We start from the raw sequence: 966,959 nt of genomic DNA on the forward strand, positions 1-966,959 counted from the left end.
GGCTTTTGACCAGAACACACGATCTAGGGTCCCTCAGCCTGTGGGAACCAAAGTTCTCACATTTCTCAGGGTTCCAAAGATGAGCGTCCCAACAACAACAAAAAAAGGTGGCAGCTGTGTCGCCTTTCTGAGCTGGCCTCAAAACTCTTGCAGTCACTTTTACTGCATTTTATTAGCTATTAGCAAATCAGAAGCCCATGTAGGCTCAAAGGATGGGTACGTAGACATTCCCCTCCTGATGGGATGAGTATCAAAGAATTTGTGTGCTTGTTTAAAACCACCTCAAAGGAGCTTAAAATATCCCAGTTTGGGGGGAGCCTGCACTTATCTCAAGATCTGGGGGTGGGGGGGAATGAGAGGTCACTATGACCTCTAGGCGGCTCCAACCTCCAACAGGAAGTGCTTTCATCTGTTCTCTGCTCCTTTTCCTCTTGTTGCTGTTCAGCCACTACGTGAACGTGAACGTGAAGTCGCTCAGTTGTGTCCGACTCTTTGCGACCCCATGGACTGTAGCCTACCAGGCTCCTCTGTCCATGGGATTTTCCAGGCAATAGTACTAGAGTGGATTGCCATTTCCTTCTCCAAGGGATCTTCCCAACCCAGGGATCGAACCCGGGTCTCCCGCATCGTAGACAGACGCTTTACTGTCTGAGCCACCAGGGAAGTCTTTGCAACCTCATGGACTGCAGCATGCCAGCCTGCTCTGTCCTTTACTATCTCCCAGAGTTTACTCAAACTCATGTCCATTGATTTGGTGATACTATCCAACCATCTTATCCTCTGTCGCCCCGTTCTTCTCTTTCCCTCAATCTTTCCCAGCTTCATGGTCTTTTCTAGTGAGTCAGCTCTTTGCTTCAGGTGGTCAAAGTACTGGAGCTTCAGCTTCAACATCAGTCTTTCCAATGAATATTCAGGATTGATTTCCTTTAGGGTTAGACTGGTTTGATATCCTTGCTTTCCAACAGACTCTCAAGAGTCTTCTCCTTTTTCTACTCATCCTCAATCAAGTGGATTCTACCCTATCTCACTCAGCATCTTGGGGAAGACATTTTCCTAATGGTTCATCAGAGTCTAGAAGTTCATTCTCATTGTCACTTGCTCCTTTATGCAGATATGTGTTCCTCCTTCCTTATTGATTAAATTAATCTAGTGAACTAATAATTCAATATGTAGGATTCCAGATGGCCTGAGTTCTGACTCCACAAGTCCTTTGTCATCTTACTTTGGTCAGGTGGCGTGACCACTCTGAGTCTGTTTCCTCATCTACAAAATGGAAGCTTTATAAGGATTAAAAATATTGACACCTGTTAGAGAAAAGCCATTCAAGAAATGCAAAAATCAGGTCCTGATTTTAAACTGTTCAGGGGTAACTCTTTTTTATTTTTTAAAAATAAATTTCCTACTGCTTATGCTTAGTTCATGGCTGGGCCCCAGATGAACCATATTCCCATCCAAACCATAGATCTATTACCCTCAGTTTTGCCGTATGTGTACAGTGGATAACAGATAGACGGATAGTTAGATAATATGGTTCTCAAGGGTACTTGGGCGTTTTAAATCAAATAACACATATTAAACAGCACCACCTTGATGGTGCTTAAGACCAGGCCCCTAATGAAGGCTAATTCCCTCTTATCCCCCTCTTTTCTTCTTTGGTACCAGGGTTCCTCAATTAAGGGGACAGAGTTCACTCTGCAGAACTTTCTCTCCAACTCCATCTCTGGGCTTTTCCCATCAATACCCACTGCCAATTTCCCAGTCTCCCACCCTGAAAATTCAAATACCTGAACCTGTTGTGAGAAGATGTGGCTTAGAGATAGCACAATCTATGGAGCCTTGACAGGAAAGGCTGTGGGATTGCCCAGGTTAGGCTGAGGGCAGTCCTGGATCACAGTGGGCTGCCTTGCCTCCGGGCCTGGGTAAATGCTTGAGCCAGGCCTGACTCCAGCCCCCTGGTGGGGAGGCTGACACCTGCCGGCTGGAGGGAAAACCCCTCTCACCGTAGTAGGTCTGTTACTCAGTTCCCAGCCTTTGTACTGAAGGAGCTAGAGGGGTGATTTGCTAAAACCCTGGGTTTTCTCATTCAGGACTAAACTGAGCGTAGCGTGACAGTGGCTGCCGGGTGTGACTTCCTCCCAAGAGAAGAAAAAGCTTAAAAAAAAAAAAGTCTTCCCACAAATGGGGCAGGCCTTAAGTGATCCCAGCCTTGCCTGTAGTATCATTGCCCAAATACCCATCACAGCCACAAACATGTTCCCTGGCAACCTAGCAGAAACCATTCCCCCAAGTAACTGTCAGTTTTCCTTCCTTTTTTTTAATGGAAGAAGTTATTTATCAGTGAAAGGAATCTGAGTGTTTACATTCCATAGACCAAGAGAGGAGACGAAGCCCCTGGGAAAAGGCTAGCCAGAAAGCTGAATGAGCTGCATCCTTCCTGTTTCATCCTCTGACTTCTTTGAAGGGTTGAGGGTGTCATCTTTTTGCTCACATTACCCCGTGTCTACATTGTTTCATTGACTTATGCCTTCAACTAGCATTTAATGGGCATCTGTTCTATGTGGCCTGTCCTGGAAACATAAAGATAAACAGGATCGAGTCTTTGAGATGCTTCATATATGTTATGGTGGGAGGTGATGGGATGGCCAGACACATGAGAGCGCGTAAATGTCATCGAGTAGCCAGGTGTTGCAGTAGGGCCCAACAGTGCAGCCACACAGGTGGACTAGCAGCTTCGGGTGATGAGTGAGTGATGGGTGAGTGGGCGCTGGCTGTGCGGGAAGAAGCAGGAAAGGACTCGAGAAGGGGCAGCATGCATAAAGGCATGACGCAACAGGACTCCCTGCAACAGGTCATTGGGTGCAAGAAGGACTCAGCCGGAAATGTAGCGAGCTTGCTGGCTAGGCTGGGACTTGCCATGCTACAGAATCTGGGCTTTTCTCCAGCTCTCTGGAGAGCTGCTCTTCCAGAATAGAACAGCTGGCAGGCAACTTTCTGAAGGTCACGCTCCGGGAATCAGACCTGTTACTGTCTCAGTTTCCCCCATTTGCAAAACACAAAATGACTGAGTCTCTAAGCCCTTGCGTAGCCTGGATGAGCTACACAACGAGCGTCATGTGGCTTCCAACTTTCATCTGCTTTATTGGTTCAAAAGTGAAAACACTCATTTATTTTTATGGGACACATGGGCTTGGTGATTTTTTTTATTATTAAAAATGAAATTCTTGAAAAAAATTCAGAAGTTTGGTTTCACAGCTTCCTACAATATTGAGTTTGGACTGTGTTTCTCAGGCAAAGCCAAAGACTGATCTATGCTGAATAACAGTGAACCACATGGGTTTCTTTGGAGACAAAAATGAATGTGTGCATTATTCTCCCCACTCCTTCTCTACATGTTCCCGCAAAAGACTTGTGATTGTTTTGTTTCTCTATGGTTCAAGGTGTTGACATCCAAGTAATAAGCTGGCTAGCTGGCTGACTAAGTAAGGCTTAGAGCTGGTTGTTTCAATTTGTGACCACCAGGATGTCCAGTTGACAAGTGAAAAAAATACTGCTTAGGAAGAGAGGAAACTGTCTCACTCCTCCTTCCTAATTCTTCTCACTTTTCAGCCTCCAATCCCAAAGAATTGGGACCTGATGTTTTTTGCGAAGCTAGACTCATGGCTGAAATTATTCTCATGTTGCGGGTGATGGATAGGAGGGGAGGTGTGGATGCTATAGTGAGGTCAGCCCAAAGTGGTAGGACGAAGAGTGGGCTTTGGAAAGAAATGAACTTGGTTGAGGAGTTGGAAAACATAGGCAATGAGTCTTAAAAGGGGATCCAAGAAGCCCTTGCCCCAGCACTGTTGCAGGAAGGGGGACCCCTTCCAAGGCCCGAAACTGGGCTCTTGTCTAACACTCGGAAATGAATTGTCCAAGGAGACACATCTGCTGACAAAGCAAGAGATTTTATTGGGAAAGGGCACCCGGGTGGAGAGCAGTAGGGTAAGAGAACCCAGGAGAACAGCTCTGCCACATGGCTCACAGTCTCCAGTTTTATGATGATGGGATTAGTTTCCGGGTGGTCTTTGGCCAATCATTCTAATTCAGAGTCTTTCCTGGTGGTGCATGCATCGCTCAGCCAAGATGGATGCTAGTGAGAGAGATTCTGGGAAGTGGATGGACACGCAGTGTCTCCTTTCGACCTTTCCCGAACTCTTCCGGTTGGTGGTGGCTTATTAGTTCCATATTCCTTATCAGGATCTCCTGTCATAAAACAATTCATGCAAATAGTTACTATGGTGCCTGGCCAGGGTGGGGAGTTTCAATCAGTGTGCTTCCCCTAACAGAACCACCTGTACAGCTGGCTTTATGGAGTTTCCTACTACCTGACCTCAGAGTTACTGAAAGGACTCTTGGTTTGAAGCAGAGCAATCTGCATTTTTGACAAGGATCTCAGCTGAAATTAGAGAATTACTATGAGGGGGAGTAAGTGTTCTGAGTCTGGAGTCAAAAAGAAAATGATTCCAGCCCAAGTAGTGCTACTCACTAATGTGTCACCCTGGGAAGCCTCAACTGTCCCTACCTACATGACAGAAACAATAACAGGACCTATCTGTATCAGTAGGGTATGGTCAGCTGCAATGAACAGAATTCCCAGTAGTGTCTTGAATAATGAAAGTATTTGATTCTCTCACATAACCAGAAATCTGGAGAGGAGTCCCAGAGGGTCTGTTTCTGTACCTTTGCCTCCAAGCTCCAATATGGCAAGATGGTGGCAAAAACGCCACCAATGAAGCTTCCACGCTAAGGTCACAAGAAGAAGGAAAGAGCAACTCTAATGGCTCTCCCCAGAGGAGATTCTGTCCCGTCATCTTGGGAGACTTCCCCTTACAAGTCATTGATCTGAACAGACCACCTCCTCTGCAAAGGGGGCTGAGGTTAGCATCCCCAAGCAAATGGAAACTGAAATCCATGACAGGCTTTCTGAAGGGTTACCTGGAAAAGGGTGACTTTCCCTGACACCTGGACATCTTTACTGCCTGCATAAACTTGGCTGTGCGAGCAGGAACAAAAAAGGCATACATAGCTGAGAACAGGTGTGTGTTTCCTCTTCACCAAGAACCTGTAGGGAATCCTTTTAGAGTTTTGGTGTGTTTTTGTTTTTGTTTTTTCCCCTACATATCCTTTTGTGCCACTCAGTTATAGCCACTAAATGGTCCTACATGTCCTGGCCCAGGACCTTGACTTCCTCTCCTGTTTATATTAGATTGTTAGACTGCCTAATACTTTTGTGCTTGGATAAAAGAGGTGAAGACAAACACACAATCAGGAGAACTCAGGAGTGAAAGAATACGTCTGTTCTGCTGTAACTGCACAGAGCAACCTCCCTCAACCTGAGTCAGTGATTGGCTACCCTCGTTCTAAAGAGTTTCCTGGTTGGAGTTAACAAGAATGAAAATCAAAACAGTCCGCATTCGGGGCCTCACCCCATCCCGTCTCCACCCAGGGAAGGGCTGGGAGCCAGGGTGTTCAGTAGGAGATCAAGGTAATGGTCTACTGGATAAGTAGGGAGGGGACCATGGGCAGCTCTCTTGGGAGCCCTGAGGCTGGCACTCGGAGATAACCAGTCTAGACTGCCTGCCAGTGCCTGGGAGACAGCCACTCCCCAAGGGCAGCCCTGCAAAGTCACCCGCCCCTTCCCTGTGGCTTCCCAGCTGCTGCCACCATGGAGTTGTCAGGAAATTGTGATAATTCTTTTTATTGATTGTCTCTATTGATTTTGTCTATGGTGAAAATATACTGCAGACACATTAAGTAGCTATTATAGGTGAATTGTCTTTTAATGAATTGTACCAACAGACAGGATTTTACATTTAGCCCTAATTGGGACTTGGACTTCTTCTCAGGCCCTGAATGATGACAGAGGGGGTAGAGTCTATTACAGAAACCAGGCTGGCATTTGACTGTGGAGACTTTCCTGGATCCTGCTAGGGAGTACCAAAACCTGCCCAGAGGGAAGGGCTGAAAAAAGTCTTGTTAAGAGATGAACCAGATCATCAACAAAATCACTCAAGAATCAGTCCTGTGACTCAAAAGCACGCAATTTTAGCCGTTTATCCAAACTTTAAATATTAGTCTCTGAATTTCAAAACTCCAACAACAAAAAAGACGGGGGCATCACTTTGGATGGACTCCCTGTTCTTATCCCACATCTTCAAACAAGATTGTTGCTTTTAAGAGGCAAGAAGAAAGCAAGACTTCATGCTTTGTCAGAGTGTGCTTCTTCCTCCTTTATGTGGTTTTTTGAGGCTTGTTCTCTAAAAAAAAAAAGTGTCTGTGTATGTGTATTCATGGGTGCATGCCTGCATTTTGGCAAAACTGTATTCACAGGAATGCTTGGAAGCTTAAATCTAATATGCTAAGCATTAGCCAGCAGCAAAAATTTCCATCTCTGTTATCACAGCCCCCAAAGAGGGCTTGAATTGGAAGAGTCACCTTGCAGTGGTGCTAGCAGATACTTAAATGATACTCTATGACCAGAAGCACAATTTTGACTGTTGTTATTGTACAATATCATGGGCAAAATTCACAGTACAAATACTATTTCTGTTTGAGAAAATACTTCTTTAGGCCAGACTCTTCAAGATTGTAATTTCCACAATTTGGCAGAAAAGGCAGTATTTTTGATAGAAATGAATTATGACTACAGGCAGTGATTACAGAGGCCAATGTCCCAGTTGTACTTGAGTTTTGGTTTTAAGGAGAACAATCACTTAAGGCTGATCACATGATAAAACTGCACTTTCCTTACTCAATATACGGGAAATAGAGTAGCCCTTCCAATCCTCACTGGCCAATGCCCCAGAGTCCTTTTGGTGCGGATTCAAATAAGGGTTCCTCTCCAACTCAGCAGAACCCAGGCTGTTGCTCAGTTAACACACACTAAGCACTGATGATCAGTCAGGCTCTAAGCTCTGGCCCTCAGCTATTCTGACTTTCAGCAGAGGTTCTGTCCCACAGCTGTTTTGCCTTTTGGTTATAAGATGGCAAGAAGGAAATGGCAACCCACTTCCAATATTCTTGCCTGGAGAATTTCATGGACACAGCAGCCTGGAGAATTATAACCCATGGAGTTGTAAAGAGTCTTGGACATGACTCAGTGACTAACACTTATGTACAAGATGGCTGCCTATAGCAGTGAGTGTTCATACAATTCCTAATTCACAATCAGCAGGAGAAAGAAAAAATGCCATTTTTTCCCCCAACATAGGATGCAAATCATTCCTGCCTATATGACTAGGTCAACTCATTCTTGTGCCCTCTCTTAAACAAATGCAGATGCCAAGGAGGAGCCATGGTCTCATTGGTTTACACTGCTCAGGACACTTCTCTTGAACTGGAGACAATGTGGGTGTCAAATGTGTACCCACAGGCTTTTAATTTAGGGTGGTGACTGAGTGATGACACAAAGAGGATAACACCATTGAAAGATTTTCGTTACTTCACGTTTCCCAAGAGAAGGGGGCACACCATGCCTTCTGCAGTGGAAGCTCAGAGTCCTAATCACTGGACCACCGGGGAATTCCCTAGAGTCTTTCAAATGGTTATCGAGCACTCTCTTCAATCAGGAACTAGCCCTATTTAGGGTATAGAACAAAATTAATACAAATATTTATCACCTTGAAGCCCATGTTGAAATCTTTAAGTCCCATATGATCACAACATTTTTGTTTAACTTATCAGATAGGACTTAAATTTGTTTGGAGGGAAGGCAGAACAGATTAAGGTAGAAATAAATAGATCTAAACTTTAGAAGGTTTCCCTGGTGGCTCAGAGATAAAGAATCTGCCAGCAATTCAGGAGACCCGGGTTCAGTTCCTGGGTCAGGAAGATCCTCTGCAGAAGGCAATGGCTACTCACTGCAGTATTCTCGCCTGGAGAATCCCACAGACAGAGAAGCCCGGAGGGCTACAGTCCGTGGGGTTGCAAAGAGCAACTAAGCGACTAACACTTTCACTTTCAAGCTTTAGAAAGTTGGGATGTTTTGGGATTATAAAATGTTTAAACCAACAACTAGATTCAACACAAAGATACCATGTATCTATTGAGGTTGCTAAAGTTGTATCTGGAACAAGACAGTTGATATTGAGGTCATTCTTTCTAAGAAAATAGCAAAAATATTTTTGTCTATCTTGAGTCGAGGGAAAAGGAAAAACTGCAGAATTACTTCTGATGAAAATAATCTACTTTCTCCCTCTCTTTGGTATTGAAAAACATAAACTGTATATTTTGATAAAAAAGAAAATATACGTATTTGTGATGTAATTTTTTAAGCCTGACATGAAATAGACAACTCGTGCTGTGAGACTTAGTTAATGCAATGACATTTTTTTCATGTAGACAAGCTTTCAAACAAACTTTCTACCAGCCTGTTTTGTAAAGAATGGTGGAAGAAAAGATTAGACTCTCCACTGCTGGACCAGATTAGGTTTCTTGGAAACATAGGATATGCTTTTATCCATTGCTCTATTCAAATATGCTTTGGATAGAAAATCATTCTTGGGGTACACAAACCACAGAAGGCTTTTGGATAGAACACAACCTCCAAAAATTAAGTGATTCCAATCTTGCAGAGTTTCGATTGGATTCATGTCCCTATAAAAGCCATTTTTCTTCTGTTTGGTAATTGCAAGGTCAAAAAGAAATTGGACAGATTATAAAGTTTTAAACAGTATCTTCAGGCAACCAAACCTACAAAATGTCAGCTGATGAAGGCAATGTACAGCTCACTCAGTGTTATTGGTAAAATCATTTTATTTCAACAGCAACAACAAACTTGTAAAATGGTTCCAATGAAAAGCAAAAAACAAACAAACAACATTCAATTCCATCAGTTTTTGGAAGGAAAACATTACTGCCACATATCCAGCCATAAGATGAAGATTTTTATTTGTTTTTGATATAATTGATAGCATCTTGATCAATGTCAGATTGACTATTGAATAAAATCCATGTCAGTCTATCTCACAAAAAGACATTTTCTTCTGATAACCTTATGAAGTCAAGGCATTCCCTGGCCTTGAAGCTTGTTCCAGTGAGAAACAATAAGATCCTTATGCAGCTATTCATTCTGAGGTATAAATAACCAGAATCCCAGATAAGAAATTTATATTTACAGCCTAACTTTATTATTTTTCAATTGTTGTTTTTCTCCTTAAACAGGTCAGCTGACTGTGGATTGCTGGAAATCCCTGCACATTTTATCACGCCTGGGTCAGCAATATATTCTTGGCTTCAGGAACATTGATGTTGAAAATTGAACATCTGGTCTTCCCTTTCCATTCCCCCCCCCCCACCCCTCCCACCATTTCTCTCCCAAGTAATCAGCATTTCCTTCTTTGTCTCTCTGGCTTGAATAGCATTTAAAGCTTGAATTTGGTGTATGTTATATTTGTTTGTTTCTGGAGCCAATTTTATTCTGTTTCCAGTTCTGAAAAGTTCCTAGCAATGCCATTTCCTGTGGTTCTTGTTTATAAACCACTTAAAAGTGAGGGCAAATGTTATTCTGATGAGTTGGATTAATTGGTCACTAGTTAAAGGAATTATATCTCTGCCCAAAGTTAGAATCCTATTTCTTTCCTCCTGTCTATCTGATATTTTTAAAACAAAAACTCTCCCATAATGATGTTCTAGACCTGGAGTTTTGAGAACCCTGGAGCAGAAAGTGATGTGTATATGATAGGTGTGTACCTTTTTACTTGTCTTGAATCAATTTTTCAAAATGATCTCTAAACCTAATACAGATGACCTTTGAAAATCATAGTGGACCTACATGGGTCCACTTATACAAGGATTTTTTTCCATGAGTAATTTCTTCAGCACTACACAATCTACAGCTGGTTGAATCCATGGATGTGAAACCACATATCTGGATAGAGGAATCATGTATATGTTGACTGCTGGCTATAAATTATACTAACATTTTCGATTAGGCATAGAGTCAGTTCCCTTAGCCCCTACTTTGTTCCAAAGGTCAAATGTATTTTACAAGCTTCATTTCTAAAATGAGAAAGTTTGTCAAATAAGCACCCAAATTTCCTCCCAAGACCACTGCTGGTTTTCAGATGGGGTGAAGGATACTGCTGAACAGGAACTTGTTAGATGGACACATCCGGGTGACCCTGTAACTTTCCCCAACACTTATGAAACGTGAGGCATGTGCTGACTGCAGAGCACACCATGATTACTTGAATTCCATCTGGATCCCTCCTCTGCCAAATCTGTTCTTTGCAAAAACAGGTCATTCTTCTTATTATTATTATAATGTAAGATTCTTTAATAATTCTTGCCTCTCCAGTTGAAGACACCTTTGGAAAAAAAAAAAAGTGTATATTTTTTTTCCTGATTCTCTAGCAATTTTTGCTGTAGTTGTTGAAAAACACCACACACTATCTGGAGTCTTTGAGGTACAAGGCAACTAAATGTATGATTGAAGAGTATACTTCCTGCAGACTTTTCTAGGGTCACTGAGATGTGAGCAGACCCCAACAGAATTCATTACTGCTGTTCCATTTTAAAGCAGGGCAGGGAATAGAAATAATCCCTTTTAAGAGATGTTGTAGATTTTTGAGGGCACAAGGGCATGTATCTGGGACCCAGCATCCCCATGTGGTTTTCAGCTTCTAAAATTTTTCTCATGTGTTTTAAGTGTTTAGGATAAATTTGAGGGACTCCACATCTCCACCCAAGGTGTTAACACTCAGATTAAGATCACACTTATACACCTTTTTAAAATTCATGAGCAATTAAATGATGCACTAACAAGAAAAGTGACTTTATAGTACCAATGGGGAAAAAAAGTCAATGTGATAATGCAATATAAAAATGTGACTTCTTTTTATACATTTCTAAGCTAACTTTTAGAACAAAATATGTCTTTTTTCAAGGCAAGGCCCTTGGAACCTCTTGGTGAATACATATTGAATGCTTTCTTTTTCCTGTGATACAGCAAGAAGTTCATCCAAATAGAACCATGCCTCTACTACATAAATCATTGAGAAGATCTGGTAACTTTCCATGTGATTCAGTTAAATCCTTTAAATCCCACAGGAGAATTTACTTGCTTTTGGCATATTTCACCATATTAGGAGGAAAACTAGTCTCTAGGGACATGGTGGTTAATGAGAATGGGCCAAAAGCAGATGTCCTAAACTCAGTTTTGTTAGCTGAGGCATTTTCAGATGGTGTTTCTCTTGGTTCCTGGAGAAGTTTTTTTTCTAAGTCCTCAGTGTCTCCCAGGTTCCCCACAATGTCTTTAAGAGGGCAGAACCTTTCCTTCTCTAATTAAAAATAAGACAAATACAGGAAAAATTAACATGTTGAACTAAATCCATTGACACTGAGCTGCAAATCCAACCATACCTAATACCAGAATCAATGGTTTTGCAGGCAGCAGGAAGAAATGAAGGGAAATGAAGAGCAGGACACTTGCTGGGAAGTGGAGGGGCTGTGGGAGGCAAACTAAGTTTTTCCACTTCTGGATTTTGCTCAGTCTCTATATGTGTGTATAGTCTCTGAGCTGAGGTGGAAATCCACCTTCTGGAGGCAGTTGGTATTATATGGGTAATGCAAACCTCCAAGTGAATTTTTTTTTTTTTAATTTTGTTTTATTTTTATTTTTTTTAATTTTATTTTATTTTTAAACTTTACATAATTGTATTAGTTTTGCCAAATATCGAAATGAATCCGCCACAGGTATACATGTGTTCCCCATCCTGAACCCTCCTCCCTCCTCCCTCCCCATACCATCCCTCTGGGTCGTGCCAGTGCACTAGCCCCAAGCATCCAGTATCATGCATCGAACCTGGACTGGCAACTCGTTTCTTACATGATATTTTACATGTTTCAATGTCATTCTCCCAAATCTTCCCACCCTCTCCCTCTCCCACAGAGTCCATAAGACTGTTCTATACATCAGTGTCTCTTTTGCTGTCTCATACACAGGGTTATTGTTACCATCTTTCTAAATTCCATATATATGCGTTAGTATACTGTATTTATGTTTTTCCTTCTGGCTTACTTCACTCTGTATAATAGGCTCCAGTTTCATCCACCTCATTAGAACTGATTCAAATGTATTCTTTTTAATGGCTGAGTAATACTCCATTGTGTATATGTACCACTGCTTTCTTATCCATTCATCTGCTGATGGACATCTAGGTTGCTTCCATGTCCTGGCTATTATAAACAGTGCTGCGATGAACATTGGGGTACACGTGTCTCTTTCCCTTCTGGTTTCCTCAGTGTGTATGCCCAGCAGTGGGATTGCTGGCTCATAAGGCAGTTCTATTTCCAGTTTTTTAAGGAATCTCCACACTGTTCTCCATAGTGGCTGTACTAGTTTGCATTCCCACCAACAGTGTAAGAGGGTTCCCTTTTCTCCACACCCTCTCCAGCATTTATTATTTGTAGACTTTTGGATCGCAGCCATTCTGACTGGTGTGAGATGGTACCTCATAGTGGTTTTGATTTGCATTTCTCTGATAATGAGTGATGTTGAGCATCTTTTCATGTGTTTGTTAGCCATCTGTATGTCTTCTTTGGAGAAATGTCTATTTAGTTCTTTGGCCCATTTTTCGATTGGGTCGTTTATTTTTCTGGAGTTGAGCTGGAGGAGTTGCTGTATATTTTTGAGATTAGTTGTTTGTCAGTTGCTTCATTTGCTATTATTTTCTCCCATTCTGAAGGCTGTCTTTTCACCTTGCTGATAGTTTCCTTTGATGTGCAGAAGCTTTTAAGGTTAATTAGGTCCCATTTGTTTATTTTTGCTTTTATTTCCAATATTCTGGGAGGTGGGTCATAGAGGATCCTGCTGTGATGTATGTCAGAGAGTGTTTTGCCTATGTTCTCCTCTAGGAGTTTTATAGTTTCTGGTCTTACGTTTAGATCTTTAATCCATTTTGAGTTTATTTTTGTGTATGGTGTTAGAAAGTGTTCTAGTTTCATTCTTTTACAAGTGGTCGACCAGATTTCCCAGCACCACTTGTTAAAGAGATTGTCTCTAATCCATTGTATATTCTTGCCTCCTTTGTCAAAGATAAGGTGTCCATATGTGCGTGGATTTATCTCTGGGCTTTCTATTTTATTCCATTGATCTATATTTCTGTCTTTGTGCCAGTACCATACTGTCTTGATAACTGTGGCTTTGTAGTAGAGCCTGAAGTCAGGTAGGTTGATTCCTCCAGTTCCATTCTTCTTTCTCAAGATCGCTTTGGCTATTCGAGGTTTTTTGTATTTCCATACAAATTGTGAAATTATTTGTTCTAGCTCTGTGAAGAATACTGTTGGTAGCTTGATAGGGATTGCGTTGAATCTATAAATTGCTTTGGGTAGTATACTCATTTTCACTATATTGATTCTTCCAATCCATGAACATGGTATATTTCTCCATCTATTAGTGTCCTCTTTGATTTCTTTCACCAGTGTTTTATAGTTTTCTATATATAGGTCTTTAGTTTCTTTAGGTAGATATATTCCTAAGTATTTTATTCTTTTCATTGCAATGGTGAATGGAATTGTTTCCTTAATTTCTCTTTCTGTTTTCTCATTAGTAGTGTATAGGAATGCAAGGGATTTCTGTGTGTTGATTTTATATCCTGCAACTTTACTATAATCATTGATTATTTCTAGTAATTTTCTGGTGGAATCTTTAGGGTTTTCTATGTAGAGGATCATGTCATCTGAAAATAGTGAGAGTTTTACTTCTTCTTTTCCAATTTGGATTCCTTTTATTTCTTTTTCTGCTCTGATTGCTGTGGCCAAAACTTCCAAAACTATGTTGAATAGTAATGGTGAAAGTGGGCACCCTTGTCTTGTTCCTGACTTTAGAGGAAATGCTTTCAATTTTTCACCATTGAGGATAATGTTTGCTGTGGGTTTGTCATATATAGCTTTTATTATGTTGAGGTATGTTCCTTCTATTCCTGCTTTCTGGAGAGTTTTTATCATAAATGGATGTTGAATTTTGTCAAAGGCTTTCTCTGCATCTATTGAGATAATCATATGGTTTTTGTTTTTCAATTTGTTAATGTGGTGTATAACATTGATTGATTTACAGATATTGAAGAATCCTTGCATCCCTGGGATAAAGCCCACTTGATCATGGTGTATGATCTTTTTAATGTGTTGTTGGATTCTGATTGCTAGAATTTTGTTAAGGATTTTTGCATCTATGTTCATCAGTGATATTGGCCTGTAGTTTTCTTTTTTTGTGGGATCTTTGTCAGGTTTTGGTATTAGGGTGATGGTGGCCTCATAGAATGAGTTTGGAAGTTTACCTTCCTCTGCAATTTTCTGTAAGAGTTTGAGCAGGATAGGTGTTAGCTCTTCTCTAAATTTTTGGTAGAATTCAGCTGTGAAGCCGTCTGGACCGGGGCTTTTGTTTGCTGGAAGATTTTTGATTACAGTTTCAATTTCCGTGCTTGTGATGGGTCTGTTAAGATTTTCTATTTCTTCCTGGTCGAGTTTTGGAAAGTTGTACTTTTCTAAGAATTTGTCCCTTTCTTCCACGTTGTCCATTTTATTAGCATATAATTGTTGATAATAGTCTCTTATGATCCTTTGTATTTCTGTGTTGTCTGTTGTGATCTCTCCATTTTCGTTTCTAATTTTGTCGATTTGATTTTTCTCCCTTTGTTTCTTGATGAGTCTGGCTAATGGTTTGTCAATTTTATTTATCCTTTCAAAGAACCAGCTTTTGGTTTTGTTGATTTTTGCTATGGTCTCTTTTGTTTCTTTTGCATTTATTTCTGCTCTAATTTTTAAGATTTCTTTCCTTCTACTAACCCTGGGGTTCTTCATTTCTTCCTTTTCTAGTTGCTTTAGGTGTAGAGTTAGGTTATTTATTTGACTTTTTTCTTGTTTCTTGAGGTGTGCCTGTATTGCTATGAACTTTCCCCTTAGGACTGCTTTTACCGTGTCCCACAGGTTTTGGGTTGCTTGTTTTCATTTTCATTCGTTTCTATGCAAATTTTGATTTCTTCTGTGATTTGTTGGTTATTCAGCAGCGTGTTGTTCAGTCTCCATATGTTGGAATTTTTAATAGTTTTTCTCCTGTAATTGAGATCTAATCTTACTGCATTGTGGTCAGAAAAAATGCTCGGAATGATTTCTATTTTTTTGAATTTACCAAGGCTAGCTTTATGGCCCAGGATGTGATCTATCCTGGAGAAGGTTCCATGTGCGCTTGAGAAAAAGGTGAAATTCATTGTTTTGGGATGAAATGTCCTATAGATATCAATTAGGTCTAACTGGTCTATTGTATCATTTAAAGTTTGTGTTTCCTTGTTAATTTTCTGTTTAGTTGATCTATCCATAGGTGTGAGTGGGGTATTAAAGTCTCCCACTATTATTGTGTTATTGTTAATGTCTCCTTTCATACTTGTTAGCATTTGTCTTACGTACTGTGGTGCTCCCGTGTTGGGTGCATATATATTTATAATTGTTATATCTTCTTCTTGGATTGATCCTTTGATCATTATGTAGTGACCTTCTTTGTCTCTTTTCACATCCTTTGTTTTAAAGTCTATTTTATCTGATATGAGTATTGCTACTCCTGCTTTCTTTTGGTCCCTATTTGCATGGAAAATCTTTTTCCAGCCCTTCACTTTCAGTCTGTATGTGTCCCCTGTTTTGAGGTGCGTCTCTTGTAGACAACATATGTAGGGGTCTTGTTTTTGTATCCATTCAGCCAGTCTTTGTCTTTTGTTTGGGGCATTCAACCCATTTACGTTTAAGGTAATTACTGATAAGTATGATCCCGTTGCCATTTCCTTTATTGTTTTGGGTTCAAGTTTATACACTGTTTTTGTGTTTCCTGTCTGGAGAATATCCTTTAGTATTTGTTGGAGAGCTGGTTTGGTGGTGCTGAATTCTCTCAGCTTTTGCTTGTCTGAAAAGCTTTTGATTTCTCCTTCATACTTGAATGAGATCCTTGCTGGGTACAATAATCTGGGCTGTAGGTTATTTTCTTTCATCATTTTAAGTATGTCTTGGCATTCCCTCCTGGCTTGAAGAGTTTCTCTTGAAAGATCAGCTGTTATCCTTATGGGAATTCCCTTGTGTGTTATTTGTTGTTTTTCCCTTGCTGCTTTTAATATTTGTTCTTTGTGTTTGATCTTTGTTAATTTGATTAATATGTGTCTTGGGGTGTTTCGCCTTGGGTTTATCCTGTTTGGGACTCTCTGGGTTTCTTGGACTTGGGTGATTATTTCCTTCCCCATTTTAGGGAAGTTTTCAACTATTATCTCCTCAAGTATTTTCTCATGGTCTTTCTTTTTGTCTTCTTCTTCTGGAACCCCTATGATTCGAATGTTGTAGTATTTAATATTGTCCTGGAGGTCTCTGAGATTGTCCTCATTTCTTTTAATTCGTTTTTCTTTTCTCCTCTCTGATTCATTTATTTCTACCATTCTATCTTCTAATTCACTAATCCTATCTTCTGCCTCTGTTATTCTACTATTTGTTGCCTCCAGAGTGTTTTTAATTTCATTTATTGCATTATTCATTATATATTGACTCTTTTTTATTTCTTCTAGGTCCTTGTTAAACCTTTCTTGCATCTTCTCAATCCTTGTCTCCAGGCTATTTATCTGTGATTCCATTTTAGTTTCAAGATTTTGGATCAATTTCACTATCATTATTCGGAATTCTTTATCAGGTAGATTCCCTATCTCTTCCTCTTTTGTTTGGTTTGGTGGGCATTTATCCTGTTCCTTTATCTGCTGAGTATTCCTCTGTCTCTTCATCTTGTTTAAATTGCTGAGTTTGGGGTGTCCTTTCTGTATTCTGGCAGTTTGTGGAGTTCTCTTTATTGTGGCGTTTCCTCACTGTGTGTGGGTTTGTACAGGTGGCTTGTCAAGGTTTCCTGGTTAGGGAAGCTTGTGTCGGTGTTCTGGTGAGTGGAGCTGTATTTCTTCTCTCTCCTTTCGAAGAGTTGGGTTGCTTTTCTGGGTGCCTGATGTCCTCTGCCGGCATTCAGAAGTTGTTTTGTGGAATTTACTTGACGTTTAAATGCTCTTTTGATGAATTTGTGGGGGAGAAAGTGTTCTCCCCATCCTACTCCTCCGCCATCTTGGCTCCTGCCCTCCAAGTGAATTTTAAGCCAGAAGACTTTCCCATTCTCTATTTTTTTTTTTTTTTTTGCATCTACCATGCCCAGGAGAGAGGTGTCCTGGGCCCTAAAAAGACTGCAGTGTGTTCAGAGGTGATAAGATCATAACACACGTTCTGTTTAAGAGATTCTTCTCTCCAGTAGATGGAAATAAAATGCAAGGAGGAAGAGGAGACAAAATCAGACCTGAATACCATCTATTACAGAGCACAGTGATGCCACAATGAAAGGAAGCTTCTCTTCTGAAAGACTTCACTACTCCAATCAATCATTCAAGAGATGGTGTAAATATTTCTCAGTTCCATAAATTAGAGGGTAACTTTTAGAAATCTTACTTGGGTTCTCTGCTGAAATATATAGCAAAGTCTAGTTTCTCCCAAGATCAGACTGGTCATTAATCATCCCCACCTGAGGGGAGTTTGATGAATCTGTATCTTCAGACTGGAGAAGGGAGGACATGGAGTGAGGAAGGGAACAAAAAGGGAAGTTGTCAGTGTGGCCTCTAACTCTAGAGTCATTAGTGTTCTTAGTAGTTCCTGGTGAGTTCCTCCCCACTTTTGTGCCAATATCTGCTATAGAAAACTTTGCAGAGCAGAGGTACCAAATTTGTAGCATTTCTACAAATACACTTGCTTTGAAATGCAATAGACTGCTCTGCTATCCATGAGGAGGAAAAGAACTACATTCAGTCTAACCTAAAAGGAGCATGGATCAGTGAGGTGTTTTCTGTACCTAACCTAGCCCCCAATAAGGTTCTCACCGGGGCTTTGTTGTTTGTTGTTGTTATTTTAGTTGTTAAGTCATATCTTACTCTTTGTGGCCCCATGCACTGTAGCCCAGGAGAAGGCAATGGCACCCCACTCCAGTGTGCTTGCCTGGAGAATCCCATGGATGGAGGAGCCTGGTAGGCTGCAGTCCATGGGGTTGCTAAGAGTTGGACACAACTGAGCAACTTCACTTTGACTTTCCACTTTCATGCATTGGAGAAGGAAATGGAAACCCACTCCAGTGTTCTTGCCTGGAGAATCCCATGGATGGAGAAGCCTGGTAGGCTGCAGTCTATGTGGTCGCAGAGTCGGACACAACTGAAGCAACTTAGCAGCAGCAACAGCAGCAGCACTGTAGCCCACCAGGCTCCTCTGTCCATGGAATTTCCCAGGTAAGAGTACAGCAGTGGGTTGCCATTTCCTTCTTCAGGGGATCTTCCCAACCCAGGGACTGAATTCACATCTCCTGCATTGCAGGTGAATTCATTACCACTGAGTCACTGAGGAAGACCTCACTGGGGCTTATTCTTCCTTGTAATGAAAAATAGACTGTGCCTTAAAGTCTGTATGCGAAGTTTCAAGTAAAATACAAGATGCTGTTTGTTGAGGAGGAGAGAAGGAAAGGTATAACAGAGGGATGAGAGTATGTATCAAGTAACGTCAATAGATGGACTGTCAACTTTTCAATTGAGTGTAGCTTGGTGAAATACTTCAAGCCTGCAGCTGTGACCTGAGCTCCAGGCTCCAAACTTCAACAGAAGGGCTTTCCAAAGTCAGCACTTAAACTAGCCGCTCCCACCCCCACGCCAGCCCCAGATGTCACAAGAACTGGATTAATCTAAGGTCTTTCAAGCCTCTCGCTTAGCATATGTATTTAAATGCTGGAACTCCAAGCCAAAATTCCCTAGTGGACCACCTTATCCCTCATTAATTAGAAAAATAAACAGTTTTGTAGTAATGGTGAAGGGCCCCTTTCACAGAAATGTCTTTGATATTAAGGCTGCTTTGAGGGTACATGTCCCTATGCCTCCTGTGAATTTTAACACCAGACAAACTCAAGGACCCCACAATAGAGAAGGGCAACCAACAGTCAAGCCCAGAGGATTTTTGTAAAGGCAATGCATGGGTAGTTGTAGTCATCCTGACTTGAGTTTCAGGGACTGGACTAAGGGGTGGCGAGGGCCTTGAGGAGTAACAGCTCGTGCATTCAACACCAGAAGGCAGAACTCAGCACAATGACAATGGTGTGACTCACACACACATACACACACACCCCCACACACTCACACACACCAGGCTGCTGATGCTTCTCGAGAGGGGTCATTACAGCTTATGACACTCTTAACTGTTGCTGATCCTCTGGATGGAGCCCATGGAACGTTATTTCTCCATTTACTTACCTGTTTCCATCATGGTAGTTGGAAAGAAGAGTTTGTCACTATTTCCTTTATTTTTATTTAGGTTGGGGAGGAGAGGAAGCAAGGAAATGTCTATATATTCTTGTTTTCAGTTGTCTGGTTTTAAATAAGCTTGACACCCTGTCTTACTGTGACTTTCTTCTCTGTGCAGAATTTCTATCAAGGGAGTCAAGAACACATATCCTCAGGATGAAAAGAAACAGCCTTGTGTGTGGTAGAATAAGAAATGCGATTATATAGCCTTAACATCTGGGTAGGCTAACTTGCCAACAAGCCCACACCAGTAAACTGGGAACACGTGCTAGTTAAAATTGCATGTGCTTGAGTCAGTTGGCCTTGGGTTCAGATCCTGACTTCTGCCACTTAGGCAGATAACTGGCTTTAGTCAGCATCTCCCAGAAGCAGTGAGCCAAAAATTCAAGTTCAAGTGACTTATCAACAAAGAACTCTCAGGTTCTTTTTTTCAAGGTCACTCTGTATGTGGGATCTTAGTTCCCCAACTAGGAATCAGAACCACGCCCCCTGCATTGGGAGCTCAGAGTCTTAACCACTGGACTACCAGGGACATCTCCAAAAAATGGTAAATTTTGAGAATCAGAGTAGGGAAGAAGAAGCTAAGCAAGGGTCTAATTTCAGTTGAAGACCAGCCTCTGCCTGATCCCTGGAAATCTCTGAAGTATGAATTGTACCCCAGAGTTTATCCAGAGTTAAAAGAAGCTAGGCTTTTGTACCTGAACCTCAGTTAGTCATCAGCTCATGGGTGGAGGTTCGGGAGTAAACTCCTGAGCATTTGGGGAGGGCTTGCACCTATGGTGGCCCATAGATGATCCTCTGAAGAACTCTGTAGCTACAAGTTATTAACACTCCAACACACCAAACTTAGGGATGGATGCACAGCACTGGTGAAGACCAGAAAGGATCTTAGTGAGGATGCCAAGATCAAGTAAGGGTATGGTAATTGTGAGCACATTTCTTAATTTCTTAACCTGTTTCCTTCTATGTAAAGTGGAGAGACTAGTACTAGCCTCAGAGAATTGTGATAATAAAACAGAAATATCACATGTAAAATGCACAGAACCTGATACAGAGTAAATGATCAATTAAATACACTCAGTCTTCCATATCTGCGGGTTCTATATCCATGGATTCAACCAATCACACATGGAAACTATCCAGGAAAAAAGAACTCCAGAAAGTCCCAAAAAGCAAAACTGGAATTTGCCCCATGCTGACAACTATTTACATAGCATTTGCATTGTATTAGGTATTATACATAATCTAGTGAGTAAAAGTCTATGGGAGGATGTGCGTGGACTATAAGGAAATATTAAACCTGTTATATAAAGGATTTGAGCATTCACAAATTTTGGTATCCATGGCGTTTCCTGGAACTGATTCCCTGGATACCAAAGGATGACTATACGACACATTATATTTTCTGGCTGAACTACCAACTCCAAGAACAGGATAGCATCTCCTTCATTATTCTGTCTCCCTATCTCCCTAGACAAGCACCTTGCATATAATGAAAGTGGAAGTCATTCAGTCGTGTCTGACTCTCTTCGACCCCATGGACTGTAGAGTCCATGGAATTCTCCAGGCCAAAACACTGGAGTGGTTAGCCTTTCCCCTCCTCCAGGGAATCTTCCCAACCCAGGGATCGAACCCAAGTCTCCAACATTGCAGGCAGATTCTTTACCAGCTGAGCCACAAGGAAGGCCCAAGAATACTGGAGAGGATAGCGTTTCCCTTCTCTAGCGGATCTTCTCAACCCAGAAACTGAACCAGGGTCTCCTGTATTGCAGGCGATTTCTCTACCAACTGAGCTATCAGGGAAACCCTTGCACATAGGAGACACTCCATAAATATTTGTACAGCTTCACGGTAAGAACAGCATCACAGGGATGCATGAGACTTTGAAAAGAGAGAAAACAATGTTCAATTGGGATTGGACAATGACATGAGAATTCAAAATTCAATATCTGACAATAGAAGCAGAGACCCCATGGGAAGAGGGATAAGTCCATGAAAGTGATAAATGAGACTTACTAAAAATACTTTTACTGGCAAAAATCAAAATCACTGTTCTCCAAATTTAGAGATAGATTCAGAGTCGAGAGGGGAGTTGCTTTCAGTAACCTGCAGGTCTCAAACCAGTAATTTGACTTCTTGGGAGCTTAAAAGAGGATTGTCTAGGCCAGCAATTCTCAAATTATTTGGTTGCAGGACCTCTCTACATTCTTAAAAATTATTGAGGACACCAAGAGCTTTAGTGTGTAATAAAATTATGTCTCTGGGTTGGTCTACACTGGAGAGAAGTTCTTACCTTCCTCAAATATTCTTCTGTATTTTTTGACTATCTCTGTCTACCAGAATGTAACCTCCACAAAGGCAGGAATTTTTGTCTGTTTTGTTCACCATTCAGTCTCTGAATTTGATGTCCTAAAGCTAGAACATTGTCTATAACAATGCTTGGTGCGTAGCAGGCACTCAAGAAATGTTTCTTGAATGAATGATTAAATGAATCGAGAAAGATAGGATATTCACTTTTTACTCGAACATTGTGGAGTGTTTCATATTTCTCACTCCTCCACCCTCCAACCCTTAGGTCCCAGCATGCTAGGCAGGCTCCAAAATTATATTTTGATCCTTCAGGACTTCCCGACTCAAGCCCTCGACACAGCTTTGGTGTTTGGTATCCTGGAGATGAAACAGCAGTAGCAGTAGCCTTTGTGTTTCCAGGGCTCTGTCACTCAGAGACATCACACAACTGCCCACAAAAATGCCATCTTGCGAAACTGTTAAGGAGAATGGGGAAAATATTATTTTCATCACTATACAAATGAAAAGATCAGACATAAACAGAGAGATGCTGCTCTGGGAAATAGCCGTCAACCATCAAGAGAAAGTGACGTTGTTTACTTAATATTCCCCATATACTCCATCTTTAGCAGGATTTGCTAATTTTTTCTTATAAATAACTTCTGAATGAACATTTTAGGATATAACTCTTTTATATTTTGTTTATGTCTTTATGGAACATACTTAAAAGTGTAAGTACTGAATCACTCCGTAAATTTTATTCTTGATCATTTTCATCTAGTTCCATTTCCTGAGCTCAATTATTCAGATTTAAATTTCGAAAGATGTTTTCATTCTTCCATCAATAGTTCAACTTCAGACTATTTTATTTGAATATTTATACTGTATTAATTACTTTTGGTGAATTTTTGTAGCTTTCAATGTTATGAACAAGGGTGACTTTTTAGGCAGTTAATTGTTTAACACTTTATATTTTATATATTATCTTTAGTAACATATATAATGAACTGAGTAACAGTTTGACAGTTTGAATTTATTTCTTAGCTAAACTGTAATAAAATTGTAAGCAATTCTCAGGTATTGGAAGCTTGCTCTATTATGAAAATACTCTCATTGTGCTCAAAATCTTCTTTTCAACTTTGATGAATTTCAATAGGCTCTGTGGTGTGGTCAGCACATCCTTGGGTCAAAATGGTAGGGGTGAAAGCACTGAGGACAACATGTCCTTCTTTGGATCAAAAAAAAAATCCTAATGCAAAATGTTAAATTTCAGTTAGGCATTGAAGGATAATTAAGATTTACTGCCAGAAGGAAAAAAATGCAGATTTTTCCCACGCAGCTGCTTTGCTCTGTCTTTCTGACTCCACCATCTAACCAGGTGGACAGTATGAGCTCACCCTTCCAGCTTATTTTAACTCATGTTTATGAATTTCTTATCCAAATTCTGCCAACACTGATGAATCATCTTCTCATGAAATCTTTCTCAGTTGAAAATCATTCTTTGGCTCACATGTCATTAAATCACTTTACTTCTTTGGTCAAATTCTATACCACACATTCAGACTTTTAAAAATATTTTTTCCATTTTCATTTTTGTTCTACTGAATTTTTTTGAATCAGATTGTATTCCTGTACATTTTAAGATTTTTGTGCAACACATTTTTAACTGAGATACCATTATATACTGGGCTATGCTGCATACGCTGGAATATATAGTAAATAAGACAGATCCTAATTCCTGCACAGGGAACTTAATATTGAATCATTAATCAGGATTTCTTGTTGTCTAGAAATAGACAACAAGGAAGAGGAGTTTGGAGGAGTAACCTCTGCATTTGTGAGCTTTCTTTTTGAGGCCACTCTTTCTACCAAGTTCAACTTTCTGGGACCAACTTTGCAGGTTTCATTTTTAAGAAGACTTGGTTCTTCTTTCTTTCTTTTTTTTTTTTTTTAAATCTGTATCTTGCCATGTGTAATTTTAGCTGTTGACAGTTTTATTTCATGTTGATTATTTCAACCAAGTCTAGTTTTTGTCTTGAGCCAATTCTTGCAGTATCCAACGTGACTGATAGGGGATGACCCATTAGGCGGGTTTTCATTTTTAAGAAGTTTTACCACTCGCATCTTTAGCCATTGTCAGTTTTATTTTGTGTAGATTATTTCAGCCAAGCCAAAAATTTGCTCAGCAACCTAGTAAAAATGCCCTTTGGGTGAAATTTGTGTGATCAAAACTGCAGAGTATTAAAAAATAATCCTTGACTGAAATGGATCACGTGATTCAAGACTTTCTATTTTGAAAGAAACAGCATGAGAAAAATCTGAGAAGTCCTGGTTGTTTGGAATAGCACTACTTACTTCTTTCATGTGTATTCAAATTACCTGGGACCTTGAGAAAATGAAGATTCTGATTCAATAGAGTCTAGGGCACAACCTGAGGCTTGACTTGTCTAACAAGCTTCCAGAGTGATGCTGATACTACTAACCGTGGGCTGAGTTTGTTGTTGTTTAGTCGCCCAGTTGTGTCCGACTCTTTTGTGACTCCATGGACTGGAATTTTCCAGGCAGGAATACTGGAGTGGGTTGCCATTTCCTTCTTCAGGGGATCTTCCTGACCCAGGAAAATCCAACCCAGGTCTCCTGCATTGCAGGTGGATTCTTTACCACTGAGCCACCAAGGAGTGGTTTGTGGCAGGGAACTGGGTTCAAGCCTCTTGCTGTCCTCTAAACATGATCAAGTTACTTAACCTTTGAGTCTGGTTTTATTCACTTGTAAAATGGCATGACAACACAGTTATCTATCTAAGAGGTTTTTGGTTAGAATTAAATAAAATGATTTATGTAAAATGCTTAGCACAGGGGGTCACACTTAGTAAATAATAAATGGCAATCATTATTAACTAACGAGTAAAAGCACACTGCAGTTTCTGAGAACTTAATGGTAAGTGGCCTGGCTGATCAAAAGGTGGTCCATGGACTGGCAACATCTGGGAGCTTGATAGACATGGGGAATCTCAAACCTGCTAAATAAGAATCTGCATTTTAATAAGAACCCTGGAGATTCATGTATCTTTTTTAGTTGGAGAAGCACTGGCACTGAATCGAAAGAAAAGAGATGAGTCTAGGAAGGCATCCTAAGAACTGTCAAGTGCCTTAAGTTCCCACTGGGAACTTTGAAACTTTTTTGGAGAGCTGTGGGGTGGCAAATATCCACCCATCCCATCCCACTTCCTTGCCACAGACCTGCTCTGGGGACAGGCATAATTAATCAATCAGGCACCTTCCAGCTGAGCCCTGGTTCATGTCAGGATCCCTATCTACACAATGCCCTGGGCAAGGCCCTGTCGATGGATCTGATGTGACAGAAATGAGAAATTGCCACCACTACAAAAGACCATTTGAAGCCATCAAAGAATTTTAAAAGGGGGAGGGGGGAATGAGATAGCACATGTCAGGACTTAAAAGAATGCCTAGGATACCTGGAAAACACTCAACGAAAACAGGTCAATATTTTTTACCTAGCCGAGCAATCTGCCAACATTTTCTCCAGACAGTGAGTAAATTAGAAAACTTCGAAGAACATTCACATGTTTAGGTGTTACTTTTATTGTAACATGATAGGGAAAGTAGATATAATTTTTTTTCATATGACAAAATGAAAGCAACCCCTGTTTTCTGTCTATTTTTTGTTTATTTCCATAAAGAATGATACCATAAACACTTGGAGGGGATTGTGGTCTGTATTTCCGGGCCTCTGGGCACTCAGGTCACTCCAGCTGGCTGAAAAGGCCCAAGCAGAGTAGAATCGCCTTTCAAGGTCTGCCTTTGAACAAGTGAGGATGAGAACATTCTCTTCTGTGAATGGCATGAGTTGTACCTTTTACCACATCACACTAGAGTTGACTGCATTTATAGAAATACTGTCAACAGGAGTAGGAGCCAGTGGCAAGTCCAGGGGTGGTGGCAGGAAGCCATCATGGACCAGTAAATGCCAACTGTCCCCATGAAGCACAGTCCACTCTACATATCAGCAATCCTCAGACAGGCTAAAATTGGGTAGGATTAGCACAGAATCCAAGGCCCAGATTTGAAGAGGGTTGCTTTGCACTAGATGACCCGAGAGAACTTTTCCAGCTCTAGAATCAACACTTTGGACACAACTGAACTCTTGGCTACATTTTCTGGACACTGCGCTGCTCCAGGATACCCTGAGCTCCTGGAGCCAGCCCTGGCTTTGAAACTCATGTGCTGGTTCTTCCAAGAGCTCAGCTCTCCCTGAGAGCTCACTCAGTGATTCAGAGACCAAGCTGTTCTCACAAGCCCAAGAACCAAAGTCTGTTGAGATTTAAAGCTCTCTCTTTTTAAAAATATGTTATATTTACTGCTTTTTATTTTTGGTCAAACCCAGGACTCCATGTGTGGTAGAAAAACACTCACGCCTTCATACCCTCCCTGGTGTCATGTATGCAGTTGCACTGCCATCTGATTCTAGAAAATTAATATTCAAATGGTAGTAACAATAGTGCTATATAGTGAAATACAGTATGATGTGTATGTTTTTGACTGGCTTCTTCTTGGCAGGGCAACCCAAAAGAGAGAGAAAGAAGGGGAATCAGAGTTCATGTGGGGTTGCGACAGGAAGACCCTTTATACCACAGTGTAAGCTGTTTCCAGTGGGGAGCTCTCCTGACATCTTTTTGAATACCCAGCTTACCCAGGCTCATCATTAATTCGCTTTCAAAGTGTGATATCAACAGACTCTGCATAAAAACATCTCTCAAAGAATGAACGCTTTGGTTCTACTAGATTGCTTTGAAACAGCAGCTTTTAAAAACATGATTAAAAGTTTCCATTGAAGTTTATTATCAATGAATAAGGTTTTGTACTTATGAATATGAGGCCTTCTACAGAAGAAGATTTCAAAATCCTTTCCAAGTGAGGCCTGGGACAAATATAACCACTTCCCTTTAGGAGTAGATACACGAGGGCTGGTCTATGTGGTGAAATAGGGGCCATAACTTAAAATGTAAAGTGTTTTAACCTTTATGAAAGGTTTTAAAAGAAAAAGAAAAAATGGTGCTCACCACCTTCCAGTTGGCTTGTGGTATTAACCATGTCTTTTATTTTCTTTATGTGGATGCTCTGAGCTCTGGGGCCTTGCTGACTGTGGAAAGACTGCCCTTCCCAGAGTCAGCTAATTCCTAAAGATGAACGACTCACTCGGGAACACACTTCTCAAGATACACACCAACAACTCTAGAGCTCATATCCCAGCCACCTCCTTCATCAGACTCTCACACTCCAGGGCATTGACCACCTGTACCAATCACCCCAGGACAGGGTCCAGACAGTAAGGGACAGTCCTGTGCCCTTGAGTCCACTGAAACCATTCAAACTGGCCAATCTCAAGCCCGCTTACTCTGCCTTGCCTGTACCTCCCTGCGGAAACCAGTTTTCTCTCTCTCCTTCTGTCTTCTAACCAAACCTGGTGCCTTTTCACGTGCTACCCCCCACACACCTGCCCTTGATGTGCATACCCTCCTCTTGGGAACTTGTAAGTAACAAGCCATGTTTTCTTTTTCAGCACCACCCAGGATATGGGATCTTACTTCCCCAACCAGGGATTGAACCCAAGGCCCCTGCATTGCAAGCACAAAGTCTCAACCACTAGACTGCCAGGGAAGACCATAAACCATCTTTTAATGACAATCATCTCTGGACCTGTTGACCTTAGTTCAGTTCAGTTGCTCAGTCATGTCCGACTCTTTGTGACCCCATGGACTGCAGCATGCCAGGCTTCCCTGTCCATCACTAACTCCCAGAGCGTACTCAAACTCATGTCCATTGAGTCGGTGATGCCATCCAATCATCTCATCCTCTGTCATCCCCTTCTCCTCCCACCTTCAATCTTTCCCAGCATCAGAATCTTTTTTAGTGAGTCAGTTCTTTGCATCAGGTGGCCAAAGTATTGGAGTTTCAGCTTCAGCATCAGTTCTTCCAGTGAATATTCAGGACTGATTTCCTTTAGGATGGGATGGTTGGATCTCCTTGCAGTCCAAGGGACTCTCAAGAGTTCAAAAGCATCAATTCAAAAGCACAGTTCAAAAGCATCAGTTCTTCGATGCTCAGCTTTCCTTTTAGTCCAACTCTCACTTCTGTACATGACTACTGAAAAAATAATAGCTTTCACTAGACTGACCTTTGTCAGCAAGATAATGTCTCTGCTTTTTAATATGCTGTCTAGGTGTCATAACTTTTCTTCCAAAGAGCAAGCGTCTTTTAATTTAATGGCTGCAGTCACCATCTGCCGTGATTTTGGAGCTCCCCAAAAATGAAGTCTGTCACTATTTCCATTGTTTCCCCATCTATTTGCCATGAAGTGATGGGACCAGATGCCATGATCTTCGTTTTCTGAATTTTGAGTTTTAAGCCAACATTTCACTCTCCTCTTGCACTCTCAAGAGGCTCTTTAGTTCTTCTTCACTTTCTGCCATAAGGGTGGTGTCATCTGCATATCTGAGGTTATTGATATTTCTCCCGGCAATCTTGATTCCAGCTTGTGCTTCTTCCAGTCCAGCATTTCTCATGATGTACTCTGCATATGAGTTAAATAAGCAGGGTGACAATATACAGCCTTGACGTACTCCTTTCCCTATTTGGAACCAGTCTGTTATTCCATGTCCAGTTCTAACTGTTGCTTCTTGACCCGCATACAGATTTCTCAAGAGGCAGGTCAAGTGGTCTGGTATTCCCATCTCTTGAAGAATTTTCCACAGTTTGTTGTGATTCACACAGTCAAAGGCTTTGGCACAGTCGATAAAGCAGAAGCAGATGTTTTTCTGGAACTTTCTTGCTTTTACGATGATCCAACGGATGTTGGCAATTTGATCTCTGGTTCCTCTGCCTTTTCTAAAACCAGCTTGAACATCTGTAAGTTCACGGTTCATGTATTGCTGAAGCCTGGCTTGGAGAATTTCAAGCATTACTGTACTAGTGTGTGAGATGAGTGCAATTGTGCGGTGGTTTGAGCATTCTTTGGCATTGCCTTTTTTTGGGATTGGAATGAAAACTGACCTTTTTTAGTCCTGTGGCCACTGCTGGGTTTTCCAGATTTGCTGGCATATTAAGTGTAGCAGTTTCACAGCATCATCTTTTAGGATCTGAAATAGCTCAACTGGAATTTCATCACCTCCACTAGCTTTGTTCGTAGTGATGCTTTCTAAGGCCCACTTGACTTCACAGTCCAGGATGTCTGGCTCTAGGTGAGGGATCACACCATCTTGATTATGTGGGTTGTGAAGATCTTTTTTGTGTGTAGTTCTTTTGTGTATCCTTGCCACCTCTGTTGACCTTGCTATACTTCAAATTTCCTATGAATATACTTTATACCAATTTTGAAACACTCGTTTACATAGCCTTGACAGTCTCGGGCATCATCTCTGCCACCAGGTGAGAACTGCATAGCTCCAGTTTCTTTGCTCCCTGATTCTTCCAGGCGGCTCCTCTAATCTTCCAGGCTCCTCCACAACTGCACTGATGCCCCATCTGCCACCCTTACTCCCCTGCAATGACAGATGGTCTCAGAGCTGCTGCCATCACTAGGCAGCACTTGGAAGTTCCAACAACTTCACCTTCAACTCTTCCCAGGGCTCCCCTTCCCTGATTTGAGGACCAACCTCTGAGACTGCTCACTTCTGTTACTACTTCCAAAAATGTGGAGTTCTTTCATTTTATCCTTAGAGGGTATCACAAAGATGTTTTTATGTCTCTTCTTCCAGAAATTCCTCTGTGGCCTCTGAAATGATATCCTTTCTACAGATATTGAGGGTTCTTGGCTTGGTAAAGAAAAGATTTCCATCCCTGCTGCCCCAAACAACTCATTTCAGTGGGGCTTTATTTCCTGGAGCAAGAGACCTCTGCCCCCACTGCCTCCCCCCTACCCCTAGTGGGAGAACAGAGAGATCTATTCCCTCCCTGGACCTGCCACATGCATGTCCTCCCTCAGGAGGATTTGGTAATGATTTTCCACAGTTTTTCATGCTCAGTTATGAAGTGAGAGTGTTAGTCGCTCAGTTGTGCCAAACTCTTTGTGAGCCCACGAACTGTAGCCTGCCAGGCTCCCCTATCCATGGAATTCTCCAGGCAAGAATACTGGAGTGGGTTGCCATTTCCTCCCTCAGGAGATCTTCCCAACCCAGGGATCGAACCCAGGTCTCCTGCATTACATGTGGATTCTTTACCATCTGAGCCCCCAAGGAAGGCCAAGGTAAATGTTTTCAAAAGATCCACAGGGCCCAAAATTCTTCTCCCACTGGACTTGAGATATGCAGAGAGATGCTGGGCTTCAAACCACACCCTCCCACAGCTGCCTGCACCTGCCCCCCACAAAACGAAGGAAAAAATGTTTTCTAATTTTCTAGTGCCAGTTCTGTCTGAGATGACTTCCACATTTAGATTCTCCTTTTTCTATTTTCCCAACCATACTCACAATGAGTGAGTGATAGTCACTCAGTCATGTCCAACTCTTTGTGACCCCATGGACTGTACCCTGCCAGGCTCCTTTGTCCATGGAATTCTCCAGGCAAGAATACTAGAGTGGGTTGCCATATCCTTCTCCAATATACCCAATATGGTTTCCTATTTCTCTAGAATACTCTACCTGAAATAGAAGCACTGTTCAAATCATGACAAACAATCGTATTTGATCATGTGGAAAGGAGAAATCAAAGAGAGGAATAATTACTCATTGTTTCACTCATTGCTGTGGGGTTTTGGACTGAACTGGGGTTTAAGTTGGGAGAACAATGTATCTAGTTTGGGGATTTGGCATTTCTGGGAAATAATGCCCCACCTCTTTCTCCACATGCACCCTCAGGACCAGTAACCTTAGAAAATGGATGCTTTCAATCCCCTGAGGCAGATGTTCTCAGTGCTCTCCCCATGGCCCAAATAACTGCCTCCCAGGGAAACACACCTGTGTTTCTCTGTTGGAAGGCCTATGCTGGTGCTTGGTTGGCCAAAAGTGCAAGGAAATCCTGTCCCCTGTGAAGAGACCTAAACAAAACACTAATGGCTATTGGTGTGTAAATAGCCCAGCTCTCTTATCTCTCAGTGGAGATAATTTCCACCCCAGGATGTGCCCCCGTGCTGGCTCCCAGGGACCCATAGCAGGACTAATCTTCAGCTACCCACAGTGTGAGCTTGCTTGATAATCAACTCTTCCCTGGGCTGCCTTCTTTTCCCTGTCTCACTTTCCCAACTCTCTTACCTGTGTTTTTTCTGGGATCATCTCTGTTAGAGTCTTGGTCTTAGCATCTGCTTCTGCAGAATCCCAGACTAATAGCATTTGTTGAAGACAGCAATCCCTTTGCTCTAGTTCTCCTTTTTCAGACTAAGCTGTGAACTTGCACGGAATCCTTCATGTAAGGTGTAGCTACTGTACATATCACAGTGCACTAAGCCCTTGCCTGCTGCCTCTGCCTACAAAGCCAGGCTCAGTCATACTGCCAGTCTTTCCATATACTAAACAGCAATGAGGTATAATGGCGAAAAGTCGAGGCTCCTGAGTCAGAGTGCCTGGGAAACTAACACACACTTATAATATATATTATATGTACAAGTATGCATTAGTGCACAGGCAGACAAAACAATGCCTGATCTCATGGAACAATAGAACATAATTGTTAATCAAAGAAGACAGGCATTAAACACATATTTGAAATAAGGAGTAGTGAGGATTATGATCGGTGAAGAACAGAGAATATGTGAGAACATATAAGCTATTAACTCCACTGGAGATATAAATAACTCAAAATTGCATACCTAATAAGTGTTAGGGCTTCCTTTGTGGCTCAGCTGGTAAAGAATCCACCTGCAATGCAGGAGACCTTAGTTCCATCCCTAGGTTGGGAAGATCCCCTGGAGAAGGGAAAGGCTAACCACTCCAGTATTCTGGCCTGGAGAATTCCATGGATTGTATGTCCATGGGATCACAAAGAGTCAGACACAACTGAGTGACTTTTACTTCATTTTAGGGGCTTCCCTAGTGGCTCAGTGGTAAAAGAATCTGCCTGCAATGCAGGAGACCCGGGTTCAATCCCTGGATTGGGAAGATCCCCTGGAGAAGGAAATGGCAACCCACTCTAGAATTCTTGCCTGGAGAAGCCCATGGATGAGGAGTCTGGCAGGCTACAACCAGGGGTCTGTACCCATGGGGTCGCAAAGAGTCAGACATGACTGAGCGGCTAACACACACACACAACATGTGTTAAGATGTGGACCTATCTTTTTGGTGAGCACCACTCACTCTACTGCCATATACAGACATAAAATATATAATGAATGCATGTATAATGTATTCATTATACACACACACACACACACACACACACACATATATACATGTATATCCCCTCCATGTGTAGCACAGAGCTGTTCACATAACAGATGCTCAATAATAGTTGCTGAAGAAGCAAACAGATAAACAGAACAGGATCTCTGCTTTCTAAGAGTTACTGAAACTAGAGGCAAAGATAGAGTTACAAAAAGGCAAAGAGTTACATAAAGGCTTTTAGGACAAATGTAAATCCTTCTAGAAGTTCTACCCTGTTCAGGTCACTGCCCCCTGGGGAAAATACAATAGCGCTTTCACTTTCTAATCAGCCAGATCACCTCCAGAATATTATAGCATTTGTAAGAATCTCTCATTCACCAACATTTTCTCTCAAGAAATCCTAGCTCTCTACTGTTTATAACTTTTCATTATGAAACAGAGAAAGAAAGAGTTGCGGGGGCGGGGGGGTGGGGGTGGGAACCCTACTGTTTCCTTTTCCTCAATATCTACTATTTCTCCGGGGCTCTTTTGCCAAAAATGGCACTTCAGAAGATATAAGAGGGAACAAGAGCTGATTATTGCCAAGATAACCACAGAGAATACCACCCATCTAGGCCACACACTCTCTAGAATGCAGGCAGAAAATTTGCTTTTCATTTCTCTCTATTTGATAAAGATAGATCTACAAAGATATGATCCAGTGTCTGTGGATCAGTTCATTATTTGGAAATGTCACTTGGATGGTGGCCACCCTGTCAGAGTGGCTGGGTCATCCGAGGGTCACAGAGAGGTGTAGCTCTTTCTCCTGCGTCACAGTTCGGAGGAAGGGCAGGGGCACAGAGAGGGGATGCCTGTGCTGGAGCCCTGCGGCAGGCCACCTCCCCCCCTCACCTCCCGTCACAGGCAACTCCAGATGGTAACCATTTCACCTTTTCCCAGTTAGGTTTGGAACTGAACCCGTGTCAGCATCTCTTCCCCGCCCCCACTGCTCTGTAATGGGATTGCCCAGGGTCAGCTCCTGCCACTGACTTTTCTCTATGGTCCTCCCAAGCCCTAACTGTGATGCCCAAGCTTTTAGTCAAGGAGCCGTGGACACCCTGTGCTGGTACAGAGCAATCGGATGCCACAGGAAGAAGACGGTGTAGCCTGCTTTTTGTCCTTCAAAATTGTTTTTCTGACTACAAGAATTGAGAATGTAAAATAAAAGTGTCCAAAAAAATATAAAAGCAAAATAAAGTCACTCATTATCCTACTATTCAGAAAAACAACAACAACAACAAAGATACTCTTACTATCTGATGTCACTTTTCCAGTCTTCTCTTCCCCAGGCTTTTAAAAATTGCAAGATATACGGTATGTGTTTTCTTTTGTTCTATCTTTACCCCTGCAAAATTGGGATCATATAACCACTAGATCACAGTAAATGCTCTAAAAAACCTTCCCCAGTTTATGAAGTGGTTTTAATTGCTGCAGCAAAAGTGATATGTTAGACAAGGAAGGTGAAAACTCAGTCTAATGTGGGCTAGGACAGTGCAGATGGCAGAGAAAACAGGTACATCCTGGCTTCTGAGCCCAGCAAACCTGGCATATCCCACGGGGGCCCTCAGCTTACTAGCCCTGTGACATACCAAGTTGCACAAGCCCTCTAACCCACAGCTTCCTACCTAGTGTATTTGCAATGATTAGTTCCTGTCTAACAAATATGTAAAAGCACAAATAATGTTCATACCCTCCTCTTTCTAAGTGACAATGTGGTTCCCAAAGGGACTTCTATCCCTTCCTCTGGGTAAACATTTCATAGGATAATAACTAATGATAGTCTACTCAGGTTGTCATCACAAAATACCACATACCGGTGGCTTAAACAACAGAAATTAATTTCTTTCACTTCTAGAGGCTGGGAGCCCAAGATCAAGTGGCCAGTTGGTTTGGTTTTTGGTGAGGGCTCTCATCCTGGCCACATTCTCTCTGTATCTTCACATGGCAGGGAGAGAGAGAAAGAGTGAACTCTCTTATGTCTCTTCTTGTAATGACACTGGTCCTATCACATCTGGGCCCCACCTTTATGGCCTCATTTAACCAAAGTTACTTGCTTATTGGGCTTTCCCTGCAACGCAGGAGACCCTGGTTCGATTTCTGGAACAGGAAGATCCACTGGAGAAGAGAAAGGCTACCCACTCCAGTATTCTTGGGCTTCCCTTGTGGCTCAGCTGGTAAAGAATCTGCCTGCAATGTAGGAGACCTGGGTTCGATCCCTAGGTTGGGAAGATCCCCTGGAGAAGAGAAAGGCTACCCACTCCAGTGTTCTGGCCTGGAGAATTCTGTGGACTGTATGATCCAGGGGGTCGCAAAGAGTTGGACACAACTGAGCTGACTGTGGCTCAGATCATTAACTCCTTATTGCCAAATTCAGATTAAATTGAAGAAAGTAGGGAAAACCACTAGACCATTCAGGTATAACCTAAATCAAATCCCTTATGATTGTACAGTAGAAGTGACAAATAGATTCAAATGGTTAGATCTGATACACAAAGTGTCTGAAGAACTACGGACAGAGGTTCTTGACATTGTACAGGAGGCAGTGATCAAGACCATCCCCAAAAAAAGAAATGCAAAAAGGCAAAATGGTTGTCTGAGGAGGCCTTAAAAATAGCTGAGAAAAGAAGAGACGCAAAAGCAAAGAAGAAAAGGAAAGATATACCCATTTGAATGCAGAGTTCCAAAGAATAGCAAAGAGAGATAAGAAAGCCTTCCTCAGTCATCGGTGCAAAGAAATAGAGGAAAACAATAGAATGGGAAAGACTAGAGATATCTTTAAGAATTTTAGAGATACCAAGGGAACTTTTCATGCAAAGATGGGCTTGATAAAGGACAGAAATGGTGTGGACCTACCAGAAGCAGAAGATATTAAGAAGAGGGGTGGCAAGAATACACAGAAGAACTATACAAAAAAGGTCTTCACACCCCAGATAATCACAATGATGTGATCACTCACCTAAAGCCAGACATCCTGAAATGTGAATTCAAGTGGGCCTTAGGAAGCATCACTATGAACAAAGCTAGTGGAGGTGATGAAATTCCAGTTGAGCTATTTCAGATCCTAAAAGATGATGCTGTGAAAGTGCTACACTAAATATGCCAGCAAATTTGGAAAACTCAGCAGTGGCTACAGGATGGGAAAAGGTCAGTTTTCATCCCAATCCCAAAGAAAGGCAATACCAAAGAATGCTCAAACTACTGCACAATTGCACTCATCTCACATTCTAGCAAAGTAATACTCAAAATTCTCCAAGCCAGGCTTCAACAGTACGTGAACCATGAACTTCCAGATGTTCAAGCTGGATTTAGAAAAGGCAGAGGAACCAGAGATCAAATTGCCAACATCTGCTGGATCATAGAAAAAGCAAGAGAGTTCCAGAAAAACATCTATTTCTGCTTTACTGACTATGTCAAAGCCTTGACTGTGTGGATCACAACAAACTGGAAAATTCTTCAAGAGATGGGAATACCAGACCACCTGATCTGCCTCCTGAGAAATCTGCATGCAGGTCAGGAAGCAACAGTTAGAACTGGACATGGAACAACAGACTGGTTCCAAATAGGGAAAGGAGTATGTCAAGGCTGTATATTGTCACCTGCTTATTTAACTCATATGCAGAGTACATCATGAGAAATGCTGGACTGAATGAAGCACAAGCTGGAATCAAGATTGCTGGGAGAAATATCAATAACTTCAGATATGCAGATGGCATCACACTTATGGCAGAAAGTGAAAAAGAACTAAAGAGCCTCTTGATGAGAGTGAAAGAGGAGAGTGAAAAAGATGGCTTAAAACTCACCATTCAGAAAACTAAGATCACGGCATCTGGTTCCATCACTTCATGGCAAATAGATGGAGAAACAGTGGAAACAGTGAGAGACTTTATTTTGGGGGGCTCCAAAATCATGGCAGGTGGTGACTGAAGCCATGAAATTAAAAGACGCTTGCTCTTTGGAAGAAAAGTTATGACCAACCTAGACAGCATGTTAAAAATCAGAGACATTACTTTGCTGACAAAGGTCCATCTAGTGAAAGCTATGGTTTTTTCAGTATCATGTACAGAAGTGAGAGTTGGACTATAAAGAAAGCTGAGCACCGAAGAACTGAAGCTTTTGAACTGTGGTGTTGGAGACGACTCTTGAGAGTCCCTTGGACTGCAAGGAGAACCAAACACTCCATCCTAAAGGAAATCAGTCCTGAATATTCATTGGAAGATCTGATACTGAAGCTGAAACTTCAATACTTTGGCTCCCTAATGCGAAGAACTGACTCACTGGAAAAGACCCTGATGCTGGGAAAGATTGAAGGTGGGAGGAGAAGGGGCCAACAGAGGATGAGATGGTTAGATGGCATCACCAACTCAATGGACATGAGTTTGAGTAAACTCAGGGAATTGATGATGTACAGGGACGCCTGGAGTGCTTTAGTTCATGGGGTCACAAAGTGTTGGATATGACTGAGCAACTGAACGGAACTGAACTGAACTGAGCAACTTTCATTGCCACTTCCACTGGTGGCTCAAATGGTAGAGAATCTGCCTGCAATGCAGGAGACCTAAGGTTCGATCCCTAAGTTGGGAAGATCCCCTGGAGATAGGAATGGCTACCCAGTATTCTTGCCTGGAAACTTCCATGGACAGAGGAGTCTGGTGGACTACAGTCTATGGGGTTATAAAGAGTCTGATGGGACTGAGTAACACACACACTTATTTATAGGGCTTATTTCCAAATACATTTATTTTGGGGTTTAGACCTTCAACATTTGAATTTAGTGGGTAGGGGAGGTAGAGTGAGGTTTATAACACTGATTAATAATAATAACAAAACGATAGTTCACTTTGGTTGAGAAAAGCCATAGGATGCTTTTGGCCTGCAGTTAAGTTGAACAAATAAGAAAAAAAAGAAAACAGGGCAAGATGAGGCCTTTTCACTGTGATGAGAGAAGCTCAGTGAATCTACTCCCTCGGGAAGACCAGCATTTTCTTCAGGCATTTGTCAATGCCTAAGGAAAGCATAGTTGCTTTCTATAGGCTCCAAGAGGAAGTCTTCAGTATAAGCTCAGTGTTTTGGAGCCTTGTAGTATAAGCAGAGGGGCTTTCCCGGTGACTCAGTGGTAATGAATCCACCTGCCAAGGAGGGAGACTCAGGTTTAATCTCTGGATTGGGAATATCCCCTGGAGAAGGAAATGGCAACTCACTGCAGTATTTTTGCCTGGGAAATCCCATGGACAGAGGAGCCTGGAGGGCTACAGTCCATGGGATTGTACAAAAGTATTCGGATATGACATAGTGACTAAATAACAATAACAACATTATAAGGAGAGGCTCCTAGTTTCAGGATTCTTCCTTTAGATAAGAAGAGATAAAAAGCCTATTGACTTCTTTTTAGAAAGTTAAGGAAACTTTTCTCTCCACCTCCACTCCCTGTTTTGAAGTAATTTCCTCATTTTTTCTGTAGCTGGCTGGTCAGCGATGCTGCTGAGGACAGGAATTCATTCTAACTCCAGAATGATACATCTTGACTCATCCATTCCTTCCTCCCACTCTTCCCTACAGCCATGTAAACACTGGTTTGACCCCTTGCCCTCAGTCTCCAGAAATTCAAACCGATGGTTGACCAAATGTAATCGTACCTACGGACTGTGAGGGAAGCTTTGCTTCCAGAATCCCATCACCATTTCCTCTTCATTTTCTGCACAAAGAACCCAGGTTTGTTTAATTCATGAGAAATGCCTATCTTTTGAAGCGCAGAAGTGCCTCCAGTGGTGGGAACTGCGCTGTGATTTCCCAGTGGTTCCCGACTTCCAGTTTTTGCACACAAGTGTAATGCATTCTGGGGACTTCTCAGAGAGCTGCCAACTGAGTACACACTGTCATAAAAGAGAGGGCATTTTAAATTATGGAGAAGACAGTGCTAAGATAAATGAGAGTCTTTCTCATGAAAAACCTTTGGCAGCCTTAAATTGGCATACAGTAAAGTACCACACTGGTCTCTCTATCATTTTGCTATAGGTTATAAAATATTACCAAGATGGCGCCAGTCCATAGACTAGGCTTCTTGAAATCTTAGGCCTTTTACTCTGCTCTTCCTATTTTCACATTGCAGAGCTGGTTGTACTCTTTTTTGTTTATTTTGGCCCCATGGCATGTGGGATCTTAGTTCCCTGATCAGAGATTGAACCTGTATTGGAAGCACGGAGTCTTAACCACTGGAATGAATGAATTCCAGCCACACAAGCTGGCTCTATTCTGCTCTGCAGTTATCTTCTCATTTTGCCTTTTTGTCTCTTTTGCCCCAAAATTTTGTTGGCTAACCCCATGGAATCAATAGGTGGTCAACTCCAGACAGACTTAAGTTGAAGGGCTGTTAGGTCTGGTGTGGGACACCTATTCCTGCTTCTTTATAATCCAACCTCCAGCCCTGCAAGCCTCTGGTCTGAAATGACGTACATAGAATACATTGATTCACCCACATTTCCAAGTGACCAGAGACACTAAGCTCTTTGAGGACAAGAATTAGTCATCTTTTATCTTTATATCCTCTGGCTTAGCACTGTCTGGCCCAGTGTAGGACCTCAATACTTTCCTGTTGAATTTCTATATATTGCATGATTATTCATTCTTCTCCTTGATTATTACTGTCTTTTCTTGCTGAATTCCTGGACCTAGTTCAGCCAAGGAGACTTGAAATGAATTGTGATTGAGACCCATCTCATCACCATTATACATTGCCATATTTTATTCTCAGAAACAATATAATCCAAAGGTGACAGATGGAATAAGAGGCAGTCAAGCACAGTTAAAAGCCCAAATGCTATGACCACTGTTTCCCCCTTTGCTGAGAGCTTTCCCTCCTACTCTCTTCTGCAATGGACCGAATCATGTGACACGAATACATCCTCATGGTAACCTCCATCTGTGGACGGACTTGTACCATACAAGTAGTGGTCGTTTTGTAAACTTCAATATCTTGGCACTTTATACTAATTTTTCAGTCTTAACTAGGCTCTATTTAGAGCTTAATCAGCAAAATGAAAATGAAATCATTAAAAGGTCAATAGGGTCAGTGCAGTTTCACACTAATTGCCGAAAACTTTTGTCTCTTTCCAGGTGGAGAATTTTAGAAAAGAGAGAAAATATAGGAGCCTCTGGATTCCAGGGGTCTTTCTAACTAACATTCCCACTGACTCACATCCTGAAACGAGATCAACCTCTTCACCTCCTTCAACCAAATCACTGAGTTGATACAGTCCAGGAGGGTTTATGAATTGTTGTTTTAAGAGAGAGCTGAAAGAAAAAAAGATTAACCACTTCATCTAATTCCACTATCAACAATGTAATACCTAAATAGTAATGCCAGAAGTCCAACTCTCACTAACTAAAGCAGAAATCAGAGATTTTTGGAAGGAAATAAGGAGAATTCTTAAGGCCAAAGGGGTGCTGAAGGACAAGATTTGGGCAATGGCAGGACGCGAGGGAACATAGCTGAGACATGCTACTTCCAGACTTTGGACACAGTGGGGCTGCCCCTGCCTCTGACACTAGGTAAAAACCTGTAGCCTCCCCAACCAGAGCAATCACCCCAATGTCTCCCTCATCTCACCTTAACACTGACAGTGTGCATAGTGCCTTGTGTGTGTGAGTGTAAAGGAGAAAGAATAAGAACAAACACATCCATTCAAGTGGAATTTTACAGCAAATATATAAGCAGACCATTATCATGTGCTGTCATTCTGCCCCAAGCAAGCTTTACCTCTCAGATTTAACACTGTTTTTTGTCATTGTTCAAGACAGAGAGATAGGGCTCAGATTTCATTTAAACACCAGCAGTGGGACATCATCTCTAAGCACACCAATAGAGTAATGAGACCATGGCCCTCTTGGCCACCACTGAGCTCTTCTCAAACCTGTACTAACCAGATCCAAGAGAGAACCTGAGCCCTTTTCCCAGATGGGCCCCTCTGTTACGATCCTTAATAATCAGATATTGGGACAAGGCTGGCTGGAATCAGTGACTGGGCACCTCACTGGGCCCATCACAGCAGCAATGTTTCCCAACCAGTGTTGATATGCCCTTTCCTGGACATAGATGGCATCCTTGCAGCAGCAGGCATGAGAGAATCACTCAGGTAATCTGAATGAGAATGTGTAAAAACAAGTTCAAACATGAACAAGGTTCCAGGCCTTCAAGGTCAATGATGGACCCCAAATGGAGAGTTATAAAGGCGAAAGAATGGCTGCTATGACAGTGAACAATTGCTAACTTAGGTCCTACTCTTTGAGACCCCATGGATCGTAGCTGCCAGGCTCCTCTGTCTATGGGATCTCCCAGGCAGGAATACTGGACTGGGTTGTCATTTCCTCCCCCAAGGCATCTTCCTGACCCAGGGAATAGAACACACATCTTCTACATCTCCTGCACTGGCAAGCAGATTCTTTACCACTGAGTCACCTGGAAGCCCTGGGACAGTGGATAGAGAAGAGGGAGTAAATTCAGGTGAATACAGCATAGCAGAGAAGCACTGGGTGCAGAAAAGTAAAAGATTTGGAATCAGAACTTTTCTCCTTGCCTTGCGGCTCAGGCTGAGACCTCTGTGTTTCAAAATGAGGGAGGGTGATGCTTGTTCCTACTTGGCTGCCCTTGTCTAGCATGACCTTGGCAGTAGTCTCGCCTGACGCTTATGTCTGGACAACCTAATGTCACTGACAAATTGGATCTCAGTGACACAGACCTGCTTGGCAAAGAGACCATCCGCGCTTCTAAACTTTATCCATTGGGAGGTTGTGTAGGAAAACAAAAGCGAGTCTTTTGGCGTGCTAAAACCATCTGACACATTTCCCAGATTTTGAAGGTCAATTCAGCTGAAATCTGAGTATCTAAGATTTGAGGTGTTGAGTTAAAACAGCCTGGATATATACAAGATGACTCATATGCCAGCCGAATCAACTATCAACCCTGTGATTTTTCGACTAGATAATCCAAATGGTTTCTGAAAACTTGTAAAGGAATGGCTTCTGTTTTAAAACCTTTGGGCTGCCGAGTAATGTTACATTGGAAAAGAGCCTCTTAGGTTGCCAAACACCAAGTTCATCTCAAGACTCAATTTCTTAACAGTTTTTCCTCCTTCAGAAGGTGAACAGTCCTAAATGATTTTGTTTTAAATGTCACTTTATTTTATTTGAGGGTTATCCTAATTTATTAGCCTTGCATAATTCCTTTTATAAAGGGCAAAGTGCTGTGACTACACAAAGGAGGCATTAGAGCCCCTTTGACTATCAGGCCATAACTTGAGATGCAATTAGAAAACTGCAAGCAAAAGAAATGAAAGAGACACAGATGAAAAGTACTGGCCAGAGAAAGGCTCCCTATTTGTGTTTTGTTTTGTTTGTTTGTTTCTTCTTTTTTTTGGCCATACCACTTGGCTGTAGAATCTTAGTTCTTGACCAGGGATAGAACCTGTGCCCCCTGCAGTGGAAGCATGGAGTCTTAACCACTGGACCACCAGGGAAGTCCCAAGGCTCCCTAGAATTGATTTTGGAGTGTTTTCCGCTGTGCTATCTGCAATTGCTCAGGAAATGGGATTTCCATCCTTCCTTTGAAATGCTTAGCCGCCCAATGGATCCAATGTTTAAATTCTTCACTGCTGGAATTTTCCTGAGCAAGTTTTATCCACATTCATCTAGGAATCTATGCTAGATTAATGCAAATTTTTACCTCCTTATTATCTGCTTGTTCTTGATATCTGAGTGTGTAGATATCACACTCAGTGAGCTAAGTTGGGTTCTTATGTGTTCGTAGGGCCTTTTTTCCTTTTTTAAGAACATGTCTTTCAGTTTTTAATTACATATTTCGTCATTTGTTTAACATATATCTCTGCCCTTGGACTGAAAGCTCTCTGACTGCAGGAAACCTATCCATTTTGTTCACCACTTACATAAGTTCTCTAGCACTCCTGTAACAAAGTGCCACAGACTGGGTGGCTTAAGCAACAAGAATTTATTGTCTCAGAGTTCTGAGGCTGCTGCTGCTGTTAAGTCGCTTCACTCGTGTCCGACTCTGTGCGACCCCATAGATGGCAGCCCAGCAGGCTCTCCCATCCCTGGGATTCTCCAGGCAAGAACACTGGAGTGGGTTGCCATTTCCTTCTCCAATGCATGAAAGTGAAAAGTGAAAGTGAAGTCGCTCAGTCGTGTCCGACTTCTAGCGACCCCATGGACTGCAGCCTACCAGGCTCCTCCATCCATGGGATTTTCCAGGCAAGAGTACTGGAGTGGGGTGCCATTGCCTTCTCCGAGTTCTGAGGCTAGAAATCCCAAATCAAGGTGTTGGCAAGTTTGGTTCTTTCAGAGGGCTGAGAGGGAAACATCTGTCCTAGGCCTCTTGCCTGGGCTGATCAGTGACCATTTTTATGTTCACATGAGGTTCTCCCTGCTTCTTTATGTCATCTTCCCTCTGTGTGTCTCCCTGTGTCCAAATTTTCCCTTATAAAGACCAGTTACACTGGGTTAGAATCCATTCTAATAACCTCCCCTTCAGTTCATTACCTCTAGAAGGATGGCTGCGTTCTAAGGTACTGGAGGTTATTTCCGATGTGGGGTCGTGAAAGACAGTGACTTGCATCTTGTGTGCCCTCTTTTGCTTTCTCACTTGTTGCTCTGGTGAAATTCAGTGGCCATGACGTGCATGGCCCTTTGGAGACACCTGCATGGCCAGGATTAGGAGTGGCCCTTGTTCAAAAGCCATTGAGGAGTTGAGGCCCTCAGTTCATCAGCCACACCAGTGAGCCTGGAAGTGGGTCATGCTCCAGTCAAACCTTAGAAGCAGGGCAGCCATGGCTGCCACCTTGATTGCAACTTTGTGAGAGATCCTGAGCTAAGAGGATCCAGCTAAGAGGTGCCTGGATTCCTGACTTACAGAAATTGTAAGATAATAATGTCATTATGGGTAAATATAAAATGAGATAATTAATATACCTGGCACATGTATTTTGCTATTAGGTAGATTGGCAGAAAGTGAAGAGGAACTAAAAAGTCTCTTGATGAAAGTGAAAGAGGAGAATGAAAAAGTTGGCTTAAAGCTCAACATTCAGAAAATGAAGATCATAGCATCTGGTCCCGTCACTTCATGGGAAATAGATGGGGAGACAGTGGAAACAGCATCAGACTTTATTTTTGGGGGCTCCAAAATCACTGCAGATGGTGACTGTAGCCATGAAATTAAAAGACGCTTACTCCTTGGAAGGAAAGTTATGACCAACCTAGACAGCATATTAAAAAGCAGAGATATTACTTTGCCAAAAAAGGTCTGTCTAGTCAAGGCTATGTATGGATGTGAGAGTTGGACTGTGAAGAAAGCCGAGCGCCAAAGAATTGATGCTTTTGAACTGTGGTGTTGGAGAAGATTCTTGAGAGTCCCTTGGACTTCAAGGAGATCCAACCAGTCCATCCTAAAGGAGATCAGTCCTGGGTGTTCATTGGAAGGACTGATGCTAAAGCTGAAACTCCAATATTTTGGCCACCTGATGCGAAGAGTTGACTCATTGGAAAAGACCCTGCTGCTTGGAGGGATTGGGGGCAGGAGGAGAGGGGGATGACAGAGGATGAGATGGCTGGATTGTATCACCAACTAGATGGATATGAGTTTGAATAGACTCTGAGAATTGGTGATGGACAGTGAGGCCTGGCGTGCTGTGATTCATGGGATCACAAAGAGTCGGACACGACTGAGCGACTGAACTGAACTGATTACTTGAATTGAAATTTCACAGGATAATTTCTTTCACAATTTATTTTCATAGCAACTAACTTACAGAAGTGTGGTGTTGAAAAAGAAAATCTGTTCCTCTGAATTTAGCAGTCTAAAACCTTATCCTCATTTACTCCCACCTCTGTTAGTATACCAATCATTCTGTTTGCTTACAATGTAATGTCTTCTTGGGTTTATCTGCTCAAAGGATAACCTACTGTTTGCTAAGAATTCAGTAATCTTTGTCATTTTTCCAAGCCTTAGAATTAAAGGTCAAGACAATGTCAGATCCACTAATTATTCCACCTTATGTTCTGATAGCATAATCTCTGATAGGTCGAATCATATGACATTGTCCATATTCAATTTTTTCTGACATACAAAGATGGTCATTTTATGTGGTTCAACTTAACACTTCTCTGATACTGCTTACTGCTCTGTGTTGTCTTTCTTTTTCATATGCCAGTCACCTTTAGATGCTAGCAGCTGTATATAGGTAACAGTGATTTTGTTCATGCTTGAGCCCTGACATGTTGTCCAGTGGCTGACATATGACAGACATCAATAAATATCATCAGAAGTGAATTGTTGGTTGATTTACATTGTCTTACAAAGTAATAATTTATCAGTTCAATATATACATTTTCAAAGAATCTATGTATCAGGACTGAGTGAGGTACCAGAGTTATAGAAATAAATCTGTATTCATGACCCTGAACTGTGTAGTGTCTAACAGATAAATAAACAGAAAATTACAATTTAATATGGAAAGAGCTTAAATATAAGTATTAATAATAATAAAAATCACAAACAGAGCTAATTATACTTATAGTAGAAAAATTTCCTAATGAAGGTATATTCAGAGCTAGCAGAGAAGTGAACAATAGCATATGTTCTGGACTCAGCCAGGCATGGATTTCTAAGACCCAGGATCTTAAGAATATGACTGTATTTAGTTACCTTTGTTGCATAACAAACTATCAAAACCTTAGTGCCTTAAAACAACAAATATTTATTATCTCACTGTTTCTGTGGATCAAGAATCTGAACATAACTTAGAAGGGTCTTTTGTTTCAGGGTCTCTCACAAAGCTGCAGTTCAGTTATTAGGCAGGGCAGTGGTTTCATCTGAAAGATCATCTGGGAAAGAATTTGCTTCCAAGCTCAGTTACATAGTTGCTGAGGATTCAGTTCCTTTTGAATTACTGGACTGAGTGTCAATTTCTAGTTGGATTTTTTGGTTGGAGGTTCTGCCAGTCCCTGGCCAACTGAACATTCCCAACATGGCAACTTAATTTATCAAAACCTGTGAGGAAGAGAATCTGCTAACAAGACAGAAGTTAAACATCTTTATAATAGCAGAATTGACATCTCATTATTTGTGCCATATTCTATTGGTTAGAAGTATGTCACTAGACCAGGCCATATTCAAGTGGTATGAATATCAGGAAGTGGAGACCATTGTGGGCCATTTGGGAACCAACCCACTATAGTGACTTAACCTCTCTAAGCCTCAGTCTATAATGTGAGAATTAAGAGTAGTTCTAATTTCATCAAGGGCTTGCCTGGTGGCTCAGATGGTAAAGAATATTCTACAATGCAGGAGATCCAGGTTTGATCCCTGGGCTGGGGAGATCCCCTGGAGAAGGGAATGGCTACCTACTGCAGTATTCTTGCCTGGAGAATTTCAAGGACAGAGGAGCCTGGGAGGCTACAGTCCATGGGATCACAGAGTTGGACACAACTGAGTAACTAATACTCATACATACACTAACTTCATACAGTTGTTCTGGGAATTATGCAAGATGATGTATATAAAGTGCTTGGGCTAGGTAAGTATCTAACAAATGTGACCTTTATTATGATCAGTTTTATTCTGAAGGCTTAACAGTCTTCCATCCAGAAAAGGGGACAAGGATATTCCTGGCAGAGGGAAGAACACGGATAAAGACATAGGAGGGGGGTTGGGACTTAGTGTATTCAAAGAAAAAAGAGAAGTTAATATGTTGGAGGGTAGGCTGTATAGGGGCTGAGGAGAGCAGGAAAGGAGGCAGGGTGCCCTGGAATATACTGGAGATATTGCTTGGTCATTAGAGATGTCAGGAGGCTGAAACTTGCATCATTTAAAAAATATCACTTAGAGCTTACTTACAAAACAGAAACATATTCACAGACTAAGAGAATAAACTAATGGTTGCACGGACACAGGCAGGCAGAGAGTGTCAAGGATAGTGGGAAGGTGTAGTTAGGGAGTTTGGGATTGACTTGTACACACTGCTTTATTTAAAATGGATAACCAACAAGGACCTACTAGATAGCACAGTGAACTCTGCTCACTGTTACATGGCAGCCTGGTGGGAGATTTTGGGGGAGAATGGATGCATGTGTGTGTGTGGCTGAGTCCCTTCACTGTTCACCTGAAACTATTACAACATTGTTCATTGGCTGTAGCCCAATACAAGATAAAAAGTTTTTATAATATAAACCAGATATAAACCAAAATGTATCAGTGATTATGTACATCTAATATTTTTCCTATACATCTATTATTTACCAAAATTATTTCATTAATTCACTTCATTTCCTGCCTTTTAAACTTAATATTATACTTGAAAAATATTATTCTCTATGTCTCTAAAAAGTTTTCAAAAATGATTTTTATGTCTGCAGACCATATATGTCATAATTTATTTAACCATTTTCTTCTTTTGGAAATTTTGTTATCTTCAAAGCTTTCATTCTTAGAATGATGTGATGAAAACCCTTGTATATATACCGTTATATATGTTACTGTTTATGTCCTTTTTTAGGATAAATTATTAAAAGAAGCATTACTGAACCACAGTATACAAATAATTTTATTTAAAAATCCGTTACCATTTATATTCTTGCTGGCAATGTAGGAGTATGTCCATTTCTCAACCTCTCACCAACACTGGGTTCTATCTTTTTAAAAAATGTCTACTCGATAATATACTGCTCAAGGTTAAACAGCCAACTAAACAAAGTGGACACAGCTGCAAGTCACATTGTTTCTCTTAAAGCAATACCTCCCTGTAAAATCTTCAACTTCTATTCAAAAGCAAAAATATTCTATCGAATAAATATGTATTGACCATCTCCTTGTGTAAACAAAGTCTTTAATTTTCAGTTCTTTCAGTCAATATCAGCTTAATGAAGTTTCTTGACTCACATACGTAAGAAGTAAGACTTTGCCATGTGCCTGGGAGGTTCAACATTATAACCGCAAACAGCAAAAAGAAAAGTCACAGCTACATGTTTTGGTGCAAAGCTACCGTTTGTCAGACACTGCTATCAATTAGTGTTTCTGAGAGTTCTAGAAGTGTGCACTGTCCCCAGGAGGAGGGACATATGGAAAGTTCCTCTGGAGTGTCAATTTTGAAATGAATTCCAATTCCAAGGTCACCACTCCAGCTAGATTCTTCTCCCAGGATGGTAATTCCACAGAAATTCCCATAGTCTGTATACAACTGCCACTCATGGAGTGTGAGAAATTGAGATGAAAATAAATCTCCGTCTTTGAGGTCTAGTAACTTGGAAAAAAATGAACTTTAGCAGGTGGTTTTGACATCTTCAAGATCCTGGCTTTAAGGTGACCCACAAAAGGAAAAATTCACTTGAATTAAATTGTTTCAGAAATAAGAAATCCCCTTACTCCCACCCCCAACTGGGGCAGTTAAGTGACTCTCTGGCAAGGTTTCCTTTGGAAACCCAGAGCACATTCTGTGCTAATTGTTCCTGGCCAAGAGGTAAGAGATGATTGGGAGGGGTTGGCCTTTAGGCTGAATCTCATTGCCTTCTTCTCAGAGATCCATCATTTCATTTTTCTTATATGCTCCAAACTTTGGATTCTCCCTTAAGAAGAAAAGATGGAGATCGGGTCAGATTTCCTGCCTAGAAGCTCAGAGGCAAGGGTTTTTCCTCTTACACAGGCCATCCGATACACTGGCAGATATGAAATCTATTCCTGCCCCAGTATCCGAAATCCCAGAATCCTCTCTCCTTACACTTGCACTCCCGGAACAGTCAGATTTCCCACACATCTCACCCCACTGCATGAGAGTTCATGTGTGTGTGTGAGAGAGAGAGTGTGCACACAGACACATAAAGACATGTGCATATATACAGACACGCAGAACTGCTCAGCAGTTCCTTTTTCCATGCCTTTTGCATAGGAACTTCTTGTTTAGTTTTCCTGAAATTTGGTTCATTTTTCATTCTTATTTCTTCTAGTTTTTTAGCATCATTTTAATGGGGCAACTAAGGCAATTCAACAGATGCCTCACCATCCCTTTGGTTTGTGTATTGTACCCTTCAAAAATGAAGAAAATTCACATTACTCAATGTCCACCCATGATATAAATAAATGTTTTATATGTAGCAAAGGCAAGCTCCAAGTTAAATTAGCCCATTTAAAAACTTTACAGAAGATATTTTGATTTTCTTATATTCCTGAGAGAGAGATTAAGGAAATAAAAATCTCCACCCTTCTACCAAGTAGAAAAAAAATAGCACTTTTGGGCACAATTTGGGTTCAGAGAAAGGGTGAAAAAATGTAAGTAAACAAACATGTCGCCATATATTTTCATATCCCCCCTTGTTGCTAGAAGGATTTATCACAGAGGAGAAGAAAACACACCAAAACTGTGGCAATTTTCACCTCAATTCACTGGAGGCAAAAGGAAAAACCTAAGCCTTCATATGGGTTTGGGTTATTGGGACTTTATCTCAACCATTCCCCAAGATTATGAGTAGAAGTTTAAGGAAATTTAAGAAAGAAAGCAACCAAGTTAAGACTATGTATGCTAAAGCTAATTTATTTTTGGCTTGGGATTCACTATAGCACAAAACAACTTCCTCTTGAGTCCCCCAAGGTTTGCCCGTGAGGGAGCCCATGTTCCACTCTGGGAAAGAAGGAACATGTACTCTTCAGCATGTTTTTCACATCATGAAACAGGCAGACTTTAGAGCAGGAACCTCAAACAGCCAGCAAAACTAAGTGAGGCTGTGAGTCAAGCAGAGTCCTGAGTCAATAGCAGAGAGGCTGGTCCTGCCAGTAGGTGTTACTTTAGCCATTAATCCGGGGCTCTCCATGGATGGAGGATGGTCCCCTCCTGCCAAGAAACACACAACAAAACTCCAAACCAAACTGAAATCTGCCAGTCTGCAAGTCTCCTCTGAAGGCAGAGTTGGGCCCCTAAGACAGGATGCAGAGCTTGCCTGAGAGGGCTGACAGCAGCCCTGCCCAACCGGGATAGAACAGAGAGCCTTCTGGTCGCCATTGCAGGCCACTTCACTTCATCATTCAAAGTGGCTTTTGGCATTGGGATTAGTATGATTTAATGCAATCACAACAATAACCATCCTCACCTACTGTCTGAGGCCATGAGAGCCCATCCAGCACTGTTGATTAGCTTTGGCTTCATTCACCATGATTAAGTTCTTTCAAGCAAGCTTTTCCTGTCCTCTCCTGGTTTTACTTCTCTCCAAAGGAGCTTTACACTCTAGCTTGAGGATCCAAATTCCCCTAGTTTCCCTACATGAAGCATGTGCTTTATGAATTCAAAGGCATCAGGAGCAAGCGGAAACTTCCTTACTGACTGGCAGAGATTTCCGTGTTGAAAATGGGTCTGAGGGTCTGATTCCAGGACAGATTTGTTACTTTCTTATAGTTCTTGGGCCTACCGTTACAGCAAAAGGACCTCCTGGCCAGCAGGGGGCGATGCAATTTGTCCCTGTTAGGACAACTGCCTTGTGGATTGTTGGTAAGTTGCTTTCTGGTTTTTGGACTCAGATTTATAACTCTGACTTCATCTTCCCTGACTCTCTTTATCTTTTTTTCTTGTGGTTAGAGACAAAAAGTGAAAGTGTCCTCAGAAATCATTTAATTCAAGATTAGACAAGATTTTTCTATAAAGGGTCAAAACAGTGAGTATTTTATGCTTTGCAGTCTTATAGTCTTTTTTGTAACTATTCAGTTCTGGTATTGTAGCTGAAAAACCAGAACGTGTAAACAACGGGTGTGGCTGTGTTCTAAGAAAGCTGTATTTACAAAAACTAGCAGTAATCAGGACCCCCTGGAGACTTGGACTCCTTATCAATTAATGTCTTCATTTTCTTTTTTTTTTATTTTTTCTTACTCCTAAAAAACAGAATCCCAGCAAGATCTACTGATTTGCACAAGCTCACGTGTGCTTAGTCACTCGGTCATGTCCAACTCTTTGCGACCCCATGGACTTGAGCCTGCCAGGCTCCTCTGTCCATGGGGATTCTCCCAGCAAGAATACTGGAGTGGGTTGCCATGCCTTTGTACAGGGGATCTTCCCAACTCAGGGATTGAACCCAGGTCTCCCACATTGCAGGTGGATTCTTTGCCAACTAAACCACCAGGAAAGCCAGTACAAGCTCATATGGATAGTTAACTACAAGGTGGAGGAAGACTCAAGGTTTCTGGATCCCCTTTTCAGAACTCTTTGTTTTCTGCACTACTTCCTGTAGTGAGAGCTTATTCAAAAGGTCCAAAACTATCTCTTAGCTGTGACTGGTTAAGATCAATCAAACATGCAGTGGCTAAAAGGCACTTTATTACTTATCAACACAAAAGTGTGAAAATATAATGCTATAAATACTCACTTCCTGGATTCGGGCCTCTGGAATTTGGGTTTGTTCAGCCTCTGACTTCACATTTGAAAAACTAAGATCATGGCATCCAGTCCCATCATTTCATGGCAAATAGATGGGGAAACAATGGAAACAGTGACACATTATTCTTTTAGGCTCCAAAATGACTGCAGATGGTGACTGAAGCCATGAAATTAAAAGATGCTTGCTCCTTGAAAGAAAAGCTATGACCAACATAGACAGCATATTAACAAGCAGAGATATTACTTTGCCAACAAAGGTCCATCTCGTCAAAGCTATGGTTTTTCCAGTAGTCATGTATGGATGTGAGAGTTGAATTATAAAGAAAGCTGAGTGCCAAAGAATTTATGCCTTTGAACTGTGGTGTTGGAGAAGACTCTTGAGAGTCCCTTGGACTGAAAGGAGATCCAACCAGTCCATCCTAAAGGAGATCAGTGCTGAGTGTTCATTGAAAGGACTGATGTTGAAGCTGAAACTCCAACAATTTGGCCACCTGATGCAAAGAACTGACTCATTGGAAAAGATCCTGATGCTGGGAAAGATTGAAGGCGGGAGGAGAAGGGGATGACAGAAGATGAGATGGCTGGATGGCATCACCGACTCGATGGACATGAGTTTGAATAAACTTAGGGAGTTGGTGATGGACAGGGAAGCCTGGCATGCTGCAGTCCATGGGGTTGCAAAGAGTCAGACACGACTGAGCAACTGAACTGGATTGAGCAACTGAACTGAACTGAACTGTCTTCACAGTTGGAGAAAAAGCTGTTCTGGGTCTAATTCCTGTACAGATCTGTTACCTTTCTTGTAGTCCATGAACCCACAGTCCATTTAACTGTGATCATCAGTTCCTCATTTATTCCTTCAAATTTTATCCCTGGTCTCAAGAGGACAATGTAAGAGAGGATGGGATAAATCCAACTCCCCGTCACTGGAAAACAATAGAAAGAACATGCTGCCCTTTCAAATAGCTTTGAAAATAAATTAATTTGCCCCATTGGTGGATGAGTACCATTGTTTGGCATTGATAAAATGCTGTTTGGGAGTTACCATGATGAAGCAGAAAGAATTTCTTGTCAAATTTCCATGTTAAGTTGCATGTGTTGAACTACTTAACCTCTCAGTGACTCAGTTTCCAGAGGTGGACAGCAGGAAGAATGAGATTTTTCCCTAAAAAGGGCTCTTGTTCAGATTATGCATAGGACAATGAGGTGATTTATTGTCTGAACCAGGACGCCTCTGAAAGTGAGACGTTTTCCAGTTCAAAACAGCAACCCACTCCAGTACTCTTGCCTAGAAAATCCCATGGACGGAAGAGCTTGGTGCAGGCTACTGACCCTGTCGCAAAGGGTCGGGCACGACTGAGTGACTTCACTTTCACTTTTCACTTTCACCCTAAACCGGTAGGTAAAATCTCAGATTTGGTATATGGCCACCTGAGCTATACAATATAGTGAAAGGTGAAAGTGTTAGTCCCTCAGTCAGGTCCCACTCTGTGCGACCCCGAGGACTATAACCCTCCAGGCTCCTCTGTCCATGGGATTCTCCAGCCAAGAATACTGGAGTGGGTAGTCATGCCCTCCTCCAGGGGATCTTCCCAACCCAGGGATCAAACCCAGGTCTCCTCCATAGGTGCCTGACAAATCTTCGTTTTCTTTCTCTTCCTTTTTCTTAAGGATTCAAGCAAATCTGCATTAATATCCTTCTCTTCCAGTGGTCATGTATGGATGTGAGAGTTGGACTATAAAGAAAGCTGAGTGCAGAAGAATCGATCCTTTTGAACTGTGGTGTTGGAGAAGACTCTTGAGAGTTCCCTTGGACTGCAAGGCGATCCAACCAGTCCATCCTAAAGGAGATCAGTTCTGGGTGTTCATTGGAAGGACTGATGTTGAAGCTGAAACTCCAATACTTTGGCTGCCTGATGTGAAGAGTTGACTCATTTGAAAAGACTCTGATGCTGGGAAAGATTGAGGGCAGGAGGAGAAGGGGATGACAGAGGATGAGATGATTGGAAGGCATCACCAACTCAATGGACATGGGTTTGGGTGGACTCCAGGAGTTGGTGATGGACAGGGAGCCCTGGCGTGCTGCAGTTCATGGGGTCATAAAGAGTCAGACACGACTGAGCGACTGAACTGAACTGAACTGAACTTCCATTTGTAAATGTGATGTAAAACACTCTGAATGGGTAAGGAAGCCCCCATTTAGCAGCTCTATAGAGCACTTCCCCTCTGCCACCCCTTTCATAAGACTGTAGAAAACCCCTCTGAGTGTAGAAAAAACACTCTGCCTTGTGTGTTCCACTGCCCTTCCAACCTCCCTGTGACACCAACAGGGCCCGAAGAGGGCAAAAGGAGATGGCATTCACTATTCTGCCAAAAGCACAGATGGTCATTTAAAACAACAGCATTCCTATTTGGGAAGAAGGAACCCTGTGCCATGAATACGACACTTATGAAAGCACGAGAACTGAATGCTTGGATGTGGCAGAGGGCCGTGTGGGGGTTTCTGATCGGTTCCACCCATGTACACTGCATGAACTCACTTAGAAATAATAAAGCCTCTGTGCTCTCTCAGTCTCGTATTTGTCTTAAACTCAGGCCCACCAAATTGTGCCAAATTATGTGTTGTTCAACTTGCGCTGCCCGGAGAACACTAAGCTCATTTTGTGAGTTAACTGTGCTGTATTTATAAGATTTCAGCATTACAACCAGGAGTTATCGACAGAGAAAGGGAAATAAACAGATAATTTTTTAAAAGTTGAAACTACAGCCATTTTCTCCTTCAAGCTTGAACCAAGGTTAAATTCGTTTGGGTCCCCGGGTGACATTTACACACATGTGTACTCATGGGCAGCCTCACAGTGTACAGGGCTCTGTGTATGAGAACATGTAAATAAAGAGGATTAAGATAAACAGCATGCATTGCGTTTCTGAATTTTGCATCTATTTTAAGACAGGATATTTTGGATGAACTTCTCTTTCACTTTATAGAGTATCTTTTTTTTAATATGAAAATTTGATTTATTCATTTCTATTTCAAGCTAGCTATTTTTCCAGGCTAATAATAATATGATTATACTAATAAAATTCTTTTGAAATGTTACATTTCCAATATTTTTTAAACGTTTTTTTCCCCTTCTCCCTCTGCTCTCCATCCCTTCCACAGTCAGGCATTATGATTAGGAGTTTGGAGGGCAGGTTCAAATTTTGGCTCTCCTCTTCCTACAATATGACATTAATCAAGTTATTTGACCCCTCTAAGCCTCGATTTTCTCATCCAAAAATGGGACTAATGAGAATTCTTACATAACAGAATTTCTGTAAAGATTAAATACATGCAAATTACTTAGCAGTTTGGCCAGCACACAGGCATTGGCTCGGGTAATTTCCTGGCAGTCCAGGAAGCAGAGGGCACAGGTTCAATCCCTGGTCAGGGAACTAAGATTCCACATGGGGCCCTCCAAAAAAAGGTTGGCTCTTACTCCAACTTCCAATAATTCAGCATAGGTACTTCCTCCTCTGAGAATCGCCTCCCACTCGCTTCTGTGGTAACTGGGGATCTGGGCCTCCTGGCTGTACCCCTTGATTCCTGCATTCTGGTCACCTGTCTGGTTTCCTTAGCACTTCTCTCATCCTACCTGCCAACAATCTGTCCTAAGAACACCTATCAAACATCATCCTCATTCACATCAGAAGCTCCCTATTTCTAGGGGGATAAGCTCCAAACTCCCAAAATGTGACAATTTGGGTCCAACACAGTCTGCTCCAATCTCCTTTTCCAGTCTTATCCGAACTCCAAATATGAACCACTAATTACGTTCCTACCCCCACAGGGACCACACCCTTCTCTCCTGCACGCCTTTCCTTTTCTGAGGGCCATCTTATCCCCTGCTCTGTAAAGTCTTGTCTGCCTTCTGCATCCTCACTGACTCACCCTGACGGTAAGTCTGCTCCACTCCTTGTTGCCAGAGCTCATTGGCACATAGTCATAAACTGTCCTTGACAGCTCAGCAGACTTTCAGGGAGCAAAGAATACATATTTTAGATTGTTATAGATTTCTGCCTCTTCCACATAGGAGGTGCTCAGTAAAACAAACAAACAAACAATGAATGAATAAATAAATTAAAAGAAAAGAAAATATAGAATATAAGAGGTCAGCATTTTACAATCTAAAAATCGCACAGTATGATAAAGACCAAAGGCCCTAGTTTATAATGACTTTAATAGACTTTCCTACCCTAGAAATGTGTAACATGCTATCACTTGTAAAATTGATGTTGAGAGATACGGTGGACATTCCTTTGGGCCACTTTTATGAATGACTATTCCAGAGAATTGGCCAAATCAAAAATAAATGCAAAAGAAATTATATATAACAGTTATATTAATCCTGGGCTTCCCTGGTAGCTCAGACAGTAAAGCATCTGCCTACAATGCAGGAAACCTGGGTTCGATCCCTGGGTCAGGAAGATCCCCTGGAGAAGGAAAGGGCAACCCACTCCAGTATTCATGCCTGGAAAATCCCACGGGCTGAGGAGCCTGGTGGGCTACAGTCTGTGGGGTCACAAAGAGTCGGACAAGACTGAGAAACTTCACTTCACTTCACTTATATCAATCCCATCTCAGGGGCAAAATCCCATGAGATTGTTTATCCCTAACTTTTACTAAAGTTTCAGGGAACAAATTCCTTTAAATGATTATCTATATACACCAACCCATCAAATGCAATGTCAGAGATTCAAACAGATCTTTATTTTCTAAATACATGTAATGTACCTCACAGTTCCCTTTAAGCCTATATTTGCCACAAAGGCAGAGAATTTGCTCAGTACACGGAGAAACTTGATAATGTCTCAACATTGCCCAAATATCCAAGACATATGCTACCCATCAGACCTGAAAAATATATAAATGCATCTGTTTTTACTCAGAGCCCGCTTTTACATCTTTATGAAGTGAGCAAAACCGAAAAGTCACAAGGAATAAAAAGATGGTTGTAACATACACAGTACTAATCGCTTAATCCTCTCTCTAGTGCCCAGGCTGTCAGGGCCAAGGACGATAATGCTGACGCTAATACGTGCTGTCTGCAGGAGCTGTCACTGCCGCCTGCGTCCCTGCGTTCTATTTGTCAATACCAGAGGGATTACAGAGAGACAAACTACATAACTGAGCAAAGCTCATGTCCAACATGGATCCAGTTTCCTTGTTTGTCAGTGAGTGCTGATGGATCCAGGAGGACGGTGATGACACCAGCTGAGCTCTCAGCAAGCAGATGCCGTGGAATTTCTGTTCCAACACAAAGTAACAGGCAGAAGAGGCCAGGGAGAGCAATTCAGTGAGCCGATCTCTGAAACAGCGGGGCTCACTTAACTCACACTTCACCAGAAAAGTGCCAGTTCAGCTGAAATTCCGTAGGAGAAAGTGTTGGCTTTTAAATTACCTGGGTGCTTGAGAACCAAAAATCAAAGACCACCTCCATGGCTATGTGAACAGAGCAATCACATCCCTTGTGTAGACTCCCTCAGCTCTGCAAGAAAAGCAGTAGGAAGACCAACTGCTCAGGGATATGGTGAAACTAAGAGAAGAAAAAGAACTGAGTGCCCTGTGTGAGTCCTGCAGCTCCCAGAGATGTCTTGCAAGGTGAGGAAGCAGAAGCACATATGGGGGCCCTGAACTGTTTGAAGAATCACACAACTCTTTTTCTGCGTTGGCTGGGGGATGTCCAGCTTAGGTGTGTGGCCAAGCTCATGCTGCAGTGTTAAGTCACTTCAGTCGTGTCCAACTCTTTGAGACCCTATGGACTGTAGCCTGCCAGGTTCCTCTGTCCATGGGATTCTCCAGGCAAGAATACTGGAGTGGGTTGCCATTTCTTCCTCCAGTGGCCAAGCTTAGTTCATCTTATTTAAAGACCATCGTCTAAAACAAAGTTCTGCTCCACTACACCTTTCCCCAAACCTCAATTCCAATCCAGCTGGCATTTGAAGAGAAAGTGGATTAGGTCAAGGAGCCACCCTTCATTAGAGCAAAGGTTGATCATGTTTAGAAGAAAAACAAGGAGGCAACAAAAGGGAAAATTCCCCTCACTTATTCGCTTTATGACTGTAGCTGCTTCACCTGCACCTCCCTGGCCTCACCTGGAAAGTGGGCTCATCACGTCCACCACCCCAGTCTAGCGCCGGGGCTGAAGGACACGATTTGTGTAAAATGCACCTGGCGCTGTTTCTAGAATTTTACAGCCACTCAAAAATGTGTCATTAGTATCTTCTTTCTGAACACAAAAAGTTCCAAAACATGGAACGGTTAGGGACAGTTTCTAATTCAATGGGGCCAGAGTGGCTAGTCTCAGACTCCACTAGACCTTGGAGTATAAGAAGGAGGTGGTCAATAACACGAGAAGAAATATTCTATCAATATCTTCACAGCTGGCTCTGACCAATAGTGGCTTGAGATTGCAAGGACCTGGGAAGCCATAGCCATAGTTCTTTGTGCCTTGATAGATAAGGTTGAATTGGGGGTTCTCAGCTTATCACAGCAAGTGCCCAGTCAGATTTTCTAGGCTCTTTATTTTTCCCTTACATAATGGAAAAACGGGTGCTGGGAGGGATAGGCTGAGGGCAAATTCAGCTGTGGAAAGGGACAGATAGACTGGGGAGATTTCATGAACACATGAACAAGATTGAGGTTTCCATTTCCTCAAGATTTGCTTTCTATCACTCTGCCCCATTTTCAATGGGATGGAAAACACCAGCTTCTTACTAAACGCAGTGCATGTGTTCCACACCTCTGAGGACCATTCCAGGCAGGGAGGTGGTAAAAGGTAGAGCCTGGGGCAAGCCCTCATGCCTGAGAGTACCAGGAATAACAAGCCAGACACTCAGACTTCAGTGCCTCTGTGTCCCTGCCTGATGGTCTCTGAAAACTGTGTGCCTTAGCCCTGGATGAGGTTAAAGACACAGCATCATGTAAAGAGAGACTGTGAGAGGCCAGCACCCAGAAATTAGATAAGTCTTAGATGGTCTATGCTCCCCTCTAGGGTTCCCGTGAAAACCTGTGCCGGACACAGATGCTGAACTGATGGTGTGTTATTCTTATTACCTTTCATAATTCTGTGCTTCATCTCTTACTACTCTTTTCTGGCTCCACACAATCCAGAGCCACACTGGTCTCCTTTGATATTTCTTCCAAATGAGCACATGGTCCAACCTCAGGACATTTGTACTGACTGTTTTCTCTGTTCAGAACACTCTTCCGCAGAAAACCACCTGGCTTGTTCCTCACTCATGCAGGTCTCTGCTCACATGTCAGCTTACTGGAGAGAGGCTTTCCTGACCACTGCCTCTCAAGTAGCACCACGGGGCACTCCCACATCCCACCATCACCGTCATTCCTTACATTTCATCCCATTTAATTTCCCTTCCCAGCACTTACTGTCCCTGATATGCTACACATTCATTTGTGTTTCATTTATTGCCTGTCTCTCTCTCTGATATATAAGTTCTATGAGAACAGAGGCTTTGCTGTTTTGTTTATCGCTGTAGCCCTAATTACTACATTGCACTTGGTACTTAGTAAGTGCTCAATAAATATCTGCTGAATAAATAAAAGAACAGTATTCCTCATACTACAGGATACCGAGCTGTAGGGGACCTCATAAATTATCTGGTTTCCTTCTTTTCTTTTATAGATAAGGAGATTGAGTCTACAAATAACTAGTCTGGGAGCCCATAGCTAGTAAACAGAACAACATAGGCGGCTGGAGCAGTGATCAGCATGGTAAAGCAAATTAATCTAGTGTAGAGAAAAAGTGGATCAGGCCAAAAAGCAAAAGGGAGACATAGAAAGCTTGAAAGAGCAAGGGGAGGGGGGAGATGACGGGGGAGGGAGAGAGGAAGGAAGGAGGGAAATCACATGTTTTACTGGCTGAAAAAGTGAGTCTAGAATCCAAGGATGTTTTAGATGGCACTGAATTAATACTGAAGATCCTTAAAGCACTTTGCAAATCACATCTTTTGCAATCAGACAGACAACATTTAGGAATGACCCCTGAGATGTTCAGCTCTCCATTCATCGCTGTGGTGTGGTGGGGATATTCTAACTGCTGAGGTTTATCTGAAGAACAATTATTGTTTTGGTTCAAATCTCCCACCTGCAGACTGAACACTTTGAGACGAGGGGGAAGAAAGAGATATGCATTGAACTAGGCACTCTGCCAGGGGCTTTCAAGTATCTCAGTCAATTTTCATAGCATCCCTATGGCCACTTTACAAATGAGGAAACTACATTTCCAAGGGTTGAGTGAACAGCTCAAAACCTCACACCTGATCAGTGGCAAAGCAGGACACTAACTAAGGTCACTCCATTTGGCTCTTTTCTCTAGTTTCTACAGAATATCAGGAAAGAAAACTTCCCCATGTGTGCTCTCACCTAGCATTTTTAAAGTCACCCTAAGGCAAGGCACAATGGGTGTTTAGTCCCCAGAGTATCTCTGGGCTCGTCAGTTTTCACAGACGGATCTGATTCCACCACCCAAGCACTGGACTGCTAAATCATTCCGATTTGGCAATGCAGAACATGTGTGTTGGCTTTGGGGAGAAATCCATCAGTATCCCCCAGAGCCACCCCTAAATAAACATGCAGTCTAAGTAAAAATAGTGTGCTTGTTATGTCAGTGCGGCTTTGGAACTCCCAGCCTGGCACTGGGGTGATCCACTGCTCCAATGGCTGAGGCCTGAGGAGCATCTAGGGGTGTGGGATTTTTAGTCCCCAAAATGAGGACATTCTTGCCAAGCTGGACAAGTTGGTCACTCTACCCAGCACCCCCAGTTCCAACCAGTCTTTCTCCCTTAACCCTTCACCCCATGAAGAAATTCTGAGGCCACTGTTGTCTTTATATAACCTCAAACTGTCTTCTGCCCACTGCCCAATTTTTGATCGAAACTCCCTTGAGAAAAATGTGCCTTATAGAAGATACATGAAAATATATGCATCTTTTCCATTTTTATTTTAGATTTTAAAATCCTGGATTTGTTGGCACTCCAGAAATACATACCAATGAATCACATTCATTCTTTTTTTTTTTTTTTTTCTCCCTTGGCCATGCCATGTGGCAAGTGGGATTTTAGGTCCCTGACCAGGGATCAAACCCATGCCCCCTGCATTGGAAGCACAGAGTCTTAACTACTGGACTGACAGAGAAGCCTCATGAACTACATTCTTTTAACCTCTTTGCAGAATTCCTTTCAGAGGACTGTGCTTTGGCATTTTGCCTCTATTGTAATATTGAATTTAAGAATTCTTTTCCTGGGTCCAAAATCACTGTGGATGATGAGTGCAGCCATGAAATTAAAAGATGCTTGCTCCTTGGAAGAAAAGCTATGACAAACCTAGACAGCGTATTAAAAGGCAGACATTACTTTGCCAACAAAGGTCCATCTAGTCAAAGCTATTTTTCCAGTAGTCAGGCACAGATATGAGAGTTGGACCCTAAAGAAGGCTGAGAGCTGAAGAATTGATGCTTTTGAACTGTGGTGCTGGAGAAGACTCTTGAGAACCCCTTGGACAGCAAGGAGATCAAACCAGTGAGTCCTAAAGGAAATCAGTCCTGAATATTAATTGAAAGGACTGATGCTGAAGCTGAAGCTCCAATACTTTGGCCACCTGATATGAAGAGCCAACTCATTTGAAAAGACCCTGGTGCTGGGAAAGATTGAGGGCAGGAGGAGAAGGGGGCAACAGAGGATAAGATGGTTGAATGGCATCACTAACTCAATGGACATGAGTTGAGCAAACTCTGGGAGATAGTGATGGACAGGGAAGCCTGGTGTGCTGCAGTCCATGGGGTCACAAAGAGTCAGACACAACTGAGCAACTGAACGACAGCAATTGAATATAATGGAGGGAGGGGAGTGTTGAGGACTATAGTCACTTTATCATCCAGTGTCATCCTCAGTCTTCTAGAGAAATTTATTACCTCTCTAAGTGCCAGGGAAATCTCTCTGCCCCGAGAAACTATATTTTCCATAGTTTTTCTTTATGAGAATTAATATTAAATATTCGATCTTATTTCTCTTTTTCCTTTGACCAGCAGGAAATTCAGAGCCATATTTTTCTGCTCAGTATTAAAAATTGTGTAGGACTCTTGTCTGTATATTCATATTTTAACTTCCTGTATTTTCCAGCACTTAATTTTTTATATAAAGCAATGAAGTGATAAATGAGAATGTGATCATTCACAGTTTCTTTTTACAATAACCCAGCAAAGTGAATATTATTGGGGGGATTTAAAGTTCATGTTGGAATCTTTCAGACAAAGGAAAACTTTGGTTCAGCATTGGAATGAGAATTTAAGACAAGAGACAGCTGAACAAACACAGCAAGGATTGGTTGAAAAATTTCTAATTTATTCCAACATTTGTCAACACCTTCTAAATGCTACCTAGGAAGACAGAGAATGCCTAGCTGAAAATTTCATTGTTCTTGTCCCTAATTCACTTTCTTTGCATGATCTCAGGTGGAGTGGGAAAGAGCTTGGTTCCTCCTAACCCATGGGTGACAAATAACCAGCCTTAGGCCACCTGAAAGAAAGAAAGTGAAGTTGCTCAGTCGTGTCCATCTCTTTGTGACCCTGTGGACTGTAGCCCACCAGGCTCCTCTGTCCATGGGATTCTCCAGGCAAGAATACTGGAGTGAGTTGCCATTTCCTTCTCCAGGGGACCTTCCCAAAACCCAGGGATCAAACCCAGGTCTCCCACATTGCAGGCAGATGCTTTAACCTCTGCACCACTAGGGAAGCCCTAGGCCATCTGGCTCTATGTTCTTAAGTCATCTTAGGGGCAGCCTGGTGCATAGCAACTAATAGGTTTGGAGTGGAATCTCAGCCCCAGTGTGATCTCGAGTTTGTCATCTAAACAATTTGCATCCCCATTTTACCATGATAAAGTAGGAATAATAATATCCACATAAGAAAGATATTATGAAGACTAATATTAATATCCACATTAGAAAAATATTATGAAGACTCCAATACTTGGGCCATCTGATGCAAAGAGCTGACTGATTGGAAAAGACCCTAATGCTGGGAAAGATTGAAAGCAAAAGGAGAAAGGAGAAAGGAGTGGCAGAGGATGAGATGGTTAGATAGCATCACCGACTCGATGGACATGAATTTAAGTAAGCTCCAGGAGTGAGTGGAGAACAGAGAAGCCTGGAGTGCTCCAGTCCATGTTGTCGCAGAGAGCTGGACTCAACTTAGCAGCTGAACAACAACCACATAAGACTAACTGAAATCATGCATATAAAAGCATCACCCCCCATCCCCACTCCCACCAGCAGCACAGTGACTGGTATGTAGTGAGAGCCTCCCCCACAACCTCCCAATAAAGGTCTGAGCTGTTACTACAGAAAAGTTAAGCCTCAGACTGACAGAGATCACACTGTCCCTGGCAGTGACTGGAGATTTTATCATAAACCTCTGGCAGCGTTGCCTAATATAACTTTGGCCACTTCTGCTCATTTGTTAAAGGATACTCCACAGGCCCAAAGCAGAGGCCCCACATTAAAGCAGTGGTTATAGTGGGTCACTGGGGTTCTTTCTCCCCAGGCAACAATGAAGCTGAATTAACAAGCATTCACCAGGGCAAACCATAGGCGAGGAACATTAGAACTCTGCAAAAATAGTAAATTTTTAAAGAGACGCACTACTACACAGGCCAAAATTTAGGGCGTCTTGCTTGCTTCTTGCACATACTGAGCTGGCTGGAGCCAATACAGGAAAGCAAGTGTGCCGAGAAACCCTGGAGTGCCCACCCCTGGGATCCCTGAGGGCTAACCTTTGAGAAGTCGCAGATCCCTCTCCAGTTTTTGTTAGCCAAGGACACATTGCCTCACCTCTGCTCAATTCCTCCCTGTCTCCACTCAGTATCTCAGCCTGACTAAATTAGATATTCTGTGAGCTTCCCCCTCCTCACTGTCTCCAAATTCAAGGGCTACAATGGTCCAAATAAACATAACTGATTACAAATTTGACCCCAGTCTTTGGGTCACAAATTTAAACCACCAGAAACAGAGAGACCAACGGGGTCGAGACTCCCAAATCTCCACCGGAGATGCTTTTGAAATGCTCCATGGACTGAAGGTTCCCAGAGGGCAGGGACAGTGACAGTGAACAGAAAGACAGAGCACCTCCTGATAAGTTCTACTCCAGGTGTGACTTGAATATGTGGAGTATTCAAAGCACAAATTCTCAGAGCTGACTCTTAGAGGTCATCTGGGTCAACCTCTGTCTGATGTAGGAATCCCCTGTAGATGTATGAATCTCTATTCATCAACAAACATGAACCCACCCGAGGCAGCCCATACCCCAGTCCCCCACCCCAAGAACAATTATAGTATATAAGCTGGTCTTCTTTGTTACCCAATTTCTCTTTCATCTTGAAACTTTTTATGTATTAATGAGCACCAGCTGTGATGTCAGGCATTGGGCAAAGGGGTGCAGTGGAGCGCTGAGTAGCTAGAGACGTGTCCTGTCATCGAGGAGCTTATAGTCTAATTGTGGAGACATGCGTGAATCACACATAACTGATGAGTGTGGTCAAAGCACTCAGAAGAAAGAGAAAGGATAGTTCTATGACATGGTACGAGGAGAAGGGGTACAGACAAGGGGGCAGGGAGAGGGTAGCTGGAAATCCTCCTCAGAAATCATGGAAAGCTGAGACCTCATGGATGAATAGGAGTTAACTCTTGAATGGGGGTAGGGACATTCCACAAAGATCCTTTGTGGCAGGAAGGATCATGGTATACTCAAGAAACCAAAAGAAAGCCAACATGACTCCAACACAAGGCAAGTGGGCAGGAGCCAGTAGGCCATGCAAAGGATTTTGTCTTTATTCTCAAAGCAGTGGGAGCAGCTGAAGGAGTGTGTGTGTGTATGTTAGACCCAATACACACACATTCTCCTCAGATTCCTGCCTCAACCCCTTCCCAGACCTCTGACTGCTTACTCATGGAGAGCCTTGGATGACAACCATGGGAGCTGCCGCTCTCCCCCACTGCAGCCCCATCACCACTCAGATGCTATTCAGGCTAAAGGACTATAGGCTGCCTGGAGTGTGTTCTTCATATGCAGACCAGAGTAGTGAAAGAAGCCGCACCCATTGCCCCAAACGCCAACAAACTGCTCCCATAAAAGTAAGAGAGGGAAAAGGAAAAGATACAGAGAAACACAGAAGAGTAGAGTAGAGAAGGCTGAGCGAAGACTCCTGTGAAGATGGCAGGGATTGAAGTGATGCATCTGCAAGTCAAGGATCACCTGGAACCACCAGAAGTTGAAAGAGACAAGGAAGGCTCCTCTCTGGGAGCCTATAGAGGGAGGACAATGTGCTGAAACCTAGAGTTTGGACTTCTGGCTTCCAGATCTGTGAGAGAATAAATCTCTGCTGTTTCAGGCTACCACATTTGGAATAATGTGTTTCGGCAGCTCTAGGAAACTAATACAGATTTTGCTGCCGGGAAAGGAGATGGTGGCTGTAACAAGTACCTAAAAGTGTGGAAAATGACTATGTTGCCTTGAAGAGATGGTAGAACCATGGACTTTAAAGGTGATTCTGTTGAGAGCTCAAAAAAAAGGTGAAGGGCATGGAAGAGAAAGCTTCTATCATCTTAGAGAAAACATATATCATCTTAAATAGAATCTTGTAAGAAATGTGAATGTTCAAGGTACTTCTGGTGAGAAACATGCTTTTAAAACCTGGAGAAAAAGCAATCCATGTTGTAAAGTGTGGAAAAAACTTGGCTGAACTGAGCTCTTCCATTGGATAGAAGGCAGAACTTGTAAGCCATGAGGTTGGATATTTAGCTGAGGGACTTTTCAAGGGAAATGTGGAAGATGCAGCCTGGTCTCTTCTTGATGCTCTTATAAAATGTGAGAAGAAAGATAAACTGCTGAAGGAACTGCTAAGATAAAAGGAGCCAGTGCTTAGTAATTTGAGAGGTTCTTCGCCCACCCAGATTGCAAAGGATGCTAAAATTAAAAAACTAATACAAGTGTGCTCACTTACTGACAATACATCAAACTGATACTTACAAATTATATGTTTTTATGTATGTCTGTTGTACTTAAAAGTTTGTTTATAGCAATGTAAGCTTACTGCTGAAAAATTAGAAAATAAATAGGCAAAAATAAGAAAATAAAAATGCTATCCATATTTCCAATACCTGAAAACAACCTATCAACATTCTCTTTTATAGGCATCTAAATTTTCTTCTACATATTTTTATATTTCTACATACATTTTCACCGAAACAGGACCTTATCACCTATTCTAATCCTTTGGTTATTTTTATCTCTTAGGTATTTATTGATGGATAACTTGCCGATAAATATACCGCTAGAAGATCATTCTCAAGGATTAAGAATTTGGTAAGGGCTTTACGGGTTTGCAAAAGTTCCACAGTAGCATATTTTATCTTTCAATTAAATTTGAATTTTTTTTTAGAAAATTGCTTAGGAATACAAAAGTTAATAAAGTAAAACAGGAAATGTCCTAGTCCTCAGAGGTAACATTTAAATCTTCATTTCTTTGATTACAAGCAAGATTAAAGATGTTTTCACATGTACTGAGCATTTTCGTTTCTTCACTGTGAATTGCCTCTGTATAGCCTTTGCCCCTTTGCTTCTATTCATGTTTATTTTTTTCTGAGAGACTTGTAATGATGCCTTACATATTGAAGATATTAATCTCCTGTTTGTCTTATACGTTACAAATATTTTTCTCAGTCTTACCATTTGCTTTTCATTTTGTTTATAACTTTTATGCATAATTTCACATTTATATAGTTACATATCTAAATTTTTTATGGCTTCTGCCCTAGGGTTATGCCTGAAAAGACCTCCCACATATCCAGATTATAGAACTAGTTAACTAAGATTTCTTCTGTTGATTTTATGGTATGTTTTACTTTTTGACTTTTTTATCTTCCCAAAATTTATTTCAGCCTATGGTGAGAAGGAAAGGATTAACTTAATTTTTTAAATAAAAATTATTCTCACATCACTCCTTGGATAATCCATCACTTCACATTATTTTCGAGTGCTGGAGATTTGTCTTCATGTACTAAAAATAGATGTATCGTTGCATTTGGGGCTGTCTATTCTAGTCCATTGTTTTCTCTATTTGTTACAGGCTCTGCATGTTTATTTAAATGTAATTTTATATTACAATTTATTATCAGTGTAAGGTTCCCCTCCAATTTCTTCTTTTAAATTTATTTTTGCTATTTATGTGTCTCTCTTCCTTCAGATAAACTTAACACAAATAAACATACTTGCATTTCAACTGCAACTCTATTAAATGTGTAGACCAATTTGGGTAAGAACTGCCATCTTTTCCTTAATAGACAATATTCAGGAAAGAAAGGCAGGACATATGGGGAAACAGTAAGAAATATAACTGTGTTCTTGAAGAAAAGTATTCATGTAGAATCTTTCTGTAGAAGCAGAAAGACAGAAACGCTGGTGTGGTCAGACTGTATTTAGATTTTTCTTAGAAGCAGCACAAAGCACTTTTAAGGAAAAGTAAATCTCACAAACAGGTATCCCTTAAAGAAACTGGAGAGACACAGGATGCCAGAGGCTGAATGGGGGCTCCTGAAATGGTTTGAAGGTGAAAGGAATAGAAAGATTACAGAATCAGAACCTGATACTGCTTCCAAAGTGCACAAGAGAAGAGCTTCTTATGATGCTGCTGAGGTATCAGTCTCCTCTGAAAGAAAGAAGCTGCTGCCAGCAGCAGAAACCAGGAGGTCAGGAGTAGCTCCCAAAAGGTAAAGGAGATGCTCGGTTCCAATTTAAACAGGCTGAGATGAAGAGATGGCTTGACTTCTAGCTGGAAATGTTCTGAAGGGGGCTATAGATCTGGAGCTTTCTGAAAAAGGATTGCAGAAAACACCCAGCCTGGTGCACAGTGGACCCTCGTAAACGTGTGACTCCCACTAAGGGATAGGGGCGACAGACTGAGAGCTGAAAATCATGTTATGAAAGAGTAAAGATTCAAAAGTGTCCCTAAACTTTGTTGAATACTACACATACAGGACAGAGAGAAAACTAGAGTCAGAAAAGTCAGCAGTTAAAAACAACCAACCTATCAACCAATCAGTGGGCAGAATGGCTGGGATTTTGAGTAAACATTGCTGAGTATCACAGATCTATAAATGACAATTCAAAGTGAACACAAAGGCACACCCCCAAGATAATGCACGGGAATCTTTAGAGACCCTTAACACATTTTAAAATCACCTTCTTATTTGATCCTTACAACGATCCTGATGTGAGGAAATGTCAGAATGCTCACACCAGCAAGGAGTGGTTCTAATTCAAATAAAATTTGCCTAGTCCAATTGGGACATATCACTTGTATTTACAGATTCAATCCTATACAGTCAGCAAGAAAAAAAGATTAATTTAAGTAGTGTTGTCACATGGAGGAAAAGGCTAGTCATTGGATATGTGAAGAGCTTACTGGCGTTTGTAAAGAATCCATTGCCTCATGGTTTAACATTGTTGTAGCAGGTTGTATGCATACAGTTATATACACAGAACATAGTGAGCAATTTAAAAGATTTTCAAGGATAGTTTTGACTCCATGTGATTTTCATGGTTGGCAATGACTTTCAGATTTTAATCTTCTCATGACGTGCGACTTTAACTTGGTCCTTTCACATATTTTTATCATGTTACATTATTATACTCACATTGCTATGAGCCTATTATCTGAGCTAAACCCTGCAAGATATCAGGTGGAAACCTCACACAGATCACTTTGATAGAAACAGTGTTCAGTGCTGCTGAGACTCACACTCAGGTCTGTTGCTCACAGACCTTTTTCATCACTACTAGAGGGAGAATCGGAGAAGGCAGTGGCACCCCACTCCAGTACCCTTGCCTGGAAAATCCCATGGGTGGAGGAGCCTGATAGGCTGCAGTCCATGGGGTCGCTAAGAGTTGGACACGACTGAGCGACTTCACATTCACTTTTCACTTTCATGCATTGGAGAAGGAAACGGCAACCCACTCCAGTGTTCTTGCCTGGAGAATCCCAGGGACGGGGGAGCCTGGTGGGCTGCCATCTATGGGGTTGCACAGAGTCGGACATGACTGAAGTGACTTAGCAGCAGCAGCAGCAGAGGAGAATAATATAGTGGCTAAAATAATAAACTCTGGAGTCAAACTCTCTGTGCTCATGTTTTAGCTACATCACTTTCCATCTGGGTGACCTTGGGCAAAATACTTGATCTCTGTGAGCCTTAATGGTCCCATCAGTAAAAAGAGGTGAAGAACAATATATCCCATGAGACTATATTTAGGTAATTGTCATTGAGTTTGATGTATGTGAAAAGTTGAGAACATTGCCTGCTCTCTTATAGGTCCTTATTAAATAAATACTAGCTGTGAACTTTAATTAGTATGCCACAGACTTTTCCAGCTTGTTAAATGGTTAGATAATTAATAAACATATGCTGTTAGTAAGACTCAGAGTTCTTTTGATTAATTCAATATTTTTCTTCTACTATTTTACACTTGCTCAAACAGGTATACTCAAAGGAACAAGCTGTGTCCAGTTTGGATAATAATATTATTTGGCAAAGAACAACGACTGCCAATTCAATTTATTTTACTTTCATTCTGTGGGGCTTGTTAGTTATATTTATATACAACTTATCTTGCATATGACTGATATGTTGACATGTTACGATCATAACATGTCAACATAAAAGATTTTCACACCACTAAAGATTTTTCTAGAGTCCCTCAGAAGAGTGAAGATCCTCTGCAACCAGTCAGTGACACAGGTCTTCTTACTCTAAGGAATCCTGTCACCACAACTTCCAAGTCTGAAGAATGAAACCCCTAATGAGAACCATTCATTGGGAGCCTATGGTGTGTTGTACCATGCCAACCTCCTTATAGATATCATGTCTAGAATAAATCTTCTCATTCCTGCTTTCCAGAGCAGAAAACTGGGGCTTAGGGAGGCCGCATAACTTAGCGAAGACCAACTTACTAGTATGGCATAAAATAAGATTTCAAGTCTTGGTCTAACACTAAAGCTCTTATTCTCCCCTACTTCAATCATGCTGCTCCAGCTGATGATAATAGGAATTAAAGGAGAAATTAAGTGGTTGAGATTTATAGATGATGAACCACTGTAAAAGCCACTGTTGTGAACTTTTAAAGAGGGAAATCAGCCAGTTGAACATTGGTTAAGGAAATGCTTTTACAATGAAGACTTTTCCCCCTTATTTTTCATGTTGTCCCACAACAAGAGAACAAAGGGTCAGTCCAAGTTCATGGCAGGTACAGTTAGAGAAAAAAAGAAAGGAAAAATATGTTCTGCCCACCCCCACCCCCCCACCCCCACCTCCAGCATGGAGCCTCTCTATGGAATTCCGTATCTGCTGAGTCAAATTTCAGAGTTGTGGTGTTTAAAGACGTTTGTGTTGATTTAATGCTCCAAAACAATACTGGCTGTTGACTAGGCGAAGATGAGAGTAACGAAATCACATACTTCAGGACTTCGACTGATTTCTACAGAGGCCAAAAGGTAGTTTTCTTCTCTTTTACTTTGCCATCTGCTGCAGACCCAAGGATCCAGAGGCCCTCCCACTGTCTTCTGGAGCTGCAGGGTTCCAGCCTGACCAGAATGTGTCTGAAACCCCATCTAACTGAGGCAAAAAGTCTCAGTCCCCACAGAGGTAGCTAATCCAGTCATTGAAGGGTTACCCAGTCCAAATCCCCAGCCACAAAATGAAAACAGAGCAGGGTCTTTGTTTATTGATCTGCCTAGGACCCTCTGACTGGCAAAGGAAGAAAAAAAATAACCCGGCACAAAATAAATGTTCGATTTCTCTTATGTAAACAAGATGGAAACCAACTTGGCTGTCCAAAGCAATTCTTTGCATGTAAAGCAAAAAATAGCTCCCTTGAGGAGGAAGGAACTCAAGCCCCATTCAATTGCCCCTCCCCTCTACTCTTTCCCTGGCCATTTTCAGTAACCACTGCCTTTCTGCCAGTGAACGTCTATTCAGGGTCCCTGTGCAGGGGTCACTGCAGGCAATGAGCTCACCCCCACTCCATCACCCCATCCAAAATGTTTTCTGATCTCAATAAAGGCTATGGACTCTATGCTGAAAGTCAGTATTATTGAAAATTATCTCCATAAAAACGAAATACTTTTATCCAAAAATCTCAGTCTTCTATTTGTTTCTGCAGGGCTCTGAACAGTCCCAAACTGCTCTTATGTGGGTTTAGAAGTGGACTAAAGGGAGACCTTTTAAAAAATCCAAATTCTTCTTTGTCAAATACCCAGATGGTAGATGACAATTTGGATGCAAATCCCTTAAAGAAGGGTCTCAAAAACTTAGTTCACCTTTTGGGACCAAGAAAGTTAATCCTAAATCCTTGTTCGATCTTTATTCATGCCAAACTTTTAGTGACTTAAGCAAAACATTTACCACGTTGGATCACATGGCTCAGCTTCATTAGCCAGTATATCTATGGATAGCAGTGTTTTACAGAAAATAAGAATCTGGCTGAACCTTCACTCAAAACTCAACACCAACACAAATGAAGACATTCAGATTTCAGAAGACCCAATTTCCTGTGGGGAAAAAAAGGGCTTCTCTCATTTTCATACAGGTCCCATTTTCTTAGTGCACTCAAAATGAAGCCTGGATACATCTCTGAAAAACCTAGTCCCCTTACAACCCAGAGATACCAAGCCAATCGGCATCAGGCATTTGGGGGAGAGAGTATTTGTAATGTTTCCAAAGCTCCAAGTGTTAGGGAGGTATTTGGATTCAAAGTTCCCATAATGATTGGAATACTCAGTAAATGTGAAGAAGATAGAAAAATGGATCTCACACCTGACTTGCTGATACTTCTCCATCTGGGAACCCAGATCTTAGGAGGGAGGTCCTGAGAACATAAGGATGCCCAGTGATGAATGATACTGGTATAAGAATGGTTTTCCTGGATTTACTCAACAAACCTATGGAACATCCTCCCACTAGAACACTTGGAGTAGTCATGAGAACTATGGTGGTTTGATACCATTCTTCTTCCCTCCTGATCACTTGGTAAAGAATGTTCCAGGAACTGAGTGGCCTGCTTATAAAAGATGACAGGGGACAGAGGCATTCCTCTCCTACCTAATTCTGCCCTTTCCCAGACATCCTGGTGATCAGGGAAATCTCTTGAGTGTGGAAAGAGGCAGATATAAGGAAGAAATAAGCAAATCTTATAGATTCACATGAAAATTCCTGGTACTCCACCCCTACAGCTCTCCCAGGCATGAGTGAACTTGTGGTAACTCAAGGTTTCTATCCAGCAATGAGATTAACCTCATAAAATAAGCAAGAAGAGCTATCATCGGAAACGTGTGCTGCTTACTTACTTGTTCACCCAGGGATCTATTTATAACCTGCCTTGCTCCACAAAGAATTTGAGGTAGAATGACTTCATTCTCAAAGGCCCAGATAAAACTCTTTATAGTGGCTATTATCATGACTCAAAAAGAGGATTCAAAAAACACAGGACAAAATTGAGAAAGCAATCACCACCAACATGTCAACAGGCCCCACCTAGCTGCCCACTCTCTGGGTAGAAAACACTCTGATGGTTAAGACTATTCTGTTTGGGGATTTTTGGCCTGGTACAAACTGTATCAGACTGATACTCCTTTTCATTCACTGTAATGTCTTCTTTAACCCCTGGTAGCAAACTACCCACAAGGCAAATTCATTCAAAGTTTACCCAAGCTATGGTACTAAAAGCATAAGAGAATGGAATTATTATTAAGGGACATAGGGCATCCACCTATTTTCTTTTGGAAAAAAATGTAATTTCTAAGGCAATTCTTAAGAGAGGTCAATTTAGATTAGAAATCTAAATTTTAGACTTTTTTTAAAAATAGACTTTATTATTTAGAGCAGTTTCCGGTTCACAGCGAAACTGAGCAGAAATACAGACATTTCCCATGTACTCCCTGCCTCCACACAAACAAACCTATTCTATTACCAATGTCGCCACCAGAGTGGTACGTTTGTTCAGTTGATGAACACCCATTGACACACTATAATCACCCAAAGTCCATAGCTTACCTTGGGGTAAGCTTACCTTACTCTTGGTATACATTGTATGGGTTTTGACAAATGTATAATGACACATATTCACCATTAAAGTAAGTATTAGGCAGAATAATTTCACTGCCTGAAGAATTCTCTGTGTTCCAACTATTCATTCCTCTCTCCTCACTGACCCCTGGCAACCACTGATCTTTTCACTGTCTTCACAATTTTGCCTTTTCGAGAATGTCATATATTTGGGACCATACAGTATGCATATAGCCTTTTTATAACTGGCTTTTTTCACTTAATAATATGTATTTAAGATTCTTCCTTATCTTTTCATAGCTTGCTAGCTCATTTCTTTTTAGCAATGAATAATATTCTATTATATGGATGTACCTCTTTTTATTATAAATTCGCCCACTAAAAGACATCTTGGTTGTTTTCAAGTTTGGGTGATTATGAATAAACCTGTTATAAACATCCATATGCAAGTTTTTGTGTGGGCATAAAATGTCAGTTCATTTGGGTAGATGCCAAGGCAGGCAATTGCTAGATTGTATGGTTAAGAGTGTGTTCTGTTTTGTAAAAAATGTCAAACTGTCTTCCAAAGTGCCTGTACCATTTGTATTCCCGTCAGCAGTGAATGAGAGTTCCTGTTGCTCCCCGTTCTCACCACCATGGGGTGTTGTCAGTGTTTTGGGTTTTGTCCATTCTGATCGGTGTATGGTGGTATCTCACTGTTTCAGACTGTTTTTCAGTATACAATACATTTTTTCACTTCAAAGGCATCCACTGATGCGAACTCAATTAACCAAGGAAAACTGATCTTTAGTGAAAGTGGATACCCTCTAGGCTGAGGAACAGCACTAGACATTCCTTATTCCTATTTCACAGACAAGAAAACAGAAGTTCAGAGATGCTGGTTAATTTCCCAGGTCACAGGAAAAGAGGCAAGGCCAGAATTTGTATCTACATCTAGCTTTCTCTAAAGCCTTTCTTACTGTGTAGCCATACCCATCAAAGCAGAAGGGAAAGTGAACTCATTTATGGAGCGCCCACATGGGGAATGCCAAGCCTTATGCATTCACAACTTTAAATACATTCTTTAATTTAATCCTCACAAAACTAAAAATGGCATTCCTGTCCTGTACAGCAGAGAAAGAAGGTGAGACTCAGAAGATTCTCCCTGTGCTAGGCATTAATCATTTGATTGTTAGATTCCACGAGAGGATAAAAGGTGAGGTTCCATGGAAGGGGCTGGGGTGCTGAGATTGTGGGATGGGGGCCCTCAGTGGGGGACTCTTAAAAGAGATAATTTATCAATTAGTCTGGAAAGATTTCGATATATCAATCTGTATAACCACGACAGTCAATGCCAACTCTGAGAGGGCCTAGGAGAGCTTTTTGATGGATTGGACATGGAGAGGGTGGTGGGAAGAAAAGAGAGGGATATGAATCATAAGTGCTTGCTTTGGCACTTGGGTAGTGATGCCATTTCTTGAGACAGGAAAGATGGCAGAAGAAGCAATTTGAGGGAGGAAATCAGAGTTCCGGGAGGATGGACTCAGTTAAGGGAAGGGTACCAGTTATCCTCAGAACTAAGCACGGATGCCATGATGCCAAGAAGAATAAAACATCCTTCCTGGTCTCATAGCTCCAACACTGCAGTCACACATACCTCCCTAGGAGCTACAGTACAAGACAACACGAGCAGTGGCTGAGAGGTAGAATTTGAAATGTAAATCTTAGTTTTCTATATTATTGATCAAACCAATGCTGTATCACAAACCTTAAAACTGAAATCCAATCTCAAGTCTAGTCTCCAGTTACAGAAGGAGAAAGAGTACAGAGAAAGTCCCAGAGAGGCCAAGCAAAGACAGCCTTCCACACACGAGCATCTGGTTTGCTTGGTACGGCCTCAAATTGCAGGAGAGTCATTCGTCATTAGCCATCTCTTCCGGGAGCTTTTCTTAGTTCGTGGTAGGAAGGGAGGCAACATAGTGTAGTGTTTTGTGTCCTAGGTTTCTGGCTCTGTTGCAAACTTGATGAGTGGCTGTGGAATGTCACTAAGATATGGAATGTCACTAAAATGTGAATCTATGAATATCTGCAGTTTTAAAGGAATATAAAGAAAAAGGGCTTCCCTGGTTGCTCAGATGGTAAAGAATTTGCCTGCAATGTGGGAGACCTGGGTTTGATCCCTAGATTGGGAAGATCCCCTGGAGGAGGGCATGGCAACCCACTCCAGTATTCTTGCCTGGAGAATCCCCATGGTCAGAGGAGTCTGGCAGGTTACAGCCCATGGGATTGCAAAGATTCGGACATGACTGAGCAAGCGACTAAGCACAAAGAATAAGAACATGCCACTCCATGCTACAAGATTACAACATCCCCAAACTGCAGTATAGGGGGTCATACTGAACCTGGATGTCACACAGAAAGGGGTCATCCCCCCATTTAGGAATAGTCTAAAAATTCCCTAGGGCATGTTCTAAAGAATCACTGAGGCACCCTATAGAAGGCTATGCACTCAGTCCCTAAATGAGCCCAGAAAGTTTGTCTGCAAATCCATATGCATTCATGGATTGGCAAATAGCTATTGGCCAAAAGCTCTGCCAACTATTGACTGCGTAGGAAACATGGGTTTTGCAGAGAATTTAGAGTTAGTGACTTATTTGGGGGCAAAGAATAGCTATGGAGGTGCTGAGGAGAGAGTGAATTTTAATGATAACAGAACTCTCCTGGATGGCTGTCAGCAGGGAAAGACATACTCTCCTCTAATTCTCTTTCCAACCCCCAGGCAAGGAGAGGCTGGACCCCTACTTAGTACACAAGGAGAATGGAGTTCAGAAACTTGCCAGAGGTCAAACACAAGCAGAAGAGCCAAAATGAAGGCCAAGCTGTCCAACCCCTGGGTCCCGGCGCATTCTTCCTGCCCCACATTGCCCAAGGCGAGTCATGTTCGCCAAAATGACTTTTCCTCAAGGATCAAATTCACTTGTCCTCAGAGGACTTTGCCGTAAAGGGGAGGCTGTCTTAGGTGATCTCCAAGGACCCTGTGAGCTCTAGCACTGCCAGAGGCTTTCTTGTGATATTTTTAAGCCAAGATGAGACTGGTTTCGCAAAACAGCTTAGAGGAGAAAACTGCCTTTATAAGCGCCACCTCGGATATAACTCTAATTTAACTGCCTTGACTTTCCCATTTTGAAAAATGGATCTGTACCAAGCTCACCACTTGCTCTCCAAATACACTGCACGTTCCTGAGAGACACATTTATAGCTAAGCAAAAAATGAAGGTTGATGACAGTGCCATGAGAAAAAGCAGGGAATAAAACTCCTTTGCCAAATTTAACAAGGTTATCACTCTTCTTTGAAAATACTCTTTTAAAAATGCTGATCACCATGTACTCAGAGAAATGCAATCCACTGTGAGGATAAGGAATGGGTTGGGTAACTCACAATCTATCTTTTTCCCTCCTTTGAAGTGTGAGAACTAAAGTCTCACCAGCTCCCCACCGTCTTGCACACCCCACCCCCAGGCAGGGTGGTACCAGGAGTATTCATGGTAAAAATCTAAATTCAGTGTTGAGGCACCAGGCAACACACTCAATTTGAAGAAGAATGATGGCTAAGATACAGTCCTTGCCCAAAGAGTTCCCATTCTTTTCTCTTCTTGCCTGAAGATCTTTGCCTCTGTGTCCACCAAAACACACATGACTGATGACATTCCTATCACTGGCACATTAAGATAAAGGATCACAATGCTCAGTTATAACCTACTCAAATTCTGGAGATGGATCTTCATGACTTTCCTTCTCATATCTAACACTGAAGCATTATAAGGAAAGCAAAGCCAGCATATTTAAGTCACAGTAAGTGATCAAGCAATGATGATCTTGGCTTTCTTTAACTCATGATAAAGAATGAACAAGTTTGCAAATGTTTGTACTTTACTATGAGATACAAGTGATTTGCAACCACCTGCTAAGGTATTGACGCAGCAGTACCTTGAACACAACATAAGGCTGAGAGCCCATGTCATGTGGGAACTGAAGCTCAAGTTCAAGTTGCTGCCTCCTGCCTTGCACAGGTTCTACACCATATGACTCCAGCGGGCACCAGTCACATAGCAGGTGATATGAAAGATGCCCACCCTCCTCCCCACAGCCCCACCCCAGAGTTGTGTAATGGGATGAGACTGCTCAGATTGGACTTTGGAACCAGGATGGAAGTTCCTAGAAACCCACTTTGACCAGGTTAAACTTCCACCCCATGACCTTCCCTCTAGCCAAACTAGGTGGATTGTTTTCTACAAGAAAGTCCCTTAGCCTGACTTCTGACTTTGTGGTGAAGGAGAGAAAAGCAGGAATCCTGGTTTGCAGTCTGATCAGCCTTTAGGAAGACTTGGTTTCTTATGATCCTGGGCGCTTTCATATAGAGGATAATCCATCCCTAAGAAAAGGAGAACTAAACATAAGAAGGCATGTCTCTATCCTCTTGCTTTCTGTTGCCAAAGGAAAATAGTTCTCAAAACCTAGGACCAATCACATGAAAATGACCCAATAGCAGCATGCTTGCAGAATGCCTGGCAGGTGTGGAACCATGGGAGCTACTCTAAGGTGGGTCAGTGCCAGAGGCCCATCTTAGGGACAGGAAGCAGTGCCACATCTGCTCCAGTGACAGTGGTTGATGTGGGCAATAGTAGCTCTGATAGGTAGAGAGGGGTACAGGATGTCCTGACTTTGTCAGGGGCTCTCCTGTTCATTAAACCTCCTTTAAAGATATTGTGTTAAAAGAGTTTATGAGTGGGCTAAATTGGACTATCTGATGAGAGGGCTTCCCTCTTCCCCCAGTAAATGAACAGATGTTCCGGGCCTCCTCCCTAATATATCCTCATCAAAGTTTCCATTAGATAGGCTGTTAGAAATCAGTGCTTTTCATACACCAAGAAAACTTCCCAGTTGTCATGGCAGCTTCTATATCCTCCAACAAGCTGCTCCGAAGTTATTTCAAGATGGCAGTAGCAGAAAGATGGATTGACTCTGTCAACAGGGAGTCCTAAAGTCCTGCCATTCACTGAGCAGAGAAACGTGTGCCTGCCATGGGCGGCTGATAAGGGAAGTGGACACAGGATAAACTTCAGCCCAGACAGCTGACAAAGCTCAAATGCAGCCTTTGGAAAAACAGTAACTACTGGGCCTCTGCTTCGGGAAGCAAAGACTGTGGGCTTTGTTCGATTCTCGGGCTATTAGCATCAGCAGGAGGCTTACAGTTCTGAATGGTTGCCGCCTGCTGCAGAGACAACGGAACCCATAAGTATATCTTATAAAACAGTTTCCTGTAGGAAATCTAAATGCTAAAATGTTCTTTCACCTCCAACACCCCAACTCTCTGCTCCTCGTTCCTACCACCTAAACCTCTCCGTTCTGATTCATTTTCAGGAACAGAACATCGTTTGTAAGTGATGGACTTCCCAGTGTGTATTTCCAAGCTGGATAACCACTAAACTTATTGGAGGGCTTAGTATGTGCTTCATGAGAATAGTGAGAGTTTTACATGCATGATGTTGTTGAATCTTCAGAACACTCCAGTGTGATAAGCACACCATTTTATAGATGACAAAATTGAGGTTCAATGAGGTGAAAAGCATACAGTAGTAGGTGGCGGCTTTGGGATCTGACCTCCAGTCAGACAGGTCTGGTTCTCAGGCAGAGCCCTCTTTTAATCAGTGCACTACCTTTCTCTATCCCTTCTTAGTTTATGGAAAGAGGTCACATTGAGAGAAGTTTCAGGGCTGGCAAAGGCTTGGGAATCCCTCACCCAGATTACAGGTTTGGAGAAGCACAAGTTGATCATGCTCCAATGTGATAAAATAATAAGAATGACTCCTTCTCAGAATCCCTGATGTCTGAGCTTGTCCCCCTCCAAACACTGTCCACTTTGCTCATTGTTATCTTTTTGTGGTTAATCAAGCCATATCTTACTTATCTCTGGCTCCTGTAAAGATTCCCTGAAGCCCTCCCTGACTAGACAGGCCTCCCAGGGTTCTTTCTCTTCACCATTAGTCAATATTTCCTAATGTTGAGCCTCTTCCAGGAAGACGGGGGAAGCAGTTCCAAATGCAAGTTATTAGTTCATGTATGGAGCTTTGACACAGTGTTCTGGTCACTTACAAAGGCAAACACACAGCTGGTTCAAGGGCAGCTTCTCATCATTTTCCATCACTGAAAAAAGTTAAGTCTCAGTAACTAATTGCTTTCAAACAGCTAGTCCCTTAACATCTGTGGGGATAACTAGGCAGACCCTTGCTAGGTCTCTGCACCTAGGAGCTTTTTTGCCTTTTTTTAATGCAGTTCATGGGGTTCTTACAGCAAGTATACTGGAGTGGTTTGCCATTCTCTCCTCAAGTGGATCACGTTTTGTCAGAACTCTTCACTCTGACCTGTCAGTCTTGGGTGGCCTTGCATGGCATGACTTATAGCTTCATTGAGTTATGCAATCCCCTACATTCAATGTACATGAACTCGGGCAAACTCTGGGAGATGGTGAGGGACCCGGAAGCCTGGAATTCTGCATCCATGGGGTCAAGGAGAGTCGGACATGATTTGGCGACTGAACAACAACAGGAGCTCACCTAATCAAGGCAATGTGCACATTGCTGAGTGCTGTTTTCTAAAAAGCTCTGACGGTCTGTTAGGACCAATCATCCAACTACACAGAGATGTACAAATTAAACACGTATGCCTGCACCATTTCTTTAACAAACATTCCCCTCATTGCAATACAAGGTCCAGAGCCAGAATACAAAACTGCACTGAAAACTTAACGAAAACAGCTGTGAATTGGTTTTAAGTACATTTCTCAAGTGGCCTTTTTTTTTTCCAAGGGGCATAAAAACACTGTATTTTTATTAATGGTTTTCTATTGATATCCCTGGGATTTAAATGCTTTACTTCTGTTTGCATTCATTCAACAAATGTTACATTGAACACCCAGCTACCATGCATTTGCAAGATAATAGGGATGCCAGACTGAACTGGCTGAAGACTGTTGAGGAGTTCACTGCCCCATGGGGATGACACATATTGTATCATGAAGAATTAGCTAGGTGACGCTGCAGGAACGTACATCTCCAACATCTTGCTGCCCCAAATTAGCAAAGGTTCTTCCTCATGTTATATGTGTATTGTGGGTCAGGAGTCTGGGTTGATGGAGTAGTTACTATCTCTAACATTGCCAGTCACCACACTAGAAGAAAAGAGATGTCTGAAGATTCTTGCACTGGTAATTAAATGTTTCAGTCTAGAAATAACACTCATCCCTTCCACTCCCAATTCATTATCCAGAACTAGTCGTTTATCTTACCCAATCACAAAAAAATCAGAAAGGTTTTCTATATATAGGTCTTTGGTTTCTTTAGGTAGACATATTCCTAAGTATTTTATTCTTCCCATTGCAATGGTGAATGGAATTGTTTCCTTAATTTCTCTTTCTGTTTTCTCATTATTAGTGTATAGGAATGCAAGGGATTTCTGTGTGTTGATTTTATATCCTGCAACTTTACTATAATCATTGATTAGTTCTAGTAATTTTCTGGTGGAGTCTTTAGGGTTTTCTATGTAAAGGATCATGTCATCTGCAAACAGTGAGAGTTTTACTTCTTCTTTTCCAATTTGGATTCCTTTTATTTCTTTTTCTGCTCTGATTGCTGTGGCCAAAACTTCCAAAACTATGTTGAATAGTAATGGTGAAAGTGGGCATCCTTGTCTTGTTCCTGACTTTAGAGGAAATGCTTTCAATTTTTCACCATTGAGGATAATGTTTGCTGTGGGTTTGTCATATATAGCTTTTATTATGTTGAAGTATGTTCCTTCTATTCCTGCTTTCTGGAGAGTTCTTATCATAAATGGATGTTGAATTTTGTCAAAGGCTTTCTCTGCATCTATTGAGATAATCATATGGTTTTTGTTTTTCAATTTGTTAATGTGGTGTATAACATTGATTGATTTGCGGATATTGAAGAATCCTTGCATCCCTGGGATAAAGTCCACTTGGTCATGGTGTATGATCTTTTTAATGTGTTGTTGGATTCTGATTGCTAGAATTTTGTTAAGGATTTTTGCATCTATGTTCATCAGTGATATTGGCCTGTAGTTTTCTTTTTTTGTGGGATCTTTGTCAGGTTTTGGTATTAGGGTGATGGTGGCCTCATAGAATGAGTTTGGAAGTTTAAGAGGACACTAATAGATGGAGAAATATACCATGTTCATGGATTGAAAGAATCAATATAGTGAAAATGAGTATACTACCCAAAGCAATTTATAGATTCAATGCAATCCCTATCAAGCTACCAACGGTATTCTTCACAGAGCTAGAACAAATAATTTCACAATTTGTATGGAAATACAAAAAACCTCGAATAGCCAAAGCTATCTTGAGAAAGAAGAATGGAACTGGAGGAATCAACCTGCCTGACTTCAGGCTCTATTACAAAGCCACAGTTATCAAGACAGTACGGTACTGGCACAAAGACAGAAATATTGATCAATGGAACAAAATAGAAAGCCCAGAGATAAATCCACGCACATATGGACACCTTATCTTTGACAAAGGAGGCAAGAATATACAATGGATTAAAGACAACCTCTTTAACAAGTGGTGCTGGGAAATCTGGTCAACCACTTGTAAAAGAATGAAACTAGAACACTTTCTAACATCACACACAAAAATAAACTCAAAATGGATCAAAGATCTCAATGTAAGACCAGAAACTATAAAACTCCTAGAGGAGAACATAGGCAAAACACTCTCCGACATACATCACAGCAGGATCTTCTATGACCCACCTCCCAGAATATTGGAAATAAAAGCAAAAATAAACAAATGGGACTTAATTAAACTTAAAAGCTTCTGCACAACAAAGGAAACTATTAGCAAGGTGAAAAGGCAGCCTTCAGAATGAGAGAAAATAATAGCAAATGAAGCAACTGACAAATAACTAATCTCAAAAATATACAAGCAACTCCTCCAGCTCAACTCCAGAAAAATAATGACCCAATCAAAAAATGGGCCAAAGAACTAAATAGACATTTCTCCAAAGAAGACATACAGAGGGCTAACAAACACATGAAAAGATGCTCAACATCACTCATTATCAGAGAAATGCAAATCAAAACCACTATGAGGTACCATTTCACGCCAGTCAGAATGGCTGCAATCCATAAGTCTACAAGCAATAAATGCTGGAGAGGGTGTGGAGAGAAGGGAACTCTCTTGCACTGATGGTGGGAATGCAAACTAGTACAGCCACTATGGAGAACAGTGTGGAGATTCCTTAAAAAACTGGAAATAGAACTGCCTTATGAGCCAGCAATCCCACTGCTGGGCATACACACTGAGGAAACCAGAAGGGAAAGAGACACATGTACCCCAATGTTCATCGCAGCACTGTTTATAATAGCCAGGACATGGAAGCAACCTAGATGCCCATCAGCAGATGAATGGATAAGAAAGCTGTGGTACATATACACAATGGAGTATTACTCAGCCATTAAAAAGAATACATTTGAATCAGTTCTAATGAGATGGATGAAACTGGAACCTATTATACAGAGTGAAGTAAGCCAGAAAGAAAAACACCAATACAGTATACTAACGCATATATATGGAATTTAGAAAGATGGAAACAATAACCCTGTGTATGAGACAGCAAAAGAGACACCGATGTATAGATCAGTCTTATGGACTCTGTGGGAGAGGGAGAGGGTGGGGAGATTTGGGAAAATAGCATTGAAACATGTATAATATCATGTATGAAACGAGTCGCCAGTCCAGGTTCGATGCACGGTACTGGATGCTTGGGGCTGGTGCACTGGGACGACCCAGAGGGAGGGGAGGGGAGGGAGGAGGGTGGAGGGTTCAGGATGGGGAACGCGGGTATACCTGTGGTGGATTCATTTTGATATTTGGCAAAACTAATACAATATTGTAAAGTTTAAAAATAAAATAAAATTTGAAATTGTTAAAAAAAAAAATCAGAAAGGGCCATTCCCTCTTACAACTAGATTGGGAAAGATCCAGCAACACATGATAGATAGCCCTAAGAAATCCCACGCACATTTTGGTAAGTAATCGTGATACAATGTGAAAAGTGCTATAATAGAGAAATGAAACAAAAAAGAGGGATTAATTGCTAACATACTTCATGGTGTAATTACAAAAGATACCCATAGGAGGGGGTATTTGAGTTTAGTCTTAGAGGATAAAAAGGCTTCGTTGTGGGGGCAAAGGTATGACCATTCTAGGAGAAAGAGCACTGCAAAGGCAGGGATGAGAAAATACCTTCCATTTGAAGGAAATGGAAGGAACTTCAGTGTGTCTGAAGCACCAAATTCAGGACGGGTAGAAAGAAGAGGGGCCAACTGTGGGACACATTTGCCTTTCTTGAGTGTTTGGCTTCATCCTGCCAACAATAGGAGATAACAGGGATTGTTGGGCTTCCTAGATGGTGCTAGTGGTAAAGAACCCTCCTCCCAATGCAGTAGACATGAGAGACATGGGTTCGAGCCCTGGGTCAGGAAGATCCCCTGGAGGAGGGCATGGCAACCCACTCCAGTATTCTTGCCTGGGGAATTGCCATGGATGGAGGAGCCTGGCGGGTTATAGTCCATGGGTTCAGAAGGAGTCAGACAAAACTGAAGTGACTTAGCACACACATCCTACAGAGGAGAGTTAGACAGTGGATTGTGGGAAATGTTTGCTTGTTTTTAGGAAGATAACACAGAGGAAGCATGGATGAAGACCTGAAATGCAGAGGAAAGCTGATTAGGGAGTTGGCACTGTCTTCCAGGTGAGATAGTGAGCCAAGCCACAGGCACTGCCAGTGGAGTCTGAAATGTGAGGCATTTCTGAGGAAGAGCTGATAAATCCTATTGTTGTTATCATTAATAAACATTAATGGTCTTAGTTAACAGGGGGCTGATGACAAGGGAATCCTTCAAGACCACTTCAGGGCTGTCAGTTTAGGATATGGGGAAACACTACACTGTTCACCAAGCTGCAGCATTGCAGCTGGAGGACGAAGCAGTCGAGGCAGCAAGATTTGAACATGTTGGATTTGAGATGCCCGTGGAGATGCAGGTGGGGATGTCCCTGGGAATACAGCGCCCAAGAGTCTGAATTTTTTTAGAACTTGGGATAAATGTAATTTATGATTAGTGCATGGAGCTGGCAGCTGAGCCATGTTAATACTTGCAGTGCCTCACAGAGAAAACTGAAGGAATAAATGCAAATATACAGGAACATTCTGAAGTAAACTTTGTTAGCCACCACATTAAAACTGGGGTTCAATCCCTGGGTCACCCTTGGAGAAGGGAATGGCAACCCACTCTAGTATTCTTGCTGGGGAATCCCACGGACAGAGGAGCCTGGTGAGCTATATAGTCCATGGACATGACTGAGGGCCTAACACTTTCACATATATATAATACAGATATGCAGATATATAATATATATATATATATCTTTATATATCCGTATAATGAAAACTCATGGGAAAAGAATTTGGAAATATCTCATCCACCCAAATGCTCAGAGAAAACTACTTCCAAAATTTCAGTTAATATCTGCCCTCATTGAAGCACAAAGTTGTTGCCTATGGAAATGTTGATAATTTAGAACAAACACGTATATATTTCAGTCAGAACTGATTGGATGTTTAACCTGAGGAAAGAATTTTGAAACTGAACTATTAATGACAATTATAAGTAATCAATGCTGTTTTTCAAAGTGACTAATCAAGTTTTCAGGGTTTCTGCAAATTTGCATGGCCATCCATAGAACTTTCTATTATGCTGGGGTTTTTCCTTTAATTTTTAATTAAATTGGCTAAAATCAGCAATCAAGGTTTCCATATTACTATGTAATGTATAGGGTAGCAGAGTACACTGGGCTCCCACCAGCTCCAAAAAAAGATCACTTAGAATACTGGAGGGAGAAATCTGAACTCTCACTGTCAACGTTCCAAGAGATAAACAGCATTATAAGTCGTTTTGAGGCAACATGATCAGGGTTTTTAAATAAATCATATTAATATGTGGATAAAACAAGCATTATTCTCTTCCCTCAAAATTTACTAGAGCATTTGTTTTTGCCAAGTAGGAAGGTGACTGTTGGGCTGTGTGCCTGGGGACACATGGAAGACTTTCTGGTCTTGCCTGTCACATGCACGCAGGGGTCACACCATTTTCTAAGTAGCTAATTTTGGCTCCTAGGATCAATCCACTTTTGACAGGCAAGCTCAGGTGGTTTCTGGTAACAAGCTATAACAAAGAAAAGAACATTTCTTCTGGGATGAAGACCACTCAAGAATTGGTAAAAATCCACACATTTCTAGGAAGTGAAAGTGAAGAACATACAGCTTAGGGCTTCCCTGGTGGCTCAGTGGTAAAAATCTGCCTGCCAATGCAGGAGTCACAGGTTTAATGCCTGGTCCTGGAAGATCCCACAAGCCACAGAGCAACTAGGCTTCTGTGTCACAACTCTTGAGTCTGTGCTCTAGAACCAGTTCAGTTCAGTCAGTCAATCGTGTCCGACGCTTTGTGACCCCATGGACTGCAGCACGCCAGGCTTCACTGTCTCTTGTCAGCAGTCAAGTGCTGACCCATACCTCCACAGGAGAGACTCAAACACAGTTCTGGCTTAGTCTCTGTAGGGTCTCTGGGCTCTAGAGCCAGGGAGCTGCAATATCTGAAGCCCATTGGACCTAGGGCCAGTGCTCTGCAATGAGAGTGTACTCTGCTCACCGCAACTAGAGAAAAGCCCACGCAGCAACAAAGACCCAGCACAGTCATAAATTTTAAAAAAAAAATTTTTTTTTTTTTTAAAGAACAAACAGGTTAGATTCTCGAGGCTTGTTTTAACTTTGATTTTTTTCTAAGGCCACGTGACACTTGTGCTTGTCTTTTTCACATGCAGCCCTACACAGTCGAGTCTGTCTTTTTGCATTTCAAAAACTAAACATATTTTCTCCTTCTGTGCTAATCTATGTTCTGAAACAGTGGATTTTAAATGTTTGTGCCTGACTCACATTAAGAAGGGCTTCCCTTGTGGCTCAGCTGGTAAAGAATCAGTCTGCAATACAGGAGACCTGGGTTCAATCCCTGGGCTGGGAAGATCCCCTGAAGAAGGGAAAGGCTACCCACTCCAGTATTCTGGCCTGGAGAATTCCATGGACCGTATAGTCCATGGAATCACAGAGTCAACATGACTTTCACTTTCACTTCACATTAAGAAACGCGGGCAAATATCACTGAGAGCAAAGATTCACAAAACAACATTTGTCCTTAAATGTGTGACCCAGGCTGATTTTTTCCAAGTCTGTTCTGTTTCTGTTCTAAATCATTCATGACCCACTAAGTGAATTTGACCCACATTTTGGGAAATACTGTTGTGGAACATCCCTCCCCAAAAGATACATTTAAATGTACATTGAAAAAAAGCAAATAGCTTCAGTAATGAATGATGCTCTCAGCAGGCACATAGAAATACTGAGTTTGTGAGGAATCTGTTCAGAGCTGACTGTCTCCAGTCTCACATGGAAGTTGATCAGATTCTACTGGGCCTCAACTCTGTGGAACTGTCCGCAAAGTTTGACTCAACTTTCATCACCAGCATGTTAACCAAGTTTGGTCTTTACCAGGTGGCGCTAGTGGTAAACTATCTGCCTGCCAATGCAGGAGACATAAGAGACCCGGATTTGATACTTGGATCAGGAAGATCCCCTGGAAGAGGAAATGGCAACTCACTCCAGTGTTCTTGCCTGGAGAATCCCACGGACAGAGGAGCCTGGCAGGATACAGTCTGTGGGGTTTCAAAGAGTTGGACATGACTGAAGCGACTAAACACACAGCGCATTCTCAAACAAAGTCCCATCCTTTTCTGACTTAACTTTCAGTTAACAGATACTTGACTTCACTGATTCTAGACCAGTGCTACTCACCTGAACTTTTTATGTCTATGGAAAAGTTTTATACCTGTCCTGCCCAAATTGGTGGCTACTTGCAACAGATGGCTAGCGGGCACTCAGGACGTGACTAATGCAACTGAGGAACTGAATTTTAAATTTTAATTTCAATTATTTAAATGTAAATAACCAAGTATATTGATAGTAACAACCATATTAAATAGTGCTCACTCTAGCTAAACTCTCAAAATATGTTTCCATTTCTTCATTATACAGTTTCCCCTCTTACCGCATGCTTCCCAGGGGGCTAGTGGTAAAGAATCTGCTGGTACAGGAGACACAGATGTCACAGTTTTGATCCCTGGGTTGGAAAGATACCCTGGAGTGGGAAATGGCAACCCACTCCAGTATTCTAGCTTGAAAAATTCTACAGGCAGAGAAGCCTGGCGGGCTACTGTCCTGGGTCAAAAAGATCCCCTGGAGTAGGAAATGGAAACTCACTCCAGTATTTTTGCCTAAAAAATTCCACAGACAGAGGAGCCTGGTGGGCTACAGTCCATGGGGTCACAAAGAGTCTGACACGACCGTGGGCACATGCACACTCTGCACCTCATTGCTTATGGTTCATCGCCTTGCATCACATTGATAACGTACTCTTTACGTTACACTGTCTGGCTCATTCTTGGTCCTTTAAAGTCATATTTGTAGACAAAAGATTCGATCCACACACAACATTTTCCTGCCAGTTTCCATTTAAAAAATGAATTTCTCTTTTATTTTTGTCATAGCTTCATTTTCCCACAACCTTCAACATCCTATCCATTTTCAAAAGCTTAAAAGAGAAAATGCAAACCTAAAAACTAAACACAGACTCCGTAGGCATGCTATGGACTGATGAACAAGATGTGATTGAGGCTGAATAAGCAATCCCAAACGTCATTTGGTGGTGGTGGGTGGAGTGAACTTGCTTAGTTCTGGACTGTACCTTTTTCTTTTTTTTTTGCATCTATTCTTGAGAAATGTGTGTATTTTGTATTTGAAATTGCAGACTGTGTTAGTAGAGATTACTATTTAAATGGGGTAATATGTTGGGGAATAAAATAATATTTTTTTCAAAAGACACTTTTTGCTTCCCAGGGAGCTTTGGACTGAGGTAGATCAACATAGGTAGATGTCACTTCGCCATGAGGCACACTCATAATGAGATGACACTGTGAGGCAGGAGCAATATTATTTAAGAGAGTATTAGAGAAGAAAGAGTTCAGAGTTGGGAAGGGAGGTATGGAGGGCTTCATAGCAAAGATACCTTGTAGGCTATGTCATAAATTGACACTTAAAAGGATTTGGGGACAGGAAAGAACATTCCAGGCTGGAAAACAGTAAAGGGAGAATTATAGAGCTTGAGGGTATGGCATGTTTGAAGAAAGCTAACTTACATAGAGTGTCAAAGTCTGATGTATCTAATCAGTCTGTATTTTAAGAAGATGCATTCATCAATAAATATTTACTTTGGACAGCAAGATAAAAATGGTTAGAGGAAAATAATACTGGAGAGGGAGATAAGCTTCTGGTGTGTGTGTTAAGTTGCTTCAGTCATGTCCAACTCTTTGTGACCCCATGGACTGTAGCCTGCCAGATTCCTCTGTTCATGGGTTTTCCAGGCAAGAATACTCGAGTGGGTTGCCATGCTCTCTTCCAGAGGATCTTCCAGACCCAGGGACTGAACCCACGTCTCTTATGTCTCCTGCATTGGTAGGCAGGTTATTTACCACTAGCGCCACCTGGGAAGATGAGATAATCCAAGTAAAAGACAACCACCCTCTAAACAAGGAGGTGGCAAGCTATGTCCCTTGGGCTAAATCAGATCAGAAATCTGTTTTTGTAAATAAAGTTTTACTGAAACACAGTCATGCCTACCTTCTCATTCACCTATTATCCATGGCTGTGTTCATGCTATAAGAGCAGAGTTGAATAGTTACAACAAAGACAGTGACTCAGAAAGCCTAAAATATTTACTATCTGCTCCTTTCAAGACAAAGCTTGCCAGTCTGTGATCTAAACGTGGGTGGAGAGGGTGGCATTCTCATCAAGGAAATGATGGCAGTGACATTCACAGGATGCAGAGACACATGACATACTGGGATTGATTTACAAGGAAACCTTGACTCAAGGTGTCTTTAGGGTCTCTACCCTGGGAGACATGAAAGAAAGCAATTTCATTAACTGAGATAGAGATGAGAAAAAGTTGGGTTAGGAAAAGAGAAAAGGAGTTCCAAGTTAGGTGTGTTGTATTTGAAGCCCCTGTGGCTACCCCCACCACTGGGAAGGTGAATGTACCCATCTTTGGAGCCAAGGAAAGAGGCCGTGCATGGCTGAAGATGCAGAGTTGGAAGCTACGCACCTAAAGTCAAGAGGTGATAAGAAGACAGCCCAGAGAGAAAGGAAAGGAAAGAAACAGGAGCAAGACGAAATCCCTGGGGAAATACTTCTATTTAAGCAGCAGACAGAGAAAAAGGAACCAGTAAAGAATTCAACAGAAGGGTAGGAAAAATACCCCAGCATTACAGAACTAACGAGAGGCAAAAACATATAGGAGAGAGGCTGGTCAGCAAAGTTGTCCAAAGTTGTCCTAAGGATGAGACAGAACAAGAATGTTACAGAGGAGGTGACTGAACACATCAGAACAGTATTGTTGGTATTTAGGGACAGAATCCAAGGAATGAACAGAAGGAGAACAAATTGTGACAGCAAAAGAAGACTAATCCTTTGAGAGCCTTAGCTATTGAGGAAAGATGAAGACCGGCTGGATGCTGGAAGGAGAAACAGGTCTAAGGAGGGTTTTCTTGAGGAGAGGAGAGTTTTGGGTAAGCTTATTTTACACAAATGTCAATAGATTCTGGCATGAGGACATTTCCCAGACTTTGGACAGTTTACATCTTGCTGAGATGCATTTGTTTGCTTCCTTTGGAACTTACATCATTGCTATGGTCTGAAGAGTTGATGCTTCTGGAACCCAAGCATAAGCTAAATGAAATCTTCCTTCTAACTCAGGCTAAAATCTACTTAAGTTGTCTAAAATGAACCAAAATGTTTTTAAGATCTTCATATATAGATCTTCAGGTCAAGAACTTCACATCATTTGAATTTCAAAGATGGAAAAAGCCACAGTAGAATCTGCTAAGTTGAGAGATGGTATCTAGAAACTTTGGCCTCCCCAGTTGGAACATTCCTTTCTCCTGAGCCCAGAAGATTTGCCTCCAGACTCATTTTTCTGGGGCCCAGGGTTCCAGCCCTCAGGAATGTACCTCTTCTCTGGCATTGCTTTGAGCCATCAATTTAACATTTGATTACAGATAAGCAGTAACTTAGAGGGAGGAGAACAGAAGCTAAAATCTTCCAGCTTTGGAACCCTAAGTCCTGGGTTGAAACCAGTAGTTGATGAGCAAAACAGACCCCAGAAGATATCTGGCAATGTCTGGAGAAGTTTTTGTAGTCATAATTGGAAATGGGGTGCTACTAGCATCTAGCGGGTAGAGGTCAGGGATGCTGCTAGACTTCCTATGACATACAGGGCACTCCTCCCGCAACAAGGAATTATCCTGCCCAAACTGTTAAAAGTTCTATCCAGTGTGCCCTGAGTCAGCTGTTCTATTTCAAAAATTGTCATATATTAATTCATACTAAAACAAAAAGGCAACTTCCCAGGGACACTAACGGTAAAGAAAATGGTTGCCAATGGAGGAGACAGAAGAGACTTGTGTTCGATCCCTGGGTCGGGAAGATCCCTTGGAAGAGGGCACAGCAACCCACCCCAGTATTCTTGCCTGGAGAATTCCATAGACAGAGGAGTCTGGCGGGCCGCAGTCCATAAGGTCACAAAGAGTCAGACATGACTAGAGCGATAGCACGCACGATTCACAAAATAAAAAGACTGATATTGTATTAACGTGTCGTTTATGCTGGTGGGGGTAGGTGACCTTTACAGGTGTAGGTAGTTTTGTCTGTTTAGCCAAAATTCACCCCGTTTCCTTTTTCCCAACAAACTACCCATTCCCAGCAACAAAGAGTAGTCAATATAAGGCATTCCAGGTTTTAAGAGTGGGCATGTAAACTAGATTGGCTCAATCAAACTAAAGGAATGAGGGATTGGTGCTAATTAATGCATAAAAATGACTGTCTAGGAAAAAATACAGTCTACATACAGCTGTCTGAGGAGGCCTTACAAATAGCTGTGAAAAGAAGGGAAGCAAAAAGCAAAGGAGAAAAGGAAAGATATACCCATTTGAATGCAGAGTTCCAAAGAATAGCAAGGAGAGATAAGAAAGTCTTCCTCAGTGATCAATGCAAAGAAATAGAGGAAAACAATAGAATGGGAAAGACTAGAGATCTCGTCAAGAAAATTAGAGATACCAAGGGAACATTTCATGCAAAGATGGGCTCAATAAAGGACAGAAATTGTAGGGACCTAACAGAAGCAGAAGATATTAAGAAGAGGTGGCAAGAATACACAGAAGAACTGTACAAAAAAGAGCTTCATGACCCAGATAATCACGATGGTGTGATCACTGACCTAGAGCCAGACATCCTGGAATGTGAAGTCAAGTGGGCCTTAGGAAGCATCACTATGAACAAAGCTAGTAGAGGTGATGGAATTCCAGTTGAGCTATTTCAAATCCTGGAAGATGATGCTGTGAAAGTGCTGCACTCAATATGCCAGCAAATTTGGAAAACTCAGCAGTGGCCACGGGACTGGAAAAGGTCAGTTTTCATTCCAATCCCAAAGAAAGGCAATGCCAAAGAATGCTCAAACTACCCCACAATCGCACTTATCTCAGTTCAGTTCAGTTCAGTTCAGTCACTCAGTCGTGTCCGATTCTTTGCAACCCCATGAATCACGGCATGCCAGGCCTCCCTGTCCATCACCAACTCCCAGAGTTTACCCACACTCATGTCCATCAAGTCAGTGATGCCACCCATCCATCTCATCCTCTGTCATCCCCTTCTCCTCCTGCTCACCGTCCCTCCCAGTATCAGGGTCTTTTCCAATGAGTCAACTCTTCGCATGAGGTGGCCAAAGTATTGGAGTTTCAGCTTCAGCATCAGTCTTTCCAATGAACACCCAGGACTCATCTCCTTTAGGATGGACTGGTTGGATCTCCTTGCAGTCCAAGGGACTCTCAAGAGTCTTTTCCAACACCACAGTTCAAAAGTATCAATTCTTTGGCACTCAGCTTTCTTCACAGTTCAAGTCTCACATCCATACATGACCACTGAAAAAACCATAGCCTTGACCAGATGGACCTTTGTTGGCAAAGAATTGTCTCTGGTTTTAAATATGCTATCTAGGTTGTTCATAACTTTCTGTCCAAGGAGTAAGTGTCTTTTAATTTCATGGCTGCAATCACTATCTGCAGTGATTTGGGAGCCCCCCCCCCCCCCAAAAAAAAAAGTCAGACTTTATTTCACACCTATTTGAAATAGGTCACTGTTTCCTGATCTATTTCCCATGAAGTGATGGGACCAGATGCCATGATCATAGTTTTCTGAATGTTGAGCTTTAAGCCAACTTTTTCACTCTCCACTCTCACTTTCATCAAGAGGCTTTTTAGTTCCTCTTCACTTTCTGCCATAAGGGTGGTGTCATCTGTATATCTGAGGTTATTGATATTTCTCCCAGCAATCTTGATTCTAGCTTGTGCTTCTTCCAGCCCAGTGTTTCTCATGATGTACTCTGCATATAAGTTGAATAAGCAGGGTGACAATACACAGCCTTGAAGTACTCCTTTTCCTATTTGGAACCAGTCTGTTTTTCCATGTCCAGTTCTAACTGTTGTTTCCTGACCTTCATACAGGTTTCTCCAGAGGCAGGTCAGGTGGTCTGGTATTCCCATCTCTTGAAGAATTTTCCACAGTTTATTGTGATCCACACAGTCAAAGGCTTTTGCATTGACAAGAAAGCAGAAACAGATGTTTTTCTGGAACTCTCTTGCTTTTTCGATGATCCAGCAGATGTTGCCAATTTGACCTCTGGTTCCTCTGCCTTTTCTAAAACCAGCTTGAACATCTGGAAGTTCACGGTTCATGTATTGCTAAAACCTGGCTTGGAGAATTTTGAGGATTACTTTACTAGAGTGTGAGATGAGTGCAATTGGGCGGTAGTTTGAGCATTCTTTGGCATTGCCTTTCTTTGGGATTGGAATGAAAACTGACCTTTTCCAGTCCCGTGGCCACTGCTGAATTTTACAAATTTGCTGGCATATTGAGTGCAGCACTTTCACAGCATCATCTTCCAGGATTTGAAATAGCTCAACTGGAATTCCATCACCTCCCCTAGCTTTGTTCGTAGTGATACTTTCTAAGGCCCACTTGACTTCACATTCCAGGATGTCAGGCTCTAGGTGAGTGATCACACCATCATAATTATCTGGGTCATGAAGATCTTTTTTGTACAGTTCTTCTGCTTCTGTTAGGTCCCTACCATTTCTGTCCTTTATTGAGCCCATCTTTGCATGAAATGTTCCCTTGGTATCTCTAATTTTCTTGAAGAGATCTCTAGTCTTTCCCATTCTATTGTTTTCCTCTATTTCTTTGCATTGGTCATTGAGGAAGACTTTCTTATCTCTCCTTGCTATTCTTTGGAACTCTGAATTCAGATGCTCATATCTTTCCTTTTCTCCTTTGCTTTTCGCTTCTCTTCTTTTCACAGCTATTTGTAAGGCCTCCCCAGACAGCCATTTTGCTTTTTTGCATTTCTTTTCCATGGGGATGGTCTTGATCCCTGTCCCCTGTACAATGTCACGAACCTCCGTCCATAGTTCATCAGGCACTCTACCTATCAGATCTAGTCCCTTAAATTTATTTCTCACTTCCACTGTATAATCATAAAGAATTTGATTTAGGTCATACCTGAATAGTCTAGTGGTTTTCCCTATTTTCTTCAATTTAAGTCTGAATTTGGCAATAAGGAGTTCATGATCTGAGCCACAGTCAGCTCCCGGTCTTATTTTTGCTGACTGTATAGAGCTTCTCCATCTTTGGCTGCAAAGAATATAATCAATCTGATTTCAGTGTTGACCCTCTGGTGATGTCCAGTATAGAGTCTTCTCTTGTGTTGTTGGAAGAGGGTGTTTGCTATGACCAGTGTGTTGTCTTGGCAAAACTCTATTAGCCTTTGCCCTGCTTCATTCTGTATTCCAAGGCCAAATTTGCCTGTTACTCCAGGTGTTTCCTGACTTCCTACTTTTGCATTACAGTCCCCTATAATGAAAAGGACATCTTTTTTGGGTGTTAGTTCTAAAAGGTCTTGTAGGTTTTCATAAAACCGTTCAACTTCAGCTTCTTCAGCGTTACTGGTTGGGGCATAGTCTTGGATTACTATGGTATTGAATGGTTTGCCTTGGAAACTAACAGAGATGATTCTGTCATTTTTGAGATTGCATCCAACTACTGCATTTCGGACTCTTTTGTTGACCATGATGGCTACTCCATTTCTTCTAAGGGATTCCTGCCCGCAGTAGTAGATGTAATGGTCATCTGAGTTAAATTCACCCATTCCAGTCCATTTTAGTTCGCGGATTCCTAGAATGTCGACATTCACTCTTGCCATCTCATGTTTCTCTACTTCCAATTTGCCTTGATTCATGGACCTGACAATCCAGGTTCCTGTGCAATATTGCTCTTTACAGCATCGGACCTTGCTTCTGTCATCAGTCACATCCACAACTGGGTATTGTTTTTGCTTTGGCTCCATCCCTTCATTCTTTCTGGAGTTATTTCTCCACTGATCTCCAGCAGCATATTGGGCACCTACCAACCTGGGGAGTTCCTCTTTCAGTATCCTATCATTTTGCCTTTTCATACTGTTCATGGGGTTCTCAAGGCAAGAATACTGAAGTGGTTTGCCATTCCCTTCTCCAGTGGACCACATTCTGTCAGACCTCTCCACCATGACCCACCCGTCTTGGGTGGCCCGACACGGCATGGCTTAGTTTCATTGAGTTAGACAAGGCTTTGGTCCGTGTGATTAGATTGACTAGTTTTCTGTGATTATGGTTTGTGTGTCTGCCCTCTGATGCCTATGTAGGCATACATTTATTATAAATCTTTACTAATCTAATGGATGTTTAGAACCCAAAATACAAATACAATAACACAAAAAAATGTTCTTCATTGTAAATTCCACACTATAAATTGATTTTCACAGAATTTTCTTACTCGCTTTTGCCATTCTTACATCTCTAACCAATCAATGGTTGTAATTGACAGATAAGTTTTAATGCTGGCATGAATGCTGGCTGCTTTTGCTTCCGTTACAAGTAAAACAATGAAAGCACATGATCAGAATTTCAGTCATCTTTCAATGATGTGACTTCTTTGCTGAATCAGATATAACTGGAAAAATATCTCCTCAAATTTCTGCACTATTCACAACCCAAGTGGTTTAGAATAACACTTTAAAAAATTTAATCTGCATTATTCGCATTTCTCCATCACTTTCTGTAGTCTGTGTGTGTGTGTGTGTGTGTGTGTGTTTGTGCTTAGTCACCTAGTCTTGTCTGACTCTTTGCAACCCTATGGATTGTAGCTTGCCAGGCTCCTCTGTCCATGGAATGCTCCAGGCAGGAATACTGGAGTGGGTTACCATTTCCTCCTCCAGGGGCTCTTCCCGAGCCAGGGATCACACCTGTGTCTCCTGCATTGGCAGGCAGATTCTTTACCACTGAGCCACCAGGGAAGCCCTAGACAAACAAAAAATAGTATCTCATAACCTGTTTATTGCACCTGCCCATTTCTAGGCTGTGAATACTGTCATCATGGCCGATTTCAGGTCACCAGCACAGAGCTGGGGAGGGCAGTGCAGTAGCTCTCACTGTAGAGTATACCATCATCCACATGTGATGGATGTAAATCATGCCAGGGGCACAGATGAGAGTAAAATTAGTAAAATAAGAGGGAGTGATGAATTTTGAATATTTACTATCTTTGTTTTTAATCAAGTCTATTTTGTTTTAGGTTTGTATAATTTAATTTTTAACAACAGTTATGTTTAACAACCAGTTGCAAAATTTCTGAAAATTTGACAATCAGATCTCAGGAGCCAGGAGAAGCCAATTCTAGCACACCAAAGATTGGAGAAGAGGTTTTCACTTTCTCTCCTGAAGTGTGTGAGTAAGTAAGCATGTCGGTAGGGTTTCCGCTGATGACTATTGTAGCCAGGAGAAGAAGATCCAGCCTTTGTCTGAGGCCACTGTAAAACAGACAAAATGGAGAGACAAAAAAAACCTGAGTCATCAATGTGATCACTCAGTGCTCAAACCGTGCCCAGAACCCACTCTACCACTGATCTGCTCACGGAAAATACTCTTGCCCCTACTGTGCAGGCCAGCTTGTAGAAGAGTTTTATGATGTGTGTAGCCAAAAGCATTCCAAGCCAATATTGTTTTTTGTTTTTTCTTAGGAAACAATGGCTTAATGAAAGAAGTCATCTCTGATCATAGAAGCTTGGCCTTTAAAATGGGAAGAGTATTTTAGAACCTTTCAGAAGTCAAGAAAGAGACTTGGCTTATTTTGTCTGTACTCTTTATTTCTTTTCCTGCCATCCTGCCTATGCCAGACTTCCTTCAAATCTCAATTCACTCAGCTCTGTGTCTTTGAAGACTTCTCTAAATTTTTTCCCTTTCATTTCCCAAAATAAAGTGGATTCTTTCCCTCAATGCCTTTGGTGTAGATAAATTGCATATCATACTGCATTTTTTTAACATTTGTCAGACCCCCAGCTTCTCAGAGGTCAGGTTATTATACTGTTTTGTTTTTGTTTTGTTTTTTGTTTCCCTGTATTTCCAGTCCCAAAACATAGCAAGTCCTCAATAAAGTTGTTAAGGACTGAATTGTGTTCCCTCAAAGTTCATATGGATCTTCCCTTGTAACTCAGTCGGTACAGAATCTGCCTGCAATGCAGGAGACCCAGGTTCGATTCTTTGGTGGGGAAGATCCCCTGGAGAAGGAAATGGCAACCCACTCCAGTATTCTTGCCTGGAGAATCCCATGAACAGAGGAGCCTGGCAGGCTATAGGCCATGGTGTTGCAAGAGTTGGACACAACTTAGTGACTAAACCACCAAAGTTCATATGCTGAAGCCTTAGGTTCCCATGTGACTATATTTGGAGATAAAGTCTTTGCAGAGTTAATTAAGGTTAAATGAGGTGGTAAGGGTGGGGTCATAATCCAATTGAACTGATGGTCTTACAGGAAGAGGAAGAGACATCAGGGACATATGCACAGAGAAAAAGCCCAAGGACCCAGAGAGAAGGTGGCCATCTGCAAGCCAAAGGGAGAGACTTCAGGAGAAATCAAAGTAGCTGGTACCTTCATCTTGAACTTCCAGCCTCCAGAACTGCAAGTAAATACATTTTTCTTGCTCAAAGCTTCCAGTCTACAATTTTTTGTTATGGCAGCAATACAAAATGTGGGTTGACAATGTATATGTCCTTTAATAAAGATGGTTCACACAGATCCGTGAATCTACTGCTGTTAAGCACTTATCTGCTTTCACTACCCCAAGAATATGGACTTCCCAGTAGCTCAGTAGTAAACAATCTGCCTACCAGCAGAGGGAGGTGAAGGAGTTCAGTCCCTGGGCCAGGAAGATCTCCTGGAGGAGGAAAGGGCAACCTAATCTAGTATTCTTGCCTGGAAAATCCCATGGACAGAGGAGATTGGCAGGCTGTAGTCCGTGGGGCCATAAAGAGCACTCAAGCACCCCAAGAATATGATTTCATCAAAACTATGGCAGAGTAATTTAATTTTATTTTGGTTAAGAAAAGAGAGAGAAATACAGCATATCTCTCTGCCACAGAAATTATAAAAAAGATATTTTCTCCATTAAGTCCTTCCATATCCCTAATTTCTGATTTGTTCTCTTGCAGGTTTGTTTTGATTGGAGAATGATGAACCCAGTGAAGACCTGGGAAATACATACAAAAGGGAAATAGGACCAAATAAAGGGGTTGCTTTCATCTCCATGAAAGCAAAGCTGTTTTTGTTGATACATATGGAAAAAATCAGGCCCGATTATAGATTGTGATTTGGCACCAAGGTTGCAGCCTCACCACAGGCCTTTTCTTTCTTTCCACAGATATACCATTACAGTCCACTGAGCCCCAAGCCCTCCATCACTGGCAGGACTATTCCTCGGAGAAATGGACCTCGCCAGAGGTATCTCCATCATTGCTGTGATGGGTTTCAGTGAAAAAGGGTTTCCTGTCTGTTGACTCTAAGCAAGAAGATGCCTGCTTGGTCAGGGCAACACCCAGTTAGGCTCCTAGTGGAAAGAGTCAGACAATGCATCGCACGAATGGGTGTGGACATTCCTTATTGCCCCCTCTAGCCTCAGCCCCTCTTCAAAACCAGACCTTTCCTGGTATTTCATATGGATTTTAGGCTGATGATGATCAATCTTCTTTTCTAATCTACTTATAGGGATATTCCGAATGCTTAAAGTAGAGAATATCAGGGTGCTTGAAGACCTGATTCTAACCTGCTCTCTACTAACTTACCAAATGACCTTGGGCAGGCTCCTACCCCACTAAGAACCTCAGTCTTGTCATCTGTGAAACAGAGGTTGGACTCAAGGATCTCCAAAGCCTTTCCCAGATGAAACCATCTCCTGTGCTTTCACCATGGTAGCAAACAGCCACACACATTCTGTTCAAATTAATGAAATGAAATTTAAAATGTAGTTTCTCAATATCACTAGTCACATTTCAAGGGTTTTTATAGCCATATGGGGCCAGTGGCTACCATATTGAACAGCATCCATAAAAAGTATTTCCATTATTCAGAAAGACCATTGGACAGCCTGGCTTTAACACTTTCATTTTACCAAAACTGTAGATAATTTCACAAAACAGTCTGATAGTTCAATAGCACTTTTGTGTGTCTATTGTATATTTCAATACACCATGACATTTAACCGCACAACATGGGTAAGAAAGGTGTTGTTATGTCTACTCTATCAGACAAGGACACTACTCAAAGATGAAATGCCTTGCTCTAGGGTCATGCTGCTAATGACCAAATGTATTTTCCAAATTTGAAACTCTCTCTACACATGGCACTAAGTCACAAGGAAAAGACATGCATGGCCTCACCAAGCCCATTCCAACCCATGGCAGCAAAGAACTAAGGCCCACTTATTAAGAGCTGATCTAGAAACCCTGTGCCTTAGTTTAGATTTTAACTCAGCATGTGTTCGCTGTGTGACCATGGACACGTTACTTAATGTCTCTGGGCTCCTTTCCCCTCATCTGTCAAATGGGAATGACAAGAGTCACTGCTTATAAGAATCACACCAGCAGATGCAAATAAAGTGCTGAGCTCACAGAGTCAGCCAGTTGCTCTCTAGAAGTTAACTACTGTTAATTTTATCCTTCCTCCAGACCTTTGCATTTCCTCTGTCCCAGCAGTCCCACTGACAATCCTTGCAGACTTACTGCCCTTGTCTAAGGAAGATGCTACTTTTTCCACCTGGACAACAACTTCTTTTTGGAAACCTACTGAGTAATTTGGCCTCATAACCTCCTGAGGCCATGAGCTCTCCGGATTAATTACAAGTGTTCAGGAAGAACTCTCTCCTCGGAGGGATTGGATTAACCTGCCTGGGCAGTGTGCCACAAGCAAATAGCTTTCCCCTCTATAATTTTTCCAAGCCTTTTCAGTGCCAGGAGCCCACTGTGCGCCTGCCTTGGAGAAAGGCCTGGCCACAGTAGGTGCCACTAGTTCATGGGGGGGCAGTGGGGGGTCCTTCAGATTTGTGCAGGGTTTTCTTCCCTGCCTCAGGGTCCAGCAGTCTGACCACACAGCTGGTTCTGCCCAGACTGTTATCCCCTGGAACAGGTACTGCAGACATATGTGTACCCCATGATGGCTTTTCCTTCCCCATCCCCCCACAGTGGAGAGTCTCAACAATATTTACATCGATGGAGCTGCAGAGCATGGGGGGCCAGTTTACAGAGCCCAGTTCCACCAGACAGGGGGTGGAGGTGAACAGGGCACAGGCCCGGCTGCAAAGGTGTTTCCCCATCCTGCCCACCCTCTCCTGGGGCCACCCCAGGACTGAGGAAGCGAGGAAGGATCTTATAGTCATGCTTCATTTCTCCAGGAGCCGGGAATGGAGTTGTGGGGAGTCTCTAGATGTCTCTTGGGGCAGAAAAATGAAGTGCTTTGGCTCCTAGCTTTGGCCATGGGGCACATCGGCACACAGGCGTGGTGTGAACATTAACAGAGTCCAGTGGTAGAACCAGTCTGCTGGCTGCCCTGGGGTACCAGAGCCATAGGCGCCCCATGGAGAAGGGGCATTTGTCACGCACACATTCATTTGTTCATTCATTCAACAATACTCCTGAGAACTTAGTCTTGGGATGATTCTGAGGTAAGTGAAAGCCAGTTCCTCTTGCAGAACCTCGGAGATCAAAGTGGGCATGGAGAAGATAAGAGAGAAATTGGGTGTCAGTATAACAACTGAGACACAAGCAAAGGATGGCACAGGGGCCCAAGGGTTCTTCAGGAGGTGGTGGCGTGTAAGCTGGGTCTCAGTGGCTCAGTGAGAATTCAGAGGTGCTGGAGTGGGAAATAGGGTGTTGGGGGGAGATCTTGGCCATTCACATGTGACTATTGTACAGACTTATTCCGAGAGATGCTGAAAGCCTCTGGAGGGTGACAGGACCTGAACATGCATTTTCCTGGAATCACTCTGGCTGTTCTGTTGATAAGATTGTTAGGGGTGAGGAATGGATGAAAGCAAGGAGACCAGTCTGGGGGGCTCTTACAACATTCAAATGACAGCTGTTAACCCAAGATCCTAGCAGTGCCTGGTGTATGTGGTACATGTCTTATGCATGAAGGAAGGATACAAACAGTCATTATAACATCCACTCGTGGTATTTTTTAGCCACCTGGCCAAACCAAACCTTCTCTCTTCTTCAGCAGCAGCCAGGGTTCTGAAGACTGCTTTCCAATGATAGTTACCATCTCTACCTCTTATTCCTTCCTCTAATTTTCCTCCTGTTGTTTTTGTTGTTTAGTGGCTCAGTCGTGTCCGACTCTTTAACCACTATGCTCATTAGGTTTCCCTTCATAGTATCCTCTCTGGATCTAAGTGCTTTGCAGAGTGCCTGCTCTATCTTTAGGGTAGTAGAAATCCCCTTCTCATGGAATCAAGGGGATCCTGCTTTTGACAATAATACTGTCTCAAGCCAAACCTGCTCCTATGGCTCAGCAATAAAGAATCTGCCTTCAATGTAGGAGATGCAGATTTGGTCCCTGGGTCAGGAAAATCCTCTGGAGAAAGAAATGGCAACCCACTCCTGTATTCTTGCCTGGAGAATCCCATAGACAGAAGAGCCTGGAGAGCTACAGTCCACAGGGTCGCAGAAGAGTCAGACGCAACTTAGGGACAAAACAACAACGAAGCAAAACTTGAGCACAGGGAACCCTAAAATTCCTATCGGCCCAGACGTTGCTTGGAGGATTCATTCCAAGTGATCTGGGATGACAGATATCTAAACGCCACGTGAGTACAATAGATGCTATTCTTCCCAGAGTTCTTAGGAGAGACCCTGGCTGTCTTACAGAAGACTCTCTCTTGTTTCGTTTCTTTCCCTTCCACAGTGAGCAGAGTCCTTCAAAGGAAGCATTTAGAGGAAAATGTCTCCACAGGAATGATCCCTTTCTTTGAAAACATAATCACGCTCAAGAATGACAGCAATGTAAATCGCCAGCATCATTAGGCAGAATCTCAATGAATTAAAATTGCTTACATCAGGGTAAGATTAGGTCAGTTGTCTTGACGGGAGCCTGAGTGCTGCTGGGGTTTGGACTTCCAGCCTTTCAAAAGCAAATATTGTTGGAGCTCCACGGATGCCTCAGCAGCACCGATAGTCACCCCCTAATAAGACCATCCTTGTCTGGGATGGAACAAATTACTCTGTTATTCAGTCTCTGAAACCCCTTCATTATGCATCCCACAAAGACAAATAAATCTGGACACGTTGATAGGATCGATCCTCCCAAAAGTCTAGGTTTGTCACATAAGCAGGGGCTACCTCTGCTTATAAAACACATGGAGGTAAACGGGATGCCCCCAAAGTCCAAGTTGAGAAAAGTTGCAGTCAAATCACCAAGCAAACCCCGGAAGGTCTGAATGTCCAAGGGGATGAAAGAGGGTTATGAAAAGCAAAATAGAGCCTTTATGTCTCAAGCCTAGGGGCAGCCTGAGATATTCTGATGCCTGAAACAAATAACAGGAAAAATATGTCAGATGTGTGGTCGCAGCATAAATCATGAACAAAAACATAATCTAAAGGCTCCAGAGGGGCAGGAGGAGCAATCGCTTGAGTACAAACTTTGATAACTATGAATACGATTTTTGCTGCCCAGAGGCAGGCAGTGTAACCAAGTTTATTTTAGGATGTCAAGAGTGACTTGCCCTGGGAAGCTATGATGTGTTCCTTGCCCCGCCCCCGCAACCCCCCACATAAAAATAGCAAGTAAAACTTCTCTTAAAGAAATTGGAAGTTGATTTTTTTCTGGGAGTAGAACTCACTCCAGACCTCAGCTGACTATGAGAGTAAGAAGAGCACTGGCTTTGAGGACTAAACGTTAGTGCGAGTCCCCCAGGTGTGTGTGAACCTCGCATCCCATTTCCTGTTCCACCTTCACCATTCATACATGAGCCTTTGGATTTATCTGATTTATGTTTCATGATCTGGGCCCTCATTTGTGCAATCTATTCTAATGCACTGAAGGAACACCTGGTGGATAAAGGCATAATCCCTAAAGCTCAGGTTCTAAGGTCAGACTGCCTGGGTTCAAATCCCATCCCCATCATTTATTTGTTGGATAATCTCAGACAGGGTGAAGATTAAATTAGGTCATCCAAGTAAGTCACTTAGCTATCATGAAATATTTGCAGAATTGAATGAAGCATGGACTAGAGATGAGACAGCAAGGGAAGAGCAAGGGTCTGTATCAGGCAAGGAGAGTAAGCCTTAAACCCCTCGTCTATGCACAATCAAGAGCTGACCGAATAAAAACAACAGCAACTGTCCTATAGTAATCCATTTTCATTTGGGGAAGAATATTTTAATATTTTAAAAAGTAACAAGAGAAAACAGTTTAAGGTTACACCCAGTGATCCAGGGGGGCTTCCAAAGAACCTGGCTGCCAATGCAGGAGACGTAAGAGACTTGGGTTCGATCCTTGGGTCAGAAAGAGCCCCTGGAAGAGGGCTGGCAACACACTCCAGTATTCTTTCCTGGAGAATCCCATGAACAGAGGAGCCTGGTGAGCTACAGTTCAGGGGACCGCAAAGAGTTAGACACGACTGAGCGCCTTAGCACAGCACAACACACAGCACCAGTGATCCAGAGGGCCAGTTATCACAGCCGCCAAGATAGAGACAGATGACCCAAAGTGGCCTGGTGAGAATACAGAAAAGTCTAGGAAAGGTGTATGCACAGCCACTGAATGTGGTCATTCTCTGCTATGTAGCAAGGAGCCCTCGAGGTCCATCATGAGGGCTTTAAAATAAAGAACACAGGAGCCCACCTTCTTAGGAAATAAGAGGCTCAGAATGGAAAGGAAAAAGCCAGTGATTCACTTTCACATGTGACATGACACTCAAATATTGTTTGATCATAACAGCACAAAGAAATACCCCATTTTACAGTTAAGGAGATTGAAGCAGAGAGAGGTGCCCAAAGTCATGCCACCAGCCAAGTGGAAAAGCTGGAACTACACCCAAGTTTGTCTAGTGCACCCAAAGATCAGGGGTCACTAGCTGCACACATTTGGAGAATGATATCAATTAATCCTCTAGGCCTATTAACAAGCCAGTCTTTCATTAGTGACAGATGGCAGCGATGGTGAAGTGATCTTTATTCCGTCACCAGGTCCTCCCTCTACCCCCACAACGCAGTTATCCTCAGTCATGTTTCTGCAAGGCAATTTAAGGTTTCAGTGTCCCATAATGTCAGGCTGCCAAGCAGGAAAGGAAAGCCAGTTTTAACAATGCATCTCATTTTTCACCTAATTAGTACCAACACACTTAGGGATGTTAAGGGTAAAGTCTGACTTGTCAGCTGCTGGCAAATACAGACCCATCAGTGTAAATCTCATCCCAGATGGGGGCCCGGGTATTTCCCCAGTTGAAGGTTGTTATTCTTGGCTGGGTGATTGATAAAACACGGTCCCTTCTCTTCGGTGCCTCTGGTTCTGGGGGAAGTCTGGCGCTGCCTGGAGCAAGGCTGACCTCCCTTCCAGAGTAAGGGTTTCTTGTGATTCTTTACACCTAGGAATCGTGGCTCTGTGTGAGTGAGGCGACAGGGCCACCCTTTCTTTTGCCTGGGAATAGAAGCTGCACTATGTCAACTGTCCCCCACTATGGATTCTCCCTCCTCTCTATTTACAAAATGAAAACAGATGAATTCAATCAAATGTAAGCCCCCCGAATTATGGCTTCCTTTATACCTTGTGGTAAAGGAGTTTATACATAATTGGCACATGATTTTCTCCAGTGGTTTCAAGTTGTTCCCAGTTGTAAAAAGGAACCTTTCAGTTTGGGAACGAGATGGTTTTGTTTCAAACCAATCCATCATGCACTCCAAAGTCAGAGGGTGGGTCGGCTAAGTGAAACCAGGAAAGCAGCAGGCAGGTCATGCCCTGCACTACTTTAATTGGGTAAATGGAGGCAGGCAGTGGGTCAGGGAGAAGAGAAGCACAAGCCTCCTTTGAGCAGTTGTGGCCCCACTCCCCAGGAGACCCTCTGTCACAGTGGGGTTAGAAAGCCACTGGCTCCCATGGATTTACCACTGAGGTCTCTGTTATTAGACCCTGAGATATAAAGGTAAGTCCTCTCCTTGTTCAGGTCAAGGTCAGCCAACACCCCCGCCTTCACCTTTTACAAACTGCAGATCAAAAACACCTTCGGCCTGCAAAAATCAATTCATATAATTGGCTGGCACCAAAAAGCAAGAGTCACCATTCGGTTATGTTTATGCAAATCTTTAATGAAAGTCAACATAGAAAACAAGGAAAGACCACTTCACCATTGGCTTTAAAAACCTGGGCTTGGAGCCTGAGAGATTTTCCCTAATTATTGCGAACAAAGTTGACAGGTTAATATGCTTTCAAGGCTTCATCCAAATGGGGCACCCAGATAATGATCCTATTACATTAAGGTAAACAAGAGTGCAATTGTGCTCACCCCAAGATCAGGAGCCATCTTAAAGGCTCTTTCATATTCCTTTTCCAGTTTAGCAAGCCCGAAAGGGAAACATCATTAGACAGGATTGTTTACATGTTGTGGAAATCCAAATCTGATCCCATCACTTGCTCCCTTTGAACCTCACAATGTCTTCCCATAGATTCCAGAGTGGCTCTCATTTCTTAAATAGCAGATGAGATCTTCTGCAGATGGCCTGACCACCACACATCTCAGCAGCCCCAGCTCTTACCCATTCACCATCTGTCTCCCAGTTTGTTCCAGCTACTGCTGAAAGGAGCAACTGGTCCTTACACAGATCACGGTCCTCATGCTCTAGACTGCTGGTGCCGTTCCCTCTACATGAACTGCCCTTTACGTTGTAGACATTAGACTAAATCCCACTCCATCTTTAAGACCCAGGCTCTCCGTCATGCTCTGCCCCTCCTTGCCCCTCCTTCCCTTCTCCAATACAGTCCCTCATTCCTCTGTGTTCCCGTTACATTTGGCAGCTCCCTGCCATCACTTGATGTCATATTACAGCATCATTATGTATGCGTGTGCCTGCCTCCTATGCCAACTTGGGATGAGATGAGAGTGAAGTACACAAGAGTACAGAAGCCTGAGAGCGAGCCTCTTATCTATGCACTGAGGCCAGAGAGAGCACCCACACCGAAGGTGAAAAGCAAGGCAAATGGAAAAATGACAAGCAAAGAGCTTGTCAAAGATTCGCATGGTCGCCTGCTGTGGATACAGATTCAGGCTTGCTTGTTAACTCTCTTTTCAGAGCAAAAAGGTCATACAAACATACCTCGGTGGCCAAATAAAAGAAATCCTCTTTCTGGATTCAAATGAAGCACATGTGCTGAGGGAGTTTCAGGCAGATGTGGGAGAATATCAGGCTAGCAGAGGCAGGGATATGGGTGTTCCCCAGAACATTAATGCCACCAAGTGCTCCCTCAAAAAGCATTTGAGGGGCAGATGATGTCATGTGGTTCTTAATATTATGATCCCTTTCTGGGAAAAAAAGGCAGGTCACAAATCCTGCATCAGATCAGATCAGATCAGTCGCTCAGTCGTGTCTGACTCTTTGCGACCCCATGAATCGCAGCACGCCAGGCCTCCCTGTCCATCACCAGCTCCCAGAGTTCACTCAAACTCACATCCATCAAGTCAATAATGCCATCCAGCCATCTCATCCTCTGTCATCCCCTTCTCCTCCTGCCCCCAATCCCTCCCAGCATCAGAGTCTTTTCCAATGAGTCAACTCTTCACATGAGGTGGCCAAAGTACTGGAGTTTCAGCTTTAGCATCAGTCCTTCCAAAGAAATCCCAGGGCTGATCTCCTTCAGAATGGACTGGTTGGATCTCCTTGCAGTCCAAGGGACTCTCAAGAGTCTTCTCCAACACCACAGTTTAAAAGCATCAATTCTTCGGCGCTCAGCCTTCTTCACAGCCCAACTCTCACATCCATACATGACCACAGGAAAAACCATAGCCTTGACTAGACGAACCTTTGTTGGCAAAGTAATGTCTCTGCTTTTGAATATGCTATCTAGGTTGGTCATAACTTTCCTTCCAAGGAATAAGCGTCTTTTAATTTCATAGCTGCAGTCACCATCTGTAGTGATTTTGGAGCCCAGGAAAATAAAGTCTGGCACTTTTTCCAATGTTTCCCCATCTATTTCCCATGAAGTGATGGGACCCGATGCCATGATCTTCGTTTTCTGAATGTTGAGCTTTAAACCAACTTTCTCACTCTCCACTTTCACTTTCATCAAGAGGCTTTTTAGTTCCTCTTCACTTTCTGCCATAAGGGTGGTGTCATCTGCATATCTGAGGTTATTGATATTTCTCCCGGCAATCTTGATTCCAGCTTGTGTTTCTTCCAGTCCAGCATTTCTCATGATGTACTCTGCATAGAAGTTAAATAAACAGGGTGACAATATACAGCCTTGATGTACTCCTTTTCCTATTTGGAACCAGCCTGTTGTTCCATGTCCAGTTCTAACTGTTGCTTCCTGACCTGCATACAAATTTCTCAAGAGGCAGATCAGGTGGTCTGGTATTCATATCTCTTTCAGAATTTCCCACAGTTTATTGTGATCCACACAGTCAAAGGCTTTGGCATAGTCAATAAAGCAGAAATAGATGTTTTTCTGGAACTCTCTTGCTTTTTCTATGATCCAGCAGATGTTGGCAATTTGATCTCTGGTTCCTCTGCCTTTTCTAAATCCAGCTTGAACATCTGGAAGTTCATGGTTCACATATTGCTGAAGCCTGGCTTGGAGAATTTTGAGCATTACTTTACTAGTGTGTGAGATGAGTGCGATTGTGCGATAGTTTGAGCATTCTTTGGCATTGTCTTTCTTTGGGGTTGGAATGAAAACTGACCTTTTCCAGTCCTGTGGCCACTGCTTAGTGGTATATTATAAAGCTCTGAAAAGTCCTGCAGTTTTAAAAACATAAATGTCTTTGATCTAACACTCTCCAAATGCATTTGGTCATGGCCCACCCCTGCACATATCTGTTTCAACACATTACCCATGGTATTCCCATTTGAAGTACACCTTCAGTTCAGTCCAGTCATTCAGTCATCTCCGACTCATTGCAACCCCATGGACTGCAGCATGCCAGGCTTCCCTGTCCATCACAAACTCCCAGAGCCTACTCAAACTAATGTCCATTGCGCCGGTGATGCCATCCAACCATCTCATCCACTGTCATCCCCTACTCCTCCTGTTTTCAATCTTTCCCAGAATTAGGGTCTTTTAAAATGAGTCGGTTCTTCACACAAGGTGGCCAAAGTATTGGAGTTTCAGCTTCAGCATCAGTCCTTCCAATGAATATTCAGGACTGATTCCCTTTAGGTTGGACTGGTTGGATCTCCTTGCAGTCCAAGGGACTCTGAAGAGTCTTCTCCAGCACCACAGTTCAAAAGCATCAATTCTTCAGCGCTCAGCTTTCTTTATAGTCCAACTCTCACATTCATACATGACTGCTGGAAAAACCATAGCTTTGACTAGATGGACATTTCTTGGCAAAGTAATGTCTCTGCTTTTTATTATGCTGTCTAGGTTGGTCATAACTTTTCTTTCAAGGAGCAAGCGTCTTTTAATTTCATGGCTGCAGTCACCATCTGCCGTGATTTTGGAGCCCCTCCAAATAAAGTCTGTCACTGTTTCCACTGTTTCCAAATGGATTTGCCATGAAGTGATGGGACCGGATGCCATGATCTTATTTTTCTGAATGTTGAGTTTTAAGCCAACTTTTTCACTCTTCTCTTTCACTTTCATCAAGAGACTCTTTAGTTCCTCTTTGCTTTCTGCCTTAAGGGTGGTGTCATCTGCACATCTGAGGTTATTGATATTTCCCCCAGCAGTCTTGATTCCAGCTTGTGCTTCATCCAGTCCAACATTTCTCATTATATACTCTGCATAAAAAGTTAAATAAATAGGGTAACAATATACAGCCTTGACGTACTCCTTTCCCAATTTGGAACCAGTCTGTTGTTCCATGTCACACAGTTCTAACCTGCATACAGATTTCTCAGGAGGCAGGTCAGGTGGTCTGGTATTCTCATCTCTTTCAGAATTTTCCACAGTTTGTTGTGATCCACACAGTCAAAGGCTTTGGCATAATCAATAAAGCAGAAGTAGGTGTTTTTCTGGAACTCTCTTTTCTGATGATCCAGTGGATGTTGGTAATCTGATCTCTGGTTCCTCTGCGTTTTCTGAATCTAGCTTGAACATCTGGAAGTTCACAATTCATGTACTATTGAAGCCTGGCTTGGAGAATTTTGAGCATTATTTTACTAGTATATGAGATGAGTGAAACTGTGTGATAGTTTGAATATTCTTTGGCATTGCCTTTCTTGGGATTGGAATGAAAACCGACCTTTTCCAATCCTGTGGCCACTGCCGAGTTTTCCAAATTTGCTGACATACTGAATGCAGCATTTTCACAGCATCATCTTTCAGGATTTGAAATAGCTCAACTGGAATTCCATCACCTCCACTAATTTTTTTTGTAGTGATGCTTCCTAAGGCCTGCTTGATTTCTCATTCCAGAATGTCTGGCTCTAGGTGAGTGATCACACCATCATGATTATCTGGGTCATGAAGATCTTTTTTGTGTAGTTCTTCTGTGTATTCTTGTACATAGAAGTATACCTTTAGGAAATGTTAGTTTAATGGAAGTGTGTACAAGCTATAGAATCAAGCAAATTCAGGTTGAATATGTGCTCCATCATGTTCTAATTGGAAAAGACCTTGATGCTGGAAAAGATTGAGAGCAAGAGGAGAAGGGGGCAACAGAGGATGAGATTGTTGAATGGCATCACCTACTCAATGGACATGTGTTTGAGCAATCTTCCGGAGATATGAAGGGCAGGGAAGCCTGACATGCTGACCACATGCTTCATGTGGTCACAAAGAGTAAGACATGACTGAGTGTCAGAACAACAACTATCTCCTAGCAATGTGGGAAACTCATTTGAATTCTCAGAGCCTGAGTTTCCTCACCTCTGCAAAGATGGATGTACTATCAACCTTATAGGTTGTTGTGAGAATTAAAATCTACCTGAAGTAAACCACCTGGCAAAGTACTTAACAGTCACTAACTCACTTTCTTCCCCAGAACTGACTAATTTTTATCCTAGGACTCTGTCAATATGGTCTTAAAATCTTTAGCAACAAATAAAATGCCAGTTGCATGGTTACTTGATTTCTGAAACATCAAACTAACACACACCAAGCTTTACTGATTTTTTTTTTCACTAAGTCAACCTAAAACAACACCTCCTGTAGGCACACCAGCAGACCCTCCTGTTCGAACTGACTAATCACCATTTCCAAATAATGACTCCTTTTGTGCCATGGATATCAGAAGACCATGACACAGACAATAAAGCTGAATGTTCTGGCGCCTGGGAGACACTCAGTTATAAATTAGCCCCCCAACTAGAGGACCAGGGCCACCAGGGTACCATTCAGAACACACAGCAGACACAACCTTCTTTTTGTTTCTCTTCCTTTGAATAAAAATGTGTCTGATGCTTCACCTACAATGAAAATATTCTACAAGTTGTAAAAAACAAAAGTAATAACACACTTCATAGGCATGCATATCCGTGAGATAATTGTGCTTCTCAGTTCGTTGCTGTCACCCGCCTCCTAACCCGGGTGTTATAATGTATGCCTTGTTGTGTGGTAGCTCCCCAAAATATTATTCGTAGGAGGTTTATAATAACAAAGCATTACCATAATAAATACTGGCTACAAGAGTCTTCTATCAAAAAGAAGCCTGCTAATCTTGCTCACATTTCCCTCCCCTTGATTCAAGATTAAATTTCACTTTTTTAATCAAAGATTCTAAATCCGAAGAACTCTAAACCTTGAAATTGATACTCTTTTTTGAAGGAAAAATTAAATCAGAACTGTCAGTAGGAGCAATCAAAATGGCATGAAGTAAATCAGATGACGTGTGTGTAAGAGGTTTTCTTTAGTTCAGCTGTCAAGAAAACACTGAAGTGTCTTATCTCCCCAAAAGCCCCAAAGCCAGTGTCCCAGGCCAGGCAAGCAAAAATTGTTTTAAGAAAAAATAAAAGCACAAAAGACTTCTTAAGAAATTCACATTTAAAATGTTACTTAAACACACGGTTTGGACCAGTAAGAAACAAGGAATCCAGGATGGTGGTAGGCAAATTAAAGAAGAAATTATTTACACTAAAGATCAAATCCTGTTTAAACTCTAAAGAGACAGAGATTGTTTAATTATTCTACTATATTACCCAATCAAATATTCCTCCAAGTAAGTAGATGAGGATTTAGACCTTAGAAATTTAATTATAATTTATAATTTTGTTGGAGGAGCCTTTGTTACAATACAATTTGACCTTCAGCTTTCTTTGATTGAAAAGAGAGACTTCTTTTAAAACATCCCCTTATAATGAAGTATTGATAACTGCTCTTGAAGGGTCGTTGTTGGGATGTCTCCTAGATCATTTAAAATGGATATGAGATAGACTTAAATCTGTAGTTAAGCCATCTAGGAGATACTGATTATTAAAGTTGCCATGATCTGGAAGTTAACTGGAGCCCCATTTGCCTTAAACCTTACAAAAAAAATATTCAGAAGAAGTTTGCAGGCACATTCGTCTTTGCAAGTACTATATTGTGACCAACATAGAATGAATGGCCTCGATTCTTCGCCATCTCTTGCCTGGCCATGTCATGGACAAAGTGCAGTTCTGCACCTGCATCAGGAAAGGTTCAGTCAGAAAAGCAAAATCATGAGGCAAATACTGGACTTATTTTAGAATTAGAATAAGGGATCCGTAGGGATCTTGGGAGTGGGTGAAGCAGTCCATGGAAGGATGATGTGCTTGCATCAGGTGCTAGGCCTGAGGTCTAGCAGGCCCAGTTCTTGAGCTGTGTGCAAAGTGGGAAAGACCAGTGGCCAGTTGGAGCCTACAAGGATGAGCTAGTGTTCACATGGGTGTCTCATTGCCTCCAAGACCCCAGTGTTCATGCAGACCTGCAGAAGGCTGGAACATTTCTCGCTCCATGGAGCTGCCTACAAACCCAACCCATGAGTCAGAGAGGCTGAAGGTGATCTGGAGGGAGTTAAAGGCGCATGGGCTGGCATATTTCTTTACAAGGTGAGCCAGCAGGTCCACAGCAGTGATCTGCCACTGTCATAGACACACCATGGCTTCAATTCTACCTTCTAAATCTTCTGAATATTTTTCTTGTGGCCAAGCCTCCTCTAGGACCTTCCAGGGAAGGGCATTCTCAGAAGCACAACCCCAACTTAACGAAGCCACCACATGCCCACTGTCTCTGACTTCAGCTATACAACTTGTCTTGGCCAGTGCACATGCCTCAAAGGGACAGCAAACCAGTTCAATGTCCAGAATTTAAGAGACCTTAAATGGAATCTGACTGCTTGTACCATCTTGGGCTGAACTGAAGAGACAGCAGAGTGAGCTCAGTGTTTCCCTAGTAGTCACAGCCCAAAGCAAAGGCCCCACCCAGCCAGTGAGATGAGCTGAACCAAAGCCAAACTGCAGATGTGTGAGCAACAGCAAATGGCTGTTGAGGCCCCTGCTTCCCCAAAGGCCCCTACTTCCCCAAAGGGGAAGTAATTGATACAGACCTACCTTCACTTGAATGATTAAGGACCTCTTCTCCTACCCATCACTCTCATGATCCTGAACTCCTGCAATGTACCCGTCCCCTGCAGCCCACAAGCATGAGGTGTATCACCCATGAGGTGATAGAGTCTGAACCACTCTAATAGGTATCTAATCCACTCACTTAATTTCAAGACACTTCCCTTTTCAGAACAGCTGGAGTGTGTGTGCATAAATTCAACATTAAGTCCCAACAATGGCCACAACAGTACAAAACTTTGAGGAATACAGTTAAAGAAATGCACACATCCTGTGTGGAGACAAACCTAAAATCAGATCAAGGGACGTGAATAAACACAGAGAGACATGATGTTCCTACATGGGAAAAATAAGTATTGTCAAGAGGTCAGTGCACCACATTTAATTATGAATGTCACGCAATTGCATTTAAAATCCCAGTGGGGTTTTTGGATGAGGGAAGCTTGGTAACATCATAAAGGGAAAGAGATGCATGGGAATAGATGAGAAATAGTTTTCTGAGGTAACTGAAGCACACTTAGAGCCTGGAGGTGAAGGCGTTCCTGTTGCAGTTCAGTTCAGTTGCTCAGTCGTGTCTGACTCTTTGTGATCCCATGGAAGCACACCAAGCTTCCCTATCCATCACCAACTCCAGAAGCTTGCTCAAACTCAGGTCCATCAAACTGGTGACGCCCTCCAACCTTCTCATCCTCTGTCGTCCCCTTCTTCTCCTGCCTTCAGTCTTTCCCAGCATTAGGATCTTTTCCAATGAGTCAGTTCTTCACATCAGGTGGATGTGAACCTGATGTGCTGGAGTTTCAGCTTCAGCATCAGTCCTTCCAATGAATATTCAGGACTGATTTCCTTTAGGATGGACTGGTTGGATCTCCTTGCAGTCCAAGGGATTCTCAAGAGTCTTCTCCAACACCACAGTTCAAAAGAATCAATTCTCTGGTGCTCAGCTTTCTTTAGTTCAACTCTCACATCCATACATGACTACTGGAAAAACGATAGTTTTGACTAGATGGACTTTTGTTGGCAAAGTAATATCTCTGCTTTTTAATATGCTGTCTAGGCTGGTCATGGCTTTTCCTCCATGGAGCAAGTGTCTTTTAATTTCATGGCTGCAGTGATAATCTTCAGTGATTTTGGAGCCCCCAAAAATAAAGTCTGTCACTGTTTCCGCTGTTTTCAAATCTATTTGCCATGAAGTGATGGGACCGGATGCCATGATCTTAGTTTTCTGAATGTTGAGTTTTAAGCCAACTTTTTCACTCTCCTCTTTCACTTTCATCAGGAGGCTCTTTAGTTCTTCTTCACTTTCTGCCATAAGGGTGGTGTCATCTGCATATCTGAGGTTATTGATATTTCTCCCAGCAATCTTGATTCCAGCTTGTGCTTCATCCAGCCCAGCATTTTGCACGATGTGCTCTGCATATAAGTTAAATAAATAAGGTGACAATACACAGCCTTGACGTGCTCCTTTCCCAGTTTGGAACCAGGCTGTTGTTCCATGTCCAGTTCTAACTGTTGCTTCTTCACCCGCATACAGATTTCTCAGGAGGCAGGTCAGGTGGTTTTGTATTCCCATCTCTTGAAGAATTTTCCACAATTTGTTGTGATCCACACAGTCAAAGGCTTTGGCACAGTCAATAAAGCAGAAGTAGATGTTTTTCTGGAACTCTCTTTCTTTTTTGATGATCCAGTGGGTTTTGGCAATCTGATCTCTGGTTCCTCTGCCTTTTCTAAATCCAGCTTGAACATCTGGAAGTTCACGCTTCACGTACTGTTGAAGCCTGGCTTGGAGAATTTTGAGCACTACTTTGCTAGCGTGTGAGATGAGTACAATTGTGAGATAGTTTGAGCATTCTTTGGCATTGTCTTTCTTTGGAATTGGAATGAAAACTGACCTTTTCCAGTCCTGTGGTCACTGCTGAACTTTCCAAATGTGCTGGCATATTGAGTGCAGCACTTTCACAGCATCATCTTTTAGGATTTGAAATAGTTCAACTGGAATTCCATCACCTCCACTAGTTTTGTTTGTAGTGATGTTTCCTAAAGCCCACATGACTTCATGTTCCAGGATGTCTGGCTGTAGGTGAGTGGTCATAGCATACTGATTATCTGGGTCATGAGATCTTTTTTGTACAGTTCTTCTGTGTATTCTTGCTGCCTCTTCTTAATATCTTCTGCTTCTCTTAGGTCCATACTGTTTCTGTCCTTTATTGTGCCCATCTTTGCAGAAATGTTCCCTTGGTAGCTCTAATTTTCTTGAAGCTCTAATTTTCTAATTTTTCCCATTCTATTGCTTTCCTCTTATTTGTTTGTATTGATCACTAAGGAAGGCTTTCTTATCTCTCTTTGCTATTCTTTGGAACTCTGCATTCAGATGTGTATATCTTTCCTTTTCTCCTTTGCCTTTAGCTTGTCTTCTTTTCTCAGCTATTTGTAAGTCCTCCTCAGACAACCATTTTGTCTTTTTGCATTTCTTCTCTGGGGATGGTGTTGATCACTGACTCCTGTAACATGTCACAAAACTCTTGTCCATAGTTCTTCAGGCACTGATGCCACAAATCTTTACCTGGAAGATCTGCACTTCTGCTGCAAGAACAGGCCGAGGAACTCAATATAGAGAATCAACAGAAGCTGATGAGATAAACATGTACCTACCCACATACACATAAAAGTCTTTGTGTGTTTGTATGTGAGTGAATTTGTTTTAATTTATTTTTTAAGGGTATCTTTCCATTCTTTGAGCCACTTCAAATGTCTGGAAGTTGGGAGTTGTCTCTGGGAAAGAGAAAGCAAAAAGGAGGCAACCTGAGGCTTTTGAAGACACCCCCAGCCCCTGGCAGCACAGAAGCTGTCAGCTGCTTGGTCGTGATTTAGACTCAAAACACACTGCTGCCCAGGACAAGGCTGTGAGAGTGATGTGAAAAGTCTCCAGTCTTGTAGAGGATCTGAGAAGGACAGCACAAAGGTTGGTTACTTTGGTCTTGAAGAAACAGGCTTCACTGGCACTCAAGGCCTTCTGGTTTTAACCACAAAAGCTTTGAGTATCAAGGAAATCACTTGCCAGCCACCAGGATTCAACTGTGGGTTTTCCTGACTGCTGGGCTATTTCTTACACAAGAAACATCAGCTACAGCCTTTTGAGTCAGATGCTTTACCAAGACTTGGGGAGAGAGCTCATGCAAGAAGTAACTTTTAGCCAACAAACAGTCCTGGCCGCTTCAGTGAGCCAGGGCACCAGGGATGCCAGAGAGCCATCTAACAGGAATTCTGCTCCCAAGAGGGTTGCTGCTGAGGATGTGGGCTGGAGATGGAGTTAGGTCCGGGGATAACCAGCACAGAGTTGAATGTGGTGAATCAAGGGGTTTAACCAAGAAACACAGAGAACTCAAGAATAGAAAGTCCTGGGTTTAAATCCCTCTTCTACAGACCGTACCACTCTGAGAAAGTCACGAGGTGACTCAGAAGCTCTACTCATCTATAGAAGGAGGGTAATCATGGTTCCTACTTGACCGATCCTGGTGGGATGAAATAAGACAATTATACAGAGCCCTTAACAGAGAGCCTTGTAGAACTTCATTCATGCTTTGTGTATAAACGAATGATGAAAGCAGTGTTACAAGTGTGGACTGTGGACACATTCAATAGGCAGCAGAGGGTGGGGCCAGGGAAATTTACTGAGGCTGAGGCATTGGGTTAAGCTTCTCATAGGAAGTAATGTTTGGGCTGGAGTTTCAAGAATGAATGATTTCAACAGCTAAGGAGGAAGGGGGTGTTTTCCAGGATGAAGAAAGAGCTCTTGCAAAAGGGTGGAGATACAAACAGGGGATGGGGGAAACTATGGATGTGGAAGAGGCAGGTGAGGCCACAGGGTCAGGTAGGCACAGATTTGGGGGTGCTCTTAGTGCCTTGGTGAAGCTGAGGGGCTTTATCACATAGACAGTGATGCAAAGTTGTGAACTAGGGGCAATGCCTTGTCAAATAACAATCCATTTCTTATGCCACCTTTCCCTTCTAAACTTAAAACCTTCTAAAATGAAACAAAAACAATTGAGGAATGACTGAGAAGCAGGTGGCCCCAGAATCCCATCACCCATTTCCCTGAAGATCCTGTGCAGTGTATTACAATGTACCCCATGGAACTTAATCTTCCCACCATACCCTGGCCAGGCAAGCCTGGTTGCCAGGCTGTTCCATTTTCCCAAAGCCCCTTCAGGTATAAGAAAATATTTTTCCACTGGGAGTCTACTAAATGTCATGTCTAATTTAATCTTAAATACATTTCCACAGAAAAAAGAGTCAAATGAGGAAACCTCTCCTAACATTCCTGATTTCTTGTTTCTCTAGCCCTTCACCCACATCTCCGTTCCATCTTTTTTTTTGCAAGGGAAGTAGAAGTGAACAGGGCATTTGAGGAGGGGGGACTCTGCCACTTACTAATTTGTTTTCCATCCTCAGCCCTAAATTTCTTTTTCTCTGACTTGCACTGAGACAGGACAGGTGGAATGATGACAAAGGGAGACTAACTTACTTATCTTAAAAGCACAAATTGCCCCCAGTCATCTGAACGCTACTTACACCCGAGCAAGCACCTTTGCTTCTCCTTAAACATTTTGGTTTTCTTGGGTACTCATTTAAGTTTTAATGGGGTAACAGGAGGTGAGAAAGTCAGGGAGAAATTTAACTTTGCTGTCAATCCAAATTCCTTCTGACCTCTACCTCTGTTTTCTTCCCTGGTCTTCCTTATGGAGGAAACTGAAATGATTCCAGTCAGAGTCAGATAGTGGGAAGAACCCTGGTTCTTCCCAGAAACCCAGGCTCCCCATCAGTTCACCACCACATTCCCTTGTGGAGCTGAACACCTGACACTCACGTTCCTAATCTGTAGGGTAAGGAAACTGAAAGGATTCTCACCAAGATCCCTTCCCATTTTCACTGCAATGGTTTCACGGTTCCAACTCAAATTCACCTTTTATTTCTCAATCATACTCAGTTTGATTTCAAATTACTTACTGCAACCTCCTGTGTTGTATATGCTAGCATGATGCTACTCAAAGTGTGGTTGTGGACCCAGGCCAATCTGCAGACATTTACTGATCTGGGGTCAGATAAGCAGGCGAGTTGAGAATAGGTATTAGAAATTTTCTGGCACTTGCCATGGCCACACCATCCAAACATGTGACCAGTAGCCTTATTTGGTTGTGCTTGCCTACAGCTGGATGAGTCGTGAACTGTGTCCTAAGCTGTGTGCAATAGAACCAGGTGTAAAATGGAATGGAAAGAAGAAAGAAACGAATGCTCCAATGGTGATCAAGACCAGCATCACCCTTCATAAATCATATTGATGGTTTGCATCCTGGATATGATGTGATGAGAGTGGTACTTTACCTCTGTGGGCTTCCTCTCAGTAGCCCACAACCCCAGTCTTATCATGAGAGAAATATCAGATAAATTCCAATACTGGGACATTTTATGAAGTATTTGACCAATATTTCCCAAAACTGTCAAGGTAATCAAAAGCAAGGCAAGTCTGAAAACTGCCATAACCAAGTAGAGCTAAGGAGACACTATCTGGTGTCCTAAAAGGTATGTGGGAACAGATAAAGGAGATTCAGTAAAATACAAGAAAACCTAAATAACTATGGACTTTAGTTAGCATGTTTTTTTTTTTAAAGAAAAAAGAACAAATTGGTCCTTACAGCTGATCACTTAGAAGAATTGTTTTTACCATATATAGTCTGTTTAATCCTCACAAAAGCCGTGGAAATGTCAGAGAGTAGAAAGTACAGTTGCCACTTTGTGGATTTTTATGGATGAGAAAATCCACTTAGTTACACATAGTAAATTATGAAAGAGTAACATTTGAGTCCACTTCGTTTGACTTCTCTTCTCTTTTACTTTTACCTACTTGCTTTTCTAAGTGAAAGTGTTAGTCACTCAGTCATGTCCGACTCTTTGCAACCCCATGAACTGTAGCCTGCCAGTTCTCTGCCCATGGGATTCTCCAGTCAAGAATGCTGGAGTGGGTAGCCATTTCCATCTTCAGGGGATCTTTCCAATCCAGGCAATCCAACCCAGTTTTCCTGCATTGCAGGCAGATTCTTTACCATCTGAGCCACTAGGTAGATAAGTAGAACGTTTCCTAAGTAGATAGACATTCATCCAAATTTAAGCTGCTTTCCTAATTAAAACTATGCTTAATGTAAAAAAAAAAATTGTAAAGTACATAGAAGAATAAACAGATTCCTTTTTAAAAAGCACCATTAATTTCCTAATCAGAGCAAATATTTGTTAATCTTCAGATTTCCATTCTTTTCCCCTGAGCACTTACTCCTTCTAAGGGAGGAGAGTGAGTACTGAATCCAGAGAGGGAGAGAGTGCATGTGAAGAGCCCCAACAAGAGACCAGGAGGTGGGACCTCCAGCAGAGGATGCAGCCAACCTGCTAGAAAAGGGCGGAGGAGAAAAGGAGACGCCTACACGAGCGGCAGAACAGAGCGAGCTTGATCTGGACCAGAGTAGCCATGACTGTTACTACACAGGTAAGAGGCACTTGCTGAGTGAGATGAAGGAACTGAAAATGTAGGGGAGAGACGGCTTGACAGACACGCAAGCTCTGGAGGGGTGTGAGAAATGGGCCAAGGGCCATAGGACGATTCCAGTGCTGGAGCCAAGAAACAACTAGATTCCTCATAATCAAAATGAAACAAAGAGGGGGAATGAAAAATGCAGTGCTCTTGGAGGCATGAAGGACACAACTTGTATCAAATGACCTCATGTTTTTGTTTTGTTTTGTTTGTAGCAAACTAGGATTGAGGTCTCCTTCTATGGAGGAGGGGACAGAAAAGTAGTTAGAATTTGGGGTTAGATACACTAAGCTTGAAACATCTGCTGTAGGGATTAAGCCAGAGAATTCATAAGACATTAAATAAGAGCAGTTTCTAGCACAATTTAGGCCAGGGATGTGTCATTTCTCAGCTGCATCTGTGGAACAATGGCCGTACTTGAGCAAATTGTGTAAACTTGGCATTGGTGCACCTTCGACCTCATGACAGCAAACCTGAAAGGAAGCCCCACAGTCACTAGTGAGTTCTCCCAAGCCTGTCACCAGCTGCTTCATCTGCAAAGGATTGGACTCGACATTCCCCACACACAGCGCCGTGACTCAGCTCAAGCCGCACTAGCAACCATCATTAGCCAGGAATGTGACGTGCCTGCCACCTAAGCATGCTGTGATATTCCAATAAGCAATCTGAGGTCATGAAGAAAAGCAGAACCCAAAACACAAAGAAAAGCTATTGTGAGAATGAAGTAGAGTCGAATCCACAGGTTCCACATCCTCAGTTTCAACCAATCATAGATCAAAAATCTGGGGTGAAAAAATCCCAGAAAGTCCCTTAAAAGCAAAGCTTGAATTTTCTGCATGCCTGCAGCTATGTACATAGCATTTACATTGTATGATATTATAAGTAATCTAGGAATGATTTAAAGTATAGACAGGTCTGTTTGTTATATACAAATACTCTGCCATTTCATACGGGGAACTTGAGCAATTGCCGATTCTGGTACCCACTGGAATCCTGGAATCAATCCCATGTGAATATCCAGATAGAGCAGGCCCTGGGGTACTGTGGATGTATCCTGAGGAGTTAAGAGGAAGGAATCTTCTGCTAATTGTTAGAATGGTATACCTTCTCCCTTCTTTGCAAATGAGCCCCAGCTTTCTTGGGGACCACAACACTCCTAGCTAAAAGAATTGTATTTGCAAGACTCCTTTGCAGATGAAATGGCATGTGACATAGTTTCCAGTTAAATTATATAAGCTAAAGTTGTCGAATAGAGTTTCCAGAAAATCTCCTTAAAATGTGGGCATGGGAATAGAAGAAGGAAGAGCTCAGACTCAGCAGCCTCCTGCCCACTCACTCTTTGTCTGCCCTCTTCATTCTGCCTGGAACTTGGAAAACGTGCCAGGGAAGATGGGAGCCACTGCGGGTCTGTGGGGCAGAGAGCCAAGAGATCACTGAAGACCTGGATCCTGGCATCCCTGAGCTGCCTGCAGACTTACTGCTATCTAAGAAACATGGGGGCCTTTGTTCCTCTCAGTCAAATACAATCCCTAATCCGTACAATAGGCAACATTTCATTTCAATCAATAATCGAGAAGGTGTGTCAGAAACTTGCTTGTACTAGAGTTTCATGTAGCAAATGCCTCTTAAAAGAACCAGGCCATCCTTCAGGGGCTGGGAAATCCTTTCATAGAACTGAGCATTTTGTTTTGGGGGTGTCTGTCTTGGCTGTAAAGCGAGCTGACCTACATGCACAACATACAATAAGCATGAAGCAGCCCAACTGGTTTTATTAGTTTTCCTTGGTCTTTGGTCTAAAAAGGTTTCTTGCTGAGTTGATTTCACCCCCGATAACTTCCTTCACACTCCACTTCCTAATCGAAAAAGGCCCACATCAGGGGTAGAGAAACAGAGACCGATCCTTTCCCACCCCTCTCCTGGGACTCCTTAGCTCTTTACTGCACCGCTGGGCTGGCTTAGCAAAAGCAATTTGATGTCCAGAATTTCCTGGCAGCCTTCCACGAGTCTGTCTGCCTCATCAGAAAACTCCAATCAGTAAGTCTGTGGGCTAAAAGGAGTCTGATCTCACTGGTGGTGTTGCCACACTTTGTTCTTTTTATGATATGTTTTGTATTCACAATGGTTTTGTTCTTTTTTAGTCCTGAAAGCTGACATGAGTTTGGAAAGTGAAACGTGTTTCCCTGAATTCTGGCCCATGCTCCCTCAGGTGAATCTATCCAAGTCAGTAACCTTAAGGTAAATCTCAGAGGAAGGCCTTTTGTATTCAATTCCAAGAGCTACCATTCCTAAAGCCTTGATTTTCAAATTGCTAGTTGCGATGTAACTTTTCTAAACTAAACCAAATGGGGAGGACCAGTACATAAAACCGATAAAAGCAAAGTTGCTCTGATGGAAGGGAAGGTGGGGTGAGGGGAAGGAAGAGGCATATGAGGGGGAGGCAGCTGAGAGCCCCTCCATATTAACCATAACCTTTCCCCTATGGGAACCCCATGGGGGATCCTCCAAAGAACCCTAGAATCGCAAAGAACACAGTTTGAAAACCATTTTGCAAATGAATCTAAAGTGTCAGGAAGATGTTCCATCGTTGTCTTTAAGCTAAAGACAACTGGAATCCAGGATATTGGGGATTTGTGATGAAAAGAGTATTTAAAACCTGCCCTCAATCTTCAAATTCTATTGATCATTTTCAAGGCTCTTGCGTTTTGTTTGGGTTTGTTTTCAACAGGCTTGTAAAGGTTGTTGATGTGCCAAACCTGAACAGCCTTGGATCATTACTACAGCTCCCCAGCATTTTCCAAGTAGTAAAGAAATAATCCTACTAGGTAGGAAAATGACCATATTATATGACCAACAAGGAATGATTCAGAATTAGGGGCTGAATTAGGGCACACATTCTTTGGGGTGTGGTGCTGAGGCATAAAAAGTAGGTATTCCCTCTTCTGCAATGCCAGATTATATTTCTTTTATTGTTCTGGGGTTTTGCTTTGCTTTTCTCCAATATCTGCCTTCAATCTCAAAATGGAAACTTTCCCCCCATCTCTTTAAAGTTTTGTGGTTGTTTAGTCACTAAGTCATGTCTGACTCGGGACTCCATGGACAGTAGACCACCAGACTCCTCTGGCCATGGGATTTTCCAGGTATGAATACTGGAGTGGGTTGCTTCTTCAGGGGATCTTCTCAACCCAGGACTTGAACTTGAATCTCCTCCATTGCAGACAGGTTCTTGCCACCTGGGAAGCCCATCTGGTGTGTTTAACTTTCCTCAATATACTATAAACATTCACAAGCAGATACACCTAAAAAGGGCAAAAGCCCATTTCCAATAGGAACTCAGTTTCCTTACCAGCAAAATGGGAAGATTAAATCTCCGTATTACCTACCAGATGAAGTAAGGCCACAGGCAAGCATTTATCACAGTGCCCAACACATCTTAGAAATTCAATTTAAGATGTCATTTTTCTTTTGTCCTTCCTTCTAATTGCCTTCCATGGCAACATGAGAGGGTATGGGTGAAAATGTTCTGAATAATTTAGAAAACTCAGAGTCAGTGAGTGATTAGCACTCACAGGCTCAAAACTGCTGCTAAAGCTCTGTGTTGAATCACTGTGGAGCCTCTGAGCCCAGAAAGCTGAAGCTCCTTCCGTCTTCACCCTCACCAGCACTTGCTTGCTCTTTCTTTGGTTTGTGTGTCTTTGACTCACCCCTTGGGCCTGTGAGAGGGGAACTTCAACACCTGCAGTGACAAATCTGGGTTCTGCTCTAACAATAAAGTCTTCCATTTTATTCTGGAAAATATGGTTTCTTTATAAGGGTGTCCTTTGACCAACAACAGAGTTAAATGTTAGAATGAGGAAAACATCTCCCATTTCCTGCTCTGATTTGGACCCATTTTTGACAGAGCAGTGGAGACCATGACTCCAAGTGACATCACATTCAGAGTATGGTGAAGAAGTCATTTCTACTCGGGAACTCATCCTGCCATCATGAAATTTCACCACAGAGCTGTCTTTAAATTACCCTGATGGTTAGAAACTATATTGCATTCAGATTTCAGTTTTAAAAGACGTGTGGGTGTGGGTATGAGTGTATGCGTGCATGCTAAGTCACTCTCTGATGTCCAGCTCTCTGAGACCCCATTGACTACAGCCTGTTCAAGGGATTCTCCAGGCAAGAATACTGGAGCAGGTTGCCATGCCCTCCTTGACAGGATCTTCCCGTCCCAGGATGGACCCCGAATCTCTTACAACTCCTGCACTAGCAGGTGGGCTCTTTACCACTAGCACCACCTGGGAAGCCCATGAAGGCACACATGTGTGTATGTACTTATGTGAATTCACCAAGATTTTGATGGCATTTGGTGGAAGAAAGCGCCAGCTGCTGTCTGCCTTCCAACTCTTATCTCATCTTTCAATGTTTCTGACAAAGTTTCTCATGTGCCTGTTGCCCAAAACTAGAGGTAGCAGTGGGAATAGAATTCATGTATTTTGATTCTAGACACTTGACACTACTTTAATTCATGAAATAGCCCTTCAGGTCAAGTACCATTATGTCCATTTTAAGGTGAAGACACAGGTCAAATACTGCAAAATTCAACATTCGGATTAAGCTCCCAAAGAGTACAACTGTGTTTTGCTTATTTTTCTATTCAGACCTCAGTTTCTGACATGTCATGGGGACTCTCTCAGAAAGGTTGAGCTCACTATGGAGGCAAGGATGATGACTAAGAAGAGAAACTCAGGCCAAGTGTGAGATGTTGGTGAAAGAACCCAGGCTGAAGAGGGGGAGAAGTCTTTTCTATGGGCATTGTCTGGATTTCCTCAATAATAGATTATGGGGTTGCAATGAAAAGTCAGTTTCAGAGTAGGAGAGAAACACACATTCTGCCAGTTGCAAGCTATATCATTTTGCCATTTCTTGAATAATCTCTTTGAGTTTTCATGTTCCATCTGAAACAGAGGTGTCAGTATTTATCTCAGACAGTCATGAGTACTGGATGAGAGTATTACATGAGACAAGTGTGGTTCTTCCTGTATGCCCAGATCTTGGCAAACAGTGAATGCTTCATAAATATTTGTTTCTTCCCTCCATTTCCTCCTACTCCAAAGCAGTCCTAGACTCTCTTTAGAAGGTGACAGGTTGTATTAGGTATCACCACAACTTCCAACATTCACAATCTCAGCATCTTTATGAATTAGAACAGTGTCTAAAAATGATGATATTTTAAAAATTCAAAATAATGAAACAAGAATATGATACAGTAGAATTACTGTCTTCATTTCATGTTTTCCCCACCCCCATAATTGAAACCATTTTCAAGTTTTATTTAGTATAAAATTAATTTCACATTTCATCAAGGAACTCATGTGGATCCCAGGGTGATTCAGATTTTCCGATGCAGAAATTCATAGCATTCATTACTGGTATTTTTCAAGACAAAAGAGTATATGCCAGAGGAAACCATTTCAGTCCTGCTGTACGAGAGAAATTTAAAAACCTTTAACGTGTTACTTCCAAATTCAAGCCTAACATGAATGTTTTGTAAGAAAGCTATTTTTTAAAAAAAAGTCTACGTGAGTTACTAAGGCCCAACTTTCTCATTTCCCAAATAAAAAATACAACTTGATTTACTTTAGAAATAAACTGGTTCCCTCTTGAACTGAACTCATAATGACACTCGGCTCACTTGTTAGGGGAAAATGTACGTCGTGTAAACATGTGTGGGTGGAGCTCTGGCCACAGGAATCCAGGCAAGCTGGCCTCCTGCACCTTCCTGCTGTCACAGGCTCCCTGGGCAATCCCAGGGATGTTGTCCAGAGGTCCTCGTGATACACATGGCATCAGCTCTAGGACCCCTCTAGGCTGGATTCTGTCCCAGGCAAAGAATAGTGGAGGCTGGGCTCTGGGACACCAGACCTATGTGTGTTAGGAAGAATTTCCTGCTTTTAGGGCTTCCCAGGTGGCACAGTGGTCAAGACTCTGCCTGCCAATGCAGGAGACACAAGAGTCCCGAGTTGGATCCCTGGGTGGGAAAGATCCCCTCGAGAAGAAAATTGAAACCTGCTCCAGTATTCGTGCCTGGGAAATCCCGTGGACAGAGGAGCCTGGAGGGCTACACTTCACAGAGTCACAGAAGAGTGACTAAGCACTCACACACGTCCTGCTTTTAGTCACCAGAACATAATCCAGGATCAGAATAAACAGCCAAATAGGGGCAGTGGCCAGGGAAAGGTGAGTCGGTACTTTCTGGATGCCTCCTGGACTCCCCAGTCCGGACCCCGAGATCCCTCACCTGCCGGTCCTGGAATCCACCCGTCTTCTTCCCAGGCCCTGTTCCTGGAACTCCCCTTGGCACTCTCCAGGGCGCAATCAGCCCTCTGTTCCCCAGCACTGGGGAGATCTAACTTTTTGTTCCACAGCTTAACACTCTTAGTTCCTGGTCCCTATTTTATTTTTTTTTCAATTGAGGTAAAATTCATTTAACATAAAACCTACCATTTTTTTTTAATTTTATTTTATTTTTAAACTTTACATAATTGTATTAGTTTTGCCAAATATCAAAATGAATCCGCCACAGGTACAATCCAGAGGCTTTTAGTAAATTTGCAGTGTTGTACAATCATCACTACTGATTAATTCCAGAACATGTTTATTAACCCCCAAAGAAATCCTGAACCCATGAAGCAGTCATTCCACATTCTCTCCTGCCCCAGCCTCTGGCAACCACTAACCTGTGCTGTCCCTGTGGATCCAGATAAGTTCAGTTCAGTTCAATCACTCAGTCATGTCCAACTTTTTGCGATCCCATGGACTGCAGCACGCCAGGCTTCCCTGTCCATCACCAACTCCCGGGGCTTGCTCAAATTCATGTCCATCGAGTTGGTGATGCCATCAACCATCTCATTCTCTGTCATCCCCTTCTCCTCCTGCCTCCAATCTTTCCCAGCATCAGGGTCTTTTCCAATAAGTCAGTTCTTTGCATCAGGTGGCCAAAGTATTGGAGCTTCAGCTTCAGCATCAGTCCTTGCAAAGAACACCCAGGACTGATCTCCTTTAGAATGGACTGGTTGGATCTCCTTGTAGTCCAAAGGACCCTCAAGAGTCTTCTCCAACACCACAGTTCCCCCCATAAGTAGCACTCTGCCATTGGCCAAAACCATGAGAAATGAAGATTAAAATATGACCCAAGCCTTTTAAAGATATCTGAGTGTCTTCAGCAAAATGGTAAATTGCTCTCAGAATAGATTTAATATATGCTGTTATTAATATTTGATTCCCTAAACTCTGGGACACTGCAGTGAACCTGGGCTCCTGATCAATAGATCAGATGTATGCATGGACAACTACATGTGTTTTCTAAGTATGTCCCTGTGTATGTACATGTATGTTACTGCACATGTATATTCTGTTTAGACAGAAAGGCAACCTCCCATGGTCTCTGTACTAAAAGGCTTTGCTACTATCAAATGAAGGGAAACACATGATGCTAGCTTCCAGGGAGAAAGAAGGGCTCTTGATTATAGCCAGGCTTGGTAGGAAAAATAGCACCACCTGATTTTGGCCAAGTCACCCTTGCCCATGAGTCTCATGGAATCTGTCCTCCTCTGGATGTTATGGAAGTTCAGGAGGGGAGTTGTCATGCATTGATCTGTCCAATATCTCCAAGTCCAATAAGTCTTGTCGAATTACTTTCAAAGGTCAGCTCTACTTGTTAAGATTCTTAAGGTGTCTGTTTCATTTAAATCAAGTTTTGTTTTTGTACATGTGTGTTTTTTAAGGGAGAATGGAATCTCCTGAGAGAATAATTCCATGTAAATTTGAAACATGTGCAGGCATTCAGTAGGTCAGCTCAGTAAAGATGTGTTATTGTATCTCACGTTTATAGGAATTTTATTCACAGATAAGGCCACATATGCATTGTATGATTCTCTGGTGCCTAGGTTAACAGGTTCAAGAATCTGCCTGCCATGCAGGAGACCTGGATTCAATCCCTGGTTTGGGAAGATCCTCTGGAGATGGGAATGGCTACCCGCTCCAGTATTCTCGCCTGGAGAATTCCACAGACAGAAGAGCAGGGCAGGCTCTCTAGAGTGGGTTGGTCAAGAATCGGACATGACTGAGTGACTAACACTTCACTTCCCATACTGATATTGTTTAGATACAAAAAACAAAACAAAGTAAAACATTTTGGTGGTCCTTCAGAGAGGGATATGGAAGAAAATTATATTATAGCTCAAAGATCTAGAGCTCTTTAAGTGGGTACACTTATGAAATATCTCAATGTGGCAACATATTTGTTATCAAAAAAGTGGAAGAGATACAAAGTCTGTGTGGACCACACTGCTTTTCAGTACCTTGACCTGTTTTGCTTTATCTAAGAATGAGAGGTTTAGAGACAAGGTTCACACAGCTAATATGATTTTCTGCATTTAAAGTTAAACATATGAACTGTATTTTAGAGTTTTCCCTGATGGTCCAGTGGTTAAGAATCCTCCTGCCAATGCAGGAGACATGCGTTCAATCCCTGGTCCAGGAAGATCTCACAGGCCACTGAGCAACTAAGCCCATGTGTCACAACCACTCAAGCCTGCATGCCCAAGAGCCCATGCTCTGCGACAAGAGAAACCACTGCAATGAGAACCCCTTGCACTGCAAAGAAGAGCCCCCACTCGCCACAGCTACAGAAAACCCGAGCACAGCAGTGAAGATCCAAAAATAAGTAAACAAAAAATATTAAAAATCAACTCTATTTTTATTTATATTAAATAAATTTTATTCATATTTAAATAAATTAATGTTTAAATAAATATATTCATATTTAAATAAATTGTTTACATTTAAATATATTATCTAATTTATTTTAATTAGATAAAGTATGATCTAATTTATTTTTAATTAATTTTAATTAATTAATAAAATTAATTAAATTAAAATTTTAATTAATAAATAAAATTAATTAATTTTAATTAGATAAATAAAATTAATTAATTTTAATTAGATAAATTATTATCTAATTTATTTTTCTGGGCTCCAAAATCACTACAGATGGTGACTGCAGCCATGAAATTAAAAGACACTTACTCCTTGGAAGGAAAGTTATGACCAACCTAGATAGCATATTCAAAAGCAGAGACATTATTTTGCCAACAAAGGTTCATCTAGTCAAGGCTATGGTTTTTCCTGTGGTCATGTACGGATATGAGAGTTGGACTGTGAAGAAGGCTGAGCGCCGAAGAATTGATGATTTTGAACTGTGGTGTTAGAGAAGACTCTTGAGAGTCCCTTGGACTGCAAGGAGATCCAACCTGTCCATTCTGAAGGAGATCAGCCCTGGGATTTCTTTGGAAGGACTGATGCTAAAGCTGAAACTCCAGTACTTTGGCCACCTCATGTGAAGAGTTGACTCATTGGAAAAGACTCTGATGCTGGGAGGGATTGGGGGCAAGAGGAGAAGGGGACGACAGAGGATGAGATGGCTGGATGGCATCACTGACTCGATGGACGTGAGTCTGAGTGAACTCCGGGAGTTGGTGATGGACAGGGAGGCCTGGAGTGCTGCGATTCATGGGGTCGCAAAGAGTTGGACACGACTGAGCGACTGATCTGATCTGATGTTATCTAATATATTTATATTAAATAAACTTATTTTATTTATATTTTAGAAAACTGTATTTTATATGCTGTTTATAATTACTGCTTCCTCTTCTGTTTCCAAAAATTGCTAAATCACCTATGTCAGTATAATGAGAGAAAGAAGTGGGAATAAGAAGGAAAAGAAAACTAACCTTTATTGACTCTCTTGTCCTCCCTATAAGTTTTAAACTATTTGGTCTTGTTTTTTCCTTACAACTACCACGTGGAGCAGATAAGATTATCTCCATTTTACAGATGAGAAAACTGAGATTTGGAGAGATTGGGTGACCCATTTGAGCACACAGAGCAACTAAGCACTAGAGCTAGAATTTGAAGTCAGGCTGACCTGACTTTAAGAATCACATGAGGCTGTTGGTATTAGGCTGTGCTGTGTTTGGTTGCTCAGTCATGTCTGACTCTTCGCAACCCCATGGTCTGTAGCCTGCCAGGCTCCTTTGTCCATGGGGATTCTCCAGGCAAGAATATAGGCAAAAATACCTGGGAAGCCCTGGTATTAGCCTAAAAGTTCCCAAACACAGAGTGAGAAACCCATTGGAAGGATTGGACCTTCTTGCTTCTACTCCAAACTCTGCCACATTCTTGGTAATGTTATGAGAGAACCAAGAATTCTCTGGGCTTCACTTTCCCCACTGGTGATTTGGAAAAACACTGCCTGCCCATTCTGCCACTTAGGGATGTCATGAACATCAAATAGTTGAGACTATTTGACTAACATCAAATAGGTAAGACTTTGAAATATAAGTGTTTTCTAATATGATTTAGTGATCTATATATCTCCCCAAAGTGGGATAAACAGGACAATCCTTTGGAGTGTGAGGAGAAATCAATCATTCAAACTTTCATTTATATTTAATTTTACTTTAAAAGAAGAAAAAATAGACATAATAATAATAGTAGCTGTAGACAGTTTATCAATAAATTCTCAGATATTAGGAATGAATGTTCAAAAGATGTTTACTGATTAGGTGCATGATCAAAATGTTTGAAGACCACAAATCTTTACAACAAAAATAATTTCGTTTGATCACATATACATATATACTTAAATAATATATTTAGATTACTTGCTTTTGAACTTTATAAGAAGAGTATAATATTATAAAAAGTCATTTGGGACTAGTTTTCATTTAACACTATATTGAATGAAATCCATATTGCTGGGGTGGTTGTAAGTCACTCCGCTTCACTGATGGGTAATATTCCATTGTGTGATTATATCATACTTTCTCTATCTATTTCCTTAGGGATAGGGATTTGGATTATTCATAGTTCTTTGCTACTAAGAACAACACTTCTTTGAACACTCTTATACGTGTCTCTTGGGGCTCTCATATACAAATTTCCTTTAGGAATATAACAAAAAGTAAAAATCTGGGCTTGCCAGTGAAAGTTCAATTTAACAGAATAAAACTAAATTATTTGCCAAAATAGTTGCACCACTGGGTCACTTTCTTAACCAATTGACTCATCTTTCTTATATGGGAAATCTGACTAAAATGACTGTCTTTCGGGGACCTATGCTGCTGCTGCTGCTAAGTCACTTCAGTCATGTCTGACTCTGTGCGACCCCATAGACGGCAGCCCGCCAGGCTCCCCCATCCCTGGGATTCTCCAGGCAAGAACACTGGAGTGGGTTGCCATTTCCTTCTCTAATGCATGAAAGTGGAAAGTGAAAGTGAAGTCGCTCAGTCATGTCTGACTCTTAGCGACCCCATGGACTGCAGCCCACCAGGCTCCTCCATCCATGGGATTTTCCAGGCAAGAGTACTGGAGTGGGGTGCCACTGCCTTCTCCGAGGTTGCTAAAGAAGAAAGTACTGAACACCCTTCCTAGAAAACAAAAGACTGTCAATAAATTAGCACTTAAATCTCTCCCAGTTACCTTAAGTGCATGCCTCAGGCAGACCTTTTGCATCTATAAAATGAAGCAACAGGATGGGAGGAGCTCCAAGGCCTTGGCAGCTCTGACGCATTGTGCGGTAGTGAAATAAATGCTGGGCTAGTAGCCTCTCACTGCAGGTTCCAGAGGCTTAAGTTCACAACAGGATACACTTTCTCACCACCCTAGTATTTCTCCTCTAATCTTTGGAGCACATGCTCCTTGGAATTCCTGCAAAATTGGATGACAGTTGGCAGGTTCTTGATGCTATATAATGGTTGAAATTACAATGGGAAGGGAATAACACAAATGATGAAATCGTACTTAAAGTGTGTTAGTCGCTCAGTTGTGTCCTCTCTTTGCAACCCCATGGACTGTGTCCCACCAGATTCCTCTGTCCATGGGGTTTTCCAGGCAAGAATATGGGAGTGGCTTGCCATTCCCTTTTCAAGGGATCTTCCTGACCTAGGGATTGAACCTGGTTCTCCTGCATTGAGGATGGATTCTTTGCTGTCTGAGCCACCAGGGAAGCCCAAATCGTACTTAGAATGAAACCTAGACTCTCTACCAAGGCCATGCCTGACCCATCCTTGCTGACTCCTACCTTGTTCCTCCAAAGCAGTTCACCTCTTTGTTCTCCAGGCCATGTCCCGTTGGTCTTGTTCAGTTCCCAGAACAGTAATGCCTGCCTCAGGTGATGTTGCTGCACAGGCCATTCTTTCTGCTTAAAAGGCTGACCCCTTACTCTTCCATGGCTGGCTCTTTCACATGCTTTAGCTCTCTGTTCAAGTTGCCTGTTCAAAAAGCATTCTCTGTCCTACCTGGGACACAGTTTCACTCTTACTCCAAATATCAGTCTCTGCATTTGGAATCTTTTTAACATTTGACTAAATTTATGGTGATTATATATACTTATCTGTCTACTTTTATTTTGAGTCTGTCTTTCCCACTAAAATGTTAGCTCTGTCAGGGCAGAGACCGTCTGCCATTCTTGTGTTGTGCAGCCTCTAACAGTGTGCAAAATGTTTGTTGAATGAATGGATATATCGAGGGCCCACTAGGCATCAGGTTTTATGTAAGCCTCTCTACACAAGCAACTATGTTCATCCTCTCAACAGCCCTGTGACACAGCTATTGCTAACCCTTTCTAGAGAGTAAAGGAACAGGCTTATAAAGGCCAAGTAACGTCTCCAAAGGCTCACATCTACAGAGTAACGGAGCTGGGATTTGAACACAGATCTGACTTCAAAGTCTGTGCACATTCTACTAAATCATGAAAACCATAGGCAAAGGTATTTAAGGAATCCAGCTGATGCTGGATGCCCTTTTCTAATGACCAGCCTAGAGTTTCCCTGGGGTTTTCTCACTTTCTATGCTAAATCTCAGAGCTGTTGTTTTACAGTATTGCACAACACACTGGTGGAAAGTATCACCTGACTTCTTTATCTGTTAACCAAATATAAGAATAGCTATTTGGCCAAACTTATGCTATTGTTCCTCATCTATCACACTACAGCATTACTTATCAATGGAAAAGCATGTTCCCGAAATGTCACAGCAGGACTTTTAAAGCTAAGTAGACCCATAAATCATTCTTCTAAAATCAACAAAGCTGACCTCTTCCTTAACACTCAGTTTTTTAATCTGTAAATTATTTAGGTTGCACGATTTCTTTTTACCAAAGCTCAAATAATAATAAAAAAACATATTTTTGTTTCTTTGTATATTTCCATAAATGCTTAGAAAATAGCACTCTTCAGAAACATAGGTCACATTTATATTTTCAATAAATGGATTAAAAGAATAGGTTTCCTAGGACCACTAGATGTACTATGCTCCCACTCAAGGGACCCAAATGCCAAAGGAAAATTGTTAGAATATAAGTAACTTCCAAATTTTCAGGTAATAGTGACACAGTTGGAAAAGACTAAAGAACCATACAACTCTCTGCCAACCACAGGCCTCATTTCTCTTAAAATTTAATTAAAGATTGTGTTGCCCAGAAACTCTTGTCTTTATTAGTCCCAATTTGTGCTGTCCAATCCCATTCTCAACACTTACACACGACACACGTTATCATATTAGTAACTCCTGATTTAGTTGCTTCATTGTGTTTTTGTTCCAAAAATTTGCTGCATGAATAAAAGTTAGTCTTGTAATCTTTAGATGGCAGCCATTTCAAAGACAGAGACAATACCTTCTAAGTCTTTCGTACACCTGTGTGTGCATGCATTCATAATTCTATCCCTCCATCCACACAGCAGATCCCTCAGAGCAATTTTTAGGCTTTAGAAATAGTGCTAGGCCATAAAAAGGAATGCATCTGAGTCATTTCTAGTGAGGTGGATGAACCTAGAGCCTATTATACAGACTGAAATGAGTCAGAAAGAGAAAAATGAACATTGTATACGAACGTATATATACACGGAGTCTAGAAAGATGGAACCAATGAACCTATTTGCAGGGCAGCAATGGAGACGTAGACATAGAGAACAGACTTATGGACATGGGACGGGGAGTGGGCAGGAAGGAGAGGACGGGGCAAACGGAGAGCGTTGCATGGTAACCTATACACTACCATATGTAGTAGACAGCCAATGGGGATTTGCTGTATGACTCAGGGAAATCAAACCAGGGCTCTGTAACAACCTAGGGACATGGGGAGGGGTGAGAGGTGGGAGGGAGGTTCAAGAGGGAGAGGACATACGTGTACCTATGACTGGTTCATATTGAGGTATGGGAGAAACTAACGCAATATTGTAAAACAATTATCCTTCAATTAAAAATAATTTTTTAAAAAAGAAAAACAAATCTTGCTAGGGCCACCTGGGGAGAGAAAATGGAAGCACATACATGCAATCTGACCTCAGTCAAAATGAAGAGGTGCTGACTCAATATGTACAGAAAAAAATACAGCAAAATGTTGACACTGGTTGTATAATTAAGGTGAAGAGTTCCTTCACCGATTTTTCTATATTTTCAATAAGAATATGTGTTTATTTTGTATCAGGGAAAAGCTATTTTAAACAAATCTAATCAGCAGTCAACCTTACAAAACAAAGAGGCAGATAGAAATGTAGTGAACAAGCCTAAGTCAGATAGGACTCAGGTTTAAATTTGAGTTGGGACTTTGCCCCTTACCAACTGTGCGAACTTTTCAAAGCTTGGTGTCTTTGTCTATAAACTGAAAATTAAAATATCTTCTTCAGTGAGTGGTTCTGAGGATTATATGAGATAATGTGACTGAAAATGCTTTACAGGGCTGTAAAAGGCATTAAGTAATGAAAGGTATTATTAATTATGTTGTGAATTGGGTCTAATTTCAATTGGCCAGTGCTGGAAGTCAGGCCTATTGCAGACACCACTAAGCATATTATGGGATTAGGAGGCTCAAGGCCAATTATTCACAACAGTGGTTTAAATGTTTGGTTCTGCCTGTCCTATGGCTATCACAATTTGCTCCAGATGAGTGAATGTAAAAAAGTCTTACCAATCCAAATGCCCTTCCTACTTGCAATGAAGACCCATGCATTGGGGACCACAGAGAGAGTGGGTTAACAGATCACTTGGGTTCATGCTTCTTTCATCTTCTTCTTGGATGGGATAACATTGCAAAGACCTATTCTGACTTTTTTTTCACAAGTCAGGGAAACTATAGGAAACAAGTTGATTTCTTTCTCCTATTCAAGAAAGAAAAAGAGCAGTGGAGTTCTGTCTAGATCTAAGACGGCAAATTTTGGTTGAAAGGAGAACAAGTTGCCTTTCTACTCTAAACAAGTCTCAGCTCCTTAATATCTTGTATTCTCCCTCTTCCAAAACTCTATTAGTAGTTCTGGAATTTACTGTGTCTTCTACAAAGCTCTGAGGGGAATATTCACTTCACAAGTCACTTACCTAAGGATGGAAATCAAATCCCTTACAGCATCACTAATGCATTTCCCCTCATTCTAATTTCTCAGCACCACACAATAGAGAAAGTGATTTTCTGAAGTAATCTGACAAAGGCTTGATAAAGTCATGACTGGCCTAAGAACTACAAAGTAAATCACTAGACATAAGGCACTCCCATCTCCTTTGAACCTCAAGTTTTCAAGCGTTTTCTCTGTCTCTCTCTCTCTCTGTCATTAACTGGAAAGATTACAGCTGTTGGAGTCAAATTTACCTTGGGTTCAAGTCCTGGTGACCCCACTTACAAGGTTCATGGGCTTCGGTAAGTCAGTTGATCTCTTCATGCCGTAAGAATACCTAACTTGCAAAACTATTATGAGGATTAATAAAATGAGATGATTGTAAAGCATCAAGCACAATGCCTTGCACACAATCAAGCTCAATAAATACTAATTTCTGGGAAGCCTGGAGTGCTGCAGTCCATGGGGTTGCAAAGAGTTGGCTACAACCTAGCAACTGAACAATAACAACAACAACAAATACTAATTTCTATCTCTCCCTCTTTTGCCTACTTCGTGCTGGTTTGAGTGCAGCATATGTCTTGATTGTACATTCATCACAAATTCCTGGACCTCAAGCACATCAGATGTTCCAAGTATTCAGAGGTAATAAACTGGAGGAAACCCCCAGGGCTATGAGAAGCCTGACTTCCCAACTCCTGAAGCAGACCACCTACTGCTGCCTGAAGCAGCCATCCCGTGAGGGGAACAGCTGCCAGACACAGGGACAGGGGACAGAGGCCTCCATCTGCACCTCCACCCTCTTGCCTCTGTGCACAGAGGGCAGCCGCAGTCCTGCAGGAGACGCCAGGAGGAGATTTCAGTGTTTCAGATGACAGATCAGTCTGTGCTCTCTGACCCAGATTAGACCAGACTCAGAACCAGCCCATCCGCCTATGTCACCAGCAAATGATTTTAATTCACTCCCGGGAGACTGCAGGGACTGCTTGGACCAATAGTGCATGTAATCTGGCTGAGCTCTGCAGTGAGCACTCATAAGGCTGTGGGTTTCACATGTTCCACTAATATTTCACAGGCCTGTCAGCCTCAGCTTGTCCACGGGAGCCAGGCTATGCATTCAGCACGCTGTGTCCCCGGACAGTTGTGAGAGAGAGAGGCAAGGGGGGGATAGGACATGACCCTCCCCCTCCCCCCCAGACAAGAAGAAGAAAAGAAAACACACTTAGGACCTAACACAGCGGTTCTCAGAGCGTGGTCCCCAGGCCAGCAGCGGCGGCGGCAGCAGCACAGAGAGCCTGTTACAAAGGCAAATTCTCAAGTCCTGCCCTGGTCCCGCTGAATCAGAACCTCTGGGGGTAGGGTCCAGCAATTCATGTTTTCACCAAACCTCCTGTAAACCTGGAGCAGGTTATAGTTTGATAACCACTTACCCAGCTAACCAATGTACAGGTAGACTAAAAGTCTAAATTCACAGAGAAAAGCAAGAATCCAGGAGGGTGCAATTATGATAAAGGAGAAAACCTCTGGGTTTGATCAGGAGGCTTTCATTTGAATTTCACCTCCCATGATTGCTCATTGTGTGATCTTGGGCAAGTTGCTTAACTTTTCTGAACTTCAGTTTCCCTGTGTGCGAAATGAAGGTAATTAGATCTCACCTGCAGAGCTGAGGGATAAGATACTCCCTGTGGCTGGCCTAGGAGCTGTAAGCTTGTTCTTTTCTCTACTACACCATACAGCTTCCCCTGCTGCCTTCAGAACAGGATTTCTCAACCTTGGTACCATTAATATTTGAGTATGATTGTTCTTTGTTGTGGAGGGCTCTCCTGTGCATTGTAGAATCTTCAGTAGCATCCCTGGTCTCCATCTACTAGTTGCTGGTAGCTGCCCCCAATTTTGACCAAAAAAAAATGTCTCCAGGCACTTCCAAGTGTTGTCTGCAGGGCCAAATTGCCACTGGTTGAGGACCATTGCATTAGAGTGTTGGGATACAGCATAAGTGAAAAGCAAGAGTATTGTGTTCAGTTAGACCTAAGATCTATATGCCAGTTTGCCTGCCAACTAGCTATCTGACTTCAGGTAAGTTTAGTAATCTGTCTGAGCTTTGGTTTCCTCACCTGCAGAATGGCAGTTAGAACATCCACTTCATACGGGGTGGGGAGGGGGGTGGTGGTGGACAAGATTGAAAAGTTATCAAATACAAGATTCTCAACAAATTTGCAACTCACAGGGAGAATCTGCCTGTGCTTTTGACTTGACTACTATAGGGCAGAGATGAACTTTTAATGACTCTTCCTAAATTACAAGGGAAGAGCAGCCAGGGTCATGAAATAAAATGAAGGCAAGATAAGTTCAAAAAGAAGGGCCAAGTCTTCACCCTGTTGAGCTTGGTATGACAAGATACCTCTCTTCCAGAAAAGAAAGAACAGGCAAGTCTTTGACAGGTCACATGACAGCCCATTTCCCCAAGTTCTCATTTTGAAGTTCAGCCCCAAGTCAGTATTGGAGCATCATATGCTTGCCATTCCCATCAGCATAGCACAATGAGAGGTAGTGAAGAAAAGGAGTGATAAGAACCTGGGGTCTGATTTACACAGACCTGAGTTCAAATCCTAGGTCTGCACATACTGGTTCTATAAGCTTGGCCAAGCTCTATACAGGCAGCAAAAACAAGAACAGGAGCTGACTGTGGCTCAGATCATGAACTCCTTCTTGCAAAATTCAGACTTAAATTGAAGAAAGTAGGGAAAACCACTAGACCATTTAGGTATGACCTAAATCAAATCCCTTTTGATTATACAGTGGAAGTGACAAATAGATTCAAGGGATTAGATCTGATAGACAGAGTACTTGAAGAACTATGAATGGAAGTTTGTGACATTGTACAGGAGGCAGTGATTAAGACCGACCCCAAGAAAAAGAAATGAAGAAAGGCAAAATGGTTGTCTGAGGAGGCCTTACAAATAGCTGAGAAAAGAAGAGAAAGACAAAGGAGTAAAGGAAAGATACACCATTTGAATGAGTTCCAGTGAATAGCAAGGAGAGATAAGAAAGCCTTCCTCGGTGATCTATGCAAAGAAATAGAGGAAAACAATAGAATGGGAAAGGCTAGAGAACTCATCAAGAAAATTAGATACCAAGGGAAATTTTCATGCAAAAATGGGCACAATAAAGGACAGAAATGGTATGGACCTAACAGAAGCAGAAGATATTAAGAAGAGGGGGCAAGAATACATAGAAGAACTATATTTAAAAAAGATCTTCATGACCCAGATAATCATAATGGTGTGATCACTCATCTAGAGCCAGACATCCCGGAATGTGAAGTCAAGTGGGCCTTAGAAAGCATCACGATGAACAAAGCTAGGGGAGGTGATGGAATTCCAGTTGAGCTATTTCAAATCCTAAAAGATAATGCTGTGAAAGTGGTGCACTCAATATGCCAGCAAATTTGGAAAACTCAGCAGTGGCCACAGGACTGGAAAAGGTCAATTTTCATCCCAATCCCAAAGAAAGGCAATACCAAAGAATGCTCAAACTACTGCACAATTGTACTCAACTCACACACTAGCAAAGTAATGCTCGAAATTCTCCAAGCCAGGCTTCAACATTATATGAACCATGATGTTTAAGCTGGATTTAGAAAAGGCAGAGGCACCAGAGATCAAATTGCCAACATCTGTTGGATCATTGAAAAAGCAAGAGAATTCCAGAAAAATATCCACTTCTGCTTTATTGATTGTGCCAAAGCCTTTGACTGTGTGGATCACAACAAACCGTGAAAAATTCTAAAAGAGATGGGAATACCAGACCACCTTACCTGCCTCCTGAGAAATCTGTATGCAGGTCAAGAAGCCACAGTTATAATTGGACATGGAAGAACAGCCTGGTTCCAAATTGGGAAAGGAGTACATCAAGGTTTTACATTGTTACCCTGCTTATTTAACTTATATGCAGAGTCTATCACACAAAATGCTGGGCTGGATGAAGCACGAGTTGGAATCAAGATTGCTGGGAGAAATATCAATAACTTCAGATACGCAGGTGACACCACCCTTATGGCAGATAGTGAAGAAGAACTAAAGAACCTCTTGATGAAAGTGAAAGAGGAGAGTGAAAAAGTTGGCTTAAAACTCAGCATTCAGAAAACTAAGATCATGGCATCCAGTCTCATCACTTCATGGCAAATAGATGGGGAAACAATGGAAACAGTGAGAGACTTTATTTTTGGGGGGTTCCAAAATCACTGCAGATGGTGACTGCAGCCATGAAATTAAGACACTTGCTTCTTGGAAGAAAAGCCATGACCAACCTAGACAGCATATTAAAAAGCAGACATTACTTTGCCAACAAAGGTTCATCTAGTCAAAGCTATGATTTTTCCAGGAGTCATGTATGGATGTGAGAGGTGGACTACAAAGAAGGCTGAGTGCCGAAGAATTGATGCTTTTGAACTGTGGTGTTGGAGAAGACTCTTGAGAGTCCCTTGGACTGCTAGGAGATCCAACCAGTCAATATTAAATGAAATCAGTCATGAATACTCATTGGAAGGACTGATGCTAAAGCTGAAACTCCAATACTTTGACCACCTCATGCGAAGAATTGACTCCTTGGAAAAGATCGTGATACTGAGAGAGATTGAAGGCAGGAGGAGAAGGGGATGACAGAGGATGAGACGGTTGGATGGCATCACCAACTCTATGGACACGAGTCAGCAAGCTCCAGGAGTTGGTGATGGACAGGAAAGCCTGGCGTGCTGCAGTCTACGGGATTGCAAAGAGTTGGACACGAATGAGTGACTGAACTGAACGGAACCTCAATTTCCTTATCATTAAAGTGAGGAGACAAAAAGTAACCATCAGCTGGGGGCTTAGCCAAAAGGTATATGAGTTCTTGTGTGTGTAACATTTAGTACAGTGCTTGAAAATTATCATAGCATTATTGTATCAGAAGCACAGGAACCATGAACTTTGCAATGTCATTTCACTGGCTAGGCTCAGGACAAGCATGCATGATAAAGCTGAAAACAATGATCACAACAATGATACATTTTAGAACCTTGAAAACCTGGTTCTGCATTTCAATTTCCATCATTCAGTCCTTTAAAATCATTCTGAATCTAGTAGCTGTCCATACAGAAGGGTTGTAGCTTTCACCTAGCTCTGAAAGTTTAAGTACCACAGCTTTAAAGGAACACTTTCCTTAATACCTGTAGACTTGCATGTTTGTGTGTGTGTGTGTGTACAGAGTGAACAAGAACATGAGAAAAAGAGTCTTCGCAAACTCGATATCCATCAGTTGGAATCTCTCACTTCTAAGATAGGGAACCTGTCTCCATAGTTCATCATTTGGGGACCACTGACAGCAGTGTAGCTGGGGCATTACCTACATGACCCATTTTATCCTCGCAACCACCTATTAAGGTAACTATTACTATCTCCTCATTTTAAAGATGCAGAGGGAATTCGCTGGTGGTTCAGTGGCTAGAACTTGGAGCTTTCATTGCCAGGGACTGAGGTTCAATCCCTGGTTGGGGAACTAAGATCCTGCAAACCAAGTAATATAACCAAATCAAAAAAAAGTAAAATTGAGGCTTATGGGACTGATCATATCTCTATTATAATCAGCAGACACACAACTGGTCTAAATCTTTCTTCCTAATCCTTAGAGAGATTTTACAACCAGGCTTTGTCATGTAATCTTTGTCATCATCTAACGCTTTCCACAGGCAGAAGAATTATCTTCCCCTGCATTAAGCTCAAGTTGCTCTGAGACCTAATTTAGGGAGGTGAGTGAAACTGGACTGAAGCCAGGGTCATGGGCTAGATTTATGGTCTCCTCCAAACATCTTTACATCCAGGCCAGATACAGCCCCAGGGAAAGAAAGTCAGAGAGGTACAATGCAGTGTTCTTAATTTCTGCAGCAGGATGGAACTTCCAAGCTAGATTATGCCTGAACAGCAGCTGGTAAACACCTGTCTGAATCTCAGTCGTATCTGGTACCATTCTGAGGAGTTGATGTCCTCCTTTTCTTTACGAGGTTACAAAATTTCACTGGTTCACACACTCTTCATTTTCTGAATCCCAGTTGATCACAAATTTGATGCCTCTGAAATCTGTCCGTTTATTTTGGGTCTGCAGTGACTGAGCCATCAACAGCCTCTGGACTTCTTAGGTGGTTCTTCAGACATAGTTGCACTTCGCTGTCCTCCTAAACTCTTTCAAGTTTAGACACTGAGGACAGTAAACCAAGTTCTGAAAAAAAAATCCCACTGTGGGCTCCTTCCTCTGCGGCTTCTTGCAACCCTCTTAGTAGTCTTGTTGAACGACTCTTACTAGGTTGGTAATCTCATTGTCCTGATTAAATAATGGCAAGTGATAATTTTTAAAGGCCTCTTCTAATTTATTTTGATGATGTTTACACTTAAGTCCCTTCCAGTTCCTTTTTTTTCACAAAGATTTTTTAAAAAAATCTCCTCTCCAATCTGCTCTGGTGTCAGTCCATCTGAAACCACTTGGAACATGTTGTTAGGAAGATGCTTAGTCGAGAACACCATTGGGGGAGGAGGGTCATGTGCTTAGGAGACTGTTAGGATCAGCTTGATCAGCTTATAAAGCAAAAACAGTCTGGGAATCACTTTTACCATAGAACTTTCACTTCTTTTAGGTTTAGGCCAAAAGGAAGATCCTTCCTTCTGTCATTGGAAGAATCCAAATAATAAGCGTGGTTTGTAACTAAATTCGTGAAGTTTGATTCCTAAGGCATGTGTGACATTGGCTCTTGAGTCCCAGTGCTCACTCAGTGAAGTCGCTCACTCGTGTCCGACTCTTTGCGACCTTGTGGACTGAAGCCTACCAGGCTCCTCCGTCCATGAGATTTTCCAGGCAAGAGTACTGGAGTGGGTTGCCATTTCCTTCTCCAGGGGATCTTCCTGACCCAGGGGTTGAACCTGGGTCCCTGCATTATAGGCAGACTTTTTTATACCGTCTGGGGCATCAGGGAAGCCCAGTGCTCACTAGGCAGTGGGAAATAATGCAGAGGGATTGAGGGAAGTGGCTTATATTAATCCCAAATCTAGTAAAACTCCATTTCATGCTGGAACAAATTTGTCTCCAAGGTTTTGAGCAACATTTGGTCTTACCATCTTCCCCTCTTTCTGAAGCATCTAGACGGCTGGATTCCAGGCTAACTGGGAATGAAACAAAAGCTGAAATCTTACTGCCAGAAAACCTGTTTATTTTTATTTGAAGGACTTAAAAATCATATCTGAGAGGAAGTGTGGTCTAATTGTTAAAATTGTAGGGGATCCCTATTGTCCTGAGTTCTAGTCTCTTTTACTACTAGCAACTAATCCTATAAGAACTTTGGTGATTTAATTTAAACTAAAGGTATCCTTGTTTTCCAGGACCCTAGAATCAAAGATGTTAATTGTGTACAATAAGCATCTGAAATAGAGAATTTTATCCTGAGCAAGAGCTAGAATTTATGATCAAATTTGGCCAACAAAGAGAATCAACAGGTATTACTTTTAGGGAGCCAGCACCACCATTGTGTATTTGCAAAATTTCTACCTGGCACCCAGGAATTAATGATAAAAGTCTTCAAAGGCAATAATGAGAATTAGTGCACAATGTCCATCACTTTGAAAAGCCCATTAGAATTTGTATGTTTGTGCTGGTTAAGACCACAAAGGGGCTTCTCCAATGGCTCAGCAGGAAAGAATCTGCATGCAATGCAGAAGCCACGGGAGACACAGGTTTAATCCCTGGGTTGGGAAAATCTCCTGGAGGAGGAAATGACAACCCACTCCAGTATTCTTGCCTGGGGAATCCCATGGACAGAAGAGCCTTGCGGGTTACGGTCCGTAGGTTTGCAGAGTCAGACACAACTGAGCGTGCGCACAGGAAGACCATACAAGCACACTATCTAAAACACTAACTCTCTTTGAATTTAGCTAGAGAAACATAACACACCTGGTAACACTTGGCATATTCTGAGCAGAAGCTCTGATAGGCAGTCTTTAATGAATGAAAATCCAAAAATTAATTTCTATTATTAATTGAAGTTTGTTTGCTAGACCAAAGTGTTTAAAATATGGGGTCTATGAATTTAAAAAAGGATAAAAAAAAGGGTACTTGGTGGAGATGCTTGTTCATTGGACCACTGAGTGGTTGGTTTGTCTTGAGGAGGATTGGCAAAGTAGGCCAAGAACTAAGTGAGTGTATAAAGGAAACAGAGTAGCCAGCAAGCAATCCACAATAAATTAAGGGTAATAGATTATAGCACTAGCTAATGTTTGGAGGAGTTTTTGTTGTAATATTAATTATTTGGGCAAACTCGGGGAGATGGTAAGGGACAGGGAGGCCTGGTGTGTTGCAGTCTATGGGGTTGCAAAGAGTCGGACCTGACTTGGTGACTGAACAACAACAAAGGCTTCCTTCACTTACCACTTTTTCTACAACTCAATTACAGGGTGGGAAATAATTTTTCTCTAAATAGTATTTCAGGGTGTGATACACTAGGTATTTCCTGCGCATCTTTAGGTGTGTTCTACTTCCAAGAATATGAGCCTCTGAAATGCTGATTGCTTACAACTTCATAGTTTCCATAGTAGCATTTGGAAGGCATTCTTTTTATGTAAATTTCTTCCCAATAAGACATGAACAATACCTTGCTACCAAGTTATGAGCATTAGTCTACTTGATGCAGGATGTATGTACAGGACATACATTACGACTCAACACAAATTTCACACAGGCACAATTTTACCAAAAGATACACTACATCCCCTAGTAGCCCAGGGAGTTCAGTTCAGTTCAGTCCCTCAGTTGTGTCCAACTCTTTGCGACCCCATGGACTGCAGCATGCTAGGCTTCCCATCTTTCACCAACTCCCGGAGCTTGCTCAGACTCAAGTCCATTGAGTCAGTGATGCCATCCAACCATCTCATCCTCTGTCATCCCCTTCTCCTGCCTTCAGTCTCTCCCAGCCTCAGGGTCTTTTCCAAGGAGTCAGTTCTTCGCATAAGGTGGTCAAAGTATTGGAGCTTCAGCTTTAGCATCAGTCCTTCCAATGAATATTCAGGACTGATTTCCTTTAGGATTGAGTTCTTGGATCTCCCTGCAGTCCCAGGGACTCTCAAGAGTCTTCTCCAACACCACAGTTCAAAAGCATCAATTCTTCAGCACTCAGCCTTCTTTATAGTCCAACTCTTACATCCATACATGACTACTGGAAAAACCATAGCTTTGACTAGACAGACCTTTGTTGGCAAAGTAATGTCTCTGCTTCTTAATATGCTGTCTAGGTTGGTCATAGCTTTTCTTCCAAGAAGCAACCGTCTTTTAATTTCATGGCTGCAGTCACCATCTGCAGTGATTTTGGAGCCCCCCCAAAATAGTCTCTCACTGTTTCCATTGTTTCCCCATCTATTTGCCATGAATTGATGGGGCCAGATGACATGATTGTAGTTTTCTGAATGTTGAGTTTTAAGCCAACTTTTTCACTTTCCTCTTTCACTTTCATCAAAAAGCTCTTTAGTTCTTCTTCACTTTCTGCCATAAGGGTGGTGTCATCTGAATATCTGAGGTTATTGGTATTTCTCCTGGCAATCTTGATTTCAGCTTGTGCTTCATCCAGCGTGGCATTTCGCATGATGCACTCTGCATATAAGTTAAAACTAAGCAGGGTGACAATACACAGCCTTGACGTACTCTTTTCCTGATTTGGAACCGGTCCATTGTTCCATGTCCAGTTCTAACTGTTGCTTCTTGACCTGATTTCTCATACAGATTTCTCAGGAGGCAGGTAAGGAGGTCTGGTATTCCCATCTCTTGAAGCCCAAGGAGAAGGCCAGCATATGCTCAGCTCAGTCTGTGGATGACTGTTCTCTCTGCAGCATACATGACAGACAGAGGTAATCAATCATAGATACTTTCTCAGTAAGCATCTTTCTCAACTCAGCATTCCAGGCACTACTGCTGCTGCTACTAAGTCGCTTCAGTCCTGTCCAACTCTGTGCGACCCCATAGACTGGCAGCCCACCAGACTCCTCCGTCCCTGGGATTCTCCAGGCAAGAACACTGGAGTGGATTGCCATTTCCTTCTCCAATGCATGAAAGTGAAAAGTGAAAGCGAAGTCACTCAGTTGTGTCCGACTTGTAGTGATCCCATGGACTGCAGCCTACCAGGCTCCTCCACCCATGGGATTTTCCAGGCAAGAGTACTGGAGTGGGTGCCATTGCCTTCTCTGCCAGGCACTACTACTAATTGACCAAATCTGGCATAAATTCTATTGGCCTATCCATCCTTAGAACAAAGAGGACACATGAATTTAAGCTATCACTCTTGGGAGATAATTAAATTTATCTCCCAAGGTAAGGCATAGGAGGAAGAGCATTTCAAATCCCAGCTCTGTCCCTCAATGGGTTCTCTGTGTTTGGGCAAGTTACTTTGCCTCTCTGGGTCTTGGTTTTGTTCTTTCTTCATCGTGAAGTTACTCAGTCATGTCCGACTCTTCATGACCCCATGGACTGTAGCCCACCAGGCTCCTCCATCCATGGAATTTTCTAGGCAAGAGTACTGGAGTGGGTTGCCATTTTCTTCTCCAGAGGATCTTCCCAACCCAGGGATTGAACCTGGGTCTCCCCCCAGCAAGGGTAGGTTGTTCTTTCTTAAACAAGGATTATATCATCCACCAACAGGATTACCATAAGGATTAAATGAGAGAACATTCCCAAGCTTGGCAGCACAGCACTTGAAATTTTATGTTTGTTTAACAAATGCAAATTCCTTCTCCTGTGAGTATAATCAGAGAAGGATTCTGCATATTCCCTAGAACTCCAAATCCTCCCTTAGTAGCCCCTGTTGGTCTCCATAGCTTTGGTCCTTGAGTCCTTGAGTGTGAAGCTCATGAGAAGAGGCATACATTGTGAATTTGGGGGTAGGTTAAACACTTCCCAGGTGGTGCTAGTGGTAACAAACCTGCCTGCCAATGCAAGAGATGTAAGAGACGTGGGTTCAAACCCTGGGTTGGGAAGATCCCTGGAGGAGGGCCTTGCGATCCACTCTATTATTCTCGCCTGGAGAATCCCATGGACAGAGGAGCCTGGTGGGCCACATTCACAAAGAGTCAGATCTGACTGAAGTGGCTTAGCATGCATGCATGCACAAAGAACTAAATACAGACAGAAAGCCCAAACATTAAGCTTCATAGATCAGCTTTGACCTTATACAATCAACAAGTGTTAACTGTCCTACTGTACCCAACTCAGGCATGAAACAGACAGTTAAACCTATGAACCCAGGGACATATGCTGCTAAAGCAAAGGGAAGAAAGGCCATCAGGAGGCAGAACTGAGCAGATTTGTCATCCTCCAGGCCATTTCTGGCCCCAACTTTTGTTCCAGGTCCTGTGACAGAGAATTCTTTGCCTCAGCAATTTCATTTTACTATGTAATCTTTTTCTGTTTCCTTCCTCTGCAACAGAGCTTGTCCCCAGGTCTCCGTGACCTGATTCTCAGTGTAGATACTAACTTTTGCTGAATCCATGAGTGTAGAAGGAAAAACCAAAGAATCAACAAAGAGAGACAGCTACTACCTTGAACTATTTCCAAAGAGCAACCCTGCTGTTTTTGACAGGCAGACAGGAGCTGTGAATGTAATTACAACCAATGCTGAGATTAAACTCATGAATGATTTGGCTTGAACTCTTGAAAGAGATCAAAATTGTGTAGCATAGCAGTGTTTACAGGTTTATAGATCTGCCTGGGCCATCTGACGCCCTTGACCATGATTTATTATTACAGGACAGAGATTATCTCAGACTGGGCTGGAAATGGATCTTGGCTGAGTTATTTACTCACCGGATGCAATGTGTGAGAGTTGATGGCCTTGTTTCTCAATTTGTCAGTTGTAAAGGGAGTCCCCAAGGCTCAATTTCAGGCCCGGTATTGTTTACATAGCCCAGCAATAATACATCACATGTGGCAAAATATTACAAATTCATTTTTATGCTGATGATATGGCTCATGCATAAAAGCAGCTAATGTGCTTCTCTTTTTCGTTGAAATTGCAGCTAAGTTTCTAAAGGCACAAAGGGCCTTTTGTGTTTTGAACCATAAAGAAGAGAAAGTATATGACAGTTTTTAGAAGGACTAATGAAGGGTTTGATCTGCCTCGGCTGCCATCTGTGAGTCCCATTATAGCAGTTACGGTCATTATAATACCATACCCTCTGAAGGCATCTGTCAGGATTTTTAACACTACTATTATTATTATTATCATCATGATTATTATCATTATTATTATTATTATTTTGGAAGCTATGGAAAATGGCTTTCCATTTTGCTGTTTGCATTTAGGTGATGGGAAAAAAATTGTATGAACGATGATTTCCATCTGGTACTTTATTCAAATGGCCTGTACCAACCATATGGAGATGACACATTAGCATGTATACTACGTAACAAGGGATACACTGCATTTAAAACAGTCTCCATGTAAATCAACTCATTACGAGTCACAGTAAGTTGCCTGCACTTTGTCTCTGAAGAATCTTCAGCAGGAAAAACATGAGCATATTTTAAGGAACACACAGATGTGCCCCAAAGAGCCAAAAGCTGTATTTAGTTTTTGGACTTAGAGTCTGAGAATGCAAACCCTGGGTATCTTTCTCAAGAAAAGAACAGTGCCTTGTAAACAAGATTTCATGCTATGTAATACTAACAAATCAGAAAAGCAAACAAATAAAATGGCAACCTCCTCAGGAATTTGGCATGTTTTAAATGAATATTTACAGAAAGGAAAAGGAGAAAGCCGTTTCATACCTCTTCTTTAGATACATTCTAGCTCTAAAGCCTGACTTTTTCTGACACCAAAAGACAGCAAGTAGCTGCTTGGCCATGGGTAATTTGGATTTAATTGTGTTTGCTTAAACCATGCATTCCACTCCCAAACCATAAAAATGATTCCTAGAAATCTCAGACTCAAAAACTCAAGAGTCCACGTCCTGTTTGCCTTCCAAAGGAAAATTCTCAGGAATTTATTGCAACTTGCATGTTTACCTTTGGCATCTTTCTAACGTGCTCCCCGTATTCAGCAGCACCTTATTTTGAAGATGCAAGCACAAGCACCACCAAGTAGTGTTATCACAGCCAAATGTAAGAGGAGGTGAATCAAGAAAGCAGAAATGGGGACTTCCCTGGTGGTCCAGTGGTTAAGACTGTGCTCCCGTGCAGAGGGCCCAGGGTCCAATCCCTGCTCAAAGGATCCTACAGGCACTAAGATGAAGCACGGCCAATAAATAAATATTTTTTTAAAAACCATGGATAACTTATGAAGTAAAGATTATATTTTTTAAAAGCAGAAATGGATTCACAAGGGCTTTACTCTCATTTGCATACTACATGAGGAGTTTGCATCCATCCATTTTTTTGTTTATTAGCAAGCATTTAGTGAGCACCTACTCTGTGCTGAGAAGAAAAAAACAAAGCAGTGAAAGCATAGACTTGGAATATAAGGGGCCTGAGTTCAATAAATGGCTCCTGCAGCTTTTAAAATGGGTGACCTTGGGCAAACTATTTAGCCCCTGTAAGTCTGGCACAAAGCAGGAAGTCAATAAAGGTTTGTCAAAAAAAGTAAGCAACTAAATGTTGCTTCTTAGTCTGTAAAATGTGGCAATCAGCCACTTACCTAGCAAGGCTGTGGATTATCTGATGAGAAAATGGTTGGATATTGCATTATTAGAGTATTTATTTCATAATAGTCAGTGGTCCCCACCATTGGTTCCATCGGGAAGGCAGACAAGCAAATCTACAATTATTCTGCAGTGGTGTTGAAGACCAAACCAAACTGGAGATGGGAGGGAGCATAATGGTGAGATTCAGAAAAGGCTTCTCAGGGGAAATAACTCTTGAACTATTTCATAAAACAGGAAAAACCTACTCAGGCAACAGAAGGGAAGAATGGCATTCCAAGCAAAGGGATTGGAAAGCATGGAGGCAAAGAGGTGTGAGGACATCACACACCGAGATTGGGTGGTTCAACTTCCAGGCCTGAACACCTAGACTGTGAGGACACCTGCTGGGTCTCAAAGGCTAAACTGAGGGGCCTGAAATGTGCCCTGAGGGCTGGGAGCTATAAGGAACATGCAAGGGCACTGTAGGGTCTTAAATTCAAACTGAATATCAATGATGGAGGCTGCGATATTGTGATTTATAACAAGGAATATATATATGTGGCTTCCTCCTCATTTCTGATACAGAACTTCTAAAACCATTGAAATTTCCTAAGTGAGGAGAGCATTAAAGGTGGCTTTTGGTATGTTAATTAGGTGACTTTTAGACCACACAAAGGATGAGAGCTGGTTGTCAGGAGAACCAATTGAGTGATTGTACATTTAGTCATGTTCGACTCTTTATAATCCCATGAACTGTGGCCCAACAAGCTCCTCTGTCCCTGAGAGAGATTTCCCAGGCAGGAATAATGGAGTGGGTTGCCATTTCCTACTCCAGGGGATCTTCCTGACCCAGTGATCAAACCTGCATCTCTTGCATCTCCTGCAATGGCAGGTGGATTCTTTACCACTGCACCACCTGAAAAGCCCAATCAAGTGATTAGAGGGTTGGAACTTTCAGTCCCACCCCCACTTACCTTCAGAGAGGGAAGAGGGGCTGGAAGTTGAATGGACAATCACCAATGGTCACTATTTAATCAATCATGCCTATGTAATGGAGCCTTCGGCAGGGCGGGGGAATGACCTAGAGCGGAGGGTTCAGTGTCGGTGCACACGTGGAAATGTAAGGATAGTGGTGCTCTCAGAGAGGGAGTGGACGTTCCATCAGCTCAGCTCAGTTCAGTTGCTCAGTCATGTCTGACTCTTTGCAACCTCATGAATCTCAGCTCGCCAGGCCTCCCTGTCCATCACCAACTCCCAGAGTCCACCAAAACCCATGTCCATTGTGTCGGTGATGCCATCCAACCATCTCATCCTCTGTTGTCCCCTTCTCCTCCTGCCCTCAATCCTTCCCAGTATCAGGGTCTTTTCAAATGAGTCAGCACTCTGCATCAGGTGGCCAAAGTATTGGAGTTTCAGCTTCAGCATCAGTCCCTCCAATGAACACCCAGGACTGATCTCCTTTAGGATGGACTGGTTGGATCTCCTTGCAGTCTAAGGGACTCTCAAGAGTCTTCTCCAATACCACAGTTCAAAAGCATCAATTCTTCAGCGCTCAGCTTTCTTTCTAGTCCAACTCTCATATCCATACATGACCACTGGAAAAACCATAGCCTTGACTAGATGGACCTATCTGGACAAAGTAATGTCTTTGCTTTTTAATATGCTATCTAGGTTGGTCATAACTTTCCTTCCAAGGAGTAAGCATCTTTTAATTTCATGGCTGCAATCACAATCCGCAGTGATTTTGGAGCCCAGAAAAATAAAATCAGCCACTGTTTCCACTGTTTCCCCATCTGTTTGCCATGAAGTGATGAGACCGGATGGCATGATCTTAGTTTTCTGAATGTTGAGCTTTAAGCCAACTTTTTCACTCTCCTCTTTCACTTTCATCAAGAGGCTCTTTAGTTCTTTTCTTTCTGCCATAAGGGTGGTGTTATTTGCATATCTGAGGTTATTGATATTTCTCCCGCAAATCTTGATTCCAGCTTGTGCTTCCTCCAGCCCAGCATTTCTCATGATGTACTACTCTGCATATAAGTTAAATAAGCAAGGTGACAATATACAGCCTTGATGTACTCCTTTTCCTATTTGGAACTAGTCTGTTGTCCCATGTCCAGTTCTAATTGTTGCTTCCTGACCTGCATACAGGTTTCTCAAGAGGCCGGTCAGGCGGTCTGGTATTCCCATCTCTTTCAGAATTTCCCACAGTTTATTGTGATCTACACAGTCAAAGGCTTTGGCATAGTCAATAAAGCAGAAATAGATGTTTTTCCGGAACTCTCTTTGCTTTTTCAGTGATCCAGTGGAGGGTTGGCAATTTGATCTCTGGTTCCTCTGCCTTTTCTAAATCCAGCTTGAACATCTGGAAGTTCACAGTTCACATATTGCTGAAGCCTGGCTTGGATAATTTTGAGCAATACTTTACTAGCGTATGAGATGAGTGCAATTGTGAGGTAGTTTGAGCATTTTTGGCATTGCCTTTCTTTGGGTTTGGAATAAAAACTGACTTTTTCCAGTCCTGTGGCCACTGCTGAGTTTTCCAAATGTGCTGGCATATTGAGTGCAGCACTTTCACAACATCATCTTCTAGGATTTGAAATAGCTCAACTGGGATTCCATCACCTCCACTAGCTTTGTTTGTAGTGATGCTTCCTCAGGCCCACCTGACTTCAAGCTCCATACCCTTTCCCATATGCCTTGCCCTGTGCATCTCTTCCATTTGGCTGTTCCTAAGTCATATCCTTTTATAATAAGCTAGTAATCTAGTGACTAAAATGTTACTCTGAGTTCTGTGAGCCACTGTAGCAAACTGATTAAACCGAAGGTAGCTGATCATTGGAAGCTTTATCTATAGCCTGTCGGTCGGAAGTACAGATGACAACCTGGACTTGCTATTGTCATTTGAATGGGAAGGTAAGGATGGTGGGGGCGGTCTCTGTGGATTGAAGTCCAGTCTCTGGAATCCGATACTATCTCTAGGTATAGATACTATCAGAATCAAGGTGAATTGTAGGACACCCAGCTGTTGTTGAAGATTTGTTTGCTTGGATGTCTGGGAACCCTGCCCCCACCATGTTAGAACTGAGTACAGAATCTTCAGAAGCAGAGAAACCACCTATGTCATTCCACTGGGCAGTGAGAGGTTCTGGTGGCTCACACAGAAGCCACTGGAAAACTTAGAGGAGCCACCAGGAAACCCATTACCCCCAAGCACTCAACTCTGAAGAACTGCTGAAGTCTTAAGAGTTTTCATATTTTTAGCCTAGTCTTTTTATTTATTTACTTATTTTCAGCCATGCCATAGAGCAAATGGTATCCTAATTCCCCAACCAGGAACTTAACCCAAGCTCCTTACAATGGAAGTGTAGTCTTAACCACTGGACCAGCAGGGAAGTTCCAGCCTAGTCTTTTCAGTCCTGAATTCTTGCACTTAATTCCTAATCCCATCTACTTTTTATACTTCAAGCTTTTCATCTCATGAGCCTTTTATCTTAGCATCTTCTTCTCTTCTGTTTTTAACCTTTTACCTCATTAGCTTCAAGCCTTTTAACCTTAAATATTACCCATTTTATCTCATGTTCCTTATCTTACAAATATTTAAATTGATTTTAACTAATACTCTATTTCTTTTCCTTTACTTTTTTCCTTCTCATCTTGCTGGAAATGTTTTAGTTTTAGTCTCCTTGTAACTTTTTAGTTTCCTCTTATTTTAAAATAGTTACTTCATCCCTTTCTTTCTTATTTTCCTCTTCCTCCTCCTCTTTTTTACCTTTCTCTTTTTCTTTTTGATTTTATTCAGTTTGTGTTTTTAATGTCCAGGAAGACAAATGCTGATAGAAAAGGAAACGTGGCAAGAGGCTGCCCCAGACTCTTCACTATGAGGCTGAAGTTGAGGAAGGGTTAGAATGGAACCAAGGCTTAAAGAGAATTTAGAAAGAATGGAGTCACCATGATGAGGGAAGGGAGTACGTGCTCTCCAGGGAAATGAAGGAGGTTTGCTGCACTCCATTCAGATCCCAATAAGCATAGTTATCCCAAAATATATGATGTTATAAAGTTACCCAGTTGTGCAAATTTCCTCTGGTGATTTTTCAGAAGCCAGGAGAAGGTGGATGTTATGTTAATCCAGGGTTGGAACTGCATGAATTCCATTCTGGAAAAAGATGCATAAGAACTTACTGCATGTGCAAGAGAGTTGTTTTATGAAATCTGGACTGAACAACAAGGACATAAAAGTAAGAGGCAGATAATGGATGATGACAAATTATGTGTATGGGTCAAAAGACTGGAGGTCTCAATTCTAAGGACAAATGATCAGAAGGGAATGTTGAATGAAGAACTGGACAGAACAGAGGATAAACTAGAGAGTGAGATGGTTGATTTCTGTGGAGAAGCTCCTGGAGATGGCCACAACCCAGGTGTGAACATGAGAGGAAGCAGCTGCAGTTGGATTGAAGAGAAAAAGATGCTACTGTCACAGGACCGGAAGGACACTGGATGGGCTACCGCCTTGTTAGCCATCTGTTAGGTGACCATATATATTAACCTAGGTAGAACATTCTACCACAATTTACTGCAACGAGTGTGGCATTGAATAACACTGGGAGAGGCACTTTGGGAGAGACTGTGCACATCTCTTACCCAAAAGGCATAGTGTGATATATATAATTTGCCCTTCTGCTCTCTACCGTCATTCAAAAGAAGGATCTGAATGAGTAAAAAAGATTGTCTCCCACCTCCATTTTAAAAAGGGAGTTTCATTTCCTGGTGTAGGAAATTTAGAAAATAAAGACAACAAAAAAGAAACAGAGAAAATGGGAAAAAATATGTATACTCAAAAGGAGTATCACTCTAAATATCACCCTAAGAAGAAAGTGAAATCGCTCAGTCGTATCCGACTCTTTGCAACCCCATGGACTGTAGCCCACCAGGCTCCTCCCTCCATGGGATTCTCCAGGCAAGAGTACTGGAGTGGGGTGCCATTTCCTTTTCCAGGGGATCTTCCCAACCCAGGGATTGAACCCGGGTCTCCTGCATTGCAGGCAGACACTTTAACCTCTGAGCCACCAGGGAAGACTAAGAAGAAAACCCCTATTTATACTTTGGGGTGTGTGTGAGTACATGTGTGAGTCGTTGTTTTTTTCTTTTCTTTTAAGAAAATGAGATTATACTGTACATACTATAAGGTAATATACTTATCTCATTTACTTAATTACAAATATGTTTCCATGTTAAGAAAAATCATCTGACAAGATTTGTTTTAAAATATTTTTCTTCTATATGATTTTTTTTCTTTTTGGCTGTGTTAGGTCTTTGTTGCTGCATGGGTTTTCTCTAGTTGCAGTGAACTACTCTCCAGTTACAATGCTCGGACTTATTGCTGTGGCTCCTCTTGTCGCAGAGCTCATGCTTGAGGCACACAGGCTCTAGTAGTTGGAGTGAGTGGGAGCCATAGTTGTGGCTCGAGGGCTTAGTTGCCCCGAGGACCAGGAATTGAACCTGTGTCCTCTGCATTGGGAAGTGAATTCTTAACCACTAGACCAGCACGGAAGTCCTTCAATATGATTTTTAATGCCCTTCCTGGTGGCTCAGACAGTAAAGCATCTGCCTACAATGCGGGAGACCTGGGCTCAACCCCTGGGTCAGGAGAAGGAAATGGCAATTCACTCCAGTATTCTTGCCTGGAATATTCAATGGAACCTGGTAGGCTACAGTCCATGGGGTCGCAAAGGGTCAGACATGACTGAGCAATTTCCCTTTCTTTCACTTCATCTTATAAGTGAGCTCCAATTTATTTAATCTTCTAGTCCATCATATTTAGAAATTCGAAACAATACAGTGACAAACATCTTTGTAGTGACATCTTTGGGCACACCCATGATTATTTCCTTCAGTGAATTTCTTAGAAAGAGCCTTCCTCGAGGCTACTAGTAATATAAAAAGTACCAGTTTCTACATACTCTCACAGGCATGAGGCATTATTGTTCTTTTGAGTTCTTTATGACCTTTGCCAATGTGATAGCTGGAAAGTGGCTTTGCATTGTGCATTTTCTGGTTTCCCAGTGATGTAGAACATCTTCTCAGACTATGCATTTCTGGCCCCCCTTCATCCTTTCCTTCCCAAGCCGCTTTTCCCAGCCTAAAACTTGGAATATTGCTCTGAACATACATGGAAGTACACCATAAAAAAAAATTTCCATAACACATGTGTTTGTACTCATGCTAAGAATGTTGTGAAGGGTTTGGATCATTATGAAACAATGTCTTTTTTAGGACCCATTTTAGTACCAGGAATAGCTATGCTTCCTCTTGAATATACAATTTATTTTTATCTTACTGATACTGGAGAATGTGCAATCAACTTGGTTGTCTTTTTTTTTTCTTTTTTGCATTGGAAGCTGGAAAGTTCTGAGATATTTCCTTCCATGCAATGCCTATTTGTCTACCAATTTCACTCTTGGTTCCATCTTATCTTTCCAACTTTCCTTTTCCCTTTGTCATATTTTCTTCAAATATTTCACAATGGACTGTATCTTGCTTAGCAGGTATTTATGCCATGCTACAGGAGATCCATTGAGAAATAACTCCAGAAAGAATGAAGGGATGGAGCCAAAGCAAAAACAATACCCAGCTGTGGATGTGACTGGTAATAGAAGCAAGGTCCGATGCTGTAAAGAGCAATATTGCACAGGAACCTGGAATGTCAGGTCCATGAATCAAGGCAAATTGGAAGTGGTCAAACAAGAGATGGCAAGAGTGAATGTCGACATTCTAGGAATCTGCGAACTGAAATGGACTGGAATGGGTGAATTTAACTCAGGTGACCATTATATCTACTACTGCGGGCAGGAATCCCTCAGAAGAAATGTAGTAGCCATCATGGTCAACAAAAGAGTCCAAAATGCAGTACTTGGATGCAATCTCAAAAACGACAGAATGATCTCTGTTCGTTTCCAAGGCAAACCATTCAATACCACAGTAATCCAAGTCTATGCTCCAACCAGTAACGCTGAAGAAGCTGAAGTTGAACGGTTCTATGAAGACCTACAAGATCTTTTAGAACTAACACCCAAAAAAGATGTCCTTTTCATTATAGAGTACTGGAATGCAAAAGTAGGAAGTCAAGAAACACCTGGAGTAACAGGCAAAGTTGGCCTTGGAATACGGAATGAAGCAGGGCAAAGACTAATAGAGTTTTGCCAAGAAAATGCACTGGTCATAGCAAACACCCTCTTCCAACAACACAAGAGAAGACTCTACACATGGACATCACCAGATGGTCAGCACTGAAATCAGATTGATTATATTCTTTGCAGCCAAAGATGGAGAAGCATCTTTGAATTGTCACCCTGCTTATTTAACTTATATGCAGAGTACAGTCAACAGAAACAAGACCAGGAGCTGACTGTGGCTCAGATCATGAACTCCTTATTACCAAATTCAGACTTAAATTGAAGAAACTAGGGAAAACCACTAGACCATTCAGGTGTGACCTAAATCAAATCCCTTATGACTATACAGTGGAAGTGAGAAATAGATTTAAGGGACTAGATCTGATAGAGTGCCTGATGAACTATGGACTGAGGCTCATGACATTGTACAGGAGACAGGGATCAAGACCATCCCCATGGAAAAGAAATGCAAAAAAGCAAAATGGCTGTCTGGGGAGGCCTTACAAATAGCTATGAAAAGAAGAGAAGCAAAAAGCAAAGGAAAAAAGGAAAGATATAAGCATCTGAATTCAGAGTTCCAAAGAATAGCAAGGAGAGACAAGAAAGCCTTCCTCAGCGATCAATGCAAAGAAATAGAGGAAAACAACAGAATGGGAAAGACTAGAGATCTCTTCAAGAAAATTAGAAATACCAAAGGAACACTTCATGCAAAGATGAGCTTGATAAAGGACAGAAATGGTATGGACCTAACAGAAGTAGAAGATATTAAGAAGAGGTGGCAAGAATACACAGAAAAACTGTACAAAAAAGATATTCATGACCCAGATAATCATGATGGTGTGATCACTCACCTAGAGCCAGACATCCCGGAATGTGAAGTCAAGTGGGCCTTAGAAAGCATCTCTACGAACAAAGCTAATGGAGGTGATGGAATTCCTGTTGAGCTATTTCAAATCCTGAAAGATGATGCTGTGAAAGTGCTGCACTCAATATGCCAGCAAATTCGGAAAACTCAGCAGTGGGCACAGGACTGAAAAAGGTCAGTTTTCATTCCAACCCCAAAGAAAGGCAATGCCAAAGAATGCTCAAACTACCGCACAATTGCACTCATCTCACACGCTAGTAAAGTAATGCTCAAAATTCTCCAAGCCAGGCTTCAGCAATATGTGAATGGTGAACTTCCTGATGTTCAAGCTGCTTTTAGAAAAGGCAGAGGAACAAGAGATCAAATTGCCAACATCTGCTGGATCATGGAAAAAGCAAGAGAGTTCCAGAAAAACATCTATTTCTGCTTTATTGACTATGCAAAAGACTTTGACTGTGTGGATCACAATAGACTGTGGAAAATTATAAAAGAGATGGGAATACCAGACCACCTGACCTACCTTTTGAGAAATCTGTATGCAGGTCAGGAAGCAACAGTTAGAACTGGACATGGAACAACAGACTGGTTCCAAATAGGAAAAGGAGTACGTCAAGGCTGTATATTGCCACCCTGCTTATTTAACTTATATGCAGAGTACATCATGAGAAACACTGGGCTGGATGAAGTACAAGCTGGAATCAAGATTGCTGGGAGAAATATCAATAACCTCAGATATGCAGATGACACCACCCTTATGGCAGAGAGTGAAGAAGAACTAAAAAGCCTCTTGATGAAAGTGAAAGTGGAGAGTGAAAAAGTTGGCTTAAAGCTCAACATTCAGAAAATGAAGATCATGGCATCTGGTCCCATCACTTCATGGGAAATAGATGGGGAAACAGTGGAAACAGTGTCAGACTTTATTTTTGGGGCTCCAAAATCACTGCAGATGGTGACTGCAGCCATGAAATTAAAAGACGCTTACTCCTTGGAAGGAAAGTTATGACCAACCTAGACAGCATATTCAAAAGCAGAGACTATTTTGCCCACGAAGATCCGTCTAGTCAAGGCTATGGTTTTTCCTGTGGTCATGTATGGATGTGAGAGTTGGACTGTGAAGAAGGCTGAGGGCCAAAGAATTGATGCTTTTGAACTGTGGTGTTGGAGAAGACTCTCGAGAGTCCCTTGGACTGCAAGGAGATCCAACCAGTCCATTCTGAAGGAGATCAACCCTGGGATTTCTTTGGAAGGAATGATCCTAAAGCTGAAACTCCAGTACTTTGGCCACCTCATGCGAAGAGTTGACTCATTGGAAAAGACTCTGATGCTGGGAGGGATTAGGGGCAGGAGAAGAAGGGACGACAGAGGATGAGATGGCTGGATGGCATCACTGACTCAATGGACGTGAGTCTGAGTGAACTCTGGGAGTTGGTGATGGACCGGGGGGCCTGGTGTGCTGCAATTCATGGGGTCTCAGAGTCGGACACAAGTAAGCGACTGAACTGAACTTAACTGATGCCATGCAGGGTATAGATAAATAAAAAATATTGCAACCTATGTGTTGATTGTGGCTCACCCCAGTTGGTGCCAACCAGTGCCTTAGCAGTCACCGATACTAAGCTAGCAGTCTATACTTCCCAGGACTTTTCACATCAAAGTGGACATTGAAAATAACACTCTTGCCATGATTCACTGCAGTGAATGGAGGAGATGCTCAGAGGCCAAGGATGTACTGAGGATTCTATCCCCAGTCTGTCCCATTCCTCAAGGTGTGTGAAGATCATTGTCTCAGGATACTTGCAGTCCATTGGCACACAGGTTGAGAGTCACTGGGCTAGAGGGGGAAAATACCTTACAAAAGTAAAGCTAAGAAAAGTAAGATAAAAGTCTTCTCAGGCTATTAACTACTTCAGAACAAATGCTTTCATTTCCCTTCCAAGAAATGTCTTTTTTAAAGATATTCTACAAATAAAATAAGCAATTTCCCGGTACAGAAGCGGCATGCATAACTACTACTCTGACATTCTTCCTGGAATTTGTGCTTGTCTGTGCCCTTCTTCCTTCTTCCCCAACTCCCCCACACTGCTTCTTTAACAGCATTCAGTTCCTTTCTCAGAGCCCCAAGGTGGTATTCTTTATTCATGGAGATCATGGATTCTTTGGTTCTTCATCCCATAGGTAGCTCTTGAATATTTCTTTCTCTTTGTGTCAGGCTTCACAAAATCTTGCCTCCCTTGATTTATTCTCAATAGCATCCACTACCTTCTCCATCTCTTGGGTCTCTTCCTTCTGCTCTCCTACCAAGATTAGCATCAGAATAGGATTCAGATACACAAACTGAAAATCCCATGGATGGAGAAGCTGGAGGGCTGCAGTTCATGGGGTCGCAAAGAGCTGGACATGACTGGGCAACTAACACTTTCGCTTTCACCCAAACTGAAGATTTTTTTTTCTCTCACAGAGACAGAGATGAATTAGATGTTCACCAGGTATGTGTCATTTTTCTAGGCCCACATCTAAGCTGCCTTTCATAGCACATGTGTATCTAGGTGGGGCACAGGACTGACCTCAGCCATGGAACATGAGCAGAATTGACCCAGCAAGTCAGGAGCATGTCTTCTTTTCTTTCTCTCTTCTCTCACTTACAGCTGGATCACATCAGAGGACCTCAGAGTTCCATTCTGAAGATGGCAAAGCCATAGAGCGAGAGGAGTATGGATCCCCGAATGACTGCATGGAGTAGAGCCCCCATTAACTGCTTTAGACTGTATAATTTAAGATCACTGAGATTTAAGGAGTTGCTTTGTTTCGTTTTTAGCAGTTAGCATATGTTAATTAATGCATCCATTTTTCTTGCTATTTATAAAGAAAAAAATAACCTTTCCTAAGTTTGTCAAAACATTATTAATCACTGGGGGATTACATATATTTTTTAAGGAAGGAAAGGTTTTGAAATTATAAAATTCTTAGAACCATGCTTCCCAAAGAGTATTTTGTAGAACAATAGTTTTACAGGAAGCATATAATAATGTACTTGAAAAGTAAAGTACGGGAAAAAGAGAATCCTATGACTTAATAAAATTAGGAAGTGCAGAATGAAAAGCTGGCCTCCTTGTTGCAGAACTTCTCAGAGCCTTTAATACAAAGCTGTGTATATGATTCTCCACAAGGGGGCTCTGTTGAACAGGTTTGTCTCATCCTCAGAGATTGAAGATCAAATCGGAACAAAACAAGAGCTTGCTTCTTTCAAATGTGAGATTTGTACTTCTGAGTTCATTTTGATGCAGAAATTCTATTCCACTGGAACTCTGTTGTAGTCTAGCGTTCCTTCCCAAACAGACATTCTAATGACCTTTTCCTTTTCAAGAAGAGGAGCCAATCCAGGGTTAACCGTTCCATCATCTACCTCATTCAGTTCAGTTCCGTCACTCAGTCTTGTGAGTCGTCACTCTTTGCGACCCCATGGACTGCACCACACCAGGCCTCCCTGTCCATCACCAACTCACGGAGTCCACCCAGACCCATGTCCATTGAGTCAGTGATGCCATCCAAGCATCTCATCCTCTGTTGTCCCCTTCTCCTCCTGCCCTCAATCTTTCCCAGCACCAGGGTCTTTTCCAATGAGTCAGCTCTTTGCATCAGGTGGCCAAAGTATTGGAGTTTCAGCTTCAGCATCAGTCCTTCCAATGAATATTGAGGAATTATTTCCTCAGTTTACTTCATTACAGTGCATCAATCCCACCAGAGTTTTTGGCAGTGCCACCTCCCCCCGTCCAGCCCCTTCCCAAAGTAACAGGCGCTTCCTGCTTCTGAGTTCCTGCTACTTGGAAGAATGATGGCCTCTTTCTTTGAAGATGAGAGAAAAGACAGTCTGTGATTGTTCAACAGCTACTGCAGTTGAATAGTTGTTCCAGTACAACTACAAAGAAGGATGCTGAGGGGCATACCATGTGTGGCATGAGGAGAAAGAGTGAGAAAGGACAATGGGATGGAGAAAACTAAACCAGCAAGGCAAACATTTGGAGTGTGTGTTAATGATAGCCCAGAGAAGGCAAGATAGATTGTTGTCCAGATTCCATGTGAGCACCTTGACAGCCAATTGCCTACAAGCCTCTTGGCAAATAGAGCTCAGATTTGCCTAGATTTCTGAAGGAGAGACGGTCTGCACTTGCTTTGAATCCCATCCAACTGAATGCTGTAATGCTATAGTCTTCAAGCCTCAACACCAACTCCAAACTGTATCATCTGCCTCTGCCTAGAATCGTTAGATTCCAATCACAGAGCACAGATTTCAGCAAACAGGACTGCTTGTGAGACACTTTCAGGACCCCACTAAATATGCATTCTGGGTTTTAGTCTTATTTGGGAGACCACTAACACCAACATCAGGAGAGCTCCAGACCAGAAGGATCCAATGTCAACCTCAGAAAGGAAGAAAAATAAGGCCTGGCCACAAGCCTGCAATGACCCTCATATCTGTGGCACGCTGATGGAGTGACAAACACCAGCTGACAGGGTAGAAGTCATCCGGCACCCAGGACCCTGGGCTGCTCCTTCCCAAGTACTCAAGTCCTTGTCTCTCCTCCTAGCTCAGATCTCTTGGCTCTGACAACCAGACTTTATACCTACCCAGAGCCCAGACACAGCATCAGAGTTAAATGTCCAGGCTGAAACTACCTCTTGCTTCTCCTGGAGGCCTAAGCCCTTGCGTTAATCTCATTAGAGTCAGACCAGCTCTTGGTATCAGCACCAAGACATAAGCCCAGCAAACTGAGCTGGAGCTGCTCCCAGGGTTCTGCATACAGATGCGGGAGCCATGTCTTCTTCACTTGAGTTTCCCACAGCATCAGACATACTGGAGCTCAATAAATACTGTCAAATGGAAGAAATATACACAATAATGCACTTATCTACCCAAGTTGCTGACGGTTTCTCCTGTTAGTCTTTTGTTTCCCCATGGTATCTCTTAGATGAGATAATTGTTTGCCAGCATCCTGATCTCAGGGTGTTTTTAAAAGAGTAATTCCAGGTCCCTCATTAGAGTCAGAGGGAAGAGCCCATGAATCTGCATTCTGAAAACTTAGCCTGAGAAATGCTTCTGCACATAGTCTGAAGAATGTTGCTCCAGGGTGTGTGTTGGGGGAGGGGGGTCTATTTCCAACAGTCTCCCCTCCCATCAAGAAGACCTGCCTCCACAGACTCACTTCTTATTCTCCATCAGCCCTCTCCTCCCCACTTCTGCCAGGCCATCAGGGCTTCTTGTGCATTCTTCCCCATAATCCTCCCTCCACTGCCTAATCCAGGACAGGCCTCCACCACACAGACTCTAAGCACATGTCCTGCTCTTCTGTCTGTGCTTCACCACCAGCTCTGTTAAACCCACTGCCTGAGCGTATCCTCCTTCTCCACATCCCACTTACTCTTTAACCCCCCACCATCAGACTTCTGCCTACGCCACTCAACTGAATCAACTCTGCAGCGTTTGTCATGAAAATGATGATATATTACACCCAAAGGGTACTTTGCAGCTAATAAAATACTTTCACACATACTTTGTCATTTTGATTTCATGACCCTGTGAGAAAAGCATGTAATATTTCAGAGATTCCCAAACCGCAGTCTAGATTAACATATCACCTTCCCAATTTTTGCCATATCTATTTTTCCCTGTGTTTTTATGTGCTTACTCTTTTTCTGAAAATAACTCACATAGTTTAACTTACATTCATTTGAAAGGAAAATGTATGTAATTTTCATATATGGAGAATCTATATCATTTGTCTTACATAAGAGAAACTGGTGTAAAGAAATCTAGTGAAGAAAAAATAATATTATCACATTTAAAGTGAAAGGATGATACCACTGATATATAGAATCTAAAAAACAGGTACAAATGAACTTATTTACAAAACAGAAGTAGAGTCACAAATGTAGAAAACAAACTTATGGTTACCAGGGGATAAGGAGCAGGGAAGGATAAATTGGGAGGCTGGGATTAACACGTACGCACTACTATATATAAAATAGGTAACTGGTAAGAACCTACTCTATAGCACAAGAAACCCTACTCAATACTCTGTAATGGCCTATATGGAAAAAATCTTTAAAAGAAGAGTGGATATATGTATAATTGATTCATTTTCCTATATGGCTGAAACTAACACAACAAGGTAAATCAACTGCACTCCAATAAAAGGAATTTTTTAGTTAAAAAAAATAAAAAAAGACTTTTGAGAAAGACTTTTGGCCTGTGGGCTTTATAGTTGAGGGGAGACTCTGAGCCCCTGGAGAAAATCAGTTCTCTGGTTTTTCCACTGTTCTTCCCAGACAGTGGGAAGGTTCAGCCCTACTGAGCTTCCTCTCCATCTTTCTGGGTTCACAGAGGCCTGGCTTATTCACAAGCAGTCAATATCAACCTCTTCCACTCCCCACATGCCAGACCTTTCCCAAGACCTAAGCCCAGACAGTGGTCCCTAACCAGCGTCCAGCACGTGGGGCGGAGGTGCCACAGCTGTCCTCCCATAAGGATCTCAGCAGAGCCCAGGGTCTCATTCAGCCAACTGCCCACATATTTCTGCCACAGGACATAGAAGAGGCAAAGAACTGGTGTGGAGCCCTCCCTCAGGTGGCCATGTTTCCAGCATTCCCTCTGTTATTCCAGCTAGAATCTATTGCCTGCTAAAGCTTAGTTAGAGGCCAAAGTCCATTCACACTTCGTTTAAAAATGGAACCATCACATCCGTTAGGATGGTTATTTATCAAAAAAGAAGAAGAAAAAAGAAAAGAGCAAGTGTTGGGGTGGAGGTGGGGATACTGAAACTCTTATGCACTGCTGTTGAGAACTGGGATACCCACTGGGGAAAGCAGTATGTTGGTTCCACAGAAAATTAAATACAGAATTTCCATTTGATCCAGGAATGTCATTACTGGGTATACATACAAAAGAATTGAAAGTAGGGTCTTAAAGAGATATTTGTAGGCCATGTTCATAGCAGCATTACCCACAACAAACCAAAAGTCCATCAACAGATGATTGGAGCATTATTTAGCCTTAATAAGGAATGCAAGTCAGACACATGCTACAACGTTATGAATAGTAAAATAAGCTAGTCACAAAAAGAAAAATATTGTATGATTCCACTTGTTTAAGATACCTAGAGTAGACAAATTCATAAAGACAGAATGTACAGGGTGATGACCAGGGCCAAGGTGGAGGGACAAGCAGGAAGTTACTATTTAATGAATATAGAGTTTCAGCAAAGATGATGGAAAAGTTCTGGAGATGGGTGATGGCCTTGGTTGCATAAAAATGTGAATGTATTTAATGTCACTTGCACTTTACACTAAAAAATGGTTAAAATGTGAATTTTATGTTATACATATTTTAACCACAATTTCTAAAAATGAAACCAGCAATTACTTATTTGAAATGTGTTAAAGAGTTTCCCAGGTAGCACAGTGGTAAAAAAAAAAAAAAAAAAATCCTGTCAGTGCAGGAGATGCAAGAGATAAGGGCTCAATCCCTGGGTCAGAAAGATCCCCTAGAGTAGGAAAGAGCAACCCACTCCACCATAGGTTGCTACTCCACCATCGGTTTCCCTGGTAGCTCAGCTGACAAAGAATATGCCTGCAATGCAGGAGACCCTGGTTCAATTGCTGGGTCAGGAAGATCCCCTGGAGAAGGGATAGGCTACCCACTCTAGTATTCTTGGGCTATCCTGGTGGCCCAGCTGGTAAAGAATCCGCCTACAATGTGGGAGACCTGGGTTTAATCCCTAGGTTGGGAAGATTCCCTGGAGAAGGGAACGGCTACCAACTCCAGTTTTCTGGCCTGGAGAATGCCATGGACTGTATAGTCCATGAGGTCGCAAAGAGTCAGACACAACTGAGTGATTTTCACGCTCTTTCTTTCCACTATTCTTGCCTGGGAAACCCCATGGACAGAGGAGCCTGGTGGGCTACAGTTAATCCATGGGGTCACAAAGAGTTGGACATGACTGAGCGTGCACACACACACACACACACACACAAATACACACCCACACACACAGTCCTCCAAGCACCAAACTGAGACTTTCACTTGACCAGGTTAGGAATGAAATTGAACTGGACAACAAAAATGGGTAGGAGGAGAACAAAAAGAGTTAGTGTCTTGGATACCAAAGAGGAAAAGGGAGTGGGCTGCAAAGAAGTTTGGGTTAATGAGACTGACACTAAATCAGAATCAGAATAGCTCATATGAAGCCATTTACTGTGTGATTTCACACAGATAACTTTCTCACCATGTGATTCAATATCATCGAAGATGACATTCTAGCATCTCCAAATCCACCAGTAATATGTTTACCAAGAATTGAGAAAACACTCTAACATCTTACATACCCATTACACGGATGAGGACACTGAGTCTCAGACTCAATGGAGATAACAAGTGAATCTTCCAAAGTCGCACAGTTGTTGGTATTGTTTAGTCGCTAAGTCATGTCGACTCTTGGTGACGCCATGGACTGCAGCACCAGTCTTCCAGGTCCTTCACTGTCTCCTGGAGTTTGCTCAACTCATGTCCATGGAGTTGGCGATGCCACTCATGCCACTGAGTCAGTGAAATCACACAGTAAATGGCTTCCTGTGCGCTGTTCTGATTCTGATTTAGTGTCAATCTCATTAACCCAAACTTCTCTGTAGCCCACTCCCTTTTCCTCTTCTTTGGTATCCAAGACACTAACTCTTTTTGTTCTCCTCCTACCCATTTTTCTTTTATATTTTTTGTGATTAAAAAATACAGAGACTTTATTTTTCAGAGCAGTTCTGGGTTTATAGAAAAATTAAGCAGGAAGTACAGAAAATTTCCCTATACCTCCCTTCCTCCTCAGTTTCCCCTAAGATTAAGATTTTGAATTAGCGTGGTATTTTTGGTATCATCTGTGAGCTAATTTTGATATAATATTATTAACTAAAGTCCATAGTTTACATTGAGTTCACTCTTTGTCTCCTACATTCTGTTGGTTTTGAAAACTGCATCCACTATTACAGAATCAAACAGAATAATTTTGCTGTCCTAAATGCCCCTGTTTTTTCTCTTTTCTTGACCCAAGTTGGGAGATTCCCTGCAGTTCCAATCCTGATCTGTTTCTCTTCTTGCTCTATTCTCCCCTTTAGGGAGTCATTTCCATCCTCACATCTTCAGGGACCACTTCAAGCATTCTTACAACTCTCCAAGTTAAATTCCTGCTGGCCCGTTGCACACCTCCACTTGGATGTTGAAAGCCCGTCTGCTGTGTGCTCTGCACGCCAGCCTCTGACCACCCATTTCTCTTAATGACACACCATCCCCCTAGTCACCTCATCACCCTGGAATCAACTTTGACTCTTCCCTCATTATCCTTTGAGGAAGATGCACTTAAAGGAGTGGGGAGGGCACCCAGTGACAGGTTGGAGTCACGTTCACGATGAGCTTAGACTCTCTGGCTGCAGGAATCTGTCTTCGAGTCCTCTGACCCATGCAAGGTGAATGGCAAAAATAATGACCTGGCAAGCCAGCAGCCATTTCCACAGAAGTGCTTCTTTGTAGTCAACTTAGCAAAGACCTCTCCCTCTTTTTTCACATCAAACAGGTCTTCCCCTCTCCACCCCAGCTGCCTTTGATGTCTGTCTTCTCTGACCCAGATCTTGGCTCTAGTGAGAAAGAAAGTCAGGATGAGACCAGACTTACTGATCACCAATAGAATGATTGAACTTATTCTTTGAGGTCAAAAGCTCAAAGAATTCATTAAAGGTTTCTTTTAAATATAAGCCCAGTGGTTTAATAAAAATGTACCACACAAAGTTAGGTATAATCTGATGTTTTCCTTTATTAAGTTCAGTGAAAAGTTGAGGAGAAGCCCATGTCAGTAAGGAAAATTCAGTGTGATGTTTATAGTAATAGTAGTCCTAGAAGTTTAGAAGAAGACAAAGGAATGTGTTAGGATTGTGTCCAGGTGCATGAAACAAGAAACTGACAACAGGGATGTAACCAAACTGGGTCATTTTTCTTAAGTATAAGAAGTGAAGAGTTAAGCACTCTAGTCAGGAATAGAAGCTCCATGAAGCTGTCAGGGTCTAAGCGCCTTTCATCATTGCCCCCTGCCATTCCTCATATGTGATGTTCATCATGGTGCTTGCACATCCAGACATCGCATGTGAGTTTCAGGCAGGAAAAACAGGTAAAGGTAAAAGCGTGTGCCAAGTGAGACTCTCCCTTAACCAGGAAAATAAGAGCTTTCTCTTACATCTTATTGGCTAGAATGGTATCACAGGGCCACCATAGGCCCAGTGAGCTTGGGAATTCATGTTTATAAAGGTGGGCACACTGCTGCACTGAACAAAATTTGACATCAACAAGCAAGGAAGATTTGGGAAAAGCCAGTCACCAAGTCTGTTGGGGGACATCAGCTCAATGAGGAGGTCCAGGTGTTGAGGAACGGAGGCATCCTGCTGACAAGCAGCGCTTACGTGTCTGCCATGTGAGTGAGCCATCCTCCAGCCCCAGTCCAACCTTCAGATAACTACAGCCCAGCTGTAAACTGACTGCCTCCTCACAAGAGACCTGAAGCCAGAATCACCCAGCTCAGCCATTCCTAATCCCTAACCCTCGTAAATGGCATGAAATCATAAATAATCATTATTGTTTTACATGAGTTTTGGGGCAATTTGTTATGCTGCAATGTGTAATTGATATGGAAAATAAGTAAGAAGAGATAGAATATGGATTAGGCAACTAGCTATGCCTCTCACAAAGAGGGAATAATTAACTTTGTTTCAAATTTGGAGGGCAGATAAATCTTTACAGAGGAAGTAATACCTTGTAAATTGTATAGAAATAAATAGTTTACCAGGCAGGGAAGGAAGGCAGAGGAGAACCCCTTTCAGGTAGAGAGGATACATGTACTGCTCCCTGATCCAACTCCTTCCTGTTTAAATGTGGAAATGGGAGCTGGAGGGGATACAACCACTTCCACCTTGCTTCCATCTATTGCTGCAATGGAGGTAGAGGAGGGGGTCAGGGAGATAACCATGAAAAAAGTAGGAGGTACACGCAAGAGCTGGATCACAAGTAGTCTTGAAATTTCTCTTAGAAATCTTGTTTATTTTCTCATTGGCAATGGGGAGCCATTGAAGGTTTTTAGGAGGGAAATACTCATGATCAGATTATATCTGAAAAAGATGGCCCTGGCAATGATGGGGAACACAAACTAGACATGGCCTTCCTAGAACATCTAAAGAAGATTAAGTTTGACAGTTAGATGCACAATATTTGGCAACCATATGGCTTTTGGTACTTCAAATTTTGCAGATTGTTGACTATTTCCATGAGGTTTAAAAACAACAGAAAATTTCTTATATCCAAAATACAAGTGGTAGATAATGCATGGACTCCTGAGTTTAGGCCTGGGCCTGAATTATATCCTGCTACTTAGTGGGATGTACTTAATACTCTTCTGTTGATAATCCCATTTTACCTGTAAAACTGATGAGTGAGACACATTGGTCTGAGTCATTCTTCTCACAGGTGGGAAAACTGAAACAAAGATGATTTATGGTTTATGGCAGAGTTAGGGTTTGGATCTGGGCATCTGGGTTGTCAGTCCAATGGTATTCCACTCTGCAACAACACACAACTGAGCGATTACACTGTCACTTCTTTTTGGTGGGGAAATATCAGTGAAAGACCAAATGAATAATCAGAATAAAAGCAAAGGATTATTCCCACAAAAATGACCTTCAGTCTTCTCTCCTCTGCTTCCAATTTACAAATCTCCATTCCATCTTATTTTTATTCCTTGCTCATATTCATCACGTGCCATAAGGTAGCTGATAGAAGACCATACTTTTCCGTGAATGATTTCATTTCCCCTTATAACTGTTCAGTGAGTAAGAAGAAAACAGCGCTTGGTTTTGCCACATATGTTACAGGTACAGTATTTTAATTCAGAAGAAATTGAGGATCTACCAATTTGTGCTGGTTTGGGGGTATTTAAAGATGAGTAAGCCTTAATAAAAGCCTAGTACTTACTGGGGAAATCAAACTTTGAACAAATAATATCAAGTCCAGAGGGTAAGCCCTGCACTAGAGGAATAAACAACTTGCCCTGAGCACAAGGAAACTTTCAGTCTATTTCAGAGTTACAGTAAGGAAGGTGAATGGATTGCAGATTTATGAGGGCACTCAAGTTAGGTTTTGAAGGATAAGTAGAAGCTCACCAGAAACATGGGATTTGAGCCAAGAAGAGGTGGTGTGAGTCATGCCAAGAAGCATTTAAAGTATCTTGGTGCTGCAAGAGGGGAGGGCACAGAGGCAGGGAGTGGCAAGAGATGAGGCTGGGGGAAAAAATAAAAGACAGAGAGATAGATCTTGATACCTCACTGGGAAGTTTAGGCTTGATTTTGAAGAGAACCTGGGGTGTCTATAAACATTATGTTCAGCTATAGACTTTTTTTTCCCCCTTTAGCTATAAACTTTTGGAAGAGGCACCTACCATGGGCTCCTCTTTTGGCCCCTTGGCTTGTCTTACAGTACCATGGCTGGCTCGCATGGGGAATATAAGGTATCCGTTTTATTGGGACTGAGTCTGTCCCTTCTGTGAGCCCACTGGAGTCACAAATGAGAATTACTATGAGTAATTACAGGCTTGAGAGACACTTCATCTGAGCCAAATGCATTTGGTCACAAGGGTGATTTATCAGGATAGTAAACCCACTGCCAAGATAAGGGAGAAGTCTCCTGATTTACTCTCACCAGCAGAATAGGAACGTCACTGCAACTTACACCATAGCTGTCCCCACTCCCTGACCACTTTATTGCCTCCCCACCATCACGCAGGACTACTGGGAAGCAGAACTTCACTCTTCAGACCGCAGTACCAGGAACACAGCACCAACCGTCAGAAAGGCTTTGGGGTCCATGGAAGTTGTCCTGAGTTCCCACCCCATCCAGTCCCCCAATCCCCACCCCAGCTCCAGTAATGTGATTTCCAGCTCTCAAGGTGGCCTCATCGAGGGGCCAACCCGGACACTCCATAGACACCGGGCGCCACTGGGACTAGACATTATTTATCACCTGCAGCTTACAGGGTAGCAGGGGCCAGAGGGAGACTCAGACAACTCCACACCTCCCATGGTTCACAGAACACTGTGCCCAAGTATTATTCTGCACCAGGCATTTACTGCCCTTCTCAGCAGCCCCCTGGATTCCAGCTTTGGGGCATTGACACGCCCTGGGGGAAGAAACCTTTGCCACCCTGTCACCCTATCTAGTTCTCTCAAGTGACACCGGACCCAGCCGTGGAGCGCACCAATCCAACTGGCAACAGTCACCTCGCTACCTGCCAGACACATAAGGATCTCGGGGCCAGGACCTCAGGCTGTTTTGTAACATAAGCGCTTTCCACCCAGGATACATAAGTCAAGGAGGGTCTGATTGTGGACTCCAAATAGTGCCTATCTCAGTGTTATTGTAGCCTCCCATTCTTCCTCCTGATTGCTCCACTCAACATAATCTACTGCATTCAGCGATAAACCTGCTGGCACTCAATTTATAGGCAAACAATTCCCGTCTCTTTTCAGCCACTTATCTTTTCCAGCAGTCAAAGAAAAACTATATATAGTGTCTCTCTGGCGTCTAATCTTCTTCTTCTTTTTTTTTTTTTTTTTGACACAAGGGAGACATCAAGGTTTTATGTTGGGTAAAAGAGCAGAGTCTAGCTTCTCCCTGGAACACAACAAATAGCTGTGTAGCAGGGCCAGGCGGGCTGGTGAGGCATGACCGGTGTGGAAAGGAAAGGCCAGAGAAGATGATCAAGCCTGGAAACATGGCCCTGGTGTGGCCTGTCAGCAAAGAGCCTCCACGCAGACTCAGATGTGGTAAAAGCAGAATCAGTGTTAGAAAATATAATAGCAACGGTGCCAGTTAACAAGACTAGCCTTTTACAAAAACACTCGCTTCTACACAGAGTGTGGTGTCATGGAAATGCCATGGAAAGTCTAGGCAGTATTTTATTTATCAAGTACTTTCTAAACATCTGACTCTATCCCCATAACAACTCTGTAAGGCTGGTAGAAATGAGAATTAGTCTTATTTTTAGATGAGAAAATAGATATAGTAAATTTACTTGCTAAAGGTCCTAGCACAGTAAGCAGTAAAGAGAGGGATAAATGCAGAGATTTCTGATGTCTAACCCACTGCTTTTCTCATTCATTCCACTGGAGATTTAACCCCCCTCAGGCTAACTCACTTACATCCACACTCAGTTACACACACACACACACACACACACACACACCCCTACTCAAGCAGGAAGAAACCTGCAAATGTGGTCAAAACCTCTCTCTACGGCAACATTTATAATATTCTCGATTACTGCTAAGAAAATATTCTTAGCACTTCAGAAGGAAAGAGAAAACTAATCAGAATTCAGCAAAAAGAAACTTTCATTTAATTGACTATTTTTACCCTCTGCTTTTGGAGAAAAACAAAATTCTCTGAAAGCAAGCAGATAAATGGGGATTTACGAAGGCTCTGCTCCAGATCCCTTGCTCGATTCCCAAACCGGTGTCTCTAGTCCTCAATCCTAGCAGTACAAAATGCATATCCCATTTGCCACCTTTCACCTATTGACGCAAAAGAGAGATGTGGTTCAGGCAAAATAGCACCAAGAATTACAACTGAAAGGGGTTTGACTTATAACAAATAAGAACCAGGTCTCCAATTTCCCAAATGTTCCTGGTAATCAAGACTTTTTTTTTTCCTACAGAACTTTAAGAGGCTTTTAAAACACTTCTCAGTCAAAAATGCAAACTCATTCACTACAAAAAAAAAAAAATCACCTGCGCCTTGTTGTTCAGTTGCTAAATTGTGTCCAACTCTCTACAGCCCCATGGACTGCAGCACACCAGGCTTTCCTGTCCTTCACCATCTCCCAGAGCTTGCTCAAACTCATGTCCATTGAGTTGGTCATGCCATCCAACCATCTCATCCTCTGTTTCCCCCTTCTCCTGCCCCTAATGTTTCTCAGCATCAAACACCTACCTATTAGTTTTATGAGTTTTTAGAGACTAGACTCAGTCTTTATCCCAAATTCCAGATCAAATTCTTCTACCAGAAACCCTATGATAATACAAAGTTTCTTCCCCTCCTCTAGTCCCAGCCCTACATGTTTCTAATCTGACTTCTTCAATAGCAGCACTTCTTGAGCAAGGATTGTGCTGGGAAGCCTGTGTGATTAGGTTCAGGGTGAGGGGGTTAGGGGTTAGGGGTTAGGGGTTAGGGTCCAGACATGTGAGGTGGTCAGATGGTGGGCAGAGCTACACAGGAATAAAGAAAGCTATTTTTATCTAAAAACAGGAAAAGAGAACTGAAAAATAAAACAGACAAAAGGTCTTCATGGAAAAGAGAAGCTGAGAGGCGAATCTGGCCCTTGAAGCAGAGGACACAGGCCCTGCTCTGTCCTTGAGGAGTTCATGGTCCAATGGACCAGACTATGGAGGCAGCAAATGCTGCACACACGAACAAAGAACTGTATACAGGCCCAAGGGGGTTGTGAGTGAGTCTATCTGATAATGCAGTTCAGGCAAGGTTTCATACTGAAGGTGATACCAGAGAGGGACTTGAAGGATTTTTCTAGATAGAGAAGGGTTGGGGAAATACAGCTTCAGCAAAAAGAGATTATAGCGGGTTGAATGGTGCCTTCCCCAAAGTACCCCCACAGCCTAGCACCTGTGAATGTGGCCAGATTTGGAAAAGATGTAAGTGAGTTAAGGATCTCCAGGTGAGATCATCCTGGGTAATCTGGTGGTGATTTAGTCACTACTGCTGCTGCTGCTGCTAAGTCACTTCAGTCGTGTCCGACTCTTGCCTGGGATTCTCCAGGCAAGAACACTGAAGTGGGTTGCCATTTCCTTCTCCAATGCATGAAAGTGAAGAGTGAAAGTGAAGTCACTCAGTCGTGTCCGACTCTTCTCGACCCCATGGACTGCAGCCCACCAGGCTCCTCCATCCATGGGATTTTCCAGGCAGGAGTACTGGAGTGGGATGTCATTGCCTTCTCCGATTTAGTCACTAAGTTGTGTCCAATTCTTGTGACTTACAGACTGTAGTCCACTAGGCTTCTCTGTCCATAGGATTCTCCAGGAAAGAATACTGGAATGGGTTGCCATTTCTTTCTCCAGGAGATCTTTTCCACCCAGGAATCAAACCCGGGTCTCCTGCATCGAAGGCAGATTATTTACCAGCTGAGCTATGAAAGATAGTGGTAATCTGGGTCGGTCCTAAATCCCATGACAAGTGCCACACAGAGGAGAGACTCGTAGAGGAAAGAGGAGAAGACTGGTTGAAGACAGAGGAGAGATGGAGTCATATAGCCACAACCAAAGAACACCTAGGAACCCCAGAACCTGGAAGAGGCAAGGGAGGACTCTCCCTGACAGTCTCTGGGCAGTAGAGGCTTGCTGATGCTTTGATTTTGAACTTCTGGCTTCTAGAACCATCAGAGAATAAATTTCTGCTATTTTTTAGGGCACCTAAAGTTGTACCAAGTTGGGGTACAGTTCCTTAGTATCCGTGGAGAATTGGTTCTTGGACCCCTCGTGGTTACCAAAATCTATGAATGCTCAAGTTCCTTATATAAACTGGTGTAGTATTTGCATATGGCCCATTCACATCCTCTCACAGATTTTAAATCATCCCTAGATTACTTGTAATACCGAATACATTGTAAATGCTATGTAAATGGTTATAAATACAAAGTAAAGGCTATGTGAATAGTTGCCCGTGCCCAGCAAATTCAACTTTTACTCTCTTCTTGAGTATTTTTTTTTTCTGAATATATTCAATCCAGGGTCGGTTGAATCCATAGCTGTGGAACCCCTTGGATAGCAGATACAGTGCTGCTGCTGCTGCTACTAAGTTGCTTCAGTAGTGTCTGACTCTGTGCGACCCCATAGACGGCAGCCCATCAGGCTCCCCTGTCCCTGGGATTCTCCAGGCAAGAGCACTGGAGTGGGTTGCCATCTCCTTCTCCAATGCATGAAAGTGAAAAATGAAAGTGAAGTCGCTCAGTCGTGCCCGACTCTTAGCGACCTCATGGACTGCAGCCTACCAGGCTCCTCCGCCCATGGGATTTTCCAGGCAAGAGTACTGGAGTGGGGTACCGCTGTATCTGCCTTCTCCTACAGATACAGTGGGAGGACTGTAATTCATAGCAGCGGCCCCAGGAAACAAACACCGGGGGTGAGAGGAAGGCCTGCTTGCCCCAAGGTTCATTCTCCTCCCTTAACCTGCTCTCTACAGCTGGGGGCTGCCCCCACAGGCTGTTTCCCAGACCCCTGTGGTTTCCTGCGGGGCTCAACTCATGGGATGAACATGGCAGAGACCAAGTGTGGGAGGAAAGGTGGGTGCAGCCTGGACTTTTCTTCCCTCCTTTCTCAGCCTTGAGAGCATCCTCAGCAGCAACCCCAGTATCCTCCATGGCTCCCATGCCCACCAAATAGAGTCACTGTAATTCCACGTTCCTCTGAGTGATCCCAGCCCCTATTTGAACCAAAAGTCACAATAATTTCTAGAAAAAATAACTCTGGTACAACGAGAGCACAGACCATTTTGGGGGGAGGGGGATAAGAATCTGGAGCAGTTGGCTGATGCCAGGTTGGGAGGCTTTAAAAAGTGAAAGTCGCTCAGTCATGTCCGACTCTTTGTGGCCCCAAGGACTATACAGTCCATGGAATTCTCCAGGCCCGAATACTGGAGTGCGTAGCCATTCCCTTCTCCAGGGGATCTTCCCAGCCCAGGGATCAAACCCAGGTCTCCCACACTGTGGGCGGATTCTTTATCAGCTGAGCCATCAGGGAAGGCTTTTGGTCTCCCGCAGGGAACCAAAACCTCAACGGAAGTCAGAAGCTCTCATCTCTCACCTGACACCCACTAGCACCTGGCTTGGTCACCAAGAAAGCTCCAGACATTTCTTGTCAGGGGACTGTATTGGTTAGCTAGGGTTGCCATAACAAAGCACCACAGACTGGGTGGCTTAAACAACAGATATTTATCTTCTCACAGTTCTGGAGGCTGGATATTCAAGATCAAGGTACTGGCAGGGTTGTTTCTTCTAAGGCCTCTGTCCTTAGCTTGCGGATAGCTGTCAACTCCCTGTATCTTCATGTGGTCTTCCCTCTGTGCTTTTCTATGTCTGAATTATCTCTTATCATAAGGATACTAGTTATATTGAATTAGCGACTACCCTGATGATCTCATTTTAATTTAATTACTTCTTTAAAAACCTTATCTGTTCGATGCACGATACTGGATGCTTGGGGCTGGTGCCCTGGGACGACCCAGAGGGAGGGTATGGGGAGGAGGGAGGAGGGTTCAGGATGGGGAACACAGGTATACCTGTGGCAGATTCATTTCAATATTTGGCAAAACTAATACAATATTGTAAAGTTTAAAAATAAAATAAAATTAAAAACAAAACAAAACAAAAAACCTTATCTTTAAATTCTGAGGTACTGAGGATTCAGAGTTCAATATATGAATTTGTGGGGAGCACAAGTCAACCCATGAAGGGACTGAAGAATACAGGGCAGTCTGAAAGGTAGTGAGAATTAGGGCATGCCCGCAGGGAATCTGATGTGACCAGCAGAGGTTCACGATGAAACAAAGTTGCAGGTGGACTCAGGGGTACAGTGGTAGAAATCATACAGTGATGATGGGTGGGAGACCTGTCCAGCAGAAGAGGCCAAAGCAAGGAAAAAAGGAAGAAAATAGAAAACGCTATGTGGGAGTTGACCAGATGGACAACTAGACTAGCTTCTGAGAATATGTGAGAAATTTACCAAAGACTTGCAGAAGGCTCAAATGGAGGATCTTGTGGCTAATAAGGGCAAAACCTGGCAAAGGAAAAGTTTACCCTATTTTTTCTTCTTCTGCCATTTTTTTTTTCCCTATGATGTTGATGTCTTTTTTAAAATTTATTTATTTGTTATTTATTTGGTTGTGTTGGGTCTTAGTTGCAGCAGGCAGGCTCTCTAGTTGTAGTTTGCTACCTCTGGAGTGCACAGGCTCAGTAGTTTTGGAACATGGGCTAAGTTGCTCCTCGACACGTGGGCTCTCAGTTCCCTGACATGAGTCCATGTCCCCTGCATTGCAAGGTGGGTTCTTAACCACTGGACCACCAGGGAAGTCCCAAAGAGTTTACATTATTAATGTGACTCTGTTTGTACCCACCGCTTGATAAAAGTTATACAGTAGAAGTTTACATTTTAGAAAGCATTAAGTTCTTCCTTCAGCCCCACTGTACCACCACAATACAAGCACCCACAGATGGTGTCTGATCTCCTTTATGCAGCATCCCTGTAGAGATTAAAAACAAGAGACCAGGGCCTGCAAACGGGGATGGCAAGGAAAAGCAAAAAGCAGACAGAGGCCGCGGGACCTTGACTGCAGCTCAGTTCCACCCACACAGCTCAGGCCGTGTGCTGGCCACATGCAGACATGCTGCGGCTCTAGGACCGTAAGCCTATGTCCAAGGGAGCCGTATACACGTGCTTTTGCAGATGAGATGCAATTTATTAATATGAGACTCTGCGGGGTGCAGGGCAATAAATTGTAATTCGTGAAATTTATAAACTGAGATAGCAGTAGTGAGGGTCCTGTGAATTGTAATTCTCCCCACCTGACAAATGAACTGCTTTGGGCAGCGACAGCTTCTGCAGGGTGAGAGAAATAAATCAACTGAACTGTGGTAAGAAAGCAAACAGTTTTATTGGTCTACGGATCTTGAGAAATGTTGATTAAGTCAGATCTGGAAGCCCCCACGGTTGTTTTACAAGCTGCTTTATCCTGGAGACCCCCCAGGCCTCCCCATATTACCACAATCTCCCAGGAAAAATGGGAAGTGAGTTATGCTGTGTTTGGGGTGGAAACAAAAATATATATCTTTACGGTCCTGGGAAAAAAGGTAAGCCTGACCATTCAAGGAGGCTTCTGTGTTCCCAAGGTCTATATTAGAGAAAAACCTTATGAGAGGTTTTCCACAACATTGATAACCTCACAGTCTCCAGAGAGCAGAGGACTGAAAATACCTTCAGGAACTCATGGTTTGAGAATATATTTAGAATAAGTAGGATTCATCAGAGGTTAGCTTTTGAATTCATAAAGTATGGGTTTACTCGGCAAGAGTAGAAAAAAAGAACACTGTGAGCAATGTTTAAACCGCAGACACTAGAGCAAACTGCTTTTAATTATATTTGTGTCCTAGGAGAACCCACTTGCTCTCAAATAACTAACACGCTAATGAGCCTCTGGTCTGTTCATGAAGGAGGACCCTACGGATTTCATTCTAGAAGATGGTTTCATTTCAGTAAATGAGCATATTTATTCTACACGGTAGCCTCCAGATTCAAAATGTCATGTATTCACGACTTGTCTTCTCTTTAGTTGATCTGAATTGCCAGATGGGAATTATTTTAATTCAGAAGTTTATTTGCAAGAAACAGCAAGAAGGAGGTAGCGACTCTGGAGAAGGGGAAAGAGGGAAAACTAACATTGGTTAGCCGTCCACATGCCAGGCAGTACGCCCAGAGCCTCACCACCTTTGAAAACTGATATCATCTCCTTCTAGAGAGAAGGCTGAGGGATTCCCTGGCGGTCCAGTGGTTGGGACCCTGCCCTTCCACTGCCGAGGGCTCAGGTTCAATCCCGGGTTGGGGAACTAAGATCCTGCAGGCTGAAGGAAAAAAAAAAAACAAACGAGAAAGAGAGAAGGCTGAGACTCAGAGAGGTCTGTTTGAAGGAGGAAACAGACAGAACAGGCTCCATCCTGAAAGCAGGACTCCATCTTGGGCCGGACTGTGGACTTTGAGCTATATGCCCAGTATCTATGGAAACGACATACCAACTGGAAAACCAGCCCCCCCCCCCCCGCCCCCCCGCAGATGTAAGAGCCCCAGGGCTTGTACCTAGACTCTCTGTTGCCTAAAAGAATACCCTAATTATCTGTGTAACCGAATAGAATCATGAATTCTATTATGCTTATTGGGATATGACCACAGGCCTATTGATAATTGTCCACTGTTAACTACCTAGGCTTAAGGCATATGAATCACGGGTTAACTTTGTATCTTTCTTTTCCTTTGTTCAGTCTAGTTTCAGGGAATTTGGGGAGGTGGGTTTGGGCATGTACACTTAGGGTATATAAGGTTTTCAGAAAACCTGGTCAGGGTCCTTGGCTAAGAGGAGACTCTGCCTTGGGCCAGCCGGTGTAATAAACTGCACTCCACTATCTGCATTGTCCTTCTGAGTGAGTTTGTTTCCCAGAACGTGTGGCTACAACATGTTAACTGGCCAAAGTCACAAAGCAACAATTTTAAAAGGCAGGAACAAACTGACAACTAAGTCCATGCCCTTTCCTTTCAAAACTGAGAGGCTTGGAATCTTCCAGTTGAGCTCTCTCCATGTCACCCAGCCTCTCTTTTTGCCTGCAGATGCAGGCCTAACTGGGTCCCAGACCCACATCACTGCCTCGCTTATTCTCAGCCATCTCTATGGAAGCAATAATCACCTCCCCCCTGGGATCGGAGGCACAGGAAACCCAGTCTGTCCAGCCCATTGGGCAGGGCTGGCATGCTTGGACAGAGAGGGGAGGTGTTACAGGCAGTCCTCCTCACCCCCCGGGGAAGCAGAAACCAAGGGGCTCTGGGAATCTCCAGTTTCAGGAGCTGGCTGCCCTGAAATTGAGGTAAGCAGGTCACAGCGGTGTTGTGGGGCAGACCCCAACAATTTGTTGCAGCCACAGGAAACTTCCGAAATGGCTTTCACAGCAGCTCTGGCTCCACCAGCTTCGTGTTTGTGTGGCTGCAGGGCACCAGCCAGCTCCCTGGGGTTGGGCATATGATCAGCCACGGCGATGAAATCTGACTTCAAAAGCACAGATCCGGGGGATGGCCACTTCTGGAGCACACATCTCCTACCTAACGTTGTACAATGTCTGGGCTGCCCACCACGTGATGGATAGATCAGGCAATGGAGGTCTGTCTCGGGGGTGTTGTTTTTCTGGTCAAAACACCCATCTTGGACTCTTCTCCTTGTTTCTGTCCTCTCTGCCACAACTGAATTACGGCCACGGACTCCTTGGTGGGTGTTCTTTAACCATTTCGGCAGGCTGACAACTAAAAAAGATGCACAACGTGAGAGTTGTGAATTAAGCTTTATTTGGGGGGAAACGAGGACTGCAACCTGGGAGACAGCATCTCAGGTAACTCAGAAACTGCTGCAAAGAGGCAGGGGGGAGGTTTGGGTCTATGTGATTTCGGTAAATCAGGGAATACATGCAATCAAGCACATATTTTTCCAAAAGTTTTCTTCTAGTCTTGTGACCTCTGCTAGTCACGAGGAATAGCTGTCACCATGAAGATGAGCTCCTTCAGGGAGTGTTGAAGGTCAGCAGCTGCAGCAGCACGTGATCTAATCTGTGTAGAGGTAGACGGCAAGTGCTCATGGAAAGTGTCAACATGTGGTTGACAGGCTTATTTCAAAACACATTTTCCATCCTAAACTGCAAAATCTTCCTTGCTTCTTCTTAGCCTAAAACAAAGATATAAATTTGTATTGAAGGAGGAAACAGAACAGGCTCCATCTTGAAAGCAGGACTCCATCTTGGGCCGGACTGTGGACTTTGAGCTATATGCCCAGTATCTATGGAAACGACATACCAACTGGAAAACCAGGGCCCCTGGATGGAAGAGCCCCAGGGCTCGTACCTAGACTTTCTGTTGCCTAAAAGAATACCCTAATTATCTGTGTAACCGAATAGAATCATAAATTCTATTATGCTTATTGGGATATGACCACAGGCCTATTGATAATTGTCCACTGTTAACTACCTAGGCTTAAGGCATATGAATCACGGGTTAACTTTGTATCTTTCTTTTCCTTTGTTCAGTCTAGTTTCAGGGAATTTGGGGAGGTGGGTTTGGGCATGTACACTTAGGGTATATAAGGTTTTCAGAAAACCTGGTCAGGGTCCTTGGCTAAGAGGAGACTCTGCCTTGGGCCCCGCGGTGTAATAAGCTGCACTCCACTATCTGCATTGTCCTCCTGAGTGAGTTTCCCGGAATGCGTGGCTACAACAGTATCTTCTAGCCTTGAATAAAGATACAAATTTGGCCTTTCCTGGAGGTGCAGTGGGTAGGAATCCACCTGCCAGTGCAGGGATTCGATCCCTGGTCTGGGAGGATTCCACATGCCATGGAACAGCTAAGCCCACAAGCCACAACTACTGAGCCCACGTACTGCAACTGCTGAGCCTGTGTGCCTGGAGCCTGTGCTTCGTAATAAAAGAAGCCATCACAATGAGAAGCCCATGCACTGCAAGGAAAAGCAGCCGCTGCTCGCTGCATTTAGAGAAAGCCTGCACGTAGCAATGAAGACCAAGTGCAACCAAAAATAGATAAATTTTTTAAAAAGATACAAATCTTTTGGGGTTCATGTTCAAATGTAGATTATGATGCATAGGTTTGAGGTGGGCCCTGGGATTCTGCATTTCTAACAAGTCTCAGATGGGTGTTGCTGATCCTAGGACCACACTCTGAATGGCAAAGATCAGTAGGCTATGTCCCGGATTTCTAAAGCTGGGCTGCCCCTCACCCCCAGACTACCTTTCTAACCTCCTCAGTCCACCCCCTCCCCTCCCTATTCTGCTTCAGGCAGACATTATTCAGCCCTCAAGGACACCCACTCCCACCTGCACCCCTACCAGGATTATCTGCCTGTCTTTCCCTTACCAGCAGTGCCTGCCTCCTCTTTGCTGCTCAAATCTTTCTTCCTTGCAAGTCCTAGCCTTCCCATAAAGATCATTGTCTTCCTAACAGGAAGAGCTGCATTCCAAAGTTGTGGCACACAAGGGAGCCAATTTGGCACTCTCAAGAAGTGTCAAACCCAGGGACTGTTGGAGAGAGAAGGATCTGGATCACCTCCCCCCAGATGGAGCACACCCAGAAAGCTGCATGGGCTGGCCCATCACTCTCCAACTTAAAGCCTGCTCCAAGGTGGTCAATATCTATTCTTGACTATTTAGAGACCAGAGTGCCTTGAACACTGAATACCTGTGTTTCAAAGAGCCTGGCTGACACAGCTAGCATCGAAATTTCCTACTTCCCATAGGTGAGGCCAAATACTTCAAGAAACAAATGAAAGCGGGTTAGATACTTTCTATAAAAAATACTTTGTACAGTCTGATGTTAACTTGGGAAAGGACTAAAGAGTACAAACTCTTGGCCATTCTTTGTTTCAATTTCAATATTCAAAAGCCCCTATCCTAACAAAGCCCCCCAAGAAAAGCTATCTCAGGCTGTCCTTAATTTTCCTTTTTTGCTTCCAAACACTGAAACTCCAGCCAAGATTTTCTGGTTATGGAACCTCTTCCGATCCTGATATCTCACTGGCTGCAGAAATCATTGGGAACTGGAATGAAATTTTCCATCTTATCTGCCCTCTGTTGTTTTGCAGGAGGGTGTGGCGTTATCAGTTTGTAGTGGGTGTGGGGGAGGTTTAGCCTTGAGACTGGTGGGCCCTCTCTTCCCCAGATTTGCTGTCAGTTGTTTTGAGGGAAGTGGGTAAGCGGATCTTAGAATCCCTGGATGTGACGAGATAACATTGACTATAGGCAATTCTATGTACTGATAAAAATAATATATAGTTTTCAAATAGTCCCATAGTGAGTCACTTCTAAATAGTCAGAAATACATTTCCTGCCATTCTTCTTTGAAATTTGAATTAATAGTTTTATAAAATTACTCCCCTCACGAAGGGAGTCCTATTGAATGCTCATAGAATTAGCATCATGCTCTTAAACTTGCCATAACCTAAGGCTTTGGGAACCACCAGATATGAATCAAAGTCCAAAGTGTATTCTCTCATAAGAAATGTATTCTACTCCTAGCCTGACTTCCTGAAAGTAGCAAAGAATAGCGTAAGGGCAAGAGTTAGACAAAAATCTGTCGGCAGGTTTCCAGAATGCCAGACCACTGGCAAAAGGCAAACTTCCCAAGTCATGGATGGATGGTGCAGCTGAAGTCTAATAAACACCATGAGCTAAAGAACCTGGGGGATCTTGAAGAAACTGCCAAGATAAGTTGTTCTGTTGAGCCACTCAGCTCTGTAAACTTGGACAAGTCTTTTAAACCATCTAAATTTCAGTTTTCTTATCTGGAAAGTGGGACTAATGACTGCCCTGTGTACCTTGCAAAGTGGTTGCAACAGCCAAATCAGATCATCCCCCAGCAAGCACCTTCTCAGTGTACAAAGAGATCGATGCCCTATCATCAGCAGACAGTACCTCCTGTTGCTTCTGGAGCTTCACAAAGCAGCTCTCTTCTGTTGCTGCCCTTCCAGGCCTCCTCCCTACACTGGTTACTCTGCACGGGGAGAAGTGGGAGGAAGGGAAGCAACAGGTATTTCAGAAGAACCAGAATCTTATCCAGTTTCACATGTGATTCTCTAAATCTCTCTCCTGCATTTTCCTCATTAAGTCCCTCAATTCTCCAATCCTATCTCCTTCCCCAACTCAGTAACACAGTTGGTTAATTCTAGTTAACCTAATAAGCTACCTTCTCCTTAGCCCCAGAAAGCAGAAGCCATCATTGAGTTCCTAAAGGCTCTCTGCAGGGAGCTTACTGGTTGTCTTCTCTAGAAGATGGAAAGGGAGGCAGTGCTATTAGTGAAGGAAATCTGGAAAGAATCCTGATGCCTCCTCCAGGGACTGGAGTGGGAAGCCTCAGGGAGAAAACAGAGCCATGGCAAAGTTCTCCCAAGAGATGGTGAAGCCTCCAGCCTCCAAGGTTGATAAGGGCCTGACAAATGAACACAAGAGTGGTCATCCATATGGACAGGAGACCAGGAGGCTCCACCTGAATGCTCTGGGTGGATGTTCACAGAAACTGGGAGGAAGAGGGTGTTCCAGGAAGGCCTGAGTCTGACTTTCCCCCATCCTGGCAGGATGGCTACAATAGCATATCAAATTTAATTTAAAGTAATAAAAGAAATGTGACATTTCTTATGCCTGCTCATGTGGCATAGAATTCACACGCCTGTTGTTCTTTCTGGGACATTCTGGCAGGTAACTCTGCTTTCTTTGGATGCTCCAGAGTTTCGGGGAAATGGTTCTAAAGATCAACACAAGCTCTTTCTGAAGTTACCTTCCGCTCCCACCCCCGGTGAGAATTTACCCAGGGAAATACCAACCCAGCAAGTATTTCCTTCACAACCGGCAACTCCAACCCTGAGTGGCCTACGCTCCCTTCACTCACGAATGCTTCTAAACCAATCTTTAGTGGAAAAGAACATCTTCTCTTTCTTACATCCCAAAGTTACAAATAATCAACACATCAAAAAGTGAATACAAAACATCATGACCAGCAAGCAGTGTCCACGATTCCCAGGTGAGAATGATTGTTGAACTGCAGTACTGACTGTGCTCACAACCTTGGAAAATAGAGATGTCATTGACTTATTTCACCCCGAGGAAACCGAGGCCAAGAGATGTTAACTAACTGGCTAAAAGTTTCAAGCTATTAAGTGTCAGAGCTAGGGTTAGAACCCAGCTCTGTATTCTACTATTCCTCTGGACTACTTATCCCAATTATCTGGGGGTTCTTTAGCAACATGCTTCTTCTTCTCAGTAAGTGTGTGTGTGTGTGTGTGTGTGTGTATGTGTGATGAAGGGCTCAGCTGCTGAATGTAGAATAGAGAGCACAGATTTTTAAATAGAACCATTGCCATATTTGTTTAAGTCTGGAGGAGAAACTCAGTTCCAGTAGGCGTCTGTTGAGCTTGGGTTGAAATGTGCCCATTGCTGATTTAATGTGATAATCAGGGGCGGGGGCCCTGCTGACAGACTATGATGTATTGGCTGTTGTTCTGCACTTTGATGTTCTTTGGAATTTGTCAAAACTTCACTTCAGCACTTTAAAAAGTGCCATGGCGTCATCTGTCCCACTCTCTGACTGCAGAAGCAAATGGCAGGGGAGTGGTGGCCGCTGGAGTGAAGGTCAGCGCCAGGTCAGAAAGTGACAGACCTCTCCTGCTGCTCCCCCACTTCACACCCAGGGGACTCCTAACTCTGGGGGATAAACATCTTTGCTGTCTCTGACTGAAGGGGGCCCACAGATCCTTCCCAACTCAGCTCAGTCACGGGGCATCTGGAGACAGAAATTGCTTTCCACACCCTAAGTCCTGGGGGATCAAGCTGCAGGCAAGCAAGGAGGGCGGGGAATGCAGGGGGCATGGCAGCTGAGCTCTCTACCTCCAGGTGGCTCCGTCTCAGGGCTGGGTGGCTGGCAGTGCCCAGGGTCACAGCCTCCGCCGTGGTCATGGCAAAGACAGCGGCCAGCAGCAGGGCGTGCTGATGCTCAGGCCCCCATGGCCAGATGAGTCACCCCCTCGGCTTGCCAGCTGGACAGTGCCGTCTCTTTCCCAAGGCTGGTCTGGGCAGCAGAGAGATTTTGGATCACCGCTGGCAGCCAGCACCGGGGCTCTGCAGAGCCATCTTGAGAGCAGCTGATCTGAAGGGTCACCTTGTCCTAGAGGGAAGGAATGGCCGGGTTTGGTTGCACCAGCTTTCCTGTTGGAAAAGGAGAGATTGGTTTGCCTATAAAATCCCTGTTGGGTTTTTCTGTTGGGGTGCTTCATCAACCTGAAGGGATGGGATCTATCAAATGGAGTCCCAGGGAGTCCTGGTGCTGTGACACTGGGGTCATTGTTTTCATATTCCTGTACAAGATGACATCACCTCTATTGAGAAGCCAGCCTCTGAGAGAATCAAGAAAAAGCCATAGAGTCCTTCATTTTATTTTAGCTCTCCAAACCTTAGTTTCCAGATCTGTAACATCTGTAATGTGCTAGCCTGGGGAGTTCTTTGAGAGCTAAATGTGATTATGTACATTAAAATATTTAAGCAGAGTGCCTGGCGCAGAGTAGGGGTTCAGTAAATGTTCATTTGTTTCTTCCTTCCTTGCCCCCTTGGTTTCCTGGATCCATTGTCATATCCTCCCCAATGGCCAGATGAAAAGACCATTTTGTAATCACTAAAGCTTAGGAAAGATGAAGTGACACTGTCAACCGTAACAAAGTTAGGGACTCAGCCTGAGAGCAGGGTTCCGCTCAGCCTGTTGTTGGAAGCCACGTTCTAATCCTCCAAGCTGGGGTAGAAAAGAGTGCTGAGTGCCTGTGGATGGCATCTAGCTGGCGAGGGTGACAGTTGTTACAACTTGTGGAGGCAAAGATTTAAAATATGAGGCGTGGACCGCCCAGACATGGGTCTGCGGGGGAGAGGGCCTCCAGCCCAGAGAAGCCGTTAATTTCCCTTCCATTTCAGTTGGAAGGGAAAGTGTCCTTGCCAACCTCAGGGACCCTGAGAGAGCCACTTCTCACTGCAGACCAGCAATTTCTGACAGGTGAGTGGCCTTAAGGGTCACTTGGGATTAACAACTGGGAAGCAGTTCCAGAAAGGAGCCACAGACATTGAGACAGTTTGGCTCCTTGTGCTGAGAAGGTGACGTCAGCCATGCAGATAAATTCCGAAGACTCTATCACCACCACCACCCTCCTCAACAATGTTTCACCAGCTTGTAAAATGTTCCCAAGCTCTTTCCATACTGACAACTTCTGGGGGCTATCCAGGGCATCCTGGAAAATTACAGCAAGAGGGTATCTTTCCAGTTCTTTACCCAGATCCCGATTTTTTTTTTTTTTTTAGATTTAGTCTCCTTTCTGTTCTATCAATTATTGTTAAATGGGAAAGCTTGTTTCAGTACTAAATGTTGAAGGCTGTGCAGAACAGATTGGAAAAATCACCATACTTTAGGTTCTGATCAGAAAATATGCCAGAATTGGATGATGACCACAGCATTGAAATCATTACAGTTTTCCTCTCTGAGCTCTCACTAAGTCATTTCTCAGGACCTGCTTATGGGTACTTGTGTATCCATTCTATAGATCAAGAAACTGAGGTAAAGACAGACTAGATATAATCTGCTGAAGGACATTCAGCAAAAACCTGTCAGATCAATCAAAAGTATGATGCCTTGCTCTCAGACCTCTTCACTTTCATTCTTCTGGAAAACAAAGTGAGTTTCAGGAGATCAAACAATGGTGGGCACAGAAGGGCCTAAATAGAGCAGGAGTTCCCAAGCTCCCTGTGTCCTTCCAGAGGCTCTATGAGAGAAAAGAGATTTCCATGGGCTAGAGAAAGGGGGTCATATGGGAGCCAATGAAGTCCAAGCAAACATTTGCCACCAGCCCACATCACTGAATGAAGAAGGCAATATACTCTTACAAAGAGCACTCTAAAGCTACATAAAACATCTTCCCATTTGTCACTGACAACAGAACTATGAGTACAGTCTTTTTCTTGCCATTTTCCAGTCAAGGAAACAGAAGTCTGGAGAAGTGTACCTTGCCCAATGTCATACAGCTAATGAGGAGTGAAATCAGACCACCCAGCAACCCAACTTTTCTGAAGCCAAGTCCAATGCTGTACTTGGACTTGTCCAGTGACTGCTGTACAAGCCAAGTCTGTACCCTATATTTCCAAAGCTCTTACACAGAAGAGTTAACCAGAGTTCGTATCACTGGTCACCAAAGAAAACACTTATCAGAAAAGATGTTATGACTGGAACTACTGACACGAGACTCAAATGGCAGAGGGGTTTTAGGGCAGGCATCACAAGTCCCAAAAGCCTTTCTTTGCCCAGAGAAGCTCTTAGGCTAGGTGTCTTTCAATAGTAGGGTATCATGGTCACTCAGCATAGGCCAGGGTGACCACTAAGACCTTAGACCATGGAGCCTTGTGGGGAAGCCCCGGAATGTCCCAGGCCTCCTGAAATCCTAGGATCTGATCCAAGGACTGGAGAGTGTCAGATCTGGGCCTTGTGCTCCCCCAGGACCATGTCAGAGACCCAGCCCCCTGCTCTCTGTTCTGCCCTGTGTGCACAGAGCCGGGCCTCAGGAGGTGAAGTGGAGACAAGACAACATCCCCAGGTGTCAACTCCAGCCTAGGCACAGACCCGGGGAGCCCAGTCCACAGTGAAATGGCTTGCCCTGGCCAACACAGTCATAAGCAGAGACGATCACAGTCCAGGCTAAAAAGGCGGAAAACCAGTAGGCAAGGAAAGAGTTTTGTCATCCAAGGACAATAAAGTTTATGTATTCCCAGATGTGGGTCCTCCCACTTAATCAAAGCAGAGGCCCATTCCAGTGAAAAGAGCTTTTCTCCAGCAAAATGGGAAGGCAGTTTCTTTGGGGCTAAATTTAGACTTCACCCACAGGGGAAGAGCTCCAGTTCTTCAGGGCTGCTGACAGAACAGGCCAACGGTTCAGTGTCCCAGCTGGCCACAGCCAGCTCCAGAGCCAAGCCAACATGGGTCTAAAGTGTTCCTGGGCTTGGAGTGTGGGCTGTGCTGTCCCCAGGGCTGGGCTCTGCCCCAGGCTCAATCACAGCTTGGAGGATGTATGCTCTGGGCGCTCTGAGCTGGGGGGGTTGGGGTGGGGGTGTCAGGTCTCTTCATTTGCTCTGCCAGGGGCAGCTGCTCAATGCTCACTACTCCAAAGACCAGGGCTCAGAGCTCCAGAAGTGCTGCAGGGCCAGGCTTACGCCCTCTGACTTCTCTTAAAGGTGTCTTGGAGATCCAACTTTGAGAGGGAAAGGTTTAGCAAAATGACCAAATTAGTATACACAGTGGTGTGGTTCCCAAGAAGGAAGACTAAATCACGCATGTCGCATAAGGCTTCATGGGGAAGTGGTTGGGATTTTTCTCCTACAACAGGACCTCTTCCCTGCCTCTTAAGCCCGCACTGTCCTCTCCCTGACTTGGCACTTTTCCTCAGTGACCCATAAGAAAGTTGTAGCAGAATACTGAGAGGCATGCCTTATCTTAGGGAAAAGTTAGTGTGGCCCCAACCAAAGGAAATCAAACAAGCTCCATTCACTTCTCTCCTCAGCCAATAACAGGCAAGAGGGAAGAAGACTCAAGATCTGGCTTCCCATCCTGAACTCTTAGGACATGTATGCCAGCTCATCCCACTGTGCTCACCAATTCACAACTGTCAAATCCAATCACAGCTTATACCAGGCAGGGCTGGGACACCGAGAGGGAGGGTGACAACAATTAAAATTGATTGCGTCTTTCTCATCCAGCATCCTTGTAGACACAAACCAAGCTTTGCTTAAGAAGTGAAACAAGATGAGAAATTCTGAAATGTATCCCATAGCACATAGACACAGCTTCAACACCACCTCCCTAGAGGGCTCCCACAGACAGAGCCAATCACCATTTCCTAGGGTGTGCTCATGACCATGCACTCTTAGCTCAGTTACACCACTTGCTCCTCTGTGGGTCTTTAATGGTTTGCATCGGATTCCCCCAGAGACTGGGAAGTTTCTTGATCCTACTTCATTTTGAATCTCTGAAAGTCAAAGTCGCTCACTCTTGTCTGACTCTTTCGACCCCATGGACTATTCTCCAGGCCAGAATAATAGAGTGAGTAGCCTTTCACTTCTCCAGGGGATCTTCCCAATCCAGGGATCAAACCCAGGTCTTCCACATTGCAGGCAGATTCTTTACCAGCTGAGCCACAAGGGAAGCCCAAGAATACTGGAGTGGGTAGCCTAACCCTTCTCCAGAGGATCTTCCCAACCATGGAATCGAACTGGGGTCTCCTACATTGCAAGTGGATTCTTTACCAACTGAGCTACTAAGGAAGCCCTTTGAATCTCTAGTTCCTGGCAAATAGTAGGCCTTCCTCTGGTATTTGATGAATGAATGGATGAATGATACTCAAATTTATAAACCATCTTGTTTAAATATCTTGGTGCCTTCCTCAATAAAAGGGGCTGGTATGATATGAAAGTTAATAGATGTCCAATAAAAAGAAGAGGCATCCCAGGATTGCCTGTAATTCCACTCAATGATGGGAAAAGCATGTTCCTCCCCAGAGTGAACAAGCAAGCATCTGCTAATGTTTGATTATCCTCTCTGCTCTCATTAACTGGAAGCAACTGGGCTGCCTTGTGTATCTTTCTCTCTCTCCCTCTCTGCTTAGCTGGAGGTGATTGCAGTGGCTTGTTCTAGTGTGGTTCCCCCAGCTGCAGGCTAAAACAGAATATCAAAGACCCCACCGTGCTCATTATGTGCAGTGAAGCCCCCAGTGACTTCCCAGCCTCTCTGTCCCTGACCCACTGACATGATAGCTGATCAACATCATAGGAAGGAGTTCCTAGACCCTACCAGGTAGACTCAGGAGATCAGTTCTTTGGTGGAGAACCCTCTCTACCAATCTTAGTATGAAATACATATAGTGACAGCCCAGCACACAGAAAGTGTAGGTGGGAGAATTCCCACCTGAGGAGTGGGAGAATTCTCAGATAACCTGTAGCAATTATCCTATCATATAAGAGGAATGCCAAGGATATAAATACTCAAAAGAGAAGCATGCTTATGTCATCAGTCCTAAACCACTATTTGTTTTGCATTTTAGTCAGCCAATCAGAAAAGAAGGGAGAGAATGCAAATCCTGTTTTTTTTTAAAATAAGTTTCAAGGCCATCAGACATTTTCAGAAGTTTAGGTTAGAAGGCAATATACCAAACAAGAATATCTGAAAATTTTTGAATGTAAAGATTACTAGGTGAGACACATGTGTTTCTGTTAAATAAGTATTAATGATCATAAATTGCCATGATTGTACTTCAACTTCATATTTAAAGACATTGGACTTGGCTGGTAGGAACTGTTGCCCTCTACTGGATGGAATGTCACAAGAACACCATGATTTCATATTTGCAGTTGCCTGGATGTTTTCATCCCCTCAAGGATGCAGAGGGTCCTGATGGTGGTGATGGTGAAATGAAGATGGAGGAGGGGGAGTGGGAGAGAAGGAGGACTATGTCATAATAACTATGAGAAGAGGAAGAACCCCTTAGATTCACATAGCACTTTAGTGTCTTACAACGTGCACAAAATTGTCTTACTTGAACTTCACAATTATCCTGTGAAGACGATATATAGTGTTGCAAATGACAAGACTTTGGCAGAGAAGTTACATTATTTATCTACAGATTTAGAGCCAGAAACGGAGAAGGCAATGGCATGGATGGAGGAGCCTGGTAGGCTGCAGTCCATGGGGTTGCTAAGAGTCGGACATGACTGAGCGACTTCACTTTCACTTTTTACTTTCATGCATTGGAGAAGGAAATGGCAACCCACTCCAGTGTTCTTGCCTGGAGAATCCCAGGGACGGGGGAGCCTGGTGGGCTGCCATCTATGGGGTCACACAGAGTCGGACACGATTGAAGCGACTTAGCGGCAGCAGAGCCAGAAAGGGGCAGAATTGAAATTCCTACCCAGGCTTTCTAAATTCAAGCTCTGGAATGGTTTTCCTTTATTTTCTGTATTTGGTGGACTTTACTTAAATTTGCTTAAGTCCAGTCTCAGGATTTTTTCAAAAGTCTCTTTTCTGTATTAAAGACACAATTCATTCACACATTTATTCAAAACCATTTATTGTACACCTGCTCTACACCTGGCCCCCAAGCTGTAAACTGGGGGATAGCAGAAAACAAAGCAAGGTCTAGCTCTCACAGACAGAGAAGGCAATGGCAACCCACTCCAGTGCTCTTGCCTGGAAAATCCCACGGACGGAGGAGCCTGGTAGGCTGCAGTCCATGGGGTTGCAAAGAGTCAGACACGACTGAGCGCCTTCACTTTCACCTTTCACTTTCATGCTTTGGAGAAGGAAATGGCAACCCACTCCAGTGTTCTTGCCTGGAGAATCCCAGGGACGGGGGAACCAGGTGGGCTGCCGTCTATGGGGTTGCACAGAGTCGGACACGACTGAAGTGACTTAGCAGCAGCAGCAGCAGCAGCAGCAGCAGCAGCTCTCAAAGAAGGGGTAGTCAGCAGACAGGGGAACAAATCAATAAAGATCATAATGTCAGAGAGATAAATGGTTAGAAGGCTGTGAAACAAGTTGAAAATGTACCAAGTCCCCATGATGGGAATCCATATAGCAGATGGCAGTTTTTGGTAGCTGCAGAGGACCAACTTGGTTTCCCAAACAAAAGTCTGAAAATCACTGGTAGATATCAGAAGGATGGCCTGGGAATAGTCATTTGCCTAGACAACTCCTTTAAGAAACTCATCAAGAATGCAGATGGGAAAGAAGTCCCCTAGAAATACGTGTTTTTTTAATTAAAAAAGATGAAGAGAGCTCATTTGTAAAATATCCATATGACTGTTACATATTTAGCTTATTCCGCAGTTACATCACTTAAACACTTTGATTTATACTATCCAGAACCTGGAACCAGTCTAATGTCCCACAACAGACAAATAATAATATAAACTGTGGTACATCCATACCACGGAACACTATTCAGCAATAAAGAGGAACTGGTTATTGATCCAGGCAACAACTTGAATAGATCTCAAGAGCACTATGTGAAGTGGAAAAAAATCCAGTCTTAAAAGGTTATACTCATTCTGTGAGTCCACTGATGCAATTTTTGAATCATTTCTTTTTTTTTTTATAAACATATTTGTTTTTTTTTTAAATTTTATTTTATTTTTAAACTTTACATAATTGTATTAGTTTTGCCAAATATCAAAATGAATCCATCACAGGTATACATGTGCTCCTATCCTGTGGATAAAAAAGAGGAGAGGGTGGCTACAAAGGGGATACTTTATGGGACAGAACAGTTCTGGAACTCGATATGGTGATGGCTATATAAATCTGTACGCATGATACGATATCACAAAATTGTACAGAAACATACCAAGAATGAGTGCATGTTAAAACTGGTGAAATATGATAAGATCTGTAATTTAGTTGATGGTTTTGAGTCAGTCAGTTTCCTTGCTTTAGGGAATGCCCTAGTGGTCTAGTGGTTAGGACTCCACGTTTCTACTGCAGGGAACATGGTTTTAATCCCTGGCTGGGGAACTAAGAGCCACATGCTGCATAGTGTGTCCAAAAAAGAAAAAAAAATCTCCTTGCTTCATAATATTTGTTATATAAGAAGGCATCATTGGGGAAACCTGAGTGATGATACATGGGTCTACTCTCTCTTTTATTACAATTTATTGAGTCTATAATTAATTCAAAATAAAAAGTGTAAAAAGGAAAAAAGATGAAGACGGCATCCTTGGAATTGCTAAGTTGTCTCACCATTTAATGAGGCTCTGCTATTAACCTTAAAGAGAGGTATCCTGGGGTCCCTGAGCTTTGGAGTGTGGGTAAACAATTGTATGAGGTACAAATAATCTGACAATGGCAAGTATCATATGAGAAGAAAGAAATCAGGACCCACAATGAATACTGAGTTTTCAGATCAAAGAGAACATTCTGCAAGGAAGACTCCATTAACACAAGACTAGTCAGCCCTGTGCAGTAGAGAAAGGGGACTGAGGGCAGGGGAAGCACTGGGCTGGGTTACATCCTCCACCCTCGGTCTACTGCTTCAATACTGATCCTCTGTGGTGCCTGAGCCAGAGCTGAGGCGGCAGCCAGAGCGCCAGAGCCCCCACTCACAGTAGTGAGGACTCTGGTGCTGGCATCTGTGCCACATAAGGGGCTGTGGTGGCTCATGTGGCATCTGTTCTCAGGACTGGCCTCACAGCACAAAGAGCCTGGAGAGGGCATGGTCTTGGGCACTTTGCAGTCACTTAGGAGAACACTTGGTGGAGGGGGCTGGCACAGCTTCCTGGTCTGCTGGCAGGACATTTTGGTGGGAATTTAGTCAATGCTGAAAGATATATATTTTTATTTTAAATGGAAGGGTTGGGTTAGATGGCTTTTAGGACTATTCCAGCCCTAATATTCTGCATTTCCATGAGTCACCGAGGCTAATCTACTCACTGTGATTCAGCATTTACTTGTGCTCTTTGCTCTCAGCTTCCTGGCAGCCAAATTGAAATCACCTAATTTTTGTGCCAAGTACTTGACACTCATCATGGACAGCTTGTATTATTGCCAATAGTTTTAAGTATCTTGTCTCAACTAAATTACAAGTTCTCCCTGAAATGATAACTGACTATTATTTGTAACCATTGGTGTCTTTCACACAGCAGATAGAATTGTGGTGTTTAATTAAATATAATTCAATAACTAAAAAAGAATTCAGTTGAAAATGTTGATAGATTTGACCACTTGACTATATAAAAAGTTTAAAGTTTACAGAGTAAAAATTACTACAAATCGAAAGATTGTTAGCAAATTGGGCAACATATTTGTAAAATATACAGAAGATAAAGATCAGGTAACTCACAGGACAAAAACCATAAATGGCTAATAAGTATAAGGAAAGATGCTGTCTCACTACTCATCAAAGACATGAAAATTAAAAGTATGAGATGATGACTTTTTGTTGTGATTAGCAAAAATTTAAATGCATCAGAACATAAAATGTTAGTGATGATCTGGGGAGACAGACATTCTCATACCCTGCTGCTGAAACTATAAATGATGCTGGTGGAGATGGAACAAAATTTGTTAGGAGATAATGAAGGTCCTAAAAATGTGCCAAATAGTTTGTCCATTAGGAATTTGTCTTAAAAAATAATAATTTGGAAACAAGGAGACATACACAAGGATAGTCATTGCAGAACTGCTTGTAAATTTGAAAACAAACTAATTGTCCATTGAAGAATGTTTGGATAAATAGTAGTGTTTTTATTCTATATACTATTATACTAGTTAAAATTAATGGACTAGAGCTACATGGATCTATTTCTAAAGTACACTGTTGATTCCAAGGAAATGTACATTATAATACCATTTGGTAAATTTTTAAAACAGAAAGCAGCACTATTTTTTCTGTTACACATTAGCCATTGAAATATAGCAAAAGTATTTTAAAAACCCAGAAAAGATCCTCATCAACTTTAAACTTGTATTTGAGAGACAGGGGTGAGACTGGAAAGAAATACAAATGAGGCTTCAATTGTTTCTATGATTTTTTAAAAGAAAAAGATAGATTAAATGCAAAAATGCGCCTAAGGCAAGTATCACTGTATCTGGCTTAATAAGGAGAAATATCAACTACCTTAATTACTAAACCATACTGTGGCTAAGTATAAGCAGGACTTAGAAGAATTTGATTTAATGGAAGAAAATACAGAGTGAAAAACAAGGCTCAAGTTTGAGCACAAGTATAAAGGGGACCAGGTGTCGAGATGCTGCTGGTCAGGAGTGGTGTTGGGTGTACAACATCCATTGTCTCACCTGGTCTTCACAGCAACCTTTGACATGATTTCACTGGGCTCAGTTCAGCTCAGTTCAGTCACTCAGTCACGTCTGAATCTTTGTGACCCTGTGGACTGCAGCACGCCAGGCTTCCCTGTCCATCACCAACTCCTGGAGCTTACTCAAATTCACGTCCATTGAGTTGGTGATGCCATCCAACCACCTCATCCTCTGTTGTCCCCTTCTCCTCCTGCCTCCAATCTTTCCCAGCATCAGGGCCCATTCACTGACTGGGAAACTGAAGCTAAACCAGACCACACAATTAGGACAAACCATATTTCTGCCAGTGGAAGACTCAGGCTATGAATCCCTGCTGGTTTGATGCAAATCCCTTCTTCTGTACTTTGGAGTACACGGAATCCAGAAATGAATAAAGTTTCTACACAGATGCTGGAAGGGTTTGTAAAGAAAGGCAGGGCATCATGAGGGGCCTTACCACATCTGGCAATGGGTTTGCCATCAAATTTCCTGCTTGCTTTTTCTCAGAAGCTGTCCCAGGGCTGGGCACTGGGTCATAAACCGACATAAAAAGAACTCAAACAGAGTTCTTCGCTGACAAATCTGAAGGCTGCCAAGATGGGACACTAAGTGGGTAGGATACTGACTAGCAGATTCCAGCACCCACAACATGATCAGCAGGATTTCCAGCAAAGTGCTCAGGCCTAGAGGACAAAGGGTTCCCTGGGTTTTGGCCCTTTGCTGAGTCCATAGAAGAGCACAAATAATATGGAGATAAGAATCACTTGGCAGAAAGAAACAAAGTCAGGGACTTGGGACTTTTTCAGGGACACATGATTTGCAAAAAGTTTTTATTTTTCCTTTCTGTTAAAACTGCTAAGACTTGAAATGTGAGTTTTGGGAAAGCGAGAGATGGTGGTGTTGTTATTGCAGATAATAGAGTTTCTTAGCCAGAAACTGCCAGAGAAACATGTGAAGGACCACTGGAATGGAGCAAGGTGGTGATTATAACAGGAATAGCTGCATACCTGAGCTATGAAGTAAAAAACCTGAGAGGAAAAGTTGGCTAACACCAAAAAGAAATCCCCTTAGGAAGAGATAACCAGACTTTAGGATGAGCCCTTGGAAAAACTGACCTCAGGACAAGAAAGGATGACCTAGGAATAGGACTGAGGAGGCCTTTAGCTGACCAACATCCCAGATAAGCAGGACTTGGGGAGGCTTGGGACAATGATGTTGGAAAGAGGGAGAAGAAGAATGAAGAAGTAAGAAGGAGCCTGGTAATTTGGCAAAAGCTAGAATCTGCCTAGAAATTAACGCTGCTAAGAATTTCTCCAGAGCTAGGACAATCTACAAATTTCCAAGAACATGGATAGCTGCGCATGCCTACTCCCCCCAGCTTAGTCCCTCAACCCCATCCTGCCAAAACTGCAAGTTCTAATCCTTGGAACCAGTGAATGTTACCTCAAACGGTGGCTGGGGAGGAGTTGGGGGAGGACTTTGCAGTTGTGATTAAGGATCTTCAGACTGGGAGACTATCCTGGATTATCCAGATGGTTCCTAAATATCATTGCATGTACTTTTATAAGAAGGGAGCAGAGAAAGATCTGACCATAGAAGAGAAGGCCACATAACTACAGAAGTAGAGACTGGAATGGTGTGTGGCCACAATCCAAGGAATGCCAGCAGACACTAGAAGAGGAAAGGAAAAAGCTAGAGCTCCCCTATGATACCTTGATATCAGGCCCGTGATACTGATTTTGGAACTCTGGCCTCCAGACCAGTGAAAGAATAAATTTCTGTTGTTTTGAGTCACTGAATTTGTGGTAATTTGTTACAGCAGCCATAGGAAATGAACACAATAACTGACGTTCAATTTTGAGAAATTTGTTTTGCTGTTTTTGATAAATAATTCCCTCTACATTGTTAAATGGCCATTTCAGCTTCGCTTATAACAGTAAAAAGTTGGAAAGAGCCTAGAATGTCCATAAACAAAGTATGATAGTTTGTTGAGTAGAGTACTACAAAACTATTAAAAATGAAATGGCAGAAGTATATTAACTGACACAGCTTTATGTTTGTAATACCCTTACCATTAGGATTTTTTTTAAGTTATATACTAATCTTTTTAGACTTAAATTTTGATACATTGGGAATTTATCCTGATATTTGGCATGAGGTTCAGATATAAATTTATCTCTTTCCACTTGGCTATGATTTTATGATTTGTTCCAGTACCACTTATTATAGTACAGGCTTCCTCCACTGATTTCCCACATATTAAACTTCCATGTACTAAGGTTTATGTTTGGATTTCTTGGTCTGTTCCATTGATCTGTCTGCTTACTCATGAACAATACCACATTGTTGCTATTACTGAGCAGTTATAGTATCATTTAATATCTAATATGACAATCTTCTCTGATGCTCTGGTTTTTCCAGAATTTTTCTGCTTTTCTTTCTTGATTAAGAATTATTTCAACTTTTTAAAAGTCCCATGGGTTACTTTTTGTTGTGACCATGTTAAATTTATAATTAGTGAAAAGTGACATCTTTATAATATTGTCTTCCTATCCAAGAATTGATGCCTCAATTTGTTCAAGCGTGTTTATGTGTGTGTGTGTGTGGTGTCCATGTGCACACATGTATGGTAAATGCTTTTTAGAAATGATTTTAAAATTTTCTTCATAGAGTTTTCATTATCCTTATGAAGTTTGTTCCTAAAAATTAAAAATGAGGATATACAACTGTATCTATTTGCAGAAGATATTGTAAATCTGTAGAACTCAAGAGCAGCACTTGAAAGTTTGCTGAAAATGAGAAAATTCAGTAAAATATCAGGGCACAAAGTTAGTAAGCGGGAATAAAATATTTTCATAAAAAACAATAATTAGTTAGAAAGCATAATGGGAAAATATTCCATGTTTAATGGTAACAAAATTAGAAACCTCTACATAGCAAAAAGTACTGATAGAAAAGTCAAAAGTAACAAACTGGAAAAATATTGCACCTTACATAATAAAGCAAGGGTTAATAGCCTCATAAATGTATGAGGCATTTGAAAAGAGCTTTTGTAAATACATAGGAAAAAGATCAACATGCCAATGAAGTTACCAAATGATTCAATCTTACAGTTCAGGAAAAACATTAGGTATGGCTCTTGAACATACGACCAGACACTCTCATTCACATTAAAAGACAACCAACTTATATGTGGAATCTAAAAATGGGTACAAATGAACTTATTTACAAAACAGATGTAAAAAGCAAATAAGTGATTATGAGGGGGTTGGGGGGAGGGATAAATTGGGATATTGAGATTGACATACACACTGTTATATATAAAATAGACAACTAATAAGAACCTGCTATATAGCACAGGGAACTCTACTCAATACTCTGTAATGGCCTATATGGGAAAAGACCCTAAAAAAAAAGTGGATGGGGAATTCCCTGGAGGTCAAGTGGTTAAGACTTAGCTCTTTCTCTGCCATAGGCCCTGGTTCAATCCCTGGTCAGGGGAACTAAGAGTCCACACGCTGTATGGCTAAAAAAAGGGAAAGCTGGAACACCTTTACTTTCCTGGTGGCTCAGAGAGCAAAGAATCTGCTTGCAATGCAGGAGACCCAGGTTCTATTCCTGTGTGGGAAGATCCCATGGAGAAGGGCATGGCAATACACTCCAGTATTCCATGGACAGAGAAGCCTGGCAGGCTACAGTCCGTGGGATCACAAAGAGTTAGACGTGACTGAGCAACTACATGTATATGTAAAATCAATTCACTTTGCTATACACCTGAAACTAATACCACACTGTAAATCAATGATATTTCAATAAAAATTTTTAAAGCCAAAATACCATGGCTTAAACATATATTGGTGCAAAGTAAAAGTTTGATTACATGCTCTTTGTAGGGTGGCCTGGGGGGAGCAGTAGTCTCATATATTGCTGGTGGAAGTAACAGTTTATACAATATCTAAGATAAATCTGAGACTCTTGCATCAAACAGGAAAATGCTCTGACACTCCACCTGCAGAAACATAAGCTACATTTCCGGGACTGACAGCCAAATGCAGCCTCTGACACCATCTCTGCTTACAGCAAGTTCCACAAAGTCTCACCGGATGGACAGTTTTCACACAACGAAGGACAGAAGCTACAACACGCCCAACAAAATCACAATTGCTGACATTGGCCAGAATGTTCCTCACAGCAGCTTCTCTTTCCTTGGGATCTCACGCCTCTCGACACACTCAGCTATCTGATTTCACAATACACCCCCAAGTCTTCCAACAATGAGAAACCAGTAATGAGATGGGTACTCCCATCACAGATGGCTCTAAGATGGGATATGAATTAAAGTCACTCTTCCCTTTTTCTAATTCAGACCCTTCTATTAATCTTACTTGGCTTCCCTGGTGGCTCAGTGGCCAAGAACTCGTCAGCCAATGCAGGAAACTCGGGTTTGATCCCTGAGTGGGGAAGATCCCCTGGAGGAGGGAAAAGCAACCCATTCCAGTATTCTTGTTTGAGAAATCCCATGGACAGAGGAGATTTGGCGGGCTACATTCCATGGGGTCACAAAAGAGTCAGACAGACACGATTTAGCAACTAAACAACAGCAACAAATTAATCTTATGCAGAAATGACTATCTAAATTATTCAACATTTCATTTAACAACCTGCCCTTCACTTCAAATGTCTGTCACATTTCTAGAGAAGGCCTTGGTTCAAAATTGCCCTTCTTCCTTATATTTACTAAGTTGTGTACACTCTCTTCCTTGCCTTTTCATAGCTCTGTATTCTGAGGGACACACGAAAAGTGACATAAACTTTCTTCGCCCCAAATGGTCATGATCCTAATACAACATATTCCATTTCTATCTCATTCTTCATTTGCCCCTGCATCAGTGCAGTGCTTCCTCTCCTCTTGCTCTGCTATTGGAATAAGACAGAACCAGATGTCGGGTCCTGAGCTGGCAGGAAAGACAGCACTCAAAGGGTTAACTCCTTTCTCCCACAGAGTGAAGCGTTTTTGCTGATCCAGTGTGAGATGAGTTGGACCAAATTCAATTTAGCTGCAGTCAACAGGAAAGTAGGAAGGAAAATAGGATTTAACAAACAAAGCATTAAAAAAAAAAAAAAAAAGATTCCACAGCAGGAAATAATTATTTGGGCAATTGTTCACTTTGTGAAGAGGCTGGCCTGTATGAATATCCATCAGGATGCAGCGCTGTGTCCGGGGGTTTCTCCGCAGCACCCTGTCTGGTCTAATTAGTTACAAAAGGGGTTCTATGGGCTGAAGAAATTTGCAATTGTGTTGTGTTTCAGGGGAACGAACACATATGTCATTGAAGTGGAGTCTGGCACCGGCTTATACTGGTGAAGCCTCGAGTGGTTGGCCAGAATGGAATCAATACGAAAGGAAGCTCTAAATGCCAACAGAAGTGGTTTACAAAAATAATTCACTGACCGTTCCATCTGCCTCGGATTAAGCACGTTAAACGGTTCAGTTCAAGTTAACGTTGCTAACATATAGATACATATAAATAAACAAAACCACATATTTTTATCAAATATTTGCATTTGAAAACCTTCACTAATGCACACAGAACCCGGATTGAGGGTTCATCTAACCCTACACTTTTCCCCTTAGAACATTTACATTAAAAATATTTAATCTGAAGGAAAACTCAGATTGTCCCCACAGAGAAGAGTAAACTCCCTTTGGAAAGGAAAGTGAAAATATTATTTTCAGAATAAAAACCTTTCAATCTGTAAAAGGAGTTTTACAGCTTAGCCTCAGGAGAGTCAGCCAAAGGTTCAGTTGACAGGGAAACAGAGCGGGTCTTGGGGAACCGAGGCCTAGAGGATTGGTTTATTCACTGTCCCAACAATGGGTGCTAGAATGAAATCAATACTTTCTTGGTATTGATTTGCATTAATTTGCATGTAAAATCCATTGACTGTATATTAAAATTACATCGATTAGAAGTCTAAGAAGGTGACAAATCATAGTTAAATAGCAAACATATCAACATGTATTGAATACTTACTAAATCATTTTCATGTAATTGCTACAACCACCCTGTCAGGTAGGTATTAAATGACTAACCCTGTTTAACAGATGTAGAAACTGAAGCACAGAGTGGTTAAGAAACTTTCCCAAGGTCACAAAGCCAGTAGGCACAGGAAGCCTGCACTGGGATCCAGACAGTCTGACTCTGGATCATCCTCTACTCTCCCATATACATAAAAAAGTCAGGAGAGGGGCCAGACAGAAACCTGGAGCAGGTCCCCAGAGCAAGATGCTAGAAACAAAAGATTGGATTCAGCTACTCCCCTGCAGGCCTTCACGTCCCCCTGACACTCCACACCCCACCCATCACAGGGCTGTGGCCCTTGTTCCTTGTTTTCCACTGCCCGACCTGCCTAGACTGGGATCCCCTGTCCTTCACCTGTGCTAAGGAGGGTATGACGGGATAACCTGAACATTCCGTCAAGAGATGGAAGCTGGCTCCTCCTGGGGAACAAATTCCTGGGCCCTGCTAACAGATGGCTCTGCAGACTGTCAAACTCAAGTCCTGCAAATGTGTGTGTCCTCCTGGGTCAATCGGCTTTAGTGCTTTGGTGTCCCTGTAGGGTCACATGACCCATGGTTTCCAGGCAATCTGGTAGGAGCAGAAAGTGGACCAGCAGGGCAAAGTCCTGGTGACTTGTGAGCTCATGAAGTTCTGACCGTGATCACCGTTTTCCCAGCTCACGTCATCTCAATCTAGCATAACATCCATGATTACGGATGATGAAACTAAACCTCAGGCTGTGTAAGTGGCTTCACTCAACTTTGCACAGGCAGGAAATGGCAAAGCGAGGATTTGAGCTGGACCCTAATTCCAGAGTCCTTTTTTTTTGTCCCTCAGTGTCAGTTGGCAGCCCTGCCACCAGCCTCAAAGCCCGCTTTGTGTGAACTGGTCAAAGGTGTCCTTGCTCAAGACACGTTGCAGCCAAATGCCAGAAAACTGTCTTAATCATTGTAAAAATCTACGTGATGAAAGGCATCGTCGTTGGGGGTAGTCCTGACCCCGAGGACAGGAACCCCTGCTCCCCAGCATGCTCTCTGATGGGCTGACAGCATCCTCCTTCACTCTCCCCGTAAGCTGTCACCTCCCTACATGGGCACGGACATGTCCTCCTTCAAGGTCGAGCAGGCGGGGCACTCAGGCAGCTCCTGTTCAGGCTGAGCGAGACCATGGAGAGTTTCCAGCACTCAAGGTAACGGGAAATGTTAAGCAAAGTAGGTGAAAAGCCTGGTCTAACATTTCCATTTACCTCCTTTGTCTGTCTGAATAAGTGTCATTAATTCAAACCATTTAAAAATGAGGCTTGATGATGTGTGAGAGCGGAAGCCCCGGAGCACCGGGCCACTGCTCACCACATCCTCGCTGACGCTATCTCTGGCCTGGAGCGATCAATTGAACCCCCGCAAATGTGCTGTGAATATTGCAATTCAGCCGACCACTAATGACCCTGTGTCTGAGGCTGCTCTTCCCACACACACTCCCCTGGCCTGACTTCCCACCCTCCCCCAGTACCCCTCCTTTTCAAAGCCCCCCCACTCCTACTTCGAGACCACGCAAGGCCCACTTCAAAGGAGGAAAAGATGGATAAGCATGGTTTTCTCTCTAGGAAATACCCCGCACATCTAATGCTTTTTGTATAGATGGAGGCATTCTGACAGCCTCAATAATACTGTAAAAGTGCTGCAGCTAGGAGGAAAACCCAGCCCTTTCCAAAAGCAAGGGAAAAGTCTGAATACTTAGTAACATACAATTTTCATATTTTGGTTGATAACATGCCATGGAATCAGAGTATTTTCCATTTCCTCTTTGCTCTTTTTCCAGTGATTTCAAAAGCCTTTATTAAATCTATCAAAACCTAAATATGGTAAAATTAGGTGACTTTTTCTAAAAAATACGAAAGAAAAGTATATGTATCCAAATAAGTCTCACTGTCTTCAAAGCAGATTCCTATATGAGACTTGGACTTATTTCAGTGATCGCCTTCTTCCCCAGCATACACACACACACACACACACACACACAATCAGTTATCTATCTGTGTGAGAAATTCTTTCACAATTGAGTTTAGAGCTTAGCACATCATTTTGAATATCCTTTATAGTATGCGTAGCATGATTTGTGGGAAAAGTCCAAGATGTTGAGTGTCATGTTTGAGGTCTTTAAAAAATAATCAAGCTGCAAATCAGGTGCTCTGAGAAGACCTAGAGGGGTAAGATGGGGTGGGAGGTGGAAGGGAGGTTCAAGAGAGAGGAGTTGTATGTATGCCTATGGCTGATTCATGATGATGTATGGCAGAAACCAGCATAATATTGTAAGCAATTATCCTCTCATTAAAAATTTTTAAAAAAGAAATTAAAAAAAAAATGAATCAAGCTGGACCATAGTGTTTCAGGGTTAAACTGAGATTCTACCAGAACAAAAAAAAGTTGATTTTTATCACATAGCTTATAAGTGGGCTCTGCAGGCCACTTCAGGGCAGCCACAGCCAACCTGTTCTGCACAGAGTGAAGCATCACCAGCTAAACGGACTCTGGGAACGTCATGGAACCTCAGGCAACCTGTTTCCTAGCCAGCAGGACAGGGAAATTAAAAGCTGTCCCATCTGCCTCACAGGGCATCCCGAAGACCATTTGATGAAGAAATATTTCTTCAGAAATCATCTGTATTCTAGTCCAATATCCTAAACACATCAAAGCAAAGCTGTTTCAGTTTGAGGGCAGAGGAGGGGACCACAGCCCTGCCTGTTGAACCTCTAGTACTCAAATCCTCCTCACCCTTCAGCAATCCAATTCTCGACGAGTCTTTGTAAACTATAAAGCCCAGGATAAACATGAGTCTCTTCTCCCCAGTTTGCTCTAACACCCTCAAGGACTGTCTGTCATCTGCAGATATTTACGGTCATGGCTAAAATAATAATCATTTCAAAACATTCATCTACAGGTTCATGATCCTGGCCCTAACCTCTAGTAACTTCCTGTCCACAAAGAGGTTTCCTGTTCTCTTTAATAATCGCTACTGTGATCGGCAGAATTCTAAGACATCCTCCAAGATTCTCACCCATGGGCATTTAATCCAACTTTAACCTAAGATAGGTTAGTGTTGGATTAAATCTTGTGAAAGGATTCTGCAGAAGAAATTAGGTTACTAATCTGCCAACTTTAAATAAGGGACAGTGTCCTGGATTCTCCAAGTGAAACTGATATAAACACAGGGGCCCCAAAGAGCAGAAGATGAAGGTGGAAGAGTGAGTCAGATAGATGCGGAGGAAAAGGGAGACAGAGGAAACGGAAGGAAAGACCAGAGAGCTCTGACACTTGAGAAGGACTCCAACTACCACTGCTGGCTTTGAAGACAGAGGAAGGGAGCCATGAGCCAAGGAATACAGGTGGCCTCTAGAAGCTGAGAATAACCATGGCCAATAGCCAGAAATGAAACCAGGACCTCAGTCCTACAAACCAATGGAAGTGATATCTGCCATAAATCATAATGAACCTGGAAGCAGATTCTCCCCCAGAGCCTCAGGTAAGGAGCATCGCCCTGCCACTCCTTGATTCTAACTTGATGAGACCCTTGTCAGACTTCCACAGAACTACTACCTGCAGAAATGCAAGATAATAAAAGGGTTGCTGGAAATACCCTTGGATTGAAAGTAAATAAATTTTAAGCTGGTTAAATTGGTGGTAATTCATTATGGCAGAAATAGAAGCCTAATAAAACTACCCACAATGTTTTTTGTTGTTTTTCTGAAAACTGCAGCCTTCTAGAGAAACAGAATTATTCTTGGTATCTGAAGACCTTGTTTCAGTCAAGTTCATTTGGGAAACATACAAAGACTCATGTGCTGGGCAGAAGAGAGGGGCATGGGGCCAACAAGGACGGAGAAGACATCCCCAGCAGCTGGACCAGTTATGGTCTGTTATTTGGAAACAGCCATGGGGAAATGGGGGAAGAAAATGGCAAACCACTCCAGTAGTTTTGCCTGGGAAATCCCATGGACAGAGGAGCCTGGTGAGCTATAGTCCCTGGGGTTGTTAAAGGCAGGACAAGACTTAGTGACTGAACAGCAACAACAATGGGGAAATAATGTGACTCTAGCAATGGTGTTCAATTTTGGCTGCTCAGCAGAATTGCTTAGGGTGCACCTCAGACCAATTATATTAAAAGCTCAGGAAAGGGAAGGTCAGTGTATTTTACCCACACCCCCTGCCTTCCCCCTACCTTCCCCAACCCCACCCACGCCCACCCCCACCCCCACCCCCCACCCCCTGCAGCCCCAGATGATTCCATTGAAAGCCAAGTTTAGGAACCACTGTGATCTGTAGACTGGCTAGATGTGAGGGCAGAAGAAACTCTGACCAGCTAGGGGAAGATTTCTCCTGCTGGTAGAATTCATAGGAAATACTCAAGAACATAAACTCATATTCAGGTGTTGGTAGGCTGTCCTGTTGGAGTTTATCTTCATCGTCAACATGGGCTGCTCAACAGAGGAAAGTGCAGAAGAAGGTGTCTTGAAAATTTTCATATCCCCCAGAATTTAGCAATATACATAGTTGGTGCTCAAATTGTTTATCCATGATCCTATCTTTTCAGTGTTTCTCAGTTCCACCTAGAGGAAAATGGACACATTGCAAAGCTTCCTAATGTAATTGTTAAGTACATTCATTAAGGAACCAGGCCTTCTGCTCACTTTTGCCAGAAGCAGCCTTTAGAAGGATATAGAAGGTTACATGGTTGTTCTCAGAAGAGAGAGGAAGGTAGAGGCAGGAAAAACTGCCTGTCACAAGGCTTTTCTTTAAGTCCAAGGAATAGACACCAATGTGGGTGTGATCCTTGTAGAAAGTTTCTTTGCCATGAGTAACAAGTCTGAAGCCATGATGGAATTGACATCTACAACTCGGGTCGATGGCTGATTTTCCTGAGTTTGTAAATTTCCAGAGAGGGCTTTAGATTTTTCCAATTATTTTGTGCATTCTCAGTACTTGGTCATCAGGACAAGGTGAAAGGGAGGGAGGTTGATCTTTTTGTTAACACACTCTGTTGAATAAGGCCTGTAGGATGAATTTGCTGCCTAAAGTGTGATTCGCTGAGACACTAGATGGGATCAGTGTGATCACCTTACAGAATGTTTCCCACAAGAATTACATCCTTTGGCTGTCTCTCCTACACCTGAGTTGGTACAAAGAGCTGGCATTCGGCATTTCCTGCCTGAGATTTTCCCACACCACAAACATGCAAGGTTTCTCTCATGTATGGATTCATTTGAGGTCAGTTTATGGCTGAAGCTTTGCCCTCCAGTGGCCCTGAGGATCTCCCAGTCTCCTGAGCTCGTGTGCTAATCACATTTTGAGACAATCTGGAAACGAAAGTTATTATTTCAAGTGTCCTTCTACTTCGTATGTGTGAATTTGTTTTCATTTGGCCAATGGCCTAGACAAATACCATTAGCATCTTGAGCACGGGTTGGCACAACAAACTTTTCCGTAAGATGTTTTTTGAACACACAAATATTACTTTGTCAGAGACTATAAATGCCACTCCTCTCTGGCCTGGGGACTGAGAGCTAAAGTTTCTCAGCTGTTGCTACTGCTGCTGCTGTGAGCTGCTCCTTCACAGCCCCGCAAGCAATCACTTCTAATCGCCAGTAAGCTTGAAGGGAAATACTGAGCTGGGGGACGAACGTCTGGGGAGGGGATTCTGAATAAAAAATTGTGCAACTAAAAGTTTTTTATAGTTAATGCAGCTCTTTCCCACTGCAAAAGGCTACCTTTAAAAGCTGCTATTTCCTTTGCATTAACTAAAAATGGACACATCTGTTGAAAGAAAGGCAGGGGGCTGAGAAGACAATAGCTATTATGATAGGCAAAGTGTGTGTGTGTGCATGTGTATGTGTGTGTTTGGACGTGTGTATGCATAAGCGCACGAGCCACTAAAGAAAGTGCAGAGAGGCGAGATTGTTGGAAAGATAGTCATGGAACTGCTGTCGGTTATTATTTATACGGCATCATAAATGTACGGCCGTCAAAGCCAACAAGCCATCTCACTTAACTGCTACCTAAGTGCTGGCAGAGCGAGATCTCAGAAGAATGACTCTCCTATTTAATATTTAACCAGATGCTTCCATTTTTGAAAATATAGTTTGCTCCTTGTGGAGGAAGGAGGGGAGCTGACTTACAACTTCTGTGATGTATGAGCTATTGTTGGGAGTAATAGAAAGCCAGTTTTTTTCTTTCCTAACTTCACTGTCCATATTTCCATGATGTTGGCAAAAAGAGCATTTTCTACAAGTTTGAATGACTACCTGTATTATTATATTCATTAACATCCTGGCAAAATAAGCCAAGGCTTAGTTACTCTGATCCTGTAATGAAGATGTGAGAAACCAAGGCAGAAGGGAGTGATGCAGTTGGCCCCAAGTTGTGCCAGCCAAGGGAAGGGATGAACCTGAGCCTGACTTCGTTCAGGGTTTGAATTCTGTGGTCTAATGGAAAGGCCATGTTACCTGGACTGCTGAAGTTCCTGAAAAATTACCCAGACTACCAAATGGATGCAGGACGGCCAGTTCTACTCAGCACACAGCAATGTGCCAGATGAGGGCGTCCTTTTAGCTCCTGCAACTACCCGCAGACTTTCCACCTTTCTTCTTTGAGTCTCCCTCTCTTTGGGGGAATATCCCTCAAGGATGTCCTTCTCAGGTACATCTCTTGCTTATCCATCATCTCCTATCTTTGTCCTTCATCTCTGGGCCTCCCCTGAATCCCTGGAATGTCTCTCAGATATCAGAGCCACTACTACCCACGAAAGGGACTGAATGCTTGAGTATCCCATGGACTCATCCAGAAATGGACTCAGATAGCTGTCATTTCATCAGCAAAACAGCCAGTTGGCATATACTCTATAGGTGCCCGGAGCCTCTGGAGTCCACCTGCGGACACACCCTTCCCCCTCTTCAGCCTCATGAAGAATTAACTCTCTCCTTGCTTCTGACCAAGCGCCTGCTGAGTCTCTGAATTGCTCTGAGCTCCTGTCCACAATGAGAGGATGCATGGAAGTGGCCAGCCCCAGGAAAAGCCCACTGTTATTCCAGCACTGTTATTGCAACAGCTCAACTGTCAAGCTTTTTCTCTCATGTCTCTCACACATCATTTCCTCCCGTGCCCATACATTTTAAATGGAAAATGTTAAGAACAATAAGACAGGCTAAGAACAAGAGAGCAGTATCCCCAAGAAGGAAGACTGCCTGCTCATGCTGCTCTTGGTTTACTTTAATCTCACCTTTGGGCCCCTTTAATACATCCCACACCCCTGAAGGGAGAATAAGAGCAACAGATGAGGCTTGAACAATGAAGCATTTCTCTGCTCTGTTTCCCACCTCCCCCACCACACTGCTCCAGACCCCCTAGACTCAAGAAGGACTCCCACACCTCATGAAATTTCAGGTAATGTTGAGGGCGTTGTCAGAATGACTTCACTGGCCCATACAGACAGCATCTACATGGGCTTCTGAGGAGAACAGAATGGGACACAGAGCAGCCCCGTGTGCTGGGGACAGTATCAGAGGGTCCCATTATCTGCCAGAGGGATGTGAAATTGGAACAACTCCAGCCGAGAAGGCAGCAAGCCACACCATTTACATGAAATACACGGTGTTGGGCCCGCCACAGAGCTGACTGGCTTTGATCTTGGTGAACTTTTGAATCATGTGTGACTAAAGAATTCTTTACAAAGAATTATTTCAGCTTTCTGAGTTAATGAAAAGCCAGCCCGTACAATTTATGGAAGCAAAAGACCAAGCATTAGAGGAAGGGAAAAAAAAGTCATAAAAAAAATCCCCAGGAGCCTTTAATGTGACAGTCCTCATGGTCTGTGCGGATCTCTAACTCCACATTTTTCTGTCAGATTTATTGGGTTTTATTGGAATTCATTCTTCTCAGTCCTGGGGTTTGTGGAGGTAATCTTCAGGAGAAAAATGTGTCTGAGGCAAAATGAACCAGATTGATGAGACAAAATCAAGGGAGTAAAACCCCTAATTACTGGGCAAGATCAACTCTATGTAGGCTACACTGCAAAACCAGCATCGCATACACACCACCCTGGTCCCAAGAGGAAGTTACAGGAGTCTCCGCTACCCAGGATCGATGGATAGCAAGTAGCAAAATGCCACAAAATCAACCTGCCTCTTACACTGTGTGAAACGGTTCTGCTTCCTAACCTACTTCACGGTCAACAAAGTATTCTCAGGGGAAGAGAAATCTGGGAAGCGGGGAGTGGGGTGGGGAAGCGGGGGGTGGGGGGGGGGAAGTGACCACTTACAAGCAGAGTGCATGTCTCTTCTGAAATGGATAGCGTCTGTGAGCATTGGCTGGGAACTGGCGGCAGAGCCATCGTCCAGAGAGTAAATCACAGGATATGTACAAAGAGAGAAATTAGAGCAAAAAGGGTAAGATGTGAGTCATCTCAGATGTGGGAAACCACTTCTCTCCCAAGGCTGGGCATCGTTCACTTTCATTTATCCTTCTCCCAAGATTTTTCTTTCAAGAAGAGATTAAAGACAGCCGTGATCTCTGAGAGGTTTTCATTATTTATGCTGCGATAATAATAAATCTAATCCCTTTTGCTAGTTATCTCTCCCAATAAAAAAAGTTTTCTCTGTAAGCCATCATCTGGATGGCGAGAGGGTAGTGCTTGGGGTAATTTCTCTACTACAGGGAGGCAGCCTAGTGCAGAGGTTAAAAGCTTGGTCCCAGCCTTATGTTTCTTCCCAGCCAAACTCGCTCCCTTCTTAGCTGAGACTTTGCACTTATTCTGTAAGCCTCAGTTTCCTCATGGGAGTAATGATGCTGTCTGTCTCCTTGGGGTTTTATAAAGACCAGATGAGACAATCATAATAAACACTTTCTGGTACACAGCAAACTCTCAGTAAATATTAAATGACATCCTAAAACTAGGTGCCTTGAAAAATAGGTTATAGGTTAAGTCTTTTGTGCTTAATTTTAAGAAACTTTCAAATTTGAGAAGAAATATCTACTTAAAAAACAGAGCTGGAATATAAATAACATCCATTTATTATTCTAGTTCAGCATTCAATTTAACAAATTCCCAATAACTATTTTTTGTATGCGGGCATCATGCCAGATGATTTGATGTATATTGAGTGAAAAAAAGTGAAAATCTGTCGCTAAGTCATGTCTGACTCTTTTGAGACCCTATGGACTGTACCCTGCTAGGCTCCTCTGTCCATGGGTTTTTCCAGGCAAGAATACTGGAGTGGCTTATCATTGCCTCCTCCAGTGATGTATATTATCTAATTTTAATTCTCAGAATAAACATATGGTGGAGATCACTATTTTATAATTTTGAACATTATGCAGTGAGGTTATACAATCAGTTCACAATTTCAGAGGTAGGAAGTAAGAGCTTGAATTTAAACTCAGATTTTCTTATTCCAAGTCCAGTACTCTTTTTAGACACCATATTTCTTCCCTACTTGCTTCCTACTAGGTCATTTTCAAAATTCAAATGATTATTTCATGCATAGACTTTATTAATGCTAATAGCTTGCCACATTGTAAAATTAAAAGTGTGATCATATTATAATCTGTCACTTAGACAAACACCCATGCCTTTTGCAAATCAGGGAAAGTAAATTATGTACTTCTTGGGCAACTAGTAATAACTAGGCATGGGGTTAAAGAATACTGATCATTAAGTGTTGAAATTTAGAGGAAAACAAATTAGAAATTTGAACTGAAGTGTGCAGAATACTACAAATCTTAAAGAAAATAAAGTAAAGAAAGAGTTTGGATTTGGGGTTTTTTTTTTTTTTTTGGTCATTTGACAAGGAAGAAAATCCACAAAAATACCTTCTCTCTTTAAAAATATTCCATCAATAACTTGTGAATTCTTTCACTGCTGGTTAAAAGTAAATATTATTAAAGTGCCCTGAGGGCTGTTACTTTCTCTTTTTCTTCCCTGTCCAACATTCCACAAAATAAAAGAAAGATAATCTGTGAGTTCTTACCCTCCTCCAATACCATTTTTAAAAGACAAAAGTCCTCTTGCTGGGCCATATTTAATTCACAACCCACGCTTGGCATCTCTGAGAGAAAGACTTAAGTTCCCTTCTCGCAGCACATGGGAAAGTGTGCTGACAGGCAAAGGCAACGTGACCCATATAGGGTCAATAGACCCATATTCCCTCTACTTGAAGCCATGATGCCAGAGTTTGGTGGGTTTCTTGGTTGACTAGGGCTGCCATAACAGTACCACAGACTGGGTGGCTTAACCAACAGAAGTGTATTGTCTCACAGTTTGGAAGTCTAAAAGTCCAGGATTGTGACAAGGTTGATTTATTCTGATGGCTGTGAGGGAAGGGTGTATTCCAGACCTCTCTCCTTGGCTTGTTGATGGCTATCTCCTCCCTGTATCTTTTCATATCACCTTTCCCCATGAGTGTTTATGTCCAAGTTCCCCTTTTCATAAGGCTAGCAGTTATATTGGATCAGGAACACACCCTACTCCAGGACCACCTCATCTTAATTATATCTGCTGTGAATTTTTGCATGGGAACAACTGACTCTAGTCACTGAAAGGATGAGTTGAGTATTAGCCAAGTAACATCATGCCCAAATAAAATAAAATGTGAGAATGTCAAAATGCAATAAAAAAAAAAAATTGCACCTATTTCCTGGAAAAAAAAAAAAAAGAGTCATTCTACAAATGCAGGTGGTACTGTCTCCATAATCTCCTTACAAATTATTTCTCCTGGGCAAATAGACTCTCAACCAGTGTAGTCATGAGCTCTAAAATGACACCTGACACTTGAAATACCTAACTTGATTTCAGTTCAGTTCAGTCACTCAGACATGTCCAACTCTGCAACCCTGTGGACTGCAGCACACCAGGCTTCCCTGTCCATCACCAACTCCCAGAGCCTACTCAAACTCATGTCCATTGAGTCAGTATTGCCATCCAACCATCTCATCCTCTGTTGTCCCCTTTTCCTCCTGCCTTCAATCTTTCCCGGTATCAGGGTTTTTACCAATGAGTCGGTACTTTGCATCAGGTGGCCGAAGTATTGGAGCTTCAGCTTCAGCATCAGTCCTTCCAATGAATATTCAGGACTGATTCCCTTTAGGATTGACTGGTTTGATCTCCTTGCAGTCCAAGGGACTCTCAAGAGTCTTCTCCCACACCACAGTTCAAAAGCATCAATTCTTCTCACTCAGCTTTCTTTATAGTCCAACTCTCACATCCATACATGACTACTGGAAAAACAGACAGATCTTTGTTGGTAAAGTAATGTCTCTGTTTTTTAATATGCTGTCTAGGTTGGTCATAGCTTTTCTTCCAAGGAGCAAGTGTCTTTTAATTTCGTGGCTGTAGTCACCATCTGTAATGATTTTGGAACCCCCCAAAATAAAGTCTCTGTTTCCATTGTTTCCCCATCTATTTGCCATAAAGTGATGGGACCAGATGCCATGATCTTAGCTTTCTGAATGTTGAATTTTAAGCCAACATTTTTCACTCTCCTCTTTCACTCTCATCAAGAGGCTCTTTAGTTCTTCTTCATTTTCTGCCATGAGAGTGGTGTCATCTGAATATCTGAGGTTATTGGTATTTCTCCCAGCAATCTTGATTCCAGCTTGTGCTTCATCCAGCCCAGTGTTTTGCGTGATGCACTCAGCATATAAGTTAAATAAGCAGGGTGACAATATACAGCCTTGATGTACTCCTTTCCCGATTTGGAACCAATCTGTTATTCCATGTCCAGTTTTAATTGTTGCCTCTTGATCTGCATACAGATTTCTCAGGAGGCAACTAACTTGATTTAGTTTGTATCTAACACCTTGAACTAGGACTGGGAATGGGAAACCAGTAAATTAATATTCAGACCCATTATTAAGTCTCAGTCACAATCCATTACTTAGAAAGACAGACAAATGTTTCTCACTGGGAAGTATGTTTTGGGGCTTATTCTATGTAATTCCTTCACATTTCAGAGTATCAGAGTCAGTTCCAGTGTGGTCTTCTCTGGATACTTTTCTTGGAAACCTCCCTCTGTGCTTCACTATCAAGATGAATTATCTTCTCTCCCCTGGTCTCCCCAGCACCCTGTGTTACTTCAGCATGGTTATTGCTGGATTACTGATGTGTCTCCTTCAAGAGACTGTGAAATCCTTGAGGAAAGAGACCATGATTAATCCCTATGGTCACAACACAGAGTATGGTAAACATTTGCTAAATGAAAGGAGTTCAGTAAGTGTTTGCTGAATTATGATTGGATAAACATGGACCATCAAGGATCTCTGAACACCTGACTGTCCATACTGACTAGAGAAGGATGGCCTTTCCTCACTGTTTCTGAAGACAGCACAGAGGGAACAATCAGAAAAAGGGTCTGGAGCTGCCCTGAGAATGCCGCTCACCCTGGGACTGGTGCTGGTTGTTCACACCAGCCCCTTGCTGGGACATGCATATGTGACATCAGAGACACAAACCACAGCTGACTCCTTTGTGAAGACGGAAAGATTATTTTAAATAATTTTGAATTTATTTTAATTGAATGTATTAAGATTTAATCTTTGTCTTCCTTTATCTTGAGCTATCTTTGCTGAATCTCTGGCCAAAGCTGATATGTAATTTATGTATATGTATTTAATATGTATTATTACATATTGTTTTATTTACATAGTATTTACATATTTAATATGTATTAAATATAAATAATAATTTAATGTGTATTAAATATGTAATATACAAAGTAATAAGTGTGTATATATATCTTTTTTTGCACTAGTTTACTTTTATGAGAATTTCTCTGGCACTTGACCCCTGTTTCATTTGGACACATTTGGTCTCTCCCCAAAGGGACTGTATCTACTGGCATCTGAAAACCTTAGAAATGTGTTTACACTAAAACACTCTTGAAATTGAATCTTCAAGATGACCCAAGTCTAAAGGGACTGTTATTTTTTTTTTAATGCAACTCTATTTCTCTAAATTTGCTTTTGTGAAACAAAATTCTCTCGCAAGCTGGAGGCAACGAGCAAACTTGAGTTAACTCCTTATTAACAAAAAACGGTGCCAAAAGGGGAAAAGTTAACTTCATGTGGGTTACTATCTCTGAACTGGCTCAGCATGTGACCAAACTTCTGGCAGCCCCAAGTTAACTGTATTCCAAAATGCTATCTTCAAATGTCTTCTCAAGCTACCTTTGCATTCAAATTCAAGCACTCAATGGATGGAAGTCCAGAGAGGGCTTCCCGGACCCCAGGATGATGTCCTCTGCTTGAGTCCACATTAGTATTAGTTTGACAACATTCTTTAGTATGAGAAAGAAAACAAATTTACTTTCTTGTTCAGTGGCATTTTCATTAGAACTCCAAGAACTTGTATATATGCATGGCTGAATCCCTTTGCTATACACCTGAAACTATCACAACTTTGTTAATCAGTTATACTCCAATAGAACATAAATTTTTTTTTTAAAGAGTAGTGGGACTGTCTGGCTTAAGATCTTAATTACCTGTGTTTGCTGGTGGAGAGATAAATAAAACTTATCTATAGTAATGGAATTCATTTGATAAATATGCATGCCACCAATTTCCCAGCCTCCATCTAAAACAAGCCATGTCCTTTGTTGTCAACTGCAGGAATACACACTTATAAGTAGTTGGTTCAAAAAAAGAAGAATTCCAAGCACTTAAGAAAAAAAGGATTCCCTTCACCTTTCATCTTCCTGGTTCTATATGTGCAGTGTTCTGGGCTATGCTATCTAGTCTTGTCCTTTTCATTATAGGGGACTGGAATGCCAAAGTAGGAAGTCAAGAAACATGTGGAGTAACAGACAAATTTGGCCTTGGAATACGCAATGAAGTAGGGCAAAGACTAATAGAGTTTTGCCAAGAAAATACACTGGTCATGACAAACACCCTCTTTCAACAACACAAGAGAAGACTCTATACATGAACATCACCAGATGGTCAACACCGAAATCAGATCGATTATATTCTTTGCAGCCAAAGATGGAGAAGCTCTATACAGTCAGCAAAAACAAGACCAGGAGCTGACTGTGGCTCAGACCATGAACTCCTTATTGCCAAATTCAGACTGAAATTGAAGAAAGTAGGGAAAACCACGAGACCATTCAGGTATGACCTAAATCAAATGCCTTATGATTATACAGCAGAAGTGAGAAATAGATTTAAGGGCCTAGATCTGATAGATAGAGTGCCTGATGAGCTATGGAATGAGGTTCGTGACATTGTACAGGAGACAGGGATCAAGACCATCCCCATGGAAAAGAAAATGCAAAAAAGCAAAATGGCTGTCTGGGGAGGCCTTACAAATAGCTGTGAAAAGAAGAGAAGTGAAAAGCAAAGGAGAAAAGGAAAGATATAAGCATCTGAATGCAGAGTTCCAAAGAATAGCAAGAAGAGATAAGAAAGCCTTCCTCAGCGATCAATGCAAAGAAATAGAGGAAAACAACAGAATGGGAAAGATTAGAGATCTCTTCAAGAAAATCAGAGATACCAAAGGAACATTTCATGCAAAGATGGGCTCAATAAAAGACAGAAATGGTATGGACCTAACAGAAGCAGAGGATATTAAGAAGAGATGGCAAGAATACACAGAAGAACTGTACAAAAAAGATCTTCACAACCCAGATAATCACAATGGTGTGATCACTCACCTAGAGCCAGACATCCTGGAATGTGAAGTCAAGTGGGCCTTAGAAACCATCACTACGAACAAAGCTAGTGGAGGTGATGGAATTCCAGTTGAGCTATTCCAAATCCTGAAAGATGAAGCTGTGAAAGTGCTGCACTCAATATGCCAGCAAATTTGGAAAACTCAGCAGTGGCCACAGGACTGGAAAAGGTCAGTTTTCATTCCAATCCCAAAGAAAGGCAATCCTAGAATGCTCAAACTACCACACAATTGCACTCATCTCACACGCTAGTAAAGTAATGCTCAAAATTCTCCAAGCCAGGCTTCAGCAATATGTGAATGGTGAACTTCCTGATGTTCAAGCTGGTTTTAGAAAAGGCAGAGGAACCAGAGATCAAATTGCCAACATCTGCTGGATCATCGAGAAAGCAAGAGAGTTCCAGAAAAACATCTATTTCTGCTTTATTGACTATGCCAAAGCCTTTGACTGTGTGGATCACAATAAACTGTGGGAAATTCTGAAAGAGATGGGAATACCAGACCACCTGACCTGCCTCTTGAGAAATTTGTATGCAGGTCAGGAAGCAACAGTTAGAACTGGACATGGAACAACAGACTGGTTCCAAATAGGAAAAGGAGTACGTCAAGGCTGTACTTAAATAACCCTGCTTATTTAACTTATATGCAGAATACATCATGAGAAACGCTGGACTGGAAGAAACACAAGCTGGAATCAAGATTGCCGGGAGAAATATCAATAACCTCAGATATGCAGATGACACCACCCTTATGGCAGAAAGTGTAGAGGAACTAAAAAGCCTCTTGATGAAAGTGAAAGTGGAGAGTGAAAAGTTGGCTTAAAGCTCAACATTCAGAAAACGAAGATCACGGCATCTGGTCCCATCACTTCATGGGAAATAGATGGGGAAACAGTGGAAACAGTGTCAGACTTTATTTTTCTGGGCTCCAAAATCACTGAAGATGGTGACTGCAGCCATGAAATTAAAAGACGCTTACTCCTTGGAAGGAAAGTTATGACCAACCTAGATAGCATATTCAAAAGCAGAGACATTACTTTGCCAACAAAGGTCCGTCTAGTCAAGGCTATAGTTTTTCCTGTGGTCATGTATGGATGTGAGAGTTGGACTGTGAAGAAGGCTGAGCACCGAAGAACTGATGCTTTTGAACAGTGGTGTTGGAGAAGACTCTTGAGAGTCCCTTGGACTGCAAGGAGATCCAACCAGTCCATTCTGAAGGAGACCAGCCCTGGGCTTTCTTTGGAAGGAATGATGCTAAAGCTGAAACTCCAGTCCTTTGGCCACCTCATGCGAAGAGTTGACTCATTGGAAAAGACTCTGATGCTGGGAGGGATTGGGGGCAGGAGGAGAAGGGGACGACAGAGGATGAGATGGCTGGATGGCATCACTGACTCGATGGACGTGAGTCTGAGTGAACTCTGGGAGTTGGTGATGGACAGGGAGGCCTGGCGTGCTGCAGTTCATGGGGTCGCAAAGAGTCGGACACGACTGAGCGACTGATCTGATCTGATCTAGTCTTCACCATGAAGAAAAAAAGAGAGCTCTTTTATATATAAGATATTTTACAACACACTAGTCCACTGAAGTACATATAAACCCTTCTCTTGCTCCATGGAAAACAGTGTCAAGAGGAGATGTGCAACCAGAAGTTGGGGATCTGAACCCCTTTATACCACCCACTCCTCCCCATCCTTCTGCTGAACCCTGATCACCTATCCTAAGTCTTACTCACACTGTTATGAACTCTACAGACCATCTTACTGAACCAGGCTCTGTCCATGGAGGAGATGACCTATTCTTTTATTTCCACTTTCTAAAGAAAATAGTTTATATGTGAGAGGGAGCTATTTAGTGGTGAGAACATAACATAAAACATGCTTCCTCTATAGGTCATGTGGAAGATGACTCATGTTTCTTTATACATTGAAATCTGGAGATGGATGACTGTCGGAGGAACTTTCTCATGACTGAATAGCTAGAACATGTAATGAAGTTATGGGCTTCCCCAGTGGCTCAGCGGTAAAGAATCCGCCTGCAGTACGGGAGACACAGATTTGATTCCTGGGTGGGGAAGATCCCCTGGAGGAGGGCATGGCAACTGACTCCATTATTGTTGCCTGGAGAACCTCATGGACAGAGGAGCCTGGAGAGCTATAGTCCACTGGGTCACAAAGAGTTGGACACGACTGTAGCGATTGAGCACACACGCACGTGATAAAGTTATGGCTGCATGAAGCCAACACCACATAATGGATGGAAACTGCAAAATCTTTCAGGGACTTTCCTTACCTGCTGGATATTTAAACCTCATCCTATCTTTCAGCATTCTGCAGTCCTATCCATCACAACCAAATCCTTTGCTCCTCTACTGCTCCATTCCACTAAGCTTCGTGCTGTGGGTTTCCTCTTCTTCACGCGGTTGCTCCAATTCCCAACTCCTGCTTCCCCTCAGTTTGCCGTTAATCATTGCAGTTTGTCCTCTCCTTTGAACATTTGGTGAATTATGTGTCACAGTCTTGTCAGAGCCACCTCCTCAGACTCTGTTTTATTCCCACCCCCCGTTCTCTCTCTCAAACTTCTCTCATACTGGAAAGATCGACTTACATTCCTTTTCCCTTTTTTAACACTTTCTGTTGGACCCAGAGACCTTATCACCATCACTCTTAATTCCTTTGATACATTACATCTGAAGCCAGTTGTGTTGAATGTACTCATAGGTTTCCTCCTCTAACTTTTTCCCCTTCCAATTCCCAGCTTTAAATTTCTCCCAAGTAAGTACTTTCTTGGTGGGCTCTTTTTTTTTTTTTTTTAAATCTGTCCAGACCTTTCATAGTTAGGTAAACTGCTGAAAATGTATTGGGTCTAATGAAACTGTGTTGAATGTCAGTAAGCGGCATTATCAGCTCTACTTGGCCTCCTGGACTGTGGGCAGTGATCAGAGAGCTGGTCAGAGTCCAGAAGTGAGAGGCTTTTTGGGGAACCACCATCCTCATTCTCAGCTCTGAACTTGGTGTGGGCCAGCCTCCAAAGGGGGCTGGAAATCACAGGGGGCAAAAAGACAAGCTATCTTCAGAAAATTAGCTGATGTCAGTTTAGAACCTTCTAAATCCAGAGGTTTAAAAGTGACCCAATTCTTATAATGAATTAATTAATAAGTACTGATGCCTTCACCTATCACGCAAGACAAAACCATCCAAAGCCATCCTAGCCCTTGAGAGGACAGGGAACAGGTCTTATCCATCTTTGCATCCCTAGAAGAGACTAGACATATGTGCACAAAAAGAAAGTGGCTGAATGAAGATATGCATCTGTGGTTGCAAATAATAAGGCCTTTAATTCTTGGTTTCTGGATAGACTCGATTTTTATCAATTTTCTATTAATTTCAAGAACCAGGGCAGAACTCCAGGTATAAGTTTTCTACTGCCACTGTAACAAATTACTAGAAACTAAGTGGCTTCAAACAATTCAGTGTACTATCTTACAGCTCTAGAGATCAGAAATACAAAATCTGATAGAAGGGCTAAAATCAAGGTGTCAGTCTGGCTACATTCCTTCTGGAGGTTCTAGGGGAGAATCTATTTCCCTGCCTTTTCTAGCCCAGTGAAATGGATTTTTTACTTCTGATCTCCAGAACTGTAAGAGGCTGTTCACATCCCTTAGTTCATTACCCTGTCCTCCTTCTCCAAAGCACATCATTCCAACCTCAGTTCCCCACCTTCTATCTCTCTCTTTTAAGAATTCTTGTTACTACATTTAGTCCACCATTCAGAACACAGAAAGTACATAAGAAAGCTCTGTTGAATGAAAGACAAATATATACATGCCTTACTTTACTCAGTAGAAATGTTCCTAAGAAATTAAATGTACACCAAAGTGCTTAGGAATTTCTCATATTCATAATCCTCTACTAAACCCACTGGGTAGGAATGCTACTTAAATTGACTCTGTGGAAAGTCTTTTTTTTTTTTTTTTAATACAGCACAGAATTCTGCTTTACTACCAAAAAAAAAAAAATCACCTCCAGATCAGCTGCTACTTCTGATGAAATGAATTTGAGGAGATATTTTCATGGCCTATGTTTAAATTTATATTTGGATGGGATGTTTGGGGTAAAATAAAATCTAAAAACAACTACCAGAATATTTATAAATAAATTTCCCCTCTTTTAAAATGGGGAACTGGGACTAACACATTGTTTAATGTCTCCTATGGATATAAACTATCAAATGAAGAATAGTTAAAATTGTACATAGGCACTTAACGAGAATTAAAACATTATGCTTAAGTCTTCGCATTCAAAAAATAGTAATAAATAAAGAACCTCTTAGGGATTTTTTTTATCACATGAGGAAAGCTCTCTCTCAACTTTAAGAAGTTCTGTAATCTTATTAAAGGAAACATAAACGCTGACCCCTCAGTCATGTTTAGAAAAAGTAATTCCATATGTTGATTAAATTAGAAAGGGTAATTATGTCAGAGGCCAAACATGCAGAAAATAAAGACAAACTTTAAGGTAAAGCAACCTCGTGATCACCCTCTTTCACCTTGAGATTAATCTTTGACCATGAGAGGAGATTCTGGAGCAAGCAAAGTAGGTGACTTAGGTGGCTATGAAGGGATTCAGATTTTGGATCTGCTGCTTAAAGAAAATTAAAACAACAGTGGGGAACTGCAACAAAATCCTTTTAATCATTGTCCTGGCATTGCACTAGCGCTGGCTATTAAACCTCCAGTTTTCCTGGGCTATTTGGCTGATGTCTCTGTTTCCACTTTTCTACCTTTAACTTCTGAGGAGTACTTTAGCAAGAGAAAAGCAATTTAATTTAGGGTCCTTCGTCTAGATTTGCTATAAGAAGAGTTCAGTTGCAGGCTGACATTGGGAGTATTCTGGATGTCTTTTGGCCTCTTGAGATTTACCAAGCATCTTTCAGTGAGGAATCAGTAGGCTGAGTCCAAAGCATGTCGCAAGAGTATTACGTTACTATCTCATTGCTTACTGAGTGAGATTCAGCATAATCTTTCTCAATATAGAGCTTGTCTTTCTGACAGACTGTGTAAGGAGGAGATTTAACAGGAACAAAAGAAAGAACACCTTGAAGATCAGCCTCACCAATCCCCTGACTCCAGAACACCTCATGCAGGCTGGCAGCCACGTGCACCACACAGCAGCCATGATACCTAATTAGGCTGCCACTACAGGAGCTATTTGTACGTGTCTGTCAGAGGACTACGCTGGCGAAAACCACTGCAGGCCACCACATTCACAAGTATGCCTTCTCCTGGCCAAAAACATGCACTGTGATGTAATCTTCTTAGAGTGTCTATTGTTTGAGACGAGCAAAGAATGTTAGGTTTTGTGTGTGGTGGCTTTGTGGCAGGACTAGCTTACAGAACTAGAAACACATCTGAGGAGATTTTTTTCTTTAATGTTGAAGAGCAGCCTGGTTAACCCTTTACTATCCATTAAAATCTCTCTCACTGATTTCAAGCCCCAGGTCTCTCTGTCATTTTTAGCATTAACATCTTTTAGTAGATTTTCTTATCAAGTATACATTTTTTCTATACAGTATATGTATAAATAATGTCCAAAATATAAAGCAGTCAGGAAAACACATGTGAAAACATGTAGTTATTATAAACACTCACTTCTTAGGCCAGAATCCAGGCCCTCAAATTCAATAGCAACTCGGACATCAGAGCTGTGGTCACACACTTTCCTGACATGTAAATTAGCAGTCCCATCCTGGGAGATTTTCAGATTCAAAACAGCAGCATGATGAACTGGGCCTAGCTTTTGAAGTTCAGCATCATTATACTATTATACTTACTTTCCTCTGTACCACTTGCCCCCAGAAATCACCCTTTTCTAAAACTGAATTTTATTGTATATTGTCTCATCAACAAGAAGCATAAACCATGCCTAACACAAGTATCCCTTCAAGGTACTAGTACATTCACTCCATGAGGGCAAGAATCATATCTTTGTGGAAACACTCAACACTAAACTCAGTGCCTGGCAGATGTCAGGTCTGCACTAGTAGTTAATAAATGAGTACATCCTACCAACTTAAGTCAACCTTGAAATGTTTCTCGGCGTTTCAATATCTAGAGTTTATGCATGAGAGAGTCACAGGTCCCACAAGATTTGACTGTGAATCTGGCAGCAATATCACTTCTTGCAACTCCAGCTTGATTTCCCTTTTCTTAAGGAAGGACCTAGGCTTTGTGTGTCTTTGTTAATGCCTCTGGGGCTTAGTACTAGCTGCAACCAATTCTTGTGTTGGCTGGAAGGCACTATTTCACTTCCAAAGGTTATGACCAATGAATAAATTATGAATTTTGTTACATTTATCTTAGGTTGAGACATTTATCTCTGCACAGAATGTTGGGTAGAAAGAAATGTTGAAAACAAGATCAATAAGTACAAATATTTAGAATTGTTTTTAACTCTTTTCACTTCACAAATGGGCTGTTGCTTCTCTGTTTTACTCCAAAGTAATAAATAACATTTCTCTAAAATATGCAGTAAAATATTCTTTGGGGCCATTTCCATTGCTGCTTCTTTCCTTTACTCTTCAACTGGTAAATTCTTTGCTACAAGAAAAAAAAAGGACCTCTGTTAGTCATTTTGATAACCTTGTGTTTGAGGGCTGATTTAAAATTTTCATGGTTACAGGTAGAAATGAAGACAATTGCAACTCTTATTTGGACAGTCTGAAAAGATTTTCATGTTCATTGTTGTCTTAGAAAAAAGAACCATAGACTACTATTTCTCAAAGAAATAGAGTATATGACTTTCTTTTATAATTCATCCAGAAATCTTTCCTACTATAGACTTAACACTTGAACTTCAAATAACTGATACAATTCTGTCACTATTTACACTTTTACACTGTGATGATACTGTCTTTTAAAAGAAGGCAGAGCTTAGATCTTCCCAACAATGTTCTATTTTCCAGGGTAGTCAGCTCTTCCCTGGAGTTGGTCCTATTCCTGGGTCACAACCCAGGAATTAGTCACTATTGAATAATAAAAAAAATAAATAAGACACAAGAATACATCTATACTACAGCTTTATCATAGTGTATTTTGTGTATTTCTTCCATGATTAACCCGTTCCCACCACCCAAAGTGGATTGAGCACTCATCAAAGAACAGGTTAAGTCCCACTCATAGTTTTTATTCCCAAAATCTAATAGACAATCAGAACAATAATAAGAGGCCCCTGAAAGGTATCTAATGAAAAATGAGCAAATGAATAAACTAAAAATTGATTCAATTAATGCTAAAGTTTTTTCTGAAACTCTTTTAAACTACCTTCAGAACCATTTTTGCAAGGCATCCAAGAAAACGATTTTTACTACTTTATAGTGATACCATACCTCACGTATAAATTAAAATGATATTTCACGCTCTATTCACACAACATGGTTGTGAGGTTTACACAATGGAAGTCATTCTTAAAAGGATGAAATTAATTGAGAATATCCAACAGATCAGTCTTCAGGGTCTGAACGTAGCACTGGCACCAGAGCCCACTTTCCCAAGAGACTGACCATGATGGAGGCCACATTTTTCTCTATTATTTTTATCATTATTTAACAGATACACTTCATGGGAGAAAATGTTTACTGCTATTCTGAAATAAACTAAGCTCAGCAGTGACCTGAATGGTCTAGTGGTTTTCCCTACTTTCTTCAATTTCAGTCTGAATTTGGCAATAAGGAGTTCATGATCTGGGCCACAGTCAGCTCCTGGTCTTGTTTTTGCTGACTGTATAGAGCTTCTCCATCTTTGGCTGCAAAGAATATAATCAATCTGATTTCCGTGTTGACCATCTGGTGATGTCCATGTGTAGAGTCTTCTCTTTTGTTGTTGGAATATCCTCAGATATGCAGATGACACCACCCTTTATGGCAGAAAGTGAAGAGGAACTTAAAAGCCTCTTGATGAAAGTGAAAGTGGAGAGTGAAAAGTTGGCTTAAAGCTCAACATTCAGAAAACGAAGATCATGGCATCTGGTCCCATCACTTCATGGGAAATAGATGGGGAAACAGTGGAAACAATGTTAGACTTTATTTTTCTGGGCTCCAAAATCACTGTAGATGGTGACTGCAGCCATGAAATTAAAAGACGCTTACTCCTTGGAAGGAAAGTTATGACCAACCTAGATAGCATATTCAAAAGCAGAGACATTACTTTGCCAACAAAGGTCCATCTAGTCAAGGCTATAGTTTTTCCTGTGGTCATGTATGGATGTGAGAGTTGGACTGTGAAGAAGGCTGAGCACCGAAGAATTGATGCTTTTGAACTGTGGTGTTGGAGAAGACTCTTGAGAGTCCCTTGGACTGCAAGGAGATCCAACCAGTCCATTCTGAAGGAGATCAGCCCTGGGATTTCTTTGGAAGGAATGATGCTAAAGCTGAAACTCCAGTCCTTTGGCCACCTCATGCAAAGAGTTGACTCACTGGAAAAGACTCTGATGCTGGGAGGGATTGGGGGCAGGAGGAGAAGGGGACGACAGAGGATGAGATGGCTGGATGGCATCACTGACTCGATGGACGTGAGTCTGAGTGAACTCTGGGAGTTGGTGATGGACAGGGAGGCCTGGCGTGCTGCAGTTCATGGGGTTGCAAAGAGTCGGACACGACTGAGGGACTGAACTGAACTGAACAGCAGTGACCAAGCCACACTGTGCTTCCCATGGAAAACATAAGCAAATCCAGAAGCACTAATAAAGCAACTTATATATTGTCCATGTCAACTTATCTCTGATTCTAAGAAAGAAGATTGAGAACTTATGGGTGATCTATCCATCCCCTTTTGTGAATGATCTAATTAGAAAAACCCATGTTAACCTCAACAACAGAGTTTTAATATTGAACTAGAATTCTGGATATGCCTTAGATGTGGGAGTTATGTCTCAATTCCATCACAGCCCTTGGCAGAAATAGCTTTACAGGGAATTCAGGAACAGGTTAACCTAGCTCACTGTTAAGAAAAGTCTCCTTTGTGGTACCATTGTGACCACAAGAATTTTCATAGAACATGACAGCTGTTTTGTTAGAGAGTTATACAGAGAGTTCATAGAGAAGTACAGCACAGTGTAACCTAATAGACCACATTAGTGTATATTTTATGTGCATAATATATACACGCATATTAGATTATAGTCTAATCTAATATACTAATGGCAAAGGTCAAACTGAACTCCTAAAAGGGAGAAATGGCTTCCTAACAAAATCTATATAAAATTAGCCATAGATGACAAAGTACGAGCTCACTAACACACACACACACACACGCACACACATCCATTCTATAGTCATTATACCTGACATAGATATCTCTACATCTTGACTTCAAGATTTGAGAACCCCTTAAATTTTAATAAGGCCACATTCAGGAGCTAAAGAGAGGGAGATGACTAATATTTCTGGAGGGTCAGAGTCTTTGTAAAGCAATTCAACACTGAATCATTTTCCCTTTTCCATACAATATTGATTCTCATCTCTATAATCCTTGCTTACACTGTCTCCATAACACTGAATATTCCTTTACTTCCTCTTCACTTTGTTAACTCTTACTCTTCTCTTAAGATCTGCCTCTCAAGTCTCAGATACCACCCTGTCAGGAATGACAAACCCCTGACATGCTCCCAACACCCAGGACAGGGTGAGTTGCTCATCATCTGTCCTTCCACAATGCATCCCTGTACCCCAGCACCTCCATTCTCTACCCTAATAAGCATTCTTGTGTAACCTCCCCTGCTAAACTGTTATCAAGGATTTTTGGATTAGGTGTCTTTGCATCACCAAGCATAATGCTTGGCACATAAAAGGAGTTTCAGAAATATTTGTTAAAAAATAAATGAACCAACTTCTAAATTCAATTAATATTAGCAATAATGCTGGTATTAGTTTCCCCAGCTTATGGGAGAATACACTGAATTTGTAAAATTGCTTAACTTGTTCAAGTTCACATAGTTCACAAAGAACAGTCAAGATTCACATTTTGAAATAATGAGAAAGACAATTATTTTTGCCTTGCACCAGATTAAGAGATTGGAAACAAAGATAAAGAGTGTTAAACTTTTAAAAAATTTTATCATAAGCATCAAGGGGAACTAATCTTTTTGCTTGTTGGTTTTGTTTTGTTTTGGTTTGTTTTTCATGCTTTTTATTTTGTATTGGGGTATAGCAAATTAACGATCAAAGCTGTGAGAGTTTCAGGTGAACAGTGAAGGGACTCAGCCATACACACACATGCATCCATTCTCCCACAAAATCTCCCATCCAGGCTGCCTTGTAACATTGAGCAGAGTTCCCTGTGCTGCAGAGTAGGTCCTTGTTGGTTATCCATTTTAAATATGGCCATGTATACATGTCATGAGACACTAATCTTAGAGAGACCCACACGGGGAAGGGCCCATTGACAAGGAGGCCCTTGTTTACCACATAACCAGTTTTCCTTCCAGAAACACCTGATGTCTTTGGCAAACTAGATGTTGATCATCTAATGCAACTAAGTTCAGTTCAGTTCAGTCGCTCAGTCATGTCCAACTATTTGTGACCCCCAGGACTGCAGCACACCAGGCTTCCCTGTCCATCACCAACTCCCAGAGCTTACCCAGACTTATGTCCATAGTCAGTGATGCCATCCAACCATCTCACCCTCTGTCGTCCCCTTCTCATCCTACCTTCAGTCTTTCCCAACATCAGGGTCTTTTCTAATGAGTCACTTCTTCACATCAGGTGGCCAAAGTATTGGAGCTTCAGCTTCAACATCAGTCCTTCCAATGACTATTCAGGACTGATTTCCTTTAGGATTGACTGGTTTGATCTCCTTGCAGTCCAAGGGACTCTCAAGAGTCTTCTCCCACACCACAGTTCAAAAGCATGAATACTTTGACACTCAGCCTTCTGTATAGTCCAACTCTCACATCCATATATGACTACTGGAAAAACTATAGCTTTGACTAGATGGAAATTTCTTGGCTAAGTAATGTCTCTGCTTTTTAATATGCTGTCTAGGTTGGCCATAACTTTTCTTCCAAAGCTGCAGTCACCATCTGCAGTGATTTTGGAGCCCCCCCAAAAGTCTTTAACTATTTGCATTGTTTCCCCATCTATTTGCCATGAAGTGATGGGACCAGATGCCATGATCTTAGTTTTCTGAATATTGAGTTTTAATCCAATTTTTTCACTCTCCTCTTTCACTTTCATCTAGTGACTCTTTAGCTCTTCTTCCCTTTCTGCCCTAAGGGTGGTGTCATCTGCATATCTGAGGTTATTGGTATTTCTCCTGGCAATCTTGATTCCAGCTTCTGCTTCATCCAGCCCAATGTTTCACTCAACTGGAATTCCATCACCTCCACTAGCTTTGTTCATAGTGATGCTTCCTAAGGCCCACTTGACTTCTCATTCCAGGATGTCTGGTTCTAGGTGAGTGATCACACCATCGTGGTTATCTGGGTCATGAAGCTCTTTTTTGTATAGTTCTTCTGTGTATTCTTGCCACCTCTTCTTAATATCTTCTGCTTCTGTCAGGTCCCTACCATTTCTGTCCTTTATCAAGCCCATCTTTGCATGAAATGTTCCCTTGGTATCTCTAATTTTCTTGAAGAGATCTCTATTCATTCCCATTCTGTTGTTTTCCTCTATTTCTTTGCACTGATCACTGAGGAAGACTTTCGTTCTCTCCTTGCTATTCTTTGGAACTCTGCATTCAAACGGGTATATCTTTCCTTTTTCTCTTTTGCCTTCCCTGTACCTTCTTTTCTCAGCTATTTGTAAGTCCTCCTCAGACAACCATTTTGCCTTTTTGCATTTCTTTTTCTTGGAGATGGTCTTGATCACTGCCTCCTGTACAATGTCATGAACCTCCATCCATAGCTCTTCAGGCACTCTATGAGATCTAATCCCTTGAATCTATTTGTCACTTCCACTGTATAATCATAAGAGTTTGATTTAGGTCATACTTGAATGGTCTAGCAGTTTTCCCCACTTTCTTCAATTTATGTCTGAATTTAGCAATAAAGAGTTCATGACCTGAGCATAGTCAGCTCCCAGTCTTGTTTTTGTTGACTGTATGGAGCTTCTCCTTTTTTGGCTTTAAAAAATATAATCAATCTGATTTTGGTATTGACTATCTGGTGATGTCCATGTGTAGAGTCTTCTCTTGTGTTGTTGGAAGAGGGTGTTTGCTATGACCAGTGTGTTCTCTTGGCAAAACTCTGTTAGCTTTTGACCTGCTTCATTTTGTACTCTAAGGCCAAATTTGCCTGTTACTCCAGGTATCTCTTGACTTCCTACTTTTACAATCCAGTCCCCTATGATGAAAAGGATGTCTTTTTTGGGTGTCAGTTCTAGAAGGTCTTGTAAGTCCTCATAGAACTGTTCAACTTCAGCTTCTTCAGCATTCCTGGTAGGATTATTGTGATATTGATTGGTTTGCCCTGAAACAGGCAGAGATCATTCTGTCATTTTTGAGCTTGCATCCAAGCACTGCATTTCAGACTCTTTTGTTGACTACGATGGATACTCCATTTCTTCCAAAGGATTCTTGCCCACAGTTGTAGATATAATGGTCATCTGACTTAAATTCACCCATTCTAGTCCATTTTAGTTCACTGATTCCTAGAATGTCAATGTTCACTCTTGCCATCTCATTTGACCACTTCCAATTTGCCTTGATTCATGGACCTAACATTCCAGGTTCCTATGCAATATTGCTCTTTACAGCATCGGACTTCCATCACCAGTCACATTCACAACTGGGTGTTGTTTTTGCTTTGGCTCCATCCCTTCATTCTTTCTGGAGTTATTTCTCCACAGATCTCCAGTAGCATATTGGGCACCTACCAACCTGGGGAGTTCCTCTTTCAGTGTCCTATCTTTTTGCCTTTTCTTACTGTTCATGGAGTTCTCGAGGCAAGAATACTGAAGTGGTTTGCCAGAATCAAAAGTTGGAAATTCCATGTAAACCAAACTTAATTATTGTAAAAGAAAGAAAGCGGATTTGTTTGGCTTCTTTATCATCCACTTACTAATTTGTACTTGGAGCAACAGAGAGCAGTGTTCCATTTCTACTATATTCTGATGTAAAAGTTAACACCAGAGTCATCACATTTTAAGATGATACAGTAAAAGAACATCCCTATCTCCTTATCCTTGCAAAAATTATCCCTGAACAGTAAACAGAATGAGAAACAGAAACAGAAATTCTGTCTTCAGTAGTATTAGGAGACATCTATCAACTTATACTGCAATGCATAAACAGAGAAAGAAGACGGACCCAACAGGGTGCCAGAGGATCAGAATAAGTGCCTTGGAATGGTGCTCTTGATGAGAAGCAAGCCAAGTCACATTGAAGCCTTTGAAATGCTTAGACATTCAAAACACCATGAAGACAGCAGAGGGATTGCTGAAAACAGGGGGTTATTTAAAGTTTATTTTAGAGTCTTTCCAGGTTCCATCCTTATCTGCTGAAACCCTTTTCCCAAGCAGAAATAAGATGGTATGATCTCTAGAGAAATTGTATTAGAGGAGCTCCTGAAACAAGGAATCAAACTAAAAAGAATGATTAAGTGAAAGTCTGAACGCTGAATAATGATATCCCCAGGCTCCCTTTCCCACCCACCTCTGAACGCCAGCAGCCAAGTTTAAAATATTTACAAAAGAAATTGAAAGATTCTTCTGAGTTACTATTCCACTGAAAAGATCTATAGATATTGACATTTGAATTTGAGGTTGGCTAGCCACTAGACTGCACTCAAATAGGCATCACACATAGACACTTCCAATCAGCTTTTTAATAATCCATATTTTACCCATGAAATGACATCCAAGTTAATTTTTTTAATTCACATTTTTAGTAATTTATTTTTATTTCATCTCTTATTTCTAGGGTCATGCACTTTCATGAATGACTAAATAAATTTGAAATATAAGGAATTTCAGAAGCATAGGAAATATTAGAATACATTAAAAGTTGTTAAACCATCCTAGAAGTCACAAGACAAGGATTTATAAACAAATGTTCTCTTTACAATGCCTTTAAAGTGCATTAAAAGTTGCACATAACCAATATTTGAACAACCAGAGGCAGAAAATATCAATATTCAATCAGATAGTTATTTTGACATATTAGTTGGCAAGGGAATAATCTGTTTCTGTTGCCTTTATTATTGTCAGGTTACCGATGAGGAGGCTGAGGATGGGAGAAGCTATGTAACTTATCAAATGTCACACAGCTAGTAAGGGCAGAACTGATATAAAGCCAAGCCTGTTGACTTGCTGTTCCTTGAATGGGCTTTCTTTCCTGGTCCTGTGTTTTTTCCTGCTTAATACTCTTAACATCTGATTCCAAAGCACTTGTAAAGTGAAAGTTAAAGGGAAAAATCTCATGTTTAGGTATTTCACTTAAAACTTTAAGTTTTAAAAGTAGCTTGATGTGAGAGGAAATTGAAATCAGTGGTTAAAATGAGACTGAGATTCAAGATGAATTTCACATATATTTCATATACCCATCAAGAAAGGACTATTCTGGGAAATACAAACCCCCAAAGACAGTGGATCCTTAACACTGCCTTTCTCCACAGCAAAGACCAGGCACAAAGAGAGGAGGTGGCATCTGGGGCAAATGTCTTTTTGCTCATACAAAGCTTCCAGTGGGAAGAGGGGTTTCTTTGCCAAAAACCCCCAGGCTGCAACCATGTTTCTTAGACCCTCTTCTTGATTTGTCAACTCAGGAAGATGTTTGAAAGCAGGCGATGCATTTTAATGGGAACCAGTACATTTCCCTAATCTTCTAGCCATCTAAAGGATGCATATACTAAATACAGTACATATTGAGGGTAGTGACACACGTTGCCAGAGAGGAAGCCTCTGCCTAAAATAGCTAAGCTGGCTATAAACAGAGAAATAAAAACCGAAACGTTTATAAACAAAACAAGTTAGATTCATGGCTTAATTTCTTTACATCTTTTAAAATACTTTTTAAAAATATTAAATATATAAGTCTGCTTATAATGTTAGTAAACAAAGCTTACTTGAAAATTCACTACTATTTGGTTAGTCAAAACTTTTTTTTTCTTTTTCTTTTTTTTTTTCTGGATTCATCATTTGGAAACATTTGAAAGTAGAAGAGGGTGTAAGAGAGTGACTGAGTGCCACGCTCATCATATAAACTATCTCCTTCAATCCTCACAACAATCTCATGAACAGGAAGGGTATTATTCTAGCCATTTGACGGGGGTAGACAAGGCTCAGAGAAATTAAGTAATTTGCTTGTACTCACACAGATAGTAAGTGTCTGCACAAAGTTTGAGGCTGGGCCTGCTATTCCAAAGCCCCCATTCTACCCTGTGTATGCCTGGTGCTGACTTTCAAGGAGGGAGAGATTCTTAAACACTTTATTAAGATTTCTGAAAAATTATTAACTCCAGGGGAAACTCATGTTGAAAGCAATGAATGAAGAGTAAAGGTCACTTCTCTCTGTGAATGCCGCAATCTCACCAAACACATCAGTCTTCCCTTGAGCTGACCCCACTAAGTAGGAGGAAACCTAGGAACCAAGCCGACCTCCCCAACTGGAAATCCATCTCAAGAATATTGATTGGAAACTGTATTACCCTTTGGGCAGCTTCTTAAATGTTAAACAAACATGGTCATGTCCCACAAATCACCCTTCCTGTCCACTGCACAGAAGATAATACTCTGAGTGTAGACTTTCTTGTAGCTTCACTTTGCCTGATTCTGGAAGCTTCTCTCTCCCAGTCCTAATTCTCAGCAGTAAAATGGAGGGCCATGAGGAGAGGGGTCATAGCTGGAGTTTAGGAATTGCCTGATGGTTTCCCTTTCCTCATTTGCTGTGCATTTCAAAACAGGCAGACTTGGGGCACACATTGATTCAGATATCTGTGTCAAAGAATAGGTTTGGAGAAAAAGCAGTTTCTTGTTTAATCTGTGGGCAATTTGTGGGAGCCATTCTTAAAGAGCACAAAGCAACCTGAAAGGGACACATTCTAACAACACAGAAAGAGTAAAAGATAGACAGAAAGGCCAAGGGACAGGAATGATTATGGCATCTCATGAGATAGCACTGTTCTTACCTGTCAAGTCACAGACCTATAATGAAAAGTGGCAGAAATTGTCACGGGGATGTTGTGAGCTTGAGAGCAGAGAGCTAGCTTGTCCCTTTTCTCCTGTTTTTGAATGGAGGGAGTACTTCTTGTCCTGCTGTTTTCAGTTGGCCAGAACCTATAGAAGATGTTCCCTACCACTGATAATTCCCATCCTCACTGGTGTGATACTCTTACTGTTTAGTTGCTAAGTTGTGTTCGACTCTTTTGTGGCCTCATGGACTCTAGCCCCCCTGGCCCCTCTTTCCTTGGGATTTCCCGGCCAAGAGTACTGGAGTGGGTTGCCATTTCCTTCTCCAGGGGTCTTCCTGACCCCGGGATCAAACCCACATCTCCTGCTGGGCAAGTGGATTCTTTTTACCACTGAGCCACCAGGGAAGCCCTTTGGTACTCTTGGGAGAGCCCCCTTTTAGAACTTGAGGGTATTAACTGGATCAGTCCTTCAAGCCCTCCTAACCTTGGGGAATATCTTAGTCATTTGGCTAGACAGTAGTTCTATTACATTTTAGAGAGAAAAGAGTCTCGTGTATTAAAAGTGCACATTTATGTGCTGGTCCACTTTGTGAAATCAATCAGATTTAGTTCTGAAACATTACTCAAAGACAGTTAACTTTGACAAGAAGAACATACTGAATATGATATTCCAGGATCAAGAAAGAATGCTTATTTTTTCCTCAAATGAATTATATATTAACATGATTATGCAAATGTTTGTATGCAGCATCTTTTTTGCTTTATCATTTTTGTCTTCCAGAAAACCATATATCACTGTTACTTACAAAATCAATATGTCCTGATATTGTAACACAAATTCATAAATAATTTTAAAATTTACACATTTGTCAAAGATAAAGAGATTCTTACTAAATTCCTTAGAGACTCTTGATTTAAAGTACTGTCTTGTAAAGTACTCTTACAAGAGACTAGTTTAAGGTGCTATACTTTAAGAGAGTACTCTACGTATTGTAAGGTGATAGTGCACAAGCCATAATTCAAATTTTTGATTCAGAAAATTATATAAAAATGCCAGTCAGCTCACTCTCAGCAGCTATGGGACCGTGAGTTACCAAAAAGGCAAAATGCTAAGATTACCCTGGTGTGAACCAAGAGGTTCTCCAGAAGGCCAACCCCAGAGACCAAAGACTGGACTGCAGTCCTTGACTTGAGTCCATCTTGCCTGGCATGGATTTCCATATTGAAGGTCAGGCATGAGGCTTAGTTCAGAGGCAACAGATACATGAAAGAGACCATGCTTTGCTCTGTCAATCCTTCAGAGTGGGGTTCACAGGAAGCCACTTCCAGGCAAAAAAAGGTCATAGTTGGAAAGAGCTTATTCACATAAAGATGTTGATTCTTGCAAAGCCATGAATCTATAGGAAAACAGCCAGCCCCTTACTTGTGTGTATCACATAGCCTTTCATTCAGCTGACCTGGGGCTCCCAGCCAAGAAATAGACACCCTGTTTATATGTTTATTAATGATTATTTATGTAATGAAGAAAACTTTATTACACTGGAAGACTATCTCCTCTTACTCTTTGTCTTAGTCTATTTGGCCTGCCATAACAAGATACCATGGGCTTCTCAGATGGCTCAGTGGGTAAAGAACACACCTGCCAAAGCAGGAGTTGTAAGAGATTCGGTTTCAATCTCTGGGTCAGGGAAGTCCCCTAGAGGAGGGCCTGGCAACCCACTCCAGAATTCCTGCCCGGAGAATCTCATGGACAGAGGAGACTCACAGGCTATAGTCCATAGAGTTGCAAAGAGTCGGATACAAATGAAGCAACTTAACACAAGCAAACAGCAAAATACTACATACTAGATGACTTAGAAACAACAGAAATTTATGTCTCACAGTTCTGGAGGTTGGAAGTCCAAGATCACAGCACTGGCAGATTCAGTGCTTGGTGAGGGCTTCCTGGTTTATGGATGACACCCTCCAGTCTTGACCTTACATGGTGGAAAGGGCCAGGGGGCTTTCTTGGGCCTCTTTTATAAGACACAATTCTGGAACTCTCATGACATAATCACTTCCCTTCCACCACCTTGAAGGTTAGATTTTAACAAATGAATTGGGAGAGGAAGGGGAGTAAAAATATCCAAACCATAGTACTCTTCTCTTCTCTAACTAACAATCCATAGAAAGAGGACCAAAGAGAATGTATCAGTCAAGTGATACCCAACAGGCTGGCCTTGTTTCCCTTCACACACTGTTTTTGTCAGAGTTAATATCTGTATACATTATAAAATATACCAAGAAAATAAATAACTAAACATAATTATAGTTAATCCAAAATAGGTTAAATGAAGGTAGGGGAATGAAACACACCTTTTGAATTTTGTCTCTGGATCAAACAAGGATTCATAAAGTAAGAGATTTCTAAATGCTTGCTTCTTTTGCCACATCTTGGGGTATAAAGAGATATCTCTCAGGCTTCTAAGGCTCAGGAAGCCACAGATATTCTCGTCTCCCTTGCTCTCAGGAACAACCACTTGCTCCTGGAAAACCTCAGAGACATTTTTTTCTAGACTCTGAGGTGTCCTTGGAAATCAAAAGTTTGGGATAGTTACAGCAGTGAGGCATCCCTACAGTAAAGAGATTTCCCAGGGAGACCCACTGAGGAAGAGCATGGGAGGAGATTTTCTTGATGTCTTGGGAATGATGAGGCCAAATGAAGGCATTTGGCCTGAGTAGGATTTGAGTGCTCCAGCAAAGGATCACCACCACCAAAAGTTCCTTTTGCCCTAGGCTCCTACAGGGGTCTGCATGGCACAGGCCAACTTATTTGATGGTTATTTAAATTTTTGATATTTTGTTCCTCATGGAATTTTGTATTCATTTTTTAAAAATGCTGCAGCCAAATATCATTTATCCAAAAGAAACACTTATCTTGATGACTGAGTTTTATGACACCTCCTTCTATTTTGTACTAAGGCAAGTGCCTCATTCATCTGGTCCTGCTCCTGTAATCCATCACAGAAAGTTTGCTGACTCCTGGCTAGAACGTAGAGGAGACAAACTGGATTCTTTCTATTAAGAAATACAATCAGCAGCCATTAAGAATAACTTGAAGGAAAGGCAAAGAAAAATGAAAGAATAGTGTGTGTGTGTGGAGGGGGGGGCTTATCATCAGCACAATATCATGATTAAGCCTGTCAGCTGAGCCAAATGGAAGGCGCAACTAACAAGTCCCCTCCCCCTCTGTGCTGCTGCCATAGCTTGCTTCTCATCAGCCTTCACTGGCAAAGCAACAGGTGAAGTGCTGCACATGAATAGGCACTCATGGGAGCTTGAAGAGCTGCGGTGTAGTCGGGTGTGGCGCTATTGGATACAACCACAGTTAGCTCATTCTCAAGCAAGCCCAGTGTGCTGACCGTACCAGAACACCAGAAGGCCTGTCCCATTCTGTTGGACCCCATGAGCCTCTGCAATGCTAGATGCAGAGACCTGCCTCTTCCATCTGCTTGCCACATGGTTGTTGTTTAGCAGTTAAGTTGTGTCTGACTCTTTTCTGACCCCAGGGTCTGTGGCCTGCCAGGCTTCTCTATCCATGTAATTTTCCAGGCAAGAATACTGGAGTGGATTGCCATTTCCTTCTCCAGGGGATCTTCCCGGCCCAGGTATCAAACCCACATCTCCTGCTTGGCAGGTGGATTCTTTTACTGCTGAACAACTTCGGAAGTCCCATTACTGGCAATAAATCATTGTGAATGAATGAACCGATTGAGTGGATGGGTGAATGAATAAAAGATTAAATAGCACACACTCTGTAGAAAGAGACCCTGGGCACAAATCCCACCACATATGACCTTCGAGAATTTTCTGAAGTTCAGTTTCCTCATCTGTAAAATGGAGATGAGCATGATAACTATTTCACAGGGTTTAAGGGAGGATCAAATGATAAAATGTTCCTAAAAGTGTTTCATAAACTCTAAGAATGTAATTTAACAAAAGATTGTATTGGTTTAAGTGATACTGAGAAAAATGTTGAATGTTCTGGAGGGTATTTTTGGAGAAGGAGAAACTCTTTGGAGCCAAAATAAAAACAGTGAGGGAAGGTCATGAATGATTAAGGGAGGTGAGTGTCTGCTACTGTCTATGGAAAATAGAAATCAAAACATAATTCCCTGAAAACAGAAAAATGAAGCTTTCAAGTATTGAAAAAACTCATGGCAACAGACCACAGTCATCATTCCTGCATAATGTGAATATGTTTCAGATTATAGATCTAGTTTACTCAGGGCATAGTCAGAATCCCCCAAAGCCATCATTTTCTATTTTGAATGCTTTTCCAAATATGTAATATTCAAAATAAATGGTTAGATGCCACACACACAAGAAAAGGAGAGTGCTCATGTTTTTAATAGCTTGTGAAATGCAGCCATGAGCCTGCTGGTTGGGGTTGAAAGGAAGTAGCCCATAAACAACTCCACCAAGCGTGTCAGAGTATGTTTGAGCTAAGTTTCACACAAAGGAAATTCCTCCACAGTTCCAAGTGCCCGGGTCCCTCAGACAAGATCACATGCTGCTCCAAGAGACACAGGGCCCTTCAAGAAAGCCACAGTGACACCTCACAGGCCTAGTCTCAGGACCGAGAAATGTGAGGTTTAGGATCTGTAAGAAATGCGGGACGTATTTATTGCTCATCTCTAAAATCACTTGATAAAATCTTTTCTAACAATCTTATAAAATTAGAGTTTGAAAGAAAGCTTACTGGGAAGGGGGATAATTTCAATTTAATTTTACCCTGCGCCAATTAAATGTGTAAAGGAAAAGAGAAAAAGATAATCTTTGGGGGAGAGGCAGGGGTATAATTCTTTTAGATTCTATCTTCTACTACATAGAATTACTTCTCAAAACAGTTAGAGTCTACTCAAATAAGCTATTAGTCAGATTGAATGAAATATATTCAAATAGGGAGAGAACCAAAACCTGAGATTTGGGTTCCGCTTTAATCCACTCAGTCATTTGCCATCTGAGTCCCTCTATATCTCTTCATCTGAGCCACTGCCTCAGATAAACGGGAACCGTGCTTTCATCTTCTAGAATGACTCAACTGGCTTAATATTAACTTATGGCTCTTCTCTACCCTCATAGGTGAGTGGGAACTCCTTGACCCACCATCTGGCTGCAGTTTATTGACCCAGAGGGACCCAAGCAAGGGGAAGTCAGTCCCTGTAAAATCTGGATCAGATCTAAGAGATAGTCCTTTTCTGCCACCTGCACACTTGAACAGCAAAGACTACTCTGTAAGAAAGAGATGAGAACCCAGGAGAAGCCAGGAATGCAGGCACTCGGGTTCCCAGGGTTCTCCTTGCAGAACCCCTTCCCGAAGCCCAGCTGCTTCCCAGTTTGGGAGGTTCATGATGGACCCCCATCATATTTGTAAAATGCCTGGTTCACCACCACATACTGCTGTTATTACTTCTGTTAAAGAGCAATTCATCCAAGCAGACAGAAAAATACAGGCCACTCATAGACGTTTCAGGCTCACTGTTTTACCTATCAACAATAGCTCTGCTGAGTCTGAGAGGAGCAACAAGCTGCTCCAGTTGTGAGAGAAGAAAGCAGACTCAGTAGAGATTAGGGAGAGCTTAAAAAGCCACCTGGCAGGGCATTCACAACCCTACCAACTACTCCAAACAGACAGGTGTTAAAATGTTTTGTACTTTTTCACAGTTCTCTTTCCTGATTTCTACCTCCAGGTAACTAGGAAGCTCATTCATATCCTGAAGCCAAATACTTTCACGTAAATGTTCAGAAATACTCCACTTACTTCACGGTGCTGAAATTTTAACTATCTGAAAAATGTATTTTTCGATTTGCCCATCCCTACTCCTCACACCTTCATTTCTAACACCAAACAAAAGCTCCCAGGCACTCCTTTTTCTCACTGACACTGACAGAGAAAGTCATTTAGCAAAGTGAATATTTATTTAAGTGACGGCGTTGATTTAAAGCTAGTGATAAATTTGTGGATCTTGCTCTAAAGACTGTTATTCTTGGTAATGTAATTGTCATGGATCGTAACTACAAGACAAAGGACAGCTTCAGTCATCCTGCTTGTTGCAAGAGGATGGAATGTCAAGTGATGTTTTGACTAGGGAGCATTTCCTGGAGAACAGAGAACAATAGACCCTTCTCAATACGGGATTAAATACATATGAAAACATGTCTTGAAATTTGGTGGAAGCATGGAACTAGTAAGGAATCACAGAACTTTTTCTTCCTTCCTTCTTTCCTTCCTTCTTCCCTTCCTTCCTTTCTCTCTCTCTTTCTTTCTTTCATAGCAGAAAACTGCATTCAGTTACTAATTAACAATCAGTGTCACCCCACAGCTGCCTGGTGTAGCTCTGCTCTTCTGTTTGATCCATAACCCTACCACACTTTCCTCCCTCTGTGTTTTTGCATGTGCTCTTTCCCCTCTCTGAAATCTTTTTTCATTTACTTTACCAAACCTGCAATGAGGGAGACTTGGGTTCGATCCCTTGCTGGTAGAGAGTCCCTGGAGAAAGGAATGGCTTTCACTCCAGAACTCTAGCCTGGAGAATTCCACAGATTGTATAGTCCATGGGGTTGAAAAGAGTCAGACAGGACTGAGTGACTTCCAGTTTCACTTTACCAAAACTTAGCTAATTATTCTTCATTCCTTAAGAGTCAGCTCAGTTCTCACTTTTTAGAAAGTTTACCCCAGAGTTCTAAATGGAGTGGAGATCCATGCTCAGTGTTTGCAAGCCTGCACCTCACAATTCCCAGGCTGGTCAGAGTAAACATTGTCCTAGAAGCATGAACTCCTTAATGCAGGGTCCATGACACATTCACCTTGAGCACAACGGGTGCTCAAGTAGGTATTATTGAATGAATGATTGAATCCGTTCACAAATCAGTGGATAGCCTTTATGCCCCAAAGAAATTAAGACAGTATTTCTTGTAACTTGCACAAACTGCGAAATTTCTGCCACTCCAGCCCAGTGGAAAATACCCAGTGGATTTATGCAGGCCAGAGCAATTACAGTGAAATTTCAGTTTTACTTTTGGAAAGAAGTTTGTTTTAGAAACAATCTGAGATAACAGATCATATTTTGTGCCTTCTCCTATTGTTTAATTCCCAAACCATTTTCAGAAAAATAGGATGTTACTTGTTTCAGATCACTTATTTCTGATCACAAGTCCCCACCCCATCAGAATGCCTAGTCCTTAATTGCTAGGCACTAAAGACAATTACAATACAATATCCCTTGGCTCTCATAGAAACATGATGTCAGATGGATACTAAGCCATAAGAACAAAGAGGAAAAACTGTAAACCATCATCATGCAGGTTTTATTTCTATCTTGTGTCAGACACAATGGGGAAAGGGAAAAGAATCCCACTATTCATAGGATACCTTTGTGTTCACTGGCTTATTTTGCAAGAACCCACCCTAAAGCTTCTTGCCTAAGAAGCTCGGATCACACAGACTGATAAAATACAGAGAGATGGCATGCTATCAAAACAGAGATAGATTTGAAAGTATTTAAACATTGTGAAAATCACCCAGACTAGCCCAAAGTGGCAATTCTGTAGTCCTTTGGCAATATGGCAGGAAGGAACTTTAGAAATTAGACTGCTGCTGCTGCTGCTAAGTTGCTTCAGTCGTGTCCGACTCTGTGCAACCCCATAGACGGCAGCCCACGAGGCTCCCCCGTCCCTGGGATTCTCCAGGCAAGAACACTGGAGTGGGTTGCCATTTCCTTCTCCAATGCATGAAAGTTAAAAGGGAAAATGAAGTCGCTCAGTCACGTCCGACTCTTTGCGACCCCATGGACTGCAGCCTACCAGGCTCCTCCGTCCATGGGATTTCCCAGGCAAGAGTACTGGAGTGGGGTGCCATTGCCTTCTCCAAGAAATTAGACTACTGGTTCTTTTTAGCAACAGTCCTACTGATGAATCTTGGAGTTCAGGCTCGTGAGAAAGGCATCCTCTCTCCACAGTGCAGGAGACCATCCAGGTAGGTGTCTGAGCCTCCACAGTAGGAAGGAACTCCTCCGAACCATTCCTCACTAACACAACCTCCTGAACAGACCAAATGCTTTCTCAAAGGCAGATTTTTCAGAGTCTTTCTATAGGCCATTCCTTAACATTCTAATCACATCTGAAAGAGCCAGCCTTGTATTTAAACACAAAAGCTAGTTATCAAACTGTGTGCTCAGCACTGCACAAAGTACAGTGCAATTTCACAAAACCCTTCAAGTATCCTAGTGCTGTTATTTCCATTTTACAGACGGGGAAACTGAGCCTCAGAGAGATTGGTTAATTTGATTATTTGTGAAGTTAGGATGTAGTTGACCCATATTGGACTCAGGCTGTCTAACTTCCAGGCACATTTTCTTATTCACTACAATCAGATGATTGGTTTCCATGGTCTCCACACACAATCTATCAGAACACAGAAAAAGCCAGTTCAATCCCTGCATGAAAACTGTTTGAAGACTGTTTCTTTGGCACTTCTTTCAAGGCTGAATAATCATAGTCCTTTAATGTTTCTTAATTCAGTTGATTTTCAAGTTCTCATCATCATCATCTCTAGTGTCATCAGAACTACCATTTACTAAACCTATACTAAGTGCCAGGTCATACATATATATATTTTATTACAAAAAGCCTGAGCTGCAAGATTATCTACACTCTGTGAACGCACAAAGGAAATGCTCAGTGAACTCACTTGCCCAAAATGTGTTTCCAGTAAGCTGCAAAGCCAGGATTCTAATGTGATTGCGCAACCCAATAGACCTGCTCTCCCTGCAGTCCCTTGCTCTAGCCCCACTGCTGGGGTTTTTCACTTCTCCAAGCTCTTCCCAGCCCTTCTCTAGTCACAGTAACTGGCACTGGACCCTCAGAGCATGATGGAAAGGGAGTTTCCATCATCGGGAAAGTTTATGTGCCATCATCGGGCCTCAAATACTAGCCCTCATTGCCGACACAATGCTGAGTCTTCTTTGCCTACTGCACCTTTTCTCTCCTTTCTACATCTGAAACACTGGGGGACAGTGTGGAAGGGGAATTACTTGATCTAACACAGCTGGTCAAAGTCTTTCTGTTTGATAGTAAAAGTGAGAAAAAAATGGAAGTTATATGGCTGCCATTCAGTATGGTACCAGAACCTAAACATGACAAAATTAGAATATGTGAATTCTACATAATGCTAGGAATAGTGGCTTTAAAATACAAAAGTTATTATGTAGGTATTTTATTCATTATGAAGAATTTTGGGGACTATGAAACAAGATAAAATGAAGTACTTGGTCTTTAAAGGATTCAAAGATAAAATTTTACTGAGTATCATAATGGAGAAATCCGGCATTTTACATCTTAGTAAAAACTGGTACCAAGATTCTTTTTCCAAATTCAAGGTAAACCAAGAAAGAAAGAAATTTTTTATTTTCAAACTTAAAATATCTCCAATATTATAAACATTTATGTCATAGTAAAGGTGTATACCATCATACATTAAAAAGTTTGATTAAATAAATAAAATTTAAAAAAGAAAGGAACTGGACAGGAAGTGACTGTAGAATAGCCAGTCTTTTATAATGCTGTAGGAAATTTCCAAAACCCTTCCTGATTTAAAGTGTTTGAAAGGCTACTTAAGAGAACACTTTCTCCCCCAGAAATTCAACAAAAGAACATTTAAACGCCGAGTAAATTCCACAAAACAACTTCTGGATGCCGGCAGAGGACATCAGGCACCCAGAAAAGCAACCCAAGTCTTCGAAAGGAGAGAGAAGAAATACAGCTCCACTCACCAGAACACCGACACAAGCTTCCCTAACCAAGAAACCTTGACAAGCCACCTGTACAAACCGACACAGAGCGAGGAAACGCCACAATAAAGAGAACTCCACAAACTGCCAGAATACAGAAAGGACATCCCAAACTCAGCAATTTAAACAAGATGAAGAGACAGAGGAATACCCAGCAGACAAAGGAACAAGATAAAAGCCCACCAAACCAAACAAAAGAGGAAGAGATAGGGAATCTACCTGATAAAGAATTCCAAATAATGATAGTGAAATTGATCCAAAATCTTGAAATCAAAATGGAATCACAGATAAATAGCTTGGAGACAAAGATTGAGAAGATGCAAGAAAGGTTTAACAAGGACCTAGAAGACATAAAAGAGAGTCAATATAAAATGAATAATGCAATAAATGAAATTAAAAACACTCTGGAGGCAACAAATAGTAGAATAACAGAGGCAGAAGATAGGATTAGTGAATTAGAAGATAGAATGGTAGAAATAAATGAATCAGAGAGGATAAAAGAAAAACGAATTAAAAGAAATGAGGACAATCTCAGAGACCTCCAGGACAATATTAAACACTACAACATTCGAATCATAGGGGTCTCAGAAGAAGAAGACAAAAAGAAAGACCATGAGAAAATACTTGAGGAGATAATAGTTGAAAACTTCCCTAAAATGGGGAAGGAAATAATCATCCAAGTCCAAGAAACCCAGAGAGTCCCAAACAGGATAAACCCAAGGCGAAACACCCCAAGACACATATTAATCAAATTAACAAAGATCAAACACAAAGAACAAATATTAAAAGCAGCAAGGGAAAAACAACAAATAACACACAAGGGAATTCCCATTAGGATAACAGCTGATCTTTCAATAGAAACTCTTCAAGCCAGGAGGGAATGGCAAGACATACTTAAAGCAATGAAAGAAAATAACCTACAGCCCAGATTATTGTACCCAGCAAGGATCTCATTCAAGTATGAAGGAGAAATCAAAAGCTTCTCAGACAAGCAAAAGCTGAGAGAATTCAGCACCACCAAACCAGCTCTCCAACAAATACTAAAGGATATTCTCTAGACAGGAAACACAAAAACAGTGTATAAACTCGAACCCAAAACAATAAAGTAAATGGCAACGGGATCATACTTATCAGTAATTACCTTAAACGTAAATGGGTTGAATGCCCCAACCAAAAGACAAAGACTGGCTGAATGGATACAAAAACAAGACCCCTACATATGTTGTCTACAAGAGACCCACCTCAAAACAGGGGACACATACAGACTGAAAGTGAAGGGCTGGAAAAAGATTTTCCATGCAAATAGGGACCAAAAGAAAGCAGGAGTAGCAATACTTATATCAGATAAAATAGACTTTAAAACAAAGGCTGTGAAAAGAGACAAAGATGTTCACTACCTAATGATCAAAGGATCAATCCAAGAAGAAGATATAACAATTATAAATATATATGCACCCAACATGGGAGTGCCGCAATATGTAAGACAAATGCTAACAAGTATGAAAGGAGAAATTAACAATAACACAATAATAGTGGGAGACTTTAATACCCCACTCACACCTATGGATAGATCAACTAAACAGAAAATTAACAAGGAAACACAAACGTTAAACGATACAATAGACCAGTTAGACCTAATTGATATCTATAGGACATTTCATCCCAAAACAATGAATTTCACCTTTTTCTCAAGTGCACATGGAACCTTCTCCAGGATAGATCACATCCTGGGCCATAAATCTAGCCTTGATAAATTCAAAAAAATAGAAATCATTCCAAGCATCTTTTCTGACCACAATGCAGTAAGATTAGATCTCAATTACAGGAGAAAAACTATTAAAAATTCCAACATATGGAGTCTGAACAACACGCTGCTGAATAACCAACAAATCACAGAAGAAATCAAAAAAGAAATCAAAATTTGCATAGAAACGAATGAAAATGAAAACACAACAACTCAAAACCTGTGGGACACTTTAAAAGCAGTCCTAAGTTCATAGCAATACAGGCATAACTAAAGAAACAAGAAAAAAGTCAAATAAATAACCTAACCCTACACCTAAATCAACTAGAAAAGGAAGAAATGAAGAACCCCAGGGTTAGTAGAAGGAAAGAAATCTTAAAAATTAGGGCAGAAATAAATGCAAAAGAAACAAAAGAGACCATAGCAAAAATCAACAAAGCCAAAAGCTGGTTCTTTGAAAGGATAAATAAAATTGACAAACCATTAGCCAGACTCATCAAGAAACAAAGGGAGAAAAATCAAATCAATAAAATTAGAAATGAAAATGGAGAGATCACAACAGACAACACAGAAATACAAAGGATCATAAGAAACTACTATCAACAATTATATGCCAATAAAATGGACAACGTGGAAGAAAGGGACAAATTCTTAGAAAAGTACAACTTTCCAAAACTGGACCAGGAAGAAATAGAAAATCTTAACAGACCCATCACAAGCACGGAAATTGAAACTGTAATCAAAAATCTTCCAGCAAACAAAAGCCCCGGTCTAGACGGCTTCACAGCTGAATTCTACCAAAAATTTAGAGAAGAGCTAACACCTATCCTGCTCAAACTCTTCCAGAAAATTGCAGACGAAGGTAAACTTCCAAACTCATTCTATGAGGCCACCATCACCCTAATACCAAAACCTGACAAAGATCCCACAAAAAAAGAAAACTACAGGCCAATATCACTGATGAACATAGATGCAAAAATCCTTAACAAAATTCTAGCAATCAGAATCCAACAACACATTAAAAAGATCATACACCATGACCAAGTGCGCTTTATCCCAGGGATGCAAGGATTCTTCAATATCCACAAATCAATCAATGTTATACACCACATTAACAAATTGAAAAACAAAAACCATATGATTATCTCAATAGATGCAGAGAAAGCCTTAGACAAAATTCAACATCCATTTATGATAAGAACTCTCCAGAAAGCAGGAACAGAAGGAACATACCTCAACATAATAAAAGCTATATATGACAAACCCACAGCAAACATTATCCTCAATGGTGAAAATTGAAAGCATTTCCTCTAAAGTCAGGAACAAGACAAGGGTGCCCACTTTCACCATTACTATTCAACATAGTTTTGGAAGTTTTGGCCACAGCAATCAGAGCAGAAAAAGAAATAAAAGGAATCCAAATTGGAAAAGAAGAAGTAAAACTCTCACTGTTTGCAGATGACATGATCCTTTACATAGAAAACCCTAAAGACTCCACCAGAAAATTACTAGAACTAATCAATGATTATAGTAAAGTTGCAGGATATAAAATCAACACACAGAAATCCCTTGCATTCCTATACACTAATAATGAGAAAACTGAAAGAGAAATTAAGGAAACAATTCCATTCACCATTGCAACGGAAAGAATAAAATACTTAGGAATATATCTACCTAAAGAAACTAAAGACCTATATATAGAAAACTATAAAACACTGGTGAAAGAAATAAAAGAGGACATTAATAGATGGAGAAATATACCATGTTCATGGATTGGAAGAATCAATATAGTGAAAATGAGTATTCTACCCAAAGCAGTTTATAGATTCAATGCAATCCCTATCAAGCTACCAACGGTATTCTTCACAGAGATAGAACAAATAATTTCACAATTTGTATGGAAATACAAAAAACCTCGAATAGCCAAAGCGATCTTGAGAAAGAAGAATGGAACTGGAGGAATCAACCAGCTGACTTCAGGCTCTATTACAAAGCCACAGTTATCAAGACAGTATGGTACTGGCACAAAGACAGAAATATTGATCAATGGAACAAAATAGAAAGCCCAGAGATAAATCCATGCACATATGGACACCTTATCTTTGACAAAGGAGGCAAGAATATACAATGGATTAAAGACAATCTCTTTAACAAGTGGTGCTGGGAAAACTGGTCAACCACTTGTAAAAGAATGAAACTAGAACACTTTCTAACACCTTACACAAAAATAAACTCAAAATGGATTAAAGATCTAAACGTAAGACCAGAAACTATAAAACTCCTAGCGGAGAACATAGGCAAAACACTCTCCGACATACATCACAGCAGGATCCTCTATGACCCACCTCCCAGAATATTGGAAATAAAAGCAAAAATAAACAAATGGGACCTAATTAAACTTAAAAGCTTCTGCACAACAAAGGAAACTATTAGCAAGGTGAAAAGACAGCCTTCAGAATGGGAGAAAATAATAGTAAATGAAGCAACGGACAAACAACTAATCTCAAAAATATATAAGCAACTCCTACAGCTCAACTCCAGAAAAATAAATGACCCAATCAAAAAATGGGCCAAAGAACTAAATAGACATTTCTCCAAAGAAGACATACAGATGGCTAACAAACACATGAAAAGATGCTCAACATCACTCATTATCAGAGAAATGCAAATCAAAACCACTATGAGGTACCATTTCACGCCAGTCAGAATGGCTGCAATCCAAAAGTCTACAAGCAATAAATGCTGGAGAGGGTGTGGAGAAAAGGGAACCCTCTTACACTGTTGGTGGGAATGCAAACTAGTACAGCCACTATGGAGAACAGTGTGGAGATTCCTTAAAAAACTGGAAATAGAACTGCCTTATGATCCAGCAATCCCACTGCTGGGCATACACACTGAGGAAACCAGAAGGGAAAGAGACACATGTACCCCAGTGTTCATCGCAGCACTGTTTATAATAGCCAGGACATGGAAGCAACCTAGATGCCCATCAGCAGATGAATGGATAAGAAAGCTGTGGTACATATACACAATGGAGTATTACTCAGCCATTAAAAAGAATACATTTGAATCAGTTCTAATGAGATGGATGAAACTGGAACCTATTATACAGAGTGAAGTAAGCCAGAAAGAAAAACACCAATACAGTATACTAACGCATATATATGGAATTTAGAAAGATGGTAACAATAACCCTGTGTACGAGACGGCAAAAGAGACACCGATGTATAGATCAGTCTTATGGACTCTGTGGGAGAGGGAGAGGGTGGGGAGATTTGGGAGAATAGCATTGAAAGATGTATAATATCATGTATGAAACGAGATGCCAGTCCAGGTTCGATGCACGGTACTGGATGCTTGGGGCTGGTGCACTGGGACGACCCAGAGGGAGGGTAGGGGAGGGGGGAGGGAGGAGGGAGGAGGGTTCAGGATGGGGAACGCGGGTATACCTGTGGCGGATTCATTTCGGTATTTGGCAAAACTAATACAATATTGTAAAGTTTAAAAATAAAATAAAATTAAAAAAAAAAAAAAAAGAAAGGCTACTTAAAACTTTTTCTTCCTTAGTTTCCAGGAGACCCTCTGGGACAATGTGGTGGAGTTAAGTGGTCTTGGGCTCAGTGTCACTTTCAAAGTTCCACTTGGAAGGGCAGTAGGGACAATGAGCTAGCTGGAAGGGGTGGCAGTGTGAGAAGAGGCTATCTTAAATTGGATTTATTTAGCATGCTCAATTTTATTCATTACATGCAATTTCTCCAAAATTATCAACATATTATTATTCAGTTAATTTTTAGTGGTGGCTTGTTGACAGTGATTAGAAGTTAATGAAGCCCTTGAAGCCACTGCTTGGCACCACCTTCTTTATTCAAGAAAAATAACATTTCTGAGGGTCTATTCCTAAATCTATAAAATAGAAGTTAAAACAGCCACCATGTAGAATTTGGGAACCCAGTAATATACAGAGTTGATATACAATACATATTCAACTAATGGTAGCTGCACATTAAAATTGAATTGAATTAAAACTACTAACCACGTCTCTTTCTCCTTCACAGAGCTGCTACAAAAAAATATCCTCTCTAATACATAAGAAAGTGCTTGGACTTCTCCAACAGGAAAGTTCTATGCTGGTTTGGAAGACAGATGACACTTTACACTTACCAAATAGTTATACCCCAGTGAGGGCCAAAAGGGATCTGAAGTGGCTCACAATTAAAAACCAAATTATGAGAGATCTAAGGAGCCATTAAAGGTGAAAACAAGATGCTAGTAAAAGAAAGGAGCCATAACACAAAGACTAGAGCAGGGCTTTTCATGCTGTATAGGACCTGCCTGGGGATTTTCTCACAATGCGAGTTCTGCCTCACTAGGTCCTCAGGAGTAGAGCCCAAGATACTGCATTTTTAACAAATTCCCCAAGAACCATGCAGCTAGCCCATGGACCAGACTTTAGTTAGCAGGGTTGAAGGGAGCTAACAAAAGAGCAAAAAACTATCACCCAGGTAAACGGTAAAAGTTTAAAGTAAAAGAGCAAAAAACTATCATCCAGGTAAAAGGCAGCGTAGGTTCTAATACAGAGATGCATTCTAATAACTTTTTAATTAGCAGAAACTTCTGAGGATATTAGTGTGTGTCAGACAGCTTTCCCCTCTGAAGAAATGTTTCTACTTCGTTGCCTCCCCCTCCCCACCTCCTTCAAGGCTTTCTAGACCTGACACTGTGAGCAGGAAATCTGATGTACCCGATGAGCCTCTTTCTAAATGATTTCAAGGAAGGAGAAGCAGGCTGCACAGATACTGGAAATGCATGATGTAACCTCTTACATTCAGAGAAAGGGCTGTCCCTAATTCAAGCCATATTTCGCCTAGTGAAGCAGACATATTTGAAATTGGAAGACATCCAAAGAAAATATGGAATTCAATATATTTCTGCAAGCCCTGGCCTTTGCCTTCTTGTGGCCCAATTACCTACCTGTGCCTGGCATGCCCCTTCCTCTTTTCTCATGCTGGATACCTCCCAACTCTAATTCCAACTTGAGCTCTCAAGTGAGGCATCTGTGGGTGAGAAATCTATAAAGCACTTAAAGGTTGCTGAGAGCTTCCCAGGAGTCAGGCCATGTGCTAAACGCTGTAATAGATTATCTTATTTAACCCACGATGAGGACTTTACAGATGAGGATATTCATAAAGATGGAGTGTGTTACAAGGTCACACATCTATTAGATACATAAGAGGGATTCAAATTGACATCTCCGAATCTCAGGATTTCTCAGCCTTCACACTATTGACATTTTGGAGCAGGTTAATTCTTTGGCATTGGAGGGTTATCCCATGCTTGTCTGATATTTACCCATCCCTGGTCTCTGCCCATTAGATGCCATTCTCACTCTAGTTATGACAATCAAAAATGTCTCCAGACGTTACCAAATGTCCCCTGAGAGGCAAAATTGCCCCTGGTTGAGACAGTTTCATGTCAAAGCCTGAGCACCTGATAAACAAGATAGGTATTATTTTCAACACTTTGCGAAGATCAGCCCTGTTAGGGGCTGAGTTGTGTCTCCCCAAAATGTATACGTTAAAACCCTGACCCTGGTACCTCTGAATGTAACTCTCTTTGGAGATAGGGCCTTTAAAGAGGTGATTAAGTTATACTAAGGCTGTTAGGGTAAGTCCTCATCCAGTCTGACTGATGTCACCATAAGGAGAGGACATTTGCACATACAAAGAGACGCCAAGATTCCATGCACAGAGGAAAGGCCATGCGAAGACCTAGAAAAAAGGCGGCGATCCACAAGGCAAGAAGAGAGGCCTCAGGGACACCAGTCCTACCAACATCTCGACCTGGGGGTTCAGAACTGTGAGACAATAAATGTCTACGGTGTAAGCCTCCCAGGCTGTGGTACTTTGGTACAGCAGTCCTAGCAAACTAACACAAGCACCAAAGAGCCACACTGAGCTTTCTTCCTTTCCTTTCCCGATTTGTTTAGAATGCATCTTGGAAGGTTTCAAAATCAATCCCAAGCTTAGCAAAATGAAAGGTTAACTCATGGCTACACTGTTTATAATCCATGGTTCTTTCACAGGCATAGGGACAGCACTGCTGGAAAAATATTTTTGAATACTTAAATCGTCACAGCAATTTTCTTTAGATGTTTTATGACTGCTTGCCTTTCACACCCTAGCACTCCCTCTTGTTGTGCCCTTATCTTTATAGACCTTTAATGAGAATATATTTTCTAGAAACTATGAGTGGAATGGTACTATGGTAGAGTTCCAGGATAGCCAGGATACTTGTGATGTCAATCCCCAGTCCCAGCTCACGTAGACATTACAGTGATGCATAGTTTCTTGTTAAGACAAGCATGCCTCAGAATCCTTCTTAACACTAGGCTCCAGATAAGACAAATGGAAGATCAGAAGTGGCAGGAAAGATGAAACCTTATGCTATCCTAGATGTAGAACAGTGTTATCAACTCTGGTAACACACTGGACTCTTCTGGAAAGATTTAAAAATATATATGTGATCAGTCTCTAACCCCCAATTCTGAGAAATTGGTCTGAGATAGAGTTCTGTGACTGTAATGTATCACCAACATTAAGGCCACTGGCTCTCGGCATAGAACAGAGTATGCAAACTTGATCATACTGGCTATAGGGCTATGCACAAAGTCCTCAATTTCTTGGGGCTTTAGTTTTCTCACCTGTAAAATGCTCATCACAAGTATCGCCTTGCCTATCTTATAGGTCACTATGATCTAACTAGATACATTGAAAATCACATAGAAAGTATGGTATTATAAATTTTAAGTGTTGACATCAGCCCTGCTGGTTCTGATCACCTCTCCACACCCACCAATCAACTGTGCATCCTCAGGTGAGTCACTTTATCTCTGTAGTCAGATCCACATGAAATGAAGCAGTGTCTACTGTTACCTTCGGGCCCAACATTCCATGTTCTTGGCAGGACAGTTTAATGCAATTGAGATCTGATTTTCTCATTAAACTAGAATGTTGAGGGCTTAGATCCTTCCTCTTAACCATCAAGAGGGCCTTAGGAATAAAATTTAAATTACACTGTGGCCTGGAAAGTAACTTGATAATTTGGACTCAAGAACCTTAAATACCCATTTTTAGACCAGTTATTCTAAGCCTGGGAATACATTTTAAAGAAAGAATAGAAATATAGTCAAAGATTATATGAAAGGATGTTTGCTACAGCATTATTTATAGAAATGGGAACACTGGGGTGTGTCTGTATGGATATAATATCTAACAAGAAAAAATGCTTCTGAACACCATGATAGTCATAGGATAGAATATCATATAGTCAGGAAAAAAACATTAATTTTTGAAAAAATACTTAGCAATAGGGAAAGTATGATAAGTAAAATAAATAAAAATAAACCAATGAAGCCAGAGAAAGAGAAAGATAGAAAACTTTATAATATACCAATTAAATACACACACACACACAAACACATACACACCAGGGAATGATTAGAAGGAAGAACACCAAACATTAATCAGTCATAACAATTGTGGTGGTTTCCAGAATATTTTTCTTTGTATTTTCTAAATTTTCTCCCGTGTACATTGGTTGCTTTTATCATCAGAAAAGGAAAACCATTCTTTCAACACGCTACTGTGGGTTCAGATACAATAAAAACATTACCTACGGGAAAACATTTGGTGAAGAAACGTATAAAAAGCATCAACATCTCCCCAGCCAAGAAACCTACATTGTCCACTAGAAGCAGGTTCTATGAAAATCGATGGGACATCAGTCAGGACATCAGGTGAAAATTAAAGCTGCTGTTAGCTTCTGTCTCCAGTCGATCATTATTCAAGCAGAAAAGTGGCAATGTCTCACACCTCATGCTTATGGGGCTTTTCCCATCTGCAAAACTAACATTCTACCTTTGGAGGACACAGTGTCAATAGTAAGTTGTGATGTTAAAGTACTTTTAAACTATCAATAGCCAAACTAACAGAGTTAATTCGATCAATCGTGCCAGAGGAAAGACAAAATTGTCTTTCTGTTCTCTCTGTAGAAAAGTATAACAAAATTTGTCATACAAAGAGATGGCCAAAGAATACACAGATCAAAGACAAAGAAAAAAAAAGTGTTTCAAGGTCAGAGATCCAGAGTCAATTAATTTTTTAAATTATGTTATTATTCTAGATGTTGTAATACTTTTGACAATTACCAACTTTTTAATTTTTAATTTGAGATTTTCTCCTTCTAATATATATATATATATATTTTAATATTTTAATCAAATATACATATATTACAGTCAGACTATATTCCATGAGGGAATATTTATTACCATGCTGCATTTACAGTAGATGAATTAATTTGAAAAGCATCCTGTTTCATTTTCTCTTTCTTAATAAATAAATTAATGAAATAAATTAGTTTTCAAGTTGATCAATGTTTGAGCCCCCTGTTTTCTAATTTTATTATATTTTTAACTCATAATTCTGTATTTTTTCTTCTAGGGTTCCCAAATCGCAAGCTTCAGGCCTGACCACCAGCATACTAGCCAGGCCCTGGGTATACATCCTTTCAGGTCATACTACACCCACTGATGAAATGGACCCTGCTATTATCCCTTTTACAATTAATCTAATCAATTGGCTCACATACCTTTCTCTAAAATATATTAAAGACTTGGGACTTAATTTAGAAATTCTCATAAGTCCACATCACAGAAGAAATCTCTGCCATCTTTTATTACTGGAGTCCTTTATTACTGGCCCAAATTACACTAGCTAGAGTCCAAATGGACTGAAGTTAAATTGAAGTTAACATGAATTCAAATTGCTGCATGTTGTTTCTAGGGTGACAGAGAGCAGCCACCTGCAGTAGGCAGAGGAACTCCAGAGACAGCAGCTAACAAGACTGAGCATCTACCCAAGTGGCTATGAACTAATCAACTCCATTAAAGTGTCTTCTGTATTTCACACGTGAAAGATATGTAAATTATATAGTGAATAGGGAAAAATAAATATTCAATACATTTTGTTTACTATCCACAAATTGCACAGAATAAAGATCAATGGGCATTATTTGTAACATTGGGTCATTTACACTGATAATACGTGTTTTGGTGTTCTGAGGAGGAATATTTTTAGTCGTATAGGCTATGTGGAAGATTTGGAGATCTTTACATTTCCCAGAAAGTTCCATGAAGACTGTGTGACAGTGTTTTACACAGTGCCTGAAGCATATAGGTGCTCAACAAATATTTGTTGAATGAACGAGAATCTATGAACTCTTCCCTGTTTCCTGGAAGTGAGAGAGGGAAGGATATGAATAAATCTAAAAAGTCATTTTCTTTGTGCAGTGGCTCCTGCTTAACAGAGGAAACTCATTCTTAAGACTACAGAAATGAGTGGATTCTTCAAAATGAAACAGGGATGAATCCTAGGGAATTAATTCAGACACATCTTAGTAGCACCAACAGAGTCCAAGATGAAACTTATCAGAACCAAAGGCAGATAAAAGCTAGAAATCTCCCACAGGGGGCTATTTATTTATCTTAAAGACTAAATTTAGCACAAATCTCTCTCATATCAAAGACCAGGCAACCCAAAGTTCTAGCCTCCAGAGGATGTAATTGACTATAAAATATTTTCAGATTCCATGCCTGCATTTCTACATATCTGACTGTTCAGACTATTAGCCATAAAAGTATAGTATGTATCCTAAAACATGTGACTTACAAAAGTTGCTTCAATCTCAACACTGATTTTTATTACATACTGGGACCACTTCCTTTTTTCTCTTTTGAAAATGTACACATCTAACAGCATATTCCACAGGAAAAAGTTTTCTACATCATCTTTATAGAAACACATGTTAAAATGAGTTCTAAGAACCATTCCAAAATTCTTTCCTCACCAATGATAGGTTATGTATGTATTAAACCTGAATCAATATACAACATTGTTATATTCTCTTCCTTTTGCCTTTTATAGATTTTTATTTAGATGTTCATCCTCATCTGTTTGTAAACAATCATGCATAGGACTGAAAGCTTGGTATTTGATCTCACTCTTTGGCATTCACTGGACTTTATGGTCTAACTTCACGCCTCTGATCCTTTATATTTCTTCCTGTCTATTTACCAATGGACAACCAGAGTAACTTAACTGTCACATAAAGTGTAATGATTTTTCTATTAGTCAAATTCCCCATTTTATGGTCTAGTTGTAACAGATATATAGAATATTATTTCTTTCAAAAATAATTTTCAAGATCACATAGGTGATAGCAACCTAGTTTTCCAAGCTAATTCAACTGGAAACCACACCACTCGGAGGAAGATGCAAAAAATTCAAATGATTCAAAACAGCGGTAGGCTTCAGTTATATCTTAACAACTTTCACAACAAACCCCAGTGTCTGTTTTGGCAAAGGATATCTCATAACTTTATTGAGAAAAATAAGTTTCAGATGCCAAAACATGTTTTAGCAAACATGTTTGCTTAGACTTGTGGTTTATTGCTTTGCGATTTAAAATAATAGCAATAATAATAATAATAAATCTGGAATAAAACTGTTAAAATTCAAACTCAAATTCTTCTATCTAGCTGCATATGGATGTTTACAGCAGCTTTCTTCATAACTGCCAAAACTTGGAGGCAGCCAACATGCCCTTTAGTGGATGAACAGATAAGTAAACTACAGTATATCCAGATATTGGAATACTATTCAGCAATAAAAAGAAATGAACTGCAAAGTCATGAACATACTTGGAGGAAACTTAACTGCAAATTACTGCATGAAAGAAGCCAATCTGAAAGGCTACATACAGTAGTAAGATTCTAATTAAATGATATTCTGGAAATGGCAAAACCATCGACAATAAAAAAAAAAAAAAGATGAGTGGTTGCCAAGGGCAAATGAGTATGGAGGAATGAATGGATTGAGCACAAAGGATTTTTAGGGCAATGAAAACACTCTGTATGATACTGTAACAGTGGATATAACTCATTATACATTTGTCCAAACCCACTGAATGTAAACATCAAGAGTTAAGCCTAAGGTAAGCTATGGACTTGACGTGATTATCATGTGTTGGATGTAGGTTCATCATTTGTAACAAATACTCCCCTCTGGTGGGTGATTCTGATAATGAGGGAGGCTAAGCATTTGTGGGGGCAGGGTATACAGGAAATCTCTCTATCTTTCATTCAGTCTTGTTCTGATACTAAAACTACTCTAAAAAATATCTTTTAAAAAATATATTGCACCTTCTGAGGAGTGAGCCTGTTCCCCTCATTGGAGGTTTTCAAGCAGGACGGAGGATCTCACTGTCAGAAGTGTGAACAGGACCCAGACAGGGATTGGATGTTTAGACTAGATCATTTCCAAGGATCTTAAAAACATCAAGGAATATTATATACAGCCAAAATAATTTAAGTCAAAACACCACCAATAAAACAAAATGGAGGAAACCCTAAAGGCAAACATTTTTAAAATATAATTAGGAAATTTAACAGCTAGTCTGGCTAATAACCCCTGGAGAAGGAAATGGCAGCCCACTCCAGTACTCTTGCCTGGAAATTCCCATGGATGGAGAAGCCTGGTAGGCTACTGTCCATGGTGGGGTTGCAAAGAGTGGGACACGACTGAGTGACTTCACTTTCACTGGCTAGGAAAGTCATATTAAGGTAGGCAATCAAAGGATGCCAGTCCCAGTCCCACATCAATACTCTGTCATGCTACCCCTCACAAGAGGAAATGATGCCTGCTGATAGTTACACTGCTTCATGCTGTTTCTAGGGAGTTGAGCAAACTGGACTTTATATTGCAGAGTCCCCCAGTGAAATGTAACAGGCCCAAAGGACTGGAAGTACAAGTTAGGAGAGGGACCAGTACCTGACTGGCCCACGACAAATGAGTGCATGACTTTGACCCCAAGTGCCAATGGAACTAACACTTAACACATAGGACTCCCTTGATGTTCTCTGGAGTGAGATAAAATTGGGGAGGAAATAAAACCTGAGGCTAAGTTCATCACACTCTCTCATCACAGACCACATCTAACGCTAATACAGCCTTCCTGAGTAAGCATCAGATAACAAATGACCACACCTATCTTCTGAGACCTAGAGAGGGGAAACGACCAGCCATGTCAATCTGCAGCAGAGCTGGAAGGGGGATATAAGGCTCTACACTTGCAACAGAATCTTCCAGAGAGCCTTCCCATCTCCTCCCACCTTGAAATAACTAATTCTACTTCTTACACCGTCAAGCGATTGTGATTTACACTTTTCACTAAAACTCTGCTTGCCTTCAACAGCAGCTCTCCACTAGCACCAAGTTCTGTTTTATCCAGCCAATTCCCAACCTCATCACACTTTAAAGCAAGTGCCGAATGAAGAAGATAATGATGTTAATTGAGTCTTCTCATTTCTTCCCATAAAAGTTATGAAGTTGCTTGATGAAGTTAATTTATTATAGAGTAACTGTGGGGTGGGGTGGGTGGCCTGCTGCTCCATTTCAGTTCCCGGGTCTTCTGCTGATGAGGCCTTTGAACTCCTGCCCACACCGAGCCCATGAATCAGTGTCATTTACCATGTGCATTTAGATAATTGAAATAATAAAGATGAAATGAATACAAAGGATCTCCTATATCATGGATAGCAGCTCCTTTTTGTCAGTGCACCAAGAGTGAAGCAAATTAGACCACCTATGTTCTTGCTTCATGAGAAAGATCTAATCATTTTGCCCCTATCTTTCCATATTACCTAGTCTCATTTTCTTTCTCAAAAAGTGCTAATATATGCATAAAACTACATATATGAGCTTCTAATCAAAAGTATAATTTTGAACAGAAAAGATATGGGAATTTATACTAATGCCAACACATAGGAAGAAAGCTGAACACAAATATTTATATTTTTGTTCTTTATCATGGTTATAAAAAGCTTAAGCATACCAAAATTTGAAGTTTAAAAACTCAGCTTACTATAAACTTTGAAATACTATGCTGAAAAAGAATAAAAGTGCTCATATTTAAAGCCACTTAACCTACTATAATGTCAGGGGAAAATGTCATTCTTAAAAATTAAATACCCCTAAAGTAAACAGAGTCAGGAAGACAGTGTCATCATGAGAGGACTTCATTAATCTTGAATATTATTTTGGATGTCCAAGCCTGGTATGAAATCCCAGTTATTATGATAAATCATGCTTCATCTCCCTTACTAGAAACTAACACAAATTTAAAAGTGACAAAATACATACAACTCAAAAGGATTCTTCTAGATTCATTTCCAATTTCAATGTTGGTTTTTTTTATCTAGGATTGAACTTCAAAATGCTAACCAAATCATCCATGACCTCAAGTCAGAAAGAAAGTGATGTATAAAAAGAGCACATACTCTTGACAAAAAAACGCCAAAAAGAAAATTGAAGGAAATCTCTATACAAATAAACTCTTAACTAATAAACGCATGGTGTTTTCAATTCACTTTGTCTCTCGCTTTATATGTCATGAGATGATACCTTGACAGTGGTCTAAGCTCCAAGTGTGAATCTCTTGGCAAATATCTAGGCACTGTTTCCATCCTTCCTTATGACAGCCCTCTTTGTTATCCTGTGCCACCTCATCCTTCAAAAGCTCATGCTCCCTAAAGATAATTCTTCCTCGGAACCCAAAACAGTAGCAGGTATACACATGACACATGACAAATATTTGTGAATTAATTAGCCAACACTCCCATATCTCCGGGTGTCTCCTCCACCTAGCCTTATAACCCAGTGGAGAAAGTAAATTTCCCCAGAGCCCCTGGATCTTTCTGCTCAAACCATCTATTGATGGATATTTCCTTGGCTTGGCTTTCAAATGGGTATTTCTCCACCTAGGAGTGCTCTCTGGAACCTTTTCTGTAAGTGACCAGGTTAAATCCACAATCAAGGAGAAGAAATAAGCAAGTACACAAATCCTAAGCTTTCATTTCTCTCTCCCACCAAATACATTCAAACAAAATCAAAACCCTCCAGCACCCACTGGAATACTTTTTATTTCTTTTTTTTTTTTGCACTCCTTAAAATGTAGGTATTGGTACTTCATGAAGGCGTGAATTCCAGCCTTTTATATTAGGGAGTTTTATTAGAAAATCTGAGATGTTAGAGAGTTAAAACATACCAGAGCCAAGCTTCAGGGATCAGAAGACCCCTCTGTCTCCGGGACATCAATAATGAACGTTATACAGTTTTGAGAAAGTAATGGTTATTGATACCTATTTGCCAACCCAAGCATGGACCACTCAGCAAAAGGAATTCACAATTGAATTCAGTTCCAAAATATTGAGCATCTATGCAGTGCCAGACACTATGCCAGACACCGGGGAGTCAGATATGATAGAGACATTGTCCAGAGGAGAGATATAAACAGATATTTGTAATGGGACAGAGAGGTTTACCTTTTGTGATACTCAGTTCTTCATTCACCAGACTCCATTACCAAGAGTGACTGCCCTTTTCTTCCAAATGTGTTTAAAAGATTAATTATAAATAGTGACCAAGCTCTGAAATTCCTAGAGGAAGTCACTTTACTTTAAACACTGTCCAGATAAGAATTTGTGGGAGGCACTGCCAGGTAATCTCTGGGAAACACCAAAAGCAGAAAGGGCCCTTGCCTTCCTCCCTGTTTGAGAATCAGGGGCAAAATGTGATGCAGGGTCCCAGAAACTGGGGACAAGCCAGCAGAGAGAAGAGGGAAGAGCATGGAGTCAGGTGGAGAGGGCTGGTGTCTACTCCACAGGTTCCATCAGGACCAAGGGAGTCAGACACTGCTGAGAACCAGCGGGGCTGCCCCCAGACCTCACAGGCACAAAATCACCTCCTGGCACAGCTTAAGCAGAGCAGCTGAGTCAGGAAGCAGGTGCAGGACCAAGGGGAGGCCTTGTCAACAGAGAGGGCCCACTCATCACTGACCAATCTGGGAAAGATTTGGTGACATCTTTATCTGCTGCAGACATCAGGGAAAGAAGCCAGCAAAACACACAGAGACATGGCCGTCTGCCGATGTCAGCAGCCACAGTCCAACTGGGGCCAGGGAGGGATGGGGTCCCTCAAGTAGATCCAGGCACCATTTTGATGTAAACCAGGGACCAGACCATGGGGGAACCAGCCCACGAGAGCAAATGAGGCCTCCAGTTGACACACCCAACCACTCTAAAGACAGCAGGAGCCGGGGGATGGAAATTAGAGAGGAAATTAGAGCAATCATCCCCAAAGACAGATTTTAGAGACATTCTTTAAATTATTGATTGGGTCTAAGGACTTCCCTGGTGGCTCAGATGGTAAAGAATTCCCCTGCAATGCAGGAGACCAGGGTTCAATCCCTGGGTCAGGAAGATCCCTTGGAGAAGGGGATTCTTCTCCCCTTGCCTGGAGAATTCCATAGACAGTGGAGCCTGGCGGGCTACAGTCCATGCGCTTGCAAAGAATCAGACACTACTGAGCGACTAACACTTTCACTTTCAAGGATGTCCCTTAGAAGGGTGGAAGGTCTTACAGAGTACAAATAGTTCTAGAAAAAGAAGTTGTATTCTCTTTCGTGTATCTGAGTTGTAATGGACATCCCCACTGACATACAGTGGTGGTGAGAGTAGGCCAGGATCAGAGAATAAATGAAACAAAGGTACAGAGTTGGAAATATGAACAATACATTTAGGATTAAAAAGATTTTCAACTTGACTGCAGAAGAGGGTTCTAAAAGAACCTGAAATGTTATGGCAGTGTGGAGTCTTACAATTCCCTGGATATGGAATTTAACCTTATTTTGCTGACTTCAAGTCTGATTTCACTAAGCTGCAGCTTTTTTGCTGAAAAAAAAAATCTAAATTTCAAATATGTCAGCATTTACCTTCAATGCTCTAGTCTGAAGATCTTTTTCTTTTATCAAGGAATGCGCTAATAATTTTATTCCCAATGGAGGGAAGAGACATCCTCAGGGTAAAATAAATCTTGTAGGCAAGAGGAGCTGAATTCATTATATGCATGTTCACATAAAGAATGAGCAAAATGAGCAAAATAATAAAAAGAGACACACAGTAAAGTTGTACCACACCAAGGGATTGCATGGTTTTACTTTCCACCAGTCTGTAAACTGTCTGAAAGAAACAAAAAAACAAAAAAGCCATGTCTGGGTTGAATTTCAGCACATTGCATGAGGAATTAATTACCTCCAATTTCAAAACTAGCCTTTTTGGAGTTTGCTTTCAGTTTGGGAGATTTATGACTTTGAATTATTTTTACACTGAATTAGCAGAGTTTTTCCTTTTTTATTATCTTTGATACAAAAACAGCCACATCCTTCTCCATCATGCAGCACAGAGGTCCTCATGACTTCATCAGGAAACATGGCCATCATCAGAAAGTCTCTTCTGTCCATCTACCCCCTACAAGGGTCCATAAGAATGTTCCCTTCCTCCCTACTTGGAAGTCTTCAGCAAAGAAGGGTGAGGCTGGACAGCAACCCACTTCAGCTTTGGGTGGTATAACCTGATGAACCAGAAAAATCTGCCACAGGCACCAAACGACTGAGGAATAGACTCATTGTCAAGGTCTCTCCCTCCATGATAGCCTACATGCCTGTGCTCAGAGGGGAAGTGAATTCTGACCTCCTGGACCATAGGCATCTGTGACTCGCATGCTACCTTATCCCAAATTTCACTAATTGAAGTTGGAATTTTGTTTGGCCTTTGGATTGGCTTTTGTTTGAAAGTCAATGGTACAGTGCCTCCACCACCCAATTCCATGGGCCTCAAGATACTGAAGGGTTTGGACATGCGGGATTATACGCAGCTCCTCAACCATGCCCCATAGTTTCATGTCTTTTTCCTCTGAAATATCCTCATCCACTTATTCCCTGGTGAACTCCTACACATTCTTCAAGACCCAGCTCAAACATCACTGCTAAAGTCTTCTCTTAACTCCCCCAGGGAGGGGTGACTGTACCCAGCCCCTGATTGCAGCTTAAATCACTCTTCATTGCAGTCATCTGTTAAGAAACTGGTCATTATCTCCATCACTTCTAGGGACTCTACGAACCTTGAGGATAAACAGCAGATTCTAAGACAATGCATGGCAACTAGTAGGTGTTCAATAAAGCTTAATCAACCACGATGGATCCTCATAATGGGCTGAGACCACTGATTTAAACTCTGTTTCAAAAGACTGAAGTTGTTTCAAAGGATTTGCTTCGCAATGAGCTTTGTTGCGTTTAAGATTGAGGTGAGTGGCAAGGGAGTTGGTGGAATGCCCATGTGAAATTCAAATTGATGCTTATTAACTGATAGTTACTAGTGAATGACTAATGAAAGGAGAGAATATTAATCAAATAAAACATTACAGTCAGTAGAATAAATAGAATTTCCAAAAACTGGCTTGTTAACAGTGTCTTTTCTGCCACAGAAATCTATAGGAGGAACAAATGCAGCCACATCTTTCCCTATCAGATAGCACTAAGGTCCTCATGACTTCTTCAGGAAAGGTGGCTGTCATCAGAAGTCCCTGTCCATCCACCCCCTATGAAGGTCACTATACACAGAAAAATGAGGCAGAGAGGCAGAGTCTAATTAGCTCAGAGTGGTCTGAGTGAAACAGCAGTCCTCAGAGTGTGGGTCAGATCCCCAGGCCTGAGAATCATCCACAGGGAATGAGAATCTCTGGGAATGTGGCCTAGGAATCTGTTTTATACACATTTCATGGTGGTTCCTCTGCACAACAGTCTGAAAACCTATGCATGAGGAGAGAGTGATCCCTTTATTGGGAATTTCAACCTTGAACTCTTTTCAAATGTAATTTTTGGTGGAGAAAGTATGAACTTTAAAAAAAAATGATGTTGGAAAATTGCAGCTCTGCATAGGAAAAAACAAAACAAAACATGTATTTTGATCTCCACCTTCAATAACAAATCAAAATGTTTTTAGATCCACATATAAAATGTAAAACAATAATTCTTCTGGGAGAAGATGTAGGAGAACAGCTCCACAGGAAAAAATTTCCTAACAAGTCAACAGAAGTATTCATTTTCCTTTAAGAAAAAATACGCAAACTGAAATACATTAAAATTAAGAACTGATGTTATCAAAAGATACTAGTAAAAAAGTAGAACCCAAGCTACAGAATGGATGAAGATACTTGCAATACAGATATTTAAAAAACTGACCAAGCCAATGTTGGTAAGGGTGTGGAGCAATCAGTGCCCTTACACACCACTTAAGGGAGTGAAAATTGGTACAATCACTTTGGAAAATTCTTTGCTAATATCTACCAAAGCCAATCAAATGCTTCCCAGGTGACTTAAGTTACAAAGAATCCGCCTGCCGACCCAGGAGATGTGGATTTGATACCTAGGCTGGGAAGATCCCCTGGAGGAGAAAATGGCACCCACTCCAGTATTCTTGCCTGGAAAATCCCATGGACAGTGGAGCCTGGTGGGCTAAGTCCATGGGGTTGCAAAGAGTCGGACACAACTTAGTAACTGAGCACACACACATACACACACACCAAAGCGAAGAATGTGGTCACATACTTTACGAGCCAAGAATTCTTCTAAGTACAAATCTAAGATAGGTACACACGTACATTCATCCAAAGACATCTGAAAGAATGTTAAGTGGCATTGCATTCAAATAAAAGGAAGCTATTCAACGCTGTCCAATAGTAGAATGGGTAAATAGTGGTATATTTCTATAATAGAAGCCACAGAATAAAATTTTACAGTAAAAAAGAACTGAAGAATCATTGCATAGATGAATCCTGCTAATACTATGCTGAGAACAAGAAGCCAAACCTACAGAGTACATTTTGTGTGACGTGATCTATGTGAAGTTCAATATCAAGCAAAACAAATCTATGATGATGGCTAAAAAGAGAGAGAGATGACCAGTAAAAACAGAGAGATGACCAGTAAAAACAGAGAGATGACCAGCAGGGCTGGAGGGAATGAAAGGGGCATGAGAGACAGTTAATGTTCTAGCTCTCAGTTTGGATGACAATTACACAGGTGTAAGGCAATGGCACACCACTCCAGTACTCTTGCCTGGAAAATCCCATGGATGGAGGAGCCTGGATGGCTGCAGTCCATGGGGTCGCTAAGAATCGACACGACTGAGCGACTTCACTTTCACTTTTCACTTTCATGCATTGGAGAAGGAAATGGCAACCCACTTCAGTGTTCTTGCCTGGAGAATCCCAGGGACGGGGGAGCCTGGTGGGCTGCCGTCTAGGGGTCACACAGAGTCGGACACGACTGAAGTGACTTAGCAATTCACCATGTTGAATTCGTCAACTTAAACACTTATGATTTGTAGACTTTTTTTGCTTTGTATGTTTACCTCCCTAAAAAGCATACTTAAAAAATAAAATTTCTCCAACAAGCCCCTCTACCTGAATATATACTTTGGCCTTGGCATTTCACAGCCTTGTTCACTCTTCCCTCCAGCAGCATCACTAAGCTGGACGTCACCCATAAAGCCACTCTTCGGTATAATGGATTTCTGCATTTTTATATGGCGCCTTTCCTCTGCAGAGATCAAAGGGCTTCTGCATAATAAAAGATAGCATATCAAATGCAGCATATCAGGCACAGTTAGGTCTGAGAGCATAAAGGGGAAATATTGAACTCAGGGACACATAATCTAGGAACCTTGTAGACGTAACATAAGTCATAAAAACCGTATGTAAAAACAATCATAAACATTGACTATTAAGAATTCAGTTGTGTGAAATAAAAGGCCTGTTGCTCTTGAGGCTCTTGACATGGGGAGGACAGAATGCAGCCCAGGCATTCAATTTAAGATTTAGACTCCTAGGCACCACACTGCAAGACTTCTCTGGAGTCAACTTGGCACCTCACTGCAGTAAAGCAGAACAACTAAATAAGCTCTCCGCACTGCTGGTTCAAAGAGCTTTCAAAAGCACTTTAAGACATAAAGCCACTAGCCCTGACAACTAATTAAATGGGCCTTTTTCATGTTTGCGAAATAAATATTCTATTGATGTATCTCTCTGAGGCATATAGAATTATATACACTGCTTCTGTGTTTTACAATGACATTCATCAAATGTGTTTTCCTCAAACTTCAATTCTTAAAATCTCCAAGGGAAAAGGTTCACAGCAAGGAATTTCTGACTGACCTGAGGCTACTCTCTAAACCTGGATGGGCTTATACTCAGCCTAGGCCAGTGACCTCAGGACATATTTCCACTAGCCTAACGAATGACATCTTTGGCTTTATGAATTGTGGAACAGCTACTCAGACTTCTCTCTGTAATCTCTCCACATGCAGAGACAGGAAAAGGAAAGTAGATGGCCTTCAATAATTTAGGTCATCGTGATAACACACATGGATAACTCCAATACAGGGAGTCAGATAAACGAAAGCAGTGTTTTAACTTCATGTATATATCCCTTGAGAGGGATGACAATAGTCAAAGATAATGAAGAGGAGGAGGAGGAAACTGGCCATAGTTGTCAAGCACTCTAAATGGATAACCTCACTAAATTATCACAACAATCCTATAATTTAATAGGTAGTGTATTATCTCCATTTTACAGATACAAAAATGGGGATGAAAAAAAAAAGGTTAAGTAACTTGCCTAAGGTCATACTATACAATAAGTGATGAAACCAAGACTTAAATCCAAGAGGATGTGATTCCAAAGTCTGTACTCTCTAGCACTAGAGTTTATGGAATTAGGCAGAAAGGGTAATAAGGCATTCGCTGGTAAGATTTTGTGTTGAAAGAGTGCTTTGTCATCTATAGGGGCTTGTGTTTTCTAGGCACTGCTCTGGAAGAAGTTGCTCCTGTAACCAGTGATGAGCTCCAAAGAGAGAAGGACCTGTTCCCTTAAGTAGAAATGGATCACAAGTCTCATGTTGTTGCAGGGACTGTTAAGATGTGTGCCAGGAACCAGGCACCCCTTGGAAACATACTTTGACACAATTCACACAAGTTTAAAATGTTACAACTACCCACCCATCATTAGATTTTGCAGATTTCTGACTTGTCCTCATTTTCAGGCTTTTAGCCTAACAACATTCACAAAGGACTCCTGGAGGGTGAATTCATGTTCCTTGGAAGCCCTATGGAATAATTCAGATTTCCTCTATAGGCAGTAGCAATGATTCATTCATAATGAGACTTGCTAGCTTGTTCAATAGGAGATCAGTCTTTGGGGAAAAAAACAACAGCTAGGAGATTTTCATCTGAATAGGAGGTCACTTTAAAATTCAATTTAGTGACACCCTTGTGGGTTTTCCCTGGCACCTAGAATATATGGACTAATAATTGGGAACAGCTGCTTGTCTTGACTGGAACCACTCTACTTTAATAGCTCCAAGATTACACCCTTGGCCTCTGCTTCTTTATATACTTTGGAAATAAACTACTGTGGATGCCCAAATGTATTCAGACAATGGAAGAAATGATTTATGGAGACTGACCACATCCAGAGCTGCAAGCCTCATTCATTTCTCTGGTTTAATCATCACCACCCATGCAAAGAAGAGGGAGCAAAATAACAAGGTCACATGGTTACTTAGCCCCAGGAGTCACCCTGAATAAAAGTTACCCTCATATTAAAGCACTTTTTCATGACCTTCACTCTAAGACACAGTTGTTGCATTTGACTCTTCCAAAACCCCAACTTAATTATCAAGTTTCTTCAACCTGACATTCTCAGAGCATTTATTTCTGGTGTGCCCCTCAAGTGAAGTCCTAAACAGTTAATGAAATTCCTGTAGAATATGAGATTTATATATTTTAACTGGACATTTTAAAGGACACCAATTTTCTTCCAATTTGGGTAGATTTTATCCAGTTTTATTTTTCTTCTGAATCTTTGATTCCACAAAGATTTATTACATGCTTATTCTGGGCCAAGTGCTCATCCCTCAAAATGGCCTGAGCTAAAATTTGTTCATGCCAAGCACACTTGTAACCTTCCTTTTCCAATGTAAACATCCAACAATAGAAAAGTAATAAAATACAGCATGACATATCCACTTGGCAAAATATGATGGGCTTATTCACAAACAAGATAGCATCTATAAGATTATAACAGAAATTGGAGAAATTAAAATGATATTGTTAAGTTAAAAAGAAGCAAAATTGAATGATGACATTCCATGATAACAACTACGTAAAATTATGCACAGACAAAAGATGGAGAGGGGAAAATCCAAAGGAAATAAACATTCTATATTCTGAATCTCTCCATAAATATTCCAGAAAATTATACACATTAACAAAATGAGTAGGTCAAATCAACCAGAACCCATGCTTATAGCATATCTATGAGACACAGAATACTACAAACTTCAAATTTTGTCTGAATAGGTAAATAAATGACCGAATTCAGAAGAGACCGTTTAGAAAACAGGAAAGGAAAGCAGACCTAGGTGTGGAAAAACGGATACAATAACTCGCAGAGTGTGTCTTCCACTAAATAGGAATGAGATGTAGTAGGTGTAAGAAGTGGTAGATTAGAGCATTGATTATTGACAAATCAAAAGGAAGGAGCTTGAAAGTCTTCAAGAACACAGGTAGAAATCTTGGGAAAGTACCAGTTCTGGAAAAGGGGTAACTTGGAAAGGATAGCTTTAAGATACATGGTGGTGAAGAAAAACAATCAAGAACTGGAAATTACAAGTACTTCAAAAACTAGAGGATCACAAAATTAAAAGATGTACCACCACCACCACCAATGCCTCTGAAAAGGGGGCAGTTATTGCTTTTTTTTTTTTTTTTAAGAAACTGTACTCCACAAACAAAAGAGGAAGCTCTTGAAGTAAGAAATCTCATATATGAACCAAACTTTCACCTCTTCATCTCCCTATCTCCACACTTTTATCTACAGGTGGCAGTTATTCTGGTCCAAGAAAATAAAGCATCTCAAAATGAAGAGTAAACAGCATAATATCCATATAAAGTGATTGTAAGAAGAAAACAGAATATAAAAATCAAAACCTTTCAGCTCATGAATATTCTTCCTCCCAAAACAATAACAAAGCAGAACAACAACCTAACCTGAGTTAAATATACTTAAACAAGTGTTTGAAGCCTGATTCAGAAAATTTTAAACTCAAACCATAAGTGGACAAAAATCTAACAAGACTGACCCAAAATGGTTAACTTCAAGACATATCTTAGTAAAAGTTCTTTTTTTCTTAGTAAGACTTTTAAAGAAAAAGAAAACAAAAATCATCTGGGCCTCCAAGCAAAATGACCAAGTCACTCACAAAGGAAATAAATCAGTTTGGCATCAAATTTCTCAATAGTAATAGTACAAAATAAGACAACAGTGGGTCAGCAGCAAATTTATGAGATTTGAGGAAAGAAGAAACAAACCAAGGTGAAATGTATAAAACATAAGGATGTAAAAGACAAACAAAACAGTAATATATGTTGATGTAATGTATATTTTTGATCTCTATACATGGAACATTTACAAAAATTGATTAGTGTCAGTTCACAAAGAAAGCTTCAATAAATTCAACAAAAGAGAAATAACAGAAACATATATTACAGTGCCATAAAATATAAACTAATAACAAATTTGTTAAAACAAAATGGCCTTTAATTTGGAAATTTAAAATCTTTTATTGTTTGTTTTTAATTTTTTCATTTATTTTAATTGAGATTATTTAACATACAACACTGTAAGTGTAAGGTATACAATATATTGATTTTTTGCTGTTGATTTTCTGTCTGGATGAACTATGCATTGTTGACAGTCCCCTTTGTTGTTCAGTCTCTCAGTCATGTCCAACTCTTTGTGACCCCATGGACTGCAGCATACAGACTTCCCTGTCCTTCACTGTCTCCCACAGTCTGCTCTAACTCACGTCCATGGAGTCGGTGATGCCATCCAACCATCTCATCCTGTCACCCCCTTCTCCTCCTGCCCTCATCTTTCCCAGCATTGGGGTCCTTTCCAATGAGTCGCCTCTTCATATCAGGTAGCCAAAGTGTTGGAGTGCCCTACAATTATTGTATTGCTGTCTATTTCACCCTTCATATCGTTAGTATTTGCATAATATATTTAGGTGCACTAATGTTGAGTATTTATTTATGAGTTTTACACATTCTTGACCAATTGATCCCTTTATCACTCTACAATGATCTTTTTTTTTCTCCTGCTACTATTTTTGGCTCAAATTCTACTTCATCTGATTTAAGTATAGCTCACTTCAGTTCAGTCACTCAGTCATGTCTGACCTTTTGCAACCCCATGGACTGAAGCATGCCAGCCTTCCCTGTCCATCACCAACTCCCAGAGCTTGCTCAAACTCATATCCATCAAGTCGGTGATGCCATCCAACCATCTCATCCTCTCTCGTCCCCTTCTCCTCCCACCTTCAATCTTTCTCAGCATCAGGGTCTTTTCCAATGAGTCAGTTCTTTGCATCAGGGGGCCAAAGTTTTGGAGTTTCAGCTTCAGCATCAGTCCTTCCAATGAATATTCAGGATTGATTTCCTTTAGGACTGACAAGTTTCGTCTCCTTGCAGTCCAAGTGACTCTCAAAAGTATAGCTCAGGAGTTGGTGATAGATTAAGTATAGCTACTACAGTTTATTTTGGTTTCCATTTGCATGGGATATCTTTTTCCATCCTTTACTTTGAGCATATGTGTCCTTAAATATGAAATAGGATATCTGTTAATATAATTGACCATATTACTAGAGCTAAGCATAAATTTTATAAGCTCTTTTTAGAAGCAGAAAAAGTATTTGAAAAAATTCAAAGAGCTCCCATTCCTGATGAAAATATCCTATTTAATAAGATTTGATCTTCTAACCTAATTATGTGTATATATATATATATATATATATACACATACAAACATATATACACACTTAAATCACATATATATGTGTATTATGCATACCAATTTATAATACATACATACACATACTTGGGTTTAGAAGACAATATCTCATGGGAAACATTAGAGGCATACCCACCAATGTGAAGAACAACTATCATCATACTGGAGGTATTCACTGATGCAATGAAAAATAGAAGACAATTATACAAGAGAAAACAATGAGATGAGAAAATCAGCACTCAAGAATTAGTAAAGATGTAAAACTATTTTCAGATGGTAGCGAGATGTATCTTCAATGGCTAACTTAACCACTCAGATCAGATCAGATCAGATCAGTCGCTCAGTCCTGTCCGACTCTTTGCGACCCCATGAATCGCAGCATGCCAGGCCTCCCTGTCCATCACCAACTCCCGGAGTCCACACAGACTCACGTCCATCAAGTCAGTGATGCCATCCAGCCATCTCATCCTCTGTCGTCCCCTTTCCTCTTCCTTTTCTAAAACCAGCTTGAACATCAGGAAGTTCACACTTCACATATTGCTGAAGCCTGGCTTGGAGAATTTTGAGAGTCCATAAAAGACCACTAGAGAGTCAATAAAATAATATGCCATTAAATTAATATATAAAAATTGATAGTACACATTGCTCCCCCCCACAAGACATAATAGAGTAGAAAAACCTCATGCATGACATTAACAACAAAAAATAATATACCTTGGAATAAACTTTTTTAAAATATGCAAAAGCTATATGAAAAAAATTTTAAAACACTCAAAATTATTCTTGAGAAAATGGTACAACATCGCATGCCAGAAAGAAGTGTTTAAAACCTGCAGGGACATGGATAGGACTCATGGGCTCATTAAAGGGACTATAACTGGCCAAATTTGAGGGCATTGAAACAACTAGCAATGATAATGTTAAAATATTCAGTAAAAGAACTCAAACAATCCATGGTGAAATTAAGGAAGGAGGCGGGCGGGGGTGGGGAGCAGGGGGCAGCGATGAGAAGGGAATGGAAAAATTCTTTACAGAGGAATGCTTGGCTAATCAATGTAGAAGGGATAATAGAACCTTTAAAATCATAATTTTTCAACCATTATCATAACAATTCAGGCAAATATCATGGATGATAAAATCATTGAGGAAAACTTTAGGAGGGGAACAGAACATCCACACGACATCAAAATATTACCCCAAAGAATATTTATTAATCACAAAGGGAAAGAATATTTTATAATGAAGGAATCTGGCAAACAACTTCCTCACCAAGTTATCCAATTTAGCATCATCAGTAATGTGATCAACTGACATTTGACTTCTAGCTGATACGGTGAAGAGGAAGTCACTTCACTCAGATGATATTTTTGCCTAAAATGTTTAATCTGAATTGAATCATTAGGAAAGAATCAGACAGAAACAATCAGACAAATTGAAATTGAGGATCATTTTATAAAATGACCAACCTAGACAATTGAAACAATGCCAATAGAATTTTTTTTTTTTAAATGGAGCAGAAAGACTATTCCAGATTAAAGGAGATTGGATGATGCAAAACAAAATATAGTACATGGTTTTTAATCCTGTCATGTATTAAAATAACTCTATAAAGTTATTAGAATGATTTGGAAAATTTGGATATAATTATATATTAGATTATATATAATTATTTAAATTGAAGAAAGTAGGGAAAACCACTAGACCATTCAGGTATGACCTAAATCAAATCTCTTATAATTATACAGTGGAGGTGAGAAATAGATTTAAGGGACTAGATCGGATATAGAGTACCTGATGAACTATGGATGGAGGTTCATGACATTGTACAGGAGACAGGGATCAAGACCATCCCCATGGAAAAGAAAATGCAAAAAAGCAAACTGGCTGTCTGGGGAGGCCTTACAAATAGCTGTGAAAAGAAGAGAACCGAAAAGCAAAGGAGCAAAGGAAAGATATAAGCATCTGAATGCAGAGTTCCAAAAATAGCAAGAAGAGATAAGAAAGCCTTCTTCAGCAATCAATGCAAAGAAATAGAGGAAAACAACAGAATGGGAAAGACTAGAGACCTCTTCAAGAAAATTAGAGATACCAAGGGAACATTTCATGCAAAGATGGGCTTGATAAAGGACAGAAATGGTATGGACCTAACAGAAGCAGAAGATGTTAAGAAGAGGTGGCAAGAATATACAGAACAACTGTACAAAAAAGGTCTTCACGACCCAGATAATCACAATGGTGTGATCACTCACCTAGAGCCAGACATCCTGGAATGTGAAGTCAAGTGGGCCTTAGAAACCATCACTATGAACAAAGCTAGTGGAGGTGATGGAATTCCAGTTGAGCTATTTCAAATTCTAAAAGATGATGCTGAGAAAGTGCTGCGCTCAATATGCCAGCAAATCTGGAAAACTCAGCAGTGGCCACAGGACTGGTCAGTTTTCATTCCAATCCCAAAGAAAGGCAATGCCCAAAAATGCTCAAACTACCACACAATTGCACTCATCTCACACGCTAGTAATGTTCAAAATTCTCCAAGCCAGGCTTCAGCAATACATTAACTGTGAACTTCCTGATGTTCAAGTTGCTTTTAGAAAAGGCAGAGGAACCAGAGATCAAATTGCCAACATCTGCTGGATCACGGGAAAAGCAAGAGAGTTCCAGAAAAACATCTATTTCTGCTTTATTGACTATGCCAAAGCCTTTGACTGTGTGGATCACAATAAACTGTGGGAAATTCTGAAAGAGATGGGAATACCAGACCACCCGACCGGCCTCTTGAGAAACCTATATGCAGGTCAGGAAGCAACAGTTAGAACTGGACATGGAACAACAGACTGATTCCAAATAGGAAAAGGAGTATGTCAAGGCTGTATATTGTCACCCTGTTTCTTTAACTTCTATGCAGAGTACATCATGAGAAATGCTGGGCTAGAGGAAGCACAAGCTGGAATCAAGATTGCCGGAAGAAATATCAATAACCTCAGATATGCAGATGACACCACCCTTATGGCAGAAAGTGAAGAGGAACTAAAAACCTCTTGATGAAAGTGAAAGAGGAGAGTGAAAAAGTTGACTTAAAGCTCAACATTCAGAAAATGAAGATCATGGCATCCAGTCCCATCACTTCATGGCAAAGAGATGGGGAAACAGTGGAAACAGTGTCAGACTTTATTTTTGGGGGCTCCAAAATCACTGTAGATGCTGACTGCAGCCATGAAATTAAAAGATGCTTACTCCTTGGAAGGAAAGTTATGACCAACCTAGACAGCATATTGAAAAGCAGAGACATTACTTTGCCAACAAAGTTCCGTCTAGTCAAGGCTATGATTTTTCCAGTGGTCATGCATGGATGTGAGAGTTGGACTGTGAAGAAGACTGAGCGCTGAAGAATTGATGCTTTTGAACTGTGGTGTTGGAGAAGACTCTTGAGAGTCCCTTGGACTGCAAGCAGATCCAACCAGTCCATTCTAAAGGAGATCAGTTCTGGGTGTTCTTTGGAAGGATTGATGGTAAAGCTGAAATTCCAATACTTTGGCCACCTCATGCAAAGAGTTTACTCTTTGGAAAAGACTCTGATGCTGGGAGGAATTGGGGGCAGGAGGAGAAGGGGATGACAGAGGATGAGATGGCTGGATGGCATCACCAACTCGATGGACATTTGTTTGAGTGAACTCCAGGAGTTGGTGATGGACAGGGAGGCCTGGCGTGCTGCAATTCATGGGGTTGCAAAGAGCGGACATGACTGAGTGACTGAACTGAACTGATATATTAGATATTACTTTATCAATATTTAATTTTATAAGTGTGGAAATGGTATTGGTCATTAGGATGAAGAATGTCTTTATTTTTCAGTGATCTGATAAAGTATTTAGGGGTGAATATGATGCTTAACAACTTTGGAATAGTCCAGAGAAATAAAAAAAACAGTGTCAAAATGTTAACAATAAGTGAATCTGGGAAAAGGAAATAAAAATGTTCAGTGTAGTACTCTTTCAGCTTTCTTGTAGGTTTGAAATATTTAAAAATTATAAAAAGACATTTATAAAAGAAAAAAAACAGACAAAATTATTCAGTGGGATCAGAAGATAAACCAGGCTAGCAATTTCTTGAGTGGGAGGGATGGAGTAGTGAATGTTAAAGGGCACTTTCAGGGGAGATTTCTGTGAGAATGACAATGTTTTCTTTCTCGACATGGACCATGGTCACACAAGGATGTTCACCTTTTGAAACTCTCAGAGCTGTGTGTGTGGGCTAAGTCACTTCAGTCATATCCATCTCTTTGTGACCCCCAAGGACTGTAGCCTGCCAGGCTCCTCTGTCCATGGGATTCTCCAGGCAAGAATACTGGAGTGGGTTGCCAGGCCCTCCTCCAGGGGATCTTCCCAACCCTGTGTCTCTTATGTCTCCAGCATTGGCAGGCAGGTTTTTTTTTACCACTAACCCCACCTGGGAAGCCCCTTAGAGCTATAAATATACAATTTAATTTTTCTGTGAGTCACACTTTAATAAAAAGTGTTTTCTCCTCTAGAGCAAGTCACTAGGCTAAAGAGATTTAGTTACCTTAGTTGCTTTCTTTTCTATATTTTTTTCAAAATTTCAGTTAAATAATTTTTATCATTCAAATGGTTATAGTTGATAGAAATACTCAGTAAACAGTTTATTATAGGAATAAAAAACAGTTTTGTTTGAGCTAAACTGAGGGCAATAGCCCATAAGACATAGATTTGGGAAGCTCTTGAATTGTATTCCTCTGGATTACAAAAGTGGCTGCGTGGGCGCAGGAGGGCCTAGAGGAGCTATCCCATGTTGAAGGTCAGGAAGGGCAGCGGTGAGGAGATACCCCTCGTCCAAGGTAAGGAGCAGCGGCTGCGCTTTGCTGGAGCAGCCATGAAGAGATACCCCACGTCCAAGGTAAGAGAAACCCAAGTAAGACAATAGGTGTTGCGAGAGGGCATCAGAGAGCAGACACACTGAAACTATACTCACAGAAAACTAGTCAATCTAATCACACTAGGACCCCCGCCTTGTCTAACTCAATGAAACCAAGCCATGCCCATGGGGCAACCCAAGATGGGCGGGTCATGGTGGAGAGATCTGACAGAATGTGGTCCACTGGAGAAGGGAATGGCAAACCACTTCAGTATTCTTGCCTTGAGAACCCCAAAAACAGTATGAAAAGGCAAAATGATAGGATACTGAAAGAGGAACTCCCCAGGTCAGTAGGTGCCCAATATGCTACCGGAGATCAGTGGAGAAATAATTCCAGAAAGAATGAAGGGATGGAACCAAAGCAAAAAGAATACCCAGCTGTGGATGTGACTGGTGATAGAAGCAAGGTCTGATGCTGTAAAGAGCAATATTGCATAGGAACCTGGAATGTCAGGTCCATGAATCAAGGCAAATTGGAAGTGGTCAAACAGGAGATGGCAAGAGTGAATGTCGACATTCTAGGAATCAGCGAACTGAAATGGACTGGAATGGGTGAATTTAACTCAGATGACCATTATATCTACTACTGCAGGCAGGAATCCTCAGAAGAAATGAAGTAGCCATCATGGTCAAAAGAGTCCAAAATGCAGTACTTGGATGCAATCTCAAAAATGACAGAATGATCTCTGTTCGTTTCCAAGCAAACCATTCAATATCACAGTAATCCAAGTCTATGCCCCAACCAGTAACACTGGATAAGCTGAAGTTGAATGGTTCTATGAAGACCTACAAGACCTTTTAGAACTAACACCCAAAAAAGATGTCCTTTTCATTATAGGGGACTGGAATGCAAAAGGAGGAAGTCAAGAAACACCTGGAGTAACAGGCAAATTTGGCCTTGGAATACGCAATGAAGCAGGGCAAAGACTAATAGAGTTTTGCCAAGAAAATGCACTGGTCATAACAAACACCCTCTTCCAACAACACAAGAGAAGACTCTATACATGGACATCACCAGATGGTCAACACCGAAATCAGATTGATTATATTCTTTGCAGCCAAAGATGGAGAAGCTCTATACAGTCAGCAAAAACAAGACCAGGAGCTGACTGTGGCTCAGACCATGAACTCCTTATTGCCAAATTCAGACTTAAATTGAAGAAAGTAGGGAAAACCACTAGACCATTCTGGTATGACCTAAATCAAATCCCTTACGATTATACAGTGGAAGTGAGAAATAGATTTAAGGGCCTAGATCTGATAAATAGAGTGGCTGATGAACTATGGACTGAGGTTCATGACATTGTACAGGAGACAGGGATCAAGACCATCCCCATGGAAAGAAATGAAAAAAAGCAAAATGGCTGTCTGAGGAGGCCTTACAAATAGCTGTGAAAAGAAGGGAAGCGAAAAGCAAAGGAGCAAAGGAAAGATATAAGCATCTGAATGCAGAGTTCCAAAAATAGCAAGAAGAGATAAGAAAGCCTTCTTCAGCAATCAATGCAAAGAAATAGAGGAAAACAACAGAATGGGAAAGACTAGAGATCTCTTCAAGGAAATTAGAGATACCAAGGGAACATTTCATGCAAAGATGGGCTTGATAAAGGACAGAAATGGTATGGACCTAACAGAAGCAGAAGATATTAAGAAGAGATGGCAAGAATACACAGAAGAACTGTACAAAAAAGATCTTTACGACCCAGATAATCGCGATGGTGTGATCACTGACCTAGAGCCAGACATCCTGGAATGTGAAGTCAAGTGGGCCTTAGAAAGCATCACTACGAACAAAGCTAGTGGAGATGATGGAATTCCAGTGGAGCTATTCCAAATCCTGAAAGATGATGCTGTGAAAGTGCTGCACTCAATATGCCAGCAAATTTGTAAAATTCAGCAGTGGCCACAGGACTGGAAAAGGTCTGTTTTCATTCCAATCCCAAAGAAAGGCAATGCCCAAATATGCTCAAACTACCGCACAATTGCACTCATCTCACACGCTAGTAAAGTAATGCTCAAAATTCTCCAAGCCAGGCTTCAGCAATATGTGAACCGTGAACTTCCTGATGTTCAAGTTGCTTTTAGAAAAGGCAGAGGAACAAGAGATCAAATTGCCAACATCCACTGGATCATGGAAAAAGCAAGAGAGTTCCAGAAAAACATCTATTTCTGCTTTATTGACTATGCCAAAGCCTTTGACTGTGTGAATCACAATAACCTGTGGAAAATTCTGAAAGAGATGGGAATACCAGACCACCTGACTGGCCTCTTGAGAAACCTATATGCAGGTCAGGAAGCAACAGTTAGAACTGGACATAGAACAACAGACTGGTTCCAAATAGGAAAAGGAGTACGTCAAGGCTGTATATTGTCACCCTGCTTATTTAACTTATACGCAGAGTATATCATGAGAAACGCTGGGCTGGAAGAAGCACAAGCTGGAGTCAAGATTTCCAGGAGAAATATCAATAACCTCAGATATGCACATGACACCACCCTTATGGCAGAAAGTGAAGAGGAACTAAAAACCTCTTGATGAAAGTGAAAGAGGAGAGTGAAAAAGTTGGCTTAAAGCTCAACATTCAGAAAACGAAGATCATGGCATCCGGTCCCATCACTTCATGGCAAAGAGATGGGGAAACAGTGGAAACAGTGTCAGACTTTATTTTTCTGGGCTCCAAAATCACTGTAGATGCTGACTGCAGCCATAAAATTAAAAGATGCTTACTCCTTGGAAGGAAAGTTATGACCAACCTAGACAACATATTCAAAAGCAGAGACATTACTTTGCCAACAAAGGTTCATCTAGTCAAGGCTATGGTTTTTCCTGTGGTCATGTATGGATGTGAGAGTTGGACAGTGAAGAAGGCTGAGCGCCGAAGAATTGATGCTTTTGAACTGTGGTGTTGGAGAAGACTCTTGAGAGTCCCTTGGACTGCAAGCAGATCCAACCAGTCCATTCTGAAGGAGATCAGTTCTGGGATTTCTTTGGAAGGAATGATGCTAAAGCTGAAACTCCAGTACTTTGGCCACCTCATGCGAAGAGTTGACTCATTGGAAACAACTCTGATGCTGGGAGGGATTAGGGGCAGGAGAAGAAGGGGATGACAGAGGATGAGATGGCTGGATGGCATCACTGACTTGATGGATGTGAGTCTGGGTGAACTCCCGGAGTTGGTGATGGACAGGGAGGCCTGGTGTGCTGCGATTCATGGGGTCACAAAGTGTCGGACATGACTGAGCAACTGAACTGAACTGAACTGGACTACAAAATGGGAGAGGCTTGTATAGGCAAAATCCACAAAGTTACATTAGTTGTCAAGAATTAGGTTTGGAGCTGGCAAGAAGAAAGGATTTGTTGAGGTTCAAACTGGTTGCATAGTTACCATAAGTTTGTAGTTGGTAGCTGCTAGCAGATAGTGTTTTGAGAACAAGTTGGTGGTATTCTTGAGTTTGGTATAGCTCAGAAAACTCAAGTTCTTTAAACATATGAACACCAAGTGAGGAAATGGGGGGTTGGCGGTGGGAAGAATTGGGAGATTGGGATTGATATATATATATGACTATAGATACATACAGTCAGTCAGTCAGTCAGTCAGTGAAAGTCGCTCAGTCGTGTCTGACTCTCTGCCACCCCATGGCCTATATAGTCCTTGGAATTTTCTAGGCCAGAATACTGGAATGGGTAGCCTTTCCCTTCTCCAAGTGATTTTCATGACCCAGGAATCCAATTGGGGTCTCCTGCATTGCAGGCAGATTCTTTACCAACTGAGCTATCAGGGAAACCCTGATATATACACTACTGTGTATAAAATAGATAACTAATAGGAACCTACTGTAACTCTACCCAATGCTCTGTGGTGACATAAATGGAAAGAAATCCCCAAAAGAGGGCTTCCCAGGTGGCGCTTGTGGTAAAGTGCCTGCCAATGCAAGAGATGCTGGAGACACTGATTTGACCCCTGGTTCAGGAAGATACCCTGAAATAGGGCATGGCAACCCATGCCAGTATTCTCGCCTGGAGAATCCTATGGGCAAAGGAGCCTGGCGGGCTATGGTCCATAGGGTGGCAAAGAGTCAGACACGACTGAAGCAACTTCCACACATATACATGTACACATACAGCTGATTCACTTTGCTGCATAGTAGAAACTAACACAACATTGTAAAGCAACCATACTCCAAATTAATATTTTTTTTTTTAAAAAAAAGGAAGAGAATTCAAGTTCTTAGTGATGCAGGAACATATCTGAAACCATATTCGCAATGGCCACCAGCTCCATCTTGGATGCTTGAATCACTGTTACTCCATTTTTAGTTTTAAATGCTTTTCTTTAATTGTTAGAGCAGATGCATGTTTGACAGGCCATATGACAGGTTGTTCTAGTTTAGCATTAAAGCTCCATCCAAATCATGCATAAGCCAGAATGACTTCCCCACACCTCAATATGAAAACATTTCTTCCATCATTATAAATATTTTTTTAAGTTTAAGTCTTCCTCTTCCTTTTTAGGGATACATAAATATGAATAATCTAAGGTATAATATCCAAGTACTCTCATTCAGGAATGGGTTGACCTATACACTTTTTAAATGGAAATCCACCACATTTATATGTATACCTTGTGTCTCAGACCATTAGGGTTGCTATATAACAGAATACCAAAGATTGGGTAGTTTATAAACAATAAACATTTTTTTTCCTCTGGAGCCCAAGATCAAAGGGCTAGTAGATTCAGTGACTGATGAACCCCATTTGTGATGAATAGAGGACATTATCTAGCTATAACCTCACAGAATGGAAGGAGCAAGAGAACTTTCTCAGCCTTCTTTTATAAGGGCATTAATCACATTTATGAAGCTCCACCTTGTCCCCTCCCAAATGCCCCATCTCCTAATACCATAACATTGGGGGTTAGGTTTTCAACATACGAATTTAGGAGGACACACATATTCAATCTAGAGCCCTTGTGACCAATAGAAGAAGCTTGGATTTTAAACATTTCCCTTTGGAGATAAATGACCATTATTTCAAGGTGGTTAAACAATGGCTTCTTGAAAGATTATTTAGAACATCTGACTGAAGTGATTATTACATGTGAACATTTTCTTTTTTACAAGTTCTCTGTTATGTTTTCAGATTGCTGCTGCTGCTGCTAAGTTGCTTCAGTCGTGTCCGACTCTGTGAGACCCCATAGACGGCAGCCCACCAGGCTCCGCCGTCCCTGGGATTCTCCAGGCAAGAACACTGGAGTGGGTTGCCATTTCCTTCTCCAATGCATGAAAGTGAAAAGTGAAAGTGAAGTTGCTCAGTCGTGTCTGACTATTCGCGACCCCATGGACTGCAGCCTACCAGGCCCCTCCTCCGTCCATGGGATTTTCCAGGCAAGAGTACTGGAGTGGGGTGCCATTGCCTTCTCCGATGTTTCCAGGTTAGTGGCGAGCCATACTTTTTGGAATCTACAAAGAACAATTAGGCTAACACTGGCATCCAGACCTACAATGCTCTGTTCTAAACTTGGGTAAAATTAGTTACAATATTTATATGTAACTAAATAAGCATAGCGAATATATTCTTATCCTTATGTTCATCCATTTCAGAACAAACGTTTTAATACTACACTGCAAATTTTGTGATCCACATTTTTAGGTATCTGTAGGATAAAGGTGAAAAAGTGAATAAAAGCAGTATTTCTTTCTAAGAAGGTACTTGTCTAGAGAAGTGTCAGTTTTTTAAGGGGAAGAAATATCAGCTATTTTTTCTTTTAAGGTTGTGACCTACACTCTGACTTAACTAATTTGATAGGGGAAAGAAAATAGTCCAAATGCTTCTAAAACAGATTGGAGAGCCAAAAGTGGTCAGCGTCTTTGTATCTAAGAAAGATGAACAAGACCTAAATAGGTCATTTTTAATGTCCTCTAGGGGTCCCTGTACATTTTTACTTCTCTGCATGCATTTTTGTACAATTATAAACTTACCTATTTTTCAAAAGCTTATTAAATTAAAAGCATTTTAATCTTTGGAGAATGAAACAAAACAAAACAAAACAAAAAACTATTAAGAGGATAATTCGTTTCTTAATGGATGCAATTTAAAACCTTGGCAGTCTCTCTTCATGTAAACATTCCTCTTCTCTGAGCTCAGCCGGTCTGGGGGTGAAGCAGAGGGATACACACAGATTCCAAAGAGAAAGCAGGTCTTTTCTAATGGAGGCCACATCAACATAGCCCTTGCTAAACAAAGTCTCAAAGGATTCCATTTCAGGACAGCACTAACCCTGGGAGCAGTCTTAGTCTAAATTCTTTCATGTGCAGGAGCCCCAAACCATTTCAAACAAGTCACTGTTACCCGTTGGCTTCCGATTCTCATAATGGTGGAGAAAAGTGAGAGAACAGTGGTGAGAACATGAGCGTGGAACCTTCCAAAATTCACCTGATGAAGGATACCAGCTGGAACAATTGCTGTCAGTCTTTGGCTCTGCCTATCTGAAGGAGACGCAGCACACACACAAGCTAAGACTTCATCTCTGGGATACTCTTACCTCCAAGAGAGCAAGGCAGAGGAATATTAAGCACCACCTCCCTATTTCAGTAAAACATTGTTTCCCTTAAAAGAACACAGTGTTTGTCTTCCTGTGGAAACTGGTAGAAATTATCAACCAAACATGAGGAGGGAAAGAAAACTTGAAAAGTGACTGTGCATTCCATGCTGCTGGTTAACATGGAACCAAAGACATCTCAGAGTTAGCACTTACAACCTAAAATTTAAAATATCCATAGAAGGAAACAAATTTCTTCTTGTCCATAAAGTTCTAAGATTGAAAAAAAAAGTCTTTTTCTGTGTAAGGTGAGTTTTTGACAGTTCTTGATAGAAATGGGGAAACCTTCTTATAATGTTCCAGGCATTTGTCCTTCAGATATTGGAGCTATTAAGTCCCAACGCATGTGAACCTTCTACAGGTCGAATCATCTCACTCCTCTGTCATTTCCTCACATGTATTGCATTTCATCATGAAAAGATGTATTCCTCAATGTATCAAGCACATGTACATAATGCATCCATAAATTTCAAGGTCCTTGTTCACATGCCGTACAAAACTAATTCAAATAAATGGACAACCTATTTAGGAGTCAGAATGACAGTTACCTTTGGGGGTGGGTGACTTGGAACAGAGCATAGAAGTGTTGATACTGTTTTGTTTTTTGATCTGGGAACTGGTTACATGAGTGCATTCTCTTTGATAATTTATTGAGCCATGCTGTTAAGATTTTCTGCATTCTTCTGTAAATGTGTTACTACAGTAATGAACTGTTAATAAAATGTTTGCAAAAACCCAACAAAACAAGCCATGTCACCTACTGTCTAGTAGCTTACCAGCCACAGATGCCTCATGTATCTGATGGAACTCTTCTCACCTGTCTTTCAGGGTTGTTGTGAAAAGAATTAAGATAACGTTAGGAGAAAGTTTTGTAAATTATGAGATAAAATATAAATGTGAGACTTGGTGCTGTTCTTGTTGATGATGAGATTCTCAAACAAAGGGCTATATTCACAGTTTTGCAGGAGCAGCGTATGCCCATGTAATATATTTACTGTATATGTCAACAAAAACAGAAGGAATACATGATTTACACATTGTTACACCACAGTTGGAACTCCTATTACTCAACCCTCTAGCCCACAGTCCCAAGATAGATTATTTTGCAACTAATTACTTGCAGATGTGAAATCATTTCAAGTGTTATGAAAATAGCAGAATAGATCCAGGAAAGGACAGCACTGGAGATGGAGAGGACAACAGAACAAAATCATTGTTATTCTCGGCTCGTGGCCTTATTTTGTGGTGCTCAGTTCTGTCTCCTTCTGGTATTCTACCAGGGAGGAAGTCAAAAAGGTATCTATCTCATTAAAAACAAATCCAGATTGTGTTTTCTTTTTTAATTATTCACATTCTCGATACCAGAAACTGAAAATATGACTTTCACCTTTCCATTGTTTTCAAATACTTTTTAGTGTCAGCCAGTTGCAAAGACAACAAATTCTTCAAGAAAAGTGAGACAGAAGGGGCATTAAGTTACTTCAAATTGGCAAGAATCAGAAAGAAGAAAAATGCAGCTGTACATGGGTAGAGAGGAACTCAGATGGAAGGAGCTAGTGACGTGGAGTTTTGTCTCTTTCCATCTCTCTTTCCACAAAATATTTAGCCAGTGTTAGCTACCACCAGAACTGGATGGTTTCATTCTAGCTTTATGCAATCGTTAAAAAAGAAATTTCTTCTACATTTTGAGTGAAGGACACATTCCTCTTAAATGGGAGAAGAATAAAGATAGGAGGAAAATGTTTGCTTGAGACGCAACAGGACCAAGCTCTCCCTGCAGAAGCAAATTGATCTGACAACAGAAACCCATGTAGAGGCCTAATGGGGGTAGGGGGGTTAAAACTTAGTGAGGAGAGAAATCCATGGGTCTCGAATCTCCTTAATTCATGTATTAGTTGGCTGATACACATCTTCAAGTAAACATTTAAAATTGCATGGCTGGATGCTATAAATTTCTGAGCTACCTGAGCACATCTATCTGTTGCTTTAATATATTCCAAAAAACTTCACTTATAAATAAATTATTAGATATTTCAAAAATAGAAAAGAATAGCCATTTACCTATAATGGATGAAGTAAGTAACCCCAGATGCAAGAAGATAAAACCAGTAACTACAAAGTTCAGAAGGAAAAATTATTTTGAACTGGAATTCTATTGAAAAATTATTCACATTGAGAATTTATCAATCAAAAATCCTTTCTGTTAGGATCATTAGAAAATACAAATCATTAATACAAATCCAAGACACAAATCCAAGAAAAGAGGAAAATATGGGATGCGAGGAAAAGCAATAAATAAAGAAATTAGAAAAACTCATAAGTAAACCTAAAAATGTACTAATAAGACTTCAGGCATTTGTCAGGAAATTATGCCTAAATATTAATGGAGGCATAATGTTAAAAACACTTTTTTCTTTCTCCTGGGTCATTCCCATTTGCAATAAAAATCTCTACTGTCAGTTCTTCCAAATCTAAAAGAAAATCTTGCTTTAGAACAATCCACATTGGTGAAAGTGATTGTTTTTAGAATCAGAGTGATACTCATAGTTCTTCTCTTTTGTATTTGCTTAAAATTTTCCATAATAGAAAAATTATAAATTTCCTCCTATTGAGAGAGACACAGACTGGACATTTTTTTTTTTTAATCTATGTCAATGTTTAAAAGAGATGCATTTTAAACAAAATTATCCAGAAGCATTAAAAATAAAGAGGTGGACACAGACATCACTAATAATAATCATGGCCAACCCACTGAGCCTATATTCCACCTCACACTCTTTCTGAACACAGTTCTCCAAGTAGTCTTCATTATCTGTCAAGGATCTTCATTTAAGATGAAACCTATTTTTCTACCCTGCTCCAAATCAATGGAAGCATATGCAAACTCCTGTCCCTGATACACACTCTACACGAACACTGCCCTTGGCCAGAGCTCTAGCACGGATGTCACCCTTGGCCTGGCTTCTCTGTAGCTGACTATCTTCCCCAGGGTCCCTCCCCATTGCAAAGTTTTCCCCTCCCCCAACCCAATAAATACAGAGCACAGAGGTAAAGACAACATTTTGGGCGTCTGTAAAATAATCTTGCAGCCCTTTTGGATACCCACGGTGACCCTAATTTGGGTCATAACCCAAAGTTGAGACCCAATAATCAGCATTTAATTTCTGACAAATTTCCAATTGTCTGCATGTTGACTCGAACTCAGTCTGGAATGATCTAAAATTAGATTACATTGTCTTTGCTCTTTCAAAAATAAAGTGACTTTATCATAGCTGCCACTACTTTGAGAATTTTTAGACCAAAAGAAGTATACACAGACCAATAATCTTTACAATGAATTTAATTTCCTATTTAATTCCTCAATGTCACTCAGTGCAGTGGATACTTCAAAAAAAAAAAAAAAACAAAACCCTCACAGACTCTCCTGTGTTTGGATACTTAACTGTGACTTTAAGAAATTCACCTCAGGGAGGAACACCTTGGAGTCAGTCAAAGCACACAGAATTTTTCTAAAGAGAAGCTACAGATTAAATGCAAACTGATTAAAACACAAGGAAGGTTATTAGAAGGGCACTGGGGATAGCTCACAGATAGCAAGAACCTAAGAAAAGCTGAAGCTATATGGACCAAGCTAGTTCTGGGTGCTTGGGGAGCCACAGCCAGGGCCTGGTTCTGTCTTGTGTTGCTCCAGCCCTTATTTTGGGTTGGCTCAGCCCTGGTCTTCTCTTTGGCGGACAGGCTTTCTCCACATAGCTGGACAAAGCCCTGGTGCTTCTAACTTCACTAACAGAAGACAGAAGGCCCTTCCCTAGACACAATTATCTTGGGGAGGGACTCTGATTGGCTTAGCTTGACTTCAGGACCCCAACATCCACCATCAGCTGGAGACACTGGCCAAGCACGGGTAAGGTGCTCTGAGAGTCCAGGTGGATCCTCTGCCCACCCCTTGTGTCCAGACACTGGGTCTGTGACCAGAGAGGGATGGAAGGGGAGTAAAGGCAAGCAGGAGCATTGAAAAGTCATAGCCACCACAAGCCAGTCCAACATCCCTCACATGTATTGCGGCATCTAATTCTGAGCACAGGATTCAGTGGAGGGAAAGAGAAGGACGCTGGGTATCTGATGCCTTAGAGGAATCAAAAAAGTGGGGAGGGACAAACGATGAGGCCAAAGACACCAAAGGAGAATGTCGCCCACTCACACACTTCCCCAGAGTCAGCTCTGCCCCCTAGATCTGTCAGTGGAGAAGCGTGGCCATCGCATACACCTGTGCCTCTGTTCTAGTGTGACCTGGGAGCGTGTGAGGAGTCCACCATGCCACATCCAACGTGACACTCAGGACTGCAGAACCCTTTCTTGGTCGTCACTTAGACACACTATGGAGCCAGATCATCCTGCCTTTACCTGACAGATTTTGAATCCTGACCATGACCTGCCTCACCTTTTATTTGCAACCTACACTCTGAGCACACAGACCATGAGCTTATGCATTATTAATCAGTGTCTCTCAAATCAAGCCTAGTAGGGTTTCTTGAGCTATTTCTTACAAACACGCACTCAACCTGTTCTGCTTGACACACCCAGGGCTAGATAGACACTCCTAGGGTAACAGCACCAAGAGAAGATACTGCCCATGGAGGGAGCATCTGACAGGTGTCAGGGGGAAAGTCTGGAATCACTCTTTCATGATTCCTAATATGTCAGGAAGTATGCAGTGTTTTATACCAATGATTCAATTTAATCCTCATGACAACCACGTAAGCAGGTATTATCATTTCTGTTTCACAGATAAATAAGTGAGATATTATCTTCCTTTCACAGATAAAGAAAGAGGCTCAGAGAGGTAAACAGTGCGATTGCTGACTGTGATCCAAATGCCAAGCTGCTCCTTGGTGGACTCCAGGCAAAGCCTCTCTAAACTCAGCCATTGCCTCCCCTTCCTCACACATTATATGACAAAAGTTTGTTGGGTCTTGTCCTCCTTTTCAGCAGAGCACTTTAGCCCAGACCAAGCCCTGCATGCACTCATCTCCTGACAGAAACTCAGGCACTTCTGGGCAAGGCAGGGGCTGGAGTGCAGGGAGTCTGCAGGCTTTAACTCCTGAGCCTCCACAGGGGAGGGGCCTGGTGAAGGAGGTGTTTGTGCCACTTCTAAGGTGGGGTGGCCGATGCCTGGGACCAGGGGAAGGCTGTGAGGTGCCTGTCTGTGTTGATTCCCAAAACAGACCTTTGGACTCAACTCTGAATCATGAAGAGAAGTGGCACCAGGGGAAGCAGCTGTTTTCCCAAGTTCAGGAAGGACTCTGAGAGATGAGGTTGGCAGAGGGTGGAGGGGGTGGATAGGAATACAGCTCTGATGCCCAAGTGACAAACTCCAGATCACATGGTGGAAAGGTAGTCTACTGGCAAGAAGTCTCTTTTTTACTGACCTCAAAACCACATTTCCCAAGGTAATTATTTGAACATACTTTTTACTAGAGGAAAAGAAATCATTTTTCCTCAGAACAACACTGCAGTTAAACTTGTAAATTGTATACAAGTCTTCCTTATTACTCCATGAGGAAGCTATTCCAAAGATCTTGGGAAAACCCATAAAAATAACACAATAAGTATATTTTGGCAATTACCTGGTGAAGAGCTCCTCTCTTATCCTTATCACAGTATTTTTTGAAACTGATTTTTTCAAAACCTTAACTTTACCAGCTTTGTAAGGCAAAACAATTGTTCAGATTGCTCATGAGTTCCCAGCTTTCAAAATCTGTCAACTGAGTAATAGAATTTTTCCTGACACACATTTGCAAACTGTGTCCCCCAAAATATATCTGTCACTTTCCCTAGAAAAAAAAAGATAATCGAGTGATTTTTTTTGTTGTTTGCTTTTCACAAGATTTTTAAGTCTTTTTAAAAACAAACTTAAAGTACACAAAACTGTTTTCTAGTAAAATCAGTGATTACATTTGCATTCTGCCTTAATGGGAGGACAAAAAAAAAGGTCAATCAAATCAGAGGTAACAGGTGAAGAGAAAGGAATTTCATGTTAGGACAATTCTTCAATAAACAGCATGCAAGTTGTTCTTTCAGGGTTTAAGTATTAGGACAAGTGGCTTCCCCCATGCAAAACATCTTAATTCACAGGCCTTGTTTGGTTTGCTTAATCCAACTTTGAGCCACCTGATTGGGTCACACAATGCTTTAGAAGGGGTTAGGCTGCCCACTGACCACTCACCCAATTGAAAGTTTTCAATGATCCCTGTAACAAACCAAAGGAATTCTTTCTTAATGCTAAAATGAAAACATTGCCTCAATAGCCTCCAGGCATCCTTCTCTTTCAAAGTCACCCCAAAAGACCACGGATCAGTTCAATGCTTTTATTGACATCGTCTTTGCACTGTGGTTTTGTCTTTTTTTGAGCAAGAATACTTGAGTGTATATGTTAAAGCCAATGCACAAAAGAGCCTAAGTAATTATTTTTTTTTATTGTCCTGGTCCATGAGGAATGGGAGAGGCAGTGCTGTGGCCTAGCCTTAAGGGTTTGTTGTTGCTGTTTAGTCGCCAAGTCGTGTCCAACTCTTTGCAACCCCATGAACTGCAGCACGCCAGGAAGCCCTGTCCTTCACCATCTTCCTGAGTTTGCTCAAACTCATGTCCGTTGAGTTAGTCATGCCATCCAACCACCTCATCGTCTGTTGCTCTGCTCCATTCTCCTCTTGCCCCCAATCTTTCCCAGCATCAGTCTTTTCCAATGAGTCAGCTTTTCGCATCGTGGTAAAAGTATGGGAGCTTCAGCTTCAGCATCAGTCATTCCAATGAATATTCAGGGTTGACTTCCTTTCAGATTGACTGGTTTGATCTCCTTGCTGTCCAAGGGACTCTCAACAGTCTTCTCCAGCACCACAATTCAAAAGCATCAATTCTTCAGTGTTCAGCCTTATTTATAGTCCAACTCTTACATTCATAATGACTACTGCAAAAATCATAGCTTTAACTATATGGACCTTTGTCGGCAAAGTGATGTCTGTGCTTTTTAATATGCTATCTAGGTTTGTCACAACTTTTCTTCCAAGAAGCAAGCGTCTTTTAATTTTGTGGCTGTAGTCACTATCTGCAGTCACTATCTGCAGTGATTTTGGGGGCCAAGAAAATAAAGTCTCTCACTGTTTCCATTGTTTCCCTATTTGCCATGAAGTGATGGGACGAGATGCCATGGCCTTAGTTTTTAAGTTTTAAGCCAGCCTTTTCACCTCTTTCACCTTCAAGAGGCTTTTTAGTTCCTCTTCACTTTCTGCCATTAAAGTGGTATCATCTGCATATTATATCTGCATATAATGGCCTTAAGAATGGGCAGTAGTAATTCTGAAGCCCAATGCCTAGGCCAAAGGGGGTCATTCTGAGACAGGAAAACAAAGGCACAAGCAGATCCAGAGGAAGAACAGGGCTGAGAGACACACAGAGCCAGAATAAATGAGTAAGCCCTGGGGAGCAGGGTAGGGAGCAGTCACTCCAGAGGAAGGATTCACTCACTCACAGGATGGAAAGGATGGAGGGTGCAAGGGAGGGAGGGCTCACTGGGAGGAATTCTGCATCTGTGGGCACAGTACCAGAGGCTCTGGGGTTGATATCTAACTCCAACATTTACAATGAGAAAAGAATGTCCAAAGAAGCTTTCCATTCACATTATGATTCTGAAACAAATGGAAATCAGCTTTCATTCTCTTCTCCAGGGCAGAACCATGAATAGTGAATATTCCTGAGTTGCTTCTCGGAGCAGCTGCTGAACAACAGGGTTAAAAATCACCCAGAAGAGGACAATTTGGTGAGTGCCGAGGAACACCGGCAACAGGACAGACTCAACCCTTCAAAAGGACAGTAACAGAAATACTAAAAAAAAAAAAAAATTTAAAAATCCAGTTTCTTATTTGAACATGTACCCCACCCCACTTCTCTTTCTGTCCTGTTTCATTACAATCCTGGCATACCAATCTGGCCAGCAAACAATTTCTTCTCTACAGTTTCCAGCCTAATTTGTAGGCAAATCTCTCCTTTCCCTCAACGTGAAACACAATACCTTTCAGTGATGAGAGGGAATTTGTTCCATTTATGCCCCAATTAACGGCTGTGATTCCCCATCCAGGTTTCCCTGTTGCTCACTGGAATACTCCCAAGAGGCAACAGTCTCTCCCTCCGGGATCCCTTTAATAAGACCCATCACTGGAACTCGAGGCTGGGAAACCTGATGAGAACTGGGGTGGCACCCCTAGTTGTGGAGTAAGTCATGGTTGAGTTCCTCTGTACAAACCACATGCTTCCACATTGTATCCAGTGTTTCCTTACCATCTGAAATTACATCAAGCTGGGATTTGGTTTGAATTAAAAAGAAGGGATCTTATTGAGGGAAGAGGCCCTTGAACTGGTGCTGGAAGAATTGGGGCCACCCGCCGGGAAAGCCTCTGAAAATTGCACTCATACAGCCAAGTTGCCTCTCTCCATGCTCAGCAAGCAAAGACTCCCAGTCATGCTCACACTCTCCAACTCTACCTACCCCTCCATGACAGATGCCTAATTTGTGTCGGAGCCTGTGAGAGGAGCCGAGGATGCAAAGGTCAGCAGGCCATGGTTCCAGAGGGAGGACAGGTCCCTCCTCAGAGAGGGCAGGGCCATCAGAGGCTTCCCAGAGGAGGGGATGCTTGAGCTGAGCCCAAGAGATGCAGGTGATGGGAGAAGAGTGTCTGTCTGCCTCTAATGAGTCCAGCCTCACTGTGTTTTCTCCCTCTCTGTGCACCAGCCACATCCAGCTTCTCTTTCTTCCAGCCCACAGCTCCTGCTATACTCGCTCCTCCTCCGGTGCTCGGCCTTCACCCAGGTAAATTTCCGCTCTTCTCTGTCAGAGCCACAGTCACTTCCTCAGAGAAGCATTCCTGACTTTCCAACCAGATGAAGACCCAGTATCTTACAAGGGTCGCAGCACCACATCCTTCACCTCTGCCTCTCCCATCAGAGTGGTCATTTAATTGCTGCCTGTAGGATTCTTTGATTGGTCTGTTTCCTCTACTTGATTGTAACTCCATAAGGACAAGGACAGGGTTTCTGTCTGGCTTCCTATTGGACCCCCACGACTAAGCAGCATGCCTATTAACATCTGTGGGGTGAATGACTGAATGATGGAAAGGATGAATAAATCAGTGAGCACAGAAGACGTGGAACCCAACAGCCAGGAAGCGAGTCCTGTGTGGACAGAGGAAAGGGATTGTGTGGTGGGAAGGGGAGGTCAAAGGGAACACTGTGAAGAAAGCAGGGTCCTCCAAAAATGTGAACTTCAATCTGATACTGAAAGCTGTAAGGATCCCCTGAAAAAGGGGAGGGGAGTGGCAGCCTGAAAAACCCAACACACAAAGATCCAAAGCTTAAGCTTTGGGGGCCTTAGAGAACTAGAGAGGAGAGAGAGTTTGGTCTCGAACTGACACAGGGGTGGGAAAGACTGTGGTTTAGTAATCCAATTGAGTTTGCTCAACAGGCAGCAAATGCAATTTGCTGTGAACCATAATTACATACAAATTTTATTTTTTACCCCACAAACTTCCCCAGAAGAATCAATTATGCTTTGATTTAAAAAAAAAAAAAACAAAAACAGTATTTCAATGCTTCAAAGTTCTCTTACCTACCTTCTCACCTTATTTATCCTTTGTTCTATTTCAATTTGAATGAAATCCTCCACATATGCACAAATTAAATGGATTAGCTGTTGTTACACTGCTTGAAGCAGTTTTCACATAGATCTGTTTTGCTTTGCTTATGTCTCAACCATACCATCGCTGTGTGTTTTAATCATTATTTGGCAAGGAGTTTTCAGATGTAATTAAAAGCAGCTAATCACACCAAAAATTTAAATGGAAAGGTTTATAAACCTGCAGCACATTACCAAAAAAATGTAAATAATATCAATGTGAGAACTGCGCTAGGTTTCACAAAAGAGAACACGAACTTGGGTGAAAGCTCTTGAAATATAAACTGTTGACCAGAGAAAGCCCAAATCTGAAATTAGCTTTTTAAAGTCTTCTAAATATTTACTCAGCAATAAAATACAGAGGAGTTTTAGAGGAACTCAGAGGTAACCACAGTAGCAAGTTTAATTGTTGAAGTTTAATTTGCTGCTAATGTAAGAAAGATTGTATTTATGTAAGGGAGACTCAACTGAATATGTGGTTTCATAGAAATGCAATTTTAACATTGAATAAGTATATGTCAGTGTGATGGCTTACCCTGTGAGGTTTAAGTATAATACGTTGTTTCTGATAAAGCTTAATGACTGTGTTTTAAAATATGTGAAAAGGAAAGAAGCAAAGCAGTATTGTTTGAGCTCCTACTGTGTGGCAAGCATCATACCAAAAGCTTCATGTATTTTCACCCAGCCTACTTAGCAAGCACTGCAATGGGCTGAGCAAGGGGTTTTTCATTCTTTTTAAGTTTGCTAAGAATTGAAGTTCAGGAAGAGCACCAAACTGCCTGAGGTCACACAGCAAGTAAGAGGCAGAGCCAGGAAAAACTAACAAAGGAAACAAAGATGAATTCTGAAATCATCTCCTAAATGAGACCTGACACATGAGCATTTTAGCAAAAACCAACAAGGACCCGTACACAGGATTTAAGAGTCATCATGTAAATGACATTCTATGGCACGAGAGACTATCCCTAATTAACACAACATACACATTCTCTTTGTTGTGTCTTTGAGGTCAACACTGAATTTGCTCCTTGTGCACAGACTCCATTCAACAGGTTGCAGGAAAGAAATAACTCAGTTCAACTGGAGTCCACCCCCTCCCCTCTTGTGGACCCCTGCTCCACCTCCACCACTGACAGAGCTGGGAGGCCTCTCCTGCTTGCTCCTGGCACTCTGGGCCCACCAATGCCAGCACCTATCATTGCAGGGCAAGAAAGAACAGTTTCTTTTAATTTCATTTTCCAAGTGTTTGTCGCTAGCGTATAGAAATAGTAGTGATTTTTATATTTATATTCCTGTATTTGTAACTGCGAATTCATTTATTCTAAGCAGCTTTTAAAAAAGATTATATTGTCTGTGAATAAAACACTTTTATTTATTCCTTTCCAATTTCTATGCCCATCACCACCTTTTTTTTTTTTTTTTTTGCCTTACTGCATGATAGGACCTTCAGTAAGATGTCAAATAGAAACGATGAAAACAGACACATTTTCACCTAATTTCCAGTCTTAAAAAGAAACTAGTTCAGTCTTTCACCATTCAGTATGATGTTAACATAAATGCTTTTTACCATCTTAAGGAAATTCCTTTCTACTCTTAGTTTGCTGACATTTTTTACCAATAATCAGTTCAGTTCAGTTCAATTCAGTCACTCAGTCGTGTCTGACTCTTTGCGACCTCATGAACTGCAGCACACCAGGCCTCCCTGTCCATCACCAACTCCCGGAGTCCACCCAAACCCATGTCCATTGAGTTGGTGATGCCATCCAACCATCTCGTCCTCTGTCATCCCCTTCTCCTCCTGCCCTCAATCTTTCCCAGCACTAGGGTATTTTCCAATGAGTCAGCTCTCTGCATCAGGTGGCCAAGTATTGGAGTTTCAGCTTCAACATCAGTCCTTTCAATGAACACCCTGGACTGATCTCCTTTAGGATGGACTGGTTGGATCTCCTTGCAGTCCAAGGGACTCTCAAGAGTCTTCTCCAACACCACAGTTCAAAAGCATCAAGTCCTCTGCACTCAGCTTTCTTTATAGTCCAACTCTCACATCCATACATGACCACAGGAAAAACCATAGCCTTGACTAGACGGACCTTTGTGGGCAAAGTAATGTCTCTGCTTTTGAATATGCTATCTAGGTTGATCATAACTTTCCTTCCAAGGAGTAAGTGTCTTTTAATTTCATGGCTGCAATCACCATGTGCAGTGATTTTGGAGCCCAGAAAAATAAAGTCAGCCACTGTTTCCACTGTTTCCCCATCTATTTGCCATGAAGTGATGGGACCAGATGCCATAATCTTAGTTTTCTGAATGTTGAGCTTTAAGCCAACTTTTTCACTCTCCTCTTTCACTTTCATCAAGAGGCTCTTTAGTTCTTCCCTTTCTGCCATAAGGGTGGTGTCATCTGCATATCTGAGGTTATTGATATTTCTCCCGGCAATCTTGATACCAGCTTGTGCTTCTTTCAGCCCAGTGTTTCTCAGGATGTACTCAGCATATAAGTTAAATAAGCAGGGTGACAATACACAGCCTTGATGTACTCCTTTTCCTATTTGGAACTAGTCTGTTGTTCCATGTCCAGTTCTAATTGTTGCTTCCTGATCTGCATACAGATTTCTCAAGAGGCCGGTCAGGTGGTCTGGTATTCCCGTCTCTTTCAGAATTTTCCACAGTTTATTGTTGTGATCCACACAGTCAACGGCTTTGGCATAGTCAATAAAGCAGAAATAGATGTTTTTCTGGAACTCTCTTGCTTTTTCCATGATCCAGCGGATGTTGGCAATTTGATCCTTGGTTCCTCTGCCTTTGCTAAATCCAGCTTGAACATCTGGAAGTTCACGGTTCATGTATTGCTGAAGCCTGGCTTGGAGAATTTTAAGCATCACTTTACTAGCGTGTGAGATGAGTGCAATTGTGCAACAGTTTGAGCATTTTTTGGCATTGCCCTTCCTTGGGATTGGAATGAAAACTGACCTTTTCCAGTCCTGTGGCCACTGCTGAGTTTTCCAAATTTGCTGGCATATTGAGTGCAGCACTTTCACAGCATCATCTTTCAGGATTTGAAAGAGCTCAACAGGAATTCCATCACCTCCACTAGCTTTGTTTGTAGTGATGCTTTCTAAGGCCCACTTGACTTCACATTCCAGGATGTCTGGCTCTAGGTGAGTGATCACACCATCATGATTATCTTGGTTGTGAAGATCTTTTTTGTATAGTTCTTCTGTGTATTCTTGCCACCTCTTCTTAATATCTTCTGCTTCTGTTTGGTCCCTACCATTTCTGTCCTTTATCAAGCCCATCTTTGCATGAAATATTCCCTGGTATCGCTAATTTTCTTGAAGAGATCTCTAGTCTTTCCCATTCTGTTGTTTTCCTCTATTTCTTTGCATTGATCGCTGAGGAAGGCTTTCTTATCTCTTCTTGCTATTCTTTGGAACTCTGCATTCAGATGCTTTTATCTTTCCTTTTCTCCTTTGCTTTTTGCTTCCCTTCTTTTCACAGCTATTTGTAAGGCCTCCTCTGACAGCCATTTTGCTTTTTTGCATTTTTTTTTCTTCGGGATGGTCTTGATTCCTGTCTCCTGTATAATATCATGATCCTCTGTCCATAGTTCATCAGGCATTCTGTCTATCAGATCTAGTCCCTTAAATCCATTTCTCACTTCCACTGTATAGTCATAAGGGATTTGATTTAGGTCATACCAGAATGGTCTAGTGGTTTTCTCCACTTTCTTCAAATTCAGTCTGAATTTGGCAATAAGGTGTTCATGATCTGAGCCTCAGTCAGCTCCCAGTCTTGTTTTTGCTGACTGTATAGAGCTTCTCCATCTTTGGCTGCAAAGAATATAATCAATCTGATTTCAGTGCCGACCATCTGGTGATGTCCATTTGTAGGATCTTCTCTTTTGCTGTTGGAAGAGGGTGTTTGCTATGACCAGTGTGTTCTCTTGGCAGAACTGTATTAGCCTTTGCCCTGCTTCATTCTGTACTCCAAGGCCAAATTTGCCTGTTACTCCAGGTGTTTCTTGACTTCCTACTTTTGCATTCCAGGTCGCTATAATAAAAAGGACATATTTTTTGGGTATTAGTTCTAGAAGGTTTTGTAGATCTTCACAGAACTGTTCAACCTCAGCCTCTTTCGCGTTACTGATCGGGGCTTAGACTTGGATTACCGTGATATTGAATAGCTTGCCTTGGAAACAAACAGAGATCATTTGCCATTTTTGAGACTGCATCCAAGTACTGCATTTCAGACTCTTTTGTTGACTATGATGGATACTCCATTTCTTCTAGGGGATTCCTGCCCACAGTAGTAGATATAATGGTCATCTGAGTTAAATTCACCCATTCCAGTCCATCTTAGTTCACTGATTCCTAGAATGTCGATGTTCACTCTTGTCATCTCCTGTTTGACTACTTCTAATTTGCATTGATTCATGGACCTAACATTCCAGGTTCCTATGCAATATTGCTCTTTACAACATTGAACCTTGCTTCCATCACCAGTCCAATCCACAACTGGGTGTTGTTTTTTCTTTGGCTCCATTCCTTCCTTCTTTCTGGAGTTATTTCTCCACTGATCTCCAGTAACATATTGGGCACCCACCGACCTGGGGAGTTCCTCTTTCAGTGACCTATCTTTTTGACTTTTCATACTGTTCATGGGGTTGTCAACGCAAGAATATTTAAGTGGTTTGCCATTCCCTTCTCCAGTGGACCACATTCTGTCAGACCTCTCCACCATGACCTGTCTGTCTTGGGTGGCCCCACACGGCATGGCTTAGTTTCATTGAGTTAGACAAGGCTGTGGTCCATGTAATCAGTACCAATAATAGGTACTGAATTTTATCAAATGCTACTGCTGCATTATTGAGATAATCATATTGTTCTCATGTATCTGCTAATATGGTGAATTGCCTTGATTTATTTTAAAATGTTAAAATTTTGTATTTTGCATAAGCCCACTTGCTTATGTATATTCTATTTTTTATATATTATTGGTTTCTATTTGGTGATATCTTGGTTAAGATTTTGCATCTATATTCTTGAGGGATGTTGCTCTCTAGGGATACTGAACTTTTTTCTTTCCTGTTCCTTTTTTTTTCTCTTTAATTAATGTTTTTGTCCAGTTTAGCATAAGGATAATGCTGGCTTCAAAAACAGTAAGTTGGAAATGATTCTCTCTCCACCTGTGTTTTCTTAAAGTGTTTGTGTAAGATTAATATTATCTCTCCATTAAATGTTTAATAGAATTCACCAGTGAATTCACCATCCAAGAAGGTTTTTCTTTTTTCCTCAGGTTTTGTTGAGGTATAATTAAAATACAACTCTGTAAAATTTAATGTGTGTAGACTAATGGTTTGACTTACATCCATCATGAAATGATGACTACAAGGAGTTTGGTGTACATCCATTATCTCATATAGACACAAAATTAAAAATACCTTTTCTTGTAGTGAGAACTCAGGATTTACTCTCTAACAACTTTCATATATAACAGCAATGTTAATTATATCAACCACATTGTACATTACATATATAGTACTTATTTCTCTTGTAACTGGAAGTTTGTAACTTTGACCTTCTTCATCACCACACAAAGACATTAGATTGCTGTTGACTATATTCACCACACTAGACATTTTACCACTTGATTCATTTATTTTGTAACTGCAAGTTTGCACCCCTTAATTTCCCTCAGTCATTTCACTCATCCCCTTAACCCCTCTCCCCTCTGGCAAACACTTATTGGTTCCCTATATCTGTGACTCTGCTTCTGTTTCGTTATGTTTGTTCATTTGCTTTGCTTTTGTTCATCTGGTTTTTTCTTTTAAGTACCACATATAAGTAAAATCACATGGTATTTGTCATTCTCTGTCTGACTTATTTCACTTAGCGTAACACCCTCTATGTTTTTACAAGTGAAAATATTTCATTCTTTTTTATGGCTTAGTAATATTTCATCATACCCCCCTACCCCAGCTTTATCCATTCATCATGGGCATTTAGGTTGCTTCTATATCTTGGTTATTGAAAATAAGGCTGCAATGAACATAGGGATGCACATATCTTTTTGAATTAATGTATTTGTTTTCCTTGGAAAAATACTTGTAAGTGGAATTGCTGGATATGGTACTTTTATTTTTAATTTTTTGAAGAATGTCAATAGTTCTGAAGAATTTCAAGTGTAAACCATTTTACATTCCCACCATGTGAGCATGAGGATTCATTCCCATTTCTTCAAATCCTTGCCAGCACTTATTTGTTGTCATTTGATAATAGCCATTCTGACATGAGTGATACCTCATTTTTGTTTTGATCTGCATTTCTTTGATGATTAGTGATACTGAGCATCTTTTCATGTGTCTGTTGACCAACAGTGTGTCTTCTATGGAAAAATGTCTATGCAGGTGCTGTCCATTTTTCATTCAAGTTGTTTGCTGGTTTTTCTTTTTTTGGATGCTGAGTTGTATATTTGTATATTTTGTATATTGTATATTTCAGATACTAATTCCTTATCAGATATATAGTTTGCAAACATCTTCTCTTTCAGTAGGCAGCCTTTTTGTTTTGTGAAAAACCTTTTTAGCATGGTATAGTTCTACTTGTTTACTTTTGCTTTTGCTGCTCTTGCCTGAGGAACCATATCCAAAAAAGTACTGCTAAGACAAATGTCAAAGGGTACTGCCTATGTTTTCTTCCAGGAGTTTTATCATTTTGGGTTTTACATTTAAGTCTTTAATTCATTTTGATTTTATTTTTTAATATGGTTCAAGACAATTGTACAGTTTAATTCTTTTGCATATAGCTGTCTAGTTTTCTCAATACCATTTATTGAAGAGGCCGTCTTAACCCATTGTATACTCATCTCCTCTGCTATAGGCCAATTGACCATATAAGTGTGAGATCATTTCTGGGTTCTCTGCTGCTGCTGCTGCTGCTGCTGCTAAGTTGCTTCAGTCGTGTCCGACTCTGTGTGACCCCACAGACGGCAGCCCACCAGGCTCCCCTGTCCCTGGGATTCTCCAGGCAAGAACACTGGCATGGGTTGCCATTTCCTTCTCCAACGCGTGAAAGTGAAAAGTGAAAGTGAAGTCGCTCAGTCGTGTCCGACTCTTAGCGACCCCATGGACTGCAGCCTACTAGGCTCCTCCGTCCATGGGATTTTCCAGGCAAGAGTGCTGGTCTGGGTTCTCTATTCTGTTCCAATTATCTGTGTTTTTATTTTTGTGCCATAAACCATAAATCAAAACCATACTGTTTTGATTACTGTAGCTCTGTAGTATAGTTTGAAACCAGAGCATGTGATTTCTTCACCTTTGTTCTTCTTTCTCAAGATTGCTTTGCCTATTTGGAGTCTTTTGCATTTCCACACAAATTTTAGAATTCTTTATTCTAATTTTGTGAAAAATGTCATTGGTATTCTAATAGGGATTGCATGGAATATGTAGATTACTGTGTATAGAATGGTCATTTTAATAATATTAATTCTTCCAATCCATGGGCATGTTATAACTATTTGTGTCATCTTAAATTTTTTCCATCAGTACCTCACAGTTTTCTGAGTAGGTTTTGGGAAGGTTTTTAATTATGAGTTCAATTTTTTAAGATATTAGGCCATCTGGATTTTATAATTTTTCTTGTATCATTTTTGGCAATTTGTAATTTTTAATGAATTTATTAATTCATTTGTTTTACATTAATTGACATAGGTTGTTCATCATATATCCTTATTATCCCTTTAGTGTCTGTAGGAGTTGTAGTCACATCCTCTCTTTCATTCCTGATATTTACATTGGCTGCTTTTAAGATTTCTTCTTTATCACTGGTTTTCAGCAAAGTAATTAAGATATGCCTTGATAGGATCTTCTAAATCTTTTGCTTGGCATTCTTTGAGCTTCTTGGATTTGTAGGCTTATAGTTTTCATCAAAATTGGTAAATTTTCACCTATTATTTCTTCAAATATTGTTTTCTCACTCCCCATCCTCCAACCATAACTTCTTTGACGGGCTCAAATTTACATATTTCTAAAGTTTCTGATATTCTCACATAGGTCATGGAGGCTCTGTTTATTTAATTTTCAGACTTTTTTCTCTCTGAGATTTGGTCTGGATGGTATCTACTGCTAGGTTTTCAAGTTGTTTAATTTACAGTTTATTTACAGTCAATTTACAGTTAACCCTACCCATTGTATTTTCTATCTTATATATTGTGTTTTTATCTAGAAGTTCCATTTGATTTTTTAAAAATATCTTCTCTTTCTCTCATTTTATTTGTTAAGGGTTAGTGGTATAAAAGATATATTCACAATCCCAATCATGGGAAGATGGTTTCTAAACTCAACATAGTAATTTGAATAGTAGCTGTGTAGCAGAAATTGTCCATATATAGCAGAAAGTGAACAGGAACAAAAGAGCCTCTTGAAAGTGAAAGAGGAGAGTGAAAAAGCTGGCTTAAAACCCAACATTCAAAACACTAATGCCATGGCATCCAGTTCCATCACTTCATGGCAAATAGATGGGGAAACAGTGGAAACAATGAGAGCCTTTATTTTCTTGGGCTCTAAAATCACTGCAGATGGTGACTGAAGCCATGAAGTTAAAAGATGCTTGTACCTTGGAAGAAAAGTTATGACCAACCTAGACAGCATATTAAAAAACAGAGACACTACTTTGCCAACAGAGGTCCATCTAGTCAAAGCTATGGTTTTTTTCCAATAGCCATGTATGGATGTGAGAGTTGGACCATAAAGAGAGCTGAGTGCCAAAGAATCGATGCTTTCAAATTGTGGTGCTGGAGAAGACTCTTGAGAGTCCCTTGGACTGCAAGGAGATCAAACCAGTCAATCCTAACGGAAATCAGTCCTGAATATTCATTGGAAGGACTGATGCTGAAACTCCAATACTTTGGCCACCTGATGGGAAGAACTGACTCATTGAAAAACACCCTGATGCTGGGCAAGATTGAAGGCAGAAGGAAAGGGGGACGACAGAGGATGAGATGGTTGGATGGCATCACCAACTTGATGGACATGAGTTTGAGCAAGCTCTGGGAGTTGGTGATGGGCAGGGAAGCCTGGCATGTCGTAGTCTATGAGGTTGCAGAGAGTTGGACACCACTGAGTGACTGAACTGGAGTGGAAATTGAGGAGCCACCTTATGTATGTTTGAAAGGAGCCTGATCTCTGTATCAGTAAAGGTACAGTGCCAATGCAAATAATAAAATGAAAAAAAAATCCAGAAAGTCACTAGGTATAACAGATAAAAGATAGACTTTAGAGTCAGATAGACCTAGACTTATACCATTAATTCTGCCATTTGTGTAATCCTTAACAGTTTCCTTATCTGAATAATAGAAATAATCACTTCTTAATATGGTTGTTAAGATTAAATGCTATAATACATAACAAATTCAGTGCCTGGCATATATCAGGAACTCAATAAAAGCTCATTCTTACTGTTTTATTATTATTCATAAACCCATACAAATAATTTTCATCACAAGAAAAATTTTATTCTTCTTGTTTTACATTTAAACCATTTGTCTACATTTTGAACTCATAGAATAGGACCCTGTTACTATACTTTGTGCTGCTTCAGGTGATAATCAAACTTTAAAAACTGACCAAAAAACCCAAAACATCTCTCAGAGAGTATTTGGACACTTGTCACTTGCATGGATTGCTGGGAAAACCCCCTTTCAAAAAGCAGGCACTTCAACACATACGTCAAGAGTGCTGGCTAAGGACTACAATTAGAACACTGCACATTTCTTAAACCAAGATGGTTTCTATTTCCAATGTTTTAATTATTGACATAGGATCTGTACCAGACCAGATGTGTCTTCTGCTGGGTAATCTTGGAGCGAGATTTCTCTATAATCAGGGTGACCAGACATCTCAGTTTGCCTAGAACTGTTCCTATTTATACCTGTGACTCAGAATAATTATTAATAATGCTCCCTTTCATTCCCAAAAGTGTTTGGATAGTTAATTACACAATCACTCTATCTATAATTATCTTTTAACAACAATATTCAGCAACTCATTTGTTAGATGCCATAAGTACTACTGTGCTCCTGTTACTCTTAAAGCTGACCATGTGTTCATACCTATATTAACAACTGGGATGTGAGAAATACCACCTGGTAAAGCAAATTATTTTACTCCAAGCTCATTGTGAATTTAGAGAAAACACATTGCAAATCCATTTGAAAATGAAAGAGGAGAAATAGATCTTAGCAGTACTGCCAAAGAGAATGTTTATAGGATAAGGAAATACAGAAGGGTTTCTTAGATTGGAAAGTTAATATTTCCAAAACTTTCTGCCCACTATTAATCCCCAACTGCTAATGTGGCTATTGTAAGGTACTTCTAAAGGGTTGAAGGTGGATGAGTGGCAGTTTATGGGTGGGGAAGTAATCAAAATGTAAATGGAGATAGACAGATATATATAATTAGAAAACAATTATTCAATATAGTATTATATATAATTTTACATTCTAAGAATAAAAATACCCACTGTTTTCTTAAATCAAAGCAAGTAAGGTTTAACTAAAACCTCTACTGGCAAGGCAAAGAGATTTGCAAATTGGGCTGAATTTTATCAGATTCTTGAGGGAGGGGATACATGGTTTTTTTTGTTTTCAATTTTTTATAGTGAAATAAATAACCAAGAGTCTATAAAAACTATAAATTAAAATTTTTAAATAATAAAATGAATAAAAGATGTGCCCACTATCTAGTTTAGGAAAACAGACCTTCTGATGTCCCTTCCCAGTTGTATCTTCTCCCTCTTCCACCTCCAAAAGGTAACTTCAATTTTAAAACTTTGTGAATCTCTTTTGCCACCTAGATCTATGTGAGTGAGTGAGTGAAGTTGCTCAGTCATGTCCAGCTCTTTGCAATCCCATGGACTGTAGCTTACCAGGCTCCTCCATCCATGAAATTTTCCAGGCAAGAGTATTGGAGTGGGTTGCCGTTTCCTTCTCCAGGGCATCTTCCTCACCCAAGGATTGAACCCAGGTCTCCCGCACTGCAGGCAAAGCTTTACCATCTGAGCCACCAGGGAAGCCAACCTAAATCTATAGTTCCATGCCAGGGTCCAGCCCCGGCTGATCCAGGGTATTTGAAGCGGGGACGGCGTCAGCAAGGATCAGGATACAATAGTTTCAATTAGATATTAATTAGAGATGTAAAGAGTAATAGAATGAGGATAGCTCAGTAGGAAAATTCAGTGGAGAAAAGAGGCTGGGTAGCTTGGTTTACGCGGGAGACCAATAAAACTTCAAGACAAGAAGTTTGCACCACTTACGCAGGCCGCAAGCGTCCTTCCGTTCTCCCGAAGGAGGGGAGACACTGAGGCCTCCCTGGTCGGATCTTAGAAGCCCAGGCATAATTAGTAAGCATGGCGGGTTCCGCGCTCCAGATGGAGACTCAGCCAGAGTGAGAGAGAGAGCGACATGGGGAGACCAGTATTTCGAGAAACTGATCCCAATTCTTTATTTTCCATGGTCTACTTTTATACACTGAGATGTTATGCAAAAGTCACGTGGAGTCAGCAGTCCTGACTTTTATCAAAGTCAGGTGCTTCATACAAATGTATACAGAGGTCTTAGGGGTGTTACATCATCTTCTGGCCAGGGGGCCTGCTGATAATTTATGACTCTCTCCTTGTGACAGCGGTCAGTCAACCAGGACACTTATTTCTCCAGGGGTGATTATTCTTAAAACAGACGCCACCCAAATAAAGTTACATTCCTATAGGGTGAGGGTATAGTGGGTTTTAGTTAAGGAAAGAATTTACTTAGCCTAAGGTCTAACATGATTAGTATCAAAGGTTAATACTTATTTCTTCTATATATTCATTAATGTGTGTAAGGGCAGGGGATATGGAGACTTAGCAACAAACATTGGCTCAACAAATGAAAAACCCTTCACCAATACAATTTCTAATCAGCCCACTATACTTATAGTTTTCTAAGGAACCTGTTTTTAGAAGGTTTAAAGCATCTCGTGCCTCTCATGGTTGGGAGGCTGTGAGGAATCACCTGTGGCTGGACGAGCCTGTCAGGCAGGCCAGAGAACTTTCAGAGGAGTTTGTAGGTTAAAACACTCTTGTCACGCCCAGGAGTTTTTATTAACTGGAGCTCTAGGTTAACTCCTTCTCCGAAAGAGGTGGTGGGGGACAGCCCCCCATAAAGTCAGAGGTGTAGGTGGGAGCACAAAGTAGTAAAGCAGGCAGGCTCTGGTTATGGGGGTAGATGCCCCCAGGATTTCCAGGGGGACTCCTGAGGCTCGATCCCGCCTTTGCGTATGTCGAGCCTCCTTCCTCATGACCTTTGCCACGGGCGGAGTACCTCACTCTGGCCCCCAACAGTTCCGCAAATAATACGTTGCTAGGTGTTGCCTGATGTTTGAACATCAACAGAATCATAATGCATACATTCTATGGTTTGCTTCTGTTGCTCAAAAAATAATTGCTTTTGAGATTCATCCTTGTCAATCCTGTTAGCTTTAATTAGCTTCTTATTGCTATATCATAATTCATCATAAGATTATATTAAAATTGGTCAAAGCAATTGTTGGTGAATATTTGGATAGATTGGGAATTTTTGCTTAGGAATAATACTCTGTGTGCATTCTTATAAATTTCTTTTGGGCATGAGTGTAAGAATTTCTCTAGAGTACACATCTTAGAATGTAATTCCTGGTTACAGGTTATATGTAACTTTGTTAAGAAATGTCAAATTTGACTAAAATCACTGAGCCAACTAAATGATACCCTCCCTCCAATAGATGTGGATGCTTGTTGTTCTGTATCTTTTCCAATAATTATTCTTCATAGATTTTTTTCATTTTTTCCAATCTGGTAGATGCAAAATCATGTTATGGTGGTGTTCAGTTGTTCAGTTGTGTCCAACTCTTTGCAACACCATGGACTATAGCATGCCAGGCTTCCGTGTCCTTCACCATCACCTGGAGCTTGCTCAAACTTGCATGCATTGAGTAGGTGATGCCATCCAACCATCTTGCCCTCTGCTGTCCCCATCTCCTCCTGCCCTCAATCTTTCCCAGCATCAGGGTCTTTTCAAATGAGTCAGCTTTTCGCATCAACTGGCCAAAGTATTGGAGTTTCAGCTTCAGCATCAGTCCTTCCAATGAACACCCAGGACTGATCTCCTTTAGGATGGACTGGTTGGATCTCCTTGCAGTCCAAGGGACTCAAGAGTCTTGTCCAACACCACAGTTCAAAAGCATGAATTCTTCAGTGCTCAGCCTTCTTTGTGGTCCAACTGTTATATCCGTACATGACTACTAGAAAAACCATAGCTTTGAGTATATGGACCTTTTTCAGCAAAGTAATGTCTCTGGTTTAGGTTAGGGTTGGGTTAGCATTAAAGCTATATTTCATTTTTAATTTGCATTTCCTCGATTACTAATGAAACTGTGATTTTAAAATTTCATTTTTAGCATATTATTTACCGTATATGAGATGTCCATTCATGTTTTTGCTTGTATTTGTATTAAGATGTCTCCTATTTATTGATTTGTAAGAGGGGCCTTGTATGTTTTGGACACTAACATTTCACAGGTTATATGCATTGGAAATATTTTCTCCTATTTTGTGATGATTTTTCACTTTCTTTATGATGTCCTTTGATGACCATAAATCCTTAATTTTAAGGCAGTGAAAGTTAACAATAGCTTTCTTTATGACTATGACTTTTTAAATTAAGAAATCTGGGATCATAAAGACATTTTTCTACATGTTTTTCCAACATGTTAATAGTTTTTTCCTTTCACATTTAAGTATTCAATCCAACTGAAATTGATTTTTCTGTATGTTGATATATAAGTTATACTTCAATACATTCATTTTTTCCCCTAATACAGTTATATAATTGCTTCAACAGCGTTTATTGAAAAGCCCATTCTTTACTGTTATGCAATACTTTCTCTGTCATATTTGGATCTTTCTATTTTGGGGCACACTATATTTTGTTACATTGGCCTATTAGTATATCTCTGCATTAACTACATACTGCCTTAAAACTTTATGATTAGATTTGACATAGTAGAACAAGTTCTTCACTATTGACTGTTTTGAGGTCTTTACTCTTCCATGAAAATTTCAGAATTAGATTGTCACAGTCCATGAAAAGCTCTGTTGGGAATATTTTATTGGAATAGCATTAAAATATATGATTTTTAAAATTAATTTGAGTTTTATTACTAAAGAACATATTCTCTTCCTCCACTAAGTTTTATGAATTTCTACAAAAGAGGCTTATGTATATTTTATGAGATTTTTTCCCCCTCAGTATTTTATATTTTTATTGTTATTTAATTACTATCTTTATTGTTAAATTTTAATTTCTTAACTTCCAATTGCCATTGCAGAGACACAGAATTCACTTATTCACGTTTGCAATTTGGTCTGATGCCAAGCAAACTAGTTAATTCTTAACAATTAAAATAGTATACTTGTAATTTATATGTAATTTAGGTGGAGCCCTTTCTATACAATCATCATAGTTGCAAATAATAACAGTGTTGTATCATTCTTTCCACACTCCATATACCTTTTAAATCTTTTTCTACTGCTGCCTGGTACCTCCTGTAAGAAAATGGGAGTGGTTTCTCTTGAGGGTGAGGTCCGAGGAGGTCCCAACTTTCATTCCCTCATAGAAACAACATTTTAATAACTACTCATGAATGAAAATAGCTCTGAGAGAGCTCCAGAATGTGATTAAGAACAACTCAGTGTAGCACAATCACTGAGGACGGTTGCAAAGAAAACTGTAAGAAGCAATTTATCTGCATCAACCATTCCCCTGAGGGATCCTGTGGACCACGATTCCTCTTCTTGGGATAAAAAGAAAGGAGGAGGATCCCAGCAGCTTTGCCACTGAGGACACAGCAGCTCTTGTCATGGCCACAGACACCCATAGCTTTTGCCAGTCAGGATCCCTGCAGTCTTTTCATGGCTCGATAGCTCATTTCTTTTTAGTGATGAATACCATTCTGTTTTACTAGATGTATCACAGTATATTCATCCATTAACTAACTGAAGGACACATTACTTCTATGTTTTGGCAATTATGAATAAAGCTGCTATAAACATTCATATGCAGGTTTTTTATGTGGACACAGTTTTCGACTCATTTGGGTAAACACTAAGGAGAATGATCACTGAGTTGTATGGTAAGAATATGTTTAAATTTATTTAAAAACTTCTAAATTGTCTTCCAAGCTGGCTGTACCATTTTTCATTCCCATCGGCAATGAATGACTATTCCTGTTGTTCCAACACCCTCATCAGTGTTTGTTGTTGTCAGTATTGTAGATTTTGGCCATTCTAAGAGGAGCGTTGGGGTATCTTTTTGTTGTTTTAATTTTCAATTCCCTAATGACATATGTTGAGCAGATTTTCACATGCTTTACTTACCATTTATATAGTAATATTTTCTTTGGTCAAGTTATTTGTTATTTTGTCCATTTTTCAAAATCCAGTTGTTTTTTTTTTCTTGCTGTTGAGTTTTAACATTTCTTGGTACATTTTGGGTAACAGTTCTTCAACCTTGAAGACAAGTCTGTGGCTTGCTTTCTCATTCTCTTGATAGTGTCTTTCACACAGCAGAAGCTTCTAATTCTAATATGGTTCTGCTTATTAATTACTCCTTTCATGAATAATATTTCTGGTTTTATATTTAAAAAGTCATTGCTATTCATAAGGTTACCTAGATTTTCTCCTATGTTATCTTCTAGGAACTTCATAATTTTGTATTTCACTTTTATATCCATGGGCCTCTCTGAGTTAATTTTGTGAGGTATAAGGTTGGTTTCTAGATTGATTGATTTATTTTTTGCATATGTATGCCCAGTGGATCTAGCACCATAGATTGCTCAACCAAAGATAAGGGAGAGATGACCTGAACCAAAGCCACTGGAGGAATCAATTATAGACACAAATGAAGAGAGGGACTAAAATCAAGGACAAAGGCAACCAAATCACGAGAGGTGATGAAACTGGAGGACAGTCTGAGGAAAAGTACATCAATTTATGAGGATGGAAAAGGAAGCACAGATCCAGATGGAATTGGCTTCAGAAGTAGAGAATGTGAAGTATGTGTGTGGTGCATATGTATATCTGTATGTGTGCATGTGTATGCACACATGCCAGCTCATTTTAAGGAAAATTGAAAGACTTCTCAACTCTCATCCTTGTCCCTCTCATGTGTTGTTTAATGTTTTCTTTCAGAATTGTTAATAGTTTTATTTTTTCCCCATTTTCATGAACTGCTGAGTGTGAAAGATGAGGTTTACACACCCTCATTTTCTCCAAGGAGTGAGTAACTACTAAATTTTATCCCCAAAGAAATAGTAAAATATAAACTTTATTTCCTTACTTATGACTAGAGACCTACAGAGATTTCCTAATTTTCATTCTCAAATAATAAGACGACAGTTCACCTAAATGTAGGCAGATAACATTAAAGTATTCAATGACTACTATAGTCCTGCTGCTGCTGCTGCTGCTGTCGCTTCAGTCGTGTCTGACTCTGTGCGACCCCATAGACGGCAGCCCAACAGGCTCCCCCATTCCTGGGATTCTCCAGGCAAGAACACTGGAGTGGGTTGTCATTTCCTTCTCAATGCGTGAAAGTGAAAAGTGAAAGTGAAGTCGCTGTCATGTCCGACTCAGCGACCCCATGGACTGCAGCCCACCAGGCTCCTCCATCCACGGGATTTTCCAGGCAAGAGTACTGGAGTGGGGTGCCATTGCCTTCTACTATAGCCCTAAACTTTACTAAATGGCAAGTGACGGGAGTCTGGGCTTAATCAGTACTCTGTCCTAAGTGAGAAGATAAAGTTTCTAGATTTTTTTGTTTACATAAAAGGATTTGGTACCAACTGTTCCCTGTATTCAAATGATCTTAATGTTCTAGAGATGTCTGGCACATAGGAATGAGAGTTTACAGGTGAAACCATGAACTTGTCTCTCTGGAACAGGTAGCAGGTAGAACAAATATTGATTGCTATGGCCAGTTAAACAGAATATAAATTAGTAGCACTTTAGATCTCACACTAACTAATCTGATGATCCTGGGGCCAATGAATGGGCTATCGCCTTCTTAAATTTGATAGTGAGTTGGGGATGTATTTATGTGGCTTGCAGTTAACTCTGAGTATGGCTAAAATCTCTCTAAGTGTTCTGCTGAGGAGATTCCAGGAATTTCGCTACCACCCACTGTTTCTCCCCACCCAGTGTCATGAGAGGAAGGTACAGAACAAAAGCTTTAGCACTAGACAAGTATATTCTGTGGTGCCTTGTACAGAAAGTGTAAGTGTGGTGGAGACAAAATACAGTTTGAAACATACAAAATCTGATGTTCTGAATATCAGACATCTAAAGGATAAAGATTCCAGTTTGACACCAAGTTGAAACAGAAGTTCTTGCCTGTCACAAATATTTGATAATTCAAAGTATACAATTACAAACCCATCATACAATAATATTCTTTGTCATATAACTCCTATATAAAATCAAAAAAACTTCTGCTATCAATAGGAAAATCATAACAGAAACACTAAAGTCATACCAAGATTAGTTCATTAAGATGAGATGATAAATTTTGAATAGAAGTAATAAATAGGCTCTTGGAGTGCTTAATAATATAGCTAGTCAAGAAGAGTGGATTATATGAAGACATTTGAAAAATATTTAGATATCTTCCTATCATCACATAAAATACTGATGGTGGTGAAGATAACTTCAGGGAGGACACTGATGACAAACCAGCTAATGAGAGTTGTCAACTTCATGGCTATTTAAAATTTATCACTGAACAATAAAAAGTGAAATGCTCTGAAATATTACACTGCAGATATTAAGGACGATTGATGAAGGTTTCCCTAAACATGATAATAATCTAAACACCTACTTATTACTACTAATAAGTTGTAAAGCAGAAAGAAATACTAGCAAATTATTACTAACTTTTTAAAAACATTTAATCTTTTCATGTGTTTGTTAGCTATCTGTATGTATTCTTTGGAGAAATGTCTGTTTAGTTCTTTGGCCCATTTTTTGATTCAGTTCAGTTCAGTCACTCAGTCATGTCTGACTCTTTGCGACCCCATGAGCTGCAGCATTCCAGGCCTCCTTGTCCAACACCAACTCCCAGAGCCCACCCAAACTCATGTCCATTGAGTCAGTGATGCCATCCAACTCTCTCATCCTCTGTCGTCCCCTTCTCCTCCTGCCCTCAATCTTACCCAGCATCAGGGTCTTTTCCAATGAGTCAGCTCTTCACATCAGGTGGCCAAAGTATTGGAGTTTCAGCTTCTATATCAAACATTCCAATGAACACCCAGGACTGATATCCTTTAGGATGGACTGGTTGGATGTCCTTGCAGTCCAAGGGACTCTCAAGAGTCTTCTCCAACACCACAGTTCAAAAGCATCAATTCTTCAGCACTCAGCTTTATTTTTTGATTGGGTCAATTATTTTTTTGGAATTTAGCTGCAGGAGCTGCTTGTATATTTTTTAGATTAACGCTTTGTCAGTTGCTTCATTTGCTATTATTTTCTCCCATTCTGAAGGCTGTCTTCCACCTTGCTTACAGTTTCCTTCATTGTGCAAAAGCTTTTAAGTTTAATTAGGTCCCATTTGTTTATTTTTGCTTTTATTTCCTTTACTCTGGGAGGTGGGTCATAGAGGCTCCTGCTGTGATTTATGTCAGAGAGTGTTTTGCCTATGTTTTCCTCTAGGAGTTTTATAGTTTCTGGTCTTACCTTTAGATCTTTAATCCATTTTGAGTTTATTTTTGTGTATGGTGTTAGAAAGTGTTCTAGTTTCATTCTTTTACAAGTGGTTGACCAGTTTTCCCAGCACCACTTGTTAAAGAGATTGTCTTTTCTCCATTGTATATTCTTGACTCCTTTGTCAAAGATAAGGTATCCATAGGTGTGTGGATTTATCTCTGGACTTTCTATTTTGTCCATTGATTTATATTTCTGTCTTTGTGCTAGTACCATAATGTCTTAATGACTGTAGCTTTGTAGTATAGTCTGAAGTAAAATAGCTTGATTCCTCCAGTTCGATCCTTCTTCATCAAGATTGTCTTGGCTATTTGAGGTTTTTTCTATTTCCATAAAAACTGTGAAATTATTTGTTCTAGTTCTCTGAAAAATACCATTGGTAGGTTGATAGGGATTGCACCGAATCTATAGATTGCTTTGGGTAGTATACTCATTTTCACTATATTGGTTCTTCCGATCCATGAACATGGTATATTTCTCCATCTATTTGTGTCATCTTTGATTTCTTTCACCAGTGTTTTATAGTTTTCTATATAAAGGTCTTTTGTTTCTTTAGGTAGATTTATTCCTAAGTATTTTATTCTTTTCATCTCAACAGTGAATGGAATTGTTTCCTTATTTTCTCTTTCTTTCTATTTTCTCATTGTTAGGGTATAGGAATACAAGGGATTTTTCTGTGTTAATTTTATATCCTGTAACTTTACTATATTCATTGATTAGCTCTAGTAATTTTCTGGTGCAGTCTTTAGGGCTTTCTGTGTAGAGGATCATTTCTTCTGCAAACAGTGAGTTTTACTTCTTCTCCAATCTGGATTCCTTTTATTTCTTTTTCTTTTCTGATTGCTGTGGCTAAAACTTCCAAAACTATGTTGAATAGTAGTGGTGTGAGTGGGCACCCTTGTCTTATTCCTGACTTTCAGGAAATGCTTTCAACTTTTTACCATTGAGGATAATGTTTGCTGTAGGTTTATCAAAATGGGCCAAAGGACTGAACAGATATTTCTCCAAAGAAGACATACAGATGGCTAACAAACACATGAAAAGATGCTCAACATCACTTATTATCAGAGAAATGCAGATTAAAACTGCAATGAGGTACCATTTCACAACAGTCAGAATGGCTGCTATCAAATGTCTACAAACAATAAATGCTGGAAGGGGTGTGGAGAAAAGGGAAACCTCTTATACTGTTAGAGGGACTGCAAACTAGTATAGCCACTATGGAGAACAGTGTGGTGATTCCTTAAAATACTGGAAATAGAACTCCCATATGACCCAGCAATCCCACTGCTGGGCATACACACTGAGGAAACCAGAATTGAAAGAGACATGTGTACCCCAATGTTCATCACAGCACAGTTTACAATAGATAGGACATGGAAGCAACCTAGATGTGCATCAGCAGACGAATGGATAAGAAAGCTGTGGTACATATACACAATGGAATATTACTCAGCCATTAAAAAGAATTCACTTGAATCAGTTCTAATGAGGTGGATGAAACTGGAACCTAAACACAGAGTGAAGTAAGTCAGAAAGAGAAATACCAATACAGTATACTAACGCATACATAAGGAATTTAGAAAGATGGTAATGATGACCCTATATGAAAGACAGCAAAAGAGACACAGATGTAAAGAACAGAATTTTGGACTCTGTGGGAGAGGGAGGGGGGATGATTTGAGAGAATATCATTGAAACATATATATTAGCACATGTGAAATAGATCGCCAGTCCAGGTCCGATGCATGAGACAGGGTGCTCAGGGCCAGTGCACTGGCATGACCCAGGGGGATAGGATGGGGAGGGAGGAGGGAGGGGTTTCAGGATGGGGGACACATGTACACCCATGGCTGATTCATGTCAATGTATGGCAAAAACCACTACAATATTGTAAAGTAATTAGCCTCCAATTAAATTTTAAAAATTTGATCAATAATGCCAGAGGAAAACTGAATTATCTTTCAATTAATTCTATAGAAAATGAAATTATAAAATTGTTGATAATGGAAGAGATGAGTAAAGAATATGTGGCAAAAAATATGCAGAAATATTAAAAAGCACTATCAAGCAATTAATACAGAAATATGTTATTTTTATGGATTTTGTGATATTTGTGGCAATGACTGGCTTTTTACAAACACGTAATACATTGCTATTCTTTTCTGACTCTAACTAAATATACACTTTTGCACCAAATGTTGTACTAAAATTTTTTATTCTTTTTCTTTAAAGGTGCTCTAAAAGTGTTGAAGCTTCAAATGCTCACACAACCTGAACTCTATTCAAATCAATGTCACATAACCACTCATGGGGAAAAAAAAATTAGCTATTAAATTCTCCAGAATCATACCTCTGTTTAAAGCCAAATTTAAGTAGATACAGTGGGAAAGTCATATTGGCCTCTTCTTAACACAATCTGTAAAAATAAATTAGGAAGGTAAGATTATAGCCAGTATTCTAAATCATTGATTTCTCCATTTCTCTCTGACTGGTTGACTTCTTTTAAGTTCACTGGATTTATTGATACAACAAATATTTACCAAATAGCCAAAAGAGTCCAAGAACTTTTGTGCCCAAGGAGTGTGCACACCAATTCTAGCAGGAAAGGAAAATCCGACTTGTGAAATACAGTCAGCAAGTCATCATTAGAGAGGCACAGAGTTTAGGACTTCTCGTGAGGGAAATGTGACCACCAGCAATGGTGATTAGGAAAGTCTTGAGAGGTGCCAATATGATTTATTCATCTCCCACCCCATTGCAGAAGTAATTTAAAGAACTTATAAGGTCCTATCAGTACAACAAAACAGAAAACATTTAAAAGTGGAGTGAAATAAAAAGACAAAAAAGGAGAATGTAATAAGGAGGCAAGAGACGGGATGAAAGGCTGCAGTTCACAGTGCCCTCTCCACATGTCCCAAGAGGGCCTCAAATGTGGCTCCTGGCTTCCAGGTAAGAAGGTAACTTATTTAGACTAAGCCATGAATGAAGGGTTGGGATCTAGGTTGAATATAATTAAAATGAAATGATGGCAAACCTGAGAATTAAGGGTGTTGCAACTTTTTTTCCACATCAGCTCAAACAGAGATCCTCTCTCTAGCCCAGAGATTAAGTCCTGGGGGACCTGATCATTCTAACAGGCATCTTACTCTAATTAGGCCTTGGCAGTTGTGCTGTACTATAAGTTATACCTTTTGAAGTCTAAATCAACAAAACTCTAAACACATGTGATGTCCGCATAGCTTCCATAATTTAGCTACAAAAATAGAAAAATAACCCCAGCTAATTCAATGCTGTATACACAGAAAGGCTATAGAAAGGGCAGCATCTTATACAATCTAAATAGTCTTGTGCTGCTCTTTCAGAACCCTCTTAATATTGCTTTCATATTTAACTGACACATTCACTTTTTTGTATCAGAACATGTTAAGGACATAAAGAGAAACCGTAATTTTTAATACAATTCTATGTTCATACCACTGTTATAAATTGTAATAATCACACTATTTTGATGAAAATACATTACACTTTGGGCTTTTCAGAACTACTAGAGCTCCCTATTCAAGTAGATTATTCTGTAAAACTCATGCTATTAATATACCAAATGCTAATTAGCAAGAGTGAATGAATGAAGCAGGGCATTAACAGAATGAAGAAGGGAAAGGCTAATAGAGTTTTGCCCAGAGAACGCACTGGTCATAGCAAACACCCTCTTCCAACAACACAAGAGAAGACTCTACACATGGACATCACCAGATGGTCAACATCAAAATCAGACTGATTATATTCTTTGCAGCCAAAGATGAAGAAGCTCTATACAGTCAGCAAAAATAAAACCGAGAGCTGACTGTGGCCCAGATCATGAACCACTTATTGCCAGATTCAGACTTAAATTAAAGAGAGTAGGGAAAACCACTAGACCATTCAGGTATAACCTAAATCAAATCCCTTATGATTATACAGTGGAAGTGAGAAATAGATTTAAGGGACTAGATCTGATAGACAGTGCCTGATGAACTATGGACAAAAGTTCGTGACATTGTACAGGAGACGGGGAGCAAGATCATCCCCAAGAAAAAGAAATGCAAAAAAGCAAAATGGCTGTCTGAGGAGGCCTTACAAATAGCTGTGAAAAGAAGAGAAGTGAAAAGCAAAGGAGAAAAAGAAAGATATACCCATTTGAATGCAGAGTTCCAAAGAATAGCAAGGAGAGATAAGAAAGCCTTCCTCAGCAATCAATGCAAAGAAATAGAGGAAAACAACAGAATGGGAAAGACTAGAGATCTCTTCAAGAAAACTAGAGATACCAAGGGAACATTTCATGCAAAGATGGGCTCAATAAAGGACAGAAATGGTAGGGACCTAACAGAAGCAGAAGATATTAAGAAGAGGTGGCAAGAATACACAGAAGAACTGTACAAAAAAGATCTTCATGACCCAGGTAATCACAATGGTGTGATCACTGACCTAGAGCCAGACATCCTGGAATGTGAAGTCAAGTGGGCCTTAGGAACCATCACTACACACAAAGCTAGTGGAGGTGATGGAATTCCAGTTGAGCTATTTCAAATTCTAAAAGATGATGCTGTAAAAGTGTTGCACTCAATATGCCAGCAAATTTGGAAAACTCAGCAGTGGCCACAGGACTGGAAAGGTCAGTTTTCATTCCAATCCCAAAGAAAGGCAATGCCAAAGAATGCTCAAACTACTGCACAATTGCACTCATCTCACTCATTTACTCATTGAGTAAAGTAATGCTCAAAATTTTCCAAGCCAGGCGTCAACAATTCGTGAGCTGGGAACTTCCAGATGTTCAAGCTGGTTTTAGAAAAGGCAGAGGAACTAGAGATCAAATTGCCAACATCCGCTGGATCATCGAAAAAGCAAAAGAGTTCCAGAAAAACATCCTTTTCTGCTCTCAGAAGCAACAGTTAGAACTGGACATGGAACAACAGACTGGTTCCAAATAGGTAAAGGAGTACGTCAAGGCTGTATATTGTCACCCTGCTTATTTAACTTACATGCAGAGTGCATCATGAGAAATGCTGGCCTGGAAGAAGCACAAGCTGGGATCAAGACTGCCATATCAATAACCTCAGATACGCAGATGACACCACCCTTATGGCAGAAAGTGAAGAAGAACTAAAGAGCCTCTTGATGAAAGTGAAAGAGGAGAGTGAAAAAGTTGGCTTAAAGCTCAACATTCAGAAAACAAAGATCATGGCATCTGGTTCCATCACTTCATGGCAAATAGATGGGGAAACAGTAGCTGACTTTATATTTGGGGGCTCCAAAATCACTGCAGATGGTGATTGCAGCCGTGAAATTAAAAGACGCTTGTTCCTTGGAAGAAAAGTTATGACCAAGCTAGAGAGCATATTAAAAAGCAGAGACACTACTTTGCAACAAAGGCCCATCTAGTCAAGGCTATGGTTTTCCCAATAGTCATGTATGAATGTGAAAATTGGACTATAAACAAAGTTGAGCACTGAAGAATTGATGCTTTGAACTGTGGTGTTGGAGAAGACTCTTGAGAGTCCCTTGGACAGAAAGGAGATCCAACCAGTCCATCCTAAAGGAAATCAGTCCTGAATATTCATTGGAAGGACTTCTGTTGAAGCTGAAACTCCAATACTTTGGCCACCCGATGGGAAGAACTGACTCATTTGAAAAGACCCTGACATTGGGCAAGATTGAAGGCGGGAGGAGAAGGGGACGACAGAGGATGAGATGGTTGGATGGCATCACCGACTACTCAATGGACAAGAGTTTGAGTAAACTCCGGGAGTTGGTGATGCACAGGGGGGCCTGGCGTGCTGCAGTCCATGGTGTCACAAAGAGTTGGACATGACTGAGTGACTGAACTGAACTGAATTAGCAAGAGTACACAGCTAATTTTTATTTACACCACTAAAACCTATTTATTCCTCGTGGCTCAGATGGTAAAGCATCTGTCTACAGTGCGGGAGACCTGTGTTCAGTCCCTGGGTTGGGAAGATCCCCTGGAGAAGGAAACGGCAATCCACTCCAGTACTATTGCCTGGAAAATCCCATGGACAGAGGAGCCTGGTAGGCTACAGTCCATAGAGTCGCAAAGAGTCGGACACGACTGAGTGACTTCACTTTCATTTTCATTTATTTATATCAATAAAACAGGTGGGATCTGCTCTACTACAAGAGCAATACATATTCATCAAAAAACACTCTGAAAATACAGATCAGTGAAAGGAAGAAAATAAAAGATCCTCATGTGTAACCAAGGCTGAAAGCCACCAGTTTGGGTCTCTCTCCCAGCAACCTTGCTTTCACAGGCTCCGTGACGATTGTAGATACACTTTCAATCTCTGAACAGAAGGCCATGGACAGTTGGCACACAGAGGACACTGCTGCTGTGGCAGATTACTACTGGCAATCCTGTGTTTATACAATGCTTTTTATGGGGCTAAATACTCTTCACATGCATTTTGTTTTGATTCTTTGCTCATCTTGACCTACATTTTTATGTGATAAGCTGTGTACGTTGTGACACAGACTACCAACCAGTCAGAGACAGATATTTTAAAAAACACAGCAGTCTCTTGGCTTAGCCACTTGTAGGCTAAAGAATTTTTTTGTTAATTAATGGAATTACAGGAAAACCATTCATAATACATTCTGATGTCCTTCAATTGGAGGGAACTCCTGCATTCCAGGTGTACCTGACCTGTGAAAATACCACGCCAGTCCAATGAGATGCTGGGGAAATAAAAAGCTTAGAGAATTTGAGGACTGAAGTACAGACTTTATCACTGATTCACATCTCTTGCCTCTGTACACAGAGATGTAAGTGGGCCCTGTGTGCCCAATCTGAGCCCAATCTGTGTTCACATGGGATGGAGACAGTTTGACCACGTCTAGAGGGCATGGTATGGCCAAGGCTATTTACAAAGTGCTACAGAAAGTTTCAGAATGTCACTCATCTTAAAGGGGAGCCCATGGCGGAGGAGGGGAAGGATCAGAGGGGAGTGGGCTTTTGAAAGCTGTGGGGTATCTACCACGTGAGTCATTCTCCACAGGGTGAAGGAAGGAACTGTGTAAAACTTAGGAGGTACTTCATGTAAAACCCTTTGAGATATGAGAGCAGAAGAGAACATAGGTTTGTGGCTCATACAACCCAGTGCACCAGTGTGGAGGACATGATTGAAGCTTGTCATAGCATAGAACATAACAGCCTGAGCATGACCTCAGACTGGTACAGAGAAGAAGCAAGAAAGGGCATTAGACAGACTACCCAGGCTGGACACCAAAGGCAGAAACTACAAAGGAAGGAAGGGGTTAATAGATTTGGTTACTTAAAATTTAGAAAATTTCTATGTAAAAAACCATGTAGAAACAAAATTAAAAGACAAGTGAAAAAATTGAGAACAATGCTTATATCATAATTAGCCAAGATTTCCCTGGTGGCTCAGATAGTAAGGAATCTGCCTGCAATGCAGGAGACCCAGGTTCAATCCCTGGGTCAGGAAGATCCCCTGGAGAAGGGAATGGCAACCCACTCCAGTATTCTCACCTGGAGAATTCCATGGACAGAGGAGCCTGACAGGCCACAGTCCATGGGCTTGCAAAGAGTCAGATACAACTGAGCAACTAACACTTTCTTTTCACTTCAATCAACCAAATATTAACATCATTTTCACATAAAGACTATGATAAATCAATAAGGCAATAATTATCACCACCACCAAAAAAGGAAAAGATGAATAGGAACAGGGAATTCACCAATGGAGGAATACAAATGGCAAATATGTAAGAACACTAGAAATGTGCAAGAACGCTAGAAATCAAAGAAATGCATCTGTCTTGGACTAAAAGCTTTCAGTTTTAAAACATACATCTCACCAACAAGCTATACATCTGGGTGTGTATTTAGGTTTTTGGAAGCAGTCTGGATTCAAATCCTAGTTCTGCTACATACTAACTGTGGGATACTGGATAAATTATTTAGCTTCTATAAACCTCAGTACTCTCATTTGTAAAACAGAGATAGCAGCATTCCCTACATCACAGTAATGTGAAGAGTGAATGAAATTGTACATATAAATTACCTAGTACATGGTAAGAATTTAATAAATGTTTGCTATTTTATTAATGCATGCATGCATGCTAACTCACGTCAGTCATATCCAACTCTTTGCAGTCCTATGGACTGCAGCCCGCCAGTCTCCTCTGTCCATATGATTCACCAGGCAAGAATACCGCAGTACGTTGCCATGACCTCCTCCAGGGGATTTTCCCAACCCAGGGATCGAACGAACCTGTGTCTCTTACGTCTCCTGCATTGGCAGTGGGTTCTTTACCACTAGCACCATCTGGGAAGCCCAATTTATTAGTACTTATCCTCATATATTGGGTAATAATGAAAGCATTGGGCTAAGAAACCTATTATCATCTTCCTTCTTCCAGCTTTTTTAGCTATTCCTAGATTATACACACACACACACACACACATAAGAAATACATAATGGACAATTGTTATTAATGACTGAAGTACTGGTATCAAAATAATGGGAATAGTTAAGAATTATTTGGGTCTTGATTTTCTAAAAGCCACTCTAAAAGAAAACACAATTTGTGGCTCCATTATTTTTCTGCGAGCAGAAACATTTTATGTGTGTTTTAAATCATGAGGCTAAAATCAGGGGTAAAAGATAGATAGATAGATATACACACACACACACACACACACATAACTTAAATTCAGGAAATTCTTTAATAAAAGATACTTTTAAGTCAATAATTAAATTATTTTTATCATTTTAGAACTTATATTTTAAATTTGATAATGTTTAAAAGGTTAATTAAGGATGGACATCTTAGAATATAATGCTCAGTGAAATATGTCAGAGGAAGACAAATACTAATATCATTTACATGTGGAATCTAAAAAAATAATACAAATGTATCTATATATAAAGCAGAAACATACTCACAGGCATAGAAGACAAACTTATGGTTACCAAAGGGGAAGGGGAACAAATGAGGAATATGGAATTAACAGATATAAACTATTAAACATAAAATAGATAAGCAACAAGGATTTATAGCACAGGGGAATATATACCCAATATCTTGTAAGAACCTAAAATGGAATTAATCCGCAAAACTCCCAAATCACTATGCTATATACCTGAAACTAACAAGTATTGTAAGCTAACTATGCTTTAATGTTTTGAAGTTTAATTAGTAACTTCTTTCCTTTTTGCAGCTAGTAAAATGCAAATAGTAATAAATTAGATAGTTTTAAAATATTTATATAACGTATTGCTTATAGAGTTCTGTATTAAAGTGATCTAAATAAAAAAATAAAATTATTTGGTCAAGTTATTTTGTTAATAGGCTTAAGATACTGATAACAATTTCTAGGAAAATATCTTACAAATTTACTTCTGAACATAAAAACTCCCAGTATAATATGTAATTGTAGCAACAAAAGTCACCTTAAATTCCCCAAACACAGATAGGGAGTCTTTTGAATTTACATTGGTAGTCACTTCCTCATGGCATAGAGCAACAGCGGCAGCCATAAATAAAAGGAAAACAATGGAGGAGAAACATGAAAGAGAAATCATTGCATTCACGTATATTTAAAGTAACCTTTACAAATCAAACAATGCTTCAGTTTTAAAATATCACAGGAAATACAGGGAGAGATTCAAATGTGAATGGAAGAACTGGGGGGCACAGAGGAAGGGGAAGACTGATTAAGGCTGATGAACAAGGAAACAAGAGAGAAAGAAAGTGAGTTAAAGAAAGGCAGATAGGACACTACAAATGGGACATGACTCACAAAAAAGGAAAGAAAAACAGAGATGAGCTAATGGACACACGCACTTCATGGGAAAAATGTCCATGGGAATCGAATATCAAAAAAAAAAAAACAAAAAAAACACATAAGTCAGAAACACTCTTTAAAGAAGTAATACACTTCTTGTCTAACCTTTCTTCAATGAAGCTGTTAAAGATGATCGGAAGAGCTGTGGTTTTCCATCTTTAGGCTTACACAGAGCCGAGGACACCTTTTATTGGTCCCCACAGGCTGAATTACATTAACCGAATGGTTGATTCTGGCCCAAAGGCTAGAAGTTGCCCACTGACACACTTCACAATGAAAACTATTTAATCTTCTGCTGCATCTCCTAAAAAATAGAATGCTATAAATAATAAATAATACATCCTTTGCAATTTTTTGACATTTCACATATAGAAAAACCATGAGCCAATTTTTCCCTTGTACTGACTGAGGTATTCCAAAACTGGCACAGACATTTATTTGTTTAAATAAATTAGTCTTGCAACTGTAATTTTAACTTGAGATTGACAAACTCTTTTATTTCTTGCATATGAAAACCTTACATTTTAATTATAATAGAGTGTGAATCCTTTTATAACCTGGATTTTTTAAAAGGTATTACCCATTTGGGTAATGAAAAGACGATGTTAATGTACTAGCTTCCTTGAGGAGCCTTGTGGGCTACAGCCCATGGGGTTGCGAAGAGTTGGACACAACTGAGTGACTAACACTTTTCCTTGAAAATATTTTAAACATTTTCATACAATACTATAAAACACATCTCTTCCTACTTTTAGCCTAGTTGTAGTTCCTTTCATTTATAAAACAACCATATTCAAGTCTTACTGTGGAGTAGTAACTTTTTTTTGCGTGCATGGTCAGTCACTCAGTTGTGTCTGACTCTTTGTGACCCCACTGACTGTAGCCCACCAGTCTCCTCTGTCCATGGGATTTTCCAGGCAAGAATACTAGAGTGGGTTGCCATTTCCTCCTCCAGAGGATCTTCCCCACCCAGGGATTGAACCCACATCTCCTGTGTCTCCTGCATTGGCAGGTGGATTCTTTACCACTGAGCCACCTGGGAAGCCCAGCAACATTTTTAGGTCCATTCAACTTCTTCCCGTTAAATAAAGATATCAACTATGTAACCCTCTGATTATAAATAAAATCCAAGATATTGTCTGACAATGAGATGTTTATTAAACTCGATACATTTACTATACAAGAATTCTGTGGAAAAACCTGCGGTATCAAATAGGATCTAGGTCTCTGCATTATAAAGTCTGTCCCCAGAAGATATCCTCTCACTATATCCTGCGGCTGAAATCATACAGATGACCAAAAAACAGCAACATCCTTTCCTGGTAAGACAACTTCAGCTGCCTTGCCCATATCAGTACAAGTCCTCCTAGAAAAGTGAGAAGTCCTGATCCCCATCTCTACACATCGTTATCTCCTGGCAGGTAAGCTGGATGAAGCACTGGGCCAGGCCTTCCTCTGTGCTTGGCATGAGGTCCACACAGGATCAACCTTCGCAAGGCCATCTTCCCCTCAACCAGACAACTCTACTTCAACTATTCTGTGACTCCTTGGAGGGGTGAAACTTCTGGGGAAATGAAAGAGAGAAAGAGAGAGAAAAGATCTGAATATTGAAAGGAATATTCAAATTCAGCTGCACCAATGTCAAGGGGAAGGATAAAAAGTTAGAAAACAAGGAATTTTGCAAAATGCTTTTCGGTATGACAAAACAAAACCTGACCAGAGTATCACTGTTCTGACATATTTGTGAGGGCCACCCATTCTCTTACCAGGTACAGGAGTCTCCACCATGAGGTGTTTGTGGTTGGTAAACAGTTCAGAGGAGTCTTGATCTATTGATCTTCCCTCTAGGTCTGATTCTGGGATTGTAGCACAGCCACCTAGTTGAAAAATACAAATAATATTTTAAAGAACAGAAAAATCAATCTTTCCAGACATCAACAACAGCTGAAGAACGTACCAGTGGTGAAGATAATAAATGATGAGACAACAATCTTCAGGAGCGGAGCAAAAAAATAATAATAATCTTCAATATATTTCTTTTGGAGAAAATGCTGGAAATGAGTTATTGCCCTCAAAGACACACTGTTGATCACTCAGCAACAACAGCAATGGTGTTGTCTTCAAATTTAACCTTTTTAAATTCAGAATGGACAAAATCTATAGTATATGTGATACTCATACTATAATGGTAATTATATTAATAGCATGAAATTCCCTTTGGAATCAGAGCATCAGAAACTATAAAAGAAACAAACCACATCAACCATGAGGAAAAGAAACATTCCTTGAACAAAGAGAATGGACGCTAGTGTTCTGAGATGGTGACCATGGTGGTATTTCTCTGGTGTTTGATTCTATTCCTGAATCCCAACACCTTCTAGCACAGACACAACACTTTATTATTCAACAGCAGAACCATGAATTGCATTTAGAAGCTTTCAATTCCAAGTCAATTCCAAGGTGACTTGAGGATGAACTGGCATGGCTGCACTTTTAAAATATTAAGTATAAGTTATTTGATTTTATCCACCAAAATCTTGTATGGAAAACTCATGTGAGAACTTCCTGACTATATCTGCAACTTGATTTGACTAATTTGCCATCATTTTTCTGGAAATGTACTGACATGCTATTTACTGTACATGTTTTTTCCCAAAGCCATTCTTCTTGTAAATGAAGTGTGATTTTTATTTCTTTTTCTGAGGCTTCTCATACACTGAGTCCAAAGCCTCCATATTCAAGTTTTGCTTCATGCATGAGGGGGTTTATAAAGCGAGGCTACCAGCAGCACTGATGTGTAAACCACATCATTCAAGTGAGAGGGAAGTGGCCAGACCCCAGGTCTGAAGAAAAATACACCTTATCATCTATCCCTCTGTATCAGCTCTGAAAAAAGAAATCGATGTTGAGGGAAACTTGAGAGACAAGGATTTCCACACTCATAAAATAAGAATTAGAGGTCGCCTCAGAGCCTCCCCAAACAGGAAATGTTAGAATTATCCATCAATGCAATGGAACTCACCCAGCTATATCTGAAAATAGCTAGGGCCCTATCCAGGAGGAGGACCAGGTTTATTTTTAATCTCTTTCCAAAACTTATAGATCATAGTGACAATAACTATCATTACTACACGCTTTCTCAGTGATAACTCTGCCTGTATTATCTTGTTTAGTTCCTACAAACCACACCACTAAACAGATAATATTATTCTCCTTTTACAGATAGGAAAACGGAGGTCTCATGAGATGAGTACATCATTTCCTGGAAATGTTCTAACATGTTGTACACTGTACTTATTTTTCTTCCCAAAGCTATTCTTGATAAGTCTTTGCCAAGGTCACACAGCTCCTAAGGAGTAAGACAGAGCTCACACCCAAGCCTGACAACTCCCAAAGCCTGTGTTATCTAAGCATTACTATATGGCTCCCAGTTGCAGCATCAGTCAGAGATACCTGGTGGGAAGGTCTTGGGTGGCAGCAGGTTTTATCTCGCCTGCTGCGAGGAGTACTGCTTAGAGTATTGTGAGGACAGGGACAGGCTCCGAGCCACTATGGGACTATGGAGAAGCCCAAGAGATAGCATCCTTCTTCTCATGGACCCTCATCTAACTGAGAAAAAAGGAACAGGGTATTTGGCGCTGGGGAAGGGCCACCTCTGTAAGATTAATGACAGGAAGAACAGAGAAAAGGGAGTAGCGGTGGGGATTTGGTCATTAAGCATATCCAACTCTTGCGACCCCATGGACTATAGCCTGCCAGGCTCCTTTGTCCATGGGATTTTCCAGGCAAGAATACTGGAGTGGGTTGCCATCTCCTTCTCCAAAAAAGGAGGGAGTGCTCCCTGCAAAACAGAACACCAACCCTCCAAAATAGGCCAAAGAATGGCTTTCTAGACTCATAAATCAGATTAAGTCATTTCTCCATCCCCAAGGCAGAGGGAAGAAGCAGGATGATGACAAGAACGTTGTACTGATGCAGCTAACCTTTGCATACAAGAAAACTCTGAGAGTGGAGAAGTGTCTCCTGCCAACAGATGGAGGAGAGTGCCGTGATCAGAGAGCAGTGCTGCATGTGTGCAGAGGCGATCTCCACTGATTAATCGGTGTCTACCATTTATTCCAGCTGACTCAATATTGGAGCAAGTGAGAAGGCACAAGGGAAAAGTCAGTTGCTTTAGACTATCCTGTAGATTCTACATTACATGAATTACAACACATGTAATCTCTTGTCCTTGGCACAAAAGTTTTGCCTTGTCCACAGTACAGAGAGATGACGAATCTTTCAAATCCCACTGCAGGGCTGACTAGTCACATGCCCTAGAAATGCCACCCTCTTTTCTTCAGATATCTCCGTGTGGCCAGACTGACCAACTATGTGCCTGAGTTTCTGTCACTTCAAGCTTGGAAGGAACAGTAGCATGGGGAGCTCTGGCATTCTGACCAGTGGGAAAAGGGAGAAGGGAGGGAGCCTGGTGGAGAACTCCCCTACTACTTCTCCCAGGGTTGACTCTGAATTCTTATTCCTTTTTTGCCAACCTCCAGAAAAATGCTGTGTGCTGAGTGGCCTCTTCCTGGCTCTTTGAGAAAAGTGGTCAGGCAGGCAGGAGGCACCACAAAGTGGTGTACATTGTTCCTTGACCAACTTCCCTTTCTCCTCATCCTCCCTTCCCTGAATTGGCCAAATAAAATGCTACTTTAATTTCTGTCTCAGGTCTGTTTTCTTGCAAAAATCACTGGCATGGGAAGTAGTATTAAAAAGCAGGCCTTCAAGATGAAAATTTGAAGTTAGATCACCCATCTATCTGTATGAAATAGGGGCTCCATGGCTGGGGGTAAACAGACTGGGAATAACAAGCAGTTTGCCAGTCTGTGGTCTAATCCAAGGATCACAGAAAGCTACTCTTCATACAACATCCTAAATTGTGTTATGGAATTACTTAAGCTTTCATCCATGTTTAACTGGGATGATGTACCTTTAGAGGTCAAGATTAGGAGATCAAGTATCTGTAGCATGGCAATATTTATAAGGGTTACAGAGTAGGGTGGCTGCTTCTGATAACTAGATACCTTGCAAAAAGAAAATGGCTAGTTCAGTTAGCAGGCAGCAGAAGGCAGATCCAGCAAGTCAGAAGGCCTCTTTAGCCTTACTGGTTTAAGCCAGATCACTGGGCCAGCAGCACCAGATATGCTGGGGAGCTTATTATAAATGCAACCTCAGGCCCCATCCACACTTACTGAACTAGAATCTGCTAAGAAGGGCAGATGGGTATATCTGATGAGATTTTTGTTAGGAAAAAGTATTTGTTAAAAATTCCAGAGTAGCCAGTAAAAAGAGAGAAATAAAATATAAAATCTCCAAACTAACGGAGACCTTCTGAAGCCCATCTTGGAAGTGGAGACTGGGTTCCACTGATGTTAGATAAAGGACCCTCGGCTTAGATGCCATCACATCAGAGGAGAAGGGGAAGAAAAACCACAGCCGAATGAAATTATCCAAACACACATTGTGTAGTGTGTGTCACAGAGGACCCACGGGCAAAAGCAGGGAAATGCAGGGACTTCCAGATCTGGAAATCATAGTGCTGTGGACTTACTGTGTGCTGGGCACTTGGCCGTGAATTCTCAACGCATTAGCTCCCTCAATCCTCAAACAACTCTGTAAGGAAGGGGTCCATGTGGCCACCTCTGAAGTTGACTACTCTATTTACTCATGCTACTTGATCTGCTGAGTTCTATTTGACAGATACTTGATTCTAACCCAGATGAATCCTGGTGGCCCAGCTTACCTGCCTCACTACCCTGTAACTCAAGTAGCCTGAACAGGAGGTTTGCTGAATAGCACATATTTTTAGGCTCTGTGGGCCATCTGGTCTCTGGTCTTAGTTTTGCCATTGTAGGGCAAAAGCATCCAAGGACAAAATGAAAACATGAATGAGCATTAGCTATGTTGGGAGGGATTGGGGGCAGGAGGAGAAGGGGACGACAGAGGATGAGATGGCTGGATGGCATCACTGACTCGATGGACGTGAGCCTGAGTGAACTCCGGGAGTTGGTGATGGACAGGGAGGCCTGGCGTGCTGCGATTCATGGGGTCGCAAAGAGTCAGACACGACTGAGCGACTGATCTGATCTGATCTGATGTTCCAATAAAACTTCATTGATTAAAGCAGGCAATAGGGCAGATCTGGCCCACTGGCTGTAAGTAGTTTGCCAATCCCTGGCCTAATTCAAGCTACTCTTCATACAGCATCCTATTCTAAATGTTCCTAGAGGCATTTAACACAGTCAGATCATCTGGCAATATTGCTATAACAACAGTAACAAGGAGGAGGAGGAGTAATAGTAGCAGGTTTTTAAAAGAATACTGCTTCCCTACTGTTAAAATGCTCTTTTTGTTTGGGCAGGGATAAGTTTATCTTTAATGAACTTTATTTTTAGAACAGTTTTCAGTTCAGTTCAGTTGCTCAGTCGTGTCCGACTCTTTGCGACCCCATGAATCGCAGCACACCAGGCCTCCCTGTCCATCACCAACTCCCGGAGTTCACTCAGACTCACGTCCATCGGTCAGTGATGTCATCCAGCCATCTCATCCTCTGTCGTCCCCTTCTCCTCCTGCCCCCAATCCCTCCCAGCATCAGGGTCTTTTCCAATGAGTCAACTCTTCGCATGAGGAGGCCACAGTACTGGAGTTTCAGCTTTAGCATCAGTCCTTTCAATGAACACCCAGGACTGATCTCCTTTAGGATGGACTGGTTGGATCTCCTTGCAGTCCAAGCGACTCTCAAGAGTCTTCTCCAACACCACAGTTCAAAAGCATCAGTTCTTCGGCGCTCAGCTTTCTTCACAGTCCAACTCTCACATCCATACATGACCACAGGAAAAACCATAGCCTTGACTAGACGGACCTTTGTTGGCAAAGTAATGTCTCTGCATTTCAATATACTGTCTAGGTTGGTCATAACTTTCCTTCCAAGGGGTAAGCGTCTTTGAATTTCATGACTGCAGTCACCATCTGCAGTGATTTTGGAGCCCAAAAAAATAAAGTCTGCACTGTTTCCACTGTTTCCCCATCTATTTCCCATGAAGTGATGAGACCAGATGCCATGATCTTAGTTTTCTGAATGTTGAGCTTTAAGCCAACTTTTTCACTCTCCACTTTCACTTTCATCAAGAGGCTTTTTAGTTCCTCTTCCCTTTCTGCCATAAGGGTGGTGTCATCTGCATATCTGGTTATTGATATTTCTCCCAGCAATCTTGATTCCAGCTTGTGCTTCCTCCAGCCCAGCGTTTCTCATGATGTATTCTGCATAGAAGTTAAATAAGCAGGGTGACAATATACAGCCTTGACGTACTCCTTTTCCTATTTGGAACCAGTCTGTTGTTCCATGTCCAGTTCTAACTGTTGCTTCCTGACCTGCATATAGGTTTCTCAAGAGGCAGGTCAGGTGGTCTGGTGTTCCCATCTCTTTCAGAATTTTCCACAGTTTACTGTGATCTACACAGTCAAAGGCTTTGGCATAGTCAATAAAGCAGAAATAGATGTTTTTCTGGAACTCTCTTGCTTTTTTGATGATCCAGTGGATGCTGGCAATTTGATCTTTGGTTCCTCTGCCTTTGCTAAATCCAGCTTGAACATCTGGAAGTTCGCAGTTCACGAATTGTTGACGGCTGGCTTGGAAAATTTTGAGCATTACTTTACTAGCGTGTGAGATGAGTGCAATTGTGCAATAGTTTGAATATTCTTTGGCACTGCCTTTCTTTGGGATTGGAATGAAAACTGACCTTTTCCAGTCCTGTGGCCACTGCTGAGTTTTCCAAATTGGCTGGCATATTGAGTGCAGCACTTTCACAGCATCATCTTTCAGGATTTGAAAGAGCTCAACTGGAATTCCATCACCTCCACTAGCTTTGTTTGTAGTGATGCTTTCTAAGGCCCACTTGACTTCACATTCCAGGATGTCTGGCTCTAGGTCAGTGATCACACCATCCTGATTATCTGGGTTGTGAAGATCTTTTTTTGTACAGTTCTTCTGTGTATTCTTGCCACCTCTTCTTAATATCTTCTGCTTCTGTTAGGCCCATACCATTTCTGTCCTTTATCGAGCCCATCTTTGCATGAAATGTTCCCTTGGTATCTCTAATTGTCTTGAAGAGATCTCTAGTCTTTCCCATTCTGTTGTTTTCCTGTATTTCTTTGCATTGATTGCTGAGGAAGGCTTTCTTATCTCTTCTTGCTATTCTTCGGAACTCTGCATTCAGATGCTTTTATCTTTCCTTTTCTCCTTTGCTTTTCGTTTCTCTTCTTTTCACAGCTGTTTGTAAGGCCTCCTCAAACAGCCATTTTGCTTTTTTGCATTTCTTTTCCATGGGGATGGTCTTGATCCCTGTCTCCTGTACAATGTCACAAACCTCTGTCCATAGTTCATCAGGTCCTCTATCAGATCTAGGCCCTTAAATCTATTTCTCACTTCCACTGTATGATCATAAGGGATTTTATTTAGGTCATACCTGAATGGTCTAGTGGTTTTTCCTAGTTTCTTCAATTTAAGTCTGAATTTGGCAATAAGAAGTTCATGGTCTGAGCCTGGTCTTATTTTGCTGACTGTATAGAGCTTCTCCATCTTTGGCTGCAAAGAATATAATCAATCTGATTTCGGTGTTGCCATCTGGTAATGTCCATGCGTAGAGTCTTCTCTTGTGTTGTTGGAAGACAGTGTTTGTTATGACCAGTTTGTTCTCTTGGCAAAACTCTATTATCCTTTGCCCTCCTTCATTCTGTATTCTAAGGCCAAATTTGCCTGTTACTCCAGGTGTTTCTTGACTTCCTACTTTGGCATTCCAGTCCCCTATAATGAAAAGGACATCTTTTTTGGGTGTTAGTTCTAAAAGATCTTGTAGGTCTTCATAGAACCGTTCAACTTCAACTTCTTCAGCATTACTGGTTGGGGCATAGGCTTGGATTACCATGATACTGAATGGTTTGCCTTGGAAATGAACAGAGATCATTCTGTCGTTTTTGAGATTGCATCCAAGTACTGCATTTCGGACTCTTTTGTTTTAGAACAGTTTTAGATGTATTAAAAAAAAATGGCAAATAATACAAAGAATTCCTGTATATTCTCTACACAGTTTCTCCTGTTGTTAACATCCTGCATCAGTATGGTACATTTGTTAGGATCAATGAACGAATATGGGTACATTTAGTTAAAATATATAGTCTATTCAGATTTCCTTCATTTTTATTTAACATCTTTTCTGTCTCGGGATCTCATCTAGGAAACCCCATGGCATTAGTTTTCCTCTCTCCTTTGACTCTTCTTCATGGTGACAGCTTCTCAGACTTTCCTTACTTTTGATGGCCTTGAAGTTTTGACAAGTATCGGGTCAGGTATATTGCAGATTGCCCTTCTATTGGAAACTTTTTAATGTTTTTCTCATGATTAGATTGGGGAGAAGAAAAGACAGTTTCTTTTCCTAAATTCTTAGAGTTCCCCATATTTGGGGATTGTTTCCAGTTGTTCATCTTTTCCTCTATTAAAACACCAGGTGGCCAGTTGAATGGTGGGGACAGTGAAGGGGATGGGCGGCCAACAGCGAGTCTTGACTTAGACTGTAAAGTTCCCAGGAGTGGGTCAGGCTGGGGCTGGCTGTCAGACCCAGGCAGGTTACCAGTTGTCCCATCTGCAAGGAGAGGGTCTTAATGAGGCCTTTTGTGTGGATTACGTGACACTGTATACACTGAACACAGTGCTCAGCACAACGTACCTTTTACCATTTCTGTCATCTATGAATTTTTTTGGCATAGATGCACTTTCCACACCATTTCTGAGGAATGAAAGAACTTCAACTTTTAATGCAACCACCTTCATTTAAAAACAGAGGCTCAGAGAGGGTAGTGGATGCCCCTTATATTCTAGGGCTTGTGCCTGGTTCTCCTGCTTGCTAAACCATTACTGCTTTCTCAAAACCACTTTCCCCCCCCCCCAGAAAGATCTCAGTGGATTTGCCTGTAAGTTGGCTGTCCTGACCAGTACTTCCTTTTAATGATACAGAAACCCCAGAAAGTTGGCAAGCTGTTCTTTGGGTGTATTTTAGGACTTTGTAGATTTATATTCTTGCGACAGAGATCTCTGCAATCAACTGAGTATATGGGTGCAAATATTCCATTCCTTCAGGGAGGAAAAACATTTTTCTTCTTTTATCTTCCCATGTTTAAAAGGAATCAAACAAGCAGACACTTTGAGAATCACAAATGACCACAGACACCCTGCTCTGATTTGCCAGCCGAAGAATCTTCTGTTCATATGCCTGAAATGCCACTAAAACTTAAAACAGCAAAAATCTCAAAAATATATACCAATGACATTTTTCTTTTAATCAAGATTTACTTGATGGATAAAGTGTTTTTGAGGTTAACATTCAGATTCCATTTCAAAGGTTTTTAATTCCTGTGAAGTGTGGGGAATAGATACTTTGAAAAGAATATTTCACTATCTTAAACATGAAAAGCTTCCCTAAGAAACTATTTTAATTAATTTTTTAATAAAATTTTTTTAAATTAATTTAATTGGGGATAATTACTTAACAATATTGTGGTGGTTTTTGCCACACATCGACATGAATCAGCCACAGGTACACATGTGTCCCCCATCCTGAGCCCCCCGCCACCTCTGGGTTGTCCCAGAGCACTGGCTTTGAGTGCTCTGCTTCATGCATCGAACTTGCACTGGTCATCTATTTTACATGTGGTAATATACATGTTTCAATGCTATTCTCTCAAATCAGAAACTATGAGTATTAAAAAACTCTCTGAAAATGTATCCATTTGAAAAAGTTTTACTCTTTATCCTTCCTCAATCTCTGTCTCTCTGTGTAAATGTGCACACACATCCACATGTAGGGCATATAGACAAGCATAAGAGTTTTCCTGATAATTCTCTTTTACTTTGTTCATTTTTATATTTTCTTAAAATATAGTTTTTTCGAGGGGTTCTCGTGTGGCTCAGTAATAAGGAATCTGCCTGCCAATGCAGGAGACAGGGATCCAGTCCCTGATTCAGGAAGACACCACATGCTGCAGAGTGGCCAAGCCCCTGAACCACAACTACTGATCCTGTGCGCTAGAGCCTGGGAGCCACGGCTGCTGAGCCCAGGTCCGCAACTACCGAAGCCCACCTAGAGTCCATGCTCTACAACAAGAGAAGCCACTGCAACGAGAAGCCCACACAGCATAACTGTAGAATAGTCCTCACGCTCCACAACTAGAGAAAAGCCTGTGCAGCAACAAAGATGCAGCACAATCAAAAATAACAAAAATGAATAAATAGATAAAATTATATATTAAATATAAATGCATATATATATATATATAAGCTATAGGAAGTCAAAAATCCTATAGCATGTTTGTGAACCAATTTTAACTGAGTATTTACAAATTTTTTGACAAAATGGAACAATGGAAGGAAGAGGAGTGGGTAAAAGAGGGAAGGAGATAGAGGATGAAAAGGAAAAGTGGGGAGGGGAGGATGAATTAGCAACATAGTCCATATTTCTGTGTGTACACTTCTACAGAAGATATTTGGGGTGACTTACTGAAGGTATAGATAATAAAATATTAAAGAATAAAAAACATAATAGCAGAAAAATGTGATGCAGAGTAGGAGGTATATGGCTAGGAAGAATTGTATATAAAATACAGATAAAGACTTATACAAGGGCTGGCATGCAGATAAAAAGCCAAAAGCTCTGGAGTAGAAGTGGGGCTGCACTTCGCCTGATTAATTCTCCACTGACCTCCCTTCCTCCACACTGGACTTCAAATCAAAGGGCCCAATCTATCTCGTACTTGGACTTAACATTTCCTTAAAAGCACACTATAATTGGTAAAGCTATGCTTGCTGGAATTTTTTTGACTGATGGTATGGGTGTGTGTAGGGGGGGTGTGTGTGTGTGCACATGCGCCTATTCTGTGCTTAAGGGCCACTTTATTTTTAAACTCTTGTCTGTTTATATCTTTTCTTTTCTTTAGGATTTTCAGTCTTTTCTCTTTCTCTCAATTTTTTTTTTTAATTTTTGGCTACACCCCACAGCATGCGGGACCATAGTTCCCCAACCAGGGATCAAACCTGTGCCCCCTGCAATGGAAGGTAGTTAAGGGCCATTTTAGACAGCCAAGATTTCTGTGAAATTGGGTTTACAGAGGTACTTACTAAGCAAATACTACAGAAAAACACACTTATAGGAGATTGTTAAAAACACAACAGCCAGAGACCTTGTCCAAGTCCATCTTGGAAATAAAGCCCTCAAGAATCTAATATAGCTGAATGAATATAGCGTGACAAGTCAGACTGATATAATACGATGCTGCTGCTTCCCTGAAGGAGGAACTGGAGAGTATTAGTTGATATCTTTCTCATCTTCATTTCCATGAGATCCATTTTTTGGTTGTAACGCGGAGACACCCCACCCTTAATCTGGTGCAATTTTACAAGTTCAAAACTCAGAAAAACAGAAGAAAAAAAATATCTTTCAATAAAGTCTTAGGTTTCCGGTTCTAATATATGATATTTGTTTTTCTGTGTTTCTTTTTGTATCACAAATCTATTTTGTAACTTTTCTTTCTCTATATGTTTCCAGATGACATGCTGACTGCATAGATGGTAGCTTATCTACTACTTAACACAGATAATAATGGTAACCACAGAGAGGCAGGTGAAGGTCATTGTAATATGTGTCCAACATGATCTCTATAGAATGCTTGAGAGTTCAGTTCCACCGCCTAATAATAAACTTTGATCTCCCCACACCCAGTAAGAACTTCAAATGTGTTCAAGAGTATGCACACACCTATGTTTTAAAATAGTTCCATTTCACATCTCACAAGACCAGGTTTATTTTAAGGGGTCTAGCACGTGTCTCCGCAAGTTCTAAAATTGCCATAATGGCTGAATATTAAGTCCCTTGGGGTATAAGGGCTTCAGTCAGAGAATCTAGATTTAACAGAGTAGGGTCCTCCTGGCATTAAGATGTTTCCACAACTTGAATAATAATAGGTGTCCAGGTATGTTTTTAGCTGGACCACCACTTAGAATGTAGGTCCACTCAGTACAAAGGATTAAGAAAGACAGGAACATAGCAATTTTCATCCACTGATAATTATGTAAATAGAATGTACCAAGCAGAGAAAAGTCCTATTTACAAAAAAATCAAGCACAGTCCATAAATCCTACAGACTGGAATGGATCCAGGTTAAGAATTTCTCCAGATGTCACTCTGTAAACAGGGCTTCATAAAGTGAATTCCCCAATTAATGGTTGGTAAAAGTAAGCTCTATAGTGTGTTAGTGCATTATGAACCTCTATAATATGTAGGTGAATTGTCTGGCCCTATAGATCATTAGTCAGATATGATACAATAGAATTCAGGAGAAAGAAGTGGAATAAGCAGTTTCTTCTGATATAGAGAGAAGGTCCCCTAAAATTACTGCTCAGGAACTCAGAGCTTTGTTCACTGAAGGAAATGAGAACTCTCCGATTTATTTGCATTACATCTGTTTTTCTAACACATTTAGTTCTTAACCTGGAGTACTTGGAAAGACACACACCCAGTAAGAACATAAACATGGAACTTAAAAAAAAAAGGACTACTCACTATTTTGTTAAAGTCTCCAATCACAATGTTTTCCCACATGTTAACAAGGCCATTAAATCCTCCAAACAGGAACACAAAAGTATTACCCAGCCATTGTGAGAAGGTGGGGAAGAAGAGAAAGTTAATAATTGCTTTCCCTTGCCAGTTGATCAATGTCTAGAGCACTCTGCAAGGAAATGCAAGAGCCATTGTCTTTCAGCTAGATCTTTTCTGTACTGATAAGTATAGCACTTTTTTGTTCTAAAAGAAGGTGATTGTGGTTTTTAATTTCCATTTTGTTTCTAAATCCTAAAGCAATCCAATGTACAACTGGAAAGAGACATAATTTTAAGACATTTCCATTTCAAATACTTTCCTCTCCTAACTCCCTCTTCAGAGACCAACTCTTTCTCAGAAGTACACAGGCACAAATAAAACATTATAGCTACAGTTGAGAAAGAAAGGAAGCCAATAGTTCTGCAATAATAATTTCTTTTAAAAAAAATGAAACAGTAAGAGTATAACTCTACTTTGCCTGGACACTACATAATAAGAGAGCCAGTGTTCTTCACAGCTTTCCTCTTGCATCAAGTGGCTATTAATTCCCCAGTGATCCTGGCAACGTTTCTTCAACTTGAATTTCTTTCCACAACCCAATTAAAAGCCATAATCTTGACTAAACTGTGTTGTTTTTAAAAATGACAGAGACTAGATGGATGGAGATTTTGAAACCAAGAGTTCAGCTGGGTCACTTAAGTTATAAACAGGTTTAGGGAAAAGGGTGACGAATACAGTGGCTCTGGAGAGTGCCTGTTTCATCATACTCTCTCACAAATGAGGACCCTGAACAAGTATTCATGCCTGGAGAATCCCATGGACAGAGGAGCCTAGCAGGCTACAGTCCATAGGGTCACAAAGAGTTGGACACCACTAAAGCGACTTAGCACGCAGGCACAAACAAGTACTCAGGGTTCATTCCAAAACAACTCTTTTATCTAATGATAAATGTCTACAATAGCCCATTAAACAAGGTCATATTTTGTAGAGAAGGAAAATGTACACAAGATGATAAACCATCCCTTTGATCATGGGAAGGGATATCCGAGACGGGACATGGCAAGTATCATCAAATCTTAAGAAAAGTCACATAAGTCTGGACCTCAGTTTCCTTTTTTTCTAAAATGCAGAAAATAACAGCATTCACTTTATGAGAGATGAAGATTAATTTGGTCGATGCGTGTAATACAGTTATCACAGAGCCTGGCACAGAATAAGCCCCCAGTAAATGCTGGGCTATTATTTTCAGTACTAACCTCCAACATACGTTAGTCATTACGTTACAGCCAATTACACAGGAAACTACAAGCCATGAGCATGGTATGAATTTATATCTGATGCTCGCAAACATGCTCAGGTGAAAACAGAAATGGGGAACGGAGACCAGCAGTGGAATGTTTCTATTAGTAGCTGGATCCAATGGTCAAAGCTGAAATTGTCAAAGAGGCACTAAAATAACTCACTTGAAAAACAGTGCACACATTCTTTTTAAGATGAAATCACCAATAATCTACTATCCTAGATAACCACTCTTCTGAGATTACAATAGGAATTTTAAAAGGGCTCAAATGGTGATGATGATCAGGGGTGGACAATCACATTCATTGTTTTCTATTTACCAGCAGGGCCATTACTACTGAGAAACGCAAACCCACAAGATAACATGACATAAATGGATGAAACATTAAGATAAAAGGGTAAAACAGTGGTAGGTTTGCTTTCTCATGGGAAATTGAAATGGCCAGCAGATGAACCTTAAAAGAGGAAGTCTGCTGACCTAGTGTTACTAAACATAGGAGACAGCCAAGGAACAGAGGAATAAAGCAATGTATTTAAATGTATGCCTTGAAGGAAGCAAACACCAATTACTTTTATATGATTTTAATTCTCCCGTGAATACTTTACGGGTGTTGGCAAGTCCTTCTGGAAAAGGAAGGGATTATTAATGAGGATTCAGTGGCAGTGCTCACCAGGTTCTAAGAAATAATACTTAATAAAGAGTCATTTACTTCATACTTCATCTCTAGAGCTAAAGAATTTTTAAGAATCCATTAAAAACTAGTATAGTATTATGCTCACATACATGATCCTTTCTACTTTAATTTCAAGATGGTTCTATAGTCTGTGTGATAAACAAATAAGCTTCCCACAGGAAAATAAACACAGAGGAAAATAGCTGATTTTTTTTTCTTTTGTAAAGAGTGTATGTTTAATATATATTTGTGATTTGGAAAGTTATTCATGAAGCTTGAAGAAATATATGGGAAATATGGTCTTTAAAAAAGTTATTTTTGAAGAATGCTCTCTACATCATTCGAAGATTATGCACTGCTAACAGTTCACTAATGTCTAGTAAATCTGGGAAATGCCCAATCAACTCCTATATTCTATCTTGTTTCTCAGAAAAACTTAGTCCAGCAACTCTAAAAAACTGTCATATTGTGTAAAATGGAATCTCTCTAGCTAATATCTTTCTCTTAAAATTCTCCAATTGCCTTAAGAGCATGGACTTTGCGGCTAGACTGTCAGAATTTTAATCCCAGCTTCACCATTATTTATTTTCTTTTAACTGTTTACCTAATCTTTCTATGCCTCAATTTCCTTATTTGCAAAATGCAGATGATAACTGTACCTAGCTCATAGGGTAATTGGAAAGATTAAATGAGTTATGGAGTGGATAGCTGTTCCCTTCTCCAGGGGATCTTCCCAACCCAGGGATCAAACCCATGTATCCCACATTGCAGGCAGATTCTTTATCAGCTGAGCCACAAGGGAAGCCCGTTAATTTAATGTGAAGCATGTCAAATAGCACCTGGTTCATAGTAAGTGATACATAAGTGTTGTAATAGTAAATATTACAATTATTCTGATCATCTTTGCCTTATATTGTCAAAATTCCCTCACCTAAAAGCCTGAGGTTCTCATGTAAGCTGAAGGGAAGGAAGGTGGTGAATTTTCAGAAGCAGAGAGAAGCAGTTACATATGCTTGAACTCCAGGAATGCAAACTGTCCTGTTAACTAGTCAAGGAAAACCTTAACTGTTGTCTTAGCTGGCAAAAATCAGTATCCATTAGGAATTAACAGCTTGTTAAAGAAAGTACAAAGACTGGGGTCTAGATAAATTATAAAAGATGACAATAAACATCAAATCAGGAATAATGTACTGCATCGTGACCCCCACTTCCTGCATCTTCTTCCATTTCTTTGCTCCTCTTGACAGCAAAACTTCTCCAAAGAATTGCCTGTATTTGATGTTTTAAATTCTTTTCCTTTCTCTTATACATCCATCTCAGTCTAGACCTGGCCTCTATCACTCCACAAAAGGTGCTTTTTTCAAGATCGCTAATGTGGTCATGTATGGATGTGAGACTTGGACTGTGAAGAAGGCTGAGCGCTGAACAACTGATGCTTTTGAACTGTGGTGTTGGAGAAGACTCTTGAGAGTCCCTTGGACTGCAAGGAGATCCAACCAGTCCATTCTGAAGGAGATCAGCCCTGGGATTTCTTTGGAAGGAATGATGCTAAAGCTGAAACTCCAAACTTTGGCCACCTCATGGGAAGAGTTGACTCATTGGAAAAGACCCTGATGCTGGGAGGGATTGGGGGCAGGAGGAGAAGGGGACGACAGAGGATGAGATGGCTGGATGGCATCACTGACTTGATGGACGTGAGTCTGAGTGAACTCCGGGAGTTGGTGATGGACAGGGAGGCCTGACGTGCTGCAATTCATGGGGTCACAAACAGTCGGACACAACTGAGCAACTGAACTGAACTGAACTGAATGACCTTCACACTGCTAAATCTACAATTTTCAGCCCTTAGCTTAGTTGACCTATTAGCATTTGACACAGCCTATGGTTCTACCATCTTTTAAAACTCCTTTCATCTGGCTTCCAGGATGCCACATTCTACTGATTTTTCTCTGTCCTCACTCTATGCTCCTTCTCAGCATCCTTTGCTGGGTCCTCCTCTTCTCCCAAACTCCTAAAAGTCCCAACACTTCTAGCACTCAGTCTTTGACTCTCCTCTCTTTTCTAAAATCACTCCCTTGGTGACCTTACCCAGTCTCATGGCTTTAAAGAACATTTGCAGGCTGACAACTCCTAATTTTATAACTCCAGCCCAGATTTCTCTCCTGAACTTCAGACTTGTATATCCAATTACTTAGTCAATATCTCCACTTGAACATCTTATAGCATATCAAACTCAACATGTACCAAACAGTATTCCTGATCTTCCCCCACAAACCTGTTCCACCCCATAGCCTTTCTCATTTCAACTTTATCCTTCCAGTTGGTGCTGCATGCATGCTTAGTCATGTCTGACTCTTTGCAACCCTACGGACTGCAGTCCATCAGCCTCCTCTATCCATGGGATTTCCCAGGCAAGAATACTGGAGTGGGTTGTCATTTCCTACTCCAGGGGATCTTCTTGACCCAGGGATCAAACCCAGGTCTCCCGTGTCTCCTGCACTGGCAGGCAGATTTTTTACCATTGTACCACCCAGGAAGCCCAAAGTTCAAGCCAAAACTCTTAGGGTCATTCTGGATTCTCTTCTTCCTTTCACACACCATGGCCACTCTGTTAGAAATTCTGTTGTCTTTACATTTAAAATATATCAAGAATCAGATCACTTCTCACCACCTTCACCACTACGATCACTGTGGAGCAATCCACCATCACCTCTTACTTGAACCATTGCTGAATTACTGACCTGTGTAAACTTCAAGCTGATTGCCCATTTCTACCTTTGACCACCCCTGTCCCACAATCTATTCACAATACAGCAGGCAGGCATTCTTTTAAAACAGAAGATTATATTATTCCCTGGTAGCTCAATGGTTAAGAATCCAGCTGCAATGCAGGAGACCCCTGTTTGATTTCTGGATCAGGAAGATCCACTGGAGAAGGGACAGGCTACTCACTCCAGTATTCTTGGGCTTCTCTGGTAGCTCAAACAATAAAGAATCCGCCTGCAATGTGAGAGACATGGATTCAATCCCTGGGTTGGGAAGATCCCCTGGAGAAGGGAATGGCCACCCACTCCAGTATTCTGGCCTGGAGAATTCCACGGACAGAGAAATCTGGCAGCCTACAGCCCCGTGGTCGCAAAGAGTCAGACACAACTGAGTGAATTTCACTTCACTTTCTTCAAAATGGTCCTCCTCACTTTAAAAAACAAAAGTTTTTTAAAGGTTGTGCATGATCTGACCCCTCTAACTGCATCTCTTACCACCTAGTCTCACTACTGGCTTTCTTGTTGTCCTGGGAACATGCTAGGCTTGCTCCCCTTACCTGGAACAGCTCTTTCTCTCTGATCTGTGCATGGATAAATCCCTCACCTCTTTAAATCTCTGTTCAAAAGTTGCCTTTTTAACAAAGCCTACCCTGACAACCCAATTTAAAATTATAACCTTGTAACCGCCACCTTTCTGACATTTCTTTTTCCATAGTACTTATCACCTTTAAACACTAACGCTTGTTATTTTCTAACATACTCCATAGTTCACATCTTTATCATATTTATTGTTTATCATCTCCCCTGCTAGAATAAGAGCTCCAAAATTGTGGGGATCTTTATTTTGTTTGCTGCTGTATCCCCAGCCCTAGAATAGTTCCTGGCACACAGGAAGCACACAATAATTACTGGTTGCCTTGAGTGAATGAATGTGGGCTAAGGGATTAGGAAGAAGCAATGGAAACCAAAATTCATTCCATTTTTTTTTTTTAACATATTACTCTCTACCTTTTCCACTGGGAGACTGGAAAATAATTACAGCAGAGCAAAATATAGTATCTCTTATGCCTATTCCCCAGCACACCTGGTTGCTCTGTGGATCAAAAAAGGTTCTCAAAAAGTTCCTTGTGTTAGGTAATACACATCTTTAAGAAATGAATCTTCCTGGATGATAACACATGGAGAATCTATGAGACTGAGTAGGTGCAACAATAAAATGTTCAGCCCAGAAAAGAAATAAGATCCCAATAGTAATTTCTGTAGAAGCTAAAGTTAAAAACAAGTAACAGAGCACTTGTAATTCTAGTTCTTGATAATAGTCATTTGTGGATGAAGGAACTGCAAAGGAAGGTACAAAGACATCTGTCTGCTTGGAAAATTTCTCAAAAATGAATGAAAAAGGATCTATCTTATTTCCACTGGGGCATCAAGTTATGGCCTGGAACAGTTTATTTTTCCCAGGCTACTTCAAATCAAAACGTGTTTTTAAAAGCAAGCCCAATGAAGGATTAGATAAACAACTGGACAATGTTTTCTACACTCTGGTAACATAAACATTTCGAATTCCTCCCTAACTCTTGACTAGCATAAATCTCTAATTCCAGAGAAAGTGAAATATCCTCAAAGTTAAACATTATTTTGAATTATTCACATTTACCTCCATTTCCATCTTATACTTTCTTGGCAATAAAAAGCCAGGTTATGTCCAAACTATGGTAGAACGACTCTCTTCCAATAGTAAAACAACTTGGACTAACCCCAGCTCTGCTTTCTTTGAAGATGGAATACAGCAGCCCCTCCCAACAGTTTCTCTTCTTTCTTACCTCTACACATCCTGCACTGCCTTACCCTTTTCCAAACCAAATCTTTAAAAAAAAAAGAAAAAAAAAAGGGCACAGAGGGACGATGTGAAGCTGTCTATAACTGAGCTATGAAAATCATTTTAAAATGGATGTCAAACACAAAACAGGCAAGCTGAAAGAGCTGGTAAGGCAAGCTGTCTCTGGCTGAGGAAGGGAGACACGGAGTAAGAGAGAAGTTCTCTGGAAATGCCATGGGGGACAAAAGGAAAGGGAGAGAACAGAGGAAAGCAAAGGTGCAAAAACGAAGACGCAGAGGGAATGAGGATAACCAACCCGTGGTATAATCCACGTGTCAGAAGACTTAGGAATAGAAGGGGGTGGCGAGGGGAGAAGAGAAAATACTAGCCTGATAGAACTGTTCTGTCTGCAACGTGTTCCAGTCTATGAAACAATCTCACTTGACCTTGGTTGGCCCTAACAACTCTGAGTTGTAAGTAGGTAAAAATCCGCATCCTCAGAGTCCAGGAAAACTGCCCATTCAGCTTCTGGGCTTAATATTAAAATTATTACTTAATACTTTAGCAATTACTAAAGTAAATACTTAAGTAATTACTAATAATTACTTAAAATTATTACTTAATAATTTTAAATCTCTATTTCCTCGTTGGCAAAATGGAAATAACACCTTCCAAACAAATGATTGTGAGGAGTAAATGAGATATTATATAAAGCATCAGAGACAAAGCCATGCTTGATAATTGATAGTAACAAAAATAAATGATAAGAAGATTGACTACCTAAGGTCAAATAATCAGCCAAATATCCTGTTAGGAGTAGAACCTGGGTCTTCCATGCTGTAAGCATTTTCCGCCAAAACACACGGTGGTAAAGAACAAGACAGAAAGCAAAACTTGAGGGGGCTTTTTAAGAAATACAGATGTACAAGGTGGAAATGTGCAGTACAAGCAATGCAGACGATGGAAGATCCAGTCTATGGATTCTGAGGGGTGAGAACTGGACGCAATTTTAATAAAAGAATAGGAAAGGAGGATCATAGTACATGAAGGGACAGGATAAGGAACTGACTTATGATAGTTGAATAATTACATTAGTACCATTTAAAAGTACTTTTTATGTGCTAACCATAGTACTTTACATGTTTGCTTATTACACAGCTGCCTAAAATGGTAGTTAGCAGTGTCTCATTTCACAGGTGATAAACTAGACTCTGAAAAGTTCAAGTGATTTGCTCCAAGTCACGCACACAGTGAATGAAAGAATCTTCTTCGTGCTGACTCCAGAATCTAGTCTTAAGCCATTCCAGAAGCTTATTTCTCACCTATAGAAATAAAAGACACATAGCAATGGAATTGTGAATTACTGCTTAAAGAATAAGAGTTTTAGATCATCCTATTTAGTAAAAAAAAAAAAAAAACAAAACAGGATCATTGTGTGTACCTCATACTCTCAACATCTGATCCTTCCTAATCTCATGCTTAAAAGAAAAATGAAAGGGTTTGGGGAAATGACTGAGGTTTCATCTCAATAAAAAAGAAATCAGCCTAGAAGTAATTAAAAGAACCACCAGTAAAGACAGATGTCTAAAAAGATCCTTAGACTGTTTAAAAACAATTCAAAATTGATTAATGTTTCTATAGAATATCATTACTAAGGAGAGGAAGTGACTCAATAAAGTAGATGGATTTACAACTAGAAAGAAGTAACATAGTAAAGTGGAAGATAATGCCTTTTCCAACAACATTCAGGAAAGACATAGCAGTCTTCTAAAAGTTCGGAAATTTCAAATGAGTTCATAGAGGAAATGTTTAAAGTAGAAGGATCCTGGACAGTGGTAGAACATTTAACATTAACACAAAGATCACTTTTCCAAAGTTAGCAAGACTGTGCTCAGAAAACCTCACAAAGTCCTGAGTGCAAATTCACACAGCAAAAACCTCAAAGGAAAACTCATGCATGTAAATATATGCGAAAATTCAAATGAAGACATTCGCAAATCAGTACTATATATTTAAAAAGCAATAATAAAGAAAAACTTACACCAGGAATGCAAAAGAATTCAATTAATGTTAATTCCTCAAAACATACTATCAAAAAGAAATCTCAACAGAGAGTAATAATATTTATCATTCACTTCTGATCCCCAAAATCCCAGAGTCAGGCTCTAGCTCTCAACCCTATTACAGGTCCCCTCTATATTCTCTATGAGAGCATATCACACATGGTTTGACATATTTATTTGTGTATCTCCTACGCCAGACTCATGATTTTATCTTACTCTGGTTTGTATCTCCCACGATTAAACATGATCACTAGAACACTTGCTTTCTGTACATGTGTATTCAATAAGTACAAAATACAGTTACATAGCATCACTGACTCAATGGACATGAATATGAGCAAACTCTGGGAGAGGCTGAAAGATAGGGAAGCCTGGCATGCTGGAGTCCCTGGGACTGCAGAGTCAGACACAACTTAGTGACTGAACAACCACATGCATAAGAAAATTAGAGAAACTGAATATCAAGGATTAAAGGAAAGAAACCTATATAGAGAGGGAACCAAGGACCAAAGATACATAAATGGAAAAATGGATGGATAGAGATTATCTATCTATATGTCTATGTATTCAACTATCAAGTGTGGGCTGATGCCACACTACCAACCAGAAGACCAAACCAAAAACAAAAAGAGGGAGAGGAGGCGGAGGAACAAAAAGTCAACACTGAGCATCTGTTACTTGTCAGACACTGTGTCAGATGTTTTTGCATCCATATATGTCACTTAAATAGCCAAAATGGATATTTCCTTAATGGAGGGTCTAAACAAATAATCAGAATGTTCTGCAAAGGGTGGGAAGAAAAAATGTCCGGAGAATAACAAAAAAGAGAGAAATATAAAATGAAAAAAATAAGAGTATATCAAAGTAGTAAAAAATCGATGGACTGTATAGTCCATGGGGGTTGCAAAGAGTCAGACATGACTGAGCAACTTTCACTCACTCACTCACTCAAAAAATTGATAGTAAATATTACTGGATATTGTGTGTGTCTTTAAATTCATGTGAGCAAAAACCAAACTGAAACAGTATATGCTACGTATATTATGTGCTTTCATTTTCTAAAAACACTGTAAGGATAAAATGGGATCATATAAATGATTTTGGAAAGGTTAGAATATCACTTAAACATTAGTGACTGTCATCATTCTGGAGCCAGTAAAGGTTTTTGCCCCCAGAGTCCAAGATAAACCCTCCTGGCAGGTGATACTTCTCCTAACTTTCATGAAAACAAAACCAGTCATTTATCAGCTGGGTCCTCTTTGTTACTACTGAGGTCTGTTCAGGTAAGGAGATCTAGCAAAAGTCTCTGAGTAAGGTACAACAATTGGTTCTTTATTTGATGTCTATTTGTCAGGCAAAGATACAGTTAGACAGACCATAAAACAATCTTCTGTTTTTACAGGAACAAGGCAAAGCTGAGGTAAAGTGGCTTTTTATGTACAAGAAAATGGCCTTAATGTGCCCAGGCCATAATGTTTATAAAAATAAATATTTGAGACATACAGTGAACTTCCATTCTGACAATGAGAAGAAATTCTCTTACAATCATTTAATTCTACCAGTAAAATTAGTTATTTTTGAAACTATTGTGCTTTACAGTCTTTCCCCTCAAATACAAGTATAAAATATCTTGACCCAAAATGGTCATTTTAGAATTAAAGAAATGGTCCTTCTCATAGACACAGCTTTCAATAAATGGTAGATAAACATTTTCTTTGAAGGCCATGGTCCATGACTAGTTGTTGCTATAAAACCAGTTGGAATGGCTATTTGTCAATACTAAAAGAACAAAACAAAAACAATAAAAACCTTTACTTTTCCCAAAGATTCTATCCTGAAAGATATGGGTAATAATGTGCAGGGTGTGTGTGTGTGTGTGTGTATGTGTGAAACCTCTAACCTTCCAAGTTACTGAATCATGGGTCTCAGTTACATTCATGGAAAACCTCAGCCTATAAAACTGAAAAAGTCCAAAATTATCTTAGCATCCTGGTTGAATCCATTTCCCTATATGTTTGAATTGGAATGATTTCTGTTGTACCCCCATTTCAGCTATTTCTAGAAGAGATAAATTAATAACCCTCATCTGCCAATTTTATGTAAAAAATTTCCCCTCAATGAAATTATCCTTTAACAATGTTCCAGGACACTCTCTGTTTCAGTTCTTATGGGATTTGTCTATGTTTTCTCTGGTCTCTTATGAGCAGCATATGGGTATCCATCACTTATAAAAGAAAAACAAAGTCTCATCCGGAAACAGAATGAATAGCAATCACTTTAAATACAAAAAAAAAAAAAAGCAGTCTTATGTCTAGATTACTATCCAACTGCAGTTCCACCTACTTCTATGAGCTTACTTCTGAAGTGCCTTACAATTGTGTTATGTGGGTGCTAAATACACACATTAAAAATTTTTCAATTTCGCAAATACCATATGATATCCTTATATGTGGGATCTGAAAAATACAACAAACTAGTAAATATAATAAATAAGAAGCAGACTCACAGATACAGAGAACAAACCAGTGGTTACCAGTGAGGAGAGGGGAGAAGGAAGGGCCATCTAGGGGTAAGGGATTAAGAGGTACAAACTCTTATGCACAAAATAAGCTACAAGGATATACTGTACAGCACAGTGAAGACAGCCAATATTTTAAAATAACTGTAAATGGTTGTTGTTCAGTTGCCTAGTCATGTCTGACTCTTTGTGACCCCATGGACTGTAGCCCTCCAGGCTCCTCTGTCCATGGGATTCTCCAGGCAAGAATACTGGAGTGGGTTTCCATTTCCTTCCCCAGGGGATCTTCCCAACCCAGAGATCAAAGTGATCTTCTGCATTGCAGGCGTATTCTTTACTGACTGAGCCACCAGGGAAGGTAAATGGAGTATAACCCTTAAAAACTTGATTCACTATATTGTATATCTGTAACTCATGTAATATTGTACATCAACAATCTTTCAATTTTAAAAATTGGCAATTTTTTCCACTGTCTCTGCTAGGCAATGCCATGTAATTGGCTTTCTGTTCTCAAGTGATCATCCAGTAGACCTGTCATTAACTGACCACATTATCTGGATGAACTGAGCTTCATAAAGAAAACCATCGGCTGCGCTAATAAGAGCTCAGTGCTGCAGCCTAGAATCATGGGGCTTCAATTCCTGCTCCACAGTTGTATGATCTTAGACAAGGAACCTAATCAATGGAAGCCTCTGTTTGTCATCTAAAAAGTGGGGGAATAACAGCCTATAAAACCTTGGGATTTTTGAAAAGATTAAATGAGACAATCCACATAACAATATGCCAGGCATACAGCTATAGGCAGTAAACTTTACTGATTCCTATTTATCATTAGTTTCAGATAGATGATAACTAAATAAAACCATTTTACTTAATTGTTGCATTTTTGGTGTCCCAATTTTGAGTACTGACACACAAAGGAATGTTCTTCATTAAGAATACACCAGCTATGAGACAGAACACTACAGACTAACCTTTTTGGTTGTTGTTCTGTCCCAAAAGAATACAATTCATCCAGTTGAACACAAACTGCTTGGTTTTCAAATTTTAAACAAACATTTGCTTTAGACTTAGAGTGAAGAGGTTGAGGGAATTGGGTAATTCTCTAATCTGTCTCAAAAAAGCTTGGCTGACATTTTATTATATTTTTTTAAACCACCATCCAGAGTACTGGGCAGCTCACTAACACTCTATTGAGAAAGGATTCTGAAGTCTGTTTGTTGTCCAGGTCATCTCGTAATTTAACTTCTCTTCACCCAATCATTAAAATGTCAGGTAATATCCCAGCCACCGTTGAAACTCTTTTATGTTTGAGGCTCAAATTGATGGAAAACAAATCTCAACGCCTCAGGACAAGGCTGGGGCCAAACCTTCCAGAGAGTGTAATAAATACATTCAAGCTCTTAACAATTTAGAAAATAAATTTCTCTTGCATGACACAAATAAATAAGACCAGTTTGAGACGGTGAATAGCTTGCTGATTTGGCCATGGTAGGAGCAAGACAAACACACTGTCCTGTGTTCCATCTCCGAGAGAACAGGGTCTTTTGTGCTGGCTCCTTTTCAGCTCATAATGAAGTGTTTCAGAGGATGAAGTAGTTAGTCTTTGGAGGCCCCTGAAGGACAGGATGAGTTCCAAGCTAAATACTGAAAAGGATGGTCCCTCGCAAATTTCCCACTTTTATTTTAGGGATTTTAAATACGAATACCCAACCATAAGGTTTTCAAGCTGTTAGAACTTAGGGCCAAAGAGTGAGCTTGAGCCTTCTCAACACGGAGAATCAGCTCTGCAGACTGGTGGGAAAGTAAGAGCCTGCGAAACGCGACAGCCTAAAGCCAGGCTGAACTCGCTCCTTTGAACACGGAGGATTTTCATGTTCTGGTACTTTTAATGCATTCATCCTTCAGGCTTTACTCCAATGCTTCATACTAGATCTTGCATATGCTTCTTCTTTGCTAAGTATATTCTGAATCCAGATGGTAGACTATACCATTTCCCTTTGTCCCAGCTGTAGGAAATATGAAAGCTTATATTCTGATATGGAAGAGATTTTTAACAGCTCATGAATCTCAGAACATGGCTGTGATGAGTTCTTCCTAAAAGGTAATGCAACATAAAAACAGAAATTCCTACCCAAAACCCCTGTAATATTTTGTTGCAGGCTGCAGCACAAGAGACTGTACACGGTAAGTAGTAATACACTCTACTTCCTACGTGATTTCTGGTTTGTTTTCTAGTACTTGCCAAAACCAGGCTACAATTTTTTAACAGAGTTTGCCACACACAAATAAATAAACACTCAGAGAAGTGTAAAACTGGTCTTAAAGGGCCAGCACAAGCAGATGAGTGACTTCTTGTAAAAGAAGGAAGCAATCCCTGACGTTGTCTTGCTCCACACCAGGCCACAACTGAACAACTATTGTTATTGCTGGGATCTGGACGACATCTTGTTTGGAAGCTTTCTGAAACTTACTTGATGAGAGGTTGAGATGACTTTATGGACATGAGTTTGAGCAAACTCTGGGAGATGGTGAAGGACGAGGAAGTCTGGTGTGCTGCAGTCCGTGGGGTTGCAAAGAGTTGGACACCGACTGGGCATCTGAACAACAATCTATCTTACTTAGGTTTTAAAAAAAATTTTACTCTAAATTTCACCAAAATTTTCCACTAATTTGAAATATACTTGTAAAATATATCAATACCAAGTGTTTTTATATAAATGCGACAATACCTAGTATTTCTGTGCTATTTGAGGGGTAGGGCCTGGTAGGGAAGAATGAGCACCAAAGCCAGGAGGCCATCTCCGCCCAACTCTGCAATCTTGGGAAGACTGCTGGAAATCTCCAAGCCTTAGTTTTCTCTGTGGAACGGTGGTAATAGCTTCCCTTCGTATTTCAGGGCTGATGTGAAAATCAAACATGGTAACTTATGTGAAAGCATCATAATGATACAAAATTACTACAAATAATGCCAATTAAAAAGTGATAGGGGAAAGATAGGTCAGAATCAAGCTTTTAGCCTTCTTAGAAAGGGGACATTTCTCTAAGGCTTTCAACATACTGAGGAACTGTTTCTTGTAAGATGATGGAATCCAGGCATGATTCCTTCCTTCTAAAAAGTTGAAAGGAACTCTGAGCCAACAGAGAGCATGTAGCATCAATTCTTCTCTGTCCTCCTCTACTTGGGAGAGGTTGGAATATCTATTTTTTTAATCATTTCATTTTTATAAAAAAGACAAATATTTACCAGCCTGAAGTCCTGGAGTTCAGAGTGGTTAATCATCCTAAAGCCAGCCCTGTTCAAGTCAGATAAGGTTACACAACAGGAGAAGCCAGATAAGCACCCTGCTTTTGAACAGAGATCGTTTCTTGTTAACGAAGAGTAGGAAACAAATGTTAAGCTGCAGCTTCAAGAAATGGGGTTTAAAGCCTGCACATTTTAAATTTGAAAATATCAATTAACTTACCATATGAAAAGAAAAACAATGGCTTTAAAATGCCCTTTCAAATTTTCTTTTTAAATAGTCTTTCCCGTACAAAACAAGCATATGACCCAAAGGGGTAAGAGGAGTGCGATGAATAAGGAGATTGGGATTGACAGACATACACTGCTATGAATAAAATAGATAACTAATGAGAACCTACTGTATAGCACAAGGAATACTACTCAAACTCTGTGATGACCTAAATGGAAGAGAAAATCCAAAAAAAAAGAGGGAGTATATGTATACATGGGCTTCCCATGGGACACTGTTGTAAAGAACCTGCCTGCCATTGCAGTAGACTTAAAAGACATGGGTTCAATCCCTAGGTCAGAAAGAAACCCTGGGAATGGTAACCCACTCCCAGTATTCTTGCTTGGAGAATTCCATGGACAGAGGAGCCTGGTAAGCTACAGTCCATAGGATCTCAAAGAGTTGGACACGACTGAAGTCAGTTAGCACGCAGGCCCACATAGGTATACATATCGCTGATTCACTTTGATGTACAGCAGAAACTAACACAGCAATGTAAAGCAACTATACTCCTATAAAAATTAATTTCAAAAATTAATAATCTTTCTACCTCCTCCAAAATATAACCTCTCCTAAAACTATGTATTTTCTATGACTCTCAGTCCAGTAGATACACTTATTTTTCCTATACCAGAAATTACTAGGATTATGTATGTGGTCCCAGAGGATCCCTGGTTCTGTCACTAAAGATGATAGGAAAAGAATAAAAGATACCAGGCAAATATTTTCCTGCCTCAGCTGCCAGGATCTTATCATACAATTAGTAGAGTGGACTTCTGGACAGGTATGAGAACTTGAATGAGTTCTTTCAGTTCTCTGGTTCTTGTTTTCTTCTCTGAAATTGTGCCTAATTCATTTGGTGACTAAAGGAATAAATGCTTTAATATTTGTAATGTGCTTACAAAAGTGTCTGGCACACAGTAAACCCTACAAAGGTATGTGCTGCATACCACAGTCACAGGGCTGATAAGAAGCAAGAGGCAAAGACTGCAGCAAAAACTGGAACTTAAGGTTAAAGTCAAAGTAAGCTCTTTAGCTTCTTATAATCACTGTTTGAGTTTTAAAATAATAAAACTATGTAACTGTAGAAGAAAATATAAAATATAATAACTTCCTCTATAACCTGAGATTGGAGGAAATTTTCCTAATTATGACTGAAATTCCAAAAGCAATATGCCAAAAAATAAGAAAAATTAAATGATCATTTCAAAGATATATAAAGGTACATTTAACACTAAACATCTATTCATAATTTAAAAAAACTTTTACGGCTTCCCTGGTGGCTCAGTGGTATAGAATCTGCCTGCCAATACAGGAGACATGGGTTCAATCCCTGAGACAGGAAGATCCCACATGCCATTGAGAAACTAAACCCAAGTACCATAACTTCTAAGCCTGTGCTCCAGAGCCCTGGAGCCGCAACTGCTGAGCCCACATGCCACAAGTACTGAAGCCCACACTCCCTAGCTCCATGACAAGAGGAGCCACCTCAGTGAGAAGCCCACACACCACAAGTAGAGAGTAGGCTCTGCTCTCTACAACTAGAGAAAAGCCCACACAGCAGTGAGGACCCAGCACAGTCAAAAATAAATAAATGAATAAAAATCTAAAAATTAGTTACCCTCAATTAGATTTTTAAAAAGAAAACATATAAGCATAAAAACAACTTTTAGCAAACTAGAAATAGAAGGAACTTTCCTTAATCTGATCAGAAGAATATTTTCTCTTCTCTTTCTATATTTTTTCCTATTCTTTTAGTTTTCCTAAAAATTATAGTATATTATTTTTGCTGTTTAGTTGCTATGTCTGACTCTTTGTAACCCCAAGGACTGCAGCATACCAGGCTTCCCTGTCCTTCACTATCTCCCAGAGTATGCTCAAATTCATGTGATAGAGTCAAATTTGTAAAAGTCAAAAATTAAATGTATTTGTTTTTTTTAAAGTGTATTTGTTTATAAGTGGAGATGCTAGCCCTTATTTAGAAAATTTTTCTTTTAATAATTTTAAACTTACAAAAAAGGTTGAAAAAATAGTACAAGTTCCCATATACCCTTTACCTATACAACATCTTACAGAATCAGACTTCAGTTCAGTTCAGTTGCTCAGTCATGTCTGACTCTTTGCAACCCCATGGACCACGCATGCCAGGCCTCCCTGTCCATCACCAACTCCCGGAATTTACTCAAATTCATCTCAATTAAGTCGGTGATACCATCCAACTATCTTATCCTCTGTTGTCCCCTTCTCCTCCTGCCTTCAATCTTTCCCAGCATCAGGGTCTTTTCCAATGAGTCGGTTCTTCGCATTAGATGGCCAAAGTACTGGAGTTTCAGTTTTAGCATCAGTCCAATGAACACTCAGGACTGATCTCCTTTAGAAAGGACTGGTTGGATCTCCTTGCAGTCCAAGGGATTCTCAAGAGTCTTCTCCAACACCACAGTTCAAAAGCATCAATTCTTCGGTGCTCAGCTTTCTTTATAGTCCAACTCTCACATCCATACATGACTACTGGAAAAACCATACCTTTGACTAGATGGACATTTCTTGGCAAAGTAATGTCTCTGCTTTTTAATATGCTATCTAGGTTGGCCATAACTTTCCTTCCAAGGAGTAAGCGTCTTTTAATTTCATGGCTGCAGTCACCATCTGTAGTGATTTTGGAGTCCCCCAAAATAAAATCAGCCACTGTTTCCACTGTTTCCCCATATATTTCCCATGAAGTGATGGGACCAGATGCCATGATCTTAGTTTTCTGAATGTTGAGCTTTAAGCCAACTTTTTCACTCTCCTCTTTCACTTTCATCAAGAGGCTCTTTAGTTCTTCTTCATTCTCTGCCATAAGAGTGGTATCATCTGCATATCTGGGGTTTCTGGTATTTCTCCCAGCAATCTTGATTCCAGCTTGTGCTTCCTCCAGCCCAGTATTTCTCATGATGTACTCTGCATATAAGATAAATAAGCAGAGTGACAATATATAGCCTTGACCTACTCCTTTTCCTACTTGGAACCAGTCTATCGTTCCATGTCCAGTTCTAACTGTTGCTTCCTGACCTGCATATGGATTTCTCAAGAGGCAGGTCAGGTGGTCTGGTATTCACATCTCTTTCAGAATTTTCCACATTTGTTGTGATCCACACAGCCAAAGGCTTTGGCATAGTTAATAAAGCAGAAATAGATGTTTTTCTGGAACTCTCTTGCTTTTTCAATGATCTAGCAGATGTTGGCAATTTGATCTATGGTTTCTCTGCCTTCTCTAAATCCAACTTGAACATCTGGAAGTTCACTGTTCATGTATTGCTGAAGCCTGGCTTCGAGAATTTTGAGCATTACTTTACTAGCGTGTGAGATGAGTGCAATTGTGTGGTAGATGGAGCATTCTTTGGCATTGCCTTTCTTTGGGGTTGGAATGAAAACTGACCTTTTCCAGTCCTGTGGCCACTGCTGAGTTTTCCAAATTTGCTGACATATTGAGTGCACCACTTTCACAGCATCATCTCTTGGGATTTGAAATAGCTCAACTGAAATTTAATCACCTCCACTAGATTTGTTTGTAGTGATGCTTCCTAAGGCCCACTTGACTTCACATTCCAGGATGTCTGGCTCTAAGTGAGTGATCACACCATCATGATTATCTGGGTACAGTTCTTCTGTGTATTCTTGCCACCTCTTCTTAATATCCTCTGCTTCTGTTAGGTCCATACCATTTCTGTCCTTTATTGAGCCCATCTTTGCATAAAATCTTGGTATCTCTAATTGTCTCGAAGAGCTCTCTAGTCTTTCCCATTCTGTTGTCTTCCTCTGTTCCTTTGCACTGATCCCTGAGGAAGGCTTACCAGAAAATTGACATTGTTATACTACTACTAGCTAGTTAACGTACAGATGTTATTCAAATTTCAGCAGTTTTTCCGCCAATGGCCCTTTTCTGTCTCAAAATTCAATCTGGAATTCCAGATTACACTAAATCTCCTCAGTCTCCCATAATCTGGGAGAGTTCCCCAGTCTTTCACAACCTTGACACTTAAGCCATATTGATGAGTTATCTTCTGGAAAGGTTTTCAATTTGGGTCTGTCTGATGTTTTCTCATGCTTATATTGAGAATATGTGTTTTTGTTCAGAATAACAGAGATGCAATCCTTTTGCCTTTTTCAGTGCCTCCTATTGGGGGTACATGATGTTACAGGTCTTACTGTAAGTGACGTGAACTGTGAGCATTTGGTTAAGGTGGTGTCTACCAGCTTTTGCTGCTGTAAGTAGTATTTTCCTCTCTCTATTTAATAAACACATTGGGTGAGACTATGCAAATATCCTGTTTCTCCTCAAACTTTCTCCCACTGATGTTAGCATCCACTGGTGGATCTCACCTGAGATAACTGTTATATTGGTGTCTGTCGAATGATGTTTTGTTCTTCCTTCACTCCTTCTACATTTATTAAATGGAAGTGTACTATAAGGAAGAGTCGTCACTCCTTCTCCTCTTACTGATTCAATTATTTTATATCAATGAGTTCATGGTCATTTAGTTTATTCTGTGGGTTATAATCCAATACTATCATTGTTGCTCAAAATTATCATTTTGTTGCTCAAAATTATTCCAGCTTTGGCTGTTGGGATCTGCTTAAGGCTGGCTTCTCTGCCTTTTGACTTGATTTCGGGTTTTCTGGCATAATAAGATGCTTCAGGCTCATCTCGTGTTTTCTCGCCTCTGGTCTGAAATCAAGTACTTCCCCAAGGAGCATTGGTTCCTTTTTTGGTTGTTGATCAAGTTTTAACATTTCCAATTTTTTTGTCTAGTAGATGAAAGAGCTATTACTGTTTATTTTTAATGTAAAAATCCCTTGCGTTTTTATGTCCTCTGAATCTTGAGTAAAGCTTTTCCACACTGAGTGCAATGTTTATGATGAAGTAAGACAAGTGGAAAAAAAAAAGAAAAAGGTGTTAGTCACTCAGTCGTGTCTAACTCTTTGCGACTCCATGGACTATAGCCCACCAGGTTCCTCTGTCCATAGGATTCTTCAGGCAAGAATACTGGAGTGGGTAGCCATTTATTTGGTGGTGCAATGGGAAAGAATTCTCCTGCCAGTGCAGGAGAGGCAAGAGATGCAGGTTCAATCCCTTCATTGGGAAGATCCCCTAGAGTAGGAAATGGCAACCCACTCCAGTATTCTTGCCTGGAAAATTCCTCAGACAGAGGAGCCTGGTGGGCTACCGCCCATGGGGTCACAAAGAGTTGGACACAATTGGGCGCTTGAGCATGCAAACACATGCACTACCTATATAATCAGCCTTGTTCCTTTTACTAAAGATGGTAACCAAAACTTGGGCACTAGGAATGCTTACTGCTGCTAGCATCTCTTTGTTTCTAGGCCTTATCAGCAGACAGAGCAAGGGAACACTATGCATACTCACCAAGTGCAACACACGCACATCTATTTTACTTTTGCATCCATGCCTCTGTATATACATCTAGACAGATATATAGTAAAAACTGTGAGTTCATATAACCACCTGTGCTTTCAGTCCAATACTACAGGGCTCCCCTCCTATAATTCTAAACATAAAGCAGCTTCAGAACTGACAACCCCCATCTGTATAAGAAACACTAACTTGATAACTGTATTTGCCATTAGCTTCACAATATCCAGTCAAAATACTGTTTTCCAGCATTACCCAGGTTAGCGCTTTTCTTTAACACCCTCTTCAGTGTGGATATGTTACTAATTCACTACAGAGTTAGAATCACCTGCTATATTTTGTATTACATTTCGGGTTCCCCCTACATCCTGGTTTTATTTATCTGTTTTCAGAGAGGAAGTACGCAAAACATTACTGTGGTTCCAAACAGTCAAGGCAATATACAAAGGTGATCTTAGAAAAAAAATTGTTCCCTCCTCACCTCTGCTATCATGTTCCTAGGTCCCCACTTCTTTCCACCATTTACTCCCTCCAGGTAACTAATCTCTCTAGCTCCTGGCTCACCATTCCTCTATTTGTTTCATACAAATGAACAGACATGTATATTATCTTATATATCTTTCTTCTTACCTTAAGGAATGACTTACAATAATACTATTCTGTATTTTACTTTTTTACTTAACAGTATATAATGTTCTATATGTTTTGAAGTTCTCATTTGAAATTAGAAGACATTCTGAAACTGAGGGAAATATGCGACACATGATGACACTGGCAAAACCACCATGAAAACAGTAAGGAGAAGTCACAATAATTCATTTACACAATCAAGAAATACTTTTCAAGCATACACTATATTCCAAGAACCATAAGTTTCAACATCTTTAACCTTAAGGAATTTACAGCCTAGAGGGGAAAGCTGAGAGTAAAACAACAATTCTAACACACTGGAGTAAGTGCTATGATAGGGATATGTTATAAGGGCATGTAGGAAAAACACAAAGTGTTTATTTGGTGAATGGGAGGAAGGAAGTGGATATGTCAGAGCTTCTGGAGGAAATATTATGCAAACCAAAATGCGAAGGTAAAGGGGGAACTGGCTGGGCAAAAAGTACTAAGGTAGGAAGAGGCAGGAACTGCAAACATGAAGGCTTGTCCAAATGTTTAGAGTAAAAAAACTCAGCTTGTTCAGGTCATGGAATGGGAGACAAGGCTAGAAAAGCAGGCAGTGCTGAGCGCATGAGGTGAGGAAGAGCCTGTTACCATGGTGAGGAATCTGGACTTAATCCTAGAAACAACGGGAGCCACAGAAGTTAAGATCTAAGCCAAGGGGTTTCCTTATACATAGAGTGAAATGCAGACAATGTATTGAAGAAGACAGAGTAGGGGAAATGAGAACAGGCTGCTGCAACAATACAAAGGTAGCTACAGTAGTGACCTGGTGGCAGTGGAATAGAATTGGTTTGAGATGAAATTTTATGAGTTAAATGGAGTCTCGCTGGGGCAACTAAATTGGTGGCAGAGTTAATGCTGAGACATGAAATATTGGGTTGGCCAAAAAGGTCATTCAGATTTTTCTGTAATGTCTTTTGGAAAAATCTGAACGACCTTTTGGGCCTACTTGATACAAAGAGAAGGCTAGAGTAGGGTGAGATATGGCATATGATGACTTTACTTTCTGAAAATGTTGAGTTTACAGTGCATATGTCACACTTAAGTGAAGAAGGCCAATGAATGTTTGGATGTATGGACCTAGAGCTTGGGAGAATGTGGCCAGGACACAAATCTGGAAGTCATCAGCATATGGAAAGTAACTAATGACAGAAATTAAAATCAGCCAGGCAGTAATAAGAGAGCCAAGCACAGAACCTGAAGGAATATCAACTTTTCAGGTTAAATAGAGGAAGAGGGGGCCACAAAAGAGGCTGAGAAGGAACAGTCACTGAGATGAGACAACCAGCAGAGAGTAGTAGTGCCTCATGTAGTTATTTTTCTTGTGTTCTTAAATCGTAGCTGTTTATACTCTTAACATGAAGGATCTAATATTTGTTCTTGCAATTTTCTTTGGAAAAATGTATCTCTAATTTGTCAAGTGCACATTCTTCTTCAGTGAAATTTTAAGCCAATTTAGAATCTTTCATTTGAAAGTTTTGTCTTCATATTAAAAACATATGTATTTTATAACCTTTGGCAAAAAATATACTGTATACACACAGTAACGACTCACTAATTCACTTTGTTTTAAAAAAATGACTGATAATAACCAGAGCTATCAAAATAGCAAACAAGTATTTAAATTTGAAAGACACTAATTCTTTTCTCTCTACCTTCCAAATCATAGATACTATTTCAAAACAAAACAACAGAGTACCTCTTCTTAAATTTTTAGGTGAGGAAGTCCTTATTAGAAATTCTTGGCCCTCTTTATTACATGGGAACTTTAAGGCTCATGTTACTCTCAAAATTTACTCTCTAGCAGGAAAGAACTTACAATTCTGACTGTAAGTTATTTCCTGAAAGACCTGTATATATTAAGGATGTGTAATACATACACAGAGATACACATACATATATATTGCAATATAAGCTCTCTCAAAATTAGCAAAAGTACAGATATCTTTTTCAAGAAACATTCCTGACATTACTGCTTAGCATTTTGTCATCACCAACCTAATATTTTTAATTGCTATTTAGTCACTAAGTCATGTTGGACTCTTTTGCAACTCCATGGAGTGTATACCAATATCTAAACAATAATGAGAACCAATCTTTCTCATCAGTATATATCAATATTGTGTCTATATAGACATACATGAATGGGTAAAGGATATAGTAAAGTCTGTGACCCATAGGCAGAAATCAACAGAATCCACATCTAAAGGAAACAGACATTTGGAGATAAAACTGGCCCAGATGTTATCAGCAGACCATACTCCCTATGCTTATTTCCAATAATACATAAAGTGATACAAATAAGATCTTGGGACATAGTCCCTTCCACTTACCACCTTGTGCCTGTATAAACAAACACTTTGTAGCTGCTGTCTAAGAAGTGTTCTGATTTATTTATAGCTATATTTTAGAGTCATACTTACAACAGATACTTCATCTGGAGACCTGATAGCCTTAATGCTTTGTATTGATCTGGGCTCTGCTTTCGACCCTAACTGGATACGGGTTGCTATGCAAGTCTCCAAGTCAGCCCCAAGGATGGGCTGTTAAAAGTTCAATAATTACACGCATGTCTTTCTCCTTCACTGGCAAGAGAATATCCAGAATATTCAATATTTAGTCCAGCTGGACTAAATACAGAAATTCAAAACAGTCTCTTCTTTCTTCATGTATCATGGAAAAAACAAACAAAAAAGAAAGGGGATCAAGAGAAAGAACAGAAGAAAATAAACTGTTGAATAGCATCACTTTGTTGACTGTGATGGACTGAGGACAGAGGAAGTCATTAAGTGGTACTTATGCACTTTTAGACAGCTTACCAAGGTCTTAGTCAATAAATAGGTACTAGCTTATTTCTCTTTAAACCATATTTTCCTGAAACTCTACTAAGCAACTTATATGACAAGACCAGGCTTCCTCTTACCAAGTAGGCAAACGTGTGCATGTGTACTCAGTCACTTCAGTTGTGTCCAACTCTTTATGACCCTACGGACTGTAGCCCACTGGGCTCCTTTGTCCTTGGGATTCTCTAGGCAAGAAGACTGGAGTGGGTTGCCATGCCCTCCTCAAGAGGATCTTCCCAACCCAGGGATCCAACCCACATCTCCTGCATCTCCTGCATTGCACACAGATTGTTTACTGCTGTGCCACTGGGCAAGCCCATAGGCAAACACAGTGGGTCAGAAATGACTCAAAGTTAGAGACCCCAGAAAGCAGGATAAGTGGTAAAAATAGGTAGTTCTACATCAAACTATCTCAAATACTATAGGGAGGGCAGACGGCAAGAGGAATTACTGAGCATCTATTCTGAATGAGATACTAGGTTAAGGTACTTTATGCATGTTATCTTTGTTGATATTTCAATATGTTTGTAAATTAAGCATTATAGTCATTATAGTCTAGTATCAAAATGATACTAGAAATGGTACTAGAATGGATACATGTATATGTACATGTATCCAGCTGAGTCCCTTCCTGTTCACCTGAAAGTACCACAACATTGTTAACTGGCTATACCACAATACAAAATAAAAAGTTTAAAGTTACAAAAAAAAGGAAAGAAATGACACTAGAGCAAATGATATACAGTTACTAGGTAGAATCTGTGGAGAAGGCAATGGCACCCCACTCCAGTACTCTTGCCTGGAAAATCCCATGAATGGAGGAGCCTGGTAGGCCGCAGTCCATGGGGTCGTGAAGAGTCGGACATGACTGAGCGACTTCCCTTTCACTTTTCACTTTCCTGCATTGGAGAAGGAAATGGCAACCCGCTCCAGTGTTCTTGCCTGGAGAATCCCAGGGACGGGGCAGCCTTGTGGGCTGCTGTCTATGGGGTCGCACAACTGAATTGACTTAGCAGCAGCAGCAGCAGCAGGTAGAATCTGGATTTGAGAGTTCTTCTCATACCAGCCCTTAAGCTGTTTTCCCTTTCCCATGTAGCCTCACCCATCACTCGATGCAAATATTTCCTTCTGATGTTATAGCTACACTGTAGTCTGCAGCCAGAGATTCTTAAGCATGAGTTCCAAAAAATCAATACAAATCATTCTTTACCTCAAAAAGAGAGATTATCTCCCAGCAATGAGTTCAGTTTTTGGAGAAACAGGCTGGATCTGCTTTCAATCTCAAATGCCTGGTAAGGCAACATAGAAATATTTGTGAGATTGTTATTCTCATCATATTATGAGCACACATTACATTTTTACCTCTTTTCCAGAATAAATTGATCAGGGCTTTAAAGTCACAGCCAAGAATTTCTTTATGTAATCTTCCATGGAAGTTTTTAGCACATCTGACGCAAAAAGGAATAAATCATTTTCCATCATCATCATCATAATAAAAGAAAAAATCACCATGAGCAGAGCATTTCCCATGGGCCAGGTCCCATGCTATCTTCCATGCATTATGTAATCAGTCCTCACAATGCTACCATTGTATCACTTAAGGAGACAAAGTCTCAGAAGGATTAATTACTTGTTCAAAGTCACATGGCAAGTAAGTGGTTGACTAGAACACAAATTCTTGTCAGCCTGTCTCCACCTTGATTGTCCAAAAACATATCACCTCCAACTAATTATATGTTGCCTACCTTATATTAAAATGCCTTCCAATATTAAAATGTAAGAGGTATTATAAGTGAGAGTTACAAATATGATGATACACGAGCAGAAAGTAGATAGTGTAAGAACAGAACCATAGTTGGTAAATTACATTATAGTAATGTTGTTTTAGTCGCTGAGTCACGTCGGATTCTTTTGTGACTCCATGGACAAGTCAGCAAGGCTCCTCGGACAATGGGATTTTCCAGGCAAGAATGCTGGAGTGGATTACCATGCCTTCCTCCAGGGGATCTTCCTGACCCAGGGATCGAACCCATGTCTCCTACCCTGGCAGGTGAATTCTTTTTCACTGAGTCACCTGGGAAGCCCCATAGTAATTTTAATAAAAATGCAAGTAAAAGAAATCTCTCCCCTCCACTCTATCCCTCCCTCCTTTCTTTCCCTCCCCTCCTCATTTCCCAATAAAACAGAGAGGAGACAACAGAATACTTTCCTGATCTTTAAAGTAAAACAGTAATATAATGAAATGCATTCTTAAATTAATGAATTCCAGGCAAGATTCTTTTAATCTTTCAAAGCTAAAATGAATAAAGCATAAGTTCCAGGAAGAATTTGGCCTTACTGGTAACAGCATACTGAGGTCTGAAGTTGTAGGCTAGTTTCTTTCTCAGACACTCAATCATGCAAAAGGACCCACCATAAACAGCGCTTCTTCGAAGCACTTACTTTGCAACTCATGACTTCACTTTACCAATGATGCAGGTTGGCACAGATATCATGTAGCACTCCTACTCAGGCATTCCTTCCCTTCACCATCCTTTACAGTATGCACTGTGGCTAAACTGACCCGTACGTGCAACTCAATAGGCATGGAAGATTGAGTTATTCACATGAGAATCAATTTTACATTAAAATAAAAAGTTTCTTTTAAAGAGTCGGGTAAGAGGCCAAAAATACACACCATTTCTTTGAAGCAAAAGCACCTTTCTAAGACAGAGGGTTGTTGTAAAATAGGCCCTAAAAATGTTATCAAAATTCAATTTTCTAATTACTGTCTTGATTTCAAATCAGAATAATGTCAGAACTGGCTCAAACAGAATGATTTTTTGTTTTCCACGTAGACTTTACTTCCTGTGTTTGTGGGAACTGTAAATTCTTTTAAAAGCAGTCTCTTAGGATGACAGTCATAGGATGACAATAAATTAAAAGCAAACAACTACTACTAATCCTAACAATAAATCTATTTTTAGATTTTAGGTTCCAGTGGTCTTTACCTGGGTTTAAAATTGAAGTAAAATATATAGATGCCATAAATCTGGGAGCTTAAATCTAAGTATCAATATATATCCTTGCAAATGATTTTATTATTGACCTGAACTTGTCATTTTGACCCTAGAGATGACATAACACACCTGAAGTACTGTTTTGACAGTGTTTCTGATTTACACATCGAAGGCCCATTGCAGTTGCCTCAGTTCAGTTCAGTTCAGTTGCTCAGTCGTGTCCAACTCTTTGCGACCCCATGAATCACAGCACGCCAGGCCTCCCTGTCTATCACCAACTCCCAGAGTTCACTCAGACTCACGTCCATCAAGTCAGTAATGTCATCCAGCCATCTCATCCTCTGGCGTCCCCTTCTCCTCCTGCCCCCAATCCCTCCCAGCATCAGAGTCTTTTCCAATGAGTCAACTCTTCACATGAGGAGGCCAAAGTATTGGAGTTTCAGCTTTAGCATCAGTCCTTCCAAAGAACACCCAGGGCTGATCTCCTTTAGAATGGACTGGTTGGATCTCCTTGCAGTCCAAGGGATTCTCAAGAGTCTTCTCCAACACCACAGTTCAAAAGCATCAATTCTTCAGTGCTCAGCTTTCTTCACAGTCCAACTCTCATATCCATACATGACCACTGGAAAAACCATAGCCTTGACTAGACGGACCTTTGTTGGTAAAGTAATGTCTCTGCTTTTCAATATGCTATCTAGGTTGGTCATAACTTTCCTTCGAAGGAGTCTTTTAATTTCATGGCTGCAATCACCATCTGCAGTGATTTTGGAGCCCCCAAAAATAAAGTCTGACACTGTTTCCACTATTTCCCCATCTATTTCCCATCTATTTTCTCCTTTCTCATTTCCATTGCTCCTATCACTAAGTTTTCAAGACATAAGGCTTTTTAAGTTTGTGTGGTGAGCCGTTTCAAGTTTAGTTTAGAATACAGGACTGTGACTTATAAAAGGGACACACTTGCTTTAATGGAAGCCAATTAACTTAATTTGAGGGGAAGATGGCATTCTCTCCTGTCTGTAGACTGAAACTTTGGTCAACTGGTATCTTTTCAGAGAAGCAGGAGAAAGGAACATTTCATTTCCTTCTGGGTAGTTGCAGTTAATTCTAAATAGTCCTAGGTAACAGACATGTACATTGAAAAAGAACTCTGTCCTTAATGAAGCTTCCAGAAGTGATTACTAATAACGTTTAAAATCCTCTACTGAGTACTACAGAGACTTAATATTCAGTCCACCTGCCATGAATACCAATTTCTCCCTTTGATTTTTAGGATAAATTTAAGGGCCAATTAGATTCTCATTGAAATACCCTGTATGGCACTGCTACATAGAAGACAGAGTATTATTAATATAATCTTCAATTAATAGAAGGAAACATAATACTGCTTATATGCCTATTTTGAGTTTGAAGTTACTTTGAAGTTACAGTAATTTCAATGACATTTTTTATTTATAGTGAAGGACTATTCCTGAAGGATCAGACTATGTAGAATTGCAAAGTTGTCAAATTAATAATACCCATGTCTCCTCAAATCATAGGCAGTGGATAGTAACATGTCATGAGGAATCACTGAATTAACAGCATAGACATCAACAGAAATTCTTATCATGTTTATATTACAAATTTGAGTCACTTCTTATTCTGGAATTTTATAGTTGTTTATTTTTTACTAAGAGATCTTAACTATGATATTTCCCTGTTGAAGGATCACAAATTAAAGCATTTTTTTTTCTTTTTTTTATTTATTTATTTTTTTAATTTAATTTTATTTTTAAACTTTACATAATTGTATTAGTTTTGCCAAATATCAAAATGAATCTGCCTTCACTTGATCACATCACTTGTTTTCTTCTTGCTCCGCTTCCTCTTCTCTCTTGTATTGTTGTTTAACTTCATCTTCAGCCACACCTATTATTATCTCCTTTCTAATTTTCATGGAGAAGTTCCTATTTTTAGGAGGAAGACAGTTGTATTTTTAATTTTTCAGCTAATCTTCCTTTTCATATTACTTCCAAGTTCTTATCTCAGATTCCAAAAAAAGATTAATGTTCCATGAACACTGGAAATTTGTAGCTTCTGTCAATGCTACTGCCTCTAGGATCTGAGAAAGGCAAAAGAAAACGAGAATACTGTCCCCTTCCCTCCATCCCTGAGCTATCCTGGCACAGCAGTGAGTAGATCTGGGACTCTAAAACACTGTAGTTGTGGCCACATGAAATGTATACATGAAGAAGCAAGAAATAAGACAAGAAAATCATTTCACTCTTAAATATGTAAATTGGTGTCTTGCTGTAGCTCACTGTTTGCTGAACTCAGGATAGGCAAACCGAGAGCAGGGAAGCTAGAAGAAAACTCAGAAGAGCCGTAGGAACTGCAGATGTGTTTATTCTCTACAGGCTGGTACAGCAGCTACAGCAGCAACAGATATGCTGTATTTTCTCCTCGCGTGGTTGACCCAGTGAACGCAGCCATAATGCAGCCGCAAGGGCTTTTCAGGTGGTGCTCATATATGCGCACCGCACAAAGCAGTCTAAGCGAGTACCTTGTGACACACATCCGCAGTGCTTTAAGTGATCTCAGCTGTTACATAACCATGTATTTACGAAACGTGGGCCAAGAGAGCCTGACCATGCCATTGTGGCTAATTTGCTCTTTCCCTACAATTGGGGAGGGAGGGTACTGGTCAGCTGTAGCAGATCGCTTGCAGAGATGAAGAATCCCATAACTGTGAGGCTCTTTACAAGTGTGTCCATTGATTCTTTTTCAATGTGTTAAGTGGCTTACTAAGGTTATACAGATTGGTAGACTGAAAAAATAAGCTGCAGGATTAAAATGACAGAACTGAAATGTATGGTCCCTGATACTTGCTGCAATAAGAACAATGAAAGTTTTCAAAGGAAGAGTCTCCAAGAAAGGCAAGAGAAGAAAAAGGCAAGACTGGGTCCATTTAGCATTAGAAAGAGCTGCCTGGAGGAAGTCAGACATCTTCAATTACAAATAGGGGGGGTGGGTGCTGGTGAGTTATTTTTTATTTCCACTGAAGTCAGGACAAAAGGAAATGAGTTTAAATTACAACAGGCGGGATTAAAGTTAGACATTAAGGAAAAAAACCTTCCTGATGAGAAGACTGGTGAGATAATGGAACACATAATTGAGAGGGCTGTGGAAGCCTATCCCTGGAGATGCTTAAGAATAAACATCTATCTTTTTAGGGAGATTTTAGAAACACAATGGCCTGGAGTATTAGAACGGAGACTTTTAGATTTATCTCTCAGCCCTACAATATTATTGCTTTATTTAATGAGACAGACTGTTCAGTGGTACATGCCCTGAAACTACAATGAATGGGAGGAGGGGAGGGAAGCAGGGAGCAGCGCTCTTATTTTGACTTTGCTTGGATAAAAGCAGTCTCAGAGCACCTGAATCAAAGCCTATACCCAGGTGTGGCTAATCTCATAATAGTTAATGAATGAGTCTCATAAGGATTTCCAGAGTTACAGCAAGTTTGGACCATGCTCCTTCATTAAGTAATGGGACTGTAAAAATGTCTTCTTTTAGAAAAGGAAGCAGTCAAATCATTTGTAATGTGATAAGGAGATTGAAGTAAGTCTGGTTATCTTGTTACTATCAAGAATAATCCCACATGATACCTAGACCAGTTTGGAGAACAGCCAGTTGTTCTACATTTCAGGGTCAGGAAAGAGATATAACCTATACAGAAATTCATCCAGTGCCAAGAGCCTACCATATGCAAACTCTATGCTAACAAATAGGGGTACCAAGGGCACAATACACATCCTCTACACTCAAGGAGCCCACAGCAGGGTTGCATTGCTATGCTATGCTATGCTAAGTCACTTCAGTCGTGTCCAACTCTGTGCGACCCCATAGACGGCAGCCTACCAGGCTCCCCAATCCCTGGGATTCTCCAGGCAAGAGCACTGGAGTGGGCTGCCATTTCCTTCTCCAATGCATGAAAGTGAAAAGTGAAAGCGACTGCTCAGTTGTGTCCAACACTTAGCGACCCCATGGACTGCAGCCTAACAGGCTCCTCCGTTCATGGGATTTTCCAAGGAAGAGTACTGGAGTGGGGTGCCATTGCCTTCTCCGTGGTTGCATTAGGGTATACCAATCTCTATAATACAATGCAATCCCATATAGGGTGCAATGGTCAAACGGGGATAGAACTATGACTCAGGGAGAGAGTGTATTCGGAGTGGGGGAAAGGCAGGAATGGTCTCAGACAATATCCGAACCGTAAAAGTTCACATGAGTCAGCCAGCTGGAATATACAAGATGGGAATCCTAGGCAGAGGACTTGTGTGCCTGAGGACAAGGGAAAAATATGCTTCCTTCTAGGAGTCTGTGGATAGCTCAGAATGGTAGCTGCCTAATTGGCAAGTACAAGCAAAAGGGCTGGAGACACAGAAGCCAGATCACAGTGGGACTCAGGAGTCATGGCAGATAACCGGCAGTTTACTGTGAAGGCAATCAGGACTTCAACTCAGGAGGGACATCATCACATCATATGCATCTGCATGGGTTGAACAAGATATGTAAATTCAACTAGCAGCATATTGGGCTGAGATTTTTCAGGACCTAGATAACGGTTGGTCAGGTGAGCATTCAACTGCCAGGCTGGTTAATCGCCTATGTCCAAGACACAGTATTATTTTTATTGGGTAAGCTGCCATCTAAAGTATCAGTCAGGCAAGCCTGCTGGTTCATCCTTCCTCTATGCCCAACAGCTAAATGATGATGTCGTAACACTATGGGCAATTCTTGGCATTTACTTCTTAAAAAAAAAAAACAAAAACTAAAAACGCATAGTTGGCTAACTCCATTCTTAAAGAGCAGCTTATATCACTTGTACTCTCCTGACACCAGAAATTCAAAAAGAAAATGTCAAGAGTTACGGAGTTCTATTTTATCATCATCAAATATCCTGCGGCTTTAGAGCAATTATCATTGCGCTTTACCCATCAGCTACGCAATGTTTATTCCTGGTTTTCTACGGACACAAACATGTTTAGGAAATCAACTACAAAGATAAGTGTGGCCATTGGGGACAATTCTCGTGCTAACGATCATTTTCACCAAAAGCAGGGAGCAGGGTCATGAATCATCTGTGACCACTTATGCTTAAGCTGAATACATTAAAATTTAATGGTTTCGACACAAGAAGCCAGTCATAAGTCTGCACATCAAGGCACTAATGTGTCGGGCCTAATTGTACTTAGATGAAGTGAGTCAGGAATGCATGGCAGCCAACCATATTTTGCTGTAAAATGAAAATTATGAATCTCTAATCACAAGTGAGGATTCCTTTTATAATTCATTATTCATGGTTTAATTCACTTTAAATTATTCATTTTCTCAAATGTTATTGCTATGGCCTTTTAAACTTTTCTACTCCTCCACTTTCAAGTGATAAATGCCTGAGAACTGAGTGGTCTCAGGCCTTTGAATATAATAAAGTACTGCTTCAACATGCTGCTGGCTGTGCTCAAAACCACTCCAGACCGTGAATGCACATTGACTATTCAAGTTTAGGACTGCCAACTTTCATCTGGTCTAAGAGATAACAGGTTCATAAAAAATGTCCTATTTCAAGATTTGTCATTTCTAGTAAACCCTAAGCTTTGAAACAAGGCCTCCTCTATGATCTGGCCCCTACTCAGTTTACCAACCCCGTCCACTGTCATCCTCCCCAGTCACCTTGGCCTTCTTTCCTACTTGCTTTGCATTTCCTATTCCCTCTCTCTGGGACATCGACTGCTTCTCCCACTCTCACTCCCAAGCCCACCAAAGGCATCTTCATACAGATGGCTCCTTCCCATCTCACTGCAGATAACCTCTCTTTAGGAAGGGCTCCCCAATCCCTCCTCCCCCTGATGGTTACTCTTTACCACACTACTTGCCTTCATATTATTCGTTATAGCTTGTAATTATCTTTTTATGTGTTTGTGTATTGCCTTCCTTCCCCACTGGGATGGATGGTTTATTAGGGCAGAGCCTTCATCTATTTTGCTCACCTCTGTACACCTAGACTTCTGTATGATAATAAGCACATAATAAGTACTCAATAATGGTTTATATAATAAACACAATTTTAATTCCAAGAGATGATGATTAAAGTATATTTTAACCTGAAACCACCTCTTCAATTAAAGAGGTACAATTTATCCCCAATTCTCTTCACATCCTTCTATGAGCTGACCATGAGGCATCAAAGGCTCTGCCCAAGCAATCAGCAGAGTCACAGGAAGTAGAACTTGGGACAGTTTCTGGTGAAGCATTGTATCACAGACACACAGAGAAGGATACTGAGATCCTAACAGTTAGAGGTCAAGAAAAAGAAACTGAGGTTCAGAGAGGTTGAGAGAAAAACCATCTGTCTGTATTTCAGCATCCTGTATTCCGTGGAGAATTCCAAGCATCCGAGTCAATAGGAAGATCTTCAAAAAGAAAAAAGCCTGGAAGCAACTTGGAGCACTATCAACTTGGATCAACTCCTTAGAAATGCTACAAAACCATGTGTAGCTTAGTTTCAGACTGAAACCTTCTCATGGATAGAGAAAGAAGACAGACACTCTTTGCCCAGGATCACCCCTCATCAGCTGTCATGGTCCACCATAACACCGCTTTCCTTGTTAAGAGTCTCCTCTGGAAAAAATAACAACCATTAACCAGATCATTTTATGCACAGGAGTTAAATACAAAAGGAAAGGAACTAAATAGGTCAGGTTAATCAACAGTAAGTCTGTGAGTTACTGAAATATATTTTCACAATAAAAATCAAAGTCTGACTGGCACCTTTGTGCATTTTATGCTTTCTCAAATTAAGTGATGTTTCTGGCTAGCACACAATGTGTTACTACAATAAGGAAACCTTAGATTCAGACATTAAATATGAATTCATGATGATGGCCTTTTAAGTAATTCAAAAACCTATTCAAATGGAAACTGAGTGTATAATTAATACTAGACATTCTTGGCAAAGACAAGTAGAAAAAGTAAAAGATCTTCAGATAAGCAGTCCACTTAAGAATCTTGGGATTATTGAGAGATGACTTTACAAGCATTGAAGACAAGGTTATCAAGGTTTTTCCTTAGTAATAATAAGTTTTTTCATGACACTTTTTTGAAATATTTTTACTGGCATTTGTAGGAGACCTGAAGCCAGGAAGAAGAAAGGTAACCGGTCTTGTTATGAAATCCATGCCTAAAATGATAAAGGCTCAGAAAAGGGGATTAAGTAAATATTTGCTAAATAACTGATGAGCCAAATAAATAGAGAAATATTAAAGATTAACTTTCAACTCCCAGTCGCACATATAACCCTTTAGATTAGGCTGATTTTCTTTCAGACAGTCTTGTACTTCTCATGGCTTGCCCTTCTCATTACTTATTAAAACAAGATTTTGAAATGTCTACTGAAGTCATTCAAAAATTGCTCTTTTGGACCTTAGGTGGCTAATGTAGCAATATAATTTACAGAGGATACATTATGCTGGACCTTACACTGATTCTGGGATGTTCCCAGATGCCCACCAAGAACTCCAGCAAACTGACACCTCTAAAGTCACTTTCCTGGCATCCTGAGACAAGCTTAGTGCCAGGTCTTCCAATATGAGTAGCTCATATGTCATCCCATTATGCCACCTAGCCCCAGACAGCACACCTTTAAAATAGATTTATTTAGGCTATAAACTTACCGGACAGTGCCTCTGTCTTCAAATATATTACACTGAAACAGCTGGGAAAATAAAATCCCAACTTTCCAATGCTGAAATCACTGAGGCCAATTTGAAGTATGAAGGGGCTATCAAATTCTATAACAGATGCAAATTTAGATGATGTTTTGTAATGTATTAAAGAAATAATGCACAAAAAGCAAAATATAAGACTGGCAAAACTCAAGGGTTCACTATCTTTGTGTTTTAGTCACAGTTCAGTAATACTACTCAACACAGTAAGCAGTAGAGGTTTCACAAATTTAATTCAAAAATAGTTCCAGATAGGGAACATATTCCACTAAACATCAGAGTATATCATTCTCTTAATGTCAGTAAACTCACTCATTCCTGCTGCCCTGGAAGACATTCTTTATCTAATGAACCTTTGAGATTATTAAATAACCCATAAGAAACTAGTCTATATCTCAAGAAAATCCCCTAGTGACATTGGGAATAAAAATACACAATACTACATAACGTTATAGCCTGCCGAGTGTTATCAGCTTGTATAAACAAAAATAGTAACCATGTATTTTGTGTCCACATTGAGTTTATGCTCTAGGTAAGAATGATAAACAGCACATAGAGAACCAGAGAGTATAACAAAAAGTGCCAATGTGAAGTACTGACAGTAAGTATAGGGTTGAAACATACACAATTGCAAACATTATTTTATCTATAGGAATTAGAATAATTAACTAAGGATAGAATATTCAGGGAAGGCTTCCTACAGAAAAAGTGGACATGAGATAAGCACTCAAATTAACTTGGATATAACTGAACTCATGACCTGTTTCTATCAAGCTTCATCCTCTTCCAAAGATGCCTTCTCAATGAATGGAGCACCAGCCAACTGCAACAAGCAATACAGGACCCCTCCCCAACATTTCTCTTTTCCAATTAACCCTTCTGTTCAGTTCAGTTCAGTAGATCAGTCGTGTCTGACTCCTTGCGACCCGATGGACTGCAGCATGCCAGGCCTCCCTGTCCATCACCAACTCCCAGAGTTTACCCAAACTCATGTCCACTGAGTTGATGATGCCATCCAACCATCTTATCCTCTGTCATCCCTTCTCCTGCTCTCAATCTTTCCCAGTGTCAGGGTCTTTTCAAACGAGTCAGCTCTTCGCATCAAGTGGCTAAAGTACTGGAGTTTCAGCTTCAACATCAGTCCTTCCAACACCCAGGACTGATCTCCTTTAGGATGGACTGGTTGGATCTCCTAGCAGTCCAAGGGATTCTCAAGAGTCTTCTCCAACACCACAGTTCAAAAGCATCAATTCTTTGGTGCTCAGCCTTCTTCACAGTCCAACTCTCACATCCATACATGACCACTGGAAAAACCATAACCTTGACCAGACAGACCTTTGTTGGCAAAGTAATGTCTCTGCTTTTCAATATGCTATCTAGGTTGGCCATAACTTTCCTTCCAAGGAGTAAATGTCTTTTAATTTCATGGCTGCAGTCACCATCTGCAGTGATTGTGGAGCCCCCAAAAATAAAGTCTGGCACTGTTTCTATTGTTTCGCCATCTATTTGCCATGAAGTGATGGGACCAGATGCCGTGATCTTAGTTTTCTGAATGTTGAGCTTTAAGCCAACTTTTTTACTCTCCTCTTTCACTTTCACTCAACTTTCACTCAACTGGAATTCCATTACCTCCACTAGCTTTGTTCATATTGATGCCTCCTAAGGCCAACTTGACTTCACATTCCAGGATGTCTGGCTCTAGGTAGTGATCACACCATCATGATTATCTGGGTCATGAAGACTTATGTCCTATCAGTTAACAAATCTGCTCATTTTCTCTTCTGAATAAGTTCTAATGGCTATCTCTCTTCATGATTTCACTGCTACTTTCAAGTCTGAGCCTCTATAATCTCTTGCCTCATAGTATTTATCTCACTTTGTAACTGGATATCTGTATGACTGGGCTTTTCCAGCCTTTTCCAGAGGCTCTTTAGTTCTTCTTCACTTTGTGCCATAAGAGTGGTGTCATCTGCATATCTAGGGTTACTGGTATTTCTCCCAGCAATCTTGATTCCAGCTTGTGCTTCATCTAGTCCAGCGTTGCTCATGACGTACTCTGCATATAAGTTAAATAAACAGGGTGGCAATATACAGCCTTGACGTACTCCTTTTCCTATTTGGAACTAGTCTGTTGTTCCATGTCCAGTTCTAACTGTTGCTTCCTGATCTGCATACAGGTTTCTCAAGAAGCAGGTCAGGTGGTCTGGTATTCCCATCTCTTGAAGAATTTTCCACAGTTTATCGTAATCCACACGGTCAGAGGCTTTGGCATAGTCAATAAAGCAGAAGTAGATGTTTTTCTGGAACTCCCTTGCCTTTTTGATGATCCAGCGGATGTTGGCAATTTGATTTCTGGTTCCTCTGCCTTGTCTAAATCTCGCTTGAACATCTGAAAGTTCACAGTTCATGTATTGCTGAAGCCTGGCTTGGAGAATTTTGAGCATTACTTTCTTTACTAGAGTGTGAGCTAAGTGCGATTGTGTGGTAGTTTGAGCATTCTTTGGCATTGCCTTTCTTTGGGATTGGAATGAAAACTGACCTTTTCCAGTCCTGTGGCCACTGCTGAGTTTTCCAAATTTGCTGGCATGTTGAGTGCACCACTTTCACAGCATCATCTTTTAGGATTTGAAATAACTCAACTAGAATTCCATCACCTCCACTAGCTTTGTTCATATCGATCCTTCTAAGGCCCACTTGAGTTCACATTCCAGGATGTCTGCCTCTAGGTGAGTGATCACACCATCGTGATTATCTGGGTCACGAAGACTTATGTCCAATCAATGAACAAATCTGTTCTTTTTCTCTTCTGAAGAAGTTCTCATGGCTATCTCTCTTCATGATTTCACTGCTACTTTCCAACTCTGAGCCTCTATAATCTCTTGCCTCATAGTATTTATCTCACTTTGTAACTGGATATCTGTATGACTGGGTTTCCTTGATGGCTAGATGGTAAAGAATCTTCCTGCAACGCAGGAGACCTAGATTCAGTCCCTGGGTTGGGTAGATCCCCTAGAGAAGGAAATGGCAACCCACTCCAGTATTCTTGCCTGGAGAATTCCAGGGACAGAGGAGGCTGGTGGGCTACAGCCCATGGGGTCTCAAAGAGTTGGACATGACTGAGTGACTAACACTCACTTTCACATCTGTATGATTATTCCATTAATTAACAAAATAGACTACATGATATACAAAATGTACTAGAACCTCAGGTAGAAATCTGTCAGCTCCCACCTCTGCCCTCATCTTGCTCCATCTTAGCAGCATGTGACAATGCTGACTTTGGAAATTCTCCCTTCTTGGCTTCCATGTGGCTCCTTTCTCACAGTTTTCCTTTTACTCATTCCTTGGCTACTTCTCTTCAATTTCCAGTGTTGGTTCCTGCCCTTCTTCCTGACCTCCAGATGCTGGAAGGCCTCAGGGTTTAGATGAGGCCTCCCTTCTCTTTTCTCTCCCCATATGAGTGAGCCGGTCCAGCTTCAAAGACTGTGACACAGAGGCTGCCATCTCCCGACAGTCTCCCTTGAGCACCAGCCCACTCAGTATTTACAGCTGGGTGCCCACTAGGCTTCACAAATGGAATAGGTCCAAAACTGAGTCTTTTACTCTGTCCTTCCTATCATCCACGTTCACACACACACACTGTTCTTCCTCCAGATTCCCTCATTTCACCAACAATACTACTTTCTAACTTGTTAGTAAAGCAGACATTCCAGAAGTCATCTCTGCTTCCTTGTCTGACCCCTTACATGCAATCCATCACCATGTTCTACATATTCCAGACTCTGAAATAGGCCATTGTGACAACCCCCGTCATTATCACCTCTCGCCTACATGTCTACAACAGTCTCTCTAGCTCTCCCTCTGTTTCCATTCCACCTGTTTTCCAAATCATTCTGGACATAGTAGCCATAGTAATTCTTGAAAACATAGATCAGATCACATAATTTCCCTGCTTAAAACCATTTGATGGCTTCCCACTACTCACATGTGTGTATGTGTGTGTGTGCACATGCGTGCATGCTCAGTAGCATTTGAGTCTTTGGGACCCTATGGACTATAGCCCACCAGGTTCCTCTGTCCATAGAATTTTCCAAGCAAGAATACTGGAATGGGTTGCCATTTCCTTCTCCAATGGATCTTCCTGACGCAGGGATCAAACCTGCGTCTCTTGCATCTCCTGCACTGGCAGGTGGGTTCTTTAACAATAGTGTCATTTGGGAAGCCCACTACTCATAAGGTAACACATAAATTCCTGACCATGGAATGTAAGGAAGTTCAGCAAGGAAGACAGAACATGATGTGGCTCTCCCTTCCTCATTAAGATCAAGCCATCAACTATATTTTGAATACACCAAGACCCTTCTAGCCTCCAGCCCTTTAAATTCTTTTTTCTTCAGTTTTATTAGGTATAATTAACAAAGATGTAAGAGATTTAAAGTTTATATGTGATTATTTGATATATGATATGGTGGGAGAGTATTCCCCTTGATGATTTAATTAACACATTCATTAGCTCAGATACTTACATATGTGCCTGTCTGTGTATGAATATGAACTACTCTCAGCAAATCCAGGCTTTTGAATCCTATTCTTTGAGCTTGGAATGCTACTCCCCTAGATCCTCATTTCTCATCTTCCACATCACAGAAGCCTCCTCCAATCACCCTGTATAAAGTAGCCCCCACCTGCGCAACTCTTTCAACTCCCTATTTGTTATACTGTACATAATTCAACCTGCAGTTCTCCTATTTAGGCTTACAAACTGTTTATTATCTGACTCCTATGCCAGAAGTAAGCTCCCATGAAGGTGGAAACCTCTCTTCTTGATCAGCATATTCCAATGCCCAGTACAGTGCCTGGAACATGACAGTGTTTTTTTTAATTTTTGTTAAAAGACAAAAAAACAGTCCAATCTTCATGAAGAAAACTCCTTTCCCCCCTTGAAAAATTTTACACATGCTCATTATGCTGCTAATATTGTTCCCTACACCAAAGATGAATTATTTACAGATACTGCTATTAGCTTTATCCCAAATTTATATATAAGTGACCACAGTATCGGAAAAGGCAATGGCAACCCACTCCAGTACTCCTGCCTGGCAAATCCCATGAACGGAGGAGCCTAGTAGGCTGCAGTCCATGGGGTCGCTAGGAGTCGGACAAGACTGAGCGACTTCACTTTCACTTTTCACTTTCATGCACTGGAGAAGGAAATGGCAACCCACTCCAGTGTTCTTGCCTGGAGAATCCCAGGGATGGGGGAGCCTGGTGGGCTGCTGTCTACGGGGTCGCACAGAGTCGGACACGACTGAAGTGACTTAGCAGCAGCAGCAGCAGACCACAGTATAATTGGTATAATTTGTAAGTCTGGAGGGGAAGAAAAAGAATAGAGTCGATGTAATATAGCAGAGGAAAACTGGGCAAAGTTTAGAAATGAGAAAGTAACACCAGAAAGTAAAGGTGGACTGTTTACCACAGCGCCTGTAGCAACTAGAACAGTGCCTCAAACATACTACACACTCAACAGAAATTTCACTTTGGGGTCTCAATCTGGCTTTATCCATGACATGTTTTTAAAATAGAAATGGTGTGTGAAGTTTATAATTTATAAATTTATAAAGTGTAAAAATTATCAATGATTTTCCATGAGATAACATGTCAAGTTTTAAAATTTAGCAGCCTTATATTTTATCTAATTTTGAAAGGAAAGATTTTTTTATCTCTTAAAAAAATAAAAACAGGTAACAATATTAGGTAACTTGTCTCCTATATATGACTAAATGTCCCATTGACAAAGTATGCTGTATCAAACTTTATTTTTTCATTAGTTCAGTTCAGTTCAGTTTGGTCACTCAGTCATGTCCAACTCTTTGCAACCCCATGGGCTGCAGCACACCAGGCTTCCCTGTCCATCACCAACTCCCAGAGCTGACTCAAACTGATGTCCATTGAGTCAGTGATGCCATCCAACCATTTCATCCTGTCCTCCCCTTCTCCTCCCACCTTCAATCTTTCCCAGCATTAGGGTCTTTACCAATGAGTCAGTTCTTCCCATTAGATGGCCAAAGTATTGGAGTTTCAGTTCAGCATCAGTCCTTCCAATGAATATTCAGGACTGATTTCTTTTAGGACGGACTGGTTGGATCTCCTTGCAGTCCAAGGGATTCTCAAGAGTCTTTCTCCAACACTACAGTGCAAAAGTATCAATTCTTCGGCGCTCAGCTTTCTTTATAGTCCAACTCTCATATCCATACATAACTACGGGAAAAACCATAGCTTTGACTAGATGGACCTTTGTTGGTAAAGTAATGTCTCTGCTTTTCAATATGCTGTCTAGCTTGGTTATAACTTTTCTTCCAGGGAGCAAGTGTCTTTTAATTTCATGGCTGCAATCACCATCTGCAGTGATTTTGGAGCCCAGAAAAATAAAATGTGACACTGTTTCCACTGTTTCCCCATCTATTTGCCATGAAGTGATGGGACCAGATGCCATGACCTTAGTTTTCGGAATGTTGAGCTTTAAGCCAACTTTTTCACTCTCCTCTTTCACTTTCATCAAGAGGCTCTTTAGTTCTTCTTCACTTTCTGCCATAAGGGTGGTGTCATCTGCATATCTGAGGTTATTGATATTTCTCCCAGCCATCTTGATTCCAGCTTGTACTTCATCCAGCCCAGTGTTTCTCATGATGTACTCTGCATGTAAGTTAAATAAGCAGGGTGACAATACACAGCCTTGATGTACTCCTTTCCCTATTTGGAACCAGTCTGTTGTTCCATGTCCAGTTCTAACGGTAGCTTCCTGACTTGCATACAGATTTCTCAAGAGGCAGCTCAGGTGGTCTGGTATTCCCATCTCTTGAAGAATTTTCCACAGTTTATTGTGATCCACACAGTCAAAGCCTTTAGCGTAGTCAATAAAACAGAAGTAGGTGTTTTTCTGGAATGCTCTTGCTGTTTTGATGACCCAACTGATGTTGGCAATTTGATCTCTGGTTCCTCTGCCTTTTCTAAATCCAGCTTGAACATCTGGAAGTTCACAGTTCATGTAATGATGAAGCCTGACTTGGAGAATTTTGAGCATTACTTTGCTAGCATGTGAGATGAGTGCAATTGTGCAATAGTTTGGGCATTCTTGGCATTGACTTTCTTTGGGATTGGAATGAAAACTGACCTTTTCCAGTCCTGTGGTCACTGCTGAGTTTTCCAAATTTGCTCGCATACTGAGTGAAACCCACCATACTTCACACATGAACCCTTGGTATCTGCCATTCCATTGGCTTATAACTAGTAAGCTGGAGCCCTGCATGCCTTGCCATACTACTCACTGCTGCTACTGCTACTGCTAAGTCACTTCAGTCGTCTCTGACTCTGTGCAACTCTATAGGCAGCAGCCCACCAGGCTCCGCCGTCCCTGGGATTCTCCAGGCAAGAAAACTGGAGTAGGGTGCCATTGCCTTCTCTGTTACTACTCACTAGTACAATGTATGTATTTACTTCTTGTTTTATGGGGTTTAAACTTGATTCTTGTTTTATGGGCTTTAAAGCCATAAATATCTTAGAACAAAAGCCAAAAATATCTTAAAACAACCAATATGCAAATACTTATACTAAATAAAAATCTTCCTATCAGTATTAGAACAATTCACAGCTTCTGAAGCTAGAGATCGATATCATATTTTTCAGGAACATTTTACACATGACATGGAGTATTGCTCAGAAAGCAGATTTGAGAGAAATACAAAAATTCTAACCAAAATACATTTATTTTTAAATAAAAAATAAAATTTTTTAATAAAAAAAATTTTAAATAAAAATAAAAATTTTAATAAAAAAAATAAATAAATTTTTAAAATAAAAATCAAACATTTAAAAAACAAAAAGCTACCTTTTAAAAAGCATAGAGTTGTGCTCGCTTCGGCAGCACATATACTAAAATTGGAACAATACAGAGAAGATTAGCATGGCCCCTGCACAAGGATGACATGCAAATTCGTGAAGCATTCCATATTTTTTTCACAGCAGGGTCCTCTATGACCCACCTCCCAGAATATTGGAAATAAAAGCAAAAATAAACAAATGGGACCTAATTAAAATTAAAAGCTTCTGCACAACAAAGGAAACTATCAGCAAGGTGAAAAGACAGCCTTCAGAACGGGAGAAAATAATAGCAAATGAAGCAACTGACAAACAACTAATCTCAAAAATATACAAGCAACTCCTGCAGCTCAATTCCAGAAATATAAACGACCCAATCAAAAAATGGGCCAAAGACCTAAATAGACATTTCTCCAAAGAAGACATATAGATGGCTAACAAACACATGAAAAGATGTTCAACATCACTCATCATCAGAGAAATGCAAATCAAAACCACAATGAGGTACCATTTCATGCCAGTCAGAATGGCTGCGATCCAAAAGTCTACAAGCAATAAATGCTGGAGACGGTGTGGAGAAAAGGGAACCCTCTTACACTGTTGGTGGGAATGCAAACTAGTACAGCCACTATGGAGAACAGTGTGGAGATTCCTTAAAAAACTGGAAATAGAACTGCCTTATGATCCAGCAATCCCACTACTAGGCACACACACTGAGGAAACCAGAATTGAAAGAGACACGTGTACCCCAATGTTCATCGCAGCACTGTTTATAATAGCCAGGACATGGAAGCAACCTAGATGTCCATCGGCAGATGAATGGATAAGAAAGCTGTGGTACATATACACAATGGAGTATTACTCAGCCATTAAAAAGAATACATTTGAAACAGTTCTAATCAGGTGGATGAAACTGGAGCCTATTATACAGAGTGAAGTAAGCCAGAAAGAAAAACACCAATACAGTGTACTAACGCATATATATGGAATTTAGAAAGATGGTAACGATAACCCTGTATGAGAGACAGCAAAAGAGACACAGATGTATAGAACAGTCTTTTGTACTCTGTGGGAGAGGGAGAGGGTGGGATGATTTGGGAGAATGGCATTGAAACATGTATAATATCATATGTGAAACGAATCGCCAGTCCAGGTTTGATGCATGATACAGGATGCTTGGGGCTGGTGCACTGGGACGGCCCAGAGGGAGGGTATGGGGAGGGAGGAGGGAGGAGGGTTCAGGATGGGGAGCACAGGTATACCTGTGGTGGATTCATTTCGATGTTGGGCAAAACTAATACAATATTGTAAAGTTTAAAAATAAAATAAAATTAAAAAAAAAAATCCCTCTTCCTTGGAAACATAAACAATTGCTATTTTTGCAATTGGAGAGGATATTAGACTGGATCCTCTCAAGGAGAAGATACTACACTGTCTAAACATGATTATTAAGGGGGCTTTAAAAAAATAAATAAAATAATAATAATAATAAAAAGCATAGAGTTGAGACATATTGTACAGAGAAATACAACTAAAGGTGTTTTACTTTCAGAATCAGGTGATATACTCTAAGAGCCACTAAGATATAAGAGAATAGTGTTTCATTTTCATTTTTAATTGTTTAGGAAATATCACACTACACATAAATCAGAAGGGTCTAATTATTCCAATAATTTATTTGAATAAACAAACACACTAAAAATGTTTTTCTTTCAAAGTTTAATGTGAAAAGTGTGTTTTAAAGGCTGGGAACACATAACCTGACTTCATTCAACAGTTCTAACTGCAAGAACATCATCATTCCTTGTAAGGGCTGCGTAGTGTCAGAAGCAGAATGTCATTCTCAGTTTAGGCCAAGTATTTTGGCCAGAAATATAAATGGGAATGGGCCACCTTGCTGGATCTGCCCCATCTATCTGTGGGTATTCTCATTATTTTAAATGAAAAAAATGTGATATAAAATAAGTTTCAGTGACTGCCTCACACAAGTAACTGATTGACGAGTTGATTCTAAGCATTGAAATACTTTATCCAGGTACCCTAAAATCTAAAGGAGAATTAAAAACAATACATGCAATTTTAATAATCCTGAATTTCTACTGAAAGCAGAGAAGTTATTGTTGAAGAGCAAATTCCTCAGAGAGAGAACAGGTCCTGGGAGTAACAGTTGAAGGAAAGACAATAGGATATGTGTTTACTCCAATTTGGAGGTGAACTAGTAAAACCTTACTATTGAAGACAGACTCACTGAGGTAGCAGAAGTTCAGGTAGGGGTAAAAGTTGAGAGGAAGAAAACTAGAAAAGATTTTTTACAAGTTGAATCAGTAGAAATCCCTTCAAATCATCAGCTGCTGGAACAAATACAAATTTTTTATCCTCACATTTGAATATAAAATAGTCCCATATGTCAATTAAATATGGGAGAAAAGTTTTATTTTTTTATATCAATACAAAGCCTCAGAGATAAGTACCTTCCAAGGGATGCTCCAGTGTTACGGAAATACTCCTTCTTTTGGTCAACCTACATAATTTTTAATGATACTGAAAATTACACAGTTAGGGTTTCCATTATAATATCTCATATGAGATTAGTCCAAATAAAAGACAGCTCACATTTACAGCTGGATGAGGATAAAAATGTACATATTAAAGATCTGTTCATATGACATGACTGAAGAAATAAAATAGTGATGTACTTTAAGAGTTATTTAATTCAACCCCCTACTTTTAGGCAGAGTTTTTCCCAAATTGTCTTCAGACTGTTGACTATCTGTATTAGTTTAAACATCTGCAGGGAAGGAAATTCCTCAAACTCCCCTGGTATTCTACTCCTGTTTTAACAGCCCTACTTCCAAGAAACTGGGCTTTGGTCATCACATTGTAATTAGTTACCAGCCGGCTTATCTATCAGCAAGTATTTGTTAAGTACACACAGGGAGAACGTTATTCTATTAGGTCTTTGATGGTAGACCTTCCCCTATAGTTGCTCCTAATTGCTTCTCCTGTCAAATACAGCTCTAATCCTGGATTCAAATATTCTTCCATTAACCCTTCTTCATTCCATTATGGACTCCCTATTACAATGGATGACCCAGGAATTGAACCCAGGTCTCCTGCATTGCAGGCAGATCCTTTACCATCTGGGTCACCAGGGAAGCCTCATAATTATTAATAGGAGCAACCCTATTAAAAACTGCATGCTTTCTTTACTTCTAACAATACAGTTTGATTTTCAAAACAATTTTGAAGCAAAATGCTGTTTCAAAACAAAGTGGTGCTATCTCAGTATTTCAATGAGAAAATCTAGAGGAAGAAGTAGCTGCACAGTTGCTAAATGGCTGAGCTTGTCCCTCCCACAGCAGCCACTGCAAATCAACCTTAATTTACTGCCTCAGCATTCACCCCCTTCTTGCTCTCTTGCAGGTTACTATAAAACTTTACTTCTCCAAAGCTCATGTGGCTGGACTTCAAGAAATGTTCTTTTTTAAAAATCTCCCTATAATTTCCAATTTATATCTGGCTTCTCGTTTGTTTCCCTTCTCAAATACTCTTTTCAGTTTAGCTGTATTTTAGATTGTTCCTCTGCTTCCTCAAACCTCCCCATTGAACGTGAATGTTGGATTTTTAGCCCTTTCATCTTACCACCACTCCCCAACCTTCAAACATCTTAAAATATATTTTCTAAAGAGAAGAAAAGGAAAAGAAATAAAAACCTTGATAATAGCCTACTTCTTGCATTTGCCTTCTTATACTGTTTCTTCCAGTTACAGACGGATGTTTCCTTGACCTTCTGTCCTAAATAGTACTGATACCATTTCTGCTGGAAATTCTTTGAAATTCACCTCCTCCATGTAGAATGCACTTCTTATCTAGCTCTGCAAATAAATCCCAAATCCAGTGTTCCCTGCCTCTGCCTTCACTACCATAGAGTTTCTCCAATGACAGAGTTTCAGTGATGTCTTCTAAGCTGAGGATACTAAAATCTACTTTTAAGCTTTAAGCTTTCCCTTCAACTCAAATCCCTCAGATCCAGCTATTAACATATCTCTTTTCTTGGATGCATCTTAGTCATCTCAAGCTCACTGTATTTGAAATGAAGCATATTATTCATAACAAAATCACAAACTTAATGATTTCCATCAATGCAATTAAAAAACTTGATGAAACTTCTATATTCTTCCCTATTTTTCATATTCCTCTCTCTCCTGTATACAACTATCAGATTAGTATGTCTAAAACACAGGGAGTTATTTTTGCTTTGTTTTTTAAACCACTTTTCAAAATGGAATAGAACACCGTCCTTTATAAATCACTTATATCTTAATCTATAACAGTTTCCTTCACCATTTGCTCAACCTCTTTTATCTAGCTTTTCAAGTTCTATATCAATTGATGCTTACTGATCTATCAAACTAAATTTCCAACCTGAAATTTAAGCAGTTTACTTAAAGACCCATATCTCCTTGCTTAAATTAACAACTCTATCTATAGTTTCTGCAACTGTCCTTTCTAAATACCTAAAATTCACACCTACTTTAAGATTTAGCTTCTTTATAAACAGCTCCACTGATTCATTCTAAAAACATAAGGTAGACCAAAGTTAGTTTCCTATTTTTGATACTAGACTACAGTCTGTGAAATGTCACCATTGGGGAAAGCTGGATGAAGAGTACCTGGGATTCTATGGAGAATTTTTGCATCTTCCTATGCTATGCTATGTTAAGTCACTTCAGTCGTGTCCAACTCCGTGTGACCCCATAGACGGCAGCCCACCAGACTCCCCCGTCCCTGGGATTCTCCAGGCAAGAACACTGGAGTGGGTTGCCATTGCATCTTCCTATGAGTCTGTAATTATTTCAAAATAAGAAGTTTAAAAAATAAATGATGGGCATCAACTATATATATACTAGGCATAAGTAGGATACTATATTCACACACACAAAAAAGAATAAAATATAAGTCCTTCATGCACTTAGCTATTATCTGGAGGCATTATGGACTGACTTGTGTCCTCCCCAAAATTCATAGGTTGAAGCCCTAGCCAGCCCCCCAATGTGGCTGTACTTGGAAATAGGGTCTTTAAAGAGGTAATTAAGGTTAAATGAGGTCATGAGAGTAAGGCTACTAGCGTCCTTGTAAGAGGAAGAAGACACACCAGGAGTGTGCACACAGAGAAGAAGGCCACGTGCAGGCACAGATGCACAAAGCAGACTGGAAAAGACAAGCCCAGGCGGGTCAGGAACAGTTTCTGATAGCAAAAGAGAAGTTAAGAAATGAGAATGTTCTAAGAAGGGAATGGTCTTATTGAAAAAGCCTTCAGAGCAGACTGAGGCTTATAGGCAAAGTGTTCACCTAATTTAGTAATTATGAAGTCACTTGTGAAAAGGGTAGAAAATTGCTCAGAGATCAATAATTTGCAGGATTTGGCTTATTTTCAGAGATGAGATGTAGAGGTAGGAAGGAAGCAGAATCCACAAACAAGCTGCACAAAGTCCTGAAGAACCTGTATCTGTTTATCACAACTGAAATATAAACAAGCCCCATAAACACAGGTCATCGCCCTTGAATACTGTAAAAGTCGTTAATTTTCCTGATTTACGAAATTGACCATTTTTTCCTTACTACCATTTCTGATACTACAGTCATTTTACTGTTGGCATTTTTACCACAGTATCTTTTTATAAAAGTTATATATGTTATTTGTAGGAAAATGTACACCTTATATGGAAGAGAACTAGTAGGAGGATGCTCAGACACCACCCGTGACTGCACCATCCAGGGTAGTTATCCTTAACACACACCTCAGTTCACATGCTTCTGGACCAGATCTTAAGAAGTAGATAGCTGAAACTCTGTCTTTTGCTATCTGCCTTTGCTGACTTCACTTAGAAAGGCCTATCTTGCCTCCATATCTATGTATCTACCTCTATTTTGTTCTGTTCGGGCAGTTTCATTTTTTTTACATTTAAATCTCCTACCCATCTGAAATGTATTGTGGCACATGTTATGGCCTAGGGAATCTACTTTTCCTCCAAATGGTCGGTCTGCTCCCAGCGACATTTTTCAATTAATTCTCCGAGTCCTTTCTGCATTGCTTTGAAATGCCACATCAGCACATGAGATCAGAATTTAGGCTAGCACATTCTAAATTCTTACATAGTTGGGGGGAGGGGGATTCTCCTATGTTCTAATTATCTTAATTGTAGTAATAAAAAACAAAAGCATAATACAAAGATAGTCACTCAAAAACTAACTGGCCACTTATAAAACTAGTCTCTACTCAAGTTTCTTTCCACATTCAACACTATATGAATCCCCACCTGCCATCAACTTCTTATATTGGTTCATCTTTCAGTGACTGTTGGAAATTGTTACAAATACAGCATAAATGGGTTGCAGAGGGAAATTACAAATCTTGCAGATGATGCAAAATGCAATGCAAATTAGGTGTTATTAGAGAACCACTTGTACCACATGCATGGACAGTACCCAGGGAAAATCTGGCAATTGGTCCAGTTAACAATGAAGTGAAGAAAACTGGTTAGAATAATGACGAGATAAATATTTCTGAAGAAAATCGTTTGCATAAAAATGATAGGCCCCTAGGAAAATGGATAACTCGTTGGAATGTGTTTTCTTAAAAATGGCCTTCTTTGTAAAGGTGCTGCTGCTGCAAAGTCACTTCAGTTGTGTCCGACTCTGTGCGACCCCATAGACGGCAGCCCACCAGGCTCCCCTGTCCCTGGGATTCTCCAGGCAAGAACACTGGAGTGGGTTGCCATTTCCTTCTCCAATGTGTGAAAGTGAAAAATGAAAGTGAAGTCGCTCAGTCGTGTCCGACTCTTAGCGACCCCATGGACTGCAGCCCACCAGGCGCCTCCATCCATGGGATTTTCCAGGCAAGAGTACTAGAGTGGGGTGCTATTGCCTTCTCCTGTAAAGGTGCTAGTTAGGTCAAATTTGAGTGTCCGTCATCATACCAGAAACAGAACAAAACAAACACCTCACGAAATTCCTTCATAGCTGTCTCTGCTGCTGCTGCTGCTAAGTCGCTTCAGTCGTGTCCAACTCTGTGCGACCCCAGAGACGACAGCCCACCAGGCTCCCCCGTCCCTGGGATTCTCCAGGCAAGAACACTGGAGTGGGTTGCCATTTCCTCCTCCAGTGCATGAAAGTGAAAAGTGAAAGTGAAGTCGCTCAGTCGTGTCTGACTATTCTCGACCCCATGGACTGCAGCCTACCAGGCTCCTCCGTCCATGGGATTTTCCAGGCAAGAGTACTGGAGTGGGGTGCCATTGCCTTCTCCAATAGCTGTCTCTAAGAACTGCTGTAACATAACAGACATCACATAAATTTTGGCAAATATATGATAAACTTACTGTTGATTTTAATTTTACTATTTTTCAAACAAATCTTTTGTTTTCCCAATGACAACAATGAAATGGCTCCAGTTTCAGGTGGTCTTTTCCTGATTCCAATTAGTCTCGAACCTTCCATAATCAATCTAGCAATGTAAGGTAAACCTCAGCCCTAAGCACCTGCAAGGATGAAGCAAACATGCATGAGAAAGTCAGCTAGACCACTAAAGGCATTCACATCCAGATTTTTGTAAAAACACTACCCTGGTGGCCCCATGGAACTCTTGTTCTAAGGGTAGAATTCATATCACTGAGATTAAGAAAAATACATGTAATTAAAGTGCAATATTCCCCAGCATAAAGACGTGAGTAGTAGAGGTAAGAAGAGAAATATAAGTTTGAAGGTTCTGTAATAAAAAGAATATCCAGTAAAGGTTAGGTTATATGCTGATGGAGAATCTGAAGGTTGATAAAGGCAAGCAGGAGAAATGTGAGGCAACAAAGTCCTTAAGGTAATCCCCAGTGTGGAAGATTTTCAAATTCTGGGCGCCAGGGAGGATGTTGTCATCATGGCCTTTACTGCACCAAAGAAAGGGCACATACAAGGTGCCAGGCTCATAAAGTCAGGAGGCTAGAAAAGACCAAGGGTTTTTTATTCTGAGATGTTTATTCATCTGCCATTTAATAGGGAACATGGTAAAATTACACACACTCCTGCCTTTTAATACCAACCACTAAGTCACTTCATCTTTCTAGGGCCTTCGTTACCCCAGCTGTTAGGTGAAAGAGGCAAACCAGATGATTTCTGAGTTCCCGCCCAACCATTCAAAAGAAGATAGTGTCTGTGAAAAATGTGTGTGTGTCCATGTGTTCGGTCATCCACTCTTTTCTAGTATGCCACTTAACCTTCATATATTCTGAGACAACTACGACAGCCAAACGAATATCATAAATTGCGTAATTACTGGTTTGAAGCAGAAATAACTCACAGTACTTCTTATTATGTCTGTAATAATGGTACCAAGTCACCTACCAAGATAATAAAAATTAAGAACATAGCAAATACAAGGTAAACCTTTATTATATCCCTCATAGCAAAGAAAAGAGATTGTGTCAAACAGTTTCTGCCCTTTTCTTCCTACAGTGCGACACCAATTTAAGTGAAAAGAGGGCCAGATTGAGAACAGTTTACCCAGAAGGAGGCTCTGGCTAGAAATCTATTTGTACTGTTGTGGTTTGTGTGGTCTAGTGGGAAGCACAATGGGCTAGAAGATTTCGAATCTAGACTAACCCTTCCGGTAACCATGTGACTCTGGGCAAGATATTTAGCTTTCCCGAACTCCATTGCTATTTGTAAAACAGCAATAATTGCACATGTTTCTTCTACCTCAAAAACATACCAAGTGCAGAAATTAGTGTGTGAAAAACTTGAGCTCCAAGGAGGAAAAGTATTATAGTCAATAATGAAGCATGGTAATCACAAAGAGAACTGATTTAACAATTTTTTAAAAGTCACTGTCATGATTGGATCACAGCAGGTGGGAGGGAGAGTCACTCAACTAAAGCCAAACACTATTAAGTGAAAGCAAGCAATTGTGAGCACGACAAACATGCACAGCTTCAGTCACCCCAACGGGATGAGCTCAGTTAGACTGCGGTGACAGGCACACACCTGGCTTACAGACTCCTGGTTTGCGAACAAACACATTTTCTACTTTCCTTCATTCTGTTCCTACCTTCCCTCTCTTCCTCCTTTCCTCACCGTCTTCCTTCCAACAGTTAGAAATTTTACATCAAGGGTTTCTATGGACACAGCCCTGAAGTCGCCTCCAAATCTAGTTATTTAAACAAATGACTATAGTTCTATATTCAATAAATGTGGCATCCTAACAGTGGACAGCAATGGGTGAATAGAGGCCAAAGGACTAGTTAGGTGGATGTTAACAAGGGCAAGATGAAAAGACCTAAATTCAGATAAACTATTACAACTGTTTCTATGTAGGAAGGCAATTCTATTCTGAAACACCATATTAAAAATATGGTTTTGGAATAAAAGGTTCTGTCTGTGTATAATTAAGGTAAAAAATATTTCAAATCATAGACTATAGAATGCTATGGTCCCATGCCAGTCATTCTCTTCACCCAAATTTAGAAGATGAATTATACATACATCTACACAATGGCAGTAATTATAGTTTGAGTTTCTGAGTGTATCTCTGTTCCGAGAATTGTGCTAGGTACTTTATAAACATATAAGGCCCTGGAAACAAGGAAGGCACTGTTATACCCACTTTGAAAGGAGAGACTAGACTCTGAAAAGTTAAGTAACATATTCAAGTCATATGAGCAGTAAGGCATAAAGACAGGACCCAAACACTGGTCTGTCTGCCTCCAGAGCCTGTGCTTATTAGATTAGGCTATGCTGTCTCCATGTTTATCTTTTTAAAGTTTTCACTTGCATTCCTTTTTACTTCTAGGAATGCTGGTTGAGGGGGAAAGGAAACAAGAGGAAGAGCATCAGCGTAGGGAGGTAGGTGTACAAAAGGCATATAAAGAAGAAGATGAAAAAAATCCACGTCGCTTCCCATACTATGGTCCCTGCTTGAGGAGGAAATAGTTGCTATAGCTGCTTCATTTAATAAATTCATTTACTCTGTGCTCCTTGCTGCTGCCATAAAGAGAGACACTAAGAAGATGGAAGCAGGACTTGGGAGCTGCTGCCTCCTAAGGACCAAAATGCAGAGTCCTTGACAGCTCAGCCCCTCTGATGGTGGGAATACTGACCTGGATGCCCATGGCCATTACTGACTGCCCAGGTAGGGGCAACCTGGATCTCTCAACCTGGCACACAGTGGCCTCAGCCCTGAAGCCTGCTCATATTGCCTGATCTCCAGTTTTTTCTTTGTCTCTTCCCCCCTATTCTGGTGACCACAATCCAAACAAACGGCAGCAGGGATGGGACTCATCTGGATTATATTAGCCGCTTGTATTATGCTATTTACATTTATGAAATATGGTATCGCAAGATCACATTTAGTAAAATTTTCCTTAAAAATGGTTTTATTCTCTAATCCACTTTTTATTGGTTAGTAGCAAAACAAAGTGGATCATATATTTAAAAGCAGGGGGAAGAAAAAAGACATACCATTCTAGAAATGTTTAACAAGCAAATACCCCAAGAATATTTATCCAAGTGATTACCCTGGGATATCTGAAGGGAAACGTGCAAGCAATTTTCTTGGCTATCATCACTTTGCTATGAAATGTAACCCCCTAAAACAGCCACAATAAAAGGCGCACCCCTTTAATTTGGCCAAAGTCTTAATACAATTGTGTTTGGGGAGCATGAATGGAGTTCCTACCTGGCATGACCATGGTCTGCGGAGCTGCTGCATCAGTACTTAGGCAGAGACGTCCACCTTTGGCTAATCGATCACAAAACAAGGTGATGTGCTTCTTCAGTTGGCTTGTGTCTTTGGGTATGCCCAGCTGGCTGTTGAGGTTCAAAGCCTGTTCCTTGGAACTCTTCGATAGGCAGGTCTTTAAGAGGTGAGAAAGAGCAGCATCCACCGTTTCTTCCCAGCCCTGGATGCAAAAGCCAATTTGGAATTTATGCAAAGATGACAAATGAGCAAAGTAAGCACTTTACCATTAACCAGGTTATAAGATTATGAGTGTTTAGGTCCCAGTGCTGGGAACTTGTTAAGAGCTTGGTGTCTGGTAGTCTAGACCAGTCTGGTTTTAAATTCTAGCTCTGTCTGCTGTTTGAGCATGTTACTAAATTCCCCTTAGCCTCATCCTTATGTACAAATGAGGCTACTAATAATCTGTACCTCCAAGGGTTCAGTTCAGTTCAGTTCAGTTCATTCACTCAGTCATGTCCAACTCTTTGCAGCCCCATGAATCACAGCACACCAGGCTTCCCTGTCCATCACCAACTCCCAGAGTTCACTCAGACTCACATCCATCGAGTCAGTGATGCCATCCATCCATCTCATCCTCTGTCGTCCCCTTCTCCTCCTGCCCCCAATCCCTCCCAGCATCAGAGTCTTTTCCAATGAGTCAACTCTTCGCATCAGGTGGCCAAAGTACTGGAGTTTCAGCTTTAGCATCATTCCTTCCAAGGAACACCCAGGGCTGATCTCCCTTAGAATGGACTGGTTGGATCTCCTTGCAGTCCAAGGGACTCTCAAGAGTCTTCTCCAACACCACAGTTCAAAAGCATCAATTCTTGGGAGTGATTAAATGAGATGGTACACGAGTAGCTTTTAGCCCCGCACCACACATGGTAATCATCATTATCTCAGGTATTGCTATGTTTGATGATCCAGAGGCAAAGCCTAGGATTATAATTCATTTTGCTGCTGAAGGAGAACCAGCCAAGACAGGAAGAGACTGGGGGAAACTGGAAGGGAGAGAAAACCCTGGTGTGTCTCTCAGGATTGGTTCCATAGTCTTGAAGCTGCAGGCAGAAACTAGAGGAGCTTTGTCAAGAGGGACTTTGGGAGGTACAAGCCTATCCAGTCCCACTTCCCTGTCAAGGTGACAAAAAGTGACACAGAATGAGGCAGTGAGCCGTTTATCCATTTTGGCTGGTGACAGTGTGGCTGTGATACAGTGAAGACTGTGAGGATGGCGGGGCCACCTCAGTACCCTACAGGCTGGAATTCTAGGGCTATCAATGGCAGACAGGGACTGCGGTGCCATCACAAAGGACTGGCACAAGGAGGCACCACAGTCAGGTGGGTTCAGATAACAACAAGTGAGGAGCCTTGAACAGATAACAACAGGTAAGGAGGCTTGAAGGAGAAAAGCAGCTTATGCTCTCCCATTGGACATGCCCAGAGATAACTGGGTGTGATTTTCAGGGGTTCCAGAGGTCCTAAGCATCAAAAATGAGTGAAATCTGGGTATTACTACCAATTGCATTTGTATTACTGGGTATTACTACCAATTGCATTTGATTGCATTTGTGTCCAGTGGCCAGTGAGACCTAGGGCACCACAGACTTGACAAAGTGAAATTACAAAGGATGACAGTGAATGACTACCCTCATAGAATTCTGCAGAAGAGTCCAAGGCCTCACCTAAGGGATGGGAAACCTGAGACTCAGAGAGGAGTCCCTGGATGAATTGACTGTTGGTAAATCACTGCAGATGGTGACTGCAGCCATGAAATTAAAAGACGCTTACTCCTTGGAAGGAAAGTTATGACCAACCTAGATAGCATATTGAAAAGCAGAGACATTACTTTACCAACAAAGGTCCGTCTAGTCAAGGCTATGGTTTTTCCAGTGGTCATGTATGGATGTGAGAGTTGGACTGTGAAGAAAGCTGAGCGCCGAAGAATTGATGCTTTTGAACTGTGGTGCTGGAGAAGACTCTTGAGAGCCCCCTGAGTTGCAAGAAGACCCAACCAGTCCATTCTAAAGGAGATCAGTCCTGGGTGTTCTTTGGAAGGAATGATGCTAAAGCTGTAACTTTCAAGTAGACAACCTCTCTGTTAGGCAGATAGTTGGCAAATCTCATTTGTTTTTTCCTCATATGTGTTTGGTATTGATTTTTGGGCTCCATAGACTCTAGGAGATGCAGTCTGGGCTCTGTTAAGTTTAAATTGAAGGGGGAGGGAAACCCCCTCATCTCCCTGTGGCTGAATAAGGTAGACATAACGTAACACTTTAGCAACTCTCCAAAGGAATCTCCTTTGACCACAACCCTCTTATAACACTGAGGTACAAAACCAATTTTGCAAATCCTTGCATGGAAAAAACTAACTGAATCACATTATCACTATCACATCCTTAAGAGAGTCACAACATTATTTGTATATAATGTATGTTTGTTGGAGAGAAAGAGTAAGAGATTAAAATTTCATGTGAAATCTTAAATTCTGACTTTGAGGGGATATGATCTTGCAGATCTTTCAGGGTGGAACTATTCTGATGTGAACTCCTGCTGTTATAATGGGATGAAAAAACATCAGTGGTCTGATAGTTGTTACAAATTTCAAAGTGTATGTAAAAACTCTGTGAGGATTAAAATATATCTTTGCACACCTGAAAAAAAAAAAAAAAAGCTGAAACTCCAATACTTTGGCCACCTGATGCGAAGAGTTGACTCATTGGAAAAGACTCTGATGCTGGGAGGGATTGGGGGCAGGAGGAGAAGGGGACGACAGAGGATGAGATGGCTGGATGGCATCACCGACTCGATGGACAAGAGTTTGGGTGAACTCTGGGAGTTGGTGATGGACAGGGTGGTCTGGCGTGCTGCAATTCATGGGGTCGCAAAGAGTTGGACACAACTGAGTGACTGAACTGAACTGCTCCATCCTCAACTTTATCAGCTAAGCCACCTTTCAAACATGCAAATTGGAATACATGATTCCTAAACTTCAACTCCTAAAGCCAAATGCTCAGTTTAGCACACAAAGCACTTTCTGCTCCACCTCCTGCTCCATTTTATTCTCTCCCTGTCCACCTGCACCCACACTCTCACCTTGGCCTCTCCAAAAGCTTGATCCTCCTGTTGCAATGCCTAATCACCATTCTTTCTTGCCAACTCCTACTTACAACTCAGCTCAGGCACTGCCATCTAAACATCACATGTGTGGGCCCTCTCTGGGACTCTGAGACCAGACTCACCCAGTTCATCACCCTGGGAGCACTCCTCACCCTATGCCGTGGCCACTGTCAGCATTCTGGTTTCTCCAGTGCCTGGAGATGTCCGCACCCCTAGCACTATGCTTGGTCAAGAAATGTGTCTGCTGGACAGAGACAGAGAGAGATAGTGAGAGATGGTGAACTAGGATCGCAGATTTGGGAGGACTCTGGAGATCTTTAGTCCAGTCTCATGGGATGCTTCCTGCTGAATAAAACAGAAACCATGTGCCTAGGTATGGCTGTCCCCAAGATACAAAATTATCACTTTTTGAGACAGTTTACTCCTTTAAGGGACACGTGAAACCAGCAGAAAGTTATTGCTAAAGCTGAGCTAAAATCTGCCCCATTGGCCCTTATTCTACCCTCCAGAGCCATGCAGGATAAATCTAACCTCTCTTCTACATGACAACCCTTTATATCTAAGAAGACAGCAATTCAGTACCCTCTCTTCCAGAACAAACATCCCCAGTTCCTCCAGCTCTTCCTTATATAAATATGGTTTCAAGTTTTCTCTCCATCCTGACCACTTGTCTTTGAATGAGCTCCAATTTTAAACACTTAAACATTTATACAGCTAACTAGGGAACCCCAAACTGACCCTAAGACAGCAGGCAGGGGATGGGGATTCAGGGTTGGTAGAGTCACGCCCCACCCCACTGTTTACTGGGAATTCTCCCTGCCAACCAGGCCTCCGGTTGCCTCTGCTTTCTTGGCAGCCACACCACACTCTTGATTCACACAAGCAAACACAATTAAGCCCCAGGCCTTTCTCACACTCACCACATATCTTCCTTTTAGGCTTAAGCAGTTCGTTCTTTAGACCAAAGTGCAGAATCTCTATATATCCACTAAAGAACTTCCCACTGATTGCCAACATAAGGATTTTTCACTCTATTGATCCATTATAGATGCCACCAGGCAAATAAGGAAACACATTAATTATTTTTAAATGAGATGTCAAAGGCTATAACAAAAACTTCCTACTCCAAACCACTAAAGAATAATAAAACACCAGTTGCTACAAAGAAATCTCTATACAACTATCAAAATCTAAATCAGATCAATATTTAAAATTGAATTTGTATTTCAATAATAATGGGGATGAAAATTAAGACAAAATAGTAACCCAAATGTCATTGTAGAGGACACATTTCCAAGTTGTTTTTGATACCATCAATGATGACCTCTGGAGTATAAGAAGGAAAGATCCTTTGTATATAATTTGGCATTTATGTACTCTGTGGTCATTTCAGCATTAAAACAGTTCCTACTATTTTATAGACTATTCATCTAAGCTAACTATTATTTTCATAAGTAGGTTATAGTAGCATATTAGATAATTTAAGTAGATATGGCATTTAGTTAATACAGAAGTACTACAGAATTTCCTTTTCTACTGCCAACTTGCAGATCAAGTCAAAAACCATGTCATGGTTAGGTATTTGGCATGGATATTTCTTTAATATAATGAGGCATGATGCCAAAACTTCAAAAAGATTGCTACTGAAATACAGGGTTATTATTTGGAGAGCTCAAATTGCTACATAAACTCAAATATAATAAAAAAAAAGAAATGTTTATGAGACAAAAGAAGAGCTTTAAAAATGCAATGTGATAATATACTGATCAAACACATAGCCTACTTACCTGATAAAACGTGAAACAAAACCATGTGGAAATCTAGAATCTCAAGGACAAAAAGTTTAAAGGTAAGCTGTTCTAACCACCTTTTTGGTGTTTGAGTCCATCACCTTTATTTAGATCCTTTAAATTGATAAGTCCAATATTCAGTTTTAATGTCTAAACACACACACAAACATACACACACACAACCCATATGCACACACCTGATCTTTATCCTCTAACGTTGAGCATCAGTTGCACTAATAACTGAACACCAATTGATGTTCACCAATTGCTCTCTCCTAATTGTGAGAGTGAAGGAAAATCTTAATTTTAGTGCTTAAAATAGCACTAAAAATGTCTGGAAGGGATGAAACTACTAAGCAAGCGCTCTTCAGTAATAATTGATATGATTTTAGTTCTCAAATCCACAGCCTAACTCTTAAATCCCAGTTTACCTATGTGCGGCTTTTGGGAAACAATAGTAGGTGGGAAGTTAAATAAAGAAATAAATGTGTGAATAAGTCAATCAATAAATGTAAATGTACATGCTATTCTGTTTTATCTTCTCCACAGCCCTTGTCAGCGTTACAAATTAATTCATTTACTGGGCTTTTTTGTGTTTACTGTATCTGGTCTACAACTGATCATTGGCGTTTTCCTTTGCTCCCAAGCTCTAGACTCTATCCCATGTGGTAACTTGACTTTTGTCTGAGTCCTTCTACCTGAGCCCCTATGTTGGGAGCCTGCTTGAAAGGCCCCTCCTTAATGGACTGGGCTGCCTTGCTCCTGCCAAATCCCTCCCAAGGAACGAAACCTATGGCTGTAGCCCTGCTGCTTGACTGCAGTGCCAAGTTGCCTGCTGCACGCATCCCCCAGACTGAGAGGCTGCTCACTCAGCCTTCTGCTTTTGTGTTCCACCTGCCTGTGTGGAGGCTCCCGTATGCCATGCTGGCCCGACATGCCTCTCGGTACCAGTGGGATGTCTCATGTCTATGGTCTCTGCTATCCTCTTCCTGACTGAAGACAACTGAGCTCTGATTTTTATGATCCAGAGACCAGACAGCCATGGCTGAGTTTCTGACGTCTCTGCCCTACCTGTCCTGCTAGTCTCCACTGGTCATGGTGCCTAAATACCAGTGTAAGCAAGTGGCTTTTCAGAAAGAATAAGAAGCAGAAAGTTTGACCAAGTTTGTAAAGTGTATTTCCCAGGGTATCAACAGAAGTAAGCAAAAAAGAGAAAAACCTAAAAGATTTTCTCATGCCACCTACAAATTAAAACAATTAAGTTGAAGATAACTGCTCCTCAGCTTCTGGGTTTTGACTTAACTCATTCACCTCAACTGCCTCTTCACTTTGATAAATCACTTAATCTCTGTAGGCTGTGTGTGTGTGTGTGTGTGTGTGTGTATACGCATGCGCATGTGCTCAATCACTCCATCGGGTCTGACTCTCTGTGACTCCATGGACTGTAGCCCGCCAGGATCCTCTGACCATGGGACTTTACAGGCAAAAATACTGGAGCTGCCATTTCTATTTTAGGGGATCTTTCTGACCCAGGGATCGAACCCACATCTTCTATGTCTCCTGCATTGGTCGGGGGATTCTTTACCACTAGCACCACCTGGGAAGCCCAGGGTATATCCAAAGTCTCCATAAAACAGGAATAACACTATTTGCCATGCCAATCTTACATGAATGATAAGGCACTCAAAAATCTTACGCAGAAGATACTGTGGAATAAGCATATATATGCAAATCCTACTTTTCTAAAAAATCAGAAAATACAAACACACCATTGGAACCCAACGTACAAAGTAACATCTTTAAACTTTTATTCAAACAAATTATAAACTTCTGCAAAAGTATGTTTATAATAGAAACACTACCACATCCGCAACTATAGTAGTATAGGGAAAAACCACAAAATGCCATGGTAGCATTTATTACCAAATGTGCACATAGTTAACTCTAAGTGAGAGAGGAAAGATTTAAAAAAGAGAGAGAGATCTGTGTAAATGAACAAATGGAGATTGTGTAGCCACAGCTAGGGTTCAGTTGAGAAGAGAACATTCTTAGAAACAGCCTGTCTTACACATTACACATTTGAAGGTAAAATGATGATTACATCATATTTATTTATCTGAAAAAAAAAACTGTATCAAAGAGAAATAGATTTCATCTTGAATAGATGTAAAGAATTCACAGTAAGTCTTTGGTATTTATGACTGATCTACAGAGCTTTACGGTTACTATTACTTTGTATTGTATTCTATCATGTTATATTTAGCCAAGGTAAGCTAAAAACAATGATGTGAAATGTTATTGTAAAGCTAGGTACAAATTTAGTTCTTTAGTTGTAAATTATATATTTGTAAGATATAAGAATTTTTCAGGATTGATCTAGGTTCAGATTATTTCTAAAGAATAGATTTTATTCAGCAAATCTCTCTTCATGCAAAGGAGGGCTTGAAATATTGAGCTATATACCTCTGAGAAGTAAAACAGCTCTTTGAAATTGAAACAAAATAAAATAAAATTAAAAAAAATGAAACCAAGCTGGATGGCCTATGTAGCAGTTTAAGCTTTTTAAACCCATCACTAATAAAATGAAACCCAATGGCGACTGCAGCCATGAAATTAAAAGACACTTACTCCTTGGAAGAAAAGTTATGACCAACCTAGATAGCATATTCAAAAGCAGAGACATTACTTTGCCAACAAAGGTCCGACTAGTCAAGGCTGTGGTTTTTCCAGTAGTCATGTATGGATGCAAGAGTTGGACTGTGAAGAAAGCTGAGCGCTGAAGAATTGATGCTTCTGAACTGTGGTGTTGGAGAAGACTCTTGAGAGTCCCTTGGACTGCAAGGAGATCCAACCAGTCCATTCTAAAGGAGATCAGCCCTGGGTGTTCTTTGGAAGGACTGATGCTGAAGCTGAAACTCCAGTCCTTTGGCCACCTCATGCGAAGAGTTGACTCATTGGAAAAGACTCTGATGCTGGGAGGGATTGGGGGCAGGAGGAAAAGGGGATGACAGAGGATGAGATGGCTGGATGGCATCACCGACTCGATGGACGTGAGTTTGAATGAACTCCAGGAGATGGTGATGGACAGGGAGGCCTGGTGTGCTGCGATTCATGGGGTCGCAAAGAGTCAGACATGACTGAGCAACTGAACTGAACTGAACTGAACCGAACTCTCCAACATCATCCTTTCTTATCTTAAACTGCAATGACTTATTGGACTTAATGGAGTTCTCCAGTTCTTTGTGATGCTTCAAAAGCTGTAGAAATCTACTTCAGATTTTAACCAAAAGTAGAACAAGGTGCCAGGCTTATCAACATAATATTATGAAAAATAAAACACACTGCTTCCTATCAGGTGAAAATCTAAAACCTTTTTGACAAACAGAAGCTTAGCAAACTTCATGCAGTTTAGCAGCAATACAGGCAGAAAGCACAAGGTTGCTTCAAATCAACCTACTCTGATCCTTTTTTTTTTTAAGTTACATTTTGCTAAGAAATCTGCATTTGACCTATATTCTCATGCTGATCCTGAAGCTTTAGACAGGAAAAGGAACACAAAGTAGATTACCTCAATTATCAAGAAACTTGATCCTGGATAGCCATATTCAATTTTAAAACAAAACATTAATGATGCTTCACCTAGACAAACATCTTGACTAAGGATTCAAGTTTGCTTCAGGCAAAAGTTTCCAGTCACAGGTACTATTCAGAAATAACTTACAAAAATATTAAGACTGAAAAATAAAATTGATAATGAATATTCAGGGGGAACCTGCTTCTCATGATGGTAAATTAGATCATGTTGGCCAATTATCCCACTGAGAATAACTAGAAAAAAATATATACAAAAAATCACCTCTTTGAAGGTATAGGAAAGCTAACAAGATAGTAGTTACCAGGTCAAGATCAAGGGGAAAAGGGAGGCCCAGGAAAGTGACTCCTGAATTTGTGGCTGCTTTTCCCTCTGACATTAGTTACCTGGCCTAACATGTAGCACTGGGTCCTTCAATTATTCACTGCTTTAGGCGAGGACTTATGCTTGCTTATGTATTTCCTTGTAGGAGGCAGCAAGGGTCATGAAAGTTAGAAGTCTGAAGACCTAGGCTAAATTTTGACACCTTTCCTTATAAGCTGTATGTCTCTGGGAAAGTTATTTTAGGCCTCAGCATCTCAGTTTTCTCATCGGTTAAAAAAATCAGAAAAGTAATTTCCTTTGCCAGGTACATTTAGACTTAATGAGACATGTTTATTAATCATGGGGAGGCTTCCCAAGTGGTGCTAGTGGTAAAGAACCCATGTGCCAAAGAAGGAGACACAAGAGATGTGGTTCAATTCCTGGGTTGGGAAAATCCCCTGAAGTAGGAAATGGCAACCCACGCCAGTATTCTTGCCTGAAAAATTCCAAGGACAGAGGAGCTATAGTTCATGGGGCCACAGAGAATCAGACACGATTGAGTGAATAAGCACTGGCACCATTTATCAATTGTAGTTACTTAATTATTTAATTCCATATTATTATTCTTACTTCTGGAAATACTCTCTGAAAGTTGATCTTTGGAGGGTTGGTTCTTGTGAATAATAATGACACTAGAAATAATAACAACAAAAGTAACAACTGTTTAGGATCTCTTATGTACTAGAAAGTACGCTAAGAAATTTATAAACATTATTTGTACTAATAAATATTTATCCCATGAAGTTGGTGCTGTAACTTCCAACTAAGGTGCTAGATGTAAAGTAGTTTAAAGTAAAAAAGTTTATCATAAATAACACAGTTACTAAAAGTAAGAGCTGTAATGGGATCCAACTGCATGGCTCTAAATCCCATGCTCTTGGCCACTCAGCAAGAACTTTTTTCCCATTTCATCATGTGTGTCTCTCAGCCTATTGTCATCAAGTCACTTTAGGCAGAAAATATATGAGGTCTTCACCTAGAAAATTTATGGTCACAAAATTTATATCAGCTTCTTTATCCAAATAAATAATCTGTGTATAACTAAATGAAATTTTACTGCATAATCAAAAAGCACTATGATTTGTGTCAGTTTGTATGAGTTAAACTTTTAGAAGAGTCTACCAAAGTCTACCTCTTAGCTGCCTGGACTACTATAACTGACATGAAGGAACTGCCCTGGGACACCACATCCCCTGAAAACATAACAATGGTCGAACTTGACTTCAATGAGTCTGAGTTATCGATGCTCAATTCAGGGACTCATTATCGAGAATACTTGGAGAAGACATTTCTATTTTGGAATCAAAAGACACATGAGGTCATAGACTCCCCAAATATCCCTATATCTGACAAAGTCCGAGAAGAATCTTACTGAAGTTAGGACAAGAGAAGAACCATGTGAATAAACTGAAGGGGTCAACTTCTCCCTAATACACTATATTCTTAAAAATCTCAACGAATAAGAAATAACCAAACTCGAAAAAAGTCCCAAAATACATGAAACCACTGATTTAAGTGTAAAGCATTTTTCTCTAGAATTCTTTTCTTTTTGTTTTTCTTTCTTCCCTTTAATTAGTTTGATTTTTAGGACCACCCCACCCAGAAGCTTCACTGTTTTAAGATTTGCTTACCTACTTCTTTCTTGGTCAAAGCCACCGGTGGATCTGAGATAGCTATAGGAAAGTCCACCTACTAGGATTCTATTTCTATTTTCTTTCAAATAGAATTCAAATTTGAAGAAAAAAGTACGGAGAATGGGATCTGAAGTGATTGACTGTATACCATTCAATGTTTGTGTCATTTTTCACAGCAATCAAGCTAAGGTAACAGTAACATAGGGGGCTTCCCAGGTGGCTCAGTGGTGAAAGTATTCACCTGCCAATGCAGGGGATGCAGGTTCCATCCCTGGGTTGGAAAGATCTCCTGGAGGAGGAAACTGTAACCCACTCCAGTATTCTTGCCTGGAGAATCCCAGGGACGGTGGAGCCTGGTGGGCTGGTTGCAACGAGTCAGACATGACTGAGCTTGAGCGACTGATCACACAAAATAGTAACATAGCAGCACAGACCTCAAATAGCAATTATTTATGAGATGGTATGCTTATCCCTAATTCAGTTCAGTTCAGTTCAGTCGCTCAGTCGTGTCCGACTCTTTGCGACCCCATGAATCGCAGCACTCCAGGCCTCCCTGTCCATCACCAACTCCGGAGTTCACTCAGACTCACGTCCATCGAGTCAGTGATGCCATCCAGCCATCTCATCCTCTGTCGTCCCCTTCTCCTCCTGCCCCCAATCCCTCCCAGCATCAGAGTCTTTTCCAATGAGTCAACTCTTCGCATGAGGTGGCCAAAGGACTGGAGTTTCAGCTTTAGCATCATTCCTTCCAAAGAAATCCCAGGGCTCATCTCCTTCAGAATGGACTGGTTGGATCTCCTTGCAGTCCAAGGGACTCTCAAGAGTTTTCTCCAACACCACAGTTCAAAAGCATCAATTCTTTGGCGCTCAGCCTTCTTCACAGTCCAACCTGATTTCAAATGTTTCGTCCATTTAATACAGCACTAGTTTAATCCATATAACCATTTATCTATTTTAAAATATTTATTTACAGTCCACTGATACATAAGACATTATACCAAACATTATGAAGTTTAAAAAAAAGGCAAATCAGATATGGATCCTACCCTCAAGTAACAATTAAGAATGTATAAAAAAATATAATGATGCAGAAAATGAAATGTATTTAGAGAGAGGTATAGATAATGTGCTTTAGGAATGCTTTTGTTTTAGCCCCCTTCCTAGAATGATATCAAGAATTATCTGTCAGCAATAAAATTTAAGACAGGAAGATCTCTGTCTACATCATGAGATACCGTCCTGTCAGTTTTGTGCAAAAATCAATATCGTTGAGTTCATATTAGTGCTATGTGAAGCAAACAAGTAGACTAAATTTGTCAGCATTTTCTAGTATAAAATGCAGAGTGGGTACACATAATACAAAATAAAAATTACTATTATCCTTGTTAAAGTAGTCATATTGAAGAATAAAACTTCAGTATGATCACCTGGTCAAAAGCTCCCCCCACTGAACCAGGTTTCACTTTTGTGAGGCTCCTTAGTTTGGGTTCAAATCTCGCCTCTGCTTTTTTCCAGCTATATGACCTTGGGCATATTTCCTCATCTATAAATTGAAAGTAATAGTCATGAAGCAAGGATGTGGGTGCCAGTAGGATATCGGACAGCTGATCCAAAAGGTGTCAGTGGGAAGTGAGCAGGAGAAGGTGGAGAAGGCAATAAACTGCTGGCTGTGAACAGGTACAGCCTTAGGTAGCTAGTGCAGTCCTCCTGGACTACTCTGGGAGGTGGTGTGGAGCATACCTCGGACTTTCCCAGCTGGAGGGATGAGGGAGCTGGGGTATTAATCTACCAACCGTATTAGTCACTGACCAAGCACGGTGGCTCCACAGGCTCTGCCAAACAGGGAGATTCCTCAGTCAGAAAAACTGCAGGTGCCCAGCAGGTAGAAGCTTTTAGGAACAGCAGAAGGTAAAGAGATATGGATGGAGTATGAACCGCATCTATTACAGCCCCCTACTTCAAAGGGACGGAGTGAGGATTAAATGTGGTAATGTAGGTAGAGTCCTTGGCCAATGCATAGAACATAATAATGCTCAATAAAAGTTCACTTTCTTACATTTTTTTTTAAGTTGAGGAGGCAGGCCTATCTCTTCTGTGTGTGTATGATTGTATACGTGTTATGTATTTAATTCCTCTCCTTTTTTCCTCTACAAAACAGGGATGTCTTAATTAGGGAAGTTTATTGGATTTATTTCTAAAGTTGTTAAAAATTATATAAAGATGTTTATGACTTTGAATTTAGAGCCAATGGGTTAGAAAACAACTAACCACTGCAGCTGACCACTGTCATTAAACCACAGAAATTAGATTACATAGGAAAGTGGAAAGTTTCACCATTTTAAATGCAGAAAGTGAAGCATATTCCTGCTAACAACATCAGTGATTTCATCCACATAGTCTCGTTCACTGTGACGGGAGAGACCAGTGTTTCTGCAGTCATCATAAATGACAGATCACTGAAATCAAAACTTACCTCATAATCATTCTGCCAGAATAAGAAGGAGAGCAACCTTGATTAGTCAACCCTCATTACTTCTCAGTTTCTTTGTGGCTTTCTTTTCAAAAAGCAACAACTGGTAAGATTTTTCCTATTTATATGGAATGCACTGCTGGTCAAGGGTATCAGCTCCAAGACGGAACACCAGGGCATTGCCCTTTTCTATAACTTCCTGTCCCCAGTTCAAACCATTCACAAATTCCCAGTTAGCAAAAAATAACTCTAAATCTTTTACTCTGTGCTTACAATTATGTTCTATCAATTCTAGGGCATTGTTTTCATATTTGAATATCTCTGAAACAGACTGTGTCAAACTCAGTGGCATCTGACAACTGCTGGCTTCCAGGCACCAGTCCAGGTATTGCTGCTGGTGCCTGGGCATGCACATTCTTTGTCTTAGTAACTTTTCCTACCATGTCACTTCAATTGATGGATGTTTAATGGTCATACTTCCCTGCCAAACTGATTACCTTTTAAAATATCAAGATTATACCACGATTCATCATTAAACAAAAAAGCTGTGTGCACATAAAGGCATGGAAACAGAATAGTTGGAAGTATAAATTTGAAATTAGTGAAGTGAATATTCATGACAGAAGAATGACAGCAATTCCAGATGTTCTTGCAAAGCAAAAGCTACTCGCCTTTCAGGATATAAAATAAGAAGATAAAGAAGCTAGAGCCTATTATACAGAGTGAAGTCAGAAAGAGGAGAACAAATATTGTCTATTAACACATACATATAGCTAGAAAAATGGTACTGATAAACCTATTTGCAAGGAAGTAACAGAAACACAGGTATAGAGAACAGAATTCTGGACACAGAAGAAGAAGGAAAGAGTGGGACGAATTGAGAGAGTAGCATTGACAATATGTGCACCACCGTGTATAAAATAGACAGTTAGTGGGAAGATTCTGTATAACACAGAGAGCTCAGCTCAGTGCTCCGTGACAACCTAGAGGGGTGGGATGGGAGACGGGCTGGGAAGGAGGTTCAAGAGGGAGGGGATATATGTATACTTATAGCTGATTCACGTTGCTGTACGGCAGAAACCAACACCACATTGTAAAGCAATTATCCTCCAATTAAAAATGAATTTAAAAGAAACCAAGAAGATACAGATAGGAGAAATGTATTATGTACTATCCTATGCCAAACAATACAACTAAAGTAAGAGAAATTGCCAAATCCCTGGGATAGATGTGGTCTGCTTAATGAATGTGTCACACAAGACTCTTGCTGGAGCAGTAAACATCAATTTGCCTAAAATTTCTTGGTAACTATGGACAGAAGCTGCTTCAGTTCAGTTCAGTCGCTCAGTTGTGTCCGACTCTTTGCAACCCCATGAATCACAGCACTCCAGGCCTCCCTGTCCATTACCAACTCTCAGAGTTCACTCAGACTCACGTCCATCGAGTCAGTGATGCCATCCAGCCATCTCATCCTCTGTCGTCCCCTTCTCCTCCTGCCCCCAATCCCTCCCAGCATCAGTCTTTTCCAATGAGTCAACTCTTTGCATGAGGTGGCCAAAGTATTGGAGTTTCAGCTTTAGCATCGGTCCTTGCAAAGAACACCCAGGGCTGGTCTCCTTTAGAATGGACAGGTTGGATCTCCTTGCAGTCCAAGGGACTCTCAAGAGTCTTCTCCAACACCACAGTTCAAAAGCATCAATTCTTCAGCGCTCAGCTTTCTTCACAGTCCAACTCTCACATCCATACATGACTACTGGAAAAACCATAGCCTTGACTAGATGGAGCTTTGTTGGCAAAGTAATGTCTCTGCTTTTGAATATGCTATCTAGGTTGGTCATAACTTTCCTTCCAAGGAGTAAGCGTCTTTTAATTTCATGGCTGCAGTCACCATCTGCAGTGATTTTGGAGCCCCAAAAAATAAAGTCTGACACTGTTTCCACTGTTTCCCCATCTATTTCCCATGAAGTGATGGGACCAGATGCCTTAATTTGCACCAAAATGTGATTCAACTGAAGGAAAAAAAAAATGAAGCTTTGAGCTTAGTCCAAAAAGAAAATTTTTAGAATGAATATCAAAGGCTCAGAAAAAAATCAGGAAGGTAAGAGTGGCATACTCTTAAAGATACACAAAATGCTGTTCATGCACACAGGACAGTGCTATGTGCAAAAACACAGAGAGCATGACCTGTTGTTGAAAGGTGACTTAAGCGTATCAATCTTTGAATGTGAAGAAGTTTCAGGAATACCTTAACTAATTTATATTGCTTTCCTCTTATTCAGGCTCAAGAGTAAGATGTGGTAGAACATATGTCTGCATGTGTGCATGCTAACTCGCTTCAGTCATGTCCGACTCTGTACGACCCTATGGACTGGAGTCCTCCAGGCTCCTCTGTCCACGGGATTCTCCAGACATGAGTGGGTGGCCATGCCCTCCTCCAGGGGATCTTCCTGACTGAGGAATTGAACCCATGTCTCCTAAGTCTCCTGCATTGGCAGGTGGGTTCTTTACCACTAACGCCACCTGGGAAGCCCAAAACATATGTCTAAGTAACTCTAAAAGCTCTTTCAATAATTACCTAAAAAACTAAGTGATAAAAAATACTATGTCATAGTTTATTTGGCTTTGTTTTTTTCTAAGTGACCCATAAAATAATACTGTCACTAACAATGGATGGCATCCTATTGTTGAAATAGTAGTAACAAGAGCTACTAATTCCTGGAGATTGTACATGCCCAGAACTACATTTGGCACTTTATATACATTTCCTCAATTAGTCCTCCTATGAATCTTAAGAAGTTTATAAAGGGTGTCCTAACGGCACCCCACTCCAGTACTCTTGCCTGGAAAATCCCATGGATGGAGGAGCCTGGTGGGCTGCAGTCCATGGGGTTGCGAAGAGTCCGACACGACTGAGCGACTTCACTTTCACTTTTCACCTTCAAGCATTGGAGAAGGAAATGGCAACCCACTCCAGTATTCTCACCTGGAAAATTTCATGGACAGAGGAGCCTGGTAGGCTACAGTCCATGGGTCACGAAGAGTCAGACATGACTGAGCACACACACACACACACACACACACACACATGTATTTAAAGTAAATTAAACTAATGTGACTACACTTCCAGCAGGAATCAAATTGGTAAGCATTGTGAGGATGGTGATGATCATTACTGTCCTCATTGTGGTAGCAGGATTTTTACTTAAGTATTTATATTTAAATATTGTATTTAAAATGAGGGCTTCCCTCATAGTTCAGTTAGTAAAGAATATGACTGCAATGCAGAAGACCCTGGTTCAGTTCCTGGGTCAGGAAAATCCACTGGAGAAGGAATAGGCTACCCATTCCAGTATTCTGGGGCTTCCCTTGTGGCTCAGTTGGTTAAAAATCCACCTGCAATGCAGGAGAACTGGGTTGGGAAGATCTCCTGGAGAAGGAAAAGGCTACCCACTCCAGTATTCTGGCCTGGAGAATTCCATGGACTATATAGTCCATGGGGTTGCAAAGAGTCAGACACGACTGAGCCACTTTCACTTTCATATTTAATTCACACCTTATTTCACAAAGGATTTGAGGTGGCATACAGTGAAAGTAAAGCTTCAAATAATTTTTTGTTCACTTGCTTGGTCTCCTTATTCTTAAATGCGTGAATAATGTTAAATGTGTCCATGAAAGCATTGTTTCATATTTGATATACACAAGGAAAGATTAAAAAATTATACATCACCATTTGTAAATGTATTCTCCTTGGCTCCTAATCTGATGTATTTCAACTATTTCAATTTTTAAAACAGCAAGCAGGTCATCAGAAAAGCTCTAAGATACATTATATTCAACTCTAGGGATGTCAAATATTCCATTACATAACATCAGTTGCATCTAACTAGTAACAAGGCAGAGTATGCAGCCATTATGAACACAAAACTAATTCTTTCATGTTTATCTTGCTGGCTAAGATCATGGGAATTAGCAAAATATTTACTTTCTGCACTATGTTCCCATAGACAGTTACACTTGTGATGATACTTGAGCAGTCATAAAGGCCGGCTTGATACTGACACCAGACTTCCTCCTTTTGTTTGCCTTTTAAGAAGGGGTCATTAATAATAGTAATGATTAGCCATCACAGTCATCACTCAATCCAGACAGGAGGCACAATGGCCCTTACATCAAATCTGACCTGTGACGTAGAAGTCTTCAGGCCTTGTAAGTAAGTCTTGATAAGTCCCTCTGCACAATAGGATTTCCTATTATAAACATCTGTTTTCTCACACGAACCATGTTGAAAATGTTAAAAATAAGTTTCTCTTTCCATATCAGTTTGTACCAGGAATAATCAATCAAAAAGTAAGGCTGAAGGTCCAAATCTCCTTCCTTGACTGATGTAAATTTCCATCTTAACTTTTCCCAGGGGATTTCAAACATCAGTACTAGGGAAGGTAACTATTAAGCCCTAAAGAACACAATAAAGCTTTTCTTTTTCAAATAGTAGATAACATCTACTACAGATATTAAAAGCACTTGGAAAGAAAAGAAAAAGTCAGGAAAGATGCTATGCAACATGCCAATATTTCCTCCACTTTTAGGAGTGTACACAATCAGGTCCCCAAACCAGTGCTCTGTTGCTCTTTTCATTAGAGCTTCTTCTGGAATCAGGTGGAACACAGGAACATTTAGAGTAGAAGTATGAGACAGCCATCTGGAAATGTGCTGCTCCTTGTTTTCCTGCCATCTGCTGGGCTTCATCTTACAAAATCTTAGTCATCTAAGCTGTTTACTAGGAAAATGAGAAGCAGATTTATACAGAGATTAGGAAGGGCAAAAAGGATTCATCCACATACCAACTCCAAGTGATAGTAACTACCTGTGTGTATATTCAGTTACTCAGTCGTGTCTGACACTTTGAAACCCTTAGGACTGTAGCCTGCCAGGTTCCTCTGTCTATAGGGTTTTTCAGGCAAGAATACTGGAATGAATTGCCGTGTTCTCCTCCACAGGATCTTCCAGACTCAGGGATCGAACCTGTGTCTCCTGCATTACAGGCAGATTTTCTGCTGGCTGCACCATTGGGAAAGATCATTACCTAGAATGCTATGTTTAAAAAATTCTGAATCCAGGTGTCAACTCAACAGGAAAGGGTTCATGATGATTATAACATCCACCAAGGCCATATGAAGGGGGTGTAGCAGCCCTTGTAGCAGATGCTTGCCTCTTCATTGTGCAAATGCACACATCTCCTCAGATGAGTTTCTTGTTCCTAGGAGAATATCTGGAGAAGGTAATGGCACCCCACTCCAGTACTCTTGCCTGGAAAATCCCATGGGTGGAGGAGCCTAGTAGGCTGCAGTCCATGGGGTCGCTAGGAGTTGAACACAACTGAGCGACTTCACTTTCACTTTTCACTTTCATGCACTGGAGAAGGAAATGGCAACCCACTCCAGTGTTCTTGCCTGGAGAATCCCAGGGACGGGGGAGCCTGGTGAGCTGTGGTCTATGGGGTCGCACAGAGTCGGACATGACTGAAGCGCCTTAGCAGCAGCAGAATATCTGGTTATTGTGCATATGATCAGGCTGATCCCATAACACAAGAAATAAGGGCTGCTAATGCAAACACCATGGCATAACTATATGTCAGTGGTCTACCCTGCTTTCACCAATTTTTTAAAATGTGCTGAAGTTCTTAACTCAACCGACCCTTTCTCTCTTAATTTCTCTCTTAATGACTGATAGTGCCAAGCAACAGAAACCTCTGCCATGATGGAGATGTTCTATATCTACACTCTCCAGTGCGATAGCCACTCACCACATGTGGCTATTGAGCAACTGAAATATAGCTAGTGTGACCGAGAAACTGAAGTTTTAATTTTATTTCATTATAATTTACTTAAGTTTCAACTTATTTTTTTTAATTTTTTAACTTTACCATATTGTATTGGTTTTGCCATATATCAACATGAATCTGCCAAAGGTATACATGTGTTCCCCATTCTGAACCCTCCTCCCTCCTCCCTCCCCGTACAATCCCTCTGGGTTGTCCCAGTGCACCAGCCCCAAGCATCCAGTATCGTGCATCGAACCTGGACTGGTGACTCGTTTCATATATGATATTATACATGTTTCAATGCCATTCTCCCAAATCATCCCATCCTCTCCCTCTCCCACAGAGTCCAAAAGACTGTTCTATACATCAGTGTCTCTTTTGCTGTCTCGTATACAGGGTTATTGTCACCATCTTTCTAAATTTCATATATATGCGTTAGTATACTGTATTGGTGTTTTTCCTTCTGGCTTACTTCACTCTGTATAATAGGCTCCAGTTTCATCCACCTCATTAGGACTGATTCAAATGTATTCTTTTTAATGGCTGAGTAATACTCCATTGTATATATGTACCACAGCTTTCTTATCCATGCGTCTGCTGATGGACATCTAGGTTGCTTCCATGTCCTGGCTACTATAAACAGTGCTGTGATTAACATTGGGGTACACGTGTCTCTTTCAATTCTGGTTTCCTCAGTGTGTATGCCCAGCAGTGGGATTGCTGGGTTATATGGCAGTTCTATTTCCAGTTTTTTAAGGAATCTCCACACTGTTCTCCATAGTGGCTATACTAGTTTGCATTCCCACCAACAGTGTAAGAGGTTTCTCTTTTCTTCACACCCTCTCCAGCATTTATTGCTTGTAGACTTTTGGATCGCAGCCATTCTGACTGGCGTGAAATGGTATCTCATAGTGGTTTGATTTGCATTTCTCTGATAATGAGTGATGTTGAGCATCTTTTCATGTGTTTGTTAGCCATCTGTATGTCTTCTTTGGAGAAATGTCTATTTAGTTCTTTGGCCCGTTTTTTGATTGGGTCGTTTATTTTTCTGGAATTGAGCTGCAGGAGTTGCTTGTATATTTTTGAGATTAGTTGTTTGTCAGTTGCTTCATTTGCTATTATTTTCTCCCATTCTGAAGGCTGTCTTTTCACCTTGCTTATAGTTTCCTTTGTTGTGCAGAAGTTTTTAATTAGGTCCCATTTGTTTATTTTTGCTTTTATTTCCAATATTCTGGGAGGTGGGTCATAAAGGATCCTGCTGTGATGTATGTCTGAGAGTGTTTTGCCTATGTTCTCCTCTAGGAGTTTTATAGTTTCTGGTCTTACGTTTGGATCTTTAATCCATTTTGAGTTTATTTTTGTGTATGGTGTTAGAAAGTGTTCTAGTTTCATTCTTTTACAAGTGGTTGGCCAGTTTTCCCAGCACCACTTGTTAAAGAGATTGTCTTTAATCCATTGTATGTTCTTGCCTCCTTTGTCAAAGATAAGGTGTCCAAAGATAAGGTGTGGATTTATCTCTGGGCTTTCTATTTTGTTCCATTGATCTATATTTCTGTCTTTGTGCCAGTACCATACTGTCTTGATGACTGTAGCTTTGTAGTAGAGCCTGAAGTCAGGCAGGTTGATTCCTCCAGTTCCATTCTTCTTTCTCAAGATTGCTTTGGTTATTCAAGGTTTTTTGTATTTCCATACAAATTGTGAAATTATTTGTTCTAGCTCTGTGAAGAATACCGTTGGTAGCTTGATAGGGATTGCATTGAATCTATAAATTGCTTTGGGTAGTATACTCATTTTCACTATATTGATTCTTCCAACCCATGAACATGGTATATTTCTCCATCTATTAGTGTCCTCTTTGATTTCTTTCACCAGTGTTTTATAGTTTTCTATATATAGGTCTTTAGTTTCTTTAGGTAGATATATTCCTAAGTATTTTATTCTTTTCGTTGCAATGGTGAATGGAATTGTTTCCTTAATTTCTCTATTTTCTCATTATTAGTGTATAGGAATGCAAAGGATTTCTGTGTGTTAATTTAATATCCTGCAACTTTTCTATATTCATTGATTAGTTCTAGTAATTTTCTGGTGGAGTCTTTAGGGTTTTCTATGTAGAGGATCATGTCATCTGCAAACAGTAAGAGTTTTACTTCTTCTTTTCCAATTTGGATTCATTTTATTTCTTTTTCTGCTCTGATTGCTGTGGCCAAAACTTCCAAAACTATGTTGAATAGTAATGGTGAAAGTGGGCACCCTTGTCTTGTTCCTGACTTTAGGGGAAATTAAATTTCAATTTAAATAGCTACATATGATAGGTGGCTATCATGTTAGATAGCCGATGGCTGCACAGGGCTAGAATATGCTTCCTTGTAATGCTGAAGTAAATCCACAAAGGATGGGTACTAAGTCTATTTGGTTTCTTGAGGCAAGCTCAGGCCTAGGACAGCACCTGAAACACAGCAGGTCTCAGTAACTATTCATTGAATGAATAAATGGATAATAAGTGGACTGGATATAAGATTGGTTTAATCCTGAGGTATGTGCAGTTTTTCAGCTTTTGGCTTTTAAGCAGCATCATGGGAGGGAAATGTGTATTATATCACAATTAAACACTCTCTTAGACTCAAAGCAATAACACATTGACCTAAATAGAGATTGTATTTTCCATAGAGTTTCAAGTAGATAGAGGGTCAGTAGATGATTTAAATTTAATTTGAGAATTCAAATATTCTGAAATATCTTCAGAAAAGTAAGAAAATAAATCATGTTAGAATTTCTCTAATAGGTACTCTGATAGAACATTATTTTAGGCAAAACTTCTCCACCATCACAGGATGGCAGAAGGGATAATACCATGTTATCCAATTCACAGATGGAACTGAGTTTAAGAGCTCTTTTTGGAGATACCAAATAGAACATTTACTGTTTTGGTTTTTTTTTTTTTTTTTAAGAGGGAGTATCCCTACAAAAACACATTTGGCATATATAACTTTCAGCACCTTAAAAAATCATGTATAATAGTCTGCAACACCAGCATTTATTTGCCCCCCCAAAAGTATTGAGAAGTGGAAAAAATGGAAAAGTATTCAAAAAGAGACAGATCAGAGAAAACAAAGATTAATTCTTTTCCAAAAGGGATGGCATTTTTTAATACTGATAATATAGTGCAAAGAACATTATTTTTCATTAGAAGGAATGATTCTAAATATTTTTGCTTTCTGAATCTGAGGCTATTAAGATGAAAATATTCCAGAGTTGACTATGGAATATAGCCTGCCTTGTGACACATGCCATCTAAATGACAATACAACAAACCAATATGCAGTGCTATCTGAACTGTAAATAAAACATCTTCTGAGCACTTTCTCCTACCTGTCACATACTGTGGGGACATCTGACCTTGAACTGAGAGGCTCTTCTGAAAATGCTGCCCACATGTCTAAAGTTCTCCCCCTCATACATGTACCCTGCCCTCCAACCTCAACCAAACCGTCTAAATTGCATTCAGATTTTTGTGGTATCATAATAACTTCAATATGGGATATATTTTCAACATTCTGGTCAGAGACTCCTTTCTTCCCCACCTCACCCTCCTTCCAAGTTATTTCAGGTTTGCATATTTCATTTTCACATCTCAGCGGGATACCCATCACATAACATTTATTTGTGAGGTCTAAAGGCATAACATGGGGGATTGTGAACTAGCATGTCAAAACCACATACGGCATGCGTACATCTTAAAGAATGAAAAAGGATTCCTTTTTTTCTCATGATATGTAAGCTGTCTCAACAGTAAAAGTCCAAAGTGAATACCACAACCTAATTAAAGATGAAGAACATAACAAGCAGTACTAAAGTGTCATTTTTCATTTATTCTTCTCCAAGTTATGTTTTTATCAAATGTCTTGTCTCATTAATGACTTCAACAGACATAACAAGTATACACACCTAATCTCACCAAATTCAGAAGAAAGTTGAAGTAATGTTTTGGGAGGTATGACAGTAGAAAATAAGAGACAGGGTAGAAAGTGGCTTTGAGAAGTCCATTCACCTGCCTATGAGCATACTTACATACTCCAAATAAATGCTGTGTTTTAAAATCTCTAGAGTCAGAAATACTACAGTCTCTCTCAAGACTCAAGTCCTACATTTGAGAATGTTTATTTCTCAGGAATTCTTCCTGGCCTAAGATCCAGCTTCAGGAACATGCAAGCTGTATAATTGCATAGGGCCTCACATTCAGTTTAATGTTTTGTTGCCACCATCTTGAAATTCTTAATAGTTTTATCTTTGAATTTGTGTTTTGTAAGTGAAGTCTGATGCGACAATGAAGTGCGTGTGAGAAGGGAGGATGTGTGTAATATGCATGCCTCCTTCCTCCTTTGCTCACTTCACATGCAGCCCTGTAGCTCAAAATCCCCATGGCCCCAGCATGAGTGGGAGTTCACGGAGACTCGAGCTAAGCAGGAGGAAGGCCTGTTCCATCTAGGCTGATTAAATGAAAGAACTGACGGCCCTGAGAGGCTTTTCATTTGAACCAGAACTTGCATGGAATGAAAAAAGAGGCAATAGATGCAAAGAAACAGGAAGGACTAAGGAAACCCACTAGACTCCTGTTACTTCCCTATATTATTGAATCACTTACACTGAAACTGATAACACAGAAGGAAAGGGCAGTAGAGTGACAAAGAGCTCCTTTTCCTTCAGTCCTGCCTTATTCAACAGGAAGCTGAAGGTAGGGAACCTTGGAAGATGTGCATAGGTTAAGAAGGGAAATAAAGAAGCTTAAGTTTTGTGCAGTGATTCTGTGGTTCTATAAAAGTGAAATACACATGCATGCAAAAGCCACAAAATACAAATTGTATAATTATGGTGATTCTTTAAATTTTTCTTTGTTTAGGACAACATAAGTAATTAACAAGCAAAAAATACCATGAGGAGAGAGAGAATACAGAAACTAAAAAAAAAAAAAACCATGTTTTTAGTACCCGTTTAAACAGCACTTTAGCTTTTTCCCCTACTTTCTTGAACAATGGATCTGCATTTTCATTTTACACTTAGCCCTGTACATTATGCAGCTGGCCCTGCCCTGCTTCAGATTCAATCTACTGCATCTGTTCTGCCAAGTCACTCTTGTTAGTTCCACCCTCATCTCCATTCATTCACCTAACAAATATCGACTGCACTATGGTCCAGCATTGTGCCAGGCACTAAGAACAGAAAAAATAAGTAAGATAAAATTCCTTCCCTCAAGTGTAGTTGAGGAGACAAATTACCATGAAAGGGTAGTAATATCTACCTTGCCTGGCTTTAGTGAGGACTATAAATAATATACTTAAAGTAGACAAACCACTTCCAATGATAATGAGCACTCTATCCAACTATCTCATTTAATTCTTATCACAACTTACTGGGTCAGGTAACATAGCTGTTTCCATCTTAAAGCTATAGAAGCAGAGATTTAGATCAGTTAAGAAACTTGACCAGAAGGACTGTGCTGTTAAGTGGTAGAACCAGGATCTGAAGTCACTCAAGTCTTTTTGACAACTATATCTGAGTTTGTAAGTGATAGTGAGGGCTTTTCTGGTGGCTAAGTGGTAAAGAATCCACCTGCCAATGTAGGAAATACAGATTTAATCCCTGGTCCAAGAAGATCCCATATGCCGAGGAACAACTAAGCCTGTACGCTCCAACTACTGAGCCTGTGTTCTAGGAACCACAACATGAGCCCACACTGTGCAACTACTGATTCCTATAGGCTGTAGAGCCTGTGCTTCGCAACAAGAGAAGCCATCACAATGAGAAGCCTGCACGCTGCAACTAGAGAGTAGCCCCTGCTCCCCACAACTGGAGAAAGGTCCATGCAGCAACAGAGACCAGCACAGCCAAAAATTAATAAATAAATATTTTTAAAGTGATAGCTATTATTTTATTAATATAATGCTAACCACTCTATTTTTAACTTTCTATTATTACAGTGTCTATTTCTAGCTCCTCAAAGGCGTATATTAGATGTAATTTTATCAACCTAAAAAAATGGGAATGCTAATTTTTTTCTAATTTATTTTTACTACTTTGTTTAGAATATAAAATGTAACTTGATTTTTTTTTTCACACTGACAATCCTTTGACCCAACTGGAGAAAATCAGACTCAACTGACAAAGCTTGAGATTTTCAAAATCATGTTCATGACTTTGCTACAATACAGTACACAAGTTAAAAACATGTCTTTGGAAGCACAGAGACTTCGATACAAACTCTACTATCCTCTAGCATCAGAAAGCCTAAATTTTCTAAAAATTTAGAAAGCCTAAATTTTCCTGTATGTAAAAGGGCAATGAAAACAATACCTTAACTATATTGTAGGTCCATGTTTAAGATTAAATGAGATAATCCTTGTAAAATACTTAAAAGAAAATGTGGGAGCAAAATTTTAGTGTTAGTACTATTATCTTTAGTACCATGTTTTCACATGAGTTTAAAAATGGATATGAAATGACTTTTTTCTTGAAATGGTTTCCTCCATTTCAAAATACAAAAAAATAAGTTCATGGGTCTCTAATTTCCAAGAAGTATGTTATTTCATTGTAAATAAAAGCATGAAATAATGGCATCTGGCGGTCATGTACCTCAATGGTTCAAGGCAACTAAGATATTCTATTTATATTACCCTTCACCAAAAACTCCAAATACATATACCAATTTTTCCCCTTTTTGTTTTAAACTGCCTATTCACAGGCTCAAGAATAAGAGAATTTATAAATTACATATAAAGAACTAGGTATTTAAGAAAAGAACTTTATAAATGTAACAAAGTATCCCTGTCATTCAGCAAGGCTATCTCAGTTCTCTCTAACCCTTAAAGTGACACTCACATTTAAGAACATTGAGCAAATTAAAATGGCTGAGCTGTTTTCTCTGGCGGAAAAGGAAAGGATTAGCTAATCTGAAGGTTTACTGCCATCACTCTGGCGGTCAAATGACTATTTCCCTGGCTCCTAAGTGACTGAAGAACATTTAAAAAAAAAAAAAATAGACTGGATACCACATAAAAATGGACCATATACCTATTTTTTAAACAGCTCTAGGAAAAAAAAAGGCCTTTATTTGACATTTTTATTATGGTTTGAGGAAAAGTAAAACAGGATTTGGATAAAAAGAAAACAAAACAAAACCAAGCTTTCCTTTGATACCTTAAAAAACACGATAGGCATGTGATCTTCTAAAAACCACAATCTTTCCAATAGTGCTGGCTGTTACCACTGCAGGCCTGTGGGTCCTTACCAGTTCCTGAGTGTCCTGCTGCAGTGGCAGAAATGCCGCTTCCAGAATAGCAATCTGGTCTGCGCTGAGCTTCTGCCACAGCCCGATCAGCAGAATCACCAAATGGGTGGCACTTTTCAGCCTGGTGAATGACTGGAACAGATTGTCTTGGTTTTCCTCTACTGCATCTGCTAGAGCGATTACCTGCAGAAATTACAAACTTCAGTTAGGGATAATTTCACAATTCTTGAGCCCTCAACAAATTACCTTTGGCACACTCTTATTTTTCTTTAAAACAACTTGATGAACTTTGTCTTCCACAAACACAAGGTATGTTGAGTAATAAAAGTTATCATTCATCTTTCGCTTCCTTCTTTAAAAAAAGTACCCAAAGTAATTCCAAATCCATATGGCCAAGAGATGAAAATATCCATGAAATCATCTTAATGGGGACATTGTTCAGTGTCTACCTCAACATCAATTCACTTTCTACAGTGTATGATAATAGTACATGATAATATAAGAAGCCTCTAATACAGTTATTACTGTGTTTATTACTAGTGACTGAGACTGATCAATTTAAAAAATTCTTATCAGAGTAGCTGCATTTACCTTGGGATTTAAAATAATAACTTCATTTTACCCTTTTCAGAAAGTAACTGTCTTCCTCTATTACTTTTTATATGTTACATGGTGTTAGAATAGCCAATATTTCTTGATTATATTTAAAAAGTAGACAATTTTCAAACATTTGACCAGTCAAGCAATGTCATTTTTAACACAAACGTCAGGTACCAGCCCACAGGGACCTGAAAGAAAAAAAAAAAGTGTTCGGGGTGTGTTAGCTTTACAATGCCAAATCTACTTAGGATAAAATTGGCAGGAGTGGATAGAATTGGCTTTTTTTTCTTCTTCATCCTCTTGAATAATCCTGTGGAAAAAAGAACTAAAGTAACAATTGGATAGAACACTGAAGACTGCCCATTGGTGTTTTATTTTATTTTAATGTCTTGGTGAATTTTGTGCTCATTAAAAGAAATGAACTGACTGGCCCAGAGGCTCAAGTTGTCTGACAGCCCCCATAACAGGAATAGCAAAAGCCAAGGTAATTGTAAGCTCCTTTCTACAAGTCCCCATCAGCTCAAGGGACTAGAGCTCAGATGAGTTTCAGAAGTCTAATGTAGATGACCCATTTGGTGATATTTCATGGCTTACTGACACTGGCCCAAAGGGCCTATTTAAAAAAAAAAAATCATCATTCAGACAAACACAGTCTGCAGCTGTGTGGTCTCCCAAATTCCATGTAGGAGAAAGGCTAGAGGGGGACAGTCCTTAGAGCATCTTTGAGGCACTGGAAAAGAGATGTAGGTTAGAGAAAGACAAAGCACCCCGAAGGCCCTTGCTTGACAAAGCCAGACAAACCAGGATTCTTTGCTACTTGGTTGAGGGCTTGCAGGAGTTAGGAAAGGCAGTCACACATCACATTCAGCTCTCTAGAGAGCCCTGGGAGTTTGGACCAAGGTCAGCACTAACAATAAAGCACACTGCTTACTGGGTGCCTACTACTGTGCTACTTTTCATTGCCTTTTGAAAGTACATGATATTCTATAACCCATGAGGATCTTATAATTTGTTGGACAGAAAACATACATACACAACCAATTAGTGGAAAGCATTCCAGCAATAACATCCTAATTGTGCAGAACAGAAAGTAAGTGCGAAAAAAGCTAGCTAAGGGACAGATTACTGTGGGCTAGAGTTAATATCCCTGGGGCCTCTTTAATTCAAACGAGGCTTGGAACTCATCCCTTCCCCATTACTTCAAGAAGTCCCTGCAAAGAGATGCAGAGGCCACTTTCCTTAAACCAAAACACCTGGAGTCATCTGCTTCCCCCACCTTCACCAGGATTACAACGAACTTCTGTCAGAGTCTAATTTCTTTTTCTTCTTGTGAATGGCACTAATGAAGCTTCATTGTGGGCACCATCATATCAATATTAGGATACAGATGCTTTCTGTCAATAAGTCCAAATCACACAAAGATCAAGGTGATAAACACCTCCTGAGAGCCAGGCATATGCAAGAATCTGCAGGAAGTGCTGCAGGGAATTCAATGGCAACATATAGAACTCCATCTTCAAAGAGTTTATAATGGAGAAAGGAAATTAAAACAGGTCAAGGAGGCAAACATTGACAACATAGGGAAGGCCCAGTAGATTATTAAGGAGGAGAATGCCACTAATGTTATGATTATTACATTAACAACAATCCCTCCAATTAATTTAACATGAGCTGTATGCCAAGCAACCTGCTCTGTGCCACACAGGTATCAGTGCCTTCAATCCTTACGTCTCCACTGAGACTTAGTTGGCAAGATCTCCATTTTATGGATGAGGCCCCTGAAGCTCGGCAGATGTAAGGAATGTGCCCAATACTGTACAAAGGATGTGCCTACTGCGCCTGTGCTTAGAAGGGCTCCATGCTTGGTTTAAGTCCCTGCTGTCTCTGTCTTAAAATTCTTAAACATTTTATTTTTGAATTTGTGCTTTGTAAGTGAAGTCCATAGGATAATGGAGCATGCACATGATCAGAGGAGATATGCTCATTGACTCAGAGAGTTAAATGCTGTTATATTTGCATTTTAAACTGCCATCGCACAATATAATGATTCCTCGTAAAATTCATGCTAACAATTTAAAATTTTAATTTTTTCTTACTTGGAATGACATTAAATAGAAACTCAAAACACCACCAGAAGGTGTGAGAGACCACTGAAGAAAGGAAAGATCTTTATATCTTAGTAGCTATTTTAACAGCACTTTCTTCTGCCATTTAACAAGGGCCCTGCATTTTCATTTTGCACTGAGAAGTGCAATTTAAGTAGTCAGTTTGACCATCATGTAGTAATGAGAGACTTGCATTCAAAGTTGGAGACTCTCAAGTCTGCATGAGATCTGAAGCACCTTATAGGTTCAGAGAAGTGCCTAACTACCAGCGAATGTGGAGGGCCTTGGGAAGCAAAAGACAGGAGAAGAATCAGGCACCAACTGGACTGGGCTCAGCCAGCCCTATAGGTTCGGGAGAAAGGACTGATTATTCAATTTTCAGGAATTTTGTGATCCAGGTGTTAAACACGGCCATTACTAAAAATTAAATTATAGAAACTTTAGTAAGTTACAGGAAAACAAAATAGTCAAAATGCATTACTTTCTAATTATTTTACTATTATCTAGGCCCTTGAGATTATTTATGTCGATTGCATTTGTATGTTGGATACACTCAGCAATGGCAGGGGGTGGGGATTAATGCCCATTTCTTTCCCACTCCATATTCAGTGACCTCACTCTAGAAGCTTGAAATCAGCCTTGGTGGAAGTATTTACAACATGCAAATCAACAAATGTTATAAAGTTAGGCTTCCCACCCACCCTGCTCCTCGCAGACAGCCAGTTGTTAAATAGTTACTGGCATACCACTGAGAAGACGTGCCTGAAATTTGTCCTCAAGAACAGATATTGGATAAAAGTAAAGGAAACAACCTGAGCAAATGCATTAAAACACAAATGTAGAGGCTGCTTGTTTAGCAAGGAACAAATATTCCAGTTTGGGAAGAGCATTTGATGAGATAAAAAAGATCATCTGGGCAACCGTCGCAGAGGAAGCAAAATATCAAGGAGAAGGGTGTGCAGGTACTGGGAAGCCACACAGTATTCTGAGTGTGGGCATTATCTCATGAGACAGTGCACCAAGTAGCCACTGGATCGCAGCAAACATTTAGGGCATTTGCTGGGACTTAAGTGAGGCTTTTATGCACGTTCCTTACTATCAAGGGAAATTCTTACTAAGTGTAACAGCATGTCAGTTCGTGGACCCACCCAACTTGCTAAACACAGCTGTGGTGGAAGAATGACTTCTCAGTGAGACAGCAGCCCAAGCCACAGGATCTTTCCTGAGCAAGACCCAAAATACATCAATCCCAGAGAAGCATCGTTTCTCTACATTTCAGTCTCACTGGATATATTTCTGTGCCATTGTGGAAAGAGTCTGCTATCCCCAAATGGTCACAGAAATTGGAAAGAGATGGGATAAACAATTCCTTATGTAAATTACCCCCAAGGAAAATCTTCCTGACCTGCTGGCCAGCATGAAATACTAAACAGATCTCCATGTTCTCAATTTAGTCTTACACGTAACAGCCAAGTTTACTTTGTGCTCCACAAGAGCCAAATGAATTTAGCAGAATTAACGTAGTAAAAGGGGATGGAAAAACTAGACCCACCAAGATTTAGATCTGTCTGACCAGGGCCTAGAGGATCTTGCAGCTCACCTGGAACTGAGAAATGAGGCCAACCAGCTGCTGGGGCTTACATTTGAGGGAGAGTGATTTTTCAGGACCCATCACTGGCTGTACAAGATGTGTGCTCCCTGGTGTTCAACAGAACTACAGAAAGGAAGGGGTTTAGGAAACAATGAACGCTAATGATTTCAAGCACAATGTGTTGATGGCCTTTGTTTTGCTTTTTCAAATTGACGGATTCCAAATAAAATGGAGACCCCAAAGGACATCTCTGTCCAACTGCCATATCAGTTGATGCCAAAGTAATGAGGCAGAGGTCCAGGGAGCTGCTTGCAGGAAAACGCTCAACTCATAAAGTGAGTGTGAAATTAATCCCAAATACTTTTAGCTGCCAAGATAGGCTCTAAAATTGGTTACAGGAAAGCAGCAGCAGCAACAGCAGAGTAGACATGAATCATACTATGTGAACACAGACTTGTCCAATTTCTTCACCTAAACTTACCATCAAATCTGCCTCCAAATCTCATGTGTGGCATATAGAACCATGTTACACTGCTATTTAGCTGTCATTTGCTGAACCTCAACTGTGGGTCAGGCACCAGGCTAGTGCTGTTATACTCAGGTTATCATTTGGTCCTCATAACTACCCTCTGAGATCAAAATCACTGATCCCATCCCAGATGAGGAAACAGAAGCTTAGAGCTCTGATGAACTTAATATTGAGAGGAACACACTGCCTGTGGTCATGAACCAGGGCAGGAAAGGCAGGGATATTAATCTTATCTTTGGATTCCCCGTTGGATGACCTTTTTTCTGCACTGGTATGCAAATGTATACAGTTGGCTCCACAAAATAATCCAGTGGGTTCTTATCCCGATAATCAAATAAAGACATGAGGAAACACACTACTAATCCATCGCAGCAGTAACAGTATATGTGGGATTCCCAGGTAGCACTAGTGGTAAAGAATTCACTTGCCAATGCAGGAGACACAGGTTCAATCCCTGGGTCAGGAAGATGCCCTGGAGAAGGGCATGGCAATGCACTCCAGTATTCTTGCCTGGAGAATCCCATGGACAGAGGAGCCTGGCAGGCTATAGTTCATAGGGTTGCAAAGAATCAGACACAACTGAAGTGATTTAGCATACACACATGTACTTTAGTTAGGATTTCCCATTATTGGGGCTTTTAACATAGGTTGAAATTTCCAGGTTGCCTTCTGCCCAAAGTTATAGTATAAAGGAAATCAGTTCACACAGTGTAAAGGATGGGAAGTTAACACGGTACGTTTTTTTCTCTTAACAAAGGGAATTTAATCATATTCCATATAACTCAAAAATTATGAAGACTTTAGAAAACAGCTATTTTCTAGGCCTGTTCCTTTAGGGAAGTTATTTTTAAAAAGGAATGATGGATTGATTTTCTATAAATCATATAGTACAATGTTTTCAGTAGTCTGAGCAAGTCGATGGTATGTAATAATAATTGTCAACATTGAGTGAGGGTCTTCAGGAGCCAGGCACTGTGCTAAATCTCTTTCCAGGGATTCTCTCATTTCACTCTCAGAACAATTCTGTAAGGTAGATACTAGTACTGCATGTGTGTGTGCTAAGTTTCTGCAGTCATGTCTGACTCTGTGTGACCCTATGGACTTGTAGCATGCCAGTCTCCTCTGTCCATGGGATTCTCCAGTCAAGAATACTGGAATGGGTTGCCATGCCCTCCTTCAGGGAATCTTCCTGACTCAGGGATCGAACTTGTCCCTCTTAAGTCTGCTGGATTGGCAGGCAGGTGGTTTTTTTTTTTTTTTTTAACCACTAGCACTACCTATCCTCATTTAAAAAACTAAGGAGACAGAATTACAAAAAAGGTCAAGCAGTTATTAAGTGAGGGAGCCAGAATTCACACCCAAGCAATCTGACCCAACAAACATCACCAAGTAACACTGCCTACGTTCACTTTCTGCCTGCACGTCAGTTGCATCATAGGCAATATGTGGAAGAAATTCTATCAGAAGTTTCCCAATGGGAGGTTTCAGCTTCGCTGGCCCTTCAATAACCTATACGAATTAAGATAGGCTTATTTTAATAAGAGGTCGGCATGGATGAACGAGTTAGGAAAATGGAGTTCCTATGATATGGATGAGTTTATACATCCCCCAGGGCAGAATGCAATAGGTTGTGCTGGAATAGGCAATGGCCTGGGAGCCAAGAAGACAGAGCTTCTAGTCCTGGCTTCCCTACTAAACAGCTTAGGTCAGTGTTCAACGTACTTCCCTTTCTGGGGCTCTAGTTTCATCACTTTTAAAACGGAGGGGTGGGAAATATGATCTCTCACACCCATCATAGCTGTGTAAGATGCAAAAACTTTTAAATTACTTTTGGATAATTTATTTTGAACTATCCATGCTTCTGCCCCATTTATCGATTCACTTCTTCCCCTCTATTTGTACACATTCTGAGCTTCTCATTGAATAGTTATTGATTTGCAGCTTTTATCTATAAAATTGAGTAGAAATGGCAACCCACTCCAGGATTCTTGACTGGAAAACTATATGGACAGAGGAGCCTGGCCATGGGATTGCAAAAGTTGGACATGACTGAGCAAAGTACACACACATCTATAAAATATCAGTAAGAATATTTTTCTTCGACTAATTCATAGGATTATGAGAATTAAATGAGAGAAGTAAAAAGATGAGCAATACTGAGCATTGGCAAGGATGTGGAGAAACAGGAACCCTCATATCTTACTAGTGGCAATATGATACAGTCACCCTGGAAAGCAATTGGCAGTTCCTCAAAAATTAAACACTGAGTTACTCTATGACCTAGCAATGCCACTTTTAGGTTTATGCCCAAGAGAGCTGAAAATATATGTCCACTAAAAAAACTTGTTCACAAATATTTGTAGAAGCATTATTTATAAGAGCCCAAAGAAAGAAACAAACCAAATGTCCATCAACTGATAAGTAAATAAATTAAATGTGGCATATCAGTATAATGGACTATTATTCAGGCATAAAAAGAAAAGGAGTATTTACACATGCTACTATATGGATAGGAAATGGCAACCCACTCCAGTACTCTTGCCTAGAAAATCCCATGGACAGAGGAGCGTGGTAGGCTACAGTCCATGGGGGTCGCAAAAAGTTGGACAGGACTGAGTAACTTCACTTCACTTCACTATATGGAAAATCTTAAAAATATTATGCTGAGTTTAAAAAGCCAGTCTTTTTTGTGTGTGACGATCTTACACTATTCATGTTGTATTATTCCACTTATATGAAATGTCCAGAATGAGCAAATCTATAAACATAGTCAGCAGGTTGTTCATTGCTTAGGGCTGGAGGGTGGGAGGTGGACAGGAGGAAATGGCAAGTAACTGCTAATTGGTGAGGAGTTTCTTTTAGGGAGGATGAAAATGTTCTAAATAGACTGTGGTGACAGCTGTATAATCCCTTGAATATGCTAAAAATCATTAAGTTACTCACTTTAACTGGGAAAAGTGTATATATGTAAACTATATCTCAATAAACCTATTAAAAATAATGAGTTAAAAGTACTGTAAAGGCATAATTCATAAAAGGTATAAATTAACAAAAATAAAGGCATTTATTTAAGAAACAATTTTAATACATTAATGGATATAGTTTAATATATAAAGGATATATATTAATATATTTGATATATTAATGTTATATTAACATAACAATTTTGATGTATTAATGCAACTAGGGCTTAACAATATTCTAGATGACAGATGATCATATGAATTTGGAGTCTATTAGAATTAAGCCTGAATGCTGGTAATGCTTCAGTCAGTTCAGTTCAGTCGCTCAGTCGTGTCCAACTCTTTGCGACCCCATGAATCACAGCACGCCAGGCCTCCCTGTCCATCACCAACTCCCAGAGTTCACTCAGACTCACGTCCATCGAGTCAGTGATGTCATCCAGCCATCTCATCCTCTGTCGTCTCCTTCTCCTCCTGCCCTAATCGTCCCAGCATCAGAGTCTTTTCCAATGAGTCAACTCTTCGCATGAGGTGGCCAAAGGACTGGAGTTTCAGCTTTAGCATCATTCCTTCCAAAGAAATCCCAGGGCTGATCTCCTTCAGAATGGACTGGTTGGATCTCCTTGCAGTCCAAGGGATTCTCAAAAGTCTTCTCCAACACCACAGTTCAAAAGCATCAATTCTTCAGTGCTCAGCTTTCTTCACAGTCCAACTTTCACATCCATACATGACCACTGGAAAAACCATAGCCTTGACTAGACGGACCTTTGTTGGCAAAGTAATGTCTCTGCTTTTGAATATGCTGTCTAGCTTGGTCATAACTTTTCTTCCAAGGAGTAAGTGTCTTTTAATTTCATGCCTGCAGTCACCACCTGCAGTGATTTTGGAGCCCCAAAAAAACTAAAGTCTGACACTGTTTCCACTGTTTCCCCATCTATTTCCCATGAAGTGATGGGACCAGATGCCATGATCTTCGTTGTCTGAAAGTTGAGTTTTAAGCCAACTTTTTCACTCTCCACTTTCACTTTCATCAAGAGGCTTTTTAGTTCCCCTTCCCTTTCTGCCATAAGGGTGGTGTCATCTGCATATCTGAGGTTACTGATATTTCTCCCAGCAATCTTGATTCTAGCTTGTGCTTCTTCCAGCCCAGCATTTCTCATGATGCATATAAGTTAAATAAGCAGGGTGACAATATACAGCCTTGACGTACTCCTTTTCCTATTTGGAACCAGTCTGTTGTTCCATGTCCAGTTCTAACTGTTGCTTCCTGACCTGCATACAGATTTCTCAAGAGCCAGGTCAGGTGGTCTGGTATTCCCATCTCTTTCAGAATTTTCCGCAGTTTATTGTGATCCATACAGTCAAAGGCTTTGGCATAGTCAATAAAGCAGAAATAGATGTTTTTCTGGAACTCTCTTGCTTTTTCCATGATCCAGCGGATGTTGGCAATTTGATCTCTGGTTCCTCTGCCTTTTCTAAAACCAGCTTGAACATCAGGAAGTTCACCATTCACATATTGCTGAAGCCTGGCTTGGAGAATTTTGAGAATTACTTTACTAGCATGTGAGATGAGAGCAATTGTGTGGTAGTTTGAGCATTCTTTGGCATTGCCTTTCTTTGGGATTGGAATGAAAACTGACCTTTTCCAGTCCTGTGGCCACTGCTGAGTTTTCCAAATTGGCTGGCATATTGAGTGCAGCACTTTCACAGCATCATCTTTTAGGATTTGAAATATCTCAACTGGAATTCCATCACCTCCACTAGCTTTGTTTGTAGTGATGCTTTCTAAGACCCACTTGACTTCACATTCCAGGATGTCCGGCTCTAGATGAGTAATCACACCATCGTGATTATCTGGGTCGTGAAGATCTTTTTTGTATAGTTCTTCTGTGTATTCTTGCCACCTCTTCTTAATATCTTCTGCTTCTGTTAGGTCCATACCATTTCTGTCCTTTATCAAGCCCATCTTTGTATGAAATGTTCCTTTGGTATCTCTGATTTTCTTGAAAAGATCTCTAGTCTTTCCCATTCTTTTGTTTTCCTCTATTTCTTTACATTGATCACTGAGGAAGGCTTTCTTATCTCTTCTTGCTATTTTTGGAACTCTGCATTCAGATGCTTATATCTTTCCTTTTCTCCTTTACTTTTCACTTCTCTTCTTTTCACAGCTATTTGTAAGGCCTCCTCAGACAGCCATTTTGCTTTTTTGCATTTCTTTTCCATGGGGATGGTCTTGATCCCTGTCTCCTGTACAATGTCACGAATCTCAGTCCATAGTTCATCAGGCACTCTATCTATCAGATCTAGGCCCTTAAATCTATTTCTCACTTCCACTGTATAATCATAAGGGATTTGATTTAGGTCATACCTAAATGGTCTAGTGGTTTTCCCTACTTTCTTCAATTTCAGTCTGAATTTGGCAATAAGGAGTTCATGATCTGAGCCACAGTCAGCTCCTGGTCTTGTTTTTGTTGACTGCATACAGCTTCTCCATCTTTGGCTGCAAAGAATATAATCAATCTGATTTTGTGTTGACCATCTGGTGATGTCCATTTGGTAATGCTTAATGGTAAGCATTTGGTAATGCTTACTTACTAGCTATACAACCTCAGGCTAGTTACTGTAACTCTCTCAGACTTAGTTTGCTCACCTATAAAATAACACTCCTGGTTACTATTTCTTAACATTTCATACCGTTAAGGGCTTCTCTCAGTTTAATAACACCTGGTAAATTCTACTTTTACTGTTAGATTAACAATGACATTGAGAAAGGAAGAACTTTCTCCTGGTACTTGAGGCCCACTCCCAACTACCGCCACCTAAAGTGATGGGGGATAGTTGGTCACTCTGCAGTGTTCCCTTGGCCCGCTCTGTGTGGTCACTCAACGGGACAGTGCTCATTCTGTGGCCAAGTTTAATCAAGTTTCAAAATAAAACGTCATAAGACCCTGTTTCAATACATTACTACTAGCTATGTAAGTTACATGTATTAGATTCCCTTTTTGATTTCCAGAGCAATTCTATTAAAATACACACACACAGACACTCAACTTTGCCTGATATGACTTGTTCTCTAGAAATCCTCTGAGGCTTGTTAATCAGAGAGCTAAACATTGCTTGATTTTCCTTTGTATCTTACTGAAAATGCTAGAAATTTGGTGATTTGAATAAAATGTTTATTTAGTTACACTATGAGAAGGCAAAGAGAAAACAAAACTTAGATTTGGCCCAGAAAATTCCAGTATAAAAAAGAGCAAATGATAAATCTCCAACTTGCCTTCAATTTTCCAATACTCAGTACACAGTGGGTGTCCTGTAAATGCTGGTTGAACTTATGAACCTCAAAATCAGTCCACCTAAAAATCCAGCACAACTAGGAGCCATACTAAACTACCTCTTAAATCCTAGACACACTCAATCAGACACTGTCAGGCTCCCAATTTGAACAGAACTCAAGTGACATCACATGGAAACAACAGACCTACCTTAATATATCTGTCATCTACTTAAAAAAAAAATCTCTCCAGTTCACCTTAGCCACAGCTGCCTAACACCAAGCTACAGACAGCTCTAATGACTGGTGAAATGAATTTATTCCTCACATGGCTGCCCTTTGGTTAGAAAGACATTCTAAATCTAGGAGAGACTTGGAAGCAGGCAAGAAATAGGGCATGCTTCCTACTCAACTGTTACTCATGGTGGCATTTGCTGTGGACTCCAACATGGCAGAGGCAATAAGGAAGAAGAAAAAGTTTACCAGGTCTAAACTTATACTTTGGCTGAAAAGATCCAATTTGTATCCAAAAAGAATTATCCTTTTACCAAAAACAATGAAATAAGGTTCAAACTGAAGAGACGATCTAAACGCACTACAGTAGTGTATGTGCTAAACCTTGAACTAGATAAAAGAGAACTCTGGGTTTTTACTTTACAGGCATAGCAAGAATCTAATGCTTAGCTACTTTTGCTACTATGTTATTTTGTATAAATAGGATGGGGGACTGGATTACATTCTATTGTACCTCACATGAAATAAAAACCTAAGTTTTCCCTATAACATGCATTTAGCTGAAACTTCTAAATCACGTCCAGGATTAGAATACATTTATAACCATGCTACCATTTTGGATAGCTATTAAAACAACGGAGAAAGTGTATCCATTCAGTACAAAAACTTCAGTTGCACAAGTTATTTATCTTAATAAAAAGAGGCCTGTTAATTGCCTACATCACCTATGCTTTGGAACAGCAAGCTACGATCTTTGTGACTCTTTGAAGCCATGATGGTTTTTCTGGTTTAGGATTATAATGTTCCTTGACACCAATCTACACTTGCAAATGCCTTGAGAATTCATATAAAACTGGTTTTAGAAAAGCAAATTATTCCTGAGAAATTTCTTTATACTACGTACTGTAGAACCACTCCTCCCCCACCCCTCTTTTTTTCTTTTTTAATGATCTGCCCAGAAGAATATAAAAGGTAGACCGTGCTAGAATATAGACTTTGGCTGGGACTTTTAAAATACATACCATTGATACATAAAAATGTTAAATAAAAGAGACAATAAATCATTTATAAGTGACATAGAGACAAATTTTGCTATTTCTGCAAAGCTTTTTTAGCGAATAGACATGTAACTTAATCAGCTGAAGGGAAACTAATTCTAATGCTTGGCTAATATAATGCTAAAACTAGAACTGATCTCAAACTTGATTACCATTTGTACCACCCCCCTCCACACCAGCTGACCAAATTTTTACCCCTTTCCATAAAATTATCTACTTATAGCCAAGTGAAACCTCAATTTTAAAAATAATAATTAATGAACTCAAGTTGTAAAAAGAATGAATGCTCTCCAGACCACTCATTGAACAGATCCCTGTTAAAGCTAGAATCTATGGCTGGCAATGTCAGAGCTCATTTTAGAAACTCTGAAGAATGCCACAGCTATCACTGTCCAAAAACAACATCCATGAGGTCTGATCTGAATAGTTCCTAAGTTTAGCATGTTTCAGGCCACATTCTTACATGCGGACATGTCAGTAATTATGTAGCCACCCACACAGCCTTGAGTACTATCTCCCATGAGGGGAAATGATGGATAGATGAACAGTTGGCAGGTGTTGTAAGAGCATTCCTTAGGAAATGCTAGGACACATTAGTAAGTGTGATCGATTAAGACATGCTGATGATCCACCCAAAGGCAAAAAGAAAGACTGGAGACCCCAACAGTGCCAATGATGCTATTGATCATTTCCTTGGTTCCAGAATTTGAGAAGTGAACACAACATGTTCACAATACAGTGAAACTATTGAGTTTTTTCTATGAATCTTCTTTTAAAACATCTGCTTTTTCAAAGAGTCTATCTCTTTGGAATACTTGTGGATTTAAATTATTTTTGCTTTTTTTGAGATAAAATACACAGTTTTACCACTACTATCTGGTAGTACTTTAACAAGACTCACAGATGTCTAGATGGCTCAAACAACATGGAAATAAGACCAAAGGCAATGAAAGGAGCTGCCTGGTTTCATAAGAAGTGAAACGAAGGTAAACTGCGGGCATGACTACAATCATAGGCTATGGGGACATTAGAATTGCAAGTGGCCTTGCTGAAGATAACGTTGTCCCTGACATCTACTGTTCTGTAAACTCCTTCAGATCAGAGACTAATTTATGGTTTGCTGTACCCTTCCCAAAAGTGTGTCTCTGGTTCACAGCAGGCACTCAATGCACGTTGGTTGTACTGGAGTCAATTTAAATGCCCAATATCTCAGTCACACAAGAGTGTCCATTAAGATGGCAATCTACAGGAATACTACCTTAGCAATGAAAGTCCATCCCTATGTAGGGGAAAAACAAAACAAAACTTACCATTTAAAAAAAGTTTTTACAGGCTTTGTTATTTACTGGGTCTGTCACAGGTAATAAATAACTAGGCTCTGACTTCATACCTTCTACACATTAGTATTAATGTTATATTACAATAAATTACTAAATTTGTTCAAGTCTTTACTGCTCAATTTATGTGGTAAGTGTTATAAAGTCTGTAATTTAACTTTAAAATACAGCATCATAGACAAGGTCATGGGATGTGAGCATGTGAATCAGCTTAAGCTACACTCTAGAGCAGAGTTTCTCAACCTCCTCATTAATGATATTTGGGCCAGATGATTCTTTGATACAGGGAGAGTAGCATCCATGGACTCTACACATTAGATGTCAATAGCACGCTTCCTCTAGCTGTAACAAGCAAATATGTCTCCAGACATTGCCAAATGTCTCTTTGGTAGCAAAATCACCCTGATTGAGAACTGTGGCTCAAGAGTCTGGATTTGGGCTCAAAATAATCATCTCAATCAGAAGCAAAGCCCACAAGTCAGAGGGGTCTACCATAAACACTTGGGTTACTGGTGTCTCTAGAAACACTGCAGACTTTTTAATTACCATAAATGAATGTCAGAAATGAGTTTTGATTAGTGCAATCAAAGGTTTGATAATCAGTATTATGGATGCTAAATTAGATACATTGACAAAATGAATAGTATTTAAGATTAGTAAATTAGCTGAATATTTTTACACTCATACTCTTCTTTCAGAGAAGGCAATGGCAACCCACTCCAGTCCTCTTGCCTGGAAAATCCCATGGATGGAGGAGACTGGTAGGCTGCAATATATCGAGTTGCTACGAGTTGGACACGACTGAGAGACTTCACTTTCACTTTTCACTTTCATGCATTGGAGAAGGAAATGGCAACCCACTCCAGTATTCTTGCCTGGAGAATCCCAGGGACAGGGGAGCCTGGTGGGCTGCCGTCTATGGGGTCGCACAGAGTCGGACACGACTGAAGCAACTTAGCAGCAGCAGCAACAGCATACTCTTCTGTGCATGAACAGAATATAGGAATCCAGGAAGACCCTGAAGGGATATGGTCCAAAGTCTTGAGCCTAAATGATCCTGTGTCTTGCCTTTGAAGCAGAAGATTTCTAGCTGTCTGATGCCCATTGTGAGGATAAATGGATAAATGGATCCTGCTTTGGATTACTGTCTTATCTGCCTCAAGTGAACCTTTCCAGGAAGGTGATATTCTACTATCTAAAAGATACAAAGATGAGCCTTCCCCACGCCTGCAGAATGAATGAGTTATTCCATGCATTTAAAAGTTTATTTAATAAATATATTCATATGTGGTAAAATGGTATATGAGCTTACTTTCACTATAATGAGGAAGAAAGGTTGTAGGGAAATAGCTCGTTCTTGTTCATCTCAAGTATTTTGATGGCGATAATTACTACTGAAAAGAATTTAAGAGTTGTGCATGACCAAATTGGCAAAGGTAGTGTGCAGTGTCAAGTCTGTGCTAAGTGATGGGGATATATAGTATATGACTTAAGAGCTGCCTGCAAAGAACTAACAGTCCAGCAATAAAAATAAATATATTAATAAAAACAACAGCTGCTGCTTACTGTGTGTTCAGTATGTTCCAGGCACAATCCTGAGAACTCTATGTATATTATTACTTTATTAAACCTTTCAATAACTCCTCTAGGAAATTATTATCTTTGACTGATGAAGGAAACAAGGTTCAGAGAAGTTAAATAATTTGTTCAAAGTCACAGAGCAGTTCCTATATTCAAACCAGGACTGTTTAAAACTTCCAAAGCCCAAGTATTTCTCAGCATATCACATCCTTAGACATGCACACGTGCACACACACACACCATTCTATGCTAGATGTGTATGAGTTGCTCAGTCGTTTTCAACTCTGTGATGTCATGGACTGTAGCCTGCCACCAGGGATGATTATCAGGTTAATAAGAGAAAAATCTATAAATGAGCTCCCTTCACCAAGAGAGATGACTTTCTGAGGGTGAAGAGCCCACAGAGTCCTTTGTCCTTCTTTTAAACGAATCCACATTTGAATGTTTGAATGTCTTTGGCTCAGAAAAGCACTCATGATTCCTGAACATCACTCCTTACTGTCTTCCATCTACATCTGTTACCTGCCTAGCCCTGTACTCATTTGAGTTTGTGATCCCTGCAATAATCATGAACTTTAAAAAACACATAAACACTACAACAGGAATGGCAAAGTAGAAGTCAGCTGCACTACAAATGACCGAATGGAGGCTCTGGTCCTGGCCCATCCCTCACCATACTTTGACCCTAAGAGCGCCCCTTAGTCTCTTTACACTTCAGTTCTCTCCTCTGTGAAAAAGGGGCACTTGCTGTAGAGAACAAATGAGACATAACATAAATGTGTGTGTCCTGATACCTAGCACACAGTAAGCACTCAACAGAGCTGAAGTAGCAATATTAGTATTATTCGGTGTTCCCTGACTAAACATCTGAACAACATTATTTTTTTTATTAAAACAAAACAAATAGATGTCCCTCTAAGTCCAACACATACTTTTTGTTTCTTCTAAGTAGCTGAAATAGACTATACAAGGAAGATATTATCTGCCAAGACAGGTATGGGTTACAAGCTGGTTTTAAAACATAACTCACTTTCTAGTTTATTTAACTAAACCAAACAAGTGTCAGAGTTTAAGTCAGAGTCCCTCAAGTAGAATCCATTTACCGGTAATTTGAACCCATTTTCAGAGAATAACAAAAGAAAAAGATTATCATCACACCAGTAACTGATTCACACAGACACTTTTTGTCTAAATTTTTGGAATTAATATCCAAAAATGTGAAAATGAGATGATTATAGGTTAAATAACAGATACCACACCAAGTCATCCAGCCAAGAAACTTTTAATCTGGGGATAGAATGCCATCTTGGCACTTTAGAGGCATGCATGAGTGATGGGAGAGGGAGAGATTACAGTTTCGCTTGGGAACCCTAGGGAAATAGCTCTTTGTTTCAGTTCTCTATTGTTCTATCCAACAGCCATCATTTTAAGTCTACTAAGGACACCAAAGAAAAGTTAGGTTTAGCAATCTTTAGAAAAATTATGATTTGATGATTAAAAATAATTTTATAAAAGATTATATACATTATTGGGAAACTTCTCACCATCAAACTTCTAGGATGATAGAAATCCATTCTGGGAGGAATCTGAGAATGAGAAGTTGACCAGTCACATTTTATTTTACCTATATGCAGATAGTTAGATTATTTATCTGGTTTTATGACAGTTTTTGCTTGAACAGAGATAGGAACAGTAGCAAGGTCTTGGTCATCAACACTACTTTGATCAGGTAGTAAATAATCAAGTTTTCCTTCTACTTACTGAAAAAGCAAATCTCAAAGTCAATTTCAGCAACAAAGAGTTAGAGTCAGATTCTTTTTAAAAAAAGAGGGGTGTGGGTTGGGGCCAAAGCGCTAAACTGGTCTTACACTAGCTGACTCTTCTCTCAGTCAAATTTAATTCCTTTCAAGAAGGGAAATCTTATCTAGGAATATCCACAAGGTCTTCCATGATGTTCTAGACCAAAGGTTTTTCAATAGTTTATTGTTATGGGAATTTTGGTTGTATTGATTGTATTGATCTAAAGATGTTTATCCTGAATGTTATAAGGTATCTCAGATACACTTAGCACTCACATATATTATCAATCAGTAGTAATGTTCTGTGAAAAACCAAGCAAACTCCATTCCAAAATATGAAACTACTTATCTAGAGGTCCGATAAATTCCTTTCCTTTAACGAGAAATAAACCCTAAAATTAATAAGACCTATAGTAGAAGAATTTAGCAATTATAGAATCAAAATTGTGGCCTAGATCATAAGACCACAAAGTTCATCTTTTTGGCCAGCCAACAGTGATTTATTTACATGTCTCCATATCCTAGATTATATGTTCTTCAAGAACAAAGACTACATTCTTATTTAAAGTTCATGACGCTGTAAATATTCAATATATTCATCTGAATTCAACTGAATCAAATCTGAAAAGGCCTTCAAAATCATCTAGTTTAAGCCCCTTATTTTATATATTATATATAAAGTGCTAAGGCCAGAGAGGTTCAGTGAGTTGACTAAAACCACACAGAAGGTCAGGATTACAACCAGGGCACATTCATATCTTGCTTTTAAGGATTTTATCTACACTGTCTCATTAACTATTCACAACAGTCTCCCAAGTAAAGCAGAGCAAGCACCTACAAAAATGCAAAATGCCAAGGTCACATGGCAGGTTTAAAAGTGTATTAAACTCAGAACTCTAAGCGTTAGCTTTTATTCTGAAGGCATAGAGGATTTAAAACATGCCACTATTAACCTGCAAGGAACAAGTTAGGAAGGGGAAGTGAATTTGGTCCAAGCACTCAAGAAGATGGGATGGCACAAAAGGGAGAAATATAGATGCTGCATAACCAGAAATTGATTCAAAGGCCACAGGTGGAGGAAGGAGGAAATGTTGAAGTTGGTAGTGGTAGGTCTCGCCATAAAACAGAATTATAGTCTGGCTTTGTTTGGATTTTCTATTTTCTCAGAAATTTAGTCATTTTCCTCATAGTCACAATTTCATAATTTGTACTGTTGATTTCATGTATAGTTTACAATCTACCACATCTCTGATATTAATGATTATTTTCCCTGTGATCACCAGCAGTGATATTGGGACATCAAGGGGAGATGTTATCCTTATAGGAGAACCTGAGCTTCAACCCTAACCCTTTCTCAGGTTGGGCATAAGGTGTCTCCTAATATGAATTGAGAACAAACCAATTCATAAAAGGCAGACACCAAGACACAACATCTGGCTATTCTGGCCAGAGTTACTGGGATGAAGGGGATAAAACTGTGGGCATGGGATAAAAAAGAAAAGGAAATGGCCCAGACCACTTCTTTTAGCAGCAAAAATCTGTCTAAAGATTGCTTGATGTGGAAGAAAGAAGACAGGCCTTTGACTTAACAGTTTGGATCCCAGTTTTGCTGTTTAGTTCAAGGAAGTCATTCTATTTTTCTCGGCAATTCTCATTTTCCTAATGTAAAAGTAGCAAAGTAATAGTAACTTTCCTCACAGAGTTATTATAGGGGCCAATTAAAATAATGTATGTACAAGTTTTTAGTAAACAATGAGATGAAATATAAATATTACCCATCATTATACTAGAAGAATAAGGAACTTAACATCTCAAAATGTAGTTAATTAATATTCTCCAAACTAAGGCCTACTATTCAACTAATTTACAAGGAATGAATATAAAATCAGTAGCTTATCTGTGGAAAAAATAGCATCTGGAACAGATTACTGTTTAAGAAATGCAGATACCAATGAATTACAGTGAATCCTTGGCATCTGGCCTTAAAGAATATTATTTAAGAGTAAAGATTTGCCAGATTATACAGGAGTAGAGAAGACATTCAGTAGTCACAAGGTGAGGATCAAAGGATTTTCAATACCAAAAAATTGTATAAAAGGTATATTTTCTTTCTATAACACTGGTATTAAATTTTAATATCTAAAATAAAATATAGTCATTCATTTGGGACATTCAAATGATGGAAACACAGGCTAAGAAACTACCCAACAAATCACAAACTCAATTTGTATTCAAAAAAGACATTACTGGCTAAGATAATGAATCATGTTTCCTTGGTTGGTGAGAGTCCCTGTGAGTATCAGCCCCAACCTCAAGAAGCTGGAGAAAAGTAGAGAGAAAAAAAAGGCTTTTCCTGAGAATTCCTTTTTGCATAAATGGCTACCACAGCTACCTCTGAAGAGGCAATGAGCTTGCTGTACAATGAGGGAAATTACTGGGGGGAAAAAACTAGAATATTTTTCAGTATCTATCCAAACAACAATAACAATAAGAAGAAATTGGTTTCTAAATTGGGTGAGGGAAGAATGGAATCTTTGTTTCACAAACTTCATAATTCTGGAACAAACCTATGCCTTAAAATCTACTCATTCAAAAGTTAGGCAAGGATCCTTAAATATATAAAAACATGAAATCACGCAACATTGGAGGAGTTTATTCACTTTAAAGAAATGATTCTTAACAGAATCCTTTTTATGTTCAGCAACTCTCTAAGTGCACTAAAAACAGAATCTGACTTAAACAAGTTTCATTTCTTCACAGGTTTTTCTCAGGAGCACCTCATGACGCAGCTGACTGGGAGATTTTCTGATGGCGGCTCTCTCAATTCAGCACTTCCTTTCCCAGGGGCCCTCTCTGAGGCTGCCCCGACACATCTATCCAAGAGGAGATCATTTATAGCCCACTTGAACATTATGAATTTGAGGAGCTGTGACAGTACCTTTAAGGTTGCTCCTGATTGTAAGCTAAAAAATGATTTAGCCTAGATGATTTAGACTGAGAGAAAAAAATATTCTGTCCCAGACTCAACTTTGGCAGAGAGTCTTGAACTGCAAGGTTAAATTATGTCCCTAAATCTTGGAAAAGACAGAGATCACTTTGGTTGTTCCCCTGCCATACCCATACCCCTCCCCAAAAGAGCATAAAAAAGATTAATTTCTAAAGTTAGGAAACCAGGCTTCAACCCACCGTTGTGTGGTCATAAGAATTACATGAGTCATCAGGCACTGGATTCAGTCAATGAATGAATCCATCTTTTTTCCAATGGCTATCTCCACTGCAGCAAAGAACTGGCAAAACTCAACAGTTTGGGTAAAATGAGTCAATGGCCTTCTTAAGGTTCAGACCTGATCAACTATTTAATTTTGGATAGGAATGTATTCAACTACTTTGACTAAATCTTCCCCCTCGTATCAAGGTTGCTCTCCCCTATATTGCATCATATCCACTTTATAAAGACTAAGGAGAAAAATTCCTCTCAGATCTCAGTATTAGGAAAGTCAAACTGCTATTGAAAAATCAACCAGTAACAAAACTAAATAAGCAATCAACAAACAAGAAAAAGGTGTCCTATGTTTCTTTAAGACATTAAGAATCTTTTAAATGGTTGTGATCCCAACTTTCTATTATTTAGAAATAAATCAACTCTGTGATCCATGTATAGCAATGAAAGAATATTTTTTATATATCTCAATGCAAACTCTTTGAGACTTGCTGAGAAATCTAATTTGATGTAACTTACTCCTCTATATATTTTTCTGAGTACTAACTGGGCTGATTCAACTGATTAACAATAACTTCTCACTAAATTTAAGTGATTTGTGCCAGGCAATAAAAATAGTCTCAATTCAGTTAAATCAACCTTAGCAAATATTTAAGTCTCAGTCCAACAAGTCTTATTTCAGAGTTTTTTCCTCCATCTTAATATTAATGCCAGTAATATTGATCATTTACTATGTGTCTGACACTTTGCCGCAAAAAGAAGGTTCTTCTCTTAGAAAATCTGAAGGTGACACTCAGCAAAAAGCTTATGCTGAGATCAAATTAGCATCTATTAAATTAAAGGAAATAAATCACACAGTACTGAATTCAGTGGTAAACTTCAAAGTGTTTCCTAGGAATGATGTTGATGGGCTTAGTAAATGAAGACTGGAGTTCTTAGTAAAGACTCACTAAAGGGTTGTGAAAAAAAGCAGTGAAAGTCTTAGTCAGTCAGTCAGTCATGTCCAACTCTTTGTGACCCCATGGACTGTAGCCTGCCAGGCTCCTCTGTCCATGGAATTCTCCAGGCAGGAACCGGGAACCTTCTCCAGAAGGTTCCCTTCTCCAGGGAACCTTCCCAACCCAAGGATCAAACCCAAGTCTCCCACACTGCAGGTAGATTCTTTACCATCTGAGCCACCGGGGAAGCCCAGGCAAGAATACTGGAGTGGATAGTCGTTCCCTTCTCCAGGGGATCTTCCCAACCCAGGGATGAAACCAGGGTCCCCTGAATTGCAGGCAAATTCTTTACCATTTGAGCCACCAGGGACGCCCACACTAAAGGTTGGAGAACCTAAATTAATCCTGTCAAAGAAAACTGGAGGTTACTCCAGGTAAGATATATGTGCCAATGAAGGCATAGAGGTGACTCTTTTCATAGGCCAATGACACCATGTTTTCATAGACTAATGAAGACAGCCATGTTAAAAAAGCAAAAGGTAAAAGAAAGAAATTTCTAGAAAATTCAATTAATTCAATTATAGAAGGACATAATGAATCAAATCAGATTTGCGTTTGCTGACTCCAAAGGTCAAAATGGGTGCCCAGTTTTTCTATCTTGGGCCAGATCAACAGAGAATGCAACTACTTCTCTTTATAGAATGTAAGGATTTTTCTGCTCAAGGTCAAAGACCAAATTATTTTAAGACAAGTTATCAAACATTTCAGTCTATGTTTAAGCTATTCCTCAGATGAAAATATAGGTGTTTATTCTGTATTTAGAATTCATGACTAACTCAAGCTACAAGATTAAAATGTGTAACTTCCCCTTCCCTTGATTTCAATACAGAATCTGGCTTACTAAATCCACCTTTGATCAAATGACCAAATTGTGTCCATGCTTAGTCCTGTCTGACTCTTTGCGACCCTTTGGACTTTGGACTGTAGCACACCAGGATCCTCTGTCCATGGGATTACCTGGGCAAGATACTGGAGTGGGTTGCTATTTCCTTCTCCAGGGGATCTTCCTGACCCAGGGATCAAACCCACATCTCTTGTGTTTCCTGCATTACAGGGGGATTCTTTACCAATTGAGCCATCAGGGAAGTTCCAATCCACATTTAAATAGGGATAAATAGCATGCTTTTATCCAAAGGAAATGAATAAATGCCATTTCCATTCCAGAACAATCGAGAAACTAAATGGTAAAGTGTGTATGGCCCAAACAACAAGAGGGTCTTAACCTCTGAAAGCCACAGAAGCACTAATGCTTTAAATCCCAACATTTCTGCCAAAGTCTATAGAATCTGGAAAGATACAGGTTTAATACCATGTAATTTCAACTGAACTGGAAATAGTGTGGTTTCTAGCATAGTTTCAGTAGACAAATTTAAGACTGACTAAGTCTTAAATTGAAAGAAACATTTTCTAAAATTAGTAATTAGAGGAGGGAAAAGACCAATATAATTAGAAGCTCTAAAACTTACAGCTAAACATAATATTATTTCCAGGATATCCCTTTTTGTCTCAATTATACAATTATATTTGCTATTTTGAGTCATCCTTCATGGCATCTCATCTATGTCATCAGTTAAACTTTAAAAATAGGCCACCATGGCTTTGGGAAACAGAGCCCTTTTTTATCTGGATTTTTAAAAAAAAGAAGAAAGCTACAACCCAAAGACCAATCATAATGGGGTACATAAGCATCACTAATAGACTTTTTCTACCATCCAAGGCAACACAGAAGTCAACAGACAGGAAGAAGAACCCCCATCCCCACCCCACCGGCCACTCAGTAAGTATTGGAAGTTTCTCTGTTTCCCTAACTCTTAATTTTTCAGGACAAATGATACATGTTCATTCTCTACAAGAAAATATGAGAATTGAGAAGACATTTGTTTTTTCAAGAATGCTGAATTCTGTGATAGAAAAATCACAGCCCACTGCCAGCCTCTGCTTACTCCAACCTTTTCACCTGATCCAATTCACTATTAGCTACTACTCCAGATGCTGCTTCACATATTTACATAATAATTCAAGGTATTGATATTAATAAGTCAAAATTCCAATGAACAGTGTCCCAACCTGCAGGGTACATATCCCTCCCAACTTTGCTATTAACAATACCAACAGGCTCAAAACCTCAACATCATATTTAACTCACATCTCCTCCTTGATCTACTTTATTAAGACCCCCAAGTACTTTAAATTTTCCCTTCAAAACATCTCCCCATATTTATTTTCTCCTTCTATTCCAATCATCAATATCCTCCTCAAATCACCTCTAGATTACTGAAACAGACCTCCACTAGATTGAAAAGGGGGGGTGGTTCACTCAGATTATGCTACCTTGAGAGAGCCATTACTAATATTTTGAGAAATATCTTTTTAGACAATTCTTTCTGAGACTAGCTACACATGTATAGATATGTACACAAGTTTACAAGAATGGGTTAATATTTTAGATGTTTGCTTAATTAAATCAACATTATATAACAAATATCATACTATATAATTTAATTTTTAAATATCAATTTCTGTACTTGTATTTGCTAACTGATCTATTCCTACCTCATTTTATAGAAAAAGTAATACATGTTGAAATTATAAGTCTTGCCCTGGCTATGGAGTAATTTAATATTAACAATATTCAAATTCTTCCCAATCTTGCCAGTGTTTATCTTACTTAACCCCAGCTTTGTTACTCTCCTATATTAGCCTCTCCATCACAAATAATTTGGCCCATTTATCATCTTCCAGATTCCTTGAGGATCTCCACTACCATACATAAACTTCTACCCATCCTTCTTATGTCCCCTCAAACATGTGTACTTCCCTCACAACTAAACACAAGTCTCACCTTCATTTATACATTCACTATCCATTCATTCAACATATATTTACTCTGCATCTATTATGTCCCAGTACTAAAGATAAGAGTTGAACCATGCACACATCAGTCCTGTCCCTAAGCAACAGCCAGGAAAGACAACTAACCACATAATAACACAAAATGTGATAAACATTAGGCCAACATACATGACAGAGAACTTTGTGGTACCCATCAGAAAACCCTCCTCTGTGAAGCTTTGACAAGACATCCCAGTCCATGATGTCTCCTTCCAGATCAGAATTCCTCTGCCACTTATTTATTCCCTATGCTATTTTGCTTTGAAACTTAGTTTATGCTCTTTTATACTGTAATTTAGCTCTGGGGTACAAAGGTCTTTCTCCATGTAAACAGTTAAGTTCCTTACAATTAAAGAACTTGCTTACCCTTCTTTTGTGTTCCTAGAAATTAGTACAGAGCCTTGAACAAAATAAGTAATAATGTATTGCTATTATTATTGTTTTTATTATTATGTTACTGCTGCTAACACTGAGAGATAAGTCTTGGCTGTGACTAGTAACTGCCTGCTTCCAATAAGAATTTAGAAGAATTTTTATCATTTACAGCTATTCCTCGTATTTCTGAGTTATGATAGAGTTTATAGTTTAGACACTTTCCTCTCTACTGAGCAAAACAGTGCTCTGACTCCCGCTGAGTTGAGCCATGTAGGGCTAAACATCAACAGACTTGGCACCCAGTATGTGATATGTGTAACTGAATCACATTGCTGTATACCCGAAACTAACATGACATTGATAATCAACTATGCTTCAATAAAAACAATTTTTTTAAGATATAAATGTTGCTATATTGTACAACCATATCCTGAACCTAGTCTGACTGGTTTGCTTGATAATATTGATTTCGGAAATGTCAATTATTAGTAAATGGACAGTAAAGTATTATTATTGACCAAGAATAAATTATGTTTGGGGAAACCATATTTAAATAGCTCCCAAAAAACACCAACATCAACTTTGCTTCTCTTGCCTGTTTTGAAGAACAATCTACTTTTGACTGTTTTACACACTTGTCAAGATTGTCTAAGTGAAAGTTTACAAATAGTTACAAAAGCAAAATATGTACTTCTAATGAATCATGCTCTAATTTATGTAGAATAAAAAGAAAATAAACAATAATCCTGGAATCATCTCCCAAGTAAAAAAATTACAAATAAATTGGTAACAAATCTTTCTGATTGTTCTGACTAAATAAAAGCTCCCAAGAAGAATACTTTTTATTCAAAGCAAAATTATACTTCATATGCTTTTTGTGTTTCCCTTGGTAAACATTTGAAATTCATACTTTCTCAGTTAAACACACAGTTCTAACGCTACTGCATCTTGCATCAGTTTCTATATTTTATGTAATGCTGCTGCTACTGCTAAGTTGCTTCAGTCGTGTCCGACTCTGTGCAACCCCATAGATGGCAGCCCACCAGGCTCCCCTGTCCCTGGGATTCTCCAGGCAAGAACACTGGAGTGGGTTGCCATTTCCTTCTCCAATGCATGAAAGTGAAAAGTGAAAGTGAAGTTGCTCGGTCGTGTCCAACTCTTAGATATTTCTATAAGAAATATTTATAAGAAGATATTTCTATAAGAAGTGTAAATATAGATATTTCTATAAGAAGCATAAGAATTATTATGACCATGCCAATCTGACCATCAGAAAACTGCAGTGGCTTCCAACGGCTTCCCAAATGAATAATAAAACTATAAAAGCTGACATTTTCCTAAAAACTTTTCATTTAGCCTAGAGGTTTGTAACTTGGTCCCAAGAATGGGTTTCATGGGTTGGTAAATATCCTGAAACTGAAAGTAACATTTTAGATGTTTTTATGTACTTTTCTGGAGGAAAAAGTTCAAAGCTTTCAGAGTCCCATTGGAGTCTCTGACCTCAAAAAAGGTTCACAAGTATTGTAATGTTAATATTCCACTTTCATCACCTCCATCATATTTAATGGCCCACATCCATTATTATTTCACAGATCTGGAATTTCTAGCAGAGTCAAGTAAACCTACCTGCTGCCTCAAAGCAAGAGACATATGATTTCCTTCACTTAAAGTGCGCTAACACTCACAAAGCTCTCTTTGAGATTCTCTCCTCTACCATTCCTCAACCAGGTCTCACGGACAAAATTCACCCTGATGGATCTGCTACCAATCTTCAGCTGTTGACAGATGGCTCAGCTAACTAACTGGTTAAGGACAACAAGCCAGTCTGCTTGAACTAACATGGGCAAATGTGTTCAGAGGAATTTTTCTATGCTATACTCTCCAGGCAAACATGTTATACAGAATTTCCATATAAGTGTTAAAATAAAACAAATAACTTGAATGATAAAAACTGCAAGCATCTAAAGCTAGACTAACAGAGTATTTTAAGGCAGATTGGGTCTTAAAGAGATGGGAATACCAGACCACCTGACCTGCCTCCTGAGAAATATGTATGCAGGTCAAGAAGCAACAGTTAGAACTGGACATGGAACAACAGACTGGTTCCAAATAGGAAAAGGAGTACACCAAGGCTGTATATTGTCACCCTGCTGCCCATTTAACTTATATGCAGAGTACATCATGAGAAATGCTCGGCTGCATAAAGCACAATCTGCAATCAAAATTGCCGGGAGAAATATCAATAACCTCAGATATGCAGATGACACCACCCTTATGGCAGAAAGCGAAAAAGAATTAAAGAGCCTGTTGATGAAAGTGAAAGAGGAGAGTGAAAAAGTTGGCTTAAAGCTCAACGTTCAGAAAACTAAGGTCATGGCATCTGGTCCCATCACTTCATGGCAAATAGAGGGGAAACAATGGAAACGGAGACAGACTTTATTTTGGGGGCTCCATAATCACTGTAGATGGTGACTGCAACCATGACATTAAAAGACGCTGGCTCCTTGAAAGAAAAGCTATGACCAACCTAGACAGCATATTAAAAAAGCAGAGACATTACTTTGCCAACAAAGGTCCATCTAGTCAAAGCTATGGTTTTTCCAGTGGTCATGTATGGATGTGAGAGTTGGACTATAAAGAAAGCTGAGTGCCAAAGAATTGATGCTTTTGAACTGTGGTGTTGGAGAAGACTCTTGAGAGTCCCTTGGACAGCAAGGAGATCCAACCAGTCCATCCTAAGAGAAATCAGTCCTGATTATTCATTGGAAGGACTGATGCTGAAGCTAAAACTCCAATACGCAGGCCACCTGATGGGAAGAACTGACTCATTTGAAAAGATCCTGATGCTGGGAAAGATTGAAGATGGAAGGAAAAGGGGATGACAGAGGATGAGATGGTTGGATGGCATCACCGACTCAATGGACATGAGTTTGAGTAAGCTCTGGGAGTCGGTGATGGACAGGGAAGCCTGGGTGCTTCAGTCCACGGGGTTGCAAAGAGTCAGACGTGACTGAGCGACTAAACTGAACTAAACTGGGTCCTACATCATACTTTATGTCACATCTGCATTTAGTTTCCAGTTCTTACGGGATAATCTTTAGTTACAGAATGAGTCCCAATAATAATTTCCTTAAATTTTCACAATAGCAATTAATGTTAAAATTCATAAATAAGATGTGCAATTGTGAATGAAGGAGGGAAGTCCTCCTTTTCTGTTATCATGCACTTCAGTTTAACTTTGGGGCAAGTAACTTGAAAAATCTAACAGGCAACTCAACTGTTTAAAGGAACTACGCAGAATGTAAGTGACAAATAAAACAAATTTCCACAAACACCACATTTCTAGCTTCTTGTATCTCTTATGAGAAATTCAGGGCTAATGAACAAATAAATAGTAGTGTAACATACAGGAAAGTCAAACCAGTGAATTAGAAGAACTTTTTAACAAGTGTTCTAATAAGTCATGCTTTATATATCCTGGATTTTTCTTTTTCACATCTCTCAGAAGACTTGAGCTTCCCTGGTAGCTCAACTGGTAAACAATCCACCTGCAATGCAGAAGACCCCGGTTCAATTCCTGGGTCAGGAAGATCCCCTGAAGAAGGGATAGGCTAACCACTCCAGTATTCTTGGGCTTCCCTGGTGGCTCAAATCTGCCTGAAATGGGGAAAAGACCTGGGTTCGATCCCTGGGTTGGGAAGATCCCCTGGAGGAGGATATGGCAATCCACTCCAGTATTCTTGCCTGGAGAAACCCATGGACAGAGAAGCCTGGCAGGCTGCAGTCCATGGGGTCACAAAGAGTTGGATATGACCGAGCAACTAAGCATAGCAAAGTACATAAGATTTCTCGCTTCTTCCAGAAAACAAATAAAAACAAAACACAACACATTCTGTAAGTTTTAATTGATACTCTCTCTTCATCCCTGACATTAGCTCTTATGTTTGCACAACTTGTGATGACCACACAAACTTTAATGAATTAGCTAAGGGTCTTCTAGAAGCCCACTGCTTGCATTCCATGATTAAAATGCTCATGGTCAATGACATATCTATGGCGAACAAACTAATGTTGTATTTGCTTATTCACAAAGCTTTAGGACATTGTGTGAATAATAGACTGCCATGGGCTGATTAAACCCATGCAATCAGGAGAATCTTTCTTATCTTATTCTTCTTAAAATTGAAGTCCTGACATTCATAAAAGCTTTTTAAAGTAGTAATCTCTCTTATGGACCTAGTGATTATCATACTGAGTGAAGTAAGACAGAGAAATACAAATATCATATGATATTGCTAATATGTGTAATCTTAAAAAATGGTACAAATGAACTTATTAATGAAACAAAAATAGAGTCACAATGCAGAAAACACACTTATGGTTATCAGGGGAAATTGGGGGTATAGGGATAAACTGAGAGATTGGGATTGCTATATACATACTACTTTATATAAAACAGATAATTAATCAAGGACCTACTGTATAGCACAGGGAACTCTACTCAGTACTTTGTAATGACCTATATGGAAAAAGAATCTCAAAAAAGAGTGGATATATGTATATTTCCAACTGATTCACTTTGCTATATACCTGAAACTAACACAATAATGTACTTCAATTCTATGCCAACATAATATATTTTTAAAAATTGAACTTCTGACATTAACAAAAGCTTTTTTAAGTAATAATGTTTATTATGAGATATTAAGGTGTGGGTATGTATATTAACTTATATATACTTTAAAACAGTCAGGCTTATGGTAAGGAAATTAGGAGGAAAAAGGAAGTATTTCAGGGAGCAAACATTTAAATGGACTTTTCTCTTTGATACACACTTTCATCCTTATTCCATGTAGAAACTTATTTTTAAATCTGAAGTTTTTCTCCACAGGGACAGGCTGACTCAATCAGTTATGGTTAGAGTAAGTATAACAACAATAGTGATGAAGATGGCTAATATTTATTGGGTGTTTATTATATGCCAAGTACTTCTCAAAGTGTTTTTGGTGTATTACTCAATCCTCTCAATAGTCCCTTTGAGACTTAATATGTCCCATTATCATCACCAATTCATGGTCAGGAAAACTGATGTCCTAAGAAGTTAGATCATCTACTTAAAGACACAACAATAGGGGTGTGGGCTACTTGAACCTGGGTAGTTCACCTTCGGAAATAGTGTTCTTTGTCTCTAGGCTATAATGGGCCCCCAAGTGAGCTTAACTTCCTTTTCTGTTTTATTAAAGGATCTGACACTAACAGCTATCAAGATTATACATTAGCATATGGGTTATTATTGACAATTCTAATAGATACTTTATTTGTACGAAAATCTCATGTAGAGATGTAAACTTCTTAGGTTTGTTTGATAAGATAGTTGGGGCTGGGCTTTGTATCAGAATGAGTTTAATGAGGAAAACAGAAATCACATATTCAAGGATTTTGATATAGGGTTTAATAGGTATGGAACAACTTAGAACAAGGCAAGCGTGGGTGGTGAGTTAACCTAGAGAAGAGCAGCAATAGGAATTTCCTACCATCTACTTCACAGGTTGGAGGGATAATGGAAAGAAACAGAAATATCAGAGCCCAGGGATTCAGGATCACCAATGGCAGGTTTGTTCAGCAAGAGCTGGAGCCTTGGAGGAAATGCAATCCACGAATGAGATGCTGCTCAAAGCAGATGCTGCTGCTACTAAGTGGCTTCCGTCGTGTCCAACTCTGTGCGACCCCAGAGATGGCAGCCCACCAGGCTCCTCTGTTCTGGGATTCTCCAGGCAAGAATACTGGAGTGGGTTGCCATTTCCTTCTCCAATGAATGAAAGTGAAAAGTGAAAGTGAAGTCGCTCAGTTGTGTCCGACTCTTCGAGACTCCATGGACTGTAGCCTACCAGGCTCCTCCGTCCATGGGATTTTCCAGGCAAGAATACTGGACTGGGTTGCCATTGCCTTCTCCCAAAGCAGATGAGGCAGGAGAAAAACACTGACCTTGAAATTCATGCTTTCTTCAAGTCTCTTACCAATGCAATGCCTCCCAGCTGAGGTGGATCCTGACAGATGTAATCCACAACCGACTATGATACAGAGCAGAGCTAGAAAAGGGTGGCTCAGTAACCACACAGGTTTCCACTGTGTTTGTTACATACACAAATAGTCAAAGTTCTAGCCCAAACACTACCCAACAATAAAGACTTCCTAAGCAAAAGTCCCATAAGTTCACCAAAAACAGATATTTCACATTCTAACTATTAAAAATATCAATAGAAAATTATGTTAATGACCTTTTGGGACTTCCCAGGTGGCTCAAGTGGTAAAGAATCCACCTGCCAAGGCAGGAGCCGCAGGACATGTGGTTCAATCCCTAGATTGGGAAGACCCCCTGGAGGAGGAAACTCCAGTATTCCTACCTAGAAAATTCCACGGACGGAGGAGCCTGGAGGTCTATAGACCATGGGGTCGCAGAGTCAGACACGACTGAGCATGCACGCATGACCTTTCAAAAAGGGGAACAACATTTTAGAAGTATGATATTAGCTCTTTCATGAATTTTGCATGAGAAAATCCTGTAAGAACCAGATTTAGATGTCACCTTTAACTAAGGCTTTACTTCATGGAATGTTTTACTCATTATTTGTCCATCCCTCTGTATTCACTGCCAGATTTTCTGTAAAATTCCTTTAATTCAGCAAACAGATACAATGCTCAAGATAAAAAGTCTTAGAAAATGGGTATTCTTGTTCCATTTTCTGGTCTATTTTGGTCAGTGAGGCTGTTTCCTCGGGAGCTCTGATATGATCAACAGTAGAGACTATTGGCTCCCTATCCAACAGAATCATTTTTCTCCTTTCTTCCTCACAGAATAGTGACACTCTTCAGAATGCTACAAGAAAAAGGGAATCTACTCCCAGAGCCAGGCTAGAGATCTGAATAGTCTAAGTCTAAGAAGAAGGGAGAATCAGAGATTTTGCCCCCTAGGGAACATCTGGCCGTGTTTCAGACACTTTAGACCATTGTACTAGAGGAGGAGCAGGGAGGCTATTGGCATCTAGTGAGTAGAGGCCAGGGGTGGTGTGCACTACAATGGACAAGACAGTTCCCACACACATGACAAAATAGAAACCCAGGGCTATTATTGAAACAGCTTCAACTTGATCTTGAACAAGTATCACCTGGGAACTTGTCAGAAATGCACAGTCTCTGGCTCTAAGCCACATCTGCTAAATCAGAAACTCTGGGTGTGGGACCTTCTAGTTTCACAAGTTCCCAGTTGATTCTGATACATATTAATGTTTTGGAGCCACTGGTTTCAGGCTCCAGGAAATGGCCATCTACCTGCCACCACTTTCGTATATTAAGTTTTATTGAAACATAGCCACACCCACTCATTTACTTTTTTGCCTACCGTTGCTACAATAACAGAGTAGAATAATTGTGACAGAGACCAGATAAGCTAGCTGCAAAACTCTTTACAAAAAAAGTTTCCCAACCCCTGAAGCCAGTTGTGGTAATTTCATTGTTCTCCCTAGTTACTGGCCTAGGAATGGGCTGCTCAGGAAGGCATAAGATCATTAGGATGCGAGAAGAAGATTGCTAAAATAACAGCAGGAACATTAGGGAAAGCATACTTTATCTCTGAGGAGGAGAGACAGAAAGGGATGTCCTCTTATTTCCTCTGGATATGATACTGTCTGGATGTAATAGCTAGAACTACAGCTATGACATCGAGACAATATAGCCATCTTGCAAACAAGAAGAAAGCCAGGCTTGGGCAAGAACAATACTCCAAAGATAGGGGAAATAAGAGAAGGGAAGAACCTAATTTCTGTATGTGAAAATTTTTTTCCATGATGAGGATGTAGTTCATGAGTAATGGCAATAAAACTGGTAAGGAGGAAAAAAAAGATTGAACCCAAATAACCACAGGAGTTTTAATTACCTCAAGTCTATATTTTAGCATATGTATGCTTGGGTCCATGATAATTATAAATTCTAAAGTAAAACACTCTGATTTGAAGCAAATTGAATTTTTACCCCAACAATAGGGAAACGTATTTCCTTTTCCCACTGCAACCAAAGCAATTTAAACTAGCAGGCCACATTTGCAGAAATATAATCTAAGGTTTACCACAGGCAACACACAGCACAAACTCATTCCACTTGCAATCATTTTCTTTAAAAAATCAACAGAAACTAAAGAGACCAAATTTGGATTTTAGTCAACTCGAATTTGTGATGCACCAAATCCAAATGGAGATTTATAATCTTCAAAGAGTAAGGAATCTCATTTTCCACAGAATATACTGTAGCCCAGCACAAATTTACATGATAAATAATGCACCTGGCATCGTGTTAGGTTCTAGAGACACAAAAGCAAGTAAGATGTGATCCCTGCCTTCCAGTAGCTTTCCATTGGTGGGGAAAATGATAAATATACACAGAGAATTATAAGACAAGGAATCATAGAACAGAAGTTTGAAGTCTCATGGAAACACAGAGGAGGAGGAGTTACTCTAGTCAGAATCAAAGTCATGAGTGAGAAAATATCATGGAAACTCGAATTTAGCACACAAACACAAAGATTTTAGAAGCTGCTATTTGGAAAACCAGTATTTTTAAATGTTGCAAGCAGAACAACATAAAGCTTGTATCATAAATTAATTTGAATATAATTATTTAAGACACATTACTGGTGGCTCAGATGGTAAAGCATCTGCCTACAATGCAGGAGACCAGGGTTCAATCCCTGGGTTGGGAAGATCTCCTGGAAAAGGAAATGGCAACCCAATCTAGTATTCTTGCCTAGAAAATCCTATGGATGGAGGAGCCTGGTAGGCTACAGTCCAGGGGGTCTCAAAGAGTCGGACAGGACTGAGCGAGTTCGCTTTCACTTTCAGTGTGCAAGCAATATTTTTATTTCAAAACACTTATTTTTCCTAAAAGGCCAACATAAACCTGGTAGGGGAGGACATCCTCTTTCAAGAGCTGGAGCTCAACAGGACCAACCAGGTTCACATGAGGGCAGGAGGAGAAGAGGGTGATGGAGGATGAGATGGCTGGATGCCATCACTGACTCAGTGGACATGCATTTGCGCAAACTCCAGGAGACAGTGAAGAACAGGGAAGCTTGGTGTGCTGTAGTCCAGGGGTCGCAAAAAGTTGGACATAGAGACTGAAAAACTACTGGAGCCTGGGGTTAGGAAGAGTCCAAAACACTGTGGAACCAGGAAGTAGATCAATGCCCAATCAAGTCACATGAAGAAGAGATCTGGGATGAATCATTTCATTACAAATCTGCCCAAGTGAAAAGGCAATTTGTTATGTGGCTATGATCACTGACACTATTGACAATGTTTAGCATGTGATAAAGTGTCAGTCACTTAGTCATGTCTGCTGACTCTTTTTGACCCCATGGCCTGTAGCCTGCCAGGTTCCTCTGACCATGGGATTCTTTAGGCAAGAATACTGGAGTAGGTTGCCATAAGTTCCACAAAAAAATAAAGTTTGTATGTCAACCTGAAGAGAAAAACTATGGTGATTAAGAAGATGGGGCTACATGGCTGATTCATGTGAATGTATGGCAAAAACCATCACAATATTGTAAAGTAATTAGCCTCCAATTAAAATAAATAATTTTTTTTAAAAAGAAGAGGATGGGGCTAATGCTACTGTATGCTAGGACCCAAGGAGTCATAGAATAAAAAGAGGCCATTTGGCCCAAATAGCTCACACAATTAACTATGCCTTTAACTTCAACTATAAACTCTGCTGGTCAATGCATCCTGCAATTATCTCTTTGCTAAGGAACTTCTTAAGCAGTTAACTCATGCCAGACCTCCTAGGGACAGTCTGCCCATAAATACTAGCCAGCCTCCATGCTATTTAACATAATGCTCTCATCTTATTAGATCTGAGAGGTCACCCAGCTTCAAGCTTACTTATTACATTTGGCCCACTTACTAGAATTAGATCCAGAATCTTCTCTGAGGGTTATTTTCTCAAGTATTGCATAAGAAATCAGTGCTACATTTTTTTTCTGGAAAGTGATCCTCTTTATGAATTTTGCTTTGCTGTTATCCACTCTAAATATCAAAAAATAAATAAAATCCTCCATGATCAAGGTCTAGGCCTTCATCCAAGATTCTCATCTGCTCCTCATCTATTTCTTTTCTTTCAAAATTTAATAAGCTCACCTGGACATCTTCACAGTGTTTTATTAATAGCTATGCCTATTGCCTCTGAAGGAATAAAAATACCATACTCTGTACGAGTCATTATTTATCATTGAGAAATCACTCCTACACCTCTTGCTTACTTCACTAATTCTCAGCCGGTGCCTACAGAGATGAGATGAGTAAGTGTCTCTCTGGAAGTTCCTCCACGAGCCAAAAGGCCATAGAGAGAAAACGGGGTTTTGTCCTAAGAAATGATGAGAAGAACAACCCCTGGGCATAGATGATTTTAGGAACTTGTGGTCGGGGCAATTCAGCAAGACGGAAGTCCTCCGCCTGAGCCACCATTACCAGTCTGCTCTACCAGCTGTGCAAAACCCTGGGTTCCCATAAAACCAACCTCGCTGACCCAGGGGCAGCTACTGGTTTTGAAAATTCCACTTTAACTGGAAATTTTCTAAAACAGTTCTGTAGCTCCGGTTTGCTGAAAACCAACACTTATAAATTTGGTGAGAAAGCCCTCTTGCCCCAGCTGCCTCCAGTTTCCTGTCCCTGGGCACAGTCTTCAGCTTGGCTGTTGGGCTCTACAGGGCTAGCACTCCCACTGCCTCTGGCAGTGTGGTGTAGTGGAAAGCAGAGTGGATGCACATAAGAAGACCTGGGTTCAGTGTGGTTTCTGTTACTAATAAGAATGCCCTTAAATTTCTTGGACATTGATTTCTGCATCACTAAGCTCCCTTTTAGCTCCAGTCAGAGCAGTCAATAAGCACCTATTACAGGCAAGATGTGCAACAAGGGATATAAGTCACAAACTCCATCCTCTTAGAGTTCATACAGAACAATTCTTTAATTCTATATACAGCCAACTTGCCATCTTTTATGCTAAAAAAGAATACTGCTGATAAATCCAAAAATCAATTCCAACATCTCATTTTGGCCAACTCTTTTGCAACTTCTTCTTCTTCAACTTCTGTACAAGCAAATAGGTGACAGTTTTAGATTAAGTGAAAGGTTATCACTTCATCTTTCTTCCCTTGTCCCACTGTCCATTTAAAAATCAAATACGAGGAGAATGAAACAGGAGAAACAGGAAGCTTAGGTAAGTCAACAATTAGATAATTAGCCACTGGAACAACAAAAAGTTGCCTGTATTGATGCTGAAGGGAGACATACTTCTTTAGTGATAGCAGCTAACAGTCTCAGATTCTTCCACATGTGAGGATGTCATATTGAAAACTGATGGTTAATGATTAATGCTAAGGATGACAACCGATACCATATGTGGCATGATGACACTATAGAATCTTCTAAGAACCACCATCATCTATTTCTCAGCTATTCCTGTCCATCTCCTCTTTTGAAAAGCTGACTCAAAATTCAACATCTCCTGAGCCCAGAGTATCCCCCATCAAAGAAAAGTTTCATTCTGTATGTCCATTTAGCTGCCTAGATATTCAGAGGAACACAGTGGTCCAAGGATTTTCTTGCATTCTTCAAATGTTGCTTGTTAATTTGTATGTGATCTCTCTTCCACAATAGCATGGTTAATGCTTCAGCAGTAGTATCTTATCATAGCCCAGTATGAGTATGCACTTACTGCTATTTTCTTCCTCCTTTGTCTTTCCATCTTCCAAGGCCTGTTAGGCTAAGATAGAGATCCAGTACCACTTTGAAAAGAGGTTCTTCATCACTGATCATTGGCATCATACATATCCACAGAGGGGAAAGCTTGTTATTTCCATGGAAAACTAGAAATGATCTACAGGAGCATAATAAATAAATAACAAAGGGGAAGAAATGGAATTTATATTAGGAGTTCAGGGAGAGAGCCTGAACATCACTAGGAAAGGAGTATCTTTTAGAAGGTTTGGATATTATTTTTTTTAAGAGGTTCTAATTTTTCACTGTAAAAATAATTCATTGAGTGACCTGTAGCAAATCATTTATCTGAGAAAAATTATGCTGGTATTCACTGTTTACAAAAATTTAATAAGGTAATGCTAAAATAAATATGAAATTCTTGGATAGAAATCTTGTAATTCTATATTGTTACAAAAGGGCAACATAATACCACAGTTAATATCACAGTTCAGTTTAGCAAAATAAGCATTTCCTGAGGGTGCTATGGCTCCTGGCATTGTGCTAGGTAGACCCTCAATTCCAATAATGAATAAGATGTGGCCTCTACCCTCAAGAAGCTTACATTCTAGTTCCAAGCTCAACAAAGTCTCTCTCAAAACTAATCCAATGTAACACAGGGACATTTGCTAGTTATAGCAACTAAAACAAAGGTTCCCTAAAAGTGCTCACAAATATATACTCCTGAGAAAACGAAGATATTATTCTAAGAAAATCAAGGCAACATAGGCAGTTGGTTAGTTCAAGGGCACAAAATGAGGAAAACTGGAAGCACAGTCAAACCCTACGGTGCTTTGGGTAATAAACCAGGGTTCCATGTTTTCTGGAACCACAAAGGTCTAAGCAGCCTGTCTTTATTCCTGTTTAACAGCTGGGAAAGTTGTGGGGTAAGGTATCTGATCCAAAAAAGTTATTCTTTTGGCTTTTCTTAGTTATATAAAAATAAAAGTGGTTTCAAACAGACTTTTCATTTTTTCTTAGTTCATTTAACCCTCCAGATATTTTCCTATTTTGTCCATTACTTCATTTTGCATCTTAGCTGAGAAAACATCTTCCCTCTCTTACTAATTTCTTTACTATTTCCCATTTAATTTAGTAATGATATTCCTCCTGTCTATAAAGAGATAGGTTTGCGATACACTACATATCAAAGTTATTTAGCCAAATAAGGTTGATGTTGGTTGGAATGCAGCTTTAAAATACAGTCCAAGATCTTGTTATCCAAAAACATGCAGGGATGTCGGCACACACTGACTCCATTGACCACTCCACAGCTCTGTACCAAATATAAGATAGACTGCCTTTGTCTAAAAATCCATAAACTGTAACTCAGATTGTTTTTTCTTCCCTAGCCAAGAAGAGAAATCTGTACTCAGATAGTTTTGAAAACAGTGCATTTACCAATCCCTCTGTTTTGTCTCAGATTCCACCAATGAATCACTAGAAGGGTTGGTGATCAGTCTGATACTACCTACCAGTGCACAGTTAGTTTACTCCTTTGGTTATTAGTACAACTTCCAAAAGAATGGTTTCTAAATTTAGATCAGAATTTAAGAATTCAAGCATTTATCACTATATGGTGGGGGCAGCCTTCTTAGTGAATAGTTTTCAAAAAGTACTGAAAGATATCTAGGCTTGAAACAACTTGAGTCAACTCACTATGTCCATACTGTCCCTGTTAATGCTGAGAGTCTTTTTTCCCCTGCTCTATCTAGCTATTTGTGTCCATTCCTTGACCTCCCTCTTTTTGTCTTCTTCTTCCCAATATATTCTATAACATCAGAGTGAAAAAACACACTTATCTTTCTGTAGCTACATTTTCCCCTAAAAATGAGTAATCACTTGAACATTTGGATAACAGATTATTATGTCTGAAGTCTGATCAATTATCAGCAAAGTAATGGACAAAATCTTTTCCAAGGTGACCATGTATTCTTTAGTGGGATTTGGACATCTCAATGACGTAATTACACATTTAGATTTCAGCCTCAGGACTGATTTGCTTCCTCCCTCCCATTAACAGAAGCTGTCACATTTTCTCTTTTCAACCCTGTTATACCTAGGTACACTGACGATGCAGAATCTATTACAGTTTCTGCACATTAAAAGATCCATAACATTTATTATCTTTGAGCACAAAAAGTATCTATTTATTCATTGCTGATTCTGGTTTCCAATGTAATTTCGATCACCTAAGGATGACACGATGTTATATGCAATGTGTGTTTGTTCTTTGTTTGCATATTTCCAAAAGAACTCCCAAAATCACAGTTCAGCTTAAGCAGATTAAACTCAACATCTCCTGGACTTCATTCTGTTGATTGAATTACCCTCCATTGCTAAAATAATGGAATATAGAGCAGATTTCCTGTTAGCTGGGCCTAAATTTAGGATCTATAAGAGATGAGTAGATTTGGAAAGAGTATAGCTTTGGGGATTAAACATGGTGAGTCTAGTCTAGGACAGAATTTTCAATGTGATCCAAAAATTTAGAGAACTATAACAGTGGTTCAGAATGGCAGAAAGGGCTATAGCATCATTATGTCACAGCTATTGCTCTGCATCAATATAAGTCAGAAACCTCAAAATGGCTAAAAGTTATATTAAATTCCTACAGACATAACATTGGAATAATTTGATGCAAATTAGATGCAAAAGGCTGATAATGGATTCTTTCACCCATGTGGCCTATAATAAGTTCAAAGAAACGAGTAAGATGTTTTCAGCCAGTATAATAAATGATCAATATATTAACAAAAATGAAGACAAAAGATATGAATTCTGAATGAAGAATTTGGCATTTAAATCACTACTCCAACAAGATGCTTTTATTTATGTAGGAAAATTCCATTATAAACCTTAAGTTAAGACAGAAGATTAACACATTATATCGAGTATAAGTAGGTATAAGTCTCTAACTGTTTCCATTGTTTCCCCATTTCTTTGCCATGAAGTGATGGGACCAGATGCCATGATCTCAGTTTTCTGAATGTTGAGCTTTAAGCCAACTTTTTCACTCTCCTCTTTCACTTTCATCAAGAGGCTCTTTAGTTCTTTGCTTTCTGCCATAAGGGTGGTGCCATCTGCATATCTGAGGTTATTGATATTTCTCCCGCAAATCTTGATTCTAGCTTGTGCTTCTTCCAGCCCAGCATTTCTCATGATGTACTCTGCATGTAAGTTAAATAAGCAGGGTGACAATACACAGCCTTGATGTACTCCTTTCCTGATTTGGAACCAGTCTGTTGTTCCATGACCAGTTCTAACTGTTGCTTCCTGACCTGCATACAGATTTCTCAGGAGGCCTGGTCAGGTGGTCTGCTATTTCCATCTCTTTAAGAATTTTCCACAGTTTGTTGTGATCCAGTCAAAGGCTTTGGAATAGTCAATAAAGCAGAAGTAGATGTTTTTCTGGAATTCTCTTGCTTTTTCAGTGATCTTGATCTCTAGTTCCTCTGCCAATTCTAAATCCAGCTTAAAATCTGGAAGTTCACAGTTCATGTACCATTGAAGCCTAGCTTGGAGAATTTTGAGCATTACTTTGCTAGCATGTGAGAGAGTACAATTGTGTGATAGTTTGAGCTTTCTTTGGCATTGCCTTTCTTTGGGATTGGAATGAAAACTAACCTTTTCCAGTCCTGTGGCCACTGCTGAGTTTTCCAAATTTGCTGGCATATTGAGTGTAGCATTTTCCCAGCATCATCTCTTAGGATTTGAAATAGCTCAACTGGAATTCCATCACCTCCATTAGCTTTGTTCGTAGTGATGCTTCCTAAGGCCCACTTGACTTCACATTCCAGGATGTCTGGCTCTAGGTCAGTGATCACACCATTGTGGTTATCTGGGTCATTAAAATCTTTTTTGTATACTTTTGTGTATTCTTGCCACCTCTTCTTAATATCTTCTGCTTCTGTTAGGTCCCTACCATTTCTGTCCTTTATTGAGCCCATCTTTCCATGAATGTTCCCTTGGTATCTCTAATTTTCATGAAGAGATCTCTAGTCTTTCCCATTCTATTGTTTTCCTCTATTTCTTTGCATTGATCACTGAGGAAGGCTTTCTTATCTCTCTTTGCTATTATTTGGAACTCTGCATTCAAATGGGTATATCTTTCCTATTCTCCTTTGCCTTTCGTGTCTCTTCTTTTCACAGCTATTTGTAAGCCCTCCTCAGATAACCATTTTGCCTTTTTTGCATTTCTTTTTCTTAGGGTCTTGATCACTGCCTCCTGTAAAATGTCATGAACATCTGACCATAGCTCTTCAGGCTCTCTCTTTATCAGATCTAATCCCTTGAATCTATTTGTCCCCTCTACTGTATAATCATAAGGGATTTGATTTAGGTCATACCTGAATGGTCTACTGATTTTCCCTACTTTCTTCAATTTAAGTCTAAATTTGGCAATAAGGAGCTCATAATCTGAGCCATAGTCAGCTCCCTGTCTTGTTTTTGCTGACTCTATAGAGCTTCTCCATCTTTGGCTGCAAAGAATATAATCAATCTGATTTCAGTATTGACCATCTGGTGATGTCCATGTGTAGAGTCTTCTCTTGTGTTGTTGGAAGAGGGTGTTTGCTATGACCAGTGCATTATCTTGGCAAAAATCTATTAGCCTTTGCCCTGCTTCATTCTGTACTCCAAGGCCAAATTTGCCTGTTACTGTATGTATGTCTTGACTCCCTACTTTTGCATTCCAGTACCCTATAATGAAAAGGACATCTTTTGGGGGTGTTAGTTCTAGAAGGTCTTGTAGATCTTCATAGAACCGTTCAATTTCAGCTTCTTCAGCATTACGGGTTGGTGCATAAAGTTGGATTACTTGGATTACATAGACTAGGTTTGCCTTGGAAACAAACAGAGCTCTCTGTCGTTTTTAAGACTGCACCCAAGTACTGCATTTCAGACTCTTTTGTTGACTATGAGGGCTACTCCATTTCTTCTAAGGGATTCCTGCCCACAGTAGTAGATATAATGGTCATCTTAGTTAAATTCACCCATTCCAGTCCATTTTAGTTCACTGATTCCTAAAATGTAGAAGTTCACTCTTGCCATTTCCTGTTTGACCACTTCCAATTTGCCTTGATTCATGGACTTAACATTTCAGGTTCCCATGCAATATTGCTCTTTACAGCATCAGACTTTACTTCTATCACCAGTCACATCCACAACTGGGGGTTGTTTTTTCTTTGGCTCCGTCTCTTCATTCTTTCTGGAGTTACTTCTCCACTGATCTCCAGTAGCATACTGGAGGCCAACTTGGAGACTAGGGGAGAAGGGTCAGCTTGGAGAGCACAGGAGTCCTGCACATTTACCCCAGACCTTGCCATGCACATCACTTCCCTTTGACTGTTCTCTTTATTACAAAGATAAGAGCAATTCCAGGGGCTAAGCCTTGTAACACAAAGTCAGAAAGCTGTTAAAGTCTCTGATGTCAAGGAGAGGTGGTACCCTTTAGTCCATGAGCCATGAAATTGGAGTCAGATATCCTAAAGTCAAATCCCAGCTCAGCTGCCCCAGCAAGACACTAGGCGCTGGGGCAGCAGCTGTGCGGCGCTAGAGCAACTTTTAGGAGATATCCCTCATCCAAGGGCAAAGGAGAAGTCCCAGCCAGATGGTAGGAGGGGCGTAATCACATTTAGAATCAAACCCCATACCTGCCAGAGATGCTCAGAGGGCTCAAACAAACCTTGGGCACACTAGGACCCAGAGACCCCACAGAGACTGAGCCAGAAATGTGTTTGAGTATCTCCTGCAGGGTACAGGTCAGCAGTGGACTGCTGCAGGGGCAGGGGCTCTGGGTGCAGTAGACTTGGGTGCGGCATAAGCCCTCTTGGACAAGGTTGCCATTAACCCCACCACAGAGCCACCAGAACTTACACAGGACTGGGGAAACAGACTCACGGAGGGCACAAACAAAACCTTGTGCACACCAGGACCCAGGAGAAAGGAGAGGTGATCCCACAAGAGACTGACCTAGATTTGCCCATGAGTGTCCAGGAGTCTCTGACAGAGGCATGGGGCAGTGGTGGCCTGCTGTAGGGTTGGGGCACTGAGTACAGTAGTGTGTGCATGGGACCTTTTGAAGGAGGTTCCCATTATTTTCATTACCTCCAACATAGTTTGGCCTCAGGTCAAGTAACAGGAAGGGAACACAGCCCTGCCCATCAACATAAAACTGGATTATTAAGATTTACTGAGCATGGCCCTGCCCATCAGAACAAAACCCAGCTTCCCCATCAGTCAGTCTCTCCCATCAGGAAGCTTCTATAAGCCTCTTATCCTCCTCCATCAGAGGGCAGACAGACTGAAAACCACAATCACAGAAAACTAACCAATCTGATCACATGGACCACAGCCTTCTCTAACTCAATGAAACTATGAGCAATGCCATGGAGGGCCACCTAAGACAGGTAGGTCATGGTGAAGAGTTCTGACAAAGGTTGGCCCACTGGAGAGGGAATGGCAAACCCCTTCAGTATTCTTGCCTTGAGAACCCCATGAACAGTATGAAAAGGAAAAAGACAGGACACTGAAAGATAAACTCCCCAGGCTGATAGGTGCCCAATACACTACTGGAGATCAGTGGAGAAATAACTCCAGAAAGAATGAAGAGACAGAGCCAAAGCAAAGTTGAAGAGAGCAGAACTATTCATACTTGTTTTTGCCACACAGATTTAGCCTTTCTAGTACCAAAAGTATTATCTCTGAAGCAAAATTACAGGCAATATTCACAGATCTCCATCTCTCCATAGAGATGCCACCAAATAACTAAGAAACCAAAGCTCTAGCTATTATGGAAGAGCCATCTTTTGTCAGTTCTAAGGGAACAACATAATTAAAAACTATAAATTCTGACCAACTGACACATACCATCAGTAGCAGCTGGGATTGGCAAGGAAAGCAATAGTCTGAATAAATTTCCTAGCCTCAGTTTCCTCACTTGTAAAATACATTCATAATAGCTATGTAACAGGCTCATTATAAGAATTAAATAAAATTAAATAAGAACTGGTGAATATGCTTTATAATATTAACTATTATTAAATATATAAAGTGAGAATGAAAACACCAGCACTCCACATTCACAATCTATCAGAACAATCTGAAAGATATTAATATATCTTTATTTCAATGTGGAAAAAAATGATAAAACAGATGTTATTATACTTTTATAATCAGATCATCTAAATGGAGACCTTTAAAATTTCTGGGGGAAAAATGAACTTCAAGGAAACTATTCCTCCCTATCCTGACCCCCTCCCCCACCAAAAAAAAAAAAACCACCACCTCTATAGAATTATAAAGAAGTTTTTTTGAAATAAAGAAATATCTATTACATATTTATTATTCCCATTCCATCTGTGATTAAAGAAACATATTCCCATTTTACAGAAGAGGAAACTGAGTCAAAGAATAAGTGAAAAGCAGCAAATAAAGCTCAGTCTTCCAAATTTATTCCTCTTTTCTTTTTACATTACCCTAGGCTATCTAAGGAGATCCAACCAGTCCATTCTAAAGGAGATCAGCCCTGGGTGTTCTTTGGAAGGAATGATGCTAAAGCTGAAACTCCAGTACTTTGGCCACCTCATGCGAAGAGTTGACTCATTGGAAAAGACTCTGATGCTGGGAGGGATTGGGGGCAGGAGGAAAAGGGGACGACAGAGGATGAGATGGCTGGATGGCATCACCGACTCGATGGACATGAGTTTGAGTGAACTCTGGGAGATGGTGATGGACAGGGAGGCCTGGTGTGCTGCGATTCATGGGGTCGAAAAGAGTCGGACATGACTGAGCGACTGAACTGAACTGAACTGAGGCTATCTAAAAAATAGTCCCCTCATTTTCATGAGGCTCATTTTTTTATCTTGACCTAGTTTTTCTGATAATGATGTCTGTGGTTCAGTGAACAATGCTGAAGTCATGTTTTCAATTATTTTAGGTTTATAAGCAATTCTATCAGCCAAAGCAGATAACCCCATTTATAGACTGAGTCCCATAAGACATTATACAAGTTTGGATGTATCATATATAGAATATAATTTTTATTTAAAAAACATAGAACTGTCATTTAAAAGCATGAAGCATATTTATTTTTTTTCATGAAGCATATTTAAACATCAGCACATGTAAAAATACTTGAGAATATTATACCAGAAGATTTGTCAACATATTGAACAACAAGCAATTTAAAAATAAAGGTTTTCACATACCCACATTAAATAAAAATGTCAACTCATAGAATTTCAGAGAGGGCTGGGTCTATAGGGTGGTATAATTTTTAAGTTTGATCTCTCCAAAAGTGAACTGAACATCTTTGTATTTATATAATATTTGATGGGTCTCATTCTATAATTTAGGCTCTTCTGGTTTAGCTAACAGAATAGCTTAAAAAAATACTTTTTTTAAGTATTAAGTAATACACCACACATGTATACCTGTGGTGGATTCATTTTGATATTTGGCAAAACTAATACAATTATGTAAAGTTTAAAAATAAAATAAAATTAATTAACAAAAAAAATTAAAATAAAAATAAAAAAATAAAATAAAAAGTGTATCTATAAACAGAAAAAAAAAAACTTGAAAACCATTATTTTATTTTTGTTTATATCTGGTTGCAATAGCCCCATTTTACCAGCTGAAGCTTGTTCCAGCATCAAAGAATTTGATTCACTTTACTTCAAATAAAAATAAAAGATTAAGAGCAATGGTGAGAGCACATCCCAGAAACACTTTGTAAACTCGGTCTAGAGTCGCAGAATTTTTAGAACTGGAAAGGATCATTATAACAAGCAAATACTTTGGAACCCATTTTGCCCACTGCTCTGAACAACACAACCATTTTTTTCTTTCACAAGTTCCCTAACTGAAACTGGATCTACTACAAGCATAGACAGTTAATCTAGAAATTCCCTTTGCTATTTCACTTCTAAATATACAATGTCAGCACTACTGGTCGAAAATTGAAAATCTAAGCCTTTGCACATCTGTGTTTTGGTCTATATGACTCTGAGCAACCAGTTTAGTTTGGTTTTGTTAATTAATTGATAGACTGTTGGGTCAAAAAACATAGTCTCAATCCTCACAAGGGAAGCACTGGGCACACCAGTCCCTTTATGAAATCTTGGCAAACTACAAATCCAGCAAACTACAAATCCATTACTCCTTATGCAGGTCTTCAAGATCTCCAGGCCTGGGGTTGGCCCAGGCCTTCTATTTTGTTCATCACACATAAGCATACACCCTTCTATCTCCCATTTGTGCTTGTCTTGTCCTTGTAGCTCTAAATCCCCAAAAGGTTTAAATGCAAGATGGGTTTGTAGTTGATCTAGTCAATCAGACTTTAAGTGTTCCTAATTTTAAAACTATTTTTTAGAAAGTGGACAGAGCATGGGCTTCACGGGTGCTTTGTGAACCCAATCCAGAGAGTAATTCCATTGTGCAAGAAGAGCTGCCATTTCAGGCATGTCCTTTCACTTTTCCCCTGGGTAACCTCATTCTGACTTGTTCCAAGTAATATCTTCATTTGTGTGGAAAAGGTTTTAAAGAACTCACTCAGAATTTTAAAATGTTTTTCCATAAGTATATGCTTAAGCACAGATTTTCTTCTGATGTTTAGTTAAAGACAAGAAGAACTCAGCATCACTTTCCTGTCACTGCCAGAAATAATGTAAACAGTATTCTAAGCTTTCACAATTTCAAACTGAACTACTCCAATTTTCCAAGTCAATATACTGTAATAACTTTTACTGTCATCCCACAGTGTTTTCAGATAAGGGTAGCCATAGGAGATATTTCTGTTACCCAATAATTGCAGCAACCTGGAATTAAATTTACTATGTGCCATCTCCCAGTGCCCTATGAGAAACTACATATATTACTTCATTTCCTACAATGACATTCTCTTTCTTGTCAAAAAACTTTACATATTTCCATAATCAAGGAAATGACTGCAAGAAAAGATTTGATTGACTTCAAATGTAAATGTAAAATACCTCTTGGATATAAAAGCCACAATTATGGATATAAATTTGAAATATTTTATTTATTTAATAGAATAAAAGCATTTCTCAATAAGAGAAGCAAACAAATAACCAAGTATTAATCCCAATAAAATGCTCCTGTGTAATCAAACTAGAGTTAACATTTTAAACTTAGATTGACTTTTATTAGCTAACAATTAACCCAGTGTATGTACCCCGAGGAACAACTTCATGTTTGAATACCACAAAAACACCAAATAGAGAAATAAAATTAAAATGACCTTTGATATAGGAAGAATTAACTTCAGAAAACTTCCCTTCATCAGCATGTAGAAAACATTTATGTTATACATTAGAGTCCATTTGCTCATTCATTCAATAAATATTTATTATGTGGAAGAGACAGTGTTAGGTGCTGGCAGTATTCCCATGAACCAGACAGACACACTTCCTGCATTCCTGAAGTCTCTTGTCTGGAGAATTTACCATCAGCTCAATTCAGCAAGTATTTATCAAGCATCTGTAATAAACCAGTATTGTTCTGACTCATTTAAGGATATGAGAGAGCTAACATAGGATCTGTGGCTCCCTTTCTGTGTCTTTGAAAATAAAAAGCTCTTACAAATGAAGTGCTTAGAAAACAATATAAACTATTAGTTGCCAATTATAAAGACGATGGAATGCAAACACTATTTCTGAATCCACTTGGTAAAAAGCATGTACTATATGAGGTTATAAGAGTCCAATGCAAAAGAATATCTTTTTAGCAAATCTTTAAAATTCTAGTATACATTGCAACAAAGAAAAACCTTAGTATTTTATTTCATGGATATATCTTAAAATGCTAATCTTTTTTTTTCCCTATTCAGAGTAAACAAAACATTTACTGTCTTCTTAAATATATAAAAGGTCATTGAACACCCAGTATAATTCTTGCTTGTTTTTGTTTTTATCAAGTCATATGGAAAGCAGATTCTGTGTCTGAACAATTAAATTGGCTTACACTAAGCTCAGGGGAGAACAACCTAATTGTCTTAGAGCAGAAGACAAGAAATTAAAAGTCTTGAATCTTTTTCTGAGAGTCTTACAAACTCTCCTGAGAGGAACATGGGAATTATCCAAAGATTTTTTTAAGTAGCTTTGGAAAAAGCAGTGGATATGTTAAAGAATAATTTACTTTTTAATAACAAAATCAAAGCACTGAAGAGAGTATGCTTCCAAATAGTGTATTTTGATTTAGATAACAGACAAAAAGTTAAAAATATTTTTAAAAAAATCATTCCACTGCTGTGGAAAACAGTCTGATGGTTCCTCAAAAGTTAAACATAGAATTACCATATGACCCCATAATCCCACTCCTAGATAAATGCACCAAAGAACTGAAAAGAGGTACTGAAACAAGTACATATACATATATGTTCACAGGAACACTATTCAGAATAGCTAAAAGGTTAAAACAACCTAAGTGCTCATTAACAAATGAATGCATAAACAAACTGACATATCTATACAATAGAATATTACTCATAAAAAGGTACAAAGTACTAGCACACGCTACAATGTGGATGAACACCCAAAATATTATGCTAAGTGAAAGAAGCCAGACACAAAATGTCACATATTGTATGATCACTTTTATATGAAATATCCAGAGTAGATAAATCCATAGAGACAGAACTCAGATTAGCAGTTACCAGGAGCGATGAGGAAGGTAAAGTAGGAGAAATGCCTTAATAGGTATGGAGTGACAGAAATCCGGAGGCATTAGACAGCAATGATGGTTAAACCACTCTGAACATACTAAAATTCCAATGAATTGTTCACCTTAAAATGGTTAATTTTATATTATGTGAATTTCATTTCAAATCATTCTTTAATAATACGACATCAACAAAGCTTCTGATAACACTGAGGAAAATATTATTTGAAAAAATACAGATACTGACAACTCAAGGTTTAAAAGTGATCCCAAACAAACTCTGAATGTAAAACAATTTTTCAAATACCTTGAACAATTTATGTGGTTTTTCTTTATATGCATACTTAAGTGTGATAAGTTATAAAACTTGTGTTTAAATAAATCTCTCTAAATGAATTGCCTGGTGGTTCAGACGGTAAAGAATCTCTCTCAATACAGGAGATCCAGGTTCAATCCCTGGGTTGGGAAGAACCCCTGGAGGAGGGAATGGCTACCCACTCCAATATTTTTGCCTGGAGAATCCCACAGACAGAGGAGCCCAATCTTGAAAATTCACTGGAAGGACTGATGCTGAAACTGAAATTCCAATAGTTTGGCCACCTAATGTGAAGAGCCAACTCATTGGAAAAGACCCTGATGCTGAGAAAGATTGAAGGCAAAAGGAGAAGAGGGCAGCAAAGGATGAGATGGTTGGGTGGCATCACTGACTCAATGGACATGAGTTTGAGCAAACTCTGGGAGATAGTGAAGGACAGGGAAGCCTGGTGTGCTGCATTCCATGGGATTGTGAAGAGTAGGACACGGCTTGGCAACTGAACAACAACAAAAATCTCAGAGTTCTCTCAATACATATGAAATAAACATTTAAGTAATAATAATTTTTTTTAAATTCCATTGCTATGTTTTACCTGTATGTGAAATGTTTTCAAAGTCAGTGATGACACGTAAAGAGAAAACTTTGACAAGTTATGTAGATCAATATGAGTATAGAAAACAGCTTTTTTAAATAAGCAAAGCAGTTAAAGGTAAAGCCAGGAAATTTTGGAAACCATCTTCAGTTCAGTTCAGTTCAGTCAGTCATGTCCAACTCTTTGCAATCCCATGAATTGCAGCACACCAGGCCTCCCTGTCCATCACCAACTCCCGGAGTTCCCTCAAACTCATGTCCATCAAGTCGGTGATGCCATCCAGCCATCTCATCCTCTGTTGTCCCCTTTTCCTCCTGCCCCCAATCCCTCCCAGCATCAGAGTCTTTTCCAATGAGTCAACTCTTCGCATGAGGTGGCCAAAGTACTGGAGTTTCAGCTGTAGCATCATTCCTTCCAAAGAAATCCTAGGACTGATCTCCTTTAGGATGCACTAGTTGGATCTCCTTGTAGTCCAAGGGACTCTCAAGAGTCTTCTCCAACACCACAGTTCAAAAGCATCAATTCTTCGGCGCTCAGCTTTCCTCACAGTCCAACTCTCACATCCATACGTGACTACTGGAAAAACCATAGCCTTGACTAGACTGACCTTTGTTGGCAAAGTAATGTCTCTGCTTTTGAATATGATATCTAGGTTGGTCATAACTCTCTGGCAAGTTATATAGATCAATACGAGTATAGAAAACAGCTTTTGTAAATAAGCAAAGCAGTTAAAAGTAAAGCCAGAAAATTTTGGAAATCATCTTAGGAGTATTTGAACCTTAAATTTCTACAAAGATATGAACACTGACTAATGAAAGAATAAAGACTATCAAATAAATTTAACTTAATCATAATAGAATTCTTCTACCAAGGTTTACCATTAGGCATATTATCACACACTTCAGAACAAATTGTATGTAGACAGGGCAGGACCAAACACCTTCTAGCTGTAAGAGCCTATGAAATAAAACTATATGTGGGAAGCGTTCAATAACAAAGTTGACTTAAAGCAAGAGTAGTCTCAAATGTCATCATTATGTTATAAAAGGAGAGACACATTTTACAAATCACATTATTAGAGGTTTTTATAAAAATGTCATTTCAAATTTCAATATTTTCTGAGTAATTTGAATGTTCTACATAAGTTCAAACATCAAAAGTTTTTTTTTTAGAAAAGTATTTTTTAAAGTACACTCATGTATATGGTCGAGACCAAGGCTGAAAAATTGACTCCATGAATAAAACAAGTTTATAGAGTTTAAAACCCCAGAACCAATGAGCACACTTAACACTTAGACTTGATTTTCTAATACTACTATTAATACTCTCCAACAAAAGAACATGGGCTCCTTGGAGGGAAAACTGATTCTAGGTTAGGGTAGGAAATATACAAGATGAGCTTAGAACATCTTGCAGTGTCAGGAAGGAATGCAGTGCTGGGAAAAAAAAAAAAAACAAACAGCTCAATGCCTTCACTACCTGGACTGAGATATTTTTTAATATTTGCTTGCAAAAACTGGCTATGAATTTACAGAGATAGGCCAGTTCTTTCATCTAGAGCAGCGCTTCTCATCGTCAGCTCTATTGACATCGTTGGTCCGTGCTTCTATGGTGGATGGTCCTGCACACTGAAGGAAGCTTAGCAGCATCCCTGGCCTCTATGCACCAGATGACGACAGCACCATCCCTTTCTCCCCATGTGACAATAAAAAATGTGCCCAATGTCTTGGGGGTGAGGATGGGAAAAGAATCAAAATTCCCTCCCTTCATTGAGAACCATGCTGTAGAGAAACTTTCAAAATGATGAACTAAACAACACTTGATGGTTAAACAAACTGATCAAATAATGCTGTGAGATTCTGGCTAGTTTTTAAGAGCCAATATAGTAAGAGGAAGAGGGATCTTGCAAGGAAGAGAGTTTGTTTTTTCTTCTTTAACATTTCTCCTCTTCTTTCCCCCTCAGCAATCAGCAATAAGGCCTTTTTAATGACTATTATCCTTATCCCCTAACTTCATTTCCACTGCTGCTAAAAAGCTCATGGTAAAAAAGAAAAAAAGCCCCAAATGCTTGACACACTTCACAAAAGCTGTCTTTCAAAGACACTGGGTTGAAGAGCATTTTAATTAAGAACAGGGACAACAGCCTTTCAGTGCAACGCAGAAACACCAAATAAGGAGGGCGCTACAGTTTCTGGAATCCCATCTCTTCGGCTGCCAGAGAAAGTGCACTGAACTCACAGCACTAAGAGAATTCCCATAATATATTCAGGGTGTGAAATTGAGAAATGTTCACCTATTCCAGTGAACCACTCTTCCATAACATTTGCAAAGAAGTGCAAGTATACTCCCCTTGGGCAAACACCTGTTTATGAACAAGAACATGTCATTAACAGAGGCCAGTTTCTTTTACACCCTGTGCCAAATTCAGTGTAACTCATTTGGCTCCTGTCAGAATTGGATTTCTAATCCTGTGTTCTAGACAATTAGCTACAAGCCTCAGCTTCTTGTTACTTAGTCTAGCCTACAAGAACAGAAGGATTTTTCACAAAGATAAATGGGTACAGGATAGTTAATTTGAATACTTTCTCCAAAATGGTAAGCTAATTCTAGAAACTCTTAAGCTGAACTAGAACCTTAAGGGCAAATCTAAGTATACGCTGATGTGAGGTGTTCCCAAGGAAGAAACTTATGAATCAAATGAATAAACAGGTGCACTGACATAATGTTCTGAAAGCTAAGTTTTCAAAAGGCAAAAGAAATTTATCTTTCATTTTTTCTCTCATTCAGAAAATCAACTTTACAGATGTGTCCCATTCACCCATTCTTCAGCTGAGTTTTACATTCCTTCTTAGATAAAGAGTGACATAAACAGTTTAGCCAAAACCAGAAATTTTCTATAACAAATACGATTCAGAAAAATAAAAAGCACAGATCCATCCAGGCCAGACAACTCCCCTTTTACAGAGTGCACCTGGAAGCCCATTTAAATTATTTTGCGCTGAGCTCAGGGGAGAACTAGCTAACTGTCTTAGAGCAAAAGACAAGAAATTAAAAGCTTTGAATTTTCTGATTCTGTGACTTGTATGTTATTTTTGACAACTTACTTAACCTCTTTGGACTTTTATTGATCTATAAATGGCAACTATTTGGCAAAATGATTGGGTAATTTATGGAAGGGATACTTTAAGAGCATTGGCTAAAAGTTGTCAAACAAAACAAACTGTATTTTTAAACTCTAAATTGAGATATTAGGGTCTTCAAATAATACTCTTTTCAGAGGTATTTTCACCTGGGTTTTTCCACAGATAAATCTTCCACATTTCCAGACAAACTGATTTTGAGCTTGAAATTATCAGCTTGCTAAAAAAAAAATTAAAAGATTTTCCTAAGACACATATTTTCTGTATATTCCATGAAACATTTTAAGTATAAAATTACATCTTATTCCATCAACAACTAAGTTTCAGAAAACATCCGATCTCATAATATATGGAAATGAGTATCACAGCATCTTTCATTGATTAACTATAGTAGAAGGGCTTATTAAAATAGTAACATTAGCCAAGATTCATGAATTCTTAGTCTTTGGTCAAGAGAAAGCCTTAAAATCTTATCCTCAGGGCAAGCCAGAAAAAAGCCCTGAAATCTGCCTTTCCACCCATTTCTCAAAGTGCATCAATAAGACTAGTTTTATGGAGATAAAAACTCCTCTGAGCAAGCATGGCTAATTTATTTCATTTCTGACTTTCTTCTTGTACCTTAGGAAAATATGTGACCTCTTGCCAATGACTCTCAGAATTACAAAGCTAATTGCTTTTGTGACTCATTAATCAGTGTGTTCCATGGGTTTTCCAGAAAGATGACCCTCTGTGTAAACAACTTCTGAAGAGGCCCACAGAAGCCAGAGAAGAGAAGAAAAGGATAAATCCTAATCTGTTTCCCAAAAGACTAGCTTTAAAATAGTTCTGGAGTGTACGTAGGGCTCCCTCTTAGGAGCTAACACGCACACATTCTCCCACCATGCACCATGGAAACCAAGTCTCAGTCCTACTTATGTCTCCCTGCTAATTAACAGTGTGACTTGTTTGTACAGCTCAATGTCATAAAAACAAACCCAATCAAAAGGTGGGCAGAAGACCTAAACAGACATTTCTCCAAAGAAGACATACAGATTGCTAATAAACACATGAAAAGACTCTCAACATTACTCACTATTAGAGAAATGCAAATCAAAACTAGAATGAGGTATTATCTCACACCAGTCAGAATGGCCATCATCAAAAAGCCAACAATAAATGCTGGAGAGGGTGTGGAGAAAAGGATACCCTGTTACACTGTTGGTGGGAATGCAAATTGATACAATTACTAAGGAGAACAGTATGAAAGTGAAAGTGATAGTCACTTAGTTGTGTCTGACTCTGCAACCCCATGGACTGAAGCCTTTCAGGCTCCTCTGTCCGGGGAATTTCCCAAGCAAGAATACTAGAGTGGGTAGCCATTTCCTTCTCCAGGGGATCTTCTAAACCCAGGGATTGAATCCAGGTCTCCTGCATTGCAGGCAGATTCTTCACATCTGAGCCACCAGGAACAGTATGGAAATTCCTTTAAAAACTAGGAATAAAACTACCATACAACCTAGCAATCCCATTACTGGGCATACACCAAATTAAGCAACTGCTTATCACTAATGGCTCTGCTAAAACAGAATAAAAGATTTTTCTTACAGTCCCCTGTGAATCTCGCCTGATGTTAGCCGGAGCCCCATTCAGATACTGCCTTTTTTTGAAAATGTCAACATCCAGTTACTACACCACACGGAGGTGTTTTTTCACCACTGAAAGTTTTCTATCGTTTTTTAATTTGAACGTCATGGGAATCTATTAATTATCATTACAGGGATGATTCTGCTGAAATAAAGTCTTGGAAAATCAAGAGTAACTTTATCAGACTGCCTTGGGTAGAAGTGGGACAAGAAGGAAATACTTTGAAGTAGAAAAAAAGAAGGGGGCTAATTTATCAAAAATTTCTTTCTGCTTCAGTAAATTGACTTTCTTTGAGTTTGAACAAATCATCGGGTCAGCAGTAGATTTTACCTGGAAAATTTTACCTGAAAAATTACGGAGGGCAGTAGCAGTCTTGAACCTCTACCTTATTTCATCAGGAACAGAAGTTTCCTGGCGGTCGAGGCTGTGCTGCTGTGTATTTTATGTTCCTTCCCATTATACCCATCAACAGCGTTCTACCCAAAGGCGCCACATCCTTATACCTTCCCATTATACCCATCAACAGCGTTCTACCCAAAGGCACCACATCCTTAGACCTTCCCATTATACCCATCAACAGCGTTCTACCCAAAGGCACCACATCCTTAGACCTTCCCATTATACCCATCAACAGCGTTCTACCCAAAGGCACCACATCCTTAGACCTTCCCATTATACCCATCAACAGCGTTCTACCGAAAGGCACACATCCTTATACCTTCCCATTATACCCATCAACAGCGTTCTACCCAAAGGCACCACATCCTTAGACCTTCCCATTATACCCATCAACAGCGTTCTACCCAAAGGCACCACATCCTTAGACCTTCCCATTATACCCATCAACAGCGTTATACCCAAAGGCGCCACATCCTTATACCTTCCCATTATACCCATCAACAGCGTTATACCCAAAGGCGCCACATCCTTATACCTTCCCATTATACCCATCAACAGTGTTATACCCAAAGGCGCCACATCCTTAGACCAGGAAGATGAGCCTTTACCCTGGGTCCTGAGTTTTGAAAGGTCAGGACGGGGCTTTCTTTTCTATGCGTGTGCCTGCGTGCTAAGTTGCTTCAGTCACATCCGACTCTTTGCGAGTCTGTGGACTGGAGCCCTCCCCTTTCCTCTGTCCATGGGATTCTCTAGGCAACAATACTGGAGCGGGTTGCCATGCCCTCCTCCAGAGGATCTTCCTGACCCAGGGATCAAACCCTCCTCTCTTACGTCTCCTGCATTGGCAGGTGGGTTCTTTACCACTAGTGCCACCTGGGAAGCCCTTCCTTCCTATACTTCTCTCCAAAGGTACAACAAGACCGAGGGTATGTATCAACCAAGAGTCATGTGTTCCTTCTTCTGGACATTTTCTGATTAGCTCAGAATTCTCTGTGCACACTTCCCTAAGCTCACCTCTAAGGCTTCTTTCCCAAATCCTTCCCCAAGACTGACTCTATAGCAGGGGACACATGCCCACACACCTAGGCCCAAAAAGACAAGGGGTGGCCCTCGGCATGGGAAAGAAACAGCATGGACTGTGGGCTGGCATGTCAACACTCTTCAGTGCAGGAGAGAAGCAGGGAGGCTATGGACACAGCACGCCTAGGGCCTACTCTCCTTATGTAACCATGTTCTAGGGCAGAACTCTGAAGTATCCAAGAATTCAAATTCAAGCATGACTTCCCAGGTCATTATAAAAGGAAATTTGTCAAGGTAGAAGAAACTGGCTTGATTTGTAACTTGTAAAAAGTTTTGACATAGGATGTGTGAGCCTTCATTTGTATTCTTCCCTCAGGCCCTACAAATGTTAGCCTGGGGCCTACAGCTAGTAACTGATAGAGCTGAAACTTGGGAACAAGTCCTGTGTGAATCTAGAAAGAACACTGTGTTATCCTCAATACCTCTTACTCAACAGTGTAGCAACTGTTGTGATTTCGGTGGTCCAACTCCAGTTCTAGAGGTAAATGATTTGTCTAAACCAATCATGATAATTCCATCCCTCTTGGCAATGACAGATTCAGGCACCTGGACTAAGCCATTCAATATTTAACATTCCTCCAGCATCAGAGATTGCTTCCAAATGAGTAGATGCTCCCATGTGGGCCAGAGAGACATAAGGAAAAGTCTGCTGGATGCTTCCTGAGTAACTCAAGCCTCCAGATGCCACGTGTCCAGCACTGCTGTGGACATCTCACCATTACCAGCCTGGAGATGAGACTGAAACACAGAGGAAGGCAAAACCACTGAGTCACACCAAGCAACAGAATGGACGCCACTGGACAGACAACCCTGAATCCTCTGGACTTTCAGTTATATGGGCCCATACATTGCCCTGTTGGCTAAGCCAGTCTGCGCTGGGTTTCAATTACAGCCAAAAGCATCCCTAAACCCCTAACTGGTAGATCTCAAAGCTCATGCTCTTAACTACTATACAATACTGCCTCCAAGGCAGAGCAAGGACGAAGGGGTCACAAGCACCCTGACTGTCAGTGAAGAGCCAAAAGGCTCTGAAGTCCTGCTTAAGTCCAGAGTAATGTGCTTTTAGGTCCAGGATGGCACTGTCAGCCTAGCAGGGTCACTTCACCCCTTCTTCCCTCTGGCTTAGCTGTTCTGTGAGTGGTGTCAGAGGGTATAAATCCTCCAGAATACTACACCATCTGAAAAGCATGTCCTGCTAATGGCACCTCCATTCTTACTCCAGAAATACTGAGATCTAGCTGGATTTCCAGTACTTTCCATGTTCATATGGAACATTAGGGATTTTTACATAGACTAAGGGCTGCAGAGCCATCAGTAAAAAAAAAAAAAAAAAAGAAGAAGAAGAAGAAGAAAGACACTGTTTTGAAGAAAAACCTTTCTAAATTGTGTTCCAACCCCACTGTCTTCTTAAATGGAATGCACTTCATATAATTTAATCTTTTCCTGATGACTCAAAGAAATCCCTATTATGAATATCAACTGCTATATTCAGCTGTACATTTATTCAGCTGGAACAAATTATGGAGAGGTGGAAAGCTCTTTTGATCCTATACTACATGACTATAACTACTGCACAATTGTTTCTCTCATATCTAATTTTATAGTGTCTGTCTTCTTTCTTCAAACCACACAATCAGTTGTTACTTCCCAAAGCTGCTGGAGTATCTTCCTACAATAACCCTCTCACCTGTATAATTTACTCTGTCTACATGAAACAGTAAACCTGTATTGTTTTAAATAATATTTAGCATAAATATCATCTATTGAGTGCTTAGTATGTTCCATGAATTATATTCAGCGTTGGTGCCCTTTATCTTATTGAATACACAATCAACCTTATAAGGAAGATACTACCCCCACTAGAGAAATCAGAACACTGAGGCACCAGTGAGCTGGATAAATTTTCTAAGGTTAGACATTGATGAAGGGCAAAGTTTGAAATGAGGATGAACAGGGCTTTGCTGTAAGTAAAGGACGGGACTTTGTGAACATTATTTTGATTATTCAAAGGACTATGCTTCTTGGTGAGGGAAAATGAAGCTAAATTTCAGAAAGACAGACTGTTATTGTAGAAGAAGAAAACTGGGAAATAAACTCAATTCTAATAACCCACGCCAGTATTCTTAAACGGAGAATCCCATGGTCTGAGGAACTTGGTGGGCTACAGTCTACGGGGTCACAAAGGGTTGGGCACGACTGAGTGACTAAACAACGACGAGAAAGAGGTGCTGGCCAAATACAACATAATTTCTTTGCTTAATTCCTATGATAAAAAGGAGCAGGCATAACAAATACAGTTGAATGGGTTTGCTCAATTCATCTTAAATATATTTTATCTCAGACCATATAGAGAGAAATATGTCCTGAAAAATGTCTGCACTCTAACACAGACACTTGCTATGCCCTCCAGTGATATAAAATCTTTCTAATTAAACAATAGGGATTTTTCAAAAATAGTAAACTTCTTAAAAACAGTAAAACTTGCGGCCATTCTAACTCCTCACTATTGGCTTCCTGTCATTGAGGCCTTTCTCCACCCAGCCCCCAGTGCCTCTCCAGGCTCTAGACCCTATAACTGTTACAGCCAGTCTACTGTGTAACTTAGCTATTTACTGATGAAGCGTGCTGAGTTTCAAAAAGTAAAATTATACATTCTGGAAAACCAATCTGCCCATAAGCTTTAAATGGTCTAAAACCAGCACTATTCTGTTAGTGATCTATTTGCTGTGGGTGGGGATTCATGTACCCCTCCATTACTGCTACCTTCCAGAAACTCCAGGCAATATTATGGTTCTCCTCAATCAATCATTCAGGACTGATACCCTTTGCTAAAGTAGTGGCAGAACCCAGTTGTACAGCATACTCAACCAACTTCAAATACAAAGAGTTAAGATACAGGATTTCTTCCTTTTCTCCTTCCCTTCCTTCTCTCATGCACCCAATGAATAGTTATTGAAAAGCAGAAGAAATCTGGTACCAGACTACTAGAATTCTGCTTGGCCAGCTGAAATGTGTAACCTTGAGTTGGACAGTTAAATTCTTTGGATGCTAGTTAATCTATAAATGGGGATAATAATAAAGCCTAACCCATTATTCTTTGAAAGAAAAGGAGTTAATACATGTAAAACACTTCAAATAGACTGATACAAACTAAACGTTCTGAATGTACACTACTTTTCTTCTTCTGGAGCAGGCCCTATGCTACCAGATACTAGAGAGAGAGCACTGAGTGAGACTGGTATGTGTTCCACCCCACAGGGCTTTTGGACTTGCTCATTTGGCACCAGTTCTGATACGACATGATCAAACTTCGATTCCTACATTTTAGAAGGAAGAAAATAACTCTGTGCAATATCTGTTTTGGCTTAGCATAACAATCAGCACCATCATATAAAATCATTTCAACTATACTGAGTGCTTGCCATATGCCAGGCGGCACTAGTGGTAAAGACCCTGCCTGCTAATGCAGGAGACACAAGAGGCAGAGGTTCGATCCCCGTGTCGGGCAGGCTACAGTCCATGGGGGTGCAAAGAGTTCGACACGACTGAGTGACTGATGGACTGATCATGATCACGATGAGGCCAATTACCTTTCAAGTTTACCTCATTTAATCCCTACAACAATATCACAAGATAGAAACTATCATTCTCATTTTGCAGCTCAAAAATCAAGGAGCAAGATTAAATAGCTCCCCAAATTCAAAACCAGGTCAGTCTGACTCTAGAGCCATGGTTCTGAGCCCTGACCCTCTGTTGCCCTCATAAGAGCAAAGCAGAGACTGTATACCAGAGCCCTTAAAGTGGAAAACTGCCAAGACGAAAAGAAGGCAGTCAGACTGCATCTCACTATGAAAAGTCAACCCCTGTCCAAGAAAACGTGTATCAGAACCAGAAAATCTAGGAAACAAAGAAGAGAGAGAGGCCTGAGCTGGGGAAGAATCTGCAGGTCTGAGCAGAGCTGAAGTCAGGACATTTGGGGGCCAAAGAAACAGTCTGGCACTGGCACACACACCAATCAGAGCAAGGCCTTGCTTTCCCATATGGCAGGCAACGTTGCAGCTATCATGGCCAACAGGGCAGAAATCTGGCAGCCAGGAATCCGCATGATGGAACATCAAAGAAAGCAGGAGGCCTTCCACTTCCATCTCACTGGTCAGATCTGTGGAACATGTCACTCTGAACTGAAAGAGAGCCTAGAAACTGGAGAGTTTTTTAACTAGGTACCAATAAAACTTTGCCAACCCACTTCTTTCCTCAACCCCCACATAAAGAACTTACAAGTTCCACTAGTAAGAAAAGGGTGCTAGACACCATGCAGACAACCTAAGGTCCCTGAATAACATATACCCATCTTTCCTTCATTAAAATCAGCTATGATTTTCTCATTTTTTTGAAATTTCCAAAAAGAATGTATCTACCGTATCTAGGGCAAAAGTTACTGTATCTAGAGAAATATCAGTAACCTTAGATATGCATATGATACCATCCTTATGGCCGAAAGCAAAGAGAAACTAAAGAGCCTTTTGACTAAAGTGAAAGAGGAGAGTGAAAAAGCTTGCTTAAAACTCAACATCCGAAAAACAAAGATCATGGCATCTGGTCCTATCACTTCATGGCAAATAGATGGGGAAACAATGAAAACAGTGAGAGACCTTTTTTTTCTGGGCTCCAAAATCACTGCAGATACTGACTGCAGCCATAAAATTAAAAAGACACTTGCTCCTTGAAAGAAAAGCTATGACCAACCTAGACAGAATATTAACAAGCAGAGACATTACTTTGCCAACAAAGGTCCGCCTAGTCAAAGCTATAGTTTTACCAGTATTCATATATGGATGTGAGGGGTGGACTACAAAGAAAGCTGAATGCCAAAGAATCCATGCCTTTGAACTGTGGTGTGGAAGAAGACTCTTGAGTTCCTTGAACTGCAAGGAGATCCAACCAGTCCATCCTAAAGGAAATCAGTCCTGAATATTCATTAGAAGGACTGATGCTGAAGCTAAAACTCTAATACTTTGGCCACCTGATGCAAAGAACTGACTCATTAGAAAAGACCTTGATGCTGGGCAAGATTGAAGGCAGGAGGAAAAGGAGATAAAAAGGGATGAGATGGTTGGATGGCATCACCGACTCAATGGACATGAGTTTGAGCAAGCTCTGGGAGTTGGTCATGGACTGGGAAGCCTGGTGTGCTGCAGTCCATGGGGTTGCAAAGAGTCAGACACAACTCAGAAACTGAACTGAACTGAGGACAAAAGTTATCCAAAGTCAGCAGTGGTTTAAAACTCATAGAAATTCTCTAATAGACACATGACTCACAGTAACCATTTCAGACTGGCTGCTAAACATTCCACCAGCATCAACAAAAATATTGTCAGATCAAGGGTACAATTATGTAAAACAGCACTAAATATTTGTTGCTGTTTAGTTGCTAGGTCATGTCCAACTCTTTTGTGACCCTCCTCCCTGCCCCTGGATTATAGCCCACCAGGATCCTCTGTCTATGGGATTTCCCAGGCAAGAATACAAGATTGGGTTGCCATTTCCTTCTCCAGGGGATCTTTTCAGCCCAGGTATCGAACCTGTGTCTCCTGCATTGGTAGTCAGTTTCTCTACTACAGAGCCACCAAGAAGGCCCCAAACCTTAAATATATCTGGTAGCAAGTTCAGGAAAATACTTATAGGGAAGTCTTTTGGGAAACAATTAGATGACTAACCTAATGAGCATTTAAATCAGATCTAAATTTTCTAGAGGCAAATTTTAGAAAATGCAGGATAATACTCAAAGACAACTCAAGCCATGACTACTAGAAATTTAGTTTATTTGTAATTATTATTTACTAAGCATTGAATATGCTAATTGTAATGAGGTTGAAACACCATGCCTGACTTGACTACCTTCCCTTTGTGAAGGTCCACTATGACTGCTTCCCTGCAGCTTTAGTAACTAATTGTGGATCTCAGGCCTCTCTCATCATATCAGCCTGTGACCATCTGGCCTAGAAGTGAAGGGAGAAAAGTGCCAACTAGGAATAAAGTGGAATGTCCTGGTTTGTCTCTTTTTGCACATCTTTAGCAATCTTTGTTTTGCCTTTTCTTTCTCCATGATAATGTGTAAGAAACACAATCCTAAAAATACTTGCATGGTTTGGGGATGGATGCTTCTAAGGTGTGATCCTGGTCTTTGATAATCTGCCATGCTTCTTTACTTATCTTATAAATTCATTGGATTCTTCACTGCTTATGCTTGGCTTTCTTTCTTTCTTTTTCCCAAACTAGTAAGCAATCTTCCCCTGAGAGCAGGGTTTGCCACCTTTGGCCTAATGTAGGGTGAAATGAGTCTCAAAGTCTACTCAGACTAAATCTGTTCTCCACATGTTTGGGCCTTGTCTGGATGCCAGCTGGAAGACTTCTGCTGTGCTCAACACCAGATCCTATCTGGGGATCGCTGGGCTTCACACCAGGGGAATGGAAAGGCAAGCAGTCCAAGTCGTCTCACTGGTATTCCTCACCACTCACTCCAATAGCAGGGAGGAAATGGCTGATCCTGGAAAATGTGGGATCATCTCTTTGATGGGATAAGAGAAATACAAGAAAGGAGAGGGCAGGGATTAAGCCACTTTCTCATTTAAACATTTTCTGCCTTTTCTTGGCCAGACACCTCATTTCTACATCAAATAAATGAAGACCTTAATATTCCTTTAGATAGGGTGTTTATCAAAGATGGTGCTACTGAACAGGTACTTGGTACGTGACATTTGCCTGGTTTTAGATCTGATATCTTCCCCCAGCAGTAAACAATCCACCTGGAATGCAGGAGACGTAGGAGAAACAAGTTTGGCCCTCAGGTTGTGAAGATCCCCTGGAGGAGGGCATGGCAACCTACTCCAGTATTCTTGCGGGAACATTCCACAGACAGAGGAGTCTGGTGGGCTACAGTCCATAGAGTTGCAAAGAGCTGGACACAACTGAAGCAACTGAGAACAAGCATGTGATCTGATATAATCATAGTTACGACACCCAACACTGTAAGAGAATTTTGAGCCCTTTCAAGAAGACAGCTTTAATACTTAATTTCATTATTGATTATTAAAACAAGTTAATGAAATATTAATAGTTTAGTTCAGTCATTCACTCATGTCTCACTACTTGTGACCCCATGGACTACAGCATGCCAGGCTTCCCCGTCCATCACCAACTCCTGGAGCTTGCTCAAATTCATGTCCACCGAGTCAGTGATGCCATCCAACCATCTCATCCTCTGTCATGCCCTTCTCCTGCTGCCTTCAATCTTCTCCAGCATCACGGTCTTTTCTAATGAGTCAGTTCTTTGCATCAGGTGGCACATGTTAATATAATATTCAATATCAAGATATTAACCAACTGGCAATACTGTGGATTCAGAATTGTACCCTAATGGCAGACATAGGAAGACAGGAACTTTTGGTTCACATAAATTTTTTTTCTTGTTCACAAGGATTCAATTTTTAGGGCCTCCAGTATTCCCCTATAAAGTACTGTGATTCGTCTCTATCATATGATGAATTGCTGTTATTGTTGTTGCTGCTGTCAAGCAACTACATCCTAGGGACTTTCCAGGTGGCTCAGTGGTAAAGAATCCGCCTGCCAATCAATGCAGGAGGTGCAAGTTTGATCCATGGGTCAAGAAGATCCCTTGGAGAAGGAAATGGCAACCCACTTCTGTTTTTTTGCCCAGAAAACCCCATGGACAGAGGAGCCTGGCAGGCTACAGTTCATGGGGTTGCAAAATAGTCAGACTTGACTTAGCAACTAAACAACAGTAATGACAAACTATCCTAAAAGACCCACTCTCACACTGAATACATTTAACTTTGAGGTGGTAGGTCCTAGGTATTGTTTGAAAGAATAATGATACAGTTAAACATTATCTGATTCAAAATATATTAACACCCCTTATATGGGTAAAAATAGATTCACCAAATGATGAGCAATTTGGTAAACAGGGAGCATTCATTATATGATAACAACTTATGTTTTTGATGCCTTAGCTTCTCAACCTGGTCAGTTCAGTTCAGTTCAGTTGCTCAATCGTGTCTGACTCTTTGTGACCCCATGGATGCAGAATGCCACACTTCCTTGTCCATCACCAACTCCCAGAGTTTACTCAAACTCCTGTACATTGAGTCGGTTGGTGATGCCATCCAACCATCTCATCCTCTGTCGTCCCCTTCTCCTCCTGTCTTCAATCTTTCCCAGCATCAGGGTCATTTCAGATGAGTCAGCTCTTCACATTAGGTGGCCAAAGTATTGGAGCTTCAGCTTCAACATCAGTCCTTCCAATGAATATTCAGGATTGATTTCCTTTAAGATGGACTTATTGGATCTCCTTGCAGTCCAAGGGACTCTCAGCAGTCTTCTCCAAAACCACAGTTCAAAAGCATCAATTCTTCGGCGCTCAGCTTTCTTTATAGTTCAACTCTCACATCCATACATGACCACTGGAAAAACCATAGCCTTAACTAGGCAGACCTTTGTTGGCAAAGTAATGTCACTGCTAGTAATATGCTCTCTAGCTTGGTCATAACTTTTCTTCCAAGGAGCAAGCATCTTTTAATTTCATGGCTGCAGTCACCAACTGCAGTGATTTTGGAGCCCCAGAAAATAAAGTCTGACACTAATTCCACTCTTTCCCCATCTATTTGCCATGAAGTGATGGGACCAGATGCCATGACCTTAGTTTTCTGAATGTTGAGCTTTAAACCAACTTTCTCACTCTCCTCTTATACTTTCATTAAGAGGCTCTTCAGTTCTTATTCACTTTCTGCCATAAGGGTGGTGTCATCTGCATATCTGAGGTTATTGACATTTCTCCCGCAAATCTTGATTCCAGCTTGTGCTTCATCCAGCCCAGCATTTCTCATGATGCATTCTACATATAAGTTAAATAAAGCAGGGTGACAATACACAGCCTTGACGTACTCCTTTCCCGATTAGGAACCACTCTGCTGTTCCATTACCAATTCTAACTGTTGCTTCCTGACCTGCATACAGGTTTCTCAGGAGGCACGTCAGGTGGTCTGATATTCCCATCTTTTTCAGAATTTTCCACAGTTTATTGTGATCCACACAGTCAAAGGCTTTGGCATAGTCAATAAAGCAGAAATAGATGTTTTTTTTTGAACTCTCTTGCTTTTTTGAGGATCCAGCAGATGTTGGCAATTTGATCTCTTGTCCTCTGCCTTTTCTAAAACCAGCTTGAACATCTGGAAGTTCATGGTTCATGTATTGCTGAAGCCTGGCTTGGAGAATTTTAAGCATTTCTTTACTAGCGTGTGAGATGAGTGCAATTGTGCGGTAGTTTGAGCATTCTCTGGTATTGCCTTTCTTTGAGATTGGAATGAAAATGGATCATTTTCAGTCCTGTGGCCACTGCTGAGTTTTCCAAATTTGTTGGCATATTGAGTGTAGCACTTTCACAGCATCATCTCTTGGGATCTGAAATAGCTCAACTGGAATTCCGTCACCTCCACTAGCTTTGTTCGTAGTGATGCTTCCTAAGGCGCACTTGACTTCTCATTCCCGGATGTTTGGCTCTAGGTGAGTGATCACACTATCGTGATTCTTTAGGTCATGAAAATCATTTTTGCATAGTTCTGTGTATTCTTGCCACCTCTTCTTAATATCTTCTGCTTCTGTTAGGGCCATACCATTTCTGTCCTTTATTGAGCCCATCTTCAATGAAATGTTCCCTTGGTATCTTTAATTTTCTTGAAGAGATCTCTAGTCTTTCCATTCTATTGTTTTCCTCTATATCTTCGCATTGATCTCTGAGGAAGGCTTTCTTATCTCTCCCTGCTATTCTTTGGAACTCTGCATTCAAATAAGTATATCTTTCCTTTTCTCCTTTGTTTTTTGCTTCGCTTCTTTTCACAGCTATTTGTAAGACCTCCTTAACCTGGTCACAGAGGCCTTATTACAAAACTTAACTATATATCAACATGTAAGTAGTTTACTAATTAAACACTTACATTGGTCCATAAGCATTTCTGATGTAAATGCAATACTTGTGTTTCTGCAAAACTTCCCACCCCGCAAAACTGCTTACTGAAAATAACAAGACTGTGGTGGGCAGGGGGAGGTGGGTGGGCAGAAGTGGAGGATTATGGGCACACCACTCAAAAGAGTGACAGAAAAACATCTATTTCTGCTTTATTGACTATGCCAAAGCCTTTGACTGTGTCAATTACCACAAACTGTGGAAAATTCTGAAAAAGATGGGTATATCAGACCACCTGATCTGCCTCTTGAGAAATCTGTATGCAGGTCAGGAAATGCTCAAACTACTGCACAACTGCACTCATCTCACATGCTAGTAAAGTAATGCTCAAAATTCTCCAAGCCAGGCTTCAGCAATACATGAACCATGAACTTCCAGATGTTCAAGCTGGTTTTAGAAAAGGCAGAGGAACCAGAGATCAAATTGCCAACATCTGCTGGATCATGGAAAAAGGAAGAGAGTTCACAGAAAAACATCTATTTCTGCTTTATTGACTATGCCAAAGCTTTTGACTGTGTAGATCACAATAAACTGTGGAAAATTCTTCAAGAGATGGGAAAACCAGACCACCTGACCTGCCTCTTGAGAAACTTATATGCAGGTCAGGAAGCAACAGTTAGAACTGGACGTGGAACAACAGACTGGTTCCAAATAGGAAAATCAGTATGTCAAGGCTGTATATTGTCACCCTGCTTATTTGACTTATATGCAGAGTTCATCATGAGAAACGCTGGGCTGGAAGAAGCACAAGCTGGAATCAAGATTGCCGGGAGAAATATCAATAACCTCAGATATGCAGATGACACCACCCTTATGGCAGAAAGTGAAGAGGAACTCAAAAGCCTCTTGATGAAAGTGAAAGAGGAGAGTGAAAAAGTTGGCTTAAAGCTTCAGAAAACGAAGATCATGGCATCTGGTCCCATCACTTCATGGCAAATAGATGGGGAAAGAGTGGAAACAGTGTCAGACTTTATTTTTTTTTAGGCTCCAAAATCACTGCAGATGGTGACTGCAGCCATGAAATTAAAAGATGCTTACTCCTTGGAAGAAAAGTTATGACCAAGCTGGACAGCATATTATAAAGCAGAGACATTACTTTGCCAACTATGGTCCATCTCATCAAGGCTATGGTTTTTCCAGTAGTCATGCATGGATGTGAGAGTTGGTATATAAGGAAAGCTGAGCACCAAAGCATTGATGGTTTTGAACTATGGTGTTGGAGAAGACTCTTGAGAGTCCCTTGGACTGCAAGGAGATCCAACCAGTCCATCCTAAAGAATATCAGTCCTGAATAAGCTTTGGAAGGACTGATGTTGAAGCTGAAACTCCAATAATTTGGCCACCTAATGTGAAGAGCTGACTCATTTGAAAAGACCCTGATGCTGGGAAAGACTGAAGGTGGGAGTTAAGGGGACAAGAGAGGATGAGATGGTTGGATGGCATCACCAACTCAATGGACATGAGTTTGAGTAAACTCGTGAGTTGGTGATGGACAGGGAGGTTCTGGCATGCTGCACTCCATGAGGTCGCAAAGAGTCAGACACGACTGAGTGACTAAACTGAACTGATGGTGGGTGGGGGATTGGGGGGTGGGTGGGAGGAGGTGGACAATTATGGGCAGACCACTCAACAGTTATACAGGTTCTATAATCAGAATACTATCTAAAATAATAATAGTGTTAATAGTAATAGCATATTCAATCTCTACTGGTATTTGCATTCAGCAATTGGTTAGTCAATGCTTTACAGCCTTAAAACCCAGGCTCATGCTTCCTCCTACAGAATGTAGATCTTTACATGATTCATTTCCAATAGAGAGCAGATTCACCAAAATTCAAAATGACCTAGGGGACCTGCCCTAGCATACAGCCTTGCTCCTCTTCTTCCCTTCCTTCTTTCCACTCACTTACCCCCAACGCATACACAATTTATTTAAACACAGGAAAAGATGCACTCTATACTCTCAGCTTCCCCACATAACTAAAAACTGTGGGAAATGCAGCAGTTCTTAAAGCAGCTAAGCCAGCCACTATCTTCCCTAAAGCAAGAGTCTTCTACAAGATTTTCAACTTATATCTTAAAAGTCTTCATGTACGGAAAAGGCTTTCTCTTTAGTTGTTAGGAGATTTTAAAATATGTGTAGTCTTTAGTTGAATGTTGTAGGAGAATAGATTGATCTGGGCATCTACTCTTCACAAGTTACAGACTCCACGCACAGAGTAGAATTCTTTTAAAAAAAAAAGGCAGTTAGCTTGACCTCCCATCATGGGATGTTCTGGGCTCTTACTTAAGATCACTAAGCCGCGACCCTGGCATAAATCCAAGCCAGCACTCATTTAATACACGTGTTCTTGGAGCCAAGACATCTGTGTGTTATAATGACATGCAAGTTACAAAGGAGTGTTTATATTTCACTTTAGTATAATGCGAACACTTAGCTGTCACAAATCAGCTTTCTATAATGACTAGTCCTTACCTAAAGGATTTATTATATTTCCAATTAAAGTCCTTAGCAGTATACAACAAATTTATGAGACCTGATTAAGCTGTTTATTACTGCAACTCCAGAAGTGCTATGAAGATAAGACAGCAGCTAAACATGTTGAAAAATTTGATAAACTTTTAAAAATCTTCATCATATAAAATAACTATCATATATTAATGAAACCACTTTCAAACAATTTATTTCACTTTTATCCCCTTGAATAATAGAGTCATTGTAGTCTAAAACTGACAATGAAAAAAAAATTAGGGGCAGAAAAGAATGATCCTCCTGCTATCAGAAGCTATCGAGGGGCAGACTGGTTTGGATTTGGGGAGGCACCTCCCCAAGCCCCCATCCAAAGGCAGCAACAGCAGTGGCCATCTCTATTTCAGTGGTCCCAGTGAAATGCAGATACGCAAGGTTACATCCTGATCCAATGCATTGCACCATGATATTACCCTTCAAAAGGACCAGCTGAAATTCTGGCCAGGGTTGCCTTAGGGGGAAAGAAGAGGAGAGTTAATTATCTTTCAAACAGGAGGAGGTAATGCAAAAGGTCACTTCAGAGGTCAGAAGACCAACACAAACAGCTCATCAATTTAAACACCTTCTCTAATTTTTTAACTGCTTCTACTTTTGGTGAGCACAGTTTGAACTCTTTGTTTTGGTAACTCATAAACCTCTGCTGATGACTTCTTTTCTCAGGCATTTACTTTGTTGCCCTAACCTAGCCTCTAGTGAAATCACTTTTAAAAAGTTAAAATGCATGTTCCTATAGAAGAAGTCTGATGTTTTCTGTACCCCATTTTGGCTTGATTAAGAGGTCAGTGCTTGCTAACAGGACTATAAGAAAATGCCTCCAAAGTGAACTCCTTAAAGGTCAAAATGAAGAATCAACAGCTATTTTCAACATTTTTAAAATGATATAACATGCACATTTATGTATAATATGGGCTTCCAAAGTTGAGTAAAATATTATCTCTTTGTAGCAATAAAGATTATTTCATACTGACCAAAAAATGTTTATATGTCATTCTATGTAGTATTAATAAAAATATATAAAAATGACTTAATATTCTTAAGAGATATTATGTAAAGCATGGAGCCCAAAGGTAAGGATAATATGTATGTATGCACACGTACTCAGTCACGTCCAACTCTCTGCAACCCATGCACTGAAGCCAGCCAGGCTCCTCTCCCCATGGAATTTTCCAGGCAATAATACTGGAATGGGTTGCCATTTCCTTTTCCAGGATAATCCATGGGATCCCAGAATGGACGTGAGGGGCATGGAAGACAGGATGTCTGGATTTAAGAGAAATCAGTGACAAAACTAGTCCTCCACTAGCTGAGACTCAAAATATGCAGAGATGAAATTTTCCACTTTTCTTTTTATGAACCAGCAGATAAAATGGCAAGGAACTCTCATTTCCCATCTCCATCTTTTTATGAAACCAAAATCAAATAATTCTGGTGAGCAGTTAGAGACTGAAAGGTTTGGTTATTAAGGCATTTGGCTGAAGACAAAGTCCAGTTTTACCAAAATCATACTCCAATTCATAAATTCTTGATAATACTGCCAGTTCTTCCACAAAGTGGTCATAATGTTTCACAGAAATGAGTATACGATCTACCCATTTACCCATATACAAGGTGTGACAATATAATAACGAGACCCATTTCATAAGCCAGTCATGAAAACCAATTCCATTAATTTTTCATACATGACATATAAGATGCCAAAAACACTTTATGTTTCCAACAGACTTCCTTAGTTTTCAAAGCTATTTCTTAGGAAAATTTTCTTTTTATTTCTGCCTATATTTACATAGTGTGAAAACTGGACAAGGACCAATTCAGGTGAAAGCAATTTATAACTCTAACCAGACCTAGGTTAACTATAGAAATCTGATAAACATCAAGCTAACCAGACAAATAGAAGTGATCACGCCATCTTTAATGCCTACCTTCTTTGAGGGACAATAACCCTCAAATTTGGTGTATATACACTGGAGCTTCCCATCATTGCTGCTGATTTGTGCAGTGCTGATTACCTTTTCCTTCCCACGCAAGAGAAAGCAATAATTGTTGAGAGAAAAGTGGACTCATTTTGCTTTGAATCAACTGTAATACTTTAGCTTGTAATTTTAAAAAAGTTTTCTAAAATTATTAACTTTCACCCCTTCTAATTCCACCACAAATTTACTAATTTGGCAAAATGTTTTCAAATTACATCAAATACATGCCACTGATACTTTCTTAAATATGCATTTCAGTTTTTAAAAATTTGTATTTGTATTCTATATACATACAGCTTACACAACACAAACCATACTGTTCTTTTTCCAAGTTTTATACTACAGCTTGAATTATGCAAACTGCTGTCATCTTGATCTCTTTCTTGTTCTTTGACAAATGTAATACAATAATTAGTATCAAGGGCTTTTAGAACAACAGTTCATGGATTCAATTGTCAAACTGACTGAAAGTGAAATATTCTTAGAGGCATATGCCAGGGATGGTTGAAAACATTCCTATAATTAATGGGCAATTTTAATGGGTTATGGTGAGATAACAATTAAAGGAATGCCTTTAACAGATCTTAAACTTTCTAAGCTCTGCAAAAAATGAGTTGAAGTCCTCATAATGGATTCTTAGGAAACAAAACAAAATGTAATGAAATAAAACAAAATTCACTAAAGCGCACATTCAATTCAGTTCAGTTCAGTTCAGTCGCTCAGTCGTGTCCAACTTTTTATGACCCCATGAACTGCAGCACACCAGGCCTCCCTGTCTATCACCAACTCCCAGAGTCTACCCAAACCCATGTCCATCGAGTCAGTGATGTCATCCAATCATCTCATCCTCTGTCATCCCCTTCTCCTCCTGCCCTCAATCCCTCCCAGCATCAGGGTCCTATCAAATAAGTCAGCTCTTTGCATCAGGTGGCCAAAGTATTGGAGTTTCAGCTTCAACATCAGTCCTTCAAATGAATACCCAGGACTGATCTCCTTTAGGATGGACTGGTTGGATCTTCTTGCAGTCCAAGGGACTCTCAAGAGTCTTATCCAACACCACAGTTCAAAAGCATCAATTCTTTGGAGCTCAGCTTTCTTTAGCGTCTAACTCTCACATCCATACAGGACCAACGGAAAAACCATAGTCTTGACTAGATGGACCTTTGTTGGCAAAGTAATGTCTCTGCTTTTTAATATGCTGTCTAGGTTGGTCATAACTTTCCTTCCAAGGAGTAAGCATCTTTTAATTTCATGGCTGAAATCACCATCTGCAGTGATTTGGGAGCACAAAATTAAAGTCTGCCATTGTTCCACTGTTTCCCCATCTATGTGCCATGAAGTGATGGGACCAGATGCTATGATCTTCGTTTTCTGAATGTTGAGCTTTAAGCCAACATTTTCACTCTCCTCTTTAACTTTCATCAAGAGGTTTTTTAGTTCTTCTTCACTTTCTGCCATAAGTGGTGTCATCTGCATATCTGAGGTTATTGATATTTCTCCCGGCAATCTTGATTCCAGCTTGTGCTTCTTCCAGCCCAGCGTTTCTCATGATGTACTCTGCATATAAGTTAAATAAACAGGGTGACAATATACAGCCTTGACGTACTCCTTTTCCTATTTGGAACCAGTCTATTGTTCCATGTCCAGTTCTAACTGTTGCTTCCTGACCTGCATATAGGGTTCTCAAGAGGCAGGTCAGGTGGTCTGGTTTTCCCATCTCTTGAAGAATTTTCCACAGTTTATTGTGATCCACACAGTCAAAGGCTTTGGCATAGTCAATAAAGCAGAAATAGATGTTTTTCTGGAACTCTCTTGCTTTTTCCATGATCCAGCAGATGTTGGCAATTTGATCTCTGGTTCCTCTGCCTTTTCTAAAACCAGCTTGAACATCTGGAAGTTCATGGTTCACGTATTGCTGAAGCCTGGCTTGGAGAATTTTGAGCATTACTTTACTAGCGTGTGAGATGAGTGCAATTGTGTGTAGTTTGAGCATTCTTTGGCATTGTCTTTCTTTGGGATTGGAATGAAAACTGACCTTTTGCAGTCTTGTGGCCACTGCTGAGTTTTCCAAATTTGCTGGCATGATTGAGTGCAACACTTTGACAGCATCATCTTTTAGGATTTGAAATAGTCAACAAGAATTCCATCACCTCCACTAGCTTTGTTCGTAGTGATGCTTTCTAAGGCCCACTTGACTTCACATTCCAGGATGTCTGGCTGTAGGTGAGTGATCACACCATCGTGATTATCTGGGTCGTGAAGATCTTTTTTGTACAGTTTTTCTGTATATTCTTGCCGACTCTTCTTAGTATCTTCTGCTTCTGTTGCTGCTGCTGCTGCTAAGTCACTTTAGTCATGTTCGACTCTTCGCGACCCCATGGACTGCAGCCTACCAGGCTCCTCTGCCCATGGGATTTTCCAGTCAAGAGTATTGGAGTGGGTTGCCATTGCCTTCTCCATCTGCTTCTGTTAGATCTCTACCATTTCTGTCCTTTATTGAGCCCATCTTTGCATAAAATGTTCCCTTGGTATATCTAATTTTCTTGAAGAGATCTCTAGTCTTTCCCTTTCTATTGTTTTCCTCTATTTCTTTGCATTGGTCACTGAGGAAGACTTTCTTATCTCTCCTTGCTATTCTTTGGAACTCTGTATTCAAATGAGTATACCCTTCCTTTTCTCCGTTGCTTTTCTCTTCCCTTCTTTTCACAGCTATTCATAAGGCCTCCTCAGACAGCCATTTTGCTTTTTTGCATTTCTTTTTCTTGGGGATGGTCTTGATTCCTGAATCCTGTACAATGTCATGTAGTTCATCAGGCACTCTGTCTATCAGATCTAGTCCCTTAAATCTATTTCTCACTTCCACTGTATAGTCATAAGGGATTTGATTTAGGTCATACATTAGTTCCAATTCAAAGGGAGAATAACCATGTGAATACTAACCTCCTGGGATAATAGTGATCTTAGATATATATATAAATGCAAAAAAAAAATGTGGATGTTCGAGCATCAGGCTTTACTAACAAGAATACTCAAGATCTCAAAAAAATTGAAAGAAATACATATAATATTTTATGTAGTAATAATTCAAAATATCATTAAATGAATAATTATTGTTTCCACAGCTGCTGCTGCTGCTGCTGAGTCACTTCAGTCGTGTCCAACTCTGTGTGACTCCATAGACAGCAGCTCACCAGGCTCTTCCGTCCCTGGGATTCTACAAGCAAGAACACTGGAGTGGGTTGCCATTTCCTTCTCCAATGCATGAAAGTGAAAAGTGAAAGTGAAAGTGAAAAGTGAAAGTGAAGTCGTATCCGACTCTTAGTGACCCCATGGACTGCAGCCTACCAGGCTCCTCCATTCATAGGATTTTCCAGGCAAGAGTACTGGAGTGGGGTGCCATTGCCTTCACTATGCCAAAGACTTTGACTGTGTGGATCACAACAAACTGGAAAATTCTGAAAGAGATGGGAATAGCAGACCACTTTACCTGCCTCCTGAGAAATCTGTATGCAGGTCAAGAAGCAATAGTTTGAACCGGGCATGGAACAACAGACTGGTTCCAAATCGGGAAAGGAGTACATCAAGGCTGTGTATTGTCACCCTGCTTATTTAACTTACATGCAGAGTATAATCATGTAAAATGCCGGGCTAGATGTAACACAAGCTGGAATCAAGATTCCAGAAGAAATATCAATAACCTCAGATATGCAGATGACGCCACACTTATGGCAGAAAGCGAAGAAAAACTAGAGAGGCTCTTGATGAAAGTGAAAGAAGAGAATTTAAAAGTTGGCTTAAAACTCAGCATTCAGAAAAGTAAGATCATGGCATCTGGTCCCATCACTTCATGACAAGTAGATGGGGAAACAATGGAAACAGTGAGAGACTTTATTTTGGGGGGCACCAAATTCACTTCAGATGGCAACTGCAGCCATGAAATTAAAAGACGCTTACTCCTTGGAAGAAAAGCTATGACCAACCTAGACAACGTATTAAAAAGCAGAGGCATTACTTTGCCAACAAAGGTCCATCTAGTCAAAGCTATGGTTTTTCCAGTAGTCACATATGGATGTGAGAGCTGGACTATAAAGAAAGGTGAGTGCCAAAGAACTGATGCTTTTGAACTATGGTGTTGGAGAAGACTCTTGAGAGTCCCTTGAACTGCAAGAAGATCCAACCAGTCCATCCTAAAGGAAATCAGTCCTGAATAGTCATTGGAAGGACTGATGCTGAAGCTGAAACTCCAGTACTTTGGCCACTTGATGCAAAGAACTGACTCACTGGAAGAGACCCTGATGCTGGGAAAGATTGAAGGCAGAGGAGAAGGGGATGACCAAGGATGAGACTGCTGAATGGCATTACTGACTCAATGGACACGAGTCTGAGTAAGCTCTGGGAGTTGGTGATGTTAGGGACCTGGCATGCTGCAGTCCATGAGGTCACAAAGAGTTGGACATGACTCAGCAACTGAAGGACTGACTGATTATTTCCACAAGCTGTTACTGGGATTGTCATTTTATGAAAAGAAACATTAAAGCATTGTTACTCCATCCTAAATTCCTTGAAAATCAATCTGCTATCCTGCCTCAGTTTGTACCCTGCTCCATCTGAGTCCTTGTGCATATGAGTTTCCAGGAACTGAAAAGCCTTTCCCTTCTTTCTGGCCATCTACAGCTCATCCTTTCCTCAAAACAAAGCTCAAGAATCCACCAATTAGGGGCATTCCTGGATTAACTTCAACCCCAACACTCCTTGATGTTCTTTAATTTTGTTTTCTATTAAAATTAGATGTTTTATATACCTATACTATGATTATAGGTACAACATCTGATTTTAATCTGTATCCACTTGATTATTGCTTTCATATCTTGTAATTTTTCCATTTAAACACTTTCGTTTTTATTATTGTTACAGCATAATTATATTCAAAAATACACAAGTTTTAAGTGTTGAGTTCAATGAGTTTTAACAAATGTTTACATCTGTATAACCAACACACTACTCAAGATATAGAACATTTCCATCACCCTAGAACTAAAAAGTTCCCTCACCCCCTTTTCCAGTTAATCCCGTTCCCTCCATAAAGCCAACCATTCTGATTTCTGTTCCTATGGATCACATCCATTTACTGAATTATAAGTTATGTCACTGTCATACTGGTATATGGCATTTCATAGTTCCTTTGATGCTGCATATATATTTTTACTGTTCAAATTTCATGTATGTCTCTGGCTCCCAAATTTTCATCCTTTAGAGTCAAGACTGCCTATTGATCTCCTGGTCTATCACACTGCTTATTTGAATAAAAGAGAAACTAACACAGAAGGTCACACTTCTTAATTAGGTAGCACAGGGAGCCTGGTCTTTGAGAACTATTCTAAACTACATAAAAATTAAGTCCTCAAATCTTAATCCCTATATTTCCATGGCAAGTAATACTGTCTCAGTCAATCTTCAACAGTCTTTCAAAGTAGGCAGGGGTCAGTGGAATTCTCAATTTATAGATAAGGAGAAGATTACAATAGTAATTGACTTGCTCAAAATCATCCTACAGATTAACTGGTGGCACCACCATTAGAACCTTTTTCTCATCCCACTAACTCAGGCAGTATATATACAAAGAAAGGGCCAACTTAAGTTCAAAATTCAATCACCTTGTTTATTCTTTGAAAATTCATATGTTGCTCACTTTTCTCAATCTCCAGCATAGTATTGAGTACTAGTAAATCCCAAAGATATTGCTGTACCCAAAATTGTCTTCCTTCTTTCTCACGTAGGTAGACAAGACCCTCAGATTTGGATGGTTTTACTTTCTTTTACTTTATTGTACTTCTCTTTGAAACATCTTGGCTTCACATAAGGTTGGTTTACCTTATCTAAAGGTGAACTGATGGGTGTGGAATTTTGCCATATTCAAGAATTGCATGTTGATGTATGGCATAAACCAACACAATATTGTAAAACAATTATCCTTCAATTAAAAATAAATTAAAAAAAACTCTCCAATGACTCTTTTATATCTCTTAACATAATGCTTTGTACTTCAGAAGGTTTTTAGGTTCTTAAATACTTCTTTGGGAAGGAAATACTTAAGTTCTGGCAGCTTCTCTTTATTGATCTCAAATCCTTGAGCATGGCATCCAAAGACTGGAGGATAGCCCCCCACAACTACGAAGTGTGGCCCACAACCCTGTATGTGCTACACAGTAGCCTCTCCACCAAAACCATCCTACATTTGAGTGATTTTTATGTGTTAAAAGGGATGCCCCCACCTGCAAACCATCTATGGATAATCTATCCTTTCTTTATGAAACAAAAACCACTAAAAATAGGGATGAAAGTTAGTATGCTAAGGTATGAGCACACTGACATTATTAACACAGCCCCAAAAAAGGCCAAAAGACTGTTAAGCATCATTAAGAAGAACATTGATGGCATTAATATCTTCTATTTGTAAGGTACTATACAATTTGCAATACAGTTTAAAATCAATCAGACTACAAAACTATGTAAGTTTAATTATTTGTATCCCTCAATGATAGAAATTGTGGCTTAGAGATTCTAAGAGTCTTTTCCAAGATTTGGTTCAGTCAGTTCAGCTGCTCAGTCATGTCCTACTCTTTGTAACCCCATGGACTGCAGCACGCCAGGCTTCCTTATCCATCACCAACTCCCGGAGCCTACTCAAACTCATGTCCATTGAGTTGGTGATGCCATCTAACCATCTCATCCTCTCTTGTCCCCTTCTCCTTCCGCCTTCAATCTTTCCCAGCATCAGGGTCTTTTCCAATGAGTCAGCTCTTCACATCAGGTGGCCAAAGTATTGGAGTTTCAGCTTCATCACCAGTCCTTTCAGTGACTATTCAGGACTGATTTCCTTTAGGATGGACTGGTTGGATCTCCTTGCAGTCCAAAGGACTCTCAAGAGTCTTCTCCCACACCACAGTTCAAAAGCATCAATTCTTCAGTGCTCAGCTTTCTTTATAGTCCAGCTCTCACATCCATACATGACTACTGGAAAAACCATAGCTTTGACTAGATGGACCTTTTTAGGCAAAATCTCTGCTTTTTAATATGCTGTCTAGGTTGGTCATAGCCTTTCTTCCAAGGAGCAAGCATCTTTTAATTTCATGGTTGCAGTCACCATCTGCAGTGATTTTGGAGGCCCCAAAATAAAGTCTCGCACTGTTTCCATTGTTTCCCCATCTATTTGCCATGAAGTGATGGGACCAGATGCCACGATCTTAGTTTTCTGAATGTTGAGCTTTAAGCCAACTTTTTCACTCTCCTTTTTCACTTTCATCAAGAGGCTCTTTAGTTCTTCTTTGCTTTCTGTCATTTCTAAGTTTATGTGGCTAGAAAACTGCCATTTTAAAATTCTAATTCTTTTGCATCATACTACCAAAAACATTTTCTGATTTCATATTAAATTTCCCTGGTAAACCATGTAGTGTACTAGACAAGCATCTCCTGCAAAACTCTGACTGCTAAGGTTGACCTAATCTGTTTTGCCCACCTTGCAGCCAGTTCCCTGTGTCCTATTTAAGATATCAGAGATGACTAGAGAGGGAGCTGTTCCCTTAAGAATCAATAAGAAGGAAGGAAAATGGTGTGGGTACTGCCTCACAGAGACAGAAATGTTTCAGTCTGGAATAATGAAGGCTGGGAAGGAGAATTAGAAATCAATGAAATCATGGTCAGCACAGGAAAAATAATAGTATTTTTCCCCAATAATATTGTAAAGGGCATTCTTTGAAACTCAGATAAGTTTGATATAAGCAAAACAGTAAGAGCTCACACAGTCACTCAAAAACCAAAACACTCCACTCCAGAGCACTCCAAGACAACGTTTTTACAAGAAATGAATGTATTTTTAATGAAACAAAAACATGTATGGCAGAGCAATATAGTGGTGGTAAGAAAAGGTGAAACTGATCTTTACAGCTAGCCCAGGGAAGACAACTAGGACCATGCCTAGCATGTCTCTCAAACCTGGCTGGCCCCAGGCTTTGTGAAAATGAAAGTGTTAGTTGCTCAGTCATTCTGACTTTTAAGTCCCATGGGCTGTAGCCAACCAGGTTCCTCTGGCCATGGAATTCTCCAGGCAAGAATACTGCAGTGGCTAGCCATTCTCTTCTTCAAGGGATCTTTGCAATCCAGGGATCAAACCCGGGTCTCCTGCATTGCAGGCATATTCTTTACTGTCTGAGCCACCAGGGATGACCCATGAAGTTTGCTCAACAATGTAGGGATTTTGGCTATTTGTAAATCAGCTCAAAGCTTGAAAGCTCTGTATTCATTCTTGGTAGCCTATCTACCAAAGCACCAGCAGAGCACTCCAAACTCTATAAGCACCCACCACATTTACAAATTAAGGTCAAAAGGGTCTTATTCACAAGCTTTAATCATCATAATTCAATGAACTGAATTACCCAACTAAAGTAGAGAATAGTAGTCAATTAGAAAATTTACTTCCTTTGGGAATGAATATCCTGTAATAATATCTGATTCCTAACTCATTCTCTAGGTTCATCTATAATAACCTTCCTGTTTTCTCATTCCATCCACACCTCTGTCTTAGACCCGCAGAAATAACAAATTGTATATAGGTCTCTAACTACAAAAATGCTATTTCATAACCCCACACCTTTCCTGTACTAGACCACTTTTCCAAAACCAGCTTGAAAAGAGAAAGTGAAGTCACTCAGTCATGTCCGACTCTTTGTGACCCATGGACTGTAGCCTACCAGGCTCCTCCATCCATGGGATTTTCCAGGCAAGAGTACTGGAGTGGGTTGCCATTTCCTTCCCCAGGAGATCTTCCCGACCAAGGGATTGAACCCAGGTCTCCCACATTGTAGGCAGATGCTTTACCATCTGAGCCACCAGGGAAGTCCAGCTTAAAGGGCACCTATTCCAAACAGCCCCTCCTTGATCTTCCCTCAGAAAATTAATTCTCTACTGTTCTCTTTCTCCCTTTCCTTTTAGTATGAAACAGCTAAAATATACACAGTGGTATAGGAAATAATATAGTAAACACTCAGCATTTAAAAGTCTTATATGACCCTATACTGTCATTGATTTTAAGAAATTAAACATTTTAGACACAAAATCCTTCTAGGCCTTGTTCCCATCATATTACCCTCTCTCTTCCATTAGAAGTAACCAGTACCCTGAATACAATGTTTGTATACTTCTACTATATCAGTTCAGTTCAGTTCAGTCGCTCAGCTGTGTCCGACTCTTTGCGACCCCATGGAACGCAGCACAACAGGCCTCCTTGTCCATCACCAACTCTCAGAGTTTACCCAAACTCATGTCTTCTACTATATATATGTATACCTAAACAATATATTCTGAATGTTTTTAAACTCTGACATCACACCACAGGCATTCCTCTATGTTAATTTCTCTCACCATTGTACTTTTGAAATTGTTTTAAATGCTGACATATGCAGTTAATTCATTTTAAGTGCTCTCCAAATGTTGTACCAATTTGTACTCCTACTACCAGTAGCATATGGTAAGTTCTCATGGCTCCATGTACTTGCCAATACTTCATCCGAACAGACATTTTAATTTTGTTTTCAGTTTGAAATGTGTGAAATGGAATTGCACTGTGGTTTTAGTTTACATTTCTTTGATTACTACCAAGGCCAAGCAATCCTTTTAGATACTTTTTGGCTGTTTACATTTCCTCTTTGGGAATGTTCCTCACATATCCACTGCCCATTTTCCAGAGGGCTTCTTTTTCTTATTTATATGTAGTCTTCTGGAGAAAGAAATGGCAACCCACTCCAGTATTCTTGCCTGGAGAATCCCATGGACAGAGGAGCCTGGCAAACTATGGTCCATGGGGTCACAAGAGTCTGACATGACTGAGCGATTACATAGTCTTTGTTGGTAGAATGAACTAAAACATTTTGTCTCAGTTTCATTTATCATTTCTTTTGTTGTACAAAAGTTTTCTATTTTAACATTGTCAAATTTATCCATCTTCTAAGGATAGTTGTGCTTTTTATAGCTTCTTTAGGAAATTCTTACCTGTCCTGAGGTTATAAAGATATGCTTCTCTATTCTCTTGTAAAAGACATATCTTTCACATTTAGGTATTTAATTCACTTAGAATTTATTTTTGTTATTGGTATGAGTATGAGGTGAGGATCCAATTATATTATTTATATATATAATATAATAATATATAATTATATTAATTATATATAATAATATATATAATATAATATATATAATATATAAATTATATTAAATTTAAAATATATACATCTACAAATTATATAATATATAATATATATTTTATATATTATATAATATATATATATATATGGTATTTTAAAGACCAAACCACATAAAACTTTTACTGTGGCCCTTATCACAAGGTATTACAAAGTACTTTTCGTAATTTTGGTTTTTTGCCAGTGGATTCAAATTGCTAAAGGAGAGAGCCCATGTCTTTTTCATTTCTGTATTTTAGAACTTAATATCATTCCTAACAAAAATGAAGAATATATTATTTGTTAAAGTGCAAAAGCTGTTTCCAAAGATATACTAAAAATACATGAACACCATTATCTAAGAAGCTCTTACTTCTTGTGCTTAGTGATAGTCCTCAATATAATTCAATGTTTCTAACTAAGGAATTAATGTGAAATTTAAAAGAATTTTCCTAAAGAAACTGAAGTTAGTCTTACTGATACCACTCTAATGTTTTTCTGAAATTCAGTGATGAAAATATAGTTTGACAAACATTCATGAATATCCATTAAAAATGCCCTGGAGCCCTGATCCAGTTCTTGGCTTTGTTCAATGAATACTTTCAAACCTCTGTTTGGAAGAAGAGTAGTATAGGAGCTGAGAGGTCAACCGCATGGCCTTTCCCAACAGGGCAATCCTTGCTCTGACTTTAAAGAACGCATTGCCAATGCAAGTTTCAATTTACCCTAACTCAATTTATAACAGAGAGGACAGTGAATTGGGTGGTTTCTAATTATCCTTCTAGAAGAATTAAATATCTGAGATGGGCCTGAAGCTGACAAAACTGTGATAGAAAGAGAGATGGATTGCAGAAGGCTGATCCAACTGGCATTTTAAAGCAATGGGATGTTTCATTTATTTAATTTCTGATATTTTGTTATTATTGGTGTTGGTGCTGTTTACAAAGACTGTATGCTTTCACTCTTATTTGGACTCTAGAAAACAAAACAAATGAACAAATATAGCAAAAAGAAATAAATTCACAGATACAGAGAACAAACTAGTGGTTGCCAGAACTGAGGAGGATAAGGGAAGGGGCAAAATAGGTGAAGGGGATTAACAGGTACAACTATCAGTTTCATAAAGTAAATAAGTCATAGGGATGTACCCAGCACAGGGAATATAATCAATAGTTTTATATAACTTTGAATGATATGTAATCTATAAAAATATTGTAGCACTATGTTGTATATCTAAAACTAATATTATGAACCAATTATACTTCAAATTTTTAAATAATAATTCCTGGCATTTTGAATCATCTATCAAAATTTCCTCATTCATGTACAAATATCACCATTGAAATTCATGTTTAATAAATCACATCACAGTTCTAAGTCAAGTAACACAAAAATAATCTTGGACTGCTAATGCTTTATAACTTGAGCGTTTTATGTAATATTTCATGTTTAAGTCATTTCAAGATCATTTGACCTCTAGGACATTTTTTCAGTAGTCATGTATGGATGTGAGAGTTGGACCATAAAGAAAGCCAATGCTTTTCAACTGTGGTGTGGGAGAAGACTCTTAAGAGTCCCTTGGACTGCAAGGAAATCCAACAAGTCCATCCTAAAGGAAATCAGTCCTGAATAGTCATTGGAAGGACTGCTACTAAAGCTGAAGCTCCAGTACCCTGGCCACCCGATGTGAAGAACTGACTCATTGGAAAAGACCCTGATGCTGTAAAAGATAGAAGGCAGGAGGAGAAAGGGATGACAGAGGATGAGATGGTTGGTTGGCATCACTGACTTGATGGACATGAATTTGAGCAAGATCCAGGAGTTGGTGATAGACAGGGAAGCCTGGCATGCTGCAGTCCATGGGATCACAGATCAGACACAATAATGGATGATTTCCATTATCCATGGAAAATGGATATTTTACATTATCATTTGGAAAATATTTATCTAGCACTTATTTACAATGGGGACAATTTTAATGGGGACACTTAGGGATACCACTGAAGAAAAAGGCCCCCTCCCCTCAAACATCACAATACTGTTAACAAAACAGATATGTTATCAAGTGATTGCAATACAATGTCACAAATGCTATAGTCAAGGTAGATCTAAAAAGCTATAATGGCCAATAGTAGTTAACAGTGGATTGGAATATTAAATGAATAGACCTTAAATAAGCCCTTTGGTTTGGGCTTAAAAAAAAACAGTATTTTTACTCATTATTTCCAGTATTGGAAGTGTGAGATTATAAATTATGTGATTACAAGTGTCGATTATACAAGCTTTAAGAAAATAACTTTCTGAGTAATGATCATCTGAACAATCAGTAATAATAACAAAGAAAAAAATTTAACCAGTGAGCATATTCCTTCAAATACACTATAACATCCTTATTTCATAAATGCAAAAATATGATCTAAGTGCACATCCAGTCAGAGCAGTGGCCACACATTTTTATTATAGGGTTCCCACATCTCTAAGACTCAGGAAAGAGTTAAATAGCAAAAAGACAGTAGATGATGGCAAACCAATGATTCTTGCTTAAATCAAACAGTCCCAAATTGTAGTTGCTCTAGCCTCTGTGTAGCAACTGCTTGGAACTTAGGGGGCTGACTAGTCTTGAAACTCAATTTGCATGGCACTTTCCATAAAAAACTGTAAATGTTTTATTTCTCCATAACAAAGAATTGGAGAAGGCTACTGGAGGTCATGGGAGGGCTACACCACCTGTCAAGTGAACGCATTGGCCTCCACCTCTGGCCCCTAAAAATGCCCTGATAACTTGGCACAGAACCCTCGCTTCCATGTGATGAGTGGCCAAATCATACTAATAATTGAACACTTAGGTTTCTATATATCAGAACACAAGGGACCAAACACTCAGCATCACAAGAGAACACACTAAATCCTCTTGGAACCAATTTAATGATTTTCATGGAAAATATATCTCCATGATGATATGCACTGCTATTTTGTGAATAACATATTCATAATTATGATTCCCACAAACTGGACATATTAGTACCAACAGAGTGGCAAACACAGAAAGTTGTCAACCCACACACTAAGTTTGGCATTTAATTCAATATCTATTGATGAATCTCTATTGAATAAAAGGGAAAAAAAGATTTTTGAAAGTATTATTCTTCCGAGTGTTACTTGCTGAATGATTAATGGCTTAGTGTCTTTTTTTTTCCTTTTAATTTTATCAGGGTATAGTTGACTTACAATGTTGTGTTAGAGCAAAGTGAGTCTATTAAACATATACATATATCCACTCTTTTTTAGATTCTTTTCCCATAGAAGTTTCTGTGCTATACAGTAGGTCCTTATTGGTTATCTATTTTATATACAGTAGGTGTGTATGTGTTAATGCCAATCTTCCAATTTTACCCTTCCCCCTCCCTTACTTCCTGGTAACCATAAGTTTGTTTTCTACATACGTAATTCTATTTCTGTTTTGTAGGTAGGTTCATTTGTAGCCTTTTTTTGGATTCCACATGTAAGTGACACTGTACAGTATTTGTCTTTCTCTGTCTGACGTATTTGTTCAGTATGACAATCTAGGTCTATCCATGGTTTAATACCTTTCAACAGAGTCCTTAGTCTAGACTTAACCGTCCACATATGTTACATAAAAGGACATGAAAAGCAAAAACTTCTATTAAAGATCTCCTATAAATGGGGCATTTCACTCATTATTCCCTTAAATATTCGAGGTAATGCCATCCCTCATTAATAGATGAGAAAAACTGGGGCTTAGAAAGTATCTAGAACTTGACAAGCATCATACAGCTAGTAAATGTTACAGAAAAAAAATTTAAGTTATTCCAAGTATCTTGATAATTCTAGTGCTTTCTTCCCTTCACCATCCGTAAGAAGTCTACTAATATAGGACCTAAAGAGAGATATTCAAGCAGAAAGAGAAGTAAAAATGACCTTCCCAAAATGCAGTATTTGAATTATGCCCATGCATTGCAATTACTTTTTATCAGAAACAGTGTTCCCACCAGCTTGGGCAGAGGAATGCAAATCATTATTCATTTCACATAGTCTTTACAGAGGATGTGAGATTTCCTAATATTCTTCAAAATGTCCTGTGCTAGAAGTCTGAAAGTAGTAACAGAGTTACAACATTCTCATTAAAATATTTCCTTTGAACTTAGCGTTTTCTAGATACTTTATATGGTCAAAGCCACTTTTAATTTTAAATTCATACTGAATTATGTCATGACCATCACTGTACATTCTAAATTCCCATTACTTAAGACTGAATAAATTAATGAGCAGATACATTACTTCAAATGTAACCTGTTTTGATAGATTACTTAGACTTTCTACCAATTTAGACATATTTATAAATAAAAGACTAGATCACTAAATGGTTCTAGGAACTAGGTAAAAGCATGGGTAAAACACAATAAAAATTCAGTTATTATTCATGAAGCAACAGACAGTAGCTCTCACTTTTCCACAGCAGAACTACTGTTACCTATCTGAATGCTCAGACCCATGCCTTAATTCTGTTCATACATTTAACTACAGAATCTAACAACTTAAGTCATCAAAAATTACATGCTAAGGAAAGGCAGTCCACCAGGCAGCTTATAGCATTAGGAAGCTATCCTTTGAGTTGTTTTGATTATTTTAGCAATATACTGATATAATAATAATGTCCTAAGGTGTCTACTAAAGTGAATATGTTACTGAAAAGACAAAGCTATAAAATATTACACCAAAAATGATTTTAGCAATATAAATTAAAATAGAAAGATTATATTTTTTGATCAGAAGATAATGGTTCAGTGTTTGGGGAAGTTGTTTGGCAATATGTAACAAGAGCTCTTTAAATGTTTATATTCTTTGACCCAATAATTTCACATCTAGAAATCTATTCTAAGGAAATAATCAGAGATATGACCAAAGACTTATGAGCAATGATGTGCAGTACTACTTATAAAAAAAAATGTGGAAAACTATGAATGCTTGAAAATTAATAATATTTGAAAATAATATGATTATAAATGCATCAAAAATTAAGTATTCCTGAATATTTATTACATATAATACTAAAGGAAAAGTCAGTATTCAAAACTTTATATACAACATAAACCTAACTTTTATTTGTGTGTTTTCTGCTTTTGATTTTTTGTTTGTCTCCTTTTGGCTGTACCATGTAGCATGTGAGATCTTAGTTCTCTGACCAGGAATCGAACCCATGCCCCTACAATGGAAGTGCAGAGTCTTAGCCACAGGACCACCAAAGAAGTCCAATATGAACTTAAAAAAAAAAAGAAAAGTAGAAGGCAAGGCACTTGATCAAGGTGCCTAGTCACCTTAAGGTGACTAGGGTGATCAAATTATAGACGACTATTTTCCTTCTTAATGTTCCCAAATCTTCCACATTTGGTACAATAATTACTTGTAAGCTAAAAAATTATTTTAGAAGGCACATTTACAACAGCCTCATCTTAGCTTCTTATATCACTCTAATTGGCACCAACAAAATAAAATGGTCTACTATATAAAAGAAGTTTCTTCTATGAATATGAAGCAAATGCAAAATTGGACAAGCTGATCCAGAGAGCTCTTGACATAATTGTATCTCTTTAGACTGAATACTAATGCTGATAGCACTAATGGAATGAAACCAGATGGCATGAATAATACATTACTACAATCAATGCTACAGTGTTACAAGATGATGGAAAATAAATACTCAGTAAAAACAGAAGAAATTTCAAATGCAAGTACTGTATAACAATCCATCTAATATCTCTGCTGGATTAGGTTATAAGAGAATTGATGCAACTCTGCCAAAGGAATGCAAAATCGATAACAACTGTTGCTATCTCACTGCCAAATTGTGTTCTACCAATGATGTATCAGAAGAAAGACATTACACAGATGACTGTCACTGAAGGTAAATTATTGATTAACATACATGTGTTTTCATGTAACTATTACTACCCATCAATAAAAAACTTGTCTTGATGCTAGGAAATGCAAAATTTTAATTGTCTATCTCTGTAATTAGTGTAATATTATATGCTATGTGTTGTTTTTTTTTTAAAAGAACAGGAATAAAACAGAAAAGTATTAACTGTAGCACACATTATCCACATTCCTAAGACAAGGATCTTCTAACATGTAGCACTGCAAGAAATGATCCCCAGTTTTCAGTCTCCTTGCTTAAGTGGCTAGGTGATTGATGAAACAAGCTTCAAGGAATCCATAAACCCTCTCTTATTCACATGCATGTCAGTTCCTCTTCAGCTGAATTATAGTATGGGTCAGTGCCTTAAGAGAGTGAAGGAAAGAGGATACTAGCAGCTAAATGGCTCCTTAAGTCTAAAATCCTATAGGGAAACTCGTAGAGCATAATATTCCACATGTCATACAAATGGGGGGAAATCTCTTGGAAAAAAATGATTTTTAGGTTTATCATAAAAATTTGCTTAGATATTAACTCTCCTACAGACCTAATTTTTGAATTATATCATTTTTACTTCAAGTCATCCTCTATTCTGAATAATAAACAAATTTTATTTTCCAAGAGCACTTTTCTGCTAAAACAAGACAGAAATAAAACAAAGCTAACTTAGTTTAATACTTGAGCATAATGGCCATAAAGAACGCCTTGAATCTGAGGATATCAGCTATTTTTTCATGGAAGCTTCTAGGTTTATCATAAAAGAAACTAAGATTTATAAAAACACAATCATAATGGAATTACACAGCAAAATAAAGGATTTTTAGAATAAGAAAAAAATCCTGACACAACTGTTGGACAAACTGGAATGAGTTTCTTGGGAATATTATAAAATATTTTTCTTTGGTTATCTTTACAAGAACAAATATAAGGAGCTTCCTGATTGACACACTAACCAGCACACAGTACTTGCTTGCTCTTTTCTCTATTTCCACATTAATTCTCTTGAGAGCACACAAAAATGCCCAGTTACATACCAGTGCAAAGCAAAAATATCTGTCAACAATCGACCAGCAGCAGGAGTAATTTCTACTAACCACGTGATTGGCTCTGAACAGGAAAACCAGGTTAGGCAGAGAGAGTTGGATCTTCAAAAACTATTTCCACCAAAATTCAGATCTCTCTCTTGCCTATGTGGGTTTAGCTATGCAAAACTCTAAAGACCACCATGGTCTGACCAGCTTATAAATAACAACTAAATATTAGGAAAACTGTATGCTGTTAAATGTTGTTATTTGGCAAGTAAAATTACTCTCCGAGACAGCTACTGGACAACTGCGTCAAAAAAAAAAAAAATTTAAATTATAGAGTATTTGTAAAAATATAAAAATAATAATGGCAAGCACCCATTGGTCAACAGTCTACCATCCAGGTACTATGCTATGAACTCTAGATAAAACTTAACTACTCTACTCTTTTTAGTAAACCTGAAAGTAAGTATTAATAGTCTCATTTTACAGTAGCATAACATGAGTCTCAAGATTATTAAATAAGTGGCAGGGTCCTAATAAAGGTCTAGCTGCCTCCTAAGTCTTTGATATTTTCACCAAGCCACATGGCATCAGCACTACACTGAAACGTGTGTGTTGGCAAAGCTGTACTCAACGACAAATTCATAGCCTTAAATGCTTTCAGTTTTCTAAACAAATTAAAATAAACAATGCAAGCTTTCAAGTAAGAAGTTTGAAAAAGGAACAAAGAAGTTTGAAAAGGAACAGAGTAGGCAGGAGAAGGGGGATTAAGATATTCAAAGCACAATGAAATTAGAATAAGTTCGATAAATAAATAATAGAAACTGTTCTGGTTGAATTTTTTAAAATCCCAAGGCAAAACTACTCAAAAAAAAGTGGAGAGGTGATGATAACACAAAATTAAGAGAGAAAAAAAATAGAGATACAATGACAAATAAGGGTAGCATTTTAGGAAAAAAGAGGAGGAATACACACATACCAATGGAGTCCAAAAGATTCCCTGGTGGCTCAGATGGAAGATCCACCCTTAATGCAGGAAACCCAGGTTCAGTACCTGGATCAGGAAGATTCCCCTGGAGAAGGGAATGGCTACCCACTCCAGCATTCTTGCCTAGGAAATTCCATGGACAGATGGAGCCTGGCGGGCTATAGTCCACGGGGTCACATAGAGTCAGACACAACTGATTGACCCTTTCACTTTCTCTTTCAATGGATTCCAAAATATACTTCTAATGTTCTAAGGAAAGTTAATAGATGCTCCACCAAAAATGAAAAGGCATTTGGCATCTAAATGTAGGAAATGCGAGGCTAAACAACGTGATCAAGTTATTTCTAGTATTTCTCTTAGTCTTTAACATGCTAAAGTATATACGATTAATCTCCAAAAGATTTGATAGTGGGATCATTCCACACAATACTCTTTCAAAAAATACTCCAGTATAGACACACAAAATGTAAATATTTACAAAGCTAATCTAACACTGATATAAAAAAATCGAACGAGTAGTGCCATAGAGAAAAGTCAATTGAAAACCACTGTAATACCCTGTAGAGGGTAATTAAACAATTGTGTATAAGCCACCATAAGAAAATTACCGCAATTATTATAGATCTGTATAAATACTATTCTCCCTTTGTTTTAACTCCCACTGCAAATGATGTCAAGAAAAGCAAAGTTGAAGTGTTTTATCCTTTGTGAGTTGACACTGGGAGGACAAGATAGTGTTGCAATTTTCCATGCTCAGCTGGGTTTCATTTAGATGAGGAATGTGGACCCTATAAAGCCCAGTCAATCACGTTCCTCAGTTTGTGGGGGTGGAGGAAAAAAGAGGAACATACTTCTCTCCTGTTTTGTTTTAAAAATGTCATAAATATTCCTCCTATTAATTTCTGGAGACCCATAAAACACTGAGGTGTGAGAAAAGGATGTGCAGTAATCCATTTTATCTATACTGGAACTGTCAATAAGGGTGGGTCTACCTTGGCAATAAAACTCTTTTAAAAGCACACTAAAATACTTAAAACTATTTGAATTCAACATATTGACTCAATGGGAGTTAATGCCATAGAATCACAACTGTCAAAAATCAGTAGTTCAAATATGACCGTCTATCCTGGAACTTAGCTTGAGTGTTTTATTTGCACATGACTGAGTGACTGCACACCTGCTTTTCCATGACAGTATGAGCTTATTCCTATTGTCCTGGTGCAATTATTAATATTGCCCCTCTTTCCTCTCCAAAATGTCTAGTTTGGATTTTAACTATTCACCTTAAGCTCAAGTCATACAGTGCAGTTGTTTTCATAAAACCTTTAATCAAGGATTGAGGGGATGACCTGATATTGAAGTCATAAATGCATATCTGCATTCAGATCACTGCTCTGCTAATTACATGACCTAGGATATTTTCCTCTCTGGTTCTTCATTCCTTAAAATAAAATATGATAATAATAGTAACTATTTCAGGGTCATTCTGAGAATTAAGTAAGAAAATATCCTATACTATATGCTATTATATAGTATAATATACTATTAGCATAGTAGCTAGAGTTTAAGAAGGTTTCTATAAATGCTAGCTATGAATATTACAACAACCACCTCAGAGCCCTAAGTTTTTTCTTGAATATAATAATAGCAAAATTCTTAGTAACATGGACTATTGCATTAAAAATAAACACATGGAAAGTGCCTAGCAGAGTGCCAAGTATACAATACCTAGTCAATAAATGTGTATTTCTTAGATCTAAAAGATTTTTTCAAATCTAAAAGCTGCATTACTAGTGATCCACCACCACTTTGTATTTTATTTTATAAATAGAGATTCTACACCTGGAAAAATAAAGCACAAAAAAGAACAGTAGCAAAATATACTTTATGTCTAGAAAATACAACCTAAAATGAAAACAATAGGAACTGAGATTGTCTCAGAGGAGCAAAATTGCAAGGAGATTCAATATTCCAGAATGTTTGGAAGGTCCTTGCACTTTGGAGACATATGTTGCTGAATCTTTCCTTTTTTTTCCATTCTTTATAGCTTTCCCCCAGCATTCCATCCCATCCCACCCTAGTGTACTCAGCCAGAAGTAGACTCATTTGCCTCCAAGGACATATGTCAGCATTTCCTAACTGTCAAGAATTGTGAAGGGTCTAAGATTTTACCCTACTTGCAAGCTAACAAGTTAATCAGTCATAGTTTTATGGATGCTTGCAGAAGATTCAAAAAGCAAAGAATTTTATTACTTATAGCAATCACAAGAGCCAGAATTCAGCATTTGTCCTAGTTCCCGGAGCCCTAATTCCCATCATGCAAAAAGAACGAAGGCAACATCTACATAAGTTGTGGGTTGGGTTACAGAAAAAGAACCAAGCGCTTAGGGAAACCAAATATTTTATAATGGGCAGCAATTTTGCCTGGAAGAGATGACGATCTTTACTACACTAGACAAAACACACACAAGCACACACACCTGTGCTTCACTCTAGATGGAGATATTATCTCTATCTTCCAAGACTATTCCCTGTAAAGATGTAAAAATATATTCTTAAAAAGGCAGTGCAGAGCAAAGACAGCCAATGCCCCAGTGCACCATAAGACGTGCACAAGTACAATGCAGCATACAGAACTGTCTCCGACACCAAGCAGGCCCTCGTGGAATGCGTCCCCCTTCTCCCACACACACTGTTCTGTGCTTACCTAAATTAGGAAAATATTCAACACTTTTTTTTTAAAGTTTCTTTAGAGCAGAACTTCTCAGAGCCTTTAATAACCCAGTGTGGCTTAGTGAACTCCCAACAGGAGGATACAGAATGCAGTGTTTTAAAACCCATTTTTCACAAAACACCTATTAATATCTCCCAAAGGAATATTCTTTGGATCACAGTTTGGGAAATCTGGGGAGAGTTTATACCACGTGCCCAATATCATCATTCTCTCTTATACAAGGTTAGCTAATATTTTCCCTTTTATTTCCGAAAATCCCAAATCCACAGGGAAGTGTTTACATAAAGAAATGCCTTTCAAAAGAATTAAATGATTGAAAGCAAAAAAAGTTGCAGAGGCCCTCTGTGCAAAAGAATTCTTAAAAATAATTAGGACAATGTAGGCAAAGTACTTAACACTAGCTGGCACACAGTAAGTGCTCAAAAAATAGCAGCTATTAGAAGTATTGGCCATCTCTATCATGGTACATTTACAGAACCCTCTTTGTTATAACACACTGAATTCCTATTATAAGTAAGCTGGTGTGGCTGTAGTAACATCGGGTCATGACTAGCGATTTTTCCCTTCTAATTCTACCGTACACTTTCCTACATGCAATGTTTCCATTCTCCTCATGCCAATATTTTACTCCACAAACTGGACCTTATAATCCTCTAGGTTTATTTAAGTCTAAATTTGATAAATGTTACTCAAAGCCAGTCTTCCTTTTTGCTTTCTTTTAAGGTTAAAAAAAAAAAAAAATAGATCCTCGTTTGTTGAGAACTGATTCAAAGTTTCTGTGTTTGTACTTTCTTTAGTTTTTTTCTCTCTTAACAGGGCTTCCACCAAAAGGCCAAGCTGGATCTTATGAACAAGTGGCAAAAGACACTGCTTTAGTTTATGAAGCTCAGCACCAAAATAGAACACGGAGAGGCCTGCTTGGTTTTTCAAAGCAAAGGCGATGTCAAAGTTAGCTTGACTAGGTCCCAAAGGAGGTTTTTTAACTCCCTGCTTCTTCTATCAATAGTTCCTCTCATGACAGAATCTCCTTTTTTTTCTGAGCCTTTTGAGGAGAGAAGACCATTTCCCCAAGACACCCATCACCTGACCAAACCATCTTTCAAAAATGTGCATGTTTGAATTGTCATCATGCTTTGGATTAATTAATGATAAACCACTAGATAAAGGTCTAGGAAGACTTAACAGCTGGATTTAAAACCAGTCTCTAAGTTTAGACATGGGGTAAGGAAGGGAGGAGAACTTCTCCAATTATACCGAAATGGTAGATAACAAAATGACATGCAAATCAAAATAATCCAGGGCTCTCCTCTGCATTCACAGTATGTTAGAATGTCCTTACATAGGTGCTCTTTCTCCTTGTTGCTCAAGCTCTCGTCTGTAAACTACACATAATTTTCACAGCTTAGACAGTAATGAACACATACTATATTAATTGTATACCAAATAAATTATAAGCAATTTTTAAAAATTTTATCCTAACATTCTGATGAATATCCACTTGTACATCTGTTACTCTCGGAGTGAGCAAATCTCCAAGTCAAGTCATTAAAAGGAACTCCAATTACTCTGGCTTCATAATCTTTCTTGAATAGCTGCTAAGCAGGAAAGTACATTTCCATTTCCAAAATTCAAAAAACAAATCTTGTACTTCGATAGTGTGAAGAAGAAACTCCCAAGTAACAAACTTCATGAAAATGGTAGTCTACATATTAAAATTTCTTACAAAGTTGTATTAAAATCTCTGCTTAAATCTTACTACATGTACTATTTGTAGATATTTTAAATACCTGTTTCCAACAATTCAAACTTTTAAAAAGGTTAATTCTGAAGAATTCTCTTACTAGTGTAGTTCTCACAAGTTACAAGGGAGAAAAGTTGCCAGGCATTTTCCTGGACTTTGCATCAGAATCACCAGGGAACCTTAAAAAAAAAAAATCCTTCTCCCGTGAAATTCAGTGAATCTAGGGTGGGGAATCTGTACTATTAAATGTTCCCCTTTAGATTCAACCTAAGGCAAATTTTATAACTACTAAAGGATAGAGGTTGTACATTTCAAGCAACATCTGGCTGGCAGCAGAAAACTGCTTTGGAAAAGGGGTGGGTTCTCTCTTTTATAAGAATAGAGAGCAGACTTTTCCCTATTCTTTTGAAATGATAAGCCAAAAAGTTTTCTTCTGCTCCTCCGTAAATCACCTTGCTATATAACCACTTGTTCTTCAAGCACGGAGTCAAAAGATAGAATTTTAAAAATAATATATAAACATGGTGTATGTTCATATGTGTATTTCTTTAACTACAAGGTGATAAGACAATATCATCAGGTAAAGTCAAGCACTTCCCAGGTGGTGCTGGTGATAAAGAACCCACCTGCCAATGCAGGAGACAAAAGAGATGCAGTTCCATCCCTGGGTCAGAAAGATGCCCTGGAGGAGGAAATGGCAACCCACTCCAGTATTCTTGGCTGAAGAAGCCCTGTGGACAGAGGAGCCTGGTGGTCTACAGTCCCTGGGATTGCAAAGAGTCAGACACGAAAGAAGCGACTTAACACAAAGTCAAGTCAGAGAAAGACTGTGCAGTTGTAAGCAAAAAATGCTACTTGGTAACTGAAAAGTCAAAGAATGTATTCTAAGTTTTGTAAATTTTACTTAACTTTCTATTTTATTTGCTCTCATTCAAAAAGGAATAAAGAAAATGAAAGAAAGTGAAGTTGCTCAGTCGTGTCCGACTCTTTGAGACTCCATGGACTGTAGCCTACCAGGCTCCTCCATCCATGGAATTTTCCAGGCAAGAATACTGGACTGGGTTGCCTTTTCCTTCTCTAGGAGATCTTCCCGACCCAGGGTTTGAACCTGGGTCTCCCACATTGTAGGTAGACGCTTTACCGTCTGAGCCACCAGAGAAGCAGTCCTTTGAGGTTTTCCAACAGAGAAAACACGTTATTGTTCAGACATGTAGTTTAAACCAAGCTGTGACTGCCCTCTGGTGGCCGCTTACCCCCATCACAGATTTTTAGGGAGGCTTACAGAGGTTTGTTGTTATTGTTTTTAATTTTTACTGGAGTATAGAATCCACCTGTAATGCAGGAGACACAGGAGATATGAGTTCGATTCCTGGGTTGGGAAGATTCCCTAGAGGATGGTAGAGTAACCCACTCCGGTATTCTCGCCTGTAGAATCGCATGGACAGAGGAGGCTGCTGGGCTACACTCCATGGCATTGTAAAGAGTAGGACACAGCTGAAGCGACCGAGCATGCACATTTACAATGTCGTGTTAGCTTCTGCTGTACAGCAAAAGTGAATCTGGCATACATATACATATATAAACTCTTTCTCCAGACTCTTTTCCCATATAGGCCATTCCAGAGAATTAAACTTTGTTCCCTGTGCTATACAATAGGTCTTTATTAGTTATCTATTTTATATATAGTAGTGTGTGTATGAGTGTGTATATGTCATTCCCAAGCTTCCACTCTATGCCTTCCTCCTCCCTTACTCCCTGATAACATGTTTGTTTTCTAATCTGTAACTCTACCTCTGTTTTGTAGATAAGTTCATTTTGTACCTTTGTTTAGATTCCACATATAAGTGACATCACAGTATTTGTCCTTCTCTCTCTGACTTACTTTACTCAGTATGAGAATCTCTAGGTCCATCCATGTTGCTGCAAATGGCATGATTTCATTCTTTTTTAGGGGCTGAGTAATATTTCATTGTATAAATATACCACACCTTCTTTATCCATTCCTCTGTTGATGGACATTTAGACTGCTTCCATGTGCTGGCTACTGTAAATAATGCTGCAATGAATACAGAGGTGATGTATCTTCAAATTATGGTTATCTGCAGATATATGCCCAGGAGTAGAATAGCTGGATCACATGGTAGCTCTATTTTTAGTTTTTTAAGGGCTTTTCATACTGTTCTCCATAGTGGCTTACATTTAGCGAGGCTTACATCTTAAAAGACAACTTCAAGTTTCACCATTAAAGTAAAATAGAAACTAAAGTTAGTTTCTAAATGTCCTGATATACTCATTCTTATAAATATCTCTATCCCTTTAATTTATCTCCTGGGACATCTACAATTTTTGAAGTTTACTTTGAACTTTGATGCTAAAACAATACAAGATATTTTTATGTTTTATTATCTATGATTGTATATCCTTTACATACCATAAAAAAGACCCCCTCAATCTTAGCTCCTATTAACTTCCGGAGGCAAGGTGTGCCCAACCAAGGGCCCTGACTCTTCATGCCTCCTGCAATGGGTCCCTACAGGCCTGGGACTGCTCCTGCCCCCAGCAGCAGAGACAGGCGTTCTCCGCTAAGTCCTTGGCCTCTCAGCAAGTGGTCTGGCTATAGTTGCCTACTTTGTTGATCTTCTTGCTTCTGAATCAACAAGTGTCCAGATCCCAGGCACTCATGACGACCACTGCCCCAGCCTGTTGAGGAAGTGGTACTCATTTCAGATGGGAGGGTCCTTGACCTGAATCACTTCAAGTCCTCTGAGTCAGCATTCCTTCAGGAACATTTATATGCCAGACACAATTCCAATGGGTGTGTTCATATGCCAACTAAATAGTATTTATCATTTACATTAAAAAAAAAACTTGGTACCTCTTTTTCTTTGTGGAAAGCCAAGTATAATTTTTTATTCTTCTTTTTTTATTATCGTGTTGTGAACACAAGGTATTATTATTGTTGTTATTAAGTAGGACAATCAAAATTAACAGAATTTTTGGTAGACAGAAAGCAAGAAAAGTTGACCTTCTATTTTCCTACGTAAGCAATATTTTTTAAATTATCAAATTTAAAGTATTATCACTAAGTAATCACATTCTGGTAAAAAATATCACTCTGTCTAAAAGTGGGTTAGAAGTTAAATAGAGAAGTTTCTTAAAGTAAATCACCAACAGAAAGAAAAATCAGCTAATCTGCGATGGTAAATATTTATTCCTTGTGGCACACATCAAATATACAGTGGTTTGCAGCAGAATAATATTTATTCACAAAGTGAAATGAATGACTTACATGTTGCTGTGAAACAGTGTGCCACATTTTTTCAAAAGGTGAAAACATACCATACAACTGTTATTGAAACTAGCTGCTAGAGTAACTTGTTAAAATGCTGTAATAGCTATAATTACATACATTGACATGGAACATATGAATGATTTATTTTTACATGGAAAAAAGCACTTTCCAAACAGTATGTACCTTATGATCCCATCTTAAAATATTTCTATCTTTTTCTTTATGTTTATTCACAATAGAAAGCATTCACAAATCTGGAAGGATATGTACTAAATTAAATTTAAAATATTTTTTTCTTTCTGGGCAATGGGATTAGGGTAATTTTTATTTTTATTTCCTTCTTTTTAGTTATCTATATTTTCTGACAAAGAACTCTCGTATGTAGTACTTGTGGCTTTTTTAAAAGTTATATTTAAAAGACAAGAAAGTAAAAAATAGACCACACTAACTTTTGTGTTATCCTGGGCTATCACCATGTCCCTTCCTCAAGAAAGATCAGCACTGCTGAGTAAATTAAAGAAAATTTTACTTGCTTGAGGCCTACTCCAAAGGATGGGGGACAGGAACACTATTCTAGGATCTCTACAATTTCTTTTCATCATTTTTTGAATTTTAAATTCCTCTATGTCTCCACATTCCAGACTGACTAAGGAAAGACAAGAGTATATTTTGCAACAACTGGCTTTTGCTGCACTCTGCTGGAACATTCTCTGATGTTCTGCACAAAGTGATCAATAAAGAATGCTTCAGTCTTTGCCACATCTGGTTAAAATGTTCTCAGGAAGATTTACACATTTTTATGGATAAATGAGCATATTCTTTAACTAATAAAAGGGAGGGATATAGTTTACAAACATACACACCATGGATCACCATGTTCACATATTAATAAATGACTATACATAGTTATTATGGATGTTAGAGGTAATATTTTTAAATGTTTATTTTGTACCCCCCTGAGAGACAGATCTGTTCTTACCTCTTCTAAGCAAATTCAGAGATCTATCTTCAATCTTTTAAATTCCCTGGATGTACCTAACAGGACTCACATTTTATAGAATCATTACATTTAAAAAAAAAAAAAGACCAAATTAAGCAGTTTTGCAGATTGTTGGAAAATAGTCAAATGACTTACACCTGCTTTAAGTACCAACCCCTCAGTCTTTACTCTTTTACCCCTTCCCCCAAAGCACACCTGCAGTCAACATATAGACTCTTTCAGTCAACATGAAGCTCTTTCGGTGAAGAGTAAATCAATTTGTGTTGGCCCAAGACTCCACAAAAGAGTGTCTAGAGAGGCCCTCGGTAACACAGATGCAATGGAAAAGAATTGTGGCCGGCTTGTTTCAACAATCTTCCAAGGGCAGGGAGGAAAAACTTTCACCTTAGCCCTATCTTGGGAGTTGCAAACACTGATGTTGGCAAGAATCCCAGCATACACAAAATACTTCTCAATTTTTGCTAATACCTGCTAAAATTATGTTTTGGCCTCTTTGCCTGGAAAGAAAAGTCTGGAATAACCCCATCTTTTGACTTCATAATCTGTATAAATCTCTTGAAGAGAGTTCACAGAGAAAGTTTGTATGGAACATTTCTTCTGGAAAAAAAAAAAAGCAGTGGCCTCCACAGGGTCACCTTCCTCTCTGTGGACTCCTCTACTGCACTACCAAATTAGAGTGAGGAAATTCAGGAGTCCATGGCCACAGAACAAAGTGTGGAGTGCCTCAGCTTGGACCCCTGCTTAACCTCCCAACAGTATCCTCAGAAGCTGAGCGTGTACTAGTGTCCCCGTGTGTGCAGTAGTAGGCTCAGACCTCAAGGCCAAAACAGCCAGTCTCATTTTGCAAAATGACCTGCTATGTAACAACTGTATTGCACAGCAAACACCACCAGCCTGGCCAAGGGAAAGGAGCCCACATTGACTAGGTACTTAGAAGAGCCAGGCCCTAAATCAGCCCTTCCAATCCATTACCTCAGGAAATTCACTCAATGTTCCTGAAATGCCCCCATTTTACAGAAGAGGAAACCGAGGCTCAGAGAGCAAGCTTCAACAATCTGCCTGTAGTCACACAGGAGGTTAATAATGAAGTCAGGGTTGAAACCTGTATCTGTCTCTGACCCCAAAATCTATTTTAAGTCCAGTAAACTATCTCAGAGACCTCAGTTCTTTCCCCATCTTAGTTGGAGGATTCTGGGCAAGTCAATGAATCTTTGGGGCTTCTTTTTATTCTTTTGTGAAATGAGGTAACTGAACCCAATTTCTAAAATTCTGTGATACTCCAAAAATCCATTATTCTTCAGACTAGCTCATATCTTTCTCTGCTAGTCCACCACCACACCTCACCTTTTTTTTTTTTTCTTTTTGTTTTCTGATGTGACATAAAGATATAAATTCTCATGGCTAAAAAAATCCAAGGTAGTCTTAAGAGCTTCATAAGTCAGACACTCTCTACTGCTGAGTATAGTTGGCAATTGTCACTAACGTTCTCTCTAAATCTGGTTGTGTTTAACGGCGAATGTGTGTGCTCAGCTGCTCAGTCATGTCCAACTCTTTGTAAATCCATGGACTGTAACTGGCGAGGCTCCTCTGTCTGTGGAATTCTCCATGCAAGAATACTGGAGTGGGTTGCCATTCCCTTCTCCAGGGGATCTTCTGGACCTAGGGATTGAATCCAGGCCTCCTGCATTGCAGGTGGATTCTTTACCATCGGAGCCACCAGGGAAGACCAAGCCCATGTATACTGGCTATCAAATAAAAGTAGGCCAAATAAAGAGTCAAGAGCTATTAAAATATTTAGCATGGTTTCAGGAAATTTCAATCCTTAAAATTATTTTTCACTTATTCACTATAAGTTAGAAAGAAAATTACCTAACACCTTTGAGTCAAATAATTAAGTTTATTTTTGCCATACCACCATTAGGATCTGGTTTCACTTTTTTGCTACATTGTAACCTCTAAGCATATTTATACAAGGGGACAATGAATTAAAATGGAAAGTTATTACATTTTAAAAGTAAATGCTTTAATATTTTAAATGGAAATAGGTTCTCCATTTCCATCAATTGTTTAATCAATTGGCCTTACCCAAGCATAGTTATCTCAAAAAGAACGCAAGTAATGCTTTTTAAAGTCTATCTTCCTCAATAAAATGTACATTTTATTTCCTTACTGATGTGCAATTTTAATTAAAACTCCAAGTCCACATTTTGCTTTTTAAATGATAGATATTTTCATTAACTAACAAAATAGTTAACCCATTGCCACAATCCTCCTGAAATGTGTGTGATGAAGAAGAATTAAGGTAGCAAGGGCAAAAGGTTACCTAAGACTTTACTATGGTGTGAGCTTAAATTATAGGCTTTAAACAAGATGTAAGGACCAATGCACATGAAAAAAAAAGTGCAATTTTAATGGAATGCAGAACAAATTAACTTTTTAACATGTAATAATACCCAATTGCATAATGGGATTTTGTTAAGTGCTCAGGGAGCAGAAAATAAAAGTAACACTGCAAGGTATGCTTGTTAACCACTTTAAGCTAAAGCCATCATTGGCCTACTAAATGCTGTAGTAAATGGACACATTGTGACATGAAAGACTGGATACTGCCATCTGACTGGCATGTTTTGTGTGTCGTTTCTTTTTAAAGGCAGGAGAACGATCAAAACCCTTTAAGGAATTTTGTTAGCAATTTCTCAGAATCTCTTAACCACACTTCCCTAGGCTGGGACAGGCTTCTTTGCAAAGTTACCTTCTCTCCTATTAAGTCAACCAGGAAGGTGGCTACAAGATGCTCTAAACCCAGCTCTCTCCACAGGGGCAGAGCCACCACAACATTCCAGTCCGGACCAAGGGAGCTTGCAGTTCAATCTGAGCCTCTTGCTTGTAAAGCAAAAACTACAGGGCACAGGGCCAGCTTTTGTTTTCATCCAATTAACTGACCAAAAATGGTTTATACTGTGAAGAGACCCCCATGACCTAGCCCCAGAGCTTGACAACAGAGAAATGAATACACACCCAAGTTTAAGAATTACACTGCAAGAAAGCATCATGCCACACTGACCACACAGTCTATCTCTCCAGGGAGAGGGTCAATGACGGGATCAGTTTTTACTCCTCATTATTAGGGCTGAAAATATATTCATCGTCCTTCTGCTGGTCACATTTGTAATCAAAACCTGCTTAAGCATACAGAGAGCCAATAGCATGTAACTCTCAAGAAGACTAAGAGCTAATCATAAATTTCCTCCAAAGATGTCAGGGGCTATATTCATTAATTCACTCTATATACTCTGAGGCACCTATCATATGCCAGGCAATATACTTGATAGTGAACAAGATAGATATGGTCCCTGTCCATATCTGTAGTCCCTGTCCTATGCCCACAGGACCTAAAACCTAGTAGCTGCACACACTGCCACAGATAGTCTCAAATCAGGCTTCAGCTTTGGTAAATAGCAAAGTGCCCAAACTCAGAATGTGAACAAGACAGGTCAGTAGAAAAACCTTTTCCATCTCTCATTATATGCTCTCTTTTTTTGTGCTGAAATGCTTTGGTGAAGTTTCTAAAAACCTGGCTGAATGAAAGACTGGCCGGCCACTGGAAAGAGAAAATGGTACCAAGATACCAAGATTTCATTATCTAAAGGCTGAAAGTCAAATATCACTCTGATAAGCCAAAAAAAATCTCCTTCATATATTCAGGCATATATGAAAACATTCTTAACTTCATGTCTCTAACAAACTCTGCTAAACAGTTATGGAAACTTTTGCCTTAGAGCCCAAATAAAACCTCAGAATCCTTATCAATTCAGCATTTTAGGCAGCTATCACCATGGAATTGGCATAGGAGATGAAAATTATTTGCTAGTGCAATCTTAGATTAAAAGAATTTCAACACCCAGTGGAAAGGTGGACTAGATGACTAAGGTCTGTTGCAATGCCATGAATCTAAGAATATGAAATTCTAAAACTGGGATGTATCCAACTAAAATTAATTACAACATTCCTAAAATGTGTTTATTAGTAGGGAATTTAAACCCACAGAAGGAATTTCCCCAGTGAGATAATACTATAAATTGTGTTTATTTCACAAACCAGTCCTCAAAAGATTCTTCTAGCCCATCACGTGCCAAAATGGAACTGAACCAGTATACACTTGAAATTAAAAATGAGTACAAAATAACAGACCTATGGGTGGCAGGGAGGGGAGGGGGAGGTTAGTATACTATTCTCAATAAAGTTTAAAAGTTTTGTGGACTGGACCCAGGATCTAACAACTACAGAAACTGTCAAAACGTGGTGTCTGTTACAGCTGTTGGGGTGCATGTCTCACCTCCCACACTAGACTAGAAACTCAAGGACAGCAACCATTTCTAACATTTTTTGAGTCCCTCCCCAACTCCCCTGCCCAGTGTCCCTAATAAATATTAAGCAACTGTAGACAAATGACAGATTTGCTTCAAAGGAAACCTAGAAGCACCAAGGAAGCAAACGCCCCTGCTCTTTTCTATTCAGATAAAAGGAAAAGGGATAATGGGGTGTCGGTGTGGTTTTTTTGTTTGGGGAGTATTTTTTGTTTGTTTTTTCTCACTAAAAGGATATAATTGGCCACCTCCTCCACTGTCTCTGACTGATTTGAAATGGCCATTTACACCTATTAAATGCTAATAAGGTATGAGTTTGGGTACACAGAAAACCCCACCAGACTGTAAGCTCCATGACAGTGGAAAACATGACTATCTTGTGAACTCCTGAGGTCTTGATGACTAGAAAGGTGACTTTGTACACATCAAGCATTCAAGTGACATTCGCTGAGTAAAGGAATGACTATAATGTTCAGGCAATATCTTTTAACAGGCACCTGGGATCTGTACTAATCTGTATAGTGTTTTCAACCCTAAAGTATATATAATTTCTCAGTCTACCATCCATTTTTCCAATTTTTACAAATGTAGGCAAAAAAAAAAAATTCCTTTTCAAGTTTATAAGATGAAAAAAAAAGTCAGCACAAACTTGATGATAAATGGTAACAGACCCTCTGTTTCAGTGTCAGGAAACTGTAACACCACTGGCGAAGGTTACCAAGCATGAAGAGAACAGCCAGACGGGCATCACGGGCAAGCGCAAGCCAGTGTGGCTAGGACTTCTGATTTTTCAAGAGAAATCAAAAGTCAATTTTTTATATGTAAAGTTTCATGGCTTTTAATTTTGGCAACTAATAAATGTGTCAATGAAAAACACTATGTGAGCCAATTTTAATGTCTGATCAAGGAGACAAGTATGATTTATTCCTAAGTTGTTCCTTCCGAAACGCAACAGAGAGAGAGGAAAGTGAGAGCGAGCACTCTGCTTCCTTGGGAGTTTTCAAGCAAAACTACAAAGGCTGTAAATCAGGGATGCAATGAGCAGGAGGCTAAACAGGCAGCTCCAAATGCCCCCTCTAACTTGGAAAAACCTGAATAACTAGGGCAATGCTTTCAACCTTTCAAAAAATTGAAACCCTAAGTGAAGCCCAATTCCTAGAAAATAAAAGATAAAACTGAGGTAATCCGGAATGAAGGCTGACCTCTCACCCTTTATCTTGATTGCCCACTGAGATGTTAGGGTCCCACGGAAACCATTTCGGAAAACAAGTGACTGTGGTGGTGGGCTTCTTGGGGTAAGAGGAAGGGAGACAAAGTTTAAGGCTAAATCTGGGACCGGGAAAGACTTAGAGTTAGAATTTGAAGTAAAAATATGTTCTGTAAAATGTTCCATTAAAAAGTGCTATGGGTAAGCGCCAAGAGCAGGAGGAAATCTAGTCGTAATACAAACTGAGAACCATAGTTACTCCCATATTCTCTGAGTTCAGAAAGCACATGTAATAGAAGATATCACCATGAGGCCCAGACACAAGCTAGATGAAACCACTGAGAAACTGAGAATTGGCTGGGAGTTCTGTACTTTAATCTCCACATCCAACATCAGACATGAAAGAAGAATCAGCACATTCTAAATGTTAACAGAGATCAGGACCAAGCCCTCACAATACCACAAACTCAAACTAAAATTAAAAGACACCATTTTCATCTATAAAATTGGCAAAAATTCTTTTTGTTTTTTTTTCATGTTATTTCCCAATGTTGACAGAGATGCTGAGAAGTAAATTTTCTTATGTGCTGCTGAACAGAGAGTAAACTGATAACAGCATTTCTGAAGGAAAGTGTATATTAGAAGCTTTTACAAATACACATGAACCTTGGCCCAGCAATTCCACAGGCAGAAATTTATCCTCAGGAAATGACCATGAATACATCAAATTTTACCCTCGAAGGTATTCACTGCAGCATTATTTATAGAAAAAAGGTCATCAAAGCAACCAAATAATCCAACACTAGAAAACTGGTTAAATGAAATTCTGACATATCCACATTATGTAGCATCGAATAAGATGTTATAATAATATTTATAATGACAAGAAAAATAAATGGCCACCTGATGCCAAAAGCCGACTCATTAGAAAAGACCCTGATGCTGGGAAAGACTGAAAGCAGGTGAAGAAGGGGATGACAGAGGACGAGATGATTGGACGGCATCACTGACTCAATAGACACGGGTTTGAGCAAGTTTTGGTAGATGGTGAAGGACAGACAGGGAAGCCTGGTGTGCTGCAGTCCAAGGGGTTGCAAAGATTCGTACACGACTAAGAGACTGAACAACAACAACAAATGACATGAAAAATAATCCAAAGATGAAATTGAGGTGAAAAAAATAGGACTACAAACATATCTTTTATATAATGACCCCAATTTTTTAAATTATACACACACATATACATACAAAGAGAAAGAAGAATACAGAGAATTACGAGCATTTTTCATTTTCATTTTTGTATGTTGCATTTGCTTGAATTTTATGAATTTTCTATATTGATAATATTAAATGTATTTTTAAAAAAAATTTTTAAGTACAAAAAATGAAAGTATTTGATTTTTCTGAAAGAATCTTTTGTAAAAATTTTCTTTTTCCATATAATTTGAACTCATTTCACTATATAATCCACTCAGAAGTCAATCATTGTTTACCACCTTTTATAGTCATTTCCCCTTTTTTCTCCTGTATATTTGTAGGTCTGAAGCAGTCAAAGAAATTGCTACTAATTTATCTAAATTCCCAAATAAAATAAGACTGCAGAGGCACTCACATGCTGCCTCCTTCTCAGTCTACTCTTTTTTGGAAGCTGAGTTTTTGTTTGGTTTGGTTTTTTAATTCATCATAAGCAAGGGGTCAATGGCTGACCCCTACCTTTAGCTATTCATGCTAAAGTATTCCACAGTTGCTTCCATATACAACTCTTTCCATATACAGCTGGGCTGGGTGGTCTTCTAAGACAGGACAACGTGGACACATTCTTTTGGCAATTCCCTGTAAGGCATTCTGCAAACAATGATGTTAATATACAGTCCAGTGAAGGTGTTGTCAGGGAATGATTTAAAAATCACCCCTGTACTTTCTCAGAGCAGGCAATGGCACCCCACTCCAGTACTCTTGCCTAGAGAATCCCATGGACGGAGGAGCCTGGTGGGCTGCAGCCCATGGGGTTGCGAAGAGTCGGACACAACTGAGCGACTTCACTTTCACTTTTCACTTTCATGCACTGGAGAAGGAAATGGCAACCCATGCCAGTGTTCTTGCCTGGAGAATCCCAGGGACAGGGGAGCCTGGTGGGCTGCCGTCTATGGGGTCCCACAGAGTCGGACACGACTGAAGCGACTTAGCAGCTTGTACTTTCTCTGCTTCTGGTGGCACTGTCAACTCATAAAATTAACAATGATCTGGTCATTTCACTAAAAGTCCTTAAAAGTTCCTATTCTTGACCTGGTAATTACTATTGTGGACATCTATCTTAAAAAAAGAAACTTTTATTAAGAAACAAAGTGATGTTCAATACAAAATATTAAACTCAACCAAAGTCTTAATAAGATCATGGTTAAGTAAATCATCATTCATGGTTCCATACAGTTTCCACTTTGACAAACCTGAAAGTTATAATGGCTGAGAACAGAAGCGAGCCTATAAGGTTTCTCAGGGATTCAAGAATTGTAAGAATACCTGGTTTTTCACACACTTACTATTGAAACATATTTTAGCTGGACCAGTACTTGATTGGACCATTTAACTCATAACCTAATGTTGATTGTAAGGAGTCAGAAAAACTAACTCAGCAAAAAATGAATTGATTATTTTTCTAGGTCCCAATAATTACCTAACATTCCACATTCAGTGTAGTTCAGTTCAGTTCAGTCTCGAAGTCATGTCCGACTCTTTGAGACCCCATGAATCGCACACGCCAGGCCTCCCTGTCCATCACCGTCTCCCGGAGTTCACTCAGACTCACGTCCATCAAGTAGGTGATGCCATCCAGCCATCTCATCCTCTATCATCCCCTTCTCCTCCTGCCCCCAATCCCTCCCAGAATCACAGTTTTTTCCAACGAGTCAACTCTTCGCATGAGGTGGCCAAAGTATTGGAGTTTCAGCTTTAGCATCATTCCTTCCAAAGAACACCCAGGGCTGATCTCCTTTAGGATGGACTGGATCTCCTTACAGTCCAAGGGACTCTCAAGTCTTCTCCAACACCACAGTTCAAAAGCATCAATTCTTCAGCGCTCAGCTTTCTTCCCAATCCAACTCTCACATCCATACATGCTCACTGGAAAAACCATAGCCTTGACTAGATGGACCTTTGTTGGCAAAGTAATGTCTCTGCTTTTGAATATGCTATCTAGGTTGGTCATAACTTCCCTTCCAAGGAGTAAGCATCTTTTAATTTCATGGCTGCAGTCACCATCTGCAGTGATTTTGTAGCCCCCTAAAATAAAGTCTGACACTGTTTCCACTCTTTCCCCATCTATTTGCCATGAAGTGATGGGACCAGATGCCATGATCTTCGTTTTCTGAATGTTGAACTTTAAGCCAACTTTTTCACTCTCCTCTTTCACTTTCATCAAGAGGCTTTTTAGTACCTCTTCACTTTCTGCCATCAGGGTGGTGTCATCTGCATATCTGAGGTTATTGATATTTCTCCCAGCAATCTTGATTCCAGCTTGTGCTTCTTCCAGCCCAGCGTTTCTCATGATATTGCACAGAAGTTAAATAAGCAGGGTGACGATATACAGCCTTGACATACTCCTTTTCCTATCTGGAACCAGTCTGTTGTTCCATGTCCAATTCTAACTGTTGCTTCCTGACCTGCATATAGGGTTCTCAAGAGGCAGGTCAGGTGGTCTGGTATTCCCATCTCTCGAAGAATTTTCCACAGTTTATTGTGATCCACACATTCCACATTGAATAATATCAAAGATTTCAGTCACCAACTTTCAGAATTTTATGGAAGAAAAATTTTTTTAAAAAAAAGAAAAACAAAATTCAAGGAGAGTATTATCAAACAAGAAACCAAATTTTGGACAGATAAAGTACCTCATCTGAACCTATGATGCAGGCTCATGAAAAAATATGTTTAAAAGAGAACTGTAAACCTAACTGGGATATAAATATAATTTACCTCAAATGATATACAGCATAAATCTTTCAGACACTTGCAAGTTAACACTAGAAAGATGATGGAACCTGTTCTTATTTCAAGATGATAATTGCTTCTTAAGCACAAAGGGATCATAAAAATGCCATAGTGACAAAACAGAGAGTCCCGAAACAACTCAATAGTTAACACAATCATAGCAAAGGAGGATTAATAGCATTGCCTGTAGTACCTGCAATGCTGTTCAACTCCAGGAGTGGGAATGATAAACGTAGGTCTAAAATATACAAGTTATAAAGTGCATATGTGTGCTCAGTCACTCAGGTGTGTCTGACTCTTTTTGTGAGTCCATGGACTGTAACCTACCAGACTCCTCTGCCTATGGGGATTCTCCAGGCAAGAACACTAGAGTGGGTTGCCATGCCTTTCTCCAGGGGATCTGCTCAACCCCAGGATCAATCCCAGGTCTCCCACATTGCAGGCAGATTCTGTACCAATGGAGCCACCAGGGAAACCCTAAGTGCATATCTTTTTAGCTAAATAATATTCTGGACCCAGAAAAATTATTGGCAGAGACAGAGGCATGTCTTCAGAAGCTCTGTGAAGAAAGGCAAACTGCCCTGGAGGCAGGACCATTAAATTCACCAAATATGTACTGAGTACCTATTACATGCCATCCTAGGGTCTGTGTTAGGTAATGGGGTATAGTATTGAACAATGTTCGGTCTGGCCATTCATTCTACTCTGAAGACAAACTAAAAACAGACAGAAAATTTCCTTCAGCTGAAAGGTACAGTAATCATCTGCTAGAATAAAAACTACAGGGAAGCATGGCTTTAAATTTATTCTAAATAAGATGGGTCACAGAACAAAAAACACATTAGAATAATGTTAGAATAGAATATTGTTGAGCTGTATAGCTCCTATTAATCTTAATATCTATTAAGATAATTTCATAATTTTCATAATATACTTTAATTAAAAGCTATGTATAATGCATCTGCTCATATTTTACTTGAGGCACCATTTAACTTTTCAAATATTAAAGTGAATTAATCATCTTCAATGGCAAAAGACTAGACCAAGAGGCAATATTAGTCTATCTCTATAATTATCGTCAATATAAATATATCATGCCCCTCATGGTTATATGATGTTGATGTGATTAGGCACTCAGTCGTGCCCACTCTTGCAACTCCATGGACTTTAGCTTGCCAAACTCCTCTGTCCATGGGATTTCTCAGGCAAGAATACTGAAGTGGGTTGCCATTTCCTTCTCCAGGGGATCTTCCCAACTCAGGGATCGAACCCAGGTCACCTGAATTGCAGGTGGATTCTTTACCAGCTAAGTCACTGGGGAAGCCCAAAACTGAGCAGAAATACACACACAGAGACAGAAGCATGCTCAGTTGTGACTGACTCTTTGCAACCCTATGGACTGTAGCCTGCCAGGCTCCTCTGTCTGTGGGATTCTCCAGGCAAGATTACTAGAGTGGGTTGCTATGCCCTCCTCCAGGGGATCTTCCCGACCCAAGGATCAAACTCCTGTCTCCTGTGTCTCCTGCATTGTAGGCAGATTCCTTACCTGTTGAGCCACCAAGGAAGCCCTCATAATAAACCATATCATAAACACCTTTATACAACTCTTTCAATCACAAACAAACCTGTAAATAGTAGTTGTTCAATGACTATTGAAACAATAATCCCTTAAACTGAATCTCTTAATCTCTGAATTTTAATGGTCAAATAGGCTACACTTTCTAAGAAATTTTTAACTACTTATAAATACTTTGACACAACACAGTAAACATTTATATATCGAATAATGCTTCTGAGAATCAAGAATCACCAGAAAACACATTTCCTAGGCTGAATCTAAAGGAGCTAACTTGAGCACACATCTAAGAAGAGCACACATGAAAAGCAGTAAGAAACACACCACTTTGTGTTATTTCTTGACATCTGATCAAAATCTAAGTTTAATTTTAAATGTATAGTGAAAAAGAATAAATTGTTTTATTTCAAGAAGACAGTTTCACTAAGTTGAAAAACTAGTTTCCATGGAACACAAGATTTCATGTCATTAGTGAACCGAACAATAAGATTTGTGGACAAGCAGCAGTGTTGAAACCTTGTCAAGAAATATTTTAAATATTAAAAAACTATGTCAACCCTGTTCTGTTCATGACTAAACTTGATGACTAAACTTGATACAATCAAGAAAAATTAGTTTCGGATGTGGGATACTTCAGGGATTTAAAGCAGTTTGTTAAATAGGAAGCTAAATCCAATTACTTCTCTGAAGATTTGGCATCTTCAACCAAAAACCAATATTCCAATTAACATTAGACAAATATCCAAGCTTATCCACATGTTCCAGGCATCCTTTCTGGCTAACAAGTAGGCTGCATTTCTGTATTTAATTATTCCCTTATGTATACATAGGGCCTTCATTATACTAGAGGTATATAAAGCAGATTTTTTTTTAAAAAGGAAAAATTTAAATTCTTCTGTGGTCTGCTGATACATGTGCACAATCTAAATTTAACTTCTTATATAATTTTATCTTCTTTCCTAAATTAAAAACATGCCAACACAAGTCTTTTTTAAAATATGTGATGTTTCAAACTACCTAAATGATACTGTCAGAGGCAATCTCTAAATCACTTCACTCTACCCAAAAGTTACAAACAAAAAACAGTTTCATCACCAAACAAAAAACAGTTTCATCACCAAATATTGCCTTTAGCTTGCCTGGAGTTTAAAAGCAATTCAGATATTCTAAGCCAGATTATTTATCTACATGGATCCATTAACTTCAAGGGAAATATTCTAAGCATGGGTGGCTTCAAAAAGAAAAGATTTAATTAATTTCAAATCAGTAGAAGCTCTTCATAAGTGGAAGAAGAAATTCCCAAAAGTGAGAAACTTGGTTAGCACGGCATATATATCAATCACTCTAGGATGTTTTAACTTAATCTATCTTGTATCAAATAAATAAATGTCAAGTTTTATATTAACGATACGTTACTCAACATGGCATCTTTTTATATGGCTAGGACTATTTAGGGCAATTGATATGTATTTATCCAGAAACACAACATCATTCTGGAAATAGAGGTGCATCACATGGTGTCTAACTTTAGAAATTGCTTTCATTTTATTTTTGAAGCGGGAAAATCTTTGTAACAAACTAAAAGAATGTATGTATGCATATAGAAACACGGGAAGGCATGTACATTCAGTACAGTATAAGCTACCTAGATGTCAATTCTCCAGTAATGTCATCCATCCAAAGCAGTAAGAATTATAAGCAGGTGGAGAAAGTATGGGGAGAACACACCTGAACTCTTAAAATGGATTCATAAATAAAGCTCATGCCCTAAAACAAATTCACGTAAACCATGGACAAGAACTTTAGGCCCTGTTTAGTACTCATTACTACTACTACTACTACTACTACTACGTCCCTTCAGTCGTGTCTGACTCTGTGCGACCCCATAGATGGCAGCCCACCAGGCTCCCCCATCCCTGGGATTCTCCAGGCAAGAACACTGGAGTGAGTTGCCATTTCCTTCTCCAATGCAGGAAAGTGAAAAGTGAAAGTACAGTTGCTCAGTCGTGTCCAACTCTTAGCGACCCCATGGACTGCAGCCTACCAGGCTCCTCCATCCATGGGATTTTCCAGACAAGAGTACTGGAGTGGGTTGCCATTGCCTTCTCTGATTAGTACTCACTAGTCTTAACTATGTGTCAAACAAACAAACTTGGTGATCTGTTTGCCAAATTCCAATCCCAAAAAAGAAAATGCCAAAGAATGCTCAAACTACTGCACAATTGCACTCATCTCACACGCTAGTAAAGTAATGCTCAATATTCTCCAAGCCAGGCTTCTGCAATATGTGAACCATGAATTTCCAGATGTTCAAGCTGGTTGTAGAAAAGGCAGAGGAACCAGAGATCAAATTGCCAACATCCACTGGATCATCAAAAAAGCAAGAGAGTTCCAGAAAAACATCTATTTCTGCTTTATTGACTATGCCAAAGCCTTTGACTGTGTGGATCACAATAAACTGTGGAAAATTCTGAAAGAGATGGGAATACCAGACCTGCCTCTTGAGAAACCTATATTCAGGTCAGGAAGCAACTCCAGGCAAGAACGCTTGAGTGGGTTGCCATTTCCTTCTCCAATGCACGAAAGTGAAAAGTGAAAGGGAAGTCGCTCAGTCGTGTCTGACTCTTCGAGACCCCATGGACCGCAGCCTACCAGGCTCCTCCATCTATGGGATTTGCCAGGCAAGAGTACTGGAGTGGGTTGCCATTACCTTCTCGAACAATGGACCAGTTTTTCGTAAAGGCATTAACCCAAGAAATGCAAAGAGAAAAAAAAAATGTTCTGAGAAAAAAAAAAAATCTGAACTTAAAAAAGCAACTCAATTTCAGTTTGCAAATCCAAAATTAAGACAGACAAAATATTTTCATCATTATGAGAAAAATGAGTTTCTGTGAAACGACATAAATGCTAATGCTCAACTTGAACATGCTTTTAGACTCATAATTAACAATTTGACCAACATCAGCACAAAACCAAAGGAAATTTTTCTACAAGTGTAAGCTTAATCATGAAACAAAGATCAAGACTGTCAGATAAAGCAATTAACGTTTTCTGAGTTTTAAATTCTTATTTTAACAAAGATAACTTTTAAATATTAAATTTTGTGACTTGAAAAAAAAAGAACTGGACATGGAACAACAGACTGGTTCCAAATAGGAAAAGGAGTACATCAAGGCTGTATATTGTCACCCTGCTTATTTAACCTCTATGCAGAGTACATCATGAGAAATGCTGGGCTGGAAGAAGCACAGGCTGGAATCAAGATTGCCGGGAGAAATATCAATAACCCGAGATATGCAGATGACACCACCCTTATGGCAGAAAGTGAAGAGGAACTAAAAAGCCTCTTGATGAAAGTGAAAGTGGAGAGTGAAAAAGTTGGCTTAAAGCTCAACATTCAGAAAACGAAGATCATGGCATCTGGTTCCATCACTTCATGGCAAAGAGATGGGGAAACAGTGGCAGACTTTATTTTGGGGGGCTACAAAATCACTGCAGATGGTGATTGCAGCCATGAAATTAAAAGACACTTACTCCTTGGAAGGAGAGTTATGACCAACCTAGATAGAGTATTCAAAAGCAAAGACATTACTTTGCCAACAAAGGTCCATCTAGTCAAGGCTATGGTTTTTCCAGTGGTCACGTATGGATGTGAGAGTTGGACTGTGAAGAAAGCTGAGTGCCGAAGAATTGATGCTTTTGAACTGTGGTGTTGGAGAAGACTCTTGAGAGTCCTTTGGACTGCAAGGAGATCCAACCAGTCCATCCTAAAGGAGATCAGCCCTGGGTGTTCTTTGGAAGGAATGATGCTACAGCTGAAACTCCAATACTTTGGCCACCTCATGCTAAGAGTTGACTCATTGGAAAAGACCCTGATGCTGGGAGGGGTTGGGGCAGAAGGAGAAGGGGACGACAGAGGATGAGATGGCTGGATGGCATCACCAACTCGATGGACATGAGTTTGGGTGAACTCCAGGAGTTGGTGATGGACAGGGAGGCCTGGCGTGCTGCAATTCACGGGGTCACAAAGAGTCAGACATGACTGAGCGACTTAACTGAACTGAACTGAAACCTCTAGAGTCAGTAAATTAGGAGTCAACAGGGCTATTACAATCAGGAAAACAAAGAAACAGAAAATGGTACCTGAAAATCTGATAGAAAGCAAGTCAAATTATATGTATTTTAAAAGTAGACAAAAGAATTTTAAATAGCACTTTTGTCTAGACTGTTCACTGGAGGAACAAACAGTACTTAATAGAACTTAAGTGTTGGAGGACCACCAGGCTCGGTCCTCAGATCTGTTTTCTGCTCTATCCTCAGGGCTCAAACAACAAACAAGTGGTGTGTGCAATCAATACATCAACAAGTAGAAACTACCTCCGGTTAATTTTTATCAGTCCTTTCCTCACAGTTCTAACATATAGTTTTATACATAAGTAAACATCAGAAAGTTCCATAAGAGAAATCATATAGACCATGAGTAGTCAGCTCAAGGAGATTGCTAAGAGAAATGAGAGAGGTGACTGACCAGGGTGAGACAGGATTTTATGCAAATAAGCTTTGAGCCATGAATCTCAAGTGACAGCATGAACAGAGACAATGTTCTGATGTTGGTTTCCCGAAGAAAAGGAATGACTGTAACCAGGGACTTGTAGGCATAGGAGATAAATCAGTTGAGATGATCAGTACTGGAATTCATGCCCTAAAGAGCCCAAGGAACATGAAAATAAATTGAAGATTAATCCTTGCAAAGTGAGAGGAAGCATTCTGTCTGTAGCTAATGCAGACTGAAATAGAGCCCACTTAGACTATCTGCCTTTATAACTAACTAAAGAAGCCTCTCTTCTTTAACATCTACAAGTCTATCTGGCAAACATTCATGCAGTACTCGTCCCAGTAGGTCACTGTTTTGTGCACTGGTAGGTAAGTAAAAAAACTATACCAGTCATCCAAGAGCTCATAGATCATCAGGAGAAAAGAAGCAAAAACTCAAGCAATTATGGTGTCAGGCAGAAAAATGTAAGTAGATGTTACATCAGAGGATTAATCGTAGTGTTCCTGAAGTTTAAAGGAAGGAGAGACCACAGATAACTGGAAGTGGCAGGAAGAAATAAAGGAATGCTTTAAAAAAGAAGATATACTTTGTAGGAAGCTTCCAAGAAAGAAAATGGATCAAAAAAAGGTAAGGTTCAGGTAGTGAGAATAGGATAAGCACAGGCAAAATGGAAGAAATGCATAGGGTAAGTCTGATCAAAAGAGAATAGCCTAATAAGCAAATGAAAAAATGCCCAAATCACAAGTCATTAGGAAGAATGCAAATTAAAATCATAATGAGATACCCACTGGATGCCTATAGTTTAAAAAAAGAATAAAAAGTGTTGGTGACCATGTGGAAAAAGTTGAACCCTCACACACTGCTGGTAGGAATATAAAATGATACAACACAATCCTGAGGAAAACGGTTTGTGAATCTCATCGAAAGAAACATAAATTTACCATATGACCCTGCAATTCTACTCCTAATAATCTACCAAAAGAAAACATGTGTTCACATAAAGACATATACATGAATGTTCACAGTAGCATTATTTACATTGTTGGTCAAACTGAAAACAATCCAAATATCTATCAACTGATAAAAAACAAATTGTGCTATATCCAAATAATGGAATACTATTCAGCAATAAAAAGGAACAAGCTCCAACAACATACTACTATATGGATGAACCTCAAAAGCAGATGTTGTTAAAACAAAACAAAATTTTATATATATATATATATATATATATATATCCAAAAGACTATGTTATTCTGTTTATGTGAAATATCCAGAAAAGGTCAACTTAAACAGACAGTAATTTCCTGGCATTAAGGTTGGGAAAGGGGATTAAGTGTTAATGGGCACAAGGGAGCTTTTAGTTATAGGGATAATGTTCTAAAATTGGGTTGTGGTAAGGGAGAGCTGCACAACTGTATACATTTACTAAAAATTATCAAATGGTATATATACGACCGGTGAATTTTATATTATGCAAACTATACATCAATAGAGCTTTTGTTTAAAAGGTTATGCTAGCTTGACTGGCATGTAGGTTTTGCAGAAGTAGGAGTTAAGACAGGAAGGCCTTGAGTTCCACTCTTCAGAGACCTTTGAGTGTCAGAGTAAGAAGTCTCAACTTGATTGGATAGACAACAGTGATGCCCTAAAGGTCTTAGAATGAGATAGGACAAAAACAAAAAAAGAAAAACTATAGATAATTACATTTAGAAGATCAATCTTGTCTAATGTGTCAGACAGGTAATCAACATATTAGACTATAAGTACCAGGACCTTGTGGTTTCCTTGAGTGTCCTTGAGTCCATGGCCTCAACTTAGCAAGAGCCAATTCTCTTACACATCTTTACCTTGAATCATGACAGTAAGATAAAAGACGGAGGAAGATGGCCCTGTGAAAATCTGTCACTTCCATGGGAAAAACATCTCCAAGAATATGCCTTCTGAGCCTGTCTTTCCAACTGGAAAACCAATTGAACAAGAATATTAACTACTGTCAAGAAGCCAGTCTTAGATGGGGATAAAGGGAGGCAGAGAACTAATACTTGGGTGGGAAAAGTGGTTTGATTCTCCTGAAATCTATTATCCTGCTATAAGAGATTTGGAAATCACATAAAAGGAAATTTAAAAACAACAATATGAGTTGATCCATCAGGTAAAATAATGATGATAAAAGCCAGCCGATTTTACTGTACAATATTTTATTAATGATTCCCAGGTAAAGTGATAATAAATTTAAATCCATTTAAAGTCCAATGTTCAAAATTCATCCCTTTTAATTAGATGAAACTGCTTTTACCTATTCCTGGTGGGCTGCCGTCTATGGGGTCGCACAGAGTCGGACATGACTGAAGTGACTTAGCAGCAGCAGCTTTTACCTATTATTACCTTGCTCCTAGACATACAGTTATGTCTCTATCTTTTATATTTTGGCTGTGCTGGGTCTTGGTTGCTCTGCAGGCTTTCCTCTAGTTGCGGCAAGCAGGGGCTACTCTCTAGCTGTGGTGAGCAGGCTTCTCTTGTTGCAGAGCACACCGGTTTCAGTAGCTGTGGCACGTGGGCTCTAGAGCACAGGCTCAATAGCTGTGGCACACAGGCTTAGTTGCTCCATGGCATGTGTGAGCTTCCCAAATCAGGAATGGAACCTAAGTCTCCTGCGTTAGCAGGCAGATACTTTACCACTGAACCATTAGGGAAGCCCAGTCTCTTAGCTTTTTAAAAATATAACACCTCAATTTATCCTTGGTTACATTTCAGATTTTCAGAGAATTATTAGACCTCTAATTATTAATATACAGAGAAATATATCATTCTGATATCATTCTGATTAATATATCAGAAATTTATTTAATTAAAAATGATTTAATTATTCAGAATGATTTAATTATTCAGTTGTTCATAGACATTCTTACAAAGGCCATACATGATCTTCCTTTTGCTAAGTGCATAAAATAATCTCTCCAGGAAACTGTATTTGTTTTCCTTTATTTAAAGAGAAAGGCAAGGAAGAGAAGAAGGTGGAGAGGAGGAGGGGTTGTAAAGATTGTGATCATTGTCAATTCACAATTCAAACCATTCAGAACTCCATTTAGAGAAAACTAATACAAAAGGAATAATTGTGCTAAATGGGATTAAACAGGAAGAGAGAGAACATAAATGAAAGAAAACCTCATACAATTACACATAATTGGAGGGCACTTATATATTTTTCTCTCATCACTGACACAAAAAGATAAGATTTTCATTTCCTTATAATGGAGCCATTAATTGTTTTATTGTAATATTAGAAACATCTTGTTCTAAGTGTATGTCAAAGGACTAATTTTTTTTTCAAAAGATCAAACAACAAATAGAATGAAATTTCAGCACGAGAGAGTACCCCTGATAACTTTTAGTTTGAAATGCAGATGAATATCACATTTCTGAATCTGGTAAGTTTGCCAAAATAAAACCCTAATACTGAATTTATAATCTAGGGAGATGTTTAAACCAACACTAGCAGGCAGAAAACTCCAATACTGATTGAATAACATGAAGATAAAGAAGTATGCATTCAATTTATTTTTAAAAAATGCATATGCCCCAGGGAAGTAAAGCATACCAGACTGATACTAGAAGCAGAATGTTTTTTATACACTAATAGGTCTGTTCTCCCCTTGGTTTATGTACAATCCCCATTAATGTCAATTAGCATTATATACCTAAATCCAGGGAAGCGTAGCTCTAATTTATAGTAATACTTTGCACTTACGTATTTTTTTGAAAACTAATTCAGTCTCACAAAGCCCTGCAGCTTAAATCACTAGCATTAGCATCCACCAAACGACTGGCTAACAACCACATCCCAGTCTAAGGGTTGGCACTAGATGACCCAAAAAGGTCCCGTTTGCTTCTGAAAGTCTGTACTGATAGAAACATAAAGATTCGAAGTCCCTTGTCCTAATCATTATACAGCACAATAAATATTTATTGAGAATTTTACTAGAAGATAAGCCCCATGCTGGATGCTGCTCAAAAAGGTCCTAAGGAAGTCCAAAGATGAAAGTGAAGAAGCGAAGGCTTAGAGAGGTTGTGACACACCCAAAGTCAAAGAGTCAGAGAGAGCTGGAACTGGGACCCAAATCTACTGACACAAAATTTGACACTTTTTTTTTTAAAAACAATACCTGAAGTCATGGTTTATGTAAACAAAGTGTCCTGGCAGTTCCTGGTAGTCTTAGTGTTTCCCACTACCTAATATTCACATCGTGTGAGTGAAAATCAATGGTCAACAATAGTCTTATCAAGAACAAGAATTTAGAGGGACTAAAGGAAGAAAAAAATCAAGAAAAGAGACATTATAAGAAACAATATAAAACTGAGTTGACAATTATCTGTAGCTAGAACTGCAATTTTCACTAAGGTAGTCATTAGCCACATGTGGATATTCAGCACTTGAAATGTGCTGCAAGGGTAAAATAACCATGTTTTAAAGACTTACTGTGAAAAAATATTAAATATCATTAATAATTTTTATTTGCTTATGATGAAATTATAATATTTTAGATTGTTGCTGTTTGCTGTTCAGTCACTCAGTCATGTCCAACTCTTTCTGACCCTATGGACTGCAGCACACCAGGCTTCCCTGCCCTTTACCATCTCCAAGAACTTGCTCAAACTCATACTTTAGGTTCAGTTCAGTTCAGTCGCTCAGTCGTGTCCGACTCTTTGAGACCCCATGAATCGCAGCACGCCAGGCCTCCCTGTCCATCACCAACTCCCAGAGTTCACTCAGACTCACGTCCATGGAGTCAGTGATGCCATCCAGCCATCTCATCCTCTGCCGTCCCCTTCTCCTCCTGCCCCCAATCCCTCCCAGCATCAGGGTCAACTCTTCGCATGAGGAGGCCAAAGTATTGGAGTTTCAGCTTCAGCATCAGTCCTTCCAATGAACACCCAGGGCTGATCTCCTTCAGAAATGACTGGTTGGATCTCCTTGCAGTCCAAGGGACTCTGAAGAGTCTTCTCCAACACCACAGTTCAAAAGCATCAATTCTTCGGCGCTCAGCCTTCTTCACAGTCCAACTTTCACATCCATACTTTAGGTATGCAGGGTTAAATAAAACACATTATCAAAATTAAGTTTACTTGTTTCATTTTGCTTTTTTAATGTAGCTACTGCTGTTGTTGTTTAGTCACTCAGTCATGTCTGACTCTTTGTGACCCCATAGACTGCAACACACCAGGCTTCCTTGTCCTTCACTATCTCCTGGAGATTGCTCAAACTCATGTCCATTGAGTCAGTGATGCCATCCAACCATCTCATCCTCTGTCGCCCCTTTCTTCTCCTGCCCTCAATCTTTCCCAGCATCAAGGTCTTTTCCAATCAGGTAACTTAAAGTTTTGGAGCTTCAGCTTCAGCATCAGTCCTTCCAATGAATATAGCCACGCACATATATTGAATACATCAGTGATGTACTTAAAAGAAACACACTTTGGAGAGTACATTCCAGATTGCACTCTGACCTGAATGAGGAAAAATTGGCATCATTTTTGAAAGAGCTCTGTAAGGTTCTCCAGTTTAGCTGAGGAACTGGTGAGGTTACAGTCAGAGCAGGATAATGCCCATCCTTACTCATATATTCACTCAAGTATACTATCCAAGTATCTAATTGTTTTCTTTTAAGTGAACAGGAATAAACTAACTCATATATGTCAAGATAACTCAAAAGTTCTACACATGAGGAGACTAGAGAAATAAACTTATAAGGTATATACAGGAGAGAGAAAATACTTTCCTCAGAAAACCAATGAAGACCAGGAGTTTCTCACATCTAATTTTTCAAAAAGTTATTATTTTATGAATTGTGGTAAAACAGAACATAAAATTTACCATCTTAAGTATTTTAAGTGTACAGTTCAGTAGTATTAAATACATTCACATATGGTGAAAAAAATTGTGCTTGTCAAATTATGATTATAATAATATTTTAAATATCTTAAATGTTATTTAAGAATTTAAAGTCATATATAACAAATGTATATCATTTTCAATTTTTTATCCTCCTTCCAAATCTTTCAATACTCATCTATCATAGCTACATCTATTTGTAAGTTATTACATATCAATCTTCCCAGGTGGCTCAGCAGTAAAAAAACAATCCACCTGCCAATTCAAGAGATACAGGAGACACAGATTCAATCCCTGGGTCAGGAAGAGCCCCTGGAGAAAGAAATGGCAACCCACTCCAGTATTCTTGCCTGGAGAATCTCATGAGCAGAGAAGCCTGGTGGGCTATATATATAGTCCATGGGGTCATAAAGAGTCAGACACAACTGAGCAGCAGCAGCATAAACTAGTCTGCTTTTTTCAATTTTTAAAAATGTTTCACATTATTGCAGTTCTTAAAATAATGAGACAAAATAATGATAAGAAAAAGAAAGTGAAAGTGAAGTCGCTCAGTCGTGTCCGACTCTTTGCAACCCCGTGGACGGTAGGTAGCCCACCAGGCTCCTCCGTCCATGGGATTCTCCAGGCAAGAATACTGGAGTGGGTTGCCATTTCCTTCTCCAGGGGATCTTCCCGACCCAGGGATCAAACCCAGGTCTCCCACATTGCAGGCAGACGCTTTAACCTCTGAGCCACCCGGGAAGCCCATGACACATCAAATGAGAGTACTACAATTATCTGATCATTTTCCAACTACAGAAAGCTGATTTACCATTTCTTACAAAAAATGATTAATACCATAAATGAGCAACTTGATGAATGTCTTTTTTCTTTGCAAACTACTTTCTTAAACATCCAAGGATAGAACTATGAAGTGAAAATATGCAAACTCTCTCTTTTTACTAACATCTCATCCTTTTAATTTTTTTTTCAAACTTACCTCTCCCAATCATCCCAAATATATGGTTACATGTTTCTCTGCTCCCTTTATCATGTTTATTCTATCTCCTTGGGAAGAGAAAGAACTTCTTAGCTTCTAAGTAGTTATAAGGAAGAAATGCAGCCACATCATCAAATCCCTGATACTTCCTTCTCAGTCTATCAGTGTACTGTTTTTCACTTGCCAATGCAAAGAGGCAAATAGGCCTCTGAATGGTTTCATCACATATTCCTTTGTGTTATCAGCCAAAATCATGCTCATTTAAAATCACAGACCAAAGTGCTCTTAGATTTCTGCGTGACTTTAAATGATTTTTTATATATCAATACCACACAAATAAACAGAATGGAAGGAAGTTTTAAGCATAGAAAAAGTAACAAATAGCAAATTAGAAACCACAGGATCTCTGTTTAAAATTGTGCCTAATACAGCCTCAGTTTTGTAGAACAGAAAAATCAGCCAAGTACCTTTCTAGAACGTTAATGGCTATCAGTCATTACATTACATATATGTCATGTGACACAATTAAACTTTTAGATTAGTAAACACTTTTCCTCTGTTACAACAGAGGGTTAGTGTTCAAGTGCAGGAAAAAAAATTCTTAGTACAGATAAAAGCATTAAAACACAAGTTAAACTATAGGGTAAGTCTAAATTTCCCCTATTTCAATTCAACCATTCAGTCCTGCTTTGACAAACAAATACACATGAAAATTTTACAACATCAAAGAGAACTTATTTTCCAAAGCTCTTCTGCCAAATGCAATAAGTACTGGTATTTGATGGCAAAGAAACTGAACTTCAGCATTAGTTACATTAACAAACTCACCTATTCCTCTGATACACAAGTGTCAGATGTAATACACACTTTGGGGAGCTCTCCAGAAGATTTTGTGACTTTCTGATCGGTACATATAAAATGAATATTGAATGATCATGAATATATACATATACACACCATGAATATGTACAAATATGCACAAATATGCACAAATCTCCTTTTTCGTCAGCCTGACTATAGATTTGCTAAAGAAAACCTATGATGTCTATGTCTCACCTGGAAATAATAGAAGCAAGGACTTTGGAATAGATGATTTAATATCTGTGTAACACTGAGCAAGTGGTTTAACCCTGCTTTAAGTCTCAAATTCTTCAACCATAAAATGGAAATAAGAATGCCACCCACATAAGATGATTATGTTACATGAAATAATAAACGAAATGTACCTCAGACTCAATAGATCCTCATTAAACACGAATTTCCCATCTTTCCCATACTTTCTTTCTTAGGTCCTCCAAAAATATATTCAGGTGATTGAGAAAGCAGTATTATAATTATCCAAATGAGGAAATACAGGTTTCTGACTGTTGAAAAAAAGAAACTCTTGACATAGTTACTTTCTTTCAACATTATGAAAGTTGAAATAAAGGTGAAAGTTCTTTGACAAAGTCACGACTTTTCTTCCAAAATTCTAGAATAAGGTATAGAAATTGTGGTGAGCAACTGGAAAAGCCTCATTCATTGGAAACCAGATCCTTCCCATGTAAGAATCACAAGATGCTTTTCCAGAGTGAACATGCTAGTCCTCTCTCCTTGCCTCAGCAGTAGGATGACCTCAGGAAAGAGGTCGGTAGATGCCCCAGTGAAGTCTGATGTGATGGTGGGTAGATACTATACAGGAAAGGCATGCTACTAAAATTATAATGTGGTGATGTGGTTTGGGGGTTCCTATTCAATCAAAGATACAAGATATAAGAAATAACTTGCAGTTAAAAATGGGAGAAGAGTTGTTAGCTGAACTCTTTGTACATCAAAATTCATAACTATTCGTGGTGCATCTTGAAGCCAGTGACCCACAGGCTGCCACCCACAACATGCTTAGACACAACTAATTGCAAGATGATAACCTTAAATGCAATAACCCTTGTCACTTCACTGTCAGCTAACCAAGAGGCCAGTCCCAGAAGAAAACCTTTGAGCTATTCAGAGGAGCCCACTACATCCCTTCCTGTTCATCTTTAAGGAAACTTACAAGTGATTTTGGGGTAGTGGTAATAAAAACAGTATGTCTTTGAATTATACTCTACATCTGAACTCCCAATTGTCTCATTCTCATTAGAAATCCCAACAGGGCAACAATAACCTACATTATTTGAGGGACCCAGAGCAAAATCAAAATATGGGGCCTCATGTTCAAAAAATCTTAAGAATTTCAAGATGGCTACCACAGAGCATTCAAACCAAACACAGGGTTCTGTGACTGCACAGATAAAGCCCACCTTGGACAGGACTATGGCGGTGACTGACAGGAGACTAAATAACAGATTCCATCCCCCAAACAGCTGACTATAACTTAGCACATAGGCAAGTATTTGGGCACTAGCCTGAAAATAGCACAGATGTTCTGTTTTCTTAAATCTAACTAATTGCAGGAGAAATTATCTTTAGAATCCATAGACCACACTGATTATGAATTAATGAAATTTTAGTAACCAAAAAAAATATAGGTTTCAAAGTACAAAATATAGAAAAACCTAAGTTCAAAGGCTAGGAAAGTTGCAAAAATTAGCTTTTAAAACATTTTGCTAATTTGTGCTGTGCTTAGTCATTCAGTCATGTCCGACTCTTTGCAACACCCTGGACTGCAGCCCATCGGTTCCTCTGTCCATGCAGATTCTCTAGGCAAGAATACTGGAGTGGGTTGCCATGCCCGCCTCCAGGGGATCTTCCCAACCCAGGGACTGAACCCAGGTCTCCCACATTGCAGGCGGATTCTTTACCGTCTGAGCCACCATTACTATATGCTAATTTGGGGTAGATTGTGAAAATGCCCACAATCCTTTACTCCTTCAATAAAGAAGAAGAGTTTATTTTCCCAGCCCTTTGATCTGGGTTGGTCAAAACCAATGGGAATTAGAGACATAGCACAGGCAGAGACTTGAAGAGTATTTGTATATTGGGACCTGTAGCCACCAGGTGAACAAGCACAGGCCAGCCTGCCACACAGGAGATACATGTGGCACAATCACTCCATGTAACTGTGAGCCAAATGCCAAATATGTAAGTACATCTAGTCTCCAGCTGACCAACTAGCTAACCAGAGACACATGAGTGAATTCAAACAAGAACAGCTAACCATGGCCCAGGTCAGCAGAACTGCTCAGCTGATTTGAAGACTCATGAGCAATAATGAATTGTTGTTTGAAACCACTAAGGTTTGGAATAGTTCGCTATACAGTAAAATTGTTAAATGTTACAAATAGTATTTCAGCTCAGTAAGAAAAAAAAAGGATTATACAATAAGCAGGGGCCGAGACAACTAGTTCACCATTTTTGATGAGAAGATCAGATTCCCACTAAATTGCATAATACATTCCAGATGGATTAAAAAAGTATATATAACGAATGATAGCATAAAAATGTTAAAATAAATTCTTAGTTGATATTTATGTACTCTTGGCACAGGAAGACTTTCCTAGACAGTGATGTCTGAAGGAAAAAGAGGAATAGATTTTACTATGCAAAGATTTTGTAAATTTTACTTGTCTAAAAAATAAAAGGCAAATGCCAAATTGGTAAAATTTTACATATGAAGAGAGATTACATTTCTTACATACACAAAGTATTTTTTACGCATAACAAAAAGCTGTACTAGTTGATAAACTATTGACCAAAAGGGTTTACACATGTAAATCACAATAGAAGAAAGGTAAATGGCTGGTTAACATTTTTTAAATGTTCAACCTCACTGATAAGCAAAGAAAGATTAAGATAACAGTAAAATTATCTTACCAGGTTAAGAATTGTAATTATCAAAAACAATAATACCTAGAAAACAGACATTATTTTATAAACTGCCAGCAGAATTATAATTCAGTACATTTTTGCTAAGCAATATGTATGTGCACGTGTGTGTGTGTGTGTGTGTGTGTGTGTGATGTGTGTTTGTTTGTGAGTGAGAAATATTTTTTGACTGAGAAATTTTCCTTCTAAGAATACATCCAGATGAAACAACCTGGGATGCGGAGAAGACAGTCGCTTGACCTCATGATCCTACACCCCAAGTCATTAGAAGACTAGAGACTGTCTTCAGTTCAGTCTTCACTGTGTAGGCTAGTAATACCAAGAGTTTCTTCCCAAGTGGCGCTAATGGTAAAGAACCTGCCTGCCAATGCAGGAGACCTAAGAGACGTGGGTTTGAATCCTTGGTCAGGAAGATCCCCCGGAGGAAGAAATGCAACCCACTTCAGTATTCTTGCCTGGAGAATCCCACGGACAGAGGAACCTGGCAGGCTACAGCCCACAGGGTTGCAAAGAGTCAGGCATGACTGAAGCGACTGAGCATGCACACACCCAAGAGCTTCTGCTAAACACCAAGGGCACAGAAGTCATACTGCCTGCCCGCCCTGGCCTTACCCACTCTATACCTGGCAAACTGACATTTGGTTCCTAAATAACAAGAGCTACCATTACTGAATGAAGAGATAGTAAGCCAAACTTTGACCTCAGAACCTGTACAACTATACCATCACTGACTCTATTACATGAATAAATATATTAATACCATATCAATTATTTCACACTACAGCCAACTCAGCAACATACAATCATTCATTTATGAAGGGATTTGGGCTTCACCCTCAGTTTGTCTTAAAAAATTTATTGGAATTCATAGCAGCTCCTGGACATCTAGCACTCTTAAGACCTAAGCAGAAAAAAATAAATCCCAGAACTTAGAATGTAGAAAAGACAAAGAAAGTCTTGCTATATATAAAATATGGAAAGCATTAAATCAAGGATCTTCATCAAACCCCTTTAAAGATCCCTCTGCCATTGTGTCCACAAAATGATATAGCACCATTAAAGACAAGATTCTTCAGCTCCAAGTGCAGATGTGGCAGGAAGCCTAAGAATGAGATAGATCATCAAAGATATATGAAGAAGAAGAAGGAGGGGAAAAAAGAAGGAAAATGAAGAACAAACCAAAACAAAAAGTATACCTAAGAGAGAAAAAAAAGTCTGGAACAGAAACAGCATTAGTGCTTACTGACCTGAGTCACGTAATTGCTTCAGCACAGAAGAAATTTGCAATCTGTATTTGTAGAACAATTTACCAAGCATTTCTACATCCACTATGGAATAGAATCTTTGTAATAAGACAGTGAGTATGTGTTCCTTTTTATGGAAAGAAACTGAAGTTCTGGGAAGGTAAGGAAATTGCCAAAAGCCACACAGCTTATAAGTGACAGAACTGGGGTCTTTGGTCTTGAAGCCCCATGTTTTTGCCAAAAATCTACTATTGCTGCAGACTGTCCCTCCAATTGCTACTGATTTTCAAATAACCATGAAAATTTCAAGAAGCAAATATATTATCAATACATTTAGTGATGTTCACATAATAAGCTATTTTTCTTCTTTTTGTTGTTGCTGTTGCTGTTATTGTTTAGTCACTAAGTCATGTTTGACTCTTTGTGACCCTATGGACTGTAGCCCACCAGGCTCCTCTGTCCATGGGATTTCCCAGGCAAGAATACTGGAGTGCAATGCCATTTCCTTCTCCATGGTTCTTCCCTTTAGAAAAGCTAACTATGAAAACAATATCTGATTCATTCTTCCAAAAACAGCAGAATGTGGTAGAGAAGCAGTGTTGGGGAGGGTGTTTTGTCAATAAAATGCAACATGAAGAAGTCTTGTGCGATGGAGCTGCTTGGTATCTTGAATACACAAGACGGTGGATACACAGACCTACATAAAACTGTATAGAACTTAACACATCCACAAATAAGTACAGGTAAAATTGTGGAAATTTGAATAAAAATCTACAGATTTTATCAATGTCAATAATCTGGTTCTAATATTATACTATAGTTTTACAAAATGATACCACTGGAAGAAAGTGGGTAAATGATACATGAAATTTAGCTGTATTTTTTTATAGTTTCTTTCTAAATTATTTATTTATTGACTGTGCTGGGTCTTCAGTGCTGCTTGCAGGTTACCTCTAATTGCCGCCAGCAGGAGTTACTCTTTGTTGTGATGCGGAGGCTTCACATTGCAGTGGCTTCTCTTAACTGCGGAGCATGGACTCTAGAGCATGCAGGCTTCCGTAATCACAGCAATCAGGCTCAGTGGTTGTGGCTCATGGGCTTAGCTGCTCTGAGGCATGTGGGATCTTCCCGGACCAGGGATCGAACCTGTGTCCCCTGCACTGGCAGGCAGATTCTTATCCACTAGCGAAGTCCCTAGCTGTACTTTTTGTTATAACTGCATGGGAATATACAACTATCTCAACAAAAAATTCAATCAAAAAAATCAACAGACTATGTATATCATCAACACTGATTTTGAAATGGATCACTGATATTGTATAGAAGATATAATGTAAGAAGACATAATGTAGTTAATCAAAGCTGACTTCTTTATAGTAGAACTGGAAGAGACCTTATCCATGAAATTTCAATTTTAAAAATTATTATTTCAAGCCTGAGATGATAATTTTGAATAGTTTTTAAAGATGTAATACCTTAAGAGTAAGACTCAGATAACCCTAGTTATGCAAATGATAAACCATTGGTAGAAGAAAGACTCAAAGAGGAAGAAAAAAGACTTTTTGAGCTCGAACAAAGGGCCATTAAAGAATTCCATCTCATGGCCAACTGGCACGTGAAAAGATGCTCAACATTGCTAATTAATAGAGAATGCAAATCAAAACTACAATAAGGCACCATCTCACACCATCAGAATGGCAGTACTAAAGAAGTCTACAAACGACAAATGCTATAGAGGGTATAAAGAAAAAGGAACCCTCCTACACTGTTGGTGGTAATGTAAGTTGGTGCAGCAACTATGAAAAACAGTTAAGGAGGTTTCTCAACAGCTAAAAATAGAGTTCCCATGTGATCCAAAAATCCTATTCCTAGGCATATATCCAGGCAAAACTATAAATCAAAAAGATACACATACCCCTATATTCACAGTATGATTCACAATAGCCAAGACATGAAAACAATCTAAATGGTCAAACAGATGAATAAAGATATGGTACACATACACAATGGAATATTATGCAGCCATAAAAAAGAATGAAATAATGTTATACAGCACCACGGATGGACCTGGAGATGATCATACTAAGTAAGACAAAAGAGAAAGATAAATATCATGTGATATCACTTATATGTGGAATCTAAAATATGACACAAGTGAATTTATCTACAAAATAGACTCACAGACATAAAGAACAGACTTGTGATTGACAAGGGGGAGGATAACTGGGGAAGGAAGGGATTGGGAGTTTGAGATTAGCAGACACAAACTACTGCATGCTGCTGCTGCTGCTGCTAAGTCGCGTCAGTCATGTCCGACTCTGTGCGACCCCACAGACGGCAGCCCACCAGGCTCCTCTGTCCCTGGGATTCTCCAGGCAAGAACACTGGAGTGGGTTGCCATTTACTTCTCCAATGCATGAAAGTGAAAAGTGAAAGTGAAGTCACTCAGTCGTGTCCGACTCTTAGCGGCCCCATAGACTATAGCCTACCAGGCTCCTCCGTCCATGGGATTTCCCAGGCAAGAGTACTGGAATGGAGTGCCATTGCCTTCTCCGAAACTATTGTATATAGAATGGATAAACAAGGTCCTACTATACAGCACAGGGAAGTGGCCTGTGATAAACCATAATGGAGAACAATATGAAAAAGAATGTGTGTGTGTGTGTGTGTGTATCTGAATCACTTTATTGTACAGCATAAACTAGAACAACATTGTAAATCAACTCTACATCAATTTTAAAAACAGAATTCTATCTTAAAACATCAGCTGACAAAAACTGGATGTATGATCCAATTACTCTGTAAGACAATTTGAGAATTATGACAATTATGGGATATACCAAGAATTGTCCAAAAAACATACTAACCATAATAGCTACTATTTATGAAGCATATACTATATGCCTGGCATTATGCTGGCTGCTTCAAAGAAATGACAGAAAATCCTCACAAAAACTCTGAAAAGTAAAATATGGATGGACCTATTCTAATTTACTCAAAGTCACATAAGTAGACAGTGACAGAGCTTGACTAAATTCTGACTCTAAAGCTTGTATGCTGTTCACTGTTTCATAATATACAGGAAAGAAACACCTAACCTTGGTAGTCTGGTATGTGACTCTAGGGTGAGGGAAAAAATTATATCTAGTAGTAGAAAACTACCACTGATATTATACTTACCTGCTTGTAAGTTCCATCCAGCAAGGTGTCCAGGTGTTGGAGGGGCGCAGGTGTTTTATCTTTGAACCTTGTTAACAGCCGACGTTGAATGGCCCGAAATTGTACAGCTCTTTCAGACAAGAGTTCTTCTAATTTTTCACCATTTATCCGCAACTACAATGAAGAATTTCTTTAATTCAGGCTAAATGTGCACAACAAAAATATTTCTAAAGTAGGGATACTGGCGACTCCAATAAAAATTTGAAAAGGGTAAAGAGGAAGAGTTTAGAGAATTAAAACAGTATGATATTTGATTCATGAATACATAAATGATACAGTGAAATAGGCTGGATAGAAATTTAGTAAAAATGGCCCACTTACCAAGGGATAAAGACAGATTATTTAATAAACATTTTGTGAAAACTGATTAAATATACAAGGGAAAAAAAGAATAATAATTTATAATCTCTCCCCTAGCATTTATAGCAAAACCAACTGCAGAGGAATCAAAAGTTTAAATAAAACAAAAGTACTAGAAAATTGTATTTTTAAAATAATTTTGGCATGAGACAGATCTTTATAAGTCAAAAGCCAAAAGTCACACATATACAAACACACACACACACCTGATAAATTACTAACTAAAAAAAAAAAAAAAGTTCTATGTGATTGCCATAATATCTAGAAAGCATCTATAAACCGATAAAAAAAAAAAAAGTGAACACAACCCAAACGAATAAGTAAGAAAAAGAGCACCAATCCATTAGAAAAGTAGGCAAGATCACAGAGAAGTTAATACAAATAGTTCTCAAACATAACAGCCTTTGACCTAGCAATCACACTTCCAGGAATTTTTCCAAGAGGTGTGCTTGCAAAAAGTAATGTACATGCAAAGATATTCATTACAGAATTTGTTCTGTTCCAATTACAGTAAGATAATGTTAATAATCAAACTGCTATCAATAGAGGAAAAAGGTACGTAGGTACAGATAAGCAATGCTAGCCAAAGATGCATTCAAAGAAGCAAAGTAAAAAAATACAGAATGTCATGCCTGTATTTTTTTCTAAAAATTTGTACAGTAACATAGTTGTGACTACATAGAACAATTCTAGAAAGATCACAAGAAACTGGACACCAAAAGTTGCATCCAAAGAGACTGAATAATGGGAGGATGAGAATCAGAAATGACTCTTTTCCATATAACTCTTTAATAATTTTTGAATTTAATATTATTAAAATAAAGAAAACTGATCAAAGTCATAGGGAACACTCCATGAAACCAGAACATGTGAACTGCTACTTTAACTTTACAACAGTCATAATACTTCTGAAGTATCATATTTAGTATGTTCAGAAATCAAACATAGTTTACATTTCTGATATCAAACCAAACTCCCCTCTTTTTCAATGCATGTGTGGAGAAAACACACACAACTGGGGAAAAAACTTGGAATTTTTTAAAATTTATTTATTTTAATTGGAGGCTAATTACTTTACAATATTGTAGTGGGTTTTGCCATACACTGACATAAATCAGCCATGGGTATACATGTGTTCCCCATCCTGAACCCCCCTCCCACCTCCCTCCCCATCCTATCCCTCTGGGTCATCCCAGTGCACCAGCCCTGAGCACCCTGTCTCATGCACTGAACCTTGACAGGTGATCTGTTTCACATATGATAATATACATGTTTCAATGCTATTCTCTCAAATCATCCCACCCTCGCCTTCTCCCACAGAGTCCAGAAAACTGTTCTACACATCTGTGTCTCTTTTGCTGTCTCACATATAAGGTCATCATTAACATCTTTCTAAATTCCATATATATGCATTAGTATACTGTATTGGTGTTTTTCTTTCTGACTTACTTCACTCTGTATAATAGGTTCCAGTTTCATCCACCTCATTAGAACTGATTCAAATGTATTCTTTTTAATGGCTGAGTAATACTCCATTGTGTGTATGTACCACTGCTTTCTTATCCATTCATCTGCTGATGGACATCTAGGTTGCTTCCATGTCCTGGCTATTATAAACAGTGCTGTGATGAACATTGGGGTACATGTGTCTCTTTCACTCCTGGTTTCCTCAGTGTGTATGCCCAGCAGTGGGATTGCTTGGTCATAAGGCAGTTCTATTTCTAGTTTTTTAAGGAATCTCCACACTGTTCTCCATAGTGGCTGTACTAGTTTGCATTCTCACCAACAATGTAAGAGGGGTTCCCTTTTCTCCACATCCTCTCCAGCATTTATTGTTTTTAGACTTTTGGATCGCAGCCATTCTGATTGGCATGAGATGGTACCTCATTGTGGTTTTGATTTGCATTTCTCTGATAATGAGTGATGGTGAGCATCTTTTCATGTGTTTGTTAGCCATCTGTATGTCTTCTTTGGAGAAATTTCTGTTTAGTTCTTTGGCCCATTTTTTGATTGGGTCATTTATTTTTCTGGAATTGAGCTTCAGGAGCTACTTGTATATTTTTGAGATTAGTTGTTTGTCAGTTGCTTCATTTGCTATTATTTTCTCCCATTCTGAAGGCTGTCTTTTCACCTTGCTTATAGTTTCCTTTGTTGTGCAGAAGCTTTTAAGTTTAATTAGGTCCCATTTGTTTATTTTTGCTTTTATTGCCATTACTCTGGGAGGTGGGTCATAGAGGATCCTGCTGTGATTTATGTCGGAGAGTGTTTTGCCTATGTTCTTCTCTAGGAGTTTTACAGTTTCTGGTCTTACGTTTAGATCTTTAATCCATTTGAGTTTATTTTTGTGTATGGTGTTAGAAAGTGTTCTAGTTTCATTCTTTTATGAGTGGTTGACCAGTTTTCCCAGCACCACTTGTTAAAAAGATTGTCTGTTCTCCACTGTATATTCTTGCTTCCTTTGTCAAACATAAGGTGTCCGCAGGTGCGTGGATTTATCTCTGGGCCTTCTATTTTGTTCCATTGATCTATATTTCTGTCTTTGTGCCAGTACCATACTGTCTTGATGACAGCAGCTTTGTAGTAGAGCCTGAAGTCAGGCAGGTTGATTCCTCCAGTTCCATTCTTCTTTCTCAAGACTGCTTTGGCTATTCAAGGTTTTTTGTATTTCCATACAAGTTGTGAAATTATTTGTTCTAGTTCTGTGAAAAATACCATTGGTAGCTTGATAGGGATTGCATTGAATCTATAGATTGCTTTGGGTAGTATACTCATTTTTACTATATTGATTCTTCCGATCCATGAACATGGTATATTTCTCCATCTATTTTGTCATCTTTGATTTCTTTCACCAGTGTTTTATAGTTTTATATATATAGGTCTTTTGTTTCTTTAGGTAGATTTATTCTTAAGTATTTTATTCTTTTCATTGCAATGGTGAATGGAATTGTTTCCTTAATTTCTGTTTCTGTTTTCTCATTGTTAGTGTATAAAAATGCAAGGGATTTCTGTGTGTTAATTTTATATCCTGCAACTTTACTATAATCATTGATTAGCTCTAGTAATTTTCTGATGGAGTCTATACGGTTTTCTATGTAGAGGATCATGTCATCTGCAAACAGTGAGAGAAAATCTTGGAATTTTATTACCCTCCTTTAACCCGAGTTTCAGCACTTAAGAAGCACTTAAGTAGCAACATCAAAGAATATTCTTTTGAAGGGAAAAAAAATTCATTACCAAAATTTAAAGTGATATAACAACTAATTTTTTAAGAAGAATATTGCAAAAGTTATCAATAGTTCAGTTCAGTTCAGTTCAATCGCTCAGTTGTGTCCAACTCTTTGCGACCCCATGAACTGCAGCATGCCAGACCTCCCTGTCCATCACCAACTCCCAGAGTTTATCCAAACTCATGTCCATCAAGTCAGTGATGCCATCCAGCCATCTCATCCTCTGTCTTCCCCTTCTCCTCCTGCCCCCAATCCCTCCCAGCATCAGAGTCTTTTCCAGTGAGTCAACTCTTCGCATGAGGAGGCCAAAGTATTGGAGTTTCAGCTTCAGAATCAGTCCTTCCAATGAACACCCTGGACTGATCTCCTTTAGGATGGACCGGTTGGATCTTCTTGCAGTCCAAGGGACTCTCAAGAGTCTTCTCCAACACCACAGTTCAAAAGCATCAATTCTTCGGCACTCAGCTTTCTTCACAGTCCAACTCTCACATCCATACATGACCACTGGAAAAACCATAGCCTTGACTAGATGGACTTTTGTTGGCAAAGTAATGTCTCTGCTTTTGAATATACTATCTAGGTTGGTCATAACTTTCCTTCCAAGGAGTAAGCGTCTTTTAATTTCATGGCTGCAGTCACCATCTGCAGTGATTTTGCAGCCCAAAAAAAGAAAGTCAGCCACTGTTTCCACTGTTTCCCCATCTATTTCCCATGAAGTGATAGGACAAGATGCCATGATCTTACTTTTCTGAATGTTGAGCTTTAAGCCAACTTTTTCACTCTCTACTTTCACTTTCATCAAGAGGCTTTTTAGTTCCTCTTCACTTTCTGCCATAAGGGTGGTATCATCTGCATATCTGAGGTTATTGATATTTCTCCCGGCAATCTTGATTCCAGCTTGTGTTTCTTCCAGCCCAGCATTTCTCATGATATACTCTGCATAGAGGTTAAATAAGCAGGGTGACAATATACAGCCTTGACGTACTCCTTTTCTTATTTGGAACCAGTCTGTTGTTCCATGTCCAGTTCTAACTGTTGCTTCCTGACCTGCATATAGGTCTCTCAAGAGGCAGGTCAGGTGGTCTGGTATTCCCGTCTCTTTCAGAGTTTTCCACAGTTTATTATGATCCACACAGTAAAAGGCTTTGGCATAGTCAATAAAGCAGAAATAGATGTTTTCCTGGAACTCTCTTGCTTTTTCAATGATCCAGCAGAAAGAAAGACAATGCCAAAGCAATGCCAAAGAATGCTCAAACTACCACACAATTGCACTCATCTCACATGCTAGTAAAGTAATGCTCAAAATTCTCCAAGCCAGGCTTCAGCAATACATGAACCGTGAACTTCCAGATGTTCAAGCTGGTTTTAGAAAAGGCAGAGGAATCAGAGATCAAAGTTATCAATACTTCACTTTTAATTGTATGACTTCCTGCTATAATATTTTATTTCCTCAATTCATGAAATAAAAAATATATCTTCAATATTGAGACATCAGCCAGGTGTCTGCATGTGTAACAAAATAGCAGTGATTGAAATGTTTTCACATATCAGAATTTCGACACTTAACAATTATGTATGTATCTTAGTGCCAAGTAATGTTCTAGGCACTAGGAATTACAACAATGAATAAAACAGACAAAAATTCTGTTTTCATGGAGCTTATGCTAAAGGACACTTGGAGTCCAAAAGCCACCTTTATTTAAAGTTGAAAGTTGTATTTAAAAAAAAAAAAAAAAGGTAGAGAGTGGGGCCAGAGAGTAAAGGAAGTATAAGCATGCACTTTTTAACTTGTTTAACAAGTAAAAGTGTATATAGTTGAACATATTCCCTAAGTCCCTCCCCAGAAATGTCCGTGATGTAGAAACTGCAAGGATTAACTAGCCAGCAAATATACAGACAGGAGGGATGTGGACTATATGTCAAATATAGTCAATTAGAAACTAATGTTTTTGATTTTAAATGTTACAAATATTTAATCAGTATAGTCTTTCTACGACATCTCTTCTGTAAGTCACTGAACCTCAGTTTCGCATAGTTAGGCAGGAATTTCTTCAGATATATCCTAGAGAATTGCAAAGGTTCTCAATACTTAGAGTATCTAAATATTATTTCCCAAACTATTGACTTTTGGTGCCACAATTTGGTCAAAGTATACTATCCTATACAATATTATCAGCATAGGTGAGAGAAAACCCAAATTAATTTATTTGATAATGTTGTATTATCTGCAATTGGACTGTATTCACTGAAAATTTCCCTTTATGTTGACACTGTATTCAAAGAAGTCTTTATTTATAGGTTAAAGTCAACTGTCTTAGAATGTTCAAGGAACTGAATATTAAGTAGAATGTTCAAGTGACTGACAATTTACATATTCTCTCTCTCTTCCTCTCTCTCTACAATACACACATACACGCTTGCACACACACACGTTTACAGAGATGCAAAAACCTATGGATTCCTTAAAAAGTAGCCACTCTAGGAAACCAATGCTTCCTTAAATAATTTTCAATATCTTTCTGAAATTCCTCTGGGTAATTCCCTACAGGATCTACTTACAGGCAAATAAGTAAGTAAAGCTTGGTGAATTCTTTTTTTAAACACATGGGACTTAAAACAATGACTGTCATTGTTTAACTGTTTTCACAAAAACATTAATCTTGACTATTTCCAAATATCAAATCAGTTTTCAAAGGATAAAGATTTGACACTCTGAAGATACTCAAGAAAATCTAACACAGGCTCTGAAGATAATTCCAAAGAAGAAGTGCAAACATATCCAGGCAACAAGGTCACTGGCAAATCTCACTGATCTAGACATTTAATCCTTCAGCATTTACCAAGCACCCATTCTGCCAGATACTCGAGAATATTTTATGTGATTAACCCTTATTCAGATGCAGAAGTTCTGGTGTGCTTGTTAAAAATGAAAAGGAAAAATCACTTTACTTTATAATCACACCTCATTTATGGCCTGCTAGAATTAGTTAGCCAAATGGCTGCCGATAAGCTCAAATAGTTTTAGCACTGGGTTATTGGGGTCAAAGGTTAAAGCCCCATGTGGGAGACTTAAACCAGCTCTGTTCTGAGGCCAGACCACATGCTTAGCTCCAGGCAGCCACTCTGTAAAAGTCTGCAATTGATCACAAATTGGGCAAGAGGGCAGGAAAAGATTCACAACCCCACCACCCACATAAGAATAACAACTTGGCATACTGCCTAATGGCATGTATACTAGAATTCTTACCTCTACAGGATCCCCTTCTCTTTCATACACTGAAAAACTACAGATGATATGGGTTATGATCATACACACCTCAAAATGATGATCAATCAACTCAAAATATTCTTCAAGGGGCACCGATCCAGAAAAAGAACATGTGAAATCTTTGATTCCCTGTTTTTCAAAATATTCTTGAAGGCGGATGATAAGCTCATTTGTTATAAGCCAAAGATCCTCAAATTGTTCACTCTGAATGCGGTATCGTTCTAAAGAGAAAAGCAATTAAGCAAAAGGCTTATTAACACAATTACTAGCTGAAATAATGTATTGCTGTTGTTCAGTCGCTGAGTTGTGTCTGACTCTGTGCGATCCCGTGGACTGCAGCACACCAAACTCCCCAGTCCTTCGCTATTTCCCAGAGTTTGCTCAAATTCATGCCATCAAGTCAGTGATGCCATGAATTATCACTAAATCCGACATGAACACCAAAATGAAAAGGACAAAGATTTCATTTTGGGAATATAGATATAATTTCTACTGGCTTAATAAAAATAATTTTATGACCTTATTGTGATTTTCTGCATCAATAACTTAACATTTTCAAATTTCACTCCAAAGGTATGTGATCACAGTGCCAAGCTGCAGAGTATGGTCCTTTCAACTATTTATCTTATGATAGGTTTCAGTATAGTAAAAACACACAATTTGGATCCTTCCAAAAAAAAACTTTACTCAAAAAGTAAGAAAACAAAGAAAGAAAACAAAAAAGGTAAGAAAACAGCCATTGCAAAAGTATACCTGGTATCATTATATGTTTCAGAAAATTGATATGAAATAAAATTTATTCTACAGCAAGCCCCACATCCTGGCCACAGCAGCCAGTTTAAACCCCTGTTATCATAATCAAAGCTTTCTATTTTTCTAGTAGTTCTTTCATTTGAAGAAAGATTTTGCAATAAGACCCTTCCCCAAATATAAATCTTGGTTCCCTCCATTCCCTGAAACCACAGCTCATAGCCAAATTCTTGCCTCCTACCCTGATGATGCTGATGATGACAACAAAGATGACAGTGATGATGACAGCAGTGACAATAACTACATCTATGATAAGAGCAACTATTATATGTTGAGCACCAACTATGCATCGAGCACTAAAATTGTAACAACTCATTCTACAAAAAAAGAAAACCAGGCACAGAGAATCTCAGAGACTTGCCAAAGGTCACAAAGTAAATTAAATGTCAGAGCTAGAATTTATGATAAATATCATTCTTTCCAATTGTCTAAACTCTACCTATCCTTTAGGATTTGGCTTCAATATCAACTACCCCAAGAAAACTTTATTTCTCTACCATCGATAGTAGCCTTGGGCTGCCCTGGTGACTCAGATGGTAAAGAATCTGCCTGCAATGCAGGAGACCAGGGTTCAACCTTTGAGACAGGAAGAGTGCCTGGAAAAAGGAATGGCTACCCATTCTAGTATTCTTACCTAGAGAATTCCATGGACAGAGGAGCCTGGTGGGCTACAGTTGCAATGAGTTGGACATGACTGACTGACTAACATGTAGCAGCCTTATATGTACCAGGCACTATCTAAAGCACTTCACATTCACTCTCTTGCTTAAATCTCAATCACCCAATAGGGAAAATACTGTTATCCCCATTTTACAGAAGAATAAATCTGTTAATCTATTAATCCAAAGATTATCTATCAGTCTTAACCACTTCACAATATTGCCTGTCTCTGAATTTATACAGAGAATGTCTACAGTTTACTGTTTACTTAACTGTGTACAACCATGTATTCTTATTTAACTTTCCATATAATCATATTTGGTCTCTTCAAAGAGACCATACACTTTTTGAGATCAAAGTCACCTATTCTATTGAACATCTATTATGTTTCATAAAGAAATAAATCTTGGGAGTATAAAAATTAACTCAGTCTTTTTGCTTAAAGAACCTAAGGTACTATGATACACGCATGTAAAATAGTTATTTATACTTCCCATGGTACTATAAATATATTACAACTTTAAATTGGTTTTTAACTTTGTCATCCTCAACCAGAATCCAAGAACATATCTGCTCTCATTCCCCAAGTCGACTCTTTTTAATTACATAAGGAATAAAATAAACTGAGTATTCCTGCCACAGAACATGCAGTCTATTCTCTGCTGTCATATCATTTGACATGATATGACATGAACCTTCATGTCATGAACCTTCCCCACACTCCCTTCACTCTAGTCTTATTCTGGATGTTGGCTTCTGCCCATGGTGCTGATCAGATGTCTTCTCATTTCTCCCCATCAAAGACAGTAGGGCCAAGGTCAGATATGACAACCTTTACCTTTCTTGGTAATTTTCACTGAAGGTTTAATGTTTTAGAAGAAAACTAGAGTACAATTATGGAGGGGTGTGAGTAGACACGTAGAAGGGAGAATGCTAATGACAAAGTATGCTAGTATTAGAATCCTCTAAATCTGGGGTCTTACCTAAGTCAAGCTTGGCATCCAACACCGAAAACCCAGACTGATATTTATTCATTCTTCTATTCATTTGTAGAAGTCAGTTCAAGATGCTGGAGATAAAATCATGAATAAAGCAAGAGCCTCTGCCTTCAAGAAGTTCACTATAGATCTTGAAAGACGGAGTGATGGGGGAAGAATGAACAAGGTTTCCACCATCACTGACTCAGGGGACTCAGGGATACCTTGCCACAGAAATATCAGAGCTTTCCCCAAGGGATATACAACTATTTTCAAGTATATGAAGGACTATTAAATAGCAGAAGAATTAGGCAATAACAAGGGAGCAGCAGCAAAGGGAAGAAGGCACAATAAGAACTGTTTAATAATTATAGGTATTAATAGACTTGGCTGCCCTGGGAAGTGTTTAAGGCTCTGAGCTCCTTGGTGATTGGTGCTTTCTTAAAAGTCTCCTTGGGAGTTGTAGAACTCAGTGAGGAAGAAGATAGGCCTCTGAAGTTACAGACCAATCTGTCCCTCCCTGCATCCTAAGACACATATTGGGCAGCTCAGTGTTGCCTCCAGGTCTCAGCCATTTGTCCCTTTTAGGTAGAAAGGTAGCTTCTGGCTCAGGGCCGGCTCAGGACCTTGTCTTTCTCTATGTCTTCCCATCTTGGGTCAAGTGTCTGCTCCAGCCCAGAGCCCCCATCCAGGCCTGGGGAATTCCCTTGGCCTTCTAGAAGACAACACTGAGCTGAGCCAGTTACATCTCCTTTTACAGCTTTGTGATCTCCACAAACACAAACTTTATATTCTGCTGCACACTCTTTGCTGGACGTAGCAGATGTAGGTGATGAAGTTCCATGCTGCAGGGATGCAGGCCTGAGAGAAGAGACGGTGAAATGTAGTCATGACTATTGGAGCAACAGAGATGAATATGATAGCAGGAGTGGGCGCATACGCTGGCACTGCCACACTTGACTGTGGCTACCCTCCCTGTGAGCAGCATCTGCAAAGCCACAGACTGGATGGTGAGTGAGTTGTCCTCCAGAGTGGCCTGTGCCAACACCAGGAGAGGTGTGTCCATTCGACTGTAATTTTTTGATACAAATGTGTCACAACTTAAAAATCTTAAAAGAAAGGCACTAAACATTTCTATCAAAGGTTAGTTTTATTAGTTAAATTATATTTAAAAGTAAAACATTTTATTAGCATTTACAGCTGGAGGAAATGTGGAGAGGACTCTTAGCTAAATGCCAACAAGTACCTCCAAGTTCAGCTGTCCTGGGGCTGAAATGATGATGGGGAAAGACAGATCCAATTGACACCTATCCTGATGCCTCCTAGGAACTGCTGGATTCAGTTCCCATTCACAGCTTACAGTGGGCATGGGTGTTTCATTAAGGAGAGCAGGGGATGTTGTGAGCAAGCCAAGAAAGGCAGTGGGCCCAAAAGCTTCCCCAGGAGAGACAAAGTATCTTATTTCTGCTGCCCACAGCTGGAGCTCCTTCCTCACTCTTGGAAGACAACAAACCCCTAATCTGACAAAATGAAATGCAGGCAAGTCTAAACATTTCTCTTTATCTTTCATCAAGATTTGAATTATCTGAACAGAGGCTGATGAACTCTCTAGGAGACACAGCTCAATCCCCCATACTGGGCAAAGACTTCCACTTTCTAAAGTAACAGAGAAAAGTCTTGGACAGTAGATTCAAAAGGCAAGGGACAAATGAAAGAAATGAAACACAATTCCCTTTACAAAGTAGCCATAAAGCAAGACAATCTTTATCTTGATAGTCTTAAAAAGATTCTAAGTAACTCTGCACCTACTCATTCAATTCAAAAGGTATTAAGCAGTGAGTGCTGGGGAAACAATGGGGAACAACACATACTGGTGCTGGCCTTCATCCTAGTGAGAAGGGTAGAAAATAAGCAAATAAATAACAAATAATTACAAGTTATGAAAGGACTATGATGCGGATAAAAAGGGTGCTATGATAAAGACTAATGGTAAAACAGTCTTTTTATTATTTCATAAAACACAGCAGCTAAATAATACTAGCCGCTAAAATTTACCTAGCACTTACAGTGTACCAGGAAATTGCTTCATGCTTTTTAGGAATTATCTCATTTGATTCTTACATAGTATAATTGCACTATTTTACTTCCATTTCTGTAGATGGAAAAAACAGGCACAGAAATTTTTTCAAAGTCATTCAAATGAAAGCTAAACCAGAGCAGGGATTTAAATTATTAATCTAATTCTAGACTTCATACTCCTAATCATTTTGTGCATAAAGCTTGGAGCTTAAGATGGAAAGAACAGCCCAGGTAGAGGGAATGGCAAGTTCAAAGACTTTATGGGAGAAAAAGTCAGAGATGTACCAAGAACTGAGAGAAGGTCATAGTAAGGAAAAGTGCCCAAAGATGAAGTTCAGGCCAGGCCAGAACATACAGGGAGACCTATAAGGGTTAGTAAAAGTTTTGATATTATTATCAACACAAAAGATTTTAAGCTGGAGAGAGGCATGATAAAATTTGTAATTGTTTCTTTATTTTTATTATAAAAGCTGCCAAGTAGAAAAGGAATTGAAAAGGGATAAAAATAGACTCATAGTTAAGGACATTATAACCATGATCCAACACAGTGGTGCCATATATAAGCAATTAAGGGTATCACATTATGAAGGTAATCTCCAGTTGCTCAGCTCTTATCCCTAAGCAAAACTTAAAATGTAGTAAATTTTTAAATCTATGACTTTAGTACAAATAAATCATCCAACCATCAATTTCTTCATCCACACAAAGGGGAAAATAAAGCATAGCTCACAAGGCCAGTATGAAGATCAACTATAACGTTATATGGAAAAGATTTACACAAGTGTAATTTATCTTTGTATTATTATTTTTTTGGCCGCAATACACGTAAGATCTTAGTTTCCCACCAGGGATAAAACCCACACCCCTTGCACTGGAAGTGCAGAGTCTTAACCATTGAATCACCAGAAAAGTACCTATATTTTAAAATTTAGATCAAGAAAAATTAGATATTCAAAATATACTGGTTGAAAAAATTAAAATTTTGATACAAAAAGTGTAGAATAAAACAAGTTAAAAAATCTAAAGCTCACTGGAAAACTTAAATATAAATAAAATTCTCTATTTCATTTGCTAGCAATGGCAACCCACTCCAGTGTTCTTGCCAGGAGAATCCCAGGGACGGGGAAGCCTGGTGGGCTGCCATCTATGGGGTCGCACAGAGTCGGACACGACTGAAGCGACTTAGCAGCAGCAGCAGCAGAACACTTGTGTCACCCAAAATGCATATGTTTAGTCCTGATATCCACTGTGATGATATCTGGAGATGGGGCCTTGGGGAGGAGATTATGTCATGGGGAAGGAGTCCTCATGAATGGGATTAGCACTGTTATAAAAAAGAGACCTCAATCCGGAAATCGCAGTTTTCTCTGTAGGCCACGTGAGGGCCTTGATTGAAGACATTGTGTTCTGTCTGAAGAATATTTAAGGTTTCCAATAAAATGTATATCCCTCAAAAAAAAAAAAAAAAAGAGAGACCTCAGCATCACTCTTACCCCTTCTGCCACACGACACACTGCAAAGCCAGACATCTGTGAACCAGGAAGCAGGTCCTCACCAGAAACCAAACCTACGAGTGCCCTGATCTTGGACTTCCTAGCCTCCAAAACTATTAGAAATAAAATTCTGTTATGTAAAAGCCACCCAGTCTATGGACTAAGATAGTACCCAAATGGACTAAGATAGTACTCTGCTGTGAATACATGAATATCATTAAACAAGAAAAATGTAAAATTCATAATAATAAACATTTAAATAGGTCTGATATTTTCTGTAACTTTCAAATTCGGGCTTTAATTATTTTCTTATTCATCAGCATATACAGGGGGAAAAAATGTGTCAAAATGTTAAAAATTACCATGAGGTTGGGGGATTTAAAAATATAAACATGGTATCTGCAAGTTGAATTTTTTCAGATTACCAAAAATCAACAAGAATCAAAGAGTCAAAGATTTATAAGGCATTATTTTGACTATTAAGCATTTTCTTGGTACTAGTACTCCAAGATATTTAACATTGCCCAGGAGATTTTTCCAGAGTATACATTTCATGGAAAGGAGAAATGAAAATTTCTATGTACAATATAGCATGAAAGAAAAGAGTTGTATTCTAAAATACGTCCTTACAATATTGGTAATTAAATAGCTTCCAAAATGAACATTCAATTAATTTTTTTATCTCTTTTCCTTTGCATCTTGCAACAGCAGCTCAGTGGAAATAACTATTTCAGCTTCCAAATGAAATAAATTTAAAGGATTGGAATCCAGTCAATTGCCATTTCACCCTACTACAAATGGAGAAAATAATATATTTAACTAAGCAGGGCACAAAAATGCATAACGTCAGTCTCAATTCATGTCAGAACATCTGAAGTTCATCAATATAAATAATGTTTGCATTCACATCATAAACAAAGCATCAATATAGTTTATGCTATCCTGGAAATTTTAAAATGTGAAATGGAAAAGCAGATGAATGCTTTTTAAATCAAAAGTTGGAAGAAATAATATAAATAATATCAGTAGATATTAGTGTAATATTCTAAATATACAACCTCTTCAATATTAATACAAACTGTGGATGGTTTCTCTAAATTTAATTTTCAAAAGGCTTTTTTCTAAGTGTATTTATATAATATTCCCATTGTCCCTCAATAATACTGCTAAGAAATTCTAAGATAAATAGTAATACAATATTATACTGATGAATCACTGTACACATTAAAGCAATGACAGCAGCAGGAGGTGCATATCAGGTGAGTTTAGATTTTCTCATGACCTGCGTGTGTGCTAAGTTGCTTCAGTCATGTCTGACTCTCTGTGACCTTATGACCTTTAGCCCTCCAGGCTTCTCTGTCCATGGGATTCTCCAGGCAAGAATACTGTAGTGGGTTGCCATGCCCACCTCCAGGGAATCTTCCCGACCCAGGGATCGAACCTTGTCTCAGGCATCTCCTGCATTGGCAGGAAGGCTCTTTAGCACTAGTGCCATCTGGGGAGGCTTTATCATAACACTTGTCCTTAAATTTGGAGGCTTCATTAAAGGACTATCACAGAGTACCTACTCCATGAAGTTTCAGATGCTTTTGAACTGTAGTATTGGAAAAGACTCTTGAGAGTCCCTTGGACTGCAAGGAGATCAAACCAGTCAACCCTAAAGGAAATCAATCCTAAATATTCATTAGAAGCACTGATGCTGAAGCTGAAGCTCCAACACTTTGGCCACCTGACGCAAAGAGCCAACTCATTGGAAAAGACTCTGATGCCGCGAAAGATTGATGGCAGGAGGAGAAGGGGATGACAGAGGACGGGATGGTTAGCTGGCATCACCGATTCAACAGACATGAGTTTGAGCAAGCCCCGGGAGATGGTGAAGGATAGGGAAGCCTGGGGTGCTGCAACCCATGGGGTCACAAAGAGTCGGACACGACTAAGCAACCGAACAATGCCAACAATAAAAATCCCACACTTTATCAAACATCTGAAGATAATTTCTCTTCTTTCTGGAATGCCCTCCACCTAAAAATCTCCTATTCATTCCAAAAGATCCTTCACAAATAAAATCACTTATGGAACCTCATTCTTTTGGAATCCAGCAGCAGCTAAAGTGTGCTTCTATAAGCACATCAGGTGTTCTATAATCGATTCACTACCTGTTTGTTTCTCCAATTAGTCCAGGAGCACCACAAGAGTCATGAGATGTATTAGATATAAAGACATCTGCTGAGTGAAAAATGAGCAAAGGTGCACAGTCCAGCCAGATGGAGTAGAGCAAAACTCTCACTTTCTTTCTTCTGAAGATATTTTGTTTAACACAGTTCAACATTATATATGCTTTCTTTTGACAGATGCAAAAAGAAAGCCTTTTTCAAGGCTCAACCCTTATTCACATACATGACTACAATCCTTTCATTATATCTGAAAGCAAAATAATCAAAATGGAAAAGCAAAGGACTTTTAAACTTGACCTGATTCAATTCAATAACTCTTTCTAGCATGTTACACTCTTTCAGGATATTGAAATATTTAGCATTATTAGTTATCCTTTCCATATTCCAAAGGCCTACCTGAGGCAACATAAATTTGCTATTTGCAATTGCTTAGTGCTACTCATGACACTAAGAAGATATATTTACTCAGCTTTCATTGCTAATTACCAGTTTAACAGGGTATAGAAGTCTAAGTTGAAAATCATTTCTCTCAGATCTTAAGGAAAATTTTTCCATCATCCTCTAGGTTTCAAATTGGGAAAGGAGTACATGAAGGCTGTATATTGTCACCCTGTCAGACGCTTATTTAACTTACATGCAAAGTATATCATGCGAAAAGACAGGCTAGATGAGCCAAAGGCTGGAATCAAGATTGCCGGGATAAATATCAATAACCTCAGATACGCAGATGACACCACCCTTGTGGCAGAAAGTGAAGGGAAACTAAAGAGCCTCTTGATGAAAGTGAAAGAGGAGAGTAAAAAAGTTGGCTTGAAACTCAACATTCAAAAAAACTAAGGTCATGGCATCCTATCCCAGCACTTTATGGCAAATAGATGGGGATACAATGGAAAAAGTGAGAGACTTTATTTTCTTGGGCTCTAAAATCACTGCAGATTGTGACAGCAGCCATGAAATTAAAAGACACTTGTTCCTTGGAAGAAAAGCTATGACCAACCTAGACAGACAGCATATTAAAAAGCAGACACATTACTTTTCTAACAAAGGTCCATCTAGTCAAAGCTATGGTTGTTCCAGTAGTCATGTATGGATGTGAGAATTGGACCATAAAGAAAGCTGAGCACCAAAAAATTGATGTTTTTGAACTGCTGTGTTGGAGAAGACTCTTGAGAGTCCCTTGGACTGCAAGGAGATCAAACCAGTCAATCTTAAAGGAAATCAGTCTTGAATATTCATCAGAAGGACTGATGCTGAAGCTGAAGCTCCAATACTTTGTCCACCTGATGCAAAGAACTGACTTATTGGAAAAGACCCTGATGCTGAGAAAAACTGAAGGTGGGAGGAGAAGGAGACGAGAGAGGATGAGATGGTTGGATGGCATCACCGACTCGATGGACAAGAGTTTGAGCAAGCTCTTGGAGTTGGTGATGGACAGGGAAGCCTGGTGTGCTGCAGCCCACGGGGTCGCAAAGAGTCAAACAAGACTAAGTGACTGAATTGAACTAAAATAGTATCTAATAATTTTGATGAAAAGTTAAATGGCTTCTTGATTAATTTACCTTGAGTTTTTATTTTTTCCTTTCTAATCTTTGGAGATACGCCCCTGATCCTTAGTGCTCTAAAATTTCACAATAATATGTTTATATGTATTTCTTTTTCTCATTCATTGTGCTAACATCAAACAGGCTCCTCCAATATCCACAACTGAGACATTTCATTTCCTAGAAATCTTTGTCTCCATTGGTTGTCTCTCCATCTTTACAACCCACTCCCCAAACATCACACCTTGTTTGATGAGCCTGTCATCAGAATCTGCAGTCTCTCTGAACTCTGACATCAACACCTCACTCGTTCTCTAACCACCAGCGTTTGTGCTTCTGGTTTACTTGCTCTATAATTCCCACTACTTCTTGAACCTAATCAAGATATGTGGTCTATTGAACTTGTTAATTTTTCACCATGTATCACTTTTCTCTGCTCTTTATTTCTCTCAGCTTAGATTTGGTAGTTCATTATTATAACCATTCTCATAAAAATATTTTATCTGCAATTCTGTTTCAAAATCCAAACCCTGACTTTAGTTGCTTGGATAACAAGAAACAAATCACTGCTGGGCAAAATTGTCTAAGGATGACTGGATTCACTTTAAAATTCAGGATCTCAGACTCTAATGGGAACTCATCATTGCTTATATTTCACAAGTTTGCTTTCTTATTCTCCAAGACACCAATGTCACACTTTTTTTTTTTTCAAATTTAGAGATCAGCAAAGCTCCCCTATCTTTTCATCAACAAATCTATAAAGTCTCCCTAGACCTACATCCTGTCACAGTAAACTTTCAACTCTCCTCACCCTCCAAGTTCTGTATCCCATCCCCTCTCTCCTTCTAAAGGACTTCATTGCTTTGTGATGCCCTTCTACTTCCTGATCATCAGCCTCTCCCACTAACTCATTTCAATTGATATTTAAACATGTTCTGAAAGTGAAAAGTCAAAGTGTTAGTTACTCAGTCGTGTCTGACTCTTTGTGACTCCATGGACGGTAGCCCACCAGGTTCTTCTTTCCATGGAGTTATCCAGGCAAGAATACTAACATGCTCTAATATTGCTTATTTCAAAACAAAACCCCACAACTCCTTTCAGCTATGTTTTACTTCGGAATTACTGAGTTTAATTGTCCAATTCTTACTGAAAATGCTAGTTACTAAAAACGTGTAGTGCTACTAATAGATACTCTAAATTTAACCTTGGACTAAGCTGCAGCTTAGACTGCACTGCTTTGGACTCAATATAGAATTACATTTAGTAAGCTGAGTTTTATCATTATTTTTAAAGCTCTATGAAATTTGTTATTCAAAGTATAATTACATAACAATTATAACTACAAAAATAAGCTATAGAGACATTATTGAAGAAGCTATTTTTGTGATATTCAGAAGAGAAATTTCATCCTGGACTCAGTATCAGGCTATGCATCTCCTAAACAACTGATTCGATTTGATCTTTAGAGCATTCTGAAAATTGGAACTAAAATGCTTTCCTTTTATTTCTAAGCTGTTAGTATCATATCAATTGTATGTTAGTCTTATTCTTCAATCTTCAGTAATTTTAAAACATATTTTAAACACTTTAAGAAACAAGTGGAACAAGGCAACGTACAAATAGATATAGTAAAGAAAAAGATAAAAGTAGATACATAAGAAAGATCAAGAAAAGCATCGAGACAAAAGGAACAGGAAGGAAGAGAGAGAGTAAGGTGGTAGTGTTTGCTGTGGGAAGTAATAAATAACAGTGTGCATCTTGATCTTAAGAAAGTGGCATGGCAGGAATATATAATTATAGACAACAGCATATTTCTTCTGAAATATCACTGTACTGAATCAGTCTAAATAACTGACTTCCACGTGGAAATATTTTATAATTCTGATTATAAAAATATTTCTCATAAAATGTGACCCATTTGTTATTTTTAACAACTTTATAGAAGTATCATTGATATATAAAAAATACACATGTTTGATATTTACAATTTGATGAATTTGGACTCATGCATACGTGTAAAGCTATTACTATCTTCAAGGTAATGTACATATCCATTACCAGTGTTATTTTCAATTTAGGTCTGTGGAAATCATTTTCAGTTTCGCTACTGTATTCTTCCTAAATATTTTTATCTTTAAAGCTTTGCAGTTTATTTTTCAGAATTCATACAATAAACTCTAATTACATTGAATCTTTACTCTACTTTCTGAAGTAAAAAACCTATTCAGCTCCACAGAGAATGCGGCTGCATACCTGAGACAATGAGTTGCATGCGCTTGTCTGCTCTGGCTGATCTATGCCAAATTAAACTAAAATTACCACAGAGTACACTTCAAGATCAGCTGATTATCAAGCAGGTTTTAAAATGCACATAAAATACTATCCAAGATCTAATGACAACTATATATGATACATGTAGCATTTGACTGATTGATAGAGAAAAAATACTAAGTTCTCTCCATTTGTTGGGTTTTTCTATCCATCCAGATTTTGAGATGAAAGACTGCATGCCTTTCATAAAAAAGAAAAATGTCAAACACATATTGGATACAAATTACTTCATTCCTTCTTTGGGGATGAACACTCTTACAGAGTAGTACGGAGCACCAACATCTGCCTCAACCCCAGAAAATTGTACTTTCTTCATATCTTTCGCCTTTCATCTCCCAAGGGCTTTCTCTAGGTAGAATTCTGGGCATCACTGAAGCCAAAAAAACCATCAGAGAATTGTAATGGCTACTCTTCAGGTTTCAGTTTGCAGTTCATTTGGTTCTTTATTTAAATAGTCCAATTCCATTATGTAGTCTGTCTGCCCACACTGTGGCTTTGTCAAGGCATTCATAGTCATATATTAAGAAAACATGAATAAATCAATTATAGACATGGACATTTGGTGAAATTTAGGTAATGATAAAGTAATTATAAGCAAAAACAATGTTCTAAGAGTTATTTCATCTGAAAAGGAATAAATACAATGCATTAGGATATAAATATCCCCATTTGCACAAAGAATATGCCTTTTTAAAATAGTCTCAATTGCAGATTCATCATACAGCATCATCAACTGGAATCAAACAGATGTGTACAATTTCCCAAAGAAATGTTGGCAACAGCTTTTTTAGTTTAACCAAAGAGAACAGTTTAATCAAAAGAAATGTAAGAAAATGATTCCATTATCTAACTGAAGACTAAAACTAATCAAAACAAATTGATGCCAATGTAAAGAAGACGACAATCATAACCAATCACAAAAAAGACCATGAAAAGTATAGCATTCTCTCATTCTTCTCAGAATTGTCTTCGATTTGTGTCTTATTCTTTAATTTTTAGTTGTTTCCAAGTCTATTTCACTAGTCACCAACCTACACATTCTAGAAGGTGCTATGACAGAGACATCATTATAGTTTCTAAAATAAGAATGTGTATATGTTCCTGCTGTTGACATCTTTATTTTTAAAAAAGAGTATATCCTCATTTTACTATATTTTCTAATTATAAAAAAAATAAAATTAAAACTGCAAATGCATAAAGTAGAAAGTGAAAATTCATTGTACAAATGGCAGACAAACTGGAGTGTACTCAGCCAAACTTTATATATATATGAATGAATGAATATATATATATATATATATATATGTATGTATCCATTTCCCCTGATATCCTTAATGTACCTAAAATTTGTTGAAAACTTCCTCTCTTAATAATTTATTTCCAAGAAAGGGTATAAAACCCAGTGCGCTTAGTAGCTTCATTATCTACATACACAGAAATCAGTTGTACATTGAGTAGTTTCAACAATTATTCTCATATGAAGCAAACAAATCAATAAAGCAAATATTTATCTGAAATTCAAACTTGACTATACAATTAGCACTTTTCATTCTATTGAGATTAATCTCAACAAAAGTTATTCACTTTCATCTTTGCCAATGTCCAAAAGGAGGCTATAAGAATATGTACACACAAAAAATTTAACTCCAATTTCTAGTAACTCCTACAATCTAGTTTACCATACACCTATCTCAGAAACATTTTTCAGTTCTTTAAATTCCTCTCTCAAACCCTCCTCATCCCCCAAACCGAAGTTATGTATCTCTAATAAAACAGGACCCTATCTTCATGACTAATATAATGGCTCTTAGTTTTCAATATCTAACATCACCTTTATAGAAATCCTTGATGTGGCAATGATCTGTAATGTAGTGTTCTTAATAGAAGTTTTTAAAAGCAATATATCATGGCTTTACTTACGAGAGGTTTTGGAAGCAAGCAGTGTAACTTGGGACCCTCCTAAGAAGCGAAAACCCATTACATTCACCTGATCATCTTCTGACTGTTTGGCAAAGCCTACAAAGAAAAGAAAAAACATCACCTTACAGAGACACAAGGCAAACACTTAATATTTAAAATAGGAAGCTTAGTTGATGATGAGTACTTTTTACGGCACTAGTGGAGTCTGAAGTCCGTGTGTGGACTATATTAACTTCCACAGTTGCTTCCAATTGTTAAAATTTCTGCCTCATAAGAACATGCTAAAATCATTTCATTTCCTTTCTTCTACTAGTTCATTCTAAGTCTGAGGCAGGAAATGCACAAGATGAACCTAGAATATCTGTCACACCAGAAAAAAGCTATCAGGGACTAGAGAGCTATATGAAAAGGACGTAAGAGCCATCTTAAAGAGACTACCACTGGCCAGAGATGAAAATATTTGAGTATCAAAAAAGATAATAATTGCAATGGAGTAAAACACATCAAATATATTCAAAAGCATGTGTTGATATTTACACTAAAAACAAAAGAGAAAAGCCAAATGCTCACTACTGAAGAATTCTAGAGAATCAACTGAGCATTTTAAAAATCACTAACAAAGGCAAGGAATCAAGTACTTACCCTAATGACCCTACTGAACTGTACCACATAAGCAATGGTAAATAAGGCAAACATTCTTTGTACGTAAATACACCAGCTAAAAAATTGAAGAAAGCCTGAAAGCCATCATTTTTCAACTTCCAATGAATGAATGGATCTGAGTATTGACTATCAGTAGCTATTACAATCACACAAAAAAGAGACAAACATATTATTTACCCACTGCTGAAAGTATATACCACCATTCATGAAGTACTGTGGCCAAAATGATCAGTCCTGGAAAACAGGGGCCAAATTTACCCTCCCATCACAAACAATTGAAAAATGGGTATAAAATAACCAAACCATTTTTCAAGACATTAGAAATTAGCAAATGAACAACAGTCATCTCTGACAAACAAGAAACAAAACGAGTCCTATGTTTGCCCCGGTTTACCACCTAGAGAAAATTTCCAAGCCACAACACGTGGAAGGGGAGCCCAAGAGCAACACAGCGTTCTTTCTGAGTTGAGGTGATAAGAGTTGAAAACCTGGAAAGGCCAAAGTGGCAGAAGTTCTCAAGACAGAGAGAGGATTAGCACTACAGCGAAAAAACTCCAGAAATCTGCAGAGTCCTCTTTGAGTATGCAACAGAATACTAATCCATTTAAAACCAATGATCTCAATAATCACATTAAAAATAAATGGTCTAAACACCCCAATTAAAAGACAGATAATATTGGATTGCATTAAAAAAAGCCAAGACTCAATTATATGCTACCTATAAGAAGTCCACTTTAAACATAAAGATGTAAACAACTTAAAGGTGAAAGAGGGAACATATATATACCATTGTAACCCTAGGCAAAAGAAAGTTGGAATAGCTATATTCACATTATAAAAGTAGATTTTAGAGCAAAGAATATTAACAAAGACAGAGGTTATTTCATAATAATCAAGACAACATTATAATCCTAAACTTTTATGTGTCTAAAACAGAACTTTAAAATATATGAAGCAAAAATTTCAGATATGCAAAAAAAGAGAGAGAGAGAGAGAAATAAACAAATTGTAATTGAAGACTTCAATACTCTACTCTAAATAATTGACACATGTAAACCGAAAATCAGTAAGGATATAGAAGATTAAAAACACTATCAGAAAACTTGTCTTAACTGACATTTCATAAGATCCCACCCTACAATAGCAGAAAACCATTATTTTCAAATGCTCGTAGAATATTCACAAAAACTGTCCTAGTTTGGAGGCGCTAAATAAGTCTCAATGAATTTAAAAGAATTCAAGTCATACAAAGTATGTTCTCCTACCACAGTGAAGTTGAATTCCAAATGAATAACAAAAGTTCTATGGAAAATCCCCAAAAGTTTCAAAACTATAGACCATACTTCTAAATAACCCCTGGGTCAAAAAAAGAAACAAAAGGAGAAATTTTAAAGTATTTTATATAGAATGAAAATTAAAAATACAATATTTGATAATTGTAGGATGCAGCTAAAGCAATAGTTAGAAGAAATTTTATAGCATTAACCAACTACATTAAAAAGAATGGTCTCTGCTTTCACCTTAAAGAACTAGAAAAAAGAAAATTAAACCCAAAGCAAGCAGAAGAAAATCAGAGAAATGAAAAAGAACAGAAAACAAAAAATAAAAGTATGAAATAAATGAAACCAAAAGCTGGTTTTTCAGAAAGAGATAAAATCGATACACCTCTAGTCAACAGATCAGGAGAAAAAAAAGAGAAAAAACACAAATTACCAGTATGAGTAATGAGTGAGTTGTCTTCACTCCAGATTCTACAAATGTTAAAAGGATAAGAAAATATTATCAACAACCTTATGCCAATAAATTCAACAACTCAGATGAAATGCACATATTTTCTGAAAGAAAGAAACCAGCAAAGTATACTCAATAAAAAATAAGTAACATGAACAGTCCTATATCTTTTGAGGAAACTGAATTTGTAATTTAAAAGCTTTCCCATACACAAAACTCTAGGTCTGGAAAACTTCCCTGGTGAATTCTTCCAAATATTTAAGCAATAAATAAAACCAATTCAGCACACTTTTCAAAAAAAAAATTGAAGAGAGGTAAATATTTCCCAATTCATTCCATTAACTCCACATTAATAACTCATAAGGAAGCAAAATTACATATCAATATCCTTTATAAATACAAATGTAAAAATTATAAACTAAAGTTTAACAAATTAATCCAACAGCCTATTGAAAGAAAACTACATCATGATCAAATGTGGCTTATCTCAAGAATGCACAGTTGGGCTACTATTCAAAAATTAATCAATGTAATCCACCTATTAACAGACTAAAGAAAAAAATGACATAAAATATTTCAAATGATATCAAAAAAGCATTGAAAAACTTAAATATCTATTCCTGATGAAACTCACAGCAACCCTGGTATAAAAGAGAACTTCCTCAAGCTGGTAAAAAGTGAAAGTGAAGTCGCTCAGTCATGTCCAACTCTTTGCGACCCCATGGACTGTACCTGCCAGGCTCCTCTATCCATGGGATTTTCCAGGCAAGATTACTGGAGTGGATTGCCATTTCCTTCTCCAGGGGATCTTCCCAACCCAGGGATCGAACCCGGGTCTCCTGCATTGCAGGCAGACTCTTTACCGTCTGAGCCACAAGGGGGCTTAAGCTGGTAAAGGAGAACTACAAAATATTTACAGCTATTAATAGAACATATTTAATGCTTAAAGACCAAATGTTTGCTCTCACAATTTCTATTCAACATCATCCCAGAGGTTCTAGCCCAGGTTAAAAAAAAAAAAAAAAAGGCAAGCAAACAGTAAACTGAATCTCCAGATTGGAAAGCAAGAATAAAAGTGTTTTCACTTGCAGATGACATGATCCTCTATAGAGAAAATCTGATTGAATCTTTGTTTTAAAAAAAAGGTTTAACAAAACAATACATGGTTTAACAGTGTAGCATGATACAAGATCAATATACAAAAACCAACTGTATTTCTATGTACTAGGAAGGAACAATTTGAAATTGAAATAAAATACAATTTGCAAATGCATACAAATATATTAAATACTTAAGGATAAATCTGCTTAAGATTTGTAAGATAGGTACATTGAAAACAAAAACTCTTAGTGAGAAATATAAAATAAGCCCTAAATAACTGAAGGTCTCTATTTTCATCTTAAGAAACTAGGATAACTGGACCAAATTTTACCATGTTCAATATTGTTCAGATATTGTTTCTCTCCAAACTGATCTAAAGAATTAAGGCAATTCCAATTCTAAGCAAAATCCCAAGGCATTTTTTTAATTGATAAGCTGATTCTAAGATTCATGTGAAAATGTAACTGATCAAAGTTTCAAAGACAACTTTGGAAAAAAAATTAAGTTGGATAAATTATATTACCTGATTTCTAGACTTATAAATAGTAATTAAGACACTATTTTATGTGTGCTAAGTTGCTTCAGTTGTGTCCAACTTTTTGTGGCCCTGTGGACTGTAGCCTACCAGGATCCTCCATCCATGAGATTCTCCAGGCAAGAATATTGGAGTGGGTTGCCCTGCCCTCTTCCAGGGGATCTTCCTGACCCAGGGATTGAACTAGGCCTCGTCTCTTACATCTCCTACATAGCGCCACCTACGAAGCCCCGAGACACTATTTGGTATATAGAAATAATGATGGACAAAGATAGATAAATGGAACAAAATGAGCAGAAATATATATATATACATTCCAATTATTTATATAGTCTTATGATGTATAGTCAGAGGATTTTCAACAACTTTTCAAAGACTATTCAGTGCAAGACGATAGGCTTTTCAAAAGTAGTACTGGCACATTAGATATTTACATGCAAAAACAGGAATTTTATCCCTATCTCACACCATACACACATATCAACTCAAAATAAATAATATCCCTAAATGCAAAACATGAAACTAGAAAACTTGTAGAAAAAACATATGAGAAAAAATTTGTAACCTTGAGTTGGGCAAAAATTTTTTAGATATAACATTAAAATCATGATCCATAAAAGAAAAAAAACTGATAGGTTGGGCTTTAGCAAAATTAAGAATTTCTGCTCTTCCAAAGACATTGTTAAAAGAATGAAAATATACACCACAGACTGGGAGGAAATATTTGCAAATCACATAATCTGATAAGGGAGACCAAAAAAGAGTACATACTGAGTATTTCCATTTTACAAAATTTTAGAAAATACAAACTTATCTATAGTGACAGAAAGAAAACAAGTGTTGCCTGGGGGTGGAGGGGAAAGGCTAACAAAGCAGAACAAAGAAACTCTTTGGGGTGATGGATACTTTCAGCATCATGATTGTAGGGATGGTTTCAAAGGTATACGTAAACACCAAAACTTACCGATGTGTACATGTACATAAGTTATACTCTAATAAAGTTGTTTTTTATAAAAGAAAAAAAATACACTGAAACTGTTTGTGAATTAAAGAAGGTATTAAAATGTACCAGAAGAAAGATAAGCAAATATTTTATAATCTTAAAATAAAGATCATTTTAAGCACAACATGAAAATTTGAAACTAAAAAAAAAAAATGAAATGAAACTTTAAAATAAATTTTACAACCTAAAAAACTTTATATGTTAAAAGAGTACAAGTAATTAATAAAAATTACAAAATTTCTATGCTAACAAATAATTTAGAAATGCAAATTTTAAAAAGAGATGCCACTTTTCACATACCCATGTCAAAAATTTTAAGATTTAAATCCAGCTGCTACTCAGTACAAACCCCGATGTTGAGTGTGTGACTTCATATAATTATTCTGGAAGTAACTTTGGTATTTGAATACAGTTTTCAAAAGTGCATATCCTTTAACTCAGCCATTTATCCTCAAAAAATTCCTCCAAAGAAAAACAGAGAAGTACAAAAAAGCTATGTACATGGTACCTCCAAACAACAGAAAGTGAAAGATGCTCAGTCGTTTCTGACTCTATGTGACCCTATAGACTGTAGCCCACCAGGCTCCTCTGTCCATGGAATTCTCCAGGCAAGAATCCTGGAGTAGTTTGCCCTGCCCTTCTCCAGGGGATCTTCTCAACTCAGGGATTGAACCCACGTCACCTGCATTGCAGGCAGATTCTTTACCATCTGAACCACCAGGGAAACAATAGAATATTACATTGATATTAAAATACAAATTGATTCACAAAGATAGCCATATATTTGAGTACCATAAAAGACTGCTACAATAGCATGCTATTTGGTATAACATTTAAGTAAAATTTTTCTGTAAAATTTCTGGTATCATGACGTACACTGAATGTCAGCTAACTTAACATCTATTCCCAACTCCTTTTTCTTAGCCCATCTACATTAGTTCTCAGCTCCCTTTACTGTAGAAGAGACCATGTGACAATATTATGGCTACTAAGCCATAAGTAGAAATCTCCTATGAACTTTATGGAAACATGCCTTTCTGATAAAAGTTATTACCATAGTCATCTCTTTCCTCTACTTCCTGCCTTGTAGTTAGATGACTTAAGCTAAAGCACTCTAATGGCAGAAAGTGAGGAGGGAAAACAGAGCCTCTTGATGAGAGTGAAAAGAGAGTGAAAAAGCTGACTTAAAACTCAGCATTCAAAAAACTAAGATCATGGCATCCAGTCCCATCGCTTCATGGCAGATAGAAGGGGAAAAAGTGGAAGCAGTGACAGATTTGATTTTCTTGGGCTCCAAAATCACTGTGGAAAGTTACTGCAGCCATGAAATTAAAAGACACTTGCTCCCTGGAAGGAAAGTTATGACAAACCTAGACAGCATATTAAAAAGGAAAGACATCACTTTGCCAACAAAGGTTGGTATAGTCAAAGCTATGGTTTTCCCAGTAGGCATGTACGGATGTGAGTGAAAGTGGAAGTGAAGTCACTCAGTCATGTCTGACTCTTTGTAGCCCCATGGACTGTAGCCTACCACACTCCTCCATCCGTGGGATTTTCCAGCAAGAGTACTGGAGTGAGTTGCCACTTTGAGAGATGGACCATAAAGAAAGGTTGAGCGCCTAAAAATTGATGCTTTTGAATTGTGATGCTAGAGAGGACTCTTGAGAGTCCCCTGGACAGCAAAGAGATCAAACCAGTCAATCCTAAAGGAAATCAACCTTGAATATTCATTGGAAAGACTGATGCTGAAGCTAAGCTCCAACACTTTGCCCACCTGATCCGAAGAGCCAACTCATTGGAAAAGACCCTGATGCTGGGAAAGATTGAAGACAAGAGCAGCAGAGGTTGAGACAGTTAGATAGCATCACTGACTCAATGGGCATGAATTTGAAAAACTCCAGGAGATAATGAAGGACAGGGAAGCCTGACTTGCTGCAATCCATGAGGTTGCAAAGAATTGGACGTGACTTAGCAACTGAACAACAAATCCAAAGCAGCTATCTTATTGCCATGGAAGAAGCCAACATACTAGAGAGTGCACATTTCAAAGAGAAAACAAAACTGGGTCTTTGACAATATTCACAAACCATCAGACCAGCTTTCATACCCACTTCTGGACCTCTTTAATCGAGATCAAGAAATTTATATTATCTTGCTTAAATCACACTTAGCCAAAATCACCCAATTATTTATATATATGTATGTATGTAAATATTTTCTGTATAGCCATTAAGCATATTAAAGGTTTTTTTATAATTAGAATATTCTCTACTAGCCAGGATTTGGGGCCCTAGATACCTCCATTCAAACACTGTTGATAAAGTTAACTAGTATGGCCCTTCAGAAAGTCAATTTCACATTATGTTTCAAAAGCTTTAAAAATATCACCCTTTGTTGGACTCTGTAATTCTGCTTTTAGATATTCATCAAAGAAATAATAATAAATTAAGAGAATCACTGATGTAATATATTTATAGTATTAATAAACTGAAAACAACATAAATGTTGAAAACTATAATGCTGGGCAAATGATTTTACAGACAGATTTATGATAGACTAGCATATAATTATTAAAAATCATAAAATAAAAATCTAATTACATAGAAAGGTGTTTCATAACAATATGCAAAGTAATATTCTTTGGTGGGATGAAATGCTTAGAGAAAATATTTTTTAAAAGAGTAGGGAAATGTAATGAAATATAAGTAGAAACTGCTCGGTTGTAGAATTATCAGTAACTTTTGTTTTTTTCTTCTTGGTTATCCATTGCTAAATTTCAGAAATCTTTTGTAACCAGAAAAATTAAAGCTATTTTAAATATACAAAAAAGTGCTGAAATAAACAAATAGGAAGAGATGTAGACTAAAAGTTGTTTTATTCCTTCTCTATGAAGAGCATTCATTTATTTCCATTAGAAAATAAATTTGCAATAGCAACTTTAATATTAACATATAAAAGTCACATATAGCAAGAATGAATATATTATAGAAAGTAAAAAAGTAGCAAGAGTATTTATGTTAAATAATTACAGGATTCCAGTATGTTTAATATGAATACAAATCTGGAAATTCAAAAGAGAACACACTGTATTCATAAACTGAATCTTAGGGGAAATTTTTTTTTTTTTTTTCTCTAATTTTGTTTTATTTTTAAACTTTACATAATTGTATTAGTTTTGCCAAATATCAAAATGAATCCGTCACAGGTATACATGTGCTCCCCATCCCGAACCCTCCTCCCTCCTCCCTCCCCATACCATCCCTCTGGGCCGTCCCAGTGCACCAGCCCCCAGCATCCAGCATCATGCATCGAACCTGGACTGGCAACTCGTTTCCTACATGATATTTTACATGTTTCATTGCCATTCTCCCAAATCTTCCCACCCTCTCCCTCTCCCACAGAGTCCATAAGACTGTTCTATACATCAGTGTCTCTTTTGCTGTCTCGTACACCGGGTTATTGTTACCATCTTTCTAAATTCCATATATATGCGTTAGTATACTGTATTTATGTTTTTCCTTCTGGCTTACTTCACTCTGTATAATAGGCTCCAGTTTCATCCACCTAATTAGAACTGATTCAAATGTATTCTTTTTAATGGCTGAGTAATACTCCATTGTGTATATGTACCACAGCTTTCTTATCCATTCATCTGCTGATGGACATCTAGGTTGCTTCCATGTCTTGGCTAGGGAAATTTTTAAAAATTTGTCATTGAGTCCCATTGTTAAAATGAATAAAATGCAAATATATGCTGATGAACCTACGATACATCAAAACAACTAAGTCCAGAATCAGGACAGAAATGAATGAGTTATTTAAGCTTTCCTTAGTACTTCTACCCAACCAGAGCTTACACAGATTCCTTCTCTGGTCAAAAGCATGCATTCTTATTTAATCTCTATTGGTTTCAGCCATCTACAGTAAAGATTGACCACTCAGAAGCCAGACTTAAACATTTTTCAAAGATATTAATAAATTTAGCATGCAGCATATACAATTTATATTGTCAGGATAGGAGACCAAGGAACTAGTATGTTTGTATAAGATGCTACAAAAGCAGTGACTCTTCCCTTTTTATAATCCAAATTTGTTACAAGAAAATTGACTAGGAGAGAGAGAAGGGAAGGGAATAAGAAACCAAAAGGCACAAAACTACTTGTTAACTACAGACACACAAGCACACACACACATGCTCATTCACTCAAATTCATTTAAACTAAAGAATAGATTAAGTGTAATAAAGAGCATCTTGGAGATTTTCATAGAGTTATATATAAATAAAGCTTTTTAAAAAGACTTCAAATTAATGAAAAGTAAATGTTAATCACTTTAAGTAGTTAATAACACAAAAGTTGACTTACCATAAATTTCTAAACCTTGTGGGAAATACTTTGTATTCTAAATCCTATCCACTAATGCAAGGGTGAAGATGCATCTTACAGTCAACAGTGCTGAATTTTAATGATGGATTTAAAAGGGTTGATTTAATTCCCAGGTATTTTTTTAATTCCACCTCATCACCGAGAAAGTTAATAGATATGACACATTAGAAACCCTGGCAACTACAGATGTTTGATCCAATCAGTGTTTCTCTCTTTTCTAACTTACTCAAAAAAGAAAAACCAACACCTGGAGAAAGTCACAGATTCCCAATTACCCCAAATGTTCACTGTGATATTCAAGCTTTATACATGAAACCCCTTCTAAAACATCAGAGGCAGAGAATGAACACTGTCCCTTTCAACTGCTGAAGACAGCGGAATCACAAACACCTACTTAAGAGATTACTTTTCAGAGGCATAAGAATATACTTTTAAAAGGTACATCTCTAAAAACCTACAATGAAGATGAATAATAAATATTTATATGCTTAGAAAAGGATATATTCAAAAACCTACAGTAAAGATGAATAATAAATATTTACATTCCAAGCCAAAAAATCCCACGGTCTAAAAAGAAACATTTGATGTTTTCATTTCTGTATTCTGAAGCAAAATAATGATTATAATAATTCCAATCAAACTTAAAAGGTACACTTTATTACCTTGTTGATATAACCCATTCGCCTTTGAACAGGCAAACAAGAGGAAAAAACCCTTGAGGTATTTTTATATTCTGACTTAACAATTATCTGATAATTACCCTATCATTACCTGTTGATGAAGGATTCCATTCTAAATTCTTAACATTTCTGATGTTACAGGCATGTTACTTCAAAAGTCCTACCTGGAAAGAGACTGAGAAGGCTGACTGGAGATTTGTTGGTATCAATAGTTAGTTTGTGGCTTGCAGTTTTTGAAGGCTGGCCTGGTAAGCAGACTAATTTCAGGGGAAGTCTAAACTTACATTGGCTAACTCGAGGAATGCCTGAAATTAAAAAGAGAGAAATATATACTCATAAATTTGACAAATAAGAAAAAAACTGTATTACTTCCCTAATTGTACTACATGGTAGCAACATATCTTAGTTTAAATGTTTGCTACCTGACCATTTCATCTAGCACAACTGAAATAACTGGAAAGCATTATCATAATTTATGTATTTACATTATTATCCAAAGGTACAAGGCAAAAATAAAATCTTAAAAAGGAGCATAAGTATAAGCTCTGCCTTTAATAATAATATCATTTTTAAAAATTCACAGTTGAATGTTATATAAAACATTATATGCAGTTATATTCAATTACTAAACTGTCTTTAAGACTGTCAAAGCTCTAGTCCTAATCCAAGACTATCAGCTAAAATGAGCAAAGAATATGAAGTTTATATCAGGAATACTCTGTATGACCATATCTAATCATTTCTCTATCTCCCCAATCTTTTAATCTTTAGCTTTTTTATTTACTAAATATTCAAAGTACAATTAACAATTTGCAATAAATTATGAGCATGAAAGCAGAATTTGTCCTACTGAAGTTCTAATAAACTTCATGTCATTTTACATATCAAATTAAGAATATTACTTTCATACAAATAAAATTTTCCCAATTCATTTAACTTCACATATCACTTTTAAACAGTATTCTGAAAGGTTTACACAGTCACTCAATTCTCAAATTTTTTCAGAAAGTATAGAGGCATATTGAAATAGGCAATTTCATGAATAAATAACAATGAAGATTTTTATATAAGAATTTAAAGTTTTAAAAGCCATTCCTTTTAATATTTTTATAAAAAATGAAACTGAAACCAAAGCAAACTAGGCTCAGCTTAAAAATAGGAAAGCAGAAGAAGGAAATTTTGGAGACATGATCCCAAGGTAGGATTCCTAGAATTAGCAATACATTCTGTTAATGCCAATTGGAGTTGTGTGGTTTATTCTACAACCAAGCTGGGAGTATGCTTTTCAGTACTACTTATTCACAAGGACAGTGAGATATCATCAAAAATGGCAAACATACTGATATATGAGGTCAATTAAATACTTTTTCAGAGCATGTGGAGCATATTTGTCATTCTCTTCAATATAATCTATTATCCATCAAATTTTACATAGCTCATTTTTTGCTCATAATGAACAGATGTTAAATTCACTTCTCCTGGAATCCTAGATGCAAATTATAACTGGTGTCTCTTCAGAAAAGTCCCAGGGTATTATTTCCTGACATTTTGTGAGGTTTTAGAGGCATATGTATTTGTACTTAACAGTGATGAAATGTTTTGACTCAAAATATTATGGTAACATGATCTAAGCTACTGCTCAAACCACAACTATCAATATCACCATAAAAAAATATCACAAAGTATTATTCTTTCCAACTTCATATATTCCATACATCCCCAAATTATGAAAATATACCTACTAATATGCTTCCTCTACAATATATAAATTACAGCCTCAATTAATAGATGCAATCTGGAAAGAACCAGGAAACTGAAGCCTATTTCCATTTCCTTCATTTTAAATGAATAGAATAACGGGGGAAAAAAACACTTCATCTCTGACAATTCTGTACATGCACAAAGAGAAGCTATCATCTATGTACTTTCAACCAAGTCTGAGCTAATTGTTCAAATAAAATTTAGCTGTAAACACTCTTTTAAAATTATACTGCTAAAACTGTGGCTCAGCTTCACTTGGACCAGGTACTGACTGAATTTGTGGTAAAACAAAATTAATCATGATCAATGCTAGCTTTACATTACTTATATATATTTGAAGATTATTGCCCTAAATCTCCAAGAACCCAGAGCTAAAAAAACTAGTGGTATATACATGTTTTCAGAAATTGAAACAAATGGATTGCAAGCACTAATAAACCCAAAAAGGGTAATACATTGTAACTCAATTCACAGTTCAGTTAAGTCAGTTAATGACAATATCACACACTAGGGCAATGGTCAGCAGTTGCTAAGATTTGTAGAACCTCTCCAGAATTTCTTTTCTCTCCAAGAATTGTAAACCTGTTTCATAGGACATTTGGAAAACATTATTTTGAAAAATGATGACACATACTTAATAAAATGATTATGGCTATTTTTTAAATGATGGCAGCTTGAGAAGTTTTACCATTAGGGAAGAAAAAAAGAATATGAAATCCTTTAGAAATAAGTTTAAGGAAACCAAATCTTTAAAAATAAAAATTACAAAGCCAGTATTTTAGAATACTTCCCATCAAATTAAAACCTAAACATTTCAAAATATAATGTCTAGCATTTAAACATTGGGTTTATCAGAGGCACATTTCTACTGAGGTTTACATTTTCTTAAGAAACTTGAAATGTAAAATAGCCTACCAATTAATCTTCAGGCTATAATTGTACCTAAACCTGAAGCCAGAGATGTGTAGAGGTATGTGTGAGGGTATGCATATGTGTATCTATAATAAGGAAAGAAAAAAATTATATGTATTTGAAGACTTTCCAAAGTTGCTAGTAGGGTAGCTTTCAGCTTAGTTGAAAGAGCCTCAGTTCAGTTCAGTCGCTCAGTCGTGTCTGACTCTTTGCGACCCCATGAATCGCAGCACGCCAGGCTTCCCTGTCCATCACCAACTCCCGGAGTTCACTCAGACTCACGTCCATCAAGTCAGTGATGCCATCCAGCCATCTCATTCTCTGTCGTCCCCTTCTCCTCCTGCCCCCAATCCCTCCCAGCATCAGAGTCTTTTCCAATGAGTCAACTCTTCGCATGAGGTGGCCAAAGTACTGAAAGAGCCTAACTTGCCCTAATTGTCTACCATCAGCAATATTTTGTTGGCAAAATAGGCTATTTGGCTTATTCAACTCTCTGAGTATAATGCTGAGAGAGAAGAAAATTTGGTCATTTGTAATACGCAAATATTGGCCTACTCAGTCATCAGACTGACTTTGTTCTACAGTTTTTTAACAAATATAATCACCTCTCCTTCAAACACTTCCCCTGCTAGCTTACTAGAGGAAATGGACAGTCACAATTACTATGGTGCGATTAATCACAAAATTAGTTAACACTTACAGACAAAATTCACATCAAAATCACTCCTGACAGAACAGTTTTTCCAGAAAGAGAATTCTAATTACCCCTGGCACACCCAAGAGACCAGTATCACTGTCAAGAGGGAAGCCAAAATGTGCTTTAAAAAAAAAGGAAAAAGAACTTATATACCAGAGTAGAATAACTATATATTACACATCTATATAATGCCTTTAGAACTCTTTCCAGGGGCCTGCTAGAGTCATTTCGTATTGAAAACAAGGGGCCCGAAGCAGTAGCAAAGTCTGGTAGCCAGAACTTCCTTGATCCCTTCCTGTTATGTCTGGCTACGTACTGTGCTCCATCTGCAGTCATGTTTTACACTGCCCATGTCATGTAACTCTAATGCAGAAATAATGGAGACTAACTCTTATGGGACAACATAAAACCTCATTTGCTTCTCTTTTTCCACATGTAAAAGCAGGACTGCTTATCTGCAATACAGTCTGAACAGATCAGGTCAATAAAATGGAACAGTCTTTGAAATGTGAAGCTTTGTGTATAAGTAAGATCTAAGTGGCAACATATTATTTTTTTGCATACTAGGTGAAGCTGAATATTTCAACTCTACTCCTGAAGCTTAATTAAAATTTTTAAATATAGCATAAGAGATTATTCAAACTGCCTTTAGCTTTGCACTGAAATACTAAAATTTCCATATATTGTGATTTTTTTCTCATAGTTTGATCTGAATTTATAGCAAAAGGGAATAAATTACTTTCAATAATAACCTTTACAGATTTTTTTTAACTCAAAACAAATAATTTAAATAATAATACAGAATTTTCTAAAAGTTATTGCAAAATCTTATCAGTTACATGCAATCTTGCAAAGTAAAATGTAAATATTCATTATTAATATTTTTAATAACCCAAACTCTAATTTGACAAGTACACTTTATGTAAGCTAAAAGCTTATTTCTGTTAAAATATTTCTCATATAAATATATTTTCATCTTCCAGACACTATGCAATTCAGGTTGTTGGTACCACCACAACTACATGAGTAATTAAGGCCATGGCACCCCACTCCAGTACTCCTGCCTGGAAAGTCCCATGGACAGAGGAGCCTAGTAGGCTGCAGTCCATGGGGTCACGAAGGTCGGACACGACTGTGCGACTTCACTTTCACTTTTCACTTTCATGCATTGGAGAAGGAAATGGCACCCCACTCCAGTATTCTTGCCTGGAGAATCCCATGGACAGAGGAGCCTGCTGGGCTGCTGTCTATGGGGTCACACAGAGTCGGACACGACTGAAGCGACTTAGCAGCAGCAGCAGCAGCAAGGCCATTAAGTATTTTATTTATCTAATATTACCAATTAATATTATCAAATATTAATCTTAAAATGACTAATAAACTAAGACATACCATCCCATTAAGTCTGTGTCTAGAAAGAAAAATAATCAAAGTAGAAGATACTTTTAGAGTGCCTCCCATATAATCAGAATACTGCACAATTCAGGGACTTGAACCCTGCTCTCAAAGAGCTCAGAAATCTACTAGGGAGACCTAAGGAACAAAGAAATTCATATTATGATAAGTATTATAGCAAAGTCGTAAACAAAGGATTTGGAGAAGACAAAAAGTGACAACACTGACCCAGGCAAGTTCAAGGGGTCAGATTCTTGATAATATTTCCCTACAAATTCTAAACAAAACAAGGAATAGGCCCACAGACTGAGTACACATGGCATTCTGATCAGAGAAAGAGGTGAATCTTTGGGGGTATACAGAATCAGACAATTTAGAATTCAGAATTGTTTTCCTTACTCTTTTTAAGTAAACTAAGATAACAGAGCATACAGGCAAATCACGAGTAACTTACAGACATAAGTAGTCAATGACAGCTTAGGTTTTGTTCAAAAAGTCATGAAGTTTCATTGTTTCTCATGACTCTGAAACAACTAATAATGAATGACAAGTATCTATTACGGAAATATCTATTGTCTTCTCCATAGCCAAATTAAGGCACTGAATCACCCTAAAGAGGTTGCTAGAGTCAAAACAGCAGTCCATAAAAAGAATTCATTCAAAGGATAATACCACAATTCAATTACTAATCAAATTTCACTTCTGAAATTCATTTTGTTCTAAATTATCTTTTCACTTACCATCAGGATTTCGCTCTATCCATCAGAGGCAATGCAAAAAGGGATAGGGGAGAAAGAATACAACAAATTATGTCATAAAATTACAGCACAAATTTAATGCTCATCTGCTTAAAAAATAAATTAAAACTTTAAAGATTCATACAAACGACATAAATGGCCCTCCAATAAATATAAGCCAATTCACAGTTGAAGAATATAATATGAATAGCTGGAATCTAATAATATATTTGTTCTTCCACTCTCACAAGTCCATGAGAGGGTGTTATTCTAGTATAAATGTGGCAAAAAGAGGTAAAGATATATGATCTAACCAAAAACAAACCATATTCAATATGTAAATAACATCAAGAGCATTACATGAATTTTGGGGGAAGAAAATGAGCTAAAGGCAAATACATATAATTAATATTTCCAGTTAGCCTTGCTTATATTATGACTTTAATCAGTAGATATTATTATGGAACAATGTCTTTTTTTCCAGCTTGTCTTGGTATTCTTTTACTTTTATAGACTTGTTTTTACTTTAATTTCTAATTAGCTTTCAGCCAATTATTATCTATGCTCTTTGTTTTAGTAATAATTTATAATCTTTCAAAATCCATCTATACAAAAGCGTAATAGCTAAAAATGGTATGTGCAACCATAAGCTCACCAAATGATTTAATAACTTTATAGCGTAGTTTTAAGCTTTTGTCTACTTGCTAGGTATTCCATTTATTTATTTTAAATTTATTTTCAACTACTTTTCCTTAAAGATAAATGAAATAATTAGTTGAATTAAGGCATCAACAATTTCTACAACTATATTTTCAAGGAGTAACAAAGATAAAAAGTATAATAAGCTTTACAGTATTATAAAGATAATAAGTATAATGGAGATGTCCAATTAATGATAAATTATCTAGAGATTTTAGCCAACATGTCCTATTTTTTATTTCACAACTCACTGAACATTTCAATGTTCTTTTCAGAAATATCCAACTAAAATGTCCATCATTTCTTGATCCCTTACCGAAGTCTTGTATTTCTTTCTGAAGCCAGCTTTCTCAAAGCTGCTTACACATAAAATATTTACACTACCTCATATTTTGAAAATATAGGTAAAAGGTTAAAGTGGTCACTTTTGGCTAAAAATGATTTTTTATAATTTAAAATAAAATTATTTACAAAGATGAAACAGATTTTGAAAACATGTACTAAAGTTATTTAAAAAAAATACACCTCCAAGTATAGAGTTGTCAATGCAAAAACCAGAAAATTCACTGAGACAAAATAAGAACTACAATTTTAAAAACATTGCCAAGGTGCCTCATTAGCACAGTAGGTAGGGTGACAATTACATAAAAATATTGCTAAGTAACCAAAGTGTATATCAACAGAAAAAATATGAATATGGCATCTCTAAGGCTTTTTAAACTAAGACAACTGTACAGAAATGCTTAAAAGCACAAATGCAACATTGCTGAATGTTATACTACATTTAAACTTTTTTTAAAAAAGCAATGACTATAATTTATCAACCAACTAATTGTCAAACTGTTACTATGAAAAAATACATTTAAACTTTTTTTTAAAAAGCAATGACTATAATTTATCAACCAGCTAATTGTCAAACTGTTACTATGAAAAATTCACTATACAAAAACACAAATAAACTGTAAAATTGAATCCAACTTGAAATTTACAACAACTGGATCTCTACTGGTCTAAAGAGAACTTTTTGATCTATTAGTTTCTTGAAATAATACAGATCCTGTTCTTAAGTATTTTAACATGTAAGATACTAAAGAGTTTTATTTAATCACTAAAGCAGTGTCTGAAACTCTAAAGACTGCCTTAATATTAGAGTAACCTATATGGCGATTTTTACTAATTCAGACTAGGCTTTTCTGTTTAGCTCAAATATGTGAAGTCTGACTAGATAAATTCTTCTAGTGAGAATAAAAAACATAATATTCACTATTAATTGAAAGATATAATCAAACATTACATATAGAAATCAGCTGAATAGACATCACTAATTATTCATAACACATGAAAGTAACTTGGACAGATATTTTTTATTTAACACTATGTAATAATATTTTTTCTTTTAATAATATTTACAATGTGTTTTCCCACCTTAAACACTTAAACATTTAACCCACAACTCCAATAATTTAAAAGAAGTGATTATTAGGCTTATAAATATGTGAACTATATGTTTACCTGTTGGTCTGGAATAAGAAACAACAGCATTTCCTTCCAATTCAGGTGGTGAATAACTTCCTTTGAGATAAACGGAAAAGCCTACAGTTCTAGTCATCTCTGGTGCTATAAGTAATGTAAAAATAATATGTTACATAATTTTAGGCAATTATTATTAACAACAACTGAAATTAGATACACACTGCATGCCAGCTACTGTCTTAAGCATTTTACATAACACTTACATAGATTAATTCATTTAATCCTCACAACAATCCTACATGGTGGTCACTATTATTATCCCCATTTTTGGTGCATGAGGAAAATGGTGACAGAGACTAAAAAGCTTGCCCAAGGTCATATAGTTAAGACAGAGGTAGGAATTGACTCCAGAACAAGGGCATCCACCATTCCACACCACTGCCTCTCTTTACTCAGACAAACAGGCAGGATGAACAAAAAAAAAGGTACACAAAGGGAAAGAGAATTTGGGAGTGGGAAATAGTGCTTTATCATGGCTAGAACACAGACTGCAGGAGAAAATGAAAGGGGGAACTGGATATGCATGTAACTAAAACTGTAGCAACTTAGCAGATTGTACATAGCCTTCCATATTCATGTACTTGACCTCCAACATGTATTAGAGAGCTATAAAAAGTTTTCAACTGGAAAACATTAATTATCCAGAATGTTTTAGAAAGACAACTTGGAAGTACTGTGAAAATTTTGCAGATAAAGATGCCACCTACAAGTTTACCTCAACCACTAACCACTCATTCACTGATTCAATGAGTACTTATTGAGTTTCCACTATCTGCCAGGCACTCAGGTAAAGGTTAGTTATATAAAGAAAAAAAAAGAGATGGTCCTGATTTTTATGGGTAAAACATAGGGTTCCCATCTAAACAGTGGCATAAAGAAAAACAGAAAAAGAGTTGAAAGACAATTCAGAAGTCATTTTATCAGAACTAATGACAACTTGGATGTAAGTGGTAAGACAGACTCTATACAAATAAATCTTACAGAGTTGTCATTTATTACCTGTCTACTATTTTAAGCATTATTACAAATATCATACATAGATTCATTTTCTAATTAAATCTAATCAATTTTCTGATTAAATTCAAATTAAAATAGTTCTGCAAGACAGATACCATTATCCCCTTTCTGAAGATTAAAAAAAAACTGAGGTTCCATCTAATTACCAAAGCAGTTTGCCCACGGTTACACTGAGTGAGTGTTAGAAAGTGAAAGTGAAAGTCACTCAGTCGTGTCCGACTGTTCACAACCCTATGGACTATATAGTTCATGGAATTCTCTAGACCAGAATATTGGAGTGGGTAGCCTTTCCCTTCTCCAGGGGATCTTCTGCATCCAGGGATCAAACCCAGGTCTCCCACATTGCAGACAGGATTCTTTACCAGCTGAGCAACAAGGGAAGCCCTTGAGTGTCAGAGCCAAAATTCAAATTCAGGCCACACTCCAAAGCCAATAAATATTCTTTCTAGTGACTCAACAAATAGCTCACTAGAGAAGCACCATTAAAAAATTCTTCCAAAATATAGTAATGAAGTACAATTGCAGGTCCATTTAGTTAAGAAAATTGCTTGAAAATCTGTAATTACTATGGTTCAACAGCCATTCATTGAATGTCCCTGACTGATGTTCAGAGAGGAAATACAAGCAAAACAACACATTGATTTCAGGAAAATACCTGATATATTCAGATAAGAAATATAGCCATGAAATACATCTACTAATAAAAAAATTAATTAAAAAAACCTCACACCATGATAGACTTTCAGCCAAAAGAAAACACTTACCCATAAATTCAAAGGTGAACTGATCACCAGTTAGTACTAAAGGTGGTTGCACATAGATTGATAATTTGATCTTCTGCAATGCCACTCGATTCTTCAGTGTGACCTGAGAAAACAAAAATTGCTATTAACAGAAAATTACATTTTTTCCAAATTGATAGAATACTACAACTACTTTAAAAATAACAAATAATTAGAGAAATGCCATCTAAGAAAAAAATGAGCTATCACAAAACATAATGTGTAACATAAGTAGTAGATTAAAAAGTTCTACCCAGTTAGAAACTGGGCAAAGGAATCGAACAGACTTTTTCTCAAGAAGATATACAAATAGCCAACAAGCATATGAAAGAATGCTCAAAATCGCTGTATGAAATACAAAGTAAAACCACACTGGAATACTACTGTATATCCACTAAAATGCTATAATCAAAAAGGTAAAAACAGGTGTTACCAAGAATGTGGAGAAACAAGAACCTGCATAAATTGCTGATGGAAATGTAAAATGGTATAGCTAATCAAGAAAAAAGTCTGATAGTTTCTTTTAAAATTAAACATAAATTTATCACTTAACCTCATAATTCCTTATTAAGAGAAATAAAACAAATGTCCACCCAAAATCTTGTACACATGTATTCGCAGTATTATTCACAACAACCAAAATTAGAAACAACCCAAGTGTCCATAAACTGATGAAGTGACAAACAAAATATGGAATATCCATGCAATGAAATATTATTCAGTAATAAAACTAATACAGTACTGATACATGCTACAACATGGGTATATTACATTATTAATATGTTAAATGAAAGAAGCCAGTCACAAAAAGACCACATTATTATTTGATGCAATTTATACAAAATATCCAGAGAGGGCAAATCTACAGAGACAGAAAACAGATTAGCAGTTCCTTGGGGATGGTAGTAGGATTGAAGGTGGGGGTGTGGAGAGAAAAGAAAGCAACAGCTAAGGAATACGGGGTTTTTACTGGGGGGGACAAAAATGTTCAAAAATTAAATTGTGGTGATGATTCTGTGCATGCGTGCATGCTAAGTCACTTCAGTCGTGTATGACTCGTTGTGACCCTATGGACCTATAATTGCATAGCATGTGAATTATAACTGAATAAAACTATTAAAAATGTTCTATCAATAGCAGACCCAAAATATCTTCCCTCATATCTGGTGAATAATTACATCATAAAATATTGTATGTGTTAATTCTTCTTTACAGATGTGGCATCATGAATTATTAATTTTATCTAGTATCAGTGTATCACCTTTTTCAGAAGTTAATTGCTCTCTAAAGATTTCCTTACTAAGTAGTTTAAATACATATGTAGTTTAAATACTACATTTTCTTCGATGGCTTAGCAGCAAAAATAGCTGACATAACTACTCTAGAAAACATCAAAGAATGACAATATTGACTAATTGACTACATTTCTAAGCTGGCTGTATTTCCAAACTGGTGCTCTTGGTTGATGATGCTAAGAAAACCCTCCCATTCCAATTAGAATTAATAGATAAGAATTCTGGGGTAATAGACTGCCTCAGAAATAGGGTGAGTATGGGTTGAGAAGGCCAGAACTTCTCTCACTCCTCCTTAAGAGAAACATTAGCAGAATTCATCAGGACCAAAGATCTTTGCTGGGCCACAGTGCTAACGGAATCAAAGAAAAAGCTTAAAGATCTGGCTTCCATTGGGAACATTCTATCTTTGGATTTGTATCCTAAAAATCCCAGCCTCTTTGAATCATCTCCTTTGGATAAGTTTATCCACATGGTAAGCCAGATTTATTACAGTCACTAGCCGGGTAGCGTTGCTAGACCAATTAAGTCACAATCTCAGGGGGCAGACCTGGGCATTGGTATTTTTCTTAACAGTTCCCCAGGTAAGACCTATGTACAACCAGAATTGAGAAGCTCTCTCCTACACGGCTTTTTTGCCTTGGAACAATTCAGTCTTGCCTCTATAGTATACAAGACAGATTCATTTCACTACTAATTAGCATAATGCAAGGGCATGGCTTCCCTGGTGGCTCAGTGATAAAGATTTGCCTACCAATCCAGGCGACCTGGGTTCGATCACTAGGTTGGAAGGATCCCCTGGAGAAGAAAATGGCAACCCACTCCAGTATTCTTGCCTGGGAAATCCCATGGACAGAGGATCCTGGCAGGCACAGTCCAGGGGGTCACAAAACAGCTGGACATGATTTAGTGACTGGGCACAAGCAAGGGCATACTTAATTTTTAAGAAAAGACATTTTTAATTTTCTCTTAGGTAAAAGGCATGTATCAACTATACCTTAATTATATACATATACACACACACATATATATACAAATTACAGATACAAAAATAATATATAAGTATAACTGGCCTACAAACACTATACATATACAATTAGATTCAAGTAAATGTATTAATTTTATCTGATGTGTATATTCTGTACCATTTAAAAATAAACATAAAATTTTTGACTTGCAAAGTAAAAATTTTAAAGGACAATAATTGATGAAAATAAATACAATAAATACACCAAATGAACGATGAACCCTCAGATTTTCACTTTATGAGCCCTGGGTATGGGGGGAAATCTGCGTAACAGTACACAGTAACAGCGTAGATCACAAGTCCCTTGAAAGTCTATGATCCAACAGATTAGGTTAGTACCTCTAATTCCCGTGAAGTTATGAAATGGTCAAAGAGACCAGAAAATTTGACTGAGAAAGGAGAGTTCGGTCCACACATTTTGCCCATTTCTGGTCAGTCCCCGAAGGAGACGTTGGGTGCCTCTTGGCATTGCCAGGTCGGTATAAACACCCGACAGGTTTCTGTCATAAGCTGTTTATGAGGTCACCCTGGAACCGCAGAGCAGGGCTCCACACTTGGTCCGCACAGGGCATGTCATTCATTCACACAAGCACACTATAGAGTTAGTAAAGTACAGCAGAAAACATGTTTACTAGGAGAACAAATTTATTATAAAATTCATAATACCTTTTTAGTAAAACCCTAATGGTAATTACAGGAAGAACTATGCAAGTACTGCAGACAACATTCTTTCTAATGGCTATTCCTTTAAATAAATAGAATATAATTTAAATATTTTATTAATAATAATTCTTCCCTAGTGGCTCAGATAGTAAACAATCTGACTGCAATGCAGGAGACCCAGGTACCATCCCTGCATCAGGAAGATCCCTTGGAGAAGGGAATGGCTACCCACTCCAGTATTCTTGCCTAGAGAACTCCATGGACAGAGGAGCCTGGAAGGCTACAGTTAATGGTATCGCAAAAAGGCTACAGTCTAAGGTATCATGACTGAGCAACTAAAACCTACATACTGGACTGTCAGTTCAGTTCCGTCACTCAGTCGTGTTTGACTCTGTGACCCCATGGACTGCAGCACGCCAGGCCCCCCTGTCTATCACCAACTCCTAGAGTTTACTCAAACTCTTGTCCATTGAGTCAATGATGCCATCCAACCATCTCATCCTCTGTCGTCCCCTTCTCCTCCCACCTTCAATCTTTTCCAGCATCAGGGTCTTTTCAAATGAGTCAGTTCTTCGCATCAGGTGGCCAAATACTGGAGTTTCATTCAGCTTCAGCATCAGACCTTCCAGTGAATATTCAGGACTGATTTCCTTTAAGATGGACTTTAAGATGGTTGTATCTCTTTGCAGTACAAGGGACTCTCAAAAGTCTTCTCCAACACCACAGTTCAAAAGCATCAGTTCTTCGGTGCTCAGCTTTCTTTATGGTCCAACTCTCACATCCATACATGACTACTGGAAAAACCATAGCTTTGACTAGACGGACCTTTGTTGGCAAAGTAATGTCTCTGCTTTTTAATAAGCTGTCTAGGTTGGTCATAGCTTTTCTTCCAAAAAGCAAGTGTCTTTTAATTTCATGGCTGCAGTCACCAACTGCAGTGATTTTGGAGCCCCCAAAAATAAAGTCTGACATTGTTTCCACTATTTCCTCATCTATTTGCCCTGAAGTGATGGGACCAGGTGCCATGATCTTAGTTTTCTGAATGTTGAGCTTTAAGCCAACTTTTTCACTCTCCTCTTTCACTTTCATCAAGAGGCTCTTTAGCTCTTCTTCACTTTGTGCCATAAGGGTGGTGTCATCTGCATATCTGAAGTTATTGATATTTCTCCTGGCAATCTTGATTCCAGATTGTGCTTCATCCAGCCCAGTGTTTCTCATGATGTACTCTGCATCTAAGTTAAATAAGTAGGGTGACAATATACAGCCTCAACGTACTCCTTTTCCTATTTGGAACCAGTCTGTTGTTCCATATCCAGTTCTAACTGTTGCTTCTTGACCTGCATACAGATTTCTCAGGAGGTCTGGTATTCCTATCTCTAAGAATTTTCCACTGTTTGTTGTGATCCCCTTAGGCAAAGGCTTTCGCATAGTCAATAAAGCAGATGTTTTTCTAGAACTCTCTTGCTTTTCTAATGATTCAACGGATGTTGGCAATTTGATCTCTGGTTCCTCTGCCTTTTCTAAATCCAGCTTGAACATCTAGAAATTCACGGTTCATATACCGTTGAAGCCTGGCTTGGAGAATTTTGAGCATTACTTTGCTAGAATGTGAGATTATTGCAATTGTGCAGTAGTTTCAGCATTCTTTGGCATTCCCTTTCTTTGGGATTGGAATGAAAACTGAACTTTTCTAGTCCTGTGGCCACTGCTGAGTTTTCCAAATTTGCTGGCATATTGAGTGCAGCACTTTCATAGCATCATCTTTTACGATTTGAAATAGCTCACTGGAATTCCATTACCTCCACTAGCTTCGTTCTTAGTGATGCTTCCTAAGGCCCACTTGACTTTGCATTCCAGGATGTCTGGCTCTAGGTGACTGATCACACCATCGTGATTATCTGGGTCATGAAGATCTTTTTTTGTATACTTCTTTTGTGTATTCTTGCCACCTCTTCTTAGTATCTTCTGCTTCTGTTAGGTCCATACCATTTCTGTCCTTTATTGAGCCCATCTTTGCATGAAAAGTTCCCTTGGTATCTCTAATTATCTTGAAGAGAGCTCTAGTCTTTCCCATTCTATGGCTTTCCTCTATTTCTTTGCAATGATCACTGAGGAAGGCTTTCTTATCTCTCCTTGCTATTCTTTGGAACTGTGCAATCATATGGGGGTATATCTTTCCTTTTCTCCTTTACCTTTTGCTTCTCTTCTTTTCACAGCTGTTTGTAAGGCCTCCTCAGACAACGATTTTGCCATATTTGTCTGTACATATATCTTAAATAAAATTAATGATAATAACCATTAGCAGCTTTCTATATGCATGTAAACATCCTAATAAATTATTTGTGTGTATTATCTCATTTACCCATTAAAACATTGGAAACAGGTACTATCTATCACTATATCCCATTTTACATAAGAGAAAGATGTGGCTTAGAGAAGCTAGATAATTTGACCACGGCAACTCTGATTATAAGTGGAAGAACACCATTTAACTTCTGTCTGTCAGAGTCCAGAGCCCATGCTCTTAATTAGCTGTGGTTAAGAATCAAAATAACTGCAAATGAAAAAGTTCCCCATTTTACATTTTAAAAATAGAGGTTCAGAGAAACTCAAAAACACGTCTAAGACCATCGAGCCAGTATATACAAGTGAGCAGAAAAGAATGACCAAGAATGACCAAGAAGGTCTCACGAGAGCTTAGTTTTAAAAATGAAAATGAAAAATCCTTAAAGTAGTAATAAGCCACTTTTAAAGCAGCAGACATTCTGACTCTGCTAGGCATAACAATGCATACTTAGACAACAATCATACAATTTACATTGTTACAAGTGTTTGCATTTAGTTTAGATGGAAGATGGATGGTGATAACTCTTATACACAGATTTATTGAATCCCAACAATGGACTAGGCACTTTCAAATATGAATCAAGATGATGTGTGACAAAAATAACCACAGTAACAAAGAAGAGTTGTGTTTGAGCCAAAATAAAAAAAGTTAAAGACTTGGCTAGATCATAAACCTCACATTTTAAGAGAAAAATAATTATAGAATATTAAGGGGAAAATATGAAACATGAATATGAACGTTTTCCATGCTATTTTCCATGTCTAACAAAATAAAATATGATCCTTAGGAAATATAATACCAAATTTTTATCCTAGATATATAAACATGACTCCAAAGGCCAGGTATTAACAACCACTCTGCCTTGGTTGCCTGGAACAGATGGTCACGCATCATGCACACATACTCAAGGTAGCCACATCTTCATTCACTTGGAACGGATGGAAAAATTTTCTCAATTAACAGGATTTATTATGACGGAAACTTGTATGGTTATATATTTTGGCTGCTGTTGTAATTTAAGGCTATAAGGAGAGATTTATAACAGAAATTTGTATAGGAACTGTCAGGCAGAAACAGGAAGTCACGGTGTCCGCCGTGAAAGTCAAGCTGATTTTGTGTAACTCTAGAGTATCGCATTCTTTCTTATTCTTTTATCATGGCAGTAAGGAAGAGAGTGTAACTTAGTCATTCTCAAATGCAGTTAAATTCCCATAATGAAGGAGAAATTTCCAGTAGTGTCACACCATCATTTGAAGGTAGCTGTTATACAGGAAAGCCTAAGAACTGCATGGGAGGGAAAGATGTATTTATTTATAGCAATTATAGTAGGTGGGGGGAAAATTACCATGAGCAATGTTATCTGGTTTAGGTACAAGATTTCTTTTTGAAATTTACAACATGCTCCTGAATTATTATATGTATGTGTCAGAATAATATCAGTAGATAGATATAAAAGGGATTTCCCTACACAAAAGTCTACAGATCATTCCTGGAACACTGCGGGATTGTTGTTTTTTATCTTAAATGTTTGATTTCTTGCCACCAAAGCTTTTCCAGACTCAGAAGTATTAATGAGATAGAGCCTTTGATTGGATAGGGGGAAGGGAGACTGGGAAAAGACCACCCTTGTTTCCAGTGGCAAGAATCCAAAAAAATTAGCTTAGGAAACAGTTATAAGATTGGGCTCCCTTCAGCTTCTACCAAAGATCCCCACACTTGGGCCACCCGCTGGGTCCAGTGTAAGCGAACACAATTGGTAAAGCCTGGTGCCCTGTCAAGCTCCTCCAAGGACAGCAACCCATAATCTAAGAAAATATAAAGTCCCGTCCAAGTTTTGACTTAGCGAGTCGCCAAGATCCACAACTTTCCCTGGCTCCAACGTCTGGGCAGTGATAAATATTTTCAGCTTAATAATGTGCTGACTGATTACCACACTGTAATCTAAATGCCTTAAGAGGGTTCTACATTTGAGTCCTAGTTCTAAAATTCTACAATGGCAGGACTAAAAATCTTAACCAAAACCACATCGTTCACATTGTATTTTGGGGGCACTATCAATTTGTCACTACTCTGTGGCTTCTTCGTTTAGTATTTTCCTACTATAAATACATCCATTTAAAGCTAATATTATGGCAGAGAGATGGCTGGGAATTCTTTGCAAACACACACATAGAAGAAAGATATTATTAATATTCATATGATTCCCCTATATATATATAATACTGAAATGAACTGCTCAGTCTACTATGAATGTGATGACACAATTCCTTTAGTATATTTAAATATTGTTTCTAAAAAATAACCCCAAATCATACTACACATTTAAGGTAGGAATAAGTCATAACAATGTTTTATTATATACATCCTGCTATAAATACTAATTTTATATTTGTAGGAAATGATAAAGGTTATCTATTTACTTCCCAAAGCTAAGGAAAACTTAAAAATATCAAGTGTTTGGGTTTTCCTTTTTTTTACTTTTTTAACCAAGAAATCTTTTTTTTTAATTTAATAAATTTAATGTGTCATATTGTGCGTATTTAAGGTGTACAGCACATTGTGTGCTATGCTGTGCTAAGTCACTCCAGTCATGTCCGACAATTTGTGACCCTATGGATCATAGCTGTTATTCTGATACATTTATACACTTGCCAGTATGATTGCCAATCCAGTGAAATTTGTCATATTACATAACTATAGTACAATATTATTATCTATATTCATTACACTGTGCATCAGATATTTATAGTTTATTTACTACTCATTACAAGTGTACTCCTGTATTCCCTTCAAATCATCACTCTTAACCCTACCCAAACTCCTGATAAGCAACCCCATGGACTGCAGTCCACGGGATTACCCCAGCAAGAATACTAGAATGGGTTGCCATTTCTGCCTCCAGGGGATCTTCCAAGGCCAAGGATCGAACCCACATCTCCTGCAGCTTCTGCATTGGCAGGCAGATTCTTTACCACTGAGCCACCTGGGAAGCCTCAAGCCCATTTCACCCTGTGTTTTTACAGGCTTAACTTTTTCAGAGGCCCACATATAAGTGATATTGTATAGTACTTGTCTTTGTCTGTGCATTTTATCTTATGTGGCACCATGTGCTCAAGATCCACCCATGTTGTTGCAAATGGAAGGATAGTCTCCCTTCTCATATGTGAATAATATTCTAGGGTGTAAATGTACCATATCTTTTTTTTATCCATTCAACCATTGATGGGCATTTGGGTTGTTTCCATATCTTGGCTATTTTGTGAATAAAACTGCCATAAGCATGAGAGTGTATATATCGCATGGGAAATACTGTTTACATTTCCTTTGATTTATACCCAAAAGTGGAGTTGCTAGATCATACAGAAGATTTTTTTTTTAATTTTTTAAGGAAACTCCAAATGATCTCCATACTGGTTGGACCGATTTATATTCCCACCAACAAAATTTAAGGGCTCCCTTCTCACCACATCCTCATCCTCCTGTTGTCTCTTGTCTTCTTGATGATAGCCATTCTAAGTTGTGAAGTGACATCTCTTGTGATTTTGATGTGCATTTCCCTGATAATCAGTGATGCTAAGCATCTTTTCATGTGTCTCTGTTGGCCATTTTGATGTCCTCTTTGGAAAAATGTGCATTAGCTCTTCTGCCCACCAGTGTTTCTTTTGTATTTCCATATGCTACTTCTAGGGTGACAACAGTGACGGATGTGATGAAATGCATGACACTGCTCGCACATTAGAGCCTAGAATTATGGCACAAACCTTCACTGTGACTGAAGGGACAAGGTCAGCTCCCACTTCAACATCAGTAGCTTGCTGCAAACACAGAATTGAAAATTAAAGGGAGGAAAGGATTGCTTAAGTACTATACATCAGTAAGTAAACACAGTGGGTTTGATATATACTTCCCACCACCAAAAAAAAAAGGCAAAAAGGATTTATCACTCTGATGACAGACTAAAAGAATCACTGTGGCTTTTTTGGATGGCTTCATTTGGAAAGTCATGAACTAATATTAAAAAACACACCCATCAAAAAAGGGAAGAAAAGTTCACATACTTTATTATCAAACTACTGCCAAATTTCCTTAAAAATGGAAACTAATCCTATTAATTCATTCTTTATATTATATAAAACAAGACCTCTATATATTTTCTATATAAACAGTGTGCCATTCTTTTAGGTCCTTGAGTTTTTAACTTGCCAAAGGGATGCTTTATTCTAATTAATAATATGTATCTAAGGCATGTAATTAATGATATAAAGATTGAGTGGCCTTACATCTAGAAAATAAAACAAAAGTAGCAGTTTTTTTGTTTTTTTTTTTACTAGTACATATCATAAATTCTTTCACTCTTTGAGAATCAGCCTGGGTTACCTGGTCCTCTCTCTTAAAGAATTCAGAATATAATAGAGCAAATATTTCCTTAGAATTTATAACTATTTTTTAGAGCAGTAGATTGAGAGGAAAATACGGTCACTATATGACAGAATAAGATCAAAGGGTAACATATTTTCTAATAATACCCACATGGATTCCTAAGGGAACAGTTATGATCATAAAGTCTCTGTCCAACCATTGAATAAATCCATTGTACTTTAAATTAGCCTACTTGGTATTATTTTACTGAGAAAAATTAAGCCTCTTCTTAGCAGTGGGGATCGGTATGATGTCATGCTCATCAGCATAATTAAGAGTAAGGATATTCATATCCTATATATGATTCTATAGGAAACTGTATATGAACTCTGATTCAACTTCTCAATCAAGAAGAGAGGATAGCGATATTTGTCTCTTCTATAAAAGACACGAGTCTAGCACAAATTACATTATGTTTTGGATGTGTGCTTTCACAGTAATGACTGAAAATAAAATATTAAGCCAGGGTTTTTGCTCTAGTATTACCTAAAATCCAGGAAATGTTTTACATTTAGCTGTCGGCAAATCTAGAAAAGAAACCAATATCTCCCATTTCTTGCTCTTTTCCATCCATGCCTAAACACCTTGATATTTCAAGGACAAAAGTCCTTTGGAAACATGAAATTATAGCCAGAGAGAAATAGCTATATGAAGACAATATGGCACCAAAGCCGCATAAATCACTGGACTGATGTTTTCCAATGAAATGAATATGATACTCTCAAGAATCCTTTCCTTTCTTAAAAAGGAAAAAATTGTGAGATGGGGGAAATGGAGCTGGAAAGAGATACCTAATTAGGAGGAAAAAGCACTTCAGGTTACCAGTAGGGAAATACATATTAAAATACAGTGCTATTACATAAAGCCTTTACTCACAAAGATCAAAAGTTGCTAAAGAACAGAAAGGGAATTCCTCATTTCAAATAGCCTATGTCTAAGAGAAAAACCTAGAAAAAAATTATATAAGTTGCCCAAAGGAAAAAAAAGAATCATTTCCAAGGCAAGAAAATGTGTGTACATTTGTCAGCTAACTAAGCAGAAATGTTCCACTCAGACTACACCCTTCAGGTAGAGTGAGAAATGGTGTGCTGAATATCCAATATTTAGAACAGTACCTCTACTATGTGACTCAACTGGGTGAATGTTTCTTTCATATATAGTCCTACTTTTTTTTTTTAAGAATATCCAACTTACTATACTAAGGCAATGTTAATGCAATTTTTATCACAACTTGGGTTGGCTGTTTGTACTAAGATTATTCTTCAAAAAGCCATGGAATTACTTACTATATTGTGTTCTGATACCTAAACATCAAAGTCATTTCCTAAGCAAAGTTATATGACATAGATCTCATATACTGTAAAACGAGTGAATTTGATCACTTGCCTAAATTGATCGACTTTGGTACAGACATAGATAAACTAGATAGATTTTGGCCCGACTTCAGGCAGTGAGAGAAAACCAACCATAATCTAATAAGTACTTAAAGAAGACTAAACAAAGAGTTAGAGTAATGTAAACCAAGGACAGTCCCCCTTTCTGGTTTTTCAGCTTTGTTATTCTCTGATGCTTTTGAACTGTGGTGTTGGAGAACTCTTGAGAGTCCCTTGGACTGCAAGGAGATCCAACCAGTCCATCCTAAAGGAGATCAGTCCTAGGTGTTCACTGGAAGAACTGATGCTAAAGCTGAAACTCCAATACTTTGGCCACCTCATACGAAGAGTTGACTCATTGGAAAAGCCTCTGATGCTGGAAGGGATTGGGGACAGGAAGAGAAGGGGACGACAGAGGATGAGATGGCTGGATGGCATCACCGACTCGACGGACATGAGTTTGAGCGAACTCCAGGAGTTGGTGATGGACAGGGAGGCCTGGCAAGCTGTGATTCATGGGGTGGCAAAGAGTCAGACATGACTGAGTGACTGAACTGATTCATTTATAGAGCAAATATATATTGAACACCCATTATGTGACTGGCATTAAGGAAATGGCAGTCAATTTTCCTAGGTGGTGCAGTCGTAAAGAATCTGCCTGCCAATGCAGGAGAAACAAGAGATATTGGTTTGAACCCTGGTTAGGAAAATCCCCTGGAGAAGGAAATGGCAACCCACTCCAGTATTCTTGCCTGGAAAATTCCATGGACAGAGGTGCCTAGCAGTCTACAGTCCATAGGATTACAAAGAGTCAGACTCAGCAATTGAGCACACATGAGACAACTGGAACAGTGATGGCTGTGGTAGGGCTGATGATCATGATTATTATAATGATTTGTTAGTTAATTATTATAATTCAACGAAGTGGATTCTACTACTATTACCATTTTACAGATAAGAAAATTGAGACAAAAAATTAAATACCTTGCTCTGGGTCACACAAATAGAAATGAGAGAAAAAATAATTCCTGGCCCAACTCTTTATTCTTAAACTACTCTCCCACCACAGCCACTATAATAAAGACTATAAATTATCAAACTCTGAGTCATGCCTCTCATAAACATTATCTCATTGAACATTCAACGAAAATGTAGTGGGCTCAGTATTATTCATCTGGAGTAGGATTATCTCAATACTCCAGTACTGAAAAAGTTTGAAAAAAAAAAGTAATGGTGAGAACCTCTTTGACAAACCCCCTTCCTTTCCCCTTTTTTAAGATAGAAATCTGCCTAAGAAACTTGTTATCACACTGAGATGCTAGAAATGTTTTTTTCTAGAAAGTAACAAGGCCTAAAACTTGCTATCTTCCCTGAAGTTTCTATCTGGAGGCTCAGATTTTAAACCAATACAATCTGATTCCAATATATCAGGGTCCACCACTATCACAAACCCTCTTAAAGTCTGCAAATAAACCTACAGATACTGAATCAAAGTTAGGAGAAACCATTGCAGAGACTTTCAGGTCATCTTCTCTCTCAGTCAGGGGCCAAACATCTGTAATTTTAAGAGAGAAAAAAAAAGATATTTAATCAAAAAGTAAAAATTGGTATATAAAGTTGTTTTAAGATTTATCTATACCTTATATCAAAAGACAATCCCATAAATGTATTCACAAGTTGAAAAAAAATGATGCAATACAGAATGAAAAGCTTTCCCCTCTACGTTACTGTAAAGAAAAACTATCTTTTTTCCCAAAGATATGAGCTAAGATGTTACCCAGCATCCCCTGATGCTGGAAGGGATTGGGGGCAGGAGGAGAAGGGGACAACAGAGGATGAGATGGCTGGATGGCATCACCGACTCGATGGACATGAGTTTGAGTGAACTCCGGGAGTTGGTGATGGACAGGGAGGCCTGGCATACTGTGATTCATGGGGTCACAAAGAGTCTGACTGACCTATGTTAGGAATTTCAATTCCCTCTCCTTAGCTACTGTTAGAAGCCCAAAAGAGTATAACCCATGAGGGTAAATTGGCTATAACTGCCGAGAGAAATATCAACAACCTCAGATAGGCAGATGATACCTCCCTAATGGCAGAATGCGAAGAGGAACTAAAGAGCCTCTTGATGAAGGTGAAAGAGGAAGAGTGGAAAAACTGGCTTAAAACTCAACATTCAAAAAATTAAGATCGTGACATCTTAAGATCGTTTGCCATCACTTTGTGAGGAAATGGCAACCCACTCCAGTATTCTTGCCTGGAGAATTCCATGGACAGAGGAGCCTGGCAGGCTACAGTCTATGCAGTCGCAAAGAGTCGGACCCAACTAAGCAACTAACACACACACACACATACATGGCAAACAGATGATGAAACAATGGAAACAAGGGCAGATTTTATTTTCTTGGGCTCCAAAATCACTGTGGATAGTGACCACAGCCATGAAATTAAAAGATGCTTGTTCCTTGGAAGAAAAGCTATGACAAACCTAGACAGCATATTAAAAAGCAGAGACATCACTTTGCCAACAAAGGTCCATAAACTCAAAGTTACGGTTTTTCCAATAGTCATATATGGATGTGATAGTTGGACCATGTTTTTGAATTATGGTGCTGGAGAAGACTCTTGAGGGTCCCTTGGACAGAAAGGAGATCAAACCAGTCAATCCTAAAGGAAATCAACCCTGAATATTCATTGGAAGGACTGACGTCAAAACTGAAGCTCCAATACTTTGGCCACTGGATACAAAGAGACGACTCATTGGAAAAGACCCTGATGCTGGGAAAGATTGAAGGCAGGAGGAAAAGTGGGTGAATGAGATGGTTGGATGGCACCATCAACTCAATGAACATGAGTTTCAGCAAACTCTGCAAGATAGTGAAGGACAGGGAAGTCTGGCGTGCTGCAGTCTGTGGGGTTGCAAAGAGTTGGACACAATTTAGCAACTAAACAACAACAACAGCAACAAATCAAAATGTAAAACTCACATACCCTGTGACCTAACAATTCTACTTTCAAACATTTACCCAATACTCATGTCCAAGGGGTTTCTCTGTTGCTGATAATTATCAAAAACAAAACAGCCTAAATCTTAGTTATAGTTCTATTAATAGGGAAATAGTTAACTAAGTTATGGTATTATCAATACTGTGCAATGGTCCAAAACCCAAAACTGTTAAGTAAGAGTGCTATCCATCTTTATATACCGACAAGGAAAGAACTCCAAGATATGCTATTGATCTAAAAAAGCAAGATGTAGTACAGTGTCTCTAATACACACATATTTGTGTAAAAACAATTATATAAACAGAAAACTTTCTTACAGAATACACAAAACTATCAATAAAGGTTACATTGAAACACTCTAGTAGAAGTAAGACCTGGGTTTTATGCTTTCAGTACTGTTTGAATTGTTTTTACCATGTTCATTTTATTTTCAACTTAAAATTTCACAATTTCACAATTTCACAATTTATAGTACATAATGAGATATTATTAACAAGCCATAGAGACCCTAAGTAAACAAGAAATATAAATAATACATATGCACAAACATACGTGTATATATACATACATAGGGCTTCCCTGGTGGCTTAGCTGGTAAAGAGTCCACCTGGAATGCGGGAGACCTGAGTTTGATCCCTGGGTTGGGAAGATCTCCCGGAGAAGGGAACAGCTGCCCACTCCAGTATTTTAGTATCCTGGGCTTGAAGAATGCCATGGACTGTGTAGTCCATGGGGTCGCAGCGTCAGACACAACTGAGTGACTTTCACTTAATACATAATAATAGTGTGCAGATTATTGGCTGCCCCCCTAACGTCCATTCTTCCCTTCTCCTCCTCCTTTGTGGTAGACCCCTAGTTCTGCTGATTCACTTCCATCTAATTCACTTCCATCGAATTTCCCTAATTCACTTCCATCTTAATCACTGGATTGGTCAAATCCAAGCATGGTGATTTCATTCCCCTGACCTTTTGTTATTTCAGGCCTGAGCATGGAACCTAATCCTGGCAGATGTGAGGTGAGAACTGGTGGGAGTTGGGGTGCTGGTATGTGGTTCTGGGAAAGTTATTCCTCCCTAATAAATGGGGAGACTTTGGAGAAATATCTGTCTCCTTCCCTGGAAATCATATTTGTACCTGTTGCCTGAAACTGCTGAAATAACCTTGTGACCCTGAGAGGGAACATCCCCCAAACCCTGAGGATGGCTGACTGAAAATATAGAAAGCATTTGGATGATGTCACATGAATCCGCTGTCTCACAAAGAGAAGAACTGCCTACAACCGCCACCAGAAATTCTCACCAAAATGGCAAGATTTGGAATAGGAATTTCCACAACTTAGAGCACAAAAGGTTGCTCATTGCCCACCCAGTAATGAATCTTTGGTTCTTCTTTACTAAAAAAAGAGTCCAATTTTATCCTAAGCTTGGAGCCTAATCCTCCGCTCAACCAAATTGTTCAACCAAAACGCTAAATTTCCCAGCTTGGAGTGGCCAGTGAGATATAAGCAGAAGTTGTTCAGGGTGTGGCTTCCAGGAAAGATCCTTAGTGGGCTGACTCAGCTGCAGATGTGAGGCAAGAGTTCCAGAAGCCATCCTGAACCAACAGAAGAAACAGGTGAGAAGGACTCAAAAGTCCCTCACGGCAGTGGAACTGCCAAGCCAACCCTGGACTGCTCATTACTGGACTTCTTTTCCATGAGAAAGAAGTAAACCTCTGCCTTGTTTAAGCCACTTTATTTGAGTATTCTGTTATAGACAGCCAGACATAAGTCTGAACAGCACAATTTCCAACAAGGTTACCAAGCACGAATGTCTCTACCATTCAATGGTAGAAGCAACTTAAGTTATCCTAGACATACTTCAAATAGGTGCAGACTTTCAGTTATATGCCTATATCTCACTGCTCTCTTTTCCTTCCTGAAGACATGCTGTGTGGGAGTCTATGTCAATACTGTACTCATTCCTTCATACTTATCCCAAAGAAAGAACATATCAACTATCTAAATAAATCATAAGGAAACTCTATTTTTGAAAGTGTCTACTAACAGATGTTGTTGACTACTGGTAACAGAAATGCAATGCAGGATTCTAACTAATGAGTTGAATATGAAAAGCTTCAAAATCCATGAGCCATACAGAAATTATTACTATTGATATTATTTCATGCTTATAACATACACTCCTCATATAACTTACACACATAAAATCAGCTTCAAAAACACTTTTATTATGGTAGATAATATACACCATGTGTACAACAAAAGGTATTCTTTAAATTGGCTTTATATTTTGCTGCAATTCTTGCTTTGAAGAAAAAAAAAAACAACTTTAAGTGCTGAACATAACCCACAAGACTGAAAAGAACATTTTTTTTGCAAGTTAAAGTCACTCTACTATAATGAGGTCATCAAAAAGTTCAGAGTTTTAACTTCTCATAATCTGCTATAGTGAAATGATTTGGTGCTTTTATATAATTATAGGTATTTTAATGAACAAATATACCACAATTTTATAAGTGCAAAAAACAGTAAATTCTTTTCATATTCTAGAAATAAACTATGTTAAAAGTCTCTCCTTTTTTTTTTTTTTTAAAGAGTCTCTATTTCATTTTTATGAATAAAATCAAATGATGGTGGCAAAGAAGGGGCAGAGAACTTCAAATATTAACTTTGAGGTTATGTAAATAACAAACTTTGCACTCAAGTCTGTGGGTTCATCCCTAGCTTAATTAGCAGTTATTTCAATATACAAAGAAGAATGAGGGTAATGACAAGTAAAATAGCCTATCCCTGGGTGAAAAGACTGGAGTACTCAAGGGCATCATTTTGGCCACCAAAAAGTAACTAAGCTAGAAGGGACTTTTCTCAGAAATGTTTTACATAATCAAGTGTTAATCAAAATGTCATTAGCACATTGTTTATAGAAATGCCACAATCTCAAGACATAAAACTTGGAGTGAAAAGTTACATTAAATTTAATGAACTCTGCAAATTTCATGTTTCATACACACACGACACACACACACACATATATATATGTGACTCTTCCCAAATTATATTTTTAAATGACAAGATGAGACTTATATTTCATTAATCCCAAAACACTAGTATCAAAAATGGGAAACGTGTATATTGCAATATGACACACCCAATATAAACTATTCTCTATTTGACCAGAGAGTGCCAACAACAAATGGGTTTTTAAATACTTGGAGATACTTAAAAGACCCAAGTTTCATTTGTTTACTTTCAAAACTTTCTAAGAGAAAGTGTAAAACCAAAACAAAACAATTTTATTTTAATATTCACGTTTTGAAATATATTATCTAAATTCCTCTGAATCTCTCTTGGTAATATAGACTCAAAAATACATAACTCTAGGAAAGTGATTGGACCAGGATTAAGATTGGCTCTGTTGTTTTGGTTGGCTTTTTATGCTCTGCTTCTTTTATTATTCCTACTTGTTTTAACATTTCTTTTATGTGAAAATAGTCCATATTTTTTCTCATTAAAAAAAATACTTTTACCTGACCCTGAGAAGAGAACTTAAAGTAATGCTTTTCACATGTCCAACTCAAACTGCAGGATTGGTGTTTTGTTTCTCCTTTTAATTTATAATAAAATTATACCCTTGTGAAGCCCAAAGTAAGATAATATTGAGTTATACAAAACTCAGGAACTGAAAATATCATCAGCCTCTGAGTCACTAGAAATCAGCATACCACAGGCTATACTCCATTTGGATGGCTAATTAACTACAAACATAAATTATCTCACTGGGCTGCAAATGACTACATTTTTAGTAATAAAGTGGTAACTCATGTACTGCTCTGGTTTCCTTTAAAAGAAGCAACTAAAATTTTTTCAGGGATATTAGAAGTTAATAAATGATCACTCTAAACTTCAATGTTCTTCTAAAGGCCTAAGATCACTACCTGAAGAAATATATGATCCTTTCTTAGAGTTTAAAGAAAAAAACTAGATAGCACTGTCTGTGAAACACACTAACAAAAGTATTACCTTAAACAGGACATATTTTTCAGAAGCTGTAATATACAAATTAAGCACAAAGACTAGTATGTTAAAGAGCAATGCTGTTTTTACAGAAATGACTTTAATTAAGCCTGGGGGAGAAAATCAACAGGTACAAAATACTATCTATATACAAAATAATATAAATTTTACAATGAATACTATAATAGAAAGCTGAAAATGAGATACCTTGTGATTTGTTAACATTTTTGATGACTTTCTGAAGTTCTTTCAACTCCATATCAAGTTCATCATAGTTTAGTTCTCTAGATTCAACTTTTGGAGCTTGGAACAAAGAAGGATCTGTCCCCAGGTATGAACACTGCAAATGACCATCATCACTCAGAGTGACTATCACTCCCTTTAAATCACTTTAAAAAAAAAAAAAGGAAGAGAAAATGAGACATAATTAAAAATGTTTAATGGATTTAGACGTGACCAACTACATTTTCATTCAATTCAGCTTCAACATACCATTAAGAAAATGGAGGAGGCCGTGAAAAGAAATGTGGGCCCTTCTCTTTTCCTTTTGTTTCTCTCTACCCTTGGGACGTATGCTCCCTCTCCCTCCCCAGGTCACTCACCATGGCTTCCTTCACGTGCTCTCCTCAAGGAGCTCTCTGGTCTGTTCTCTCTCCCTTCACTTTTAGATAGAAGTCTCCCTTTCTCTCACTTACTAGCTCTTTCCCCATCACTCTTATCATCCTGATTATCTCTTTTCCTCCCCACCCTTTCACTCTTTCTTTCTCTCTTAAAGTCTCCCTTATCTCTGTTATTCTCTAGAAACAGCCATAATATATAAATTATCGATAACTTAAGCATAAATGTTTAATAATAAAAGTTGTATGTTTTCCTGAACTTACTATAGAAGTAGATGAAATGATACTATTTGCTTCTTCCCCATCCTGAGCAGAGGGAAAGAAACTCAATATTGTCATGAGCCATTTTGAATTGATATATAATGACTTTGTTTGTTGTGTTTTCTGGCTTTTGATTTTTACAAAAGTTTTCCAACCCTGTTATAAAAGTTATTAATCAAAAACAACAGAAAACTTGAGAGACACAATAACTTGAAAAAAAAATGTGGTTATTCATCTGAAGAAAAGGAGTTAGGATACATATAAGGGTCTAGGACTCATCCAGAACAAATAAGAATTTTTTAATTCTTTTGGTCATGAAAAAATGTAGCTCATTAAACTAAAAGTTCAGCTTGACTAAGAGTAAACACTGTCATTGCTCAATCCATCCCATAAGGTGGCCACCAGCAACTTTACCATCTGCTTTAAACGCAATATTCCTACAAAATCTTTCTCCAGGACTTATACATAATTCTGTACTGTGACCTCATAATAATAAGAATAATAAATAGATTGGTATTTATAATAACAATAATAAATAGATTGGTAATAGTAATAAAAAAATAGATTGGTATCTCTGATTCAACAGATTAAAAAACTAGCTAAAAACTAAAAGGATACTTAGGTTCTAGCTCTAACTCTGCCCAGTGTAGTTGTGCCAACTTGGTCAAGTCTTCCTAAATGCTCTTATTTCTGAAATGAGAAGGTGAAAGTAGGTGATCCTCAAAGGTCTTTAAGTCGAACAAACTTGTTCTGCCAATCTAGCTCAGAAAATAAATACTCCCAAATAAAATTATTTTCCTAAAATAAAATGTTTTCACCCCTACAGAACCTCTGGACCTGACCTTTTCTTTTCAGGCAACTGAAGCCACCTAGTGGCCACAGAAATCTCAACTTCCAGCTCAGACAAACTCATTTCAAGAGGGCAAACCTCTGTCCCTATTGAGTTCGTCTGTCCCCAATCTACTCAGACCTACTAAAGTTTGGAAACACAATAAGTCCTAAGGAAACACTAGGAAACTAAAAGGCAGAGGTTCTCAGACAATGTGGTAATCATCAACTCTTTGAGTCCAGAAGGGTTATATCCATTTCATCTTCACCCTTTGAGTGGTCCATTATAAAGGAACCCTAGCATGAGCCAATGTAAGTATACCTTACTATCCAAATTTACTTGGTCTTTGAACTGGATAGCTTATTAGAGAATCAGTTACATCCCACTGTTTTAGATGGCAAAAAGCAATAATTTAAACCCAGGGATTTATCTAAAAATTTATCTGAACCTATTAAGTTTCTGAGTTCAGACACAGTTTGATACTGGTATATACACATATTTTCTTCAGTGTCTCAAAAAGAAAAAATTCCTTACTGATGTTTTGAGGTGTTCAAAAGGAAAAGAGAGGAGCCAGGATCTTTCCTTACTGGAAGAGCTTACCAAGGGTCTCCAGAATGCCTTCACACTAAATTATAAAACTTAAGCAATTTACTTTTTTCTTATCAATGGCATTAGAGCCATTACATACAATTTGGATCAAATAACAAAAATTTAGAAAAGCTGAATTCATTTAATATTGCATGTTTTATTCCATAGGAATACTAATACAAGCTCTAAAAACTTTAGAATAAATGAGTGAAATTTCTGTCTATGATGGGACAGACAGTTTGACACAGGCCTATAGTACTACTTGATATATAAGTAATGTCATCACTCGTTATGTTAAACACAAATGAAAATTTTTAATATACATATATATCATTTCTAAAGTTAAGCCAAACTTAAGTATAAAGCCCAAATTAAATAGAAAAACAAGATTTTTTTTAATATCTTGATTTTTTTACATAAAAAAATCAAGATTTTTAAAAAATCTTTCTACTTAAAAAATATCTTCTTACACAATATTTATTGTCCATGTGACAATGTGTAAAGTGTTTTGAGTGATACAATTTTATGCTGGAAGATGTCATCAAGTAAACCAAGTATTGTGTACCCCATTACTTACACATTTAAAGTAGAGTTAACACTGCCAAATTAAGTCTCAGGATTATTACTGGTCCTTGAAATACATCAGCTAAACCAAGGAACCAGAATAATGTATTTTATGAGGACTCAAGGTCAGAGATGTTATATTACTAGGACATAATAATTTTGTGATTTTAGCAATGGAGCATGAAATTAAACAATAGAGCTAGCTCAGGAATCTGAAAGTAATTGTTTCATCATTCAGTAAACAGATCCTGGCCCTAACAATACATTCAAACAAAATTCCAGATGGATTTTAAAAGTTAAATTTAAAAATATGAAACTACAAAAATATTTATCTGCCCTTGAGATGGAAAGAACTTTGCTGTGAAAAAGCAATAGAGGAAACTACAAAGCAAAGGATCTCTAAATTAAACCACAAGAAAGTTTTAAACTTGTTATATGCTTTAAAAATAACATCATGGTAAAAAGAACAAAAGACAAACAAACTGGGGGAAACCTTGGCAACCAACGTAAAATATATGATTTAAGTTGAACTGTATGAAGTTGTGGATATTCACTGTTTTTGACCTATAAAATTTTTTTTATATATTTCATCTAACATGTAAAGAACTCTTACAAATCAATGAAAATATGAGTACATCCCCAAAGAAAAAGATCAAAGGGAATATACAATTCACTTGAATCAGCTACTTAAAAGTTGAGTAATCTATGGAATTAAAACCTTCATCTAGTTCTTTTTCTGACAAGGCCAAGCTATAAAATTAAAAATCTGAAAGTACTTGAAATACTCAAAAAAATAAAAATGAACACTTTCTTTTACTAATATGATAAAAACAAATGAATAATAGCTTTAAAAACAAATGAAGAGAACATGCATTGAATCAAATGGTTTCTTGTCCAGCTGCACCTTGTGCAAAATAGAAATATTTCAAGCTTTCAAATCTTCAGCGTGGTTTTTATTATGAGATATAGATATCAGAGAAATCTTTAAAACCTAAATACTACTTATTGTACTCAATTTTTACTCTGCCTCAATACAGAGCACGTGATTTAAAGGCAGTTCCCTTACCCATAGCAGGCAGACTCAGTGGAGGCAGTGCTTCCTTAGCCCCAACAGGCTAGACTTGATCACTTGATCATATTTTGAGTCACTTTGTAATCATTTGTTTAAGATACATTTATTAAGCATCTGCTATACCAGAGTTACAAAGGCAAATATATTAGATATGGTGCTGACTCCATAAAAAAAAAAAATTCTGGTCTAATTGCAAAGGAAAAACCTATTTAAAAAAATAGCAATTGCAACAGAACATGTCAGATGCTATATGAAGAGTGCAGTATAATGACCATACATGTAACAGCAGAGCAAGTCTTCACTGGGCAAAGGATGCAGAATCTAGATCCTGAGTTATAAGTAGATTCTCAGAGATTTAAAAAGGAAAAAGTGAACAGACTAAAGGCAGAGGACTCTGGCCTTGGTGAACTCTTTCTATCCCATGACTTTAAATACCCTTTTTGTGCCAGCTCCATTTATATCTCCAAACAGACATCTCACCCGAAGTCGAACTGTGTACATCCAGTGGCGTACTTGGTATCTCCACTTGGAAGGCGAATAGACATCTAAAGCTGGACATGGCTACAACTGAGTTCCTGATTTTGGCTGCTTCCCTCCAATTTAAATGTTATTCCTTAAGCCTTTCATCTTTCCAAGAAAAGGAAATGTATTACACAAGCAGTGAAACTAAGAAGCTCAAAGTGGTTAGATTGAAGAAAATTAAGAGGGATATAGAAATTACATGGGCTTCCTAGGTAGCTCAGTGATAATCTGCCTGCCAAACCAGGAGACACAGGTCCCATCACTGGGTCCGGAAGATCCCCTAGAGAAGGGAGTGGCAATCCACTCCAGTATTCTCGCCTGGGAAATCCCATAGACAGAGGAGCCTGGCAGGCTACAGTCCATCGTGTCACAAAGACTCAGACACGACTTAGTGACTAAACAATAACAACAGAATTACATAGAGTAAAATCTTACAGGCTCTTATAAACTCTGTTTAAAATTGTGAATTTTATACTTAAAAAATAAGAAATTACAAAAGGTTTTAAAGTAGAAGAGAGAGAAGCAGCAAGATCTGATTTATCTTTGACAAAGATCTATTCTAATTGCTTGTGGAGAGACCGCGGGGGTGGGAGGCGAGGGCTGAGGTGGGGGGTTAATACAGGAAGGACAGGCAAGGACAATGAGAATGAAGAAAGGGAAAGATAAAAACATATTTAGAAATCACATTATCTCACTTAATCACCCCAGTAACCTTATGAAGAGAGGTTTCATATGCCTTCACTTTACAAAAAAAAAGAAGAAGAATGAAACCCTGGAAAAACAGAAAATAATAGAGACTGGTTACCAGGAGATAATAAGCACAGCTGCAAAAAGCTGCAGAATTTCTGGCATCAGATATGAAATTTCCATTTCTATATAGCTGCCCTCAGAAGGCAACAAATGACACTTCATACAAAATGATTTTTTAGAGTGGATTATATATTCAGCAAATATTAAATGCTAAGAAACAAAATGATTTGACATTTAACTGAGCTGTACTTTAAATGAAATACAGAAGAGCTTTTATTCAAACAAAATGCCTAAGTATTCAAGAGTCAAATATGGCAAATAAAAAACTAAGAGAGACAAATTCTCCAAGGTCATGTGAATGATATTTGTTTTAATCTACAAAATTAAATACAAAATGATTACAGTTAGATCCTCACATTGAGATTGGTGCAAAAGTAATTGCTATTTCAGACCGTGAATTTTAAATCATTATAACTAGGCTCAAATATATCTTTATTAATCAAAATAGGAATCATTATCATCACACATTTTTGCCAATGAGAAATGTTTGTTTATTCCTGTAGCATACAAATCTATGCTTTGGTAAAAATAGAAATATAAACCAATGGAACAAGATAGAAAGCCCTGAAATAAACCCATGCACCTATGGATACCTTATTTTTGACAAAGGAGACAAGAATACGCAATGGGGCAAAGACAGCCTCTTTAACAAGTGGTGATGGGAAAACTGGACAGCTACATGTAAAAGAATGAAATCAGAACAATTCATAACCATACACAAAGATAAACTCAAAATGGATTGAAGACCTAAATGTAAGACCAGAAACTATAAAACTCTTAGAGGAAAGCATAGACAGAACAGCCTATGACATAAATCAAACTGATATCCTCTATGACCCACCTCCTAGAGTAATAGAAATAAACACAAAAGTAAACAAGTGGGACCTGATTAAACTTAAAACTTGTGCACAGCAAGGGAAACTATAAGCAAGGTAAAAAGACAACCCTCAGAATGGGAGAAAATAATAGCAAAGAAACAACTGACAAAGGATTAATTTCCAAAGCAGCTCATACAAGTCAATGCCAGAAAAACAACCAACCCAATCAAAAAGTGGGATAAAGACCTAAACAGACATTTCTCCAAAGAAGACATACATGGCTAACAAACACATGAAAAGATGCTCAACATCGCTTGTTATTAGAGAACTGCAAATCAAAACTACAATGAGATATATCCTCAAACCAGTCAGAACAGCCATCATCAAAAAGTCTACAACAATAAATGCTGGGGAGGGTGTGGAGAAAAAGGAACGCTCTTGCACTGTTGGTGAGAATGTAAATTGATACAGCCACTATGGAAGACAGTATGGAGATTCCTTAAAAAAAAAAATAGGGATAAAACCACCATGTGACCCAACAATCCCACTCCTAGGCAAATACCCTAGGGAAACCAAAATTGAAGAAAAACACATGTACCCCAACGTTCACTGCAGCACTATTTACAATAGCTAGAACACAGAAGCAACCTAGATGTCCATCAACAGATGAATAAAGAAGCTGTGGTATATATACAATGGAATAATACTCAGCTATAAAAAGGAATGACTTTGAATCAATTCTAATGAGACGGATGAACCTAGAACCTATTATACAGAGTGAAGTAAGTCAGAAAGAGAAAGATAAATGTAATATCCTAACACATATATATGGAATCTAGAAAGATGGTACCAAAGAATTTATTTGTATGACCACATTACTTTGCCAACAGAGGTCCATCTACTCAAGGCTATGGTTTTTCCAGTAGTCATGTATGGATGTGAGAGTTGGACTATAAAGAAAGCTGAGCACCAAAGAACTGATGCTTTTGAACTGTGGTGTTGGAGAAGACTCTTGAGAGTCCCTTGGACTGCAAGGAGATCCAACCAGTCCATCCTAAAGGAGATCAGTCCTGGATGTTCTTTGGAAGGATTGATGTTGAAGCTGAAACTCCAATACTTTGGCCACCTGATGTGGAGAGCTGACTCATTTGAAAAGACCCTGATGCTGGGAAAGATTGAGGGCAGGAGGAGAAGGGGACGACGGAGGATGAGATGGTTGGATGGCATCACCGACACAATGGACATGGGTTTGGGTGGACTCCGGGAGTTGGTGATGGACAGGGAGGCCTAGCCTGCTGCGGTTCATGGGGTCGCAAAGAGGCGGACATGACTGAGCGACTGAACTGAACTGAACTAAACTGACTAGATGGACCTTTGTTGGCAAAGTAATGTCTCTGCTTTTTAATATGCTGTCTAGCCTGGTGGGCTGCTGTCTATGGGGTCACACAGAGTCGGACACAACTGAAGCGACTTAGCAGCAGCAGCAGCTTGGACATAACTTTCCTTCCAAGGAGTAAGCGTCTTTTAATTTCATGCCTGCAGTCACCATCTACAGTGATTTTGGAACTCAGAAAAATAAAGTCAGCCACTGTTTCCACTGTTTCCCCATATATTTGCCATGAAGTGATGGGACCGGATGCCGTGATATTAGTTTTCTGAATGTTGAGCTTGAAGCCAACTTTTTCACTCTCCTCTTTCACTTTCATCAAGAGGCTCTTTAGTTCTTCTTCACTTTCTGCCATAAGGGTGGTATCTTCTGCATATCTGAGGTTACTGATATTTCTCCCGGCAGTCTTGATTCCAGCTTGCACTTCCTCCAGCCTAGCATTTTTCATGATGTACTCTGCATCTAAGTTAAATAAGTAGGGTGACAATATACAGCCTTGACGTACTCCTTTTCCTATTTGGAACCAGTCTGTTCTTCCATGTCCAGTTCTAACTGTTGCTTCCTGACCTGCATATAGGTTTCTCAAGAGGCAGGTCAGGTAGTCTGGTATTCCCATCTCTTTCAGAATTTTCCACAGTTTATTGTGATCCACACAGTCAAAGGCTTTGGCATAGTCAATAAAGCAGAAACAGATGTTTTTCTGGAACTCTTTTGCTTTTTCGATGATCCAGCGGATGTTGGCAATTTGATCTCTAGTTCCTCTGCCTTTTCTAAAACCAGCTTACATTATCATACGTAAAATAGATATCCAGTGGGAATTTGCTGTATGTCTCAGGGAACTCAAACAGAGGCTCTATATCAACTTAGAGGGCTGGGATGGGGAGGGAGATGGGAGGGAGGTTCTAGGTGGGCTGGACATAGGTATACCTATGGCTGATTCATGCTGAGGTTTGACAGAAAACAACAAAATTTTGTAAAGCAATTATCCTTCAATCAAAAATAAATTAATTTTTTTTAAATCTATTCTTCAGGATTCAAAAAACAGTTGGAAAGCAGTTTTTGCTGGTTGTGGAAGTGTTATTCCTGCAAAAAGTTGTCAAGGTGCTTGAAGAAGTGGTACTCAGTTGGTGAGAGATCAGGTGAATATGGCAGATGAGGAAAAACTTCATAGCCTAATTCATTCAACTTTTGAAGCACTGGTTGTGGGATGTGCAGTCAGTATAGACACAGATGTTTAGGCACTCCACGATGTGTCATGGAGAACAATTGAGCCCTTCTCTGTTGATCAATGACAGCTGCAAGCACTGCAGTTTTCACTGAATCTTGATTGGCTGAGCATACTTCTCAGCTGTAATGGTTTTGCCAGGATTCAGAAAGTTATAGTGAATCAGACACCCCCAAACAGTGACCACAACTATTTTTCCTACAACTTTGGCTTCGGGAACTGCTTTGGAGCTTCTTCTTTGTCCAATCACTGAGCTGGTCATATCTGGTTATCATATAAAATCCACTTTTCATTGCATGTCACAATCTAATTGAGAAATAGTTTGCTGTTGCATAGAATAAGACAACACTTCAAAACGATGATTTTTTTGATTTGCAGTCAGCACAAGAGGTACCAATTTACTGAGCTCTTCACCTTCCCAATTTGCTTCAAATGCCAAATGACCAGAGAATGGTCAACACTGAGTTCTTCGGCAACTTCTCTTATAGTTATAAAAGGATGAGTTTCGGTGATCCTCAGTTGACCATTGTCAACTTCCAATGGTCGGCCAATGAACTCATCATCTTCAAGGCTCTTGTCTCTTTTGAAAAACTTATTGAACCACCACTGCACTGTATGTTCATTAGCAATTCCTGGGCCAAATATGTTGTTGATGTTGCAAGTTGTCTTTGCTACTTTATGATCCATTTTAAACTTGAATAAGAAAATCGTTCGAATTTGCTTTTTGTCTAACACCATTTCCATAGTCGAAATTACATATAAAATAAAACAGCATGCAGTAGTTCACTAGCAAGAAACATAAAGGAAGAAAAGTGCATTAAAATGATGTATAACAAAACCACATTTATTTAAGAATGTATTCCAATATCAAATGGCAAATTTTGACAATGCAAAACCGCAATTACTTTTGCACCAACCTAACAGCTGACAAAACCATTTGAAATTTAATAGTAAAAGCATATTTGATAGCCATTTAGGAGCTGGTATTGTCAGCAGGTTCCAACTCTGAAGAATAAGATGAAATTTTAAATATCTTTGGATGAGAATTATCAACTGTAAACTATCTAAGTTATAAAGTAGATTCATAGGTATCTACAGAATCTAACAGGGATGTGGCTTTCTGGTTAGTTCTTATGAAGACATTATGCCTTAAACAAAAGAGAAATAATTTTTATGCTAGAAATACTTCATATTATAATTGCTCTTATGGTTAAGCCAATTTTGGATTCTTTCATACCTTTGCCAAAATACTACTAAAACAGAAAACAAGAAGTAAGAAGGAGCATGCTATTCTTCTAGTCTTTTTACTATTTACCTCTCATTTCCAGAATTAATTCACATGTGATGTGTAAGCAAGGAAATGATGTCAGCAGAACTGTGAAGTTGATTCATACTGTTTTTCCTATCACCTGAATGTTTGAACTTCCAAGCAGTAGCAAAGAAATAAAGTACATGGCTATACACAATGCAGCATCATTCCACTATTCTTCGTGGCTCAGTCTGCAAATATGTCCTGGATTGAAAGTGCTTCTTACATGGTTCTCATGATCAGTGTGTATTTTGCTCTTGTTTTGTCCTCCACCCTTTCTTCAGATTATCATCATCTTTCTATTTTAAAGTAAAGTCCTATTTTAATATGATTGTTATTTGGGTTTGGTTTTTTTTTTATTTGGTAGGTTTGATTAGATTTTGTTACTTTCTGGTGCTCTAATTACAGCTGTATAAATTTTAAATGATCTGCCCCATGACAATTTATTTTTTATTTGTTTTTTAATGACATATAGTTGATTTACAATGTTGTGCCAATCCCTGAGGTACACCAAAGTAATTCAGTTTTTCACATATATACATTATGTTTTAATATTATTTTTCATTATGGCTTATCCCAGGAGATTGGATATACTTCCCTATGCTATACAGTAAGACCTGATTGCTTATCCATTCTAAATGTGGCAATTTATTTTTATAGCCTCCTTATTGTTAACTTGTAATTTATTACATTATAACATACATAATTGTAATATTGGAGCCTTTGGGATTTGGAGAACAGGTGTGAAGAAATTCTAGTAAGAAGAAAATAAGAGAAGAGGGAGAAAATTTAGACTATGTATGAGAAAGAACAAGCAGCCTGGATACAACATTCAGTGGATTAAATAAAGAGGAAAGAAACTCTTGCGAATAAAGCCATCTAAAGATCTTAAACTTTAATCCATATAATTACAGAACCAGTGAAGGCTTTTCAGCTAGTGAGTGACATCAGCAAAAATATGGTTTTAAAAGATGTATTCTAAAAGATGTTTAAAATAATTCTTACCAAAATGATCCATAAAGTAATGTAATCCAAATGAAAATCCCAGAAAGTTTTTTCTTTCTTTTTTTTTTGTAGAAACTGACAAGCTGATTTCCACATTTCTATGAAAATGCCAAAAAGACTAGAATGGCAAAACAATAATGAAAAAAGAACAGAGATGGAGGGTTTTCATAATTTGACTTCAAGACACACTATAAATCTAGAGTAATCAAGACGATGCAGTACTGACATGAGGATAAATAGATCAATGGAACAAAAAGGAGACTCCAGAAACAAACCTACACTCATGCAGTCAACTGATTTTCAACAAAGATGCCAAAGGCATTTAATGGGGAAAGGAAAGTCTTTTTAATAAATGGTGTTTGAAGAACTGACTATCCATATGGAAACAATAAAACTCACAGTATACACAGAAATTAATTTGAGATGGATCACTGAACCAAACATAAGAGTTAAACCTATAAGCTTTAAAAAAAAAAAAGTATAAGCTTTTTAAAGAAAATATAGAACAATATCTTCATGACCTGGAATAGACAAAAGATTTCTTAGGGTGTAGATAGTAAAAATCATAAAAGAAAAATGACAAGTTAGATTTCATATTCAAAGCTTCTTATCAAAAGAACCCTTAAAAACACATAAAGAACTATTAAAATAAATGAAAACACACACATACAACAAACTCAACTGGGAAAAACCTCCACAGCCACTTTACAAAGTATAAAACTTGTCAACAAACTAAGAAAAATGCTCAATATTATTAGTCATTAGAGAAATGAAAATTAAAATCACTATTATAAGACTTCCCAGGAGCCAACTCATTGGAAAACACCCTGATACTGAGAAAGACTGAGGACAAGAAGAGAAGGGAGCAACAGAGGACGAGACGGTTGGGTGGCATCATCGATTCGATGGACATGAGTTTGAGCAAACTCCAGGAGACAGTGTAGGACAGGGACGCATGGCATGCTGCAGTCCATGGGGTCGCAAAGAGTCGGACACGACTGAGAGACTGAGCAACAACAAATGCCACATTAACACTGATAACTGCTGAAGCTGGGCACTGGATACAAGGCAGTTCACAATACCGTCCACTTACTTTGTATATATTTAAGCATTTCCATAACAGAAAAGTTGGAGGGTTTAAAAAGAAGCAAATAAAATGCATACATAGATACACAAATATGTATAAAATGATACCAGCAACACTAAATACTTGTAGTGATAATGAATGCAATCTACCTTGACATGACCTGGGACCTGCCTCATACTTTAGCACCCATTCCCACCCTTATTCAACTTTCTCTTCCATCCTGCCCATTTCTCTTTATCAGTGTGGTAGATTGCAAATAGGGCCCAAATTTTCTCTGCTATATATCCACAGCTCTTGCAATGTGACTGTATAGCTTCTTTCATCAAGGATTGCAGTCTAGTCCCTCACCTCTTCAATCTGGACTAGACCTGTCTCTTGCTTAGGCTAAGAGAATAATGAGAGCCTCTTGGATTGATGGGCTAGAAACCCAATTATGTGTGTCCTTAAAAAAGACAAAAAAAAGAAAAGTGACAGAGAAACAAAGAAAGAGATCAGGAAAAGACAGACGTGGAGAGACATTGGCATAATGTATCTACAAACCAGGGAACAGCAAGAATTGCCAGACAGAGCTGGGAGAGAAGCATAGAATACATTCTCCCTCAGGGCCTTTAAAAGGAAATATTCACTCACACCTTGATTTGGACTTCTGTCCATGGAAACTGTTAAATAATACATTTATATTTTTTTCTATTGTATATTGTCACCCTGCTTATTTAACTTACATACAGAGAACATCATGCAAAATGTTAGGCTGGATGAATCATAAACTAGAATCAAGATTGGCAGAAGAAATATCAATGACCTCAGATATGCAGATGATACCACTTTAATGGCAGAAAGTGAACAGGATCTAAAGAGCCTTTTGACGAAGGTCAAAGAGGAGAGTGAAAAAGTTGGCTTAAAGCTCAACATTCAAAAAACTAAGATCATGGCATCCTATCACTTCATGGCAAATAGATGGGGAAAATGTAGAAACAATGTCAGATTTCATTTTCCTGGGCTCCAAAATCACTGCAGATGGTGACTGCAGCCATGAAATTAAAAGACGCTTACTCCATTGGTAGCTTGATAGGGACTGCATTGAATCTATAGATTGCTTTGGGTAGTATACTCATTTTCATTATATTGATTCTTCCGATCCATGAACATGGTATATTTCTCCATCTATTTGTGTCATCTTTGATTTCTTTTACCAGTGTTTTATACTTTTCTATATATAGGTCTTTTGTTTTTTAAGGTAGATTTATTCCCAAGTATTTTATTCTTTTTGTTGCAATGGTGAATGGAATTGTTTCCTTAATTTCTCTTTCTGTTTTCTCATTGTTAGTGTATAGGAATGCAAGGGATTTCTATGTGTTAATTTTATATCCTGCAACTTTACAATATTCATTGATTAGCTCTAGTAATTTTTCAGAGAACTAGAATAATTTCACAATTTGTATGGAAATACAAAAAAAAAAAAAAAAAAACCTCAAATGCCAAAGCAATCTTGAGAAAGAAGAATGGAACTGGAGGAATCAACCTATCTGGCTTCAAACTATACTACAAAGCTACAGTCATCAAGACAGGAAGGTACTGGCACAAAGACAGAAATATAGATTAATGGAACAAAATAGAAAGCCCAGAGACAAATCCACGCACCTATGGACACCTTATCTTTGACAAAGGAGGCAAGAATATACAATGCAAAACAGACAATCTCTTTAACAAGTGGTGCTGGGAAAATTTGGCAACCACTTGTAAAACAAGGAAACTAGAACACTTTCTAACACCATACACAAAAATAAACTCAAAATGGATTAAAGATCTAAATGTAAGACCAGAAACTATAAAACTCCTAAAAGAAAAGCACAGGCAAAACACTCTCTGACATAAATCATAGCAGGATACTCTATGACCCACCTCCCAGAGTAATGGAAATAAAAGCAAAAATAAACAAATGGGACCTAATTAAACGTAAAAGCTTTTGCACAACAAAAGAAACTATAAGCCGGGTGAAAAGACAGTCTTCAGAATGGGAGAAAATAATAGCAAATGAAGCAACTGACAAAGAATTAATCTCAAAAATATACAAGCAGCTCCTGCAGCTCAATTCCAGAACAATAGACGACCCAATCAAAAAATGGGCCAAAGAACTAAACAAACATTTCTCCAAAGACATCCAGATGGCTAACAAACACATGAAAAGATACTCACCATCACTCATTATCAGAGAAATGCAAATCAAAACCACAATGAGGTACCATTTCACAATGGTCAGAATGGCTGCTATCAAAAAGTCTACAAAAAATAAATGCTGGAGTGGGTGTAGAGAAAAGAGAACCCTCTTACACTATTGGTGGGAATGCAAACTAGTGCAGCCACTATGGAGAACAGTCTAGAGATTCTTTTAAAAACTGGAAACAGAACTGCCATATGACCTAGCAATCCCACTGCTGGGCATATACACCAAGGAAACCAGAATTGAAAGAGACATATGTACCCCGATGTTCATCACAGCACTGTTTACAACAGCTAGGACATGGAAGCAACCTAGATGTCCATCGGCAGATGAATGGATAAGAAAGCTGTGCTACATATACACAATGGAATATTACTCAGCTATTAAAAAATGTATTTGAATCAGTTCTAATGAGGTGAATGAAACTGGAGCCTATTATATAGAGTGAAGTAAGTCAGAAAAAAAAACACCAATACAGTATATTAACACATATATATGGAATTTAGAAAGATGGTAATGATGCAAGACAGCAAATGAGACACAGATGTAAAGAACAGACTTTTGGACTCCTGTGGGGAAAGGCAAGGGTGGGATGATTTCAGAGAACAGCACTGAAACATGTATATTACCATATGTGAAATAGATCGCTAGTCCAGGTTTGCTGCATGAGACAGGGTGCTCAGGACCAATGCACTGGGATAATCCTGAGGGAGGGGATGGGGAGGGAGGTGGGAGGGGGGTTCAGGATGGGGAACACATGTACACCCATGGCTGACTCATGTCAATGTGTGGCAAAAACCACTACAATGTTGTACAGTAATTAGCCTCCAATTAAAATAAATTGATTTTTTTTAAGAAAAAAAATATTAAAACACAATAAAATAAATAACAACAAAACAAAAAACAAAAAAAGACACACCTGCTCCTTGGAGAAATAGCTATGACAAACCTAGACAGTGTATTTAAAAGCAGATACATTACTTTGCTGACAAACGTCCGCATAGTCAATGCTACAGTTTTTCCAGTAGTCATGTATAGATGTAACTACTACTACTACTACTAAGTCGCTTCAGTCGTGTCCGACTCTGTGCGACACCACAGACCGGCAGCCCAACAGGCTCCCCTGTCCCTGGGATTCTCCAGGCAAGAACACTGGAGTGGGTTGCCATTTCCTTCTCCAATGCATGAAAGTGAAAAGTGAAAGTGAAGTCGCTCAGTCATGTCCGACACTCAGCAACCCAATGGACATAGCCGACTAGGCTCCTCCATCCATGGGATTTTCCAGGCAAGAGTACTGGAGTGGGGTGCCATTGCCTTCTCCAATAGATATGACAGTTGGACTGTAAAGAAGGCTGAGTGCCAAAGAATTCATGCTTTCAAACTGTGGTGTTGGAGAAGACTCTTGAGAGTCCCTGAGACAGCAGCAGATCAAACCAGTCAATCCTAAAGGAAATCAACCCTGAATATTCATTGGAAGAACTGGTGCTGAAGCTGAAGCTCCAATACTTTGGCCACCTGATGCAAACAGCTGAATCATTTGAAAAGACCTTGATGCTGGGAAGGATTGAAGGCAGGAGAAGGGGAAGACAGAGGATGAGATGGTCGGGTGGCGTCACTGACTCAATAGACATGTTCAGTTCATTTCAGTCGCTCAGTAACATCAGACTCTTTGCAACCCCATGAACCACAGCACGACAGGCCTCCCTGTCCATCACCAACTCCCAGAGTTCACCCAAACTCATGTCCATTGAGTCTGTGATGCCATCCAACCATCTCATCCTCTGTTGTCAGCTTCTCCTCCTGCCCTCCATATTTCTCAGAATCAGGGTCTTTTTAAATGAGTCAGCTCTTCACATCAGGTGGCCAAAGTATTGGAGTTTCAGCTTCAACATCAGTCCTTCCAATGAACACCCAGGATTGACCTCCTTTAGAATGGACTGGTTGGATCTCCTTGCAGTCCAAGGGACTCTCAGAGTCTTCTCCAATATACCACAGTTCAAAAGCATCAATTCTTCAGCACTCAGCTTTCTTTATAGTCCAACTCTCACATCCATACATGACTACTGGAAAAACCACAGCCTTGATAAGATGGATCTTTGCTGACAAAGTAATGTCTCTGCTTTTTAATATGCTATCTAGGTTGGTCATAACTTTCCTTACAAGGAGTATGCATCTTTTAATTTCATGGCTGCAATCACCATCTGCAGTGATTTTGGAGCCCAAAAAAATAGTCAGCCACTGTTTCCCCATCTGTTTGCCACAAAGTGATGGGATCGGATGCCATGATCTTAGTTTTCTGAATGTTGAGCTTTAAGCCAACTTTTTCACTTTCATCAAGAGGCTCTTTAGTTCTTCTTCACTTTCTGCCATAAGTTTGAGCAAATTCTGAGAGGTGGTAAAAGACAGGGAAGCCTGGTGTGCTGCAGTTCATTGAGTTGCAGAGTCAGACACAACTTAGCAACTGAATAACAACAAAATTGTATTTAAATACCAAGTTTGTTGGAATTTGTTACAGTATCCCCAGCTAAGCAATACACAAGTACCAAGCAGAAAAATCATCCAGCTAAATCCAGCTCAAAACTGAAAATGTTGTTCAGTCAGTCATATTCAACTCTGTGACCCCATGCACTGCAGCACACCAGGCTCCCCTGGTGTGCTTCACTATCTTCCAGAGTTTGTTCAAACTCATGCCCATTGAGTCAGTGATGCCATCCAACCATCTCATCCTCTGTTGTCCCCTTCTCCTCCTGCCTTCAATCTTCTCCAGCACCAGAGTCTTTCCCAAGGAGTTAGTTCTTCACATCAGGTGGCCAAAGTACTGAAGCTTCTGCTTCAGTATCAATCCTTCCAATGAACATTTAGGATTGATTTCCTTTAAGATTGACTGGTTTGATCTCCTTGCAGTCCAAGGGACTCTCAAGAGTCTCTCTTTCTCCAGAAACACAGAAAGCATCAATTCTTTGGCACTTAGTCTTCTTTATGATCCAACTCTCACATCCCATACATGTCTACTGGAAAAACCATGGCTTTGACTATACAGGCCTTTGTCAGCATAGTGATGTTTCTACTTTTTAATATGCTGTCTAGGTTCATCATAGTTTTTCTTCCAAGGAGCAAGCGTCTTTTAATTTTGTGGCTCCAGTCACCATCTGCAGTGATTTTGGAGCCCAAGAAAATAAAGTTTGTCACTGTTTCCATTGTTTCCCCATCTATTTTCCATGAAGTGATGGAATCAGATGCCATGATCTTTGTTTTTTGAATGTTGAATTTCAGGCCAGCTTTTTTACTCTCCTCTTTCACTTTCATCAAGAGGCTCTTTAGTTCCTCTTCACTCTCTGCCATTAGGTTGGTGTCATCTGCATATCTGAAGCTACTGATATTTTTCCCAGCAATCTTGATTCCAGCTTGTGCTTCATCCAATCTGGCATTTCTCATGATGTACTCTTCATGTAAGGTAAATAAGCAGGGTGACAATATACAGTCTTGATGTACTCCTTTCTGAATTTTGAAGCAGTCCATTGTTTCATGTCCAGTTCCAACTGTTGCTTCTTGACCTGCATTCAGGTTTCTCAGGAGGCAGTTAAAGTGGTCTGGTATTTCCATGTCTTTAAGCTACTAAATTGTGAGAGGATTTGCTACATAGCAAAGCTAATTGACACAATCAACCTTGGAAATACTCATTCTTTTTTTTAAAAGTATCTCTTCCAAAGCCAATCTTATCACCTTCATAAAAACTGACTACCTTATTATACCTGATAAATGATATTTCTATAAAAGCACTACAAAATGTTATAGCATTACTTTAAATTTTTTCCTGATTGTCACCTTTGACCACATTGTTAACTCCCTAATGGCAAGCACTATATAACATTGAATTTGTAACCCTCAATGCCAGACACAATGACTTCATCTATATGAAATTTTCAAAAAGAATTCAAAATTCACCTATACTACTACTACTATGTCACTTCAGTGGTGTCCGACTCTGTGCGACCCCATAGACAGCAGCCCACCAGGCTCCCCCATCCCTGGGATTCTCCAGGCAAGAACACTGGAGTGGGTTGCCATTTCCTTCTCCAATGAATGAAAGTGCAAAGTAAAAGTAAAATCGCTCAGTTGTGTCTGACTCCTAGCGACCCCATGGACTGCAGCGCACCAGGCTCCTCCATCCATGGGATTTTCCAGGCAAGAGTATTGGAGTGGGGTGCCATTGCCTTTTCCTTCACTTATAGTACTCAGTTATAAGCAAATACAAAAACATTACAACATTTCAATGTACCAATCAATAATTATAGATTAACAAGTAAATGTAGAAGACCTCTGTAATGTCCATAATACTTTAAATGGAACCCTTGAGATCAATATAAGACAAAACCAACTTTATCTACAATTATCTAATATCCCTTCATTATTCCTTCTAATCATCAAAAAATAAGGCAATGCCAAAAGGGGTGTGAAGATAGAGTACGCATGTGGTAGCTCTAACCTGGCACTGAGTCTTGAACATATGAATGCCAAGAAAACTAGTATGCAAATATATTCTTTCCCAAGGAAAAGAAGGTTTTCTAAAGTAAAAGTTCAAGGCGATGAATCTTTCCATAAATAAAACTAGATGTTGGAGTCTTTCCCTGATGTATGAAAGAAGACATGATCTGGTGCCATAATTTTCTAATGTACTAAGCCTTTACTGGAATTAAGTCAGGCCTTAAGGAAACCACCTGTGTATTTTTAGCTCTTATGTGTTGAGGAGTTACTTTTGCAAGTTTTAAAAATAATTAGGCCTTGTTTGTCCCTCTCTGTATGACCATCTCTCAGGCAAAGCTTCATATCAATACATTTGACATACACAGTTCATACTGAATACAAAATCTGGGAGCTAAAGGAATCAACCCTAGAACCTAAGTTTCCTCGTTCACATACAGGATTTTCTTTTTTCTTTTTTTTTTTTTTTTTGCCGATCTTTCCATACTGACGTCCCACAAATGGAACATTTAAAACAATTTTGTGTAACTTGAGGTTTGTGTAAATGGTTTTCAGTTATTATTGCTATCCATAATTAGCCTCAATAATCAAGAGCTAGATTATTTAATAGAAGAGACATGGTAATTAGAATACCCAAGAAAGGACAAGTAAAATGGGGGAGCCAAGGCCAGAGTCCACAGACATCATAATAGAAATAACTCTGCAAAGAGAAGTTGTCACATCAAACTGCAGAAATTACAAAGGTTGTAGTTGGGTAGAATGAACAAAATACCTTTTTGCAGTAAAGAAATTTCTAAGCATCAAAAACTCAGACATGAGCCTGTTCTTTCAAACCTAACTCTTACTAGACTTGCTAGAAAGTCAACACAAGACTGCTAAATCTGGTTAATTATGTTCACAAGACTAAAAAGGTAAATTACTAACCAGGAAAAAAAAAGACTTGACTTCTAGAAGGGCCTATTTTGCACTGGGGAAGCAAAATATGTTTATAAGGACACGACTCAACTCTAACTCCTTCATTATTGAAAAATAAGTATGTATTTAGAACTTGCTGTATCTATACATCATTCTAGATGTTATAGACAGATGGTCAGGTTACACTGGTCATTATCCTCAAAGAATGTAAAGTACTGTGGCAATTACAGATATGCAAATCAAACAAGAATGTATGAAATGTACGAGGCATGCACTAATGGGTGATGGACAAAGTGAAAGAACATCAAAATCAGACCGTGACCAGAGAGAGTGCTTTCTAAAAGAGAAAATACAAGCAAAAATTGGATAAGAAAAGAAACAGGGCAATCCAATAAAATTCTCCTTAAAGAGCATGCACACATGTGTGCATATATGCACATACACACACACATGCCCTGCACAGGGTACAGGACATTCAGTAAGTGTTTTAACTAAAGCCAGCACCAAACAGATATTCAACAAATATCTATTTCAGTCTCAATGTAGCAGTGATGGTTCTCAAGGTGAAAATACCAGTGAAGAAATGACAAAGAAATCTCTGTTCTCTAGGAGCTCACATGCTGGTAAAGAGAGGAAAAGTAATGAACAAAAGAAATGACTATATAATAAGTTCAAAGATGACAGGTGCCGCAGAGAAAAAATAAGAAGGTAAAGTAAGACTCAAATTGGACCCAGGGAAAGGCATGATTTGTATAGGCTAGGGAGGGCATTCCAGAACAGTGGAACAGCATAAGTTGTCACCTGTCTCTATCAGTCAGAAAGTGTATTTCTCCCCAAGAGTATTCATGTGGAAAAGTGGTTCATGATAAAAATTAAAGATGATAAAAATTCAATAACTTTGAAAGAAATGCAAGAAGGCAAAGTGGTTATCTGAGGAGGCCTTACAAATAGCTGAGAAAAGAAGAGAAGCAAAAGGTAAAGGAGAAAGCGAAAAATATACCCAATTGAATGCAGACTTCCAGAACAGCAAGGAGAGATAAGAAAGCCTTCTTAAGTGAACAATGCAAACAAATAGAGGAAAAGAATAGAATAGGAAAGACTGGAGATGTCTTCAAGAAAATTGGAGATACCAAGGGAACATTTCATGCAAAGATGGGCACCATAAAGGAAAGAAACAGCAAGGAACTAACTGATGAAAGCAGAAGAGATTAAGAAGAGGTGACAAGAATGCACAGAACTGTACAAAAAGGTCTTAATGACCCACCTAACCATGATGATGTGGTCACTCACCTAGAGCCAGACATCCTGGAGTGTGAAGTCAAGTGGGCCTTAGGAAGCGTTACTATGAAAAAAAGTAGCAGAGATGATAGAATTCCAGCTGAGCTATTTCAACTTCCAAAATATGATGCTGTAAAAGTGCTGCACTCAATATGCCAGCAAATTTGGAAAACTCAGCAGTGGCCACAGGATTAGAAAAGGTCAGTTTTCATTCCAATCCCAAAGGCAATGCCAAAGAATGTTCAAACTATGTACAACTGTACTCATTTCACATACTAGCAAGGTAGTGCTCAAAATCCTTCAAGCTAAGCCTTAGCAGTATGTGAACTGAGAACTTCCAGATGTACAAGCTGGATTTAGAAAAGGCAAAGGCACCAGATATCAAATTGCAAACATTCGTTGGGTCATGGAGAAAGCAAGGGGATTCCAGGAAAACATCTATTTCTGCTTCATTGACTATGCTAAAGCCTTTGTCTGTGTGGATCACAACAAACTCTGAAAAATTCTCAAAGAGATGAGAATACCAGACATTTTCTGCCTCCTGAGAAACCTGTATGCAGATCAAGAAGCAACAGTTAGAACCGAACACGAAACAATGAACTGGATCAAATTGAGAAAGGAGTACGTCAAGGCTGTATATTGTCACTCTGCTTATTTAACTTATATGCAGAGTACATCACACAAAATGACAGGCTGGATGAATCACAAGCTGGAATCAAGATCGCCAGGAGAAATATCAGTAACCTCAGATATGCAGATGATACCACTCTAATGGCAGAAAATGAAGAGGAACTAAAGAGGAAGGTGAAAGAGGAGAGTGCAAAAGCTGACCTAAAATTCAACATTCAAAAAACTAGGATCAGGCCTATGGTCCTGTCACTTCATGGCAAACAGAGGGAGAAAAAATGGAAACAGTGAACAATTTCATTTTCTTGGGCTTCAAAATTAGTATAGATGGTGACTGCAGCCATGAAATTAAAACACTTGCTCCTTGGAAGAAAAGCTATGACAAACCTAGACAGCGTATTAAAAACCAAGAGACATCAGGTTGCCAACAAAGTAGACAAAGCCATAGTTTTTCCAGTAGTCATGTAAAGATGTGAGAGATGAACCATAAAGAGGGTTGAGCACCAAAGAATTGATGCTTTCAAATTATGGTGCTTGAGAGTCCTGTGGACAGCAAGGAGATCAAACCAGTTAATCCTAAAGGAAATCAACCTTGAATATTCATTGGAAGAACGGATGCTGAAGCTGAGGCTCCAATACTTTGGCCACCTGATGGGAAGAGATGACTCACTGGAAAAGACCCTGATGCTGTCAAAGATTGAGGGCAGGAAGAGAAAGTGACAACAGAGAATGAGATAGTTGGATGGCTATCCATGAACTCAATGAACATGAGTTTGAGCAAACTCTGGGAGATAATGAAGGACAAGGAAGCCTGGTGTGCTACAGTGCATGGGGTTGCAGTGTCAGACACAACTTAGCGACTGAATAACAACTAACACTACTCACATCTCTCTTCTTCCCACTCTCCATTAACTCTAAATTTGTTCGATTAGCTATTATCTCTGTGCTCACAACTGCCAATCTCACTACTAGCCTGTAGTCTCAAATATATGTGGCCAAATCACTTCTGAGTATTTTCACTTCAATTACATTAACTTGAACATGTATCAGTCTTTTAAGTTTAAAAAGAACTTTTGCACACATTTATTTCCACCTACGAACATCAACACCTTAAATTTAATACACTGATAATTAAACTTTTCTTTCTCATAAACCTGGTCCCTTTCCAACCTCTCCATCTCTTTCAATATCACTACAATCAGACCTTTGCTGCTGCTGTTGCTGCTAAGTCGCTTCAGTCGTGTCCGACTCTGTGCGACCCCATAGACCGGCAGCCCAACAGGCTCCACCATCCCTGGGATTCTCCAGGCAAGAATACTGGAGTGGGTTGCCATTTCCTTCTCCAATGCATGAAAGTGAAAAGTGAAAGTGAAGTCGCTCAGTTGTGTCCGACTCTTAGCGACCCCATGGACTGCAGCCCACCAGGCTCCTCCATCCATGAGATTTTCCAGGCAAGAGTACTGGAGTGGGGTGCCACTGCCTTCTCAGAATCAGACCTTTAGTGAACAACAAAATCTTATGGTTAGATACCTTAGCAGAAGCATCCAGTTAAAGCAAAGAATTCTGAAAACTCACTGATGTGTATTTTCTAACCTACTTTACTCCTGCCTGAAAGTTTAGACTAATCTTGACAAATCAACTTCTAAATTTCCTTTTAGAATTCCCTTTAGGCAATTTAACCTTAATTCTGGCCTCACTTTCTTCTCGAGGGAGAATGGAGCATTCTGTGATGAGCTGCATCCTCCAACTCCAGTCCTTCCTAACTTGATTCCATGTTTCCCCACAGATGCTACATGTGGTCCTTGTGGTCTTTGTGAAGCATACAGTTAGCTAGTTGCCTAAGCTGCTGAGAACACCCAACCAACAGCATTCTGTCACTTTATCTTTTACCAGTCAGAAGACATTCATTCACTTGTACATCTTCAGTTCCCACCCTGCTAGACATATTATATACTCCAATGAACACATGTACTTCATTACCACCTGGCTTCTGACTTTTCTTTTCCTTCAGTGATTAAGGCCATTCTGCAGATCTGTTAACAATATCTAGCAATTGGTTTGTTTTACAACTTCATTTTGGTAGAATATAAAGTGATGTTATTCCAACAAAATGTAATTTGAATAGTATCAAATGTTTCATTACAACACAAATCTGTCTCCTTTTTATAGGCCTACAGAACTAATTTATTTGCAATGATACTTAACTATAAACAAATTATCTAAGTCTATTAGAACTTAGTCCAACCTAGTAACATCTTTAACTTATCAAAGTAAAATACTCTTCAATGACAATCAGGCCTTACAATCAAGGAATCACTAGTAACAAATATAGCAAAACTGGAGTATGTAAGGCAAAGACTATACTTCTAAACTGATAGCCAAATTTTAAGCACATTTAGTACTAGTAAGAAATTTTAAAATTCTAGATGGCCCATAATAAGCCATCAATTGTAACAGATCACACAAGTTATATGCCCTCTAAGTGGGAAATGAGAATTTTTTTTTTTTTTTATGGTTACTAATTCTTCTGCCACTACTATTACGATTACACACTATAAATTCCATTAGGGTTCAAATGACTTCAGAGTTTTGCCATCACTTTAAAATCCAATAAATACAGACTGCAAGAAGAAAAATCCTAATTTTTTTTACTGCCTCTGCACAGCTAAATGATACTTTAAAAGTAAATATAGGTTACAAGTTAAAAGTTGAAAAATGTACTATTTTGTGGTCACCATTGAATTGCTTTATCATTCTTTGCTTTGTCAATTGTTTTATATTCTTCCTCTTTTTAATTATATGGTTTATGGACATTTCTTAAATTTAGTAGCTTTAGGAGAAGTCTTCTTACAGATACTACACTCTAACAATGTCCCTGTAAATATCATTATTTCATTGAACTATGCACAGAATTTGTTATTTCAATTACTTGCCAAAATATTTTATTCTGTGCTATTTCTATTATATATCATGCTGGGGTCATGGGAATACTGAACTTAAAGGGGTATTTCAATGCTTAAAATATGAAACAAATTATTCTGGTATCTAAAATAACCTAACTGTGAAAATAACTCCTACACACATGTTAATAATTTGCAAAAGCTATCTCTTATTGGATTCTAGGTAATAACAACAACATATGCTTTTCATACATCTACTCTTACAAAACAAATTTTTCACAACATAACCTTTCAAGAAATCAGAATGCTTCAGATACTTCCCATTTTGCAATATCAATCCAATAACTCAAATATCCACTTCACAGGACTTAGTACACAAATTTTTTAAGATTACTATCCCCCAAAAAAGGATTTTATCATTTTCACTCCAATACAGTTTAATGATTATAAAAAGACTCTTACATTTTAGATCATAAAGTTTCATGTTTTCCTTTTTATACATTTTATTGTCCTGAGTAACAAGATTGACAATGGGAGATTTTGCTGATGCTAGTATGATATGATGGAGAAGGCAATGGCACCCCACTCCAGTACTCTTGCCTGGAAAATCCCATGGATGGAGGAGCCTGGTAGGCTACAGTCCATGGGGTCGCTAAGAGTCGGACACAACTGAGCGACTTCACTTTCACTTTTCACTTTCATGCATTGGAGAAGGAAATGGCAACCCACTCCAGTGTTCTTGCCTGGAGAATCCCAGGGACGGGGGAGCCTGGTGGGCTGCCGTCTATGGGGTCGCATAGAGTCGGACACGACTGAAGTGACTTAGCATAGCGTAGTAAGATATGAATTTAGTGTATGGAAAGAAAAATGCTTCAGTAGCATGATGGCCTTCACTATAGACTGACAATTCATCGGATAAAATAATTTTTCTTTTACAATAAAAACTTTCTACTATTTTCAAAACCCTTCACTTTGTATAATACTTCTGAATTGACATAAGTCTATTCTTTCCTTCTCTTCTACATTCCTGGCATTAGATAAGGGAAAGAGCGAACCTTGTTAGAGTCTCTTTGACCTTTTCTGACTTCCTGCACTATCATCATTCTTCTGTTAAGAAGCAAGGTTAACACACATACACACACACACACACACACACTCACAAATGGTACCCTGGGTGAGATAATGGATGTGTTAATTAGCTTGTGGTAAACATTTCACAATGCAAACATGCATCAAACCATTACATTGTACACTTTAAATACATATAATTTTATTTGTCAATTATACCTCAGTAAAGCTGAAAAAAGAAGGAATGTTAAGAAGAAATATGTAAATGTACTTAAAAGAGAACCTGTTAACTTATCCACATCAGCCTGCATTAGCTACTGGGTTTTTACTTATTTATTTAAAAATAACAATTAATTAACACTCCAACCTTTTGGGTCCTCTTGAAATAAGTGCTTTGGAAAGAAGCATGTTGTGAATAAATCAATAACCTTAAGCCAATCATAGTAAAATTTCTGAAAATCAAAGTGAAAAAAATCTTAAAAACAACTAAAAAGGGACAGACTACCTTCAAAGAAGTAATAGAACAACATACCTAGTGTCTCAATAGCAACTGTATAAGTCAGATGACTATATATTTTAATATATTTTTAATTTTTTATGTATAATATTTTAATATATAATAGATAATCAGATGACTGATATTTTTAAATATTAGAAAGAAAATAACTGTTAATCTAGAATTTTTTTTAATTTTTATTTTATTTTTAAACTTTACAATATTGTATTGGTTTTGCCAAATATTGAAATGAATCTGCCACAGGTATACATGTGTTCCCCATCCTGAACCCTCCTCCCTCCTCCATCCCCAATCTAGAATTCTATACCCAGCAAAAATACCCTTCAAAATAAACATAAAGAAATCATTTCAATTCAGACAAAACAAGTCAAAAAACTTCCCAGCAGACCCATATTAAAAGAAATAGTAAAGGAAGTTCTTTAGGCAGAAGGAAGATGATCTCAGATAAACGCTTAAAGATTTAGGGGGAAAAAAAAAAAAAGAAGACCAGTAAAAAAGGTAAAAATCATCTAAGAAACGAGTTGCCAGTCCAGGTTCGATGCACGATACTGGATGCTTGGGGCTGGTGCACTGGGACAACCCAGAGGGATGGTATGGGGAGGGAGGAGGGAAGAGGGTTCAGGATGGGGAACACATGTATACCTGTGGCAGATTCATTTTGATATTTGGCAAAACTAATACAATTATGTAAAGTTTAAAAATAAAATAAAATTTAAAAAAAGAAAGAAAGAAAAAAAAAAAAAAGGTAAAATATACATATGTGTGTGTACAGTAAGTCACTTCAGTCGTGTTCAACTCTTTGTGACCCCTTCACCTACCCTCAACAGCACTGGCTGGTTTTGGCAACTCCAGTAGACCAAGCATTCTAGGCCTATTTCAGATGTAAGGGATTCTTCAGAATCAGACAATTTTTAAAAATATGTGACCCCATGGACTATAAGCCAGCCAGGCTCCTTCTGTCCATGGGTTTCTCCAGGCATGAGGACTGGAGGGGGTTGCCATATCCTCCTCCAAGGGATCTTCCCAACCCAGGGATCAAACCCACATCTCTTGGAGCTCCTGCATTGGCAGGCAGGTTCATTTACCACTAGCACCAACTGTTTGAAGCCCCAAAACTAATACACATACACACACACATATATATATACACACAAATATATGCAATTAAATGTCCAAAATTTATTACTATTTCATGAACCCTTATTGTATCTACCTAGAACAGTTGTTGTTCAGTTGCTAAGTCATGTCTCTTTGCAACCCCAACAGGTTCCTCTTGCCCATAGGGTCACAAAGAGTTGTAACACCTAGAACAGTATTGATATTGCTATTCATATTTTAAAGAAGAAGAAAATAGCTAAGACATATCCAAAGTTAATTTGTTTAAAATCCTAAAGGTAACTTTGGCAAGGAAAGAATCTTTGTCTAGATTCCCCATAACAAAGCAAGCTGTTTCAGAAATCTATAATTAAGAAGACAAAATAATACATTAAAATTGAGAATAAGTAGGTCTAATAATTAGAGCTAAGTAGAAAATGTTGGCCTCACTAATGCTTTGACATTGAGAAACTATGTTCTTGGTAGTGCACCTGTGAACAACTAGATATTTTCTCTTTGTGCTGGAAGATTTTCGTCTGTTTCTAATCTCCTGTAAGCCAGAAGAAGCTAACTACTGCATCAAAGGGTCCCTTTTCCTGTGGCTTCCAGTTGAGTTTGGCCAATGAAGATCACTGGCAAGAAAGTGGAGAGAGGAGGAAAATGTGATCAAGGTATTTATTTCCTCAGCTCTGTCCTTGCTAGGTCACCAAAGTTGGTTGTGTCCCTCAACCTAAGACCACTGGGGCTGTCAGATGACCTTCTCCTACAACTAAAGCCACACCCTTCAAGATCCAGTAACCAATTCCTTGGGGTTTCCCTTGTGGCTCAGCTGGTAAAGAATCCGCCTGCAATTCAGGAGACCTGGCTTCAATCCCTGGGTTCTCTTGTTACTTCATATATAGAGAGGATAATAGTTCCCACTGTTGCTAGCCTCACTATCCCTTCATCATCCCTTATTATTATCTCTTACTCTTGTTTGTAACTCCTCTCTCAAATGCCCCATTTGATTGTGCATTTATTTGCTTCTGGGCTTCCCTCACAGCTCAGCTGGTAAAGAATCCGCCTGCAATACAGGAGACCCTGGTTCGATTCCTGGATCAGGAAGATCCGCTGGAGAAGAGATAGCTACCCACCCCAGTATTCTTGGGCTTCCCCGGTGGCTCAGCTGTTAAAGAATCTGCCTGCAATGCGGGACACCTGGGTTCTATCTCTGGGTTGGGAAGATCCCCTGAAGAACAGAAAGGCTACCCACTCCAGTATTCTGGCCTGGAGAATGCCATGGACTATAGTCCATGGGGTCACAAAAGAGTCAGACATGACTGAGTGACTTTCACTTCACTTTAGTTGCTTCCAAGACCCTGATCTATATAACTGCAGGTCAATATATTACATGGAAAGTAGACAACATAGAACAAATACTAAGAGCTCAGGCTCTTTACAGTCAGAAACAATGAAAATTGGATCCCTGCTCCAAAACTGTGTGGTTTTGGATAGTATGCTAACATCTCTAATCCTCTCTTACCTCATCTGTGAAATTAAAAAGTAATCCTAGTACTTGCTTCAAAAATAGTTGTTTGGTGTGAATTATTTAACGTAAAGAGCTTAACCCAAGTGCCTGGTACAAAGTAAGGGCTTAATACATGTTAAAAGAATATATGCTAAAAGAGCATTATTATTATTGATTATTACTGCTTAACATGTATGGTAGAAAATTGACCATATGACTACAAATTCTAGAATAAATTATTCATCTCAATCCAGCTTATTTTGGTTACTTTTTAATACATCAAGTTTCATACCAGAAAGCCATGTCAAAGAGGCAAACTGTACCTTTTACAACATTCCAGTTTGCCTACTCCAAGATTAAAATGCAACTAGTATGTATATGTTTTCTGTCTATGTAAATAAGCATCTGTATATTTTAGAAGTGAGCATTAACACAATAAGTGGTTCTGCTCCAGTTCAACATTACTGGGGAAAAAATAGTGGGATAAATCAGCTTAGTCTTACTTTAGCTGGCTCAAAACTTAAAGTAAATTCTAACTGGGTCAAGTGAAAGCAAATCATTTAAGTACATCATAACTTACATAACAAGGGATATATTAGATAGAAATTGAATGCTTGCTTCTGATCAGAAATGCCGAAGAATAATAGCAATAATTAGGAACTAAAACCAAGAACAGATCAAAGGGAAGATAAAGACCATCAAAATATAGCAATATAGCATCCGTCAATTTTAACAGATTGGCAAGTGTCAGTATGCATGCATCTGTGAGTAAAAAGACCAAATGCAGCCAGTAATACTAAAGCTGGGTGCATGATAGCTAGATTGATTGCATGTCTTCTGGAAAACAACTGCAGCTGGTGCCTGCAGGGTCTGCATAATAACAATATATTTGGCAGCACTAAAGAGATAACCATCTTCCAAATTTTCTCTAAGGATCAACAACAATAAAAGACCGCTGACTGCTATTTAAACCACAAAATGAAATTTTTTTTCCAAGTTGATTATGGTACAGGTTCAATAGGTTAAAAGAAAAAGAAAAGTATGACTTCTTCCTTTGTACTGTGTCAAGGTACAAGTTCAAGGTGGATTCCATGTACATTCCAGTTCAAGTTCTTGATCTTGGAAACCATAGTGAGTTGCCTTCCTGAATTAAATTCCTCTAAGAAACACAATTTCCAAATCCCTCCAATTTGAACTGTTTGAACTTGATGCAACCCAGCAAATGGAGGAGGCTAAAAAAGCTCTGTACACATGTGGACACTAAATGATGTTGCTGACTAAGTGACCTGTTACATAATATGTACCAGGAAATATCTAACTGTTTTGCCTAACTTTCCTATCTTGGATCCAATCTTTTAAGAGAGATATCATTCAGAGACAATGGATATATTTCTGCAAGGAATTTAATTCAATAACTAGAGAGTTATGTGTGCTTTCCCGATGGCTCAGCAGGTAAAGAATCTGCCTGCAATGCTGGAGATACAGGAGATGTGGGTTGATTCCCTGGGTCAGGAAGATCCCCTGGAGAAGAAAAAGGGCAACCCAGTTCAGTATTCTTGCCTGAAAAATCCCATGGACAAAGGAGCCTGGCCGGCTACAGTCCAAAGGGTCACAAAGAGTTAGACATGACTGAGCGACTAAGCACAGCGCCCGCACACACACAGAGTTATAGGCTCTCTAATGAAAATAATCGTCAAGTGAGAAAATTGGCAAGTGCACCAAATCTAATAACAGTGTTGGCTAAAACATATATAGTAGTGCTATTAGTACTTGTATTAACTTATCCATTTCCCGTAACAACTCCATGTGGTAGGTATTTAAATTCTCTGTGCCCCATTCTACAGAAAGGGGATCTGAGGCACAAAGAATTTAGATATCTTGCTCAAGGTCTCAGGGTTAGTGAGTAAGTGAGTAAACTTCCTCCACTTTAACCATCGTGATATCTTAACAGTAAAAATACAGCTTTTAAAAATATTCCTGAACCATGATATTACTGAACTGATTAAGGTTCTTCTAAATCTCTATTCAGGAGAAGGCAATGGCACCCCACTCCAGTACTTTTGCCTAGAAAATCCCATGGACGGAGGAGCCTGGTAGGCTGCAGCCCATGGGGTTGCTACAGTTGGACACAACTGAGAGACTTCACTTTCACTTTTCACTTTCATACATTGGAGAAGGAAATGGCAACCCACTCCAGTGTTCTTGCCTGGAGAATCCCAGGGACGGGAAGTCTGGTGGGCTGCCATCTATGGGGTCGCACAGAGTCGGACACGACTGAAGCAACACAGCAGCAAATCTCTATTCTCTCCTCTCTCTTCTATTTATTCTCAAATTAACTATTCAAAGCTAAATTTTCAAACAAATAAGAGAACTGAACATATCTCTCCTAAAAAAGAAAAAGCCATCTTAAGATTTCTAAACAATCAAATTTCAGAAGACTCGCTATGGTAAAAATGTAGAGGACTGAAAAACTGAATTTGATAACTATTTATAAGGTATCCAATTATTCAACAAGTTTTCAATAACATGATGGTGCTTGGATCTAACAAAATTGATTCTTCCCTATGATTGATGTTTAAAGAGAAGCATCCTAGAGATAGAGAACAAGAGTATGGATACCAAGCAGAGAAGGGAATGAACTTGGAGATTGGGATTGACACATAGACACTACTATGTATAAAATACATAACTAATGCATAACTAATGAGAACCTACTATATGTCATAGGGAACTCTACTCAATACTCTCTACATGGGATACTACCTACATGCGAAGGAAATCCAAAAAGATGGGATATATGAATAGATATATTTGATTCACTTTGCTGTGCAGCAGAAACTAACAAACATTGTAAAGCAACTACACTCCAATAAAACTATTTAAAAACATTTTAAATACAGAAATAATAATAGCATCCTCTCACAGTTTTGAATGCACCATTCTAACACCTCAACTCAGAACTTACCAAATATATTATCAAATGTATGTTTTTAACTGGTTCTACTTTTAACACAACATAATCAACAGAACTCCAGGAGTCAGCTGCACTGACTGCACTGCACCACAGTATGGTGAAACATCTTTTGTTAAACGCTTTATTTTTTTTAAAAAGGTAGAAGGCATGTGCCTAAGAAAGGATCTATTCCTTCTTGCTCCTCTGCTTCTTAGCTCCTCTATCATCTACAGACTGCTATATCTGATGCCAGAATCACCTAAGTGTAATTGGCAAAATGCATCTACTAGCTTTAGATTCTAAAATTCCTAAGCCAAGTCACCTATAGCTAAAGACAAATCAACAGTTACAATCACTTAGAGAAACACTTCTTTATATTCTTTATTCATATAGATACATTTTGTTCTTTGCAAGTACATAGTTTACCTTATGTTCTAAAGCAGTTTTTATGTTTTCAGAACAGTGATATTCTTTATAGTGATTATTTCACTCTAAAACAAAGTTGATACCTACTCAGTACATTCATAAGAGCAAGGATTCATAGGAGAAAAATCAATCATCTGAGATATCCACTGAATTCTGAAATAATTCACAACAGGTCATCTCTGGAGCCATAAGTTTTTCATTTCTACATGTTCTTTTACTCTGGCTTGTTTTCTAAGGCTTACATCCCAGAAAATCAGAATGTTTTCCCTTTCATGTCAACAATGACTCTTTTTAAAGGTCTTTTCTATATCAGGGCTGAAATATACTTCCACTGAAATGTTCTTTTTACTCTGCAACTCTTGAAGATAACCAGGCACAGAAAGACACAAACTTTCCTTTGAAGAGTAAATGTTACTGGCACTTGGTCTTTTTTTCTTCCCTGTTGTTTGTAACAGGAGTATTAAGTTCTAAGATTCAAGATACACTATTGAATTCTATCTGGTTTCCTATCCTAAACAAACCACAATTGGAGGTACCAAATTAATTCTGAGCAAATTTGCTTCAGGGCACCTGCAGGGTCCATGGACCTTTAATCTTCACATACCAAGAGTGTTTATTCACCCCTGTTGGAAAGAAATACAGGTTTGGGAAGTCAAAGGTTAGTCAATGGAGGAGAAAAATGGGGTAGACTCTCTCAAGACGACAGAAGAAAATAGTGAACCTGGCAAGTGTTTTCCCTGGCAAGCTGAGAGAACTGCCAAGTTTGGGTCAGAGGTCTAATTTAAGTAGGAGTTCCGTCTTGCTCTTTTTAGATTACCACAATCTCAACAAAGCAAGTGATCATTCCAACTTAAAGATTTACCAAATTACAAACCCAAAATGAAAGCACACTAAATAATTTAATTTATGAATAATACTTGCTTTAAATTAACTGGGTGTCAAGCTTGTTTATAATATTTAATAAAACCTTATCAAATGTCATCCATTCACAAATTAAAATCTGATGATACAGCATTTTATATGATATGTAATGGTTTCCATAATTCTATAACTTAAAGTACCAATCAATTCCAAGCCACATTCAGAAAGGTATCATCAACAGTCACTATTTATAATATCTTCTGGGCTATTTGGTCAACAGTATGGTTTAAACACTTATAGGTGTGGTGATTAAATCACACTGCAAAGTATTTTCAGAAATTTTTTTTCTTGATTTCCCTGCCAACTACATGTTTTAAATACTCATATATTTTCTTCAAAGTCAGTGTTTTCTGAAATAAAAAGTCTAGACTGCCTTTTTTAATTTAGAGGTGGTAGAGAAAAATAAAGACATTCAAAAAGATAAGGAAAAAATAGAAATGGACTTAAGAATTAAAAGCAGAACTGAAGTTTAAAATTTAGCTATCACATACAATGTTGACTCTTATAAAATATATATATATATATCTTAATTTTGCTCACATTATTGCATCAATTAAAAATTTAACTATATAGCCTGTAATCTTTAAGTTACTACTATAGAAATGCTTTTTGATCATTTTCCATTTCAAACCTAAAATTAACAAAAAGTTCGTATGAATAACAACTGTTAAAAATCAATGGCAATTCACCTCTCTCTCTCTTTCTCTAGTTTTATTAATTAGGGAAAAACCTCTCTGAATTTCTGCCTCTTTGATTTCATTTTATATCCAACATCACCTAAGTACAAATCCCAACACTACTTGCTTTAAAAATAGATTATATAACATCTCTATATATCCTTTAATCTACAATCATATTTCAAAAATTCAATATGCTCACTCAGGAGGTTATAAAAATTTTTTAATCTACTAAATAAAAGACTAAGTAAAAGGTTATATTGGCCTCATTCTAACAATAGACATATTAAATTATTTCTAACTCCACCAAGCTCTACTTAGGAAAGGAGCATCTATTTGAAAAAGTCTTAGATGAAATAAATGTATCATCAAGAAAAATCATTTTAAATGAATCACAGGGTATCACAGAATAGCTTTCCTTTTTTATTGTGTCATTTACATGGATGAACACTAAAAGCAACCATTTGAACTTCTAGATGAATTGGTAATTACCTAGAAAATCACATTTTGCTTCATGAATATAAATTCATTTTTAATGTTTATCATGTTCAGACTTCTTAAAATACAAGCATGACTAAGATAACATAAAAGCTTCTAAATGTGATTTATTTAGTAAGGACATAACTCTAAGGTATCACATTAAAGTTGCCACTTAAAGCTCGGGTATCCAGCAGCTAAAAGGGTCAGCTGCATTACTGAAAGTGAGAGGGCAGATGCTGCCTATTAATAATGCCACTGCCTTAAATCAACAGCAGCCTACAGCCAAGGCCTCCTTCACCCTCCCCTCTTCAGAAAGCCACCCACAACCTGCCAACTGTGAAGGGGAGGAAAGATAAATACATAAATACGTACATACATACACACACGCATACGTACATACACATAAGAAAGTGTTTTGTGTGTGGGAGGAGAGGGCGTTGCTGCTGATGACAACAGTAAACATCTCCAAATGGAAAGATATTTAGAATTAGTCTTATTGCTACTAGCTGGTCAGATCAAAGTTAAACAGCATCGTATAATACAGAACAAATCATTCATCTGTAGAAGCTTCTTAGGAAATATACATGAAACTAAGATTCACAGTCTGATGTTTCTGTGCTTTTAGTTCAGAGATTCCAGGTCATTGGAGAGAAAGGGAGAAAACAGCCTTAAGATCTCTCCGCCAACAAACATTAAGGCAACGTAATACGTGCTCCACTGAGAAATGAAGTAGCGTTAAAATGTTGATATTTTAAACGGGCACATTAAAGCAACACATAAGATTGTGTTCAATCTCTTCATATAGGAAAAAGCTTAAGTCCCCCAGAAGCAGACGGTGATGAAATAAACAGGTATACAACAAAGACTAAAAGAAGATATTGGGTGAATTAACTATATTACTCATTCGATAATTACAGAAATTAAAAGTATATGAATCACAAAGACCCAGTGGTCTACAGACATAGGTTTTTAATCTGCTGGTTAAACAAAATACAATATTATTTAAACACACAGAAAAGAGAAAATGGAAAACAAACCATAGATAATACGCTGCACTTAGTCTCATCTATTCTACAAGGCAGTTAATTTTATTATAAATTTTCTTAACACTGATTCTAGATGATATTATGTGACCTCAAGAAACAATATTTCAATAGAAACAACAGAAGTCTGCATTATAAGGTATGAATTGTTTATTGTCTAAGTAGAAATATACTCTGACCTACATTGATTTCTTTCTCCTGTGAGTCCTTTGCTTATCTATTTCATCACTGTATGAAAAACGTCAAAAGGTGCAAATTTCCTGTTTTTAGATAAATATTACAGATGTAATGTACAACATGACAAATATAATTAACACTGCTGTATGTTTTATATGAAAGTTGTTAAGATGGTAAATCCTAAGAGTTCTCATAACAAGCAAAAAAATTTTCTACTTCTTTCATTTTGAATGCATATAAGATGATGAATGTTCACTAAACTTATTGTGATAATCAATTCATGACGGATATAAGTCAAATCATTATGCTATACGCCTTAAACTTATATAGTGCTCTACATCAATTATAGCTCTATAAAACTGGAAGAAAAAGTTAAAAACTCCACAAATATTTATAATGAGTGAATTTAATTGCATGTAAATTATACCTCAATAGAGTTGATTTTTATAAAGAAAAAAAAAACCTGAGGTTTCTCACAAAGAGCATCAGAATAATTTCTAATTATCAAAAAATTGTTGCTGCTATAACCCACTGTATTTTCACTCATATTATTTCAAGTGGCATTCGTGATACATATGTATAAGTTTGATAAGAATATAAAATACTTCCATACAAATTATGTAAGTCAAAGAAATTCTGACATAATCCATTAGAAGATAATTAAATATACTTTCTATGAAGTGGTATGAGACATCTTGTACATAACATACTTGAATTCATGACTGCTGACATAAAGTCAGTGCCAATAGAAACATAATTCTTTTAAAATTTCTTTTCTAAAACCTAAAACAACAGTACAGGCATACTCATTAGCATAATAAATAACTGTGCATATAAAGGAGTCAAACTGTAATCATGCTCTTCATGAAATAAGGATCTAAGACTCTTCATGAGGTTTTCATCTATGTTTGACCTGAATAAACAAATAAATATTCCATAAACAAATTCCCGTCGTCCATAAAAGAGAAGACAGGATTACTGAGACTACAACTAAATTTCCACAAAATTGAAAATGCTTTTTTCAGGCCATTAGTAGGTTACAACTAATTGGTCAAAAATAATTTTTTAAGTAGCCAAACTAAATTCCCACAGGCAAAGTGTTCAGGCTGTGAAGCAGTGTAACTTTGACCCTTCTAACTGAGTCACTTGTTTTCAATTTCTTCATTTATCCCCTCAGTCAGTCAGTCAGTCAGTCATTAAACCAAAATTCATTGAATACCAATTCACTTCCAGGCTTGAAGAAATTGAATAGGGTGGTCCCTATGTGAAAAGACAAAATGCTCATTCTTTTTTTTTTTCAGCTTTGCTGCTGCTGCTGCTATGTTGCTTCAGTCGTGTCCGACTCTGTGCAACCCCACAGACGGCAACCCACCAGGCTCCTGTCCCTGGAATTCTCCAGGCAAGAACACTGGAGTGGGCTGCCATTTCCTTCTCCAATGCATGAAAGTGAAAAGTGAAAGTGAACTCCCTTAGTCGTGTCCGACTCTTCGCGATCCCTTATTGAGGTACAATTGGCAAATAAAATTGTATATGTTTAAAGACGCTGGGCTGGAAGAAGCACAAGCTGGAATCAAGATTGCCAGGAGAGATGTCAATAACCTCAGATATGCAGATGACACCACCCTTATGGCAGAAAGTGAAGAGAAACTGAAGAGCCTCTTGATGAAAATGATAGAGGAGAGTGAGAGAGTTAGCTTAAAGCTCAACATTCAGAAAACTAAGATCATGGCATCCGGTCCCATCACTTCATGGGAAATAGATGGGAAAACAGTGGAAACAGTGTCAGACTATTTTTGGGGCTCCAAAATCACTGCAGATGGAGATTCCAGCCATGAAATTAAAAGACGCTTACTCCTTGGAAGGAAAGTTATGACCAACCTAGACAGCATATTCAAAAGCAGAGATATTACTTTGCCAACAAAGGTCCATCTAGTCAAGGCTATGGTTTTTCCAGTGGTCATGTATGGATGTGAGAGTTGGACTGTGAAGAAAGCTGAGTGCCGAAGAATTGATGCTTTTGAACTGTGGTGTTGGAGAAGACTCTTGAGAGTCCCTTTCTGCAAGGAGATCCAACCAGTCCATTCTGAAGGCGATCAGCCCTGGGTGTTCTTTGGAAGGAATGATGCTAAAGCTGAAACTCCAGTACTTTGGCCACCTCATGCGAAGAGCTGACTCATTGGAAAAGACCCTGATGCTGGGAGGGATTGGGGGCAGGAGGAGAAGGGGACGACAGAGGATGAGATGGCTGGATGGCATCACCGACTTGATGGACATGAGTTTGAGTGAACTCCGGGAGTTGGTGATGGACAGGGAGGCCTGGTGTGCTGCGATTCATGGGATCGCAAATAGTAGGACACGACTGAGAGACTGAACTGAACTGAAAGTATACAATGTGATGATTTGATTGAAATACATACACTTTGTGACATGATTATCATAATCAGACTAACACATACATCACCTTACATGGTTGCCAGTTTGTGTGTGTGTTCGTGTGTGTGTGTGTGTTAAGAATGCTTAAGGTTTACTCTCTCAGCAAATTTCAAGTATACAACACAGTATTATTAACTACGGTCATCATGCTGTATATCAGATCCCTAGAGCTTATTAATCTTTTAACTGAAGCCTTGTACTGTTTGACCAGAATCTCTTAATCCCCTCACCCCTAACAACCAGTCACAATCTGAGGTGCTCATTCTATAAGCTAACTTCCTGGAGAAAAATCTCAGCTGGAGAAGGTAGTATCCCCAGACTTGAAACTAAAATGTCTTCAAAGACTACATATAATAGGACCACAGTCCTGACCCCAAAAAGAGCCTAGATTGGGGAACTAAGATCTAGTACAATTCACACCTGAACACGAATGACTTGTTTCTGTGATACATGGCATTCTGAATGAATTTCACCTAATACTGCTGTTCAGTTTAGCTTGTTTTTAAAAGACCAAACATTGTAGACACTGGGCTTCTAGAAAGTAGTGAATTTCACTATATATTTGAGTACTAGCTGGGAGATTCAAACTGCTTAAAGATGAGATTTGCCAAAACTCAAAGTACTATATTAATTCATTTTCATATTGCTAATGGTAAAGAATACAAAAGCTGGATTCCCTGAGCTCAAATGTAACATAATCTTGGAAGACTTTTTCAAATAAACACGAATTTTTTAAAAATATATACAAGCTGGAAGAAAGATACATACTGGTGGGGAATAATGCAAGAGAGAGAACAGAGTCTCCCTAAAAGCAATACATAAGAAAAAGTTAAAAAAATAAAAAGCAACACATAACTATTGCTTGACTTTCTAAAGTATTTTTAAATTATAGCACATAAAAATGGGCAAAAGTAACCAAGATAAGAATTATATTCTAGCAAACACAAATTGTTTGATAAAAGTGCCAAAAAAACAACAATAAAATTTATGAGATCTGCCTCTAGGCAGACACCAATAAATAAAAATAATTTTATAATATTTTATGTTATTTAAAGAGAAATTTATTTTGCTTAGCTATTTTAAATTTGTTAAACTACAAAAATTATATATTTGCTGAACTGAAACTGGCACAAATAACTATTACTATAATTGTTAATATTTTCTTTAAAGTAATTTTTGTGTAGAAAATAGTAATATACATTTTCATTCCTGGCAAAGACATAATAGTCTGGGGGAAAAAGAAATAAATACATAGGTTTAGTGAATCATGTACACTATATCCCTTACTCACAAAGTAACTTATTTCAATGATATATAATGAAATCCCTATACTTAATTCTAAGTCATGAAATGGTAAAGAATCCGCCTTCCAATGCAAGGAGACACAGGAGACGCAGGTTCAATCCCTGGGTCAGGAAGATCCCCTGGAGCAGGAAATGGCAAACCCATTTCAGTATTCTTGCCTGGGAAACCCATGGACAGAGAAGACTGGAGGGCTACAATCCATAAGGTCACAAACAGCTGGACACGACTGAGCATGCACAGACACACGCATCCCAAATAAGGGAAATCTATTCTGGCACCCCACTCCAGGATTCTTGCCTGGAAAACTGTCAAACAGAGGAGCCCGGCGGGCTACAGTCCACAGGGTCACAAAGAGGCAGACACGACAGAATGCCTGAGCACACGTGCACACACACACACACGCTCTAATCTTAGAGTACATCATTTCTGGGCATTACTTCTATTAATAGCATACAGCTATGCCACACACACCAAAAACTAAAAAAATAAAACAGCATATCTTTCAACAAACTGTAACTTTGATTATTGTAATCTTCTTTCCACAAAACTACACAATAAGTTCTAATTTTTGCCATTTTTATATGGTGATGCTTTAATGGTTGCGGTAGCTGCAGTGATGTCAGTTATACTAAAGAACAACGGATGGGCTGGATGGAAGAACAAAGCTCTTCCTACCATCTGGAAGCCTGAAAACATTGAAAAAGCAGCAAGATAACTTTTTTATCTCCATCCATCCATTACTCCCAAAGTGATTATGTTTTAGTTTTTCATATATTTCTGCTAAACTTTGAATACTGTTACCACAGAAACTGTTCCTACTGCTTGATCACTCACACATCAGTTCCATGCTGCATTCACACAATATGGGCATTGCTGACACTTTGCAAAGTAGATAATTTTTTTTTAACTACAGATCTTGACAGATGTTATATATGTTTTTTTCTATCATTAACAAAGTTTTTTTAAAAGGAAGGAAATGTAGATCCTTTATACTCCTAAAAGTTAAAAGTTAACAGAAAATTCATTGCTAAAGGTGAACTATTGTATGGTCCAAATCAGAATAACTTTCTTTTCAATATAAATTTTTAAATATTCAATTAATATGAACGGTATCCACTTATTTGAAATATGAAAGTAACAAGATGGGATACAAAGAGGAGAGAAATTTGCTGTTGGAAATAAATATAAATGAGAAATAGAAGGTAGAATTTTTTTCATGGTATCTTGACCATTGAAAGCTAGTAATTTCTAATTTACAAACCATAACTTTTAAATAAAAAGGAAAAAAGACCAATTTTCTACAATACTGTTCTTCTTAATTAAAACACTTAATAATTTACCTTTCATTTTTTATTCATTCAAAAATATTATGTTTATATCCAAACTATTCTGGTTTAAATGAAAGAGCCTTGGGAGCAACATTATTTTTCCAAAGAACTGAAGTTGATTTTTAGAATACCTGAGGCTTTCTAAAAGCTGTTTAAAAAACATATCCCGATTCTTCCACCCCTCAGTCCCACAGTTCAAAAGTAATCACTTTTGTTTTAGGCTTCTACCTTCTGGTTTTTCAAATGTTTACCATTTTAATTTCAAACAATATACTTTCAGTACATTGAATATTGGATAGCAGTAATCTGAAAGGGAAACAATTGTTTTGGAGAAAAGAAAGGCATGAGAGATTTTAGTAGAAACAAAAAGAGTTGGGACTTCTAGTAGCATGGTAGACTACATACTCTAAAGGACCCTAGCACTTTCTGCTTTTCTATTAATGTTAGAACATTAACCCATATTGGAGAAGGAAATGGCAACCCACTCCAGTATCCTTGCCTGGAGAATCCCAGCAACAGAGGAGCCTGGTGGGCTGCCATCTATGGGGTCACACAGAGTCAGACACGACTGAAGTGACTTAGCTGCATTAACCCAAACATGCTATAATTAGTGGTTTATATGTTTGATTATGAACTCGGCATAGATTGATCTTTGTGCTTCAGTTTTATCACTTATAAAATAGAAATAGTAATAATATTAGTAACAATGACAATTCTTAGAAGAATTAAATAAATTACTATGTATAAGACATTTAGAACACCGCCTGGTGCACGGTGAGTGAAATGCAAGTGCAAGTTACTCACTCCGTCGTGTCCGATTCTTTGTGACCCCATGGACTGTAACCCACCAGGCTTCTTGGTCCATGGAATTCTCCAGGCAAGAATACTGGAGTGGTTTGCCATTTCCTCCTCCAAAGTGAAATAAATATCAGCTATTATTGTCATATGGACTATTGGAACAGTGTTACGGTAAAAGAACACATTAACAATTGGACAATCAACGTATGCTCTAAAACATCTTATAATACATCATATATACTTTCTACAAATATTAAAATATTCTCACTCTAAAAACCCGGTGTACGAGACAGCAAAAGAGACACTGATGTATAGAACAGTCTTATGGACTCTGTGGGAGAGGGAGAGGGTGGGGAGATTTGGGAGAATGACATTGAAACATGTAAAATATCATGTAAGAAATGAGTTGCCAGTCCAGGTTCGATGCACGATACTGGATGCTTGGGGCTAGTGCACTGGGACGACCCAGAGGGATGGTATGGGGAGGGAGGAGGGAGGAGGGTTCAGGATGGGGAACACATGTATACCTGTGGTGGATTCATTTTGATATTTGGCAAAACTAATACAATTATGTAAAGTTTAAAAAAAAATTAAAAAAATAAAAAATAAAAAAATTTGAAAATTTAAGATGACTTTTTGATAAACTACAGGGGGAAACTGTACAATAAATCTTTCTTTCTGCACTAAGCAAAGTTTCCACATAGCCAAGGCTTATCAAGATTTAAACATAAGTTCTAATTAGAACATAGGTGCTCCATTAATGAATTAGTATTCAGTAACGGCACCTGTCATCTTCTACTTAATTAAAGCAAAACACTTTAACATTTAATTAGTACAGTTTTCTTTATGGTTTTAAATCTTACACACTCAAAATAAATTACATCAACACCTGAATCTTTCTTTTGCAGTATATCAATAAAGCAGGTAGTAACTGTTTCTATTTTACACCTATTTTAAATAGTAAACTGCATTTCAGTGAACAAAAGGTAGTAGACTTTATCTACAGGCAGGAAAACCAGTGAATACAGATCACCAATTGTAGAATATGTGGTAACACTCTATCTATTCAGCGACAGATTCCATGGGTCATGAAAGCCAGATAATTGAGAGTTAAAGTCCTATTTTTGCAGGTGAGATTTCACTCACTTACCAGTTCCAACTTAAAATTATATACAGGACTTAAATGATAACATGATTACTTGACTATATTATTTTTTCAGCCCCATTTTTTTTTGTAATTTCTAGTATCTTGAGATGAAATAATGCAACATCACTCTTCCCAATCTGTATTTTAAAGATGTAGGGAGTTAGTGAAGACTTGTAAACGATTAAGCATTTTATAAGTTTCAAATGAGTTACTAATGTAGTTCTCTTTAGAATTTAAGATCCTAATGATGCTATGATGCCAGCACACAACAGGCAATAAATATGCATTGATGTATTCTCCTTTCAGATAACAAGTGATTCTAATCTTAAGGCATCCGGTTTTAGCTTATACAGTTAAGATTTATATATTTACAAATACTGTTTTTCATCTTGGCAATATCCTAGATATGCACTCCAATGCTAGTTCAGAAATACAGACCATGTACTGGTTAACAAGTTAAAAGAACGAAGTCCTAAAAGTTCCCAAGTTCTTAGCAGCAGCATATAATCTAATATACCCCCCAAAATCACTTTCTTTCCCTTTAATATTCTCCAGTAAGTAACTTATTTTCCTCTGGGACTATATTCCTCTAGGAAATACAAATAATTTTTAATAATTTAGAAACAAATTTAAAACCTCATTTTATCTTTGAAACAAGAGTATGTGAAGTGAGGAGAGAAAACATAAAATTATGTATTTTCCAGAAAGATGAAAGCAAAGTCACCAACTGATACAAATGATCTCCAAGACCAAAGGGTCACGAAGCTATGCGTTTAATGAAAGATAAAACTTACCCTAACGAGTGAAAAGCATAACACTTTCCTGCTGCTACCACTCTACTGCACAACTGACCCCTCTGCCAGCCCCCTCATCCACTATGAAACTAACTCTCATATCAGTATAGGATAGAAATCAGAAACTAAACACAAAGCTCTTCCACATAGATCATTTTCTTTGAGCGCTTAGTTCACAGCCTCTATGACAGTAAGTCCAAAAAACTTTTCAGTGGAAATACATAATAATAAGAGGAATTCTACCATTAAAACATTTAATTTATAAAACAGAAAAGAATAAACCTAACTGGCATTCTGAGTGCAACTCCTTACCTTGGCTGTACAGTGTTTCTAAAGCCTCTGGAAGGCAAATTAGACAGACACTATGGAATGTACCAAAGTCAAATAATCTGCAACTGTAATTCCTATTAAACTTTTCATGAGAAAGGAAGATGCTGTGTTTTACATTACTACATACAAAAACCAAATGATAATGAAAACATGAGACCACAAATGGAAGATTTCTAACTTTCATAAGAAAAGTTTTTCTTAGGATTATAGCCCCAACTGATAAATAACAATAAATATATGACTTTTTAATTTACTTATATGATTACTGCAAGTCGTTTCAATGTGAATAAAATACTTATCGAAGGAGCAACACTACAGTTATAAAGCAACATAAAAAATGACAGGTCATAGGTCAACCATGGTTTAGCTACATGACTATAAGGACTTCACAAGCACAATTCTTATTCAATTGACATAAAATCCAATCAATATAAAACCTAGAAATCACCTCATTAAAGACCTTGACCATACACAATGGAAATACTGTATATGCATACAAGTAATGATGACCATCGAAAGTAATGCAATTCACTTTACCCCCAAATGCTTCAATAGAATTGACATAATTTGTCCACATCGTGGTTACTGAGGTATCAACCATAAGCAGTAGAAAAAAAATACCAAATATGATAAATTCTGATCTCCCTTCTCTTCTTTCCCCCATATCTCCTTATATTAAGTTATAGTCAATTGTGTTACACTTGGGCTTCCCAGGTAGCTCAGTGATAAAGAATTCGCCCTACAATGCAGGAAACGCAGGTTCCATCCCTGGGTGAGGAAGATCCCCTAGAGAAGGAAATGGCAACCCACTCCAGTATTCTTGCCTGGGAAATCTCAGGAACAGAGGAGCCTGGTGGGCTCATGGGTTACAGCCCACGGAGTCGCAAAGAGTAGGACACGACTGAGCAACTCACAGCACAGCAGGTCCATGCATGCTCAGTCACTAAGTCATGTCTACTCTTTGGGACTCCAGGGGCTGTAGCCCACCAGGCTCCTCTGTTCACAGGACTTCCCAGGCAAGAATACTGAAGTGGGTTGCCATTTCCTTCTCCAGGGGATCTTCCCCACCCAGGGATGAAACCTGCGTCTCCTGCATTGTATGATGAATTCTTTACCACTGAGCTACCTGGGAAGACAGCTGGCAGGTCCATCAGGTCCCATATTGAAACTTCTCTTTTCAGATAGGGGTTCTCTTGCTCTATTTATAACATAATATGCTATATAATATTAATATTTCTGGATAGCAACCAAATGATAAGCTTATGCCACTCAAGTCACAACGAGTTTCTTTAACACTGATTTATCACTATTAACACAGAAAAGATATTTTTTACTTCTCAAATAAAGTGAAAAGACAAAACAAAACAAAAATTAAACAAGCAAATAAAAAAACAGAGGAAGGAACTAGACTTTCCAGGATAAAATAATAATGAAAACACTGAAAATCAGTAAGCTTCATCACAGTGAAATGAGCTAAGTCAAGCTTAATTTAATTACAGTAACAAAAACACCAGTTTTAATCAAATAAAAATTTTTTTCAGTCACCAAAAGAATATACATTCTGACTTATAGTGAGGAAAATGGAAGGTTAGGAAAACAATCAAATTAATGACAAAACCCACTATGTTAAACTTTAAAAGGGTATTCAAATTCCCTTTAGTTGATCTAGAATTTAGCTATAATGAACACTGCAGGAAATAAAACCAAATATGAACCAGTCAGAAAGGACAGTGAGATAACTAGTTACTAAAGACAGTGATATATTCTGTGTAAAATTAAGAGCTCAGCCACCTTTCAAGGACTATATCTTTCTTAAAAGGTTCCCATTTTATTTTTTTTTTATTTTATTTTATTTTTAAACTTTACAATATTGTAATAGTTTTGCCAAATATCGAAATGAATCTGCCACAGGTATACCTGTGTTCCCCATCCTGAACCCTCCTCCCTCCTCCCTCCCCATACCCTCCCTCTGGGTCATCCCATTTTATTTTAAAAATTTTTCCCAAAAATCTCACTATACTGTTCAATCTCTAGATTGAACAGAAATTATTTTTAAAAAGTAAATGGTAGTCAGAACTGGAAAAAAGCCAATTTCTAAAAAAAAAAAAAAAACACCTAAATTCAGTACTATTCAAATCTAATTTCCAACTAGATTTTTTCCTGCAATTTAATAATATGACTCTAAGGCTCCTCTGAAATGTTCAATTCAATATCGCAACAGTCCTCAAGCAACTGCTCCAATAGCTAACTAAAGAGCCATACAAGAGCTGAAAGAAACACACAGACACAAAATCATTGGGAAAATGAAGAAATGGAGAAGAAAGTATAGAAAACAATCCTGAAAATTGTAAATTCAGAACCTAAAAGAAATTTAAACTAATTATCAAGTAGATAAAGCCAAAGTACAGCTTTAGCTTATGCCACACCCCAGCTTCATTTCATAGAGATCAGCTGAACAAAGGTAGGAGGATGTTTTATCCTTCTTCCTTTAGCTCAATAGCTACCCTAATCTAGTTCAGAAACCCAGGTTCCATAAACTTCGCTGACATCTTTTACTACTCAAACTTGACCCATTATGGAAGCAAGGTATTTTATCCCATCAGAACCTTTCCCACTTCTGCCACTGCCCTTGGCCTCTCTACACTACATCTAGACAGAGGTAACAATTTCTATAAAACAAGTAAGGGATAGAAATTGATAGTAGCATATTATATGCTCAGCAAGAGAACCCCAAAATAAACACTAACATGTTTCAAAGTAAGACATACCCGGTACAAGTATGTGCATACTTGTTACTCTGTCATGTCTAACTCTTTGAGACCCCAAAGACTGTAGCCCACCAGGCTGCCCTGTCCATGGTATTTCCCAGGCAAGAATACTGGAATGGGTTGCTATTTTTCCAGGGGATTGCATCTCCTGCATTGACAGGGGGATTCTTTGTATTGAGCCACCTGGGAAGCCCTCCCAGTACAAGTCCATCATGGGAGTTGTAGCCTGCCAGGCACTACACTGGTTCATAACAATGATGCAGGAGGTGGGAGGCATGTCAGAAGGGAAGAAGATAGCACTTCAGCAGACTTAAAAAATCTTCAATAGTAGACATTAAAAAGAGTAAAACCAGTGCTGTGGAAGCATTGATACACAGCACAAAATTCAGACAATCTCCCAGAAAATAAGAAGAAAAATGACAAAATAAAAATTATGAGGAAGAACATAGCTGATATAAGGAACAGAAAATAAATAGTCAAACAAAAGACATTCATTTCCCTGAAGTATGGACTATATCAAATAAAACTGAATGAATAATCGGAACGCACAATAGAAGGAAGCTTTCTTCAGCAATAAAAGAAATAGTCTAAACTGATTAAATCCACCACATTCCCAACTAAATCAAAGAAAATGGCATAACACAAGTATATAGTGACAAATGTGGCACTTGCTGAAAAAAAAATGAAAAATATTCTTCAAGCAAGCATACACAAAGAATTAGCTACTTACAATAGAACAAAAATCAAGTTTTCCATAATTCTCCCCCCAGAAACTATAAACATCAACTGATTTTTTTAAAAATGCTGCTACTGTTAATGCTAAGTCACTTCAGTCGTGTCCGACTCTGTGTGACCCCATAGACAGCAGCCCACCAGGCTCTGCTGTCCCTGGGATTCTCCAGGCAAAACCACTGGAGTGGGTTGCCATTTCCTTCTCCAATGCATGAACGTGAAAAGTGAAAGTGAAGTTGCTCAGTCGTGTCCGACTCTGAGCGACCCCATGGACTGCAGCCTACCAGGCTCCTCTGTCCATGGGATTTTCCAGGCAAGAGTACTGGAGTGGGGTGCCATTGCCAGCCAAAGACAGATAGCAAAACTCCTCAAAACTTACCAAAAACAGTAGAAAGTATGACAATAACAAGAAATGACCCCATTTAAAAAAGGGGGTGAGGGGAAATTGAGCAAGGAAATCACTACAATCATAATCAACAAATGTTGAGGACAAATATCTTATTTAATTTTTATTGAAGTATAGTTGACATAATTTCCAGGTATATAGCAAAGTGATCTAGTAATACATATGCTGCTGCTAAGTCGCTTCAGTCGTGTCCAACTCTGTGCGACCCCATAGACGGCAGCCCACCAGGCTCCCACATCCCTGGGATTCTCCAGGCAAGAACACTGGAGTGGGTTGCCATTTCCTTCTCCAGTGCATGAAAGTGAAAACTGAAAGTGAAGTCACTCAGTCCTGTCTGACCCTCAGTGACCCCATGGACTGCAGCCCACCAGGCTCCTCCATCCATTTGATTTTCCAGGCAAGAGTACTGGAGTAGGGTGCCATGCCTTCTCCATGATGTTTAATAGGTGCTAACAAATGTTAGTTCCCGATGGTAAGTTTGGAACAACTTTGGTGGAACAGCTGTTAGTTTTATTTTTGGTTTTCTTACTTGTATCTTTCAATAATGCTTAAGTTTTATCTCTCTCTTTCTGTTGTTTGTTTGCTTGTTTGGGGTTTTTTTTTGGGGGGGGGTGGCGGGGGAGGCGTCACATTGCATGCCTTGCAGGATCTCAGTTCCCAGATCAAATCCAGGCCCACAACAGTGAAAGTGCTAAGTCCTAACCACTGGAATGCCAGGGAATTCTGGATAATGTTTGAGTCTTAAATAGTGTACACAGTTCTATACTTTTTACAAAAATCACAGTTTTGTTTTGTTTTTGTTTTTTTTTCACAAAAGTTATTTTTAAAAAATCAAAAGAGTAACATCAATAAAGTATGAGGGGAAATGTGATGAAAATTTTTTACCATACAATATAACACCTTCTACCATTTTGGGGAACATTAAATCATCCTGTTGAGAGATGAAGCAAAATTAATAAGTCAAAAAAACTATAATTCATGAAATAAAAAGATTCACAATCTTTAACATAGAAAAAATATATTAAAGTCATTATATTGTCTAAATAAAAAGTGAAAACAACTTCAAAACATTCTTGGAAAAACTGTTATAATAATTTAATAATAATTTATAGCTGATAAAAATAAAGAGATATGTATATGTATGTAATATCTAATATATGGAAGAATCCAAGTGCAAAGAAACCACAACTCACATACAAGAAATGGAAACCAAAGAAAACAGAGAATATCACAGATGAAAAATGACAAAATACATCAAATGTAGGAATTTTAAATGGATTAAAAGACAACAGCTTCAGAATGGCTTGAAAAATCCAATCAAATTCTGTTTATAAGAATTACACCTGAAATAAAGTTACAGGTTAAAAAACCATAGACAACAGCATGCCAGTAATTAATAACAAAGTGAACTCAAAGCAAACAAAACAAAACAAATTTTCTTTTAGTGAAAGCACATACACCAAAAAAGATCACTTTATATGGGCAAAATGTTTTAAACTAACCAAAAAATAAAATAAATATCACAAACATAAGCTGAATACATAAAACTACAATATATAAGTCAAAAATATTTAGATAGTCAACAAAAATTGACAGAAAAATATAGTAATGTAAGGCAAACATTCCACTCCTGAGCTAAAACAGATTAATAGAGGAAAATATCAATAAGATTGCACAGGCTCTGAAAGTCACAATATATGCTCCATCCTACTTCCATGAATATTTACAAATATTATGTGGAATATTAAGCCACAAAGGAAATCGTTAAAAATATAACATAGCAAAAAGTGTATATATAAGCCAACATTCTTTCTACAAACCACAAAGGGGGGAAAAAAAGACAAATTAACTGCAAATGTTGGACTAAAAATTGAAAGAAAAAGTCTCTTTGAAATTTAAAATCTCTAATAAATGTCTTCAAAGAAAACAATATCCTATCTATGAGTCTCAATTTTTTTCATATTTAAAAGGGGTTTTAAACGAAAAACCCTTATAAGGTCTTTCTAGCCAGCCCTTACCCTGACATACACAAACCACAATGACTTTTATGTATCTACCAAGCATATACCGTATGTTCAGCTTTCTGACTGATTATTCAATGTGATATGCAAAAGCAGAACAAGTCCCTACATTAAAACAGTGTATGATCAAATTAAGGAGTAAGGAAAAGGAAAGAGGAGTCACTAACATACTATGAATATTCCAGAAATTCAAAGAAGGAGATCAGGGTAGGAAGAAAAGGCTTATTTATGTGACTTGTTAGGAATCAAAGAAGAAATGTGAAAATCCAGAAAAGAAATGGGAAAAACACTCTGGTTAATAAATCTATATCAATGAAGGCTAAAGAATAAAACGTTAAATACTGATAGTTATAAAAAGTTACTATAATGAAATACAGTCTAGGAAGAAAAACACAGTACTAGACCAAATTGTTTATACTACAAAATGAGTTGTAACAAGATTTTAAAGCACAATGGCTGTGGCTGCCAGCTAAAGTCTGGAAAGACTCCCATCACTTTGAATGTCCATTCAAATAGACTTCCACTTTTAGATACATTTCATATCTCTGGAGAGAATAACATTACCGATAAACAATGATCTTTATTTGCCATTTGGGAAACTGACCATAGCAGAGGTAAGATACTTGGCCAGGCTTCCACAGCTACTTCATGCAATGAGAGGAAAATAGTAACAGCTAAGAATTTAAAGAAGATAATTTTAGTTATCACATTCGGGCTCTTCTGATTCTGTACACTATATTTATTTCACATTCCTAGAGTATAACACACAAAAATTAAAAGAATTAGACTAAAAAATTCTAATCAAGAGTGCCATTTATCCTGAAAAGTAGGAAACCCAGACAGATTTAAAGTTGGTTTATAATAAACAAGGTAGAGAGGACTAAGACTGCCAAGTAGGAGGGAGTGGGAGGAAATAAAGAATCGTAGTTTCTGAAGAAAATGCTGTTATTACATATAATTGCACCAACTTGATCCAAATCCAATATTTCTTATTCACTGAAAAGAAACATATTAAAATAGCAGCAATTTCCTTTACAAATAAACACATTCAGCCAAGGAAGCTTCTCCTAAAAAAGTTTAACCCTCAAGGTAATAAAAAGCAGAAACAAAGTTATTTAAGTGTTCTAGCTTCAAATAATAACTTCTAAATACAGATATGCTATAGTTAAGTCAGTAACAATTTTTTTAACTCTGCTAAAAATTACAATGAAATTCTTTCAAACAGTCTAACCCTATACTTTTACATTAAAGTCCATAAAAGTAAGAAAAATCTTCCAATGAATAATTAGAAATTATTACTGTGTATTAACTGGAAATCATGAATGGTAATAGTTGCACTTAATTATTTATAATTGTGATCTTTAAAAAGCTATGAGAAACAGGAAGTTTCACTTACAAACACCTAAATTTAGGTCTGACAGACAAATTTTGAATATAAGCATCTTGCAGCACACAGTATATAAAAATTTGATTCCTCCCTCAAGATATTTTCAGTTATTATATGACCCTTGACTTGTAAGTTGCAACAGGACCAGAAACTAACCATAAATATCCATGGAGAAACCATATCTCTGAGTTTCTGTGTGAGTATGGTAACTCTTAAAATAGGCACATCCCTTGTAAATACAAGTTACAAGTATAATGTAAGTATTTCAGCTAAAGATGTTATCTCTATAAGGTCTTTCTACCCATTACTCTCCCATGGCCCACATACACACAAAAACCACAAGGAGTCTGTAGTATTTAAAGATACTGGCTCCTAGGGGCGTTGAGACTCTAAGCCAGGAAGGGTCACACACCCACCAGTGTGAATCTGTTTTCTTGCACCTGAGCCGTCACTTGGGGGCCAAACAGAACAGCTCTTGAGTGGATACATGAACTGCTGCAAGAATTATCTCCCAGGAGAGAAATACTTGATACTGCCCTGTTGGCAAGATACTTTTCCTGCTCTAAATCCTTGTAAGTAAAACTGATATAAAATGTCTGGTGAATCTGAGTGTTTGGTTGAACTTAAAAGACCATCTGGTAGACTTTGAAAAATCTAACCTCAAGATTTTAAATTTTTCTTCAGACACAAAAGAACTGTAATTTGGGTTAAGTGCACAGTATTTTCTCATAAAATATGAGAAGCAATTTCTTTTTAAAATATTCAATGTTTTCAAAACATTGTTTTCATTTTTCCAATATGTAAGCTTCAGATTAACCATTAATATAAATATAAAGGCCTTTCATAGAGCCTCCACAGTAATATTCTACATTCAGCCTCTTAAATTGGGGGGGATTAGTCACACTGATCAAATACTATGAGCATCACTGACAAATTCTCCATATGGTTTTTAAACATTCAATAAAATTACCTAAATAAGCAGAACTGAATAGATCTGGGAATCCATGAAGCTTTATAGAGAGTTGGTTTTTATACATTTATCGAGATTTTTAATTCTAAACATAATCTGAGATGCTAAAGAGTTTGTCAAGATCTTGCCTCATATACTGACAAACTATTGCTATTTTTCATAGATTTTGTAGAGTTCATCTTAAGACACGAATTTTGTCTTTTATTTTAAATGCAAAAAAGTGAAAGTAAAAGTGAAGTCGTTCAGTCGTGTCCAACTCTTTGCAACCCCATGGACTGTAGCCCACCAGCTTCCTCTGTCCATGAGATTTCCCAGGCAAAAATACTATAGTGGGTTGCCATTTCCTTCTCCAGAGGATCTTCCCGAACCAGGGATCGAACCCAGGTCTCCCGCGTTGTAGGCAGACGCTTTACCATCTGGGCCACCAGGGAAGCCTAAGGCCCCCATTTAAAACTTAAGCTGTCTGGCTTCCTCCTGGCACCATCAGGAGAAACTGCTGCCCTAACATCTAACCCTGCCCCCTACATGCAGCAGGACTGTACCCAGATTTCCATCCCATTACTAAAGTTCATCCCTTTATGTCTCAGTGGCTTTTTCTTTTAAAGGATCTTTACTAAAAAATGAACTTAACTCAGCACTCTGTTATGACCTAGAGGGCTGGGATGGGGTGGGGGTGGGGGGAGGGAGGTTCTGGGGGGAGGGGATATATATGTAGACATACAGCTGGTTCACTTCGTTGTACAACAGAAACTAACACAACGCTGTAAAGCAATTATACTCCAATTTAAAAAAATGGAAAAAAATCGACACTGTCTTAAACACATAATCATTAGCAATTCCGCACCATTTGACACAGTAAGTTCTGAAACAAGCCTTGAAGTGCAACATCCTCACAGTCTAATAATAAGTGATCTCTAAATGGGATTCATTAAATGCTTAAAGAAATCCTCTTCTATTTTAAAGAAATTATCTATCAGGTAAACTATTTTCTTGAAATCTTAAATTTATAAAAAATATCTTGCTAGAGATGATTAAAGGTGCTAATTAAAGCTTTTTTATATTCTCCTTTTCTAATAAAGACTTTCCTGGTGGCTCAGACAGTAAAGCGTCTGCCTACAATGCAGGAGACCTGGGTTCGATCCCTGGGTTGGGAAGATCCTCTGGAGAAGGAAATGGCAACCCACTCCAGTACTCTTACCTGGAAAATCCCATGGATGGAGGAGCATGGTAGGCTACAGTCCAAGGGGTCTCAAAGAGTCAGACATGACTGATTGAATTCACTTTCACTTTCTTTCTAATAAAATTTATATTTTAAATTATCTTCATTGTTGACATTCAACATCACTTGCCATTTTTTAGTAAAATCATTTGCCATTGTTTCATAAAACTTCTAGTGAATTCCTTGATTAAGATACTCTTTAAATTAAACCACTTACTGTAAACAGCCCACTCTTACTGCTACAGGAACATGGGGAAGTTGAGTGGCCCATTTCAGTGTCACATCTTGATAAATATGCAACATATTATTATGGTTTCCAATCAAAGTATTTATTGTTCCTTCAGAAACTATGGATGGAAGATAGAAAAAGAACAGTAAGAAAAAAATCATTTTCAACAGTTTTTACATTCCTTTTAGAGGATTTATGATACAAATTAATTGTAATATCTTGACTTAATGCATAAAGATTTTAAATAATAAAACATTGTTTTTCAATTTCAAGGTACCAGTACCAAAAAAAATTTTAATCATTTATAAATATATAAAAACTATATATATAACTAGAGAAACTATAACTAGAGCGGCCAACATTTTTGCACTTTATCTAAAAAGGATGAACTTGATTAAAATATTTAACATATTTAAGCTATTGATTTACTAGACATTCACTACAGACAAGTTATTCTATGAGTCATTACTATGCTCGTTTCTCCTTGTAAAAGAGTCTGATGTTCTCTTGGAAGCATTTGAATAGCCACATCTTGGAAAGCATTATTATATACCTGAGGCCAATTCTACAAGTCATTTTGTACAAAGTAAAATGACTGACAAAACCAAATGTGTGCTTTATATCAAACCTCTATTCAAACTTTAAAAGCTAAAATTTCCATTACATGTTCAGTATAAAACTATTTTCCTAGTTCTTTAAAATATATGTTAGTGACTTGGGCTTTTTCTGGTGTATATAACACAGTAATGACATATGGAAAAGATAAAAGAAAATCTTTCTACACACCTGAGCAATATGGGAGAAAACAACTTGGGCTATAATCAAGTTTCTTCATAAATTGGATTTGTCCATTATCCTTAAGGCAAAAAAAGTTTCTCTCACCAAGAACAAAAACAGAAGATGCTGACTGAATGAAAGACACAATACATATATCAATGGCTTGCTCTCCAATATTTAGAGTCCAATCTACCTGCAAAGGAAAACTTATGATCAACTGGGTTGCTAAAAGTATAACATTTCATTCATTTTGATATTAATACAATTAAGAAATGCTTTACAAAAAAGCAGGCATAAAGATTAATCCTCATTCATTTTTTTCTATTTCCATATTTCTGATATTTTTTAGACTCTAGTATTTTGCCCCTTTCACCATGTGATATAATAAACTGTGGAAAGTTCTTAAAGATATGGGAATACCAGACCACTTGACCTGCCTCCCGAGAAATCTGTATGCAGATCAAGAAGCAACAGTTAGAAGCGGACACAGAACAATAGACTGGTTCCAAATCAGGAAAAGAGTACATCAAGGCTGTATATTGTCACTCTGCTTATTTAACTTATATGCAGAGTACATCATACGAAATGCCAGGCTGGATGAAGCACAACATGGAATCAGGATTGCCACGAGAAATATCAATATATGCAGATGACACCATCCTTATGGCAGAAAGCAAAGAACTAAAGAGCCTGTTGATGAAAGTGAAAGAGGAGAGTGAAAAAGTTGGCTTAAAACTCAACATTCAGAAAACTAAGATCATGGCATCCGGTCCTATCACTTCATGGCAAATAGATGGGAAAAAATGGAAACAGTGATAGACATTATTTTGGGGGGCTCCAGAATCACTGCAGATGGTGACTGCAGCCATGAAATTAAAAGATGCTTGCTACTTGGAAGAAAAGCTATGACCACCATAGATAGCATATTAAGAAGCAGAGACATTACTTTGCCCACCAAGGTCCATCTGGTCAAGGCTATAGTTTTTCCAGTGGTCAAGTATGGATGTGAGAGTTGGACTATAAAGAAAACTGAGCACCGAAGAATTGATGCTTTTGAACTGTGGCATCACAGTTCAAGACTGTGATGACTGTGAAGACTCTTGAGAGTACCTTGGACTGCAAGGAGATCCAACCAGTCCATCCTAAAGGAAATCAGTCCTTAATATTCATTGGAAGGACCGATGCTGAAGCTGAAACTCCAATACTTTGACCACCTGACACTAAGAGCCAACTCATTGGAAAAAACGCTGATGCTGGGAAAGATTGAAGGCAGGAGGAGAAGGGGATGACAGAGGATAAGATGGTTGGATGGCATCACTGACTCTATGGACATAAGTTTGAGTAAGCTCTGAGAGTTGATGATGGACAGGAAAGCCTGGTGTGCTGCAGTCCATGGGATCACAAATAGTTCGATACGACTGAGCAACTTAACTGAGCTGAACTAAACCATGTGGTATTAACTATTCAGCAATTCAAACACTCATATAAGTATAATCAAGGAAGTGAAGATCTGTATGTTGAAAACTATAAAACATTGACAAAATAAATTGAAGAGTAAAAATAAAAAGATATGCCATATTCATGGATTAGAAGAATATCCTTAAAATGTCCATACTACTCAAAGTGATCTACAAATGCAAATCCCTATCAAAATTACAAAGGCATTTTTCACAGAAACAGAAAAAATGTGCAAAATCCATGTGAACTTACAAGACACAAAATAGCCAAAACAATCTTGAGCAAAAAGAACAAAGCTGGAAGCATCATATTACCTGACTTCAAAATACACTACAAAACTATTCTAATCAAAACAGCATGGAAGTGTCATTTAAAAAAAAAAAAAACATCTAGACCAATGGAACAGAACAGGGAGCTGAGAAATAAAACTCTGCGTTTATAGTCAACTCGTTCAACAATGGTACCAAGAACATACAATGCAGAATAGGGCAGTATCTTCAAAAAATGGTGTTGGTAAACTTGATATCCACATGCAGAGGAATGGAAATGAACCCGTATCTCACACTATATACAAAAACCAATTCAAAATAGATTAAAGACTTAAATATAAGAACTAAAGCTGTAAAATCATTAGAAGAAACACAGGGAAAAGCTCAATGACTTTTCAGATATGACCTCAAAAGTAGAGGTCATATCTGATAGATAAAATAGACAAAGGGGATTTCACCAAACTAAAAAGCTTCTACAGGGGGAAAAAAAAAAGAGAGAGAAAGCTTATTATGGGATTATATGAAATCATATATGTGAACATTACATCTACTATGGAAAACAATATGGAGATTCCTCAAAAAATTAAAAACAGAACTACCATGATCCAGCAATCCCACTTCTGGGTATGTATCCAAAGGAAGTGAAAACAGAATATTGAGGAGATATCTGCCATCCCATGTTCATTGTAGCATGATTTGCAATAGCCAAAACATGAAATCAACCTAACTTCCAATGATGGATGAATGGTTAAAGAAAACTTGATACAGGAAGGGCTGATGCTGAGGCTGAAACTCCAACACTTTGGCCACCTGGCACGAAGAGCTGACTCATTTGAAAAGACCCTGATGCTAGGAAAGATTGAAGGCAGGAGGAGAGGGGGTGGAGATGACTGGATGGCATCACTGACTCAATGGACATGAGTTTGAGCAAGTTCCAGGAGTTGGTGATGGACAGGGAAGCCTGGCGTGCTGCAGCCCATGGGATCACGAAGAGTCAGACACAACTGAGTGACTGAACTGAATTGAAAATGAAAAAAGTCCTGCCATTTACAATAACATGGATGAACCTGGAGGACATTAGGCTAAGTGAAATAAGTCAAGCTCAGAAAAATGAATACTGCATGGCCTCGCTTGTCTGTGGAATCTAAAAAAGTCCAAATAATAGAAGCAGAGAGTAGAATTTGGGGCTTCCATGGCCTGGGGTATGGGAAACATGAGGATATACTGGTCAAGGGGTACAAAGTTTCAGTTATGCAGGATGAATTAGTTCTGAAGATCTAACGTACATGTAGTTATAATACTGTATTGTATACTCCAAATTTGTTGAGAGATCTTAATGATCCTACCACAAATACACAAACACACACACATATATATATGTATATACACATGAGGAGACAAATAAGTTAATTTGCTTAGTTCTGGCAATCATTTTGCAATTTATACCTATTTCAAAACATCTCACAGCACACAGTAGGTTTACATAATTTTATTTGTCAATTATACTTCAATAACGCTACAGAGAAAAAAGGCAGGTAGAGAAGAGGGTGAAAGAATATTGTATGTAAAATGAGCTGCTTGTATAAAGGTCCTGTCAGGAAGCGGAGGGTCCATGGCTTATTGAAAAAAAATACACATAAAGAATATATGTGCTCCACTGAAATTTTTCCATAAGAAAGCTGTTGCATTTATTTTTCAAATCAAATTTAAAAACCAGCAAAACCTATAGTCAAACTGCTATAAGTATGTTTTTATATAGAAACAATTTTGAAAATATCAATATGCATATATAGAGCACTTGTCAAGCTACTCTAGTAGTATAGACAGGATTCTATACATAAGAGCTCCTCCAGGGTATCTTCATCTCTCAGAACATGGTCAATGTTTAATGTTTCTTAAAATAATGAAGGAATGAATGTAAAATGGACATATAAAGAAAAAATCAGTCCCCGATCAATTATTAATGTTTCTAAATCAAGAAAACATACAGGAGCAAAGACATACTATTTTGAAAAGCTTTGGATGATAGGCATATATTGTAAACAGCAGTGACAGTGAGATGAATGTACAAAAGCATCTGGACAAAGAGGAGGTAAGATTACCCTCAAAGTTAGGCTTTGAAGCAAGAATCAAGAATCAACAAATGAAAGGGTGGAAAGTCACATTAAAGATACATATAAATTTCATGCCATCCAAAAAATGATTTAGGTATTAATCAATCTACTTTAGGATTAAAGTATCTGAAAGAAGGTATGAAATCTAAATGGGACTAGTCAAAGAGGCAAATATCATCAGCGTGTATATAAGAAGAATCTGGAATAGAGGGATATCACAGGGCATATCGGCATTTATGCACATTTATGCATCAGATTATCTTCATCTAAACTAGGATTCAACACCAAATCATTTGACAACAACAAAAAAAATTTTTTTTAGACAAATCATTCAGGCTTTCCTGGTAGTTCAGTGATAAAAGAATCCACCTATCAATGAAGGAGACACAGGTTTGATCCCTGGACCAGGAAGATCCCACATACTAAGGAGCAACTAAGTTTGTGCGCCACAACTATTGAGCCTGTGTTCTAGAGCCCCAGAACTCTAACTACTGCGCCTACGTGATGCACTGAAGCCCATGCATCCTAGAGCCCAGGCTCCACAGCAAGAGAAGCCACCGCAATGAGAAGCCCTCCCACCGCAACTAAACAGTAGCCCCCACTCGCTGCAACTAGAGGAAAGCCTGCACAGCAAGGAAGACCCAGCACAGCCAAAAATAAAAACGTATTTTTTTAAAAACATAAATTATTCAATTATCACTTAGTTCAAGTGTAGTTCACCTATGCAGAGATTCCTCTGAAAAAAGGACATGACATCAAGTCCTAAGGTAGTTACATTTCTCATTACAATTTAATAGACTTGCATTCTAGCATTGTCAGCACTTGTAACTCAGGCTGATGTGTCCCTGACTCTGAGAGATGACAATTCATTCAGAATGGATAAGCAGAGTTTCTGAGGCCACAGGCTGCGATCCAGCCACTAAACACTTTCAGTTCACTAGGTACGGAGTGCCACTCTTTGCAAACTTCCCTTAAGAAATATACCACATTCTAAATTAATGAGTCTCAAAATGCACAGTAATTTACTAAGAACAATTATTTTAAAATCCTTCCACTTCCAGCCATGATACAGTAACAGGAAAAAAATTCTACCGTCCCGCCTGAAACAACCACAACATGGACAAAATGTTTGAAACAACCATTTGTGAGGCATCGGATATCAGAAAAAAAGGGACAGCAATCCCTTGAAAACGGAAAACAAATGAGGTGAGTGGAATAACTGCCCCAGCCATGAGAGAGTTTTTAGGCCATGGGACAGGGAGAAGAAACCCAGGCAAAGCCCACAAGGCCCCCTGGGTTGAGGAGATGAGTGCTAACAGTTGAGAGAAACCAAGGCAGCTGGAGTTCCCAAGACAGCATGCTCAAAAAGAGAGAGCAACACAAGGACAGGACTCTGAGACCTCTTAAGAATTCTCTCAGATATTCAGTTGAGTACTTATCAGCACATTTATGTAGAAAATTACTCAAAGCCAGGGAAAGAACCACCCAAAAGGATTAGCGGTAACAGCGCCCAGCATTTACACAGGGCCTGGAATACTGCCTGTGCTCACAAGCCAGACTGGAACACCTCATAATTCACAGGGCGTTGGAAAGAACATTCAGAAGGGCAGTACCTCAGGAGGGGGTACAAGTAGCTCCAGAATGAGCACTGCTCTGGTCCCAACTAACAAGACTTAAAAGCAAGACCAAAAAGGATCAGACTGTTTCCAAGTAACTTAACTGTCTTCCAGGCCGAAGCTCAAAAAGATTTATAGAAATACAAAAGTATGTAGCTTGGAACAAAGTAAAACTGACTATATCCTGCTGCTGCTGCTAAGTCACTTCAGTCGTGCCCGACTCTGTGCAACCCCATAGACGGCAGCCCACCAGGCTCCCCCGTCCCTGGGATACTCCAGGCAAGAACACTGGAGTGGGTTGCCATTTCCTTCTCCAATGCATGAAAGTGAAAAGTGAAAGTGAAGTCACTCAGTCGTGTCCGACTCTTCGTGACCCCATGGACTGCAGCCTACCAGGCTCCTCCATCCAATATCCTGGCATCTAATAAAAACTTAGACAGCAGCATAGAGACAGAACTCAGATCTGTTAAGAATCTTCTCAAATAAGCTGAGTACATATCAGCACATTCATGCAGAAAATTACTCAAAGCCAGGGAAAGAACCACCCAAAATGTGGTTTTTAGTAGTTTTAGTTTTTCTTTTTAATTATCAAGCATGTAAAGAAACAGGAAAATGTGATCCATAATGTAGAGATAAATAAACTGTATTACATACAGTTTATAATAATATACAGTTTATAATACTTATGTTAAATAAATTGTATCTATTTAATTTTAAAAGTATACAAGGAAGATATTTTTTAAAACACCTAAATTGAACTTGTAGAGACAGAAACTATACTAGACAGGAATTAATACCAGATTAGACATTACAGAAAAAATATTAGTGACCTTGAAAACACAGTAGTAGAGGTTATCCAAAATGAAATAGAAAAGAGAATTTTTTAACACAAAGAGCAAATCTGTGACCCGTAGGGTAACTTCAAGTAGCCTAAATGTATGTGTAACTGAGTGAGGAGGAGAAAAGATGGAGAACAGAAAAATATCTTTGAAGAATAGCTAACAATTTTTCTAAATTTCATGAAAACTATAAATTTACAAGTACACTAAGTTCACAAATCTATAAGCACCAAAAAAAGGAATGAAAGAAAACTATACAAAACACATTATAATCTAACTGCTCAAAAGAAGTGATACGAAAAAAAATCTGAAAAACACATGGAGGAAAAAGATATTGTGTACCAAGGAACCAAGATAAGATGAAAGATTTCTTATGGGAACAATGCAAGCTAGAAGATGGAGGAGATCTCTGCTCCTAGAGGAGGAAGTCAAGATGGCAGAGTTGGAAGATGTAGAACCCACTTGCTGCATCAAACACAACAGACATACTTCCATATGTGGAACAATTCTCAGCAAAAAATAACTGGACACTGGCAGAGAGACTCCTGTACAAGCAAGGCTGAGAGAGAGATCCACATGTAATGAGGCAGCAAGGGAAGAGAAACCATCACCTGTACCCAAGGGAGAGGACTCAGAGGAGAAGAGAGATTTCACAGGCACAGATCCTCCCTGGGGAGTGAGCAGTTGGAGCTACATATTAGGCACCCCAGTCCTGGGGTCCTCCACAAAGAAGACGAGCCTCTTGGCTGGTTGGAGGGCTGGTAGGACTAACAGGAAGGCTGGGGAAAGCCTTCTGTTCCCGAAGGAGTGTGCACATGCTTGTTCACTCCTGAAACAGGGCAGAAAGTGCAGATCAGAACTTTGTGAGTAGCTGACTGGCTTTTCTCAACTGCCCATGAACAAACTGAATGTTCCAGCCCCACTTACGTCATACTGCAGCTCCACACTGGAGTGAGAGCCAACATGACCAAGGAAAGAACCCAGCCATGAGACACAAAGGCAGCTAAGACCCAAAGCAACGTCTAAGCAGGGAGGGGACAGTCATTATTGGTGCATATGCACAGGCAGCAGCACATCAGTCTCTTCAATAAGCAGTTCTGGGAATACTGGGCAGCTATATGTGAAAGAATGAGATTACAACATTTCATCACACCTTACACAAAAATAAACTCAGAATGGATTAAATATCTAAATATAAGTCCAAAAACCATAAAACTCAAACATTTTTTCTTCAAACTACTTTTCAAAGTTACCAAATTTTACTTGTGCACAAACTTAATCTTTGCAGGCTGTGAAAAATTTTCATCTTTTACTCATATTTCATCATGCATCTATACGAGTAGCAACTTTTTTGTCTATTAAAGGAATTTTTTAATTTTTATTTTGTTAGTTTTTAATCAGTTCAGTTCAAAGTGACCCCATCTGGACATTTATAATCCTAGTGGCACAATTCTATAATCTGGTACATTGTGACCATGACTAGGCATGTGTCTCCATTGCTCAATAACAGCCAACTAAATTCTCTGATCACTGACATAACCTTAACACAGAAATTGGCTGAAATATATTTTTTAAATTTTTCTTCCCAGGAATTATTATTCTGAACAAACATCTGTGATCAGATATAACATTTCTAAAATTTTTATATATTTTAAAAGGCCTTACAACTAGTCTTTTTCCAGACCCATGTTTTTGTTGTTCAGTCTCTTGTCTTTTATCTGCATCCGTTGCAAAAGCAAGTACTTGGTATCTGTTTAAAAGATATGGAATAACTGTAAGTGACTTTATAGTTAAAATGTGTAAATTATTTTAAAAGCACATGATCTCAATATAATTAAATTTTTAAATATACATAATCTACAAATCTTATGTATCACATTCTCCTTGATTTTAAACATTGTAAAATTTAGTGAATTAACTTAGAAATGAATTCTACTGAATGACGACGAATTTGTACTGTGGCATAAGACTATGTAAAACTGTAATGACAAAAAAATTGTAAGCATATGTCCCAAAATTCAATATTGGGGAAAAGGCTCTGCCAAATGTCAAAGTATCTCCCATTAGAATTTTATGTGATAAATAACAATACTCAATAAAGATCCAGTACCAAAACCCAAAATAGAAAAAAATACAAATAATGCAAAACAACCAGATGAGTTATTGCAACCATACCCAAAAAAGTGGCAGTAGAAATTATTAATATCTGTAGACCCCAGAGGGTCTGAGTTTAATTCCCAGCTGAACCATTAACTAGTTGAGAAAATTTTTGAAAATTAATCACTCTATGCCTTAATCTTTCTTATCTATAAAATGGGAATAATAATAATCTTAAGCATTATTAGAAGAATTTAAAAAATAATTTAAATGTCTGGTACTGTATCTGATATGGTTTCCCTGGTAGCTCAGCTGGTAAAGAATCCACTTGCAATGCAGGAGACCCCAGTTTGATTCCTGGGTCAGGAAGTTCCCTGGAGAAGGGATAGGCTACCACTCCAGGATTCTTGGGCTTCCCTGGTAGCTCAGACAGCAAAGAAGCTGACTGCATTTGGAAGACCTGGGTTCGACCCCTGGGTTGGGAAGATTCCCTAGAGAAGGACATAGCAACCCACTCCAGTATTCTTGCCTGGAGAATCCCCATGGACAGAGGAGCCTGGTGGGCTACAGTTCATGGGGTCACAAAGACTTGGACATGACTGAGCAACTAAGCACGGCACAATATCTGATATACACTAGATACCCAGTTTTTGACTGACAGGTTGACAAATAGACAGATACAGATTTCTATGTACACAGAGATAAATCACCTAGTAATTTATCTTATATGTAATAAGTTCTCAATAATGGATATTATGGACATTAGGACTTTCTATCAGTATTTTATTTCAACAGCAACATTTAATACAACATTGTAAATCAATTATAATAAAATAAAATAAATTTTTAAAAAATTGTAACATTTAGCTCAGAGCATCCTTCAAATCAACTGATAAATATCATTCAATTTAGAAATTATTAATTTAGACAATAAAGTTTAAATCCCCTAATTTCCATTAATTTATGGTGTACTTTTAGAGTAATAATCCTACTCAAAATGAAGAAATTTTAGGCTCATAGATCCCTTTCCACTTTCTATAGTTAAGAGAAAAATTAGTAAAGAGATATATTCTGATAGCTCCTATTGTCTAAGAGAAAGATGTCTGATAGTGTAAACATCAGGGACCTTAATGAAGAAAGGCAATGTAGAATATCTAAATAAGCACTAAAATGTACACTAGTATTTCAATGTTATATACCAACTCGTATTCTATTTCAGTCAGCAATATTTCATTTGTAAAAAGCCTCCAATTTTCAGTGAATGAAGAATGACTATGAATTATGATAGATTTTACAGTACATTCATGAAAACCGGTCTTCCAGTTAATAAGAAAGCTTAATGCATATAAAGTTCATTCATTCAATAAACATATAGTAGGGATCTCACACAAGCCTTAACAAGAGGGAAAACTACTACATGACCTATATTCACCAGGACCTTCCAAAGTAGTTGAGGAGATTCATATAGAATACAAACAAATAAGTGTAACTCAGAGTACACTGTGCTGACTGGTGTGTACATAAGTACCAAAGGAATATGATGGCAGAAACAGGTAACATGGTTCTGTTAGGGGAAGCACACTGACTGAAACCGCCCACCCTGGCCAGGCACCATAGTAACCATTTGCATGAGTTGTTTTATGACAGGACGTCCTGATAAGGACCATGGAACTAATAAGCCACTACCAACCAGAAGAGTTCAGGAATGGTCAAAAGGAGACACCACATGTCCAACCACCTCCCAGAATCCCTCTCTCTGGCATGCATTTTGGTTGAACAAGGCGTGCACCACTTAGGAAGGACTCTGAGTCAGAAAGATTGGCTAAAGACAACCCGGAAGCTAATCCCATCACCATAAAACCCAAGACTTCGAGACATGTGGCAGAGCTGTTCTCCTGGGTTCCCTTACCCTACTGCTCTCCACTTGGGTGCCCTTTCCCAATAAAATCTCATGCTTTGTCAGCACATGTGTCTCCCCGGACAATTCATTTCCAAGTGTTAGACAAGAGCCCAGTTTCGGGGCCTGGAAGGGGTGCCCCTTCCTGCAACAGGTGGAGGAAATATGTATGTTCTTGGTATCAGTTAAGGAGGAGAAAGCTAGGTTTTGAAGAACGAGTGAAAACTCACCATGCTGTTAAAGACTAAGAAACATTATGGCAAAGCAAACAACACATGCAAAGGCATGCAGCAGTAAAAGAGACATCAAAGGCCATGGCAGGAGCTTAGGAGAGACGCCTGGCAGAGAGGAATAAGTCATAGGAAATGAGACCAAAAAAAAACGGTAGCAGGCTAAAGATCTCAACCTTGTAAAACCATGCTAAAAAATGCCATAGGCAGTTGCAGCAAATACCATCTGAGAATGACCTTCAATATCCCTAGGTCTTCAAAACTGCCAAATAATTACACCTCACGCTCTGACCAAATAGGATTCCTTTAGTCTTCCTGGTTCATGATAACAGAAATAGTGTGCACTGGTGAGGAAAACATCAGTCCAGAGCTGGTCCTAATGGACCAGCTCTAATGGACCAGTCCTAATGGATCTAACCTCAGGCAATAATTAACATAGGCAGTTCATTTCCTGCAGACACCAACCTACCAGAGGATATTATGGATATTAATGAGGGTGTTGCAAAAACCCAAAGCTTTTGAGCTGTTTGAAGCTTCTTATATAACTGTAGAGAGTTATTATTTCATCTGAGGCATAAGTGAACCCCTAAAGTGGTCTCATTAACATCAAAACAACATGCAGAGGCACAGCAGAATTCACTTCTGATTTCTAAATCCAGAACAGTTCTCTTCCTGTAAGACAGCTCAGAAGAGGATTTTATTACTAAACATAACTGGCAATAAATTTAGATGATGACAAACTTCCAATAGCATTTATTTTACAATTCTTTCTTAAGTTTGCTTAACTGGGATCAATAATGTACATGGAAATCTATTTCCAAAACTGAACAATTCCAAGCAGACTTGGAAATTCTGAAATAAAACACTTGGATATTTTTTCTTATCACTCAAGTGTTCAGTGCTATAAGCTAAAGAATAAAATTCCCTTATTAAAAGTGCTGAAAGAACAATCAGGTCCAATGTAAAAAAAATTTCATGAAAGACTGTCATACATATTTTTCAGAACAGAAAGGCACTAATCACAGATCCAGCAAGTCCAGGTGAACCATGGTATTTTTTGAACCAATAGTCACAAATGCTTAACAGGTCCCATAGAGCACCAATGACAAACTCAACCATATAATTTAGTGCTCTTCTGTATCACATCATAAAAACAGCAGCAAGTAACTAAAAGATGGATTGAGGTGTCACAGAAATACAAAAGTAAACCCTCCAAAATCATTTATTTTCAAATGAAAAATAGCTGTCACCTGAAAGCGTGCCAGGAGATTTGGGAACTTTGATAATTTTACCTGTAGAATTCTACCAGAACTGGAAGCTCTGGATACAAAGCATTACTATGTTCATTCCAACTATAGCTAAAACATTCTAGACTGTGCTAGTGAGAATCATTTTCACTGAAAGATTCCAGTAACAAAATAGAAGGTTTTCTCATAAACTTTTCATTCCTTCATTCATTAACATTTCATTAACATAATGTTAACATAACATTAACATTTCATTCCTTCATTCATTAACAAGTAGATCTTGTTAAACATCTACTTTAAAAGAATAGACATCAGAAAGGCCCATCAAAGTCTAGATTAGAGATAACAAAAACAGAAATCCAACTGGAAAGATAAAGACCTGAATGTCAATCAGAATGCGAAGCAAGAGCTGAGTAAGAGGGGAAAAAAGTAGATAGATCATGATTTATTGCCTAAATCTGACAAGGAAAGAAAGAGAAAAATAAAAGACGGTCCAAGTTGGCAAAAACATGGCCAAGGGAATGGCCATAGGCCCCTTCTCTACCAAAAAAAAAAAAAAAAAGCAGGTCTCTCACTTTCAAAGAAAAACAACATTCAAAGTATGTCCCTGAATTAGAAGCACCTGGAGCATGTATTTGTAATGATTTCTGGATCTTTTTCCCAAACCTACTAAATCAAGATCTACAGGGTTGGGGCTTGAGAATCAGCAAACATACATTTTATAAAAGGAGGCCCAGATGATTCTTATGTACACTAAAGTTTGAGACTCATAGCCTTCTCCAGTTCCTCTCTGAACATAACTGATCTGTATTCAAATTAATTAAGTATCAATATCAAAAATGAAGATGAGTTATGTCTTAAAAGCCTTTTATATTGACTGATTATATTTTTAACTGATTATAGATTTAACAAAGCCTCCAAAGACCAAAACTACAGTTTTCATGCTTTCTCCCATCCTAAATTACACCTGTGATTATCATTTAAAACTGTGATTATCATTTAACCTATTATACTTGAAAGTGTATATAAATACAATATACCACTTAATATTATAAACCCTCTTGATTGTCATTTCATAATAATCACAAATCCCATGCATTTTACCATTATAAAAGATTCACATAATAAATAAAGTGTGCACTTTTTAGTTCTATATGAAGATCAATTTAATAGATCAGTATGCTGGAGAATCACTACAGTTAAAACAGAATGAGTTTTTGTGAGATTAAACCTTCACATTAAAGAAACCTACACATTGCTTCCTCAACTAATCATTCCTGGAGCTATTACCAAATTAATTCCTATTCACATATTTCAAAGAGTAAGTCATGGGACATTCAAATCTTTATATCGTGATCCCAGTGTAACACCCCAGTATCACACTATTTGGCAAGAACTAGGGTAGAAAGCTGAAAACCAGATCTCCTCAATATTGCTTAAGTTTTGGTAGGATTGAATGAATTATACAGATTTTTTTTCAGTGTCTCAAAACAATTATAATATTTTATTTATTACCAGTAGAAATGCCACAACTTATTCATCTCCTTTGGACAAGAGCCATAGGCATTGTAGAAGGAATATGACATAATGATACACTACCTCCACCAGTTAACTTCTGCTTAGTCACAAATATTTGCTTATTTTCAGCGTTTTAAATCCTTGTTGCCTTAACAATAATTCTCAAAGCGTAGATGGTCACTTATCAAGGGAAAACTACGTTAACTTGCAATATACACAATAATAAAACTTGAAGCAAAAATTTACAGCTGTTGCCTGATGAATTTATATCCTTCCTTCCTGCCTTGGGAAAAATCATGTGGCCAAAAACAATACTGAAAGGCTATAATGAAGTGCTGCCTAGATGTTTAAAGTTCTAAATGCTGCCATCAGTAAGATAACAACAATAAAGTTAGTGAAGATATTATAATTCTCCAAGACTATTTCTTTTCCCAGAACGGATATCTACATTTTTTTCCTATTCTCTCTTCCAACAAAAAGCATAGCCTCCAAAACTCAAAGCCATAATTCTTATTGAAATTTAGCTGGTAGAAAAAAAAGCGTCTCAAACACAATTCACCAAAATCGATAAAAATTTCTAGAGAAAAGGGTCATTTTCATACTTCACTTCTGTAAACTGTTCTTTTAAAAACACTCATAATAACACTTGTATTTCTTCCCAGTATTCTTCTCATGTCACATACATTCTTTTTTTTGTTATAAAATCATTCTATATATGTATTTGTATCTGGGTTTTTTTTCATTCACACTGTGTTTATTATTTATAATTCAGGGAACAATCGCAATAATTATTGAGCATTTTCTATGGGGTGGCACTAGTGGTAAAGAATCCATTTCCCAATGCAGGAGACGGAAGAGATGCAGGTTCCATCTCTGGGTTAGGAAGAACCCCTAGGGAAGAAAATGGCAACCCGCTCCAGTAACCTTGCCTGGAAAATTCCATGGACAGAAAAGCCTGGTGGGCAACAGTCCATAGGGTTGCACAGAGTGGGACACCGCTGAGTGTGCATGCACGCGCGTGCACACACACAGCGTATACACACACCCCATGGTAACGTAACATACACTTAATCCTTCTTAATCCATTGAAATAGATGTTGCTATCTCCTTTACATTCAGGATAAGGCCACTGTCTTACACAGCTGTGAGTCGCAAAATCAGGACTTCAATCCACGTGTGCCTCTCTCCAAATCCTTCCTCTCAATCTCTGCACCATACTGCCTTGCAAATATTTTATATGTAAATTATATCCACTAACTCACCACAATTACATTATACCAACAAAATCACTCTCCTTTTTACTTGCAATACTCAAGCTCTTTGTGGAAAAGAATTTATCAGCAGCATCAGTTCAGTTCAGTTCAGTTGCTCAGTCATGTCTGACTCTTTGTGACCCCATGAATCGCAGCACGCCAGGCCTCCCTGTCCTCACCAACTCCCGGAGTTCACTCAAACTCATGTCCATTGAGTCGGTGATGCCATCTAACCATCTCATCCTCTGTTGTCAGCAGCATACGCACACACACAAAAAATCATGATTCCAAAGATTCAGGATCCATACTCACTTGTAACTTTCCACTTGATGGCAGGAAGAAACAGTAATGAAGGAATCTGTACGGGAACTGTAAGCAAGAGGGCCAGGTAGAAGAGAACCAGGGAGAAACCTCCCAAAAGCATAGCTTTCCTGCTCAAACACCATCAGCATCCCATCCACAGACTGGATACAAATTAAATCACGACCTAAAGAAAAATTAAAGGAAATTAAATGACATATTTGTTTTATAAATACAATGATTTTATCGCTGTTCAACACAAATTTAATTTTTCCCCCCAGGGGCAAAATGAGCAGCTTAAATCTTAGAATGCAAACCAATGAAGCTATAAGATTATTGTATTTCACTGTATACACATTTCCCAGTTTCTTCACTATTCATGTCTATAGTTTTAAATATATTTGTTTTCATTTACATGAGCTAAAATTTCTAGCTCAAGATAATCCCTGAGAACAGTCATTACTCTGCAAGATATTATTTTTTCCAAAATCAGAACTATAAACTTTTCTGCACCAGTCTATTTCTCATCTTCATAGTATGTCAGCCCATATTTTCACAAGACTTAAACATCAGTCAAACACAGCACACCAAATCCACAGACATGTATTAAGCACCAATTTTATACAAATCAGCGTTGAGCACTGTTGGGAGAGAAAACAATTAATACTTAATAATACTAATCATCGATTGTCATAAACTATCAACTGATTTTGAAGTGTTTTCTACTATTAATCAGTAAGTATTAGTCTATAGTGGAGAAGGAAATGGCAACCCACTCCAGTACTCTTGCCTGGAGAATCCCATGGGCAGAGGAGCTTGGTGGGTTGCTGTCCATAGGGTTGCACAGAGTCAGACACGACTGAAGCGACTTAGCATGTATGCATGCCTTGGAGAAGGAAATGGCAACCCACTCCAGTATTCTGGCCTGGAGAATCCCAGGGACGGGGGAGCCTGGTGGGCTGCCATCTACGGGGTCACACAGAGTCAGACATGACTGAAGTGACTTAGCAGCAGCAGCAGCATTAGTCTATAACTTCCTCAGTTATGTTCAACTCTTTGCAACCCCATGGACTAAACAATGTAGTCCATGGAATTCTCCAGGCCAGAATACTGGAGTGGGTAGCCATTCCCTTCTCCAGGTGATCTTCACAACCCAGGGAAGGAATTTAGGTCTTCCAACTCACAGGCCGATTCTTTACCAGCTGATCCACCAGGGAAGCCCCCAAACTATAAACAGATTATGAAGTGTTTTCTACCATTAGTCTGTAAAAATATTAACTACAAGGTTCACCATTCTTCAAATACACTGAGAAGATGACAGTGACGATGATTTCTACAGTACAGTCTCTATCCAGTCAGGAAAAACAAGACCAGGAGCTGACTGGATCAGATCATGAACTCCTCATTGTCAAATTCAGACTTAAACTGAAGAAAGTAGGGAAACCCACTAGACTACTCAGGCAAGACCTAAATCAAATCCCTTACGATTATACAATGGAATTGACAAATGGATTCAAGGGATTAGATCCGATAGACAGAGTGCCTGAAGAACTATGGACGGAGGTTCGTGACATTGTACAGGAGGCAGGAATCAAGACCATCTCCAAGAAAAAGACACGCAAAAAAGCAAAATGGCTGTCTGGGGAGGCCTTACCAATAGCTGTGAAAAGAAGAGAAGCAAAAAGCAAAGGAGCAAAGGAAAGATATAAACATCTGAATACAGAGCTCCAAAGAATAGCAAGAAGAGATAAGAAAGCCTTCCTAGGTGATCAATGCAGAAATAGAGGGAAACAACAGAATGGGAAAGACTAGAGATCTCTTCAAGAAAATTAGAGCTACCAAGGGGACATTTCATGCAAAGATCAGCTCGATAAAGGACAGAAATGGTATGGATCTAACAGAAGCAGAAGATATTAAGAAAAGGTGGCAAGAAAACACAGAAGAACTGTACAAAAAAGATCTTCACAACCCAGATAATCACAATGGTGTGATCACTGACCTAGAGCCAGACATTCTGGAATGTGAAGTCAAGTGGGCCTTAGAAAGCATCACTACGAACAAAGTTAGTGGAGGTGATGGAATTCCAGTTGAGCTATTTCAAATCCTAAAAGATAATGCTGTGAAAGTGCTGCACTCAATATGCCGGCAAATTTGGAAAACTCAGCAGTGGCCACAGGACTGGAAAAGGTCAGTTTTCATTCCAATCCCAAAGAAAGGCAATGCCAAAGAATGCTCAAACTACCACACAATTGCACTCATCTCGCATACCAGTAAAGTAATGCTCAAAATTCTCCAAGCCAGGCTTCAGCAATACGTGAACCGTGAACTTCCTGATGTTCAAGCTGGTTTTAGAAAAGGCAGAGGAACCAGAGATCAAATTGCCAACATCCGCTGGATCGTGGAAAAAGCAAGAGAGTTCCAGAAAAACATCTATTTCTGCTTTATTGACTATACCAAAGCCTTTGACTGTGTGGATCACAATAAACTGTGGAAAACTCTGAAAGAGATGGGAATACCAGACCACCTGACCTGCCTCTTGAGAAACCGGTATGCAAGTCAGAAAGCAACAGTTAGAACTGGACATGGAACAACAGACTGGTTCCAAATAGGAAAAGGAGTACGTCAAGGCTGTATATTGTCACCCTGCTTATTTAACTTCTATGCAGAGTACATCATGAGAAATGCTGGGCTGGAAGAAGCACACAAGCTAGAATCAAGATTGCCGGGAAAAATATCAATAACCTCAGATATGCAGATGATACCACCCTTATGGCAGAAAGTGAAGAGGAACTCAAAAGCCTCTTGATGAAAGTGAAAGTGGAGATTGAAAAAGTTGGCTTAAAGCTCAACATTCAGAAAACAAAGATCATGGCATCCGGTCCCATCACTTCATGGGAAATAGATGCGGAAACAATGTCAGACTTTATTTTTCTGGGCTCCAAAATCACTGCAGATGGTGACTGCAGTCATGAAATTAAAAGATGCTTACTCCTTGGAAGGAAAGTTATGACCAACCTAGATAGCATATTCAAAAGCAGAGACATTACTCTGCCAACAAAGGTCCGTCTAGTCAAAGCTATGGTTTTTCCTGTGGTCATGTATGGATGTGAGACTTGGACTGTGAAGAAGGCTGAGTGCTGAAGAATGATGCTTTTGAACTGTGGTGTTGGAGAAGACTCTTGAGAGTCCCTTGGACTGCAAGGAGATCCAACCAGTCCATTCTGAAGGAGATCAGCCCTGGGATTTCTTTGGAAGGAATGATGCTGAAGCTGAAACTCCAATATTTTGGCCACCTCATGCGAAGAGTTGACTCACTGGAAAAGAGACTCTGATGTTGTTAGGGATTGGGGGCAGGAGGAGAAGGGGACGACAGAGGATGAGATGACTGGATGGTGAGTCTGAGTGAACTCCGAGATTTGGTGATGGACAGGGAGGCCTGGCGTGCTGCGATTCATGGGGTCGCGAAGAGTCGGACACGACTGAGCGACTGAACTGAACTGAACTGAACTGAAGGGAACATCTCATACAAAGATGGGCACAATAAAGGACAGAAATAGTATGTCTAACATATGTATAGAAACCTAACAGAAGCAGAATATATTAAGAAGAGGTGGCAAGAATACACAGAAGAGCTATACAATAAAGATCTTCACAACCCAGATAACCATGATCCCTTACCTCGGGCCAGACATGCTGGAATGTGAAATCAAGTGGGCCTCAGGAAGCATCACTATGAACAAAGCTAGTGGAGGTGATGGAATTCCAGTTGAGATATTTCAAATCCTAAAAGATGATGCTGTCAAAGTGCTGCACTCAATATGCCAGCAAATTTGGAAAACTCAACAGTGGCCACAAAATTGGAAAAGGTCAGTTTTCATTCCAATCCCAAAGAAAGGCAATGCCAAAGAATGCTCAAACTACTGCACAATTTTACTCATCTCACACACTAGCAAAGTAATGTTCAAAATTCTCCAAGCCAGGCTTCAACAATACATGAACCATGAAATTCCAGATGTTCAAGCTGGATTTAGAAAAGGCAGAGGATTCAGAGATTAAATTGCCAACATCTGTTGAATCATGGAAAAAGCAAGAGAGTTCCAGAAGAACATCTACTTCTGCTTTATTGACTACGCCAAAGCCTTTGACAGTGTGGATCAGAATAAACTATAGAAAATTCTGAAAGAGATGGGAATATCAGACCACCTGACCTGCCTCCTGAGAAATCTGTATGAAGGTCAAGAAGCAACATTTAAACCCATACATGGAACAACAGATTGGTTCCAAATTGGGACAGGAGTATGTCAAGGCTGTATATTGTCACCCTGCTTATTTAACTTATATGCAGAGTACATCATACAAAATGCCGAGCTGGATGAAGCACAAGCTGGAATCAAGATTGCCAGGAGAAATATCAGTAACCTCAGATATGCAGATGACACCACCTTTACAGGAGAAAGCAAAGAAGAATTAAACAGTCTCTTAACGAAAGCAAAAAAGGAGAGTGAAAAAGTTGGCTTAAAACTCAACATTCAGAAAACTAAGATCATGGCATCTGGTCCCATCACTTCATGGCAAATAGATGGGGAAACAATGGAAAAAGTGACAGACTTTATTTTCTTAGGCTCCAAAATCACTGCAGATGGTGACTGCAGCCATGAAATTAAAAGACACTTGCTCCTTGGAAGAAAAGCTATGACCAACCTAGACAGCACATTAAAAAGCAGAGACATTACTTTGCCAACAAAGGTCCGTCTGGTCAAGGCTATGTTTTTTCCAGTAGTCATGTATGGATGTGACAGTTGGACTATAAAGAAAACTGAGCACCGAAGAATTGATGCTTTGGAACTGTGGTGTTGGAGAAGACTCTTGAGAATCCCTTGGACTGCAAGGAGTCCAAGGACTCTTTTCCATCCTAAAGGAGATCAGTCCTGAATATTCATTGGAAGGACTGATGCTGAAGCTGAAACTCCAATACTTTGGCCACCTGTTGCGAAGAACTGACTCATTGGAAAAGACCCTGATGCTGGGAAAGATTGAAGGCAGGGGGCAAAGGGAACAACAGAGGATAATATGGTTGGATGGCATCACTGACTCGATGAACATGAGTTTGAGCAAGTTCTTGGAGCTGGTGATGGACAGGGAAGCCTGGCATGCTGCAGTTCATGGGGTCACAAAGAATCGAACACAACTGAGAGACTGAATTGATAGTATCTCTAATCTGAGAAAGATCCAGTGACTCTAACTTCTCACCTGCTAGTGTGATTACTATATACTCTTGTCTCAATATCACAAAGGGAAGAATTCTGTCAAAGGAAAATCAAGTTGCACTAATGGAATAAACAAAAGGTCAGTTTTCTAATTAATTAGTCATCTCGAACTCATACTTACTGTGTACAGTAAGTCCTATAGTAACTATTTCATATTACCTTGATATCAGGGTCAATACTGGAGAAGGGCATGGCAACCCATTGCACTATTCTTGCCTGAAGAATTCCATGGACAGAGCAACCTGGCGGGCTACAGTCCATAGGGTTGCAAAGAGTCGGACACGACTGAGCGACTAAACAGGGTCAATATAGTATATATACCTAAATGTTGAAGTTTAAAGAACACTTTACTCAAAAACAAATGAAATTGTATAGAAATTGATGGCGATCTTATTACTGTATCTGATTATGGAAACAAGGGCAATTTTTAAAAAGAAAAACGTGTTGCCAAAGGAGTGTTTTTAAAAGAAAACACACCGTGATTTTGGGTGCTTATTACTGCAACATACTCCACCCTCTCTTGATTGATTCAATAAATTTAACCATTTTTAAATAATCTGAGAAACGTTTCAGGTTGAATATTGTCTTAGCATATGTTCACTAAACACACATCTGATTCACTCTGGCATCTCTAAAGAAAAAGAGATTGTTCCTGTTAATGCTGTTTTGAAGAGTATTCCCTCAATGCTCAAATTCTTTTATAATGCATAGTAGGTTTTTTAGTCACTGTTTTAAGTTTTTTTATCTATTCTTTATCTACTAATTATATTAAAGCTTTCAAACCATAAGGTATGAGATTGTATGGGTGCTCTGTGTACTTGAATTACCTCTAGACACACAGCCATCCAGACAGAATCAAAGCCTATATCTCCAGGCCTGTATAACAGATATATCATATGATTACTTTCTTGCCAGTGAGACAGGAGCAAGTTGATATGTGCACCATCCAGACATATCCTTAAAAGGAATGAGTATACACTCTTTTCCTCTCTTCCCAGCATGATGATAGGGCTGGAACAGCTATCCTGGCCTCAGAGATAGAAGCCACATATTGAAAGCAAAAGAGCTGCCTATCAGTCCTGGACCACTTTATCTCCAAGTGATCAAATTTGACAGAAATCTTCCTTGATTAAGCTGGGTCTTTATTAAAGCAACCAAATTTGTATTTTAAATAACATAGAACTTATCTGAGCATAAAGACCCACCCAGCTTTGCTGACTCTTAAAATTTAATTTCACTTGATTAGACCCTGGTACCAAAACACAACCAGATATAGAAGACATTGGGACAAGTGGGGAAATTGGAATGTGAATGCATGTTAGGTAATAGTAGGAATTACTGTTAATTTTCTTAAGTGTGATCATGGTATGATTACATGAGAGAATGTTCTCATTAAATATGTGTTTCAACAGTTATGAGTGAAGTGGCACAAGATCTGTAATTTGACTTCAAATCATTCACAAAAAAATTGTGTATACATGTATATGTTAAACATTTACAACTGTTGACTCTAAATGGTGTTAATACGGAGACTCATGTTATTCTGATATTTAAATTTTTCACAATAAAAATGTAAATAAAGTGTTCAAATATATATCTTTTGTATACAAATGTACTTTTTTTAACCATCAAGGAGAATAGTGAGCACTGGCAAGTTGAGCAGGACCTAGGAGGAGGGCAATACATTTAATCTTAGGAAGTCAAGAATCAGAGACAGAAGAAATCCAATCAATGAAAAACATTGTTTCATTGATCTATGGGGGAGGATACTACTGTAACCAAATATAGTCTCTGTATTATTAAAGAATGTGAGGTCAAGATATGTATACTTCCAGGTAAAAGTACCAGTAAAATTTAAGTTCATTTCAATATGTTGAATGTCACTGAACCAAAGCCTCCCAAAGACCTCAAAGAAGTGCTCCTCAAATTGTGGCCCCCAGACCACCAGCATCAGGATTGTCTATGGAAATTCTTAGAAATGCAAATCCTAGAGTCCCACTCTAAATCTATGGAATCAGAAACTCTGGTCTAAGGGCCCAAGAAGTCTAGGTTTTAATAAGCCCCTAAAGGTTGTTTCAGTATTCCCTAGTAGCTTAGTAGTAAAGAATCCACCTGTCAATGCAGGAGACATGGGTTCAATCCCTGGGTCAGGAAGATGCCCAGGAGAAGGAAACAGCAACCCATTCCAGTATTCTTGCCTGGACAATCACAATGACAGAAGAGCCTGGCAGGCTACAGTCCATGGGGTCCAAAAAGTGTCGGACACAACTTAGTGACTAAGCAACGACAACAAGAGGTTATTTGATGCATGATCAAGTTTGAGAACCATTGTTTTCACAGGTTACAACAGACCTAGAGCTTGAAGAAAACTTGAGCCCCAGACAAAACTTGGCTCTTTAGCATGATATATGAAGTCTTTTTTGCAGAAACTCTAGCAATACAGAGGAAAGTACTATACTGTCATGTCCCCGTGGGCTGCCTCTATAGTCAGATAATCTGAGTTTAGTCCAGCTCAGCCAATTATTAGCTGTTACTTTGGGCTCAAATTCCTTATCTACAAGTTGATGCACCTACCTAGTACCCAGTATTTATCTACAAGATGATGAACCTACCTAGTTAGGTGTTATGAGAATTAAATTAAGCAATGTATGAAAATCAGAAGATCCAGGAGGGGTTAAATACTGCATCACATTATTATTCTCTAGGTTTCACACTGCATGCTGTATTAATATTTAAATACTTGCTGTCTCCCACGCACATCATGTTGGTGCACACTTCCTTGCTTTTGCTTATATTATTACCTTTCCAAAAAAAAAAAACTCTCACAATTGTCTTCCGCTGGGATAGTGAATATATACTGGACGCATCCTGGTCATCCATTCCCCTCTCCTCCCATCTTTAGCCACAAAGCTTGAATGAGACTGACTTCATTCTAAACTTGAGGATAGGTAGGCTCTGACTTATGTGAACTAATTAGGATCCCACTAGTTACAGTGATTGGTTAAAGGATGGTTATAATTTACAGCCAATGAAAGAAACTAAATCCCTAAACTGAGATGAAACTAAAGAAAACCCTACTCTTCCCCCCAGGGAGTCACATGTGAGGCGGATAAGGTCTGGAATCACAGAAGCCATTTGACTTTTACAAGGGTGCGGTTAAGAGATCAGCTCTTAACTGTTTGAGCTAGCGCATCAAGTCTCACTTGGAACCAAACCTTTTCATGAACTTTACAGGTAATAAATTCTCATGAATATTGAAGCTGAGTTGGGTCTCTATCCCTGAGCCAAGTGGATCAAACCATTTGTCCTCTGAGAGACATCACAGGCTGAAGCTCGTGTCTTCCCAGAAACCTTCTCTTTCCTGTGATCCCGGAGAGCCCCACCCTTACCTTCATCTCACAACTAGTGACTGACCGAAATGATCTATTTTTGTGTCTCTCATTAACTCTAGGTTAAACTCAAAGGCAGGAAGGTAAACCTTACTCATCTTTGTAAACCCAACAATTAGAAAATGCCTGCCACATAGGACAAACATTAATAAACATCTGTTGAGCTGAAGTAAGCTAGACAGAATAATTTATTCATCTGCAGCTCAGATTGGCTGAGACTCTATTCTATGTGCTTCACATACTGCATTTTAAGTACATGAAAAATGCTTTATTTATTACAATCCTGGCCACTGGCGTTTAGAAAAATGTAGGGATCAATCCAAAACATTACTCAAAAATAAATAAATAATTCCTTCAAATCACTGTTTTGGAAGTCAGTTCAGAAAACATACCAAAGGCTCCCCTTACAGATAATGGGAAAAGAAAGAACGGCCTATAGAAGCCATGAAAGTTCTGTAGTTCTAATACAGCAGCCAACAGGAAGCCTTCATAAAAGTGATGGGATTTCAGGAGCTATTTAAATGACCTAGCCATGAACCATACGGCCTTTACCACATGCTCAGTGCTATATTAGGAGCTGTAAGAAACATGGAACAGCAAATTACTCCTGCCATTTATTGAGCACCTGTTATGTTCCCACCTTTGTGCTAAACATTTACCCAGCACACAGCTACATGCTTTACTAACAACAGTCTCATTTTACACGTGAGAAGACTGAAAACCACAGAGCTTAAATAATTCATCTAATGCCAAAGAATTAAAAAATGACAATATTCAAACCAGAATCTGACTCCATTATAGCACACTAGATCCATTTTTTAAAATAATGTATGCTGCTGCTAAGTCGCTTCAGTCGTGTCCGACTCTGTGCAACCCCATAGACGGCAGCCCACCAGGCTCCCCCGTCCCTGGGATTCTCCAGGCAAGAACACTGGAGTAGGTTGCCATTTCCTTCTCCAAATGTATGCTAACAAATACAGTCTAAATGATGTGAAACAGAGTAAGTACTATAGAAAACCAAAGCACTTCATTATGGTGAGTTTCCTGTGAAAGGTTTTGTGATAGAGGCTGGATGTAGCATACCTCTGGACTGAGAATGCCTAGACTGAGAATGACAGGCAGAAGGAAAAGGAATCAAAGGGAAAAGCAGAGGAAATTTCTGTAAGAGAAAAGAGAACATATTAGGAAAAGATACAGAGGCAGCTAGATTTGATATAATGAAATGGATCAAGTTTTACCAATAGGGCACGAAATGTAAAAGCAACAGATTGAAAAGATGACAATATCTAAGTGATGCTTCCTCAAAAAGCATCATTAAACAATACGGGGGAAATATCTTTTAAAGTTGAAATAACTAGGAAGGTTTGGAGATTTCATCAGAATTTAAAATCTGATGTTTATCTCATTAATCTTAACCATGATGAGAGAAAAATAAGCATTGTGATTTGAAATGCTAATTGCAAGATCTAGGGACAAACTGACAAAAAGACCAAGCAAAATCATTGTGAAAGAATTTTGGAAATCAGTTATCTTTCATTTCCAAAGACAAAGAAAAAATTCTGTGACTGTGGGGATGGGTGAGTGAAAGCAAGAAAGTTCCATTATGGCAACTTCATGAAATGAATATTTATTAAAAAGTGTATCCCATTTCCTGGTGATAAAATATCATCCAGTCAAAGCTTTAACATGATGCATAAACTGGTAATCAATTATATGTTGATTGCCTGCTAGTTTAACTGTTATAATTTTACTAAATTATAGCCCATTCACTAAAATGGTCTGTAGCCCTGTGTGTGTGCATGTGTGTGTGCGTGTGTGTGTGTGTGTGTGTGTCTATGTGTGCGTGCACCTATCTCGGTTCCTTCCACCATGCATGACCCAGAGCATTTTCCATCATTCATTATTATAGCAACAAGGGGCCCATAGAGGGTAGTTCTGAATACCATTTCCTCCCTTTTTCTGCTGTCTTTTTCTTCCTGTGGAATATATGTAGCAGAGTAAGGGCAGAAGCATACATGAAGGGAGACTACCATTACTCAGCATGCTACATGCTTTCTGAATCTCTCTATGCTCATATTTCTTTTACACACTGAGGAAAAATACAAGTGAAGAAATGCAAACGTGACCTGTGGCCAAGCGTATATTGCAGTTCAGCATGCAGCTGTCAAAAAGACTTGGTCCTTCTCCAAGTCTGAAAAACACATGAAAAACAGCTGTATAGGTAGTCCAAAAGGCAGACAGGAAACATCAAGAGACTGATGCATACGAACAGAAGAGTCCAAGAGTCTGTGGAACTTCCGCTTGCTTGCCTTATGCATGCATGGAAAAAGGTTTTGTTGTTGTTACAGAAAAACCGAAACGCTAACTTATTAATCTTTATGCAAACTTAACTCAAAAATGATACAGCATGTTTGCTGTGAGCAAGGATGGAAAAATGTTCAAAGTAGGATTTCAACAGATACTGACTTAAAAACAAATGGTAGGTGGATTGCTACAGCCTGCAAGATTGTAAACTTTCCATTAAATATCATTTCTTAAAGCCCTAAGAAAAGAGGGGAAATCAAATAGGATACATGTGTTGAGCTAAATGGCTAACATTTTTTAAGTATGTACCAGGGAAAAATTATACAAATTCTCAACTATTATTCAAGTGTTACCCCAATAAATAACTTCATGAGAGTAATTACTTTAGGACTCAAAAAAATAAAAATTGGGACTACATACTAACTCTTTCTACGAACTTGCCTTTTGACATTTTAATGTGTCTCTTTTTAATAGGAACTTTAATACGCTTACAAAGACCACTAGTGTGTGTTCCACCAAGTTATTTATCACAATTTCCACCCCCCCAACTGTGAACAAGGTTAATAACATATTATAAAGAAATTACAACCATTCATTAAATTAGCATTACATGTGACAGATTCAATATGAATGCAATGTCAGAGTTTAAAAGGAGGTCCTAAACATTATATTATCACTTGCATCCACAAAATATTGGGTGAATTACATTGTCAGATGCAATGATCATGAAAGGTTTGATAATACTCTCCAGAATTCACATTCATTCAACAAATTCCACAAACATTCACTGAACCTAGCATGTGCTAGGAGAGACAGTTGCTACTCTCAGAACATGGGAGTTATAACAATGTGAGAACAGAGGTATACTAAAATAATTTAAAAGATGATGTACGGAAGTATGATTAACAGTATCTGGAAAAATTAAGAAAAGCTTCAGAACAGAAATAACACTTGGGTTTTGCAGGCTAAGAAAGAGTTTGCCAGACATTCAGGAAAGCAAAAGCAGAGAGCACACCATTCAAAGTCTTGGATTACAGGATTAAAAGAGAGCCATGTTTAAAGAGGAATAAGATCAGTAAACACTGAGGAAGGGTGTTGAGTGGTGGGAGACACTGCTGATGAAGATGGCAGGCATTCTCATCAGAACTGATGGCAAAGCCACAGCTGAAGCCCAGATTTGCTGCAAACTTATTTCAGCCCTGAAAGCTCTAGCAGGTTTCCTCGTCTGCAAAGCAGGTGTATAGGAGAAGATTGTATGATGCCATAGTCAGGACAAAATACAAAAAAAACATACTGGCTGGTACCTGGTAAGCTTTCAGTAAATGGTAAGTAATTAATGTTACTGGATTACTAGTCTCTTTCAGGCCAAATTATGTGAATAATTTAAAATTATAAGGAAAAAAATCCTTCAGACCAAAAAGGATAAAATTTAATGTGGGAAGAAGCATACACCAAATCAGAACTTCACCCTTTCTGCCAAAGCAAAGGGTTTTTTAAGACTTCAAGAACTATGGAAAATCTCTCAAAACCTAGGTCTGTGTGCGTTTCTGTCTATCCAACATGGTTTTCTATTTTAAGCTTACTTTCCTCAAAACGGCAATTTCTCTAATATGGTCACTACTGAAATCTGTAAAGAAGTACATTATGAGTGTGTCTGAAAGCCCTCTCTGTCAATGAGCTGCCCCTGCCTCTGTTCCCTCCCCCAACACACACATACCCAGATTCTTCCCCAAACCCCACCCTGCCTCTCTTTTACTGATGTTTTTTGCAGGATGACATAAGAAAGACAAGATAGATGATATCATACAGCAGAGCCCATTATTTATTAGCATTCCTTTCTTCTCTCTCATCCAAAAGGAAAATTCTTAAACAGTGAGGGTTGGGGATCTATTTTTTTTAATAACTGGTTTGAAAGTGAGATAAATTTCTCAAGGTAATAACTAGCCATGATAAGAAATCCAGAAAACTCTTGCCCCAAAAATATTCTAAAAAGAAAACAATTTAAGTATTTTGTATAAATACTTCTTTATTTGCAAATATTATCAGTCCCATAAAGAAATAACTCCAAAAGCTAAATATTTGCTTTTTGTATATTATTAACTCTCAATCCTAAAATCATCAGTGTATTAAAAGTCTACATCCCTGAATTCATTATAGCCAATTAAATTAGGTTGTGAAAAAAATAATGCCAGGAGATTCTTAGCTGAGGTTCAACTTCATCTAAACTCATACCATTTAAAAGGCAAATCAAAATGAATTGGGGATACTGACAACAAGGACTTTAAATTTCCTGAACTGTCAATTCTTATCACAAGGTTCGATGTGTTTGGTCTATTAAATGTCCTTGGACTCTCCTAAAAGAAGCAGTTAAAATACCATTTCCTGAATTAAAGGCATAAAAACAAATACACCAAAGTAATCATCTTAATATACAGATGCAATCATGTTGTCAACCAACTCAAAAAATTCAAAAGTACACCAGCATCTTCAGAAATAAGTAGAAATTAATAAGTAGGATATCCAAAGAACTCTTCAATGTATCTGCTCAATGAACTCTAACTACTCCCTCTCATCCAATCCCGACCACCAAAGACTTCAGGTAACATGGGGTTCTCAGGTAACATAAGCTTGTCCAAAGGTCCTTATGTGTTTGTTACTGTAAGTCCAATGCACCTCAGGCACCATTCCCCCATCTTAACCTCACAAAATCCTTCTAGATGTCCTCCATCCCCAGGATCCAACTCCACCACTTTGAAGCTTTCTCCAATCCCCTTCAGGCATAAATAATCCATTCTCCCTCTTTTCTTTCTGAGTACATTCTGCATCACTGCCTGTTAGTACTGACAAAATTTTTCCTGGTGATACAGTTAAATTTGGCATATCTCTCTCCCCTCTTCAACTTCCATAAGTGAATAATAAAAGCCTTGAAGGTAAGTCAATTTTGTTTTCACTGTCTAGCTCACAGTATTGAGTATAGGCCCTTATAAGTTGGTACTCCAAAAACACCTGTTCACGTCTAGTGAATCCTCGTGAAAGCAGAAAACCATGTCAAACTGCAGAACTAGATACAGGATGCTAATGATCATCAAGTAGCCCAAGATATTTGACAATATTATCATAGTCACATGAAAGCCCCATGAAATCTGGCATTATGCTTTATTCCCCACCCTTTCTACCCCAAATAGTCCCCAGGACATGCTGCTAAGTCGCTTCAGTCGTGTCCGACTCTGTGCAACCCCACAGACGGCAGCCCACCAGGCTCCCCCGGCCCTGAGATTCTCCAGGCAAGAATACTGGAGTGGGTTGCCATTTCCTTCTCCAATGCATGAAAGTGAAAAAATAAAGTGAAGTCCCTCAGTCATGTCCGACTCCTAGCGACCCCATGGACTGCAGCCCACCAGGCCCCTCCGTCCATGGGATTTTCCAGGCAAGAGTACTGGAGTGGGTTGCCATTGCCTTCTCCGCACCAGGACATAGCAGAACTCAATAAACATTTGTTGAATGAATGAATAGCAGCAAAGTAAATGTGGTATGAAAAAGGCCCTGAAATTATTAGTTTTAACACATGACACTTAAGAAACTAAATTCTGAATTATTTCAAGGCTTAATATTATGTCAAAAGACAAAGTACTTACTATATGCACATTAAAGACACTAGGAAATACTAAGCAGAGGGGGAAAAGATTAAGGATAACACTGCTTTTAAGAAAGATAAAAGCCTAATGGAAAGACATAGGAGATATAGGTCGGGTTGGGGAGGACAGCAAAAGGAAAATATATGCATGGGAAGGGAAATCACTTAACCATAAAGAATAAACTGTGGCAGCCCAAAGAGGATACAAAAGAAAAAGAATGATCTTTAAATCTATCAGTATTTTATAAAACTCTAACTTCAAAACCATACACAGATTAAGCCTAAAAGCTTTAGTAATTATTAGAGCACTGAATAAAGTCTTTCTCTGGGTAATATGAAACAAACAATTATCACCATAGGAAAAGTACCCCAAAAAAGGGTACTAAACAGGATGCATGCTTGCTCAGTCATTCAGTTATGTCTGACTCTTTGTGACCTTGTGGACTGTAGCCCACCAGTCTCCTCTGTCCATAGGATTTCCCAGGCAAAAATATTAGAGCAGGTTGCCATTTCCTTTTTCAAGGAATCTTTCCAACCCAAGGATCAAACTCACATCTCCTGCATTACAAGCAGATTCTTTACCACTGAGCCACCTGGGCTGCTGCTGCTGCTTAGTCACTCAGTCATATCCAACATTTTGCAACCCATGGACTGTAGCCTGCCAGGCTCCTCTGTCCATGGGGATTCTCCAGGCAAGAATACTGGAATGGGTTGCCATGCCCTCCTCCAGGGGATCTTCCTGACCCAGAGATCGAACCCAGATCTCCTGAGTTGCAGGTAGATTCTTTACCATCTGAGCCACCTGGGAAGTCCCATTAAATAGGATACTCTCAAGTATTTCTTGTTCTTAGATCAAGATGGTATATCATAAAAGAACAAATTGAGTAAACATGGGAAAAGTAACAAATAGAGTACAAAGTAGAGGAAAATACATAGTGGAAAGAGCAATGATTTTGAATCAAAAAGACCACATGGTCATGTTCTAAACCCTGCTCTGACACATTCTAGATATGTAACTTTGGCTACTTTAATTTCTGTTTCTTCACATGCAAAATAAACCTTATCACAGTCTCTATACCCCACTGGGTTGCTGTAAAGACTAAAGAAGGGAACTTATGCAAACTACCCAGTTTAGGACCTGGAACATGGTAGGAATGTAAGCCAGTCTTAATTCCAAATTTAGCACACTTAAAAAAAAATAAACCAACTATCCCTAGTACCTACACTTATATCTTGAATATCAGATACAGTAGTTTAGTCATTAAGTCTCTCTCCTTAAGTGTAAAAGGGAAGTAAACATCTCAGGGAAAAGTTAGAACCAAAAGTAACCAGGATGTTGGAAATGGTTCAGGTCAGAAGTTCCAATCTTTATTTGTTAAAGTCCTTGCTAAAGCAGTGATCCCAGGCTCTTGAACCTCACTAATGTATAATAGAAACTACTGGGGAAGATCATAGGTTGTAAACTGCCTGATAAGGAGATTTTTTTTTTTTTTAAATAAAGACTATCATCACCAACATTATCTATATAGACAATGTAAAATAAATAAGTACGAAGTAGAAAATGTCATTACTAAGCACAGCCCTTTAATTGAACAAATTTTAGATTTATGAAAAATTTACTGTATTATTTAATTTCTCTTCATTACCCTAAGACCATTTAAAACTTTAATGGGGCATAGCATTTGAGAGCCATTACCTTATCCCAGCAGGAACCACTTTTAAAGAACTCCCCATATGAGCACTTATATACCACTAGTAATTAAAAAAAAAAACTCGGAAAACAAGCACAAAAAGTTTTTGCTTTATAAGAAGAAAGGAAAAACTGGTTTAAAACCTATTGAGACCTAGGTTAGATAAGGAAACAAGCATTTTTCATAATATGTTGGTTCTTTACAAACTTATCACTATCGGGTTTCTGGAATCAAAAAGTGAGGCAAAGGCTCCCTCTGCTGACAAATAGACAAAGAATCTAATCCTATCAAACAGCAATCAACTTTTCAAAAATTTTGCCACTAACTGGATATCACATGATAGATAAAACTAGTCTATCAAAGACTAGTTTTACTTTATATCCTAAAACACTGAAATATATCTCCATCTGACACAAATGTGAAAGACATGTATAACTAGGCAACACTCCATATGTATTTCAAAAGATCTTTCTACACTGGCTTTCAATTTTCTTGCTGTCTACTCTATGCTCTAAGGGTTATCTGAGCTTGAATGTCATACAAAGAGGAAATTAAAGAAGCTAAAGAACTGAGGTGGGTTTCAAGAGATTGCATTGAACAAAAGTAACAATTTCTGAATGCAGTGACAACCTTCTCTCATAGAAATTTCATGAGATTAAGTAAATCAAAGAATTCAAAATTAACAATAGCAGGTTACAAGCACTGGCCCATATACTATTAACATACCCATCTCTAGCAACTATTCTGTAACTTGGGAAGATCAAGAACTATCATTCTTATTCGACTGCAGAGAGACCTAAGGCTCAGGAAGGTTCAATGGTTTGTTAAGGACACACAACCAGTAAGCAGCCAAGCCAGATTTAAGCCTAATTCTTAGTCTGCTTCTCTGACTGAAAACTACACATAAAATAGATACTCTAATGACAATCTCCAAATTCTTTTCTGATTTCAAATTTAAGACAGCTGTACATCACAAATACATTCAGGGTGCTTATAAATGGGGCTTCCCAGGTGGCACAGAGGTAAAGAATCTGCCTGCCAATGCAGGAGACTCAGGAGACTCAGGTTCAATCCCTGAGTCAGGAAGATCCCCTGGAGTAAGAAATGGCAACCCGCTAGAGTATTCTTGCCTGGAAAATTCCATGGACAGAGGAGCCTGGCAGGCTACAGTCCACGAGGTCACAAAGAGTCAGACACAACTGAGCACACACACACGCACATGCTGATAAATAACATCAGATTTAAATACAGATTTCACTTGTTAAAGATTTCACTTTGGCAGACAAAACTTAATATAGCCTCTTGGTGAATTCCTCACTGTAATTCATTTACTCTTGTCTTATTTCTAAAAGGATTGCTTGAAGAGGCAAATAAAACTAAAGAAATTATAAAATAAGTAGATGAGAACAGTAGATAAAACCCTCATTCTCCCAATAAAATTACAGAGTAAAATGTTTATTAAAAGCAGTATTTTTGAGTATATCAATATGCTGCCTCCCCTTAAAAATGGTAAATAAAATTCAGGAGCCAAACACTAAGTGAAAGTGAGAACTACAAAGGTAAACAGAGCCCCTGGGGCATTCTCCTAAACCATATACCCTCAGCATCAGTTTTCATCGTCTCAAAATGTCAGATGGTAAAGAAGAAAAACAGCGGGGCCCACTCTATGTAGGAAATCCAGTTGAGCCTGTGTATTATCTTTCTCCCCCTAGTATAAAGCTAAGACCACAAAGGGCTTTACTCTTACAGTAAGGAGAACTTAGAAATAGCATCACCCCATCCACTGACCCCCGCCCCCACCCCCCCACACACACACATACATGCCCAAGAGAAAGCAAAATGCATGTCTCAAAACTTGGAACAAGATGAAGGAGAACATTCTCTCCTAAGAATTCACAAACCCCAAGCTGATATTAATGTGGGTTTTCAGACCAAATTCACTCTATTGATTTGCCCAAGAAGCCTCAATCTGTGGTCAGTATAAAGTGATCCTGGGTGAGAAGTACCACCAAGCCGCTGACAAAAGAAAACTCAAATCTTTGAAGGAACACACCAATCATTCCCATGGATAGAGTTCCAAGAATATGACTTCACAGGCAAAAATCCCAATGCACAAGGAACAGGAGGCAATATGAGCAAGAGACAGCAAAATACTAGAAAGCAGCATCGGAACTGCAAAGACTTCATCCACTGAAATTATCAATAAAGAATAAAATTACTGCACCCAGCACAGCGAAAAATAATAAAATTATCAAAAAAACAAAAAGAGAGAGAGAGAGACATGAACAATAACCTAAGATGGTCTAATGTATCTAACTGGATTTTCATTATGAGACAATGAAGAGAATTTGAAAGAGGCAATATTCAAAGAAATAACAGCTGAAGATTTTCCAGAATTGTTGAAAAGCATCAATCCTAAGATCTAGGTTTAAGCCAAATAAATTGAAAATAGGATAAGTGAAATAAATCTTCCCTTAGATGCCTGACAGAGAAACTGCAGAACACCAAAGAGAAAAGAAATGTTTTAAAAGCAATAGAGAAAAGATTGATAAACTAGCAAAAGAATAACAGCTAGACTAAGAGATGACTTTTTAACATCAATGTTTCCCAGAAAAGAGCAGAATATTATCTTTTGTGGAGCAGGAAAAATAACTGTCAACAAAACATTGAATTCCCAGACTTCCTCCCATCTCCTCCAAAAATAATAATAATAATGTTATTACAAAGATTCCATTCACAATAACCAAGGCAATTAAATTCCTAACACACTAAGTCAACTTTCAGATCTTAACTTCCTTAGGAAGGCCAAATTAAGTAAGGCCGAACTAAACAATATATGCCTGAAATATACCCTCATCATCATGGCATCTTTTCCTTCAAAGCACTTGTGCTTCTATACCTACTTCTATGATTATCAACTTAATGTATGTCTCCCTCTCCAAACTTAACAAGGTCACAGACCTCTACTGTTGCTGTTGTTCAGTTGCTAAGTTGTGTTCAGCTCTTTGTGACCCCCCATAGACTGTAGCCCACTAGGCTCCTCTGTCCATGGGGTTTTCCAGGCAAGAATACTGGGGTGGGTTGCCAATTCCTTCTCCAGGGGACCTTTTCAGACCAGGAAACAAACCCACACCTCCTGCATTGGCAGGAAAATTCTTTACCACTGCTGCTGCTGCTAAGTCGCTTCAGTCGTGTCCGACTCTGTGCGACCCCATAGACGGCAGCCCACCAGGCTCCTCTGTCCCTGGGATTCTCCAGGCAAGAACACTGGAGTGGGTTGCCTCTTCCTTCTCCAATGCATGAAAGGGAAAAGTGAAAGTGAAGTCATTCAGTCGTGTCCGACTCTTCGTGACCCCACGGACTGCAGCCTACCAGGCTCCTCCGTCCATGGGATCTTCCAGCGGGTTGCCATTGCCTTCTCCCTTTACCACTGAGCCAGCAGTGAAGCCCACACAGACCTCTATATTTATCACCATATTGCTGCTGCAGTGCTTGGCACATAAGTGAAAGGAAAGGAAGTGAAAGAAGGATGGAGGGAGGGAAGAAAAGAGGCAGGGAAGATATAACCAACAAGTAAACAATCAACATAGATAAAACTAAAATTTTTACTAAAAAGCATAAAAGGACAGCTAAATGAATAATAAGACAAATTATATTCCTGGATGGAAAGAATCAATATATAAACATGTCAGTTATGTATTAAAATAATCTATAGATGTGATGCAATGCCAGACAAAATTCCAGCATGATTTTTTTCATGGAACTCAAACTCTTTTTCAAGCCTGAAAGGAAAGTGAAAAAAAACAAGAATAACATAAATATTTAAGAACAAGACCAATAAAGAATGATTACTCATCCCACATATCAAAACATACTACACATTAATTTTTAAGACAATATTTGTATTTTATAGATACACTATTTATGGACAAATAAATCATTGGCATTCTTTATAGACACGCTATTTATGGACATAAATCAAGGGAAAGGAATAGAGTCTAAGAGCAAATAAATGACTAAATGGGTAATGTGCATTTTTATAAGAAAGTCAGCATTTCAAATGATATTCATAAATGGCACTTGGACAACAGGATATACATTTGGGGAAAAAATTAAATTAGAGCCCTGCTGCTGCTGCTGCTGCTAAGTCGCTTCAGTAGTGTCTGACTCTGTGCGACCCCAAAGACGGCAGCTCATCAGGCTCCCCTGTCCCTGGGATTCTCCAGGCAAGAACACTGGAGTGGGTTGCCATTTCTTTCTCCAACTCGTGAAAGTGAAGTCGCTCAGTCGTGTCCAACTCCTAGCGACCTCATGGACTGCAGCTTACCAGGCTCCTCTGCCCATGGGATTTTCCAGGTAAGAGTACTGAAGTGGGGTGCCATTGCCTTCTCCAAATTAGAGCCCTGCTACATGTAATTAGAGCCCTACTACATATAATATCTAAAAACAAATTCCAGAAAGTTAAGAAAACGTGAGAATATTTTAGAATCACAGTGTAAGAAAGATCTTCATTAGAAAGATACAAAGATCAGAAGCCATTACAAAAAAGATCAAAACATTTAACATCAGAAAAAAACTAAAGTATTTATATCATTAAGTAAATGAACAAAGTTAAAAATCCATCATTCACAAGACACAACCTTGGGCAAACTGCTTAATCTTATCAAGCCTAAATTTTCTTGTGCCTGAAATGAAAATAATGACCTAATTTACAAGGTTGCTTTGAGAATTAAATGAGAAAGTTAAGGTTAAATCCTTACCATAGTCTAAGGTGGGAGCACGTAGCAACTGCCCAATGAATATTTTTTTGCTACTATTTTTAAATTAAGAAAATATCACACATCACTTTTGCCCATTACATGGAGATTTTGAACTTTTAAAAAATGACAATATCTGACCTTGGCACACATATTACACATAGCAGAGAAAATGGTACATTTGGGCCATCTCTCAACATAAAACAATTTACAATGTGTATCAAAAGCTTTTGGTCTCAAGTGTCTAGCCTTAGGTTTTTTTTCATTTGTTTTTATTTTTATTGGGCTATAGGGGATGGATTAGGAAATACCTCTGCAGTTCACGTCCCACTGGGGAAATGTCCGTTCTGATTTTCCTGGGCTGGCTTTTGGAACTTTCTTTTTCTTAGAGCCACTGCTCTTGCTGGCAGCTGTCTCTTCAGGTCCACTGCTGAGTGGCTTCTACTTGGAAGAGAATTTCCTCTCTTTCTTGGGGACACTCTTGTTCCCTTACTCTTAAGGGTCACTAACCAGTTCGCTCATCTTTGAGCAAAGGTTTTCTAATCATGAGAAGACTTCCACTGCCAGCTCTCTCTTCAAGATCACTTCTTCAAGATCTCTTCAAGATCACCAGTTCCTCCTTGGGAAAAAGATTTCTTTTTCTACGGTTTGGAGAAGGAGACAGCTGGGTCTTCTATTTCATTCTCCTGAGGAGTTTCCTGGGGCTTTTGCCTCTTCTTCTTCATGGGTCTTCCACTTGTTTCCTCACATCCCTTTGAAAAACTACTGCTGTTTTCTGAAGATATCAGGGAAATTGCAGCCAGGTGTTTCTTTTCCTTCTTCAAGCATTTCTTCTCCTGTTTCTCCAGCTTCCTACTAATCCCAGCAACTGCTTCCTGTGAACCACTGCCTCCTTCATGACATCCAAATTCTTTCATGAAATCTCTCCAATCTCATGGAAAGGCAGCTGCCCCTCAACTTATTCTAGAAGCTTCTTCCCAAATACAAATTGCCTCAGAGAAACAATTCATGAGGCAATACTGCATTTGTCTGCCAGGTAATGGGAGATACCGCCTTTGTTCTTGGCAGCTGCTGGGCCAATGAAGGTAGAGTAAAAACAAAATGAGTCCACATTTTGGGGTGTTAGTCCTTGTCTTAAGAGCTTGGGAAATGTGGTCCCTTTGCTGGGCCCAAGTAATCTCTCAGCACCAGGGTGCCATAACATCACCCCCATAACAGAGGCCTGTAGAACTCAGGGAGCCCTGGTCAACCATCAATATTAAACCCATAGTCTTAGGGTTTTAGTAGAAAAGTAGCTGCCAGGGACTGGGGCTAGAGGACACAGAGAAAGGTTGATAAAAGGGTACAAATTTTCAACTATGAAATGAATAAGGCCTGAGGATCTAATGTAAAACATGCAGATGATAGCACTGTATAGCATAATACTGTATAATTAAAATTTGTTAAGAGACTAGAATTTAGATATTCTCACCAAAAAAAACAACAACAAAAAAGTGAGTTGATGGATGTGTTTTAAATGAAGGGAATCCTTAAACTATGTGTACTATATAAAATCTCCATGATGTACACTTTAAATATCTTACAATTTTATATGTCAATTATACCTTTAAGGGGTTCCCTGGTAGCTCAGATGGTAAAAAATCTGCTTGCAATACAGGAGATCTGGGTTTGATCCCTGGGTCAGAAAGATTCCCTGGAGAAGGGAATGGCAATCCACTCCAGTATTCTTACCTGGAGAATTCCATGGACAGAGGAGCCTAGTGGGCTACAGTCCATGGGATCGCAGAGTCGGACATGACTGAGTGATTAACACACACACACACACACACACACACACACACACCCCTCAATAAAGTAAAATAAGATAATTTTAAAAACACAATGATCATAATTACCAGTATTTGAACCTCTGTGATTGTCAGAATTTCTACTGTTTCCATAACCTTAACCTTTTTTTTTTTTAGATTCCACATAAGTGAATGCAGCATTTTGTCTTTGGCTTATTTCACTTAGCATAATGCCCTCAACATCCATCCATGGTGTCACAAATGGCAGGATTTCCCTCCATCCCCTGGAGTGGGAAATGGCAACTCCAGGGGATGGCAATCATTTAAAAATGGCAATCATTTTAAAATTAGATTGTTTGATTTTTTCTATTAAGTTGCATGAGTCTTTACATATTTTGGATATTAATTCTTTATCAGATATATGATTCACAAATACTTCCTCCCATTTCATAGTTTGCCTTTTCATTTGGTTAATGGTTTCCCTTGCTGAACAGAAGCTTTTTAGTTTTATGTAATCCCACTTTGGGGGGGATTGAGGCTTTTTCCACCAGGGATTATATATTTTAAAATTTGGAAGTAATCACATGAATACATTTTTGTTATAATTATAATGCTACAGTCAAAGAAAAGGTCCCCCTTTGTCCTCACTCACTTTTCTTTCCAAAGAATTTATCCAAAAATATAATAGAAATACAGAGAAGGCGATGGCACCCCACTCCAGTACTCTTGACTGGAAAATCCCATGGATGGAGGAGCCTGGTAGGCTGCAGTCAGAAGAGTCAGACACAACAGAGCGACTTCACTTTCACTTTTCATTTTCATGCACTGGAGAAAGAAATGGCAACCCACTCCAGTGTTCTTGCCTGGAGAATCCCAGGGATGGGGAGACTGGTGGGCTGCCATCTATGGGGCCACACAGAGTCGGACACAACTAAAGCAACTTAGCAGCAGCAGCGACTTCCTGCTACTCAATTTTGATCATCAGGTACCTCAGCTGATAAAGAATTCGCTTGCAATGCAGGAGACCCTGGTTCAATTCCTGGGTCAGGAAGATCCCCTGAAGAAGGGACAGACTACCCACTCAAGTATTCATGGGCTTTCCTGGTGGCTCAGATGGTAAAGAATCCACCTGCAATGCGGGAGACCTAGGTTTGATCCCTGGGTTGGGAAGATCTACTGGAGGAGGGTATGGCAACCCACTCTAGTATTCTTGCCTGGAGAATACCATGGACAGAGGTGCCTGGCAGGCTACAGTCCATAGGGGTCACAAAGAGTCGGACACGACTGAGCGACCAAGCACAGCACCACTTTTCTGTAACTATAAAACTTTTAGTATTTCTATTTCTCTTTAACTTTTTGTGGTGCTAAAAAATGTTCTCTTTTCATTCTCTTCAGTTTTATTGACATAATAGTAGAAAGTTTGTCCAGAGAGCAGATTCTCAGAGTTCTCATCACAAAGAAAAAAAAATTTTTCCTTCTTTTTTTGTATCATATGATGGGGTGTTAACTAAACTTGCTGTGCTAATCATTTCACAATATATGTAAGTCAATGAGAATACTGACACTGTAAACCTTAAACTTATCCACTGCTATAGCCATGTGTTTATTTTCCCTTTGTTGCCTTTGCTTTTGAGATCAAATCCAAAAAAAAAAAAATCATTGCTATGATCAATGTCAAGAAGCTTACTCTCCACATTTTCTTCCAGGGGTTTTATGGTTTCAGGTCTTACGTTTAAGTCTTTCATCCATTTGGAGGTGATCTGTGTATAGTGTAAGGGGTTCAGCTTCATTCTTTTGTATGTGTCAATCCACTTTCTCCAGCACTATTACTGAAGAGATTATCCTTTCCCCCCCTGCATATACTTGATTCTTTTGTCATAAATCAATTCATGAATTAATTTCTCAGCTCTCTATTCTGTTCCATAGATCTAGGAATACCATATTGTTTTGATTACTATAGGTTTTTTAATATAATTTAAAATCAGGAAGTATAATTCCTCCAGCTTTTTTCATTTTTTCTCAAGATTGCTTTGACTACTTGGAGTCTTCTGTGGTTTCATACAAGTTTTACAATGACCATAGTATTCTTCAAAGCAAAATATTAGCAATAATTCCACTAACAGTGATAAAGCATAGAATTCTCTATAATCATTTAGAATTATATTGCAGTAGAATATTTGTTGATTTGATAAATGTTTGTGATATCATTAAGTAAGAAAAAAGACTTTAAAAGAGTAAATACAATATGAATCTGACTTTACAGCATTAAAATGCAAAATAAAAAGACACCAAAGAGGGAGGAGCCAAGATGGTGGAGGAGTAGGACGGGGAGAACACTTTCTCCCCCACAAATTCATCAAAAGAGCATTTAAACGTCGAGTAAATTCCACAAAACAACTTCTGAATGCCGGCAGAGGACATCAGGCACCCAGAAAAGCAATCCAACTCTTCGAAAGGAGGTAGGAAAAAATATAAAAGACAAAAAAAGAGACAAAAGAGGGAGGGACGGAGATCCGTCCCGGGAAGGGAGTCTTAAAAAGAGAGAAGTTTCCAAACACCAGGAAACCTTCTCACTGTCGAATCTGTGCCGAGCTTTGGAAGCACAGAGGGCAACATAACAGGAAGAAAAAATAAATAAACAATTAAAACTCGAAGATTGCGAGTCCTACGGTAACTCCCCCAGCGGAGAAGCAGCGCAGACGCCTGCATGCGCCATTAGCAAGCAGGGGCTGGGCAGGGAGGCGCAGCGCGGGCTGCATCGCTTAGACTAAGAATCTGGCCTGAATACCCTGAGCACTATCTGAGCGAAATAATTTGGGCTAGCAAACCAGACTGTGGGATATCTACCACGCGAAAAGCCAGCCCTAGCCTAAGACCACCAGGCCCGCGCACGGAACAAAGGACTGAACAGAGATAGCCGGCTGCAGACCTTCCCCCTCCGGTGACAGGCAGCCAGAGCCGGAAGGGGGCAATCGCAGCCCCAGAGAGACATTATCTATAAAACTGTAAGCGGGCTTCTTTGCCAACTAAAGCTTCTTGGGCGTCTGGATGGTTAACATCTGCCTGAGAAGGTGCGCCGGTTTTACACCCAGATAACCGAGTGGCGGGGAGGCGATAAGTCGCAGCATTGGCGCTCGCCAAACACCTCATCACTTGAGCTGCTCGGACCTGGGAAGAGCACAAAACTCAGGCCCAACTGAGTCTGCGCCTCTGAGGACTACCCGAGTGCCTGAACCTGAGCGGCTTGGACCTGGGAGGTACATGCAACCCAGGGCCAGCCTTGGATTGTTCCCGGCGGAACAACCTAGAGCCCGAGCAGTGTGGGCAGGGAGGCTACACGTGCCGTGAGCGGGGGCAGACCCAGTGTGGCTGAAGCACTGCGAGCCACGCCAGTGTTATTTGTTTGCAACATCCCTCCCTCCCTCCCCACAGCGCGACTGAACAAAGAGAAGAAATACAGCTCCACCCATCAGAACACCGACACAAGCTTCCCTAACCAGGAAACCTTGACAAGCCACCTGTACAAACCCACACACAGCGAGGAAAAGCCACAATAAAGAGAACTCCACAAACTGCCAGAATACAGAAAGGACACCCCAAACTCAGCAATTTAAACAAGATGAAGAGACAGAGGAATAGCCAGCAGATAAAGGAACAGAATAAATGCCCACCAAACCAAACAAAAGAGGAAGAGATAGGGAATCTACCTGATAAAGAATTCCAAATAATGATAGTGAAATTGATCCAAAATCTTGAAATTAAAATGGAATCACAGATAAATAGCGTGGAGACAAGGATTGAGAAGATGCAAGAAAGGTTTAACAAGGACCTACAAGAAATAAAAAAGAGTCAATATATAATGAATAATGCAATAAATGAAATTAAAAACACTCCGGAGGCAACAAATAGTAGAATAACAGAGGCAGAAGATAGGATTAGTGAATTAGAAGATAGAATGGTAGAAATAAATGAATCAGAGAAAATAAAAGAAAAACGAATTAAAAGAAATGAGGACAATCTCAGAGACCTCCAGGACAATATTAAACGCTACAACATTCGAATCATAGGGGTTCCAGAAGAAGAAGACAAAAAGAAAGACCATGAGAAAATACTTGAGGAGATAATAGTTGAAAACTTCCCTAAACTGGGGAAGGAAATAATCACCCAAGTCCAAGAAACCCAGAGAATCCCAAACAGGATAAACCCAAGGCAAAACACCCCAAGACACATATTAATCAAATTAACAAAAATCAAACACAAAGAACAAATATTAAAAGCAGCAAGGGAAAAACAACAAATAACACACAAGGGAATTCCCATAAGGATAACAGCTGATCTTTCAAGAGAAACTCTTCAAGCCAGGAGGGAATGGCAAGACATACTTAAAATGATGAAAGAAAATAACCTACAGCCCAGATTATTGTACCCAGCAAGGATTTCATTCAAGTATGAAGGAGAAATCAAAAGCTTCTCAGACAAGCAAAAGCTGAGAGAATTCTGCACCACCAAACCAGCTCTCCAACAAATACTAAAGGATATTCTCTAGACAGGAAACACAAAAATGGTGTATAAATTCGAACCCCAAACAATAAAGTAAATGGCAACGGGATCATACTTATCAGTAATTACCTTAAACGTAAATGGGTTGAATGCCCCAACCAAAAGACAAAGACTGGCTGAATGGATACAAAAACAAGACCCCTACATATGTTGTCTACAGGAGACCCACCTCAAAACAGGGGACACATACAGACTGAAAGTGAAGGGCTGGAAAAAGATTTTCCATGCAAATAGGGACCAAAAGAAAGCAGGAGTAGCAATACTCATATCAGATAAAATAGACTTTAAAACAAAGGCTGTGAAAAGAGACAAAGAAGGTCACTACATAATGATCAAAGGATCAATCCAAGAAGAAGATATAACAATTATAAATATATATGCACCCAACACGGGAGCACCGCAGTATGTAAGACAAATGCTAACAAGTATGAAAGGAGAAATTAACAATAACACAATAACAGTGGGAGACTTTAATACCCCACTCACACCTATGGATAGATCAACTAAACAGAAAATTAACAAGGAAACACAAACGTTAAACGATACAATAGACCAGTTAGACCTAATTGATATCTATAGGACATTTCATCCCAAAACAATGAATTTCACCTTTTTCTCAAGCGCACATGGAACCTTCTCCAGGATAGATCACATCCTGGGCCATAAAGCTAGCCTTGGTAAATTCAAAAAAATAGAAATCATTCCAAGCATCTTTTCTGACCACAGTGCAGTAAGATTAGATCTCAATTACAGGAGAAAAACTATTAAAAATTCCAACATATGGAGGCTGAACAACACGCTGCTGAATAACCAACAAATCACAGAAGAAATCAAAAAAGAAATCAAAATTTGCATAGAAACGAATGAAAATGAAAACACAACAACCCAAAACCTGTGGGACACAGTAAAAGCAGTCCTAAGGGGAAAGTTCATAGCAATACAGGCACACCTCAAGAAACAAGAAAAAAGTCAAATAAATAACCTAACTCTACACCTAAAGCAACTAGAAAAGGAAGAAATGAAGAACCCCAGGGTTAGTAGAAGGAAAGAAATCTTAAAAATTAGAGCAGAAATAAATGCAAAAGAAACAAAAGAGACCATAGCAAAAATCAACAAAGCCAAAAGCTGGTTCTTTGAAAGGATAAATAAAATTGACAAACCATTAGCCAGACTCATCAAGAAACAAAGGGAGAAAAATCAAATCAATAAAATTAGAAACGAAAATGGAGAGATCACAACAGACAACACAGAAATACAAAGGATCATAAGAGACTATTATCAACAATTATATGCCAATAAAATGGACAACGAGGAAGAAATGGACAAATTCTTAGAAAAGTACAACTTTCCAAAACTCGACCAGGAAGAAATAGAAAACCTTAACAGACCCATCACAAGCACGGAAATTGAAACTGTAATCAAAAATCTTCCAGCAAACAAAAGCCCAGGTCCAGACGGCTTCACAGCTGAATTCTACCAAAAATTTAGAGAAGAGCTAACACCTATCCTGCTCAAACTCTTCCAGAAAATTGCAGAGGAAGGTAAACTTCCAAACTCATTCTATGAGGCCACCATCACCCTAATACCAAAACCTGACAAAGATCCCACAAAAAAAGAAAACTATAGGCCAATATCACTGATGAACATAGATGCAAAAATCCTAAACAAAATTCTAGCAATCAGAATCCAACAACACATTAAAAAGATCATACACCATGACCAAGTGGGCTTTATCCCAGGGATGCAAGGATTCTTCAATATACGCAAATCAATCAATGTAATACACCACATTAACAAATTGAAAAACAAAAACCATATGATTATCTCAATAGATGCAGAGAAAGCCTTTGACAAAATTCAACACCCATTTATGATAAAAACTCTCCAGAAAGCAGGAATAGAAGGAACATACCTCAACATAATAAAAGCTATATATGACAAACCCACAGCAAACATTATCCTCAATGGTGAAAAATTGAAAGCATTTCCTCTAAAGTCAGGAACAAGACAAGGGTGCCCACTTTCACCATTACTATTCAACATAGTTTTGGAAGTTTTGGCCACAGCAATCAGAGCAGAAAAAGAAATAAAAGGAATCCAAATTGGAAAAGAAGAAGTAAAACTCTCACTATTTGCAGATGACATGATCCTCTACATAGAAAACCCTAAAGACTCCACCAGAAAATTACTAGAACTAATCAATGATTATAGTAAAGTTGCAGGATATAAAATCAACACACAGAAATCCCTTGCATTCCTATACACTAATAATGAGAAAACAGAAAGAGAAATTAAGGAAATAATTCCATTCACCATTGCAACGAAAAGAATAAAATACTTAGGAATATATCTACCTAAAGAAACTAAAGACCTATATATAGAAAACTATAAAACACTGGTGAAAGAAATCAAAGAGGACACTAACAGATGGAGAAATATACCATGTTCATGGATCGGAAGAATCAATATAGTGAAAATGAGTATACTACCCAAAGCAATTTATAGATTCAATGCAATCCCTATCAAGCTACCAACAGTATTCTTCACAGAGCTAGAACAAATAATTTCACAATTTGTATGGAAATACAAAAAACCTCGAATAGCCAAAGCGATCTTGAGAAAGAAAAATGGAACTGGAGGAATCAACCTACCTGACTTCAGGTTCTACTACAAAGGCACAGTTATCAAGACAGTATGGTACTGGCACAAAGACAGAAATATAGATCAATGGAACAAAATAGAAAGCCCAGAGATAAATCCACGCACATATGGACACCTTATCTTTGACAAAGGAGGCAAGAATATACAATGGATTAAAGACAATCTCTTTAACAAGTGGTGCTGGGAAATCTGGTCAACCACTTGTAAAAGAATGAAACTAGAACACTTTCTAACACCATATACAAAAATAAACTCAAAATGGATTAAAGATCTCAACGTAAGACCAGAAACTATAAAACTCCTAGAGGAGAACATAGGCAAAACACTCTCTGACATACATCACAGCAGGATCCTCTATGATCCACCTCCCAGAATACTGGAAATAAAAGTAAAAATAAACAAATGGGACCTAATTAAACTTAAAAGCTTCTGCACAACAAAGGAAACTATTAGCAAGGTGAAAAGACAGCCTTCAGAATGGGAGAAAATAATAGCAAATGAAGCAACTGACAAACAACTAATCTCAAAAATATACAAGCAACTCCTACAGCTCAACTCCAGAAAAATAAATGACCCAATCAAAAAATGGGCTAAAGATCTAAATAGACATTTCTCCAAAGAAGACATACAGATGGCTAACAAACACATGAAAAGATGCTCAACATCACTCATTATCAGAGAAATGCAAATCAAAACCACTATGAGGTACCATTTCACACCAGTCAGAATGGCTGCGATCCAAAAGTCTACAAATAATAAATGCTGGAGAGGGTGTGGAGAAAAGGGAACCCTCTTACACTGTTGGTGGGAATGCAAACTAGTACAGCCACTATGGAGAACAGTGTGGAGATTCCTTAAAAAACTGGAAATAGAACTGCCTTATGATCCAGCAATCCCACTGCTGGGCATACACACTGAGGAAACCAGAAGGGAAAGAGACACGTGTACCCCAATGTTCATCGCAGCACTGTTTATAATAGCCAGGACATGGAAGCAACCTAGATGTCCATCAGCAGATGAATGGATAAGAAAGCTGTGGTACATATACACAATGGAGTATTACTCAGCCATTAAAAAGAATACATTTGAATCAGTTCTAACAAGGTGGATGAAACTGGAGCCTATTATACAGAGTGAAGTAAGCCAGAAGGAAAAACACCAATACAGTATACTAACGCATATATATGGAATTTAGAAAGATGGTAACGATAACCCTGTATACGAGACAGCAAAAGAGACACTGATGTATAGAACAGTCTTATGGACTCTGTGGGAGAAGGAGAGGGTGGGAAGATTTGGGAGAATTGCATTGAAACATGTGAAACATCATGTATGAAACGAGATGCCAGTCCAGGTTCAATGCACGATGCTGGATGCTTGGGGCTGGTGCACTGGGACGACCCAGAGGGATGATGTGGAGAGGGAGGAGGGAGGAGGGTTCAGGATGGGGAACACATGATTTTTAAAGTTATAAAAAATTAAAAAAAAAAAAAAAACTTGTAAAATAACTCAACTCATTCAAAAACAGGTAATGAGTTGGGTTTGGTTAACAGCTATAGGTTGACAACTCCTCATCTATGCTATATGAATGAATAGATTAATAAATTAAAATAGAGAAGGGAAATTTGGCTTCCCTGGTGGCTCAGAGGTTAAAGCGTCTGCCTGCAATGCGGGAGACCAGGGTTCAATCCCTGGGTCGGGAAGATCCCCTGGAGAAGGAAATAGCAACCCACTCCAGTATTCTTGCCTGGAGAATCCCATGGACAGAGGAGCCTGGGAGGCTACAGTCCACGGGGTCAGAAAGAGTCGGGACACGACTGAGCAACTTCACTTTCACTTTCATGGTACTAAGTAATACATATAGAATAAATAATGGGGAAATTATTTATTATGTTTTAAAAATGTGTAAAAACTTTAAGTCAGTGCTGTATATATTCTCAAAATAAATCCTCACAAGTTCTTAATTTGTTAATAACAAAAGCAAATAAATTCACAATGCAAAAAAAAAAAAAAAAGACACCAAAAATACACTACAATAGTCATAATGATTAGCTAGTTCTTAGTGTCAACTAGAGATTATTTTATTTCTCATCTCATAAAACCTCATCCCAAGTTTCCAAAATGAACATGTTACTTAAAACAAAAAAATTCTTTTAACGGAAGGGACAGGTATCCATCAAACTTCCCACCATTCCTGAAGCTCAGGCCCCACCAATGAGTGGCTCTGCCATGGGGTTTAAAGATAAAACCTCAAGCAAAGTGATTTTAAAAAATTACATTACCAAATATATAAATTGAACTTTGGCAAGAAAGCAAATGTGTTAGAAAACTTTCAGTAAAATAATGACCTAAATTTTAAAGTTGCTGATTTATGTTCTTCTTTCTAGAAGCAGACAAAAAGCATCTACTCCTAAATAGGCTATTCTTATTTCATGAAAGAAAAGAATGCCCTCTACACATGAAATATTTCTCTACCCTTAAAAACAACAGAGAGGGAAAGAAAAGTGAGGAGAGAACAGAGGGAACATGCATTCATGTCCTCATAAAGTAATTAATACAACTTCTAGAGAAGCTCTGTTTTTACCAACTATAAAATGAGCAAACTCTGCAAATTTTCTAGAATTTTTAGCCAACTGCCTCTATTCTCCATTATAAGATCAACAATACTCCTAAATGTAATAAAATATAAATAATAAAATACATGCCATAGTCAGTCCAATGGAATAGTCACCTGTGAGCTTTACTCTGAGCCAATATATCAAAGCAGAGTGAGCCAATGCAAAAGAGATTGTCCATGATAGTATATTTTGGAAGCAATCTCCACAGCTAAATAAATTATGAAATACCCATAGACAGAATTCAAGGAAGCCCATACAAGAACAAGGTAAGTCTATATGTTTGGACATGAAAAGATATCCATGTAAATGTAAGAAACAAGTTATAGATGAATATATGGTAATTCATTGACATAAAACAGAAGATGTTTATAAAAGCATTGAATGTATGCAAGTGCAAGGTTGTTCATCAAGCTATTTACCTAGAGAAGAATGAAATTTCATAGGCAGCAAGGAAATTTTTAAAAGAGGGGCTTTCCATTTTTATCCTTTTTAAAAAAATAAAGATGTGTTTGTTTTATGTTTTTAGCAAACATATAAAGAATCACAAATACATTCAATAATTTATAAAAAGAAAAGTATTAAAAGCATTAATGAGTGTATATGATAACAGAAATTAATTATGATGTAAAGTTGACCCTTGGACATAACAGGAGTTGGGGCACTGACCCTCCACATAGTCTAAACTCTGAATATAACTTTACAATCAATCTTCAGGACCCATGGTTCTACATGAATAGATTTAACCAATCAAGAATCATGTGATACTACAGTATGTATTCATTGAAAAAAAAAATCTAAGTATAAGTGGACCCACATAGTTCAAACTCATGTTGTTCAATAGTCAACTTATATGTATGCATAGAACACAAAGTCTATGCCATTAAAAATGATGAAGTAGATTTACATTCATTGACACGTAAAGACATGTCAATGAATATGACGTCATATGCACTGACATGTAGCCACAATTTATAGGGCAAAATGGTCAGGAATGAACTGTGTTACCCATTTTGTTTAAAGTACATGTGTGCATATGTGCTAAGTTGCTTCGGTTGTGTCCAACTCTGTGTTGACCCTATGGTTTGCAGCCTGCCAGGTCCTCTGTCCATGAGATTCCCCAGGCAAGAATACTGGAGTGGGTTGCCATGCTCTTCTCCAGGTGTTTAAAGTACACATGTGTATATAATAGAATATACAAAGGTCAATAGTTACAATTAGCCATCAAATTTAATAATAACCCACTGTATAATTGTATTTTCTTCATTTAATTTTTTAATGTATAAACAATTAAATATCAGTAGAGTAATACAGAAAAATATTCCTTTAAGCTGTTTCATTACTCACAAAAAAGAGCTATATACCCAAAGTTCAAGAATAAATAATTGTTCATACAGTTTCTAGTCACACAAAGTACAGCGAAAAGTAAAAGAAACTGTTTATATAAAATGAGAAAATAGCCAAGTATTTCCAATAAAGTTGGTTAGGAATCTGAATTACCCAGGTAACCACCTCCACTTTTCTATTTCACTTCCTGTATATACACACACAGTCTGAGTTACTTTGTATATATATGCCAATGCACAAATATTTCCATCTTCAGTTATGTGTATAACTTTAAAAGTCCAATCAATTGTGTAAAGGACAAAAAAGTTGCCAGTGAAACCAAGAACTTGATTTAATATCATTCTAACAGAAGCGGCTGCATTTTAATGCACCTTTATAAAATCCATAAAATAAGCATTATAATGAAAGAATGCCACAAAATTAACTGTTAAAATGATGACTTTTAACCTTTTTAATGCACAGTGGCAATCAACAGCTTTTTTAAATCCTCAGGCCCAAATGCACTCCAAGGTTTATAAGAGAAAACTCCACTTCCAAGTTCAAAATACTCATTGCTTAAAAGTAATAATAAATCCTCTAGGGAAACACTGGGTTCTGGCTTTAATTAGAAGTAAATGTGCTAAGATTGCCACCTCCTGCTGAATAAAAAGTCAAGTCCTTCATGACCAACCTCAAGTGGATTTTCAAAAGACCTCAAATCTGAATCCTTCTTAAAGAAAGAAGAAAGGAGAATAGGAAAAAATATATATTCTCACGCAGAAGAGTTTAAGTGGGGCCACTTGAACTATCCACTGCTGCCAAATGCAAAACTCTCTTTCCCAAAAAAGTCAAACATACTCTTCTTTGGATCCATGTTCTGAGACAGCAGATTAAACTCCATACTTGAAGGTACTCCTCTAACAAGATATTAAAATACACTTGTTACGTGTCAAATTCAAGACCAAAACATAGCAACAGTGACAAAGTCAAGGAGGGAAAAAATGAGATTCCATAATAAAACTATGGCTTCTATTATTGTCCATTCAAAAAAAATTCATCTAGTACAAAGAATGTTGAAAAACATAAGTATTTCCCCAAAACTACTTTTCTCTATTCCCTTGAAATCACCATTATGATATTTAAACCTTGAAATTTTCAAATCTTTTTATATATGTACATATATACATATATATATATATATGTGTATATATATATATAAGTATGGGCTTCCCAGGTGGCGCTAGTGGTAAAGAACCCACCTCCCAAAACAGGAGATGTAAGAGACGCAGGATCGATCCCTAGGTCAGGACGATCCCCTGGAGAAGGACAGGGCAACCCACTCCAGTATTCTTGCCTACAGAATCCCATGGACAGAGGAGCAGGGCAGGCTGCAGTCCATGGGACATGACTGCAAGCGACTTAGCACGCATGTATATAAGTGTATATATAACACACACACACACACATATATACCTATATATAATATTTAAACAAATATACATAACTACAGAATTCTGACTGTCAATTTCCTTATTTAGAAAGAAATACTTTCATTAGAAAGGAAATAATGTTTACTGATATTTTGCAGGTTGTCTCAAGAATTAAATGGAAACATGTGAAGGAAACTGGCATAGTACCAGTCAAAAAAATGTTTTTCTTAGCCTTTGGAAAGACAATAGAGATTTCAAAGTTAATAGCCCTTATTAGAAGATTTCTTTAACACAAGAAAAAGAAACAACATCTGCAGTTGTCTTATTTTTTCCCTCTTAAATCAAACGCATTCTCCATTTAAGATATTTTAATAGCTTTTTACTGGCTTCATATTTTGGGATGCAGTACAGTAGCTTTCATTTAAAAAAAAAAAGATTTGGTTTAAAAAAAAACATAAATTAACGTATGAAACACAATGCTGTTCCTTTCTTTGGATGAAATAAATTTAATTGAAAAATCTGTTTACTTAGCTCCTCGTTCTTGAAGTACACAATTTAAAACAAATAAGACTTAAAAATCTGTCTGCTGATGCAGGAGACGCAAGAGATGCAGGTTCGATACCTGGATCAGAAAGATCCCGTGGAGAAGGAAATAGCAACCCACTCCAGGATTCTTGGGGCCCATGGGGTCACAAAGAGTCGGACACAACTGACCACACACAGACACCAATATGTCATATTGCCAGCACAAGAAGTGTAGGATCATAACATGTGAAACTTTAACAGAGGAAGCAGTAGTTCATTATATCAGCGGTTCCCAAACTAAGGTCAACAGATTGGCCCTGGATAATTATATCATCATCATCACAGGTAATGTTTGTTAAGTTGTTAAGTTTATAGCAACCTTATATGAGATAGTATTACCAACCCTTCTTAGAAGAAGGCACAGAGAAGTTAAATAACCTGTTTAAAGTTACTCAGATAATAAGTAGTAAAGCTAGGATATAAACTTTGTCAGTTTCAAATTTCCTCCCTGCCCCTTTCTGCCCATTTAGACTTAACAGGTCTGGAATAGGCCCTGCAATCAGTATTCAAATCTCCAGGTGATTCTTTGTTTTAATTTATTTATTTTTTCAGTTGGGAAATAACTGTCTTACAATGTTGTATTCATTTCTGCTGTACAACAACATGAATCAGCTATAGGAAGTTCAATATCATGTAAAATAAACCACTAGTCAATAAATCTCTAATGACCTCAAAATGAGAAAGCAAAAAGTTAAGAATGAAAACTTCCCCTCTTCTAGATAAAATAAATTAAGATCCTGAACAGGTTATTTGTAATTTATAAAAATGTATTTGCAACTTGGTAACACTTTATTAACTACTTGAAATCAGTCAAAATAGCTATGTGTGAAAGTTGCTGAGTTGTGTCTGACTCTTTGCACTCCGACTGTAGCCCACCAGGCTCCTCTGTCCATAGGGATTCTCCAGGCAAGAATATTGGAGTGGGTTGCCATGCCCTTCTCCAGGGCATCTTTTGAACCCAGGTCTCCTGCCTTGCAGGCAGATTCTTTACCATCTGAACCACCAGGGAATCCCAAAATTGCTATGGCATTATTTTAAAGAAAATAATGCAAACAAAAGTAAATTCAGTTCAGCATCAAAATAGCCAGCTAAACGATCAATGCCAAGACTCAGAGTTCACCTATAAGATTATTTCAGTTTTCCAAACAATATCTCATTTCTCCACCTCCTCTATCTCTCCAATACACACAGTATGCATCATTCTGGAAAAATTCTAATTGTTAAATTCTGTTAAAAGTTTAAGTCAATGAACAAATGCTTCTCATTACAAAATCCAATAACTGTAATAGAATTATGAATTTAACATGTAAAGTTCTGAAAGCATTTTCTAAACAGATGAATTGTTTGAGAGTTACTATTTTCTGTAGGTGTGCCTATATGGAAACACACGTTTTTTCAATTATATAGCGAAGACTATGGCTTCTGTTCAAACCTAAATTTTATTGTTTATGAAATTAGAAACAGATACAAATATATAGAGATATATACACACATTTATAAACATATACACCTAGGCAATATATTATATCCGAACAGTTGAAAGGTTTATAGTGTTCTATAAGAAGGTACTTTACACACATATGAGAAAATTACTGTTAATCTCTCAAATGGATAATTTGTTCATAAATAAACCTTCTGTAATCTCACAGACAGCATCATACATGCTACCACAGTTATTTGTACAACAGTCAAAATTAAGCCAAGTGAACATATTGGTGAGCTCTCGCACCCTTATTTCTTTAAAAAAACCAAGAATTGCTTACAGTCATTGTTTGACATTTTTAACCCAAAAAGAGAGGATTCTATTTTAATCTAGTGTCTCCAAATGTTCACCAAAATCATGCTAAATTTTCATCAATACTTGATTTAGAAGCTCATGTATTTCTGCTTATATATAAATGTTAAGATTAAAGGTAATTTAAATTTTCTTCATAATAATTTTCTGTATTTTTCCAAGTTTTGTGGAATTATATATGGCCTTTATAATTTAAAACAGGAGTAATTTTAAAGCAATAATTAAAATATTTGAGTATGAAGTATAAATCAGAAAGCTTGGCATTGGTAATTCCCTCCAAAAATAATGTAGGCTAATTTATGAATTTATGGAACATATATTAAAGGAACATATTAAATTCTGATTCAGACCTAATAGTTATAATAGGAGAAAAAAAAAGAGTTGGATAAGTTATACCTAAAATACAGTCCTTAATCTTTGTTAATATTAATACTATAATGAGAGCAGCAGGGGTTATTTTGTCTTGCAACTGCCTGTCACACTGGGGAAGGGGATTGTGCTACTGGCACCTAAGGGGATTATTGCTAAACATCCTACAATAGCACAAGCAGTTTCTACAATGAAGGATTATCCAGACCAAAATGTCAACAGTGCCAAGGGTAAGAAACTCTGATGTGGAGAAAATAATCTTTTTATGTTTAAATTACAAGTCAAAATCCTAAAGGCAAATAATTTTAATTCAAAAAAGTTTATTCCTGTTTATTTTGAAGGACACACTAATTCCAATTTTCCAAGCATCTAAACTACTTACATATTTAAAATAGTTTAAAAAATAAAGCCTAACTTACCTTTCATTCACAATTTTAATTCTCTGTTCTCACTGCCCTCAAATACCCCTGACCCAAAACCAAGTACAAACTCAAAATAAGACTTAAAAATACACTAAAGTTGTCCCTCTTCCTTTGTGAGTATTTCATCTAGAATAAATGAAAAGTTTTTTTAATTCAGATAATCAAATCCAGCTAATAACATTTTTATTTCAAACTAATATTTTACTTTTAATTGCTTCAACTAAATTAAGATTGAAGGCTTTAAGGACTCTAAACAAACTACATACTGTATTATTACTCTTGAAACTTATTTCATCGCACTTTTTTTATGCTGTAAGTACTTTTTAATTGTGGTAAAATAGACATAAATGAGGGCTTCCGATGCTACACAGTGGCAAGGCATCCACCGGCCAATACAGGAGACACAAGACACACAGGTTCGATCCCTGGGTCAGGGAGATCCCCTGGAGTAGGACATGGCAACCCTCTCCAGTACTGTTGCCTGGAAAATTCCATGTATCGAGGAGCCTGGCAGGCTACAGTGCATGGGGTCACAAAGAGTTGGACACAACTGAGCACACATACATACATAAATGTAAAATGTACCATTTTAACTGTTTCTGAAGGCACAGTTTTGTGGTATCCACAGTGTTATATAGTCATCACCACAATCTATCTGTAGAACTTTTTCATCTTACCCAATGAAACCCTGTATGCATTAAACATTAACTACCCATTCCCTTCCAGTTCAGCAGTACACCAACTGAGAAATTCCAGATGTACAAGCTGGGTTTAGAAAAAGCAGAGGAACCAGAGATAAAATTGCCAACATTCACTGGATCATGAGAAAGTAAGGGAATTCCAGAAGAATATCTACTTCTGCTTCACTAACTACACTAAAGCCTTTGACCTGTGGATCACAACAAACCATGGAAAATTCTTAAAGAAATGGGAATACCAGACCACCTTACCTGTTCCTGAAAAACCCGTAGGCAGGACAAGAAGCAACAGTTAGAACCAGATATGGAACAAATGACTGCTTCAAAATCGGGAAAGGAGTTAAGACAAGGCCATATACTGTCACCCTGCTTATTTAATTTATATGCAGAGTACAAGAGGTGAAATATAGGGTTGGATGAATTACAGGCTGGAATCAATTTGCAAGGAGAAATATTAACAACCTCAGGTATGCAGATGATACCACTCTAATGGCAGAAAGTGAAGAGGAGCCTCCTGATGAGGGCAGAAGAGGAGAGTAAGAAAGCTGGTTTAGAACTCAACATTCAAAAAACTAAGTTCATGGCATCCGGTCCCATCACTGCATGGCAAATAGAAGGGGGAAAAGTGGAAGCAGTGACAGTGACAGACTTCATTTTCTTGAGCTCCAAAATCACGCAGATGGTGACTGCAGCCACGAAATTAAAAAACACTTGCTCCTTGGAAGGAAAGCTGTGACAAGCCTAGGCAGCATGTTAAAAAGCAGAGATATCACTTCATCGACAAAGGTCTGCGTAGTCAAAGAATGATTTTTCTAGTAGTCATGTACAGATGAGAGAGTTGCACCATAATGAAGACTGAGCACTGAAGAATTGATGCTTTTGCACTGTAGTGCTGGAGAAGACTCTTGAGAGTTCCTTGGACAGCAAGAAGATCAAACCAGTCAGTCCTAAAGGAAATCTACCCTGAATATTCATGGGAAAGACTGATGCTGGGAAAGATTGAAGGCAAAAAGAGAAGAGGGTGGCAGAGAAAGAGACGGTTAGATAGCATCACTGACTCAATGGACATGAATCTGAGAAAATTCCAGCAGATAGTGAAGCACAGGAAAGCCTGGCATGCCAGAGTCCATGCTCTCCCAGCTCCTGGCAATCACCATTCTCTTTTCTGTTCCTACGACTCTCACTACCCTAGGACCTCATATAAGAGGAATCACAGAATATTTGACCTTTTGTGATTAGTTTATTTCACTCAGCATAATGTCTCCAAATTCAGCCATGTTGTAGCATACATCAGTACTTCACTCTTTTTTGTGACTGAATAATACTCTGTTATATGTATACAACGTATTTTGTTTATCCATTCAACTGTCATTGGCCACTTGGATTGCTTCCACCTTCTGGAGCCTACTGTAAATAATGTTACTATGAACAGTTCAGTTCACTCAGTCGTGTCTGACTCTTTGCAACCCATGGACTGCAGCATGCCAGGCCTCCCTGTCCATCACCAACTCCTGGAGTTTACTCAAACTCACATCCATTGAGTCGGTGATGCCATCCAACCATCTCATCCTCCGTCGTCCCCTTCTCTTCCCGCCTTCAATCTTTCCCAGCATCAGGGTCTTTTCAAATGAGTCAGTTCTTCGCCTCAGGTGGCCAAAGTATTGGAGTTTCAGCTTTAACATCAGTCCTTCCAATGAATATTCAGGACTGATTTCCTTCAGAATGGACTGTTTGGATCTCCTTGCAGTCCGAGGGACTCTCAAGAGTCTTCTCCAACACCACAGTTTAAAAGCATAAATTCTTTGGTGCTCAGCTTTCATTATAGTCCAACTCTCACATCCATACATGAATACTGGAAAAACCACAGTCTTGACCAGATGGACCTCTGCTGGCAAAGTAATGTCTCTGCTTTTTAATATGCTGTCTAGTGTGGTCATAACTTTTCTCCCAAGGAGTAAGCGTCTTTTAATTTCATGGCTACAGTCACCATCTGCAGTGATTTTGGAGCCCCAAAAAATAAAGTCTGACACTGTTTCCACTGTTTCCCCATCTATTTGCCATGAAGTGATGGGACCAGATGCCATGATCCTATTTTTCTGAACACTGAGTTTTAAGCCAGCTTTTTCACTCTCCTCTTTCACTTTCATCAAGAGGCTCTTTAGTTCTTCTTCACTTTCTGCCATAAGGGTGATGTCTTCTGCATATCTGAGGTTATTGATATTTCTCCCAGCAATCTTGATTTCAGCTTGAGCTTCATGCAGCCTAGCATTTCTCATGATGTACTCTGCAGCCTTGACATACTCCTTTCCTGATTTGGAATCAGTCTGTTGTTCCATGTCTAGTTCTAACTGTTGCTTTCTGACCTGCATACAGATTTTTCAGGAAGCAGGTCAGGTGGTCTGGTATTCCCATCTGTTTAAGAATTTTCCAGTTTGTGGTGATCCACACAGTCAAAGGCTTTGGCATAGTCAATAAATAGATGTTTTTCTGGAACTCTCTTGCTTTTTCAATGGCAATTTGATCTCTGGTTCCTCTGCCTTTTCTAAAACCAGCTTGAACATCTGGAAGTTCACGGTTCATGAACTGTTGAAACTATGAACATGAGTGTACAAATATCTGCTTGAGTTCCTGCTTTCACTTCTTTGGGTATACACCCAGAAGTGGACTTGCTGGATCATATATTAAGTCTATGTTTAATTGTTTAACTCTTTGAGTACTCAGTCACTTGATAACTTTTGTATGGCTCTTACACCCTCTTCTTTGTTCTGCATAGTATTGGAAATGAGAGAAGAGATTTCTCTAATCTTGCAGTACTTATCAACAGAAGACTTACAAGATATACCTACAATGTACAAGAATGTCTAACAAAGCAGATCTGTGTATTTGTTTACACCCTAAAGCTGGTATCATCTAACAGTTAAAAATTCATTAAAAATGATTTTCCGTGGACTTCCCTGGTGGCCCAGTGGTTGAGAATCTGCCTGCCAATGTAGGAGAGGTTGGTCTGATCCCTGGTCTGGGAAGATTCACATCCGGCAGAGCAACTAAGCCCTTGTGCCACAAGTACTGAAGCCCACATGCCCTAGAGTTCGCATGTGCCACAACCTGAGGTTTCCCCACTCACTGCAACTAGAGAAAGCCCAGCAGCACTGACAACCTAGCACAGCCCCCCAAAAAGGTGATCTCCCATGAACTGATGTGTACACAAAACTATATATAAAACAGGTAGCTAATAGGATCTACTATATAGCACAGGGAACTCTACTCAATACTCTGTAATGACCCATATGGGAAAAGAATCTAAAAAAGAGTGAATATAAGTATGTGTAGAAGTGATTCACTCTGCTGCACATCTGAAACTAAAACAACATTGTAAATAAACCATATTTCAATTTTTAAAATTTTAGCACAAGAAAACAACGCTCTCCCATGCTAATATCCAGAATCCTCCTAGGGAAAAAGTTTCCTTTTTTTGTTTTCTGCTTGTAGGATTATTAATTATTGGTTAAATTCTTTAAATTTTTATTTTATATTGGAGTATAATTGATGAACAATGTTGTTTTAGCTTCAGGTGTACTGTAAAGGGATTCAGTTATACATATATATTTATCTATTCTTTTTTAAGTTCTTTTTCCATTTAGGTTATTACAAAATACTGAGAAGCGTTACCAGGACAAATTATCCTCTTCTAGGGTACCAATCCTCAAAGGACTGAAGGTAAGGATGGTTTTTCAAACTGTACTGACACTCACTCACCAATGAGAACATATAAGTTCTCCATCTCTTTTTTCCCTTGAGAATGAAAACCCCTGCCACAAAGTCAAAGAGGAGTGTGTTGTAGCTCGTGGTTGGGTGTTGTAGCTTTGGTTATCTTGGGAAAGAAGAAAAGTCTGAGAACCAATGAGTACGGCAGTGTTCCCACAAGTGTTCCAGAACACACACACAAGATGAATGAGGATAAGTAAACCCTGTAATTCTGAATATGAATTGAAAATTTCAGTATGAATCTACAATATACTTTTAAAATACATATGCATTTATAAATATTTCCTATGTAAATATAAATATTTTCTATATAAATATCAATAAGTATATAAATAATTTTTAAAGAATATTATAGGTTCGTTTTGAAATCTTTAGTTCAGCTCTAACCACCTAAACAAACTGGAAGCAATAACTAGGAGCAATGAGCACTGCTGCTGCTGCTAAGTCGCTTCAGTCATGTCTGACTCTGTGCGACCCCATAGACGGCAGCCCACCAGGCTCCCCCGTCCCTGGGATGCTCCAGGCAAGAACACTGGAGTGGGTTAACACTTGCTTCTCCTAGCACCCAAATTATGATCTTTAAATGCCATTTCCCACAAAAAAAAAAAAAAAAAGAAATGTGTTCCTTTTAAAAAATGACTTATTCAAGTTCTGGAAGGGGAAATATACAAGATGTGGCTGAAATATCTGATAACAGAAAGCAAGAAAGCTGACAAGCACTACTGAAGCTTTGTTAAAAGAGCTCAGGGGCACCAACTTGAAAGTGTTCCCTTGACCAAAAATGGTATGGTATGATTTTTAGTATTAACTAAAAATAACTTCAATAAATTAAAATGCATCAAATATATAAATCCATGAGTTCATAATAATATGCAAATACCAAAAACAACGACTAATTCGTCATCTTCGGAGGATTCTAGGGAACCAGCTCCATATTAAACAAAGAGAGAACCAAGCATTCATCCTGCCTTTCCTATATGAAATGTATCTCTGGGTAACCAAATAGTTTATAACTTACTAAAGATCTATTCTTTTGGATGTATTTCGATTAATATATAATAAAGAAATGACAAAATCAGAATATAACCATTTTGAAACTCTAATAAAAAATGATCGAGACAATGATCATCAATGTCTACTGATAACACAAAGACCAACAACCTGGCATCAGGTACCTCCTTACAGAAGAAGTACACAACAGCAGCTGTGAGGCTGCCAAAAAATCCAACCTGAATTTAATAAAGTTTCTAGATCTAAGTATAAATTTACAAATTTGAAGGACAGAGGAACACTTCAGTAAGATACCATGGGAATGGAGCAAAATCTAGACTATGGGAATTAATAGGACAAACAATTCCATTTATTCAACAAATAAGTTACAGAGGAGAGGGGGTGACCAGAGAAAAGAGGAGCAAAAGAGGGGAATCTAATTCTAACCTGCTGATATATTTTAATGGAATAAAAAGCCAGTGAAACTTGGCACTATAACATTATTTTGTCACTGTACTCTCAAGTTAAGCCTAACTGAAATGTGTACTGTAAGGTTTTAAAAACTTGAAATGAGCTTATGGCTTTCAAAGTATTATTTCTATCACAGTCATAAATGCAACAGAGAGAGAGAATAGTTAAGAACTTGGTCTACAAGTCAGATTCACCCAGGTCCAAACCTCAGCTCTTAATAGCTTAGCACTTAACAGCTGTGTAAACTAAGGCAAGAAATTTTATTTTATAAGCATTAGTTTCCTCATCTGTATGATGAGGTTTAATCACACTGGCTTGACAAGATTGTTTCGACAATTAAATGAGATATTGTATACAAAGAATTTAGCACAGTTACTCATAAAATATGCCCAATAAATACAGTCATTATCATAAATAATTCCTGCTTCTGTGGTAGCTCAGATGGCAAATAATAAGTGTATCATATTAGAATTTTTTAAATACAAATCTGAATGATCACAAAACTCCTATTAAAAAGTAAATACCACACTCATCACATTTATATACATGAAGACCCATTTAAGAAAACATCAAGAAAGGAGGAAAAAGTTAATTTTAAATATGCTTCAGTCTACCTTAAATCTATGTTAACAGATAAAGGCAAACATTTACCAACAAAAAGTGGTTAGAAAATCAAATTGACAATTGTTACTATTTGGTTTACTACAGTGTGGCACTAAGCCTTTGGACCAGTAGCTATCTGCAAAATGGGCTGAAATAAATAAATACTAAACATCCTTCTTAGGATTCTAAATAAACAGAAGTTACATCAGGCATCACAGATGAAAAGAGAAAAGAAGTTCTTATCTCAAGGAGTTCATAGTCTAGTGAAAGAAACAGACAAATAAAAATTTTTAAGACGGTGTAATAAGTGTCATGATAGAAGAACACAAAGGGTCTTATCATTTCACATGAAAAGCATATCAAGGACTAGGGAATGAGATGGGAGGCAGGTGTAATTGGTTTCAAAGTCCTCCCACTAAAAACATGAGCCTGAAATAAATTTTGAAAGAGTAGGAGTTGGCTAAATGAAAAACTGAGGGAAAGTATATTTTATTGTATGGGCAGAAGCATGAGAAAATATCATTTCAAGTTGGGGTCTGAAATAAGATCAGATCACAGTTAGCAGTTCAAGACTTATATAATAAGCCTTGTTATTCTTCTTGTAAGTGAAGGGAGCCATGAGAAATTTTAAGCAGATCAAAGACATGATTAGATTGGTGCTTTGAAAGAATACTCTAAAGCAGCAAAATGAAGAAAGGAAGGAAGAAGGAAACAGGGAGACTAGGGAGTAAGAGGCATACAGACCCCTAGGGAGGCTCTTTCAGCAAAGTAGGAGAAAAAGAGAAAGCTCAATTAAGGCAATGATGGTAGAGATGATAACGAAGCATCTTATTCCTCCATTTTCAGTGTCATTAGAATACCCTGTTAGGGGACCTACAAAACAGCATAGAAATCAAGGCCAATGACCTTGATCCTCCAGTTCATGGGATAATAAAGATGTCACCCAAATTCACCATTATGGTAGCCTAGAAGTTATCCCCCAAACTTTTTCTTAAACTCAACCACAAATCAATTTGATGCCTTGGTTATAAGAGAAAGAAAAAAAATTTAAGGCAGAACTCTATATAATTTCTATCATTCCTATCAACAGTCATGTGCATAAGTCTTCGACTTCTAACATGGAAATGCACACACACATGCACGCACAATACAAAATAAGAAAAAGTTTCAATTTTCAATAAAGTTCATGCTACAAAAGAGGCTAAAATTATATTCAAATGCATCATAGTGTCTGCTATCACTAATTACACACTGGCTTCCTTTCATTTCCAAAGACTGCCCAATTTCCTTCTATGTATATTGCAATATTTTCCTCTTAGGGTTAAAATTCCTATAGCATATTTAATCTTTAACCAAGAATACTTCTTTTAAATACACATATATAAATTGGAATACATAGATGATATAGACATAGTTATTTTTATTTTCATCATCTCTTCAAGTTCCTCAAATGTAAACATGATTCCCTTTTCAAAATAATTTCCTTTTTTAAAATTTAAACACAAACACATTTCCAAATTCAAACTTGCCACATACCTCAGTGAAGTATAGCAACTCTGGCAAGGTTTGTAAGGTTGTTTAAAAATGTTAAGAGGTTAAAAGCAATTAAAAATTACTTTAGTATATGAACAGTACAAAACTTTTATCTTCAGCTATACGAATTGCCTAAAGTACTCTAGATTTATTCCAAAATTACAGTGCTCCAAAATTTTTCTGTAACAATAAAGTGGGTAATTTAAAAGCAAGGGAATTATTTAATCAAATACATAACATCCCATAGTAGAAAGCAGTTTCCCCTAATTTTTTTTCTTCTTGTTAAAATAACAAAAGAACATATTTTAATTCTAAACTGAACTATTTTAAAATAAATACTTCTGCATAGAGTTCACTGTACTTGGTGATTTCAACCTTATACATATTTTTTAAATCAAAATAGAATAATCATATTCATTCAGTCCAGACATTAATTACTTGCTGTATGGCCAGGACTGGGCTATGTACTAGAGATTAAAAATATAAATAAAATAGAGTCCCAATTTCAAGGAACAAATACTACAGTCAAGAAATACTAAAACAAATCAATATACCCTAACTTAATACATGCAATAATGAAAGGCAAGGTATAAACAAATTCTGTAGAAATAGAAAAGGAGAAATAATCAAATCAGCAGGCCAAACCAGGAAAGTTTAACAAAGAAAGTGACACAGGAAAGGGTGGGGCTCCTAGGAGACTGGGCTGATGTTGAAGACCATCAGTTGTAACTGCCATCAGGACAAGTGGCACTGGTGGTAAAGAATCCACCTGACAATGCAGAGACATAAGAGATGCAGGTTCTATCCCTGGGCTGGGAAGATCCCCTGCAGGAAGACATGGAAACCCACTCCAGTATTCTTGCCTGGAGAATCCCATGGACAGAGGAGCCTGGCAGGCTACAATCCATGGGGCTGCAAAGAGTCAGACACGACTGAGGTGTGCTAAGTAGCTTCAGTATTGCATGTGCAAAAAGCGCTGCTAAATTTATAAAAGAGGCTTTAGATTTTTCTCTTACATTTTAGAAAATGTACATGGCTTTAATCTTGTAAAACAAACTTCTTAGTCTAAATCAAAACCATAAAACATGATTTCTCTCCCCCGATCTTTAGCCAAGTGAAATTTTATAATTTGCAGTTTAAAGGTGAAATTAAGAGTATTTTGTTTTATTGTTTTTATTCCATGCTAATTTCAGAATGAAGAAGGGCACTGGCATTTTTTTTAGTACTAGTCAGTATAAGATTAAATGTAAATTAGTACACACATGAATGGGATAACTTATGACTGCAAATAATATATGTATTAAAGAAAGCTGGAGAAGGAAATGGCAACCCACTCCAGTATTCTTGCCTGGAGAATCCCATGGACAGAGGAGCCTGGCGGGCTACTGTCTATGGGGTTGCGAGAATTGGACATGACTTAGCGACTAAACCACCGCATAAAAGAAAGTTTCACATAGAACTCACCTCTTTACTATTAAACCACAGTGTGCATGTCGGAGAATCAATTATCTTCACATTTCAAAAACATGATGGTGCTCAAACCTCCTTAAATCTCATCTTTATGTTGTGGACACAACTGTGTACCAAGTAGCTTTATATTTAATAAGAATCACTGTGATGGTGAAGACTCAGTCTAACAATAACAGGACCCAAGCGAACAGCAAAGCAAACTCCAAGTGTAGGTCAATAAGGAATAGCCCCAACATCCCATCACCAGAGAGCTTCTCACATTTGGCAAAAGAAGGTCAGTCAAAAAGTATCAGTGGTGTCCGCTCTGATCATCCCTCAACATGGAAATATGACCTTTTTTTCACCTATGTCATGATAACTAACCCTCAAGATCTTTTCATTTGAAGATATGTTGCCCCCAACTGTGAAGCAACACAGGCGTGAGATGTGCAAACTGCCACTTATCATGACATGCTCTTACGGAAATTCTTTAAGTGAGTGTCCTTCTCTGTAAAATACACTATAGTTATGAAACTCCAGCAAAATGTCTGGCACATAAGCAAGCACTCAGTAAAAGCTGCTGTGAGGCCTTCAACTGATATAGGTGATTACAAAAGGTCTGTCAATAACCAGCAAAGTACCTGGCACAATTCAGCATGTAATTCACATTGGTTTCTTACACTGGTTTCTTTGGCTAAGACACTACCATTTATTTATCTTATAACTTACAGTACCTAGCAAACAGCTTCACAAAAGAAGCCTATGGTAAATCCCAGGTGAATAAATAGATCTGAACAACTATTCTGAATACTCATCAATCTCTCAGTGCCACATGTGGCTCATAAGCTCTGGCTACACCAGTTTAGGTCTCATATGCTGTAAAAATTAATACCCTGCATTTACAAAACTGGCTTTCTTACCAGGAGCTTAAGCCACTTCTAAGTAGCAGTTTATTACTGACAATGACAGGATCAGGTAAACATATAACCATATTTTGAAAGAAACCCAAAGCTAAAAGAGTATGTTTTATACCAACAAAGTCAATCAATGGCAAAACAAGGACTTGAACTCAAAAATTTTTGCTTCAGAAGTTTTTTTTTTTTCCATCCCAGACTGCATTTGCTCAAAGCACAAAAGCACACTGATTCATTATCAATTATGCAAATCTCACTCAATAAGTATGAAATCTAAATACAGTTGCAAATAAACATTTATGAAGTGTGCCAAAATCTTTTCTTTATTAACATATTCAGTATATTCTTTCCTGTAAGATGAGGTTGATTCTAAATCTTTTTGCTTAAGTGAAGTAGGCTTATTATATTACCGGTAATTATTTTTAAACCTACAACAAGTAGAATAAATTAAAATTGTACACAGAATTGAATGTTTTCATCCCATGAGCTTTTTATAGTTCATCTTGTTTGCTCCGGCCATTTGCTTTTAATGTGCAACCAGTGAATAGTGGGTTTTTTATGTTTCACATTAAAAAACGCAGTCTTCCAAAAGCTCAGCCAGAAATGTCCATTTCAAAAATCTTACTCCAGCCAGTTGGCTTTGTCAGTGACATATGTGCAAAGTGAAAATGTAACCACAGTGATTTTCTGCAGGTCAGATGGAATCACTTAGCGTACTCAACATGGTTTCCAGTTAATGCCTCAAGAGGAATGTCCTTCAGCTAGCAAGTATTTCTTTTAAACATCAGACCAGCTACTGTTGTTTGAACATAAGTGTTATCTTGGCATGGTTGGAACATATGTGCATTCTGAGAATTGTAAATGTTATTCTTATCAAAATATGAAAATTTGGAATATATTTGCATTATAAACATTGTATAAATTCAGTACAAAATTTAAATAACCAGTGGGTGGTGTTTGACAAGCTAAATTTTTTTAAATTTTACTCCTTGCCTCTGTTTTCAAAGTTTCTTTAAGACAAAAACACTTCACAGATATAGTGGTTCACGTAAGCAGAAAGGCTAAATGTCAAAAAAGCTGTCTTTAGTGTTAAAAAACTGAGCGACTTCACTTTCCCTTTTCACTTTCATGCATTGGAGAAGGAAATGGCAACCCACTCCAGGGTTCTTGCCTGGAGAATCCCAGGGACGCGGGAGCCTGGTGGGCTGCCGTCTATGGGGTTGCACGGGGTTGGACACAACTGAAGCGACGCAGCAGCAGCAGCGCTAAAAAAAACTTAGGAACTGCAAATACTGCTGCTGCTGCTAAGTCGCTTCAGTCGTGTCCGACTCTCTGCGACCCCATGGACAGCAGCCCACCAGGCTCCTCTATCCACAGGATTCTCCAGGCAAGAACACTGGAGTGGGTTGCCATTTCCTTCTCCAACGCATGCATGCATGCTAAGTTGCTCAGTCATGTCCAGCTCTGTGTGACCCTATGGACAGCAGCCCACCGGGCTCCTCTGTCCACCGGATTCTCCAGGCCCGAATACTTGAGTGGGTTGCCATTTCCTTCTCCCGCAAATAATACTTGGTATGCTCTTTTCTGGCACATAACAAATGACCATTAGCACAGAGCCTTTTTAGCAAAAACTAACATAACTACATCAATGTATGAAAAACTTTGAGTTACTAAAAATGAAAGGTCAAATTTCACCAAACATAATCCCTGTTTTTCCATGGGCTTCATTTTTTAGTCTATGTTAAAAAGAAAGGACTTCCCTAGTGGTCCAGGACTTCCCTAGTGGTCCAGCAACTGGGGTTCTATGCTCCTAATGCAGGGGGTTCAATCCCTGATTGGGGAGCTGGAATACCACATGTTGTATGTCATGGTCTTAACTTTTAAAAAAGGCAATCCCAATTTTACAAAATTATCAATAAAACAAAAAGCAATTTGGTTCATCCAAGAGACCCTTTCCTTCATATGATATCAGTAAGCTAGATAAACACATGCATCAAATAAGGTCAAAATTCTCCCACAAACTAAGATCATGTGAAGAAGCCAAGCACAGCAAATCTCTTCCTGATAGTAAAACTGATATTCAATAGTTTATTACCTGGTTGCTTTTATATTCCCCACTGATACCTTTTTTGTGAAAGATTATGGACTGTTTTCATTATTAAAAGGCAATTCTTTTTCACCCCAATGGCTTATTAACCTTTAATAGAAAACAGGACCTATACTTTTCTTATAGCTAATAATTACTTTTCTTCAGAGAAAGTAAAGGGAGATACTAATCTCTTTGTTTGATAAACAAAAGACAAAGTTCAACTTGGTTTTTTGCAAGAATAGGACTAAGACCTAGGCTTTGGAAAAAAAAAAAAAAAAGGATGTCAACCATCAGTAAGAACTATTCCATTTTTAAATTTTTTTATTGAAGGTTAATTGCTTTACAGAATTTTGTTGTCTTCTGTCAAACTTCAATATGAATCAGCCATAGGTATACAAATATCCCCTCCATTTTGAACCTCCCTCTCAAATCCCTCCCCATTCCACCCCTCTAGGTTGATACAGAACCCCTGTTTGAGTTTCCTGAGCCATACAGCAAATTCCCATTGGCTATCTATTTCACATATGGTAATGTAAGTTTCCATGTTACTCTTTCCATACATCACAACTTCTCCTCCCCTCTCTCCATGTTCATAAGTCTATTCTCCATGTCAGTTTCTCCACTGCTGCCCTGTAAATAAGTGCTTCAGTACCATTCTTCTAGATTCTGTATATTTGTCTTAGAATACGATGTTTATCTTTCTCTTTCTGACTCACTTCATTCTGTATAATAGGTTCCAGGTTCATGAAACTCATCAGAACTGACTCAAATGCAGTCCTTTTTATGGCTGAGTAATATTCCATTGTGTATATATACCACAACTTCTTTATCCATTCATATGTCAATGGACAGCTAGGTTGCTTCCATGTTCTAGCTATTGTAAATAGTGCTGCAGTGAACAATGGGGTACATGTGTCTTTTTCAATTTTGATCTCAGAGTATATACCTAGGAGTGGGGTTGGCAGGTCATATGGTGGTTTTATCCCTAGTTTTTAAAGGAATCTCCATACTGTCTTCCATAGTGGCTGTATCAATTTACATTCCCACCAACAGTGCAACAGCATTCCCTTTTCTCCACAACCTCTCCAGCATTTGTTGTTGTAGACTTTTTGATGATGGCCATTCTGACTGGTATGAGGTGATATCTCATTATAGTTTTGATTTGCATTTCTCTAATAACGAGCGATGTTGAGCATCTTTTAATGTATTTGTTAGCCATCTGTATGTCTTCTTTGGAGATATGTCTGTTTTGGTCTTTTTCCCAATTTTTGATTGGGTTGTTTGTTTTTCTGGTACTGAGTTGTATGAGCTGCTTGTATATTTTGGAAATTAATCCTTTGTCAGTTGTTTATTTGCTATTATTTTCTCCCAGTCTGAGAGTTGTCTTTTCACCTTGCTTATAGTTTCCCTTGCTGTGCAAAAGTTTTTAAGTTTAATCAGGTCCCACTTGTTTACTTCTGTTTTTGTTTCTGTTACTCTAGGAGGTGGGTCATAGAGGATATCATTTTGATTTATGTCATTGAGTGTTCTGCCTATGTTCTCCTCTAAGAGTTTTATAGTTTCTGGTCTTACATTTAGGTCTTTAATCCATTTTGAGTTTATCTTTGTGTATGGTGTTAGGAAGTGTTCTAATTTCATTTTTTTACATGCAGATCTCCAGTTTTCCCAGCACCATTTATTGAAGAGGCTGTCGTTGCCCCATGGTATATTCTTGCCTCCTTTGTCAAAAATAAGGTACCCACAGGTGCATGGCTTTATTTCTGGGCTTTCTATCTTGTTCCATTGGTCTATATTTGTTTTTGTGTCAGTACCATACTGTCTTGATGACTGTAGCTTTGTAGTCAGGAAATTAATCCTTTGCAGTCAGGAAGGTTGATTCCTCCAATTCCATTCTTCTTTCTCAAGACAGCTTTGGCTATTCAGGGTCTTTTGTGTTTCCATATGAATTGTGAAAACTTTTGTTCCAGTTCTGTGAAAAATGCCGTTGGTAATTTGATAGGGATTGCACTGTATCTGTCAGAGAAGGCAATGGCACCCCACTCCAGTACTCTTGCCTGGAAAATCCCATGGACAGAGGAGCCTGGCGGGCTGCAGTCCATGGGGTCATGAAGAGTCAGACACAACTGAGCGACTTCACTTTCACTTTTCACTTTCATGCATTGGAGAAGGAAATGGCAACCCTCTCCAATGTTCTTGCCTGGAGAACCCCAGGGATGGGAGAGCCTGGTGGGCTGCCATCTATGGGGTCGCACAGAGTCGGACACGACTGAAGCGACTTAGCAGCAGCAGCAGCAGCAGGAGCACTGTATCTGTAGATTGCATTTGGTAGTATAGTCATTTTCACAATATTGATTCTTCCTACCCAGGAACATGGAATATCTCTCCATCTGTTTATGTCATCTTTGATTTCTTTCATTAGTGTCTTATAATTTTCTGTGTACAGTTCTTTTGTTTCTTTAGGTAAGTTTATTCCTAGATATTTCATTCTTTTTGTTGCAGTGGTGAATGGCATTGATTCCTTAATTTCTCTTTTTGATTTTTCATTGTTAATATATAGAAATGCAAGTGATTTCTGTGTATTTATTTTGTATCTTGTAACTTTGTTATACTCACTGATTAGCTCTATGAATTTTCCAATACTATTTTTAGGGTTTGTGCCTTTTTTCCCCCTTGGGCCTACCTAACTGAATCTTCAGTGAAAGACAAAAGACTCAGTTCAAGCAGGAGCAATAAAAAGAAGTAAGAAGAACTACGCCATTTAACTATTCTATTTTTAATGGCAGTATTTAGACAGGGATCTTATTAAAAGCAGAAGTGTGGATGTCATTTACTAGTCAAAAGAACAGTGTGTACATTATGACATTATATATTTAATAAGAACACAGAAAGACTGGATGCTAAGTGTCAGAAGTATGTGCTGCCTTGTAAGGGATCAGAGTTCCATGACATTAAACAAAGCCTTTGATACTCAAATGGGCAAGAATGAAGAAACTAATAAAAATGAATTACAGATGGTAATAACAACCCTTCCTTGTCTAATGTAGAATCAACATTCAAATTTTCTCCTTAATGCTAGTTTCCTAAAATATGAGCTTTTTCCAAGAAGAAAATTCAAGAAAATAGGGATATATATATTTATATATGTGTTTATGTATAAAGCAAAAAGGCAAAATGGTTGTCTGAGGAGGCCTTACAAATAGCTGTGAAAAGAAGAGAAGCAAAAGGCAAAGGAGAAAAGGAAAGATACATCCATTTGAATGCAGAGTTCCAAAGAGTAGCAAGGAGAGATAAGAAAGCCTTCCTCCATGATCAGTGCAAAGAAATAGAGGAAAACAATAGAATGGGAAAGACTAGAGATCTCTTCAAGAAAATTAGAGATACCAAGGGAACATTTCACAAAGATGGGCACAATAAAGGACAGAAAAGATATGGACCTAACAGAAGCAGAAGATATTACGAAGAGGTGGCAAGAATACACAGAAGAACAATACAAAAAAGATCTTCATGATCCAGATAATCACTCACCTAGAGCCAGACATCCAGGAATGCAAAGTAAAGTGGGCCTTAGAAAGCATCACTATGAACAAAGGTAGTGGAGGTGATGGAATTCCAGTTGAGCTATTTCAAATCCTAAAAGATGATGCTGTGAAAGTGCTGCACTCAATATGCCAGCATTTTGGAAAACACAGCAGTGGCCACAGGACTGGAAAAGGTCAATTTTCATTCCAATCCCAAAGAAAGGAAATGCCAAAGAATGTTCAAACTACTGCACAATTGCACTCATCTCACATGCTAGTAAAGTAATGCTCAAAATTCTCCAAGCCAGGCTTCAACAGTACGTAATCGATGAACTTCCAGATGTTCAAGCTGGATTTAGAAAAGGCAGAAGAACCAGGGATCAAATTGCCAACATCTGCTGGATCATCGAGAAAGCAAGAGAGTTCCAGAAAAACATCTACTTCTGCTTTACCGACTATGCCAAAGCCTTTAACTGTGTGGATCACCACAAACTGTGGAAAATACTGAAAGAGATGGGAATACCAGACCACCTGACCTGCCTCCTGAAAAATCTGTATGCAGGTCAGAAAGCAACAGTTAGAACTGGACATGGAATAACAAACTGGTTCCAAATCAGGAAAGGGGTATGTCAAGGCTGTCTATTGTCACCCTGCTTATTTAAATTATATGCAGAGTACATCATGAGAAATGCTAGGCTGCATGAAGCTCAAGCTGAAATCAAGATTGCTGGGAGAAATATCAATAACCTCAGATATGCAGATGACACCACCCTTATGGCAGAAAGCGAAGAAGAACTAAAGAGCCTCTTGATGAAAGTGAAAGAGGAGAGTGAAAAAGTTGCCTTAAAGCTCAACATTCAGAAAACTAAGTTCATGGCATCTGGTCCCATCACTTCATGGCACATAGATGGGGAAACAGTGGAAACAGTGAGAGACTTTATTTTTTTAGGCTCCAAAATCACTGCACATGATTGACTGCAGCCATGAAATTAACAGATGTTTACTCCTTGGAAGAAAAGTTATGACCAACCTCGACAGCATATTAAAAAGCAGAGACATTACTTTCCTAACAGAGGTCCACGTGGTCAAGACTATGGTTTTTCCAGTATTCATGTATGGATGTGAGAGTTGGACTATAAGGAAAGCTGAGTGCCAAAGAATTTATGCTTTCAAACCAGGGTGTTGGAGAAGACTCTTGAGAGTCCCTTGGACTGCAAGGAGATCCAACCAGTCCATCCTAAAGGAGATCAGTCCTGAATATTCATTGGAAGGACTGATGCTGAAACTCCAGTACTTTGGCCACCTGATGTGAAGAACTGACTCATTTTAAAAAGACCCTGATGCTGGGAAAGACTGAAGGTAGGAGGAGAAGGGGACGACAGAGGATGAGATTGTTGGATGGCATCACCGACACTATGGACATGAGTTTGAGTAAACTCCGGAAGTTGATGATGGACAGGGAGGTCTGGCATGCTGCAGTCCATGGGATCACAAAGAGTCAGACATGACTGAGCAACTGAACTGAAACTGAAACTTATGTGTATGTATATATATAAATAGATAGATAGATTATTATAATAAAAATAATCCTAGAGCTTCTCTTCTTATCCAGCTTCTATTGGAACTATTGGTTCATCATACTAGCCCAACAAATACAAGAAAAACATACAAAGTTAATCCCTCTTACCAAATAGAGGACTGGGAAGGTGAAGCAAATAGGAGTACTTTGGGCCACTTATTTGAGAAGATGTACCTCCATTCATATATAAATATAAGACTATGGATTCAGTCAGTAATAAATGCATTCTGAACTGTTTCCTAATCATAAGAACAAGTTTCTAGGAACCAAGCATAGATTTTAAATCCCAAAGGCTAAAATGGATGCAGAAGTCAAACAGGTACAGTTAATTTCAGTCAGTGATGGGCTCAAACCTACAGGTGTAGTTTTGTTAGTATTCCTGATTTGGGTACAGCAAACCCTTAAAGTAATTTTACTCACCCCTACAAAGCACCCCTGGTGGAGAAGAGCATGGCAACCCACTCCAGTATTCTTGCCTGGAGAATCCCATGGACAAAGGAGCCTGGTGGGCTATAGTCCATGGGGTTGCAAAGATTCAGACCAATTGTGGCAACTTAACACACATGCATGCACAAAGCACCCCTACCATTCTGTCATCCCTTAGAATTTGCACAAACATAAACAAATGAAACGTTAGAGGGAAACAATACATCTAAGAGAAACGAAAGGCTAAGGGAAGTCAAGGAATAGGAAAATAAGGCAAAAAAATGAATCAACAAATACATAATTTTAAGATGTGTGTTAAACTGTCTATCATTAATGCAACTTCCAAAGAAAACTATCTAAATGTATACACAATTACTTGGAAAGGAATGTGATTCATCAAATTGATCAAAGAACAGAAATTTTATTTTGTAATTTTGAATTTTCTTAGATGAAAAATTGAGGTAAAGTATCACCCATTTCATATAGTTACTTATTTCTTAGTGGAACCGCTTTGTGATCCAGTGGTTAGGACTCTGCACTTCCACTGCAGGGGTCCTAGGTTCTATTCCTGGTCAGGGAACTAAGATCCCTCAAGCCGTGTGGTGAAACAAAAACAAAACAAAACAAATATATATATATATATGCATATATATATGCAGTATTTTAAAGCACCTAGCACAGTATCTGAAACAGTATTCAATAAATGATTGCTAGTTTTAATCATATTAAAGTTAAATGATGAAAGATGTTTATGATGCCTATAAAGTCTAATATTCTTATTGCATATTCTTAGTCAGTACATCATAATTTCCATTTTATTAAACAAGTATGTTACTTCTTAAAAGGAAATTATCTGAGGAAGACAATCCAAGCCTCAGAATAACAAAAGATTTCAAATTATTATCTCTTGTCATTGCCAAAGCTAAGTAAAACTTATAAACATGATATCTGTGCTTATCAAAGGGCTGGCTAAAAACCACCTTTGAAGTCACAGAAGCTTAATATATGACATCTGAAGGTACAGGGAGCTATACTGAAAAAGGCATTTACTCGTCTTCTTAAACTGAACCATTCAAAATTATGAAATTAATAGAATTGCTGATTTTTGCTTTATGTATCTTTCTTTGTTGTTACATGTCTAATGGTTTATGATGTCTATCTTCTTTGTGAATTGTACCTTTTATCATTAAAAATACTTATCTTTGTTTCGTTTAAAAATAAAGTCTATTTTTTAAAAGTGAATAGAATTGAAGAGTAGCAAATAGAAACGGAAAGTCAGAACTTCCCTGGTGGTTCACTGGTTAAGACTCTGCACTTCCACTGCAGGGGGCATGGTTTGACCTCTTATAGTGGGAGAAGTTCCACTTGCTTCAAGCTGAGGCCAAAAAAAAGGAGGGAGGGGGTTAAAGTCTCCTTCCTTCCTGAACTCAGCAGACTACAACCAGGAAACAATTTTTTTCCCATCATTGTTGCTGTAAAGCTGTTCTGTGGAATCAGTCTTCACTGCTCCTGGATGAAGTTTAAGGTAAATCTTACAGTTTTTCTATTCTCTCTTTAGGAAATCATGAATAATCTCATTTTCCAAGTATTAAGAAGTCTAGACTCTCTTGGAGTATTTCAACTTCCAACTAAGACGGAGTAACTAGCCCTCCTGCTGTAAGCTACCATAAACTGGACAAAACATATTAGGTTTCTGTCTGAGGGCATTTAACAACAGACATCACAGCCTATGGCACCAAGACAAGCAAAACTCATGAGGTGAGCTCCCCCATCCGCCCGAGCTTTGTCAGAAGACAATTTCCAACTGTAGCACAGCAAGCTGGAATTCAAGCAGAGCACAGGAGCCCCACTGAGCTAAGAAGGCAGATATGAGAGTTGGGGGCAGCTGTGAAACCTGAAATATGAATCAGGGCACCAGGAAGAAGGGAGTCTTGCAGAAACAGAGGTTGTGAGACAGTTCCTTGAGAGTTCCTAAATGAGCACTGAGCTAAGCATGCACATGGAGAGACTATGCAGAATTTATCAGAGGATGACTGCTACAGGGCTGAGAATGGAACAGATACCAGAAGTCAAGCAGTGCTGGAGGATGTTAAAGATCTGATGCAGCTGACATGGAGAGACCTCATTAATACCTTATAAATACTGACAAAGGCTGCTGTTAAGAGTAAGGACCAGGCCCCACAGTAACGACCTTCCCCAGTGGCTCAGTGGTAAAGAATCTGCCTGCAATGCAGGAGACGCAGAAGATGTGGGTTTGAACCTTGGGTTGGGAAGATCCCCTGGAGGAGGGCATGGCAACTCACTCCAGTATTCTCACCTGGAAAATCCCATGGACAGAGGAGGCTGGCAGACTACCGAGCACACACGCACACACACCCACCTAACAAAGTCTAAACCAAGCCGTTACAAGCTTCACAGGGAAGACGGAGTTTGGGAGTTGAGCTATCCCAAGTCAAAAGAGTTTAGAAAATACCTTAAGACTTTCCACAGATCTGCCCTATGAGAACATAAAATCGAGCTGTCACAAGTTCAAGGTGTTGTTGCTGTTGTTTAGTTAAGTCGTGTCTGACTCTTTTGCAATCCACAGGCTCCTCTGTCCATAGAATTTTCCAGACAAGAATACTGGAGTGGGTTGCCATTTCCTTCTCCAGGGGATCTTCCCCACCCAGGGATCAAACCCAAGTCTCCTGCATGCAGGCAGGGAGATTCTTGATCGCTGAGCCACCAGGGAAGCCTCAATTGAACTTGATATTTTCAGTCATTTTTACTTCAACTTTTCTGCTGGATATGTAGAAGCATCTCATGGTGATTTTAATTTGAATTTCTCTGAAGCCTAATGATGCTGAGCAACTTTTCACACCCTTATTGGGCCAGTTGCAAATGTTTGTGACATGTCTCTTCAAATATTTGTCCTTTTTTTTTAACTGGGCTGTTTACCTTCTTATTGATTTATAAGATTTCATTATATATTCTGGATACAACTAATTTTTCAGCTACATAGTGAATATTTTCTCTCAGTCCAAGAATTGTCTTTTCATTTGCTTAATAGTTGTCTTTTGAAGATCAGGAGATTTTAATTTGGCTGCGTTGTAATTTATCATTTTCTTTCTTTTATGATTAGTGCTTTACATGCCCTAAGAAATTTTTGCTTACTCCAAGGTCATAAAGATTTTCTCTTAATTTTTTCTTCTACTAGTTTTATAGTTTTAGGTTTTAAATTTCAGTCTATGATCCATTTCATGTTAAATGTTATGGCTTTTCTCCTTGTTTTTTTATTGACTTATTTTAAATTGTTGAACCAATCTTATTTTTCTGGAATAAATTCCAATTGGTCATGAGAGATTATCTATTTTGTATATTGCTAGATTTTATTTGCCTTTTTAGGACAGGGCAGGGAGGCCTGGCATGCTGAAGTCATGAGGTCACAGAGAGCCAAACACGACTTGGTGACTGAACAACAACAACAAGAAGATTCTATTTGCTAATCATTTTAGTATTACTGCATCCATGTTAATAAGGGATACTGATTGTAACTCTTCCTTTTTATAATATCTGTATCAGTTTCAGAATCAAAGCTATCAAAAATGGGTTGGAAAGCATTCTCTCCTCATCTACTTTTGGAAACAGTTTGTATAATACTGGTATTATTTTTTCCTTTAACATTTAATATATTTCACCTGTGAAACTATACATGGACATTTTATGAAAAGGTTTTTATTATTAATTCAAAAATTTTAGTAGAGACAGGCTATTCAGACTTTCTATTTCTTCTTGTGGCAGCTTTTGGTAAGTTGTGGTCTTCAAGTCATTTATTTATTTCATCTAAGTTATTAAATTATTAGTATAAAGTTGTTCATAATATTCCTTTATATTCTTTTTAATATTGCTGGGATCTGAAAGTGTCTTTTAAAAAGTTTCTGGATTGAGGGAATAATGATGGTCACCTCATTCCAAAACCCTTCCTCTTTTACTCTCCTAAAAAAAAAAAAAAGAAAACACATAAAACCACACTGCACCCATACCTTATTCATTACTATGCAATGGAGAACACTGCAACCTCCACCATACATAAGGGGATGGGGAGAAAATTCCAACAGTACTTCCACCATCAGCCCACTGCTACTACTAAAAACCTGAGGGCATGGAGAATGGGGAAGCAAAGGCTTTCCTAAGATTCTATGAAAGGGAACAGAGGGAAGCACAGATTTTAGAGAATCTAAAATCTGACACAGACAAAATCAGAGGAATATGTGAAACAATAAATGCAAAAATACTTAACATGGGATGAGACCAAGGAATTCATAATCATATAGGGCTATAGGAAAGAAACTTGAAAGTGTGCAGGACTGGAAGTGGCAGCCTTAGAGAAGCACTTGATTTTGGGAGTGAGTTAGCTAGGAAGAAGACAGAAACAGAGGTTTGTCTATGTGATAAGTGATATGGTCAGAAGCAATAAGGAAACTACTTTAATCCTGGCAGTATTCTGACCAAGAATGTACATTGTCAATATAATCAGAGGAAAGTGGCTGACAAACAAAATGAGGAAATGAGGAATATTTTCTTTCTTTAAAAGGTGGGGGAGACCATATTCTTCAGAACTGTCAATGTCATAAAAGATAAAGAAAGGGGGTGAAAATTCCCCAGCTTAAAAGAGGCTAAAAATACATGCAACTGAATGCACTGCCTGCCTATAGACTAGATCCTGTTAACAATGGGATGTGATGGGGGGGCAGGAATCTTAAAAAGCACTTTGTTATAGTATTAGATCAACTGAAAAAAAAATAGAATTTGGATATTAGAATAGATAAAAGTATTATATCAAAGTAATTTTATGAAAATAGCAACTGTACTATGTAATAACATTTCTATCCTTAGGAAATATACACTAAAGTGCTTAGGAATAAAGGGCCATGATGCATATAATATACTCTCAAATGGCTCAGAAAAAACAATTGTGCATACATGAGCAAGTGTGTAAATGGTAAAGCAAATAAGATAAAAGTATTCATAATAGGAAAACATGGGTAAAGGGCATAAAGATTATTTCTTGTATTACTTTTAACTTCAAAAAAAAAAAACCAAGAAAAGAAATGTTATCAAATCTCAGTTGTCCATAGTGTCTACACAGCCATAATAAAGTAAATTCTTGTATTAGTTAGGGAAAAGGCCAAGCTACAACAACAAAGATACCCCAAAATATAATGACTTAAATTAGCTAGTTTATTTTGCTAAGTATAGGGACAATGTCTTCTCTTAATCCTTTCTACCTCTATCAGTAATCCTCTTTTTCATTCGACTTCATTAGAGTCATCTGCCACAAACTGTCTCCTACTGGGACCTTAACTGATACAGTATAAGAGATATGGGGACTAGCTTGTTCACATACCTGATGAATGCACAGATGACTTCCCTTTGTGGAAAGAAAGAAAACAGAAATACATGGCATGCAGTGGAATCACAATTATTCAAATTAACATTGGTGCAGTGTGTGACAGAGTACCAGTAGAAGACAAGGCTTTGAGAAATAAATGGCTATCGAACTGGGCTATTCAATGACAGTGGTAATTACAAATGCTGAATGAGCTACCTGCTCTGCTCTGCTTCAGCACTTACAAAATGTAAAAGCTTGGGATGTTAAGCCCTCAAATCAAGGTACAAGTGGAAAACCCAAAAGCTTCTATGATGACCACGTAACAGGATTGACATTGCACAAAGGAAAAGGAAATACAGACTTCCAGGGGTCGTTAGTGCCCCAGAATGCCAAACACCACATTATGCACTAGTCAAAACGGGGCTTACAGAATTCTAGTCATATATGAAGTCTTGAAATAGGAAATTGGAACTGGGGACTGTTCGCATCTCTAAAAAACATTGGGTTAAGATGTACTTATAGTAGATTATGGATTAACACAGTGTTCACCTCATCCCCCCTCCAGAAACTGTACGAGGATAATCCCAAACAGCTACCAAAATTAAGAATGTGCTTAATCTCTGAGGAAAACCAACCCTATCAGTAGCCATGAAATCAAATTGTAGGAAACTAACAGACAGACCCGTCAAAGGTTTACACTCCCTCTATATTCCCCATTCATTATTATGCCAAGTACTCAGATATTATTTGCCCTGCTGCCAACCATGTGTGTGAAGGTAGGATTACTCAACTGTCTGAACATTCACAGGGTCCCAGAGGTGAAATAACTCATTCAACCATGGGGGCAGACAATAAAGCTTTTTGCCCATGACTTACAGCCAAGATTCTGCAATCACGACCTGGCAACCATTCTCACCCTCTTTATTATTATTTCACTCAAGGAAGAAATTAAAAGCCTGTAGAGACAAGCACTCAGATTTTCTTTTAACTGACTAGTGACTCTAAAGACAAGTTTCTCCCCAATATTTTATAGAAGCATTATGATAGCAAGTATGATTCCCATTCAAGATAGTCAGCTAAAGACTCTTATGTCTCCTTCTCTAAAAACAACAAGAACAACAAACCACACCAAACAACAATCACAGGCTTTTAAAATAAACAGACATTAACTCCTTCAAAGAAATCAGAACAGTAAGCCTAACCATAATCTGTGAAGATAGAAAGTGAACAAAGAAAAGGTAAACAATACTGCAGAGAAGAGGAAGGTCAGATCTAAACTCCTAGAGAATACATTCACTCATCCCCTAAAATCCTGAAAAGCACCAGCTACCACAGAAAGTGGGGTGAGGTGGGATCTAAAGATAAGAGTAATATTTTAAAGCCTGTGTAAGCAATAGTTAGGTACCCAGACCCCCACAGAATACAGAAAGTATAATCTCTGGAGAAGTGGAACTAAGCAAGTGACTCCAGATTAGAGGCACATCAGGTATAAAATAGTGATAGCATGGGAATAGGCAAGCACTGGAAAAATATGTAGATGGGAAAAAAAAAATGTCTACATTCTGGATAATCAACCCTCTAAACCTCCTCCCCACTGAGGTCCAGAATACATGGGACTAGCTCATTCTCTCCCATACAGAGGTTAAAGAAACCTTTAAAGAAAGAAAACCACCTCAGAAGAAAAGATGTACATCTACAGATAACTGAGTCCCCAGTGAAACAGTGAAGTAGTCCCTAACTGTCCTAAGATGAAGCCGACCAGCTGACAAGCTCTGGTTCCTGACCGCAAGGACACACACTCTGCAGTCAGTCTTTATTGCTTGACTGTTTAATATACAAGAGTAGCCAACAGGCACATCAAAAGATGCTCAAAATCACTAGCCATCAGAAAAATGCAGATCAAAACCAAAATGAGATACTACCATACACCCACTACAGTTGCTAAAATCAAAAAGATAAATAACATGTTGGCAAGGATATGGAGAATCTCATCTCATTATTGAGAGATAAGGAGTTAGCCCTAAGAAAAAATAAAGGTAGAAATGAAGCATATTGGAGAGTAGGGGGAAGTGGGGAACTGATGGCTTCATAAGTTTTTACTATTTAACATTTTATCTTTATCAAATTAATTGCACACAGTTAAAAGTTATTTTGAATGTTTCTGTCATCTTGCAAGGTTTAAAGTAAATGATCTACAAAGATGTGAAAGACGTATGATGAGAACTATAAAACACTGATAAAGGAAATTGAGATGATTCAAAGACAGGGAAAGATATCCCATACTCTTGGATTGGAAGAATTCATATCGTTAAAATGGCCAACTACCCAAAGCAATCTTCAGATTTAATGCAATCCCTATCAAGGTGGTGCTAGTGGTAAAGAACCTGTCTGCCAATGCAGGAGACCTAAGAGGCGCGGGTTCAATCCCTGGGTCAGGAAGATCCCCTGGAAGAGGGCATGTCAACCCACACCAGTATTCTTGCTTGGAGAATCCCATGGACAGAGGAACCTCATGGGCTACAGTCCACGCGGTGGCAAAGGGTCCAACAAGACTGAAGCAACTTAGCACGCATGCACTATCAATTTACCCACGACATTTTTCACAGAATTAGGACAAATAACCATAAAATTTACACGGAACCATAAAAGACCTAGAACTGCCAAAGTAAAGCTGGAGACATAACCCTCCAGACTTTAGACAATACTATAAAGTGTGGTGTTGGCACAAAAATAGATACATGGATCAATGGAACAGAATAGAGAACCCAGAAATAAACCCACACATCTATGGTCACAATTTTTGACAAAGGAAGCAAGAATATACAATGAAGAAAAAGCAATCTCTTAAGCAAGTGGTGTTGGGAAAACTAAGAGGCACATATAAATCAATGAAGTTTGAACACACCCTCACATCATACACAAAAATAAGCTCAAAATGGCTTAAAGATTTAAATATAAGACAGGACACCATAAAACTCCTAAAAGAGAACATAGGCAAAACATTCTCTACATAAATGGTACCAATGTTTTCTTAGGTCTCTCTCCCAAGGCAATAGAAATAAAAGAAAAAGTAAACAAATGGGACCTAATCAAACTTAAAAGCTTTTGCACAACAAAGGAAACCATAAATAAAACAAAAAGACAACGAATGGGAGAAAATATTTGCAAACGATGCAACCAACAAGGGCTTAACTTATAAGATACACAAACAACTCATACTACTCAGTAACAACAACAACAACAAATCCAGTCAAAAACTGGGCAGAAGACCTAAACAGACATTTCTCCAAAGACATACAGATGGCCAATACGCACTAAACCTCTTTATTGCAGCCCTGAAAATAAGACATTGTAAATCAACTATACTTCAATTTTTTTAAAACATTAAAAAGAATTGCTTTTGGTTGGAAACTAAAAAAGTAAAACATGATACAAATGAACTTATTTACAAAACAGAAACAGGCTCACAGACATAGAAAACAGACCCATGGTTACCAAAGAGAAAAGAGGGTCGGGAGGTGGGGGGGACAAACAGCAGTTTGGGATTAGCAGATACACACTACTATATACAAAATAAACAACAGGTCCTATAGTATCGTAACAGGAAACTATATTCAATATTCTATAATAAATCATAATGGAAAAGACAATGTATACATATGTATAACTGAATCACTTTGCTGTATACCAGAAATTAGGACAACATTGTAAATCAACTATACTTCAATTTTTAAAATTGTTCAATGATCTATTTTTAAAGATGTAATAAAGTATTTTGCTAGCACACTTCTAACACCTCTCTCCTAAGCCTAGGAGCTTCATCTCTAGTTTTCTAACAGCCCTGCAGTGGATCATGCCATATTAAAAGGTATCATTGAATTTCCCCACCTCAATTTAAGATAGTACACAAATGTACACAGTGTACAATTTTTAAGTGGGAGAGGTGAATGGATATAATATTTTTTTAAAACAGATTGAAAAGCCAAAAAAAAAGTAGAAGACTGACTTCTACACTTCTTCTAGCTCACTCCAGTAACTGTGTGATAAATACAAAAACTCGACTATTCTGAAAGAAGCACTATATACATCCTAAAATTCCACCATAATATATTAGCCTTTAAAAGCCAGAAAAACACAGCTATTGCCAGTTAATCTCAAAACTGAGGAAAATTTACAATAAATATGGTTCAAGCATATTAGAGGTCCCTAATATTAGTGTCCTCATTAACTGAAAAAACTATTAGGCCCAGTGCCTACTAACTGTACCATTTGTTACACTTACATTTATTCCAATATAATTAATACACACTGATTCCCCAACAGATAATCTATTCTACATACTGACATCAAAACAATATGGTTTTCAGGAAGTTAGGCAAGAAAAGCAAAGTGTAAGGGATGAATGATGGAGCCAATTTCCCAGGTTTCAATAGAATTTGTCACCATCTTTCAAAAAGAAAAGAACCATTGATTGTGTTCCCAAATTATATTATGTGTTGATCAATTCAAGAACAGCCTACTACTGCTGAGGAAACCACAGAATAACAGGATTCTGAATAATTTTTCATTGAAAGGCAAAAGTTAAACATCATATTCCTTAAGAGAACTAGCAACAGTAGACATATTAATAGTGCTAGGCACTGTTCCTAATATATCAGGACCCACAATAAAACCACTGCTAAAGTCTAGAAATGGTCATAAGAAATCTTTCAACCTTACAGCATAAAAGTCAGTTGATAATTTCTTTGTCTAACACCTAATAAAACTCATTCTTCCAAAATTGTGGAAAAGCTAAGCACAGTCCTTCCTTATTATAAAGTTTCCTGTTACAAAGCTGCATGGTTTACACATATGCTACACTTTATTATTTAAAAAAAAGTCCTCCTTATAACACCCTCTTTGTTGTAATACTCAACATACTTTACCTCCAGGCTAGATATATAATGAAAGCAAAATGAATTCAGACAGATTGCTGAGGCAAAAAAAGCCAGTTTCTTTTTAGTAGTCTTTCTAAAGTCTTTTTTCTTTCCCTGTAGCTTTTCATCATCTCAACATTTTGTTTTTGCTGAACATTTTCCTTTTCTTTTTACATATTTCCTTTAGTAAATGAGAGATGATAGATTGTTAAAACCAGTTTGTACTACCTTGGAAACAAGCACTTTTAATATATAACTCCTGCCTTCCAAAGTCTTGTACAGATTTCATCTTTAGGACAATGAACTGTGTAAGACTTAATCAACTAGCTGCAAAAAGCCATATGAAATCTTACTTTTTTCCACTCACACATTTTTATGTTCACAGTCCTCTACAATCATGAATATTACTTTCCAAAATATATTTAGGAATATTTCTCAGTTTTAGCAAAGATCTAGAAATGCTGCTTTAAAAGGTTCTTATTCACAAATTTCAGTGTAAAGAAATTTGGTTTAAAAACCCTGATTAGAGACTTCCCTGGTGGGCCAGTGGTTAAGAGTCTGCCTGCCAACGCAGGGTACGTGGTTTTGATCCCTGGTCTGAGAAGATCCCACGTGCTGTGGGGCAACTAAGCCCGTGCCCTGCAACTACGGAAGCCCCTGAGCCTAGAGCCCATGCTCTGCAACATGAGAACCCCAGCAGCAAGAAGCCGGTGCCCTGCACCTAGAGAACAGTGCCCGCTCGCCGAAACTAGAGAAAGCCCGTGCCCAGCAAAGACCCAGAGCAGCCTAAAATACATAATTCTAAAAAGCAAAAACCCTGATTATTTTTAACTTAGGCAGCAACATAGTCCAAATATTAATACAAGTTGAAGGACTTATTCTGATATGATCATCTTAATGATTTCTGATACTCTAAATTAGTCAGAAGGGACTTAAATTATGTACTACATGAAATACTGAAGGTACATATTTCATATTCTTTAATGTTTGAGAAGTAAACACATAGAATGCTACTCTTGCACATAAAGCAAGCTTACTAATATTATAACTCAATCTTGAATGTCTTTTTAAAGTTTAATCACAAAAAGATTGGAGAAAATTGTAGTAGTATAATTGTAAAAATCATCGTACATTTGTCTGACACTTATTTTTGTACTGTCCACATAAAGAATTATAAAAGAATGTTCATGGCAGCTTTATTCATTTCAGTCAAAAACTGGAAACCACCCAAATGTCCATCAAAAAGATAATCTACTTAAAATTTATTTTATATGTATAACCTCTACACAGAGTACTACTAATGCACTTTGAAAATACTTTTAACATAGTCATAGTCAACTATTTGTTTTCCATATTAAGCATTAACATATATCTCTACCTTGTGCTTCAGAATTTAAATCTATAAGCAAGAGTTTCCATGTAGAATGGAAAAGGCTTAATGAATCAACTTAATTCAAGAGAGACTAGGGGGTGGGGAACATTGTTCATTTCCCATGGCAATGTGTTTTGTAGACGAATGTTGTAAACTGTTGGAAACCTTTATATCACTGTGACATCTGAATAAAGTAGTTTTTTGGTAATCATTTTCCTTCCAATCAGGTAAAACAATTTAATAGCTTAGTTACTTCACTCTTAAGAAGGGGACCATGATGAACCATATATAGAATCAAAAATGGCTGTCAAATCCTATCAAGATTACCATATTTAATCATTCTCTCGTCAAAGGCAGTCCTGACCACAGACATTCCCATAACACTTTTCCAGCCTTGGCATTCGGCCACCATGAAAGAAAGCTTTTTTTTCAAACAACACCAAAAAACTTCAAATACTCTTTTCAACCTTTCCCCCCTTAGTCATAGTAGGCAAGGACGTATTTAACCACTAAATTTCTATAGCGTATGTATGGAGGGAATCAGAATTCACCTTTCAGGGAAAGTAACAACTTTATAAATAATCGTGTAAAAAATGAAATTGCAGACTACAGGGAACTCTCTTTATAAATTCCCCCAGGAACTAAAGGTTTTATAAAACATAATACACAGGAAAACGCTATTTGAAAGCGACATTGTTTTATGGGTCTTGGACCAGGGATTTTATAAATGAATACTATATATATGAGAAAAGTCAGCACAGGATGAAAATCAATCCTATCATCCCCTTGATCTTCCGACTTCACTTAGGATCCATAAAGGATCTTAAGAACAAATAAGGGAAATACTCCAACATTATAAAACACCTATACTTTAATGCTTAAGCAAGGAGTAGAAGTCAGCAGCAGAGAAGGCAATGGCACCCCACTCCAGTACTCTTGCCTGGAAAATCCCATGGATGGAGGAGCCTAGTAGGCTGCAGTCCATGGGGTCACTAAGAGTCGGATACGACTGAGCGACTTCACTTTCACTTTTCACTTTCATGCATTGGAGAAAGAAATGGCAACCCACTCCAGTGTTCTTGCCTGGAGAATCCCAGGGACAGGGGAGCCTGGTGGGCTGCCATCTATGGGGTCGCACAGAGTCGGACATGACTGAAGTGACTTAGCAGCAGCAGGAGTCAGCAGAGCACAGGGATTCTTCCACAGCACGATGCTCCAACATTTCAACCAAATCTACTAGAAAATAGAAGCCATGTGGTTTGCTAGTGAGACAAGAGTTATCAAAACATTATCCTTTGATTTCTTTCTTATAAGGAAAATGGCATTAATCTTCTATTAGCACTAACATCCCCACACACAAAAAAAGGCAAGATTGTGTTCTGGATGCTCATTCACCCCACTGGAGCATATCGGTTCACTCTCTGGATGGCAATCAAAGAATTCAGATGGCTTCAGGAAGCACAGCCTCTCAGCAACCGCATGTGGTCACTAATACGTTTCCTTGGCAGACAAGAAAAAGGCTCCAGTTTAGACAATTAGAAGTTATTATTTGAAGGCTGAGGATCTGATTATTGTGGGTTGCCTCAAAATGAGGCAAAGGTGACTTGACTTATTCTTCAATTCACTATTTTCTTTGGCAGGCTTTTTATTCCAAAGAATTCATGAATTTTTATTTATGTGACAATATAATCCCATACAAGCTTACAGAAGTCATTTTGCGATTTAAAAAATATTCCACCATACTCATATATATTATTAGTAAAATCTGTTCGCCTCCTTAACTGACAACTATATTCCCAAACATATTGAGCCTTTTATATATGCAGTATTTTCTTTCCATCTCAGTCACAAATGCGGGACTGCTGTGTTGTCAGACATTTATAACCCATACCCTACCCATATTATATCTACACTCTGACATTAACCTTTCATTGATCAAAATTCTATTTTTTTTGAAGTTCCATTTGACTGAAAAAATCAAAGCAAAATTTTAAAACTGGAAGAATTAAAGGCAAATGAGCTTTTACAAGGCACAAAAAGAGATAAAAGGAGTAAAGACAAGAAATGTCTTTTATACTAAATATTAAGAAATTTAGATAATTTGAAAAATAAAACCTTTTTGATCGTGAACACTATCACAAATACTCAAATAATTTTGAATATCACATTTTATGCTGGAAAACATTAGTAACAAAAGGATGACTTAAGGACAGAAAAACAACTCCAAGATGATGAAAAAAAACTGGTTATTCCTCCTGGGAAGCTTGTGTTGTATAAGTGTTGCCTCACTGGCATATGGAGAAATAAATTTAGCAAAGGTGAACCCAGGAAGTCTAAGTAATCACCTCCAGTTTTACCACTGTGGTGGTGAACAGTAACTACCATGACCCATGCATTGCAGTAGATATTCAACACGTGTTTGTTAAAGAAGAAAACAAAACTCAGAAGTTGGCTAGAATGAGGACACCAGGCTAACATTTGTTTCTGAAAAATAAACTTGAAAGCCTGCTGTGCGTGACATTGGCCCTGCTCAGTTACATGGCTATTTAGGTTTATTCACCCAAAAAATACTTATTTAGATGTGCCAAGGACTGTGCAGGACATGAGATACACAATGATGAACAAAAGACATGGTCTCTGCCTTCATTAGGCTTACAGAAGAGCTTCCCTCTCCTATCTCCCTCACAGTTCACATAAATCCTCTCTCTAAATACGAAGGTAATTAAATAAGAGGTAATGTATTAGAAATAACCAGGCTTTAGAATCCGATAGCTCTAGATTCAAAGGCCTCCTATGATTTGCAGCAAGACACTTATGGTCTGTGAGCTTGTTTCCCAATCTGGGAAGTGGTAATTAAGTTACCTATTTTACAGGTTGTGTTATATGCAATAACACAACATAGAGAAGATAATAATAGTAACTTTCTCCATACAGTCTTCTCTATAGATAAATAAAACATCAAAACTCTGCAAGGGAGAGATCTAAGTGTAAAACAAACAGAATAAATTGACAGGAAAGGAATGATTTGACCACAATGAAACAGATACATACACACAATTGAAAAGCCAAGAACAACCTGGAAGAAAGACGTTCATATCAAGTACAAAGAAATTAATCCATACTAAATAAATAGCTCAAATAACAGAAATAGAAGATCATCTATCCAGGAGTCTACCAGAATCATCCAAACAACTCAACCATTGAATCCACAAGAATTTTTATGATAAACATCCATTCTTCAAATCTAGCAGTCTGGGGACTACTTTCAAAAAAATCTTTTCAAAAATGTAGCATTGTGGACTAAACAAAAATATAAATAACTACATGATTAAAAAAAAGAATAGTAAACATACACCAGCAGCAGTGGCACAAAAAAAATGTAAAATGGTACCCATCAAGAAATGCAGATGTTTCTGCGAATCTTCGGGGCTAGACTTCCGTGCATTTTGTGAAGGTTCTAAATCCAAACTCCGCATAAGAAGGAGGGGTGGTGAGGCTGCAAACAAACAAAATTCTGAAAACCTTACTAAGGCTCCCAAATTTAGGGAAAGACAGATGCAGAAGGGGTGTAGACAGCCCAGAGAAATGGAAATGCCCAGAATAACAAAAGCTCTACCTTTACCACATCCCCTTTCTACCAGACAAGAAAAACAAATTTTACCGTGTTGGTGTTTTTCTGCCAAAAGAAAAACAGCAGTAAAGGCCATAGACCATAAAAATAGCAGTCACACTAAATATCTCCAACAATGATGAGTACAGGGAGGGGAAGACGGGCTAGAGAGGCCTCACACATACCCACAAGGGGCCAGAAGAAAGATGGGGGATGGGAGAAAAAGGGGGAGTGAGGGAGGAAGTCAGCACAGGGAAGATGCAAAGCCTGAGGATACCCAGCTTCGAAGATAACAAGTTACAGACCATCCAGGTGGAGTAAACAGTGATTCAAGATAATTAACAAAACCCTGAAAGACAGGCCTGAGGCCAGATGGTCCAGTGTCGCTGCCACAGCCACAGATACCCACTGAGCCACATCCAGCCCTCAAAACAGTGTGTCCAAAAGGAAAACAAATTCATCTCTGGTTGGGGGGGAGTACAGGCAAGGAAAATTCACCAGCACCATAGAAAAGCAAACTGACCCAGAGTTAACTCAGCCATACTTGAGCAAGAGCCTATTATACAGAGTGAAGTAAGCCAGAAAGAAAAACACCAATACAGTATACTAACGCATATATATGGAATTTAGAAAGATGGTAACAATAACCCTGTGTATGAGACAGCAAAAGAGACACTGATGTATAAAACAGTCTTATGGACTCTGTGGGAGAGGGAGAGGATGGGAAGATTTGGGAGAATGGCATTGAAACATGTAAAATATCATGTATGAAAAAAAAAAAAGAAGACGACTGCCCTGGCAATTCCACAAATGCACTACCAAAAAAGGCAGGGAGAGAGGAAAAGGGGAAGGTAACATATGAAAGACAGATGAAGACAACAGAACTGAGAGGGCAGAGGGCACCAGTGACTATCAGAAGTGCTGTCACGCATGCTCCCCATCAGTCCCAGAGTAGTGATACAGGATAGTCCTCATCCACCTGCAGACTCTGCTACTAAAGATTCTGAGCTGTGATTGGACACACCCTCTGCACACCTCAAGAGGGCTTTCCCAGAATATAAAGTGTGCATAGGTTTAAATCAATGTGGGAAACTTATCTGCATTGGAAAAGACCCTGACGCTGGGAAAGATTGAAGGCAGGAGGAGAAGGGGACAACAGAGGACGAGATGGTTGGATGGCATAACCAACTCCATGGACATGAGTTTCAGCAAGCTCCGAGAGATGGTGAAGGACAAGAAAGCCTGGCATGCTGCAGTCCACTGGACACAGCTGAGCGACTGAACAACAATAACAAAAAGGGAAGGCACACTACCCTACGCTGTTTATGTCCTCACAGCAGGCTGACAGCGAACTCAAAGCCCATTTGTAAAAGGAAAACTGACCATAAGTAACAAGTAACTCTGACCCTAGTGTAATCACACGCCTTTGGTGACAATGACAATTCCAAGATGCCCAACCCCAGCCACAGAATTGGAAAGAGAGCTGTGCTGAGCTTTCTGGAGGAAAGCAGGCACTTTCTCACATGGACTAGAATCTGAGAAGTAAGATTTAGAGCTGCTATAGCCATCTTGTTACGGGGGGAAATAGGCTGTCCAAGGGAACAAAAGCAAGAGATGAGAAGAGTGAAACCAGATCTGATCACATTGAAGGCCCAGATGATGAGAGCCAGTAAATTTCTTACTCCTGCTTAAGCCAACTGTCAACTGCAATCAAAAGAACTCTCAGTTGTACCAAAGGCAAGATTGGAAAGAAAAAAGAAGCACACCCAATGGAAAAGCAGAATTGTGGCCTATCCAGAAATTCGGAAATTGTGGGTTTTGATAGTAATATTTATTTAAATCTTGAGTTTTCTGTTACAAGGTGAACTCCAAATATACATAGCCCCTGCAAAACAAAAATTTATGATCAAGAAAATTAATTTTAAAAAGTAGAGCAGACTACCGTATTATATGTTTTTAAATCTAAGAGATACAAATATCAGATCATTTCTGCTGTACACATGAGGCTAATATAATGTATGTCAATTATCTCAAATTTTTAAAAATTTATTTAAAAAGTAGATTTCATGTTCATTGTTCTTACAATAATAAAATTATAGATAGATACAAAGAGTAAATAAATAGAAGATAAATACCAAAAAAACTGAGAGCAAAGAAGTAAAAATGTTGGAGAAGATTAAAAATTGAAGAAACAACCAGATGGTGGTTATAATCACTATTGAAGTATTAAAAAGCCTTTTTTAAAATAAACTACAAACCATCATGAAGAGATGGCAATAATTCAAAATGACTAAAAAGCACAAGTTTATATGATGGGGAAAGGTTTTAAGGAACAAAGCTGACCCATCAATATCCAGGGTAATTTTTCAAACAAAAATGTGTTCAAGTTAAATCTTTCAACAAAATATCATAGAAGTCATTTTGTTCATCAGATCATGATTTCATTTTGTATCCTCAGATATCATAATCTTTCTATTCTGAGAAACTTGCATGAATGGATGGACAAACACCCAGAGAGACAGATGATGCAGTTAACACCACACTTGCTCTAGTGCCTGAATTTCCCACACGTCTCTAACAAATCAACTATTTCTTCCCATTGTCCTTGTCGCACATTTGAAAGATCCCTATACATTACAAAGTTCATCAACTTGTCTCAGCCCTACAGGAAAAATTTTCGGTAACTGAGGATATAACTATAGGGTCTCTAAGTCACATTATGAGTAAAGGAAATTCTTGCTCAAACTTATCTTGATAGTAGCAAGATACATTACACAGACTATACAAAGTATACTATTTTACCAAGCTAAGTACACACAGTTGTTGACTTTAAAACAATAATGTTCTTTCATCACTCCACTACTGACTTTTTGTCAGTAAACATTAATGTTATCCTTTTCCAAATGCTATTCTGAAATGGCAAGTTTATCTTAATCAGGTAAAGTACCATGTCAACAACCATTGGAAGTTGTAGTGACACAATGAAACAAAAGCAAAAAAAAAAACAAAAAACAAAAGCAAAGGGAAACCTGGCAGAAATAGCACTTGTTCCTTTTTTCAAAAACAGTAGAGTTCAAATTACCAAACAAAATAAATAACACCAATTTCAGTAACATATTTTTAAATCAACTCAAATCTAGCTTTTTAAAATTGATTTGATTTCCAAACTATATAATTTGATTGTTCATGCTTACGCCACTCACTACATTTTGCAAGCATTAATTTGTGTGTAAAAAGTAAAGATTACCATTTTTTAATCAAATAAAATTTTTAATTAATTTATTTTTTATTGAACGATAATTGCTTTAAAGAATTTTGCTCTTTTCTGTCAAACCTCAACATGAATCAACCATAGGTATACATATATCCTCTTCCTTTTGAATCTCCCTCCCATCTCCCTCCCCAGCTCACCCCTCTAGGCTGATACAGAGCCCCTGTTTGAGTTTCCTGAAAAGATTACCATTTTTACCTTTTCATGCTGAAGCTGAAGATCCAATATTCTGGCCACCTGATGCAAAGAGCTGACTCATTAGAAAAGACCCTGATGCTGGGAAAGACTGAAGGCCGGAGGAGAAGGGGATAACAGAGGAGGAGATGGTTGGATGGCATCACCGACTCGATGGACATGGGTTTGGGTAGACTCTGGAAGTTAGTGATGGACAGGGAGGCCTGGCATGCTGCGGTTCATGGGGTCGCAAAGAGTCAGACACGACTGAGCAACTGAACTGAACTGAACTGATAAAGGGTATTTTTGAAAGATTTTCTTAACAAGCCAGCAAACAAAACAAACAAACAAAAAACATTAGAGAAAAACAATACTCTGAAAAAGTGAAAGTGTTAGTTGTTCAGTCATGTCCAACTCTTTGCCATCCCATGGACTATAGTCTGCCAGCCTCCTCTGTCCATGGAATTCTCTAGGTAAGAATACTGGAGTGGGTAGCCATTCCCTTCTCCAGGGGATCTTCCCCACCCAGGGACTCAACTCCGGTCTCCTGTATTGCAGGCAGATTCTTTACTGTCTGAGCCACCTGGGAAGCCCAATTACTCTTTTGCTAATTTCAAATAATATACTACCCTCTCCCCCATATATAACTGCTCTGATAAAAATTTTAAGAGGTATTTTTCTTATAAACCAAAGCATCATCCAAAAAAAGGCAACTGAGAAAGCAAATATCTGACCCAGAAATTAACCAACATGTTTTTCCATAATCTATAAAGAATCAAAGTTATGCACCAACTTTAGTCAAACCAAATACACATCTTTCTGATAGCAAAGATTTTTCCCAAATTAGGAAGTAGGCAAAATTACTCACAGCCTAGATATCCCAGTTTAGTATGGTTAAAACCACAAGTTTCTAGAAGCAGAAAGCCTATGTTGGAATCCCTGCTTTACCATTTACTAAGTATATCTTAAGTTACTCAACCTGTAAAGCACTTAGGACACTGCCTGGCAGGGAATAAACACTTGGTAGATGCAGGGTGACAGAAAACCTCTAGATCTCTGCAATTTGGGATTGGTTGGGACACTATCAGAAATTCAAACTCTGAGTTCCAATTTCAGACTTACAGAGTTAAGACCTACAATTTCATCAAGATTCCATTATGATTCAGAAGCATATTAAAATTTGAGCACAGCTAGAAGGGGTTTTTTCATTGTATCCTGAAGATATTATCTATAATTTTTTAAGAACCACTCCATTGCTCTTTTGCAGCCTGAAGAAGGCAAAGTATGATCTGGGATAACAATTCCTCCCTGAATGATTTCTTACCATACCGTTGTATTCAGAGCCAACTAAAGCCTGTGGTTGTAGAGGACTGCCATCTAGCGGTAGTTCATTCTGCTACACAACCAAATAAATTTCCCTCTGTTGTCTTCCAGTATTTTCAACACATTTGTTTAAAATGCTGCTAGGAATCCAAATTGGAAAAGAAGAAGTAAAACTCTCACTGTTTGCAGATGACATGATCCTTTACATAGAAAATCCTAAAGACTCCACCAGAAAATTACTAGAACTAATCAATGATTATAGTAAAGTTGCAGGATATAAAATCAACACACAGAAATCCCTTGCATTCCTATACACTAATAATGAGAAAACTGAAAGAGAAATTAAGGATACAATTCCATTCACCATTGCAACGGAAAGAATAAAATACTTAGGAATATATCTACCTAAAGAAACTAAAGACCTATATATAGAAAACTATAAAACACTGGTGAAAGAAATCAAAGAGGACACTAATAGATGGAGAAATATACCATGTTGATGGATTGGAAGAATCAATGTAGTGAAAATGAGTATACTACCCAAAGCAATTTATAGATTCAATGCAATCCCTATCAAGCTACCAACAGTATTCTTCACAGAGCTAGAACAAATAATTTCACAATTTGTATGGAAATACAAAAAACCTCGAATAGCCAAAGCTATCTTGAGAAAGAAGAATGGAACTGGAGGAGTCAACCTACCTGACTTCAGACTCTATTACAAAGCCACAGTTATCAAGACAGTATGGTACTGGCACAAAGACAGAAATATTGATCAATGGAACAAAATAGAAAGCCCAGAGATAAATCCACGCACATATGGACACCTTATCTTTGACAAAGGAGGCAAGAATATACAATGGATTAAAGACAATCTCTTTAACAAGTGGTGCTGGGAAATCTGGTCAACCACTTGTAAAAGAATGAAACTAGAACACTTTCTAACACCATACACAAAAATAAACTCAAAATGGATTAAAGATCTCAACGTAAGACCAGAAACTATAAAACTCCTAGAGGAGAACATAGGCAAAACACTCTCCGACATACATCACAGCAGGATCCTCTATGACCCACCTCCCAGAATATTGGAAATAAAAGCAAAAATAAACAAATGGGACCTAAATAAACTTAAAAGCTTCTGCACAACAAAGGAAACTATTAGCAAGGTGAAAAGGCAGCCTTCAGAATGGGAGAAAATAATAGCAAATGAAGCAACGGACAAACAACTAATCTCAAAAATATACAAGCAACTCCTACAGCTCAACTCCAGAAAAATAAATGACCCAATCAAAAAATGGGCCAAAGAACTAAACAGACATTTCTCCAAAGAAGACATACAGATGGCTAACAAACACATGAAAAGATGCTCAACATCACTCATTATCAGAGAAATGCAAATCAAAACCACTATGAGGTACCATTTCACGCCAGTCAGAATGGCTGCGATCCAAAAGTCTACAAGCAATGAATGCTGGAGAGGGTGTAGAGAAAAGGGAACTCTCTTACACTGTTGGTGGGAATGCAAACTAGTACAGCCACTATGGAGAACAGTGTGGAGATTCCTTAAAAAACTGGAAACAGAACTGCCTTATGATCCAGCAATCCCATTGCTGGGCATACACACTGAGGAAACCAGAAGGGAAAGAGACACGTGTACCCCAATGTTCATCGCAGCACTGTTTATAATAGCCAGGACATGGAAGCAACCTAGATGCCCATCAGCAGATGAATGGATAAGAAAGCTATGGTACATATACACAATGGAGTATTACTCAGCCATTAAAAAGAATACATTTGAATCAGTTCTAATGAGATGGATAAAACTGGAACCTATTATACAGAGTGAAGTAAGCCAGAAAGAAAAACACCAATACAGTATACTAACACATATATATGGAATTTAGAAAGATGATAACAATAACCCTGTGTACGAGACAGCAAAAGAGACACCGATGTATAGATCAGTCTTATGGACTCTGTGGGAGAGGGAGAGGGTGGGGAGATTTGGGAGAATAGCATTGAAACATGTATAATATCATGTATGAAACGAGTCGCCAGTCCAGGTTCGATGCACGATACTGGATGCTTGGGGCTGGTGCACTGGGACGACCCAGAGGGAGGGTTGGGGGGGAGGAGGGAGGAGGGTTCAGGATGGGGAACGCAGGTATACCTGTGGCAGATTCATTTCGATATTTGGCAAAACTAATACAATATTGTAAAGTTTAAAAATAAAATAAAATTAAAAAAAAAAATGCTGCTAGGTTTTCTTTTTGCTTAACTCCTTTCTTGACTACTAACACAATTACCTAACTTAATAATTCCACAAGAAGACATCTTAAACACAGAGTAAGATAAAAGACAATAATTTTTATTTCCTTTTTTAAACTTAGATCAAAAAAAGAAAAAGAACGAGTCTAGGAAAGTCTTCAGATTAAAACACTGACCCACTCTGTCCTGTAAAGGTGCACATTAGACACATACAGGCGACATCAGGTTCAGAAAATAGGCTTTCTTTTCTATTGAAGTGACAGTGACTTTTACTTTCTTCTTCCTAAGTTCTATACTTTTTACAATTTATTTATATAGTTCGCAGGGGTGCTTTTTTGAGAAAAAAGTATTTTCTTAACCTTCTAACTCAGTAACTCCACTTCTACACTCAGTCTTAGGGAAAAAATTAGAAACATGGACAAAGATTTATGTTCAAAGATGTTCACTACAGCAAACCAAACTTAATTTTACCAGCTTCACAATAATCTACTGAATCTATGAATCAAAACTTAATCATTCTCATCTATTACTCATTTCAGTTCAGTTCAGTTCAGTCGCTCAGTCGTGTCTTTGCAACCCCATGAATGCAGCACGCCAGGCCTCCCTGTCCATCACCAACTCCCGGAGTTCACCCAGACTCACATCCATCGAGTCAGTGATGCCATCCAGCCATCTCATCCTCTGTCGACCCCTTCTCCTCCTGCCCCCAATCCCTAACAACATCAGAGTCTTTTCCAATGAGTCAACTCTTCACATGAGGTGGCCAAAGTACTGGAGTTTCAGCTTTAGCATCATTTCTTCCAAAGAAATCCCAGGGCTGATCTCCTTCAGAATGGACTGGTTGGATCTCCTTGCAGTCCAAGGGACTCTCAAGAGTCTTCTCCAACACCACAGTTCAAAAGCATCAATTCTTCGGTGCTCAGCTTTCTTCACAATCCAACTCTCACATTCATACATGACCACTGGAAAAACCATAGCCTTGACTAGACGGACCTTTGTTGGCAAAGTAACGTCTCTGCTTTTGAATATGCTATCTAGGTTGGTCATAAATTTTCTTCCAAGGAGTGTCTTTTAATTTCATGGCTGCAGTCACCATCTGCAGTGACTTTGGAGCCCAAAAAAATAAAGTCTGACACTGTTTCCACTGTTTCCCCATCTATTTCCCATGAAGTGATGGGACCAGATGCCATGATCTTCGTTTTCTGAATGTTGAGCTTTAAGCCAACTTTTTCACTCTCCTCTTTCACTTTCATCAAGAGGCTTTTTAGTTCCTCTTCACTTTCTGCCATAAGGGTGAGGTCATCTGCATATCTGAGGTTATTGATATTTCTCCCGGCAATCTTGACTCCAGCTTGTGCTTCTTCCAGTCCAGCGTTTCTCATGATATTGCACAGAAGTTAAATAAGCAGGGTGACAATATACAGCCTTAACATACTCCTTTTCCTATTTGGAACCAGTCTGTTGTTCCATGTCCAGTTCTAACTGTTGCTTCCTGACCTGCATATAGGTTTATCAAGAGGCAGGTCAGGTGGTCTGGTTAAAGCAGAAATAGATGATTTTCTGGAACTCTCTCACTTTTTCGATGATCTAGTGGATGCTGGCAATTTTATCTCTGGTTCCTCTGCCTTTTCTAAAACCAGCATGAATATCTGGAAGTTCACAGTTCACGTATTGCTGAAGCCTGGCTTGGAGAATTTTGAGCATTACTTTACTAGCATGTGAGATGAGTGCAATTGTGTGGTAGTTTGAGCATTCTTTGGCATTGCTTTTCTTTGGGATTGGAATGAAAACTGACCTTTTCCAGTGCTTTGGCCACTGCTGAGTTTTCCAAATTTGCTGGCATAGTGAGTGCAGCACTTTCACAGCATCATCTTTTAGGATTTGAAATAGCTCAACTGGAATTCCATCACCTCCACTAGCTTTGTTTGTAGTGATGCTTCCTAAGGCCCACTTGACTTCACATTCCAGGATGTCTGGCTCTAGGTGAGTGATCACACCATCGTGATTATCTGGGTCGTGAAGATCTTTTTTGTATAGTTCTTCTGTGTATTCTTGCCACCTCTTCTTAATATCTTCTGCTTTTGTTAGGTCCATACCATTTCTGTCTTTTATTGAGCCCAATGTTCCCTTGGTATCTCTAATTTCCTTGAAGAGATCTCTAGTCTTTCCCATTCTTTTGTTTTCCTCTATTTCTTTACATTGATCACTGAGGAAGGCTTTCTTATCTCTTCTTGCTATTGTTTGGAACTCTGCATTCAGATGCTTATATCTTTCCTTTTCTCCTTTGCTTTTCGCTACTCATTTAGATCACTTCTAATTTTTCTATATTATAAATAAATACATTTATAAATAAAAAGAAGGGAGGACAGAAAGAAGAAGGAAATAATTATATAGAAGCTTGATCAGACTTTTTCACATTTTGGATCATTTCCTAATACACATTCCCATAAACCACCTATCAGCATTCAAAAGCATTTTCACAGTTCTGAAGCCACAACTTCTGTACATCAGTAGATGCACAGACTGTGCTATCACCTCTCTTGCAGCAAGTTTTATCCCACGGATAATTTTTTTTAACAGTTTTACAATTAAGATACAATTTATTTACCACCTCTTAAAATTACACAACTCAATAGTTTTCAGTGTATTTATAGAGCTGTGCAGCCATCACTGCAATTTAATTTGAGATCATTTTCCTCATCCCCAAAGAAGAAACCTTGTAGCCATTAGCCATAACTCCCCATCCCCCCTGCCACTCACCCCAAATGGCTCATTTTTACTGATTTACCACTCCATTACTTTTATAAAGATATCTCAAAGATATTATGTGTTCCAAACCCATGAAACAGAATAATTGCTTCTGCTACTAAGATATCTCTGTTTCAAATGGGGAAATATTCTGCTTAACCATAGGAAAGTAAGAAATGTCATAACTGTCTCTTATTTTTTCAAAAGGGACTTTTTAAATATAAGGCAGAATTTCAGAACTAAGAGAAGATATATAAGTACAAACTTAACTATTCTTTTCAAAACTAATAACTCTAATTACTTTGAAAGTGCATCACTGAATCTAGCAAAAATGTCACACAGAAGCAAGGAATTTATTTAAATTTTTTTACTTTAATTAGGTTAACTTGGTCTGGCAATAAAACTAAAAGGACAGTCCAATCAATGAAGGACAACAATTGACATTGATCCAAAGAACTGTCTTTTTAAAAATAAGTAATTTTCTTATGGGTAAACCTATGGCTGATTCATGCTGATGTTTGGTAGAAATCAACACTATACTGTAAAGCAATTATCCTTCAATTAAGAGTTTTGAAAATTAAATAAATAATTGTCTTCATGCTACCAAAAAATAAAAACTTACTTTCATTTACTCAAAGCACTCTTTTCTCATATAATATCTTTTGACTGCAGCTGTACAGAATTTAGTAATTTTTCTTTGCAGGGTTTCGTAGCAGAAAGAATATTGAAAATAGTTCATTAAACAAGGGAGACTTGGTCCCCTGATCATGTCAGACACTTTTTTTAAAGAACAGTGGAAAGCTGAAGTTGGGAAGGGGATGCCTAACAGAAGTTAGCTTCTCATCAAATTTTCACTTTTTCTGGTCTCTTTTCACCTAACTCTAGACATCTCCCATATTCTTCAAACATTCCTGTTACTAAAGTTTAGCAAATAAATCACTTTAATTACACAAAATGCTTATTTATACATTGAAAGTGTGAAAGTGAAAGTGTCAGTAGCTTAGTGGTGTCTGACTCTTTATGACCCCATAGACAGTAGCATGTCAGGCTCCTCTATCCATGGGATTGCCCAGGCAAGAATACTGCAGTGAGTTGCCATTCCCTTCTGTAGGGATCTTCCCAACCCAGGGATTGAACCGGGGTCTCCTGCATTGTAGGCAGATTCTTTTACCATCTGAGCCACCAGGGAAGCCCATTACCCAAAATATTCTTGCCTTTACCTTTGTATATAAAACAAAGTGAGTTCACATGAATGAAGGATACTTCCAAAATAAAGACATTTTGTCATGTCACTAAAGAAAAATCTAACATAGGTAACCTATTTTTTATTAACACAATGAAAGTGAAAGTCTCTCAGAATGTCTGACTCTTTGCAACCCTATGGACTGTAGCCCACCAGGCTACTCTGTCCATGGAATTCTCCAGGCCAGAATACTGGAGTGGGTAACCATTTCCTTCTTCAGGGGATCTTCCCAACCCAGAGATCGAAGCCAGGTCCACTGAATTGCAGGCAAATTTTTTACCACCTGAGCCACCAAGGAAGCCCATTAACACAATAGTTAAACAATAAACTCATAAAAATTTGAGCCTAAAGAGAGCTATATTATAAAATCCCTAGTTACATGTTCAGCAGGAGCCCCCTCCACACACAAACACAAACTCACACAGGCAAGTGTCACCAGCTGGCTTCCTACACTTACTTCAGCACCAGCAGCTCCTCTCTCACCCTGTCACGGTGAAGTGAGAGAAACTTAATTGTAAACAATCCTCCCATGCCAACAATCACAGTGTAGAGAAGCAAGCATCAAGCCCTGGTAACTCAAGAAGCCAGGGTGGAACTAGGGTGGTAGCCCTTGTGTTAATTAGAAAAAGATACTCCCAGGGTGGAAGGAACACAGCATCACTGAGCCCAGACTTGATAAAGGTAATGTCTCTATGAAAGTTAGGAAAGGCTCCCTTTCTCTAGGGATATTTATTCCAGGCCAGCGCACATGGCCAGATGAGCAGGATCAGGTCTGCATTCCAGTCTCCACTAGCCCCTTATGCCCTGGTTTAAAAACAATTTACACAACCTGCACAGTGGCCCTGGGGGTGGGTGAGGTGGGGACAGGGGTCTACAGCTTCATCCTGCCTCTACCAATAGAGCAGGGACATCCATCAATGAAGAAATCAACCCCTTCTTCCACTGAGAGAGGCAGGCACACAGTTCACCACAGAAAAGCTCAACTTCAGTCAACTCATGTATAAAAGACAAAATTTAAAGAAAAGGCAGTTTCAGAAATATTTCTGTAGACCACATAAAAGTGCAGGCCATATGAAAATCATATATATCCAACGCTTAGAGTTTTCTTTTTTTATTACTTTGCCCAAGTATTTTAATACAAAGGTTTCAATAAAATATGTTTAACTCTGAGATTCAAACCACATAATCCTCCATTTTTATATGGCCAAATATTCTGATCCTTACAACAGCATGCTTATGATTAAATACAAATTACCTTTCACACCGCCAAATGATCCATAAGTCATATTGCAGGCTGTTCTCTGAAGATTATGTTCATACATCAATTTGATCTGATACTGGTTCCCATGTTCCACATTACCCAAGGTTCCTAAAAAGAAAAAATAAAACAACTGCTTTGTATTTGTTTATATTAAAAAATATTAATATCTCATCACCTGTACCAATTCCAAGTAATTCAATTTCAGTGAAATTTAAAATGACAAAGCACTAAAGCATTATGTATCATGAACACTTAGCATACTGATAACAAAGAATGCCAGCACAGTTAGAACCATTTAAGTCTCAGCTAGATTATACCATTAGATGAAATACTACCCTGGGTCACATTTTATTATCTATTTCCATTATGTCTAAGTATGGTATAACTATTTAAATAACAACAAAATCTTCCAGTTTCAGTTCTGAAATAAATTAGGTTAAGTTCCCTTCACTTATAACAATGAAACAGAAAAGACATGACTCAAAGTATCTAAGAAAAAAATTCCCCACACTATCAAGCAATTCAATTTTCTGTGCCAACTCTCAAAATATTCAAGCCCCTAACACATTATGTTCTAATTTACTAGAGAGATCTAAAACATCCCTCAGCAAGTAACTAGGATAATGTTTTCTTTGAAGTCTACAACTGACTAGTTCAAAATTGGGAAAGGAGTACGACAAGGCTGTATATTGTCATTCTGCTTATTTGACATATATACAGAGTACATCATGCGAAATGCCATGCTGGATGAATCACAAGCTGGAATCAAGACTGCTGGGAGAAATATCAACCTCAGATATGCAGATGATACCACTCTAAAGGCAGAAAGTGAAGAACTGAAAGCATCTAGATGAGGGTGAAAGAGGAGAGTGAAAATGTTGGCTTAAAACAACACTCAAAAAACTAAAATCAAGGTATCCAGTCCCATCACTTCATGGACATAGGAGGAGAAAAAGTGGAAGCAGTGACATTTCATTTTCTTGGGCTCCAAAGTCACTGTGGACAGAGACTGCAACTATGAAATTAAAAGATGCTTGCTCCTTGGAAGAAAAACTATGACAAACCTAGACAGATATCACTGTGCCAACAAAGGTCCCTATAGTCAAAGCTATGGTTTTTCAGTAGTCACGTATGGATGTGAGAGTTGGACCATAAAGAAGACTGAGCGTGGAAGAATAGATTCTGCAAACTGTGGTGCTGGAGAAGACTCTTGAGAGTCCCTTGGACTGCAAGGAGATCAAACCAGTCTATCCTGCTGCTGCTGCTGCTGCTAAGTCGCTTCAGTCGTATCCAACTCTGTGCGACCCCAGATACGGCAGCCCACCAGGCTCCCCCGTCCCTGGGATTCTCCAGGCAAGAGCAGCCATTTCCTTCTCCAATGCATGAAAGTGAAAAGTGAAAGTGAAGTCTCTCAGTCGTGACTCCCTGCAACCCCACTGACTGCAGCCCACCAGGCTCCTCCATCCATGGGATTCTCTAGGAAATCAATCCCGAATACTGATTGGAAAGACTGACATTGAAGCTGAAACTCCAATACTTTGGCCACCTGATGCAAAGAGCCAACTTACTGGAAAAGACACCGATGCTAGGAAAGGTTGAAAGCAAAAGGAGAAAGGGGTGCCAGAGGATGAGATGGTTAGACAGCACCACAGATTCAATGGACATGAATTTGAGCAAACTCCTGGAGACAGTAGAGACAGAGGAGCCTGGTATTCTGTAGTCCACGGGGCCGCAAAGAGTTGGATGCAACTTACTGACTAAACAACAACAAACAAGAAAAATATCCTTCAAAATTTAAAAAAAAAACTTTCATTGCATTTAATAGATCATATATGCTATAATTACTTCCTGGTTCATTCCAAATGGGAAAAGATACTTTATCTGCATTTTACTCTCTAGTTGTCAGGCTTCCTAGAGTATATACAGTTAGAGCTATATCCTAGTGATCAGGCAAGAACATTATGATTAGAAACTGTATTGAAAAGAAAAATTATTCTAAATGCAACATATTCCATTAAGAAGCATCTTTGTCATTCAGTCAAAAACGCAAAAGTTAAAGAAAAAATTTTAAATATCACAAAGAAAATGAAATAGTTCCAAACTGAATAACATTAGATAATTAAAACAATCTAAATATATATGTCAGTCTGTACGTATGTGTATACAGATTTATATGTGAGCATTTGTGGGGGGGTTTTTGTTTTGTTTTTGTCCAGAAGGATGTACCAATGTTCACTGAAGTTGCAAGAACACAGGTATTTCTACTTCCATTTTAGAACTGAGGCACCTTAAGTTTAAAAAAAAATTAATAAATTTCCACCAAAATCACATAGCTGATAAGGACACAGTACTCAAATCAGGTCTTCTGAGACAGCACTCTATATCCTGGCACCTAGTTGTCCCCCATTTAACAACTTTCAGGGAACCTGGTAAGCCAATGACAACTTCAAAAAAAAAATTTCCTGAGGAGGAACAGACTGGGAGTTTAGGGTTAGCAAATGCAAACTATTAAATATAGAATGAATAAACAACAAGATCCTACTGTATAGCACAGGGAACTCTATTCAATATCCTCTGATAAACCATATGGACAAAAAAAAAATGTGTGTGTATATATATAAATGAATCACTTTGCTGTACAGTAGACATTAACATAATATTATAAATCAACTATACATACACACACACACACACATATACATAGGGCTTCCCTAATGGCTGAGACAGTAAAGAATCCACCTGCAATGTAGGAGACCTGGGTTCAATCCCCCGGCCAGGAAGATTTCCTGGAGAAGGAAATGGCAACCCACTCCAGTATTCTTGCCTGGAGAATTCCATGGACAGAGGAGCCTGGTGGGCCACAGTCCATGGGGTCACAAAGTGTCAGACAAGACTGAGTGACTAATGCTGAATTTCACTTTTTCACTTTCATGTGTGTGTGTATATATATATATGTATACATACACACACACACATAATTTCAAGCCCCAACCTTTCTCTCCCTGGACTGTTCTTCCTCATTTGGAAAGTAAAGGGTTGAAAGAGAAAAAACTAACAGGCAAGGATTTCTTGGAGGAAAACATTTTCTACACACAGATCTATGCCCCTGAAAATGCTAAGAAGAGAACACACATCAGTAGAATTAAAAAAAAAAAAAAAGACAAATTTGCCAGCTAAACCTGATAGATGAAAGCTTTCTGGAACCTAAATGGCAATAAAGTCAGTAAAGTCCACAGAAACTGGTGGTAATCACTACCATACCAGCCACAAGGGCAAAAACCAAAAACTCTAAAAACATAACTCATAGCATTGACCTAAGGACAGTTCTAGCCTCTAAGAAACCATAAAAACATTCCAAGAAACTTCTGGTTCGTCCTTACAGAAATTCCGAATTTCATTCTGCACCTAAAATGAGAGGGACCCCTCCAAGAAAGGAATGTATCACGCATACCTGCTAGCCGAAACATCAGTGAACACAAGGGGCAGCAGTCAATATTTAAACAAACTTGCATGAAATCACACTAGGATTTATGTACTGGAAAAGCTCCAAATGCATTGCTACGTTTTTAAATTTCAGGTTGCACTTGAAAATATGATAGTGCAACTAGGGAGAACAGAACAATTTATCTTCCTTCAATACTAACTTGGAATAAAGGTAGTACCTGAAAATCTAAAAATTCTGATCATTTTTCCCAGAGAAGCATCAGTGACATAAGATTAAAATTACTTACATAAGTTTTGTCCTTGGATATACAGATTGAATACAATAAATGTACATCAGCCCGGGTCTCCCACATTGCAGGCAGACGCTTTACCATCTGAGCCACCAGGGAAGCCCATAATAATAGTCTACATATAACTAAAGTTCATATAAAGTTTCATCGATTAGAAAGTAAATGGATATTAGAACATTTTTGCCGCTGGCCTTATTTAAACAAGAGCTAATTAAAAAATAAAAACTCTCTGGACAATCAAAGGTCACCTTGAAAACAGGTTTTGGCCCAATTTTACATACATAACTGCTGAGAAATCTAACAATGTTAAATGAAATATTAATAAAAGCCATTACAGAGTAAAAGGTTCATTGTATTAAATAATCAAATTAGATTATGTAACCCTATCAAAAGTAAAGAGACATTTTTGCCCTCTCATGGCAAATGTTAAAATTCTAGAAATATGTCAAATGCTTAGGAAATACACAATTTTTAGAAGAGAATATTTAAAAGAACATAATCAGTATAGCTTAAGCTCACACATCTGTAACCATTTACTCAGAAACTGAGGACCATCAGGAAAGAATCAGATGCCATGTGATGTTTTTCCTTTACCAGAGTATGATAAGATGGGCTAAGGTCAGGTCAGCAAGACCCTGCTGTTTCTCTATATTAAACCAGCATTTAATGACCAAAGAAAGAAAGAAAGTCAGCACAGTAGCCTCTGATTATTAAGAGTCGTTTGCTGTATCCAGGATTTCTCCTCTAATTTGCCTCACATATCTTCTAGGAGCACATAGCACACAAAAAGTGAAAAAGTGAAAGTGTCTGAATCTTTGTGATCCTATGGACTGTAGCCCCCCAGGCTCCTCTGTCCATGGAATTCTCCAGGCAGGAATACTGGAGTGGGTTGCCATTCCCTTCTTGAGGGGATCTTCCAGACCCAGGGATCGAACCCGGGTCTCCTGCATTGCAGGCAGATTCTTCACCAACTTGGCGACTGAACAACAACAAGCACACAAAGGAAAACAAAAAACATTTGGGGAGAGGGCAGTTGGGGTTAAGGACATCAAGTTCAGCTAACACGTTCATCTGCTGACACCGGTGATTTCACTTAAACTAGAAAGTGTTTATGCTTCCCCTGTTATAGTAAAAGCTAGGTAAAAGTTCGGTCTGATACCTCAAGAAACATATTCAAGAGAACAAAAACATTAACTTCCCTGCTTCTCAATTTAAGCCAAGCCAGAAAAAATATACAAATTGTCAGCCTACGAGTATCACAGGAGGCTGAAGAAATGAGAGACTGAGAAAGGAAATGAGGTGGAGTGTAAGAGAATGTAGTTTGGACAACTCCTCATCCCCAGAGAATACAAGGCTTGTAAATGAGTACAAAGAATAAAAAGAGCAATAAAATTGCCATTCCCATGACAAGTAACTTTCATTTTCAACACAAATTTGAAGGAATATGTTTATGAATAGGTGAAACTCGTTCAGTCATGTCCGACTCTTTTCAACCCCAGGGACTGTATACAGTCCATGGAATTCTCAAAGCAAGAATACTAGAGCGGGTAGCCTTTTCCTTCTCCAGGGGATCTTCCCAAGCCAGGGATGGAACTGAGGTCTCCCACACTGCAGGTGGATTCTTTACCAGCTGAGCCCAAAGGAAGCCCAAGAATACTGTAGTGGATTGCCTATCCCTTCTCTAGAGGATCTTCCCGACCTAGGAATCGAACTGGGATCTCCTGCATTACAGGTGGATTCTTTATTAACTGAGCTATCAGGGAAGCCCTTATGGATACCAATGTCCTATTAAAAAGCTGTGATCAAACATGCCAGTTTCTTTCACTAGGCTTTTTTGATAAACACACATTTCATCCTTAGTCTATGTCATACACCCCAGTAAAGTCTAGAGACTTCTGGCTTTCTGAGCCATTATTCAAATAGGCCAAGGCAAGGTCAAGAATCTAACCTTGTTTCTAATTTTTAGGATCTGTCCTTCTACTGCCCTCTTAGAGCCCCCACAGAGCCTCTAGAAAGGACCAGTACCCCAAGCAGTATTCAAGAGTGACTGTGGGCAAGTTATCCTCCTCCATACCTGTTAATAAAATGTCACTCAAAGTTAATAGGCTTATGATGGGACAGGAACAGCTAGATTCCCACAATAAAGTAGCCTCTATCATGCGTGCTCAGCTGTATCCAACACTTTGCCATCCCCTGGACTGTGGCCTGCCAGGCTCCTCTGTCCATGGGATTCTCCAGGAAAGAATACCGAAGTCAGTTGGCATTTCCTCCTCCAGAGGATCTTCCCAATCAAACCCTAGTCTCCTACATCTCCTGCATTGGCTGCAGATTCTTTACCACTCTGCCACATGGAAAGCCCAGCCTATATCTTACCTTCTCCATTTATTCTGGAACACTAAATATTTGTCCTACCACTAGAAGGAGCAATATTAGTTCAGTTCAGTCCCTCAGTCGTGTCCAACTCTTTGTGACCCCATGGACTGCAGCACGCCAGGCTTCCCTGTCCATCACCAACTACCGGAGCCTACTCAAACTCATGTCCATAGAGTTGGTGATGCCATCCAACGTCTCATCCTCTGTCATCCCCTTCTCTTCCTGCCTTCAATCTTTCCCAGCATCAGGGTCTTTTTAAATGAGTCAGTTCTTCACATCAGGTGGCCAAAGTACTGGAGTTTCAGCTTCACCATCAGTCCTTCCAATGAATATTCAGGACTGATCTCCTTTAGGATGGACTAGTTGGATCTCCTTGCAGTCCAAGGGACTCTCAAGAGTCTTCTCCAACACCACAGTTCAAAAGCATCAATTCTTCAGTGCTCAGCTTTCTTTATAGTCCAACTCTCACATCCATACATGACTACTGGAAAAACCATAGCCTTGACTAGACGGACCTTTGTGGGCAAAGTAATGTCTCTGCTTTTTAATATGCTGTCTAGGGTGGTCATAGTTCTTCTTCCAAGGAGCAAGCATCTTTTAATTTCATGGCTGCAGTCACTATCTGCAGTGATTTTCAAGCCCCAAAAAATAAAGTCTCTCACTGTTTCCACTGCTTCCCAATCTATTTCCCATGAAGTGATGGGACCAGATGCCATGATCTTAGTTTTCTGAATGTTGAGTTTTAAGCCAGCTTTTTCACTCTCCTCTTTCACTTTGATCAAGAGGCTCTTTAGTTCTTCTTCGCTTTCTGCCATAAGGGTGGTGGTGTCATCAGCGAGGTTATTGATATTTCTCCCGGCAATCTTGATTCCAGCTTGCGCTTCATCCAGCCCAGCATTTCTCATGATGTACTCTGCATATAAGTTAAATAAGGGTGACAATATACAGCCTTGATGTATTCCTTTCCCAATTTAGAACCAGTCTGTTGTTCCATGTCCATTTCTAATTGTTGCTTCTTGACCTGCATACAGATTTCTCAGGAGGCAGGTCAGGTGGTCTGGTATTCCCATCTCTCTAAGAATTTTCCAGTTTGTTGTGATCCACACAGTCAAAGGCTTTGGTGTAGTCAATAAAGCTGAAGTAGATGTTTTTCTGGAACTCTCTTGCTTTTTCCATGATCCAACGGATGTTGGCAATTTGATCTCTGGTTCCTCTGCCTTTTCTAAATCCAGCTTGAACATCTGGAAGTTCACAGTTCATGTACTGTTGAAGCCTGGCTTGGAGAATGTTGAGCATTACTTTGCTAGCATGTGAGATGAGTGCAATTGTGCAGTAGTTTGAGCATTCCTTGGCATTGCCTTTCTTTGGGATTGGAATGAAAACAGACCTTTTCCAGTCCTGTGGCCACTGCTGAGTTTTCTAAATTTGCTGGTATATTGAGTGCAGCACTTTAACAGCATAAGAGGAGCAACATATTTTACCACCAAACAATGAGAGTGTTTAACAATGACAGTAAGATTACTTTACTGGGTCTCTGATACAAAAAAGAATGGAAAAGAAAATGATAGTGGCAACAGAGAAGGAAAATAAGAAGAAAGTAACACATAGAGAGTAATAGCTACTACCAATTGCCTCAGCACTACTTAGAAATATAAGTTCATTCATTCATTCAACAAGTATGCCTACCACACAGCACACACCAAGCCTGCCTTCAAAATCTAACAGATCTTCAAACCAAAAAAGAATATCCAGCTTGGTGATAGTAAATAAGAATCATTACTCCAATTAAAAGCAAAATACAAAGAAAGCCTAAATCAAGAGACTGAGTGTGAGAAATCGAGACCTAGAAGCTAATATTTACAGCAAATTCCAAAGGAGTGTATCTTTTGAATAAGCAATAGGTCCACAGATAGTTAGCTTTACTATATCCATTGAAAAAAATCCTTCAATGTTGACATCATAAAAATAACTCTCTAAACTTGAACTAAAACTTATCTAATAACTGAAACAAAATTCATAAGTTACATTTTTAATAAGGGCCAAAATGCTGAAACCAGACTACAATTAACTTTCATACTTGTACCCACAGGACCATGTCAGGGAATGAAACCTGCGAGGTCTGGTTAAATGAAGACAACCAAAAACCAAGAAATTGGAACTATAAAGAAAAAATACTTGAGGTTCACCAAAGAAACGCACTTTAAGCCACCATGACTCAGCATTTAATGAATTCTGTTGTTGCTATTGAACATTTCTTAAGACTCAAGTGCCCTAAGTACCCAGAATTGGCCTCTCTTAATCATAGGCAATCCTGGACACAATTCCTCAGATAGAGGAGATTTCAAGGAACCCTCTACAGTGATAGAAATTTAAGTATGCATGGAAATATTAGACCAAGAAAACGTAATAGTCTTTGCAACGGAAAGAGTAAGTGAACAATAGGAAAACGCTAACCAAGATAAGAAAACTTTTAACCAAGTCAATATAACTATTCTTACATAATATTAAGAAGTCCATATTTTAGTAAAAAGTCTACATTTAAAAAAAAAATGTTTCTTACCTGAGACAGAGTAGACACACAGTTTTCTCGAATGCAACACAGCCAAATGAAGCATCTCAGTACCTCTGAAAAATGGTGCAAGTTTTAAAAGTTTAAATACTAGCTTCAGATGTAACCCCAAAAAATGACAAAATGATTTTAAAAAGAGATTATAATCATAACGTATCATGAGTGAACTAAATAATTCACTGGATAACACTCAAAACCGAAAAATAAATTTAACAACAAAACAGCCAGTTTGACAATCCCAGAGGCCCAAGAACTCTGCCTCAAGGAGTTGCCTTCAGGTTGAAGCCAAAGGAGTCTCCCAGAAAGAGCCATATCAGAGGCCCCTTAATGAGTGCTCTCCCACAATAAAGCCATGGGACTTCCCTGGCAGTCCAGTGGTTAAGACGCCACACTTGCACTGTGGACGGCCCAGGTTGGATCCCTGGTTGCAAAAAAAAAAAGAGAGAGAAAGAGAGAGACCCAAGCTTTGGTCCTGGCTTGCAGGCTAATTAACCTATGACCTTGGGCAAGAAACTTACACTCTCTAAGCCTGTTTCCCCTTTTGGAAAATAAGAGCTTTCAATTAAATGAAATAAAAATCATGTGAAAGTAAAGTATAAAGCACCAGAGAAAGCTAATCATCACTGGGAAATGGCATATATCACATCCATATCTGAAATTTTACTAAAGGTATTGAAAATGTTTTGGTTTGGTCTTATCTTCCTGTTATCTCATTGTTCACTGAACTCAGGATAGGCAAGACGCCAGCGGAGAAGCTGGAAGAAGATGCAAGGAGCTGTAGAAACTACAGATATTCTTTATTTACTGGGGCAAGGCAGACATGCTTTAATCTCTGACACAGCAAAATCATGATAACTACAAAACTCAACTCCATGGGACTGGACTCAACTTGACAGCTCTAAGAGCGTTTCAGGTGGTGCTTATACAGACCACACCACGATGCGCATGCTTAGCGCCACAAATGATCTCAGCTGTCCTGAGTGAGGAGTGGGCGAGAGAGCCTGACCATCGTCACCTGGCCAATTGCTCTTCCCCTACAGGTCTCAAGTGTCAGCACTACACTTCCCAGCCCCTATCAAGTGGTTTCCAGAGACATGGCATAGTCGGTCTAGAAATCCTAAATTCAAAGTCTTCAAGAGTCAAGTCAGAGGATGTAAGTGAATAAAGGGAGTAAATGGCTGTGATCAACTGGAGACTAGGGCCAGTCTAAAGGCGACAGCAAGCAGCTACTCAGTTCTGGGTTTGTGGCCAGATCTCCACATTTTTTTCAGGAAAAGCCAAAGGCAGGGATTTTATGTGAAAATTCCTCATTCTTAAACATTGGCAATTCTTTTAAACATAAAACTAATCTGCAAGCAGGCCTCTGATGTCTGACCTCTGAAACAGACTCTGTTCTAAACTTAAAGGACTATAATTGAAGTCTGAAGACTTGGATTGGGGTCTTGACTCTGCACTTCGGTATTTCCGTGATCATTTAATCTTTTAGAGTGTGAGTTTCTCATTCATAAAGTAAGAATTATATTAGATAATACCTGTAAATATACACAGCTATCATATAATCAAGATTGTCTTCAAAAATCTTTATATGTACCCTGAACACTCAACTTTTCCTCATGCACAGGAAAAGAACATGTTGTCATGGAAAAACAGTAAAGAACAGAGTCAGACAGACTTGGGTCGGAATCCTGGCTGTGTGACTGAAAGCTCTAACTAGCTACCTTATCTCTAAATGCAGGTCACATCTTATAGATCAGATTAATGAGACAGTACTAGTCAGTAAATAGTAGGACAGTATCCACTCATCAATGTTACCCTCCTCCCTTCTAAAAAATGATCACATAGATGTAAACCATATTACTATATAGAATGATTTCTGACAGCATTCCACTTTTTTAAAACATGCAAAGGTAAAAATGCTTTTTAGAGACAAGAACTTCTTTGTCTCCTTACTTTATAAATCCATCATGCTTGTATGTGCTAGGTTCACAAGGGGCACCTAATCATTATCTGCTTTTAGATGGAGTAGATATTTACCAGCCATGTCAGTAATAAACTCCTGACTCAGTCTGTCACAGTGCATAAAGGTCCCATCTCATCTCCCAGCCTAGAGCATCCATGAAGCAGCTTCCCATTAGAATGAAACATATTACTAAAAAAGTTAATAATGCTCAGGAGCAGTTGTTCAGGTTTTTCTAGTAGGAATCAGGACCCTGAACAAGTACAACCTGGGGCCAATAAATGATGATGACCAATTGGGAGTGAGCCAAAGTCCAGAGCTCAGGGCACTCCCTGACTTAAGAAGGCAAAGACAGCTCAAAAAGAGAAGGGAAAATAAGACCACCTCTGTCTACATAAAATTTCATAGTAGATACTTTTATAAATGATTAAGAAATACAGGTTTAATTTTAAGAAAATTCATGTATGAAAATAAGATAAAATCACCAATATCATCAGTAAATAAAAAACAGACATATTACACAAAATGCAAAATAATTAATAGTCTTCTAAAATAGGTTTAAAAATAAAGTACTTTGAGTCAAAGACTTCCTTTGTGGGTTAAGCTGACTTCTTTTAAAAAACTAAGGATCTCTCTACACCAAATAAGTAATACATTTTAAAGACTCAAAGTTATGCACCAAATCACATAGCTACTATGATGTCTAATTTTTTTAAACAAATTTATATAACCTAGAAAATTGGTGCTTTAAGTAAGTACATACTTTCTGTTTCTTTATTTGATTATTTTCCAAAGGCTTATCTCCTTTCCTTTAAGCTTCTGACACATCAGGCATCTTAGGTCTGTTACACTTAAAAAAAAGACTCCTAAATTTTCCTGTCCTAAATGTACAGGTTTCCATATTAAACAATGTTCAGTACATGACAATATACAGGAAATATATTTAATGCATAGTCTTTTTTTTTAAGAATGCACAAAAATGATACATAAGGGACTGACATACTCCAAGTAGTAAGACAAAACACTCGAATTAGTGGACTGTACTTACGAAACAAACTTTCCTACTTCCACTTGCAATATTGGATCTCGTAGATGCACTTCTAGAAGCAAATCCTCAGCTTGAGCTCCATCTCCTGTTTTTACAGGATGAGGATTAAAGATTCTTAGGTAGCCCATAAAGCTGCCCACAATAATTTTATCTGTAAAAAGGTGTTTTTAAAGATATAGGAAAAAACATTAGTCACAAAAATTTTTGAAAATAGAATTTCTAATGTCTAAAAGAAGAATCTAAAAATTATGCTCAACATCACTCATTATCAGAGAAATGCAAATCAAAACCATAATGAGGTACCGTCTCACACCAGTCAGAATGGCTGCTATCCAAAAATCAACAAACAATAAATGCTGGAGAGGGTGTGGAGAAAAGGGAACACTCTTACACTGTTGGTGGGAATGCAAACTAGTACAGCCACTATGGAGAACAGTGTGGAGATTCCTTAAAAAACTGGAAATAGAACTGCCTCATGACCCAGCAATCCCACTGCTGGGCATACACACTGAGGAAACCAGAATTGAAAGAGACACGTGTACCCCAATTTTCATCGCAGCACTGTTTATAATAGCCAGGACATGGAAGCAACCTACATGTCCATCAGCAGACGAATGGATAAGAAAGCTATGGTACATATACACACGGAATATTACTCAGCCATTAAGAAGAATACATTTGAATCAGTTCTAATGAGGTGGATGAAACTGGAGCCTATTATACAGAGTGAAGTAAGTCAGAAAGAAAAACATCAATACAGTATACTAACGCACATATATATGGAATTTAGAAAGATGGTAACGATAACCTTATATACGAGACAGCAAAAGAGACACAGATGTATAGAACAGTCCATTGGACTCTGTGGGAGAAGGCGAGTGTGGGATAATCTGAGAGAATAGCATTGAAACGTGTATATTATCATATATGAAACAGATCACCAGTCCAGGTTCGATGCATGAGGCAGGGTGCTCAGGGCTGGTGCACTGGGATGACCCTGAGGGATGGGATGGGGAGAGATGTGGGAGGGGGGTTCAGGATAGGGGACACATGTACATCCATGGCTGATTCATGTCAATGTATGGCAAAAACCATTACAATATTATAAAGTAATTAACCTCCAATTAAAATAAATAAATTTTTTAAAAGAAATAAGACAATAAAAAAAGTCTAAAAATTAAAAGAATCCAGCTTTGTTTCATATACAAAGACCAATCTGCCAACAGAATATATAATTAAAGTGAACTAAATAGATTTACATCACCAATATTCAAATATACTAATGTACTACACTTTTCTTAAGCCTTGATTTGTTTTCAGTAGCCATAATTCAGCACAAAGTAAGCCCTTTTAATAAAGGACTAGTATCAGGTTGTAAACTGATTTCATCATAGAGTGTCAACTCTACACCTGATTTTGGCTGTCAAAACACTGCATTAAAAATTATTCCAAGGCCTCACTAGACAGAGTGCTCTGATTTATAATATCTAGTCTCGGGTACAAAAGGGGAGAATGATAAGATAAGTATTATGGGTTGAACTATGTCCCTCAAAAAGATATGTTGAAGTCCTAACCCCTAGTAACTGATTTTATTTGGAAATAAGATCTTTACAGATGAACCCAAGTTACAATGAGGTCACACTTGAGTAAGTATGTGGTAGGACTCAATTGGAGAAGGAAATGGCAACCCACTCCAGTGTTCTTGCCTGGAGAATCCCAGGGACAGCACAGCCTGATGGGCTGCTGTCTATGGGGTTGCACAGAGTCAGACACGACTGAAGCGACTTAGCAGTAGCAGCAGCAGGACTCAATTAGTATCCTTATAAGAAGAGAAAACAAGGAAAGGATGGGGAGGAGAATGTCACATGAAGATACAAGGACAAGCAAGAAGATGATCATGTGACCACAGAGGCATGGATTGGAGTGATAATTCACAAGCCAAAGAATTATCGGAAACTGAAAGAGGCAAAGAAGGATCCTAGAGGCTTCAGAGATAGCATGGTCCTGCAGACACCTTGATTTTGGACTTCTAGACTCCAGACTGTGACAGAATAAATTTCTGTTGTTTTATGCCAGTCAATTTGTGGTACTTTGTTACGGCAATCCTAGGAAACTAATATTTTGGGTTGTTTTAAATCCCCAGATTAGTAGGGTACATTGACTTTTTTTCTATATACTGAAAAGAAGGAATTCTACACACTTTATTATTGAGAGCTTATTATGTGCCAGGCAATGGTCTAAGTAGCTTACATATATTAATACTAGCTCATTACCCTCATAATAATCCTCTGAGAGAGGTACTATCCTAGTAATTTCAATCGTGAATAGAGATACATATGTCATTAAGAACCTGGTGCTACTATTTCACAATAGCTAAGATATGGAAGCAACCTAAATATCCATCGACAGATGAATGGATAAAGAAGATGGGGTAAATATACATAGTGGAATGCTGTGCTGTGCTGTGCCAAGTTGCTTCAGTCATGTCTGACTCTTTGCGACCCTATGGACTGTGGGGCACCAGGCTCTTCTGTCCATGTGATTCTCCAGGCAAGAATACTGAAGTGGGTTGTCATGCCCTTCTCCAGGGGATCTTCCCGACCGAGGGATCGAATCCATGTCTCTTATGTCTCCTGCCAGTGCAGGAGACATTGGCAGGTTCTTTATGCCTAGTGCCAGCCACCTAGGAAGCCCAGTGGAATACTACTCAGCCATAAAAAAGAATGAAATAATGCCATTTGCAGCAATATGAATGGACCTAGATATCACCATCCTAAGTGAAGTAAGTCGAAAGAGAAAGACAAATATCATATGATTATCATTTATATGGAATCTAAAATACAACAGAAATGAACTTATTTATAAAACAAACAGACCCATATGCATAGAGAACAGATTTGTGGTTGCCAAGGGGGAAGAGGGATGGGGAAGGGATGAATTGGGAGTTTAGGACTAGCAGATGCAAATGATTATATACAAAATGGATAAACAAGAAGGTCCTACTCTACAGCATAGAGAACTATATTCAATATCCTGTGATAACCACAATGGAAAAGAATATGAAGAAATATATATACACACATATATATAACTGAATCAGAGTGTCACACAGCACAAATTAACACAATACTGTAAATCAACTATAGTTCAATTAAAAAAAAAAAAGAATCTGGTTCTACGTGATCTGATGGCAGCCTCAGAGGTTTACAAACTCTCTTGAGACATACTGGTTCCTGACTCTGACTAAGGCTTGGCCAAATGAACTCTCTACATTCGAGAGAGCTATGTCACTCTCCTTCCAATCTCTCTTTTGTTTGCATTTATCATAATCGTTTCCTGTCACTTGTAGAAAAAAAAAATGTTAACTGATATACAAAATTAGCACCAAGGAATAAACAACAGACACCAATTCCTTCAGGGATATTTAGAAATTCATTCTTGAGGTGAGTTGGGGCACAAAGCATTAAAATTCCTGTTCATAATTTATATGGAGTTAAACAGCATCATACACAGTGACAGAACAGCTAATCAAGTTAACACCTCCAAGCATCTGGAACACTGTGCCCACTGCAGGTAACACTCTAGTGAACTGAACAGCTGCTGCCAAATGAACAGGAAGGAGCAATGCCAAACCATATGTAAGATGGCATTTTCTAAGGGCACTGGATAATTTAAAGTAAGAGAATGATAGGTTTTGACCAAAATTCTCATCTCAGGGTAAAACTAAGGGTCTTTGGGAGTCTGAGGAAACAATTTCTTACCTCATTTCACAGGGGGCTTAACCCCTAAGAATCTAGTTCAGGGATTAACACTAGAGGTTTTAAATTACAGTAACAAATGAGTTCACAGTCTCTCCAGGTTTCTTACATAAAAGTAAAGACAGTGATCAGAAAGAGTGGGGTTCACCTTCAACTGCCCCACCCTCAGGGGTAAGAGGAAGTCAGGATGGCCAAGCCCAGATGGTGACAACTTTAACCCCTAGAATTACAACGTGTATGTATAATTATTAAAATAGTGGGATTATCATAGTAACCAGATCTCAGGTAACAGTCTAACTATCACAGATTTCAAGCTATAATTAACACAAGATCCCCAGGAATGGAACAAACAGGCAACTCACTAAGGCCTTTATTTCCCCAATGATTTCTCTCTTTTTATTACTGAGTATTATTTAATTGTAACAATGCATTAAGTGTGTTTATCAAATTAAGGCCTTTTTTGAAGTCTATAACCAAAAATATTCCAGGTCTATGAAAAAAAGGACTAATTCAAGCCACAATATCAGACAGTCATGGCATTGCACCAAACCCCATTGTTGCTGTTCATTCACTCAGTCGGTCTGACTCTTTGCAACCCCATGGACTACAATATGCCAGGCTTCCCTGTCCTTCACTATCTCCCGGAGTTCACTCAAACTCATGTCCATTGAGTTGATAATTCCATACTTAAGTCAATTTACAGCCTTGGAGTCACTTGAACCCCATACTTAAGTCAATTTACAGCCTTGGAGTCACCTGAACAAAGACAGGGCTGTGTATAGACTGCCGTAGCAGAGTCTGTCTGCAATGCAGGAGATCCAGGTTCAATCCCTGAGTCAGAAATATCCCCTGGAGAAGGGAATGGCAACCCACTCCAGTATTCTTGCCTGGATTCTCCATGGACAGAGGAGCCTGGCAGGCTACAGTCCAAGAGGTCACAAAGAGTCAGATACAACTGTGTGACTAACACAATTACAACACCACACATGCCTAATATAAAGTTTCCTCAGATTCTTCCCTGTTGAACCAGTAGTCATTCATTCAAATGTACTTAACAAAGGTAAATACCCAACCTTTATGAGAACACTGAATATTGGCTCTAAATTACTACTAATTCTGGAAGCCCAGGAAGATATTGTTGCTGCCAATCATGGAGATTCATAATTATGATAAATTAACTTTCTAACTTATTTTACCCCAGTGGGGAAGCAAAGCCAATCTATGATTTCTCACTCAGTAACTGAGAGCCTAAAGGGAATATATTTCTGTAGAAAACTATGGAATAACCATTTGGTTCCCTAAGGTGTACAGTAAGGGATATTATAGTAAAAGGGCTATATAGAAGCCAGTGGAACTCCATCTCTCCAACAGGGAGAAAATCAAAATCAATACCATTTCTAAGCCTGATTTGAGATGGTCTCCTAAAATTTGATTCCAAAAAACTTAACTGTATATATGTGATAATTCCTATCAAAGAATTTTGGTTTAATAACTAAATTTGCTGATAAAAAAAAATCTAATTAATGGGTTTGAAAGAGTTAAGGGACTTCCCAGATGGCACTAGTGGTAAAGAACCCATATGACAATGCAGGAGACATAAAAGACGCAGGTTTGATCCCTGGGTTGGGAAGATCCCCTGGAGGAGGGCATGGCAACCCACTCCAGTATTCTTGCCTGGAGAATCCCATGGACAGGGGAGCTGGCAGGCTACAGTCCATAGGGTCTCAAAGAGTCAGATACAACTGAAGTGACTTAGCACTGAAGCACTGAAGCATAGAATTAAGGTTGATCAGTACAACTTAAAGGGCAACTCTAGATTCTTCTGTTATTCACAAACTGTTTTTTCTTGGAGCCAACTAATACATCCCAATCTTAGTAATGCCTTTTCTCCTTTACAATACACGGAGACCAACAGGAACAGCTTGCTTTCACTTAATAGGAGCAAGAGTATACATTTACAAGTATGACCACAATCCAATCCGCAGGACCCAGGACTGCCACATCCTCTCATAAGGGCTGCTGCTGCTAAGTCGCTTCGGTTGTGTCCGATTCTGTGAAACCCCATAGACGGCAGCCCACCAGGCTCCCCTGTCCCTGGGACTCTCCAGGCAAGAACACTGGAATGGGTAGCCATTTCCTTCTCCAATGCATGAAAATGAAAAGTGAAAGCGAAACCACTCAATCGTGTCTGACTCGCAGCAACCCCAGGGCTTCAGCCTACCAGACTCCTCCATCCATGGGATTTTCCAGGCAAGAGTACTGGAGTGGGTTGCCATTGCCTCTACTCAAAAGGGCTGAATGGGGCTGAAAGAAATATGAGTGAAAGCCAGGGACCCCATGGGCCCTTCCCTGTACTGTCTGGATCAGTCATAAATGAAGCTACTATAATCCTCTTCAGGCAAGCACCAGTGTTCTAGATCCTTCAGGAATGAAGACCTAGGCCACAAAACAATTTCAAGACGCTAATACTATTCTTTCACTCTCTGATCACCTCCAAGAAAGTAGGGATCAACTGGCACTACTGTCTCAATTCCCAACCTAACCTGCAACAGGTGACCAGTTGCAAAACAGAAGGATGTAGCTCCCAACATGACTTCTTCAAGTTGCCATACAATTTTTCCTGCTCCTTCATCTTAATTTTTAAGTTTTTCTTTCTCTTCTTTTCCTCGACTATTAGTATTATGTATATATTAAACTGTGAACACAAATTGTATGTACCAATTATTCTAGAGGCAGTAGAATATCAGAACATAAATACTGGAATGACAAATGAAAGGGATAACACCCAGAGAGCCTAGTCTTGAAGAGCCAGGGCTCTCTGAAAGTGCCTCTGAAGCAGTAGGTGCACAGTTATCTTTCATTGCAGATGGGTAAGAATATGTGTGTGTGCAGTTGTACAAGGGACAGTTGCCCCACGTTAGGTATAAATGCTGAGAAGCTAAAAGTGATAAATATAAGAACTATTTTTTAGTCTGCCTTATGTTTGTGTTTAACTCTGATTCTTGTAATAAACACACCCTCCAGGCCATAGGTTAGCATGTAATCTAAGCTGAACCATTCAGATTCTCTCAGGATGAAGGGATCCTTAATTTTCTCTCAATCTCCTCTCAGGACTGAAGAATCCTTCTTCTGTGAATCAAGTCAACTTCATCCAAAGCAATTTCAAGGTGCTAGCTAATACTATTCATTCACTCTCTGATCACCTCTAAGAAAGTAGGGATCGACTGGCACTACTGTCTCAATTCCCAACCTAACCTGCAAACTTCTCTTCATCTATGTCCATTCTTACCTTCTTGCCTTCTGTCACAGAGGAAAAAAGTTTCACACAAGCTTAAAGATAGCCCTTCCATCTGCACACCTCATCCCATCTCCTACTGTCTACTCTAGATCCCTTCTCTAGGAGAACGAATCTCATTCCTCTATGCTACACGTTCAGTTTTTCCCATTTCTCTTTTACCCTACATGGTCACCAATGATCATTCTCCCTCTTCCTTTCACAGCTGTTTCTTTAAAGGGCCATAAACACTCAGCCTTTCCCACCTCTCACTCCTTAACTCTCTGAAAATCTAGGTTTTGTTACCACTATGCCCATTTAGAAAACAAAGATCATGGCATCTGGTCCCATCACCTCATTGGAAATAGATGGGGAAACAGTGGAAACAGTGTCAGACTTTATTTTTTGGGGCTCCAAAATCACTGCAGATGGTGACTGCAGCCATGAAATTAAGACGCTTACTCCTTGGAAGGAAAGTTATGACCAACCTAGATAGCATATTCAAAAGCAGAGACATTACTTTACCAACAAAGGTTCGTCTAGTCAAGGCTATGGTTTTTCCTGTGGTTATGTATGGATGTGAGAGTTGGACTGTGAAGAAGGCTGAGTGCCGAAGAATTGATGCTTTTGAACTGCGGTGTTGGAGAAGACTCTTGAGAGTCCCTTGGACTGCAAGGAGATCCAACCAGTCCATTCTGAAGGAGATCAGCCCTGGGATTTCTTTGGAAGGAATGATGCTAAAGCTGAAACTCCAGTACTTTGGCCACCTCGTGCGAAGAGTTGACTCATTGGAAAAGACTCTGATGCTGGGAGGGATTGGGGGCAGGAGGAGAAGGGGACCACAGAGGATGAGATGGCTGGATGGCATCACTGACTCAATGGACGTGAGTCTGAGTGAACTCTGGGAGTTGGTGATGGACAGGGAGGCTTGGCGTGCTGTGATTCATGGGGTCGCGAAGAGTCGGACACGACTGAGCGACTGAACTGAACTGAACTGATGCCCATTCATCCACCCTTACCAAGGACACTAATGAACCACTAGCTGCAAAACAATGTGGAAACGTATCAGTCTTTATGTCACTACATCTCGCCTTCCAGGTGCCAGCCCAGCTGGCTCTCCTGCCTCTCTGACTGCCCAGGCAGAATCTATTATTGACTACCTTTCCCAAAGCTCCTCCCTGATTGTTCATTTTCTCCAAGTCATGGTCCTAAGGTTCCGTCCCTCTTGTTCCATCTTATCTCTGCATTTTTACCCTTCCCAGGGCTTCAAATACAATCATTCTGCTCATTCACTTCAAATACAAACATTCTGCTCACTCCCAAATCTCTACTTCAGTTCTGCCAACCAGACGCTTCTATTTCAAACAGAACATGCTCAAAACTGCTCTCACTAAACTTCCACGTAAGGTCAACAGTAATAATTGTTAAACTTTAGTGTGCCACCATTCAACTTTGGAGCTTGTCAAAATGTAGATACCTAAGCCACTATCCAATCCATCTACCCTCCAGAGAATATGATCTTTGAGGATCCTGTACACGTGGGACAGAAAATCTTCATACACAATAATCCCTTCAGAATATTATGATGTAGGTGGTCCAGGCTTTGAGAAATAATGATCAGTGTTTTTTTTGTTTGTTTGTTTTTTTCCTGTATGGAACACACAGAGAGAGAATGATTTCTCTATAGCATGCTCGGGAAAACAGAGGAAGCTGCTCATAGCTGGATGCAAATTAGGGGGACGCAGCATTTCAGCATACTGGTAACCCACTAGTGGCACCCCACCGGCAAGCTCTAATAAAAATAAGAAGTGAGCACCATGTTATTCAGATAACCAGTAAGTACAGTTTACAACCAAGTTGAGCTTTAAATAGTTTAGGCAGAGGTGGGTATGAAACTGTTTCTCTCTGGTAGGTATTTTTGTGGTATGACTCTTCTAGGCTGCCAAATTATAGGGGAATTACACATTTAAACAAACACTTGAGCAAAAGGCAGGGTTGATAATCATTAAAGAACCACTCAGGACATCCTCCAAATAGAAGACATTCACAGCTCCTATCAGTAGGAAGGCAGGGCCCAGATCTTCCTTAGATACAATGAAGTAGGCACTCAGAACAGCTTAGTGACTTCCACTCTTCATTGCTTATATCGTTTTCCCCTTTCACCGTACAACCCAAATTCTACTATTTTCATTGTAGGCAAGAGAAAGAAAATAAAGAGAAATGTAAAGGGGCAATATTTATATAAAATAAACAGAAGAAAAGTATTATAAGTTTTCTTTTTAAGAGGTCAGTGACTATATAGTCAGTAACTATCTTAATTACAAAAAAAAAAAAAAAAAGCTCATGGCTATAAATCATTTAAACCAAATATAAATTTCAAATAGCAATAATACAGACCTTAAATGTTTTAAAGACCACTTGATATATGAACATGCTGCTGCTGCTACTACTGCTGCTGCCAAGTCAATTCAGTCGTGTCCGACTCTATGCGACCCCATAGACGGTAGCCCACCAGGCTCCCCCATCCCTGGGATTCTCCGGGCAAGAACACTGGAGTGGGTTGCCGTTTCCTTCTCCAATGCAGGAAAGTGAAAAGTGAAAGTGAAGTCGCTCAGTCATGTCTGACTCTTAGCGACCCCATGGACTGCAGCCTACCAGGCTCCTCTGTCCATGGGATTTTCCAGGCAAGAGTACTAGAGTGGGGTGCCATTGCCTTCTCCGATGAACATGCAAAAAGGAGCAAATAATATAAGAATAAAATATAATATTGTTTCTAGTATCAAAATATAAAAATGAAAGCAATGATTTAAGAATTGTTTTCTACAAAGAGAGAGATTAACATAATTTGTCCATTCTGGTTAACAGCTTTTAGATTCAATTTTAAATCATTTTTCTTGCAAATAATTTCTACAAAAGAAAAATTTTCAAAACTAAAAATGTTTTGCCAGTTCTACCCTACAACACCTGATTTTGCAACAAATAAAAATAAAGTAAATGATAGTCTATAATATTTTTCTGAGTTCCAGCAAATATGACAGAATCAATACAGACCAAAAAAATACAAACAACAAAACACAAGTAATAACTACATTTATCAGCCTGTTACCTAAATATTACTTATAAGGCAAATGATCTTAAAAACTGGGTCACTTTGTTTCAAAAAAAAAAAAAACTGGGACATAATCATGACAGTTCACCTAAGTTCTGTAAAGTATACATTTTTTTTAAAAGTCATTTTTATTTCATCCCTATAATATGCTTTGTTCCAACATGCTTGGTCATAAGTTTTTACCTTGTCCATTTCCAGTATTGTCAACATCAGCCAAACACAAACAGCCTTGATCAAATTCTTCTTTATCTCCCAGAACAGTAGACCACCAATCACGGGCTTTAAATAAAGACATTTTCGTTCACTCTAAAAAGAAAGCATTTGTTTATAATCAAAATCCACTTCACAAAGTGCAAGTCACAACAGGATGTAGCATACAGAACAAACTAAACTTAGACCACTTTGAGAAAAAATAATGTTTAACTCTAATTTTTTGATATTTTGTGGACACACGCGAAACCACAACTCCAAATGAGTGGAAACATTAGTCAAATATTTTGCCATGCCACTGGAAAGTGAAGCTGAGAAATTATACATTTATGTTTCGTCAATTCTCTCCTCTGGGACATTTAGCAGACAACTGCACAAAGTAACATATTCTTTGAAGGATCAAGATCCAAATTCTACCAGTACTAGTCAGCACATAATTCAGCACTAGTCAGCACATAATTCCTAATTATGTGCTAATTAAAACACGTAATTTCCCTTCAGTTTGGTCATCAGAAAGACTGTAGCATCTCCTGTCACAATGAGTTGCTAAGAAGAGCAAATGAGATCAAATGCATCAATGACTAATACCGGAAGGGGTACATTCAGATCAGATCAGATCGGTCGCTCAGTTGTGTTCAACTCTTTGCGACCCCATGAATCACAGCACGCCAGGAAGCTTTCACTCTCTTTCCCCTAACTGTAGAAAGGAAGATGGAAGAGGAAATTCACACCAAAAAAACAACTAGGAAATGTGGGCTGTAGGTCTACTTATAGCACTAATTACCTGTGTGTCCTCAGGCAACTCACGTAACCCCTTTGCACTTTGATTCTTCATCTAAAATGAGGATACACCAGCCATACCACTGGGCTATGGATGTGGTGGATGTGAAAGCACACTGGACCTTTTAAATTACAGTACAAACCACATAGGGGGTTTCCCAGGTGGATCAGACGGTAAACAATCTGCCTGCAATGCAGGAGATCCAGGTTCAATCCCTGGGTATGGAAGATCCCCTGGAAAAGGGAATGGCAACCCACTGCAGTATTCTTGCCTAGAGAATTCCATGGTCAGAGAAGCCTGACAGGCTATATAGTCCATGGGGTCACAAAGAGTCAGACATGACTGAGTGACTAACACTTTTTAGGGCTTCCCTGGTGGCTCAGACAGTAAAAAATCCACTTGCAGTGTGGGAGACCTGGGTTCAATTCCTGGGTTGGGAAGATCTCCTAGAGGAGGGCATGGCAACCCACTCCAGTATTCTTGCCTGGAGAATCACCATGGACAGAGGAGCCTGGCAGGCTACAGTCTACGGGGTCACAAAGAGTCAGACATGACTGAGCAACTAAGCACACACATCACATACCCACCCCGGGATTCTATGAGAATTTATTTAGCTTCCTTCAAGATACACTGATTTAAATGATAGTTAGGATAAGCAGTCAACTCTTTTCATTCAAAGAAGCTCTGTTCTATAAGGTGGCAGCAACCATTGAATTTGCAAACACTGAACCATTGCTTCCAGAGGAAATAGAGGGTTAGAGTCATACAAGCTTCTATTCACAGCATTTTCAGCAACCAATCAATACATAATTTTGTTTCTGTGTGTTTCTGTTTAAAGATAGTTTTTTTATATACTGCTGGTTCATTAACATTGATCTCAATGACCAACCACGCTACAACTCATATTTGAAGACAACTTATCTACTATATGTATTTTCTCCATAGAGTCCATCACAGCCTTCTTGCACTTAGAAACATTAGAGAGTACGTTAGCACTACTCTGGGGGACAATTTTAAATAGCAATATCACACACACACATACACAAAACTCAAACCACAGAGTTGGAATAAGTAGACTACGTAGGCACTAAGTAGACTACAAAAAAAAAGGAGAGCAGAGACAACACAAGAAGGCAGAGAGTTGCTGTGTTGGACATCAGCTGGGAATATCCATATCAAGTGACTCAGATTTTTTCCCACTCTGCCCACAGCCATGAATGACACCAAAAGCACTATGAATATTGCTTTGGGATTACAAAAAATTTTGGTGAGCAGAAAAACTCACAAATACAGAATATGCAAATAATGAGGATCGCCATACTTTTTTTAAAAGGTAGATCAATCTGCTTCTTTCAGTAAGCCTTCCACACAGGTTAAACACAGAAATCAAGATTACTTGTATTCATAGAGTTGGCTAAGAAATTAGCTGACCATAATATGGTGGTAAAAAGTACAGCCTCCGGAGGCAGTTGATGTGAGTTTGAATCCCTGCTCTACCATATACTAACCAGGCAACCAGATGCAGGTTACTAAAAGTTACTGAATCTCTCTATACTTTGGCTTCCTCATTTGTTAATACAAAATAAAGGTAAGAACGGTATGTGAAGACTGAATAAAAGCACAGTAGAGTCAGCCTACAAAATAGGAGCAAGTATCTGCAAATCATGTATCTGAAAAGAGCCACAATACACAATACATAAAGAACTGGTAAAGTTCAACAACAACAACAAAATTTAAATGGGCAAAGGAGTTAAGGAGACATTTATCTAAATAAGATAGACAAATGGACAACAAGTACATGAAACAACGCTCAACATCACTAATCATTAGAGATATGCAAGTTAAAACCACAATGAGATACTACCTCACATCCATTAGGATGGCTATTAACAAAAATAATAAGTGTTAGCAATGATGTAATCAAACCCTTGTGCACTGCTGGTAATAATATAAAATGATGCTGCCACTGTGGAAACAGTCCGGTGTTTTCTCAAAAAATTAAAAATTTAAATTACCATTTGATCCAGCAGTTCCACTTATGGGAATTCATTTGGCTGTATTAGCCAAATGAACTGAAAGAAGTTTCTCGAAGAGATATTTGTACAACCATGTTCATGGCTCAGTGGTAAAGAATCCACCTGCAATGCAGGAGACCTAAGAGATGCAGGTTCAATCCCTGGATAGGGAAGATCCCCTGGAGGAGGGCATGGCAACCCACTCCAGTATTCTTGTCTGGAGAATCCCATGGACAGAGGAGCCTGGTGGGCTACAGTCCATAGGGTCACAAGAGTTGGATATGACTGAAGCATCTAAGCACGTACACATACATATGTTTATAGCAGCATTATTCACAAGAGCCAAAGGTAGAAACAAACCACCTGTCCATTGGCAAATAAGCGGATAATCAAAATTTAGTATATACATACAATGGAATCTGTTTGGTGGAGCAGTACTCTATTTTGTTGAAGTATAGTTGATTTACAATGTTGTGTCAGTTTCTGGTGTATAGCAAAGTGATTCAGTTGTGTGTGTGCATATATATATACATACTTACATATATATAGTTTCCATTATGGTTTAGTACAGGATAATGAATATAGTTCCCTGTGCGATACAGTAGGACCTTGTTGTTTATCTATCTTATATATAGTAGTATGTATCTGCTAATCTCAGCTTCCTAGTTTATCTTTACCCCCACCTCCCCTTTCCCTTTAGTAACCATAAGTTTGTTTTCTACGTCTGTGAGTCTGTTTCTGTTTCATAAGTAAGTTTATTGTGTCATATTTTAGACTCCATATATAAGTGCTATCATATTTGCCTTTCTCTGACATTTCATTTAGTATGATAATCTCTAGGTTCATACATGTTGCTTCAGATGGCATTATTTCATTCTTTTTATGACTGAGTAGTATTCCACTGTGAGAGAGACAGAGAGTGAGTGTGTGTGTGTGTGTGTATGTGTGTACCCTACATCTTCTGTATTCATTCATCTATTGATGGACATTTAGGTTCCTTCCGTATCTTTTGTGTGTGTCTGTGCTCAGTCTCGTCCTACTCTTTGTGACCTCTTCTTTGAGACGTCATAGACTGTACCCCTCAAGGCTCCTCTTTCCATGGAATTCTCCAGGCAAGTATATTGGGGTGGGTTGCCATTCCCTTCTCCAGGGGATCTTCCGGACCCAGGGATTGAACCCAGGTCCCCAGGATTGCAGGAGGATTCTTAACCATCTGAGGGAAGCCCAGAAGTCCTAAGAGGTTGCTTTTTCCTTTACTTCATTATTTTTTATTGAAGTATATGTGAGTTCCAATATTAAATAAGTTTCAGGTGTATAGCACAGTGATCCAGTGTTTTTATAGATTATATTCCACTAAGAGTTATTACAAAGGGATTTCCCTGGTGGTCCAATGGTTAAGACTCTATGCTTCCCAGTGCAGAAGGCATGAGTTTGATCCCTGTTATGGAACTAAGATTCCACATGCTATGAGCACAACCAAAAAAAAAAATGTTTTTACAATATAATGACTATAATTCCCTGTGCTGTACAACTTATCCCTGTTGCTTATCTACCTTTTTAACTTTTTATTGGATTATAGTTGATTTACAAAAAGGTTGCATTTTAAATAATTTCATTTCTGCAACATTTTCAAAATTACAAAATTAAGCTGATGGAGAACAGATCAGTGGTTACCAAGGTTAAGAGAGGGTATGACCAAGGATTAATGCAAAGGAATTTCTTTGAGGTGATGAAAAAGTTCTAGAACCAGACTTTGGTGGTGGTTCCATGGCATAAATTTTATTTCTTAGAGCAGTATTCCTACAAAAAAAAAAGTGTATGTAATATAAAACACGGTGAGATTGAAATAAGATCTGTAATTTAGCTGTAGTACTAAATAGAGTATAGCTGCTGTTGTTCAGTCGCCCAGTCATGTCTGACTCTTTGCGACCCCATGGACTGCAGCACACCAGGCGTCCCTGTCCCTCCCCATCTCCCAAAGTTTGCCCCTTGCATTGGTGATGCCAGCCAACCATCTCATCTTCTGATGTCCTCTTCTCCTTCTGTCCTCAATCTTTCCCAGCATCAAGGACTTTCCAGTGAGTCAGCTGTTTGCATCAGATGACCAAAATACTGGAGTTTCAGCTTCAATATCAGTCCTTCAAATAAGCATTCAGGGTTGATCTCCCTTAAGATTGACTGGTTTGATCTCCCTGCTGTCCAAGGAACTCTCAGGAGTTCCTTGGACAAAGGTGTCAATTCTTCAGCACCCTGCCTTCTTTACGGTCCAGCTCTCACAACCATACGTGACCACTGGGAAAATCATAGCCTTGACTATACGGATGTTTGCTGGCAGAGTAATGTTTCTGCTTTTCAACACACTGTCTAGGTTTTTCATAGCTTTCCTCCCAAAAAGCAAACGTCTTCTGATTTCATGGTTGCAGTCACCATCCACAGTGATTTGAGAGCCCAAGAAGAGGAAATCTGTCACTACTTCCACCTTTTCCCCTTCTATTTGCCATGAAGTAATGGAGCCAGATGCCATTATCTTAGTTTTTTTTTAATATTTAGTTTTAAGCTGGCTCTTTCACTCTCCTCCTTCACCCTCATCGAGAGGCTCTTTACTTCCTCTTCACTTTCTGCCATTAGAGTGATATCATTTACCTATCTGAGGTTGTTGCTGTTTCTCCCACCTATCTTGATTCTAGCTTGTAACTCATCCAGCCGGGTATTTCTCATGATGTGCTCAGCATATAGGTTAAACAAACAGGGTGACAGCAGACGGCCCTGTCGTGCTCCTTTTTCAATCTTGAATCAATTAGTTGTTCCATGCAGGGTTCTAATTGTTGACTCTTGACCCGCATACAGGTTTATCAGGAGACAGGTAAGATGCTCTGGTATTCTCATCTCTTTAAGAGCTTTCTTCAGTTTATTATGATCCACACAGTTGAAGGCTTTGGCATAGTCAATTAAACAGAGGTAGGTGTTTTTCTGGACTTTCCTAGCTTTCTCTATGATCCACTGAATGTTGGCAATTTGATCTCTGGTTCCACTTCCTTTTCTAAACCCAGCTTGGATATCTGGAAGTTCTTGGTTCACATAATACTGAAGCATAGTATGCAAGATTTTAAGCATGACCTTACTAGCATGGGAAATGAGTGCAACTGTCCAATTATTAGCACATTCTTTAGTACTACTCTTCTTGGGAATTGAGATGAGGATTGACCTTTTCCAGTCCTGTGGCCACTGCTGGGTCTTCCAGATTTGCTGACATATTGAATGCAACACCTTGATGGCATCATCCTTTAGGGTTTTGAATAGTTCTATTAGAATTCCATCGCATCCACTAGCTTTATTAACAGCAATGCTTCCTAAGGTCCACTTGACTTTGCTCTCCAGAATGCCTGGCTCTGGGTGAGTGACCACACCATCATAGTAATCCAGTTCATTAACATCTTTTTTGTACAGTTCTTCTATGTATTCTTTCCATCTCTTCTTGATCTCTTCAATAATCAGGGGAAAGACTAGAGAGTTCTTCAGGAAAATTGGAGCTATCAAGGGAACATTTTGCTCAAAGATGGGCACAATAAAAGGACAGAAACAATGGGGACCTAGTAGACACTGGAGAGATCTAGAAGAGATGGAAAGAATACACAGAAGAACTGTACAAAAAAGATCTTAATGAACAGGATTACTGTGATGGTTGTGGGTGGCTCTACATGGCATGGCTCAATGTTTATTGTACTAATGTCAATTTAATGGCTTTGATAATTGTACTTTATCACTGGGAAACCACTATTTTTGCAGCTTCTATGTGATCGTAAAATCCTTTTAAAGTGACAACTTTAAAGAAACAACGGGGTAGGGGAGAAAGAAAATTCCATGTAAGGCCCTCTCTTTATGTTAAAAAAGAAAGCAGTCAGGTAAAGGCAAGGTGTTGATGAAAATTAAGGAAAAATACCTAGCAGGTAAGTAAACTGAAGTTTTAACATGTGGGAGAGTTTCTGAAAAACCATCTGTATCACCTGTTATTAATAATGGCACTATGTAAAACCATACAGATTTCCAGATGACTAAACTTCAAATCTCGTAGCAAATATTCAAAACCATAATAAACACTTCTATTATACTTTTATTGAATTTTTTAATTTGAGAGGGATGTAACAGTATTTAATAAATGCCATATATTCCCATTACATACTTGAGATACATTGGAAAATTGTAACTCATCATACCATTGGACTGCCACAATAAAGACACATCATTCTCTTGCAGCCCAGGGCAGAATATGACCCCAATTCAACACCATTCAATGATTCACTAGGAGGTCTCACAACACTCAGCATATAGTCATCATCATGGCTATGATATATTACTTAAAAGGACAAAAAGCATAATCAGGAAGGGTGAAAAGTATATGTACCTGTAGTTTTAATACAAACACACATGACTTCATCAGATGAAAATACCTATTATGTGAACATGGCCTTAAAAACCTTTGTTAGTGAACAAATTTTTTCAGCTTGCTAGAATAAAGGTGAGTGGGGGGAGGAATCTCCAATATGAAAAACTAACTCTCCAACACTGTGTGTAAACGGAACTGTTCTAAATCAAGCAGTAATTTCTCATGGACTTCTATCATAAAATTGAATATCTATACTTATTAACAAAATACAACTGGCAACATTTAGTTCCTTCCTGTTTCTCCTGCTCTATCAATTTCTCCTTAGACATCTACCACTTCATTAGCTTCTGAAAGTCCTCCTTTTCTAGATTATTTAGCTTTGCTACCCCAAGTGTAGTCCCTGGACTAGCAGGTCAGCATCACCCAGGAGCTTGTGAAAATTGAGAATCCCAACTCCACCCCAAACAACATCCCCAAGCGATTCGCATGCACCTTAAAGTTTGAAAACCACTAGTTGAACTGATACCTGATACCCTATGCGGATGTTTTCTTATAGCAATGCTCTACTTCTCTTCATTTTTCCTGTGTCCCCTGCCTCTAGTCATCTTTCCAAAGTTCAGGACAAAAGACTCACTTTTAAAATCAAGAGCCTCCACAGCTAGAAGGTACTTATCAATCAGCTAGTCTTCTCATTCTATAGGTATATGACTCCCCTAAGTTCAGTTCAGTTCAGTCACTCAGTCGTGTCCAACTCTTTGCAACCTCATGGACCAGAGCACACCAGGTCTCCCTGTCCATCACCAACTCCCAGAGTTTACCCAACTCATGTCCACTGAGTCAGTGATGCCATGAGACTATCTAATCCTCTGTCGTCCCCTTCTCCTTCAGCGTTCACTCTTTCCCAGCATCACAGTCTTTTCAAATGAGTCAGCTCTTCGTATCAGGTGGCCAAAATATTGGAGTTTCAGCTTCAACATCAGTCCTTCCAATGAACACCCAGGACTGATCTCCTTTAGGATGGACTGGTTGGATCTCCTTGCAGTCCAAGGGACTCTCAAGAGTCTTCTCCAACACCACAGTTCAAAAGCATCAATTCTTCGGTGCTCAGCTTTCTTTATAGTTCAACTCTCATATCCATACATGACCACTGGAAAAACCATAGCCTTGACTAGACGGACCTTTGTTGGCAAAGTAATGTCTCTGCTTTTGAATATTCTGTCTAGGTTGGTTATAACTTTCCTTCCAAGGATTAAGCGTCTTTTAATTTTATGGCTGCAGTCACCATGTGCAGTGATTTTGGAGTCCTCAAAAATAAAGTCTGACACTGTTTCCATTGTTTCCCCATCTATTTGCCACGAAGTGATAAGAATGGATGACATGATCTTCGTTTTCTGAATGTTGAGCTTTAAGCTAACTTCTTCACTCTCCTCTTTCACTTTCATCAAGAGGCTCTTTAGTTCTTCTTCACTTTCTGCCATAAAAGTGGTATCATCTGCATATCTAAGATTATTGATATTTCTCCTGGCAATCTTGATTCCAGCTTGTGCTTCATCCAGCCCAGTCTTTCACATGATGCACTCTGCATATATGGAGAAGGCAATGGCACCCCGCTCCAGTATTCTTGCCTGGAAAATCCCATGGACGGAGGAGCCCGGTAGGCTGCAGTCCATGGGGTCGCTAAAAGTCGGACACGACTGAGTGACTTCACTTTCACTTTTCACTTTCGTGCATTGGAGAAGGAAATGGCGGCCCACTCCAGTATTCTTGCCTGGAGAATCCCAGGGACAGGGGAGCCTGGTGGGCTGCCATCTATGGGGTCCCATAGAGTCGGACACGACTGAAGCAACTTAGCAGCAGTAGCAGCACTCTGCATATAAGTTAAATAAGCAGGGTGACAATATACAACCTTGACTTACTCCTTTTCTATTTGGAACCAGTCTGTTGTTCCATGTCCAGTTCTAACTGTTGCTTCCTGACCTGCATACAGGTTTCTCAAGAGGCAGGTCAGGTGGTCTGGTATTCCCATCTCTTTCAGAATTTTCCACGGTTTGTTGTGATCCACATAGTCAAAGGCTTTGGCATAGTCAATAAAGCAGAAATATATGTTTTTCTGGAACTCTCTTGCTTTTTCCATGATCCAGTGAATGTTGGCAGTTTGATCTCTGGTTCCTCTGCCTTTTCTAAAACCAGCTTGAATATCTGGAAGTTCATGGTTCATGTATTGCTGAAACCTGGCTTTGAGAATTTTGAGCATTACTTTACTAGCATGTGAGATGAGTGCAATTTGTGTGGTAGTGTGAGCATTCTTTGGCATTGCCTTTCTTTGGGATTGCAATGAAAACTGACCTTTTCCAGTCCTTTGGCCACTGCTGAGTTTTCCAAATTTGCTGGCATATTGAGTGCAGCACTTTCACAGAATCATCTTCTAGGATTTGAAATAGCTCAACTGGAATTCCATCACCTCCACTAGCTTTGTTTGTAGTGATGCTTCCTAAGGCCCACCTGACTTCACATTCCAGGATGTCTGGCTCTAGGTGAGTGATCACACCATCGTGATTATCTGCGTCATGAAGATCTTTTTTGTACAGTTCTTCTGTGTATTCTTGCCACCTCTTCTTAATATCTTCTGCTTCTGTTAGGTCCATACCTTTTCTGTCCTTTATTGAGCTCATCTTTGCATGAAATGTTCCCTTGGTATCTCTACTTTTCCTGAAGAGATCTCTAGTCTTCCCCATTCTGTTGTTTTCCTCTATTTCTTTGCACTGATCACTGAGGAAGGCTTTCTTATCTCCCCTTGCTATTCTTTGGAACTCTGAATTCAAATGGGTATATCTTTCCTTTTCTCCTTTGCTTTTCGCTTCTCTTCTTTTCACAGCTACTTGTAAGGCCTCCTCAGACAGCCGTTTTGCTTTTTTGCATTTCTTTTCCATGGGGATGGTCTTGATCCCTGTCTAAATTACAGACCTAATGGCAGAAGCATTTCTGCATACCCTCTCCAGGTCTCTAGACTTGTTAGGCTGTCACTGCCTTCAATTTAATATCTGAAATACTGAAAAAGCATGGGTCAGTAGAGAGGTTTTTTGTTGTTGTTGTTTTGCTTTGTTGTAATTTAAAAAAGGAGGGGGGGGGGATGCTATTTTAAACCTAGGTCCAACAAATAGCTCTTCTTCACAAGACCACAGCTACTTCATTTCAGACCAACTTACCTTCATAACAGGGCAAAACATAAGTTAATACAAAGCTAGCATGCAGTCTGTCGTGTCTGACTCTCTGTGACCCCATGGACTGTAGCCCACCAGGCTCCTCTGTCCATGGAATTTTCCAGGCAAGAATACTGGAGTGGGTTGTCATTTCCTTCTCCAGGGGATCTCCCCCACCCATGGATCAAACCCACGTCTCCTGCTTTCCAGTCGTATTCTTTAACACTGTGCCACCTGGGAAGCCCTAATATATAGCAGAACTGCATGAATTACATTACATCACAATTCGCACACTGGTTTGCCCATGACCCAGGTGTTATCATTTACCATTGTGGACAATCAACTGCTGAATAAGGTCTAACATCTTTAAAAATTAATGAACAATAGGAAAACTAACAATTTAAACTGATGGCCAGTAGCGTGTCTCCCAGTGCCTCTCTTTTCAATTTCAAAGGCAGAAGCAGAGAACAGTGCACTACCCACTCCCAAAAAATTAAGAAAACACAAACCCTCATTTGTGCTAAATTTGTACATCGTTAATTTCCTTTTCTCAAAAACTGGTGTTTTACTTAGGCTGCAGGATAAAAGATTTCAAAGGGGAGTTCCTTTCCACTTTGGCTTCATAGATTGGACAGCAAGTCTGAACAACCTAAGGTTGCTAGATATCCTGCTTATCTGCAACAACAACAACAAAAAAGCTTAATCTCTTGGCTTGAAAAATAAAACACACCTACAAAAAAAGTCTCTTTGCACATATCAGCTGTGTTCTAATAACCTTATACATAATCATTTTTATTGCTCGCTCACTCAGTCATTTCAGTTGTGTCTGACTCTGGAACCTTATGGACTGTAACCCGCCAGGCTCCTCTGTCCATGGGGATTCTCTAGGCAAGAATACTGGAGTGGGTTGCCATGACCTCCTCCAGGCAATCTTTCTGACTCAGGGATCAAACCCATATCTCTTTGCATCTCCTCCATTGGCAGGGAGGTTCTTTACCACTAGCACCACCTACTTGCTTTTAAATATAAGTCTTACAGACTCCAGAGCACATTGATATCTAATGGAACTCTGATGAAATCTTGGGATAATATAGGTATTTTTCCCATAACCATATGTTATACAACTTAAAATTTCAGAGAATTCCACTTTCAGCATGATATGTAAGAAGTTCCATGGGCCCACTTCCCAGTGAAACTCTGAAAATAATTTTTTAAAACAATCATTTAACGTCTCTGGAAGTTGTCCTAGGAGCATACAGCAAATAAAGAAACGCTAAAAATCTAAAACTCTGTAAGAACAGTAAGAGCCTGTAATATTTAAACTAACACTCCCTACTCCATACTCCTAGTTCAGCAAGACAGTACTGCACTGCAGACTGGTACAGCCAAGAACCCTCTCCCCACAGCTCCCAATCAGAAAACCATTTTCCCAGGAGGGCCAGGACATTAGCATTATTTGTCTTGCTGCCACCTATCTGTTGCTGACTACAGAAGAAATTGAAAATCTAAACAGACTTATAAAAAGTAGAAAGACTGAAGTAGTAATCAAAAAACTACCTACAAAAAAAGACAAGGCTCAAAGAAAGAAAGGGAGGAAAGACTAAGCTCAGATGGTAAATTTCACCAAATTGTTTTTAAAAAATTAACACCAATTGTTCACTAATCTCTTCAAAAAATAAAAGAGGAGAGGTCACTTCCCAACTCATTCTATGAAGCTAGTGTTACACTGATAACAAAACTAGACAAATACAAGAAAAGAAAACTATGGACCAGTGTCTCTTACAAATGTGTATGTAAAAATCTTCAACACAACACCAGCAATGTGAATCAAGCAACATATGATTAGAATTAAACACCATGGCCAAGTGTAATTTACCCCCAGGAAAACAATGTTAGTTTAACACCCAAAATTATTTAAGAAAATATACCAAACCAATAAAGTAAAATTAAAAAACACCTGATCTTATAAACAGAGTCAGAAAAAGCATTTGACAAAATCCAAAACTCTTCAATTGTAAAAACTCTTGATGGAAGAAATTTTCACATATGAGATATGGGGAAGTCATTCTGGCTTAAAATATAATTAAATTTAAACTTCACATGAACTAGAGCACCCTGTCGAATTGCCTGTCTTATAACCTGTCAAATATGCATGGTACATCTGCTTTAACCTTTATTAAAGAAAAGAGTGTATTTAAAAATCAAAATGGAGTAACTGTGATTCAAACATCCAAAATGGAGCCAGATGGCCATGGTGGATGTATTTTATTCATGTTACTGCATCACTGAGAACTTAGATTATCTGAACTGTATCAAACTCAACAGCACATGCAGAACTTTTCGAAACAATATCTGCTAACAGCTACCAGCTGCAACCTTATAATCTCAAAGTCTTTCCTCATAACTATGCAACCATTTCAAACATGAATAAATCCTTAACAAGCATCCTTCCAAGCTCCAGTCCTAATTCTTCACAAACAACTTACATAACTTTTTGGTTATAAGGTTGTAACTTCTTGAATCTGTGTTTCCCAGGCTGTAGCCCTCAGTCTGGCTCAAATAAAGCTCTTCTATTTTTATTATTATTAAGAAATGATGCTAAAGCTGAAACTCCAGTACTTTGGCCACCTCATGTGAAGAGTTGACTCATTGGAAAAGACTCTGATGCTGGGAGGGATTGGGGGCAGGAGGAGAAGGGGATGAGGGGATGAGAAGATGAGACGGCTGGATGGCATCACTGACTCGATGGACGTGAGTCTGAGTGAACTCCGGGAGTTGGTGATGGACAGGGAGGCCTGGCGTGCTGCGATTCATGGGGTCGAAAAGAGTCGGACACAACTGAGCGACTAAACTGAACTGAACTGAATTGATTCTTATTATAGATCGTTTATTGATTATTAGCACCTATGTTTTCAACATACTAGGATAGAAAGGAACTTCCTCAAACAGAAAGAGAACACTTACATGCAAAACTCATAGCTTATACCATACTTAATGGTGAATGACTGGATGCTTTCTCCCTAATATCAGACACAAGTCTAGGATGTCCTTCTTAACCACTTCATTTGACTGGAGGCTGTAAATTAGCCAATTAAGTAGAAAAAATTAAAGGCTTACAGATTGGAAAGAAAAAAGTAAAACTATCTTTACTTACAGATGACATGATCTTGTATATAGAAAATCCTCAAGAATTCAGTAAAAACAAACAAACAGAAACTATTAGAGCTGATAAACAAGTCAGTAAGGTTGAAGGATACAAGATCAACATACAGAAATCAACTGTATTTCTATGTACTGGCAATGAACAATCCAAAAATAAGAAACAACTGCATTAACAATATAAAGAATAAAACACTTTGGAATAAAAGTAACAAAAGACACATAAAATATATACTCTGAAAACTACAAAATATAGTCAAAACAAAAAAAGACCTAAACAGGAAAACACACCATGTTCATGGTTCTGAAGCCTTAACATTATTAAGATGGCAATACTTCCCTAATTGATCTCCACGTTCAATGCAATCCCTACCAGATCTCCACGTCTTCTTTGTACAAATTGACAGGCTTCTGATGAAATTCTTATAGAATTACCAGGGACTCAGATGGTCAAAATAATCTTTTAAAATAAGAACAAAATTGGAGAACTCATATTTCCCCCATTTCAAAAATTACTACCAAGCAACAGGAATTAGGACAGTATGGTACTGGCATATGAGTTCAGTTCAGTTCAGTTCAGTCGCTCAGTCGTGTCCGACTCTTTGCGACCCCATGAATTGCAGCATGCCAGGCCTTCCTGTCCATCACCAACTCCCGGAGTTCATTCAAACTCATGTCCATCGAGTCGGTGATGTCATCCAGCCATCTCATCCTCTGTCGTCCCCTTCTCCTCCTGCCCCCAATCCCTCCCAGCATCAGAGTCTTTTCCAATGAGTCAACTCTTTGCATGAGGTGGCCAAAGTACTGGAGTTTCAGCTTTATCATCAGTCCTTCCAATGAACACCCAGGACTGATCTCCTTTAGGATGGACTGGTTGGATCTCCTTGCAGTCCAAGGCACTCTCAAGAGTCTTCTCCAACACCACAGTTCAAAAGCATCAATTCTTTGGCACTCAGCTTTCTTCACAGTCCAACTCTCACATCCATACATGACCACTGGAAAAACCATAGCCTTGACTAGACAGACGTTTGTTGGCAAAGTAATGTCTCTGCTTTTCAATACGCTATCTAGCTTGGTCATAACTTTCCTTCCAACGAGTAAGCATCATTTAATTTCATGGCTGCAATCACCATCTGCAGTGATTTTGGAGTCCAAAAAAATAAAGTCTGACACTGTTTCCACTGTTTCCCCATCTATTTCCCATGAAGTGATGGGACCAGATGCCATGATCTTCGTTTTCTGAATGTTGAGCTTTAAGCCAACTTTTTCACTCTCCACTCTCACTTTCATCAAGAGGCTTTTTAGTTCCTCTTCACTTTCTGCCATAAGGGTGGGGTCATCTGCATATCTGAGGTTATTGATATTTCTCCCGGCAATCTTGACTCCAGCTTGTGCTTCTTCCAGCCCAGCATTTCTCATGATGTACTCTGCATAGAAGTTAAATAAGCAGGGTGACAATATACAGCCTTGACTTACTCCTTTTCTATTTGGAACCAGTCTGTTGTTCCATGTCCAGTTCTAACTGTTGCTTCCTGACCTGCATATAGGTTTCTCAAGAAGCAGATCAGGTGGTCTGGTATTCCCATCTCTTTCAGAATTTTCCACAGTTTATTGTGATCCACACAGTCAAAGGCTTTGGCATAGTCAATAAAGCTGAAGTAGATGTTTTTCTGGAACTCTCTTGCTTTTTCTATGATCTGGCGGATGTTGGCAATTTGATCTCTGGTTCCTCTGCCTTTTCTAAAACCAGCTTGAATATCTGGAAGTTCATGGCTCACGTATTGCTGAAGCCTGGCTTGGAGAATTTTGAGCATTACTTTACTAGGATGTGAGATGAGTGCAATTGTGTGGTAGTTTGAGCATTCTTTGGCATTGTCTTTCTTTGGGATTGCAATGAAAACTGACCTTTTCCAGTCCTGTGGCCACTGCTGAGTTTTCCAAATTTGAGGGCATATTGGGTGCAGCACTTTCACAGCATCATCTTTTAGGATTTGAAATAGCTCAACTGGAATTCCATCACCTCCACTAGCTTTGTTCGTAGTGATGCTTTCTAAGGCCCACTTGACTTCACATTCCAGGATGTCTGGCTCTAGGTGAGTGATCACACCATCATGATTACCTTGGTAGTGAAGATCTTTTTTGTACAGTTCTTCTGTGTATTCTTGCCACCTCTTCTTAATATCTTCTGCTTCTGTTAGGTCCATACGATTTCTGTCCTTTAGCGAGCCCATCTTTGCATGGAATGTTCCCTTGGTATCTCTAATTTTCCTGAAGAGATCTCTAGTCTTTCCCATTCTGTTGTTTTCCTCTATTTCTTTGCATTGATCTCTGAGGAAGGCTTTCTTATCTCTCCCTGTGATTCTTTGGAACTCTGCATTCAGATGCTTGTATCTTTCCTTTTCTCCTTTGCTTTTCGCTTCTCTTCTTTTCACAGCTATTTGTAAGACGCCCCCAGACAGCCATTTTACTTTTTTGCATTTCTTTTCCATGGGGATGGTCTTGATCCCTGTCTCCTGTACAACGTCACAAACCTCCGTCCATAATTCATCAGGCACTCTATCAGATTGAGTCCCTTAAATCTATTTCTCATTTCCACTGTATAATCATAAGAGATTTGATTTAGGTCATACCTGAATGGTCTAGTGGTTTTCCCTACTTTCTTCAATTTAAGCCTGCATTTGGCAATAACGAGTTCATGATCTGAGCCACAGTCAGCTCCCAGTCTTGTTTTTGCTGACTGTATAGAGCTTCTCCATCTTTGGCTACAAAGAATATAATCAATCTGATTTCGGTGTTGACCATCTGATGACATCCATGTGTAGAGTCTTCTCTTGTGTTGTCGGAAGAGGGTGTTTGCTATGACCAGTGTGTTCTCTTGGCAAAACTCTATTAGCCTTTGCCCTGCTTCATTCCGTATTCCAAGGCCAAATTTGCCTGTTAATCCAGGTGTTTCTTGACTTCCTACTTTTGCATTTCATTCCCCTATAATGAAAAGGACATCTTTTCAGGGTGTTAGTTCTAAAAGGTCTTGTAGGTCTTCATAGAACCATTCAACTTTAGCTTCTTCAGCGTTACTGAAGCATTACTGGTTGGGGCACAGACTTGGATTACTGTGATACTGAATGGTTTGCCTTGGAAACGAACAGAGATCATTCTGTCATTTTTAAGATCGCATCCAAGTACTGTATTTCGGACTCTTTTGTTGACCATGATGGCTACTCCATTTCTTCTAAGGGATTCCTGCCCACAGTAGTAGATATAATGGTCATCTGAGTTAAATTCACCCATTCCAGTCCATTTCAGTTTGCTGATTCCTAGAATGTCGACATTCACTCTTGCCATCTCTTGTTTGACCACTTCCAATTTGCCTTGATTCATGGACCTGACATTCCAGGTTCCTATGCAATATTGCTCTTTACAGCATCGGACCTTGCTTCTATCACCAGTCACATCCACAACTGGGTATTGTTTTTGCTTTGGCTCCGTCCCTTCATTCTTTCTGGAGTTATTTCTCCACTGATCTCCAGCAGCAATTTGGGCACCTACCAACCTGGGGAGTTCCTGTTTCGGTATTCTATCATTTTGCCTTTTCATACTGTTCATGGGGTCTCAAGGCAAGAATACTGAAGTGGTTTGCCATTCCCTTCTCCAGTGGACCATATTCTGTCTATAGCATATGAGTAGGCATAGATAAATGAAAAAGAACTGAGAGTTCAGAAATAAACTCATGCTTATAGGAGCCTTACTCATAATACCCAAAAGGTGGAAATGACCCAATTGCCTACCAATTAATGAATATATAAATGCAAAGTAGCATAGCCATTCAGTAGAATATTCGTGATGAAAGGAATGGAGTAACTAATATATGTTGCAACATGGATGAAACTTGAAAACATTACTTCAAGAGAAAGAAGCCAATCACAAAAGACCACATATTATGTGATTCCATTTATATAAAATGTACAGAATACACAAATCCATAGAGACAAAGTAAATTGGTGGTTTCTTAGGTTTGAAGGAGAGGAGAAGACAGGAAAGTTATAAGCACAGGGTACAAGGTTTCTTTCTGAGGTGATAAAAATATTCTAAGATTTACTGTCATGCAACTGATGGTTGCACATATCTGTGAATAGATTTACAAAATTGAATTGTATACATTAAACGGTTTAACTGTATGGCATGTGAATTATATTTCAATACAGCTGATATTTTTTAAAGAGTATATAGTGATGAACACATGGGGGATTGCTTTACTATTATTTGTGTTTTTGTTTATGTTTAAAATCTCCCATAATAAAATAATATTTTACTCTTTTTAATAATTGAGTGCCTTTATTTTTATTTTTCATTTTCTAAAATCAGTTCAATTCAGTTCAGTCGCTCAGTGTTTTATTTTTTATTTGGCCGCACTGGGTCTTACTTGTGGCACGTAGGATCTTCAAACTTCATTGCAGCATGTGGGATCTTTACTTGCATCGTGTGAGATCCAGTTCCCTAACCAGGTATCGAACCCAGGCCCCCTGCATTGGGAGCATGGAGTCCTGGTCACTGGATCAAAAGGAAGTCCCAAAGTTTCACCTTTTTTAAATTAGGTACTCCTGTATTTTGGCCACATTTACCACTCTTTCAGAAGAACAATAGGTTGGCAAATTAAATTCAGAAGATTAGCAAAATAAATTCTACCCTTTCTCCTAGAAGGACATCCTACCCCATTGACAGAGAAAAAAATTAACCATAAATTAAAACTCATATAAAATCCTAATTCATTTTCCAAGTTCAAAAACATACAGGTCTTGACTTTAACATATTAAGGTAAGCAGTTGGATGGCAGAGGTCTATTACTGGCAGGAAAGGAAGAAAGGAACAATGGTAATAAGGCATTTTCAGCCATGAAATCTGGCTTTTTTGTTGCAAAAACAAATTTAAAATATTCCAAATAACAAAAGTTTAATATGCATAAGTTGATTTTAATTTTATTTGTCTTCAATAAAAGTAAGAAATAAGAATTTGCATTTTACCCCCTATTCATTCAGTGTTGATTTCCAGCTCCTTAATGATTTTCTGGTTTTTGCCTGTTGTGCTTAGTCACTTAGTTGTGTTCGACTCTTTGCCACCCTTTAGACTGTAGTCCACCAGGCTCCTCTGTCCATGAGATTTTTCAGCCTAGAATTTTTGAATGGGCTGCCATTTTCCTCCTCCAGGGAATATTCCTGACCCAGAGATAGAACCTGCATCTCCTTTGTATCCTGCATTGTAGGCGGATTCTTTACCCATTGAGTTATCAGGGAAGCCCTTTTCTGTTTTTAAATAAATGTAAAATAAAAACCAAATATCAGGTTTTTCATGGCTATCATCTCCCTTCACTAGAAAAGAAAATAATAGCTAACACTTACTAAGCCTTTACCAAGGCCCCAGGTACCATTCTAAGTGCTTTGCAAGTATTCTAATCTTCATAACAAAGCTACTACAAAGTAAACCATAGATACTATTTTATAGGTATTCTTGAACAAAGAGAGGCTAAGAAACCTGCCCAAGCGATCGCAACTATCAATAGCAAGAAGTTGGAAGTAACACCCAAAGCCAGACTATCTACTTACAGATAAGTACAGCCACCTCACAAGGAAAAACATAAATACAGTATACTAACGCATATATATGGAATTTAGAAAGATGGTAACAATAACCCGGTGTACGAGACAGCAAAAGAGACACTGATGTATAGAACAGTCTTATGGACTCTGTGGGAGAGGGAGAGGGTGGGAAGATTTGGGAGAATGGCAATGAAACATGTAAAATATCATGTAGGAAACGAGTTGCCAGTCCAGGTTCGATGCATGATGCTGGATGCTTGGGGCTGGTGCACTGGGACGGCCCAGAGGGATGGTATGGGGAGGGAGGAGGGAGGAGGGTTCGGGATGGGGAACACATGTATACCTGTGGCAGATTCATTTTGATATTTGGCAAAACTAATACAATTATGTAAAGTTTAAAAATAAAATAAAATTAGAGAAAAAAAAAAAAAAGCTATAACTCTCTTAGCATTAATTCTAATCACTGTGAGTTCAGACTTCAGGAAAATATCTCCCATATTTAATTAAAATTTTAAAGGATGATTAGAAAACAATAATTAGAAGGTTTTAACAGATGCATATTATAAATAGCCACAAAAGACTGATTTCTTAGACCTTATTAGAATATTAAATAAGAACTCATCTCTTTATCCCTTAACCTCCAGAAATTCTCTTCCACACTTCTCACTTTTTTTTTGTTTTTAATACTTTTTTTTTGTTTTTAATACTTATATATATGTTATCTCCCACACCTAGTTTACTCAGATTTAGTTTTCATTTAAGACGTGGGTGTTTTAATACCTCATTTGCTTAGTCCTAAAATATGGAAGGATGGCTAGATGAACAGCTGTGGCAATAATAACCCCAAGAATCTTCTGGAAGGAACACGTGGGTGAGATGGCAGAGGCTGAAATTAGGAGGCTAAGACACTGACACTACTGCTTTCCATTTCAGCAGCTTTATTTTCTCCATGTCATGCTAGTGCTGCCTCGAATTTTTGAAAACATTGGTCAGGTCTTCCAGTCCAGGCAAGATAACAAATGCACAGAGTTAGAAGAATGTTGCTTTTGAAGACAATATTATAGACTCAATGCAAGAATTTTAATAAAAGCCACAAAAGATGAAAGATCACAGGAGAAGGAGTTTGACAGACCTCAACTGTATGGCTTTAGACAAGTCCCTCTTCCTCTAGATTCCCAGTTGTTCTGGGAAGATGGGAGAATAAAATAGCCTAACACATGTAACTACTTACACCAATGTCCAATCCATAGGAAGCATTCAATAAATGTCAGAGAAGTGTCAGTAGTAACCTCGAAGTAGTAATAGCAGTAGTGCTGGTGGTGGTTATGGTATGTTCCGAGCAAGACAAAAAAAATTACAAATGTGAATGTGAATGATGGTCCCTCTGGAACGAAGATTTAAACTGAAGTTGAAAAGAATGATAGTAACTTTTCATTAATCAGCAAGAATGCTTTGTGTTTCAATAATTTTTCAGAAATTCCTTATCCTGAGGGATAATATCTGCTACAAACTTCAAAAGTTGCAAAGCTTTAAAAATTACTATGCCCTATTGATACTGGATTTTTTTTGTCCCTTCAAAGAAGGTTTCCATCCAGAAGTCTCACCAAAAACATAAATGTGTGGTTGTAATTTAAGAACAACAATTACTCATAATTATAAAAAATAAAAAATTCCTTAAAATTATAACTTGTAAATCATTTGCAGAATTTACAAAGTTTCTTTTATATATTATTCTAAATAATAGTTCAATCTATTCACCAAAAAATCTTCAACAAGTAATCTCTTTACGTATTTGCAGCAAATACGTAAAGAGGTTAGAAACATCTCTCCCTCTCTGAATACTCAGACTTTAGCTAAGACTTATCCTTTTCCCTCCAGCATCCTCAAATTGTGGATGTCTGTGATATGGTTTCATTTTTAAAGTAAAAGTGAGATGGATGCGGGAGGGCGGGCAGGCAGGAAAGATCCTCAAAATTGGAGTCAATTGCACGGCACTGAACTGGGGAAGAGAGAGAGATCACTTCAGTTCATCTAAACTGCTGTGGTCTGCAGTGTAAAGAGAGAAGGAGAAGGAATAATCCTATTGCAAGAAGGAATTAAGGGCTATTAGTACATGCATCCTACTTCAGTCACAGGCTGGGAACTGCTTTGACCATTTGTTCAGAAGACCTGCTGAAGTGTCACAGGAGAATGCTTGTGCACCATGTGACACTCCTGAATGGAATCTTTAAAAATTCGTATCACCCTTTTTCGACATTCACAGGATCACACACACACACACACTGTTCTGGTTGTTTTCTTTTGAATGCATATTCCATAAGAAACCTGTTATCCTCTATCTCCCCAAACCATTACATGGCATCAGAGAATCAATCTGATCAAAAAATATATATAAAGCAAAATAAAACATGGAAAGGGCATACATGAATCCGATGTTTAATTCTAGACATACTTCCTTACCTGATGCTGAATCAGGTGGGTCCTGCCCCACCGTCCTTCGCAGTCTCTACAGATTTCCCTTTAAGAATGTCTGCCAGGGTCCCAGGGCTGGAACGACGAGCAAGATCGGACGTCGCAGAGAAAAGCAATCCTTACTACTCCTTCTCGTTCTCCTGATCCAACTTATTCCACGACCCAGGCAAAGACAGCGTCTCACCAGGTAGCACCACCAGCTCCACGGAGTTGGAGTGATCCCATCAAGTAGCTCTCCCGCATCCTCTCTCTGTCACCCTCAGAGACGAGCAGGAAAAACGGTATCAGTCCGTGGCAGAGATCAGGCAGGAGAGAACAGAGGGAAGTAATGCTGCTCACAAAGAAGAGGAAATGATGAAGGAGGCAGTGAGTGGGATGTAGCAGAAAAAGGACAGCAGCGGCGGAAGGGACACCTCCCGATTCCAGCCTAACTCCAAGCCATCTTCGCCCTGTTGTCATAGCACTTTACAACGAACGCTACTGCGCAAGTCAGATATCAGAGTCCCAATGCCTTCTGGGGGTTGTAGTCCTGAGTGTCTCCGGAGCGCGGAAGACGGAGAATTTTTCCTGATTGTTGGAATCAGATTTCTACTGGGCGGAGCTGGAGCGAACCATTGCCTTCTCCTCATTAGCGGTGAGACAGAATTAATTTGATTCCCGTTTTCTGTCCTCAGACTTGGACGCGGGCTCTAAGGAAACCCGCCTCCCGCCTCTGGCGCGGACGAAGCCACGCCCCCAATCCAGGCTCAGTCCCCGTCGCCCGTGGGTGGGGCTTTCCACGGAGGCGTGGCTAGGGTGGGGCGGGGCTCGGGCGCGGCGGGGCGCGGCGGGGCGCGGCGGGGCGCGGCGGGGCGGGGCGAGGCGGGGGTGGGCGGGGCTGGGCGGGGCTGGGCGGGGCTGGGCGGGGCTGGGCGGGGCGGAGGGCGGGGACCCAGTAGGTTTCCGGGCCAGAGCATCCCACCCAGCGACCTCTTCTCTTGAACCGAGAGGCACAGAAGGTCAGGTCCATGGAAGAAGCAACCTTGGCGAGGGTGAGCTCAAGTGTGTGCGCCCTAATGACTGGGGTGCTGCTGGCCCAGTACATGTTCACCTCAAAAAGGAAGGAATACGTACTGTGCATATTCTGGAACTCCCCAGAATTTCCTGCTCAATAACAACAACCCTGGAAAAACACTACCTGATTTCTTTCCTTGGTTCTCCTCTTCTTGATTCTGTAGACCAACTTCTTCCTGCAACGCGATTACATTTCCTTTGTTTGTAAATCACAGCTCCCAAAGCCTATGTCATTTTTCTTGACTGTATTTGAATGTCTTAAAAGGCATCATCATATACGTCACTCATTGGCCCAGATAACTTCCATTGTTGCGGAATGCAAGTGTGTGTGCCTTTAGCACAGTGAAACTGAAACTGTTAGTCTTTCAGCCGTATCCAACTCTTTGTGACCCCATGAGCTGTAGCCTGCCAGGATCCTCTGTCCATGGGATTTCCCAGACAAGAATATTGGAATGGGTTGCCATTTCCTTCTCCAGAGGATCTTTCGGACCCAAGGATTGAACCCGGGTCTCCTGCAGTGCAGGCAGATAGGCCAGACCCAAATGTCAGAGCTCAGAGCAGAGAAAGTTTTATTACAATACCATTCAAGGAGAATGGGTCAAAGGTGCTCAAAAAAAGATAAAATTAAAAACCCTGAACTCCTCGAAATGTTTCAGCAAAAGGCAATTTTAAAGGCAAAGTTGGGGGGAGGTGTCCCAAGGTATGTGATTAGCTCCTACGAAATGGGGACTTGGGCTCATGATAATCAAGTAGTTAATTTCTTCCATTTTGTGGCAGTTTTTAGCATCTGAAAAACTCAGGAAATATCCATGAGATACTATTTTCTGAGTCCTTCAAACAGGAGCTTTGGCAGAGGATACGGGGAGAGATCTATCCTGGGAAGGCCCCATAAGGTCATGATCAGTTACACATGAATGGCTAAATCTACGTTCATTCAACAATTCTTATTGGCTTCATTGTTAGAGGAAAAGATCATTTCCAAGTTCCAGGGCATATGTCAGTATCATTTCAGATGTCTATGCATAGCTTCTGTGTGTTTGTATTTTCCTGGATAAATTTGAAGAAGTTCTTCATATTTTGTGGCATTAACGGTTTGAATATTTCCGCAAGTATTTCCCTTATGCTGTTATTTTTACTTCCTCTGCAGTTTCTTCCATTATTTCAAGGCTGAAAAAATTATATATCACATACAGTTTCAAAGCACAACCTAGCTAAGCACCTAACACTTTTGCATCCTGGTTCTGGAGAAGAAAATGGCAACCCACTCCAGTACTCTTGCCTGGAAAATCCCATGGACAGAGGAGCCTGGTAGGTTACAGTCCATTAGGTCAAAAAGAATGGGACACAACTGAGCGACTTCACTTTCACTTTCCATGACCTACTAGTTGTTTTCTTGTGCAAATCACTGAGCTCTCTGGGCCTCTTTATCACTAAATAAAGATAATACACATGGGTGGTAACAGCACTTGTTATACTTTTTTAATTAAATGAACTATTATACTATTAAGAGCTTGGTTCAATGACATAAAGAGTGCACAGTATATACTGGCTTTTCATTTCCAGAACCCAAATCTTACCTGAATTCAATATATTACACTGACTATATGACGCATGGATCATCGAAAAAGCAAGAGAGTTCCAGAAAAATATCTACTTCTGCTTAATTGACTACACCAAAGCCTTTGACTGTGTGGATCACAACAAACTGTGGAAAATTCTTAGAGAGATGGGACTACCAGACCACCTTACCTGCATCCTGAAAAATCTGTATGGCACTCAAGAAGCAACAGTTAGAACTGGACATGGAACAACAGACTGGTTCCAAATTGGGAAAGGAGTACATCAAGGCTGTATAGAGTCACCCTGATTATTTAACTTATATGTAGAGTACATCATGAGAAATGCCAGACTGCACAAGCTGGAATCAAGATTGCCAGGAGAAATATCAATAACCTCAGATGTGCAGATGACACCACCCTTATGGCAGAAAGCGAAGAAGAACTAAAGAGCCTCTTGATGAAAGGAGAGTGAAAAAGTTGGCTTAAAACTCAACATTCAGAAAACTAAGATCATGGCATCCGTTCCCATCGCTTCATGGTAAATAGATGGATAAGCAGCGGAAACAGTGGCTGACTATTTTTTTGGGCTCCAGAATCACTGCAGATGGTGATTGCAGCCATGAAATTAAAAGATTCTTGCCCCTTGGAAGAAAAGCTATGACCAATCTAGACAGCATATTGAAAAGCAGAGACATTACTTTGCCAACAAAGGTCCATCTAGTCAAAGCTATGGTTTTTCCCATAGTCATGTATGGATGTGAGAGTTGGACCATGAAGAAGGCTGAGTGCGGAATAATTGATACTTTTGAACTGTGGTGTTGGAGAAGACTCTTGAGAGTCCCTTAGACTGCAAAGAGATCCAACCGGTCTATCCTAATGGAAATCAGTCCTGAATATTCATTGGAAGGACTGATGCTGAAGCTGAAACTCCAATACTTTGGCTATCTGATGCGAAGAACTGACTCATTGGAAAAGACCCTGATGCTGGGAAATATTGAGGGCAAGAGGAGAAGGGGACGACAGAGAATGAGATGAGTGGATGGCATCACTGACTGGATGGACATGAATTTGAGCAAGCTCTGGGAGTTGGTGAAGGACAGAGAAGCCTGGCGTGTGCTGCAGTCCATGGGGTCGCACAGAGCCGGACACGACTGAGCAACTGAACTGAACTGATACATCGCATGGCTCACAAGTTTTGGAAAACTGAAAAATTTCCATGGAAGCCTCGCTTTCTTCAAAAACTGAGTGCATCCTACTAATGGGTAACGAGCAGCTCCTGTGTGCCTAGCCACGGGGAGATACAAAATGGACTTGCACAGGTTTCCTGGCCTCCCGGGTTGGAGATGGCGAAGAAGTTGCCCGACTCCATGAGGGGCCCAGCCACTCCAGAACTGGCCCAACTCCACACGCCGCCGCCAGGGGGCGAGCTCTGGCCTCCGGCACCAGCCAACCTGAAGACAGGGCTCCGATCAACGACTCAAGACCGCGCCGGCCATTCCGCGGTGCAGGGTGCAGCCGGCCGCGGAGAGGGCACCCGGCCGGGCCCGGCGGGACGCGGAGCCGCAGCGGGAGGGGGCGCTGCTGGGCCAGGAGAGCGCGGCGCAGAGGAAGTACCGTCTTCGCCGCGCGGCCGGGCAGCCTCAGCCGCGCCGCGCGGGGCTGCGATGTCGTCCCGGGCCAGGCGCGACGATGCGGGCGCCGGGGGCGCGCGGCGGCCCCGGGAGCCCCCGGAGCAGGAGCTGCAGCGGCGCCGGGAGCTGAAGCGGCGGCGGCAGGACGCGCAGCAGCTGCAGCAGCTCAAGCACCTAGAGTCCTTGTGAGTCCGTCACGCCCGTCTCCGTCTCCGACTAATGCTAGGAATGGATCGGGGCCCGGGTCGCGCGGCAGGGTCCGCTCGGGGTCGGCGCTTTAGACGGGATCCTTGGACACCTGGGGGTGGGCCGGTGAGCCCCTCAGACCCCGGCGAGCCGAGAGCCGGTTTTGATCCCGGGCGGCGGGACCCTAGACTCCCAGCGGCTGGCGGGAGGGAGGAAGGCTCCTCCCCCGAGCCTCGTCCGGGACGCGAGCGGTGGCGGCGGGCGCTTCCTCCGCAGGAAGCGGCGGTTTTAGTCCTCGTGCGGCGGCAGCGGTGCTCGGTCAGTATTCGGGGACTAAACCTGGAAGTGCGACTGAGCGCCCTGGTCCTTCCCGCTCTCAGGTCAGGGGGCGCACTGTGAACTGGTTAAAATCCCCGTCCTTTTCATCTTTTGCTATTAATAAGGAAAGAGAAAGCCCAGTCCCGTAATGTTCGTGCGGTGACGAAGAGAAGTAAAGTGGGGTGAGGGCCTGGCTCCTAACTACTCGGGAGGAGCTGTCAGGTAGAAGAGAGCCTAGACTTGTTCTCTCTGGTCCTTAGGATTTTTCACCAGGGATAAGGATGAAAGCTACTAGGAGGCCAGTTCCAGCTCAAAAAGAATTAGGACCTGAGTCAGCGTGGCCTGACTTGGAAGGCAGTGTGCTTCCCAAGCTCCCAAGGGTTGGAGGAGAGTCCAGATGACCACTGACAGAAGGGTGGGTTGTAAAGGAGATTTAAATATAAGGTGGAAAGTTGGATTAATGACCCTTTCGATTCCCTTCTGTTTTTTCCTTCTATAATCAGCTTTAGAGGTCAAACTTAGATTCTAAGTTTGATGTTCAATAAGTTATTTGACTTATTTGTTACAGGCACTTCTCACTGCCTACCTTCTCATGATTGCTGAGACAATGATGTAAGAAAAGGCCCCCAAAGGGTTAATCCTTCATTACTAACCTCTGGGAGCTTTGACACAAAATGCATGCTTTCTTGGAGCCTGGCCTCCTGTGGCTCTTAAGCTGAATGTCACTTCATTTGAAGAACTGGGTATAAACAGAATTAGCCTTTTAGGTATGGTTCAAAGCTTTTTAGATATGGTATCTCCAAAGCAAATTGCTGAAATATTTTCCAGTGGAAAGCTGTGGCATGTCGCAGGTATGGCCTCTTTTAATAAGAATAATGGAGAGAGAGTGAAATTCGCTGTCGTGTCCAACTGTTTGCGACCCCATGGACTGTTCATGGACTTCTCCAGGCCAGAACACTGGAGTGGGTACCTTTTCCCTTCTCCAGGGGATTTTCTCAACCCAGGGTTCAAACCCAGGTCTCCTGCATTACAGGCGGATTCTTTACCATCTGAGCCACCAGGGAAGCCCATAATGGAGGAATAATAGAAATGTGTATAAATTGGGCAGGTGATACAGTCCGTCAGCAGCCATTCATTAGTAACATTAATGCTATGTCTTTAGGGTTTTCTACTTCAAAAACTAAAACATCTCTTTTATCAGGACAGTCCTGCTGCTGCTCAAAAGACAAAACTGCCACACTTTGCTGTTTGATGTCCTTTGTTCAAGGGAAAAACAATCCATAGATTGAGGAAGTGCAGTGTTTCATCCGCAGTGGAACACTCTTCCCAGTTATTTTGGACAGGAGCAAGTTTTACAGGGCGTTTCAAGAGGCGACTTGAAAATAGGGCATGATTGGCTAGGGAGTCAGGGATTTCTTTACAAAGCTTGCACGTCCTCTTATCTAGGGTAAGCTAAACTAAGCTAGGTACCCTGGGCTGAAGGATTGTGATTGGTATATACTAGGTTTCCTTGACGCGAAGCATTTCCCATTAGGGCAGGCTGACTTAGGTTTAGATTTGAACTGGCCACTCCATTTTGTGGGTCCCAAGCTATGGAGGACCTCTGTCCAGAGTTACATGGAAGTTTTTTAAGAGCAGTTTCAACCTTTATGGCTTTCTAGATTTCTTTAGGAGTACCCTGAGAGGCTCAGTTCTTCCGTCTGGTACTGAGCATTGTGGGTGTGGTGATTGTTGAGTGGTTACTTCTGCAGGGAGTAAGTTTCTAAACTGAACTTTCAGTATCACCTAAAAGTTTAGTTTCATCCTCCTGTTCTTTTCTTTGGTAGGAGGAAATAGCAAGTTGGTTAGAGTAGGAGTGAGGATATGATTCCTGAAACAAACAAGTGACATTGAAATGTTTAAAACAAAAATGCTTCCTATGTAACTCTATAATAGAAATGAGCTAACAGCCTATTAGTGGCCTTTTTTTGCCCCTAAGTCCTTTGGTTTCTCTCTCAGAAATTTATTAGCCTGGACTTATAGCAACATAGGTGTGAGGAAGATAATGTTAATTTCATTTTTCTTTTGTAATTAAAAAAAAAACATTGTTTGAGGCAGTGTATTTGCATGTAAATAAATGTAAGTGAAAAAAAAAGCTCCCTCCCTCAGGTGATATCTTATGTATATGTATAATATCCCTTTTCCCATACACACAAATAGAACCATACCAAACACTCTGTCCTCTACACTACTGCTTTCTTGCTTTAACTTAAACTATTTTGGTCTAGTTTTAGGATAATCCGTATCTATTTGACTATTAGGTGATTAGCCATTTTAGAATTTATTGTTTTCCTGATGACATTTTCAGTGTATAAAATTCAGAAAATTAATCATCTCTAAATTCACCTTCTGTGTGCAGCAACTTTGGGGCTCCCCAATTTCCAAGTTGTTGGAGTCAAGATAGCATTTTAAACCAGTCATAGCACCTCGATGCCCTCTCTCAGTAAAATTCCACTAGAGAGGCATTGAAAAGACCTGAGCTGTTCAGTTATCCTACCTCTTTTTCCAACTACATTCTTTTTTAAGAAGGGGGTTATATCCGTTAGGCAGTCACCTTTAAAAGCCAGACACCCACGCTCTGCATTGCATAGTCTAAAATGTGTCAGTGCTTGAAACTGAACATAATTACACCTGAAAGTAATACAGTGTTATATGTTAATTCCATTTCAAGTTTTAAAATTAGTTTGTTGGTTTTTTTTTAAAGGACAGGAGCGGTGGGTGCTGCTTTTGTAGATTTGGCACCAGAAGCCTTTTCCCCAAGTTCCAGCAAAATAATGAAAAGTGGAAATGAGTTGGGAGCATAGGCATGATTTGCGTCCTCAGAACCTGAGGGTCTGAGAGCTATATTGGTGGAAGGGAAAGTACTTTTGCACACAGTCATCTGCTTCTCTAGCAGTAGTTGAGGGCCACCGATTGCCCTACATCCTTGAGTCCAGAGGGGTCAGTAGGGGCATAAAGGGCAGTCAGAGAGCTGCGGAGCAAGTGGCAGTGTGCTCTGCGAACCACAGGCCAGTGGAGAGGATCTTGAATCCAGAGCTGGGGCAAGGGGGAGCCTCTGGGATGGATCACCCCCACCTGCTTCCACTCTGGCAGACCCTTCCCTCTGGCTTAGCTCCCTCCCCGTTGTGCAGTCCCCATCCTTCTTAGAGCACTCACACTGCCATCCCCATGAGCCTCACAGTGTTACAGAAGTTGGAAGTTATGGTAGGTAAATCACCCACAAGTGCAATGACAGATTGGAACCATAATTAGCTCAAGTCTCTTCTTCCCTCACATTTTCCTTGCAGTCTCTTGATTTCCCTTCCTCTAAATATAAAATCATTGTCCTTAGACACCAAGTTAGTTATTATTTGGTCAATTTAAGTGCTGCATCCCAGCAGGATGTGATACAGCATCAGTTTATTCATATTAACATAACATCTCTGACTGCTGGGCCTATTTTATTAACTGTTTTTAAAAGTTATACTGTAGTTTTAGTTTTTACTAAAAATAACCTTTTTTATTTTGGCCTGTAGTTGCTTTTTGGTGATTGAAATGTGTTATGTTCCTATGAACAATGGTTGATGACCAGTTTTTTGTTTGTTTTTTTTTTTCCTTCTAGTTATGAAAAACCTCCTCCTGGGTTTATCAAGGTCAGTGTAAAGTTTGTATTTTGGGTTTTTCTCTGAGACAGATTTGACCAGAACTCAGACTCAGTCACTTGTTATGAAAAACAGCTGCTTAAGGTTTGAAGCTCCTTTATGGTAGTCCTGTCTCTTCTCTGCAGATGGCAGTCAGTTCGTGCACTTTGGGCTTTGTCATAGTCCGTGCTTTGCAGAAGTTTAATCTGCCTAAAACAGATTTTTTATGTCTGTTCTTAGAGACATTAAGAACATGTCCCTAAGACACCACTGCAGGCCCCCTGGGTGTCCTCAGCGCTCGCTCCCCTTCTGTCTGTCTCCCTTGCGACTGCATCTTCTCAAAGCTCTGCTGCCCCATGTTCCTTCTCTGACGCTCCATTGCTGCTTTCTTGAATGTCATCAGTTCAGAGAACAGTGGAGTCTGAGGACATGTGAATCCGTCCAGTCCAGCCCCGCCTGGTGCAGAGTCCCTCCTCCAGCACCCCGGCCACAGTGTCAGCATGTTTCTCTGGGAGTGAGACTTAGAGGACTTAAGACCAAAGTAACCTTTCCTGTTTGGTAGCTTTTAACTTTAAAAAAAATTTTTTTAGGAAACATTCTTCCATTATAAATGTAATATTCCTGGAAACGTGAAAAAATCATAATGTAAAAAACCAGCACCTTAATTATACAGTGCAGTTATTTGGTGGTGAAAATGCATCTCACAAATACAGTATGTATGAGATTATAGAATGTGACAGTGGCCTTCAAGGTCTAATAATCTATTTTACCCTGACACATTGTTTTTATTGTTTCAGGAAACCTTGTTTAATTCTATCTTCTGCCTCATTCCACAAAGCTTCTAAGTTAGCAGAAAATTTTTTGTGATCTTAGAATCTAATTTTTATGCTCTAGAATTAGAACTTGGAGCTCACAGATCATCCCTGTGTAAACATTAGTGACTTTTCTCTAAGAACAGCTACTTTGTTTTTGTAGTAGGCTAGCTCTTCCAGAATAGTTACTTATATTTTCTTTCTCAGTTACAATTTGTCTTTCCAGCTCTTCAGAGGATAACATGATGACATAGGGATCTCCAGCCCATGAGCAAGCCAGGCAGTGCTGTGTTCTCAAGCAGGTGGGAGAGGGCTCTGGTGCTTTTTTTGCCATAGAGCTTACACACTCTTTCCTTTTTCAGGAAGATGAGACTAAGCCAGAAGACTGTATACCAGATGTCCCAGGCAATGAACATGCCAGGGAGTTTCTGGCCCACGCACCAACCAAAGGACTTTGGATGCCACTTGGGAAAGAAGTCAAAGTCATGCAGTGTGAGCATGGAAAGGTTTCAAGTAACACCCTCAATTCACGCAAGTTATAGACCACTGTTTACAAACGAGTTCACTCCTTTTAATTCATTCTCACACCATGCTGTTGAAGTCAGGGCATGATCTCTAGGCAACAGATGAGGAAGCCCCCTTGGTGTGTTAGTCAGTGTCTGGGGTAAGTGGCAGAGCAGCGCCTTGGGTCCAGGGCTTCTGGCTGCAAGGGCGGTGGTCTTCCACAGGACTGTAGCTGCTTGCAGAGTCTATGCTTCAGTAATGTTCCTGTAACAGAAAGGATATTCCATGTAGCAATGCCATGGGGGACGAAGGATGCCTTGGGGGTCACCTTGGGTGACCTTGGGTCCCCTGGGGTCTCCTGGGGTCTCACCTCAGCGTGTCCTCATTAGTGGTGTTAAGGTTTCCCCAGGTGACCTGAGAGGAGCTGTGGGCCACACAGGGTGGGTCTGGACCAGGTGGAGCTGTGTGCACACTATCCACTGCATCAGCATAAGATGGCATTTGAAGAAGGGGTACTGCTGCCTTTGAAGGTATTTGTTTGTACAAAGATCCTTCATGCACACAATTAAAATAGCAGTTCTTCTCCCTTTCCTGCATTCCTCTCACCTCAACCTCTTTTAAAAAGGTTATTTTTAAGTTTATCCCCATGTATCTTGATAACAGGATTACATTCCTGACCCTTGATTTTTCCGATTTCCTTATTATCTGCTCATTTCTAACTGTAGGAGACCAGAACTCAGCTCCTTTTTTCTTCCTCCATCCCATCTCATACACATGCCCTACCTATCTCATTTCCCCAGTAATAGTTATATCATAAATTTAACTAAATAAATCCATTGTGTTTATTATTTTTAGAGTTGAATCATGTATTAAACTGATTATATTTCCTTTTTTAAAAATTAAGTTTAAAAATCACTCCTCTCCTTAATGGGGTAGTTAGTTGTGCTTCACTTTCCATTTTATTGTTCTTTTCATTGACATGCAAATTAAAAGTGTTTAGTCTGGACCAGAACCAGTTTTACATGAAGTTAATAAGCTTAAGCTTTAGGACCCCTTCCTTGCACCTTCGAAAGGCCTTTGGAGTCCCAATAGTGGTCCTGTCTTTCTGTAAAATTTACCAAGTCAAGATTCTCCGTGACCCCAAAAAAGCCCTTCTTCTCCTTAATTTATGTTAGCTTAAGACTTCACAAAACTTTTATCCATCCCAGATGGAAAAATACATGTACACATAACCCTATTGGCAGTGATTTCCATGATCCTAGTGTTATCTAAAGCAGAGCTTCTCAAACTTGGGGTGGGCCTGATACTCTCTATTTCCGATAAGCTCCCAGGTGATGCCAGTCTTGCTGGTCCACTGACCACACTTTGAGTAACAAGTATCACCTCTCCTTTAGTAGAGGTTTTGATCACAGATCATATGGGTCCTTCTTGATACCGCATATCAATTTATGGCATATAAAATTTCTCCTTTTGTCATAAAGACAGACATTTGTTTGAAGGGGACTGCATTTGTATTGAATGCATTTCTTCTTCCCCAGGTGGAACTAACTCAAAATAGTGGGGAGATGCAGAAGGGGCAGGTCAGAGAATCCCTAAACTTCATTCGTTTCCCAGTGGTTTCCTACTACCAACTCTCAGATTGAAATGTGAAGAAGGAAATATTTCCCTGTTGCTACATATTTTCATTAGCTACCAGCATGGAGCAAAATTGGCTAATCCTACCTATAATTCCTGTTCCTGCTTCCTGACCTCCTTAGTTGGAGTTGCTGAATGCCTGTTTAGTTTGCTAGTTCTGCTGTAACAAAGTCCCACAGACTGCATGACTTAAACAAGAAGTTTCTTGTCTCACAGTTCTGGAGGTTCATGATCCAAGGTCAAGGTGTTCTTCTGAGGGCTGGTGTGGAAAGGATATATTCCAGGCCTCTGTAAAAATCCTGTCTCCCAGTAAGGTCATTCTGAGGTACTAGTGGTTAGGACTTTACAGTGGGAAAGCAAAGGGGATGACACAGTTCAACCTATAGCCCAGTTGAAAAAAAAATCACACTTTGTTTTTTGCATGGAATTATTTAGTAAGTACTTGGTTCACTTCTAAAACTCTGCAATTAAAGGATACTTGAGGAAGTAGTTAGTTTCTCTCTTTTCATTAATTATATTTGCTTTTTATCTTTAATATGATCTGATGCTTTATCTTAATTAAGTAAAGATATATTATCTTAAAGAAATATATCCCTTTGTCTTTATTTTAGGTTGGCGCTGTAAACGGTATGGTCACCGAACGGGCGACAAAGAATGCCCTTTCTTTATCAAAGGCAACCAAAAGTTAGAACAGTTCAGAGTAGTAAGTAAAACCCCAGAGTGTCAATTTATATTTACTGGATATGATGAATGTCAGTGAATGAGGCAGTCACCAGTGAACTGGAGTTTCACACAAAATATGTTCCCAAAGCCTTTAAGCCAAAGTATCTGGTGTTAACCGCATCTCTATTAAATTAAATTTGTGTGACAGATTAGTTATTAACAATAAAAAAATGCTTGTTAAAATGATATTTGCCCCTGGAGGAGGAAATGGCAACCCACTCCAGTATTCTTGCCTGGGAAACGCCATGGACAGAGGACCCTGTCCGGCTATAGTCCATGGTGTCACAAAGAGTCAGACACGACTGAGCGACTGAACAACAATAGCAACAACATAGAGAATAAAATCAGTATTTTATAATAAGTTGAAAAGGAGTATAATTATAAAAATTTTGAATCATTGTCATGTACCTGAAACTAATAGAATATTGTAAGCCATCATCCTTCAATAAAGGTGAACAAAAATTGTTTTTTAATTAATAAAACAAAACGGGGCAATGACCAGACAGCTCCCCAGGTTCCGAGTTGGGTACAGGGGCTTGAACTGATGACCCTCTTTTTGCCCCTCTAAAATAAAATAAAAAAAATTTTTTAAAAAATGATATTTGCTATGCCTTGGGAACACTGCCTTTTCCAAAGAGGAATTTTTATCAATTCAGTGAGTCTTTTTGTACTTATGTAAATAATCATATTTCATAAATAAAATAGGATTCTAGTTTCTCAGCCTTTGTCTAAAGACTACATATTTTTGTATCATAAACTGGAAGTATGTATAAATGATATACTCTCTTTGGATGACAATAAAGTCAGTCTGTCATTTCACTTTTTTTTTTTTTGGCTGAGCCATGTGATGTGTAGAATCTGAGTTTCCCAACAAGGGATCAAACCCGTCTCCCCCGCATTGAAAACTCAAGAGTCTTAACCACTGGGCCACCACGGAAGTCCCTTGTCACTTTTCTTAACAAAGTCACCTCCCAGGTGTTAATTCACCATTCAGTAACTATTTTGGTCAATTTAACTATGCTGTTGCTGGATATACTTGGGATTATCAGCATGTCAAACTGGGGTATATAAATATTCTACAAGGATTTTAAGATATTTAAAATATTGGGTTTTCATTTTACTAATTTACAGAAAATATTGTGAATAAATCACTCCTACCCAGAATGTCAGCTTTTACAGTACCTTTAACAGATAATTTGATGATAAATCTCAAAAACTTAAATATATTCATATTTTTAAAATTTCAAAATCTCAATTGATCTAAGGATAAAACAGAACATCAGTATACACAAATAAGAATAACTTTCAGAATTATTTATATGATTAAAAAATAGAAATCGAAGAAAAATAGGAAACAACTGTGGTGTCTAATATGCAACATAATTCACTGCAACATATAAATCATACAGCTTTTAAGAATTATGTTTGAAGAACTTCCCTGGTAATCCAGTGATTAAACCACAGTATCTGGTGTTAACTACAGTGATTAAGAATCCGCCTTACAACGCAGGGGATATGGGTTCAATCCCTGGTCGGGAAACCAAGATCCCACCCACTGCACAGCACTCAAGCCCATACCACAGCTACAGAGACCACGCACTCTGGCGCCTGTGCATAAGCAGAGAGAAGCCCACACGCTGCAACGACGACTCCAAGTGCCCAACTAAGATCCAACGCAGCCAAATAAATGAACATTATTTTTTAAAAAAAGAATTACGTTTTAAAAGAATATGTAATGTCATAGGACAATATTCATGAAAACATAAGGGAAAAAGAATAGAGTTGTATTGATATACATAACATGATTCTATTTTTTGGAAATATGAATAATGACTAGAAGAAGCACACTAAAATATTAACAGTGGATATCCCTAGGTGGTAAGATATCAGATATTTTTAACTTTATGTTTTCTTTGATACAGAGAAGGCAATGGCACCCCACTCCAGTACTCTTGCTTGGAAAATCCCATGGATGGAGGAGGCTGTTAGGCTGCAATCCATGGGGTTGCTAAGAGTCGGACACGACTGAGCAACTTCACTTTCACTTTTCACTTTCATGCATTGGAGAAGGAAATGGCAACCCACTCCAGTGTTCTTGCCTGGAGAATCCCAGGGACGGGGGAGCCTGGTGGGCTGCCGTCTATGGGGTCGCACAGAGTCGGACACGACTGAAGTGACTTAGCGTAGCATAGCATTTCTTTGATATGTAAAAAATTTTATAATATTTTTAAAGATAGTTCACATGCCATGAAATTTTATGTGTATTCATATTTTAAGTAATTTAAGTAGTTTTAAATTATACAAATATAAGAATAAATGCATCTTATTTTAACAGAATGGAAACATTACAGAAAGGTTTTTCACAATTGATTTTTCAAGTCCAATCTTGCCTCTCTCCTCAGAGGGAATTTGTAGTAAGTAGTTTGATGAGTATACTTCTAGATTTCTCTTTGGTCATATACAGTATGTTTTTGTGAACCTATAAATGAGTCATGTATCATTTCCAACTCACTTGTTTGCTTAATAGTATCACTTGATCATCTTTCCATATAGAACAAATAGAATTAATCCCAACATTTCTAACCTTGAGTAGTACTTAATAATGATTTTGCCATGCTTTATCTCCTTATGAAGGCTATGTAAATTATATCCTGTATTTGTATAACTGGGAAATCTTTTTTATAGCCTCTAGGAGTTTTAAATGATGGCAACCCTTAAGAAGGATCAGAACATGGTGAATATAAAATTACCACCAAACAGGAGGAAAAAACTGTTTCCATGAAAGAGGGATTTAATTTTAACAGTCTATGAAGCCAAACCTAACCTTAACCTTCTCTAACCTTCAAGGCACATGAAGATCCCATGTATGACATCATTCGTGAGAATAAAAGACATGAAAAGGATATAAGGTGAGATTGTCCTGATGATAACAATATCCTCTTAAACTTCGAAATTAAAGCTAGAAACTTTATAAATTTAAAAATCCCAGTATTAGAGAAGTGGTTTAGTAAACTGTGAAATATTTGGAAGACTGGGGAAGTCACTGAAAAAAGCCAATGTGTAGGGAATGATCAGGCCAGCCTGTTCTCCTTGGGTTAACTTAAAGCATTGTGTTTGACCCAGCCTTGACTTGCTCGTGTCACTGAAAGTTGGTATTGGCAACTACCATTTATCTTCTCTAGTGTCTTTAAAGATCTGAGCTTTTTTTAAAATTCCTAGACAGGGTGAAAAAACAAGAGGAACTTTGTTGTTGTTGTTAATATAGTTTTGTTTTCAAATTGGTGGTATTGAATCATAATCGTTTGAATTTTTTTTTAGTGAAGTATAGTTGGTTTGCGATATCATGTTAGTACAGCACAGCAATTCAGAAATATATCAACATATAAATATATACACACACATATATTCTTCAGATTCTCTTCCCTTACAGGTTATTACAGAATATTGAATATAATTCCTTGTGCTGAATTATAATTGTTGAGGAGGTAGATTACCTAGCATGGACTTGAGCAGTGGGAGAATGATTTAGGAAAGTATGCATCTGTTAGAAATTATGAAAGTAAGGACTATGGAAACATGCCAGAATACTTAGGACAATGGAAAGAATACAAAATGGCTTGTACACTGGTTACAGTCATATAAAACAGGCATGGAGGTAGACAAGAATGGGGGAAAGATATAAAAATAAATACTGTCTTTAATGAGGTGATTAATTTGTGATTTTTTCACCCTCATTACTGTTCTTCTTTTTTATCTAAAAAAATTTTTTCAAGTTAAGTTGAATATGGTTCTTTGATCAATCTTATGTGTTTAGGATACAACAGTTAAAACAGTTACTGGAGGATTCAACGTCAGATGACGATGGGAGCAGCTCCAGTTCTTCAGAAGATAAAGAGAAACACAAGAAAAAGAAGAAGAAAGAAAAGCATAAGAAGAAGAAGAAGGAAAAGAAAAAGAAGAAAAAACGAAAGCATAAGTCTTCCAAGTCAAATGAGAGTTCGGACTCAGAATGACGAGAGCCTGGCTTGTTCAACATTCTCTTCTCACAAACCAGACACTGTGGCCAAAGATGAGAGGACCGTGGAGGAAGGCGGGGTCGGAGACGAACTGGAGAGACGCCCGGAGGGCGGGGGTGTGGGGTCCCAGGCGAGGGTTCTCACCTGCCTTCCAGGGAGGATGCGAGTTGCCAGGTGCTAGCTCTGGACACGCCTGACTTCAGGCTGGAGAGCTTTTCCCCTTGTGCTCCTCCCTGCTGATCCCTGTGGTTCCCAACTCCTTAGAAATGCCTCGGGCAGGGCGGCCAGATGAAGGGAGTCTCTGAGGAGCTCCTCCCGGTTCTGCCGTAGGTTCCACCTCCAGGGTGGAGCTACTTGTGTAGAGCTCAGGCCTGATTTCCCTCTGCTGCTGAGGATAATAAAAGCTCACTATTTATTTTTCAAATGCATTTACTTTTTTCTTAATGCATGCACATGCTCCAAATTTAAAAGGTACCTAAGGTTTAATTATGAAACTTCTATTTCCTTCCTCCCCCAGCTTCCCAGTTCCCTTTCCCAGTGGCTACCAGTTTTACCAGTTTCTTGTGACATCTTCCAGGAATACTGTCTACATCACAAGCAAGCATAGGGCTTTATTTTTAAGTATAAATACTATACACATTCATCTCCATGTTATGTTTTAACAGTATAATGTTGATTTTAATCGCAAATATATCCTGCACTGCAGCAGCATACGTACAGTGTCTTCATACGGCACATACCACAAGCTCTAAATGGCCACACAATTCCTTGAAGGTACTACAATCATGTAACCATTCCTCTATTGCAATTCAGTTGTTTCCTGTTTGTCATTCTTCAATATCGTGACTTATAATATATATTTGATCACTCACATGACCAGAATATATTTCTCAGATATATTTGGTCATTGTCCAGTTTCTGGACACAACTCCGAAAACCCTTGGAATATCATGTGTGATAAGAGCAATGGGAACATCTTTTGTTGTGTTTGGTCTCTTGTCCTCCACTCATGACAGAGCCAGAAAAGTGAAATGAGTGTCTTGTTTATTCATAACTAACTCCTTTCCACAACATCTGGGTTTATGTTCATGAGATGACTTTTGGAAGGCACCTAAGGATGTGGGGAGAGGCTGGTTGCCAGGAAAACCAAACTGAACAGAACTGGAACTTGCAGTCCCACACCCTCCCGTGGGGAAAGATTAGAGGGACTGGAGGTTGAGTCAGTCACCAATGGCCAGTGATTTAATCAATCATGCCTATGTGATGGAGCCTCCATAGAAGCCCAAGGAGGGACTCAGAGAACATCCGGGTTGGTGAACACAGAGGTGCTGGGAGAATGCCACGAAAGCAGAAGGTATGGAGGCTCTGTGCCGCTTCCCATCCCATCTATTTTGCCCTGTGCATCTCTTCCATCAGGCCGCTCCTGAATTACAGCCTTTTACAATAAATCAGAAATGTAGCAAATTAATTGAATCCAAAGCAGCGAGTAGAAGGCAGAAGCACAGGCAAAAACCTGACTTTTGAGTAGAACCTGAAGTGGAGGAGGCGTGTGGCATAGTCCTACACAGCTGAGCTCTTGCCATGTGAAATCGTGCATTTCCAGGCATACAGTGTCAGAAATGAGTTAAACTGTAAGACACTGCTGGAGTCAGGATCTGCAAACTGAGCTTACTGTACCCTTCCTACCCAATCCTTCATTACTCCCACCAGTGCATTCCTATCTCCTGGATTCCTATCTCAAACTACCTCTGTAGTTCAGTTGTGTTCTGATGGGCTTGGAATGCTAGTGGAGACAGGGACCACAGGGCAAAATGGGTTATCTTAAGTTAAAACTAAGTTATCCATTAAATACAGATAATGCCAGTCTCCATACAACTGTGCTGTGCTCAGCCACTCAGCTGTGTCTGACTCTTTGCAACTCCATGGGTTGTAGCCAGCTAGGCCCCTCTGTCCATGGGGATTCTCCAGGCAAGAATACTACCTAATAAGAATATTGAGTACAGCAATAGTCAATACCATTCAGAAAGGTAGAGTATGGCCAGGAGAGTGATAGCTACTGTATTTGTCTTGTTGTGAAAGTGCGCTGATGACACATGAGGATCACCTTATGCAACCATGGGTTGGGGATACAGGCCAGAACTCTTCTTGATGTTACTTAAGCAGGTGTGAAGCAGAAGTTAATCAGGCCATCACAGACCTTCTAATAAAAAACCAGCTTTACAAACACGACCCTTTATTTGTCTCATTGCCCTCACTGCTATCACTTTTTACATGCTCATTACACCAGCTAGCAGTTCTGGGTTAGTATAAGGGAGTTCCGTTCAGTTCAGTCACTCAGTCGTGTCAACTCTTTGCAACCCCTTGACCCGCAGCACGCCAGACCTCCCTGTCCATCACCAACTTCCGGAGTTTACCCAAACTCATGTCCACTGAGTCGGTGATGCCATCCAGCCATCTCATCCCGTCGTCCCGTTTTCCTCCTGCCCCCAATCCCAGCATCAGGGTCTTTTCAAATGAGTCAGCTCTTCATATCAAGTGGCCAAAGTATTGGAGTTTCAGCTTCAGCATCAGCCCTTCCAATGAACACCCAGGACTGATCTCCTCTAGGATGGACTGGTTGGATCTCCTTGCAGTCCAAGGGACTCTCAAGAGTCTTCTCCAACACCACAATTCAAAAGCATCAATTCTTCGGTGCTCAGTTTTCTTTACAGTCCAACTCTCACATCCATACATGACCACTGGAAAAACCATAGTCTTGACTAGACGGACCTTTGTTGACAAAGTAATGTCTCTGCTTTTTAATATGCTGTCTAGGTTGGTCATAACTTTCCTTCCAAGGAGTAAGCGTCTTAATTTCATGGCTACAATCACCATCTGCATTGATTTTGGAGCCCCAAAAAATAAAGTCAGCCACTGTTTCCCCATCTATTTGCCATGAAATGATGGGACCGGATGCCATGATCTTAATTTTCTGAATGTTGAGCTTTAAGCCAACATTTTCACTCTCTTTCACTTTCATCAAGAGGCTCTTTAGTTCGTCACTTTCTGCCACAAGGGTGGTGTCATCTGCATATCTGAGGTTATTGAAGTTATAAACACAGCAAAGATATGTTCAAACAGCTTAGCTCACAGGGAACATTGGCCAGTCCATCCATGTATCCCTACCGTGACCACAAACATTCCTGGTGGCACTCCCACTGCCTGCCATACCTGGAACACCATGAATTCTGCCATGCCACCTTCCTTCAAAAAAACCCAGGCACACAAACCTTTTGAGTACCTAGTCGTATTTAACCTACACCATTTATTGGGAGATTGCATTCACTTCTTGACTATCTAGCCCCTAGGGTCTGAGTATAAAGCAGTCTTACATGAAGCTTCCTTTGTTTCAGGAGACACTAGATGCAAGTAAAGAATGCATGACCACCTATCCTCCACACATCTATCAGTGTCCTATCGGACCCTATATGCCTGGCCTGCATTATATAGACAATGAGTCAGCATCCTCTCTATTCCCAGGATAGAGCCTCTTTGCTCCTGCTGCTGCTAAGTCGCGTCAGTCGTGTCCGACTCTGTGACCCTATAGACGGCAGCCCACCAGGCTCCCCCGTCCCTGGGATTCTCCAGGCAAGAACACTGGAGTGGGTTGCCATTTCCTTCTCCAATGCACGAAAGTGAAAAGTGAAAGTGAAGTTGCTCAGTCGTGTCCGACCCTTAGCGACCTCACGGACCACAGCCCACCAGGCTCCTCCATCCATGGGATTTTCCAGGCAAAAGTACTGGAGTGGGGTGCCATTGCCTTCTCCCAGAGCCTCTTTATGGAATGCTTAAGTCTTTTTTATTCTGTCCTCAACTCCACCATCCTTTTCTCTTTATCCCAAGGTTCCTGGTGAGGACAAGACAAAGCTATTCATGGGTGACCCAGTTCTACTAGTGTTGTCATGAGTGATGTGGCCATTTTGAGAGAAGAAAATGCTTAAGAATCACACTTTTGAAATCCAATGTATTTGCTATTTTACAACTTTTAATTCACAACTTTACAATGTCATATTTTCTTGTTTGCTGGTATAACTTTAGTAGTTCAAGAAAGAGATCTCATGTTCTAATCCATCATGATAATGCAATATTTCACTTTTTCTTGTAGCTGGAACTCAGCAATTTGTTTCCTAAGAAGTAACAATGGAATAATACAGTTCTTTAAGTCAGGTAACTGATGTGATATACAGAATCATTACCAATATCTTTAGTTTCCATTTTTAGGGGAAAGCCAAGGGTGTTAACATTTTGCCTAAGCTTAGTTCTTCCCTTTCTTCCCTTTATTACCTCTGCAGGGCAGAAATGACCTTTAAAAGGTCATCAATCCACTGGACCAAGACTAGGGGTTTAGGTGAGGAAGGCTTACCCTGTGCCAAGACTCATTGTGAAGAGAAGCCTGTCAAGCTGCTGGCCCCTGAAGGGAGATGCTAAGCTTCCATTTACCTAGCTCTAAATTAGAACACTAATGGTGAAGCCACCAGGAAACTTACAGAATTCCATATAATCCACAATATGCTGTTGGTAACAGCAGCAGGAATTAAACGTGAAGACTAGGATAAAAACAACATTCCACAGGGCTCAAGGATGTATTGTACAACATGAGGATGCCAATATTTTGTAATAACTGTAAATGGAAAGTAATCTTTAAAACTGTATAAAAATAAAGTACAAATTAAATAATCATAACATTCCACACAATTGAAAAACTTTGGCTCCAAACTTCTTGTAAGCTAGGGTCTTACAAGGTATGTCTGTTACCCAGTTAGAACACTGCTATGTTGATGCTTGGGCCTATGCTCCAAAGTATTAGCTTTGGAGGATAGACCCAAGCATCAAGTAGGAAAACTCAAAGTCCAAAAAACAAATTGTAAGACAAACTAGACACAGGATAAATACCAACCTCTAGAGCTGCTGGGTACTTCCTAAATTCTATGGCATCTGCCTCAAATCTCTGGTACTTTGTAAGGGACCTTGGTTTTAGCTCTCTCTCAGTTACCTGAGGGAAGAAGTGATTCATACTTTAAATAATCCAAGAGGCTTCAAAACCAAAAGAAAAAAACAATTCAAAAACACATCTTTCAAGAAAGTGACCTATTTTTCAAGATAAAATTCTATGCCGTTCTGTTGTTCGTGGTGGTAGAAGTGATCACTTGGCAAAAACAGACAGTCCAGAAGAGAGCCTTCATTAGGAAAATAAAAATCTTGACTGTGTAACCTGGGGTAAACTGAGGTTCCCATTAACTTTTTCACAGGAGGACTCAGTGAGACCTTCTTTCAGATATGGCCAAAGGAGAAAGTGCCGAAAACTACTAAACTATAGTATTGAGTCACTGCTGCTGCTGCTGCTGCTGCTGCTAAGTCACTTCAGTCGTGTCCGACTCTGTGCGACCCCATAGACGGCAGCCCACCAGGCTCCCCCGTCCCTGGGATTCTCCAGGCAAGAACACTGGAGTGGATTGCCATTTCCTTCTCCAATGCATGAAGTGAAAAGTGAAAGTGAAGTCGCTCAGTTATGTCCGACTCTTAGCGACCCCATGGACTGCAGGCTACCAGGCTCCTCCGTCCATGGGATTTTCCAGGCAAGAGTACTGGAGTGGGGTGCCATTGCCTTCTCCAGTATTGAGTCACAGTGAGGAGTAAATTTATAACCAATGCTATTTCCCAAGACAGAAAAAGATTCATACACACTCTGATGGGCAATGACATGACGTGGGAATACAAAGGCAAATAAGACTGGGAAGACCAATGGTACCATAGTTGGTGTTTTAATGTAACTATAATTTCAGTGTTACACATCATGAACAGGAGCTCACATTCTGGAGTTCACAAGATGCTGTCAGATGCGCATGAGGGGTCCCTAAGCACACTGGCCCAGGTCATTTCCTGCCACTTTATAAGCAAGGACTAACATCAAAGCCAGAAAACCCTGCACATGTTGTAAAGGAACCCTGTTTTCAAAAAATTTCCTCCAAATTATTGAGCATGAATCAAGTCAAGACAATAGCCAAGAATTTAAAACCTAACAATATACCCTGATTTTTATGTGGAAGTGGTAGGCTTAAATATTTCTTCAATCTAAAGGTTTGGGATTAAGCCTGGGATTTATTTAAACTTCCCTGGGGCCCTTATGCATCCCATTCTTCACTCACCTGCTTTGCGTCATTCTTTGCACGCCAGGTGTAATCATCTCCCAAAGTGGTCCTTAGGGTGCTCCCCCTGTCCCTACTCCTGTCAGCTGTGCCCCTGCCAGTCCTAGGATGGTTCATACTCAAGCTTCAACCAGGTGTGGATGGGCTGCTGGTCCAGTTCCTCAATCTCACCTTTTTACACTCCTTCCACCCACAACACACACAGCAAAGCAAAACAACTTCTCTTCCCAAGATAACTTTTCCATGGATTACCATTTTCCCCCCTACGTACTCACGTTCAAACTCCAACCTTTTAAAATTCAACTGTTAGTCCTCTCACCCGTCTCTAATTACTCCCGTGTGAGTTAGGACCCTCACCACTTTGATTTTTTGAATTACAATACTTTTTATTGAGTAAAACTGATTTTATACAAGGCTTTCATCCATATAGGTGCTCTCCACTCTAATTCCTACTATAAAATACTACTGGTTGAAGACAAAGATTTGTCTCATTTCTCTACTCAATCTGAATTAGCCACTTATTGCCTACAGGATAAAAATTTGTAAGTGAAGAGAAACACTCGTACTTTACCACATTCCTAGCCTCTTTCCCAATTCCTCACAATTCTCCATTCTGGCACGAAGGTCTCAAGCAGAATCCTGCCCTGACTGCCTGTTTGACTGCCACCCTGCTGTCTCCATTTCCACTCCAAACTTTGTCCTCTTTTGTCTCCAAACCACAGAACCTCAATTGGTGTGAAATCCTCTGCGTCCACGTGGACTGCCTGTTCTCAGCCATCCATCTAGACCGTGTCCTGACTGTCTCAGCCCACCACCACCCAGCTCTCTATCATCTTCTACCAGAGCACTTTGTTTCACATTACACTGAAATTTCCTAGAGTGCAGGAACTCTAACTTGGGATTCTCTTTCAACATGAATATGGGCACCTATACCTGAAGCAAAAACATATTTTCAAAACAGAGAAATACTGATTTATGGCTGCCTTTGTATCCTGGACCCAGTAGGGAACCAGCACAAACAACCAAACAGTGTATGAGTCCACTAGTCACTTACATTCCAGTGGTCTGTGAGAGGCTCTCCTGGACTGCAGTCCCTCCTTATTGGCCATGGTGGGTCTGCTGCGAAGCCTAACACCAGTGCTTTCACAGCCATCCTGTCGTTTCCAATAAACCGCAGGGACACACTCACATTCACCATAAGCTTGTAATAACTTGCACTTATTTCTGGTGGGCCATACCATAAGTTGGGGAGGGAGAGAGCTCTCGGGTGGCATCCTGATTATCCTTCCAGCTTCATGATAAGACCTTCCTTTGGAAGATGTCACAGGACTCTGTGGACTCACTTCTTCAAGGAGGCATCCTACCTCATCCATGTCACCCTCCTCTTCCAACTCAGAGTCTTCTGAATCCTCAGGAAGCACAATGGTCAAGACGGCACTTTTCTTCAACAGATAGGCTGTCTTAACATTTGAGAAACTGCTCAGCTCTTTCAGCTTCCTGCCTTTCACGGTCTTTTTAATCTTTGCACATGTTTTCAAGTTCTCATTATACACCTCCCCAGTCTCATCATTCATGATCATTTCCTCTTTATCTGCACTTAATTTCCTATTGGTGATTGGTTGTTCCCAAGATCCCCTGGTTTTGCTGTCTGATACTGTCTCTTCACCCCTGGGGGGCATTTGCTGGGGGGATTTCTCTACCTGAGCTTCAGAGTAACCCATGTCGCACTGGATGCCCTCATCCACTTTGTTGACCTGGGCCAACCAGGTAGGGGAGGGAACTTCCCCCTCACAGCCATTGTTCTCCACTTCATCAACTTCATCCTGGTTTTGGCTCCCCACTGACATCTGCTCTGCTCCCTTCCTACTACTTCCTGGTGAAGACTCAGGGGAATTCCCAGGCTGTACCTCAGTCCACCAAGTCCAGTCGCACTGGATGCCCTCATCTTCTTTGCTGACCTGAGCCAAGGAGGGAGGGGACGGGATAGCCATCACAGGGTAGCTGTTGCTCTCTACCTCTTCACCCACAGTCTCAGGGGAGCCATGGCTCCTGCTACTGTTCTCTGGCATACTTTCCCCTGCAGTAAAGGGCTTCTGAGATGATTCTGAACATAGGCTCAGGTCTTTAACTGCTTCCATGCTGGTGCAGAGTGCCCGTTCCTGATGAAGCTTGTTCATATCTCCAGCAGACTGGTACAATTTTGAGTTCCGGGTATTCTGGATATCATCTCTGCCATTCGGAGGTGGCGGGTTTTGGGAAAGAGCTGAATATCTCTTCTTTTTTTCATCCAAGTTCATGCGGTCTCTACCCTCATAAGAGTTATAAAGCATTCCTCCACTCTCACAGAAACTTTGTGAAATTCCATTTTGCGGCACCTCCTTCTGTGGCATATCTTTACCATAAACCACATCGTACGATGGCATCATTTCGTTTGATGTACTCGCAGGAATACTAGTCACCTTTCCTACCTCAGGGCTGTCACCTTCTGAGTGCATGTCTTGTTTTTCATTCAAGTTTTCAGCCTGTTGAGGTTCAGCTTCTGTTTGCGTGTCCTTTGTTTTCATTTTTTCCCAATAGCCACCATACTGTCGGAACTGTGCCGTGTTATAAAACATAGGGACTATGGATCTTCGGTTAACAGTAGTGGGCAATGGGGATTGAGGGACGAGGAAGGCAGGATACTCACTGAGCACCACTGGAAAATACAGACTTCCATTTGTGAAACCTAGAAAGAAAAGGGGATAGTTAGCCATCCTGTCTCCTGCCGCCAGTCACAACATTCAGCCAGTACACACTGCACAGCCCCAGCTGCTCACACCCACCAGGGGCCTCCCGCCTAGTCTTCTGCTACCAAAGCAAAGAACATAAAGTCCTCCCCCAGTTTTTACAGGAGTAACTCCTAACAACTTTCTTAACCCATTTCCCACACTTCTCACAAGTCTGTAATCCGTTTTGCTTCCAGAATAATCTGTGATCCTCACTCTAGTTACAGTATTTGAATGGCTCATCATGGCTTATCAAGTATGAGGGATAGTGACCAATTTCCCTAGGATGGCATAAAACACTTCGTTATCTAGTTTCTCACTATATCATCTCATTGAGTCTTTCAAGATACAGAGGCTCTAGCCATAGGTGCATTCCTTCGCCAAGACAGCTTTGAAAACTTCTCTCTTCCTTTTCTGAAACACCTTTCTTCCCCTAATCATTTTAAAATGTTTTCAGCAACTGCTGGAACTTGAGGCATTTTGCCAAGAGAAATCAGTTGGACAGAGAAAGGCAAATACTATTCCATCACTTTTATGTAAAATCTTAAAAAAAAAAATGGTATTAGATACAGTGGTTGCCATGTGGTTGCTGAATGATGGGGAGATGGAGAGATGCTGGCCAGTGGCAAAAAGAAACCTCTAATTCAGCTTATTATACACAAGACAAAATGGAGAAGGGAAACATTTACTCAAAATTAGCCTATTTATAAGAACATAAATCAGCTATTTTAATTCTACAGCACTGCATGTCCAATTAATATTTAAAAGACGATAGACTACATGATTACGGATATTCCATAGGCTTGGGAGCCACTCAATCCTACCCAAGTGAAAAAGGTGAACAAGAATTGAGAATCCTCAGGTCATTCACAGCAATGTTTGGTTACTGGGAAAAGTGCTACCACCAACACTGGAAAGCCATGTGAATACAATCACAACTTACAGGAGCACAGACCCAGGAGATCAAAACTCGATGGCAACTCACAGTGGGGTAGGAAAACCTAAACTGCTATTTACAGACTGCAAGATTAGGATGGAGACGGCTGAGTTCAAATCCTCAGAGAAAACTCATCCATAAGGGAACCATCCCACACACTTTTTTAAGTTTTCCATGCAGTAGCTCAACCAGTTTCTCACAGTAAATTTAAGAGAAAAATCTCCTGAGCTTCCCGCAGGGAAAGAGGAAAAGGAATCACACATACTAGAAGCACTGTTCTTAACAAGGTTCATTCTCAGAAGACACTAAACAGAGCTTAACTGATGGGCAGGAATGGAAATACTTTTCTCCAGTCCACTCTAGCCACCCTTCCCAACCCAATGGGAGGGGGAGGGGGAAGCATGTATACTTTGTTGTCCAAAGGCAAAATCACACTAAGACTAAGAACTAATCATACTCCTTTCACAAACAGAACTGTGATCCCTTCTCTACCTCTACAAGGTAACACTCCATTACTAAGTGCCTATTCAGATCAGTTCCTTTTATCCAGTACAAAATGGTTGACAAAAAAAAAATTACAAGGCGTAATAAAAAGTAAAAACTACTGTCTACAAAAAAAAACTCAGTTTAAATACAAAAACAGGGATTAAATGCAAACAGAAGGAGAAAGACATACCATGCTCATTAGCTAATGCTAATAATCAAAAGAAAGTGGGAGAAGCTCTATTTCAGACAGATTTCAGAGAAAGGAAAGTAATCAGGGACATAAAGTGGGGCATCACAAGAAAAAGTCACTTCTTCACTGAGACATAACAATCCCTAATGTGTATGCCCTTAACAGCGGGTGAAGCTACATGAAGCAAAAGTCATAGAAATGTAAGGAAAAATAGATGAATCCATTGTCGGAAACTTTAACATGTCTACAGCAGACATGGATAGATGCAGTCAATATTAAAAAATCAATAAGAACGAATGAACTCCACAGCACCAACCAAATGTACATAACTAACCTCTACAGACCCCCTCAACCAACAGAATATTTTTCTCACACTCATATAGAACATTCACAAAGATAGACCACGTTGTGCCATAAAACACACTTACAAATTAAAAGGTATACTAATTATAAAATGTCTGCTTAGACCATAACTGAATGAATGTAGAAAACAAAAAGATGAATTCCTAATATCAGAAATGAAAGAGGGTACATTACTACAGATCCCACGGGCATAAAAATATAAATGATTAATATGAATCCTATTTCCACAATATGTATTACATAGATAAAAAAGGACAAATTCCTTGAGACAATTTCCCAAAACTCAAGTAGAAACTGACAATCTGAATGGACCTCCATCTATTAGGTCCAAGATGTCTACCTTCCAAATGTTTTCAAATCTTGCTTGTCACCTTCCTCCAACATACTTTTCTGATGTCCCCATTATAGCATTTAGAATCTTTAGACTCTGTAGAAAAATTACAAGGACTAGAAGCTCTAAGGTACCTCGTCCAACAAGACTGGTCTCACAACATGAGACTTTGGTTGGATTACGTTGTGAGTCTGGGCCAGTCACTGACTGGGAGCCTCAGTTCCCTCATTTGGGAAACAAGGACAGCAACAACTTGGTCAAATGAATTAAGAATCCATTTCTAGTATTTGGGCTTTCCTGGTGGCTCAGATGGTAAAGAATCCGCCTGCAATGCGGGAGACCTAAGTTCGAACCCTGGGTTGGGAAGATACCCTGGAGGAGGGCATGGCAACCCATTTCAATATTCTTGCTTGGAGAATTCCCATGGACAGAGGAGCCTGGTGGGCTACAGTCCATGGAGTCACAAAGAATTGGACACGACTGAGTGACTAAACACAGCACACAGCACACAACTGATATATAGCTAGAATTTGAATATTTTCTATTAACCTGAACCACAAACACTGCCCAATCTGTCTAGTGTGAGCACAGGGTGAGGAGAAGGAAATCATGGACAAAGGAATTAAGAAAACCTTCAGGCTTTGATTTACAGGGAGGGTCCCTAATCCCACTGAACCTCCTTCGGTATTCAGATTCCTCACCTGCCCCAGGAATGGAGAGTGGATTACAGACAGGATTCTGGTACCAGGGACCCAGGTAAGGCTGCTGGGCCATGGGGTGCACATAGAAGAAAGATCTGGAGTTACTGCCCTCAAAATTTTCGGTGTTTCCTGAAGAGTTCATTTTCCACTGAAAAACAGGTGTTTGTAGTTAACAAAGGACAGCTGTGCCTCACCCTGTAAAGTGCTGTAAAGGCAGAAAACCATCCTTGTCCCCCATCATGACTGGGATCCTGGGTGGCAGGTCCCTTACCTTGTCTTCCCACTTGCCTGGGATGCAGACATGGGGTACTGCCCTGCATGCATTAGGACCAGCGGAGCAGCGCCCAGAGGCCCAGGCCCACCTCATACTGAGTGAGTCTGGCTCCGCAGGCAGCAGCACCTTGGGGAGATGAGGCCTTGGAGGCACCAGGGCACCCAGCAGCTGCACTGGAAAAGGGGGCTTAGGCCTAGATGCACCACCCTTAGTCTGCAGCCCCTCCACCATGCTCCCTAGCCTATGCCCCAGACTGAATACCTGCCCAGCCCCGGACTCCAGGCCCTGGGCTCCGTCTCCTAACACCCCGCTTCCCGTAGGCCAGTCTGTCTGCCCACGACCCCCAAACCCTGTGCCCTCACGCCCTGCACAACCCACGTTCCCATTAGGGACACTGACCTGCTCTAGCTCGACATCTGCGACTGGGAATTTCTGTAGCCACGCACACAACCCACACACGACCGACCTCGCCGTCAAGAGCTCCTACAGTGCCGGCTGCACTGGCTCCTTTTTATGCTTGACTGGGCAGCACGTGCAGCTCTTCAGCAGGCCACGCCCCCTGCGCTTGCGCCCTGTTGGAGCTCCCGGGCCAGACTGCCCAGACAGAAGGCTCTGGAAGAAGCCGGTGCTGAGACTTGATGGAGGAAAGTGGCCGTCTCCACCCACTCCCGCATGAACCCCAGTCCTCCCTTCTTCACATTCTTGTGTGTGTGGGCATCATAGCCTTGGTTTTTTTAGAGGATAGAGCCCTCCTCTCCCCCTCGGTCTCCCCGACTGTCCCCTTTCTGAGTGTGTTGAGTTAGGACGGGTCACAGCCGCCTCTCTGAGCTCCTGGTCTCCTTCCTTCCTTGGGCGCAAAGCCGATGACACTTAAGGAAGAGGAGCCTACCAAAAAGAAGCAGAGATGAAGGAGGCCAACGTGCACGGAGGACAGAGCTGAGAGGGGAAAGATTTCCACAGGTGGGGTGAGCAAGAGTGCTTCATGCTGCTGAGACCAACATCTCGGGGGAAGGGGCTCCGGCTAAGAGGACCGCAGCGATCGCTGTAAGTGATGGGACAGGGAGGTGTGGGCAGTCGTCTCTGGGGTGATGGGGGGGCAGTGAGAAGGGGAAGCTGGCACCTACAGTATTCTTTGTACATGAGAGAAAGGAAAGGCATAGGATAGTAGTGAAGGCGGCAGGAATAGTACTTCTAAGGTGCATCGACAGTTTGGAATGACTGTGGTACTGCATAGAAATTGGGTTTTTCCAGAAATTGCAGAGTTATAAAAAGTTATAATAGAAAACACGTGCAGCTTCAGGTTCTATCTCCTTGGTTGCCCCTAACTGAAAGGATGTGTGTGAACTCTTGTCTTTGAGCTGGACATATTGCCACTTGGAAGAAACTGGGTTCCTGTGACTAAGAGTGGAGAATAGATATTAATTGGGCAGGTAACAGTTTCTCTTATAAGGGTTCAGGGTCATGAAAGAAACATTATTCTCCCACTTCCCATTGCTCTGTATTGTCCCCAATCATCATTCTCCTTTCCTCCCTTCGCAGCTATTTCCCTATAGAGGATCATAAACACTCAGCCTTCTCCACCTGCTATTCCTTCACTCACTGCAAATCCAGATTTTGTTACCATTATGCCCACTCATCCACCCTCACCAAGGACACTAATGAACCACTTGCTGCTCAATGGCATGGAAACTTTTCAGTTCATATCACTAAATCTCATCTCCCAGGTACCAGCCTAACTGGTTGCATCTCTACTGGCCTTTCTTAAACTCTTTTACTGTCTCCCAAATTTCTCTCTTCAATGTTCATATTCTCGAGGTTAGATTTTCTTCATCTTATTTCACTCTTTCTCTCTGCATTTTTCACACATTCTCAGGACTTCCAGTATAACCAGCATACTGCTCACACCCAAATTTCTATGTCCAATCTCGCAACTGGATATTTATATCTCAGCAGAAGAATTGTGCTGTTGTTAGGACATGCTCAAATGATGTCATCTGTTATTCATAACAAGCCTCTTTCTACCTCTGCAGAATTTGTGCTAATAAGGTGACTAAGGTGAGTTCCCTGGATAATTCAAGGAAGGAAGCTAATGACCAGAAAAACCAAATTTGTGCTTGAAGGGTGGGAATTTTCAGTCCCACACCTGATCCTGGGGGGTTGGGGAGACGGGGTGGGAGCTGGAGATTGAGTTCAATAAAACTCTTGAACCTGGCACTCTTTATTAAGTTTCCAAGAAATGTTAGTCGTTGATGCTGTTTCCTTTTCATGGTTTTTCAAAAAGCAACATTCAAGGAAAAAAACAAATGTTCTTCAGTGTGTAATTGTAAAATGGTTAAACAAACTGTTATATCCATATCATGGGAAACAATTCAGCAGGAGAAAAAATGAGGTATTGATGCACAAAACAACTTAGATGAATCTCAAGGACATTATGTTGACTAGATCAGTGGTTTCCAGTGGTTAGGTTTGGGTGATATTGTGACCATAAAGTGATCACAGAAGGGAATTCTCTGGCAGTCCGGTGCTTAGAACTCTGCGCTTTCACTGCCGAAAGGATAGGTTCGATCTCTGGTCAAGGAACTAAGATCTCACAAGTGGGATGGTCAGAATGTGTGTGTGTGTGTGTGTGTGTGTGTGTGTTTATGTGTGTTTAAGGGCTTCCTTGGTGGCTCAGTAGGTAAAGAATCTACCTGCAATGCAGGAGACCCGAGTTCTATCCCTGGGTTGTGAAGATCCCCTGGAGAAGGAAATGGTAACCCACTCCAGTTTTCTTGCCTGGAAAATTCCATGGATTGAAGAGCCTGGTGGGCTACAGTCCATAGGGTCACAAGAGTCAGACACGATTTAGCGACTGAACCACTAGTGTGTATATAATATCATTGTGACCTATAAGTGTATCTAGAAAGAGTGAATAACCTGCTATATCAAATGCTACTGACCCATCATAAAGAATGAAGACTTACTGGCACAAGCTCATTTGGAGACACAGCCAAGGACAGAAATCAGTAGGCTAACAACAAGTAAGTGATCCTTTGCACACAGTGTACATAACCAAAAAGAGTTCATAAAGAGTCTCAAGGAGAGAAAAAGAAAGGGAAGATTTGCCCAACATCTGAAGAGGTCTTATTGTCCCCTCAAGTAGACAGAAGAGAAAACCTCATGGGCCCTGCCTAGAGAACATATTAGACACCCAAGCAATGGTGAAAGAGAATTTTTCTTCTTTAATCACTGCTATTGAATGATACATACAAAATCAAAATGCTTAGATAGGAGATATGGCATCTGTTTGAATTTAAATAACTTCAAACAAGAAGTAATTGAATCAGGTTAAAAATAGATGTAATGTGACAAAGGCCTTAAATACCTTTGTTAGTGAAAAAATTCTGTCAGATTGCTAAAATGAAGAGAAAAATATCACCAGTAAGCAAAACTAATTTTCTAAAATTATCTATAAATGTTCTATACCAAACAATAATTTCCATGGACTTCAAATATAAAATTGAAGATCTACTTCTGTTGACAAAATAACATTGGCAAACTTTAATTCCTTCTTGTTTCTCCTGTTCTATCAATTCTATTTATCCACCCCTCCCTCCAGTTGTTAACTCCTTAAAGAACTTCCCAGATGGCTCATTGGGTAAAGAATCTGCCTGCAGTGCAGGAAACACAGGAGATGTGGGTTCAATCCCTGGGTTGGGAAGATCCCCTAGAAAAGGAAATGGCAGCTCCGGTATTTCTTGCCTGAAAAATCCCATGGACAGAGGAGCCTGATGAGCTATAGTCCATGGTCACAAAGAGTCAGGCACGTCTGAGTGACTAAGCACAATAAAGTCCCTTAAAGCCCCTCATTCACCATTTAGTTCCTTTCTATTCAAAGTATAGTGTCCAGACCAGGAGCATCAGCAACACCCAAGTTTGTTAGAAATATGAACTCTTGGGACTTCCTGATGGTCCAGTGGTTAAGGGGCTTGGGGAACTAGATCCCATAAACTGCAACAAAGGTCAAAGATCCCGAGTGCCACAACGAAGACCTGGTGCAACCAAATAAATAGATAAAAATAAATAAATACCTTTCAAAAAGAAATGTGGAATCTTGGCCTCTCCCCAGACAACATCCCCAGGTGGTTCACATTCACCCGAACGTTTGAGAAGCACTGGTTGAACTAACACTTGATTTCCTCAGTGGATGTTTCTTTATAGCAGGACTTCCTCTTCTTTTTCCTAGACCTCTGCCAAGTTATCTTCCAGGGCATGAAAAAGACCATTACTCTCTAATCAAAGACTTTAATAGCTAAAAGGCATCCAAAATCATTTGGTTTTTTCCTTTTGCAGGATAAGAAAGCAAAGCCCAGAGATATCGCATGACTCCCCTAAGTCACAGCTAATGACAGAACCTTTCTTCTGCATACTTTCGTCCTGCTCTTTAGATTCCTGCTTACTGTCGCTATCCCACGACTTAATATGCAAAGAAATGAGAGAGCAAGTCTCAGCAGTGTGTTTTTAGTTTTTCTTTGCATTGTTTTAATTTTTAACAGTGTTAGTGGGGGAAGATTTTAAACCTACATCCACCAAATAGTTCTTCCTCACAAGAATACTACTTAACTACTTCAAGCCAAGACTATGCCAGTTATCCTATCAGAGCAGAGTGAAACGTTGTACATAGCAAAAATTCATAAATTTACATTAAATTCCTTCATGTATTCTTACCATCCCAAGTAACATCATACATCATTATGGACAATAATTTATAGAAAAACAGATTTGCATACTTAAAGAGTTAAAAACAACAACAGAGAAATCAAACATATGAACTGATAGTAGCCAACATCTGTTTCCCAGTTCTACAAAAGGCATTCACGCACCCACTGGTTAATTCCAGATTTGTTTTCTCACCAGATGGCTGCTCGGATAAGCTCTATCCCACCTTTCTAAGAACTCTCTTTCCACAAATTTCCCTTCAAGCAGAACAACTGCCAGGGTCCCAGGGCTGGAGCAAGAGTGGAGGGTGCAGAGAAAAGCAACCCTTACTGCTCCCTCTTGTTCTCCTGTTCCAACTTTTTCCAAGCCCTGGGCAAAGAGACAGCCTCACCGAGTAGCACCACCAGCTCCACAGAGTTGGTGTGATTCCCCCAAGTAGCTCCCCTGCATCCCCTTCCTGTCATCCCCAGAGACAAGCAGGGAAACTGCAGAAAGAGTCCTTGAAAGAGACCAGGCAGGTGAAAACAAGTCATGCTACCAGAAAGGAAAATGATGGAAGAGGCGATGATTGATTGGAATGCAGCAGAAAAGGAAAAAACACCTACTTGCTCCAGCCTAACTTCAAGCCCTCTCTGCTCTGTTGCCGTAGCAACTTTTTTATGTGCGTGGTATAAAACATATAACATAAAATTTACCAACGTAACTTTTAAAGGCATAGTACAGTAGTGTTAACTGGAGACACACAGTTCTGCAACAGATCTCTGGAATTTCTCATCTTGCAAAACTGAAACAACTCAATACTCAGTTGAACAACCCCATCATTTCCTCTTCCTCAAACCCCACAACCACTATTATACTTTCTGTTTCTTAGAGTCTGACTATTCATATAAGTAGAATAATTCAGCACTTGTCTTTTTTATGACTGGCTTATTTCACGTATATGAGATCTTCAAGATTCATTCGTGTTCTCAAACACTGCAGAATTCGCCTCTGTTTAAAGGTTGAATAGTATTCAGTTCAGTTCAGTTCAGTCACTCAGTCGTGTCCGATTCTTTGCGACCCCATAAATAGCAACATGCCAGGCCTCCCTGTCTGTCACCAACTCCTGGAGTTCACTCAAACTCACGTACATCGAGTCAATGATGCCATCCAGCCATCTCATCCTCTGTCGTCCCCTTCTCCTCCTGCCCCCAATCCCTCCCATCATCAGAGTCTTTTCCAATGAGTCAACTCTTCACGTGAGGTGGCCAAAGTACTGGAGTTTCAGCTTTAGCATCATTCTTTCCAAAGAACACCCAGGGCTGATCTCCTTTAGGATGGACTGGTTGAATCTCCTTGCAGTCCAAGGGACTCTCAGGAGTCTTCTCCAACACCAAAGTTCAAAAGCATCAATTCTTTGGCACTCAGCTTTCTTCACAGTCCAACTCTCACATCCATACATGACCACTGGAAAAAACATAGCCTTGACTAGATGGACCTTTGTTGGCAAAGTAATGTCTCTGCTTTTGAATATGCTATCTAGGTTGGTCATAACTTTTCTTCGGAGGAGTAAGTGTCTTTTACTTTCACGGCTGCAGTAACCATCTGCGGTGATTTTGGAGCCCCAAAAAATAAAGTCTGACACTGTTTCCAATATTTCCCCATCGACTTCCCATGAAGCAATGGGATCAGATGCCACGATCTTAGTTTTCTGAATGTTGAGCTTTAAGCCAACTTCTTCACTCTCCTCTTTCACTTTCATCAAGAGGCTTTTTAGTTCCTCTTCACTTTCTGCCATAAGGGTGGTGTCATCTGCATATCTGAGGTTATTAATATTTCTCCTGGCAATCTTGATTCCAGCTTGTGCTTCTTCCAGGCCAGAGTTTCTCATGATGTACTCTGCATATAAGTTAAATAAGCAGGGTGACAATATACAGCCTTCAGTTCAGTTCAGTTCAGTTCAGTCGCTCAGTCGTTTCCAACTCTTTGCAACCCCATGAATCGCAGCATGCCAGGCCTCCCTGTCCATCACCAACTCCCAGAGTTCACTCAGACCCACGTCCATTGAGTCAGTGATGCCATCCAGCCATCTCATCCTCTGTTGTCCCCTTCTCCTCCTGCCCCCAATTTCTCCCAGCATCAGAGTCTTTTCCAATGAGTCAACTCTTCACATGAGGTGGCCAAAGTACTGGAGTTTCAGCTTTAGCATCATTCCTTCCAAAGAAATCCCAGGGCTGATCTCCTTCAGAATGGACTGGTTGGATCTCCTTGCAGTCCAAGGGACTCTCAAGAGTCTTCTCCAACACCACAGTTCAAAAGCATCAATGCTTTAGCGCTCAGACTTCTTCACAGTCCAACTCTCACATCCATACACGACCACAGGAAAAACCATAGCCTTGACCAGACGGACCTTTGTTGGCAAAGTAATGTCTCTGCTTTTGAATATGCTATCTAGGTTGGTCATAACTTTCCTTCCAAGGAGTAAGCGTATTTTAATTTCAAGGCTGCAGACAGCCTTGACGTACCCCTTTTCTATTTGGAACCAGTCTGTTGTTCCATGTCCAGTTCTAACTGTTGCTTCCTGACCTGCATACAGGTTTCTCAAGAGACAGATCAGGTGGTCTGGTATTCCCATCTCTTTCAGAATTTTCCACAGTTTATTGTGATCCACACAGTCAAAGGCTTTGGCATAGTCAATAAAGCAGAAATAGATGTTTTTCTGGAACTCTCTTGGTTTTTCCATGATCCAGCAGATGTTGGCAATTTGATCTCTGGTTCCTCTGCCTTTTCTAAAACCAGCTTGAACATCTGGAAGTTCACGGCTCATGTATTGCTGAAGCCTGGCTTGGAGAATTTTGAGCATTACTTTACTAGCATGTAAGATGAGTGCAATTGTGTGGTAGTTTGAGCATTCTTTGGCATTGCCTTTCTTTGGGACTGGAATGAAAACTGACCTTTTCCAGTCCTTGTGGCCACTGCTGAGTTTTCCAAATTTTCTGGCATGTTGAGTGCACCACTTTCACAGCATCACCTTTCAGGATATGAAATAGCTCAACTGGAATTCCATCACCTCCACTAGCTTTGTTCATAGTGATGCTTTCTAAGGCCCACTTGACTTCACATTCCAGGATGTCTGGCTCTAGGTGAGTGATCACACCATTGTGATTATCTTGGTAGTGAAGATCTTTTTTGTACAGTTCTTCTGTGTATTCTTGCCACCTCTTCTTAATATCTTCTGCTTCTGTTAGGTCCATACCGTTTCTGTCTTTTATCGACCCCGTCTTTACATAAAATGTTCCCTTGGTATCTCTAATTTTCTTGAAGAGATCTCTAGTCTTTCCCATTCTGTTGTTTTCCTCTATTTCTTTGCATTGATTCCTGAGGAAGTCTTTCTTGTCTCTTCTTGCTATTCTTTGGAACTCTGCAATCAGATGCTTATATCTTTCCTTTTGTCCTTTGCTTTTTGCTTCTCTCATTTTCACAGCTATTTGTAAGGCCTCCCCAGACAGCCATTTTACTCTTTTGCATTTCTTTTCCATGGGGATGGTCTTGATCCCTGTCTCCTGTACAATGTCACGAATCTCAGTCCATAGTTCATCAGGCACTCTATCAGATCTATTCCCTTAAATATATTTCTCACTTCCACTGTATAATCATAAGGGATTTGATTTAGGTCATACCTGAATGGTCTAGTGGCTTTCCCTACTTTCTTCAGTCTAAGTCTGAATTTGGCAATAAGGATCTCATGATCTGAGCCACAGTCAGCTACCTGTCTTGTTTTTGCTGACTGAATAGAGCTTCTCCATCTTTGGCTGCAAAGAATATAATCAGTCTGATTTCGGTGTTGACCATCTGGTGATGTCCATGTGTAGAGTCTTCTCTTGTGTTGTCGGAAGAGGGTGTTTGCTATGACCAATGCGTTCTCTTGGCAAAACTCTATTAGCCTTTGCCCTGCTTCATTCTGTATTCCAAGGCCAAATTTGCCTGTTATTCCAGGTGTTTCTTGACTTCCTACTTTTGCATTCCATTCCCCTATAATGAAAAGGACATGTTTTTGGGGTGTTAGTTCTAAAAGGTCTTGTAGGTCTTCATAGAACCGTTCAACTTCAGCTTCTTCAGCGTTACTGAAGCGTTATTGGTTGGGGCACAGACTTGGATTACTGTGATATTGAATGGTTTGCCTTGGAAATGAACAGAGATCATTCTGTCGTTTTTGAGATCGCATCCAAGTACTGCATTTCGGACTCTTTTGTCGACTGTGATGGCTACTCCATTTCTTCTAAGGGATTCCTGCCCACAGTAGTAGATACAATGGTCATCTGAGTTAAATTCACCCATTCCAGACCATTTTAGTCCGCTGATTCCTAGAATGTCAACGTTCATTCTTGCCATCTCCTGTTTGACCACTTCCAATTTGCCTTGATTCATGGACCTAACATTCCAGGTTCCTATGCAATATTGCTCTTTAGAGCATTGGACCTTGCTTCTATCACCAGTCACATCCACAACTGGGTATTGTTTTTGCTTTGGCTCCATCCCTTCATTCTTTCTGGAGTTATTTCGCCACTGATCTCCAGTAGCATATTGGGCACCTACTGACCTGAATAGTATTACATTTGATGTATCCCACATTTTCTTATCAGTTCATCTTTTGATGGGCATTTCGGTTGCTTCCACATCTTGGCTATTGTGAATAGTGCTGCAATGAACACGGGAGGGCTAACATTTCTGTGAGTGTCTAGTTCCGATTCTTTTGGATATATACCCTGACATAGGATTGCTGGATCATATGGTAATTCTATTTTTAATTTCTTGAGGAACTTCCACACTTTTCCCACAGTGGCTGCACAAATTTACATTTCCACCAACAGTGCACAGGGGTTCCAATTCTTCACATCCTCACCAACATTTTTAATTTTCTGGTCTTTTTGACAGTGATTGTCCTAACTTGGGTGAAGTGATACCTCATTGTGGTTTTGATTTTCATTTTCCTGATGATTAATGATATTGATAAGCTTCATAAGCTTCTTTACCAAGAATTGTCTATTCAAGTCTTTTGCCTATTTTTTAATGGGTTTTGTTGTTGTTGACATTTTTAACATAAACTGGATATTAACCCCTTGTCAATTAAACAGTTTGCAAGTATTTTCTCATATTCTGCAGATTGCTTTTTACTTACTCCCTTGTTACCTTTGCTGCACCCTGCAGCTTGTAGCACTTTACAGCCAAGCTACTGCGCAAGTCAGATAGCAACGCCCCAGATGCCTTCTGGGAGTTGTAGTCCTGAGTATGAGAGGAGGGTGGAAGGCCGAGAATTATTTTTCAGTGTGGTTGGCATCAGATTTCTTGTGGCGGGGCTGGAATGAACCACTGCCTGGTCCTCATTAGCAGAGGGAGAGATTTCGATCAGTTCCCCTTTTCTGTCCTTGAGCAGTTCCTCGGACCCGGGTTCTGAGAAGACCCTCTTCCCCACCTTGGCTTCCGGTGCAGGCGAGTTCCTCCTGCTCCCTCCAGCTTCCCGCCCCTGGGCCCTCGTGGGTTGGGCCTCCCTGGGGGCGGGGCTCGTGCAGGAGGGGCGGGGCGTCCAGGCTTGTCCACCGGCCGGCGTTTCTGAGGCCACCCAGCGACCTCTTCTCGAACCGCGAGGCAAAAGAGGCCAGGTCCATGGATCGAGCGGCGGTGGCGAGGGTGGGCGCGGTAGCGAGCGCCAGCGTGTGCGCCCTGGTGGCGGGCGTGGTGCTGGCCCAGTACATATTCACCTTGAAGAGAAAGACAGGCCGGAAGACCAAGATCATCGAAATGGTGAGTGTCGGGGCTTGTCGTGACGGGGCGCGTGAGGGGTCGGGGTGGTCCGTCCGGCCTCGCCTTCCCGCGCCGACCTCTGCTGGAATGCTGGGGGCCCACTGGGGACCCGTTCGTCCCGCCTGGGACGACCCCGCGGGCCCGATGACCTGGTCTGGACCCTTGACGGCAGCGCTCGGCTTCCCGTGGGCTTAGTTATGTCTATTTGAAACAAAAAGGCAGCAAATAGGTAATTCGGGAAAAAACTACCTCCCGCAGCAACACCCGCTTTTTCAAGAAATGGAACTTCCTGGGGATGTTTCGCCGTCCTCCTGGCATCCCGGGTCAAACCGTTGCAACAATCCCATTCTGACGGTGGTTTTTGCATCATGGCCAGGATGAGCTCGGTTATGACAAGATGTAACTTGTCCGTGGTTAAAGAAATGACAGTTAACCCAGTTGGAGCTCAGAATAGTTTATTTTGTATTTGAAATGTTACTCCTTCCTGTCTCAAACTGCTGGGAAGTATCTTTGTGTTCATTCCCCCCCCCCACCCCCCCACCAAACCTCTTACATAACGTTTTAGAAATTTATTTCCAATTTTATTGTAAGACAGTATTTGAAGAATTCCATTTGAGGTGCATTATAGGCAATATTTGCTCCAAAGTTAGGGATGTTTTGTGTTTTAGTTAGAGCCCACTCATCAGGACAATTTTTCTCAGTGAGTTGCATTCTTTGGTACTTACTGGAGTGAATAGTCCTGTGTATACTCCCAATAATATACTACACACATGAACTTCTAGGATCTAGTATTGACAGATCAGAGGACAGTTTACCACTGTACTAAATAATGTAATTTTAGGTTCATGTCTGAGAATACGTAGCTTCAACTTTATGTTCTAATTGAGCACAGAAACTATTTGTCCCAATCTTTGCTCTTGGCCCTGGGCTGAATACAAAAATATTCTTTCATAAATAAAAGTTTAAAAAATGTTAATTCCCCACATGTTTCTTATGCCAATAGTTTTGCTTATTGCTAGGATTAAATTAGTCTTAGATTATTATTGCAGTCTTTTCTCCATTTCTGTACTCATAAGAGCAAATGTTGTTAATCTCAAATTTTTCATTTTGTTTATGTTGCTATCCTGCATAGAAAACATTGGTGGCTTCCTTTTGTTCCAAACCAAAAATGTATAATATATGTGTGGGGGAAAAAACCCCACATTGCCATACCTTCTTGTATGTACTTGGACTGTGCATTGGTCTATCACTTCTCTTCTAAACCAAGTAGAGGTAAAAAAAAGTCAGTGCTTTCACAAAATCCACAATGAAGCCATAATCTTTAAATATACATAATGTGTAATATTAATTCAGGCATAAGGACAAGTAGTATTGTGGCTGCAGCATAATATACAGATGTGTGTTTGGAAGGAAGAGATAGGGAATGTGGACAAGGAGACAAAGTGTAAAGGAATGTTGTAAAGCCATTCCAAACAGTTTGCCCTTTATTTTTTAGGCAGTGGGGAGCCATGAAAGGTAGTTGGACAGGATAATTGCATGTTCAAAAATTTATTTTATAAAGATCACTTAGGAGAAGGTGAAAGGGGAGTGCCTGGAAAAAAGGAAATAATTTAGGAGGATGTTGGCAGTATTCCTTGTGAAAGATGATTAGAGCCTAGACTAGAAAATGAGAGCTCAGAGGATGAACATTTCAGAGATAAAATCAACAGGACTTGGCAGTACAAACTCTGGACTCATACAAACCTAGCGCGGAATCTAGGCTTTCTCATCTATCAAGCTATGTGATCTTGAGCCGGCTTTTTAACTTCTCTGACCCTGCTCACCTATTAATTGGAAGATCATAATACTGCCTACTTCATGGGGTAGTTATGAAGTTACATGAAATAACACAGTGGGCATAATTGCTATCATTTGGGAGCTTATCATTATTTAGGATCATTAAAGAGATTAATCACATTGTGGGGATTGCAAACTAAATGGTAATAACGGCTACATTATTAGCCAAGATCAAAAGGGGGAGAGAGAGAGCAGACAGGGACAAAGTGGAGCAAATTCACTTTGTCCTGTTTAGCCAAGTAGAAATGTCCATAAATTAGTTACATTAAGTAAAGAGCTTTGAAAAGCAATTATTGCCATATAGTGGCCCATAGTAATATACAGTATGTACTTTACCTGTTGCTATTATTAGCAACAGCAACTGAAAGTGTAGTGCTGGAATTGAGAAGCTAGATTGGGATTAGCACCAGTACTTTCTGAAATGTCTAACTTCTTGGCAGTAATAGTGAAAATGGTTATGATTTCTCATCCAAAACTTTGCAGCAGGATGAAAAGAGAAACCTTGAGAATACTGACAAATAACGGGTGTTCAGTGAAGAAAACAGAGATCTCAGATGTGGGAAAAGAGAATGCATTACCAAAAAGAAGGGTCAGAGTCAGCAGTGTCAGTCTGCACAGGTCACATGTTGAACTCAAAGCTATGTGCGTTAGACAGCCACTAAAAGAACAACAAAGTGAAGAAGACCAGAAAGTGACTATTAAATGCAAAAATACTCATGCCTTCAGCGTATGTTGTTTTTTGCTTAGGTTTTGAGCGGTTGGCAACGTGACCATTTTGGCAGGCAGGACAGTGAGAATGCTTAATGAAATGAGAGGAGGAAAGGGAATAATCAATCAAGCTGAGTACTAGAGAAGATAGGAAGGCTGGGGATAGAGAACACAGGTGGACAGGTAACCTTTTAAAGAAATAAGGAACAGTCCTCTCTCTTTAAGAATGTGCAATAGTCACTCACTATCCTTGGGCGGCTGGTTCCCACTCCCTTGAATACCAAACTCCAAGGATGCTCAAGGCCCTTTTATAAAATGGTAAATAGTTTAATTATAACCTATGCACTATCTCCCATATATTTTAAATAGTCTCTGCTGCTGCTACTGCTAAGTCGCTTCAGTCGTGTCCGACTCTATGCGACCCCATAGACGGCAGCCCACCAGGCTCCCCCGTCCCTGGGATTCTCCAGGCAAGAACACTGGAGTGGGTTGCCATTTCCTTCTCCAATGCATGAAAGTGAAAAGTGAAAGGGAAGTTGCTCAATCATGTCCGACTCTTCACGACCCCATGGACTGTAGCCTACCAGGCTCCTCCATCCATGGGATTTTCCAGGCAAGAGTACTGGAGTGGGGTGCCACTGCCTTAGCCCAAGTCAAAAAAAAAACTTATATATGTATCTGTATAATCCCTTAGCCAGATTCAGTTTCATTGCTCAGAGTTAAGTGCGGTCTGAAAAAATTTTATTAACTTGCCTCAAACATAGTATAAAAAAGGTATACTTCTAATATCTAATACAGTGTAAATATTATGTAAACAGTTGTAAATACAATGTAAGTGGTGTGTAAATTGTTGCCAGGGAGAAGCAAATTCAAGTTTTGCTTTTTGAAACTGTCTGGACTTTTTTTCCCACGTATTTTCAGTCCTTGGTTGATGGTATCACTGATGTGGAACATACAGGTATGGACGGCTGACTGTACCACTCACTGGTGGTACACTGGTTTAGAGGTGTTTATTCCAGCATATTTTAATTTACATTATGTCTTATTTTCAGCCTTACATCAACTGCGTCTACTTACTTCATTCTTTGTTTCTGTCCAGTTGACTTAATTTCTCCTACTAAATGGCACCTCTTTCCAATTTTTATATATCAACTCTTTTCCTTTTTTCTTCATTAGCAGAGTATATTCTAGTTATACTTTTTACCAACAGATTAACACTTATTTTTCTCCAATAGGAAACTAATTCCAAAAAAGGAAATGAGATGGTTTAATGTCATTCAGGTTTTCTCATATCCTTTATTGAATTCTCCCAAAGTAATTGGAAGGGGGCAGTCAAAGGTACAAACTTACAGTTATAAGATAAATAAGCACTAGAGTTGTAATGTACAACCCTAGCTAACACTATGACTGTGGCTAACACTGCTGTAGGATATATAGGAAGGTTAGAGATTAAATCCTAAAAGTTTTTATCACAAAGAGAAACTTTTTTTTCTTTTGCTTTCTTACTGTATAAGATGAATGCTGAGTAAACTGATTACGGTATTCATTTCACAATGTACATATGTCAAACCATTATGCTGTATACCTTAAATTTATAATGATGTATGTTACTTATATCTGTATAAATCTGGAGTGGGGAGATTCTCCCGAAGTAGGCGTATCTAACAAATGAAATAAAATGGGAACACAAAACCAGAATAAATGTATAGTCTTAACACTATTCCCTAAAGAGCAACAGAGAAGGTGGAAATTATTTGGACAGCAGGAATAAGGGAGATGGAACTGCCACTTGAAGCTCCCCAACCAGTTTAAACTGTCATTTCTAATTTAAACACGTCTCAAGTATTTATGGCTTCCTCGTGAACATCAGCAATTATTCCTTAAATAGCTGGTGCTGTTTTTGAAACCTTAGTGTGTTTCCTTCCTAGAGATAAACTTCTAACAAAATCTTCCTTTCTTCTATCTTAAGATAATATCAGATGTTTTCTGAGTGCTAGTCTGTAAGTGGAAAGCCCACTATTGAATCTAAATTTAGATATATTTAGAATATATATATATATTTAGAATATGTATATATATTTAGAATGTATATATATTTAGAATGTATATATATAGAATATATATATAATTTAGATATATTTAGAAAAAGGGCAGGGAAAAACCAAGATTTAAACAACTGCTTCAGGGGGTTAACACTATCACATAGGCTTTTAAAATATTTTGATAACTCAACTTTAATTTTTATCAGTACAGAAATTTATGACTTCTTAGCACATGTTTTAAATTCTTGATTTGTTCTGTGAAGCGTGTTCCCTGAATTCCTGTGGCATTTCCTGATGATTTCTCATAATTTAGCAATTTATGCACTCTCTTATATTGTTTACTATAATGTATGTTCTGGTATGTCTGGATTGGTGCCTGGTTTTTTTGTCATCCTTTTTTATTAGTTGCACTTGACTAAGAGAAACAGAGACCCCAAATCAATGGCTTTATTAAACAATACAGATTTTATTTTTCTAGTGTAACAAGAAATCCAAAAGATAGCAGTTACTGGTGTTAACTAAGGGGTATAAGGTATGAAGAGGCCTTTGAAATGTCCTTGGCTTTTCTCACGATCACAAGCTGTAGTAGTCCTGGCCAACATCTCCATCTTCCAGACAGCAGAAGTGAGGGAGCAAGGAGGAGAATACTTACTCCATAAGCAAAACTTTTTCCTTACATGTGCTTGGAGGGAATAGTGTCATATGGTCACCATAACTGTAAGTAAAGCTGAGGAATTTTGTCTGTTTGAGCAACTTAACCACCCTCTGACAAAATGGAGATTCTGTTAGTAAGAAAGGAGAGGGCATGTATGAAGGTAATCAGCAGTCTACCAGGCTACCCTGTAGTACCTGTTCTTTTTTCATATCACTGACCATTCAGTAAGTATTCAATATTTGATCAAATGAAAGTACATATAATATCACAGGTGGTCAGTCAGCTGATAGAAAAATAGAGCATTCCAAGTACTTGGTAATAATAGCAATAGAGGATATAAATTCTGAATAGCTTTGATCTTCTGTCTACCCAAAGAGTAAAGATTTATTCATCCACACCTAAAGTAGCTAGATCTTAGTATTAATAGTTCCTGAGATATGGCCACTGTCTTCATAACATGCTGAGATTTAGAAGCTAACCAGCTAAATAGGTGTCACTGCTAAGTCGCTTAAGTCATGTCCGACTCCATAGATGACAGCCCACCAGGCTCCCCGTCCCTGGGATTCTCCAAGCAAGAACACTGGAGTGGGTTGCCATTTCCTTTTCCAATGCATGAAAGTGAAAAGTGAAAGTGAAGTCGCTCAGTCGTGTCTGACCCTCAGTGACCCCATGGACTGCAGCCTACCAGGCTCCTCTGTCCATGGGATTTTCCAGGCAAGAGTAGTGGAGTGGGTTGCCATTGCCTTCTCCGAAATAGGTGTCACTACTAGCTTAAAAGCTAAAGTCCTAACAGTATTTCTAGAATGAAAGAATATAAATGTTATGAGAGAGAGATCAACAGAAAGCTTTGTGGCGTTCAAAGGAATAGGAGGCGACATTGGGTAATGTTTGATAGACATGGTGATATTTGAGGGGTAGAAATCATGATGTGTCCAGTTTGAGTAAAATATATCTTCAAATAAGGAAAATACATTAAACTCTTAACTTTGTCAGAGAAAATATCCAAGGTCATCTTGAATCTCCAGATTTGCAAGTATGGTAATGTTTGTGCCAGGCATATGATTTTTGTCTTCTCAAAGCACATTTGTCATGTTTCCTGAGTGTTATCCTCATGTAGCAAGTTAACCACATTTTCAACTGCAGTGACAAGTTTGATATCTTATCTAGTGAGCTATTTTCATGTTAGCTAGAATAGTTCCTGAAAAAAGTTTTAGCTTTACAAACTGGGTGTTTTTGCTTATTCTTTTTGTTGTGAACTCATTTACATGACAGATGAAGCCATCCTTGGACCAGATATTAGGTTGACCAAAAACTTTGATCAGGTTTTCCATAAGGTCTTATATTCTAATATTTTTAATTTATCCAATAATTTTGTTTTCTGGCTAAAAGGTATCATATCCTTAAATCCTTTTACTGTCTTCATTTAACAAGTCCCCCCCTCTTCACATGATTCTGAGGCTTACAAAAATTTGAGAACCATTGAAGTAAACAGTTCAAATTCCTGCCACCAGCATAATTACAAATTTTACAAGTCACAAAACTTCCAGGTTAATTGCTCACAAAGAGTGAAAATTGAGGCTGCCAGAATTTACTTACTGTATGAAGAAGAGAAAGCAGAGTGATGAGAACATAGGAAAATGAGCACTTTCATTTACTCAGGAGGTGGTATACATTGGTTAAGTAAGTAATAGTGCATGGTTAAATTATGGTACACATATATAATAAAATATTGTGCAGCTTTGAAAAAGAAAAAAGTAAATCTGTATGAGTTAACGTTTTAAAAAGCTCAAAAGATAGTAATTAGGGGAAAAAAGCAAGGTGTAGGACAGTTGTAGTTCCAGAAAAGATATACATGTATGTGCTTGTTATTGGAACTTCTTGAGAAACTATACCAGGAGCTGTTGATGGTTGTTGCTGGTGACAGTCGAACTTGGGAGGGTGAGACTATGGAGGAAACCTTCAACTTTATCATCCTTTAATGTTTCATAATGTTTGAAGTAACATGAGCATTTATTTTATTTATTTTTTTAAAACTGGTTAATGAATAGCAATAACATTTTAAAAGGTGTGTGTTGGACCACATTGTAGAAACATCTCCATTATCAGGTATTTGTAAATAATTTGCTAAAGATCCCTTGAGCTTGTTTTTTTTTTTTAATTTTTTAATAAATAACATCTGGAATGTGTTTTAATATGAATAATCTGGTAGCTGAGATACACTAAATTAGCATTGCTAGATCAGAAGGAGAAGAGTGTAGGAGAAGAGAGAATAATTTTCCCTCCACCTTTCTAAATTCTCCACTGGGGACCCCATAGCAAGACAAACTAACAAGAGAGAAACTAACAAGCTCACTAACATGTACAATACCAAGGGAAAGTGAGTAACTCCTGGATGGCTTAGAATTATACCATCTGAAGCTAAAGGCAAAAAGAAGAGTGTAGAAGAGGTGTGGAGGAAGTGAAGTTGATAAACCTGACCTAGGTTGATACTCAGATTGAAGTGCATTCTCCATTGATAGATTTCTTGTGCTTTAATCATCTTCTCTTCCTCGTACAAAGGGCGATGCAGATGGAGATTTCTTTTATTAAAAAATACAAATTTCCCTTGGTGGTTTAGTCGCTAAGTTGTGTCCGACTCTTGCAACCCCTTGGACTGTAGCCTGCCAGGCTCCTCTGTTCCTTGGTATCTCTAGGCAAGAATGCTGGATTGGGTTGCCATTTCCTTCTCCAGGGAATCTTCCCGACTCAGGAATTGAACCCAGGCCTCCTGCATTGCGGGCAGATTCTTTACCAACTGACCTACAAGGGTAATGTCTACTCTGTTTTCTAAGCTTCTCTGTGTCTGCTGTTTCTCTGAAATAATCAGCTCAAAATAATCCTTATGCAAAAAAGGTACACCTTGGGGTGGCAAATCTGCCACCCAGGAGGAGCAGGAATTAAAATAAGCCTGGAGTAAAGAGAATGACTGCTCTCTAGACGGCCATCGGAGCAGCAGAAAGAGGAGGGCTGAAAGTTGACACGTTGCAGAAGTGAAATATATAGGATCTGAAAGGGAGCAGAGTTTGTAACCCCAAAATACGCCTCTGTGGTATCTGGGTTATTTTAGGCTGTTTCTCTGTTGTTGTTTTTTTTTTTAAAGGAAAAAAAACAGCTGACGCGAGAGAAACTCTGAGAAATAAGCAGAAGTTACCCTTTGATAAGAGCAATTTACACTTCTAAGGAAAATTTCCATTTATAGGGTTGTCTCCCTTTCTGTACCAGGAAGAGGGCAATGACTGAGTCTGTTGAAACTCTTGGGCTTCCCAGGTGGCTCAGTAATTTTAAAAAAAATCCACCTGTTGATGTAGGAGAGGCAAGAGATGCGGGTTCGTTCCCTGGAAGATCCCGGGAGGAGGAAATGGCAACCCACTCCTGTATTCTTGCCTGAAAATTCCATGGACAAAGGAGCCTGGCAGGCTGCAGTCCGTGAAGTTGAAAAGAGATGGACACAACTGAGCACATAAACACATAAAAACTCTTAAAAATCTCAACTCCACATAACCATACCTTGTTTATTGAGCTTTGCCTGAAAACCTGGCTTTTCCTTCCCCCGCATCTTTTGTCTTTAGCTAAAGATGGTATGTAGGTGATGTGCTGTGCTTAGCTACTCAGTCGTGTCCGACTGTTTGTGACCCCATGGACTGTAAGCCCCCGGGCTCCTCTGTCCATGGGGATTCACCAGGCAAGAATACTGGAGTGGGTGCCATGCCCTCCTCCAGGGGATCTTCCCAAGCCAGGGATCAAACCCAGATCTCCTGCATTGCAGGTGGAGTCTTTGCCATCTGAGCCACTGATGGCTTGGGTCATTTTGGAAGTTAACTCAGTTTTCTTGGGTATCTCTGATGTATACAGGAAGTATACTGTATATGTTACTAAACTTGTTTTTCTCCTGCTAATCTGTCTTTCATTACAGTGGAGTCTCAGCCAGTAACCTAGAAGGGTAGAGGGAAAATTGTTTTCCCTCCCCCACAGATTTAATAATTTTGCAAAGTGTTTTGGATTATCCTAAATTTTCATAGCTGTTTAAATGTTCCCTATAATTTATTTAAATCATTTCCATGTATTCCTCTTTTACTTGTTTTTAAAATAATTATTGAATTAAGCATACAGAGAATCTGAAATCCTACTTCAATCTTTATTCTCCTTTTATAGGTTGTAATTTATGTCTTCACATAATAACTTATTTGAAATCTAATGTCATGAACCTTACCTGATAGATAGTGCAGTTGCTCACATGGACTGCAGTACACCAGGTCTCCCTGTCCATCACCAGCTCCTGGAGTTTACCCAAACTCATGTCCATTGCGTCGGTGATGTTGTCCCACCATCTCATCCTCTGTTGTCCCCTTCTCCTCCCGCCTTCAATCTTTCCGAGCATCAGGGTCTTTTCAAATAAGTCAGTTCTTCACATCAGGTGGCCAAAGTATTGGTGTTTCAGCTTCAACATCAGTCCTTCCAGTGAACACTCAGGACTGATCTCCTTCAGGATGAACTGGTTGGATCTCCTTGCAGTCCAAGGGACTCTCAAGGGTCTTCTCCAATACCACAGTTCAAAAGCATTAATTCTTTGGCGCTCAGCTTTCTTTATAGTCCAACTCTCACATCCATACATGACTACTGGAAAAACCATAGCCTTGACTAGACAGACCTTTGTTGGCAAAGTAATGTCTCTGCTTTTTAATATGCTGTCTAGATGGTCCCCCCTTAAAAATAACAGCGATCAGGGAACTCATGCAATTCTGCTTTTCTGCCAGCAGGTGGCAGACTTCCCCTCTCATGGCACAGTGCTTCATTTCTAAATTACCTTTCTTGTTAATGCACTTTTATGTTTACTCTTTGTTGCTTTAACCTGAAGTGAAACAGAAGGTACCACCCCCACAACGTGCCATTTTGGTGTGTGAAATATTTGGCGTTGAAGGCAGTCAAGACGCAGCCGACTCAAGAAAAGCTTTTTACCTACTCCTTACCTGCATAAAAATTGAGAAAGGGGTCCTCCACCGTGAGAGAGCTAAAGATCACAGTTTTCATCTGGGACATTTCCCTACAGAGAGGGACAAATGTCTGCTTACCAAACGTTTGATCTTCCCTCTTCCTGGGAATTGCCTTCCTCCCCTTTGAAGCCCCAGACCCCTGCCTGTTTCTCAGCTCAGCATTGTATAATATATAAGCCTTGATCAATTGCCTGGCTGTCTTTGGGGCTCATATCTTTGTGGAGGCTCTTGTAGCTACGAAATTAATTTTTTCTGTTAATCTTTCTTTCTGGTACGGGGGATCTCGCAGGAACCTAGAAGGGTAGAGAGAAAATTATTTTTCCTCTCCTAAAAACTATTAAGCTTTGAAATTTAAGCCAAGTAAGACAGTATTTTGCTATTACAGATGTAAATACCATTTGTCTCCCTTTTTCCAATATGTGTTCTTCGTTTTCAAGGTGCTAATAGGTTAGAGTTGTTTAGCAGTTGAGGAGAGTTGCTCAATGTGTTTGGCAAGTTCCTGCTTGTAATTAGGTGGAAGTAGATGATCACAGGTTTAACATGATGTGGGTTCCTGCAAGATACTTCCTGCCTCTGTTGTATTTCCTTTGAAGACTTGTCATGGTACAGCCTTCTCATTTACCTTACCTCAGATGTCCTACTCGGAGTCTGGGTTCAAAGTAACACCATCAACAAAAATAATAATAGTTGTGTTATTATACAGTCTTCCCCCATGAACAGTTTGTCAGTTCATCTCAATTTCTTCAGTCACACTTTTAGCGTTCAGAGGGAATGAAACACGTGATCAATTTTAATATAGGGAGATAGGAAAAACTTGAGAACCTAGCCTAGCTTTATAGCATAGTGAAATGTTACAAAGAAGAAACCCACCAAAGTTCTCTAAGATAAAAAGGGACTACACCAGCATTAGAACTAGGAATTAATTAGAGACTGAGTTGCATTTGGCTTAGTTTGGCACTGTCTTATGATCTTGTATGTCCAGATAGTGCCAAACTATTTTTGCCACATGCTAGTTATTCAGTAAATGTTAATTCTTCTATCTTCTTCCTTCTATAAATAAAGCTATTCTTTTCCCATCTTGATTTTAGACATGATGTTTTCATGTAGTATGTTCATACTAAGTAATGCATTTAAAAATTATCTCTAATTTTATTTGATAACAGTATTTTATTTGAGACCTCAGATTTGGAGATTAAAAACTGAATGGTTTTATTATATCATACATCTTTCTCAGAGTTAAAAATATTAAAAAGAATGAGAGATGTACAGCATTATGCCAAATTTTGAGCAACGTTTTTTAATCTGCATTCCTGCTGTCATCTTTGTAGATGGTTCAGCTGGCCTGGGAAGCACACGTGGAGGATTGGCACATACCATCACGTCATTTTCAGTTAATTTCACTATAATTGTACAAGAAGTATGAGTTACTATAAAGGATAAAGCTACATGCGTTTGACTCACTTTTGAGTCCCCTCTAGTATACTTACAGTAAGCACAGGTCTTGATCATTATAGATTTAATTAACTCATGGGGTCTATACCATGTGTGGATTTCCAGTCATTTGATTCAGCTTTAGGGGAGTTTTGATGATTGACTCATGAATGCCTGAATTACAATTAAGCTTTTTATAAGGAATTTCTCCATTTTTAAATTATTTGCCTATTTTATACTTAATCTCCCATTGATTCTTCCTCTTTTTATTTCTGAGATACTTTATGCTGATATAAAATTAGTATATCTAGATGAGGGGGGAAAAAAAGTAATCTGCAATTTTCACCAACCAAAAAAAACCCATATTTTAGTAAATGTACTCCTTTCTCTTTCCATGCATATAACTGTTAAGTATCATTTTTCCCATGGGGTCATAGTTGATAACATTGTTTTTAAAAAGATGATTCACTTGTTAATTTATTTCTTAATAACAAACACCCTTATTTTAATATTATGTTACTTCAGTATTATATATGAATATCATCAATTATTTAGCAAGTTCTTCATTGTTGAGCGTTTAGCTTGTTTTTCGTTTTCTGTTATGATAAATAATGGATCAGTGAACATTCTTGTAGCATCTATGCCTGTCCGTGACTGTTTAAATGGAATTGCTGGAGCAAAGCCTTTTGAGTGTGCTGCCAGGTTACCCTCTGGAAAGGTTATACCAAGTTATATTTTCACCAACAGTATATCCAAGTACCTAGCTCCATGTTTTCCTGGAAGTAGGTATCTTTTTTTTCCTCATCTTTGCCAAATGATAGCTTTTTAAAAACAATGTTTCTATTACTTTTGAAATTAAACTTTTAAAATACTTGACCATTTATTTTCTTCTTTGCTGAATCATCAGTTCTTTGTCTTAATTTGCAAGAATTTTTATAAAATGCTTTTGGCCACGAGAGTATGTTAGAAATACATTTTTCAAGTTTTTTTCTTTTAATTTCACTTCCATTTTTGAGTTGCTAAATATAACCCTGCTTTTCATACCTTTGTGCTAATTCTTTATAGAATGTTTTGCTGACCTTAATTTGCACGTAAGTCCTCATTTACACATTATGACTTCATTTTATAGCCAGGGTAGGAAAATATAGCATGTTGTTTAGTTTGTATAGCTTACTCACTAATTTATTCTCCCACTCATGGAATGAGGAAGGCTACTGAAGAAAAAATAGTAAAATATTATGATTTTGTCCCAGTAGATAATTTTCATTTCACTTCATAAATATGACTTAACATATACTGCCCATTGGTTCTAAGAGGTATATAGTAACATTATATACACTTTAACTTTCTTTTATTTTGGACCATATAAGTTTTAAAAAATAGTCTTTATTTTCTTCTAAGTATATTATTCATTACAGAAAATTTAGAAAATACCAAGAATATGAAGAAGAAAATATAGTCATTTGTGACCCTGTCATTTCTCTTTGATAACTATTAATTGATTTTTGGAATATATTTGATTCAGTCACATTAAATGGTTATTATATTAAATTTAGTTTGTTACTGGTTTATTATTTAAACTTTTATATGTTTATTCAAAGTGAAATTAGGTATGTTTTCTCTATTTGTCTCTTTCTGAGAGACTTTTGTCTTAGAGTTTTATACTAGTTAGTTCAGAAAAGAAATTGGATTGTCATTTCATGTGTTATAGTTTATCTGGCATGGAGCTATCTGTTAAAGTTTGAAAGAGCTCACAAATACAAAACTGACCACAAAGCTTTTTAAAGGCCACTTTCTACCAAACTTATTTTTATAAGTTCTGATAAGCAACTGTTCCACTGTTGGTTTTGTTTTGGTTTGATTTGGTTAGTTAAAGTATAGCTGTGTTAGTTTCTGGTGTACAGCAAGGTGATTCAGACGTATTTTTATAGATATTCTTTTTCAGATTCTTTTCTATTATAGTTAGTTACAAGATACTGAATGTAGTTCCCTGTACTATACAGTAGGACCTTGTTTATTTTATACGTAGTATAAAATTAGCTTTTCTGCTAATCTCAGACTTCTGATTTATCCCTTCTCCCACCCCTTTCCCTTTTGACAACCACAAGCTTGGTTTCTGTGTCACACATTTCATACTGAATGTAATATATGCTATCAAGAGGCTTCCCAGGTGGTGCAGGGGTTAAGAATCTGCGTGCCAACGCAGGAGATGCAGGTTTGATCCCTGGGCTGGGAAGATCCCCTGGAGAAGGAAAAAGCAACGCACTCCAGTATTCTTGCCTGGAAAATTCCATGGACAGAGGAGCCTGTGGCACTACAGTCCATGGCATGCAAAAGTCAGGCATGACTGAGCGACTGAGCACACATACGTTATCAAAACTTTTCTAAGTTACTTGGTTTCCTGGGTTATTACTATTCAAAGAAGTTTTCAGGGGGTTCTAGTTTATGTTTTCTTCTACTTGAAGAGAAGTTGCTCAGTCATGTCCAACTCTTTGCAACCCCATGGACTGTAGCCTACCAGGTTCCACCGTCCATGGGATTTTCCAGGCAAGAATACTGGAGTGGGTTGCCATTTTCTTCTGCTTATAAACTTTTAAAAACTAAAGTTATCAACCACTGATATCATCCATTTAATTTTAAATAATTCTTTGTTATAAGTTATTAGTTTATAAACTTGAATCTCTTTCAATAATTTTCTTCATTGTTTTCTTACCTTATTATTTTTTGAGTTTGTTTAGCATAGCTGAAAGAAGGGATAGTAAGTTCATTCTTTGTACTCTCCTTTTAGGTGTGCTGGATATAATACACCAATAATAAAAGCCATTAGTAGCATAACTGTTTCTTACCATTTTTAATAGAACCCACACCAAACTAGTAATCCCAAGCAATACTGTTTCCTTTCAACATATAGAATACCAACTGTGTGATGTGGAAAGAGTCCAAAATTAAAACAAAAGTTTTTCTTGCTGTTACATTTCAGGCGCAGAAATTTAGACATAATAAAACGGGAACATCAATTTCAGTGCTGAGCATCTTGAATGTTTACTACTATTAATAGTACATTTGAGAGGAGAGGAAGGAAGAACGACTTCCTTCATTATGGTATTGTCTTACACACAGTTTTCTTGAACTTGACCTACTTATTACAACATAATGTCATTTCCTCTAAAGGAGTTTACAGAATTTATTACTTTTTAAGTGAAAAAATAAAAAGATATAGACTATGTTCAAAAACTTCATTTGAGTTTCTGAATATTAAGTTCCTCAATCCTAGATTGTTGCATAGAGTTTTTAAGAAATGCATTGAGACCAGACCCATGGGTTTTCTGCAGTTGGTGTATATGTGTGTGAATTCATAAATGCAGCAATAAGCTGTGCTAACAGTCACCAAATAGGATATGTTTTTGAAATTACTTTAAACAAGAATAAAACTTATAGGAAAATCTTTATTTACTGTTCATTTTCCCAGCATGTAGCAGTTATTTTCAGCTCTGTTTTTGCTCATTAAATATTTTAAGCCATATTCATATAAACATTTATATCATTTATTTCAGTTACCCTGTTGAAGTTAGTTGACTCGTTTTTTTCAGAGAAGTTTTGATAGAAGTCAGATACCTAGACAGGTGTTTTGCATGTTTAAAAAAATGGTCTTGCTGTTTACATCATGCAACAATTATCAGGAACAAGTTTTGCAAGAGTCCTTATAGAGAGGATTACATCTCATCTATGAATTGTCTTCCTTATATGACTTTATTGCTTGGTTTGGAATAACTTCCTAGGGTGTCAGTCAAGTTCAGGGTGAAGTTTAAAAATACATTACATAGAGGAATGATAATTGGATTATGATAAACTTTAGTTAAGTCATAGGCTGGATTATTGAGAAATAACTGTATACCACAGGTTTTATGTGGGATTATGAAGTGTTTTTTTTCATATACAACTGTTAATTAATGCAATACCTTTATTCTCTTTAGTCCCTGACCAAAGAATAAAAATAAAATCAATTAATAAGTTATTAAGATTTAAATGGATAGATTTTCTCTGGACTTTGTTTTTTTCTTATTTCACAACTTTTGATGGCAAAGTATGCAGTGATCATTTTTAGCTTTTCAAGTTAATTGAAAATTGACAACATCTAAACATTGTAACCAGTTATTCAGAAGTACAAATGAATACCCCTTTCTATAGTGATAAAGACAGCCAGTTGGCAGTGTTATAAGGGGAGAAAAATCTGCCAAATATTTGACTCCTGCATGATTCTTTGCTCTTTGGTATATCAGTTTCAGGTTTAGAGTTTCATTAGGAGTGGTATGAGTAATTACTGTTTCTACGACAGTGAATAAAGAAACTCCCAGGCAACAAGGCCCAGTCATTGTGTCCAGAGATGAAAGTCCACTGTGTGCTGTTAAAAGAGTCTGCCTTTATGACTTTATGACTTTTTCCTGGATCTGTTAAATCTCCTCTCAAAAAAAAAAAAAGATCCTAGAGCTATTTGAAACAAAATTCATTTTCTTTCATTCAGTATTTTGCGTCTATTCTTCTTCCTTTTTTCTGGCAAGTTTCAAAACATTGTTCTTATTGATACACATCTTTAGTCCTCTCATGTAAGTGTTATGCTGATATTATTTCCTAGAAACAGTGCTGATGTAGTAAGAAAAAAAAGTCTCCCAGGTCATCTATGTAAGTAATAAGTGACTTCTCCCAGATCTTAGATTCCTAGTCTATAATGAAAAGGAAAGTATTATCTTTCTGTTAGGGTTTTAATGATTAAATTACGCAGGCATACCTCGTTTTACATATTGCATTTTTTACAAATTCAAGGTTTGTGGCAATTCTACATCAAGCAAGTCTGTTGGCACCATTTTCCCAACAGCATTTACTCACTTTGTGTCTCACATTTTGGTAATTCTTGCAGTGTTTCAAACTTTTTCACTGTTACTGTATCTGTTATGGTAGTCTGTAATCAGTGAACTTTGATGTTACTGTTGCAAAAAAATTCTGACTTGCTGGAGGCTCAGGTGATTAGCACTTTTTAGCAGTAAATTATTTTTAAATTAAGGTATATAAATTGTTTTTTTAGACATAGAGGGACACCTCACCAGACATACAATCCCATCCCCATGGCATATACTCACCTACTGGATGGAATTCAAAGGCAGACATTGTCTTCTACATACAGTCAGGAAACAATACTCATGTTTTGTCTCTTCTCTACTCTCCTTAGAGTAACGGGACAGAACACCAAAAGAGCCAAAGCCATCTATCCCTTAGAGACCAGAATACCCCTCTTGATAAGAAACTAGCCATCTTGGTTCTCATGCTGTATTTTGTTTTGTTTTAGGGTCAACTGGCTGAATTCTCTGCTTTAGAAATATTCTTCAAAATAATCCATCCATGTGATGTTGACTGGTTCTGATTTTTTTTTAAACTTTCTTTTCTGATTATGGACATGATTGGGTCAACTACTATAACATTTTAATAAGCCATTTTTCCCCCAAGGAACTCATTTATTTTATAAAGCTCAGAAAATAAAAATGGCCCTTTACTTCCATTACTGATACTATCTTTTGTGTTCTACTTTAGATTTTCCTGTGCTTATTTAAAGATTTTCCCCCCAAAATTGGACTCTGGCTATCGATACTCTCACAACTCCTTTCACTCAATAATAGATCATGTATATCACAGTTTATCTGTAAATATTGATCTCACAGAGCAGTACTGTGTATTGATTTACAGGCATGGATTCTGAAGTCACAGAAACCTGAGTTTGAATCCATTTCTGCCATTTGCCAGCTATGAGGATAATAGTAGCCCACACCTTCTCAGGTTATAAGATGAGATGAGATGAGGTATGTCAAGTGCTTAAAAGTGTCTGGCACTCAGTAAACATACAGTAGGTTGTAACTATTTATAGTAATCATCTTTGAGAACTGTATAATTTTTACGTGTATGCCACAATTTATTCACCTCCCTTGTATCAATAAACATTTAGATACTGGGCATTTAAGGTGTTTACAGTTTCCCAGTATTATAAAGCAACTCTGCCATATACATCCTTACAACTAAATCTTCATACACTGCCCTATGTCCTTAGGGTAAAGTCCTTAGGACATAAAGTTGGTCTGTACAAAGGGAATGTGTATTTCTAAAGCTTTTAATAGTATTTCTAAATTCCCCTCCTAAAAGGTTGTGGAACTCCAACTCCATCATTTTTTGTTGTTTTCCTTGGAGATGAAGAAGGAAATGGCAACCCACTCCAGTATACTTGCCTAGAAAATCCCATGGATGGAGGAGCCTGGTGGGCTACAGTCCATGGGGTCGCAAAGAGTCGGACACGACTGAGTGACTTCACTTTCACTTTGGAGATGATGCGTTTGGAGTGATCTTTTAAAAAGGTATCTTTAAAATTCTTGTCAGTGCTAAGCATTTTAATATATTAGAGGACAGTTTAGTCAACACATTCATACATAGAACAGAGGTGTTTTCAGAATGGATCACCTAGCTGCCCTTAGGCCTCCATTGTTGTTGTTGAGCCGCTTAAGTGTCTGACTCCTGCAACCACTTGGACTGTAGCCCACCAGGCTCCCCTGTCCATGGGATTTCCCAGACAAGAATACTGGCGTGGGTTGCCATTTCCTTCTCCAGGGGATCTTCCCAACCCAGGGATCAAACCTGTGTCTCCTGCATTGACAGGTGGGTTCTCTACCACTGAGCCACCAGGGAAGTCCTGAGCCTCCATTACTAGAATATAAAAGATTATCCTCTAAGAGGAATATTATGTTGTCAATCTTCTCATCTTATTAAAATAAGATAGTAATGCCAAATTTTTAACATTTGGTAGATATCAAGTTTGGGTAATTTGTTAGTGGCCTTTTTTAAAAAACAACTTTTAAAATTTTTTGTATCATTTGTAGTACAGAGTGCTGCTTCACAAAGTTTGATTACTGAAATGTTATGTTGGTTCAGGTTCCTTTGAGTATAGATGTGAAAAGGCTAGTATACAAACTTATTTACATGAGTGTAGCATAGCCCTGTTCCTAATGATAAAGCTTCCCAGAGCCAGTAACATAACTTATCTATTAGGCCCTGCCACATGGTATTAGCATATTTAATCCTACGACTCAGGTTAAAAACAAGACTGATTTCTCTTTAAAGGTTAAAAATATTTATCTTCACAACGGTTTGCTTTCATTTCCAGCAGGAAAGGAGCTTTTTCAATTTCTTAACCATAAAAATTAATTTTCATTCTGTTCAGATTTTTTAGTAGATCTGTGCATGGTCTTGTTGAAATTTACAGTGTAGGAAAATATGGAGAAAAACATAAAAATCACTTTAAATCCCACTACCCTGCAATGAAGATTGTTAACAACTTAGCACACTTTAATGCAAATATTCTTTTTCACATGTCTTACACGAGCTAATCGTTTTAAAACTGTAAAATACACATGACAGAGTTTACCCTTTTAACTGTTTTTAAGTGTACAGTTCAGCAGCATTAAGTGTATTGACATTGTTATGAAACCACCACCACTGCTGCCGTCCATCTCCAGAACACTTTCCGTCTTCCAAATTGAAACTCTGTACCTGTTGAGCAATAGCTCCCTGCTCTCCCCTCCCCCAGCCCTGGCAAACAGGACCTGATCTTTTTCACTTTGTATTAAAATATAATATTCGTACAGAGAAGTACACATACTACAAGTGCGCCGACAATTGAATCACACGATGAGGAAGAGGGTGTTTTCAAGTCTTAAAACTATTGAGGTTCCTCTTTTCTTTGCAGAGCAAGTTGGCGGTGCTCTAATAGTACAAATTTACCTTCTCTTTCTTAACTGCCGCATTATTTTATTTGATCCTGTTCTGTAGACTGGTGACTAGTGCAGAGCTAGCAAGCCTGTCACCCAGAGCATAATAAAGCACTGTGTAGTAATGCGTCACAAGACTGATTTTGCATAGAGCATATTAGCCAAGGCTTCTGGGACCGCCCTCAGCTGCACCTTGTGCTATATTAGTACTCCTCAGACAGGAAGAATTTTCTTTTGCTGCTGTAGCTTGTCCGGTTACTTTACAGGGTAAGTGTCTACAGTTCATATAAACAGTGAGTTTCTCTTGTTGAACTTCATCTGATTCTTAACTTGATTCTGTATCTTGTTGAAATTTTAGGCATTTAAAAATCCAAATTAAATTAAAATAGAACGATCCTGTGTAACACAAAACTTTTTTATAGTTTGCAAAGATGTGAATATGGAGAACTTTGCAGTGTCTTGGGTCTCAGAAATTCTAATTTGTAGGATCTAATTTTAAGAACATCTTGTTTCACGCATTGATATTAAGAAAAAGCCATGTACCCTCAGAAATCTCTTCAGGGGGAAGAAAAAATCTAATTTTGTTGTTCATTTAGTTGTTGTGTGACTCAGTTTTGCTGATAGCCACGTGATTTGTGTACCTAGGATTAGGAATTTTTTATTATTGCTAATAATAAAGATAATTAATTTTTATTTTGTGCCTATAAGCTTTAACCAGGATATCATGGAATGGCTTTATATTAGTTATGTTTTATAAATTGATAAAAGCTGGATTACTGTCTGTAAGGATTAAAACATACTGTATGATGAAAATTAAGATTCAAACATATACATTACCATCGATTCAAACATATGTATTACTATAAGAGCCTAGAATGTTGTGGTTAACTGAGATTTAAATAATTGAATTGCCTTATCTTTTATGTTAGCTAATGCAGCAGACCACTTCTTAAAGGTGGTTTACTTGGTTTTTATTGGCAGTCTGTGTCCAAGCCCTGCATCCCCGGATATTGTTTACTACCTATGCCTTTGTTGTAGGACAAACTCAAGGACAGAATAACTCAAGAGTTTTCTGAGGGTAATCAGTATAAATTATCTATTTTCCCTGTGCCTTGGTTTTCTTATCTTGAAAAACACGATTAGGTAGTAGGGCAGAGGAGGTGTGGAGGATAGATGAATAAACTCTAAGCTCTGAAATTGGGTATTTTCATAAGTATCTATAATATTCTGAGAAGCCACGTTTTGCTATTTAAGAAAATTGGTATAAATTTCCAATTTTTAAATAGCTAAGCTTTGAAATCTGTTTTCTTCTACCTTCTTTTACTCTCCCACCTTTTGCTATTCAGTTTCATTTTTGTTTTATGTTTGTATCAAGAGACAGTTTCACTTTCCAGTTGGTACTTTTTGTTGTTGCTATTTTTTTACTGCTGCCTTGAAAATCTAATTAGGGAGAATTCTTTAAATGCCCCCCAAGAAACTGATTTTATAATGTTTTATAAATAATGAATTTATAGTTCGATTTTCCATGTGCTGATCACCCTAAGTGTCATTATTAAAAACCCACGCTTAGGACAAGTGATGTATGTTGCCAGAGATATGCAGTAAGATTTTTAGGACTATTACTGATACCCTGTCATATTGTAGTAATACATACCTTTTCTTATATAAGTAGTATACAGTTTATCATTCAAAATTTCATTACTTTATTGTATAGTTTAAATGTTTCTGAAAGTAGCAAACTTAAAGCAGAAATCACAGCTTTTTAAGCTAATAATATCAATAAATTTTAATATTTTTTCACTTTCCTATAAGACAGTCAAGAGGGGCTTTAAAAGTATTCAATTTACATTCAGATACTTTAAAACTGTATAAAGGCAAGTCAGATTTTTCACTTGATATAGACATTTTCACTCATTGATTTATAAATAACTTCAAAGGGTAAAGATAATCATCTCAGAATGAAATACCACAATACCTAAAACTTGTCAGTTCTCAAGTTTATGCTATTCAAGTGAAGTTCTTACCTCTCGCTTCAGTCTTTAGCCTTGTCCTACATATTCCTTGTAACGAACACTGTTACAGTAGAGACTTTAAACTCATAGCAAAAGAACACAAAGTAATTATTTTTCCAGTTTCCACATTTTCCAGTCCACATTTAAAGATTCCAAATACTTTGAAACTTCAAAACTTTCTTTGGAGTTCATAGTTCAAGGGTAATATTTTCTATTTTTGAACAAGTCTTCTGCGCTCGATTTGTTTTTTTTCAGCAACTCTTCTCTTGAAGCATCTGCAACAGATGACTGCTGGCAAAGTAAGCCAGAACTTTATATACCAAGTATAGGTTTACAAGCCTATTGGTTTAAAAATACTCTGCCCTCATTTTCAGTGTCGTCCTTAGAATACTGCCAGAATGCTGACATTTATACCTTAGTCTGTACACTTCTGTAATGATAGTGATTTTTCTATTAGGACTGTAGTATCACTTGTGTGAGATTATCTGTGAATAAGGATAAATTCTGGTCAGATTGCCATTGAGGACTAGGAAGAATGAAATATTGTCACTTGAAATTTTTGTAGTATCTAGTAAGCTATTGAGGTTTGCTTAGTCCTAAAGTTGGCCTTTATTTATTATCAGATCAAATTTCTGATCACTCTTTGTTTACATTTGTATTTTGTTTAAATAAAATTAATGAAGAGATCATGAGAAAGATGATTAACTCTTTTACCTACTAACACTGGCTTTTTTTTTTCCCCCTTTCCTTTTCTACTGAACGTGAATGAAAGCTCCAAAAAGAGCCATAGTTGAGGATGGAGAGTGGAGAGAAACTGGGTCTGCTGGGCTACACATAACAAAAGATTTTAGATGCCCAGATAGTAAAATGTATTCTTCACTGCTTGAATTGTTTTCTTTTAGGTTTTTCAAATGTGTCAGAATACGTGATTTTTTTAATATAAGCTTCACTTTGACTTTTTCACATTCTCCTTCCTCTTTTTCAAGCTAATAAAATGGTTTTATTTAAATAGTGCCTTCTGAGAAATCTAGAAACCCTTTTCAGATATTAAACATTGAAGAAAAGCCATAAGCATTTCATAGTTTATATTTTGGATTCCATAAATGAAGAAACAGACTTGCCAGGTAATTTCAATGACAATATTTTTCACATGTGAAAAAATGGAGGTATCCTACTATTTAAATATTGTTTATCAATATTTAAGATATTTAAAATATCATCAATTATAAGATCATTTAAGATGCCATCAATTATAAGATCATCAACTTACTAGCAGCCCTTCTGAGAGGTGTGGGAAATACTTTTTCAGGAAAGATATTTCCCAGTTTTATGTACTTTAAATGAAATAGGAGGTGGGTTTTAGAATTTGAGAATTTTTTTTATATCTGCTACACATGTTTTAATTATAAAGAACATTCATCTAATGTTCAACTTCTGTTACCAGAGTCTAAGAAAAAGTCAGTTTTTCCTCTCAGCTAACTTACCCTTTTTAAGTAGTGCTTTCATTATAAAATTTTGCTTATCTGGAATAAAGTGAAAGTAGAGTCATTGAAGAGCAAAAATAAATAATCTTCCTTAAGATTTATACTGCAAAAATGAAACTTAGTATAATAAGATGTCTTATCCAAAACCCTTAAATGATCATTCAGTTAAACACTATCACTTACCTGTTTTGTGCCAGACACTATGCTAGATTCAAACACAAGTCAAATCTTAGTCACAGCATTTTACAAAATTAAAGATTTTAATATGAGAAAGTTGAATAAATTTGACTTCCGTGGATTATGTTTCTCCTTACATTCTGTTTGTATATTTCTTCACTGATTCAGGATTAATAATGCATAATTTTCCCACAAACTTCGTCCTTACATGTAGAGAAGATGTTGATAAAGTACTCATGCAATACAACATTTTTTTCCAAATATATACTTCACTTTAACTCTTTATTCAAATCTTATTAAACCATATAAGTTCTTATAGGAGAGCTGCAAGTTCTCCATACAAAATTTTTAGCCCCAAAGTTTGTCAGATAGAGTAATATCTTTGCTGAGCTTCTTAGGAAAGAAAAAAGCTGCCTTCAATAACTTAGTATTGCTGTCAAACCAAAAGTGTATTAACGTACAGGAAGAGCCTGAAATGTATGTGTGTCACGTGTACCTTTTTTCTCTCTCTTTTACTGTGACATCACCTGGGAAAATCCAGAAGATTGGATAATCAAGAAATGCTTAATCAAGATTCTGCTGTACATGTGAAAATGGTGGGTATTTGAATATTTCCAGTTCCATTTATTAATGGTGAATCTGCACCACTTTTACCTCTGTCTTTAACCAGATAATTAATTATGGGACTGTAACTTTACACAGATCTTTCTTCACAATGTTAGACACACAACAGAATTTCAAATACTTGTTGAATTGAATTTCCTTGGAATTTTTTTTTGCTTGAAATATAATGTGCACTAAAATGTTTTTCAGCAGATAAAATGATTACCCCATTTCTTTTTGTGCTAAATTTTCCTTGCTCAGTAACAGCACAGTTATACAACATGAGATCTTTCATCTTAGGCCTCTGAGTTAAAATTTTAACTAATTTAACTAAGCATTTAACTAATTTTTTAAAACTTTTTGAACAGCAGTAGCTTTCATTGCATTATAGACATTAGGATGAGGTAGGGAAAATACAGGCTTTGGCTTCAGAACTGGCTTCAAATCTTAACTCAGTCCTTATTAGCTGTGACACCCTTGAATGCAGGCAACCATCTCACCTTTAAGAAATACACATGAAACCACCAGCCTCCTGTTGTCCTTGTTCATATCTTTTCCCAGCTTTATTAAGATGTAATTAACAAATAAAATTATAAGATATTTAAAGTGTCCAATGTGAATATTTGATATGCGTATACATTGTGAAAGTTTACCCCCTTTAGTTACCATATCCATGACTTCACAAACCTACCTTTTTTTTTTTGAAGAATATTTGAGTTATACTTTGGGGTAAATTTCAATTATATAATAATAATCACCATGTTATACATTATATCCTCAGACCTTATTTATCTTATAATTGACGTGTCCTTATACATATTTAATGAAAAAGTATATATAAAGTACTTTAAAAGCACATGGTAAGCACTCAGTGAATGTTAATCTCCTATATTATGTTAGTGTTTTATGAAAGTAGGATTTATTTGTAAATGTGGGGGAAATTATGTCTATCCTTATTCAGTCACAAAATTTTAAAAATCACTATTTCTTTCTCTCTTTTAAAGAGGACAGCTGCCCCATGATCTCTTTCCTATCTTCTCTTTCTGTTCTTTTTGTTCTTCCTTTTCTCTATTTTTTCATGCTTTTTCTTTCTAATTTTCTTTTTCTGGTCTGAACCTATAAACCAGAACTTAGCATGCAAGCAGCTTTGTGTCAACATTAGTAAATCTCTTGTTTCATTTAACTTTCCTCATCCACTGTGTGATGGGAGGTTAAAATTTATTCAGAGTGCTGATTAAGCTTGTCAGCAGTGTACTTAGAGCTCTTAGGATGAAGCATATGAAATTGCTGATTCTTTAATACATGAAATAACAGTCCAATGTTGGCAGTTTTATATAGTTCAGTCTAATACTTGAACATGATCTTTGCATCTATTGCATGATTGGCATTTGATTTATTGATACTGAGCATAAGTATCTCTGAATTAAGTCAGACTAAACTCATTTTTTTGCTTGAGTTGATTTTTTTTTTTATGAAAATGAATACAAGTGATATAAAAAATCCTACCATATAATTTGTTGTTACCAGGATCCTAGGACCTTCTACCATGTGTCTCCTTTAGAAGCAAGTTGCAGTGTAGTTGGGGCTTCCTTGGTAGCTCAGCTGGTAAAGAATCCACCTGCAATGCAGGAGACCCCAGTTCGATTCCTGGGTCAGGAAGATCCCCTGGAGGAGGGCATGGCAACCCACTCCAGTATTCTTGCCTGGAGAGTCCCCATGGACAGAGGAGCTTGGCGGGCTACAGTCCATGGGGTCGCAGAGTGGAACACAACTGAGAGGCTAAGCACAGCAGAGCAATGTAGGTAACTTACAAAAGCACTGTGGAAGGAAAACAAGCCTTTTGAGATGATAGATGTTTAAATAATTTTCATTATAGTCTGGATTTATATAATTTTTACCTTTGGTGTGCTCTTCTAAAAAATTGATAACATCTTTTTAAGTTGCCAGCTGTACCCTCAAGTTCTAGGAAAACAGAGCTATTTATCCTTTTCCCACATGAGACCCTGTACACCTCCCCAGTCTCAGCACACCCAAATCCTGCTTCTCTCCAGAAGCCCAGCTCCATGGGTCTCCCTCCTTTGACCCCAGCAGAAGTAACCTTAGTTTCTTCTTTTTCTCTTGTATTGTATGTGGACATCTTGACAGTGTTTTTATTATTTGGATTATTTGTATTACAATCCATGTTAGAGAAGATGAATTTGAGTATAAGATGTATATCTTACTCAAATTTCTGTATCTCTTACAGGGTTGCTTAACAGACTGCCTTACACTTAATGACTATATGGTAAATGAAGGAAAGAATTTGGCCTACACTACTTTAATGTGGAGACAGGCCAGATATGTGGTAGGCAGGAGAGACGGCTATCAGTCAAATTTTGCAGTGCTTAATCTTCAAAATAAAGCAAGAATCATCTAGGTGCATGAGTGAATAAATGTACCAGTCTGCATAGGTGGCTTTAAAAATCTATACTTTTTATGTCATCACACAAAAATTGTATTGCCCACTCCTTGGTACCCGTAATAAAGACTTCTGTTTGTACCATATTTGACCACTGGAAAACAAAGGAAAAATATTTTCATTGAGAGCTTCAGACAGAGATTAAGTAATTCAAACTCATTTTTATGTGAGCTATGTTTAGAAATACACAGGTTGACATCATTAGGACAGTTTTGTGACTACCGGGCCGTATATTATCTCAGTGTAGCCACGAGATAGTATCAAATAATCACATTATTTGTTCACAAATACTATGAACAAAACTGTATAACTTTGATATCAATTTCTTTAGAAATCATACCTTCTGAATATGGAAGTAGACTAATAATTAGGAGTTCATTTCATCTGTACAAGTACAGTATATTTAAGATTAGCCAGAATAAATGTATTTTAGGTTTTCCTTAGTTATCTTTAGCATTGATTCAGCTTAGGCTCTCATCAGCCAGAATACCCTGATTCTTGTCAGGAAAGCTTTGCTCCTTCCCCAGCATTTTACATTATGACCTTATAAAATGAATTTGTTTTCTTTTGCTCATAAATGATGGAAATTTTTAGTCCCTTATTTATTTTTCATAGCATTGTATTATAATCAAACTGGGAAGTTTTCAAACAATTTAAAATAACTTGCCCTTCAAATTTCAAGTATCATTATTTTATGTACCACGAAACAGGTGGGTGTATTGTGTCCAAGAGGACTATGAGGGAGGGATTTGAGGGGGTAGCAGAAGTATGTGACATGTGATGAAGTGCATACTCCTGTATTCTGCTTCATAGTGTTCTGATATTCTGATATTCATTGATACATTTCATAGAGTAAATTCTATTTCTTAGGCTGTATTCTAAAATATTTGAGTAAAATGTCTAAATGTCTAACATCTCAAGTTTTTGAGAAGTATTCATCATATATTTCAGTAATATTATATGTGTACTGTGAAAAGGGGAGATATGGTGTTTTACTGTATAATCCAAGGCAAATATAATTTTTATATTTCTTATACCTGTGTCCTCCACCCTCTTGTGTTCTCTGGAAACAGTAGCTGCCCTTTCATCTGTCTTCACCACTCTTATTTCACTGTGGTACTGTTTGGGTATTCACTACTCATTTATCTGAAAATGAATGGTTTTATGTTGTGCAGAAGCAGGAATATGAACTCCTCTAGCCACTAGTTCTCTTTATTTTCACTGTAAAATAAACCAATCTAATAGTTGATAGCCTAGCAGAAACCAGCCTAATTAGAAGTCCTGTTTAAATATGGCTGTTTAAAATCAAATGTATTGTAGGATGTGATTGCTTGAGGCAGGACATCTTCCTTAGTATGGACACACTGAAACAAAATTTCTCATTTTTTTGGTGAAAATAGAGTAAGTAACATATGCCCTCTGTTGCTTTCAGTAATGGGTTAGTTATTAAATAAAGCATATGCTGTTTATTATGCGTCTTCCAGTTAAGGCAGATGTAAGAGCAGAATTTGATTAGGGGATCAATTTACTCGCTAAGGTATTTGTAAGGGAGCATCAGAAGTGACAGCACTAATTCCTAAAATTCAACAGAAAAAGAGTATGAGTATCATATCTCTAGTTTCTTATGTCTGATACAATGTAGACACATGGTAAGTATTTATAAAATGAATGGGTGTTAATGAATGAAAAAACAGGAATATAGGAGCAAGTGCCTATTGATTTTTCTCATGTTTAAAAAAATCACAATAAAGTAAATAGTGATTTATTTCAGTTCAGTTCAGTCGCTCAGTCATGTCCAACTCTTTGCAACCCCCTGGACTGCAGCACACCAGGCTTCCCTGTCCATCACCAACTCCGGGGGCTTGCTCAGACTCATGTCCATCTAGTCGGTGATGCCATCTAACCATTTCATCCTCTGTCATCCCCTTCTCCTCCTGCCTTCAATCTTTCCCAGGATCAGGGTCTTTTCCAAGGAGTCAGTTTTTCATATCAGGTGGCCAAAATTTTGGAGTTTCAGCTTCAGCATCAGTCCTTCCAATGAATATTCAGGACAGATTTCCTTTAGGATTGACTGGTTTGATCTCCTTGCATTTATTTAGATGATTTAAATAACCTCTATTCTTTTGAAACACTTTAAAGTCCATTTAAGTTAAAAGGATCACTGTATGAAGGTTAATTGTATTGCAGGTTACCCTCCCACCCTATTTAAGTATGGCTTTTTGAAATTAAGTATATTATAAATTCAGGTCTTTCATTCATGAAGAAAAATTTAATGTTCCTACTTCTGTTTCCTGTCCACTTCTGTATTCATCCTCCAATCTCAGGAAGACATGTTAACTTTTTTCTGATTTTCTGATTTTGTCCAAGGGACAGCTTGGAACCTAACAGATTTACCTGGTCAGATTCTCTTATAGCCGAGATACAAGGCCTGGGGAATTTTTCATAACTGTGTCAATAACACACATGAAATATGTTAATATTGGAGATAGCACACATATAATAATAGAATATAAAATAAAGTTTACTGGATACAAGCCACTGTAGAATCTTAATTTGAGGTTCAGTTATTGTCTTTTTGTACTTGGAGCTGACTATTAAATGACTCATAGTTTCCTCCCCCAAGTCTTCTTTGTGCTAATTTTACTCTGATCAGTTTCATTCTCTCTGTGACATGGTAGAAAAAATAAGCTGTTTACATAATGTTAAACTGTTGAGCAAAACTAAAGCCTGCATAAACCAGCCTAAGTAGCAGCCTCAGCCCAGGTGGTCTAATATTTAGTAGTAATCTTAATTTGGAATAAATCCATTATAAAATTTATGTCAATAACAATGAAGTTTGGGGGGGTAGAGTACAATAAAGGAGTAAAGATCTTGAAGCAGCCTTTCAAATTAAATACATTGATATTAATTTCAGAAAGCCAGATGCAAAAGTATATAATGTGAATGAGATAAACTATGTGCATATACATGCATGTTGCAATCATAGAAATGAAATTAATGGAAAACATTAAAATGCTTACTTGTTTAGCTTTGGGCAGTATAATTACAAGCAATTTTTCTTTTTTATACTTCTGTTTTTTTCTGTTGTGAACATGCATGACTTTTATAATTAGAAAAATTGCATTTTCTGATAGTGTATTTCAAATGTAGTTTTGTCTTAATCTTCTAGATAGAAATAACTGATGTGCTTTAAAATGTTTTGGCTAGATAAATGGCAATTTGTTATGGTGGTTTGCTTTTTTTAAAATAATGCCTCAACAGTTTTACATCTTTAAATAATATAAGCTTTTTTATATTACTTTGCTTGGTATCAAAGAAACCTGGGGGAAAATAAATTAAAAATAGTTAATTCATTTATTTGATTCTTAGATGCCAGAAATCCAGAAAAATTCAGTTCACATCAAGAACCCTACAAGAGTAGAAGAAATCATCTGTGGTCTTATCAAAGGAGGAGCTGCTAAACTTCAGGTGAATCATTATCAAGAAGCCTTTAGCATTAAACCTCTATCTTTCATTTTCAAGCAGACTCATTGATTTTATGTCTTGCTACAATCTGAATAAAGAAAGCTTAGATAGACAAGCTTTCCCTGTCCTTTTGGAATGTAAAATCTAAGAGATGTATCTGGAATTGGTCTAAAATACGCAGAATACCCCACTGGAAACAACAAAAGTTAATAACCTTGAAATAATTTTAGCTTTTCTTTAATATTAAGTGCTCAGCTAACTAGTACTATGCATTAAGTATTAAACCATCTTAAGTAAACTGATTAACTATGATTAATAATCTTTAAAATGTGGACAGTTTCAAGGTGTTCTTTTAATATAATAAATCACAGTAGTCAAAGTAATGTGTAACTATTAGAAGATAGCTAATTTTTCTAATTCTTTTTTTAAAGGAATGTTTTACATGTAAGTTAAATAATCTGGATATTCACTAAAAACGTATTCCCTTTTTTAAACATTTCTGAAAAAACTATTTAGCCCAGTCTCCTAAGTTTCAAGAGCTGGTAAACTATTGCTGTGTCTCATTCCTTCATTCATTGGTTTAGTTTATTTAAACAGACAAATCAAGAACGCACAGTTTCAATAACTAGAAGCATGGCATAGTTTATTTCCACTGCACTTCTGTACACTGACCAAGGAGGTTGAAATTGTGCAATGTTTTATTGCTATCGGAAATAGTAACCGTATTGCCTGCAGTTTCAAATTCCTATACTGATTAGTCAGATTTTATTTGGGACTGTGCTGGGGTACTTAAGGTTCACCCTGTAGTTAAGGAAATTCTCAAGACTTGACATATGAACTCCTTTAGGAAACTCAGTGTAGACAGAATAGCCTCCAGTGGAGGGCAGGGCCAGACACTCTAGAGGAGTCTCATTCTTCTAGAAAATGTGCAGTAAGTGTCTGGCCTTGGTGGCTGTGATTTCATAATGCCTTTTCCCCTTTTCTTATAGATAATAACAGACTTTGATATGACACTGAGTCGATTTTCCTACAAAGGAAAAAGATGCCCATCATGTCATAGTAAGTGTGGCATTCATAAATAGATTCACAAAAGTAATCATTAAGTTCCTTTTTTAACCTGTGTTATCTGAGATTTCTTGTGATTTTTTCTTCTTTATGGACATTGAAAGTGAGAGGGGTCTTCTTTTTTTATTATATTTTGAGGATTTGTTTTCCCCATGTTACATAAATGGCTATTTTCCTGTACAGTTTTGGTTGCAAGAGGAATGAAGACTTCTGAAATTTTCTCTCCAAATGTGGTCTATTTATTCAGGAAATATTTAAATGAATTTAAACTTTGAAATAGCCTAAAGAAACAGATTTATCAAATACTTTGTGTTTTCTAGGAATGTTATTAAATTTTTGTGTCATTGATAAGTAAAAGAGTGAGTTACTAAATAAACAGCAACTTAAAATGTGTTGCTGGAATAATATACCTTTTTTGTTTTCCAAACTTGGAAGTGAATTTTTAAAATAATACTCCTCAACCTGACAACCAGAGATATTAGCCTTCTCTTACTTACTGTTGGAACATGTGTAATTTGAGAAATCATTGATAAATTTATTTTAAAAACCACTAAAAATTACACCCTTTGGCCCAATAATTTTTCTCTGGGAAATTTCTAAGTAATCCCAAATGTCAGGAAAAAGCTTTAGATCTAAGCTTTAGCTTTTAAAATCATTAGATTTTCTGGGAATGCCATGTGGATTATAACACTAAGACCAGAAGTTGTAATGATCATGCTTCTTGACCGGGCATTTAACAATAGTAAGTTATTTATATTACTGGTAGCATCAGTCAGAGTATTTCTTTTCTTTTTTTATCTTTTAATTGAAGTACAGTTGATTTACAGTGTTATGTTAATTTCTCCTCCACAGCAAAGTACTCAGTTATACACATATATATATTCTTTTTAGTATTATTTTCCATTATGGTTTATCCCTGGATATTGCATATAGTTCAGAGTATTTTTTTAATGCCTAGTTTGCTTTCTTTCTTTAGATGTCATTGACAACTGTAAGCTAATCACAGATGAATGTCGAGAAAAGGTAAAGACTAACTGTAATCCAGGGTTACTCAAAGACGTCATTACCTTTTTGCTGAGAATTTTTTCAGGTTCATTCACACAAACAAGAATAGATGCAAAAGTTCTTATAGCCATATCTGGCACAGAGTAAACACTCAATAGATCTTAGGCTTATTGTATGGATTATATGCTCCCAACTTATTTTAACAAAAAAAAGTAATAACTTTTTAATAATAAAACTTTCATGAGAAACTTTTAAACTGATTACCAAAATAGTCTGATGTCCTTACATTACTGCAGAATTAAAACAAAAATATTGTGATGGAAACTCCCTGGTGATCCAATGGTTAGGATTTTGTGTTTCCAATGGAAGGAGCAGAGGTTTAGTCCCTGGTCAGGGAACTAAGATCCACAAGCCTTGCAAGCAAAAAAAGAAAAAAGTACTGTGGTTTTATGTATTTTGTTCCCTTAAATTGATAGGAAACTGCCTCAGTTCTCTGTTTTCCTTGAGTAGGTTTCTGCCTATGTCTATTTTAACAAGACTCCAAATATGAATCAAATTTAATACCTTCATAAGAGAACAAAAGATTTTTTTGTAGTGATAATTTGATTATTTCAGGTCACTGAATTACTGACCTGAAAGTAAGGTAACTTCTTGTAGATATGTTTGAAAGCGAAAGTGAAGTTGCTCAGTTGTGTCTGACTGTTTGCGACCCCATGGACTGCAGCGTACCACGCTCCTCTGTCCATGGGATTTTCCAGGCAAGAGTACTGGAGTAGGGTGCCATTTAGTTACATGTAAACTAAGATCAACAGAGATCACTTCAGCGGACATATGCATTGGCTAGGCATGATCTTCACCATATAAAGCAGCGTGTGGAAAACATTTGTTTACATTGCTTTGTTTTCTATTAGACTAAGCAGCTTAATGACAACTCTGTAATCTTAATGATTAAATTATTTACTTATTTCTAGTTACTGCAACTAAAGGAAAAATATTATGCTATTGAAGTTGATCCTCTTCTTACTATAGAAGAGAAGTACCCTTATATAGTAGAATGGTAAGTGTGCATTGGGTGATGGGAGGGTTAAAAATATAAAATAACATTACAGTTACAACTAATGGTTTATTTTTCCCCTGTACTGTACATAAATAGATTCATAAATTAGCCAGTGAGTTAGAGCAGTGATTAAATATGACAGCATGAACTCTGATTCTCTAATCACTGCAGCAATCTAGAATTTGTTTTAAGATGAAGATCAGTGAGAATAAATTTAAAGTCATACCCTCAAGCCTTAAATTAAAAACAATTTTTTTTAAGTATATGTGGCTGAATGTGCAAAGAAAAAGAATTAGGATTTAAGTTAACTCTGAACTCAGTTGAAGCCAGCAGATGACATAGTTACTGAGAAATGTGCTTCTGATGTTGGTCACATTAATTGAAATTGCAGCATTCCAAGCAAATTACAGCGAAAGCAGTGTGTTGAGTCCAGGGAGAATGCTATTTAAAGAAATGTTGACAAACTTAGTCTGTGTCATAGGAGTCCACTAAGACAATCACAGGAATTTGAGGAAGATTTCAAGGAATAGAGATGATGCTTTGATTTCAGAGGCAACAACTTATGGTTTTGGAGTCTTAAGAGAACAGGAATGATGTTACTGGTCTTCATAATCCCGTTACCTAACCTGAATACCTTGCACACTTAATCAGTGTCTATGGTATGAAGCACTGAAAAGAGATTAGATTTACTTTACTTACCTGTCCATAAAAGGAATTGAATCTAGACTTGGAAGGCTTATACCAACTTATTTCAACATGATAAAAGAAAGGACTGTTCCGCAATTAGACTTTTCTAGCAATGGTATAAGCTTCCTTGGGAGAATGAGCTCACTAAAAAGATGGGAGCTGATGCAGGGAAGAAGGTCACCTAGGAATATTATAGATGGATTTTTAGATATCAGCTATAGAGCTTCTGAAGGCTTATTATACTGAGATGCTGTAATTATAGGTGGTTTTATGTAATTACAGAGCACCCATATATAAAACTTTCCATAGCAAGAATTTTCTCTTTCTCACTAGGCAATTTAGGCTACTCATGAAAATTTAGATTACAAACAGGTGGGAAAAAATGGCTTTGCTATTCATTCTTACTGCTGTCAGAGAAGTGATTATGCCTTCCTAGCTTCAATTCAGTTCTTCTCTGTAGACTAAAGAAAGATTTACAACTAGTATCCTTTCATTATCTAATTAACATTAAAACTAAACCAGAGTTTGAGAACTGGGAAATATGATAAGAACATGCGTATCACATTTTGAGACACATGGGGTATACATTCATTAGTGATGAACTTAAATCTCTAAAATTTAACTTCAAAATTACAATGAATGAAGTACTTATTTTCTCATGCAGAAGAACATTTTTAATAAAGATAATAGTGTTCAGTTCAGTTCAGTCGCTCAGTCGTGTCCCACTCTTTGCAACCCCATGAACCGTAGCATGCCAGGCCTCCCTGTCCATCACCAACTCCTGGAGTTTACCCAAACTCATGTCCGTTGAGTTGGTGATGCCATTCAGCCATCTTATCCTCTGTCGTCCCCTTTTTCTCCTGCCCTCAACCCTTCCCAGCATCAGGGTATTTTCAGATGAATCAGCTCTTCGCATCAGGTGGCCAAAGTAATGGAGTTTCATCTTCAACATCAGTCCTTCCAATGAACACCCAGGACTGATCTCCTTTAGGATGGACTGGTTGGATCTCCTTGCAGTCCAAGGGACTCTCAGGAGTCTTCTCCAACACCACAGTTCAAAAGCATCAATTCTTCGGTGCTCAGCTTTCCTTATAGTCCAACTCTCACATCCATACATGACCACTGGGAAAACCATAGCCTTGACTAGATGGACCTTTGTTGACAAAGTAATATCTCTGCTTTTTAATATGCTGTCTAGGTTGGTCATAACTTTCCTTCCAAGGAGTGTCTCTTAATTTCCTGGCTGCAATCACCATCTGCAGTGATTTTGGAGCCCCCAAAAATAAAGTCAGCCACTGTTTCCCCATCTATTTGCCATGAAGTGATGGGACCGGATGCCATGATCTTAGTTTTCTGAATGTTGAGCTTTAAGCCAACTTTTTCACTCTCCTTTTTCACTTTCATCAAGAGGCTTTTTAGTTCTTCACTTTCTGCTATAAGGGTGGTATCATCTGCATATCTGTGGTTACTGATATTTCTCCTGGCAATCTTGATTCCAACTTGTGCTTCTTCTAGCCCAGTGTTTCTCATGATGTACTCTGCATATAAGTTAAATAAGCAGGGTGACAATATACAGCCTTGACGTACTCCTTTTCCTATTAGGAACCAGTCTGTTGTTCCATGTCCAGTTCTAACTGTTGCTTCCTGACCTGCATAGGTTTCTCAAGAGGCAGGTCAGGTGGTCTGGTATTCCCATCTCTTTCAGAATTTTCCACAGTTTATTGTGATCCACACAGTCCAAGGCTTTGGCATAGTCAATAAAGCAGAAATAGATGTTTTTCTGGAACTCTCTTGCTTTTTCCATGATCCAATAATAGTCTTACTTTGCCTTAATTGATATTCTCCTTTTCTTTGATAATTTGACATTCTCTTTATACTTTCCAGGTATACTAAATCACATAGTTTGCTTGTTGAACAGGCTTTACCAAAAGCCAAACTTAAAGAAATTGTGGAAGAATCTGACATTATGCTCAAGTAAGTTTCTTAGATGTTTTGTTGTTAATTGTCTACAGACTTGAACTACTGTCATATATTTATTCACATGTGTTTTTTAATTAAGGCAATCTATAACAATGTTATGTATAAAAACATATCCAAAATATGCCACTTGGTGAGATAAAGAATTTAGAATAACAGATCATTTCAAGGCTAAAAATTTATGAAACCATGATCCTTTTGAAATGTTTTATCAAAATACTTTTGAAAGACATGATTATGAAAGGAAGGTTTATAAATCAACTTGAAAAGGATTTTAAACTTATAATTGTTGCTGTTACATGATCTGTTTTCTGAATTCTCAGACTCCCTTGAAAACTACTATTTCCAGGAAGGGTGAATATGTTTTAGCAGATAATAAAAACATTTGTAATCATGAATTATATAAACATTTTTAAGTTAATTTCAGTACTCTTGACCACCTCTTAAATTTTTCCACTTGATAGGCAAATATGATGATGCTTTTTTTTTTTTTTTTATGATACTACATTTTAAGGTGATCTGCTTCTAAGGAGGAAAGCATTAAATTGTCATAAAGAGTGTGAGGACAGCTAGTAAGTATTCCTTTGTAGGCAACTTAATTCTATAGTCCATTAAGAGTGAAGTAAGTTTTGATTTTAAGATCAAGACATTACCTGTAGCTGCCAGATCTTAGGTAAGAGAGATGCCAGATGTAAAGAGAATACAGCTGAGTTCCTGCCGCTCTGCTTTTCCTATGATAGAGAATAGATGAACAAGATGGCAAGCAGGAGCTCTTCTAGCTCACCATTTGTGGGTTTTTCAAGGTGTGGTTCATCTATTTGCTGTTAAATGGTATACATAGTGAACTGTAGATTTATGTCCATATTCCAAGTAAGTCTAAAATCATCTAATTTGTACTTAGAATTTACTGAAAGTAGGATAAAAAGTTAACCAGATTGAAAAACTTGTATTAGTATCATCATAGACATCAATAACAGCCCTCTTGGGTAGTATTTTGAAATGAGAATATAAATGAGCCATAGAACCAAGTAGAACTATTTCACTTTTTTAACATCTAGGTGAAAAGGAGATATATCTTGCTTTTTAACACTCAGTTCCCACCTCCATCTTACAGGGAAGGATATGAGAATTTCTTTGATAAGCTGCAACAATACGGTATTCCTGTGTTCATATTTTCGGCTGGTATCGGTGATGTGCTAGAGGAAGTTATCCGTCAAGCTGGTGTATATTACCCAAATGTCAAAGTGGTGTCCAACTTCATGGATTTTGATGACAATGTAAGAATATCAAATCATTCTTATAATTTTAATATCAGAAAATATTTTAATCATGTAAATATATTTTAATTTACTCTTTAGTGTATTATATATTTGTTAAATTAGGCCAACTTGGTGGGCCTTCTATGGGACTTATCTCTCCACGGGTATGTCTGTGTCCATGTTTTAAAGTAATATACCCTTCTTAAACTTTGTTCCTGAAGCTGCAATCTAAGAAGTAGTAAAACTTCTTTAAATTTAATGCAGCAATTCTGAACATTTAACATCTATAGATAGATAAAAAGTGAATTAGAACTGATGTTATTGAATGAGTTCTAAGAAAGACAATATATTATGATAAACTTAAGATGAAACTGTTTAGGTTGGAAACAAATGAAAAGTAAAAACTGGGTTTTCAGCACATTGTGTTTAACATGTGAAGTGGTCTCTAGAAAGTCACTAACTTCTCAGAGCCCTTTTTACCTATCATGAATGTGAAAATACAAAAAGTAGAATTTGCAGAACCTATTAAAAGGATTTATATTTTTCACAGGGGCTGCTCAAAGGATTTAAAGGAGAACTAATTCATGTGTTTAACAAACATGATGGTTCCTTGAAGAATACAGAATATTTCAATCAACTAAAAAACAATAGCAACATAATTCTCCTGGGAGACTCCCAAGGGGACTTAAAAATGGCAGATGGAGTAGCCAATGTGGAACACATCCTGAAAATTGGGTATCTAAATGATAGAGTAAGTATACAGATCTGTCATTTAATTTTAAGAAAAAAAAATTTAGGATGAAACTTGTAGAAAGTTGTTACCACAGGTACCTGAGAAAGTAGTTATTTTAAAGACATTTCAGTTGCTCTTTATCCCTTCACTTTGATGATGATTAAAGGACTTGACATGCACATACGCATGCTGTAGGTTTTGGTGGGGAGGGAGAGTATACCTTCTCAGTGAGGCATCTCTGGCCTTTCCCCACTGGAAACTGGTATCATTCCCTAATCAGAAGAATCAAAAATGTCTCTAGATATTGCCAAATATTCCTTGGGCACTCTCTTCCCAGTTGAGAACCATTGGGCTAGAGAGAAATTATTTTGGAAGAAAAACCAAAGTTTAGAAACTTTCTGTGTCAATGAATTAAAAAAAACTTTTAAAGTATTCATATCAAAGCTTTTACGAAAACAAATTAAGTTACTACATTTTACCCAAAAGATGTAATGTAAATAGTGAGATTTATACTGAGATTATTTACTTCTCCTCCCTGCATGTTAATTTTTGTGACTTTTTTTTTGATTGTTGATTAGGTGGATGAGCTTTTAGAAAAGTACATGGACTCTTATGATATTGTTCTAGTAAAAGATGAATCACTGGATGTAGCCAACTCTATCTTACAGAAGATTCTATAAACAACCATTCTTCAAGAAGACCTCTCGCCCGTGGGTGCAATTGATGAAAGAGCTGCTCATCTGTTCATCTGGCTAAAAGACTTTTTTTATTTATAATATATTCTTGCTCCTGAAGTTTTTCCTCTGTATTACTGAAGTATTTTCAGATTTGTTGAATCCATCAACTGGAAGTTCCTATTTCTCCACCTCTCTCAACACACTCCTCACTATATATTTTTTAACAGATTTTAAAAAATTCTTAGAGCTAAAATTGGAAAAATAACTCCCTAAATTTCCAGAATGACTTTTGTAGCTTAATGTTATTATGACATTTTCGAGGAATCTTTTTATATTGGGAAAGTTTGTAGAAGTTTTAAAAGTTTTATGAAATGATGAAATAATGTGCATGATTTTAAGTGTTGTCATTTTTATAATTTGGGTGAATTACGCTGATGGTATTAATCATCTCCTAAAACTTATGTTTAGTTCTTTTGTTTGGTAAAAATCAGTATTTACCAAAAAATATTGGTACTTGATGTTTGAAAAATATCCATTGGTATCGACATGTCACTAATTATTACAGAATGTTCTATATCAAAGCACTGACGATAAACATGAAATGAAAAACCTTTGTAATTCTGTCAAGACTATTATTATTCATTAGCAAAGCCTGCCATGATTTTCTTGCATATATGTGTGATATATGAATCCTGATATCTTTGTCATAGTGCCTACTTATTTCAGATTTATACACTATAAGAATAAAAAAGATTTTTACAGAGAAAATTTAATTTGCCCTTCAGAAAATAGTGGGGCCTGGGAAAATTGTTTTCCCCCTGTGAAAATATTAGTAAAAGAGGTACTTTATTGTACATCTCAGTGTTTCACAAACAGCCATAGGCAGAAAAAATGTCGCTGGGTCTCATGGTGACTAAAATAGCGTACTTCAGCATTAGGAACCAGTATGCTTCTCTGCAGCCTGACTTTCCATTCCAAATTTTGGCTGCCCTGTAATTGGTTTACACAAGGCTAAGTCTTGCCATTGTGATAAATTTGATCCTGACCCTAGCCCTTGAACTGCAGTCTGTGAGCAACTAGTTGGTGTTCTTAGCATCTGAGCCATGATACAGACAAAGCATGTCCAGCTGGTTCTGATATCCAGTATGGGCAGTAATGTCTAGTCCAGTCATACGTGGTAGAGAGGCAAGGTCTTGTGATGCAAACCTTTTTCCTGCATCCCATCTGTATTCTCCATCACTGCTTCTCTTTTTTATAATAAACAATGAAACAAAGCACACAGTGGCAGAAAGTAGACGGTCCCCACTTAGGTATTTCCAGAATGGAACTCAACACCAAGCTTCTTGCTTTAAAGCAGATAGCATGGCATGTGTGTGCATGCTAAATCGCTTCAGTCGTGTCCTACTCCATGACTCCATGGACAGTAGCCCACCAGGTTCCTTTGTCCATGAGATTCTCCACGCAAGAATACTGCAGTGGGTTACCATGCCCTCCTCCAGGGGATCTTCCCCGCCCAGGGATTGAATCCCAGTCTCTTTGTCTCCTGCATTGGCAGGCAGGTTCTTTACCACTAGTGCCATCTGGGAAGCCCATGGCATGGGGGCAGGGTGGGGTGTCAATTACCTGGAGGACTTTTTCACATAGAAAAAATTGGGACTCCCTTATCAAATGATAGCTCCTTACTCCTGTGTTTGCTATTAGAGCTTGCCATATTGGCTATTTTCCAAAGGAGTTTATAATATGCGTCCACAAACAAGCACACTGTGGTGTAAGTGTAAGGAATACTAAAGTTCTGACCTGCTTTCTTGTCACTGCTCAGTCAGTCACCTCCCTTTAAAATAAAAGCCACAAGAACAGTCTCTACAGCTTCTTCTAGCCACTACCAATTTAGAAATGTCAAGACTTGCTGTGGGGTTAAATGTGTAGGGTGAGAGAGGAGCACTGGCTTGGATGGACGGTGCTGGGAAGGGAGTGGGAATATACACTCTATTTTGGACACACTGAGTTTGGGATGCCTATGAAATGTACAGATGATACCGTAAGTGGACTAGAACTCAGAGAAGAAAATTTGAGTACTGTAAATCTTATCTGCATTTAAATGATATTTAAATAGGGCCACTGTAAGCTGCAAGGAACTCCCCTGCTGCTGCTAAGTCGCTTCAGTCCTGTCCGACTCTGTGCGACCCCAGAGACGGCAGCCCACTAGGCTCCTCCATCCCTGGGAATTCTCCAGGCAAGAACACTGGAGTGGGTTGCCATTTCCTTCTCCAATGCATGAAAATGAAAAGTGAAAGTGAAGTCGCTCAGTCGTGTCCGACCCTCAGCGACCCCATGGACTGCAGCCTACCAGGCTCCTCCGTCCATGGGATTTTCCAGGCAAGAGTACTGGAGTGGGGTGCCATTGCCTTCTCCAGAAACTCCCCTAAACTACTGAAATTCCAACATGAAGGATGACCACACAGTATCAAACACTATTTTGATAATATCCAAAAACAGGAGTAAATAATTGGGAGTAGCATTCTTATTTTATAAAAAAGACTTCAGAGATCCAAGAGAAGAGAAGAAGGCTTCAAAGAAAGCCACTCTGTTCCTAGAAACCTGATATTAAAGTGCTTACATATAATTTTGCAGTCAGGCCAACTTCCCTGACAAAATGACGTATGTTCCGTTAGCAACGGAAAGAATGGAAGTGCCAGGCGGCACTCAATAAGCTAGATTTAGAAAGCTAAATACTGCGTGGTATCATTTATATATGTAGATACAAAAAAATAAAAAAGTTGAAGTCAGAGGGGAGAAAAGGTGATTACCAGGGCCTAGGGGGTGGGGGAAATAAAAGGATACAAACTTTCAACTGTAAGATAAATAAGGTCTGTGAATCCAGTGTATATCATGGTGACTATAGTTGATAGCACTATCATATAGTTGAAATTTGCTGACAGTAGAAGTTAAATGTTCTCTAAAAAAATGTGATGTATATGTTAATTTAAGTTGATGGGAATCCTTTCACAATGTATATTTATGTCAAATCATCACAAACCGTTGAAATGTCTTAAACAGTTTTTTAAATTACACCTCAATAAAGCTAAAAAGTAAAAGCCAATAAGACAAAGACCCAAGAAGAGCCAGTATTTCAGTCTGAATCTAAAGGCCAGAAAAGACCAGTGTTTCAGGTCAGCAGTCAGGCAGGCAGTTTAAACACAAAAACAAATACCAGCTAAAGTTTCCTTCCATTCTTGAAGCTCTAAGGCTCACAGTCCTTAAATTCCCCAGAGAAACTTATTTTTTATTCAGCCAACCTGCTACTGTAGAAAATAGCCAGTGAAGAAATTCAAACAGGACCAGCTAGAGATCTAGGGTAGAGAATAAGCACAAGATATTCATCTCCATGAACATGTGAGTATAAAGATGTTACAAATCAAATGCATTCCAAAGGGCAATTCAACAGATCATTAACCTATCTAGTGCACTCAAGGAATTCTGTTAAATGAAAAAGCTGCGTGACTGTGTGCTCCACAGAGGAGGGTTAAGGAACATTAGTGACGATGGCGGCGGCGGCCGGGAAGGCCATGGGCACCTCTTTCCCCTCCCAAAAGCACACAGAATCCCTGAAGCTGCCTCTGCAAAGAGTAAACCAGGGCCTTCCCTGGTGGTCCAGTAGTTGCAAGTCTACCATGCAATGCAGGGGACACAGGTTTGATCCCTAGTCGGGGAACTAAGACCCCACATGCCACAGAGCAACTGAATTGTGTGCCATAACTAGAGAGGCCGTGGGCTGCCACTAAGACCTGATGCAGCCAAATATTTTTTTTTAAGAGTAAATCAGAACACCAGCCCCGGAGCTCCTTGCCCTCTGGCTTCAGATTGGCTTCAGCTGATGGGAGCAGGACGAAGAAGATGAGTGTTTCCTCTCTCACCACTCTGCCCACTGCCAGCCACAGTTCTGGGGGGTGGCTGTGTCCCTCCACCCACTCCTACCAGGCAGCCCCGCCCAGGCTCCCCCTGACCCTTCAGTCCCAGCATTAGATCGGCTTCCCACTCTTGACACCCAACAGCAGTCATGGGTACCTTGGCATCCTGACTGCACCGCCCCGCCCCAACCCCACCACACTCGTGTAAAGAGTTCTTTCATTCACTTCTCTTCAGACGTCCCACTTGAGTGTATGTTTCCAGCCAAGACCCTGACAGATACACCCCCTTTCTACTGTACAGCAATCTTCCACTTCTTTCAACTCACTCCTGCTGGGTTTTTAACCAAGGGGATTCTGGGGGCATGGCGTATTCTTATGGGAGAAATGGACCTTCAAATAAAACACAAAACCTGATAATTCAATATTTTATATATGAAAAATTCATTTTCCAACATTTGTTCCACTGAATGAGTGCACAGCATTTTCAGGAACTATCTCAGGGCTACATCAGTACAAAATAGTTTAAATTAGTCAAACAAAGTCGCTTCAAAAGGAAAATCATTGGTTACTTCAGGGTGAGTGCCACCACCATGAGGGGACATAGGCAGCAAGGTGGTTACTGCATAACATGACAGGTCAGCAGGCACAGTGTCCTACACAGAGAGGCCCCAGGCCTTAGGGCACTTCCTTCTCCGGGACAGAGGGGTGACAGAAATACATCACTTCGTTTATGCTCACCTGTTGGGATGACATTTCTGTCTTGGCTACAGTGAGATAACTCGAGTGTGGCTGAGCCATCAGCCCTACTTGTATCTATCTGATCGAAGGATTCAGGGCGGGAAGAGAGGGTGCTATGGGATAGAGTGATGAGAATAAGAAAGAGTAAAGCAGACAATCTTACGTGACAAATGCAGAATCAATTTCTCTGCTCATGGTACAACATGCCTTATGTCTGGTCCACTGATTTTCTTTGTAACCTCCAAGTTACCTGGCCAATAGAAGGACAACAAGGTGGGATGTGATTAACCAGAAAAGTGTGTGTGTGTGTGTGTGATTGTGTGTGTGTAGGCATGGTGGAGACGGGCATTACCAGGGGTGTGTGTGTGTGTGTGTGTGTATGTGTAGGCATGGTGGAGACAGGGCATTACCAGGTGTGTGTGTGTGTGTGTGTGTGTGTGTAGGCATGGTGGAGACTGGGCATTACCAGGTGTGTGTGTGTGTGTGTGTGTGTGTGTGTGTGTGTAGGCATGGTGGAGACAGGGCATTACCAGCTGTGTGTGTGTGTAGGCATCGTGGAGACTGGGAATTACCAGGTGTGTGTGTGTGTGTTTAGGCGTGGTGGAGACTGGGAATTACCAAGTGTGTGTGTGTGTGTGTTTAGGCGTGTTGGAGACTGGGGTTTACCAGGTGTGTGTGTGTGTGTGTAGGCGTGGTGGAGACTGGGATTTACCAGGTGTGTGTGTGTGTGTGTAGGCGTGGTGGAGACTGGGCATTACCAGGTCTTGTATAGGCTGCTAAGAAGTTTCCTGGGGCTGTCTGGGAATGCTGCTGGGACCTGCCCTCTCTTTTCTAGCCACCTGGAGAACACTTTGAAAACACCAGCAAGTTAACATTTTTAATCCTCTTTATGTAGATATCCCAGACACATTTTCCTCTGTTCCCTCCAAGATGATTGCAACTTCTGTATGATGCTGTTTTCCTTTAATAACAAAACCACCCACCCAGAAGGCTCACAAAACAATAGCTGACAATGCAGCACTTTGACTATTCTACACCACCCATGCGAAGGCCCCCGCACTGATTTTATGTAGTGTCACTGGCATCAGCCTAAAATTCTCACCATGAATATCAACCCACCCCGATGTATGTCCCAGGAGCTATGTGATCCGTCGACTACTTGCTGACCATCCCCTTCTGAGAGACCCGCGCACCCTCAGTGCACATTCTGCCACAACAGGGGCTTGGTATCACGCGAGTGGCTCATGGCAGGTTTAGAGTTCATCGTGTTTTGTCTCCTGGTCTTTGAGTTTAAATTCCTCAGCCGTGACCTTCCCATCTCCATTTCGGTCCTGGTTGGTGAACATATTCTTCACGATCATCTCAGCATCGAATCCAGGAGCGAGTTTCCCTTTTCCAGATGCCACCTGGGCATGAATGTACTCTGAGAACTGGAGAGAAAGAGGCAGTACAGACCATGAGACAGGGTAGCCGAAGACACCAAGCTGGAGCCTGAACAAGGCGGTCCTGGGACAGTGGGGTTGGAATTTGAGTCTGAGCCAGCACAACAGACAAAATCTTCTGAGCTATACGATCTAGATTTTTTTCCTCCAGCACTCGTGCTCAGTCGCTTCAGTTGTGTCCAATTCTGTGACCCCATGGACTGTAGCCCACCAGGCTCCTCTGTCCATGGGATTCTCTAGGCAAGAATACTGGAGTGGGTTGCCATGCCCTCCTCCAGGGGATCTTCCTGACCCAGAGGTAGAACCCGTATCTCCTGCATCACCTGCACTGCAAGCAGATTCTTCACCTCTGAGCCACCGGGGATGGCTTTAACCTCTGGATGCAGATTAAAAACCTTGGACAAAATGACTATAGGAGTGCTTAGGTTCCAGGCAGCCAGTACCTAGCAGTCACTGGAACTATCCTGTTTCCCTAAATCAACACTTAGTTTTCCACCTATGACTGATCCCCTAATCATCCTTGCCTCTGAAAATTCATTCATTCATACAATAAAACCTTACTGTCTACTGTATGCTGAGCAGCATTCTAGAGCCTAAAGATTCATCAATAAACAAAACATCCTGCTCTTGTAATTCTAGCATACACTAGTGGAAAAGATACACTATTAAAAAGGAACATTTAGAATATTTTGCAAACACTAAAAAAGGAACATTTAAAAGGTAAGTAAACTACATATTAAGTTAGAAAATAAAATGCTCCAGAGAAAGGAAAGAGTCAGCCAAGTCAGGAAGATCAAGAGTACAGCCAGGGGAATTGGTTTAAGTATCAATTCGGTGGTCAGGGTAAATGCACAGTGCTAAAGAGAAGTGTGTATCGAGGCTTAAAGGAAGTGAGGGAACAAGCCTAGCAGTTACCTAGGGGAAATGTCTGCTGAGCAGAGAACAGCCGGTGCAAAGGCCCCAGGTGGACACATGCCCAGTGTGTTTACAGCACAGCAAAGGGAGAGTCGATGGAAGGAGAGCACAGCGAGCAGGTGGTAGAGGGCTTTGTGGGGCCCTTGGGGGCCACTGCAAAGACTTTGAATATAAAGGCATGTATGATTAGGCCAACAAATACAGCTGTTCTCTTACTGCTCGGCCAGCCCTTGCTTCACCTACACCCTACTCACAAGAAACCCTGCCCCAGCTAGTGATTGCTCTCCTCTTTATGCCAAAACAGCTCCACCTGCTAGTTTATTAAAGGGAAATATCTGCCCTCATGATGGTCTTAACCTGAGGGCCTGTGAGGGTTGTGTCCTAGCTGCTGGTTTCCTTGGTAACTGATGAGCCAACCTGACATTAATTCCCCTATTAATGGTAGCCTTCTTCACCTCCCGGAGAAGGCAATGACACCCCACTCCAGTACTCTTGCCTGGAAAATCCCATGGACAGAGGAGCCTGGTAGGCTGCAGTCCATGGGGTCGCTGAGCGTCAGACATGACTGAGTGACTTCCCTTTCACTTTTCACTTTCATGCATTGGAGAAGGAAATGGCAACCCACCCCAGTGTTCTTGCCTGGAGAATCCCAGGGACGGGGAGCCTGGTGGGCTGCTGTCTCTGGGGTCGCACAGAGTCGGACACGACTGCAGCGACTTAGCAGCAGCAGCAGCCTTCTCCCCCGGGTAGTAAAGGTTCCTGCTATGTCCTATCTGCCATATACTGTGGGGGTGACACTCCAGGACCTTTGCTGCAGACATGGAAGATCCCTGTTCAATAAGTTGTTGATGTCTCTGTCACCATCTCCAGGCTCTTTCTGCAGTCTCCAGGCTGGACAACTACAAGGGTTTGGGGCCTGCGGGATGCTGCCTGATGGGAGGCTTCTGCAGAGTTCTGAGATGAAGCGGGCCCTGTTCCAACTCATGTTTTAGAAGGACCACTCTGGCTGCTGTGAGGGGCAAGGGTGTGAGCAGGAAGACCTCTGCAGAGGTCCAAGTGGGAGGTGATGGACACTGGATTGAGGTGCTATGGAGCGGAGGTGGTGTGAAGTGGTCAAGTTCTGGGTATATTTTCAAGAAAGAGCTAGAATAATTTCCTGATGGATTTAATCTAGCCTGTGAGAGGAATAGGAGAGATGACTGGGTGCTCTCACCTGAGCAACTGGAAGGGAAGTGCTGTCATCGAATGAGATGGGAAAGGCTTTGGGTGAAGCAAGTTTTTGTGGGGATATTGGGGGTTCAGTGAATGACGATGTCAAGTGGGCAGCTGATACCTTAGTGTGAAGAGGACAGAAGACAGGCCCGGAGCTGCCAATCTAGAAGCCATCAGAATGAAGATGATAAAGCCTTAGGATGGGAGGGGGTCACCAAGGGATGATGTCAAGGGGGAGGAGAGCAAAGTTCAGGACTTAGCCTGGGGCCCTCCACTCTGAAAAGCCCTGGGAGAAGCAGCTACCAGTGAGGCAGAAGGAACCTGGGGAAACTGTGAGGTGGAAGCCAGGAAAAGAAGGCATCTCAAAAAGCAAACAGCTGTGCTAAAGCAAGCTTGCGAACTGACCATTGGGTTCAGTGCCTGAGCAAGAAACCAAGTTCAGTGGCGTGGAGGATAAAAACCCAACAGGACTGGGTGTAAAAGAGATTAGGAGGAAAGGAACTGGAGGCAGGAAGGACAGACAACTCTTGAGGCTTCTGCTGTAAAGAAAGCAAAAAAAATAAAAGAAATGGAAAGATGCATTAATAAGGAAAAACAGCAGCATGCTCTTAAGCTAATGGGAATAGTCCAGAAGTTGGGAAAATGTGGATGATAGAAGAGAGAAGGGGAGAAGGCTGGAGCCACATCCTTGAACAAGGAGATGGGAACAGGCAGAGACCTGAAACTCCCCAGAGCTGCGACAAGACAAAGACTCTCTTGCCCAGCTCCACAAAGGGTGTCTCATTCAGGAGAAACAACACAGGATCTAGACGATCAAGACATCTACAAACCACTGGATGGCTGTGCAAACTTGGGCAAGCCATTTACCTTCTCTGTGCACAGCTGTTTTCTTCTGAAAAATAGGGGTGATTACCTGGCTGTCATGAGGGCTAAGCAAGATAATATATGTGAAAAACACTTAGAACCATGCAGGCCGCAGTGAGCACCCAGGAATGAAGAACTGAGTCCAGATCCGTGAGCCGTGGAATCAACCCCTGAACTTCTCAGGGCCTCAGTTTCTTCAAAGAGGAACTGTGAGCTTCGACTTAGAGGACTTAGTGTGTGTGTGTGCAAGCGCCTGACACACGAGCATGCAGTTTACAGATCACAAGGAGCAAGCAGCGGTATCCTCACTCTGAGTGGGTTCACATTCAGGATAGGTGCCCCAGCCCAGGGAGCTTCCCTGAGCTCCTTGGGCCCCACTTGTATTCAACAAGGTCAGTTACCTCTTCCAGGAGGACTTCTCCATCACCATCCTTGTCGATCTCTTCAAAGAGGTTGGCTGACACCTCACCGTTCCATACGAACATGTACCCCTCTGGCAGGCCAGCCACGAGCTCCAGCAGCTCGATGTCAAACACCAGCACGGCACTGCCGGGCACTTCTCCATCTGCCACAGGACAGGGGTGGAGGTGGCATTAACAACAAGGCAGCGAGCATGCCCCTCTGCCCCCTGCCCCAACACCCAGGCTCTGGCTGCCTCATGGAGGGAGGAATCTCTTGGGACAGCAAAAAGTTCAGCCTCAGCAAGTGGTTTTTCCAAACTGTAGGTAGTGAGTCTCAAATCAATTTAAAGAATGAGACCAACTTTTTTTTAAATTAGAGAATAAAATCAGAGTACATTATACATAAAAAGGATAGATACTATTTTATGGAACTTAGTTTTAATCATATAAAACTAAATCTATATGTATTATTGTTGTTGCTCAGTCACTAAGTCATGTCCAACTCTTTGTGACCCCATGGACTGTAGCCCACCAGACTCTTGTATCCGTGGGGTTCTCTAGGTAAGAATACTGGAGTGGTTTGCCTTTCCTTTCTCCAGAGGATCTTCCCGGAGCAGGGATGAAACCCTCAGCTGCTGCACTGGCTGGCAGGTTCTTTACCACTGAGCCACCAGGGAAGCCCATATGTATACATATACGAGGTATAAATTGTATGCTTATACATAACACTAATTGGGAGATAAAATGTAATTCTTACTGTGTCTTGGTGAAAAGAAGTTTAAAAGCAACCAGCAGAGACTACAATGGTACAACTTTTGAATAACTTTAACCACAGAACTTTAAGAATAATACATTATGCCTTAAAATCATGAGCCATAATGTGATTTGTAAACACAAATTCTAGAACAGTATATATAGTATGGGCCCAAAATAACTTAGAAGTATGTGACTATAATAAATGTAATGTGTATTATTTTAAATTATATATTGTAATTAATTATATGTCATGGGAGTATAATCTTACAGGATACATTTTTTTTTAAGTGTTTTTTCTCAGATTGGGGAAAATAGCATAGAGTATATCTTCTCCAACTATTTAAAAAATTTGAAAAAATCAATCCAAAGTGCCTATCACTTCTGTAAATTAGCACTTCCCATCTACTCCATTTCCAAACAGCAAAAGTACAAGAACTGAAAAAGAAGGGGTTCCCGCCAAACCCCATGAGGAGGGTTCATTTTGGCCAAAATCATGAATCAAACCATAATAGCTGTGAGGGCAAATACCACCAGTATTTCCAGAACTTGACACCAATCTTTTCCACAAGGAAATCTTCTTAGATAGCTTCTTAGATAGCATTCCACTGTCCCAGGAAACAGTTTCCCAAGGAAGCGCCGAGCTCATCTGGGAAGCCCTTTCAGTGACATTTCCCACACGTGAGTTTGAAGAGTCAAGGGTTTTTTGTTTTTTTTTTCTCCCACAGAAACCCCTGCTTAATCCCATTAACATGGCACTCACACCAAATTCATGGGGTTTTGAAATAAAAATGCTAAAGACTTGAATAAAAACCACAGCTTTTCTGGGTTGGGGTTTTAAATGGAAGAAGCATATTGTGTTAGAACATCAAAAAGCACAAAATACAAACAATGACCATGTCCCAGATGCCTTTTCTACTACAGACTCACCCACGCCAGCCTCGCCGTAGCCCAGGTGGGGCGGAATGATCACAGTCCGCTTCTCTCCAACGCACATCTCTCTGAGACCCATATCCATTCCCAACACGACCTGTCCAAATCCTAAAACGATGTTATACGTTTTGCCTAAATTCCACCTGAAAATGAAACAGAAGAATCTCTGGTTAGGCCATCAACCCACTGGTACTTGAGCATGTCTTCCTGAGAACATGTCACTTCTGTGATCTTTCTGCCAAAGATACAGAACTCCTGTGGAATCATAAGGACACAAACCCACACTGAGGGACAGTCTGCAAAACAACCAGCCTGTAATCACCAAGTTTCAAGGTGAAAATCAAGGGACGACTGAGGAACTGGTTGAGAGTTTTGGGCATATTGCAATGAATCCTCTTGTTATAAAAGACCTTACAGAACATTTGGCAAAACAAGTGGGATATGCGTAAATACCTGCTAAGTCACTCAGTTTTAGTCAGTGTTCTGAAATTTTAGTCAGAAATTTTCATGAAAATTTTAAAAATATGTAATGTAGTTAAGACCCAGATTTGCATTCAGCAAGACCTGAGTCTGAATCCTGGTTCTGCCGCTTAATTTGACAGAAATATAGTTTTACAGTTTCCTCATCTATAAAATAGAGATAATAACAGCTATTGCACAGGATATTCTAAATAGCAAATAATATGCTTGGCACGGAGGACAGCAAGCATCAGGAGCTCAATAAATGGACAGCCTTGAGAGTGCGACATGCTTGTGCCTGTAACACTCTATGACTCCAGAATAATAACAGTTAACTTGGGCCATGCTTTTAATGAGCCTTGATGCCCAAAATCCCAAGAGAATCCAAATAAAAGTCACCTCAATCAGTACTGAAAGTAAATCTATTTTCAAATTGATGCATTCCTATCACTTCCTAAAAGCAAACAATGGGAATATTCTTCAAATCCAAAGAAACATCTCCTGGCTATCTTGGTGCCCCCTTGATATCCATCACCAGGTGGTGACAAGGAAGGTACCGCCCCTTTGGTCACCTCCCCTTCTCACGCTTCCTAGCCTCCTGCAGGCGAAGGGCCAAAACAGCATTGGCATCTGTCCCACCTGGGGTGAAAGGGAAACAAAGCCAGTTCCAGAACACTGGACGCCTTGGCCCCAGGCCTGAGGGAGGGCTCGTCCTCTGCCCTACCCCAACACAACCCTCCTTTGTCAGCAGCACAGAGGCGCCCTCACACTGCCTCTCTCCAGGGACCCTGGGCAACTTCCCATGGGACAGTTGGGTTTCAAAATCTTACAGAATATCCAAGAACTCATTGAGTTATCAAATAACAAGTGTTTATTCTTTTCTGAGGCCAGTTTCAACACACATGAAGAAAACCCTCTAAACAAGAAACTTGTTTTTACATGTCATCTCTGAAAACCCAGCTCATTCTTTTCCCTCAAGTCATCCTTTTATTTTTGATTTGCCAGTTTCTGTCTCAGACATTCTCCTCATTCCTTCTGTGTATTCCCGGCTTCCCATTCGCCGCAAGCTTCCTGCTTCCTGCCTACAGGCAGCCCTCTCTGGCTCTCCACCCACGTTCCCCTCTCTCCCTTCCATCACAGACTCTCCCAGTCGCGATCAATGAGCAACAACAGCCGCACCTGCCAAGCTGTTAATAGAGCCCACGTGGGCTTAGGGTGGGGCCAGACCCCATCCTCCAGAAGAAGCTCCTCCCACACACAGGTAAGCCTTCTCCTGCCGCACTTCCCACGACCCTGGTACTCTGAAACTTCCACCCAGGAGAGAACCCGCAGGGCCGCCCAGACACTGCTCTTTCGTGTCAATGTACACGTGACACAAATGACTCTCGTGGTTCAGGATGGAGTCTCTGGGAAGAGGAAGGAGTGTCACGTGGCTCCTGCATGCTCTGTAAGAATATTGTGCATCCGCCAAACAGGCCTCAGAAGCAGGAAATCGGATTCCCCCACCCCACAAGAGACGCATATCCTGATCCACCAAAGAAATTCCTTTGCTCATTTCCCACCCCCACTTCCCCTTTCCAAAGCTGTAGGAGGACCAACAAGAATAGGAATGTCAGCCCCAGCAATGACAGCTGGCCATCGGCCTTACAGGCTGTCCTAACCTTGTTTTCCCATGCACAAGCTCACTGAACCCAGAACAAATGCAAGCCATGCTTCTTCCCCACTGTCCTCCACAAGTTTCTAATCATTAGTGCAGTGAAGTTTGTTGTAAGCTAGATTCTCCTGTAAATCTGGGCCCCAGGAGCTAGAGCATATTTCATTGATTCTGTAATGCACATTTTTTCACATTTTAATTTCTTCTTGATTTGGGATACATCTTACAACAGACATCATGTTGTTATTTTTTGACAGCGTTCTTAGTTTCTTGAGATACATAAAATGATGCTTCTAACAACCAACACATTTTAGATCTGATGAAATACATTAAATGCTTTAGGTCTCAAAGCACCAGAGAGAATGCTCTGAGCAGTATGTCCCTCAAGCTATCCACACCTAGCCACACTCTGTCACCTGAGGCTAGAAGACAAAGGGATGGGTAAGAAGGAGATAAGACCCTCTCCATCTAGAATAAATGCAGTAGCACATATTTATATGAAGCTGTTCTTTCTCCTTAAGACTAAACTTAGGATTCTAAGCCAGGCTCAGTACAAAAATGGATGTACTTATATGGAGACACAAAGAAAGGCTGAAAATGTTTCCTTCCCAAAGAGAATAGCATATTACCTTGGCTCAGATGGTAAAGAATCCGCCTGTAATGCAGGAGACCTGGGTTCGATCCCTGGGTTGGGAAGATCCCCTGGAGAAGGGAACAGCTACCTCCTCCAGTATTCTAGCCTGGAGAATTCCATGGACAGAGGAGTCTGGCAGGCTACAGTCCATGGGGTCGCAGAGTTGGACGTGACTGAGCGACTTTCACTTCCAAAGACAATCTAAAGATTCAGATACATAAGGAGCAAAGCTCCTTTTACCTGCATGATACTAGTATACACTGTTGATTCCTAGTAATATGGTTTTAGATTCATCTCAATTAATATTTATAAAATACTTCCTTTGCGTTCTGTTCTGGGCTAAGTGTAAGGAGTAAAAAGATGAATAAACATGTTGAGTATCTAAGGTGTTCAGACCAGCAACAGTGATAGAAACAAAAACAGCTACAAGGTGTGTGCGAAGCTCAATCTCTCAGTCATGTCCAACTCTAGTGACTCCATGGACTGTAGCCCACCAGGCTCCTCTGTCCATGGGATTTCCCAGGTGAGAATACTGGAGTGCGTTGCCATTTCCTCCTCCAGGGGATCTTCCTGACCCAGGGATCAAAGCCACGTCTCCTGTGTCTCATGCATTGGCAGGCGAATTCTTTACCACTGAGCCACCTGGGAAGCCCCCAACTAAAAGGCAGGTAATACATAAAACATTATGAGACTACAGAAGTGAGAACAGTTGATTCTTCCTAGGAACTAGGCAAAGACCTTGCGAAAAGGGAAGGCACTGAGACCAGGGCAGAGGTTGGCCAGAAGGAAGGATGAACGCGGTGCACATCCTGCACCACGGCACACGGCACCCCTGGGCGGCGGAAGACGGACCTCAGCAGAAGATGAGACTGCTGAGGCAGAACGGAGCAACAAGAGAGCCTCACGTGCCTCCAGAGAGACTCTGGAGCTTGGATTTTATCTGTGGGTTAATTTTTAAAGACAGTAGTTACAAGATCTTTTCAGACAGTTTCAAGGGGACAAGATGAGACCGTTCAGAGGGAACTCTTAGAACAATGTACCGGAGTAGTGATGTACACTTAAGATACACAGTGCAAAGGCATGGAAGCAAAAGCCCTCGATGAGTATCTGGGGACAAGAAAAGGGGGGGCCACGGGAATACCGACTGTTATCCGCCAGGCTCACACCCCACCGATCCCCTGCTGCCCTTACGTGGAATCCAGCAGGGTCCCGTCCAGAAGTGAGGCATTGTAGTGATACTTGAGGTAATCCCCTTTCTTACTCAGCACTGAGCAATCAGGGGGTTTGTAGTGGGAGGTGATGCTGATGGAGTCTGACGGGTTGTGAAAGTCAATCACGTGGATGTCAAACACCAGCACAGCCGAGCCAGGGATGTTCCCTAGAGGACAGACACAGGCAATTAGCATAGTAGCAGCACACCTGACCCCTTGTGTCACCAGGTACTCGTCACAGACCTCAGTGAGAAACGCAGGGACCCAGCTATGTAATCCTAGGGATGCTGGAAGAACAAAGCTAGAAGGGCTGTTAAAATGTAAACTAATTCAGTTTTATAGATGGGGAAACTGAGGCACAGATTTGTCCAGGGTCCACAGTCAGGAGCACAGTTTGGACTAAAAGTCAAGACAGTACACTACTGCCCCATGGAATGGTTAAGCCTGAAAGACTTACAGCTAAGTTCATCAGAGATGAGAAAACTAAAGCTCAGCCAATTAACACTTGCCCCGCTCCTGCTAGAAGAGGTGAGATAAGAAAATCAGTTAGAAAAATAAAATCACTTTAGTGCCCTACCACTGCTCAAGAGAAGCAAAACAACAGTAACTTCATGGGGGGAAGTTCAGTTCAGTCGCTGAGCTGTGTCCAACTCTTTGCGACCCCACAGACTGCAGCACGCCAGGCTTCCCTGTCCATCACCAACTCCCGGAACTTGCTCACACTCATGTCCATTGAGTCAGTGATGCTATCCAACAATCTCATCCTCTGTCATCCCCTTCTCCTCCTGCCTTCAATCTTTCCCAGCATCAGGGTCTTTCCCAGCATCAGCATCATGGGGGAAAATACCTAGCTAAAACTGGCCCATATACACTCCTTAAGATATACACCTAACAGTTCACAAAGTGCTTTATGACACGTCCTGTTCTATACAAAGTTATTACACTTCCACTTTTGAGAACATTATCTCACATCTGTGAATAATGTTTTACACTGTGTGTGTGTGTGTGTGTGTGTGTGCGCGCGCTAAGTCACTTCAGTTGTGTCTGACTCTTTGTGACCCAGTGAACCATAGCCTGCCAGGCTGCTCTGTCCATGGGATACTCCAGGCATGAATACTGGAGTGGGTAGCCATGCTCTTCTCCGGGGGATCTTCTGACCCTGGGATTGAACCCACATCTCTTACATCTCCTGCAATGGCAGGCAGGTCCTTTACCACTAGAGCCACCTGGGAAGCCCATTTTACACTTTACAAAGCATTTTTCACATACATTCTCTTATTAAATCTCTGCAGCAACCTTGTTGGGTAAATATTATCATAAATTCAGGAACAGCAATTCCTGCATGAATTTAATGACCGCTTCTAGGGAGGCATCAGTTGTTAACCACATTTGCCAAATCATTTCAGAATTTAAATGTAAAAGATTTGTAAACAATAATACTTAGAATCAAGAATGTATAATATTTTCATTAGCATTTTGCAGACAAGGAAACCAACTCATATATAACTAGTTCAAGAAAATAACACAGCTATCAACAGAATTCAGTAGAGATACGTGAACATCAACAGCCCCTCCTCACCCCGATCTCCCAACTCCCACCATGTACTTTTCTGTTTTTTGTCTGCTTTCTCTCTAACACATACTTAATGGATAGGTGCTTATTAAGTACCAGGCACTCTTGTAAGTGCTTTAGATGTATTAGTTTATTTAATCTCATTATAATCATATTCCCAACCTACAGATGAGGAAACCGAGGCACAGGTTTAGACACCTGCCCGAAGTTACCAAGGTGTAATTAGAGAAGCTTGTGCGTCCACAGCAGAACACAGGTGCCTGATATTCACTAGTGATGGGGAGTTGCTAACGTGAGCAGTAACAAGATACAGGATCTTTTCCATAGGAACCAGGTACTGCAAACTGCCATAGGAAGGTGCTCAGAAACCAGAGTCAAGGGCCGCTCTCTGCAGGAAACAGGACATGCTAACAGGGGTGAGTGGCTGTGGAGCCATCTCAGTGGTTTCTCAATCTTGGTTATCCCTTACAATCGACTGGGAATGAACCTTGAAAACATTATGCTCTGACACAGAAAGACAAATATTGTATGTTTTCAATTATGTGAGACACTTGGAATAGACAAACTCGTGGAGACAGAAAGTAGAATGACGGTTCACGTGGGCTGGAGGGAGAGAGGGTAATGGAGAGTTTGGGATGATGGAAAAGTTCTGGGTATGTTGATGGTTATACCACATTGTGAATAAATTCAATGGCACAGAACTGTAAACTTTTAAAAGTGTTTAAATGGTAAATATGTACATTTTACCACAATAAAAATTAATTCACCACATTCACAGAATAAAAGAAAAAATCATGATGACCTGAAAAAAAAATCACCTGGGTGCCCTCTAAGATTCAGATTTAGCTTATCTAGTGCAGTGGTCTGTCTCGGTCTTGGGTGCTATCAGGATGTCCTGCAGAACTGGGTGAAAATACAAAGGGCCAGGGCTTTTCCCAGGCAGCCCCTTTGGTTCTGTAATCTTTTAGCTCTCAGGTGATTCTCTTCTGTGACAGCACCAACATTTGAGAACAGCTGAACTATAGTGCCGCCAGGCATAGTATGTTCTGTTTTGTTTCCCAGGGCTTTTGTGTTGCTTTGTTTTGCCCCTCTAAGGGGCAGCCAAGTTTAAGGAACACTGTGCTAAATGGTCTGTAAGTGAGCAGCGGATGCTATTTAGGAAGCCCTTGAATCGTGGTGCTGGAGAAGACTCTTGAGAGTCCCTTGGACATCAAGGAGATCAAACCAGTCCATCCTAAAGGAAATCAACCCTGAATATTCATTGGAAGGGCTGATGCTGAAGCTCCAGTACTTTGACGACCTGATGCAAAGAGTCAACCAGGGAACAGAACCTGATGCTGGGAAAGATTGAAGGCAAAAGGAGAAGAGGGCAGCTGAGGATGAAATGGTTAGATAGCATCACTGACTCAAGGACATGAATTTGAGCAAACTCCAAGAGATACTGAAGGACAGGGAAGCCTGGCATGCTGCAGTTCATGGGGTCACAAAGAGTTGGACACGACTGAGCGACTGAACATCTCCATGAAGAGGACCAGGCTGCAGGCCATGGTTGGTATAGGAGATTGGTGAGAAAGAAAGCTGCATCTTGAGCAGTTCCATTAACTTCTCTGAAGAAAGTATGTGGATGAAGCCCAGAAAGGGACAAGGACCTGATGGCACTGGGCCAATGCAAATTTAACCTCCCTGTGCCAACTGTATGACTGAACTACATTCAAGATGGCTGTTCTCTTGCTCTCTGTACTGCCCCTGCTTGACCAATTTCTGCTTCACTCACATCACTGTCCAATTATCTTAATCACAGTGCTTAATCAGTAACTGCCTACAGGTGTGGCCGGTGCCAGATGCTGGTTTTCCTAGTAACTGATGATGAGCCAACCTGATGACAGTTCCCCCTATAAATGGTGGCCCATTCTCCCCAGTGTAGGGGAGCAAAATTTACCACCCCAAAACATCTCTTTGACATGTGCATTATTTCAAGTTGAGAGCAAGACCCAAAAGACTCAAACAAAAACCCTCTTTTATCTCCTACTTAACTGCCTAAAGAATGTAGATAGAGGACCTGTTCGGGGGTAGGGGAGGTGGGGAGCTATACCATAGATTACTACAGTATGAATTAGGTGTGTAGACAGGGAGGAAACTAGCAGTTTGTTAGTTAAAATTTCTCTCAGGTCCCAATGTCTGTGTGGCCTAACAAATATCTGTATACCTAACACTTGCTTTACCTTCTCCAAGTCAATCACCTTCCTCCCTTTTGAAGTCTGAAAACACTACACCCAACATCCTCTTCTGTCTTTAGCTAAAGGTGATGTTAAGGCGAGGGCTTCAAACATTTTGGTGAGTTACTCAGTTTCCTTAGATTCCTCCCATATATATGTCCTTAAACTTTGATTTTCTCCTGTTATTCTGTCTCATATCAATTTAATTCCTAGACCAGCCAGAAGAACCTAGAAGCATAGAGGAAATGATTTTCCTCCCCATTACCAGCAAACTTGAAATCTAGCTTTTCATCATGGCACCAGCCTCCTCTTTGAATAAACCCATAACCAATGCAGAAAAGTAGTCGTCAATTTTCTCCACTAGATAAGCTTCCTCAAGAAGAGACACAGATGACAAAAAAATAAAGCCGACTGGCACTTTGGACCAGAAGGAAGCTCGGTGACTCCTTGGAAGCATGGGTTTCCTCTGAGAGCTCTGGGACTTCCGGTTGGAGTCCTCAGTTCTCCATATATGGGTATCAACAAGTCACAGCCTAATGGAAAGGCATTCTTCCCCTCCACTTGTGACACAGGCAGTAAGAGCCCTGGGTCCAATTCAGCTCCATACTAATTAGCTATTGTGGACTCAACCTCTTTGGGGCTCATGTTCTTAACTGAGAACTGTTTTGAAGTTTGAACGAGCTTATATATGAGAAGTCTTTGAGAGTATGGGTCAAACATTAGCTTCTCTTTCAACTTTTGAAAAAGAGTGCTTAAAAGAAAATGTGCTCAAGAGAGGGGGGAGATATATGTATACTAATAGCTGATTCATGCTGTTGTACAGCAGAAACTAACATTATAAAACAACTATCCTCCAATTTAAAAAAAAGGTAATGTGGAAGTTGGGGGGCAGAAAACCATTGAGGAAGTGATGCTTCCACAACCCTGCAGTAGAATTTATTCTCCACTTCACGGTCGGGAACATATCCAGGTGCTCTAAAGTTAGGGCTGAACCCCATGGAACAAAGCAGACAGTAAAAAGGCCCAGAGCCTTTACAGAAGGACCGTCCCCTCCCCTCCATCAACCCTGTAAGAGAACATAACTGCAACAAAATGAAATGCTGATCAATTGGAGAACCCAAGAAGAGCCCAGCATTTCTTCCTTCCGCAAATATTCCCGATCCTGTGGTATTCGGTAAGGAAGCTACAGATTTCCTCTGGGTCCTGACACTCTTCTAAGGTCAGTCCCTCCATGATTAAAGTTAGGTCCTGTGCAAATCCTGCAGAAGGCTAGAGGTACTTGTTAACCAACAGGTCAGAGACAGATCCTGTGCAAGAGCACCTGGGTGTTACTTGCCAGGGTGCCCCTCCCTCCATGGCAACACATGATTCAGGGTGAAGCAGCCTTGTGCCCAGAAAATTTATGAGACTTCAAATGCTTCCCAGAACTTTATATAATTCTTTGCAAACTATCTCATACTTGAGAGAAAGCCAAAAGTAGAAAAATAATTTAACCAAATGTTTTCCATCAGCAATATTCTTCTTAGGGAAAGGAAGAATTAGTTCTAAGGGCATACAAAACAGGGTACTCTGAAAGTATTTGTTTATTCCTGTATGTATTTGTCTAGAAGTAGATATTTGCATGGGGCTTCCCTGGTGGCTCAGCAGTAAAGAATCTACCTGCAGTGCAGGAGGTGTAGGAGCTGCGGGTTCAATCCCTAGGTTGGAAAGATCCCAGAGGAGGGCATGGCAACCCACTCAAGTATTCTTGCCTGAAGAGTCCCACAAACAGAGAAGCCTGGATGGCTGCAGTCCACAGGGTTGCACAGATTTGAACAGGACTGAAGTGACTTAGTACAGCACAGATATTTACATAATACAAAAAAAAAAAAAGACCATCAAGACACTAGACAAACAGGACAGGAAGTGAGGCCTGCTGAATGATCTTAAGATCGTAAGCTGTGACTTCTTGTGGCTTTATAACAGAAATTAAAGTCAGAGAAAAAAATACAACCAACCTGGGGCTTCTTAGACCTTTCAAACAAATCCTACTGGGAAAATTCTGAAATCCATATGATAGATGCAGTAGTAGAAGTCAGAAGAGGGTTAACGAAATGAATGTGTACAGCCAGCCAGGCCAGCCAGCAAAAAGAACACAAAAGCAAAACAATACTGCATCAACTATTCCTAAGTTAGCAAAGTTCCTGGTATATTAGAAAAAAAGAAAGGAAATATGGTTTGGAATAGATATGCATATTTGCACAAATATGGTTTATGCAACCATTAAAATTCTATGCAACCTGTTGGCATAAAACACTGTTCACAACAAATTAGGTAAAGAGAAATTACAAAGTAATATGTGTAGATGATCACAATTTTTGTCAGTATTTATTAGTGTAAATGGATATGTATTTCCTTTTACCAATACAGATTCACATATACTCAAGATACAGAAGTATACAACCACTTTATAGTTGTATTAGTTTCCTAATGCTGCTGTAACAAATTACCACAAACTTGGTGGCTTAAAACAACAGAAATGTATTCTTATAACTCAGGGGTCAAAGTCTAAACTAAAGTTATTGGCAGGGATGCGTTTCTTTTGGAGGTTTCAGAGGAGAATCTGTTTTCTCATCTTTCAAGCTTCTCAAGGTCACCCTTCTTCCTCGGCTTGTGGCCCCTTCCTCCAGTTTCTCAGTCAGCAGCCTAGCATTTTCTCCTCTCTCTGGTCTCTTATAAAGATCCTGCTGCTGCTGCTGCTGCTAAGTCACTTCAGTCATATCTAACTCTGTGCGACCCCACAGACGGCAGCCCACCAGGCTCCCCCGTCTCTGGGATTCTCCAGGCAAGAACACTGGAGTGGGTTGCCATTTCCTTCTCCAATGCAGGAAAGTGAAAAGTGAAAGTGAAGTTGCTCAGTCGTGTCCGACTTTTAGCGACTCCATGGACTGCAGCCTACCAGGCTCCTCCGTACATGGGATTTTCCAGGCAAGAGTACTGGAGTGGGGTGCCATTGCCTTCTCCATATAAAGATCCTAGGAAGTACATTAAGGCCATCTGGATGATCCAGGATAACCTCCTCATCTCAAGACCCTCACCTTAATTATATCTGCAAAGTCTCTTTTGCCATGTAAAATAGCATATTCACATGTTCTGCAGATTAGAACATGGACATCTTTGTGGCCAGTATTCCCTCTACCATATTAATAATGCTTATTCCTGGCTGGTGAGATTATGGGAAATTTTTGTTGTTGATGAGCTCTGTTTTCTTTTTCTAAAGTCAACATATATGATGTGATTTTTTAAAAAAGTTTGCTCTTTGGGTGACAAATATTCTAAAACTGGATTAATATGATAACTGTACATCTCAATACATTTACTAAAAGTCATTGAGTTGTATACCTAAAATAGGTGAATTTTATGGCATATTTCAATAAAGTTGTTAAAAACAAAAACCAAAATACAATGCACAGTATAGCAAATACAGACAACAATATTATAATCATCAAACTTGCTCATTATCAATTATCCCAACCCCCTCAAAAAAATGGTAATTATGTACCATGACAGAAGGGCTTCCCAGATGGCTCAGTGGTAAAGAATCTCCCTGCTAATACAGGAGACTCAGGTTTGATCCCTGTGTCAGGTTCGATCCCTAGGTCAGGAACATCCCCTGGAGTAGGAAATGGGAACCCATTCCAGTATTCTTGCCTGGGAAATCCCATGGCCAGAGGAACCTGGCAGGCTATACAGTCCATGGGGTCGCAAAGAGTCGGACACAACTGAGCGACTGAACACACACCATGATAGAGGTGCTAATTATCACTACAATGGCAATCACATTACAATATATAAACATATCAAAATAGCATGTACACTTTAAATGCACACAATGTTATATGTCAAATATACTTCAACAAAAGAAGCGGGAGTTGGCATTTACTTTCAAATAGCTCAACAAAGAGAAAATAGTTTTACACATACAGAAAAAATAAATACATAGCAAGATGTTAACAACTGGTGAATCTAAGTGGAGTTCATTGCACAGTTCTTTCAACTCTGATGTAGTTTTAAATTTTTCAAAAGGAAGACGGGCAGGGGGTAACAGGGAGAAACGGCAGAGCACCTCTAGAAACTAGAGTTATATTTGAGCATTCAAGTCTGAGGCTAGACTTTAGCTTCTATGCTTTGGCTCTCAAGAGGCCCTATTCCAAGCATTGTGGAAGCAGCAATTAGTGCTCTCAGTTTATCCTAGAAGCACCCAGAGCTCACCTCTTCCTTCCTCACCATACCCCAGGTGAGGGGGGACCACGATCCTCCGCTTCTCTCCGATGCAGACGCCAAGTAAACCTTCATCAATCCCAGGAATCACGTAGCCCTGCCCAATGTACGTGTCAAAAGTGCGGTTCCGCGAGTAGCTGGGAAAGAGGAAAAGAGCTTGGTCACAAGGGACGCCGCAGCTGCTGTGGAACAGGTTCCATGAAGCAGCCAGAGCGCGGAGGCCTCCAGACCAGAGATGCGGTGCACCCTAGAGCCGGAGGACGAGCCAGGAAACATGCTTCCCTGAAATGGCGAACAAGAGTCCACACACGGCGTGGGAGCTGCTTCCAGCAGAAATGCTCACATAAAGAAGCCCTCCAGCACTTGGCTTTAGTCAGGTTATGAACTGGATGCAGGTTACAAGAAGCAACCATGCAGGAATGTAGCTAATGGAAACGACTGTACTCTTGGGGACCATGTTTAGTCAATGAAAAAAGCATCAAGGGGTCCTTAACAGAAACTAAGAATTTATCTGTGAGCTCCTGTAAACAGTTTTATTTAGAAGTTTTAAAGTCTTCTATTACTCTAATATAAAGTTTCAAAGGAAAGCCAAAAAAGGGAAAAAATTTAAAAAGAAATTAAGAATTTCTCTAAAGAGGAGAACACCTGTTTACGTGAGACATGAATATTTGGACTGCCAGAAAAGTAGTATATGTACTGAGAGCAGTTTAACTCTCCAGTCTCCACCAGGGCCTGGATGAACCCTCCCTGCTGTAATTGCTGCTCATCAAGCCACCTCCGGGTGAGTACCTGCCTTTCTCAATGTCTCTGGCAGGAGACCCAAGCATTCCGCTCAGTGGAGAGATCCAACCTCTCTGATTCTGATTACACTATGAGTTTGGAGAGAATTGGGATAAATTTCCCAAAGCCTGGTGATTCCAGAATAAAATAATAAAACTTCAAACGTCAGATCTGCTACCAAACTGAACTGCAATGATCTGCGCCCATTACCCACCCTTACATGGCGCAGATGTGGCAAAAAGCTTGTCCTGAAAGAGCCAGTTCACTGTCCGTGTCTCTTCAAACACAGCCCAAGGATGATGGCCTCAGAGAGAATGGCCAGCAGTGGGGGCAGGGAGATGAAAAGGCAGAGCTGTGAGGCGCTCTTCCTTCTCAGCACCCCTCAGGGACCACAGAGCCACAGAGCATGAAGAAATGACAGTATCAAGTGACTCTCCTCAGCCAGGAAGCAGATTATTTACATAATTATCTGCATTTCATTGTATATGAATGGAAGACCTATTAAATCATCACACTAGTTCCCTGTGAAGAGGGGAACTAGGAGGTTGATGGTCAAGGAGGGGGGGAAATTCTTCCTCGTTTATCCTTTTATACTTCTAGAATTTTAAATCATGTCAATGTATCACTTAATAGGAAAAAAAATGTTTAAAGAGAAAAAGAAAAAAAAAATAAAGAGAAAAAGAATATTCTCTATCATACAAATTAAAAAGTTACCATAGCTAAAGGTGTGATAGTGGCCCAGGAATAATAGCTAGATCACTGGAAAGGGATAAAAATTCTAGACCAAGACTCAAAGTGTATGTAAGAATTTAGTACATAATAAGTGTCAGATTTTGGATGAGTGAGGAAAAGACAAGTTATTCAATAGTGCTGGAAAAACTAGCTAACCATCTGGGAAAAAAACATTTAGATCCTTATGGTCATACTGAACACCACAATAAATTCCAGATGGATTACAGATTTAAACATGAAAGAGTTTACAAGCATGGAGAGAGTCTGTGGAAGGTTTTTAATATTTGCCTCAAGTGGTGAAAATGGAAGGGGTTGATGTGAAATTATTACATTTTACTAAATATCTTTGCATTGTTTCACTTATACAATAAGAACATAATAGTTTCTCAAATAAAAATTCTAATAGAGAATATTTTAAAGGATAAAAAAAAACAATGAGAAAGGCATGAGGAAAATACAGGTAGATATTTATATACCCTAGGCGAGGGGAGAACTTTTAGCAAGTTATCCAAAACAGAATATATATGTGTAAGAATTTACATAAGAATAAAGGAAGCCATAAAGTAGATGTGGAATGCATTTAACAACATAAAAGGTTATATTTAAAACAGATCAAAAATCACAATAACCAAAATTAAAATGCAAATAAATAAGCAATATGCCTTCAACAATATGCAACCATAAAAGAGTTAGTATCTTTAATGTATCAAAATCCAAATTAATAAGAAAAGGACAAATGCCAATATCCTCAATATAAAAACAGGCAAAAGACACAACCAGGTAAATCACAAAAGAAAACATCCAAATAGTCAATAAACATTTTAAAGAATTTCAACCTTAATAGCAATCAAATAAATTCCGATTAAAATTATAAAATTCTATTTTTCTCCTATAAATTAGCAAAAATAATTTAGAAATGATACCTAATGTTGCTGAGTTTGCAGGGAATGGGGTACTCTTAGTGATGTAAAACCTTCCTTAAGGATAGCTTAGTAGTTATATCAAAAGCTGTAAAAATACACATAACTTTAGATCTAGAGATTCTTCTAGACATTTATCCTAAGGAAACAATTATATTATTTAAGATTTTACTACAAAAGTAAGTACTGCAGCTCTACTTAGAACATCAAAAGGTAGAAAATAATGAGGACTGATTACTAAATTAAGGCAAATCTTTATAATAGAATATTACTTAGCTCTTAGGATGAGTTAGATCCCAGTATACTAAAATGGAAATCTGTTTGAAACCTAAGAAAACTGTGGTTCCATTAATAAGGGAAGAAATCTGGTATCTACTTGGAAAATGGCCTTTCAACTAGAAATATAATTCCAGGGAATAAAAGACAGAACCAAGCTCATATGTGACTCAATCACACACATGTGCACAAACACACATACAGACACACTGAGTTTTTTTGATAGAAAAAGAATAAAAACAACTCCATGTCATCAGTGGGGAATGGTTAAATAAATATGGTATGGTCACCCAATTCACTACACAGACAAAAAAATGAGTTCTCTCAATGCATTAATATGGAAAAAGTCCCAAAGTGAAAAAAAGCAAGGGGCAGAATAGTGCATATAGTACATAGCATTATGTTCCGTATGGATATATAATACATAATGTTATATATGTGTGCATATAGTATTCTATATGCTATATTCTATAAAGGGAGAAGGTATTAATAATATAACAGTTGTATTTGATTATATCTGCATTAGAAAAAAATCCACACGCTTGAAGAATAAGAAAAGAAACTTATTAATAAAAGTGGTTAACTCTAAGTGGCTTGTGGAGAGGGGGATGTAAGGTTGGCAGGGGTGATTAATACAACATATCTTAATGCATATTTTGTTTTAATTTTGAACAATGTAACTATTGCCTTTTTCCAAAAAATCAAATGAAAAATTTAAAAGAAGGGATCCTAGGAGCAGGAAATGACTTATGCAAATAAAAGTATACCATATAAAAATTCTTCTGTAATGTTTCCAGATGACTAATTAAACAGGAAGCCTCTTACCTCAGAGAGACAAGAAGACTGCTGTCACTACATGTTTGCTCTATAGGAAGCTAAAGGAATGTCTCCCAAACAACACAAACCAAATGCCTGTTGCCTGATCAAGACTGCAAGCTAAGCATGATAAACAATACAAAACTGAGTAATGACAGGCTCAGTAATTAGCCTCCTAATTAGTATCAGGATGGGAGGAGCATAATGCAGTCAAACAGTTCCTGCAGCAGATAAGTCATCAAAGTTTGCAAAGCGCTTCCACCCACCTTCTCTCTTTAATCTAACCATCTCTTTGAGAGCTAACAACAGGCAAAAAACTGATGCTCAGAGAGGTTAAATGCCTCAGTGCACCACATACAGGGCCTGGAATCCAGGTCTCCTGATACTAGGTCTGTTCTCTTTCCATCCTACGGCCTGGACTTCACTTCCAGTCACTTCCCGTCTCAGACTCAAGAGCTGGGTTTGTACTTGGATCATTGAGCACGGTCTACAGGGGTGGTGGGAGTTAGCATGAGCCCTCCTGCTTTCCTACAGAGCCCAGGAAGACTGTTCTAACAGCCTCTGAAGGAATTCAGTATCAAATAATACAAACCTATATGGAAGATGAAAATACTAACTCCAGATCAGCACTGACAAGCATACAGATCATGGTCCCACCAGCTGTAAACTGCAGTTAATAGATGTTCTGGTCAGTGAAGGACCCTGTTTGCTCACCTGGAATCAAAGAATGTGCCGTCCAGGAGCGTGCCGTTGTAATGATACCTGAGAAAGTCCCCGCTTTGACTTCGCCGCTCACAGTTTTCAGGCACTACTTTATTCTCAATGGAAATGCCATCCTTAGGGTTATGGAGGTCCAATAACGCAACATCAAACACCAGAGATGCCTGACCAGGAATGTCTTTCCCTAGAGTGGAATGAAGTAAGATGATGAAATCAGGACACAAGATTTAGAAGTACTGTAACTACAATTCAACACCCACAGCATTGGTGTTACACATTCCTTGAAGTTTTCAAGCCAAGGAAATAAATGTTCTTTCATGTCTTGGGTGGTTCCCCATGGAACCTTCTGTCTCACTATGGTGTCCAATCGTGGGCTGACAGGTATAATTTGAAGCCTGGCTTCCTCAGAAACAGGAGCAAACCAATATTAATGACATGGAGACCACTGTGACCACATTTTCTATGCTTGTGCTTGCAAATCAAGGCCTTGTGTGGGAGGTTATGCACCCACATGCAAACCCAAATACATACCTCTGTGGGCTTCTATTTGTGTACAGATGCAAATCGCAGACATCCCAAAGCTCGGACAGGGTTCTGGAGAACACTACCTAGACTTGTTCTTTGGAACTCATAGTCAATTTTCAAAAAATTTATTTTATTGAAGTATAGTTGCTTTATAATGTGTTAATTTTTGCTGTATAGAAAAGTGATTCAGTCATATATATTTTTTTTCATATTCTTTTCCATTATGGTTTACTGCAGGACACTGATTGTAGTTCCCTGTTCTATACAGTAGAAGCATGTTGCCCCTTCATTCCATACACAATAGCTTCCATCTGCTAATTCCAAACTCCCCATCCATTCCTTTCCCACCGCCCTCCCCCTTGGCAACCACAAGTCTGTTCCCTGTCTGGGAACTCGCAGCTAATTTTTTAGAGGCAAAAATTCACTCCTTTAAATGCATCCAAAACAACATATAAACAAAACTAAAGTTAGCTAAGAGGGGGGAAAAATGCCACCCACAATCCAAAATAGAAATAGTCCTCAAATCATGTCTATCTCATTTCAGGGTGGTACTGCTTCTCTTGGATATTCCTGGCAGTGAGGATTTATTGAATATGTGCAATGGGATAATCCACATGAAGAGATTACTGGGCACTAACTCTTCTTGCAGAGGTCAACATCCACCAATACCTGACTCTAAACCCAGGACTCTGGGATAAAAGGAAGTTAGTGACCTGACAAACCACCTCTGTCAACACTCTTACTTGCCATTTGTTATGCCGTAAAAGGAGAAGGCCTGGGCAAGCGAACCACTGGGCATCCCGAGCCTGTGCTCCTTCAGCTGTCTCTGTTGCAGAACCATTCCCCCATCTCCTTTCCTTCAGAGGAATGGTGAAGTCTGCTGAAAGTGGGCTGCCAAGCTGGCCTCTGGAATGCCAGGTGTGATCAATGCCTCAATTGCAGGTGTGGGTATGGGAGGGTGTGTGTAGAATGTTAATCTTTTGTACTTTTCTCTATCTTTTAATTTAATAGAAAATAGAACACCTTAAAGTTTCACTTAACCCTGAAAGTGAAGTGAAAATGTTTGTCGTTCAGTCGTGTTCGACTCTTTGTGACCCCATGGACTGTAGCCCACCAGGCTCCTCTGTCCATGGAATTTTCCAGGCAAGAATACTGGAGTGGGTTGCCATTTCCTTCTCCAGGGGATTTTCCTACCCAGGGATCAAACCCACATTGCAGGCAGATTCTTTACTGTCTGAGCCACCAGGGAAGCCCTAGTGTTTAAATTTTTCTAGCATTATTAGGTACTACCTGAATGTTTGCTTTTTTATAACAACTTTCAGTTCAGTTCAGTGGCTCAGTCATGTCCAACTCTTTGCAACCCCATAGACTGCAGCAGGCCAGGTCTCCCTGTCCATCATCAGCTCCCGGAGTTTACTCAAACTCATGTCCATTGAGTTGATGATGCCATCCAACCATCTCATCTTCTGTCATCCCCTTCTCCTCCAGCCTTCAGTCTTTTCCAGCATCAGGGTCTTTTCCAACAAGTCAGTTCTTCAAATCAGGTGGCCAAAGTACTGGAGTTTCAGCTTCAGTATCACTCCTTCCAATGAATATTCAGGACTGATTTCCTTTAGGATGGACTGGTTGGATCTCCAGTCCCTGGTTGCTGTCCAAGGGACTCTCAAGAGTCTTCTCCAACACCTCAGTTCAAAAGCATCAATTCGTTGGTGCTCAGCTTTCTTTATAGTCCAACTCTCACATCCATACATGACTACTGGAAAAACCATAATTTTGACTAGATGGACCTTTGTTGGTAAAGTAAGGTCTCTGCTTTTTAATATGCTGTCTAGGTCAGAAGCAATTGAAGTGACTTAGCAGCAGCAGCAGGAGAAGGCAATGGCAACCCACTCCAGTACTCTTGCCTGGAAAATCCCAGGGACGGAGGAGCCTGGTAGGCTGCAGTCCATGGGGTCAAGAAGAGTCGGACACGACTGAGTGACTTCACTTTCACTTTTCACTTTATGCATTGGAGGAGGAAATGGCAACCCACTCCAGTGTTCCAGCCTGGAGAATCCTAGGGACGGCGGGGCCTTGTGGGCTGCCATCTATGGGGTTGCACAGAGTCGGACACGACTGAAGTGATTTAGCAGCAGCAGCAGCAGCAGCAGCAGCTAGGTTGATCATAACTTTTCTTCCAAGGAGCAAGTGTCTTTTAATTTCATGGCTGGAGTCACCATCTGCAGTGATTTTAGAGCCCAAAAAATAAAGTTGGTCACTGTTTCCATTGTTTCCCCATCTATTTGCCATGAAGTGATGGGACCAGATGCCATGATCTTCGTTTTCTGAATGTTGAGTTTTAAGCCAACTTTTTCACTCTCCTCTTTCACTTTCATCAAGAGGCTCTTTAATTATTCTTCACTTTCTGCCATAAGGGTGGTATCATCTGCTTATCTGAGGTTATTGATATTTCTCCTGGCAATCCTGATTCCAGCTTGTGCTTCATCCATTCCAACATTTCTCATGATGTACTCTCCATATAAGTTAAGTAAGCAGGGTGACAATATACAGTCTTGACATACTCCTTTCCCAATTTGGAACCAGTCTGTTGTTTCATGTCCAATTCTAACTGTTGCTTCCTGACCTGCATACAGATTTCTCAAGGGGAAGGTCAGGTGGTCTGGTATTCCCATCTCCTTCAGAATTTTCCAGTTTGTTGTGATCCACACAGTCAAAGGCTTTGGTATAGTCAATAAAGCAGAAATAAATGTTTTTCTGGAACTCTCTTGCTTTTTTGATGATCCAGTGAATGTTGGCAATTTGATCTCTGTTGCCTCTGCCTTTTCTAAATCCAGCTTGAACATGGGAAGTTAATGGTTCATGTACTGTTGAAGCCTGACTTGGAGAGTTTTGAGCATTACTTTGCTAGCATGAGAGATAAGTACAATTGTGCGGTAGTTTGAGCATTCTTTGGCATTGCCTTTCTTTGGGATTGGAATGAAAACTGACCTTTACAACTTTACTGAGATTTAATTCCCATACAATTCACCTACTTAAATTTATGCCTGGATAGCTGAGCAGAATGTCAAAGTATAAAGCATTTAAAAATAACTATTTTAAATAAACTATTTTAAATATTTAAATTAGCAATTATTTGTTTAAAATAAATGAATAACAGTCCTCACATCAGGCTAGGCATCTCTTTTTATCTGGTTCATTGTATGCATGTGGATGAAGACAAAAGGATTTGAGAGTCAAAGGGAATGAACTTCTACTAGCCAAGGATGACAAAATTTGAGTATCAATAAGATAAGAACATATCTTGAGGAGGGGAGAATTAAGATATATTTACAGTAGCTGTTTTCAAGCTGCTTTGTTTTTCTTTTAGAAGGTTTTTAAAGAAACTTCCTGCAGATCCTAAGTACCAAAAGTGGAAGTCAACAGGAGAGAAGGCTCCCCTCTCCTGCTCTGTATACAGACCTAGAGCCAGGAAACATAGCTTGGAAAACATTATATTAGGGGGTTATTAGAAGTTGGGTACCACTATCAGTAAACTTCTTAAATAGCATCACATTTTCGTTTCTTTCTTTTTTTTTTTTCTTGGCCACACTGCTCGGAGGCTTGTGGAATCTTAGTTCCCTGATGAGGGATGGAACCTATGCCTCCTACAGTGGAGGCTTGAAGCCCTAACCATTGGAATGCCTCCAGGAATGCCTCATTTCTATTCTTAACTACATATATCAGTTTGTTTAAATGCCTGAAGGTCTCATTGTTGTGTCAGCTTGTCAGTGTGATTAAATGTGCCTGAAATTCAAACATGAGTAAGAAATTCTATCAGCTAGTAAATAGTTTACCACTTGCCTCCATAGTGGAACTACAAACTGGACACGAATTCAAATTAATGTATCCTCTAAAATTATATCAGTATTTTGCATTTATTCACATGGAGCTAATGCCACAGGTAAAACCCATTAAGGAGGTACAAATCAGTGAAAAAAAACAACAATTTTGGCAACATAAGCTGAATTTCTACCTTGATGGCTACAACCTTTAGACTATCTAATTCAAATCTCATTTCACAGAAGGGAAAACATAGGTTGGAGAGGTTGGTGCCTAAGGTTACAGCTTCTGAGGCAATGGTAGACGGCTTACTTAAGAACAAAAATGACCGTGAATAGATGGAGATTTCTGCATCTTAACCATCAGTCAGCAGATGACCTAGACTAGCACTGTCCACCAGAACTTCCTGCAGTGATTGGAGTGCCTGTCCAGTACAGTAGCTCTCAGCAACAAGTAGCTTTTAAGTACCTGAACTGTGGCAGTGTGACCAAGGTACAGAATTTAAATTTTTATTTAACTTAATTTAAATGTAAATAGCTAAATATAGCTGGTGACTACCCTATTGGACACTGCAAGTCTAGACCACAAGTTCTGGTGGGTTTCACACAGTAAGTTAAACCAACCACTGCAAAAGAAATAGACAGATGAGAGTAGCTTGAAGAATGGGAAGGACTTACCGTCTCCATCTTCTCCATAGGCCAGAAAAGGAGGAATGGTGATGATGCGTTTTTCTCCCACACACATCCCCAACAGCCCTTTATCCATTCCAGGGATCAGCCAGCCAATTCCCACATAGGTGTCATATGTTTTCATGCGATTGTGACTGAAAACCAATGAGAAAAGGGAGAAGTTCCATACCACGAGGGCACCTCTAACTCATCCTTCAAAAGATTTTTGTTAAAATTTGAGCTGATTTTTGGTCAGCTCAAACTCAGCTGACCAATGGATTCATACCCATCCCTGGAGAAAAGGCAGGTATACACCTTTGTTCCCAATCACAGAGCAGCTGGGAACGAGTCCCTTTCCTGGTTTTTCCAAGGCCATAAAAAGTGGATGCGACAGAAGGAACTAAGGGGCATTTCAATGGTACTAGTACAAATGGCAGGGCTTACCTCGAATCAAACAGTGTCCCGTCCAGGAATGTCCCGTTGTAGTGGTATCTTACAAAATCAGATACCTGGATGGTCCGAGGGCAACTGGGAGGCTTGAAGTAAGTGTGAATCTGAACCTGATCTTCCGAATTCCAAATATCCATCAGAAGTACATCAAAATGAAGCACTGAATCTGGGGGGATCACACCAGCTAGAAAATAAAGAGAGCTCACACTGAGAAGCTGCCGCCTTTCAAAGAAACACCAAGGATGCTGCCAAGGTGAATGGAAGTCAGAAGGGCTCAAGAGGTCACATACAATTCCAAAATGAGTGATGTTCCCTCCAAATGAAAAAAAAAAAAACAATTTTTTTTGGCCACACCCTGCAGCTTGTAGGATCTCAGTCCCTCAACCAGGGATTTAACCCGGACCACAGTAGTCAAAGTCCATTATTCCAACCACTAGCCAGCAGAGAACTCCCTCCCAGTGAAACTTAAAGAAAAAACAAAAATTTCCTCTCAACAAGAATAACATTCAGTATACCTGTGTTAATAACACTTCTTTCATATCTAGAATAAATAAACTGCAGATGAAATTTCAGCCGTGTGTGAGTGTTTACTGCTTCTCATTTTCCGCTACCTGAAGCTTCCAAAGACTCTCTATTCTGCCTGACTGAAGAGCCAGCAAATGTTCTGGTTGTGCCAGCAAATGTTCTGGTTGTTTCAGCAAATGTTTTCACAAGTACAGAAGAAACACTTACAAACACCGTCACTTCCATAAGCCAGCTTTGGAGGGATCTTCACAAACCGTCTCTCATTTACACACATCCCAACCAGAGCTTGATCCATCCCTGCTATCAGCTGTCCTTTTCCCACGAACACGTTGAAAGTGGAGTCTCTGTCGTAGCTGGAGACCCAAACGGAAAGGAGAGAGAAGAGTATAAATAAGCCAACCTTAGTGAAGCCAACCTGTAAAAAAGTACCCATGGACACAGTGAGGTCCCTGCCAAGCAACAAACCTACAGATCTATTACTGATGCAGGCAATGTCTTCACTGGACAGTACTTGCAGGGTTGGGATTTTAAAATTACCTTGAATATTGCCAGCAAATCTAGTCAGTTAAGCATCGGCATAACTCTCTCTAGAAAAAAAGAGAGTAGGAAACGGCAACCCACTCCAGTATTCTTGCCTGAAAAATTACATGGATGGAGGAGCCTGATGAACTACAATCCAGGGGGGTCACAAAAGAGTTGGACATGACTTAGTGATTGAACTTGCACACACACAATGTATATCATTTTTACTGCTGTGTAAAGCAAATAAAGATCGTTCTCAAAATGTTATGGCTTAAATAATATATGTGTCAAGTTTGTGGCACAATAGCTTACCAATTCTTCCATTAAAAAAAGAATCACTTACTGCATTTCTATGCGATTGGTACCTAAGAGCAACATCACAGATACTAATGTGCAAATTAATACTAACTTTTTCAAATTTATTTTTTATTGAAGCAGAGTTGAATTACAATGCTGTGTTAATTTAATTAACAAAGTGATTAGCAAAGTGACTTAGTTATCCACACATGTGTGCATGCTCAGTCGCTCAGTCATGTCCGACTCTTTGCGACCCCATGGACTGCACCCTGTCAGGCTCCTGGAATTTTGCCTATGGAATTTTCCAGGCAAGAATACTGGAGCAGGTTGCCATTTCCTACTCCAGAGGATCTTCCCAACGGAGGGATAGAATCCACGTCTTCTGTGTCTCCTACACTGGCAGGGAGATTCTTTACCACTGAGCTACCTGGCAAGCCCATATATCTGTTATGTGGATATATATTCTTTTTCATATTTCTTTTCCATTATGGTTTATCACAGGATACTGAATCTAGTTCCCTGTACTACACAGTAGGACCTTGTTGTTTATCCATCCTATATATACACCAGTTTACATCTGTTAATTCCAAACTCCCACTCCTATCCTGTCCCACCCCCTTCCCCTTAGCAACTACCAGTCTATTTTCTAGGTCCCTGATTTTGTTTCTGTTACTAATTTTCCTTTATTTTCTTTTAAGTCACTAAATTAAACAAAGATGCAGTGTAGTGTAGCATGAAGGGCACTTGAACGCTCTCAATCTCAGTTTCTTCCACTGCAAAATGTGAGTGACAATAACAGCCATCAGAAGATCCGTATAAGAATGTGAAAAGGGCTCTGAAAACCTCAGGATTATGCCAGTATTACTATACATAATTATTCCAGGTAATTGAAAGTCTGAAGTAATCTTTAAATCACTAATAAATGTGTTTTAAAGGCCAACCGGTGATGACCTGAAGTAGGAAAATAAATAATGGAATCATGGCTACAATCCAAGTTCTCATCCTCTTCAATGCCAAACTTAGCAGCAACAAGGGGGTGCCAATTAGGAGACTTTACTAGGGGCTTTGGGGAATATAAAAAATTCCAAGGCATGAATTTTGCCTATAGGGAGGTCTGGCGTGCTGCAATTCATAGGGTCGCAAAGAGTCGGACATGACTGAGCGACTGAACTGAACTGAACTGAACCTTATAAACTGGCAGAAACACCCACAGGGTTTTAGACACTGTGTTTAAGAAAATAACTACAGAGCTTGGTTTATAATAACGAAATGCTGGAAATAACTTAGAAGTCCAAGAGTATGGCACTGGTTGGATAAAAGACAAAGACATATAATAAATTCTCTATGGTCATTTAAAAATAAAAGATTTCTGCTATAATTATGTAATGTATAGCATTACAATACCTGACTACAGTTAATAAAATACTGTATAGTGAATATAGTTAATGGTGACTATAGCTAATAATACTGTATTGCATTATTCAAAGCTGCTAAGAAAGTAAAATCCTAAAAGTTATCATAAGAAAAAAATTTTTGTAACTATGCATGGTGATGGATGTTAACTACACTTAGTGTGGTTTTTTGCAATACATACGAATATAAAATCGTTGTTTACCTAAAACTAACATAATGCTACATGTTAATTATACATCAATGAAAAATTTTTTAAGATTTTATTCATTGGCACAGAAAGACATACACGTGAAAAGAGCAGGTTACAGAGCCACATATAAAATAATCCAATTTTGAATTTACATATATAGATGCATATGAAAAATCCACAAGGTGAAACATGAAAATATTATCTATATTAATCTATGAGTACGAGATTTCAAGTGGCTTAATGTGTCTTCTCTTTAATTCTCTTAATTTCAAAATGATCATGGAATACAGTCAGCCCTCTGTATCCTCAATTTTCACTTCATGGATTCAACCAACTGGAAATTGAAAAAAAATTTTTTTCATTTCTGAAAGTTCCAAAAAGCAAACACTTAAATTTGTTGAACACTGGCAACCATTTACATAGCATTTACATTGTATTAGGTATTAGAAGATGGAGAAGGCAATGGCACCCCACTCCAGTACTCTTGCCTGGAAAATCCTATGGACAGAGCAGCCTGGTAGGCTGTAGTCCATGGGGTCGCTAAGAGTCAGACACGAGTGAGCGACTTAGCAGCAGCAGCAGCAGGTATTAGAAGTAATCTAGAAATGATTTAAAGTACACAGGAGGATGTGCCTTGGTTACATGCAAATACTACACCATTTTATATAAGGGACTTAAGCACCTGAGGCTTTTGGTATCCAAAGGGGTCCTGAAACCTGACCCCCGAGGATACCGAGGGACAACTATGCTTGTATAATAAATCTTAAGAGCTGTTGGAATTCACCTCATTAGGATGTGCTGCTCTTCTTTGTAAATTACTTCTACATTTTTCTTATTTTCCCCAATGATCAGCTTGGGAGAGCAGCATGGTCCACCTCACCACCCATCAGAGCAGCTTTGTCAGATCTGTCCCCTCCTTCCCTTTCTCCTCCTAGCTTTATAGTCCATTTTACCACCTTCTTTTCCCCAAGGTTGGTGAACAGAAAGCAAACGTCCAGGTTCTGGCTAACAAGCCAGAGGACAAAAGCGCATGATCAGCTTTGTGACCAAGTGGCTCTACATCTCCACCCTCTATTTCCAGGAGAAATAAACAACCACCCTCGGAATGCCAGCTCTCCAATTTCACTTGGCTGGGATCTTGCCACACCCTGAACCGTCATCAAACTGGAGGGTTTAGGTTAACAATGGACCAGAATTTAGGCTTCAAAAGCTTCCCAGGCACAGAACATGTGCAAACAGCAACAATGCACAAGCTGGAAACTTTATATTTTTCATTCACAGAACCCAAAAGTAATGAGAGTTTTTAATAATAACTACTATTTAGAGAGTATTTATTGTGTGTCTGGCACAGGGGCAACTAAGCTTTTCTATATGTGCTAAGTCGCTTCAGCTGTGTGCAACTGTTTGTGACCCCGTGGACTGTAACCCACTAGGCTCCTCTGTCCATGGGATTATCCAGGCAAGAACACTGGAGTGGGTTGTCATTCCCTTCTCCAGGGGATCTTCCCAACCCAGGGATTGAACTGGCATCTCTTATGTCTTCTGCATTGGCAGGGCAATTCTTTATCACTAGTGCCACCTGAGAAGCCCAAGCTTTTCTATACACTACCTCATTTAATCCTCATACAACACTTTAAGTATCAGGAAGTACTGATACTCAGGTCCCCTGAAGTTAAAAAAATTTCTCAAGCTCACAAAATTAGCCAAATGAGAAAAAAAGTTAGAACCCAGGACTGTCCAAGTTTCACCTTCCAGGCACAGAGCCTCCCTAGATGGTGTATAAAAACTAGTGTGGCCTTATGGCATTAATTTACTCATTTGATAACAGTCAAGAAGATCCCTGGAGAAGGAAATGGCAACCCACTCCAGTATTCTTACTTGGAGAATCCCATGGACAGAGGAGCCTGCCAGGCTACAGTCCATGGGGTCCAAAAAAGTCAGACACGACTTAGCGACTAAACAATAACAGCCTAGCAAGGTGCCCAAAACAAAAAACACCTTTCCAAAAGAAAATATATAACTTACATACATTAGAAAGTAACAAACAATGCAAGGCCAGTTTTGTCTACTGCTGAAAACTCTGACCATCTGGAAAAATAAATCGTTCTGAGCAAGTCTGTGCTGATTACTCCGACTAGCACAAATTCATGTGCAGGGTCCTGCCAGGAGTTGGTCATGAAAATTATTTCTGCAACCACTGGAATTAGCACTTATTCAGCCTGTCCCAGTATCTGGCTGTTTTGCAGATGCCCCAGTCAAGGTCCTGCAGAAAACAGATGATATGCCCAAAGTAGACAGCTCCAGGGCGCTGTGTGCAGGATGCAGAGAAACATTAAGGGCCAGTGCAGTAGCTCTGGGGACAAGTAGGGAGTGCAGTTGTCACACCCAGGCCTGAAGGATCCAGGGACAGACAGGGAGCTCAGAGCACCTGACAGAAGCTAAGCTAGGACCTTTGGTTTAGGAACACAGCCTATGTGATGACTGTACAGGCAGGAAGTCAGAGGAATAAATACCTCCACCTCAGCCTCCCTACTCCCTCTGATCTGCTGATGTCCCGTTGGCTGAACCCAACTAGAAGCCAGACTACAAGGGGGTCACTGATATAACCCATATTATGCACATGTGGTCCATACAGGTCAACCTCCCAGAGCAAAAAGAAGTGGAACTGGGGGAACGGGGACCTAGAAAGGCAAATGGAAATTATCCAGAATGGGACTTCCCTGATGGTTAAGACTCCACCTTCCAATGCAGGAGACATGTACTCGATCCCTGATAGGGGAACTAAGACCCCACATGCTACAGGATGTGGCCCCCAAAAAAGTTATTTTAAAATGGAAATTATCCAGCACATCCAATACCCCCCTTTCCTCTCCACCAGCTTATTTTTTCTCCCCTGATCATTCACTCCTGTAGACCCTTTGATTGCTGACACTTCTATCTTCCTCTGCCCCCAGTGGGGATTGGGGTGGCTGCAGCACCCTCCAGTGATGCTCTTCAAGATGATTAGCCCAAGGACCACTAAGACAGAAGCCATCACCTAACACCCATCATCTTCAACTCACTCAGCTGCTGCACACAAGCACATATCGTCCTGTGCTTATTCCTCAGGACAGGTAACTAACTACCCCTGTGGCTGCGTTCTTAAAGCTCCCACACTGGAGCTCAATTTCTGAATGTAGGTTTCAATCTGTAGTGAGGATGAACTTTAAAAAGAACACACAGCAAACTGAACACCCTCCTCAGCTTCTCTTTTTTAAAAAGAACTTAGAAAACCAGTGCAGGGACCCTTGTTGTCAAAAGGTGGCAACATTTTGGAATATGGAAAGGGAACGAAAGAGCAGAAACTGATGTAGAAGGGAAGAAACAGAATCTAGGTGTATACAAAAGGGGATATGGCCAAAGGTAGATGCCGTGTGCTGCCCAGAGGTTGCAGAGTGAAAGACGAGCAAGAGGGCAGAAGGAAACTTGAAGTTTGAAAGTCGGAATTCAGAACAGCTACACCTCACTGCAAGCCCCTTCCCAACTCCTGTAGCTTAGCAATCATAATTTTTAGCTTTACGGAAATTATGTAACTGCTTTTAAAACTCAGTATATGTGCATTTATTTTAAAATTAATTTTAAAACTTTTTGCCAAAAATTGACATACACATACACTACCTGTGGTTGAGATTATTCTGATCTCAGATGCAGAAGCAAAGTTAAAATGGCCATTACAAAAGGGAAGAGAATATGGCCCTACGGTTAGCAGAGCTGAAGCCCTGATTAATGATAAAAGGAAAAGACAGCTTGCTCTAAATGCCAATTTTAGATTTAGTTTAGACAAATGACAACTGGATACATTACTCCTCTCACATCTTTACTGAGGTATAATTGACAAAAAGTGTACATATTTAAGTTGTGTACACTGAAATCATTGCCACAATTAAACTAATTAACATATCCATCATCTCACATAGTTACCATTTTCTTTTTTAAAATTTTATTTATTTCTTTGACTGTGCCAGGTCTTAGTTTTGGCATGCAGGATCTAGTTCCCCAACCAGGGATTGAACACAGGCCCCCTGCATCAGGAACTCAAAGTATTATCCACTGTACCACCAGGTAAGTCCCTTCTTTCTCTTTTTGTGGTAAGGACATTTAGTTTTACCTTTTTAGTAAAAGGTATACTTACGTCAAGTATACAATACAGTGTTATTAACTATATTCACATTGCTTCACATTAGACTGAATAAATTTGTCTTGAACATTAAAGAGACTGCCATATTTTGAGAATTCAAAACAGGAGGGAAACAAGTTAATAAAGAGCCAGTCCACTGGGCACAGGAACCACCTGTTGGTATTTCAGAATCTCTCAGATGGGTGGTCACCTGGGATACAAGGACTGTGGTCCTTGCCCAAGCCCTTGGTGAATAAGACCCATGAAATGCTCAAAAGCAGAAACTCATCTCCTAGCTGGATGCCTAATCCTGGGATGACGCAGGTGAGATTCAACACCCTCCCCAGGCTGAATTCCACCACTGAGCTTGGGCCCAACTCAGAAGTGAGGAGGCCAAATCTGATGTTTCTGCCTCCCACCCCTGCTCCCACACTTCTTACTCCTAAAGGTGACTCTGGGCTTCCTAGACGCTCCAACAAGAGTATCTCCCTCAAACAACCATCTCTACCAGCAGCTAATGAGCCCTGGCAGAGGAGAAAGGCCAGCTATTAATGATCTACCCAGATGGAAAAATGAGAGGAAGAGAAAGAAGATGAGAGAGAAAAGAGGAGCGAGTAGGAACAGAAATAGTGCACCTATTCACACCTCCATGGAGGGTCAGACCTTGACCTGTGAGCAGTTGGCTTTGACAGTCTTCGGTGTATTAAAATATCATTAAAAGAAAAACTTCGCAAAGGAAAGTAAAATCATTATACTGCTATTGTAGATTTTTGTTTTTAAGCAACTGCACAAGTTAAAATGTCAGATCTCTAGAAATAATTCTTATTTCACACAAGTTCTCAGCCCAGTAAAATGTGGTAGTAGTTGGTGGTTTAGTCATTAAGTCATGTCCAACTCTTATGACCCCATGGACTGGGGCCCACCAGGCTCCTCTGTCTAGTCCACAGGATTTCCCCGGCAAGAATACTGGAGTGGGTTGCCATTTGCTTCTCCAGGGGAATTTCCCAGCTCAGCGATGGAACCCATGTCTCTTGTATTGGCAGGCAGATTCTTTACCATTGAGCCACCTGGGAAGCCCTTCAGTAAAATATAGCAAACTTCAGTAATCAATACGAATGTATCACTGCTTGCAATGATGCCCAAATGAAATTAAAAGCAATGCCATTAAGTCTTAAAAAAAACACATTTATTTATTTATCTGGCTGCACCAGGTCTTAGTTGTGGCGCTTGGGATCTTCGATCTTAGTTGTACACAGAATATTTAGTTGCAGCATGTGGGAGCTAGTTCTCTGACCAGGGATCAAACCCAGGTCGAGCAGAGTCTTAGCCACTGGACCACCAGGGAAGTCCTAATGCCACAGAGGACATTAAGTCAGGCTACCAATGACTGCATAAGACTCTAGTTAAGAAGAATGAAAAAGAAGAGCTTTACCTCAAGTTATTAAAACTGCACTGGGCAGCTTCTCTTTCTTTATGTGGCTTTTCCATAGGAAGGTTTCCCATATAGATCCACGCTTTATTTTTTTTTATGATTTTATTTGTTTATTTATTTTTGACCGTGCTGGCTCTTCATTGCTGCCTAGGTTTTTCTCTAGTCGCAGAGAGCGGGGGCGACTCTTCATTGCAGTTTGAGGGTTTCTCATTGCAGTGGTTTCTCTGTTCCAGAGCACGGGCTCTACAGGGTGCGGGTTTCAGGAACTGCGGGACATGGGCTCAGTAGTTGTGCCTCCCAGGCTCTAGAACACAAACTCAGTAGTTGTGGTGCTCGGGCTTAGTTGTTCCGAGGCATGTGAGATCTTCCCAGATTCAGGATCAAACCCGTGTCTCCTGCATTCGCAGGCAGATTCTTTACCACTAGGTCAACCAGAGAAGCTCCAGATCCACACTTTAAATGTTTCCCACCTAAGAGAGGGTGCCCTGACCTGACCAGTCTCCCTGCCACCACTTAGCCCCTTAGATCCACCCTGACACCATCCAAGGTACTGCCCAGCCCTCTGGCTCCTCTCTGAGATCCCATCCTGCCTAAAGAATAAGATAACACTCTTTCACTTAACACCTGACTTTATACACACAGCCAGGGTGAGGGAGTTGAGGGTGAGAACAGGTTCCCAATGGGACCAATGAAATGGGAGAAATCCTGGGAATGTGGAATTGAGACAGATTCCAGTTAGTCAGCATAACTGGACCCAAGAGGCCATGTATGTGGCACAGAAAGCCTGCTGGAGCTCTCTCAGGGAGGAGGGGGCGTGGAATCAGCCTCTCTGCAGTCCATCAGAGAGATACAGAAAGTCACCTCTGCTCACAATTCTGGATCCTCAGGAGGAATGGATGATCCTTCCAATAAATTCCCTCCTTTTCTCCTTATGCCAGCTAGAATGGGTTTCTGGGCCCTCCCCACTCCTTGACTTGAGGGTAGGGATTTTTAATAGATTTTGTTCTTTTAGGGCAGTTTTTCATTTTTGTTTTGCTTTGAGCAGTTTTGAGTTCACAGAAAAATTGAGTGGAAGATACAGAGATTTCCCATATACCCCCTGCCTGCACCCAGTGCCACATACACATACATAGCCTCCTCCATTATCAGCAGAGTGTATCACCAGAGTGGTACATTTGTTATAATCGATGACCTGCACTGACATGTCATTATCACTGGAAGTCCATAGCTTTTACTTCAGGGTTCACTCTTGGTGATATATATTCTATGCGTTTGGATAAATGTAAAATAACATGTATCCACCATCAGAAGCAGGGACTTTTGTCTGTTTTCTCTCTCCTATGTCTTAGCAACTAGAATAGTAGGTATTCAATAAATATTTGTTGAATAATGAATATATAAAATGAAGCTGACCTCCATTATGAGTTTATGATTCTTTTAGAGCAATGGTTCTCAAAATGTGGTCCTAGACCACACCATCAGCATCATCTAGGGACTTGTTAGACATACAGATTCTCAGGCCCCATCCCAGACCTACCTAATCAGAAACTGTGTATAATAAGCTCTCCAGGTGATTTTGATGCATGTACAGTTTGAACACCACTGGGTCCAAGCATCTACAACTCTATAATACCCAACAGGGCATGTAGTGGGCACACGGTAATACGTATTATTACTTTTAAAAAAATATTTATTTATTTGTCTGCACCAGGTCTTAGTTGCAGCACTCGGGATCCTGAATCTGCATTGCAGCATGCACAATCTTTAGTTGTGGCATGTGAACTCTTAGCTGCAGACTGCAGTATCTAGCTCCCCACACAGGGATCGAACCCAGGCCCCCTGCATTGGGAGCATGGAGTCTTAACCACTGGACCACCAGGGAAGTTCCTACAGTAACCTTTACTGAATGTATAGACTTTAGGGGCCTGTAGACAGGCCTGAAGGCTGTGACCAGGATGCTGGTTTTGCCTGCTAAAGATAACAGGAACATGTTAAACTTCAGTCCCTTACTACTTGGAATGCTATGGAACTCTTCAAAAGCTGACTCAAGAGTGGTGGACAAGGAGCTCCCAAGGACTGAAGGGTGAGAGCAGGAGCCCTCTCCAGAAACCTGCTGGCGGGAAACTGCCGTCTTCTCCTTCAATCTAGAGCAGTAGCCATAGAGCAAGCTAACAAGCCCGAGGAGGCTCCAAAATAAAATGAAACCATGCCCAAGCCAGCGACCAAGGGCTGAAGGGCTGGGCCTCCTGGCAACTGCAAATGCCCATAAGCTGAAAAGACACCAACTGCCCCCAAGTGCCAGGCACAGATGCAGGAAGAATGCTCTGTGGAAAGAAAGGCCCTTTGTGTTTTATGACTCTGGTCAGACTGACAGCCATCATTTTCTTCTGGGCCAAACCTCCAAATTAACAGCCAAAGCCCAAAGCTCCTAGATTTCTCCTTCCCTAAGCTCTTTGTGATGGACACGGAAGCCTGTCCATCTTCCCTGGTGACGCACCGGGGAGGCACAGGGTGATGGACAGGGAAGGTACCGCATCTGCCCTTGGTGACGGACAGGGAAGCCTGGCGTGCTGCGGTCCATGGGGCTGCAGAGAGTCAGACATGACTGAGCAACTGAACTCAACTGAAGCTCTTTGTGAAGGAATAGCAAAGGAATGCTCTAATATACTTCATAAATTCCCAAAGGAATGGAGGCCCTAGAAGGAAACACAATAACCAGTCACCTACTGTGTACCCTGCTTCCACCATTCCATTGTCTGTACTGCAACACGGGGACTTTTGTATAATAAAATGCAGTTCTGGTCTCTCACGCCCATGATTAACTCTTCAATGGCTTCCCATTGTCCCTAGACAAAGACCAAACTCCACAGCCAGGCAGAGGAGAGCTCTCAAAAGTTGACCCTGTCTCTCTGACCTCCTTTCACCTTCTCTTTTTCCCTGCCTGTCGCCCCTCTACGCCCACTCCAAGCTCGGGCCATACTAAGCAGCTTTCACATGCCCCCTCTTCCAGGCCTCTGCATATGCTCTTCCCTCCACCACTCACGCCTTTTCTTCCCCACCCTCCCCTCCGCCAGCCCTCATCCCTCAGTTCCTCCTGGTAAATTTTAATCCTCCTCAGATTTTATTCCTGCTGTCCCAGAACTTCATCTTGACCAGCCCCCAACCAGGCACACATACAGACACATACACCAACTTCCCAGGTGGCACTAGAGGTAAGGAACCCACCTGCTAATACAGGAGATGCAGGAGACACAGGTTGATCCCTGGCTCTGAAAGATCCCCTGGAGAAAGGAATGGCATCCCACTCCAATATTCTTTCCTGGGAAATCCCAAAGACAGAGGAGCCTGGTGGGCTATAATCCATGGGGTCACAAAGAGTCGGACACAACTGAAGTGACTTAACACACATCCTAGAACTCCATCCTGACCAGTCCCACAACCAGACACAAACACACCAATACACACAACATATAGTTAAACTTTCTGGGTGGTTCCAAGCTCCTTGCCATTCTTCCATCATACACGAGTGGACTACAGACTATAAACGTGAGACTCTGGCACTAAACTGCCTAGATTCAAGGCCCTACTCCACCACTTAGTAGTTATCATCTTGGGTAAATTACTTGAACTTTCTGAGCCCCGATTTCTTCATGTGTAATGAGATGGTATTGTATTGTGAGGTTAAAAGAATTCACTGTAGTTCATATATGTAAAGGCACAAGGTAAGAACTATCTGTGAATTCTATGTGAGAGACAGAAGTGTGTGCTATTATTCTTTCTGTACTTAACACAGTGTACAATTGTTTGGACAATAGCCAGAGTGCAGGGAGGGAACACCATCTTCAGAGGCAGACACTGCATACACATTTGCAGAATGGATGACAGCTCATCTGTATTTCCACTGTCCGTGGGTCAGGAAGATCCCCTGAAGAAGGGAATGGCAACCCACTCTAGCATTCTTGCCTGGGGAACTCCATGGACAGTGGAGTTTGGCAGGCTACAATCCATGGGGTTGCGAAGAGTCGGACATGACTGAGCAACTCTTTCTCTTTTCACTTTTACATTGCCTCACAGTGGCTGCCATTCTAGCCGGTAGAAAGTATTAGATTATTTGTTCCAGTGGGAATTATTAATTAACATCAGCATAAGAAGGAAAGCCTTAACTATTTTCTAACTAGTGAAGCAAAAGAAGATATACAAATGGCCAATAAACTCATGAAAAGATGTGCAGCATCATTGACCATTGGAGATTCATGAATCAAAACCATAATGACCTACTATTTCATATCCACTAGGATGGCTATAATCAAAAAGGCATACAATTACAAGTGTTGGTGAGAACATGGCGAACCAGGAACTCTCATATACTGCTGTGGGATTGTAAAATGGTGCAGCCACGTTTGAAAACAAGTTTGGCAGTTCCTAAAAAAGTTAAACATAGTTACCATAGGACCCAGCAGTTCCACTTCTAGGTATATATCCATAAAAGATGAAAACATACGTCCACACAAAACCTAGTATGTGAATGTTCATAACATTATTATTCATAATAACCAAAAAGTGTAAATAACTCAAAAGCCCATCAGCTAATAGATAAAATATGATATGGAATATTATACAGCCATAAATAGCAATAAAGAGCTGATACATGCTACAGCATAAATGAACCGACCTTATGTGAAAGAAACCAAACCCAAAGGCTGCAAATGGCAAGATTCCATAAAAAGAAAGAAGATTAGTGGTTACCTAGACCTGGAGGGGAAGAGAGTGATTGCTGATGGCTTTCTTTTTTTGGAGTGTGGAAAATATTCTAGAATTAGAGAGTTGTGACGATTTTCACAACTCTGTGAATATACTAAAAAAAAAAATTGAATCATACACTTTAAATGGGTGAATTGTATGGAAAGTAAATTATATCTCAATAAACCTGTATTAAAAAGAAGCAACTGAAACAATATGAGAATGAATATTTCTCAGTGCTTGCTATGTGCTACATCAAATACTAACCAGCTTTTGTATATACACTCACTGGAATTTTTTAAAAGGCAAGACTAAGAGTACCTTTTAAAAGATAACCTCACGAATGAGCTTAGCCCCGCCTCAAGCACAAAGCAGATACTAACAAATTGTTCTCTTTACTTAGCCTGGTGATTCACGAAGAGAAGTGTGGACACAGACCTAGGACCGTAACAAAGTCTGGGGAAGGAGAGCAGCTTGGAGCTGGAGAAGGGGCCTGTTAACCCTAATGCTAAACTGGGGAAGCTGGGAGAGGTGCTGTGATCTCGCTGTGGACACCAGCCATGGGGCAAAGCTGAGTGACTTGCTCTGGACGACCTCCTGCCTAGTGAGTTTTTCTTAAGGCCATAAGGGGAGGGCGGTAGTTAATGGGCACAAATCCTGGACTTGGATTATTCGGGTTTCAAAACGATCTCGCTTAAACAAGTTTCTCAGCCTCCATGGACTCAAGTTATCTCACTGGCAAAATAAGGGTAATGATAATACCTACACAGAAAACTGTAGTTAAGAATTAAATAAATTCGTTATATGGAAACCACTGAGAACTACCCTGTAACAACTGTAACAATCCATAAATGTTAGCGGCTGTCGCCACCTCCATCATCATCATCATCGAGAGGCATGAATGACTTGACACTCAAGGGCCTTGCCGGAAGGAACAGTCAAGGGAGACAGACAGGCGGACACTAACATTTACTCTAGGGGGTCGGCTAGGGGGCTAGCTCTTTACGAAGATTTCGCGCGTGTTACTGCGCAGGGCGGAGGAGTGGGTGGTCTGCGCCAACCCCGCTGCGCAAGTTCCCAGGAGGATTCCAGCCCACCAGGCGAGCAAAAGGGCCGGCAGGCTCCAGGGCCCCCGCAGCCCCCAGGCTGAAGGGATGAAGGGTCGGGGAAGCTTTGGGGTGAGAATAGGGAAAGGGAGGAGCGGGGGTTCGAGGGGCGGAGCTGGGGGAGGTCCGTCGGGAGGGAAAGGCCTGTCCGGAGACCGGGAAGCGGGAAAACGGGCGCTGCAGCCTCAGAGGTCCGGCTGGCGCGCGGGGCGCGGTACCTGGAGTCGAACTTTTGGCCGTCGGGGAACGTCCCCACGTAGTGGTAGCGCACGAAGTCGCCGCTGCGCACGGTGCGCGGACACTCCTCGGGCACGAAGCGCCGCTCGATCTGCAGCTCCGAGTCCGAACCCAGTCCCAGGCCCGCCACAGGGGCCGCCTGCCCGGTCACCCAGAGAAGCAGCAGGAGCAGCGGCGGCGGCGGGGGCCGCCAACTCCGGGCCCTGATAGCCATCGGGGGCGAGGAGAGGAGGGGGCGCGGCGGGGAGCCGCGAGGGCGCACGGAGCTCGGGCGGCGCGGTTCGGGCCTGGATGTGCGGCGGCCTTTGCAAACGTGGAAAAGACTCCCGGCTCTCCCCGGGCGGCAACAGCCACCCCTCTCTCCCGCCCCCCGGCCCCCGGCCCCCGCCCCCCGGCCACATCCGAGGGAGGGGAGGAGCCGCGGCCGCGCGCCAGGCCAGCCCTGCTGCGCCCTGCGCCGCCCGAGCGGGTCCGGTCCAGTGAGCTGGCCAGCCCGGGGAAGAGGCGGGCCTTCTGGAAGTTCAAAGGGACCAGTCCCCGAGAGAGAAATCAAGAACTCTTTGGGATTGGGCTGCGATCTACAGTTAGAAGAGACTTTTCTGGCCCAGGCAAACCCGCGGATCTCTGCCTACCCCTAGAGACTCCGGATTTAGGGCCCCTAGAGGCTCCTACGTGGCCGCGGATCCAGTTACCCTTTGCTGATTTGGGAAGGGAGGAAAACTTTTTTTAAAGAAACTTAGTTTCAGGGCTGGATTCTACGTTGAAACAGACTGAAGCCATCTTCGAGATTTCTTTCCCCAGGATTTTCTTTTAATACTTGGAGAAAGGGGAGACTCCATGACAGTTGCTCAGACAAACGTTTTAAGATGTTGTGAGTGATAATTACTAGCAAACATCCCACATGGTCCCACCCCTGTGACTAAGCTAGTTAAGACTTCACATTACAGACCCAGATTCTGTGGGAAAATTTACTAGAGTAGTTAAATGCATTCTTAGTTTTGAATTGTTTGTTCTTATTTATTGAAACTTGGACTAATGAAAGCAAATCACCAAAGGTTTGTCAACTTGTTTGGGAAGCAAACAATCCCAATACCAAAACCTGGCAAAGATAGCAAGGGGGAGAAAAGCTGGTTACCCACCTAATCTCTAACTAGAAATGCAAAAATGCTAACAAATGGTGAGTAGATTGAATCCACCTTATTAAAGGGGAAAAAAAAAATGTGGACTATCTAGGTGACCTGCAAATTAAGTCAGTGTCCTCTGTAAGATGAAGATAAAATGTGATAATTTTTTAAAATTATAATTATTAGAGCATTATAGATTTTATTAGATCCAGGATCTAATGAGAAGCTACATGTAGCACTAAAGAAACGTCCATTATTCCTAACAGAGCTTATTTTATTGAAATAGAAAACCTGCTAATACAATTCAACCACTGGTAAGTTGAATTTGTGGTGATGACTTGCTTATTTCTATGTACTTTTCATTAGTTCTTTATGCTTTTTAATCACTCTGCCAGGTTTTACACAGAAACAAACCAAAAAGTCAGCCTGGTTCCAGTCAGGAATCTTGCACTCCCTTGACTGTGGGCAACACATGGCACCTAGCTGGGCCTCAGTTTCTTCATCTGCAAAATGAAGGGGTTGATTTCTAAGATTTCCAATCCTAAAATTCTGTGATCCTGTAAGAGAGGAGACACTCCAGCATGGAAAAGAAGACAGACACAGTCAGGCAGTGATTGCCACTTCCACTTTGCCTTGTAGTGCTTCCCAGTGGCTTGATTTCTAGTCATTCCTTTTATTTTATTTATTTATTTATTGGCCATGTTGCACAGCCAGGGATTGACCTTGGGCCCACAGCAGTGAAAGCAGTGTCCCCAACCACTGAACCACCAGGGAATTCCCTTGCTTTTCCTTTTTAAATGTTAATTATCGATCAAACAGTATGTGTGCTCTACAATGTCTCTTTAAATCCTAACCAACATTCTTTGAATTGGATTTCTGTAGCAATCTACCAAAGAGAAAATTTACCTCTTGGCATTACTGATAACATCAACCTAAGAACTGATAAAGTCAAGCTGAAATTTAAAAAAAGAAAAAAGATTTCCATTAAACTTCTGGGGGTGACATTGTGAGAACTGGCCAAGTTTAAAAACTGAATCCAGTCAAGAAGAGTCAACAGTAGACTAAAAGCTCAGAAAGGTAAAGATAGGGGGAAGAGGTAGGTTGGTGAGAGACAGGAACCAGAAAGAAGGGAAAGGTACTGGAACTTTTTAAAAGGGTGGGGGGAGAACTCTTTCCCGTTACTGCTGGCTCTCCCAGATGCAGGGCCCTCTTTATGCTCCCAGACAGCTCACCGTCTTGAGATTTGCCATGCTATCGAAGTCAAGGACACCTCAGAAACGGAAACGAAAGCCTGTGTATGGCCGGAGGACCAAAGCGTCAAACGGCCCCCAGTTGCTGAGACAGCTCTCCCCTAACACCCCCAGCACCAGCTTAGCCTGCAGGTGGTTCCCGGAAGCCCGGAGGAACACAAGACAAGGTATGCTCTTTGCAATGACGTTTTCCAACTCAATTCCTGGTTCATAAGAAAGATGTTGATTTCATTGAGGTAAATCTTGCCATGGGCCACCTTACAGAAATCTTAACTTTGCCTTCCAGAGCTGGTTTGTTTCTTCTCCAGGGAGGATGTAGGTCTGCATGCAAATATATCTTTTCCTTTGCAGTTGAGCCTCTGTCTCTCCTTCTCTTGCATTTGGTGGTTTCTCTTTGGAAGCTGAATTGACCAAATTGAGGTTGGGTCTTTGAGCAGCTAGTGGAAAGAGAGGAGTGGGCACAGAGGTTAGTGGATGGGTGAAGAGGAAAGGCCGGTGGGTGCTTTATCAGTTGAACCAGGATCATGGCTAAAAGCGCTCCTCCACAGCACCAGGCTCCAACATGGGATGGGCACAGATGCCCAAGAGCAGTCATAATCACCCTTGAAAATCCCTTAAGTCACTTTTGTTACCTTTTTAAAATCCAGTTATCTTCCAAGGTAAGAACAAGATTACCTAATTGAGTACAGTTGAATTGACTGTTGTGTTTAGAAATGTCATTACTTTTCCCTCCTTCAAAAAAAAAAAAAACAAACTTCAAATCTGGAATCACCCCAGTCCAGAGCTGACGTTGTGTAAGTTAACATGAAAATACTGAGCATTTGTTCTATCTCTGTAAAACTTGTAAGATCTTTTTCCTCCCTTGGTTTAATCTGAGGCTCATGGCCCTTACTCCCATCCCTTTGAAACTGACATTCTGGGCCTCACGTAAACACCATCTTCAGCTTCCTTCTGCATATTTTTTTTGTAGTCCCACATTCCTTGGATGGGCTTCCCAGGCGGCACAGTGTTTAAAAAATACCCACCTGCGAATGCAGGGGACACAGGACACTCAGTTCGATCTCCAGGCCAGGAAGACCCCCTGGAGGAGGAAATGGCAACCTACTCCTGCATTTCTTTCCTGGGGAATTGCATGGACAGAGGAGCCTCATGGGCTACCGTCCATGGGGTCACAAGAAAAAAAATAAATAAATAAAAAAAATAAAAGGGTGGGGGGAGAAGCAAGAAATATAGCAAGAAGGGAAAAATAGAAGATGAGAATCAGTGAGAGAACAGAGCCAAGGAACAAGAGGATGTGTGACACAATCAGAGGCAAGGACACAATAGGAGAAATATACAAAAGGTCTGAGGCCGGGATGGAGGTGTGGAGCATCCTGGAGGAAGAACTGAAGGGGGATTTGAAACAGGATCCGTCTGAATGAGTATCAGAAAACTAGGTTCTTTCTCAGTTCAGTTCAGTCACTCAGTCATATCTGAGTTTTTGCAACCCCATGGACTGACCGCAGCACGCCAGGCTTCCCTGTCCATCACCAACTCCCAGAGCTTGCTCAAACTCATGTCCATAGAGTCAGTGATGTTACCCAACCATCTCATCCTCTGTCGTCCCTTTCTCCTCCTGTCCTCAATCTTTCCCAGCATCAGGGTCTTTTCCAATGAGTCAGCTCTTCACATCAGGGGGCCAGAGTGTTGGAGCTTCAAAGGTTCTTTCGATCCAGCTCCATACAAGAAGTTAGTGGGAAAATTACAAACATAATCTGGCAAGTAAAGCGGGGCACTAAAGAAAGAATTCCACTTTTCATTGAGCCTGAAATAAAGAAGGATTCATGCATGAATCAGATCTTCCAAAAGCAGTAAACCCTGGAGGCTAAGCTATGTAAGCTATTAACTTTAGCTTGGTACACACTGAGCTGGGGATAAAAGAGAAGGCCAGTATTCATCTGAACTGACCTGAGGCAAATGTGAAGTAGCAGTGTCTTCTCTCCCTTCCCAGGATTTTCCAAAAAATTCTCCCACCTTCAGTATTGGACAACACACCTGGAGTTGCCATGTGATTTGATGGAAAATCCTGGACTAGAAATCAGACCAACCTGCTTGTAGGGCCAGCCATCCCCCTATTCTCTGAGCATCACACTCCTTATTTGTAAGATGTCTTGCCTATCTCCATAGAGTTTCTGTGGATCAAGTGAAGCAGCTTAGGAGGGGTGGGAATCTGCAAAGTAATATGGAAATGTAAGGAATAACATTTATCTATGAGTAATAGAAAACTCAGCTCAAAAATTACTTAACCCATATGTACTATCTCTTAGAAGAGGATGGGAAGCAACTATAGGAGTGGTTAATGAAGTGTCTCTAGAACAACCTCAGGTGCTCTGATGCCTTCTTGCCGGGGACCAGCCCCGGCTGATCCAGGGTATTCGAAGCGGGGACGGCGTCGGCGACCTATTTATTTAAATATTTTATCAAAGATATAAAGAGTGATAGGATGAGGATAGCTCAGTAGGAAAATTCAGTGGAGAAAAGAGGCTGAGTAGCTTGGTGTACGCGGGAGACCAATAAAACTTCAAGACAAGAAGTTTGCACCACTTACGTAGGCCGCAGGCGTCCTTCCGTTCTCCCGAAGGAGAGGAGACACTGAGGCCTCCCCGGTCGGATCTTAGAAGCCCAGGCATAATTAGCAAGCATGGCGGGTTCCGCGCTCCAGATGGAGACTCAGCCAGAATTTGGGAGAGAGAGCGACATGGGGAGACCAAGTTTCAGTGAACAAGGCCCGCACTTTATTTTCCAAAGTAGTTTTTATACCTTAAGTTGTGCGTAGAGGATAATGGGGGAAGGGGTAGAGTCATGCAAGGACAGCAGTTCCTGGTCCTAATCGAAGCCAGGCTTTCAAACTAATCATATGCAAAAGTTCAGGTGAATTACATCATCTTCTGGCCAGGAGGCCTGTTAACATTTTAAGAAACTTATCTTTCTCTAAAGGTGATTATTCCAAAGTCAGGCACCAGCCTCCAAAAAAGCACTGGACAAAGCTGCATTCCTATAGGGCAAAGGTGAGGTGGGCTCAATCAAGAAAAGAATTAACTCAAGGGTCCAAGGTTACAAACATTGAGGCTACTACTTACATTTCTATACACCCATTATATCAATCAATACACTGCCAAGGACACAGTAGGTAATGGGTATGGAGACCTAGCAGCAAACATTGGCTCAATAAGTGAAAAACCCTTCACCAATACAATTTCTAATCAATCTTTTAACTATTCAAAAGAATCTGTGTTTAGACAGTTTAGAACATCTCCTGCCTCTCACAGTTGGGAGGCTCTGAACAATCACATGTGGCCGGAAAAACCTATTCAGGCAGGCTAGAGGATTTCCAAAGGAGTTTGTAGGTTAAACACTGTCACACCCAGGAATTATTAACTGGAGCTATAAGCTAACTCTTTTTTTTCAGAGAAAGGTAGTGGGGGACAGGCCCCCGTAAAGTCAGAGGTGTAGGTGAAAGCACAAAGCATAAAGTAGGCAGACTCTGGTTTTGGAGGTAGATGCTCTAGAATTTCCAGGGAGACTCCTGAGGCTTGATCCTGCCTTTGCGTATGCCAAGCCTCCTTCCTCATGACCTTTGCCACGCGCGGAGCTTGCTCCCTGCACCTTCTTTTCCTTTCCTCCTCAGGGGTTTGCTGCTGCCCCTTGTGATTACAAGATGCCTGCCCTAGATCCAACTACCACCTACAGAGAACACCATCCTGAGGCAGAAAGGGGACCTTTTATCTTTCCAAGTATCATTTATTAAGAGCAAGGACAGCATTTCCAGAAACCCTCCCTCCTACAGCCCTCCCATCATGCCTCATTGACTGAAATTGCATCCCATGCCCATTGCTAATCTATCAGTGGAAGAGAAACTGCATTACTATGATTGGTTTAAGACTAATTAAGATTCATTTCCAGAGAGGAGGGAAAGGGCCTCCACTGAAGTAGATGGCCACCTAAGCTTCTTGTACAAACCAGAGTGGTGTGAGCAAGGAAATGAAGGGGGAATGGCAATTGGTTTGTCAACTAGTTTTTTTGCCACAGATTGCTAATTATGTTAGCTATCTCCCTTTACCCTTCCAAGCACCAAAGAAAACACATTGTCTGCAATTTTTCCTCCAATCCTATTGGTGACTAAATAGAATGCCAGTTGAAATGATTAGAAATAGGAGTTGCCTGGGGGTTCAGTGGTTAAAAATATGCCTGTCAGTGTAGGGGGACGCAGGTTCCATCCCTGGTCTGGGAAGATTCCATATGCAGTGGGGCATCTAAAGCCCATGCACCATAACTACTGAACCCACGTGCTGCAACTAGAGCCCGTACTCTGCAAGAGGAGCCACCACAGTGAGAAGCTCGTGCACCACAAGCGAGGATCCCTCACTCGCCGCAACTAGAGAAAAGTCCAAGCACCATCAAAGACCCAGCACAGTCAGAAATAAACAAACATTTAGGGGGGGAAAAAAGGCTTCAAATCTATCCAGTAACACAGTCAGGACTAGATACAGACACCCCTCTACAATTAAACCAACACCAAGACCCTCTTGTTAGATTTGAGGGTGAATCTGCTATCTTAAGATGAAGCAGAGGGGTAGAAAAGACTGAAGCTGAAGCTAGAATAGGGAGGGACAACAAAGAAAGCGTCTCTCACTCACTGGGCTAGGTGCCCTGGTACAAACTGAAGGGTGACTCCATGTATATTCACGGTTGGGTAATAATCACTTGACTGTCTATTTCTGGAAACGAACTGTACCTGCACGCCCCTCTAGATGTTATAAGCATAAACAAAGGATGATAGGTAACAATGATTCAGAATCATAACCACCAGGGTAAGAATTCCCGTTTGTCTCATTGCTTAGTAGACATGATTATACTGAGTTTATCACAATCAGAAAATGGGGCTAAATGTGAGAGATGGCCCTGGGTAACAAAGAATTGCTAAGGCAATGAGTATAATACATGGAATTCTTACTGAAACTGAGAAAGGGAAAGTTTCTTCCATCTAGGACTGCTAATTTGTTGGCCATCTTTGGCTTCCAGTGGCCATCTTTTTCCCCACCTGGGAGAAACTGCAAAGAATGAAGCAATACAAAGGAAAGTAAAGCGGAGAGAGAACTTGCCAACTATAACATTTTAGCACCCAAATCTAGCCATTCCTGAAGTTTTATCCTATGACATTTCACATATGTAAGTCAATAAATTCCTAAATTTTATTTTCTTAAAACAGTTTCATTTGGGGACTTCCCTGGCAGTCCAAGAAGGCAATGGCACCCCACTCCAGTACTCTTGCCTGGAAAATCCCATGGATGGAGGAGCCTGGTAGGCTGCAGTCCATGGGGTCGTGAAGAGTCAGACACGACTGAGAGATTTCACTTTCACTTTTCATGCATGGGAGGAGGAAATGGCAACCCATTCCAGTATTCTTGCCTGGAGAATCCCAGGGACGGTGGAGCCTGGTGGGCTGCCGTCCATGAGGTCGCACAGAGTCGGACACGACTGAAGTGATTTAGCAGCAGCAGCTGCAGCTGGCAGTCCAATGGTCAAGGCTCAGAGTTTCCAGTGCAGGGGGCACAGTTTCCATCCCTGGTCAGGGAATTAAGATCCCACATGTGGGGAGGTACTGCAGAAAAAAAAGAAAAGAACAATTTGATTTGGATTTTGGCCCACTGTTGTCTTCAAAAGAATTTTTACTGATATTTGCTAAAATGTAATTATCAATCCCCGGGTCTTCTTGCTGAGAGATCAAATCACTGTGTTAGGTAAACTGACTTTAAATTGACTTTTATCAATTGCAAGTGGGAAAAATCCAAAACAATTGCAAAGTTTTCAGATTATTTGCTTGCATACTATAAGGTCACCTGTTGTGTTTAAATATTGTTTGTTGTCTTTTCTTTTTCTTTTTTCCTTCTTCCATTTTCTTTTCTTTTACTTTAGGCACATAACTGGCCAGGCACAAAGCCTCCCCAAGATGGGGAGAACAGTTCTGTTCTAGCTTAGTTGCTGTGAGCCACTAAAAATTTATCTCTGGCATGCACCAAGGAGTCCTCTCACTAGGGGTAGGGTGTGGTTAGGCAGTGGGGTCTGACCTGACATCTCATTTTTTATCGAGTCTTAGGGCCTCTTTACGTGATCTCTCCCCACTTGTTCAGTTCAGTTCAGTCACTCAGTCGTATCCGACGTTTTGCGACCCCATGGACTACAGCACGCCAGGCTTCCCTGGCCATCACCAACTCCTGGAGCCTACTAAAACTCATGTCCATCGCGTCGGTGATGCCATCCAACCATCTGATCCTCTGTCGTCCCCTTCTCCTTCTGCCTTCAATCTTTCCCGCTTGTTAGTTTGGGCTTCTCAGCATGGTGGCTTCAATGTAACTGACAGCTTACATCCCTGAAGGCTTCAGGAGAAATACTTCCAGAGAACCAAGTGGGAGTTCAAGCTCCCCCCCGCAGCACCCTGGCTCCGAGGCTCCCGGCCGTCGGCAGGGGGCGCGCTCCGGCCTGCGGCACCCGCTGACCCCACCGCAGGGTTTTGGCGCTCCGAGTGTGGACTTAAGGCTGCTCCGCCTGGAGGCAGTCTGTCCAGCTGGGCTGCCGGAGGAGGCGGGGGACCGGTGGCCTCGGCGATGAAATCGGGCGTGGGGCGGCGGGAGGAGGGGGCGCTGCGAGGCCCGCCGGCAGCGGCAAGGAGGAAGTACCGTCTTCGCGACTCCGCGAAGCCGGTTTTGATCCCGGGCGGCGGGACCCTAGACTCCCAGCGGCTGGCTGGAGGGAGGGAGGCTCCTCCCCCGAGCCTCGTCCGGGGACGCGAGCTGCGGCGGCGGGCTCTTCCCCGGTAGAAAGCGGCGGTGCTTGGTCAGGACTGAATCCCGAAGTGCGGCTGAGCACCCTGGTCCTTCCCGCTCTCAGGTCAGGGGGCGCACTGTGAACGGGTTAAAATCCCCATCCTTTTCATCTTCTGCTGTTAATAAAGGAAGAGAAAGCCCAGTCCCGTTACGTTCGTGCGGTGACGAAGAGAAGTAAAGTGGGGTGAGGGCCTGGCTCCTAACTACTCGGGAGGAGCTGTCAGGTAGAAGAGAGCCTAGACTTGTTCTCTCTGGTCCTTAGGATTTTTTACCAGGGATAAGGATGAAAGCTTCTAGGAGGCCAGTTCCAGCTCAAGAAGAATTAGGACCCGTGTCAGCCTGACAAGAGGCAGTGTGCTCCCCCAGCTCCCGTGGATTGGAGGAGAGTCCAGATGACCACTGAGAGAAGGGTGGGTTGTAAAGGAGATTTAAATAAACATCAGGTGGAAAGTTGGATTAACGATCCTTTCGGTTCTTTTCTGTGTTTCTGTCATCCTGTAATCAGCTTTAGAAGTCGAACTTTCCTAAGTTTGATTTTCAGTTAGTTATTTGAATTGTTTCAGGCCCTTCTCATTGCCTGCTTTCTCATGATTGCTGAGACAGACATGTCAGGAAAGGTCCCCAAAAGGTTAATCCTTCTCCTTCACCTCTGGGAACTTTGGCACAAAATGCATGGCTCCTTGAAGCCTGACCTGTACTTTTCAGTGTGGCTCTTGAGCTGAATTTCGCCTCAGTGAACAATGGTTGCAGATACAGGAGCTGCACTGCTAGCAGCCACAGTCCTGGCTCCTTCTAGACACCCTGGACTCAGGCAGGACTGAGCCCACTCGGCGCTCAGTATCTTTAACTATAGGATGCCAGATGGTGGTTAATACTCTATATGTTTATTTTGAAGCTCACAGAACTTTTTCACAGACAGGAGAAAGATGATAACATTTTATAGGTGAGAAAATGGAGGCTCAGTGATTAAGTCATTGACCTGTTTAGCCAACAAAGCTACAGCAGAATTGAGGTGTCCTCAATTCTCAGACCAATGGGATTTTTCCAGTTTCACACGTTTAAAACTGGCTAGGCTATGAACATGTTTGCTTTTTCTAGTTCAGAGTTGTGTTTGATTGTCATAAAGTTTAATTTATATCAGAGTAATACTTGTATATAGCTTAAAAACTCAAATATTAATAGTATTTACTAAAAATCATACAAAAAAATAGTGGTGAGTTGCCAGGCTCCTCATTCGCCCCCATAGTTCCCCGCACAACCCTCTACCCCCAGTTCTCTCCTAACAGGGCCAAGACTTCCATATGCAACTCTTTTAGGTTTCACTTCTTGGATTTAACTGCACATTTCTAAATTGTATGCTTATACTGCTTTTGTTGATTCAACACTTTTAGACATTATCTATTAACTTCTTATAAAGATTTAGTTCTCCTATTTGCCCTTTTTGTTTCCATCCTTCCAATTGAGCTCCGTTATGATATAATAACTTCCCTAATCAATGTGAGTACTAACATTGTTATAATTATGCAGTGTTGCTTGCTTTTGAGTCAAACGGTATGATTTTTTTGTTTTCTAGTATAACTGTTGTCTTTTGAATAGTAATAGCCTCAATTTTTCATTTGCTTCATATACTATTCAGTTCAGTTCAGTTCAGTCGCTCAGTTGTTTCCAACTCTTTGCAACCCCATGGACTGCAACATGCTAGGCCTCCCTGTCCATCACCAACTCCCGGAGTTTACTCAAACTCATATCCATTGAGTCGGTGATGCCATCCAACCATTGTCATCCCTTCTCCTCCTGCCTTCAATCTTTCCCAGCATCAGGGTCTTTTCAAATGAGTCAGTTCTTTGCATCAGGTGGCCAAAGTATTGGAGTTTCAGCTTCAACATCAGTCCTTCCAATGAAGTCCTTCCAATGAATATTCCAATGAATATTCAGGACTGATTTCCTTTAGGATGGACTGGTTGGATCTCCTTGCAGTCCAAGTGACTCTCAAGAGTCTTCTCCAACACCACAGTTCAAAAGCATCAATTTTTCAGCACTCAGCTTTCTTTATATTGTCCAACTCTCACATCCATACATGACTATTGGAAAAACCATAGCTTTGACTAGACGGACCTTTGTTGGCGAAGTAATGTCTCTGCTTTTTATATGCTGTCTAGATTGGTCATAAGGAGTAAGCGTCTCTTAATTTCATGGCTGCAGTCACCATCTGCAGTGATTTTGGAGCCCCCTAAAATAAAGTCTGCCACTATTTCCACTGTTTCTCCATCTATTTGCCATGAAGTGATGGGACCGGATGCCATGATCTTAGTTTTCTGAATGTTGAGCTTTAAGCCAACTTTTTCACTCTCCTCTTTCACTTTTATCAAGAGGCTCTTTGGTTCTTCTTCACTTTCTGCCATAAGGGTGGTGCCATATTTCTCCCAGCAATCTTGACTCCAGCTTGTGCCCAGCATTTCTCGTGATGTACTCTGTACATAAGTTAAATAAGCACAGTGACAATATACAGCCTTGACATACTCCTTTTCCTATCTGGAACCAGTCTGTTGTTCCATGTCCAATTCTAACTATTGCTTCCTGACCTGCATACAGATTTCTCAAGAGGCAGGTCAGGTGGTCTGGTATTCCCATCTCTTTCAGAATTTTCCAGAGTTTATTGTGATCCACACAGTCAAAGGCTTTGGCATAGTCAGTAAAGCAGAAATAGATGTTTTTCTGGAATTCTCTTGCTTTTTCAGTGATCCAGCGGATGTTGGCAATTTGATCTCTGATTCCTCTGCCTTTTTAAAAACCAGCTTGAATATCTGGAAGTTAACAGTTCACATATTGTTGAAGCCTGGCCTGGAGAATTTTGAGCATTCCTTTACTAGCATGTGAGATGAGTGCAATTGTGTGGCAATGGCACCCCACTCCAGTACTCTTGCCTGGAAAATCCCAGGGACGGAGGAGCCTGGTAGGCTGCAGTCCATGGGGTTGCGAAGAGTCCAACACGACTGAGCGACTTCACTGTCACTTTTCACTTTCATACATTGGATAAGGAAATGGCAACCCACTCCAGTGTTCTTGCCTGGAGAATCCCAGGGACGGGGGAGCCTGGTGGGCTGCCGTCTATGGGGTCACACAGAGTCGGACACGACTGAAGTGACTTAGCAGCAGCATGAGCATTCTTTGGCATTGCCTTTCTTTGGGATTGGAATGAAAACTGACCTTTTCCAGTCCTGTGGCCACTGCTGAGTTTTCTAAATTTGCTGGCATATTGAGTGCAGCACTTTCACAGCATCATCTTTCAGGATTTGGAATAGCTCAACTGGAATTCCATCACCTTCACTAGCTTTGTTCGTAGTGATGCTTTAAGGCCCACTTGACTTCACATTCCAGGATGTCTGGCTCTAGGTGAGTGATCACACCATCGTGATTATCTTGGTCGTGAAGATCTTTTTTGTACAATTCTTCTGTGTATTCTTGCCACCTCTTCTTAATATCTTCTGCTTCTGTTAGGTCCATACCATTTCTGTCCTTTATTGAGCCCATCTTTGCATGAAATGTTCCCTTGGTATCTCTAATTTTCTTGACAAGATCTCTAGTCTTTCCCATTGTACTGTTTTCCTCTATTTCTTTGCACTGATCACTGAGGAAGACTTTCTTATCTCTTCTTGCTATTCTTTGGAACTCTGCATTCAAATGGGTATATCTTTCCTTTTCTCCTTTGCTTTTTGCTTCTCTTTTCACACCAGGGACTTCCCTTGTGGCTCAGATGGTAAAAGCGTCTGCCTACAATGCGGAAGACCAGGGTTCGATTTCTGGGTTGGGAAGATCCCCCTGGAGAAGGAAATGGCCACTCACTCCAAGTACTCTTGTCTGGAAAATCCCATGGACAGACAAGGAGCCTGGTAGACTACAATCCATGGGGTCACAAAGAGTCAGACACGACTGATCGACTTCATATACTATTATCAAGTGCTGTTTTTTCCCCCTGAGGCTTCAAAAGCTGAAAATACTTTCCCCATGTATTCCTATCTAGATAATCAATCATTTTATTTTTCACTTGGATCTTCCATCTTTTATCCTCCAGTAATCCTTCGTTAGTTTCTAGACCTGGAGTACAACCATTATCCTGGAATTTCTTTCACTAATATCCTGTCTTATATCCCATTCCTGGATTACATCTGTTCCTCCTTCTGTCTTTACTCCCATATTTTGCTGAAGCACATTCTGTAACTTCCCATGAAAGAGTGTATCGGAGGTAAATTTTTCAATGCCTTGCATATCTGAAAATGTCTTTATTCTGTCTTTAAACTTCATAATTTGGTGAGGTATAGAATTCTAGGTCAAAAATTATTTTCACTCAGCTTTGAAGGTGGCATGTCATTTCCAGAATTGCTAAGGAGTCTGATGGTACTATGAGTCCTTTCTTTTATAGGTTACCTGCTCAGCCTTAACTCTACTCTTAAAGCTTTGGCAACCTTACTTCCATTTATTTTTGCCATTCTGAAGCTTATGATGATGTGTGTCTTTTTTACAACAGTTTCTTTTCATTTTTTGACATTTCATGGGTACATTAAATAAATGTACTGTGTTTTGATTTTTTTCTCCTTTTCTTTTTATTTCTGTTGGATTTCTGTCGATCCTATAATTATCTTTTCTCTCCAGTTGTTTATCCCTTCGACTTTTCAATCTATTTTGTAGATTTATCTTCTGTTTCTTCTACTGCACATATTTTAAAAATTCTGTTCTTGTATTTCTCAATTCAAGAACTTTTTCTTATTCTGAGCATTATTTTTCCATAGCATCCTTTCTTGTTTCTTCTTCGAGGATACTCATTAATTTTTCTTTTTTTTTCCGCTCCCTCCATTGCCTTTGTATTTGCCTTTTCTTTTGATCTGTCTTCCATTTAGTTTTCCCCCAATAATGCCTGGATATCTGGGTGTCTACTCATATTTAAGAGTGAGGCCCTGTAACACCCTTTGACAAGCATCCATGTATGAGACAGAGAGAGAAGGTGCTTGTTCATTGACTGCACAGCCTCACTAGAGGAAGATCAGGCTGTGGGTAGAGATTTTTTTTTAGGGCTCTTCAGCTTCTCTAGAGAAGACCCTTCAGTCTGGGGATCTATGCTTGGATGCAAGCATTCTGGGTGGGTTGGAAACGAGAAGGCTGAGTGTCTTGAGTTCATACAAACTTCCATTCAGCATCGATTTTCAGCCCGTGCTCACTATCACCCCCATCCTCAGCTATGCTCGGAGGGCACTAATCTGCAGTCACCTTCACAGGTTGGGTGGGCAGTTTCCTGGATATAAGGAAGGAGGAAAAAACTGGTGGCTTCAGCCACTCCATGTCCACATTCCCTAACCCCATCTCCTGAAGACTAACTGCCTACACAGACAGAAATCAGTTCTTTCTTCCTTCCACTTGCCCAGATTTGTTGAAATCTTCCTCTGATGTTGTCTCTGCTCAAGATTCCTTTGTAGCTTTCTACCTTTTAAATTTGTTTATTGTTGTTATAACAAAAAACAAAAAATAAAGCATGTTGTTCAGTCTGCCATATTAAATGGCAAGCCCCACAGTTTGTTTGTTTTTTCAGAAATTGAGTTGAAATCCTTTGTCCCTGACGTACCCACGTCAATCTCCACTGGCCATTTTCTTACACTTTACCTTGCTTCTCTCTTTGCCCATACCTGCCAGGCCCTCAAAGACATCTGAGTCTCCCACCTAGGCTCCAGTCCATGTTACCACTCCGTCACATAAAAGCTCCTGGGCTACTAGACATAGCAGAATGGACATTCTGAGTCTATGTGCCAATTTTGCCTCTGTTTTCCAGTCCCAGATAAGACAAGCTGTTGCAGGAACAATTGTTTGGGGTGGAATATGCTTACATGAAGGATCTTTTTGAAAGAAAGCCCACGCAAGTACTCAGAATCACAAGGAGTAATTTGAAATACTTGGCTGAATAAAGATTTTTTTCCTCAGAGCTAGTTGGGAAGAAATTCCTTCTTAATTTAGTCTTATTACACAGAATAAATTATTATCATCTGAAGGATTTAATGGTAAGCTTCTTAGATGGGACAGAATAATGGGCCTTGATGAACTTTTTTAAATATTAAGAATTAACTACAGGGACTCCCCTGGCAGTCCAGTGGTTTTAGACTCCAATGCAGGGGGCACGGGTTTGATCCCTGGTTAGGGAACTAAGATCCCATGGGCCATGCAGAAAATAAAAAAGAATTTAACTACAAAGATAAATGTAGACTCCTTGATTGTTATGGCACAGAAGCTAAACTTAACATAAACATACTACCATTTCTAAATTATTCTCTGTGTACTTGTTATATATTACTTCAGACATTGAGAACTATCTTTTTTTTTTTTTTTTTAGAACTATCTTTTTTTTAATATGTTAAATTAATGAATTGTTTAGCCTGAGGAAAAACCATCAACCACCTTCCTTTAAACTTATGAAAACAGTTGTAAAATGGACTTTTTAGGGAAGCCATTGCTAATAATAGATTTCAAAATGTCTAGTCCCTTCACACTCCTTTTCATTTTGGCATCAGTAGTTACATATTTTTTCAGTAATTTGGATTTCAGTTTGTTGGCCATATGTTGTTGTTTGTATAACTCTTGTGGCTCAAAGGATGTATTCTTGGATCAGTTGATTTATGATGGTACCAGCAGTCTCCTTTTGGTCTCTATGCATAAGGCATAGCATTAATGTTCCTAATGAATGGATGCCAGTGAACTGATATCATTTCCCCACTTTCTGTTAGAAAATATTTTAAGCATTTACTTTGGAAAAGCAGTGTCCCACACATAAAAAGCTAAGTCTCTTCATGCCTGCTTGTTTACTGTGTAGTCTTCAGGGGCAGAGCTTCCTCTATTTGAGGCTCCATTTTTCTTAGTCCCTGTTACCTTCAGTTTTCTTTCAGAAGTATATTAACCTGGGCTTACACCAACATAGCTGTAATGAAGATTCCACTTCATTACAAATTCCACTTCATTACAAATCCACAGATTTGCTTTTCTGTTGTAATTAGAAAACATTTTGCAAGTTAATACATGTGCATGCAAATGCAAATAGAATGAATAATAAAGTCTCTCCCATTTATATGATCCTTAGTTCCCCTCCTTAGAGACAAGCCAGTTTTTTAGATATCCTTCCAGAGACAGTCTATATGTATAATAACAAAGGTGGGTGTGTTATGGCCATATGATGACTTCTTTTACCCATATACACAAATACCAATGGAATTCCCTGGCAGTCCAGTAGTTACGACTCAGGGATCTTATTGCCAGGACCCTGGGTTTGATCACTGGTTGGAGAACTAAGATCCCACAAGCTGCCTAGTGTGGCCCAAAAAAAAAAAAAAAACACACACCAAATATAATGGTTTGCTCTTCACTCCCCTTTTTTAAAAATTTAAACTTATGGAGATTGTCCCATATGGATATCTAGTTCACATTTTAAACATTTTCCCCCTGGTCATAAAGTAACACATCTTCATTATAGAAAATGTGGAAAATTAGTCATCCTGGCTCTCACCATCTGGGTGCAGCAATGGTGAAGCTCCCATGTGTGTTTCCAAGTTTCTGGAGTCAAGACACAATTTTAAACCAGCTACAGTGTCCAGATGTCCTCAGCTGGATATGTCTTACAGAAGCGCTGAACAGACCTGGCATGTTCCGTTGTCCTGTTTCTCTGTTTTCATTCTCATTTTTGTTTTTGGTCCCTTGGGCATTCACAATTAAACCCAAACACCCACACAGTGTGTTTAATAGCGAGTAGGTAGTGTGTCAGTACTTAAAAATGAACATGAGCATGTGGTGCTACTTTTCTAGATTTGGCATCCAGAAGCCTTTTCTGGAAGTTTCAGCAGAGCAATGACAAGTGGAAATGAGCTGGGAGCACAGGCATGATTTTCGTTCTCAGGACCCTGGGGTCTGAGAGCGGTGTTGGTGGAAGGGAAAATACATTTGCACACAGTCGTCTGCTTCTCTAGCAGTAGTTCTTCACTGAGTGTCACCTATTATCCAGGCACTGAGTAGGAGGCCTGCATCTTTGAGTCCCAAGAGGTCAGAGGGCAGTCAGGGTGCTGAGCAGCAGACAGTATCCCCATAGCCCACTCAGCCCACTGGAAGGCCAGCCAGGCCTTTCAGGGAGGGTCTTGAATCCGAAGCTGGTGGGTGGGGAGTGGGAGGAGGAGCCTCTGGGACAGGTCAACCCCACCTCCTTGTGCTACAACAGGTCCTTCCCTCTGGCTTCACTCCCTCCCCCCTGCACAGTCCCCATCCCCATGACCCTCTCAGTGTCAGGGAAGTTGAAAATTATGATAGGTAAATCACCCACAAGTGTAATGACAGATTGGAACCATAATTAACTCAAGGCTCTTTTTACATCACATTTTCCCTGCAATCTCTTGATTCTTCCAAAAATAAAATCATGCCAAGACACCAGGTTATTACTTCAGTGAATTTAAGTTCTACAACCCAGTAGGATGTGGTATAGCATCAGTTTATTTATTTGGGACTTCTGACTGCTGGGCATATTTTATTAACTGTTTTAGTTATAATGTTTTGTTTTTACTGAAAAAACAACACCTTTTTATTTTGGCCTATAGTTGCTTTTTGCTGATTGAAATGTGTTATGTTCCTATGAACATGGTTGATGACCAGTGTTTTTTTTTTTTTTTCCTTCTAGTTATGAAGAACCTCCTCCTGGGTTTATCAAAGTCAGTGTAAAGTTTGTATTTTTGGTTTTTCTCTGAGACAGATTTGACACAGTGCTCAGACTCAGTTGCTATGAAAAACAGCTGCTTAAGGTTTGAAGCTCCTTTATGGTAGTCCTGTCTCTTCTCTGCAGATGGCAGTCAGTTCGTGCACTTTGGGCTTTGTCATAGTCCGTGCCTTTGCAGAAGTTTAATCTGCCTAAAACAGATTTTTTATGTCTGTTCTTAGAGACATTAAGAACATGTCCCTAAGACACCACTGCAGGCCCCCTGGGTGTCCTCAGCGCTCGCTCCCCTTCTGTCTGTCTCCCTTGCGACTGCATCTTCTCAAAGCTCTGCTGCTCCATGTTCCTTCTGTGATGCTCCATTGCTGCTTTCTTGAATGTCATCAGTTCAGAGAACAGTGGAGTCTGAGGACATGTGAATCCGTCCAGTCCCGCCCCGCCTCCAGCACCCTCCTCCAGCAGAGTCCCTCCTCCAGCACCCCGGCCACAGTGTCAGCATGTTTCTCTGGGAGTGAGACTTAGAGGACTTAAGACCAAAGTAACCTTTCCTGTTTGGTAGCTTTTAACTTAAAGAGAAATTTTTTAGAAAACATTCTTCCATTATAAATTTAATATTCATGGAAACATGACAAAAATCATAATGTAAAAAAACAGCACCTTAATTATACAGTGCAGTTATTTGGTGGTGAAAATGCATCTCACAAATACAGTATATATGAGATTATAGAATGTGACAGTGGCCTTCAAGGTCTAATAATCTATTTTACTCTGACACATTGTTTTTATTGTTTCAGGAAACCTTGTTTAATTCTATCTTCTGCCTCATTCCACAAAGCTTCTAAGTTAGCAGAAAATTTTTTGTGATCTTAGAATCTAATTTTTATGCTCTAGAATTAGAATTTGGAGCTCACAGATCATCCCTGTGTAAACACTAGTGACTTTTCTCTAAGAACAGCTACTTTGTTTTTGTGGTAGGCTAGCTCTTCTGGAATAGTTACTTATATTTTCTTTCTCAGTTACAATTTGTCTTTCCAGCTCTTCGGAGGATAACATGATGACATAGGGATCTCCAGCCCATGAGCAAGCCAGGCAGTGCTGTGTTCTCAAGCAGGTGGGAGAGGGCTCTGGTGCTTTTTTTGCCATAGAGCTTACACACTCTTTCCTTTTTCAGGAAGATGAGACTAAGCCAGAAGACTGTATTCCAGATGTCCCAGGCAATGAACATGCCAGGGAGTTTCTGGCCCACGCACCAACCAAAGGACTTTGGATGCCACTCGGGAAAGAAGTCAAAGTCATGCAGTGTGAGCATGGAAAGGTTTCAAGTAACACCCTCAATTCACGCAAGTTATGGATCACTGTTTACAAACGAGTTCACTCCTTTTAATTCATTCTCACACCATGTTGTTGAAGTCAGGGCGTGATCTCTAGGCGATAGATGAGGAAGCCCCCTTGGTGTGTTAGTCAGTGTCTGGGGTAAGCGGCAGAGCAGTGTCTTGACTCCAGGGCTTCTGGCTGCAAGGGCAGTGATCTTCCACAGGACTGTAGCTGCTTGCAGAGTCTATGCTTCAGTAATGTTCCTGTAACAGAAAGGATATTCCATGTAGCAAAGCCATGGGGAACAAGAGATGCATTGGGGAGTGGTCCCTTGGGTCCTGCTTCAGCCAATCCTCCTCATCAATGGTATCAAGGTTTTCTCCAGGTGACCTGAGAGGAGCTATGGGCCACACAGGGTGGGTCTGGACCAGATGGAGCTGTGTGCACACTATCCACTGCACCAGCATAAGATGGCATTTGAAGGGGTACTGCTGCCTTTAAAGACATTTGTTTGTACAGAGATTCTTCATGCATACAATTAAAATAGCAGTTCATGTTTTTTTGCCTCCATTCACACACCATCCTTTCCCAGTACCTAGGTTACAACAATTAGCTTTATTCAGCATTGCAGGGAATACCTGAGGGCATGTTTTTTAGGGATTTTGGCGTCCATCTTGAAGACTGGCAATTACAGCAATTCTTGCTCATCACTGGGAGATAAAAAGTTGATTGGAAGCTCTAAGTGTGTGAGTAGGGCTTGTTGAGTTTCACTGGAGGGTGATCTTTCTAGTCTGTCCAACTGAGAACTTATGAGGTCAGTACCTGTAGGTTTTTCTTCTAGGGCTGGGTTGTATTTTCCCAGAGAAGGCGGCTCCTCCATGGAGGGTGAAGGCCAAGCTGCTAGTGTTGTGGAATCTAACTGGAGCAAAAAGGCTGGGAAATCTTGCCGTCTGCTTTTTTTAATGTGTTCCCGTAACCTTCTGTATTTACTGTCACACCTTGTCTTCACGTGTATCTGTTGTCCTTTTGCCAGAGATCCTATGATTTACCTTTTTCAGACAATAACTTCTACCAGGGCTAGTAAGAGTTGCCCTTGGACTTTTAATCAGTCCTCATTATTTCAGCTCCTCCTTTACCCTTACATGCAACAGTATCTGGTGCTCAGAGCTCAATTCCTGAGCTCTTTGGAGGTTCTGCAAAGAAAAATTGAGTTGATTCTCAGTTCTCCCCTCTGGTGCCTTAGAATTGAATTTTCTGGTGTCTGTTCATTTTAGTGTTTATTGCATTTTGCATTATGGTATACAAAATTTTTTTGCATTTGACTTACAGTTTTTCTCTGTATGTTTGGGTCTGTGGCCTTTTGAAAATGCTTTATTGCAGTTTAATATAGATATAATGAAGTTCACCCATTTTAAATAGTGATTTTTTTTAGTTAACTACTGAGTATATTTATTTATTGCCATAAATAAGTTTTAGAAAATTTTATCCTCCCATTAAGATCCCTCAGGACTCTTTCCAGTTAATCCCCACTTCAGCCCCAGATAGCCATTAATCTACTGTTTTTATCAATTTGGCTTCTTTGTGCATCTCCGGGAGATGGTGATGGACAAGGAGGCCTGGCGTGCTGCAATTCATGGGGTTGCAAAGAGTGGACTGAGCGACTGAACTGAACTGATTATATGTAAATGAATTCATACATCCATTTATAAGTTACATGAGAAATTCAACACTTTATTATAAAATAGGCTTTTTATTCAATAAAATAGGCTTTGTGTTAGATTGCCATTGCTAAGTCACTTTGGTCGTGTCCAACTCTTTTTGACCCCATGGACTGTAGCCCACCAGGCTCCTCTGTCTGTGGGATTCTCCAGGCAAGAATACTGGAGTGGGTTGTCATGCCTTTCTCCAGGGGATCTTCCTGACCCAGGGACTGAACTTGTGTCTCTTGTAGCTCCTGCGTTGCAGGCAGATTCTTTACTGCTGAGCCACTGGGGAAGCCCTTGTGTTAGATGATTTTGCCCAATTGTAGGCTAATGTATCAATAGGTGTTATGAGTGCATTTAAGCTAGGCTAAGCTATCCTGATTATTTAACTTTATGCAGAGTACATCATGAGAAACGCTGGGCTGGAAGAAGCACAAGCTGGAATCAAGATTGCCGGGAGAAATATCAATAACCTCAGATATGCAGATGACCCCACCCTTATGGCAGAAAGTGAAGAAGAACTCAAAAGCCTCTTGATGAAAGTGAAAGAGGAGAGTGAAAAGGTTGGCTTAAAGCTCAACATTCAGGAAATGAAGATCATGGCATCTGGTCCCATCACTTCATGGGAAATAGATGGGGAAACAGTGGAAACAGTGTCAGACTTTATCTTTTTGGGCTCCAAAATCACTGCAGATGGTGACTGCAGCCATGAAATTAAAAGATGCTTACTCCTTGGAAGAAAAGTTATGACCAAACTAGATAGCATATTCAAAAGCAGAGACATTACTTTGCCAACAAAGGTCTGGCTAGTCAAGGCTATGTTTTTTCCAGTGGTCATGTATGGATGTGAGAGTTGGACTGTGAAGAAAGCTGAGTGCCGAAGAATTGATGCTTTTGAACTGTGGTGTTGGAGAAGACTCTTGAGAGTCCGTTGGACTGCAAGGAGACCCAACCAGTCCATTCTGAAGGAGATCAGCTCTGGGATTTCTTTGGAAGGAATGATGCTAAAGCTGAAACTCCAATACTTTGGCCACCTCACTCAGAGAGTTGACTCATTGGAAAGGACTCTGATGCTGGGAGGGATTGGGGGCAGGAGGAGAAGGGGACGACAGAGGATGAGATGGCTGGATGGCATCACTGACTTGATGGACGTGAGTTTGAGTGAACTCCGGCAGGTGGTGATGGACAGGGAGGCCTGGCGTGCTGCGATTCATGGGGTCGCAAAGAGTTGGACATGACTGAGTGACTGATCTGAACTGAAGCTATGATATTCAGTAGGTTAGGTGCATTAAAGTGCATTTTCGACCTACGATATTTTCAGCGTACAATGGGTTTATTGGGACATAACCCAATCACAAGTTTTCCTTTATTTTTTAGGATCTTACATGGTTCATTCATTGATTGCATTTGTTTTTAGAACTAGAGTTTAATGAAGAAAAACTTTGATATGATCTACCAATTCTTTGTCTTCTTTAAAGGAAACTGTGTTATCTTACAGAAATATTTCCTTTTTTTGTTTTTTTGCTTTCAGGTTGGTGCTGTAAACGATATAGTCACTGAATAGGGGACAAAGAATGCCCCCTTTTTTTTTTATCAAAGGCAATCTAAAAGTTAGAACAGTTCAGAGTAGTAATCAATTTACACCATATCAATTTACATATATCAGAGACAGTGAATATCAGTGAGTTAGGCTGTAATCAGTAAACTAGAAATTCACACAAAATACATTCCCGGAGCCATTCAGCCAAAGTGTCTGGTGTTAACCACATTTGTGTTAAGTCACAGGCATACCTCGGAGATAAGGCAGGTTTAGTTCTAGCAATATCTAGAAGTGAATATCACAATATAGTGAATGACACAAATTTTTTTATTTCTCAATACATATAAAAGTCATGTTTACACTATACTGTAGTTGGTTAAGTATGCAACAGCATTCTGTCTAAAAAAAAAGTACGTAACAATTTCAAATACTTTCTTGCTAAAAACTGCTAACCATCATCTGTGCCTTCAGAAGCCTATAGTCCTAACTTCAAAGATCACTGATTACAGATCACCCTAACAAACGTAACGATGATGAAAAAGTTTGCAATATTATGAGAATTACCAAAATGTGACACTGTGACATGCAGTAAGCAAATACCGTTGGAAACACAATGCTGACAGACTCACTCGACACAGAGTTGCCACAAACGCAGTATCTGCCAAGTGCAATAAAGAATGAGGTATTATGCCTGTATATTTGTGAGATAGATTCATTCTTTAACAAAAAATTAACTTCTCATTAAAGTGTTATTTGTTTATACCTTGGGAATAGTCATTCTTTTTCTGAAGCAGACATTGTTATTTATTCAATCACTTTTTTAAACTTAGTGTATTTAAAAAAACATGTTTCATAGCTAAAATAGGGTTTTAGTTTTCCAGGCTTTACCTAAAGATTATATCTTTAAACTATAAGCTAGAAATGTATATATAAATTGTATATACTCTTGACAGTAAAATAAATCTATCATTTCCTCACATTATTTTAATAGTCACTTCCCAGGGGTGTAAATTCAGTAACTGCTTCTATCAAGTAAAATATGCAGATGTCTGGCTGTACTGAGGTTGTCAATGTAAAACAGACTGGAGTTAGCAGACATTCTCTGGTTTTTATGATATTTAAGATGCTGTGTTTTCATTTTAATAATCTGATATAACTTATTTTGACATCAATCATTCCACTTCTAGTGGAGTGACAATTTTTACAGATACCATAGAACATAGTTTGGCGATAAATCCCAGAAACTTTAAGGATACTCATTTTGACTCAGAAATCCTACTTATAAGAATTTACCTTAAGAGTATAAGAGAACATTAGTATATACACAACTATTTATGTATGTATAGGATAGTTTTCATTATTATTTATATGTTTAGAAAAATGAAAACTAAAGAAAAATGGAAAACAACTTAATAGTCTAACATATCAACAAAGGTCCGTCTAGTCAAGGCTATGGTTTTTCCAGTAGTCATGTATGGATGCGAGAGTTGGACTGTGAAGAAAGCTGAGCCCCGAAGAATTGATACTTTTGAACCGTGGTGTTGGAGAAGACTCTTGAGAGTCCCATGGACTGCAAGGAGATCCAACCAGTCCATCCTAAAGGAGTGCAGTCCTGGGTGTTCTTTGGAAGGACTGATGCTGAAGCTGAAACTCCCATTCTTTGGCCACCTCATGCGAAGAGTTGACTCACTGGAAAAGACCCTGATTCTGGGAGGGGTTGGGTCAGGAGGAGAAGGGGACGACAGAGGACGAGATGGCTGGATGGCATCATTGACTCGATGGACGTGAGTCTGAGTGAACTCCGGGAGTTGGTGATGGACAGGGAGGCCTGGCGTGCTACGATTATGGGGTCGCAAAGAGTCACACATGACTGAGCAACTGAACTGACTGAAAGAAAAATGTAAAACAACTTAATAGTCTAACATATCAAGATAAATTAAATATCGACATAAATTACTGTAACAGATTATTTAGCCATTAGAATTGTGGCTTAGAAGAATGTGTTATATCATGGGGAAATGTTCATGAAAATGTAAATGAAAAGTAATAGAGTTTTATATGGTATGATTATGATTTTTCATAAATTATGAATAATCATTGAAAAAGAGAGACCAGGGAGTTCCCTGGTGGTCATGGTTAGGACTTGGTGCTTTCACTGATATGGGCACAAGTTAAATCCCTGGTTGGGATACTAAGATCCCACAGACTGCATAGGATGGGAAAAAAGAAACCCCCCAGAACAAGAGAAAAAAGCAAGAAAAAGACACCACATGTTAATGTTACTGTTACCTCTGGGTAGTGAAGTAATCAACGTTTTTAAAACTTAATTTTCTGACAGTATCTAAAATTTCTATTATAAATGTTTATTCTTTTTTAAAACAAGATAATTCACATACCATAACATTTCCCATACATGTGTTCTTATTTTTAAGTAATTCAAATCATTTTAGATTATCTATACCTCCAGTATGGGAGAAGGCAATGGCACCCCACTCCAGTACTCTTGCCTGGAAAATCCCATGGACAGAGAAGCCTGATGGGCTGCAGTCCATGGGGTCGCTAAGAGTCGGACATGACTGAGCGACTTCACTTTCACTTTTCACTTCCATGCATTGGAGAAGGAAATGGCAACCCACTGATGTTCTTGCCTGGAGAATCCCAGGGATGGGGGAGCCTGGTGGGCTGCTGTCTATGGGGTCGCACAGAGTCGGACACGACTGAAATGACTGCAGCAGCAGCAGCATACCTCCAGTATATTTCCAGACTTTGGGAGACTTATATATTTTTGTATATCTATAAATGTTTCATTCTAATATATGATTTTATTTTTATTTTTTTGTATTTATTATTTAGCTGCACCAGTTGCGGCATGTGGGATCTAGTTCCCTGACCAGGGATTGAACCCATGCCCCCTGCAATGGGAGAGCGGAGTCTTAGCCACTGAACCACCAGGGAAGTCCCCCTATATGTGATTTTATAATTCATTTGTTTTTCTTAATACTATTAATATTTCATGGTCATGTATCCACATAGAACAAAGAGAATTGCTTCAATATTTCTTCCATGAATAATATTTCATGATTCTGCTATGGTTTATTTCTTTATAAAGGGTTCTTAAATTATATCCTGTATTTTTTTCTCTTGGCTGCGTTGTGTGCCTTGCGGGATCCTGTTCCTTGATCAGGGGTTGACCCTAGGGCCTCCACAGTGAAAAGTTTGAGTCCTAACCACTGGACCACCAGGTTAACCCTCCTGTTTCTTCCTATTTGGGAAATTCTTTTCACAGCTTCAGTGAGTTGGCAGTGCTGGTGTCCCTTAGGAAGGATTAGAACATTCGAACAACCAAACTGAAACAGAATAACTGCCTTTTAGTAACCTAGGGGTTTAATGTTTAATTAACTAACAACCTAGCAAGCCTAACCCAACTTTAACCCTTTTTTCATCCAACCCTTTTTCACCCTTAAGGCACATGAAGATCCCATGTATGACATCATACGAGAGAATAAAACACACAAAAAGGATATAAGGTGAGACTGTTCTAGTGATAATAATATCTTCTTGAAGTCTGAAATCATACAAAGTTAGAAACAGCCATTCCAGTATTAGAGAAATGGTTTAATAAAGATGGTATTTTAGTTGTGAAATGTTTGGAGAACAGGAGTAATCCCTGAAAAGACCAGCATGTGGGGAATGAGCAGGCAGCCTGTTCCACTTGGGTTAACTTAAAGGTTGGCCAAGCCCACTCACATCACAGATAGTTGATGTTGGCAGCTGACATTGTGATATCTAGTTCTATTATGTGATTGAGTCTCTTTCTTATGTTTTATCTTCTCCAATGTCTTTAAGGGTCTGAGCTATTGTTAAAAATTAGACATGAATAAAGATAGGGTGAAAAAACAAGAGGGTTTTCTTTTTTTTCAAATTGGTGATATTGAATTGTAATTGTTGAGGAAGGAGATTACCTAGTATTCACTTGAGAATACAAAATGGCTTGTACACTGGTTACAGTCATGTAAAATAGGCATGGATATAGATAAGAATGGGGAAATATGCAAAAATAAACATCAGTACTATCTTTAATGAGGTGACTATTTGTGACAGTTTTCATCCTCACTACTGCTCTTATCTTTTTATCTAAAAAAATTTTTTTTAGGTTGAATTGAATATGGTTATTTGGTCAATCTTATGTGTTTAGTATACAACAATCAAAACGATTACTGGAGGATTCAATGTCAGATGACGATGGGAGAAGCTCCAGTTCCTCAGAATATAAACACAAGAAAAAGAAGAAAGAAAAGAATAGGAAAAAGAAGAAAGAAGAAAAAACAAAAGCATAAGTCTTCCAAGTCAAATGAGAGTTCGGACTCAGAATGACGAGAGCCTGGCTTGTTCAACATTCTCTTCTCACAAACCAGACACTGTGGCCAAAGATGAGAGGACCGTGGAGGAAGGCGGGATTGGAGAGGAACCGGAGAGACGCCCGGAGGGCGGGGGTGTGGGGTCCCAGGCGAGGGTCTCACCTGCCTTCCAGGGAGGATTCTAGTTGTGCGTTGCCAGGTGCTAGCTCTGGACACGCCTGACTTCAGGCTGGAGAGCTTTTCCCCTTGTGCTCCTCCCTGCTGATCCCTGTGGGTCCCAACTCCTTAGAAATGCCTTGGGCAGGGCGGCCAGATGAAGGGAGTCTCTGCTGCTGTAGGTTCCACCTCCAGGGTGGAGCTACTTGTGTAGAGCTCAGACCTGATTTCCCTCTGCTGCTGAGGATAATAAAAGCTCACTATTTATTTTAAAAATACTCCTTTATTTTTTGGAGAAGGAAATGGCAACCCACTCCAGTGTTCTTGCCTGGAGAATCCCAGGGACGGAGGAGCCTGGTGGGCTGCCGTCTACGGGGATGCACAGATTCAGACACAACTGAAGTGACTTAGCAGCAGCAGCATTTTTAAATCATCATAATATACTTATGTTGTCCAAATTTAGAAGGTATATAAGGGGAATGCCCTAGCAGTCCAGTGGTTAGGACTCTGTGCTTTCACCACCACGGCCCGGGTTCAAATCACTGACTGGCAGACTGAGATCCTGCAAGCTGAGAGGTGTAATCAGAAAAATATATATATAAAAGGTATATACGGTTTTAATCATGAAAAAGTTTCCTCTTTTCTTCCCCAGCTATTCAGTTCCCTTTCCCAATGGCTACCAATTTTACTAATTTTTCTTGATTTTTTTTTAACTAATTTTTCATCAAGTCATCCAGAAATATCTTACGTATCACAAATGTTTTTTTCCCTTTTTTAATACAAATGCTAGCATACCATACCCATTTGCCTGCTTGTTTTTTTATTTTTTAACTCAACAGTGTAAAACATGTTGGTCTTTGCTATACACAGAAGTCTCGAGTTCATGAAAGAAAGAAACAAAGTGAAAGTCGCTCAGTTGTGTCCGATTCTTTGCAACCCCATGGACTCTGTGGTTCATGAAACTCTCCAGGGCAGAATACTGGAGTGGGTAGCCTTTTCCTTCTTCAGGGGATATTCCCAACCCAGGGATCGAAACCAGGTCTCCCACATTGCAGGTAGATTCTTTACCAGCTGAGCCACAAGGGAAGCCCATAAACCTCTTTCATGTTTGGTTGAGTTTTCAGGGGAAGGGATGAGTTCAGTTTAGTTACTTAGTCGTATCCGACTCTGCGACGCCGTGGACTATAGCATACAAGGCCTCCCTGTCCATCACCAACTCCCGGAGTTTACTCAAACTCATATCCATTGAGTCGGTGATGTCATCCAACCATCTCATCCTCTGTCATCTCCTTTTCCTCTCGCCTTCAATCTTTCCCAGCATCAGGGTGAAGTGAAGTCGCTCAGTTGTGTCCGATTCTTTGCAACCCCATGGACTCTGTGGTCCATGAAATTCTCCAGGGCAGAATACTGGAGTGGGTAGCCTTTTCCTTCTTCAGGGGATATTCCCAACCCAGGGATCGAAACCAGGTCTCCCACATCTCTCCAGGTCTCTCTCTAAAAAAATTAGAGTCGTGTCCAACTCTTTGCAACCCCGTGGACTGTAGCCCACCACGCTCCTCTGTCCATGGGATTTTCCAGGCAAGAGTACTGGAGTGGGTTTCCATTTCCTTCTCCAGAGGATCTTCCCAACCTAGGGATCGAACCCAGGTCTCCCGCATTGTAAGCAAGACACTTTACTGTCTGAGCCACCAGGGAAGGGTCTTGCTCAGTAAATCTTTAATCCAATTTTCTATTGATGGGTGGAACTGTGTTCCCTCCCTCCTATTTACCTGGGGCCAAACTATGGTGGAGGTAATGAAGATAATGGTGATCTCCATCAAAAGACCCCATGCATGTACTGCTACAGTCTGCCCCCAACCCTGCAGCAGGCCATCACTGACCCATGCCTTCACCAGAGACTCCCAGACACCCACAGGCAAGTCCAGGACAGACTCCTGTGGGGTCACTGTTCCCTTCTCCTGGGTCCTGGTGCACAAGGCTCTGTTGTGCCCTCCAAGAGTCTATTTTCCAGTCCTGTGTAAGTTCTGGCAGCTCTATGGTGGGTTTAATGGCGACCTCCTCCAAGAGGGCTTATGCCATACCCACACGCAGAGCCTTTGTCCCTGCAGTAGACCACTGCCGACCCATACCTCCACAGGAGATGCTCAAACACAGTTCTGTCTCAGTCTCTGTGGGGTTCCTGGGTCCTGGTGTGCACAAAGTTCGTTTGAGCCCTCTGAGCATCTCTGGTGGGAATGGGGTTTGATTTTAAACGTGAATTCGCCCCTCCTACGTCTTGCTGGGATAGCCTATAATAACAATGAACAACCATGTCTTTAGCACTTATTGCCATTGTACCATGATTATTATTATTCCCAGAATAATTGATTCATAAAAATTATAAGGACATAGGAATCAGTGTACTGGGTCAGCTACCCACATCCCCAAATATATCCTCCTCCTGTTGGCTAAGGACAGCTGACATTAGAACTTGTGGCTTTGACTGCTGCAGCTGAGGCAGGAGGGCCAGACGCTGCCTGCAGCCAGGAGAGGGCATCTGTTCTTACTGAGCTGAAGTGGAGCCAGATCTTGCTCACAAGCAAATGTCCTTCCCTCTCCACCAGAGTCTCTTGCTGCTTTCATCACTCAGGGTCCCAGGAACTCACTGGTCCCACTTCCTGCTTTTTCCCCTAGGGGTTGGATTTCCCCCTCCTTCAAGAATAACCAACGCAGGCCAGGCTGACTCCTTCCCTACTCCCCTCAGTAAACTGCTCCTCAGTTCAGTTCAGTTGCTCAGTCATGTCCGACTCTGCGACCCCATGGACTGTAGCACGCCAGGCCTCCCTGTCCATCACCAACTACCGGAGTGCACTCAAACTCATGTCCATTGAGTTGGTGATGCCATCCAACTATCTCATTCTCTTCTCCTCCCCTTCTCCTCCCGCCTTCAATCTTTCCCATCATCAGGATCTTTTCCAATGAGTCAGTTCTTCACATCAAGTGGCCAAAGTATTGGAGTTTCAGCTTCAGCATCAGTCCTTCCAATGAACACCCAGGACTGATCTCCTTTAGGATGGACTGGTTGGATCTCCTTGCAGTCCATGGGACTCTCAAGAGTCTTCTCCAACACCACAGTTCAAAAGCATCAATTCTTCGGCACTCAGCTTTCTTTATAGTCCGATTCTCACATCCTACATGACTACTGGAAAAACCATAGCTTTGAGTTAGACAGACCTTTGTTGGCATAGTAATGTCTCTGCTTTTTAATATGCTGTCTAGGCTGGTCATAACTTTTCTTCCAACTGCTCCTAGTCTTGGCCTTGAAAAGTGTGTCTCAATAACACAACTGGCTGGAATGGCTCTGAACTTCTTTCTGAAAACCCTAAGGCCAGTTACGTCAAGCAATGTCTTAAACTTATCTTTGGCATTTCCAGCTCACCATGCAGCAGAAAATTTTGCTTCCAGAAATTTCCTTTCTCCTGCTGGAGTCCCATTCATGATAAACATATTCTATTACAATATAGAAGAATATCAATGATTCTCAAGCTTATGGGGCATCAAAATCACCTGGAATGCTTGTTGAAACAGATTCTCGTGCCTCACTCCTACTTTTAGAATTTCCAATTTACTAATTCTAGAATGGACTGGGGAATCTGCATTTCTAACAAGTTCCCAAATGATGCTGATGCTGTTGGTTTGGGGACCAGGTCTGAAGAACTACTGATCTAAATGTTTAACCTCTTTTTAAAGCCTTTCTTCACTTTCTGCTGTAACTGGAATCTCTCCACTCACTGCAGCCCCTGCAAGTTAATTCCTGTGCCTTGTCCCTCACTTCAGGTTGCTCTGTCTTCTATTTCTGGCCTACATTCTGTGGCTGTCAATTAAGCCTGTTATCTCCCTTGACCTCTGGTTTTTCTGCCCAGATTACCCAAAAGAATCTCAAACCAAATTCCTCCTCCTCTGGGAATTAGAATTTCCAGACTGCCGAGCCCACAAAGCTGACCAATCAAATTTCTTCATCCTAAAATCTCTCCCTCAAACCCACCACCATCCCCACCCCACTCACTAATCCTATTAAGGAAGTCAAAAGAAGCCACCAGACCTCTCTTTACTAAGGTGTCTTAGCCTGTCATCATGGCTGTGGTTGACACAATTGTAAAATGGTCCCCAGATTTCCTGCCCAAACCTGTAGAACCATTACTTGAAGGGATTTTACTCCCATGATTAGCTTACATTTCTGGACAGTTTGGTTTTTTCAAAGGGCAACTGTTTGGGTGATCAGAACCAACTCACAAGAATTCTAAAACCAGAGGTGTTTTTTTTTTTTTTGGCATATAGCAAAGTATCCTACCCTGGCTCCCACAAAGGCTTCTGCTTCAGTCAGTTTTGACTCTTTATTAGTCCATCTCTCTGATTTTTGGGTCAGTGGTTTGCCCTGAGACCATGATTCTCTAACAGATTTAAGAAAATCTGATCATTAGTTTTACTTGTTAGGAAAGAATGAAGACTTCTAACCTCTTTATACACCAGACCAGAGACCAGAAGTTGATGGATACACCATATTTGTGGTAATTAATGCTTGCCCACATGTCTGGAAGATTCTTGAGGGCAGAGACCATCTTGTTTCCTGTTATAGTCTCACCTTGTCCCACCTGCTAGTCAACAGCTGACTTTATTTAACAGTTGCAAATGACTTGCCCTTTCCAGGGACTGTTCTTTCTTGAAGACAGCTATCCTATCCAAGGCCGTACCTCATTTCCAGGGGCATCCTGCATCACAATGACTGCTCTCTGCAGCAGTGTAAGATGCAGCCTCTTGCCCTAACTGGGACAATTCTGGATCATTACAGCTCATGAGCTCTCAGTGGGATTGGCCAAGGCCTTTGTTGTACCTACAACATATCCAAACTCTTCTCTCCACTTAATCATGCCTTCTTTGTCCCCTCAGAGATGTTATTCCCTATAACACGTCCCATTAAATTTCCTGCACCCAAATCTCCACCCCAGAGTCTGGTCCTAAGGAACTCAACATGCCACAGAGGTACGGTGGCCACTTGGGTGGGTGAAAGGTGGGTGTGGTCAGGAGTTATCCTTCATCTTAGACTCTCATTTTCCAAATTCATCCTTGACTTTTCATCTCTCCTCTAGGATAAAGGCAAGACTTTGGAAAGAATTACAAAGCAGGAAAATGTTCATTAGTACTGTCCTCTGTCTTTGTGCTTCCCTTTCCATATACTGGTATCACTGTCTTCCCCACTTTCTAGGGTCCAACCCACAAGGTCTGACTTAATCTCATAAAATTAACACTAAGCCATTCATTCACAAATACCTGCATATGTATGATGTTCCAGGCTCTACACTCTCAGGGATACTGCATTGGCTACATTAATTCACAACCCTAAGGAATATATGGTCTCCTTTGATGAAGTTAAGAATGTTACAGGTCTCATCTGTCATGTCATTAAATGGGCTATGAAAGTGAAGATATAGGTGATGCCAGAACACACAGGAGTATCACATAATCTAGCCTTGGGTGGGGTGTATCTAAACAAAATCTTTAAGGAGTTAGACAAAATTATAGGCCTTATAAGACCAGCCCTGGACACACTATCATCCTTTGCTTCTCACATGAAAAAAATGTAGTGCTTAATCACTTTGAGGGATTAATCCATCTTAAGGGATAATTGGTTAATATAGGGAATAAAGTGGCCTCCCCAGTGGCTCAAGGATAAAGAATCCACCTGCAGTGCAGGAGCCACAGGAGACATGGGTTCTATCCCTGAGTTGGGAAGATCCCCAGAGAAAAGCATGGCAACCCACTCCAGTATTCTTACCTAGAGAATCCATGGACACAGGAGCCTAGCGGTCTACAGTCCATGGAGCTGCAAAGAGTCACACATAACTGAAGAGTCAGACACAACTGAAGCAACATAGCACACACACATAGGAAATTAAAGGACATTTTTCTCTAGGACATTTTCATCATAGGGTAACTTGGAAGTAACACTGAAGGAACCCATTCTTGGAGGCACCCCCATCCCCTCACATCTGCTCTGTTCTTTTACATAACCTTGGGAGAGCCTCCGATCACTTAAAAATCTTTTTAGCATGTAGTCCAAAACCTAACCTGCACCATTTGTTGGGAGATCGGTTCTACCAATTGACCACATAAGTCCTAGATTCTGAGTATAAAGCTCTTTTGTTTGCCTAAAGCTTCCTTTATCCCTAAGCACTTACACTGGTTGAAAGTAAAGCACATAATTCCACAGGCCACCCCTGGAAATATCCATCCATGGACCTCCTATGTGCCTGGCCTCCATTTATAAATAAATTGTCAGTATGCTATCTTCACGATAGTTCTTTGTAGGGAATGCTTAATCCTTTATGCCCTCCACTCCATCATCCTTTTTTCCTTATCTAGAGGTTTGTGGAGATCACAACACTATTCATGACAACTGGTGATGTCGCCATTTTGAGAGGAGAAGAAAATGCTTAAAAATCATACACCTGCAATTCATTTGCTCTTTTACAACTTATAATTCCAAAGGCTTTACAATGTCACATTTTCTTAACTTGCTTTTCTGATATAATGCTTTAATAGTTCAATCAAGAAAGAACACGTATGATTTAGCTCTTCCTTGAAGCTGGAACTCAGCAATTTGTTTCCTATGAAAGAACAATGGAATACATTTCCTTAAACTAGTTGTATCACAGACTCAAGATGTTATACAGAAAATCTTTACCAATATCTATAGTTTTCATTTTTAGGATAAAGCTAAAGATCTTGACAGTTTGCCTGAGCTTAGTTATCATTCTTCCCTTTGTGACCACTGCAGGGAAGAAATGGCCTTTAAGGGGCTATCAAGCCACCGCTCCAGGACTAGGGCTTGACTGTGAGGAAGGGTTACCTGTGTGAAGGGAACCCTGGCATGCTACCACCCTTAAGGGAGTTGCTAAGCTTCCAGTACTGAACGTAAGATCTGCCAGGATCACCTACAAAATTCCCTGTAACCCACAATATACATTCATGTAACTCACTATACCATCAACATGTAACCCACAATACCATCAACAGCATTAGGAGTTAAGTATGAAAACTGGTATAAAAATAACATTCCACAGTATTGAAAGGCTTTGCCTCTAATCTTGAAAGGTAAGGCCTTCCTTACAAGGTATGTCTGTTACCTGGGTGGAACCCTGCTGTTTGTTGTTGCTCATAAGCAGTGTTAGTTTGGAGGGCAGAACAGGCACCAAGTAGGAAACCCCAAAGTCCAAAGAGCAAATCGTAAGACAAACTGAACACAGGATAGATACCAACCGCTAGAGCTGCTGGATATTTCCTGCACTTTATAACATCTGCCTCTGATCTCTGTTAATTTGTAAGGGACCTTGGTTTTTTATCTCCCACAGTTACCCGAGAGAAGGGATTTATACATTAAATAATCCAAGATGCTTAAAAAACAAAAGGGGGGAAAAAAAACACATCTTTCAAGAAAATGACCAATCTTCAAGACACTATTCCATACGATTCTATAGTTTGCGGCAGCAAAAAATATCACTGGCCAAAAATAACAGACAATTTATAGAAGAGAGCCTTCAGCCTGGAAATTAAAATGTTGACCGTGTAACCAGGAGTAAACTGAGTTTCCATTATCTTCCTCACGGAACAAGTCAATCAGGTGTTTGTTGTGTATTTTTTTTTTTCCGGCCGCACCACGTAGCTTGTGAGATCTTAGTTTCCCGATCAGGATAAGGATTGAACCCCAGCAACTTGGTTGTGAAAGCAATGAGTCCTAGCCACCGGACCACCAGGAAATTTTCCAGACTTTCTTTCAGACTTGGCCAAAGGAGAAAGTGCTGAAAACTACAATTTTGTGAAGGGGGAGGGTAAATTTATAACTGATGTGATTTCCCCAAATAGAGTGATTCACTTGCACTCTGATGGGAAACCACATGCGGAATGTAGAAGACGACTAAAGGTAAGTGGCTGGTGTTTTAGTTTATTCATTTTACAATTTAGACATTGCAGTCTAGGGCTCACACATCTGGAATGGTCTCATTCGTTATGGAGCTTACACCATGCTTCCATTTCTTGTGCTTAAGTGGTCTCTAAACACAGTGGCTGAGAACAGTCTCTGTTGCCATCTTTTATAAGCAGGGACTAAACACACCAAAGCCAAAAAAGTGCTCATGTAAAGTGACCCTGTTTTTAAAAATCCCTTCCAAATTACTGAGCATGAACTGAATTTATTATTACAGCCAAGTTAAGAGGTGACAATATCCCAACTTCTAAATGGACATAGTAGGCTTAAACCCCAAAGGTTTGGGGACTAAGACTAGAACCAAACTTCCCTGGGGCCCTTATGTGTCCCATTCTTCATTTACCTGCTTTGCTTCATTCTTTGCACCCCCAGACATAATCATCTCCCAAAGCTCTCCTTGGGGTCCTCCCTCCCTCCCCACTCCTGTCACCTGTACCCCACCAGTCCTAGGATGGTCCAGGTGTGGATGGGCTGCTAGTCCAGTCCCTCTATCTCACCATTTTACACTTGTCCCAACCACAACCCACACAGCAAAGCAAAGCAACTTCTCTTCCCAAGTTAACTCTTTTCCATGGAAGTTACCATTTTTCTCTATGTACTCAAGTGCAAACTCCACCTTTTAAAGATATAATTGTATTAGGCCTGTCATGTGTCTATGTTATGCTAGTCAGGATCCTCATCACTTTGTTCTGTTGAATTGCAACACTTTTTGTTGAATAAAACTGGTTTTCAGCCATATAGTCACGCTCCATTCTAATTTCTCCTACAAAATACTTTATATGCTGGTTGAAATTCCTACAGCCCCTTCATTTCATTTCTCTACTCCGTCTGGATTAGCCACTTATTGCCTACAGGATAAAAGTCTGTAAGGGAAGAGAAACACTCTTAATTTACCCCATTCTCAGCCTCCTTCCCAATTCCTCATAATTCTTCCCTCCAGCAGGATGATCTCGAACAGAATCCTGCCCTGGCTGTCCATCTGAGATCATGCTGCTGTCTCTATTCCCTCTCCAAACTTTGTCCTTTTATTCCCAAAAGTGAAGTCGCTCAGTTGTGTCGGACTCTTTGAGACCTCATGGACTGTAGCCTACCAGGCTCCTCCATCCATGGGATTTTCCAGGCAAGAATACTGGAGTGGGTTGCCATTTCCTTCTCTAGAAGATCTTCCTGACCCAGGGACTGAACCCAGGTCTCCCACATTGTAGGCAGATGCTTTACCGTCTGCGCCACCAGGGAAGTCCATTTATTTCCCAACAGATCCTAAATTTGTGTGGGAAGTCTCTGCCTGCATGTGGACTTCCCATTCTCAGTCATCCAACTAGACTGATGTCCTCCTGACTACCTCAGCCCACCACCACCCAGCTCTCTATCATCTTTTCCTGGAGCACTTCACTTCCCATTACACTGCAATTTCCCAGAATGCAGAAATTTCAACAGAGTCTCTTTGCAAATCCTTTGAATGTGGACAGTACAGTTTAAGTGACAACACACTTTCAAAATGAAGAAATGCTATTGAGTCACCTGGTAGGGAACCAGCACAGACAACCAATTAGTATATGAACACATTAGTCACTTATATTCCAGGGATTTGTGAGAGGCTCTCCTGGACTGCAGTCCCTCCTTGTTGGCCATGGTGGGTTTGCTTCAGAGCCTGACACCACTGCTTTCACAGCCATCCTGTCGTTTCCACTAGTAAACTGCAGGGACACACTCATATTCACCACGAACTTGTAATAACTTGCACTAATTTCTGGTGGGCCATACCATAAGTTGGAGAGGGAGTTCTCAGGTGGCATCCTGATTATCCTTCCAGCTTCATGATAAGACCTTCCTTTGAAAGATGTCAGAGGACCCCGTGGACTCACTTCTTCAAGGAGGCATCCTACCTCATCCATGTCACCCTCCTCTTCCAACTCAGAGTCTTCTGAATCCTCAGGAAGCACAATGGTCAAAGCAACTCTTTTCTTCAGCAAATAGGCTGTCTTAACATTTGAGAAACTGCTCAGCTCTTTCAGCTTCCTGCCTTTCAAGGTCTTTTTAATCTTCGCACACCTTTTCAAGTTCTCATTATACACCTCCCCAGTCTCATCATTCATGATCATTTCCTCTTTATCTGCACTTAATTTCCTATTGGTGATTGGTTGTTTCCAAGATCCCCTGGTTTTGCTGTCTGATACTGTCTCTTCACCCCTTGGGGGGCATTTACTGGGGGATTTCTCTACCTGGGCTTCAAAGCAACTCATGTTGTACTGGATGCCCTCATCCACTTTGTTGACCTGGGCCAACCAGGTAGGGGAGGGAACTTCCCCCTCGCAGCCATTGTTCTCCACCTCATAGACTTCATCCTGGTTCCTGCTCCCCACTGACATCTGCTCTGCTCCCTTCCTACTACTTCCTGGTGAAGACTCAGGGGAATTCCCAGACTATATCTCAATCTACCAGCTCATATTGCACTGGATGCCCTCATCTTCTTTGCTGACCTGAGCCAAGCAGGGAGGGGACGGGACAGGCATCTCAGGGTAGCTGTTGCTCTCTTCCTCTCCACCCACAGTCTCAAGGGAGCCATGACTCCCGCTACTGTTCTTTGGCATACTTTCCCCTGCAGTAAAGGGCTTCTGAGATGATTCTGAATGTAGGCTCAGGTCTTTAACTGCTTCCATGCTGGAGCAGACTAGTACAGTTTTGAATTCTGGGTATTCTGGATCTCATCTCTGTCATTCAGAGGTGGTGGGTTTGGGAAAGAGTTGCATATCTCTTATTTTCCTCATCGAAGTTCATCTCTATGATAAATTCTTACTTTAACATCTCATCATGTCTTACAACATCAAAATACTGCTCTGACTGAACAACTCTGTGTTCATCTTTATATGCAATGTGGTCTCCACCCTCATGAGGTTATAAAGCACACCTCTACTTTTACAGGAACTCTGTGAAATTCCATTGTACTGCAGTACGTTCTCTGGCATAGTTGTACCATAAGCCACATCATACAAACCCACAGTTTGTTTCAGTGATTTCCAGAATTTTATCATAGAGGATCCTTTGCCCTGTTCTAGCCTCCTTAGCTCTTTCTTGGATGCATAGCTTCCTTGAGGTGCGTTTCTATACAGTGTAATTAGAAGGGCTCTTGCCATTTAGCTCCCTCTTCTGGACAACGAAAATCAAAGCCCCATATGTTTCTTGATGAATGTTGTCAGTTTCAATGTCAAAATTAGGGATACTAGTCACCCTTCCTATGTCATGGGTTTTGCCTTCTGAGTGCACATCTTGTTTTTATTCATGTTTTCAGCCTGTTGAGGTTCAGTGTGTGTGTGTTTCATTTTCATTTCTTCCCCATAGCCACCATATCGTTGGAATTGTGCCACATTATAAGATATAGGGACTACGGGTCTTCAATTAAGGATAGTGGGCAATGAGGACTGAGGAACAAGGAAGGCAGGATACTCACTGAGCACCATAGAACACGGAAAATACAGACTTCCATTTCTGAAACCTAGAAAGAGAAGGGGATAGTCATTTTGTCTCCTGAAGCCAGTCACAACATTCAGCCAGTGCACACCTGTACATCCATACCAATTGTGGTTTTTTTTTTTTTTTTTTTTTTTTACCAATTGTTAAAATACTGAGTTTACTCTATGCCAGTTGGTTAACAGCCCCTAGTTCCTCCCTGGACATTCGCAGAAGTCAACCAATGAGGGAGGAATGACTATATCAGTGGGGCCTCCAGAACCCCTCTTCACACTAGAACAGCTCTAGGGCAGGCATCTATTCTACCTGGTGATTCCCAGGCCATCAGTTGGGCAGCATATTAAGAACAGCACTCCCAACTTTGTAGCCTTTTAAAAGAGACCAAGCGCATACTCAGGCTTGTCATGGTTACAAGAAGAATAATACCAGACCTTACAGAGTAAAAGGGAACAAAAGTTCTTTGGATTTAAAATCCTTCCTAAGCCTATGTATTCAGCACTATTCATTCCCCACCCCCCTACACACACACACACACGTTTCCCACCCCCCCATTTCCGCTCTTTAGGGATAACCACTGCAGTGGTGTCAATAACACCAGACACATTTCTCTCATACAAATACATTTTGGGGAAAAGCATCTGACATTGCCAGACATATTTGTACAACTGACAAGTGAAGCTAAGATGAAACTTCTAACTATATAAAAGAAGTGGTAGTTACATTCAAACATTCAAATCAGTGTTGTGCAGCTATCTCATGAACTCAGTTTCACTGTCAAGGAATGCATCAGTGTGCCTCTCATACCTGACCTAAAATTTTGCATAAGCATATGCATATGGGTATTTTCCTTTACTGAAGGAAAAGGAAGTCTCAGCTTGGATTTCAACATTGTCTTAAGAGGTTTGTTGTTGTTGTTTAGCTACTAAGTTGTGTCCAACTCTTTTGGGACCCTATGGACTAGGGCCTGCCAGGCTCCTCTGTCCATGGGATTTCCCAGGCAAGAATACTAGAGTGGGTTGCCATTTGCTCCTCCAGGGTATCTTCCTGACCCAGGGAGTGAACCCATGTCTCCTACTTGGCAGGAGGATTCTTTACCACTGAGCCACCTGGGAAGCCCTCTTAAGAGGTTAGAAGTTACAAAAGGTAGTTCATGTAACCATAGAGACAGATAACTTCAAAGCTAGTCCGTGGAGGGTCAAATCTGGAATTCTTGTTGAAACTATTAGAAGAGTATGCTCTTCTCCTGGATGACTAGCCACAGAATCATTATAGGCCTGGAAATGTGAGCATCTTTGCCACTCTGAAATAGTGGCTAACAGTGAGGCCAACACAGAGAAAATCAAAACCTAGAATAAGAGGGAAATAGACTAAAAAATGGATTATGTCTTTGGAGTCCCCATCTAGCTAACCAGAAGTTGACTAGATGGCTTTACTCGTGTAATTTTATACATTTCTTTTTTTTTCACTAAAGTCTGAATCATGTTGGAATAAAAAAAATTAGAAATTTTATTCCTACTTCCAGCACTCACCACTTTAATTCTCCTAAACCACAACTCTCAGGGATAAATAATTTAAACCTGAGGGAGAATGGTGTGGAAAAAATCACAGAGGCATCTCAACCTGTTAATTCAAGGAATATTTAAGATACACTATGAATTGTTTTCTGTTAGAACCCCCTACCCTCTGTACTCAACACTTTTCCCCCTCAAAATTCTTGTCTCTGTACCATTTCAAAACAACATTTCAACATCTGTACTAATTAGGGAATCTTCAGAGAAACAGACCCAATGGTTTATGTACAGTAAGGTTTCTTGAAGGAAGTGGCTCATGGTGGAGGTGCTAGTCCAACATCTGCTGGGTAGAGACACAGTGAGGAACTGTAGGTCACCGGCCATAAACTGGCTCAAGGTTCTCTTTCTCAGACTGACTACTATTCATCTGGGAATGGTGACTGACGAATTCAAAAGCTCTCCTCATCACACTTGGTTTTCTACTTGGAAAAGTTACACTATATACACAACAGGCTTTATCCACAGCAGGATACTTGGGAGAATCACCCCATGGATCCTCCTGCCTGCCCACAGCCCTTCCCCCCATGCACTGAATGAAATCCTAGATGTTTGCCTTCCAGACATTTTCAAGTCTTATTTGTCTGCTTCTTCCAAACTACTTTTCTGACATCACCATAACAGCTTTTAGAACCTTTAGGCCTTGTTAAAAATATTACAGGGGACTAGAAACCTCTAGGGTACCTCTCTCAGCCAGACTAGTCTCACAACATGCGAAGACTTCGATTGGATTATGCTGTGAGCCTGGGCCAGTCACTGACTGGGAGCCTTGGCTCCCTAGTTTGGGAAACAAGCGCAGTAACAATACCGAGCTCATGGGTTGTTGAGGTCAAATTAGAGAACCTACTTTTAGTATTTAGCACAGTAGCTGGCATATAGCTAGAATTAGAATGTTTCCTATTAACCTGAACGACAAACACTGCCCCGTGGGCTGCCACAATCTCTTAGTGTGAACCCAGGGTGAGGAAAGGGAAGTAATGGACAAAGGTGTTAGAAAACCTTCAGGCTTCGGTTTACAGGGATGGCCGGTAATCCCACTGAACCTCCTTGGGGATTCAGATTCCTCACCTGCCCCAGAAATGGAGAGGGGATTACAGGCAGGATTCTGGTACCAGGGACCCAGGCGAGGCTGCTGGGCCTTGGGCGGCACATAGAAGAAAGATCTGGAGTTATTGCTCTCACATTTTTCGTTGTTTTCTGGCCAGTTTATTTTCGCTGAAAAAAATAGCGTGTTCGTAGTCAGAAAAGGACAGCTGCACTCCACCCTGTAAAATGTTGTGAAGTAAGGGAATCATCTTCGTGACCCGTCAGGACTGGGAGCCTGGGTGGCAGGTCCCTTACCTTGTCTTCCCGCTGGCCTGGATGCGTTGCCCTGCATGCGTTACGACCAGGGAAGCAGTGCCTAGAGGCCTGGGCCCACATCGTGCTGAGCGAGTCTGGCTCCCCAAGCAGCCCCATCTTGGGAGGATGAGGCCTTGGAGGCGTGGGGACACTCAGCGTTGGGTGCCAAAGCCAGGGGCTGTGCCCAGCGGCTGCAGTGGAAGATGGGGCTTAGGCCCGGCTGCACTGTCCTTGTTCGCAGCCTCTCCAGCAGCCCCTCAGCTTCCGCCACAGTCTGAATCCCTCCCCAAACCCGGAGTCCTGGCCTCCTCTCTGCGTCTCCTAACACCCTCCTCCCTGTAGGCCAGTCTGTCCCTAAGACCTCCAAACCCTGCGCCCCTGTGCCCTGTACGACGCCATGTTCCCATTAGTGACACCAACCTGCTCTAGTCTGCGACTGCAAGCCTCTAGGCAATTGGAAGTCGTGGAGCACACAACCCGGGCTACTCAGACCTGACTGCCCATGTTCAAGGCCCCAGCCTTTATTCGGGCGTCCGGACCTGCACGTGCAGCTTCTTCCGCAGGCCCCGCCCCCTGCACTGGCGCCCTGTCGGAGCTCCGTGGCCAGACTTCCCAGACAGAAGGCGCTGGAAGAAGCCGGTGCTGAGACTTATTGGGGTAAATGGTCCTCTCCACCCACTCCGGGGTGAACCCCAGTTCTCCCTTCTGCATATCCATGTGAGCGTGGGGCCCCTGACCTCGGCTCTTCTAGAGGACAGAGCCCTTCTGCCCCGCCCCTCCGACTGTCCCCTCCTCAGAGTGTGTTGAGTTAGGACGGGTCACAGCCGCTTCTCTGAGCTCCTGGCCTCCTTCCTTACTTGGGCACAGAGCCGCTGACACTTAAGGAAGAGGAGCCTACCGAGGAGAAGAGACGAAGGAGGCCAACCTAGATGAAGGACAGACCTGAGAGGAGGAAGATTTCTACAGGTGGGGTAAGCAAGCGTGCTTCATGCTGCTGAGAGCAGCATCTCGGGGGATGCTAGTGATGAAGATGCTAGTGGTCGGGGGCAGTGGTGATACAGGGAGGTGTGGGCATCATCTCTGGGGTGATGGGTGGGCAGTGAGAAGGGGAAGCTGGTGAGTAGAGTACTCTGTGTGTGAATGGAAGATAAGCTATAGGACAGTAATGGAGGGGAGTCATGGAGTTGTAAGGAGGATTTGGGGGGCTTTCAGATTTTTCTTTTTTGAAAGAGAGGAATTGAGGTGTATTTATCTCGGGCAAGGAGAGACAAGGAGACGTTACTGACAGTGGAGAGAGAGGGATGTTAAGACAAGGTTCTGAGAATGGGAGAGTAGTCCAGTCTGGTTGCAGTGCTTGGCCTTGGACAGGAGAAAGTCTCTGAGGTTGGAGAGAAATGAAATCCTGAAAGCAGGAATTTAATTCTATTACCTTGTTATTACTATATTTTCAGTCAAGAAGGGTAGGAATAGTACTAACAATGCCTGCCATATTGCCCCACGGAATGGAAGGAGCAGTAATTTATAGACGGAAAAGAGCTGCTGGTAGAACTAGGGGCTGACCTGGGGATGGGATTCAGAAATTTGTATTGGCCCTCATCTGCAGTGGTATGTCACTTGCCTCGTCATTTTCAGTCACTTGGGAGAGACAGAATGGTTGGGTGGATCAAGGACTGTGGTTTTGCAGGGCTTATAAGAAGAGAAATCAAGGGCTCAAGAAAGTTCAGTGTAATGGTGAGATGTTAAAGTAATACATAACACATATGCATACCCTGCACTTGTGTGACCCTGAGTGTGAGCGCCTCCATAAACCGTGCTCCCTAGGTGCCTTACCTCCCTTAGTGACTTAGCATGTAGTCAGGGAGAGAAAGTAATGTCAGAGAGGAGCTGATCAAGTTCAGAAAAAGTAATGGAAGTCTTATACATGAGAATGAAAGAGCTAAAGGAGGGCGTTTGTGGTGTGAGAATGGATATCTGAGGTTTAGGATTTCAGAGTTGGAGTAGCTGTAAGTTATAACAAGGTCCACAGGGTGACCATTGGTTTGCTGGGGTCCGGTGGGCATGAAGGTCATTGGCTCTGAAAAAGGAAAAGATCTGGGAATCTGGAGTTTTGTGAGTCACCCCCTTTGAACCCAAGTTTGTGTGCCTGATGCACAGTGAGGCCAAACAAACTGAAACATTAGAGTTTGGAGCAAAGAAAGATTTACTTGCTGAAGACACACCAACCCAAAAGATGGATTAATAGATTGATAGATTCATCTCAAATCCATCCTGGGAGCTGGTGGGCTGGGGTGCAAGGTTTTTAAAGGCAACAGAGGTACAGGTTCTTTGTGATTTTCTGATAAGACCTCAACTGCAGTCTTCCTGGCTTCCTGTCACTGGATGTTTCATTGGTGACTGTGATTGATCTGTGTGTTCCTGCAAAGAAAACTAGTAAGTGATGGTCTGCTGCTGCTAAGTCACTTGAGTAGTGTCCGACTCTGTGCGACCCCAGAGACGGCAGCCCACCAGGCTCCCCTGTCCCTGGGATTCTCCAGGCAAGAACACTGGAGTGGGTTGCCATTTCCTTCTCCAATGAGTGAAAGTGAAAAGTGAAAGTGAAGTCGCTCAGTCGTGTCTGACTCTTCGAGACCCCATGGACAGCAGCCTACCAGGCACCTCCGCCCATGGGATTTTCCAGGCAAGAGTACTGGAGTGGGGTGCCATTGCCTTCTCCGAAGTGATGGTCTAGTGATCCCTTAACTTCTTTCTAGGACAGAGCAAAAGCAGTTGTTGAGGCATTTTATTCTGTACTTAGAGCCTTCCTGATGGTTCAGGAGCCTCAATTCTTAATTGACCCTCCAGGTGTCATCAGTTTTAAGTCTGTTGGAGCCAGCTGGTTGAAGCCAAAAAGGACATTATCTCAGATGTTTGGGGTCATAAATCAAGGGATTAGTTTAAGCTAACAACCATGGAAAAGGTTATGTTGGTCTTGCTTTTCCTTTGTTACTGCCTTCCCTCACTTCCTTAGTTAGTAACTGAGGGTGCTCTTTGAAACTCAGAGATCTAGGAGACGAAAACCTTTTTCAACAAACAATAAATGGCCGACACAGAAAGGCTTTTGACCCTGGGAGGGCCCTGCTGTGTCCTGCTTCCTTTAGCTTCTTTCATATTATAGTCATTTAGAGGTTCTTCTGTCCTCAATGAATGTGGCAGAGTGACCAGCAAGGTGAGAGATGGAAACATCACAAGATGCTTGTATTCATAACTTGATGCTTTTCTTAAATGGAGTCCCTGAGTTTTATAATCTTAAGTACCCAGAAAGCTTGGATCTGCCACCTGCTAGTGTTCATGTCTCAGCCCTGGAGTGCATGGAGACTGGGAGCATGAAGAACCTTCTCATGAGGGCAGCTCAGAACAGGAGTGTCCTTAGGAGGGAATAAGCTTCAAATAGGTGAGGGATATAGTGGCTTGTGCTTAGCTAAACAGGTCTTCCAGGTTGCGTAGTTGAGCAAGTTGGTAGGTAGGTCAGCAGGGAGAAGGACTGAAATGAAAGTTCCCAGAAATGCCAGCTAACTGGGAACTTTGAATCTGAGGCAATGCTGGAAGATGTCAAGAATGAAATAGAGAGTGGTACTACCTGGTCCATAGATTCCAACTAGACCATTGATGTAAGGATGTTTTTGTGCCAACTGAGGCATTTTGTGTTAGGTAGGATGTCTGAGGTTAGATGGTGGTTGCTATTTTTGCATTAATGTCCAGCTAGTGAACTGTGTGTTCTCTGCTCAAGATTCCAAATAGGTGTTATTATTATCATCTCTATTTTAAGATGAGGACTCCTAAGATTCAGGGAGGTTAAGTAATCTGTCCACATACGTTAAGTTGCAGTTCTACTAGTTGGAAGGGGAGTAGGTCTTTCTTTGGATTTCCAGACCCAGTGCCTTTTCTAGTGTTTGTGTGGTCAGTGTCACTCTCATTTTAACAGTCTTCATCTCTTATTAAAGCGAAGTGATTTCTACTTTCCTTTCAATTGACATGCTGATTTCAGATAGAAATTTTAAACACATATGTAATGATGGTCTTGCTTTCCACACCTAAAGAGCCTCACTAGTTATCCTTTATTCATTCATTCCATTCACAAAATTTAAATCCCTATAATGGTACCAGCACAATTCTAGCCCTAAGGAAATAGCCCGAAGGAAAACAGAATTATAATTCCTAAGGAGCCTTCATTCTTGTCGTATTTGCAATGAGATGCCATTCATAACTATCATATTGGGGAGGAAAGTGAGTCTGAAAACACCAAGGGTTAAGGAAGAAGTGGAGTGACAGTTACTCATGAGAGTATAAATTGGTAAAAATCACTCTGGAGGGCAGGTTGACAGTATCTGAAAAAGCTGAAAATGTGTCATGAAGTCATAAAGCAGCAATTCTGCCTCTTAAAATATCCTTGGGAAAAACCTTGCATATACACACAAGGAGCTATTTATTTAAAGTGTTTGTTATTATAGCATTACTTATAATATAAAAAAAATCAAAAGCCACTTAATTGTCCATAAAAGAATAGATAAATAAATTGGAGTATAGATAAAGTACACTACACAGAAATTAAATGAAATAACTAGAATCACATCTGTCTCTATGGATAAATCTTAAATACAAGGTTCTAATTTATAATTTCTTTTATAAATACCTTTTAGAGTTACAGCTTTTCTTGCTACTGAAAAATGATTTATTTAAATTACATTTTTAACTGTGTTGGTGGGATATAGGAATACTATTGGTGTTTACATACTGATTTTATATTCCAGCAACTTTACTGAACTCTTAGTTTCGATTTTTTGTGGATTTGACTAGATGTTCTATGTGAACACTCAAATGAGCTATTACAAATAATGGATTTTGTTTCTTCCTTTTCAATGAATATCTTATTTATCTTATGTTAATTTTGAAAACTTTCAGCACAATATTCAATTAAAAAATAGATAGCAGATAGCATTGTCTTGTACTTAATTTCTTTTTTTTAATTAAGCTTTTTGTGTGTGTGTGTGTGTGGTTCGAGGGCTTCTCATTAGTGACTTCTTTTGTTGCCAAGCACAGGCTATAGGCACACAGGCTTTGGAAGTTGTGGCACACAAGCTCAGGAGTTGTGCTCCGAGGCAGGTGGAATCTTCCCAGGCCAGAGATCGAACCCCTATCCCCTGCATTGGCAGGTAGATTCTTATTATCTGTGCCACCAGGGAATTCCTGTATTTAATTTCTAATGATACACTATAAAGTATTATTGTAGGTTATTTTTGAGACATCCTTTAGCAAATTAGTAGGATCTCTTATTCCAGTTGGCTAAGTTTTAAAATATTGAATGAATGTTGAACTTTAACAAATGGTTTCCTGCATCTTTGAAATAATCATATTTTTCCCTCTTCATCTTGCTAATAAAGCAGATTCTTTAAAGAATTTTTCTCTTGTTAAACAATCCTTGTATCCCTAGGGTGTACCCAACTTGGTCTTTTTTTGATTTTTCTTTTCTTTTTAGCTGTGCTGCACAGCTTGTGAAATCTTAGTTCCCTGTCCAGGGATCGAACCCAGGCCCCCAGCAATGGAAGCAGGGAGTCCTCACCACTGGACTGTCAGGGAATTTCCCCACCTTGGTCTTGATATATTTTAATATGCATTGTAGGATCCCATTTGCTGGTATTTTATTTGGAATTTTGGAAACTAAGACTATAAGTGGAATTGTTTTATAATTTTTAATTCTTATATTGTCTTTTCTTGGTTTCAAGATATCTTAGCCTCATACTGTAACATAAACTAGATAACTTGCCATCTTTTTCTGTTCTCTAGAGCAATTTGCATAAGACAAGGATTATCTATTTATTCCTTGAAAGTCTATTAGAACTTCGCTGTAAGAGTACACTGTGTATTTTGTTTTGTAAGTAGAGTTGGCTACTGATGCATTTTATCTAATGTTTATAAGTCTGTTTTTTTAATTTCTTGATTTTGTTTTAACAACTTGGAATTTTTCTAGGAATTTGTCCTTTTTGTCTGAGTTTCCCAATTTGTAGCTATAAAAGTTTTCATGATTTTTTATTTTTTAAAAGTGGTTGTGATATCTATAAATATGTTCTCATTTTGAGTCTTAATGTTCTTTGTCCTTTGTATTTTTTCATGATCAATGTGCTCAAAACTATATCCATTTCATTAGTCTTATCAAAGTACAAACTGTTTTGTTGCTGGTCCTCTCCTTTATTTCCGATGTAGTAATTACTGTTCTTTTATTTGTATTTTTAAAGGTCTTTGGATTTCCTCTTGTTTACTTCTCTAGCTTATGAGTTGGACATCTAGCTAATTATTTTTATTTCATATATACATGTTTAAAGTTATACATTTCCTTCTAAATACCTCTTCGATTGCATTTTACAAGTTGTTATGAAGAATTCTCATAGTAATTTATTTCCAAATAGTTTCTAATTTCCATTCTTTGCTCCTTTTTCTAATTACAATATGCTTCTTTTCATGATCCTTTGAATTATTAAGAACAAAGTTTTTCAATTTACAAACATCAGATTATTTTGGCTAATATTTTATTATTGATTTCTAATTATAGTGCATTTTGTTCAAAGTCGCCAATAATTTGGCATTAGTTTGGATTTGTTTTATATAGCCTTGTAAGTATTCAAATTTTGTAAATGGTTGCGTAAATTTAACAAAAAGTTTTATCCACTAATTATTAGATGTTCTTTATTTATAAATATCCTTTTAATTCACATTTTTTGTTTAAATTTTCTGTTGTTGTTGTTTAGTCACTAAGTCATATTTGACTTTTGCAATCTCATGTTTGTAGTCTGGCAGGCTCCTTAATTTTTGGTCTACATGTATGTACAAACATGCATACATGTGTATGCATAAGCTTACATCTGTTTTCTGGTTCTGTTTGCTGAGAGGGCCTAAAGCAATAATATCTTTGGAAACAAGGACACCTAGCCCTCAAATCTTGGTTTCTAAATGTCATTCTCCACTTGGAGGAATCAGAACTTGAAGAAATGTCTGATTCTAGGACAGACAGAGAATCACAATTTACTGGTGAAGCCCAAAAGAAGCAACCTCTATGGGAACTAGCCCTGAGTGGGGAAACCTGAACTTTAATTGACAAATTTCTGGAAGCTCAGTGTTGACAAGTCTAAGAAATAAAAACTCCAGGGAGACCAAGTCATTGATGGAGCCCCCACATTTCCATGAGTTTCACCTCCTGGAGCTCTGCAGTTTTCTCATGGTGCGTATAAGTGTTAGTCGCTCAGTCGTGTCCAACTCTTTGTAACCCCATGGTCTGTAGCCTGCCAGGCTCCTCTGTCCATGGGATTCTCCAGGCAAGAATACTGGAGTGTGTTGCCATTTCCTACTCCAGGGGATCTTTCTGACCCGAAATGTGTGAAGTTCACAATGAGCAATATAAGCTCACTAAAAGACAGACATAATTGTAGGAATACAAAATACTTGCCTTGCCCCATACCATACCACTATATTGCTGAAGGCCTGTTTACACAACTTCTTCGGCCAGTATCCATGATGTACGTGTTATAGGGAAGCAAGATAAAAAGGGTATACGGTTGACCCTTGAACAACATGGAGTTTAAGGGCACTGACCCTTCTTTAAGTCCATATAACTTTATAGTGGGCCCTCCCTATCTGCAGTGCTGTATCTGCAGATTCAACCAACTGTGGATTGTACACTGTCCCCCTCACAGATGGCCTGGTAATTTCCTCCCCCAAATCCAAGGTTTTTAAATAGGTTAAAATTAACATTAAGAATATTTTAGATTATCTTAATATCTTAAATGATTATGATTTATAACATCAGAAATGGTTAAGCAAAAATTCAACTTTAGAAAATGTGTAGTTACATCTTTATATTCCCGGTTACATTTTTATTTATTTTTATAATCATTTCTGCCTTCTTTTCTAGAATCATGACGATGTTTAAAATGTAGTCTTAAGAATTCTGTTTCATGGCATTTGGCACTTAATTAAAATAAAATGCCTTATTAACTCAAAAGGAATGCTTGAAACAATGTCATGTGCCTAGTTTTAGATACAGATCACATGGGAGCTACTTTACATTGCAAAAAAAAAAAAATTAGTATAAAAGCTAGAAAATACTGATTTATGATCTCCCTAAAATGGGCAAACTAGCTGTGATTGTTCTGCTTCTGAGCTAAGACGTGAAATTGTAAAGAAGGCAAGGTGGTGTTGAGGTTTGTAGTGACAAACACTTTACAGTTGTTGCACCACAGTAGCTGCAAGGAGTCAGCCTCTTCTGACATCAGCAGCCTCCTCTTCCTAATGGCTGCAGTCTTCTTTAAGGATTTTTAAGGAGACTACAACTTTGAGGAGGGAAGGAACAGCAAACAAGTACAAGTATTTGAGAATAAATGTTCAACGTGTTCTTTTTCCAGTTAAGATAAAACACCAAAAAGATTGGTTTGGAAACTCTAGAAACTTCAATCCAGCCTGCCATCCCACAGTCTTTTAAATGTTATAAAGTAATGCTGTAAGTATTAACTAAGTAGCAGATTGCTACTTGTCTGACCCAAATAGGCTTTTGCTAGACCTTGGAAAATCTAAGTCTTCACAGCTATAGTTGGCTGAATTACAGTTCTAGAAAGTGAGATGTATGTGAAAGTCTGCTGAGTTGGGGTATGGAGTATTATCCTGGGAAAGCTTTTACTTTCTTGGGAAAAAAAGAAAAAGATGGCTGAAGCCATTCCTTTCCCTATATTCCTGCCTCTGACAACTAACTATGTAAAGGCTAAAACTGTTGCAGCCATCTTGCAATTGTGAGAGAAATGTTAAAAGAATCATAGACATTTGGCTCTACTTTTCTAGAGCTGTTGAATCAAGGATAACCAACTACCTTCAGGTTTATGTGACTAAACAGACCCTTCTTTAAGCCACTGCAGAATTTTTTTATTCGCAGCCATATGCATTCCTAACTGTACAGCTATTAAAATGATACCTTTTAGAACTCTCTTACCCTGACAATTAGCTACTTTTCCTATACTGATATTACTATCTAGTCACCCTAACCGGAAAACTCAGTCATCCTTCACTTCTTATTTCCCCTCATCCTCTTAGTACCTGAATCTTATATATTGTATCTAGCTAGTTTTAAGTCCAACTCTGTTTCACTATCCTCACATTAGTTCAGACTCTCTCCACCTCCTGTCTGGATTATTTTTACAGCCTCCTAACTAGTAACCTCAGATTCAATCCAATATGCACCATGCTTCAGAATTATTTTTCTAAAGTCTTATCAAGATATTCTCTTCCTGGGGACTTCCCTTCTGGTCCAGTGGTGAAGACTCCTTGCTACCAATGCGGGGTTGGGGTAGGGGGATTCCATCCCTTGTCAGGAACTAGGATCCCACATGCCAGCGCGGTGAGGCTAAAATAAATAAATAAAAATAAACAGATATTCGCCTTAAAAAAATTTTAAATGATTCTGTCTTCTAGAGGAGGAAACACAAACCCTTTTTTTGTTTCTGCCTTCTTGTTTAGGCTTTGCATCTCCAGGATCCAGCCTGGCACAGAGTAGGAACACAACTACCTGTTAAATGATTTGAATCTTAAGTATCAAAAACAGACATTTAGTCAGACTAAGCAGAGTGAGAGCATACTGAACAGTTAATAAAAGATGCTTTGAATTAGTTTCTAGATTCTGCCGTAATCCCAGACATACATATCTTGGTGTGTATTCAGTTGATTTATCTGGCCTAAAGAAGCTCTTCAGTAACATGTGTGCATTTAGTTTATAATTGGTCACGTACATTCTCCAGATTGGGCTTGTGCCAAGAATGGAAGTTATGCAGGTAGGTGAAGTCTATGTGGGCATTTCTGACAGTTTTGTGATCTGTGAATAACTTCCATCAAACTAGAGAATAGATCTGTGACTTTCTGCTTGCTAGCAAGCCGTACCAAGTTAACCACACCGGAGTGGGCCACAGCCTACGGCTGTTATAAAAGCCTCGCTTACTGAAGCTGAAGGCTGTCCTTTGGAGTTACTGGGGGGAGCTGAAGCCGAGGCATTGCAGTACAAACTAGCTGAAGAGCCTTCCCTCCACACGCCAACGGTTCACTCCGCAGAACTGCAAGCTATTTCAGGTGCTGCTTTGAGTTTTCCCTTGGCCTTGAGACCAGGACATGAAGTCTCTCTTGATGAGTACTGGAAAACCGAACGTGCTCTGGTAAGTGGAGATCGTGTTTTGGAGAGAAGGGGCCGAGGAGACAAAGCCCACTC

General features: G+C 39.7%; 4 protein-coding genes, 1 long non-coding RNA gene and 3 other non-coding genes across 17 annotated transcripts; 5 read left to right on the forward strand and 3 right to left on the reverse strand.

The window, feature by feature from the left end:
* The first annotated feature begins 120,222 nt into the window (after positions 1-120,222).
* MIR1814C (microRNA mir-1814c) lies at positions 120,223-120,297 on the forward strand. Its single transcript, NR_031197.1, has one exon. It is a non-coding gene; the product is annotated as a microRNA mir-1814c (primary transcript).
* A 196,084-nt stretch (positions 120,298-316,381) lies between these two features.
* Positions 316,382-791,261, reverse strand: BBS9 (Bardet-Biedl syndrome 9). Of its 4 annotated transcripts, none has more exons than XM_059885659.1 (23): positions 790,781-791,261; positions 769,164-769,286; positions 758,840-758,990; positions 755,826-755,890; positions 747,153-747,266; positions 662,984-663,158; positions 656,095-656,179; positions 648,143-648,263; positions 647,345-647,474; positions 594,316-594,497; positions 588,569-588,645; positions 585,060-585,113; positions 575,952-576,054; positions 574,150-574,254; positions 571,942-571,956; positions 566,601-566,741; positions 556,339-556,434; positions 542,402-542,574; positions 535,460-535,612; positions 407,987-408,169; positions 381,876-382,098; positions 317,013-317,123; positions 316,382-316,810 (listed from the first exon to the last, which is right to left on the reverse strand). In XM_059885659.1, exons 2-23 carry the CDS (start codon positions 769,273-769,275, stop codon positions 316,779-316,781), a joined length of 2,601 nt encoding a protein of 866 aa, XP_059741642.1. In that variant the 5' UTR covers positions 769,276-769,286; positions 790,781-791,261; the 3' UTR covers positions 316,382-316,778. The 4 variants fall into 4 exon arrangements, with proteins under 4 accessions (XP_059741642.1, XP_005205535.1, XP_005205537.1 ...); XM_005205478.5 differs by having other exon boundaries at positions 648,143-648,326; XM_005205480.5 differs by lacking the exon at positions 585,060-585,113 and having other exon boundaries at positions 648,143-648,326.
* On the forward strand, positions 371,186-371,292 carry LOC112446519 (U6 spliceosomal RNA). The gene has a single exon (XR_003034524.1). It is a non-coding gene; the product is annotated as a U6 spliceosomal RNA (small nuclear RNA).
* LOC112446501 (small nucleolar RNA SNORD86) lies at positions 685,189-685,273 on the reverse strand. Its single transcript, XR_003034511.1, has one exon. It is a non-coding gene; the product is annotated as a small nucleolar RNA SNORD86 (small nucleolar RNA).
* RP9 (RP9 pre-mRNA splicing factor) lies at positions 791,199-807,312 on the forward strand. Of its 4 annotated transcripts, XM_003585971.5 has the most exons (6): positions 795,025-795,220; positions 799,180-799,210; positions 800,373-800,502; positions 802,761-802,852; positions 805,720-805,781; positions 806,687-807,312. In XM_003585971.5, exons 1-6 carry the CDS (start codon positions 795,069-795,071, stop codon positions 806,883-806,885), a joined length of 666 nt encoding a protein of 221 aa, XP_003586019.3. In that variant the 5' UTR covers positions 795,025-795,068; the 3' UTR covers positions 806,886-807,312. The 4 variants fall into 4 exon arrangements, with proteins under 4 accessions (XP_059741867.1, XP_059741866.1, XP_059741865.1 ...); XM_059885884.1 differs by lacking the exons at positions 795,025-795,220; positions 802,761-802,852 and adding an exon at positions 791,199-791,426; XM_059885883.1 differs by lacking the exons at positions 802,761-802,852; positions 806,687-807,312 and having other exon boundaries at positions 794,001-795,220; positions 805,720-805,780.
* Positions 807,313-829,419: 22,107 nt separating this feature from the next.
* NT5C3A (5'-nucleotidase, cytosolic IIIA) lies at positions 829,420-868,530 on the forward strand. Of its 4 annotated transcripts, none has more exons than XM_005205471.5 (10): positions 829,420-829,599; positions 853,318-853,372; positions 859,207-859,305; positions 860,292-860,361; positions 861,344-861,390; positions 862,344-862,429; positions 865,001-865,090; positions 866,208-866,370; positions 866,903-867,103; positions 867,664-868,373. In XM_005205471.5, exons 2-10 carry the CDS (start codon positions 853,337-853,339, stop codon positions 867,763-867,765), a joined length of 894 nt encoding a protein of 297 aa, XP_005205528.1. In that variant the 5' UTR covers positions 829,420-829,599; positions 853,318-853,336; the 3' UTR covers positions 867,766-868,373. The 4 variants fall into 4 exon arrangements, with proteins under 4 accessions (XP_005205528.1, XP_005205527.1, NP_001032686.1 ...); NM_001037597.1 differs by lacking the exon at positions 829,420-829,599 and adding an exon at positions 849,294-849,370 and having other exon boundaries at positions 867,664-868,530; XM_059885528.1 differs by lacking the exon at positions 829,420-829,599 and adding an exon at positions 849,386-852,239.
* Positions 868,531-873,271: 4,741 nt separating this feature from the next.
* FKBP9 (FKBP prolyl isomerase 9) lies at positions 873,272-915,597 on the reverse strand. The gene is made up of 10 exons (NM_001046372.2): positions 915,241-915,597; positions 901,374-901,519; positions 900,636-900,825; positions 900,201-900,346; positions 895,174-895,363; positions 890,927-891,072; positions 882,867-883,053; positions 878,926-879,071; positions 877,243-877,406; positions 873,272-873,838 (listed from the first exon to the last, which is right to left on the reverse strand). Exons 1-10 carry the CDS (start codon positions 915,471-915,473, stop codon positions 873,662-873,664), a joined length of 1,725 nt encoding a protein of 574 aa, NP_001039837.1. The 5' UTR covers positions 915,474-915,597; the 3' UTR covers positions 873,272-873,661.
* A 194-nt stretch (positions 915,598-915,791) lies between these two features.
* On the forward strand, positions 915,792-942,568 carry LOC132345104 (uncharacterized). The gene is made up of 4 exons (XR_009494236.1): positions 915,792-917,800; positions 934,393-934,522; positions 936,638-941,305; positions 941,932-942,568. It is a non-coding gene; the product is annotated as an uncharacterized lncRNA (long non-coding RNA).
* The last annotated feature ends 24,391 nt before the right edge of the window (positions 942,569-966,959 follow it).

Source organism: Bos taurus, chromosome 4, assembly GCF_002263795.3.
Source record: "Bos taurus isolate L1 Dominette 01449 registration number 42190680 breed Hereford chromosome 4, ARS-UCD2.0, whole genome shotgun sequence".
NCBI classification, from domain to species: domain Eukaryota; kingdom Metazoa; phylum Chordata; class Mammalia; order Artiodactyla; family Bovidae; genus Bos; species Bos taurus.

Bases quoted from the DNA above. Each gene is read 5' to 3' on its own strand.
- BBS9 (XM_005205478.5), bottom strand. From the start codon at position 769,275: ATGTCTTTATTTAAAGCCCGTGATTGGTGGTCTACTGTTCTGGGAGAT. The intron at 588,646-594,315 runs GTATCTCATTTT...TTAAAATTACAG, and splicing joins AAATGTTAACAAATCACAAG to ATGTTTGGCCCCTGACTGAG. The intron at 556,435-566,600 runs GTAGGACTTTTG...TTTTCTTTGTAG, and splicing joins CCTTCTCAGTCTCTTTCCAG to GCTTTGCCAAACAGTCAGAA.
- RP9 (XM_003585971.5), top strand. From the start codon at position 795,069: ATGTCGTCCCGGGCCAGGCGCGACGATGCGGGCGCCGGGGGCGCGCGG. The intron at 799,211-800,372 runs GTCAGTGTAAAG...TTCCTTTTTCAG, and splicing joins CTCCTCCTGGGTTTATCAAG to GAAGATGAGACTAAGCCAGA. The intron at 805,782-806,686 runs GTGAGATTGTCC...TTATGTGTTTAG, and splicing joins AGACATGAAAAGGATATAAG to GATACAACAGTTAAAACAGT.
- NT5C3A (XM_005205470.5), top strand. From the start codon at position 829,462: ATGGATCGAGCGGCGGTGGCGAGGGTGGGCGCGGTAGCGAGCGCCAGC. The intron at 829,600-859,206 runs GTGAGTGTCGGG...TTTGATTCTTAG, and splicing joins AGACCAAGATCATCGAAATG to ATGCCAGAAATCCAGAAAAA. The intron at 866,371-866,902 runs GTAAGAATATCA...TATTTTTCACAG, and splicing joins TCATGGATTTTGATGACAAT to GGGCTGCTCAAAGGATTTAA.
- FKBP9 (NM_001046372.2), bottom strand. From the start codon at position 915,473: ATGGCTATCAGGGCCCGGAGTTGGCGGCCCCCGCCGCCGCCGCTGCTC. The intron at 901,520-915,240 runs GTACCGCGCCCC...TTGGGTCTCCAG, and splicing joins GGCCAAAAGTTCGACTCCAG to CTACGACAGAGACTCCACTT. The intron at 900,826-901,373 runs GTAAGTGTTTCT...TTTATTTTCTAG, and splicing joins TTATGGAAGTGACGGTGTTT to CTGGTGTGATCCCCCCAGAT.